This window comes from Eschrichtius robustus, chromosome 14, assembly GCF_028021215.1.
Source record: "Eschrichtius robustus isolate mEscRob2 chromosome 14, mEscRob2.pri, whole genome shotgun sequence".
NCBI lineage: Eukaryota > Metazoa > Chordata > Mammalia > Artiodactyla > Eschrichtiidae > Eschrichtius > Eschrichtius robustus.
The window spans coordinates 60,950,320-62,079,712 of NC_090837.1; positions in this window are offsets into that span (position 1 = coordinate 60,950,320).

Consider the following 1,129,393-nt stretch of genomic DNA (forward strand, 5'->3'; position numbering starts at 1 on the left):
TTGAGAGCTGCCAGACACTCTGCCGTCATAGGCCTAAGAATTGGCCCTTGTAACGGCACGGCAACACTTGGAATCCTAGGACACTGTGGAAGGGCGACTCGCAAACTGGATGGAAGAAGCTTCCAAGCCCAGTGTTCTTTCATGTACCAAAGAGAACGCAAGTGTCTGACGCTGGTAGCATTGTTGCTGGAGAGCACTGGCATCCTTGTGGGCCTGTCGGCTACTTTCCTGTTTCCGACCCTCTCAGGAAACTCTTCCAAAATACCGTTGGAACCTGCTTAGAGAGCGAAGCTGCGAAGTGGATGCACAGAACATTAACCTAGATACCAGCCCAGGGTCCCCAGCATCCATTTTTCTCTGGAGGGTACTTACCCCACACAGGGATTCAAGCAGCGCGTTTGCCTTGTACAACTTACACAGGAAAATGGGATGAGACGTTGGGTCACTCTGCTTGTGCTCACACTACGTGCCCCGGAGAAGTTATGACGCAGCAGATGTCCACCCCCTTTCTCTACACATGTGGACCCCAAAGAGGCGCTGGGTAGTGGGTGTTCTCAGGCCAAGAGCAGTCCTTGTTCTGGGCTGCACATGCTTTGTGGTTCACAGGTTGTCTGACCCTGCTCCTCTGGGAGACTTTCAGAGCTGACGCTATCCCTGGGCTGCCCAAGCAAAGAGGCATAGAGGCCTTTCACCCTGAAGGCCATGGGCTTGTTTCCCATGGAGAATGTGTACGTCGCCCCTCCCGGGCTGGAGGCGTGTAAGTTGACACCATGTATTCTGCCCACGGAAAATCCAAGTAGGTGTACTCGATTTGGGCTGCCTGGTGAAACAGTGTGCAGTCGCCAGCACCCGGAGTACTTTTCCTCTAGTTTGATTCCTAGCTAGGTAAACCCGGACTTCGGAGGCTAGGTGGCAGCAAACGTGTTAAGCTTGTGGGGAAACCCTTTGACCAATGGGCCATATGCTTGTGCGTGTGGCCGGAGTTAGGCAGGAACTCTCCCACTCAGGGTTTTTCCCTTTCGATAAGCTGTCCCTTTTGGCTGAAGCAGCGGGCGTGTCTGTATCACAGCCTGGGAAGCAGGGCCTGAGGGGAGGCTGCCAACTGACTAGCCTCCATTATAGGCAGCTGAGAAAATGGGGCAATTCTTATGGAACCCGCTTACAACGAAATGTTTCTCTTCAGAAGAGGGGATTTTGCTACCACACGTCAGCAGCTCCTCTCCCTCAGAGTGCTGTTCCTGTGTAGACTAGGGAAAACCACCATGGTCTCCAGCTTTTGAACGGCTCTTTTCCCAGTTGGTTTCATCCGTGAAAGAGCCAGAAGGGCTGATCTCAAGCAATCGGCCTGCACAACCTGAGTCCTTGGGGTCAGGCAGTCCTGAGTCATTGTGCCACCAAAAGAATGAAAGCAAAGTTGCCTGCCACAGGAAAGCACAGCGAGGCCTGGTGCTTTCTCTCGGAAATTGAAGTGGGCTTGAAAGGTGAGGCTTATACTACATTGTGGAAAAGCTCGTGGTTACGGCTATCTTTCTCCCTCTCTCTGTCCCGTCCCATGGGCTCAGCCGTGTGGGAATGCTGAGTGGGAGAGACCGCCTCTGTGTCGGGCTCAGAAGTCTTCTTCGCTTTAGGGCAATTACGTTTCTGTCTTACTTCGTGGAGGAAGAATGAGGGCGCCCAGAGATTTTCTGACATGAAATAACTAATGACAGAGCATCTGGAGGAGCTGGAAGGAGCCGAAAAGCCAGCATTCCGAAGGTGTCTGTGAGAGCTGCCAGACACTCTGCCGTCATAGGCCTAAGAATCTTTGTGACGGCATGGCAACACTTGGAATCCTAGGACACTGTGGAAGGGCGACTCGCAAACTGGGTGGAAGAAGGTTCCAAGCCCAGTGTTCTTTCATGTACCAAAGAGAACGCAAGTGTCTGAGGCTGGGAGCATTGTTGCTGGAGAGCACTGCATCCTCGTGGGCCTGTCGGCTACTTGCCTGTTTCCGACCCTCTCAGGAAACTCTTCCAAAACGCCGTTGGGGCCCGCTTAGAGAGCGAAGCTGCGAAGTGGATGCTCGGAATATTAACCTATTTACTGGCCCCGGGTCCCAAGCATCCATCCTTCTCTGGAGGGTACGTACCCCACCAAGGGATTCAAGCAGGGAGTATGCCTTGTACAACTTACACAGGAAACTGGGTTGAGATGAAGGGCCACGCTGCTTGTGCTCACACTACGTGCGCCAGAGAAGTTATGACGTAGCAGATATCAACCCCCTTTCTTTACACATGTGGACCCCAAAGAAGTGCTGGGCCGTGGGTGTTCTCAGGCCAAGAGCAGTCCTTGTTCTGGCCTTCACCTGCTCTGTGGATCAAAGGTTCTTTGACTCTGCTCCTTTGGAAGCCTTTCAGAGCTGACCCTATGCCTTGGTTGCTGAAGCACAGAGGCATAGAGGCCTTTCACCCTGAAGGCATGGGCTTGTTTCCCATGGAAAGAGTCTATGTCGCCCCTCCCCGGCTGGAAGCGTGTAAGTTGACACCATTTTTTCTGCCCATGGAAAATACAAGAAGGTGTACTCGGTTTGGGCTGCCTGGTAAAACAGTTTGCAGTCGCCAGCACCCTGAGTACTATTCCTCAAGTTTGATTATTCCTAGCTAGGTAAACCCGGACTTCGGAGGCTAGATGGGAGCAAACGTGTTAAGCTTGTGGAGAAAGCCTTTGACCAATGGCAAAATGCTTGTGCTTGTGGCGGGGATTAGGCAGGAACTCTCCCACTCAAGGTTTTTACTTACGATACGCTTTCCTTTTAGGCTGAACCAGGCGACGTGTGTGTATCACATCCTGGGAAGCAGGGCCTGAGGGGAAACTGCCACCTGACTGGCCTCCATTATAGGCAGCTGACAAAACGGTCCCAAGCTTACGGAACCCACTTACCACGAAATGTTTCTCTTCAGAAGAGGAGATTTTGCTACCACGCGTCAGCAGCTCCTCTCCCTCAGAGTGCTGTTCTTGTTTAGACTAGGGAAAACCACCACGATTTCCAGGTTTTGAACGGCTCTTTTCCCAGTTGGTTTCATCCGAGAAAGAGCCAGGAGGGCTGATCTCAGGCAATCGGCCTGCACACCGTGAGTCCTTGGGGTAGGGCAGTCCTGAGTCAATGTGTCTCCTAAAGAACGAAAGCAAAGTTTCCTGCCACAGCAAAGCACAGAGAGGCCTGGTGCTTTCTCTAGGAAATTCAAGTGGGCTTGAAAGGTGAGGCCTAGACTACATTGTGGAAAAGATCGGGATTACGGCTACCTCTCTCCCTCTCTCTGCCCCGTACCCTGTGCTCAGCCGTGTGGGAATGCTGATTGGGAGAGTCTGCCTCTCTGCCGGGCTCAGAAGGCTTCTTCCCGTTTGGGCAATTCCGTTTGTGTCTTACTTCGTGGAGGAGGAATGAGGGCGCCCAGAGGTTTTCTGACGTGAAATAACTAATGACAGAGCATCTGGAGGAGCTGGTTTCTCGGTGGAAGGAGCCAAAAAGCCAGCATTCCTAAGGTCTCTTTGAGAGCTGCCAGACACTCTGCCGTCATAGGCCTAAGAATTGGCCCTTGTAACGGCACGGCAACACTTGGAATCCTAGGACACTGTGGAAGGGCGACTCGCAAACTGGATGGAAGAAGCTTCCAAGCCCAGTGTTCTTTCATGTACCAAAGAGAACGCAAGTGTCTGACGCTGGTAGCATTGTTGCTGGAGAGCACTGGCATCCTTGTGGGCCTGTCGGCTACTTTCCTGTTTCCGACCCTCTCAGGAAACTCTTCCAAAATACCGTTGGAACCTGCTTAGAGAGCGAAGCTGCGAAGTGGATGCACAGAACATTAACCTAGATACCAGCCCAGGGTCCCCAGCATCCATTTTTCTCTGGAGGGTACTTACCCCACACAGGGATTCAAGCAGCGCGTTTGCCTTGTACAACTTACACAGGAAAATGGGATGAGACGTTGGGTCACTCTGCTTGTGCTCACACTACGTGCCCCGGAGAAGTTATGACGCAGCAGATGTCCACCCCCTTTCTCTACACATGTGGACCCCAAAGAGGCGCTGGGTAGTGGGTGTTCTCAGGCCAAGAGCAGTCCTTGTTCTGGGCTGCACATGCTTTGTGGTTCACAGGTTGTCTGACCCTGCTCCTCTGGGAGACTTTCAGAGCTGACGCTATCCCTGGGCTGCCCAAGCAAAGAGGCATAGAGGCCTTTCACCCTGAAGGCCATGGGCTTGTTTCCCATGGAGAATGTGTACGTCGCCCCTCCCGGGCTGGAGGCTTGTAAGTTGACACCATGTATTCTGCCCACGGAAAATCCAAGTAGGTGTACTCGATTTGGGCTGCCTGGTGAAACAGTGTGCAGTCGCCAGCACCCGGAGTACTTTTCCTCTAGTTTGATTCCTAGCTAGGTAAACCCGGACTTCGGAGGCTAGGTGGCAGCAAACGTGTTAAGCTTGTGGGGAAACCCTTTGACCAATGGGCCATATGCTTGTGCGTGTGGCCGGAGTTAGGCAGGAACTCTCCCACTCAGGGTTTTTCCCTTTCGATAAGCTGTCCCTTTTGGCTGAAGCAGCGGGCGTGTCTGTATCACAGCCTGGGAAGCAGGGCCTGAGGGGAGGCTGCCAACTGACTAGCCTCCATTATAGGCAGCTGAGAAAATGGGGCAATTCTTATGGAACCCGCTTACAACGAAATGTTTCTCTTCAGAAGAGGGGATTTTGCTACCACACGTCAGCAGCTCCTCTCCCTCAGAGTGCTGTTCCTGTGTAGACTAGGGAAAACCACCATGGTCTCCAGCTTTTGAACGGCTCTTTTCCCAGTTGGTTTCATCCGTGAAAGAGCCAGAAGGGCTGATCTCAAGCAATCGGCCTGCACAACCTGAGTCCTTGGGGTCAGGCAGTCCTGAGTCATTGTGCCACCAAAAGAATGAAAGCAAAGTTGCCTGCCACAGGAAAGCACAGCGAGGCCTGGTGCTTTCTCTCGGAAATTGAAGTGGGCTTGAAAGGTGAGGCTTATACTACATTGTGGAAAAGCTCGTGGTTACGGCTATCTTTCTCCCTCTCTCTGTCCCGTCCCATGGGCTCAGCCGTGTGGGAATGCTGAGTGGGAGAGACCGCCTCTGTGTCGGGCTCAGAAGTCTTCTTCGCTTTAGGGCAATTACGTTTCTGTCTTACTTCGTGGAGGAAGAATGAGGGCGCCCAGAGATTTTCTGACATGAAATAACTAATGACAGAGCATCTGGAGGAGCTGGAAGGAGCCGAAAAGCCAGCAATCCGAAGGTGTCAGTGAGAGCTGCCAGACACTCTGCCGTCATAGGCCTAAGAATCTTTGTGACGGCATGGCAACACTTGGAATCCTAGGACACTGTGGAAGGGCGACTCGCAAACTGGGTGGAAGAAGGTTCCAAGCCCAGTGTTCTTTCATGTACCAAAGAGAACGCAAGTGTCTGAGGCTGGGAGCATTGTTGCTGGAGAGCACTGCATCCTCGTGGGCCTGTCGGCTACTTGCCTGTTTCCGACCCTCTCAGGAAACTCTTCCAAAACGCCGTTGGGGCCCGCTTAGAGAGCGAAGCTGCGAAGTGGATGCTCGGAATATTAACCTATTTACTGGCCCCGGGTCCCAAGCATCCATCCTTCTCTGGAGGGTACGTACCCCACCAAGGGATTCAAGCAGGGAGTATGCCTTGTACAACTTACACAGGAAACTGGGTTGAGATGAAGGGCCACGCTGCTTGTGCTCACACTACGTGCGCCAGAGAAGTTATGACGTAGCAGATATCAACCCCCTTTCTTTACACATGTGGACCCCAAAGAAGTGCTGGGCCGTGGGTGTTCTCAGGCCAAGAGCAGTCCTTGTTCTGGCCTTCACCTGCTCTGTGGATCAAAGGTTCTTTGACTCTGCTCCTTTGGAAGCCTTTCAGAGCTGACCCTATGCCTTGGCTGCTGAAGCACAGAGGCATAGAGGCCTTTCACCCTGAAGGCATGGGCTTGTTTCCCATGGAAAGAGTCTATGTCGCCCCTCCCCGGCTGGAAGCGTGTAAGTTGACACCATTTTTTCTGCCCATGGAAAATACAAGAAGGTGTACTCGGTTTGGGCTGCCTGGTAAAAGAGTTTGCAGTCGCCAGCACCCTGAGTACTATTCCTCAAGTTTGATTATTCCTAGCTAGGTAAACCCGGACTTCGGAGGCTAGATGGGAGCAAACGTGTTAAGCTTGTGGAGAAAGCCTTTGACCAATGGCAAAATGCTTGTGCTTGTGGCGGGGATTAGGCAGGAACTCTCCCACTCAAGGTTTTTACTTACGATACGCTTTCCTTTTAGGCTGAACCAGGCGACGTGTGTGTATCACATCCTGGGAAGCAGGGCCTGAGGGGAAACTGCCACCTGACTGGCCTCCATTATAGGCAGCTGACAAAACGGTCCCAAGCTTACGGAACCCACTTACCACGAAATGTTTCTCTTCAGAAGAGGAGATTTTGCTACCACGCGTCAGCAGCTCCTCTCCCTCAGAGTGCTGTTCTTGTTTAGACTAGGGAAAACCACCACGATTTCCAGGTTTTGAACGGCTCTTTTCCCAGTTGGTTTCATCCGAGAAAGAGCCAGGAGGGCTGATCTCAGGCAATCGGCCTGCACACCGTGAGTCCTTGGGGTAGGGCAGTCCTGAGTCAATGTGTCTCCTAAAGAACGAAAGCAAAGTTTCCTGCCACAGCAAAGCACAGAGAGGCCTGGTGCTTTCTCTAGGAAATTCAAGTGGGCTTGAAAGGTGAGGCCTAGACTACATTGTGGAAAAGATCGGGATTACGGCTACCTCTCTCCCTCTCTCTGCCCCGTACCCTGTGCTCAGCCGTGTGGGAATGCTGATTGGGAGAGCCTGCCTCTCTGCCGGGCTCAGAAGGCTTCTTCCCGTTTGGGCAATTCCGTTTGTGTCTTACTTCGTGGAGGAGGAATGAGGGCGCCCAGATGTTTTCTGACGTGAAATAACTAATGACAGAGCATCTGGAGGAGCTGGTTTCTCGGTGGAAGGAGCCAAAAAGCCAGCATTCCTAAGGTCTCTTTGAGAGCTGCCAGACACTCTGCCGTCATAGGCCTAAGAATTGGCCCTTGTAACGGCACGGCAACACTTGGAATCCTAGGACACTGTGGAAGGGCGACTCGCAAACTGGATGGAAGAAGCTTCCAAGCCCAGTGTTCTTTCATGTACCAAAGAGAACGCAAGTGTCTGACGCTGGTAGCATTGTTGCTGGAGAGCACTGGCATCCTTGTGGGCCTGTCGGCTACTTTCCTGTTTCCGACCCTCTCAGGAAACTCTTCCAAAATACCGTTGGAACCTGCTTAGAGAGCGAAGCTGCGAAGTGGATGCACAGAACATTAACCTAGATACCAGCCCAGGGTCCCCAGCATCCATTTTTCTCTGGAGGGTACTTACCCCACACAGGGATTCAAGCAGCGCGTTTGCCTTGTACAACTTACACAGGAAAATGGGATGAGACGTTGGGTCACTCTGCTTGTGCTCACACTACGTGCCCCGGAGAAGTTATGACGCAGCAGATGTCCACCCCCTTTCTCTACACATGTGGACCCCAAAGAGGCGCTGGGTAGTGGGTGTTCTCAGGCCAAGAGCAGTCCTTGTTCTGGGCTGCACATGCTTTGTGGTTCACAGGTTGTCTGACCCTGCTCCTCTGGGAGACTTTCAGAGCTGACGCTATCCCTGGGCTGCCCAAGCAAAGAGGCATAGAGGCCTTTCACCCTGAAGGCCATGGGCTTGTTTCCCATGGAGAATGTGTACGTCGCCCCTCCCGGGCTGGAGGCGTGTAAGTTGACACCATGTATTCTGCCCACGGAAAATCCAAGTAGGTGTACTCGATTTGGGCTGCCTGGTGAAACAGTGTGCAGTCGCCAGCACCCGGAGTACTTTTCCTCTAGTTTGATTCCTAGCTAGGTAAACCCGGACTTCGGAGGCTAGGTGGCAGCAAACGTGTTAAGCTTGTGGGGAAACCCTTTGACCAATGGGCCATATGCTTGTGCGTGTGGCCGGAGTTAGGCAGGAACTCTCCCACTCAGGGTTTTTACCTTTCGATAAGCTGTCCCTTTTGGCTGAAGCAGCGGGCGTGTCTGTATCACAGCCTGGGAAGCAGGGCCTGAGGGGAGGCTGCCAACTGACTAGCCTCCATTATAGGCAGCTGAGAAAATGGGGCAATTCTTATGGAACCCGCTTACAACGAAATGTTTCTCTTCAGAAGAGGGGATTTTGCTACCACACGTCAGCAGCTCCTCTCCCTCAGAGTGCTGTTCCTGTGTAGACTAGGGAAAACCACCATGGTCTCCAGCTTTTGAACGGCTCTTTTCCCAGTTGGTTTCATCCGTGAAAGAGCCAGAAGGGCTGATCTCAAGCAATCGGCCTGCACAACCTGAGTCCTTGGGGTCAGGCAGTCCTGAGTCATTGTGCCACCAAAAGAATGAAAGCAAAGTTGCCTGCCACAGGAAAGCACAGCGAGGCCTGGTGCTTTCTCTCGGAAATTGAAGTGGGCTTGAAAGGTGAGGCTTATACTACATTGTGGAAAAGCTCGTGGTTACGGCTATCTTTCTCCCTCTCTCTGTCCCGTCCCATGGGCTCAGCCGTGTGGGAATGCTGAGTGGGAGAGACCGCCTCTGTGTCGGGCTCAGAAGTCTTCTTCGCTTTAGGGCAATTACGTTTCTGTCTTACTTCGTGGAGGAAGAATGAGGGCGCCCAGAGATTTTCTGACATGAAATAACTAATGACAGAGCATCTGGAGGAGCTGGAAGGAGCCGAAAAGCCAGCATTCCGAAGGTGTCTGTGAGAGCTGCCAGACACTCTGCCGTCATAGGCCTAAGAATCTTTGTGACGGCATGGCAACACTTGGAATCCTAGGACACTGTGGAAGGGCGACTCGCAAACTGGGTGGAAGAAGGTTCCAAGCCCAGTGTTCTTTCATGTACCAAAGAGAACGCAAGTGTCTGAGGCTGGGAGCATTGTTGCTGGAGAGCACTGCATCCTCGTGGGCCTGTCGGCTACTTGCCTGTTTCCGACCCTCTCAGGAAACTCTTCCAAAACGCCGTTGGGGCCCGCTTAGAGAGCGAAGCTGCGAAGTGGATGCTCGGAATATTAACCTATTTACTGGCCCCGGGTCCCAAGCATCCATCCTTCTCTGGAGGGTACGTACCCCACCAAGGGATTCAAGCAGGGAGTATGCCTTGTACAACTTACACAGGAAACTGGGTTGAGATGAAGGGCCACGCTGCTTGTGCTCACACTACGTGCGCCAGAGAAGTTATGACGTAGCAGATATCAACCCCCTTTCTTTACACATGTGGACCCCAAAGAAGTGCTGGGCCGTGGGTGTTCTCAGGCCAAGAGCAGTCCTTGTTCTGGCCTTCACCTGCTCTGTGGATCAAAGGTTCTTTGACTCTGCTCCTTTGGAAGCCTTTCAGAGCTGACCCTATGCCTTGGCTGCTGAAGCACAGAGGCATAGAGGCCTTTCACCCTGAAGGCATGGGCTTGTTTCCCATGGAAAGAGTCTATGTCGCCCCTCCCCGGCTGGAAGCGTGTAAGTTGACACCATTTTTTCTGCCCATGGAAAATACAAGAAGGTGTACTCGGTTTGGGCTGCCTGGTAAAAGAGTTTGCAGTCGCCAGCACCCTGAGTACTATTCCTCAAGTTTGATTATTCCTAGCTAGGTAAACCCGGACTTCGGAGGCTAGATGGGAGCAAACGTGTTAAGCTTGTGGAGAAAGCCTTTGACCAATGGCAAAATGCTTGTGCTTGTGGCGGGGATTAGGCAGGAACTCTCCCACTCAAGGTTTTTACTTACGATACGCTTTCCTTTTAGGCTGAACCAGGCGACGTGTGTGTATCACATCCTGGGAAGCAGGGCCTGAGGGGAAACTGCCACCTGACTGGCCTCCATTATAGGCAGCTGACAAAACGGTCCCAAGCTTACGGAACCCACTTACCACGAAATGTTTCTCTTCAGAAGAGGAGATTTTGCTACCACGCGTCAGCAGCTCCTCTCCCTCAGAGTGCTGTTCTTGTTTAGACTAGGGAAAACCACCACGATTTCCAGGTTTTGAACGGCTCTTTTCCCAGTTGGTTTCATCCGAGAAAGAGCCAGGAGGGCTGATCTCAGGCAATCGGCCTGCACACCGTGAGTCCTTGGGGTAGGGCAGTCCTGAGTCAATGTGTCTCCTAAAGAACGAAAGCAAAGTTTCCTGCCACAGCAAAGCACAGAGAGGCCTGTTGCTTTCTCTAGGAAATTCAAGTGGGCTTGAAAGGTGAGGCCTAGACTACATTGTGGAAAAGATCGGGATTACGGCTACCTCTCTCCCTCTCTCTGCCCCGTACCCTGTGCTCAGCCGTGTGGGAATGCTGATTGGGAGAGTCTGCCTCTCTGCCGGGCTCAGAAGGCTTCTTCCCGTTTGGGCAATTCCGTTTGGGTCTTACTTCGTGGAGGAGGAATGAGGGCGCCCAGAGGTTTTCTGACGTGAAATAACTAATGACAGAGCATCTGGAGGAGCTGGTTTCTCGGTGGAAGGAGCCAAAAAGCCAGCATTCCTAAGGTCTCTTTGAGAGCTGCCAGACACTCTGCCGTCATAGGCCTAAGAATTGGCCCTTGTAACGGCACGGCAACACTTGGAATCCTAGGACACTGTGGAAGGGCGACTCGCAAACTGGATGGAAGAAGCTTCCAAGCCCAGTGTTCTTTCATGTACCAAAGAGAACGCAAGTGTCTGACGCTGGTAGCATTGTTGCTGGAGAGCACTGGCCTCCTTGTGGGCCTGTCGGCTACTTTCCTGTTTCCGACCCTCTCAGGAAACTCTTCCAAAATACCGTTGGAACCTGCTTAGAGAGCGAAGCTGCGAAGTGGATGCACAGAACATTAACCTAGATACCAGCCCAGGGTCCCCAGCATCCATTTTTCTCTGGAGGGTACTTACCCCACACAGGGATTCAAGCAGCGCGTTTGCCTTGTACAACTTACACAGGAAAATGGGATGAGACGTTGGGTCACTCTGCTTGTGCTCACACTACGTGCCCCGGAGAAGTTATGACGCAGCAGATGTCCACCCCCTTTCTCTACACATGTGGACCCCAAAGAGGCGCTGGGTAGTGGGTGTTCTCAGGCCAAGAGCAGTCCTTGTTCTGGGCTGCACATGCTTTGTGGTTCACAGGTTGTCTGACCCTGCTCCTCTGGGAGACTTTCAGAGCTGACGCTATCCCTGGGCTGCCCAAGCAAAGAGGCATAGAGGCCTTTCACCCTGAAGGCCATGGGCTTGTTTCCCATGGAGAATGTGTACGTCGCCCCTCCCGGGCTGGAGGCGTGTAAGTTGACACCATGTATTCTGCCCACGGAAAATCCAAGTAGGTGTACTCGATTTGGGCTGCCTGGTGAAACAGTGTGCAGTCGCCAGCACCCGGAGTACTTTTCCTCTAGTTTGATTCCTAGCTAGGTAAACCCGGACTTCGGAGGCTAGGTGGCAGCAAACGTGTTAAGCTTGTGGGGAAACCCTTTGACCAATGGGCCATATGCTTGTGCGTGTGGCCGGAGTTAGGCAGGAACTCTCCCACTCAGGGTTTTTCCCTTTCGATAAGCTGTCCCTTTTGGCTGAAGCAGCGGGCGTGTCTGTATCACAGCCTGGGAAGCAGGGCCTGAGGGGAGGCTGCCAACTGACTAGCCTCCATTATAGGCAGCTGAGAAAATGGGGCAATTCTTATGGAACCCGCTTACAACGAAATGTTTCTCTTCAGAAGAGGGGATTTTGCTACCACAAGTCAGCAGCTCCTCTCCCTCAGAGTGCTGTTCCTGTGTAGACTAGGGAAAACCACCATGGTCTCCAGCTTTTGAACGGCTCTTTTCCCAGTTGGTTTCATCCGTGAAAGAGCCAGAAGGGCTGATCTCAAGCAATCGGCCTGCACAACCTGAGTCCTTGGGGTCAGGCAGTCCTGAGTCATTGTGCCACCAAAAGAATGAAAGCAAAGTTGCCTGCCACAGGAAAGCACAGCGAGGCCTGGTGCTTTCTCTCGGAAATTGAAGTGGGCTTGAAAGGTGAGGCTTATACTACATTGTGGAAAAGCTCGTGGTTACGGCTATCTTTCTCCCTCTCTCTGTCCCGTCCCATGGGCTCAGCCGTGTGGGAATGCTGAGTGGGAGAGACCGCCTCTGTGTCGGGCTCAGAAGTCTTCTTCGCTTTAGGGCAATTACGTTTCTGTCTTACTTCGTGGAGGAAGAATGAGGGCGCCCAGAGATTTTCTGACATGAAATAACTAATGACAGAGCATCTGGAGGAGCTGGAAGGAGCCGAAAAGCCAGCATTCCGAAGGTGTCTGTGAGAGCTGCCAGACACTCTGCCGTCATAGGCCTAAGAATCTTTGTGACGGCATGGCAACACTTGGAATCCTAGGACACTGTGGAAGGGCGACTCGCAAACTGGGTGGAAGAAGGTTCCAAGCCCAGTGTTCTTTCATGTACCAAAGAGAACGCAAGTGTCTGAGGCTGGGAGCATTGTTGCTGGAGAGCACTGCATCCTCGTGGGCCTGTCGGCTACTTGCCTGTTTCCGACCCTCTCAGGAAACTCTTCCAAAACGCCGTTGGGGCCCGCTTAGAGAGCGAAGCTGCGAAGTGGATGCTCGGAATATTAACCTATTTACTGGCCCCGGGTCCCAAGCATCCATCCTTCTCTGGAGGGTACGTACCCCACCAAGGGATTCAAGCAGGGAGTATGCCTTGTACAACTTACACAGGAAACTGGGTTGAGATGAAGGGCCACGCTGCTTGTGCTCACACTACGTGCGCCAGAGAAGTTATGACGTAGCAGATATCAACCCCCTTTCTTTACACATGTGGACCCCAAAGAAGTGCTGGGCCGTGGGTGTTCTCAGGCCAAGAGCAGTCCTTGTTCTGGCCTTCACCTGCTCTGTGGATCAAAGGTTCTTTGACTCTGCTCCTTTGGAAGCCTTTCAGAGCTGACCCTATGCCTTGGCTGCTGAAGCACAGAGGCATAGAGGCCTTTCACCCTGAAGGCATGGGCTTGTTTCCCATGGAAAGAGTCTATGTCGCCCCTCCCCGGCTGGAAGCGTGTAAGTTGACACCATTTTTTCTGCCCATGGAAAATACAAGAAGGTGTACTCGGTTTGGGCTGCCTGGTAAAAGAGTTTGCAGTCGCCAGCACCCTGAGTACTATTCCTCAAGTTTGATTATTCCTAGCTAGGTAAACCCGGACTTCGGAGGCTAGATGGGAGCAAACGTGTTAAGCTTGTGGAGAAAGCCTTTGACCAATGGCAAAATGCTTGTGCTTGTGGCGGGGATTAGGCAGGAACTCTCCCACTCAAGGTTTTTACTTACGATACGCTTTCCTTTTAGGCTGAACCAGGCGACGTGTGTGTATCACATCCTGGGAAGCAGGGCCTGAGGGGAAACTGCCACCTGACTGGCCTCCATTATAGGCAGCTGACAAAACGGTCCCAAGCTTACGGAACCCACTTACCACGAAATGTTTCTCTTCAGAAGAGGAGATTTTGCTACCACGCGTCAGCAGCTCCTCTCCCTCAGAGTGCTGTTCTTGTTTAGACTAGGGAAAACCACCACGATTTCCAGGTTTTGAACGGCTCTTTTCCCAGTTGGTTTCATCCGAGAAAGAGCCAGGAGGGCTGATCTCAGGCAATCGGCCTGCACACCGTGAGTCCTTGGGGTAGGGCAGTCCTGAGTCAATGTGTCTCCTAAAGAACGAAAGCAAAGTTTCCTGCCACAGCAAAGCACAGAGAGGCCTGTTGCTTTCTCTAGGAAATTCAAGTGGGCTTGAAAGGTGAGGCCTAGACTACATTGTGGAAAAGATCGGGATTACGGCTACCTCTCTCCCTCTCTCTGCCCCGTACCCTGTGCTCAGCCGTGTGGGAATGCTGATTGGGAGAGTCTGCCTCTCTGCCGGGCTCAGAAGGCTTCTTCCCGTTTGGGCAATTCCGTTTGGGTCTTACTTCGTGGAGGAGGAATGAGGGCGCCCAGAGGTTTTCTGACGTGAAATAACTAATGACAGAGCATCTGGAGGAGCTGGTTTCTCGGTGGAAGGAGCCAAAAAGCCAGCATTCCTAAGGTCTCTTTGAGAGCTGCCAGACACTCTGCCGTCATAGGCCTAAGAATTGGCCCTTGTAACGGCACGGCAACACTTGGAATCCTAGGACACTGTGGAAGGGCGACTCGCAAACTGGATGGAAGAAGCTTCCAAGCCCAGTGTTCTTTCATGTACCAAAGAGAACGCAAGTGTCTGACGCTGGTAGCATTGTTGCTGGAGAGCACTGGCATCCTTGTGGGCCTGTCGGCTACTTTCCTGTTTCCGACCCTCTCAGGAAACTCTTCCAAAATACCGTTGGAACCTGCTTAGAGAGCGAAGCTGCGAAGTGGATGCACAGAACATTAACCTAGATACCAGCCCAGGGTCCCCAGCATCCATTTTTCTCTGGAGGGTACTTACCCCACACAGGGATTCAAGCAGCGCGTTTGCCTTGTACAACTTACACAGGAAAATGGGATGAGACGTTGGGTCACTCTGCTTGTGCTCACACTACGTGCCCCGGAGAAGTTATGACGCAGCAGATGTCCACCCCCTTTCTCTACACATGTGGACCCCAAAGAGGCGCTGGGTAGTGGGTGTTCTCAGGCCAAGAGCAGTCCTTGTTCTGGGCTGCACATGCTTTGTGGTTCACAGGTTGTCTGACCCTGCTCCTCTGGGAGACTTTCAGAGCTGACGCTATCCCTGGGCTGCCCAAGCAAAGAGGCATAGAGGCCTTTCACCCTGAAGGCCATGGGCTTGTTTCCCATGGAGAATGTGTACGTCGCCCCTCCCGGGCTGGAGGCGTGTAAGTTGACACCATGTATTCTGCCCACGGAAAATCCAAGTAGGTGTACTCGATTTGGGCTGCCTGGTGAAACAGTGTGCAGTCGCCAGCACCCGGAGTACTTTTCCTCTAGTTTGATTCCTAGCTAGGTAAACCCGGACTTCGGAGGCTAGGTGGCAGCAAACGTGTTAAGCTTGTGGGGAAACCCTTTGACCAATGGGCCATATGCTTGTGCGTGTGGCCGGAGTTAGGCAGGAACTCTCCCACTCAGGGTTTTTCCCTTTCGATAAGCTGTCCCTTTTGGCTGAAGCAGCGGGCGTGTCTGTACCACAGCCTGGGAAGCAGGGCCTGAGGGGAGGCTGCCAACTGACTAGCCTCCATTATAGGCAGCTGAGAAAATGGGGCAATTCTTATGGAACCCGCTTACAACGAAATGTTTCTCTTCAGAAGAGGGGATTTTGCTACCACACGTCAGCAGCTCCTCTCCCTCAGAGTGCTGTTCCTGTGTAGACTAGGGAAAACCACCATGGTCTCCAGCTTTTGAACGGCTCTTTTCCCAGTTGGTTTCATCCGTGAAAGAGCCAGAAGGGCTGATCTCAAGCAATCGGCCTGCACAACCTGAGTCCTTGGGGTCAGGCAGTCCTGAGTCATTGTGCCACCAAAAGAATGAAAGCAAAGTTGCCTGCCACAGGAAAGCACAGCGAGGCCTGGTGCTTTCTCTCGGAAATTGAAGTGGGCTTGAAAGGTGAGGCTTATACTACATTGTGGAAAAGCTCGTGGTTACGGCTATCTTTCTCCCTCTCTCTGTCCCGTCCCATGGGCTCAGCCGTGTGGGAATGCTGAGTGGGAGAGACCGCCTCTGTGTCGGGCTCAGAAGTCTTCTTCGCTTTAGGGCAATTACGTTTCTGTCTTACTTCGTGGAGGAAGAATGAGGGCGCCCAGAGATTTTCTGACATGAAATAACTAATGACAGAGCATCTGGAGGAGCTGGAAGGAGCCGAAAAGCCAGCATTCCGAAGGTGTCTGTGAGAGCTGCCAGACACTCTGCCGTCATAGGCCTAAGAATCTTTGTGACGGCATGGCAACACTTGGAATCCTAGGACACTGTGGAAGGGCGACTCGCAAACTGGGTGGAAGAAGGTTCCAAGCCCAGTGTTCTTTCATGTACCAAAGAGAACGCAAGTGTCTGAGGCTGGGAGCATTGTTGCTGGAGAGCACTGCATCCTCGTGGGCCTGTCGGCTACTTGCCTGTTTCCGACCCTCTCAGGAAACTCTTCCAAAACGCCGTTGGGGCCCGCTTAGAGAGCGAAGCTGCGAAGTGGATGCTCGGAATATTAACCTATTTACTGGCCCCGGGTCCCAAGCATCCATCCTTCTCTGGAGGGTACGTACCCCACCAAGGGATTCAAGCAGGGAGTATGCCTTGTACAACTTACACAGGAAACTGGGTTGAGATGAAGGGCCACGCTGCTTGTGCTCACACTACGTGCGCCAGAGAAGTTATGACGTAGCAGATATCAACCCCCTTTCTTTACACATGTGGACCCCAAAGAAGTGCTGGGCCGTGGGTGTTCTCAGGCCAAGAGCAGTCCTTGTTCTGGCCTTCACCTGCTCTGTGGATCAAAGGTTCTTTGACTCTGCTCCTTTGGAAGCCTTTCAGAGCTGACCCTATGCCTTGGCTGCTGAAGCACAGAGGCATAGAGGCCTTTCACCCTGAAGGCATGGGCTTGTTTCCCATGGAAAGAGTCTATGTCGCCCCTCCCCGGCTGGAAGCGTGTAAGTTGACACCATTTTTTCTGCCCATGGAAAATACAAGAAGGTGTACTCGGTTTGGGCTGCCTGGTAAAAGAGTTTGCAGTCGCCAGCACCCTGAGTACTATTCCTCAAGTTTGATTATTCCTAGCTAGGTAAACCCGGACTTCGGAGGCTAGATGGGAGCAAACGTGTTAAGCTTGTGGAGAAAGCCTTTGACCAATGGCAAAATGCTTGTGCTTGTGGCGGGGATTAGGCAGGAACTCTCCCACTCAAGGTTTTTACTTACGATACGCTTTCCTTTTAGGCTGAACCAGGCGACGTGTGTGTATCACATCCTGGGAAGCAGGGCCTGAGGGGAAACTGCCACCTGACTGGCCTCCATTATAGGCAGCTGACAAAACGGTCCCAAGCTTACGGAACCCACTTACCACGAAATGTTTCTCTTCAGAAGAGGAGATTTTGCTACCACGCGTCAGCAGCTCCTCTCCCTCAGAGTGCTGTTCTTGTTTAGACTAGGGAAAACCACCACGATTTCCAGGTTTTGAACGGCTCTTTTCCCAGTTGGTTTCATCCGAGAAAGAGCCAGGAGGGCTGATCTCAGGCAATCGGCCTGCACACCGTGAGTCCTTGGGGTAGGGCAGTCCTGAGTCAATGTGTCTCCTAAAGAACGAAAGCAAAGTTTCCTGCCACAGCAAAGCACAGAGAGGCCTGTTGCTTTCTCTAGGAAATTCAAGTGGGCTTGAAAGGTGAGGCCTAGACTACATTGTGGAAAAGATCGGGATTACGGCTACCTCTCTCCCTCTCTCTGCCCCGTACCCTGTGCTCAGCCGTGTGGGAATGCTGATTGGGAGAGTCTGCCTCTCTGCCGGGCTCAGAAGGCTTCTTCCCGTTTGGGCAATTCCGTTTGGGTCTTACTTCGTGGAGGAGGAATGAGGGCGCCCAGAGGTTTTCTGACGTGAAATAACTAATGACAGAGCATCTGGAGGAGCTGGTTTCTCGGTGGAAGGAGCCAAAAAGCCAGCATTCCTAAGGTCTCTTTGAGAGCTGCCAGACACTCTGCCGTCATAGGCCTAAGAATTGGCCCTTGTAACGGCACGGCAACACTTGGAATCCTAGGACACTGTGGAAGGGCGACTCGCAAACTGGATGGAAGAAGCTTCCAAGCCCAGTGTTCTTTCATGTACCAAAGAGAACGCAAGTGTCTGACGCTGGTAGCATTGTTGCTGGAGAGCACTGGCCTCCTTGTGGGCCTGTCGGCTACTTTCCTGTTTCCGACCCTCTCAGGAAACTCTTCCAAAATACCGTTGGAACCTGCTTAGAGAGCGAAGCTGCGAAGTGGATGCACAGAACATTAACCTAGATACCAGCCCAGGGTCCCCAGCATCCATTTTTCTCTGGAGGGTACTTACCCCACACAGGGATTCAAGCAGCGCGTTTGCCTTGTACAACTTACACAGGAAAATGGGATGAGACGTTGGGTCACTCTGCTTGTGCTCACACTACGTGCCCCGGAGAAGTTATGACGCAGCAGATGTCCACCCCCTTTCTCTACACATGTGGACCCCAAAGAGGCGCTGGGTAGTGGGTGTTCTCAGGCCAAGAGCAGTCCTTGTTCTGGGCTGCACATGCTTTGTGGTTCACAGGTTGTCTGACCCTGCTCCTCTGGGAGACTTTCAGAGCTGACGCTATCCCTGGGCTGCCCAAGCAAAGAGGCATAGAGGCCTTTCACCCTGAAGGCCATGGGCTTGTTTCCCATGGAGAATGTGTACGTCGCCCCTCCCGGGCTGGAGGCGTGTAAGTTGACACCATGTATTCTGCCCACGGAAAATCCAAGTAGGTGTACTCGATTTGGGCTGCCTGGTGAAACAGTGTGCAGTCGCCAGCACCCGGAGTACTTTTCCTCTAGTTTGATTCCTAGCTAGGTAAACCCGGACTTCGGAGGCTAGGTGGCAGCAAACGTGTTAAGCTTGTGGGGAAACCCTTTGACCAATGGGCCATATGCTTGTGCGTGTGGCCGGAGTTAGGCAGGAACTCTCCCACTCAGGGTTTTTCCCTTTCGATAAGCTGTCCCTTTTGGCTGAAGCAGCGGGCGTGTCTGTATCACAGCCTGGGAAGCAGGGCCTGAGGGGAGGCTGCCAACTGACTAGCCTCCATTATAGGCAGCTGAGAAAATGGGGCAATTCTTATGGAACCCGCTTACAACGAAATGTTTCTCTTCAGAAGAGGGGATTTTGCTACCACACGTCAGCAGCTCCTCTCCCTCAGAGTGCTGTTCCTGTGTAGACTAGGGAAAACCACCATGGTCTCCAGCTTTTGAACGGCTCTTTTCCCAGTTGGTTTCATCCGTGAAAGAGCCAGAAGGGCTGATCTCAAGCAATCGGCCTGCACAACCTGAGTCCTTGGGGTCAGGCAGTCCTGAGTCATTGTGCCACCAAAAGAATGAAAGCAAAGTTGCCTGCCACAGGAAAGCACAGCGAGGCCTGGTGCTTTCTCTCGGAAATTGAAGTGGGCTTGAAAGGTGAGGCTTATACTACATTGTGGAAAAGCTCGTGGTTACGGCTATCTTTCTCCCTCTCTCTGTCCCGTCCCATGGGCTCAGCCGTGTGGGAATGCTGAGTGGGAGAGACCGCCTCTGTGTCGGGCTCAGAAGTCTTCTTCGCTTTAGGGCAATTACGTTTCTGTCTTACTTCGTGGAGGAAGAATGAGGGCGCCCAGAGATTTTCTGATATGAAATAACTAATGACAGAGCATCTGGAGGAGCTGGAAGGAGCCGAAAAGCCAGCATTCCGAAGGTGTCTGTGAGAGCTGCCAGACACTCTGCCGTCATAGGCCTAAGAATCTTTGTGACGGCATGGCAACACTTGGAATCCTAGGACACTGTGGAAGGGCGACTCGCAAACTGGGTGGAAGAAGGTTCCAAGCCCAGTGTTCTTTCATGTACCAAAGAGAACGCAAGTGTCTGAGGCTGGGAGCATTGTTGCTGGAGAGCACTGCATCCTCGTGGGCCTGTCGGCTACTTGCCTGTTTCCGACCCTCTCAGGAAACTCTTCCAAAACGCCGTTGGGGCCCGCTTAGAGAGCGAAGCTGCGAAGTGGATGCTCGGAATATTAACCTATTTACTGGCCCCGGGTCCCAAGCATCCATCCTTCTCTGGAGGGTACGTACCCCACCAAGGGATTCAAGCAGGGAGTATGCCTTGTACAACTTACACAGGAAACTGGGTTGAGATGAAGGGCCACGCTGCTTGTGCTCACACTACGTGCGCCAGAGAAGTTATGACGTAGCAGATATCAACCCCCTTTCTTTACACATGTGGACCCCAAAGAAGTGCTGGGCCGTGGGTGTTCTCAGGCCAAGAGCAGTCCTTGTTCTGGCCTTCACCTGCTCTGTGGATCAAAGGTTCTTTGACTCTGCTCCTTTGGAAGCCTTTCAGAGCTGACCCTATGCCTTGGCTGCTGAAGCACAGAGGCATAGAGGCCTTTCACCCTGAAGGCATGGGCTTGTTTCCCATGGAAAGAGTCTATGTCGCCCCTCCCCGGCTGGAAGCGTGTAAGTTGACACCATTTTTTCTGCCCATGGAAAATACAAGAAGGTGTACTCGGTTTGGGCTGCCTGGTAAAAGAGTTTGCAGTCGCCAGCACCCTGAGTACTATTCCTCAAGTTTGATTATTCCTAGCTAGGTAAACCCGGACTTCGGAGGCTAGATGGGAGCAAACGTGTTAAGCTTGTGGAGAAAGCCTTTGACCAATGGCAAAATGCTTGTGCTTGTGGCGGGGATTAGGCAGGAACTCTCCCACTCAAGGTTTTTACTTACGATACGCTTTCCTTTTAGGCTGAACCAGGCGACGTGTGTGTATCACATCCTGGGAAGCAGGGCCTGAGGGGAAACTGCCACCTGACTGGCCTCCATTATAGGCAGCTGACAAAACGGTCCCAAGCTTACGGAACCCACTTACCACGAAATGTTTCTCTTCAGAAGAGGAGATTTTGCTACCACGCGTCAGCAGCTCCTCTCCCTCAGAGTGCTGTTCTTGTTTAGACTAGGGAAAACCACCACGATTTCCAGGTTTTGAACGGCTCTTTTCCCAGTTGGTTTCATCCGAGAAAGAGCCAGGAGGGCTGATCTCAGGCAATCGGCCTGCACACCGTGAGTCCTTGGGGTAGGGCAGTCCTGAGTCAATGTGTCTCCTAAAGAACGAAAGCAAAGTTTCCTGCCACAGCAAAGCACAGAGAGGCCTGGTGCTTTCTCTAGGAAATTCAAGTGGGCTTGAAAGGTGAGGCCTAGACTACATTGTGGAAAAGATCGGGATTACGGCTACCTCTCTCCCTCTCTCTGCCCCGTACCCTGTGCTCAGCCGTGTGGGAATGCTGATTGGGAGAGTCTGCCTCTCTGCCGGGCTCAGAAGGCTTCTTCCCGTTTGGGCAATTCCGTTTGGGTCTTACTTCGTGGAGGAGGAATGAGGGCGCCCAGAGGTTTTCTGACGTGAAATAACTAATGACAGAGCATCTGGAGGAGCTGGTTTCTCGGTGGAAGGAGCCAAAAAGCCAGCATTCCTAAGGTCTCTTTGAGAGCTGCCAGACACTCTGCCGTCATAGGCCTAAGAATTGGCCCTTGTAACGGCACGGCAACACTTGGAATCCTAGGACACTGTGGAAGGGCGACTCGCAAACTGGATGGAAGAAGCTTCCAAGCCCAGTGTTCTTTCATGTACCAAAGAGAACGCAAGTGTCTGACGCTGGTAGCATTGTTGCTGGAGAGCACTGGCCTCCTTGTGGGCCTGTCGGCTACTTTCCTGTTTCCGACCCTCTCAGGAAACTCTTCCAAAATACCGTTGGAACCTGCTTAGAGAGCGAAGCTGCGAAGTGGATGCACAGAACATTAACCTAGATACCAGCCCAGGGTCCCCAGCATCCATTTTTCTCTGGAGGGTACTTACCCCACACAGGGATTCAAGCAGCGCGTTTGCCTTGTACAACTTACACAGGAAAATGGGATGAGACGTTGGGTCACTCTGCTTGTGCTCACACTACGTGCCCCGGAGAAGTTATGATGCAGCAGATGTCCACCCCCTTTCTCTACACATGTGGACCCCAAAGAGGCGCTGGGTAGTGGGTGTTCTCAGGCCAAGAGCAGTCCTTGTTCTGGGCTGCACATGCTTTGTGGTTCACAGGTTGTCTGACCCTGCTCCTCTGGGAGACTTTCAGAGCTGACGCTATCCCTGGGCTGCCCAAGCAAAGAGGCATAGAGGCCTTTCACCCTGAAGGCCATGGGCTTGTTTCCCATGGAGAATGTGTACGTCGCCCCTCCCGGGCTGGAGGCGTGTAAGTTGACACCATGTATTCTGCCCACGGAAAATCCAAGTAGGTGTACTCGATTTGGGCTGCCTGGTGAAACAGTGTGCAGTCGCCAGCACCCGGAGTACTTTTCCTCTAGTTTGATTCCTAGCTAGGTAAACCCGGACTTCGGAGGCTAGGTGGCAGCAAACGTGTTAAGCTTGTGGGGAAACCCTTTGACCAATGGGCCATATGCTTGTGCGTGTGGCCGGAGTTAGGCAGGAACTCTCCCACTCAGGGTTTTTCCCTTACGATAAGCTGTCCCTTTTGGCTGAAGCAGCGGGCGTGTCTGTATCACAGCCTGGGAAGCAGGGCCTGAGGGGAGGCTGCCAACTGACTAGCCTCCGTTATAAGCAGCTGAGAAAATGGGGCAATTCTTATGGAACCCGCTTACAACGAAATGTTTCTCTTCAGAAGAGGGGATTTTGCTACCACACGTCAGCAGCTCCTCTCCCTCAGAGTGCTGTTCCTGTGTAGACTAGGGAAAACCACCATGGTCTCCAGCTTTTGAACGGCTCTTTTCCCAGTTGGTTTCATCCGTGAAAGAGCCAGAAGGGCTGATCTCAAGCAATCGGCCTGCACAACCTGAGTCCTTGGGGTCAGGCAGTCCTGAGTCATTGTGCCACCAAAAGAATGAAAGCAAAGTTGCCTGCCACAGGAAAGCACAGCGAGGCCTGGTGCTTTCTCTCGGAAATTGAAGTGGGCTTGAAAGGTGAGGCTTATACTACATTGTGGAAAAGCTCGTGGTTACGGCTATCTTTCTCCCTCTCTCTGTCCCGTCCCATGGGCTCAGCCGTGTGGGAATGCTGAGTGGGAGAGACCGCCTCTGTGTCGGGCTCAGAAGTCTTCTTCGCTTTAGGGCAATTACGTTTCTGTCTTACTTCGTGGAGGAAGAATGAGGGCGCCCAGAGATTTTCTGATATGAAATAACTAATGACAGAGCATCTGGAGGAGCTGGAAGGAGCCGAAAAGCCAGCATTCCGAAGGTGTCTGTGAGAGCTGCCAGACACTCTGCCGTCATAGGCCTAAGAATCTTTGTGACGGCATGGCAACACTTGGAATCCTAGGACACTGTGGAAGGGCGACTCGCAAACTGGGTGGAAGAAGGTTCCAAGCCCAGTGTTCTTTCATGTACCAAAGAGAACGCAAGTGTCTGAGGCTGGGAGCATTGTTGCTGGAGAGCACTGCATCCTCGTGGGCCTGTCGGCTACTTGCCTGTTTCCGACCCTCTCAGGAAACTCTTCCAAAACGCCGTTGGGGCCCGCTTAGAGAGCGAAGCTGCGAAGTGGATGCTCGGAATATTAACCTATTTACTGGCCCCGGGTCCCAAGCATCCATCCTTCTCTGGAGGGTACGTACCCCACCAAGGGATTCAAGCAGGGAGTATGCCTTGTACAACTTACACAGGAAACTGGGTTGAGATGAAGGGCCACGCTGCTTGTGCTCACACTACGTGCGCCAGAGAAGTTATGACGTAGCAGATATCAACCCCCTTTCTTTACACATGTGGACCCCAAAGAAGTGCTGGGCCGTGGGTGTTCTCAGGCCAAGAGCAGTCCTTGTTCTGGCCTTCACCTGCTCTGTGGATCAAAGGTTCTTTGACTCTGCTCCTTTGGAAGCCTTTCAGAGCTGACCCTATGCCTTGGCTGCTGAAGCACAGAGGCATAGAGGCCTTTCACCCTGAAGGCATGGGCTTGTTTCCCATGGAAAGAGTCTATGTCGCCCCTCCCCGGCTGGAAGCGTGTAAGTTGACACCATTTTTTCTGCCCATGGAAAATACAAGAAGGTGTACTCGGTTTGGGCTGCCTGGTAAAAGAGTTTGCAGTCGCCAGCACCCTGAGTACTATTCCTCAAGTTTGATTATTCCTAGCTAGGTAAACCCGGACTTCGGAGGCTAGATGGGAGCAAACGTGTTAAGCTTGTGGAGAAAGCCTTTGACCAATGGCAAAATGCTTGTGCTTGTGGCGGGGATTAGGCAGGAACTCTCCCACTCAAGGTTTTTACTTACGATACGCTTTCCTTTTAGGCTGAACCAGGCGACGTGTGTGTATCACATCCTGGGAAGCAGGGCCTGAGGGGAAACTGCCACCTGACTGGCCTCCATTATAGGCAGCTGACAAAACGGTCCCAAGCTTACGGAACCCACTTACCACGAAATGTTTCTCTTCAGAAGAGGAGATTTTGCTACCACGCGTCAGCAGCTCCTCTCCCTCAGAGTGCTGTTCTTGTTTAGACTAGGGAAAACCACCACGATTTCCAGGTTTTGAACGGCTCTTTTCCCAGTTGGTTTCATCCGAGAAAGAGCCAGGAGGGCTGATCTCAGGCAATCGGCCTGCACACCGTGAGTCCTTGGGGTAGGGCAGTCCTGAGTCAATGTGTCTCCTAAAGAACGAAAGCAAAGTTTCCTGCCACAGCAAAGCACAGAGAGGCCTGGTGCTTTCTCTAGGAAATTCAAGTGGGCTTGAAAGGTGAGGCCTAGACTACATTGTGGAAAAGATCGGGATTACGGCTACCTCTCTCCCTCTCTCTGCCCCGTACCCTGTGCTCAGCCGTGTGGGAATGCTGATTGGGAGAGTCTGCCTCTCTGCCGGGCTCAGAAGGCTTCTTCCCGATTGGGCAATTCCGTTTGGGTCTTACTTCGTGGAGGAGGAATGAGGGCGCCCAGAGGTTTTCTGACGTGAAATAACTAATGACAGAGCATCTGGAGGAGCTGGTTTCTCGGTGGAAGGAGCCAAAAAGCCAGCATTCCTAAGGTCTCTTTGAGAGCTGCCAGACACTCTGCCGTCATAGGCCTAAGAATTGGCCCTTGTAACGGCACGGCAACACTTGGAATCCTAGGACACTGTGGAAGGGCGACTCGCAAACTGGATGGAAGAAGCTTCCAAGCCCAGTGTTCTTTCATGTACCAAAGAGAACGCAAGTGTCTGACGCTGGTAGCATTGTTGCTGGAGAGCACTGGCCTCCTTGTGGGCCTGTCGGCTACTTTCCTGTTTCCGACCCTCTCAGGAAACTCTTCCAAAATACCGTTGGAACCTGCTTAGAGAGCGAAGCTGCGAAGTGGATGCACAGAACATTAACCTAGATACCAGCCCAGGGTCCCCAGCATCCATTTTTCTCTGGAGGGTACTTACCCCACACAGGGATTCAAGCAGCGCGTTTGCCTTGTACAACTTACACAGGAAAATGGGATGAGACGTTGGGTCACTCTGCTTGTGCTCACACTACGTGCCCCGGAGAAGTTATGACGCAGCAGATGTCCACCCCCTTTCTCTACACATGTGGACCCCAAAGAGGCGCTGGGTAGTGGGTGTTCTCAGGCCAAGAGCAGTCCTTGTTCTGGGCTGCACATGCTTTGTGGTTCACAGGTTGTCTGACCCTGCTCCTCTGGGAGACTTTCAGAGCTGACGCTATCCCTGGGCTGCCCAAGCAAAGAGGCATAGAGGCCTTTCACCCTGAAGGCCATGGGCTTGTTTCCCATGGAGAATGTGTACGTCGCCCCTCCCGGGCTGGAGGCGTGTAAGTTGACACCATGTATTCTGCCCACGGAAAATCCAAGTAGGTGTACTCGATTTGGGCTGCCTGGTGAAACAGTGTGCAGTCGCCAGCACCCGGAGTACTTTTCCTCTAGTTTGATTCCTAGCTAGGTAAACCCGGACTTCGGAGGCTAGGTGGCAGCAAACGTGTTAAGCTTGTGGGGAAACCCTTTGACCAATGGGCCATATGCTTGTGCGTGTGGCCGGAGTTAGGCAGGAACTCTCCCACTCAGGGTTTTTCCCTTTCGATAAGCTGTCCCTTTTGGCTGAAGCAGCGGGCGTGTCTGTATCACAGCCTGGGAAGCAGGGCCTGAGGGGAGGCTGCCAACTGACTAGCCTCCATTATAGGCAGCTGAGAAAATGGGGCAATTCTTATGGAACCCGCTTACAACGAAATGTTTCTCTTCAGAAGAGGGGATTTTGCTACCACACGTCAGCAGCTCCTCTCCCTCAGAGTGCTGTTCCTGTGTAGACTAGGGAAAACCACCATGGTCTCCAGCTTTTGAACGGCTCTTTTCCCAGTTGGTTTCATCCGTGAAAGAGCCAGAAGGGCTGATCTCAAGCAATCGGCCTGCACAACCTGAGTCCTTGGGGTCAGGCAGTCCTGAGTCATTGTGCCACCAAAAGAATGAAAGCAAAGTTGCCTGCCACAGGAAAGCACAGCGAGGCCTGGTGCTTTCTCTCGGAAATTGAAGTGGGCTTGAAAGGTGAGGCTTATACTACATTGTGGAAAAGCTCGTGGTTACGGCTATCTTTCTCCCTCTCTCTGTCCCGTCCCATGGGCTCAGCCGTGTGGGAATGCTGAGTGGGAGAGACCGCCTCTGTGTCGGGCTCAGAAGTCTTCTTCGCTTTAGGGCAATTACGTTTCTGTCTTACTTCGTGGAGGAAGAATGAGGGCGCCCAGAGATTTTCTGACATGAAATAACTAATGACAGAGCATCTGGAGGAGCTGGAAGGAGCCGAAAAGCCAGCATTCCGAAGGTGTCTGTGAGAGCTGCCAGACACTCTGCCGTCATAGGCCTAAGAATCTTTGTGACGGCATGGCAACACTTGGAATCCTAGGACACTGTGGAAGGGCGACTCGCAAACTGGGTGGAAGAAGGTTCCAAGCCCAGTGTTCTTTCATGTACCAAAGAGAACGCAAGTGTCTGAGGCTGGGAGCATTGTTGCTGGAGAGCACTGCATCCTCGTGGGCCTGTCGGCTACTTGCCTGTTTCCGACCCTCTCAGGAAACTCTTCCAAAACGCCGTTGGGGCCCGCTTAGAGAGCGAAGCTGCGAAGTGGATGCTCGGAATATTAACCTATTTACTGGCCCCGGGTCCCAAGCATCCATCCTTCTCTGGAGGGTACGTACCCCACCAAGGGATTCAAGCAGGGAGTATGCCTTGTACAACTTACACAGGAAACTGGGTTGAGATGAAGGGCCACGCTGCTTGTGCTCACACTACGTGCGCCAGAGAAGTTATGACGTAGCAGATATCAACCCCCTTTCTTTACACATGTGGACCCCAAAGAAGTGCTGGGCCGTGGGTGTTCTCAGGCCAAGAGCAGTCCTTGTTCTGGCCTTCACCTGCTCTGTGGATCAAAGGTTCTTTGACTCTGCTCCTTTGGAAGCCTTTCAGAGCTGACCCTATGCCTTGGCTGCTGAAGCACAGAGGCATAGAGGCCTTTCACCCTGAAGGCATGGGCTTGTTTCCCATGGAAAGAGTCTATGTCGCCCCTCCCCGGCTGGAAGCGTGTAAGTTGACACCATTTTTTCTGCCCATGGAAAATACAAGAAGGTGTACTCGGTTTGGGCTGCCTGGTAAAAGAGTTTGCAGTCGCCAGCACCCTGAGTACTATTCCTCAAGTTTGATTATTCCTAGCTAGGTAAACCCGGACTTCGGAGGCTAGATGGGAGCAAACGTGTTAAGCTTGTGGAGAAAGCCTTTGACCAATGGCAAAATGCTTGTGCTTGTGGCGGGGATTAGGCAGGAACTCTCCCACTCAAGGTTTTTACTTACGATACGCTTTCCTTTTAGGCTGAACCAGGCGACGTGTGTGTATCACATCCTGGGAAGCAGGGCCTGAGGGGAAACTGCCACCTGACTGGCCTCCATTATAGGCAGCTGACAAAACGGTCCCAAGCTTACGGAACCCACTTACCACGAAATGTTTCTCTTCAGAAGAGGAGATTTTGCTACCACGCGTCAGCAGCTCCTCTCCCTCAGAGTGCTGTTCTTGTTTAGACTAGGGAAAACCACCACGATTTCCAGGTTTTGAACGGCTCTTTTCCCAGTTGGTTTCATCCGAGAAAGAGCCAGGAGGGCTGATCTCAGGCAATCGGCCTGCACACCGTGAGTCCTTGGGGTAGGGCAGTCCTGAGTCAATGTGTCTCCTAAAGAACGAAAGCAAAGTTTCCTGCCACAGCAAAGCACAGAGAGGCCTGGTGCTTTCTCTAGGAAATTCAAGTGGGCTTGAAAGGTGAGGCCTAGACTACATTGTGGAAAAGATCGGGATTACGGCTACCTCTCTCCCTCTCTCTGCCCCGTACCCTGTGCTCAGCCGTGTGGGAATGCTGATTGGGAGAGTCTGCCTCTCTGCCGGGCTCAGAAGGCTTCTTCCCGTTTGGGCAATTCCGTTTGGGTCTTACTTCGTGGAGGAGGAATGAGGGCGCCCAGAGGTTTTCTGACGTGAAATAACTAATGACAGAGCATCTGGAGGAGCTGGTTTCTCGGTGGAAGGAGCCAAAAAGCCAGCATTCCTAAGGTCTCTTTGAGAGCTGCCAGACACTCTGCCGTCATAGGCCTAAGAATTGGCCCTTGTAACGGCACGGCAACACTTGGAATCCTAGGACACTGTGGAAGGGCGACTCGCAAACTGGATGGAAGAAGCTTCCAAGCCCAGTGTTCTTTCATGTACCAAAGAGAACGCAAGTGTCTGACGCTGGTAGCATTGTTGCTGGAGAGCACTGGCCTCCTTGTGGGCCTGTCGGCTACTTTCCTGTTTCCGACCCTCTCAGGAAACTCTTCCAAAATACCGTTGGAACCTGCTTAGAGAGCGAAGCTGCGAAGTGGATGCACAGAACATTAACCTAGATACCAGCCCAGGGTCCCCAGCATCCATTTTTCTCTGGAGGGTACTTACCCCACACAGGGATTCAAGCAGCGCGTTTGCCTTGTACAACTTACACAGGAAAATGGGATGAGACGTTGGGTCACTCTGCTTGTGCTCACACTACATGCCCCGGAGAAGTTATGACGCAGCAGATGTCCACCCCCTTTCTCTACACATGTGGACCCCAAAGAGGCGCTGGGTAGTGGGTGTTCTCAGGCCAAGAGCAGTCCTTGTTCTGGGCTGCACATGCTTTGTGGTTCACAGGTTGTCTGACCCTGCTCCTCTGGGAGACTTTCAGAGCTGACGCTATCCCTGGGCTGCCCAAGCAAAGAGGCATAGAGGCCTTTCACCCTGAAGGCCATGGGCTTGTTTCCCATGGAGAATGTGTACGTCGCCCCTCCCGGGCTGGAGGCGTGTAAGTTGACACCATGTATTCTGCCCACGGAAAATCCAAGTAGGTGTACTCGATTTGGGCTGCCTGGTGAAACAGTGTGCAGTCGCCAGCACCCGGAGTACTTTTCCTCTAGTTTGATTCCTAGCTAGGTAAACCCGGACTTCGGAGGCTAGGTGGCAGCAAACGTGTTAAGCTTGTGGGGAAACCCTTTGACCAATGGGCCATATGCTTGTGCGTGTGGCCGGAGTTAGGCAGGAACTCTCCCACTCAGGGTTTTTCCCTTTCGATAAGCTGTCCCTTTTGGCTGAAGCAGCGGGCGTGTCTGTATCACAGCCTGGGAAGCAGGGCCTGAGGGGAGGCTGCCAACTGACTAGCCTCCATTATAGGCAGCTGAGAAAATGGGGCAATTCTTATGGAACCCGCTTACAACGAAATGTTTCTCTTCAGAAGAGGGGATTTTGCTACCACACGTCAGCAGCTCCTCTCCCTCAGAGTGCTGTTCCTGTGTAGACTAGGGAAAACCACCATGGTCTCCAGCTTTTGAACGGCTCTTTTCCCAGTTGGTTTCATCCGTGAAAGAGCCAGAAGGGCTGATCTCAAGCAATCGGCCTGCACAACCTGAGTCCTTGGGGTCAGGCAGTCCTGAGTCATTGTGCCACCAAAAGAATGAAAGCAAAGTTGCCTGCCACAGGAAAGCACAGCGAGGCCTGGTGCTTTCTCTCGGAAATTGAAGTGGGCTTGAAAGGTGAGGCTTATACTACATTGTGGAAAAGCTCGTGGTTACGGCTATCTTTCTCCCTCTCTCTGTCCCGTCCCATGGGCTCAGCCGTGTGGGAATGCTGAGTGGGAGAGACCGCCTCTGTGTCGGGCTCAGAAGTCTTCTTCGCTTTAGGGCAATTACGTTTCTGTCTTACTTCGTGGAGGAAGAATGAGGGCGCCCAGAGATTTTCTGACATGAAATAACTAATGACAGAGCATCTGGAGGAGCTGGAAGGAGCCGAAAAGCCAGCATTCCGAAGGTGTCTGTGAGAGCTGCCAGACACTCTGCCGTCATAGGCCTAAGAATCTTTGTGACGGCATGGCAACACTTGGAATCCTAGGACACTGTGGAAGGGCGACTCGCAAACTGGGTGGAAGAAGGTTCCAAGCCCAGTGTTCTTTCATGTACCAAAGAGAACGCAAGTGTCTGAGGCTGGGAGCATTGTTGCTGGAGAGCACTGCATCCTCGTGGGCCTGTCGGCTACTTGCCTGTTTCCGACCCTCTCAGGAAACTCTTCCAAAACGCCGTTGGGGCCCGCTTAGAGAGCGAAGCTGCGAAGTGGATGCTCGGAATATTAACCTATTTACTGGCCCCGGGTCCCAAGCATCCATCCTTCTCTGGAGGGTACGTACCCCACCAAGGGATTCAAGCAGGGAGTATGCCTTGTACAACTTACACAGGAAACTGGGTTGAGATGAAGGGCCACGCTGCTTGTGCTCACACTACGTGCGCCAGAGAAGTTATGACGTAGCAGATATCAACCCCCTTTCTTTACACATGTGGACCCCAAAGAAGTGCTGGGCCGTGGGTGTTCTCAGGCCAAGAGCAGTCCTTGTTCTGGCCTTCACCTGCTCTGTGGATCAAAGGTTCTTTGACTCTGCTCCTTTGGAAGCCTTTCAGAGCTGACCCTATGCCTTGGCTGCTGAAGCACAGAGGCATAGAGGCCTTTCACCCTGAAGGCATGGGCTTGTTTCCCATGGAAAGAGTCTATGTCGCCCCTCCCCGGCTGGAAGCGTGTAAGTTGACACCATTTTTTCTGCCCATGGAAAATACAAGAAGGTGTACTCGGTTTGGGCTGCCTGGTAAAAGAGTTTGCAGTCGCCAGCACCCTGAGTACTATTCCTCAAGTTTGATTATTCCTAGCTAGGTAAACCCGGACTTCGGAGGCTAGATGGGAGCAAACGTGTTAAGCTTGTGGAGAAAGCCTTTGACCAATGGCAAAATGCTTGTGCTTGTGGCGGGGATTAGGCAGGAACTCTCCCACTCAAGGTTTTTACTTACGATACGCTTTCCTTTTAGGCTGAACCAGGCGACGTGTGTGTATCACATCCTGGGAAGCAGGGCCTGAGGGGAAACTGCCACCTGACTGGCCTCCATTATAGGCAGCTGACAAAACGGTCCCAAGCTTACGGAACCCACTTACCACGAAATGTTTCTCTTCAGAAGAGGAGATTTTGCTACCACGCGTCAGCAGCTCCTCTCCCTCAGAGTGCTGTTCTTGTTTAGACTAGGGAAAACCACCACGATTTCCAGGTTTTGAACGGCTCTTTTCCCAGTTGGTTTCATCCGAGAAAGAGCCAGGAGGGCTGATCTCAGGCAATCGGCCTGCACACCGTGAGTCCTTGGGGTAGGGCAGTCCTGAGTCAATGTGTCTCCTAAAGAACGAAAGCAAAGTTTCCTGCCACAGCAAAGCACAGAGAGGCCTGGTGCTTTCTCTAGGAAATTCAAGTGGGCTTGAAAGGTGAGGCCTAGACTACATTGTGGAAAAGATCGGGATTACGGCTACCTCTCTCCCTCTCTCTGCCCCGTACCCTGTGCTCAGCCGTGTGGGAATGCTGATTGGGAGAGTCTGCCTCTCTGCCGGGCTCAGAAGGCTTCTTCCCGTTTGGGCAATTCCGTTTGGGTCTTACTTCGTGGAGGAGGAATGAGGGCGCCCAGAGGTTTTCTGACGTGAAATAACTAATGACAGAGCATCTGGAGGAGCTGGTTTCTCGGTGGAAGGAGCCAAAAAGCCAGCATTCCTAAGGTCTCTTTGAGAGCTGCCAGACACTCTGCCGTCATAGGCCTAAGAATTGGCCCTTGTAACGGCACGGCAACACTTGGAATCCTAGGACACTGTGGAAGGGCGACTCGCAAACTGGATGGAAGAAGCTTCCAAGCCCAGTGTTCTTTCATGTACCAAAGAGAACGCAAGTGTCTGACGCTGGTAGCATTGTTGCTGGAGAGCACTGTCCTCCTTGTGGGCCTGTCGGCTACTTTCCTGTTTCCGACCCTCTCAGGAAACTCTTCCAAAATACCGTTGGAACCTGCTTAGAGAGCGAAGCTGCGAAGTGGATGCACAGAACATTAACCTAGATACCAGCCCAGGGTCCCCAGCATCCATTTTTCTCTGGAGGGTACTTACCCCACACAGGGATTCAAGCAGCGCGTTTGCCTTGTACAACTTACACAGGAAAATGGGATGAGACGTTGGGTCACTCTGCTTGTGCTCACACTACGTGCCCCGGAGAAGTTATGACGCAGCAGATGTCCACCCCCTTTCTCTACACATGTGGACCCCAAAGAGGCGCTGGGTAGTGGGTGTTCTCAGGCCAAGAGCAGTCCTTGTTCTGGGCTGCACATGCTTTGTGGTTCACAGGTTGTCTGACCCTGCTCCTCTGGGAGACTTTCAGAGCTGACGCTATCCCTGGGCTGCCCAAGCAAAGAGGCATAGAGGCCTTTCACCCTGAAGGCCATGGGCTTGTTTCCCATGGAGAATGTGTACGTCGCCCCTCCCGGGCTGGAGGCGTGTAAGTTGACACCATGTATTCTGCCCACGGAAAATCCAAGTAGGTGTACTCGATTTGGGCTGCCTGGTGAAACAGTGTGCAGTCGCCAGCACCCGGAGTACTTTTCCTCTAGTTTGATTCCTAGCTAGGTAAACCCGGACTTCGGAGGCTAGGTGGCAGCAAACGTGTTAAGCTTGTGGGGAAACCCTTTGACCAATGGGCCATATGCTTGTGCGTGTGGCCGGAGTTAGGCAGGAACTCTCCCACTCAGGGTTTTTCCCTTACGATAAGCTGTCCCTTTTGGCTGAAGCAGCGGGCGTGTCTGTATCACAGCCTGGGAAGCAGGGCCTGAGGGGAGGCTGCCAACTGACTAGCCTCCGTTATAGGCAGCTGAGAAAATGGGGCAATTCTTATGGAACCCGCTTACAACGAAATGTTTCTCTTCAGAAGAGGGGATTTTGCTACCACACGTCAGCAGCTCCTCTCCCTCAGAGTGCTGTTCCTGTGTAGACTAGGGAAAACCACCATGGTCTCCAGCTTTTGAACGGCTCTTTTCCCAGTTGGTTTCATCCGTGAAAGAGCCAGAAGGGCTGATCTCAAGCAATCGGCCTGCACAACCTGAGTCCTTGGGGTCAGGCAGTCCTGAGTCATTGTGCCACCAAAAGAATGAAAGCAAAGTTGCCTGCCACAGGAAAGCACAGCGAGGCCTGGTGCTTTCTCTCGGAAATTGAAGTGGGCTTGAAAGGTGAGGCTTATACTACATTGTGGAAAAGCTCGTGGTTACGGCTATCTTTCTCCCTCTCTCTGTCCCGTCCCATGGGCTCAGCCGTGTGGGAATGCTGAGTGGGAGAGACCGCCTGTGTGTCGGGCTCAGAAGTCTTCTTCGCTTTAGGGCAATTACGTTTCTGTCTTACTTCGTGGAGGAAGAATGAGGGCGCCCAGAGATTTTCTGACATGAAATAACTAATGACAGAGCATCTGGAGGAGCTGGAAGGAGCCGAAAAGCCAGCATTCCGAAGGTGTCTGTGAGAGCTGCCAGACACTCTGCCGTCATAGGCCTAAGAATCTTTGTGACGGCATGGCAACACTTGGAATCCTAGGACACTGTGGAAGGGCGACTCGCAAACTGGGTGGAAGAAGGTTCCAAGCCCAGTGTTCTTTCATGTACCAAAGAGAACGCAAGTGTCTGAGGCTGGGAGCATTGTTGCTGGAGAGCACTGCATCCTCGTGGGCCTGTCGGCTACTTGCCTGTTTCCGACCCTCTCAGGAAACTCTTCCAAAACGCCGTTGGGGCCCGCTTAGAGAGCGAAGCTGCGAAGTGGATGCTCGGAATATTAACCTATTTACTGGCCCCGGGTCCCAAGCATCCATCCTTCTCTGGAGGGTACGTACCCCACCAAGGGATTCAAGCAGGGAGTATGCCTTGTACAACTTACACAGGAAACTGGGTTGAGATGAAGGGCCACGCTGCTTGTGCTCACACTACGTGCGCCAGAGAAGTTATGACGTAGCAGATATCAACCCCCTTTCTTTACACATGTGGACCCCAAAGAAGTGCTGGGCCGTGGGTGTTCTCAGGCCAAGAGCAGTCCTTGTTCTGGCCTTCACCTGCTCTGTGGATCAAAGGTTCTTTGACTCTGCTCCTTTGGAAGCCTTTCAGAGCTGACCCTATGCCTTGGCTGCTGAAGCACAGAGGCATAGAGGCCTTTCACCCTGAAGGCATGGGCTTGTTTCCCATGGAAAGAGTCTATGTCGCCCCTCCCCGGCTGGAAGCGTGTAAGTTGACACCATTTTTTCTGCCCATGGAAAATACAAGAAGGTGTACTCGGTTTGGGCTGCCTGGTAAAACAGTTTGCAGTCGCCAGCACCCTGAGTACTATTCCTCAAGTTTGATTATTCCTAGCTAGGTAAACCCGGACTTCGGAGGCTAGAAGGGAGCAAACGTGTTAAGCTTGTGGAGAAAGCCTTTGACCAATGGCAAAATGCTTGTGCTTGTGGCGGGGATTAGGCAGGAACTCTCCCACTCAAGGTTTTTACTTACGATACGCTTTCCTTTTAGGCTGAACCAGGCGACGTGTGTGTATCACATCCTGGGAAGCAGGGCCTGAGGGGAAACTGCCACCTGACTGGCCTCCATTATAGGCAGCTGACAAAACGGTCCCAAGCTTACGGAACCCACTTACCACGAAATGTTTCTCTTCAGAAGAGGAGATTTTGCTACCACGCGTCAGCAGCTCCTCTCCCTCAGAGTGCTGTTCTTGTTTAGACTAGGGAAAACCACCACGATTTCCAGGTTTTGAACGGCTCTTTTCCCAGTTGGTTTCATCCGAGAAAGAGCCAGGAGGGCTGATCTCAGGCAATCGGCCTGCACACCGTGAGTCCTTGGGGTAGGGCAGTCCTGAGTCAATGTGTCTCCTAAAGAACGAAAGCAAAGTTTCCTGCCACAGCAAAGCACAGAGAGGCCTGGTGCTTTCTCTAGGAAATTCAAGTGGGCTTGAAAGGTGAGGCCTAGACTACATTGTGGAAAAGATCGGGATTACGGCTACCTCTCTCCCTCTCTCTGCCCCGTACCCTGTGCTCAGCCGTGTGGGAATGCTGATTGGGAGAGTCTGCCTCTCTGCCGGGCTCAGAAGGCTTCTTCCCGTTTGGGCAATTCCGTTTGGGTCTTACTTCGTGGAGGAGGAATGAGGGCGCCCAGAGGTTTTCTGACGTGAAATAACTAATGACAGAGCATCTGGAGGAGCTGGTTTCTCGGTGGAAGGAGCCAAAAAGCCAGCATTCCTAAGGTCTCTTTGAGAGCTGCCAGACACTCTGCCGTCATAGGCCTAAGAATTGGCCCTTGTAACGGCACGGCAACACTTGGAATCCTAGGACACTGTGGAAGGGCGACTCGCAAACTGGATGGAAGAAGCTTCCAAGCCCAGTGTTCTTTCATGTACCAAAGAGAACGCAAGTGTCTGACGCTGGTAGCATTGTTGCTGGAGAGCACTGGCCTCCTTGTGGGCCTGTCGGCTACTTTCCTGTTTCCGACCCTCTCAGGAAACTCTTCCAAAATACCGTTGGAACCTGCTTAGAGAGCGAAGCTGCGAAGTGGATGCACAGAACATTAACCTAGATACCAGCCCAGGGTCCGCAGCATCCATTTTTCTCTGGAGGGTACTTACCCCACACAGGGATTCAAGCAGCGCGTTTGCCTTGTACAACTTACACAGGAAAATGGGATGAGACGTTGGGTCACTCTGCTTGTGCTCACACTACGTGCCCCGGAGAAGTTATGACGCAGCAGATGTCCACCCCCTTTCTCTACACATGTGGACCCCAAAGAGGCGCTGGGTAGTGGGTGTTCTCAGGCCAAGAGCAGTCCTTGTTCTGGGCTGCACATGCTTTTTGGTTCACAGGTTGTCTGACCCTGCTCCTCTGGGAGACTTTCAGAGCTGACGCTATCCCTGGGCTGCCCAAGCAAAGAGGCATAGAGGCCTTTCACCCTGAAGGCCATGGGCTTGTTTCCCATGGAGAATGTGTACGTCGCCCCTCCCGGGCTGGAGGCGTGTAAGTTGACACCATGTATTCTGCCCACGGAAAATCCAAGTAGGTGTACTCGATTTGGGCTGCCTGGTGAAACAGTGTGCAGTCGCCAGCACCCGGAGTACTTTTCCTCTAGTTTGATTCCTAGCTAGGTAAACCCGGACTTCGGAGGCTAGGTGGCAGCAAACGTGTTAAGCTTGTGGGGAAACCCTTTGACCAATGGGCCATATGCTTGTGCGTGTGGCCGGAGTTAGGCAGGAACTCTCCCACTCAGGGTTTTTCCCTTACGATAAGCTGTCCCTTTTGGCTGAAGCAGCGGGCGTGTCTGTATCACAGCCTGGGAAGCAGGGCCTGAGGGGAGGCTGCCAACTGACTAGCCTCCGTTATAGGCAGCTGAGAAAATGGGGCAATTCTTATGGAACCCGCTTACAACGAAATGTTTCTCTTCAGAAGAGGGGATTTTGCTACCACACGTCAGCAGCTCCTCTCCCTCAGAGTGCTGTTCCTGTGTAGACTAGGGAAAACCACCATGGTCTCCAGCTTTTGAACGGCTCTTTTCCCAGTTGGTTTCATCCGTGAAAGAGCCAGAAGGGCTGATCTCAAGCAATCGGCCTGCACAACCTGAGTCCTTGGGGTCAGGCAGTCCTGAGTCATTGTGCCACCAAAAGAATGAAAGCAAAGTTGCCTGCCACAGGAAAGCACAGCGAGGCCTGGTGCTTTCTCTCGGAAATTGAAGTGGGCTTGAAAGGTGAGGCTTATACTACATTGTGGAAAAGCTCGTGGTTACGGCTATCTTTCTCCCTCTCTCTCTCCCGTCCCATGGGCTCAGCCGTGTGGGAATGCTGAGTGGGAGAGACCGCCTGTGTGTCGGGCTCAGAAGTCTTCTTCGCTTTAGGGCAATTACGTTTCTGTCTTACTTCGTGGAGGAAGAATGAGGGCGCCCAGAGATTTTCTGACATGAAATAACTAATGACAGAGCATCTGGAGGAGCTGGAAGGAGCCGAAAAGCCAGCATTCCGAAGGTGTCTGTGAGAGCTGCCAGACACTCTGCCGTCATAGGCCTAAGAATCTTTGTGACGGCATGGCAACACTTGGAATCCTAGGACACTGTGGAAGGGCGACTCGCAAACTGGGTGGAAGAAGGTTCCAAGCCCAGTGTTCTTTCATGTACCAAAGAGAACGCAAGTGTCTGAGGCTGGGAGCATTGTTGCTGGAGAGCACTGCATCCTCGTGGGCCTGTCGGCTACTTGCCTGTTTCCGACCCTCTCAGGAAACTCTTCCAAAACGCCGTTGGGGCCCGCTTAGAGAGCGAAGCTGCGAAGTGGATGCTCGGAATATTAACCTATTTACTGGCCCCGGGTCCCAAGCATCCATCCTTCTCTGGAGGGTACGTACCCCACCAAGGGATTCAAGCAGGGAGTATGCCTTGTACAACTTACACAGGAAACTGGGTTGAGATGAAGGGCCACGCTGCTTGTGCTCACACTACGTGCGCCAGAGAAGTTATGACGTAGCAGATATCAACCCCCTTTCTTTACACATGTGGACCCCAAAGAAGTGCTGGGCCGTGGGTGTTCTCAGGCCAAGAGCAGTCCTTGTTCTGGCCTTCACCTGCTCTGTGGATCAAAGGTTCTTTGACTCTGCTCCTTTGGAAGCCTTTCAGAGCTGACCCTATGCCTTGGCTGCTGAAGCACAGAGGCATAGAGGCCTTTCACCCTGAAGGCATGGGCTTGTTTCCCATGGAAAGAGTCTATGTCGCCCCTCCCCGGCTGGAAGCGTGTAAGTTGACACCATTTTTTCTGCCCATGGAAAATACAAGAAGGTGTACTCGGTTTGGGCTGCCTGGTAAAAGAGTTTGCAGTCGCCAGCACCCTGAGTACTATTCCTCAAGTTTGATTATTCCTAGCTAGGTAAACCCGGACTTCGGAGGCTAGATGGGAGCAAACGTGTTAAGCTTGTGGAGAAAGCCTTTGACCAATGGCAAAATGCTTGTGCTTGTGGCGGGGATTAGGCAGGAACTCTCCCACTCAAGGTTTTTACTTACGATACGCTTTCCTTTTAGGCTGAACCAGGCGACGTGTGTGTATCACATCCTGGGAAGCAGGGCCTGAGGGGAAACTGCCACCTGACTGGCCTCCATTATAGGCAGCTGACAAAACGGTCCCAAGCTTACGGAACCCACTTACCACGAAATGTTTCTCTTCAGAAGAGGAGATTTTGCTACCACGCGTCAGCAGCTCCTCTCCCTCAGAGTGCTGTTCTTGTTTAGACTAGGGAAAACCACCACGATTTCCAGGTTTTGAACGGCTCTTTTCCCAGTTGGTTTCATCCGAGAAAGAGCCAGGAGGGCTGATCTCAGGCAATCGGCCTGCACACCGTGAGTCCTTGGGGTAGGGCAGTCCTGAGTCAATGTGTCTCCTAAAGAACGAAAGCAAAGTTTCCTGCCACAGCAAAGCACAGAGAGGCCTGGTGCTTTCTCTAGGAAATTCAAGTGGGCTTGAAAGGTGAGGCCTAGACTACATTGTGGAAAAGATCGGGATTACGGCTACCTCTCTCCCTCTCTCTGCCCCGTACCCTGTGCTCAGCCGTGTGGGAATGCTGATTGGGAGAGTCTGCCTCTCTGCCGGGCTCAGAAGGCTTCTTCCCGTTTGGGCAATTCCGTTTGGGTCTTACTTCGTGGAGGAGGAATGAGGGCGCCCAGAGGTTTTCTGACGTGAAATAACTAATGACAGAGCATCTGGAGGAGCTGGTTTCTCGGTGGAAGGAGCCAAAAAGCCAGCATTCCTAAGGTCTCTTTGAGAGCTGCCAGACACTCTGCCGTCATAGGCCTAAGAATTGGCCCTTGTAACGGCACGGCAACACTTGGAATCCTAGGACACTGTGGAAGGGCGACTCGCAAACTGGATGGAAGAAGCTTCCAAGCCCAGTGTTCTTTCATGTACCAAAGAGAACGCAAGTGTCTGACGCTGGTAGCATTGTTGCTGGAGAGCACTGGCCTCCTTGTGGGCCTGTCGGCTACTTTCCTGTTTCCGACCCTCTCAGGAAACTCTTCCAAAATACCGTTGGAACCTGCTTAGAGAGCGAAGCTGCGAAGTGGATGCACAGAACATTAACCTAGATACCAGCCCAGGGTCCCCAGCATCCATTTTTCTCTGGAGGGTACTTACCCCACACAGGGATTCAAGCAGCGCGTTTGCCTTGTACAACTTACACAGGAAAATGGGATGAGACGTTGGGTCACTCTGCTTGTGCTCACACTACGTGCCCCGGAGAAGTTATGACGCAGCAGATGTCCACCCCCTTTCTCTACACATGTGGACCCCAAAGAGGCGCTGGGTAGTGGGTGTTCTCAGGCCAAGAGCAGTCCTTGTTCTGGGCTGCACATGCTTTGTGGTTCACAGGTTGTCTGACCCTGCTCCTCTGGGAGACTTTCAGAGCTGACACTATCCCTGGGCTGCCCAAGCAAAGAGGCATAGAGGCCTTTCACCCTGAAGGCCATGGGCTTGTTTCCCATGGAGAATGTGTACGTCGCCCCTCCCGGGCTGGAGGCGTGTAAGTTGACACCATGTATTCTGCCCACGGAAAATCCAAGTAGGTGTACTCGATTTGGGCTGCCTGGTGAAACAGTGTGCAGTCGCCAGCACCCGGAGTACTTTTCCTCTAGTTTGATTCCTAGCTAGGTAAACCCGGACTTCGGAGGCTAGGTGGCAGCAAACGTGTTAAGCTTGTGGGGAAACCCTTTGACCAATGGGCCATATGCTTGTGCGTGTGGCCGGAGTTAGGCAGGAACTCTCCCACTCAGGGTTTTTACCTTTCGATAAGCTGTCCCTTTTGGCTGAAGCAGCGGGCGTGTCTGTATCACAGCCTGGGAAGCAGGGCCTGAGGGGAGGCTGCCAACTGACTAGCCTCCATTATAGGCAGCTGAGAAAATGGGGCAATTCTTATGGAACCCGCTTACAACGAAATGTTTCTCTTCAGAAGAGGGGATTTTGCTACCACACGTCAGCAGCTCCTCTCCCTCAGAGTGCCGTTCCTGTGTAGACTAGGGAAAACCACCATGGTCTCCAGCTTTTGAACGGCTCTTTTCCCAGTTGGTTTCATCCGTGAAAGAGCCAGAAGGGCTGATCTCAAGCAATCGGCCTGCACAACCTGAGTCCTTGGGGTCAGGCAGTCCTGAGTCATTGTGCCACCAAAAGAATGAAAGCAAAGTTGCCTGCCACAGGAAAGCACAGCGAGGCCTGGTGCTTTCTCTCGGAAATTGAAGTGGGCTTGAAAGGTGAGGCTTATACTACATTGTGGAAAAGCTCGTGGTTACGGCTATCTTTCTCCCTCTCTCTGTCCCGTCCCATGGGCTCAGCCGTGTGGGAATGCTGAGTGGGAGAGACCGCCTCTGTGTCGGGCTCAGAAGTCTTCTTCGCTTTAGGGCAATTACGTTTCTGTCTTACTTCGTGGAGGAAGAATGAGGGCGCCCAGAGATTTTCTGACATGAAATAACTAATGACAGAGCATCTGGAGGAGCTGGAAGGAGCCGAAAAGCCAGCATTCCGAAGGTGTCTGTGAGAGCTGCCAGACACTCTGCCGTCATAGGCCTAAGAATCTTTGTGACGGCATGGCAACACTTGGAATCCTAGGACACTGTGGAAGGGCGACTCGCAAACTGGGTGGAAGAAGGTTCCAAGCCCAGTGTTCTTTCATGTACCAAAGAGAACGCAAGTGTCTGAGGCTGGGAGCATTGTTGCTGGAGAGCACTGCATCCTCGTGGGCCTGTCGGCTACTTGCCTGTTTCCGACCCTCTCAGGAAACTCTTCCAAAACGCCGTTGGGGCCCGCTTAGAGAGCGAAGCTGCGAAGTGGATGCTCGGAATATTAACCTATTTACTGGCCCCGGGTCCCAAGCATCCATCCTTCTCTGGAGGGTACGTACCCCACCAAGGGATTCAAGCAGGGAGTATGCCTTGTACAACTTACACAGGAAACTGGGTTGAGATGAAGGGCCACGCTGCTTGTGCTCACACTACGTGCGCCAGAGAAGTTATGACGTAGCAGATATCAACCCCCTTTCTTTACACATGTGGACCCCAAAGAAGTGCTGGGCCGTGGGTGTTCTCAGGCCAAGAGCAGTCCTTGTTCTGGCCTTCACCTGCTCTGTGGATCAAAGGTTCTTTGACTCTGCTCCTTTGGAAGCCTTTCAGAGCTGACCCTATGCCTTGGCTGCTGAAGCACAGAGGCATAGAGGCCTTTCACCCTGAAGGCATGGGCTTGTTTCCCATGGAAAGAGTCTATGTCGCCCCTCCCCGGCTGGAAGCGTGTAAGTTGACACCATTTTTTCTGCCCATGGAAAATACAAGAAGGTGTACTCGGTTTGGGCTGCCTGGTAAAACAGTTTGCAGTCGCCAGCACCCTGAGTACTATTCCTCAAGTTTGATTATTCCTAGCTAGGTAAACCCGGACTTCGGAGGCTAGATGGGAGCAAACGTGTTAAGCTTGTGGAGAAAGCCTTTGACCAATGGCAAAATGCTTGTGCTTGTGGCGGGGATTAGGCAGGAACTCTCCCACTCAAGGTTTTTACTTACGATACGCTTTCCTTTTAGGCTGAACCAGGCGACGTGTGTGTATCACATCCTGGGAAGCAGGGCCTGAGGGGAAACTGCCACCTGACTGGCCTCCATTATAGGCAGCTGACAAAACGGTCCCAAGCTTACGGAACCCACTTACCACGAAATGTTTCTCTTCAGAAGAGGAGATTTTGCTACCACGCGTCAGCAGGTCCTCTCCCTCAGAGTGCTGTTCTTGTTTAGACTAGGGAAAACCACCACGATTTCCAGGTTTTGAACGGCTCTTTTCCCAGTTGGTTTCATCCGAGAAAGAGCCAGGAGGGCTGATCTCAGGCAATCGGCCTGCACACCGTGAGTCCTTGGGGTAGGGCAGTCCTGAGTCAATGTGTCTCCTAAAGAACGAAAGCAAAGTTTCCTGCCACAGCAAAGCACAGAGAGGCCTGGTGCTTTCTCTAGGAAATTCAAGTGGGCTTGAAAGGTGAGGCCTAGACTACATTGTGGAAAAGATCGGGATTACGGCTACCTCTCTCCCTCTCTCTGCCCCGTACCCTGTGCTCAGCCGTGTGGGAATGCTGATTGGGAGAGTCTGCCTCTCTGCCGGGCTCAGAAGGCTTCTTCCCGTTTGGGCAATTCCGTTTGGGTCTTACTTCGTGGAGGAGGAATGAGGGCGCCCAGAGGTTTTCTGACGTGAAATAACTAATGACAGAGCATCTGGAGGAGCTGGTTTCTCGGTGGAAGGAGCCAAAAAGCCAGCATTCCTAAGGTCTCTTTGAGAGCTGCCAGACACTCTGCCGTCATAGGCCTAAGAATTGGCCCTTGTAACGGCACGGCAACACTTGGAATCCTAGGACACTGTGGAAGGGCGACTCGCAAACTGGATGGAAGAAGCTTCCAAGCCCAGTGTTCTTTCATGTACCAAAGAGAACGCAAGTGTCTGACGCTGGTAGCATTGTTGCTGGAGAGCACTGGCCTCCTTGTGGGCCTGTCGGCTACTTTCCTGTTTCCGACCCTCTCAGGAAACTCTTCCAAAATACCGTTGGAACCTGCTTAGAGAGCGAAGCTGCGAAGTGGATGCACAGAACATTAACCTAGATACCAGCCCAGGGTCCCCAGCATCCATTTTTCTCTGGAGGGTACTTACCCCACACAGGGATTCAAGCAGCGCGGTTGCCTTGTACAACTTACACAGGAAAATGGGATGAGACGTTGGGTCACTCTGCTTGTGCTCACACTACGTGCCCCGGAGAAGTTATGACGCAGCAGATGTCCACCCCCTTTCTCTACACATGTGGACCCCAAAGAGGCGCTGGGTAGTGGGTGTTCTCAGGCCAAGAGCAGTCCTTGTTCTGGGCTGCACATGCTTTGTGGTTCACAGGTTGTCTGACCCTGCTCCTCTGGGAGACTTTCAGAGCTGACGCTATCCCTGGGCTGCCCAAGCAAAGAGGCATAGAGGCCTTTCACCCTGAAGGCCATGGGCTTGTTTCCCATGGAGAATGTGTACGTCGCCCCTCCCGGGCTGGAGGCGTGTAAGTTGACACCATGTATTCTGCCCACGGAAAATCCAAGTAGGTGTACTCGATTTGGGCTGCCTGGTGAAACAGTGTGCAGTCGCCAGCACCCGGAGTACTTTTCCTCTAGTTTGATTCCTAGCTAGGTAAACCCGGACTTCGGAGGCTAGGTGGCAGCAAACGTGTTAAGCTTGTGGGGAAACCCTTTGACCAATGGGCCATATGCTTGTGCGTGTGGCCGGAGTTAGGCAGGAACTCTCCCACTCAGGGTTTTTACCTTACGATAAGCTGTCCCTTTTGGCTGAAGCAGTGGGCGTGTCTGTATCACAGCCTGGGAAGCAGGGCCTGAGGGGAGGCTGCCAACTGACTAGCCTCCGTTATAGGCAGCTGAGAAAATGGGGCAATTCTTATGGAACCCGCTTACAACGAAATGTTTCTCTTCAGAAGAGGGGATTTTGCTACCACACGTCAGCAGCTCCTCTCCCTCAGAGTGCCGTTCCTGTGTAGACTAGGGAAAACCACCATGGTCTCCAGCTTTTGAACGGCTCTTTTCCCAGTTGGTTTCATCCGTGAAAGAGCCAGAAGGGCTAATCTCAAGCAATCGGCCTGCACAACCTGAGTCCTTGGGGTCAGGCAGTCCTGAGTCATTGTGCCACCAAAAGAATGAAAGCAAAGTTGCCTGCCACAGGAAAGCACAGCGAGGCCTGGTGCCTTCTCTCGGAAATTGAAGTGGGCTTGAAAGGTGAGGCTTATACTACATTGTGGAAAAGCTCGTGGTTACGGCTATCTTTCTCCCTCTCTCTGTCCCGTCCCATGGGCTCAGCCGTGTGGGAATGCTGAGTGGGAGAGACCGCCTCTGTGTCGGGCTCAGAAGTCTTCTTCGCTTTAGGGCAATTACGTTTCTGTCTTACTTCGTGGAGGAAGAATGAGGGCGCCCAGAGATTTTCTGACATGAAATAACTAATGACAGAGCATCTGGAGGAGCTGGAAGGAGCCGAAAAGCCAGCAATCCGAAGGTGTCAGTGAGAGCTGCCAGACACTCTGCCGTCATAGGCCTAAGAATCTTTGTGACGGCATGGCAACACTTGGAATCCTAGGACACTGTGGAAGGGCGACTCGCAAACTGGGTGGAAGAAGGTTCCAAGCCCAGTGTTCTTTCATGTACCAAAGAGAACGCAAGTGTCTGAGGCTGGTAGCATTGTTGCTGGAGAGCACTGCATCCTCGTGGGCCTGTCGGCTACTTGCCTGTTTCCGACCCTCTCAGGAAACTCTTCCAAAAGGCCGTTGGGGCCCGCTTAGAGAGCGAAGCTGCGAAGTGGATGCTCGGAATATTAACCTATTTACTGGCCCCGGGTCCCAAGCATCCATCCTTCTCTGGAGGGTACGTACCCCACCAAGGGATTCAAGCAGGGAGTATGCCTTGTACAACTTACACAGGAAACTGGGTTGAGATGAAGGGCCACGCTGCTTGTGCTCACACTACGTGCGCCAGAGAAGTTATGACGTAGCAGATATCAACCCCCTTTCTTTACACATGTGGACCCCAAAGAAGTGCTGGGCCGTGGGTGTTCTCAGGCCAAGAGCAGTCCTTGTTCTGGCCTTCACCTGCTCTGTGGATCAAAGGTTCTTTGACTCTGCTCCTTTGGAAGCCTTTCAGAGCTGACCCTATGCCTTGGCTGCTGAAGCACAGAGGCATAGAGGCCTTTCACCCTGAAGGCATGGGCTTGTTTCCCATGGAAAGAGTCTATGTCGCCCCTCCCCGGCTGGAAGCGTGTAAGTTGACACCATTTTTTCTGCCCATGGAAAATACAAGAAGGTGTACTCGGTTTGGGCTGCCTGGTAAAACAGTTTGCAGTCGCCAGCACCCTGAGTACTATTCCTCAAGTTTGATTATTCCTAGCTAGGTAAACCCGGACTTCGGAGGCTAGATGGGAGCAAACGTGTTAAGCTTGTGGAGAAAGCCTTTGACCAATGGCAAAATGCTTGTGCTTGTGGCGGGGATTAGGCAGGAACTCTCCCACTCAAGGTTTTTACTTACGATACGCTTTCCTTTTAGGCTGAACCAGGCGACGTGTGTGTATCACATCCTGGGAAGCAGGGCCTGAGGGGAAACTGCCACCTGACTGGCCTCCATTATAGGCAGCTGACAAAACGGTCCCAAGCTTACGGAACCCACTTACCACGAAATGTTTCTCTTCAGAAGAGGAGATTTTGCTACCACGCGTCAGCAGCTCCTCTCCCTCAGAGTGCTGTTCTTGTTTAGACTAGGGAAAACCACCACGATTTCCAGGTTTTGAACGGCTCTTTTCCCAGTTGGTTTCATCCGAGAAAGAGCCAGGAGGGCTGATCTCAGGCAATCGGCCTGCACACCGTGAGTCCTTGGGGTAGGGCAGTCCTGAGTCAATGTGTCTCCTAAAGAACGAAAGCAAAGTTTCCTGCCACAGCAAAGCACAGAGAGGCCTGGTGCTTTCTCTAGGAAATTCAAGTGGGCTTGAAAGGTGAGGCCTAGACTACATTGTGGAAAAGATCGGGATTACGGCTACCTCTCTCCCTCTCTCTGCCCCGTACCCTGTGCTCCGCCGTGTGGGAATGCTGATTGGGAGAGTCTGCCTCTCTGCCGGGCTCAGAAGGCTTCTTCCCGTTTGGGCAATTCCGTTTGTGTCTTACTTCGTGGAGGAGGAATGAGGGCGCCCAGAGGTTTTCTGACGTGAAATAACTAATGACAGAGCATCTGGAGGAGCTGGTTTCTCGGTGGAAGGAGCCAAAAAGCCAGCATTCCTAAGGTCTCTTTGAGAGCTGCCAGACACTCTGCCGTCATAGGCCTAAGAATTGGCCCTTGTAACGGCACGGCAACACTTGGAATCCTAGGACACTGTGGAAGGGCGACTCGCAAACTGGATGGAAGAAGCTTCCAAGCCCAGTGTTCTTTCATGTACCAAAGAGAACGCAAGTGTCTGACGCTGGTAGCATTGTTGCTGGAGAGCACTGGCATCCTTGTGGGCCTGTCGGCTACTTTCCTGTTTCCGACCCTCTCAGGAAACTCTTCCAAAATACCGTTGGAACCTGCTTAGAGAGCGAAGCTGCGAAGTGGATGCACAGAACATTAACCTAGATACCAGCCCAGGGTCCCCAGCATCCATTTTTCTCTGGAGGGTACTTACCCCACACAGGGATTCAAGCAGCGCGGTTGCCTTGTACAACTTACACAGGAAAATGGGATGAGACGTTGGGTCACTCTGCTTGTGCTCACACTACGTGCCCTGGAGAAGTTATGACGCAGCAGATGTCCACCCCCTTTCTCTACACATGTGGACCCCAAAGAGGCGCTGGGTAGTGGGTGTTCTCAGGCCAAGAGCAGTCCTTGTTCTGGGCTGCAAATGCTTTGTGGTTCACAGGTTGTCTGACCCTGCTCCTCTGGGAGACTTTCAGAGTTGACGCTATCCCTGGGCTGCCCAAGCAAAGAGGCATAGAGGCCTTTCACCCTGAAGGCCATGGGCTTGTTTCCCATGGAGAATGTGTACGTCGCCCCTCCCGGGCTGGAGGCGTGTAAGTTGACACCATGTATTCTGCCCACGGAAAATCCAAGTAGGTGTACTCGATTTGGGCTGCCTGGTGAAACAGTGTGCAGTCGCCAGCACCCGGAGTACTTTTCCTCTAGTTTGATTCCTAGCTAGGTAAACCCGGACTTCGGAGGCTAGGTGGCAGCAAACGTGTTAAGCTTGTGGGGAAACCCTTTGACCAATGGGCCATATGCTTGTGCGTGTGGCCGGAGTTAGGCAGGAACTCTCCCACTCAGGGTTTTTACCTTACGATAAGCTGTCCCTTTTGGCTGAAGCAGCGGGCGTGTCTGTATCACAGCCTGGGAAGCAGGGCCTGAGGGGAGGCTGCCAACTGACTAGCCTCCATTATAGGCAGCTGAGAAAATGGGGCAATTCTTATGGAACCCGCTTACAACGAAATGTTTCTCTTCAGAAGAGGGGATTTTGCTACCACACGTCAGCAGCTCCTCTCCCTCAGAGTGCCGTTCCTGTGTAGACTAGGGAAAACCACCATGGTCTCCAGCTTTTGAACGGCTCTTTTCCCAGTTGGTTTCATCCGTGAAAGAGCCAGAAGGGCTGATCTCAAGCAATCGGCCTGCACAACCTGAGTCCTTGGGGTCAGGCAGTCCTGAGTCATTGTGCCACCAAAAGAATGAAAGCAAAGTTGCCTGCCACAGGAAAGCACAGCGAGGCCTGGTGCTTTCTCTCGGAAATTGAAGTGGGCTTGAAAGGTGAGGCTTATACTACATTGTGGAAAAGCTCGTGGTTACGGCTATCTTTCTCCCTCTCTCTGTCCCGTCCCATGGGCTCAGCCGTGTGGGAATGCTGAGTGGGAGAGACCGCCTCTGTGTCGGGCTCAGAAGTCTTCTTCGCTTTAGGGCAATTACTTTTCTGTCTTACTTCGTGGAGGAAGAATGAGGGCGCCCAGAGATTTTCTGACATGAAATAACTAATGACAGAGCATCTGGAGGAGCTGGAAGGAGCCGAAAAGCCAGCATTCCGAAGGTGTCTGTGAGAGCTGCCAGACACTCTGCCGTCATAGGCCTAAGAATCTTTGTGACGGCATGGCAACACTTGGAATCCTAGGACACTGTGGAAGGGCGACTCGCAAACTGGGTGGAAGAAGGTTCCAAGCCCAGTGTTCTTTCATGTACCAAAGAGAACGCAAGTGTCTGAGGCTGGGAGCATTGTTGCTGGAGAGCACTGCATCCTCGTGGGCCTGTCGGCTACTTGCCTGTTTCCGACCCTCTCAGGAAACTCTTCCAAAACGCCGTTGGGGCCCGCTTAGAGAGCGAAGCTGCGAAGTGGATGCTCGGAATATTAACCTATTTACTGGCCCCGGGTCCCAAGCATCCATCCTTCTCTGGAGGGTACGTACCCCACCAAGGGATTCAAGCAGGGAGTATGCCTTGTACAACTTACACAGGAAACTGGGTTGAGATGAAGGGCCACGCTGCTTGTGCTCACACTACGTGCGCCAGAGAAGTTATGACGTAGCAGATATCAACCCCCTTTCTTTACACATGTGGACCCCAAAGAAGTGCTGGGCCGTGGGTGTTCTCAGGCCAAGAGCAGTCCTTGTTCTGGCCTTCACCTGCTCTGTGGATCAAAGGTTCTTTGACTCTGCTCCTTTGGAAGCCTTTCAGAGCTGACCCTATGCCTTGGCTGCTGAAGCACAGAGGCATAGAGGCCTTTCACCCTGAAGGCATGGGCTTGTTTCCCATGGAAAGAGTCTATGTCGCCCCTCCCCGGCTGGAAGCGTGTAAGTTGACACCATTTTTTCTGCCCATGGAAAATACAAGAAGGTGTACTCGGTTTGGGCTGCCTGGTAAAACAGTTTGCAGTCGCCAGCACCCTGAGTACTATTCCTCAAGTTTGATTATTCCTAGCTAGGTAAACCCGGACTTCGGAGGCTAGATGGGAGCAAACGTGTTAAGCTTGTGGAGAAAGCCTTTGACCAATGGCAAAATGCTTGTGCTTGTGGCGGGGATTAGGCAGGAACTCTCCCACTCAAGGTTTTTACTTACGATACGCTTTCCTTTTAGGCTGAACCAGGCGACGTGTGTGTATCACATCCTGGGAAGCAGGGCCTGAGGGGAAACTGCCACCTGACTGGCCTCCATTATAGGCAGCTGACAAAACGGTCCCAAGCTTACGGAACCCACTTACCACGAAATGTTTCTCTTCAGAAGAGGAGATTTTGCTACCACGCGTCAGCAGCTCCTCTCCCTCAGAGTGCTGTTCTTGTTTAGACTAGGGAAAACCACCACGATTTCCAGGTTTTGAACGGCTCTTTTCCCAGTTGGTTTCATCCGAGAAAGAGCCAGGAGGGCTGATCTCAGGCAATCGGCCTGCACACCGTGAGTCCTTGGGGTAGGGCAGTCCTGAGTCAATGTGTCTCCTAAAGAACGAAAGCAAAGTTTCCTGCCACAGCAAAGCACAGAGAGGCCTGGTGCTTTCTCTAGGAAATTCAAGTGGGCTTGAAAGGTGAGGCCTAGACTACATTGTGGAAAAGATCGGGATTACGGCTACCTCTCTCCCTCTCTCTGCCCCGTACCCTGTGCTCAGCCGTGTGGGAATGCTGATTGGGAGAGTCTGCCTCTCTGCCGGGCTCAGAAGGCTTCTTCCCGTTTGGGCAATTCCGTTTGTGTCTTACTTCGTGGAGGAGGAATGAGGGCGCCCAGAGGTTTTCTGACGTGAAATAACTAATGACAGAGCATCTGGAGGAGCTGGTTTCTCGGTGGAAGGAGCCAAAAAGCCAGCATTCCTAAGGTCTCTTTGAGAGCTGCCAGACACTCTGCCGTCATAGGCCTAAGAATTGGCCCTTGTAACGGCACGGCAACACTTGGAATCCTAGGACACTGTGGAAGGGCGACTCGCAAACTGGATGGAAGAAGCTTCCAAGCCCAGTGTTCTTTCATGTACCAAAGAGAACGCAAGTGTCTGACGCTGGTAGCATTGTTGCTGGAGAGCACTGGCCTCCTTGTGGGCCTGTCGGCTACTTTCCTGTTTCCGACCCTCTCAGGAAACTCTTCCAAAATACCGTTGGAACCTGCTTAGAGAGCGAAGCTGCGAAGTGGATGCACAGAACATTAACCTAGATACCAGCCCAGGGTCCCCAGCATCCATTTTTCTCTGGAGGGTACTTACCCCACACAGGGATTCAAGCAGCGCGGTTGCCTTGTACAACTTACACAGGAAAATGGGATGAGACGTTGGGTCACTCTGCTTGTGCTCACACTACGTGCCCCGGAGAAGTTATGACGCAGCAGATGTCCACCCCCTTTCTCTACACATGTGGACCCCAAAGAGGCGCTGGGTAGTGGGTGTTCTCAGGCCAAGAGCAGTCCTTGTTCTGGGCTGCACATGCTTTGTGGTTCACAGGTTGTCTGACCCTGCTCCTCTGGGAGACTTTCAGAGCTGACGCTATCCCTGGGCTGCCCAAGCAAAGAGGCACAGAGGCCTTTCACCCTGAAGGCCATGGGCTTGTTTCCCATGGAGAATGTGTACGTCGCCCCTCCCGGGCTGGAGGCGTGTAAGTTGACACCATGTATTCTGCCCACGGAAAATCCAAGTAGGTGTACTCGATTTGGGCTGCCTGGTGAAACAGTGTGCAGTCGCCAGCACCCGGAGTACTTTTCCTCTAGTTTGATTCCTAGCTAGGTAAACCCGGACTTCGGAGGCTAGGTGGCAGCAAACGTGTTAAGCTTGTGGGGAAACCCTTTGACCAATGGGCCATATGCTTGTGCGTGTGGCCGGAGTTAGGCAGGAACTCTCCCACTCAGGGTTTTTACCTTACGATAAGCTGTCCCTTTTGGCTGAAGCAGCGGGCGTGTCTGTATCACAGCCTGGGAAGCAGGGCCTGAGGGGAGGCTGCCAACTGACTAGCCTCCATTATAGGCAGCTGAGAAAATGGGGCAATTCTTATGGAACCCGCTTACAACGAAATGTTTCTCTTCAGAAGAGGGGATTTTGCTACCACACGTCAGCAGCTCCTCTCCCTCAGAGTGCCGTTCCTGTGTAGACTAGGGAAAACCACCATGGTCTCCAGCTTTTGAACGGCTCTTTTCCCAGTTGGTTTCATCCGTGAAAGAGCCAGAAGGGCTGATCTCAAGCAATCGGCCTGCACAACCTGAGTCCTTGGGGTCAGGCAGTCCTGAGTCATTGTGCCACCAAAAGAATGAAAGCAAAGTTGCCTGCCACAGGAAAGCACAGCGAGGCCTGGTGCTTTCTCTCGGAAATTGAAGTGGGCTTGAAAGGTGAGGCTTATACTACATTGTGGAAAAGCTCGTGGTTACGGCTATCTTTCTCCCTCTCTCTGTCCCGTCCCATGGGCTCAGCCGTGTGGGAATGCTGAGTGGGAGAGACCGCCTCTGTGTCGGGCTCAGAAGTCTTCTTCGCTTTAGGGCAATTACGTTTCTGTCTTACTTCGTGGAGGAAGAATGAGGGCGCCCAGAGATTTTCTGACATGAAATAACTAATGACAGAGCATCTGGAGGAGCTGGAAGGAGCCGAAAAGCCAGCATTCCGAAGGTGTCTGTGAGAGCTGCCAGACACTCTGCCGTCATAGGCCTAAGAATCTTTGTGACGGCATGGCAACACTTGGAATCCTAGGACACTGTGGAAGGGCGACTCGCAAACTGGGTGGAAGAAGGTTCCAAGCCCAGTGTTCTTTCATGTACCAAAGAGAACGCAAGTGTCTGAGGCTGGGAGCATTGTTGCTGGAGAGCACTGCATCCTCGTGGGCCTGTCGGCTACTTGCCTGTTTCCGACCCTCTCAGGAAACTCTTCCAAAACGCCGTTGGGGCCCGCTTAGAGAGCGAAGCTGCGAAGTGGATGCTCGGAATATTAACCTATTTACTGGCCCCGGGTCCCAAGCATCCATCCTTCTCTGGAGGGTACGTACCCCACCAAGGGATTCAAGCAGGGAGTATGCCTTGTACAACTTACACAGGAAACTGGGTTGAGATGAAGGGCCACGCTGCTTGTGCTCACACTACGTGCGCCAGAGAAGTTATGACGTAGCAGATATCAACCCCCTTTCTTTACACATGTGGACCCCAAAGAAGTGCTGGGCCGTGGGTGTTCTCAGGCCAAGAGCAGTCCTTGTTCTGGCCTTCACCTGCTCTGTGGATCAAAGGTTCTTTGACTCTGCTCCTTTGGAAGCCTTTCAGAGCTGACCCTATGCCTTGGCTGCTGAAGCACAGAGGCATAGAGGCCTTTCACCCTGAAGGCATGGGCTTGTTTCCCATGGAAAGAGTCTATGTCGCCCCTCCCCGGCTGGAAGCGTGTAAGTTGACACCATTTTTTCTGCCCATGGAAAATACAAGAAGGTGTACTCGGTTTGGGCTGCCTGGTAAAACAGTTTGCAGTCGCCAGCACCCTGAGTACTATTCCTCAAGTTTGATTATTCCTAGCTAGGTAAACCCGGACTTCGGAGGCTAGATGGGAGCAAACGTGTTAAGCTTGTGGAGAAAGCCTTTGACCAATGGCAAAATGCTTGTGCTTGTGGCGGGGATTAGGCAGGAACTCTCCCACTCAAGGTTTTTACTTACGATACGCTTTCCTTTTAGGCTGAACCAGGCGACGTGTGTGTATCACATCCTGGGAAGCAGGGCCTGAGGGGAAACTGCCACCTGACTGGCCTCCATTATAGGCAGCTGACAAAACGGTCCCAAGCTTACGGAACCCACTTACCACGAAATGTTTCTCTTCGGAAGAGGAGATTTTGCTACCACGCGTCAGCAGCTCCTCTCCCTCAGAGTGCTGTTCTTGTTTAGACTAGGGAAAACCACCACGATTTCCAGGTTTTGAACGGCTCTTTTCCCAGTTGGTTTCATCCGAGAAAGAGCCAGGAGGGCTGATCTCAGGCAATCGGCCTGCACACCGTGAGTCCTTGGGGTAGGGCAGTCCTGAGTCAATGTGTCTCCTAAAGAACGAAAGCAAAGTTTCCTGCCACAGCAAAGCACAGAGAGGCCTGGTGCTTTCTCTAGGAAATTCAAGTGGGCTTGAAAGGTGAGGCCTAGACTACATTGTGGAAAAGATCGGGATTACGGCTACCTCTCTCCCTCTCTCTGCCCCGTACCCTGTGCTCAGCCGTGTGGGAATGCTGATTGGGAGAGTCTGCCTCTCTGCCGGGCTCAGAAGGCTTCTTCCCGTTTGGGCAATTCCGTTTGTGTCTTACTTCGTGGAGGAGGAATGAGGGCGCCCAGAGGTTTTCTGACGTGAAATAACTAATGACAGAGCATCTGGAGGAGCTGGTTTCTCGGTGGAAGGAGCCAAAAAGCCAGCATTCCTAAGGTCTCTTTGAGAGCTGCCAGACACTCTGCCGTCATAGGCCTAAGAATTGGCCCTTGTAACGGCACGGCAACACTTGGACTCCTAGGACACTGTGGAAGGGCGACTCGCAAACTGGATGGAAGAAGCTTCCAAGCCCAGTGTTCTTTCATGTACCAAAGAGAACGCAAGTGTCTGACGCTGGTAGCATTGTTGCTGGAGAGCACTGGCCTCCTTGTGGGCCTGTCGGCTACTTTCCTGTTTCCGACCCTCTCAGGAAACTCTTCCAAAATACCGTTGGAACCTGCTTAGAGAGCGAAGCTGCGAAGTGGATGCACAGAACATTAACCTAGATACCAGCCCAGGGTCCCCAGCATCCATTTTTCTCTGGAGGGTACTTACCCCACACAGGGATTCAAGCAGCGCGGTTGCCTTGTACAACTTACACAGGAAAATGGGATGAGACGTTGGGTCACTCTGCTTGTGCTCACACTACGTGCCCCGGAGAAGTTATGACGCAGCAGATGTCCACCCCCTTTCTCTACACATGTGGACCCCAAAGAGGCGCTGGGTAGTGGGTGTTCTCAGGCCAAGAGCAGTCCTTGTTCTGGGCTGCACATGCTTTGTGGTTCACAGGTTGTCTGACCCTGCTCCTCTGGGAGACTTTCAGAGCTGACGCTATCCCTGGGCTGCCCACGCAAAGAGGCACAGAGGCCTTTCACCCTGAAGGCCATGGGCTTGTTTCCCATGGAGAATGTGTACGTCGCCCCTCCCGGGCTGGAGGCGTGTAAGTTGACACCATGTATTCTGCCCACGGAAAATCCAAGTAGGTGTACTCGATTTGGGCTGCCTGGTGAAACAGTGTGCAGTCGCCAGCACCCGGAGTACTTTTCCTCTAGTTTGATTCCTAGCTAGGTAAACCCGGACTTCGGAGGCTAGGTGGCAGCAAACGTGTTAAGCTTGTGGGGAAACCCTTTGACCAATGGGCCATATGCTTGTGCGTGTGGCCGGAGTTAGGCAGGAACTCTCCCACTCAGGGTTTTTCCCTTACGATAAGCTGTCCCTTTTGGCTGAAGCAGCGGGCGTGTCTGTATCACAGCCTGGGAAGCAGGGCCTGAGGGGAGGCTGCCAACTGACTAGCCTCCATTATAGGCAGCTGAGAAAATGGGGCAATTCTTATGGAACCCGCTTACAACGAAATGTTTCTCTTCAGAAGAGGGGATTTTGCTACCACACGTCAGCAGCTCCTCTCCCTCAGAGTGCCGTTCCTGTGTAGACTAGGGAAAACCACCATGGTCTCCAGCTTTTGAACGGCTCTTTTCCCAGTTGGTTTCATCCGTGAAAGAGCCAGAAGGGCTGATCTCAAGCAATCGGCCTGCACAACCTGAGTCCTTGGGGTCAGGCAGTCCTGAGTCATTGTGCCACCAAAAGAATGAAAGCAAAGTTGCCTGCCACAGGAAAGCACAGCGAGGCCTGGTGCTTTCTCTCGGAAATTGAAGTGGGCTTCAAAGGTGAGGCTTATACTACATTGTGGAAAAGCTCGTGGTTACGGCTATCTTTCTCCCTCTCTCTGTCCCGTCCCATGGGCTCAGCCGTGTGGGAATGCTGAGTGGGAGAGACCGCCTCTGTGTCGGGCTCAGAAGTCTTCTTCGCTTTAGGGCAATTACGTTTCTGTCTTACTTCGTGGAGGAAGAATGAGGGCGCCCAGAGATTTTCTGACATGAAATAACTAATGACAGAGCATCTGGAGGAGCTGGAAGGAGCCGAAAAGCCAGCATTCCGAAGGTGTCTGTGAGAGCTGCCAGACACTCTGCCGTCATAGGCCTAAGAATCTTTGTGACGGCATGGCAACACTTGGAATCCTAGGACACTGTGGAAGGGCGACTCGCAAACTGGGTGGAAGAAGGTTCCAAGCCCAGTGTTCTTTCATGTACCAAAGAGAACGCAAGTGTCTGAGGCTGGGAGCATTGTTGCTGGAGAGCACTGCATCCTCGTGGGCCTGTCGGCTACTTGCCTGTTTCCGACCCTCTCAGGAAACTCTTCCAAAACGCCGTTGGGGCCCGCTTAGAGAGCGAAGCTGCGAAGTGGATGCTCGGAATATTAACCTATTTACTGGCCCCGGGTCCCAAGCATCCATCCTTCTCTGGAGGGTACGTACCCCACCAAGGGATTCAAGCAGGGAGTATGCCTTGTACAACTTACACAGGAAACTGGGTTGAGATGAAGGGCCACGCTGCTTGTGCTCACACTACGTGCGCCAGAGAAGTTATGACGTAGCAGATATCAACCCCCTTTCTTTACACATGTGGACCCCAAAGAAGTGCTGGGCCGTGGGTGTTCTCAGGCCAAGAGCAGTCCTTGTTCTGGCCTTCACCTGCTCTGTGGATCAAAGGTTCTTTGACTCTGCTCCTTTGGAAGCCTTTCAGAGCTGACCCTATGCCTTGGCTGCTGAAGCACAGAGGCATAGAGGCCTTTCACCCTGAAGGCATGGGCTTGTTTCCCATGGAAAGAGTCTATGTCGCCCCTCCCCGGCTGGAAGCGTGTAAGTTGACACCATTTTTTCTGCCCATGGAAAATACAAGAAGGTGTACTCGGTTTGGGCTGCCTGGTAAAACAGTTTGCAGTCGCCAGCACCCTGAGTACTATTCCTCAAGTTTGATTATTCCTAGCTAGGTAAACCCGGACTTCGGAGGCTAGATGGGAGCAAACGTGTTAAGCTTGTGGAGAAAGCCTTTGACCAATGGCAAAATGCTTGTGCTTGTGGCGGGGATTAGGCAGGAACTCTCCCACTCAAGGTTTTTACTTACGATACGCTTTCCTTTTAGGCTGAACCAGGCGACGTGTGTGTATCACATCCTGGGAAGCAGGGCCTGAGGGGAAACTGCCACCTGACTGGCCTCCATTATAGGCAGCTGACAAAACGGTCCCAAGCTTACGGAACCCACTTACCACGAAATGTTTCTCTTCGGAAGAGGAGATTTTGCTACCACGCGTCAGCAGCTCCTCTCCCTCAGAGTGCTGTTCTTGTTTAGACTAGGGAAAACCACCACGATTTCCAGGTTTTGAACGGCTCTTTTCCCAGTTGGTTTCATCCGAGAAAGAGCCAGGAGGGCTGATCTCAGGCAATCGGCCTGCACACCGTGAGTCCTTGGGGTAGGGCAGTCCTGAGTCAATGTGTCTCCTAAAGAACGAAAGCAAAGTTTCCTGCCACAGCAAAGCACAGAGAGGCCTGGTGCTTTCTCTAGGAAATTCAAGTGGGCTTGAAAGGTGAGGCCTAGACTACATTGTGGAAAAGATCGGGATTACGGCTACCTCTCTCCCTCTCTCTGCCCCGTACCCTGTGCTCAGCCGTGTGGGAATGCTGATTGGGAGAGTCTGCCTCTCTGCCGGGCTCAGAAGGCTTCTTCCCGTTTGGGCAATTCCGTTTGTGTCTTACTTCGTGGAGGAGGAATGAGGGCGCCCAGAGGTTTTCTGACGTGAAATAACTAATGACAGAGCATCTGGAGGAGCTGGTTTCTCGGTGGAAGGAGCCAAAAAGCCAGCATTCCTAAGGTCTCTTTGAGAGCTGCCAGACACTCTGCCGTCATAGGCCTAAGAATTGGCCCTTGTAACGGCACGGCAACACTTGGAATCCTAGGACACTGTGGAAGGGCGACTCGCAAACTGGATGGAAGAAGCTTCCAAGCCCAGTGTTCTTTCATGTACCAAAGAGAACGCAAGTGTCTGACCCTGGTAGCATTGTTGCTGGAGAGCACTGGCATCCTTGTGGGCCTGTCGGCTACTTTCCTGTTTCCGACCCTCTCAGGAAACTCTTCCAAAATACCGTTGAAACCTGCTTAGAGAGCGAAGCTGCGAAGTGGATGCACAGAACATTAAACTAGATACCAGCCCAGGGTCCCCAGCATCCATTTTTCTCTGGAGGGTACTTACCCCACACAGGGATTCAAGCAGCGCGTTTGCCTTGTACAACTTACACAGGAAAATGGGATGAGACGTTGGGTCACTCTGCTTGTGCTCACACTACGTGCCCCGGAGAAGTTATGACGCAGCAGATGTCCACCCCCTTTCTCTACACATGTGGACCCCAAAGAGGCGCTGGGTAGTGGGTGTTCTCAGGCCAAGAGCAGTCCTTGTTCTGGGCTGCACATGCTTTGTGGTTCACAGGTTGTCTGACCCTGCTCCTCTGGGAGACTTTCAGAGTTGACGCTATCCCTGGGCTGCCCAAGCAAAGAGGCATAGAGGCCTTTCACCCTGAAGGCCATGGGCTTGTTTCCCATGGAGAATGTGTACGTCGCCCCTCCCGGGCTGGAGGCGTGTAAGTTGACACCATGTATTCTGCCCACGGAAAATCCAAGTAGGTGTACTCGATTTGGGATGCCTGGTGCAACAGTGTGCAGTCGCCAGCACCCGGAGTACTTTTCCTCTAGTTTGATTCCTAGCTAGGTAAACCCGGACTTCGGAGGCTAGGTGGCAGCAAACGTGTTAAGCTTGTGGGGAAACCCTTTGACCAATGGGCCATATGCTTGTGCGTGTGGCCGGAGTTAGGCAGGAACTCTCCCACTCAGGGTTTTTCCCTTACGATAAGCTGTCCCTTTTGGCTGAAGCAGCGGGCGTGTCTGTATCACAGCCTGGGAAGCAGGGCCTGAGGGGAGGCTGCCAACTGACTAGCCTCCATTATAGGCAGCTGAGAAAATGGGGCAATTCTTATGGAACCCGCTTACAACGAAATGTTTCTCTTCAGAAGAGGGGATTTTGCTACCACACGTCAGCAGCTCCTCTCCCTCAGAGTGCTGTTCCTGTGTAGACTAGGGAAAACCACCATGGTCTCCAGCTTTTGAACGGCTCTTTTCCCAGTTGGTTTCATCCGTGAAAGAGCCAGAAGGGCTGATCTCAAGCAATCGGCCTGCACAACCTGAGTCCTTGGGGTCAGGCAGTCCTGAGTCATTGTGCCACCAAAAGAATGAAAGCAAAGTTGCCTGCCACAGGAAAGCACAGCGAGGCCTGGTGCTTTCTCTCGGAAATTGAAGTGGGCTTGAAAGGTGAGGCTTATACTACATTGTGGAAAAGCTCGTGGTTACGGCTATCTTTCTCCCTCTCTCTGTCCCGTCCCATGGGCTCAGCCGTGTGGGAATGCTGAGTGGGAGAGACCGCCTCTGTGTCGGGCTCAGAAGTCTTCTTCGCTTTAGGGCAATTACGTTTCTGTCTTACTTCGTGGAGGAAGAATGAGGGCGCCCAGAGATTTTCTGACATGAAATAACTAATGACAGAGCATCTGGAGGAGCTGGAAGGAGCCGAAAAGCCAGCATTCCGAAGGTGTCTGTGAGAGCTGCCAGACACTCTGCCGTCATAGGCCTAAGAATCTTTGTGACGGCATGGCAACACTTGGAATCCTAGGACACTGTGGAAGGGCGACTCGCAAACTGGGTGGAAGAAGGTTCCAAGCCCAGTGTTCTTTCATGTACCAAAGAGAACGCAAGTGTCTGAGGCTGGGAGCATTGTTGCTGGAGAGCACTGCATCCTCGTGGGCCTGTCGGCTACTTGCCTGTTTCCGACCCTCTCAGGAAACTCTTCCAAAACGCCGTTGGGGCCCGCTTAGAGAGCGAAGCTGCGAAGTGGATGCTCGGAATATTAACCTATTTACTGGCCCCGGGTCCCAAGCATCCATCCTTCTCTGGAGGGTACGTACCCCACCAAGGGATTCAAGCAGGGAGTATGCCTTGTACAACTTACACAGGAAACTGGGTTGAGATGAAGGGCCACGCTGCTTGTGCTCACACTACGTGCGCCAGAGAAGTTATGACGTAGCAGATATCAACCCCCTTTCTTTACACATGTAGACCCCAAAGAAGTGCTGGGCCGTGGGTGTTCTCAGGCCAAGAGCAGTCCTTGTTCTGGCCTTCACCTGCTCTGTGGATCAAAGGTTCTTTGACTCTGCTCCTTTGGAAGCCTTTCAGAGCTGACCCTATGCCTTGGCTGCTGAAGCACAGAGGCATAGAGGCCTTTCACCCTGAAGGCATGGGCTTGTTTCCCATGGAAAGAGTCTATGTCGCCCCTCCCCGGCTGGAAGCGTGTAAGTTGACACCATTTTTTCTGCCCATGGAAAATACAAGAAGGTGTACTCGGTTTGGGCTGCCTGGTAAAACAGTTTGCAGTCGCCAGCACCCTGAGTACTATTCCTCAAGTTTGATTATTCCTAGCTAGGTAAACCCGGACTTCGGAGGCTAGATGGGAGCAAACGTGTTAAGCTTGTGGAGAAAGCCTTTGACCAATGGCAAAATGCTTGTGCTTGTGGCGGGGATTAGGCAGGAACTCTCCCACTCAAGGTTTTTACTTACGATACGCTTTCCTTTTAGGCTGAACCAGGCGACGTGTGTGTATCACATCCTGGGAAGCAGGGCCTGAGGGGAAACTGCCACCTGACTGGCCTCCATTATAGGCAGCTGACAAAACGGTCCCAAGCTTACGGAACCCACTTACCACGAAATGTTTCTCTTCGGAAGAGGAGATTTTGCTACCACGCGTCAGCAGCTCCTCTCCCTCAGAGTGCTGTTCTTGTTTAGACTAGGGAAAACCACCACGATTTCCAGGTTTTGAACGGCTCTTTTCCCAGTTGGTTTCATCCGAGAAAGAGCCAGGAGGGCTGATCTCAGGCAATCGGCCTGCACACCGTGAGTCCTTGGGGTAGGGCAGTCCTGAGTCAATGTGTCTCCTAAAGAACGAAAGCAAAGTTTCCTGCCACAGCAAAGCACAGAGAGGCCTGGTGCTTTCTCTAGGAAATTCAAGTGGGCTTGAAAGGTGAGGCCTAGACTACATTGTGGAAAAGATCGGGATTACGGCTACCTCTCTCCCTCTCTCTGCCCCGTACCCTGTGCTCAGCCGTGTGGGAATGCTGATTGGGAGAGTCTGCCTCTCTGCCGGGCTCAGAAGGCTTCTTCCCGTTTGGGCAATTCCGTTTGTGTCTTACTTCGTGGAGGAGGAATGAGGGCGCCCAGAGGTTTTCTGACGTGAAATAACTAATGACAGAGCATCTGGAGGAGCTGGTTTCTCGGTGGAAGGAGCCAAAAAGCCAGCATTCCTAAGGTCTCTTTGAGAGCTGCCAGACACTCTGCCGTCATAGGCCTAAGAATTGGCCCTTGTAACGGCACGGCAACACTTGGACTCCTAGGACACTGTGGAAGGGCGACTCGCAAACTGGATGGAAGAAGCTTCCAAGCCCAGTGTTCTTTCATGTACCAAAGAGAACGCAAGTGTCTGACGCTGGTAGCATTGTTGCTGGAGAGCACTGGCATCCTTGTGGGCCTGTCGGCTACTTTCCTGTTTCCGACCCTCTCAGGAAACTCTTCCAGAATACCGTTGGAACCTGCTTAGAGAGCGAAGCTGCGAAGTGGATGCACAGAACATTAACCTAGATACCAGCCCAGGGTCCCCAGCATCCATTTTTCTCTGGAGGGTACTTACCCCACACAGGGATTCAAGCAGCGCGTTTGCCTTGTACAACTTACACAGGAAAATGGGATGAGACGTTGGGTCACTCTGCTTGTGCTCACACTACGTGCCCCGGAGAAGTTATGACGCAGCAGATGTCCACCCCCTTTCTCTACACATGTGGACCCCAAAGAGGCGCTGGGTAGTGGGTGTTCTCAGGCCAAGAGCAGTCCTTGTTCTGGGCTGCACATGCTTTGTGGTTCACAGGTTGTCTGACCCTGCTCCTCTGGGAGACTTTCAGAGCTGACGCTATCCCTGGGCTGCCCAAGCAAAGAGGCATAGAGGCCTTTCACCCTGAAGGCCATGGGCTTGTTTCCCATGGAGAATGTGTACGTCGCCCCTCCCGGGCTGGAGGCGTGTAAGTTGACACCATGTATTCTGCCCACGGAAAATCCAAGTAGGTGTACTCGATTTGGGCTGCCTGGTGCAACAGTGTGCAGTCGCCAGCACCCGGAGTACTTTTCCTCTAGTTTGATTCCTAGCTAGGTAAACCCGGACTTCGGAGGCTAGGTGGCAGCAAACGTGTTAAGCTTGTGGGGAAACCCTTTGACCAATGGGCCATATGCTTGTGCGTGTGGCCGGAGTTAGGCAGGAACTCTCCCACTCAGGGTTTTTACCTTTCGATAAGCTGTCCCTTTTGGCTGAAGCAGCGGGCGTGTCTGTATCACAGCCTGGGAAGCAGGGCCTGAGGGGAGGCTGCCAACTGACTAGCCTCCATTATAGGCAGCTGAGAAAATGGGGCAATTCTTATGGAACCCGCTTACAACGAAATGTTTCTCTTCAGAAGAGGGGATTTTGCTACCACACGTCAGCAGCTCCTCTCCCTCAGAGTGCTGTTCCTGTGTAGACTAGGGAAAACCACCATGGTCTCCAGCTTTTGAACGGCTCTTTTCCCAGTTGGTTTCATCCGTGAAAGAGCCAGAAGGGCTGATCTCAAGCAATCGGCCTGCACAACCTGAGTCCTTGGGGTCAGGCAGTCCTGAGTCATTGTGCCACCAAAAGAATGAAAGCAAAGTTGCCTGCCACAGGAAAGCACAGCGAGGCCTGGTGCTTTCTCTCGGAAATTGAAGTGGGCTTGAAAGGTGAGGCTTATACTACATTGTGGAAAAGCTCGTGGTTACGGCTATCTTTCTCCCTCTCTCTGTCCCGTCCCATGGGCTCAGCCGTGTGGGAATGCTGAGTGGGAGAGACCGCCTCTGTGTCGGGCTCAGAAGTCTTCTTCGCTTTAGGGCAATTACGTTTCTGTCTTACTTCGTGGAGGAAGAATGAGGGCGCCCAGAGATTTTCTGACATGAAATAACTAATGACAGAGCATCTGGAGGAGCTGGAAGGAGCCGAAAAGCCAGCATTCCGAAGGTGTCTGTGAGAGCTGCCAGACACTCTGCCGTCATAGGCCTAAGAATCTTTGTGACGGCATGGCAACACTTGGAATCCTAGGACACTGTGGAAGGGCGACTCGCAAACTGGGTGGAAGAAGGTTCCAAGCCCAGTGTTCTTTCATGTACCAAAGAGAACGCAAGTGTCTGAGGCTGGGAGCATTGTTGCTGGAGAGCACTGCATCCTCGTGGGCCTGTCGGCTACTTGCCTGTTTCCGACCCTCTCAGGAAACTCTTCCAAAACGCCGTTGGGGCCCGCTTAGAGAGCGAAGCTGCGAAGTGGATGCTCGGAATATTAACCTATTTACTGGCCCCGGGTCCCAAGCATCCATCCTTCTCTGGAGGGTACGTACCCCACCAAGGGATTCAAGCAGGGAGTATGCCTTGTACAACTTACACAGGAAACTGGGTTGAGATGAAGGGCCACGCTGCTTGTGCTCACACTACGTGCGCCAGAGAAGTTATGACGTAGCAGATATCAACCCCCTTTCTTTACACATGTGGACCCCAAAGAAGTGCTGGGCCGTGGGTGTTCTCAGGCCAAGAGCAGTCCTTGTTCTGGCCTTCACCTGCTCTGTGGATCAAAGGTTCTTTGACTCTGCTCCTTTGGAAGCCTTTCAGAGCTGACCCTATGCCTTGGCTGCTGAAGCACAGAGGCATAGAGGCCTTTCACCCTGAAGGCATGGGCTTGTTTCCCATGGAAAGAGTCTATGTCGCCCCTCCCCGGCTGGAAGCGTGTAAGTTGACACCATTTTTTCTGCCCATGGAAAATACAAGAAGGTGTACTCGGTTTGGGCTGCCTGGTAAAACAGTTTGCAGTCGCCAGCACCCTGAGTACTATTCCTCAAGTTTGATTATTCCTAGCTAGGTAAACCCGGACTTCGGAGGCTAGATGGGAGCAAACGTGTTAAGCTTGTGGAGAAAGCCTTTGACCAATGGCAAAATGCTTGTGCTTGTGGCGGGGATTAGGCAGGAACTCTCCCACTCAAGGTTTTTACTTACGATACGCTTTCCTTTTAGGCTGAACCAGGCGACGTGTGTGTATCACATCCTGGGAAGCAGGGCCTGAGGGGAAACTGCCACCTGACTGGCCTCCATTATAGGCAGCTGACAAAACGGTCCCAAGCTTACGGAACCCACTTACCACGAAATGTTTCTCTTCGGAAGAGGAGATTTTGCTACCACGCGTCAGCAGCTCCTCTCCCTCAGAGTGCTGTTCTTGTTTAGACTAGGGAAAACCACCACGATTTCCAGGTTTTGAACGGCTCTTTTCCCAGTTGGTTTCATCCGAGAAAGAGCCAGGAGGGCTGATCTCAGGCAATCGGCCTGCACACCGTGAGTCCTTGGGGTAGGGCAGTCCTGAGTCAATGTGTCTCCTAAAGAACGAAAGCAAAGTTTCCTGCCACAGCAAAGCACAGAGAGGCCTGGTGCTTTCTCTAGGAAATTCAAGTGGGCTTGAAAGGTGAGGCCTAGACTACATTGTGGAAAAGATCGGGATTACGGCTACCTCTCTCCCTCTCTCTGCCCCGTACCCTGTGCTCAGCCGTGTGGGAATGCTGATTGGGAGAGTCTGCCTCTCTGCCGGGCTCAGAAGGCTTCTTCCCGTTTGGGCAATTCCGTTTGTGTCTTACTTCGTGGAGGAGGAATGAGGGCGCCCAGAGGTTTTCTGACGTGAAATAACTAATGACAGAGCATCTGGAGGAGCTGGTTTCTCGGTGGAAGGAGCCAAAAAGCCAGCATTCCTAAGGTCTCTTTGAGAGCTGCCAGACACTCTGCCGTCATAGGCCTAAGAATTGGCCCTTGTAACGGCACGGCAACACTTGGAATCCTAGGACACTGTGGAAGGGCGACTCGCAAACTGGATGGAAGAAGCTTCCAAGCCCAGTGTTCTTTCATGTACCAAAGAGAACGCAAGTGTCTGACCCTGGTAGCATTGTTGCTGGAGAGCACTGGCATCCTTGTGGGCCTGTCGGCTACTTTCCTGTTTCCGACCCTCTCAGGAAACTCTTCCAAAATACCGTTGGAACCTGCTTAGAGAGCGAAGCTGCGAAGTGGATGCACAGAACATTAAACTAGATACCAGCCCAGGGTCCCCAGCATCCATTTTTCTCTGGAGGGTACTTACCCCACACAGGGATTCAAGCAGCGCGTTTGCCTTGTACAACTTACACAGGAAAATGGGATGAGACGTTGGGTCACTCTGCTTGTGCTCACACTACGTGCCCCGGAGAAGTTATGACGCAGCAGATGTCCACCCCCTTTCTCTACACATGTGGACCCCAAAGAGGCGCTGGGTAGTGGGTGTTCTCAGGCCAAGAGCAGTCCTTGTTCTGGGCTGCACATGCTTTGTGGTTCACAGGTTGTCTGACCCTGCTCCTCTGGGAGACTTTCAGAGTTGACGCTATCCCTGGGCTGCCCAAGCAAAGAGGCATAGAGGCCTTTCACCCTGAAGGCCATGGGCTTGTTTCCCATGGAGAATGTGTACGTCGCCCCTCCCGGGCTGGAGGCGTGTAAGTTGACACCATGTATTCTGCCCACGGAAAATCCAAGTAGGTGTACTCGATTTGGGATGCCTGGTGCAACAGTGTGCAGTCGCCAGCACCCGGAGTACTTTTCCTCTAGTTTGATTCCTAGCTAGGTAAACCCGGACTTCGGAGGCTAGGTGGCAGCAAACGTGTTAAGCTTGTGGGGAAACCCTTTGACCAATGGGCCATATGCTTGTGCGTGTGGCCGGAGTTAGGCAGGAACTCTCCCACTCAGGGTTTTTCCCTTTCGATAAGCTGTCCCTTTTGGCTGAAGCAGCGGGCGTGTCTGTATCACAGCCTGGGAAGCAGGGCCTGAGGGGAGGCTGCCAACTGACTAGCCTCCATTATAGGCAGCTGAGAAAATGGGGCAATTCTTATGGAACCCGCTTACAACGAAATGTTTCTCTTCAGAAGAGGGGATTTTGCTACCACACGTCAGCAGCTCCTCTCCCTCAGAGTGCTGTTCCTGTGTAGACTAGGGAAAACCACCATGGTCTCCAGCTTTTGAACGGCTCTTTTCCCAGTTGGTTTCATCCGTGAAAGAGCCAGAAGGGCTGATCTCAAGCAATCGGCCTGCACAACCTGAGTCCTTGGGGTCAGGCAGTCCTGAGTCATTGTGCCACCAAAAGAATGAATGCAAAGTTGCCTGCCACAGGAAAGCACAGCGAGGCCTGGTGCTTTCTCTCGGAAATTGAAGTGGGCTTGAAAGGTGAGGCTTATACTACATTGTGGAAAAGCTCGTGGTTACGGCTATCTTTCTCCCTCTCTCTGTCCCGTCCCATGGGCTCAGCCGTGTGGGAATGCTGAGTGGGAGAGACCGCCTCTGTGTCGGGCTCAGAAGTCTTCTTCGCTTTAGGGCAATTACGTTTCTGTCTTACTTCGTGGAGGAAGAATGAGGGCGCCCAGAGATTTTCTGACATGAAATAACTAATGACAGAGCATCTGGAGGAGCTGGAAGGAGCCGAAAAGCCAGCATTCCGAAGGTGTCTGTGAGAGCTGCCAGACACTCTGCCGTCATAGGCCTAAGAATCTTTGTGACGGCATGGCAACACTTGGAATCCTAGGACACTGTGGAAGGGCGACTCGCAAACTGGGTGGAAGAAGGTTCCAAGCCCAGTGTTCTTTCATGTACCAAAGAGAACGCAAGTGTCTGAGGCTGGGAGCATTGTTGCTGGAGAGCACTGCATCCTCGTGGGCCTGTCGGCTACTTGCCTGTTTCCGACCCTCTCAGGAAACTCTTCCAAAACGCCGTTGGGGCCCGCTTAGAGAGCGAAGCTGCGAAGTGGATGCTCGGAATATTAACCTATTTACTGGCCCCGGGTCCCAAGCATCCATCCTTCTCTGGAGGGTACGTACCCCACCAAGGGATTCAAGCAGGGAGTATGCCTTGTACAACTTACACAGGAAACTGGGTTGAGATGAAGGGCCACGCTGCTTGTGCTCACACTACGTGCGCCAGAGAAGTTATGACGTAGCAGATATCAACCCCCTTTCTTTACACATGTGGACCCCAAAGAAGTGCTGGGCCGTGGGTGTTCTCAGGCCAAGAGCAGTCCTTGTTCTGGCCTTCACCTGCTCTGTGGATCAAAGGTTCTTTGACTCTGCTCCTTTGGAAGCCTTTCAGAGCTGACCCTATGCCTTGGCTGCTGAAGCACAGAGGCATAGAGGCCTTTCACCCTGAAGGCATGGGCTTGTTTCCCATGGAAAGAGTCTATGTCGCCCCTCCCCGGCTGGAAGCGTGTAAGTTGACACCATTTTTTCTGCCCATGGAAAATACAAGAAGGTGTACTCGGTTTGGGCTGCCTGGTAAAACAGTTTGCAGTCGCCAGCACCCTGAGTACTATTCCTCAAGTTTGATTATTCCTAGCTAGGTAAACCCGGACTTCGGAGGCTAGATGGGAGCAAACGTGTTAAGCTTGTGGAGAAAGCCTTTGACCAATGGCAAAATGCTTGTGCTTGTGGCGGGGATTAGGCAGGAACTCTCCCACTCAAGGTTTTTACTTACGATACGCTTTCCTTTTAGGCTGAACCAGGCGACGTGTGTGTATCACATCCTGGGAAGCAGGGCCTGAGGGGAAACTGCCACCTGACTGGCCTCCATTATAGGCAGCTGACAAAACGGTCCCAAGCTTACGGAACCCACTTACCACGAAATGTTTCTCTTCGGAAGAGGAGATTTTGCTACCACGCGTCAGCAGCTCCTCTCCCTCAGAGTGCTGTTCTTGTTTAGACTAGGGAAAACCACCACGATTTCCAGGTTTTGAACGGCTCTTTTCCCAGTTGGTTTCATCCGAGAAAGAGCCAGGAGGGCTGATCTCAGGCAATCGGCCTGCACACCGTGAGTCCTTGGGGTAGGGCAGTCCTGAGTCAATGTGTCTCCTAAAGAACGAAAGCAAAGTTTCCTGCCACAGCAAAGCACAGAGAGGCCTGGTGCTTTCTCTAGGAAATTCAAGTGGGCTTGAAAGGTGAGGCCTAGACTACATTGTGGAAAAGATCGGGATTACGGCTACCTCTCTCCCTCTCTCTGCCCCGTACCCTGTGCTCAGCCGTGTGGGAATGCTGATTGGGAGAGTCTGCCTCTCTGCCGGGCTCAGAAGGCTTCTTCCCGTTTGGGCAATTCCGTTTGTGTCTTACTTCGTGGAGGAGGAATGAGGGCGCCCAGAGGTTTTCTGACGTGAAATAACTAATGACAGAGCATCTGGAGGAGCTGGTTTCTCGGTGGAAGGAGCCAAAAAGCCAGCATTCCTAAGGTCTCTTTGAGAGCTGCCAGACACTCTGCCGTCATAGGCCTAAGAATTGGCCCTTGTAACGGCACGGCAACACTTGGACTCCTAGGACACTGTGGAAGGGCGACTCGCAAACTGGATGGAAGAAGCTTCCAAGCCCAGTGTTCTTTCATGTACCAAAGAGAACGCAAGTGTCTGACGCTGGTAGCATTGTTGCTGGAGAGCACTGGCATCCTTGTGGGCCTGTCGGCTACTTTCCTGTTTCCGACCCTCTCAGGAAACTCTTCCAGAATACCGTTGGAACCTGCTTAGAGAGCGAAGCTGCGAAGTGGATGCACAGAACATTAACCTAGATACCAGCCCAGGGTCCCCAGCATCCATTTTTCTCTGGAGGGTACTTACCCCACACAGGGATTCAAGCAGCGCGTTTGCCTTGTACAACTTACACAGGAAAATGGGATGAGACGTTGGGTCACTCTGCTTGTGCTCACACTACGTGCCCCGGAGAAGTTATGACGCAGCAGATGTCCACCCCCTTTCTCTACACATGTGGACCCCAAAGAGGCGCTGGGTAGTGGGTGTTCTCAGGCCAAGAGCAGTCCTTGTTCTGGGCTGCACATGCTTTGTGGTTCACAGGTTGTCTGACCCTGCTCCTCTGGGAGACTTTCAGAGCTGACGCTATCCCTGGGCTGCCCAAGCAAAGAGGCATAGAGGCCTTTCACCCTGAAGGCCATGGGCTTGTTTCCCATGGAGAATGTGTACGTCGCCCCTCCCGGGCTGGAGGCGTGTAAGTTGACACCATGTATTCTGCCCACGGAAAATCCAAGTAGGTGTACTCGATTTGGGCTGCCTGGTGCAACAGTGTGCAGTCGCCAGCACCCGGAGTACTTTTCCTCTAGTTTGATTCCTAGCTAGGTAAACCCGGACTTCGGAGGCTAGGTGGCAGCAAACGTGTTAAGCTTGTGGGGAAACCCTTTGACCAATGGGCCATATGCTTGTGCGTGTGGCCGGAGTTAGGCAGGAACTCTCCCACTCAGGGTTTTTACCTTTCGATAAGCTGTCCCTTTTGGCTGAAGCAGCGGGCGTGTCTGTATCACAGCCTGGGAAGCAGGGCCTGAGGGGAGGCTGCCAACTGACTAGCCTCCATTATAGGCAGCTGAGAAAATGGGGCAATTCTTATGGAACCCGCTTACAACGAAATGTTTCTCTTCAGAAGAGGGGATTTTGCTACCACACGTCAGCAGCTCCTCTCCCTCAGAGTGCTGTTCCTGTGTAGACTAGGGAAAACCACCATGGTCTCCAGCTTTTGAACGGCTCTTTTCCCAGTTGGTTTCATCCGTGAAAGAGCCAGAAGGGCTGATCTCAAGCAATCGGCCTGCACAACCTGAGTCCTTGGGGTCAGGCAGTCCTGAGTCATTGTGCCACCAAAAGAATGAAAGCAAAGTTGCCTGCCACAGGAAAGCACAGCGAGGCCTGGTGCTTTCTCTCGGAAATTGAAGTGGGCTTGAAAGGTGAGGCTTATACTACATTGTGGAAAAGCTCGTGGTTACGGCTATCTTTCTCCCTCTCTCTGTCCCGTCCCATGGGCTCAGCCGTGTGGGAATGCTGAGTGGGAGAGACCGCCTCTGTGTCGGGCTCAGAAGTCTTCTTCGCTTTAGGGCAATTACGTTTCTGTCTTACTTCGTGGAGGAAGAATGAGGGCGCCCAGAGATTTTCTGACATGAAATAACTAATGACAGAGCATCTGGAGGAGCTGGAAGGAGCCGAAAAGCCAGCATTCCGAAGGTGTCTGTGAGAGCTGCCAGACACTCTGCCGTCATAGGCCTAAGAATCTTTGTGACGGCATGGCAACACTTGGAATCCTAGGACACTGTGGAAGGGCGACTCGCAAACTGGGTGGAAGAAGGTTCCAAGCCCAGTGTTCTTTCATGTACCAAAGAGAACGCAAGTGTCTGAGGCTGGGAGCATTGTTGCTGGAGAGCACTGCATCCTCGTGGGCCTGTCGGCTACTTGCCTGTTTCCGACCCTCTCAGGAAACTCTTCCAAAACGCCGTTGGGGCCCGCTTAGAGAGCGAAGCTGCGAAGTGGATGCTCGGAATATTAACCTATTTACTGGCCCCGGGTCCCAAGCATCCATCCTTCTCTGGAGGGTACGTACCCCACCAAGGGATTCAAGCAGGGAGTATGCCTTGTACAACTTACACAGGAAACTGGGTTGAGATGAAGGGCCACGCTGCTTGTGCTCACACTACGTGCGCCAGAGAAGTTATGACGTAGCAGATATCAACCCCCTTTCTTTACACATGTGGACCCCAAAGAAGTGCTGGGCCGTGGGTGTTCTCAGGCCAAGAGCAGTCCTTGTTCTGGCCTTCACCTGCTCTGTGGATCAAAGGTTCTTTGACTCTGCTCCTTTGGAAGCCTTTCAGAGCTGACCCTATGCCTTGGCTGCTGAAGCACAGAGGCATAGAGGCCTTTCACCCTGAAGGCATGGGCTTGTTTCCCATGGAAAGAGTCTATGTCGCCCCTCCCCGGCTGGAAGCGTGTAAGTTGACACCATTTTTTCTGCCCATGGAAAATACAAGAAGGTGTACTCGGTTTGGGCTGCCTGGTAAAACAGTTTGCAGTCGCCAGCACCCTGAGTACTATTCCTCAAGTTTGATTATTCCTAGCTAGGTAAACCCGGACTTCGGAGGCTAGATGGGAGCAAACGTGTTAAGCTTGTGGAGAAAGCCTTTGACCAATGGCAAAATGCTTGTGCTTGTGGCGGGGATTAGGCAGGAACTCTCCCACTCAAGGTTTTTACTTACGATACGCTTTCCTTTTAGGCTGAACCAGGCGACGTGTGTGTATCACATCCTGGGAAGCAGGGCCTGAGGGGAAACTGCCACCTGACTGGCCTCCATTATAGGCAGCTGACAAAACGGTCCCAAGCTTACGGAACCCACTTACCACGAAATGTTTCTCTTCGGAAGAGGAGATTTTGCTACCACGCGTCAGCAGCTCCTCTCCCTCAGAGTGCTGTTCTTGTTTAGACTAGGGAAAACCACCACGATTTCCAGGTTTTGAACGGCTCTTTTCCCAGTTGGTTTCATTCGAGAAAGAGCCAGGAGGGCTGATCTCAGGCAATCGGCCTGCACACCGTGAGTCCTTGGGGTAGGGCAGTCCTGAGTCAATGTGTCTCCTAAAGAACGAAAGCAAAGTTTCCTGCCACAGCAAAGCACAGAGAGGCCTGGTGCTTTCTCTAGGAAATTCAAGTGGGCTTGAAAGGTGAGGCCTAGACTACATTGTGGAAAAGATCGGGATTACGGCTACCTCTCTCCCTCTCTCTGCCCCGAACCCTGTGCTCAGCCGTGTGGGAATGCTGATTGGGAGAGTCTGCCTCTCTGCCGGGCTCAGAAGGCTTCTTCCCGTTTGGGCAATTCCGTTTGTGTCTTACTTCGTGGAGGAGGAATGAGGGCGCCCAGAGGTTTTCTGACGTGAAATAACTAATGACAGAGCATCTGGAGGAGCTGGTTTCTCGGTGGAAGGAGCCAAAAAGCCAGCATTCCTAAGGTCTCTTTGAGAGCTGCCAGACACTCTGCCGTCATAGGCCTAAGAATTGGCCCTTGTAACGGCACGGCAACACTTGGAATCCTAGGACACTGTGGAAGGGCGACTCGCAAACTGGATGGAAGAAGCTTCCAAGCCCAGTGTTCTTTCATGTACCAAAGAGAACGCAAGTGTCTGACGCTGGTAGCATTGTTGCTGGAGAGCACTGGCATCCTTGTGGGCCTGTCGGCTACTTTCCTGTTTCCGACCCTCTCAGGAAACTCTTCCAAAATACCGTTGGAACCTGCTTAGAGAGCGAAGCTGCGAAGTGGATGCACAGAACATTAAACTAGATACCAGCCCAGGGTCCCCAGCATCCATTTTTCTCTGGAGGGTACTTACCCCACACAGGGATTCAAGCAGCGCGTTTGCCTTGTACAACTTACACAGGAAAATGGGATGAGACGTTGGGTCACTCTGCTTGTGCTCACACTACGTGCCCCGGAGAAGTTATGACGCAGCAGATGTCCACCCCCTTTCTCTACACATGTGGACCCCAAAGAGGCGCTGGGTAGTGGGTGTTCTCAGGCCAAGAGCAGTCCTTGTTCTGGGCTGCACATGCTTTGTGGTTCACAGGTTGTCTGACCCTGCTCCTCTGGGAGACTTTCAGAGCTGACGCTATCCCTGGGCTGCCCAAGCAAAGAGGCATAGAGGCCTTTCACCCTGAAGGCCATGGGCTTGTTTCCCATGGAGAATGTGTACGTCGCCCCTCCCGGGCTGGAGGCGTGTAAGTTGACACCATGTATTCTGCCCACGGAAAATCCAAGTAGGTGTACTCGATTTGGGATGCCTGGTGCAACAGTGTGCAGTCGCCAGCACCCGGAGTACTTTTCCTCTAGTTTGATTCCTAGCTAGGTAAACCCGGACTTCGGAGGCTAGGTGGCAGCAAACGTGTTAAGCTTGTGGGGAAACCCTTTGACCAATGGGCCATATGCTTGTGCGTGTGGCCGGAGTTAGGCAGGAACTCTCCCACTCAGGGTTTTTACCTTTCGATAAGCTGTCCCTTTTGGCTGAAGCAGCGGGCGTGTCTGTATCACAGCCTGGGAAGCAGGGCCTGAGGGGAGGCTGCCAACTGACTAGCCTCCATTATAGGCAGCTGAGAAAATGGGGCAATTCTTATGGAACCCGCTTACAACGAAATGTTTCTCTTCAGAAGAGGGGATTTTGCTACCACACGTCAGCAGCTCCTCTCCCTCAGAGTGCTGTTCCTGTGTAGACTAGGGAAAACCACCATGGTCTCCAGCTTTTGAACGGCTCTTTTCCCAGTTGGTTTCATCCGTGAAAGAGCCAGAAGGGCTGATCTCAAGCAATCGGCCTGCACAACCTGAGTCCTTGGGGTCAGGCAGTCCTGAGTCATTGTGCCACCAAAAGAATGAATGCAAAGTTGCCTGCCACAGGAAAGCACAGCGAGGCCTGGTGCTTTCTCTCGGAAATTGAAGTGGGCTTGAAAGGTGAGGCTTATACTACATTGTGGAAAAGCTCGTGGTTACGGCTATCTTTCTCCCTCTCTCTGTCCCGTCCCATGGGCTCAGCCGTGTGGGAATGCTGAGTGGGAGAGACCGCCTCTGTGTCGGGCTCAGAAGTCTTCTTCGCTTTAGGGCAATTACGTTTCTGTCTTACTTCGTGGAGGAAGAATGAGGGCGCCCAGAGATTTTCTGACATGAAATAACTAATGACAGAGCATCTGGAGGAGCTGGAAGGAGCCGAAAAGCCAGCATTCCGAAGGTGTCTGTGAGAGCTGCCAGACACTCTGCCGTCATAGGCCTAAGAATCTTTGTGACGGCATGGCAACACTTGGAATCCTAGGACACTGTGGAAGGGCGACTCGCAAACTGGGTGGAAGAAGGTTCCAAGCCCAGTGTTCTTTCATGTACCAAAGAGAACGCAAGTGTCTGAGGCTGGGAGCATTGTTGCTGGAGAGCACTGCATCCTCGTGGGCCTGTCGGCTACTTGCCTGTTTCCGACCCTCTCAGGAAACTCTTCCAAAACGCCGTTGGGGCCCGCTTAGAGAGCGAAGCTGCGAAGTGGATGCTCGGAATATTAACCTATTTACTGGCCCCGGGTCCCAAGCATCCATCCTTCTCTGGAGGGTACGTACCCCACCAAGGGATTCAAGCAGGGAGTATGCCTTGTACAACTTACACAGGAAACTGGGTTGAGATGAAGGGCCACGCTGCTTGTGCTCACACTACGTGCGCCAGAGAAGTTATGACGTAGCAGATATCAACCCCCTTTCTTTACACATGTGGACCCCAAAGAAGTGCTGGGCCGTGGGTGTTCTCAGGCCAAGAGCAGTCCTTGTTCTGGCCTTCACCTGCTCTGTGGATCAAAGGTTCTTTGACTCTGCTCCTTTGGAAGCCTTTCAGAGCTGACCCTATGCCTTGGCTGCTGAAGCACAGAGGCATAGAGGCCTTTCACCCTGAAGGCATGGGCTTGTTTCCCATGGAAAGAGTCTATGTCGCCCCTCCCCGGCTGGAAGCGTGTAAGTTGACACCATTTTTTCTGCCCATGGAAAATACAAGAAGGTGTACTCGGTTTGGGCTGCCTGGTAAAACAGTTTGCAGTCGCCAGCACCCTGAGTACTATTCCTCAAGTTTGATTATTCCTAGCTAGGTAAACCCGGACTTCGGAGGCTAGATGGGAGCAAACGTGTTAAGCTTGTGGAGAAAGCCTTTGACCAATGGCAAAATGCTTGTGCTTGTGGCGGGGATTAGGCAGGAACTCTCCCACTCAAGGTTTTTACTTACGATACGCTTTCCTTTTAGGCTGAACCAGGCGACGTGTGTGTATCACATCCTGGGAAGCAGGGCCTGAGGGGAAACTGCCACCTGACTGGCCTCCATTATAGGCAGCTGACAAAACGGTCCCAAGCTTACGGAACCCACTTACCACGAAATGTTTCTCTTCGGAAGAGGAGATTTTGCTACCACGCGTCAGCAGCTCCTCTCCCTCAGAGTGCTGTTCTTGTTTAGACTAGGGAAAACCACCACGATTTCCAGGTTTTGAACGGCTCTTTTCCCAGTTGGTTTCATCCGAGAAAGAGCCAGGAGGGCTGATCTCAGGCAATCGGCCTGCACACCGTGAGTCCTTGGGGTAGGGCAGTCCTGAGTCAATGTGTCTCCTAAAGAACGAAAGCAAAGTTTCCTGCCACAGCAAAGCACAGAGAGGCCTGGTGCTTTCTCTAGGAAATTCAAGTGGGCTTGAAAGGTGAGGCCTAGACTACATTGTGGAAAAGATCGGGATTACGGCTACCTCTCTCCCTCTCTCTGCCCCGTACCCTGTGCTCAGCCGTGTGGGAATGCTGATTGGGAGAGTCTGCCTCTCTGCCGGGCTCAGAAGGCTTCTTCCCGTTTGGGCAATTCCGTTTGTGTCTTACTTCGTGGAGGAGGAATGAGGGCGCCCAGAGGTTTTCTGACGTGAAATAACTAATGACAGAGCATCTGGAGGAGCTGGTTTCTCGGTGGAAGGAGCCAAAAAGCCAGCATTCCTAAGGTCTCTTTGAGAGCTGCCAGACACTCTGCCGTCATAGGCCTAAGAATTGGCCCTTGTAACGGCACGGCAACACTTGGACTCCTAGGACACTGTGGAAGGGCGACTCGCAAACTGGATGGAAGAAGCTTCCAAGCCCAGTGTTCTTTCATGTACCAAAGAGAACGCAAGTGTCTGACGCTGGTAGCATTGTTGCTGGAGAGCACTGGCATCCTTGTGGGCCTGTCGGCTACTTTCCTGTTTCCGACCCTCTCAGGAAACTCTTCCAGAATACCGTTGGAACCTGCTTAGAGAGCGAAGCTGCGAAGTGGATGCACAGAACATTAACCTAGATACCAGCCCAGGGTCCCCAGCATCCATTTTTCTCTGGAGGGTACTTACCCCACACAGGGATTCAAGCAGCGCGTTTGCCTTGTACAACTTACACAGGAAAATGGGATGAGACGTTGGGTCACTCTGCTTGTGCTCACACTACGTGCCCCGGAGAAGTTATGACGCAGCAGATGTCCACCCCCTTTCTCTACACATGTGGACCCCAAAGAGGCGCTGGGTAGTGGGTGTTCTCAGGCCAAGAGCAGTCCTTGTTCTGGGCTGCACATGCTTTGTGGTTCACAGGTTGTCTGACCCTGCTCCTCTGGGAGACTTTCAGAGCTGACGCTATCCCTGGGCTGCCCAAGCAAAGAGGCATAGAGGCCTTTCACCCTGAAGGCCATGGGCTTGTTTCCCATGGAGAATGTGTACGTCGCCCCTCCCGGGCTGGAGGCGTGTAAGTTGACACCATGTATTCTGCCCACGGAAAATCCAAGTAGGTGTACTCGATTTGGGCTGCCTGGTGCAACAGTGTGCAGTCGCCAGCACCCGGAGTACTTTTCCTCTAGTTTGATTCCTAGCTAGGTAAACCCGGACTTCGGAGGCTAGGTGGCAGCAAACGTGTTAAGCTTGTGGGGAAACCCTTTGACCAATGGGCCATATGCTTGTGCGTGTGGCCGGAGTTAGGCAGGAACTCTCCCACTCAGGGTTTTTACCTTTCGATAAGCTGTCCCTTTTGGCTGAAGCAGCGGGCGTGTCTGTATCACAGCCTGGGAAGCAGGGCCTGAGGGGAGGCTGCCAACTGACTAGCCTCCATTATAGGCAGCTGAGAAAATGGGGCAATTCTTATGGAACCCGCTTACAACGAAATGTTTCTCTTCAGAAGAGGGGATTTTGCTACCACACGTCAGCAGCTCCTCTCCCTCAGAGTGCTGTTCCTGTGTAGACTAGGGAAAACCACCATGGTCTCCAGCTTTTGAACGGCTCTTTTCCCAGTTGGTTTCATCCGTGAAAGAGCCAGAAGGGCTGATCTCAAGCAATCGGCCTGCACAACCTGAGTCCTTGGGGTCAGGCAGTCCTGAGTCATTGTGCCACCAAAAGAATGAAAGCAAAGTTGCCTGCCACAGGAAAGCACAGCGAGGCCTGGTGCTTTCTCTCGGAAATTGAAGTGGGCTTGAAAGGTGAGGCTTATACTACATTGTGGAAAAGCTCGTGGTTACGGCTATCTTTCTCCCTCTCTCTGTCCCGTCCCATGGGCTCAGCCGTGTGGGAATGCTGAGTGGGAGAGACCGCCTCTGTGTCGGGCTCAGAAGTCTTCTTCGCTTTAGGGCAATTACGTTTCTGTCTTACTTCGTGGAGGAAGAATGAGGGCGCCCAGAGATTTTCTGACATGAAATAACTAATGACAGAGCATCTGGAGGAGCTGGAAGGAGCCGAAAAGCCAGCATTCCGAAGGTGTCTGTGAGAGCTGCCAGACACTCTGCCGTCATAGGCCTAAGAATCTTTGTGACGGCATGGCAACACTTGGAATCCTAGGACACTGTGGAAGGGCGACTCGCAAACTGGGTGGAAGAAGGTTCCAAGCCCAGTGTTCTTTCATGTACCAAAGAGAACGCAAGTGTCTGAGGCTGGGAGCATTGTTGCTGGAGAGCACTGCATCCTCGTGGGCCTGTCGGCTACTTGCCTGTTTCCGACCCTCTCAGGAAACTCTTCCAAAACGCCGTTGGGGCCCGCTTAGAGAGCGAAGCTGCGAAGTGGATGCTCGGAATATTAACCTATTTACTGGCCCCGGGTCCCAAGCATCCATCCTTCTCTGGAGGGTACGTACCCCACCAAGGGATTCAAGCAGGGAGTATGCCTTGTACAACTTACACAGGAAACTGGGTTGAGATGAAGGGCCACGCTGCTTGTGCTCACACTACGTGCGCCAGAGAAGTTATGACGTAGCAGATATCAACCCCCTTTCTTTACACATGTGGACCCCAAAGAAGTGCTGGGCCGTGGGTGTTCTCAGGCCAAGAGCAGTCCTTGTTCTGGCCTTCACCTGCTCTGTGGATCAAAGGTTCTTTGACTCTGCTCCTTTGGAAGCCTTTCAGAGCTGACCCTATGCCTTGGCTGCTGAAGCACAGAGGCATAGAGGCCTTTCACCCTGAAGGCATGGGCTTGTTTCCCATGGAAAGAGTCTATGTCGCCCCTCCCCGGCTGGAAGCGTGTAAGTTGACACCATTTTTTCTGCCCATGGAAAATACAAGAAGGTGTACTCGGTTTGGGCTGCCTGGTAAAACAGTTTGCAGTCGCCAGCACCCTGAGTACTATTCCTCAAGTTTGATTATTCCTAGCTAGGTAAACCCGGACTTCGGAGGCTAGATGGGAGCAAACGTGTTAAGCTTGTGGAGAAAGCCTTTGACCAATGGCAAAATGCTTGTGCTTGTGGCGGGGATTAGGCAGGAACTCTCCCACTCAAGGTTTTTACTTACGATACGCTTTCCTTTTAGGCTGAACCAGGCGACGTGTGTGTATCACATCCTGGGAAGCAGGGCCTGAGGGGAAACTGCCACCTGACTGGCCTCCATTATAGGCAGCTGACAAAACGGTCCCAAGCTTACGGAACCCACTTACCACGAAATGTTTCTCTTCGGAAGAGGAGATTTTGCTACCACGCGTCAGCAGCTCCTCTCCCTCAGAGTGCTGTTCTTGTTTAGACTAGGGAAAACCACCACGATTTCCAGGTTTTGAACGGCTCTTTTCCCAGTTGGTTTCATCCGAGAAAGAGCCAGGAGGGCTGATCTCAGGCAATCGGCCTGCACACCGTGAGTCCTTGGGGTAGGGCAGTCCTGAGTCAATGTGTCTCCTAAAGAACGAAAGCAAAGTTTCCTGCCACAGCAAAGCACAGAGAGGCCTGGTGCTTTCTCTAGGAAATTCAAGTGGGCTTGAAAGGTGAGGCCTAGACTACATTGTGGAAAAGATCGGGATTACGGCTACCTCTCTCCCTCTCTCTGCCCCGTACCCTGTGCTCAGCCGTGTGGGAATGCTGATTGGGAGAGTCTGCCTCTCTGCCGGGCTCAGAAGGCTTCTTCCCGTTTGGGCAATTCCGTTTGTGTCTTACTTCGTGGAGGAGGAATGAGGGCGCCCAGAGGTTTTCTGACGTGAAATAACTAATGACAGAGCATCTGGAGGAGCTGGTTTCTCGGTGGAAGGAGCCAAAAAGCCAGCATTCCTAAGGTCTCTTTGAGAGCTGCCAGACACTCTGCCGTCATAGGCCTAAGAATTGGCCCTTGTAACGGCACGGCAACACTTGGACTCCTAGGACACTGTGGAAGGGCGACTCGCAAACTGGATGGAAGAAGCTTCCAAGCCCAGTGTTCTTTCATGTACCAAAGAGAACGCAAGTGTCTGACGCTGGTAGCATTGTTGCTGGAGAGCACTGGCATCCTTGTGGGCCTGTCGGCTACTTTCCTGTTTCCGACCCTCTCAGGAAACTCTTCCAGAATACCGTTGGAACCTGCTTAGAGAGCGAAGCTGCGAAGTGGATGCACAGAACATTAACCTAGATACCAGCCCAGGGTCCCCAGCATCCATTTTTCTCTGGAGGGTACTTACCCCACACAGGGATTCAAGCAGCGCGTTTGCCTTGTACAACTTACACAGGAAAATGGGATGAGACGTTGGGTCACTCTGCTTGTGCTCACACTACGTGCCCCGGAGAAGTTATGACGCAGCAGATGTCCACCCCCTTTCTCTACACATGTGGACCCCAAAGAGGCGCTGGGTAGTGGGTGTTCTCAGGCCAAGAGCAGTCCTTGTTCTGGGCTGCACATGCTTTGTGGTTCACAGGTTGTCTGACCCTCCTCCTCTGGGAGACTTTCAGAGCTGACGCTATCCCTGGGCTGCCCAAGCAAAGAGGCATAGAGGCCTTTCACCCTGAAGGCCATGGGCTTGTTTCCCATGGAGAATGTGTACGTCGCCCCTCCCGGGCTGGAGGCGTGTAAGTTGACACCATGTATTCTGCCCACGGAAAATCCAAGTAGGTGTACTCGATTTGGGCTGCCTGGTGCAACAGTGTGCAGTCGCCAGCACCCGGAGTACTTTTCCTCTAGTTTGATTCCTAGCTAGGTAAACCCGGACTTCGGAGGCTAGGTGGCAGCAAACGTGTTAAGCTTGTGGGGAAACCCTTTGACCAATGGGCCATATGCTTGTGCGTGTGGCCGGAGTTAGGCAGGAACTCTCCCACTCAGGGTTTTTACCTTTCGATAAGCTGTCCCTTTTGGCTGAAGCAGCGGGCGTGTCTGTATCACAGCCTGGGAAGCAGGGCCTGAGGGGAGGCTGCCAACTGACTAGCCTCCATTATAGGCAGCTGAGAAAATGGGGCAATTCTTATGGAACCCGCTTACAACGAAATGTTTCTCTTCAGAAGAGGGGATTTTGCTACCACACGTCAGCAGCTCCTCTCCCTCAGAGTGCTGTTCCTGTGTAGACTAGGGAAAACCACCATGGTCTCCAGCTTTTGAACGGCTCTTTTCCCAGTTGGTTTCATCCGTGAAAGAGCCAGAAGGGCTGATCTCAAGCAATCGGCCTGCACAACCTGAGTCCTTGGGGTCAGGCAGTCCTGAGTCATTGTGCCACCAAAAGAATGAAAGCAAAGTTGCCTGCCACAGGAAAGCACAGCGAGGCCTGGTGCTTTCTCTCGGAAATTGAAGTGGGCTTGAAAGGTGAGGCTTATACTACATTGTGGAAAAGCTCGTGGTTACGGCTATCTTTCTCCCTCTCTCTGTCCCGTCCCATGGGCTCAGCCGTGTGGGAATGCTGAGTGGGAGAGACCGCCTCTGTGTCGGGCTCAGAAGTCTTCTTCGCTTTAGGGCAATTACGTTTCTGTCTTACTTCGTGGAGGAAGAATGAGGGCGCCCAGAGATTTTCTGACATGAAATAACTAATGACAGAGCATCTGGAGGAGCTGGAAGGAGCCGAAAAGCCAGCATTCCGAAGGTGTCTGTGAGAGCTGCCAGACACTCTGCCGTCATAGGCCTAAGAATCTTTGTGACGGCATGGCAACACTTGGAATCCTAGGACACTGTGGAAGGGCGACTCGCAAACTGGGTGGAAGAAGGTTCCAAGCCCAGTGTTCTTTCATGTACCAAAGAGAACGCAAGTGTCTGAGGCTGGGAGCATTGTTGCTGGAGAGCACTGCATCCTCGTGGGCCTGTCGGCTACTTGCCTGTTTCCGACCCTCTCAGGAAACTCTTCCAAAACGCCGTTGGGGCCCGCTTAGAGAGCGAAGCTGCGAAGTGGATGCTCGGAATATTAACCTATTTACTGGCCCCGGGTCCCAAGCATCCATCCTTCTCTGGAGGGTACGTACCCCACCAAGGGATTCAAGCAGGGAGTATGCCTTGTACAACTTACACAGGAAACTGGGTTGAGATGAAGGGCCACGCTGCTTGTGCTCACACTACGTGCGCCAGAGAAGTTATGACGTAGCAGATATCAACCCCCTTTCTTTACACATGTGGACCCCAAAGAAGTGCTGGGCCGTGGGTGTTCTCAGGCCAAGAGCAGTCCTTGTTCTGGCCTTCACCTGCTCTGTGGATCAAAGGTTCTTTGACTCTGCTCCTTTGGAAGCCTTTCAGAGCTGACCCTATGCCTTGGCTGCTGAAGCACAGAGGCATAGAGGCCTTTCACCCTGAAGGCATGGGCTTGTTTCCCATGGAAAGAGTCTATGTCGCCCCTCCCCGGCTGGAAGCGTGTAAGTTGACACCATTTTTTCTGCCCATGGAAAATACAAGAAGGTGTACTCGGTTTGGGCTGCCTGGTAAAACAGTTTGCAGTCGCCAGCACCCTGAGTACTATTCCTCAAGTTTGATTATTCCTAGCTAGGTAAACCCGGACTTCGGAGGCTAGATGGGAGCAAACGTGTTAAGCTTGTGGAGAAAGCCTTTGACCAATGGCAAAATGCTTGTGCTTGTGGCGGGGATTAGGCAGGAACTCTCCCACTCAAGGTTTTTACTTACGATACGCTTTCCTTTTAGGCTGAACCAGGCGACGTGTGTGTATCACATCCTGGGAAGCAGGGCCTGAGGGGAAACTGCCACCTGACTGGCCTCCATTATAGGCAGCTGACAAAACGGTCCCAAGCTTACGGAACCCACTTACCACGAAATGTTTCTCTTCGGAAGAGGAGATTTTGCTACCACGCGTCAGCAGCTCCTCTCCCTCAGAGTGCTGTTCTTGTTTAGACTAGGGAAAACCACCACGATTTCCAGGTTTTGAACGGCTCTTTTCCCAGTTGGTTTCATCCGAGAAAGAGCCAGGAGGGCTGATCTCAGGCAATCGGCCTGCACACCGTGAGTCCTTGGGGTAGGGCAGTCCTGAGTCAATGTGTCTCCTAAAGAACGAAAGCAAAGTTTCCTGCCACAGCAAAGCACAGAGAGGCCTGGTGCTTTCTCTAGGAAATTCAAGTGGGCTTGAAAGGTGAGGCCTAGACTACATTGTGGAAAAGATCGGGATTACGGCTACCTCTCTCCCTCTCTCTGCCCCGTACCCTGTGCTCAGCCGTGTGGGAATGCTGATTGGGAGAGTCTGCCTCTCTGCCGGGCTCAGAAGGCTTCTTCCCGTTTGGGCAATTCCGTTTGTGTCTTACTTCGTGGAGGAGGAATGAGGGCGCCCAGAGGTTTTCTGACGTGAAATAACTAATGACAGAGCATCTGGAGGAGCTGGTTTCTCGGTGGAAGGAGCCAAAAAGCCAGCATTCCTAAGGTCTCTTTGAGAGCTGCCAGACACTCTGCCGTCATAGGCCTAAGAATTGGCCCTTGTAACGGCACGGCAACACTTGGAATCCTAGGACACTGTGGAAGGGCGACTCGCAAACTGGATGGAAGAAGCTTCCAAGCCCAGTGTTCTTTCATGTACCAAAGAGAACGCAAGTGTCTGACCCTGGTAGCATTGTTGCTGGAGAGCACTGGCATCCTTGTGGGCCTGTCGGCTACTTTCCTGTTTCCGACCCTCTCAGGAAACTCTTCCAAAATACCGTTGGAACCTGCTTAGAGAGCGAAGCTGCGAAGTGGATGCACAGAACATTAAACTAGATACCAGCCCAGGGTCCCCAGCATCCATTTTTCTCTGGAGGGTACTTACCCCACACAGGGATTCAAGCAGCGCGTTTGCCTTGTACAACTTACACAGGAAAATGGGATGAGACGTTGGGTCACTCTGCTTGTGCTCACACTACGTGCCCCGGAGAAGTTATGACGCAGCAGATGTCCACCCCCTTTCTCTACACATGTGGACCCCAAAGAGGCGCTGGGTAGTGGGTGTTCTCAGGCCAAGAGCAGTCCTTGTTCTGGGCTGCACATGCTTTGTGGTTCACAGGTTGTCTGACCCTGCTCCTCTGGGAGACTTTCAGAGTTGACGCTATCCCTGGGCTGCCCAAGCAAAGAGGCATAGAGGCCTTTCACCCTGAAGGCCATGGGCTTGTTTCCCATGGAGAATGTGTACGTCGCCCCTCCCGGGCTGGAGGCGTGTAAGTTGACACCATGTATTCTGCCCACGGAAAATCCAAGTAGGTGTACTCGATTTGGGATGCCTGGTGCAACAGTGTGCAGTCGCCAGCACCCGGAGTACTTTTCCTCTAGTTTGATTCCTAGCTAGGTAAACCCGGACTTCGGAGGCTAGGTGGCAGCAAACGTGTTAAGCTTGTGGGGAAACCCTTTGACCAATGGGCCATATGCTTGTGCGTGTGGCCGGAGTTAGGCAGGAACTCTCCCACTCAGGGTTTTTACCTTTCGATAAGCTGTCCCTTTTGGCTGAAGCAGCGGGCGTGTCTGTATCACAGCCTGGGAAGCAGGGCCTGAGGGGAGGCTGCCAACTGACTAGCCTCCATTATAGGCAGCTGAGAAAATGGGGCAATTCTTATGGAACCCGCTTACAACGAAATGTTTCTCTTCAGAAGAGGGGATTTTGCTACCACACGTCAGCAGCTCCTCTCCCTCAGAGTGCTGTTCCTGTGTAGACTAGGGAAAACCACCATGGTCTCCAGCTTTTGAACGGCTCTTTTCCCAGTTGGTTTCATCCGTGAAAGAGCCAGAAGGGCTGATCTCAAGCAATCGGCCTGCACAACCTGAGTCCTTGGGGTCAGGCAGTCCTGAGTCATTGTGCCACCAAAAGAATGAATGCAAAGTTGCCTGCCACAGGAAAGCACAGCGAGGCCTGGTGCTTTCTCTCGGAAATTGAAGTGGGCTTGAAAGGTGAGGCTTATACTACATTGTGGAAAAGCTCGTGGTTACGGCTATCTTTCTCCCTCTCTCTGTCCCGTCCCATGGGCTCAGCCGTGTGGGAATGCTGAGTGGGAGAGACCGCCTCTGTGTCGGGCTCAGAAGTCTTCTTCGCTTTAGGGCAATTACGTTTCTGTCTTACTTCGTGGAGGAAGAATGAGGGCGCCCAGAGATTTTCTGACATGAAATAACTAATGACAGAGCATCTGGAGGAGCTGGAAGGAGCCGAAAAGCCAGCATTCCGAAGGTGTCTGTGAGAGCTGCCAGACACTCTGCCGTCATAGGCCTAAGAATCTTTGTGACGGCATGGCAACACTTGGAATCCTAGGACACTGTGGAAGGGCGACTCGCAAACTGGGTGGAAGAAGGTTCCAAGCCCAGTGTTCTTTCATGTACCAAAGAGAACGCAAGTGTCTGAGGCTGGGAGCATTGTTGCTGGAGAGCACTGCATCCTCGTGGGCCTGTCGGCTACTTGCCTGTTTCCGACCCTCTCAGGAAACTCTTCCAAAACGCCGTTGGGGCCCGCTTAGAGAGCGAAGCTGCGAAGTGGATGCTCGGAATATTAACCTATTTACTGGCCCCGGGTCCCAAGCATCCATCCTTCTCTGGAGGGTACGTACCCCACCAAGGGATTCAAGCAGGGAGTATGCCTTGTACAACTTACACAGGAAACTGGGTTGAGATGAAGGGCCACGCTGCTTGTGCTCACACTACGTGCGCCAGAGAAGTTATGACGTAGCAGATATCAACCCCCTTTCTTTACACATGTGGACCCCAAAGAAGTGCTGGGCCGTGGGTGTTCTCAGGCCAAGAGCAGTCCTTGTTCTGGCCTTCACCTGCTCTGTGGATCAAAGGTTCTTTGACTCTGCTCCTTTGGAAGCCTTTCAGAGCTGACCCTATGCCTTGGCTGCTGAAGCACAGAGGCATAGAGGCCTTTCACCCTGAAGGCATGGGCTTGTTTCCCATGGAAAGAGTCTATGTCGCCCCTCCCCGGCTGGAAGCGTGTAAGTTGACACCATTTTTTCTGCCCATGGAAAATACAAGAAGGTGTACTCGGTTTGGGCTGCCTGGTAAAACAGTTTGCAGTCGCCAGCACCCTGAGTACTATTCCTCAAGTTTGATTATTCCTAGCTAGGTAAACCCGGACTTCGGAGGCTAGATGGGAGCAAACGTGTTAAGCTTGTGGAGAAAGCCTTTGACCAATGGCAAAATGCTTGTGCTTGTGGCGGGGATTAGGCAGGAACTCTCCCACTCAAGGTTTTTACTTACGATACGCTTTCCTTTTAGGCTGAACCAGGCGACGTGTGTGTATCACATCCTGGGAAGCAGGGCCTGAGGGGAAACTGCCACCTGACTGGCCTCCATTATAGGCAGCTGACAAAACGGTCCCAAGCTTACGGAACCCACTTACCACGAAATGTTTCTCTTCGGAAGAGGAGATTTTGCTACCACGCGTCAGCAGCTCCTCTCCCTCAGAGTGCTGTTCTTGTTTAGACTAGGGAAAACCACCACGATTTCCAGGTTTTGAACGGCTCTTTTCCCAGTTGGTTTCATCCGAGAAAGAGCCAGGAGGGCTGATCTCAGGCAATCGGCCTGCACACCGTGAGTCCTTGGGGTAGGGCAGTCCTGAGTCAATGTGTCTCCTAAAGAACGAAAGCAAAGTTTCCTGCCACAGCAAAGCACAGAGAGGCCTGGTGCTTTCTCTAGGAAATTCAAGTGGGCTTGAAAGGTGAGGCCTAGACTACATTGTGGAAAAGATCGGGATTACGGCTACCTCTCTCCCTCTCTCTGCCCCGTACCCTGTGCTCAGCCGTGTGGGAATGCTGATTGGGAGAGTCTGCCTCTCTGCCGGGCTCAGAAGGCTTCTTCCCGTTTGGGCAATTCCGTTTGTGTCTTACTTCGTGGAGGAGGAATGAGGGCGCCCAGAGGTTTTCTGACGTGAAATAACTAATGACAGAGCATCTGGAGGAGCTGGTTTCTCGGTGGAAGGAGCCAAAAAGCCAGCATTCCTAAGGTCTCTTTGAGAGCTGCCAGACACTCTGCCGTCATAGGCCTAAGAATTGGCCCTTGTAACGGCACGGCAACACTTGGACTCCTAGGACACTGTGGAAGGGCGACTCGCAAACTGGATGGAAGAAGCTTCCAAGCCCAGTGTTCTTTCATGTACCAAAGAGAACGCAAGTGTCTGACGCTGGTAGCATTGTTGCTGGAGAGCACTGGCATCCTTGTGGGCCTGTCGGCTACTTTCCTGTTTCCGACCCTCTCAGGAAACTCTTCCAGAATACCGTTGGAACCTGCTTAGAGAGCGAAGCTGCGAAGTGGATGCACAGAACATTAACCTAGATACCAGCCCAGGGTCCCCAGCATCCATTTTTCTCTGGAGGGTACTTACCCCACACAGGGATTCAAGCAGCGCGTTTGCCTTGTACAACTTACACAGGAAAATGGGATGAGACGTTGGGTCACTCTGCTTGTGCTCACACTACGTGCCCCGGAGAAGTTATGACGCAGCAGATGTCCACCCCCTTTCTCTACACATGTGGACCCCAAAGAGGCGCTGGGTAGTGGGTGTTCTCAGGCCAAGAGCAGTCCTTGTTCTGGGCTGCACATGCTTTGTGGTTCACAGGTTGTCTGACCCTGCTCCTCTGGGAGACTTTCAGAGCTGACGCTATCCCTGGGCTGCCCAAGCAAAGAGGCATAGAGGCCTTTCACCCTGAAGGCCATGGGCTTGTTTCCCATGGAGAATGTGTACGTCGCCCCTCCCGGGCTGGAGGCGTGTAAGTTGACACCATGTATTCTGCCCACGGAAAATCCAAGTAGGTGTACTCGATTTGGGCTGCCTGGTGCAACAGTGTGCAGTCGCCAGCACCCGGAGTACTTTTCCTCTAGTTTGATTCCTAGCTAGGTAAACCCGGACTTCGGAGGCTAGGTGGCAGCAAACGTGTTAAGCTTGTGGGGAAACCCTTTGACCAATGGGCCATATGCTTGTGCGTGTGGCCGGAGTTAGGCAGGAACTCTCCCACTCAGGGTTTTTACCTTTCGATAAGCTGTCCCTTTTGGCTGAAGCAGCGGGCGTGTCTGTACCACAGCCTGGGAAGCAGGGCCTGAGGGGAGGCTGCCAACTGACTAGCCTCCATTATAGGCAGCTGAGAAAATGGGGCAATTCTTATGGAACCCGCTTACAACGAAATGTTTCTCTTCAGAAGAGGGGATTTTGCTACCACACGTCAGCAGCTCCTCTCCCTCAGAGTGCTGTTCCTGTGTAGACTAGGGAAAACCACCATGGTCTCCAGCTTTTGAACGGCTCTTTTCCCAGTTGGTTTCATCCGTGAAAGAGCCAGAAGGGCTGATCTCAAGCAATCGGCCTGCACAACCTGAGTCCTTGGGGTCAGGCAGTCCTGAGTCATTGTGCCACCAAAAGAATGAAAGCAAAGTTGCCTGCCACAGGAAAGCACAGCGAGGCCTGGTGCTTTCTCTCGGAAATTGAAGTGGGCTTGAAAGGTGAGGCTTATACTACATTGTGGAAAAGCTCGTGGTTACGGCTATCTTTCTCCCTCTCTCTGTCCCGTCCCATGGGCTCAGCCGTGTGGGAATGCTGAGTGGGAGAGACCGCCTCTGTGTCGGGCTCAGAAGTCTTCTTCGCTTTAGGGCAATTACGTTTCTGTCTTACTTCGTGGAGGAAGAATGAGGGCGCCCAGAGATTTTCTGACATGAAATAACTAATGACAGAGCATCTGGAGGAGCTGGAAGGAGCCGAAAAGCCAGCATTCCGAAGGTGTCTGTGAGAGCTGCCAGACACTCTGCCGTCATAGGCCTAAGAATCTTTGTGACGGCATGGCAACACTTGGAATCCTAGGACACTGTGGAAGGGCGACTCGCAAACTGGGTGGAAGAAGGTTCCAAGCCCAGTGTTCTTTCATGTACCAAAGAGAACGCAAGTGTCTGAGGCTGGGAGCATTGTTGCTGGAGAGCACTGCATCCTCGTGGGCCTGTCGGCTACTTGCCTGTTTCCGACCCTCTCAGGAAACTCTTCCAAAACGCCGTTGGGGCCCGCTTAGAGAGCGAAGCTGCGAAGTGGATGCTCGGAATATTAACCTATTTACTGGCCCCGGGTCCCAAGCATCCATCCTTCTCTGGAGGGTACGTACCCCACCAAGGGATTCAAGCAGGGAGTATGCCTTGTACAACTTACACAGGAAACTGGGTTGAGATGAAGGGCCACGCTGCTTGTGCTCACACTACGTGCGCCAGAGAAGTTATGACGTAGCAGATATCAACCCCCTTTCTTTACACACGTGGACCCCAAAGAAGTGCTGGGCCGTGGGTGTTCTCAGGCCAAGAGCAGTCCTTGTTCTGGCCTTCACCTGCTCTGTGGATCAAAGGTTCTTTGACTCTGCTCCTTTGGAAGCCTTTCAGAGCTGACCCTATGCCTTGGCTGCTGAAGCACAGAGGCATAGAGGCCTTTCACCCTGAAGGCATGGGCTTGTTTCCCATGGAAAGAGTCTATGTCGCCCCTCCCCGGCTGGAAGCGTGTAAGTTGACACCATTTTTTCTGCCCATGGAAAATACAAGAAGGTGTACTCGGTTTGGGCTGCCTGGTAAAACAGTTTGCAGTCGCCAGCACCCTGAGTACTATTCCTCAAGTTTGATTATTCCTAGCTAGGTAAACCCGGACTTCGGAGGCTAGATGGGAGCAAACGTGTTAAGCTTGTGGAGAAAGCCTTTGACCAATGGCAAAATGCTTGTGCTTGTGGCGGGGATTAGGCAGGAACTCTCCCACTCAAGGTTTTTACTTACGATACGCTTTCCTTTTAGGCTGAACCAGGCGACGTGTGTGTATCACATCCTGGGAAGCAGGGCCTGAGGGGAAACTGCCACCTGACTGGCCTCCATTATAGGCAGCTGACAAAACGGTCCCAAGCTTACGGAACCCACTTACCACGAAATGTTTCTCTTCGGAAGAGGAGATTTTGCTACCACGCGTCAGCAGCTCCTCTCCCTCAGAGTGCTGTTCTTGTTTAGACTAGGGAAAACCACCACGATTTCCAGGTTTTGAACGGCTCTTTTCCCAGTTGGTTTCATCCGAGAAAGAGCCAGGAGGGCTGATCTCAGGCAATCGGCCTGCACACCGTGAGTCCTTGGGGTAGGGCAGTCCTGAGTCAATGTGTCTCCTAAAGAACGAAAGCAAAGTTTCCTGCCACAGCAAAGCACAGAGAGGCCTGGTGCTTTCTCTAGGAAATTCAAGTGGGCTTGAAAGGTGAGGCCTAGACTACATTGTGGAAAAGATCGGGATTACGGCTACCTCTCTCCCTCTCTCTGCCCCGTACCCTGTGCTCAGCCGTGTGGGAATGCTGATTGGGAGAGTCTGCCTCTCTGCCGGGCTCAGAAGGCTTCTTCCCGTTTGGGCAATTCCGTTTGTGTCTTACTTCGTGGAGGAGGAATGAGGGCGCCCAGAGGTTTTCTGACGTGAAATAACTAATGACAGAGCATCTGGAGGAGCTGGTTTCTCGGTGGAAGGAGCCAAAAAGCCAGCATTCCTAAGGTCTCTTTGAGAGCTGCCAGACACTCTGCCGTCATAGGCCTAAGAATTGGCCCTTGTAACGGCACGGCAACACTTGGAATCCTAGGACACTGTGGAAGGGCGACTCGCAAACTGGATGGAAGAAGCTTCCAAGCCCAGTGTTCTTTCATGTACCAAAGAGAACGCAAGTGTCTGACGCTGGTAGCATTGTTGCTGGAGAGCACTGGCATCCTTGTGGGCCTGTCGGCTACTTTCCTGTTTCCGACCCTCTCAGGAAACTCTTCCAAAATACCGTTGGAACCTGCTTAGAGAGCGAAGCTGCGAAGTGGATGCACAGAACATTAAACTAGATACCAGCCCAGGGTCCCCAGCATCCATTTTTCTCTGGAGGGTACTTACCCCACACAGGGATTCAAGCAGCGCGTTTGCCTTGTACAACTTACACAGGAAAATGGGATGAGACGTTGGGTCACTCTGCTTGTGCTCACACTACGTGCCCCGGAGAAGTTATGACGCAGCAGATGTCCACCCCCTTTCTCTACACATGTGGACCCCAAAGAGGCGCTGGGTAGTGGGTGTTCTCAGGCCAAGAGCAGTCCTTGTTCTGGGCTGCATATGCTTTGTGGTTCACAGGTTGTCTGACCCTGCTCCTCTGGGAGACTTTCAGAGCTGACGCTATCCCTGGGCTGCCCAAGCAAAGAGGCATAGAGGCCTTTCACCCTGAAGGCCATGGGCTTGTTTCCCATGGAGAATGTGTACGTCGCCCCTCCCGGGCTGGAGGCGTGTAAGTTGACACCATGTATTCTGCCCACGGAAAATCCAAGTAGGTGTACTCGATTTGGGATGCCTGGTGCAACAGTGTGCAGTCGCCAGCACCCGGAGTACTTTTCCTCTAGTTTGATTCCTAGCTAGGTAAACCCGGACTTCGGAGGCTAGGTGGCAGCAAACGTGTTAAGCTTGTGGGGAAACCCTTTGACCAATGGGCCATATGCTTGTGCGTGTGGCCGGAGTTAGGCAGGAACTCTCCCACTCAGGGTTTTTACCTTTCGATAAGCTGTCCCTTTTGGCTGAAGCAGCGGGCGTGTCTGTATCACAGCCTGGGAAGCAGGGCCTGAGGGGAGGCTGCCAACTGACTAGCCTCCATTATAGGCAGCTGAGAAAATGGGGCAATTCTTATGGAACCCGCTTACAACGAAATGTTTCTCTTCAGAAGAGGGGATTTTGCTACCACACGTCAGCAGCTCCTCTCCCTCAGAGTGCTGTTCCTGTGTAGACTAGGGAAAACCACCATGGTCTCCAGCTTTTGAACGGCTCTTTTCCCAGTTGGTTTCATCCGTGAAAGAGCCAGAAGGGCTGATCTCAAGCAATCGGCCTGCACAACCTGAGTCCTTGGGGTCAGGCAGTCCTGAGTCATTGTGCCACCAAAAGAATGAATGCAAAGTTGCCTGCCACAGGAAAGCACAGCGAGGCCTGGTGCTTTCTCTCGGAAATTGAAGTGGGCTTGAAAGGTGAGGCTTATACTACATTGTGGAAAAGCTCGTGGTTACGGCTATCTTTCTCCCTCTCTCTGTCCCGTCCCATGGGCTCAGCCGTGTGGGAATGCTGAGTGGGAGAGACCGCCTGTGTGTCGGGCTCAGAAGTCTTCTTCGCTTTAGGGCAATTACGTTTCTGTCTTACTTCGTGGAGGAAGAATGAGGGCGCCCAGAGATTTTCTGACATGAAATAACTAATGACAGAGCATCTGGAGGAGCTGGAAGGAGCCGAAAAGCCAGCATTCCGAAGGTGTCTGTGAGAGCTGCCAGACACTCTGCCGTCATAGGCCTAAGAATCTTTGTGACGGCATGGCAACACTTGGAATCCTAGGACACTGTGGAAGGGCGACTCGCAAACTGGGTGGAAGAAGGTTCCAAGCCCAGTGTTCTTTCATGTACCAAAGAGAACGCAAGTGTCTGAGGCTGGGAGCATTGTTGCTGGAGAGCACTGCATCCTCGTGGGCCTGTCGGCTACTTGCCTGTTTCCGACCCTCTCAGGAAACTCTTCCAAAACGCCGTTGGGGCCCGCTTAGAGAGCGAAGCTGCGAAGTGGATGCTCGGAATATTAACCTATTTACTGGCCCCGGGTCCCAAGCATCCATCCTTCTCTGGAGGGTACGTACCCCACCAAGGGATTCAAGCAGGGAGTATGCCTTGTACAACTTACACAGGAAACTGGGTTGAGATGAAGGGCCACGCTGCTTGTGCTCACACTACGTGCGCCAGAGAAGTTATGACGTAGCAGATATCAACCCCCTTTCTTTACACATGTGGACCCCAAAGAAGTGCTGGGCCGTGGGTGTTCTCAGGCCAAGAGCAGTCCTTGTTCTGGCCTTCACCTGCTCTGTGGATCAAAGGTTCTTTGACTCTGCTCCTTTGGAAGCCTTTCAGAGCTGACCCTATGCCTTGGCTGCTGAAGCACAGAGGCATAGAGGCCTTTCACCCTGAAGGCATGGGCTTGTTTCCCATGGAAAGAGTCTATGTCGCCCCTCCCCGGCTGGAAGCGTGTAAGTTGACACCATTTTTTCTGCCCATGGAAAATACAAGAAGGTGTACTCGGTTTGGGCTGCCTGGTAAAACAGTTTGCAGTCGCCAGCACCCTGAGTACTATTCCTCAAGTTTGATTATTCCTAGCTAGGTAAACCCGGACTTCGGAGGCTAGATGGGAGCAAACGTGTTAAGCTTGTGGAGAAAGCCTTTGACCAATGGCAAAATGCTTGTGCTTGTGGCGGGGATTAGGCAGGAACTCTCCCACTCAAGGTTTTTACTTACGATACGCTTTCCTTTTAGGCTGAACCAGGCGACGTGTGTGTATCACATCCTGGGAAGCAGGGCCTGAGGGGAAACTGCCACCTGACTGGCCTCCATTATAGGCAGCTGACAAAACGGTCCCAAGCTTACGGAACCCACTTACCACGAAATGTTTCTCTTCGGAAGAGGAGATTTTGCTACCACGCGTCAGCAGCTCCTCTCCCTCAGAGTGCTGTTCTTGTTTAGACTAGGGAAAACCACCACGATTTCCAGGTTTTGAACGGCTCTTTTCCCAGTTGGTTTCATCCGAGAAAGAGCCAGGAGGGCTGATCTCAGGCAATCGGCCTGCACACCGTGAGTCCTTGGGGTAGGGCAGTCCTGAGTCAATGTGTCTCCTAAAGAACGAAAGCAAAGTTTCCTGCCACAGCAAAGCACAGAGAGGCCTGGTGCTTTCTCTAGGAAATTCAAGTGGGCTTGAAAGGTGAGGCCTAGACTACATTGTGGAAAAGATCGGGATTACGGCTACCTCTCTCCCTCTCTCTGCCCCGTACCCTGTGCTCAGCCGTGTGGGAATGCTGATTGGGAGAGTCTGCCTCTCTGCCGGGCTCAGAAGGCTTCTTCCCGTTTGGGCAATTCCGTTTGTGTCTTACTTCGTGGAGGAGGAATGAGGGCGCCCAGAGGTTTTCTGACGTGAAATAACTAATGACAGAGCATCTGGAGGAGCTGGTTTCTCGGTGGAAGGAGCCAAAAAGCCAGCATTCCTAAGGTCTCTTTGAGAGCTGCCAGACACTCTGCCGTCATAGGCCTAAGAATTGGCCCTTGTAACGGCACGGCAACACTTGGACTCCTAGGACACTGTGGAAGGGCGACTCGCAAACTGGATGGAAGAAGCTTCCAAGCCCAGTGTTCTTTCATGTACCAAAGAGAACGCAAGTGTCTGACGCTGGTAGCATTGTTGCTGGAGAGCACTGGCATCCTTGTGGGCCTGTCGGCTACTTTCCTGTTTCCGACCCTCTCAGGAAACTCTTCCAAAATACCGTTGGAACCTGCTTAGAGAGCGAAGCTGCGAAGTGGATGCACAGAACATTAACCTAGATACCAGCCCAGGGTCCCCAGCATCCATTTTTCTCTGGAGGGTACTTACCCCACACAGGGATTCAAGCAGCGCGTTTGCCTTGTACAACTTACACAGGAAAATGGGATGAGACGTTGGGTCACTCTGCTTGTGCTCACACTACGTGCCCCGGAGAAGTTATGACGCAGCAGATGTCCACCCCCTTTCTCTACACATGTGGACCCCAAAGAGGCGCTGGGTAGTGGGTGTTCTCAGGCCAAGAGCAGTCCTTGTTCTGGGCTGCACATGCTTTGTGGTTCACAGGTTGTCTGACCCTGCTCCTCTGGGAGACTTTCAGAGCTGACGCTATCCCTGGGCTGCCCAAGCAAAGAGGCATAGAGGCCTTTCACCCTGAAGGCCATGGGCTTGTTTCCCATGGAGAATGTGTACGTCGCCCCTCCCGGGCTGGAGGCGTGTAAGTTGACACCATGTATTCTGCCCACGGAAAATCCAAGTAGGTGTACTCGATTTGGGATGCCTGGTGCAACAGTGTGCAGTCGCCAGCACCCGGAGTACTTTTCCTCTAGTTTGATTCCTAGCTAGGTAAACCCGGACTTCGGAGGCTAGGTGGCAGCAAACGTGTTAAGCTTGTGGGGAAACCCTTTGACCAATGGGCCATATGCTTGTGCGTGTGGCCGGAGTTAGGCAGGAACTCTCCCACTCAGGGTTTTTACCTTTCGATAAGCTGTCCCTTTTGGCTGAAGCAGCGGGCGTGTCTGTATCACAGCCTGGGAAGCAGGGCCTGAGGGGAGGCTGCCAACTGACTAGCCTCCATTATAGGCAGCTGAGAAAATGGGGCAATTCTTATGGAACCCGCTTACAACGAAATGTTTCTCTTCAGAAGAGGGGATTTTGCTACCACACGTCAGCAGCTCCTCTCCCTCAGAGTGCTGTTCCTGTGTAGACTAGGGAAAACCACCATGGTCTCCAGCTTTTGAACGGCTCTTTTCCCAGTTGGTTTCATCCGTGAAAGAGCCAGAAGGGCTGATCTCAAGCAATCGGCCTGCACAACCTGAGTCCTTGGGGTCAGGCAGTCCTGAGTCATTGTGCCACCAAAAGAATGAAAGCAAAGTTGCCTGCCACAGGAAAGCACAGCGAGGCCTGGTGCTTTCTCTCGGAAATTGAAGTGGGCTTGAAAGGTGAGGCTTATACTACATTGTGGAAAAGCTCGTGGTTACGGCTATCTTTCTCCCTCTCTCTGTCCCGTCCCATGGGCTCAGCCGTGTGGGAATGCTGAGTGGGAGAGACCGCCTCTGTGTCGGGCTCAGAAGTCTTCTTTGCTTTAGGGCAATTACGTTTCTGTCTTACTTCGTGGAGGAAGAATGAGGGCGCCCAGAGATTTTCTGACATGAAATAACTAATGACAGAGCATCTGGAGGAGCTGGAAGGAGCCGAAAAGCCAGCATTCCGAAGGTGTCTGTGAGAGCTGCCAGACACTCTGCCGTCATAGGCCTAAGAATCTTTGTGACGGCATGGCAACACTTGGAATCCTAGGACACTGTGGAAGGGCGACTCGCAAACTGGGTGGAAGAAGGTTCCAAGCCCAGTGTTCTTTCATGTACCAAAGAGAACGCAAGTGTCTGAGGCTGGGAGCATTGTTGCTGGAGAGCACTGCATCCTCGTGGGCCTGTCGGCTACTTGCCTGTTTCCGACCCTCTCAGGAAACTCTTCCAAAACGCCGTTGGGGCCCGCTTAGAGAGCGAAGCTGCGAAGTGGATGCTCGGAATATTAACCTATTTACTGGCCCCGGGTCCCAAGCATCCATCCTTCTCTGGAGGGTACGTACCCCACCAAGGGATTCAAGCAGGGAGTATGCCTTGTACAACTTACACAGGAAACTGGGTTGAGATGAAGGGCCACGCTGCTTGTGCTCACACTACGTGCGCCAGAGAAGTTATGACGTAGCAGATATCAACCCCCTTTCTTTACACACGTGGACCCCAAAGAAGTGCTGGGCCGTGGGTGTTCTCAGGCCAAGAGCAGTCCTTGTTCTGGCCTTCACCTGCTCTGTGGATCAAAGGTTCTTTGACTCTGCTCCTTTGGAAGCCTTTCAGAGCTGACCCTATGCCTTGGCTGCTGAAGCACAGAGGCATAGAGGCCTTTCACCCTGAAGGCATGGGCTTGTTTCCCATGGAAAGAGTCTATGTCGCCCCTCCCCGGCTGGAAGCGTGTAAGTTGACACCATTTTTTCTGCCCATGGAAAATACAAGAAGGTGTACTCGGTTTGGGCTGCCTGGTAAAACAGTTTGCAGTCGCCAGCACCCTGAGTACTATTCCTCAAGTTTGATTATTCCTAGCTAGGTAAACCCGGACTTCGGAGGCTAGATGGGAGCAAACGTGTTAAGCTTGTGGAGAAAGCCTTTGACCAATGGCAAAATGCTTGTGCTTGTGGCGGGGATTAGGCAGGAACTCTCCCACTCAAGGTTTTTACTTACGATACGCTTTCCTTTTAGGCTGAACCAGGCGACGTGTGTGTATCACATCCTGGGAAGCAGGGCCTGAGGGGAAACTGCCACCTGACTGGCCTCCATTATAGGCAGCTGACAAAACGGTCCCAAGCTTACGGAACCCACTTACCACGAAATGTTTCTCTTCGGAAGAGGAGATTTTGCTACCACGCGTCAGCAGCTCCTCTCCCTCAGAGTGCTGTTCTTGTTTAGACTAGGGAAAACCACCACGATTTCCAGGTTTTGAACGGCTCTTTTCCCAGTTGGTTTCATCCGAGAAAGAGCCAGGAGGGCTGATCTCAGGCAATCGGCCTGCACACCGTGAGTCCTTGGGGTAGGGCAGTCCTGAGTCAATGTGTCTCCTAAAGAACGAAAGCAAAGTTTCCTGCCACAGCAAAGCACAGAGAGGCCTGGTGCTTTCTCTAGGAAATTCAAGTGGGCTTGAAAGGTGAGGCCTAGACTACATTGTGGAAAAGATCGGGATTACGGCTACCTCTCTCCCTCTCTCTGCCCCGTACCCTGTGCTCAGCCGTGTGGGAATGCTGATTGGGAGAGTCTGCCTCTCTGCCGGGCTCAGAAGGCTTCTTCCCGTTTGGGCAATTCCGTTTGTGTCTTACTTCGTGGAGGAGGAATGAGGGCGCCCAGAGGTTTTCTGACGTGAAATAACTAATGACAGAGCATCTGGAGGAGCTGGTTTCTCGGTGGAAGGAGCCAAAAAGCCAGCATTCCTAAGGTCTCTTTGAGAGCTGCCAGACACTCTGCCGTCATAGGCCTAAGAATTGGCCCTTGTAACGGCACGGCAACACTTGGAATCCTAGGACACTGTGGAAGGGCGACTCGCAAACTGGATGGAAGAAGCTTCCAAGCCCAGTGTTCTTTCATGTACCAAAGAGAACGCAAGTGTCTGACGCTGGTAGCATTGTTGCTGGAGAGCACTGGCATCCTTGTGGGCCTGTCGGCTACTTTCCTGTTTCCGACCCTCTCAGGAAACTCTTCCAAAATACCGTTGGAACCTGCTTAGAGAGCGAAGCTGCGAAGTGGATGCACAGAACATTAAACTAGATACCAGCCCAGGGTCCCCAGCATCCATTTTTCTCTGGAGGGTACTTACCCCACACAGGGATTCAAGCAGCGCGTTTGCCTTGTACAACTTACACAGGAAAATGGGATGAGACGTTGGGTCACTCTGCTTGTGCTCACACTACGTGCCCCGGAGAAGTTATGACGCAGCAGATGTCCACCCCCTTTCTCTACACATGTGGACCCCAAAGAGGCGCTGGGTAGTGGGTGTTCTCAGGCCAAGAGCAGTCCTTGTTCTGGGCTGCACATGCTTTGTGGTTCACAGGTTGTCTGACCCTGCTCCTCTGGGAGACTTTCAGAGCTGACGCTATCCCTGGGCTGCCCAAGCAAAGAGGCATAGAGGCCTTTCACCCTGAAGGCCATGGGCTTGTTTCCCATGGAGAATGTGTACGTCGCCCCTCCCGGGCTGGAGGCGTGTAAGTTGACACCATGTATTCTGCCCACGGAAAATCCAAGTAGGTGTACTCGATTTGGGATGCCTGGTGCAACAGTGTGCAGTCGCCAGCACCCGGAGTACTTTTCCTCTAGTTTGATTCCTAGCTAGGTAAACCCGGACTTCGGAGGCTAGGTGGCAGCAAACGTGTTAAGCTTGTGGGGAAACCCTTTGACCAATGGGCCATATGCTTGTGCGTGTGGCCGGAGTTAGGCAGGAACTCTCCCACTCAGGGTTTTTACCTTTCGATAAGCTGTCCCTTTTGGCTGAAGCAGCGGGCGTGTCTGTATCACAGCCTGGGAAGCAGGGCCTGAGGGGAGGCTGCCAACTGACTAGCCTCCATTATAGGCAGCTGAGAAAATGGGGCAATTCTTATGGAACCCGCTTACAACGAAATGTTTCTCTTCAGAAGAGGGGATTTTGCTACCACACGTCAGCAGCTCCTCTCCCTCAGAGTGCTGTTCCTGTGTAGACTAGGGAAAACCACCATGGTCTCCAGCTTTTGAACGGCTCTTTTCCCAGTTGGTTTCATCCGTGAAAGAGCCAGAAGGGCTGATCTCAAGCAATCGGCCTGCACAACCTGAGTCCTTGGGGTCAGGCAGTCCTGAGTCATTGTGCCACCAAAAGAATGAATGCAAAGTTGCCTGCCACAGGAAAGCACAGCGAGGCCTGGTGCTTTCTCTCGGAAATTGAAGTGGGCTTGAAAGGTGAGGCTTATACTACATTGTGGAAAAGCTCGTGGTTACGGCTATCTTTCTCCCTCTCTCTGTCCCGTCCCATGGGCTCAGCCGTGTGGGAATGCTGAGTGGGAGAGACCGCCTGTGTGTCGGGCTCAGAAGTCTTCTTCGCTTTAGGGCAATTACGTTTCTGTCTTACTTCGTGGAGGAAGAATGAGGGCGCCCAGAGATTTTCTGACATGAAATAACTAATGACAGAGCATCTGGAGGAGCTGGAAGGAGCCGAAAAGCCAGCATTCCGAAGGTGTCTGTGAGAGCTGCCAGACACTCTGCCGTCATAGGCCTAAGAATCTTTGTGACGGCATGGCAACACTTGGAATCCTAGGACACTGTGGAAGGGCGACTCGCAAACTGGGTGGAAGAAGGTTCCAAGCCCAGTGTTCTTTCATGTACCAAAGAGAACGCAAGTGTCTGAGGCTGGGAGCATTGTTGCTGGAGAGCACTGCATCCTCGTGGGCCTGTCGGCTACTTGCCTGTTTCCGACCCTCTCAGGAAACTCTTCCAAAACGCCGTTGGGGCCCGCTTAGAGAGCGAAGCTGCGAAGTGGATGCTCGGAATATTAACCTATTTACTGGCCCCGGGTCCCAAGCATCCATCCTTCTCTGGAGGGTACGTACCCCACCAAGGGATTCAAGCAGGGAGTATGCCTTGTACAACTTACACAGGAAACTGGGTTGAGATGAAGGGCCACGCTGCTTGTGCTCACACTACGTGCGCCAGAGAAGTTATGACGTAGCAGATATCAACCCCCTTTCTTTACACATGTGGACCCCAAAGAAGTGCTGGGCCGTGGGTGTTCTCAGGCCAAGAGCAGTCCTTGTTCTGGCCTTCACCTGCTCTGTGGATCAAAGGTTCTTTGACTCTGCTCCTTTGGAAGCCTTTCAGAGCTGACCCTATGCCTTGGCTGCTGAAGCACAGAGGCATAGAGGCCTTTCACCCTGAAGGCATGGGCTTGTTTCCCATGGAAAGAGTCTATGTCGCCCCTCCCCGGCTGGAAGCGTGTAAGTTGACACCATTTTTTCTGCCCATGGAAAATACAAGAAGGTGTACTCGGTTTGGGCTGCCTGGTAAAACAGTTTGCAGTCGCCAGCACCCTGAGTACTATTCCTCAAGTTTGATTATTCCTAGCTAGGTAAACCCGGACTTCGGAGGCTAGATGGGAGCAAACGTGTTAAGCTTGTGGAGAAAGCCTTTGACCAATGGCAAAATGCTTGTGCTTGTGGCGGGGATTAGGCAGGAACTCTCCCACTCAAGGTTTTTACTTACGATACGCTTTCCTTTTAGGCTGAACCAGGCGACGTGTGTGTATCACATCCTGGGAAGCAGGGCCTGAGGGGAAACTGCCACCTGACTGGCCTCCATTATAGGCAGCTGACAAAACGGTCCCAAGCTTACGGAACCCACTTACCACGAAATGTTTCTCTTCGGAAGAGGAGATTTTGCTACCACGCGTCAGCAGCTCCTCTCCCTCAGAGTGCTGTTCTTGTTTAGACTAGGGAAAACCACCACGATTTCCAGGTTTTGAACGGCTCTTTTCCCAGTTGGTTTCATCCGAGAAAGAGCCAGGAGGGCTGATCTCAGGCAATCGGCCTGCACACCGTGAGTCCTTGGGGTAGGGCAGTCCTGAGTCAATGTGTCTCCTAAAGAACGAAAGCAAAGTTTCCTGCCACAGCAAAGCACAGAGAGGCCTGGTGCTTTCTCTAGGAAATTCAAGTGGGCTTGAAAGGTGAGGCCTAGACTACATTGTGGAAAAGATCGGGATTACGGCTACCTCTCTCCCTCTCTCTGCCCCGTACCCTGTGCTCAGCCGTGTGGGAATGCTGATTGGGAGAGTCTGCCTCTCTGCCGGGCTCAGAAGGCTTCTTCCCGTTTGGGCAATTCCGTTTGTGTCTTACTTCGTGGAGGAGGAATGAGGGCGCCCAGAGGTTTTCTGACGTGAAATAACTAATGACAGAGCATCTGGAGGAGCTGGTTTCTCGGTGGAAGGAGCCAAAAAGCCAGCATTCCTAAGGTCTCTTTGAGAGCTGCCAGACACTCTGCCGTCATAGGCCTAAGAATTGGCCCTTGTAACGGCACGGCAACACTTGGACTCCTAGGACACTGTGGAAGGGCGACTCGCAAACTGGATGGAAGAAGCTTCCAAGCCCAGTGTTCTTTCATGTACCAAAGAGAACGCAAGTGTCTGACGCTGGTAGCATTGTTGCTGGAGAGCACTGGCATCCTTGTGGGCCTGTCGGCTACTTTCCTGTTTCCGACCCTCTCAGGAAACTCTTCCAAAATACCGTTGGAACCTGCTTAGAGAGCGAAGCTGCGAAGTGGATGCACAGAACATTAACCTAGATACCAGCCCAGGGTCCCCAGCATCCATTTTTCTCTGGAGGGTACTTACCCCACACAGGGATTCAAGCAGCGCGTTTGCCTTGTACAACTTACACAGGAAAATGGGATGAGACGTTGGGTCACTCTGCTTGTGCTCACACTACGTGCCCCGGAGAAGTTATGACGCAGCAGATGTCCACCCCCTTTCTCTACACATGTGGACCCCAAAGAGGCGCTGGGTAGTGGGTGTTCTCAGGCCAAGAGCAGTCCTTGTTCTGGGCTGCACATGCTTTGTGGTTCACAGGTTGTCTGACCCTGCTCCTCTGGGAGACTTTCAGAGCTGACGCTATCCCTGGGCTGCCCAAGCAAAGAGGCATAGAGGCCTTTCACCCTGAAGGCCATGGGCTTGTTTCCCATGGAGAATGTGTACGTCGCCCCTCCCGGGCTGGAGGCGTGTAAGTTGACACCATGTATTCTGCCCACGGAAAATCCAAGTAGGTGTACTCGATTTGGGCTGCCTGGTGCAACAGTGTGCAGTCGCCAGCACCCGGAGTACTTTTCCTCTAGTTTGATTCCTAGCTAGGTAAACCCGGACTTCGGAGGCTAGGTGGCAGCAAACGTGTTAAGCTTGTGGGGAAACCCTTTGACCAATGGGCCATATGCTTGTGCGTGTGGCCGGAGTTAGGCAGGAACTCTCCCACTCAGGGTTTTTACCTTTCGATAAGCTGTCCCTTTTGGCTGAAGCAGCGGGCGTGTCTGTATCACAGCCTGGGAAGCAGGGCCTGAGGGGAGGCTGCCAACTGACTAGCCTCCATTATAGGCAGCTGAGAAAATGGGGCAATTCTTATGGAACCCGCTTACAACGAAATGTTTCTCTTCAGAAGAGGGGATTTTGCTACCACACGTCAGCAGCTCCTCTCCCTCAGAGTGCTGTTCCTGTGTAGACTAGGGAAAACCACCATGGTCTCCAGCTTTTGAACGGCTCTTTTCCCAGTTGGTTTCATCCGTGAAAGAGCCAGAAGGGCTGATCTCAAGCAATCGGCCTGCACAACCTGAGTCCTTGGGGTCAGGCAGTCCTGAGTCATTGTGCCACCAAAAGAATGAAAGCAAAGTTGCCTGCCACAGGAAAGCACAGCGAGGCCTGGTGCTTTCTCTCGGAAATTGAAGTGGGCTTGAAAGGTGAGGCTTATACTACATTGTGGAAAAGCTCGTGGTTACGGCTATCTTTCTCCCTCTCTCTGTCCCGTCCCATGGGCTCAGCCGTGTGGGAATGCTGAGTGGGAGAGACCGCCTCTGTGTCGGGCTCAGAAGTCTTCTTCGCTTTAGGGCAATTACGTTTCTGTCTTACTTCGTGGAGGAAGAATGAGGGCGCCCAGAGATTTTCTGACATGAAATAACTAATGACAGAGCATCTGGAGGAGCTGGAAGGAGCCGAAAAGCCAGCATTCCGAAGGTGTCTGTGAGAGCTGCCAGACACTCTGCCGTCATAGGCCTAAGAATCTTTGTGACGGCATGGCAACACTTGGAATCCTAGGACACTGTGGAAGGGCGACTCGCAAACTGGGTGGAAGAAGGTTCCAAGCCCAGTGTTCTTTCATGTACCAAAGAGAACGCAAGTGTCTGAGGCTGGGAGCATTGTTGCTGGAGAGCACTGCATCCTCGTGGGCCTGTCGGCTACTTGCCTGTTTCCGACCCTCTCAGGAAACTCTTCCAAAACGCCGTTGGGGCCCGCTTAGAGAGCGAAGCTGCGAAGTGGATGCTCGGAATATTAACCTATTTACTGGCCCCGGGTCCCAAGCATCCATCCTTCTCTGGAGGGTACGTACCCCACCAAGGGATTCAAGCAGGGAGTATGCCTTGTACAACTTACACAGGAAACTGGGTTGAGATGAAGGGCCACGCTGCTTGTGCTCACACTACGTGCGCCAGAGAAGTTATGACGTAGCAGATATCAACCCCCTTTCTTTACACATGTGGACCCCAAAGAAGTGCTGGGCCGTGGGTGTTCTCAGGCCAAGAGCAGTCCTTGTTCTGGCCTTCACCTGCTCTGTGGATCAAAGGTTCTTTGACTCTGCTCCTTTGGAAGCCTTTCAGAGCTGACCCTATGCCTTGGCTGCTGAAGCACAGAGGCATAGAGGCCTTTCACCCTGAAGGCATGGGCTTGTTTCCCATGGAAAGAGTCTATGTCGCCCCTCCCCGGCTGGAAGCGTGTAAGTTGACACCATTTTTTCTGCCCATGGAAAATACAAGAAGGTGTACTCGGTTTGGGCTGCCTGGTAAAACAGTTTGCAGTCGCCAGCACCCTGAGTACTATTCCTCAAGTTTGATTATTCCTAGCTAGGTAAACCCGGACTTCGGAGGCTAGATGGGAGCAAACGTGTTAAGCTTGTGGAGAAAGCCTTTGACCAATGGCAAAATGCTTGTGCTTGTGGCGGGGATTAGGCAGGAACTCTCCCACTCAAGGTTTTTACTTACGATACGCTTTCCTTTTAGGCTGAACCAGGCGACGTGTGTGTATCACATCCTGGGAAGCAGGGCCTGAGGGGAAACTGCCACCTGACTGGCCTCCATTATAGGCAGCTGACAAAACGGTCCCAAGCTTACGGAACCCACTTACCACGAAATGTTTCTCTTCGGAAGAGGAGATTTTGCTACCACGCGTCAGCAGCTCCTCTCCCTCAGAGTGCTGTTCTTGTTTAGACTAGGGAAAACCACCACGATTTCCAGGTTTTGAACGGCTCTTTTCCCAGTTGGTTTCATCCGAGAAAGAGCCAGGAGGGCTGATCTCAGGCAATCGGCCTGCACACCGTGAGTCCTTGGGGTAGGGCAGTCCTGAGTCAATGTGTCTCCTAAAGAACGAAAGCAAAGTTTCCTGCCACAGCAAAGCACAGAGAGGCCTGGTGCTTTCTCTAGGAAATTCAAGTGGGCTTGAAAGGTGAGGCCTAGACTACATTGTGGAAAAGATCGGGATTACGGCTACCTCTCTCCCTCTCTCTGCCCCGTACCCTGTGCTCAGCCGTGTGGGAATGCTGATTGGGAGAGTCTGCCTCTCTGCCGGGCTCAGAAGGCTTCTTCCCGTTTGGGCAATTCCGTTTGTGTCTTACTTCGTGGAGGAGGAATGAGGGCGCCCAGAGGTTTTCTGACGTGAAATAACTAATGACAGAGCATCTGGAGGAGCTGGTTTCTCGGTGGAAGGAGCCAAAAAGCCAGCATTCCTAAGGTCTCTTTGAGAGCTGCCAGACACTCTGCCGTCATAGGCCTAAGAATTGGCCCTTGTAACGGCACGGCAACACTTGGAATCCTAGGACACTGTGGAAGGGCGACTCGCAAACTGGATGGAAGAAGCTTCCAAGCCCAGTGTTCTTTCATGTACCAAAGAGAACGCAAGTGTCTGACCCTGGTAGCATTGTTGCTGGAGAGCACTGGCATCCTTGTGGGCCTGTCGGCTACTTTCCTGTTTCCGACCCTCTCAGGAAACTCTTCCAAAATACCGTTGGAACCTGCTTAGAGAGCGAAGCTGCGAAGTGGATGCACAGAACATTAAACTAGATACCAGCCCAGGGTCCCCAGCATCCATTTTTCTCTGGAGGGTACTTACCCCACACAGGGATTCAAGCAGCGCGTTTGCCTTGTACAACTTACACAGGAAAATGGGATGAGACGTTGGGTCACTCTGCTTGTGCTCACACTACGTGCCCCGGAGAAGTTATGACGCAGCAGATGTCCACCCCCTTTCTCTACACATGTGGACCCCAAAGAGGCGCTGGGTAGTGGGTGTTCTCAGGCCAAGAGCAGTCCTTGTTCTGGGCTGCACATGCTTTGTGGTTCACAGGTTGTCTGACCCTGCTCCTCTGGGAGACTTTCAGAGCTGACGCTATCCCTGGGCTGCCCAAGCAAAGAGGCATAGAGGCCTTTCACCCTGAAGGCCATGGGCTTGTTTCCCATGGAGAATGTGTACGTCGCCCCTCCCGGGCTGGAGGCGTGTAAGTTGACACCATGTATTCTGCCCACGGAAAATCCAAGTAGGTGTACTCGATTTGGGATGCCTGGTGCAACAGTGTGCAGTCGCCAGCACCCGGAGTAATTTTCCTCTAGTTTGATTCCTAGCTAGGTAAACCCGGACTTCGGAGGCTAGGTGGCAGCAAACGTGTTAAGCTTGTGGGGAAACCCTTTGACCAATGGGCCATATGCTTGTGCGTGTGGCCGGAGTTAGGCAGGAACTCTCCCACTCAGGGTTTTTACCTTTCGATAAGCTGTCCCTATTGGCTGAAGCAGCGGGCGTGTCTGTATCAAAGCCTGGGAAGCAGGGCCTGAGGGGAGGCTGCCAACTGACTAGCCTCCATTATAGGCAGCTGAGAAAATGGGGCAATTCTTATGGAACCCGCTTACAACGAAATGTTTCTCTTCAGAAGAGGGGATTTTGCTACCACACGTCAGCAGCTCCTCTCCCTCAGAGTGCTGTTCCTGTGTAGACTAGGGAAAACCACCATGGTCTCCAGCTTTTGAACGGCTCTTTTCCCAGTTGGTTTCATCCGTGAAAGAGCCAGAAGGGCTGATCTCAAGCAATCGGCCTGCACAACCTGAGTCCTTGGGGTCAGGCAGTCCTGAGTCATTGTGCCACCAAAACAATGAATGCAAAGTTGCCTGCCACAGGAAAGCACAGCGAGGCCTGGTGCTTTCTCTCGGAAATTGAAGTGGGCTTGAAAGGTGAGGCTTATACTACATTGTGGAAAAGCTCGTGGTTACGGCTATCTTTCTCCCTCTCTCTGTCCCGTCCCATGGGCTCAGCCGTGTGGGAATGCTGAGTGGGAGAGACCGCCTCTGTGTCGGGCTCAGAAGTCTTCTTCGCTTTAGGGCAATTACGTTTCTGTCTTACTTCGTGGAGGAAGAATGAGGGCGCCCAGAGATTTTCTGACATGAAATAACTAATGACAGAGCATCTGGAGGAGCTGGAAGGAGCCGAAAAGCCAGCATTCCGAAGGTGTCTGTGAGAGCTGCCAGACACTCTGCCGTCATAGGCCTAAGAATCTTTGTGACGGCATGGCAACACTTGGAATCCTAGGACACTGTGGAAGGGCGACTCGCAAACTGGGTGGAAGAAGGTTCCAAGCCCAGTGTTCTTTCATGTACCAAAGAGAACGCAAGTGTCTGAGGCTGGGAGCATTGTTGCTGGAGAGCACTGCATCCTCGTGGGCCTGTCGGCTACTTGCCTGTTTCCGACCCTCTCAGGAAACTCTTCCAAAACGCCGTTGGGGCCCGCTTAGAGAGCGAAGCTGCGAAGTGGATGCTCGGAATATTAACCTATTTACTGGCCCCGGGTCCCAAGCATCCATCCTTCTCTGGAGGGTACGTACCCCACCAAGGGATTCAAGCAGGGAGTATGCCTTGTACAACTTACACAGGAAACTGGGTTGAGATGAAGGGCCACGCTGCTTGTGCTCACACTACGTGCGCCAGAGAAGTTATGACGTAGCAGATATCAACCCCCTTTCTTTACACATGTGGACCCCAAAGAAGTGCTGGGCCGTGGGTGTTCTCAGGCCAAGAGCAGTCCTTGTTCTGGCCTTCACCTGCTCTGTGGATCAAAGGTTCTTTGACTCTGCTCCTTTGGAAGCCTTTCAGAGCTGACCCTATGCCTTGGCTGCTGAAGCACAGAGGCATAGAGGCCTTTCACCCTGAAGGCATGGGCTTGTTTCCCATGGAAAGAGTCTATGTCGCCCCTCCCCGGCTGGAAGCGTGTAAGTTGACACCATTTTTTCTGCCCATGGAAAATACAAGAAGGTGTACTCGGTTTGGGCTGCCTGGTAAAACAGTTTGCAGTCGCCAGCACCCTGAGTACTATTCCTCAAGTTTGATTATTCCTAGCTAGGTAAACCCGGACTTCGGAGGCTAGATGGGAGCAAACGTGTTAAGCTTGTGGAGAAAGCCTTTGACCAATGGCAAAATGCTTGTGCTTGTGGCGGGGATTAGGCAGGAACTCTCCCACTCAAGGTTTTTACTTACGATACGCTTTCCTTTTAGGCTGAACCAGGCGACGTGTGTGTATCACATCCTGGGAAGCAGGGCCTGAGGGGAAACTGCCACCTGACTGGCCTCCATTATAGGCAGCTGACAAAACGGTCCCAAGCTTACGGAACCCACTTACCACGAAATGTTTCTCTTCGGAAGAGGAGATTTTGCTACCACGCGTCAGCAGCTCCTCTCCCTCAGAGTGCTGTTCTTGTTTAGACTAGGGAAAACCACCACGATTTCCAGGTTTTGAACGGCTCTTTTCCCAGTTGGTTTCATCCGAGAAAGAGCCAGGAGGGCTGATCTCAGGCAATCGGCCTGCACACCGTGAGTCCTTGGGGTAGGGCAGTCCTGAGTCAATGTGTCTCCTAAAGAACGAAAGCAAAGTTTCCTGCCACAGCAAAGCACAGAGAGGCCTGGTGCTTTCTCTAGGAAATTCAAGTGGGCTTGAAAGGTGAGGCCTAGACTACATTGTGGAAAAGATCGGGATTACGGCTACCTCTCTCCCTCTCTCTGCCCCGTACCCTGTGCTCAGCCGTGTGGGAATGCTGATTGGGAGAGTCTGCCTCTCTGCCGGGCTCAGAAGGCTTCTTCCCGTTTGGGCAATTCCGTTTGTGTCTTACTTCGTGGAGGAGGAATGAGGGCGCCCAGAGGTTTTCTGACGTGAAATAACTAATGACAGAGCATCTGGAGGAGCTGGTTTCTCGGTGGAAGGAGCCAAAAAGCCAGCATTCCTAAGGTCTCTTTGAGAGCTGCCAGACACTCTGCCGTCATAGGCCTAAGAATTGGCCCTTGTAACGGCACGGCAACACTTGGACTCCTAGGACACTGTGGAAGGGCGACTCGCAAACTGGATGGAAGAAGCTTCCAAGCCCAGTGTTCTTTCATGTACCAAAGAGAACGCAAGTGTCTGACGCTGGTAGCATTGTTGCTGGAGAGCACTGGCATCCTTGTGTGCCTGTCGGCTACTTTCCTGTTTCCGACCCTCTCAGGAAACTCTTCCAGAATACCGTTGGAACCTGCTTAGAGAGCGAAGCTGCGAAGTGGATGCACAGAACATTAACCTAGATACCAGCCCAGGGTCCCCAGCATCCATTTTTCTCTGGAGGGTACTTACCCCACACAGGGATTCAAGCAGCGCGTTTGCCTTGTACAACTTACACAGGAAAATGGGATGAGACGTTGGGTCACTCTGCTTGTGCTCACACTACGTGCCCCGGAGAAGTTATGACGCAGCAGATGTCCACCCCCTTTCTCTACACATGTGGACCCCAAAGAGGCGCTGGGTAGTGGGTGTTCTCAGGCCAAGAGCAGTCCTTGTTCTGGGCTGCACATGCTTTGTGGTTCACAGGTTGTCTGACCCTGCTCCTCTGGGAGACTTTCAGAGCTGACGCTATCCCTGGGCTGCCCAAGCAAAGAGGCATAGAGGCCTTTCACCCTGAAGGCCATGGGCTTGTTTCCCATGGAGAATGTGTACGTCGCCCCTCCCGGGCTGGAGGCGTGTAAGTTGACACCATGTATTCTGCCCACGGAAAATCCAAGTAGGTGTACTCGATTTGGGCTGCCTGGTGCAACAGTGTGCAGTCGCCAGCACCCGGAGTACTTTTCCTCTAGTTTGATTCCTAGCTAGGTAAACCCGGACTTCGGAGGCTAGGTGGCAGCAAACGTGTTAAGCTTGTGGGGAAACCCTTTGACCAATGGGCCATATGCTTGTGCGTGTGGCCGGAGTTAGGCAGGAACTCTCCCACTCAGGGTTTTTACCTTTCGATAAGCTGTCCCTTTTGGCTGAAGCAGCGGGCGTGTCTGTATCACAGCCTGGGAAGCAGGGCCTGAGGGGAGGCTGCCAACTGACTAGCCTCCATTATAGGCAGCTGAGAAAATGGGGCAATTCTTATGGAACCCGCTTACAACGAAATGTTTCTCTTCAGAAGAGGGGATTTTGCTACCACACGTCAGCAGCTCCTCTCCCTCAGAGTGCTGTTCCTGTGTAGACTAGGGAAAACCACCATGGTCTCCAGCTTTTGAACGGCTCTTTTCCCAGTTGGTTTCATCCGTGAAAGAGCCAGAAGGGCTGATCTCAAGCAATCGGCCTGCACAACCTGAGTCCTTGGGGTCAGGCAGTCCTGAGTCATTGTGCCACCAAAAGAATGAAAGCAAAGTTGCCTGCCACAGGAAAGCACAGCGAGGCCTGGTGCTTTCTCTCGGAAATTGAAGTGGGCTTGAAAGGTGAGGCTTATACTACATTGTGGAAAAGCTCGTGGTTACGGCTATCTTTCTCCCTCTCTCTGTCCCGTCCCATGGGCTCAGCCGTGTGGGAATGCTGAGTGGGAGAGACCGCCTCTGTGTCGGGCTCAGAAGTCTTCTTCGCTTTAGGGCAATTACGTTTCTGTCTTACTTCGTGGAGGAAGAATGAGGGCGCCCAGAGATTTTCTGACATGAAATAACTAATGACAGAGCATCTGGAGGAGCTGGAAGGAGCCGAAAAGCCAGCATTCCGAAGGTGTCTGTGAGAGCTGCCAGACACTCTGCCGTCATAGGCCTAAGAATCTTTGTGACGGCATGGCAACACTTGGAATCCTAGGACACTGTGGAAGGGCGACTCGCAAACTGGGTGGAAGAAGGTTCCAAGCCCAGTGTTCTTTCATGTACCAAAGAGAACGCAAGTGTCTGAGGCTGGGAGCATTGTTGCTGGAGAGCACTGCATCCTCGTGGGCCTGTCGGCTACTTGCCTGTTTCCGACCCTCTCAGGAAACTCTTCCAAAACGCCGTTGGGGCCCGCTTAGAGAGCGAAGCTGCGAAGTGGATGCTCGGAATATTAACCTATTTACTGGCCCCAGGTCCCAAGCATCCATCCTTCTCTGGAGGGTACGTACCCCACCAAGGGATTCAAGCAGGGAGTATGCCTTGTACAACTTACACAGGAAACTGGGTTGAGATGAAGGGCCACGCTGCTTGTGCTCACACTACGTGCGCCAGAGAAGTTATGACGTAGCAGATATCAACCCCCTTTCTTTACACATGTGGACCCCAAAGAAGTGCTGGGCCGTGGGTGTTCTCAGGCCAAGAGCAGTCCTTGTTCTGGCCTTCACCTGCTCTGTGGATCAAAGGTTCTTTGACTCTGCTCCTTTGGAAGCCTTTCAGAGCTGACCCTATGCCTTGGCTGCTGAAGCACAGAGGCATAGAGGCCTTTCACCCTGAAGGCATGGGCTTGTTTCCCATGGAAAGAGTCTATGTCGCCCCTCCCCGGCTGGAAGCGTGTAAGTTGACACCATTTTTTCTGCCCATGGAAAATACAAGAAGGTGTACTCGGTTTGGGCTGCCTGGTAAAAGAGTTTGCAGTCGCCAGCACCCTGAGTACTATTCCTCAAGTTTGATTATTCCTAGCTAGGTAAACCCGGACTTCGGAGGCTAGATGGGAGCAAACGTGTTAAGCTTGTGGAGAAAGCCTTTGACCAATGGCAAAATGCTTGTGCTTGTGGCGGGGATTAGGCAGGAACTCTCCCACTCAAGGTTTTTACTTACGATACGCTTTCCTTTTAGGCTGAACCAGGCGACGTGTGTGTATCACATCCTGGGAAGCAGGGCCTGAGGGGAAACTGCCACCTGACTGGCCTCCATTATAGGCAGCTGACAAAACGGTCCCAAGCTTACGGAACCCACTTACCACGAAATGTTTCTCTTCGGAAGAGGAGATTTTGCTACCACGCGTCAGCAGCTCCTCTCCCTCAGAGTGCTGTTCTTGTTTAGACTAGGGAAAACCACCACGATTTCCAGGTTTTGAACGGCTCTTTTCCCAGTTGGTTTCATCCGAGAAAGAGCCAGGAGGGCTGATCTCAGGCAATCGGCCTGCACACCGTGAGTCCTTGGGGTAGGGCAGTCCTGAGTCAATGTGTCTCCTAAAGAACGAAAGCAAAGTTTCCTGCCACAGCAAAGCACAGAGAGGCCTGGTGCTTTCTCTAGGAAATTCAAGTGGGCTTGAAAGGTGAGGCCTAGACTACATTGTGGAAAAGATCGGGATTACGGCTACCTCTCTCCCTCTCTCTGCCCCGTACCCTGTGCTCAGCCGTGTGGGAATGCTGATTGGGAGAGTCTGCCTCTCTGCCGGGCTCAGAAGGCTTCTTCCCGTTTGGGCAATTCCGTTTGTGTCTTACTTCGTGGAGGAGGAATGAGGGCGCCCAGAGGTTTTCTGACGTGAAATAACTAATGACAGAGCATCTGGAGGAGCTGGTTTCTCGGTGGAAGGAGCCAAAAAGCCAGCATTCCTAAGGTCTCTTTGAGAGCTGCCAGACACTCTGCCGTCATAGGCCTAAGAATTGGCCCTTGTAACGGCACGGCAACACTTGGACTCCTAGGACACTGTGGAAGGGCGACTCGCAAACTGGATGGAAGAAGCTTCCAAGCCCAGTGTTCTTTCATGTACCAAAGAGAACGCAAGTGTCTGACGCTGGTAGCATTGTTGCTGGAGAGCACTGGCATCCTTGTGGGCCTGTCGGCTACTTTCCTGTTTCCGACCCTCTCAGGAAACTCTTCCAAAATACCGTTGGAACCTGCTTAGAGAGCGAAGCTGCGAAGTGGATGCACAGAACATTAACCTAGATACCAGCCCAGGGTCCCCAGCATCCATTTTTCTCTGGAGGGTACTTACCCCACACAGGGATTCAAGCAGCGCGTTTGCCTTGTACAACTTACACAGGAAAATGGGATGAGACGTTGGGTCACTCTGCTTGTGCTCACACTACGTGCCCCGGAGAAGTTATGACGCAGCAGATGTCCACCCCCTTTCTCTACACATGTGGACCCCAAAGAGGCGCTGGGTAGTGGGTGTTCTCAGGCCAAGAGCAGTCCTTGTTCTGGGCTGCACATGCTTTGTGGTTCACAGGTTGTCTGACCCTGCTCCTCTGGGAGACTTTCAGAGCTGACGCTATCCCTGGGCTGCCCAAGCAAAGAGGCATAGAGGCCTTTCACCCTGAAGGCCATGGGCTTGTTTCCCATGGAGAATGTGTACGTCGCCCCTCCCGGGCTGGAGGCGTGTAAGTTGACACCATGTATTCTGCCCACGGAAAATCCAAGTAGGTGTACTCGATTTGGGCTGCCTGGTGCAACAGTGTGCAGTCGCCAGCACCCGGAGTACTTTTCCTCTAGTTTGATTCCTAGCTAGGTAAACCCGGACTTCGGAGGCTAGGTGGCAGCAAACGTGTTAAGCTTGTGGGGAAACCCTTTGACCAATGGGCCATATGCTTGTGCGTGTGGCCGGAGTTAGGCAGGAACTCTCCCACTCAGGGTTTTTACCTTTCGATAAGCTGTCCCTTTTGGCTGAAGCAGCGGGCGTGTCTGTATCACAGCCTGGGAAGCAGGGCCTGAGGGGAGGCTGCCAACTGACTAGCCTCCATTATAGGCAGCTGAGAAAATGGGGCAATTCTTATGGAACCCGCTTACAACGAAATGTTTCTCTTCAGAAGAGGGGATTTTGCTACCACACGTCAGCAGCTCCTCTCCCTCAGAGTGCTGTTCCTGTGTAGACTAGGGAAAACCACCATGGTCTCCAGCTTTTGAACGGCTCTTTTCCCAGTTGGTTTCATCCGTGAAAGAGCCAGAAGGGCTGATCTCAAGCAATCGGCCTGCACAACCTGAGTCCTTGGGGTCAGGCAGTCCTGAGTCATTGTGCCACCAAAAGAATGAAAGCAAAGTTGCCTGCCACAGGAAAGCACAGCGAGGCCTGGTGCTTTCTCTCGGAAATTGAAGTGGGCTTGAAAGGTGAGGCTTATACTACATTGTGGAAAAGCTCGTGGTTACGGCTATCTTTCTCCCTCTCTCTGTCCCGTCCCATGGGCTCAGCCGTGTGGGAATGCTGAGTGGGAGAGACCGCCTCTGTGTCGGGCTCAGAAGTCTTCTTCGCTTTAGGGCAATTACGTTTCTGTCTTACTTCGTGGAGGAAGAATGAGGGCGCCCAGAGATTTTCTGACATGAAATAACTAATGACAGAGCATCTGGAGGAGCTGGAAGGAGCCGAAAAGCCAGCATTCCGAAGGTGTCTGTGAGAGCTGCCAGACACTCTGCCGTCATAGGCCTAAGAATCTTTGTGACGGCATGGCAACACTTGGAATCCTAGGACACTGTGGAAGGGCGACTCGCAAACTGGGTGGAAGAAGGTTCCAAGCCCAGTGTTCTTTCATGTACCAAAGAGAACGCAAGTGTCTGAGGCTGGGAGCATTGTTGCTGGAGAGCACTGCATCCTCGTGGGCCTGTCGGCTACTTGCCTGTTTCCGACCCTCTCAGGAAACTCTTCCAAAACGCCGTTGGGGCCCGCTTAGAGAGCGAAGCTGCGAAGTGGATGCTCGGAATATTAACCTATTTACTGGCCCCGGGTCCCAAGCATCCATCCTTCTCTGGAGGGTACGTACCCCACCAAGGGATTCAAGCAGGGAGTATGCCTTGTACAACTTACACAGGAAACTGGGTTGAGATGAAGGGCCACGCTGCTTGTGCTCACACTACGTGCGCCAGAGAAGTTATGACGTAGCAGATATCAACCCCCTTTCTTTACACATGTGGACCCCAAAGAAGTGCTGGGCCGTGGGTGTTCTCAGGCCAAGAGCAGTCCTTGTTCTGGCCTTCACCTGCTCTGTGGATCAAAGGTTCTTTGACTCTGCTCCTTTGGAAGCCTTTCAGAGCTGACCCTATGCCTTGGCTGCTGAAGCACAGAGGCATAGAGGCCTTTCACCCTGAAGGCATGGGCTTGTTTCCCATGGAAAGAGTCTATGTCGCCCCTCCCCGGCTGGAAGCGTGTAAGTTGACACCATTTTTTCTGCCCATGGAAAATACAAGAAGGTGTACTCGGTTTGGGCTGCCTGGTAAAACAGTTTGCAGTCGCCAGCACCCTGAGTACTATTCCTCAAGTTTGATTATTCCTAGCTAGGTAAACCCGGACTTCGGAGGCTAGATGGGAGCAAACGTGTTAAGCTTGTGGAGAAAGCCTTTGACCAATGGCAAAATGCTTGTGCTTGTGGCGGGGATTAGGCAGGAACTCTCCCACTCAAGGTTTTTACTTACGATACGCTTTCCTTTTAGGCTGAACCAGGCGACGTGTGTGTATCACATCCTGGGAAGCAGGGCCTGAGGGGAAACTGCCACCTGACTGGCCTCCATTATAGGCAGCTGACAAAACGGTCCCAAGCTTACGGAACCCACTTACCACGAAATGTTTCTCTTCGGAAGAGGAGATTTTGCTACCACGCGTCAGCAGCTCCTCTCCCTCAGAGTGCTGTTCTTGTTTAGACTAGGGAAAACCACCACGATTTCCAGGTTTTGAACGGCTCTTTTCCCAGTTGGTTTCATCCGAGAAAGAGCCAGGAGGGCTGATCTCAGGCAATCGGCCTGCACACCGTGAGTCCTTGGGGTAGGGCAGTCCTGAGTCAATGTGTCTCCTAAAGAACGAAAGCAAAGTTTCCTGCCACAGCAAAGCACAGAGAGGCCTGGTGCTTTCTCTAGGAAATTCAAGTGGGCTTGAAAGGTGAGGCCTAGACTACATTGTGGAAAAGATCGGGATTACGGCTACCTCTCTCCCTCTCTCTGCCCCGTACCCTGTGCTCAGCCGTGTGGGAATGCTGATTGGGAGAGTCTGCCTCTCTGCCGGGCTCAGAAGGCTTCTTCCCGTTTGGGCAATTCCGTTTGTGTCTTACTTCGTGGAGGAGGAATGAGGGCGCCCAGAGGTTTTCTGACGTGAAATAACTAATGACAGAGCATCTGGAGGAGCTGGTTTCTCGGTGGAAGGAGCCAAAAAGCCAGCATTCCTAAGGTCTCTTTGAGAGCTGCCAGACACTCTGCCGTCATAGGCCTAAGAATTGGCCCTTGTAACGGCACGGCAACACTTGGACTCCTAGGACACTGTGGAAGGGCGACTCGCAAACTGGATGGAAGAAGCTTCCAAGCCCAGTGTTCTTTCATGTACCAAAGAGAACGCAAGTGTCTGACGCTGGTAGCATTGTTGCTGGAGAGCACTGGCATCCTTGTGGGCCTGTCGGCTACTTTCCTGTTTCCGACCCTCTCAGGAAACTCTTCCAAAATACCGTTGGAACCTGCTTAGAGAGCGAAGCTGCGAAGTGGATGCACAGAACATTAACCTAGATACCAGCCCAGGGTCCCCAGCATCCATTTTTCTCTGGAGGGTACTTACCCCACACAGGGATTCAAGCAGCGCGTTTGCCTTGTACAACTTACACAGGAAAATGGGATGAGACGTTGGGTCACTCTGCTTGTGCTCACACTACGTGCCCCGGAGAAGTTATGACGCAGCAGATGTCCACCCCCTTTCTCTACACATGTGGACCCCAAAGAGGCGCTGGGTAGTGGGTGTTCTCAGGCCAAGAGCAGTCCTTGTTCTGGGCTGCACATGCTTTGTGGTTCACAGGTTGTCTGACCCTGCTCCTCTGGGAGACTTTCAGAGCTGACGCTATCCCTGGGCTGCCCAAGCAAAGAGGCATAGAGGCCTTTCACCCTGAAGGCCATGGGCTTGTTTCCCATGGAGAATGTGTACGTCGCCCCTCCCGGGCTGGAGGCGTGTAAGTTGACACCATGTATTCTGCCCACGGAAAATCCAAGTAGGTGTACTCGATTTGGGCTGCCTGGTGCAACAGTGTGCAGTCGCCAGCACCCGGAGTACTTTTCCTCTAGTTTGATTCCTAGCTAGGTAAACCCGGACTTCGGAGGCTAGGTGGCAGCAAACGTGTTAAGCTTGTGGGGAAACCCTTTGACCAATGGGCCATATGCTTGTGCGTGTGGCCGGAGTTAGGCAGGAACTCTCCCACTCAGGGTTTTTACCTTTCGATAAGCTGTCCCTTTTGGCTGAAGCAGCGGGCGTGTCTGTATCACAGCCTGGGAAGCAGGGCCTGAGGGGAGGCTGCCAACTGACTAGCCTCCATTATAGGCAGCTGAGAAAATGGGGCAATTCTTATGGAACCCGCTTACAACGAAATGTTTCTCTTCAGAAGAGGGGATTTTGCTACCACACGTCAGCAGCTCCTCTCCCTCAGAGTGCTGTTCCTGTGTAGACTAGGGAAAACCACCATGGTCTCCAGCTTTTGAACGGCTCTTTTCCCAGTTGGTTTCATCCGTGAAAGAGCCAGAAGGGCTGATCTCAAGCAATCGGCCTGCACAACCTGAGTCCTTGGGGTCAGGCAGTCCTGAGTCATTGTGCCACCAAAAGAATGAAAGCAAAGTTGCCTGCCACAGGAAAGCACAGCGAGGCCTGGTGCTTTCTCTCGGAAATTGAAGTGGGCTTGAAAGGTGAGGCTTATACTACATTGTGGAAAAGCTCGTGGTTACGGCTATCTTTCTCCCTCTCTCTGTCCCGTCCCATGGGCTCAGCCGTGTGGGAATGCTGAGTGGGAGAGACCGCCTCTGTGTCGGGCTCAGAAGTCTTCTTCGCTTTAGGGCAATTACGTTTCTGTCTTACTTCGTGGAGGAAGAATGAGGGCGCCCAGAGATTTTCTGACATGAAATAACTAATGACAGAGCATCTGGAGGAGCTGGAAGGAGCCGAAAAGCCAGCATTCCGAAGGTGTCTGTGAGAGCTGCCAGACACTCTGCCGTCATAGGCCTAAGAATCTTTGTGACGGCATGGCAACACTTGGAATCCTAGGACACTGTGGAAGGGCGACTCGCAAACTGGGTGGAAGAAGGTTCCAAGCCCAGTGTTCTTTCATGTACCAAAGAGAACGCAAGTGTCTGAGGCTGGGAGCATTGTTGCTGGAGAGCACTGCATCCTCGTGGGCCTGTCGGCTACTTGCCTGTTTCCGACCCTCTCAGGAAACTCTTCCAAAACGCCGTTGGGGCCCGCTTAGAGAGCGAAGCTGCGAAGTGGATGCTCGGAATATTAACCTATTTACTGGCCCCGGGTCCCAAGCATCCATCCTTCTCTGGAGGGTACGTACCCCACCAAGGGATTCAAGCAGGGAGTATGCCTTGTACAACTTACACAGGAAACTGGGTTGAGATGAAGGGCCACGCTGCTTGTGCTCACACTACGTGCGCCAGAGAAGTTATGACGTAGCAGATATCAACCCCCTTTCTTTACACATGTGGACCCCAAAGAAGTGCTGGGCCGTGGGTGTTCTCAGGCCAAGAGCAGTCCTTGTTCTGGCCTTCACCTGCTCTGTGGATCAAAGGTTCTTTGACTCTGCTCCTTTGGAAGCCTTTCAGAGCTGACCCTATGCCTTGGCTGCTGAAGCACAGAGGCATAGAGGCCTTTCACCCTGAAGGCATGGGCTTGTTTCCCATGGAAAGAGTCTATGTCGCCCCTCCCCGGCTGGAAGCGTGTAAGTTGACACCATTTTTTCTGCCCATGGAAAATACAAGAAGGTGTACTCGGTTTGGGCTGCCTGGTAAAACAGTTTGCAGTCGCCAGCACCCTGAGTACTATTCCTCAAGTTTGATTATTCCTAGCTAGGTAAACCCGGACTTCGGAGGCTAGATGGGAGCAAACGTGTTAAGCTTGTGGAGAAAGCCTTTGACCAATGGCAAAATGCTTGTGCTTGTGGCGGGGATTAGGCAGGAACTCTCCCACTCAAGGTTTTTACTTACGATACGCTTTCCTTTTAGGCTGAACCAGGCGACGTGTGTGTATCACATCCTGGGAAGCAGGGCCTGAGGGGAAACTGCCACCTGACTGGCCTCCATTATAGGCAGCTGACAAAACGGTCCCAAGCTTACGGAACCCACTTACCACGAAATGTTTCTCTTCGGAAGAGGAGATTTTGCTACCACGCGTCAGCAGCTCCTCTCCCTCAGAGTGCTGTTCTTGTTTAGACTAGGGAAAACCACCACGATTTCCAGGTTTTGAACGGCTCTTTTCCCAGTTGGTTTCATCCGAGAAAGAGCCAGGAGGGCTGATCTCAGGCAATCGGCCTGCACACCGTGAGTCCTTGGGGTAGGGCAGTCCTGAGTCAATGTGTCTCCTAAAGAGCGAAAGCAAAGTTTCCTGCCACAGCAAAGCACAGAGAGGCCTGGTGCTTTCTCTAGGAAATTCAAGTGGGCTTGAAAGGTGAGGCCTAGACTACATTGTGGAAAAGATCGGGATTACGGCTACCTCTCTCCCTCTCTCTGCCCCGTACCCTGTGCTCAGCCGTGTGGGAATGCTGATTGGGAGAGTCTGCCTCTCTGCCGGGCTCAGAAGGCTTCTTCCCGTTTGGGCAATTCCGTTTGTGTCTTACTTCGTGGAGGAGGAATGAGGGCGCCCAGAGGTTTTCTGACGTGAAATAACTAATGACAGAGCATCTGGAGGAGCTGGTTTCTCGGTGGAAGGAGCCAAAAAGCCAGCATTCCTAAGGTCTCTTTGAGAGCTGCCAGACACTCTGCCGTCATAGGCCTAAGAATTGGCCCTTGTAACGGCACGGCAACACTTGGACTCCTAGGACACTGTGGAAGGGCGACTCGCAAACTGGATGGAAGAAGCTTCCAAGCCCAGTGTTCTTTCATGTACCAAAGAGAACGCAAGTGTCTGACGCTGGTAGCATTGTTGCTGGAGAGCACTGGCATCCTTGTGGGCCTGTCGGCTACTTTCCTGTTTCCGACCCTCTCAGGAAACTCTTCCAGAATACCGTTGGAACCTGCTTAGAGAGCGAAGCTGCGAAGTGGATGCACAGAACATTAACCTAGATACCAGCCCAGGGTCCCCAGCATCCATTTTTCTCTGGAGGGTACTTACCCCACACAGGGATTCAAGCAGCGCGTTTGCCTTGTACAACTTACACAGGAAAATGGGATGAGACGTTGGGTCACTCTGCTTGTGCTCACACTACGTGCCCCGGAGAAGTTATGACGCAGCAGATGTCCACCCCCTTTCTCTACACATGTGGACCCCAAAGAGGCGCTGGGTAGTGGGTGTTCTCAGGCCAAGAGCAGTCCTTGTTCTGGGCTGCACATGCTTTGTGGTTCACAGGTTGTCTGACCCTGCTCCTCTGGGAGACTTTCAGAGCTGACGCTATCCCTGGGCTGCCCAAGCAAAGAGGCATAGAGGCCTTTCACCCTGAAGGCCATGGGCTTGTTTCCCATGGAGAATGTGTACGTCGCCCCTCCCGGGCTGGAGGCGTGTAAGTTGACACCATGTATTCTGCCCACGGAAAATCCAAGTAGGTGTACTCGATTTGGGCTGCCTGGTGCAACAGTGTGCAGTCGCCAGCACCCGGAGTACTTTTCCTCTAGTTTGATTCCTAGCTAGGTAAACCCGGACTTCGGAGGCTAGGTGGCAGCAAACGTGTTAAGCTTGTGGGGAAACCCTTTGACCAATGGGCCATATGCTTGTGCGTGTGGCCGGAGTTAGGCAGGAACTCTCCCACTCAGGGTTTTTCCCTTACGATAAGCTGTCCCTTTTGGCTGAAGCAGCGGGCGTGTCTGTATCACAGCCTGGGAAGCAGGGCCTGAGGGGAGGCTGCCAACTGACTAGCCTCCATTATAGGCAGCTGAGAAAATGGGGCAATTCTTATGGAACCCGCTTACAACGAAATGTTTCTCTTCAGAAGAGGGGATTTTGCTACCACACGTCAGCAGCTCCTCTCCCTCAGAGTGCTGTTCCTGTGTAGACTAGGGAAAACCACCATGGTCTCCAGCTTTTGAACGGCTCTTTTCCCAGTTGGTTTCATCCGTGAAAGAGCCAGAAGGGCTGATCTCAAGCAATCGGCCTGCACAACCTGAGTCCTTGGGGTCAGGCAGTCCTGAGTCATTGTGCCACCAAAAGAATGAAAGCAAAGTTGCCTGCCACAGGAAAGCACAGCGAGGCCTGGTGCTTTCTCTCGGAAATTGAAGTGGGCTTGAAAGGTGAGGCTTATACTACATTGTGGAAAAGCTCGTGGTTACGGCTATCTTTCTCCCTCTCTCTGTCCCGTCCCATGGGCTCAGCCGTGTGGGAATGCTGAGTGGGAGAGACCGCCTCTGTGTCGGGCTCAGAAGTCTTCTTCGCTTTAGGGCAATTACGTTTCTGTCTTACTTCGTGGAGGAAGAATGAGGGCGCCCAGAGATTTTCTGACATGAAATAACTAATGACAGAGCATCTGGAGGAGCTGGAAGGAGCCGAAAAGCCAGCATTCCGAAGGTGTCTGTGAGAGCTGCCAGACACTCTGCCGTCATAGGCCTAAGAATCTTTGTGACGGCATGGCAACACTTGGAATCCTAGGACACTGTGGAAGGGCGACTCGCAAACTGGGTGGAAGAAGGTTCCAAGCCCAGTGTTCTTTCATGTACCAAAGAGAACGCAAGTGTCTGAGGCTGGGAGCATTGTTGCTGGAGAGCACTGCATCCTCGTGGGCCTGTCGGCTACTTGCCTGTTTCCGACCCTCTCAGGAAACTCTTCCAAAACGCCGTTGGGGCCCGCTTAGAGAGCGAAGCTGCGAAGTGGATGCTCGGAATATTAACCTATTTACTGGCCCCGGGTCCCAAGCATCCATCCTTCTCTGAAGGGTACGTACCCCACCAAGGGATTCAAGCAGGGAGTATGCCTTGTACAACTTACACAGGAAACTGGGTTGAGATGAAGGGCCACGCTGCTTGTGCTCACACTACGTGCGCCAGAGAAGTTATGACGTAGCAGATATCAACCCCCTTTCTTTACACATGTGGACCCCAAAGAAGTGCTGGGCCGTGGGTGTTCTCAGGCCAAGAGCAGTCCTTGTTCTGGCCTTCACCTGCTCTGTGGATCAAAGGTTCTTTGACTCTGCTCCTTTGGAAGCCTTTCAGAGCTGACCCTATGCCTTGGCTGCTGAAGCACAGAGGCATAGAGGCCTTTCACCCTGAAGGCATGGGCTTGTTTCCCATGGAAAGAGTCTATGTCGCCCCTCCCCGGCTGGAAGCGTGTAAGTTGACACCATTTTTTCTGCCCATGGAAAATACAAGAAGGTGTACTCGGTTTGGGCTGCCTGGTAAAACAGTTTGCAGTCGCCAGCACCCTGAGTACTATTCCTCAAGTTTGATTATTCCTAGCTAGGTAAACCCGGACTTCGGAGGCTAGATGGGAGCAAACGTGTTAAGCTTGTGGAGAAAGCCTTTGACCAATGGCAAAATGCTTGTGCTTGTGGCGGGGATTAGGCAGGAACTCTCCCACTCAAGGTTTTTACTTACGATACGCTTTCCTTTTAGGCTGAACCAGGCGACGTGTGTGTATCACATCCTGGGAAGCAGGGCCTGAGGGGAAACTGCCACCTGACTGGCCTCCATTATAGGCAGCTGACAAAACGGTCCCAAGCTTACGGAACCCACTTACCACGAAATGTTTCTCTTCGGAAGAGGAGATTTTGCTACCACGCGTCAGCAGCTCCTCTCCCTCAGAGTGCTGTTCTTGTTTAGACTAGGGAAAACCACCACGATTTCCAGGTTTTGAACGGCTCTTTTCCCAGTTGGTTTCATCCGAGAAAGAGCCAGGAGGGCTGATCTCAGGCAATCGGCCTGCACACCGTGAGTCCTTGGGGTAGGGCAGTCCTGAGTCAATGTGTCTCCTAAAGAGCGAAAGCAAAGTTTCCTGCCACAGCAAAGCACAGAGAGGCCTGGTGCTTTCTCTAGGAAATTCAAGTGGGCTTGAAAGGTGAGGCCTAGACTACATTGTGGAAAAGATCGGGATTACGGCTACCTCTCTCCCTCTCTCTGCCCCGTACCCTGTGCTCAGCCGTGTGGGAATGCTGATTGGGAGAGTCTGCCTCTCTGCCGGGCTCAGAAGGCTTCTTCCCGTTTGGGCAATTCCGTTTGTGTCTTACTTCGTGGAGGAGGAATGAGGGCGCCCAGAGGTTTTCTGACGTGAAATAACTAATGACAGAGCATCTGGAGGAGCTGGTTTCTCGGTGGAAGGAGCCAAAAAGCCAGCATTCCTAAGGTCTCTTTGAGAGCTGCCAGACACTCTGCCGTCATAGGCCTAAGAATTGGCCCTTGTAACGGCACGGCAACACTTGGAATCCTAGGACACTGTGGAAGGGCGACTCGCAAACTGGATGGAAGAAGCTTCCAAGCCCAGTGTTCTTTCATGTACCAAAGAGAACGCAAGTGTCTGACGCTGGTAGCATTGTTGCTGGAGAGCACTGGCCTCCTTGTGGGCCTGTCGGCTACTTTCCTGTTTCCGACCCTCTCAGGAAACTCTTCCAAAATACCGTTGGAACCTGCTTAGAGAGCGAAGCTGCGAAGTGGATGCACAGAACATTAACCTAGATACCAGCCCAGGGTCCCCAGCATCCATTTTTCTCTGGAGGGTACTTACCCCACACAGGGATTCAAGCAGCGCGTTTGCCTTGTACAACTTACACAGGAAAATGGGATGAGACGTTGGGTCACTCTGCTTGTGCTCACACTACGTGCCCCGGAGAAGTTATGACGCAGCAGATGTCCACCCCCTTTCTCTACACATGTGGACCCCAAAGAGGCGCTGGGTAGTGGGTGTTCTCAGGCCAAGAGCAGTCCTTGTTCTGGGCTGCACATGCTTTGTGGTTCACAGGTTGTCTGACCCTGCTCCTCTGGGAGACTTTCAGAGCTGACGCTATCCCTGGGCTGCCCAAGCAAAGAGGCATAGAGGCCTTTCACCCTGAAGGCCATGGGCTTGTTTCCCATGGAGAATGTGTACGTCGCCCCTCCCGGGCTGGAGGCGTGTAAGTTGACACCATGTATTCTGCCCACGGAAAATCCAAGTAGGTGTACTCGATTTGGGCTGCCTGGTGAAACAGTGTGCAGTCGCCAGCACCCGGAGTACTTTTCCTCTAGTTTGATTCCTAGCTAGGTAAACCCGGACTTCGGAGGCTAGGTGGCAGCAAACGTGTTAAGCTTGTGGGGAAACCCTTTGACCAATGGGCCATATGCTTGTGCGTGTGGCCGGAGTTAGGCAGGAACTCTCCCACTCAGGGTTTTTCCCTTACGATAAGCTGTCCCTTTTGGCTGAAGCAGCGGGCGTGTCTGTATCACAGCCTGGGAAGCAGGGCCTGAGGGGAGGCTGCCAACTGACTAGCCTCCATTATAGGCAGCTGAGAAAATGGGGCAATTCTTATGGAACCCGCTTACAACGAAATGTTTCTCTTCAGAAGAGGGGATTTTGCTACCACACGTCAGCAGCTCCTCTCCCTCAGAGTGCTGTTCCTGTGTAGACTAGGGAAAACCACCATGGTCTCCAGCTTTTGAACGGCTCTTTTCCCAGTTGGTTTCATCCGTGAAAGAGCCAGAAGGGCTGATCTCAAGCAATCGGCCTGCACAACCTGAGTCCTTGGGGTCAGGCAGTCCTGAGTCATTGTGCCACCAAAAGAATGAAAGCAAAGTTGCCTGCCACAGGAAAGCACAGCGAGGCCTGGTGCTTTCTCTCGGAAATTGAAGTGGGCTTGAAAGGTGAGGCTTATACTACATTGTGGAAAAGCTCGTGGTTACGGCTATCTTTCTCCCTCTCTCTGTCCCGTCCCATGGGCTCAGCCGTGTGGGAATGCTGAGTGGGAGAGACCGCCTCTGTGTCGGGCTCAGAAGTCTTCTTCGCTTTAGGGCAATTACGTTTCTGTCTTACTTCGTGGAGGAAGAATGAGGGCGCCCAGAGATTTTCTGACATGAAATAACTAATGACAGAGCATCTGGAGGAGCTGGAAGGAGCCGAAAAGCCAGCATTCCGAAGGTGTCTGTGAGAGCTGCCAGACACTCTGCCGTCATAGGCCTAAGAATCTTTGTGACGGCATGGCAACACTTGGAATCCTAGGACACTGTGGAAGGGCGACTCGCAAACTGGGTGGAAGAAGGTTCCAAGCCCAGTGTTCTTTCATGTACCAAAGAGAACGCAAGTGTCTGAGGCTGGGAGCATTGTTGCTGGAGAGCACTGCATCCTCGTGGGCCTGTCGGCTACTTGCCTGTTTCCGACCCTCTCAGGAAACTCTTCCAAAACGCCGTTGGGGCCCGCTTAGAGAGCGAAGCTGCGAAGTGGATGCTCGGAATATTAACCTATTTACTGGCCCCGGGTCCCAAGCATCCATCCTTCTCTGGAGGGTACGTACCCCACCAAGGGATTCAAGCAGGGAGTATGCCTTGTACAACTTACACAGGAAACTGGGTTGAGATGAAGGGCCACGCTGCTTGTGCTCACACTACGTGCGCCAGAGAAGTTATGACGTAGCAGATATCAACCCCCTTTCTTTACACATGTGGACCCCAAAGAAGTGCTGGGCCGTGGGTGTTCTCAGGCCAAGAGCAGTCCTTGTTCTGGCCTTCACCTGCTCTGTGGATCAAAGGTTCTTTGACTCTGCTCCTTTGGAAGCCTTTCAGAGCTGACCCTATGCCTTGGCTGCTGAAGCACAGAGGCATAGAGGCCTTTCACCCTGAAGGCATGGGCTTGTTTCCCATGGAAAGAGTCTATGTCGCCCCTCCCCGGCTGGAAGCGTGTAAGTTGACACCATTTTTTCTGCCCATGGAAAATACAAGAAGGTGTACTCGGTTTGGGCTGCCTGGTAAAACAGTTTGCAGTCGCCAGCACCCTGAGTACTATTCCTCAAGTTTGATTATTCCTAGCTAGGTAAACCCGGACTTCGGAGGCTAGATGGGAGCAAACGTGTTAAGCTTGTGGAGAAAGCCTTTGACCAATGGCAAAATGCTTGTGCTTGTGGCGGGGATTAGGCAGGAACTCTCCCACTCAAGGTTTTTACTTACGATACGCTTTCCTTTTAGGCTGAACCAGGCGACGTGTGTGTATCACATCCTGGGAAGCAGGGCCTGAGGGGAAACTGCCACCTGACTGGCCTCCATTATAGGCAGCTGACAAAACGGTCCCAAGCTTACGGAACCCACTTACCACGAAATGTTTCTCTTCAGAAGAGGAGATTTTGCTACCACGCGTCAGCAGCTCCTCTCCCTCAGAGTGCTGTTCTTGTTTAGACTAGGGAAAACCACCACGATTTCCAGGTTTTGAACGGCTCTTTTCCCAGTTGGTTTCATCCGAGAAAGAGCCAGGAGGGCTGATCTCAGGCAATCGGCCTGCACACCGTGAGTCCTTGGGGTAGGGCAGTCCTGAGTCAATGTGTCTCCTAAAGAACGAAAGCAAAGTTTCCTGCCACAGCAAAGCACAGAGAGGCCTGGTGCTTTCTCTAGGAAATTCAAGTGGGCTTGAAAGGTGAGGCCTAGACTACATTGTGGAAAAGATCGGGATTACGGCTACCTCTCTCCCTCTCTCTGCCCCGTACCCTGTGCTCAGCCGTGTGGGAATGCTGATTGGGAGAGTCTGCCTCTCTGCCGGGCTCAGAAGGCTTCTTCCCGTTTGGGCAATTCCGTTTGTGTCTTACTTCGTGGAGGAGGAATGAGGGCGCCCAGAGGTTTTCTGACGTGAAATAACTAATGACAGAGCATCTGGAGGAGCTGGTTTCTCGGTGGAAGGAGCCAAAAAGCCAGCATTCCTAAGGTCTCTTTGAGAGCTGCCAGACACTCTGCCGTCATAGGCCTAAGAATTGGCCCTTGTAACGGCACGGCAACACTTGGAATCCTAGGACACTGTGGAAGGGCGACTAGCAAACTGGATGGAATAAGCTTCCAAGCCCAGTGTCCTTTCATGTACCAAAGAGAACGCAAGTGTCTGACGCTGGTAGCATTGTTGCTGGAGAGCACTGGCCTCCTTGTGGGCCTGTCGGCTACTTTCCTGTTTCCGACCCTCTCAGGAAACTCTTCCAAAATACCGTTGGAACCTGCTTAGAGAGCGAAGCTGCGAAGTGGATGCACAGAACATTAACCTAGATACCAGCCCAGGGTCCCCAGCATCCATTTTTCTCTGGAGGGTACTTACCCCACACAGGGATTCAAGCAGCGCGGTTGCCTTGTACAACTTACACAGGAAAATGGGATGAGACGTTGGGTCACTCTGCTTGTGCTCACACTACGTGCCCCGGAGAAGTTATGACGCAGCAGATGTCCACCCCCTTTCTCTACACATGTGGACCCCAAAGAGGCGCTGGGTAGTGGGTGTTCTCAGGCCAAGAGCAGTCCTTGTTCTGGGCTGCACATGCTTTGTGGTTCACAGGTTGTCTGACCCTGCTCCTCTGGGAGACTTTCAGAGCTGACGCTATCCCTGGGCTGCCCAAGCAAAGAGGCATAGAGGCCTTTCACCCTGAAGGCCATGGGCTTGTTTCCCATGGAGAATGTGTACGTCGCCCCTCCCGGGCTGGAGGCGTGTAAGTTGACACCATGTATTCTGCCCACGGAAAATCCAAGTAGGTGTACTCGATTTGGGCTGCCTGGTGAAACAGTGTGCAGTCGCCAGCACCCGGAGTACTTTTCCTCTAGTTTGATTCCTAGCTAGGTAAACCCGGACTTCGGAGGCTAGGTGGCAGCAAACGTGTTAAGCTTGTGGGGAAACCCTTTGACCAATGGGCCATATGCTTGTGCGTGTGGCCGGAGTTAGGCAGGAACTCTCCCACTCAGGGTTTTTACCTTTCGATAAGCTGTCCCTTTTGGCTGAAGCAGCGGGCGTGTCTGTATCACAGCCTGGGAAGCAGGGCCTGAGGGGAGGCTGCCAACTGACTAGCCTCCATTATAGGCAGCTGAGAAAATGGGGCAATTCTTATGGAACCCGCTTACAACGAAATGTTTCTCTTCAGAAGAGGGGATTTTGCTACCACACGTCAGCAGCTCCTCTCCCTCAGAGTGCTGTTCCTGTGTAGACTAGGGAAAACCACCATGGTCTCCAGCTTTTGAACGGCTCTTTTCCCAGTTGGTTTCATCCGTGAAAGAGCCAGAAGGGCTGATCTCAAGCAATCGGCCTGCACAACCTGAGTCCTTGGGGTCAGGCAGTCCTGAGTCATTGTGCCACCAAAAGAATGAAAGCAAAGTTGCCTGCCACAGGAAAGCACAGCGAGGCCTGGTGCTTTCTCTCGGAAATTGAAGTGGGCTTGAAAGGTGAGGCTTATACTACATTGTGGAAAAGCTCGTGGTTACGGCTATCTTTCTCCCTCTCTCTGTCCCGTCCCATGGGCTCAGCCGTGTGGGAATGCTGAGTGGGAGAGACCGCCTCTGTGTCGGGCTCAGAAGTCTTCTTTGCTTTAGGGCAATTACGTTTCTGTCTTACTTCGTGGAGGAAGAATGAGGGCGCCCAGAGATTTTCTGACATGAAATAACTAATGACAGAGCATCTGGAGGAGCTGGAAGGAGCCGAAAAGCCAGCATTCCGAAGGTGTCTGTGAGAGCTGCCAGACACTCTGCCGTCATAGGCCTAAGAATCTTTGTGACGGCATGGCAACACTTGGAATCCTAGGACACTGTGGAAGGGCGACTCGCAAACTGGGTGGAAGAAGGTTCCAAGCCCAGTGTTCTTTCATGTACCAAAGAGAACGCAAGTGTCTGAGGCTGGGAGCATTGTTGCTGGAGAGCACTGCATCCTCGTGGGCCTGTCGGCTACTTGCCTGTTTCCGACCCTCTCAGGAAACTCTTCCAAAACGCCGTTGGGGCCCGCTTAGAGAGCGAAGCTGCGAAGTGGATGCTCGGAATATTAACCTATTTACTGGCCCCGGGTCCCAAGCATCCATCCTTCTCTGGAGGGTACGTACCCCACCAAGGGATTCAAGCAGGGAGTATGCCTTGTACAACTTACACAGGAAACTGGGTTGAGATGAAGGGCCACGCTGCTTGTGCTCACACTACGTGCGCCAGAGAAGTTATGACGTAGCAGATATCAACCCCCTTTCTTTACACACGTGGACCCCAAAGAAGTGCTGGGCCGTGGGTGTTCTCAGGCCAAGAGCAGTCCTTGTTCTGGCCTTCACCTGCTCTGTGGATCAAAGGTTCTTTGACTCTGCTCCTTTGGAAGCCTTTCAGAGCTGACCCTATGCCTTGGCTGCTGAAGCACAGAGGCATAGAGGCCTTTCACCCTGAAGGCATGGGCTTGTTTCCCATGGAAAGAGTCTATGTCGCCCCTCCCCGGCTGGAAGCGTGTAAGTTGACACCATTTTTTCTGCCCATGGAAAATACAAGAAGGTGTACTCGGTTTGGGCTGCCTGGTAAAACAGTTTGCAGTCGCCAGCACCCTGAGTACTATTCCTCAAGTTTGATTATTCCTAGCTAGGTAAACCCGGACTTCGGAGGCTAGATGGGAGCAAACGTGTTAAGCTTGTGGAGAAAGCCTTTGACCAATGGCAAAATGCTTGTGCTTGTGGCGGGGATTAGGCAGGAACTCTCCCACTCAAGGTTTTTACTTACGATACGCTTTCCTTTTAGGCTGAACCAGGCGACGTGTGTGTATCACATCCTGGGAAGCAGGGCCTGAGGGGAAACTGCCACCTGACTGGCCTCCATTATAGGCAGCTGACAAAACGGTCCCAAGCTTACGGAACCCACTTACCACGAAATGTTTCTCTTCGGAAGAGGAGATTTTGCTACCACGCGTCAGCAGCTCCTCTCCCTCAGAGTGCTGTTCTTGTTTAGACTAGGGAAAACCACCACGATTTCCAGGTTTTGAACGGCTCTTTTCCCAGTTGGTTTCATCCGAGAAAGAGCCAGGAGGGCTGATCTCAGGCAATCGGCCTGCACACCGTGAGTCCTTGGGGTAGGGCAGTCCTGAGTCAATGTGTCTCCTAAAGAACGAAAGCAAAGTTTCCTGCCACAGCAAAGCACAGAGAGGCCTGGTGCTTTCTCTAGGAAATTCAAGTGGGCTTGAAAGGTGAGGCCTAGACTACATTGTGGAAAAGATCGGGATTACGGCTACCTCTCTCCCTCTCTCTGCCCCGTACCCTGTGCTCAGCCGTGTGGGAATGCTGATTGGGAGAGTCTGCCTCTCTGCCGGGCTCAGAAGGCTTCTTCCCGTTTGGGCAATTCCGTTTGTGTCTTACTTCGTGGAGGAGGAATGAGGGCGCCCAGAGGTTTTCTGACGTGAAATAACTAATGACAGAGCATCTGGAGGAGCTGGTTTCTCGGTGGAAGGAGCCAAAAAGCCAGCATTCCTAAGGTCTCTTTGAGAGCTGCCAGACACTCTGCCGTCATAGGCCTAAGAATTGGCCCTTGTAACGGCACGGCAACACTTGGAATCCTAGGACACTGTGGAAGGGCGACTCGCAAACTGGATGGAAGAAGCTTCCAAGCCCAGTGTTCTTTCATGTACCAAAGAGAACGCAAGTGTCTGACGCTGGTAGCATTGTTGCTGGAGAGCACTGGCATCCTTGTGGGCCTGTCGGCTACTTTCCTGTTTCCGACCCTCTCAGGAAACTCTTCCAAAATACCGTTGGAACCTGCTTAGAGAGCGAAGCTGCGAAGTGGATGCACAGAACATTAAACTAGATACCAGCCCAGGGTCCCCAGCATCCATTTTTCTCTGGAGGGTACTTACCCCACACAGGGATTCAAGCAGCGCGTTTGCCTTGTACAACTTACACAGGAAAATGGGATGAGACGTTGGGTCACTCTGCTTGTGCTCACACTACGTGCCCCGGAGAAGTTATGACGCAGCAGATGTCCACCCCCTTTCTCTACACATGTGGACCCCAAAGAGGCGCTGGGTAGTGGGTGTTCTCAGGCCAAGAGCAGTCCTTGTTCTGGGCTGCACATGCTTTGTGGTTCACAGGTTGTCTGACCCTGCTCCTCTGGGAGACTTTCAGAGCTGACGCTATCCCTGGGCTGCCCAAGCAAAGAGGCATAGAGGCCTTTCACCCTGAAGGCCATGGGCTTGTTTCCCATGGAGAATGTGTACGTCGCCCCTCCCGGGCTGGAGGCGTGTAAGTTGACACCATGTATTCTGCCCACGGAAAATCCAAGTAGGTGTACTCGATTTGGGATGCCTGGTGCAACAGTGTGCAGTCGCCAGCACCCGGAGTACTTTTCCTCTAGTTTGATTCCTAGCTAGGTAAACCCGGACTTCGGAGGCTAGGTGGCAGCAAACGTGTTAAGCTTGTGGGGAAACCCTTTGACCAATGGGCCATATGCTTGTGCGTGTGGCCGGAGTTAGGCAGGAACTCTCCCACTCAGGGTTTTTACCTTTCGATAAGCTGTCCCTTTTGGCTGAAGCAGCGGGCGTGTCTGTATCACAGCCTGGGAAGCAGGGCCTGAGGGGAGGCTGCCAACTGACTAGCCTCCATTATAGGCAGCTGAGAAAATGGGGCAATTCTTATGGAACCCGCTTACAACGAAATGTTTCTCTTCAGAAGAGGGGATTTTGCTACCACACGTCAGCAGCTCCTCTCCCTCAGAGTGCTGTTCCTGTGTAGACTAGGGAAAACCACCATGGTCTCCAGCTTTTGAACGGCTCTTTTCCCAGTTGGTTTCATCCGTGAAAGAGCCAGAAGGGCTGATCTCAAGCAATCGGCCTGCACAACCTGAGTCCTTGGGGTCAGGCAGTCCTGAGTCATTGTGCCACCAAAAGAATGAATGCAAAGTTGCCTGCCACAGGAAAGCACAGCGAGGCCTGGTGCTTTCTCTCGGAAATTGAAGTGGGCTTGAAAGGTGAGGCTTATACTACATTGTGGAAAAGCTCGTGGTTACGGCTATCTTTCTCCCTCTCTCTGTCCCGTCCCATGGGCTCAGCCGTGTGGGAATGCTGAGTGGGAGAGACCGCCTGTGTGTCGGGCTCAGAAGTCTTCTTCGCTTTAGGGCAATTACGTTTCTGTCTTACTTCGTGGAGGAAGAATGAGGGCGCCCAGAGATTTTCTGACATGAAATAACTAATGACAGAGCATCTGGAGGAGCTGGAAGGAGCCGAAAAGCCAGCATTCCGAAGGTGTCTGTGAGAGCTGCCAGACACTCTGCCGTCATAGGCCTAAGAATCTTTGTGACGGCATGGCAACACTTGGAATCCTAGGACACTGTGGAAGGGCGACTCGCAAACTGGGTGGAAGAAGGTTCCAAGCCCAGTGTTCTTTCATGTACCAAAGAGAACGCAAGTGTCTGAGGCTGGGAGCATTGTTGCTGGAGAGCACTGCATCCTCGTGGGCCTGTCGGCTACTTGCCTGTTTCCGACCCTCTCAGGAAACTCTTCCAAAACGCCGTTGGGGCCCGCTTAGAGAGCGAAGCTGCGAAGTGGATGCTCGGAATATTAACCTATTTACTGGCCCCGGGTCCCAAGCATCCATCCTTCTCTGGAGGGTACGTACCCCACCAAGGGATTCAAGCAGGGAGTATGCCTTGTACAACTTACACAGGAAACTGGGTTGAGATGAAGGGCCACGCTGCTTGTGCTCACACTACGTGCGCCAGAGAAGTTATGACGTAGCAGATATCAACCCCCTTTCTTTACACATGTGGACCCCAAAGAAGTGCTGGGCCGTGGGTGTTCTCAGGCCAAGAGCAGTCCTTGTTCTGGCCTTCACCTGCTCTGTGGATCAAAGGTTCTTTGACTCTGCTCCTTTGGAAGCCTTTCAGAGCTGACCCTATGCCTTGGCTGCTGAAGCACAGAGGCATAGAGGCCTTTCACCCTGAAGGCATGGGCTTGTTTCCCATGGAAAGAGTCTATGTCGCCCCTCCCCGGCTGGAAGCGTGTAAGTTGACACCATTTTTTCTGCCCATGGAAAATACAAGAAGGTGTACTCGGTTTGGGCTGCCTGGTAAAACAGTTTGCAGTCGCCAGCACCCTGAGTACTATTCCTCAAGTTTGATTATTCCTAGCTAGGTAAACCCGGACTTCGGAGGCTAGATGGGAGCAAACGTGTTAAGCTTGTGGAGAAAGCCTTTGACCAATGGCAAAATGCTTGTGCTTGTGGCGGGGATTAGGCAGGAACTCTCCCACTCAAGGTTTTTACTTACGATACGCTTTCCTTTTAGGCTGAACCAGGCGACGTGTGTGTATCACATCCTGGGAAGCAGGGCCTGAGGGGAAACTGCCACCTGACTGGCCTCCATTATAGGCAGCTGACAAAACGGTCCCAAGCTTACGGAACCCACTTACCACGAAATGTTTCTCTTCAGAAGAGGAGATTTTGCTACCACGCGTCAGCAGCTCCTCTCCCTCAGAGTGCTGTTCTTGTTTAGACTAGGGAAAACCACCACGATTTCCAGGTTTTGAACGGCTCTTTTCCCAGTTGGTTTCATCCGAGAAAGAGCCAGGAGGGCTGATCTCAGGCAATCGGCCTGCACACCGTGAGTCCTTGGGGTAGGGCAGTCCTGAGTCAATGTGTCTCCTAAAGAACGAAAGCAAAGTTTCCTGCCACAGCAAAGCACAGAGAGGCCTGGTGCTTTCTCTAGGAAATTCAAGTGGGCTTGAAAGGTGAGGCCTAGACTACATTGTGGAAAAGATCGGGATTACGGCTACCTCTCTCCCTCTCTCTGCCCCGTACCCTGTGCTCAGCCGTGTGGGAATGCTGATTGGGAGAGTCTGCCTCTCTGCCGGGCTCAGAAGGCTTCTTCCCGTTTGGGCAATTCCGTTTGTGTCTTACTTCGTGGAGGAGGAATGAGGGCGCCCAGAGGTTTTCTGACGTGAAATAACTAATGACAGAGCATCTGGAGGAGCTGGTTTCTCGGTGGAAGGAGCCAAAAAGCCAGCATTCCTAAGGTCTCTTTGAGAGCTGCCAGACACTCTGCCGTCATAGGCCTAAGAATTGGCCCTTGTAACGGCACGGCAACACTTGGAATCCTAGGACACTGTGGAAGGGCGACTAGCAAACTGGATGGAATAAGCTTCCAAGCCCAGTGTCCTTTCATGTACCAAAGAGAACGCAAGTGTCTGACGCTGGTAGCATTGTTGCTGGAGAGCACTGGCCTCCTTGTGGGCCTGTCGGCTACTTTCCTGTTTCCGACCCTCTCAGGAAACTCTTCCAAAATACCGTTGGAACCTGCTTAGAGAGCGAAGCTGCGAAGTGGATGCACAGAACATTAACCTAGATACCAGCCCAGGGTCCCCAGCATCCATTTTTCTCTGGAGGGTACTTACCCCACACAGGGATTCAAGCAGCGCGGTTGCCTTGTACAACTTACACAGGAAAATGGGATGAGACGTTGGGTCACTCTGCTTGTGCTCACACTACGTGCCCCGGAGAAGTTATGACGCAGCAGATGTCCACCCCCTTTCTCTACACATGTGGACCCCAAAGAGGCGCTGGGTAGTGGGTGTTCTCAGGCCAAGAGCAGTCCTTGTTCTGGGCTGCACATGCTTTGTGGTTCACAGGTTGTCTGACCCTGCTCCTCTGGGAGACTTTCAGAGCTGACGCTATCCCTGGGCTGCCCAAGCAAAGAGGCATAGAGGCCTTTCACCCTGAAGGCCATGGGCTTGTTTCCCATGGAGAATGTGTACGTCGCCCCTCCCGGGCTGGAGGCGTGTAAGTTGACACCATGTATTCTGCCCACGGAAAATCCAAGTAGGTGTACTCGATTTGGGCTGCCTGGTGAAACAGTGTGCAGTCGCCAGCACCCGGAGTACTTTTCCTCTAGTTTGATTCCTAGCTAGGTAAACCCGGACTTCGGAGGCTAGGTGGCAGCAAACGTGTTAAGCTTGTGGGGAAACCCTTTGACCAATGGGCCATATGCTTGTGCGTGTGGCCGGAGTTAGGCAGGAACTCTCCCACTCAGGGTTTTTACCTTTCGATAAGCTGTCCCTTTTGGCTGAAGCAGCGGGCGTGTCTGTATCACAGCCTGGGAAGCAGGGCCTGAGGGGAGGCTGCCAACTGACTAGCCTCCATTATAGGCAGCTGAGAAAATGGGGCAATTCTTATGGAACCCGCTTACAACGAAATGTTTCTCTTCAGAAGAGGGGATTTTGCTACCACACGTCAGCAGCTCCTCTCCCTCAGAGTGCCGTTCCTGTGTAGACTAGGGAAAACCACCATGGTCTCCAGCTTTTGAACGGCTCTTTTCCCAGTTGGTTTCATCCGTGAAAGAGCCAGAAGGGCTGATCTCAAGCAATCGGCCTGCACAACCTGAGTCCTTGGGGTCAGGCAGTCCTGAGTCATTGTGCCACCAAAAGAATGAAAGCAAAGTTGCCTGCCACAGGAAAGCACAGCGAGGCCTGGTGCTTTCTCTCGGAAATTGAAGTGGGCTTGAAAGGTGAGGCTTATACTACATTGTGGAAAAGCTCGTGGTTACGGCTATCTTTCTCCCTCTCTCTGTCCCGTCCCATGGGCTCAGCCGTGTGGGAATGCTGAGTGGGAGAGACCGCCTCTGTGTCGGGCTCAGAAGTCTTCTTCGCTTTAGGGCAATTACGTTTCTGTCTTACTTCGTGGAGGAAGAATGAGGGCGCCCAGAGATTTTCTGACATGAAATAACTAATGACAGAGCATCTGGAGGAGCTGGAAGGAGCCGAAAAGCCAGCATTCCGAAGGTGTCTGTGAGAGCTGCCAGACACTCTGCCGTCATAGGCCTAAGAATCTTTGTGACGGCATGGCAACACTTGGAATCCTAGGACACTGTGGAAGGGCGACTCGCAAACTGGGTGGAAGAAGGTTCCAAGCCCAGTGTTCTTTCATGTACCAAAGAGAACGCAAGTGTCTGAGGCTGGGAGCATTGTTGCTGGAGAGCACTGCATCCTCGTGGGCCTGTCGGCTACTTGCCTGTTTCCGACCCTCTCAGGAAACTCTTCCAAAACGCAGTTGGGGCCCGCTTAGAGAACGAAGCTGCGAAGTGGATGCTCGGAATATTAACCTATTTACTGGCCCCGGGTCCCAAGCATCCATCCTTCTCTGGAGGGTACGTACCCCACCAAGGGATTCAAGCAGGGAGTATGCCTTGTACAACTTACACAGGAAACTGGGTTGAGATGAAGGGCCACGCTGCTTGTGCTCACACTACGTGCGCCAGAGAAGTTATGACGTAGCAGATATCAACCCCCTTTCTTTACACATGTGGACCCCAAAGAAGTGCTGGGCCGTGGGTGTTCTCAGGCCAAGAGCAGTCCTTGTTCTGGCCTTCACCTGCTCTGTGGATCAAAGGTTCTTTGACTCTGCTCCTTTGGAAGCCTTTCAGAGCTGACCCTATGCCTTGGCTGCTGAAGCACAGAGGCATAGAGGCCTTTCACCCTGAAGGCATGGGCTTGTTTCCCATGGAAAGAGTCTATGTCGCCCCTCCCCGGCTGGAAGCGTGTAAGTTGACACCATTTTTTCTGCCCATGGAAAATACAAGAAGGTGTACTCGGTTTGGGCTGCCTGGTAAAACAGTTTGCAGTCGCCAGCACCCTGAGTACTATTCCTCAAGTCTGATTATTCCTAGCTAGGTAAACCCGGACTTCGGAGGCTAGATGGGAGCAAACGTGTTAAGCTTGTGGAGAAAGCCTTTGACCAATGGCAAAATGCTTGTGCTTGTGGCGGGGATTAGGCAGGAACTCTCCCACTCAAGGTTTTTACTTACGATACGCTTTCTTTTTAGGCTGAACCAGGCGACGTGTGTGTATCACATCCTGGGAAGCAGGGCCTGAGGGGAAACTGCCACCTGACTGGCCTCCATTATAGGCAGCTGACAAAACGGTCCCAAGCTTACGGAACCCACTTACCACGAAATGTTTCTCTTCAGAAGAGGAGATTTTGCTACCACGCGTCAGCAGCTCCTCTCCCTCAGAGTGCTGTTCTTGTTTAGACTAGGGAAAACCACCACGATTTCCAGGTTTTGAACGGCTCTTTTCCCAGTTGGTTTCATCCGAGAAAGAGCCAGAAGGGCTGATCTCAGGCAATCGGCCTGCACACCGTGAGTCCTTGGGGTAGGGCAGTCCTGAGTCAATGTGTCTCCTAAAGAACGAAAGCAAAGTTTCCTGCCACAGCAAAGCACAGAGAGGCCTGGTGCTTTCTCTAGGAAATTCAAGTGGGCTTGAAAGGTGAGGCCTAGACTACATTGTGGAAAAGATCGGGATTACGGCTACCTCTCTCCCTCTCTCTGCCCCGTACCCTGTGCTCAGCCGTGTGGGAATGCTGATTGGGAGAGTCTGCCTCTCTGCCGGGCTCAGAAGGCTTCTTCCCGTTTGGGCAATTCCGTTTGTGTCTTACTTCGTGGAGGAGGAATGAGGGCGCCCAGAGGTTTTCTGACGTGAAATAACTAATGACAGAGCATCTGGAGGAGCTGGTTTCTCGGTGGAAGGATCCAAAAAGCCAGCATTCCTAAGGTCTCTTTGAGAGCTGCCAGACACTCTGCCGTCATAGGCCTAAGAATTGGCCCTTGTAACGGCACGGCAACACTTGGAATCCTAGGACACTGTGGAAGGGCGACTCGCAAACTGGATGGAAGAAGCTTCCAAGCCCAGTGTTCTTTCATGTACCAAAGAGAACGCAAGTGTCTGACGCTGGTAGCATTGTTGCTGGAGAGCACTGGCATCCTTGTGGGCCTGTCAGCTACTTTCCTGTTTCCGACCCTCTCAGGAAACTCTTCCAAAATACCGTTGGAACCTGCTTAGAGAGCGAAGCTGCGAAGTGGATGCACAGAACATTAACCTAGATACCAGCCCAGGGTCCCCAGCATCCATTTTTCTCTGGAGGGTACTTACCCCACACAGGGATTCAAGCAGCGCGTTTGCCTTGTACAACTTACACAGGAAAATGGGATGAGACGTTGGGTCACTCTGCTTGTGCTCACACTACGTGCCCCGGAGAAGTTATGACGCAGCAGATGTCCACCCCCTTTCTCTACACATGTGGACCCCAAAGAGGCGCTGGGTAGTGGGTGTTCTCAGGCCAAGAGCAGTCCTTGTTCTGGGCTGCACATGCTTTGTGGTTCACAGGTTGTCTGACCCTGCTCCTCTGGGAGACTTTCAGAGCTGACGCTATCCCTGGGCTGCCCAAGCAAAGAGGCATAGAGGCCTTTCACCCTGAAGGCCATGGGCTTGTTTCCCATGGAGAATGTGTACGTCGCCCCTCCCGGGCTGGAGGCGTGTAAGTTGACACCATGTATTCTGCCCACGGAAAATCCAAGTAGGTGTACTCGATTTGGGCTGCCTGGTGAAACAGTGTGCAGTCGCCAGCACCCGGAGTACTTTTCCTCTAGTTTGATTCCTAGCTAGGTAAACCCGGACTTCGGAGGCTAGGTGGCAGCAAACGTGTTAAGCTTGTGGGGAAACCCTTTGACCAATGGGCCATATGCTTGTGCGTGTGGCCGGAGTTAGGCAGGAACTCTCCCACTCAGGGTTTTTCCCTTACGATAAGCTGTCCCTTTTGGCTGAAGCAGCGGGCGTGTCTGTATCACAGCCTGGGAAGCAGGGCCTGAGGGGAGGCTGCCAACTGACTAGCCTCCATTATAGGCAGCTGAGAAAATGGGGCAATTCTTATGGAACCCGCTTACAACGAAATGTTTCTCTTCAGAAGAGGGGATTTTGCTACCACACGTCAGCAGCTCCTCTCCCTCAGAGTGCTGTTCCTGTGTAGACTAGGGAAAACCACCATGGTCTCCAGCTTTTGAACGGCTCTTTTCCCAGTTGGTTTCATCCGTGAAAGAGCCAGAAGGGCTGATCTCAAGCAATCGGCCTGCACAACCTGAGTCCTTGGGGTCAGGCAGTCCTGAGTCATTGTGCCACCAAAAGAATGAAAGCAAAGTTGCCTGCCACAGGAAAGCACAGCGAGGCCTGGTGCTTTCTCTCGGAAATTGAAGTGGGCTTGAAAGGTGAGGCTTATACTACATTGTGGAAAAGCTCGTGGTTACGGCTATCTTTCTTCCTCTCTCTGTCCCGTCCCATGGGCTCAGCCGTGTGGGAATGCTGAGTGGGAGAGACCGCCTCTGTGTCGGGCTCAGAAGTCTTCTTCGCTTTAGGGCAATTACGTTTCTGTCTTACTTCGTGGAGGAAGAATGAGGGCGCCCAGAGATTTTCTGACATGAAATAACTAATGACAGAGCATCTGGAGGAGCTGGAAGGAGCCGAAAAGCCAGCATTCCGAAGGTGTCTGTGAGAGCTGCCAGACACTCTGCCGTCATAGGCCTAAGAATCTTTGTGACGGCATGGCAACACTTGGAATCCTAGGACACTGTGGAAGGGCGACTCGCAAACTGGGTGGAAGAAGGTTCCAAGCCCAGTGTTCTTTCATGTACCAAAGAGAACGCAAGTGTCTGAGGCTGGGAGCATTGTTGCTGGAGAGCACTGCATCCTCGTGGGCCTGTCGGCTACTTGCCTGTTTCCGACCCTCTCAGGAAACTCTTCCAAAACGCCGTTGGGGCCCGCTTAGAGAGCGAAGCTGCGAAGTGGATGCTCGGAATATTAACCTATTTACTGGCCCCGGGTCCCAAGCATCCATCCTTCTCTGGAGGGTACGTACCCCACCAAGGGATTCAAGCAGGGAGTATGCCTTGTACAACTTACACAGGAAACTGGGTTGAGATGAAGGGCCACGCTGCTTGTGCTCACACTACGTGCGCCAGAGAAGTTATGACGTAGCAGATATCAACCCCCTTTCTTTACACATGTGGACCCCAAAGAAGTGCTGGGCCGTGGGTGTTCTCAGGCCAAGAGCAGTCCTTGTTCTGGCCTTCACCTGCTCTGTGGATCAAAGGTTCTTTGACTCTGCTCCTTTGGAAGCCTTTCAGAGCTGACCCTATGCCTTGGCTGCTGAAGCACAGAGGCATAGAGGCCTTTCACCCTGAAGGCATGGGCTTGTTTCCCATGGAAAGAGTCTATGTCGCCCCTCCCCGGCTGGAAGCGTGTAAGTTGACACCATTTTTTCTGCCCATGGAAAATACAAGAAGGTGTACTCGGTTTGGGCTGCCTGGTAAAAGAGTTTGCAGTCGCCAGCACCCTGAGTACTATTCCTCAAGTTTGATTATTCCTAGCTAGGTAAACCCGGACTTCGGAGGCTAGAAGGGAGCAAACGTGTTAAGCTTGTGGAGAAAGCCTTTGACCAATGGCAAAATGCTTGTGCTTGTGGCGGGGATTAGGCAGGAACTCTCCCACTCAAGGTTTTTACTTACGATACGCTTTCCTTTTAGGCTGAACCAGGCGACGTGTGTGTATCACATCCTGGGAAGCAGGGCCTGAGGGGAATCTGCCACCTGACTGGCCTCCATTATAGGCAGCTGACAAAACGGTCCCAAGCTTACGGAACCCACTTACCACGAAATGTTTCTCTTCAGAAGAGGAGATTTTGCTACCACGCGTCAGCAGCTCCTCTCCCTCAGAGTGCTGTTCTTGTTTAGACTAGGGAAAACCACCACGATTTCCAGGTTTTGAACGGCTCTTTTCCCAGTTGGTTTCATCCGAGAAAGAGCCAGGAGGGCTGATCTCAGGCAATCGGCCTGCACACCGTGAGTCCTTGGGGTAGGGCAGTCCTGAGTCAATGTGTCTCCTAAAGAACGAAAGCAAAGTTTCCTGCCACAGCAAAGCACAGAGAGGCCTGGTGCTTTCTCTAGGAAATTCAAGTGGGCTTGAAAGGTGAGGCCTAGACTACATAGTGGAAAAGATCGGGATTACGGCTACCTCTCTCCCTCTCTCTGCCCCGTACCCTGTGCTCAGCCGTGTGGGAATGCTGATTGGGAGAGTCTGCCTCTCTGCCGGGCTCAGAAGGCTTCTTCCCGTTTGGGCAATTCCGTTTGTGTCTTACTTCGTGGAGGAGGAATGAGGGCGCCCAGAGGTTTTCTGACGTGAAATAACTAATGACAGAGCATCTGGAGGAGCTGGTTTCTCGGTGGAAGGAGCCAAAAAGCCAGCATTCCTAAGGTCTCTTTGAGAGCTGCCAGACACTCTGCCGTCATAGGCCTAAGAATTGGCCCTTGTAACGGCACGGCAACACTTGGAATCCTAGGACACTGTGGAAGGGCGACTCGCAAACTGGATGGAAGAAGCTTCCAAGCCCAGTGTTCTTTCATGTACCAAAGAGAACGCAAGTGTCTGACGCTGGTAGCATTGTTGCTGGAGAGCACTGGCCTCCTTGTGGGCCTGTCGGCTACTTTCCTGTTTCCGACCCTCTCAGGAAACTCTTCCAAAATACCGTTGGAACCTGCTTAGAGAGCGAAGCTGCGAAGTGGATGCACAGAACATTAACCTAGATACCAGCCCAGGGTCCCCAGCATCCATTTTTCTCTGGAGGGTACTTACCCCACACAGGGATTCAAGCAGCGCGTTTGCCTTGTACAACTTACACAGGAAAATGGGATGAGACGTTGGGTCACTCTGCTTGTGCTCACACTACGTGCCCCGGAGAAGTTATGACGCAGCAGATGTCCACCCCCTTTCTCTACACATGTGGACCCCAAAGAGGCGCTGGGTAGTGGGTGTTCTCAGGCCAAGAGCAGTCCTTGTTCTGGGCTGCACATGCTTTGTGGTTCACAGGTTGTCTGACCCTGCTCCTCTGGGAGACTTTCAGAGCTGACGCTATCCCTGGGCTGCCCAAGCAAAGAGGCATAGAGGCCTTTCACCCTGAAGGCCATGGGCTTGTTTCCCATGGAGAATGTGTACGTCGCCCCTCCCGGGCTGGAGGCGTGTAAGTTGACACCATGTATTCTGCCCACGGAAAATCCAAGTAGGTGTACTCGATTTGGGCTGCCTGGTGCAACAGTGTGCAGTCGCCAGCACCCGGAGTACTTTTCCTCTAGTTTGATTCCTAGCTAGGTAAACCCGGACTTCGGAGGCTAGGTGGCAGCAAACGTGTTAAGCTTGTGGGGAAACCCTTTGACCAATGGGCCATATGCTTGTGCGTGTGGCCGGAGTTAGGCAGGAACTCTCCCACTCAGGGTTTTTCCCTTACGATAAGCTGTCCCTTTTGGCTGAAGCAGCGGGCGTGTCTGTATCACAGCCTGGGAAGCAGGGCCTGAGGGGAGGCTGCCAACTGACTAGCCTCCATTATAGGCAGCTGAGAAAATGGGGCAATTCTTATGGAACCCGCTTACAACGAAATGTTTCTCTTCAGAAGAGGGGATTTTGCTACCACACGTCAGCAGCTCCTCTCCCTCAGAGTGCTGTTCCTGTGTAGACTAGGGAAAACCACCATGGTCTCCAGCTTTTGAACGGCTCTTTTCCCAGTTGGTTTCATCCGTGAAAGAGCCAGAAGGGCTGATCTCAAGCAATCGGCCTGCACAACCTGAGTCCTTGGGGTCAGGCAGTCCTGAGTCATTGTGCCACCAAAAGAATGAAAGCAAAGTTGCCTGCCACAGGAAAGCACAGCGAGGCCTGGTGCTTTCTCTCGGAAATTGAAGTGGGCTTGAAAGGTGAGGCTTATACTACATTGTGGAAAAGCTCGTGGTTACGGCTATCTTTCTCCCTCTCTCTGTCCCGTCCCATGGGCTCAGCCGTGTGGGAATGCTGAGTGGGAGAGACCGCCTCTGTGTCGGGCTCAGAAGTCTTCTTCGCTTTAGGGCAATTACGTTTCTGTCTTACTTCGTGGAGGAAGAATGAGGGCGCCCAGAGATTTTCTGACATGAAATAACTAATGACAGAGCATCTGGAGGAGCTGGAAGGAGCCGAAAAGCCAGCATTCCGAAGGTGTCTGTGAGAGCTGCCAGACACTCTGCCGTCATAGGCCTAAGAATCTTTGTGACGGCATGGCAACACTTGGAATCCTAGGACACTGTGGAAGGGCGACTCGCAAACTGGGTGGAAGAAGGTTCCAAGCCCAGTGTTCTTTCATGTACCAAAGAGAACGCAAGTGTCTGAGGCTGGGAGCATTGTTGCTGGAGAGCACTGCATCCTCGTGGGCCTGTCGGCTACTTGCCTGTTTCCGACCCTCTCAGGAAACTCTTCCAAAACGCCGTTGGGGCCCGCTTAGAGAGCGAAGCTGCGAAGTGGATGCTCGGAATATTAACCTATTTACTGGCCCCGGGTCCCAAGCATCCATCCTTCTCTGGAGGGTACGTACCCCACCAAGGGATTCAAGCAGGGAGTATGCCTTGTACAACTTACACAGGAAACTGGGTTGAGATGAAGGGCCACGCTGCTTGTGCTCACACTACGTGCGCCAGAGAAGTTATGACGTAGCAGATATCAACCCCCTTTCTTTACACATGTGGACCCCAAAGAAGTGCTGGGCCGTGGGTGTTCTCAGGCCAAGAGCAGTCCTTGTTCTGGCCTTCACCTGCTCTGTGGATCAAAGGTTCTTTGACTCTGCTCCTTTGGAAGCCTTTCAGAGCTGACCCTATGCCTTGGCTGCTGAAGCACAGAGGCATAGAGGCCTTTCACCCTGAAGGCATGGGCTTGTTTCCCATGGAAAGAGTCTATGTCGCCCCTCCCCGGCTGGAAGCGTGTAAGTTGACACCATTTTTTCTGCCCATGGAAAATACAAGAAGGTGTACTCGGTTTGGGCTGCCTGGTAAAACAGTTTGCAGTCGCCAGCACCCTGAGTACTATTCCTCAAGTTTGATTATTCCTAGCTAGGTAAACCCGGACTTCGGAGGCTAGATGGGAGCAAACGTGGTAAGCTTGTGGAGAAACCCTTTGACCAATGGCAAAATGCTTGTGCTTGTGGCGGGGATTAGGCAGGAACTCTCCCACTCAAGGTTTTTACTTACGATACGCTTTCCTTTTAGGCTGAACCAGGCGACGTGTGTGTATCACATCCTGGGAAGCAGGGCCTGAGGGGAAACTGCCACCTGACTGGCCTCCATTATAGGCAGCTGACAAAACGGTCCCAAGCTTACGGAACCCACTTACCACGAAATGTTTCTCTTCGGAAGAGGAGATTTTGCTACCACGCGTCAGCAGCTCCTCTCCCTCAGAGTGCTGTTCTTGTTTAGACTAGGGAAAACCACCACGATTTCCAGGTTTTGAACGGCTCTTTTCCCAGTTGGTTTCATCCGAGAAAGAGCCAGGAGGGCTGATCTCAGGCAATCGGCCTGCACACCGTGAGTCCTTGGGGTAGGGCAGTCCTGAGTCAATGTGTCTCCTAAAGAACGAAAGCAAAGTTTCCTGCCACAGCAAAGCACAGAGAGGCCTGGTGCTTTCTCTAGGAAATTCAAGTGGGCTTGAAAGGTGAGGCCTAGACTACATTGTGGAAAAGATCGGGATTACGGCTACCTCTCTCCCTCTCTCTGCCCCGTACCCTGTGCTCAGCCGTGTGGGAATGCTGATTGGGAGAGTCTGCCTCTCTGCCGGGCTCAGAAGGCTTCTTCCCGTTTGGGCAATTCCGTTTGTGTCTTACTTCGTGGAGGAGGAATGAGGGCGCCCAGAGGTTTTCTGACGTGAAATAACTAATGACAGAGCATCTGGAGGAGCTGGTTTCTCGGTGGAAGGATCCAAAAAGCCAGCATTCCTAAGGTCTCTTTGAGAGCTGCCAGACACTCTGCCGTCATAGGCCTAAGAATTGGCCCTTGTAACGGCACGGCAACACTTGGAATCCTAGGACACTGTGGAAGGGCGACTCGCAAACTGGATGGAAGAAGCTTCCAAGCCCAGTGTTCTTTCATGTACCAAAGAGAACGCAAGTGTCTGACGCTGGTAGCATTGTTGCTGGAGAGCACTGGCATCCTTGTGGGCCTGTCGGCTACTTTCCTGTTTCCGACCCTCTCAGGAAACTCTTCCAAAATACCGTTGGAACCTGCTTAGAGAGCGAAGCTGCGAAGTGGATGCACAGAACATTAACCTAGATACCAGCCCAGGGTCCCCAGCATCCATTTTTCTCTGGAGGGTACTTACCCCACACAGGGATTCAAGCAGCGCGTTTGCCTTGTACAACTTACACAGGAAAATGGGATGAGACGTTGGGTCACTCTGCTTGTGCTCACACTACGTGCCCCGGAGAAGTTATGACGCAGCAGATGTCCACCCCCTTTCTCTACACATGTGGACCCCAAAGAGGCGCTGGGTAGTGGGTGTTCTCAGGCCAAGAGCAGTCCTTGTTCTGGGCTGCACATGCTTTGTGGTTCACAGGTTGTCTGACCCTGCTCCTCTGGGAGACTTTCAGAGCTGACGCTATCCCTGGGCTGCCCAAGCAAAGAGGCATAGAGGCCTTTCACCCTGAAGGCCATGGGCTTGTTTCCCATGGAGAATGTGTACGTCGCCCCTCCCGGGCTGGAGGCGTGTAAGTTGACACCATGTATTCTGCCCACGGAAAATCCAAGTAGGTGTACTCGATTTGGGCTGCCTGGTGAAACAGTGTGCAGTCGCCAGCACCCGGAGTACTTTTCCTCTAGTTTGATTCCTAGCTAGGTAAACCCGGACTTCGGAGGCTAGGTGGCAGCAAACGTGTTAAGCTTGTGGGGAAACCCTTTGACCAATGGGCCATATGCTTGTGCGTGTGGCCGGAGTTAGGCAGGAACTCTCCCACTCAGGGTTTTTCCCTTACGATAAGCTGTCCCTTTTGGCTGAAGCAGCGGGCGTGTCTGTATCACAGCCTGGGAAGCAGGGCCTGAGGGGAGGCTGCCAACTGACTAGCCTCCATTATAGGCAGCTGAGAAAATGGGGCAATTCTTATGGAACCCGCTTACAACGAAATGTTTCTCTTCAGAAGAGGGGATTTTGCTACCACACGTCAGCAGCTCCTCTCCCTCAGAGTGCTGTTCCTGTGTAGACTAGGGAAAACCACCATGGTCTCCAGCTTTTGAACGGCTCTTTTCCCAGTTGGTTTCATCCGTGAAAGAGCCAGAAGGGCTGATCTCAAGCAATCGGCCTGCACAACCTGAGTCCTTGGGGTCAGGCAGTCCTGAGTCATTGTGCCACCAAAAGAATGAAAGCAAAGTTGCCTGCCACAGGAAAGCACAGCGAGGCCTGGTGCTTTCTCTCGGAAATTGAAGTGGGCTTGAAAGGTGAGGCTTATACTACATTGTGGAAAAGCTCGTGGTTACGGCTATCTTTCTCCCTCTCTCTGTCCCGTCCCATGGGCTCAGCCGTGTGGGAATGCTGAGTGGGAGAGACCGCCTCTGTGTCGGGCTCAGAAGTCTTCTTCGCTTTAGGGCAATTACGTTTCTGTCTTACTTCGTGGAGGAAGAATGAGGGCGCCCAGAGATTTTCTGACATGAAATAACTAATGACAGAGCATCTGGAGGAGCTGGAAGGAGCCGAAAAGCCAGCATTCCGAAGGTGTCTGTGAGAGCTGCCAGACACTCTGCCGTCATAGGCCTAAGAATCTTTGTGACGGCATGGCAACACTTGGAATCCTAGGACACTGTGGAAGGGCGACTCGCAAACTGGGTGGAAGAAGGTTCCAAGCCCAGTGTTCTTTCATGTACCAAAGAGAACGCAAGTGTCTGAGGCTGGGAGCATTGTTGCTGGAGAGCACTGCATCCTCGTGGGCCTGTCGGCTACTTGCCTGTTTCCGACCCTCTCAGGAAACTCTTCCAAAACGCCGTTGGGGCCCGCTTAGAGAGCGAAGCTGCGAAGTGGATGCTCGGAATATTAACCTATTTACTGGCCCCGGGTCCCAAGCATCCATCCTTCTCTGGAGGGTACGTACCCCACCAAGGGATTCAAGCAGGGAGTATGCCTTGTACAACTTACACAGGAAACTGGGTTGAGATGAAGGGCCACGCTGCTTGTGCTCACACTACGTGCGCCAGAGAAGTTATGACGTAGCAGATATCAACCCCCTTTCTTTACACATGTGGACCCCAAAGAAGTGCTGGGCCGTGGGTGTTCTCAGGCCAAGAGCAGTCCTTGTTCTGGCCTTCACCTGCTCTGTGGATCAAAGGTTCTTTGACTCTGCTCCTTTGGAAGCCTTTCAGAGCTGACCCTATGCCTTGGCTGCTGAAGCACAGAGGCATAGAGGCCTTTCACCCTGAAGGCATGGGCTTGTTTCCCATGGAAAGAGTCTATGTCGCCCCTCCCCGGCTGGAAGCGTGTAAGTTGACACCATTTTTTCTGCCCATGGAAAATACAAGAAGGTGTACTCGGTTTGGGCTGCCTGGTAAAACAGTTTGCAGTCGCCAGCACCCTGAGTACTATTCCTCAAGTTTGATTATTCCTAGCTAGGTAAACCCGGACTTCGGAGGCTAGATGGGAGCAAACGTGTTAAGCTTGTGGAGAAAGCCTTTGACCAATGGCAAAATGCTTGTGCTTGTGGCGGGGATTAGGCAGGAACTCCCCCACTCAAGGTTTTTACTTACGATACGCTTTCCTTTTAGGCTGAACCAGGCGACGTGTGTGTATCACATCCTGGGAAGCAGGGCCTGAGGGGAAACTGCCACCTGACTGGCCTCCATTATAGGCAGCTGACAAAACGGTCCCAAGCTTACGGAACCCACTTACCACGAAATGTTTCTCTTCAGAAGAGGAGATTTTGCTACCACGCGTCAGCAGCTCCTCTCCCTCAGAGTGCTGTTCTTGTTTAGACTAGGGAAAACCACCACGATTTCCAGGTTTTGAACGGCTCTTTTCCCAGTTGGTTTCATCCGAGAAAGAGCCAGGAGGGCTGATCTCAGGCAATCGGCCTGCACACCGTGAGTCCTTGGGGTAGGGCAGTCCTGAGTCAATGTGTCTCCTAAAGAACGAAAGCAAAGTTTCCTGCCACAGCAAAGCACAGAGAGGCCTGGTGCTTTCTCTAGGAAATTCAAGTGGGCTTGAAAGGTGAGGCCTAGACTACATAGTGGAAAAGATCGGGATTACGGCTACCTCTCTCCCTCTCTCTGCCCCGTACCCTGTGCTCAGCCGTGTGGGAATGCTGATTGGGAGAGTCTGCCTCTCTGCCGGGCTCAGAAGGCTTCTTCCCGTTTGGGCAATTCCGTTTGTGTCTTACTTCGTGGAGGAGGAATGAGGGCGCCCAGAGGTTTTCTGACGTGAAATAACTAATGACAGAGCATCTGGAGGAGCTGGTTTCTCGGTGGAAGGAGCCAAAAAGCCAGCATTCCTAAGGTCTCTTTGAGAGCTGCCAGACACTCTGCCGTCATAGGCCTAAGAATTGGCCCTTGTAACGGCACGGCAACACTTGGAATCCTAGGACACTGTGGAAGGGCGACTCGCAAACTGGATGGAAGAAGCTTCCAAGCCCAGTGTTCTTTCATGTACCAAAGAGAACGCAAGTGTCTGACGCTGGTAGCATTGTTGCTGGAGAGCACTGGCCTCCTTGTGGGCCTGTCGGCTACTTTCCTGTTTCCGACCCTCTCAGGAAACTCTTCCAAAATACCGTTGGAACCTGCTTAGAGAGCGAAGCTGCGAAGTGGATGCACAGAACATTAACCTAGATACCAGCCCAGGGTCCCCAGCATCCATTTTTCTCTGGAGGGTACTTACCCCACACAGGGATTCAAGCAGCGCGTTTGCCTTGTACAACTTACACAGGAAAATGGGATGAGACGTTGGGTCACTCTGCTTGTGCTCACACTACGTGCCCCGGAGAAGTTATGACGCAGCAGATGTCCACCCCCTTTCTCTACACATGTGGACCCCAAAGAGGCGCTGGGTAGTGGGTGTTCTCAGGCCAAGAGCAGTCCTTGTTCTGGGCTGCACATGCTTTGTGGTTCACAGGTTGTCTGACCCTGCTCCTCTGGGAGACTTTCAGAGCTGGCGCTATCCCTGGGCTGCCCAAGCAAAGAGGCATAGAGGCCTTTCACCCTGAAGGCCATGGGCTTGTTTCCCATGGAGAATGTGTACGTCGCCCCTCCCGGGCTGGAGGCGTGTAAGTTGACACCATGTATTCTGCCCACGGAAAATCCAAGTAGGTGTACTCGATTTGGGCTGCCTGGTGAAACAGTGTGCAGTCGCCAGCACCCGGAGTACTTTTCCTCTAGTTTGATTCCTAGCTAGGTAAACCCGGACTTCGGAGGCTAGGTGGCAGCAAACGTGTTAAGCTTGTGGGGAAACCCTTTGACCAATGGGCCATATGCTTGTGCGTGTGGCCGGAGTTAGGCAGGAACTCTCCCACTCAGGGTTTTTACCTTACGATAAGCTGTCCCTTTTGGCTGAAGAAGCGGGCGTGTCTGTATCACATCCTGGGAAGCAGGGCCTGAGGGGAGGCTGCCTACTGACTAGCCTCCATTATAGGCAGCTGAGAAAATGGGGCAATTCTTATGGAACCCGCTTACAACGAAATGTTTCTCTTCAGAAGAGGGGATTTTGCTACCACACGTCAGCAGCTCCTCTCCCTCAGAGTGCTGTTCCTGTGTAGACTAGGGAAAACCACCATGGTCTCCAGCTTTTGAACGGCTCTTTTCCCAGTTGGTTTCATCCGTGAAAGAGCCAGAAGGGCTGATCTCAAGCAATCGGCCTGCACAACCTGAGTCCTTGGGGTCAGGCAGTCCTGAGTCATTGTGCCACCAAAAGAATGAAAGCAAAGTTGCCTGCCACAGGAAAGCACAGCGAGGCCTGGTGCTTTCTCTCGGAAATTGAAGTGGGCTTGAAAGGTGAGGCTTATACTACATTGTGGAAAAGCTCGTGGTTACGGCTATCTTTCTCCCTCTCTCTCTCCCGTCCCATGGGCTCAGCCGTGTGGGAATGCTGAGTGGGAGAGACCGCCTGTGTGTCGGGCTCAGAAGTCTTCTTCGCTTTAGGGCAATTACGTTTCTGTCTTACTTCGTGGAGGAAGAATGAGGGCGCCCAGAGATTTTCTGACATGAAATAACTAATGACAGAGCATCTGGAGGAGCTGGAAGGAGCCGAAAAGCCAGCATTCCGAAGGTGTCTGTGAGAGCTGCCAGACACTCTGCCGTCATAGGCCTAAGAATCTTTGTGACGGCATGGCAACACTTGGAATCCTAGGACACTGTGGAAGGGCGACTCGCAAACTGGGTGGAAGAAGGTTCCAAGCCCAGTGTTCTTTCATGTACCAAAGAGAACGCAAGTGTCTGAGGCTGGGAGCATTGTTGCTGGAGAGCACTGCATCCTCGTGGGCCTGTCGGCTACTTGCCTGTTTCCGACCCTCTCAGGAAACTCTTCCAAAACGCCGTTGGGGCCCGCTTAGAGAGCGAAGCTGCGAAGTGGATGCTCGGAATATTAACCTATTTACTGGCCCCGGGTCCCAAGCATCCATCCTTCTCTGGAGGGTACGTACCCCACCAAGGGATTCAAGCAGGGAGTATGCCTTGTACAACTTACACAGGAAACTGGGTTGAGATGAAGGGCCACGCTGCTTGTGCTCACACTACGTGCGCCAGAGAAGTTATGACGTAGCAGATATCAACCCCCTTTCTTTACACATGTGGACCCCAAAGAAGTGCTGGGCCGTGGGTGTTCTCAGGCCAAGAGCAGTCCTTGTTCTGGCCTTCACCTGCTCTGTGGATCAAAGGTTCTTTGACTCTGCTCCTTTGGAAGCCTTTCAGAGCTGACCCTATGCCTTGGCTGCTGAAGCACAGAGGCATAGAGGCCTTTCACCCTGAAGGCATGGGCTTGTTTCCCATGGAAAGAGTCTATGTCGCCCCTCCCCGGCTGGAAGCGTGTAAGTTGACACCATTTTTTCTGCCCATGGAAAATACAAGAAGGTGTACTCGGTTTGGGCTGCCTGGTAAAACAGTTTGCAGTCGCCAGCACCCTGAGTACTATTCCTCAAGTTTGATTATTCCTAGCTAGGTAAACCCGGACTTCGGAGGCTAGATGGGAGCAAACGTGTTAAGCTTGTGGAGAAAGCCTTTGACCAATGGCAAAATGCTTGTGCTTGTGGCGGGGATTAGGCAGGAACTCTCCCACTCAAGGTTTTTACTTACGATACGCTTTCCTTTTAGGCTGAACCAGGCGACGTGTGTGTATCACATCCTGGGAAGCAGGGCCTGAGGGGAAACTGCCACCTGACTGGCCTCCATTATAGGCAGCTGACAAAACGGTCCCAAGCTTACGGAACCCACTTACCACGAAATGTTTCTCTTCAGAAGAGGAGATTATGCTACCACGCGTCAGCAGCTCCTCTCCCTCAGAGTGCTGTTCTTGTTTAGACTAGGGAAAACCACCACGATTTCCAGGTTTTGAACGGCTCTTTTCCCAGTTGGTTTCATCCGAGAAAGAGCCAGGAGGGCTGATCTCAGGCAATCGGCCTGCACACCGTGAGTCCTTGGGGTAGGGCAGTCCTGAGTCAATGTGTCTCCTAAAGAACGAAAGCAAAGTTTCCTGCCACAGCAAAGCACAGAGAGGCCTGGTGCTTTCTCTAGGAAATTCAAGTGGGCTTGAAAGGTGAGGCCTAGACTACATAGTGGAAAAGATCGGGATTACGGCTACCTCTCTCCCTCTCTCTGCCCCGTACCCTGTGCTCCGCCGTGTGGGAATGCTGATTGGGAGAGTCTGCCTCTCTGCCGGGCTCAGAAGGCTTCTTCCCGTTTGGGCAATTCCGTTTGGGTCTTACTTCGTGGAGGAGGAATGAGGGCGCCCAGAGGTTTTCTGACGTGAAATAACTAATGACAGAGCATCTGGAGGAGCTGGTTTCTCGGTGGAAGGAGCCAAAAAGCCAGCATTCCTAAGGTCTCTTTGAGAGCTGCCAGACACTCTGCCGTCATAGGCCTAAGAATTGGCCCTTGTAACGGCACGGCAACACTTGGAATCCTAGGACACTGTGGAAGGGCGACTCGCAAACTGGATGGAAGAAGCTTCCAAGCCCAGTGTTCTTTCATGTACCAAAGAGAACGCAAGTGTCTGACGCTGGTAGCATTGTTGCTGGAGAGCACTGGCCTCCTTGTGGGCCTGTCGGCTACTTTCCTGTTTCCGACCCTCTCAGGAAACTCTTCCAAAATACCGTTGGAACCTGCTTAGAGAGCGAAGCTGCGAAGTGGATGCACAGAACATTAACCTAGATACCAGCCCAGGGTCCCCAGCATCCATTTTTCTCTGGAGGGTACTTACCCCACACAGGGATTCAAGCAGCGCGTTTGCCTTGTACAACTTACACAGGAAAATGGGATGAGACGTTGGGTCACTCTGCTTGTGCTCACACTACGTGCCCCGGAGAAGTTATGACGCAGCAGATGTCCACCCCCTTTCTCTACACATGTGGACCCCAAAGAGGCGCTGGGTAGTGGGTGTTCTCAGGCCAAGAGCAGTCCTTGTTCTGGGCTGCACATGCTTTGTGGTTCACAGGTTGTCTGACCCTGCTCCTCTGGGAGACTTTCAGAGCTGACGCTATCCCTGGGCTGCCCAAGCAAAGAGGCATAGAGGCCTTTCACCCTGAAGGCCATGGGCTTGTTTCCCATGGAGAATGTGTACGTCGCCCCTCCCGGGCTGGAGGCGTGTAAGTTGACACCATGTATTCTGCCCACGGAAAATCCAAGTAGGTGTACTCGATTTGGGCTGCCTGGTGAAACAGTGTGCAGTCGCCAGCACCCGGAGTACTTTTCCTCTAGTTTGATTCCTAGCTAGGTAAACCCGGACTTCGGAGGCTAGGTGGCAGCAAACGTGTTAAGCTTGTGGGGAAACCCTTTGACCAATGGGCCATATGCTTGTGCGTGTGGCCGGAGTTAGGCAGGAACTCTCCCACTCAGGGTTTTTACCTTACGATAAGCTGTCCCTTTTGGCTGAAGCAGCGGGCGTGTCTGTATCACAGCCTGGGAAGCAGGGCCTGAGGGGAGGCTGCCAACTGACTAGCCTCCATTATAGGCAGCTGAGAAAATGGGGCAATTCTTATGGAACCCGCTTACAACGAAATGTTTCTCTTCAGAAGAGGGGATTTTGCTACCACACGTCAGCAGCTCCTCTCCCTCAGAGTGCTGTTCCTGTGTAGACTAGGGAAAACCACCATGGTCTCCAGCTTTTGAACGGCTCTTTTCCCAGTTGGTTTCATCCGTGAAAGAGCCAGAAGGGCTGATCTCAAGCAATCGGCCTGCACAACCTGAGTCCTTGGGGTCAGGCAGTCCTGAGTCATTGTGCCACCAAAAGAATGAAAGCAAAGTTGCCTGCCACAGGAAAGCACAGCGAGGCCTGGTGCTTTCTCTCGGAAATTGAAGTGGGCTTGAAAGGTGAGGCTTATACTACATTGTGGAAAAGCTCGTGGTTACGGCTATCTTTCTCCCTCTCTCTGTCCCGTCCCATGGGCTCAGCCGTGTGGGAATGCTGAGTGGGAGAGACCGCCTCTGTGTCGGGCTCAGAAGTCTTCTTCGCTTTAGGGCAATTACGTTTCTGTCTTACTTCGTGGAGGAAGAATGAGGGCGCCCAGAGATTTTCTGACATGAAATAACTAATGACAGAGCATCTGGAGGAGCTGGAAGGAGCCGAAAAGCCAGCATTCCGAAGGTGTCTGTGAGAGCTGCCAGACACTCTGCCGTCATAGGCCTAAGAATCTTTGTGACGGCATGGCAACACTTGGAATCCTAGGACACTGTGGAAGGGCGACTCGCAAACTGGGTGGAAGAAGGTTCCAAGCCCAGTGTTCTTTCATGTACCAAAGAGAACGCAAGTGTCTGAGGCTGGGAGCATTGTTGCTGGAGAGCACTGCATCCTCGTGGGCCTGTCGGCTACTTGCCTGTTTCCGACCCTCTCAGGAAACTCTTCCAAAACGCCGTTGGGGCCCGCTTAGAGAGCGAAGCTGCGAAGTGGATGCTCGGAATATTAACCTATTTACTGGCCCCGGGTCCCAAGCATCCATCCTTCTCTGGAGGGTACGTACCCCACCAAGGGATTCAAGCAGGGAGTATGCCTTGTACAACTTACACAGGAAACTGGGTTGAGATGAAGGGCCACGCTGCTTGTGCTCACACTACGTGCGCCAGAGAAGTTATGACGTAGCAGATATCAACCCCCTTTCTTTACACATGTGGACCCCAAAGAAGTGCTGGGCCGTGGGTGTTCTCAGGCCAAGAGCAGTCCTTGTTCTGGCCTTCACCTGCTCTGTGGATCAAAGGTTCTTTGACTCTGCTCCTTTGGAAGCCTTTCAGAGCTGACCCTATGCCTTGGCTGCTGAAGCACAGAGGCATAGAGGCCTTTCACCCTGAAGGCATGGGCTTGTTTCCCATGGAAAGAGTCTATGTCGCCCCTCCCCGGCTGGAAGCGTGTAAGTTGACACCATTTTTTCTGCCCATGGAAAATACAAGAAGGTGTACTCGGTTTGGGCTGCCTGGTAAAACAGTTTGCAGTCGCCAGCACCCTGAGTACTATTCCTCAAGTTTGATTATTCCTAGCTAGGTAAACCCGGACTTCGGAGGCTAGATGGGAGCAAACGTGTTAAGCTTGTGGAGAAAGCCTTTGACCAATGGCAAAATGCTTGTGCTTGTGGCGGGGATTAGGCAGGAACTCTCCCACTCAAGGTTTTTACTTACGATACGCTTTCCTTTTAGGCTGAACCAGGCGACGTGTGTGTATCACATCCTGGGAAGCAGGGCCTGAGGGGAAACTGCCACCTGACTGGCCTCCATTATAGGCAGCTGACAAAACGGTCCCAAGCTTACGGAACCCACTTACCACGAAATGTTTCTCTTCAGAAGAGGAGATTTTGCTACCACGCGTCAGCAGCTCCTCTCCCTCAGAGTGCTGTTCTTGTTTAGACTAGGGAAAACCACCACGATTTCCAGGTTTTGAACGGCTCTTTTCCCAGTTGGTTTCATCCGAGAAAGAGCCAGGAGGGCTGATCTCAGGCAATCGGCCTGCACACCGTGAGTCCTTGGGGTAGGGCAGTCCTGAGTCAATGTGTCTCCTAAAGAACGAAAGCAAAGTTTCCTGCCACAGCAAAGCACAGAGAGGCCTGGTGCTTTCTCTAGGAAATTCAAGTGGGCTTGAAAGGTGAGGCCTAGACTACATAGTGGAAAAGATCGGGATTACGGCTACCTCTCTCCCTCTCTCTGCCCCGTACCCTGTGCTCCGCCGTGTGGGAATGCTGATTGGGAGAGTCTGCCTCTCTGCCGGGCTCAGAAGGCTTCTTCCCGTTTGGGCAATTCCGTTTGGGTCTTACTTCGTGGAGGAGGAATGAGGGCGCCCAGAGGTTTTCTGACGTGAAATAACTAATGACAGAGCATCTGGAGGAGCTGGTTTCTCGGTGGAAGGAGCCAAAAAGCCAGCATTCCTAAGGTCTCTTTGAGAGCTGCCAGACACTCTGCCGTCATAGGCCTAAGAATTGGCCCTTGTAACGGCACGGCAACACTTGGAATCCTAGGACACTGTGGAAGGGCGACTCGCAAACTGGATGGAAGAAGCTTCCAAGCCCAGTGTTCTTTCATGTACCAAAGAGAACGCAAGTGTCTGACGCTGGTAGCATTGTTGCTGGAGAGCACTGGCCTCCTTGTGGGCCTGTCGGCTACTTTCCTGTTTCCGACCCTCTCAGGAAACTCTTCCAAAATACCGTTGGAACCTGCTTAGAGAGCGAAGCTGCGAAGTGGATGCACAGAACATTAACCTAGATACCAGCCCAGGGTCCCCAGCATCCATTTTTCTCTGGAGGGTACTTACCCCACACAGGGATTCAAGCAGCGCGTTTGCCTTGTACAACTTACACAGGAAAATGGGATGAGACGTTGGGTCACTCTGCTTGTGCTCACACTACGTGCCCCGGAGAAGTTATGACGCAGCAGATGTCCACCCCCTTTCTCTACACATGTGGACCCCAAAGAGGCGCTGGGTAGTGGGTGTTCTCAGGCCAAGAGCAGTCCTTGTTCTGGGCTGCACATGCTTTGTGGTTCACAGGTTGTCTGACCCTGCTCCTCTGGGAGACTTTCAGAGCTGACGCTATCCCTGGGCTGCCCAAGCAAAGAGGCAAAGAGGCCTTTCACCCTGAAGGCCATGGGCTTGTTTCCCATGGAGAATGTGTACGTCGCCCCTCCCGGGCTGGAGGCGTGTAAGTTGACACCATGTATTCTGCCCACGGAAAATCCAAGTAGGTGTACTCGATTTGGGCTGCCTGGTGCAACAGTGTGCAGTCGCCAGCACCCGGAGTACTTTTCCTCTAGTTTGATTCCTAGCTAGGTAAACCCGGACTTCGGAGGCTAGGTGGCAGCAAACGTGTTAAGCTTGTGGGGAAACCCTTTGACCAATGGGCCATATGCTTGTGCGTGTGGCCGGAGTTAGGCAGGAACTCTCCCACTCAGGGTTTTTCCCTTACGATAAGCTGTCCCTTTTGGCTGAAGCAGCGGGCGTGTCTGTATCACAGCCTGGGAAGCAGGGCCTGAGGGGAGGCTGCCAACTGACTAGCCTCCATTATAGGCAGCTGAGAAAATGGGGCAATTCTTATGGAACCCGCTTACAACGAAATGTTTCTCTTCAGAAGAGGGGATTTTGCTACCACACGTCAGCAGCTCCTCTCCCTCAGAGTGCCGTTCCTGTGTAGACTAGGGAAAACCACCATGGTCTCCAGCTTTTGAACGGCTCTTTTCCCAGTTGGTTTCATCCGTGAAAGAGCCAGAAGGGCTGATCTCAAGCAATCGGCCTGCACAACCTGAGTCCTTGGGGTCAGGCAGTCCTGAGTCATTGTGCCACCAAAAGAATGAAAGCAAAGTTGCCTGCCACAGGAAAGCACAGCGAGGCCTGGTGCTTTCTCTCGGAAATTGAAGTGGGCTTGAAAGGTGAGGCTTATACTACATTGTGGAAAAGCTCGTGGTTACGGCTATCTTTCTCCCTCTCTCTGTCCCGTCCCATGGGCTCAGCCGTGTGGGAATGCTGAGTGGGAGAGACCGCCTCTGTGTCGGGCTCAGAAATCTTCTTCGCTTTAGGGCAATTACGTTTCTGTCTTACTTCGTGGAGGAAGAATGAGGGCGCCCAGAGATTTTCTGACATGAAATAACTAATGACAGAGCATCTGGAGGAGCTGGAAGGAGCCGAAAAGCCAGCATTCCGAAGGTGTCTGTGAGAGCTGCCAGACACTCTGCCGTCATAGGCCTAAGAATCTTTGTGACGGCATGGCAACACTTGGAATCCTAGGACACTGTGGAAGGGCGACTCGCAAACTGGGTGGAAGAAGGTTCCAAGCCCAGTGTTCTTTCATGTACCAAAGAGAACGCAAGTGTCTGAGGCTGGGAGCATTGTTGCTGGAGAGCACTGCATCCTCGTGGGCCTGTCGGCTACTTGCCTGTTTCCGACCCTCTCAGGAAACTCTTCCAAAACGCCGTTGGGGCCCGCTTAGAGAGCGAAGCTGCGAAGTGGATGCTCGGAATATTAACCTATTTACTGGCCCCGGGTCCCAAGCATCCATCCTTCTCTGGAGGGTACGTACCCCACCAAGGGATTCAAGCAGGGAGTATGCCTTGTACAACTTACACAGGAAACTGGGTTGAGATGAAGGGCCACGCTGCTTGTGCTCACACTACGTGCGCCAGAGAAGTTATGACGTAGCAGATATCAACCCCCTTTCTTTACACATGTGGACCCCAAAGAAGTGCTGGGCCGTGGGTGTTCTCAGGCCAAGAGCAGTCCTTGTTCTGGCCTTCACCTGCTCTGTGGATCAAAGGTTCTTTGACTCTGCTCCTTTGGAAGCCTTTCAGAGCTGACCCTATGCCTTGGCTGCTGAAGCACAGAGGCATAGAGGCCTTTCACCCTGAAGGCATGGGCTTGTTTCCCATGGAAAGAGTCTATGTCGCCCCTCCCCGGCTGGAAGCGTGTAAGTTGACACCATTTTTTCTGCCCATGGAAAATACAAGAAGGTGTACTCGGTTTGGGCTGCCTGGTAAAAGAGTTTGCAGTCGCCAGCACCCTGAGTACTATTCCTCAAGTTTGATTATTCCTAGCTAGGTAAACCCGGACTTCGGAGGCTAGATGGGAGCAAACGTGTTAAGCTTGTGGAGAAAGCCTTTGACCAATGGCAAAATGCTTGTGCTTGTGGCGGGGATTAGGCAGGAACTCTCCCACTCAAGGTTTTTACTTACGATACGCTTTCCTTTTAGGCTGAACCAGGCGACGTGTGTGTATCACATCCTGGGAAGCAGGGCCTGAGGGGAAACTGCCACCTGACTGGCCTCCATTATAGGCAGCTGACAAAACGGTCCCAAGCTTACGGAACCCACTTACCACGAAATGTTTCTCTTCAGAAGAGGAGATTTTGCTACCACGCGTCAGCAGCTCCTCTCCCTCAGAGTGCTGTTCTTGTTTAGACTAGGGAAAACCACCACGATTTCCAGGTTTTGAACGGCTCTTTTCCCAGTTGGTTTCATCCGAGAAAGAGCCAGGAGGGCTGATCTCAGGCAATCGGCCTGCACACCGTGAGTCCTTGGGGTAGGGCAGTCCTGAGTCAATGTGTCTCCTAAAGAACGAAAGCAAAGTTTCCTGCCACAGCAAAGCACAGAGAGGCCTGGTGCTTTCTCTAGGAAATTCAAGTGGGCTTGAAAGGTGAGGCCTAGACTACATAGTGGAAAAGATCGGGATTACGGCTACCTCTCTCCCTCTCTCTGCCCCGTACCCTGTGCTCAGCCGTGTGGGAATGCTGATTGGGAGAGTCTGCCTCTCTGCCGGGCTCAGAAGGCTTCTTCCCGTTTGGGCAATTCCGTTTGTGTCTTACTTCGTGGAGGAGGAATGAGGGCGCCCAGAGGTTTTCTGACGTGAAATAACTAATGACAGAGCATCTGGAGGAGCTGGTTTCTCGGTGGAAGGAGCCAAAAAGCCAGCATTCCTAAGGTCTCTTTGAGAGCTGCCAGACACTCTGCCGTCATAGGCCTAAGAATTGGCCCTTGTAACGGCACGGCAACACTTGGAATCCTAGGACACTGTGGAAGGGCGACTCGCAAACTGGATGGAAGAAGCTTCCAAGCCCAGTGTTCTTTCATGTACCAAAGAGAACGCAAGTGTCTGACGCTGGTAGCATTGTTGCTGGAGAGCACTGGCCTCCTTGTGGGCCTGTCGGCTACTTTCCTGTTTCCGACCCTCTCAGGAAACTCTTCCAAAATACCGTTGGAACCTGCTTAGAGAGCGAAGCTGCGAAGTGGATGCACAGAACATTAACCTAGATACCAGCCCAGGGTCCCCAGCATCCATTTTTCTCTGGAGGGTACTTACCCCACACAGGGATTCAAGCAGCGCGTTTGCCTTGTACAACTTACACAGGAAAATGGGATGAGACGTTGGGTCACTCTGCTTGTGCTCACACTACGTGCCCCGGAGAAGTTATGACGCAGCAGATGTCCACCCCCTTTCTCTACACATGTGGACCCCAAAGAGGCGCTGGGTAGTGGGTGTTCTCAGGCCAAGAGCAGTCCTTGTTCTGGGCTGCACATGCTTTGTGGTTCACAGGTTGTCTGACCCTGCTCCTCTGGGAGACTTTCAGAGCTGACGCTATCCCTGGGCTGCCCAAGCAAAGAGGCATAGAGGCCTTTCACCCTGAAGGCCATGGGCTTGTTTCCCATGGAGAATGTGTACGTCGCCCCTCCCGGGCTGGAGGCGTGTAAGTTGACACCATGTATTCTGCCCACGGAAAATCCAAGTAGGTGTACTCGATTTGGGCTGCCTGGTGAAACAGTGTGCAGTCGCCAGCACCCGGAGTACTTTTCCTCTAGTTTGATTCCTAGCTAGGTAAACCCGGACTTCGGAGGCTAGGTGGCAGCAAACGTGTTAAGCTTGTGGGGAAACCCTTTGACCAATGGGCCATATGCTTGTGCGTGTGGCCGGAGTTAGGCAGGAACTCTCCCACTCAGGGTTTTTACCTTACGATAAGCTGTCCCTTTTGGCTGAAGAAGCGGGCGTGTCTGTATCACATCCTGGGAAGCAGGGCCTGAGGGGAGGCTGCCTACTGACTAGCCTCCATTATAGGCAGCTGAGAAAATGGGGCAATTCTTATGGAACCCGCTTACAACGAAATGTTTCTCTTCAGAAGAGGGGATTTTGCTACCACACGTCAGCAGCTCCTCTCCCTCAGAGTGCTGTTCCTGTGTAGACTAGGGAAAACCACCATGGTCTCCAGCTTTTGAACGGCTCTTTTCCCAGTTGGTTTCATCCGTGAAAGAGCCAGAAGGGCTGATCTCAAGCAATCGGCCTGCACAACCTGAGTCCTTGGGGTCAGGCAGTCCTGAGTCATTGTGCCACCAAAAGAATGAAAGCAAAGTTGCCTGCCACAGGAAAGCACAGCGAGGCCTGGTGCTTTCTCTCGGAAATTGAAGTGGGCTTGAAAGGTGAGGCTTATACTACATTGTGGAAAAGCTCGTGGTTACGGCTATCTTTCTCCCTCTCTCTCTCCCGTCCCATGGGCTCAGCCGTGTGGGAATGCTGAGTGGGAGAGACCGCCTGTGTGTCGGGCTCAGAAGTCTTCTTCGCTTTAGGGCAATTACGTTTCTGTCTTACTTCGTGGAGGAAGAATGAGGGCGCCCAGAGATTTTCTGACATGAAATAACTAATGACAGAGCATCTGGAGGAGCTGGAAGGAGCCGAAAAGCCAGCATTCCGAAGGTGTCTGTGAGAGCTGCCAGACACTCTGCCGTCATAGGCCTAAGAATCTTTGTGACGGCATGGCAACACTTGGAATCCTAGGACACTGTGGAAGGGCGACTCGCAAACTGGGTGGAAGAAGGTTCCAAGCCCAGTGTTCTTTCATGTACCAAAGAGAACGCAAGTGTCTGAGGCTGGGAGCATTGTTGCTGGAGAGCACTGCATCCTCGTGGGCCTGTCGGCTACTTGCCTGTTTCCGACCCTCTCAGGAAACTCTTCCAAAACGCCGTTGGGGCCCGCTTAGAGAGCGAAGCTGCGAAGTGGATGCTCGGAATATTAACCTATTTACTGGCCCCGGGTCCCAAGCATCCATCCTTCTCTGGAGGGTACGTACCCCACCAAGGGATTCAAGCAGGGAGTATGCCTTGTACAACTTACACAGGAAACTGGGTTGAGATGAAGGGCCACGCTGCTTGTGCTCACACTACGTGCGCCAGAGAAGTTATGACGTAGCAGATATCAACCCCCTTTCTTTACACATGTGGACCCCAAAGAAGTGCTGGGCCGTGGGTGTTCTCAGGCCAAGAGCAGTCCTTGTTCTGGCCTTCACCTGCTCTGTGGATCAAAGGTTCTTTGACTCTGCTCCTTTGGAAGCCTTTCAGAGCTGACCCTATGCCTTGGCTGCTGAAGCACAGAGGCATAGAGGCCTTTCACCCTGAAGGCATGGGCTTGTTTCCCATGGAAAGAGTCTATGTCGCCCCTCCCCGGCTGGAAGCGTGTAAGTTGACACCATTTTTTCTGCCCATGGAAAATACAAGAAGGTGTACTCGGTTTGGGCTGCCTGGTAAAACAGTTTGCAGTCGCCAGCACCCTGAGTACTATTCCTCAAGTTTGATTATTCCTAGCTAGGTAAACCCGGACTTCGGAGGCTAGATGGGAGCAAACGTGTTAAGCTTGTGGAGAAAGCCTTTGACCAATGGCAAAATGCTTGTGCTTGTGGCGGGGATTAGGCAGGAACTCTCCCACTCAAGGTTTTTACTTACGATACGCTTTCCTTTTAGGCTGAACCAGGCGACGTGTGTGTATCACATCCTGGGAAGCAGGGCCTGAGGGGAAACTGCCACCTGACTGGCCTCCATTATAGGCAGCTGACAAAACGGTCCCAAGCTTACGGAACCCACTTACCACGAAATGTTTCTCTTCAGAAGAGGAGATTTTGCTACCACGCGTCAGCAGCTCCTCTCCCTCAGAGTGCTGTTCTTGTTTAGACTAGGGAAAACCACCACGATTTCCAGGTTTTGAACGGCTCTTTTCCCAGTTGGTTTCATCCGAGAAAGAGCCAGGAGGGCTGATCTCAGGCAATCGGCCTGCACACCGTGAGTCCTTGGGGTAGGGCAGTCCTGAGTCAATGTGTCTCCTAAAGAACGAAAGCAAAGTTTCCTGCCACAGCAAAGCACAGAGAGGCCTGGTGCTTTCTCTAGGAAATTCAAGTGGGCTTGAAAGGTGAGGCCTAGACTACATAGTGGAAAAGATCGGGATTACGGCTACCTCTCTCCCTCTCTCTGCCCCGTACCCTGTGCTCAGCCGTGTGGGAATGCTGATTGGGAGAGTCTGCCTCTCTGCCGGGCTCAGAAGGCTTCTTCCCGTTTGGGCAATTCCGTTTGTGTCTTACTTCGTGGAGGAGGAATGAGGGCGCCCAGAGGTTTTCTGACGTGAAATAACTAATGACAGAGCATCTGGAGGAGCTGGTTTCTCGGTGGAAGGAGCCAAAAAGCCAGCATTCCTAAGGTCTCTTTGAGAGCTGCCAGACACTCTGCCGTCATAGGCCTAAGAATTGGCCCTTGTAACGGCACGGCAACACTTGGAATCCTAGGACACTGTGGAAGGGCGACTCGCAAACTGGATGGAAGAAGCTTCCAAGCCCAGTGTTCTTTCATGTACCAAAGAGAACGCAAGTGTCTGACGCTGGTAGCATTGTTGCTGGAGAGCACTGGCCTCCTTGTGGGCCTGTCGGCTACTTTCCTGTTTCCGACCCTCTCAGGAAACTCTTCCAAAATACCGTTGGAACCTGCTTAGAGAGCGAAGCTGCGAAGTGGATGCACAGAACATTAACCTAGATACCAGCCCAGGGTCCCCAGCATCCATTTTTCTCTGGAGGGTACTTACCCCACACAGGGATTCAAGCAGCGCGTTTGCCTTGTACAACTTACACAGGAAAATGGGATGAGACGTTGGGTCACTCTGCTTGTGCTCACACTACGTGCCCCGGAGAAGTTATGACGCAGCAGATGTCCACCCCCTTTCTCTACACATGTGGACCCCAAAGAGGCGCTGGGTAGTGGGTGTTCTCAGGCCAAGAGCAGTCCTTGCTCTGGGCTGCACATGCTTTGTGGTTCACAGGTTGTCTGACCCTGCTCCTCTGGGAGACTTTCAGAGCTGACGCTATCCCTGGGCTGCCCAAGCAAAGAGGCATAGAGGCCTTTCACCCTGAAGGCCATGGGCTTGTTTCCCATGGAGAATGTGTACGTCGCCCCTCCCGGGCTGGAGGCGTGTAAGTTGACACCATGTATTCTGCCCACGGAAAATCCAAGTAGGTGTACTCGATTTGGGCTGCCTGGTGAAACAGTGTGCAGTCGCCAGCACCCGGAGTACTTTTCCTCTAGTTTGATTCCTAGCTAGGTAAACCCGGACTTCGGAGGCTAGGTGGCAGCAAACGTGTTAAGCTTGTGGGGAAACCCTTTGACCAATGGGCCATATGCTTGTGCGTGTGGCCGGAGTTAGGCAGGAACTCTCCCACTCAGGGTTTTTCCCTTACGATAAGCTGTCCCTTTTGGCTGAAGCAGCGGGCGTGTCTGTATCACAGCCTGGGAAGCAGGGCCTGAGGGGAGGCTGCCAACTGACTAGCCTCCATTATAGGCAGCTGAGAAAATGGGGCAATTCTTATGGAACCCGCTTACAACGAAATGTTTCTCTTCAGAAGAGGGGATTTTGCTACCACACGTCAGCAGCTCCTCTCCCTCAGAGTGCTGTTCCTGTGTAGACTAGGGAAAACCACCATGGTCTCCAGCTTTTGAACGGCTCTTTTCCCAGTTGGTTTCATCCGTGAAAGAGCCAGAAGGGCTGATCTCAAGCAATCGACCTGCACAACCTGAGTCCTTGGGGTCAGGCAGTCCTGAGTCATTGTGCCACCAAAAGAATGAAAGCAAAGTTGCCTGCCACAGGAAAGCACAGCGAGGCCTGGTGCTTTCTCTCGGAAATTGAAGTGGGCTTGAAAGGTGAGGCTTATACTACATTGTGGAAAAGCTCGTGGTTACGGCTATCTTTCTCCCTCTCTCTGTCCCGTCCCATGGGCTCAGCCGTGTGGGAATGCTGAGTGGGAGAGACCGCCTCTGTGTCGGGCTCAGAAGTCTTCTTCGCTTTAGGGCAATTACGTTTCTGTCTTACTTCGTGGAGGAAGAATGAGGGCGCCCAGAGATTTTCTGACATGAAATAACTAATGACAGAGCATCTGGAGGAGCTGGAAGGAGCCGAAAAGCCAGCATTCCGAAGGTGTCTGTGAGAGCTGCCAGACACTCTGCCGTCATAGGCCTAAGAATCTTTGTGACGGCATGGCAACACTTGGAATCCTAGGACACTGTGGAAGGGCGACTCGCAAACTGGGTGGAAGAAGGTTCCAAGCCCAGTGTTCTTTCATGTACCAAAGAGAACGCAAGTGTCTGAGGCTGGGAGCATTGTTGCTGGAGAGCACTGCATCCTCGTGGGCCTGTCGGCTACTTGCCTGTTTCCGACCCTCTCAGGAAACTCTTCCAAAACGCCGTTGGGGCCCGCTTAGAGAGCGAAGCTGCGAAGTGGATGCTCGGAATATTAACCTATTTACTGGCCCCGGGTCCCAAGCATCCATCCTTCTCTGGAGGGTACGTACCCCACCAAGGGATTCAAGCAGGGAGTATGCCTTGTACAACTTACACAGGAAACTGGGTTGAGATGAAGGGCCACGCTGCTTGTGCTCACACTACGTGCGCCAGAGAAGTTATGACGTAGCAGATATCAACCCCCTTTCTTTACACATGTGGACCCCAAAGAAGTGCTGGGCCGTGGGTGTTCTCAGGCCAAGAGCAGTCCTTGTTCTGGCCTTCACCTGCTCTGTGGATCAAAGGTTCTTTGACTCTGCTCCTTTGGAAGCCTTTCAGAGCTGACCCTATGCCTTGGCTGCTGAAGCACAGAGGCATAGAGGCCTTTCACCCTGAAGGCATGGGCTTGTTTCCCATGGAAAGAGTCTATGTCGCCCCTCCCCGGCTGGAAGCGTGTAAGTTGACACCATTTTTTCTGCCCATGGAAAATACAAGAAGGTGTACTCGGTTTGGGCTGCCTGGTAAAACAGTTTGCAGTCGCCAGCACCCTGAGTACTATTCCTCAAGTTTGATTATTCCTAGCTAGGTAAACCCGGACTTCGGAGGCTAGATGGGAGCAAACGTGTTAAGCTTGTGGAGAAAGCCTTTGACCAATGGCAAAATGCTTGTGCTTGTGGCGGGGATTAGGCAGGAACTCTCCCACTCAAGGTTTTTACTTACGATACGCTTTCCTTTTAGGCTGAACCAGGCGACGTGTGTGTATCACATCCTGGGAAGCAGGGCCTGAGGGGAAACTGCCACCTGACTGGCCTCCATTATAGGCAGCTGACAAAACGGTCCCAAGCTTACGGAACCCACTTACCACGAAATGTTTCTCTTCAGAAGAGGAGATTTTGCTACCACGCGTCAGCAGCTCCTCTCCCTCAGAGTGCTGTTCTTGTTTAGACTAGGGAAAACCACCACGATTTCCAGGTTTTGAACGGCTCTTTTCCCAGTTGGTTTCATCCGAGAAAGAGCCAGGAGGGCTGATCTCAGGCAATCGGCCTGCACACCGTGAGTCCTTGGGGTAGGGCAGTCCTGAGTCAATGTGTCTCCTAAAGAACGAAAGCAAAGTTTCCTGCCACAGCAAAGCACAGAGAGGCCTGGTGCTTTCTCTAGGAAATTCAAGTGGGCTTGAAAGGTGAGGCCTAGACTACATAGTGGAAAAGATCGGGATTACGGCTACCTCTCTCCCTCTCTCTGCCCCGTACCCTGTGCTCCGCCGTGTGGGAATGCTGATTGGGAGAGTCTGCCTCTCTGCCGGGCTCAGAAGGCTTCTTCCCGTTTGGGCAATTCCGTTTGTGTCTTACTTCGTGGAGGAGGAATGAGGGCGCCCAGAGGTTTTCTGACGTGAAATAACTAATGACAGAGCATCTGGAGGAGCTGGTTTCTCGGTGGAAGGAGCCAAAAAGCCAGCATTCCTAAGGTCTCTTTGAGAGCTGCCAGACACTCTGCCGTCATAGGCCTAAGAATTGGCCCTTGTAACGGCACGGCAACACTTGGAATCCTAGGACACTGTGGAAGGGCGACTCGCAAACTGGATGGAAGAAGCTTCCAAGCCCAGTGTTCTTTCATGTACCAAAGAGAACGCAAGTGTCTGACGCTGGTAGCATTGTTGCTGGAGAGCACTGGCCTCCTTGTGGGCCTGTCGGCTACTTTCCTGTTTCCGACCCTCTCAGGAAACTCTTCCAAAATACCGTTGGAACCTGCTTAGAGAGCGAAGCTGCGAAGTGGATGCACAGAACATTAACCTAGATACCAGCCCAGGGTCCCCAGCATCCATTTTTCTCTGGAGGGTACTTACCCCACACAGGGATTCAAGCAGCGCGTTTGCCTTGTACAACTTACACAGGAAAATGGGATGAGACGTTGGGTCACTCTGCTTGTGCTCACACTACGTGCCCCGGAGAAGTTATGACGCAGCAGATGTCCACCCCCTTTCTCTACACATGTGGACCCCAAAGAGGCGCTGGGTAGTGGGTGTTCTCAGGCCAAGAGCAGACCTTGTTCTGGGCTGCACATGCTTTGTGGTTCACAGGTTGTCTGACCCTGCTCCTCTGGGAGACTTTCAGAGCTGACGCTATCCCTGGGCTGCCCAAGCAAAGAGGCATAGAGGCCTTTCACCCTGAAGGCCATGGGCTTGTTTCCCATGGAGAATGTGTACGTCGCCCCTCCCGGGCTTGAGGCGTGTAAGTTGACACCATGTATTCTGCCCACGGAAAATCCAAGTAGGTGTACTCGATTTGGGCTGCCTGGTGAAACAGTGTGCAGTCGCCAGCACCCGGAGTACTTTTCCTCTAGTTTGATTCCTAGCTAGGTAAACCCGGACTTCGGAGGCTAGGTGGCAGCAAACGTGTTAAGCTTGTGGGGAAACCCTTTGACCAATGGGCCATATGCTTGTGCGTGTGGCCGGAGTTAGGCAGGAACTCTCCCACTCAGGGTTTTTCCCTTACGATAAGCTGTCCCTTTTGGCTGAAGCAGCGGGCGTGTCTGTATCACAGCCTGGGAAGCAGGGCCTGAGGGGAGGCTGCCAACTGACTAGCCTCCATTATAGGCAGCTGAGAAAATGGGGCAATTCTTATGGAACCCGCTTACAACGAAATGTTTCTCTTCAGAAGAGGGGATTTTGCTACCACACGTCAGCAGCTCCTCTCCCTCAGAGTGCCGTTCCTGTGTAGACTAGGGAAAACCACCATGGTCTCCAGCTTTTGAACGGCTCTTTTCCCAGTTGGTTTCATCCGTGAAAGAGCCAGAAGGGCTGATCTCAAGCAATCGGCCTGCACAACCTGAGTCCTTGGGGTCAGGCAGTCCTGAGTCATTGTGCCACCAAAAGAATGAAAGCAAAGTTGCCTGCCACAGGAAAGCACAGCGAGGCCTGGTGCTTTCTCTCGGAAATTGAAGTGGGCTTGAAAGGTGAGGCTTATACTACATTGTGGAAAAGCTCGTGATTACGGCTATCTTTCTCCCTCTCTCTGTCCCGTCCCATGGGCTCAGCCGTGTGGGAATGCTGAGTGGGAGAGACCGCCTGTGTGTCGGGCTCAGAAGTCTTCTTCGCTTTAGGGCAATTACGTTTCTGTCTTACTTCGTGGAGGAAGAATGAGGGCGCCCAGAGATTTTCTGACATGAAATAACTAATGACAGAGCATCTGGAGGAGCTGGAAGGAGCCGAAAAGCCAGCATTCCGAAGGTGTCTGTGAGAGCTGCCAGACACTCTGCCGTCATAGGCCTAAGAATCTTTGTGACGGCATGGCAACACTTGGAATCCTAGGACACTGTGGAAGGGCGACTCGCAAACTGGGTGGAAGAAGGTTCCAAGCCCAGTGTTCTTTCATGTACCAAAGAGAACGCAAGTGTCTGAGGCTGGGAGCATTGTTGCTGGAGAGCACTGCATCCTCGTGGGCCTGTCGGCTACTTGCCTGTTTCCGACCCTCTCAGGAAACTCTTCCAAAACGCCGTTGGGGCCCGCTTAGAGAGCGAAGCTGCGAAGTGGATGCTCGGAATATTAACCTATTTACTGGCCCCGGGTCCCAAGCATCCATCCTTCTCTGGAGGGTACGTACCCCACCAAGGGATTCAAGCAGGGAGTATGCCTTGTACAACTTACACAGGAAACTGGGTTGAGATGAAGGGCCACGCTGCTTGTGCTCACACTACGTGCGCCAGAGAAGTTATGACGTAGCAGATATCAACCCCCTTTCTTTACACATGTGGACCCCAAAGAAGTGCTGGGCCGTGGGTGTTCTCAGGCCAAGAGCAGTCCTTGTTCTGGCCTTCACCTGCTCTGTGGATCAAAGGTTCTTTGACTCTGCTCCTTTGGAAGCCTTTCAGAGCTGACCCTATGCCTTGGCTGCTGAAGCACAGAGGCATAGAGGCCTTTCACCCTGAAGGCATGGGCTTGTTTCCCATGGAAAGAGTCTATGTCGCCCCTCCCCGGCTGGAAGCGTGTAAGTTGACACCATTTTTTCTGCCCATGGAAAATACAAGAAGGTGTACTCGGTTTGGGCTGCCTGGTAAAACAGTTTGCAGTCGCCAGCACCCTGAGTACTATTCCTCAAGTTTGATTATTCCTAGCTAGGTAAACCCGGACTTCGGAGGCTAGATGGGAGCAAACGTGTTAAGCTTGTGGAGAAAGCCTTTGACCAATGGCAAAATGCTTGTGCTTGTGGCGGGGATTAGGCAGGAACTCTCCCACTCAAGGTTTTTACTTACGATACGCTTTCCTTTTAGGCTGAACCAGGCGACGTGTGTGTATCACATCCTGGGAAGCAGGGCCTGAGGGGAAACTGCCACCTGACTGGCCTCCATTATAGGCAGCTGACAAAACGGTCCCAAGCTTACGGAACCCACTTACCACGAAATGTTTCTCTTCAGAAGAGGAGATTTTGCTACCACGCGTCAGCAGCTCCTCTCCCTCAGAGTGCTGTTCTTGTTTAGACTAGGGAAAACCACCACGATTTCCAGGTTTTGAACGGCTCTTTTCCCAGTTGGTTTCATCCGAGAAAGAGCCAGGAGGGCTGATCTCAGGCAATCGGCCTGCACACCGTGAGTCCTTGGGGTAGGGCAGTCCTGAGTCAATGTGTCTCCTAAAGAACGAAAGCAAAGTTTCCTGCCACAGCAAAGCACAGAGAGGCCTGGTGCTTTCTCTAGGAAATTCAAGTGGGCTTGAAAGGTGAGGCCTAGACTACATAGTGGAAAAGATCGGGATTACGGCTACCTCTCTCCCTCTCTCTGCCCCGTACCCTGTGCTCCGCCGTGTGGGAATGCTGATTGGGAGAGTCTGCCTCTCTGCCGGGCTCAGAAGGCTTCTTCCCGTTTGGGCAATTCCGTTTGGGTCTTACTTCGTGGAGGAGGAATGAGGGCGCCCAGAGGTTTTCTGACGTGAAATAACTAATGACAGAGCATCTGGAGGAGCTGGTTTCTCGGTGGAAGGAGCCAAAAAGCCAGCATTCCTAAGGTCTCTTTGAGAGCTGCCAGACACTCTGCCGTCATAGGCCTAAGAATTGGCCCTTGTAACGGCACGGCAACACTTGGAATCCTAGGACACTGTGGAAGGGCGACTCGCAAACTGGATGGAAGAAGCTTCCAAGCCCAGTGTTCTTTCATGTACCAAAGAGAACGCAAGTGTCTGACGCTGGTAGCATTGTTGCTGGAGAGCACTGGCCTCCTTGTGGGCCTGTCGGCTACTTTCCTGTTTCCGACCCTCTCAGGAAACTCTTCCAAAATACCGTTGGAACCTGCTTAGAGAGCGAAGCTGCGAAGTGGATGCACAGAACATTAACCTAGATACCAGCCCAGGGTCCCCAGCATCCATTTTTCTCTGGAGGGTACTTACCCCACACAGGGATTCAAGCAGCGCGTTTGCCTTGTACAACTTACACAGGAAAATGGGATGAGACGTTGGGTCACTCTGCTTGTGCTCACACTACGTGCCCCGGAGAAGTTATGACGCAGCAGATGTCCACCCCCTTTCTCTACACATGTGGACCCCAAAGAGGCGCTGGGTAGTGGGTGTTCTCAGGCCAAGAGCAGACCTTGTTCTGGGCTGCACATGCTTTGTGGTTCACAGGTTGTCTGACCCTGCTCCTCTGGGAGACTTTCAGAGCTGACGCTATCCCTGGGCTGCCCAAGCAAAGAGGCATAGAGGCCTTTCACCCTGAAGGCCATGGGCTTGTTTCCCATGGAGAATGTGTACGTCGCCCCTCCCGGGCTGGAGGCGTGTAAGTTGACACCATGTATTCTGCCCACGGAAAATCCAAGTAGGTGTACTCGATTTGGGCTGCCTGGTGAAACAGTGTGCAGTCGCCAGCACCCGGAGTACTTTTCCTCTAGTTTGATTCCTAGCTAGGTAAACCCGGACTTCGGAGGCTAGGTGGCAGCAAACGTGTTAAGCTTGTGGGGAAACCCTTTGACCAATGGGCCATATGCTTGTGCGTGTGGCCGGAGTTAGGCAGGAACTCTCCCACTCAGGGTTTTTCCCTTACGATAAGCTGTCCCTTTTGGCTGAAGCAGCGGGCGTGTCTGTATCACAGCCTGGGAAGCAGGGCCTGAGGGGAGGCTGCCAACTGACTAGCCTCCATTATAGGCAGCTGAGAAAATGGGGCAATTCTTATGGAACCCGCTTACAACGAAATGTTTCTCTTCAGAAGAGGGGATTTTGCTACCACACGTCAGCAGCTCCTCTCCCTCAGAGTGCCGTTCCTGTGTAGACTAGGGAAAACCACCATGGTCTCCAGCTTTTGAACGGCTCTTTTCCCAGTTGGTTTCATCCGTGAAAGAGCCAGAAGGGCTGATCTCAAGCAATCGGCCTGCACAACCTGAGTCCTTGGGGTCAGGCAGTCCTGAGTCATTGTGCCACCAAAAGAATGAAAGCAAAGTTGCCTGCCACAGGAAAGCACAGCGAGGCCTGGTGCTTTCTCTCGGAAATTGAAGTGGGCTTGAAAGGTGAGGCTTATACTACATTGTGGAAAAGCTCGTGATTACGGCTATCTTTCTCCCTCTCTCTGTCCCGTCCCATGGGCTCAGCCGTGTGGGAATGCTGAGTGGGAGAGACCGCCTCTGTGTCGGGCTCAGAAGTCTTCTTCGCTTTAGGGCAATTACGTTTCTGTCTTACTTCGTGGAGGAAGAATGAGGGCGCCCAGAGATTTTCTGACATGAAATAACTAATGACAGAGCATCTGGAGGAGCTGGAAGGAGCCGAAAAGCCAGCATTCCGAAGGTGTCTGTGAGAGCTGCCAGACACTCTGCCGTCATAGGCCTAAGAATCTTTGTGACGGCATGGCAACACTTGGAATCCTAGGACACTGTGGAAGGGCGACTCGCAAACTGGGTGGAAGAAGGTTCCAAGCCCAGTGTTCTTTCATGTACCAAAGAGAACGCAAGTGTCTGAGGCTGGGAGCATTGTTGCTGGAGAGCACTGCATCCTCGTGGGCCTGTCGGCTACTTGCCTGTTTCCGACCCTCTCAGGAAACTCTTCCAAAACGCCGTTGGGGCCCGCTTAGAGAGCGAAGCTGCGAAGTGGATGCTCGGAATATTAACCTATTTACTGGCCCCGGGTCCCAAGCATCCATCCTTCTCTGGAGGGTACGTACCCCACCAAGGGATTCAAGCAGGGAGTATGCCTTGTACAACTTACACAGGAAACTGGGTTGAGATGAAGGGCCACGCTGCTTGTGCTCACACTACGTGCGCCAGAGAAGTTATGACGTAGCAGATATCAACCCCCTTTCTTTACACATGTGGACCCCAAAGAAGTGCTGGGCCGTGGGTGTTCTCAGGCCAAGAGCAGTCCTTGTTCTGGCCTTCACCTGCTCTGTGGATCAAAGGTTCTTTGACTCTGCTCCTTTGGAAGCCTTTCAGAGCTGACCCTATGCCTTGGCTGCTGAAGCACAGAGGCATAGAGGCCTTTCACCCTGAAGGCATGGGCTTGTTTCCCATGGAAAGAGTCTATGTCGCCCCTCCCCGGCTGGAAGCGTGTAAGTTGACACCATTTTTTCTGCCCATGGAAAATACAAGAAGGTGTACTCGGTTTGGGCTGCCTGGTAAAAGAGTTTGCAGTCGCCAGCACCCTGAGTACTATTCCTCAAGTTTGATTATTCCTAGCTAGGTAAACCCGGACTTCGGAGGCTAGATGGGAGCAAACGTGTTAAGCTTGTGGAGAAAGCCTTTGACCAATGGCAAAATGCTTGTGCTTGTGGCGGGGATTAGGCAGGAACTCTCCCACTCAAGGTTTTTACTTACGATACGCTTTCCATTTAGGCTGAACCAGGCGACGTGTGTGTATCACATCCTGGGAAGCAGGGCCTGAGGGGAAACTGCCACCTGACTGGCCTCCATTATAGGCAGCTGACAAAACGGTCCCAAGCTTACGGAACCCACTTACCACGAAATGTTTCTCTTCAGAAGAGGAGATTTTGCTACCACGCGTCAGCAGCTCCTCTCCCTCAGAGTGCTGTTCTTGTTTAGACTAGGGAAAACCACCACGATTTCCAGGTTTTGAACGGCTCTTTTCCCAGTTGGTTTCATCCGAGAAAGAGCCAGGAGGGCTGATCTCAGGCAATCGGCCTGCACACCGTGAGTCTTTGGGGTAGGGCAGTCCTGAGTCAATGTGTCTCCTAAAGAACGAAAGCAAAGTTTCCTGCCACAGAAAAGCACAGAGAGGCCTGGTGCTTTCTCTAGGAAATTCAAGTGGGCTTGAAAGGTGAGGCCTAGACTACATAGTGGAAAAGATCGGGATTACGGCTACCTCTCTCCCTCTCTCTGCCCCGTACCCTGTGCTCAGCCGTGTGGGAATGCTGATTGGGAGAGTCTGCCTCTCTGCCGGGCTCAGAAGGCTTCTTCCCGTTTGGGCAATTCCGTTTGGGTCTTACTTCGTGGAGGAGGAATGAGGGCGCCCAGAGGTTTTCTGACGTGAAATAACTAATGACAGAGCATCTGGAGGAGCTGGTTTCTCGGTGGAAGGAGCCAAAAAGCCAGCATTCCTAAGGTCTCTTTGAGAGCTGCCAGACACTCTGCCGTCATAGGCCTAAGAATTGGCCCTTGTAACGGCACGGCAACACTTGGAATCCTAGGACACTGTGGAAGGGCGACTCGCAAACTGGATGGAAGAAGCTTCCAAGCCCAGTGTTCTTTCATGTACCAAAGAGAACGCAAGTGTCTGACGCTGGTAGCATTGTTGCTGGAGAGCACTGGCCTCCTTGTGGGCCTGTCGGCTACTTTCCTGTTTCCGACCCTCTCAGGAAACTCTTCCAAAATACCGTTGGAACCTGCTTAGAGAGCGAAGCTGCGAAGTGGATGCACAGAACATTAACCTAGATACCAGCCCAGGGTCCCCAGCATCCATTTTTCTCTGGAGGGTACTTACCCCACACAGGGATTCAAGCAGCGCGTTTGCCTTGTACAACTTACACAGGAAAATGGGATGAGACGTTGGGTCACTCTGCTTGTGCTCACACTACGTGCCCCGGAGAAGTTATGACGCAGCAGATGTCCACCCCCTTTCTCTACACATGTGGACCCCAAAGAGGCGCTGGGTAGTGGGTGTTCTCAGGCCAAGAGCAGTCCTTGTTCTGGGCTGCACATGCTTTGTGGTTCACAGGTTGTCTGACCCTGCTCCTCTGGGAGACTTTCAGAGCTGACGCTATCCCTGGGCTGCCCAAGCAAAGAGGCATAGAGGCCTTTCACCCTGAAGGCCATGGGCTTGTTTCCCATGGAGAATGTGTACGTCGCCCCTCCCGGGCTGGAGGCGTGTAAGTTGACACCATGTATTCTGCCCACGGAAAATCCAAGTAGGTGTACTCGATTTGGGCTGCCTGGTGCAACAGTGTGCAGTCGCCAGCACCCGGAGTACTTTTCCTCTAGTTTGATTCCTAGCTAGGTAAACCCGGACTTCGGAGGCTAGGTGGCAGCAAACGTGTTAAGCTTGTGGGGAAACCCTTTGACCAATGGGCCATATGCTTGTGCGTGTGGCCGGAGTTAGGCAGGAACTCTCCCACTCAGGGTTTTTACCTTACGATAAGCTGTCCCTTTTGGCTGAAGCAGCGGGCGTGTCTGTATCACAGCCTGGGAAGCAGGGCCTGAGGGGAGGCTGCCAACTGACTAGCCTCCATTATAGGCAGCTGAGAAAATGGGGCAATTCTTATGGAACCCGCTTACAACGAAATGTTTCTCTTCAGAAGAGGGGATTTTGCTACCACACGTCAGCAGCTCCTCTCCCTCAGAGTGCCGTTCCTGTGTAGACTAGGGAAAACCACCATGGTCTCCAGCTTTTGAACGGCTCTTTTCCCAGTTGGTTTCATCCGTGAAAGAGCCAGAAGGGCTGATCTCAAGCAATCGGCCTGCACAACCTGAGTCCTTGGGGTCAGGCAGTCCTGAGTCATTGTGCCACCAAAAGAATGAAAGCAAAGTTGCCTGCCACAGGAAAGCACAGCGAGGCCTGGTGCTTTCTCTCGGAAATTGAAGTGGGCTTGAAAGGTGAGGCTTATACTACATTGTGGAAAAGCTCGTGGTTACGGCTATCTTTCTCCCTCTCTCTGTCCCGTCCCATGGGCTCAGCCGTGTGGGAATGCTGAGTGGGAGAGACCGCCTGTGTGTCGGGCTCAGAAGTCTTCTTCGCTTTAGGGCAATTACGTTTCTGTCTTACTTCGTGGAGGAAGAATGAGGGCGCCCAGAGATTTTCTGACATGAAATAACTAATGACAGAGCATCTGGAGGAGCTGGAAGGAGCCGAAAAGCCAGCATTCCGAAGGTGTCTGTGAGAGCTGCCAGACACTCTGCCGTCATAGGCCTAAGAATCTTTGTGACGGCATGGCAACACTTGGAATCCTAGGACACTGTGGAAGGGCGACTCGCAAACTGGGTGGAAGAAGGTTCCAAGCCCAGTGTTCTTTCATGTACCAAAGAGAACGCAAGTGTCTGAGGCTGGGAGCATTGTTGCTGGAGAGCACTGCATCCTCGTGGGCCTGTCGGCTACTTGCCTGTTTCCGACCCTCTCAGGAAACTCTTCCAAAACGCCGTTGGGGCCCGCTTAGAGAGCGAAGCTGCGAAGTGGATGCTCGGAATATTAACCTATTTACTGGCCCCGGGTCCCAAGCATCCATCCTTCTCTGGAGGGTACGTACCCCACCAAGGGATTCAAGCAGGGAGTATGCCTTGTACAACTTACACAGGAAACTGGGTTGAGATGAAGGGCCACGCTGCTTGTGCTCACACTACGTGCGCCAGAGAAGTTATGACGTAGCAGATATCAACCCCCTTTCTTTACACATGTGGACCCCAAAGAAGTGCTGTGCCGTGGGTGTTCTCAGGCCAAGAGCAGTCCTTGTTCTGGCCTTCACCTGCTCTGTGGATCAAAGGTTCTTTGACTCTGCTCCTTTGGAAGCCTTTCAGAGCTGACCCTATGCCTTGGCTGCTGAAGCACAGAGGCATAGAGGCCTTTCACCCTGAAGGCATGGGCTTGTTTCCCATGGAAAGAGTCTATGTCGCCCCTCCCCGGCTGGAAGCGTGTAAGTTGACACCATTTTTTCTGCCCATGGAAAATACAAGAAGGTGTACTCGGTTTGGGCTGCCTGGTAAAAGAGTTTGCAGTCGCCAGCACCCTGAGTACTATTCCTCAAGTTTGATTATTCCTAGCTAGGTAAACCCGGACTTCGGAGGCTAGATGGGAGCAAACGTGTTAAGCTTGTGGAGAAAGCCTTTGACCAATGGCAAAATGCTTGTGCTTGTGGCGGGGATTAGGCAGGAACTCTCCCACTCAAGGTTTTTACTTACGATACGCTTTCCTTTTAGGCTGAACCAGGCGACGTGTGTGTATCACATCCTGGGAAGCAGGGCCTGAGGGGAAACTGCCACCTGACTGGCCTCCATTATAGGCAGCTGACAAAACGGTCCCAAGCTTACGGAACCCACTTACCACGAAATGTTTCTCTTCAGAAGAGGAGATTTTGCTACCACGCGTCAGCAGCTCCTCTCCCTCAGAGTGCTGTTCTTGTTTAGGCTAGGGAAAACCACCACGATTTCCAGGTTTTGAACGGCTCTTTTCCCAGTTGGTTTCATCCGAGAAAGAGCCAGGAGGGCTGATCTCAGGCAATCGGCCTGCACACCGTGAGTCCTTGGGGTAGGGCAGTCCTGAGTCAATGTGTCTCCTAAAGAACGAAAGCAAAGTTTCCTGCCACAGCAAAGCACAGAGAGGCCTGGTGCTTTCTCTAGGAAATTCAAGTGGGCTTGAAAGGTGAGGCCTAGACTACATAGTGGAAAAGATCGGGATTACGGCTACCTCTCTCCCTCTCTCTGCCCCGTACCCTGTGCTCAGCCGTGTGGGAATGCTGATTGGGAGAGTCTGCCTCTCTGCCGGGCTCAGAAGGCTTCTTCCCGTTTGGGCAATTCCGTTTGTGTCTTACTTCGTGGAGGAGGAATGAGGGCGCCCAGAGGTTTTCTGACGTGAAATAACTAATGACAGAGCATCTGGAGGAGCTGGTTTCTCGGTGGAAGGAGCCAAAAAGCCAGCATTCCTAAGGTCTCTTTGAGAGCTGCCAGACACTCTGCCGTCATAGGCCTAAGAATTGGCCCTTGTAACGGCACGGCAACACTTGGAATCCTAGGACACTGTGGAAGGGCGACTCGCAAACTGGATGGAAGAAGCTTCCAAGCCCAGTGTTCTTTCATGTACCAAAGAGAACGCAAGTGTCTGACGCCGGTAGCATTGTTGCTGGAGAGCACTGGCATCCTTGTGGGCCTGTCGGCTACTTTCCTGTTTCCGACCCTCTCAGGAAACTCTTCCAGAATACCGTTGGAACCTGCTTAGAGAGCGAAGCTGCGAAGTGGATGCACAGAACATTAACCTAGATACCAGCCCAGGGTCCCCAGCATCCATTTTTCTCTGGAGGGTACTTACCCCACACAGGGATTCAAGCAGCGCGTTTGCCTTGTACAACTTACACAGGAAAATGGGATGAGACGTTGGGTCACTCTGCTTGTGCTCACACTACGTGCCCCGGAGAAGTTATGACGCAGCAGATGTCCACCCCCTTTCTCTACACATGTGGACCCCAAAGAGGCGCTGGGTAGTGGGTGTTCTCAGGCCAAGAGCAGTCCTTGTTCTGGGCTGCACATGCTTTGTGGTTCACAGGTTGTCTGACCCTGCTCCTCTGGGAGACTTTCAGAGCTGACGCTATCCCTGGGCTGCCCAAGCAAAGAGGCATAGAGGCCTTTCACCCTGAAGGCCATGGGCTTGTTTCCCATGGAGAATGTGTACGTCGCCCCTCCCGGGCTGGAGGCGTGTAAGTTGACACCATGTATTCTGCCCACGGAAAATCCAAGTAGGTGTACTCGATTTGGGCTGCCTGGTGAAACAGTGTGCAGTCGCCAGCACCCGGAGTACTTTTCCTCTAGTTTGATTCCTAGCTAGGTAAACCCGGACTTCGGAGGCTAGGTGGCAGCAAACGTGTTAAGCTTGTGGGGAAACCCTTTGACCAATGGGCCATATGCTTGTGCGTGTGGCCGGAGTTAGGCAGGAACTCTCCCACTCAGGGTTTTTACCTTACGATAAGCTGTCCCTTTTGGCTGAAGCAGCGGGCGTGTCTGTATCACAGCCTGGGAAGCAGGGCCTGAGGGGAGGCTGCCAACTGACTAGCCTCCATTATAGGCAGCTGAGAAAATGGGGCAATTCTTATGGAACCCGCTTACAACGAAATGTTTCTCTTCAGAAGAGGGGATTTTGCTACCACACGTCAGCAGCTCCTCTCCCTCAGAGTGCCGTTCCTGTGTAGACTAGGGAAAACCACCATGGTCTCCAGCTTTTGAACGGCTCTTTTCCCAGTTGGTTTCATCCGTGAAAGAGCCAGAAGGGCTGATCTCAAGCAATCGGCCTGCACAACCTGAGTCCTTGGGGTCAGGCAGTCCTGAGTCATTGTGCCACCAAAAGAATGAAAGCAAAGTTGCCTGCCACAGGAAAGCACAGCGAGGCCTGGTGCTTTCTCTCGGAAATTGAAGTGGGCTTGAAAGGTGAGGCTTATACTACATTGTGGAAAAGCTCGTGGTTACGGCTATCTTTCTCCCTCTCTCTGTCCCGTCCCATGGGCTCAGCCGTGTGGGAATGCTGAGTGGGAGAGACCGCCTGTGTGTCGGGCTCAGAAGTCTTCTTCGCTTTAGGGCAATTACGTTTCTGTCTTACTTCGTGGAGGAAGAATGAGGGCGCCCAGAGATTTTCTGACATGAAATAACTAATGACAGAGCATCTGGAGGAGCTGGAAGGAGCCGAAAAGCCAGCATTCCGAAGGTGTCTGTGAGAGCTGCCAGACACTCTGCCGTCATAGGCCTAAGAATCTTTGTGACGGCATGGCAACACTTGGAATCCTAGGACACTGTGGAAGGGCGACTCGCAAACTGGGTGGAAGAAGGTTCCAAGCCCAGTGTTCTTTCATGTACCAAAGAGAACGCAAGTGTCTGAGGCTGGGAGCATTGTTGCTGGAGAGCACTGCATCCTCGTGGGCCTGTCGGCTACTTGCCTGTTTCCGACCCTCTCAGGAAACTCTTCCAAAACGCCGTTGGGGCCCGCTTAGAGAGCGAAGCTGCGAAGTGGATGCTCGGAATATTAACCTATTTACTGGCCCCGGGTCCCAAGCATCCATCCTTCTCTGGAGGGTACGTACCCCACCAAGGGATTCAAGCAGGGAGTATGCCTTGTACAACTTACACAGGAAACTGGGTTGAGATGAAGGGCCACGCTGCTTGTGCTCACACTACGTGCGCCAGAGAAGTTATGACGTAGCAGATATCAACCCCCTTTCTTTACACATGTGGACCCCAAAGAAGTGCTGGGCCGTGGGTGTTCTCAGGCCAAGAGCAGTCCTTGTTCTGGCCTTCACCTGCTCTGTGGATCAAAGGTTCTTTGACTCTGCTCCTTTGGAAGCCTTTCAGAGCTGACCCTATGCCTTGGCTGCTGAAGCACAGAGGCATAGAGGCCTTTCACCCTGAAGGCATGGGCTTGTTTCCCATGGAAAGAGTCTATGTCGCCCCTCCCCGGCTGGAAGCGTGTAAGTTGACACCATTTTTTCTGCCCATGGAAAATACAAGAAGGTGTACTCGGTTTGGGCTGCCTGGTAAAAGAGTTTGCAGTCGCCAGCACCCTGAGTACTATTCCTCAAGTTTGATTATTCCTAGCTAGGTAAACCCGGACTTCGGAGGCTAGATGGGAGCAAACGTGTTAAGCTTGTGGAGAAAGCCTTTGACCAATGGCAAAATGCTTGTGCTTGTGGCGGGGATTAGGCAGGAACTCTCCCACTCAAGGTTTTTACTTACGATACGCTTTCCTTTTAGGCTGAACCAGGCGGCGTGTGTGTATCACATCCTGGGAAGCAGGGCCTGAGGGGAAACTGCCACCTGACTGGCCTCCATTATAGGCAGCTGACAAAACGGTCCCAAGCTTACGGAACCCACTTACCACGAAATGTTTCTCTTCAGAAGAGGAGATTTTGCTACCACGCGTCAGCAGCTCCTCTCCCTCAGAGTGCTGTTCTTGTTTAGACTAGGGAAAACCACCACGATTTCCAGGTTTTGAACGGATCTTTTCCCAGTTGGTTTCATCCGAGAAAGAGCCAGGAGGGCTGATCTCAGGCAATCGGCCTGCACACCGTGAGTCCTTGGGGTAGGGCAGTCCTGAGTCAATGTGTCTCCTAAAGAACGAAAGCAAAGTTTCCTGCCACAGCAAAGCACAGAGAGGCCTGGTGCTTTCTCTAGGAAATTCAAGTGGGCTTGAAAGGTGAGGCCTAGACTACATTGTGGAAAAGATCGGGATTACGGCTACCTCTCTCCCTCTCTCTGCCCCGTACCCTGTGCTCAGCCGTGTGGGAATGCTGATTGGGAGAGTCTGCCTCTCTGCCGGGCTCAGAAGGCTTCTTCCCGTTTGGGCAATTCCGTTTGTGTCTTACTTCGTGGAGGAGGAATGAGGGCGCCCAGAGGTTTTCTGACGTGAAATAACTAATGACAGAGCATCTGGAGGAGCTGGTTTCTCGGTGGAAGGAGCCAAAAAGCCAGCATTCCTAAGGTCTCTTTGAGAGCTGCCAGACACTCTGCCGTCATAGGCCTAAGAATTGGCCCTTGTAACGGCACGGCAACACTTGGAATCCTAGGACACTGTGGAAGGGCGACTCGCAAACTGGATGGAAGAAGCTTCCAAGCCCAGTGTTCTTTCATGTACCAAAGAGAACGCAAGTGTCTGACGCTGGTAGCATTGTTGCTGGAGAGCACTGGCCTCCTTGTGGGCCTGTCGGCTACTTTCCTGTTTCCGACCCTCTCAGGAAACTCTTCCAAAATACCGTTGGAACCTGCTTAGAGAGCGAAGCTGCGAAGTGGATGCACAGAACATTAACCTAGATACCAGCCCAGGGTCCCCAGCATCCATTTTTCTCTGGAGGGTACTTACCCCACACAGGGATTCAAGCAGCGCGTTTGCCTTGTACAACTTACACAGGAAAATGGGATGAGACGTTGGGTCACTCTGCTTGTGCTCACACTACGTGCCCCGGAGAAGTTATGACGCAGCAGATGTCCACCCCCTTTCTCTACACATGTGGACCCCAAAGAGGCGCTGGGTAGTGGGTGTTCTCAGGCCAAGAGCAGTCCTTGTTCTGGGCTGCACATGCTTTGTGGTTCACAGGTTGTCTGACCCTGCTCCTCTGGGAGACTTTCAGAGCTGACGCTATCCCTGGGCTGCCCAAGCAAAGAGGCATAGAGGCCTTTCACCCTGAAGGCCATGGGCTTGTTTCCCATGGAGAATGTGTACGTCGCCCCTCCCGGGCTGGAGGCGTGTAAGTTGACACCATGTATTCTGCCCACGGAAAATCCAAGTAGGTGTACTCGATTTGGGCTGCCTGGTGAAACAGTGTGCAGTCGCCAGCACCCGGAGTACTTTTCCTCTAGTTTGATTCCTAGCTAGGTAAACCCGGACTTCGGAGGCTAGGTGGCAGCAAACGTGTTAAGCTTGTGGGGAAACCCTTTGACCAATGGGCCATATGCTTGTGCGTGTGGCCGGAGTTAGGCAGGAACTCTCCCACTCAGGGTTTTTACCTTACGATAAGCTGTCCCTTTTGGCTGAAGCAGCGGGCGTGTCTGTATCACAGCCTGGGAAGCAGGGCCTGAGGGGAGGCTGCCAACTGACTAGCCTCCATTATAGGCAGCTGAGAAAATGGGGCAATTCTTATGGAACCCGCTTACAACGAAATGTTTCTCTTCAGAAGAGGGGATTTTGCTACCACACGTCAGCAGCTCCTCTCCCTCAGAGTGCCGTTCCTGTGTAGACTAGGGAAAACCACCATGGTCTCCAGCTTTTGAACGGCTCTTTTCCCAGTTGGTTTCATCCGTGAAAGAGCCAGAAGGGCTGATCTCAAGCAATCGGCCTGCACAACCTGAGTCCTTGGGGTCAGGCAGTCCTGAGTCATTGTGCCACCAAAAGAATGAAAGCAAAGTTGCCTGCCACAGGAAAGCACAGCGAGGCCTGGTGCTTTCTCTCGGAAATTGAAGTGGGCTTGAAAGGTGAGGCTTATACTACATTGTGGAAAAGCTCGTGGTTACGGCTATCTTTCTCCCTCTCTCTGTCCCGTCCCATGGGCTCAGCCGTGTGGGAATGCTGAGTGGGAGAGACCGCCTGTGTGTCGGGCTCAGAAGTCTTCTTCGATTTAGGGCAATTACGTTTCTGTCTTACTTCGTGGAGGAAGAATGAGGGCGCCCAGAGATTTTCTGACATGAAATAACTAATGACAGAGCATCTGGAGGAGCTGGAAGGAGCCGAAAAGCCAGCAATCCGAAGGTGTCTGTGAGAGCTGCCAGACACTCTGCCGTCATAGGCCTAAGAATCTTTGTGACGGCATGGCAACACTTGGAATCCTAGGACACTGTGGAAGGGCGACTCGCAAACTGGGTGGAAGAAGGTTCCAAGCCCAGTGTTCTTTCATGTACCAAAGAGAACGCAAGTGTCTGAGGCTGGGAGCATTGTTGCTGGAGAGCACTGCATCCTCGTGGGCCTGTCGGCTACTTGCCTGTTTCCGACCCTCTCAGGAACTCTTCCAAAACGCCGTTGGGGCCCGCTTAGAGAGCGAAGCTGCGAAGTGGATGCTCGGAATATTAACCTATTTACTGGCCCCGGGTCCCAAGCATCCATCCTTCTCTGGAGGGTACGTACCCCACCAAGGGATTCAAGCAGGGAGTATGCCTTGTACAACTTACACAGGAAACTGGGTTGAGATGAAGGGCCACGCTGCTTGTGCTCACACTACGTGCGCCAGAGAAGTTATGACGTAGCAGATATCAACCCCCTTTCTTTACACATGTGGACCCCAAAGAAGTGCTGGGCCGTGGGTGTTCTCAGGCCAAGAGCAGTCCTTGTTCTGGCCTTCACCTGCTCTGTGGATCAAAGGTTCTTTGACTCTGCTCCTTTGGAAGCCTTTCAGAGCTGACCCTATGCCTTGGCTGCTGAAGCACAGAGGCATAGAGGCCTTTCACCCTGAAGGCATGGGCTTGTTTCCCATGGAAAGAGTCTATGTCGCCCCTCCCCGGCTGGAAGCGTGTAAGTTGACACCATTTTTTCTGCCCATGGAAAATACAAGAAGGTGTACTCGGTTTGGGCTGCCTGGTAAAAGAGTTTGCAGTCGCCAGCACCCTGAGTACTATTCCTCAAGTTTGATTATTCCTAGCTAGGTAAACCCGGACTTCGGAGGCTAGATGGGAGCAAACGTGTTAAGCTTGTGGAGAAAGCCTTTGACCAATGGCAAAATGCTTGTGCTTGTGGCGGGGATTAGGCAGGAACTCTCCCACTCAAGGTTTTTACTTACGATACGCTTTCCTTTTAGGCTGAACCAGGCGGCGTGTGTGTATCACATCCTGGGAAGCAGGGCCTGAGGGGAAACTGCCACCTGACTGGCCTCCATTATAGGCAGCTGACAAAACGGTCCCAAGCTTACGGAACCCACTTACCACGAAATGTTTCTCTTCAGAAGAGGAGATTTTGCTACCACGCGTCAGCAGCTCCTCTCCCTCAGAGTGCTGTTCTTGTTTAGACTAGGGAAAACCACCACGATTTCCAGGTTTTGAACGGCTCTTTTCCCAGTTGGTTTCATCCGAGAAAGAGCCAGGAGGGCTGATCTCAGGCAATCGGCCTGCACACCGTGAGTCCTTGGGGTAGGGCAGTCCTGAGTCAATGTGTCTCCTAAAGAACGAAAGCAAAGTTTCCTGCCACAGCAAAGCACAGAGAGGCCTGGTGCTTTCTCTAGGAAATTCAAGTGGGCTTGAAAGGTGAGGCCTAGACTACATTGTGGAAAAGATCGGGATTACGGCTACCTCTCTCCCTCTCTCTGCCCCGTACCCTGTGCTCAGCCGTGTGGGAATGCTGATTGGGGGAGTCTGCCTCTCTGCCGGGCTCAGAAGGCTTCTTCCCGTTTGGGCAATTCCGTTTGTGTCTTACTTCGTGGAGGAGGAATGAGGGCGCCCAGAGGTTTTCTGACGTGAAATAACTAATGACAGAGCATCTGGAGGAGCTGGTTTCTCGGTGGAAGGAGCCAAAAAGCCAGCATTCCTAAGGTCTCTTTGAGAGCTGCCAGACACTCTGCCGTCATAGGCCTAAGAATTGGCCCTTGTAACGGCACGGCAACACTTGGAATCCTAGGACACTGTGGAAGGGCGACTCGCAAACTGGATGGAAGAAGCTTCCAAGCCCAGTGTTCTTTCATGTACCAAAGAGAACGCAAGTGTCTGACGCTGGTAGCATTGTTGCTGGAGAGCACTGGCATCCTTGTGGGCCTGTCGGCTACTTTCCTGTTTCCGACCCTCTCAGGAAACTCTTCCAGAATACCGTTGGAACCTGCTTAGAGAGCGAAGCTGCGAAGTGGATGCACAGAGCATTAACCTAGATACCAGCCCAGGGTCCCCAGCATCCATTTTTCTCTGGAGGGTACTTACCCCACACAGGGATTCAAGCAGCGCGTTTGCCTTGTACAACTTACACAGGAAAATGGGATGAGACGTTGGGTCACTCTGCTTGTGCTCACACTACGTGCCCCCGAGAAGTTATGACGCAGCAGATGTCCACCCCCTTTCTCTACACATGTGGACCCCAAAGAGGCGCTGGGTTGTGGGTGTTCTCAGGCCAAGAGCAGTCCTTGTTCTGGGCTGCACATGCTTTGTGGTTCACAGGTTGTCTGACCCTGCTCCTCTGGGAGACTTTCAGAGCTGACGCTATCCCTGGGCTGCCCAAGCAAAGAGGCATAGAGGCCTTTCACCCTGAAGGCCATGGGCTTGTTTCCCATGGAGAATGTGTACGTCGCCCCTCCCGGGCTGGAGGCGTGTAAGTTGACACCATGTATTCTGCCCACGGAAAATCCAAGTAGGTGTACTCGATTTGGGCTGCCTGGTGAAACAGTGTGCAGTCGCCAGCACCCGGAGTACTTTTCCTCTAGTTTGATTCCTAGCTAGGTAAACCCGGACTTCGGAGGCTAGGTGGCAGCAAACGTGTTAAGCTTGTGGGGAAACCCTTTGACCAATGGGCCATATGCTTGTGCGTGTGGCCGGAGTTAGGCAGGAACTCTCCCACTCAGGGTTTTTACCTTACGATAAGCTGTCCCTTTTGGCTGAAGCAGCGGGCGTGTCTGTATCACAGCCTGGGAAGCAGGGCCTGAGGGGAGGCTGCCAACTGACTAGCCTCCATTATAGGCAGCTGAGAAAATGGGGCAATTCTTATGGAACCCGCTTACAACGAAATGTTTCTCTTCAGAAGAGGGGATTTTGCTACCACACGTCAGCAGCTCCTCTCCCTCAGAGTGCCGTTCCTGTGTAGACTAGGGAAAACCACCATGGTCTCCAGCTTTTGAACGGCTCTTTTCCCAGTTGGTTTCATCCGTGAAAGAGCCAGAAGGGCTGATCTCAAGCAATCGGCCTGCACAACCTGAGTCCTTGGGGTCAGGCAGTCCTGAGTCATTGTGCCACCAAAAGAATGAAAGCAAAGTTGCCTGCCACAGGAAAGCACAGCGAGGCCTGGTGCTTTCTCTCGGAAATTGAAGTGGGCTTGAAAGGTGAGGCTTATACTACATTGTGGAAAAGCTCGTGGTTACAGCTATCTTTCTCCCTCTCTCTGTCCCGTCCCATGGGCTCAGCCGTGTGGGAATGCTGAGTGGGAGAGACCGCCTCTGTGTCGGGCTCAGAAGTCTTCTTCGCTTTAGGGCAATTACGTTTCTGTCTTACTTCGTGGAGGAAGAATGAGGGCGCCCAGAGATTTTCTGACATGAAATAACTAATGACAGAGCATCTGGAGGAGCTGGAAGGAGCCGAAAAGCCAGCATTCCGAAGGTGTCTGTGAGAGCTGCCAGACACTCTGCCGTCATAGGCCTAAGAATCTTTGTGACGGCATGGCAACACTTGGAATCCTAGGACACTGTGGAAGGGCGACTCGCAAACTGGGTGGAAGAAGGTTCCAAGCCCAGTGTTCTTTCATGTACCAAAGAGAACGCAAGTGTCTGAGGCTGGGAGCATTGTTGCTGGAGAGCACTGCATCCTCGTGGGCCTGTCGGCTACTTGCCTGTTTCCGACCCTCTCAGGAAACTCTTCCAAAACGCCGTTGGGGCCCGCTTAGAGAGCGAAGCTGCGAAGTGGATGCTCGGAATATTAACCTATTTACTGGCCCCGGGTCCCAAGCATCCATCCTTCTCTGGAGGGTACGTACCCCACCAAGGGATTCAAGCAGGGAGTATGCCTTGTACAACTTACACAGGAAACTGGGTTGAGATGAAGGGCCACGCTGCTTGTGCTCACACTACGTGCGCCAGAGAAGTTATGACGTAGCAGATATCAACCCCCTTTCTTTACACATGTGGACCCCAAAGAAGTGCTGGGCCGTGGGTGTTCTCAGGCCAAGAGCAGTCCTTGTTCTGGCCTTCACCTGCTCTGTGGATCAAAGGTTCTTTGACTCTGCTCCTTTGGAAGCCTTTCAGAGCTGACCCTATGCCTTGGCTGCTGAAGCACAGAGGCATAGAGGCCTTTCACCCTGAAGGCATGGGCTTGTTTCCCATGGAAAGAGTCTATGTCGCCCCTCCCCGGCTGGAAGCGTGTAAGTTGACACCATTTTTTCTGCCCATGGAAAATACAAGAAGGTGTACTCGGTTTGGGCTGCCTGGTAAAAGAGTTTGCAGTCGCCAGCACCCTGAGTACTATTCCTCAAGTTTGATTATTCCTAGCTAGGTAAACCCGGACTTCGGAGGCTAGATGGGAGCAAACGTGTTAAGCTTGTGGAGAAAGCCTTTGACCAATGGCAAAATGCTTGTGCTTGTGGCGGGGATTAGGCAGGAACTCTCCCACTCAAGGTTTTTACTTACGATACGCTTTCCTTTTAGGCTGAACCAGGCGACGTGTGTGTATCACATCCTGGGAAGCAGGGCCTGAGGGGAAACTGCCACCTGACTGGCCTCCATTATAGGCAGCTGACAAAACGGTCCCAAGCTTACGGAACCCACTTACCACGAAATGTTTCTCTTCAGAAGAGGAGATTTTGCTACCACGCGTCAGCAGCTCCTCTCCCTCAGAGTGCTGTTCTTGTTTAGACTAGGGAAAACCACCACGATTTCCAGGTTTTGAACGGCTCTTTTCCCAGTTGGTTTCATCCGAGAAAGAGCCAGGAGGGCTGATCTCAGGCAATCGGCCTGCACACCGTGAGTCCTTGGGGTAGGGCAGTCCTGAGTCAATGTGTCTCCTAAAGAACGAAAGCAAAGTTTCCTGCCACAGCAAAGCACAGAGAGGCCTGGTGCTTTCTCTAGGAAATTCAAGTGGGCTTGAAAGGTGAGGCCTAGACTACATTGTGGAAAAGATCGGGATTACGGCTACCTCTCCCCCTCTCTCTGCCCCGTACCCTGTGCTCAGCCGTGTGGGAATGCTGATTGGGAGAGCCTACCTCTCTGCCGGGCTCAGAAGGCTTCTTCCCGTTTGGGCAATTCCGTTTGTGTCTTACTTCGTGGAGGAGGAATGAGGGCGCCCAGAGGTTTTCTGACGTGAAATAACTAATGACAGAGCATCTGGAGGAGCTGGTTTCTCGGTGGAAGGAGCCAAAAAGCCAGCATTCCTAAGGTCTCTTTGAGAGCTGCCAGACACTCTGCCGTCATAGGCCTAAGAATTGGCCCTTGTAACGGCACGGCAACACTTGGAATCCTAGGACACTGTGGAAGGGCGACTCGCAAACTGGATGGAAGAAGCTTCCAAGCCCAGTGTTCTTTCATGTACCAAAGAGAACGCAAGTGTCTGACGCCGGTAGCATTGTTGCTGGAGAGCACTGGCATCCTTGTGGGCCTGTCGGCTACTTTCCTGTTTCCGACCCTCTCAGGAAACTCTTCCAGAATACCGTTGGAACCTGCTTAGAGAGCGAAGCTGCGAAGTGGATGCACAGAGCATTAACCTAGATACCAGCCCAGGGTCCCCAGCATCCATTTTTCTCTGGAGGGTACTTACCCCACACAGGGATTCAAGCAGCGCGTTTGCCTTGTACAACTTACACAGGAAAATGGGATGAGACGTTGGTTCACTCTGCTTGTGCTCACACTACGTGCCCCCGAGAAGTTATGACACAGCAGATGTCCACCCCCTTTCTCTACACATGTGGACCCCAAAGAGGCGCTGGGTTGTGGGTGTTCTCAGGCCAAGAGCAGTCCTTGTTCTGGGCTGCACATGCTTTGTGGTTCACAGGTTGTCTGACCCTGCTCCTCTGGGAGACTTTCAGAGCTGACGCTATCCCTGGGCTGCCCAAGCAAAGAGGCATAGAGGCCTTTCACCCTGAAGGCCATGGGCTTGTTTCCCATGGAGAATGTGTACGTCGCCCCTCCCGGGCTGGAGGCGTGTAAGTTGACACCATGTATTCTGCCCACGGAAAATCCAAGTAGGTGTACTCGATTTGGGCTGCCTGGTGAAACAGTGTGCAGTCGCCAGCACCCGGAGTACTTTTCCTCTAGTTTGATTCCTAGCTAGGTAAACCCGGACTTCGGAGGCTAGGTGGCAGCAAACGTGTTAAGCTTGTGGGGAAACCCTTTGACCAATGGGCCATATGCTTGTGCGTGTGGCCGGAGTTAGGCAGGAACTCTCCCACTCAGGGTTTTTACCTTACGATAAGCTGTCCCTTTTGGCTGAAGCAGCGGGCGTGTCTGTATCACAGCCTGGGAAGCAGGGCCTGAGGGGAGGCTGCCAACTGACTAGCCTCCATTATAGGCAGCTGAGAAAATGGGGCAATTCTTATGGAACCCGCTTACAACGAAATGTTTCTCTTCAGAAGAGGGGATTTTGCTACCACACGTCAGCAGCTCCTCTCCCTCAGAGTGCCGTTCCTGTGTAGACTAGGGAAAACCACCATGGTCTCCAGCTTTTGAACGGCTCTTTTCCCAGTTGGTTTCATCCGTGAAAGAGCCAGAAGGGCTGATCTCAAGCAATCGGCCTGCACAACCTGAGTCCTTGGGGTCAGGCAGTCCTGAGTCATTGTGCCACCAAAAGAATGAAAGCAAAGTTGCCTGCCACAGGAAAGCACAGCGAGGCCTGGTGCTTTCTCTCGGAAATTGAAGTGGGCTTGAAAGGTGAGGCTTATACTACATTGTGGAAAAGCTCGTGGTTACGGCTATCTTTCTCCCTCTCTCTGTCCCGTCCCATGGGCTCAGCCGTGTGGGAATGCTGAGTGGGAGAGACCGCCTCTGTGTCGGGCTCAGAAGTCTTCTTCGCTTTAGGGCAATTACGTTTCTGTCTTACTTCGTGGAGGAAGAATGAGGGCGCCCAGAGATTTTCTGACATGAAATAACTAATGACAGAGCATCTGGAGGAGCTGGAAGGAGCCGAAAAGCCAGCATTCCGAAGGTGTCTGTGAGAGCTGCCAGACACTCTGCCGTCATAGGCCTAAGAATCTTTGTGACGGCATGGCAACACTTGGAATCCTAGGACACTGTGGAAGGGCGACTCGCAAACTGGGTGGAAGAAGGTTCCAAGCCCAGTGTTCTTTCATGTACCAAAGAGAACGCAAGTGTCTGAGGCTGGGAGCATTGTTGCTGGAGAGCACTGCATCCTCGTGGGCCTGTCGGCTACTTGCCTGTTTCCGACCCTCTCAGGAAACTCTTCCAAAACGCCGTTGGGGCCCGCTTAGAGAGCGAAGCTGCGAAGTGGATGCTCGGAATATTAACCTATTTACTGGCCCCGGGTCCCAAGCATCCATCCTTCTCTGGAGGGTACGTACCCCACCAAGGGATTCAAGCAGGGAGTATGCCTTGTACAACTTACACAGGAAACTGGGTTGAGATGAAGGGCCACGCTGCTTGTGCTCACACTACGTGCGCCAGAGAAGTTATGACGTAGCAGATATCAACCCCCTTTCTTTACACATGTGGACCCCAAAGAAGTGCTGGGCCGTGGGTGTTCTCAGGCCAAGAGCAGTCCTTGTTCTGGCCTTCACCTGCTCTGTGGATCAAAGGTTCTTTGACTCTGCTCCTTTGGAAGCCTTTCAGAGCTGACCCTATGCCTTGGCTGCTGAAGCACAGAGGCATAGAGGCCTTTCACCCTGAAGGCATGGGCTTGTTTCCCATGGAAAGAGTCTATGTCGCCCCTCCCCGGCTGGAAGCGTGTAAGTTGACACCATTTTTTCTGCCCATGGAAAATACAAGAAGGTGTACTCGGTTTGGGCTGCCTGGTAAAAGAGTTTGCAGTCGCCAGCACCCTGAGTACTATTCCTCAAGTTTGATTATTCCTAGCTAGGTAAACCCGGACTTCGGAGGCTAGATGGGAGCAAACGTGTTAAGCTTGTGGAGAAAGCCTTTGACCAATGGCAAAATGCTTGTGCTTGTGGCGGGGATTAGGCAGGAACTCTCCCACTCAAGGTTTTTACTTACGATACGCTTTCCTTTTAGGCTGAACCAGGCGACGTGTGTGTATCACATCCTGGGAAGCAGGGCCTGAGGGGAAACTGCCACCTGACTGGCCTCCATTATAGGCAGCTGACAAAACGGTCCCAAGCTTACGGAACCCACTTACCACGAAATGTTTCTCTTCAGAAGAGGAGATTTTGCTACCACGCGTCAGCAGCTCCTCTCCCTCAGAGTGCTGTTCTTGTTTAGACTAGGGAAAACCACCACGATTTCCAGGTTTTGAACGGCTCTTTTCCCAGTTGGTTTCATCCGAGAAAGAGCCAGGAGGGCTGATCTCAGGCAATCGGCCTGCACACCGTGAGTCCTTGGGGTAGGGCAGTCCTGAGTCAATGTGTCTCCTAAAGAACGAAAGCAAAGTTTCCTGCCACAGCAAAGCACAGAGAGGCCTGGTGCTTTCTCTAGGAAATTCAAGTGGGCTTGAAAGGTGAGGCCTAGACTACATTGTGGAAAAGATCGGGATTACGGCTACCTCTCCCCCTCTCTCTGCCCCGTACCCTGTGCTCAGCCGTGTGGGAATGCTGATTGGGAGAGCCTACCTCTCTGCCGGGCTCAGAAGGCTTCTTCCCGTTTGGGCAATTCCGTTTGTGTCTTACTTCGTGGAGGAGGAATGAGGGCGCCCAGAGGTTTTCTGACGTGAAATAACTAATGACAGAGCATCTGGAGGAGCTGGTTTCTCGGTGGAAGGAGCCAAAAAGCCAGCATTCCTAAGGTCTCTTTGAGAGCTGCCAGACACTCTGCCGTCATAGGCCTAAGAATTGGCCCTTGTAACGGCACGGCAACACTTGGAATCCTAGGACACTGTGGAAGGGCGACTCGCAAACTGGATGGAAGAAGCTTCCAAGCCCAGTGTTCTTTCATGTACCAAAGAGAACGCAAGTGTCTGACGCCGGTAGCATTGTTGCTGGAGAGCACTGGCATCCTTGTGGGCCTGTCGGCTACTTTCCTGTTTCCGACCCTCTCAGGAAACTCTTCCAGAATACCGTTGGAACCTGCTTAGAGAGCGAAGCTGCGAAGTGGATGCACAGAGCATTAACCTAGATACCAGCCCAGGGTCCCCAGCATCCATTTTTCTCTGGAGGGTACTTACCCCACACAGGGATTCAAGCAGCGCGTTTGCCTTGTACAACTTACACAGGAAAATGGGATGAGACGTTGGTTCACTCTGCTTGTGCTCACACTACGTGCCCCCGAGAAGTTATGACGCAGCAGATGTCCACCCCCTTTCTCTACACATGTGGACCCCAAAGAGGCGCTGGGTTGTGGGTGTTCTCAGGCCAAGAGCAGTCCTTGTTCTGGGCTGCACATGCTTTGTGGTTCACAGGTTGTCTGACCCTGCTCCTCTGGGAGACTTTCAGAGCTGACGCTATCCCTGGGCTGCCCAAGCAAAGAGGCATAGAGGCCTTTCACCCTGAAGGCCATGGGCTTGTTTCCCATGGAGAATGTGTACGTCGCCCCTCCCGGGCTGGAGGCGTGTAAGTTGACACCATGTATTCTGCCCACGGAAAATCCAAGTAGGTGTACTCGATTTGGGCTGCCTGGTGAAACAGTGTGCAGTCGCCAGCACCCGGAGTACTTTTCCTCTAGTTTGATTCCTAGCTAGGTAAACCCGGACTTCGGAGGCTAGGTGGCAGCAAACGTGTTAAGCTTGTGGGGAAACCCTTTGACCAATGGGCCATATGCTTGTGCGTGTGGCCGGAGTTAGGCAGGAACTCTCCCACTCAGGGTTTTTACCTTACGATAAGCTGTCCCTTTTGGCTGAAGCAGCGGGCGTGTCTGTATCACAGCCTGGGAAGCAGGGCCTGAGGGGAGGCTGCCAACTGACTAGCCTCCATTATAGGCAGCTGAGAAAATGGGGCAATTCTTATGGAACCCGCTTACAACGAAATGTTTCTCTTCAGAAGAGGGGATTTTGCTACCACACGTCAGCAGCTCCTCTCCCTCAGAGTGCCGTTCCTGTGTAGACTAGGGAAAACCACCATGGTCTCCAGCTTTTGAACGGCTCTTTTCCCAGTTGGTTTCATCCGTGAAAGAGCCAGAAGGGCTGATCTCAAGCAATCGGCCTGCACAACCTGAGTCCTTGGGGTCAGGCAGTCCTGAGTCATTGTGCCACCAAAAGAATGAAAGCAAAGTTGCCTGCCACAGGAAAGCACAGCGAGGCCTGGTGCTTTCTCTCGGAAATTGAAGTGGGCTTGAAAGGTGAGGCTTATACTACATTGTGGAAAAGCTCGTGGTTACGGCTATCTTTCTCCCTCTCTCTGTCCCGTCCCATGGGCTCAGCCGTGTGGGAATGCTGAGTGGGAGAGACCGCCTCTGTGTCGGGCTCAGAAGTCTTCTTCGCTTTAGGGCAATTACGTTTCTGTCTTACTTCGTGGAGGAAGAATGAGGGCGCCCAGAGATTTTCTGACATGAAATAACTAATGACAGAGCATCTGGAGGAGCTGGAAGGAGCCGAAAAGCCAGCATTCCGAAGGTGTCTGTGAGAGCTGCCAGACACTCTGCCGTCATAGGCCTAAGAATCTTTGTGACGGCATGGCAACACTTGGAATCCTAGGACACTGTGGAAGGGCGACTCGCAAACTGGGTGGAAGAAGGTTCCAAGCCCAGTGTTCTTTCATGTACCAAAGAGAACGCAAGTGTCTGAGGCTGGGAGCATTGTTGCTGGAGAGCACTGCATCCTCGTGGGCCTGTCGGCTACTTGCCTGTTTCCGACCCTCTCAGGAAACTCTTCCAAAACGCCGTTGGGGCCCGCTTAGAGAGCGAAGCTGCGAAGTGGATGCTCGGAATATTAACCTATTTACTGGCCCCGGGTCCCAAGCATCCATCCTTCTCTGGAGGGTACGTACCCCACCAAGGGATTCAAGCAGGGAGTATGCCTTGTACAACTTACACAGGAAACTGGGTTGAGATGAAGGGCCACGCTGCTTGTGCTCACACTACGTGCGCCAGAGAAGTTATGACGTAGCAGATATCAACCCCCTTTCTTTACACATGTGGACCCCAAAGAAGTGCTGGGCCGTGGGTGTTCTCAGGCCAAGAGCAGTCCTTGTTCTGGCCTTCACCTGCTCTGTGGATCAAAGGTTCTTTGACTCTGCTCCTTTGGAAGCCTTTCAGAGCTGACCCTATGCCTTGGCTGCTGAAGCACAGAGGCATAGAGGCCTTTCACCCTGAAGGCATGGGCTTGTTTCCCATGGAAAGATTCTATGTCGCCCCTCCCCGGCTGGAAGCGTGTAAGTTGACACCATTTTTTCTGCCCATGGAAAATACAAGAAGGTGTACTCGGTTTGGGCTGCCTGGTAAAAGAGTTTGCAGTCGCCAGCACCCTGAGTACTATTCCTCAAGTTTGATTATTCCTAGCTAGGTAAACCCGGACTTCGGAGGCTAGATGGGAGCAAACGTGTTAAGCTTGTGGAGAAAGCCTTTGACCAATGGCAAAATGCTTGTGCTTGTGGCGGGGATTAGGCAGGAACTCTCCCACTCAAGGTTTTTACTTACGATACGCTTTCCTTTTAGGCTGAACCAGGCGACGTGTGTGTATCACATCCTGGGAAGCAGGGCCTGAGGGGAAACTGCCACCTGACTGGCCTCCATTATAGGCAGCTGACAAAACGGTCCCAAGCTTACGGAACCCACTTACCACGAAATGTTTCTCTTCAGAAGAGGAGATTTTGCTACCACGCGTCAGCAGCTCCTCTCCCTCAGAGTGCTGTTCTTGTTTAGACTAGGGAAAACCACCACGATTTCCAGGTTTTGAACGGCTCTTTTCCCAGTTGGTTTCATCCGAGAAAGAGCCAGGAGGGCTGATCTCAGGCAATCGGCCTGCACACCGTGAGTCCTTGGGGTAGGGCAGTCCTGAGTCAATGTGTCTCCTAAAGAACGAAAGCAAAGTTTCCTGCCACAGCAAAGCACAGAGAGGCCTGGTGCTTTCTCTAGGAAATTCAAGTGGGCTTGAAAGGTGAGGCCTAGACTACATTGTGGAAAAGATCGGGATTACGGCTACCTCTCCCCCTCTCTCTGCCCCGTACCCTGTGCTCAGCCGTGTGGGAATGCTGATTGGGAGAGCCTACCTCTCTGCCGGGCTCAGAAGGCTTCTTCCCGTTTGGGCAATTCCGTTTGTGTCTTACTTCGTGGAGGAGGAATGAGGGCGCCCAGAGGTTTTCTGACGTGAAATAACTAATGACAGAGCATCTGGAGGAGCTGGTTTCTCGGTGGAAGGAGCCAAAAAGCCAGCATTCCTAAGGTCTCTTTGAGAGCTGCCAGACACTCTGCCGTCATAGGCCTAAGAATTGGCCCTTGTAACGGCACGGCAACACTTGGAATCCTAGGACACTGTGGAAGGGCGACTCGCAAACTGGATGGAAGAAGCTTCCAAGCCCAGTGTTCTTTCATGTACCAAAGAGAACGCAAGTGTCTGACGCCGGTAGCATTGTTGCTGGAGAGCACTGGCATCCTTGTGGGCCTGTCGGCTACTTTCCTGTTTCCGACCCTCTCAGGAAACTCTTCCAGAATACCGTTGGAACCTGCTTAGAGAGCGAAGCTGCGAAGTGGATGCACAGAGCATTAACCTAGATACCAGCCCAGGGTCCCCAGCATCCATTTTTCTCTGGAGGGTACTTACCCCACACAGGGATTCAAGCAGCGCATTTGCCTTGTACAACTTACACAGGAAAATGGGATGAGACGTTGGGTCACTCTGCTTGTGCTCACACTACGTGCCCCGGAGAAGTTATGACGCAGCAGATGTCCACCCCCTTTCTCTACACATGTGGACCCCAAAAGGCGCTGGGTTGTGGGTGTTCTCAGGCCAAGAGCAGTCCTTGTTCTGGGCTGCACATGCTTTGTGGTTCACAGGTTGTCTGACCCTGCTCCTCTGGGAGACTTTCAGAGCTGACGCTATCCCTGGGCTGCCCAAGCAAAGAGGCATAGAGGCCTTTCACCCTGAAGGCCATGGGCTTGTTTCCCATGGAGAATGTGTACGTCGCCCCTCCCGGGCTGGAGGCGTGTAAGTTGACACCATGTATTCTGCCCACGGAAAATCCAAGTAGGTGTACTCGATTTGGGCTGCCTGGTGAAACAGTGTGCAGTCGCCAGCACCCGGAGTACTTTTCCTCTAGTTTGATTCCTAGCTAGGTAAACCCGGACTTCGGAGGCTAGGTGGCAGCAAACGTGTTAAGCTTGTGGGGAAACCCTTTGACCAATGGGCCATATGCTTGTGCGTGTGGCCGGAGTTAGGCAGGAACTCTCCCACTCAGGGTTTTTCCCTTACGATAAGCTGTCCCTTTTGGCTGAAGCAGCGGGCGTGTCTGTATCACAGCCTGGGAAGCAGGGCCTGAGGGGAGGCTGCCAACTGACTAGCCTCCATTATAGGCAGCTGAGAAAATGGGGCAATTCTTATGGAACCCGCTTACAACGAAATGTTTCTCTTCAGAAGAGGGGATTTTGCTACCACACGTCAGCAGCTCCTCTCCCTCAGAGTGCCGTTCCTGTGTAGACTAGGGAAAACCACCATGGTCTCCAGCTTTTGAACGGCTCTTTTCCCAGTTGGTTTCATCCGTGAAAGAGCCAGAAGGGCTGATCTCAAGCAATCGGCCTGCACAACCTGAGTCCTTGGGGTCAGGCAGTCCTGAGTCATTGTGCCACCAAAAGAATGAAAGCAAAGTTGCCTGCCACAGGAAAGCACAGCGAGGCCTGGTGCTTTCTCTCGGAAATTGAAGTGGGCTTGAAAGGTGAGGCTTATACTACATTGTGGAAAAGCTCGTGGTTACGGCTATCTTTCTCCCTCTCTCTGTCCCGTCCCATGGGCTCAGCCGTGTGGGAATGCTGAGTGGGAGAGACCGCCTCTGTGTCGGGCTCAGAAGTCTTCTTCGCTTTAGGGCAATTACGTTTCTGTCTTACTTCGTGGAGGAAGAATGAGGGCGCCCAGAGATTTTCTGACATGAAATAACTAATGACAGAGCATCTGGAGGAGCTGGAAGGAGCCGAAAAGCCAGCATTCCGAAGGTGTCTGTGAGAGCTGCCAGACACTCTGCCGTCATAGGCCTAAGAATCTTTGTGACGGCATGGCAACACTTGGAATCCTAGGACACTGTGGAAGGGCGACTCGCAAACTGGGTGGAAGAAGGTTCCAAGCCCAGTGTTCTTTCATGTACCAAAGAGAACGCAAGTGTCTGAGGCTGGGAGCATTGTTGCTGGAGAGCACTGCATCCTCGTGGGCCTGTCGGCTACTTGCCTGTTTCCGACCCTCTCAGGAAACTCTTCCAAAACGCCGTTGGGGCCCGCTTAGAGAGCGAAGCTGCGAAGTGGATGCTCGGAATATTAACCTATTTACTGGCCCCGGGTCCCAAGCATCCATCCTTCTCTGGAGGGTACGTACCCCACCAAGGGATTCAAGCAGGGAGTATGCCTTGTACAACTTACACAGGAAACTGGGTTGAGATGAAGGGCCACGCTGCTTGTGCTCACACTACGTGCGCCAGAGAAGTTATGACGTAGCAGATATCAACCCCCTTTCTTTACACATGTGGACCCCAAAGAAGTGCTGGGCCGTGGGTGTTCTCAGGCCAAGAGCAGTCCTTGTTCTGGCCTTCACCTGCTCTGTGGATCAAAGGTTCTTTGACTCTGCTCCTTTGGAAGCCTTTCAGAGCTGACCCTATGCCTTGGCTGCTGAAGCACAGAGGCATAGAGGCCTTTCACCCTGAAGGCATGGGCTTGTTTCCCATGGAAAGAGTCTATGTCGCCCCTCCCCGGCTGGAAGCGTGTAAGTTGACACCATTTTTTCTGCCCATGGAAAATACAAGAAGGTGTACTCGGTTTGGGCTGCCTGGTAAAAGAGTTTGCAGTCGCCAGCACCCTGAGTACTATTCCTCAAGTTTGATTATTCCTAGCTAGGTAAACCCGGACTTCGGAGGCTAGATGGGAGCAAACGTGTTAAGCTTGTGGAGAAAGCCTTTGACCAATGGCAAAATGCTTGTGCTTGTGGCGGGGATTAGGCAGGAACTCTCCCACTCAAGGTTTTTACTTACGATACGCTTTCCTTTTAGGCTGAACCAGGCGACGTGTGTGTATCACATCCTGGGAAGCAGGGCCTGAGGGGAAACTGCCACCTGACTGGCCTCCATTATAGGCAGCTGACAAAACGGTCCCAAGCTTACGGAACCCACTTACCACGAAATGTTTCTCTTCAGAAGAGGAGATTTTGCTACCACGCGTCAGCAGCTCCTCTCCCTCAGAGTGCTGTTCTTGTTTAGACTAGGGAAAACCACCACGATTTCCAGGTTTTGAACGGCTCTTTTCCCAGTTGGTTTCATCCGAGAAAGAGCCAGGAGGGCTGATCTCAGGCAATCGGCCTGCACACCGTGAGTCCTTGGGGTAGGGCAGTCCTGAGTCAATGTGTCTCCTAAAGAACGAAAGCAAAGTTTCCTGCCACAGCAAAGCACAGAGAGGCCTGGTGCTTTCTCTAGGAAATTCAAGTGGGCTTGAAAGGTGAGGCCTAGACTACATTGTGGAAAAGATCGGGATTACGGCTACCTCTCCCCCTCTCTCTGCCCCGTACCCTGTGCTCAGCCGTGTGGGAATGCTGATTGGGAGAGCCTACCTCTCTGCCGGGCTCAGAAGGCTTCTTCCCGTTTGGGCAATTCCGTTTGTGTCTTACTTCGTGGAGGAGGAATGAGGGCGCCCAGAGGTTTTCTGACGTGAAATAACTAATGACAGAGCATCTGGAGGAGCTGGTTTCTCGGTGGAAGGAGCCAAAAAGCCAGCATTCCTAAGGTCTCTTTGAGAGCTGCCAGACACTCTGCCGTCATAGGCCTAAGAATTGGCCCTTGTAACGGCACGGCAACACTTGGAATCCTAGGACACTGTGGAAGGGCGACTCGCAAACTGGATGGAAGAAGCTTCCAAGCCCAGTGTTCTTTCATGTACCAAAGAGAACGCAAGTGTCTGACGCCGGTAGCATTGTTGCTGGAGAGCACTGGCATCCTTGTGGGCCTGTCGGCTACTTTCCTGTTTCCGACCCTCTCAGGAAACTCTTCCAGAATACCGTTGGAACCTGCTTAGAGAGCGAAGCTGCGAAGTGGATGCACAGAGCATTAACCTAGATACCAGCCCAGGGTCCCCAGCATCCATTTTTCTCTGGAGGGTACTTACCCCACACAGGGATTCAAGCAGCGCATTTGCCTTGTACAACTTACACAGGAAAATGGGATGAGACGTTGGGTCACTCTGCTTGTGCTCACACTACGTGCCCCGGAGAAGTTATGACGCAGCAGATGTCCACCCCCTTTCTCTACACATGTGGACCCCAAAAGGCGCTGGGTTGTGGGTGTTCTCAGGCCAAGAGCAGTCCTTGTTCTGGGCTGCACATGCTTTGTGGTTCACAGGTTGTCTGACCCTGCTCCTCTGGGAGACTTTCAGAGCTGACGCTATCCCTGGGCTGCCCAAGCAAAGAGGCATAGAGGCCTTTCACCCTGAAGGCCATGGGCTTGTTTCCCATGGAGAATGTGTACGTCGCCCCTCCCGGGCTGGAGGCGTGTAAGTTGACACCATGTATTCTGCCCACGGAAAATCCAAGTAGGTGTACTCGATTTGGGCTGCCTGGTGAAACAGTGTGCAGTCGCCAGCACCCGGAGTACTTTTCCTCTAGTTTGATTCCTAGCTAGGTAAACCCGGACTTCGGAGGCTAGGTGGCAGCAAACGTGTTAAGCTTGTGGGGAAACCCTTTGACCAATGGGCCATATGCTTGTGCGTGTGGCCGGAGTTAGGCAGGAACTCTCCCACTCAGGGTTTTTCCCTTACGATAAGCTGTCCCTTTTGGCTGAAGCAGCGGGCGTGTCTGTATCACAGCCTGGGAAGCAGGGCCTGAGGGGAGGCTGCCAACTGACTAGCCTCCATTATAGGCAGCTGAGAAAATGGGGCAATTCTTATGGAACCCGCTTACAACGAAATGTTTCTCTTCAGAAGAGGGGATTTTGCTACCACACGTCAGCAGCTCCTCTCCCTCAGAGTGCCGTTCCTGTGTAGACTAGGGAAAACCACCATGGTCTCCAGCTTTTGAACGGCTCTTTTCCCAGTTGGTTTCATCCGTGAAAGAGCCAGAAGGGCTGATCTCAAGCAATCGGCCTGCACAACCTGAGTCCTTGGGGTCAGGCAGTCCTGAGTCATTGTGCCACCAAAAGAATGAAAGCAAAGTTGCCTGCCACAGGAAAGCACAGCGAGGCCTGGTGCTTTCTCTCGGAAATTGAAGTGGGCTTGAAAGGTGAGGCTTATACTACATTGTGGAAAAGCTCGTGGTTACGGCTATCTTTCTCCCTCTCTCTGTCCCGTCCCATGGGCTCAGCCGTGTGGGAATGCTGAGTGGGAGAGACCGCCTCTGTGTCGGGCTCAGAAGTCTTCTTCGCTTTAGGGCAATTACGTTTCTGTCTTACTTCGTGGAGGAAGAATGAGGGCGCCCAGAGATTTTCTGACATGAAATAACTAATGACAGAGCATCTGGAGGAGCTGGAAGGAGCCGAAAAGCCAGCATTCCGAAGGTGTCTGTGAGAGCTGCCAGACACTCTGCCGTCATAGGCCTAAGAATCTTTGTGACGGCATGGCAACACTTGGAATCCTAGGACACTGTGGAAGGGCGACTCGCAAACTGGGTGGAAGAAGGTTCCAAGCCCAGTGTTCTTTCATGTACCAAAGAGAACGCAAGTGTCTGAGGCTGGGAGCATTGTTGCTGGAGAGCACTGCATCCTCGTGGGCCTGTCGGCTACTTGCCTGTTTCCGACCCTCTCAGGAAACTCTTCCAAAACGCCGTTGGGGCCCGCTTAGAGAGCGAAGCTGCGAAGTGGATGCTCGGAATATTAACCTATTTACTGGCCCCGGGTCCCAAGCATCCATCCTTCTCTGGAGGGTACGTACCCCACCAAGGGATTCAAGCAGGGAGTATGCCTTGTACAACTTACACAGGAAACTGGGTTGAGATGAAGGGCCACGCTGCTTGTGCTCACACTACGTGCGCCAGAGAAGTTATGACGTAGCAGATATCAACCCCCTTTCTTTACACATGTGGACCCCAAAGAAGTGCTGGGCCGTGGGTGTTCTCAGGCCAAGAGCAGTCCTTGTTCTGGCCTTCACCTGCTCTGTGGATCAAAGGTTCTTTGACTCTGCTCCTTTGGAAGCCTTTCAGAGCTGACCCTATGCCTTGGCTGCTGAAGCACAGAGGCATAGAGGCCTTTCACCCTGAAGGCATGGGCTTGTTTCCCATGGAAAGAGTCTATGTCGCCCCTCCCCGGCTGGAAGCGTGTAAGTTGACACCATTTTTTCTGCCCATGGAAAATACAAGAAGGTGTACTCGGTTTGGGCTGCCTGGTAAAAGAGTTTGCAGTCGCCAGCACCCTGAGTACTATTCCTCAAGTTTGATTATTCCTAGCTAGGTAAACCCGGACTTCGGAGGCTAGATGGGAGCAAACGTGTTAAGCTTGTGGAGAAAGCCTTTGACCAATGGCAAAATGCTTGTGCTTGTGGCGGGGATTAGGCAGGAACTCTCCCACTCAAGGTTTTTACTTACGATACGCTTTCCTTTTAGGCTGAACCAGGCGACGTGTGTGTATCACATCCTGGGAAGCAGGGCCTGAGGGGAAACTGCCACCTGACTGGCCTCCATTATAGGCAGCTGACAAAACGGTCCCAAGCTTACGGAACCCACTTACCACGAAATGTTTCTCTTCAGAAGAGGAGATTTTGCTACCACGCGTCAGCAGCTCCTCTCCCTCAGAGTGCTGTTCTTGTTTAGACTAGGGAAAACCACCACGATTTCCAGGTTTTGAACGGCTCTTTTCCCAGTTGGTTTCATCCGAGAAAGAGCCAGGAGGGCTGATCTCAGGCAATCGGCCTGCACACCGTGAGTCCTTGGGGTAGGGCAGTCCTGAGTCAATGTGTCTCCTAAAGAACGAAAGCAAAGTTTCCTGCCACAGCAAAGCACAGAGAGGCCTGGTGCTTTCTCTAGGAAATTCAAGTGGGCTTGAAAGGTGAGGCCTAGACTACATTGTGGAAAAGATCGGGATTACGGCTACCTCTCTCCCTCTCTCTGCCCCGTACCCTGTGCTCAGCCGTGTGGGAATGCTGATTGGGAGAGTCTGCCTCTCTGCCGGGCTCAGAAGGCTTCTTCCCGTTTGGGCAATTCCGTTTGTGTCTTACTTCGTGGAGGAGGAATGAGGGCGCCCAGAGGTTTTCTGACGTGAAATAACTAATGACAGAGCATCTGGAGGAGCTGGTTTCTCGGTGGAAGGAGCCAAAAAGCCAGCATTCCTAAGGTCTCTTTGAGAGCTGCCAGACACTCTGCCGTCATAGGCCTAAGAATTGGCCCTTGTAACGGCACGGCAACACTTGGAATCCTAGGACACTGTGGAAGGGCGACTCGCAAACTGGATGGAAGAAGCTTCCAAGCCCAGTGTTCTTTCATGTACCAAAGAGAACGCAAGTGTCTGACGCCGGTAGCATTGTTGCTGGAGAGCACTGGCATCCTTGTGGGCCTGTCGGCTACTTTCCTGTTTCCGACCCTCTCAGGAAACTCTTCCAGAATACCGTTGGAACCTGCTTAGAGAGCGAAGCTGCGAAGTGGATGCACAGAACATTAACCTAGATACCAGCCCAGGGTCCCCAGCATCCATTTTTCTCTGGAGGGTACTTACCCCACACAGGGATTCAAGCAGCGCGTTTGCCTTGTACAACTTACACAGGAAAATGGGATGAGACGTTGGGTCACTCTGCTTGTGCTCACACTACGTGCCCCGGAGAAGTTATGACGCAGCAGATGTCCACCCCCTTTCTCTACACATGTGGACCCCAAAGAGGCGCTGGGTAGTGGGTGTTCTCAGGCCAAGAGCAGTCCTTGTTCTGGGCTGCACATGCTTTGTGGTTCACAGGTTGTCTGACCCTGCTCCTCTGGGAGACGTTCAGAGCTGACGCTATCCCTGGGCTGCCCAAGCAAAGAGGCATAGAGGCCTTTCACCCTGAAGGCCATGGGCTTGTTTCCCATGGAGAATGTGTACGTCGCCCCTCCCGGGCTGGAGGCGTGTAAGTTGACACCATGTATTCTGCCCACGGAAAATCCAAGTAGGTGTACTCGATTTGGGCTGCCTGGTGAAACAGTGTGCAGTCGCCAGCACCCGGAGTACTTTTCCTCTAGTTTGATTCCTAGCTAGGTAAACCCGGACTTCGGAGGCTAGGTGGCAGCAAACGTGTTAAGCTTGTGGGGAAACCCTTTGACCAATGGGCCATATGCTTGTGCGTGTGGCCGGAGTTAGGCAGGAACTCTCCCACTCAGGGTTTTTACCTTACGATAAGCTGTCCCTTTTGGCTGAAGCAGCGGGCGTGTCTGTATCACAGCCTGGGAAGCAGGGCCTGAGGGGAGGCTGCCAACTGACTAGCCTCCATTATAGGCAGCTGAGAAAATGGGGCAATTCTTATGGAACCCGCTTACAACGAAATGTTTCTCTTCAGAAGAGGGGATTTTGCTACCACACGTCAGCAGCTCCTCTCCCTCAGAGTGCTGTTCCTGTGTAGACTAGGGAAAACCACCATGGTCTCCAGCTTTTGAACGGCTCTTTTCCCAGTTGGTTTCATCCGTGAAAGAGCCAGAAGGGCTGATCTCAAGCAATCGGCCTGCACAACCTGAGTCCTTGGGGTCAGGCAGTCCTGAGTCATTGTGCCACCAAAAGAATGAAAGCAAAGTTGCCTGCCACAGGAAAGCACAGCGAGGCCTGGTGCTTTCTCTCGGAAATTGAAGTGGGCTTGAAAGGTGAGGCTTATACTACATTGTGGAAAAGCTCGTGGTTACGGCTATCTTTCTCCCTCTCTCTGTCCCGTCCCATGGGCTCAGCCGTGTGGGAATGCTGAGTGGGAGAGACCGACCGCCTCTGTGTCGGGCTCAGAAGTCTTCTTCGCTTTAGGGCAATTACGTTTCTGTCTTACTTCGTGGAGGAAGAATGAGGGCGCCCAGAGATTTTCTGACATGAAATAACTAATGACAGAGCATCTGGAGGAGCTGGAAGGAGCCGAAAAGCCAGCATTCCGAAGGTGTCTGTGAGAGCTGCCAGACACTCTGCCGTCATAGGCCTAAGAATCTTTGTGACGGCATGGCAACACTTGGAATCCTAGGACACTGTGGAAGGGCGACTCGCAAACTGGGTGGAAGAAGGTTCCAAGCCCAGTGTTCTTTCATGTACCAAAGAGAACGCAAGTGTCTGAGGCTGGGAGCATTGTTGCTGGAGAGCACTGCATCCTCGTGGGCCTGTCGGCTACTTGCCTGTTTCCGACCCTCTCAGGAAACTCTTCCAAAACGCCGTTGGGGCCCGCTTAGAGAGCGAAGCTGCGAAGTGGATGCTCGGAATATTAACCTATTTACTGGCCCCGGGTCCCAAGCATCCATCCTTCTCTGGAGGGTACGTACCCCACCAAGGGATTCAAGCAGGGAGTATGCCTTGTACAACTTACACAGGAAACTGGGTTGAGATGAAGGGCCACGCTGCTTGTGCTCACACTACGTGCGCCAGAGAAGTTATGACGTAGCAGATATCAACCCCCTTTCTTTACACATGTGGACCCCAAAGAAGTGCTGGGCCGTGGGTGTTCTCAGGCCAAGAGCAGTCCTTGTTCTGGCCTTCACCTGCTCTGTGGATCAAAGGTTCTTTGACTCTGCTCCTTTGGAAGCCTTTCAGAGCTGACCCTATGCCTTGGCTGCTGAAGCACAGAGGCATAGAGGCCTTTCACCCTGAAGGCATGGGCTTGTTTCCCATGGAAAGAGTCTATGTCGCCCCTCCCCGGCTGGAAGCGTGTAAGTTGACATCATTTTTTCTGCCCATGGAAAATACAAGAAGGTGTACTCGGTTTGGGCTGCCTGGTAAAAGAGTTTGCAGTCGCCAGCACCCTGAGTACTATTCCTCAAGTTTGATTATTCCTAGCTAGGTAAACCCGGACTTCGGAGGCTAGATGGGAGCAAACGTGTTAAGCTTGTGGAGAAAGCCTTTGACCAATGGCAAAATGCTTGTGCTTGTGGCGGGGATTAGGCAGGAACTCTCCCACTCAAGGTTTTTACTTACGATACGCTTTCCTTTTAGGCTGAACCAGGCGACGTGTGTGTATCACATCCTGGGAAGCAGGGCCTGAGGGGAAACTGCCACCTGACTGGCCTCCATTATAGGCAGCTGACAAAACGGTCCCAAGCTTACGGAACCCACTTACCACGAAATGTTTCTCTTCAGAAGAGGAGATTTTGCTACCACGCGTCAGCAGCTCCTCTCCCTCAGAGTGCTGTTCTTGTTTAGACTAGGGAAAACCACCACGATTTCCAGGTTTTGAACGGCTCTTTTCCCAGTTGGTTTCATCCGAGAAAGAGCCAGAAGGGCTGATCTCAGGCAATCGGCCTGCACACCGTGAGTCTTTGGGGTAGGGCAGTCCTGAGTCAATGTGTCTCCTAAAGAACGAAAGCAAAGTTTCCTGCCACAGCAAAGCACAGAGAGGCCTGGTGCTTTCTCTAGGAAATTCAAGTGGGCTTGAAAGGTGAGGCCTAGACTACATTGTGGAAAAGATCGGGATTACGGCTACCTCTCTCCCTCTCTCTGCCCCGTACCCTGTGCTCAGCCGTGTGGGAATGCTGATTGGGAGAGTCTGCCTCTCTGCCGGGCTCAGAAGGCTTCTTCCCGTTTGGGCAATTCCGTTTGTGTCTTACTTCGTGGAGGAGGAATGAGGGCGCCCAGAGGTTTTCTGACGTGAAATAACTAATGACAGAGCATCTGGAGGAGCTGGTTTCTCGGTGGAAGGAGCCAAAAAGCCAGCATTCCTAAGGTCTCTTTGAGAGCTGCCAGACACTCTGCCGTCATAGGCCTAAGAATTGGCCCTTGTAACGGCACGGCAACACTTGGAATCCTAGGACACTGTGGAAGGGCGACTCGCAAACTGGATGGAAGAAGCTTCCAAGCCCAGTGTTCTTTCATGTACCAAAGAGAACGCAAGTGTCTGACGCCGGTAGCATTGTTGCTGGAGAGCACTGGCATCCTTGTGGGCCTGTCGGCTACTTTCCTGTTTCCGACCCTCTCAGGAAACTCTTCCAGAATACCGTTGGAACCTGCTTAGAGAGCGAAGCTGCGAAGTGGATGCACAGAACATTAACCTAGATACCAGCCCAGGGTCCCCAGCATCCATTTTTCTCTGGAGGGTACTTACCCCACACAGGGATTCAAGCAGCGCGTTTGCCTTGTACAACTTACACAGGAAAATGGGATGAGACGTTGGGTCACTCTGCTTGTGCTCACACTACGTGCCCCGGAGAAGTTATGACGCAGCAGATGTCCACCCCCTTTCTCTACACATGTGGACCCCAAAGAGGCGCTGGGTAGTGGGTGTTCTCAGGCCAAGAGCAGTCCTTGTTCTGGGCTGCACATGCTTTGTGGTTCACAGGTTGTCTGACCCTGCTCCTCTGGGAGACTTTCAGAGCTGACGCTATCCCTGGGCTGCCCAAGCAAAGAGGCATAGAGGCCTTTCACCCTGAAGGCCATGGGCTTGTTTCCCATGGAGAATGTGTACGTCGCCCCTCCCGGGCTGGAGGCGTGTAAGTTGACACCATGTATTCTGCCCACGGAAAATCCAAGTAGGTGTACTCGATTTGGGCTGCCTGGTGAAACAGTGTGCAGTCGCCAGCACCCGGAGTACTTTTCCTCTAGTTTGATTCCTAGCTAGGTAAACCCGGACTTCGGAGGCTAGGTGGCAGCAAACGTGTTAAGCTTGTGGGGAAACCCTTTGACCAATGGGCCATATGCTTGTGCGTGTGGCCGGAGTTAGGCAGGAACTCTCCCACTCAGGGTTTTTACCTTACGATAAGCTGTCCCTTTTGGCTGAAGCAGCGGGCGTGTCTGTATCACAGCCTGGGAAGCAGGGCCTGAGGGGAGGCTGCCAACTGACTAGCCTCCATTATAGGCAGCTGAGAAAATGGGGCAATTCTTATGGAACCCGCTTACAACGAAATGTTTCTCTTCAGAAGAGGGGATTTTGCTACCACACGTCAGCAGCTCCTCTCCCTCAGAGTGCTGTTCCTGTGTAGACTAGGGAAAACCACCATGGTCTCCAGCTTTTGAACGGCTCTTTTCCCAGTTGGTTTCATCCGTGAAAGAGCCAGAAGGGCTGATCTCAAGCAATCGGCCTGCACAACCTGAGTCCTTGGGGTCAGGCAGTCCTGAGTCATTGTGCCACCAAAAGAATGAAAGCAAAGTTGCCTGCCACAGGAAAGCACAGCGAGGCCTGGTGCTTTCTCTCGGAAATTGAAGTGGGCTTGAAAGGTGAGGCTTATACTACATTGTGGAAAAGCTCGTGGTTACGGCTATCTTTCTCCCTCTCTCTGTCCCGTCCCATGGGCTCAGCCGTGTGGGAATGCTGAGTGGGAGAGACCGCCTCTGTGTCGGGCTCAGAAGTCTTCTTCGCTTTAGGGCAATTACGTTTCTGTCTTACTTCGTGGAGGAAGAATGAGGGCGCCCAGAGATTTTCTGACATGAAATAACTAATGACAGAGCATCTGGAGGAGCTGGAAGGAGCCGAAAAGCCAGCATTCCGAAGGTGTCTGTGAGAGCTGCCAGACACTCTGCCGTCATAGGCCTAAGAATCTTTGTGACGGCATGGCAACACTTGGAATCCTAGGACACTGTGGAAGGGCGACTCGCAAACTGGGTGGAAGAAGGTTCCAAGCCCAGTGTTCTTTCATGTACCAAAGAGAACGCAAGTGTCTGAGGCTGGGAGCATTGTTGCTGGAGAGCACTGCATCCTCGTGGGCCTGTCGGCTACTTGCCTGTTTCCGACCCTCTCAGGAAACTCTTCCAAAACGCCGTTGGGGCCCGCTTAGAGAGCGAAGCTGCGAAGTGGATGCTCGGAATATTAACCTATTTACTGGCCCCGGGTCCCAAGCATCCATCCTTCTCTGGAGGGTACGTACCCCACCAAGGGATTCAAGCAGGGAGTATGCCTTGTACAACTTACACAGGAAACTGGGTTGAGATGAAGGGCCACGCTGCTTGTGCTCACACTACGTGCGCCAGAGAAGTTATGACGTAGCAGATATCAACCCCCTTTCTTTACACATGTGGACCCCAAAGAAGTGCTGGGCCGTGGGTGTTCTCAGGCCAAGAGCAGTCCTTGTTCTGGCCTTCACCTGCTCTGTGGATCAAAGGTTCTTTGACTCTGCTCCTTTGGAAGCCTTTCAGAGCTGACCCTATGCCTTGGCTGCTGAAGCACAGAGGCATAGAGGCCTTTCACCCTGAAGGCATGGGCTTGTTTCCCATGGAAAGAGTCTATGTCGCCCCTCCCCGGCTGGAAGCGTGTAAGTTGACACCATTTTTTCTGCCCATGGAAAATACAAGAAGGTGTACTCGGTTTGGGCTGCCTGGTAAAAGAGTTTGCAGTCGCCAGCACCCTGAGTACTATTCCTCAAGTTTGATTATTCCTAGCTAGGTAAACCCGGACTTCGGAGGCTAGATGGGAGCAAACGTGTTAAGCTTGTGGAGAAAGCCTTTGACCAATGGCAAAATGCTTGTGCTTGTGGCGGGGATTAGGCAGGAACTCTCCCACTCAAGGTTTTTACTTACGATACGCTTTCCTTTTAGGCTGAACCAGGCGACGTGTGTGTATCACATCCTGGGAAGCAGGGCCTGAGGGGAAACTGCCACCTGACTGGCCTCCATTATAGGCAGCTGACAAAACGGTCCCAAGCTTACGGAACCCACTTACCACGAAATGTTTCTCTTCAGAAGAGGAGATTTTGCTACCACGCGTCAGCAGCTCCTCTCCCTCAGAGTGCTGTTCTTGTTTAGACTAGGGAAAACCACCACGATTTCCAGGTTTTGAACGGCTCTTTTCCCAGTTGGTTTCATCCGAGAAAGAGCCAGAAGGGCTGATCTCAGGCAATCGGCCTGCACACCGTGAGTCTTTGGGGTAGGGCAGTCCTGAGTCAATGTGTCTCCTAAAGAACGAAAGCAAAGTTTCCTGCCACAGCAAAGCACAGAGAGGCCTGGTGCTTTCTCTAGGAAATTCAAGTGGGCTTGAAAGGTGAGGCCTAGACTACATTGTGGAAAAGATCGGGATTACGGCTACCTCTCTCCCTCTCTCTGCCCCGTACCCTGTGCTCAGCCGTGTGGGAATGCTGATTGGGAGAGTCTGCCTCTCTGCCGGGCTCAGAAGGCTTCTTCCCGTTTGGGCAATTCCGTTTGTGTCTTACTTCGTGGAGGAGGAATGAGGGCGCCCAGAGGTTTTCTGACGTGAAATAACTAATGACAGAGCATCTGGAGGAGCTGGTTTCTCGGTGGAAGGAGCCAAAAAGCCAGCATTCCTAAGGTCTCTTTGAGAGCTGCCAGACACTCTGCCGTCATAGGCCTAAGAATTGGCCCTTGTAACGGCACGGCAACACTTGGAATCCTAGGACACTGTGGAAGGGCGACTCGCAAACTGGATGGAAGAAGCTTCCAAGCCCAGTGTTCTTTCATGTACCAAAGAGAACGCAAGTGTCTGACGCCGGTAGCATTGTTGCTGGAGAGCACTGGCATCCTTGTGGGCCTGTCGGCTACTTTCCTGTTTCCGACCCTCTCAGGAAACTCTTCCAGAATACCGTTGGAACCTGCTTAGAGAGCGAAGCTGCGAAGTGGATGCACAGAACATTAACCTAGATACCAGCCCAGGGTCCCCAGCATCCATTTTTCTCTGGAGGGTACTTACCCCACACAGGGATTCAAGCAGCGCGTTTGCCTTGTACAACTTACACAGGAAAATGGGATGAGACGTTGGGTCACTCTGCTTGTGCTCACACTACGTGCCCCGGAGAAGTTATGACGCAGCAGATGTCCACCCCCTTTCTCTACACATGTGGACCCCAAAGAGGCGCTGGGTAGTGGGTGTTCTCAGGCCAAGAGCAGTCCTTGTTCTGGGCTGCACATGCTTTGTGGTTCACAGGTTGTCTGACCCTGCTCCTCTGGGAGACTTTCAGAGCTGACGCTATCCCTGGGCTGCCCAAGCAAAGAGGCATAGAGGCCTTTCACCCTGAAGGCCATGGGCTTGTTTCCCATGGAGAATGTGTACGTCGCCCCTCCCGGGCTGGAGGCGTGTAAGTTGACACCATGTATTCTGCCCACGGAAAATCCAAGTAGGTGTACTCGATTTGGGCTGCCTGGTGAAACAGTGTGCAGTCGCCAGCACCCGGAGTACTTTTCCTCTAGTTTGATTCCTAGCTAGGTAAACCCGGACTTCGGAGGCTAGGTGGCAGCAAACGTGTTAAGCTTGTGGGGAAACCCTTTGACCAATGGGCCATATGCTTGTGCGTGTGGCCGGAGTTAGGCAGGAACTCTCCCACTCAGGGTTTTTACCTTACGATAAGCTGTCCCTTTTGGCTGAAGCAGCGGGCGTGTCTGTATCACAGCCTGGGAAGCAGGGCCTGAGGGGAGGCTGCCAACTGACTAGCCTCCATTATAGGCAGCTGAGAAAATGGGGCAATTCTTATGGAACCCGCTTACAACGAAATGTTTCTCTTCAGAAGAGGGGATTTTGCTACCACACGTCAGCAGCTCCTCTCCCTCAGAGTGCTGTTCCTGTGTAGACTAGGGAAAACCACCATGGTCTCCAGCTTTTGAACGGCTCTTTTCCCAGTTGGTTTCATCCGTGAAAGAGCCAGAAGGGCTGATCTCAAGCAATCGGCCTGCACAACCTGAGTCCTTGGGGTCAGGCAGTCCTGAGTCATTGTGCCACCAAAAGAATGAAAGCAAAGTTGCCTGCCACAGGAAAGCACAGCGAGGCCTGGTGCTTTCTCTCGGAAATTGAAGTGGGCTTGAAAGGTGAGGCTTATACTACATTGTGGAAAAGCTCGTGGTTACGGCTATCTTTCTCCCTCTCTCTGTCCCGTCCCATGGGCTCAGCCGTGTGGGAATGCTGAGTGGGAGAGACCGCCTCTGTGTCGGGCTCAGAAGTCTTCTTCGCTTTAGGGCAATTACGTTTCTGTCTTACTTCGTGGAGGAAGAATGAGGGCGCCCAGAGATTTTCTGACATGAAATAACTAATGACAGAGCATCTGGAGGAGCTGGAAGGAGCCGAAAAGCCAGCATTCCGAAGGTGTCTGTGAGAGCTGCCAGACACTCTGCCGTCATAGGCCTAAGAATCTTTGTGACGGCATGGCAACACTTGGAATCCTAGGACACTGTGGAAGGGCGACTCGCAAACTGGGTGGAAGAAGGTTCCAAGCCCAGTGTTCTTTCATGTACCAAAGAGAACGCAAGTGTCTGAGGCTGGGAGCATTGTTGCTGGAGAGCACTGCATCCTCGTGGGCCTGTCGGCTACTTGCCTGTTTCCGACCCTCTCAGGAAACTCTTCCAAAACGCCGTTGGGGCCCGCTTAGAGAGCGAAGCTGCGAAGTGGATGCTCGGAATATTAACCTATTTACTGGCCCCGGGTCCCAAGCATCCATCCTTCTCTGGAGGGTACGTACCCCACCAAGGGATTCAAGCAGGGAGTATGCCTTGTACAACTTACACAGGAAACTGGGTTGAGATGAAGGGCCACGCTGCTTGTGCTCACACTACGTGCGCCAGAGAAGTTATGACGTAGCAGATATCAACCCCCTTTCTTTACACATGTGGACCCCAAAGAAGTGCTGGGCCGTGGGTGTTCTCAGGCCAAGAGCAGTCCTTGTTCTGGCCTTCACCTGCTCTGTGGATCAAAGGTTCTTTGACTCTGCTCCTTTGGAAGCCTTTCAGAGCTGACCCTATGCCTTGGCTGCTGAAGCACAGAGGCATAGAGGCCTTTCACCCTGAAGGCATGGGCTTGTTTCCCATGGAAAGAGTCTATGTCGCCCCTCCCCGGCTGGAAGCGTGTAAGTTGACACCATTTTTTCTGCCCATGGAAAATACAAGAAGGTGTACTCGGTTTGGGCTGCCTGGTAAAAGAGTTTGCAGTCGCCAGCACCCTGAGTACTATTCCTCAAGTTTGATTATTCCTAGCTAGGTAAACCCGGACTTCGGAGGCTAGATGGGAGCAAACGTGTTAAGCTTGTGGAGAAAGCCTTTGACCAATGGCAAAATGCTTGTGCTTGTGGCGGGGATTAGGCAGGGACTCTCCCACTCAAGGTTTTTACTTACGATACGCTTTCCTTTTAGGCTGAACCAGGCGACGTGTGTGTATCACATCCTGGGAAGCAGGGCCTGAGGGGAAACTGCCACCTGACTGGCCTCCATTATAGGCAGCTGACAAAACGGTCCCAAGCTTACGGAACCCACTTACCACGAAATGTTTCTCTTCAGAAGAGGAGATTTTGCTACCACGCGTCAGCAGCTCCTCTCCCTCAGAGTGCTGTTCTTGTTTAGACTAGGGAAAACCACCACGATTTCCAGGTTTTGAACGGCTCTTTTCCCAGTTGGTTTCATCCGAGAAAGAGCCAGAAGGGCTGATCTCAGGCAATCGGCCTGCACACCGTGAGTCCTTGGGGTAGGGCAGTCCTGAGTCAATGTGTCTCCTAAAGAACGAAAGCAAAGTTTCCTGCCACAGCAAAGCACAGAGAGGCCTGGTGCTTTCTCTAGGAAATTCAAGTGGGCTTGAAAGGTGAGGCCTAGACTACATTGTGGAAAAGATCGGGATTACGGCTACCTCTCTCCCTCTCTCTGCCCCGTACCCTGTGCTCAGCCGTGTGGGAATGCTGATTGGGAGAGTCTGCCTCTCTGCCGGGCTCAGAAGGCTTCTTCCCGTTTGGGCAATTCCGTTTGTGTCTTACTTCGTGGAGGAGGAATGAGGGCGCCCAGAGGTTTTCTGACGTGAAATAACTAATGACAGAGCATCTGGAGGAGCTGGTTTCTCGGTGGAAGGAGCCAAAAAGCCAGCATTCCTAAGGTCTCTTTGAGAGCTGCCAGACACTCTGCCGTCATAGGCCTAAGAATTGGCCCTTGTAACGGCACGGCAACACTTGGAATCCTAGGACACTGTGGAAGGGCGACTCGCAAACTGGATGGAAGAAGCTTCCAAGCCCAGTGTTCTTTCATGTACCAAAGAGAACGCAAGTGTCTGACGCCGGTAGCATTGTTGCTGGAGAGCACTGGCATCCTTGTGGGCCTGTCGGCTACTTTCCTGTTTCCGACCCTCTCAGGAAACTCTTCCAGAATACCGTTGGAACCTGCTTAGAGAGCGAAGCTGCGAAGTGGATGCACAGAACATTAACCTAGATACCAGCCCAGGGTCCCCAGCATCCATTTTTCTCTGGAGGGTACTTACCCCACACAGGGATTCAAGCAGCGCGTTTGCCTTGTACAACTTACACAGGAAAATGGGATGAGACGTTGGGTCACTCTGCTTGTGCTCACACTACGTGCCCCGGAGAAGTTATGACGCAGCAGATGTCCACCCCCTTTCTCTACACATGTGGACCCCAAAGAGGCGCTGGGTAGTGGGTGTTCTCAGGCCAAGAGCAGTCCTTGTTCTGGGCTGCACATGCTTTGTGGTTCACAGGTTGTCTGACCCTGCTCCTCTGGGAGACGTTCAGAGCTGACGCTATCCCTGGGCTGCCCAAGCAAAGAGGCATAGAGGCCTTTCACCCTGAAGGCCATGGGCTTGTTTCCCATGGAGAATGTGTACGTCGCCCCTCCCGGGCTGGAGGCGTGTAAGTTGACACCATGTATTCTGCCCACGGAAAATCCAAGTAGGTGTACTCGATTTGGGCTGCCTGGTGAAACAGTGTGCAGTCGCCAGCACCCGGAGTACTTTTCCTCTAGTTTGATTCCTAGCTAGGTAAACCCGGACTTCGGAGGCTAGGTGGCAGCAAACGTGTTAAGCTTGTGGGGAAACCCTTTGACCAATGGGCCATATGCTTGTGCGTGTGGCCGGAGTTAGGCAGGAACTCTCCCACTCAGGGTTTTTACCTTACGATAAGCTGTCCCTTTTGGCTGAAGCAGCGGGCGTGTCTGTATCACAGCCTGGGAAGCAGGGCCTGAGGGGAGGCTGCCAACTGACTAGCCTCCATTATAGGCAGCTGAGAAAATGGGGCAATTCTTATGGAACCCGCTTACAACGAAATGTTTCTCTTCAGAAGAGGGGATTTTGCTACCACACGTCAGCAGCTCCTCTCCCTCAGAGTGCTGTTCCTGTGTAGACTAGGGAAAACCACCATGGTCTCCAGCTTTTGAACGGCTCTTTTCCCAGTTGGTTTCATCCGTGAAAGAGCCAGAAGGGCTGATCTCAAGCAATCGGCCTGCACAACCTGAGTCCTTGGGGTCAGGCAGTCCTGAGTCATTGTGCCACCAAAAGAATGAAAGCAAAGTTGCCTGCCACAGGAAAGCACAGCGAGGCCTGGTGCTTTCTCTCGGAAATTGAAGTGGGCTTGAAAGGTGAGGCTTATACTACATTGTGGAAAAGCTCGTGGTTACGGCTATCTTTCTCCCTCTCTCTGTCCCGTCCCATGGGCTCAGCCGTGTGGGAATGCTGAGTGGGAGAGACCGCCTCTGTGTCGGGCTCAGAAGTCTTCTTCGCTTTAGGGCAATTACGTTTCTGTCTTACTTCGTGGAGGAAGAATGAGGGCGCCCAGAGATTTTCTGACATGAAATAACTAATGACAGAGCATCTGGAGGAGCTGGAAGGAGCCGAAAAGCCAGCATTCCGAAGGTGTCTGTGAGAGCTGCCAGACACTCTGCCGTCATAGGCCTAAGAATCTTTGTGACGGCATGGCAACACTTGGAATCCTAGGACACTGTGGAAGGGCGACTCGCAAACTGGGTGGAAGAAGGTTCCAAGCCCAGTGTTCTTTCATGTACCAAAGAGAACGCAAGTGTCTGAGGCTGGGAGCATTGTTGCTGGAGAGCACTGCATCCTCGTGGGCCTGTCGGCTACTTGCCTGTTTCCGACCCTCTCAGGAAACTCTTCCAAAACGCCGTTGGGGCCCGCTTAGAGAGCGAAGCTGCGAAGTGGATGCTCGGAATATTAACCTATTTACTGGCCCCGGGTCCCAAGCATCCATCCTTCTCTGGAGGGTACGTACCCCACCAAGGGATTCAAGCAGAGAGTATGCCTTGTACAACTTACACAGGAAACTGGGTTGAGATGAAGGGCCACGCTGCTTGTGCTCACACTACGTGCGCCAGAGAAGTTATGACGTAGCAGATATCAACCCCCTTTCTTTACACATGTGGACCCCAAAGAAGTGCTGGGCCGTGGGTGTTCTCAGGCCAAGAGCAGTCCTTGTTCTGGCCTTCACCTGCTCTGTGGATCAAAGGTTCTTTGACTCTGCTCCTTTGGAAGCCTTTCAGAGCTGACCCTATGCCTTGGCTGCTGAAGCACAGAGGCATAGAGGCCTTTCACCCTGAAGGCATGGGCTTGTTTCCCATGGAAAGAGTCTATGTCGCCCCTCCCCGGCTGGAAGCGTGTAAGTTGACACCATTTTTTCTGCCCATGGAAAATACAAGAAGGTGTACTCGGTTTGGGCTGCCTGGTAAAAGAGTTTGCAGTCGCCAGCACCCTGAGTACTATTCCTCAAGTTTGATTATTCCTAGCTAGGTAAACCCGGACTTCGGAGGCTAGATGGGAGCAAACGTGTTAAGCTTGTGGAGAAAGCCTTTGACCAATGGCAAAATGCTTGTGCTTGTGGCGGGGATTAGGCAGGGACTCTCCCACTCAAGGTTTTTACTTACGATACGCTTTCCTTTTAGGCTGAACCAGGCGACGTGTGTGTATCACATCCTGGGAAGCAGGGCCTGAGGGGAAACTGCCACCTGACTGGCCTCCATTATAGGCAGCTGACAAAACGGTCCCAAGCTTACGGAACCCACTTACCACGAAATGTTTCTCTTCAGAAGAGGAGATTTTGCTACCACGCGTCAGCAGCTCCTCTCCCTCAGAGTGCTGTTCTTGTTTAGACTAGGGAAAACCACCACGATTTCCAGGTTTTGAACGGCTCTTTTCCCAGTTGGTTTCATCCGAGAAAGAGCCAGAAGGGCTGATCTCAGGCAATCGGCCTGCACACCGTGAGTCCTTGGGGTAGGGCAGTCCTGAGTCAATGTGTCTCCTAAAGAACGAAAGCAAAGTTTCCTGCCACAGCAAAGCACAGAGAGGCCTGGTGCTTTCTCTAGGAAATTCAAGTGGGCTTGAAAGGTGAGGCCTAGACTACATTGTGGAAAAGATCGGGATTACGGCTACCTCTCTCCCTCTCTCTGCCCCGTACCCTGTGCTCAGCCGTGTGGGAATGCTGATTGGGAGAGTCTGCCTCTCTGCCGGGCTCAGAAGGCTTCTTCCCGTTTGGGCAATTCCGTTTGTGTCTTACTTCGTGGAGGAGGAATGAGGGCGCCCAGAGGTTTTCTGACGTGAAATAACTAATGACAGAGCATCTGGAGGAGCTGGTTTCTCGGTGGAAGGAGCCAAAAAGCCAGCATTCCTAAGGTCTCTTTGAGAGCTGCCAGACACTCTGCCGTCATAGGCCTAAGAATTGGCCCTTGTAACGGCACGGCAACACTTGGAATCCTAGGACACTGTGGAAGGGCGACTCGCAAACTGGATGGAAGAAGCTTCCAAGCCCAGTGTTCTTTCATGTACCAAAGAGAACGCAAGTGTCTGACGCCGGTAGCATTGTTGCTGGAGAGCACTGGCATCCTTGTGGGCCTGTCGGCTACTTTCCTGTTTCCGACCCTCTCAGGAAACTCTTCCAAAATACCGTTGGAACCTGCTTAGAGAGCGAAGCTGCGAAGTGGATGCACAGAACATTAACCTAGATACCAGCCCAGGGTCCCCAGCATCCATTTTTCTCTGGAGGGTACTTACCCCACACAGGGATTCAAGCAGCGCGGTTGCCTTGTACAACTTACACAGGAAAATGGGATGAGACGTTGGGTCACTCTGCTTGTGCTCACACTACGTGCCCCGGAGAAGTTATGACGCAGCAGATGTCCACCCCCTTTCTCTACACATGTGGACCCCAAAGAGGCGCTGGGTAGTGGGTGTTCTCAGGCCAAGAGCAGTCCTTGTTCTGGGCTGCACATGCTTTGTGGTTCACAGGTTGTCTGACCCTGCTCCTCTGGGAGACGTTCAGAGCTGACGCTATCCCTGGGCTGCCCAAGCAAAGAGGCATAGAGGCCTTTCACCCTGAAGGCCATGGGCTTGTTTCCCATGGAGAATGTGTACGTCGCCCCTCCCGGGCTGGAGGCGTGTAAGTTGACACCATGTATTCTGCCCGCGGAAAATCCAAGTAGGTGTACTCGATTTGGGCTGCCTGGTGAAACAGTGTGCAGTCGCCAGCACCCGGAGTACTTTTCCTCTAGTTTGATTCCTAGCTAGGTAAACCCGGACTTCGGAGGCTAGGTGGCAGCAAACGTGTTAAGCTTGTGGGGAAACCCTTTGACCAATGGGCCATATGCTTGTGCGTGTGGCCGGAGTTAGGCAGGAACTCTCCCACTCAGGGTTTTTACCTTACGATAAGCTGTCCCTTTTGGCTGAAGCAGCGGGCGTGTCTGTATCACAGCCTGGGAAGCAGGGCCTGAGGGGAGGCTGCCAACTGACTAGCCTCCATTATAGGCAGCTGAGAAAATGGGGCAATTCTTATGGAACCCGCTTACAACGAAATGTTTCTCTTCAGAAGAGGGGATTTTGCTACCACACGTCAGCAGCTCCTCTCCCTCAGAGTGCTGTTCCTGTGTAGACTAGGGAAAACCACCATGGTCTCCAGCTTTTGAACGGCTCTTTTCCCAGTTGGTTTCATCCGTGAAAGAGCCAGAAGGGCTGATCTCAAGCAATCGGCCTGCACAACCTGAGTCCTTGGGGTCAGGCAGTCCTGAGTCATTGTGCCACCAAAAGAATGAAAGCAAAGTTGCCTGCCACAGGAAAGCACAGCGAGGCCTGGTGCTTTCTCTCGGAAATTGAAGTGGGCTTGAAAGGTGAGGCTTATACTACATTGTGGAAAAGCTCGTGGTTACGGCTATCTTTCTCCCTCTCTCTGTCCCGTCCCATGGGCTCAGCCGTGTGGGAATGCTGAGTGGGAGAGACCGCCTCTGTGTCGGGCTCAGAAGTCTTCTTCGCTTTAGGGCAATTACGTTTCTGTCTTACTTCGTGGAGGAAGAATGAGGGCGCCCAGAGATTTTCTGACATGAAATAACTAATGACAGAGCATCTGGAGGAGCTGGAAGGAGCCGAAAAGCCAGCATTCCGAAGGTGTCTGTGAGAGCTGCCAGACACTCTGCCGTCATAGGCCTAAGAATCTTTGTGACGGCATGGCAACACTTGGAATCCTAGGACACTGTGGAAGGGCGACTCGCAAACTGGGTGGAAGAAGGTTCCAAACCCAGTGTTCTTTCATGTACCAAAGAGAACGCAAGTGTCTGAGGCTGGGAGCATTGTTGCTGGAGAGCACTGCATCCTCGTGGGCCTGTCGGCTACTTGCCTGTTTCCGACCCTCTCAGGAAACTCTTCCAAAACGCCGTTGGGGCCCGCTTAGAGAGCGAAGCTGCGAAGTGGATGCTCGGAATATTAACCTATTTACTGGCCCCGGGTCCCAAACATCCATCCTTCTCTGGAGGGTACGTACCCCACCAAGGGATTCAAGCAGGGAGTATGCCTTGTACAACTTACACAGGAAACTGGGTTGAGATGAAGGGCCACGCTGCTTGTGCTCACACTACGTGCGCCAGAGAAGTTATGACGTAGCAGATATCAACCCCCTTTCTTTACACATGTGGACCCCAAAGAAGTGCTGGGCCGTGGGTGTTCTCAGGCCAAGAGCAGTCCTTGTTCTGGCCTTCACCTGCTCTGTGGATCAAAGGTTCTTTGACTCTGCTCCTTTGGAAGCCTTTCAGAGCTGACCCTATGCCTTGGCTGCTGAAGCACAGAGGCATAGAGGCCTTTCACCCTGAAGGCATGGGCTTGTTTCCCATGGAAAGAGTCTATGTCGCCCCTCCCCGGCTGGAAGCGTGTAAGTTGACACCATTTTTTCTGCCCATGGAAAATACAAGAAGGTGTACTCGGTTTGGGCTGCCTGGTAAAAGAGTTTGCAGTCGCCAGCACCCTGAGTACTATTCCTCAAGTTTGATTATTCCTAGCTAGGTAAACCCGGACTTCGGAGGCTAGATGGGAGCAAACGTGTTAAGCTTGTGGAGAAAGCCTTTGACCAATGGCAAAATGCTTGTGCTTGTGGCGGGGATTAGGCAGGGACTCTCCCACTCAAGGTTTTTACTTACGATACGCTTTCCTTTTAGGCTGAACCAGGCGACGTGTGTGTATCACATCCTGGGAAGCAGGGCCTGAGGGGAAACTGCCACCTGACTGACCTCCATTATAGGCAGCTGACAAAACGGTCCCAAGCTTACGGAACCCACTTACCACGAAATGTTTCTCTTCAGAAGAGGAGATTTTGCTACCACGCGTCAGCAGCTCCTCTCCCTCAGAGTGCTGTTCTTGTTTAGACTAGGGAAAACCACCACGATTTCCAGGTTTTGAACGGCGCTTTTCCCAGTTGGTTTCATCCGAGAAAGAGCCAGAAGGGCTGATCTCAGGCAATCGGCCTGCACACCGTGAGTCCTTGGGGTAGGGCAGTCCTGAGTCAATGTGTCTCCTAAAGAACGAAAGCAAAGTTTCCTGCCACAGCAAAGCACAGAGAGGCCTGGTGCTTTCTCTAGGAAATTCAAGTGGGCTTGAAAGGTGAGGCCTAGACTACATTGTGGAAAAGATCGGGATTACGGCTACCTCTCTCCCTCTCTCTGCCCCGTACCCTGTGCTCAGCCGTGTGGGAATGCTGATTGGGAGAGTCTGCCTCTCTGCCGGGCTCAGAAGGCTTCTTCCCGTTTGGGCAATTCCGTTTGTGTCTTACTTCGTGGAGGAGGAATGAGGGCGCCCAGAGGTTTTCTGACGTGAAATAACTAATGACAGAGCATCTGGAGGAGCTGGTTTCTCGGTGGAAGGAGCCAAAAAGCCAGCATTCCTAAGGTCTCTTTGAGAGCTGCCAGACACTCTGCCGTCATAGGCCTAAGAATTGGCCCTTGTAACGGCACGGCAACACTTGGAATCCTAGGACACTGTGGAAGGGCGACTCGCAAACTGGATGGAAGAAGCTTCCAAGCCCAGTGTTCTTTCATGTACCAAAGAGAACGCAAGTGTCTGACGCCGGTAGCATTGTTGCTGGAGAGCACTGGCATCCTTGTGGGCCTGTCGGCTACTTTCCTGTTTCCGACCCTCTCAGGAAACTCTTCCAGAATACCGTTGGAACCTGCTTAGAGAGCGAAGCTGCGAAGTGGATGCACAGAACATTAACCTAGATACCAGCCCAGGGTCCCCAGCATCCATTTTTCTCTGGAGGGTACTTACCCCACACAGGGATTCAAGCAGCGCGGTTGCCTTGTACAACTTACACAGGAAAATGGGATGAGACGTTGGGTCACTCTGCTTGTGCTCACACTACGTGCCCCGGAGAAGTTATGACGCAGCAGATGTCCACCCCCTTTCTCTACACATGTGGACCCCAAAGAGGCGCTGGGTAGTGGGTGTTCTCAGGCCAAGAGCAGTCCTTGTTCTGGGCTGCACATGCTTTGTGGTTCACAGGTTGTCTGACCCTGCTCCTCTGGGAGACGTTCAGAGCTGACGCTATCCCTGGGCTGCCCAAGCAAAGAGGCATAGAGGCCTTTCACCCTGAAGGCCATGGGCTTGTTTCCCATGGAGAATGTGTACGTCGCCCCTCCCGGGCTGGAGGCGTGTAAGTTGACACCATGTATTCTGCCCACGGAAAATCCAAGTAGGTGTACTCGATTTGGGCTGCCTGGTGAAACAGTGTGCAGTCGCCAGCACCCGGAGTACTTTTCCTCTAGTTTGATTCCTAGCTAGGTAAACCCGGACTTCGGAGGCTAGGTGGCAGCAAACGTGTTAAGCTTGTGGGGAAACCCTTTGACCAATGGGCCATATGCTTGTGCGTGTGGCCGGAGTTAGGCAGGAACTCTCCCACTCAGGGTTTTTACCTTACGATAAGCTGTCCCTTTTGGCTGAAGCAGCGGGCGTGTCTGTATCACAGCCTGGGAAGCAGGGCCTGAGGGGAGGCTGCCAACTGACTAGCCTCCATTATAGGCAGCTGAGAAAATGGGGCAATTCTTATGGAACCCGCTTACAACGAAATGTTTCTCTTCAGAAGAGGGGATTTTGCTACCACACGTCAGCAGCTCCTCTCCCTCAGAGTGCTGTTCCTGTGTAGACTAGGGAAAACCACCATGGTCTCCAGCTTTTGAACGGCTCTTTTCCCAGTTGGTTTCATCCGTGAAAGAGCCAGAAGGGCTGATCTCAAGCAATCGGCCTGCACAACCTGAGTCCTTGGGGTCAGGCAGTCCTGAGTCATTGTGCCACCAAAAGAATGAAAGCAAAGTTGCCTGCCACAGGAAAGCACAGCGAGGCCTGGTGCTTTCTCTCGGAAATTGAAGTGGGCTTGAAAGGTGAGGCTTATACTACATTGTGGAAAAGCTCGTGGTTACGGCTATCTTTCTCCCTCTCTCTGTCCCGTCCCATGGGCTCAGCCGTGTGGGAATGCTGAGTGGGAGAGACCGCCTCTGTGTCGGGCTCAGAAGTCTTCTTCGCTTTAGGGCAATTACGTTTCTGTCTTACTTCGTGGAGGAAGAATGAGGGCGCCCAGAGATTTTCTGACATGAAATAACTAATGACAGAGCATCTGGAGGAGCTGGAAGGAGCCGAAAAGCCAGCATTCCGAAGGTGTCTGTGAGAGCTGCCAGACACTCTGCCGTCATAGGCCTAAGAATCTTTGTGACGGCATGGCAACACTTGGAATCCTAGGACACTGTGGAAGGGCGACTCGCAAACTGGGTGGAAGAAGGTTCCAAGCCCAGTGTTCTTTCATGTACCAAAGAGAACGCAAGTGTCTGAGGCTGGGAGCATTGTTGCTGGAGAGCACTGCATCCTCGTGGGCCTGTCGGCTACTTGCCTGTTTCCGACCCTCTCAGGAAACTCTTCCAAAACGCCGTTGGGGCCCGCTTAGAGAGCGAAGCTGCGAAGTGGATGCTCGGAATATTAACCTATTTACTGGCCCCGGGTCCCAAGCATCCATCCTTCTCTGGAGGGTACGTACCCCACCAAGGGATTCAAGCAGGGAGTATGCCTTGTACAACTTACACAGGAAACTGGGTTGAGATGAAGGGCCACGCTGCTTGTGCTCACACTACGTGCGCCAGAGAAGTTATGACGTAGCAGATATCAACCCCCTTTCTTTACACATGTGGACCCCAAAGAAGTGCTGGGCCGTGGGTGTTCTCAGGCCAAGAGCAGTCCTTGTTCTGGCCTTCACCTGCTCTGTGGATCAAAGGTTCTTTGACTCTGCTCCTTTGGAAGCCTTTCAGAGCTGACCCTATGCCTTGGCTGCTGAAGCACAGAGGCATAGAGGCCTTTCACCCTGAAGGCATGGGCTTGTTTCCCATGGAAAGAGTCTATGTCGCCCCTCCCCGGCTGGAAGCGTGTAAGTTGACACCATTTTTTCTGCCCATGGAAAATACAAGAAGGTGTACTCGGTTTGGGCTGCCTGGTAAAAGAGTTTGCAGTCGCCAGCACCCTGAGTACTATTCCTCAAGTTTGATTATTCCTAGCTAGGTAAACCCGGACTTCGGAGGCTAGATGGGAGCAAACGTGTTAAGCTTGTGGAGAAAGCCTTTGACCAATGGCAAAATGCTTGTGCTTGTGGCGGGGATTAGGCAGGGACTCTCCCACTCAAGGTTTTTACTTACGATACGCTTTCCTTTTAGGCTGAACCAGGCGACGTGTGTGTATCACATCCTGGGAAGCAGGGCCTGAGGGGAAACTGCCACCTGACTGGCCTCCATTATAGGCAGCTGACAAAACGGTCCCAAGCTTACGGAACCCACTTACCACGAAATGTTTCTCTTCAGAAGAGGAGATTTTGCTACCACGCGTCAGCAGCTCCTCTCCCTCAGAGTGCTGTTCTTGTTTAGACTAGGGAAAACCACCACGATTTCCAGGTTTTGAACGGCTCTTTTCCCAGTTGGTTTCATCCGAGAAAGAGCCAGAAGGGCTGATCTCAGGCAATCGGCCTGCACACCGTGAGTCCTTGGGGTAGGGCAGTCCTGAGTCAATGTGTCTCCTAAAGAACGAAAGCAAAGTTTCCTGCCACAGCAAAGCACAGAGAGGCCTGGTGCTTTCTCTAGGAAATTCAAGTGGGCTTGAAAGGTGAGGCCTAGACTACATTGTGGAAAAGATCGGGATTACGGCTACCTCTCTCCCTCTCTCTGCCCCGTACCCTGTGCTCAGCCGTGTGGGAATGCTGATTGGGAGAGTCTGCCTCTCTGCCGGGCTCAGAAGGCTTCTTCCCGTTTGGGCAATTCCGTTTGTGTCTTACTTCGTGGAGGAGGAATGAGGGCGCCCAGAGGTTTTCTGACGTGAAATAACTAATGACAGAGCATCTGGAGGAGCTGGTTTCTCGGTGGAAGGAGCCAAAAAGCCAGCATTCCTAAGGTCTCTTTGAGAGCTGCCAGACACTCTGCCGTCATAGGCCTAAGAATTGGCCCTTGTAACGGCACGGCAACACTTGGAATCCTAGGACACTGTGGAAGGGCGACTCGCAAACTGGATGGAAGAAGCTTCCAAGCCCAGTGTTCTTTCATGTACCAAAGAGAACGCAAGTGTCTGACGCTGGTAGCATTGTTGCTGGAGAGCACTGGCATCCTTGTGGGCCTGTCGGCTACTTTCCTGTTTCCGACCCTCTCAGGAAACTCTTCCAAAATACCGTTGGAACCTGCTTAGAGAGCGAAGCTGCGAAGTGGATGCACAGAACATTAACCTAGATACCAGCCCAGGGTCCCCAGCATCCATTTTTCTCTGGAGGGTACTTACCCCACACAGGGATTCAAGCAGCGCGTTTGCCTTGTACAACTTACACAGGAAAATGGGATGAGACGTTGGGTCACTCTGCTTGTGCTCACACTACGTGCCCCGGAGAAGTTATGACGCAGCAGATGTCCACCCCCTTTCTCTACACATGTGGACCCCAAAGAGGCGCTGGGTAGTGGGTGTTCTCAGGCCAAGAGCAGTCCTTGTTCTGGGCTGCACATGCTTTGTGGTTCACAGGTTGTCTGACCCTGCTCCTCTGGGAGACGTTCAGAGCTGACGCTATCCCTGGGCTGCCCAAGCAAAGAGGCATAGAGGCCTTTCACCCTGAAGGCCATGGGCTTGTTTCCCATGGAGAATGTGTACGTCGCCCCTCCCGGGCTGGAGGCGTGTAAGTTGACACCATGTATTCTGCCCGCGGAAAATCCAAGTAGGTGTACTCGATTTGGGCTGCCTGGTGAAACAGTGTGCAGTCGCCAGCACCCGGAGTACTTTTCCTCTAGTTTGATTCCTAGCTAGGTAAACCCGGACTTCGGAGGCTAGGTGGCAGCAAACGTGTTAAGCTTGTGGGGAAACCCTTTGACCAATGGGCCATATGCTTGTGCGTGTGGCCGGAGTTAGGCAGGAACTCTCCCACTCAGGGTTTTTCCCTTACGATAAGCTGTCCCTTTTGGCTGAAGCAGCGGGCGTGTCTGTATCACAGCCTGGGAAGCAGGGCCTGAGGGGAGGCTGCCAACTGACTAGCCTCCATTATAGGCAGCTGAGAAAATGGGGCAATTCTTATGGAACCCGCTTACAACGAAATGTTTCTCTTCAGAAGAGGGGATTTTGCTACCACACGTCAGCAGCTCCTCTCCCTCAGAGTGCTGTTCCTGTGTAGACTAGGGAAAACCACCATGGTCTCCAGCTTTTGAACGGCTCTTTTCCCAGTTGGTTTCATCCGTGAAAGAGCCAGAAGGGCTGATCTCAAGCAATCGGCCTGCACAACCTGAGTCCTTGGGGTCAGGCAGTCCTGAGTCATTGTGCCACCAAAAGAATGAAAGCAAAGTTGCCTGCCACAGGAAAGCACAGCGAGGCCTGGTGCTTTCTCTCGGAAATTGAAGTGGGCTTGAAAGGTGAGGCTTATACTACATTGTGGAAAAGCTCGTGGTTACGGCTATCTTTCTCCCTCTCTCTGTCCCGTCCCATGGGCTCAGCCGTGTGGGAATGCTGAGTGGGAGAGACCGCCTCTGTGTCGGGCTCAGAAGTCTTCTTCGCTTTAGGGCAATTACGTTTCTGTCTTACTTCGTGGAGGAAGAATGAGGGCGCCCAGAGATTTTCTGACATGAAATAACTAATGACAGAGCATCTGGAGGAGCTGGAAGGAGCCGAAAAGCCAGCATTCCGAAGGTGTCTGTGAGAGCTGCCAGACACTCTGCCGTCATAGGCCTAAGAATCTTTGTGACGGCATGGCAACACTTGGAATCCTAGGACACTGTGGAAGGGCGACTCGCAAACTGGGTGGAAGAAGGTTCCAAGCCCAGTGTTCTTTCATGTACCAAAGAGAACGCAAGTGTCTGAGGCTGGGAGCATTGTTGCTGGAGAGCACTGCATCCTCGTGGGCCTGTCGGCTACTTGCCTGTTTCCGACCCTCTCAGGAAACTCTTCCAAAACGCCGTTGGGGCCCGCTTAGAGAGCGAAGCTGCGAAGTGGATGCTCGGAATATTAACCTATTTACTGGCCCCGGGTCCCAAGCATCCATCCTTCTCTGGAGGGTACGTACCCCACCAAGGGATTCAAGCAGGGAGTATGCCTTGTACAACTTACACAGGAAACTGGGTTGAGATGAAGGGCCACGCTGCTTGTGCTCACACTACGTGCGCCAGAGAAGTTATGACGTAGCAGATATCAACCCCCTTTCTTTACACATGTGGACCCCAAAGAAGTGCTGGGCCGTGGGTGTTCTCAGGCCAAGAGCAGTCCTTGTTCTGGCCTTCACCTGCTCTGTGGATCAAAGGTTCTTTGACTCTGCTCCTTTGGAAGCCTTTCAGAGCTGACCCTATGCCTTGGCTGCTGAAGCACAGAGGCATAGAGGCCTTTCACCCTGAAGGCATGGGCTTGTTTCCCATGGAAAGAGTCTATGTCGCCCCTCCCCGGCTGGAAGCGTGTAAGTTGACACCATTTTTTCTGCCCATGGAAAATACAAGAAGGTGTACTCGGTTTGGGCTGCCTGGTAAAAGAGTTTGCAGTCGCCAGCACCCTGAGTACTATTCCTCAAGTTTGATTATTCCTAGCTAGGTAAACCCGGACTTCGGAGGCTAGATGGGAGCAAACGTGTTAAGCTTGTGGAGAAAGCCTTTGACCAATGGCAAAATGCTTGTGCTTGTGGCGGGGATTAGGCAGGGACTCTCCCACTCAAGGTTTTTACTTACGATACGCTTTCCTTTTAGGCTGAACCAGGCGACGTGTGTGTATCACATCCTGGGAAGCAGGGCCTGAGGGGAAACTGCCACCTGACTGGCCTCCATTATAGGCAGCTGACAAAACGGTCCCAAGCTTACGGAACCCACTTACCACGAAATGTTTCTCTTCAGAAGAGGAGATTTTGCTACCACGCGTCAGCAGCTCCTCTCCCTCAGAGTGCTGTTCTTGTTTAGACTAGGGAAAACCACCACGATTTCCAGGTTTTGAACGGCGCTTTTCCCAGTTGGTTTCATCCGAGAAAGAGCCAGAAGGGCTGATCTCAGGCAATCGGCCTGCACACCGTGAGTCCTTGGGGTAGGGCAGTCCTGAGTCAATGTGTCTCCTAAAGAACGAAAGCAAAGTTTCCTGCCACAGCAAAGCACAGAGAGGCCTGGTGCTTTCTCTAGGAAATTCAAGTGGGCTTGAAAGGTGAGGCCTAGACTACATTGTGGAAAAGATCGGGATTACGGCTACCTCTCTCCCTCTCTCTGCCCCGTACCCTGTGCTCAGCCGTGTGGGAATGCTGATTGGGAGAGTCTGCCTCTCTGCCGGGCTCAGAAGGCTTCTTCCCGTTTGGGCAATTCCGTTTGTGTCTTACTTCGTGGAGGAGGAATGAGGGCGCCCAGAGGTTTTCTGACGTGAAATAACTAATGACAGAGCATCTGGAGGAGCTGGTTTCTCGGTGGAAGGAGCCAAAAAGCCAGCATTCCTAAGGTCTCTTTGAGAGCTGCCAGACACTCTGCCGTCATAGGCCTAAGAATTGGCCCTTGTAACGGCACGGCAACACTTGGAATCCTAGGACACTGTGGAAGGGCGACTCGCAAACTGGATGGAAGAAGCTTCCAAGCCCAGTGTTCTTTCATGTACCAAAGAGAACGCAAGTGTCTGACGCTGGTAGCATTGTTGCTGGAGAGCACTGGCATCCTTGTGGGCCTGTCGGCTACTTTCCTGTTTCCGACCCTCTCAGGAAACTCTTCCAAAATACCGTTGGAACCTGCTTAGAGAGCGAAGCTGCGAAGTGGATGCACAGAACATTAACCTAGATACCAGCCCAGGGTCCCCAGCATCCATTTTTCTCTGGAGGGTACTTACCCCACACAGGGATTCAAGCAGCGCGGTTGCCTTGTACAACTTACACAGGAAAATGGGATGAGACGTTGGGTCACTCTGCTTGTGCTCACACTACGTGCCCCGGAGAAGTTATGACGCAGCAGATGTCCACCCCCTTTCTCTACACATGTGGACCCCAAAGAGGCGCTGGGTAGTGGGTGTTCTCAGGCCAAGAGCAGTCCTTGTTCTGGGCTGCACATGCTTTGTGGTTCACAGGTTGTCTGACCCTGCTCCTCTGGGAGACGTTCAGAGCTGACGCTATCCCTGGGCTGCCCAAGCAAAGAGGCATAGAGGCCTTTCACCCTGAAGGCCATGGGCTTGTTTCCCATGGAGAATGTGTACGTCGCCCCTCCCGGGCTGGAGGCGTGTAAGTTGACACCATGTATTCTGCCCGCGGAAAATCCAAGTAGGTGTACTCGATTTGGGCTGCCTGGTGAAACAGTGTGCAGTCGCCAGCACCCGGAGTACTTTTCCTCTAGTTTGATTCCTAGCTAGGTAAACCCGGACTTCGGAGGCTAGGTGGCAGCAAACGTGTTAAGCTTGTGGGGAAACCCTTTGACCAATGGGCCATATGCTTGTGCGTGTGGCCGGAGTTAGGCAGGAACTCTCCCACTCAGGGTTTTTACCTTACGATAAGCTGTCCCTTTTGGCTGAAGCAGCGGGCGTGTCTGTATCACAGCCTGGGAAGCAGGGCCTGAGGGGAGGCTGCCAACTGACTAGCCTCCATTATAGGCAGCTGAGAAAATGGGGCAATTCTTATGGAACCCGCTTACAACGAAATGTTTCTCTTCAGAAGAGGGGATTTTGCTACCACACGTCAGCAGCTCCTCTCCCTCAGAGTGCTGTTCCTGTGTAGACTAGGGAAAACCACCATGGTCTCCAGCTTTTGAACGGCTCTTTTCCCAGTTGGTTTCATCCGTGAAAGAGCCAGAAGGGCTGATCTCAAGCAATCGGCCTGCACAACCTGAGTCCTTGGGGTCAGGCAGTCCTGAGTCATTGTGCCACCAAAAGAATGAAAGCAAAGTTGCCTGCCACAGGAAAGCACAGCGAGGCCTGGTGCTTTCTCTCGGAAATTGAAGTGGGCTTGAAAGGTGAGGCTTATACTACATTGTGGAAAAGCTCGTGGTTACGGCTATCTTTCTCCCTCTCTCTGTCCCGTCCCATGGGCTCAGCCGTGTGGGAATGCTGAGTGGGAGAGACCGCCTCTGTGTCGGGCTCAGAAGTCTTCTTCGCTTTAGGGCAATTACGTTTCTGTCTTACTTCGTGGAGGAAGAATGAGGGCGCCCAGAGATTTTCTGACATGAAATAACTAATGACAGAGCATCTGGAGGAGCTGGAAGGAGCCGAAAAGCCAGCATTCCGAAGGTGTCTGTGAGAGCTGCCAGACACTCTGCCGTCATAGGCCTAAGAATCTTTGTGACGGCATGGCAACACTTGGAATCCTAGGACACTGTGGAAGGGCGACTCGCAAACTGGGTGGAAGAAGGTTCCAAGCCCAGTGTTCTTTCATGTACCAAAGAGAACGCAAGTGTCTGAGGCTGGGAGCATTGTTGCTGGAGAGCACTGCATCCTCGTGGGCCTGTCGGCTACTTGCCTGTTTCCGACCCTCTCAGGAAACTCTTCCAAAACGCCGTTGGGGCCCGCTTAGAGAGCGAAGCTGCGAAGTGGATGCTCGGAATATTAACCTATTTACTGGCCCCGGGTCCCAAGCATCCATCCTTCTCTGGAGGGTACGTACCCCACCAAGGGATTCAAGCAGGGAGTATGCCTTGTACAACTTACACAGGAAACTGGGTTGAGATGAAGGGCCACGCTGCTTGTGCTCACACTACGTGCGCCAGAGAAGTTATGACGTAGCAGATATCAACCCCCTTTCTTTACACATGTGGACCCCAAAGAAGTGCTGGGCCGTGGGTGTTCTCAGGCCAAGAGCAGTCCTTGTTCTGGCCTTCACCTGCTCTGTGGATCAAAGGTTCTTTGACTCTGCTCCTTTGGAAGCCTTTCAGAGCTGACCCTATGCCTTGGCTGCTGAAGCACAGAGGCATAGAGGCCTTTCACCCTGAAGGCATGGGCTTGTTTCCCATGGAAAGAGTCTATGTCGCCCCTCCCCGGCTGGAAGCGTGTAAGTTGAGACCATTTTTTCTGCCCATGGAAAATACAAGAAGGTGTACTCGGTTTGGGCTGCCTGGTAAAAGAGTTTGCAGTCGCCAGCACCCTGAGTACTATTCCTCAAGTTTGATTATTCCTAGCTAGGTAAACCCGGACTTCGGAGGCTAGATGGGAGCAAACGTGTTAAGCTTGTGGAGAAAGCCTTTGACCAATGGCAAAATGCTTGTGCTTGTGGCGGGGATTAGGCAGGGACTCTCCCACTCAAGGTTTTTACTTACGATACGCTTTCCTTTTAGGCTGAACCAGGCGACGTGTGTGTATCACATCCTGGGAAGCAGGGCCTGAGGGGAAACTGCCACCTGACTGGCCTCCATTATAGGCAGCTGACAAAACGGTCCCAAGCTTACGGAACCCACTTACCACGAAATGTTTCTCTTCAGAAGAGGAGATTTTGCTACCACGCGTCAGCAGCTCCTCTCCCTCAGAGTGCTGTTCTTGTTTAGACTAGGGAAAACCACCACGATTTCCAGGTTTTGAACGGCGCTTTTCCCAGTTGGTTTCATCCGAGAAAGAGCCAGAAGGGCTGATCTCAGGCAATCGGCCTGCACACCGTGAGTCCTTGGGGTAGGGCAGTCCTGAGTCAATGTGTCTCCTAAAGAACGAAAGCAAAGTTTCCTGCCACAGCAAAGCACAGAGAGGCCTGGTGCTTTCTCTAGGAAATTCAAGTGGGCTTGAAAGGTGAGGCCTAGACTACATTGTGGAAAAGATCGGGATTACGGCTACCTCTCTCCCTCTCTCTGCCCCGTACCCTGTGCTCAGCCGTGTGGGAATGCTGATTGGGAGAGTCTGCCTCTCTGCCGGGCTCAGAAGGCTTCTTCCCGTTTGGGCAATTCCGTTTGTGTCTTACTTCGTGGAGGAGGAATGAGGGCGCCCAGAGGTTTTCTGACGTGAAATAACTAATGACAGAGCATCTGGAGGAGCTGGTTTCTCGGTGGAAGGAGCCAAAAAGCCAGCATTCCTAAGGTCTCTTTGAGAGCTGCCAGACACTCTGCCGTCATAGGCCTAAGAATTGGCCCTTGTAACGGCACGGCAACACTTGGAATCCTAGGACACTGTGGAAGGGCGACTCGCAAACTGGATGGAAGAAGCTTCCAAGCCCAGTGTTCTTTCATGTACCAAAGAGAACGCAAGTGTCTGACGCTGGTAGCATTGTTGCTGGAGAGCACTGGCATCCTTGTGGGCCTGTCGGCTACTTTCCTGTTTCCGACCCTCTCAGGAAACTCTTCCAAAATACCGTTGGAACCTGCTTAGAGAGCGAAGCTGCGAAGTGGATGCACAGAACATTAATCTAGATACCAGCCCAGGGTCCCCAGCATCCATTTTTCTCTGGAGGGTACTTACCCCACACAGGGATTCAAGCAGCGCGGTTGCCTTGTACAACTTACACAGGAAAATGGGATGAGACGTTGGGTCACTCTGCTTGTGCTCACACTACGTGCCCCGGAGAAGTTATGACGCAGCAGATGTCCACCCCCTTTCTCTACACATGTGGACCCCAAAGAGGCGCTGGGTAGTGGGTGTTCTCAGGCCAAGAGCAGTCCTTGTTCTGGGCTGCACATGCTTTGTGGTTCACAGGTTGTCTGACCCTGCTCCTCTGGGAGACGTTCAGAGCTGACGCTATCCCTGGGCTGCCCAAGCAAAGAGGCATAGAGGCCTTTCACCCTGAAGGCCATGGGCTTGTTTCCCATGGAGAATGTGTACGTCGCCCCTCCCGGGCTGGAGGCGTGTAAGTTGACACCATGTATTCTGCCCGCGGAAAATCCAAGTAGGTGTACTCGATTTGGGCTGCCTGGTGAAACAGTGTGCAGTCGCCAGCACCCGGAGTACTTTTCCTCTAGTTTGATTCCTAGCTAGGTAAACCCGGACTTCGGAGGCTAGGTGGCAGCAAACGTGTTAAGCTTGTGGGGAAACCCTTTGACCAATGGGCCATATGCTTGTGCGTGTGGCCGGAGTTAGGCAGGAACTCTCCCACTCAGGGTTTTTCCCTTACGATAAGCTGTCCCTTTTGGCTGAAGCAGCGGGCGTGTCTGTATCACAGCCTGGGAAGCAGGGCCTGAGGGGAGGCTGCCAACTGACTAGCCTCCATTATAGGCAGCTGAGAAAATGGGGCAATTCTTATGGAACCCGCTTACAACGAAATGTTTCTCTTCAGAAGAGGGGATTTTGCTACCACACGTCAGCAGCTCCTCTCCCTCAGAGTGCTGTTCCTGTGTAGACTAGGGAAAACCACCATGGTCTCCAGCTTTTGAACGGCTCTTTTCCCAGTTGGTTTCATCCGTGAAAGAGCCAGAAGGGCTGATCTCAAGCAATCGGCCTGCACAACCTGAGTCCTTGGGGTCAGGCAGTCCTGAGTCATTGTGCCACCAAAAGAATGAAAGCAAAGTTGCCTGCCACAGGAAAGCACAGCGAGGCCTGGTGCTTTCTCTCGGAAATTGAAGTGGGCTTGAAAGGTGAGGCTTATACTACATTGTGGAAAAGCTCGTGGTTACGGCTATCTTTCTCCCTCTCTCTGTCCCGTCCCATGGGCTCAGCCGTGTGGGAATGCTGAGTGGGAGAGACCGCCTCTGTGTCGGGCTCAGAAGTCTTCTTCGCTTTAGGGCAATTACGTTTCTGTCTTACTTCGTGGAGGAAGAATGAGGGCGCCCAGAGATTTTCTGACATGAAATAACTAATGACAGAGCATCTGGAGGAGCTGGAAGGAGCCGAAAAGCCAGCATTCCGAAGGTGTCTGTGAGAGCTGCCAGACACTCTGCCGTCATAGGCCTAAGAATCTTTGTGACGGCATGGCAACACTTGGAATCCTAGGACACTGTGGAAGGGCGACTCGCAAACTGGGTGGAAGAAGGTTCCAAGCCCAGTGTTCTTTCATGTACCAAAGAGAACGCAAGTGTCTGAGGCTGGGAGCATTGTTGCTGGAGAGCACTGCATCCTCGTGGGCCTGTCGGCTACTTGCCTGTTTCCGACCCTCTCAGGAAACTCTTCCAAAACGCCGTTGGGGCCCGCTTAGAGAGCGAAGCTGCGAAGTGGATGCTCGGAATATTAACCTATTTACTGGCCCCGGGTCCCAAGCATCCATCCTTCTCTGGAGGGTACGTACCCCACCAAGGGATTCAAGCAGGGAGTATGCCTTGTACAACTTACACAGGAAACTGGGTTGAGATGAAGGGCCACGCTGCTTGTGCTCACACTACGTGCGCCAGAGAAGTTATGACGTAGCAGATATCAACCCCCTTTCTTTACACATGTGGACCCCAAAGAAGTGCTGGGCCGTGGGTGTTCTCAGGCCAAGAGCAGTCCTTGTTCTGGCCTTCACCTGCTCTGTGGATCAAAGGTTCTTTGACTCTGCTCCTTTGGAAGCCTTTCAGAGCTGACCCTATGCCTTGGCTGCTGAAGCACAGAGGCATAGAGGCCTTTCACCCTGAAGGCATGGGCTTGTTTCCCATGGAAAGAGTCTATGTCGCCCCTCCCCGGCTGGAAGCGTGTAAGTTGACACCATTTTTTCTGCCCATGGAAAATACAAGAAGGTGTACTCGGTTTGGGCTGCCTGGTAAAAGAGTTTGCAGTCGCCAGCACCCTGAGTACTATTCCTCAAGTTTGATTATTCCTAGCTAGGTAAACCCGGACTTCGGAGGCTAGATGGGAGCAAACGTGTTAAGCTTGTGGAGAAAGCCTTTGACCAATGGCAAAATGCTTGTGCTTGTGGCGGGGATTAGGCAGGGACTCTCCCACTCAAGGTTTTTACTTACGATACGCTTTCCTTTTAGGCTGAACCAGGCGACGTGTGTGTATCACATCCTGGGAAGCAGGGCCTGAGGGGAAACTGCCACCTGACTGGCCTCCATTATAGGCAGCTGACAAAACGGTCCCAAGCTTACGGAACCCACTTACCACGAAATGTTTCTCTTCAGAAGAGGAGATTTTGCTACCACGCGTCAGCAGCTCCTCTCCCTCAGAGTGCTGTTCTTGTTTAGACTAGGGAAAACCACCACGATTTCCAGGTTTTGAACGGCTCTTTTCCCAGTTGGTTTCATCCGAGAAAGAGCCAGAAGGGCTGATCTCAGGCAATCGGCCTGCACACCGTGAGTCCTTGGGGTAGGGCAGTCCTGAGTCAATGTGTCTCCTAAAGAACGAAAGCAAAGTTTCCTGCCACAGCAAAGCACAGAGAGGCCTGGTGCTTTCTCTAGGAAATTCAAGTGGGCTTGAAAGGTGAGGCCTAGACTACATTGTGGAAAAGATCGGGATTACGGCTACCTCTCTCCCTCTCTCTGCCCCGTACCCTGTGCTCAGCCGTGTGGGAATGCTGATTGGGAGAGTCTGCCTCTCTGCCGGGCTCAGAAGGCTTCTTCCCGTTTGGGCAATTCCGTTTGTGTCTTACTTCGTGGAGGAGGAATGAGGGCGCCCAGAGGTTTTCTGACGTGAAATAACTAATGACAGAGCATCTGGAGGAGCTGGTTTCTCGGTGGAAGGAGCCAAAAAGCCAGCATTCCTAAGGTCTCTTTGAGAGCTGCCAGACACTCTGCCGTCATAGGCCTAAGAATTGGCCCTTGTAACGGCACGGCAACACTTGGAATCCTAGGACACTGTGGAAGGGCGACTCGCAAACTGGATGGAAGAAGCTTCCAAGCCCAGTGTTCTTTCATGTACCAAAGAGAACGCAAGTGTCTGACGCTGGTAGCATTGTTGCTGGAGAGCACTGGCATCCTTGTGGGCCTGTCGGCTACTTTCCTGTTTCCGACCCTCTCAGGAAACTCTTCCAAAATACCGTTGGAACCTGCTTAGAGAGCGAAGCTGCGAAGTGGATGCACAGAACATTAACCTAGATACCAGCCCAGGGTCCCCAGCATCCATTTTTCTCTGGAGGGTACTTACCCCACACAGGGATTCAAGCAGCGCGGTTGCCTTGTACAACTTACACAGGAAAATGGGATGAGACGTTGGGTCACTCTGCTTGTGCTCACACTACGTGCCCCGGAGAAGTTATGACGCAGCAGATGTCCACCCCCTTTCTCTACACATGTGGACCCCAAAGAGGCGCTGGGTAGTGGGTGTTCTCAGGCCAAGAGCAGTCCTTGTTCTGGGCTGCACATGCTTTGTGGTTCACAGGTTGTCTGACCCTGCTCCTCTGGGAGACGTTCAGAGCTGACGCTATCCCTGGGCTGCCCAAGCAAAGAGGCATAGAGGCCTTTCACCCTGAAGGCCATGGGCTTGTTTCCCATGGAGAATGTGTACGTCGCCCCTCCCGGGCTGGAGGCGTGTAAGTTGACACCATGTATTCTGCCCACGGAAAATCCAAGTAGGTGTACTCGATTTGGGCTGCCTGGTGAAACAGTGTGCAGTCGCCAGCACCCGGAGTACTTTTCCTCTAGTTTGATTCCTAGCTAGGTAAACCCGGACTTCGGAGGCTAGGTGGCAGCAAACGTGTTAAGCTTGTGGGGAAACCCTTTGACCAATGGGCCATATGCTTGTGCGTGTGGCCGGAGTTAGGCAGGAACTCTCCCACTCAGGGTTTTTCCCTTACGATAAGCTGTCCCTTTTGGCTGAAGCAGCGGGCGTGTCTGTATCACAGCCTGGGAAGCAGGGCCTGAGGGGAGGCTGCCAACTGACTAGCCTCCATTATAGGCAGCTGAGAAAATGGGGCAATTCTTATGGAACCCGCTTACAACGAAATGTTTCTCTTCAGAAGAGGGGATTTTGCTACCACACGTCAGCAGCTCCTCTCCCTCAGAGTGCTGTTCCTGTGTAGACTAGGGAAAACCACCATGGTCTCCAGCTTTTGAACGGCTCTTTTCCCAGTTGGTTTCATCCGTGAAAGAGCCAGAAGGGCTGATCTCAAGCAATCGGCCTGCACAACCTGAGTCCTTGGGGTCAGGCAGTCCTGAGTCATTGTGCCACCAAAAGAATGAAAGCAAAGTTGCCTGCCACAGGAAAGCACAGCGAGGCCTGGTGCTTTCTCTCGGAAATTGAAGTGGGCTTGAAAGGTGAGGCTTATACTACATTGTGGAAAAGCTCGTGGTTACGGCTATCTTTCTCCCTCTCTCTGTCCCGTCCCATGGGCTCAGCCGTGTGGGAATGCTGAGTGGGAGAGACCGCCTCTGTGTCGGGCTCAGAAGTCTTCTTCGCTTTAGGGCAATTACGTTTCTGTCTTACTTCGTGGAGGAAGAATGAGGGCGCCCAGAGATTTTCTGACATGAAATAACTAATGACAGAGCATCTGGAGGAGCTGGAAGGAGCCGAAAAGCCAGCATTCCGAAGGTGTCTGTGAGAGCTGCCAGACACTCTGCCGTCATAGGCCTAAGAATCTTTGTGACGGCATGGCAACACTTGGAATCCTAGGACACTGTGGAAGGGCGACTCGCAAACTGGGTGGAAGAAGGTTCCAAGCCCAGTGTTCTTTCATGTACCAAAGAGAACGCAAGTGTCTGAGGCTGGGAGCATTGTTGCTGGAGAGCACTGCATCCTCGTGGGCCTGTCGGCTACTTGCCTGTTTCCGACCCTCTCAGGAAACTCTTCCAAAACGCCGTTGGGGCCCGCTTAGAGAGCGAAGCTGCGAAGTGGATGCTCGGAATATTAACCTATTTACTGGCCCCGGGTCCCAAGCATCCATCCTTCTCTGGAGGGTACGTACCCCACCAAGGGATTCAAGCAGAGAGTATGCCTTGTACAACTTACACAGGAAACTGGGTTGAGATGAAGGGCCACGCTGCTTGTGCTCACACTACGTGCGCCAGAGAAGTTATGACGTAGCAGATATCAACCCCCTTTCTTTACACATGTGGACCCCAAAGAAGTGCTGGGCCGTGGGTGTTCTCAGGCCAAGAGCAGTCCTTGTTCTGGCCTTCACCTGCTCTGTGGATCAAAGGTTCTTTGACTCTGCTCCTTTGGAAGCCTTTCAGAGCTGACCCTATGCCTTGGCTGCTGAAGCACAGAGGCATAGAGGCCTTTCACCCTGAAGGCATGGGCTTGTTTCCCATGGAAAGAGTCTATGTCGCCCCTCCCCGGCTGGAAGCGTGTAAGTTGAGACCATTTTTTCTGCCCATGGAAAATACAAGAAGGTGTACTCGGTTTGGGCTGCCTGGTAAAAGAGTTTGCAGTCGCCAGCACCCTGAGTACTATTCCTCAAGTTTGATTATTCCTAGCTAGGTAAACCCGGACTTCGGAGGCTAGATGGGAGCAAACGTGTTAAGCTTGTGGAGAAAGCCTTTGACCAATGGCAAAATGCTTGTGCTTGTGGCGGGGATTAGGCAGGGACTCTCCCACTCAAGGTTTTTACTTACGATACGCTTTCCTTTTAGGCTGAACCAGGCGACGTGTGTGTATCACATCCTGGGAAGCAGGGCCTGAGGGGAAACTGCCACCTGACTGGCCTCCATTATAGGCAGCTGACAAAACGGTCCCAAGCTTACGGAACCCACTTACCACGAAATGTTTCTCTTCAGAAGAGGAGATTTTGCTACCACGCGTCAGCAGCTCCTCTCCCTCAGAGTGCTGTTCTTGTTTAGACTAGGGAAAACCACCACGATTTCCAGGTTTTGAACGGCTCTTTTCCCAGTTGGTTTCATCCGAGAAAGAGCCAGAAGGGCTGATCTCAGGCAATCGGCCTGCACACCGTGAGTCCTTGGGGTAGGGCAGTCCTGAGTCAATGTGTCTCCTAAAGAACGAAAGCAAAGTTTCCTGCCACAGCAAAGCACAGAGAGGCCTGGTGCTTTCTCTAGGAAATTCAAGTGGGCTTGAAAGGTGAGGCCTAGACTACATTGTGGAAAAGATCGGGATTACGGCTACCTCTCTCCCTCTCTCTGCCCCGTACCCTGTGCTCAGCCGTGTGGGAATGCTGATTGGGAGAGTCTGCCTCTCTGCCGGGCTCAGAAGGCTTCTTCCCGTTTGGGCAATTCCGTTTGTGTCTTACTTCGTGGAGGAGGAATGAGGGCGCCCAGAGGTTTTCTGACGTGAAATAACTAATGACAGAGCATCTGGAGGAGCTGGTTTCTCGGTGGAAGGAGCCAAAAAGCCAGCATTCCTAAGGTCTCTTTGAGAGCTGCCAGACACTCTGCCGTCATAGGCCTAAGAATTGGCCCTTGTAACGGCACGGCAACACTTGGAATCCTAGGACACTGTGGAAGGGCGACTCGCAAACTGGATGGAAGAAGCTTCCAAGCCCAGTGTTCTTTCATGTACCAAAGAGAACGCAAGTGTCTGACGCTGGTAGCATTGTTGCTGGAGAGCACTGGCATCCTTGTGGGCCTGTCGGCTACTTTCCTGTTTCCGACCCTCTCAGGAAACTCTTCCAAAATACCGTTGGAACCTGCTTAGAGAGCGAAGCTGCGAAGTGGATGCACAGAACATTAACCTAGATACCAGCCCAGGGTCCCCAGCATCCATTTTTCTCTGGAGGGTACTTACCCCACACAGGGATTCAAGCAGCGCGTTTGCCTTGTACAACTTACACAGGAAAATGGGATGAGACGTTGGGTCACTCTGCTTGTGCTCACACTACGTGCCCCGGAGAAGTTATGACGCAGCAGATGTCCACCCCCTTTCTCTACACATGTGGACCCCAAAGAGGCGCTGGGTAGTGGGTGTTCTCAGGCCAAGAGCAGTCCTTGTTCTGGGCTGCACATGCTTTGTGGTTCACAGGTTGTCTGACCCTGCTCCTCTGGGAGACGTTCAGAGCTGACGCTATCCCTGGGCTGCCCAAGCAAAGAGGCATAGAGGCCTTTCACCCTGAAGGCCATGGGCTTGTTTCCCATGGAGAATGTGTACGTCGCCCCTCCCGGGCTGGAGGCGTGTAAGTTGACACCATGTATTCTGCCCACGGAAAATCCAAGTAGGTGTACTCGATTTGGGCTGCCTGGTGAAACAGTGTGCAGTCGCCAGCACCCGGAGTACTTTTCCTCTAGTTTGATTCCTAGCTAGGTAAACCCGGACTTCGGAGGCTAGGTGGCAGCAAACGTGTTAAGCTTGTGGGGAAACCCTTTGACCAATGGGCCATATGCTTGTGCGTGTGGCCGGAGTTAGGCAGGAACTCTCCCACTCAGGGTTTTTCCCTTACGATAAGCTGTCCCTTTTGGCTGAAGCAGCGGGCGTGTCTGTATCACAGCCTGGGAAGCAGGGCCTGAGGGGAGGCTGCCAACTGACTAGCCTCCATTATAGGCAGCTGAGAAAATGGGGCAATTCTTATGGAACCCGCTTACAACGAAATCTTTCTCTTCAGAAGAGGGGATTTTGCTACCACACGTCAGCAGCTCCTCTCCCTCAGAGTGCTGTTCCTGTGTAGACTAGGGAAAACCACCATGGTCTCCAGCTTTTGAACGGCTCTTTTCCCAGTTGGTTTCATCCGTGAAAGAGCCAGAAGGGCTGATCTCAAGCAATCGGCCTGCACAACCTGAGTCCTTGGGGTCAGGCAGTCCTGAGTCATTGTGCCACCAAAAGAATGAAAGCAAAGTTGCCTGCCACAGGAAAGCACAGCGAGGCCTGGTGCTTTCTCTCGGAAATTGAAGTGGGCTTGAAAGGTGAGGCTTATACTACATTGTGGAAAAGCTCGTGGTTACGGCTATCTTTCTCCCTCTCTCTGTCCCGTCCCATGGGCTCAGCCGTGTGGGAATGCTGAGTGGGAGAGACCGCCTCTGTGTCGGGCTCAGAAGTCTTCTTCGCTTTAGGGCAATTACGTTTCTGTCTTACTTCGTGGAGGAAGAATGAGGGCGCCCAGAGATTTTCTGACATGAAATAACTAATGACAGAGCATCTGGAGGAGCTGGAAGGAGCCGAAAAGCCAGCATTCCGAAGGTGTCTGTGAGAGCTGCCAGACACTCTGCCGTCATAGGCCTAAGAATCTTTGTGACGGCATGGCAACACTTGGAATCCTAGGACACTGTGGAAGGGCGACTCGCAAACTGGGTGGAAGAAGGTTCCAAGCCCAGTGTTCTTTCATGTACCAAAGAGAACGCAAGTGTCTGAGGCTGGGAGCATTGTTGCTGGAGAGCACTGCATCCTCGTGGGCCTGTCGGCTACTTGCCTGTTTCCGACCCTCTCAGGAAACTCTTCCGAAACGCCGTTGGGGCCCGCTTAGAGAGCGAAGCTGCGAAGTGGATGCTCGGAATATTAACCTATTTACTGGCCCCGGGTCCCAAGCATCCATCCTTCTCTGGAGGGTACGTACCCCACCAAGGGATTCAAGCAGGGAGTATGCCTTGTACAACTTACACAGGAAACTGGGTTGAGATGAAGGGCCACGCTGCTTGTGCTCACACTACGTGCGCCAGAGAAGTTATGACGTAGCAGATATCAACCCCCTTTCTTTACACATGTGGACCCCAAAGAAGTGCTGGGCCGTGGGTGTTCTCAGGCCAAGAGCAGTCCTTGTTCTGGCCTTCACCTGCTCTGTGGATCAAAGGTTCTTTGACTCTGCTCCTTTGGAAGCCTTTCAGAGCTGACCCTATGCCTTGGCTGCTGAAGCACAGAGGCATAGAGGCCTTTCACCCTGAAGGCATGGGCTTGTTTCCCATGGAAAGAGTCTATGTCGCCCCTCCCCGGCTGGAAGCGTGTAAGTTGACACCATTTTTTCTGCCCATGGAAAATACAAGAAGGTGTACTCGGTTTGGGCTGCCTGGTAAAAGAGTTTGCAGTCGCCAGCACCCTGAGTACTATTCCTCAAGTTTGATTATTCCTAGCTAGGTAAACCCGGACTTCGGAGGCTAGATGGGAGCAAACGTGTTAAGCTTGTGGAGAAAGCCTTTGACCAATGGCAAAATGCTTGTGCTTGTGGCGGGGATTAGGCAGGGACTCTCCCACTCAAGGTTTTTACTTACGATACGCTTTCCTTTTAGGCTGAACCAGGCGACGTGTGTGTATCACATCCTGGGAAGCAGGGCCTGAGGGGAAACTGCCACCTGACTGGCCTCCATTATAGGCAGCTGACAAAACGGTCCCAAGCTTACGGAACCCACTTACCACGAAATGTTTCTCTTCAGAAGAGGAGATTTTGCTACCACGCGTCAGCAGCTCCTCTCCCTCAGAGTGCTGTTCTTGTTTAGACTAGGGAAAACCACCACGATTTCCAGGTTTTGAACGGCTCTTTTCCCAGTTGGTTTCATCCGAGAAAGAGCCAGAAGGGCTGATCTCAGGCAATCGGCCTGCACACCGTGAGTCCTTGGGGTAGGGCAGTCCTGAGTCAATGTGTCTCCTAAAGAACGAAAGCAAAGTTTCCTGCCACAGCAAAGCACAGAGAGGCCTGGTGCTTTCTCTAGGAAATTCAAGTGGGCTTGAAAGGTGAGGCCTAGACTACATTGTGGAAAAGATCGGGATTACGGCTACCTCTCTCCCTCTCTCTGCCCCGTACCCTGTGCTCAGCCGTGTGGGAATGCTGATTGGGAGAGTCTGCCTCTCTGCCGGGCTCAGAAGGCTTCTTCCCGTTTGGGCAATTCCGTTTGTGTCTTACTTCGTGGAGGAGGAATGAGGGCGCCCAGAGGTTTTCTGACGTGAAATAACTAATGACAGAGCATCTGGAGGAGCTGGTTTCTCGGTGGAAGGAGCCAAAAAGCCAGCATTCCTAAGGTCTCTTTGAGAGCTGCCAGACACTCTGCCGTCATAGGCCTAAGAATTGGCCCTTGTAACGGCACGGCAACACTTGGAATCCTAGGACACTGTGGAAGGGCGACTCGCAAACTGGATGGAAGAAGCTTCCAAGCCCAGTGTTCTTTCATGTACCAAAGAGAACGCAAGTGTCTGACGCTGGTAGCATTGTTGCTGGAGAGCACTGGCATCCTTGTGGGCCTGTCGGCTACTTTCCTGTTTCCGACCCTCTCAGGAAACTCTTCCAAAATACCGTTGGAACCTGCTTAGAGAGCGAAGCTGCGAAGTGGATGCACAGAACATTAACCTAGATACCAGCCCAGGGTCCCCAGCATCCATTTTTCTCTGGAGGGTACTTACCCCACACAGGGATTCAAGCAGCGCGTTTGCCTTGTACAACTTACACAGGAAAATGGGATGAGACGTTGGGTCACTCTGCTTGTGCTCACACTACGTGCCCCGGAGAAGTTATGACGCAGCAGATGTCCACCCCCTTTCTCTACACATGTGGACCCCAAAGAGGCGCTGGGTAGTGGGTGTTCTCAGGCCAAGAGCAGTCCTTGTTCTGGGCTGCACATGCTTTGTGGTTCACAGGTTGTCTGACCCTGCTCCTCTGGGAGACGTTCAGAGCTGACGCTATCCCTGGGCTGCCCAAGCAAAGAGGCATAGAGGCCTTTCACCCTGAAGGCCATGGGCTTGTTTCCCATGGAGAATGTGTACGTCGCCCCTCCCGGGCTGGAGGCGTGTAAGTTGACACCATGTATTCTGCCCGCGGAAAATCCAAGTAGGTGTACTCGATTTGGGCTGCCTGGTGAAACAGTGTGCAGTCGCCAGCACCCGGAGTACTTTTCCTCTAGTTTGATTCCTAGCTAGGTAAACCCGGACTTCGGAGGCTAGGTGGCAGCAAACGTGTTAAGCTTGTGGGGAAACCCTTTGACCAATGGGCCATATGCTTGTGCGTGTGGCCGGAGTTAGGCAGGAACTCTCCCACTCAGGGTTTTTCCCTTACGATAAGCTGTCCCTTTTGGCTGAAGCAGCGGGCGTGTCTGTATCACAGCCTGGGAAGCAGGGCCTGAGGGGAGGCTGCCAACTGACTAGCCTCCATTATAGGCAGCTGAGAAAATGGGGCAATTCTTATGGAACCCGCTTACAACGAAATCTTTCTCTTCAGAAGAGGGGATTTTGCTACCACACGTCAGCAGCTCCTCTCCCTCAGAGTGCTGTTCCTGTGTAGACTAGGGAAAACCACCATGGTCTCCAGCTTTTGAACGGCTCTTTTCCCAGTTGGTTTCATCCGTGAAAGAGCCAGAAGGGCTGATCTCAAGCAATCGGCCTGCACAACCTGAGTCCTTGGGGTCAGGCAGTCCTGAGTCATTGTGCCACCAAAAGAATGAAAGCAAAGTTGCCTGCCACAGGAAAGCACAGCGAGGCCTGGTGCTTTCTCTCGGAAATTGAAGTGGGCTTGAAAGGTGAGGCTTATACTACATTGTGGAAAAGCTCGTGGTTACGGCTATCTTTCTCCCTCTCTCTGTCCCGTCCCATGGGCTCAGCCGTGTGGGAATGCTGAGTGGGAGAGACCGCCTCTGTGTCGGGCTCAGAAGTCTTCTTCGCTTTAGGGCAATTACGTTTCTGTCTTACTTCGTGGAGGAAGAATGAGGGCGCCCAGAGATTTTCTGACATGAAATAACTAATGACAGAGCATCTGGAGGAGCTGGAAGGAGCCGAAAAGCCAGCATTCCGAAGGTGTCTGTGAGAGCTGCCAGACACTCTGCCGTCATAGGCCTAAGAATCTTTGTGACGGCATGGCAACACTTGGAATCCTAGGACACTGTGGAAGGGCGACTCGCAAACTGGGTGGAAGAAGGTTCCAAGCCCAGTGTTCTTTCATGTACCAAAGAGAACGCAAGTGTCTGAGGCTGGGAGCATTGTTGCTGGAGAGCACTGCATCCTCGTGGGCCTGTCGGCTACTTGCCTGTTTCCGACCCTCTCAGGAAACTCTTCCGAAACGCCGTTGGGGCCCGCTTAGAGAGCGAAGCTGCGAAGTGGATGCTCGGAATATTAACCTATTTACTGGCCCCGGGTCCCAAGCATCCATCCTTCTCTGGAGGGTACGTACCCCACCAAGGGATTCAAGCAGGGAGTATGCCTTGTACAACTTACACAGGAAACTGGGTTGAGATGAAGGGCCACGCTGCTTGTGCTCACACTACGTGCGCCAGAGAAGTTATGACGTAGCAGATATCAACCCCCTTTCTTTACACATGTGGACCCCAAAGAAGTGCTGGGCCGTGGGTGTTCTCAGGCCAAGAGCAGTCCTTGTTCTGGCCTTCACCTGCTCTGTGGATCAAAGGTTCTTTGACTCTGCTCCTTTGGAAGCCTTTCAGAGCTGACCCTATGCCTTGGCTGCTGAAGCACAGAGGCATAGAGGCCTTTCACCCTGAAGGCATGGGCTTGTTTCCCATGGAAAGAGTCTATGTCGCCCCTCCCCGGCTGGAAGCGTGTAAGTTGACACCATTTTTTCTGCCCATGGAAAATACAAGAAGGTGTACTCGGTTTGGGCTGCCTGGTAAAAGAGTTTGCAGTCGCCAGCACCCTGAGTACTATTCCTCAAGTTTGATTATTCCTAGCTAGGTAAACCCGGACTTCGGAGGCTAGATGGGAGCAAACGTGTTAAGCTTGTGGAGAAAGCCTTTGACCAATGGCAAAATGCTTGTGCTTGTGGCGGGGATTAGGCAGGGACTCTCCCACTCAAGGTTTTTACTTACGATACGCTTTCCTTTTAGGCTGAACCAGGCGACGTGTGTGTATCACATCCTGGGAAGCAGGGCCTGAGGGGAAACTGCCACCTGACTGGCCTCCATTATAGGCAGCTGACAAAACGGTCCCAAGCTTACGGAACCCACTTACCACGAAATGTTTCTCTTCAGAAGAGGAGATTTTGCTACCACGCGTCAGCAGCTCCTCTCCCTCAGAGTGCTGTTCTTGTTTAGACTAGGGAAAACCACCACGATTTCCAGGTTTTGAACGGCTCTTTTCCCAGTTGGTTTCATCCGAGAAAGAGCCAGAAGGGCTGATCTCAGGCAATCGGCCTGCACACCGTGAGTCCTTGGGGTAGGGCAGTCCTGAGTCAATGTGTCTCCTAAAGAACGAAAGCAAAGTTTCCTGCCACAGCAAAGCACAGAGAGGCCTGGTGCTTTCTCTAGGAAATTCAAGTGGGCTTGAAAGGTGAGGCCTAGACTACATTGTGGAAAAGATCGGGATTACGGCTACCTCTCTCCCTCTCTCTGCCCCGTACCCTGTGCTCAGCCGTGTGGGAATGCTGATTGGGAGAGTCTGCCTCTCTGCCGGGCTCAGAAGGCTTCTTCCCGTTTGGGCAATTCCGTTTGTGTCTTACTTCGTGGAGGAGGAATGAGGGCGCCCAGAGGTTTTCTGATGTGAAATAACTAATGACAGAGCATCTGGAGGAGCTGGTTTCTCGGTGGAAGGAGCCAAAAAGCCAGCATTCCTAAGGTCTCTTTGAGAGCTGCCAGACACTCTGCCGTCATAGGCCTAAGAATTGGCCCTTGTAACGGCACGGCAACACTAGGAATCCTAGGACACTGTGGAAGGGCGACTCGCAAACTGGATGGAAGAAGCTTCCAAGCCCAGTGTTCTTTCATGTACCAAAGAGAACGCAAGTGTCTGACGCTGGTAGCATTGTTGCTGGAGAGCACTGGCATCCTTGTGGGCCTGTCGGCTACTTTCCTGTTTCCGACCCTCTCAGGAAACTCTTCCAAAATACCGTTGGAACCTGCTTAGAGAGCGAAGCTGCGAAGTGGATGCACAGAACATTAACCTAGATACCAGCCCAGGGTCCCCAGCATCCATTTTTCTCTGGAGGGTACTTACCCCACACAGGGATTCAAGCAGCGCGTTTGCCTTGTACAACTTACACAGGAAAATGGGATGAGACGTTGGGTCACTCTGCTTGTGCTCACACTACGTGCCCCGGAGAAGTTATGACGCAGCAGATGTCCACCCCCTTTCTCTACACATGTGGACCCCAAAGAGGCGCTGGGTAGTGGGTGTTCTCAGGCCAAGAGCAGTCCTTGTTCTGGGCTGCACATGCTTTGTGGTTCACAGGTTGTCTGACCCTGCTCCTCTGGGAGACGTTCAGAGCTGACGCTATCCCTGGGCTGCCCAAGCAAAGAGGCATAGAGGCCTTTCACCCTGAAGGCCATGGGCTTGTTTCCCATGGAGAATGTGTACGTCGCCCCTCCCGGGCTGGAGGCGTGTAAGTTGACACCATGTATTCTGCCCGCGGAAAATCCAAGTAGGTGTACTCGATTTGGGCTGCCTGGTGAAACAGTGTGCAGTCGCCAGCACCCGGAGTACTTTTCCTCTAGTTTGATTCCTAGCTAGGTAAACCCGGACTTCGGAGGCTAGGTGGCAGCAAACGTGTTAAGCTTGTGGGGAAACCCTTTGACCAATGGGCCATATGCTTGTGCGTGTGGCCGGAGTTAGGCAGGAACTCTCCCACTCAGGGTTTTTACCTTACGATAAGCTGTCCCTTTTGGCTGAAGCAGCGGGCGTGTCTGTATCACAGCCTGGGAATCAGGGCCTGAGGGGAGGCTGCCAACTGACTAGCCTCCATTATAGGCAGCTGAGAAAATGGGGCAATTCTTATGGAACCCGCTTACAACGAAATGTTTCTCTTCAGAAGAGGGGATTTTGCTACCACACGTCAGCAGCTCCTCTCCCTCAGAGTGCTGTTCCTGTGTAGACTAGGGAAAACCACCATGGTCTCCAGCTTTTGAACGGCTCTTTTCCCAGTTGGTTTCATCCGTGAAAGAGCCAGAAGGGCTGATCTCAAGCAATCGGCCTGCACAACCTGAGTCCTTGGGGTCAGGCAGTCCTGAGTCATTGTGCCACCAAAAGAATGAAAGCAAAGTTGCCTGCCACAGGAAAGCACAGCGAGGCCTGGTGCTTTCTCTCGGAAATTGAAGTGGGCTTGAAAGGTGAGGCTTATACTACATTGTGGAAAAGCTCGTGGTTACGGCTATCTTTCTCCCTCTCTCTGTCCCGTCCCATGGGCTCAGCCGTGTGGGAATGCTGAGTGGGAGAGACCGCCTCTGTGTCGGGCTCAGAAGTCTTCTTCGCTTTAGGGCAATTACGTTTCTGTCTTACTTCGTGGAGGAAGAATGAGGGCGCCCAGAGATTTTCTGACATGAAATAACTAATGACAGAGCATCTGGAGGAGCTGGAAGGAGCCGAAAAGCCAGCATTCCGAAGGTGTCTGTGAGAGCTGCCAGACACTCTGCCGTCATAGGCCTAAGAATCTTTGTGACGGCATGGCAACACTTGGAATCCTAGGACACTGTGGAAGGGCGACTCGCAAACTGGGTGGAAGAAGGTTCCAAGCCCAGTGTTCTTTCATGTACCAAAGAGAACGCAAGTGTCTGAGGCTGGTAGCATTGTTGCTGGAGAGCACTGCATCCTCGTGGGCCTGTCGGCTACTTGCCTGTTTCCGACCCTCTCAGGAAACTCTTCCGAAACGCCGTTGGGGCCCGCTTAGAGAGCGAAGCTGCGAAGTGGATGCTCGGAATATTAACCTATTTACTGGCCCCGGGTCCCAAGCATCCATCCTTCTCTGGAGGGTACGTACCCCACCAAGGGATTCAAGCAGGGAGTATGCCTTGTACAACTTACACAGGAAACTGGGTTGAGATGAAGGGCCACGCTGCTTGTGCTCACACTACGTGCGCCAGAGAAGTTATGACGTAGCAGATATCAACCCCCTTTCTTTACACATGTGGACCCCAAAGAAGTGCTGGGCCGTGGGTGTTCTCAGGCCAAGAGCAGTCCTTGTTCTGGCCTTCACCTGCTCTGTGGATCAAAGGTTCTTTGACTCTGCTCCTTTGGAAGCCTTTCAGAGCTGACCCTATGCCTTGGCTGCTGAAGCACAGAGGCATAGAGGCCTTTCACCCTGAAGGCATGGGCTTGTTTCCCATGGAAAGAGTCTATGTCGCCCCTCCCCGGCTGGAAGCGTGTAAGTTGACACCATTTTTTCTGCCCATGGAAAATACAAGAAGGTGTACTCGGTTTGGGCTGCCTGGTAAAAGAGTTTGCAGTCGCCAGCACCCTGAGTACTATTCCTCAAGTTTGATTATTCCTAGCTAGGTAAACCCGGACTTCGGAGGCTAGATGGGAGCAAACGTGTTAAGCTTGTGGAGAAAGCCTTTGACCAATGGCAAAATGCTTGTGCTTGTGGCGGGGATTAGGCAGGGACTCTCCCACTCAAGGTTTTTACTTACGATACGCTTTCCTTTTAGGCTGAACCAGGCGACGTGTGTGTATCACATCCTGGGAAGCAGGGCCTGAGGGGAAACTGCCACCTGACTGGCCTCCATTATAGGCAGCTGACAAAACGGTCCCAAGCTTACGGAACCCACTTACCACGAAATGTTTCTCTTCAGAAGAGGAGATTTTGCTACCACGCGTCAGCAGCTCCTCTCCCTCAGAGTGCTGTTCTTGTTTAGACTAGGGAAAACCACCACGATTTCCAGGTTTTGAACGGCGCTTTTCCCAGTTGGTTTCATCCGAGAAAGAGCCAGAAGGGCTGATCTCAGGCAATCGGCCTGCAAACCGTGAGTCCTTGGGGTAGGGCAGTCCTGAGTCAATGTGTCTCCTAAAGAACGAAAGCAAAGTTTCCTGCCACAGCAAAGCACAGAGAGGCCTGGTGCTTTCTCTAGGAAATTCAAGTGGGCTTGAAAGGTGAGGCCTAGACTACACTGTGGAAAAGATCGGGATTACGGCTACCTCTCTCCCTCTCTCTGCCCCGTACCCTGTGCTCAGCCGTGTGGGAATGCTGATTGGGAGAGTCTGCCTCTCTGCCGGGCTCAGAAGGCTTCTTCCCGTTTGGGCAATTCCGTTTGTGTCTTACTTCGTGGAGGAGGAATGAGGGCGCCCAGAGGTTTTCTGACGTGAAATAACTAATGACAGAGCATCTGGAGGAGCTGGTTTCTCGGTGGAAGGAGCCAAAAAGCCAGCATTCCTAAGGTCTCTTTGAGAGCTGCCAGACACTCTGCCGTCATAGGCCTAAGAATTGGCCCTTGTAACGGCACGGCAACACTTGGAATCCTAGGACACTGTGGAAGGGCGACTCGCAAACTGGATGGAAGAAGCTTCCAAGCCCAGTGTTCTTTCATGTACCAAAGAGAACGCAAGTGTCTGACGCTGGTAGCATTGTTGCTGGAGAGCACTGGCATCCTTGTGGGCCTGTCGGCTACTTTCCTGTTTCCGACCCTCTCAGGAAACTCTTCCAAAATACCGTTGGAACCTGCTTAGAGAGCGAAGCTGCGAAGTGGATGCACAGAACATTAACCTAGATACCAGCCCAGGGTCCCCAGCATCCATTTTTCTCTGGAGGGTACTTACCCCACACAGGGATTCAAGCAGCGCGTTTGCCTTGTACAACTTACACAGGAAAATGGGATGAGACGTTGGGTCACTCTGCTTGTGCTCACACTACGTGCCCCGGAGAAGTTATGACGCAGCAGATGTCCACCCCCTTTCTCTACACATGTGGACCCCAAAGAGGCGCTGGGTAGTGGGTGTTCTCAGGCCAAGAGCAGTCCTTGTTCTGGGCTGCACATGCTTTGTGGTTCACAGGTTGTCTGACCCTGCTCCTCTGGGAGACGTTCAGAGCTGACGCTATCCCTGGGCTGCCCAAGCAAAGAGGCATAGAGGCCTTTCACCCTGAAGGCCATGGGCTTGTTTCCCATGGAGAATGTGTACGTCGCCCCTCCCGGGCTGGAGGCGTGTAAGTTGACACCATGTATTCTGCCCACGGAAAATCCAAGTAGGTGTACTCGATTTGGGCTGCCTGGTGAAACAGTGTGCAGTCGCCAGCACCCGGAGTACTTTTCCTCTAGTTTGATTCCTAGCTAGGTAAACCCGGACTTCGGAGGCTAGGTGGCAGCAAACGTGTTAAGCTTGTGGGGAAACCCTTTGACCAATGGGCCATATGCTTGTGCGTGTGGCCGGAGTTAGGCAGGAACTCTCCCACTCAGGGTTTTTCCCTTACGATAAGCTGTCCCTTTTGGCTGAAGCAGCGGGCGTGTCTGTATCACAGCCTGGGAAGCAGGGCCTGAGGGGAGGCTGCCAACTGACTAGCCTCCATTATAGGCAGCTGAGAAAATGGGGCAATTCTTATGGAACCCGCTTACAACGAAATGTTTCTCTTCAGAAGAGGGGATTTTGCTACCACACGTCAGCAGCTCCTCTCCCTCAGAGTGCTGTTCCTGTGTAGACTAGGGAAAACCACCATGGTCTCCAGCTTTTGAACGGCTCTTTTCCCAGTTGGTTTCATCCGTGAAAGAGCCAGAAGGGCTGATCTCAAGCAATCGGCCTGCACAACCTGAGTCCTTGGGGTCAGGCAGTCCTGAGTCATTGTGCCACCAAAAGAATGAAAGCAAAGTTGCCTGCCACAGGAAAGCACAGCGAGGCCTGGTGCTTTCTCTCGGAAATTGAAGTGGGCTTGAAAGGTGAGGCTTATACTACATTGTGGAAAAGCTCGTGGTTACGGCTATCTTTCTCCCTCTCTCTGTCCCGTCCCATGGGCTCAGCCGTGTGGGAATGCTGAGTGGGAGAGACCGCCTCTGTGTCGGGCTCAGAAGTCTTCTTCGCTTTAGGGCAATTACGTTTCTGTCTTACTTCGTGGAGGAAGAATGAGGGCGCCCAGAGATTTTCTGACATGAAATAACTAATGACAGAGCATCTGGAGGAGCTGGAAGGAGCCGAAAAGCCAGCATTCCGAAGGTGTCTGTGAGAGCTGCCAGACACTCTGCCGTCATAGGCCTAAGAATCTTTGTGACGGCATGGCAACACTTGGAATCCTAGGACACTGTGGAAGGGCGACTCGCAAACTGGGTGGAAGAAGGTTCCAAGCCCAGTGTTCTTTCATGTACCAAAGAGAACGCAAGTGTCTGAGGCTGGTAGCACATTGTTGCTGGAGAGCACTGCATCCTCGTGGGCCTGTCGGCTACTTGCCTGTTTCCGACCCTCTCAGGAAACTCTTCCAAAACGCCGTTGGGGCCCGCTTAGAGAGCGAAGCTGCGAAGTGGATGCTCGGAATATTAACCTATTTACTGGCCCCGGGTCCCAAGCATCCATCCTTCTCTGGAGGGTACGTACCCCACCAAGGGATTCAAGCAGGGAGTATGCCTTGTACAACTTACACAGGAAACTGGGTTGAGATGAAGGGCCACGCTGCTTGTGCTCACACTACGTGCGCCAGAGAAGTTATGACGTAGCAGATATCAACCCCCTTTCTTTACACATGTGGACCCCAAAGAAGTGCTGGGCCGTGGGTGTTCTCAGGCCAAGAGCAGTCCTTGTTCTGGCCTTCACCTGCTCTGTGGATCAAAGGTTCTTTGACTCTGCTCCTTTGGAAGCCTTTCAGAGCTGACCCTATGCCTTGGCTGCTGAAGCACAGAGGCATAGAGGCCTTTCACCCTGAAGGCATGGGCTTGTTTCCCATGGAAAGAGTCTATGTCGCCCCTCCCCGGCTGGAAGCGTGTAAGTTGACACCATTTTTTCTGCCCATGGAAAATACAAGAAGGTGTACTCGGTTTGGGCTGCCTGGTAAAACAGTTTGCAGTCGCCAGCACCCTGAGTACTATTCCTCAAGTTTGATTATTCCTAGCTAGGTAAACCCGGACTTCGGAGGCTAGATGGGAGCAAACGTGTTAAGCTTGTGGAGAAAGCCTTTGACCAATGGCAAAATGCTCGTGCTTGTGGCGGGGATTAGGCAGGGACTCTCCCACTCAAGGTTTTTACTTACGATACGCTTTCCTTTTAGGCTGAACCAGGCGACGTGTGTGTATCACATCCTGGGAAGCAGGGCCTGAGGGGAAACTGCCACCTGACTGGCCTCCATTATAGGCAGCTGACAAAACGGTCCCAAGCTTACGGAACCCACTTACCACGAAATGTTTCTCTTCAGAAGAGGAGATTTTGCTACCACGCGTCAGCAGCTCCTCTCCCTCAGAGTGCTGTTCTTGTTTAGACTAGGGAAAACCACCACGATTTCCAGGTTTTGAACGGCTCTTTTCCCAGTTGGTTTCATCCGAGAAAGAGCCAGAAGGGCTGATCTCAGGCAATCGGCCTGCACACCGTGAGTCCTTGGGGTAGGGCAGTCCTGAGTCAATGTGTCTCCTAAAGAACGAAAGCAAAGTTTCCTGCCACAGCAAAGCACAGAGAGGCCTGGTGCTTTCTCTAGGAAATTCAAGTGGGCTTGAAAGGTGAGGCCTAGACTACATTGTGGAAAAGATCGGGATTACGGCTACCTCTCTCCCTCTCTCTGCCCCGTACCCTGTGCTCAGCCGTGTGGGAATGCTGATTGGGAGAGTCTGCCTCTCTGCCGGGCTCAGAAGGCTTCTTCCCGTTTGGGCAATTCCGTTTGTGTCTTACTTCGTGGAGGAGGAATGAGGGCGCCCAGAGGTTTTCTGACGTGAAATAACTAATGACAGAGCATCTGGAGGAGCTGGTTTCTCGGTGGAAGGAGCCAAAAAGCCAGCATTCCTAAGGTCTCTTTGAGAGCTGCCAGACACTCTGCCGTCATAGGCCTAAGAATTGGCCCTTGTAACGGCACGGCAACACTTGGAATCCTAGGACACTGTGGAAGGGCGACTCGCAAACTGGATGGAAGAAGCTTCCAAGCCCAGTGTTCTTTCATGTACCAAAGAGAACGCAAGTGTCTGACGCTGGTAGCATTGTTGCTGGAGAGCACTGGCCTCCTTGTGGGCCTGTCGGCTACTTTCCTGTTTCCGACCCTCTCAGGAAACTCTTCCAAAATACCGTTGGAACCTGCTTAGAGAGCGAAGCTGCGAAGTGGATGCACAGAACATTAACCTAGATACCAGCCCAGGGTCCCCAGCATCCATTTTTCTCTGGAGGGTACTTACCCCACACAGGGATTCAAGCAGCGCGTTTGCCTTGTACAACTTACACAGGAAAATGGGATGAGACGTTGGGTCACTCTGCTTGTGCTCACACTACGTGCCCCGGAGAAGTTATGACGCAGCAGATGTCCACCCCCTTTCTCTACACATGTGGACCCCAAAGAGGCGCTGGGTAGTGGGTGTTCTCAGGCCAAGAGCAGTCCTTGTTCTGGGCTGCACATGCTTTGTGGTTCACAGGTTGTCTGACCCTGCTCCTCTGGGAGACGTTCAGAGCTGACGCTATCCCTGGGCTGCCCAAGCAAAGAGGCATAGAGGCCTTTCACCCTGAAGGCCATGGGCTTGTTTCCCATGGAGAATGTGTACGTCGCCCCTCCCGGGCTGGAGGCGTGTAAGTTGACACCATGTATTCTGCCCACGGAAAATCCAAGTAGGTGTACTCGATTTGGGCTGCCTGGTGAAACAGTGTGCAGTCGCCAGCACCCGGAGTACTTTTCCTCTAGTTTGATTCCTAGCTAGGTAAACCCGGACTTCGGAGGCTAGGTGGCAGCAAACGTGTTAAGCTTGTGGGGAAACCCTTTGACCAATGGGCCATATGCTTGTGCGTGTGGCCGGAGTTAGGCAGGAACTCTCCCACTCAGGGTTTTTCCCTTACGATAAGCTGTCCCTTTTGGCTGAAGCAGCGGGCGTGTCTGTATCACAGCCTGGGAAGCAGGGCCTGAGGGGAGGCTGCCAACTGACTAGCCTCCATTATAGGCAGCTGAGAAAATGGGGCAATTCTTATGGAACCCGCTTACAACGAAATGTTTCTCTTCAGAAGAGGGGATTTTGCTACCACACGTCAGCAGCTCCTCTCCCTCAGAGTGCTGTTCCTGTGTAGACTAGGGAAAACCACCATGGTCTCCAGCTTTTGAACGGCTCTTTTCCCAGTTGGTTTCATCCGTGAAAGAGCCAGAAGGGCTGATCTCAAGCAATCGGCCTGCACAACCTGAGTCCTTGGGGTCAGGCAGTCCTGAGTCATTGTGCCACCAAAAGAATGAAAGCAAAGTTGCCTGCCACAGGAAAGCACAGCGAGGCCTGGTGCTTTCTCTCGGAAATTGAAGTGGGCTTGAAAGGTGAGGCTTATACTACATTGTGGAAAAGCTCGTGGTTACGGCTATCTTTCTCCCTCTCTCTGTCCCGTCCCATGGGCTCAGCCGTGTGGGAATGCTGAGTGGGAGAGACCGCCTCTGTGTCGGGCTCAGAAGTCTTCTTCGCTTTAGGGCAATTACGTTTCTGTCTTACTTCGTGGAGGAAGAATGAGGGCGCCCAGAGATTTTCTGACATGAAATAACTAATGACAGAGCATCTGGAGGAGCTGGAAGGAGCCGAAAAGCCAGCATTCCGAAGGTGTCTGTGAGAGCTGCCAGACACTCTGCCGTCATAGGCCTAAGAATCTTTGTGACGGCATGGCAACACTTGGAATCCTAGGACACTGTGGAAGGGCGACTCGCAAACTGGGTGGAAGAAGGTTCCAAGCCCAGTGTTCTTTCATGTACCAAAGAGAACGCAAGTGTCTGAGGCTGGTAGCACATTGTTGCTGGAGAGCACTGCATCCTCGTGGGCCTGTCGGCTACTTGCCTGTTTCCGACCCTCTCAGGAAACTCTTCCAAAACGCCGTTGGGGCCCGCTTAGAGAGCGAAGCTGCGAAGTGGATGCTCGGAATATTAACCTATTTACTGGCCCCGGGTCCCAAGCATCCATCCTTCTCTGGAGGGTACGTACCCCACCAAGGGATTCAAGCAGGGAGTATGCCTTGTACAACTTACACAGGAAACTGGGTTGAGATGAAGGGCCACGCTGCTTGTGCTCACACTACGTGCGCCAGAGAAGTTATGACGTAGCAGATATCAACCCCCTTTCTTTACACATGTGGACCCCAAAGAAGTGCTGGGCCGTGGGTGTTCTCAGGCCAAGAGCAGTCCTTGTTCTGGCCTTCACCTGCTCTGTGGATCAAAGGTTCTTTGACTCTGCTCCTTTGGAAGCCTTTCAGAGCTGACCCTATGCCTTGGCTGCTGAAGCACAGAGGCATAGAGGCCTTTCACCCTGAAGGCATGGGCTTGTTTCCCATGGAAAGAGTCTATGTCGCCCCTCCCCGGCTGGAAGCGTGTAAGTTGACACCATTTTTTCTGCCCATGGAAAATACAAGAAGGTGTACTCGGTTTGGGCTGCCTGGTAAAACAGTTTGCAGTCGCCAGCACCCTGAGTACTATTCCTCAAGTTTGATTATTCCTAGCTAGGTAAACCCGGACTTCGGAGGCTAGATGGGAGCAAACGTGTTAAGCTTGTGGAGAAAGCCTTTGACCAATGGCAAAATGCTCGTGCTTGTGGCGGGGATTAGGCAGGGACTCTCCCACTCAAGGTTTTTACTTACGATACGCTTTCCTTTTAGGCTGAACCAGGCGACGTGTGTGTATCACATCCTGGGAAGCAGGGCCTGAGGGGAAACTGCCACCTGACTGGCCTCCATTATAGGCAGCTGACAAAACGGTCCCAAGCTTACGGAACCCACTTACCACGAAATGTTTCTCTTCAGAAGAGGAGATTTTGCTACCACGCGTCAGCAGCTCCTCTCCCTCAGAGTGCTGTTCTTGTTTAGACTAGGGAAAACCACCACGATTTCCAGGTTTTGAACGGCTCTTTTCCCAGTTGGTTTCATCCGAGAAAGAGCCAGAAGGGCTGATCTCAGGCAATCGGCCTGCACACCGTGAGTCCTTGGGGTAGGGCAGTCCTGAGTCAATGTGTCTCCTAAAGAACGAAAGCAAAGTTTCCTGCCACAGCAAAGCACAGAGAGGCCTGGTGCTTTCTCTAGGAAATTCAAGTGGGCTTGAAAGGTGAGGCCTAGACTACATTGTGGAAAAGATCGGGATTACGGCTACCTCTCTCCCTCTCTCTGCCCCGTACCCTGTGCTCAGCCGTGTGGGAATGCTGATTGGGAGAGTCTGCCTCTCTGCCGGGCTCAGAAGGCTTCTTCCCGTTTGGGCAATTCCGTTTGTGTCTTACTTCGTGGAGGAGGAATGAGGGCGCCCAGAGGTTTTCTGACGTGAAATAACTAATGACAGAGCATCTGGAGGAGCTGGTTTCTCGGTGGAAGGAGCCAAAAAGCCAGCATTCCTAAGGTCTCTTTGAGAGCTGCCAGACACTCTGCCGTCATAGGCCTAAGAATTGGCCCTTGTAACGGCACGGCAACACTTGGAATCCTAGGACACTGTGGAAGGGCGACTCGCAAACTGGATGGAAGAAGCTTCCAAGCCCAGTGTTCTTTCATGTACCAAAGAGAACGCAAGTGTCTGACGCTGGTAGCATTGTTGCTGGAGAGCACTGGCCTCCTTGTGGGCCTGTCGGCTACTTTCCTGTTTCCGACCCTCTCAGGAAACTCTTCCAAAATACCGTTGGAACCTGCTTAGAGAGCGAAGCTGCGAAGTGGATGCACAGAACATTAACCTAGATACCAGCCCAGGGTCCCCAGCATCCATTTTTCTCTGGAGGGTACTTACCCCACACAGGGATTCAAGCAGCGCGTTTGCCTTGTACAACTTACACAGGAAAATGGGATGAGACGTTGGGTCACTCTGCTTGTGCTCACACTACGTGCCCCGGAGAAGTTATGACGCAGCAGATGTCCACCCCCTTTCTCTACACATGTGGACCCCAAAGAGGCGCTGGGTAGTGGGTGTTCTCAGGCCAAGAGCAGTCCTTGTTCTGGGCTGCACATGCTTTGTGGTTCACAGGTTGTCTGACCCTGCTCCTCTGGGAGACGTTCAGAGCTGACGCTATCCCTGGGCTGCCCAAGCAAAGAGGCATAGAGGCCTTTCACCCTGAAGGCCATGGGCTTGTTTCCCATGGAGAATGTGTACGTCGCCCCTCCCGGGCTGGAGGCGTGTAAGTTGACACCATGTATTCTGCCCGCGGAAAATCCAAGTAGGTGTACTCGATTTGGGCTGCCTGGTGAAACAGTGTGCAGTCGCCAGCACCCGGAGTACTTTTCCTCTAGTTTGATTCCTAGCTAGGTAAACCCGGACTTCGGAGGCTAGGTGGCAGCAAACGTGTTAAGCTTGTGGGGAAACCCTTTGACCAATGGGCCATATGCTTGTGCGTGTGGCCGGAGTTAGGCAGGAACTCTCCCACTCAGGGTTTTTCCCTTACGATAAGCTGTCCCTTTTGGCTGAAGCAGCGGGCGTGTCTGTATCACAGCCTGGGAAGCAGGGCCTGAGGGGAGGCTGCCAACTGACTAGCCTCCATTATAGGCAGCTGAGAAAATGGGGCAATTCTTATGGAACCCGCTTACAACGAAATGTTTCTCTTCAGAAGAGGGGATTTTGCTACCACACGTCAGCAGCTCCTCTCCCTCAGAGTGCTGTTCCTGTGTAGACTAGGGAAAACCACCATGGTCTCCAGCTTTTGAACGGCTCTTTTCCCAGTTGGTTTCATCCGTGAAAGAGCCAGAAGGGCTGATCTCAAGCAATCGGCCTGCACAACCTGAGTCCTTGGGGTCAGGCAGTCCTGAGTCATTGTGCCACCAAAAGAATGAAAGCAAAGTTGCCTGCCACAGGAAAGCACAGCGAGGCCTGGTGCTTTCTCTCGGAAATTGAAGTGGGCTTGAAAGGTGAGGCTTATACTACATTGTGGAAAAGCTCGTGGTTACGGCTATCTTTCTCCCTCTCTCTGTCCCGTCCCATGGGCTCAGCCGTGTGGGAATGCTGAGTGGGAGAGACCGCCTCTGTGTCGGGCTCAGAAGTCTTCTTCGCTTTAGGGCAATTACGTTTCTGTCTTACTTCGTGGAGGAAGAATGAGGGCGCCCAGAGATTTTCTGACATGAAATAACTAATGACAGAGCATCTGGAGGAGCTGGAAGGAGCCGAAAAGCCAGCATTCCGAAGGTGTCTGTGAGAGCTGCCAGACACTCTGCCGTCATAGGCCTAAGAATCTTTGTGACGGCATGGCAACACTTGGAATCCTAGGACACTGTGGAAGGGCGACTCGCAAACTGGGTGGAAGAAGGTTCCAAGCCCAGTGTTCTTTCATGTACCAAAGAGAACGCAAGTGTCTGAGGCTGGGAGCATTGTTGCTGGAGAGCACTGCATCCTCGTGGGCCTGTCGGCTACTTGCCTGTTTCCGACCCTCTCAGGAAACTCTTCCAAAACGCCGTTGGGGCCCGCTTAGAGAGCGAAGCTGCGAAGTGGATGCTCGGAATATTAACCTATTTACTGGCCCCGGGTCCCAAGCATCCATCCTTCTCTGGAGGGTACGTACCCCACCAAGGGATTCAAGCAGGGAGTATGCCTTGTACAACTTACACAGGAAACTGGGTTGAGATGAAGGGCCACGCTGCTTGTGCTCACACTACGTGCGCCAGAGAAGTTATGACGTAGCAGATATCAACCCCCTTTCTTTACACATGTGGACCCCAAAGAAGTGCTGGGCCGTGGGTGTTCTCAGGCCAAGAGCAGTCCTTGTTCTGGCCTTCACCTGCTCTGTGGATCAAAGGTTCTTTGACTCTGCTCCTTTGGAAGCCTTTCAGAGCTGACCCTATGCCTTGGCTGCTGAAGCACAGAGGCATAGAGGCCTTTCACCCTGAAGGCATGGGCTTGTTTCCCATGGAAAGAGTCTATGTCGCCCCTCCCCGGCTGGAAGCGTGTAAGTTGACACCATTTTTTCTGCCCATGGAAAATACAAGAAGGTGTACTCGGTTTGGGCTGCCTGGTAAAACAGTTTGCAGTCGCCAGCACCCTGAGTACTATTCCTCAAGTTTGATTATTCCTAGCTAGGTAAACCCGGACTTCGGAGGCTAGATGGGAGCAAACGTGTTAAGCTTGTGGAGAAAGCCTTTGACCAATGGCAAAATGCTCGTGCTTGTGGCGGGGATTAGGCAGGGACTCTCCCACTCAAGGTTTTTACTTACGATACGCTTTCCTTTTAGGCTGAACCAGGCGACGTGTGTGTATCACATCCTGGGAAGCAGGGCCTGAGGGGAAACTGCCACCTGACTGGCCTCCATTATAGGCAGCTGACAAAACGGTCCCAAGCTTACGGAACCCACTTACCACGAAATGTTTCTCTTCAGAAGAGGAGATTTTGCTACCACGCGTCAGCAGCTCCTCTCCCTCAGAGTGCTGTTCTTGTTTAGACTAGGGAAAACCACCACGATTTCCAGGTTTTGAACGGCTCTTTTCCCAGTTGGTTTCATCCGAGAAAGAGCCAGAAGGGCTGATCTCAGGCAATCGGCCTGCACACCGTGAGTCCTTGGGGTAGGGCAGTCCTGAGTCAATGTGTCTCCTAAAGAACGAAAGCAAAGTTTCCTGCCACAGCAAAGCACAGAGAGGCCTGGTGCTTTCTCTAGGAAATTCAAGTGGGCTTGAAAGGTGAGGCCTAGACTACATTGTGGAAAAGATCGGGATTACGGCTACCTCTCTCCCTCTCTCTGCCCCGTACCCTGTGCTCAGCCGTGTGGGAATGCTGATTGGGAGAGTCTGCCTCTCTGCCGGGCTCAGAAGGCTTCTTCCCGTTTGGGCAATTCCGTTTGTGTCTTACTTCGTGGAGGAGGAATGAGGGCGCCCAGAGGTTTTCTGACGTGAAATAACTAATGACAGAGCATCTGGAGGAGCTGGTTTCTCGGTGGAAGGAGCCAAAAAGCCAGCATTCCTAAGGTCTCTTTGAGAGCTGCCAGACACTCTGCCGTCATAGGCCTAAGAATTGGCCCTTGTAACGGCACGGCAACACTTGGAATCCTAGGACACTGTGGAAGGGCGACTCGCAAACTGGATGGAAGAAGCTTCCAAGCCCAGTGTTCTTTCATGTACCAAAGAGAACGCAAGTGTCTGACGCTGGTAGCATTGTTGCTGGAGAGCACTGGCATCCTTGTGGGCCTGTCGGCTACTTTCCTGTTTCCGACCCTCTCAGGAAACTCTTCCAAAATACCGTTGGAACCTGCTTAGAGAGCGAAGCTGCGAAGTGGATGCACAGAACATTAACCTAGATACCAGCCCAGGGTCCCCAGCATCCATTTTTCTCTGGAGGGTACTTACCCCACACAGGGATTCAAGCAGCGCTTTTGCCTTGTACAACTTACACAGGAAAATGGGATGAGACGTTGGGTCACTCTGCTTGTGCTCACACTACGTGCCCCGGAGAAGTTATGACGCAGCAGATGTCCACCCCCTTTCTCTACACATGTGGACCCCAAAGAGGCGCTGGGTAGTGGGTGTTCTCAGGCCAAGAGCAGTCCTTGTTCTGGGCTGCACATGCTTTGTGGTTCACAGGTTGTCTGACCCTGCTCCTCTGGGAGACGTTCAAAGCTGACGCTATCCCTGGGCTGCCCAAGCAAAGAGGCATAGAGGCCTTTCACCCTGAAGGCCATGGGCTTGTTTCCCATGGAGAATGTGTACGTCGCCCCTCCCGGGCTGGAGGCGTGTAAATTGACACCATGTATTCTGCCCACGGAAAATCCAAGTAGGTGTACTCGATTTGGGCTGCCTGGTGAAACAGTGTGCAGTCGCCAGCACCCGGAGTACTTTTCCTCTAGTTTGATTCCTAGCTAGGTAAACCCGGACTTCGGAGGCTAGGTGGCAGCAAACGTGTTAAGCTTGTGGGGAAACCCTTTGACCAATGGGCCATATGCTTGTGCGTGTGGCCGGAGTTAGGCAGGAACTCTCCCACTCAGGGTTTTTCCCTTACGATAAGCTGTCCCTTTTGGCTGAAGCAGCGGGCGTGTCTGTATCACAGCCTGGGAAGCAGGGCCTGAGGGGAGGCTGCCAACTGACTAGCCTCCATTATAGGCAGCTGAGAAAATGGGGCAATTCTTATGGAACCCGCTTACAACGAAATGTTTCTCTTCAGAAGAGGGGATTTTGCTACCACACGTCAGCAGCTCCTCTCCCTCAGAGTGCTGTTCCTGTGTAGACTAGGGAAAACCACCATGGTCTCCAGCTTTTGAACGGCTCTTTTCCCAGTTGGTTTCATCCGTGAAAGAGCCAGAAGGGCTGATCTCAAGCAATCGGCCTGCACAACCTGAGTCCTTGGGGTCAGGCAGTCCTGAGTCATTGTGCCACCAAAAGAATGAAAGCAAAGTTGCCTGCCACAGGAAAGCACAGCGAGGCCTGGTGCTTTCTCTCGGAAATTGAAGTGGGCTTGAAAGGTGAGGCTTATACTACATTGTGGAAAAGCTCGTGGTTACGGCTATCTTTCTCCCTCTCTCTGTCCCGTCCCATGGGCTCAGCCGTGTGGGAATGCTGAGTGGGAGAGACCGCCTCTGTGTCGGGCTCAGAAGTCTTCTTCGCTTTAGGGCAATTACGTTTCTGTCTTACTTCGTGGAGGAAGAATGAGGGCGCCCAGAGATTTTCTGACATGAAATAACTAATGACAGAGCATCTGGAGGAGCTGGAAGGAGCCGAAAAGCCAGCATTCCGAAGGTGTCTGTGAGAGCTGCCAGACACTCTGCCGTCATAGGCCTAAGAATCTTTGTGACGGCATGGCAACACTTGGAATCCTAGGACACTGTGGAAGGGCGACTCGCAAACTGGGTGGAAGAAGGTTCCAAGCCCAGTGTTCTTTCATGTACCAAAGAGAACGCAAGTGTCTGAGGCTGGGAGCATTGTTGCTGGAGAGCACTGCATCCTCGTGGGCCTGTCGGCTACTTGCCTGTTTCCGACCCTCTCAGGAAACTCTTCCAAAACGCCGTTGGGGCCCGCTTAGAGAGCGAAGCTGCGAAGTGGATGCTCGGAATATTAACCTATTTACTGGCCCCGGGTCCCAAGCATCCATCCTTCTCTGGAGGGTACGTACCCCACCAAGGGATTCAAGCAGGGAGTATGCCTTGTACAACTTACACAGGAAACTGGGTTGAGATGAAGGGCCACGCTGCTTGTGCTCACACTACGTGCGCCAGAGAAGTTATGACGTAGCAGATATCAACCCCCTTTCTTTACACATGTGGACCCCAAAGAAGTGCTGGGCCGTGGGTGTTCTCAGGCCAAGAGCAGTCCTTGTTCTGGCCTTCACCTGCTCTGTGGATCAAAGGTTCTTTGACTCTGCTCCTTTGGAAGCCTTTCAGAGCTGACCCTATGCCTTGGCTGCTGAAGCACAGAGGCATAGAGGCCTTTCACCCTGAAGGCATGGGCTTGTTTCCCATGGAAAGAGTCTATGTCGCCCCTCCCCGGCTGGAAGCGTGTAAGTTGACACCATTTTTTCTGCCCATGGAAAATACAAGAAGGTGTACTCGGTTTGGGCTGCCTGGTAAAAGAGTTTGCAGTCGCCAGCACCCTGAGTACTATTCCTCAAGTTTGATTATTCCTAGCTAGGTAAACCCGGACTTCGGAGGCTAGATGGGAGCAAACGTGTTAAGCTTGTGGAGAAAGCCTTTGACCAATGGCAAAATGCTTGTGCTTGTGGCGGGGATTAGGCAGGGACTCTCCCACTCAAGGTTTTTACTTACGATACGCTTTCCTTTTAGGCTGAACCAGGCGACGTGTGTGTATCACATCCTGGGAAGCAGGGCCTGAGGGGAAACTGCCACCTGACTGGCCTCCATTATAGGCAGCTGACAAAACGGTCCCAAGCTTACGGAACCCACTTACCACGAAATGTTTCTCTTCAGAAGAGGAGATTTTGCTACCACGCGTCAGCAGCTCCTCTCCCTCAGAGTGCTGTTCTTGTTTAGACTAGGGAAAACCACCACGATTTCCAGGTTTGAACGGCTCTTTTCCCAGTTGGTTTCATCCGAGAAAGAGCCAGAAGGGCTGATCTCAGGCAATCGGCCTGCACACCGTGAGTCCTTGGGGTAGGGCAGTCCTGAGTCAATGTGTCTCCTAAAGAACGAAAGCAAAGTTTCCTGCCACAGCAAAGCACAGAGAGGCCTGGTGCTTTCTCTAGGAAATTCAAGTGGGCTTGAAAGGTGAGGCCTAGACTACATTGTGGAAAAGATCGGGATTACGGCTACCTCTCTCCCTCTCTCTGCCCCGTACCCTGTGCTCAGCCGTGTGGGAATGCTGATTGGGAGAGTCTGCCTCTCTGCCGGGCTCAGAAGGCTTCTTCCCGTTTGGGCAATTCCGTTTGTGTCTTACTTCGTGGAGGAGGAATGAGGGCGCCCAGAGGTTTTCTGACGTGAAATAACTAATGACAGAGCATCTGGAGGAGCTGGTTTCTCGGTGGAAGGAGCCAAAAAGCCAGCATTCCTAAGGTCTCTTTGAGAGCTGCCAGACACTCTGCCGTCATAGGCCTAAGAATTGGCCCTTGTAACGGCACGGCAACACTTGGAATCCTAGGACACTGTGGAAGGGCGACTCGCAAACTGGATGGAAGAAGCTTCCAAGCCCAGTGTTCTTTCATGTACCAAAGACAACGCAAGTGTCTGACGCTGGTAGCATTGTTGCTGGAGAGCACTGGCCTCCTTGTGGGCCTGTCGGCTACTTTCCTGTTTCCGACCCTCTCAGGAAACTCTTCCAAAATACCGTTGGAACCTGCTTAGAGAGCGAAGCTGCGAAGTGGATGCACAGAACATTAACCTAGATACCAGCCCAGGGTCCCCAGCATCCATTTTTCTCTGGAGGGTACTTACCCCACACAGGGATTCAAGCAGCGCGTTTGCCTTGTACAACTTACACAGGAAAATGGGATGAGACGTTGGGTCACTCTGCTTGTGCTCACACTACGTGCCCCGGAGAAGTTATGACGCAGCAGATGTCCACCCCCTTTCTCTACACATGTGGACCCCAAAGAGGCGCTGGGTAGTGGGTGTTCTCAGGCCAAGAGCAGTCCTTGTTCTGGGCTGCACATGCTTTGTGGTTCACAGGTTGTCTGACCCTGCTCCTCTGGGAGACTTTCAGAGCTGACGCTATCCCTGGGCTGCCCAAGCAAAGAGGCATAGAGGCCTTTCACCCTGAAGGCCATGGGCTTGTTTCCCATGGAGAATGTGTACGTCGCCCCTCCCGGGCTGGAGGCGTGTAAGTTGACACCATGTATTCTGCCCACGGAAAATCCAAGTAGGTGTACTCGATTTGGGCTGCCTGGTGAAACAGTGTGCAGTCGCCAGCACCCGGAGTACTTTTCCTCTAGTTTGATTCCTAGCTAGGTAAACCCGGACTTCGGAGGCTAGGTGGCAGCAAACGTGTTAAGCTTGTGGGGAAACCCTTTGACCAATGGGCCATATGCTTGTGCGTGTGGCCGGAGTTAGGCAGGAACTCTCCCACTCAGGGTTTTTCCCTTACGATAAGCTGTCCCTTTTGGCTGAAGCAGCGGGCGTGTCTGTATCACAGCCTGGGAAGCAGGGCCTGAGGGGAGGCTGCCAACTGACTAGCCTCCATTATAGGCAGCTGAGAAAATGGGGCAATTCTTATGGAACCCGCTTACAACGAAATGTTTCTCTTCAGAAGAGGGGATTTTGCTACCACACGTCAGCAGCTCCTCTCCCTCAGAGTGCTGTTCCTGTGTAGACTAGGGAAAACCACCATGGTCTCCAGCTTTTGAACGGCTCTTTTCCCAGTTGGTTTCATCCGTGAAAGAGCCAGAAGGGCTGATCTCAAGCAATCGGCCTGCACAACCTGAGTCCTTGGGGTCAGGCAGTCCTGAGTCATTGTTCCACCAAAAGAATGAAAGCAAAGTTGCCTGCCACAGGAAAGCACAGCGAGGCCTGGTGCTTTCTCTCGGAAATTGAAGTGGGCTTGAAAGGTGAGGCTTATACTACATTGTGGAAAAGCTCGTGGTTACGGCTATCTTTCTCCCTCTCTCTGTCCCGTCCCATGGGCTCAGCCGTGTGGGAATGCTGAGTGGGAGAGACCGCCTCTGTGTCGGGCTCAGAAGTCTTCTTCGCTTTAGGGCAATTACGTTTCTGTCTTACTTCGTGGAGGAAGAATGAGGGCGCCCAGAGATTTTCTGACATGAAATAACTAATGACAGAGCATCTGGAGGAGCTGGAAGGAGCCGAAAAGCCAGCATTCCGAAGGTGTCTGTGAGAGCTGCCAGACACTCTGCCGTCATAGGCCTAAGAATCTTTGTGACGGCATGGCAACACTTGGAATCCTAGGACACTGTGGAAGGGCGACTCGCAAACTGGGTGGAAGAAGGTTCCAAGCCCAGTGTTCTTTCATGTACCAAAGAGAACGCAAGTGTCTGAGGCTGGGAGCATTGTTGCTGGAGAGCACTGCATCCTCGTGGGCCTGTCGGCTACTTGCCTGTTTCCGACCCTCTCAGGAAACTCTTCCAAAACGCCGTTGGGGCCCGCTTAGAGAGCGAAGCTGCGAAGTGGATGCTCGGAATATTAACCTATTTACTGGCCCCGGGTCCCAAGCATCCATCCTTCTCTGGAGGGTACGTACCCCACCAAGGGATTCAAGCAGGGAGTATGCCTTGTACAACTTACACAGGAAACTGGGTTGAGATGAAGGGCCACGCTGCTTGTGCTCACACTACGTGCGCCAGAGAAGTTATGACGTAGCAGATATCAACCCCCTTTCTTTACACATGTGGACCCCAAAGAAGTGCTGGGCCGTGGGTGTTCTCAGGCCAAGAGCAGTCCTTGTTCTGGCCTTCACCTGCTCTGTGGATCAAAGGTTCTTTGACTCTGCTCCTTTGGAAGCCTTTCAGAGCTGACCCTATGCCTTGGCTGCTGAAGCACAGAGGCATAGAGGCCTTTCACCCTGAAGGCATGGGCTTGTTTCCCATGGAAAGAGTCTATGTCGCCCCTCCCCGGCTGGAAGCGTGTAAGTTGACACCATTTTTTCTGCCCATGGAAAATACAAGAAGGTGTACTCGGTTTGGGCTGCCTGGTAAAACAGTTTGCAGTCGCCAGCACCCTGAGTACTATTCCTCAAGTTTGATTATTCCTAGCTAGGTAAACCCGGACTTCGGAGGCTAGATGGGAGCAAACGTGTTAAGCTTGTGGAGAAAGCCTTTGACCAATGGCAAAATGCTTGTGCTTGTGGCGGGGATTAGGCAGGGACTCTCCCACTCAAGGTTTTTACTTACGATACGCTTTCCTTTTAGGCTGAACCAGGCGACGTGTGTGTATCACATCCTGGGAAGCAGGGCCTGAGGGGAAACTGCCACCTGACTGGCCTCCATTATAGGCAGCTGACAAAACGGTCCCAAGCTTACGGAACCCACTTACCACGAAATGTTTCTCTTCAGAAGAGGAGATTTTGCTACCACGCGTCAGCAGCTCCTCTCCCTCAGAGTGCTGTTCTTGTTTAGACTAGGGAAAACCACCACGATTTCCAGGTTTTGAACGGCTCTTTTCCCAGTTGGTTTCATCCGAGAAAGAGCCAGAAGGGCTGATCTCAGGCAATCGGCCTGCACACCGTGAGTCCTTGGGGTAGGGCAGTCCTGAGTCAATGTGTCTCCTAAAGAACGAAAGCAAAGTTTCCTGCCACAGCAAAGCACAGAGAGGCCTGGTGCTTTCTCTAGGAAATTCAAGTGGGCTTGAAAGGTGAGGCCTAGACTACATTGTGGAAAAGATCGGGATTACGGCTACCTCTCTCCCTCTCTCTGCCCCGTACCCTGTGCTCAGCCGTGTGGGAATGCTGATTGGGAGAGTCTGCCTCTCTGCCGGGCTCAGAAGGCTTCTTCCCGTTTGGGCAATTCCGTTTGTGTCTTACTTCGTGGAGGAGGAATGAGGGCGCCCAGAGGTTTTCTGACGTGAAATAACTAATGACAGAGCATCTGGAGGAGCTGGTTTCTCGGTGGAAGGAGCCAAAAAGCCAGCATTCCTAAGGTCTCTTTGAGAGCTGCCAGACACTCTGCCGTCATAGGCCTAAGAATTGGCCCTTGTAACGGCACGGCAACACTTGGAATCCTAGGACACTGTGGAAGGGCGACTCGCAAACTGGATGGAAGAAGCTTCCAAGCCCAGTGTTCTTTCATGTACCAAAGAGAACGCAAGTGTCTGACGCTGGTAGCATTGTTGCTGGAGAGCACTGGCATCCTTGTGGGCCTGTCGGCTACTTTCCTGTTTCCGACCCTCTCAGGAAACTCTTCCAAAATACCGTTGGAACCTGCTTAGAGAGCGAAGCTGCGAAGTGGATGCACAGAACATTAACCTAGATACCAGCCCAGGGTCCCCAGCATCCATTTTTCTCTGGAGGGTACTTACCCCACACAGGGATTCAAGCAGCGCGTTTGCCTTGTACAACTTACACAGGAAAATGGGATGAGACGTTGGGTCACTCTGCTTGTGCTCACACTACGTGCCCCGGAGAAGTTATGACGCAGCAGATGTCCACCCCCTTTCTCTACACATGTGGACCCCAAAGAGGCGCTGGGTAGTGGGTGTTCTCAGGCCAAGAGCAGTCCTTGTTCTGGGCTGCACATGCTTTGTGGTTCACAGGTTGTCTGACCCTGCTCCTCTGGGAGACTTTCAGAGCTGACGCTATCCCTGGGCTGCCCAAGCAAAGAGGCATAGAGGCCTTTCACCCTGAAGGCCATGGGCTTGTTTCCCATGGAGAATGTGTACGTCGCCCCTCCCGGGCTGGAGGCGTGTAAGTTGACACCATGTATTCTGCCCACGGAAAATCCAAGTAGGTGTACTCGATTTGGGCTGCCTGGTGAAACAGTGTGCAGTCGCCAGCACCCGGAGTACTTTTCCTCTAGTTTGATTCCTAGCTAGGTAAACCCGGACTTCGGAGGCTAGGTGGCAGCAAACGTGTTAAGCTTGTGGGGAAACCCTTTGACCAATGGGCCATATGCTTGTGCGTGTGGCCGGAGTTAGGCAGGAACTCTCCCACTCAGGGTTTTTCCCTTACGATAAGCTGTCCCTTTTGGCTGAAGCAGCGGGCGTGTCTGTATCACAGCCTGGGAAGCAGGGCCTGAGGGGAGGCTGCCAACTGACTAGCCTCCATTATAGGCAGCTGAGAAAATGGGGCAATTCTTATGGAACCCGCTTACAACGAAATCTTTCTCTTCAGAAGAGGGGATTTTGCTACCACACGTCAGCAGCTCCTCTCCCTCAGAGTGCTGTTCCTGTGTAGACTAGGGAAAACCACCATGGTCTCCAGCTTTTGAACGGCTCTTTTCCCAGTTGGTTTCATCCGTGAAAGAGCCAGAAGGGCTGATCTCAAGCAATCGGCCTGCACAACCTGAGTCCTTGGGGTCAGGCAGTCCTGAGTCATTGTGCCACCAAAAGAATGAAAGCAAAGTTGCCTGCCACAGGAAAGCACAGCGAGGCCTGGTGCTTTCTCTCGGAAATTGAAGTGGGCTTGAAAGGTGAGGCTTATACTACATTGTGGAAAAGCTCGTGGTTACGGCTATCTTTCTCCCTCTCTCTGTCCCGTCCCATGGGCTCAGCCGTGTGGGAATGCTGAGTGGGAGAGACCGCCTCTGTGTCGGGCTCAGAAGTCTTCTTCGCTTTAGGGCAATTACGTTTCTGTCTTACTTCGTGGAGGAAGAATGAGGGCGCCCAGAGATTTTCTGACATGAAATAACTAATGACAGAGCATCTGGAGGAGCTGGAAGGAGCCGAAAAGCCAGCATTCCGAAGGTGTCTGTGAGAGCTGCCAGACACTCTGCCGTCATAGGCCTAAGAATCTTTGTGACGGCATGGCAACACTTGGAATCCTAGGACACTGTGGAAGGGCGACTCGCAAACTGGGTGGAAGAAGGTTCCAAGCCCAGTGTTCTTTCATGTACCAAAGAGAACGCAAGTGTCTGAGGCTGGGAGCATTGTTGCTGGAGAGCACTGCATCCTCGTGGGCCTGTCGGCTACTTGCCTGTTTCCGACCCTCTCAGGAAACTCTTCCAAAACGCCGTTGGGGCCCGCTTAGAGAGCGAAGCTGCGAAGTGGATGCTCGGAATATTAACCTATTTACTGGCCCCGGGTCCCAAGCATCCATCCTTCTCTGGAGGGTACGTACCCCACCAAGGGATTCAAGCAGGGAGTATGCCTTGTACAACTTACACAGGAAACTGGGTTGAGATGAAGGGCCACGCTGCTTGTGCTCACACTACGTGCGCCAGAGAAGTTATGACGTAGCAGATATCAACCCCCTTTCTTTACACATGTGGACCCCAAAGAAGTGCTGGGCCGTGGGTGTTCTCAGGCCAAGAGCAGTCCTTGTTCTGGCCTTCACCTGCTCTGTGGATCAAAGGTTCTTTGACTCTGCTCCTTTGGAAGCCTTTCAGAGCTGACCCTATGCCTTGGCTGCTGAAGCACAGAGGCATAGAGGCCTTTCACCCTGAAGGCATGGGCTTGTTTCCCATGGAAAGAGTCTATGTCGCCCCTCCCCGGCTGGAAGCGTGTAAGTTGACACCATTTTTTCTGCCCATGGAAAATACAAGAAGGTGTACTCGGTTTGGGCTGCCTGGTAAAACAGTTTGCAGTCGCCAGCACCCTGAGTACTATTCCTCAAGTTTGATTATTCCTAGCTAGGTAAACCCGGACTTCGGAGGCTAGATGGGAGCAAACGTGTTAAGCTTGTGGAGAAAGCCTTTGACCAATGGCAAAATGCTTGTGCTTGTGGCGGGGATTAGGCAGGGACTCTCCCACTCAAGGTTTTTACTTACGATACGCTTTCCTTTTAGGCTGAACCAGGCGACGTGTGTGTATCACATCCTGGGAAGCAGGGCCTGAGGGGAAACTGCCACCTGACTGGCCTCCATTATAGGCAGCTGACAAAACGGTCCCAAGCTTACGGAACCCACTTACCACGAAATGTTTCTCTTCAGAAGAGGAGATTTTGCTACCACGCGTCAGCAGCTCCTCTCCCTCAGAGTGCTGTTCTTGTTTAGACTAGGGAAAACCACCACGATTTCCAGGTTTTGAACGGCTCTTTTCCCAGTTGGTTTCATCCGAGAAAGAGCCAGAAGGGCTGATCTCAGGCAATCGGCCTGCACACCGTGAGTCCTTGGGGTAGGGCAGTCCTGAGTCAATGTGTCTCCTAAAGAACGAAAGCAAAGTTTCCTGCCACAGCAAAGCACAGAGAGGCCTGGTGCTTTCTCTAGGAAATTCAAGTGGGCTTGAAAGGTGAGGCCTAGACTACATTGTGGAAAAGATCGGGATTACGGCTACCTCTCTCCCTCTCTCTGCCCCGTACCCTGTGCTCAGCCGTGTGGGAATGCTGATTGGGAGAGTCTGCCTCTCTGCCGGGCTCAGAAGGCTTCTTCCCGTTTGGGCAATTCCGTTTGTGTCTTACTTCGTGGAGGAGGAATGAGGGCGCCCAGAGGTTTTCTGACGTGAAATAACTAATGACAGAGCATCTGGAGGAGCTGGTTTCTCGGTGGAAGGAGCCAAAAAGCCAGCATTCCTAAGGTCTCTTTGAGAGCTGCCAGACACTCTGCCGTCATAGGCCTAAGAATTGGCCCTTGTAACGGCACGGCAACACTTGGAATCCTAGGACACTGTGGAAGGGCGACTCGCAAACTGGATGGAAGAAGCTTCCAAGCCCAGTGTTCTTTCATGTACCAAAGAGAACGCAAGTGTCTGACGCTGGTAGCATTGTTGCTGGAGAGCACTGGCATCCTTGTGGGCCTGTCGGCTACTTTCCTGTTTCCGACCCTCTCAGGAAACTCTTCCAAAATACCGTTGGAACCTGCTTAGAGAGCGAAGCTGCGAAGTGGATGCACAGAACATTAACCTAGATACCAGCCCAGGGTCCCCAGCATCCATTTTTCTCTGGAGGGTACTTACCCCACACAGGGATTCAAGCAGCGCGTTTGCCTTGTACAACTTACACAGGAAAATGGGATGAGACGTTGGGTCACTCTGCTTGTGCTCACACTACGTGCCCCGGAGAAGTTATGACGCAGCAGATGTCCACCCCCTTTCTCTACACATGTGGACCCCAAAGAGGCGCTGGGTAGTGGGTGTTCTCAGGCCAAGAGCAGTCCTTGTTCTGGGCTGCACATGCTTTGTGGTTCACAGGTTGTCTGACCCTGCTCCTCTGGGAGACTTTCAGAGCTGACGCTATCCCTGGGCTGCCCAAGCAAAGAGGCATAGAGGCCTTTCACCCTGAAGGCCATGGGCTTGTTTCCCATGGAGAATGTGTACGTCGCCCCTCCCGGGCTGGAGGCGTGTAAGTTGACACCATGTATTCTGCCCACGGAAAATCCAAGTAGGTGTACTCGATTTGGGCTGCCTGGTGAAACAGTGTGCAGTCGCCAGCACCCGGAGTACTTTTCCTCTAGTTTGATTCCTAGCTAGGTAAACCCGGACTTCGGAGGCTAGGTGGCAGCAAACGTGTTAAGCTTGTGGGGAAACCCTTTGACCAATGGGCCATATGCTTGTGCGTGTGGCCGGAGTTAGGCAGGAACTCTCCCACTCAGGGTTTTTCCCTTACGATAAGCTGTCCCTTTTGGCTGAAGCAGCGGGCGTGTCTGTATCACAGCCTGGGAAGCAGGGCCTGAGGGGAGGCTGCCAACTGACTAGCCTCCATTATAGGCAGCTGAGAAAATGGGGCAATTCTTATGGAACCCGCTTACAACGAAATGTTTCTCTTCAGAAGAGGGGATTTTGCTACCACACGTCAGCAGCTCCTCTCCCTCAGAGTGCTGTTCCTGTGTAGACTAGGGAAAACCACCATGGTCTCCAGCTTTTGAACGGCTCTTTTCCCAGTTGGTTTCATCCGTGAAAGAGCCAGAAGGGCTGATCTCAAGCAATCGGCCTGCACAACCTGAGTCCTTGGGGTCAGGCAGTCCTGAGTCATTGTGCCACCAAAAGAATGAAAGCAAAGTTGCCTGCCACAGGAAAGCACAGCGAGGCCTGGTGCTTTCTCTCGGAAATTGAAGTGGGCTTGAAAGGTGAGGCTTATACTACATTGTGGAAAAGCTCGTGGTTACGGCTATCTTTCTCCCTCTCTCTGTCCCGTCCCATGGGCTCAGCCGTGTGGGAATGCTGAGTGGGAGAGACCGCCTCTGTGTCGGGCTCAGAAGTCTTCTTCGCTTTAGGGCAATTACGTTTCTGTCTTACTTCGTGGAGGAAGAATGAGGGCGCCCAGAGATTTTCTGACATGAAATAACTAATGACAGAGCATCTGGAGGAGCTGGAAGGAGCCGAAAAGCCAGCATTCCGAAGGTGTCTGTGAGAGCTGCCAGACACTCTGCCGTCATAGGCCTAAGAATCTTTGTGACGGCATGGCAACACTTGGAATCCTAGGACACTGTGGAAGGGCGACTCGCAAACTGGGTGGAAGAAGGTTCCAAGCCCAGTGTTCTTTCATGTACCAAAGAGAACGCAAGTGTCTGAGGCTGGGAGCATTGTTGCTGGAGAGCACTGCATCCTCGTGGGCCTGTCGGCTACTTGCCTGTTTCCGACCCTCTCAGGAAACTCTTCCAAAACGCCGTTGGGGCCCGCTTAGAGAGCGAAGCTGCGAAGTGGATGCTCGGAATATTAACCTATTTACTGGCCCCGGGTCCCAAGCATCCATCCTTCTCTGGAGGGTACGTACCCCACCAAGGGATTCAAGCAGGGAGTATGCCTTGTACAACTTACACAGGAAACTGGGTTGAGATGAAGGGCCACGCTGCTTGTGCTCACACTACGTGCGCCAGAGAAGTTATGACGTAGCAGATATCAACCCCCTTTCTTTACACATGTGGACCCCAAAGAAGTGCTGGGCCGTGGGTGTTCTCAGGCCAAGAGCAGTCCTTGTTCTGGCCTTCACCTGCTCTGTGGATCAAAGGTTCTTTGACTCTGCTCCTTTGGAAGCCTTTCAGAGCTGACCCTATGCCTTGGCTGCTGAAGCACAGAGGCATAGAGGCCTTTCACCCTGAAGGCATGGGCTTGTTTCCCATGGAAAGAGTCTATGTCGCCCCTCCCCGGCTGGAAGCGTGTAAGTTGACACCATTTTTTCTGCCCATGGAAAATACAAGAAGGTGTACTCGGTTTGGGCTGCCTGGTAAAACAGTTTGCAGTCGCCAGCACCCTGAGTACTATTCCTCAAGTTTGATTATTCCTAGCTAGGTAAACCCGGACTTCGGAGGCTAGATGGGAGCAAACGTGTTAAGCTTGTGGAGAAAGCCTTTGACCAATGGCAAAATGCTTGTGCTTGTGGCGGGGATTAGGCAGGGACTCTCCCACTCAAGGTTTTTACTTACGATACGCTTTCCTTTTAGGCTGAACCAGGCGACGTGTGTGTATCACATCCTGGGAAGCAGGGCCTGAGGGGAAACTGCCACCTGACTGGCCTCCATTATAGGCAGCTGACAAAACGGTCCCAAGCTTACGGAACCCACTTACCACGAAATGTTTCTCTTCAGAAGAGGAGATTTTGCTACCACGCGTCAGCAGCTCCTCTCCCTCAGAGTGCTGTTCTTGTTTAGACTAGGGAAAACCACCACGATTTCCAGGTTTGAACGGCTCTTTTCCCAGTTGGTTTCATCCGAGAAAGAGCCAGAAGGGCTGATCTCAGGCAATCGGCCTGCACACCGTGAGTCCTTGGGGTAGGGCAGTCCTGAGTCAATGTGTCTCCTAAAGAACGAAAGCAAAGTTTCCTGCCACAGCAAAGCACAGAGAGGCCTGGTGCTTTCTCTAGGAAATTCAAGTGGGCTTGAAAGGTGAGGCCTAGACTACATTGTGGAAAAGATCGGGATTACGGCTACCTCTCTCCCTCTCTCTGCCCCGTACCCTGTGCTCAGCCGTGTGGGAATGCTGATTGGGAGAGTCTGCCTCTCTGCCGGGCTCAGAAGGCTTCTTCCCGTTTGGGCAATTCCGTTTGTGTCTTACTTCGTGGAGGAGGAATGAGGGCGCCCAGAGGTTTTCTGACGTGAAATAACTAATGACAGAGCATCTGGAGGAGCTGGTTTCTCGGTGGAAGGAGCCAAAAAGCCAGCATTCCTAAGGTCTCTTTGAGAGCTGCCAGACACTCTGCCGTCATAGGCCTAAGAATTGGCCCTTGTAACGGCACGGCAACACTTGGAATCCTAGGACACTGTGGAAGGGCGACTCGCAAACTGGATGGAAGAAGCTTCCAAGCCCAGTGTTCTTTCATGTACCAAAGAGAACGCAAGTGTCTGACGCTGGTAGCATTGTTGCTGGAGAGCACTGGCCTCCTTGTGGGCCTGTCGGCTACTTTCCTGTTTCCGACCCTCTCAGGAAACTCTTCCAAAATACCGTTGGAACCTGCTTAGAGAGCGAAGCTGCGAAGTGGATGCACAGAACATTAACCTAGATACCAGCCCAGGGTCCCCAGCATCCATTTTTCTCTGGAGGGTACTTACCCCACACAGGGATTCAAGCAGCGCGTTTGCCTTGTACAACTTACACAGGAAAATGGGATGAGACGTTGGGTCACTCTGCTTGTGCTCACACTACGTGCCCCGGAGAAGTTATGACGCAGCAGATGTCCACCCCCTTTCTCTACACATGTGGACCCCAAAGAGGCGCTGGGTAGTGGGTGTTCTCAGGCCAAGAGCAGTCCTTGTTCTGGGCTGCACATGCTTTGTGGTTCACAGGTTGTCTGACCCTGCTCCTCTGGGAGACTTTCAGAGCTGACGCTATCCCTGGGCTGCCCAAGCAAAGAGGCATAGAGGCCTTTCACCCTGAAGGCCATGGGCTTGTTTCCCATGGAGAATGTGTACGTCGCCCCTCCCGGGCTGGAGGCGTGTAAGTTGACACCATGTATTCTGCCCACGGAAAATCCAAGTAGGTGTACTCGATTTGGGCTGCCTGGTGAAACAGTGTGCAGTCGCCAGCACCCGGAGTACTTTTCCTCTAGTTTGATTCCTAGCTAGGTAAACCCGGACTTCGGAGGCTAGGTGGCAGCAAACGTGTTAAGCTTGTGGGGAAACCCTTTGACCAATGGGCCATATGCTTGTGCGTGTGGCCGGAGTTAGGCAGGAACTCTCCCACTCAGGGTTTTTCCCTTACGATAAGCTGTCCCTTTTGGCTGAAGCAGCGGGCGTGTCTGTATCACAGCCTGGGAAGCAGGGCCTGAGGGGAGGCTGCCAACTGACTAGCCTCCATTATAGGCAGCTGAGAAAATGGGGCAATTCTTATGGAACCCGCTTACAACGAAATGTTTCTCTTCAGAAGAGGGGATTTTGCTACCACACGTCAGCAGCTCCTCTCCCTCAGAGTGCTGTTCCTGTGTAGACTAGGGAAAACCACCATGGTCTCCAGCTTTTGAACGGCTCTTTTCCCAGTTGGTTTCATCCGTGAAAGAGCCAGAAGGGCTGATCTCAAGCAATCGGCCTGCACAACCTGAGTCCTTGGGGTCAGGCAGTCCTGAGTCATTGTGCCACCAAAAGAATGAAAGCAAAGTTGCCTGCCACAGGAAAGCACAGCGAGGCCTGGTGCTTTCTCTCGGAAATTGAAGTGGGCTTGAAAGGTGAGGCTTATACTACATTGTGGAAAAGCTCGTGGTTACGGCTATCTTTCTCCCTCTCTCTGTCCCGTCCCATGGGCTCAGCCGTGTGGGAATGCTGAGTGGGAGAGACCGCCTCTGTGTCGGGCTCAGAAGTCTTCTTCGCTTTAGGGCAATTACGTTTCTGTCTTACTTCGTGGAGGAAGAATGAGGGCGCCCAGAGATTTTCTGACATGAAATAACTAATGACAGAGCATCTGGAGGAGCTGGAAGGAGCCGAAAAGCCAGCATTCCGAAGGTGTCTGTGAGAGCTGCCAGACACTCTGCCGTCATAGGCCTAAGAATCTTTGTGACGGCATGGCAACACTTGGAATCCTAGGACACTGTGGAAGGGCGACTCGCAAACTGGGTGGAAGAAGGTTCCAAGCCCAGTGTTCTTTCATGTACCAAAGAGAACGCAAGTGTCTGAGGCTGGGAGCATTGTTGCTGGAGAGCACTGCATCCTCGTGGGCCTGTCGGCTACTTGCCTGTTTCCGACCCTCTCAGGAAACTCTTCCAAAACGCCGTTGGGGCCCGCTTAGAGAGCGAAGCTGCGAAGTGGATGCTCGGAATATTAACCTATTTACTGGCCCCGGGTCCCAAGCATCCATCCTTCTCTGGAGGGTACGTACCCCACCAAGGGATTCAAGCAGGGAGTATGCCTTGTACAACTTACACAGGAAACTGGGTTGAGATGAAGGGCCACGCTGCTTGTGCTCACACTACGTGCGCCAGAGAAGTTATGACGTAGCAGATATCAACCCCCTTTCTTTACACATGTGGACCCCAAAGAAGTGCTGGGCCGTGGGTGTTCTCAGGCCAAGAGCAGTCCTTGTTCTGGCCTTCACCTGCTCTGTGGATCAAAGGTTCTTTGACTCTGCTCCTTTGGAAGCCTTTCAGAGCTGACCCTATGCCTTGGCTGCTGAAGCACAGAGGCATAGAGGCCTTTCACCCTGAAGGCATGGGCTTGTTTCCCATGGAAAGAGTCTATGTCGCCCCTCCCCGGCTGGAAGCGTGTAAGTTGACACCATTTTTTCTGCCCATGGAAAATACAAGAAGGTGTACTCGGTTTGGGCTGCCTGGTAAAAGAGTTTGCAGTCGCCAGCACCCTGAGTACTATTCCTCAAGTTTGATTATTCCTAGCTAGGTAAACCCGGACTTCGGAGGCTAGATGGGAGCAAACGTGTTAAGCTTGTGGAGAAAGCCTTTGACCAATGGCAAAATGCTTGTGCTTGTGGCGGGGATTAGGCAGGGACTCTCCCACTCAAGGTTTTTACTTACGATACGCTTTCCTTTTAGGCTGAACCAGGCGACGTGTGTGTATCACATCCTGGGAAGCAGGGCCTGAGGGGAAACTGCCACCTGACTGGCCTCCATTATAGGCAGCTGACAAAACGGTCCCAAGCTTACGGAACCCACTTACCACGAAATGTTTCTCTTCAGAAGAGGAGATTTTGCTACCACGCGTCAGCAGCTCCTCTCCCTCAGAGTGCTGTTCTTGTTTAGACTAGGGAAAACCACCACGATTTCCAGGTTTTGAACGGCTCTTTTCCCAGTTGGTTTCATCCGAGAAAGAGCCAGAAGGGCTGATCTCAGGCAATCGGCCTGCACACCGTGAGTCCTTGGGGTAGGGCAGTCCTGAGTCAATGTGTCTCCTAAAGAACGAAAGCAAAGTTTCCTGCCACAGCAAAGCACAGAGAGGCCTGGTGCTTTCTCTAGGAAATTCAAGTGGGCTTGAAAGGTGAGGCCTAGACTACATTGTGGAAAAGATCGGGATTACGGCTACCTCTCTCCCTCTCTCTGCCCCGTACCCTGTGCTCAGCCGTGTGGGAATGCTGATTGGGAGAGTCTGCCTCTCTGCCGGGCTCAGAAGGCTTCTTCCCGTTTGGGCAATTCCGTTTGTGTCTTACTTCGTGGAGGAGGAATGAGGGCGCCCAGAGGTTTTCTGACGTGAAATAACTAATGACAGAGCATCTGGAGGAGCTGGTTTCTCGGTGGAAGGAGCCAAAAAGCCAGCATTCCTAAGGTCTCTTTGAGAGCTGCCAGACACTCTGCCGTCATAGGCCTAAGAATTGGCCCTTGTAACGGCACGGCAACACTTGGAATCCTAGGACACTGTGGAAGGGCGACTCGCAAACTGGATGGAAGAAGCTTCCAAGCCCAGTGTTCTTTCATGTACCAAAGAGAACGCAAGTGTCTGACGCTGGTAGCATTGTTGCTGGAGAGCACTGGCATCCTTGTGGGCCTGTCGGCTACTTTCCTGTTTCCGACCCTCTCAGGAAACTCTTCCAAAATACCGTTGGAACCTGCTTAGAGAGCGAAGCTGCGAAGTGGATGCACAGAACATTAACCTAGATACCAGCCCAGGGTCCCCAGCATCCATTTTTCTCTGGAGGGTACTTACCCCACACAGGGATTCAAGCAGCGCGTTTGCCTTGTACAACTTACACAGGAAAATGGGATGAGACGTTGGGTCACTCTGCTTGTGCTCACACTACGTGCCCCGGAGAAGTTATGACGCAGCAGATGTCCACCCCTTTCTCTACACATTTGGACCCCAAAGAGGCGCTGGGTAGTGGGTGTTCTCAGGCCAAGAGCAGTCCTTGTTCTGGGCTGCACATGCTTTGTGGTTCACAGGTTGTCTGACCCTGCTCCTCTGGGAGACTTTCAGAGCTGACGCTATCCCTGGGCTGCCCAAGCAAAGAGGCATAGAGGCCTTTCACCCTGAAGGCCATGGGCTTGTTTCCCATGGAGAATGTGTACGTCGCCCCTCCCGGGCTGGAGGCGTGTAAGTTGACACCATGTATTCTGCCCACGGAAAATCCAAGTAGGTGTACTCGATTTGGGCTGCCTGGTGAAACAGTGTGCAGTCGCCAGCACCCGGAGTACTTTTCCTCTAGTTTGATTCCTAGCTAGGTAAACCCGGACTTCGGAGGCTAGGTGGCAGCAAACGTGTTAAGCTTGTGGGGAAACCCTTTGACCAATGGGCCATATGCTTGTGCGTGTGGCCGGAGTTAGGCAGGAACTCTCCCACTCAGGGTTTTTCCCTTACGATAAGCTGTCCCTTTTGGCTGAAGCAGCGGGCGTGTCTGTATCACAGCCTGGGAAGCAGGGCCTGAGGGGAGGCTGCCAACTGACTAGCCTCCATTATAGGCAGCTGAGAAAATGGGGCAATTCTTATGGAACCCGCTTACAACGAAATCTTTCTCTTCAGAAGAGGGGATTTTGCTACCACACGTCAGCAGCTCCTCTCCCTCAGAGTGCTGTTCCTGTGTAGACTAGGGAAAACCACCATGGTCTCCAGCTTTTGAACGGCTCTTTTCCCAGTTGGTTTCATCCGTGAAAGAGCCAGAAGGGCTGATCTCAAGCAATCGGCCTGCACAACCTGAGTCCTTGGGGTCAGGCAGTCCTGAGTCATTGTGCCACCAAAAGAATGAAAGCAAAGTTGCCTGCCACAGGAAAGCACAGCGAGGCCTGGTGCTTTCTCTCGGAAATTGAAGTGGGCTTGAAAGGTGAGGCTTATACTACATTGTGGAAAAGCTCGTGGTTACGGCTATCTTTCTCCCTCTCTCTGTCCCGTCCCATGGGCTCAGCCGTGTGGGAATGCTGAGTGGGAGAGACCGCCTCTGTGTCGGGCTCAGAAGTCTTCTTCGCTTTAGGGCAATTACGTTTCTGTCTTACTTCGTGGAGGAAGAATGAGGGCGCCCAGAGATTTTCTGACATGAAATAACTAATGACAGAGCATCTGGAGGAGCTGGAAGGAGCCGAAAAGCCAGCATTCCGAAGGTGTCTGTGAGAGCTGCCAGACACTCTGCCGTCATAGGCCTAAGAATCTTTGTGACGGCATGGCAACACTTGGAATCCTAGGACACTGTGGAAGGGCGACTCGCAAACTGGGTGGAAGAAGGTTCCAAGCCCAGTGTTCTTTCATGTACCAAAGAGAACGCAAGTGTCTGAGGCTGGGAGCATTGTTGCTGGAGAGCACTGCATCCTCGTGGGCCTGTCGGCTACTTGCCTGTTTCCGACCCTCTCAGGAAACTTTTCCGAAACGCCGTTGGGGCCCGCTTAGAGAGCGAAGCTGCGAAGTGGATGCTCGGAATATTAACCTATTTACTGGCCCCGGGTCCCAAGCATCCATCCTTCTCTGGAGGGTACGTACCCCACCAAGGGATTCAAGCAGGGAGTATGCCTTGTACAACTTACACAGGAAACTGGGTTGAGATGAAGGGCCACGCTGCTTGTGCTCACACTACGTGCGCCAGAGAAGTTATGACGTAGCAGATATCAACCCCCTTTCTTTACACATGTGGACCCCAAAGAAGTGCTGGGCCGTGGGTGTTCTCAGGCCAAGAGCAGTCCTTGTTCTGGCCTTCACCTGCTCTGTGGATCAAAGGTTCTTTGACTCTGCTCCTTTGGAAGCCTTTCAGAGCTGACCCTATGCCTTGGCTGCTGAAGCACAGAGGCATAGAGGCCTTTCACCCTGAAGGCATGGGCTTGTTTCCCATGGAAAGAGTCTATGTCGCCCCTCCCCGGCTGGAAGCGTGTAAGTTGACACCATTTTTTCTGCCCATGGAAAATACAAGAAGGTGTACTCGGTTTGGGCTGCCTGGTAAAACAGTTTGCAGTCGCCAGCACCCTGAGTACTATTCCTCAAGTTTGATTATTCCTAGCTAGGTAAACCCGGACTTCGGAGGCTAGATGGGAGCAAACGTGTTAAGCTTGTGGAGAAAGCCTTTGACCAATGGCAAAATGCTTGTGCTTGTGGCGGGGATTAGGCAGGGACTCTCCCACTCAAGGTTTTTACTTACGATACGCTTTCCTTTTAGGCTGAACCAGGCGACGTGTGTGTATCACATCCTGGGAAGCAGGGCCTGAGGGGAAACTGCCACCTGACTGGCCTCCATTATAGGCAGCTGACAAAACGGTCCCAAGCTTACGGAACCCACTTACCACGAAATGTTTCTCTTCAGAAGAGGAGATTTTGCTACCACGCGTCAGCAGCTCCTCTCCCTCAGAGTGCTGTTCTTGTTTAGACTAGGGAAAACCACCACGATTTCCAGGTTTTGAACGGCTCTTTTCCCAGTTGGTTTCATCCGAGAAAGAGCCAGAAGGGCTGATCTCAGGCAATCGGCCTGCACACCGTGAGTCCTTGGGGTAGGGCAGTCCTGAGTCAATGTGTCTCCTAAAGAACGAAAGCAAAGTTTCCTGCCACAGCAAAGCACAGAGAGGCCTGGTGCTTTCTCTAGGAAATTCAAGTGGGCTTGAAAGGTGAGGCCTAGACTACATTGTGGAAAAGATCGGGATTACGGCTACCTCTCTCCCTCTCTCTGCCCCGTACCCTGTGCTCAGCCGTGTGGGAATGCTGATTGGGAGAGTCTGCCTCTCTGCCGGGCTCAGAAGGCTTCTTCCCGTTTGGGCAATTCCGTTTGTGTCTTACTTCGTGGAGGAGGAATGAGGGCGCCCAGAGGTTTTCTGACGTGAAATAACTAATGACAGAGCATCTGGAGGAGCTGGTTTCTCGGTGGAAGGAGCCAAAAAGCCAGCATTCCTAAGGTCTCTTTGAGAGCTGCCAGACACTCTGCCGTCATAGGCCTAAGAATTGGCCCTTGTAACGGCACGGCAACACTTGGAATCCTAGGACACTGTGGAAGGGCGACTCGCAAACTGGATGGAAGAAGCTTCCAAGCCCAGTGTTCTTTCATGTACCAAAGAGAACGCAAGTGTCTGACGCTGGTAGCATTGTTGCTGGAGAGCACTGGCATCCTTGTGGGCCTGTCGGCTACTTTCCTGTTTCCGACCCTCTCAGGAAACTCTTCCAAAATACCGTTGGAACCTGCTTAGAGAGCGAAGCTGCGAAGTGGATGCACAGAACATTAACCTAGATACCAGCCCAGGGTCCCCAGCATCCATTTTTCTCTGGAGGGTACTTACCCCACACAGGGATTCAAGCAGCGCGTTTGCCTTGTACAACTTACACAGGAAAATGGGATGAGACGTTGGGTCACTCTGCTTGTGCTCACACTACGTGCCCCGGAGAAGTTATGACGCAGCAGATGTCCACCCCCTTTCTCTACACATGTGGACCCCAAAGAGGCGCTGGGTAGTGGGTGTTCTCAGGCCAAGAGCAGTCCTTGTTCTGGGCTGCACATGCTTTGTGGTTCACAGGTTGTCTGACCCTGCTCCTCTGGGAGACTTTCAGAGCTGACGCTATCCCTGGGCTGCCCAAGCAAAGAGGCATAGAGGCCTTTCACCCTGAAGGCCATGGGCTTGTTTCCCATGGAGAATGTGTACGTCGCCCCTCCCGGGCTGGAGGCGTGTAAGTTGACACCATGTATTCTGCCCACGGAAAATCCAAGTAGGTGTACTCGATTTGGGCTGCCTGGTGAAACAGTGTGCAGTCGCCAGCACCCGGAGTACTTTTCCTCTAGTTTGATTCCTAGCTAGGTAAACCCGGACTTCGGAGGCTAGGTGGCAGCAAACGTGTTAAGCTTGTGGGGAAACCCTTTGACCAATGGGCCATATGCTTGTGCGTGTGGCCGGAGTTAGGCAGGAACTCTCCCACGCAGGGTTTTTCCCTTACGATAAGCTGTCCCTTTTGGCTGAAGCAGCGGGCGTGTCTGTATCACAGCCTGGGAAGCAGGGCCTGAGGGGAGGCTGCCAACTGACTAGCCTCCATTATAGGCAGCTGAGAAAATGGGGCAATTCTTATGGAACCCGCTTACAACGAAATGTTTCTCTTCAGAAGAGGGGATTTTGCTACCACACGTCAGCAGCTCCTCTCCCTCAGAGTGCTGTTCCTGTGTAGACTAGGGAAAACCACCATGGTCTCCAGCTTTTGAACGGCTCTTTTCCCAGTTGGTTTCATCCGTGAAAGAGCCAGAAGGGCTGATCTCAAGCAATCGGCCTGCACAACCTGAGTCCTTGGGGTCAGGCAGTCCTGAGTCATTGTGCCACCAAAAGAATGAAAGCAAAGTTGCCTGCCACAGGAAAGCACAGCCAGGCCTGGTGCTTTCTCTCGGAAATTGAAGTGGGCTTGAAAGGTGAGGCTTATACTACATTGTGGAAAAGCTCGTGGTTACGGCTATCTTTCTCCCTCTCTCTGTCCCGTCCCATGGGCTCAGCCGTGTGGGAATGCTGAGTGGGAGAGACCGCCTCTGTGTCGGGCTCAGAAGTCTTCTTCGCTTTAGGGCAATTACGTTTCTGTCTTACTTCGTGGAGGAAGAATGAGGGCGCCCAGAGATTTTCTGACATGAAATAACTAATGACAGAGCATCTGGAGGAGCTGGAAGGAGCCGAAAAGCCAGCATTCCGAAGGTGTCTGTGAGAGCTGCCAGACACTCTGCCGTCATAGGCCTAAGAATCTTTGTGACGGCATGGCAACACTTGGAATCCTAGGACACTGTGGAAGGGCGACTCGCAAACTGGGTGGAAGAAGGTTCCAAGCCCAGTGTTCTTTCATGTACCAAAGAGAACGCAAGTGTCTGAGGCTGGTAGCATTGTTGCTGGAGAGCACTGCATCCTCGTGGGCCTGTCGGCTACTTGCCTGTTTCCGACCCTCTCAGGAAACTCTTCCGAAACGCCGTTGGGGCCCGCTTAGAGAGCGAAGCTGCGAAGTGGATGCTCGGAATATTAACCTATTTACTGGCCCCGGGTCCCAAGCATCCATCCTTCTCTGGAGGGTACGTACCCCACCAAGGGATTCAAGCAGGGAGTATGCCTTGTACAACTTACACAGGAAACTGGGTTGAGATGAAGGGCCACGCTGCTTGTGCTCACACTACGTGCGCCAGAGAAGTTATGACGTAGCAGATATCAACCCCCTTTCTTTACACATGTGGACCCCAAAGAAGTGCTGGGCCGTGGGTGTTCTCAGGCCAAGAGCAGTCCTTGTTCTGGCCTTCACCTGCTCTGTGGATCAAAGGTTCTTTGACTCTGCTCCTTTGGAAGCCTTTCAGAGCTGACCCTATGCCTTGGCTGCTGAAGCACAGAGGCATAGAGGCCTTTCACCCTGAAGGCATGGGCTTGTTTCCCATGGAAAGAGTCTATGTCGCCCCTCCCCGGCTGGAAGCGTGTAAGTTGACACCATTTTTTCTGCCCATGGAAAATACTAGAAGGTGTACTCGGTTTGGGCTGCCTGGTAAAACAGTTTGCAGTCGCCAGCACCCTGAGTACTATTCCTCAAGTTTGATTATTCCTAGCTAGGTAAACCCGGACTTCGGAGGCTAGATGGGAGCAAACGTGTTAAGCTTGTGGAGAAAGCCTTTGACCAATGGCAAAATGCTTGTGCTTGTGGCGGGGATTAGGCAGGAACTCTCCCACTCAAGGTTTTTACTTACGATACGCTTTCCTTTTAGGCTGAACCAGGCGACGTGTGTGTATCACATCCTGGGAAGCAGGGCCTGAGGGGAAACTGCCACCTGACTGGCCTCCATTATAGGCAGCTGACAAAACGGTCCCAAGCTTACGGAACCCACTTACCACGAAATGTTTCTCTTCAGAAGAGGAGATTTTGCTACCACGCGTCAGCAGCTCCTCTCCCTCAGAGTGCTGTTCTTGTTTAGACTAGGGAAAACCACCACGATTTCCAGGTTTTGAACGGCTCTTTTCCCAGTTGGTTTCATCCGAGAAAGAGCCAGAAGGGCTGATCTCAGGCAATCGGCCTGCACACCGTGAGTCCTTGGGGTAGGGCAGTCCTGAGTCAATGTGTCTCCTAAAGAACGAAAGCAAAGTTTCCTGCCACAGCAAAGCACAGAGAGGCCTGGTGCTTTCTCTAGGAAATTCAAGTGGGCTTGAAAGGTGAGGCCTAGACTACATTGTGGAAAAGATCGGGATTACGGCTACCTCTCTCCCTCTCTCTGCCCCGTACCCTGTGCTCAGCCGTGTGGGAATGCTGATTGGGAGAGTCTGCCTCTCTGCCGGGCTCAGAAGGCTTCTTCCCGTTTGGGCAATTCCGTTTGTGTCTTACTTCGTGGAGGAGGAATGAGGGCGCCCAGAGGTTTTCTGACGTGAAATAACTAATGACAGAGCATCTGGAGGAGCTGGTTTCTCGGTGGAAGGAGCCAAAAAGCCAGCATTCCTAAGGTCTCTTTGAGAGCTGCCAGACACTCTGCCGTCATAGGCCTAAGAATTGGCCCTTGTAACGGCACGGCAACACTTGGAATCCTAGGACACTGTGGAAGGGCGACTCGCAAACTGGATGGAAGAAGCTTCCAAGCCCAGTGTTCTTTCATGTACCAAAGAGAACGCAAGTGTCTGACGCTGGTAGCATTGTTGCTGGAGAGCACTGGCATCCTTGTGGGCCTGTCGGCTACTTTCCTGTTTCCGACCCTCTCAGGAAACTCTTCCAAAATACCGTTGGAACCTGCTTAGAGAGCGAAGCTGCGAAGTGGATGCACAGAACATTAACCTAGATACCAGCCCAGGGTCCCCAGCATCCATTTTTCTCTGGAGGGTACTTACCCCACACAGGGATTCAAGCAGCGCGTTTGCCTTGTACAACTTACACAGGAAAATGGGATGAGACGTTGGGTCACTCTGCTTGTGCTCACACTACGTGCCCCGGAGAAGTTATGACGTAGCAGATGTCCACCCCCTTTCTCTACACATGTGGACCCCAAAGAGGCGCTGGGTAGTGGGTGTTCTCAGGCCAAGAGCAGTCCTTGTTCTGGGCTGCACATGCTTTGTGGTTCACAGGTTGTCTGACCCTGCTCCTCTGGGAGACTTTCAGAGCTGACGCTATCCCTGGGCTGCCCAAGCAAAGAGGCATAGAGGCCTTTCACCCTGAAGGCCATGGGCTTGTTTCCCATGGAGAATGTGTACGTCGCCCCTCCGGGGCTGGAGGCGTGTAAGTTGACACCATGAATTCTGCCCACGGAAAATCCAAGTAGGTGTACTCGATTTGGGCTGCCTGGTGAAACAGTGTGCAGTCGCCAGCACCCGGAGTACTTTTCCTCTAGTTTGATTCCTAGCTAGGTAAACCCGGACTTCGGAGGCTAGGTGGCAGCAAACGTGTTAAGCTTGTGGGGAAACCCTTTGACCAATGGGCCATATGCTTGTGCGTGTGGCCGGAGTTAGGCAGGAACTCTCCCACTCAGGGTTTTTCCCTTACGATAAGCTGTCCCTTTTGGCTGAAGCAGCGGGCGTGTCTGTATCACAGCCTGGGAAGCAGGGCCTGAGGGGAGGCTGCCAACTGACTAGCCTCCATTATAGGCAGCTGAGAAAATAGGGCAATTCTTATGGAACCCGCTTACAACGAAATCTTTCTCTTCAGAAGAGGGGATTTTGCTACCACACGTCAGCAGCTCCTCTCCCTCAGAGTGCTGTTCCTGTGTAGACTAGGGAAAACCACCATGGTCTCCAGCTTTTGAACGGCTCTTTTCCCAGTTGGTTTCATCCGTGAAAGAGCCAGAAGGGCTGATCTCAAGCAATCGGCCTGCACAACCTGAGTCCTTGGGGTCAGGCAGTCCTGAGTCATTGTGCCACCAAAAGAATGAAAGCAAAGTTGCCTGCCACAGGAAAGCACAGCGAGGCCTGGTGCTTTCTCTCGGAAATTGAAGTGGGCTTGAAAGGTGAGGCTTATACTACATTGTGGAAAAGCTCGTGGTTACGGCTATCTTTCTCCCTCTCTCTGTCCCGTCCCATGGGCTCAGCCGTGTGGGAATGCTGAGTGGGAGAGACCGCCTCTGTGTCGGGCTCAGAAGTCTTCTTCGCTTTAGGGCAATTACGTTTCTGTCTTACTTCGTGGAGGAAGAATGAGGGCGCCCAGAGATTTTCTGACATGAAATAACTAATGACAGAGCATCTGGAGGAGCTGGAAGGAGCCGAAAAGCCAGCATTCCGAAGGTGTCTGTGAGAGCTGCCAGACACTCTGCCGTCATAGGCCTAAGAATCTTTGTGACGGCATGGCAACACTTGGAATCCTAGGACACTGTGGAAGGGCGACTCGCAAACTGGGTGGAAGAAGGTTCCAAGCCCAGTGTTCTTTCATGTACCAAAGAGAACGCAAGTGTCTGAGGCTGGGAGCATTGTTGCTGGAGAGCACTGCATCCTCGTGGGCCTGTCGGCTACTTGCCTGTTTCCGACCCTCTCAGGAAACTCTTCCAAAACGCCGTTGGGGCCCGCTTAGAGAGCGAAGCTGCGAAGTGGATGCTCGGAATATTAACCTATTTACTGGCCCCGGGTCCCAAGCATCCATCCTTCTCTGGAGGGTACGTACCCCACCAAGGGATTCAAGCAGGGAGTATGCCTTGTACAACTTACACAGGAAACTGGGTTGAGATGAAGGGCCACGCTGCTTGTGCTCACACTACGTGCGCCAGAGAAGTTATGACGTAGCAGATATCAACCCCCTTTCTTTACACATGTGGACCCCAAAGAAGTGCTGGGCCGTGGGTGTTCTCAGGCCAAGAGCAGTCCTTGTTCTGGCCTTCACCTGCTCTGTGGATCAAAGGTTCTTTGACTCTGCTCCTTTGGAAGCCTTTCAGAGCTGACCCTATGCCTTGGCTGCTGAAGCACAGAGGCATAGAGGCCTTTCACCCTGAAGGCATGGGCTTGTTTCCCATGGAAAGAGTCTATGTCGCCCCTCCCCGGCTGGAAGCGTGTAAGTTGACACCATTTTTTCTGCCCATGGAAAATACAAGAAGGTGTACTCGGTTTGGGCTGCCTGGTAAAACAGTTTGCAGTCGCCAGCACCCTGAGTACTATTCCTCAAGTTTGATTATTCCTAGCTAGGTAAACCCGGACTTCGGAGGCTAGATGGGAGCAAACGTGTTAAGCTTGTGGAGAAAGCCTTTGACCAATGGCAAAATGCTTGTGCTTGTGGCGGGGATTAGGCAGGGACTCTCCCACTCAAGGTTTTTACTTACGATACGCTTTCCTTTTAGGCTGAACCAGGCGACGTGTGTGTATCACATCCTGGGAAGCAGGGCCTGAGGGGAAACTGCCACCTGACTGGCCTCCATTATAGGCAGCTGACAAAACGGTCCCAAGCTTACGGAACCCACTTACCACGAAATGTTTCTCTTCAGAAGAGGAGATTTTGCTACCACGCGTCAGCAGCTCCTCTCCCTCAGAGTGCTGTTCTTGTTTAGACTAGGGAAAACCACCACGATTTCCAGGTTTTGAACGGCTCTTTTCCCAGTTGGTTTCATCCGAGAAAGAGCCAGAAGGGCTGATCTCAGGCAATCGGCCTGCACACCGTGAGTCCTTGGGGTAGGGCAGTCCTGAGTCAATGTGTCTCCTAAAGAACGAAAGCAAAGTTTCCTGCCACAGCAAAGCACAGAGAGGCCTGGTGCTTTCTCTAGGAAATTCAAGTGGGCTTGAAAGGTGAGGCCTAGACTACATTGTGGAAAAGATCGGGATTACGGCTACCTCTCTCCCTCTCTCTGCCCCGTACCCTGTGCTCAGCCGTGTGGGAATGCTGATTGGGAGAGTCTGCCTCTCTGCCGGGCTCAGAAGGCTTCTTCCCGTTTGGGCAATTCCGTTTGTGTCTTACTTCGTGGAGGAGGAATGAGGGCGCCCAGAGGTTTTCTGACGTGAAATAACTAATGACAGAGCATCTGGAGGAGCTGGTTTCTCGGTGGAAGGAGCCAAAAAGCCAGCATTCCTAAGGTCTCTTTGAGAGCTGCCAGACACTCTGCCGTCATAGGCCTAAGAATTGGCCCTTGTAACGGCACGGCAACACTTGGAATCCTAGGACACTGTGGAAGGGCGACTCGCAAACTGGATGGAAGAAGCTTCCAAGCCCAGTGTTCTTTCATGTACCAAAGAGAACGCAAGTGTCTGACGCTGGTAGCATTGTTGCTGGAGAGCACTGGCATCCTTGTGGGCCTGTCGGCTACTTTCCTGTTTCCGACCCTCTCAGGAAACTCTTCCAAAATACCGTTGGAACCTGCTTAGAGAGCGAAGCTGCGAAGTGGATGCACAGAACATTAACCTAGATACCAGCCCAGGGTCCCCAGCATCCATTTTTCTCTGGAGGGTACTTACCCCACACAGGGATTCAAGCAGCGCGTTTGCCTTGTACAACTTACACAGGAAAATGGGATGAGACGTTGGGTCACTCTGCTTGTGCTCACACTACGTGCCCCGGAGAAGTTATGACGCAGCAGATGTCCACCCCCTTTCTCTACACATGTGGACCCCAAAGAGGCGCTGGGTAGTGGGTGTTCTCAGGCCAAGAGCAGTCCTTGTTCTGGGCTGCACATGCTTTGTGGTTCACAGGTTGTCTGACCCTGCTCCTCTGGGAGACTTTCAGAGCTGACGCTATCCCTGGGCTGCCCAAGCAAAGAGGCATAGAGGCCTTTCACCCTGAAGGCCATGGGCTTGTTTCCCATGGAGAATGTGTACGTCGCCCCTCCCGGACTGGAGGCGTGTAAGTTGACACCATGTATTCTGCCCACGGAAAATCCAAGTAGGTGTACTCGATTTGGGCTGCCTGGTGAAACAGTGTGCAGTCGCCAGCACCCGGAGTACTTTTCCTCTAGTTTGATTCCTAGCTAGGTAAACCCGGACTTCGGAGGCTAGGTGGCAGCAAACGTGTTAAGCTTGTGGGGAAACCCTTTGACCAATGGGCCATATGCTTGTGCGTGTGGCCGGAGTTAGGCAGGAACTCTCCCACTCAGGGTTTTTCCCTTACGATAAGCTGTCCCTTTTGGCTGAAGCAGCGGGCGTGTCTGTATCACAGCCTGGGAAGCAGGGCCTGAGGGGAGGCTGCCAACTGACTAGCCTCCATTATAGGCAGCTGAGAAAATGGGGCAATTCTTATGGAACCCGCTTACAACGAAATGTTTCTCTTCAGAAGAGGGGATTTTGCTACCACACGTCAGCAGCTCCTCTCCCTCAGAGTGCTGTTCCTGTGTAGACTAGGGAAAACCACCATGGTCTCCAGCTTTTGAACGGCTCTTTTCCCAGTTGGTTTCATCCGTGAAAGAGCCAGAAGGGCTGATCTCAAGCAATCGGCCTGCACAACCTGAGTCCTTGGGGTCAGGCAGTCCTGAGTCATTGTGCCACCAAAAGAATGAAAGCAAAGTTGCCTGCCACAGGAAAGCACAGCGAGGCCTGGTGCTTTCTCTCGGAAATTGAAGTGGGCTTGAAAGGTGAGGCTTATACTACATTGTGGAAAAGCTCGTGGTTACGGCTATCTTTCTCCCTCTCTCTGTCCCGTCCCATGGGCTCAGCCGTGTGGGAATGCTGAGTGGGAGAGACCGCCTCTGTGTCGGGCTCAGAAGTCTTCTTCGCTTTAGGGCAATTACGTTTCTGTCTTACTTCGTGGAGGAAGAATGAGGGCGCCCAGAGATTTTCTGACATGAAATAACTAATGACAGAGCATCTGGAGGAGCTGGAAGGAGCCGAAAAGCCAGCATTCCGAAGGTGTCTGTGAGAGCTGCCAGACACTCTGCCGTCATAGGCCTAAGAATCTTTGTGACGGCATGGCAACACTTGGAATCCTAGGACACTGTGGAAGGGCGACTCGCAAACTGGGTGGAAGAAGGTTCCAAGCCCAGTGTTCTTTCATGTACCAAAGAGAACGCAAGTGTCTGAGGCTGGGAGCATTGTTGCTGGAGAGCACTGCATCCTCGTGGGCCTGTCGGCTACTTGCCTGTTTCCGACCCTCTCAGGAAACTCTTCCAAAACGCCATTGGGGCCCGCTTAGAGAGCGAAGCTGCGAAGTGGATGCTCGGAATATTAACCTATTTACTGGCCCCGGGTCCCAAGCATCCATCCTTCTCTGGAGGGTACGTACCCCACCAAGGGATTCAAGCAGGGAGTATGCCTTGTACAACTTACACAGGAAACTGGGTTGAGATGAAGGGCCACGCTGCTTGTGCTCACACTACGTGCGCCAGAGAAGTTATGACGTAGCAGATATCAACCCCCTTTCTTTACACATGTGGACCCCAAAGAAGTGCTGGGCCGTGGGTGTTCTCAGGCCAAGAGCAGTCCTTGTTCTGGCCTTCACCTGCTCTGTGGATCAAAGGTTCTTTGACTCTGCTCCTTTGGAAGCCTTTCAGAGCTGACCCTATGCCTTGGCTGCTGAAGCACAGAGGCATAGAGGCCTTTCACCCTGAAGGCATGGGCTTGTTTCCCATGGAAAGAGTCTATGTCGCCCCTCCCCGGCTGGAAGCGTGTAAGTTGACACCATTTTTTCTGCCCATGGAAAATACAAGAAGGTGTACTCGGTTTGGGCTGCCTGGTAAAACAGTTTGCAGTCGCCAGCACCCTGAGTACTATTCCTCAAGTTTGATTATTCCTAGCTAGGTAAACCCGGACTTCGGAGGCTAGATGGGAGCAAACGTGTTAAGCTTGTGGAGAAAGCCTTTGACCAATGGCAAAATGCTCGTGCTTGTGGCGGGGATTAGGCAGGAACTCTCCCACTCAAGGTTTTTACTTACGATACGCTTTCCTTTTAGGCTGAACCAGGCGACGTGTGTGTATCACATCCTGGGAAGCAGGGCCTGAGGGGAAACTGCCACCTGACTGGCCTCCATTATAGGCAGCTGACAAAACGGTCCCAAGCTTACGGAACCCACTTACCACGAAATGTTTCTCTTCAGAAGAGGAGATTTTGCTACCACGCGTCAGCAGCTCCTCTCCCTCAGAGTGCTGTTCTTGTTTAGACTAGGGAAAACCACCACGATTTCCAGGTTTTGAACGGCTCTTTTCCCAGTTGGTTTCATCCGAGAAAGAGCCAGAAGGGCTGATCTCAAGCAGTCGGCCTGCACACCGTGAGTCCTTGGGGTAGGGCAGTCCTGAGTCAATGTGTCTCCTAAAGAACGAAAGCAAAGTTTCCTGCCACAGCAAAGCACAGAGAGGCCTGGTGCTTTCTCTAGGAAATTCAAGTGGGCTTGAAAGGTGAGGCCTAGACTACATTGTGGAAAAGATCGGGATTACGGCTACCTCTCTCCCTCTCTCTGCCCCGTACCCTGTGCTCAGCCGTGTGGGAATGCTGATTGGGAGAGTCTGCCTCTCTGCCGGGCTCAGAAGGCTTCTTCCCGTTTGGGCAATTCCGTTTGTGTCTTACTTCGTGGAGGAGGAATGAGGGCGCCCAGAGGTTTTCTGACGTGAAATAACTAATGACAGAGCATCTGGAGGAGCTGGTTTCTCGGTGGAAGGAGCCAAAAAGCCAGCATTCCTAAGGTCTCTTTGAGAGCTGCCAGACACTCTGCCGTCATAGGCCTAAGAATTGGCCCTTGTAACGGCACGGCAACACTTGGAATCCTAGGACACTGTGGAAGGGCGACTCGCAAACTGGATGGAAGAAGCTTCCAAGCCCAGTGTTCTTTCATGTACCAAAGAGAACGCAAGTGTCTGACGCTGGTAGCATTGTTGCTGGAGAGCACTGGCATCCTTGTGGGCCTGTCGGCTACTTTCCTGTTTCCGACCCTCTCAGGAAACTCTTCCAAAATACCGTTGGAACCTGCTTAGAGAGCGAAGCTGCGAAGTGGATGCACAGAACATTAACCTAGATACCAGCCCAGGGTCCCCAGCATCCATTTTTCTCTGGAGGGTACTTACCCCACACAGGGATTCAAGCAGCGCGTTTGCCTTGTACAACTTACACAGGAAAATGGGATGAGACGTTGGGTCACTCTGCTTGTGCTCACACTACGTGCCCCGGAGAAGTTATGACGCAGCAGATGTCCACCCCCTTTCTCTACACATGTGGACCCCAAAGAGGCGCTGGGTAGTGGGTGTTCTCAGGCCAAGAGCAGTCCTTGTTCTGGGCTGCACATGCTTTGTGGTTCACAGGTTGTCTGACCCTGCTCCTCTGGGAGACTTTCAGAGCTGACGCTATCCCTGGGCTGCCCAAGCAAAGAGGCATAGAGGCCTTTCACCCTGAAGGCCATGGGCTTGTTTCCCATGGAGAATGTGTACGTCGCCCCTCCCGGGCTGGAGGCGTGTAAGTTGACACCATGTATTCTGCCCACGGAAAATCCAAGTAGGTGTACTCGATTTGGGCTGCCTGGTGAAACAGTGTGCAGTCGCCAGCACCCGGAGTACTTTTCCTCTAGTTTGATTCCTAGCTAGGTAAACCCGGACTTCGGAGGCTAGGTGGCAGCAAACGTGTTAAGCTTGTGGGGAAACCCTTTGACCAATGGGCCATATGCTTGTGCGTGTGGCCGGAGTTAGGCAGGAACTCTCCCACTCAGGGTTTTTACCTTACGATAAGCTGTCCCTTTTGGCTGAAGCAGCGGGCGTGTCTGTATCACAGCCTGGGAAGCAGGGCCTGAGGGGAGGCTGCCAACTGACTAGCCTCCATTATAGGCAGCTGAGAAAATGGGGCAATTCTTATGGAACCCGCTTACAACGAAATGTTTCTCTTCAGAAGAGGGGATTTTGCTACCACACGTCAGCAGCTCCTCTCCCTCAGAGTGCTGTTCCTGTGTAGACTAGGGAAAACCACCATGGTCTCCAGCTTTTGAACGGCTCTTTTCCCAGTTGGTTTCATCCGTGAAAGAGCCAGAAGGGCTGATCTCAAGCAATCGGCCTGCACAACCTGAGTCCTTGGGGTCAGGCAGTCCTGAGTCATTGTGCCACCAAAAGAATGAAAGCAAAGTTGCCTGCCACAGGAAAGCACAGCGAGGCCTGGTGCTTTCTCTCGGAAATTGAAGTGGGCTTGAAAGGTGAGGCTTATACTACATTGTGGAAAAGCTCGTGGTTACGGCTATCTTTCTCCCTCTCTCTGTCCCGTCCCATGGGCTCAGCCGTGTGGGAATGCTGAGTGGGAGAGACCGCCTCTGTGTCGGGCTCAGAAGTCTTCTTCGCTTTAGGGCAATTACGTTTCTGTCTTACTTCGTGGAGGAAGAATGAGGGCGCCCAGAGATTTTCTGACATGAAATAACTAATGACAGAGCATCTGGAGGAGCTGGAAGGAGCCGAAAAGCCAGCATTCCGAAGGTGTCTGTGAGAGCTGCCAGACACTCTGCCGTCATAGGCCTAAGAATCTTTGTGACGGCATGGCAACACTTGGAATCCTAGGACACTGTGGAAGGGCGACTCGCAAACTGGGTGGAAGAAGGTTCCAAGCCCAGTGTTCTTTCATGTACCAAAGAGAACGCAAGTGTCTGAGGCTGGTAGCATTGTTGCTGGAGAGCACTGCATCCTCGTGGGCCTGTCGGCTACTTGCCTGTTTCCGACCCTCTCAGGAAACTCTTCCGAAACGCCGTTGGGGCCCGCTTAGAGAGCGAAGCTGCGAAGTGGATGCTCGGAATATTAACCTATTTACTGGCCCCGGGTCCCAAGCATCCATCCTTCTCTGGAGGGTACGTACCCCACCAAGGGATTCAAGCAGGGAGTATGCCTTGTACAACTTACACAGGAAACTGGGTTGAGATGAAGGGCCACGCTGCTTGTGCTCACACTACGTGCGCCAGAGAAGTTATGACGTAGCAGATATCAACCCCCTTTCTTTACACATGTGGACCCCAAAGAAGTGCTGGGCCGTGGGTGTTCTCAGGCCAAGAGCAGTCCTTGTTCTGGCCTTCACCTGCTCTGTGGATCAAAGGTTCTTTGACTCTGCTCCTTTGGAAGCCTTTCAGAGCTGACCCTATGCCTTGGCTGCTGAAGCACAGAGGCATAGAGGCCTTTCACCCTGAAGGCATGGGCTTGTTTCCCATGGAAAGAGTCTATGTCGCCCCTCCCCGGCTGGAAGCGTGTAAGTTGACACCATTTTTTCTGCCCATGGAAAATACAAGAAGGTGTACTCGGTTTGGGCTGCCTGGTAAAACAGTTTGCAGTCGCCAGCACCCTGAGTACTATTCCTCAAGTTTGATTATTCCTAGCTAGGTAAACCCGGACTTCGGAGGCTAGATGGGAGCAAACGTGTTAAGCTTGTGGAGAAAGCCTTTGACCAATGGCAAAATGCTTGTGCTTGTGGCGGGGATTAGGCAGGGACTCTCCCACTCAAGGTTTTTACTTACGATACGCTTTCCTTTTAGGCTGAACCAGGCGACGTGTGTGTATCACATCCTGGGAAGCAGGGCCTGAGGGGAAACTGCCACCTGACTGGCCTCCATTATAGGCAGCTGACAAAACGGTCCCAAGCTTACGGAACCCACTTACCACGAAATGTTTCTCTTCAGAAGAGGAGATTTTGCTACCACGCGTCAGCAGCTCCTCTCCCTCAGAGTGCTGTTCTTGTTTAGACTAGGGAAAACCACCACGATTTCCAGGTTTTGAACGGCTCTTTTCCCAGTTGGTTTCATCCGAGAAAGAGCCAGAAGGGCTGATCTCAGGCAATCGGCCTGCACACCGTGAGTCCTTGGGGTAGGGCAGTCCTGAGTCAATGTGTCTCCTAAAGAACGAAAGCAAAGTTTCCTGCCACAGGAAAGCACAGAGAGTCCTGGTGCTTTCTCTAGGAAATTCTAGTGGGCTTGAAAGGTGAGGCCTAGACTACATTGTGGAAAAGATCGGGATTACGGCTACCTCTCTCCCTCTCTCTGCCCCGTACCCTGTGCTCAGCCGTGTGGGAATGCTGATTGGGAGAGTCTGCCTCTCTGCCGGGCTCAGAAGGCTTCTTCCCGTTTGGGCAATTCCGTTTGTGTCTTACTTCGTGGAGGAGGAATGAGGGCGCCCAGAGGTTTTCTGACGTGAAATAACTAATGACAGAGCATCTGGAGGAGCTGGTTTCTCGGTGGAAGGAGCCAAAAAGCCAGCATTCCTAAGGTCTCTTTGAGAGCTGCCAGACACTCTGCCGTCATAGGCCTAAGAATTGGCCCTTGTAACGGCACGGCAACACTTGGAATCCTAGGACACTGTGGAAGGGCGACTCGCAAACTGGATGGAAGAAGCTTCCAAGCCCAGTGTTCTTTCATGTACCAAAGAGAACGCAAGTGTCTGACGCTGGTAGCATTGTTGCTGGAGAGCACTGGCATCCTTGTGGGCCTGTCGGCTACTTTCCTGTTTCCGACCCTCTCAGGAAACTCTTCCAAAATACCGTTGGAACCTGCTTAGAGAGCGAAGCTGCGAAGTGGATGCACAGAACATTAACCTAGATACCAGCCCAGGGTCCCCAGCATCCATTTTTCTCTGGAGGGTACTTACCCCACACAGGGATTCAAGCAGCGCGTTTGCCTTGTACAACTTACACAGGAAAATGGGATGAGACGTTGGGTCACTCTGCTTGTGCTCACACTACGTGCCCCGGAGAAGTTATGACGTAGCAGATGTCCACCCCCTTTCTCTACACATGTGGACCCCAAAGAGGCGCTGGGTAGTGGGTGTTCTCAGGCCAAGAGCAGTCCTTGTTCTGGGCTGCACATGCTTTGTGGTTCACAGGTTGTCTGACCCTGCTCCTCTGGGAGACTTTCAGAGCTGACGCTATCCCTGGGCTGCCCAAGCAAAGAGGCATAGAGGCCTTTCACCCTGAAGGCCATGGGCTTGTTTCCCATGGAGAATGTGTACGTCGCCCCTCCCGGGCTGGAGGCGTGTAAGTTGACACCATGAATTCTGCCCACGGAAAATCCAAGTAGGTGTACTCGATTTGGGCTGCCTGGTGAAACAGTGTGCAGTCGCCAGCACCCGGAGTACTTTTCCTCTAGTTTGATTCCTAGCTAGGTAAACCCGGACTTCGGAGGCTAGGTGGCAGCAAACGTGTTAAGCTTGTGGGGAAACCCTTTGACCAATGGGCCATATGCTTGTGCGTGTGGCCGGAGTTAGGCAGGAACTCTCCCACTCAGGGTTTTTCCCTTACGATAAGCTGTCCCTTTTGGCTGAAGCAGCGGGCGTGTCTGTATCACAGCCTGGGAAGCAGGGCCTGAGGGGAGGCTGCCAACTGACTAGCCTCCATTATAGGCAGCTGAGAAAATGGGGCAATTCTTATGGAACCCGCTTACAACGAAATGTTTCTCTTCAGAAGAGGGGATTTTGCTACCACACGTCAGCAGCTCCTCTCCCTCAGAGTGCTGTTCCTGTGTAGACTAGGGAAAACCACCATGGTCTCCAGCTTTTGAACGGCTCTTTTCCCAGTTGGTTTCATCCGTGAAAGAGCCAGAAGGGCTGATCTCAAGCAATCGGCCTGCACAACCTGAGTCCTTGGGGTCAGGCAGTCCTGAGTCATTGTGCCACCAAAAGAATGAAAGCAAAGTTGCCTGCCACAGGAAAGCACAGCGAGGCCTGGTGCTTTCTCTCGGAAATTGAAGTGGGCTTGAAAGGTGAGGCTTATACTACATTGTGGAAAAGCTCGTGGTTACGGCTATCTTTCTCCCTCTCTCTGTCCCGTCCCATGGGCTCAGCCGTGTGGGAATGCTGAGTGGGAGAGACCGCCTCTGTGTCGGGCTCAGAAGTCTTCTTCGCTTTAGGGCAATTACGTTTCTGTCTTACTTCGTGGAGGAAGAATGAGGGCGCCCAGAGATTTTCTGACATGAAATAACTAATGACAGAGCATCTGGAGGAGCTGGAAGGAGCCGAAAAGCCAGCATTCCGAAGGTGTCTGTGAGAGCTGCCAGACACTCTGCCGTCATAGGCCTAAGAATCTTTGTGACGGCATGGCAACACTTGGAATCCTAGGACACTGTGGAAGGGCGACTCGCAAACTGGGTGGAAGAAGGTTCCAAGCCCAGTGTTCTTTCATGTACCAAAGAGAACGCAAGTGTCTGAGGCTGGTAGCATTGTTGCTGGAGAGCACTGCATCCTCGTGGGCCTGTCGGCTACTTGCCTGTTTCCGACCCTCTCAGGAAACTCTTCCGAAACGCCGTTGGGGCCCGCTTAGAGAGCGAAGCTGCGAAGTGGATGCTCGGAATATTAACCTATTTACTGGCCCCGGGTCCCAAGCATCCATCCTTCTCTGGAGGGTACGTACCCCACCAAGGGATTCAAGCAGGGAGTATGCCTTGTACAACTTACACAGGAAACTGGGTTGAGATGAAGGGCCACGCTGCTTGTGCTCACACTACGTGCGCCAGAGAAGTTATGACGTAGCAGATATCAACCCCCTTTCTTTACACATGTGGACCCCAAAGAAGTGCTGGGCCGTGGGTGTTCTCAGGCCAAGAGCAGTCCTTGTTCTGGCCTTCACCTGCTCTGTGGATCAAAGGTTCTTTGACTCTGCTCCTTTGGAAGCCTTTCAGAGCTGACCCTATGCCTTGGCTGCTGAAGCACAGAGGCATAGAGGCCTTTCACCCTGAAGGCATGGGCTTGTTTCCCATGGAAAGAGTCTATGTCGCCCCTCCCCGGCTGGAAGCGTGTAAGTTGACACCATTTTTTCTGCCCATGGAAAATACAAGAAGGTGTACTCGGTTTGGGCTGCCTGGTAAAACAGTTTGCAGTCGCCAGCACCCTGAGTACTATTCCTCAAGTTTGATTATTCCTAGCTAGGTAAACCCGGACTTCGGAGGCTAGATGGGAGCAAACGTGTTAAGCTTGTGGAGAAAGCCTTTGACCAATGGCAAAATGCTCGTGCTTGTGGCGGGGATTAGGCAGGAACTCTCCCACTCAAGGTTTTTACTTACGATACGCTTTCCTTTTAGGCTGAACCAGGCGACGTGTGTGTATCACATCCTGGGAAGCAGGGCCTGAGGGGAAACTGCCACCTGACTGGCCTCCATTATAGGCAGCTGACAAAACGGTCCCAAGCTTACGGAACCCACTTACCACGAAATGTTTCTCTTCAGAAGAGGAGATTTTGCTACCACGCGTCAGCAGCTCCTCTCCCTCAGAGTGCTGTTCCTGTTTAGACTAGGGAAAACCACCACGATTTCCAGGTTTTGAACGGCTCTTTTCCCAGTTGGTTTCATCCGAGAAAGATCCAGAAGGGCTGATCTCAGGCAATCGGCCTGCACACCGTGAGTCCTTGGGGTAGGGCAGTCCTGAGTCAATGTGTCTCCTAAAGAACGAAAGCAAAGTTTCCTGCCACAGCAAAGCACAGAGAGGCCTGGTGCTTTCTCTAGGAAATTCAAGTGGGCTTGAAAGGTGAGGCCTAGACTACATTGTGGAAAAGATCGGGATTACGGCTACCTCTCTCCCTCTCTCTGCCCCGTACCCTGTGCTCAGCCGTGTGGGAATGCTGATTGGGAGAGTCTGCCTCTCTGCCGGGCTCAGAAGGCTTCTTCCCGTTTGGGCAATTCCGTTTGTGTCTTACTTCGTGGAGGAGGAATGAGGGCGCCCAGAGGTTTTCTGACGTGAAATAACTAATGACAGAGCATCTGGAGGAGCTGGTTTCTCGGTGGAAGGAGCCAAAAAGCCAGCATTCCTAAGGTCTCTTTGAGAGCTGCCAGACACTCTGCCGTCATAGGCCTAAGAATTGGCCCTTGTAACGGCACGGCAACACTTGGAATCCTAGGACACTGTGGAAGGGCGACTCGCAAACTGGATGGAAGAAGCTTCCAAGCCCAGTGTTCTTTCATGTACCAAAGAGAACGCAAGTGTCTGACGCTGGTAGCATTGTTGCTGGAGAGCACTGGCCTCCTTGTGGGCCTGTCGGCTACTTTCCTGTTTCCGACCCTCTCAGGAAACTCTTCCAAAATACCGTTGGAACCTGCTTAGAGAGCGAAGCTGCGAAGTGGATGCACAGAACATTAACCTAGATACCAGCCCAGGGTCCCCAGCATCCATTTTTCTCTGGAGGGTACTTACCCCACACAGGGATTCAAGCAGCGCGTTTGCCTTGTACAACTTACACAGGAAAATGGGATGAGACGTTGGGTCACTCTGCTTGTGCTCACACTACGTGCCCCGGAGAAGTTATGACGCAGCAGATGTCCACCCCCTTTCTCTACACATGTGGACCCCAAAGAGGCGCTGGGTAGTGGGTGTTCTCAGGCCAAGAGCAGTCCTTGTTCTGGGCTGCACATGCTTTGTGGTTCACAGGTTGTCTGACCCTGCTCCTCTGGGAGACTTTCAGAGCTGACGCTATCCCTGGGCTGCCCAAGCAAAGAGGCATAGAGGCCTTTCACCCTGAAGGCCATGGGCTTGTTTCCCATGGAGAATGTGTACGTCGCCCCTCCCGGGCTGGAGGCGTGTAAGTTGACACCATGTATTCTGCCCACGGAAAATCCAAGTAGGTGTACTCGATTTGGGCTGCCTGGTGAAACAGTGTGCAGTCGCCAGCACCCGGAGTACTTTTCCTCTAGTTTGATTCCTAGCTAGGTAAACCCGGACTTCGGAGGCTAGGTGGCAGCAAACGTGTTAAGCTTGTGGGGAAACCCTTTGACCAATGGGCCATATGCTTGTGCGTGTGGCCGGAGTTAGGCAGGAACTCTCCCACTCAGGGTTTTTACCTTACGATAAGCTGTCCCTTTTGGCTGAAGCAGCGGGCGTGTCTGTATCACAGCCTGGGAAGCAGGGCCTGAGGGGAGGCTGCCAACTGACTAGCCTCCATTATAGGCAGCTGAGAAAATGGGGCAATTCTTATGGAACCCGCTTACAACGAAATGTTTCTCTTCAGAAGAGGGGATTTTGCTACCACACGTCAGCAGCTCCTCTCCCTCAGAGTGCTGTTCCTGTGTAGACTAGGGAAAACCACCATGGTCTCCAGCTTTTGAACGGCTCTTTTCCCAGTTGGTTTCATCCGTTAAAGAGCCAGAAGGGCTGATCTCAAGCAATCGGCCTGCACAACCTGAGTCCTTGGGGTCAGGCAGTCCTGAGTCATTGTGCCACCAAAAGAATGAAAGCAAAGTTGCCTGCCACAGGAAAGCACAGCGAGGCCTGGTGCTTTCTCTCGGAAATTGAAGTGGGCTTGAAAGGTGAGGCTTATACTACATTGTGGAAAAGCTCGTGGTTACGGCTATCTTTCTCCCTCTCTCTGTCCCGTCCCATGGGCTCAGCCGTGTGGGAATGCTGAGTGGGAGAGACCGCCTCTGTGTCGGGCTCAGAAGTCTTCTTCGCTTTAGGGCAATTACGTTTCTGTCTTACTTCGTGGAGGAAGAATGAGGGCGCCCAGAGATTTTCTGACATGAAATAACTAATGACAGAGCATCTGGAGGAGCTGGAAGGAGCCGAAAAGCCAGCATTCCGAAGGTGTCTGTGAGAGCTGCCAGACACTCTGCCGTCATAGGCCTAAGAATCTTTGTGACGGCATGGCAACACTTGGAATCCTAGGACACTGTGGAAGGGCGACTCGCAAACTGGGTGGAAGAAGGTTCCAAGCCCAGTGTTCTTTCATGTACCAAAGAGAACGCAAGTGTCTGAGGCTGGTAGCATTGTTGCTGGAGAGCACTGCATCCTCGTGGGCCTGTCGGCTACTTGCCTGTTTCCGACCCTCTCAGGAAACTCTTCCGAAACGCCGTTGGGGCCCGCTTAGAGAGCGAAGCTGCGAAGTGGATGCTCGGAATATTAACCTATTTACTGGCCCCGGGTCCCAAGCATCCATCCTTCTCTGGAGGGTACGTACCCCACCAAGGGATTCAAGCAGGGAGTATGCCTTGTACAACTTACACAGGAAACTGGGTTGAGATGAAGGGCCACGCTGCTTGTGCTCACACTACGTGCGCCAGAGAAGTTATGACGTAGCAGATATCAACCCCCTTTCTTTACACATGTGGACCCCAAAGAAGTGCTGGGCCGTGGGTGTTCTCAGGCCAAGAGCAGTCCTTGTTCTGGCCTTCACCTGCTCTGTGGATCAAAGGTTCTTTGACTCTGCTCCTTTGGAAGCCTTTCAGAGCTGACCCTATGCCTTGGCTGCTGAAGCACAGAGGCATAGAGGCCTTTCACCCTGAAGGCATGGGCTTGTTTCCCATGGAAAGAGTCTATGTCGCCCCTCCCCGGCTGGAAGCGTGTAAGTTGACACCATTTTTTCTGCCCATGGAAAATACAAGAAGGTGTACTCGGTTTGGGCTGCCTGGTAAAACAGTTTGCAGTCGCCAGCACCCTGAGTACTATTCCTCAAGTTTGATTATTCCTAGCTAGGTAAACCCGGACTTCGGAGGCTAGATGGGAGCAAACGTGTTAAGCTTGTGGAGAAAGCCTTTGACCAATGGCAAAATGCTTGTGCTTGTGGCGGGGATTAGGCAGGAACTCTCCCACTCAAGGTTTTTACTTACGATACGCTTTCCTTTTAGGCTGAACCAGGCGACGTGTGTGTATCACATCCTGGGAAGCAGGGCCTGAGGGGAAACTGCCACCTGACTGGCCTCCATTATAGGCAGCTGACAAAACGGTCCCAAGCTTACGGAACCCACTTACCACGAAATGTTTCTCTTCAGAAGAGGAGATTTTGCTACCACGCGTCAGCAGCTCCTCTCCCTCAGAGTGCTGTTCTTGTTTAGACTAGGGAAAACCACCACGATTTCCAGGTTTTGAACGGCTCTTTTCCCAATTGGTTTCATCCGAGAAAGAGCCAGAAGGGCTGATCTCAAGCAGTCGGCCTGCACACCGTGAGTCCTTGGGGTAGGGCAGTCCTGAGTCAATGTGTCTCCTAAAGAACGAAAGCAAAGTTTCCTGCCACAGCAAAGCACAGAGAGGCCTGGTGCTTTCTCTAGGAAATTCAAGTGGGCTTGAAAGGTGAGGCCTAGACTACATTGTGGAAAAGATCGGGATTACGGCTACCTCTCTCCCTCTCTCTGCCCCGTACCCTGTGCTCAGCCGTGTGGGAATGCTGATTGGGAGAGTCTGCCTCTCTGCCGGGCTCAGAAGGCTTCTTCCCGTTTGGGCAATTCCGTTTGTGTCTTACTTCGTGGAGGAGGAATGAGGGCGCCCAGAGGTTTTCTGACGTGAAATAACTAATGACAGAGCATCTGGAGGAGCTGGTTTCTCGGTGGAAGGAGCCAAAAAGCCAGCATTCCTAAGGTCTCTTTGAGAGCTGCCAGACACTCTGCCGTCATAGGCCTAAGAATTGGCCCTTGTAACGGCACGGCAACACTTGGAATCCTAGGACACTGTGGAAGGGCGACTCGCAAACTGGATGGAAGAAGCTTCCAAGCCCAGTGTTCTTTCATGTACCAAAGAGAACGCAAGTGTCTGACGCTGGTAGCATTGTTGCTGGAGAGCACTGGCATCCTTGTGGGCCTGTCGGCTACTTTCCTGTTTCCGACCCTCTCAGGAAACTCTTCCAAAATACCGTTGGAACCTGCTTAGAGAGCGAAGCTGCGAAGTGGATGCACAGAACATTAACCTAGATACCAGCCCAGGGTCCCCAGCATCCATTTTTCTCTGGAGGGTACTTACCCCACACAGGGATTCAAGCAGCGCGTTTGCCTTGTACAACTTACACAGGAAAATGGGATGAGACGTTGGGTCACTCTGCTTGTGCTCACACTACGTGCCCCGGAGAAGTTATGACGCAGCAGATGTCCACCCCCTTTCTCTACACATGTGGACCCCAAAGAGGCGCTGGGTAGTGGGTGTTCTCAGGCCAAGAGCAGTCCTTGTTCTGGGCTGCACATGCTTTGTGGTTCACAGGTTGTCTGACCCTGCTCCTTTGGGAGACTTTCAGAGCTGACGCTATCCCTGGGCTGCCCAAGCAAAGAGGCATAGAGGCCTTTCACCCTGAAGGCCATGGGCTTGTTTCCCATGGAGAATGTGTACGTCGCCCCTCCCGGGCTGGAGGCGTGTAAGTTGACACCATGTATTCTGCCCACGGAAAATCCAAGTAGGTGTACTCGATTTGGGCTGCCTGGTGAAACAGTGTGCAGTCGCCAGCACCCGGAGTACTTTTCCTCTAGTTTGATTCCTAGCTAGGTAAACCCGGACTTCGGAGGCTAGGTGGCAGCAAACGTGTTAAGCTTGTGGGGAAACCCTTTGACCAATGGGCCATATGCTTGTGCGTGTGGCCGGAGTTAGGCAGGAACTCTCCCACTCAGGGTTTTTCCCTTACGATAAGCTGTCCCTTTTGGCTGAAGCAGCGGGCGTGTCTGTATCACAGCCTGGGAAGCAGGGCCTGAGGGGAGGCTGCCAACTGACTAGCCTCCATTATAGGCAGCTGAGAAAATGGGGCAATTCTTATGGAACCCGCTTACAACGAAATGTTTCTCTTCAGAAGAGGGGATTTTGCTACCACACGTCAGCAGCTCCTCTCCCTCAGAGTGCTGTTCCTGTGTAGACTAGGGAAAACCACCATGGTCTCCAGCTTTTGAACGGCTCTTTTCCCAGTTGGTTTCATCCGTGAAAGAGCCAGAAGGGCTGATCTCAAGCAATCGGCCTGCACAACCTGAGTCCTTGGGGTCAGGCAGTCCTGAGTCATTGTGCCACCAAAAGAATGAAAGCAAAGTTGCCTGCCACAGGAAAGCACAGCGAGGCCTGGTGCTTTCTCTCGGAAATTGAAGTGGGCTTCAAAGGTGAGGCTTATACTACACTGTGGAAAAGCTCGTGGTTACGGCTTTCTCCCTCTCTCTGTCCCGTCCCATGGGCTCAGCCGTGTGGGAATGCTGAGTGGGAGAGACCGCCTCTGTGTCGGGCTCAGAAGTCTTCTTCGCTTTAGGGCAATTACGTTTCTGTCTTACTTCGTGGAGGAAGAATGAGGGCGCCCAGAGATTTTCTGACATGAAATAACTAATGACAGAGCATCTGGAGGAGCTGGAAGGAGCCGAAAAGCCAGCATTCCGAAGGTGTCTGTGAGAGCTGCCAGACACTCTGCCGTCATAGGCCTAAGAATCTTTGTGACGGCATGGCAACACTTGGAATCCTAGGACACTGTGGAAGGGCGACTCGCAAACTGGGTGGAAGAAGGTTCCAAGCCCAGTGTTCTTTCATGTACCAAAGAGAACGCAAGTGTCTGAGGCTGGGAGCATTGTTGCTGGAGAGCACTGCATCCTCGTGGGCCTGTCGGCTACTTGCCTGTTTCCGACCCTCTCAGGAAACTCTTCCGAAACGCCGTTGGGGCCCGCTTAGAGAGCGAAGCTGCGAAGTGGATGCTCGGAATATTAACCTATTTACTGGCCCCGGGTCCCAAGCATCCATCCTTCTCTGGAGGGTACGTACCCCACCAAGGGATTCAAGCAGGGAGTATGCCTTGTACAACTTACACAGGAAACTGGGTTGAGATGAAGGGCCACGCTGCTTGTGCTCACACTACGTGCGCCAGAGAAGTTATGACGTAGCAGATATCAACCCCCTTTCTTTACACATGTGGACCCCAAAGAAGTGCTGGGCCGTGGGTGTTCTCAGGCCAAGAGCAGTCCTTGTTCTGGCCTTCACCTGCTCTGTGGATCAAAGGTTCTTTGACTCTGCTCCTTTGGAAGCCTTTCAGAGCTGACCCTATGCCTTGGCTGCTGAAGCACAGAGGCATAGAGGCCTTTCACCCTGAAGGCATGGGCTTGTTTCCCATGGAAAGAGTCTATGTCGCCCCTCCCCGGCTGGAAGCGTGTAAGTTGACACCATTTTTTCTGCCCATGGAAAATACAAGAAGGTGTACTCGGTTTGGGCTGCCTGGTAAAACAGTTTGCAGTCGCCAGCACCCTGAGTACTATTCCTCAAGTTTGATTATTCCTAGCTAGGTAAACCCGGACTTCGGAGGCTAGATGGGAGCAAACGTGTTAAGCTTGTGGAGAAAGCCTTTGACCAATGGCAAAATGCTTGTGCTTGTGGCGGGGATTAGGCAGGAACTCTCCCACTCAAGGTTTTTACTTACGATACGCTTTCCTTTTAGGCTGAACCAGGCGACGTGTGTGTATCACATCCTGGGAAGCAGGGCCTGAGGGGAAACTGCCACCTGACTGGCCTCCATTATAGGCAGCTGACAAAACGGTCCCAAGCTTACGGAACCCACTTACCACGAAATGTTTCTCTTCAGAAGAGGAGATTTTGCTACCACGCGTCAGCAGCTCCTCTCCCTCAGAGTGCTGTTCTTGTTTAGACTAGGGAAAACCACCACGATTTCCAGGTTTTGAACGGCTCTTTTCCCAGTTGGTTTCATCCGAGAAAGAGCCAGAAGGGCTGATCTCAAGCAGTCGGCCTGCACACCGTGAGTCCTTGGGGTAGGGCAGTCCTGAGTCAATGTGTCTCCTAAAGAACGAAAGCAAAGTTTCCTGCCACAGCAAAGCACAGAGAGGCCTGGTGCTTTCTCTAGGAAATTCAAGTGGGCTTGAAAGGTGAGGCCTAGACTACATTGTGGAAAAGATCGGGATTACGGCTACCTCTCTCCCTCTCTCTGCCCCGTACCCTGTGCTCAGCCGTGTGGGAATGCTGATTGGGAGAGTCTGCCTCTCTGCCGGGCTCAGAAGGCTTCTTCCCGTTTGGGCAATTCCGTTTGTGTCTTACTTCGTGGAGGAGGAATGAGGGCGCCCAGAGGTTTTCTGACGTGAAATAACTAATGACAGAGCATCTGGAGGAGCTGGTTTCTCGGTGGAAGGAGCCAAAAAGCCAGCATTCCTAAGGTCTCTTTGAGAGCTGCCAGACACTCTGCCGTCATAGGCCTAAGAATTGGCCCTTGTAACGGCACGGCAACACTTGGAATCCTAGGACACTGTGGAAGGGCGACTCGCAAACTGGATGGAAGAAGCTTCCAAGCCCAGTGTTCTTTCATGTACCAAAGAGAACGCAAGTGTCTGACGCTGGTAGCATTGTTGCTGGAGAGCACTGGCATCCTTGTGGGCCTGTCGGCTACTTTCCTGTTTCCGACCCTCTCAGGAAACTCTTCCAAAATACCGTTGGAACCTGCTTAGAGAGCGAAGCTGCGAAGTGGATGCACAGAACATTAACCTAGATACCAGCCCAGGGTCCCCAGCATCCATTTTTCTCTGGAGGGTACTTACCCCACACAGGGATTCAAGCAGCGCGTTTGCCTTGTACAACTTACACAGGAAAATGGGATGAGACGTTGGGTCACTCTGCTTGTGCTCACACTACGTGCCCCGGAGAAGTTATGACGTAGCAGATGTCCACCCCCTTTCTCTACACATGTGGACCCCAAAGAGGCGCTGGGTAGTGGGTGTTCTCAGGCCAAGAGCAGTCCTTGTTCTGGGCTGCACATGCTTTGTGGTTCACAGGTTGTCTGACCCTGCTCCTCTGGGAGACTTTCAGAGCTGACGCTATCCCTGGGCTGCCCAAGCAAAGAGGCATAGAGGCCTTTCACCCTGAAGGCCATGGGCTTGTTTCCCATGGAGAATGTGTACGTCGCCCCTCCCAGGCTGGAGGCGTGTAAGTTGACACCATGAATTCTGCCCACGGAAAATCCAAGTAGGTGTACTCGATTTGGGCTGCCTGGTGAAACAGTGTGCAGTCGCCAGCACCCGGAGTACTTTTCCTCTAGTTTGATTCCTAGCTAGGTAAACCCGGACTTCGGAGGCTAGGTGGCAGCAAACGTGTTAAGCTTGTGGGGAAACCCTTTGACCAATGGGCCATATGCTTGTGCGTGTGGCCGGAGTTAGGCAGGAACTCTCCCACTCAGGGTTTTTACCTTACGATAAGCTGTCCCTTTTGGCTGAAGCAGCGGGCGTGTCTGTATCACAGCCTGGGAAGCAGGGCCTGAGGGGAGGCTGCCAACTGACTAGCCTCCATTATAGGCAGCTGAGAAAATGGGGCAATTCTTATGGAACCCGCTTACAACGAAATCTTTCTCTTCAGAAGAGGGGATTTTGCTACCACACGTCAGCAGCTCCTCTCCCTCAGAGTGCTGTTCCTGTGTAGACTAGGGAAAACCACCATGGTCTCCAGCTTTTGAACGGCTCTTTTCCCAGTTGGTTTCATCCGTGAAAGAGCCAGAAGGGCTGATCTCAAGCAATCGGCCTGCACAACCTGAGTCCTTGGGGTCAGGCAGTCCTGAGTCATTGTGCCACCAAAAGAATGAAAGCAAAGTTGCCTGCCACAGGAAAGCACAGCGAGGCCTGGTGCTTTCTCTCGGAAATTGAAGTGGGCTTCAAAGGTGAGGCTTATACTACATTGTGGAAAAGCTCGTGGTTACGGCTATCTTTCTCCCTCTCTCTGTCCCGTCCCATGGGCTCAGCCGTGTGGGAATGCTGAGTGGGAGAGACCGCCTCTGTGTCGGGCTCAGAAGTCTTCTTCGCTTTAGGGCAATTACGTTTCTGTCTTACTTCGTGGAGGAAGAATGAGGGCGCCCAGAGATTTTCTGACATGAAATAACTAATGACAGAGCATCTGGAGGAGCTGGAAGGAGCCGAAAAGCCAGCATTCCGAAGGTGTCTGTGAGAGCTGCCAGACACTCTGCCGTCATAGGCCTAAGAATCTTTGTGACGGCATGGCAACACTTGGAATCCTAGGACACTGTGGAAGGGCGACTCGCAAACTGGGTGGAAGAAGGTTCCAAGCCCAGTGTTCTTTCATGTACCAAAGAGAACGCAAGTGTCTGAGGCTGGTAGCATTGTTGCTGGAGAGCACTGCATCCTCGTGGGCCTGTCGGCTACTTGCCTGTTTCCGACCCTCTCAGGAAACTCTTCCGAAACGCCGTTGGGGCCCGCTTAGAGAGCGAAGCTGCGAAGTGGATGCTCGGAATATTAACCTATTTACTGGCCCCGGGTCCCAAGCATCCATCCTTCTCTGGAGGGTACGTACCCCACCAAGGGATTCAAGCAGGGAGTATGCCTTGTACAACTTACACAGGAAACTGGGTTGAGATGAAGGGCCACGCTGCTTGTGCTCACACTACGTGCGCCAGAGAAGTTATGACGTAGCAGATATCAACCCCCTTTCTTTACACATGTGGACCCCAAAGAAGTGCTGGGCCGTGGGTGTTCTCAGGCCAAGAGCAGTCCTTGTTCTGGCCTTCACCTGCTCTGTGGATCAAAGGTTCTTTGACTCTGCTCCTTTGGAAGCCTTTCAGAGCTGACCCTATGCCTTGGCTGCTGAAGCACAGAGGCATAGAGGCCTTTCACCCTGAAGGCATGGGCTTGTTTCCCATGGAAAGAGTCTATGTCGCCCCTCCCCGGCTGGAAGCGTGTAAGTTGACACCATTTTTTCTGCCCATGGAAAATACAAGAAGGTGTACTCGGTTTGGGCTGCCTGGTAAAACAGTTTGCAGTCGCCAGCACCCTGAGTACTATTCCTCAAGTTTGATTATTCCTAGCTAGGTAAACCCGGACTTCGGAGGCTAGATGGGAGCAAACGTGTTAAGCTTGTGGAGAAAGCCTTTGACCAATGGCAAAATGCTTGTGCTTGTGGCGGGGATTAGGCAGGGACTCTCCCACTCAAGGTTTTTACTTACGATACGCTTTCCTTTTAGGCTGAACCAGGCGACGTGTGTGTATCACATCCTGGGAAGCAGGGCCTGAGGGGAAACTGCCACCTGACTGGCCTCCATTATAGGCAGCTGACAAAACGGTCCCAAGCTTACGGAACCCACTTACCACGAAATGTTTCTCTTCAGAAGAGGAGATTTTGCTACCACGCGTCAGCAGCTCCTCTCCCTCAGAGTGCTGTTCTTGTTTAGACTAGGGAAAACCACCACGATTTCCAGGTTTTGAACGGCTCTTTTCCCAGTTGGTTTCATCCGAGAAAGAGCCAGAAGGGCTGATCTCAGGCAATCGGCCTGCACACCGTGAGTCCTTGGGGTAGGGCAGTCCTGAGTCAATGTGTCTCCTAAAGAACGAAAGCAAAGTTTCCTGCCACAGCAAAGCACAGAGAGGCCTGGTGCTTTCTCTAGGAAATTCAAGTGGGCTTGAAAGGTGAGGCCTAGACTACATTGTGGAAAAGATCGGGATTACGGCTACCTCTCTCCCTCTCTCTGCCCCGTACCCTGTGGTCAGCCGTGTGGGAATGCTGATTGGGAGAGTCTGCCTCTCTGCCGGGCTCAGAAGGCTTCTTCCCGTTTGGGCAATTCCGTTTGTGTCTTACTTCGTGGAGGAGGAATGAGGGCGCCCAGAGGTTTTCTGACGTGAAATAACTAATGACAGAGCATCTGGAGGAGCTGGTTTCTCGGTGGAAGGAGCCAAAAAGCCAGCATTCCTAAGGTCTCTTTGAGAGCTGCCAGACACTCTGCCGTCATAGGCCTAAGAATTGGCCCTTGTAACGGCACGGCAACACTTGGAATCCTAGGACACTGTGGAAGGGCGACTCGCAAACTGGATGGAAGAAGCTTCCAAGCCCAGTGTTCTTTCATGTACCAAAGAGAACGCAAGTGTCTGACGCTGGTAGCATTGTTGCTGGAGAGCACTGGCATCCTTGTGGGCCTGTCGGCTACTTTCCTGTTTCCGACCCTCTCAGGAAACTCTTCCAAAATACCGTTGGAACCTGCTTAGAGAGCGAAGCTGCGAAGTGGATGCACAGAACATTAACCTAGATACCAGCCCAGGGTCCCCAGCATCCATTTTTCTCTGGAGGGTACTTACCCCACACAGGGATTCAAGCAGCGCGTTTGCCTTGTACAACTTACACAGGAAAATGGGATGAGACGTTGGGTCACTCTGCTTGTGCTCACACTACGTGCCCCGGAGAAGTTATGACGCAGCAGATGTCCACCCCCTTTCTCTACACATGTGGACCCCAAAGAGGCGCTGGGTAGTGGGTGTTCTCAGGCCAAGAGCAGTCCTTGTTCTGGGCTGCACATGCTTTGTGGTTCACAGGTTGTCTGACCCTGCTCCTCTGGGAGACTTTCAGAGCTGACGCTATCCCTGGGCTGCCCAAGCAAAGAGGCATAGAGGCCTTTCACCCTGAAGGCCATGGGCTTGTTTCCCATGGAGAATGTGTACGTCGCCCCTCCCGGGCTGGAGGCGTGTAAGTTGACACCATGTATTCTGGCCACGGAAAATCCAAGTAGGTGTACTCGATTTGGGCTGCCTGGTGAAACAGTGTGCAGTCGCCAGCACCCGGAGTACTTTTCCTCTAGTTTGATTCCTAGCTAGGTAAACCCGGACTTCGGAGGCTAGGTGGCAGCAAACGTGTTAAGCTTGTGGGGAAACCCTTTGACCAATGGGCCATATGCTTGTGCGTGTGGCCGGAGTTAGGCAGGAACTCTCCCACTCAGGGTTTTTACCTTACGATAAGCTGTCCCTTTTGGCTGAAGCAGCGGGCGTGTCTGTATCACAGCCTGGGAATCAGGGCCTGAGGGGAGGCTGCCAACTGACTAGCCTCCATTATAGGCAGCTGAGAAAATGGGGCAATTCTTATGGAACCCGCTTACAACGAAATGTTTCTCTTCAGAAGAGGGGATTTTGCTACCACACGTCAGCAGCTCCTCTCCCTCAGAGTGCTGTTCCTGTGTAGACTAGGGAAAACCACCATGGTCTCCAGCTTTTGAACGGCTCTTTTCCCAGTTGGTTTCATCCGTGAAAGAGCCAGAAGGGCTGATCTCAAGCAATCGGCCTGCACAACCTGAGTCCTTGGGGTCAGGCAGTCCTGAGTCATTGTGCCACCAAAAGAATGAAAGCAAAGTTGCCTGCCACAGGAAAGCACAGCGAGGCCTGGTGCTTTCTCTCGGAAATTGAAGTGGGCTTGAAAGGTGAGGCTTATACTACATTGTGGAAAAGCTCGTGGTTACGGCTATCTTTCTCCCTCTCTCTGTCCCGTCCCATGGGCTCAGCCGTGTGGGAATGCTGAGTGGGAGAGACCGCCTCTGTGTCGGGCTCAGAAGTCTTCTTCGCTTTAGGGCAATTACGTTTCTGTCTTACTTCGTGGAGGAAGAATGAGGGCGCCCAGAGATTTTCTGACATGAAATAACTAATGACAGAGCATCTGGAGGAGCTGGAAGGAGCCGAAAAGCCAGCATTCCGAAGGTGTCTGTGAGAGCTGCCAGACACTCTGCCGTCATAGGCCTAAGAATCTTTGTGACGGCATGGCAACACTTGGAATCCTAGGACACTGTGGAAGGGCGACTCGCAAACTGGGTGGAAGAAGGTTCCAAGCCCAGTGTTCTTTCATGTACCAAAGAGAACGCAAGTGTCTGAGGCTGGGAGCATTGTTGCTGGAGAGCACTGCATCCTCGTGGGCCTGTCGGCTACTTGCCTGTTTCCGACCCTCTCAGGAAACTCTTCCGAAACGCCGTTGGGGCCCGCTTAGAGAGCGAAGCTGCGAAGTGGATGCTCGGAATATTAACCTATTTACTGGCCCCGGGTCCCAAGCATCCATCCTTCTCTGGAGGGTACGTACCCCACCAAGGGATTCAAGCAGGGAGTATGCCTTGTACAACTTACACAGGAAACTGGGTTGAGATGAAGGGCCACGCTGCTTGTGCTCACACTACGTGCGCCAGAGAAGTTATGACGTAGCAGATATCAACCCCCTTTCTTTACACATGTGGACCCCAAAGAAGTGCTGGGCCGTGGGTGTTCTCAGGCCAAGAGCAGTCCTTGTTCTGGCCTTCACCTGCTCTGTGGATCAAAGGTTCTTTGACTCTGCTCCTTTGGAAGCCTTTCAGAGCTGACCCTATGCCTTGGCTGCTGAAGCACAGAGGCATAGAGGCCTTTCACCCTGAAGGCATGGGCTTGTTTCCCATGGAAAGAGTCTATGTCGCCCCTCCCCGGCTGGAAGCGTGTAAGTTGACACCATTTTTTCTGCCCATGGAAAATACAAGAAGGTGTACTCGGTTTGGGCTGCCTGGTAAAACAGTTTGCAGTCGCCAGCACCCTGAGTACTATTCCTCAAGTTTGATTATTCCTAGCTAGGTAAACCCGGACTTCGGAGGCTAGATGGGAGCAAACGTGTTAAGCTTGTGGAGAAAGCCTTTGACCAATGGCAAAATGCTTGTGCTTGTGGCGGGGATTAGGCAGGGACTCTCCCACTCAAGGTTTTTACTTACGATACGCTTTCCTTTTAGGCTGAACCAGGCGACGTGTGTGTATCACATCCTGGGAAGCAGGGCCTGAGGGGAAACTGCCACCTGACTGGCCTCCATTATAGGCAGCTGACAAAACGGTCCCAAGCTTACGGAACCCACTTACCACGAAATGTTTCTCTTCAGAAGAGGAGATTTTGCTACCACGCGTCAGCAGCTCCTCTCCCTCAGAGTGCTGTTCTTGTTTAGACTAGGGAAAACCACCACGATTTCCAGGTTTTGAACGGCTCTTTTCCCAGTTGGTTTCATCCGAGAAAGAGCCAGAAGGGCTGATCTCAGGCAATCGGCCTGCACACCGTGAGTCCTTGGGGTAGGGCAGTCCTGAGTCAATGTGTCTCCTAAAGAACGAAAGCAAAGTTTCCTGCCACAGGAAAGCACAGAGAGTCCTGGTGCTTTCTCTAGGAAATTCTAGTGGGCTTGAAAGGTGAGGCCTAGACTACATTGTGGAAAAGATCGGGATTACGGCTACCTCTCTCCCTCTCTCTGCCCCGTACCCTGTGCTCAGCCGTGTGGGAATGCTGATTGGGAGAGTCTGCCTCTCTGCCGGGCTCAGAAGGCTTCTTCCCGTTTGGGCAATTCCGTTTGTGTCTTACTTCGTGGAGGAGGAATGAGGGCGCCCAGAGGTTTTCTGACGTGAAATAACTAATGACAGAGCATCTGGAGGAGCTGGTTTCTCGGTGGAAGGAGCCAAAAAGCCCGCATTCCTAAGGTCTCTTTGAGAGCTGCCAGACACTCTGCCGTCATAGGCCTAAGAATTGGCCCTTGTAACGGCACGGCAACACTTGGAATCCTAGGACATTGTGGAAGGGCGACTCGCAACCTGGATGGAAGAAGCTTCCAAGCCCAGTGTTCTTTCATGTACCAAAGAGAACGCAAGTGTCTGACGCTGGTAGCATTGTTGCTGGAGAGCACTGGCATCCTTGTGGGCCTGTCGGCTACTTTCCTGTTTCCGACCCTCTCAGGAAACTCTTCCAGAATACCATTGGAACCTGCTTAGAGAGCGAAGCTGCGAAGTGGATGCACAGAACATTAACCTAGATACCAGCCCAGGGTCCCTAGCATCCATTTTTCTCTGGAGGGTACTTACCCCACACAGGGATTCAAGCAGCGCGTTTGCCTTGTACAACTTACACAGGAAAATGGGATGAGACGTTGGGTCACTCTGCTTGTGCTCACACTACGTGCCCCGGAGAAGTTATGACGCAGCAGATGTCCACCCCCTTTCTCTACACATGTGGACCCCAAAGAGGCGCTGGGTAGTGGGTGTTCTCAGGCCAAGAGCAGTCCTTGTTCTGGGCTGCACATGCTTTGTGGTTCACAGGTTGTCTGACCCTGCTCCTTTGGGAGACTTTCAGAGCTGACGCTATCCCTGGGCTGCCCAAGCAAAGAGGCATAGAGGCCTTTCACCCTGAAGGCCATGGGCTTGTTTCCCATGGAGAATGTGTACGTCGCCCCTCCCGGGCTGGAGGCGTGTAAGTTGACACCATGTATTCTGCCCACGGAAAATCCAAGTAGGTGTACTCGATTTGGGCTGCCTGGTGAAACAGTGTGCAGTCGCCAGCACCCGGAGTACTTTTCCTCTAGTTTGATTCCTAGCTAGGTAAACCCGGACTTCGGAGGCTAGGTGGCAGCAAACGTGTTAAGCTTGTGGGGAAACCCTTTGACCAATGGGCCATATGCTTGTGCGTGTGGCCGGAGTTAGGCAGGAACTCTCCCACTCAGGGTTTTTCCCTTACGATAAGCTGTCCCTTTTGGCTGAAGCAGCGGGCGTGTCTGTATCACAGCCTGGGAAGCAGGGCCTGAGGGGAGGCTGCCAACTGACTAGCCTCCATTATAGGCAGCTGAGAAAATGGGGCAATTCTTATGGAACCCGCTTACAACGAAATGTTTCTCTTCAGAAGAGGGGATTTTGCTACCACACGTCAGCAGCTCCTCTCCCTCAGAGTGCTGTTCCTGTGTAGACTAGGGAAAACCACCATGGTCTCCAGCTTTTGAACGGCTCTTTTCCCAGTTGGTTTCATCCGTGAAAGAGCCAGAAGGGCTGATCTCAAGCAATCGGCCTGCACAACCTGAGTCCTTGGGGTCAGGCAGTCCTGAGTCATTGTGCCACCAAAAGAATGAAAGCAAAGTTGCCTGCCACAGGAAAGCACAGCGAGGCCTGGTGCTTTCTCTCGGAAATTGAAGTGGGCTTGAAAGGTGAGGCTTATACTACATTGTGGAAAAGCTCGTGGTTACGGCTATCTTTCTCCCTCTCTCTGTCCCGTCCCATGGGCTCAGCCGTGTGGGAATGCTGAGTGGGAGAGACCGCCTCTGTGTCGGGCTCAGAAGTCTTCTTCGCTTTAGGGCAATTACGTTTCTGTCTTACTTCGTGGAGGAAGAATGAGGGCGCCCAGAGATTTTCTGACATGAAATAACTAATGACAGAGCATCTGGAGGAGCTGGAAGGAGCCGAAAAGCCAGCATTCCGAAGGTGTCTGTGAGAGCTGCCAGACACTCTGCCGTCATAGGCCTAAGAATCTTTGTGACGGCATGGCAACACTTGGAATCCTAGGACACTGTGGAAGGGCGACTCGCAAACTGGGTGGAAGAAGGTTCCAAGCCCAGTGTTCTTTCATGTACCAAAGAGAACGCAAGTGTCTGAGGCTGGTAGCACATTGTTGCTGGAGAGCACTGCATCCTCGTGGGCCTGTCGGCTACTTGCCTGTTTCCGACCCTCTCAGGAAACTCTTCCGAAACGCCGTTGGGGCCCGCTTAGAGAGCGAAGCTGCGAAGTGGATGCTCGGAATATTAACCTATTTACTGGCCCCGGGTCCCAAGCATCCATCCTTCTCTGGAGGGTACGTACCCCACCAAGGGATTCAAGCAGGGAGTATGCCTTGTACAACTTACACAGGAAACTGGGTTGAGATGAAGGGCCACGCTGCTTGTGCTCACACTACGTGCGCCAGAGAAGTTATGACGTAGCAGATATCAACCCTCTTTCTTTACACATGTGGACCCCAAAGAAGTGCTGGGCCGTGGGTGTTCTCAGGCCAAGAGCAGTCCTTGTTCTGGCCTTCACCTGCTCTGTGGATCAAAGGTTCTTTGACTCTGCTCCTTTGGAAGCCTTTCAGAGCTGACCCTATGCCTTGGCTGCTGAAGCACAGAGGCATAGAGGCCTTTCACCCTGAAGGCATGGGCTTGTTTCCCATGGAAAGAGTCTATGTCGCCCCTCCCCGGCTGGAAGCGTGTAAGTTGACACCATTTTTTCTGCCCATGGAAAATACAAGAAGGTGTACTCGGTTTGGGCTGCCTGGTAAAACAGTTTGCAGTCGCCAGCACCCTGAGTACTATTCCTCAAGTTTGATTATTCCTAGCCAGGTAAACCCGGACTTCGGAGGCTAGATGGGAGCAAACGTGTTAAGCTTGTGGAGAAAGCCTTTGACCAATGGCAAAATGCTTGTGCTTGTGGCGGGGATTAGGCAGGAACTCTCCCACTCAAGGTTTTTACTTACGATACGCTTTCCTTTTAGGCTGAACCAGGCGACGTGTGTGTATCACATCCTGGGAAGCAGGGCCTGAGGGGAAACTGCCACCTGACTGGCCTCCATTGTAGGCAGCTGACAAAACGGTCCCAAGCTTACGGAACCCACTTACCACGAAATGTTTCTCTTCAGAAGAGGAGATTTTGCTACCACGCGTCAGCAGCTCCTCTCCCTCAGAGTGCTGTTCTTGTTTAGACTAGGGAAAACCACCACGATTTCCAGGTTTTGAACGGCTCTTTTCCCAGTTGGTTTCATCCGAGAAAGAGCCAGAAGGGCTGATCTCAAGCAGTCGGCCTGCACACCGTGAGTCCTTGGGGTAGGGCAGTCCTGAGTCAATGTGTCTCCTAAAGAACGAAAGCAAAGTTTCCTGCCACAGCAAAGCACAGAGAGGCCTGGTGCTTTCTCTAGGAAATTCAAGTGGGCTTGAAAGGTGAGGCCTAGACTACATTGTGGAAAAGATCGGGATTACGGCTATCTCTCCCCCTCTCTCTGCCCCGTACCCTGTGCTCAGCCGTGTGGGAATGCTGATTGGGAGAGTCTGCCTCTCTGCCGGGCTCAGAAGGCTTCTTCCCGTTTGGGCAATTCCGTTTGTGTCTTACTTCGTGGAGGAGGAATGAGGGCGCCCAGAGGTTTTCTGACGTGAAATAACTAATGACAGAGCATCTGGAGGAGCTGGTTTCTCGGTGGAAGGAGCCAAAAAGCCAGCATTCCTAAGGTCTCTTTGAGAGCTGCCAGACACTCTGCCGTCATAGGCCTAAGAATTGGCCCTTGTAACGGCACGGCAACACTTGGAATCCTAGGACACTGTGGAAGGGCGACTCGCAAACTGGATGGAAGAAGCTTCCAAGCCCAGTGTTCTTTCATGTACCAAAGAGAACGCAAGTGTCTGACGCTGGTAGCATTGTTGCTGGAGAGCACTGGCCTCCTTGTGGGCCTGTCGGCTACTTTCCTGTTTCCGACCCTCTCAGGAAACTCTTCCAGATTACCGTTGGAACCTGCTTAGAGAGCGAAGCTGCGAAGTGGATGCACAGAACATTAACCTAGATACCAGCCCAGGGTCCCTAGCATCCATTTTTCTCTGGAGGGTACTTACCCCACACAGGGATTCAAGCAGCGCGTTTGCCTTGTACAACTTACACAGGAAAATGGGATGAGACGTTGGGTCACTCTGCTTGTGCTCACACTACGTGCCCCGGAGAAGTTATGACGCAGCAGATGTCCACCCCCTTTCTCTACACATGTGGACCCCAAAGAGGCGCTGGGTAGTGGGTGTTCTCAGGCCAAGAGCAGTCCTTGTTCTGGGCTGCACATGCTTTGTGGTTCACAGGTTGTCTGACCCTGCTCCTTTGGGAGACTTTCAGAGCTGACGCTATCCCTGTGCTGCCCAAGCAAAGAGGCATAGAGGCCTTTCACCCTGAAGGCCATGGGCTTGTTTCCCATGGAGAATGTGTACGTCGCCCCTCCCGGGCTGGAGGCGTGTAAGTTGACACCATGTATTCTGCCCACGGAAAATCCAAGTAGGTGTACTCGATTTGGGCTGCCTGGTGAAACAGTGTGCAGTCGCCAGCACCCGGAGTACTTTTCCTCTAGTTTGATTCCTAGCTAGGTAAACCCGGACTTCGGAGGCTAGGTGGCAGCAAACGTGTTAAGCTTGTGGGGAAACCCTTTGACCAATGGGCCATATGCTTGTGCGTGTGGCCGGAGTTAGGCAGGAACTCTCCCACTCAGGGTTTTTCCCTTACCATAAGCTGTCCCTTTTGGCTGAAGCAGCGGGCGTGTCTGTATCACAGCCTGGGAAGCAGGGCCTGAGGGGAGGCTGCCAACTGACTAGCCTCCATTATAGGCAGCTGAGAAAATGGGGCAATTCTTATGGAACCCGCTTACAACGAAATGTTTCTCTTCAGAAGAGGGGATTTTGCTACCACACGTCAGCAGCTCCTCTCCCTCAGAGTGCTGTTCCTGTGTAGACTAGGGAAAACCACCATGGTCTCCAGCTTTTGAACGGCTCTTTTCCCAGTTGGTTTCATCCGTGAAAGAGCCAGAAGGGCTGATCTCAAGCAATCGGCCTGCACAACCTGAGTCCTTGGGGTCAGGCAGTCCTGAGTCATTGTGCCACCAAAAGAATGAAAGCAAAGTTGCCTGCCACAGGAAAGCACAGCGAGGCCTGGTGCTTTCTCTCGGAAATTGAAGTGGGCTTCAAAGGCGAAGCTTATACTACATTGTGGATAAGCTCGTGGTTACGGCTATCTTTCTCCCTCTCTCTGTCCCGTCCCATGGGCTCAGCCGTGTGGGAATGCTGAGTGGGAGAGACCGCCTCTGTGTCCGGCTCAGAAGTCTTCTTCGCTTTAGGGCAATTACGTTTCTGTCTTACTTCGTGGAGGAAGAATGAGGGCGCCCAGAGATTTTCTGACATGAAATAACTAATGACAGAGCATCTGGAGGAGCTGGAAGGAGCCGAAAAGCCAGCATTCCGAAGGTGTCTGTGAGAGCTGCCAGACACTCTGCCGTCATAGGCCTAAGAATCTTTGTGACGGCATGGCAACACTTGGAATCCTAGGACACTGTGGAAGGGCGACTCGCAAACTGGGTGGAAGAAGGTTCCAAGCCCAGTGTTCTTTCATGTACCAAAGAGAACGCAAGTGTCTGAGGCTGGTAGCATTGTTGCTGGAGAGCACTGCATCCTCGTGGGCCTGTCGGCTACTTGCCTGTTTCCGACCCTCTCAGGAAACTCTTCCGAAACGCCGTTGGGTTCCGCTTAGAGAGCGAAGCTGCGAAGTGGATGCTCGGAATATTAACCTATTTACTGGCCCCGGGTCCCAAGCATCCATCCTTCTCTGGAGGGTACGTACCCCACCAAGGGATTCAAGCAGGGAATATGCCTTGTACAACTTACACAGGAAACTGGGTTGAGATGAAGGGCCACGCTGCTTGTGCTCACACTACGTGCGCCAGAGAAGTTATGACGTAGCAGATATCAACCCTCTTTCTTTACACATGTGGACCCCAAAGAAGTGCTGGGCCGTGGGTGTTCTCAGGCCAAGAGCAGTCCTTGTTCTGGCCTTCACCTGCTCTGTGGATCAAAGGTTCTTTGACTCTGCTCCTTTGGAAGCCTTTCAGAGCTGACCCTATGCCTTGGCTGCTGAAGCACAGAGGCATAGAGGCCTTTCACCCTGAAGGCATGGGCTTGTTTCCCATGGAAAGAGTCTATGTCGCCCCTCCCCGGCTGGAAGCGTGTAAGTTGACACCATTTTTTCTGCCCATGGAAAATACAAGAAGGTGTACTCGGTTTGGGCTGCCTGGTAAAACAGTTTGCAGTCGCCAGCACCCTGAGTACTATTCCTCAAGTTTGATTATTCCTAGCTAGGTAAACCCGGACTTCGGAGGCTAGATGGGAGCAAACGTGTTAAGCTTGTGGAGAAAGCCTTTGACCAATGGCAAAATGCTTGTGCTTGTGGCGGGGATTAGGCAGGGACTCTCCCACTCAAGGTTTTTACTTACGATACGCTTTCCTTTTAGGCTGAACCAGGCGACGTGTGTGTATCACATCCTGGGAAGCAGGGCCTGAGGGGAAACTGCCACCTGACTGGCCTCCATTATAGGCAGCTGACAAAACGGTCCCAAGCTTACGGAACCCACTTACCACGAAATGTTTCTCTTCAGAAGAGGAGATTTTGCTACCACGCGTCAGCAGCTCCTCTCCCTCAGAGTGCTGTTCTTGTTTAGACTAGGGAAAACCACCACGATTTCCAGGTTTTGAACGGCTCTTTTCCCAGTTGGTTTCATCCGAGTAAGAGCCAGAAGGGCTGATCTCAGGCAATCGGCCTGCACACCGTGAGTCCTTGGGGTAGGGCAGTCCTGAGTCAATGTGTCTCCTAAAGAACGAAAGCAAAGTTTCCTGCCACAGGAAAGCACAGAGAGGCCTGGTGCTTTCTCTAGGAAATTCAAGTGGGCTTGAAAGGTGAGGCCTAGACTACATTGTGGAAAAGATCGGGATTACGGCTACCTCTCTCCCTCTCTCTGCCCCGTACCCTGTGCTCAGCCGTGTGGGAATGCTGATTGGGAGAGTCTGCCTCTCTGCCGGGCTCAGAAGACTTCTTCCCGTTTGGGCAATTCCGTTTGTGTCTTACTTCGTGGAGGAGGAATGAGGGCGCCCAAAGGTTTTCTGACGTGAAATAACTAATGACAGAGCATCTGGAGGAGCTGGTTTCTCGGTGGAAGGAGCCAAAAACCCAGCATTCCTAAGGTCTCTTTGAGAGCTGCCAGACACTCTGCCGTCATAGGCCTAAGAATTGGCCCTTGTAACGGCACGGCAACACTTGGAATCCTAGGACACTGTGGAAGGGCGACTCGCAAACTGGATGGAAGAAGCTTCCAAGCCCAGTGTTCTTTCATGTACCAAAGAGAACGCAAGTGTCTGACGCTGGTAGCATTGTTGCTGGAGAGCACTGGCCTCCTTGTGGGCCTGTCGGCTACTTTCCTGTTTCCGACCCTCTCAGGAAACTCTTCCAGAATACCGTTGGAACCTGCTTAGAGAGCGAAGCTGCGAAGTGGATGCACAGAACATTAACCTAGATACCAGCCCAGGGTCCCCAGCATCCATTTTTCTCTGGAGGGTACTTACCCCACACAGGGATTCAAGCAGCGCGTTTGCCTTGTACAACTTACACAGGAAAATGGGATGAGACGTTGGGTCACTCTGCTTGTGCTCACACTACGTGCCCCGGAGAAGTTATGACGCAGCAGATGTCCACCCCCTTTCTCTACACATGTGGACCCCAAAGAGGCGCTGGGTAGTGGGTGTTCTCAGGCCAAGAGCAGTCCTTGTTCTGGGCTGCACATGCTTTGTGGTTCACACGTTGTCTGACCCTGCTCCTTTGGGAGACTTTCAGAGCTGACGCTATCCCTGGGCTGCCCAAGCAAAGAGGCATAGAGGCCTTTCACCCTGAAGGCCATGGGCTTGTTTCCCATGGAGAATGTGTACGTCGCCCCTCCCGGGCTGGAGGCGTGTAAGTTGACACCATGTATTCTGCCCACGGAAAATCCAAGTAGGTGTACTCGATTTGGGCTGCCTGGTGAAACAGTGTGCAGTCGCCAGCACCCGGAGTACTTTTCCTCTAGTTTGATTCCTAGCTAGGTAAACCCGGACTTCGGAGGCTAGGTGGCAGCAAACGTGTTAAGCTTGTGGGGAAACCCTTTGACCAATGGGCCATATGCTTGTGCGTGTGGCCGGAGTTAGGCAGGAACTCTCCCACTCAGGGTTTTTCCCTTACGATAAGCTGTCCCTTTTGGCTGAAGCAGCGGGCGTGTCTGTATCACAGCCTGGGAAGCAGGGCCTGAGGGGAGGCTGCCAACTGACTAGCCTCCATTATAGGCAGCTGAGAAAATGGGGCAATTCTTATGGAACCCGCTTACAACGAAATGTTTCTCTTCAGAAGAGGGGATTTTGCTACCACACGTCAGCAGCTCCTCTCCCTCAGAGTGCTGTTCCTGTGTAGACTAGGGAAAACCACCATGGTCTCCAGCTTTTGAACGGCTCTTTTCCCAGTTGGTTTCATCCGTGAAAGAGCCAGAAGGGCTGATCTCAAGCAATCGGCCTGCACAACCTGAGTCCTTGGGGTCAGGCAGTCCTGAGTCATTGTGCCACCAAAAGAATGAAAGCAAAGTTGCCTGCCACAGGAAAGCACAGCGAGGCCTGGTGCTTTCTCTCGGAAATTGAAGTGGGCTTCAAAGGTGAGGCTTATACTACACTGTGGAAAAGCTCGTGGTTACGGCTTTCTCCCTCTCTCTGTCCCGTCCCATGGGCTCAGCCGTGTGGGAATGCTGAGTGGGAGAGACCGCCTCTGTGTCGGGCTCAGAAGTCTTCTTCGCTTTAGGGCAATTACGTTTCTGTCTTACTTCGTGGAGGAAGAATGAGGGCGCCCAGAGATTTTCTGACATGAAATAACTAATGACAGAGCATCTGGAGGAGCTGGAAGGAGCCGAAAAGCCAGCATTCCGAAGGTGTCTGTGAGAGCTGCCAGACACTCTGCCGTCATAGGCCTAAGAATCTTTGTGACGGCATGGCAACACTTGGAATCCTAGGACACTGTGGAAGGGCGACTCGCAAACTGGGTGGAAGAAGGTTCCAAGCCCAGTGTTCTTTCATGTACCAAAGAGAACGCAAGTGTCTGAGGCTGGTAGCACATTGTTGCTGGAGAGCACTGCATCCTCGTGGGCCTGTCGGCTACTTGCCTGTTTCCGACCCTCTCAGGAAACTCTTCCGAAACGCCGTTGGGGCCCGCTTAGAGAGCGAAGCTGCGAAGTGGATGCTCGGAATATTAACCTATTTACTGGCCCCGGGTCCCAAGCATCCATCCTTCTCTGGAGGGTACGTACCCCACCAAGGGATTCAAGCAGGGAGTATGCCTTGTACAACTTACACAGGAAACTGGGTTGAGATGAAGGGCCACGCTGCTTGTGCTCACACTACGTGCGCCAGAGAAGTTATGACGTAGCATATATCAACCCCCTTTCTTTACACATGTGGACCCCAAAGAAGTGCTGGGCCGTGGGTGTTCTCAGGCCAAGAGCAGTCCTTCTTCTGGCCTTCACCTGCTCTGTGGATCAAAGGTTCTTTGACTCTGCTCCTTTGGAAGCCTTTTAGAGCTGACCCTATGCCTTGGCTGCTGAAGCACAGAGGCATAGAGGCCTTTCACCGTGAAGGCATGGGCTTGTTTCCCATGGAAAGAGTCTATGTCGCCCCTCCCCGGCTGGAAGCGTGTAAGTTGACAGCATTTTTTCTGCCCATGGAAAATACAAGAAGGTGTACTCGGTTTGGGCTGCCTGGTAAAACAGTTTGCAGTCGCCAGCACCCTGAGTACTATTCCTCAAGTTTGATTATTCCTAGCTAGGTAAACCCGGACTTCGGAGGCTAGATGGGAGCAAACGTGTTAAGCTTGTGGAGAAAGCCTTTGACCAATGGCAAAATGCTTGTGCTTGTGGCGGGGATTAGGCAGGGACTCTCCCACTCAAGGTTTTTACTTACGATACGCTTTCCTTTTAGGCTGAACCAGGCGACGTGTGTGTATCACATCCTGGGAAGCAGGGCCTGAGGGGAAACTGCCACCTGACTGGCCTCCATTATAGGCAGCTGACAAAACGGTCCCAAGCTTACGGAACCCACTTACCACGAAATGTTTCTCTTCAGAAGAGGAGATTTTGCTACCACGCGTCAGCAGCTCCTCTCCCTCAGAGTGCTGTTCTTGTTTAGACTAGGGAAAACCACCACGATTTCCAGGTTTTGAACGGCTCTTTTCCCAGTTGGTTTCATCCGAGAAAGAGCCAGAAGGGCTGATCTCAGGCAATCGGCCTGCACACCGTGAGTCCTTGGGGTAGGGCAGTCCTGAGTCAATGTGTCTCCTAAAGAACGAAAGCAAAGTTTCCTGCCACAGCAAAGCACAGAGAGGCCTGGTGCTTTCTCTAGGAAATTCAAGTGGGCTTGAAAGGTGAGGCCTAGACTACATTGTGGAAAAGATCGGGATTACAGCTACCTCTCTCCCTCTCTCTGCCCCGTACCCTGTGCTCAGCCGTGTGGGAATGCTGATTGGGAGAGTCTGCCTCTCTGCCGAGCTCAGAAGGCTTCTTCCCGTTTGGGCAATTCCGTTTGTGTCTTACTTCGTGGAGGAGGAATGAGGGCGCCCAGAGGTTTTCTGACGTGAAATAACTAATGACAGAGCATCTGGAGGAGCTGGTTTCTCGGTGGAAGGAGCCAAAAAGCCAGCATTCCTAAGGTCTCTTTGAGAGCTGCCAGACACTCTGCCGTCATAGGCCTAAGAATTGGCCCTTGTAACGGCACGGCAACACTTGGAATCCTAGGACACTGTGGAAGGGCGACTCGCAAACTGGATGGAAGAAGCTTCCAAGCCCAGTGTTCTTTCATGTACCAAAGAGAACGCAAGTGTCTGACGCTGGTAGCATTGTTGCTGGAGAGCACTGGCCTCCTTGTGGGCCTGTCGGCTACTTGCCTGTTTCCGACCCTCTCAGGAAACTCTTCCAGAATACCGTTGGAACCTGCTTAGAGAGCGAAGCTGCGAAGTGGATGCACAGAACATTAACCTAGATACCAGCCCAGGGTCCCCAGCATCCATTTTTCTCTGGAGGGTACTTACCCCACACAGGGATTCAAGCAGCGCGTTTGCCTTGTACAACTTACACAGGAAAATGGGATGAGACGTTGGGTCACTCTGCTTGTGCTCACACTACGTGCCCCGGAGAAGTTATGACGCAGCAGATGTCCACCCCCTTTCTCTACACATGTGGACCCCAAAGAGGCGCTGGGTAGTGGGTGTTCTCAGGCCAAGAGCAGTCCTTGTTCTGGGCTGCACATGCTTTGTGGTTCACAGGTTGTCTGACCCTGCTCCTTTGGGAGACTTTCAGAGCTGACGCTATCCCTGGGCTGCCCAAGCAAAGAGGCATAGAGGCCTTTCACCCTGAAGGCCATGGGCTTGTTTCCCATGGAGAATGTGTACGTCGCCCCTCCCGGGCTGGAGGCGTGTAAGTTGACACCATGTATTCTGCCCACGGAAAATCCAAGTAGGTGTACTCGATTTGGGCTGCCTGGTGAAACAGTGTGCAGTCGCCAGCACCCGGAGTACTTTTCCTCTAGTTTGATTCCTAGCTAGGTAAACCCGGACTTCGGAGGCTAGGTGGCAGCAAACGTGTTAAGCTTGTGGGGAAACCCTTTGACCAATGGGCCATATGCTTGTGCGTGTGGCCGGAGTTAGGCAGGAACTCTCCCACTCAGGGTTTTTACCTTACGATAAGCTGTCCCTTTTGGCTGAAGCAGCGGGCGTGTCTGTATCACAGCCTGGGAAGCAGGGCCTGAGGGGAGGCTGCCAACTGACTAGCCTCCATTATAGGCAGCTGAGAAAATGGGGCAATTCTTATGGAACCCGCTTACAACGAAATGTTTCTCTTCAGAAGAGGGGATTTTGCTACCACACGTCAGCAGCTCCTCTCCCTCAGAGTGCTGTTCCTGTGTAGACTAGGGAAAACCACCATGGTCTCCAGCTTTTGAACGGCTCTTTTCCCAGTTGGTTTCATCCGTGAAAGAGCCAGAAGGGCTGATCTCAAGCAATCGGCCTGCACAACCTGAGTCCTTGGGGTCAGGCAGTCCTGAGTCATTGTGCCACCAAAAGAATGAAAGCAAAGTTGCCTGCCACAGGAAAGCACAGCGAGGCCTGGTGCTTTCTCTCGGAAATTGAAGTGGGCTTCAAAGGTGAGGCTTATACTACACTGTGGAAAAGCTCGTGGTTACGGCTTTCTCCCTCTCTCTGTCCCGTCCCATGGGCTCAGCCGTGTGGGAATGCTGAGTGGGAGAGACCGCCTCTGTGTCGGGCTCAGAAGTCTTCTTCGCTTTAGGGCAATTACGTTTCTGTCTTACTTCGTGGAGGAAGAATGAGGGCGCCCAGAGATTTTCTGACATGAAATAACTAATGACAGAGCATCTGGAGGAGCTGGAAGGAGCCGAAAAGCCAGCATTCCGAAGGTGTCTGTGAGAGCTGCCAGACACTCTGCCGTCATAGGCCTAAGAATCTTTGTGACGGCATGGCAACACTTGGAATCCTAGGACACTGTGGAAGGGCGACTCGCAAACTGGGTGGAAGAAGGTTCCAAGCCCAGTGTTCTTTCATGTACCAAAGAGAACGCAAGTGTCTGAGGCTGGTAGCACATTGTTGCTGGAGAGCACTGCATCCTCGTGGGCCTGTCGGCTACTTGCCTGTTTCCGACCCTCTCAGGAAACTCTTCCGAAACGCCGTTGGGGCACGCTTAGAGAGCGAAGCTGCGAAGTGGACGCTCGGAATATTAACTTATTTACTGGCCCCGGGTCCCAAGCATCCATCCTTCTCTGGAGGGTACGTACCCCACCAAGGGATTCAAGCAGGGAGTATGCCTTGTACAACTTACACAGGAAACTGGGTTGAGATGAAGGGCCACGCTGCTTGTGCTCACACTACGTGCGCCAGAGAAGTTATGACGTAGCATATATCAACCCCCTTTCTTTACACATGTGGACCCCAAAGAAGTGCTGGGCCGTGGGTGTTCTCAGGCCAAGAGCAGTCCTTCTTCTGGCCTTCACCTGCTCTGTGGATCAAAGGTTCTTTGACTCTGCTCCTTTGGAAGCCTTTTAGAGCTGACCCTATGCCTTGGCTGCTGAAGCACAGAGGCATAGAGGCCTTTCACCGTGAAGGCATGGGCTTGTTTCCCATGGAAAGAGTCTATGTCGCCCCTCCCCGGCTGGAAGCGTGTAAGTTGACAGCATTTTTTCTGCCCATGGAAAATACAAGAAGGTGTACTCGGTTTGGGCTGCCTGGTAAAACAGTTTGCAGTCGCCAGCACCCTGAGTACTATTCCTCAAGTTTGATTATTCCTAGCTAGGTAAACCCGGACTTCGGAGGCTAGATGGGAGCAAACGTGTTAAGCTTGTGGAGAAAGCCTTTGACCAATGGCAAAATGCTTGTGCTTGTGGCGGGGATTAGGCAGGGACTCTCCCACTCAAGGTTTTTACTTACGATACGCTTTCCTTTTAGGCTGAACCAGGCGACGTGTGTGTATCACATCCTGGGAAGCAGGGCCTGAGGGGAAACTGCCACCTGACTGGCCTCCATTATAGGCAGCTGACAAAACGGTCCCAAGCTTACGGAACCCACTTACCACGAAATGTTTCTCTTCAGAAGAGGAGATTTTGCTACCACGCGTCAGCAGCTCCTCTCCCTCAGAGTGCTGTTCTTGTTTAGACTAGGGAAAACCACCACGATTTCCAGGTTTTGAACGGCTCTTTTCCCAGTTGGTTTCATCCGAGAAAGAGCCAGAAGGGCTGATCTCAGGCAATCGGCCTGCACACCGTGAGTCCTTGGGGTAGGGCAGTCCTGAGTCAATGTGTCTCCTAAAGAACGAAAGCAAAGTTTCCTGCCACAGCAAAGCACAGAGAGGCCTGGTGCTTTCTCTAGGAAATTCAAGTGGGCTTGAAAGGTGAGGCCTAGACTACATTGTGGAAAAGATCGGGATTACGGCTACCTCTCTCCCTCTCTCTGCCCCGTACCCTGTGCTCAGCCGTGTGGGAATGCTGATTGGGAGAGTCTGCCTCTCTGCCGAGCTCAGAAGGCTTCTTCCCGTTTGGGCAATTCCGTTTGTGTCTTACTTCGTGGAGGAGGAATGAGGGCGCCCAGAGGTTTTCTGACGTGAAATAACTAATGACAGAGCATCTGGAGGAGCTGGTTTCTCGGTGGAAGGAGCCAAAAAGCCAGCATTCCTAAGGTCTCTTTGAGAGCTGCCGGACAATCTGCCGTCATAGGCCTAAGAATTGGCCCTTGTAACGGCACGGCAACACTTGGAATCCTAGGACACTGTGGAAGGGCGACTCGCAAACTGGATGGAAGAAGCTTCCAAGCCCAGTGTTCTTTCATGTACCAAAGAGAACGCAAGTGTCTGACGCTGGTAGCATTGTTGCTGGAGAGCACTGGCCTCCTTGTGGGCCTGTCGGCTACTTGCCTGTTTCCGACCCTCTCAGGAAACTCTTCCAGAATACCGTTGGAACCTGCTTAGAGAGCGAAGCTGCGAAGTGGATGCACAGAACATTAACCTAGATACCAGCCCAGGGTCCCCAGCATCCATTTTTCTCTGGAGGGTACTTACCCCACACAGGGATTCAAGCAGCGCGTTTGCCTTGTACAACTTACACAGGAAAATGGGATGAGACGTTGGGTCACTCTGCTTGTGCTCACACTACGTGCCCCGGAGAAGTTATGACGCAGCAGATGTCCACCCCCTTTCTCTACACATGTGGACCCCAAAGAGGCGCTGGGTAGTGGGTGTTCTCAGGCCAAGAGCAGTCCTTGTTCTGGGCTGCACATGCTTTGTGGTTCACAGGTTGTCTGACCCTGCTCCTTTGGGAGACTTTCAGAGCTGACGCTATCCCTGGGCTGCCCAAGCAAAGAGGCATAGAGGCCTTTCACCCTGAAGGCCATGGGCTTGTTTCCCATGGAGAATGTGTACGTCGCCCCTCCCGGGCTGGAGGCGTGTAAGTTGACACCATGTATTCTGCCCACGGAAAATCCAAGTAGGTGTACTCGATTTGGGCTGCCTGGTGAAACAGTGTGCAGTCGCCAGCACCCGGAGTACTTTTCCTCTAGTTTGATTCCTAGCTAGGTAAACCCGGACTTCGGAGGCTAGGTGGCAGCAAACGTGTTAAGCTTGTGGGGAAACCCTTTGACCAATGGGCCATATGCTTGTGCGTGTGGCCGGAGTTAGGCAGGAACTCTCCCACTCAGGGTTTTTCCCTTACGATAAGCTGTCCCTTTTGGCTGAAGCAGCGGGCGTGTCTGTATCACAGCCTGGGAAGCAGGGCCTGAGGGGAGGCTGCCAACTGACTAGCCTCCATTATAGGCAGCTGAGAAAATGGGGCAATTCTTATGGAACCCGCTTACAACGAAATGTTTCTCTTCAGAAGAGGGGATTTTGCTACCACACGTCAGCAGCTCCTCTCCCTCAGAGTGCTGTTCCTGTGTAGACTAGGGAAAACCACCATGGTCTCCAGCTTTTGAACGGCTCTTTTCCCAGTTGGTTTCATCCGTGAAAGAGCCAGAAGGGCTGATCTCAAGCAATCGGCCTGCACAACCTGAGTCCTTGGGGTCAGGCAGTCCTGAGTCATTGTGCCACCAAAAGAATGAAAGCAAAGTTGCCTGCCACAGGAAAGCACAGCGAGGCCTGGTGCTTTCTCTCGGAAATTGAAGTGGGCTTCAAAGGTGAGGCTTATACTACACTGTGGAAAAGCTCGTGGTTACGGCTTTCTCCCTCTCTCTGTCCCGTCCCATGGGCTCAGCCGTGTGGGAATGCTGAGTGGGAGAGACCGCCTCTGTGTCGGGCTCAGAAGTCTTCTTCGCTTTAGGGCAATTACGTTTCTGTCTTACTTCGTGGAGGAAGAATGAGGGCGCCCAGAGATTTTCTGACATGAAATAACTAATGACAGAGCATCTGGAGGAGCTGGAAGGAGCCGAAAAGCCAGCATTCCGAAGGTGTCTGTGAGAGCTGCCAGACACTCTGCCGTCATAGGCCTAAGAATCTTTGTGACGGCATGGCAACACTTGGAATCCTAGGACACTGTGGAAGGGCGACTCGCAAACTGGGTGGAAGAAGGTTCCAAGCCCAGTGTTCTTTCATGTACCAAAGAGAACGCAAGTGTCTGAGGCTGGTAGCACATTGTTGCTGGAGAGCACTGCATCCTCGTGGGCCTGTCGGCTACTTGCCTGTTTCCGACCCTCTCAGGAAACTCTTCCGAAACGCCGTTGGGGCCCGCTTAGAGAGCGAAGCTGCGAAGTGGATGCTCGGAATATTAACCTATTTACTGGCCCCGGGTCCCAAGCATCCATCCTTCTCTGGAGGGTACGTACCCCACCAAGGGATTCAAGCAGGGAGTATGCCTTGTACAACTTACACAGGAAACTGGGTTGAGATGAAGGGCCACGCTGCTTGTGCTCACACTACGTGCGCCAGAGAAGTTATGACGTAGCATATATCAACCCCCTTTCTTTACACATGTGGACCCCAAAGAAGTGCTGGGCCGTGGGTGTTCTCAGGCCAAGAGCAGTCCTTCTTCTGGCCTTCACCTGCTCTGTGGATCAAAGGTTCTTTGACTCTGCTCCTTTGGAAGCCTTTTAGAGCTGACCCTATGCCTTGGCTGCTGAAGCACAGAGGCATAGAGGCCTTTCACCGTGAAGGCATGGGCTTGTTTCCCATGGAAAGAGTCTATGTCGCCCCTCCCCGGCTGGAAGCGTGTAAGTTGACAGCATTTTTTCTGCCCATGGAAAATACAAGAAGGTGTACTCGGTTTGGGCTGCCTGGTAAAACAGTTTGCAGTCGCCAGCACCCTGAGTACTATTCCTCAAGTTTGATTATTCCTAGCTAGGTAAACCCGGACTTCGGAGGCTAGATGGGAGCAAACGTGTTAAGCTTGTGGAGAAAGCCTTTGACCAATGGCAAAATGCTTGTGCTTGTGGCGGGGATTAGGCAGGGACTCTCCCACTCAAGGTTTTTACTTACGATACGCTTTCCTTTTAGGCTGAACCAGGCGACGTGTGTGTATCACATCCTGGGAAGCAGGGCCTGAGGGGAAACTGCCACCTGACTGGCCTCCATTATAGGCAGCTGACAAAACGGTCCCAAGCTTACGGAACCCACTTACCACGAAATGTTTCTCTTCAGAAGAGGAGATTTTGCTACCACGCGTCAGCAGCTCCTCTCCCTCAGAGTGCTGTTCTTGTTTAGACTAGGGAAAACCACCACGATTTCCAGGTTTTGAACGGCTCTTTTCCCAGTTGGTTTCATCCGAGAAAGAGCCAGAAGGGCTGATCTCAGGCAATCGGCCTGCACACCGTGAGTCCTTGGGGTAGGGCAGTCCTGAGTCAATGTGTCTCCTAAAGAACGAAAGCAAAGTTTCCTGCCACAGCAAAGCACAGAGAGGCCTGGTGCTTTCTCTAGGAAATTCAAGTGGGCTTGAAAGGTGAGGCCTAGACTACATTGTGGAAAAGATCGGGATTACGGCTACCTCTCTCCCTCTCTCTGCCCCGTACCCTGTGCTCAGCCGTGTGGGAATGCTGATTGAGAGAGTCTGCCTCTCTGCCGAGCTCAGAAGGCTTCTTCCCGTTTGGGCAATTCCGTTTGTGTCTTACTTCGTGGAGGAGGAATGAGGGCGCCCAGAGGTTTTCTGACGTGAAATAACTAATGACAGAGCATCTGGAGGAGCTGGTTTCTCGGTGGAAGGAGCCAAAAAGCCAGCATTCCTAAGGTCTCTTTGAGAGCTGCCAGACACTCTGCCGTCATAGGCCTAAGAATTGGCCCTTGTAACGGCACGGCAACACTTGGAATCCTAGGACACTGTGGAAGGGCGACTCGCAAACTGGATGGAAGAAGCTTCCAAGCCCAGTGTTCTTTCATGTACCAAAGAGAACGCAAGTGTCTGACGCTGGTAGCATTGTTGCTGGAGAGCACTGGCCTCCTTGTGGGCCTGTCGGCTACTTTCCTGTTTCCGACCCTCTCAGGAAACTCTTCCAGAATACCGTTGGAACCTGCTTAGAGAGCGAAGCTGCGAAGTGGATGCACAGAACATTAACCTAGATACCAGCCCAGGGTCCTCAGCATCCATTTTTCTCTGGAGGGTACTTACCCCACACAGGGATTCAAGCAGCGCGTTTGCCTTGTACAACTTACACAGGAAAATGGGATGAGACGTTGGGTCACTCTGCTTGTGCTCACACTACGTGCCCCGGAGAAGTTATGACGCAGCAGATGTCCACCCCCTTTCTCTACACATGTGGACCCCAAAGAGGCGCTGGGTAGTGGGTGTTCTCAGGCCAAGAGCAGTCCTTGTTCTGGGCTGCACATGCTTTGTGGTTCACAGGTTGTCTGACCCTGCTCCTTTGGGAGACTTTCAGAGCTGACGCTATCCCTGGGCTGCCCAAGCAAAGAGGCATAGAGGCCTTTCACCCTGAAGGCCATGGGCTTGTTTCCCATGGAGAATGTGTACGTCGCCCCTCCCGGGCTGGAGGCGTGTAAGTTGACACCATGTATTCTGCCCACGGAAAATCCAAGTAGGTGTACTCGATTTGGGCTGCCTGGTGAAACAGTGTGCAGTCGCCAGCACCCGGAGTACTTTTCCTCTAGTTTGATTCCTAGCTAGGTAAACCCGGACTTCGGAGGCTAGGTGGCAGCAAACGTGTTAAGCTTGTGGGGAAACCCTTTGACCAATGGGCCATATGCTTGTGCGTGTGGCCGGAGTTAGGCAGGAACTCTCCCACTCAGGGTTTTTACCTTACGATAAGCTGTCCCTTTTGGCTGAAGCAGCGGGCGTGTCTGTATCACAGCCTGGGAAGCAGGGCCTGAGGGGAGGCTGCCAACTGACTAGCCTCCATTATAGGCAGCTGAGAAAATGGGGCAATTCTTATGGAACCCGCTTACAACGAAATGTTTCTCTTCAGAAGAGGGGATTTTGCTACCACACGTCAGCAGCTCCTCTCCCTCAGAGTGCTGTTCCTGTGTAGACTAGGGAAAACCACCATGGTCTCCAGCTTTTGAACGGCTCTTTTCCCAGTTGGTTTCATCCGTGAAAGAGCCAGAAGGGCTGATCTCAAGCAATCGGCCTGCACAACCTGAGTCCTTGGGGTCAGGCAGTCCTGAGTCATTGTGCCACCAAAAGAATGAAAGCAAAGTTGCCTGCCACAGGAAAGCACAGCGAGGCCTGGTGCTTTCTCTCGGAAATTGAAGTGGGCTTCAAAGGTGAGGCTTATACTACACTGTGGAAAAGCTCGTGGTTACGGCTTTCTCCCTCTCTCTGTCCCGTCCCATGGGCTCAGCCGTGTGGGAATGCTGAGTGGGAGAGACCGCCTCTGTGTCGGGCTCAGAAGTCTTCTTCGCTTTAGGGCAATTACGTTTCTGTCTTACTTCGTGGAGGAAGAATGAGGGCGCCCAGAGATTTTCTGACATGAAATAACTAATGACAGAGCATCTGGAGGAGCTGGAAGGAGCCGAAAAGCCAGCATTCCGAAGGTGTCTGTGAGAGCTGCCAGACACTCTGCCGTCATAGGCCTAAGAATCTTTGTGACGGCATGGCAACACTTGGAATCCTAGGACACTGTGGAAGGGCGACTCGCAAACTGGGTGGAAGAAGGTTCCAAGCCCAGTGTTCTTTCATGTACCAAAGAGAACGCAAGTGTCTGAGGCTGGTAGCACATTGTTGCTGGAGAGCACTGCATCCTCGTGGGCCTGTCGGCTACTTGCCTGTTTCCGACCCTCTCAGGAAACTCTTCCGAAACGCCGTTGGGGCCCGCTTAGAGAGCGAAGCTGCGAAGTGGACGCTCGGAATATTAACCTATTTACTGGCCCCGGGTCCCAAGCATCCATCCTTCTCTGGAGGGTACGTACCCCACCAAGGGATTCAAGCAGGGAGTATGCCTTGTACAACTTACACAGGAAACTGGGTTGAGATGAAGGGCCACGCTGCTTGTGCTCACACTACGTGCGCCAGAGAAGTTATGACGTAGCATATATCAACCCCCTTTCTTTACACATGTGGACCCCAAAGAAGTGCTGGGCCGTGGGTGTTCTCAGGCCAAGAGCAGTCCTTCTTCTGGCCTTCACCTGCTCTGTGGATCAAAGGTTCTTTGACTCTGCTCCTTTGGAAGCCTTTTAGAGCTGACCCTATGCCTTGGCTGCTGAAGCACAGAGGCATAGAGGCCTTTCACCGTGAAGGCATGGGCTTGTTTCCCATGGAAAGAGTCTATGTCGCCCCTCCCCGGCTGGAAGCGTGTAAGTTGACAGCATTTTTTCTGCCCATGGAAAATACAAGAAGGTGTACTCGGTTTGGGCTGCCTGGTAAAACAGTTTGCAGTCGCCAGCACCCTGAGTACTATTCCTCAAGTTTGATTATTCCTAGCTAGGTAAACCCGGACTTCGGAGGCTAGATGGGAGCAAACGTGTTAAGCTTGTGGAGAAAGCCTTTGACCAATGGCAAAATGCTCGTGCTTGTGGCGGGGATTAGGCAGGGACTCTCCCACTCAAGGTTTTTACTTACGATACGCTTTCCTTTTAGGCTGAACCAGGCGACGTGTGTGTATCACATCCTGGGAAGCAGGGCCTGAGGGGAAACTGCCACCTGACTGGCCTCCATTATAGGCAGCTGACAAAACGGTCCCAAGCTTACGGAACCCACTTACCACGAAATGTTTCTCTTCAGAAGAGGAGATTTTGCTACCACGCGTCAGCAGCTCCTCTCCCTCAGAGTGCTGTTCTTGTTTAGACTAGGGAAAACCACCACGATTTCCAGGTTTTGAACGGCTCTTTTCCCAGTTGGTTTCATCCGAGAAAGAGCCAGAAGGGCTGATCTCAGGCAATCGGCCTGCACACCGTGAGTCCTTGGGGTAGGGCAGTCCTGAGTCAATGTGTCTCCTAAAGAACGAAAGCAAAGTTTCCTGCCACAGCAAAGCACAGAGAGGCCTGGTGCTTTCTCTAGGAAATTCAAGTGGGCTTGAAAGGTGAGGCCTAGACTACATTGTGGAAAAGATCGGGATTACGGCTACCTCTCTCCCTCTCTCTGCCCCGTACCCTGTGCTCAGCCGTGTGGGAATGCTGATTGGGAGAGTCTGCCTCTCTGCCGAGCTCAGAAGGCTTCTTCCCGTTTGGGCAATTCCGTTTGTGTCTTACTTCGTGGAGGAGGAATGAGGGCGCCCAGAGGTTTTCTGACGTGAAATAACTAATGACAGAGCATCTGGAGGAGCTGGTTTCTCGGTGGAAGGAGCCAAAAAGCCAGCATTCCTAAGGTCTCTTTGAGAGCTGCCGGACAATCTGCCGTCATAGGCCTAAGAATTGGCCCTTGTAACGGCACGGCAACACTTGGAATCCTAGGACACTGTGGAAGGGCGACTCGCAAACTGGATGGAAGAAGCTTCCAAGCCCAGTGTTCTTTCATGTACCAAAGAGAACGCAAGTGTCTGACGCTGGTAGCATTGTTGCTGGAGAGCACTGGCCTCCTTGTGGGCCTGTCGGCTACTTGCCTGTTTCCGACCCTCTCAGGAAACTCTTCCAGAATACCGTTGGAACCTGCTTAGAGAGCGAAGCTGCGAAGTGGATGCACAGAACATTAACCTAGATACCAGCCCAGGGTCCCCAGCATCCATTTTTCTCTGGAGGGTACTTACCCCACACAGGGATTCAAGCAGCGCGTTTGCCTTGTACAACTTACACAGGAAAATGGGATGAGACGTTGGGTCACTCTGCTTGTGCTCACACTACGTGCCCCGGAGAAGTTATGACGCAGCAGATGTCCACCCCCTTTCTCTACACATGTGGACCCCAAAGAGGCGCTGGGTAGTGGGTGTTCTCAGGCCAAGAGCAGTCCTTGTTCTGGGCTGCACATGCTTTGTGGTTCACAGGTTGTCTGACCCTGCTCCTTTGGGAGACTTTCAGAGCTGACGCTATCCCTGGGCTGCCCAAGCAAAGAGGCATAGAGGCCTTTCACCCTGAAGGCCATGGGCTTGTTTCCCATGGAGAATGTGTACGTCGCCCCTCCCGGGCTGGAGGCGTGTAAGTTGACACCATGTATTCTGCCCACGGAAAATCCAAGTAGGTGTACTCGATTTGGGCTGCCTGGTGAAACAGTGTGCAGTCGCCAGCACCCGGAGTACTTTTCCTCTAGTTTGATTCCTAGCTAGGTAAACCCGGACTTCGGAGGCTAGGTGGCAGCAAACGTGTTAAGCTTGTGGGGAAACCCTTTGACCAATGGGCCATATGCTTGTGCGTGTGGCCGGAGTTAGGCAGGAACTCTCCCACTCAGGGTTTTTACCTTACGATAAGCTGTCCCTTTTGGCTGAAGCAGCGGGCGTGTCTGTATCACAGCCTGGGAAGCAGGGCCTGAGGGGAGGCTGCCAACTGACTAGCCTCCATTATAGGCAGCTGAGAAAATGGGGCAATTCTTATGGAACCCGCTTACAACGAAATGTTTCTCTTCAGAAGAGGGGATTTTGCTACCACACGTCAGCAGCTCCTCTCCCTCAGAGTGCTGTTCCTGTGTAGACTAGGGAAAACCACCATGGTCTCCAGCTTTTGAACGGCTCTTTTCCCAGTTGGTTTCATCCGTGAAAGAGCCAGAAGGGCTGATCTCAAGCAATCGGCCTGCACAACCTGAGTCCTTGGGGTCAGGCAGTCCTGAGTCATTGTGCCACCAAAAGAATGAAAGCAAAGTTGCCTGCCACAGGAAAGCACAGCGAGGCCTGGTGCTTTCTCTCGGAAATTGAAGTGGGCTTCAAAGGTGAGGCTTATACTACACTGTGGAAAAGCTCGTGGTTACGGCTTTCTCCCTCTCTCTGTCCCGTCCCATGGGCTCAGCCGTGTGGGAATGCTGAGTGGGAGAGACCGCCTCTGTGTCGGGCTCAGAAGTCTTCTTCGCTTTAGGGCAATTACGTTTCTGTCTTACTTCGTGGAGGAAGAATGAGGGCGCCCAGAGATTTTCTGACATGAAATAACTAATGACAGAGCATCTGGAGGAGCTGGAAGGAGCCGAAAAGCCAGCATTCCGAAGGTGTCTGTGAGAGCTGCCAGACACTCTGCCGTCATAGGCCTAAGAATCTTTGTGACGGCATGGCAACACTTGGAATCCTAGGACACTGTGGAAGGGCGACTCGCAAACTGGGTGGAAGAAGGTTCCAAGCCCAGTGTTCTTTCATGTACCAAAGAGAACGCAAGTGTCTGAGGCTGGTAGCACATTGTTGCTGGAGAGCACTGCATCCTCGTGGGCCTGTCGGCTACTTGCCTGTTTCCGACCCTCTCAGGAAACTCTTCCGAAACGCCGTTGGGGCACGCTTAGAGAGCGAAGCTGCGAAGTGGACGCTCGGAATATTAACTTATTTACTGGCCCCGGGTCCCAAGCATCCATCCTTCTCTGGAGGGTACGTACCCCACCAAGGGATTCAAGCAGGGAGTATGCCTTGTACAACTTACACAGGAAACTGGGTTGAGATGAAGGGCCACGCTGCTTGTGCTCACACTACGTGCGCCAGAGAAGTTATGACGTAGCATATATCAACCCCCTTTCTTTACACATGTGGACCCCAAAGAAGTGCTGGGCCGTGGGTGTTCTCAGGCCAAGAGCAGTCCTTCTTCTGGCCTTCACCTGCTCTGTGGATCAAAGGTTCTTTGACTCTGCTCCTTTGGAAGCCTTTTAGAGCTGACCCTATGCCTTGGCTGCTGAAGCACAGAGGCATAGAGGCCTTTCACCGTGAAGGCATGGGCTTGTTTCCCATGGAAAGAGTCTATGTCGCCCCTCCCCGGCTGGAAGCGTGTAAGTTGACAGCATTTTTTCTGCCCATGGAAAATACAAGAAGGTGTACTCGGTTTGGGCTGCCTGGTAAAACAGTTTGCAGTCGCCAGCACCCTGAGTACTATTCCTCAAGTTTGATTATTCCTAGCTAGGTAAACCCGGACTTCGGAGGCTAGATGGGAGCAAACGTGTTAAGCTTGTGGAGAAAGCCTTTGACCAATGGCAAAATGCTTGTGCTTGTGGCGGGGATTAGGCAGGGACTCTCCCACTCAAGGTTTTTACTTACGATACGCTTTCCTTTTAGGCTGAACCAGGCGACGTGTGTGTATCACATCCTGGGAAGCAGGGCCTGAGGGGAAACTGCCACCTGACTGGCCTCCATTATAGGCAGCTGACAAAACGGTCCCAAGCTTACGGAACCCACTTACCACGAAATGTTTCTCTTCAGAAGAGGAGATTTTGCTACCACGCGTCAGCAGCTCCTCTCCCTCAGAGTGCTGTTCTTGTTTAGACTAGGGAAAACCACCACGATTTCCAGGTTTTGAACGGCTCTTTTCCCAGTTGGTTTCATCCGAGAAAGAGCCAGAAGGGCTGATCTCAGGCAATCGGCCTGCACACCGTGAGTCCTTGGGGTAGGGCAGTCCTGAGTCAATGTGTCTCCTAAAGAACGAAAGCAAAGTTTCCTGCCACAGCAAAGCACAGAGAGGCCTGGTGCTTTCTCTAGGAAATTCAAGTGGGCTTGAAAGGTGAGGCCTAGACTACATTGTGGAAAAGATCGGGATTACGGCTACCTCTCTCCCTCTCTCTGCCCCGTACCCTGTGCTCAGCCGTGTGGGAATGCTGATTGGGAGAGTCTGCCTCTCTGCCGAGCTCAGAAGGCTTCTTCCCGTTTGGGCAATTCCGTTTGTGTCTTACTTCGTGGAGGAGGAATGAGGGCGCCCAGAGGTTTTCTGACGTGAAATAACTAATGACAGAGCATCTGGAGGAGCTGGTTTCTCGGTGGAAGGAGCCAAAAAGCCAGCATTCCTAAGGTCTCTTTGAGAGCTGCCGGACAATCTGCCGTCATAGGCCTAAGAATTGGCCCTTGTAACGGCACGGCAACACTTGGAATCCTAGGACACTGTGGAAGGGCGACTCGCAAACTGGATGGAAGAAGCTTCCAAGCCCAGTGTTCTTTCATGTACCAAAGAGAACGCAAGTGTCTGACGCTGGTAGCATTGTTGCTGGAGAGCACTGGCCTCCTTGTGGGCCTGTCGGCTACTTGCCTGTTTCCGACCCTCTCAGGAAACTCTTCCAGAATACCGTTGGAACCTGCTTAGAGAGCGAAGCTGCGAAGTGGATGCACAGAACATTAACCTAGATACCAGCCCAGGGTCCCCAGCATCCATTTTTCTCTGGAGGGTACTTACCCCACACAGGGATTCAAGCAGCGCGTTTGCCTTGTACAACTTACACAGGAAAATGGGATGAGACGTTGGGTCACTCTGCTTGTGCTCACACTACGTGCCCCGGAGAAGTTATGACGCAGCAGATGTCCACCCCCTTTCTCTACACATGTGGACCCCAAAGAGGCGCTGGGTAGTGGGTGTTCTCAGGCCAAGAGCAGTCCTTGTTCTGGGCTGCACATGCTTTGTGGTTCACAGGTTGTCTGACCCTGCTCCTTTGGGAGACTTTCAGAGCTGACGCTATCCCTGGGCTGCCCAAGCAAAGAGGCATAGAGGCCTTTCACCCTGAAGGCCATGGGCTTGTTTCCCATGGAGAATGTGTACGTCGCCCCTCCCGGGCTGGAGGCGTGTAAGTTGACACCATGTATTCTGCCCACGGAAAATCCAAGTAGGTGTACTCGATTTGGGCTGCCTGGTGAAACAGTGTGCAGTCGCCAGCACCCGGAGTACTTTTCCTCTAGTTTGATTCCTAGCTAGGTAAACCCGGACTTCGGAGGCTAGGTGGCAGCAAACGTGTTAAGCTTGTGGGGAAACCCTTTGACCAATGGGCCATATGCTTGTGCGTGTGGCCGGAGTTAGGCAGGAACTCTCCCACTCAGGGTTTTTCCCTTACGATAAGCTGTCCCTTTTGGCTGAAGCAGCGGGCGTGTCTGTATCACAGCCTGGGAAGCAGGGCCTGAGGGGAGGCTGCCAACTGACTAGCCTCCATTATAGGCAGCTGAGAAAATGGGGCAATTCTTATGGAACCCGCTTACAACGAAATGTTTCTCTTCAGAAGAGGGGATTTTGCTACCACACGTCAGCAGCTCCTCTCCCTCAGAGTGCTGTTCCTGTGTAGACTAGGGAAAACCACCATGGTCTCCAGCTTTTGAACGGCTCTTTTCCCAGTTGGTTTCATCCGTGAAAGAGCCAAAAGGGCTGATCTCAAGCAATCGGCCTGCACAACCTGAGTCCTTGGGGTCAGGCAGTCCTGAGTCATTGTGCCACCAAAAGAATGAAAGCAAAGTTGCCTGCCACAGGAAAGCACAGCGAGGCCTGGTGCTTTCTCTCGGAAATTGAAGTGGGCTTCAAAGGTGAGGCTTATACTACACTGTGGAAAAGCTCGTGGTTACGGCTTTCTCCCTCTCTCTGTCCCGTCCCATGGGCTCAGCCGTGTGGGAATGCTGAGTGGGAGAGACCGCCTCTGTGTCGGGCTCAGAAGTCTTCTTCGCTTTAGGGCAATTACGTTTCTGTCTTACTTCGTGGAGGAAGAATGAGGGCGCCCAGAGATTTTCTGACATGAAATAACTAATGACAGAGCATCTGGAGGAGCTGGAAGGAGCCGAAAAGCCAGCATTCCGAAGGTGTCTGTGAGAGCTGCCAGACACTCTGCCGTCATAGGCCTAAGAATCTTTGTGACGGCATGGCAACACTTGGAATCCTAGGACACTGTGGAAGGGCGACTCGCAAACTGGGTGGAAGAAGGTTCCAAGCCCAGTGTTCTTTCATGTACCAAAGAGAACGCAAGTGTCTGAGGCTGGTAGCACATTGTTGCTGGAGAGCACTGCATCCTCGTGGGCCTGTCGGCTACTTGCCTGTTTCCGACCCTCTCAGGAAACTCTTCCGAAACGCCGTTGGGGCCCGCTTAGAGAGCGAAGCTGCGAAGTGGATGCTCGGAATATTAACCTATTTACTGGCCCCGGGTCCCAAGCATCCATCCTTCTCTGGAGGGTACGTACCCCACCAAGGGATTCAAGCAGGGAGTATGCCTTGTACAACTTACACAGGAAACTGGGTTGAGATGAAGGGCCACGCTGCTTGTGCTCACACTACGTGCGCCAGAGAAGTTATGACGTAGCATATATCAACCCCCTTTCTTTACACATGTGGACCCCAAAGAAGTGCTGGGCCGTGGGTGTTCTCAGGCCAAGAGCAGTCCTTCTTCTGGCCTTCACCTGCTCTGTGGATCAAAGGTTCTTTGACTCTGCTCCTTTGGAAGCCTTTTAGAGCTGACCCTATGCCTTGGCTGCTGAAGCACAGAGGCATAGAGGCCTTTCACCGTGAAGGCATGGGCTTGTTTCCCATGGAAAGAGTCTATGTCGCCCCTCCCCGGCTGGAAGCGTGTAAGTTGACAGCATTTTTTCTGCCCATGGAAAATACAAGAAGGTGTACTCGGTTTGGGCTGCCTGGTAAAACAGTTTGCAGTCGCCAGCACCCTGAGTACTATTCCTCAAGTTTGATTATTCCTAGCTAGGTAAACCCGGACTTCGGAGGCTAGATGGGAGCAAACGTGTTAAGCTTGTGGAGAAAGCCTTTGACCAATGGCAAAATGCTTGTGCTTGTGGCGGGGATTAGGCAGGGACTCTCCCACTCAAGGTTTTTACTTACGATACGCTTTCCTTTTAGGCTGAACCAGGCGACGTGTGTGTATCACATCCTGGGAAGCAGGGCCTGAGGGGAAACTGCCACCTGACTGGCCTCCATTATAGGCAGCTGACAAAACGGTCCCAAGCTTACGGAACCCACTTACCACGAAATGTTTCTCTTCAGAAGAGGAGATTTTGCTACCACGCGTCAGCAGCTCCTCTCCCTCAGAGTGCTGTTCTTGTTTAGACTAGGGAAAACCACCACGATTTCCAGGTTTTGAACGGCTCTTTTCCCAGTTGGTTTCATCCGAGAAAGAGCCAGAAGGGCTGATCTCAGGCAATCGGCCTGCACACCGTGAGTCCTTGGGGTAGGGCAGTCCTGAGTCAATGTGTCTCCTAAAGAACGAAAGCAAAGTTTCCTGCCACAGCAAAGCACAGAGAGGCCTGGTGCTTTCTCTAGGAAATTCAAGTGGGCTTGAAAGGTGAGGCCTAGACTACATTGTGGAAAAGATCGGGATTACGGCTACCTCTCTCCCTCTCTCTGCCCCGTACCCTGTGCTCAGCCGTGTGGGAATGCTGATTGAGAGAGTCTGCCTCTCTGCCGAGCTCAGAAGGCTTCTTCCCGTTTGGGCAATTCCGTTTGTGTCTTACTTCGTGGAGGAGGAATGAGGGCGCCCAGAGGTTTTCTGACGTGAAATAACTAATGACAGAGCATCTGGAGGAGCTGGTTTCTCGGTGGAAGGAGCCAAAAAGCCAGCATTCCTAAGGTCTCTTTGAGAGCTGCCAGACACTCTGCCGTCATAGGCCTAAGAATTGGCCCTTGTAACGGCACGGCAACACTTGGAATCCTAGGACACTGTGGAAGGGCGACTCGCAAACTGGATGGAAGAAGCTTCCAAGCCCAGTGTTCTTTCATGTACCAAAGAGAACGCAAGTGTCTGACGCTGGTAGCATTGTTGCTGGAGAGCACTGGCCTCCTTGTGGGCCTGTCGGCTACTTTCCTGTTTCCGACCCTCTCAGGAAACTCTTCCAGAATACCGTTGGAACCTGCTTAGAGAGCGAAGCTGCGAAGTGGATGCACAGAACATTAACCTAGATACCAGCCCAGGGTCCCCAGCATCCATTTTTCTCTGGAGGGTACTTACCCCACACAGGGATTCAAGCAGCGCGTTTGCCTTGTACAACTTACACAGGAAAATGGGATGAGACGTTGGGTCACTCTGCTTGTGCTCACACTACGTGCCCCGGAGAAGTTATGACGCAGCAGATGTCCACCCCCTTTCTCTACACATGTGGACCCCAAAGAGGCGCTGGGTAGTGGGTGTTCTCAGGCCAAGAGCAGTCCTTGTTCTGGGCTGCACATGCTTTGTGGTTCACAGGTTGTCTGACCCTGCTCCTTTGGGAGACTTTCAGAGCTGACGCTATCCCTGGGCTGCCCAAGCAAAGAGGCATAGAGGCCTTTCACCCTGAAGGCCATGGGCTTGTTTCCCATGGAGAATGTGTACGTCGCCCCTCCCGGGCTGGAGGCGTGTAAGTTGACACCATGTATTCTGCCCACGGAAAATCCAAGTAGGTGTACTCGATTTGGGCTGCCTGGTGAAACAGTGTGCAGTCGCCAGCACCCGGAGTACTTTTCCTCTAGTTTGATTCCTAGCTAGGTAAACCCGGACTTCGGAGGCTAGGTGGCAGCAAACGTGTTAAGCTTGTGGGGAAACCCTTTGACCAATGGGCCATATGCTTGTGCGTGTGGCCGGAGTTAGGCAGGAACTCTCCCACTCAGGGTTTTTACCTTACGATAAGCTGTCCCTTTTGGCTGAAGCAGCGGGCGTGTCTGTATCACAGCCTGGGAAGCAGGGCCTGAGGGGAGGCTGCCAACTGACTAGCCTCCATTATAGGCAGCTGAGAAAATGGGGCAATTCTTATGGAACCCGCTTACAACGAAATGTTTCTCTTCAGAAGAGGGGATTTTGCTACCACACGTCAGCAGCTCCTCTCCCTCAGAGTGCTGTTCCTGTGTAGACTAGGGAAAACCACCATGGTCTCCAGCTTTTGAACGGCTCTTTTCCCAGTTGGTTTCATCCGTGAAAGAGCCAGAAGGGCTGATCTCAAGCAATCGGCCTGCACAACCTGAGTCCTTGGGGTCAGGCAGTCCTGAGTCATTGTGCCACCAAAAGAATGAAAGCAAAGTTGCCTGCCACAGGAAAGCACAGCGAGGCCTGGTGCTTTCTCTCGGAAATTGAAGTGGGCTTCAAAGGTGAGGCTTATACTACACTGTGGAAAAGCTCGTGGTTACGGCTTTCTCCCTCTCTCTGTCCCGTCCCATGGGCTCAGCCGTGTGGGAATGCTGAGTGGGAGAGACCGCCTCTGTGTCGGGCTCAGAAGTCTTCTTCGCTTTAGGGCAATTACGTTTCTGTCTTACTTCGTGGAGGAAGAATGAGGGCGCCCAGAGATTTTCTGACATGAAATAACTAATGACAGAGCATCTGGAGGAGCTGGAAGGAGCCGAAAAGCCAGCATTCCGAAGGAGTCTGTGAGAGCTGCCAGACACTCTGCCGTCATAGGCCTAAGAATCTTTGTGACGGCATGGCAACACTTGGAATCCTAGGACACTGTGGAAGGGCGACTCGCAAACTGGGTGGAAGAAGGTTCCAAGCCCAGTGTTCTTTCATGTACCAAAGAGAACGCAAGTGTCTGAGGCTGGTAGCACATTGTTGCTGGAGAGCACTGCATCCTCGTGGGCCTGTCGGCTACTTGCCTGTTTCCGACCCTCTCAGGAAACTCTTCCGAAACGCCGTTGGGGCCCGCTTAGAGAGCGAAGCTGCGAAGTGGACGCTCGGAATATTAACCTATTTACTGGCCCCGGGTCCCAAGCATCCATCCTTCTCTGGAGGGTACGTACCCCACCAAGGGATTCAAGCAGGGAGTATGCCTTGTACAACTTACACAGGAAACTGGGTTGAGATGAAGGGCCACGCTGCTTGTGCTCACACTACGTGCGCCAGAGAAGTTATGACGTAGCATATATCAACCCCCTTTCTTTACACATGTGGACCCCAAAGAAGTGCTGGGCCGTGGGTGTTCTCAGGCCAAGAGCAGTCCTTCTTCTGGCCTTCACCTGCTCTGTGGATCAAAGGTTCTTTGACTCTGCTCCTTTGGAAGCCTTTTAGAGCTGACCCTATGCCTTGGCTGCTGAAGCACAGAGGCATAGAGGCCTTTCACCGTGAAGGCATGGGCTTGTTTCCCATGGAAAGAGTCTATGTCGCCCCTCCCCGGCTGGAAGCGTGTAAGTTGACAGCATTTTTTCTGCCCATGGAAAATACAAGAAGGTGTACTCGGTTTGGGCTGCCTGGTAAAACAGTTTGCAGTCGCCAGCACCCTGAGTACTATTCCTCAAGTTTGATTATTCCTAGCTAGGTAAACCCGGACTTCGGAGGCTAGATGGGAGCAAACGTGTTAAGCTTGTGGAGAAAGCCTTTGACCAATGGCAAAATGCTTGTGCTTGTGGCGGGGATTAGGCAGGGACTCTCCCACTCAAGGTTTTTACTTACGATACGCTTTCCTTTTAGGCTGAACCAGGCGACGTGTGTGTATCACATCCTGGGAAGCAGGGCCTGAGGGGAAACTGCCACCTGACTGGCCTCCATTATAGGCAGCTGACAAAACGGTCCCAAGCTTACGGAACCCACTTACCACGAAATGTTTCTCTTCAGAAGAGGAGATTTTGCTACCACGCGTCAGCAGCTCCTCTCCCTCAGAGTGCTGTTCTTGTTTAGACTAGGGAAAACCACCACGATTTCCAGGTTTTGAACGGCTCTTTTCCCAGTTGGTTTCATCCGAGAAAGAGCCAGAAGGGCTGATCTCAGGCAATCGGCCTGCACACCGTGAGTCCTTGGGGTAGGGCAGTCCTGAGTCAATGTGTCTCCTAAAGAACGAAAGCAAAGTTTCCTGCCACAGCAAAGCACAGAGAGGCCTGGTGCTTTCTCTAGGAAATTCAAGTGGGCTTGAAAGGTGAGGCCTAGACTACATTGTGGAAAAGATCGGGATTACGGCTACCTCTCTCCCTCTCTCTGCCCCGTACCCTGTGCTCAGCCGTGTGGGAATGCTGATTGGGAGAGTCTGCCTCTCTGCCGAGCTCAGAAGGCTTCTTCCCGTTTGGGCAATTCCGTTTGTGTCTTACTTCGTGGAGGAGGAATGAGGGCGCCCAGAGGTTTTCTGACGTGAAATAACTAATGACAGAGCATCTGGAGGAGCTGGTTTCTCGGTGGAAGGAGCCAAAAAGCCAGCATTCCTAAGGTCTCTTTGAGAGCTGCCGGACAATCTGCCGTCATAGGCCTAAGAATTGGCCCTTGTAACGGCACGGCAACACTTGGAATCCTAGGACACTGTGGAAGGGCGACTCGCAAACTGGATGGAAGAAGCTTCCAAGCCCAGTGTTCTTTCATGTACCAAAGAGAACGCAAGTGTCTGACGCTGGTAGCATTGTTGCTGGAGAGCACTGGCCTCCTTGTGGGCCTGTCGGCTACTTGCCTGTTTCCGACCCTCTCAGGAAACTCTTCCAGAATACCGTTGGAACCTGCTTAGAGAGCGAAGCTGCGAAGTGGATGCACAGAACATTAACCTAGATACCAGCCCAGGGTCCCCAGCATCCATTTTTCTCTGGAGGGTACTTACCCCACACAGGGATTCAAGCAGCGCGTTTGCCTTGTACAACTTACACAGGAAAATGGGATGAGACGTTGGGTCACTCTGCTTGTGCTCACACTACGTGCCCCGGAGAAGTTATGACGCAGCAGATGTCCACCCCCTTTCTCTACACATGTGGACCCCAAAGAGGCGCTGGGTAGTGGGTGTTCTCAGGCCAAGAGCAGTCCTTGTTCTGGGCTGCACATGCTTTGTGGTTCACAGGTTGTCTGACCCTGCTCCTTTGGGAGACTTTCAGAGCTGACGCTATCCCTGGGCTGCCCAAGCAAAGAGGCATAGAGGCCTTTCACCCTGAAGGCCATGGGCTTGTTTCCCATGGAGAATGTGTACGTCGCCCCTCCCGGGCTGGAGGCGTGTAAGTTGACACCATGTATTCTGCCCACGGAAAATCCAAGTAGGTGTACTCGATTTGGGCTGCCTGGTGAAACAGTGTGCAGTCGCCAGCACCCGGAGTACTTTTCCTCTAGTTTGATTCCTAGCTAGGTAAACCCGGACTTCGGAGGCTAGGTGGCAGCAAACGTGTTAAGCTTGTGGGGAAACCCTTTGACCAATGGGCCATATGCTTGTGCGTGTGGCCGGAGTTAGGCAGGAACTCTCCCACTCAGGGTTTTTACCTTACGATAAGCTGTCCCTTTTGGCTGAAGCAGCGGGCGTGTCTGTATCACAGCCTGGGAAGCAGGGCCTGAGGGGAGGCTGCCAACTGACTAGCCTCCATTATAGGCAGCTGAGAAAATGGGGCAATTCTTATGGAACCCGCTTACAACGAAATGTTTCTCTTCAGAAGAGGGGATTTTGCTACCACACGTCAGCAGCTCCTCTCCCTCAGAGTGCTGTTCCTGTGTAGACTAGGGAAAACCACCATGGTCTCCAGCTTTTGAACGGCTCTTTTCCCAGTTGGTTTCATCCGTGAAAGAGCCAGAAGGGCTGATCTCAAGCAATCGGCCTGCACAACCTGAGTCCTTGGGGTCAGGCAGTCCTGAGTCATTGTGCCACCAAAAGAATGAAAGCAAAGTTGCCTGCCACAGGAAAGCACAGCGAGGCCTGGTGCTTTCTCTCGGAAATTGAAGTGGGCTTCAAAGGTGAGGCTTATACTACACTGTGGAAAAGCTCGTGGTTACGGCTTTCTCCCTCTCTCTGTCCCGTCCCATTCAGCCGTGTGGGAATGCTGAGTGGGAGAGACCGCCTGTGTGTCGGGCTCAGAAGTCTTCTTCGCTTTAGGGCAATTACGTTTCTGTCTTACTTCGTGGAGGAGGCATGAGGGCGCCCAGAGATTTTCTGACATGAAATAACTAAGGACAGAGCATCTGGAGGAGCTGGAAGGAGCCGAAAAGCCAGCATTCCGAAGGTGTCTGTGAGAGCTGCCAGACACTCTGCCGTCATAGGCCTAAGAATCTTTGTGACGGCATGGCAACACTTGGAATCCTAGGACACTGTGGAAGGGCGACTCGCAAACTGGGTGGAAGAAGGTTCCAAGCCCAGTGTTCTTTCATGTACCAAAGAGAACGCAAGTGTCTGAGGCTGGTAGCACATTGTTGCTGGAGAGCACTGCATCCTCGTGGGCCTGTCGGCTACTTGCCTGTTTCCGACCCTCTCAGGAAACTCTTCCAAAACGCCGTCGGGGCCCGCTTAGAGAGCGAAGCTGCGAAGTGGATGCACGGAATATTAACCTATTTACTGGCCCCGGGTCCCAAGCATCCATCCTTCTCTGGAGGGTACGTACCCCACCAAGGGATTCAAGCAGGGAGTATGCCTTGTACAACTTACACAGGAAACTGGGTTGAGATGAAGGGCCACGCTGCTTGTGCTCACACTACGTGCGCCAGAGAAGTTATGACGTAGCAGATATCAACCCCCTTTCTTTACACATGTGGACCCCAAAGAAGTGCTGGGCCGTGGGTGTTCTCAGGCCAAGAGCAGTCCTTGTTCTGGCCTTCACCTGCTCTGTGGATCAAAGGTTCTTTGACTCTGCTCCTTTGGAAGCCTTTCAGAGCTGACCCTATGCCTTGGCTGCTGAAGCACAGAGGCATAGAGGCCTTTCACCCTGAAGGCATGGGCTTGTTTCCCATGGCAAGAGTCTATGTCGCCCCTCCCCGGCTGGAAGCGTGTAAGTTGACACCATTTTTTCTGCCCATGGAAAATACAAGAAGGTGTACTCGGTTTGGGCTGCCTGGTAAAACAGTTTGCAGTCGCCAGCACCCTGAGTACTATTCCTCAAGTTTGATTATTCCTAGCTAGGTAAACCCGGACTTCGGAGGCTAGATGGGAGCAAACGTGTTAAGCTTGTGGAGAAAGCCTTTGACCAATGGCAAAATGCTCGTGCTTGTGGCGGGGATTAGGCAGGAACTCTCCCACTCAAGGTTTTTACTTACGATAAGCTTTCCTTTTAGGCTGAACCAGGCGACGTGTGTGTATCACATCCTGGGAAGCAGGGCCTGAGGGGAAACCGCCACCTGACTGGCCTCCATTATAGGCAGCTGACAAAACGGTCCCAAGCTTACGGAACCCACTTACCACGAAATGTTTCTCTTCAGAAGAGGAGATTTTGCTACCACGCGTCAGCAGCTCCTCTCCCTCAGAGTGCTGTTCTTGTTTAGACTAGGGAAAACCACCACGATTTCCAGGTTTTGAACGGCTCTTTTCCCAGTTGGTTTCATCCGAGAAAGAGCCAGAAGGGCTGATCTCAGGCAATCGGCCTGCACACCGTGAGTCCTTGGGGTAGGGCAGTCCTGAGTCAATGTGTCTCCTAAAGAACGAAAGCAAAGTTTCCTGCCACAGGAAAGCACAGAGAGGCCTGGTGCTTTCTCTAGGAAATTCAAGTGGGCTTGAAAGGTGAGGCCTAGACTACATTGTGGAAAAGATCGGGATTACGGCTACCTCTCCCCCTCTCTCTGCCCCGTACCCTGTGCTCAGCCGTGTGGGAATGCTGATTGGGAGAGTCTGCCTCTCTGCCGGGCTCAGAAGGCTTCTTCCCGTTTGGGCAATTCCGTTTGTGTCTTACTTCGTGGAGGAGGAATGAGGGCGCCCAGAGGTTTTCTGACGTGAAATAACTAATGACAGAGCATCTGGAGGAGCTGGTTTCTCGGTGGAAGGAGCCAAAAAGCCAGCATTCCTAAGGTCTCTTTGAGAGCTGCCAGACACTCTGCCGTCATAGGCCTAAGAATTGGCCCTTGTAACGGCACGGCAACACTTGGAATCCTAGGACACTGTGGAAGGGCGACTCGCAAACTGGATGGAAGAAGCTTCCAAGCCCAGTGTTCTTTCATGTACCAAAGAGAACGCAAGTGTCTGACGCTGGTAGCATTGTTGCTGGAGAGCACTGGCCTCCTTGTGGGCCTGTCGGCTACTTTCCTGTTTCCGACCCTCTCAGGAAACTCTTCCAGAATACCGTTGGAACCTGCTTAGAGAGCGAAGCTGCGAAGTGGATGCACAGAACATTAACCTAGATACCAGCCCAGGGTCCCTAGCATCCATTTTTCTCTGGAGGGTACTTACCCCACACAGGGATTCAAGCAGCGCGTTTGCCTTGTACAACTTACACAGGAAAATGGGATGAGACGTTGGGTCACTCTGCTTGTGCTCACACTACGTGCCCCGGAGAAGTTATGACGCAGCCGATGTCCACCCCCTTTCTCTACACATGTGGACCCCAAAGAGGCGCTGGGTAGTGGGTGTTCTCAGGCCAAGAGCAGTCCTTGTTCTGGGCTGCACATGCTTTGTGGTTCACAGGTTGTCTGACCCTGCTCCTTTGGGAGACTTTCAGAGCTGACGCTATCCCTGGGCTGCCCAAGCAAAGAGGCATAGAGGCCTTTCACCCTGAAGGCCATGGGCTTGTTTCCCATGGAGAATGTGTACGTCGCCCCTCCCGGGCTGGAGGCGTGTAAGTTGACACCATGTATTCTGCCCACGGAAAATCCAAGTAGGTGTACTCGATTTGGGCTGCCTGGTGAAACAGTGTGCAGTCGCCAGCACCCGGAGTACTTTTCCTCTAGTTTGATTCCTAGCTAGGTAAACCCGGACTTCGGAGGCTAGGTGGCAGCAAACGTGTTAAGCTTGTGGGGAAACCCTTTGACCAATGGGCCATATGCTTGTGCGTGTGGCCGGAGTTAGGCAGGAACTCTCCCACTCAGGGTTTTTACCTTACCATAAGCTGTCCCTTTTGGCTGAAGCAGCGGGCGTGTCTGTATCACAGCCTGGGAAGCAGGGCCTGAGGGGAGGCGGCCAACTGACTAGCCTCCATTATAGGCAGCTGAGAAAATGGGGCAATTCTTATGGAACCCGCTTACAACGAAATGTTTCTCTTCAGAAGAGGGGATTTTGCTACCACACGTCAGCAGCTCCTCTCCCTCAGAGTGCTGTTCCTGTGTAGACTAGGGAAAACCACCATGGTCTCCAGCTTTTGAACGGCTCTTTTCCCAGTTGGTTTCATCCGTGAAAGAGCCAGAAGGGCTGATCTCAAGCAATCGGCCTGCACAACCTGAGTCCTTGGGGTCAGGCAGTCCTGAGTCATTGTGCCACCAAAAGAATGAAAGCAAAGTTGCCTGCCACAGGAAATCACAGCGAGGCCTGGTGCTTTCTCTCGGAAATTGAAGTGGGCTTGAAAGGTGAGGCTTATACTACATTGTGGAAAAGCTCGTGGTTACGGCTATCTTTCTCCCTCTCTCTGTCCCGTCCCATGGGCTCAGCCGTGTGGGAATGCTGAGTGGGAGAGACCGCCTGTGTGTCGGGCTCAGAAGTCTTCTTCGCTTTAGGGCAATTACGTTTCTGTCTTACTTCGTGGAGGAGGCATGAGGGCGCCCAGAGATTTTCTGACATGAAATAACTAAGGACAGAGCATCTGGAGGAGCTGGAAGGAGCCGAAAAGCCAGCATTCCGAAGGTGTCTGTGAGAGCTGCCAGACACTCTGCCGTCATAGGCCTAAGAATCTTTGTGACGGCATGGCAACACTTGGAATCCTAGGACACTGTGGAAGGGCGACTCGCAAACTGGGTGGAAGAAGGTTCCAAGCCCAGTGTTCTTTCATGTACCAAAGAGAACGCAAGTGTCTGAGGCTGGTAGCACATTGTTGCTGGAGAGCACTGCATCCTCGTGGGCCTGTCGGCTACTTGCCTGTTTCCGACCCTCTCAGGAAACTCTTCCAAAACGCCGTCGGGGCCCGCTTAGAGAGCGAAGCTGCGAAGTGGATGCACGGAATATTAACCTATTTACTGGCCCCGGGTCCCAAGCATCCATCCTTCTCTGGAGGGTACGTACCCCACCAAGGGATTCAAGCAGGGAGTATGCCTTGTACAACTTACACAGGAAACTGGGTTGAGATGAAGGGCCACGCTGCTTGTGCTCACACTACGTGCGCCAGAGAAGTTATGACGTAGCAGATATCAACCCCCTTTCTTTACACATGTGGACCCCAAAGAAGTGCTGGGCCGTGGGTGTTCTCAGGCCAAGAGCAGTCCTTGTTCTGGCCTTCACCTGCTCTGTGGATCAAAGGTTCTTTGACTCTGCTCCTTTGGAAGCCTTTCAGAGCTGACCCTATGCCTTGGCTGCTGAAGCACAGAGGCATAGAGGCCTTTCACCCTGAAGGCATGGGCTTGTTTCCCATGGCAAGAGTCTATGTCGCCCCTCCCCGGCTGGAAGCGTGTAAGTTGACACCATTTTTTCTGCCCATGGAAAATACAAGAAGGTGTACTCGGTTTGGGCTGCCTGGTAAAACAGTTTGCAGTCGCCAGCACCCTGAGTACTATTCCTCAAGTTTGATTATTCCTAGCTAGGTAAACCCGGACTTCGGAGGCTAGATGGGAGCAAACGTGTTAAGCTTGTGGAGAAAGCCTTTGACCAATGGCAAAATGCTCGTGCTTGTGGCGGGGATTAGGCAGGAACTCTCCCACTCAAGGTTTTTACTTACGATAAGCTTTCCTTTTAGGCTGAACCAGGCGACGTGTGTGTATCACATCCTGGGAAGCAGGGCCTGAGGGGAAACCGCCACCTGACTGGCCTCCATTATAGGCAGCTGACAAAACGGTCCCAAGCTTACGGAACCCACTTACCACGAAATGTTTCTCTTCAGAAGAGGAGATTTTGCTACCACGCGTCAGCAGCTCCTCTCCCTCAGAGTGCTGTTCTTGTTTAGACTAGGGAAAACCACCACGATTTCCAGGTTTTGAACGGCTCTTTTCCCAGTTGGTTTCATCCGAGAAAGAGCCAGAAGGGCTGATCTCAGGCAATCGGCCTGCACACCGTGAGTCCTTGGGGTAGGGCAGTCCTGAGTCAATGTGTCTCCTAAAGAACGAAAGCAAAGTTTCCTGCCACAGGAAAGCACAGAGAGGCCTGGTGCTTTCTCTAGGAAATTCAAGTGGGCTTGAAAGGTGAGGCCTAGACTACATTGTGGAAAAGATCGGGATTACGGCTACCTCTCCCCCTCTCTCTGCCCCGTACCCTGTGCTCAGCCGTGTGGGAATGCTGATTGGGAGAGTCTGCCTCTCTGCCGGGCTCAGAAGGCTTCTTCCCGTTTGGGCAATTCCGTTTGTGTCTTACTTCGTGGAGGAGGAATGAGGGCGCCCAGAGGTTTTCTGACGTGAAATAACTAATGACAGAGCATCTGGAGGAGCTGGTTTCTCGGTGGAAGGAGCCAAAAAGCCAGCATTCCTAAGGTCTCTTTGAGAGCTGCCAGACACTCTGCCGTCATAGGCCTAAGAATTGGCCCTTGTAACGGCACGGCAACACTTGGAATCCTAGGACACTGTGGAAGGGCGACTCGCAAACTGGATGGAAGAAGCTTCCAAGCCCAGTGTTCTTTCATGTACCAAAGAGAACGCAAGTGTCTGACGCTGGTAGCATTGTTGCTGGAGAGCACTGGCCTCCTTGTGGGCCTGTCGGCTACTTTCCTGTTTCCGACCCTCTCAGGAAACTCTTCCAGAATACCGTTGGAACCTGCTTAGAGAGCGAAGCTGCGAAGTGGATGCACAGAACATTAACCTAGATACCAGCCCAGGGTCCCTAGCATCCATTTTTCTCTGGAGGGTACTTACCCCACACAGGGATTCAAGCAGCGCGTTTGCCTTGTACAACTTACACAGGAAAATGGGATGAGACGTTGGGTCACTCTGCTTGTGCTCACACTACGTGCCCCGGAGAAGTTATGACGCAGCAGATGTCCACCCCCTTTCTCTACACATGTGGACCCCAAAGAGGCGCTGGGTAGTGGGTGTTCTCAGGCCAAGAGCAGTCCTTGTTCTGGGCTGCACATGCTTTGTGGTTCACAGGTTGTCTGACCCTGCTCCTTTGGGAGACTTTCAGAGCTGACGCTATCCCTGGGCTGCCCAAGCAAAGAGGCATAGAGGCCTTTCACCCTGAAGGCCATGGGCTTGTTTCCCATGGAGAATGTGTACGTCGCCCCTCCCGGGCTGGAGGCGTGTAAGTTGACACCATGTATTCTGCCCACGGAAAATCCAAGTAGGTGTACTCGATTTGGGCTGCCTGGTGAAACAGTGTGCAGTCGCCAGCACCCGGAGTACTTTTCCTCTAGTTTGATTCCTAGCTAGGTAAACCCGGACTTCGGAGGCTAGGTGGCAGCAAACGTGTTAAGCTTGTGGGGAAACCCTTTGACCAATGGGCCATATGCTTGTGCGTGTGGCCGGAGTTAGGCAGGAACTCTCCCACTCAGGGTTTTTCCCTTACGATAAGCTGTCCCTTTTGGCTGAAGCAGCGGGCGTGTCTGTATCACAGCCTGGGAAGCAGGGCCTGAGGGGAGGCGGCCAACTGACTAGCCTCCATTATAGGCAGCTGAGAAAATGGGGCAATTCTTATGGAACCCGCTTACAACGAAATGTTTCTCTTCAGAAGAGGGGATTTTGCTACCACACGTCAGCAGCTCCTCTCCCTCAGAGTGCTGTTCCTGTGTAGACTAGGGAAAACCACCATGGTCTCCAGCTTTTGAACGGCTCTTTTCCCAGTTGGTTTCATCCGTGAAAGAGCCAGAAGGGCTGATCTCAAGCAATCGGCCTGCACAACCTGAGTCCTTGGGGTCAGGCAGTCCTGAGTCATTGTGCCACCAAAAGAATGAAAGCAAAGTTGCCTGCCACAGGAAAGCACAGCGAGGCCTGGTGCTTTCTCTCGGAAATTGAAGTGGGCTTGAAAGGTGAGGCTTATACTACATTGTGGAAAAGCTCGTGGTTACGGCTATCTTTCTCCCTCTCTCTGTCCCGTCCCATGGGCTCAGCCGTGTGGGAATGCTGAGTGGGAGAGACCGCCTGTGTGTCGGGCTCAGAAGTCTTCTTCGCTTTAGGGCAATTACGTTTCTGTCTTACTTCGTGGAGGAGGCATGAGGGCGCCCAGAGATTTTCTGACATGAAATAACTAAGGACAGAGCATCTGGAGGAGCTGGAAGGAGCCGAAAAGCCAGCATTCCGAAGGTGTCTGTGAGAGCTGCCAGACACTCTGCCGTCATAGGCCTAAGAATCTTTGTGACGGCATGGCAACACTTGGAATCCTAGGACACTGTGGAAGGGCGACTCGCAAACTGGGTGGAAGAAGGTTCCAAGCCCAGTGTTCTTTCATGTACCAAAGAGAACGCAAGTGTCTGAGGCTGGTAGCACATTGTTGCTGGAGAGCACTGCATCCTCGTGGGCCTGTCGGCTACTTGCCTGTTTCCGACCCTCTCAGGAAACTCTTCCAAAACGCCGTCGGGGCCCGCTTAGAGAGCGAAGCTGCGAAGTGGATGCTCGGAATATTAACCTATTTACTGGCCCCGGGTCCCAAGCATCCATCCTTCTCTGGAGGGTACGTACCCCACCAAGGGATTCAAGCAGGGAGTATGCCTTGTACAACTTACACAGGAAACTGGGTTGAGATGAAGGGCCACGCTGCTTGTGCTCACACTACGTGCGCCAGAGAAGTTATGACGTAGCAGATATCAACCCCCTTTCTTTACACATGTGGACCCCAAAGAAGTGCTGGGCCGTGGGTGTTCTCAGGCCAAGAGCAGTCCTTGTTCTGGCCTTCACCTGCTCTGTGGATCAAAGGTTCTTTGACTCTGCTCCTTTGGAAGCCTTTCAGAGCTGACCCTATGCCTTGGCTGCTGAAGCACAGAGGCATAGAGGCCTTTCACCCTGAAGGCATGGGCTTGTTTCCCATGGCAAGAGTCTATGTCGCCCCTCCCCGGCTGGAAGCGTGTAAGTTGACACCATTTTTTCTGCCCATGGAAAATACAAGAAGGTGTACTCGGTTTGGGCTGCCTGGTAAAACAGTTTGCAGTCGCCAGCACCCTGAGTACTATTCCTCAAGTTTGATTATTCCTAGCTAGGTAAACCCGGACTTCGGAGGCTAGATGGGAGCAAACGTGTTAAGCTTGTGGAGAAAGCCTTTGACCAATGGCAAAATGCTCGTGCTTGTGGCGGGGATTAGGCAGGAACTCTCCCACTCAAGGTTTTTACTTACGATAAGCTTTCCTTTTAGGCTGAACCAGGCGACGTGTGTGTATCACATCCTGGGAAGCAGGGCCTGAGGGGAAACCGCCACCTGACTGGCCTCCATTATAGGCAGCTGACAAAACGGTCCCAAGCTTACGGAACCCACTTACCACGAAATGTTTCTCTTCAGAAGAGGAGATTTTGCTACCACGCGTCAGCAGCTCCTCTCCCTCAGAGTGCTGTTCTTGTTTAGACTAGGGAAAACCACCACGATTTCCAGGTTTTGAACGGCTCTTTTCCCAGTTGGTTTCATCCGAGAAAGAGCCAGAAGGGCTGATCTCAGGCAATCGGCCTGCACACCGTGAGTCCTTGGGGTAGGGCAGTCCTGAGTCAATGTGTCTCCTAAAGAACGAAAGCAAAGTTTCCTGCCACAGGAAAGCACAGAGAGGCCTGGTGCTTTCTCTAGGAAATTCAAGTGGGCTTGAAAGGTGAGGCCTAGACTACATTGTGGAAAAGATCGGGATTACGGCTACCTCTCCCCCTCTCTCTGCCCCGTACCCTGTGCTCAGCCGTGTGGGAATGCTGATTGGGAGAGTCTGCCTCTCTGCCGGGCTCAGAAGGCTTCTTCCCGTTTGGGCAATTCCGTTTGTGTCTTACTTCGTGGAGGAGGAATGAGGGCGCCCAGAGGTTTTCTGACGTGAAATAACTAATGACAGAGCATCTGGAGGAGCTGGTTTCTCGGTGGAAGGAGCCAAAAAGCCAGCATTCCTAAGGTCTCTTTGAGAGCTGCCAGACACTCTGCCGTCATAGGCCTAAGAATTGGCCCTTGTAACGGCACGGCAACACTTGGAATCCTAGGACACTGTGGAAGGGCGACTCGCAAACTGGATGGAAGAAGCTTCCAAGCCCAGTGTTCTTTCATGTACCAAAGAGAACGCAAGTGTCTGACGCTGGTAGCATTGTTGCTGGAGAGCACTGGCCTCCTTGTGGGCCTGTCGGCTACTTTCCTGTTTCCGACCCTCTCAGGAAACTCTTCCAGAATACCGTTGGAACCTGCTTAGAGAGCGAAGCTGCGAAGTGGATGCACAGAACATTAACCTAGATACCAGCCCAGGGTCCCTAGCATCCATTTTTCTCTGGAGGGTACTTACCCCACACAGGGATTCAAGCAGCGCGTTTGCCTTGTACAACTTACACAGGAAAATGGGATGAGACGTTGGGTCACTCTGCTTGTGCTCACACTACGTGCCCCGGAGAAGTTATGACGCAGCCGATGTCCACCCCCTTTCTCTACACATGTGGACCCCAAAGAGGCGCTGGGTAGTGGGTGTTCTCAGGCCAAGAGCAGTCCTTGTTCTGGGCTGCACATGCTTTGTGGTTCACAGGTTGTCTGACCCTGCTCCTTTGGGAGACTTTCAGAGCTGACGCTATCCCTGGGCTGCCCAAGCAAAGAGGCATAGAGGCCTTTCACCCTGAAGGCCATGGGCTTGTTTCCCATGGAGAATGTGTACGTCGCCCCTCCCGGGCTGGAGGCGTGTAAGTTGACACCATGTATTCTGCCCACGGAAAATCCAAGTAGGTGTACTCGATTTGGGCTGCCTGGTGAAACAGTGTGCAGTCGCCAGCACCCGGAGTACTTTTCCTCTAGTTTGATTCCTAGCTAGGTAAACCCGGACTTCGGAGGCTAGGTGGCAGCAAACGTGTTAAGCTTGTGGGGAAACCCTTTGACCAATGGGCCATATGCTTGTGCGTGTGGCCGGAGTTAGGCAGGAACTCTCCCACTCAGGGTTTTTACCTTACCATAAGCTGTCCCTTTTGGCTGAAGCAGCGGGCGTGTCTGTATCACAGCCTGGGAAGCAGGGCCTGAGGGGAGGCGGCCAACTGACTAGCCTCCATTATAGGCAGCTGAGAAAATGGGGCAATTCTTATGGAACCCGCTTACAACGAAATGTTTCTCTTCAGAAGAGGGGATTTTGCTACCACACGTCAGCAGCTCCTCTCCCTCAGAGTGCTGTTCCTGTGTAGACTAGGGAAAACCACCATGGTCTCCAGCTTTTGAACGGCTCTTTTCCCAGTTGGTTTCATCCGTGAAAGAGCCAGAAGGGCTGATCTCAAGCAATCGGCCTGCACAACCTGAGTCCTTGGGGTCAGGCAGTCCTGAGTCATTGTGCCACCAAAAGAATGAAAGCAAAGTTGCCTGCCACAGGAAAGCACAGCGAGGCCTGGTGCTTTCTCTCGGAAATTGAAGTGGGCTTGAAAGGTGAGGCTTATACTACATTGTGGAAAAGCTCGTGGTTACGGCTATCTTTCTCCCTCTCTCTGTCCCGTCCCATGGGCTCAGCCGTGTGGGAATGCTGAGTGGGAGAGACCGCCTGTGTGTCGGGCTCAGAAGTCTTCTTCGCTTTAGGGCAATTACGTTTCTGTCTTACTTCGTGGAGGAGGAATGAGGGCGCCCAGAGATTTTCTGACATGAAATAACTAAGGACAGAGCATCTGGAGGAGCTGGAAGGAGCCGAAAAGCCAGCATTCCGAAGGTGTCTGTGAGAGCTGCCAGACACTCTGCCGTCAGAGGCCTAAGAATCTTTGTGACGGCATGGCAACACTTGGAATCCTAGGACACTGTGGAAGGGCGACTCGCAAACTGGGTGGAAGAAGGTTCCAAGCCCAGTGTTCTTTCATGTACCAAAGAGAACGCAAGTGTCTGAGGCTGGTAGCACATTGTTGCTGGAGAGCACTGCATCCTCGTGGGCCTGTCGGCTACTTGCCTGTTTCCGACCCTCTCAGGAAACTCTTCCAAAACGCCGTCGGGGCCCGCTTAGAGAGCGAAGCTGCGAAGTGGATGCTCGGAATATTAACCTATTTACTGGCCCCGGGTCCCAAGCATCCATCCTTCTCTGGAGGGTACGTACCCCACCAAGGGATTCAAGCAGGGAGTATGCCTTGTACAACTTACACAGGAAACTGGGTTGAGATGAAGGGCCACGCTGCTTGTGCTCACACTACGTGCGCCAGAGAAGTTATGACGTAGCAGATATCAACCCCCTTTCTTTACACATGTGGACCCCAAAGAAGTGCTGGGCCGTGGGTGTTCTCAGGCCAAGAGCAGTCCTTGTTCTGGCCTTCACCTGCTCTGTGGATCAAAGGTTCTTTGACTCTGCTCCTTTGGAAGCCTTTCAGAGCTGACCCTATGCCTTGGCTGCTGAAGCACAGAGGCATAGAGGCCTTTCACCCTGAAGGCATGGGCTTGTTTCCCATGGCAAGAGTCTATGTCGCCCCTCCCCGGCTGGAAGCGTGTAAGTTGACACCATTTTTTCTGCCCATGGAAAATACAAGAAGGTGTACTCGGTTTGGGCTGCCTGGTAAAACAGTTTGCAGTCGCCAGCACCCTGAGTACTATTCCTCAAGTTTGATTATTCCTAGCTAGGTAAACCCGGACTTCGGAGGCTAGATGGGAGCAAACGTGTTGAGCTTGTGGAGAAAGCCTTTGACCAATGGCAAAATGCTCGTGCTTGTGGCGGGGATTAGGCAGGAACTCTCCCACTCAAGGTTTTTACTTACGATAAGCTTTCCTTTTAGGCTGAACCAGGCGACGTGTGTGTATCACATCCTGGGAAGCAGGGCCTGAGGGGAAACCGCCACCTGACTGGCCTCCATTATAGGCAGCTGACAAAACGGTCCCAAGCTTACGGAACCCACTTACCACGAAATGTTTCTCTTCAGAAGAGGAGATTTTGCTACCACGCGTCAGCAGCTCCTCTCCCTCAGAGTGCTGTTCTTGTTTAGACTAGGGAAAACCACCACGATTTCCAGGTTTTGAACGGCTCTTTTCCCAGTTGGTTTCATCCGAGAAAGAGCCAGAAGGGCTGATCTCAGGCAATCGGCCTGCACACCGTGAGTCCTTGGGGTAGGGCAGTCCTGAGTCAATGTGTCTCCTAAAGAACGAAAGCAAAGTTTCCTGCCACAGGAAAGCACAGAGAGGCCTGGTGCTTTCTCTAGGAAATTCAAGTGGGCTTGAAAGGTGAGGCCTAGACTACATTGTGGAAAAGATCGGGATTACGGCTACCTCTCCCCCTCTCTCTGCCCCGTACCCTGTGCTCAGCCGTGTGGGAATGCTGATTGGGAGAGTCTGCCTCTCTGCCGGGCTCAGAAGGCTTCTTCCCGTTTGGGCAATTCCGTTTGTGTCTTACTTCGTGGAGGAGGAATGAGGGCGCCCAGAGGTTTTCTGACGTGAAATAACTAATGACAGAGCATCTGGAGGAGCTGGTTTCTCGGTGGAAGGAGCCAAAAAGCCAGCATTCCTAAGGTCTCTTTGAGAGCTGCCAGACACTCTGCCGTCATAGGCCTAAGAATTGGCCCTTGTAACGGCACGGCAACACTTGGAATCCTAGGACACTGTGGAAGGGCGACTCGCAAACTGGATGGAAGAAGCTTCCAAGCCCAGTGTTCTTTCATGTACCAAAGAGAACGCAAGTGTCTGACGCTGGTAGCATTGTTGCTGGAGAGCACTGGCCTCCTTGTGGGCCTGTCGGCTACTTTCCTGTTTCCGACCCTCTCAGGAAACTCTTCCAGAATACCGTTGGAACCTGCTTAGAGAGCGAAGCTGCGAAGTGGATGCACAGAACATTAACCTAGATACCAGCCCAGGGTCCCTAGCATCCATTTTTCTCTGGAGGGTACTTACCCCACACAGGGATTCAAGCAGCGCGTTTGCCTTGTACAACTTACACAGGAAAATGGGATGAGACGTTGGGTCACTCTGCTTGTGCTCACACTACGTGCCCCGGAGAAGTTATGACGCAGCCGATGTCCACCCCCTTTCTCTACACATGTGGACCCCAAAGAGGCGCTGGGTAGTGGGTGTTCTCAGGCCAAGAGCAGTCCTTGTTCTGGGCTGCACATGCTTTGTGGTTCACAGGTTGTCTGACCCTGCTCCTTTGGGAGACTTTCAGAGCTGACGCTATCCCTGGGCTGCCCAAGCAAAGAGGCATAGAGGCCTTTCACCCTGAAGGCCATGGGCTTGTTTCCCATGGAGAATGTGTACGTCGCCCCTCCCGGGCTGGAGGCGTGTAAGTTGACACCATGTATTCTGCCCACGGAAAATCCAAGTAGGTGTACTCGATTTGGGCTGCCTGGTGAAACAGTGTGCAGTCGCCAGCACCCGGAGTACTTTTCCTCTAGTTTGATTCCTAGCTAGGTAAACCCGGACTTCGGAGGCTAGGTGGCAGCAAACGTGTTAAGCTTGTGGGGAAACCCTTTGACCAATGGGCCATATGCTTGTGCGTGTGGCCGGAGTTAGGCAGGAACTCTCCCACTCAGGGTTTTTCCCTTACCATAAGCTGTCCCTTTTGGCTGAAGCAGCGGGCGTGTCTGTATCACAGCCTGGGAAGCAGGGCCTGAGGGGAGGCGGCCAACTGACTAGCCTCCATTATAGGCAGCTGAGAAAATGGGGCAATTCTTATGGAACCCGCTTACAACGAAATGTTTCTCTTCAGAAGAGGGGATTTTGCTACCACACGTCAGCAGCTCCTCTCCCTCAGAGTGCTGTTCCTGTGTAGACTAGGGAAAACCACCATGGTCTCCAGCTTTTGAACGGCTCTTTTCCCAGTTGGTTTCATCCGTGAAAGAGCCAGAAGGGCTGATCTCAAGCAATCGGCCTGCACAACCTGAGTCCTTGGGGTCAGGCAGTCCTGAGTCATTGTGCCACCAAAAGAATGAAAGCAAAGTTGCCTGCCACAGGAAAGCACAGCGAGGCCTGGTGCTTTCTCTCGGAAATTGAAGTGGGCTTGAAAGGTGAGGCTTATACTACATTGTGGAAAAGCTCGTGGTTACGGCTATCTTTCTCCCTCTCTCTGTCCCGTCCCATGGGCTCAGCCGTGTGGGAATGCTGAGTGGGAGAGACCGCCTGTGTGTCGGGCTCAGAAGTCTTCTTCGCTTTAGGGCAATTACGTTTCTGTCTTACTTCGTGGAGGAGGCATGAGGGCGCCCAGAGATTTTCTGACATGAAATAACTAAGGACAGAGCATCTGGAGGAGCTGGAAGGAGCCGAAAAGCCAGCATTCCGAAGGTGTCTGTGAGAGCTGCCAGACACTCTGCCGTCATAGGCCTAAGAATCTTTGTGACGGCATGGCAACACTTGGAATCCTAGGACACTGTGGAAGGGCGACTCGCAAACTGGGTGGAAGAAGGTTCCAAGCCCAGTGTTCTTTCATGTACCAAAGAGAACGCAAGTGTCTGAGGCTGGTAGCACATTGTTGCTGGAGAGCACTGCATCCTCGTGGGCCTGTCGGCTACTTGCCTGTTTCCGACCCTCTCAGGAAACTCTTCCAAAACGCCGTCGGGGCCCGCTTAGAGAGCGAAGCTGCGAAGTGGATGCACGGAATATTAACCTATTTACTGGCCCCGGGTCCCAAGCATCCATCCTTCTCTGGAGGGTACGTACCCCACCAAGGGATTCAAGCAGGGAGTATGCCTTGTACAACTTACACAGGAAACTGGGTTGAGATGAAGGGCCACGCTGCTTGTGCTCACACTACGTGCGCCAGAGAAGTTATGACGTAGCAGATATCAACCCCCTTTCTTTACACATGTGGACCCCAAAGAAGTGCTGGGCCGTGGGTGTTCTCAGGCCAAGAGCAGTCCTTGTTCTGGCCTTCACCTGCTCTGTGGATCAAAGGTTCTTTGACTCTGCTCCTTTGGAAGCCTTTCAGAGCTGACCCTATGCCTTGGCTGCTGAAGCACAGAGGCATAGAGGCCTTTCACCCTGAAGGCATGGGCTTGTTTCCCATGGCAAGAGTCTATGTCGCCCCTCCCCGGCTGGAAGCGTGTAAGTTGACACCATTTTTTCTGCCCATGGAAAATACAAGAAGGTGTACTCGGTTTGGGCTGCCTGGTAAAACAGTTTGCAGTCGCCAGCACCCTGAGTACTATTCCTCAAGTTTGATTATTCCTAGCTAGGTAAACCCGGACTTCGGAGGCTAGATGGGAGCAAACGTGTTAAGCTTGTGGAGAAAGCCTTTGACCAATGGCAAAATGCTCGTGCTTGTGGCGGGGATTAGGCAGGAACTCTCCCACTCAAGGTTTTTACTTACGATAAGCTTTCCTTTTAGGCTGAACCAGGCGACGTGTGTGTATCACATCCTGGGAAGCAGGGCCTGAGGGGAAACCGCCACCTGACTGGCCTCCATTATAGGCAGCTGACAAAACGGTCCCAAGCTTACGGAACCCACTTACCACGAAATGTTTCTCTTCAGAAGAGGAGATTTTGCTACCACGCGTCAGCAGCTCCTCTCCCTCAGAGTGCTGTTCTTGTTTAGACTAGGGAAAACCACCACGATTTCCAGGTTTTGAACGGCTCTTTTCCCAGTTGGTTTCATCCGAGAAAGAGCCAGAAGGGCTGATCTCAGGCAATCGGCCTGCACACCGTGAGTCCTTGGGGTAGGGCAGTCCTGAGTCAATGTGTCTCCTAAAGAACGAAAGCAAAGTTTCCTGCCACAGGAAAGCACAGAGAGGCCTGGTGCTTTCTCTAGGAAATTCAAGTGGGCTTGAAAGGTGAGGCCTAGACTACATTGTGGAAAAGATCGGGATTACGGCTACCTCTCCCCCTCTCTCTGCCCCGTACCCTGTGCTCAGCCGTGTGGGAATGCTGATTGGGAGAGTCTGCCTCTCTGCCGGGCTCAGAAGGCTTCTTCCCGTTTGGGCAATTCCGTTTGTGTCTTACTTCGTGGAGGAGGAATGAGGGCGCCCAGAGGTTTTCTGACGTGAAATAACTAATGACAGAGCATCTGGAGGAGCTGGTTTCTCGGTGGAAGGAGCCAAAAAGCCAGCATTCCTAAGGTCTCTTTGAGAGCTGCCAGACACTCTGCCGTCATAGGCCTAAGAATTGGCCCTTGTAACGGCACGGCAACACTTGGAATCCTAGGACACTGTGGAAGGGCGACTCGCAAACTGGATGGAAGAAGCTTCCAAGCCCAGTGTTCTTTCATGTACCAAAGAGAACGCAAGTGTCTGACGCTGGTAGCATTGTTGCTGGAGAGCACTGGCCTCCTTGTGGGCCTGTCGGCTACTTTCCTGTTTCCGACCCTCTCAGGAAACTCTTCCAGAATACCGTTGGAACCTGCTTAGAGAGCGAAGCTGCGAAGTGGATGCACAGAACATTAACCTAGATACCAGCCCAGGGTCCCTAGCATCCATTTTTCTCTGGAGGGTACTTACCCCACACAGGGATTCAAGCAGCGCGTTTGCCTTGTACAACTTACACAGGAAAATGGGATGAGACGTTGGGTCACTCTGCTTGTGCTCACACTACGTGCCCCGGAGAAGTTATGACGCAGCCGATGTCCACCCCCTTTCTCTACACATGTGGACCCCAAAGAGGCGCTGGGTAGTGGGTGTTCTCAGGCCAAGAGCAGTCCTTGTTCTGGGCTGCACATGCTTTGTGGTTCACAGGTTGTCTGACCCTGCTCCTTTGGGAGACTTTCAGAGCTGACGCTATCCCTGGGCTGCCCAAGCAAAGAGGCATAGAGGCCTTTCACCCTGAAGGCCATGGGCTTGTTTCCCATGGAGAATGTGTACGTCGCCCCTCCCGGGCTGGAGGCGTGTAAGTTGACACCATGTATTCTGCCCACGGAAAATCCAAGTAGGTGTACTCGATTTGGGCTGCCTGGTGAAACAGTGTGCAGTCGCCAGCACCCGGAGTACTTTTCCTCTAGTTTGATTCCTAGCTAGGTAAACCCGGACTTCGGAGGCTAGGTGGCAGCAAACGTGTTAAGCTTGTGGGGAAACCCTTTGACCAATGGGCCATATGCTTGTGCGTGTGGCCGGAGTTAGGCAGGAACTCTCCCACTCAGGGTTTTTACCTTACCATAAGCTGTCCCTTTTGGCTGAAGCAGCGGGCGTGTCTGTATCACAGCCTGGGAAGCAGGGCCTGAGGGGAGGCGGCCAACTGACTAGCCTCCATTATAGGCAGCTGAGAAAATGGGGCAATTCTTATGGAACCCGCTTACAACGAAATGTTTCTCTTCAGAAGAGGGGATTTTGCTACCACACGTCAGCAGCTCCTCTCCCTCAGAGTGCTGTTCCTGTGTAGACTAGGGAAAACCACCATGGTCTCCAGCTTTTGAACGGCTCTTTTCCCAGTTGGTTTCATCCGTGAAAGAGCCAGAAGGGCTGATCTCAAGCAATCGGCCTGCACAACCTGAGTCCTTGGGGTCAGGCAGTCCTGAGTCATTGTGCCACCAAAAGAATGAAAGCAAAGTTGCCTGCCACAGGAAATCACAGCGAGGCCTGGTGCTTTCTCTCGGAAATTGAAGTGGGCTTGAAAGGTGAGGCTTATACTACATTGTGGAAAAGCTCGTGGTTACGGCTATCTTTCTCCCTCTCTCTGTCCCGTCCCATGGGCTCAGCCGTGTGGGAATGCTGAGTGGGAGAGACCGCCTGTGTGTCGGGCTCAGAAGTCTTCTTCGCTTTAGGGCAATTACGTTTCTGTCTTACTTCGTGGAGGAGGCATGAGGGCGCCCAGAGATTTTCTGACATGAAATAACTAAGGACAGAGCATCTGGAGGAGCTGGAAGGAGCCGAAAAGCCAGCATTCCGAAGGTGTCTGTGAGAGCTGCCAGACACTCTGCCGTCATAGGCCTAAGAATCTTTGTGACGGCATGGCAACACTTGGAATCCTAGGACACTGTGGAAGGGCGACTCGCAAACTGGGTGGAAGAAGGTTCCAAGCCCAGTGTTCTTTCATGTACCAAAGAGAACGCAAGTGTCTGAGGCTGGTAGCACATTGTTGCTGGAGAGCACTGCATCCTCGTGGGCCTGTCGGCTACTTGCCTGTTTCCGACCCTCTCAGGAAACTCTTCCAAAACGCCGTCGGGGCCCGCTTAGAGAGCGAAGCTGCGAAGTGGATGCACGGAATATTAACCTATTTACTGGCCCCGGGTCCCAAGCATCCATCCTTCTCTGGAGGGTACGTACCCCACCAAGGGATTCAAGCAGGGAGTATGCCTTGTACAACTTACACAGGAAACTGGGTTGAGATGAAGGGCCACGCTGCTTGTGCTCACACTACGTGCGCCAGAGAAGTTATGACGTAGCAGATATCAACCCCCTTTCTTTACACATGTGGACCCCAAAGAAGTGCTGGGCCGTGGGTGTTCTCAGGCCAAGAGCAGTCCTTGTTCTGGCCTTCACCTGCTCTGTGGATCAAAGGTTCTTTGACTCTGCTCCTTTGGAAGCCTTTCAGAGCTGACCCTATGCCTTGGCTGCTGAAGCACAGAGGCATAGAGGCCTTTCACCCTGAAGGCATGGGCTTGTTTCCCATGGCAAGAGTCTATGTCGCCCCTCCCCGGCTGGAAGCGTGTAAGTTGACACCATTTTTTCTGCCCATGGAAAATACAAGAAGGTGTACTCGGTTTGGGCTGCCTGGTAAAACAGTTTGCAGTCGCCAGCACCCTGAGTACTATTCCTCAAGTTTGATTATTCCTAGCTAGGTAAACCCGGACTTCGGAGGCTAGATGGGAGCAAACGTGTTAAGCTTGTGGAGAAAGCCTTTGACCAATGGCAAAATGCTCGTGCTTGTGGCGGGGATTAGGCAGGAACTCTCCCACTCAAGGTTTTTACTTACGATAAGCTTTCCTTTTAGGCTGAACCAGGCGACGTGTGTGTATCACATCCTGGGAAGCAGGGCCTGAGGGGAAACCGCCACCTGACTGGCCTCCATTATAGGCAGCTGACAAAACGGTCCCAAGCTTACGGAACCCACTTACCACGAAATGTTTCTCTTCAGAAGAGGAGATTTTGCTACCACGCGTCAGCAGCTCCTCTCCCTCAGAGTGCTGTTCTTGTTTAGACTAGGGAAAACCACCACGATTTCCAGGTTTTGAACGGCTCTTTTCCCAGTTGGTTTCATCCGAGAAAGAGCCAGAAGGGCTGATCTCAGGCAATCGGCCTGCACACCGTGAGTCCTTGGGGTAGGGCAGTCCTGAGTCAATGTGTCTCCTAAAGAACGAAAGCAAAGTTTCCTGCCACAGGAAAGCACAGAGAGGCCTGGTGCTTTCTCTAGGAAATTCAAGTGGGCTTGAAAGGTGAGGCCTAGACTACATTGTGGAAAAGATCGGGATTACGGCTACCTCTCCCCCTCTCTCTGCCCCGTACCCTGTGCTCAGCCGTGTGGGAATGCTGATTGGGAGAGTCTGCCTCTCTGCCGGGCTCAGAAGGCTTCTTCCCGTTTGGGCAATTCCGTTTGTGTCTTACTTCGTGGAGGAGGAATGAGGGCGCCCAGAGGTTTTCTGACGTGAAATAACTAATGACAGAGCATCTGGAGGAGCTGGTTTCTCGGTGGAAGGAGCCAAAAAGCCAGCATTCCTAAGGTCTCTTTGAGAGCTGCCAGACACTCTGCCGTCATAGGCCTAAGAATTGGCCCTTGTAACGGCACGGCAACACTTGGAATCCTAGGACACTGTGGAAGGGCGACTCGCAAACTGGATGGAAGAAGCTTCCAAGCCCAGTGTTCTTTCATGTACCAAAGAGAACGCAAGTGTCTGACGCTGGTAGCATTGTTGCTGGAGAGCACTGGCCTCCTTGTGGGCCTGTCGGCTACTTTCCTGTTTCCGACCCTCTCAGGAAACTCTTCCAGAATACCGTTGGAACCTGCTTAGAGAGCGAAGCTGCGAAGTGGATGCACAGAACATTAACCTAGATACCAGCCCAGGGTCCCTAGCATCCATTTTTCTCTGGAGGGTACTTACCCCACACAGGGATTCAAGCAGCGCGTTTGCCTTGTACAACTTACACAGGAAAATGGGATGAGACGTTGGGTCACTCTGCTTGTGCTCACACTACGTGCCCCGGAGAAGTTATGACGCAGCCGATGTCCACCCCCTTTCTCTACACATGTGGACCCCAAAGAGGCGCTGGGTAGTGGGTGTTCTCAGGCCAAGAGCAGTCCTTGTTCTGGGCTGCACATGCTTTGTGGTTCACAGGTTGTCTGACCCTGCTCCTTTGGGAGACTTTCAGAGCTGACGCTATCCCTGGGCTGCCCAAGCAAAGAGGCATAGAGGCCTTTCACCCTGAAGGCCATGGGCTTGTTTCCCATGGAGAATGTGTACGTCGCCCCTCCCGGGCTGGAGGCGTGTAAGTTGACACCATGTATTCTGCCCACGGAAAATCCAAGTAGGTGTACTCGATTTGGGCTGCCTGGTGAAACAGTGTGCAGTCGCCAGCACCCGGAGTACTTTTCCTCTAGTTTGATTCCTAGCTAGGTAAACCCGGACTTCGGAGGCTAGGTGGCAGCAAACGTGTTAAGCTTGTGGGGAAACCCTTTGACCAATGGGCCATATGCTTGTGCGTGTGGCCGGAGTTAGGCAGGAACTCTCCCACTCAGGGTTTTTACCTTACCATAAGCTGTCCCTTTTGGCTGAAGCAGCGGGCGTGTCTGTATCACAGCCTGGGAAGCAGGGCCTGAGGGGAGGCGGCCAACTGACTAGCCTCCATTATAGGCAGCTGAGAAAATGGGGCAATTCTTATGGAACCCGCTTACAACGAAATGTTTCTCTTCAGAAGAGGGGATTTTGCTACCACACGTCAGCAGCTCCTCTCCCTCAGAGTGCTGTTCCTGTGTAGACTAGGGAAAACCACCATGGTCTCCAGCTTTTGAACGGCTCTTTTCCCAGTTGGTTTCATCCGTGAAAGAGCCAGAAGGGCTGATCTCAAGCAATCGGCCTGCACAACCTGAGTCCTTGGGGTCAGGCAGTCCTGAGTCATTGTGCCACCAAAAGAATGAAAGCAAAGTTGCCTGCCACAGGAAAGCACAGCGAGGCCTGGTGCTTTCTCTCGGAAATTGAAGTGGGCTTGAAAGGTGAGGCTTATACTACATTGTGGAAAAGCTCGTGGTTACGGCTATCTTTCTCCCTCTCTCTGTCCCGTCCCATGGGCTCAGCCGTGTGGGAATGCTGAGTGGGAGAGACCGCCTGTGTGTCGGGCTCAGAAGTCTTCTTCGCTTTAGGGCAATTACGTTTCTGTCTTACTTCGTGGAGGAGGCATGAGGGCGCCCAGAGATTTTCTGACATGAAATAACTAAGGACAGAGCATCTGGAGGAGCTGGAAGGAGCCGAAAAGCCAGCATTCCGAAGGTGTCTGTGAGAGCTGCCAGACACTCTGCCGTCATAGGCCTAAGAATCTTTGTGACGGCATGGCAACACTTGGAATCCTAGGACACTGTGGAAGGGCGACTCGCAAACTGGGTGGAAGAAGGTTCCAAGCCCAGTGTTCTTTCATGTACCAAAGAGAACGCAAGTGTCTGAGGCTGGTAGCACATTGTTGCTGGAGAGCACTGCATCCTCGTGGGCCTGTCGGCTACTTGCCTGTTTCCGACCCTCTCAGGAAACTCTTCCAAAACGCCGTCGGGGCCCGCTTAGAGAGCGAAGCTGCGAAGTGGATGCACGGAATATTAACCTATTTACTGGCCCCGGGTCCCAAGCATCCATCCTTCTCTGGAGGGTACGTACCCCACCAAGGGATTCAAGCAGGGAGTATGCCTTGTACAACTTACACAGGAAACTGGGTTGAGATGAAGGGCCACGCTGCTTGTGCTCACACTACGTGCGCCAGAGAAGTTATGACGTAGCAGATATCAACCCCCTTTCTTTACACATGTGGACCCCAAAGAAGTGCTGGGCCGTGGGTGTTCTCAGGCCAAGAGCAGTCCTTGTTCTGGCCTTCACCTGCTCTGTGGATCAAAGGTTCTTTGACTCTGCTCCTTTGGAAGCCTTTCAGAGCTGACCCTATGCCTTGGCTGCTGAAGCACAGAGGCATAGAGGCCTTTCACCCTGAAGGCATGGGCTTGTTTCCCATGGCAAGAGTCTATGTCGCCCCTCCCCGGCTGGAAGCGTGTAAGTTGACACCATTTTTTCTGCCCATGGAAAATACAAGAAGGTGTACTCGGTTTGGGCTGCCTGGTAAAACAGTTTGCAGTCGCCAGCACCCTGAGTACTATTCCTCAAGTTTGATTATTCCTAGCTAGGTAAACCCGGACTTCGGAGGCTAGATGGGAGCAAACGTGTTAAGCTTGTGGAGAAAGCCTTTGACCAATGGCAAAATGCTCGTGCTTGTGGCGGGGATTAGGCAGGAACTCTCCCACTCAAGGTTTTTACTTACGATAAGCTTTCCTTTTAGGCTGAACCAGGCGACGTGTGTGTATCACATCCTGGGAAGCAGGGCCTGAGGGGAAACCGCCACCTGACTGGCCTCCATTATAGGCAGCTGACAAAACGGTCCCAAGCTTACGGAACCCACTTACCACGAAATGTTTCTCTTCAGAAGAGGAGATTTTGCTACCACGCGTCAGCAGCTCCTCTCCCTCAGAGTGCTGTTCTTGTTTAGACTAGGGAAAACCACCACGATTTCCAGGTTTTGAACGGCTCTTTTCCCAGTTGGTTTCATCCGAGAAAGAGCCAGAAGGGCTGATCTCAGGCAATCGGCCTGCACACCGTGAGTCCTTGGGGTAGGGCAGTCCTGAGTCAATGTGTCTCCTAAAGAACGAAAGCAAAGTTTCCTGCCACAGGAAAGCACAGAGAGGCCTGGTGCTTTCTCTAGGAAATTCAAGTGGGCTTGAAAGGTGAGGCCTAGACTACATTGTGGAAAAGATCGGGATTACGGCTACCTCTCCCCCTCTCTCTGCCCCGTACCCTGTGCTCAGCCGTGTGGGAATGCTGATTGGGAGAGTCTGCCTCTCTGCCGGGCTCAGAAGGCTTCTTCCCGTTTGGGCAATTCCGTTTGTGTCTTACTTCGTGGAGGAGGAATGAGGGCGCCCAGAGGTTTTCTGACGTGAAATAACTAATGACAGAGCATCTGGAGGAGCTGGTTTCTCGGTGGAAGGAGCCAAAAAGCCAGCATTCCTAAGGTCTCTTTGAGAGCTGCCAGACACTCTGCCGTCATAGGCCTAAGAATTGGCCCTTGTAACGGCACGGCAACACTTGGAATCCTAGGACACTGTGGAAGGGCGACTCGCAAACTGGATGGAAGAAGCTTCCAAGCCCAGTGTTCTTTCATGTACCAAAGAGAACGCAAGTGTCTGACGCTGGTAGCATTGTTGCTGGAGAGCACTGGCCTCCTTGTGGGCCTGTCGGCTACTTTCCTGTTTCCGACCCTCTCAGGAAACTCTTCCAGAATACCGTTGGAACCTGCTTAGAGAGCGAAGCTGCGAAGTGGATGCACAGAACATTAACCTAGATACCAGCCCAGGGTCCCTAGCATCCATTTTTCTCTGGAGGGTACTTACCCCACACAGGGATTCAAGCAGCGCGTTTGCCTTGTACAACTTACACAGGAAAATGGGATGAGACGTTGGGTCACTCTGCTTGTGCTCACACTACGTGCCCCGGAGAAGTTATGACGCAGCAGATGTCCACCCCCTTTCTCTACACATGTGGACCCCAAAGAGGCGCTGGGTAGTGGGTGTTCTCAGGCCAAGAGCAGTCCTTGTTCTGGGCTGCACATGCTTTGTGGTTCACAGGTTGTCTGACCCTGCTCCTTTGGGAGACTTTCAGAGCTGACGCTATCCCTGGGCTGCCCAAGCAAAGAGGCATAGAGGCCTTTCACCCTGAAGGCCATGGGCTTGTTTCCCATGGAGAATGTGTACGTCGCCCCTCCCGGGCTGGAGGCGTGTAAGTTGACACCATGTATTCTGCCCACGGAAAATCCAAGTAGGTGTACTCGATTTGGGCTGCCTGGTGAAACAGTGTGCAGTCGCCAGCACCCGGAGTACTTTTCCTCTAGTTTGATTCCTAGCTAGGTAAACCCGGACTTCGGAGGCTAGGTGGCAGCAAACGTGTTAAGCTTGTGGGGAAACCCTTTGACCAATGGGCCATATGCTTGTGCGTGTGGCCGGAGTTAGGCAGGAACTCTCCCACTCAGGGTTTTTCCCTTACGATAAGCTGTCCCTTTTGGCTGAAGCAGCGGGCGTGTCTGTATCACAGCCTGGGAAGCAGGGCCTGAGGGGAGGCGGCCAACTGACTAGCCTCCATTATAGGCAGCTGAGAAAATGGGGCAATTCTTATGGAACCCGCTTACAACGAAATGTTTCTCTTCAGAAGAGGGGATTTTGCTACCACACGTCAGCAGCTCCTCTCCCTCAGAGTGCTGTTCCTGTGTAGACTAGGGAAAACCACCATGGTCTCCAGCTTTTGAACGGCTCTTTTCCCAGTTGGTTTCATCCGTGAAAGAGCCAGAAGGGCTGATCTCAAGCAATCGGCCTGCACAACCTGAGTCCTTGGGGTCAGGCAGTCCTGAGTCATTGTGCCACCAAAAGAATGAAAGCAAAGTTGCCTGCCACAGGAAAGCACAGCGAGGCCTGGTGCTTTCTCTCGGAAATTGAAGTGGGCTTGAAAGGTGAGGCTTATACTACATTGTGGAAAAGCTCGTGGTTACGGCTATCTTTCTCCCTCTCTCTGTCCCGTCCCATGGGCTCAGCCGTGTGGGAATGCTGAGTGGGAGAGACCGCCTGTGTGTCGGGCTCAGAAGTCTTCTTCGCTTTAGGGCAATTACGTTTCTGTCTTACTTCGTGGAGGAGGCATGAGGGCGCCCAGAGATTTTCTGACATGAAATAACTAAGGACAGAGCATCTGGAGGAGCTGGAAGGAGCCGAAAAGCCAGCATTCCGAAGGTGTCTGTGAGAGCTGCCAGACACTCTGCCGTCATAGGCCTAAGAATCTTTGTGACGGCATGGCAACACTTGGAATCCTAGGACACTGTGGAAGGGCGACTCGCAAACTGGGTGGAAGAAGGTTCCAAGCCCAGTGTTCTTTCATGTACCAAAGAGAACGCAAGTGTCTGAGGCTGGTAGCACATTGTTGCTGGAGAGCACTGCATCCTCGTGGGCCTGTCGGCTACTTGCCTGTTTCCGACCCTCTCAGGAAACTCTTCCAAAACGCCGTCGGGGCCCGCTTAGAGAGCGAAGCTGCGAAGTGGATGCTCGGAATATTAACCTATTTACTGGCCCCGGGTCCCAAGCATCCATCCTTCTCTGGAGGGTACGTACCCCACCAAGGGATTCAAGCAGGGAGTATGCCTTGTACAACTTACACAGGAAACTGGGTTGAGATGAAGGGCCACGCTGCTTGTGCTCACACTACGTGCGCCAGAGAAGTTATGACGTAGCAGATATCAACCCCCTTTCTTTACACATGTGGACCCCAAAGAAGTGCTGGGCCGTGGGTGTTCTCAGGCCAAGAGCAGTCCTTGTTCTGGCCTTCACCTGCTCTGTGGATCAAAGGTTCTTTGACTCTGCTCCTTTGGAAGCCTTTCAGAGCTGACCCTATGCCTTGGCTGCTGAAGCACAGAGGCATAGAGGCCTTTCACCCTGAAGGCATGGGCTTGTTTCCCATGGCAAGAGTCTATGTCGCCCCTCCCCGGCTGGAAGCGTGTAAGTTGACACCATTTTTTCTGCCCATGGAAAATACAAGAAGGTGTACTCGGTTTGGGCTGCCTGGTAAAACAGTTTGCAGTCGCCAGCACCCTGAGTACTATTCCTCAAGTTTGATTATTCCTAGCTAGGTAAACCCGGACTTCGGAGGCTAGATGGGAGCAAACGTGTTAAGCTTGTGGAGAAAGCCTTTGACCAATGGCAAAATGCTCGTGCTTGTGGCGGGGATTAGGCAGGAACTCTCCCACTCAAGGTTTTTACTTACGATAAGCTTTCCTTTTAGGCTGAACCAGGCGACGTGTGTGTATCACATCCTGGGAAGCAGGGCCTGAGGGGAAACCGCCACCTGACTGGCCTCCATTATAGGCAGCTGACAAAACGGTCCCAAGCTTACGGAACCCACTTACCACGAAATGTTTCTCTTCAGAAGAGGAGATTTTGCTACCACGCGTCAGCAGCTCCTCTCCCTCAGAGTGCTGTTCTTGTTTAGACTAGGGAAAACCACCACGATTTCCAGGTTTTGAACGGCTCTTTTCCCAGTTGGTTTCATCCGAGAAAGAGCCAGAAGGGCTGATCTCAGGCAATCGGCCTGCACACCGTGAGTCCTTGGGGTAGGGCAGTCCTGAGTCAATGTGTCTCCTAAAGAACGAAAGCAAAGTTTCCTGCCACAGGAAAGCACAGAGAGGCCTGGTGCTTTCTCTAGGAAATTCAAGTGGGCTTGAAAGGTGAGGCCTAGACTACATTGTGGAAAAGATCGGGATTACGGCTACCTCTCCCCCTCTCTCTGCCCCGTACCCTGTGCTCAGCCGTGTGGGAATGCTGATTGGGAGAGTCTGCCTCTCTGCCGGGCTCAGAAGGCTTCTTCCCGTTTGGGCAATTCCGTTTGTGTCTTACTTCGTGGAGGAGGAATGAGGGCGCCCAGAGGTTTTCTGACGTGAAATAACTAATGACAGAGCATCTGGAGGAGCTGGTTTCTCGGTGGAAGGAGCCAAAAAGCCAGCATTCCTAAGGTCTCTTTGAGAGCTGCCAGACACTCTGCCGTCATAGGCCTAAGAATTGGCCCTTGTAACGGCACGGCAACACTTGGAATCCTAGGACACTGTGGAAGGGCGACTCGCAAACTGGATGGAAGAAGCTTCCAAGCCCAGTGTTCTTTCATGTACCAAAGAGAACGCAAGTGTCTGACGCTGGTAGCATTGTTGCTGGAGAGCACTGGCCTCCTTGTGGGCCTGTCGGCTACTTTCCTGTTTCCGACCCTCTCAGGAAACTCTTCCAGAATACCGTTGGAACCTGCTTAGAGAGCGAAGCTGCGAAGTGGATGCACAGAACATTAACCTAGATACCAGCCCAGGGTCCCTAGCATCCATTTTTCTCTGGAGGGTACTTACCCCAAACAGGGATTCAAGCAGCGCGTTTGCCTTGTACAACTTACACAGGAAAATGGGATGAGACGTTGGGTCACTCTGCTTGTGCTCACACTACGTGCCCCGGAGAAGTTATGACGCAGCCGATGTCCACCCCCTTTCTCTACACATGTGGACCCCAAAGAGGCGCTGGGTAGTGGGTGTTCTCAGGCCAAGAGCAGTCCTTGTTCTGGGCTGCACATGCTTTGTGGTTCACAGGTTGTCTGACCCTGCTCCTTTGGGAGACTTTCAGAGCTGACGCTATCCCTGGGCTGCCCAAGCAAAGAGGCATAGAGGCCTTTCACCCTGAAGGCCATGGGCTTGTTTCCCATGGAGAATGTGTACGTCGCCCCTCCCGGGCTGGAGGCGTGTAAGTTGACACCATGTATTCTGCCCACGGAAAATCCAAGTAGGTGTACTCGATTTGGGCTGCCTGGTGAAACAGTGTGCAGTCGCCAGCACCCGGAGTACTTTTCCTCTAGTTTGATTCCTAGCTAGGTAAACCCGGACTTCGGAGGCTAGGTGGCAGCAAACGTGTTAAGCTTGTGGGGAAACCCTTTGACCAATGGGCCATATGCTTGTGCGTGTGGCCGGAGTTAGGCAGGAACTCTCCCACTCAGGGTTTTTCCCTTACGATAAGCTGTCCCTTTTGGCTGAAGCAGCGGGCGTGTCTGTATCACAGCCTGGGAAGCAGGGCCTGAGGGGAGGCGGCCAACTGACTAGCCTCCATTATAGGCAGCTGAGAAAATGGGGCAATTCTTATGGAACCCGCTTACAACGAAATGTTTCTCTTCAGAAGAGGGGATTTTGCTACCACACGTCAGCAGCTCCTCTCCCTCAGAGTGCTGTTCCTGTGTAGACTAGGGAAAACCACCATGGTCTCCAGCTTTTGAACGGCTCTTTTCCCAGTTGGTTTCATCCGTGAAAGAGCCAGAAGGGCTGATCTCAAGCAATCGGCCTGCACAACCTGAGTCCTTGGGGTCAGGCAGTCCTGAGTCATTGTGCCACCAAAAGAATGAAAGCAAAGTTGCCTGCCACAGGAAAGCACAGCGAGGCCTGGTGCTTTCTCTCGGAAATTGAAGTGGGCTTGAAAGGTGAGGCTTATACTACATTGTGGAAAAGCTCGTGGTTACGGCTATCTTTCTCCCTCTCTCTGTCCCGTCCCATGGGCTCAGCCGTGTGGGAATGCTGAGTGGGAGAGACCGCCTGTGTGTCGGGCTCAGAAGTCTTCTTCGCTTTAGGGCAATTACGTTTCTGTCTTACTTCGTGGAGGAGGCATGAGGGCGCCCAGAGATTTTCTGACATGAAATAACTAAGGACAGAGCATCTGGAGGAACTGGAAGGAGCCGAAAAGCCAGCATTCCGAAGGTGTCTGTGAGAGCTGCCAGACACTCTGCCGTCATAGGCCTAAGAATCTTTGTGACGGCATGGCAACACTTGGAATCCTAGGACACTGTGGAAGGGCGACTCGCAAACTGGGTGGAAGAAGGTTCCAAGCCCAGTGTTCTTTCATGTACCAAAGAGAACGCAAGTGTCTGAGGCTGGTAGCACATTGTTGCTGGAGAGCACTGCATCCTCGTGGGCCTGTCGGCTACTTGCCTGTTTCCGACCCTCTCAGGAAACTCTTCCAAAACGCCGTCGGGGCCCGCTTAGAGAGCGAAGCTGCGAAGTGGATGCTCGGAATATTAACCTATTTACTGGCCCCGGGTCCCAAGCATCCATCCTTCTCTGGAGGGTACGTACCCCACCAAGGGATTCAAGCAGGGAGTATGCCTTGTACAACTTACACAGGAAACTGGGTTGAGATGAAGGGCCACGCTGCTTGTGCTCACACTACGTGCGCCAGAGAAGTTATGACGTAGCAGATATCAACCCCCTTTCTTTACACATGTGGACCCCAAAGAAGTGCTGGGCCGTGGGTGTTCTCAGGCCAAGAGCAGTCCTTGTTCTGGCCTTCACCTGCTCTGTGGATCAAAGGTTCTTTGACTCTGCTCCTTTGGAAGCCTTTCAGAGCTGACCCTATGCCTTGGCTGCTGAAGCACAGAGGCATAGAGGCCTTTCACCCTGAAGGCATGGGCTTGTTTCCCATGGCAAGAGTCTATGTCGCCCCTCCCCGGCTGGAAGCGTGTAAGTTGACACCATTTTTTCTGCCCATGGAAAATACAAGAAGGTGTACTCGGTTTGGGCTGCCTGGTAAAACAGTTTGCAGTCGCCAGCACCCTGAGTACTATTCCTCAAGTTTGATTATTCCTAGCTAGGTAAACCCGGACTTCGGAGGCTAGATGGGAGCAAACGTGTTAAGCTTGTGGAGAAAGCCTTTGACCAATGGCAAAATGCTCGTGCTTGTGGCGGGGATTAGGCAGGAACTCTCCCACTCAAGGTTTTTACTTACGATAAGCTTTCCTTTTAGGCTGAACCAGGCGACGTGTGTGTATCACATCCTGGGAAGCAGGGCCTGAGGGGAAACCGCCACCTGACTGGCCTCCATTATAGGCAGCTGACAAAACGGTCCCAAGCTTACGGAACCCACTTACCACGAAATGTTTCTCTTCAGAAGAGGAGATTTTGCTACCACGCGTCAGCAGCTCCTCTCCCTCAGAGTGCTGTTCTTGTTTAGACTAGGGAAAACCACCACGATTTCCAGGTTTTGAACGGCTCTTTTCCCAGTTGGTTTCATCCGAGAAAGAGCCAGAAGGGCTGATCTCAGGCAATCGGCCTGCACACCGTGAGTCCTTGGGGTAGGGCAGTCCTGAGTCAATGTGTCTCCTAAAGAACGAAAGCAAAGTTTCCTGCCACAGGAAAGCACAGAGAGGCCTGGTGCTTTCTCTAGGAAATTCAAGTGGGCTTGAAAGGTGAGGCCTAGACTACATTGTGGAAAAGATCGGGATTACGGCTACCTCTCCCCCTCTCTCTGCCCCGTACCCTGTGCTCAGCCGTGTGGGAATGCTGATTGGGAGAGTCTGCCTCTCTGCCGGGCTCAGAAGGCTTCTTCCCGTTTGGGCAATTCCGTTTGTGTCTTACTTCGTGGAGGAGGAATGAGGGCGCCCAGAGGTTTTCTGACGTGAAATAACTAATGACAGAGCATCTGGAGGAGCTGGTTTCTCGGTGGAAGGAGCCAAAAAGCCAGCATTCCTAAGGTCTCTTTGAGAGCTGCCAGACACTCTGCCGTCATAGGCCTAAGAATTGGCCCTTGTAACGGCACGGCAACACTTGGAATCCTAGGACACTGTGGAAGGGCGACTCGCAAACTGGATGGAAGAAGCTTCCAAGCCCAGTGTTCTTTCATGTACCAAAGAGAACGCAAGTGTCTGACGCTGGTAGCATTGTTGCTGGAGAGCACTGGCCTCCTTGTGGGCCTGTCGGCTACTTTCCTGTTTCCGACCCTCTCAGGAAACTCTTCCAGAATACCGTTGGAACCTGCTTAGAGAGCGAAGCTGCGAAGTGGATGCACAGAACATTAACCTAGATACCAGCCCAGGGTCCCTAGCATCCATTTTTCTCTGGAGGGTACTTACCCCACACAGGGATTCAAGCAGCGCGTTTGCCTTGTACAACTTACACAGGAAAATGGGATGAGACGTTGGGTCACTCTGCTTGTGCTCACACTACGTGCCCCGGAGAAGTTATGACGCAGCAGATGTCCACCCCCTTTCTCTACACATGTGGACCCCAAAGAGGCGCTGGGTAGTGGGTGTTCTCAGGCCAAGAGCAGTCCTTGTTCTGGGCTGCACATGCTTTGTGGTTCACAGGTTGTCTGACCCTGCTCCTTTGGGAGACTTTCAGAGCTGACGCTATCCCTGGGCTGCCCAAGCAAAGAGGCATAGAGGCCTTTCACCCTGAAGGCCATGGGCTTGTTTCCCATGGAGAATGTGTACGTCGCCCCTCCCGGGCTGGAGGCGTGTAAGTTGACACCATGTATTCTGCCCACGGAAAATCCAAGTAGGTGTACTCGATTTGGGCTGCCTGGTGAAACAGTGTGCAGTCGCCAGCACCCGGAGTACTTTTCCTCTAGTTTGATTCCTAGCTAGGTAAACCCGGACTTCGGAGGCTAGGTGGCAGCAAACGTGTTAAGCTTGTGGGGAAACCCTTTGACCAATGGGCCATATGCTTGTGCGTGTGGCCGGAGTTAGGCAGGAACTCTCCCACTCAGGGTTTTTCCCTTACGATAAGCTGTCCCTTTTGGCTGAAGCAGCGGGCGTGTCTGTATCACAGCCTGGGAAGCAGGGCCTGAGGGGAGGCGGCCAACTGACTAGCCTCCATTATAGGCAGCTGAGAAAATGGGGCAATTCTTATGGAACCCGCTTACAACGAAATGTTTCTCTTCAGAAGAGGGGATTTTGCTACCACACGTCAGCAGCTCCTCTCCCTCAGAGTGCTGTTCCTGTGTAGACTAGGGAAAACCACCATGGTCTCCAGCTTTTGAACGGCTCTTTTCCCAGTTGGTTTCATCCGTGAAAGAGCCAGAAGGGCTGATCTCAAGCAATCGGCCTGCACAACCTGAGTCCTTGGGGTCAGGCAGTCCTGAGTCATTGTGCCACCAAAAGAATGAAAGCAAAGTTGCCTGCCACAGGAAAGCACAGCGAGGCCTGGTGCTTTCTCTCGGAAATTGAAGTGGGCTTGAAAGGTGAGGCTCATACTACATTATGGAAAAGCTCGTGGTTACGGCTATCTTTCTCCCTCTCTCTGTCCCGTCCCATGGGCTCAGCCGTGTGGGAATGCTGAGTGGGAGAGACCGCCTGTGTGTCGGGCTCAGAAGTCTTCTTCGCTTTAGGGCAATTACGTTTCTGTCTTACTTCGTGGAGGAGGCATGAGGGCGCCCAGAGATTTTCTGACAAGAAATAACTAAGGACAGAGCATCTGGAGCAGCTGGAAGGAGCCGAAAAGCCAGCATTCCGAAGGTGTCTGTGAGAGCTGCCAGACACTCTGCCGTCATAGGCCTAAGAATCTTTGTGACGGCATGGCAACACTTGGAATCCTAGGACACTGTGGAAGGGCGACTCGCAAACTGGGTGGAAGAAGGTTCCAAGCCCAGTGTTCTTTCATGTACCAAAGAGAACGCAAGTGTCTGAGGCTGGTAGCACATTGTTGCTGGAGAGCACTGCATCCTCGTGGGCCTGTCGGCTACTTGCCTGTTTCCGACCCTCTCAGGAAACTCTTCCAAAACGCCGTCGGGGCCCGCTTAGAGAGCGAAGCTGCGAAGTGGATGCTCGGAATATTAACCTATTTACTGGCCCCGGGTCCCAAGCATCCATCCTTCTCTGGAGGGTACGTACCCCACCAAGGGATTCAAGCAGGGAGTATGCCTTGTACAACTTACACAGGAAACTGGGTTGAGATGAAGGGCCACGCTGCTTGTGCTCACACTACGTGCGCCAGAGAAGTTATGACGTAGCAGATATCAACCCCCTTTCTTTACACATGTGGACCCCAAAGAAGTGCTGGGCCGTGGGTGTTCTCAGGCCAAGAGCAGTCCTTGTTCTGGCCTTCACCTGCTCTGTGGATCAAAGGTTCTTTGACTCTGCTCCTTTGGAAGCCTTTCAGAGCTGACCCTATGCCTTGGCTGCTGAAGCACAGAGGCATAGAGGCCTTTCACCCTGAAGGCATGGGCTTGTTTCCCATGGCAAGAGTCTATGTCGCCCCTCCCCGGCTGGAAGCGTGTAAGTTGACACCATTTTTTCTGCCCATGGAAAATACAAGAAGGTGTACTCGGTTTGGGCTGCCTGGTAAAACAGTTTGCAGTCGCCAGCACCCTGAGTACTATTCCTCAAGTTTGATTATTCCTAGCTAGGTAAACCCGGACTTCGGAGGCTAGATGGGAGCAAACGTGTTAAGCTTGTGGAGAAAGCCTTTGACCAATGGCAAAATGCTCGTGCTTGTGGCGGGGATTAGGCAGGAACTCTCCCACTCAAGGTTTTTACTTACGATAAGCTTTCCTTTTAGGCTGAACCAGGCGACGTGTGTGTATCACATCCTGGGAAGCAGGGCCTGAGGGGAAACTGCCACCTGACTGGCCTCCATTATAGGCAGCTGACAAAACGGTCCCAAGCTTACGGAACCCACTTACCACGAAATGTTTCTCTTCAGAAGAGGAGATTTTGCTACCACGCGTCAGCAGCTCCTCTCCCTCAGAGTGCTGTTCTTGTTTAGACTAGGGAAAACCACCACGAGTTCCAGGTTTTGAACGGCTCTTTTCCCAGTTGGTTTCATCCGAGAAAGAGCCAGAAGGGCTGATCTCAGGCAATCGGCCTGCACACCGTGAGTCCTTGGGGTAGGGCAGTCCTGAGTCAATGTGTCTCCTAAAGAACGAAAGCAAAGTTTCCTGCCACAGGAAAGCACAGAGAGGCCTGGTGCTTTCTCTAGGAAATTCAAGTGGGCTTGAAAGGTGAGGCCTAGACTACATTGTGGAAAAGATCGGGATTACGGCTACCTCTCCCCCTCTCTCTGCCCCGTACCCTGTGCTCAGCCGTGTGGGAATGCTGATTGGGAGAGTCTGCCTCTCTGCCGGGCTCAGAAGGCTTCTTCCCGTTTGGGCAATTCCGTTTGTGTCTTACTTCGTGGAGGAGGAATGAGGGCGCCCAGAGGTTTTCTGACGTGAAATAACTAATGACAGAGCATCTGGAGGAGCTGGTTTCTCGGTGGAAGGAGCCAAAAAGCCAGCATTCCTAAGGTCTCTTTGAGAGCTGCCAGACACTCTGCCGTCATAGGCCTAAGAATTGGCCCTTGTAACGGCACGGCAACACTTGGAATCCTAGGACACTGTGGAAGGGCGACTCGCAAACTGGATGGAAGAAGCTTCCAAGCCCAGTGTTCTTTCATGTACCAAAGAGAACGCAAGTGTCTGACGCTGGTAGCATTGTTGCTGGAGAGCACTGGCCTCCTTGTGGGCCTGTCGGCTACTTTCCTGTTTCCGACCCTCTCAGGAAACTCTTCCAGAATACCGTTGGAACCTGCTTAGAGAGCGAAGCTGCGAAGTGGATGCACAGAACATTAACCTAGATACCAGCCCAGGGTCCCTAGCATCCATTTTTCTCTGGAGGGTACTTACCCCACACAGGGATTCAAGCAGCGCGTTTGCCTTGTACAACTTACACAGGAAAATGGGATGAGACGTTGGGTCACTCTGCTTGTGCTCACACTACGTGCCCCGGAGAAGTTATGACGCAGCAGATGTCCACCCCCTTTCTCTACACATGTGGACCCCAAAGAGGCGCTGGGTAGTGGGTGTTCTCAGGCCAAGAGCAGTCCTTGTTCTGGGCTGCACATGCTTTGTGGTTCACAGGTTGTCTGACCCTGCTCCTTTGGGAGACTTTCAGAGCTGACGCTATCCCTGGGCTGCCCAAGCAAAGAGGCATAGAGGCCTTTCACCCTGAAGGCCATGGGCTTGTTTCCCATGGAGAATGTGTACGTCGCCCCTCCCGGGCTGGAGGCGTGTAAGTTGACACCATGTATTCTGCCCACGGAAAATCCAAGTAGGTGTACTCGATTTGGGCTGCCTGGTGAAACAGTGTGCAGTCGCCAGCACCCGGAGTACTTTTCCTCTAGTTTGATTCCTAGCTAGGTAAACCCGGACTTCGGAGGCTAGGTGGCAGCAAACGTGTTAAGCTTGTGGGGAAACCCTTTGACCAATGGGCCATATGCTTGTGCGTGTGGCCGGAGTTAGGCAGGAACTCTCCCACTCAGGGTTTTTCCCTTACGATAAGCTGTCCCTTTTGGCTGAAGCAGCGGGCGTGTCTGTATCACAGCCTGGGAAGCAGGGCCTGAGGGGAGGCGGCCAACTGACTAGCCTCCATTATAGGCAGCTGAGAAAATGGGGCAATTCTTATGGAACCCGCTTACAACGAAATGTTTCTCTTCAGAAGAGGGGATTTTGCTACCACACGTCAGCAGCTCCTCTCCCTCAGAGTGCTGTTCCTGTGTAGACTAGGGAAAACCACCATGGTCTCCAGCTTTTGAACGGCTCTTTTCCCAGTTGGTTTCATCCGTGAAAGAGCCAGAAGGGCTGATCTCAAGCAATCGGCCTGCACAACCTGAGTCCTTGGGGTCAGGCAGTCCTGAGTCATTGTGCCACCAAAAGAATGAAAGCAAAGTTGCCTGCCACAGGAAAGCACAGCGAGGCCTGGTGCTTTCTCTCGGAAATTGAAGTGGGCTTGAAAGGTGAGGCTTATACTACATTGTGGAAAAGCTCGTGGTTACGGCTATCTTTCTCCCTCTCTCTGTCCCGTCCCATGGGCTCAGCCGTGTGGGAATGCTGAGTGGGAGAGACCGCCTGTGTGTCGGGCTCAGAAGTCTTCTTCGCTTTAGGGCAATTACGTTTCTGTCTTACTTCGTGGAGGAGGCATGAGGGCGCCCAGAGATTTTCTGACATGAAATAACTAAGGACAGAGCATCTGGAGGAGCTGGAAGGAGCCGAAAAGCCAGCATTCCGAAGGTGTCTGTGAGAGCTGCCAGACACTCTGCCGTCATAGGCCTAAGAATCTTTGTGACGGCATGGCAACACTTGGAATCCTAGGACACTGTGGAAGGGCGACTCGCAAACTGGGTGGAAGAAGGTTCCAAGCCCAGTGTTCTTTCATGTACCAAAGAGAACGCAAGTGTCTGTGGCTGGTAGCACATTGTTGCTGGAGAGCACTGCATCCTCGTGGGCCTGTCGGCTACTTGCCTGTTTCCGACCCTCTCAGGAAACTCTTCCAAAACGCCGTCGGGGCCCGCTTAGAGAGCGAAGCTGCGAAGTGGATGCTCGGAATATTAACCTATTTACTGGCCCCGGGTCCCAAGCATCCATCCTTCTCTGGAGGGTACGTACCCCACCAAGGGATTCAAGCAGGGAGTATGCCTTGTACAACTTACACAGGAAACTGGGTTGAGATGAAGGGCCACGCTGCTTGTGCTCACACTACGTGCGCCAGAGAAGTTATGACGTAGCAGATATCAACCCCCTTTCTTTACACATGTGGACCCCAAAGAAGTGCTGGGCCGTGGGTGTTCTCAGGCCAAGAGCAGTCCTTGTTCTGGCCTTCACCTGCTCTGTGGATCAAAGGTTCTTTGACTCTGCTCCTTTGGAAGCCTTTCAGAGCTGACCCTATGCCTTGGCTGCTGAAGCACAGAGGCATAGAGGCCTTTCACCCTGAAGGCATGGGCTTGTTTCCCATGGCAAGAGTCTATGTCGCCCCTCCCCGGCTGGAAGCGTGTAAGTTGACACCATTTTTTCTGCCCATGGAAAATACAAGAAGGTGTACTCGGTTTGGGCTGCCTGGTAAAACAGTTTGCAGTCGCCAGCACCCTGAGTACTATTCCTCAAGTTTGATTATTCCTAGCTAGGTAAACCCGGACTTCGGAGGCTAGATGGGAGCAAACGTGTTAAGCTTGTGGAGAAAGCCTTTGACCAATGGCAAAATGCTCGTGCTTGTGGCGGGGATTAGGCAGGAACTCTCCCACTCAAGGTTTTTACTTACGATAAGCTTTCCTTTTAGGCTGAACCAGGCGACGTGTGTGTATCACATCCTGGGAAGCAGGGCCTGAGGGGAAACCGCCACCTGACTGGCCTCCATTATAGGCAGCTGACAAAACGGTCCCAAGCTTACGGAACCCACTTACCACGAAATGTTTCTCTTCAGAAGAGGAGATTTTGCTACCACGCGTCAGCAGCTCCTCTCCCTCAGAGTGCTGTTCTTGTTTAGACTAGGGAAAACCACCACGATTTCCAGGATTTGAACGGCTCTTTTCCCAGTTGGTTTCATCCGAGAAAGAGCCAGAAGGGCTGATCTCAGGCAATCGGCCTGCACACCGTGAGTCCTTGGGGTAGGGCAGTCCTGAGTCAATGTGTCTCCTAAAGAACGAAAGCAAAGTTTCCTGCCACAGGAAAGCACAGAGAGGCCTGGTGCTTTCTCTAGGAAATTCAAGTGGGCTTGAAAGGTGAGGCCTAGACTACATTGTGGAAAAGATCGGGATTACGGCTACCTCTCCCCCTCTCTCTGCCCCGTACCCTGTGCTCAGCCGTGTGGGAATGCTGATTGGGAGAGTCTGCCTCTCTGCCGGGCTCAGAAGGCTTCTTCCCGTTTGGGCAATTCCGTTTGTGTCTTACTTCGTGGAGGAGGAATGAGGGCGCCCAGAGGTTTTCTGACGTGAAATAACTAATGACAGAGCATCTGGAGGAGCTGGTTTCTCGGTGGAAGGAGCCAAAAAGCCAGCATTCCTAAGGTCTCTTTGAGAGCTGCCAGACACTCTGCCGTCATAGGCCTAAGAATTGGCCCTTGTAACGGCACGGCAACACTTGGAATCCTAGGACACTGTGGAAGGGCGACTCGCAAACTGGATGGAAGAAGCTTCCAAGCCCAGTGTTCTTTCATGTACCAAAGAGAACGCAAGTGTCTGACGCTGGTAGCATTGTTGCTGGAGAGCACTGGCCTCCTTGTGGGCCTGTCGGCTACTTTCCTGTTTCCGACCCTCTCAGGAAACTCTTCCAGAATACCGTTGGAACCTGCTTAGAGAGCGAAGCTGCGAAGTGGATGCACAGAACATTAACCTAGATACCAGCCCAGGGTCCCTAGCATCCATTTTTCTCTGGAGGGTACTTACCCCACACAGGGATTCAAGCAGCGCGTTTGCCTTGTACAACTTACACAGGAAAATGGGATGAGACGTTGGGTCACTCTGCTTGTGCTCACACTACGTGCCCCGGAGAAGTTATGACGCAGCAGATGTCCACCCCCTTTCTCTACACATGTGGACCCCAAAGAGGCGCTGGGTAGTGGGTGTTCTCAGGCCAAGAGCAGTCCTTGTTCTGGGCTGCACATGCTTTGTGGTTCACAGGTTGTCTGACCCTGCTCCTTTGGGAGACTTTCAGAGCTGACGCTATCCCTGGGCTGCCCAAGCAAAGAGGCATAGAGGCCTTTCACCCTGAAGGCCATGGGCTTGTTTCCCATGGAGAATGTGTACGTCGCCCCTCCCGGGCTGGAGGCGTGTAAGTTGACACCATGTATTCTGCCCACGGAAAATCCAAGTAGGTGTACTCGATTTGGGCTGCCTGGTGAAACAGTGTGCAGTCGCCAGCACCCGGAGTACTTTTCCTCTAGTTTGATTCCTAGCTAGGTAAACCCGGACTTCGGAGGCTAGGTGGCAGCAAACGTGTTAAGCTTGTGGGGAAACCCTTTGACCAATGGGCCATATGCTTGTGCGTGTGGCCGGAGTTAGGCAGGAACTCTCCCACTCAGGGTTTTTACCTTACGATAAGCTGTCCCTTTTGGCTGAAGCAGCGGGCGTGTCTGTATCACAGCCTGGGAAGCAGGGCCTGAGGGGAGGCGGCCAACTGACTAGCCTCCATTATAGGCAGCTGAGAAAATGGGGCAATTCTTATGGAACCCGCTTACAACGAAATGTTTCTCTTCAGAAGAGGGGATTTTGCTACCACACGTCAGCAGCTCCTCTCCCTCAGAGTGCTGTTCCTGTGTAGACTAGGGAAAACCACCATGGTCTCCAGCTTTTGAACGGCTCTTTTCCCAGTTGGTTTCATCCGTGAAAGAGCCAGAAGGGCTGATCTCAAGCAATCGGCCTGCACAACCTGAGTCCTTGGGGTCAGGCAGTCCTGAGTCATTGTGCCACCAAAAGAATGAAAGCAAAGTTGCCTGCCACAGGAAAGCACAGCGAGGCCTGGTGCTTTCTCTCGGAAATTGAAGTGGGCTTGAAAGGTGAGGCTTATACTACATTGTGGAAAAGCTCGTGGTTACGGCTATCTTTCTCCCTCTCTCTGTCCCGTCCCATGGGCTCAGCCGTGTGGGAATGCTGAGTGGGAGAGACCGCCTGTGTGTCGGGCTCAGAAGTCTTCTTCGCTTTAGGGCAATTACGTTTCTGTCTTACTTCGTGGAGGAGGCATGAGGGCGCCCAGAGATTTTCTGACATGAAATAACTAAGGACAGAGCATCTGGAGGAGCTGGAAGGAGCCGAAAAGCCAGCATTCCGAAGGTGTCTGTGAGAGCTGCCAGACACTCTGCCGTCATAGGCCTAAGAATCTTTGTGACGGCATGGCAACACTTGGAATCCTAGGACACTGTGGAAGGGCGACTCGCAAAACTGGGTGGAAGAAGGTTCCAAGCCCAGTGTTCTTTCATGTACCAAAGAGAACGCAAGTGTCTGAGGCTGGTAGCACATTGTTGCTGGAGAGCACTGCATCTTCGTGGGCCTGTCGGCTACTTGCCTGTTTCCGACCCTCTCAGGAAACTCTTCCAAAACGCCGTCGGGGCCCGCTTAGAGAGCGAAGCTGCGAAGTGGATGCTCGGAATATTAACCTATTTACTGGCCCCGGGTCCCAAGCATCCATCCTTCTCTGGAGGGTACGTACCCCACCAAGGGATTCAAGCAGGGAGTATGCCTTGTACAACTTACACAGGAAACTGGGTTGAGATGAAGGGCCACGCTGCTTGTGCTCACACTACGTGCGCCAGAGAAGTTATGACGTAGCAGATATCAACCCCCTTTCTTTACACATGTGGACCCCAAAGAAGTGCTGGGCCGTGGGTGTTCTCAGGCCAAGAGCAGTCCTTGTTCTGGCCTTCACCTGCTCTGTGGATCAAAGGTTCTTTGACTCTGCTCCTTTGGAAGCCTTTCAGAGCTGACCCTATGCCTTGGCTGCTGAAGCACAGAGGCATAGAGGCCTTTCACCCTGAAGGCATGGGCTTGTTTCCCATGGCAAGAGTCTATGTCGCCCCTCCCCGGCTGGAAGCGTGTAAGTTGACACCATTTTTTCTGCCCATGGAAAATACAAGAAGGTGTACTCGGTTTGGGCTGCCTGGTAAAACAGTTTGCAGTCGCCAGCACCCTGAGTACTATTCCTCAAGTTTGATTATTCCTAGCTAGGTAAACCCGGACTTCGGAGGCTAGATGGGAGCAAACGTGTTAAGCTTGTGGAGAAAGCCTTTGACCAATGGCAAAATGCTCGTGCTTGTGGCGGGGATTAGGCAGGAACTCTCCCACTCAAGGTTTTTACTTACGATAAGCTTTCCTTTTAGGCTGAACCAGGCGACGTGTGTGTATCACATCCTGGGAAGCAGGGCCTGAGGGGAAACCGCCACCTGACTGGCCTCCATTATAGGCAGCTGACAAAACGGTCCCAAGCTTACGGAACCCACTTACCACGAAATGTTTCTCTTCAGAAGAGGAGATTTTGCTACCACGCGTCAGCAGCTCCTCTCCCTCAGAGTGCTGTTCTTGTTTAGACTAGGGAAAACCACCACGATTTCCAGGTTTTGAACGGCTCTTTTCCCAGTTGGTTTCATCCGAGAAAGAGCCAGAAGGGCTGATCTCAGGCAATCGGCCTGCACACCGTGAGTCCTTGGGGTAGGGCAGTCCTGAGTCAATGTGTCTCCTAAAGAACGAAAGCAAAGTTTCCTGCCACAGGAAAGCACAGAGAGGCCTGGTGCTTTCTCTAGGAAATTCAAGTGGGCTTGAAAGGTGAGGCCTAGACTACATTGTGGAAAAGATCGGGATTACGGCTACCTCTCCCCCTCTCTCTGCCCCGTACCCTGTGCTCAGCCGTGTGGGAATGCTGATTGGGAGAGTCTGCCTCTCTGCCGGGCTCAGAAGGCTTCTTCCCGTTTGGGCAATTCCGTTTGTGTCTTACTTCGTGGAGGAGGAATGAGGGCGCCCAGAGGTTTTCTGACGTGAAATAACTAATGACAGAGCATCTGGAGGAGCTGGTTTCTCGGTGGAAGGAGCCAAAAAGCCAGCATTCCTAAGGTCTCTTTGAGAGCTGCCAGACACTCTGCCGTCATAGGCCTAAGAATTGGCCCTTGTAACGGCACGGCAACACTTGGAATCCTAGGACACTGTGGAAGGGCGACTCGCAAACTGGATGGAAGAAGCTTCCAAGCCCAGTGTTCTTTCATGTACCAAAGAGAACGCAAGTGTCTGACGCTGGTAGCATTGTTGCTGGAGAGCACTGGCCTCCTTGTGGGCCTGTCGGCTACTTTCCTGTTTCCGACCCTCTCAGGAAACTCTTCCAGAATACCGTTGGAACCTGCTTAGAGAGCGAAGCTGCGAAGTGGATGCACAGAACATTAACCTAGATACCAGCCCAGGGTCCCTAGCATCCATTTTTCTCTGGAGGGTACTTACCCCACACAGGGATTCAAGCAGCGCGTTTGCCTTGTACAACTTACACAGGAAAATGGGATGAGACGTTGGGTCACTCTGCTTGTGCTCACACTACGTGCCCCGGAGAAGTTATGACGCAGCAGATGTCCACCCCCTTTCTCTACACATGTGGACCCCAAAGAGGCGCTGGGTAGTGGGTGTTCTCAGGCCAAGAGCAGTCCTTGTTCTGGGCTGCACATGCTTTGTGGTTCACAGGTTGTCTGACCCTGCTCCTTTGGGAGACTTTCAGAGCTGACGCTATCCCTGGGCTGCCCAAGCAAAGAGGCATAGAGGCCTTTCACCCTGAAGGCCATGGGCTTGTTTCCCATGGAGAATGTGTACGTCGCCCCTCCCGGGCTGGAGGCGTGTAAGTTGACACCATGTATTCTGCCCACGGAAAATCCAAGTAGGTGTACTCGATTTGGGCTGCCTGGTGAAACAGTGTGCAGTCGCCAGCACCCGGAGTACTTTTCCTCTAGTTTGATTCCTAGCTAGGTAAACCCGGACTTCGGAGGCTAGGTGGCAGCAAACGTGTTAAGCTTGTGGGGAAACCCTTTGACCAATGGGCCATATGCTTGTGCGTGTGGCCGGAGTTAGGCAGGAACTCTCCCACTCAGGGTTTTTCCCTTACGATAAGCTGTCCCTTTTGGCTGAAGCAGCGGGCGTGTCTGTATCACAGCCTGGGAAGCAGGGCCTGAGGGGAGGCGGCCAACTGACTAGCCTCCATTATAGGCAGCTGAGAAAATGGGGCAATTCTTATGGAACCCGCTTACAACGAAATGTTTCTCTTCAGAAGAGGGGATTTTGCTACCACACGTCAGCAGCTCCTCTCCCTCAGAGTGCTGTTCCTGTGTAGACTAGGGAAAACCACCATGGTCTCCAGCTTTTGAACGGCTCTTTTCCCAGTTGGTTTCATCCGTGAAAGAGCCAGAAGGGCTGATCTCAAGCAATCGGCCTGCACAACCTGAGTCCTTGGGGTCAGGCAGTCCTGAGTCATTGTGCCACCAAAAGAATGAAAGCAAAGTTGCCTGCCACAGGAAAGCACAGCGAGGCCTGGTGCTTTCTCTCGGAAATTGAAGTGGGCTTGAAAGGTGAGGCTCATACTACATTATGGAAAAGCTCGTGGTTACGGCTATCTTTCTCCCTCTCTCTGTCCCGTCCCATGGGCTCAGCCGTGTGGGAATGCTGAGTGGGAGAGACCGCCTGTGTGTCGGGCTCAGAAGTCTTCTTCGCTTTAGGGCAATTACGTTTCTGTCTTACTTCGTGGAGGAGGCATGAGGGCGCCCAGAGATTTTCTGACAAGAAATAACTAAGGACAGAGCATCTGGAGCAGCTGGAAGGAGCCGAAAAGCCAGCATTCCGAAGGTGTCTGTGAGAGCTGCCAGACACTCTGCCGTCATAGGCCTAACAATCTTTGTGACGGCATGGCAACACTTGGAATCCTAGGACACTGTGGAAGGGCGACTCGCAAACTGGGTGGAAGAAGGTTCCAAGCCCAGTGTTCTTTCATGTACCAAAGAGAACGCAAGTGTCTGAGGCTGGTAGCACATTGTTGCTGGAGAGCACTGCATCCTCGTGGGCCTGTCGGCTACTTGCCTGTTTCCGACCCTCTCAGGAAACTCTTCCAAAACGCCGTCGGGGCCCGCTTAGAGAGCGAAGCTGCGAAGTGGATGCTCGGAATATTAACCTATTTACTGGCCCCGGGTCCCAAGCATCCATCCTTCTCTGGAGGGTACGTACCCCACCAAGGGATTCAAGCAGGGAGTATGCCTTGTACAACTTACACAGGAAACTGGGTTGAGATGAAGGGCCACGCTGCTTGTGCTCACACTACGTGCGCCAGAGAAGTTATGACGTAGCAGATATCAACCCCCTTTCTTTACACATGTGGACCCCAAAGAAGTGCTGGGCCGTGGGTGTTCTCAGGCCAAGAGCAGTCCTTGTTCTGGCCTTCACCTGCTCTGTGGATCAAAGGTTCTTTGACTCTGCTCCTTTGGAAGCCTTTCAGAGCTGACCCTATGCCTTGGCTGCTGAAGCACAGAGGCATAGAGGCCTTTCACCCTGAAGGCATGGGCTTGTTTCCCATGGCAAGAGTCTATGTCGCCCCTCCCCGGCTGGAAGCGTGTAAGTTGACACCATTTTTTCTGCCCATGGAAAATACAAGAAGGTGTACTCGGTTTGGGCTGCCTGGTAAAACAGTTTGCAGTCGCCAGCACCCTGAGTACTATTCCTCAAGTTTGATTATTCCTAGCTAGGTAAACCCGGACTTCGGAGGCTAGATGGGAGCAAACGTGTTAAGCTTGTGGAGAAAGCCTTTGACCAATGGCAAAATGCTCGTGCTTGTGGCGGGGATTAGGCAGGAACTCTCCCACTCAAGGTTTTTACTTACGATAAGCTTTCCTTTTAGGCTGAACCAGGCGACGTGTGTGTATCACATCCTGGGAAGCAGGGCCTGAGGGGAAACTGCCACCTGACTGGCCTCCATTATAGGCAGCTGACAAAACGGTCCCAAGCTTACGGAACCCACTTACCACGAAATGTTTCTCTTCAGAAGAGGAGATTTTGCTACCACGCGTCAGCAGCTCCTCTCCCTCAGAGTGCTGTTCTTGTTTAGACTAGGGAAAACCACCACGAGTTCCAGGTTTTGAACGGCTCTTTTCCCAGTTGGTTTCATCCGAGAAAGAGCCAGAAGGGCTGATCTCAGGCAATCGGCCTGCACACCGTGAGTCCTTGGGGTAGGGCAGTCCTGAGTCAATGTGTCTCCTAAAGAACGAAAGCAAAGTTTCCTGCCACAGGAAAGCACAGAGAGGCCTGGTGCTTTCTCTAGGAAATTCAAGTGGGCTTGAAAGGTGAGGCCTAGACTACATTGTGGAAAAGATCGGGATTACGGCTACCTCTCCCCCTCTCTCTGCCCCGTACCCTGTGCTCAGCCGTGTGGGAATGCTGATTGGGAGAGTCTGCCTCTCTGCCGGGCTCAGAAGGCTTCTTCCCGTTTGGGCAATTCCGTTTGTGTCTTACTTCGTGGAGGAGGAATGAGGGCGCCCAGAGGTTTTCTGACGTGAAATAACTAATGACAGAGCATCTGGAGGAGCTGGTTTCTCGGTGGAAGGAGCCAAAAAGCCAGCATTCCTAAGGTCTCTTTGAGAGCTGCCAGACACTCTGCCGTCATAGGCCTAAGAATTGGCCCTTGTAACGGCACGGCAACACTTGGAATCCTAGGACACTGTGGAAGGGCGACTCGCAAACTGGATGGAAGAAGCTTCCAAGCCCAGTGTTCTTTCATGTACCAAAGAGAACGCAAGTGTCTGACGCTGGTAGCATTGTTGCTGGAGAGCACTGGCCTCCTTGTGGGCCTGTCGGCTACTTTCCTGTTTCCGACCCTCTCAGGAAACTCTTCCAGAATACCGTTGGAACCTGCTTAGAGAGCGAAGCTGCGAAGTGGATGCACAGAACATTAACCTAGATACCAGCCCAGGGTCCCTAGCATCCATTTTTCTCTGGAGGGTACTTACCCCACACAGGGATTCAAGCAGCGCGTTTGCCTTGTACAACTTACACAGGAAAATGGGATGAGACGTTGGGTCACTCTGCTTGTGCTCACACTACGTGCCCCGGAGAAGTTATGACGCAGCAGATGTCCACCCCCTTTCTCTACACATGTGGACCCCAAAGAGGCGCTGGGTAGTGGGTGTTCTCAGGCCAAGAGCAGTCCTTGTTCTGGGCTGCACATGCTTTGTGGTTCACAGGTTGTCTGACCCTGCTCCTTTGGGAGACTTTCAGAGCTGACGCTATCCCTGGGCTGCCCAAGCAAAGAGGCATAGAGGCCTTTCACCCTGAAGGCCATGGGCTTGTTTCCCATGGAGAATGTGTACGTCGCCCCTCCCGGGCTGGAGGCGTGTAAGTTGACACCATGTATTCTGCCCACGGAAAATCCAAGTAGGTGTACTCGATTTGGGCTGCCTGGTGAAACAGTGTGCAGTCGCCAGCACCCGGAGTACTTTTCCTCTAGTTTGATTCCTAGCTAGGTAAACCCGGACTTCGGAGGCTAGGTGGCAGCAAACGTGTTAAGCTTGTGGGGAAACCCTTTGACCAATGGGCCATATGCTTGTGCGTGTGGCCGGAGTTAGGCAGGAACTCTCCCACTCAGGGTTTTTCCCTTACGATAAGCTGTCCCTTTTGGCTGAAGCAGCGGGCGTGTCTGTATCACAGCCTGGGAAGCAGGGCCTGAGGGGAGGCGGCCAACTGACTAGCCTCCATTATAGGCAGCTGAGAAAATGGGGCAATTCTTATGGAACCCGCTTACAACGAAATGTTTCTCTTCAGAAGAGGGGATTTTGCTACCACACGTCAGCAGCTCCTCTCCCTCAGAGTGCTGTTCCTGTGTAGACTAGGGAAAACCACCATGGTCTCCAGCTTTTGAACGGCTCTTTTCCCAGTTGGTTTCATCCGTGAAAGAGCCAGAAGGGCTGATCTCAAGCAATCGGCCTGCACAACCTGAGTCCTTGGGGTCAGGCAGTCCTGAGTCATTGTGCCACCAAAAGAATGAAAGCAAAGTTGCCTGCCACAGGAAAGCACAGCGAGGCCTGGTGCTTTCTCTCGGAAATTGAAGTGGGCTTGAAAGGTGAGGCTTATACTACATTGTGGAAAAGCTCGTGGTTACGGCTATCTTTCTCCCTCTCTCTGTCCCGTCCCATGGGCTCAGCCGTGTGGGAATGCTGAGTGGGAGAGACCGCCTGTGTGTCGGGCTCAGAAGTCTTCTTCGCTTTAGGGCAATTACGTTTCTGTCTTACTTCGTGGAGGAGGCATGAGGGCGCCCAGAGATTTTCTGACATGAAATAACTAAGGACAGAGCATCTGGAGGAGCTGGAAGGAGCCGAAAAGCCAGCATTCCGAAGGTGTCTGTGAGAGCTGCCAGACACTCTGCCGTCATAGGCCTAAGAATCTTTGTGACGGCATGGCAACACTTGGAATCCTAGGACACTGTGGAAGGGCGACTCGCAAACTGGGTGGAAGAAGGTTCCAAGCCCAGTGTTCTTTCATGTACCAAAGAGAACGCAAGTGTCTGAGGCTGGTAGCACATTGTTGCTGGAGAGCACTGCATCCTCGTGGGCCTGTCGGCTACTTGCCTGTTTCCGACCCTCTCAGGAAACTCTTCCAAAACGCCGTCGGGGCCCGCTTAGAGAGCGAAGCTGCGAAGTGGATGCTCGGAATATTAACCTATTTACTGGCCCCGGGTCCCAAGCATCCATCCTTCTCTGGAGGGTACGTACCCCACCAAGGGATTCAAGCAGGGAGTATGCCTTGTACAACTTACACAGGAAACTGGGTTGAGATGAAGGGCCACGCTGCTTGTGCTCACACTACGTGCGCCAGAGAAGTTATGACGTAGCAGATATCAACCCCCTTTCTTTACACATGTGGACCCCAAAGAAGTGCTGGGCCGTGGGTGTTCTCAGGCCAAGAGCAGTCCTTGTTCTGGCCTTCACCTGCTCTGTGGATCAAAGGTTCTTTGACTCTGCTCCTTTGGAAGCCTTTCAGAGCTGACCCTATGCCTTGGCTGCTGAAGCACAGAGGCATAGAGGCCTTTCACCCTGAAGGCATGGGCTTGTTTCCCATGGCAAGAGTCTATGTCGCCCCTCCCCGGCTGGAAGCGTGTAAGTTGACACCATTTTTTCTGCCCATGGAAAATACAAGAAGGTGTACTCGGTTTGGGCTGCCTGGTAAAACAGTTTGCAGTCGCCAGCACCCTGAGTACTATTCCTCAAGTTTGATTATTCCTAGCTAGGTAAACCCGGACTTCGGAGGCTAGATGGGAGCAAACGTGTTAAGCTTGTGGAGAAAGCCTTTGACCAATGGCAAAATGCTCGTGCTTGTGGCGGGGATTAGGCAGGAACTCTCCCACTCAAGGTTTTTACTTACGATAAGCTTTCCTTTTAGGCTGAACCAGGCGACGTGTGTGTATCACATCCTGGGAAGCAGGGCCTGAGGGGAAACCGCCACCTGACTGGCCTCCATTATAGGCAGCTGACAAAACGGTCCCAAGCTTACGGAACCCACTTACCACGAAATGTTTCTCTTCAGAAGAGGAGATTTTGCTACCACGCGTCAGCAGCTCCTCTCCCTCAGAGTGCTGTTCTTGTTTAGACTAGGGAAAACCACCACGATTTCCAGGATTTGAACGGCTCTTTTCCCAGTTGGTTTCATCCGAGAAAGAGCCAGAAGGGCTGATCTCAGGCAATCGGCCTGCACACCGTGAGTCCTTGGGGTAGGGCAGTCCTGAGTCAATGTGTCTCCTAAAGAACGAAAGCAAAGTTTCCTGCCACAGGAAAGCACAGAGAGGCCTGGTGCTTTCTCTAGGAAATTCAAGTGGGCTTGAAAGGTGAGGCCTAGACTACATTGTGGAAAAGATCGGGATTACGGCTACCTCTCCCCCTCTCTCTGCCCCGTACCCTGTGCTCAGCCGTGTGGGAATGCTGATTGGGAGAGTCTGCCTCTCTGCCGGGCTCAGAAGGCTTCTTCCCGTTTGGGCAATTCCGTTTGTGTCTTACTTCGTGGAGGAGGAATGAGGGCGCCCAGAGGTTTTCTGACGTGAAATAACTAATGACAGAGCATCTGGAGGAGCTGGTTTCTCGGTGGAAGGAGCCAAAAAGCCAGCATTCCTAAGGTCTCTTTGAGAGCTGCCAGACACTCTGCCGTCATAGGCCTAAGAATTGGCCCTTGTAACGGCACGGCAACACTTGGAATCCTAGGACACTGTGGAAGGGCGACTCGCAAACTGGATGGAAGAAGCTTCCAAGCCCAGTGTTCTTTCATGTACCAAAGAGAACGCAAGTGTCTGACGCTGGTAGCATTGTTGCTGGAGAGCACTGGCCTCCTTGTGGGCCTGTCGGCTACTTTCCTGTTTCCGACCCTCTCAGGAAACTCTTCCAGAATACCGTTGGAACCTGCTTAGAGAGCGAAGCTGCGAAGTGGATGCACAGAACATTAACCTAGATACCAGCCCAGGGTCCCTAGCATCCATTTTTCTCTGGAGGGTACTTACCCCACACAGGGATTCAAGCAGCGCGTTTGCCTTGTACAACTTACACAGGAAAATGGGATGAGACGTTGGGTCACTCTGCTTGTGCTCACACTACGTGCCCCGGAGAAGTTATGACGCAGCAGATGTCCACCCCCTTTCTCTACACATGTGGACCCCAAAGAGGCGCTGGGTAGTGGGTGTTCTCAGGCCAAGAGCAGTCCTTGTTCTGGGCTGCACATGCTTTGTGGTTCACAGGTTGTCTGACCCTGCTCCTTTGGGAGACTTTCAGAGCTGACGCTATCCCTGGGCTGCCCAAGCAAAGAGGCATAGAGGCCTTTCACCCTGAAGGCCATGGGCTTGTTTCCCATGGAGAATGTGTACGTCGCCCCTCCCGGGCTGGAGGCGTGTAAGTTGACACCATGTATTCTGCCCACGGAAAATCCAAGTAGGTGTACTCGATTTGGGCTGCCTGGTGAAACAGTGTGCAGTCGCCAGCACCCGGAGTACTTTTCCTCTAGTTTGATTCCTAGCTAGGTAAACCCGGACTTCGGAGGCTAGGTGGCAGCAAACGTGTTAAGCTTGTGGGGAAACCCTTTGACCAATGGGCCATATGCTTGTGCGTGTGGCCGGAGTTAGGCAGGAACTCTCCCACTCAGGGTTTTTACCTTACGATAAGCTGTCCCTTTTGGCTGAAGCAGCGGGCGTGTCTGTATCACAGCCTGGGAAGCAGGGCCTGAGGGGAGGCGGCCAACTGACTAGCCTCCATTATAGGCAGCTGAGAAAATGGGGCAATTCTTATGGAACCCGCTTACAACGAAATGTTTCTCTTCAGAAGAGGGGATTTTGCTACCACACGTCAGCAGCTCCTCTCCCTCAGAGTGCTGTTCCTGTGTAGACTAGGGAAAACCACCATGGTCTCCAGCTTTTGAACGGCTCTTTTCCCAGTTGGTTTCATCCGTGAAAGAGCCAGAAGGGCTGATCTCAAGCAATCGGCCTGCACAACCTGAGTCCTTGGGGTCAGGCAGTCCTGAGTCATTGTGCCACCAAAAGAATGAAAGCAAAGTTGCCTGCCACAGGAAAGCACAGCGAGGCCTGGTGCTTTCTCTCGGAAATTGAAGTGGGCTTGAAAGGTGAGGCTTATACTACATTGTGGAAAAGCTCGTGGTTACGGCTATCTTTCTCCCTCTCTCTGTCCCGTCCCATGGGCTCAGCCGTGTGGGAATGCTGAGTGGGAGAGACCGCCTGTGTGTCGGGCTCAGAAGTCTTCTTCGCTTTAGGGCAATTACGTTTCTGTCTTACTTCGTGGAGGAGGCATGAGGGCGCCCAGAGATTTTCTGACATGAAATAACTAAGGACAGAGCATCTGGAGGAGCTGGAAGGAGCCGAAAAGCCAGCATTCCGAAGGTGTCTGTGAGAGCTGCCAGACACTCTGCCGTCATAGGCCTAAGAATCTTTGTGACGGCATGGCAACACTTGGAATCCTAGGACACTGTGGAAGGGCGACTCGCAAAACTGGGTGGAAGAAGGTTCCAAGCCCAGTGTTCTTTCATGTACCAAAGAGAACGCAAGTGTCTGAGGCTGGTAGCACATTGTTGCTGGAGAGCACTGCATCTTCGTGGGCCTGTCGGCTACTTGCCTGTTTCCGACCCTCTCAGGAAACTCTTCCAAAACGCCGTCGGGGCCCGCTTAGAGAGCGAAGCTGCGAAGTGGATGCTCGGAATATTAACCTATTTACTGGCCCCGGGTCCCAAGCATCCATCCTTCTCTGGAGGGTACGTACCCCACCAAGGGATTCAAGCAGGGAGTATGCCTTGTACAACTTACACAGGAAACTGGGTTGAGATGAAGGGCCACGCTGCTTGTGCTCACACTACGTGCGCCAGAGAAGTTATGACGTAGCAGATATCAACCCCCTTTCTTTACACATGTGGACCCCAAAGAAGTGCTGGGCCGTGGGTGTTCTCAGGCCAAGAGCAGTCCTTGTTCTGGCCTTCACCTGCTCTGTGGATCAAAGGTTCTTTGACTCTGCTCCTTTGGAAGCCTTTCAGAGCTGACCCTATGCCTTGGCTGCTGAAGCACAGAGGCATAGAGGCCTTTCACCCTGAAGGCATGGGCTTGTTTCCCATGGAAAGAGTCTATGTCGCCCCTCCCCGGCTGGAAGCGTGTAAGTTGACACCATTTTTTCTGCCCATGGAAAATACAAGAAGGTGTACTCGGTTTGGGCTGCCTGGTAAAAGAGTTTGCAGTCGCCAGCACCCTGAGTACTATTCCTCAAGTTTGATTATTCCTAGCTAGGTAAACCCGGACTTCGGAGGCTAGATGGGAGCAAACGTGTTAAGCTTGTGGAGAAAGCCTTTGACCAATGGCAAAATGCTCGTGCTTGTGGCGGGGATTAGGCAGGAACTCTCCCACTCAAGGTTTTTACTTACGATAAGCTTTCCTTTTAGGCTGAACCAGGCGACGTGTGTGTATCACATCCTGGGAAGCAGGGCCTGAGGGGAAACCGCCACCTGACTGGCCTCCATTATAGGCAGCTGACAAAACGGTCCCAAGCTTACGGAACCCACTTACCACGAAATGTTTCTCTTCAGAAGAGGAGATTTTGCTACCAGGCGTCAGCAGCTCCTCTCCCTCAGAGTGCTGTTCTTGTTTAGACTAGGGAAAACCACCACGATTTCCAGGTTTTGAACGGCTCTTTTCCCAGTTGGTTTCATCCGAGAAAGAGCCAGAAGGGCTGATCTCAGGCAATCGGCCTGCACACCGTGAGTCCTTGGGGTAGGGCAGTCCTGAGTCAATGTGTCTCCTAAAGAACGAAAGCAAAGTTTCCTGCCACAGGAAAGCACAGAGAGGCCTGGTGCTTTCTCTAGGAAATTCAAGTGGGCTTGAAAGGTGAGGCCTAGACTACATTGTGGAAAAGATCGGGATTACGGCTACCTCTCCCCCTCTCTCTGCCCCGTACCCTGTGCTCAGCCGTGTGGGAATGCTGATTGGGAGAGTCTGCCTCTCTGCCGGGCTCAGAAGGCTTCTTCCCGTTTGGGCAATTCCGTTTGTGTCTTACTTCGTGGAGGAGGAATGAGGGCGCCCAGAGGTTTTCTGACGTGAAATAACTAATGACAGAGCATCTGGAGGAGCTGGTTTCTCGGTGGAAGGAGCCAAAAAGCCAGCATTCCTAAGGTCTCTTTGAGAGCTGCCAGACACTCTGCCGTCATAGGCCTAAGAATTGGCCCTTGTAACGGCACGGCAACACTTGGAATCCTAGGACACTGTGGAAGGGCGACTCGCAAACTGGATGGAAGAAGCTTCCAAGCCCAGTGTTCTTTCATGTACCAAAGAGAACGCAAGTGTCTGACGCTGGTAGCATTGTTGCTGGAGAGCACTGGCCTCCTTGTGGGCCTGTCGGCTACTTTCCTGTTTCCGACCCTCTCAGGAAACTCTTCCAGAATACCGTTGGAACCTGCTTAGAGAGCGAAGCTGCGAAGTGGATGCACAGAACATTAACCTAGATACCAGCCCAGGGTCCCTAGCATCCATTTTTCTCTGGAGGGTACTTACCCCACACAGGGATTCAAGCAGCGCGTTTGCCTTGTACAACTTACACAGGAAAATGGGATGAGACGTTGGGTCACTCTGCTTGTGCTCACACTACGTGCCCCGGAGAAGTTATGACGCAGCAGATGTCCACCCCCTTTCTCTACACATGTGGACCCCAAAGAGGCGCTGGGTAGTGGGTGTTCTCAGGCCAAGAGCAGTCCTTGTTCTGGGCTGCACATGCTTTGTGGTTCACAGGTTGTCTGACCCTGCTCCTTTGGGAGACTTTCAGAGCTGACGCTATCCCTGGGCTGCCCAAGCAAAGAGGCATAGAGGCCTTTCACCCTGAAGGCCATGGGCTTGTTTCCCATGGAGAATGTGTACGTCGCCCCTCCCGGGCTGGAGGCGTGTAAGTTGACACCATGTATTCTGCCCACGGAAAATCCAAGTAGGTGTACTCGATTTGGGCTGCCTGGTGAAACAGTGTGCAGTCGCCAGCACCCGGAGTACTTTTCCTCTAGTTTGATTCCTAGCTAGGTAAACCCGGACTTCGGAGGCTAGGTGGCAGCAAACGTGTTAAGCTTGTGGGGAAACCCTTTGACCAATGGGCCATATGCTTGTGCGTGTGGCCGGAGTTAGGCAGGAACTCTCCCACTCAGGGTTTTTACCTTACGATAAGCTGTCCCTTTTGGCTGAAGCAGCGGGCGTGTCTGTATCACAGCCTGGGAAGCAGGGCCTGAGGGGAGGCGGCCAACTGACTAGCCTCCATTATAGGCAGCTGAGAAAATGGGGCAATTCTTATGGAACCCGCTTACAACGAAATGTTTCTCTTCAGAAGAGGGGATTTTGCTACCACACGTCAGCAGCTCCTCTCCCTCAGAGTGCTGTTCCTGTGTAGACTAGGGAAAACCACCATGGTCTCCAGCTTTTGAACGGCTCTTTTCCCAGTTGGTTTCATCCGTGAAAGAGCCAGAAGGGCTGATCTCAAGCAATCGGCCTGCACAACCTGAGTCCTTGGGGTCAGGCAGTCCTGAGTCATTGTGCCACCAAAAGAATGAAAGCAAAGTTGCCTGCCACAGGAAAGCACAGCGAGGCCTGGTGCTTTCTCTCGGAAATTGAAGTGGGCTTGAAAGGTGAGGCTTATACTACATTGTGGAAAAGCTCGTGGTTACGGCTATCTTTCTCCCTCTCTCTGTCCCGTCCCATGGGCTCAGCCGTGTGGGAATGCTGAGTGGGAGAGACCGCCTGTGTGTCGGGCTCAGAAGTCTTCTTCGCTTTAGGGCAATTACGTTTCTGTCTTACTTCGTGGAGGAGGCATGAGGGCGCCCAGAGATTTTCTGACATGAAATAACTAAGGACAGAGCATCTGGAGGAGCTGGAAGGAGCCGAAAAGCCAGCATTCCGAAGGTGTCTGTGAGAGCTGCCAGACACTCTGCCGTCATAGGCCTAAGAATCTTTGTGACGGCATGGCAACACTTGGAATCCTAGGACACTGTGGAAGGGCGACTCGCAAACTGGGTGGAAGAAGGTTCCAAGCCCAGTGTTCTTTCATGTACCAAAGAGAACGCAAGTGTCTGAGGCTGGTAGCACATTGTTGCTGGAGAGCACTGCATCCTCGTGGGCCTGTCGGCTACTTGCCTGTTTCCGACCCTCTCAGGAAACTCTTCCAAAACGCCGTCGGGGCCCGCTTAGAGAGCGAAGCTGCGAAGTGGATGCTCGGAATATTAACCTATTTACTGGCCCCGGGTCCCAAGCATCCATCCTTCTCTGGAGGGTACGTACCCCACCAAGGGATTCAAGCAGGGAGTATGCCTTGTACAACTTACACAGGAAACTGGGTTGAGATGAAGGGCCACGCTGCTTGTGCTCACACTACGTGCGCCAGAGAAGTTATGACGTAGCAGATATCAACCCCCTTTCTTTACACATGTGGACCCCAAAGAAGTGCTGGGCCGTGGGTGTTCTCAGGCCAAGAGCAGTCCTTGTTCTGGCCTTCACCTGCTCTGTGGATCAAAGGTTCTTTGACTCTGCTCCTTTGGAAGCCTTTCAGAGCTGACCCTATGCCTTGGCTGCTGAAGCACAGAGGCATAGAGGCCTTTCACCCTGAAGGCATGGGCTTGTTTCCCATGGCAAGAGTCTATGTCGCCCCTCCCCGGCTGGAAGCGTGTAAGTTGACACCATTTTTTCTGCCCATGGAAAATACAAGAAGGTGTACTCGGTTTGGGCTGCCTGGTAAAAGAGTTTGCAGTCGCCAGCACCCTGAGTACTATTCCTCAAGTTTGATGATTCCTAGCTAGGTAAACCCGGACTTCGGAGGCTAGATGGGAGCAAACGTGTTGAGCTTGTGGAGAAAGCCTTTGACCAATGGCAAAATGCTCGTGCTTGTGGCGGGGATTAGGCAGGAACTCTCCCACTCAAGGTTTTTACTTACGATAAGCTTTCCTTTTAGGCTGAACCAGGCGACGTGTGTGTATCACATCCTGGGAAGCAGGGCCTGAGGGGAAACCGCCACCTGACTGGCCTCCATTATAGGCAGCTGACAAAACGGTCCCAAGCTTACGGAACCCACTTACCACGAAATGTTTCTCTTCAGAAGAGGAGATTTTGCTACCACGCGTCAGCAGCTCCTCTCCCTCAGAGTGCTGTTCTTGTTTAGACTAGGGAAAACCACCACGATTTCCAGGTTTTGAACGGCTCTTTTCCCAGTTGGTTTCATCCGAGAAAGAGCCAGAAGGGCTGATCTCAGGCAATCGGCCTGCACACCGTGAGTCCTTGGGGTAGGGCAGTCCTGAGTCAATGTGTCTCCTAAAGAACGAAAGCAAAGTTTCCTGCCACAGGAAAGCACAGAGAGGCCTGGTGCTTTCTCTAGGAAATTCAAGTGGGCTTGAAAGGTGAGGCCTAGACTACATTGTGGAAAAGATCGGGATTACGGCTACCTCTCCCCCTCTCACTGCCCCGTACCCTGTGCTCAGCCGTGTGGGAATGCTGATTGCGAGAGTCTGCCTCTCTGCCGGGCTCAGAAGGCTTCTTCCCGTTTGGGCAATTCCGTTTGTGTCTTACTTCGTGGAGGAGGAATGAGGGCGCCCAGAGGTTTTCTGACGTGAAATAACTAATGACAGAGCATCTGGAGGAGCTGGTTTCTCGGTGGAAGGAGCCAAAAAGCCAGCATTCCTAAGGTCTCTTTGAGAGCTGCCAGACACTCTGCCGTCATAGGCCTAAGAATTGGCCCTTGTAACGGCACGGCAACACTTGGAATCCTAGGACACTGTGGAAGGGCGACTCGCAAACTGGATGGAAGAAGCTTCCAAGCCCAGTGTTCTTTCATGTACCAAAGAGAACGCAAGTGTCTGACGCTGGTAGCATTGTTGCTGGAGAGCACTGGCCTCCTTGTGGGCCTGTCGGCTACTTTCCTGTTTCCGACCCTCTCAGGAAACTCTTCCAGAATACCGTTGGAACCTGCTTAGAGAGCGAAGCTGCGAAGTGGATGCACAGAACATTAACCTAGATACCAGCCCAGGGTCCCTAGCATCCATTTTTCTCTGGAGGGTACTTACCCCACACAGGGATTCAAGCAGCGCGTTTGCCTTGTACAACTTACACAGGAAAATGGGATGAGACGTTGGGTCACTCTGCTTGTGCTCACACTACGTGCCCCGGAGAAGTTATGACGCAGCAGATGTCCACCCCCTTTCTCTACACATGTGGACCCCAAAGAGGCGCTGGGTAGTGGGTGTTCTCAGGCCAAGAGCAGTCCTTGTTCTGGGCTGCACATGCTTTGTGGTTCACAGGTTGTCTGACCCTGCTCCTTTGGGAGACTTTCAGAGCTGACGCTATCCCTGGGCTGCCCAAGCAAAGAGGCATAGAGGCCTTTCACCCTGAAGGCCATGGGCTTGTTTCCCATGGAGAATGTGTACGTCGCCCCTCCCGGGCTGGAGGCGTGTAAGTTGACACCATGTATTCTGCCCACGGAAAATCCAAGTAGGTGTACTCGATTTGGGCTGCCTGGTGAAACAGTGTGCAGTCGCCAGCACCCGGAGTACTTTTCCTCTAGTTTGATTCCTAGCTAGGTAAACCCGGACTTCGGAGGCTAGGTGGCAGCAAACGTGTTAAGCTTGTGGGGAAACCCTTTGACCAATGGGCCATATGCTTGTGCGTGTGGCCGGAGTTAGGCAGGAACTCTCCCACTCAGGGTTTTTACCTTACGATAAGCTGTCCCTTTTGGCTGAAGCAGCGGGCGTGTCTGTATCACAGCCTGGGAAGCAGGGCCTGAGGGGAGGCGGCCAACTGACTAGCCTCCATTATAGGCAGCTGAGAAAATGGGGCAATTCTTATGGAACCCGCTTACAACGAAATGTTTCTCTTCAGAAGAGGGGATTTTGCTACCACACGTCAGCAGCTCCTCTCCCTCAGAGTGCTGTTCCTGTGTAGACTAGGGAAAACCACCATGGTCTCCAGCTTTTGAACGGCTCTTTTCCCAGTTGGTTTCATCCGTGAAAGAGCCAGAAGGGCTGATCTCAAGCAATCGGCCTGCACAACCTGAGTCCTTGGGGTCAGGCAGTCCTGAGTCATTGTGCCACCAAAAGAATGAAAGCAAAGTTGCCTGCCACAGGAAAGCACAGCGAGGCCTGGTGCTTTCTCTCGGAAATTGAAGTGGGCTTGAAAGGTGAGGCTTATACTACATTGTGGAAAAGCTCGTGGTTACGGCTATCTTTCTCCCTCTCTCTGTCCCGTCCCATGGGCTCAGCCGTGTGGGAATGCTGAGTGGGAGAGACCGCCTGTGTGTCGGGCTCAGAAGTCTTCTTCGCTTTAGGGCAATTACGTTTCTGTCTTACTTCGTGGAGGAGGCATGAGGGCGCCCAGAGATTTTCTGACATGAAATAACTAAGGACAGAGCATCTGGAGGAGCTGGAAGGAGCCGAAAAGCCAGCATTCCGAAGGTGTCTGTGAGAGCTGCCAGACACTCTGCCGTCATAGGCCTAAGAATCTTTGTGACGGCATGGCAACACTTGGAATCCTAGGACACTGTGGAAGGGCGACTCGCAAAACTGGGTGGAAGAAGGTTCCAAGCCCAGTGTTCTTTCATGTACCAAAGAGAACGCAAGTGTCTGAGGCTGGTAGCACATTGTTGCTGGAGAGCACTGCATCTTCGTGGGCCTGTCGGCTACTTGCCTGTTTCCGACCCTCTCAGGAAACTCTTCCAAAACGCCGTCGGGGCCCGCTTAGAGAGCGAAGCTGCGAAGTGGATGCTCGGAATATTAACCTATTTACTGGCCCCGGGTCCCAAGCATCCATCCTTCTCTGGAGGGTACGTACCCCACCAAGGGATTCAAGCAGGGAGTATGCCTTGTACAACTTACACAGGAAACTGGGTTGAGATGAAGGGCCACGCTGCTTGTGCTCACACTACGTGCGCCAGAGAAGTTATGACGTAGCAGATATCAACCCCCTTTCTTTACACATGTGGACCCCAAAGAAGTGCTGGGCCGTGGGTGTTCTCAGGCCAAGAGCAGTCCTTGTTCTGGCCTTCACCTGCTCTGTGGATCAAAGGTTCTTTGACTCTGCTCCTTTGGAAGCCTTTCAGAGCTGACCCTATGCCTTGGCTGCTGAAGCACAGAGGCATAGAGGCCTTTCACCCTGAAGGCATGGGCTTGTTTCCCATGGAAAGAGTCTATGTCGCCCCTCCCCGGCTGGAAGCGTGTAAGTTGACACCATTTTTTCTGCCCATGGAAAATACAAGAAGGTGTACTCGGTTTGGGCTGCCTGGTAAAAGAGTTTGCAGTCGCCAGCACCCTGAGTACTATTCCTCAAGTTTGATTATTCCTAGCTAGGTAAACCCGGACTTCGGAGGCTAGATGGGAGCAAACGTGTTAAGCTTGTGGAGAAAGCCTTTGACCAATGGCAAAATGCTCGTGCTTGTGGCGGGGATTAGGCAGGAACTCTCCCACTCAAGGTTTTTACTTACGATAAGCTTTCCTTTTAGGCTGAACCAGGCGACGTGTGTGTATCACATCCTGGGAAGCAGGGCCTGAGGGGAAACCGCCACCTGACTGGCCTCCATTATAGGCAGCTGACAAAACGGTCCCAAGCTTACGGAACCCACTTACCACGAAATGTTTCTCTTCAGAAGAGGAGATTTTGCTACCAGGCGTCAGCAGCTCCTCTCCCTCAGAGTGCTGTTCTTGTTTAGACTAGGGAAAACCACCACGATTTCCAGGTTTTGAACGGCTCTTTTCCCAGTTGGTTTCATCCGAGAAAGAGCCAGAAGGGCTGATCTCAGGCAATCGGCCTGCACACCGTGAGTCCTTGGGGTAGGGCAGTCCTGAGTCAATGTGTCTCCTAAAGAACGAAAGCAAAGTTTCCTGCCACAGGAAAGCACAGAGAGGCCTGGTGCTTTCTCTAGGAAATTCAAGTGGGCTTGAAAGGTGAGGCCTAGACTACATTGTGGAAAAGATCGGGATTACGGCTACCTCTCCCCCTCTCTCTGCCCCGTACCCTGTGCTCAGCCGTGTGGGAATGCTGATTGGGAGAGTCTGCCTCTCTGCCGGGCTCAGAAGGCTTCTTCCCGTTTGGGCAATTCCGTTTGTGTCTTACTTCGTGGAGGAGGAATGAGGGCGCCCAGAGGTTTTCTGACGTGAAATAACTAATGACAGAGCATCTGGAGGAGCTGGTTTCTCGGTGGAAGGAGCCAAAAAGCCAGCATTCCTAAGGTCTCTTTGAGAGCTGCCAGACACTCTGCCGTCATAGGCCTAAGAATTGGCCCTTGTAACGGCACGGCAACACTTGGAATCCTAGGACACTGTGGAAGGGCGACTCGCAAACTGGATGGAAGAAGCTTCCAAGCCCAGTGTTCTTTCATGTACCAAAGAGAACGCAAGTGTCTGACGCTGGTAGCATTGTTGCTGGAGAGCACTGGCCTCCTTGTGGGCCTGTCGGCTACTTTCCTGTTTCCGACCCTCTCAGGAAACTCTTCCAGAATACCGTTGGAACCTGCTTAGAGAGCGAAGCTGCGAAGTGGATGCACAGAACATTAACCTAGATACCAGCCCAGGGTCCCTAGCATCCATTTTTCTCTGGAGGGTACTTACCCCACACAGGGATTCAAGCAGCGCGTTTGCCTTGTACAACTTACACAGGAAAATGGGATGAGACGTTGGGTCACTCTGCTTGTGCTCACACTACGTGCCCCGGAGAAGTTATGACGCAGCAGATGTCCACCCCCTTTCTCTACACATGTGGACCCCAAAGAGGCGCTGGGTAGTGGGTGTTCTCAGGCCAAGAGCAGTCCTTGTTCTGGGCTGCACATGCTTTGTGGTTCACAGGTTGTCTGACCCTGCTCCTTTGGGAGACTTTCAGAGCTGACGCTATCCCTGGGCTGCCCAAGCAAAGAGGCATAGAGGCCTTTCACCCTGAAGGCCATGGGCTTGTTTCCCATGGAGAATGTGTACGTCGCCCCTCCCGGGCTGGAGGCGTGTAAGTTGACACCATGTATTCTGCCCACGGAAAATCCAAGTAGGTGTACTCGATTTGGGCTGCCTGGTGAAACAGTGTGCAGTCGCCAGCACCCGGAGTACTTTTCCTCTAGTTTGATTCCTAGCTAGGTAAACCCGGACTTCGGAGGCTAGGTGGCAGCAAACGTGTTAAGCTTGTGGGGAAACCCTTTGACCAATGGGCCATATGCTTGTGCGTGTGGCCGGAGTTAGGCAGGAACTCTCCCACTCAGGGTTTTTACCTTACGATAAGCTGTCCCTTTTGGCTGAAGCAGCGGGCGTGTCTGTATCACAGCCTGGGAAGCAGGGCCTGAGGGGAGGCGGCCAACTGACTAGCCTCCATTATAGGCAGCTGAGAAAATGGGGCAATTCTTATGGAACCCGCTTACAACGAAATGTTTCTCTTCAGAAGAGGGGATTTTGCTACCACACGTCAGCAGCTCCTCTCCCTCAGAGTGCTGTTCCTGTGTAGACTAGGGAAAACCACCATGGTCTCCAGCTTTTGAACGGCTCTTTTCCCAGTTGGTTTCATCCGTGAAAGAGCCAGAAGGGCTGATCTCAAGCAATCGGCCTGCACAACCTGAGTCCTTGGGGTCAGGCAGTCCTGAGTCATTGTGCCACCAAAAGAATGAAAGCAAAGTTGCCTGCCACAGGAAAGCACAGCGAGGCCTGGTGCTTTCTCTCGGAAATTGAAGTGGGCTTGAAAGGTGAGGCTTATACTACATTGTGGAAAAGCTCGTGGTTACGGCTATCTTTCTCCCTCTCTCTGTCCCGTCCCATGGGCTCAGCCGTGTGGGAATGCTGAGTGGGAGAGACCGCCTGTGTGTCGGGCTCAGAAGTCTTCTTCGCTTTAGGGCAATTACGTTTCTGTCTTACTTCGTGGAGGAGGCATGAGGGCGCCCAGAGATTTTCTGACATGAAATAACTAAGGACAGAGCATCTGGAGGAGCTGGAAGGAGCCGAAAAGCCAGCATTCCGAAGGTGTCTGTGAGAGCTGCCAGACACTCTGCCGTCATAGGCCTAAGAATCTTTGTGACGGCATGGCAACACTTGGAATCCTAGGACACTGTGGAAGGGCGACTCGCAAACTGGGTGGAAGAAGGTTCCAAGCCCAGTGTTCTTTCATGTACCAAAGAGAACGCAAGTGTCTGAGGCTGGTAGCACATTGTTGCTGGAGAGCACTGCATCCTCGTGGGCCTGTCGGCTACTTGCCTGTTTCCGACCCTCTCAGGAAACTCTTCCAAAACGCCGTCGGGGCCCGCTTAGAGAGCGAAGCTGCGAAGTGGATGCTCGGAATATTAACCTATTTACTGGCCCCGGGTCCCAAGCATCCATCCTTCTCTGGAGGGTACGTACCCCACCAAGGGATTCAAGCAGGGAGTATGCCTTGTACAACTTACACAGGAAACTGGGTTGAGATGAAGGGCCACGCTGCTTGTGCTCACACTACGTGCGCCAGAGAAGTTATGACGTAGCAGATATCAACCCCCTTTCTTTACACATGTGGACCCCAAAGAAGTGCTGGGCCGTGGGTGTTCTCAGGCCAAGAGCAGTCCTTGTTCTGGCCTTCACCTGCTCTGTGGATCAAAGGTTCTTTGACTCTGCTCCTTTGGAAGCCTTTCAGAGCTGACCCTATGCCTTGGCTGCTGAAGCACAGAGGCATAGAGGCCTTTCACCCTGAAGGCATGGGCTTGTTTCCCATGGCAAGAGTCTATGTCGCCCCTCCCCGGCTGGAAGCGTGTAAGTTGACACCATTTTTTCTGCCCATGGAAAATACAAGAAGGTGTACTCGGTTTGGGCTGCCTGGTAAAAGAGTTTGCAGTCGCCAGCACCCTGAGTACTATTCCTCAAGTTTGATGATTCCTAGCTAGGTAAACCCGGACTTCGGAGGCTAGATGGGAGCAAACGTGTTGAGCTTGTGGAGAAAGCCTTTGACCAATGGCAAAATGCTCGTGCTTGTGGCGGGGATTAGGCAGGAACTCTCCCACTCAAGGTTTTTACTTACGATAAGCTTTCCTTTTAGGCTGAACCAGGCGACGTGTGTGTATCACATCCTGGGAAGCAGGGCCTGAGGGGAAACCGCCACCTGACTGGCCTCCATTATAGGCAGCTGACAAAACGGTCCCAAGCTTACGGAACCCACTTACCACGAAATGTTTCTCTTCAGAAGAGGAGATTTTGCTACCACGCGTCAGCAGCTCCTCTCCCTCAGAGTGCTGTTCTTGTTTAGACTAGGGAAAACCACCACGATTTCCAGGTTTTGAACGGCTCTTTTCCCAGTTGGTTTCATCCGAGAAAGAGCCAGAAGGGCTGATCTCAGGCAATCGGCCTGCACACCGTGAGTCCTTGGGGTAGGGCAGTCCTGAGTCAATGTGTCTCCTAAAGAACGAAAGCAAAGTTTCCTGCCACAGCAAAGCACAGAGAGGCCTGGTGCTTTCTCTAGGAAATTCAAGTGGGCTTGAAAGGTGAGGCCTAGACTACATTGTGGAAAAGATCGGGATTACGGCTACCTCTCCCCCTCTCTCTGCCCCGTACCCAGTGCTCAGCCGTGTGGGAATGCTGATTGGGAGAGTCTGCCTCTCTGCCGGGCTCAGAAGGCTTCTTCCCGTTTGGGCAATTCCGTTTGTGTCTTACTTCGTGGAGGAGGAATGAGGGCGCCCAGAGGTTTTCTGACGTGAAATAACTAATGACAGAGCATCTGGAGGAGCTGGTTTCTCGGTGGAAGGAGCCAAAAAGCCAGCATTCCTAAGGTCTCTTTGAGAGCTGCCAGACACTCTGCCGTCATAGGCCTAAGAATTGGCCCTTGTAACGGCACGGCAACACTTGGAATCCTAGGACACTGTGGAAGGGCGACTCGCAAACTGGATGGAAGAAGCTTCCAAGCCCAGTGTTCTTTCATGTACCAAAGAGAACGCAAGTGTCTGACGCTGGTAGCATTGTTGCTGGAGAGCACTGGCCTCCTTGTGGGCCTGTCGGCTACTTTCCTGTTTCCGACCCTCTCAGGAAACTCTTCCAGAATACCGTTGGAACCTGCTTAGAGAGCGAAGCTGCGAAGTGGATGCACAGAACATTAACCTAGATACCAGCCCAGGGTCCCTAGCATCCATTTTTCTCTGGAGGGTACTTACCCCACACAGGGATTCAAGCAGCGCGTTTGCCTTGTACAACTTACACAGGAAAATGGGATGAGACGTTGGGTCACTCTGCTTGTGCTCACACTACGTGCCCCGGAGAAGTTATGACGCAGCAGATGTCCACCCCCTTTCTCTACACATGTGGACCCCAAAGAGGCGCTGGGTAGTGGGTGTTCTCAGGCCAAGAGCAGTCCTTGTTCTGGGCTGCACATGCTTTGTGGTTCACAGGTTGTCTGACCCTGCTCCTTTGGGAGACTTTCAGAGCTGACGCTATCCCTGGGCTGCCCAAGCAAAGAGGCATAGAGGCCTTTCACCCTGAAGGCCATGGGCTTGTTTCCCATGGAGAATGTGTACGTCGCCCCTCCCGGGCTGGAGGCGTGTAAGTTGACACCATGTATTCTGCCCACGGAAAATCCAAGTAGGTGTACTCGATTTGGGCTGCCTGGTGAAACAGTGTGCAGTCGCCAGCACCCGGAGTACTTTTCCTCTAGTTTGATTCCTAGCTAGGTAAACCCGGACTTCGGAGGCTAGGTGGCAGCAAACGTGTTAAGCTTGTGGGGAAACCCTTTGACCAATGGGCCATATGCTTGTGCGTGTGGCCGGAGTTAGGCAGGAACTCTCCCACTCAGGGTTTTTACCTTACGATAAGCTGTCCCTTTTGGCTGAAGCAGCGGGCGTGTCTGTATCACAGCCTGGGAAGCAGGGCCTGAGGGGAGGCGGCCAACTGACTAGCCTCCATTATAGGCAGCTGAGAAAATGGGGCAATTCTTATGGAACCCGCTTACAACGAAATGTTTCTCTTCAGAAGAGGGGATTTTGCTACCACACGTCAGCAGCTCCTCTCCCTCAGAGTGCTGTTCCTGTGTAGACTAGGGAAAACCACCATGGTCTCCAGCTTTTGAACGGCTCTTTTCCCAGTTGGTTTCATCCGTGAAAGAGCCAGAAGGGCTGATCTCAAGCAATCGGCCTGCACAACCTGAGTCCTTGGGGTCAGGCAGTCCTGAGTCATTGTGCCACCAAAAGAATGAAAGCAAAGTTGCCTGCCACAGGAAAGCACAGCGAGGCCTGGTGCTTTCTCTCGGAAATTGAAGTGGGCTTGAAAGGTGAGGCTTATACTACATTGTGGAAAAGCTCGTGGTTACGGCTATCTTTCTCCCTCTCTCTGTCCCGTCCCATGGGCTCAGCCGTGTGGGAATGCTGAGTGGGAGAGACCGCCTGTGTGTCGGGCTCAGAAGTCTTCTTCGCTTTAGGGCAATTACGTTTCTGTCTTACTTCGTGGAGGAGGCATGAGGGCGCCCAGAGATTTTCTGACATGAAATAACTAAGGACAGAGCATCTGGAGGAGCTGGAAGGAGCCGAAAAGCCAGCATTCCGAAGGTGTCTGTGAGAGCTGCCAGACACTCTGCCGTCATAGGCCTAAGAATCTTTGTGACGGCATGGCAACACTTGGAATCCTAGGACACTGTGGAAGGGCGACTCGCAAACTGGGTGGAAGAAGGTTCCAAGCCCAGTGTTCTTTCATGTACCAAAGAGAACGCAAGTGTCTGAGGCTGGTAGCACATTGTTGCTGGAGAGCACTGCATCCTCGTGGGCCTGTCGGCTACTTGCCTGTTTCCGACCCTCTCAGGAAACTCTTCCAAAACGCCGTCGGGGCCCGCTTAGAGAGCGAAGCTGCGAAGTGGATGCTCGGAATATTAACCTATTTACTGGCCCCGGGTCCCAAGCATCCATCCTTCTCTGGAGGGTACGTACCCCACCAAGGGATTCAAGCAGGGAGTATGCCTTGTACAACTTACACAGGAAACTGGGTTGAGATGAAGGGCCACGCTGCTTGTGCTCACACTACGTGCGCCAGAGAAGTTATGACGTAGCAGATATCAACCCCCTTTCTTTACACATGTGGACCCCAAAGAAGTGCTGGGCCGTGGGTGTTCTCAGGCCAAGAGCAGTCCTTGTTCTGGCCTTCACCTGCTCTGTGGATCAAAGGTTCTTTGACTCTGCTCCTTTGGAAGCCTTTCAGAGCTGACCCTATGCCTTGGCTGCTGAAGCACAGAGGCATAGAGGCCTTTCACCCTGAAGGCATGGGCTTGTTTCCCATGGCAAGAGTCTATGTCGCCCCTCCCCGGCTGGAAGCGTGTAAGTTGACACCATTTTTTCTGCCCATGGAAAATACAAGAAGGTGTACTCGGTTTGGGCTGCCTGGTAAAACAGTTTGCAGTCGCCAGCACCCTGAGTACTATTCCTCAAGTTTGATTATTCCTAGCTAGGTAAACCCGGACTTCGGAGGCTAGATGGGAGCAAACGTGTTAAGCTTGTGGAGAAAGCCTTTGACCAATGGCAAAATGCTCGTGCTTGTGGCGGGGATTAGGCAGGAACTCTCCCACTCAAGGTTTTTACTTACGATAAGCTTTCCTTTTAGGCTGAACCAGGCGACGTGTGTGTATCACATCCTGGGAAGCAGGGCCTGAGGGGAAACCGCCACCTGACTGGCCTCCATTATAGGCAGCTGACAAAACGGTCCCAAGCTTACGGAACCCACTTACCACGAAATGTTTCTCTTCAGAAGAGGAGATTTTGCTACCACGCGTCAGCAGCTCCTCTCCCTCAGAGTGCTGTTCTTGTTTAGACTAGGGAAAACCACCACGATTTCCAGGTTTTGAACGGCTCTTTTCCCAGTTGGTTTCATCCGAGAAAGAGCCAGAAGGGCTGATCTCAGGCAATCGGCCTGCACACCGTGAGTCCTTGGGGTAGGGCAGTCCTGAGTCAATGTGTCTCCTAAAGAACGAAAGCAAAGTTTCCTGCCACAGGAAAGCACAGAGAGGCCTGGTGCTTTCTCTAGGAAATTCAAGTGGGCTTGAAAGGTGAGGCCTAGACTACATTGTGGAAAAGATCGGGATTACGGCTACCTCTCCCCCTCTCTCTGCCCCGTACCCTGTGCTCAGCCGTGTGGGAATGCTGATTGGGAGAGCCTGCCTCTCTGCCGGGCTCAGAAGGCTTCTTCCCGTTTGGGCAATTCCGTTTGTGTCTTACTTCGTGGAGGAGGAATGAGGGCGCCCAGAGGTTTTCTGACGTGAAATAACTAATGACAGAGCATCTGGAGGAGCTGGTTTCTCGGTGGAAGGAGCCAAAAAGCCAGCATTCCTAAGGTCTCTTTGAGAGCTGCCAGACACTCTGCCGTCATAGGCCTAAGAATTGGCCCTTGTAACGGCACGGCAACACTTGGAATCCTAGGACACTGTGGAAGGGCGACTCGCAAACTGGATGGAAGAAGCTTCCAAGCCCAGTGTTCTTTCATGTACCAAAGAGAACGCAAGTGTCTGACGCTGGTAGCATTGTTGCTGGAGAGCACTGGCCTCCTTGTGGGCCTGTCGGCTACTTTCCTGTTTCCGACCCTCTCAGGAAACTCTTCCAGAATACCGTTGGAACCTGCTTAGAGAGCGAAGCTGCGAAGTGGATGCACAGAACATTAACCTAGATACCAGCCCAGGGTCCCTAGCATCCATTTTTCTCTGGAGGGTACTTACCCCACACAGGGATTCAAGCAGCGCGTTTGCCTTGTACAACTTACACAGGAAAATGGGATGAGACGTTGGGTCACTCTGCTTGTGCTCACACTACGTGCCCCGGAGAAGTTATGACGCAGCAGATGTCCACCCCCTTTCTCTACACATGTGGACCCCAAAGAGGCGCTGGGTAGTGGGTGTTCTCAGGCCAAGAGCAGTCCTTGTTCTGGGCTGCACATGCTTTGTGGTTCACAGGTTGTCTGACCCTGCTCCTTTGGGAGACTTTCAGAGCTGACGCTATCCCTGGGCTGCCCAAGCAAAGAGGCATAGAGGCCTTTCACCCTGAAGGCCATGGGCTTGTTTCCCATGGAGAATGTGTACGTCGCCCCTCCCGGGCTGGAGGCGTGTAAGTTGACACCATGTATTCTGCCCACGGAAAATCCAAGTAGGTGTACTCGATTTGGGCTGCCTGGTGAAACAGTGTGCAGTCGCCAGCACCCGGAGTACTTTTCCTCTAGTTTGATTCCTAGCTAGGTAAACCCGGACTTTGGAGGCTAGGTGGCAGCAAACGTGTTAAGCTTGTGGGGAAACCCTTTGACCAATGGGCCATATGCTTGTGCGTGTGGCCGGAGTTAGGCAGGAACTCTCCCACTCAGGGTTTTTACCTTACGATAAGCTGTCCCTTTTGGCTGAAGCAGCGGGCGTGTCTGTATCACAGCCTGGGAAGCAGGGCCTGAGGGGAGGCGGCCAACTGACTAGCCTCCATTATAGGCAGCTGAGAAAATGGGGCAATTCTTATGGAACCCGCTTACAACGAAATGTTTCTCTTCAGAAGAGGGGATTTTGCTACCACACGTCAGCAGCTCCTCTCCCTCAGAGTGCTGTTCCTGTGTAGACTAGGGAAAACCACCATGGTCTCCAGCTTTTGAACGGCTCTTTTCCCAGTTGGTTTCATCCGTGAAAGAGCCAGAAGGGCTGATCTCAAGCAATCGGCCTGCACAACCTGAGTCCTTGGGGTCAGGCAGTCCTGAGTCATTGTGCCACCAAAAGAATGAAAGCAAAGTTGCCTGCCACAGGAAAGCACAGCGAGGCCTGGTGCTTTCTCTCGGAAATTGAAGTGGGCTTGAAAGGTGAGGCTTATACTACATTGTGGAAAAGCTCGTGGTTACGGCTATCTTTCTCCCTCTCTCTGTCCCGTCCCATGGGCTCAGCCGTGTGGGAATGCTGAGTGGGAGAGACCGCCTGTGTGTCGGGCTCAGAAGTCTTCTTCGCTTTAGGGCAATTACGTTTCTGTCTTACTTCGTGGAGGAGGCATGAGGGCGCCCAGAGATTTTCTGACATGAAATAACTAAGGACAGAGCATCTGGAGGAGCTGGAAGGAGCCGAAAAGCCAGCATTCCGAAGGTGTCTGTGAGAGCTGCCAGACACTCTGCCGTCATAGGCCTAAGAATCTTTGTGACGGCATGGCAACACTTGGAATCCTAGGACACTGTGGAAGGGCGACTCGCAAACTGGGTGGAAGAAGGTTCCAAGCCCAGTGTTCTTTCATGTACCAAAGAGAACGCAAGTGTCTGAGGCTGGTAGCACATTGTTGCTGGAGAGCACTGCATCCTCGTGGGCCTGTCGGCTACTTGCCTGTTTCCGACCCTCTCAGGAAACTCTTCCAAAACGCCGTCGGGGCCCGCTTAGAGAGCGAAGCTGCGAAGTGGATGCTCGGAATATTAACCTATTTACTGGCCCCGGGTCCCAAGCATCCATCCTTCTCTGGAGGGTACGTACCCCACCAAGGGATTCAAGCAGGGAGTATGCCTTGTACAACTTACACAGGAAACTGGGTTGAGATGAAGGGCCACGCTGCTTGTGCTCACACTACGTGCGCCAGAGAAGTTATGACGTAGCAGATATCAACCCCCTTTCTTTACACATGTGGACCCCAAAGAAGTGCTGGGCCGTGGGTGTTCTCAGGCCAAGAGCAGTCCTTGTTCTGGCCTTCACCTGCTCTGTGGATCAAAGGTTCTTTGACTCTGCTCCTTTGGAAGCCTTTCAGAGCTGACCCTATGCCTTGGCTGCTGAAGCACAGAGGCATAGAGGCCTTTCACCCTGAAGGCATGGGCTTGTTTCCCATGGCAAGAGTCTATGTCGCCCCTCCCCGGCTGGAAGCGTGTAAGTTGACACCATTTTTTCTGCCCATGGAAAATACAAGAAGGTGTACTCGGTTTGGGCTGCCTGGTAAAACAGTTTGCAGTCGCCAGCACCCTGAGTACTATTCCTCAAGTTTGATTATTCCTAGCTAGGTAAACCCGGACTTCGGAGGCTAGATGGGAGCAAACGTGTTAAGCTTGTGGAGAAAGCCTTTGACCAATGGCAAAATGCTCGTGCTTGTGGCGGGGATTAGGCAGGAACTCTCCCACTCAAGGTTTTTACTTACGATAAGCTTTCCTTTTAGGCTGAACCAGGCGACGTGTGTGTATCACATCCTGGGAAGCAGGGCCTGAGGGGAAACCGCCACCTGACTGGCCTCCATTATAGGCAGCTGACAAAACGGTCCCAAGCTTACGGAACCCACTTACCACGAAATGTTTCTCTTCAGAAGAGGAGATTTTGCTACCACGCGTCAGCAGCTCCTCTCCCTCAGAGTGCTGTTCTTGTTTAGACTAGGGAAAACCACCACGATTTCCAGGTTTTGAACGGCTCTTTTCCCAGTTGGTTTCATCCGAGAAAGAGCCAGAAGGGCTGATCTCAGGCAATCGGCCTGCACACCGTGAGTCCTTGGGGTAGGGCAGTCCTGAGTCAATGTGTCTCCTAAAGAACGAAAGCAAAGTTTCCTGCCACAGGAAAGCACAGAGAGGCCTGGTGCTTTCTCTAGAAAATTCAAGTGGGCTTGAAAGGTGAGGCCTAGACTACATTGTGGAAAAGATCGGGATTACGGCTACCTCTCCCCCTCTCTCTGCCCCGTACCCTGTGCTCAGCCGTGTGGGAATGCTGATTGGGAGAGCCTGCCTCTCTGCCGGGCTCAGAAGGCTTCTTCCCGTTTGGGCAATTCCGTTTGTGTCTTACTTCGTGGAGGAGGAATGAGGGCGCCCAGAGGTTTTCTGACGTGAAATAACTAATGACAGAGCATCTGGAGGAGCTGGTTTCTCGGTGGAAGGAGCCAAAAAGCCAGCATTCCTAAGGTCTCTTTGAGAGCTGCCAGACACTCTGCCGTCATAGGCCTAAGAATTGGCCCTTGTAACGGCACGGCAACACTTGGAATCCTAGGACACTGTGGAAGGGCGACTCGCAAACTGGATGGAAGAAGCTTCCAAGCCCAGTGTTCTTTCATGTACCAAAGAGAACGCAAGTGTCTGACGCTGGTAGCATTGTTGCTGGAGAGCACTGGCCTCCTTGTGGGCCTGTCGGCTACTTTCCTGTTTCCGACCCTCTCAGGAAACTCTTCCAGAATACCGTTGGAACCTGCTTAGAGAGCGAAGCTGCGAAGTGGATGCACAGAACATTAACCTAGATACCAGCCCAGGGTCCCTAGCATCCATTTTTCTCTGGAGGGTACTTACCCCACACAGGGATTCAAGCAGCGCGTTTGCCTTGTACAACTTACACAGGAAAATGGGATGAGACGTTGGGTCACTCTGCTTGTGCTCACACTACGTGCCCCGGAGAAGTTATGACGCAGCAGATGTCCACCCCCTTTCTCTACACATGTGGACCCCAAAGAGGCGCTGGGTAGTGGGTGTTCTCAGGCCAAGAGCAGTCCTTGTTCTGGGCTGCACATGCTTTGTGGTTCACAGGTTGTCTGACCCTGCTCCTTTGGGAGACTTTCAGAGCTGACGCTATCCCTGGGCTGCCCAAGCAAAGAGGCATAGAGGCCTTTCACCCTGAAGGCCATGGGCTTGTTTCCCATGGAGAATGTGTACGTCGCCCCTCCCGGGCTGGAGGCGTGTAAGTTGACACCATGTATTCTGCCCACGGAAAATCCAAGTAGGTGTACTCGATTTGGGCTGCCTGGTGAAACAGTGTGCAGTCGCCAGCACCCGGAGTACTTTTCCTCTAGTTTGATTCCTAGCTAGGTAAACCCGGACTTCGGAGGCTAGGTGGCAGCAAACGTGTTAAGCTTGTGGGGAAACCCTTTGACCAATGGGCCATATGCTTGTGCGTGTGGCCGGAGTTAGGCAGGAACTCTCCCACTCAGGGTTTTTACCTTACGATAAGCTGTCCCTTTTGGCTGAAGCAGCGGGCGTGTCTGTATCACAGCCTGGGAAGCAGGGCCTGAGGGGAGGCGGCCAACTGACTAGCCTCCATTATAGGCAGCTGAGAAAATGGGGCAATTCTTATGGAACCCGCTTACAACGAAATGTTTCTCTTCAGAAGAGGGGATTTTGCTACCACACGTCAGCAGCTCCTCTCCCTCAGAGTGCTGTTCCTGTGTAGACTAGGGAAAACCACCATGGTCTCCAGCTTTTGAACGGCTCTTTTCCCAGTTGGTTTCATCCGTGAAAGAGCCAGAAGGGCTGATCTCAAGCAATCGGCCTGCACAACTTGAGTCCTTGGGGTCAGGCAGTCCTGAGTCATTGTGCCACCAAAAGAATGAAAGCAAAGTTGCCTGCCACAGGAAAGCACAGCGAGGCCTGGTGCTTTCTCTCGGAAATTGAAGTGGGCTTGAAAGGTGAGGCTTATACTACATTGTGGAAAAGCTCGTGGTTACGGCTATCTTTCTCCCTCTCTCTGTCCCGTCCCATGGGCTCAGCCGTGTGGGAATGCTGAGTGGGAGAGACCGCCTGTGTGTCGGGCTCAGAAGTCTTCTTCGCTTTAGGGCAATTACGTTTCTGTCTTACTTCGTGGAGGAGGCATGAGGGCGCCCAGAGATTTTCTGACATGAAATAACTAAGGACAGAGCATCTGGAGGAGCTGGAAGGAGCCGAAAAGCCAGCATTCCGAAGGTGTCTGTGAGAGCTGCCAGACACTCTGCCGTCATAGGCCTAAGAATCTTTGTGACGGCATGGCAACACTTGGAATCCTAGGACACTGTGGAAGGGCGACTCGCAAACTGGGTGGAAGAAGGTTCCAAGCCCAGTGTTCTTTCATGTACCAAAGAGAACGCAAGTGTCTGAGGCTGGTAGCACATTGTTGCTGGAGAGCACTGCATCCTCGTGGGCCTGTGGGCTACTTGCCTGTTTCCGACCCTCTCAGGAAACTCTTCCAAAACGCCGTCGGGGCCCGCTTAGAGAGCGAAGCTGCGAAGTGGATGCTCGGAATATTAACCTATTTACTGGCCCCGGGTCCCAAGCATCCATCCTTCTCTGGAGGGTACGTACCCCACCAAGGGATTCAAGCAGGGAGTATGCCTTGTACAACTTACACAGGAAACTGGGTTGAGATGAAGGGCCACGCTGCTTGTGCTCACACTACGTGCGCCAGAGAAGTTATGACGTAGCAGATATCAACCCCCTTTCTTTACACATGTGGACCCCAAAGAAGTGCTGGGCCGTGGGTGTTCTCAGGCCAAGAGCAGTCCTTGTTCTGGCCTTCACCTGCTCTGTGGATCAAAGGTTCTTTGACTCTGCTCCTTTGGAAGCCTTTCAGAGCTGACCCTATGCCTTGGCTGCTGAAGCACAGAGGCATAGAGGCCTTTCACCCTGAAGGCATGGGCTTGTTTCCCATGGCAAGAGTCTATGTCGCCCCTCCCCGGCTGGAAGCGTGTAAGTTGACACCATTTTTTCTGCCCATGGAAAATACAAGAAGGTGTACTCGGTTTGGGCTGCCTGGTAAAACAGTTTGCAGTCGCCAGCACCCTGAGTACTATTCCTCAAGTTTGATTATTCCTAGCTAGGTAAACCCGGACTTCGGAGGCTAGATGGGAGCAAACGTGTTAAGCTTGTGGAGAAAGCCTTTGACCAATGGCAAAATGCTCGTGCTTGTGGCGGGGATTAGGCAGGAACTCTCCCACTCAAGGTTTTTACTTACGATAAGCTTTCCTTTTAGGCTGAACCAGGCGACGTGTGTGTATCACATCCTGGGAAGCAGGGCCTGAGGGGAAACCGCCACCTGACTGGCCTCCATTATAGGCAGCTGACAAAACGGTCCCAAGCTTACGGAACCCACTTACCACGAAATGTTTCTCTTCAGAAGAGGAGATTTTGCTACCAGGCGTCAGCAGCTCCTCTCCCTCAGAGTGCTGTTCTTGTTTAGACTAGGGAAAACCACCACGATTTCCAGGTTTTGAACGGCTCTTTTCCCAGTTGGTTTCATCCGAGAAAGAGCCAGAAGGGCTGATCTCAGGCAATCGGCCTGCACACCGTGAGTCCTTGGGGTAGGGCAGTCCTGAGTCAATGTGTCTCCTAAAGAACGAAAGCAAAGTTTCCTGCCACAGGAAAGCACAGAGAGGCCTGGTGCTTTCTCTAGGAAATTCAAGTGGGCTTGAAAGGTGAGGCCTAGACTACATTGTGGAAAAGATCGGGATTACGGCTACCTCTCCCCCTCTCTCTGCCCCGTACCCTGTGCTCAGCCGTGTGGGAATGCTGATTGGGAGAGTCTGCCTCTCTGCCGGGCTCAGAAGGCTTCTTCCCGTTTGGGCAATTCCGTTTGTGTCTTACTTCGTGGAGGAGGAATGAGGGCGCCCAGAGGTTTTCTGACGTGAAATAACTAATGACAGAGCATCTGGAGGAGCTGGTTTCTCGGTGGAAGGAGCCAAAAAGCCAGCATTCCTAAGGTCTCTTTGAGAGCTGCCAGACACTCTGCCGTCATAGGCCTAAGAATTGGCCCTTGTAACGGCACGGCAACACTTGGAATCCTAGGACACTGTGGAAGGGCGACTCGCAAACTGGATGGAAGAAGCTTCCAAGCCCAGTGTTCTTTCATGTACCAAAGAGAACGCAAGTGTCTGACGCTGGTAGCATTGTTGCTGGAGAGCACTGGCCTCCTTGTGGGCCTGTCGGCTACTTTCCTGTTTCCGACCCTCTCAGGAAACTCTTCGAGAATACCGTTGGAACCTGCTTAGAGAGCGAAGCTGCGAAGTGGATGCACAGAACATTAACCTAGATACCAGCCCAGGGTCCCTAGCATCCATTTTTCTCTGGAGGGTACTTACCCCACACAGGGATTCAAGCAGCGCGTTTGCCTTGTACAACTTACACAGGAAAATGGGATGAGACGTTGGGTCACTCTGCTTGTGCTCACACTACGTGCCCCGGAGAAGTTATGACGCAGCAGATGTCCACCCCCTTTCTCTACACATGTGGACCCCAAAGAGGCGCTGGGTAGTGGGTGTTCTCAGGCCAAGAGCAGTCCTTGTTCTGGGCTGCACATGCTTTGTGGTTCACAGGTTGTCTGACCCTGCTCCTTTGGGAGACTTTCAGAGCTGACGCTATCCCTGGGCTGCCCAAGCAAAGAGGCATAGAGGCCTTTCACCCTGAAGGCCATGGGCTTGTTTCCCATGGAGAATGTGTACGTCGCCCCTCCCGGGCTGGAGGCGTGTAAGTTGACACCATGTATTCTGCCCACGGAAAATCCAAGTAGGTGTACTCGATTTGGGCTGCCTGGTGAAACAGTGTGCAGTCGCCAGCACCCGGAGTACTTTTCCTCTAGTTTGATTCCTAGCTAGGTAAACCCGGACTTCGGAGGCTAGGTGGCAGCAAACGTGTTAAGCTTGTGGGGAAACCCTTTGACCAATGGGCCATATGCTTGTGCGTGTGGCCGGAGTTAGGCAGGAACTCTCCCACTCAGGGTTTTTACCTTACGATAAGCTGTCCCTTTTGGCTGAAGCAGCGGGCGTGTCTGTATCACAGCCTGGGAAGCAGGGCCTGAGGGGAGGCGGCCAACTGACTAGCCTCCATTATAGGCAGCTGAGAAAATGGGGCAATTCTTATGGAACCCGCTTACAACGAAATGTTTCTCTTCAGAAGAGGGGATTTTGCTACCACACGTCAGCAGCTCCTCTCCCTCAGAGTGCTGTTCCTGTGTAGACTAGGGAAAACCACCATGGTCTCCAGCTTTTGAACGGCTCTTTTCCCAGTTGGTTTCATCCGTGAAAGAGCCAGAAGGGCTGATCTCAAGCAATCGGCCTGCACAACCTGAGTCCTTGGGGTCAGGCAGTCCTGAGTCATTGTGCCACCAAAAGAATGAAAGCAAAGTTGCCTGCCACAGGAAAGCACAGCGAGGCCTGGTGCTTTCTCTCGGAAATTGAAGTGGGCTTGAAAGGTGAGGCTTATACTACATTGTGGAAAAGCTCGTGGTTACGGCTATCTTTCTCCCTCTCTCTGTCCCGTCCCATGGGCTCAGCCGTGTGGGAATGCTGAGTGGGAGAGACCGCCTGTGTGTCGGGCTCAGAAGTCTTCTTCGCTTTAGGGCAATTACGTTTCTGTCTTACTTCGTGGAGGAGGCATGAGGGCGCCCAGAGATTTTCTGACATGAAATAACTAAGGACAGAGCATCTGGAGGAGCTGGAAGGAGCCGAAAAGCCAGCATTCCGAAGGTGTCTGTGAGAGCTGCCAGACACTCTGCCGTCATAGGCCTAAGAATCTTTGTGACGGCATGGCAACACTTGGAATCCTAGGACACTGTGGAAGGGCGACTCGCAAACTGGGTGGAAGAAGGTTCCAAGCCCAGTGTTCTTTCATGTACCAAAGAGAACGCAAGTGTCTGAGGCTGGTAGCACATTGTTGCTGGAGAGCACTGCATCCTCGTGGGCCTGTGGGCTACTTGCCTGTTTCCGACCCTCTCAGGAAACTCTTCCAAAACGCCGTCGGGGCCCGCTTAGAGAGCGAAGCTGCGAAGTGGATGCTCGGAATATTAACCTATTTACTGGCCCCGGGTCCCAAGCATCCATCCTTCTCTGGAGGGTACGTACCCCACCAAGGGATTCAAGCAGGGAGTATGCCTTGTACAACTTACACAGGAAACTGGGTTGAGATGAAGGGCCACGCTGCTTGTGCTCACACTACGTGCGCCAGAGAAGTTATGACGTAGCAGATATCAACCCCCTTTCTTTACACATGTGGACCCCAAAGAAGTGCTGGGCCGTGGGTGTTCTCAGGCCAAGAGCAGTCCTTGTTCTGGCCTTCACCTGCTCTGTGGATCAAAGGTTCTTTGACTCTGCTCCTTTGGAAGCCTTTCAGAGCTGACCCTATGCCTTGGCTGCTGAAGCACAGAGGCATAGAGGCCTTTCACCCTGAAGGCATGGGCTTGTTTCCCATGGCAAGAGTCTATGTCGCCCCTCCCCGGCTGGAAGCGTGTAAGTTGACACCATTTTTTCTGCCCATGGAAAATACAAGAAGGTGTACTCGGTTTGGGCTGCCTGGTAAAACAGTTTGCAGTCGCCAGCACCCTGAGTACTATTCCTCAAGTTTGATTATTCCTAGCTAGGTAAACCCGGACTTCGGAGGCTAGATGGGAGCAAACGTGTTAAGCTTGTGGAGAAAGCCTTTGACCAATGGCAAAATGCTCGTGCTTGTGGCGGGGATTAGGCAGGAACTCTCCCACTCAAGGTTTTTACTTACGATAAGCTTTCCTTTTAGGCTGAACCAGGCGACGTGTGTGTATCACATCCTGGGAAGCAGGGCCTGAGGGGAAACCGCCACCTGACTGGCCTCCATTATAGGCAGCTGACAAAACGGTCCCAAGCTTACGGAACCCACTTACCACGAAATGTTTCTCTTCAGAAGAGGAGATTTTGCTACCACGCGTCAGCAGCTCCTCTCCCTCAGAGTGCTGTTCTTGTTTAGACTAGGGAAAACCACCACGATTTCCAGGTTTTGAACGGCTCTTTTCCCAGTTGGTTTCATCCGAGAAAGAGCCAGAAGGGCTGATCTCAGGCAATCGGCCTGCACACCGTGAGTCCTTGGGGTAGGGCAGTCCTGAGTCAATGTGTCTCCTAAAGAACGAAAGCAAAGTTTCCTGCCACAGGAAAGCACAGAGAGGCCTGGTGCTTTCTCTAGGAAATTCAAGTGGGCTTGAAAGGTGAGGCCTAGACTACATTGTGGAAAAGATCGGGATTACGGCTACCTCTCCCCCTCTCTCTGCCCCGTACCCTGTGCTCAGCCGTGTGGGAATGCTGATTGGGAGAGTCTGCCTCTCTGCCGGGCTCAGAAGGCTTCTTCCCGTTTGGGCAATTCCGTTTGTGTCTTACTTCGTGGAGGAGGAATGAGGGCGCCCAGAGGTTTTCTGACGTGAAATAACTAATGACAGAGCATCTGGAGGAGCTGGTTTCTCGGTGGAAGGAGCCAAAAAGCCAGCATTCCTAAGGTCTCTTTGAGAGCTGCCAGACACTCTGCCGTCATAGGCCTAAGAATTGGCCCTTGTAACGGCACGGCAACACTTGGAATCCTAGGACACTGTGGAAGGGCGACTCGCAAACTGGATGGAAGAAGCTTCCAAGCCCAGTGTTCTTTCATGTACCAAAGAGAACGCAAGTGTCTGACGCTGGTAGCATTGTTGCTGGAGAGCACTGGCCTCCTTGTGGGCCTGTCGGCTACTTTCCTGTTTCCGACCCTCTCAGGAAACTCTTCCAGAATACCGTTGGAACCTGCTTAGAGAGCGAAGCTGCGAAGTGGATGCACAGAACATTAACCTAGATACCAGCCCAGGGTCCCTAGCATCCATTTTTCTCTGGAGGGTACTTACCCCACACAGGGATTCAAGCAGCGCATTTGCCTTGTACAACTTACACAGGAAAATGGGATGAGACGTTGGGTCACTCTGCTTGTGCTCACACTACGTGCCCCGGAGAAGTTATGACGCAGCAGATGTCCACCCCCTTTCTCTACACATGTGGACCCCAAAGAGGCGCTGGGTAGTGGGTGTTCTCAGGCCAAGAGCAGTCCTTGTTCTGGGCTGCACATGCTTTGTGGTTCACAGGTTGTCTGACCCTGCTCCTTTGGGAGACTTTCAGAGCTGACGCTATCCCTGGGCTGCCCAAGCAAAGAGGCATAGAGGCCTTTCACCCTGAAGGCCATGGGCTTGTTTCCCATGGAGAATGTGTACGTCGCCCCTCCCGGGCTGGAGGCGTGTAAGTTGACACCATGTATTCTGCCCACGGAAAATCCAAGTAGGTGTACTCGATTTGGGCTGCCTGGTGAAACAGTGTGCAGTCGCCAGCACCCGGAGTACTTTTCCTCTAGTTTGATTCCTAGCTAGGTAAACCCGGACTTCGGAGGCTAGGTGGCAGCAAACGTGTTAAGCTTGTGGGGAAACCCTTTGACCAATGGGCCATATGCTTGTGCGTGTGGCCGGAGTTAGGCAGGAACTCTCCCACTCAGGGTTTTTACCTTACGATAAGCTGTCCCTTTTGGCTGAAGCAGCGGGCGTGTCTGTATCACAGCCTGGGAAGCAGGGCCTGAGGGGAGGCGGCCAACTGACTAGCCTCCATTATAGGCAGCTGAGAAAATGGGGCAATTCTTATGGAACCCGCTTACAACGAAATGTTTCTCTTCAGAAGAGGGGATTTTGCTACCACACGTCAGCAGCTCCTCTCCCTCAGAGTGCTGTTCCTGTGTAGACTAGGGAAAACCACCATGGTCTCCAGCTTTTGAACGGCTCTTTTCCCAGTTGGTTTCATCCGTGAAAGAGCCAGAAGGGCTGATCTCAAGCAATCGGCCTGCCCAACCTGAGTCCTTGGGGTCAGGCAGTCCTGAGTCATTGTGCCACCAAAAGAATGAAAGCAAAGTTGCCTGCCACAGGAAAGCACAGCGAGGCCTGGTGCTTTCTCTCGGAAATTGAAGTGGGCTTGAAAGGTGAGGCTTATACTACATTGTGGAAAAGCTCGTGGTTACGGCTATCTTTCTCCCTCTCTCTGTCCCGTCCCATGGGCTCAGCCGTGTGGGAATGCTGAGTGGGAGAGACCGCCTGTGTGTCGGGCTCAGAAGTCTTCTTCGCTTTAGGGCAATTACGTTTCTGTCTTACTTCGTGGAGGAGGCATGAGGGCGCCCAGAGATTTTCTGACATGAAATAACTAAGGACAGAGCATCTGGAGGAGCTGGAAGGAGCCGAAAAGCCAGCATTCCGAAGGTGTCTGTGAGAGCTGCCAGACACTCTGCCGTCATAGGCCTAAGAATCTTTGTGACGGCATGGCAACACTTGGAATCCTAGGACACTGTGGAAGGGCGACTCGCAAACTGGGTGGAAGAAGGTTCCAAGCCCAGTGTTCTTTCATGTACCAAAGAGAACGCAAGTGTCTGAGGCTGGTAGCACATTGTTGCTGGAGAGCACTGCATCCTCGTGGGCCTGTCGGCTACTTGCCTGTTTCCGACCCTCTCAGGAAACTCTTCCAAAACGCCGTCGGGGCCCGCTTAGAGAGCGAAGCTGCGAAGTGGATGCTCGGAATATTAACCTATTTACTGGCCCCGGGTCCCAAGCATCCATCCTTCTCTGGAGGGTACGTACCCCACCAAGGGATTCAAGCAGGGAGTATGCCTTGTACAACTTACACAGGAAACTGGGTTGAGATGAAGGGCCACGCTGCTTGTGCTCACACTACGTGCGCCAGAGAAGTTATGACGTAGCAGATATCAACCCCCTTTCTTTACACATGTGGACCCCAAAGAAGTGCTGGGCCGTGGGTGTTCTCAGGCCAAGAGCAGTCCTTGTTCTGGCCTTCACCTGCTCTGTGGATCAAAGGTTCTTTGACTCTGCTCCTTTGGAAGCCTTTCAGAGCTGACCCTATGCCTTGGCTGCTGAAGCACAGAGGCATAGAGGCCTTTCACCCTGAAGGCATGGGCTTGTTTCCCATGGCAAGAGTCTATGTCGCCCCTCCCCGGCTGGAAGCGTGTAAGTTGACACCATTTTTTCTGCCCATGGAAAATACAAGAAGGTGTACTCGGTTTGGGCTGCCTGGTAAAACAGTTTGCAGTCGCCAGCACCCTGAGTACTATTCCTCAAGTTTGATTATTCCTAGCTAGGTAAACCCGGACTTCGGAGGCTAGATGGGAGCAAACGTGTTAAGCTTGTGGAGAAAGCCTTTGACCAATGGCAAAATGCTCGTGCTTGTGGCGGGGATTAGGCAGGAACTCTCCCACTCAAGGTTTTTACTTACGATAAGCTTTCCTTTTAGGCTGAACCAGGCGACGTGTGTGTATCACATCCTGGGAAGCAGGGCCTGAGGGGAAACCGCCACCTGACTGGCCTCCATTATAGGCAGCTGACAAAACGGTCCCAAGCTTACGGAACCCACTTACCACGAAATGTTTCTCTTCAGAAGAGGAGATTTTGCTACCAGGCGTCAGCAGCTCCTCTCCCTCAGAGTGCTGTTCTTGTTTAGACTAGGGAAAACCACCACGATTTCCAGGTTTTGAACGGCTCTTTTCCCAGTTGGTTTCATCCGAGAAAGAGCCAGAAGGGCTGATCTCAGGCAATCGGCCTGCACACCGTGAGTCCTTGGGGTAGGGCAGTCCTGAGTCAATGTGTCTCCTAAAGAACGAAAGCAAAGTTTCCTGCCACAGGAAAGCACAGAGAGGCCTGGTGCTTTCTCTAGGAAATTCAAGTGGGCTTGAAAGGTGAGGCCTAGACTACATTGTGGAAAAGATCGGGATTACGGCTACCTCTCCCCCTCTCTCTGCCCCGTACCCTGTGCTCAGCCGTGTGGGAATGCTGATTGGGAGAGTCTGCCTCTCTGCCGGGCTCAGAAGGCTTCTTCCCGTTTGGGCAATTCCGTTTGTGTCTTACTTCGTGGAGGAGGAATGAGGGCGCCCAGAGGTTTTCTGACGTGAAATAACTAATGACAGAGCATCTGGAGGAGCTGGTTTCTCGGTGGAAGGAGCCAAAAAGCCAGCATTCCTAAGGTCTCTTTGAGAGCTGCCAGACACTCTGCCGTCATAGGCCTAAGAATTGGCCCTTGTAACGGCACGGCAACACTTGGAATCCTAGGACACTGTGGAAGGGCGACTCGCAAACTGGATGGAAGAAGCTTCCAAGCCCAGTGTTCTTTCATGTACCAAAGAGAACGCAAGTGTCTGACGCTGGTAGCATTGTTGCTGGAGAGCACTGGCCTCCTTGTGGGCCTGTCGGCTACTTTCCTGTTTCCGACCCTCTCAGGAAACTCTTCCAGAATACCGTTGGAACCTGCTTAGAGAGCGAAGCTGCGAAGTGGATGCACAGAACATTAACCTAGATACCAGCCCAGGGTCCCTAGCATCCATTTTTCTCTGGAGGGTACTTACCCCACACAGGGATTCAAGCAGCGCGTTTGCCTTGTACAACTTACACAGGAAAATGGGATGAGACGTTGGGTCACTCTGCTTGTGCTCACACTACGTGCCCCGGAGAAGTTATGACGCAGCAGATGTCCACCCCCTTTCTCTACACATGTGGACCCCAAAGAGGCGCTGGGTAGTGGGTGTTCTCAGGCCAAGAGCAGTCCTTGTTCTGGGCTGCACATGCTTTGTGGTTCACAGGTTGTCTGACCCTGCTCCTTTGGGAGACTTTCAGAGCTGACGCTATCCCTGGGCTGCCCAAGCAAAGAGGCATAGAGGCCTTTCACCCTGAAGGCCATGGGCTTGTTTCCCATGGAGAATGTGTACGTCGCCCCTCCCGGGCTGGAGGCGTGTAAGTTGACACCATGTATTCTGCCCACGGAAAATCCAAGTAGGTGTACTCGATTTGGGCTGCCTGGTGAAACAGTGTGCAGTCGCCAGCACCCGGAGTACTTTTCCTCTAGTTTGATTCCTAGCTAGGTAAACCCGGACTTCGGAGGCTAGGTGGCAGCAAACGTGTTAAGCTTGTGGGGAAACCCTTTGACCAATGGGCCATATGCTTGTGCGTGTGGCCGGAGTTAGGCAGGAACTCTCCCACTCAGGGTTTTTACCTTACGATAAGCTGTCCCTTTTGGCTGAAGCAGCGGGCGTGTCTGTATCACAGCCTGGGAAGCAGGGCCTGAGGGGAGGCGGCCAACTGACTAGCCTCCATTATAGGCAGCTGAGAAAATGGGGCAATTCTTATGGAACCCGCTTACAACGAAATGTTTCTCTTCAGAAGAGGGGATTTTGCTACCACACGTCAGCAGCTCCTCTCCCTCAGAGTGCTGTTCCTGTGTAGACTAGGGAAAACCACCATGGTCTCCAGCTTTTGAACGGCTCTTTTCCCAGTTGGTTTCATCCGTGAAAGAGCCAGAAGGGCTGATCTCAAGCAATCGGCCTGCACAACCTGAGTCCTTGGGGTCAGGCAGTCCTGAGTCATTGTGCCACCAAAAGAATGAAAGCAAAGTTGCCTGCCACAGGAAAGCACAGCGAGGCCTGGTGCTTTCTCTCGGAAATTGAAGTGGGCTTGAAAGGTGAGGCTTATACTACATTGTGGAAAAGCTCGTGGTTACGGCTATCTTTCTCCCTCTCTCTGTCCCGTCCCATGGGCTCAGCCGTGTGGGAATGCTGAGTGGGAGAGACCGCCTGTGTGTCGGGCTCAGAAGTCTTCTTCGCTTTAGGGCAATTACGTTTCTGTCTTACTTCGTGGAGGAGGAATGAGGGCGCCCAGAGATTTTCTGACATGAAATAACTAAGGACAGAGCATCTGGAGGAGCTGGAAGGAGCCGAAAAGCCAGCATTCCGAAGGTGTCTGTGAGAGCTGCCAGACACTCTGCCGTCATAGGCCTAAGAATCTTTGTGACGGCATGGCAACACTTGGAATCCTAGGACACTGTGGAAGGGCGACTCGCAAACTGGGTGGAAGAAGGTTCCAAGCCCAGTGTTCTTTCATGTACCAAAGAGAACGCAAGTGTCTGAGGCTGGGAGCACATTGTTGCTGGAGAGCACTGCATCCTCGTGGGCCTGTGGGCTACTTGCCTGTTTCCGACCCTCTCAGGAAACTCTTCCAAAACGCCGTCGGGGCCCGCTTAGAGAGCGAAGCTGCGAAGTGGATGCTCGGAATATTAACCTATTTACTGGCCCCGGGTCCCAAGCATCCATCCTTCTCTGGAGGGTACGTACCCCACCAAGGGATTCAAGCAGGGAGTATGCCTTGTACAACTTACACAGGAAACTGGGTTGAGATGAAGGGCCACGCTGCTTGTGCTCACACTACGTGCGCCAGAGAAGTTATGACGTAGCAGATATCAACCCCCTTTCTTTACACATGTGGACCCCAAAGAAGTGCTGGGCCGTGGGTGTTCTCAGGCCAAGAGCAGTCCTTGTTCTGGCCTTCACCTGCTCTGTGGATCAAAGGTTCTTTGACTCTGCTCCTTTGGAAGCCTTTCAGAGCTGACCCTATGCCTTGGTTGCTGAAGCACAGAGGCATAGAGGCCTTTCACCCTGAAGGCATGGGCTTGTTTCCCATGGCAAGAGTCTATGTCGCCCCTCCCCGGCTGGAAGCGTGTAAGTTGACACCATTTTTTCTGCCCATGGAAAATACAAGAAGGTGTACTCGGTTTGGGCTGCCTGGTAAAACAGTTTGCAGTCGCCAGCACCCTGAGTACTATTCCTCAAGTTTGATTATTCCTAGCTAGGTAAACCCGGACTTCGGAGGCTAGATGGGAGCAAACGTGTTAAGCTTGTGGAGAAAGCCTTTGACCAATGGCAAAATGCTCGTGCTTGTGGCGGGGATTAGGCAGGAACTCTCCCACTCAAGGTTTTTACTTACGATAAGCTTTCCTTTTAGGCTGAACCAGGCGACGTGTGTGTATCACATCCTGGGAAGCAGGGCCTGAGGGGAAACCGCCACCTGACTGGCCTCCATTATAGGCAGCTGACAAAACGGTCCCAAGCTTACGGAACCCACTTACCACGAAATGTTTCTCTTCAGAAGAGGAGATTTTGCTACCACGCGTCAGCAGCTCCTCTCCCTCAGAGTGCTGTTCTTGTTTAGACTAGGGAAAACCACCACGATTTCCAGGATTTGAACGGCTCTTTTCCCAGTTGGTTTCATCCGAGAAAGAGCCAGAAGGGCTGATCTCAGGCAATCGGCCTGCACACCGTGAGTCCTTGGGGTAGGGCAGTCCTGAGTCAATGTGTCTCCTAAAGAACGAAAGCAAAGTTTCCTGCCACAGGAAAGCACAGAGAGGCCTGGTGCTTTCTCTAGGAAATTCAAGTGGGCTTGAAAGGTGAGGCCTAGACTACATTGTGGAAAAGATCGGGATTACGGCTACCTCTCCCCCTCTCTCTGCCCCGTACCCTGTGCTCAGCCGTGTGGGAATGCTGATTGGGAGAGTCTGCCTCTCTGCCGGGCTCAGAAGGCTTCTTCCCGTTTGGGCAATTCCGTTTGTGTCTTACTTCGTGGAGGAGGAATGAGGGCGCCCAGAGGTTTTCTGACGTGAAATAACTAATGACAGAGCATCTGGAGGAGCTGGTTTCTCGGTGGAAGGAGCCAAAAAGCCAGCATTCCTAAGGTCTCTTTGAGAGCTGCCAGACACTCTGCCGTCATAGGCCTAAGAATTGGCCCTTGTAACGGCACGGCAACACTTGGAATCCTAGGACACTGTGGAAGGGCGACTCGCAAACTGGATGGAAGAAGCTTCCAAGCCCAGTGTTCTTTCATGTACCAAAGAGAACGCAAGTGTCTGACGCTGGTAGCATTGTTGCTGGAGAGCACTGGCCTCCTTGTGGGCCTGTCGGCTACTTTCCTGTTTCCGACCCTCTCAGGAAACTCTTCCAGAATACCGTTGGAACCTGCTTAGAGAGCGAAGCTGCGAAGTGGATGCACAGAACATTAACCTAGATACCAGCCCAGGGTCCCTAGCATCCATTTTTCTCTGGAGGGTACTTACCCCACACAGGGATTCAAGCAGCGCGTTTGCCTTGTACAACTTACACAGGAAAATGGGATGAGACGTTGGGTCACTCTGCTTGTGCTCACACTACGTGCCCCGGAGAAGTTATGACGCAGCAGATGTCCACCCCCTTTCTCTACACATGTGGACCCCAAAGAGGCGCTGGGTAGTGGGTGTTCTCAGGCCAAGAGCAGTCCTTGTTCTGGGCTGCACATGCTTTGTGGTTCACAGGTTGTCTGACCCTGCTCCTTTGGGAGACTTTCAGAGCTGACGCTATCCCTGGGCTGCCCAAGCAAAGAGGCATAGAGGCCTTTCACCCTGAAGGCCATGGGCTTGTTTCCCATGGAGAATGTGTACGTCGCCCCTCCCGGGCTGGAGGCGTGTAAGTTGACACCATGTATTCTGCCCACGGAAAATCCAAGTAGGTGTACTCGATTTGGGCTGCCTGGTGAAACAGTGTGCAGTCGCCAGCACCCGGAGTACTTTTCCTCTAGTTTGATTCCTAGCTAGGTAAACCCGGACTTCGGAGGCTAGGTGGCAGCAAACGTGTTAAGCTTGTGGGGAAACCCTTTGACCAATGGGCCATATGCTTGTGCGTGTGGCCGGAGTTAGGCAGGAACTCTCCCACTCAGGGTTTTTACCTTACGATAAGCTGTCCCTTTTGGCTGAAGCAGCGGGCGTGTCTGTATCACAGCCTGGGAAGCAGGGCCTGAGGGGAGGCTGCCAACTGACTAGCCTCCATTATAGGCAGCTGAGAAAATGGGGCAATTCTTATGGAACCCGCTTACAACGAAATGTTTCTCTTCAGAAGAGGGGATTTTGCTACCACACGTCAGCAGCTCCTCTCCCTCAGAGTGCTGTTCCTGTGTAGACTAGGGAAAACCACCATGGTCTCCAGCTTTTGAACGGCTCTTTTCCCAGTTGGTTTCATCCGTGAAAGAGCCAGAAGGGCTGATCTCAAGCAATCGGCCTGCACAACCTGAGTCCTTGGGGTCAGGCAGTCCTGAGTCATTGTGCCACCAAAAGAATGAAAGCAAAGTTGCCTGCCACAGGAAAGCACAGCGAGGCCTGGTGCTTTCTCTCGGAAATTGAAGTGGGCTTGAAAGGTGAGGCTTATACTACATTGTGGAAAAGCTCGTGGTTACGGCTATCTTTCTCCCTCTCTCTGTCCCGTCCCATGGGCTCAGCCGTGTGGGAATGCTGAGTGGGAGAGACCGCCTGTGTGTCGGGCTCAGAAGTCTTCTTCGCTTTAGGGCAATTACGTTTCTGTCTTACTTCGTGGAGGAGGAATGAGGGCGCCCAGAGATTTTCTGACATGAAATAACTAAGGACAGAGCATCTGGAGGAGCTGGAAGGAGCCGAAAAGCCAGCATTCCGAAGGTGTCTGTGAGAGCTGCCAGACACTCTGCCGTCATAGGCCTAAGAATCTTTGTGACGGCATGGCAACACTTGGAATCCTAGGACACTGTGGAAGGGCGACTCGCAAACTGGGTGGAAGAAGGTTCCAAGCCCAGTGTTCTTTCATGTACCAAAGAGAACGCAAGTGTCTGAGGCTGGTAGCACATTGTTGCTGGAGAGCACTGCATCCTCGTGGGCCTGTCGGCTACTTGCCTGTTTCCGACCCTCTCAGGAAACTCTTCCAAAACGCCGTTGGGGCCCGCTTAGAGAGCGAAGCTGCGAAGTGGATGCTCGGAATATTAACCTATTTACTGGCCCCGGGTCCCAAGCATCCATCCTTCTCTGGAGGGTACGTACCCCACCAAGGGATTCAAGCAGGGAGTATGCCTTGTACAACTTACACAGGAAACTGGGTTGAGATGAAGGGCCACGCTGCTTGTGCTCACACTACGTGCGCCAGAGAAGTTATGACGTAGCAGATATCAACCCCCTTTCTTTACACATGTGGACCCCAAAGAAGTGCTGGGCCGTGGGTGTTCTCAGGCCAAGAGCAGTCCTTGTTCTGGCCTTCACCTGCTCTGTGGATCAAAGGTTCTTTGACTCTGCTCCTTTGGAAGCCTTTCAGAGCTGACCCTATGCCTTGGCTGCTGAAGCACAGAGGCATAGAGGCCTTTCACCCTGAAGGCATGGGCTTGTTTCCCATGGCAAGAGTCTATGTCGCCCCTCCCCGGCTGGAAGCGTGTAAGTTGACACCATTTTTTCTGCCCATGGAAAATACAAGAAGGTGTACTCGGTTTGGGCTGCCTGGTAAAACAGTTTGCAGTCGCCAGCACCCTGAGTACTATTCCTCAAGTTTGATTATTCCTAGCTAGGTAAACCCGGACTTCGGAGGCTAGATGGGAGCAAACGTGTTAAGCTTGTGGAGAAAGCCTTTGACCAATGGCAAAATGCTCGTGCTTGTGGCGGGGATTAGGCAGGAACTCTCCCACTCAAGGTTTTTACTTACGATAAGCTTTCCTTTTAGGCTGAACCAGGCGACGTGTGTGTATCACATCCTGGGAAGCAGGGCCTGAGGGGAAACCGCCACCTGACTGGCCTCCATTATAGGCAGCTGACAAAACGGTCCCAAGCTTACGGAACCCACTTACCACGAAATGTTTCTCTTCAGAAGAGGAGATTTTGCTACCACGCGTCAGCAGCTCCTCTCCCTCAGAGTGCTGTTCTTGTTTAGACTAGGGAAAACCACCACGATTTCCAGGATTTGAACGGCTCTTTTCCCAGTTGGTTTCATCCGAGAAAGAGCCAGAAGGGCTGATCTCAGGCAATCGGCCTGCACACCGTGAGTCCTTGGGGTAGGGCAGTCCTGAGTCAATGTGTCTCCTAAAGAACGAAAGCAAAGTTTCCTGCCACAGGAAAGCACAGAGAGGCCTGGTGCTTTCTCTAGGAAATTCAAGTGGGCTTGAAAGGTGAGGCCTAGACTACATTGTGGAAAAGATCGGGATTACGGCTACCTCTCCCCCTCTCTCTGCCCCGTACCCTGTGCTCAGCCGTGTGGGAATGCTGATTGGGAGAGTCTGCCTCTCTGCCGGGCTCAGAAGGCTTCTTCCCGTTTGGGCAATTCCGTTTGTGTCTTACTTCGTGGAGGAGGAATGAGGGCGCCCAGAGGTTTTCTGACGTGAAATAACTAATGACAGAGCATCTGGAGGAGCTGGTTTCTCGGTGGAAGGAGCCAAAAAGCCAGCATTCCTAAGGTCTCTTTGAGAGCTGCCAGACACTCTGCCGTCATAGGCCTAAGAATTGGCCCTTGTAACGGCACGGCAACACTTGGAATCCTAGGACACTGTGGAAGGGCGACTCGCAAACTGGATGGAAGAAGCTTCCAAGCCCAGTGTTCTTTCATGTACCAAAGAGAACGCAAGTGTCTGACGCTGGTAGCATTGTTGCTGGAGAGCACTGGCCTCCTTGTGGGCCTGTCGGCTACTTTCCTGTTTCCGACCCTCTCAGGAAACTCTTCCAGAATACCGTTGGAACCTGCTTAGAGAGCGAAGCTGCGAAGTGGATGCACAGAACATTAACCTAGATACCAGCCCAGGGTCCCTAGCATCCATTTTTCTCTGGAGGGTACTTACCCCACACAGGGATTCAAGCAGCGCGTTTGCCTTGTACAACTTACACAGGAAAATGGGATGAGACGTTGGGTCACTCTGCTTGTGCTCACACTACGTGCCCCGGAGAAGTTATGACGCAGCAGATGTCCACCCCCTTTCTCTACACATGTGGACCCCAAAGAGGCGCTGGGTAGTGGGTGTTCTCAGGCCAAGAGCAGTCCTTGTTCTGGGCTGCACATGCTTTGTGGTTCACAGGTTGTCTGACCCTGCTCCTTTGGGAGACTTTCAGAGCTGACGCTATCCCTGGGCTGCCCAAGCAAAGAGGCATAGAGGCCTTTCACCCTGAAGGCCATGGGCTTGTTTCCCATGGAGAATGTGTACGTCGCCCCTCCCGGGCTGGAGGCGTGTAAGTTGACACCATGTATTCTGCCCACGGAAAATCCAAGTAGGTGTACTCGATTTGGGCTGCCTGGTGAAACAGTGTGCAGTCGCCAGCACCCGGAGTACTTTTCCTCTAGTTTGATTCCTAGCTAGGTAAACCCGGACTTCGGAGGCTAGGTGGCAGCAAACGTGTTAAGCTTGTGGGGAAACCCTTTGACCAATGGGCCATATGCTTGTGCGTGTGGCCGGAGTTAGGCAGGAACTCTCCCACTCAGGGTTTTTACCTTACGATAAGCTGTCCCTTTTGGCTGAAGCAGCGGGCGTGTCTGTATCACAGCCTGGGAAGCAGGGCCTGAGGGGAGGCTGCCAACTGACTAGCCTCCATTATAGGCAGCTGAGAAAATGGGGCAATTCTTATGGAACCCGCTTACAACGAAATGTTTCTCTTCAGAAGAGGGGATTTTGCTACCACACGTCAGCAGCTCCTCTCCCTCAGAGTGCTGTTCCTGTGTAGACTAGGGAAAACCACCATGGTCTCCAGCTTTTGAACGGCTCTTTTCCCAGTTGGTTTCATCCGTGAAAGAGCCAGAAGGGCTGATCTCAAGCAATCGGCCTGCACAACCTGAGTCCTTGGGGTCAGGCAGTCCTGAGTCATTGTGCCACCAAAAGAATGAAAGCAAAGTTGCCTGCCACAGGAAAGCACAGCGAGGCCTGGTGCTTTCTCTCGGAAATTGAAGTGGGCTTGAAAGGTGAGGCTTATACTACATTGTGGAAAAGCTCGTGGTTACGGCTATCTTTCTCCCTCTCTCTGTCCCGTCCCATGGGCTCAGCCGTGTGGGAATGCTGAGTGGGAGAGACCGCCTGTGTGTCGGGCTCAGAAGTCTTCTTCGCTTTAGGGCAATTACGTTTCTGTCTTACTTCGTGGAGGAGGAATGAGGGCGCCCAGAGATTTTCTGACATGAAATAACTAAGGACAGAGCATCTGGAGGAGCTGGAAGGAGCCGAAAAGCCAGCATTCCGAAGGTGTCTGTGAGAGCTGCCAGACACTCTGCCGTCATAGGCCTAAGAATCTTTGTGACGGCATGGCAACACTTGGAATCCTAGGACACTGTGGAAGGGCGACTCGCAAACTGGGTGGAAGAAGGTTCCAAGCCCAGTGTTCTTTCATGTACCAAAGAGAACGCAAGTGTCTGAGGCTGGTAGCACATTGTTGCTGGAGAGCACTGCATCCTCGTGGGCCTGTCGGCTACTTGCCTGTTTCCGACCCTCTCAGGAAACTCTTCCAAAACGCCGTTGGGGCCCGCTTAGAGAGCGAAGCTGCGAAGTGGATGCTCGGAATATTAACCTATTTACTGGCCCCGGGTCCCAAGCATCCATCCTTCTCTGGAGGGTACGTACCCCACCAAGGGATTCAAGCAGGGAGTATGCCTTGTACAACTTACACAGGAAACTGGGTTGAGATGAAGGGCCACGCTGCTTGTGCTCACACTACGTGCGCCAGAGAAGTTATGACGTAGCAGATATCAACCCCCTTTCTTTACACATGTGGACCCCAAAGAAGTGCTGGGCCGTGGGTGTTCTCAGGCCAAGAGCAGTCCTTGTTCTGGCCTTCACCTGCTCTGTGGATCAAAGGTTCTTTGACTCTGCTCCTTTGGAAGCCTTTCAGAGCTGACCCTATGCCTTGGCTGCTGAAGCACAGAGGCATAGAGGCCTTTCACCCTGAAGGCATGGGCTTGTTTCCCATGGCAAGAGTCTATGTCGCCCCTCCCCGGCTGGAAGCGTGTAAGTTGACACCATTTTTTCTGCCCATGGAAAATACAAGAAGGTGTACTCGGTTTGGGCTGCCTGGTAAAACAGTTTGCAGTCGCCAGCACCCTGAGTACTATTCCTCAAGTTTGATTATTCCTAGCTAGGTAAACCCGGACTTCGGAGGCTAGATGGGAGCAAACGTGTTAAGCTTGTGGAGAAAGCCTTTGACCAATGGCAAAATGCTCGTGCTTGTGGCGGGGATTAGGCAGGAACTCTCCCACTCAAGGTTTTTACTTACGATAAGCTTTCCTTTTAGGCTGAACCAGGCGACGTGTGTGTATCACATCCTGGGAAGCAGGGCCTGAGGGGAAACCGCCACCTGACTGGCCTCCATTATAGGCAGCTGACAAAACGGTCCCAAGCTTACGGAACCCACTTACCACGAAATGTTTCTCTTCAGAAGAGGAGATTTTGCTACCACGCGTCAGCAGCTCCTCTCCCTCAGAGTGCTGTTCTTGTTTAGACTAGGGAAAACCACCACGATTTCCAGGATTTGAACGGCTCTTTTCCCAGTTGGTTTCATCCGAGAAAGAGCCAGAAGGGCTGATCTCAGGCAATCGGCCTGCACACCGTGAGTCCTTGGGGTAGGGCAGTCCTGAGTCAATGTGTCTCCTAAAGAACGAAAGCAAAGTTTCCTGCCACAGGAAAGCACAGAGAGGCCTGGTGCTTTCTCTAGGAAATTCAAGTGGGCTTGAAAGGTGAGGCCTAGACTACATTGTGGAAAAGATCGGGATTACGGCTACCTCTCCCCCTCTCTCTGCCCCGTACCCTGTGCTCAGCCGTGTGGGAATGCTGATTGGGAGAGTCTGCCTCTCTGCCGGGCTCAGAAGGCTTCTTCCCGTTTGGGCAATTCCGTTTGTGTCTTACTTCGTGGAGGAGGAATGAGGGCGCCCAGAGGTTTTCTGACGTGAAATAACTAATGACAGAGCATCTGGAGGAGCTGGTTTCTCGGTGGAAGGAGCCAAAAAGCCAGCATTCCTAAGGTCTCTTTGAGAGCTGCCAGACACTCTGCCGTCATAGGCCTAAGAATTGGCCCTTGTAACGGCACGGCAACACTTGGAATCCTAGGACACTGTGGAAGGGCGACTCGCAAACTGGATGGAAGAAGCTTCCAAGCCCAGTGTTCTTTCATGTACCAAAGAGAACGCAAGTGTCTGACGCTGGTAGCATTGTTGCTGGAGAGCACTGGCCTCCTTGTGGGCCTGTCGGCTACTTTCCTGTTTCCGACCCTCTCAGGAAACTCTTCCAGAATACCGTTGGAACCTGCTTAGAGAGCGAAGCTGCGAAGTGGATGCACAGAACATTAACCTAGATACCAGCCCAGGGTCCCTAGCATCCATTTTTCTCTGGAGGGTACTTACCCCACACAGGGATTCAAGCAGCGCGTTTGCCTTGTACAACTTACACAGGAAAATGGGATGAGACGTTGGGTCACTCTGCTTGTGCTCACACTACATGCCCCGGAGAAGTTATGACGCAGCAGATGTCCACCCCCTTTCTCTACACATGTGGACCCCAAAGAGGCGCTGGGTAGTGGGTGTTCTCAGGCCAAGAGCAGTCCTTGTTCTGGGCTGCACATGCTTTGTGGTTCACAGGTTGTCTGACCCTGCTCCTTTGGGAGAATTTCAGAGCTGACGCTATCCCTGGGCTGCCCAAGCAAAGAGGCATAGAGGCCTTTCACCCTGAAGGCCATGGGCTTGTTTCCCATGGAGAATGTGTACGTCGCCCCTCCCGGGCTGGAGGCGTGTAAGTTGACACCATGTATTCTGCCCACGGAAAATCCAAGTAGGTGTACTCGATTTGGGCTGCCTGGTGAAACAGTGTGCAGTCGCCAGCACCCGGAGTACTTTTCCTCTAGTTTGATTCCTAGCTAGGTAAACCCGGACTTCGGAGGCTAGGTGGCAGCAAACGTGTTAAGCTTGTGGGGAAACCCTTTGACCAATGGGCCATATGCTTGTGCGTGTGGCCGGAGTTAGGCAGGAACTCTCCCACTCAGGGTTTTTACCTTACGATAAGCTGTCACTTTTGGCTGAAGCAGCGGGCGTGTCTGTATCACAGCCTGGGAAGCAGGGCCTGAGGGGAGGCGGCCAACTGACTAGCCTCCATTATAGGCAGCTGAGAAAATGGGGCAATTCTTATGGAACCCGCTTACAACGAAATGTTTCTCTTCAGAAGAGGGGATTTTGCTACCACACGTCAGCAGCTCCTCTCCCTCAGAGTGCTGTTCCTGTGTAGACTAGGGAAAACCACCATGGTCTCCAGCTTTTGAACGGCTCTTTTCCCAGTTGGTTTCATCCGTGAAAGAGCCAGAAGGGCTGATCTCAAGCAATCGGCCTGCACAACCTGAGTCCTTGGGGTCAGGCAGTCCTGAGTCATTGTGCCACCAAAAGAATGAAAGCAAAGTTGCCTGCCACAGGAAAGCACAGCGAGGCCTGGTGCTTTCTCTCGGAAATTGAAGTGGGCTTGAAAGGTGAGGCTTATACTACATTGTGGAAAAGCTCGTGGTTACGGCTATCTTTCTCCCTCTCTCTGTCCCGTCCCATGGGCTCAGCCGTGTGGGAATGCTGAGTGGGAGAGACCGCCTGTGTGTCGGGCTCAGAAGTCTTCTTCGCTTTAGGGCAATTACGTTTCTGTCTTACTTCGTGGAGGAGGAATGAGGGCGCCCAGAGATTTTCTGACATGAAATAACTAAGGACAGAGCATCTGGAGGAGCTGGAAGGAGCCGAAAAGCCAGCATTCCGAAGGTGTCTGTGAGAGCTGCCAGACACTCTGCCGTCATAGGCCTAAGAATCTTTGTGACGGCATGGCAACACTTGGAATCCTAGGACACTGTGGAAGGGCGACTCGCAAACTGGGTGGAAGAAGGTTCCAAGCCCAGTGTTCTTTCATGTACCAAAGAGAACGCAAGTGTCTGAGGCTGGGAGCACATTGTTGCTGGAGAGCACTGCATCCTCGTGGGCCTGTGGGCTACTTGCCTGTTTCCGACCCTCTCAGGAAACTCTTCCAAAACGCCGTCGGGGCCCGCTTAGAGAGCGAAGCTGCGAAGTGGATGCTCGGAATATTAACCTATTTACTGGCCCCGGGTCCCAAGCATCCATCCTTCTCTGGAGGGTACGTACCCCACCAAGGGATTCAAGCAGGGAGTATGCCTTGTACAACTTACACAGGAAACTGGGTTGAGATGAAGGGCCACGCTGCTTGTGCTCACACTACGTGCGCCAGAGAAGTTATGACGTAGCAGATATCAACCCCCTTTCTTTACACATGTGGACCCCAAAGAAGTGCTGGGCCGTGGGTGTTCTCAGGCCAAGAGCAGTCCTTGTTCTGGCCTTCACCTGCTCTGTGGATCAAAGGTTCTTTGACTCTGCTCCTTTGGAAGCCTTTCAGAGCTGACCCTATGCCTTGGTTGCTGAAGCACAGAGGCATAGAGGCCTTTCACCCTGAAGGCATGGGCTTGTTTCCCATGGCAAGAGTCTATGTCGCCCCTCCCCGGCTGGAAGCGTGTAAGTTGACACCATTTTTTCTGCCCATGGAAAATACAAGAAGGTGTACTCGGTTTGGGCTGCCTGGTAAAACAGTTTGCAGTCGCCAGCACCCTGAGTACTATTCCTCAAGTTTGATTATTCCTAGCTAGGTAAACCCGGACTTCGGAGGCTAGATGGGAGCAAACGTGTTAAGCTTGTGGAGAAAGCCTTTGACCAATGGCAAAATGCTCGTGCTTGTGGCGGGGATTAGGCAGGAACTCTCCCACTCAAGGTTTTTACTTACGATAAGCTTTCCTTTTAGGCTGAACCAGGCGACGTGTGTGTATCACATCCTGGGAAGCAGGGCCTGAGGGGAAACCGCCACCTGACTGGCCTCCATTATAGGCAGCTGACAAAACGGTCCCAAGCTTACGGAACCCACTTACCACGAAATGTTTCTCTTCAGAAGAGGAGATTTTGCTACCACGCGTCAGCAGCTCCTCTCCCTCAGAGTGCTGTTCTTGTTTAGACTAGGGAAAACCACCACGATTTCCAGGATTTGAACGGCTCTTTTCCCAGTTGGTTTCATCCGAGAAAGAGCCAGAAGGGCTGATCTCAGGCAATCGGCCTGCACACCGTGAGTCCTTGGGGTAGGGCAGTCCTGAGTCAATGTGTCTCCTAAAGAACGAAAGCAAAGTTTCCTGCCACAGGAAAGCACAGAGAGGCCTGGTGCTTTCTCTAGGAAATTCAAGTGGGCTTGAAAGGTGAGGCCTAGACTACATTGTGGAAAAGATCGGGATTACGGCTACCTCTCCCCCTCTCTCTGCCCCGTACCCTGTGCTCAGCCGTGTGGGAATGCTGATTGGGAGAGTCTGCCTCTCTGCCGGGCTCAGAAGGCTTCTTCCCGTTTGGGCAATTCCGTTTGTGTCTTACTTCGTGGAGGAGGAATGAGGGCGCCCAGAGGTTTTCTGACGTGAAATAACTAATGACAGAGCATCTGGAGGAGCTGGTTTCTCGGTGGAAGGAGCCAAAAAGCCAGCATTCCTAAGGTCTCTTTGAGAGCTGCCAGACACTCTGCCGTCATAGGCCTAAGAATTGGCCCTTGTAACGGCACGGCAACACTTGGAATCCTAGGACACTGTGGAAGGGCGACTCGCAAACTGGATGGAAGAAGCTTCCAAGCCCAGTGTTCTTTCATGTACCAAAGAGAACGCAAGTGTCTGACGCTGGTAGCATTGTTGCTGGAGAGCACTGGCCTCCTTGTGGGCCTGTCGGCTACTTTCCTGTTTCCGACCCTCTCAGGAAACTCTTCGAGAATACCGTTGGAACCTGCTTAGAGAGCGAAGCTGCGAAGTGGATGCACAGAACATTAACCTAGATACCAGCCCAGGGTCCCTAGCATCCATTTTTCTCTGGAGGGTACTTACCCCACACAGGGATTCAAGCAGCGCGTTTGCCTTGTACAACTTACACAGGAAAATGGGATGAGACGTTGGGTCACTCTGCTTGTGCTCACACTACGTGCCCCGGAGAAGTTATGACGCAGCAGATGTCCACCCCCTTTCTCTACACATGTGGACCCCAAAGAGGCGCTGGGTAGTGGGTGTTCTCAGGCCAAGAGCAGTCCTTGTTCTGGGCTGCACATGCTTTGTGGTTCACAGGTTGTCTGACCCTGCTCCTTTGGGAGACTTTCAGAGCTGACGCTATCCCTGGGCTGCCCAAGCAAAGAGGCATAGAGGCCTTTCACCCTGAAGGCCATGGGCTTGTTTCCCATGGAGAATGTGTACGTCGCCCCTCCCGGGCTGGAGGCGTGTAAGTTGACACCATGTATTCTGCCCACGGAAAATCCAAGTAGGTGTACTCGATTTGGGCTGCCTGGTGAAACAGTGTGCAGTCGCCAGCACCCGGAGTACTTTTCCTCTAGTTTGATTCCTAGCTAGGTAAACCCGGACTTCGGAGGCTAGGTGGCAGCAAACGTGTTAAGCTTGTGGGGAAACCCTTTGACCAATGGGCCATATGCTTGTGCGTGTGGCCGGAGTTAGGCAGGAACTCTCCCACTCAGGGTTTTTACCTTACCATAAGCTGTCCCTTTTGGCTGAAGCAGCGGGCGTGTCTGTATCACAGCCTGGGAAGCAGGGCCTGAGGGGAGGCTGCCAACTGACTAGCCTCCATTATAGGCAGCTGAGAAAATGGGGCAATTCTTATGGAACCCGCTTACAACGAAATGTTTCTCTTCAGAAGAGGGGATTTTGCTACCACACGTCAGCAGCTCCTCTCCCTCAGAGTGCTGTTCCTGTGTAGACTAGGGAAAACCACCATGGTCTCCAGCTTTTGAACGGCTCTTTTCCCAGTTGGTTTCATCCGTGAAAGAGCCAGAAGGGCTGATCTCAAGCAATCGGCCTGCACAACCTGAGTCCTTGGGGTCAGGCAGTCCTGAGTCATTGTGCCACCAAAAGAATGAAAGCAAAGTTGCCTGCCACAGGAAAGCACAGCGAGGCCTGGTGCTTTCTCTCGGAAATTGAAGTGGGCTTGAAAGGTGAGGCTTATACTACATTGTGGAAAAGCTCGTGGTTACGGCTATCTTTCTCCCTCTCTCTGTCCCGTCCCATGGGCTCAGCCGTGTGGGAATGCTGAGTGGGAGAGACCGCCTGTGTGTCGGGCTCAGAAGTCTTCTTCGCTTTAGGGCAATTACGTTTCTGTCTTACTTCGTGGAGGAGGAATGAGGGCGCCCAGAGATTTTCTGACATGAAATAACTAAGGACAGAGCATCTGGAGGAGCTGGAAGGAGCCGAAAAGCCAGCATTCCGAAGGTGTCTGTGAGAGCTGCCAGACACTCTGCCGTCATAGGCCTAAGAATCTTTGTGACGGCATGGCAACACTTGGAATCCTAGGACACTGTGGAAGGGCGACTCGCAAACTGGGTGGAAGAAGGTTCCAAGCCCAGTGTTCTTTCATGTACCAAAGAGAACGCAAGTGTCTGAGGCTGGTAGCACATTGTTGCTGGAGAGCACTGCATCCTCGTGGGCCTGTCGGCTACTTGCCTGTTTCCGACCCTCTCAGGAAACTCTTCCAAAACGCCGTTGGGGCCCGCTTAGAGAGCGAAGCTGCGAAGTGGATGCTCGGAATATTAACCTATTTACTGGCCCCGGGTCCCAAGCATCCATCCTTCTCTGGAGGGTACGTACCCCACCAAGGGATTCAAGCAGGGAGTATGCCTTGTACAACTTACACAGGAAACTGGGTTGAGATGAAGGGCCACGCTGCTTGTGCTCACACTACGTGCGCCAGAGAAGTTATGACGTAGCAGATATCAACCCCCTTTCTTTACACATGTGGACCCCAAAGAAGTGCTGGGCCGTGGGTGTTCTCAGGCCAAGAGCAGTCCTTGTTCTGGCCTTCACCTGCTCTGTGGATCAAAGGTTCTTTGACTCTGCTCCTTTGGAAGCCTTTCAGAGCTGACCCTATGCCTTGGCTGCTGAAGCACAGAGGCATAGAGGCCTTTCACCCTGAAGGCATGGGCTTGTTTCCCATGGAAAGAGTCTATGTCGCCCCTCCCCGGCTGGAAGCGTGTAAGTTGACACCATTTTTTCTGCCCATGGAAAATACAAGAAGGTGTACTCGGTTTGGGCTGCCTGGTAAAACAGTTTGCAGTCGCCAGCACCCTGAGTACTATTCCTCAAGTTTGATTATTCCTAGCTAGGTAAACCCGGACTTCGGAGGCTAGATGGGAGCAAACGTGTTAAGCTTGTGGAGAAAGCCTTTGACCAATGGCAAAATGCTCGTGCTTGTGGCGGGGATTAGGCAGGAACTCTCCCACTCAAGGTTTTTACTTACGATAAGCTTTCCTTTTAGGCTGAACCAGGCGACGTGTGTGTATCACATCCTGGGAAGCAGGGCCTGAGGGGAAACTGCCACCTGACTGGCCTCCATTATAGGCAGCTGACAAAACGGTCCCAAGCTTACGGAACCCACTTACCACGAAATGTTTCTCTTCAGAAGAGGAGATTTTGCTACCACGCGTCAGCAGCTCCTCTCCCTCAGAGTGCTGTTCTTGTTTAGACTAGGGAAAACCACCACGATTTCCAGGATTTGAACGGCTCTTTTCCCAGTTGGTTTCATCCGAGAAAGAGCCAGAAGGGCTGATCTCAGGCAATCGGCCTGCACACCGTGAGTCCTTGGGGTAGGGCAGTCCTGAGTCAATGTGTCTCCTAAAGAACGAAAGCAAAGTTTCCTGCCACAGGAAAGCACAGAGAGGCCTGGTGCTTTCTCTAGGAAATTCAAGTGGGCTTGAAAGGTGAGGCCTAGACTACATTGTGGAAAAGATCGGGATTACGGCTACCTCTCCCCCTCTCTCTGCCCCGTACCCTGTGCTCAGCCGTGTGGGAATGCTGATTGGGAGAGTCTGCCTCTCTGCCGGGCTCAGAAGGCTTCTTCCCGTTTGGGCAATTCCGTTTGTGTCTTACTTCGTGGAGGAGGAATGAGGGCGCCCAGAGGTTTTCTGACGTGAAATAACTAATGACAGAGCATCTGGAGGAGCTGGTTTCTCGGTGGAAGGAGCCAAAAAGCCAGCATTCCTAAGGTCTCTTTGAGAGCTGCCAGACACTCTGCCGTCATAGGCCTAAGAATTGGCCCTTGTAACGGCACGGCAACACTTGGAATCCTAGGACACTGTGGAAGGGCGACTCGCAAACTGGATGGAAGAAGCTTCCAAGCCCAGTGTTCTTTCATGTACCAAAGAGAACGCAAGTGTCTGACGCTGGTAGCATTGTTGCTGGAGAGCACTGGCCTCCTTGTGGGCCTGTCGGCTACTTTCCTGTTTCCGACCCTCTCAGGAAACTCTTCCAGAATACCGTTGGAACCTGCTTAGAGAGCGAAGCTGCGAAGTGGATGCACAGAACATTAACCTAGATACCAGCCCAGGGTCCCTAGCATCCATTTTTCTCTGGAGGGTACTTACCCCACACAGGGATTCAAGCAGCGCGTTTGCCTTGTACAACTTACACAGGAAAATGGGATGAGACGTTGGGTCACTCTGCTTGTGCTCACACTACGTGCCCCGGAGAAGTTATGACGCAGCAGATGTCCACCCCCTTTCTCTACACATGTGGACCCCAAAGAGGCGCTGGGTAGTGGGTGTTCTCAGGCCAAGAGCAGTCCTTGTTCTGGGCTGCACATGCTTTGTGGTTCACAGGTTGTCTGACCCTGCTCCTTTGGGAGACTTTCAGAGCTGACGCTATCCCTGGGCTGCCCAAGCAAAGAGGCATAGAGGCCTTTCACCCTGAAGGCCATGGGCTTGTTTCCCATGGAGAATGTGTACGTCGCCCCTCCCGGGCTGGAGGCGTGTAAGTTGACACCATGTATTCTGCCCACGGAAAATCCAAGTAGGTGTACTCGATTTGGGCTGCCTGGTGAAACAGTGTGCAGTCGCCAGCACCCGGAGTACTTTTCCTCTAGTTTGATTCCTAGCTAGGTAAACCCGGACTTCGGAGGCTAGGTGGCAGCAAACGTGTTAAGCTTGTGGGGAAACCCTTTGACCAATGGGCCATATGCTTGTGCGTGTGGCCGGAGTTAGGCAGGAACTCTCCCACTCAGGGTTTTTACCTTACGATAAGCTGTCCCTTTTGGCTGAAGCAGCGGGCGTGTCTGTATCACAGCCTGGGAAGCAGGGCCTGAGGGGAGGCGGCCAACTGACTAGCCTCCATTATAGGCAGCTGAGAAAATGGGGCAATTCTTATGGAACCCGCTTACAACGAAATGTTTCTCTTCAGAAGAGGGGATTTTGCTACCACACGTCAGCAGCTCCTCTCCCTCAGAGTGCTGTTCCTGTGTAGACTAGGGAAAACCACCATGGTCTCCAGCTTTTGAACGGCTCTTTTCCCAGTTGGTTTCATCCGTGAAAGAGCCAGAAGGGCTGATCTCAAGCAATCGGCCTGCACAACCTGAGTCCTTGGGGTCAGGCAGTCCTGAGTCATTGTGCCACCAAAAGAATGAAAGCAAAGTTGCCTGCCACAGGAAAGCACAGCGAGGCCTGGTGCTTTCTCTCGGAAATTGAAGTGGGCTTGAAAGGTGAGGCTTATACTACATTGTGGAAAAGCTCGTGGTTACGGCTATCTTTCTCCCTCTCTCTGTCCCGTCCCATGGGCTCAGCCGTGTGGGAATGCTGAGTGGGAGAGACCGCCTGTGTGTCGGGCTCAGAAGTCTTCTTCGCTTTAGGGCAATTACGTTTCTGTCTTACTTCGTGGAGGAGGAATGAGGGCGCCCAGAGATTTTCTGACATGAAATAACTAAGGACAGAGCATCTGGAGGAGCTGGAAGGAGCCGAAAAGCCAGCATTCCGAAGGTGTCTGTGAGAGCTGCCAGACACTCTGCCGTCATAGGCCTAAGAATCTTTGTGACGGCATGGCAACACTTGGAATCCTAGGACACTGTGGAAGGGCGACTCGCAAACTGGGTGGAAGAAGGTTCCAAGCCCAGTGTTCTTTCATGTACCAAAGAGAACGCAAGTGTCTGAGGCTGGTAGCACATTGTTGCTGGAGAGCACTGCATCCTCGTGGGCCTGTGGGCTACTTGCCTGTTTCCGACCCTCTCAGGAAACTCTTCCAAAACGCCGTCGGGGCCCGCTTAGAGAGCGAAGCTGCGAAGTGGATGCTCGGAATATTAACCTATTTACTGGCCCCGGGTCCCAAGCATCCATCCTTCTCTGGAGGGTACGTACCCCACCAAGGGATTCAAGCAGGGAGTATGCCTTGTACAACTTACACAGGAAACTGGGTTGAGATGAAGGGCCACGCTGCTTGTGCTCACACTACGTGCGCCAGAGAAGTTATGATGTAGCAGATATCAACCCACTTTCTTTACACATGTGGACCCCAAAGAAGTGCTGGGCCGTGGGTGTTCTCAGGCCAAGAGCAGTCCTTGTTCTGGCCTTCACCTGCTCTGTGGATCAAAGGTTCTTTGACTCTGCTCCTTTGGAAGCCTTTCAGAGCTGACCCTATGCCTTGGTTGCTGAAGCACAGAGGCATAGAGGCCTTTCACCCTGAAGGCATGGGCTTGTTTCCCATGGCAAGAGTCTATGTCGCCCCTCCCCGGCTGGAAGCGTGTAAGTTGACACCATTTTTTCTGCCCATGGAAAATACAAGAAGGTGTACTCGGTTTGGGCTGCCTGGTAAAACAGTTTGCAGTCGCCAGCACCCTGAGTACTATTCCTCAAGTTTGATTATTCCTAGCTAGGTAAACCCGGACTTCGGAGGCTAGATGGGAGCAAACGTGTTAAGCTTGTGGAGAAAGCCTTTGACCAATGGCAAAATGCTCGTGCTTGTGGCGGGGATTAGGCAGGAACTCTCCCACTCAAGGTTTTTACTTACGATAAGCTTTCCTTTTAGGCTGAACCAGGCGACGTGTGTGTATCACATCCTGGGAAGCAGGGCCTGAGGGGAAACCGCCACCTGACTGGCCTCCATTATAGGCAGCTGACAAAACGGTCCCAAGCTTACGGAACCCACTTACCACGAAATGTTTCTCTTCAGAAGAGGAGATTTTGCTACCACGCGTCAGCAGCTCCTCTCCCTCAGAGTGCTGTTCTTGTTTAGACTAGGGAAAACCACCACGATTTCCAGGATTTGAACGGCTCTTTTCCCAGTTGGTTTCATCCGAGAAAGAGCCAGAAGGGCTGATCTCAGGCAATCGGCCTGCACACCGTGAGTCCTTGGGGTAGGGCAGTCCTGAGTCAATGTGTCTCCTAAAGAACGAAAGCAAAGTTTCCTGCCACAGGAAAGCACAGAGAGGCCTGGTGCTTTCTCTAGGAAATTCAAGTGGGCTTGAAAGGTGAGGCCTAGACTACATTGTGGAAAAGATCGGGATTACGGCTACCTCTCCCCCTCTCTCTGCCCCGTACCCTGTGCTCAGCCGTGTGGGAATGCTGATTGGGAGAGTCTGCCTCTCTGCCGGGCTCAGAAGGCTTCTTCCCGTTTGGGCAATTCCGTTTGTGTCTTACTTCGTGGAGGAGGAATGAGGGCGCCCAGAGGTTTTCTGACGTGAAATAACTAATGACAGAGCATCTGGAGGAGCTGGTTTCTCGGTGGAAGGAGCCAAAAAGCCAGCATTCCTAAGGTCTCTTTGAGAGCTGCCAGACACTCTGCCGTCATAGGCCTAAGAATTGGCCCTTGTAACGGCACGGCAACACTTGGAATCCTAGGACACTGTGGAAGGGCGACTCACAAACTGGATGGAAGAAGCTTCCAAGCCCAGTGTTCTTTCATGTACCAAAGAGAACGCAAGTGTCTGACGCTGGTAGCATTGTTGCTGGAGAGCACTGGCCTCCTTGTGGGCCTGTCGGCTACTTTCCTGTTTCCGACCCTCTCAGGAAACTCTTCCAGAATACCGTTGGAACCTGCTTAGAGAGCGAAGCTGCGAAGTGGATGCACAGAACATTAACCTAGATACCAGCCCAGGGTCCCTAGCATCCATTTTTCTCTGGAGGGTACTTACCCCACACAGGGATTCAAGCAGCGCGTTTGCCTTGTACAACTTACACAGGAAAATGGGATGAGACGTTGGGTCACTCTGCTTGTGCTCACACTACGTGCCCCGGAGAAGTTATGACGCAGCAGATGTCCACCCCCTTTCTCTACACATGTGGACCCCAAAGAGGCGCTGGGTAGTGGGTGTTCTCAGGCCAAGAGCAGTCCTTGTTCTGGGCTGCACATGCTTTGTGGTTCACAGGTTGTCTGACCCTGCTCCTTTGGGAGACTTTCAGAGCTGACGCTATCCCTGGGCTGCCCAAGCAAAGAGGCATAGAGGCCTTTCACCCTGAAGGCCATGGGCTTGTTTCCCATGGAGAATGTGTACGTCGCCCCTCCCGGGCTGGAGGCGTGTAAGTTGACACCATGTATTCTGCCCACGGAAAATCCAAGTAGGTGTACTCGATTTGGGCTGCCTGGTGAAACAGTGTGCAGTCGCCAGCACCCGGAGTACTTTTCCTCTAGTTTGATTCCTAGCTAGGTAAACCCGGACTTCGGAGGCTAGGTGGCAGCAAACGTGTTAAGCTTGTGGGGAAACCCTTTGACCAATGGGCCATATGCTTGTGCGTGTGGCCGGAGTTAGGCAGGAACTCTCCCACTCAGGGTTTTTACCTTACGATAAGCTGTCCCTTTTGGCTGAAGCAGCGGGCGTGTCTGTATCACAGCCTGGGAAGCAGGGCCTGAGGGGAGGCGGCCAACTGACTAGCCTCCATTATAGGCAGCTGAGAAAATGGGGCAATTCTTATGGAACCCGCTTACAACGAAATGTTTCTCTTCAGAAGAGGGGATTTTGCTACCACACGTCAGCAGCTCCTCTCCCTCAGAGTGCTGTTCCTGTGTAGACTAGGGAAAACCACCATGGTCTCCAGCTTTTGAACGGCTCTTTTCCCAGTTGGTTTCATCCGTGAAAGAGCCAGAAGGGCTGATCTCAAGCAATCGGCCTGCACAACCTGAGTCCTTGGGGTCAGGCAGTCCTGAGTCATTGTGCCACCAAAAGAATGAAAGCAAAGTTGCCTGCCACAGGAAAGCACAGCGAGGCCTGGTGCTTTCTCTCGGAAATTGAAGTGGGCTTGAAAGGTGAGGCTTATACTACATTGTGGAAAAGCTCGTGGTTACGGCTATCTTTCTCCCTCTCTCTGTCCCGTCCCATGGGCTCAGCCGTGTGGGAATGCTGAGTGGGAGAGACCGCCTGTGTGTCGGGCTCAGAAGTCTTCTTCGCTTTAGGGCAATTATGTTTCTGTCTTACTTCGTGGAGGAGGAATGAGGGCGCCCAGAGATTTTCTGACATGAAATAACTAAGGACAGAGCATCTGGAGGAGCTGGAAGGAGCCGAAAAGCCAGCATTCCGAAGGTGTCTGTGAGAGCTGCCAGACACTCTGCCGTCATAGGCCTAAGAATCTTTGTGACGGCATGGCAACACTTGGAATCCTAGGACACTGTGGAAGGGCGACTCGCAAACTGGGTGGAAGAAGGTTCCAAGCCCAGTGTTCTTTCATGTACCAAAGAGAACGCAAGTGTCTGAGGCTGGTAGCACATTGTTGCTGGAGAGCACTGCATCCTCGTGGGCCTGTCGGCTACTTGCCTGTTTCCGACCCTCTCAGGAAACTCTTCCAAAACGCCGTTGGGGCCCGCTTAGAGAGCGAAGCTGCGAAGTGGATGCTCGGAATATTAACCTATTTACTGGCCCCGGGTCCCAAGCATCCATCCTTCTCTGGAGGGTACGTACCCCACCAAGGGATTCAAGCAGGGAGTATGCCTTGTACAACTTACACAGGAAACTGGGTTGAGATGAAGGGCCACGCTGCTTGTGCTCACACTACGTGCGCCAGAGAAGTTATGACGTAGCAGATATCAACCCCCTTTCTTTACACATGTGGACCCCAAAGAAGTGCTGGGCCGTGGGTGTTCTCAGGCCAAGAGCAGTCCTTGTTCTGGCCTTCACCTGCTCTGTGGATCAAAGGTTCTTTGACTCTGCTCCTTTGGAAGCCTTTCAGAGCTGACCCTATGCCTTGGCTGCTGAAGCACAGAGGCATAGAGGCCTTTCACCCTGAAGGCATGGGCTTGTTTCCCATGGCAAGAGTCTATGTCGCCCCTCCCCGGCTGGAAGCGTGTAAGTTGACACCATTTTTTCTGCCCATGGAAAATACAAGAAGGTGTACTCGGTTTGGGCTGCCTGGTAAAACAGTTTGCAGTCGCCAGCACCCTGAGTACTATTCCTCAAGTTTGATTATTCCTAGCTAGGTAAACCCGGACTTCGGAGGCTAGATGGGAGCAAACGTGTTAAGCTTGTGGAGAAAGCCTTTGACCAATGGCAAAATGCTCGTGCTTGTGGCGGGGATTAGGCAGGAACTCTCCCACTCAAGGTTTTTACTTACGATAAGCTTTCCTTTTAGGCTGAACCAGGCGACGTGTGTGTATCACATCCTGGGAAGCAGGGCCTGAGGGGAAACCGCCACCTGACTGGCCTCCATTATAGGCAGCTGACAAAACGGTCCCAAGCTTACGGAACCCACTTACCACGAAATGTTTCTCTTCAGAAGAGGAGATTTTGCTACCACGCGTCAGCAGCTCCTCTCCCTCAGAGTGCTGTTCTTGTTTAGACTAGGGAAAACCACCACGATTTCCAGGTTTTGAACGGCTCTTTTCCCAGTTGGTTTCATCCGAGAAAGAGCCAGAAGGGCTGATCTCAGGCAATCGGCCTGCACACCGTGAGTCCTTGGGGTAGGGCAGTCCTGAGTCAATGTGTCTCCTAAAGAACGAAAGCAAAGTTTCCTGCCACAGGAAAGCACAGAGAGGCCTGGTGCTTTCTCTAGGAAATTCAAGTGGGCTTGAAAGGTGAGGCCTAGACTACATTGTGGAAAAGATCGGGATTACGGCTACCTCTCCCCCTCTCTCTGCCCCGTACCCTGTGCTCAGCCGTGTGGGAATGCTGATTGGGAGAGTCTGCCTCTCTGCCGGGCTCAGAAGGCTTCTTCCCGTTTGGGCAATTCCGTTTGTGTCTTACTTCGTGGAGGAGGAATGAGGGCGCCCAGAGGTTTTCTGACGTGAAATAACTAATGACAGAGCATCTGGAGGAGCTGGTTTCTCGGTGGAAGGAGCCAAAAAGCCAGCATTCCTAAGGTCTCTTTGAGAGCTGCCAGACACTCTGCCGTCATAGGCCTAAGAATTGGCCCTTGTAACGGCACGGCAACACTTGGAATCCTAGGACACTGTGGAAGGGCGACTCGCAAACTGGATGGAAGAAGCTTCCAAGCCCAGTGTTCTTTCATGTACCAAAGAGAACGCAAGTGTCTGACGCTGGTAGCATTGTTGCTGGAGAGCACTGGCATCCTTGTGGGCCTGTCGGCTACTTTCCTGTTTCCGACCCTCTCAGGAAACTCTTCCAGAATACCGTTGGAACCTGCTTAGAGAGCGAAGCTGCGAAGTGGATGCACAGAACATTAACCTAGATACCAGCCCAGGGTCCCTATCATCCATTTTTCTCTGGAGGGTACTTACCCCACACAGGGATTCAAGCAGCGCGTTTGCCTTGTACAACTTACACAGGAAAATGGGATGAGACGTTGGGTCACTCTGCTTGTGCTCACACTACGTGCCCCGGAGAAGTTATGACGCAGCAGATGTCCACCCCCTTTCTCTACACATGTGGACCCCAAAGAGGCGCTGGGTAGTGGGTGTTCTCAGGCCAAGAGCAGTCCTTGTTCTGGGCTGCACATGCTTTGTGGTTCACAGGTTGTCTGACCCTGCTCCTTTGGGAGACTTTCAGAGCTGACGCTATCCCTGGGCTGCCCAAGCAAAGAGGCATAGAGGCCTTTCACCCTGAAGGCCATGGGCTTGTTTCCCATGGAGAATGTGTACGTCGCCCCTCCCGGGCTGGAGGCGTGTAAGTTGACACCATGTATTCTGCCCACGGAAAATCCAAGTAGGTGTACTCGATTTGGGCTGCCTGGTGAAACAGTGTGCAGTCGCCAGCACCCGGAGTACTTTTCCTCTAGTTTGATTCCTAGCTAGGTAAACCCGGACTTCGGAGGCTAGGTGGCAGCAAACGTGTTAAGCTTGTGGGGAAACCCTTTGACCAATGGGCCATATGCTTGTGCGTGTGGCCGGAGTTAGGCAGGAACTCTCCCACTCAGGGTTTTTACCTTACGATAAGCTGTCCCTTTTGGCTGAAGCAGCGGGCGTGTCTGTATCACAGCCTGGGAAGCAGGGCCTGAGGGGAGGCTGCCAACTGACTAGCCTCCATTATAGGCAGCTGAGAAAATGGGGCAATTCTTATGGAACCCGCTTACAACGAAATGTTTCTCTTCAGAAGAGGGGATTTTGCTACCACACGTCAGCAGCTCCTCTCCCTCAGAGTGCTGTTCCTGTGTAGACTAGGGAAAACCACCATGGTCTCCAGCTTTTGAACGGCTCTTTTCCCAGTTGGTTTCATCCGTGAAAGAGCCAGAAGGGCTGATCTCAAGCAATCGGCCTGCACAACCTGAGTCCTTGGGGTCAGGCAGTCCTGAGTCATTGTGCCACCAAAAGAATGAAAGCAAAGTTGCCTGCCACAGGAAATCACAGCGAGGCCTGGTGCTTTCTCTCGGAAATTGAAGTGGGCTTGAAAGGTGAGGCTTATACTACATTGTGGAAAAGCTCGTGGTTACGGCTATCTTTCTCCCTCTCTCTGTCCCGTCCCATGGGCTCAGCCGTGTGGGAATGCTGAGTGGGAGAGACCGCCTGTGTGTCGGGCTCAGAAGTCTTCTTCGCTTTAGGGCAATTACGTTTCTGTCTTACTTCGTGGAGGAGGAATGAGGGCGCCCAGAGATTTTCTGACATGAAATAACTAAGGACAGAGCATCTGGAGGAGCTGGAAGGAGCCGAAAAGCCAGCATTCCGAAGGTGTCTGTGAGAGCTGCCAGACACTCTGCCGTCATAGGCCTAAGAATCTTTGTGACGGCATGGCAACACTTGGAATCCTAGGACACTGTGGAAGGGCGACTCGCAAACTGGGTGGAAGAAGGTTCCAAGCCCAGTGTTCTTTCATGTACCAAAGAGAACGCAAGTGTCTGAGGCTGGGAGCATTGTTGCTGGAGAGCACTGCATCCTCGTGGGCCTGTGGGCTACTTGCCTGTTTCCGACCCTCTCAGGAAACTCTTCCAAAACGCCGTCGGGGCCCGCTTAGAGAGCGAAGCTGCGAAGTGGATGCTCGGAATATTAACCTATTTACTGGCCCCGGGTCCCAAGCATCCATCCTTCTCTGGAGGGTACGTACCCCACCAAGGGATTCAAGCAGGGAGTATGCCTTGTACAACTTACACAGGAAACTGGGTTGAGATGAAGGGCCACGCTGCTTGTGCTCACACTACGTGCGCCAGAGAAGTTATGACGTAGCAGATATCAACCCCCTTTCTTTACACATGTGGACCCCAAAGAAGTGCTGGGCCGTGGGTGTTCTCAGGCCAAGAGCAGTCCTTGTTCTGGCCTTCACCTGCTCTGTGGATCAAAGGTTCTTTGACTCTGCTCCTTTGGAAGCCTTTCAGAGCTGACCCTATGCCTTGGCTGCTGAAGCACAGAGGCATAGAGGCCTTTCACCCTGAAGGCATGGGCTTGTTTCCCATGGAAAGAGTCTATGTCGCCCCTCCCCGGCTGGAAGCGTGTAAGTTGACACCATTTTTTCTGCCCATGGAAAATACAAGAAGGTGTACTCGGTTTGGGCTGCCTGGTAAAAGAGTTTGCAGTCGCCAGCACCCTGAGTACTATTCCTCAAGTTTGATTATTCCTAGCTAGGTAAACCCGGACTTCGGAGGCTAGATGGGAGCAAAGGTGTTAAGCTTGTGGAGAAAGCCTTTGACCAATGGCAAAATGCTCGTGCTTGTGGCGGGGATTAGGCAGGAACTCTCCCACTCAAGGTTTTTACTTACGATAAGCTTTCCTTTTAGGCTGAACCAGGCGACGTGTGTGTATCACATCCTGGGAAGCAGGGCCTGAGGGGAAACTGCCACCTGACCGGCCTCCATGATAGGCAGCTGACAAAACGGTCCCAAGCTTACGGAACCCACTTACCACGAAATGTTTCTCTTCAGAAGAGGAGATTTTGCTACCAGGCGTCAGCAGCTCCTCTCCCTCAGAGTGCTGTTCTTGTTTAGACTAGGGAAAACCACCACGAGTTCCAGGTTTTGAACGGCTCTTTTCCCAGTTGGTTTCATCCGAGAAAGAGCCAGAAGGGCTGATCTCAGGCAATCGGCCTGCACACCGTGAGTCCTTGGGGTAGGGCAGTCCTGAGTCAATGTGTCTCCTAAAGAACGAAAGCAAAGTTTCCTGCCACAGGAAAGCACAGAGAGGCCTGGTGCTTTCTCTAGGAAATTCAAGTGGGCTTGAAAGGTGAGGCCTAGACTACATTGTGGAAAAGATCGGGATTACGGCTACCTCTCCCCCTCTCACTGCCCCGTACCCTGTGCTCAGCCGTGTGGGAATGCTGATTGCGAGAGTCTGCCTCTCTGCCGGGCTCAGAAGGCTTCTTCCCGTTTGGGCAATTCCGTTTGTGTCTTACTTCGTGGAGGAGGAATGAGGGCGCCCAGAGGTTTTCTGACGTGAAATAACTAATGACAGAGCATCTGGAGGAGCTGGTTTCTCGGTGGAAGGAGCCAAAAAGCCAGCATTCCTAAGGTCTCTTTGAGAGCTGCCAGACACTCTGCCGTCATAGGCCTAAGAATTGGCCCTTGTAACGGCACGGCAACACTTGGAATCCTAGGACACTGTGGAAGGGCGACTCGCAAACTGGATGGAAGAAGCTTCCAAGCCCAGTGTTCTTTCATGTACCAAAGAGAACGCAAGTGTCTGACGCTGGTAGCATTGTTGCTGGAGAGCACTGGCATCCTTGTGGGCCTGTCGGCTACTTTCCTGTTTCCGACCCTCTCAGGAAACTCTTCCAGAATACCGTTGGAACCTGCTTAGAGAGCGAAGCTGCGAAGTGGATGCACAGAACATTAACCTAGATACCAGCCCAGGGTCCCTAGCATCCATTTTTCTCTGGAGGGTACTTACCCCACACAGGGATTCAAGCAGCGCGTTTGCCTTGTACAACTTACACAGGAAAATGGGATGAGACGTTGGGTCACTCTGCTTGTGCTCACACTACGTGCCCCGGAGAAGTTATGACGCAGCAGATGTCCACCCCCTTTCTCTACACATGTGGACCCCAAAGAGGCGCTGGGTAGTGGGTGTTCTCAGGCCAAGAGCAGTCCTTGTTCTGGGCTGCACATGCTTTGTGGTTCACAGGTTGTCTGACCCTGCTCCTTTGGGAGACTTTCAGAGCTGACGCTATCCCTGGGCTGCCCAAGCAAAGAGGCATAGAGGCCTTTCACCCTGAAGGCCATGGGCTTGTTTCCCATGGAGAATGTGTACGTCGCCCCTCCCGGGCTGGAGGCGTGTAAGTTGACACCATGTATTCTGCCCACGGAAAATCCAAGTAGGTGTACTCGATTTGGGCTGCCTGGTGAAACAGTGTGCAGTCGCCAGCACCCGGAGTACTTTTCCTCTAGTTTGATTCCTAGCTAGGTAAACCCGGACTTCGGAGGCTAGGTGGCAGCAAACGTGTTAAGCTTGTGGGGAAACCCTTTGACCAATGGGCCATATGCTTGTGCGTGTGGCCGGAGTTAGGCAGGAACTCTCCCACTCAGGGTTTTTACCTTACGATAAGCTGTCCCTTTTGGTTGAAGCAGCGGGCGTGTCTGTATCACAGCCTGGGAAGCAGGGCCTGAGGGGAGGCTGCCAACTGACTAGCCTCCATTATAGGCAGCTGAGAAAATGGGGCAATTCTTATGGAACCCGCTTACAACGAAATGTTTCTCTTCAGAAGAGGGGATTTTGCTACCACACTTCAGCAGCTCCTCTCCCTCAGAGTGCTGTTCCTGTGTAGACTAGGGAAAACCACCATGGTCTCCAGCTTTTGAACGGCTCTTTTCCCAGTTGGTTTCATCCGTGAAAGAGCCAGAAGGGCTGATCTCAAGCAATCGGCCTGCACAACCTGAGTCCTTGGGGTCAGGCAGTCCTGAGTCATTGTGCCACCAAAAGAATGAAAGCAAAGTTGCCTGCCACAGGAAATCACAGCGAGGCCTGGTGCTTTCTCTCGGAAATTGAAGTGGGCTTGAAAGGTGAGGCTTATACTACATTGTGGAAAAGCTCGTGGTTACGGCTATCTTTCTCCCTCTCTCTGTCCCGTCCCATGGGCTCAGCCGTGTGGGAATGCTGAGTGGGAGAGACCGCCTGTGTGTCGGGCTCAGAAGTCTTCTTCGCTTTAGGGCAATTACGTTTCTGTCTTACTTCGTGGAGGAGGAATGAGGGCGCCCAGAGATTTTCTGACATGAAATAACTAAGGACAGAGCATCTGGAGGAGCTGGAAGGAGCCGAAAAGCCAGCATTCCGAAGGTGTCTGTGAGAGCTGCCAGACACTCTGCCGTCATAGGCCTAAGAATCTTTGTGACGGCATGGCAACACTTGGAATCCTAGGACACTGTGGAAGGGCGACTCGCAAACTGGGTGGAAGAAGGTTCCAAGCCCAGTGTTCTTTCATGTACCAAAGAGAACGCAAGTGTCTGAGGCTGGGAGCATTGTTGCTGGAGAGCACTGCATCCTCGTGGGCCTGTGGGCTACTTGCCTGTTTCCGACCCTCTCAGGAAACTCTTCCAAAACGCCGTCGGGGCCCGCTTAGAGAGCGAAGCTGCGAAGTGGATGCTCGGAATATTAACCTATTTACTGGCCCCGGGTCCCAAGCATCCATCCTTCTCTGGAGGGTACGTACCCCACCAAGGGATTCAAGCAGGGAGTATGCCTTGTACAACTTACACAGGAAACTGGGTTGAGATGAAGGGCCACGCTGCTTGTGCTCACACTACGTGCGCCAGAGAAGTTATGACGTAGCAGATATCAACCCCCTTTCTTTACACATGTGGACCCCAAAGAAGTGCTGGGCCGTGGGTGTTCTCAGGCCAAGAGCAGTCCTTGTTCTGGCCTTCACCTGCTCTGTGGATCAAAGGTTCTTTGACTCTGCTCCTTTGGAAGCCTTTCAGAGCTGACCCTATGCCTTGGCTGCTGAAGCACAGAGGCATAGAGGCCTTTCACCCTGAAGGCATGGGCTTGTTTCCCATGGAAAGAGTCTATGTCGCCCCTCCCCGGCTGGAAGCGTGTAAGTTGACACCATTTTTTCTGCCCATGGAAAATACAAGAAGGTGTACTCGGTTTGGGCTGCCTGGTAAAACAGTTTGCAGTCGCCAGCACCCTGAGTACTATTCCTCAAGTTTGATTATTCCTAGCTAGGTAAACCCGGACTTCGGAGGCTAGATGGGAGCAAACGTGTTAAGCTTGTGGAGAAAGCCTTTGACCAATGGCAAAATGCTCGTGCTTGTGGCGGGGATTAGGCAGGAACTCTCCCACTCAAGGTTTTTACTTACGATAAGCTTTCCTTTTAGGCTGAACCAGGCGACGTGTGTGTATCACATCCTGGGAAGCAGGGCCTGAGGGGAAACTGCCACCTGACCGGCCTCCATGATAGGCAGCTGACAAAACGGTCCCAAGCTTACGGAACCCACTTACCACGAAATGTTTCTCTTCAGAAGAGGAGATTTTGCTACCAGGCGTCAGCAGCTCCTCTCCCTCAGAGTGCTGTTCTTGTTTAGACTAGGGAAAACCACCACGAGTTCCAGGTTTTGAACGGCTCTTTTCCCAGTTGGTTTCATCCGAGAAAGAGCCAGAAGGGCTGATCTCAGGCAATCGGCCTGCACACCGTGAGTCCTTGGGGTAGGGCAGTCCTGAGTCAATGTGTCTCCTAAAGAACGAAAGCAAAGTTTCCTGCCACAGGAAAGCACAGAGAGGCCTGGTGCTTTCTCTAGGAAATTCAAGTGGGCTTGAAAGGTGAGGCCTAGACTACATTGTGGAAAAGATCGGGATTACGGCTACCTCTCCCCCTCTCACTGCCCCGTACCCTGTGCTCAGCCGTGTGGGAATGCTGATTGCGAGAGTCTGCCTCTCTGCCGGGCTCAGAAGGCTTCTTCCCGTTTGGGCAATTCCGTTTGTGTCTTACTTCGTGGAGGAGGAATGAGGGCGCCCAGAGGTTTTCTGACGTGAAATAACTAATGACAGAGCATCTGGAGGAGCTGGTTTCTCGGTGGAAGGAGCCAAAAAGCCAGCATTCCTAAGGTCTCTTTGAGAGCTGCCAGACACTCTGCCGTCATAGGCCTAAGAATTGGCCCTTGTAACGGCACGGCAACACTTGGAATCCTAGGACACTGTGGAAGGGCGACTCGCAAACTGGATGGAAGAAGCTTCCAAGCCCAGTGTTCTTTCATGTACCAAAGAGAACGCAAGTGTCTGACGCTGGTAGCATTGTTGCTGGAGAGCACTGGCATCCTTGTGGGCCTGTCGGCTACTTTCCTGTTTCCGACCCTCTCAGGAAACTCTTCCAGAATACCGTTGGAACCTGCTTAGAGAGCGAAGCTGCGAAGTGGATGCACAGAACATTAACCTAGATACCAGCCCAGGGTCCCTATCATCCATTTTTCTCTGGAGGGTACTTACCCCACACAGGGATTCAAGCAGCGCGTTTGCCTTGTACAACTTACACAGGAAAATGGGATGAGACGTTGGGTCACTCTGCTTGTGCTCACACTACGTGCCCCGGAGAAGTTATGACGCAGCAGATGTCCACCCCCTTTCTCTACACATGTGGACCCCAAAGAGGCGCTGGGTAGTGGGTGTTCTCAGGCCAAGAGCAGTCCTTGTTCTGGGCTGCACATGCTTTGTGGTTCACAGGTTGTCTGACCCTGCTCCTTTGGGAGACTTTCAGAGCTGACGCTATCCCTGGGCTGCCCAAGCAAAGAGGCATAGAGGCCTTTCACCCTGAAGGCCATGGGCTTGTTTCCCATGGAGAATGTGTACGTCGCCCCTCCCGGGCTGGAGGCGTGTAAGTTGACACCATGTATTCTGCCCACGGAAAATCCAAGTAGGTGTACTCGATTTGGGCTGCCTGGTGAAACAGTGTGCAGTCGCCAGCACCCGGAGTACTTTTCCTCTAGTTTGATTCCTAGCTAGGTAAACCCGGACTTCGGAGGCTAGGTGGCAGCAAACGTGTTAAGCTTGTGGGGAAACCCTTTGACCAATGGGCCATATGCTTGTGCGTGTGGCCGGAGTTAGGCAGGAACTCTCCCACTCAGGGTTTTTACCTTACGATAAGCTGTCCCTTTTGGCTGAAGCAGCGGGCGTGTCTGTATCACAGCCTGGGAAGCAGGGCCTGAGGGGAGGCTGCCAACTGACTAGCCTCCATTATAGGCAGCTGAGAAAATGGGGCAATTCTTATGGAACCCGCTTACAACGAAATGTTTCTCTTCAGAAGAGGGGATTTTGCTACCACACGTCAGCAGCTCCTCTCCCTCAGAGTGCTGTTCCTGTGTAGACTAGGGAAAACCACCATGGTCTCCAGCTTTTGAACGGCTCTTTTCCCAGTTGGTTTCATCCGTGAAAGAGCCAGAAGGGCTGATCTCAAGCAATCGGCCTGCACAACCTGAGTCCTTGGGGTCAGGCAGTCCTGAGTCATTGTGCCACCAAAAGAATGAAAGCAAAGTTGCCTGCCACAGGAAATCACAGCGAGGCCTGGTGCTTTCTCTCGGAAATTGAAGTGGGCTTGAAAGGTGAGGCTTATACTACATTGTGGAAAAGCTCGTGGTTACGGCTATCTTTCTCCCTCTCTCTGTCCCGTCCCATGGGCTCAGCCGTGTGGGAATGCTGAGTGGGAGAGACCGCCTGTGTGTCGGGCTCAGAAGTCTTCTTCGCTTTAGGGCAATTACGTTTCTGTCTTACTTCGTGGAGGAGGAATGAGGGCGCCCAGAGATTTTCTGACATGAAATAACTAAGGACAGAGCATCTGGAGGAGCTGGAAGGAGCCGAAAAGCCAGCATTCCGAAGGTGTCTGTGAGAGCTGCCAGACACTCTGCCGTCATAGGCCTAAGAATCTTTGTGACGGCATGGCAACACTTGGAATCCTAGGACACTGTGGAAGGGCGACTCGCAAACTGGGTGGAAGAAGGTTCCAAGCCCAGTGTTCTTTCATGTACCAAAGAGAACGCAAGTGTCTGAGGCTGGGAGCATTGTTGCTGGAGAGCACTGCATCCTCGTGGGCCTGTGGGCTACTTGCCTGTTTCCGACCCTCTCAGGAAACTCTTCCAAAACGCCGTCGGGGCCCGCTTAGAGAGCGAAGCTGCGAAGTGGATGCTCGGAATATTAACCTATTTACTGGCCCCGGGTCCCAAGCATCCATCCTTCTCTGGAGGGTACGTACCCCACCAAGGGATTCAAGCAGGGAGTATGCCTTGTACAACTTACACAGGAAACTGGGTTGAGATGAAGGGCCACGCTGCTTGTGCTCACACTACGTGCGCCAGAGAAGTTATGACGTAGCAGATATCAACCCCCTTTCTTTACACATGTGGACCCCAAAGAAGTGCTGGGCCGTGGGTGTTCTCAGGCCAAGAGCAGTCCTTGTTCTGGCCTTCACCTGCTCTGTGGATCAAAGGTTCTTTGACTCTGCTCCTTTGGAAGCCTTTCAGAGCTGACCCTATGCCTTGGCTGCTGAAGCACAGAGGCATAGAGGCCTTTCACCCTGAAGGCATGGGCTTGTTTCCCATGGAAAGAGTCTATGTCGCCCCTCCCCGGCTGGAAGCGTGTAAGTTGACACCATTTTTTCTGCCCATGGAAAATACAAGAAGGTGTACTCGGTTTGGGCTGCCTGGTAAAACAGTTTGCAGTCGCCAGCACCCTGAGTACTATTCCTCAAGTTTGATTATTCCTAGCTAGGTAAACCCGGACTTCGGAGGCTAGATGGGAGCAAAGGTGTTAAGCTTGTGGAGAAAGCCTTTGACCAATGGCAAAATGCTCGTGCTTGTGGCGGGGATTAGGCAGGAACTCTCCCACTCAAGGTTTTTACTTACGATAAGCTTTCCTTTTAGGCTGAACCAGGCGACGTGTGTGTATCACATCCTGGGAAGCAGGGCCTGAGGGGAAACTGCCACCTGACTGGCCTCCATGATAGGCAGCTGACAAAACGGTCCCAAGCTTACGGAACCCACTTACCACGAAATGTTTCTCTTCAGAAGAGGAGATTTTGCTACCACGCGTCAGCAGCTCCTCTCCCTCAGAGTGCTGTTCTTGTTTAGACTAGGGAAAACCACCACGAGTTCCAGGTTTTGAACGGCTCTTTTCCCAGTTGGTTTCATCCGAGAAAGAGCCAGAAGGGCTGATCTCAGGCAATCGGCCTGCACACCGTGAGTCCTTGGGGTAGGGCAGTCCTGAGTCAATGTGTCTCCTAAAGAACGAAAGCAAAGTTTCCTGCCACAGGAAAGCACAGAGAGGCCTGGTGCTTTCTCTAGGAAATTCAAGTGGGCTTGAAAGGTGAGGCCTAGACTACATTGTGGAAAAGATCGGGATTACGGCTACCTCTCCCCCTCTCTCTGCCCCGTACCCTGTGCTCAGCCGTGTGGGAATGCTGATTGGGAGAGTCTGCCTCTCTGCCGGGCTCAGAAGGCTTCTTCCCGTTTGGGCAATTCCGTTTGTGTCTTACTTCGTGGAGGAGGAATGAGGGCGCCCAGAGGTTTTCTGACGTGAAATAACTAATGACAGAGCATCTGGAGGAGCTGGTTTCTCGGTGGAAGGAGCCAAAAAGCCAGCATTCCTAAGGTCTCTTTGAGAGCTGCCAGACACTCTGCCGTCATAGGCCTAAGAATTGGCCCTTGTAACGGCACGGCAACACTTGGAATCCTAGGACACTGTGGAAGGGCGACTCGCAAACTGGATGGAAGAAGCTTCCAAGCCCAGTGTTCTTTCATGTACCAAAGAGAACGCAAGTGTCTGACGCTGGTAGCATTGTTGCTGGAGAGCACTGGCATCCTTGTGGGCCTGTCGGCTACTTTCCTGTTTCCGACCCTCTCAGGAAACTCTTCCAGAATACCGTTGGAACCTGCTTAGAGAGCGAAGCTGCGAAGTGGATGCACAGAACATTAACCTAGATACCAGCCCAGGGTCCCTAGCATCCATTTTTCTCTGGAGGGTACTTACCCCACACAGGGATTCAAGCAGCGCGTTTGCCTTGTACAACTTACACAGGAAAATGGGATGAGACGTTGGGTCACTCTGCTTGTGCTCACACTACGTGCCCCGGAGAAGTTATGACGCAGCAGATGTCCACCCCCTTTCTCTACACATGTGGACCCCAAAGAGGCGCTGGGTAGTGGGTGTTCTCAGGCCAAGAGCAGTCCTTGTTCTGGGCTGCACATGCTTTGTGGTTCACAGGTTGTCTGACCCTGCTCCTTTGGGAGACTTTCAGAGCTGACGCTATCCCTGGGCTGCCCAAGCAAAGAGGCATAGAGGCCTTTCACCCTGAAGGCCATGGGCTTGTTTCCCATGGAGAATGTGTACGTCGCCCCTCCCGGGCTGGAGGCGTGTAAGTTGACACCATGTATTCTGCCCACGGAAAATCCAAGTAGGTGTACTCGATTTGGGCTGCCTGGTGAAACAGTGTGCAGTCGCCAGCACCCGGAGTACTTTTCCTCTAGTTTGATTCCTAGCTAGGTAAACCCGGACTTCGGAGGCTAGGTGGCAGCAAACGTGTTAAGCTTGTGGGGAAACCCTTTGACCAATGGGCCATATGCTTGTGCGTGTGGCCGGAGTTAGGCAGGAACTCTCCCACTCAGGGTTTTTACCTTACGATAAGCTGTCCCTTTTGGCTGAAGCAGCGGGCGTGTCTGTATCACAGCCTGGGAAGCAGGGCCTGAGGGGAGGCTGCCAACTGACTAGCCTCCATTATAGGCAGCTGAGAAAATGGGGCAATTCTTATGGAACCCGCTTACAACGAAATGTTTCTCTTCAGAAGAGGGGATTTTGCTACCACACGTCAGCAGCTCCTCTCCCTCAGAGTGCTGTTCCTGTGTAGACTAGGGAAAACCACCATGGTCTCCAGCTTTTGAACGGCTCTTTTCCCAGTTGGTTTCATCCGTGAAAGAGCCAGAAGGGCTGATCTCAAGCAATCGGCCTGCACAACCTGAGTCCTTGGGGTCAGGCAGTCCTGAGTCATTGTGCCACCAAAAGAATGAAAGCAAAGTTGCCTGCCACAGGAAATCACAGCGAGGCCTGGTGCTTTCTCTCGGAAATTGAAGTGGGCTTGAAAGGTGAGGCTTATACTACATTGTGGAAAAGCTCGTGGTTACGGCTATCTTTCTCCCTCTCTCTGTCCCGTCCCAGGGGCTCAGCCGTGTGGGAATGCTGAGTGGGAGAGACCGCCTGTGTGTCGGGCTCAGAAGTCTTCTTCGCTTTAGGGCAATTACGTTTCTGTCTTACTTCGTGGAGGAGGAATGAGGGCGCCCAGAGATTTTCTGACATGAAATAACTAAGGACAGAGCATCTGGAGGAGCTGGAAGGAGCCGAAAAGCCAGCATTCCGAAGGTGTCTGTGAGAGCTGCCAGACACTCTGCCGTCATAGGCCTAAGAATCTTTGTGACGGCATGGCAACACTTGGAATCCTAGGACACTGTGGAAGGGCGACTCGCAAACTGGGTGGAAGAAGGTTCCAAGCCCAGTGTTCTTTCATGTACCAAAGAGAACGCAAGTGTCTGAGGCTGGGAGCATTGTTGCTGGAGAGCACTGCATCCTCGTGGGCCTGTGGGCTACTTGCCTGTTTCCGACCCTCTCAGGAAACTCTTCCAAAACGCCGTCGGGGCCCGCTTAGAGAGCGAAGCTGCGAAGTGGATGCTCGGAATATTAACCTATTTACTGGCCCCGGGTCCCAAGCATCCATCCTTCTCTGGAGGGTACGTACCCCACCAAGGGATTCAAGCAGGGAGTATGCCTTGTACAACTTACACAGGAAACTGGGTTGAGATGAAGGGCCACGCTGCTTGTGCTCACACTACGTGCGCCAGAGAAGTTATGACGTAGCAGATATCAACCCCCTTTCTTTACACATGTGGACCCCAAAGAAGTGCTGGGCCGTGGGTGTTCTCAGGCCAAGAGCAGTCCTTGTTCTGGCCTTCACCTGCTCTGTGGATCAAAGGTTCTTTGACTCTGCTCCTTTGGAAGCCTTTCAGAGCTGACCCTATGCCTTGGCTGCTGAAGCACAGAGGCATAGAGGCCTTTCACCCTGAAGGCATGGGCTTGTTTCCCATGGAAAGAGTCTATGTCGCCCCTCCCCGGCTGGAAGCGTGTAAGTTGACACCATTTTTTCTGCCCATGGAAAATACAAGAAGGTGTACTCGGTTTGGGCTGCCTGGTAAAAGAGTTTGCAGTCGCCAGCACCCTGAGTACTATTCCTCAAGTTTGATTATTCCTAGCTAGGTAAACCCGGACTTCGGAGGCTAGATGGGAGCAAAGGTGTTAAGCTTGTGGAGAAAGCCTTTGACCAATGGCAAAATGCTCGTGCTTGTGGCGGGGATTAGGCAGGAACTCTCCCACTCAAGGTTTTTACTTACGATAAGCTTTCCTTTTAGGCTGAACCAGGCGACGTGTGTGTATCACATCCTGGGAAGCAGGGCCTGAGGGGAAACTGCCACCTGACCGGCCTCCATGATAGGCAGCTGACAAAACGGTCCCAAGCTTACGGAACCCACTTACCACGAAATGTTTCTCTTCAGAAGAGGAGATTTTGCTACCAGGCGTCAGCAGCTCCTCTCCCTCAGAGTGCTGTTCTTGTTTAGACTAGGGAAAACCACCACGAGTTCCAGGTTTTGAACGGCTCTTTTCCCAGTTGGTTTCATCCGAGAAAGAGCCAGAAGGGCTGATCTCAGGCAATCGGCCTGCACACCGTGAGTCCTTGGGGTAGGGCAGTCCTGAGTCAATGTGTCTCCTAAAGAACGAAAGCAAAGTTTCCTGCCACAGGAAAGCACAGAGAGGCCTGGTGCTTTCTCTAGGAAATTCAAGTGGCCTTGAAAGGTGAGGCCTAGACTACATTGTGGAAAAGATCGGGATTACGGCTACCTCTCCCCCTCTCACTGCCCCGTACCCTGTGCTCAGCCGTGTGGGAATGCTGATTGCGAGAGTCTGCCTCTCTGCCGGGCTCAGAAGGCTTCTTCCCGTTTGGGCAATTCCGTTTGTGTCTTACTTCGTGGAGGAGGAATGAGGGCGCCCAGAGGTTTTCTGACGTGAAATAACTAATGACAGAGCATCTGGAGGAGCTGGTTTCTCGGTGGAAGGAGCCAAAAAGCCAGCATTCCTAAGGTCTCTTTGAGAGCTGCCAGACACTCTGCCGTCATAGGCCTAAGAATTGGCCCTTGTAACGGCACGGCAACACTTGGAATCCTAGGACACTGTGGAAGGGCGACTCGCAAACTGGATGGAAGAAGCTTCCAAGCCCAGTGTTCTTTCATGTACCAAAGAGAACGCAAGTGTCTGACGCTGGTAGCATTGTTGCTGGAGAGCACTGGCCTCCTTGTGGGCCTGTCGGCTACTTTCCTGTTTCCGACCCTCTCAGGAAACTCTTCCAGAATACCGTTGGAACCTGCTTAGAGAGCGAAGCTGCGAAGTGGATGCACAGAACATTAACCTAGATACCAGCCCAGGGTCCCTAGCATCCATTTTTCTCTGGAGGGTACTTACCCCACACAGGGATTCAAGCAGCGCGTTTGCCTTGTACAACTTACACAGGAAAATGGGATGAGACGTTGGGTCACTCTGCTTGTGCTCACACTACGTGCCCCGGAGAAGTTATGACGCAGCAGATGTCCACCCCCTTTCTCTACACATGTGGACCCCAAAGAGGCGCTGGGTAGTGGGTGTTCTCAGGCCAAGAGCAGTCCTTGTTCTGGGCTGCACATGCTTTGTGGTTCACAGGTTGTCTGACCCTGCTCCTTTGGGAGACTTTCAGAGCTGACGCTATCCCTGGGCTGCCCAAGCAAAGAGGCATAGAGGCCTTTCACCCTGAAGGCCATGGGCTTGTTTCCCATGGAGAATGTGTACGTCGCCCCTCCCGGGCTGGAGGCGTGTAAGTTGACACCATGTATTCTGCCCACGGAAAATCCAAGTAGGTGTACTCGATTTGGGCTGCCTGGTGAAACAGTGTGCAGTCGCCAGCACCCGGAGTACTTTTCCTCTAGTTTGATTCCTAGCTAGGTAAACCCGGACTTCGGAGGCTAGGTGGCAGCAAACGTGTTAAGCTTGTGGGGAAACCCTTTGACCAATGGGCCATATGCTTGTGCGTGTGGCCGGAGTTAGGCAGGATCTCTCCCACTCAGGGTTTTTACCTTACGATAAGCTGTCCCTTTTGGTTGAAGCAGCGGGCGTGTCTGTATCACAGCCTGGGAAGCAGGGCCTGAGGGGAGGCTGCCAACTGACTAGCCTCCATTATAGGCAGCTGAGAAAATGGGGCAATTCTTATGGAACCCGCTTACAACGAAATGTTTCTCTTCAGAAGAGGGGATTTTGCTACCACACTTCAGCAGCTCCTCTCCCTCAGAGTGCTGTTCCTGTGTAGACTAGGGAAAACCACCATGGTCTCCAGCTTTTGAACGGCTCTTTTCCCAGTTGGTTTCATCCGTGAAAGAGCCAGAAGGGCTGATCTCAAGCAATCGGCCTGCACAACCTGAGTCCTTGGGGTCAGGCAGTCCTGAGTCATTGTGCCACCAAAAGAATGAAAGCAAAGTTGCCTGCCACAGGAAATCACAGCGAGGCCTGGTGCTTTCTCTCGGAAATTGAAGTGGGCTTGAAAGGTGAGGCTTATACTACATTGTGGAAAAGCTCGTGGTTACGGCTATCTTTCTCCCTCTCTCTGTCCCGTCCCATGGGCTCAGCCGTGTGGGAATGCTGAGTGGGAGAGACCGCCTGTGTGTCGGGCTCAGAAGTCTTCTTCGCTTTAGGGCAATTACGTTTCTGTCTTACTTCGTGGAGGAGGAATGAGGGCGCCCAGAGATTTTCTGACATGAAATAACTAAGGACAGAGCATCTGGAGGAGCTGGAAGGAGCCGAAAAGCCAGCATTCCGAAGGTGTCTGTGAGAGCTGCCAGACACTCTGCCGTCATAGGCCTAAGAATCTTTGTGACGGCATGGCAACACTTGGAATCCTAGGACACTGTGGAAGGGCGACTCGCAAACTGGGTGGAAGAAGGTTCCAAGCCCAGTGTTCTTTCATGTACCAAAGAGAACGCAAGTGTCTGAGGCTGGGAGCATTGTTGCTGGAGAGCACTGCATCCTCGTGGGCCTGTGGGCTACTTGCCTGTTTCCGACCCTCTCAGGAAACTCTTCCAAAACGCCGTCGGGGCCCGCTTAGAGAGCGAAGCTGCGAAGTGGATGCTCGGAATATTAACCTATTTACTGGCCCCGGGTCCCAAGCATCCATCCTTCTCTGGAGGGTACGTACCCCACCAAGGGATTCAAGCAGGGAGTATGCCTTGTACAACTTACACAGGAAACTGGGTTGAGATGAAGGGCCACGCTGCTTGTGCTCACACTACGTGCGCCAGAGAAGTTATGACGTAGCAGATATCAACCCCCTTTCTTTACACATGTGGACCCCAAAGAAGTGCTGGGCCGTGGGTGTTCTCAGGCCAAGAGCAGTCCTTGTTCTGGCCTTCACCTGCTCTGTGGATCAAAGGTTCTTTGACTCTGCTCCTTTGGAAGCCTTTCAGAGCTGACCCTATGCCTTGGCTGCTGAAGCACAGAGGCATAGAGGCCTTTCACCCTGAAGGCATGGGCTTGTTTCCCATGGAAAGAGTCTATGTCGCCCCTCCCCGGCTGGAAGCGTGTAAGTTGACACCATTTTTTCTGCCCATGGAAAATACAAGAAGGTGTACTCGGTTTGGGCTGCCTGGTAAAACAGTTTGCAGTCGCCAGCACCCTGAGTACTATTCCTCAAGTTTGATTATTCCTAGCTAGGTAAACCCGGACTTCGGAGGCTAGATGGGAGCAAACGTGTTAAGCTTGTGGAGAAAGCCTTTGACCAATGGCAAAATGCTCGTGCTTGTGGCGGGGATTAGGCAGGAACTCTCCCACTCAAGGTTTTTACTTACGATAAGCTTTCCTTTTAGGCTGAACCAGGCGACGTGTGTGTATCACATCCTGGGAAGCAGGGCCTGAGGGGAAACTGCCACCTGACCGGCCTCCATGATAGGCAGCTGACAAAACGGTCCCAAGCTTACGGAACCCACTTACCACGAAATGTTTCTCTTCAGAAGAGGAGATTTTGCTACCAGGCGTCAGCAGCTCCTCTCCCTCAGAGTGCTGTTCTTGTTTAGACTAGGGAAAACCACCACGAGTTCCAGGTTTTGAACGGCTCTTTTCCCAGTTGGTTTCATCCGAGAAAGAGCCAGAAGGGCTGATCTCAGGCAATCGGCCTGCACACCGTGAGTCCTTGGGGTAGGGCAGTCCTGAGTCAATGTGTCTCCTAAAGAACGAAAGCAAAGTTTCCTGCCACAGGAAAGCACAGAGAGGCCTGGTGCTTTCTCTAGGAAATTCAAGTGGGCTTGAAAGGTGAGGCCTAGACTACATTGTGGAAAAGATCGGGATTACGGCTACCTCTCCCCCTCTCACTGCCCCGTACCCTGTGCTCAGCCGTGTGGGAATGCTGATTGCGAGAGTCTGCCTCTCTGCCGGGCTCAGAAGGCTTCTTCCCGTTTGGGCAATTCCGTTTGTGTCTTACTTCGTGGAGGAGGAATGAGGGCGCCCAGAGGTTTTCTGACGTGAAATAACTAATGACAGAGCATCTGGAGGAGCTGGTTTCTCGGTGGAAGGAGCCAAAAAGCCAGCATTCCTAAGGTCTCTTTGAGAGCTGCCAGACACTCTGCCGTCATAGGCCTAAGAATTGGCCCTTGTAACGGCACGGCAACACTTGGAATCCTAGGACACTGTGGAAGGGCGACTCGCAAACTGGATGGAAGAAGCTTCCAAGCCCAGTGTTCTTTCATGTACCAAAGAGAACGCAAGTGTCTGACGCTGGTAGCATTGTTGCTGGAGAGCACTGGCATCCTTGTGGGCCTGTCGGCTACTTTCCTGTTTCCGACCCTCTCAGGAAACTCTTCCAGAATACCGTTGGAACCTGCTTAGAGAGCGAAGCTGCGAAGTGGATGCACAGAACATTAACCTAGATACCAGCCCAGGGTCCCTATCATCCATTTTTCTCTGGAGGGTACTTACCCCACACAGGGATTCAAGCAGCGCGTTTGCCTTGTACAACTTACACAGGAAAATGGGATGAGACGTTGGGTCACTCTGCTTGTGCTCACACTACGTGCCCCGGAGAAGTTATGACGCAGCAGATGTCCACCCCCTTTCTCTACACATGTGGACCCCAAAGAGGCGCTGGGTAGTGGGTGTTCTCAGGCCAAGAGCAGTCCTTGTTCTGGGCTGCACATGCTTTGTGGTTCACAGGTTGTCTGACCCTGCTCCTTTGGGAGACTTTCAGAGCTGACGCTATCCCTGGGCTGCCCAAGCAAAGAGGCATAGAGGCCTTTCACCCTGAAGGCCATGGGCTTGTTTCCCATGGAGAATGTGTACGTCGCCCCTCCCGGGCTGGAGGCGTGTAAGTTGACACCATGTATTCTGCCCACGGAAAATCCAAGTAGGTGTACTCGATTTGGGCTGCCTGGTGAAACAGTGTGCAGTCGCCAGCACCCGGAGTACTTTTCCTCTAGTTTGATTCCTAGCTAGGTAAACCCGGACTTCGGAGGCTAGGTGGCAGCAAACGTGTTAAGCTTGTGGGGAAACCCTTTGACCAATGGGCCATATGCTTGTGCGTGTGGCCGGAGTTAGGCAGGAACTCTCCCACTCAGGGTTTTTACCTTACGATAAGCTGTCCCTTTTGGCTGAAGCAGCGGGCGTGTCTGTATCACAGCCTGGGAAGCAGGGCCTGAGGGGAGGCTGCCAACTGACTAGCCTCCATTATAGGCAGCTGAGAAAATGGGGCAATTCTTATGGAACCCGCTTACAACGAAATGTTTCTCTTCAGAAGAGGGGATTTTGCTACCACACGTCAGCAGCTCCTCTCCCTCAGAGTGCTGTTCCTGTGTAGACTAGGGAAAACCACCATGGTCTCCAGCTTTTGAACGGCTCTTTTCCCAGTTGGTTTCATCCGTGAAAGAGCCAGAAGGGCTGATCTCAAGCAATCGGCCTGCACAACCTGAGTCCTTGGGGTCAGGCAGTCCTGAGTCATTGTGCCACCAAAAGAATGAAAGCAAAGTTGCCTGCCACAGGAAATCACAGCGAGGCCTGGTGCTTTCTCTCGGAAATTGAAGTGGGCTTGAAAGGTGAGGCTTATACTACATTGTGGAAAAGCTCGTGGTTACGGCTATCTTTCTCCCTCTCTCTGTCCCGTCCCATGGGCTCAGCCGTGTGGGAATGCTGAGTGGGAGAGACCGCCTGTGTGTCGGGCTCAGAAGTCTTCTTCGCTTTAGGGCAATTACGTTTCTGTCTTACTTCGTGGAGGAGGAATGAGGGCGCCCAGAGATTTTCTGACATGAAATAACTAAGGACAGAGCATCTGGAGGAGCTGGAAGGAGCCGAAAAGCCAGCATTCCGAAGGTGTCTGTGAGAGCTGCCAGACACTCTGCCGTCATAGGCCTAAGAATCTTTGTGACGGCATGGCAACACTTGGAATCCTAGGACACTGTGGAAGGGCGACTCGCAAACTGGGTGGAAGAAGGTTCCAAGCCCAGTGTTCTTTCATGTACCAAAGAGAACGCAAGTGTCTGAGGCTGGGAGCATTGTTGCTGGAGAGCACTGCATCCTCGTGGGCCTGTGGGCTACTTGCCTGTTTCCGACCCTCTCAGGAAACTCTTCCAAAACGCCGTCGGGGCCCGCTTAGAGAGCGAAGCTGCGAAGTGGATGCTCGGAATATTAACCTATTTACTGGCCCCGGGTCCCAAGCATCCATCCTTCTCTGGAGGGTACGTACCCCACCAAGGGATTCAAGCAGGGAGTATGCCTTGTACAACTTACACAGGAAACTGGGTTGAGATGAAGGGCCACGCTGCTTGTGCTCACACTACGTGCGCCAGAGAAGTTATGACGTAGCAGATATCAACCCCCTTTCTTTACACATGTGGACCCCAAAGAAGTGCTGGGCCGTGGGTGTTCTCAGGCCAAGAGCAGTCCTTGTTCTGGCCTTCACCTGCTCTGTGGATCAAAGGTTCTTTGACTCTGCTCCTTTGGAAGCCTTTCAGAGCTGACCCTATGCCTTGGCTGCTGAAGCACAGAGGCATAGAGGCCTTTCACCCTGAAGGCATGGGCTTGTTTCCCATGGAAAGAGTCTATGTCGCCCCTCCCCGGCTGGAAGCGTGTAAGTTGACACCATTTTTTCTGCCCATGGAAAATACAAGAAGGTGTACTCGGTTTGGGCTGCCTGGTAAAACAGTTTGCAGTCGCCAGCACCCTGAGTACTATTCCTCAAGTTTGATTATTCCTAGCTAGGTAAACCCGGACTTCGGAGGCTAGATGGGAGCAAAGGTGTTAAGCTTGTGGAGAAAGCCTTTGACCAATGGCAAAATGCTCGTGCTTGTGGCGGGGATTAGGCAGGAACTCTCCCACTCAAGGTTTTTACTTACGATAAGCTTTCCTTTTAGGCTGAACCAGGCGACGTGTGTGTATCACATCCTGGGAAGCAGGGCCTGAGGGGAAACTGCCACCTGACTGGCCTCCATGATAGGCAGCTGACAAAACGGTCCCAAGCTTACGGAACCCACTTACCACGAAATGTTTCTCTTCAGAAGAGGAGATTTTGCTACCACGCGTCAGCAGCTCCTCTCCCTCAGAGTGCTGTTCTTGTTTAGACTAGGGAAAACCACCACGAGTTCCAGGTTTTGAACGGCTCTTTTCCCAGTTGGTTTCATCCGAGAAAGAGCCAGAAGGGCTGATCTCAGGCAATCGGCCTGCACACCGTGAGTCCTTGGGGTAGGGCAGTCCTGAGTCAATGTGTCTCCTAAAGAACGAAAGCAAAGTTTCCTGCCACAGGAAAGCACAGAGAGGCCTGGTGCTTTCTCTAGGAAATTCAAGTGGGCTTGAAAGGTGAGGCCTAGACTACATTGTGGAAAAGATCGGGATTACGGCTACCTCTCCCCCTCTCTCTGCCCCGTACCCTGTGCTCAGCCGTGTGGGAATGCTGATTGGGAGAGTCTGCCTCTCTGCCGGGCTCAGAAGGCTTCTTCCCGTTTGGGCAATTCCGTTTGTGTCTTACTTCGTGGAGGAGGAATGAGGGCGCCCAGAGGTTTTCTGACGTGAAATAACTAATGACAGAGCATCTGGAGGAGCTGGTTTCTCGGTGGAAGGAGCCAAAAAGCCAGCATTCCTAAGGTCTCTTTGAGAGCTGCCAGACACTCTGCCGTCATAGGCCTAAGAATTGGCCCTTGTAACGGCACGGCAACACTTGGAATCCTAGGACACTGTGGAAGGGCGACTCGCAAACTGGATGGAAGAAGCTTCCAAGCCCAGTGTTCTTTCATGTACCAAAGAGAACGCAAGTGTCTGACGCTGGTAGCATTGTTGCTGGAGAGCACTGGCATCCTTGTGGGCCTGTCGGCTACTTTCCTGTTTCCGACCCTCTCAGGAAACTCTTCCAGAATACCGTTGGAACCTGCTTAGAGAGCGAAGCTGCGAAGTGGATGCACAGAACATTAACCTAGATACCAGCCCAGGGTCCCTAGCATCCATTTTTCTCTGGAGGGTACTTACCCCACACAGGGATTCAAGCAGCGCGTTTGCCTTGTACAACTTACACAGGAAAATGGGATGAGACGTTGGGTCACTCTGCTTGTGCTCACACTACGTGCCCCGGAGAAGTTATGACGCAGCAGATGTCCACCCCCTTTCTCTACACATGTGGACCCCAAAGAGGCGCTGGGTAGTGGGTGTTCTCAGGCCAAGAGCAGTCCTTGTTCTGGGCTGCACATGCTTTGTGGTTCACAGGTTGTCTGACCCTGCTCCTTTGGGAGACTTTCAGAGCTGACGCTATCCCTGGGCTGCCCAAGCAAAGAGGCATAGAGGCCTTTCACCCTGAAGGCCATGGGCTTGTTTCCCATGGAGAATGTGTACGTCGCCCCTCCCGGGCTGGAGGCGTGTAAGTTGACACCATGTATTCTGCCCACGGAAAATCCAAGTAGGTGTACTCGATTTGGGCTGCCTGGTGAAACAGTGTGCAGTCGCCAGCACCCGGAGTACTTTTCCTCTAGTTTGATTCCTAGCTAGGTAAACCCGGACTTCGGAGGCTAGGTGGCAGCAAACGTGTTAAGCTTGTGGGGAAACCCTTTGACCAATGGGCCATATGCTTGTGCGTGTGGCCGGAGTTAGGCAGGAACTCTCCCACTCAGGGTTTTTACCTTACGATAAGCTGTCCCTTTTGGCTGAAGCAGCGGGCGTGTCTGTATCACAGCCTGGGAAGCAGGGCCTGAGGGGAGGCTGCCAACTGACTAGCCTCCATTATAGGCAGCTGAGAAAATGGGGCAATTCTTATGGAACCCGCTTACAACGAAATGTTTCTCTTCAGAAGAGGGGATTTTGCTACCACACGTCAGCAGCTCCTCTCCCTCAGAGTGCTGTTCCTGTGTAGACTAGGGAAAACCACCATGGTCTCCAGCTTTTGAACGGCTCTTTTCCCAGTTGGTTTCATCCGTGAAAGAGCCAGAAGGGCTGATCTCAAGCAATCGGCCTGCACAACCTGAGTCCTTGGGGTCAGGCAGTCCTGAGTCATTGTGCCACCAAAAGAATGAAAGCAAAGTTGCCTGCCACAGGAAATCACAGCGAGGCCTGGTGCTTTCTCTCGGAAATTGAAGTGGGCTTGAAAGGTGAGGCTTATACTACATTGTGGAAAAGCTCGTGGTTACGGCTATCTTTCTCCCTCTCTCTGTCCCGTCCCAGGGGCTCAGCCGTGTGGGAATGCTGAGTGGGAGAGACCGCCTGTGTGTCGGGCTCAGAAGTCTTCTTCGCTTTAGGGCAATTACGTTTCTGTCTTACTTCGTGGAGGAGGAATGAGGGCGCCCAGAGATTTTCTGACATGAAATAACTAAGGACAGAGCATCTGGAGGAGCTGGAAGGAGCCGAAAAGCCAGCATTCCGAAGGTGTCTGTGAGAGCTGCCAGACACTCTGCCGTCATAGGCCTAAGAATCTTTGTGACGGCATGGCAACACTTGGAATCCTAGGACACTGTGGAAGGGCGACTCGCAAACTGGGTGGAAGAAGGTTCCAAGCCCAGTGTTCTTTCATGTACCAAAGAGAACGCAAGTGTCTGAGGCTGGGAGCATTGTTGCTGGAGAGCACTGCATCCTCGTGGGCCTGTGGGCTACTTGCCTGTTTCCGACCCTCTCAGGAAACTCTTCCAAAACGCCGTCGGGGCCCGCTTAGAGAGCGAAGCTGCGAAGTGGATGCTCGGAATATTAACCTATTTACTGGCCCCGGGTCCCAAGCATCCATCCTTCTCTGGAGGGTACGTACCCCACCAAGGGATTCAAGCAGGGAGTATGCCTTGTACAACTTACACAGGAAACTGGGTTGAGATGAAGGGCCACGCTGCTTGTGCTCACACTACGTGCGCCAGAGAAGTTATGACGTAGCAGATATCAACCCCCTTTCTTTACACATGTGGACCCCAAAGAAGTGCTGGGCCGTGGGTGTTCTCAGGCCAAGAGCAGTCCTTGTTCTGGCCTTCACCTGCTCTGTGGATCAAAGGTTCTTTGACTCTGCTCCTTTGGAAGCCTTTCAGAGCTGACCCTATGCCTTGGCTGCTGAAGCACAGAGGCATAGAGGCCTTTCACCCTGAAGGCATGGGCTTGTTTCCCATGGAAAGAGTCTATGTCGCCCCTCCCCGGCTGGAAGCGTGTAAGTTGACACCATTTTTTCTGCCCATGGAAAATACAAGAAGGTGTACTCGGTTTGGGCTGCCTGGTAAAACAGTTTGCAGTCGCCAGCACCCTGAGTACTATTCCTCAAGTTTGATTATTCCTAGCTAGGTAAACCCGGACTTCGGAGGCTAGATGGGAGCAAAGGTGTTAAGCTTGTGGAGAAAGCCTTTGACCAATGGCAAAATGCTCGTGCTTGTGGCGGGGATTAGGCAGGAACTCTCCCACTCAAGGTTTTTACTTACGATAAGCTTTCCTTTTAGGCTGAACCAGGCGACGTGTGTGTATCACATCCTGGGAAGCAGGGCCTGAGGGGAAACTGCCACCTGACCGGCCTCCATGATAGGCAGCTGACAAAACGGTCCCAAGCTTACGGAACCCACTTACCACGAAATGTTTCTCTTCAGAAGAGGAGATTTTGCTACCAGGCCTCAGCAGCTCCTCTCCCTCAGAGTGCTGTTCTTGTTTAGACTAGGGAAAACCACCACGAGTTCCAGGTTTTGAACGGCTCTTTTCCCAGTTGGTTTCATCCGAGAAAGAGCCAGAAGGGCTGATCTCAGGCAATCGGCCTGCACACCGTGAGTCCTTGGGGTAGGGCAGTCCTGAGTCAATGTGTCTCCTAAAGAACGAAAGCAAAGTTTCCTGCCACAGGAAAGCACAGAGAGGCCTGGTGCTTTCTCTAGGAAATTCAAGTGGCCTTGAAAGGTGAGGCCTAGACTACATTGTGGAAAAGATCGGGATTACGGCTACCTCTCCCCCTCTCACTGCCCCGTACCCTGTGCTCAGCCGTGTGGGAATGCTGATTGCGAGAGTCTGCCTCTCTGCCGGGCTCAGAAGGCTTCTTCCCGTTTGGGCAATTCCGTTTGTGTCTTACTTCGTGGAGGAGGAATGAGGGCGCCCAGAGGTTTTCTGACGTGAAATAACTAATGACAGAGCATCTGGAGGAGCTGGTTTCTCGGTGGAAGGAGCCAAAAAGCCAGCATTCCTAAGGTCTCTTTGAGAGCTGCCAGACACTCTGCCGTCATAGGCCTAAGAATTGGCCCTTGTAACGGCACGGCAACACTTGGAATCCTAGGACACTGTGGAAGGGCGACTCGCAAACTGGATGGAAGAAGCTTCCAAGCCCAGTGTTCTTTCATGTACCAAAGAGAACGCAAGTGTCTGACGCTGGTAGCATTGTTGCTGGAGAGCACTGGCCTCCTTGTGGGCCTGTCGGCTACTTTCCTGTTTCCGACCCTCTCAGGAAACTCTTCCAGAATACCGTTGGAACCTGCTTAGAGAGCGAAGCTGCGAAGTGGATGCACAGAACATTAACCTAGATACCAGCCCAGGGTCCCTAGCATCCATTTTTCTCTGGAGGGTACTTACCCCACACAGGGATTCAAGCAGCGCGTTTGCCTTGTACAACTTACACAGGAAAATGGGATGAGACGTTGGGTCACTCTGCTTGTGCTCACACTACGTGCCCCGGAGAAGTTATGATGCAGCAGATGTCCACCCCCTTTCTCTACACATGTGGACCCCAAAGAGGCGCTGGGTAGTGGGTGTTCTCAGGCCAAGAGCAGTCCTTGTTCTGGGCTGCACATGCTTTGTGGTTCACAGGTTGTCTGACCCTGCTCCTTTGGGAGACTTTCAGAGCTGACGCTATCCCTGGGCTGCCCAAGCAAAGAGGCATAGAGGCCTTTCACCCTGAAGGCCATGGGCTTGTTTCCCATGGAGAATGTGTACGTCGCCCCTCCCGGGCTGGAGGCGTGTAAGTTGACACCATGTATTCTGCCCACGGAAAATCCAAGTAGGTGTACTCGATTTGGGCTGCCTGGTGAAACAGTGTGCAGTCGCCAGCACCCGGAGTACTTTTCCTCTAGTTTGATTCCTAGCTAGGTAAACCCGGACTTCGGAGGCTAGGTGGCAGCAAACGTGTTAAGCTTGTGGGGAAACCCTTTGACCAATGGGCCATATGCTTGTGCGTGTGGCCGGAGTTAGGCAGGAACTCTCCCACTCAGGGTTTTTACCTTACGATAAGCTGTCCCTTTTGGCTGAAGCAGCGGGCGTGTCTGTATCACAGCCTGGGAAGCAGGGCCTGAGGGGAGGCTGCCAACTGACTAGCCTCCATTATAGGCAGCTGAGAAAATGGGGCAATTCTTATGGAACCCGCTTACAACGAAATGTTTCTCTTCAGAAGAGGGGATTTTGCTACCACACGTCAGCAGCTCCTCTCCCTCAGAGTGCTGTTCCTGTGTAGACTAGGGAAAACCACCATGGTCTCCAGCTTTTGAACGGCTCTTTTCCCAGTTGGTTTCATCCGTGAAAGAGCCAGAAGGGCTGATCTCAAGCAATCGGCCTGCACAACCTGAGTCCTTGGGGTCAGGCAGTCCTGAGTCATTGTGCCACCAAAAGAATGAAAGCAAAGTTGCCTGCCACAGGAAATCACAGCGAGGCCTGGTGCTTTCTCTCGGAAATTGAAGTGGGCTTGAAAGGTGAGGCTTATACTACATTGTGGAAAAGCTCGTGGTTACGGCTATCTTTCTCCCTCTCTCTGTCCCGTCCCAGGGGCTCAGCCGTGTGGGAATGCTGAGTGGGAGAGACCGCCTGTGTGTCGGGCTCAGAAGTCTTCTTCGCTTTAGGGCAATTACGTTTCTGTCTTACTTCGTGGAGGAGGAATGAGGGCGCCCAGAGATTTTCTGACATGAAATAACTAAGGACAGAGCATCTGGAGGAGCTGGAAGGAGCCGAAAAGCCAGCATTCCGAAGGTGTCTGTGAGAGCTGCCAGACACTCTGCCGTCATAGGCCTAAGAATCTTTGTGACGGCATGGCAACACTTGGAATCCTAGGACACTGTGGAAGGGCGACTCGCAAACTGGGTGGAAGAAGGTTCCAAGCCCAGTGTTCTTTCATGTACCAAAGAGAACGCAAGTGTCTGAGGCTGGGAGCATTGTTGCTGGAGAGCACTGCATCCTCGTGGGCCTGTGGGCTACTTGCCTGTTTCCGACCCTCTCAGGAAACTCTTCCAAAACGCCGTCGGGGCCCGCTTAGAGAGCGAAGCTGCGAAGTGGATGCTCGGAATATTAACCTATTTACTGGCCCCGGGTCCCAAGCATCCATCCTTCTCTGGAGGGTACGTACCCCACCAAGGGATTCAAGCAGGGAGTATGCCTTGTACAACTTACACAGGAAACTGGGTTGAGATGAAGGGCCACGCTGCTTGTGCTCACACTACGTGCGCCAGAGAAGTTATGACGTAGCAGATATCAACCCCCTTTCTTTACACATGTGGACCCCAAAGAAGTGCTGGGCCGTGGGTGTTCTCAGGCCAAGAGCAGTCCTTGTTCTGGCCTTCACCTGCTCTGTGGATCAAAGGTTCTTTGACTCTGCTCCTTTGGAAGCCTTTCAGAGCTGACCCTATGCCTTGGCTGCTGAAGCACAGAGGCATAGAGGCCTTTCACCCTGAAGGCATGGGCTTGTTTCCCATGGAAAGAGTCTATGTCGCCCCTCCCCGGCTGGAAGCGTGTAAGTTGACACCATTTTTTCTGCCCATGGAAAATACAAGAAGGTGTACTCGGTTTGGGCTGCCTGGTAAAACAGTTTGCAGTCGCCAGCACCCTGAGTACTATTCCTCAAGTTTGATTATTCCTAGCTAGGTAAACCCGGACTTCGGAGGCTAGATGGGAGCAAAGGTGTTAAGCTTGTGGAGAAAGCCTTTGACCAATGGCAAAATGCTCGTGCTTGTGGCGGGGATTAGGCAGGAACTCTCCCACTCAAGGTTTTTACTTACGATAAGCTTTCCTTTTAGGCTGAACCAGGCGACGTGTGTGTATCACATCCTGGGAAGCAGGGCCTGAGGGGAAACTGCCACCTGACCGGCCTCCATGATAGGCAGCTGACAAAACGGTCCCAAGCTTACGGAACCCACTTACCACGAAATGTTTCTCTTCAGAAGAGGAGATTTTGCTACCAGGCCTCAGCAGCTCCTCTCCCTCAGAGTGCTGTTCTTGTTTAGACTAGGGAAAACCACCACGAGTTCCAGGTTTTGAACGGCTCTTTTCCCAGTTGGTTTCATCCGAGAAAGAGCCAGAAGGGCTGATCTCAGGCAATCGGCCTGCACACCGTGAGTCCTTGGGGTAGGGCAGTCCTGAGTCAATGTGTCTCCTAAAGAACGAAAGCAAAGTTTCCTGCCACAGGAAAGCACAGAGAGGCCTGGTGCTTTCTCTAGGAAATTCAAGTGGCCTTGAAAGGTGAGGCCTAGACTACATTGTGGAAAAGATCGGGATTACGGCTACCTCTCCCCCTCTCACTGCCCCGTACCCTGTGCTCAGCCGTGTGGGAATGCTGATTGCGAGAGTCTGCCTCTCTGCCGGGCTCAGAAGGCTTCTTCCCGTTTGGGCAATTCCGTTTGTGTCTTACTTCGTGGAGGAGGAATGAGGGCGCCCAGAGGTTTTCTGACGTGAAATAACTAATGACAGAGCATCTGGAGGAGCTGGTTTCTCGGTGGAAGGAGCCAAAAAGCCAGCATTCCTAAGGTCTCTTTGAGAGCTGCCAGACACTCTGCCGTCATAGGCCTAAGAATTGGCCCTTGTAACGGCACGGCAACACTTGGAATCCTAGGACACTGTGGAAGGGCGACTCGCAAACTGGATGGAAGAAGCTTCCAAGCCCAGTGTTCTTTCATGTACCAAAGAGAACGCAAGTGTCTGACGCTGGTAGCATTGTTGCTGGAGAGCACTGGCCTCCTTGTGGGCCTGTCGGCTACTTTCCTGTTTCCGACCCTCTCAGGAAACTCTTCCAGAATACCGTTGGAACCTGCTTAGAGAGCGAAGCTGCGAAGTGGATGCACAGAACATTAACCTAGATACCAGCCCAGGGTCCCTAGCATCCATTTTTCTCTGGAGGGTACTTACCCCACACAGGGATTCAAGCAGCGCGTTTGCCTTGTACAACTTACACAGGAAAATGGGATGAGACGTTGGGTCACTCTGCTTGTGCTCACACTACGTGCCCCGGAGAAGTTATGACGCAGCAGATGTCCACCCCCTTTCTCTACACATGTGGACCCCAAAGAGGCGCTGGGTAGTGGGTGTTCTCAGGCCAAGAGCAGTCCTTGTTCTGGGCTGCACATGCTTTGTGGTTCACAGGTTGTCTGACCCTGCTCCTTTGGGAGACTTTCAGAGCTGACGCTATCCCTGGGCTGCCCAAGCAAAGAGGCATAGAGGCCTTTCACCCTGAAGGCCATGGGCTTGTTTCCCATGGAGAATGTGTACGTCGCCCCTCCCGGGCTGGAGGCGTGTAAGTTGACACCATGTATTCTGCCCACGGAAAATCCAAGTAGGTGTACTCGATTTGGGCTGCCTGGTGAAACAGTGTGCAGTCGCCAGCACCCGGAGTACTTTTCCTCTAGTTTGATTCCTAGCTAGGTAAACCCGGACTTCGGAGGCTAGGTGGCAGCAAACGTGTTAAGCTTGTGGGGAAACCCTTTGACCAATGGGCCATATGCTTGTGCGTGTGGCCGGAGTTAGGCAGGAACTCTCCCACTCAGGGTTTTTACCTTACGATAAGCTGTCCCTTTTGGCTGAAGCAGCGGGCGTGTCTGTATCACAGCCTGGGAAGCAGGGCCTGAGGGGAGGCTGCCAACTGACTAGCCTCCATTATAGGCAGCTGAGAAAATGGGGCAATTCTTATGGAACCCGCTTACAACGAAATGTTTCTCTTCAGAAGAGGGGATTTTGCTACCACACGTCAGCAGCTCCTCTCCCTCAGAGTGCTGTTCCTGTGTAGACTAGGGAAAACCACCATGGTCTCCAGCTTTTGAACGGCTCTTTTCCCAGTTGGTTTCATCCGTGAAAGAGCCAGAAGGGCTGATCTCAAGCAATCGGCCTGCACAACCTGAGTCCTTGGGGTCAGGCAGTCCTGAGTCATTGTGCCACCAAAAGAATGAAAGCAAAGTTGCCTGCCACAGGAAATCACAGCGAGGCCTGGTGCTTTCTCTCGGAAATTGAAGTGGGCTTGAAAGGTGAGGCTTATACTACATTGTGGAAAAGCTCGTGGTTACGGCTATCTTTCTCCCTCTCTCTGTCCCGTCCCATGGGCTCAGCCGTGTGGGAATGCTGAGTGGGAGAGACCGCCTGTGTGTCGGGCTCAGAAGTCTTCTTCGCTTTAGGGCAATTACGTTTCTGTCTTACTTCGTGGAGGAGGAATGAGGGCGCCCAGAGATTTTCTGACATGAAATAACTAAGGACAGAGCATCTGGAGGAGCTGGAAGGAGCCGAAAAGCCAGCATTCCGAAGGTGTCTGTGAGAGCTGCCAGACACTCTGCCGTCATAGGCCTAAGAATCTTTGTGACGGCATGGCAACACTTGGAATCCTAGGACACTGTGGAAGGGCGACTCGCAAACTGGGTGGAAGAAGGTTCCAAGCCCAGTGTTCTTTCATGTACCAAAGAGAACGCAAGTGTCTGAGGCTGGGAGCATTGTTGCTGGAGAGCACTGCATCCTCGTGGGCCTGTGGGCTACTTGCCTGTTTCCGACCCTCTCAGGAAACTCTTCCAAAACGCCGTCGGGGCCCGCTTAGAGAGCGAAGCTGCGAAGTGGATGCTCGGAATATTAACCTATTTACTGGCCCCGGGTCCCAAGCATCCATCCTTCTCTGGAGGGTACGTACCCCACCAAGGGATTCAAGCAGGGAGTATGCCTTGTACAACTTACACAGGAAACTGGGTTGAGATGAAGGGCCACGCTGCTTGTGCTCACACTACGTGCGCCAGAGAAGTTATGACGTAGCAGATATCAACCCCCTTTCTTTACACATGTGGACCCCAAAGAAGTGCTGGGCCGTGGGTGTTCTCAGGCCAAGAGCAGTCCTTGTTCTGGCCTTCACCTGCTCTGTGGATCAAAGGTTCTTTGACTCTGCTCCTTTGGAAGCCTTTCAGAGCTGACCCTATGCCTTGGCTGCTGAAGCACAGAGGCATAGAGGCCTTTCACCCTGAAGGCATGGGCTTGTTTCCCATGGAAAGAGTCTATGTCGCCCCTCCCCGGCTGGAAGCGTGTAAGTTGACACCATTTTTTCTGCCCATGGAAAATACAAGAAGGTGTACTCGGTTTGGGCTGCCTGGTAAAACAGTTTGCAGTCGCCAGCACCCTGAGTACTATTCCTCAAGTTTGATTATTCCTAGCTAGGTAAACCCGGACTTCGGAGGCTAGATGGGAGCAAACGTGTTAAGCTTGTGGAGAAAGCCTTTGACCAATGGCAAAATGCTCGTGCTTGTGGCGGGGATTAGGCAGGAACTCTCCCACTCAAGGTTTTTACTTACGATAAGCTTTCCTTTTAGGCTGAACCAGGCGACGTGTGTGTATCACATCCTGGGAAGCAGGGCCTGAGGGGAAACTGCCACCTGACTGGCCTCCATGATAGGCAGCTGACAAAACGGTCCCAAGCTTACGGAACCCACTTACCACGAAATGTTTCTCTTCAGAAGAGGAGATTTTGCTACCACGCGTCAGCAGCTCCTCTCCCTCAGAGTGCTGTTCTTGTTTAGACTAGGGAAAACCACCACGAGTTCCAGGTTTTGAACGGCTCTTTTCCCAGTTGGTTTCATCCGAGAAAGAGCCAGAAGGGCTGATCTCAGGCAATCGGCCTGCACACCGTGAGTCCTTGGGGTAGGGCAGTCCTGAGTCAATGTGTCTCCTAAAGAACGAAAGCAAAGTTTCCTGCCACAGGAAAGCACAGAGAGGCCTGGTGCTTTCTCTAGGAAATTCAAGTGGGCTTGAAAGGTGAGGCCTAGACTACATTGTGGAAAAGATCGGGATTACGGCTACCTCTCCCCCTCTCTCTGCCCCGTACCCTGTGCTCAGCCGTGTGGGAATGCTGATTGGGAGAGTCTGCCTCTCTGCCGGGCTCAGAAGGCTTCTTCCCGTTTGGGCAATTCCGTTTGTGTCTTACTTCGTGGAGGAGGAATGAGGGCGCCCAGAGGTTTTCTGACGTGAAATAACTAATGACAGAGCATCTGGAGGAGCTGGTTTCTCGGTGGAAGGAGCCAAAAAGCCAGCATTCCTAAGGTCTCTTTGAGAGCTGCCAGACACTCTGCCGTCATAGGCCTAAGAATTGGCCCTTGTAACGGCACGGCAACACTTGGAATCCTAGGACACTGTGGAAGGGCGACTCGCAAACTGGATGGAAGAAGCTTCCAAGCCCAGTGTTCTTTCATGTACCAAAGAGAACGCAAGTGTCTGACGCTGGTAGCATTGTTGCTGGAGAGCACTGGCATCCTTGTGGGCCTGTCGGCTACTTTCCTGTTTCCGACCCTCTCAGGAAACTCTTCCAGAATACCGTTGGAACCTGCTTAGAGAGCGAAGCTGCGAAGTGGATGCACAGAACATTAACCTAGATACCAGCCCAGGGTCCCTAGCATCCATTTTTCTCTGGAGGGTACTTACCCCACACAGGGATTCAAGCAGCGCGTTTGCCTTGTACAACTTACACAGGAAAATGGGATGAGACGTTGGGTCACTCTGCTTGTGCTCACACTACGTGCCCCGGAGAAGTTATGACGCAGCAGATGTCCACCCCCTTTCTCTACACATGTGGACCCCAAAGAGGCGCTGGGTAGTGGGTGTTCTCAGGCCAAGAGCAGTCCTTGTTCTGGGCTGCACATGCTTTGTGGTTCACAGGTTGTCTGACCCTGCTCCTTTGGGAGACTTTCAGAGCTGACGCTATCCCTGGGCTGCCCAAGCAAAGAGGCATAGAGGCCTTTCACCCTGAAGGCCATGGGCTTGTTTCCCATGGAGAATGTGTACGTCGCCCCTCCCGGGCTGGAGGCGTGTAAGTTGACACCATGTATTCTGCCCACGGAAAATCCAAGTAGGTGTACTCGATTTGGGCTGCCTGGTGAAACAGTGTGCAGTCGCCAGCACCCGGAGTACTTTTCCTCTAGTTTGATTCCTAGCTAGGTAAACCCGGACTTCGGAGGCTAGGTGGCAGCAAACGTGTTAAGCTTGTGGGGAAACCCTTTGACCAATGGGCCATATGCTTGTGCGTGTGGCCGGAGTTAGGCAGGAACTCTCCCACTCAGGGTTTTTACCTTACGATAAGCTGTCCCTTTTGGCTGAAGCAGCGGGCGTGTCTGTATCACAGCCTGGGAAGCAGGGCCTGAGGGGAGGCTGCCAACTGACTAGCCTCCATTATAGGCAGCTGAGAAAATGGGGCAATTCTTATGGAACCCGCTTACAACGAAATGTTTCTCTTCAGAAGAGGGGATTTTGCTACCACACGTCAGCAGCTCCTCTCCCTCAGAGTGCTGTTCCTGTGTAGACTAGGGAAAACCACCATGGTCTCCAGCTTTTGAACGGCTCTTTTCCCAGTTGGTTTCATCCGTGAAAGAGCCAGAAGGGCTGATCTCAAGCAATCGGCCTGCACAACCTGAGTCCTTGGGGTCAGGCAGTCCTGAGTCATTGTGCCACCAAAAGAATGAAAGCAAAGTTGCCTGCCACAGGAAATCACAGCGAGGCCTGGTGCTTTCTCTCGGAAATTGAAGTGGGCTTGAAAGGTGAGGCTTATACTACATTGTGGAAAAGCTCGTGGTTACGGCTATCTTTCTCCCTCTCTCTGTCCCGTCCCATGGGCTCAGCCGTGTGGGAATGCTGAGTGGGAGAGACCGCCTGTGTGTCGGGCTCAGAAGTCTTCTTCGCTTTAGGGCAATTACGTTTCTGTCTTACTTCGTGGAGGAGGAATGAGGGCGCCCAGAGATTTTCTGACATGAAATAACTAAGGACAGAGCATCTGGAGGAGCTGGAAGGAGCCGAAAAGCCAGCATTCCGAAGGTGTCTGTGAGAGCTGCCAGACACTCTGCCGTCATAGGCCTAAGAATCTTTGTGACGGCATGGCAACACTTGGAATCCTAGGACACTGTGGAAGGGCGACTCGCAAACTGGGTGGAAGAAGGTTCCAAGCCCAGTGTTCTTTCATGTACCAAAGAGAACGCAAGTGTCTGAGGCTGGGAGCATTGTTGCTGGAGAGCACTGCATCCTCGTGGGCCTGTGGGCTACTTGCCTGTTTCCGACCCTCTCAGGAAACTCTTCCAAAACGCCGTCGGGGCCCGCTTAGAGAGCGAAGCTGCGAAGTGGATGCTCGGAATATTAACCTATTTACTGGCCCCGGGTCCCAAGCATCCATCCTTCTCTGGAGGGTACGTACCCCACCAAGGGATTCAAGCAGGGAGTATGCCTTGTACAACTTACACAGGAAACTGGGTTGAGATGAAGGGCCACGCTGCTTGTGCTCACACTACGTGCGCCAGAGAAGTTATGACGTAGCAGATATCAACCCCCTTTCTTTACACATGTGGACCCCAAAGAAGTGCTGGGCCGTGGGTGTTCTCAGGCCAAGAGCAGTCCTTGTTCTGGCCTTCACCTGCTCTGTGGATCAAAGGTTCTTTGACTCTGCTCCTTTGGAAGCCTTTCAGAGCTGACCCTATGCCTTGGCTGCTGAAGCACAGAGGCATAGAGGCCTTTCACCCTGAAGGCATGGGCTTGTTTCCCATGGAAAGAGTCTATGTCGCCCCTCCCCGGCTGGAAGCGTGTAAGTTGACACCATTTTTTCTGCCCATGGAAAATACAAGAAGGTGTACTCGGTTTGGGCTGCCTGGTAAAACAGTTTGCAGTCGCCAGCACCCTGAGTACTATTCCTCAAGTTTGATTATTCCTAGCTAGGTAAACCCGGACTTCGGAGGCTAGATGGGAGCAAAGGTGTTAAGCTTGTGGAGAAAGCCTTTGACCAATGGCAAAATGCTCGTGCTTGTGGCGGGGATTAGGCAGGAACTCTCCCACTCAAGGTTTTTACTTACGATAAGCTTTCCTTTTAGGCTGAACCAGGCGACGTGTGTGTATCACATCCTGGGAAGCAGGGCCTGAGGGGAAACTGCCACCTGACTGGCCTCCATGATAGGCAGCTGACAAAACGGTCCCAAGCTTACGGAACCCACTTACCACGAAATGTTTCTCTTCAGAAGAGGAGATTTTGCTACCACGCGTCAGCAGCTCCTCTCCCTCAGAGTGCTGTTCTTGTTTAGACTAGGGAAAACCACCACGAGTTCCAGGTTTTGAACGGCTCTTTTCCCAGTTGGTTTCATCCGAGAAAGAGCCAGAAGGGCTGATCTCAGGCAATCGGCCTGCACACCGTGAGTCCTTGGGGTAGGGCAGTCCTGAGTCAATGTGTCTCCTAAAGAACGAAAGCAAAGTTTCCTGCCACAGGAAAGCACAGAGAGGCCTGGTGCTTTCTCTAGGAAATTCAAGTGGGCTTGAAAGGTGAGGCCTAGACTACATTGTGGAAAAGATCGGGATTACGGCTACCTCTCCCCCTCTCTCTGCCCCGTACCCTGTGCTCAGCCGTGTGGGAATGCTGATTGGGAGAGTCTGCCTCTCTGCCGGGCTCAGAAGGCTTCTTCCCGTTTGGGCAATTCCGTTTGTGTCTTACTTCGTGGAGGAGGAATGAGGGCGCCCAGAGGTTTTCTGACGTGAAATAACTAATGACAGAGCATCTGGAGGAGCTGGTTTCTCGGTGGAAGGAGCCAAAAAGCCAGCATTCCTAAGGTCTCTTTGAGAGCTGCCAGACACTCTGCCGTCATAGGCCTAAGAATTGGCCCTTGTAACGGCACGGCAACACTTGGAATCCTAGGACACTGTGGAAGGGCGACTCGCAAACTGGATGGAAGAAGCTTCCAAGCCCAGTGTTCTTTCATGTACCAAAGAGAACGCAAGTGTCTGACGCTGGTAGCATTGTTGCTGGAGAGCACTGGCATCCTTGTGGGCCTGTCGGCTACTTTCCTGTTTCCGACCCTCTCAGGAAACTCTTCCAGAATACCGTTGGAACCTGCTTAGAGAGCGAAGCTGCGAAGTGGATGCACAGAACATTAACCTAGATACCAGCCCAGGGTCCCTAGCATCCATTTTTCTCTGGAGGGTACTTACCCCACACAGGGATTCAAGCAGCGCGTTTGCCTTGTACAACTTACACAGGAAAATGGGATGAGACGTTGGGTCACTCTGCTTGTGCTCACACTACGTGCCCCGGAGAAGTTATGACGCAGCAGATGTCCACCCCCTTTCTCTACACATGTGGACCCCAAAGAGGCGCTGGGTAGTGGGTGTTCTCAGGCCAAGAGCAGTCCTTGTTCTGGGCTGCACATGCTTTGTGGTTCACAGGTTGTCTGACCCTGCTCCTTTGGGAGACTTTCAGAGCTGACGCTATCCCTGGGCTGCCCAAGCAAAGAGGCATAGAGGCCTTTCACCCTGAAGGCCATGGGCTTGTTTCCCATGGAGAATGTGTACGTCGCCCCTCCCGGGCTGGAGGCGTGTAAGTTGACACCATGTATTCTGCCCACGGAAAATCCAAGTAGGTGTACTCGATTTGGGCTGCCTGGTGAAACAGTGTGCAGTCGCCAGCACCCGGAGTACTTTTCCTCTAGTTTGATTCCTAGCTAGGTAAACCCGGACTTCGGAGGCTAGGTGGCAGCAAACGTGTTAAGCTTGTGGGGAAACCCTTTGACCAATGGGCCATATGCTTGTGCGTGTGGCCGGAGTTAGGCAGGAACTCTCCCACTCAGGGTTTTTCCCTTACGATAAGCTGTCCCTTTTGGCTGAAGCAGCGGGCGTGTCTGTATCACAGCCTGGGAAGCAGGGCCTGAGGGGAGGCTGCCAACTGACTAGCCTCCATTATAGGCAGCTGAGAAAATGGGGCAATTCTTATGGAACCCGCTTACAACGAAATGTTTCTCTTCAGAAGAGGGGATTTTGCTACCACACGTCAGCAGCTCCTCTCCCTCAGAGTGCTGTTCCTGTGTAGACTAGGGAAAACCACCATGGTCTCCAGCTTTTGAACGGCTCTTTTCCCAGTTGGTTTCATCCGTGAAAGAGCCAGAAGGGCTGATCTCAAGCAATCGGCCTGCACAACCTGAGTCCTTGGGGTCAGGCAGTCCTGAGTCATTGTGCCACCAAAAGAATGAAAGCAAAGTTGCCTGCCACAGGAAATCACAGCGAGGCCTGGTGCTTTCTCTCGGAAATTGAAGTGGGCTTGAAAGGTGAGGCTTATACTACATTGTGGAAAAGCTCGTGGTTACGGCTATCTTTCTCCCTCTCTCTGTCCCGTCCCAGGGGCTCAGCCGTGTGGGAATGCTGAGTGGGAGAGACCGCCTGTGTGTCGGGCTCAGAAGTCTTCTTCGCTTTAGGGCAATTACGTTTCTGTCTTACTTCGTGGAGGAGGAATGAGGGCGCCCAGAGATTTTCTGACATGAAATAACTAAGGACAGAGCATCTGGAGGAGCTGGAAGGAGCCGAAAAGCCAGCATTCCGAAGGTGTCTGTGAGAGCTGCCAGACACTCTGCCGTCATAGGCCTAAGAATCTTTGTGACGGCATGGCAACACTTGGAATCCTAGGACACTGTGGAAGGGCGACTCGCAAACTGGGTGGAAGAAGGTTCCAAGCCCAGTGTTCTTTCATGTACCAAAGAGAACGCAAGTGTCTGAGGCTGGGAGCATTGTTGCTGGAGAGCACTGCATCCTCGTGGGCCTGTGGGCTACTTGCCTGTTTCCGACCCTCTCAGGAAACTCTTCCAAAACGCCGTCGGGGCCCGCTTAGAGAGCGAAGCTGCGAAGTGGATGCTCGGAATATTAACCTATTTACTGGCCCCGGGTCCCAAGCATCCATCCTTCTCTGGAGGGTACGTACCCCACCAAGGGATTCAAGCAGGGAGTATGCCTTGTACAACTTACACAGGAAACTGGGTTGAGATGAAGGGCCACGCTGCTTGTGCTCACACTACGTGCGCCAGAGAAGTTATGACGTAGCAGATATCAACCCCCTTTCTTTACACATGTGGACCCCAAAGAAGTGCTGGGCCGTGGGTGTTCTCAGGCCAAGAGCAGTCCTTGTTCTGGCCTTCACCTGCTCTGTGGATCAAAGGTTCTTTGACTCTGCTCCTTTGGAAGCCTTTCAGAGCTGACCCTATGCCTTGGCTGCTGAAGCACAGAGGCATAGAGGCCTTTCACCCTGAAGGCATGGGCTTGTTTCCCATGGCAAGAGTCTATGTCGCCCCTCCCCGGCTGGAAGCGTGTAAGTTGACACCATTTTTTCTGCCCATGGAAAATACAAGAAGGTGTACTCGGTTTGGGCTGCCTGGTAAAAGAGTTTGCAGTCGCCAGCACCCTGAGTACTATTCCTCAAGTTTGATTATTCCTAGCTAGGTAAACCCGGACTTCGGAGGCTAGATGGGAGCAAAGGTGTTAAGCTTGTGGAGAAAGCCTTTGACCAATGGCAAAATGCTCGTGCTTGTGGCGGGGATTAGGCAGGAACTCACCCACTCAAGGTTTTTACTTACGATAAGCTTTCCTTTTAGGCTGAACCAGGCGACGTGTGTGTATCACATCCTGGGAAGCAGGGCCTGAGGGGAAACTGCCACCTGACCGGCCTCCATGATAGGCAGCTGACAAAACGGTCCCAAGCTTACGGAACCCACTTACCACGAAATGTTTCTCTTCAGAAGAGGAGATTTTGCTACCAGGCCTCAGCAGCTCCTCTCCCTCAGAGTGCTGTTCTTGTTTAGACTAGGGAAAACCACCACGAGTTCCAGGTTTTGAACGGCTCTTTTCCCAGTTGGTTTCATCCGAGAAAGAGCCAGAAGGGCTGATCTCAGGCAATCGGCCTGCACACCGTGAGTCCTTGGGGTAGGGCAGTCCTGAGTCAATGTGTCTCCTAAAGAACGAAAGCAAAGTTTCCTGCCACAGGAAAGCACAGAGAGGCCTGGTGCTTTCTCTAGGAAATTCAAGTGGGCTTGAAAGGTGAGGCCTAGACTACATTGTGGAAAAGATCGGGATTACGGCTACCTCTCCCCCTCTCACTGCCCCGTACCCTGTGCTCAGCCGTGTGGGAATGCTGATTGCGAGAGTCTGCCTCTCTGCCGGGCTCAGAAGGCTTCTTCCCGTTTGGGCAATTCCGTTTGTGTCTTACTTCGTGGAGGAGGAATGAGGGCGCCCAGAGGTTTTCTGACGTGAAATAACTAATGACAGAGCATCTGGAGGAGCTGGTTTCTCGGTGGAAGGAGCCAAAAAGCCAGCATTCCTAAGGTCTCTTTGAGAGCTGCCAGACACTCTGCCGTCATAGGCCTAAGAATTGGCCCTTGTAACGGCACGGCAACACTTGGAATCCTAGGACACTGTGGAAGGGCGACTCGCAAACTGGATGGAAGAAGCTTCCAAGCCCAGTGTTCTTTCATGTACCAAAGAGAACGCAAGTGTCTGACGCTGGTAGCATTGTTGCTGGAGAGCACTGGCCTCCTTGTGGGCCTGTCGGCTACTTTCCTGTTTCCGACCCTCTCAGGAAACTCTTCCAGAATACCGTTGGAACCTGCTTAGAGAGCGAAGCTGCGAAGTGGATGCACAGAACATTAACCTAGATACCAGCCCAGGGTCCCTAGCATCCATTTTTCTCTGGAGGGTACTTACCCCACACAGGGATTCAAGCAGCGCGTTTGCCTTGTACAACTTACACAGGAAAATGGGATGAGACGTTGGGTCACTCTGCTTGTGCTCACACTACGTGCCCCGGAGAAGTTATGACGCAGCAGATGTCCACCCCCTTTCTCTACACATGTGGACCCCAAAGAGGCGCTGGGTAGTGGGTGTTCTCAGGCCAAGAGCAGTCCTTGTTCTGGGCTGCACATGCTTTGTGGTTCACAGGTTGTCTGACCCTGCTCCTTTGGGAGACTTTCAGAGCTGACGCTATCCCTGGGCTGCCCAAGCAAAGAGGCATAGAGGCCTTTCACCCTGAAGGCCATGGGCTTGTTTCCCATGGAGAATGTGTACGTCGCCCCTCCCGGGCTGGAGGCGTGTAAGTTGACACCATGTATTCTGCCCACGGAAAATCCAAGTAGGTGTACTCGATTTGGGCTGCCTGGTGAAACAGTGTGCAGTCGCCAGCACCCGGAGTACTTTTCCTCTAGTTTGATTCCTAGCTAGGTAAACCCGGACTTCGGAGGCTAGGTGGCAGCAAACGTGTTAAGCTTGTGGGGAAACCCTTTGACCAATGGGCCATATGCTTGTGCGTGTGGCCGGAGTTAGGCAGGAACTCTCCCACTCAGGGTTTTTACCTTACGATAAGCTGTCCCTTTTGGCTGAAGCAGCGGGCGTGTCTGTATCACAGCCTGGGAAGCAGGGCCTGAGGGGAGGCTGCCAACTGACTAGCCTCCATTATAGGCAGCTGAGAAAATGGGGCAATTCTTATGGAACCCGCTTACAACGAAATGTTTCTCTTCAGAAGAGGGGATTTTGCTACCACACGTCAGCAGCTCCTCTCCCTCAGAGTGCTGTTCCTGTGTAGACTAGGGAAAACCACCATGGTCTCCAGCTTTTGAACGGCTCTTTTCCCAGTTGGTTTCATCCGTGAAAGAGCCAGAAGGGCTGATCTCAAGCAATCGGCCTGCACAACCTGAGTCCTTGGGGTCAGGCAGTCCTGAGTCATTGTGCCACCAAAAGAATGAAAGCAAAGTTGCCTGCCACAGGAAATCACAGCGAGGCCTGGTGCTTTCTCTCGGAAATTGAAGTGGGCTTGAAAGGTGAGGCTTATACTACATTGTGGAAAAGCTCGTGGTTACGGCTATCTTTCTCCCTCTCTCTGTCCCGTCCCATGGGCTCAGCCGTGTGGGAATGCTGAGTGGGAGAGACCGCCTGTGTGTCGGGCTCAGAAGTCTTCTTCGCTTTAGGGCAATTACGTTTCTGTCTTACTTCGTGGAGGAGGAATGAGGGCGCCCAGAGATTTTCTGACATGAAATAACTAAGGACAGAGCATCTGGAGGAGCTGGAAGGAGCCGAAAAGCCAGCATTCCGAAGGTGTCTGTGAGAGCTGCCAGACACTCTGCCGTCATAGGCCTAAGAATCTTTGTGACGGCATGGCAACACTTGGAATCCTAGGACACTGTGGAAGGGCGACTCGCAAACTGGGTGGAAGAAGGTTCCAAGCCCAGTGTTCTTTCATGTACCAAAGAGAACGCAAGTGTCTGAGGCTGGGAGCATTGTTGCTGGAGAGCACTGCATCCTCGTGGGCCTGTGGGCTACTTGCCTGTTTCCGACCCTCTCAGGAAACTCTTCCAAAACGCCGTCGGGGCCCGCTTAGAGAGCGAAGCTGCGAAGTGGATGCTCGGAATATTAACCTATTTACTGGCCCCGGGTCCCAAGCATCCATCCTTCTCTGGAGGGTACGTACCCCACCAAGGGATTCAAGCAGGGAGTATGCCTTGTACAACTTACACAGGAAACTGGGTTGAGATGAAGGGCCACGCTGCTTGTGCTCACACTACGTGCGCCAGAGAAGTTATGACGTAGCAGATATCAACCCCCTTTCTTTACACATGTGGACCCCAAAGAAGTGCTGGGCCGTGGGTGTTCTCAGGCCAAGAGCAGTCCTTGTTCTGGCCTTCACCTGCTCTGTGGATCAAAGGTTCTTTGACTCTGCTCCTTTGGAAGCCTTTCAGAGCTGACCCTATGCCTTGGCTGCTGAAGCACAGAGGCATAGAGGCCTTTCACCCTGAAGGCATGGGCTTGTTTCCCATGGAAAGAGTCTATGTCGCCCCTCCCCGGCTGGAAGCGTGTAAGTTGACACCATTTTTTCTGCCCATGGAAAATACAAGAAGGTGTACTCGGTTTGGGCTGCCTGGTAAAAGAGTTTGCAGTCGCCAGCACCCTGAGTACTATTCCTCAAGTTTGATTATTCCTAGCTAGGTAAACCCGGACTTCGGAGGCTAGATGGGAGCAAAGGTGTTAAGCTTGTGGAGAAAGCCTTTGACCAATGGCAAAATGCTCGTGCTTGTGGCGGGGATTAGGCAGGAACTCTCCCACTCAAGGTTTTTACTTACGATAAGCTTTCCTTTTAGGCTGAACCAGGCGACGTGTGTGTATCACATCCTGGGAAGCAGGGCCTGAGGGGAAACTGCCACCTGACCGGCCTCCATGATAGGCAGCTGACAAAACGGTCCCAAGCTTACGGAACCCACTTACCACGAAATGTTTCTCTTCAGAAGAGGAGATTTTGCTACCAGGCCTCAGCAGCTCCTCTCCCTCAGAGTGCTGTTCTTGTTTAGACTAGGGAAAACCACCACGAGTTCCAGGTTTTGAACGGCTCTTTTCCCAGTTGGTTTCATCCGAGAAAGAGCCAGAAGGGCTGATCTCAGGCAATCGGCCTGCACACCGTGAGTCCTTGGGGTAGGGCAGTCCTGAGTCAATGTGTCTCCTAAAGAACGAAAGCAAAGTTTCCTGCCACAGGAAAGCACAGAGAGGCCTGGTGCTTTCTCTAGGAAATTCAAGTGGGCTTGAAAGGTGAGGCCTAGACTACATTGTGGAAAAGATCGGGATTACGGCTACCTCTCCCCCTCTCACTGCCCCGTACCCTGTGCTCAGCCGTGTGGGAATGCTGATTGTGAGAGTCTGCCTCTCTGCCGGGCTCAGAAGGCTTCTTCCCGTTTGGGCAATTCCGTTTGTGTCTTACTTCGTGGAGGAGGAATGAGGGCGCCCAGAGGTTTTCTGACGTGAAATAACTAATGACAGAGCATCTGGAGGAGCTGGTTTCTCGGTGGAAGGAGCCAAAAAGCCAGCATTCCTAAGGTCTCTTTGAGAGCTGCCAGACACTCTGCCGTCATAGGCCTAAGAATTGGCCCTTGTAACGGCACGGCAACACTTGGAATCCTAGGACACTGTGGAAGGGCGACTCGCAAACTGGATGGAAGAAGCTTCCAAGCCCAGTGTTCTTTCATGTACCAAAGAGAACGCAAGTGTCTGACGCTGGTAGCATTGTTGCTGGAGAGCACTGGCCTCCTTGTGGGCCTGTCGGCTACTTTCCTGTTTCCGACCCTCTCAGGAAACTCTTCCAGAATACCGTTGGAACCTGCTTAGAGAGCGAAGCTGCGAAGTGGATGCACAGAACATTAACCTAGATACCAGCCCAGGGTCCCTAGCATCCATTTTTCTCTGGAGGGTACTTACCCCACACAGGGATTCAAGCAGCGCGTTTGCCTTGTACAACTTACACAGGAAAATGGGATGAGACGTTGGGTCACTCTGCTTGTGCTCACACTACGTGCCCCGGAGAAGTTATGACGCAGCAGATGTCCACCCCCTTTCTCTACACATGTGGACCCCAAAGAGGCGCTGGGTAGTGGGTGTTCTCAGGCCAAGAGCAGTCCTTGTTCTGGGCTGCACATGCTTTGTGGTTCACAGGTTGTCTGACCCTGCTCCTTTGGGAGACTTTCAGAGCTGACGCTATCCCTGGGCTGCCCAAGCAAAGAGGCATAGAGGCCTTTCACCCTGAAGGCCATGGGCTTGTTTCCCATGGAGAATGTGTACGTCGCCCCTCCCGGGCTGGAGGCGTGTAAGTTGACACCATGTATTCTGCCCACGGAAAATCCAAGTAGGTGTACTCGATTTGGGCTGCCTGGTGAAACAGTGTGCAGTCGCCAGCACCCGGAGTACTTTTCCTCTAGTTTGATTCCTAGCTAGGTAAACCCGGACTTCGGAGGCTAGGTGGCAGCAAACGTGTTAAGCTTGTGGGGAAACCCTTTGACCAATGGGCCATATGCTTGTGCGTGTGGCCGGAGTTAGGCAGGAACTCTCCCACTCAGGGTTTTTACCTTACGATAAGCTGTCCCTTTTGGCTGAAGCAGCGGGCGTGTCTGTATCACAGCCTGGGAAGCAGGGCCTGAGGGGAGGCTGCCAACTGACTAGCCTCCATTATAGGCAGCTGAGAAAATGGGGCAATTCTTATGGAACCCGCTTACAACGAAATGTTTCTCTTCAGAAGAGGGGATTTTGCTACCACACGTCAGCAGCTCCTCTCCCTCAGAGTGCTGTTCCTGTGTAGACTAGGGAAAACCACCATGGTCTCCAGCTTTTGAACGGCTCTTTTCCCAGTTGGTTTCATCCGTGAAAGAGCCAGAAGGGCTGATCTCAAGCAATCGGCCTGCACAACCTGAGTCCTTGGGGTCAGGCAGTCCTGAGTCATTGTGCCACCAAAAGAATGAAAGCAAAGTTGCCTGCCACAGGAAATCACAGCGAGGCCTGGTGCTTTCTCTCGGAAATTGAAGTGGGCTTGAAAGGTGAGGCTTATACTACATTGTGGAAAAGCTCGTGGTTACGGCTATCTTTCTCCCTCTCTCTGTCCCGTCCCATGGGCTCAGCCGTGTGGGAATGCTGAGTGGGAGAGACCGCCTGTGTGTCGGGCTCAGAAGTCTTCTTCGCTTTAGGGCAATTACGTTTCTGTCTTACTTCGTGGAGGAGGAATGAGGGCGCCCAGAGATTTTCTGACATGAAATAACTAAGGACAGAGCATCTGGAGGAGCTGGAAGGAGCCGAAAAGCCAGCATTCCGAAGGTGTCTGTGAGAGCTGCCAGACACTCTGCCGTCATAGGCCTAAGAATCTTTGTGACGGCATGGCAACACTTGGAATCCTAGGACACTGTGGAAGGGCGACTCGCAAACTGGGTGGAAGAAGGTTCCAAGCCCAGTGTTCTTTCATGTACCAAAGAGAACGCAAGTGTCTGAGGCTGGGAGCATTGTTGCTGGAGAGCACTGCATCCTCGTGGGCCTGTGGGCTACTTGCCTGTTTCCGACCCTCTCAGGAAACTCTTCCAAAACGCCGTCGGGGCCCGCTTAGAGAGCGAAGCTGCGAAGTGGATGCTCGGAATATTAACCTATTTACTGGCCCCGGGTCCCAAGCATCCATCCTTCTCTGGAGGGTACGTACCCCACCAAGGGATTCAAGCAGGGAGTATGCCTTGTACAACTTACACAGGAAACTGGGTTGAGATGAAGGGCCACGCTGCTTGTGCTCACACTACGTGCGCCAGAGAAGTTATGACGTAGCAGATATCAACCCCCTTTCTTTACACATGTGGACCCCAAAGAAGTGCTGGGCCGTGGGTGTTCTCAGGCCAAGAGCAGTCCTTGTTCTGGCCTTCACCTGCTCTGTGGATCAAAGGTTCTTTGACTCTGCTCCTTTGGAAGCCTTTCAGAGCTGACCCTATGCCTTGGCTGCTGAAGCACAGAGGCATAGAGGCCTTTCACCCTGAAGGCATGGGCTTGTTTCCCATGGCAAGAGTCTATGTCGCCCCTCCCCGGCTGGAAGCGTGTAAGTTGACACCATTTTTTCTGCCCATGGAAAATACAAGAAGGTGTACTCGGTTTGGGCTGCCTGGTAAAAGAGTTTGCAGTCGCCAGCACCCTGAGTACTATTCCTCAAGTTTGATTATTCCTAGCTAGGTAAACCCGGACTTCGGAGGCTAGATGGGAGCAAAGGTGTTAAGCTTGTGGAGAAAGCCTTTGACCAATGGCAAAATGCTCGTGCTTGTGGCGGGGATTAGGCAGGAACTCACCCACTCAAGGTTTTTACTTACGATAAGCTTTCCTTTTAGGCTGAACCAGGCGACGTGTGTGTATCACATCCTGGGAAGCAGGGCCTGAGGGGAAACTGCCACCTGACCGGCCTCCATGATAGGCAGCTGACAAAACGGTCCCAAGCTTACGGAACCCACTTACCACGAAATGTTTCTCTTCAGAAGAGGAGATTTTGCTACCAGGCCTCAGCAGCTCCTCTCCCTCAGAGTGCTGTTCTTGTTTAGACTAGGGAAAACCACCACGAGTTCCAGGTTTTGAACGGCTCTTTTCCCAGTTGGTTTCATCCGAGAAAGAGCCAGAAGGGCTGATCTCAGGCAATCGGCCTGCACACCGTGAGTCCTTGGGGTAGGGCAGTCCTGAGTCAATGTGTCTCCTAAAGAACGAAAGCAAAGTTTCCTGCCACAGGAAAGCACAGAGAGGCCTGGTGCTTTCTCTAGGAAATTCAAGTGGGCTTGAAAGGTGAGGCCTAGACTACATTGTGGAAAAGATCGGGATTACGGCTACCTCTCCCCCTCTCACTGCCCCGTACCCTGTGCTCAGCCGTGTGGGAATGCTGATTGCGAGAGTCTGCCTCTCTGCCGGGCTCAGAAGGCTTCTTCCCGTTTGGGCAATTCCGTTTGTGTCTTACTTCGTGGAGGAGGAATGAGGGCGCCCAGAGGTTTTCTGACGTGAAATAACTAATGACAGAGCATCTGGAGGAGCTGGTTTCTCGGTGGAAGGAGCCAAAAAGCCAGCATTCCTAAGGTCTCTTTGAGAGCTGCCAGACACTCTGCCGTCATAGGCCTAAGAATTGGCCCTTGTAACGGCACGGCAACACTTGGAATCCTAGGACACTGTGGAAGGGCGACTCGCAAACTGGATGGAAGAAGCTTCCAAGCCCAGTGTTCTTTCATGTACCAAAGAGAACGCAAGTGTCTGACGCTGGTAGCATTGTTGCTGGAGAGCACTGGCCTCCTTGTGGGCCTGTCGGCTACTTTCCTGTTTCCGACCCTCTCAGGAAACTCTTCCAGAATACCGTTGGAACCTGCTTAGAGAGCGAAGCTGCGAAGTGGATGCACAGAACATTAACCTAGATACCAGCCCAGGGTCCCTAGCATCCATTTTTCTCTGGAGGGTACTTACCCCACACAGGGATTCAAGCAGCGCGTTTGCCTTGTACAACTTACACAGGAAAATGGGATGAGACGTTGGGTCACTCTGCTTGTGCTCACACTACGTGCCCCGGAGAAGTTATGACGCAGCAGATGTCCACCCCCTTTCTCTACACATGTGGACCCCAAAGAGGCGCTGGGTAGTGGGTGTTCTCAGGCCAAGAGCAGTCCTTGTTCTGGGCTGCACATGCTTTGTGGTTCACAGGTTGTCTGACCCTGCTCCTTTGGGAGACTTTCAGAGCTGACGCTATCCCTGGGCTGCCCAAGCAAAGAGGCATAGAGGCCTTTCACCCTGAAGGCCATGGGCTTGTTTCCCATGGAGAATGTGTACGTCGCCCCTCCCGGGCTGGAGGCGTGTAAGTTGACACCATGTATTCTGCCCACGGAAAATCCAAGTAGGTGTACTCGATTTGGGCTGCCTGGTGAAACAGTGTGCAGTCGCCAGCACCCGGAGTACTTTTCCTCTAGTTTGATTCCTAGCTAGGTAAACCCGGACTTCGGAGGCTAGGTGGCAGCAAACGTGTTAAGCTTGTGGGGAAACCCTTTGACCAATGGGCCATATGCTTGTGCGTGTGGCCGGAGTTAGGCAGGAACTCTCCCACTCAGGGTTTTTACCTTACGATAAGCTGTCCCTTTTGGCTGAAGCAGCGGGCGTGTCTGTATCACAGCCTGGGAAGCAGGGCCTGAGGGGAGGCTGCCAACTGACTAGCCTCCATTATAGGCAGCTGAGAAAATGGGGCAATTCTTATGGAACCCGCTTACAACGAAATGTTTCTCTTCAGAAGAGGGGATTTTGCTACCACACGTCAGCAGCTCCTCTCCCTCAGAGTGCTGTTCCTGTGTAGACTAGGGAAAACCACCATGGTCTCCAGCTTTTGAACGGCTCTTTTCCCAGTTGGTTTCATCCGTGAAAGAGCCAGAAGGGCTGATCTCAAGCAATCGGCCTGCACAACCTGAGTCCTTGGGGTCAGGCAGTCCTGAGTCATTGTGCCACCAAAAGAATGAAAGCAAAGTTGCCTGCCACAGGAAAGCACAGCGAGGCCTGGTGCTTTCTCTCGGAAATTGAAGTGGGCTTGAAAGGTGAGGCTTATACTACATTGTGGAAAAGCTCGTGGTTACGGCTATCTTTCTCCCTCTCTCTGTCCCGTCCCATGGGCTCAGCCGTGTGGGAATGCTGAGTGGGAGAGACCGCCTGTGTGTCGGGCTCAGAAGTCTTCTTCGCTTTAGGGCAATTACGTTTCTGTCTTACTTCGTGGAGGAGGAATGAGGGCGCCCAGAGATTTTCTGACATGAAATAACTAAGGACAGAGCATCTGGAGGAGCTGGAAGGAGCCGAAAAGCCAGCATTCCGAAGGTGTCTGTGAGAGCTGCCAGACACTCTGCCGTCATAGGCCTAAGAATCTTTGTGACGGCATGGCAACACTTGGAATCCTAGGACACTGTGGAAGGGCGACTCGCAAACTGGGTGGAAGAAGGTTCCAAGCCCAGTGTTCTTTCATGTACCAAAGAGAACGCAAGTGTCTGAGGCTGGGAGCATTGTTGCTGGAGAGCACTGCATCCTCGTGGGCCTGTGGGCTACTTGCCTGTTTCCGACCCTCTCAGGAAACTCTTCCAAAACGCCGTCGGGGCCCGCTTAGAGAGCGAAGCTGCGAAGTGGATGCTCGGAATATTAACCTATTTACTGGCCCCGGGTCCCAAGCATCCATCCTTCTCTGGAGGGTACGTACCCCACCAAGGGATTCAAGCAGGGAGTATGCCTTGTACAACTTACACAGGAAACTGGGTTGAGATGAAGGGCCACGCTGCTTGTGCTCACACTACGTGCGCCAGAGAAGTTATGACGTAGCAGATATCAACCCCCTTTCTTTACACATGTGGACCCCAAAGAAGTGCTGGGCCGTGGGTGTTCTCAGGCCAAGAGCAGTCCTTGTTCTGGCCTTCACCTGCTCTGTGGATCAAAGGTTCTTTGACTCTGCTCCTTTGGAAGCCTTTCAGAGCTGACCCTATGCCTTGGCTGCTGAAGCACAGAGGCATAGAGGCCTTTCACCCTGAAGGCATGGGCTTGTTTCCCATGGAAAGAGTCTATGTCGCCCCTCCCCGGCTGGAAGCGTGTAAGTTGACACCATTTTTTCTGCCCATGGAAAATACAAGAAGGTGTACTCGGTTTGGGCTGCCTGGTAAAACAGTTTGCAGTCGCCAGCACCCTGAGTACTATTCCTCAAGTTTGATTATTCCTAGCTAGGTAAACCCGGACTTCGGAGGCTAGATGGGAGCAAACGTGTTAAGCTTGTGGAGAAAGCCTTTGACCAATGGCAAAATGCTCGTGCTTGTGGCGGGGATTAGGCAGGAACTCTCCCACTCAAGGTTTTTACTTACGATAAGCTTTCCTTTTAGGCTGAACCAGGCGACGTGTGTGTATCACATCCTGGGAAGCAGGGCCTGAGGGGAAACTGCCACCTGACTGGCCTCCATTATAGGCAGCTGACAAAACGGTCCCAAGCTTACGGAACCCACTTACCACGAAATGTTTCTCTTCAGAAGAGGAGATTTTGCTACCACGCGTCAGCAGCTCCTCTCCCTCAGAGTGCTGTTCTTGTTTAGACTAGGGAAAACCACCACGAGTTCCAGGTTTTGAACGGCTCTTTTCCCAGTTGGTTTCATCCGAGAAAGAGCCAGAAGGGCTGATCTCAGGCAATCGGCCTGCACACCGTGAGTCCTTGGGGTAGGGCAGTCCTGAGTCAATGTGTCTCCTAAAGAACGAAAGCAAAGTTTCCTGCCACAGGAAAGCACAGAGAGGCCTGGTGCTTTCTCTAGAAAATTCAAGTGGGCTTGAAAGGTGAGGCCTAGACTACATTGTGGAAAAGATCGGGATTACGGCTACCTCTCCCCCTCTCACTGCCCCGTACCCTGTGCTCAGCCGTGTGGGAATGCTGATTGGGAGAGTCTGCCTCTCTGCCGGGCTCAGAAGGCTTCTTCCCGTTTGGGCAATTCCGTTTGTGTCTTACTTCGTGGAGGAGGAATGAGGGCGCCCAGAGGTTTTCTGACGTGAAATAACTAATGACAGAGCATCTGGAGGAGCTGGTTTCTCGGTGGAAGGAGCCAAAAAGCCAGCATTCCTAAGGTCTCTTTGAGAGCTGCCAGACACTCTGCCGTCATAGGCCTAAGAATTGGCCCTTGTAACGGCACGGCAACACTTGGAATCCTAGGACACTGTGGAAGGGCGACTCGCAAACTGGATGGAAGAAGCTTCCAAGCCCAGTGTTCTTTCATGTACCAAAGAGAACGCAAGTGTCTGACGCTGGTAGCATTGTTGCTGGAGAGCACTGGCCTCCTTGTGGGCCTGTCGGCTACTTTCCTGTTTCCGACCCTCTCAGGAAACTCTTCCAGAATACCGTTGGAACCTGCTTAGAGAGCGAAGCTGCGAAGTGGATGCACAGAACATTAACCTAGATACCAGCCCAGGGTCCCTAGCATCCATTTTTCTCTGGAGGGTACTTACCCCACACAGGGATTCAAGCAGCGCGTTTGCCTTGTACAACTTACACAGGAAAATGGGATGAGACGTTGGGTCACTCTGCTTGTGCTCACACTACGTGCCCCGGAGAAGTTATGACGCAGCAGATGTCCACCCCCTTTCTCTACACATGTGGACCCCAAAGAGGCGCTGGGTAGTGGGTGTTCTCAGGCCAAGAGCAGTCCTTGTTCTGGGCTGCACATGCTTTGTGGTTCACAGGTTGTCTGACCCTGCTCCTTTGGGAGACTTTCAGAGCTGACGCTATCCCTGGGCTGCCCAAGCAAAGAGGCATAGAGGCCTTTCACCCTGAAGGCCATGGGCTTGTTTCCCATGGAGAATGTGTACGTCGCCCCTCCCGGGCTGGAGGCGTGTAAGTTGACACCATGTATTCTGCCCACGGAAAATCCAAGTAGGTGTACTCGATTTGGGCTGCCTGGTGAAACAGTGTGCAGTCGCCAGCACCCGGAGTACTTTTCCTCTAGTTTGATTCCTAGCTAGGTAAACCCGGACTTCGGAGGCTAGGTGGCAGCAAACGTGTTAAGCTTGTGGGGAAACCCTTTGACCAATGGGCCATATGCTTGTGCGTGTGGCCGGAGTTAGGCAGGAACTCTCCCACTCAGGGTTTTTCCCTTACGATAAGCTGTCCCTTTTGGCTGAAGCAGCGGGCGTGTCTGTATCACAGCCTGGGAAGCAGGGCCTGAGGGGAGGCTGCCAACTGACTAGCCTCCATTATAGGCAGCTGAGAAAATGGGGCAATTCTTATGGAACCCGCTTACAACGAAATGTTTCTCTTCAGAAGAGGGGATTTTGCTACCACACGTCAGCAGCTCCTCTCCCTCAGAGTGCTGTTCCTGTGTAGACTAGGGAAAACCACCATGGTCTCCAGCTTTTGAACGGCTCTTTTCCCAGTTGGTTTCATCCGTGAAAGAGCCAGAAGGGCTGATCTCAAGCAATCGGCCTGCACAACCTGAGTCCTTGGGGTCAGGCAGTCCTGAGTCATTGTGCCACCAAAAGAATGAAAGCAAAGTTGCCTGCCACAGGAAATCACAGCGAGGCCTGGTGCTTTCTCTCGGAAATTGAAGTGGGCTTGAAAGGTGAGGCTTATACTACATTGTGGAAAAGCTCGTGGTTACGGCTATCTTTCTCCCTCTCTCTGTCCCGTCCCATGGGCTCAGCCGTGTGGGAATGCTGAGTGGGAGAGACCGCCTGTGTGTCGGGCTCAGAAGTCTTCTTCGCTTTAGGGCAATTACGTTTCTGTCTTACTTCGTGGAGGAGGAATGAGGGCGCCCAGAGATTTTCTGACATGAAATAACTAAGGACAGAGCATCTGGAGGAGCTGGAAGGAGCCGAAAAGCCAGCATTCCGAAGGTGTCTGTGAGAGCTGCCAGACACTCTGCCGTCATAGGCCTAAGAATCTTTGTGACGGCATGGCAACACTTGGAATCCTAGGACACTGTGGAAGGGCGACTCGCAAACTGGGTGGAAGAAGGTTCCAAGCCCAGTGTTCTTTCATGTACCAAAGAGAACGCAAGTGTCTGAGGCTGGGAGCATTGTTGCTGGAGAGCACTGCATCCTCGTGGGCCTGTGGGCTACTTGCCTGTTTCCGACCCTCTCAGGAAACTCTTCCAAAACGCCGTCGGGGCCCGCTTAGAGAGCGAAGCTGCGAAGTGGATGCTCGGAATATTAACCTATTTACTGGCCCCGGGTCCCAAGCATCCATCCTTCTCTGGAGGGTACGTACCCCACCAAGGGATTCAAGCAGGGAGTATGCCTTGTACAACTTACACAGGAAACTGGGTTGAGATGAAGGGCCACGCTGCTTGTGCTCACACTACGTGCGCCAGAGAAGTTATGACGTAGCAGATATCAACCCCCTTTCTTTACACATGTGGACCCCAAAGAAGTGCTGGGCCGTGGGTGTTCTCAGGCCAAGAGCAGTCCTTGTTCTGGCCTTCACCTGCTCTGTGGATCAAAGGTTCTTTGACTCTGCTCCTTTGGAAGCCTTTCAGAGCTGACCCTATGCCTTGGCTGCTGAAGCACAGAGGCATAGAGGCCTTTCACCCTGAAGGCATGGGCTTGTTTCCCATGGCAAGAGTCTATGTCGCCCCTCCCCGGCTGGAAGCGTGTAAGTTGACACCATTTTTTCTGCCCATGGAAAATACAAGAAGGTGTACTCGGTTTGGGCTGCCTGGTAAAAGAGTTTGCAGTCGCCAGCACCCTGAGTACTATTCCTCAAGTTTGATTATTCCTAGCTAGGTAAACCCGGACTTCGGAGGCTAGATGGGAGCAAACGTGTTAAGCTTGTGGAGAAAGCCTTTGACCAATGGCAAAATGCTCGTGCTTGTGGCGGGGATTAGGCAGGAACTCTCCCACTCAAGGTTTTTACTTACGATAAGCTTTCCTTTTAGGCTGAACCAGGCGACGTGTGTGTATCACATCCTGGGAAGCAGGGCCTGAGGGGAAACTGCCACCTGACTGGCCTCCATTATAGGCAGCTGACAAAACGGTCCCAAGCTTACGGAACCCACTTACCACGAAATGTTTCTCTTCAGAAGAGGAGATTTTGCTACCACGCGTCAGCAGCTCCTCTCCCTCAGAGTGCTGTTCTTGTTTAGACTAGGGAAAACCACCACGAGTTCCAGGTTTTGAACGGCTCTTTTCCCAGTTGGTTTCATCCGAGAAAGAGCCAGAAGGGCTGATCTCAGGCAATCGGCCTGCACACCGTGAGTCCTTGGGGTAGGGCAGTCCTGAGTCAATGTGTCTCCTAAAGAACGAAAGCAAAGTTTCCTGCCACAGGAAAGCACAGAGAGGCCTGGTGCTTTCTCTAGGAAATTCAAGTGGGCTTGAAAGGTGAGGCCTAGACTACATTGTGGAAAAGATCGGGATTACGGCTACCTCTCCCCCTCTCTCTGCCCCGTACCCTGTGCTCAGCCGTGTGGGAATGCTGATTGGGAGAGTCTGCCTCTCTGCCGGGCTCAGAAGGCTTCTTCCCGTTTGGGCAATTCCGTTTGTGTCTTACTTCGTGGAGGAGGAATGAGGGCGCCCAGAGGTTTTCTGACGTGAAATAACTAATGACAGAGCATCTGGAGGAGCTGGTTTCTCGGTGGAAGGAGCCAAAAAGCCAGCATTCCTAAGGTCTCTTTGAGAGCTGCCAGACACTCTGCCGTCATAGGCCTAAGAATTGGCCCTTGTAACGGCACGGCAACACTTGGAATCCTAGGACACTGTGGAAGGGCGACTCGCAAACTGGATGGAAGAAGCTTCCAAGCCCAGTGTTCTTTCATGTACCAAAGAGAACGCAAGTGTCTGACGCTGGTAGCATTGTTGCTGGAGAGCACTGGCCTCCTTGTGGGCCTGTCGGCTACTTTCCTGTTTCCGACCCTCTCAGGAAACTCTTCCAGAATACCGTTGGAACCTGCTTAGAGAGCGAAGCTGCGAAGTGGATGCACAGAACATTAACCTAGATACCAGCCCAGGGTCCCTAGCATCCATTTTTCTCTGGAGGGTACTTACCCCACACAGGGATTCAAGCAGCGCGTTTGCCTTGTACAACTTACACAGGAAAATGGGATGAGACGTTGGGTCACTCTGCTTGTGCTCACACTACGTGCCCCGGAGAAGTTATGACGCAGCAGATGTCCACCCCCTTTCTCTACACATGTGGACCCCAAAGAGGCGCTGGGTAGTGGGTGTTCTCAGGCCAAGAGCAGTCCTTGTTCTGGGCTGCACATGCTTTGTGGTTCACAGGTTGTCTGACCCTGCTCCTTTGGGAGACTTTCAGAGCTGACGCTATCCCTGGGCTGCCCAAGCAAAGAGGCATAGAGGCCTTTCACCCTGAAGGCCATGGGCTTGTTTCCCATGGAGAATGTGTACGTCGCCCCTCCCGGGCTGGAGGCGTGTAAGTTGACACCATGTATTCTGCCCACGGAAAATCCAAGTAGGTGTACTCGATTTGGGCTGCCTGGTGAAACAGTGTGCAGTCGCCAGCACCCGGAGTACTTTTCCTCTAGTTTGATTCCTAGCTAGGTAAACCCGGACTTCGGAGGCTAGGTGGCAGCAAACGTGTTAAGCTTGTGGGGAAACCCTTTGACCAATGGGCCATATGCTTGTGCGTGTGGCCGGAGTTAGGCAGGAACTCTCCCACTCAGGGTTTTTACCTTACCATAAGCTGTCCCTTTTGGCTGAAGCAGCGGGCGTGTCTGTATCACAGCCTGGGAAGCAGGGCCTGAGGGGAGGCTGCCAACTGACTAGCCTCCATTATAGGCAGCTGAGAAAATGGGGCAATTCTTATGGAACCCGCTTACAACGAAATGTTTCTCTTCAGAAGAGGGGATTTTGCTACCACACGTCAGCAGCTCCTCTCCCTCAGAGTGCTGTTCCTGTGTAGACTAGGGAAAACCACCATGGTCTCCAGCTTTTGAACGGCTCTTTTCCCAGTTGGTTTCATCCGTGAAAGAGCCAGAAGGGCTGATCTCAAGCAATCGGCCTGCACAACCTGAGTCCTTGGGGTCAGGCAGTCCTGAGTCATTGTGCCACCAAAAGAATGAAAGCAAAGTTGCCTGCCACAGGAAATCACAGCGAGGCCTGGTGCTTTCTCTCGGAAATTGAAGTGGGCTTGAAAGGTGAGGCTTATACTACATTGTGGAAAAGCTCGTGGTTACGGCTATCTTTCTCCCTCTCTCTGTCCCGTCCCATGGGCTCAGCCGTGTGGGAATGCTGAGTGGGAGAGACCGCCTGTGTGTCGGGCTCAGAAGTCTTCTTCGCTTTAGGGCAATTACGTTTCTGTCTTACTTCGTGGAGGAGGAATGAGGGCGCCCAGAGATTTTCTGACATGAAATAACTAAGGACAGAGCATCTGGAGGAGCTGGAAGGAGCCGAAAAGCCAGCATTCCGAAGGTGTCTGTGAGAGCTGCCAGACACTCTGCCGTCATAGGCCTAAGAATCTTTGTGACGGCATGGCAACACTTGGAATCCTAGGACACTGTGGAAGGGCGACTCGCAAACTGGGTGGAAGAAGGTTCCAAGCCCAGTGTTCTTTCATGTACCAAAGAGAACGCAAGTGTCTGAGGCTGGGAGCATTGTTGCTGGAGAGCACTGCATCCTCGTGGGCCTGTGGGCTACTTGCCTGTTTCCGACCCTCTCAGGAAACTCTTCCAAAACGCCGTCGGGGCCCGCTTAGAGAGCGAAGCTGCGAAGTGGATGCTCGGAATATTAACCTATTTACTGGCCCCGGGTCCCAAGCATCCATCCTTCTCTGGAGGGTACGTACCCCACCAAGGGATTCAAGCAGGGAGTATGCCTTGTACAACTTACACAGGAAACTGGGTTGAGATGAAGGGCCACGCTGCTTGTGCTCACACTACGTGCGCCAGAGAAGTTATGACGTAGCAGATATCAACCCCCTTTCTTTACACATGTGGACCCCAAAGAAGTGCTGGGCCGTGGGTGTTCTCAGGCCAAGAGCAGTCCTTGTTCTGGCCTTCACCTGCTCTGTGGATCAAAGGTTCTTTGACTCTGCTCCTTTGGAAGCCTTTCAGAGCTGACCCTATGCCTTGGCTGCTGAAGCACAGAGGCATAGAGGCCTTTCACCCTGAAGGCATGGGCTTGTTTCCCATGGCAAGAGTCTATGTCGCCCCTCCCCGGCTGGAAGCGTGTAAGTTGACACCATTTTTTCTGCCCATGGAAAATACAAGAAGGTGTACTCGGTTTGGGCTGCCTGGTAAAACAGTTTGCAGTCGCCAGCACCCTGAGTACTATTCCTCAAGTTTGATTATTCCTAGCTAGGTAAACCCGGACTTCGGAGGCTAGATGGGAGCAAACGTGTTAAGCTTGTGGAGAAAGCCTTTGACCAATGGCAAAATGCTCGTGCTTGTGGCGGGGATTAGGCAGGAACTCTCCCACTCAAGGTTTTTACTTACGATAAGCTTTCCTTTTAGGCTGAACCAGGCGACGTGTGTGTATCACATCCTGGGAAGCAGGGCCTGAGGGGAAACTGCCACCTGACTGGCCTCCATTATAGGCAGCTGACAAAACGGTCCCAAGCTTACGGAACCCACTTACCACGAAATGTTTCTCTTCAGAAGAGGAGATTTTGCTACCACGCGTCAGCAGCTCCTCTCCCTCAGAGTGCTGTTCTTGTTTAGACTAGGGAAAACCACCACGAGTTCCAGGTTTTGAACGGCTCTTTTCCCAGTTGGTTTCATCCGAGAAAGAGCCAGAAGGGCTGATCTCAGGCAATCGGCCTGCACACCGTGAGTCCTTGGGGTAGGGCAGTCCTGAGTCAATGTGTCTCCTAAAGAACGAAAGCAAAGTTTCCTGCCACAGGAAAGCACAGAGAGGCCTGGTGCTTTCTCTAGGAAATTCAAGTGGGCTTGAAAGGTGAGGCCTAGACTACATTGTGGAAAAGATCGGGATTACGGCTACCTCTCCCCCTCTCTCTGCCCCGTACCCTGTGCTCAGCCGTGTGGGAATGCTGATTGGGAGAGTCTGCCTCTCTGCCGGGCTCAGAAGGCTTCTTCCCGTTTGGGCAATTCCGTTTGTGTCTTACTTCGTGGAGGAGGAATGAGGGCGCCCAGAGGTTTTCTGACGTGAAATAACTAATGACAGAGCATCTGGAGGAGCTGGTTTCTCGGTGGAAGGAGCCAAAAAGCCAGCATTCCTAAGGTCTCTTTGAGAGCTGCCAGACACTCTGCCGTCATAGGCCTAAGAATTGGCCCTTGTAACGGCACGGCAACACTTGGAATCCTAGGACACTGTGGAAGGGCGACTCGCAAACTGGATGGAAGAAGCTTCCAAGCCCAGTGTTCTTTCATGTACCAAAGAGAACGCAAGTGTCTGACGCTGGTAGCATTGTTGCTGGAGAGCACTGGCCTCCTTGTGGGCCTGTCGGCTACTTTCCTGTTTCCGACCCTCTCAGGAAACTCTTCCAGAATACCGTTGGAACCTGCTTAGAGAGCGAAGCTGCGAAGTGGATGCACAGAACATTAACCTAGATACCAGCCCAGGGTCCCTAGCATCCATTTTTCTCTGGAGGGTACTTACCCCACACAGGGATTCAAGCAGCGCGTTTGCCTTGTACAACTTACACAGGAAAATGGGATGAGACGTTGGGTCACTCTGCTTGTGCTCACACTACGTGCCCCGGAGAAGTTATGACGCAGCAGATGTCCACCCCCTTTCTCTACACATGTGGACCCCAAAGAGGCGCTGGGTAGTGGGTGTTCTCAGGCCAAGAGCAGTCCTTGTTCTGGGCTGCACATGCTTTGTGGTTCACAGGTTGTCTGACCCTGCTCCTTTGGGAGACTTTCAGAGCTGACGCTATCCCTGGGCTGCCCAAGCAAAGAGGCATAGAGGCCTTTCACCCTGAAGGCCATGGGCTTGTTTCCCATGGAGAATGTGTACGTCGCCCCTCCCGGGCTGGAGGCGTGTAAGTTGACACCATGTATTCTGCCCACGGAAAATCCAAGTAGGTGTACTCGATTTGGGCTGCCTGGTGAAACAGTGTGCAGTCGCCAGCACCCGGAGTACTTTTCCTCTAGTTTGATTCCTAGCTAGGTAAACCCGGACTTCGGAGGCTAGGTGGCAGCAAACGTGTTAAGCTTGTGGGGAAACCCTTTGACCAATGGGCCATATGCTTGTGCGTGTGGCCGGAGTTAGGCAGGAACTCTCCCACTCAGGGTTTTTACCTTACGATAAGCTGTCCCTTTTGGCTGAAGCAGCGGGCGTGTCTGTATCACAGCCTGGGAAGCAGGGCCTGAGGGGAGGCTGCCAACTGACTAGCCTCCATTATAGGCAGCTGAGAAAATGGGGCAATTCTTATGGAACCCGCTTACAACGAAATGTTTCTCTTCAGAAGAGGGGATTTTGCTACCACACGTCAGCAGCTCCTCTCCCTCAGAGTGCTGTTCCTGTGTAGACTAGGGAAAACCACCATGGTCTCCAGCTTTTGAACGGCTCTTTTCCCAGTTGGTTTCATCCGTGAAAGAGCCAGAAGGGCTGATCTCAAGCAATCGGCCTGCACAACCTGAGTCCTTGGGGTCAGGCAGTCCTGAGTCATTGTGCCACCAAAAGAATGAAAGCAAAGTTGCCTGCCACAGGAAATCACAGCGAGGCCTGGTGCTTTCTCTCGGAAATTGAAGTGGGCTTGAAAGGTGAGGCTTATACTACATTGTGGAAAAGCTCGTGGTTACGGCTATCTTTCTCCCTCTCTCTGTCCCGTCCCATGGGCTCAGCCGTCTGGGAATGCTGAGTGGGAGAGACCGCCTGTGTGTCGGGCTCAGAAGTCTTCTTCGCTTTAGGGCAATTACGTTTCTGTCTTACTTCGTGGAGGAGGAATGAGGGCGCCCAGAGATTTTCTGACATGAAATAACTAAGGACAGAGCATCTGGAGGAGCTGGAAGGAGCCGAAAAGCCAGCATTCCGAAGGTGTCTGTGAGAGCTGCCAGACACTCTGCCGTCATAGGCCTAAGAATCTTTGTGACGGCATGGCAACACTTGGAATCCTAGGACACTGTGGAAGGGCGACTCGCAAACTGGGTGGAAGAAGGTTCCAAGCCCAGTGTTCTTTCATGTACCAAAGAGAACGCAAGTGTCTGAGGCTGGGAGCATTGTTGCTGGAGAGCACTGCATCCTCGTGGGCCTGTGGGCTACTTGCCTGTTTCCGACCCTCTCAGGAAACTCTTCCAAAACGCCGTCGGGGCCCGCTTAGAGAGCGAAGCTGCGAAGTGGATGCTCGGAATATTAACCTATTTACTGGCCCCGGGTCCCAAGCATCCATCCTTCTCTGGAGGGTACGTACCCCACCAAGGGATTCAAGCAGGGAGTATGCCTTGTACAACTTACACAGGAAACTGGGTTGAGATGAAGGGCCACGCTGCTTGTGCTCACACTACGTGCGCCAGAGAAGTTATGACGTAGCAGATATCAACCCCCTTTCTTTACACATGTGGACCCCAAAGAAGTGCTGGGCCGTGGGTGTTCTCAGGCCAAGAGCAGTCCTTGTTCTGGCCTTCACCTGCTCTGTGGATCAAAGGTTCTTTGACTCTGCTCCTTTGGAAGCCTTTCAGAGCTGACCCTATGCCTTGGCTGCTGAAGCACAGAGGCATAGAGGCCTTTCACCCTGAAGGCATGGGCTTGTTTCCCATGGCAAGAGTCTATGTCGCCCCTCCCCGGCTGGAAGCGTGTAAGTTGACACCATTTTTTCTGCCCATGGAAAATACAAGAAGGTGTACTCGGTTTGGGCTGCCTGGTAAAACAGTTTGCAGTCGCCAGCACCCTGAGTACTATTCCTCAAGTTTGATTATTCCTAGCTAGGTAAACCCGGACTTCGGAGGCTAGATGGGAGCAAACGTGTTAAGCTTGTGGAGAAAGCCTTTGACCAATGGCAAAATGCTCGTGCTTGTGGCGGGGATTAGGCAGGAACTCTCCCACTCAAGGTTTTTACTTACGATAAGCTTTCCTTTTAGGCTGAACCAGGCGACGTGTGTGTATCACATCCTGGGAAGCAGGGCCTGAGGGGAAACTGCCACCTGACCGGCCTCCATTATAGGCAGCTGACAAAACGGTCCCAAGCTTACGGAACCCACTTACCACGAAATGTTTCTCTTCAGAAGAGGAGATTTTGCTACCAGGCGTCAGCAGCTCCTCTCCCTCAGAGTGCTGTTCTTGTTTAGACTAGGGAAAACCACCACGATTTCCAGGTTTTGAACGGCTCTTTTCCCAGTTGGTTTCATCCGAGAAAGAGCCAGAAGGGCTGATCTCAGGCAATCGGCCTGCACACCGTGAGTCCTTGGGGTAGGGCAGTCCTGAGTCAATGTGTCTCCTAAAGAACGAAAGCAAAGTTTCCTGCCACAGGAAAGCACAGAGAGGCCTGGTGCTTTCTCTAGGAAATTCAAGTGGGCTTGAAAGGTGAGGCCTAGACTACATTGTGGAAAAGATCGGGATTACGGCTACCTCTCCCCCTCTCACTGCCCCGTACCCTGTGCTCAGCCGTGTGGGAATGCTGATTGCGAGAGTCTGCCTCTCTGCCGGGCTCAGAAGGCTTCTTCCCGTTTGGGCAATTCCGTTTGTGTCTTACTTCGTGGAGGAGGAATGAGGGCGCCCAGAGGTTTTCTGACGTGAAATAACTAATGACAGAGCATCTGGAGGAGCTGGTTTCTCGGTGGAAGGAGCCAAAAAGCCAGCATTCCTAAGGTCTCTTTGAGAGCTGCCAGACACTCTGCCGTCATAGGCCTAAGAATTGGCCCTTGTAACGGCACGGCAACACTTGGAATCCTAGGACACTGTGGAAGGGCGACTCGCAAACTGGATGGAAGAAGCTTCCAAGCCCAGTGTTCTTTCATGTACCAAAGAGAACGCAAGTGTCTGACGCTGGTAGCATTGTTGCTGGAGAGCACTGGCCTCCTTGTGGGCCTGTCGGCTACTTTCCTGTTTCCGACCCTCTCAGGAAACTCTTCCAGAATACCGTTGGAACCTGCTTAGAGAGCGAAGCTGCGAAGTGGATGCACAGAACATTAACCTAGATACCAGCCCAGGGTCCCTAGCATCCATTTTTCTCTGGAGGGTACTTACCCCACACAGGGATTCAAGCAGCGCGTTTGCCTTGTACAACTTACACAGGAAAATGGGATGAGACGTTGGGTCACTCTGCTTGTGCTCACACTACGTGCCCCGGAGAAGTTATGACGCAGCAGATGTCCACCCCCTTTCTCTACACATGTGGACCCCAAAGAGGCGCTGGGTAGTGGGTGTTCTCAGGCCAAGAGCAGTCCTTGTTCTGGGCTGCACATGCTTTGTGGTTCACAGGTTGTCTGACCCTGCTCCTTTGGGAGACTTTCAGAGCTGACGCTATCCCTGGGCTGCCCAAGCAAAGAGGCATAGAGGCCTTTCACCCTGAAGGCCATGGGCTTGTTTCCCATGGAGAATGTGTACGTCGCCCCTCCCGGGCTGGAGGCGTGTAAGTTGACACCATGTATTCTGCCCACGGAAAATCCAAGTAGGTGTACTCGATTTGGGCTGCCTGGTGAAACAGTGTGCAGTCGCCAGCACCCGGAGTACTTTTCCTCTAGTTTGATTCCTAGCTAGGTAAACCCGGACTTCGGAGGCTAGGTGGCAGCAAACGTGTTAAGCTTGTGGGGAAACCCTTTGACCAATGGGCCATATGCTTGTGCGTGTGGCCGGAGTTAGGCAGGAACTCTCCCACTCAGGGTTTTTACCTTACGATAAGCTGTCCCTTTTGGCTGAAGCAGCGGGCGTGTCTGTATCACAGCCTGGGAAGCAGGGCCTGAGGGGAGGCTGCCAACTGACTAGCCTCCATTATAGGCAGCTGAGAAAATGGGGCAATTCTTATGGAACCCGCTTACAACGAAATGTTTCTCTTCAGAAGAGGGGATTTTGCTACCACACGTCAGCAGCTCCTCTCCCTCAGAGTGCTGTTCCTGTGTAGACTAGGGAAAACCACCATGGTCTCCAGCTTTTGAACGGCTCTTTTCCCAGTTGGTTTCATCCGTGAAAGAGCCAGAAGGGCTGATCTCAAGCAATCGGCCTGCACAACCTGAGTCCTTGGGGTCAGGCAGTCCTGAGTCATTGTGCCACCAAAAGAATGAAAGCAAAGTTGCCTGCCACAGGAAATCACAGCGAGGCCTGGTGCTTTCTCTCGGAAATTGAAGTGGGCTTGAAAGGTGAGGCTTATACTACATTGTGGAAAAGCTCGTGGTTACGGCTATCTTTCTCCCTCTCTCTGTCCCGTCCCATGGGCTCAGCCGTGTGGGAATGCTGAGTGGGAGAGACCGCCTGTGTGTCGGGCTCAGAAGTCTTCTTCGCTTTAGGGCAATTACGTTTCTGTCTTACTTCGTGGAGGAGGAATGAGGGCGCCCAGAGATTTTCTGACATGAAATAACTAAGGACAGAGCATCTGGAGGAGCTGGAAGGAGCCGAAAAGCCAGCATTCCGAAGGTGTCTGTGAGAGCTGCCAGACACTCTGCCGTCATAGGCCTAAGAATCTTTGTGACGGCATGGCAACACTTGGAATCCTAGGACACTGTGGAAGGGCGACTCGCAAACTGGGTGGAAGAAGGTTCCAAGCCCAGTGTTCTTTCATGTACCAAAGAGAACGCAAGTGTCTGAGGCTGGGAGCATTGTTGCTGGAGAGCACTGCATCCTCGTGGGCCTGTGGGCTACTTGCCTGTTTCCGACCCTCTCAGGAAACTCTTCCAAAACGCCGTCGGGGCCCGCTTAGAGAGCGAAGCTGCGAAGTGGATGCTCGGAATATTAACCTATTTACTGGCCCCGGGTCCCAAGCATCCATCCTTCTCTGGAGGGTACGTACCCCACCAAGGGATTCAAGCAGGGAGTATGCCTTGTACAACTTACACAGGAAACTGGGTTGAGATGAAGGGCCACGCTGCTTGTGCTCACACTACGTGCGCCAGAGAAGTTATGACGTAGCAGATATCAACCCCCTTTCTTTACACATGTGGACCCCAAAGAAGTGCTGGGCCGTGGGTGTTCTCAGGCCAAGAGCAGTCCTTGTTCTGGCCTTCACCTGCTCTGTGGATCAAAGGTTCTTTGACTCTGCTCCTTTGGAAGCCTTTCAGAGCTGACCCTATGCCTTGGCTGCTGAAGCACAGAGGCATAGAGGCCTTTCACCCTGAAGGCATGGGCTTGTTTCCCATGGCAAGAGTCTATGTCGCCCCTCCCCGGCTGGAAGCGTGTAAGTTGACACCATTTTTTCTGCCCATGGAAAATACAAGAAGGTGTACTCGGTTTGGGCTGCCTGGTAAAACAGTTTGCAGTCGCCAGCACCCTGAGTACTATTCCTCAAGTTTGATTATTCCTAGCTAGGTAAACCCGGACTTCGGAGGCTAGATGGGAGCAAACGTGTTAAGCTTGTGGAGAAAGCCTTTGACCAATGGCAAAATGCTCGTGCTTGTGGCGGGGATTAGGCAGGAACTCTCCCACTCAAGGTTTTTACTTACGATAAGCTTTCCTTTTAGGCTGAACCAGGCGACGTGTGTGTATCACATCCTGGGAAGCAGGGCCTGAGGGGAAACTGCCACCTGACTGGCCTCCATTATAGGCAGCTGACAAAACGGTCCCAAGCTTACGGAACCCACTTACCACGAAATGTTTCTCTTCAGAAGAGGAGATTTTGCTACCACGCGTCAGCAGCTCCTCTCCCTCAGAGTGCTGTTCTTGTTTAGACTAGGGAAAACCACCACGAGTTCCAGGTTTTGAACGGCTCTTTTCCCAGTTGGTTTCATCCGAGAAAGAGCCAGAAGGGCTGATCTCAGGCAATCGGCCTGCACACCGTGAGTCCTTGGGGTAGGGCAGTCCTGAGTCAATGTGTCTCCTAAAGAACGAAAGCAAAGTTTCCTGCCACAGGAAAGCACAGAGAGGCCTGGTGCTTTCTCTAGGAAATTCAAGTGGGCTTGAAAGGTGAGGCCTAGACTACATTGTGGAAAAGATCGGGATTACGGCTACCTCTCCCCCTCTCTCTGCCCCGTACCCTGTGCTCAGCCGTGTGGGAATGCTGATTGGGAGAGTCTGCCTCTCTGCCGGGCTCAGAAGGCTTCTTCCCGTTTGGGCAATTCCGTTTGTGTCTTACTTCGTGGAGGAGGAATGAGGGCGCCCAGAGGTTTTCTGACGTGAAATAACTAATGACAGAGCATCTGGAGGAGCTGGTTTCTCGGTGGAAGGAGCCAAAAAGCCAGCATTCCTAAGGTCTCTTTGAGAGCTGCCAGACACTCTGCCGTCATAGGCCTAAGAATTGGCCCTTGTAACGGCACGGCAACACTTGGAATCCTAGGACACTGTGGAAGGGCGACTCGCAAACTGGATGGAAGAAGCTTCCAAGCCCAGTGTTCTTTCATGTACCAAAGAGAACGCAAGTGTCTGACGCTGGTAGCATTGTTGCTGGAGAGCACTGGCCTCCTTGTGGGCCTGTCGGCTACTTTCCTGTTTCCGACCCTCTCAGGAAACTCTTCCAGAATACCGTTGGAACCTGCTTAGAGAGCGAAGCTGCGAAGTGGATGCACAGAACATTAACCTAGATACCAGCCCAGGGTCCCTAGCATCCATTTTTCTCTGGAGGGTACTTACCCCACACAGGGATTCAAGCAGCGCGTTTGCCTTGTACAACTTACACAGGAAAATGGGATGAGACGTTGGGTCACTCTGCTTGTGCTCACACTACGTGCCCCGGAGAAGTTATGACGCAGCAGATGTCCACCCCCTTTCTCTACACATGTGGACCCCAAAGAGGCGCTGGGTAGTGGGTGTTCTCAGGCCAAGAGCAGTCCTTGTTCTGGGCTGCACATGCTTTGTGGTTCACAGGTTGTCTGACCCTGCTCCTTTGGGAGACTTTCAGAGCTGACGCTATCCCTGGGCTGCCCAAGCAAAGAGGCATAGAGGCCTTTCACCCTGAAGGCCATGGGCTTGTTTCCCATGGAGAATGTGTACGTCGCCCCTCCCGGGCTGGAGGCGTGTAAGTTGACACCATGTATTCTGCCCACGGAAAATCCAAGTAGGTGTACTCGATTTGGGCTGCCTGGTGAAACAGTGTGCAGTCGCCAGCACCCGGAGTACTTTTCCTCTAGTTTGATTCCTAGCTAGGTAAACCCGGACTTCGGAGGCTAGGTGGCAGCAAACGTGTTAAGCTTGTGGGGAAACCCTTTGACCAATGGGCCATATGCTTGTGCGTGTGGCCGGAGTTAGGCAGGAACTCTCCCACTCAGGGTTTTTACCTTACGATAAGCTGTCCCTTTTGGCTGAAGCAGCGGGCGTGTCTGTATCACAGCCTGGGAAGCAGGGCCTGAGGGGAGGCTGCCAACTGACTAGCCTCCATTATAGGCAGCTGAGAAAATGGGGCAATTCTTATGGAACCCGCTTACAACGAAATGTTTCTCTTCAGAAGAGGGGATTTTGCTACCACACGTCAGCAGCTCCTCTCCCTCAGAGTGCTGTTCCTGTGTAGACTAGGGAAAACCACCATGGTCTCCAGCTTTTGAACGGCTCTTTTCCCAGTTGGTTTCATCCGTGAAAGAGCCAGAAGGGCTGATCTCAAGCAATCGGCCTGCACAACCTGAGTCCTTGGGGTCAGGCAGTCCTGAGTCATTGTGCCACCAAAAGAATGAAAGCAAAGTTGCCTGCCACAGGAAATCACAGCGAGGCCTGGTGCTTTCTCTCGGAAATTGAAGTGGGCTTGAAAGGTGAGGCTTATACTACATTGTGGAAAAGCTCGTGGTTACGGCTATCTTTCTCCCTCTCTCTGTCCCGTCCCATGGGCTCAGCCGTGTGGGAATGCTGAGTGGGAGAGACCGCCTGTGTGTCGGGCTCAGAAGTCTTCTTCGCTTTAGGGCAATTACGTTTCTGTCTTACTTCGTGGAGGAGGAATGAGGGCGCCCAGAGATTTTCTGACATGAAATAACTAAGGACAGAGCATCTGGAGGAGCTGGAAGGAGCCGAAAAGCCAGCATTCCGAAGGTGTCTGTGAGAGCTGCCAGACACTCTGCCGTCATAGGCCTAAGAATCTTTGTGACGGCATGGCAACACTTGGAATCCTAGGACACTGTGGAAGGGCGACTCGCAAACTGGGTGGAAGAAGGTTCCAAGCCCAGTGTTCTTTCATGTACCAAAGAGAACGCAAGTGTCTGAGGCTGGGAGCATTGTTGCTGGAGAGCACTGCATCCTCGTGGGCCTGTGGGCTACTTGCCTGTTTCCGACCCTCTCAGGAAACTCTTCCAAAACGCCGTCGGGGCCCGCTTAGAGAGCGAAGCTGCGAAGTGGATGCTCGGAATATTAACCTATTTACTGGCCCCGGGTCCCAAGCATCCATCCTTCTCTGGAGGGTACGTACCCCACCAAGGGATTCAAGCAGGGAGTATGCCTTGTACAACTTACACAGGAAACTGGGTTGAGATGAAGGGCCACGCTGCTTGTGCTCACACTACGTGCGCCAGAGAAGTTATGACGTAGCAGATATCAACCCCCTTTCTTTACACATGTGGACCCCAAAGAAGTGCTGGGCCGTGGGTGTTCTCAGGCCAAGAGCAGTCCTTGTTCTGGCCTTCACCTGCTCTGTGGATCAAAGGTTCTTTGACTCTGCTCCTTTGGAAGCCTTTCAGAGCTGACCCTATGCCTTGGCTGCTGAAGCACAGAGGCATAGAGGCCTTTCACCCTGAAGGCATGGGCTTGTTTCCCATGGCAAGAGTCTATGTCGCCCCTCCCCGGCTGGAAGCGTGTAAGTTGACACCATTTTTTCTGCCCATGGAAAATACAAGAAGGTGTACTCGGTTTGGGCTGCCTGGTAAAACAGTTTGCAGTCGCCAGCACCCTGAGTACTATTCCTCAAGTTTGATTATTCCTAGCTAGGTAAACCCGGACTTCGGAGGCTAGATGGGAGCAAAGGTGTTAAGCTTGTGGAGAAAGCCTTTGACCAATGGCAAAATGCTCGTGCTTGTGGCGGGGATTAGGCAGGAACTCTCCCACTCAAGGTTTTTACTTACGATAAGCTTTCCTTTTAGGCTGAACCAGGCGACGTGTGTGTATCACATCCTGGGAAGCAGGGCCTGAGGGGAAACTGCCACCTGACCGGCCTCCATTATAGGCAGCTGACAAAACGGTCCCAAGCTTACGGAACCCACTTACCACGAAATGTTTCTCTTCAGAAGAGGAGATTTTGCTACCAGGCGTCAGCAGCTCCTCTCCCTCAGAGTGCTGTTCTTGTTTAGACTAGGGAAAACCACCACGATTTCCAGGTTTTGAACGGCTCTTTTCCCAGTTGGTTTCATCCGAGAAAGAGCCAGAAGGGCTGATCTCAGGCAATCGGCCTGCACACCGTGAGTCCTTGGGGTAGGGCAGTCCTGAGTCAATGTGTCTCCTAAAGAACGAAAGCAAAGTTTCCTGCCACAGGAAAGCACAGAGAGGCCTGGTGCTTTCTCTAGGAAATTCAAGTGGGCTTGAAAGGTGAGGCCTAGACTACATTGTGGAAAAGATCGGGATTACGGCTACCTCTCCCCCTCTCACTGCCCCGTACCCTGTGCTCAGCCGTGTGGGAATGCTGATTGCGAGAGTCTGCCTCTCTGCCGGGCTCAGAAGGCTTCTTCCCGTTTGGGCAATTCCGTTTGTGTCTTACTTCGTGGAGGAGGAATGAGGGCGCCCAGAGGTTTTCTGACGTGAAATAACTAATGACAGAGCATCTGGAGGAGCTGGTTTCTCGGTGGAAGGAGCCAAAAAGCCAGCATTCCTAAGGTCTCTTTGAGAGCTGCCAGACACTCTGCCGTCATAGGCCTAAGAATTGGCCCTTGTAACGGCACGGCAACACTTGGAATCCTAGGACACTGTGGAAGGGCGACTCGCAAACTGGATGGAAGAAGCTTCCAAGCCCAGTGTTCTTTCATGTACCAAAGAGAACGCAAGTGTCTGACGCTGGTAGCATTGTTGCTGGAGAGCACTGGCCTCCTTGTGGGCCTGTCGGCTACTTTCCTGTTTCCGACCCTCTCAGGAAACTCTTCCAGAATACCGTTGGAACCTGCTTAGAGAGCGAAGCTGCGAAGTGGATGCACAGAACATTAACCTAGATACCAGCCCAGGGTCCCTAGCATCCATTTTTCTCTGGAGGGTACTTACCCCACACAGGGATTCAAGCAGCGCGTTTGCCTTGTACAACTTACACAGGAAAATGGGATGAGACGTTGGGTCACTCTGCTTGTGCTCACACTACGTGCCCCGGAGAAGTTATGACGCAGCAGATGTCCACCCCCTTTCTCTACACATGTGGACCCCAAAGAGGCGCTGGGTAGTGGGTGTTCTCAGGCCAAGAGCAGTCCTTGTTCTGGGCTGCACATGCTTTGTGGTTCACAGGTTGTCTGACCCTGCTCCTTTGGGAGACTTTCAGAGCTGACGCTATCCCTGGGCTGCCCAAGCAAAGAGGCATAGAGGCCTTTCACCCTGAAGGCCATGGGCTTGTTTCCCATGGAGAATGTGTACGTCGCCCCTCCCGGGCTGGAGGCGTGTAAGTTGACACCATGTATTCTGCCCACGGAAAATCCAAGTAGGTGTACTCGATTTGGGCTGCCTGGTGAAACAGTGTGCAGTCGCCAGCACCCGGAGTACTTTTCCTCTAGTTTGATTCCTAGCTAGGTAAACCCGGACTTCGGAGGCTAGGTGGCAGCAAACGTGTTAAGCTTGTGGGGAAACCCTTTGACCAATGGGCCATATGCTTGTGCGTGTGGCCGGAGTTAGGCAGGAACTCTCCCACTCAGGGTTTTTACCTTACGATAAGCTGTCCCTTTTGGCTGAAGCAGCGGGCGTGTCTGTATCACAGCCTGGGAAGCAGGGCCTGAGGGGAGGCTGCCAACTGACTAGCCTCCATTATAGGCAGCTGAGAAAATGGGGCAATTCTTATGGAACCCGCTTACAACGAAATGTTTCTCTTCAGAAGAGGGGATTTTGCTACCACACGTCAGCAGCTCCTCTCCCTCAGAGTGCTGTTCCTGTGTAGACTAGGGAAAACCACCATGGTCTCCAGCTTTTGAACGGCTCTTTTCCCAGTTGGTTTCATCCGTGAAAGAGCCAGAAGGGCTGATCTCAAGCAATCGGCCTGCACAACCTGAGTCCTTGGGGTCAGGCAGTCCTGAGTCATTGTGCCACCAAAAGAATGAAAGCAAAGTTGCCTGCCACAGGAAATCACAGCGAGGCCTGGTGCTTTCTCTCGGAAATTGAAGTGGGCTTGAAAGGTGAGGCTTATACTACATTGTGGAAAAGCTCGTGGTTACGGCTATCTTTCTCCCTCTCTCTGTCCCGTCCCATGGGCTCAGCCGTGTGGGAATGCTGAGTGGGAGAGACCGCCTGTGTGTCGGGCTCAGAAGTCTTCTTCGCTTTAGGGCAATTACGTTTCTGTCTTACTTCGTGGAGGAGGAATGAGGGCGCCCAGAGATTTTCTGACATGAAATAACTAAGGACAGAGCATCTGGAGGAGCTGGAAGGAGCCGAAAAGCCAGCATTCCGAAGGTGTCTGTGAGAGCTGCCAGACACTCTGCCGTCATAGGCCTAAGAATCTTTGTGACGGCATGGCAACACTTGGAATCCTAGGACACTGTGGAAGGGCGACTCGCAAACTGGGTGGAAGAAGGTTCCAAGCCCAGTGTTCTTTCATGTACCAAAGAGAACGCAAGTGTCTGAGGCTGGGAGCATTGTTGCTGGAGAGCACTGCATCCTCGTGGGCCTGTGGGCTACTTGCCTGTTTCCGACCCTCTCAGGAAACTCTTCCAAAACGCCGTCGGGGCCCGCTTAGAGAGCGAAGCTGCGAAGTGGATGCTCGGAATATTAACCTATTTACTGGCCCCGGGTCCCAAGCATCCATCCTTCTCTGGAGGGTACGTACCCCACCAAGGGATTCAAGCAGGGAGTATGCCTTGTACAACTTACACAGGAAACTGGGTTGAGATGAAGGGCCACGCTGCTTGTGCTCACACTACGTGCGCCAGAGAAGTTATGACGTAGCAGATATCAACCCCCTTTCTTTACACATGTGGACCCCAAAGAAGTGCTGGGCCGTGGGTGTTCTCAGGCCAAGAGCAGTCCTTGTTCTGGCCTTCACCTGCTCTGTGGATCAAAGGTTCTTTGACTCTGCTCCTTTGGAAGCCTTTCAGAGCTGACCCTATGCCTTGGCTGCTGAAGCACAGAGGCATAGAGGCCTTTCACCCTGAAGGCATGGGCTTGTTTCCCATGGCAAGAGTCTATGTCGCCCCTCCCCGGCTGGAAGCGTGTAAGTTGACACCATTTTTTCTGCCCATGGAAAATACAAGAAGGTGTACTCGGTTTGGGCTGCCTGGTAAAACAGTTTGCAGTCGCCAGCACCCTGAGTACTATTCCTCAAGTTTGATTATTCCTAGCTAGGTAAACCCGGACTTCGGAGGCTAGATGGGAGCAAACGTGTTAAGCTTGTGGAGAAAGCCTTTGACCAATGGCAAAATGCTCGTGCTTGTGGCGGGGATTAGGCAGGAACTCTCCCACTCAAGGTTTTTACTTACGATAAGCTTTCCTTTTAGGCTGAACCAGGCGACGTGTGTGTATCACATCCTGGGAAGCAGGGCCTGAGGGGAAACTGCCACCTGACTGGCCTCCATTATAGGCAGCTGACAAAACGGTCCCAAGCTTACGGAACCCACTTACCACGAAATGTTTCTCTTCAGAAGAGGAGATTTTGCTACCACGCGTCAGCAGCTCCTCTCCCTCAGAGTGCTGTTCTTGTTTAGACTAGGGAAAACCACCACGAGTTCCAGGTTTTGAACGGCTCTTTTCCCAGTTGGTTTCATCCGAGAAAGAGCCAGAAGGGCTGATCTCAGGCAATCGGCCTGCACACCGTGAGTCCTTGGGGTAGGGCAGTCCTGAGTCAATGTGTCTCCTAAAGAACGAAAGCAAAGTTTCCTGCCACAGGAAAGCACAGAGAGGCCTGGTGCTTTCTCTAGGAAATTCAAGTGGGCTTGAAAGGTGAGGCCTAGACTACATTGTGGAAAAGATCGGGATTACGGCTACCTCTCCCCCTCTCTCTGCCCCGTACCCTGTGCTCAGCCGTGTGGGAATGCTGATTGGGAGAGTCTGCCTCTCTGCCGGGCTCAGAAGGCTTCTTCCCGTTTGGGCAATTCCGTTTGTGTCTTACTTCGTGGAGGAGGAATGAGGGCGCCCAGAGGTTTTCTGACGTGAAATAACTAATGACAGAGCATCTGGAGGAGCTGGTTTCTCGGTGGAAGGAGCCAAAAAGCCAGCATTCCTAAGGTCTCTTTGAGAGCTGCCAGACACTCTGCCGTCATAGGCCTAAGAATTGGCCCTTGTAACGGCACGGCAACACTTGGAATCCTAGGACACTGTGGAAGGGCGACTCGCAAACTGGATGGAAGAAGCTTCCAAGCCCAGTGTTCTTTCATGTACCAAAGAGAACGCAAGTGTCTGACGCTGGTAGCATTGTTGCTGGAGAGCACTGGCCTCCTTGTGGGCCTGTCGGCTACTTTCCTGTTTCCGACCCTCTCAGGAAACTCTTCCAGAATACCGTTGGAACCTGCTTAGAGAGCGAAGCTGCGAAGTGGATGCACAGAACATTAACCTAGATACCAGCCCAGGGTCCCTAGCATCCATTTTTCTCTGGAGGGTACTTACCCCACACAGGGATTCAAGCAGCGCGTTTGCCTTGTACAACTTACACAGGAAAATGGGATGAGACGTTGGGTCACTCTGCTTGTGCTCACACTACGTGCCCCGGAGAAGTTATGACGCAGCAGATGTCCACCCCCTTTCTCTACACATGTGGACCCCAAAGAGGCGCTGGGTAGTGGGTGTTCTCAGGCCAAGAGCAGTCCTTGTTCTGGGCTGCACATGCTTTGTGGTTCACAGGTTGTCTGACCCTGCTCCTTTGGGAGACTTTCAGAGCTGACGCTATCCCTGGGCTGCCCAAGCAAAGAGGCATAGAGGCCTTTCACCCTGAAGGCCATGGGCTTGTTTCCCATGGAGAATGTGTACGTCGCCCCTCCCGGGCTGGAGGCGTGTAAGTTGACACCATGTATTCTGCCCACGGAAAATCCAAGTAGGTGTACTCGATTTGGGCTGCCTGGTGAAACAGTGTGCAGTCGCCAGCACCCGGAGTACTTTTCCTCTAGTTTGATTCCTAGCTAGGTAAACCCGGACTTCGGAGGCTAGGTGGCAGCAAACGTGTTAAGCTTGTGGGGAAACCCTTTGACCAATGGGCCATATGCTTGTGCGTGTGGCCGGAGTTAGGCAGGAACTCTCCCACTCAGGGTTTTTACCTTACGATAAGCTGTCCCTTTTGGCTGAAGCAGCGGGCGTGTCTGTATCACAGCCTGGGAAGCAGGGCCTGAGGGGAGGCTGCCAACTGACTAGCCTCCATTATAGGCAGCTGAGAAAATGGGGCAATTCTTATGGAACCCGCTTACAACGAAATGTTTCTCTTCAGAAGAGGGGATTTTGCTACCACACGTCAGCAGCTCCTCTCCCTCAGAGTGCTGTTCCTGTGTAGACTAGGGAAAACCACCATGGTCTCCAGCTTTTGAACGGCTCTTTTCCCAGTTGGTTTCATCCGTGAAAGAGCCAGAAGGGCTGATCTCAAGCAATCGGCCTGCACAACCTGAGTCCTTGGGGTCAGGCAGTCCTGAGTCATTGTGCCACCAAAAGAATGAAAGCAAAGTTGCCTGCCACAGGAAATCACAGCGAGGCCTGGTGCTTTCTCTCGGAAATTGAAGTGGGCTTGAAAGGTGAGGCTTATACTACATTGTGGAAAAGCTCGTGGTTACGGCTATCTTTCTCCCTCTCTCTGTCCCGTCCCAGGGGCTCAGCCGTGTGGGAATGCTGAGTGGGAGAGACCGCCTGTGTGTCGGGCTCAGAAGTCTTCTTCGCTTTAGGGCAATTACGTTTCTGTCTTACTTCGTGGAGGAGGAATGAGGGCGCCCAGAGATTTTCTGACATGAAATAACTAAGGACAGAGCATCTGGAGGAGCTGGAAGGAGCCGAAAAGCCAGCATTCCGAAGGTGTCTGTGAGAGCTGCCAGACACTCTGCCGTCATAGGCCTAAGAATCTTTGTGACGGCATGGCAACACTTGGAATCCTAGGACACTGTGGAAGGGCGACTCGCAAACTGGGTGGAAGAAGGTTCCAAGCCCAGTGTTCTTTCATGTACCAAAGAGAACGCAAGTGTCTGAGGCTGGGAGCATTGTTGCTGGAGAGCACTGCATCCTCGTGGGCCTGTGGGCTACTTGCCTGTTTCCGACCCTCTCAGGAAACTCTTCCAAAACGCCGTCGGGGCCCGCTTAGAGAGCGAAGCTGCGAAGTGGATGCTCGGAATATTAACCTATTTACTGGCCCCGGGTCCCAAGCATCCATCCTTCTCTGGAGGGTACGTACCCCACCAAGGGATTCAAGCAGGGAGTATGCCTTGTACAACTTACACAGGAAACTGGGTTGAGATGAAGGGCCACGCTGCTTGTGCTCACACTACGTGCGCCAGAGAAGTTATGACGTAGCAGATATCAACCCCCTTTCTTTACACATGTGGACCCCAAAGAAGTGCTGGGCCGTGGGTGTTCTCAGGCCAAGAGCAGTCCTTGTTCTGGCCTTCACCTGCTCTGTGGATCAAAGGTTCTTTGACTCTGCTCCTTTGGAAGCCTTTCAGAGCTGACCCTATGCCTTGGCTGCTGAAGCACAGAGGCATAGAGGCCTTTCACCCTGAAGGCATGGGCTTGTTTCCCATGGCAAGAGTCTATGTCGCCCCTCCCCGGCTGGAAGCGTGTAAGTTGACACCATTTTTTCTGCCCATGGAAAATACAAGAAGGTGTACTCGGTTTGGGCTGCCTGGTAAAACAGTTTGCAGTCGCCAGCACCCTGAGTACTATTCCTCAAGTTTGATTATTCCTAGCTAGGTAAACCCGGACTTCGGAGGCTAGATGGGAGCAAAGGTGTTAAGCTTGTGGAGAAAGCCTTTGACCAATGGCAAAATGCTCGTGCTTGTGGCGGGGATTAGGCAGGAACTCTCCCACTCAAGGTTTTTACTTACGATAAGCTTTCCTTTTAGGCTGAACCAGGCGACGTGTGTGTATCACATCCTGGGAAGCAGGGCCTGAGGGGAAACTGCCACCTGACCGGCCTCCATTATAGGCAGCTGACAAAACGGTCCCAAGCTTACGGAACCCACTTACCACGAAATGTTTCTCTTCAGAAGAGGAGATTTTGCTACCAGGCGTCAGCAGCTCCTCTCCCTCAGAGTGCTGTTCTTGTTTAGACTAGGGAAAACCACCACGATTTCCAGGTTTTGAACGGCTCTTTTCCCAGTTGGTTTCATCCGAGAAAGAGCCAGAAGGGCTGATCTCAGGCAATCGGCCTGCACACCGTGAGTCCTTGGGGTAGGGCAGTCCTGAGTCAATGTGTCTCCTAAAGAACGAAAGCAAAGTTTCCTGCCACAGGAAAGCACAGAGAGGCCTGGTGCTTTCTCTAGGAAATTCAAGTGGGCTTGAAAGGTGAGGCCTAGACTACATTGTGGAAAAGATCGGGATTACGGCTACCTCTCCCCCTCTCACTGCCCCGTACCCTGTGCTCAGCCGTGTGGGAATGCTGATTGCGAGAGTCTGCCTCTCTGCCGGGCTCAGAAGGCTTCTTCCCGTTTGGGCAATTCCGTTTGTGTCTTACTTCGTGGAGGAGGAATGAGGGCGCCCAGAGGTTTTCTGACGTGAAATAACTAATGACAGAGCATCTGGAGGAGCTGGTTTCTCGGTGGAAGGAGCCAAAAAGCCAGCATTCCTAAGGTCTCTTTGAGAGCTGCCAGACACTCTGCCGTCATAGGCCTAAGAATTGGCCCTTGTAACGGCACGGCAACACTTGGAATCCTAGGACACTGTGGAAGGGCGACTCGCAAACTGGATGGAAGAAGCTTCCAAGCCCAGTGTTCTTTCATGTACCAAAGAGAACGCAAGTGTCTGACGCTGGTAGCATTGTTGCTGGAGAGCACTGGCCTCCTTGTGGGCCTGTCGGCTACTTTCCTGTTTCCGACCCTCTCAGGAAACTCTTCCAGAATACCGTTGGAACCTGCTTAGAGAGCGAAGCTGCGAAGTGGATGCACAGAACATTAACCTAGATACCAGCCCAGGGTCCCTAGCATCCATTTTTCTCTGGAGGGTACTTACCCCACACAGGGATTCAAGCAGCGCGTTTGCCTTGTACAACTTACACAGGAAAATGGGATGAGACGTTGGGTCACTCTGCTTGTGCTCACACTACGTGCCCCGGAGAAGTTATGACGCAGCAGATGTCCACCCCCTTTCTCTACACATGTGGACCCCAAAGAGGCGCTGGGTAGTGGGTGTTCTCAGGCCAAGAGCAGTCCTTGTTCTGGGCTGCACATGCTTTGTGGTTCACAGGTTGTCTGACCCTGCTCCTTTGGGAGACTTTCAGAGCTGACGCTATCCCTGGGCTGCCCAAGCAAAGAGGCATAGAGGCCTTTCACCCTGAAGGCCATGGGCTTGTTTCCCATGGAGAATGTGTACGTCGCCCCTCCCGGGCTGGAGGCGTGTAAGTTGACACCATGTATTCTGCCCACGGAAAATCCAAGTAGGTGTACTCGATTTGGGCTGCCTGGTGAAACAGTGTGCAGTCGCCAGCACCCGGAGTACTTTTCCTCTAGTTTGATTCCTAGCTAGGTAAACCCGGACTTCGGAGGCTAGGTGGCAGCAAACGTGTTAAGCTTGTGGGGAAACCCTTTGACCAATGGGCCATATGCTTGTGCGTGTGGCCGGAGTTAGGCAGGAACTCTCCCACTCAGGGTTTTTACCTTACGATAAGCTGTCCCTTTTGGCTGAAGCAGCGGGCGTGTCTGTATCACAGCCTGGGAAGCAGGGCCTGAGGGGAGGCGGCCAACTGACTAGCCTCCATTATAGGCAGCTGAGAAAATGGGGCAATTCTTATGGAACCCGCTTACAACGAAATGTTTCTCTTCAGAAGAGGGGATTTTGCTACCACACGTCAGCAGCTCCTCTCCCTCAGAGTGCTGTTCCTGTGTAGACTAGGGAAAACCACCATGGTCTCCAGCTTTTGAACGGCTCTTTTCCCAGTTGGTTTCATCCGTGAAAGAGCCAGAAGGGCTGATCTCAAGCAATCGGCCTGCACAACCTGAGTCCTTGGGGTCAGGCAGTCCTGAGTCATTGTGCCACCAAAAGAATGAAAGCAAAGTTGCCTGCCACAGGAAATCACAGCGAGGCCTGGTGCTTTCTCTCGGAAATTGAAGTGGGCTTGAAAGGTGAGGCTTATACTACATTGTGGAAAAGCTCGTGGTTACGGCTATCTTTCTCCCTCTCTCTGTCCCGTCCCATGGGCTCAGCCGTGTGGGAATGCTGAGTGGGAGAGACCGCCTGTGTGTCGGGCTCAGAAGTCTTCTTCGCTTTAGGGCAATTACGTTTCTGTCTTACTTCGTGGAGGAGGAATGAGGGCGCCCAGAGATTTTCTGACATGAAATAACTAAGGACAGAGCATCTGGAGGAGCTGGAAGGAGCCGAAAAGCCAGCATTCCGAAGGTGTCTGTGAGAGCTGCCAGACACTCTGCCGTCATAGGCCTAAGAATCTTTGTGACGGCATGGCAACACTTGGAATCCTAGGACACTGTGGAAGGGCGACTCGCAAACTGGGTGGAAGAAGGTTCCAAGCCCAGTGTTCTTTCATGTACCAAAGAGAACGCAAGTGTCTGAGGCTGGGAGCATTGTTGCTGGAGAGCACTGCATCCTCGTGGGCCTGTGGGCTACTTGCCTGTTTCCGACCCTCTCAGGAAACTCTTCCAAAACGCCGTCGGGGCCCGCTTAGAGAGCGAAGCTGCGAAGTGGATGCTCGGAATATTAACCTATTTACTGGCCCCGGGTCCCAAGCATCCATCCTTCTCTGGAGGGTACGTACCCCACCAAGGGATTCAAGCAGGGAGTATGCCTTGTACAACTTACACAGGAAACTGGGTTGAGATGAAGGGCCACGCTGCTTGTGCTCACACTACGTGCGCCAGAGAAGTTATGACGTAGCAGATATCAACCCCCTTTCTTTACACATGTGGACCCCAAAGAAGTGCTGGGCCGTGGGTGTTCTCAGGCCAAGAGCAGTCCTTGTTCTGGCCTTCACCTGCTCTGTGGATCAAAGGTTCTTTGACTCTGCTCCTTTGGAAGCCTTTCAGAGCTGACCCTATGCCTTGGCTGCTGAAGCACAGAGGCATAGAGGCCTTTCACCCTGAAGGCATGGGCTTGTTTCCCATGGAAAGAGTCTATGTCGCCCCTCCCCGGCTGGAAGCGTGTAAGTTGACACCATTTTTTCTGCCCATGGAAAATACAAGAAGGTGTACTCGGTTTGGGCTGCCTGGTAAAACAGTTTGCAGTCGCCAGCACCCTGAGTACTATTCCTCAAGTTTGATTATTCCTAGCTAGGTAAACCCGGACTTCGGAGGCTAGATGGGAGCAAAGGTGTTAAGCTTGTGGAGAAAGCCTTTGACCAATGGCAAAATGCTCGTGCTTGTGGCGGGGATTAGGCAGGAACTCTCCCACTCAAGGTTTTTACTTACGATAAGCTTTCCTTTTAGGCTGAACCAGGCGACGTGTGTGTATCACATCCTGGGAAGCAGGGCCTGAGGGGAAACTGCCACCTGACCGGCCTCCATTATAGGCAGCTGACAAAACGGTCCCAAGCTTACGGAACCCACTTACCACGAAATGTTTCTCTTCAGAAGAGGAGATTTTGCTACCAGGCGTCAGCAGCTCCTCTCCCTCAGAGTGCTGTTCTTGTTTAGACTAGGGAAAACCACCACGATTTCCAGGTTTTGAACGGCTCTTTTCCCAGTTGGTTTCATCCGAGAAAGAGCCAGAAGGGCTGATCTCAGGCAATCGGCCTGCACACCGTGAGTCCTTGGGGTAGGGCAGTCCTGAGTCAATGTGTCTCCTAAAGAACGAAAGCAAAGTTTCCTGCCACAGGAAAGCACAGAGAGGCCTGGTGCTTTCTCTAGAAAATTCAAGTGGGCTTGAAAGGTGAGGCCTAGACTACATTGTGGAAAAGATCGGGATTACGGCTACCTCTCCCCCTCTCACTGCCCCGTACCCTGTGCTCAGCCGTGTGGGAATGCTGATTGCGAGAGTCTGCCTCTCTGCCGGGCTCAGAAGGCTTCTTCCCGTTTGGGCAATTCCGTTTGTGTCTTACTTCGTGGAGGAGGAATGAGGGCGCCCAGAGGTTTTCTGACGTGAAATAACTAATGACAGAGCATCTGGAGGAGCTGGTTTCTCGGTGGAAGGAGCCAAAAAGCCAGCATTCCTAAGGTCTCTTTGAGAGCTGCCAGACACTCTGCCGTCATAGGCCTAAGAATTGGCCCTTGTAACGGCACGGCAACACTTGGAATCCTAGGACACTGTGGAAGGGCGACTCGCAAACTGGATGGAAGAAGCTTCCAAGCCCAGTGTTCTTTCATGTACCAAAGAGAACGCAAGTGTCTGACGCTGGTAGCATTGTTGCTGGAGAGCACTGGCCTCCTTGTGGGCCTGTCGGCTACTTTCCTGTTTCCGACCCTCTCAGGAAACTCTTCCAGAATACCGTTGGAACCTGCTTAGAGAGCGAAGCTGCGAAGTGGATGCACAGAACATTAACCTAGATACCAGCCCAGGGTCCCTAGCATCCATTTTTCTCTGGAGGGTACTTACCCCACACAGGGATTCAAGCAGCGCGTTTGCCTTGTACAACTTACACAGGAAAATGGGATGAGACGTTGGGTCACTCTGCTTGTGCTCACACTACGTGCCCCGGAGAAGTTATGACGCAGCAGATGTCCACCCCCTTTCTCTACACATGTGGACCCCAAAGAGGCGCTGGGTAGTGGGTGTTCTCAGGCCAAGAGCAGTCCTTGTTCTGGGCTGCACATGCTTTGTGGTTCACAGGTTGTCTGACCCTGCTCCTTTGGGAGACTTTCAGAGCTGACGCTATCCCTGGGCTGCCCAAGCAAAGAGGCATAGAGGCCTTTCACCCTGAAGGCCATGGGCTTGTTTCCCATGGAGAATGTGTACGTCGCCCCTCCCGGGCTGGAGGCGTGTAAGTTGACACCATGTATTCTGCCCACGGAAAATCCAAGTAGGTGTACTCGATTTGGGCTGCCTGGTGAAACAGTGTGCAGTCGCCAGCACCCGGAGTACTTTTCCTCTAGTTTGATTCCTAGCTAGGTAAACCCGGACTTCGGAGGCTAGGTGGCAGCAAACGTGTTAAGCTTGTGGGGAAACCCTTTGACCAATGGGCCATATGCTTGTGCGTGTGGCCGGAGTTAGGCAGGAACTCTCCCACTCAGGGTTTTTACCTTACGATAAGCTGTCCCTTTTGGCTGAAGCAGCGGGCGTGTCTGTATCACAGCCTGGGAAGCAGGGCCTGAGGGGAGGCTGCCAACTGACTAGCCTCCATTATAGGCAGCTGAGAAAATGGGGCAATTCTTATGGAACCCGCTTACAACGAAATGTTTCTCTTCAGAAGAGGGGATTTTGCTACCACACGTCAGCAGCTCCTCTCCCTCAGAGTGCTGTTCCTGTGTAGACTAGGGAAAACCACCATGGTCTCCAGCTTTTGAACGGCTCTTTTCCCAGTTGGTTTCATCCGTGAAAGAGCCAGAAGGGCTGATCTCAAGCAATCGGCCTGCACAACCTGAGTCCTTGGGGTCAGGCAGTCCTGAGTCATTGTGCCACCAAAAGAATGAAAGCAAAGTTGCCTGCCACAGGAAATCACAGCGAGGCCTGGTGCTTTCTCTCGGAAATTGAAGTGGGCTTGAAAGGTGAGGCTTATACTACATTGTGGAAAAGCTCGTGGTTACGGCTATCTTTCTCCCTCTCTCTGTCCCGTCCCATGGGCTCAGCCGTGTGGGAATGCTGAGTGGGAGAGACCGCCTGTGTGTCGGGCTCAGAAGTCTTCTTCGCTTTAGGGCAATTACGTTTCTGTCTTACTTCGTGGAGGAGGAATGAGGGCGCCCAGAGATTTTCTGACATGAAATAACTAAGGACAGAGCATCTGGAGGAGCTTGAAGGAGCCGAAAAGCCAGCATTCCGAAGGTGTCTGTGAGAGCTGCCAGACACTCTGCCGTCATAGGCCTAAGAATCTTTGTGACGGCATGGCAACACTTGGAATCCTAGGACACTGTGGAAGGGCGACTCGCAAACTGGGTGGAAGAAGGTTCCAAGCCCAGTGTTCTTTCATGTACCAAAGAGAACGCAAGTGTCTGAGGCTGGGAGCATTGTTGCTGGAGAGCACTGCATCCTCGTGGGCCTGTGGGCTACTTGCCTGTTTCCGACCCTCTCAGGAAACTCTTCCAAAACGCCGTCGGGGCCCGCTTAGAGAGCGAAGCTGCGAAGTGGATGCTCGGAATATTAACCTATTTACTGGCCCCGGGTCCCAAGCATCCATCCTTCTCTGGAGGGTACGTACCCCACCAAGGGATTCAAGCAGGGAGTATGCCTTGTACAACTTACACAGGAAACTGGGTTGAGATGAAGGGCCACGCTGCTTGTGCTCACACTACGTGTGCCAGAGAAGTTATGACGTAGCAGATATCAACCCCCTTTCTTTACACATGTGGACCCCAAAGAAGTGCTGGGCCGTGGGTGTTCTCAGGCCAAGAGCAGTCCTTGTTCTGGCCTTCACCTGCTCTGTGGATCAAAGGTTCTTTGACTCTGCTCCTTTGGAAGCCTTTCAGAGCTGACCCTATGCCTTGGCTGCTGAAGCACAGAGGCATAGAGGCCTTTCACCCTGAAGGCATGGGCTTGTTTCCCATGGAAAGAGTCTATGTCGCCCCTCCCCGGCTGGAAGCGTGTAAGTTGACACCATTTTTTCTGCCCATGGAAAATACAAGAAGGTGTACTCGGTTTGGGCTGCCTGGTAAAACAGTTTGCAGTCGCCAGCACCCTGAGTACTATTCCTCAAGTTTGATTATTCCTAGCTAGGTAAACCCGGACTTCGGAGGCTAGATGGGAGCAAAGGTGTTAAGCTTGTGGAGAAAGCCTTTGACCAATGGCAAAATGCTCGTGCTTGTGGCGGGGATTAGGCAGGAACTCTCCCACTCAAGGTTTTTACTTACGATAAGCTTTCCTTTTAGGCTGAACCAGGCGACGTGTGTGTATCACATCCTGGGAAGCAGGGCCTGAGGGGAAACTGCCACCTGACCGGCCTCCATTATAGGCAGCTGACAAAACGGTCCCAAGCTTACGGAACCCACTTACCACGAAATGTTTCTCTTCAGAAGAGGAGATTTTGCTACCAGGCGTCAGCAGCTCCTCTCCCTCAGAGTGCTGTTCTTGTTTAGACTAGGGAAAACCACCACGATTTCCAGGTTTTGAACGGCTCTTTTCCCAGTTGGTTTCATCCGAGAAAGAGCCAGAAGGGCTGATCTCAGGCAATCGGCCTGCACACCGTGAGTCCTTGGGGTAGGGCAGTCCTGAGTCAATGTGTCTCCTAAAGAACGAAAGCAAAGTTTCCTGCCACAGGAAAGCACAGAGAGGCCTGGTGCTTTCTCTAGAAAATTCAAGTGGGCTTGAAAGGTGAGGCCTAGACTACATTGTGGAAAAGATCGGGATTACGGCTACCTCTCCCCCTCTCACTGCCCCGTACCCTGTGCTCAGCCGTGTGGGAATGCTGATTGCGAGAGTCTGCCTCTCTGCCGGGCTCAGAAGGCTTCTTCCCGTTTGGGCAATTCCGTTTGTGTCTTACTTCGTGGAGGAGGAATGAGGGCGCCCAGAGGTTTTCTGACGTGAAATAACTAATGACAGAGCATCTGGAGGAGCTGGTTTCTCGGTGGAAGGAGCCAAAAAGCCAGCATTCCTAAGGTCTCTTTGAGAGCTGCCAGACACTCTGCCGTCATAGGCCTAAGAATTGGCCCTTGTAACGGCACGGCAACACTTGGAATCCTAGGACACTGTGGAAGGGCGACTCGCAAACTGGATGGAAGAAGCTTCCAAGCCCAGTGTTCTTTCATGTACCAAAGAGAACGCAAGTGTCTGACGCTGGTAGCATTGTTGCTGGAGAGCACTGGCCTCCTTGTGGGCCTGTCGGCTACTTTCCTGTTTCCGACCCTCTCAGGAAACTCTTCCAGAATACCGTTGGAACCTGCTTAGAGAGCGAAGCTGCGAAGTGGATGCACAGAACATTAACCTAGATACCAGCCCAGGGTCCCTAGCATCCATTTTTCTCTGGAGGGTACTTACCCCACACAGGGATTCAAGCAGCGCGTTTGCCTTGTACAACTTACACAGGAAAATGGGATGAGACGTTGGGTCACTCTGCTTGTGCTCACACTACGTGCCCCGGAGAAGTTATGACGCAGCAGATGTCCACCCCCTTTCTCTACACATGTGGACCCCAAAGAGGCGCTGGGTAGTGGGTGTTCTCAGGCCAAGAGCAGTCCTTGTTCTGGGCTGCACATGCTTTGTGGTTCACAGGTTGTCTGACCCTGCTCCTTTGGGAGACTTTCAGAGCTGACGCTATCCCTGGGCTGCCCAAGCAAAGAGGCATAGAGGCCTTTCACCCTGAAGGCCATGGGCTTGTTTCCCATGGAGAATGTGTACGTCGCCCCTCCCGGGCTGGAGGCGTGTAAGTTGACACCATGTATTCTGCCCACGGAAAATCCAAGTAGGTGTACTCGATTTGGGCTGCCTGGTGAAACAGTGTGCAGTCGCCAGCACCCGGAGTACTTTTCCTCTAGTTTGATTCCTAGCTAGGTAAACCCGGACTTCGGAGGCTAGGTGGCAGCAAACGTGTTAAGCTTGTGGGGAAACCCTTTGACCAATGGGCCATATGCTTGTGCGTGTGGCCGGAGTTAGGCAGGAACTCTCCCACTCAGGGTTTTTACCTTACGATAAGCTGTCCCTTTTGGCTGAAGCAGCGGGCGTGTCTGTATCACAGCCTGGGAAGCAGGGCCTGAGGGGAGGCTGCCAACTGACTAGCCTCCATTATAGGCAGCTGAGAAAATGGGGCAATTCTTATGGAACCCGCTTACAACGAAATGTTTCTCTTCAGAAGAGGGGATTTTGCTACCACACGTCAGCAGCTCCTCTCCCTCAGAGTGCTGTTCCTGTGTAGACTAGGGAAAACCACCATGGTCTCCAGCTTTTGAACGGCTCTTTTCCCAGTTGGTTTCATCCGTGAAAGAGCCAGAAGGGCTGATCTCAAGCAATCGGCCTGCACAACCTGAGTCCTTGGGGTCAGGCAGTCCTGAGTCATTGTGCCACCAAAAGAATGAAAGCAAAGTTGCCTGCCACAGGAAATCACAGCGAGGCCTGGTGCTTTCTCTCGGAAATTGAAGTGGGCTTGAAAGGTGAGGCTTATACTACATTGTGGAAAAGCTCGTGGTTACGGCTATCTTTCTCCCTCTCTCTGTCCCGTCCCATGGGCTCAGCCGTGTGGGAATGCTGAGTGGGAGAGACCGCCTGTGTGTCGGGCTCAGAAGTCTTCTTCGCTTTAGGGCAATTACGTTTCTGTCTTACTTCGTGGAGGAGGAATGAGGGCGCCCAGAGATTTTCTGACATGAAATAACTAAGGACAGAGCATCTGGAGGAGCTTGAAGGAGCCGAAAAGCCAGCATTCCGAAGGTGTCTGTGAGAGCTGCCAGACACTCTGCCGTCATAGGCCTAAGAATCTTTGTGACGGCATGGCAACACTTGGAATCCTAGGACACTGTGGAAGGGCGACTCGCAAACTGGGTGGAAGAAGGTTCCAAGCCCAGTGTTCTTTCATGTACCAAAGAGAACGCAAGTGTCTGAGGCTGGGAGCATTGTTGCTGGAGAGCACTGCATCCTCGAGGGCCTGTGGGCTACTTGCCTGTTTCCGACCCTCTCAGGAAACTCTTCCAAAACGCCGTCGGGGCCCGCTTAGAGAGCGAAGCTGCGAAGTGGATGCTCGGAATATTAACCTATTTACTGGCCCCGGGTCCCAAGCATCCATCCTTCTCTGGAGGGTACGTACCCCACCAAGGGATTCAAGCAGGGAGTATGCCTTGTACAACTTACACAGGAAACTGGGTTGAGATGAAGGGCCACGCTGCTTGTGCTCACACTACGTGCGCCAGAGAAGTTATGACGTAGCAGATATCAACCCCCTTTCTTTACACATGTGGACCCCAAAGAAGTGCTGGGCCGTGGGTGTTCTCAGGCCAAGAGCAGTCCTTGTTCTGGCCTTCACCTGCTCTGTGGATCAAAGGTTCTTTGACTCTGCTCCTTTGGAAGCCTTTCAGAGCTGACCCTATGCCTTGGCTGCTGAAGCACAGAGGCATAGAGGCCTTTCACCCTGAAGGCATGGGCTTGTTTCCCATGGAAAGAGTCTATGTCGCCCCTCCCCGGCTGGAAGCGTGTAAGTTGACACCATTTTTTCTGCCCATGGAAAATACAAGAAGGTGTACTCGGTTTGGGCTGCCTGGTAAAAGAGTTTGCAGTCGCCAGCACCCTGAGTACTATTCCTCAAGTTTGATTATTCCTAGCTAGGTAAACCCGGACTTCGGAGGCTAGATGGGAGCAAAGGTGTTAAGCTTGTGGAGAAAGCCTTTGACCAATGGCAAAATGCTCGTGCTTGTGGCGGGGATTAGGCAGGAACTCTCCCACTCAAGGTTTTTACTTACGATAAGCTTTCCTTTTAGGCTGAACCAGGCGACGTGTGTGTATCACATCCTGGGAAGCAGGGCCTGAGGGGAAACTGCCACCTGACCGGCCTCCATTATAGGCAGCTGACAAAACGGTCCCAAGCTTACGGAACCCACTTACCACGAAATGTTTCTCTTCAGAAGAGGAGATTTTGCTACCAGGCGTCAGCAGCTCCTCTCCCTCAGAGTGCTGTTCTTGTTTAGACTAGGGAAAACCACCACGATTTCCAGGTTTTGAACGGCTCTTTTCCCAGTTGGTTTCATCCGAGAAAGAGCCAGAAGGGCTGATCTCAGGCAATCGGCCTGCACACCGTGAGTCCTTGGGGTAGGGCAGTCCTGAGTCAATGTGTCTCCTAAAGAACGAAAGCAAAGTTTCCTGCCACAGCAAAGCACAGAGAGGCCTGGTGCTTTCTCTAGGAAATTCAAGTGGGCTTGAAAGGTGAGGCCTAGACTACATTGTGGAAAAGATCGGGATTACGGCTACCTCTCCCCCTCTCTCTGCCCCGTACCCTGTGCTCAGCCGTGTGGGAATGCTGATTGGGAGAGTCTGCCTCTCTGCCGGGCTCAGAAGGCTTCTTCCCGTTTGGGCAATTCCGTTTGTGTCTTACTTCGTGGAGGAGGAATGAGGGCGCCCAGAGGTTTTCTGACGTGAAATAACTAATGACAGAGCATCTGGAGGAGCTGGTTTCTCGGTGGAAGGAGCCAAAAAGCCAGCATTCCTAAGGTCTCTTTGAGAGCTGCCAGACACTCTGCCGTCATAGGCCTAAGAATTGGCCCTTGTAACGGCACGGCAACACTTGGAATCCTAGGACACTGTGGAAGGGCGACTCGCAAACTGGATGGAAGAAGCTTCCAAGCCCAGTGTTCTTTCATGTACCAAAGAGAACGCAAGTGTCTGACGCTGGTAGCATTGTTGCTGGAGAGCACTGGCCTCCTTGTGGGCCTGTCGGCTACTTTCCTGTTTCCGACCCTCTCAGGAAACTCTTCCAGAATACCGTTGGAACCTGCTTAGAGAGCGAAGCTGCGAAGTGGATGCACAGAACATTAACCTAGATACCAGCCCAGGGTCCCTAGCATCCATTTTTCTCTGGAGGGTACTTACCCCACACAGGGATTCAAGCAGCGCGTTTGCCTTGTACAACTTACACAGGAAAATGGGATGAGACGTTGGGTCACTCTGCTTGTGCTCACACTACGTGCCCCGGAGAAGTTATGACGCAGCAGATGTCCACCCCCTTTCTCTACACATGTGGACCCCAAAGAGGCGCTGGGTAGTGGGTGTTCTCAGGCCAAGAGCAGTCCTTGTTCTGGGCTGCACATGCTTTGTGGTTCACAGGTTGTCTGACCCTGCTCCTTTGGGAGACTTTCAGAGCTGACGCTATCCCTGGGCTGCCCAAGCAAAGAGGCATAGAGGCCTTTCACCCTGAAGGCCATGGGCTTGTTTCCCATGGAGAATGTGTACGTCGCCCCTCCCGGGCTGGAGGCGTGTAAGTTGACACCATGTATTCTGCCCACGGAAAATCCAAGTAGGTGTACTCGATTTGGGCTGCCTGGTGAAACAGTGTGCAGTCGCCAGCACCCGGAGTACTTTTCCTCTAGTTTGATTCCTAGCTAGGTAAACCCGGACTTCGGAGGCTAGGTGGCAGCAAACGTGTTAAGCTTGTGGGGAAACCCTTTGACCAATGGGCCATATGCTTGTGCGTGTGGCCGGAGTTAGGCAGGAACTCTCCCACTCAGGGTTTTTACCTTACGATAAGCTGTCCCTTTTGGCTGAAGCAGCGGGCGTGTCTGTATCACAGCCTGGGAAGCAGGGCCTGAGGGGAGGCTGCCAACTGACTAGCCTCCATTATAGGCAGCTGAGAAAATGGGGCAATTCTTATGGAACCCGCTTACAACGAAATGTTTCTCTTCAGAAGAGGGGATTTTGCTACCACACGTCAGCAGCTCCTCTCCCTCAGAGTGCTGTTCCTGTGTAGACTAGGGAAAACCACCATGGTCTCCAGCTTTTGAACGGCTCTTTTCCCAGTTGGTTTCATCCGTGAAAGAGCCAGAAGGGCTGATCTCAAGCAATCGGCCTGCACAACCTGAGTCCTTGGGGTCAGGCAGTCCTGAGTCATTGTGCCACCAAAAGAATGAAAGCAAAGTTGCCTGCCACAGGAAAGCACAGCGAGGCCTGGTGCTTTCTCTCGGAAATTGAAGTGGGCTTGAAAGGTGAGGCTTATACTACATTGTGGAAAAGCTCGTGGTTACGGCTATCTTTCTCCCTCTCTCTGTCCCGTCCCATGGGCTCAGCCGTGTGGGAATGCTGAGTGGGAGAGACCGCCTGTGTGTCGGGCTCAGAAGTCTTCTTCGCTTTAGGGCAATTACGTTTCTGTCTTACTTCGTGGAGGAGGAATGAGGGCGCCCAGAGATTTTCTGACATGAAATAACTAAGGACAGAGCATCTGGAGGAGCTGGAAGGAGCCGAAAAGCCAGCATTCCGAAGGTGTCTGTGAGAGCTGCCAGACACTCTGCCGTCATAGGCCTAAGAATCTTTGTGACGGCATGGCAACACTTGGAATCCTAGGACACTGTGGAAGGGCGACTCGCAGACTGGGTGGAAGAAGGTTCCAAGCCCAGTGTTCTTTCATGTACCAAAGAGAACGCAAGTGTCTGAGGCTGGGAGCATTGTTGCTGGAGAGCACTGCATCCTCGTGGGCCTGTCGGCTACTTGCCTGTTTCCGACCCTCTCAGGAAACTCTTCCAAAACGCCGTCGGGGCCCGCTTAGAGAGCGAAGCTGCGAAGTGGATGCTCGGAATATTAACCTATTTACTGGCCCCGGGTCCCAAGCATCCATCCTTCTCTGGAGGGTACGTACCCCACCAAGGGATTCAAGCAGGGAGTATGCCTTGTACAACTTACACAGGAAACTGGGTTGAGATGAAGGGCCACGCTGCTTGTGCTCACACTACGTGCGCCAGAGAAGTTATGACGTAGCAGATATCAACCCCCTTTCTTTACACATGTGGACCCCAAAGAAGTGCTGGGCCGTGGGTGTTCTCAGGCCAAGAGCAGTCCTTGTTCTGGCCTTCACCTGCTCTGTGGATCAAAGGTTCTTTGACTCTGCTCCTTTGGAAGCCTTTCAGAGCTGACCCTATGCCTTGGCTGCTGAAGCACAGAGGCATAGAGGCCTTTCACCCTGAAGGCATGGGCTTGTTTCCCATGGAAAGAGTCTATGTCGCCCCTCCCCGGCTGGAAGCGTGTAAGTTGACACCATTTTTTCTGCCCATGGAAAATACAAGAAGGTGTACTCGGTTTGGGCTGCCTGGTAAAAGAGTTTGCAGTCGCCAGCACCCTGAGTACTATTCCTCAAGTTTGATTATTCCTAGCTAGGTAAACCCGGACTTCGGAGGCTAGATGGGAGCAAAGGTGTTAAGCTTGTGGAGAAAGCCTTTGACCAATGGCAAAATGCTCGTGCTTGTGGCGGGGATTAGGCAGGAACTCTCCCACTCAAGGTTTTTACTTACGATAAGCTTTCCTTTTAGGCTGAACCAGGCGACGTGTGTGTATCACATCCTGGGAAGCAGGGCCTGAGGGGAAACTGCCACCTGACCGGCCTCCATTATAGGCAGCTGACAAAACGGTCCCAAGCTTACGGAACCCACTTACCACGAAATGTTTCTCTTCAGAAGAGGAGATTTTGCTACCAGGCGTCAGCAGCTCCTCTCCCTCAGAGTGCTGTTCTTGTTTAGACTAGGGAAAACCACCACGATTTCCAGGTTTTGAACGGCTCTTTTCCCAGTTGGTTTCATCCGAGAAAGAGCCAGAAGGGCTGATCTCAGGCAATCGGCCTGCACACCGTGAGTCCTTGGGGTAGGGCAGTCCTGAGTCAATGTGTCTCCTAAAGAACGAAAGCAAAGTTTCCTGCCACAGCAAAGCACAGAGAGGCCTGGTGCTTTCTCTAGGAAATTCAAGTGGGCTTGAAAGGTGAGGCCTAGACTACATTGTGGAAAAGATCGGGATTACGGCTACCTCTCCCCCTCTCTCTGCCCCGTACCCTGTGCTCAGCCGTGTGGGAATGCTGATTGGGAGAGTCTGCCTCTCTGCCGGGCTCAGAAGGCTTCTTCCCGTTTGGGCAATTCCGTTTGTGTCTTACTTCGTGGAGGAGGAATGAGGGCGCCCAGAGGTTTTCTGACGTGAAATAACTAATGACAGAGCATCTGGAGGAGCTGGTTTCTCGGTGGAAGGAGCCAAAAAGCCAGCATTCCTAAGGTCTCTTTGAGAGCTGCCAGACACTCTGCCGTCATAGGCCTAAGAATTGGCCCTTGTAACGGCACGGCAACACTTGGAATCCTAGGACACTGTGGAAGGGCGACTCGCAAACTGGATGGAAGAAGCTTCCAAGCCCAGTGTTCTTTCATGTACCAAAGAGAACGCAAGTGTCTGACGCTGGTAGCATTGTTGCTGGAGAGCACTGGCCTCCTTGTGGGCCTGTCGGCTACTTTCCTGTTTCCGACCCTCTCAGGAAACTCTTCCAGAATACCGTTGGAACCTGCTTAGAGAGCGAAGCTGCGAAGTGGATGCACAGAACATTAACCTAGATACCAGCCCAGGGTCCCTAGCATCCATTTTTCTCTGGAGGGTACTTACCCCACACAGGGATTCAAGCAGCGCGTTTGCCTTGTACAACTTACACAGGAAAATGGGATGAGACGTTGGGTCACTCTGCTTGTGCTCACACTACGTGCCCCGGAGAAGTTATGACGCAGCAGATGTCCACCCCCTTTCTCTACACATGTGGACCCCAAAGAGGCGCTGGGTAGTGGGTGTTCTCAGGCCAAGAGCAGTCCTTGTTCTGGGCTGCACATGCTTTGTGGTTCACAGGTTGTCTGACCCTGCTCCTTTGGGAGACTTTCAGAGCTGACGCTATCCCTGGGCTGCCCAAGCAAAGAGGCATAGAGGCCTTTCACCCTGAAGGCCATGGGCTTGTTTCCCATGGAGAATGTGTACGTCGCCCCTCCCGGGCTGGAGGCGTGTAAGTTGACACCATGTATTCTGCCCACGGAAAATCCAAGTAGGTGTACTCGATTTGGGCTGCCTGGTGAAACAGTGTGCAGTCGCCAGCACCCGGAGTACTTTTCCTCTAGTTTGATTCCTAGCTAGGTAAACCCGGACTTCGGAGGCTAGGTGGCAGCAAACGTGTTAAGCTTGTGGGGAAACCCTTTGACCAATGGGCCATATGCTTGTGCGTGTGGCCGGAGTTAGGCAGGAACTCTCCCACTCAGGGTTTTTACCTTACGATAAGCTGTCCCTTTTGGCTGAAGCAGCGGGCGTGTCTGTATCACAGCCTGGGAAGCAGGGCCTGAGGGGAGGCTGCCAACTGACTAGCCTCCATTATAGGCAGCTGAGAAAATGGGGCAATTCTTATGGAACCCGCTTACAACGAAATGTTTCTCTTCAGAAGAGGGGATTTTGCTACCACACGTCAGCAGCTCCTCTCCCTCAGAGTGCTGTTCCTGTGTAGACTAGGGAAAACCACCATGGTCTCCAGCTTTTGAACGGCTCTTTTCCCAGTTGGTTTCATCCGTGAAAGAGCCAGAAGGGCTGATCTCAAGCAATCGGCCTGCACAACCTGAGTCCTTGGGGTCAGGCAGTCCTGAGTCATTGTGCCACCAAAAGAATGAAAGCAAAGTTGCCTGCCACAGGAAATCACAGCGAGGCCTGGTGCTTTCTCTCGGAAATTGAAGTGGGCTTGAAAGGTGAGGCTTATACTACATTGTGGAAAAGCTCGTGGTTACGGCTATCTTTCTCCCTCTCTCTGTCCCGTCCCATGGGCTCAGCCGTGTGGGAATGCTGAGTGGGAGAGACCGCCTGTGTGTCGGGCTCAGAAGTCTTCTTCGCTTTAGGGCAATTACGTTTCTGTCTTACTTCGTGGAGGAGGAATGAGGGCGCCCAGAGATTTTCTGACATGAAATAACTAAGGACAGAGCATCTGGAGGAGCTGGAAGGAGCCGAAAAGCCAGCATTCCGAAGGTGTCTGTGAGAGCTGCCAGACACTCTGCCGTCATAGGCCTAAGAATCTTTGTGACGGCATGGCAACACTTGGAATCCTAGGACACTGTGGAAGGGCGACTCGCAAACTGGGTGGAAGAAGGTTCCAAGCCCAGTGTTCTTTCATGTACCAAAGAGAACGCAAGTGTCTGAGGCTGGGAGCATTGTTGCTGGAGAGCACTGCATCCTCGTGGGCCTGTGGGCTACTTGCCTGTTTCCGACCCTCTCAGGAAACTCTTCCAAAACGCCGTCGGGGCCCGCTTAGAGAGCGAAGCTGCGAAGTGGATGCTCGGAATATTAACCTATTTACTGGCCCCGGGTCCCAAGCATCCATCCTTCTCTGGAGGGTACGTACCCCACCAAGGGATTCAAGCAGGGAGTATGCCTTGTACAACTTACACAGGAAACTGGGTTGAGATGAAGGGCCACGCTGCTTGTGCTCACACTACGTGCGCCAGAGAAGTTATGACGTAGCAGATATCAACCCCCTTTCTTTACACATGTGGACCCCAAAGAAGTGCTGGGCCGTGGGTGTTCTCAGGCCAAGAGCAGTCCTTGTTCTGGCCTTCACCTGCTCTGTGGATCAAAGGTTCTTTGACTCTGCTCCTTTGGAAGCCTTTCAGAGCTGACCCTATGCCTTGGCTGCTGAAGCACAGAGGCATAGAGGCCTTTCACCCTGAAGGCATGGGCTTGTTTCCCATGGAAAGAGTCTATGTCGCCCCTCCCCGGCTGGAAGCGTGTAAGTTGACACCATTTTTTCTGCCCATGGAAAATACAAGAAGGTGTACTCGGTTTGGGCTGCCTGGTAAAAGAGTTTGCAGTCGCCAGCACCCTGAGTACTATTCCTCAAGTTTGATTATTCCTAGCTAGGTAAACCCGGACTTCGGAGGCTAGATGGGAGCAAAGGTGTTAAGCTTGTGGAGAAAGCCTTTGACCAATGGCAAAATGCTCGTGCTTGTGGCGGGGATTAGGCAGGAACTCTCCCACTCAAGGTTTTTACTTACGATAAGCTTTCCTTTTAGGCTGAACCAGGCGACGTGTGTGTATCACATCCTGGGAAGCAGGGCCTGAGGGGAAACTGCCACCTGACCGGCCTCCATTATAGGCAGCTGACAAAACGGTCCCAAGCTTACGGAACCCACTTACCACGAAATGTTTCTCTTCAGAAGAGGAGATTTTGCTACCAGGCGTCAGCAGCTCCTCTCCCTCAGAGTGCTGTTCTTGTTTAGACTAGGGAAAACCACCACGATTTCCAGGTTTTGAACGGCTCTTTTCCCAGTTGGTTTCATCCGAGAAAGAGCCAGAAGGGCTGATCTCAGGCAATCGGCCTGCACACCGTGAGTCCTTGGGGTAGGGCAGTCCTGAGTCAATGTGTCTCCTAAAGAACGAAAGCAAAGTTTCCTGCCACAGCAAAGCACAGAGAGGCCTGGTGCTTTCTCTAGGAAATTCAAGTGGGCTTGAAAGGTGAGGCCTAGACTACATTGTGGAAAAGATCGGGATTACGGCTACCTCTCCCCCTCTCTCTGCCCCGTACCCTGTGCTCAGCCGTGTGGGAATGCTGATTGGGAGAGTCTGCCTCTCTGCCGGGCTCAGAAGGCTTCTTCCCGTTTGGGCAATTCCGTTTGTGTCTTACTTCGTGGAGGAGGAATGAGGGCGCCCAGAGGTTTTCTGACGTGAAATAACTAATGACAGAGCATCTGGAGGAGCTGGTTTCTCGGTGGAAGGAGCCAAAAAGCCAGCATTCCTAAGGTCTCTTTGAGAGCTGCCAGACACTCTGCCGTCATAGGCCTAAGAATTGGCCCTTGTAACGGCACGGCAACACTTGGAATCCTAGGACACTGTGGAAGGGCGACTCGCAAACTGGATGGAAGAAGCTTCCAAGCCCAGTGTTCTTTCATGTACCAAAGAGAACGCAAGTGTCTGACGCTGGTAGCATTGTTGCTGGAGAGCACTGGCCTCCTTGTGGGCCTGTCGGCTACTTTCCTGTTTCCGACCCTCTCAGGAAACTCTTCCAGAATACCGTTGGAACCTGCTTAGAGAGCGAAGCTGCGAAGTGGATGCACAGAACATTAACCTAGATACCAGCCCAGGGTCCCTAGCATCCATTTTTCTCTGGAGGGTACTTACCCCACACAGGGATTCAAGCAGCGCGTTTGCCTTGTACAACTTACACAGGAAAATGGGATGAGACGTTGGGTCACTCTGCTTGTGCTCACACTACGTGCCCCGGAGAAGTTATGACGCAGCAGATGTCCACCCCCTTTCTCTACACATGTGGACCCCAAAGAGGCGCTGGGTAGTGGGTGTTCTCAGGCCAAGAGCAGTCCTTGTTCTGGGCTGCACATGCTTTGTGGTTCACAGGTTGTCTGACCCTGCTCCTTTGGGAGACTTTCAGAGCTGACGCTATCCCTGGGCTGCCCAAGCAAAGAGGCATAGAGGCCTTTCACCCTGAAGGCCATGGGCTTGTTTCCCATGGAGAATGTGTACGTCGCCCCTCCCGGGCTGGAGGCGTGTAAGTTGACACCATGTATTCTGCCCACGGAAAATCCAAGTAGGTGTACTCGATTTGGGCTGCCTGGTGAAACAGTGTGCAGTCGCCAGCACCCGGAGTACTTTTCCTCTAGTTTGATTCCTAGCTAGGTAAACCCGGACTTCGGAGGCTAGGTGGCAGCAAACGTGTTAAGCTTGTGGGGAAACCCTTTGACCAATGGGCCATATGCTTGTGCGTGTGGCCGGAGTTAGGCAGGAACTCTCCCACTCAGGGTTTTTACCTTACGATAAGCTGTCCCTTTTGGCTGAAGCAGCGGGCGTGTCTGTATCACAGCCTGGGAAGCAGGGCCTGAGGGGAGGCTGCCAACTGACTAGCCTCCATTATAGGCAGCTGAGAAAATGGGGCAATTCTTATGGAACCCGCTTACAACGAAATGTTTCTCTTCAGAAGAGGGGATTTTGCTACCACACGTCAGCAGCTCCTCTCCCTCAGAGTGCTGTTCCTGTGTAGACTAGGGAAAACCACCATGGTCTCCAGCTTTTGAACGGCTCTTTTCCCAGTTGGTTTCATCCGTGAAAGAGCCAGAAGGGCTGATCTCAAGCAATCGGCCTGCACAACCTGAGTCCTTGGGGTCAGGCAGTCCTGAGTCATTGTGCCACCAAAAGAATGAAAGCAAAGTTGCCTGCCACAGGAAATCACAGCGAGGCCTGGTGCTTTCTCTCGGAAATTGAAGTGGGCTTGAAAGGTGAGGCTTATACTACATTGTGGAAAAGCTCGTGGTTACGGCTATCTTTCTCCCTCTCTCTGTCCCGTCCCATGGGCTCAGCCGTGTGGGAATGCTGAGTGGGAGAGACCGCCTGTGTGTCGGGCTCAGAAGTCTTCTTCGCTTTAGGGCAATTACGTTTCTGTCTTACTTCGTGGAGGAGGAATGAGGGCGCCCAGAGATTTTCTGACATGAAATAACTAAGGACAGAGCATCTGGAGGAGCTGGAAGGAGCCGAAAAGCCAGCATTCCGAAGGTGTCTGTGAGAGCTGCCAGACACTCTGCCGTCATAGGCCTAAGAATCTTTGTGACGGCATGGCAACACTTGGAATCCTAGGACACTGTGGAAGGGCGACTCGCAGACTGGGTGGAAGAAGGTTCCAAGCCCAGTGTTCTTTCATGTACCAAAGAGAACGCAAGTGTCTGAGGCTGGGAGCATTGTTGCTGGAGAGCACTGCATCCTCGTGGGCCTGTCGGCTACTTGCCTGTTTCCGACCCTCTCAGGAAACTCTTCCAAAACGCCGTCGGGGCCCGCTTAGAGAGCGAAGCTGCGAAGTGGATGCTCGGAATATTAACCTATTTACTGGCCCCGGGTCCCAAGCATCCATCCTTCTCTGGAGGGTACGTACCCCACCAAGGGATTCAAGCAGGGAGTATGCCTTGTACAACTTACACAGGAAACTGGGTTGAGATGAAGGGCCACGCTGCTTGTGCTCACACTACGTGCGCCAGAGAAGTTATGACGTAGCAGATATCAACCCCCTTTCTTTACACATGTGGACCCCAAAGAAGTGCTGGGCCGTGGGTGTTCTCAGGCCAAGAGCAGTCCTTGTTCTGGCCTTCACCTGCTCTGTGGATCAAAGGTTCTTTGACTCTGCTCCTTTGGAAGCCTTTCAGAGCTGACCCTATGCCTTGGCTGCTGAAGCACAGAGGCATAGAGGCCTTTCACCCTGAAGGCATGGGCTTGTTTCCCATGGAAAGAGTCTATGTCGCCCCTCCCCGGCTGGAAGCGTGTAAGTTGACACCATTTTTTCTGCCCATGGAAAATACAAGAAGGTGTACTCGGTTTGGGCTGCCTGGTAAAAGAGTTTGCAGTCGCCAGCACCCTGAGTACTATTCCTCAAGTTTGATTATTCCTAGCTAGGTAAACCCGGACTTCGGAGGCTAGATGGGAGCAAAGGTGTTAAGCTTGTGGAGAAAGCCTTTGACCAATGGCAAAATGCTCGTGCTTGTGGCGGGGATTAGGCAGGAACTCTCCCACTCAAGGTTTTTACTTACGATAAGCTTTCCTTTTAGGCTGAACCAGGCGACGTGTGTGTATCACATCCTGGGAAGCAGGGCCTGAGGGGAAACTGCCACCTGACCGGCCTCCATTATAGGCAGCTGACAAAACGGTCCCAAGCTTACGGAACCCACTTAACACGAAATGTTTCTCTTCAGAAGAGGAGATTTTGCTACCAGGCGTCAGCAGCTCCTCTCCCTCAGAGTGCTGTTCTTGTTTAGACTAGGGAAAACCACCACGATTTCCAGGTTTTGAACGGCTCTTTTCCCAGTTGGTTTCATCCGAGAAAGAGCCAGAAGGGCTGATCTCAGGCAATCGGCCTGCACACCGTGAGTCCTTGGGGTAGGGCAGTCCTGAGTCAATGTGTCTCCTAAAGAACGAAAGCAAAGTTTCCTGCCACAGGAAAGCACAGAGAGGCCTGGTGCTTTCTCTAGAAAATTCAAGTGGGCTTGAAAGGTGAGGCCTAGACTACATTGTGGAAAAGATCGGGATTACGGCTACCTCTCCCCCTCTCACTGCCCCGTACCCTGTGCTCAGCCGTGTGGGAATGCTGATTGCGAGAGTCTGCCTCTCTGCCGGGCTCAGAAGGCTTCTTCCCGTTTGGGCAATTCCGTTTGTGTCTTACTTCGTGGAGGAGGAATGAGGGCGCCCAGAGGTTTTCTGACGTGAAATAACTAATGACAGAGCATCTGGAGGAGCTGGTTTCTCGGTGGAAGGAGCCAAAAAGCCAGCATTCCTAAGGTCTCTTTGAGAGCTGCCAGACACTCTGCCGTCATAGGCCTAAGAATTGGCCCTTGTAACGGCACGGCAACACTTGGAATCCTAGGACACTGTGGAAGGGCGACTCGCAAACTGGATGGAAGAAGCTTCCAAGCCCAGTGTTCTTTCATGTACCAAAGAGAACGCAAGTGTCTGACGCTGGTAGCATTGTTGCTGGAGAGCACTGGCCTCCTTGTGGGCCTGTCGGCTACTTTCCTGTTTCCGACCCTCTCAGGAAACTCTTCCAGAATACCGTTGGAACCTGCTTAGAGAGCGAAGCTGCGAAGTGGATGCACAGAACATTAACCTAGATACCAGCCCAGGGTCCCTAGCATCCATTTTTCTCTGGAGGGTACTTACCCCACACAGGGATTCAAGCAGCGCGTTTGCCTTGTACAACTTACACAGGAAAATGGGATGAGACGTTGGGTCACTCTGCTTGTGCTCACACTACGTGCCCCGGAGAAGTTATGACGCAGCAGATGTCCACCCCCTTTCTCTACACATGTGGACCCCAAAGAGGCGCTGGGTAGTGGGTGTTCTCAGGCCAAGAGCAGTCCTTGTTCTGGGCTGCACATGCTTTGTGGTTCACAGGTTGTCTGACCCTGCTCCTTTGGGAGACTTTCAGAGCTGACGCTATCCCTGGGCTGCCCAAGCAAAGAGGCATAGTGGCCTTTCACCCTGAAGGCCATGGGCTTGTTTCCCATGGAGAATGTGTACGTCGCCCCTCCCGGGCTGGAGGCGTGTAAGTTGACACCATGTATTCTGCCCACGGAAAATCCAAGTAGGTGTACTCGATTTGGGCTGCCTGGTGAAACAGTGTGCAGTCGCCAGCACCCGGAGTACTTTTCCTCTAGTTTGATTCCTAGCTAGGTAAACCCGGACTTCGGAGGCTAGGTGGCAGCAAACGTGTTAAGCTTGTGGGGAAACCCTTTGACCAATGGGCCATATGCTTGTGCGTGTGGCCGGAGTTAGGCAGGAACTCTCCCACTCAGGGTTTTTACCTTACGATAAGCTGTCCCTTTTGGCTGAAGCAGCGGGCGTGTCTGTATCACAGCCTGGGAAGCAGGGCCTGAGGGGAGGCTGCCAACTGACTAGCCTCCATTATAGGCAGCTGAGAAAATGGGGCAATTCTTATGGAACCCGCTTACAACGAAATGTTTCTCTTCAGAAGAGGGGATTTTGCTACCACACGTCAGCAGCTCCTCTCCCTCAGAGTGCTGTTCCTGTGTAGACTAGGGAAAACCACCATGGTCTCCAGCTTTTGAACGGCTCTTTTCCCAGTTGGTTTCATCCGTGAAAGAGCCAGAAGGGCTGATCTCAAGCAATCGGCCTGCACAACCTGAGTCCTTGGGGTCAGGCAGTCCTGAGTCATTGTGCCACCAAAAGAATGAAAGCAAAGTTGCCTGCCACAGGAAATCACAGCGAGGCCTGGTGCTTTCTCTCGGAAATTGAAGTGGGCTTGAAAGGTGAGGCTTATACTACATTGTGGAAAAGCTCGTGGTTACGGCTATCTTTCTCCCTCTCTCTGTCCCGTCCCATGGGCTCAGCCGTCTGGGAATGCTGAGTGGGAGAGACCGCCTGTGTGTCGGGCTCAGAAGTCTTCTTCGCTTTAGGGCAATTACGTTTCTGTCTTACTTCGTGGAGGAGGAATGAGGGCGCCCAGAGATTTTCTGACATGAAATAACTAAGGACAGAGCATCTGGAGGAGCTGGAAGGAGCCGAAAAGCCAGCATTCCGAAGGTGTCTGTGAGAGCTGCCAGACACTCTGCCGTCATAGGCCTAAGAATCTTTGTGACGGCATGGCAACACTTGGAATCCTAGGACACTGTGGAAGGGCGACTCGCAAACTGGGTGGAAGAAGGTTCCAAGCCCAGTGTTCTTTCATGTACCAAAGAGAACGCAAGTGTCTGAGGCTGGGAGCATTGTTGCTGGAGAGCACTGCATCCTCGTGGGCCTGTGGGCTACTTGCCTGCTTCCGACCCTCTCAGGAAACTCTTCCAAAACGCCGTCGGGGCCCGCTTAGAGAGCGAAGCTGCGAAGTGGATGCTCGGAATATTAACCTATTTACTGGCCCCGGGTCCCAAGCATCCATCCTTCTCTGGATGGTACGTACCCCACCAAGGGATTCAAGCAGGGAGTATGCCTTGTACAACTTACACAGGAAACTGGGTTGAGATGAAGGGCCACGCTGCTTGTGCTCACACTACGTGCGCCAGAGAAGTTATGACGTAGCAGATATCAACCCCCTTTCTTTACACATGTGGACCCCAAAGAAGTGCTGGGCCGTGGGTGTTCTCAGGCCAAGAGCAGTCCTTGTTCTGGCCTTCACCTGCTCTGTGGATCAAAGGTTCTTTGACTCCGCTCCTTTGGAAGCCTTTCAGAGCTGACCCTATGCCTTGGCTGCTGAAGCACAGAGGCATAGAGGCCTTTCACCCTGAAGGCATGGGCTTGTTTCCCATGGCAAGAGTCTATGTCGCCCCTCCCCGGCTGGAAGCGTGTAAGTTGACACCATTTTTTCTGCCCATGGAAAATACAAGAAGGTGTACTCGGTTTGGGCTGCCTGGTAAAACAGTTTGCAGTCGCCAGCACCCTGAGTACTATTCCTCAAGTTTGATTATTCCTAGCTAGGTAAACCCGGACTTCGGAGGCTAGATGGGAGCAAACGTGTTAAGCTTGTGGAGAAAGCCTTTGACCAATGGCAAAATGCTCGTGCTTGTGGCGGGGATTAGGCAGGAACTCTCCCACTCAAGGTTTTTACTTACGATAAGCTTTCCTTTTAGGCTGAACCAGGCGACGTGTGTGTATCACATCCTGGGAAGCAGGGCCTGAGGGGAAACTGCCACCTGACCGGCCTCCATTATAGGCAGCTGACAAAACGGTCCCAAGCTTACGGAACCCACTTACCACGAAATGTTTCTCTTCAGAAGAGGAGATTTTGCTACCACGCGTCAGCAGCTCCTCTCCCTCAGAGTGCTGTTCTTGTTTAGACTAGGGAAAACCACCACGAGTTCCAGGTTTTGAACGGCTCTTTTCCCAGTTGGTTTCATCCGAGAAAGAGCCAGAAGGGCTGATCTCAGGCAATCGGCCTGCACACCGTGAGTCCTTGGGGTAGGGCAGTCCTGAGTCAATGTGTCTCCTAAAGAACGAAAGCAAAGTTTCCTGCCACAGCAAAGCACAGAGAGGCCTGGTGCTTTCTCTAGGAAATTCAAGTGGGCTTGAAAGGTGAGGCCTAGACTACATTGTGGAAAAGATCGGGATTACGGCTACCTCTCCCCCTCTCTCTGCCCCGTACCCTGTGCTCAGCCGTGTGGGAATGCTGATTGGGAGAGTCTGCCTCTCTGCCGGGCTCAGAAGGCTTCTTCCCGTTTGGGCAATTCCGTTTGTGTCTTACTTCGTGGAGGAGGAATGAGGGCGCCCAGAGGTTTTCTGACGTGAAATAACTAATGACAGAGCATCTGGAGGAGCTGGTTTCTCGGTGGAAGGAGCCAAAAAGCCAGCATTCCTAAGGTCTCTTTGAGAGCTGCCAGACACTCTGCCGTCATAGGCCTAAGAATTGGCCCTTGTAACGGCACGGCAACACTTGGAATCCTAGGACACTGTGGAAGGGCGACTCGCAAACTGGATGGAAGAAGCTTCCAAGCCCAGTGTTCTTTCATGTACCAAAGAGAACGCAAGTGTCTGACGCTGGTAGCATTGTTGCTGGAGAGCACTGGCCTCCTTGTGGGCCTGTCGGCTACTTTCCTGTTTCCGACCCTCTCAGGAAACTCTTCCAGAATACCGTTGGAACCTGCTTAGAGAGCGAAGCTGCGAAGTGGATGCACAGAACATTAACCTAGATACCAGCCCAGGGTCCCTAGCATCCATTTTTCTCTGGAGGGTACTTACCCCACACAGGGATTCAAGCAGCGCGTTTGCCTTGTACAACTTACACAGGAAAATGGGATGAGACGTTGGGTCACTCTGCTTGTGCTCACACTACGTGCCCCGGAGAAGTTATGACGCAGCAGATGTCCACCCCCTTTCTCTACACATGTGGACCCCAAAGAGGCGCTGGGTAGTGGGTGTTCTCAGGCCAAGAGCAGTCCTTGTTCTGGGCTGCACATGCTTTGTGGTTCACAGGTTGTCTGACCCTGCTCCTTTGGGAGACTTTCAGAGCTGACGCTATCCCTGGGCTGCCCAAGCAAAGAGGCATAGAGGCCTTTCACCCTGAAGGCCATGGGCTTGTTTCCCATGGAGAATGTGTACGTCGCCCCTCCCGGGCTGGAGGCGTGTAAGTTGACACCATGTATTCTGCCCACGGAAAATCCAAGTAGGTGTACTCGATTTGGGCTGCCTGGTGAAACAGTGTGCAGTCGCCAGCACCCGGAGTACTTTTCCTCTAGTTTGATTCCTAGCTAGGTAAACCCGGACTTCGGAGGCTAGGTGGCAGCAAACGTGTTAAGCTTGTGGGGAAACCCTTTGACCAATGGGCCATATGCTTGTGCGTGTGGCCGGAGTTAGGCAGGAACTCTCCCACTCAGGGTTTTTACCTTACGATAAGCTGTCCCTTTTGGCTGAAGCAGCGGGCGTGTCTGTATCACAGCCTGGGAAGCAGGGCCTGAGGGGAGGCTGCCAACTGACTAGCCTCCATTATAGGCAGCTGAGAAAATGGGGCAATTCTTATGGAACCCGCTTACAACGAAATGTTTCTCTTCAGAAGAGGGGATTTTGCTACCACACGTCAGCAGCTCCTCTCCCTCAGAGTGCTGTTCCTGTGTAGACTAGGGAAAACCACCATGGTCTCCAGCTTTTGAACGGCTCTTTTCCCAGTTGGTTTCATCCGTGAAAGAGCCAGAAGGGCTGATCTCAAGCAATCGGCCTGCACAACCTGAGTCCTTGGGGTCAGGCAGTCCTGAGTCATTGTGCCACCAAAAGAATGAAAGCAAAGTTGCCTGCCACAGGAAATCACAGCGAGGCCTGGTGCTTTCTCTCGGAAATTGAAGTGGGCTTGAAAGGTGAGGCTTATACTACATTGTGGAAAAGCTCGTGGTTACGGCTATCTTTCTCCCTCTCTCTGTCCCGTCCCATGGGCTCAGCCGTCTGGGAATGCTGAGTGGGAGAGACCGCCTGTGTGTCGGGCTCAGAAGTCTTCTTCGCTTTAGGGCAATTACGTTTCTGTCTTACTTCGTGGAGGAGGAATGAGGGCGCCCAGAGATTTTCTGACATGAAATAACTAAGGACAGAGCATCTGGAGGAGCTGGAAGGAGCCGAAAAGCCAGCATTCCGAAGGTGTCTGTGAGAGCTGCCAGACACTCTGCCGTCATAGGCCTAAGAATCTTTGTGACGGCATGGCAACACTTGGAATCCTAGGACACTGTGGAAGGGCGACTCGCAAACTGGGTGGAAGAAGGTTCCAAGCCCAGTGTTCTTTCATGTACCAAAGAGAACGCAAGTGTCTGAGGCTGGGAGCATTGTTGCTGGAGAGCACTGCATCCTCGTGGGCCTGTGGGCTACTTGCCTGCTTCCGACCCTCTCAGGAAACTCTTCCAAAACGCCGTCGGGGCCCGCTTAGAGAGCGAAGCTGCGAAGTGGATGCTCGGAATATTAACCTATTTACTGGCCCCGGGTCCCAAGCATCCATCCTTCTCTGGAGGGTACGTACCCCACCAAGGGATTCAAGCAGGGAGTATGCCTTGTACAACTTACACAGGAAACTGGGTTGAGATGAAGGGCCACGCTGCTTGTGCTCACACTACGTGCGCCAGAGAAGTTATGACGTAGCAGATATCAACCCCCTTTCTTTACACATGTGGACCCCAAAGAAGTGCTGGGCCGTGGGTGTTCTCAGGCCAAGAGCAGTCCTTGTTCTGGCCTTCACCTGCTCTGTGGATCAAAGGTTCTTTGACTCCGCTCCTTTGGAAGCCTTTCAGAGCTGACCCTATGCCTTGGCTGCTGAAGCACAGAGGCATAGAGGCCTTTCACCCTGAAGGCATGGGCTTGTTTCCCATGGCAAGAGTCTATGTCGCCCCTCCCCGGCTGGAAGCGTGTAAGTTGACACCATTTTTTCTGCCCATGGAAAATACAAGAAGGTGTACTCGGTTTGGGCTGCCTGGTAAAAGAGTTTGCAGTCGCCAGCACCCTGAGTACTATTCCTCAAGTTTGATTATTCCTAGCTAGGTAAACCCGGACTTCGGAGGCTAGATGGGAGCAAACGTGTTAAGCTTGTGGAGAAAGCCTTTGACCAATGGCAAAATGCTCGTGCTTGTGGCGGGGATTAGGCAGGAACTCTCCCACTCAAGGTTTTTACTTACGATAAGCTTTCCTTTTAGGCTGAACCAGGCGACGTGTGTGTATCACATCCTGGGAAGCAGGGCCTGAGGGGAAACTGCCACCTGACCGGCCTCCATTATAGGCAGCTGACAAAACGGTCCCAAGCTTACGGAACCCACTTACCACGAAATGTTTCTCTTCAGAAGAGGAGATTTTGCTACCACGCGTCAGCAGCTCCTCTCCCTCAGAGTGCTGTTCTTGTTTAGACTAGGGAAAACCACCACGAGTTCCAGGTTTTGAACGGCTCTTTTCCCAGTTGGTTTCATCCGAGAAAGAGCCAGAAGGGCTGATCTCAGGCAATCGGCCTGCACACCGTGAGTCCTTGGGGTAGGGCAGTCCTGAGTCAATGTGTCTCCTAAAGAACGAAAGCAAAGTTTCCTGCCACAGCAAAGCACAGAGAGGCCTGGTGCTTTCTCTAGGAAATTCAAGTGGGCTTGAAAGGTGAGGCCTAGACTACATTGTGGAAAAGATCGGGATTACGGCTACCTCTCCCCCTCTCTCTGCCCCGTACCCTGTGCTCAGCCGTGTGGGAATGCTGATTGCGAGAGTCTGCCTCTCTGCCGGGCTCAGAAGGCTTCTTCCCGTTTGGGCAATTCCGTTTGTGTCTTACTTCGTGGAGGAGGAATGAGGGCGCCCAGAGGTTTTCTGACGTGAAATAACTAATGACAGAGCATCTGGAGGAGCTGGTTTCTCGGTGGAAGGAGCCAAAAAGCCAGCATTCCTAAGGTCTCTTTGAGAGCTGCCAGACACTCTGCCGTCATAGGCCTAAGAATTGGCCCTTGTAACGGCACGGCAACACTTGGAATCCTAGGACACTGTGGAAGGGCGACTCGCAAACTGGATGGAAGAAGCTTCCAAGCCCAGTGTTCTTTCATGTACCAAAGAGAACGCAAGTGTCTGACGCTGGTAGCATTGTTGCTGGAGAGCACTGGCCTCCTTGTGGGCCTGTCGGCTACTTTCCTGTTTCCGACCCTCTCAGGAAACTCTTCCAGAATACCGTTGGAACCTGCTTAGAGAGCGAAGCTGCGAAGTGGATGCACAGAACATTAACCTAGATACCAGCCCAGGGTCCCTAGCATCCATTTTTCTCTGGAGGGTACTTACCCCACACAGGGATTCAAGCAGCGCGTTTGCCTTGTACAACTTACACAGGAAAATGGGATGAGACGTTGGGTCACTCTGCTTGTGCTCACACTACGTGCCCCGGAGAAGTTATGACGCAGCAGATGTCCACCCCCTTTCTCTACACATGTGGACCCCAAAGAGGCGCTGGGTAGTGGGTGTTCTCAGGCCAAGAGCAGTCCTTGTTCTGGGCTGCACATGCTTTGTGGTTCACAGGTTGTCTGACCCTGCTCCTTTGGGAGACTTTCAGAGCTGACGCTATCCCTGGGCTGCCCAAGCAAAGAGGCATAGAGGCCTTTCACCCTGAAGGCCATGGGCTTGTTTCCCATGGAGAATGTGTACGTCGCCCCTCCCGGGCTGGAGGCGTGTAAGTTGACACCATGTATTCTGCCCACGGAAAATCCAAGTAGGTGTACTCGATTTGGGCTGCCTGGTGAAACAGTGTGCAGTCGCCAGCACCCGGAGTACTTTTCCTCTAGTTTGATTCCTAGCTAGGTAAACCCGGACTTCGGAGGCTAGGTGGCAGCAAACGTGTTAAGCTTGTGGGGAAACCCTTTGACCAATGGGCCATATGCTTGTGCGTGTGGCCGGAGTTAGGCAGGAACTCTCCCACTCAGGGTTTTTCCCTTACGATAAGCTGTCCCTTTTGGCTGAAGCAGCGGGCGTGTCTGTATCACAGCCTGGGAAGCAGGGCCTGAGGGGAGGCTGCCAACTGACTAGCCTCCATTATAGGCAGCTGAGAAAATGGGGCAATTCTTATGGAACCCGCTTACAACGAAATGTTTCTCTTCAGAAGAGGGGATTTTGCTACCACACGTCAGCAGCTCCTCTCCCTCAGAGTGCTGTTCCTGTGTAGACTAGGGAAAACCACCATGGTCTCCAGCTTTTGAACGGCTCTTTTCCCAGTTGGTTTCATCCGTGAAAGAGCCAGAAGGGCTGATCTCAAGCAATCGGCCTGCACAACCTGAGTCCTTGGGGTCAGGCAGTCCTGAGTCATTGTGCCACCAAAAGAATGAAAGCAAAGTTGCCTGCCACAGGAAATCACAGCGAGGCCTGGTGCTTTCTCTCGGAAATTGAAGTGGGCTTGAAAGGTGAGGCTTATACTACATTGTGGAAAAGCTCGTGGTTACGGCTATCTTTCTCCCTCTCTCTGTCCCGTCCCATGGGCTCAGCCGTGTGGGAATGCTGAGTGGGAGAGACCGCCTGTGTGTCGGGCTCAGAAGTCTTCTTCGCTTTAGGGCAATTACGTTTCTGTCTTACTTCGTGGAGGAGGAATGAGGGCGCCCAGAGATTTTCTGACATGAAATAACTAAGGACAGAGCATCTGGAGGAGCTGGAAGGAGCCGAAAAGCCAGCATTCCGAAGGTGTCTGTGAGAGCTGCCAGACACTCTGCCGTCATAGGCCTAAGAATCTTTGTGACGGCATGGCAACACTTGGAATCCTAGGACACTGTGGAAGGGCGACTCGCAAACTGGGTGGAAGAAGGTTCCAAGCCCAGTGTTCTTTCATGTACCAAAGAGAACGCAAGTGTCTGAGGCTGGGAGCATTGTTGCTGGAGAGCACTGCATCCTCGTGGGCCTGTGGGCTACTTGCCTGCTTCCGACCCTCTCAGGAAACTCTTCCAAAACGCCGTCGGGGCCCGCTTAGAGAGCGAAGCTGCGAAGTGGATGCTCGGAATATTAACCTATTTACTGGCCCCGGGTCCCAAGCATCCATCCTTCTCTGGAGGGTACGTACCCCACCAAGGGATTCAAGCAGGGAGTATGCCTTGTACAACTTACACAGGAAACTGGGTTGAGATGAAGGGCCACGCTGCTTGTGCTCACACTACGTGCGCCAGAGAAGTTATGACGTAGCAGATATCAACCCCCTTTCTTTACACATGTGGACCCCAAAGAAGTGCTGGGCCGTGGGTGTTCTCAGGCCAAGAGCAGTCCTTGTTCTGGCCTTCACCTGCTCTGTGGATCAAAGTTTCTTTGACTCCGCTCCTTTGGAAGCCTTTCAGAGCTGACCCTATGCCTTGGCTGCTGAAGCACAGAGGCATAGAGGCCTTTCACCCTGAAGGCATGGGCTTGTTTCCCATGGCAAGAGTCTATGTCGCCCCTCCCCGGCTGGAAGCGTGTAAGTTGACACCATTTTTTCTGCCCATGGAAAATACAAGAAGGTGTACTCGGTTTGGGCTGCCTGGTAAAACAGTTTGCAGTCGCCAGCACCCTGAGTACTATTCCTCAAGTTTGATTATTCCTAGCTAGGTAAACCCGGACTTCGGAGGCTAGATGGGAGCAAACGTGTTAAGCTTGTGGAGAAAGCCTTTGACCAATGGCAAAATGCTCGTGCTTGTGGCGGGGATTAGGCAGGAACTCTCCCACTCAAGGTTTTTACTTACGATAAGCTTTCCTTTTAGGCTGAACCAGGCGACGTGTGTGTATCACATCCTGGGAAGCAGGGCCTGAGGGGAAACCGCCACCTGACTGGCCTCCATTATAGGCAGCTGACAAAACGGTCCCAAGCTTACGGAACCCACTTACCACGAAATGTTTCTCTTCAGAAGAGGAGATTTTGCTACCAGGCGTCAGCAGCTCCTCTCCCTCAGAGTGCTGTTCTTGTTTAGACTAGGGAAAACCACCACGAGTTCCAGGTTTTGAACGGCTCTTTTCCCAGTTGGTTTCATCCGAGAAAGAGCCAGAAGGGCTGATCTCAGGCAATCGGCCTGCACACCGTGAGTCCTTGGGGTAGGGCAGTCCTGAGTCAATGTGTCTCCTAAAGAACGAAAGCAAAGTTTCCTGCCACAGGAAAGCACAGAGAGGCCTGGTGCTTTCTCTAGGAAATTCAAGTGGGCTTGAAAGGTGAGGCCTAGACTACATTGTGGAAAAGATCGGGATTACGGCTACCTCTCCCCCTCTCTCTGCCCCGTACCCTGTGCTCAGCCGTGTGGGAATGCTGATTGCGAGAGTCTGCCTCTCTGCCGGGCTCAGAAGGCTTCTTCCCGTTTGGGCAATTCCGTTTGTGTCTTACTTCGTGGAGGAGGAATGAGGGCGCCCAGAGGTTTTCTGACGTGAAATAACTAATGACAGAGCATCTGGAGGAGCTGGTTTCTCGGTGGAAGGAGCCAAAAAGCCAGCATTCCTAAGGTCTCTTTGAGAGCTGCCAGACACTCTGCCGTCATAGGCCTAAGAATTGGCCCTTGTAACGGCACGGCAACACTTGGAATCCTAGGACACTGTGGAAGGGCGACTCGCAAACTGGATGGAAGAAGCTTCCAAGCCCAGTGTTCTTTCATGTACCAAAGAGAACGCAAGTGTCTGACGCTGGTAGCATTGTTGCTGGAGAGCACTGGCCTCCTTGTGGGCCTGTCGGCTACTTTCCTGTTTCCGACCCTCTCAGGAAACTCTTCCAGAATACCGTTGGAACCTGCTTAGAGAGCGAAGCTGCGAAGTGGATGCACAGAACATTAACCTAGATACCAGCCCAGGGTCCCTAGCATCCATTTTTCTCTGGAGGGTACTTACCCCACACAGGGATTCAAGCAGCGCGTTTGCCTTGTACAACTTACACAGGAAAATGGGATGAGACGTTGGGTCACTCTGCTTGTGCTCACACTACGTGCCCCGGAGAAGTTATGACGCAGCAGATGTCCACCCCCTTTCTCTACACATGTGGACCCCAAAGAGGCGCTGGGTAGTGGGTGTTCTCAGGCCAAGAGCAGTCCTTGTTCTGGGCTGCACATGCTTTGTGGTTCACAGGTTGTCTGACCCTGCTCCTTTGGGAGACTTTCAGAGCTGACGCTATCCCTGGGCTGCCCAAGCAAAGAGGCATAGTGGCCTTTCACCCTGAAGGCCATGGGCTTGTTTCCCATGGAGAATGTGTACGTCGCCCCTCCCGGGCTGGAGGCGTGTAAGTTGACACCATGTATTCTGCCCACGGAAAATCCAAGTAGGTGTACTCGATTTGGGCTGCCTGGTGAAACAGTGTGCAGTCGCCAGCACCCGGAGTACTTTTCCTCTAGTTTGATTCCTAGCTAGGTAAACCCGGACTTCGGAGGCTAGGTGGCAGCAAACGTGTTAAGCTTGTGGGGAAACCCTTTGACCAATGGGCCATATGCTTGTGCGTGTGGCCGGAGTTAGGCAGGAACTCTCCCACTCAGGGTTTTTACCTTACGATAAGCTGTCCCTTTTGGCTGAAGCAGCGGGCGTGTCTGTATCACAGCCTGGGAAGCAGGGCCTGAGGGGAGGCTGCCAACTGACTAGCCTCCATTATAGGCAGCTGAGAAAATGGGGCAATTCTTATGGAACCCGCTTACAACGAAATGTTTCTCTTCAGAAGAGGGGATTTTGCTACCACACGTCAGCAGCTCCTCTCCCTCAGAGTGCTGTTCCTGTGTAGACTAGGGAAAACCACCATGGTCTCCAGCTTTTGAACGGCTCTTTTCCCAGTTGGTTTCATCCGTGAAAGAGCCAGAAGGGCTGATCTCAAGCAATCGGCCTGCACAACCTGAGTCCTTGGGGTCAGGCAGTCCTGAGTCATTGTGCCACCAAAAGAATGAAAGCAAAGTTGCCTGCCACAGGAAAGCACAGCGAGGCCTGGTGCTTTCTCTCGGAAATTGAAGTGGGCTTGAAAGGTGAGGCTTATACTACATTGTGGAAAAGCTCGTGGTTACGGCTATCTTTCTCCCTCTCTCTGTCCCGTCCCATGGGCTCAGCCGTCTGGGAATGCTGAGTGGGAGAGACCGCCTGTGTGTCGGGCTCAGAAGTCTTCTTCGCTTTAGGGCAATTACGTTTCTGTCTTACTTCGTGGAGGAGGAATGAGGGCGCCCAGAGATTTTCTGACATGAAATAACTAAGGACAGAGCATCTGGAGGAGCTGGAAGGAGCCGAAAAGCCAGCATTCCGAAGGTGTCTGTGAGAGCTGCCAGACACTCTGCCGTCATAGGCCTAAGAATCTTTGTGACGGCATGGCAACACTTGGAATCCTAGGACACTGTGGAAGGGCGACTCGCAAACTGGGTGGAAGAAGGTTCCAAGCCCAGTGTTCTTTCATGTACCAAAGAGAACGCAAGTGTCTGAGGCTGGGAGCATTGTTGCTGGAGAGCACTGCATCCTCGTGGGCCTGTGGGCTACTTGCCTGCTTCCGACCCTCTCAGGAAACTCTTCCAAAACGCCGTCGGGGCCCGCTTAGAGAGCGAAGCTGCGAAGTGGATGCTCGGAATATTAACCTATTTACTGGCCCCGGGTCCCAAGCATCCATCCTTCTCTGGAGGGTACGTACCCCACCAAGGGATTCAAGCAGGGAGTATGCCTTGTACAACTTACACAGGAAACTGGGTTGAGATGAAGGGCCACGCTGCTTGTGCTCACACTACGTGCGCCAGAGAAGTTATGACGTAGCAGATATCAACCCCCTTTCTTTACACATGTGGACCCCAAAGAAGTGCTGGGCCGTGGGTGTTCTCAGGCCAAGAGCAGTCCTTGTTCTGGCCTTCACCTGCTCTGTGGATCAAAGGTTCTTTGACTCCGCTCCTTTGGAAGCCTTTCAGAGCTGACCCTATGCCTTGGCTGCTGAAGCACAGAGGCATAGAGGCCTTTCACCCTGAAGGCATGGGCTTGTTTCCCATGGCAAGAGTCTATGTCGCCCCTCCCCGGCTGGAAGCGTGTAAGTTGACACCATTTTTTCTGCCCATGGAAAATACAAGAAGGTGTACTCGGTTTGGGCTGCCTGGTAAAAGAGTTTGCAGTCGCCAGCACCCTGAGTACTATTCCTCAAGTTTGATTATTCCTAGCTAGGTAAACCCGGACTTCGGAGGCTAGATGGGAGCAAACGTGTTAAGCTTGTGGAGAAAGCCTTTGACCAATGGCAAAATGCTCGTGCTTGTGGCGGGGATTAGGCAGGAACTCTCCCACTCAAGGTTTTTACTTACGATAAGCTTTCCTTTTAGGCTGAACCAGGCGACGTGTGTGTATCACATCCTGGGAAGCAGGGCCTGAGGGGAAACTGCCACCTGACTGGCCTCCATTATAGGCAGCTGACAAAACGGTCCCAAGCTTACGGAACCCACTTACCACGAAATGTTTCTCTTCAGAAGAGGAGATTTTGCTACCACGCGTCAGCAGCTCCTCTCCCTCAGAGTGCTGTTCTTGTTTAGACTAGGGAAAACCACCACGAGTTCCAGGTTTTGAACGGCTCTTTTCCCAGTTGGTTTCATCCGAGAAAGAGCCAGAAGGGCTGATCTCAGGCAATCGGCCTGCACACCGTGAGTCCTTGGGGTAGGGCAGTCCTGAGTCAATGTGTCTCCTAAAGAACGAAAGCAAAGTTTCCTGCCACAGCAAAGCACAGAGAGGCCTGGTGCTTTCTCTAGGAAATTCAAGTGGGCTTGAAAGGTGAGGCCTAGACTACATTGTGGAAAAGATCGGGATTACGGCTACCTCTCCCCCTCTCTCTGCCCCGTACCCTGTGCTCAGCCGTGTGGGAATGCTGATTGGGAGAGTCTGCCTCTCTGCCGGGCTCAGAAGGCTTCTTCCCGTTTGGGCAATTCCGTTTGTGTCTTACTTCGTGGAGGAGGAATGAGGGCGCCCAGAGGTTTTCTGACGTGAAATAACTAATGACAGAGCATCTGGAGGAGCTGGTTTCTCGGTGGAAGGAGCCAAAAAGCCAGCATTCCGAAGGTCTCTTTGAGAGCTGCCAGACACTCTGCCGTCATAGGCCTAAGAATTGGCCCTTGTAACGGCACGGCAACACTTGGAATCCTAGGACACTGTGGAAGGGCGACTCGCAAACTGGATGGAAGAAGCTTCCAAGCCCAGTGTTCTTTCATGTACCAAAGAGAACGCAAGTGTCTGACGCTGGTAGCATTGTTGCTGGAGAGCACTGGCCTCCTTGTGGGCCTGTCGGCTACTTTCCTGTTTCCGACCCTCTCAGGAAACTCTTCCAGAATACCGTTGGAACCTGCTTAGAGAGCGAAGCTGCGAAGTGGATGCACAGAACATTAACCTAGATACCAGCCCAGGGTCCCTAGCATCCATTTTTCTCTGGAGGGTACTTACCCCACACAGGGATTCAAGCAGCGCGTTTGCCTTGTACAACTTACACAGGAAAATGGGATGAGACGTTGGGTCACTCTGCTTGTGCTCACACTACGTGCCCCGGAGAAGTTATGACGCAGCAGATGTCCACCCCCTTTCTCTACACATGTGGACCCCAAAGAGGCGCTGGGTAGTGGGTGTTCTCAGGCCAAGAGCAGTCCTTGTTCTGGGCTGCACATGCTTTGTGGTTCACAGGTTGTCTGACCCTGCTCCTTTGGGAGACTTTCAGAGCTGACGCTATCCCTGGGCTGCCCAAGCAAAGAGGCATAGAGGCCTTTCACCCTGAAGGCCATGGGCTTGTTTCCCATGGAGAATGTGTACGTCGCCCCTCCCGGGCTGGAGGCGTGTAAGTTGACACCATGTATTCTGCCCACGGAAAATCCAAGTAGGTGTACTCGATTTGGGCTGCCTGGTGAAACAGTGTGCAGTCGCCAGCACCCGGAGTACTTTTCCTCTAGTTTGATTCCTAGCTAGGTAAACCCGGACTTCGGAGGCTAGGTGGCAGCAAACGTGTTAAGCTTGTGGGGAAACCCTTTGACCAATGGGCCATATGCTTGTGCGTGTGGCCGGAGTTAGGCAGGAACTCTCCCACTCAGGGTTTTTACCTTACGATAAGCTGTCCCTTTTGGCTGAAGCAGCGGGCGTGTCTGTATCACAGCCTGGGAAGCAGGGCCTGAGGGGAGGCTGCCAACTGACTAGCCTCCATTATAGGCAGCTGAGAAAATGGGGCAATTCTTATGGAACCCGCTTACAACGAAATGTTTCTCTTCAGAAGAGGGGATTTTGCTACCACACGTCAGCAGCTCCTCTCCCTCAGAGTGCTGTTCCTGTGTAGACTAGGGAAAACCACCATGGTCTCCAGCTTTTGAACGGCTCTTTTCCCAGTTGGTTTCATCCGTGAAAGAGCCAGAAGGGCTGATCTCAAGCAATCGGCCTGCACAACCTGAGTCCTTGGGGTCAGGCAGTCCTGAGTCATTGTGCCACCAAAAGAATGAAAGCAAAGTTGCCTGCCACAGGAAAGCACAGCGAGGCCTGGTGCTTTCTCTCGGAAATTGAAGTGGGCTTGAAAGGTGAGGCTTATACTACATTGTGGAAAAGCTCGTGGTTACGGCTATCTTTCTCCCTCTCTCTGTCCCGTCCCATGGGCTCAGCCGTGTGGGAATGCTGAGTGGGAGAGACCGCCTGTGTGTCGGGCTCAGAAGTCTTCTTCGCTTTAGGGCAATTACGTTTCTGTCTTACTTCGTGGAGGAGGAATGAGGGCGCCCAGAGATTTTCTGACATGAAATAACTAAGGACAGAGCATCTGGAGGAGCTGGAAGGAGCCGAAAAGCCAGCATTCCGAAGGTGTCTGTGAGAGCTGCCAGACACTCTGCCGTCATAGGCCTAAGAATCTTTGTGACGGCATGGCAACACTTGGAATCCTAGGACACTGTGGAAGGGCGACTCGCAAACTGGGTGGAAGAAGGTTCCAAGCCCAGTGTTCTTTCATGTACCAAAGAGAACGCAAGTGTCTGAGGCTGGGAGCATTGTTGCTGGAGAGCACTGCATCCTCGTGGGCCTGTGGGCTACTTGCCTGTTTCCGACCCTCTCAGGAAACTCTTCCAAAACGCCGTCGGGGCCCGCTTAGAGAGCGAAGCTGCGAAGTGGATGCTCGGAATATTAACCTATTTACTGGCCCCGGGTCCCAAGCATCCATCCTTCTCTGGAGGGTACGTACCCCACCAAGGGATTCAAGCAGGGAGTATGCCTTGTACAACTTACACAGGAAACTGGGTTGAGATGAAGGGCCACGCTGCTTGTGCTCACACTACGTGCGCCAGAGAAGTTATGACGTAGCAGATATCAACCCCCTTTCTTTACACATGTGGACCCCAAAGAAGTGCTGGGCCGTGGGTGTTCTCAGGCCAAGAGCAGTCCTTGTTCTGGCCTTCACCTGCTCTGTGGATCAAAGGTTCTTTGACTCTGCTCCTTTGGAAGCCTTTCAGAACTGACCCTATGCCTTGGCTGCTGAAGCACAGAGGCATAGAGGCCTTTCACCCTGAAGGCATGGGCTTGTTTCCCATGGAAAGAGTCTATGTCGCCCCTCCCCGGCTGGAAGCGTGTAAGTTGACACCATTTTTTCTGCCCATGGAAAATACAAGAAGGTGTACTCGGTTTGGGCTGCCTGGTAAAAGAGTTTGCAGTCGCCAGCACCCTGAGTACTATTCCTCAAGTTTGATTATTCCTAGCTAGGTAAACCCGGACTTCGGAGGCTAGATGGGAGCAAAGGTGTTAAGCTTGTGGAGAAAGCCTTTGACCAATGGCAAAATGCTCGTGCTTGTGGCGGGGATTAGGCAGGAACTCTCCCACTCAAGGTTTTTACTTACGATAAGCTTTCCTTTTAGGCTGAACCAGGCGACGTGTGTGTATCACATCCTGGGAAGCAGGGCCTGAGGGGAAACTGCCACCTGACCGGCCTCCATTATAGGCAGCTGACAAAACGGTCCCAAGCTTACGGAACCCACTTACCACGAAATGTTTCTCTTCAGAAGAGGAGATTTTGCTACCAGGCGTCAGCAGCTCCTCTCCCTCAGAGTGCTGTTCTTGTTTAGACTAGGGAAAACCACCACGAGTTCCAGGTTTTGAACGGCTCTTTTCCCAGTTGGTTTCATCCGAGAAAGAGCCAGAAGGGCTGATCTCAGGCAATCGGCCAGCACACCGTGAGTCCTTGGGGTAGGGCAGTCCTGAGTCAATGTGTCTCCTAAAGAACGAAAGCAAAGTTTCCTGCCACAGCAAAGCACAGAGAGGCCTGGTGCTTTCTCTAGGAAATTCAAGTGGGCTTGAAAGGTGAGGCCTAGACTACATTGTGGAAAAGATCGGGATTACGGCTACCTCTCCCCCTCTCTCTGCCCCGTACCCTGTGCTCAGCCGTGTGGGAATGCTGATTGCGAGAGCCTGCCTCTCTGCCGGGCTCAGAAGGCTTCTTCCCGTTTGGGCAATTCCGTTTGTGTCTTACTTCGTGGAGGAGGAATGAGGGCGCCCAGAGGTTTTCTGACGTGAAATAACTAATGACAGAGCATCTGGAGGAGCTGGTTTCTCGGTGGAAGGAGCCAAAAAGCCAGCATTCCGAAGGTCTCTTTGAGAGCTGCCAGACACTCTGCCGTCATAGGCCTAAGAATTGGCCCTTGTAACGGCACGGCAACACTTGGAATCCTAGGACACTGTGGAAGGGCGACTCGCAAACTGGATGGAAGAAGCTTCCAAGCCCAGTGTTCTTTCATGTACCAAAGAGAACGCAAGTGTCTGACGCTGGTAGCATTGTTGCTGGAGAGCACTGGCCTCCTTGTGGGCCTGTCGGCTACTTTCCTGTTTCCGACCCTCTCAGGAAACTCTTCCAGAATACCGTTGGAACCTGCTTAGAGAGCGAAGCTGCGAAGTGGATGCACAGGACATTAACCTAGATACCAGCCCAGGGTCCCTAGCATCCATTTTTCTCTGGAGGGTACTTACCCCACACAGGGATTCAAGCAGCGCGTTTGCCTTGTACAACTTACACAGGAAAATGGGATGAGACGTTGGGTCACTCTGCTTGTGCTCACACTACGTGCCCCGGAGAAGTTATGACGCAGCAGATGTCCACCCCCTTTCTCTACACATGTGGACCCCAAAGAGGCGCTGGGTAGTGGGTGTTCTCAGGCCAAGAGCAGTCCTTGTTCTGGGCTGCACATGCTTTGTGGTTCACAGGTTGTCTGACCCTGCTCCTTTGGGAGACTTTCAGAGCTGACGCTATCCCTGGGCTGCCCAAGCAAAGAGGCATAGAGGCCTTTCACCCTGAAGGCCATGGGCTTGTTTCCCATGGAGAATGTGTACGTCGCCCCTCCCGGGCTGGAGGCGTGTAAGTTGACACCATGTATTCTGCCCACGGAAAATCCAAGTAGGTGTACTCGATTTGGGCTGCCTGGTGAAACAGTGTGCAGTCGCCAGCACCCGGAGTACTTTTCCTCTAGTTTGATTCCTAGCTAGGTAAACCCGGACTTCGGAGGCTAGGTGGCAGCAAACGTGTTAAGCTTGTGGGGAAACCCTTTGACCAATGGGCCATATGCTTGTGCGTGTGGCCGGAGTTAGGCAGGAACTCTCCCACTCAGGGTTTTTACCTTACGATAAGCTGTCCCTTTTGGCTGAAGCAGCGGGCGTGTCTGTATCACAGCCTGGGAAGCAGGGCCTGAGGGGAGGCTGCCAACTGACTAGCCTCCATTATAGGCAGCTGAGAAAATGGGGCAATTCTTATGGAACCCGCTTACAACGAAATGTTTCTCTTCAGAAGAGGGGATTTTGCTACCACACGTCAGCAGCTCCTCTCCCTCAGAGTGCTGTTCCTGTGTAGACTAGGGAAAACCACCATGGTCTCCAGCTTTTGAACGGCTCTTTTCCCAGTTGGTTTCATCCGTGAAAGAGCCAGAAGGGCTGATCTCAAGCAATCGGCCTGCACAACCTGAGTCCTTGGGGTCAGGCAGTCCTGAGTCATTGTGCCACCAAAAGAATGAAAGCAAAGTTGCCTGCCACAGGAAATCACAGCGAGGCCTGGTGCTTTCTCTCGGAAATTGAAGTGGGCTTGAAAGGTGAGGCTTATACTACATTGTGGAAAAGCTCGTGGTTACGGCTATCTTTCTCCCTCTCTCTGTCCCGTCCCATGGGCTCAGCCGTGTGGGAATGCTGAGTGGGAGAGACCGCCTGTGTGTCGGGCTCAGAAGTCTTCTTCGCTTTAGGGCAATTACGTTTCTGTCTTACTTCGTGGAGGAGGAATGAGGGCGCCCAGAGATTTTCTGACATGAAATAACTAAGGACAGAGCATCTGGAGGAGCTGGAAGGAGCCGAAAAGCCAGCATTCCGAAGGTGTCTGTGAGAGCTGCCAGACACTCTGCCGTCATAGGCCTAAGAATCTTTGTGACGGCATGGCAACACTTGGAATCCTAGGACACTGTGGAAGGGCGACTCGCAAACTGGGTGGAAGAAGGTTCCAAGCCCAGTGTTCTTTCATGTACCAAAGAGAACGCAAGTGTCTGAGGCTGGGAGCATTGTTGCTGGAGAGCACTGCATCCTCGTGGGCCTGTGGGCTACTTGCCTGTTTCCGACCCTCTCAGGAAACTCTTCCAAAACGCCGTCGGGGCCCGCTTAGAGAGCGAAGCTGCGAAGTGGATGCTCGGAATATTAACCTATTTACTGGCCCCGGGTCCCAAGCATCCATCCTTCTCTGGAGGGTACGTACCCCACCAAGGGATTCAAGCAGGGAGTATGCCTTGTACAACTTACACAGGAAACTGGGTTGAGATGAAGGGCCACGCTGCTTGTGCTCACACTACGTGCGCCAGAGAAGTTATGACGTAGCAGATATCAACCCCCTTTCTTTACACATGTGGACCCCAAAGAAGTGCTGGGCCGTGGGTGTTCTCAGGCCAAGAGCAGTCCTTGTTCTGGCCTTCACCTGCTCTGTGGATCAAAGGTTCTTTGACTCTGCTCCTTTGGAAGCCTTTCAGAGCTGACCCTATGCCTTGGCTGCTGAAGCACAGAGGCATAGAGGCCTTTCACCCTGAAGGCATGGGCTTGTTTCCCATGGAAAGAGTCTATGTCGCCCCTCCCCGGCTGGAAGCGTGTAAGTTGACACCATTTTTTCTGCCCATGGAAAATACAAGAAGGTGTACTCGGTTTGGGCTGCCTGGTAAAAGAGTTTGCAGTCGCCAGCACCCTGAGTACTATTCCTCAAGTTTGATTATTCCTAGCTAGGTAAACCCGGACTTCGGAGGCTAGATGGGAGCAAAGGTGTTAAGCTTGTGGAGAAAGCCTTTGACCAATGGCAAAATGCTCGTGCTTGTGGCGGGGATTAGGCAGGAACTCTCCCACTCAAGGTTTTTACTTACGATAAGCTTTCCTTTTAGGCTGAACCAGGCGACGTGTGTGTATCACATCCTGGGAAGCAGGGCCTGAGGGGAAACTGCCACCTGACCGGCCTCCATTATAGGCAGCTGACAAAACGGTCCCAAGCTTACGGAACCCACTTACCACGAAATGTTTCTCTTCAGAAGAGGAGATTTTGCTACCAGGCGTCAGCAGCTCCTCTCCCTCAGAGTGCTGTTCTTGTTTAGACTAGGGAAAACCACCACGAGTTCCAGGTTTTGAACGGCTCTTTTCCCAGTTGGTTTCATCCGAGAAAGAGCCAGAAGGGCTGATCTCAGGCAATCGGCCTGCACACCGTGAGTCCTTGGGGTAGGGCAGTCCTGAGTCAATGTGTCTCCTAAAGAACGAAAGCAAAGTTTCCTGCCACAGCAAAGCACAGAGAGGCCTGGTGCTTTCTCTAGGAAATTCAAGTGGGCTTGAAAGGTGAGGCCTAGACTACATTGTGGAAAAGATCGGGATTACGGCTACCTCTCCCCCTCTCTCTGCCCCGTACCCTGTGCTCAGCCGTGTGGGAATGCTGATTGCGAGAGCCTGCCTCTCTGCCGGGCTCAGAAGGCTTCTTCCCGTTTGGGCAATTCCGTTTGTGTCTTACTTCGTGGAGGAGGAATGAGGGCGCCCAGAGGTTTTCTGACGTGAAATAACTAATGACAGAGCATCTGGAGGAGCTGGTTTCTCGGTGGAAGGAGCCAAAAAGCCAGCATTCCTAAGGTCTCTTTGAGAGCTGCCAGACACTCTGCCGTCATAGGCCTAAGAATTGGCCCTTGTAACGGCACGGCAACACTTGGAATCCTAGGACACTGTGGAAGGGCGACTCGCAAACTGGATGGAAGAAGCTTCCAAGCCCAGTGTTCTTTCATGTACCAAAGAGAACGCAAGTGTCTGACGCTGGTAGCATTGTTGCTGGAGAGCACTGGCCTCCTTGTGGGCCTGTCGGCTACTTTCCTGTTTCCGACCCTCTCAGGAAACTCTTCCAGAATACCGTTGGAACCTGCTTAGAGAGCGAAGCTGCGAAGTGGATGCACAGGACATTAACCTAGATACCAGCCCAGGGTCCCTAGCATCCATTTTTCTCTGGAGGGTACTTACCCCACACAGGGATTCAAGCAGCGCGTTTGCCTTGTACAACTTACACAGGAAAATGGGATGAGACGTTGGGTCACTCTGCTTGTGCTCACACTACGTGCCCCGGAGAAGTTATGACGCAGCAGATGTCCACCCCCTTTCTCTACACATGTGGACCCCAAAGAGGCGCTGGGTAGTGGGTGTTCTCAGGCCAAGAGCAGTCCTTGTTCTGGGCTGCACATGCTTTGTGGTTCACAGGTTGTCTGACCCTGCTCCTTTGGGAGACTTTCAGAGCTGACGCTATCCCTGGGCTGCCCAAGCAAAGAGGCATAGAGGCCTTTCACCCTGAAGGCCATGGGCTTGTTTCCCATGGAGAATGTGTACGTCGCCCCTCCCGGGCTGGAGGCGTGTAAGTTGACACCATGTATTCTGCCCACGGAAAATCCAAGTAGGTGTACTCGATTTGGGCTGCCTGGTGAAACAGTGTGCAGTCGCCAGCACCCGGAGTACTTTTCCTCTAGTTTGATTCCTAGCTAGGTAAACCCGGACTTCGGAGGCTAGGTGGCAGCAAACGTGTTAAGCTTGTGGGGAAACCCTTTGACCAATGGGCCATATGCTTGTGCGTGTGGCCGGAGTTAGGCAGGAACTCTCCCACTCAGGGTTTTTACCTTACGATAAGCTGTCCCTTTTGGCTGAAGCAGCGGGCGTGTCTGTATCACAGCCTGGGAAGCAGGGCCTGAGGGGAGGCTGCCAACTGACTAGCCTCCATTATAGGCAGCTGAGAAAATGGGGCAATTCTTATGGAACCCGCTTACAACGAAATGTTTCTCTTCAGAAGAGGGGATTTTGCTACCACACGTCAGCAGCTCCTCTCCCTCAGAGTGCTGTTCCTGTGTAGACTAGGGAAAACCACCATGGTCTCCAGCTTTTGAACGGCTCTTTTCCCAGTTGGTTTCATCCGTGAAAGAGCCAGAAGGGCTGATCTCAAGCAATCGGCCTGCACAACCTGAGTCCTTGGGGTCAGGCAGTCCTGAGTCATTGTGCCACCAAAAGAATGAAAGCAAAGTTGCCTGCCACAGGAAATCACAGCGAGGCCTGGTGCTTTCTCTCGGAAATTGAAGTGGGCTTGAAAGGTGAGGCTTATACTACATTGTGGAAAAGCTCGTGGTTACGGCTATCTTTCTCCCTCTCTCTGTCCCGTCCCATGGGCTCAGCCGTGTGGGAATGCTGAGTGGGAGAGACCGCCTGTGTGTCGGGCTCAGAAGTCTTCTTCGCTTTAGGGCAATTACGTTTCTGTCTTACTTCGTGGAGGAGGAATGAGGGCGCCCAGAGATTTTCTGACATGAAATAACTAAGGACAGAGCATCTGGAGGAGCTGGAAGGAGCCGAAAAGCCAGCATTCCGAAGGTGTCTGTGAGAGCTGCCAGACACTCTGCCGTCATAGGCCTAAGAATCTTTGTGACGGCATGGCAACACTTGGAATCCTAGGACACTGTGGAAGGGCGACTCGCAAACTGGGTGGAAGAAGGTTCCAAGCCCAGTGTTCTTTCATGTACCAAAGAGAACGCAAGTGTCTGAGGCTGGGAGCATTGTTGCTGGAGAGCACTGCATCCTCGTGGGCCTGTGGGCTACTTGCCTGTTTCCGACCCTCTCAGGAAACTCTTCCAAAACGCCGTCGGGGCCCGCTTAGAGAGCGAAGCTGCGAAGTGGATGCTCGGAATATTAACCTATTTACTGGCCCCGGGTCCCAAGCATCCATCCTTCTCTGGAGGGTACGTACCCCACCAAGGGATTCAAGCAGGGAGTATGCCTTGTACAACTTACACAGGAAACTGGGTTGAGATGAAGGGCCACGCTGCTTGTGCTCACACTACGTGCGCCAGAGAAGTTATGACGTAGCAGATATCAACCCCCTTTCTTTACACATGTGGACCCCAAAGAAGTGCTGGGCCGTGGGTGTTCTCAGGCCAAGAGCAGTCCTTGTTCTGGCCTTCACCTGCTCTGTGGATCAAAGGTTCTTTGACTCTGCTCCTTTGGAAGCCTTTCAGAGCTGACCCTATGCCTTGGCTGCTGAAGCACAGAGGCATAGAGGCCTTTCACCCTGAAGGCATGGGCTTGTTTCCCATGGAAAGAGTCTATGTCGCCCCTCCCCGGCTGGAAGCGTGTAAGTTGACACCATTTTTTCTGCCCATGGAAAATACAAGAAGGTGTACTCGGTTTGGGCTGCCTGGTAAAAGAGTTTGCAGTCGCCAGCACCCTGAGTACTATTCCTCAAGTTTGATTATTCCTAGCTAGGTAAACCCGGACTTCGGAGGCTAGATGGGAGCAAAGGTGTTAAGCTTGTGGAGAAAGCCTTTGACCAATGGCAAAATGCTCGTGCTTGTGGCGGGGATTAGGCAGGAACTCTCCCACTCAAGGTTTTTACTTACGATAAGCTTTCCTTTTAGGCTGAACCAGGCGACGTGTGTGTATCACAGCCTGGGAAGCAGGGCCTGAGGGGAAACTGCCACCTGACCGGCCTCCATTATAGGCAGCTGACAAAACGGTCCCAAGCTTACGGAACCCACTTACCACGAAATGTTTCTCTTCAGAAGAGGAGATTTTGCTACCACGCGTCAGCAGCTCCTCTCCCTCAGAGTGCTGTTCTTGTTTAGACTAGGGAAAACCACCACGAGTTCCAGGTTTTGAACGGCTCTTTTCCCAGTTGGTTTCATCCGAGAAAGAGCCAGAAGGGCTGATCTCAGGCAATCGGCCTGCACACCGTGAGTCCTTGGGGTAGGGCAGTCCTGAGTCAATGTGTCTCCTAAAGAACGAAAGCAAAGTTTCCTGCCACAGGAAAGCACAGAGAGGCCTGGTGCTTTCTCTAGAAAATTCAAGTGGGCTTGAAAGGTGAGGCCTAGACTACATTGTGGAAAAGATCGGGATTACGGCTACCTCTCCCCCTCTCACTGCCCCGTACCCTGTGCTCAGCCGTGTGGGAATGCTGATTGGGAGAGTCTGCCTCTCTGCCGGGCTCAGAAGGCTTCTTCCCGTTTGGGCAATTCCGTTTGTGTCTTACTTCGTGGAGGAGGAATGAGGGCGCCCAGAGGTTTTCTGACGTGAAATAACTAATGACAGAGCATCTGGAGGAGCTGGTTTCTCGGTGGAAGGAGCCCAAAAGCCAGCATTCCTAAGGTCTCTTTGCGAGCTGCCAGACACTCTGCCGTCATAGGCCTAAGAATTGGCCATTGTGACGGCATGGCAACACTTGGAATCCTAGGACACTGTGGAAGGGCAACTCGCAAACTGGAACGAAGAAGCTTCCAAGCCCAGTGTTCTTTCATGTACCCAAGAGAACGCAAGTGTCTAAGGCTGGTAGCATTGTTGCTGGAGAGCACTGGCATCCTTGTGGGCCTGTCGGCTACTTGCCTGTTTCCGACCCTCTCAGGAAACTCTTCCAAAACGCCGTTGGGACCTGCTTAGAGAGAACAGCTGCGACGTGGATGCACACAACATTAACCTAGATACTATCCCAGGGTCCCAAGCATCCATTTTTCTCTGGAGGGTAAGTACCCCACGCAGGGATTCAAGCAGGGAGTTTGCCTTGTACAACTTACACAGGAAACTGGGAGGAGACGTTGGGTCACTCGGCTTGTGCTCACACTACGTGGCCCGGAGAAGTTATGATGCAGCAGATGGCAACCCCCTTTCTCCACACATGTGCACCCCAAAGAAGCGCTGGGCAGTTGGTGTTCTCAGGCCAAGAGAAGTCCTTGTTCTCGGCTGCACCTGCTCTGTGGTTCAAAGGTTCTTTATCTCTGCTCTTTTGGAAGCCTTTCAGACCTGACCCTATCCTGGGCTGCAGAAGCAAAGAGGCATAGAGGCCTTTCACCCTGAAGGCATGGGCTTGTTTCACAAGGAGAATGTGTCCCTCGCCCCTCCAGGGCTGGAGGCCTGTAAGTTGACACCATTTGTTCTGCCCATGGAAATTACAAGTAGGTGTACTCGGTTTGGGCTGCCTGCTGAAACAGTTTGCAGTCGCCTGCCCTCTGAGTACTAGAACTCAAGTTTGATTCCTTGTTGGTAAACCCGGACTTCGCAGGCTAGATGGGAGCAAACGTGTTAAGCTTGTGGAGAAAGCCTTTGACCAATGGCAATATGCTTGTGCTTGTGGCAGGGATTAGTTAGGAACGCTCCCACTCAGGGTTTTTACCTTACGATAAGCTGTGCCTTTGGGCTGAAGCAGGCGACGTGTCTGTATCACATCCTGGGAAGTAGGGCCTGAGGGGAGTCTGCCACCTGATTGGCCTCCAGTATAGGCAGCTGAGAAAATGGGGCAAGGCTTAGGGAACCCCCTTACAACGAAATGTTTCTATTCAGAAGAGGAGATTTTGCTACCACGCGTCAGCAGCTCCTCTCCCTCACAGTGCTGTTCCTGTGTAGACTAGGGAAAACCACCACGGTTTCCAGGTTTTGAACGGCTCTTTTCCCAGTTGGTATCATGCGTGAAAGAGCTAGAAGGGCTGATCTCAACCAATCGGCCTGTACACCGTGCGTCCTTGGGGTAGGGCAGTCCTGAGTCAGTGTGTCTCCTGAAGAAAGAGAGCCAAGTTTCCTGCCAGAGGAAAGCACAGCGAGGGCCTGGTGCTTTCTCTAGGAAATTCAAGTGGGCTTGAAAGGTGAGGCCTAGGCTCTATTGAGGAAAAGCTCGTGCTTACGGCTATCTTTCTCCCTCTCTCTGTCCCGTACCCTGGGCTCAGGCGTGTGGGAATGCTGAGTGGCTGAGTCTGCCTCTCTGCCAGGCTCAGAAGGCTTCTTCCCTTTAGGGCAATTCTGTTTGTGTCTTACTTCGTGGAGGAGGAATGAGGGTGGCCAGAGATTTTCTGACATGAAATAACTAATGACAGAGCATCTGGAGGAGCTGGAAGGAGCCAAAAAGCCAGCAGTCCTAAGGTGTCTGTGAGAGCTGCCAGGCACTCTGCCGTCCTATGCCTAAGCACTGGCCATTGTGACGACATGGCAACACTTGGAATCCTAGGACACAGTGGAAGTGCGACTCTCAAACGGAATGGAAGAAGCTTCCAAGCCCAGTGTTCTTTCCTGTACCATAGAGAACGCAAAGGTCTGAGGCTTGTAGCCTTTTTCCTGGAGAGCACTGTCACCTCGTGGGGCTGTCGGCTACTTTCCTGTTTCCGACCCTCTCAGGAAACTCTTCCAAAAAGCCATTGGGACCCGCTTAGAGAGAGAAGCTGCGAAGTGGATGCACAGAACATTAACGTAGATACCAGCCCAGGGTCCCAAGCTTCCATCATTCTCTTGAGGGTACGTACCCCACGCAGGGATTCAAGCAGGGAGTTTGCCTTGTACAACTTACACAGGAAATTGTGATGAGAAGTAGGCCACTCTGCTTGTGCTCACCCTACGTGTCCCAGAGAAGTTATGACGTAGCAGATATCAACCCCCTTTCTCTACACATGTGGACCCCAAAGAAGCGGTGCGCAGTGGGTGTTCTCAGGCCAAGTTCAGTCCTTGTTCTGGGCTGCACCTGCTCTGTGGTTCAAAGGTTCTTTGACTCTGCTCCTTTGGAAGCCTTTCAGACCTGACCCTATCCCTTGGCTGCAGAAGCAAAGAGGCATAGAGGCCTTTCACCCTGAAGGCATGGGCTTGTTTCACATGGAGAATGTGTCCGTCGCCCCGCCTGGGCTAGGGGCGTGTAGGTTGACACCATTTGTTCTGCCAATGGAAATTACAAGTAGGTGTACTCGGTTTGGGCTGCCTGCCGAAACAGTTTGCAGCCGCCAGCCCTCTGAGTACTAGTCCTCAAGTTTGATTCCTAGCTAGGTAAACCCGGACTTCGGAGGCTAGATGGGAGCAAACGTGTTAAGCTTGTGGAGAAAGCCTTTGACCAATGGCAATATGCTTGTGCTTGTGGCAGGGATTAGGCAGGAACTCTCCCACTCGGTTTTTACCTTACGATAAGCTGTGCCTTTGGGCTGAAGCAGGCGACGTGTCTGTATCACATCCTGGGAATTAGGGCCTGAGGGGAGTCTGCCACCTGATTGGCCTCCTTTATAGGCTGCTGAGAAAATGGGGCACGGCTTACGGAACCCGCTGACAACGAAATGTTTCTATTCAGAAGAGGAGATTTTGCTACCACGCGTCAGCAGCTCCTCTCCCTCACAGTGCTGTTCCTGTGTAGACTAGGGAAAACCACCACGGTTTCCAGGTTTTGAACGGCTCTTTTCCCAGTTGGTATCATCCGTGAAAGAGCTAGAAGGGCTGATCTCAACCAATTGGCCTGCACACCGTGAGTCCTTGGGGTAGGGCAGTCCTGAGTCAGTGTGTCTCCTGAAGAAAGAGAGCCAAGTTTCCTGCCAGAGGAAAGCACAGCGAGGCCTGGTGCTTTCTCTAGGAAATTCAAGTGGGCTTGAAAGGTGAGGCCTAGGCTCTCTTGAGGAAAAGCTCGTGCTTACGGCTATCTTTCTCCCTCTCTCTGTCCCGTTACCTGGGTTCAGCCGTGTGCGAATGCTGAGTGGCAGAGTCTGCCTCTCTGCCAGGCTCAGAAGGCTTCTTCCCTTTAGGGCAATTCTGTTTGTGTCTTACTTCGTGGAGGAGGAATGAGGGTGGCCAGAGATTTTCTGACATGAAATAACTAATGACAGAGCATCTGGAGGAGCTGGTTTCTCGGTGGAAGGAGCCAAAAAGCCGGCATTCCTAAGGTCTCTTTGCGAGCTGCCAGACACTCTGCCGTCATAGGCCTAAGAATTGGCCATTGTGACGGCATGGCAACACTTGGAATCCTAGGACACTGTGGAAGGGCAACTCGCAAACTGGAACGAAGAAGCTTCCAAGCCCAGTGTTCTTTCATGTACCCAAGAGAACGCAAGTGTCTAAGGCTGGTAGCATTGTTGCTGGAGAGCACTGGCATCCTTGTGGGCCTGTCGGCTACTTTCCTGTTTCCGACCCTCTCAGGAAACTCTTCCAAAACGCCGTTGGGACCTGCTTAGAGAGAACAGCTGCGACGTGGATGCACACAACATTAACCTAGATACTATCCCAGGGTCCCAAGCATCCATTTTTCTCTGGAGGGTAAGTACCCCACGCAGGGATTCAAGCAGGGAGTTTGCCTTGTACAACTTACACAGGAAACTGGGAGGAGACGTTGGGTCACTCTGCTTGTGCTCACACTACGTGGCCCGGAGAAGTTATGATGCAGCAGATGGCAACCCCCTTTCTCCACACATGTGCACCCCAAAGAAGCGCTGGGCAGTTGGTGTTCTCAGGCCAAGAGAAGTCCTTGTTCTCGGCTGCACCTGCTCTGTGGTTCAAAGGTTCTTTATCTCTGCTCTTTTGGAAGCCTTTCAGACCTGACCCTATCCTGGGCTGCAGAAGCAAAGAGGCATAGAGGCCTTTCACCCTGAAGGCATGGGCTTGTTTCACAAGGAGAATGTGTCCCTCGCCCCTCCAGGGCTGGAGGCCTGTAAGTTGACACCATTTGTTCTGCCCATGGAAATTACAAGTAGGTGTACTCGGTTTGGGCTGCCTGCTGAAACAGTTTGCAGTCGCCTGCCCTCTGAGTACTAGAACTCAAGTTTGATTCCTTGTTGGTAAACCCGGACTTCGCAGGCTAGATGGGAGCAAACGTGTTAAGCTTGTGGAGAAAGCCTTTGACCAATGGCAATATGCTTGTGCTTGTGGCAGGGATTAGTTAGGAACGCTCCCACTCAGGGTTTTTACCTTACAATCAGCTGTGCCTTTGGGCTGAAGCAGGCGACGTGTCTGTATCACATCCTGGGAAGTAAGGCCTGAGGGGAGTCTGCCACCTGATTGGCCTCCAGTATAGGCAGCTGAGAAAATGGGGCAAGGCTTAGGGAACCCCCTTACAACGAAATGTTTCTATTCAGAAGAGGAGATTTTGCTACCACGCGTCAGCAGCTCCTCTCCCTCACAGTGCTGTTCCTGTGTAGACTAGGGAAAACCACCACGGTTTCCAGGTTTTGAACGGCTCTTTTCCCAGTTGGTATCATGCGTGAAAGAGCTAGAAGGGCTGATCTCAACCAATCGGCCTGTACACCGTGCGTCCTTGGGGTAGGGCAGTCCTGAGTCAGTGTGTCTCCTGAAGAAAGAGAGCCAAGTTTCCTGCCAGAGGAAAGCACAGCGAGGGCCTGGTGCTTTCTCTAGGAAATTCAAGTGGGCTTGAAAGGTGAGGCCTAGGCTCTATTGAGGAAAAGCTCGTGCTTACGGCTATCTTTCTCCCTCTCTCTGTCCCGTACCCTGGGCTCAGGCGTGTGGGAATGCTGAGTGGCTGAGTCTGCCTCTCTGCCAGGCTCAGAAGGCTTCTTCCCTTTAGGGCAATTCTGTTTGTGTCTTACTTCGTGGAGGAGGAATGAGGGTGGCCAGAGATTTTCTGACATGAAATAACTAATGACAGAGCATCTGGAGGAGCTGGAAGGAGCCAAAAAGCCAGCAGTCCTAAGGTGTCTGTGAGAGCTGCCAGGCACTCTGCCGTCCTATGCCTAAGCACTTGCCATTGTGACGACATGGCAACACTAGGAATCCTAGGACACAGTGGAAGTGCGACTCTCAAACGGAATGGAAGAAGCTTCCAAGCCCAGTGTTCTTTCCTGTACCATAGAGAACGCAAAGGTCTGAGGCTTGTAGCCTTTTTCCTGGAGAGCACTGTCACCTCGTGGGGCTGTCGGCTACTTTCCTGTTTCCGACCCTCTCAGGAAACTCTTCCAAAAAGCCATTGGGACCCGCTTAGAGAGAGAAGCTGCGAAGTGGATGCACAGAACATTAACGTAGATACCAGCCCAGGGTCCCAAGCTTCCATCATTCTCTTGAGGGTACGTACCCCACGCAGGGATTCAAGCAGGGAGTTTGCCTTGTACAACTTACACAGGAAATTGTGATGAGAAGTAGGCCACTCTGCTTGTGCTCACCCTACGTGTCCCAGAGAAGTTATGACGTAGCAGATATCAACCCCCTTTCTCTACACATGTGGACCCCAAAGAAGCGGTGCGCAGTGGGTGTTCTCAGGCCAAGTTCAGTCCTTGTTCTGGGCTGCACCTGCTCTGTGGTTCAAAGGTTCTTTGACTCTGCTCCTTTGGAAGCCTTTCAGACCTGACCCTATCCCTTGGCTGCAGAAGCAAAGAGGCATAGAGGCCTTTCACCCTGAAGGCATGGGCTTGTTTCACATGGAGAATGTGTCCGTCGCCCCTCCTGGGCTAGGGGCGTGTAGGTTGACACCATTTGTTCTGCCAATGGAAATTACAAGTAGGTGTACTCGGTTTGGGCTGCCTGCCGAAACAGTTTGCAGCCGCCAGCCCTCTGAGTACTAGTCCTCAAGTTTGATTCCTAGCTAGGTAAACCCGGACTTCGGAGGCTAGATGGGAGCAAACGTGTTAAGCTTGTGGAGAAAGCCTTTGACCAATGGCAATATGCTTGTGCTTGTGGCAGGGATTAGGCAGGAACTCTCCCACTCGGTTTTTACCTTACGATAAGCTGTGCCTTTGGGCTGAAGCAGGCGACGTGTCTGTATCACATCCTGGGAAGTAGGGCCTGAGGGGAGTCTGCCACCTGATTGGCCTCCTTTATAGGCTGCTGAGAAAATGGGGCACGGCTTACGGAACCCGCTTACAACGAAATGTTTCTATTCAGAAGAGGAGATTTTGCTACCACGCGTCAGCAGCTCCTCTCCCTCACAGTGCTGTTCCTGTGTAGACTAGGGAAAACCACCACGGTTTCCAGGTTTTGAACGGCTCTTTTCCCAGTTGGTATCATCCGTGAAAGAGCTAGAAGGGCTGATCTCAACCAATCGGCCTGCACACCGTGAGTCCTTGGGGTAGGGCAGTCCTGAGTCAGTGTGTCTCCTGAAGAAAGAGAACCAAGTTTCCTGCCAGAGGAAAGCACAGCGAGGCCTGGTGCTTTCTCTAGGAAATTCAAGTGGGCTTGAAAGGTGAGGCCTAGGCTCTCTTGAGGAAAAGCTCGTGCTTACGGCTATCTTTCTCCCTCTCTCTGTCCCGTTACCTGGGCTCAGCCGTGTGCGAATGCTGAGTGGCAGAGTCTGCCTCTCTGCCAGGCTCAGAAGGCTTCTTCCCTTTAGGGCAATTCTGTTTGTGTCTTACTTCGTGGAGGAGGAATGAGGGTGGCCAGAGATTTTCTGACATGAAATAACTAATGACAGAGCATCTGGAGGAGCTGGTTTCTCGGTGGAAGGAGCCCAAAAGCCAGCATTCCTAAGGTCTCTTTGCGAGCTGCCAGACACTCTGCCGTCATAGGCCTAAGAATTGGCCATTGTGACGGCATGGCAACACTTGGAATCCTAGGACACTGTGGAAGGGCAACTCGCAAACTGGAACGAAGAAGCTTCCAAGCCCAGTGTTCTTTCATGTACCCAAGAGAACGCAAGTGTCTAAGGCTGGTAGCATTGTTGCTGGAGAGCACTGGCATCCTTGTGGGCCTGTCGGCTACTTGCCTGTTTCCGACCCTCTCAGGAAACTCTTCCAAAACGCCGTTGGGACCTGCTTAGAGAGAACAGCTGCGACGTGGATGCACACAACATTAACCTAGATACTATCCCAGGGTCCCAAGCATCCATTTTTCTCTGGAGGGTAAGTACCCCACGCAGGGATTCAAGCAGGGAGTTTGCCTTGTACAACTTACACAGGAAACTGGGAGGAGACGTTGGGTCACTCGGCTTGTGCTCACACTACGTGGCCCGGAGAAGTTATGATGCAGCAGATGGCAACCCCCTTTCTCCACACATGTGCACCCCAAAGAAGCGCTGGGCAGTTGGTGTTCTCAGGCCAAGAGAAGTCCTTGTTCTCGGCTGCACCTGCTCTGTGGTTCAAAGGTTCTTTATCTCTGCTCTTTTGGAAGCCTTTCAGACCTGACCCTATCCTGGGCTGCAGAAGCAAAGAGGCATAGAGGCCTTTCACCCTGAAGGCATGGGCTTGTTTCACAAGGAGAATGTGTCCCTCGCCCCTCCAGGGCTGGAGGCCTGTAAGTTGACACCATTTGTTCTGCCCATGGAAATTACAAGTAGGTGTACTCGGTTTGGGCTGCCTGCTGAAACAGTTTGCAGTCGCCTGCCCTCTGAGTACTAGAACTCAAGTTTGATTCCTTGTTGGTAAACCCGGACTTCGCAGGCTAGATGGGAGCAAACGTGTTAAGCTTGTGGAGAAAGCCTTTGACCAATGGCAATATGCTTGTGCTTGTGGCAGGGATTAGTTAGGAACGCTCCCACTCAGGGTTTTTACCTTACGATAAGCTGTGCCTTTGGGCTGAAGCAGGCGACGTGTCTGTATCACATCCTGGGAAGTAGGGCCTGAGGGGAGTCTGCCACCTGATTGGCCTCCAGTATAGGCAGCTGAGAAAATGGGGCAAGGCTTAGGGAACCCCCTTACAACGAAATGTTTCTATTCAGAAGAGGAGATTTTGCTACCACGCGTCAGCAGCTCCTCTCCCTCACAGTGCTGTTCCTGTGTAGACTAGGGAAAACCACCACGGTTTCCAGGTTTTGAACGGCTCTTTTCCCAGTTGGTATCATGCGTGAAAGAGCTAGAAGGGCTGATCTCAACCAATCGACCTGTACACCGTGCGTCCTTGGGGTAGGGCAGTCCTGAGTCAGTGTGTCTCCTGAAGAAAGAGAGCCAAGTTTCCTGCCAGAGGAAAGCACAGCGAGGGCCTGGTGCTTTCTCTAGGAAATTCAAGTGGGCTTGAAAGGTGAGGCCTAGGCTCTCTTGAGGAAAAGCTCGTGCTTACGGCTATCTTTCTCCCTCTCTCTGTCCCGTACCCTGGGCTCAGGCGTGTGGGAATGCTGAGTGGCTGAGTCTGCCTCTCTGCCAGGCTCAGAAGGCTTCTTCCCTTTAGGGCAATTCTGTTTGTGTCTTACTTCGTGGAGGAGGAATGAGGGTGGCCAGAGATTTTCTGACATGAAATAACTAATGACAGAGCATCTGGAGGAGCTGGAAGGAGCCAAAAAGCCAGCAGTCCTAAGGTGTCTGTGAGAGCTGCCAGGCACTCTGCCGTCCTATGCCTAAGCACTGGCCATTGTGACGACATGGCAACACTAGGAATCCTAGGACACAGTGGAAGTGCGACTCTCAAACGGAATGGAAGAAGCTTCCAAGCCCAGTGTTCTTTCCTGTACCATAGAGAACGCAAAGGTCTGAGGCTTGTAGCCTTTTTCCTGGAGAGCACTGTCACCTCGTGGGGCTGTCGGCTACTTTCCTGTTTCCGACCCTCTCAGGAAACTCTTCCAAAAAGCCATTGGGACCCGCTTAGAGAGAGAAGCTGCGAAGTGGATGCACAGAACATTAACGTAGATACCAGCCCAGGGTCCCAAGCTTCCATCATTCTCTTGAGGGTACGTACCCCACACAGGGATTCAAGCAGGGAGTTTGCCTTGTACAACTTACACAGGAAATTGTGATGAGAAGTAGGCCACTCTGCTTGTGCTCACCCTACGTGTCCCAGAGAAGTTATGACGTAGCAGATATCAACCCCCTTTCTCTACACATGTGGACCCCAAAGAAGCGGTGCGCAGTGGGTGTTCTCAGGCCAAGTTCAGTCCTTGTTCTGGGCTGCACCTGCTCTGTGGTTCAAAGGTTCTTTGACTCTGCTCCTTTGGAAGCCTTTCAGACCTGACCCTATCCCTTGGCTGCAGAAGCAAAGAGGCATAGAGGCCTTTCACCCTGAAGGCATGGGCTTGTTTCACATGGAGAATGTGTCCGTCGCCCCGCCTGGGCTAGGGGCGTGTAGGTTGACACCATTTGTTCTGCCAATGGAAATTACAAGTAGGTGTACTCGGTTTGGGCTGCCTGCCGAAACAGTTTGCAGCCGCCAGCCCTCTGAGTACTAGTCCTCAAGTTTGATTCCTAGCTAGGTAAACCCGGACTTCGGAGGCTAGATGGGAGCAAACGTGTTAAGCTTGTGGAGAAAGCCTTTGACCAATGGCAATATGCTTGTGCTTGTGGCAGGGATTAGGCAGGAACTCTCCCACTCGGTTTTTACCTTACGATAAGCTGTGCCTTTGGGCTGAAGCAGGCGACGTGTCTGTATCACATCCTGGGAAGTAGGGCCTGAGGGGAGTCTGCCACCTGATTGGCCTCCTTTATAGGCTGCTGAGAAAATGGGGCACGGCTTACGGAACCCGCTTACAACGAAATGTTTCTATTCAGAAGAGGAGATTTTGCTACCACGCGTCAGCAGCTCCTCTCCCTCACAGTGCTGTTCCTGTGTAGACTAGGGAAAACCACCACGGTTTCCAGGTTTTGAACGGCTCTTTTCCCAGTTGGTATCATCCGTGAAAGAGCTAGAAGGGCTGATCTCAACCAATCGGCCTGCACACCGTGAGTCCTTGGGGTAGGGCAGTCCTGAGTCAGTGTGTCTCCTGAAGAAAGAGAACCAAGTTTCCTGCCAGAGGAAAGCACAGCGAGGCCTGGTGCTTTCTCTAGGAAATTCAAGTGGGCTTGAAAGGTGAGGCCTAGGCTCTCTTGAGGAAAAGCTCGTGCTTACGGCTATCTTTCTCCCTCTCTCTGTCCCGTTACCTGGGTTCAGCCGTGTGCGAATGCTGAGTGGCAGAGTCTGCCTCTCTGCCAGGCTCAGAAGGCTTCTTCCCTTTAGGGCAATTCTGTTTGTGTCTTACTTCGTGGAGGAGGAATGAGGGTGGCCAGAGATTTTCTGACATGAAATAACTAATGACAGAGCATCTGGAGGAGCTGGTTTCTCGGTGGAAGGAGCCAAAAAGCCGGCATTCCTAAGGTCTCTTTGCGAGCTGCCAGACACTCTGCCGTCATAGGCCTAAGAATTGGCCATTGTGACGGCATGGCAACACTTGGAATCCTAGGACACTGTGGAAGGGCAACTCGCAAACTGGAACGAAGAAGCTTCCAAGCCCAGTGTTCTTTCATGTACCCAAGAGAACGCAAGTGTCTAAGGCTGGTAGCATTGTTGCTGGAGAGCACTGGCATCCTTGTGGGCCTGTCGGCTACTTTCCTGTTTCCGACCCTCTCAGGAAACTCTTCCAAAACGCCGTTGGGACCTGCTTAGAGAGAACAGCTGCGACGTGGATGCACACAACATTAACCTAGATACTATCCCAGGGTCCCAAGCATCCATTTTTCTCTGGAGGGTAAGTACCCCACGCAGGGATTCAAGCAGGGAGTTTGCCTTGTACAACTTACACAGGAAACTGGGAGGAGACGTTGGGTCACTCGGCTTGTGCTCACACTACGTGGCCCGGAGAAGTTATGATGCAGCAGATGGCAACCCCCTTTCTCCACACATGTGCACCCCAAAGAAGCGCTGGGCAGTTGGTGTTCTCAGGCCAAGAGAAGTCCTTGTTCTCGGCTGCACCTGCTCTGTGGTTCAAAGGTTATCTCTGCTCTTTTGGAAGCCTTTCAGACCTGACCCTATCCTGGGCTGCAGAAGCAAAGAGGCATAGAGGCCTTTCACCCTGAAGGCATGGGCTTGTTTCACAAGGAGAATGTGTCCCTCGCCCCTCCAGGGCTGGAGGCCTGTAAGTTGACACCATTTGTTCTGCCCATGGAAATTACAAGTAGGTGTACTCGGTTTGGGCTGCCTGCTGAAACAGTTTGCAGTCGCCTGCCCTCTGAGTACTAGAACTCAAGTTTGATTCCTTGTTGGTAAACCCGGACTTCGCAGGCTAGATGGGAGCAAACGTGTTAAGCTTGTGGAGAAAGCCTTTGACCAATGGCAATATGCTTGTGCTTGTGGCAGGGATTAGTTAGGAACGCTCCCACTCAGGGTTTTTACCTTACAATCAGCTGTGCCTTTGGGCTGAAGCAGGCGACGTGTCTGTATCACATCCTGGGAAGTAAGGCCTGAGGGGAGTCTGCCACCTGATTGGCCTCCAGTATAGGCAGCTGAGAAAATGGGGCAAGGCTTAGGGAACCCCCTTACAACGAAATGTTTCTATTCAGAAGAGGAGATTTTGCTACCACGCGTCAGCAGCTCCTCTCCCTCAGAGTGCTGTTCCTGTGTAGACTAGGGAAAACCACCACGGTTTCCAGGTTTTGAACGGCTCTTTTCCCAGTTGGTATCATCCGTGAAAGAGCTAGAAGGGCTGATCTCAACCAATCGGCCTGCACACCGTGAGTCCTTGGGGTAGGGCAGTCCTGAGTCAGTGTGTCTCCTAAAGAACGAAAGCCAAGTTTCCTGCCAGAGGAAAGCACAGCGAGGCCTGGTGCTTTCTCTAGGAAATTCAAGTGGGCTTGAAAGGTGAGGCCTAGGCTCTATTGAGGAAAAGCTCGTGCTTACGGCTATCTTTCTCCCTCTCTCTGTCCCGTACCCTGGGCTCAGGCGTGTGGGAATGCTGAGTGGCTGAGTCTGCCTCTCTGCCAGGCTCAGAAGGCTTCTTCCCTTTAGGGCAATTCTGTTTGTGTCTTACTTCGTGGAGGAGGAATGAGGGTGGCCAGAGATTTTCTGACATGAAATAACTAATGACAGAGCATCTGGAGGAGCTGGAAGGAGCCAAAAAGCCAGCAGTCCTAAGGTGTCTGTGAGAGCTGCCAGGCACTCTGCCGTCCTATGCCTAAGCACTGGCCATTGTGACGACATGGCAACACTTGGAATCCTAGGACACAGTGGAAGTGCGACTCTCAAACGGAATGGAAGAAGCTTCCAAGCCCAGTGTTCTTTCCTGTACCATAGAGAACGCAAAGGTCTGAGGCTTGTAGCCTTTTTCCTGGAGAGCACTGTCACCTCGTGGGGCTGTCGGCTACTTTCCTGTTTCCGACCCTCTCAGGAAACTCTTCCAAAAAGCCATTGGTACCCGCTTAGAGAGAGAAGCTGCGAAGTGGATGCACAGAACATTAACGTAGATACCAGCCCAGGGTCCCAAGCTTCCATCATTCTCTTGAGGGTACGTACCCCACGCAGGGATTCAAGCAGGGAGTTTGCCTTGTACAACTTACACAGGAAATTGTGATGAGAAGTAGGCCACTCTGCTTGTGCTCACCCTACGTGTCCCAGAGAAGTTATGACGTAGCAGATATCAACCCCCTTTCTCTACACATGTGGACCCCAAAGAAGCGGTGCGCAGTGGGTGTTCTCAGGCCAAGTTCAGTCCTTGTTCTGGGCTGCACCTGCTCTGTGGTTCAAAGGTTCTTTGACTCTGCTCCTTTGGAAGCCTTTCAGACCTGACCCTATCCCTTGGCTGCAGAAGCAAAGAGGCATAGAGGCCTTTCACCCTGAAGGCATGGGCTTGTTTCACATGGAGAATGTGTCCGTCGCCCCTCCTGGGCTAGGGGCGTGTAGGTTGACACCATTTGTTCTGCCAATGGAAATTACAAGTAGGTGTACTCGGTTTGGGCTGCCTGCCGAAACAGTTTGCAGCCGCCAGCCCTCTGAGTACTAGTCCTCAAGTTTGATTCCTAGCTAGGTAAACCCGGACTTCGGAGGCTAGATGGGAGCAAACGTGTTAAGCTTGTGGAGAAAGCCTTTGACCAATGGCAATATGCTTGTGCTTGTGGCAGGGATTAGGCAGGAACTCTCCCACTCGGTTTTTACCTTACGATAAGCTGTGCCTTTGGGCTGAAGCAGGCGACGTGTCTGTATCACATCCTGGGAAGTAGGGCCTGAGGGGAGTCTGCCACCTGATTGGCCTCCTTTATAGGCTGCTGAGAAAATGGGGCACGGCTTACGGAACCCGCTGACAACGAAATGTTTCTATTCAGAAGAGGAGATTTTGCTACCACGCGTCAGCAGCTCCTCTCCCTCACAGTGCTGTTCCTGTGTAGACTAGGGAAAACCACCACGGTTTCCAGGTTTTGAACGGCTCTTTTCCCAGTTGGTATCATCCGTGAAAGAGCTAGAAGGGCTGATCTCAACCAATCGGCCTGCACACCGTGAGTCCTTGGGGTAGGGCAGTCCTGAGTCAGTGTGTCTCCTGAAGAAAGAGAGCCAAGTTTCCTGCCAGAGGAAAGCACAGCGAGGCCTGGTGCTTTCTCTAGGAAATTCAAGTGGGCTTGAAAGGTGAGGCCTAGGCTCTCTTGAGGAAAAGCTCGTGCTTACGGCTATCTTTCTCCCTCTCTCTGTCCCGTTACCTGGGTTCAGCCGTGTGCGAATGCTGAGTGGCAGAGTCTGCCTCTCTGCCAGGCTCAGAAGGCTTCTTCCCTTTAGGGCAATTCTGTTTGTGTCTTACTTCGTGGAGGAGGAATGAGGGTGGCCAGAGATTTTCTGACATGAAATAACTAATGACAGAGCATCTGGAGGAGCTGGTTTCTCGGTGGAAGGAGCCAAAAAGCCGGCATTCCTAAGGTCTCTTTGCGAGCTGCCAGACACTCTGCCGTCATAGGCCTAAGAATTGGCCATTGTGACGGCATGGCAACACTTGGAATCCTAGGACACTGTGGAAGGGCAACTCGCAAACTGGAACGAAGAAGCTTCCAAGCCCAGTGTTCTTTCATGTACCCAAGAGAACGCAAGTGTCTAAGGCTGGTAGCATTGTTGCTGGAGAGCACTGGCATCCTTGTGGGCCTGTCGGCTACTTTCCTGTTTCCGACCCTCTCAGGAAACTCTTCCAAAACGCCGTTGGGACCTGCTTAGAGAGAACAGCTGCGACGTGGATGCACACAACATTAACCTAGATACTATCCCAGGGTCCCAAGCATCCATTTTTCTCTGGAGGGTAAGTACCCCACGCAGGGATTCAAGCAGGGAGTTTGCCTTGTACAACTTACACAGGAAACTGGGAGGAGACGTTGGGTCACTCTGCTTGTGCTCACACTACGTGGCCCGGAGAAGTTATGATGCAGCAGATGGCAACCCCCTTTCTCCACACATGTGCACCCCAAAGAAGCGCTGGGCAGTTGGTGTTCTCAGGCCAAGAGAAGTCCTTGTTCTCGGCTGCACCTGCTCTGTGGTTCAAAGGTTCTTTATCTCTGCTCTTTTGGAAGCCTTTCAGACCTGACCCTATCCTGGGCTGCAGAAGCAAAGAGGCATAGAGGCCTTTCACCCTGAAGGCATGGGCTTGTTTCACAAGGAGAATGTGTCCCTCGCCCCTCCAGGGCTGGAGGCCTGTAAGTTGACACCATTTGTTCTGCCCATGGAAATTACAAGTAGGTGTACTCGGTTTGGGCTGCCTGCTGAAACAGTTTGCAGTCGCCTGCCCTCTGAGTACTAGAACTCAAGTTTGATTCCTTGTTGGTAAACCCGGACTTCGCAGGCTAGATGGGAGCAAACGTGTTAAGCTTGTGGAGAAAGCCTTTGACCAATGGCAATATGCTTGTGCTTGTGGCAGGGATTAGTTAGGAACGCTCCCACTCAGGGTTTTTACCTTACAATCAGCTGTGCCTTTGGGCTGAAGCAGGCGACGTGTCTGTATCACATCCTGGGAAGTAAGGCCTGAGGGGAGTCTGCCACCTGAATGGCCTCCAGTATAGGCAGCTGAGAAAATGGGGCAAGGCTTAGGGAACCCCCTTACAACGAAATGTTTCTATTCAGAAGAGGAGATTTTGCTACCACGCGTCAGCAGCTCCTCTCCCTCACAGTGCTGTTCCTGTGTAGACTAGGGAAAACCACCACGGTTTCCAGGTTTTGAACGGCTCTTTTCCCAGTTGGTATCATGCGTGAAAGAGCTAGAAGGGCTGATCTCAACCAATCGGCCTGTACACCGTGCGTCCTTGGGGTAGGGCAGTCCTGAGTCAGTGTGTCTCCTGAAGAAAGAGAGCCAAGTTTCCTGCCAGAGGAAAGCACAGCGAGGGCCTGGTGCTTTCTCTAGGAAATTCAAGTGGGCTTGAAAGGTGAGGCCTAGGCTCTATTGAGGAAAAGCTCGTGCTTACGGCTATCTTTCTCCCTCTCTCTGTCCCGTACCCTGGGCTCAGGCGTGTGGGAATGCTGAGTGGCTGAGTCTGCCTCTCTGCCAGGCTCAGAAGGCTTCTTCCCTTTAGGGCAATTCTGTTTGTGTCTTACTTCGTGGAGGAGGAATGAGGGTGGCCAGAGATTTTCTGACATGAAATAACTAATGACAGAGCATCTGGAGGAGCTGGAAGGAGCCAAAAAGCCAGCAGTCCTAAGGTGTCTGTGAGAGCTGCCAGGCACTCTGCCGTCCTATGCCTAAGCACTGGCCATTGTGACGACATGGCAACACTAGGAATCCTAGGACACAGTGGAAGTGCGACTCTCAAACGGAATGGAAGAAGCTTCCAAGCCCAGTGTTCTTTCCTGTACCATAGAGAACGCAAAGGTCTGAGGCTTGTAGCCTTTTTCCTGGAGAGCACTGTCACCTCGTGGGGCTGTCGGCTACTTTCCTGTTTCCGACCCTCTCAGGAAACTCTTCCAAAAAGCCATTGGGACCCGCTTAGAGAGAGAAGCTGCGAAGTGGATGCACAGAACATTAACGTAGATACCAGCCCAGGGTCCCAAGCTTCCATCATTCTCTTGAGGGTACGTACCCCACGCAGGGATTCAAGCAGGGAGTTTGCCTTGTACAACTTACACAGGAAATTGTGATGAGAAGTAGGCCACTCTGCTTGTGCTCACCCTACGTGTCCCAGAGAAGTTATGACGTAGCAGATATCAACCCCCTTTCTCTACACATGTGGACCCCAAAGAAGCGGTGCGCAGTGGGTGTTCTCAGGCCAAGTTCAGTCCTTGTTCTGGGCTGCACCTGCTCTGTGGTTCAAAGGTTCTTTGACTCTGCTCCTTTGGAAGCCTTTCAGACCTGACCCTATCCCTTGGCTGCAGAAGCAAAGAGGCATAGAGGCCTTTCACCCTGAAGGCATGGGCTTGTTTCACATGGAGAATGTGTCCGTCGCCCCGCCTGGGCTAGGGGCGTGTAGGTTGACACCATTTGTTCTGCCAATGGAAATTACAAGTAGGTGTACTCGGTTTGGGCTGCCTGCCGAAACAGTTTGCAGCCGCCAGCCCTCTGAGTACTAGTCCTCAAGTTTGATTCCTAGCTAGGTAAACCCGGACTTCGGAGGCTAGATGGGAGCAAACGTGTTAAGCTTGTGGAGAAAGCCTTTGACCAATGGCAATATGCTTGTGCTTGTGGCAGGGATTAGGCAGGAACTCTCCCACTCGGTTTTTACCTTACGATAAGCTGTGCCTTTGGGCTGAAGCAGGCGACGTGTCTGTATCACATCCTGGGAAGTAGGGCCTGAGGGGAGTCTGCCACCTGATTGGCCTCCTTTATAGGCTGCTGAGAAAATGGGGCACGGCTTACGGAACCCGCTGACAACGAAATGTTTCTATTCAGAAGAGGAGATTTTGCTACCACGCGTCAGCAGCTCCTCTCCCTCACAGTGCTGTTCCTGTGTAGACTAGGGAAAACCACCACGGTTTCCAGGTTTTGAACGGCTCTTTTCCCAGTTGGTATCATCCGTGAAAGAGCTAGAAGGGCTGATCTCAACCAATCGGCCTGCACACCGTGAGTCCTTGGGGTAGGGCAGTCCTGAGTCAGTGTGTCTCCTGAAGAAAGAGAGCCAAGTTTCCTGCCAGAGGAAAGCACAGCGAGGCCTGGTGCTTTCTCTAGGAAATTCAAGTGGGCTTGAAAGGTGAGGCCTAGGCTCTCTTGAGGAAAAGCTCGTGCTTACGGCTATCTTTCTCCCTCTCTCTGTCCCGTTACCTGGGCTCAGCCGTGTGCGAATGCTGAGTGGCAGAGTCTGCCTCTCTGCCAGGCTCAGAAGGCTTCTTCCCTTTAGGGCAATTCTGTTTGTGTCTTACTTCGTGGAGGAGGAATGAGGGTGGCCAGAGATTTTCTGACATGAAATAACTAATGACAGAGCATCTGGAGGAGCTGGTTTCTCGGTGGAAGGAGCCCAAAAGCCAGCATTCCTAAGGTCTCTTTGCGAGCTGCCAGACACTCTGCCGTCATAGGCCTAAGAATTGGCCATTGTGACGGCATGGCAACACTTGGAATCCTAGGACACTGTGGAAGGGCAACTCGCAAACTGGAACGAAGAAGCTTCCAAGCCCAGTGTTCTTTCATGTACCCAAGAGAACGCAAGTGTCTAAGGCTGGTAGCATTGTTGCTGGAGAGCACTGGCATCCTTGTGGGCCTGTCGGCTACTTGCCTGTTTCCGACCCTCTCAGGAAACTCTTCCAAAACGCCGTTGGGACCTGCTTAGAGAGAACAGCTGCGACGTGGATGCACACAACATTAACCTAGATACTATCCCAGGGTCCCAAGCATCCATTTTTCTCTGGAGGGTAAGTACCCCACGCAGGGATTCAAGCAGGGAGTTTGCCTTGTACAACTTACACAGGAAACTGGGAGGAGACGTTGGGTCACTCGGCTTGTGCTCACACTACGTGGCCCGGAGAAGTTATGATGCAGCAGATGGCAACCCCCTTTCTCCACACATGTGCACCCCAAAGAAGCGCTGGGCAGTTGGTGTTCTCAGGCCAAGAGAAGTCCTTGTTCTCGGCTGCACCTGCTCTGTGGTTCAAAGGTTCTTTATCTCTGCTCTTTTGGAAGCCTTTCAGACCTGACCCTATCCTGGGCTGCAGAAGCAAAGAGGCATAGAGGCCTTTCACCCTGAAGGCATGGGCTTGTTTCACAAGGAGAATGTGTCCCTCACCCCTCCAGGGCTGGAGGCCTGTAAGTTGACACCATTTGTTCTTCCCATGGAAATTACAAGTAGGTGTACTCGGTTTGGGCTGCCTGCTGAAACAGTTTGCAGTCGCCTGCCCTCTGAGTACTAGAACTCAAGTTTGATTCCTTGTTGGTAAACCCGGACTTCGCAGGCTAGATGGGAGCAAACGTGTTAAGCTTGTGGAGAAAGCCTTTGACCAATGGCAATATGCTTGTGCTTGTGGCAGGGATTAGTTAGGAACGCTCCCACTCAGGGTTTTTACCTTACGATAAGCTGTGCCTTTGGGCTGAAGCAGGCGACGTGTCTGTATCACATCCTGGGAAGTAGGGCCTGAGGGGAGTCTGCCACCTGATTGGCCTCCTTTATAGGCTGCTGAGAAAATGGGGCAAGGCTTACGGAACCCGCTGACAACGAAATGTTTCTATTCAGAAGAGGAGATTTTGCTACCACGCGTCAGCAGCTCCTCTCCCTCACAGTGCTGTTCCTGTGTAGACTAGGGAAAACCACCACGGTTTCCAGGTTTTGAACGGCTCTTTTCCCAGTTGGTATCATGCGTGAAAGAGCTAGAAGGGCTGATCTCAACCAATCGGCCTGTACACCGTGCGTCCTTGGGGTAGGGCAGTCCTGAGTCAGTGTGTCTCCTGAAGAAAGAGAGCCAAGTTTCCTGCCAGAGGAAAGCACAGCGAGGGCCTGGTGCTTTCTCTAGGAAATTCAAGTGGGCTTGAAAGGTGAGGCCTAGGCTCTATTGAGGAAAAGCTCGTGCTTACGGCTATCTTTCTCCCTCTCTCTGTCCCGTACCCTGGGCTCAGGCGTGTGGGAATGCTGAGTGGCTGAGTCTGCCTCTCTGCCAGGCTCAGAAGGCTTCTTCCCTTTAGGGCAATTCTGTTTGTGTCTTACTTCGTGGAGGAGGAATGAGGGTGGCCAGAGATTTTCTGACATGAAATAACTAATGACAGAGCATCTGGAGGAGCTGGAAGGAGCCAAAAAGCCAGCAGTCCTAAGGTGTCTGTGAGAGCTGCCAGGCACTCTGCCGTCCTATGCCTAAGCACTGGCCATTGTGACGACATGGCAACACTAGGAATCCTAGGACACAGTGGAAGTGCGACTCTCAAACGGAATGGAAGAAGCTTCCAAGCCCAGTGTTCTTTCCTGTACCATAGAGAACGCAAAGGTCTGAGGCTTGTAGCCTTTTTCCTGGAGAGCACTGTCACCTCGTGGGGCTGTCGGCTACTTTCCTGTTTCCGACCCTCTCAGGAAACTCTTCCAAAAAGCCATTGGGACCCGCTTAGAGAGAGAAGCTGCGAAGTGGATGCACAGAACATTAACGTAGATACCAGCCCAGGGTCCCAAGCTTCCATCATTCTCTTGAGGGTACGTACCCCACGCAGGGATTCAAGCAGGGAGTTTGCCTTGTACAACTTACACAGGAAATTGTGATGAGAAGTAGGCCACTCTGCTTGTGCTCACCCTACGTGTCCCAGAGAAGTTATGACGTAGCAGATATCAACCCCCTTTCTCTACACATGTGGACCCCAAAGAAGCGGTGCGCAGTGGGTGTTCTCAGGCCAAGTTCAGTCCTTGTTCTGGGCTGCACCTGCTCTGTGGTTCAAAGGTTCTTTGACTCTGCTCCTTTGGAAGCCTTTCAGACCTGACCCTATCCCTTGGCTGCAGAAGCAAAGAGGCATAGAGGCCTTTCACCCTGAAGGCATGGGCTTGTTTCACATGGAGAATGTGTCCGTCGCCCCGCCTGGGCTAGGGGCGTGTAGGTTGACACCATTTGTTCTGCCAATGGAAATTACAAGTAGGTGTACTCGGTTTGGGCTGCCTGCCGAAACAGTTTGCAGCCGCCAGCCCTCTGAGTACTAGTCCTCAAGTTTGATTCCTAGCTAGGTAAACCCGGACTTCGGAGGCTAGATGGGAGCAAACGTGTTAAGCTTGTGGAGAAAGCCTTTGACCAATGGCAATATGCTTGTGCTTGTGGCAGGGATTAGGCAGGAACTCTCCCACTCGGTTTTTACCTTACGATAAGCTGTGCCTTTGGGCTGAAGCAGGCGACGTGTCTGTATCACATCCTGGGAAGTAGGGCCTGAGGGGAGTCTGCCACCTGATTGGCCTCCTTTATAGGCTGCTGAGAAAATGGGGCACGGCTTACGGAACCCGCTGACAACGAAATGTTTCTATTCAGAAGAGGAGATTTTGCTACCACGCGTCAGCAGCTCCTCTCCCTCACAGTGCTGTTCCTGTGTAGACTAGGGAAAACCACCACGGTTTCCAGGTTTTGAACGGCTCTTTTCCCAGTTGGTATCATCCGTGAAAGAGCTAGAAGGGCTGATCTCAACCAATCGGCCTGCACACCGTGAGTCCTTGGGGTAGGGCAGTCCTGAGTCAGTGTGTCTCCTGAAGAAAGAGAACCAAGTTTCCTGCCAGAGGAAAGCACAGCGAGGCCTGGTGCTTTCTCTAGGAAATTCAAGTGGGCTTGAAAGGTGAGGCCTAGGCTCTCTTGAGGAAAAGCTCGTGCTTACGGCTATCTTTCTCCCTCTCTCTGTCCCGTTACCTGGGCTCAGCCGTGTGCGAATGCTGAGTGGCAGAGTCTGCCTCTCTGCCAGGCTCAGAAGGCTTCTTCCCTTTAGGGCAATTCTGTTTGTGTCTTACTTCGTGGAGGAGGAATGAGGGTGGCCAGAGATTTTCTGACATGAAATAACTAATGACAGAGCATCTGGAGGAGCTGGTTTCTCGGTGGAAGGAGCCCAAAAGCCAGCATTCCTAAGGTCTCTTTGCGAGCTGCCAGACACTCTGCCGTCATAGGCCTAAGAATTGGCCATTGTGACGGCATGGCAACACTTGGAATCCTAGGACACTGTGGAAGGGCAACTCGCAAACTGGAACGAAGAAGCTTCCAAGCCCAGTGTTCTTTCATGTACCCAAGAGAACGCAAGTGTCTAAGGCTGGTAGCATTGTTGCTGGAGAGCACTGGCATCCTTGTGGGCCTGTCGGCTACTTGCCTGTTTCCGACCCTCTCAGGAAACTCTTCCAAAACGCCGTTGGGACCTGCTTAGAGAGAACAGCTGCGACGTGGATGCACACAACATTAACCTAGATACTATCCCAGGGTCCCAAGCATCCATTTTTCTCTGGAGGGTAAGTACCCCACGCAGGGATTCAAGCAGGGAGTTTGCCTTGTACAACTTACACAGGAAACTGGGAGGAGACGTTGGGTCACTCGGCTTGTGCTCACACTACGTGGCCCGGAGAAGTTATGATGCAGCAGATGGCAACCCCCTTTCTCCACACATGTGCACCCCAAAGAAGCGCTGGGCAGTTGGTGTTCTCAGGCCAAGAGAAGTCCTTGTTCTCGGCTGCACCTGCTCTGTGGTTCAAAGGTTCTTTATCTCTGCTCTTTTGGAAGCCTTTCAGACCTGACCCTATCCTGGGCTGCAGAAGCAAAGAGGCATAGAGGCCTTTCACCCTGAAGGCATGGGCTTGTTTCACAAGGAGAATGTGTCCCTCGCCCCTCCAGGGCTGGAGGCCTGTAAGTTGACACCATTTGTTCTTCCCATGGAAATTACAAGTAGGTGTACTCGGTTTGGGCTGCCTGCTGAAACAGTTTGCAGTCGCCTGCCCTCTGAGTACTAGAACTCAAGTTTGATTCCTTGTTGGTAAACCCGGACTTCGCAGGCTAGATGGGAGCAAACGTGTTAAGCTTGTGGAGAAAGCCTTTGACCAATGGCAATATGCTTGTGCTTGTGGCAGGGATTAGTTAGGAACGCTCCCACTCAGGGTTTTTAACTTACGATAAGCTGTGCCTTTGGGCTGAAGCAGGCGACGTGTCTGTATCACATCCTGGGAAGTAGGGCCTGAGGGGAGTCTGCCACCTGATTGGCCTCCTTTATAGGCTGCTGAGAAAATGGGGCAAGGCTTACGGAACCCGCTGACAACGAAATGTTTCTATTCAGAAGAGGAGATTTTGCTACCACGCGTCAGCAGCTCCTCTCCCTCACAGTGCTGTTCCTGTGTAGACTAGGGAAAACCACCACGGTTTCCAGGTTTTGAACGGCTCTTTTCCCAGTTGGTATCATGCGTGAAAGAGCTAGAAGGGCTGATCTCAACCAATCGGCCTGTACACCGTGCGTCCTTGGGGTAGGGCAGTCCTGAGTCAGTGTGTCTCCTGAAGAAAGAGAGCCAAGTTTCCTGCCAGAGGAAAGCACAGCGAGGGCCTGGTGCTTTCTCTAGGAAATTCAAGTGGGCTTGAAAGGTGAGGCCTAGGCTCTATTGAGGAAAAGCTCGTGCTTACGGCTATCTTTCTCCCTCTCTCTGTCCCGTACCCTGGGCTCAGGCGTGTGGGAATGCTGAGTGGCTGAGTCTGCCTCTCTGCCAGGCTCAGAAGGCTTCTTCCCTTTAGGGCAATTCTGTTTGTGTCTTACTTCGTGGAGGAGGAATGAGGGTGGCCAGAGATTTTCTGACATGAAATAACTAATGACAGAGCATCTGGAGGAGCTGGAAGGAGCCAAAAAGCCAGCAGTCCTAAGGTGTCTGTGAGAGCTGCCAGGCACTCTGCCGTCCTATGCCTAAGCACTGGCCATTGTGACGACATGGCAACACTAGGAATCCTAGGACACAGTGGAAGTGCGACTCTCAAACGGAATGGAAGAAGCTTCCAAGCCCAGTGTTCTTTCCTGTACCATAGAGAACGCAAAGGTCTGAGGCTTGTAGCCTTTTTCCTGGAGAGCACTGTCACCTCGTGGGGCTGTCGGCTACTTTCCTGTTTCCGACCCTCTCAGGAAACTCTTCCAAAAAGCCATTGGGACCCGCTTAGAGAGAGAAGCTGCGAAGTGGATGCACAGAACATTAACGTAGATACCAGCCCAGGGTCCCAAGCTTCCATCATTCTCTTGAGGGTACGTACCCCACGCAGGGATTCAAGCAGGGAGTTTGCCTTGTACAACTTACACAGGAAATTGTGATGAGAAGTAGGCCACTCTGCTTGTGCTCACCCTACGTGTCCCAGAGAAGTTATGACGTAGCAGATATCAACCCCCTTTCTCTACACATGTGGACCCCAAAGAAGCGGTGCGCAGTGGGTGTTCTCAGGCCAAGTTCAGTCCTTGTTCTGGGCTGCACCTGCTCTGTGGTTCAAAGGTTCTTTGACTCTGCTCCTTTGGAAGCCTTTCAGACCTGACCCTATCCCTTGGCTGCAGAAGCAAAGAGGCATAGAGGCCTTTCACCCTGAAGGCATGGGCTTGTTTCACATGGAGAATGTGTCCGTCGCCCCGCCTGGGCTAGGGGCGTGTAGGTTGACACCATTTGTTCTGCCAATGGAAATTACAAGTAGGTGTACTCGGTTTGGGCTGCCTGCCGAAACAGTTTGCAGCCGCCAGCCCTCTGAGTACTAGTCCTCAAGTTTGATTCCTAGCTAGGTAAACCCGGACTTCGGAGGCTAGATGGGAGCAAACGTGTTAAGCTTGTGGAGAAAGCCTTTGACCAATGGCAATATGCTTGTGCTTGTGGCAGGGATTAGGCAGGAACTCTCCCACTCGGTTTTTACCTTACGATAAGCTGTGCCTTTGGGCTGAAGCAGGCGACGTGTCTGTATCACATCCTGGGAAGTAGGGCCTGAGGGGAGTCTGCCACCTGATTGGCCTCCTTTATAGGCTGCTGAGAAAATGGGGCACGGCTTACGGAACCCGCTGACAACGAAATGTTTCTATTCAGAAGAGGAGATTTTGCTACCACGCGTCAGCAGCTCCTCTCCCTCACAGTGCTGTTCCTGTGTAGACTAGGGAAAACCACCACGGTTTCCAGGTTTTGAACGGCTCTTTTCCCAGTTGGTATCATCCGTGAAAGAGCTAGAAGGGCTGATCTCAACCAATCGGCCTGCACACCGTGAGTCCTTGGGGTAGGGCAGTCCTGAGTCAGTGTGTCTCCTGAAGAAAGAGAACCAAGTTTCCTGCCAGAGGAAAGCACAGCGAGGCCTGGTGCTTTCTCTAGGAAATTCAAGTGGGCTTGAAAGGTGAGGCCTAGGCTCTCTTGAGGAAAAGCTCGTGCTTACGGCTATCTTTCTCCCTCTCTCTGTCCCGTTACCTGGGCTCAGCCGTGTGCGAATGCTGAGTGGCAGAGTCTGCCTCTCTGCCAGGCTCAGAAGGCTTCTTCCCTTTAGGGCAATTCTGTTTGTGTCTTACTTCGTGGAGGAGGAATGAGGGTGGCCAGAGATTTTCTGACATGAAATAACTAATGACAGAGCATCTGGAGGAGCTGGTTTCTCGGTGGAAGGAGCCAAAAAGCCGGCATTCCTAAGGTCTCTTTGCGAGCTGCCAGACACTCTGCCGTCATAGGCCTAAGAATTGGCCATTGTGACGGCATGGCAACACTTGGAATCCTAGGACACTGTGGAAGGGCAACTCGCAAACTGGAACGAAGAAGCTTCCAAGCCCAGTGTTCTTTCATGTACCCAAGAGAACGCAAGTGTCTAAGGCTGGTAGCATTGTTGCTGGAGAGCACTGGCATCCTTGTGGGCCTGTCGGCTACTTGCCTGTTTCCGACCCTCTCAGGAAACTCTTCCAAAACGCCGTTGGGACCTGCTTAGAGAGAACAGCTGCGACGTGGATGCACACAACATTAACCTAGATACTATCCCAGGGTCCCAAGCATCCATTTTTCTCTGGAGGGTAAGTACCCCACGCAGGGATTCAAGCAGGGAGTTTGCCTTGTACAACTTACACAGGAAACTGGGAGGAGACGTTGGGTCACTCGGCTTGTGCTCACACTACGTGGCCCGGAGAAGTTATGATGCAGCAGATGGCAACCCCCTTTCTCCACACATGTGCACCCCAAAGAAGCGCTGGGCAGTTGGTGTTCTCAGGCCAAGAGAAGTCCTTGTTCTCGGCTGCACCTGCTCTGTGGTTCAAAGGTTCTTTATCTCTGCTCTTTTGGAAGCCTTTCAGACCTGACCCTATCCTGGGCTGCAGAAGCAAAGAGGCATAGAGGCCTTTCACCCTGAAGGCATGGGCTTGTTTCACAAGGAGAATGTGTCCCTCGCCCCTCCAGGGCTGGAGGCCTGTAAGTTGACACCATTTGTTCTTCCCATGGAAATTACAAGTAGGTGTACTCGGTTTGGGCTGCCTGCTGAAACAGTTTGCAGTCGCCTGCCCTCTGAGTACTAGAACTCAAGTTTGATTCCTTGTTGGTAAACCCGGACTTCGCAGGCTAGATGGGAGCAAACGTGTTAAGCTTGTGGAGAAAGCCTTTGACCAATGGCAATATGCTTGTGCTTGTGGCAGGGATTAGTTAGGAACGCTCCCACTCAGGGTTTTTACCTTACGATAAGCTGTGCCTTTGGGCTGAAGCAGGCGACGTGTCTGTATCACATCCTGGGAAGTAGGGCCTGAGGGGAGTCTGCCACCTGATTGGCCTCCTTTATAGGCTGCTGAGAAAATGGGGCAAGGCTTACGGAACCCGCTGACAACGAAATGTTTCTATTCAGAAGAGGAGATTTTGCTACCACGCGTCAGCAGCTCCTCTCCCTCACAGTGCTGTTCCTGTGTAGACTAGGGAAAACCACCACGGTTTCCAGGTTTTGAACGGCTCTTTTCCCAGTTGGTATCATCCGTGAAAGAGCTAGAAGGGCTGATCTCAACCAATCGGCCTGCACACCGTGAGTCCTTGGGGTAGGGCAGTCCTGAGTCAGTGTGTCTCCTAAAGAACGAAAGCCAAGTTTCCTGCCAGAGGAAAGCACAGCGAGGCCTGGTGCTTTCTCTAGGAAATTCAAGTGGGCTTGAAAGGTGAGGCCTAGGCTCTATTGAGGAAAAGCTCGTGCTTACGGCTATCTTTCTCCCTCTCTCTGTCCCGTACCCTGGGCTCAGGCGTGTGGGAATGCTGAGTGGCTGAGTCTGCCTCTCTGCCAGGCTCAGAAGGCTTCTTCCCTTTAGGGCAATTCTGTTTGTGTCTTACTTCGTGGAGGAGGAATGAGGGTGGCCAGAGATTTTCTGACATGAAATAACTAATGACAGAGCATCTGGAGGAGCTGGAAGGAGCCAAAAAGCCAGCAGTCCTAAGGTGTCTGTGAGAGCTGCCAGGCACTCTGCCGTCCTATGCCTAAGCACTGGCCATTGTGACAACATGGCAACACTTGGAATCCTAGGACACAGTGGAAGTGCGACTCTCAAACGGAATGGAAGAAGCTTCCAAGCCCAGTGTTCTTTCCTGTACCATAGAGAACGCAAAGGTCTGAGGCTTGTAGCCTTTTTCCTGGAGAGCACTGTCACCTCGTGGGGCTGTCGGCTACTTTCCTGTTTCCGACCCTCTCAGGAAACTCTTCCAAAAAGCCATTGGGACCCGCTTAGAGAGAGAAGCTGCGAAGTGGATGCACAGAACATTAACGTAGATACCAGCCCAGGGTCCCAAGCTTCCATCATTCTCTTGAGGGTACGTACCCCACGCAGGGATTGAAGCAGGGAGTTTGCCTTGTACAACTTACACAGGAAATTGTGATGAGAAGTAGGCCACTCTGCTTGTGCTCACCCTAAGTGTCCCAGAGAAGTTATGACGTAGCAGATATCAACCCCCTTTCTCTACACATGTGGACCCCAAAGAAGCGGTGCGCAGTGGGTGTTCTCAGGCCAAGTTCAGTCCTTGTTCTGGGCTGCACCTGCTCTGTGGTTCAAAGGTTCTTTGACTCTGCTCCTTTGGAAGCCTTTCAGACCTGACCCTATCCTGGGCTGCAGAAGCAAAGAGGCATAGAGGCCTTTCACCCTGAAGGCATGGGCTTGTTTCACAAGGAGAGTGTGTCCCCCCCCCCTCCAGGGCTGGAGGCCTGTAAGTTGACACCATTTGTTCTGCCCATGGAAATTACAAGTAGGTGTACTCGGTTTGGGCTGCCTGCTGAAACAGTTTGCAGTCGCCTGCCCTCTGAGTACTAGAACTCAAGTTTGATTCCTTGTTGGTAAACCCGGACTTCGCAGGCTAGATGGGAGCAAACGTGTTAAGCTTGTGGAGAAAGCCTTTGACCAATGGCAATATGCTTGTGCTTGTGGCAGGGATTAGGTAGGAACGCTCCCACTCAGGGTTTTTACCTTACGATAAGCTGTGCCTTTGGGATGAAGCAGGCGACGTGTCTGTATCACATCCTGGGAAGTAGGGCCTGAGGGGAGTCTGCCACCTGATTGGCCTCCTTTATAGGCTGCTGAGAAAATGGGGCAAGGCTTACGGAACCCGCTGACAACGAAATGTTTCTATTCAGAAGAGGAGATTTTGCTACCACGCGTCAGCAGCTCCTCTCCCTCACAGTGCTGTTCCTGTGTAGACTAGGGAAAACCACCACGGTTTCCAGGTTTTGAACGGCTCTTTTCCCAGTTGGTATCATCCGTGAAAGAGCTAGAAGGGCTGATCTCAACCAATCGGCCTGCACACCGTGAGTCCTTGGGGTAGGGCAGTCCTGAGTCAGTGTGTCTCCTAAAGAACGAAAGCCAAGTTTCCTGCCAGAGGAAAGCACAGCGAGGCCTGGTGCTTTCTCTAGGAAATTCAAGTGGGCTTGAAAGGTGAGGCCTAGGCTCTCTTGAGGAAAAGCTCGTGCTTACGGCTATCTTTCTCCCTCTCTCTGTCCCGTACCCTGGGCTCAGGCGTGTGGGAATGCTGAGTGGCTGAGTCTGCCTCTCTGCCAGGCTCAGAAGGCTTCTTCCCTTTAGGGCAATTCTGTTTGTGTCTTACTTCGTGGAGGAGGAATGAGGGTGGCCAGAGATTTTCTGACATGAAATAACTAATGACAGAGCATCTGGAGGAGCTGGAAGGAGCCAAAAAGCCAGCAGTCCTAAGGTGTCTGTGAGAGCTGCCAGGCACTCTGCCGTCCTATGCCTAAGCACTGGCCATTGTGACGACATGGCAACACTTGGAATCCTAGGACACAGTGGAAGTGCGACTCTCAAACGGAATGGAAGAAGCTTCCAAGCCCAGTGTTCTTTCCTGTACCATAGAGAACGCAAAGGTCTGAGGCTTGTAGCCTTTTTCCTGGAGAGCACTGTCACCTCGTGGGGCTGTCGGCTACTTTCCTGTTTCCGACCCTCTCAGGAAACTCTTCCAAAAAGCCATTGGGACCCGCTTAGAGAGAGAAGCTGCGAAGTGGATGCACAGAACATTAACGTAGATACCAGCCCAGGGTCCCAAGCTTCCATCATTCTCTTGAGGGTACGTACCCCACGCAGGGATTCAAGCAGGGAGTTTGCCTTGTACAACTTACACAGGAAATTGTGATGAGAAGTAGGCCACTCTGCTTGTGCTCACCCTACGTGTCCCAGAGAAGTTATGACGTAGCAGATATCAACCCCCTTTCTCTACACATGTGGACCCCAAAGAAGCGGTGCGCAGTGGGTGTTCTCAGGCCAAGTTCAGTCCTTGTTCTGGGCTGCACCTGCTCTGTGGTTCAAAGGTTCTTTGACTCTGCTCCTTTGGAAGCCTTTCAGACCTGACCCTATCCCCTGGCTGCAGAAGCAAAGAGGCATAGAGGCCTTTCACCCTGAAGGCATGGGCTTGTTTCACATGGAGAATGTGTCCGTCGCCCCGCCTGGGCTAGGGGCGTGTAGGTTGACACCATTTGTTCTGCCAATGGAAATTACAAGTAGGTGTACTCGGTTTGGGCTGCCTGCCGAAACAGTTTGCAGCCGCCAGCCCTCTGAGTACTAGTCCTCAAGTTTGATTCCTAGCTAGGTAAACCCGGACTTCGGAGGCTAGATGGGAGCAAACGTGTTAAGCTTGTGGAGAAAGCCTTTGACCAATGGCAATATGCTTGTGCTTGTGGCAGGGATTAGGCAGGAACTCTCCCACTCGGTTTTTACCTTACGATAAGCTGTGCCTTTGGGCTGAAGCAGGCGACGTGTCTGTATCACATCCTGGGAAGTAGGGCCTGAGGGGAGTCTGCCACCTGATTGGCCTCCTTTATAGGCTGCTGAGAAAATGGGGCACGGCTTACGGAACCCGCTGACAACGAAATGTTTCTATTCAGAAGAGGAGATTTTGCTACCACGCGTCAGCAGCTCCTCTCCCTCACAGTGCTGTTCCTGTGTAGACTAGGGAAAACCACCACGGTTTCCAGGTTTTGAACGGCTCTTTTCCCAGTTGGTATCATCCGTGAAAGAGCTAGAAGGGCTGATCTCAACCAATCGGCCTGCACACCGTGAGTCCTTGGGGTAGGGCAGTCCTGAGTCAGTGTGTCTCCTGAAGAAAGAGAGCCAAGTTTCCTGCCAGAGGAAAGCACAGCGAGGCCTGGTGCTTTCTCTAGGAAATTCAAGTGGGCTTGAAAGGTGAGGCCTAGGCTCTCTTGAGGAAAAGCTCGTGCTTACGGCTATCTTTCTCCCTCTCTCTGTCCCGTTACCTGGGCTCAGCCGTGTGCGAATGCTGAGTGGCAGAGTCTGCCTCTCTGCCAGGCTCAGAAGGCTTCTTCCCTTTAGGGCAATTCTGTTTGTGTCTTACTTCGTGGAGGAGGAATGAGTGTGGCCAGAGATTTTCTGACATAAATAACTAATGACAGAGCATCTGGAGGAGCTGGTTTCTCGGTGGAAGGAGCCCAAAAGCCGGCATTCCTAAGGTCTCTTTGCGAGCTGCCAGACACTCTGCCGTCATAGGCCTAAGAATTGGCCATTGTGACGGCATGGCAACACTTGGAATCCTAGGACACTGTGGAAGGGCAACTCGCAAACTGGAACGAAGAAGCTTCCAAGCCCAGTGTTCTTTCATGTACCCAAGAGAACGCAAGTGTCTAAGGCTGGTAGCATTGTTGCTGGAGAGCACTGGCATCCTTGTGGGCCTGTCGGCTACTTTCCTGTTTCCGACCCTCTCAGGAAACTCTTCCAAAACGCCGTTGGGACCTGCTTAGAGAGAACAGCTGCGACGTGGATGCACACAACATTAACCTAGATACTATCCCAGGGTCCCAAGCATCCATTTTTCTCTGGAGGGTAAGTACCCCACGCAGGGATTCAAGCAGGGAGTTTGCCTTGTACAACTTACACAGGAAACTGGGAGGAGACGTTGGGTCACTCTGCTTGTGCTCACACTACGTGGCCCGGAGAAGTTATGATGCAGCAGATGGCAACCCCCTTTCTCCACACATGTGCACCCCAAAGAAGCGCTGGGCAGTTGGTGTTCTCAGGCCAAGAGAAGTCCTTGTTCTCGGCTGCACCTGCTCTGTGGTTCAAAGGTTCTTTATCTCTGCTCTTTTGGAAGCCTTTCAGACCTGACCCTATCCTGGGCTGCAGAAGCAAAGAGGCATAGAGGCCTTTCACCCTGAAGGCATGGGCTTGTTTCACAAGGAGAATGTGTCCCTCGCCCCTCCAGGGCTGGAGGCCTGTAAGTTGACACCATTTGTTCTGCCCATGGAAATTACAAGTAGGTGTACTCGGTTTGGGCTGCCTGCTGAAACAGTTTGCAGTCGCCTGCCCTCTGAGTACTAGAACTCAAGTTTGATTCCTTGTTGGTAAACCCGGACTTCGCAGGCTAGATGGGAGCAAACGTGTTAAGCTTGTGGAGAAAGCCTTTGACCAATGGCAATATGCTTGTGCTTGTGGCAGGGATTAGTTAGGAACGCTCCCACTCAGGGTTTTTACCTTACAATCAGCTGTGCCTTTGGGCTGAAGCAGGCGACGTGTCTGTATCACATCCTGGGAAGTAAGGCCTGAGGGGAGTCTGCCACCTGATTGGCCTCCAGTATAGGCAGCTGAGAAAATGGGGCAAGGCTTACGGAACCCGCTGACAACGAAATGTTTCTATTCAGAAGAGGAGATTTTGCTACCACGCGTCAGCAGCTCCTCTCCCTCACAGTGCTGTTCCTGTGTAGACTAGGGAAAACCACCACGGTTTCCAGGTTTTGAACGGCTCTTTTCCCAGTTGGTATCATCCGTGAAAGAGCTAGAAGGGCTGATCTCAACCAATCGGCCTGCACACCGTGAGTCCTTGGGGTAGGGCAGTCCTGAGTCAGTGTGTCTCCTGAAGAAAGAGAGCCAAGTTTCCTGCCAGAGGAAAGCACAGCGAGGCCTGGTGCTTTCTCTAGGAAATTCAAGTGGGCTTGAAAGGTGAGGCCTAGGCTCTCTTGAGGAAAAGCTCGTGCTTACGGCTATCTTTCTCCCTCTCTCTGTCCCGTTACCTGGGCTCAGCCGTGTGCGAATGCTGAGTGGCAGAGTCTGCCTCTCTGCCAGGCTCAGAAGGCTTCTTCCCTTTAGGGCAATTCTGTTTGTGTCTTACTTCGTGGAGGAGGAATGAGGGTGGCCAGAGATTTTCTGACATGAAATAACTAATGACAGAGCATCTGGAGGAGCTGGTTTCTCGGTGGAAGGAGCCCAAAAGCCAGCATTCCTAAGGTCTCTTTGCGAGCTGCCAGACACTCTGCCGTCATAGGCCTAAGAATTGGCCATTGTGACGGCATGGCAACACTTGGAATCCTAGGACACTGTGGAAGGGCAACTCGCAAACTGGAACGAAGAAGCTTCCAAGCCCAGTGTTCTTTCATGTACCCAAGAGAACGCAAGTGTCTAAGGCTGGTAGCATTGTTGCTGGAGAGCACTGGCATCCTTGTGGGCCTGTCGGCTACTTTCCTGTTTCCGACCCTCTCAGGAAACTCTTCCAAAACGCCGTTGGGACCTGCTTAGAGAGAGAAGCTGCGACGTGGATGCACACAACATTAACCTAGATACTATCCCAGGGTCCCAAGCTTCCATCATTCTCTTGAGGGTACGTACCCCACGCAGGGATTCAAGCAGGGAGTTTGCCTTGTACAACTTACACAGGAAATTGTGATGAGAAGTAGGCCACTCTGCTTGTGCTCACCCTACGTGTCCCAGAGAAGTTATGACGTAGCAGATATCAACCCCCTTTCTCTACACATGTGGACCCCAAAGAAGCGGTGCGCAGTGGGTGTTCTCAGGCCAAGTTCAGTCCTTGTTCTGGGCTGCACCTGCTCTGTGGTTCAAAGGTTCTTTGACTCTGCTCCTTTGGAAGCCTTTCAGACCTGACCCTATCCCTTGGCTGCAGAAGCAAAGAGGCATAGAGGCCTTTCACCCTGAAGGCATGGGCTTGTTTCACATGGAGAATGTGTCCGTCGCCCCTCCTGGGCTAGGGGCGTGTAGGTTGACACCATTTGTTCTGCCAATGGAAATTACAAGTAGGTGTACTCGGTTTGGGCTGCCTGCCGAAACAGTTTGCAGCCGCCAGCCCTCTGAGTACTAGTCCTCAAGTTTGATTCCTAGCTAGGTAAACCCGGACTTCGGAGGCTAGATGGGAGCAAACGTGTTAAGCTTGTGGAGAAAGCCTTTGACCAATGGCAATATGCTTGTGCTTGTGGCAGGGATTAGGCAGGAACTCTCCCACTCGGTTTTTACCTTACGATAAGCTGTGCCTTTGGGCTGAAGCAGGCGACGTGTCTGTATCACATCCTGGGAAGTAGGGCCTGAGGGGAGTCTGCCACCTGATTGGCCTCCTTTATAGGCTGCTGAGAAAATGGGGCACGGCTTACGGAACCCGCTGACAACGAAATGTTTCTATTCAGAAGAGGAGATTTTGCTACCACGCGTCAGCAGCTCCTCTCCCTCACAGTGCTGTTCCTGTGTAGACTAGGGAAAACCACCACGGTTTCCAGGTTTTGAACGGCTCTTTTCCCAGTTGGTATCATCCGTGAAAGAGCTAGAAGGGCTGATCTCAACCAATCGGCCTGCACACCGTGCGTCCTTGGGGTAGGGCAGTCCTGAGTCAGTGTGTCTCCTAAAGAACGAAAGCCAAGTTTCCTGCCAGAGGAAAGCACAGCGAGGCCTGGTGCTTTCTCTAGGAAATTCAAGTGGGCTTGAAAGGTGAGGCCTAGGCTCTATTGAGGAAAAGCTCGTGCTTACGGCTATCTTTCTCCCTCTCTCTGTCCCGTACCCTGGGCTCAGGCGTGTGGGAATGCTGAGTGGCTGAGTCTGCCTCTCTGCCAGGCTCAGAAGGCTTCTTCCCTTTAGGGCAATTCTGTTTGTGTCTTATTTCGTGGAGGAGGAATGAGGGTGGCCAGAGATTTTCTGACATGAAATAACTAATGACAGAGCATCTGGAGGAGCTGGAAGGAGCCAAAAAGCCAGCAGTCCTAAGGTGTCTGTGAGAGCTGCCAGGCACTCTGCCGTCCTATGCCTAAGCACTGGCCATTGTGACAACATGGCAACACTTGGAATCCTAGGACACAGTGGAAGTGCGACTCTCAAACGGAATGGAAGAAGCTTCCAAGCCCAGTGTTCTTTCCTGTACCATAGAGAACGCAAAGGTCTGAGGCTTGTAGCCTTTTTCCTGGAGAGCACTGTCACCTCGTGGGGCTGTCGGCTACTTTCCTGTTTCCGACCCTCTCAGGAAACTCTTCCAAAAAGCCATTGGGACCCGCTTAGAGAGAGAAGCTGCGAAGTGGATGCACAGAACATTAACGTAGATACCAGCCCAGGGTCCCAAGCTTCCATCATTCTCTTGAGGGTACGTACCCCACGCAGGGATTCAAGCAGGGAGTTTGCCTTGTACAACTTACACAGGAAATTGTGATGAGAAGTAGGCCACTCTGCTTGTGCTCACCCTACGTGTCCCAGAGAAGTTATGACGTAGCAGATATCAACCCCCTTTCTCTACACATGTGGACCCCAAAGAAGCGGTGCGCAGTGGGTGTTCTCAGGCCAAGTTCAGTCCTTGTTCTGGGCTGCACCTGCTCTGTGGTTCAAAGGTTCTTTGACTCTGCTCCTTTGGAAGCCTTTCAGACCTGACCCTATCCTGGGCTGCAGAAGCAAAGAGGCATAGAGGCCTTTCACCCTGAAGGCATGGGCTTGTTTCACAAGGAGAATGTGTCCCTCCCCCCTCCAGGGCTGGAGGCCTGTAAGTTGACACCATTTGTTCTGCCCATGGAAATTACAAGTAGGTGTACTCGGTTTGGGCTGCCTGCTGAAACAGTTTGCAGTCGCCTGCCCTCTGAGTACTAGAACTCAAGTTTGATTTCTTGTTGGTAAACCCGGACTTCGCAGGCTAGATGGGAGCAAACGTGTTAAGCTTGTGGAGAAAGCCTTTGACCAATGGCAATATGCTTGTGCTTGTGGCAGGGATTAGTTAGGAACGCTCCCACTCAGGGTTTTTACCTTACGATAAGCTGTGCCTTTGGGCTGAAGCAGGCGACGTGTCTGTATCACATCCTGGGAAGTAGGGCCTGAGGGGAGTCTGCCACCTGATTGGCCTCCTTTATAAGCTGCTGAGAAAATGGGGCACGGCTTACGGAACCCGCTTACAACGAAATGTTTCTATTCAGAAGAGGAGATTTTGCTACCACGCGTCAGCAGCTCCTCTCCCTCACAGTGCTGTTCCTGTGTAGACTAGGGAAAACCACCACGGTTTCCAGGTTTTGAACGGCTCTTTTCCCAGTTGGTATCATCCGTGAAAGAGCTAGAAGGGCTGATCTCAACCAATCGGCCTGCACACCGTGAGTCCTTGGGGTAGGGCAGTCCTGAGTCAGTGTGTCTCCTGAAGAAAGAGAGCCAAGTTTCCTGCCAGAGGAAAGCACAGCGAGGCCTGGTGCTTTCTCTAGGAAATTCAAGTGGGCTTGAAAGGTGAGGCCTAGGCTCTCTTGAGGAAAAGCTCGTGCTTACGGCTATCTTTCTCCCTCTCTCTGTCCCGTTACCTGGGCTCAGCCGTGTGCGAATGCTGAGTGGCAGAGTCTGCCTCTCTGCCAGGCTCAGAAGGCTTCTTCCCTTTAGGGCAATTCTGTTTGTGTCTTACTTCGTGGAGGAGGAATGAGGGTGGCCAGAGATTTTCTGACATAAATAACTAATGACAGAGCATCTGGAGGAGCTGGTTTCTCGGTGGAAGGAGCCCAAAAGCCAGCATTCCTAAGGTCTCTTTGCGAGCTGCCAGACACTCTGCCGTCATAGGCCTAAGAATTGGCCATTGTGACGGCATGGCAACACTTGGAATCCTAGGACACTGTGGAAGGGCAACTCGCAAACTGGAACGAAGAAGCTTCCAAGCCCAGTGTTCTTTCATGTACCCAAGAGAACGCAAGTGTCTAAGGCTGGTAGCATTGTTGCTGGAGAGCACTGGCATCCTTGTGGGCCTGTCGGCTACTTTCCTGTTTCCGACCCTCTCAGGAAACTCTTCCAAAACGCCGTTGGGACCTGCTTAGAGAGAACAGCTGCGACGTGGATGCACACAACATTAACCTAGATACTATCCCAGGGTCCCAAGCATCCATTTTTCTCTGGAGGGTAAGTACCCCACGCAGGGATTCAAGCAGGGAGTTTGCCTTGTACAACTTACACAGGAAACTGGGAGGAGACGTTGGGTCACTCTGCTTGTGCTCACACTACGTGGCCCGGAGAAGTTATGATGCAGCAGATGGCAACCCCCTTTCTCCACACATGTGCACCCCAAAGAAGCGCTGGGCAGTTGGTGTTCTCAGGCCAAGAGAAGTCCTTGTTCTCGGCTGCACCTGCTCTGTGGTTCAAAGGTTCTTTATCTCTGCTCTTTTGGAAGCCTTTCAGACCTGACCCTATCCTGGGCTGCAGAAGCAAAGAGGCATAGAGGCCTTTCACCCTGAAGGCATGGGCTTGTTTCACAAGGAGAATGTGTCCCTCGCCCCTCCAGGGCTGGATGCCTGTAAGTTGACACCATTTGTTCTGCCCATGGAAATTACAAGTAGGTGTACTCGGTTTGGGCTGCCTGCTGAAACAGTTTGCAGTCGCCTGCCCTCTGAGTACTAGAACTCAAGTTTGATTCCTTGTTGGTAAACCCGGACTTCGCAGGCTAGATGGGAGCAAACGTGTTAAACTTGTGGAGAAAGCCTTTGACCAATGGCAATATGCTTGTGCTTGTGGCAGGGATTAGTTAGGAACGCTCCCACTCAGGGTTTTTACCTTACGATAAGCTGTGCCTTTGGGCTGAAGCAGGCGACGTGTCTGTATCACATCCTGGGAAGTAGGGCCTGAGGGGAGTCTGCCACCTGATTGGCCTCCTTTATAGGCTGCTGAGAAAATGGGGCAAGGCTTACGGAACCCGCTGACAACGAAATGTTTCTATTCAGAAGAGGAGATTTTGCTACCACGCGTCAGCAGCTCCTCTCCCTCACAGTGCTGTTCCTGTGTAGACTAGGGAAAACCACCACGGTTTCCAGGTTTTGAACGGCTCTTTTCCCAGTTGGTATCATCCGTGAAAGAGCTAGAAGGGCTGATCTCAACCAATCGGCCTGCACACCGTGAGTCCTTGGGGTAGGGCAGTCCTGAGTCAGTGTGTCTCCTAAAGAACGAAAGCCAAGTTTCCTGCCAGAGGAAAGCACAGCGAGGCCTGGTGCTTTCTCTAGGAAATTCAAGTGGGCTTGAAAGGTGAGGCCTAGGCTCTCTTGAGGAAAAGCTCGTGCTTACGGCTATCTTTCTCCCTCTCTCTGTCCCGTACCCTGGGCTCAGGCGTGTGGGAATGCTGAGTGGCTGAGTCTGCCTCTCTGCCAGGCTCAGAAGGCTTCTTCCCTTTAGGGCAATTCTGTTTGTGTCTTACTTCGTGGAGGAGGAATGAGGGTGGCCAGAGATTTTCTGACATGAAATAACTAATGACAGAGCATCTGGAGGAGCTGGAAGGAGCCAAAAAGCCAGCAGTCCTAAGGTGTCTGTGAGAGCTGCCAGGCACTCTGCCGTCCTATGCCTAAGCACTGGCCATTGTGACGACATGGCAACACTTGGAATCCTAGGACACAGTGGAAGTGCGACTCTCAAACGGAATGGAAGAAGCTTCCAAGCCCAGTGTTCTTTCCTGTACCATAGAGAACGCAAAGGTCTGAGGCTTGTAGCCTTTTTCCTGGAGAGCACTGTCACCTCGTGGGGCTGTCGGCTACTTTCCTGTTTCCGACCCTCTCAGGAAACTCTTCCAAAAAGCCATTGGGACCCGCTTAGAGAGAGAAGCTGCGAAGTGGATGCACAGAACATTAACGTAGATACCAGCCCAGGGTCCCAAGCTTCCATCATTCTCTTGAGGGTACGTACCCCACGCAGGGATTCAAGCAGGGAGTTTGCCTTGTACAACTTACACAGGAAATTGTGATGAGAAGTAGGCCACTCTGCTTGTGCTCACCCTACGTGTCCCAGAGAAGTTATGACGTAGCAGATATCAACCCCCTTTCTCTACACATGTGGACCCCAAAGAAGCGGTGCGCAGTGGGTGTTCTCAGGCCAAGTTCAGTCCTTGTTCTGGGCTGCACCTGCTCTGTGGTTCAAAGGTTCTTTGACTCTGCTCCTTTGGAAGCCTTTCAGACCTGACCCTATCCTGGGCTGCAGAAGCAAAGAGGCATAGAGGCCTTTCACCCTGAAGGCATGGGCTTGTTTCACAAGGAGAATGTGTCCCTCCCCCCTCCAGGGCTGGAGGCCTGTAAGTTGACACCATTTGTTCTGCCCATGGAAATTACAAGTAGGTGTACTCGGTTTGGGCTGCCTGCTGAAACAGTTTGCAGTCGCCTGCCCTCTGAGTACTAGAACTCAAGTTTGATTTCTTGTTGGTAAACCCGGACTTCGCAGGCTAGATGGGAGCAAACGTGTTAAGCTTGTGGAGAAAGCCTTTGACCAATGGCAATATGCTTGTGCTTGTGGCAGGGATTAGTTAGGAACGCTCCCACTCAGGGTTTTTACCTTACGATAAGCTGTGCCTTTGGGCTGAAGCAGGCGACGTGTCTGTATCACATCCTGGGAAGTAGGGCCTGAGGGGAGTCTGCCACCTGATTGGCCTCCTTTATAAGCTGCTGAGAAAATGGGGCACGGCTTACGGAACCCGCTTACAACGAAATGTTTCTATTCAGAAGAGGAGATTTTGCTACCACGCGTCAGCAGCTCCTCTCCCTCACAGTGCTGTTCCTGTGTAGACTAGGGAAAACCACCACGGTTTCCAGGTTTTGAACGGCTCTTTTCCCAGTTGGTATCATCCGTGAAAGAGCTAGAAGGGCTGATCTCAACCAATCGGCCTGCACACCGTGAGTCCTTGGGGTAGGGCAGTCCTGAGTCAGTGTGTCTCCTGAAGAAAGAGAGCCAAGTTTCCTGCCAGAGGAAAGCACAGCGAGGCCTGGTGCTTTCTCTAGGAAATTCAAGTGGGCTTGAAAGGTGAGGCCTAGGCTCTCTTGAGGAAAAGCTCGTGCTTACGGCTATCTTTCTCCCTCTCTCTGTCCCGTTACCTGGGCTCAGCCGTGTGCGAATGCTGAGTGGCAGAGTCTGCCTCTCTGCCAGGCTCAGAAGGCTTCTTCCCTTTAGGGCAATTCTGTTTGTGTCTTACTTCGTGGAGGAGGAATGAGGGTGGCCAGAGATTTTCTGACATAAATAACTAATGACAGAGCATCTGGAGGAGCTGGTTTCTCGGTGGAAGGAGCCCAAAAGCCAGCATTCCTAAGGTCTCTTTGCGAGCTGCCAGACACTCTGCCGTCATAGGCCTAAGAATTGGCCATTGTGACGGCATGGCAACACTTGGAATCCTAGGACACTGTGGAAGGGCAACTCGCAAACTGGAACGAAGAAGCTTCCAAGCCCAGTGTTCTTTCATGTACCCAAGAGAACGCAAGTGTCTAAGGCTGGTAGCATTGTTGCTGGAGAGCACTGGCATCCTTGTGGGCCTGTCGGCTACTTTCCTGTTTCCGACCCTCTCAGGAAACTCTTCCAAAACGCCGTTGGGACCTGCTTAGAGAGAACAGCTGCGACGTGGATGCACACAACATTAACCTAGATACTATCCCAGGGTCCCAAGCATCCATTTTTCTCTGGAGGGTAAGTACCCCACGCAGGGATTCAAGCAGGGAGTTTGCCTTGTACAACTTACACAGGAAACTGGGAGGAGACGTTGGGTCACTCTGCTTGTGCTCACACTACGTGGCCCGGAGAAGTTATGATGCAGCAGATGGCAACCCCCTTTCTCCACACATGTGCACCCCAAAGAAGCGCTGGGCAGTTGGTGTTCTCAGGCCAAGAGAAGTCCTTGTTCTCGGCTGCACCTGCTCTGTGGTTCAAAGGTTCTTTATCTCTGCTCTTTTGGAAGCCTTTCAGACCTGACCCTATCCTGGGCTGCAGAAGCAAAGAGGCATAGAGGCCTTTCACCCTGAAGGCATGGGCTTGTTTCACAAGGAGAATGTGTCCCTCGCCCCTCCAGGGCTGGATGCCTGTAAGTTGACACCATTTGTTCTGCCCATGGAAATTACAAGTAGGTGTACTCGGTTTGGGCTGCCTGCTGAAACAGTTTGCAGTCGCCTGCCCTCTGAGTACTAGAACTCAAGTTTGATTCCTTGTTGGTAAACCCGGACTTCGCAGGCTAGATGGGAGCAAACGTGTTAAACTTGTGGAGAAAGCCTTTGACCAATGGCAATATGCTTGTGCTTGTGGCAGGGATTAGTTAGGAACGCTCCCACTCAGGGTTTTTACCTTACGATAAGCTGTGCCTTTGGGCTGAAGCAGGCGACGTGTCTGTATCACATCCTGGGAAGTAGGGCCTGAGGGGAGTCTGCCACCTGATTGGCCTCCTTTATAGGCTGCTGAGAAAATGGGGCAAGGCTTACGGAACCCGCTGACAACGAAATGTTTCTATTCAGAAGAGGAGATTTTGCTACCACGCGTCAGCAGCTCCTCTCCCTCACAGTGCTGTTCCTGTGTAGACTAGGGAAAACCACCACGGTTTCCAGGTTTTGAACGGCTCTTTTCCCAGTTGGTATCATCCGTGAAAGAGCTAGAAGGGCTGATCTCAACCAATCGGCCTGCACACCGTGAGTCCTTGGGGTAGGGCAGTCCTGAGTCAGTGTGTCTCCTAAAGAACGAAAGCCAAGTTTCCTGCCAGAGGAAAGCACAGCGAGGCCTGGTGCTTTCTCTAGGAAATTCAAGTGGGCTTGAAAGGTGAGGCCTAGGCTCTCTTGAGGAAAAGCTCGTGCTTACGGCTATCTTTCTCCCTCTCTCTGTCCCGTACCCTGGGCTCAGGCGTGTGGGAATGCTGAGTGGCTGAGTCTGCCTCTCTGCCAGGCTCAGAAGGCTTCTTCCCTTTAGGGCAATTCTGTTTGTGTCTTACTTCGTGGAGGAGGAATGAGGGTGGCCAGAGATTTTCTGACATGAAATAACTAATGACAGAGCATCTGGAGGAGCTGGAAGGAGCCAAAAAGCCAGCAGTCCTAAGGTGTCTGTGAGAGCTGCCAGGCACTCTGCCGTCCTATGCCTAAGCACTGGCCATTGTGACGACATGGCAACACTTGGAATCCTAGGACACAGTGGAAGTGCGACTCTCAAACGGAATGGAAGAAGCTTCCAAGCCCAGTGTTCTTTCCTGTACCATAGAGAACGCAAAGGTCTGAGGCTTGTAGCCTTTTTCCTGGAGAGCACTGTCACCTCGTGGGGCTGTCGGCTACTTTCCTGTTTCCGACCCTCTCAGGAAACTCTTCCAAAAAGCCATTGGGACCCGCTTAGAGAGAGAAGCTGCGAAGTGGATGCACAGAATATTAACGTAGATACCAGCCCAGGGTCCCAAGCTTCCATCATTCTCTTGAGGGTACGTACCCCACGCAGGGATTCAAGCAGGGAGTTTGCCTTGTACAACTTACACAGGAAATTGTGATGAGAAGTAGGCCACTCTGCTTGTGCTCACCCTACGTGTCCCAGAGAAGTTATGACGTAGCAGATATCAACCCCCTTTCTCTACACATGTGGACCCCAAAAAGCGGTGCGCAGTCTGTGTTCTCAGGCCAAGTTCAGTCCTTGTTTTGGGCTGCACCTGCTCTGTGGTTCAAAGGTTCTTTGACTCTGCTCCTTTGGAAGCCTTTCAGACCTGACCCTATCCCTTGGCTGCAGAAGCAAAGAGGCATAGAGGCCTTTCACCCTGAAGGCATGGGCTTGTTTCACATGGAGAATGTGTCCGTTGCCCCACCTGGGCTAGGGGCGTGTAGGTTGACACCATTTGTTCTGCCAATGGAAATTACAAGTAGGTGTACTCGGTTTGGGCTGCCTGCCGAAACAGTTTGCAGCCGCCAGCCCTCTGAGTACTAGTCCTCAAGTTTGATTCCTAGCTAGGTAAACCCGGACTTCGGAGGCTAGATGGGAGCAAACGTGTTAAGCTTGTGGAGAAAGCCTTTGACCAATGGCAATATGCTTGTGCTTGTGGCAGGGATTAGGCAGGAACTCTCCCACTCGGTTTTTACCTTACGATAAGCTGTGCCTTTGGGCTGAAGCAGGCGACGTGTCTGTATCACATCCTGGGAAGTAGGGCCTGAGGGGAGTCTGCCACCTGATTGGCCTCCTTTATAGGCTGCTGAGAAAATGGGGCAAGGCTTACGGAACCCGCTGACAACGAAATGTTTCTATTCAGAAGAGGAGATTTTGCTACCACGCGTCAGCAGCTCCTCTCCCTCACAGTGCTGTTCCTGTGTAGACTAGGGAAAACCACCACGGTTTCCAGGTTTTGAACGGCTCTTTTCCCAGTTGGTATCATCCGTGAAAGAGCTAGAAGGGCTGATCTCAACCAATCGGCCTGCACACCGTGAGTCCTTGGGGTAGGGCAGTCCTGAGTCAGTGTGTCTCCTAAAGAACGAAAGCCAAGTTTCCTGCCAGAGGAAAGCACAGCGAGGCCTGGTGCTTTCTCTAGGAAATTCAAGTGGGCTTGAAAGGTGAGGCCTAGGCTCTCTTGAGGAAAAGCTCGTGCTTACGGCTATCTTTCTCCCTCTCTCTGTCCCGTACCCTGGGCTCAGGCGTGTGGGAATGCTGAGTGGCTGAGTCTGCCTCTCTGCCAGGCTCAGAAGGCTTCTTCCCTTTAGGGCAATTCTGTTTGTGTCTTACTTCGTGGAGGAGGAATGAGGGTGGCCAGAGATTTTCTGACATGAAATAACTAATGACAGAGCATCTGGAGGAGCTGGTTTCTCGGTGGAAGGAGCCAAAAAGCCGGCATTCCTAAGGTCTCTTTGCGAGCTGCCAGACACTCTGCCGTCATAGGCCTAAGAATTGGCCATTGTGACGGCATGGCAACACTTGGAATCCTAGGACACTGTGGAAGGGCAACTCGCAAACTGGAACGAAGAAGCTTCCAAGCCCAGTGTTCTTTCATGTACCCAAGAGAACGCAAGTGTCTAAGGCTGGTAGCATTGTTGCTGGAGAGCACTGGCATCCTTGTGGGCCTGTCGGCTACTTTCCTGTTTCCGACCCTCTCAGGAAACTCTTCCAAAACGCCGTTGGGACCTGCTTAGAGAGAGAAGCTGCGACGTGGATGCACACAACATTAACCTAGATACTATCCCAGGTTCCCAAGCTTCCATCATTCTCTTGAGGGTACGTACCCCACGCAGGGATTCAAGCAGGGAGTTTGCCTTGTACAACTTACACAGGAAATTGTGATGAGAAGTAGGCCACTCTGCTTGTGCTCACCCTACGTGTCCCAGAGAAGTTATGACGTAGCAGATATCAACCCCCTTTCTCTACACATGTGGACCCCAAAGAAGCGGTGCGCAGTGGGTGTTCTCAGGCCAAGTTCAGTCCTTGTTCTCGGCTGCACCTGCTCTGTGGTTCAAAGGTTCTTTGACTCTGCTCCTTTGGAAGCCTTTCAGACCTGACCCTATCCCTTGGCTGCAGAAGCAAAGAGGCATAGAGGCCTTTCACCCTGAAGGCATGGGCTTGTTTCACATGGAGAATGTGTCCGTCGCCCCTCCTGGGCTAGGGGCGTGTAGGTTGACACCATTTGTTCTGCCAATGGAAATTACAAGTAGGTGTACTCGGTTTGGGCTGCCTGCCGAAACAGTTTGCAGCCGCCAGCCCTCTGAGTACTAGTCCTCAAGTTTGATTCCTAGCTAGGTAAACCCGGACTTCGGAGGCTAGATGGGAGCAAACGTGTTAAGCTTGTGGAGAAAGCCTTTGACCAATGGCAATATGCTTGTGCTTGTGGCAGGGATTAGGCAGGAACTCTCCCACTCAGGGTTTTTACCTTACGATAAGCTGTGCCTTTGGGCTGAAGCAGGCGACGTGTCTGTATCACATCCTGGGAAGTAGGGCCTGAGGGGAGTCTGCCACCTGATTGGCCTCCTTTATAGGCTGCTGAGAAAATGGGGCACGGCTTACGGAACCCGCTGACAACGAAATGTTTCTATTCAGAAGAGGAGATTTTGCTACCACGCGTCAGCAGCTCCTCTCCCTCACAGTGCTGTTCCTGTGTAGACTAGGGAAAACGACCACGGTTTCCAGGTTTTGAACGGCTCTTTTCCCAGTTGGTATCATCCGTGAAAGAGCTAGAAGGGCTGATCTCAACCAATCGGCCTGCACACCGTGCGTCCTTGGGGTAGGGCAGTCCTGAGTCAGTGTGTCTCCTAAAGAACGAAAGCCAAGTTTCCTGCCAGAGGAAAGCACAGCGAGGCCTGGTGCTTTCTCTAGGAAATTCAAGTGGGCTTGAAAGGTGAGGCCTAGGCTCTATTGAGGAAAAGCTCGTGCTTACGGCTATCTTTCTCCCTCTCTCTGTCCCGTACCCTGGGCTCAGGCGTGTGGGAATGCTGAGTGGCTGAGTCTGCCTCTCTGCCAGGCTCAGAAGGCTTCTTCCCTTTAGGGCAATTCTGTTTGTGTCTTATTTCGTGGAGGAGGAATGAGGGTGGCCAGAGATTTTCTGACATGAAATAACTAATGACAGAGCATCTGGAGGAGCTGGAAGGAGCCAAAAAGCCAGCAGTCCTAAGGTGTCTGTGAGAGCTGCCAGGCACTCTGCCGTCCTATGCCTAAGCACTGGCCATTGTGACAACATGGCAACACTTGGAATCCTAGGACACAGTGGAAGTGCGACTCTCAAACGGAATGGAAGAAGCTTCCAAGCCCAGTGTTCTTTCCTGTACCATAGAGAACGCAAAGGTCTGAGGCTTGTAGCCTTTTTCCTGGAGAGCACTGTCACCTCGTGGGGCTGTCGGCTACTTTCCTGTTTCCGACCCTCTCAGGAAACTCTTCCAAAAAGCCATTGGGACCCGCTTAGAGAGAGAAGCTGCGAAGTGGATGCACAGAACATTAACGTAGATACCAGCCCAGGGTCCCAAGCTTCCATCATTCTCTTGAGGGTACGTACCCCACGCAGGGATTCAAGCAGGGAGTTTGCCTTGTACAACTTACACAGGAAATTGTGATGAGAAGTAGGCCACTCTGCTTGTGCTCACCCTACGTGTCCCAGAGAAGTTATGACGTAGCAGATATCAACCCCCTTTCTCTACACATGTGGACCCCAAAGAAGCGGTGCGCAGTGGGTGTTCTCAGGCCAAGTTCAGTCCTTGTTCTGGGCTGCACCTGCTCTGTGGTTCAAAGGTTCTTTGACTCTGCTCCTTTGGAAGCCTTTCAGACCTGACCCTATCCTGGGCTGCAGAAGCAAAGAGGCATAGAGGCCTTTCACCCTGAAGGCATGGGCTTGTTTCACAAGGAGAATGTGTCCCTCCCCCCTCCAGGGCTGGAGGCCTGTAAGTTGACACCATTTGTTCTGCCCATGGAAATTACAAGTAGGTGTACTCGGTTTGGGCTGCCTGCTGAAACAGTTTGCAGTCGCCTGCCCTCTGAGTACTAGAACTCAAGTTTGATTTCTTGTTGGTAAACCCGGACTTCGCAGGCTAGATGGGAGCAAACGTGTTAAGCTTGTGGAGAAAGCCTTTGACCAATGGCAATATGCTTGTGCTTGTGGCAGGGATTAGTTAGGAACGCTCCCACTCAGGGTTTTTACCTTACGATAAGCTGTGCCTTTGGGCTGAAGCAGGCGACGTGTCTGTATCACATCCTGGGAAGTAGGGCCTGAGGGGAGTCTGCCACCTGATTGGCCTCCTTTATAAGCTGCTGAGAAAATGGGGCACGGCTTACGGAACCCGCTTACAACGAAATGTTTCTATTCAGAAGAGGAGATTTTGCTACCACGCGTCAGCAGCTCCTCTCCCTCACAGTGCTGTTCCTGTGTAGACTAGGGAAAACCACCACGGTTTCCAGGTTTTGAACGGCTCTTTTCCCAGTTGGTATCATCCGTGAAAGAGCTAGAAGGGCTGATCTCAACCAATCGGCCTGCACACCGTGAGTCCTTGGGGTAGGGCAGTCCTGAGTCAGTGTGTCTCCTGAAGAAAGAGAGCCAAGTTTCCTGCCAGAGGAAAGCACAGCGAGGCCTGGTGCTTTCTCTAGGAAATTCAAGTGGGCTTGAAAGGTGAGGCCTAGGCTCTCTTGAGGAAAAGCTCGTGCTTACGGCTATCTTTCTCCCTCTCTCTGTCCCGTTACCTGGGCTCAGCCGTGTGCGAATGCTGAGTGGCAGAGTCTGCCTCTCTGCCAGGCTCAGAAGGCTTCTTCCCTTTAGGGCAATTCTGTTTGTGTCTTACTTCGTGGAGGAGGAATGAGGGTGGCCAGAGATTTTCTGACATAAATAACTAATGACACAGCATCTGGAGGAGCTGGTTTCTCGGTGGAAGGAGCCCAAAAGCCAGCATTCCTAAGGTCTCTTTGCGAGCTGCCAGACACTCTGCCGTCATAGGCCTAAGAATTGGCCATTGTGACGGCATGGCAACACTTGGAATCCTAGGACACTGTGGAAGGGCAACTCGCAAACTGGAACGAAGAAGCTTCCAAGCCCAGTGTTCTTTCATGTACCCAAGAGAACGCAAGTGTCTAAGGCTGGTAGCATTGTTGCTGGAGAGCACTGGCATCCTTGTGGGCCTGTCGGCTACTTGCCTGTTTCCGACCCTCTCAGGAAACTCTTCCAAAACGCCGTTGGGACCTGCTTAGAGAGAACAGCTGCGACGTGGATGCACACAACATTAACCTAGATACTATCCCAGGGTCCCAAGCATCCATTTTTCTCTGGAGGGTAAGTACCCCACGCAGGGATTCAAGCAGGGAGTTTGCCTTGTACAACTTACACAGGAAACTGGGAGGAGACGTTGGGTCACTCTGCTTGTGCTCACACTACGTGGCCCGGAGAAGTTATGATGCAGCAGATGGCAACCCCCTTTCTCCACACATGTGCACCCCAAAGAAGCGCTGGGCAGTTGGTGTTCTCAGGCCAAGAGAAGTCCTTGTTCTCGGCTGCACCTGCTCTGTGGTTCAAAGGTTCTTTATCTCTGCTCTTTTGGAAGCCTTTCAGACCTGACCCTATCCTGGGCTGCAGAAGCAAAGAGGCATAGAGGCCTTTCACCCTGAAGGCATGGGCTTGTTTCACAAGGAGAATGTGTCCCTCGCCCCTCCAGGGCTGGATGCCTGTAAGTTGACACCATTTGTTCTGCCCATGGAAATTGCAAGTAGGTGTACTCGGTTTGGGCTGCCTGCTGAAACAGTTTGCAGTCGCCTGCCCTCTGAGTACTAGAACTCAAGTTTGATTCCTTGTTGGTAAACCCGGACTTCGCAGGCTAGATGGGAGCAAACGTGTTAAGCTTGTGGAGAAAGCCTTTGACCAATGGCAATATGCTTGTGCTTGTGGCAGGGATTAGTTAGGAACGCTCCCACTCAGGGTTTTTACCTTACGATAAGCTGTGCCTTTGGGCTGAAGCAGGCGACGTGTCTGTATCACATCCTGGGAAGTAGGGCCTGAGGGGAGTCTGCCACCTGATTGGCCTCCTTTATAGGCTGCTGAGAAAATGGGGCAAGGCTTACGGAACCCGCTGACAACGAAATGTTTCTATTCAGAAGAGGAGATTTTGCTACCACGCGTCAGCAGCTCCTCTCCCTCACAGTGCTGTTCCTGTGTAGACTAGGGAAAACCACCACGGTTTCCAGGTTTTGAACGGCTCTTTTCCCAGTTGGTATCATCCGTGAAAGAGCTAGAAGGGCTGATCTCAACCAATCGGCCTGCACACCGTGAGTCCTTGGGGTAGGGCAGTCCTGAGTCAGTGTGTCTCCTGAAGAAAGAGAGCCAAGTTTCCTGCCAGAGGAAAGCACAGCGAGGCCTGGTGCTTTCTCTAGGAAATTCAAGTGGGCTTGAAAGGTGAGGCCTAGGCTCTCTTGAGGAAAAGCTCGTGCTTACGGCTATCTTTCTCCCTCTCTCTGTCCCGTTACCTGGGCTCAGCCGTGTGCGAATGCTGAGTGGCAGAGTCTGCCTCTCTGCCAGGCTCAGAAGGCTTCTTCCCTTTAGGGCAATTCTGTTTGTGTCTTACTTCGTGGAGGAGGAATGAGGGTGGCCAGAGATTTTCTGACATGAAATAACTAATGACAGAGCATCTGGAGGAGCTGGAAGGAGCCAAAAAGCCAGCAGTCCTAAGGTGTCTGTGAGAGCTGCCAGGCACTCTGCCGTCCTATGCCTAAGCACTGGCCATTGTGACGACATGGCAACACTAGGAATCCTAGGACACAGTGGAAGTGCGACTCTCAAACGGAATGGAAGAAGCTTCCAAGCCCAGTGTTCTTTCCTGTACCATAGAGAACGCAAAGGTCTGAGGCTTGTAGCCTTTTTCCTGGAGAGCACTGTCACCTCGTGGGGCTGTCGGCTACTTTCCTGTTTCCGACCCTCTCAGGAAACTCTTCCAAAAAGCCATTGGGACCCGCTTAGAGAGAGAAGCTGCGAAGTGGATGCACAGAACATTAACGTAGATACCAGCCCAGGGTCCCAAGCTTCCATCATTCTCTTGAGGGTACGTACCCCACGCAGGGATTCAAGCAGGGAGTTTGCCTTGTACAACTTACACAGGAAATTGTGATGAGAAGTAGGCCACTCTGCTTGTGCTCACCCTACGTGTCCCAGAGAATATGACGTAGCAGATATCAACCCCCTTTCTCTACACATGTGGACCCCAAAGAAGCGGTGCGCAGTGGGTGTTCTCAGGCCAAGTTCAGTCCTTGTTCTGGGCTGCACCTGCTCTGTGGTTCAAAGGTTCTTTGACTCTGCTCCTTTGGAAGCCTTTCAGACCTGACCCTATCCCTTGGCTGCAGAAGCAAAGAGGCATAGAGGCCTTTCACCCTGAAGGCATGGGCTTGTTTCACATGGAGAATGTGTCCGTCGCCCCTCCTGGGCTAGGGGCGTGTAGGTTGACACCATTTGTTCTGCCAATGGAAATTACAAGTAGGTGTACTCGGTTTGGGCTGCCTGCCGAAACAGTTTGCAGCCGCCAGCCCTCTGAGTACTAGTCCTCAAGTTTGATTCCTAGCTAGGTAAACCCGGACTTCGGAGGCTAGATGGGAGCAAACGTGTTAAGCTTGTGGAGAAAGCCTTTGACCAATGGCAATATGCTTGTGCTTGTGGCAGGGATTAGGCAGGAACTCTCCCACTCAGGGTTTTTACCTTACGATAAGCTGTGCCTTTGGGCTGAAGCAGGCGACGTGTCTGTATCACATCCTGGGAAGTAGGGCCTGAGGGGAGTCTGCCACCTGATTGGCCTCCTTTATAGGCTGCTGAGAAAATGGGGCACGGCTTACGGAACCCGCTGACAACGAAATGTTTCTATTCAGAAGAGGAGATTTTGCTACCACGCGTCAGCAGCTCCTCTCCCTCACAGTGCTGTTCCTGTGTAGACTAGGGAAAACCACCACGGTTTCCAGGTTTTGAACGGCTCTTTTCCCAGTTGGTATCATCCGTGAAAGAGCTAGAAGGGCTGATCTCAACCAATCGGCCTGCACACCGTGAGTCCTTGGGGTAGGGCAGTCCTGAGTCAGTGTGTCTCCTGAAGAAAGAGAGCCAAGTTTCCTGCCAGAGGAAAGCACAGCGAGGCCTGGTGCTTTCTCTAGGAAATTCAAGTGGGCTTGAAAGGTGAGGCCTAGGCTCTCTTGAGGAAAAGCTCGTGCTTACGGCTATCTTTCTCCCTCTCTCTGTCCCGTTACCTGGGTTCAGCCGTGTGCGAATGCTGAGTGGCAGAGTCTGCCTCTCTGCCAGGCTCAGAAGGCTTCTTCCCTTTAGGGCAATTCTGTTTGTGTCTTACTTCGTGGAGGAGGAATGAGGGTGGCCAGAGATTTTCTGACATGAAATAACTAATGACAGAGCATCTGGAGGAGCTGGTTTCTCGGTGGAAGGAGCCAAAAAGCCGGCATTCCTAAGGTCTCTTTGCGAGCTGCCAGACACTCTGCCGTCATAGGCCTAAGAATTGGCCATTGTGACGGCATGGCAACACTTGGAATCCTAGGACACTGTGGAAGGGCAACTCGCAAACTGGAACGAAGAAGCTTCCAAGCCCAGTGTTCTTTCATGTACCCAAGAGAACGCAAGTGTCTAAGGCTGGTAGCATTGTTGCTGGAGAGCACTGGCATCCTTGTGGGCCTGTCGGCTACTTTCCTGTTTCCGACCCTCTCAGGAAACTCTTCCAAAACGCCGTTGGGACCTGCTTAGAGAGAACAGCTGCGACGTGGATGCACACAACATTAACCTAGATACTATCCCAGGGTCCCAAGCATCCATTTTTCTCTGGAGGGTAAGTACCCCACGCAGGGATTCAAGCAGGGAGTTTGCCTTGTACAACTTACACAGGAAACTGGGAGGAGACGTTGGGTCACTCTGCTTGTGCTCACACTACGTGGCCCGGAGAAGTTATGATGCAGCAGATGGCAACCCCCTTTCTCCACACATGTGCACCCCAAAGAAGCGCTGGGCAGTTGGTGTTCTCAGGCCAAGAGAAGTCCTTGTTCTCGGCTGCACCTGCTCTGTGGTTCAAAGGTTCTTTATCTCTGCTCTTTTGGAAGCCTTTCAGACCTGACCCTATCCTGGGCTGCAGAAGCAAAGAGGCATAGAGGCCTTTCACCCTGAAGGCATGGGCTTGTTTCACAAGGAGAATGTGTCCCTCGCCCCTCCAGGGCTGGAGGCCTGTAAGTTGACACCATTTGTTCTGCCCATGGAAATTACAAGTAGGTGTACTCGGTTTGGGCTGCCTGCTGAAACAGTTTGCAGTCGCCTGCCCTCTGAGTACTAGAACTCAAGTTTGATTCCTTGTTGGTAAACCCGGACTTCGCAGGCTAGATGGGAGCAAACGTGTTAAGCTTGTGGAGAAAGCCTTTGACCAATGGCAATATGCTTGTGCTTGTGGCAGGGATTAGTTAGGAACGCTCCCACTCAGGGTTTTTACCTTACAATCAGCTGTGCCTTTGGGCTGAAGCAGGCGACGTGTCTGTATCACATCCTGGGAAGTAAGGCCTGAGGGGAGTCTGCCACCTGATTGGCCTCCAGTATAGGCAGCTGAGAAAATGGGGCAAGGCTTAGGGAACCCCCTTACAACGAAATGTTTCTATTCAGAAGAGGAGATTTTGCTACCACGCGTCAGCAGCTCCTCTCCCTCAGAGTGCTGTTCCTGTGTAGACTAGGGAAAACCACCACGGTTTCCAGGTTTTGAACGGCTCTTTTCCCAGTTGGTATCATCCGTGAAAGAGCTAGAAGGGCTGATCTCAACCAATCGGCCTGCACACCGTGAGTCCTTGGGGTAGGGCAGTCCTGAGTCAGCGTGTCTCCTAAAGAACGAAAGCCAAGTTTCCTGCCAGAGGAAAGCACAGCGAGGCCTGGTGCTTTCTCTAGGAAATTCAAGTGGGCTTGAAAGGTGAGGCCTAGGCTCTCTTGAGGAAAAGCTCGTGCTTACGGCTATCTTTCTCCCTCTCTCTGTCCCGTACCCTGGGCTCAGGCCTGTGGGAATGCTGAGTGGCTGAGTCTGCCTCTCTGCCAGGCTCAGAAGGCTTCTTCCCTTTAGGGCAATTCTGTTTGTGTCTTACTTCGTGGAGGAGGAATGAGGGTGGCCAGAGATTTTCTGACATGAAATAACTAATGACAGAGCATCTGGAGGAGCTGGAAGGAGCCAAAAAGCCAGCAGTCCTAAGGTGTCTGTGAGAGCTGCCAGGCACTCTGCCGTCCTATGCCTAAGCACTGGCCATTGTGACGACATGGCAACACTTGGAATCCTAGGACACAGTGGAAGTGCGACTCTCAAACGGAATGGAAGAAGCTTCCAAGCCCAGTGTTCTTTCCTGTACCATAGAGAACGCAAAGGTCTGAGGCTTGTAGCCTTTTTCCTGGAGAGCACTGTCACCTCGTGGGGCTGTCGGCTACTTTCCTGTTTCCGACCCTCTCAGGAAACTCTTCCAAAAAGCCATTGGGACCCGCTTAGAGAGAGAAGCTGCGAAGTGGATGCACAGAACATTAACGTAGATACCAGCCCAGGGTCCCAAGCTTCCATCATTCTCTTGAGGGTACGTACCCCACGCAGGGATTCAAGCAGGGAGTTTGCCTTGTACAACTTACACAGGAAATTGTGATGAGAAGTAGGCCACTCTGCTTGTGCTCACCCTACGTGTCCCAGAGAAGTTATGACGTAGCAGATATCAACCCCCTTTCTCTACACATGTGGACCCCAAAGAAGCGGTGCGCAGTGGGTGTTCTCAGGCCAAGTTCAGTCCTTGTTCTGGGCTGCACCTGCTCTGTGGTTCAAAGGTTCTTTGACTCTGCTCCTTTGGAAGCCTTTCAGACCTGACCCTATCCCTTGGCTGCAGAAGCAAAGAGGCATAGAGGCCTTTCACCCTGAAGGCATGGGCTTGTTTCACATGGAGAATGTGTCCGTCGCCCCTCCTGGGCTAGGGGCGTGTAGGTTGACACCATTTGTTCTGCCAATGGAAATTACAAGTAGGTGTACTCGGTTTGGGCTGCCAGCCGAAACAGTTTGCAGCCGCCAGCCCTCTGAGTACTAGTCCTCAAGTTTGATTCCTAGCTAGGTAAACCCGGACTTCGGAGGCTAGATGGGAGCAAACGTGTTAAGCTTGTGGAGAAAGCCTTTGACCAATGGCAATATGCTTGTGCTTGTGGCAGGGATTAGGCAGGAACTCTCCCACTCGGTTTTTACCTTACGATAAGCTGTGCCTTTGGGCTGAAGCAGGCGACGTGTCTGTATCACATCCTGGGAAGTAGGGCCTGAGGGGAGTCTGCCACCTGATTGGCCTCCTTTATAGGCTGCTGAGAAAATGGGGCACGGCTTACGGAACCCGCTTACAACGAAATGTTTCTATTCAGAAGAGGAGATTTTGCTACCACGCGTCAGCAGCTCCTCTCCCTCACAGTGCTGTTCCTGTGTAGACTAGGGAAAACCACCACGGTTTCCAGGTTTTGAACGGCTCTTTTCCCAGTTGGTATCATCCGTGAAAGAGCTAGAAGGGCTGATCTCAACCAGTCGGCCTGCACACCGTGCGTCCTTGGGGTAGGGCAGTCCTGAGTCAGTGTGTCTCCTAAAGAACGAAAGCCAAGTTTCCTGCCAGAGGAAAGCACAGCGAGGCCTGGTGCTTTCTCTAGGAAATTCAAGTGGGCTTGAAAGGTGAGGCCTTGGCTCTATTGAGGAAAAGCTCGTGCTTACGGCTATCTTTCTCCCTCTCTCTGTCCCGTACCCTGGGCTCAGGCGTGTGGGAATGCTGAGTGGCTGAGTCTGCCTCTCTGCCAGGCTCAGAAGGCTTCTTCCCTTTAGGGCAATTCTGTTTGTGTCTTACTTCGTGGAGGAGGAATGAGGGTGGCCAGAGATTTTCTGACATGAAATAACTAATGACAGAGCATCTGGAGGAGCTGGAAGGAGCCAAAAAGCCAGCAGTCCTAAGGTGTCTGTGAGAGCTGCCAGACACTCTGCCGTCCTATGCCTAAGAACTGGCCATTGTGACGACATGGCAACACTTGGAATCCTAGGACACAGTGGAAGTGCGACTCTCAAACGGAATGGAAGAAGCTTCCAAGCCCAGTGTTCTTTCCTGTACCATAGAGAACGCAAAGGTCTGAGGCTTGTAGCCTTTTTCCTGGAGAGCACTGTCACCTCGTGGGGCTGTCGGCTACTTTCCTGTTTCCGACCCTCTCAGGAAACTCTTCCAAAAAGCCATTGGGACCCGCTTAGAGAGAGAAGCTGCGAAGTGGATGCACAGAACATTAACGTAGATACCAGCCCAGGGTCCCAAGCTTCCATCATTCTCTTGAGGGTACGTACCCCACACAGGGATTCAAGCAGGGAGTTTGCCTTGTACAACTTACACAGGAAATTGTGATGAGAAGTAGGCCACTCTGCTTGTGCTCACCCTACGTGTCCCAGAGAAGTTATGACGTAGCAGATATCAACCCCCTTTCTCTACACATGTGGACCCCAAAGAAGCGGTGCGCAGTGGGTGTTCTCAGGCCAAGTTCAGTCCTTGTTCTGGGCTGCACCTGCTCTGTGGTTCAAAGGTTCTTTGACTCTGCTCCTTTGGAAGCCTTTCAGACCTGACCCTATCCCTTGGCTGCAGAAGCAAAGAGGCATAGAGGCCTTTCACCCTGAAGGCATGGGCTTGTTTCACATGGAGAATGTGTCCGTCGCCCCTCCTGGGCTAGGGGCGTGTAGGTTGACACCATTTGTTCTGCCAATGGAAATTACAAGTAGGTGTACTCGGTTTGGGCTGCCTGCCGAAACAGTTTGCAGCCGCCAGCCCTCTGAGTACTAGTCCTCAAGTTTGATTCCTAGCTAGGTAAACCCGGACTTCGGAGGCTAGATGGGAGCAAACGTGTTAAGCTTGTGGAGAAAGCCTTTGACCAATGGCAATATGCTTGTGCTTGTGGCAGGGATTAGGCAGGAACTCTCCCACTCAGGGTTTTTACCTTACGATAAGCTGTGCCTTTGGGCTGAAGCAGGCGACGTGTCTGTATCACATCCTGGGAAGTAGGGCCTGAGGGGAGTCTGCCACCTGATTGGCCTCCTTTATAGGCTGCTGAGAAAATGGGGCACGGCTTACGGAACCCGCTGACAACGAAATGTTTCTATTCAGAAGAGGAGATTTTGCTACCACGCGTCAGCAGCTCCTCTCCCTCACAGTGCTGTTCCTGTGTAGACTAGGGAAAACCACCACGGTTTCCAGGTTTTGAACGGCTCTTTTCCCAGTTGGTATCATCCGTGAAAGAGCTAGAAGGGCTGATCTCAACCAATCGGCCTGCACACCGTGAGTCCTTGGGGTAGGGCAGTCCTGAGTCAGTGTGTCTCCTGAAGAAAGAGAGCCAAGTTTCCTGCCAGAGGAAAGCACAGCGAGGCCTGGTGCTTTCTCTAGGAAATTCAAGTGGGCTTGAAAGGTGAGGCCTAGGCTCTCTTGAGGAAAAGCTCGTGCTTACGGCTATCTTTCTCCCTCTCTCTGTCCCGTTACCTGGGTTCAGCCGTGTGCGAATGCTGAGTGGCAGAGTCTGCCTCTCTGCCAGGCTCAGAAGGCTTCTTCCCTTTAGGGCAATTCTGTTTGTGTCTTACTTCGTGGAGGAGGAATGAGGGTGGCCAGAGATTTTCTGACATGAAATAACTAATGACAGAGCATCTGGAGGAGCTGGTTTCTCGGTGGAAGGAGCCAAAAAGCCGGCATTCCTAAGGTCTCTTTGCGAGCTGCCAGACACTCTGCCGTCATAGGCCTAAGAATTGGCCATTGTGACGGCATGGCAACACTTGGAATCCTAGGACACTGTGGAAGGGCAACTCGCAAACTGGAACGAAGAAGCTTCCAAGCCCAGTGTTCTTTCATGTACCCAAGAGAACGCAAGTGTCTAAGGCTGGTAGCATTGTTGCTGGAGAGCACTGGCATCCTTGTGGGCCTGTCGGCTACTTTCCTGTTTCCGACCCTCTCAGGAAACTCTTCCAAAACGCCGTTGGGACCTGCTTAGAGAGAACAGCTGCGACGTGGATGCACACAACATTAACCTAGATACTATCCCAGGGTCCCAAGCATCCATTTTTCTCTGGAGGGTAAGTACCCCACGCAGGGATTCAAGCAGGGAGTTTGCCTTGTACAACTTACACAGGAAACTGGGAGGAGACGTTGGGTCACTCTGCTTGTGCTCACACTACGTGGCCCGGAGAAGTTATGATGCAGCAGATGGCAACCCCCTTTCTCCACACATGTGCACCCCAAAGAAGCGCTGGGCAGTTGGTGTTCTCAGGCCAAGAGAAGTCCTTGTTCTCGGCTGCACCTGCTCTGTGGTTCAAAGGTTCTTTATCTCTGCTCTTTTGGAAGCCTTTCAGACCTGACCCTATCCTGGGCTGCAGAAGCAAAGAGGCATAGAGGCCTTTCACCCTGAAGGCATGGGCTTGTTTCACAAGGAGAATGTGTCCCTCGCCCCTCCAGGGCTGGAGGCCTGTAAGTTGACACCATTTGTTCTGCCCATGGAAATTACAAGTAGGTGTACTCGGTTTGGGCTGCCTGCTGAAACAGTTTGCAGTCGCCTGCCCTCTGAGTACTAGAACTCAAGTTTGATTCCTTGTTGGTAAACCCGGACTTCGCAGGCTAGATGGGAGCAAACGTGTTAAGCTTGTGGAGAAAGCCTTTGACCAATGGCAATATGCTTGTGCTTGTGGCAGGGATTAGTTAGGAACGCTCCCACTCAGGGTTTTTACCTTACAATCAGCTGTGCCTTTGGGCTGAAGCAGGCGACGTGTCTGTATCACATCCTGGGAAGTAAGGCCTGAGGGGAGTCTGCCACCTGATTGGCCTCCAGTATAGGCAGCTGAGAAAATGGGGCAAGGCTTAGGGAACCCCCTTACAACGAAATGTTTCTATTCAGAAGAGGAGATTTTGCTACCACGCGTCAGCAGCTCCTCTCCCTCAGAGTGCTGTTCCTGTGTAGACTAGGGAAAACCACCACGGTTTCCAGGTTTTGAACGGCTCTTTTCCCAGTTGGTATCATCCGTGAAAGAGCTAGAAGGGCTGATCTCAACCAATCGGCCTGCACACCGTGAGTCCTTGGGGTAGGGCAGTCCTGAGTCAGCGTGTCTCCTAAAGAACGAAAGCCAAGTTTCCTGCCAGAGGAAAGCACAGCGAGGCCTGGTGCTTTCTCTAGGAAATTCAAGTGGGCTTGAAAGGTGAGGCCTAGGCTCTCTTGAGGAAAAGCTCGTGCTTACGGCTATCTTTCTCCCTCTCTCTGTCCCGTACCCTGGGCTCAGGCCTGTGGGAATGCTGAGTGGCTGAGTCTGCCTCTCTGCCAGGCTCAGAAGGCTTCTTCCCTTTAGGGCAATTCTGTTTGTGTCTTACTTCGTGGAGGAGGAATGAGGGTGGCCAGAGATTTTCTGACATGAAATAACTAATGACAGAGCATCTGGAGGAGCTGGAAGGAGCCAAAAAGCCAGCAGTCCTAAGGTGTCTGTGAGAGCTGCCAGGCACTCTGCCGTCCTATGCCTAAGCACTGGCCATTGTGACGACATGGCAACACTTGGAATCCTAGGACACAGTGGAAGTGCGACTCTCAAACGGAATGGAAGAAGCTTCCAAGCCCAGTGTTCTTTCCTGTACCATAGAGAACGCAAAGGTCTGAGGCTTGTAGCCTTTTTCCTGGAGAGCACTGTCACCTCGTGGGGCTGTCGGCTACTTTCCTGTTTCCGACCCTCTCAGGAAACTCTTCCAAAAAGCCATTGGGACCCGCTTAGAGAGAGAAGCTGCGAAGTGGATGCACAGAACATTAACGTAGATACCAGCCCAGGGTCCCAAGCTTCCATCATTCTCTTGAGGGTACGTACCCCACGCAGGGATTCAAGCAGGGAGTTTGCCTTGTACAACTTACACAGGAAATTGTGATGAGAAGTAGGCCACTCTGCTTGTGCTCACCATACGTGTCCCAGAGAAGTTATGACGTAGCAGATATCAACCCCCTTTCTCTACACATGTGGACCCCCAAAGAAGCGGTGCGCAGTGGGTGTTCTCAGGCCAAGTTCAGTCCTTGTTCTGGGCTGCACCTGCTCTGTGGTTCAAAGGTTCTTTGACTCTGCTCCTTTGGAAGCCTTTCAGACCTGACCCTATCCCTTGGCTGCAGAAGCAAAGAGGCATAGAGGCCTTTCACCCTGAAGGCATGGGCTTGTTTCACATGGAGAATGTGTCCGTCGCCCCTCCTGGGCTAGGGGCGTGTAGGTTGACACCATTTGTTCTGCCAATGGAAATTACAAGTAGGTGTACTCGGTTTGGGCTGCCTGCCGAAACAGTTTGCAGCCGCCAGCCCTCTGAGTACTAGTCCTCAAGTTTGATTCCTAGCTAGGTAAACCCGGACTTCGGAGGCTAGATGGGAGCAAACGTGTTAAGCTTGTGGAGAAAGCCTTTGACCAATGGCAATATGCTTGTGCTTGTGGCAGGGATTAGGCAGGAACTCTCCCACTCAGGGTTTTTACCTTACGATAAGCTGTGCCTTTGGGCTGAAGCAGGCGACGTGTCTGTATCACATCCTGGGAAGTAGGGCCTGAGGGGAGTCTGCCACCTGATTGGCCTCCTTTATAGGCTGCTGAGAAAATGGGGCACGGCTTACGGAACCCGCTTACAACGAAATGTTTCTATTCAGAAGAGGAGATTTTGCTACCACGCGTCAGCAGCTCCTCTCCCTCAGAGTGCTGTTCCTGTGTAGACTAGGGAAAACCACCACGGTTTCCAGGTTTTGAACGGCTCTTTTCCCAGTTGGTATCATCCGTGAAAGAGCTAGAAGGGCTGATCTCAACCAATCGGCCTGCACACCGTGCGTCCTTGGGGTAGGGCAGTCCTGAGTCAGTGTGTCTCCTAAAGAACGAAAGCCAAGTTTCCTGCCAGAGGAAAGCACAGCGAGGCCTGGTGCTTTCTCTAGGAAATTCAAGTGGGCTTGAAAGGTGAGGCCTTGGCTCTATTGAGGAAAAGCTCGTGCTTACGGCTATCTTTCTCCCTCTCTCTGTCCCGTACCCTGGGCTCAGGCGTGTGGGAATGCTGAGTGGCTGAGTCTGCCTCTCTGCCAGGCTCAGAAGGCTTCTTCCCTTTAGGGCAATTCTGTTTGTGTCTTACTTCGTGGAGGAGGAATGAGGGTGGCCAGAGATATTCTGACATGAAATAACTAATGACAGAGCATCTGGAGGAGCTGGAAGGAGCCAAAAAGCCAGCAGTCCTAAGGTGTCTGTGAGAGCTGCCAGACACTCTGCCGTCCTATGCCTAAGAACTGGCCATTGTGACGACATGGCAACACTTGGAATCCTAGGACACAGTGGAAGTGCGACTCTCAAACGGAATGGAAGAAGCTTCCAAGCCCAGTGTTCTTTCCTGTACCATAGAGAACGCAAAGGTCTGAGGCTTGTAGCCTTTTTCCTGGAGAGCACTGTCACCTCGTGGGGCTGTCGGCTACTTTCCTGTTTCCGACCCTCTCAGGAAACTCTTCCAAAAAGCCATTGGGACCCGCTTAGAGAGAGAAGCTGCGAAGTGGATGCACAGAACATTAACGTAGATACCAGCCCAGGGTCCCAAGCTTCCATCATTCTCTTGAGGGTACGTACCCCACACAGGGATTCAAGCAGGGAGTTTGCCTTGTACAACTTACACAGGAAATTGTGATGAGAAGTAGGCCACTCTGCTTGTGCTCACCCTACGTGTCCCAGAGAAGTTATGACGTAGCAGATATCAACCCCCTTTCTCTACACATGTGGACCCCAAAGAAGCGGTGCGCAGTGGGTGTTCTCAGGCCAAGTTCAGTCCTTGTTCTGGGCTGCACCTGCTCTGTGGTTCAAAGGTTCTTTGACTCTGCTCCTTTGGAAGCCTTTCAGACCTGACCCTATCCCTTGGCTGCAGAAGCAAAGAGGCATAGAGGCCTTTCACCCTGAAGGCATGGGCTTGTTTCACATGGAGAATGTGTCCGTCGCCCCTCCTGGGCTAGGGGCGTGTAGGTTGACACCATTTGTTCTGCCAATGGAAATTACAAGTAGGTGTACTCGGTTTGGGCTGCCTGCCGAAACAGTTTGCAGCCGCCAGCCCTCTGAGTACTAGTCCTCAAGTTTGATTCCTAGCTAGGTAAACCCGGACTTCGGAGGCTAGATGGGAGCAAACGTGTTAAGCTTGTGGAGAAAGCCTTTGACCAATGGCAATATGCTTGTGCTTGTGGCAGGGATTAGGCAGGAACTCTCCCACTCAGGGTTTTTACCTTACGATAAGCTGTGCCTTTGGGCTGAAGCAGGCGACGTGTCTGTATCACATCCTGGGAAGTAGGGCCTGAGGGGAGTCTGCCACCTGATTGGCCTCCTTTATAGGCTGCTGAGAAAATGGGGCACGGCTTACGGAACCCGCTGACAACGAAATGTTTCTATTCAGAAGAGGAGATTTTGCTACCACGCGTCAGCAGCTCCTCTCCCTCACAGTGCTGTTCCTGTGTAGACTAGGGAAAACCACCACGGTTTCCAGGTTTTGAACGGCTCTTTTCCCAGTTGGTATCATCCGTGAAAGAGCTAGAAGGGCTGATCTCAACCAATCGGCCTGCACACCGTGAGTCCTTGGGGTAGGGCAGTCCTGAGTCAGTGTGTCTCCTGAAGAAAGAGAGCCAAGTTTCCTGCCAGAGGAAAGCACAGCGAGGCCTGGTGCTTTCTCTAGGAAATTCAAGTGGGCTTGAAAGGTGAGGCCTAGGCTCTCTTGAGGAAAAGCTCGTGCTTACGGCTATCTTTCTCCCTCTCTCTGTCCCGTTACCTGGGTTCAGCCGTGTGCGAATGCTGAGTGGCAGAGTCTGCCTCTCTGCCAGGCTCAGAAGGCTTCTTCCCTTTAGGGCAATTCTGTTTGTGTCTTACTTCGTGGAGGAGGAATGAGGGTGGCCAGAGATTTTCTGACATGAAATAACTAATGACAGAGCATCTGGAGGAGCTGGTTTCTCGGTGGAAGGAGCCAAAAAGCCGGCATTCCTAAGGTCTCTTTGCGAGCTGCCAGACACTCTGCCGTCATAGGCCTAAGAATTGGCCATTGTGACGGCATGGCAACACTTGGAATCCTAGGACACTGTGGAAGGGCAACTCGCAAACTGGAACGAAGAAGCTTCCAAGCCCAGTGTTCTTTCATGTACCCAAGAGAACGCAAGTGTCTAAGGCTGGTAGCATTGTTGCTGGAGAGCACTGGCATCCTTGTGGGCCTGTCGGCTACTTTCCTGTTTCCGACCCTCTCAGGAAACTCTTCCAAAACGCCGTTGGGACCTGCTTAGAGAGAACAGCTGCGACGTGGATGCACACAACATTAACCTAGATACTATCCCAGGGTCCCAAGCATCCATTTTTCTCTGGAGGGTAAGTACCCCACGCAGGGATTCAAGCAGGGAGTTTGCCTTGTACAACTTACACAGGAAACTGGGAGGAGACGTTGGGTCACTCTGCTTGTGCTCACACTACGTGGCCCGGAGAAGTTATGATGCAGCAGATGGCAACCCCCTTTCTCCACACATGTGCACCCCAAAGAAGCGCTGGGCAGTTGGTGTTCTCAGGCCAAGAGAAGTCCTTGTTCTCGGCTGCACCTGCTCTGTGGTTCAAAGGTTCTTTATCTCTGCTCTTTTGGAAGCCTTTCAGACCTGACCCTATCCTGGGCTGCAGAAGCAAAGAGGCATAGAGGCCTTTCACCCTGAAGGCATGGGCTTGTTTCACAAGGAGAATGTGTCCCTCGCCCCTCCAGGGCTGGAGGCCTGTAAGTTGACACCATTTGTTCTGCCCATGGAAATTACAAGTAGGTGTACTCGGTTTGGGCTGCCTGCTGAAACAGTTTGCAGTCGCCTGCCCTCTGAGTACTAGAACTCAAGTTTGATTCCTTGTTGGTAAACCCGGACTTCGCAGGCTAGATGGGAGCAAACGTGTTAAGCTTGTGGAGAAAGCCTTTGACCAATGGCAATATGCTTGTGCTTGTGGCAGGGATTAGTTAGGAACGCTCCCACTCAGGGTTTTTACCTTACAATCAGCTGTGCCTTTGGGCTGAAGCAGGCGACGTGTCTGTATCACATCCTGGGAAGTAAGGCCTGAGGGGAGTCTGCCACCTGATTGGCCTCCAGTATAGGCAGCTGAGAAAATGGGGCAAGGCTTAGGGAACCCCCTTACAACGAAATGTTTCTATTCAGAAGAGGAGATTTTGCTACCACGCGTCAGCAGCTCCTCTCCCTCAGAGTGCTGTTCCTGTGTAGACTAGGGAAAACCACCACGGTTTCCAGGTTTTGAACGGCTCTTTTCCCAGTTGGTATCATCCGTGAAAGAGCTAGAAGGGCTGATCTCAACCAATCGGCCTGCACACCGTGAGTCCTTGGGGTAGGGCAGTCCTGAGTCAGCGTGTCTCCTAAAGAACGAAAGCCAAGTTTCCTGCCAGAGGAAAGCACAGCGAGGCCTGGTGCTTTCTCTAGGAAATTCAAGTGGGCTTGAAAGGTGAGGCCTAGGCTCTCTTGAGGAAAAGCTCGTGCTTACGGCTATCTTTCTCCCTCTCTCTGTCCCGTACCCTGGGCTCAGGCCTGTGGGAATGCTGAGTGGCTGAGTCTGCCTCTCTGCCAGGCTCAGAAGGCTTCTTCCCTTTAGGGCAATTCTGTTTGTGTCTTACTTCGTGGAGGAGGAATGAGGGTGGCCAGAGATTTTCTGACATGAAATAACTAATGACAGAGCATCTGGAGGAGCTGGAAGGAGCCAAAAAGCCAGCAGTCCTAAGGTGTCTGTGAGAGCTGCCAGGCACTCTGCCGTCCTATGCCTAAGCACTGGCCATTGTGACGACATGGCAACACTTGGAATCCTAGGACACAGTGGAAGTGCGACTCTCAAACGGAATGGAAGAAGCTTCCAAGCCCAGTGTTCTTTCCTGTACCATAGAGAACGCAAAGGTCTGAGGCTTGTAGCCTTTTTCCTGGAGAGCACTGTCACCTCGTGGGGCTGTCGGCTACTTTCCTGTTTCCGACCCTCTCAGGAAACTCTTCCAAAAAGCCATTGGGACCCGCTTAGAGAGAGAAGCTGCGAAGTGGATGCACAGAACATTAACGTAGATACCAGCCCAGGGTCCCAAGCTTCCATCATTCTCTTGAGGGTACGTACCCCACGCAGGGATTCAAGCAGGGAGTTTGCCTTGTACAACTTACACAGGAAATTGTGATGAGAAGTAGGCCACTCTGCTTGTGCTCACCCTACGTGTCCCAGAGAAGTTATGACGTAGCAGATATCAACCCCCTTTCTCTACACATGTGGACCCCAAAGAAGCGGTGCGCAGTGGGTGTTCTCAGGCCAAGTTCAGTCCTTGTTCTGGGCTGCACCTGCTCTGTGGTTCAAAGGTTCTTTGACTCTGCTCCTTTGGAAGCCTTTCAGACCTGACCCTATCCCTTGGCTGCAGAAGCAAAGAGGCATAGAGGCCTTTCACCCTGAAGGCATGGGCTTGTTTCACATGGAGAATGTGTCCGTCGCCCCTCCTGGGCTAGGGGCGTGTAGGTTGACACCATTTGTTCTGCCAATGGAAATTACAAGTAGGTGTACTCGGTTTGGGCTGCCTGCCGAAACAGTTTGCAGCCGCCAGCCCTCTGAGTACTAGTCCTCAAGTTTGATTCCTAGCTAGGTAAACCCGGACTTCGGAGGCTAGATGGGAGCAAACGTGTTAAGCTTGTGGAGAAAGCCTTTGACCAATGGCAATATGCTTGTGCTTGTGGCAGGGATTAGGCAGGAACTCTCCCACTCAGGGTTTTTACCTTACGATAAGCTGTGCCTTTGGGCTGAAGCAGGCGACGTGTCTGTATCACATCCTGGGAAGTAGGGCCTGAGGGGAGTCTGCCACCTGATTGGCCTCCTTTATAGGCTGCTGAGAAAATGGGGCACGGCTTACGGAACCCGCTGACAACGAAATGTTTCTATTCAGAAGAGGAGATTTTGCTACCACGCGTCAGCAGCTCCTCTCCCTCACAGTGCTGTTCCTGTGTAGACTAGGGAAAACCACCACGGTTTCCAGGTTTTGAACGGCTCTTTTCCCAGTTGGTATCATCCGTGAAAGAGCTAGAAGGGCTGATCTCAACCAATCGGCCTGCACACCGTGAGTCCTTGGGGTAGGGCAGTCCTGAGTCAGTGTGTCTCCTGAAGAAAGAGAGCCAAGTTTCCTGCCAGAGGAAAGCACAGCGAGGCCTGGTGCTTTCTCTAGGAAATTCAAGTGGGCTTGAAAGGTGAGGCCTAGGCTCTCTTGAGGAAAAGCTCGTGCTTACGGCTATCTTTCTCCCTCTCTCTGTCCCGTTACCTGGGTTCAGCCGTGTGCGAATGCTGAGTGGCAGAGTCTGCCTCTCTGCCAGGCTCAGAAGGCTTCTTCCCTTTAGGGCAATTCTGTTTGTGTCTTACTTCGTGGAGGAGGAATGAGGGTGGCCAGAGATTTTCTGACATGAAATAACTAATGACAGAGCATCTGGAGGAGCTGGTTTCTCGGTGGAAGGAGCCAAAAAGCCGGCATTCCTAAGGTCTCTTTGCGAGCTGCCAGACACTCTGCCGTCATAGGCCTAAGAATTGGCCATTGTGACGGCATGGCAACACTTGGAATCCTAGGACACTGTGGAAGGGCAACTCGCAAACTGGAACGAAGAAGCTTCCAAGCCCAGTGTTCTTTCATGTACCCAAGAGAACGCAAGTGTCTAAGGCTGGTAGCATTGTTGCTGGAGAGCACTGGCATCCTTGTGGGCCTGTCGGCTACTTTCCTGTTTCCGACCCTCTCAGGAAACTCTTCCAAAACGCCGTTGGGACCTGCTTAGAGAGAACAGCTGCGACGTGGATGCACACAACATTAACCTAGATACTATCCCAGGGTCCCAAGCATCCATTTTTCTCTGGAGGGTAAGTACCCCACGCAGGGATTCAAGCAGGGAGTTTGCCTTGTACAACTTACACAGGAAACTGGGAGGAGACGTTGGGTCACTCTGCTTGTGCTCACACTACGTGGCCCGGAGAAGTTATGATGCAGCAGATGGCAACCCCCTTTCTCCACACATGTGCACCCCAAAGAAGCGCTGGGCAGTTGGTGTTCTCAGGCCAAGAGAAGTCCTTGTTCTCGGCTGCACCTGCTCTGTGGTTCAAAGGTTCTTTATCTCTGCTCTTTTGGAAGCCTTTCAGACCTGACCCTATCCTGGGCTGCAGAAGCAAAGAGGCATAGAGGCCTTTCACCCTGAAGGCATGGGCTTGTTTCACAAGGAGAATGTGTCCCTCGCCCCTCCAGGGCTGGAGGCCTGTAAGTTGACACCATTTGTTCTGCCCATGGAAATTACAAGTAGGTGTACTCGGTTTGGGCTGCCTGCTGAAACAGTTTGCAGTCGCCTGCCCTCTGAGTACTAGAACTCAAGTTTGATTCCTTGTTGGTAAACCCGGACTTCGCAGGCTAGATGGGAGCAAACGTGTTAAGCTTGTGGAGAAAGCCTTTGACCAATGGCAATATGCTTGTGCTTGTGGCAGGGATTAGTTAGGAACGCTCCCACTCAGGGTTTTTACCTTACAATCAGCTGTGCCTTTGGGCTGAAGCAGGCGACGTGTCTGTATCACATCCTGGGAAGTAAGGCCTGAGGGGAGTCTGCCACCTGATTGGCCTCCAGTATAGGCAGCTGAGAAAATGGGGCAAGGCTTAGGGAACCCCCTTACAACGAAATGTTTCTATTCAGAAGAGGAGATTTTGCTACCACGCGTCAGCAGCTCCTCTCCCTCAGAGTGCTGTTCCTGTGTAGACTAGGGAAAACCACCACGGTTTCCAGGTTTTGAACGGCTCTTTTCCCAGTTGGTATCATCCGTGAAAGAGCTAGAAGGGCTGATCTCAACCAATCGGCCTGCACACCGTGAGTCCTTGGGGTAGGGCAGTCCTGAGTCAGCGTGTCTCCTAAAGAACGAAAGCCAAGTTTCCTGCCAGAGGAAAGCACAGCGAGGCCTGGTGCTTTCTCTAGGAAATTCAAGTGGGCTTGAAAGGTGAGGCCTAGGCTCTCTTGAGGAAAAGCTCGTGCTTACGGCTATCTTTCTCCCTCTCTCTGTCCCGTACCCTGGGCTCAGGCCTGTGGGAATGCTGAGTGGCTGAGTCTGCCTCTCTGCCAGGCTCAGAAGGCTTCTTCCCTTTAGGGCAATTCTGTTTGTGTCTTACTTCGTGGAGGAGGAATGAGGGTGGCCAGAGATTTTCTGACATGAAATAACTAATGACAGAGCATCTGGAGGAGCTGGAAGGAGCCAAAAAGCCAGCAGTCCTAAGGTGTCTGTGAGAGCTGCCAGGCACTCTGCCGTCCTATGCCTAAGCACTGGCCATTGTGACGACATGGCAACACTTGGAATCCTAGGACACAGTGGAAGTGCGACTCTCAAACGGAATGGAAGAAGCTTCCAAGCCCAGTGTTCTTTCCTGTACCATAGAGAACGCAAAGGTCTGAGGCTTGTAGCCTTTTTCCTGGAGAGCACTGTCACCTCGTGGGGCTGTCGGCTACTTTCCTGTTTCCGACCCTCTCAGGAAACTCTTCCAAAAAGCCATTGGGACCCGCTTAGAGAGAGAAGCTGCGAAGTGGATGCACAGAACATTAACGTAGATACCAGCCCAGGGTCCCAAGCTTCCATCATTCTCTTGAGGGTACGTACCCCACGCAGGGATTCAAGCAGGGAGTTTGCCTTGTACAACTTACACAGGAAATTGTGATGAGAAGTAGGCCACTCTGCTTGTGCTCACCCTACGTGTCCCAGAGAAGTTATGACGTAGCAGATATCAACCCCCTTTCTCTACACATGTGGACCCCAAAGAAGCGGTGCGCAGTGGGTGTTCTCAGGCCAAGTTCAGTCCTTGTTCTGGGCTGCACCTGCTCTGTGGTTCAAAGGTTCTTTGACTCTGCTCCTTTGGAAGCCTTTCAGACCTGACCCTATCCCTTGGCTGCAGAAGCAAAGAGGCATAGAGGCCTTTCACCCTGAAGGCATGGGCTTGTTTCACATGGAGAATGTGTCCGTCGCCCCTCCTGGGCTAGGGGCGTGTAGGTTGACACCATTTGTTCTGCCAATGGAAATTACAAGTAGGTGTACTCGGTTTGGGCTGCCTGCCGAAACAGTTTGCAGCCGCCAGCCCTCTGAGTACTAGTCCTCAAGTTTGATTCCTAGCTAGGTAAACCCGGACTTCGGAGGCTAGATGGGAGCAAACGTGTTAAGCTTGTGGAGAAAGCCTTTGACCAATGGCAATATGCTTGTGCTTGTGGCAGGGATTAGGCAGGAACTCTCCCACTCAGGGTTTTTACCTTACGATAAGCTGTGCCTTTGGGCTGAAGCAGGCGACGTGTCTGTATCACATCCTGGGAAGTAGGGCCTGAGGGGAGTCTGCCACCTGATTGGCCTCCTTTATAGGCTGCTGAGAAAATGGGGCACGGCTTACGGAACCCGCTGACAACGAAATGTTTCTATTCAGAAGAGGAGATTTTGCTACCACGCGTCAGCAGCTCCTCTCCCTCACAGTGCTGTTCCTGTGTAGACTAGGGAAAACCACCACGGTTTCCAGGTTTTGAACGGCTCTTTTCCCAGTTGGTATCATCCGTGAAAGAGCTAGAAGGGCTGATCTCAACCAATCGGCCTGCACACCGTGAGTCCTTGGGGTAGGGCAGTCCTGAGTCAGTGTGTCTCCTGAAGAAAGAGAGCCAAGTTTCCTGCCAGAGGAAAGCACAGCGAGGCCTGGTGCTTTCTCTAGGAAATTCAAGTGGGCTTGAAAGGTGAGGCCTAGGCTCTCTTGAGGAAAAGCTCGTGCTTACGGCTATCTTTCTCCCTCTCTCTGTCCCGTTACCTGGGTTCAGCCGTGTGCGAATGCTGAGTGGCAGAGTCTGCCTCTCTGCCAGGCTCAGAAGGCTTCTTCCCTTTAGGGCAATTCTGTTTGTGTCTTACTTCGTGGAGGAGGAATGAGGGTGGCCAGAGATTTTCTGACATGAAATAACTAATGACAGAGCATCTGGAGGAGCTGGTTTCTCGGTGGAAGGAGCCAAAAAGCCGGCATTCCTAAGGTCTCTTTGCGAGCTGCCAGACACTCTGCCGTCATAGGCCTAAGAATTGGCCATTGTGACGGCATGGCAACACTTGGAATCCTAGGACACTGTGGAAGGGCAACTCGCAAACTGGAACGAAGAAGCTTCCAAGCCCAGTGTTCTTTCATGTACCCAAGAGAACGCAAGTGTCTAAGGCTGGTAGCATTGTTGCTGGAGAGCACTGGCATCCTTGTGGGCCTGTCGGCTACTTTCCTGTTTCCGACCCTCTCAGGAAACTCTTCCAAAACGCCGTTGGGACCTGCTTAGAGAGAACAGCTGCGACGTGGATGCACACAACATTAACCTAGATACTATCCCAGGGTCCCAAGCATCCATTTTTCTCTGGAGGGTAAGTACCCCACGCAGGGATTCAAGCAGGGAGTTTGCCTTGTACAACTTACACAGGAAACTGGGAGGAGACGTTGGGTCACTCTGCTTGTGCTCACACTACGTGGCCCGGAGAAGTTATGATGCAGCAGATGGCAACCCCCTTTCTCCACACATGTGCACCCCAAAGAAGCGCTGGGCAGTTGGTGTTCTCAGGCCAAGAGAAGTCCTTGTTCTCGGCTGCACCTGCTCTGTGGTTCAAAGGTTCTTTATCTCTGCTCTTTTGGAAGCCTTTCAGACCTGACCCTATCCTGGGCTGCAGAAGCAAAGAGGCATAGAGGCCTTTCACCCTGAAGGCATGGGCTTGTTTCACAAGGAGAATGTGTCCCTCGCCCCTCCAGGGCTGGAGGCCTGTAAGTTGACACCATTTGTTCTGCCCATGGAAATTACAAGTAGGTGTACTCGGTTTGGGCTGCCTGCTGAAACAGTTTGCAGTCGCCTGCCCTCTGAGTACTAGAACTCAAGTTTGATTCCTTGTTGGTAAACCCGGACTTCGCAGGCTAGATGGGAGCAAACGTGTTAAGCTTGTGGAGAAAGCCTTTGACCAATGGCAATATGCTTGTGCTTGTGGCAGGGATTAGTTAGGAACGCTCCCACTCAGGGTTTTTACCTTACAATCAGCTGTGCCTTTGGGCTGAAGCAGGCGACGTGTCTGTATCACATCCTGGGAAGTAAGGCCTGAGGGGAGTCTGCCACCTGATTGGCCTCCAGTATAGGCAGCTGAGAAAATGGGGCAAGGCTTAGGGAACCCCCTTACAACGAAATGTTTCTATTCAGAAGAGGAGATTTTGCTACCACGCGTCAGCAGCTCCTCTCCCTCAGAGTGCTGTTCCTGTGTAGACTAGGGAAAACCACCACGGTTTCCAGGTTTTGAACGGCTCTTTTCCCAGTTGGTATCATCCGTGAAAGAGCTAGAAGGGCTGATCTCAACCAATCGGCCTGCACACCGTGAGTCCTTGGGGTAGGGCAGTCCTGAGTCAGCGTGTCTCCTAAAGAACGAAAGCCAAGTTTCCTGCCAGAGGAAAGCACAGCGAGGCCTGGTGCTTTCTCTAGGAAATTCAAGTGGGCTTGAAAGGTGAGGCCTAGGCTCTCTTGAGGAAAAGCTCGTGCTTACGGCTATCTTTCTCCCTCTCTCTGTCCCGTACCCTGGGCTCAGGCCTGTGGGAATGCTGAGTGGCTGAGTCTGCCTCTCTGCCAGGCTCAGAAGGCTTCTTCCCTTTAGGGCAATTCTGTTTGTGTCTTACTTCGTGGAGGAGGAATGAGGGTGGCCAGAGATTTTCTGACATGAAATAACTAATGACAGAGCATCTGGAGGAGCTGGAAGGAGCCAAAAAGCCAGCAGTCCTAAGGTGTCTGTGAGAGCTGCCAGGCACTCTGCCGTCCTATGCCTAAGCACTGGCCATTGTGACGACATGGCAACACTTGGAATCCTAGGACACAGTGGAAGTGCGACTCTCAAACGGAATGGAAGAAGCTTCCAAGCCCAGTGTTCTTTCCTGTACCATAGAGAACGCAAAGGTCTGAGGCTTGTAGCCTTTTTCCTGGAGAGCACTGTCACCTCGTGGGGCTGTCGGCTACTTTCCTGTTTCCGACCCTCTCAGGAAACTCTTCCAAAAAGCCATTGGGACCCGCTTAGAGAGAGAAGCTGCGAAGTGGATGCACAGAACATTAACGTAGATACCAGCCCAGGGTCCCAAGCTTCCATCATTCTCTTGAGGGTACGTACCCCACGCAGGGATTCAAGCAGGGAGTTTGCCTTGTACAACTTACACAGGAAATTGTGATGAGAAGTAGGCCACTCTGCTTGTGCTCACCCTACGTGTCCCAGAGAAGTTATGACGTAGCAGATATCAACCCCCTTTCTCTACACATGTGGACCCCCAAAGAAGCGGTGCGCAGTGGGTGTTCTCAGGCCAAGTTCAGTCCTTGTTCTGGGCTGCACCTGCTCTGTGGTTCAAAGGTTCTTTGACTCTGCTCCTTTGGAAGCCTTTCAGACCTGACCCTATCCCTTGGCTGCAGAAGCAAAGAGGCATAGAGGCCTTTCACCCTGAAGGCATGGGCTTGTTTCACATGGAGAATGTGTCCGTCGCCCCTCCTGGGCTAGGGGCGTGTAGGTTGACACCATTTGTTCTGCCAATGGAAATTACAAGTAGGTGTACTCGGTTTGGGCTGCCTGCCGAAACAGTTTGCAGCCGCCAGCCCTCTGAGTACTAGTCCTCAAGTTTGATTCCTAGCTAGGTAAACCCGGACTTCGGAGGCTAGATGGGAGCAAACGTGTTAAGCTTGTGGAGAAAGCCTTTGACCAATGGCAATATGCTTGTGCTTGTGGCAGGGATTAGGCAGGAACTCTCCCACTCGGTTTTTACCTTACGATAAGCTGTGCCTTTGGGCTGAAGCAGGCGACGTGTCTGTATCACATCCTGGGAAGTAGGGCCTGAGGGGAGTCTGCCACCTGATTGGCCTCCTTTATAGGCTGCTGAGAAAATGGGGCACGGCTTACGGAACCCGCTGACAACGAAATGTTTCTATTCAGAAGAGGAGATTTTGCTACCACGCGTCAGCAGCTCCTCTCCCTCACAGTGCTGTTCCTGTGTAGACTAGGGAAAACCACCACGGTTTCCAGGTTTTGAACGGCTCTTTTCCCAGTTGGTATCATCCGTGAAAGAGCTAGAAGGGCTGATCTCAACCAATCGGCCTGCACACCGTGAGTCCTTGGGGTAGGGCAGTCCTGAGTCAGTGTGTCTCCTGAAGAAAGAGAGCCAAGTTTCCTGCCAGAGGAAAGCACAGCGAGGCCTGGTGCTTTCTCTAGGAAATTCAAGTGGGCTTGAAAGGTGAGGCCTAGGCTCTCTTGAGGAAAAGCTCGTGCTTACGGCTATCTTTCTCCCTCTCTCTGTCCCGTTACCTGGGTTCAGCCGTGTGCGAATGCTGAGTGGCAGAGTCTGCCTCTCTGCCAGGCTCAGAAGGCTTCTTCCCTTTAGGGCAATTCTGTTTGTGTCTTACTTCGTGGAGGAGGAATGAGGGTGGCCAGAGATTTTCTGACATGAAATAACTAATGACAGAGCATCTGGAGGAGCTGGTTTCTCGGTGGAAGGAGCCAAAAAGCCGGCATTCCTAAGGTCTCTTTGCGAGCTGCCAGACACTCTGCCGTCATAGGCCTAAGAATTGGCCATTGTGACGGCATGGCAACACTTGGAATCCTAGGACACTGTGGAAGGGCAACTCGCAAACTGGAACGAAGAAGCTTCCAAGCCCAGTGTTCTTTCATGTACCCAAGAGAACGCAAGTGTCTAAGGCTGGTAGCATTGTTGCTGGAGAGCACTGGCATCCTTTTGGGCCTGTCGGCTACTTTCCTGTTTCCGACCCTCTCAGGAAACTCTTCCAAAACGCCGTTGGGACCTGCTTAGAGAGAACAGCTGCGACGTGGATGCACACAACATTAACCTAGATACTATCCCAGGGTCCCAAGCATCCATTTTTCTCTGGAGGGTAAGTACCCCACGCAGGGATTCAAGCAGGGAGTTTGCCTTGTACAACTTACACAGGAAACTGGGAGGAGACGTTGGGTCACTCTGCTTGTGCTCACACTACGTGGCCCGGAGAAGTTATGATGCAGCAGATGGCAACCCCCTTTCTCCACACATGTGCACCCCAAAGAAGCGCTGGGCAGTTGGTGTTCTCAGGCCAAGAGAAGTCCTTGTTCTCGGCTGCACCTGCTCTGTGGTTCAAAGGTTCTTTATCTCTGCTCTTTTGGAAGCCTTTCAGACCTGACCCTATCCTGGGCTGCAGAAGCAAAGAGGCATAGAGGCCTTTCACCCTGAAGGCATGGGCTTGTTTCACAAGGAGAATGTGTCCCTCGCCCCTCCAGGGCTGGAGGCCTGTAAGTTGACACCATTTGTTCTGCCCATGGAAATTACAAGTAGGTGTACTCGGTTTGGGCTGCCTGCTGAAACAGTTTGCAGTCGCCTGCCCTCTGAGTACTAGAACTCAAGTTTGATTCCTTGTTGGTAAACCCGGACTTCGCAGGCTAGATGGGAGCAAACGTGTTAAGCTTGTGGAGAAAGCCTTTGACCAATGGCAATATGCTTGTGCTTGTGGCAGGGATTAGTTAGGAACGCTCCCACTCAGGGTTTTTACCTTACAATCAGCTGTGCCTTTGGGCTGAAGCAGGCGACGTGTCTGTATCACATCCTGGGAAGTAAGGCCTGAGGGGAGTCTGCCACCTGATTGGCCTCCAGTATAGGCAGCTGAGAAAATGGGGCAAGGCTTAGGGAACCCCCTTACAACGAAATGTTTCTATTCAGAAGAGGAGATTTTGCTACCACGCGTCAGCAGCTCCTCTCCCTCAGAGTGCTGTTCCTGTGTAGACTAGGGAAAACCACCACGGTTTCCAGGTTTTGAACGGCTCTTTTCCCAGTTGGTATCATCCGTGAAAGAGCTAGAAGGGCTGATCTCAACCAATCGGCCTGCACACCGTGAGTCCTTGGGGTAGGGCAGTCCTGAGTCAGTGTGTCTCCTAAAGAACGAAAGCCAAGTTTCCTGCCAGAGGAAAGCACAGCGAGGCCTGGTGCTTTCTCTAGGAAATTCAAGTGGGCTTGAAAGGTGAGGCCTAGGCTCTATTGAGGAAAAGCTCGTGCTTACGGCTATCTTTCTCCCTCTCTCTGTCCCGTACCCTGGGCTCAGGCCTGTGGGAATGCTGAGTGGCTGAGTCTGCCTCTCTGCCAGGCTCAGAAGGCTTCTTCCCTTTAGGGCAATTCTGTTTGTGTCTTACTTCGTGGAGGAGGAATGAGGGTGGCCAGAGATTTTCTGACATGAAATAACTAATGACAGAGCATCTGGAGGAGCTGGAAGGAGCCAAAAAGCCAGCAGTCCTAAGGTGTCTGTGAGAGCTGCCAGGCACTCTGCCGTCCTATGCCTAAGCACTGGCCATTGTGACGACATGGCAACACTTGGAATCCTAGGACACAGTGGAAGTGCGACTCTCAAACGGAATGGAAGAAGCTTCCAAGCCCAGTGTTCTTTCCTGTACCATAGAGAACGCAAAGGTCTGAGGCTTGTAGCCTTTTTCCTGGAGAGCACTGTCACCTCGTGGGGCTGTCGGCTACTTTCCTGTTTCCGACCCTCTCAGGAAACTCTTCCAAAAAGCCATTGGGACCCGCTTAGAGAGAGAAGCTGCGAAGTGGATGCACAGAACATTAACGTAGATACCAGCCCAGGGTCCCAAGCTTCCATCATTCTCTTGAGGGTACGTACCCCACGCAGGGATTCAAGCAGGGAGTTTGCCTTGTACAACTTACACAGGAAATTGTGATGAGAAGTAGGCCACTCTGCTTGTGCTCACCCTACGTGTCCCAGAGAAGTTATGACGTAGCAGATATCAACCCCCTTTCTCTACACATGTGGACCCCCAAAGAAGCGGTGCGCAGTGGGTGTTCTCAGGCCAAGTTCAGTCCTTGTTCTGGGCTGCACCTGCTCTGTGGTTCAAAGGTTCTTTGACTCTGCTCCTTTGGAAGCCTTTCAGACCTGACCCTATCCCTTGGCTGCAGAAGCAAAGAGGCATAGAGGCCTTTCACCCTGAAGGCATGGGCTTGTTTCACATGGAGAATGTGTCCGTCGCCCCTCCTGGGCTAGGGGCGTGTAGGTTGACACCATTTGTTCTGCCAATGGAAATTACAAGTAGGTGTACTCGGTTTGGGCTGCCTGCCGAAACAGTTTGCAGCCGCCAGCCCTCTGAGTACTAGTCCTCAAGTTTGATTCCTAGCTAGGTAAACCCGGACTTCGGAGGCTAGATGGGAGCAAACGTGTTAAGCTTGTGGAGAAAGCCTTTGACCAATGGCAATATGCTTGTGCTTGTGGCAGGGATTAGGCAGGAACTCTCCCACTCGGTTTTTACCTTACGATAAGCTGTGCCTTTGGGCTGAAGCAGGCGACGTGTCTGTATCACATCCTGGGAAGTAGGGCCTGAGGGGAGTCTGCCACCTGATTGGCCTCCTTTATAGGCTGCTGAGAAAATGGGGCACGGCTTACGGAACCCGCTTACAACGAAATGTTTCTATTCAGAAGAGGAGATTTTGCTACCACGCGTCAGCAGCTCCTCTCCCTCACAGTGCTGTTCCTGTGTAGACTAGGGAAAACCACCACGGTTTCCAGGTTTTGAACGGCTCTTTTCCCAGTTGGTATCATCCGTGAAAGAGCTAGAAGGGCTGATCTCAACCAATCGGCCTGCACACCGTGCGTCCTTGGGGTAGGGCAGTCCTGAGTCAGTGTGTCTCCTAAAGAACGAAAGCCAAGTTTCCTGCCAGAGGAAAGCACAGCGAGGCCTGGTGCTTTCTCTAGGAAATTCAAGTGGGCTTGAAAGGTGAGGCCTTGGCTCTATTGAGGAAAAGCTCGTGCTTACGGCTATCTTTCTCCCTCTCTCTGCCCCGTACCCTGGGCTCAGGCGTGTGGGAATGCTGAGTGGCTGAGTCTGCCTCTCTGCCAGGCTCAGAAGGCTTCTTCCCTTTAGGGCAATTCTGTTTGTGTCTTACTTCGTGGAGGAGGAATGAGGGTGGCCAGAGATTTTCTGACATGAAATAACTAATGACAGAGCATCTGGAGGAGCTGGAAGGAGCCAAAAAGCCAGCAGTCCTAAGGTGTCTGTGAGAGCTGCCAGACACTCTGCCGTCCTATGCCTAAGAACTGGCCATTGTGACGACATGGCAACACTTGGAATCCTAGGACACAGTGGAAGTGCGACTCTCAAACGGAATGGAAGAAGCTTCCAAGCCCAGTGTTCTTTCCTGTACCATAGAGAACGCAAAGGTCTGAGGCTTGTAGCCTTTTTCCTGGAGAGCACTGTCACCTCGTGGGGCTGTCGGCTACTTTCCTGTTTCCGACCCTCTCAGGAAACTCTTCCAAAAAGCCATTGGGACCCGCTTAGAGAGAGAAGCTGCGAAGTGGATGCACAGAACATTAACGTAGATACCAGCCCAGGGTCCCAAGCTTCCATCATTCTCTTGAGGGTACGTACCCCACACAGGGATTCAAGCAGGGAGTTTGCCTTGTACAACTTACACAGGAAATTGTGATGAGAAGTAGGCCACTCTGCTTGTGCTCACCCTACGTGTCCCAGAGAAGTTATGACGTAGCAGATATCAACCCCCTTTCTCTACACATGTGGACCCCAAAGAAGCGGTGCGCAGTGGGTGTTCTCAGGCCAAGTTCAGTCCTTGTTCTGGGCTGCACCTGCTCTGTGGTTCAAAGGTTCTTTGACTCTGCTCCTTTGGAAGCCTTTCAGACCTGACCCTATCCCTTGGCTGCAGAAGCAAAGAGGCATAGAGGCCTTTCACCCTGAAGGCATGGGCTTGTTTCACATGGAGAATGTGTCCGTCGCCCCTCCTGGGCTAGGGGCGTGTAGGTTGACACCATTTGTTCTGCCAATGGAAATTACAAGTAGGTGTACTCGGTTTGGGCTGCCTGCCGAAACAGTTTGCAGCCGCCAGCCCTCTGAGTACTAGTCCTCAAGTTTGATTCCTAGCTAGGTAAACCCGGACTTCGGAGGCTAGATGGGAGCAAACGTGTTAAGCTTGTGGAGAAAGCCTTTGACCAATGGCAATATGCTTGTGCTTGTGGCAGGGATTAGGCAGGAACTCTCCCACTCAGGGTTTTTACCTTACGATAAGCTGTGCCTTTGGGCTGAAGCAGGCGACGTGTCTGTATCACATCCTGGGAAGTAGGGCCTGAGGGGAGTCTGCCACCTGATTGGCCTCCTTTATAGGCTGCTGAGAAAATGGGGCACGGCTTACGGAACCCGCTGACAACGAAATGTTTCTATTCAGAAGAGGAGATTTTGCTACCACGCGTCAGCAGCTCCTCTCCCTCACAGTGCTGTTCCTGTGTAGACTAGGGAAAACCACCACGGTTTCCAGGTTTTGAACGGCTCTTTTCCCAGTTGGTATCATCCGTGAAAGAGCTAGAAGGGCTGATCTCAACCAATCGGCCTGCACACCGTGAGTCCTTGGGGTAGGGCAGTCCTGAGTCAGTGTGTCTCCTGAAGAAAGAGAGCCAAGTTTCCTGCCAGAGGAAAGCACAGCGAGGCCTGGTGCTTTCTCTAGGAAATTCAAGTGGGCTTGAAAGGTGAGGCCTAGGCTCTCTTGAGGAAAAGCTCGTGCTTACGGCTATCTTTCTCCCTCTCTCTGTCCCGTTACCTGGGTTCAGCCGTGTGCGAATGCTGAGTGGCAGAGTCTGCCTCTCTGCCAGGCTCAGAAGGCTTCTTCCCTTTAGGGCAATTCTGTTTGTGTCTTACTTCGTGGAGGAGGAATGAGGGTGGCCAGAGATTTTCTGACATGAAATAACTAATGACAGAGCATCTGGAGGAGCTGGTTTCTCGGTGGAAGGAGCCAAAAAGCCGGCATTCCTAAGGTCTCTTTGCGAGCTGCCAGACACTCTGCCGTCATAGGCCTAAGAATTGGCCATTGTGACGGCATGGCAACACTTGGAATCCTAGGACACTGTGGAAGGGCAACTCGCAAACTGGAACGAAGAAGCTTCCAAGCCCAGTGTTCTTTCATGTACCCAAGAGAACGCAAGTGTCTAAGGCTGGTAGCATTGTTGCTGGAGAGCACTGGCATCCTTGTGGGCCTGTCGGCTACTTTCCTGTTTCCGACCCTCTCAGGAAACTCTTCCAAAACGCCGTTGGGACCTGCTTAGAGAGAACAGCTGCGACGTGGATGCACACAACATTAACCTAGATACTATCCCAGGGTCCCAAGCATCCATTTTTCTCTGGAGGGTAAGTACCCCACGCAGGGATTCAAGCAGGGAGTTTGCCTTGTACAACTTACACAGGAAACTGGGAGGAGACGTTGGGTCACTCTGCTTGTGCTCACACTACGTGGCCCGGAGAAGTTATGATGCAGCAGATGGCAACCCCCTTTCTCCACACATGTGCACCCCAAAGAAGCGCTGGGCAGTTGGTGTTCTCAGGCCAAGAGAAGTCCTTGTTCTCGGCTGCACCTGCTCTGTGGTTCAAAGGTTCTTTATCTCTGCTCTTTTGGAAGCCTTTCAGACCTGACCCTATCCTGGGCTGCAGAAGCAAAGAGGCATAGAGGCCTTTCACCCTGAAGGCATGGGCTTGTTTCACAAGGAGAATGTGTCCCTCGCCCCTCCAGGGCTGGAGGCCTGTAAGTTGACACCATTTGTTCTGCCCATGGAAATTACAAGTAGGTGTACTCGGTTTGGGCTGCCTGCTGAAACAGTTTGCAGTCGCCTGCCCTCTGAGTACTAGAACTCAAGTTTGATTCCTTGTTGGTAAACCCGGACTTCGCAGGCTAGATGGGAGCAAACGTGTTAAGCTTGTGGAGAAAGCCTTTGACCAATGGCAATATGCTTGTGCTTGTGGCAGGGATTAGTTAGGAACGCTCCCACTCAGGGTTTTTACCTTACGATAAGCTGTGCCTTTGGGCTGAAGCAGGCGACGTGTCTGTATCACATCCTGGGAAGTAAGGCCTGAGGGGAGTCTGCCACCTGATTGGCCTCCAGTATAGGCAGCTGAGAAAATGGGGCAAGGCTTAGGGAACCCCCTTACAACGAAATGTTTCTATTCAGAAGAGGAGATTTTGCTACCACGCGTCAGCAGCTCCTCTCCCTCAGAGTGCTGTTCCTGTGTAGACTAGGGAAAACCACCACGGTTTCCAGGTTTTGAACGGCTCTTTTCCCAGTTGGTATCATCCGTGAAAGAGCTAGAAGGGCTGATCTCAACCAATCGGCCTGCACACCGTGAGTCCTTGGGGTAGGGCAGTCCTGAGTCAGCGTGTCTCCTAAAGAACGAAAGCCAAGTTTCCTGCCAGAGGAAAGCACAGCGAGGCCTGGTGCTTTCTCTAGGAAATTCAAGTGGGCTTGAAAGGTGAGGCCTAGGCTCTCTTGAGGAAAAGCTCGTGCTTACGGCTATCTTTCTCCCTCTCTCTGTCCCGTACCCTGGGCTCAGGCCTGTGGGAATGCTGAGTGGCTGAGTCTGCCTCTCTGCCAGGCTCAGAAGGCTTCTTCCCTTTAGGGCAATTCTGTTTGTGTCTTACTTCGTGGAGGAGGAATGAGGGTGGCCAGAGATTTTCTGACATGAAATAACTAATGACAGAGCATCTGGAGGAGCTGGAAGGAGCCAAAAAGCCAGCAGTCCTAAGGTGTCTGTGAGAGCTGCCAGGCACTCTGCCGTCCTATGCCTAAGCACTGGCCATTGTGACGACATGGCAACACTTGGAATCCTAGGACACAGTGGAAGTGCGACTCTCAAACGGAATGGAAGAAGCTTCCAAGCCCAGTGTTCTTTCCTGTACCATAGAGAACGCAAAGGTCTGAGGCTTGTAGCCTTTTTCCTGGAGAGCACTGTCACCTCGTGGGGCTGTCGGCTACTTTCCTGTTTCCGACCCTCTCAGGAAACTCTTCCAAAAAGCCATTGGGACCCGCTTAGAGAGAGAAGCTGCGAAGTGGATGCACAGAACATTAACGTAGATACCAGCCCAGGGTCCCAAGCTTCCATCATTCTCTTGAGGGTACGTACCCCACGCAGGGATTCAAGCAGGGAGTTTGCCTTGTACAACTTACACAGGAAATTGTGATGAGAAGTAGGCCACTCTGCTTGTGCTCACCCTACGTGTCCCAGAGAAGTTATGACGTAGCAGATATCAACCCCCTTTCTCTACACATGTGGACCCCCAAAGAAGCGGTGCGCAGTGGGTGTTCTCAGGCCAAGTTCAGTCCTTGTTCTGGGCTGCACCTGCTCTGTGGTTCAAAGGTTCTTTGACTCTGCTCCTTTGGAAGCCTTTCAGACCTGACCCTATCCCTTGGCTGCAGAAGCAAAGAGGCATAGAGGCCTTTCACCCTGAAGGCATGGGCTTGTTTCACATGGAGAATGTGTCCGTCGCCCCTCCTGGGCTAGGGGCGTGTAGGTTGACACCATTTGTTCTGCCAATGGAAATTACAAGTAGGTGTACTCGGTTTGGGCTGCCTGCCGAAACAGTTTGCAGCCGCCAGCCCTCTGAGTACTAGTCCTCAAGTTTGATTCCTAGCTAGGTAAACCCGGACTTCGGAGGCTAGATGGGAGCAAACGTGTTAAGCTTGTGGAGAAAGCCTTTGACCAATGGCAATATGCTTGTGCTTGTGGCAGGGATTAGGCAGGAACTCTCCCACTCGGTTTTTACCTTACGATAAGCTGTGCCTTTGGGCTGAAGCAGGCGACGTGTCTGTATCACATCCTGGGAAGTAAGGCCTGAGGGGAGTCTGCCACCTGATTGGCCTCCTTTATAGGCTGCTGAGAAAATGGGGCACGGCTTACGGAACCCGCTTACAACGAAATGTTTCTATTCAGAAGAGGAGATTTTGCTACCACGCGTCAGCAGCTCCTCTCCCTCACAGTGCTGTTCCTGTGTAGACTAGGGAAAACCACCACGGTTTCCAGGTTTTGAACGGCTCTTTTCCCAGTTGGTATCATCCGTGAAAGAGCTAGAAGGGCTGATCTCAACCAATCGGCCTGCACACCGTGAGTCCTTGGGGTAGGGCAGTCCTGAGTCAGTGTGTCTCCTGAAGAAAGAGAGCCAAGTTTCCTGCCAGAGGAAAGCACAGCGAGGCCTGGTGCTTTCTCTAGGAAATTCAAGTGGGCTTGAAAGGTGAGGCCTAGGCTCTCTTGAGGAAAAGCTCGTGCTTACGGCTATCTTTCTCCCTCTCTCTGTCCCGTTACCTGGGTTCAGCCGTGTGCGAATGCTGAGTGGCAGAGTCTGCCTCTCTGCCAGGCTCAGAAGGCTTCTTCCCTTTAGGGCAATTCTGTTTGTGTCTTACTTCGTGGAGGAGGAATGAGGGTGGCCAGAGATTTTCTGACATGAAATAACTAATGACAGAGCATCTGGAGGAGCTGGTTTCTCGGTGGAAGGAGCCAAAAAGCCGGCATTCCTAAGGTCTCTTTGCGAGCTGCCAGACACTCTGCCGTCATAGGCCTAAGAATTGGCCATTGTGACGGCATGGCAACACTTGGAATCCTAGGACACTGTGGAAGGGCAACTCGCAAACTGGAACGAAGAAGCTTCCAAGCCCAGTGTTCTTTCATGTACCCAAGAGAACGCAAGTGTCTAAGGCTGGTAGCATTGTTGCTGGAGAGCACTGGCATCCTTGTGGGCCTGTCGGCTACTTTCCTGTTTCCGACCCTCTCAGGAAACTCTTCCAAAACGCCGTTGGGACCTGCTTAGAGAGAACAGCTGCGACGTGGATGCACACAACATTAACCTAGATACTATCCCAGGGTCCCAAGCATCCATTTTTCTCTGGAGGGTAAGTACCCCACGCAGGGATTCAAGCAGGGAGTTTGCCTTGTACAACTTACACAGGAAACTGGGAGGAGACGTTGGGTCACTCTGCTTGTGCTCACACTACGTGGCCCGGAGAAGTTATGATGCAGCAGATGGCAACCCCCTTTCTCCACACATGTGCACCCCAAAGAAGCGCTGGGCAGTTGGTGTTCTCAGGCCAAGAGAAGTCCTTGTTCTCGGCTGCACCTGCTCTGTGGTTCAAAGGTTCTTTATCTCTGCTCTTTTGGAAGCCTTTCAGACCTGACCCTATCCTGGGCTGCAGAAGCAAAGAGGCATAGAGGCCTTTCACCCTGAAGGCATGGGCTTGTTTCACAAGGAGAATGTGTCCCTCGCCCCTCCAGGGCTGGAGGCCTGTAAGTTGACACCATTTGTTCTGCCCATGGAAATTACAAGTAGGTGTACTCGGTTTGGGCTGCCTGCTGAAACAGTTTGCAGTCGCCTGCCCTCTGAGTACTAGAACTCAAGTTTGATTCCTTGTTGGTAAACCCGGACTTCGCAGGCTAGATGGGAGCAAACGTGTTAAGCTTGTGGAGAAAGCCTTTGACCAATGGCAATATGCTTGTGCTTGTGGCAGGGATTAGTTAGGAACGCTCCCACTCAGGGTTTTTACCTTACAATCAGCTGTGCCTTTGGGCTGAAGCAGGCGACGTGTCTGTATCACATCCTGGGAAGTAAGGCCTGAGGGGAGTCTGCCACCTGATTGGCCTCCAGTATAGGCAGCTGAGAAAATGGGGCAAGGCTTAGGGAACCCCCTTACAACGAAATGTTTCTATTCAGAAGAGGAGATTTTGCTACCACGCGTCAGCAGCTCCTCTCCCTCAGAGTGCTGTTCCTGTGTAGACTAGGGAAAACCACCACGGTTTCCAGGTTTTGAACGGCTCTTTTCCCAGTTGGTATCATCCGTGAAAGAGCTAGAAGGGCTGATCTCAACCAATCGGCCTGCACACCGTGAGTCCTTGGGGTAGGGCAGTCCTGAGTCAGTGTGTCTCCTAAAGAACGAAAGCCAAGTTTCCTGCCAGAGGAAAGCACAGCGAGGCCTGGTGCTTTCTCTAGGAAATTCAAGTGGGCTTGAAAGGTGAGGCCTAGGCTCTATTGAGGAAAAGCTCGTGCTTACGGCTATCTTTCTCCCTCTCTCTGTCCCGTACCCTGGGCTCAGGCCTGTGGGAATGCTGAGTGGCTGAGTCTGCCTCTCTGCCAGGCTCAGAAGGCTTCTTCCCTTTAGGGCAATTCTGTTTGTGTCTTACTTCGTGGAGGAGGAATGAGGGTGGCCAGAGATTTTCTGACATGAAATAACTAATGACAGAGCATCTGGAGGAGCTGGAAGGAGCCAAAAAGCCAGCAGTCCTAAGGTGTCTGTGAGAGCTGCCAGGCACTCTGCCGTCCTATGCCTAAGCACTGGCCATTGTGACGACATGGCAACACTTGGAATCCTAGGACACAGTGGAAGTGCGACTCTCAAACGGAATGGAAGAAGCTTCCAAGCCCAGTGTTCTTTCCTGTACCATAGAGAACGCAAAGGTCTGAGGCTTGTAGCCTTTTTCCTGGAGAGCACTGTCACCTCGTGGGGCTGTCGGCTACTTTCCTGTTTCCGACCCTCTCAGGAAACTCTTCCAAAAAGCCATTGGGACCCGCTTAGAGAGAGAAGCTGCGAAGTGGATGCACAGAACATTAACGTAGATACCAGCCCAGGGTCCCAAGCTTCCATCATTCTCTTGAGGGTACGTACCCCACGCAGGGATTCAAGCAGGGAGTTTGCCTTGTACAACTTACACAGGAAATTGTGATGAGAAGTAGGCCACTCTGCTTGTGCTCACCCTACGTGTCCCAGAGAAGTTATGACGTAGCAGATATCAACCCCCTTTCTCTACACATGTGGACCCCCAAAGAAGCGGTGCGCAGTGGGTGTTCTCAGGCCAAGTTCAGTCCTTGTTCTGGGCTGCACCTGCTCTGTGGTTCAAAGGTTCTTTGACTCTGCTCCTTTGGAAGCCTTTCAGACCTGACCCTATCCCTTGGCTGCAGAAGCAAAGAGGCATAGAGGCCTTTCACCCTGAAGGCATGGGCTTGTTTCACATGGAGAATGTGTCCGTCGCCCCTCCTGGGCTAGGGGCGTGTAGGTTGACACCATTTGTTCTGCCAATGGAAATTACAAGTAGGTGTACTCGGTTTGGGCTGCCTGCCGAAACAGTTTGCAGCCGCCAGCCCTCTGAGTACTAGTCCTCAAGTTTGATTCCTAGCTAGGTAAACCCGGACTTCGGAGGCTAGATGGGAGCAAACGTGTTAAGCTTGTGGAGAAAGCCTTTGACCAATGGCAATATGCTTGTGCTTGTGGCAGGGATTAGGCAGGAACTCTCCCACTCGGTTTTTACCTTACGATAAGCTGTGCCTTTGGGCTGAAGCAGGCGACGTGTCTGTATCACATCCTGGGAAGTAGGGCCTGAGGGGAGTCTGCCACCTGATTGGCCTCCTTTATAGGCTGCTGAGAAAATGGGGCACGGCTTACGGAACCCGCTTACAACGAAATGTTTCTATTCAGAAGAGGAGATTTTGCTACCACGCGTCAGCAGCTCCTCTCCCTCACAGTGCTGTTCCTGTGTAGACTAGGGAAAACCACCACGGTTTCCAGGTTTTGAACGGCTCTTTTCCCAGTTGGTATCATCCGTGAAAGAGCTAGAAGGGCTGATCTCAACCAATCGGCCTGCACACCGTGCGTCCTTGGGGTAGGGCAGTCCTGAGTCAGTGTGTCTCCTAAAGAACGAAAGCCAAGTTTCCTGCCAGAGGAAAGCACAGCGAGGCCTGGTGCTTTCTCTAGGAAATTCAAGTGGGCTTGAAAGGTGAGGCCTTGGCTCTATTGAGGAAAAGCTCGTGCTTACGGCTATCTTTCTCCCTCTCTCTGTCCCGTACCCTGGGCTCAGGCGTGTGGGAATGCTGAGTGGCTGAGTCTGCCTCTCTGCCAGGCTCAGAAGGCTTCTTCCCTTTAGGGCAATTCTGTTTGTGTCTTACTTCGTGGAGGAGGAATGAGGGTGGCCAGAGATTTTCTGACATGAAATAACTAATGACAGAGCATCTGGAGGAGCTGGAAGGAGCCAAAAAGCCAGCAGTCCTAAGGTGTCTGTGAGAGCTGCCAGACACTCTGCCGTCCTATGCCTAAGAACTGGCCATTGTGACGACATGGCAACACTTGGAATCCTAGGACACAGTGGAAGTGCGACTCTCAAACGGAATGGAAGAAGCTTCCAAGCCCAGTGTTCTTTCCTGTACCATAGAGAACGCAAAGGTCTGAGGCTTGTAGCCTTTTTCCTGGAGAGCACTGTCACCTCGTGGGGCTGTCGGCTACTTTCCTGTTTCCGACCCTCTCAGGAAACTCTTCCAAAAAGCCATTGGGACCCGCTTAGAGAGAGAAGCTGCGAAGTGGATGCACAGAACATTAACGTAGATACCAGCCCAGGGTCCCAAGCTTCCATCATTCTCTTGAGGGTACGTACCCCACACAGGGATTCAAGCAGGGAGTTTGCCTTGTACAACTTACACAGGAAATTGTGATGAGAAGTAGGCCACTCTGCTTGTGCTCACCCTACGTGTCCCAGAGAAGTTATGACGTAGCAGATATCAACCCCCTTTCTCTACACATGTGGACCCCAAAGAAGCGGTGCGCAGTGGGTGTTCTCAGGCCAAGTTCAGTCCTTGTTCTGGGCTGCACCTGCTCTGTGGTTCAAAGGTTCTTTGACTCTGCTCCTTTGGAAGCCTTTCAGACCTGACCCTATCCCTTGGCTGCAGAAGCAAAGAGGCATAGAGGCCTTTCACCCTGAAGGCATGGGCTTGTTTCACATGGAGAATGTGTCCGTCGCCCCTCCTGGGCTAGGGGCGTGTAGGTTGACACCATTTGTTCTGCCAATGGAAATTACAAGTAGGTGTACTCGGTTTGGGCTGCCTGCCGAAACAGTTTGCAGCCGCCAGCCCTCTGAGTACTAGTCCTCAAGTTTGATTCCTAGCTAGGTAAACCCGGACTTCGGAGGCTAGATGGGAGCAAACGTGTTAAGCTTGTGGAGAAAGCCTTTGACCAATGGCAATATGCTTGTGCTTGTGGCAGGGATTAGGCAGGAACTCTCCCACTCAGGGTTTTTACCTTACGATAAGCTGTGCCTTTGGGCTGAAGCAGGCGACGTGTCTGTATCACATCCTGGGAAGTAGGGCCTGAGGGGAGTCTGCCACCTGATTGGCCTCCTTTATAGGCTGCTGAGAAAATGGGGCACGGCTTACGGAACCCGCTGACAACGAAATGTTTCTATTCAGAAGAGGAGATTTTGCTACCACGCGTCAGCAGCTCCTCTCCCTCACAGTGCTGTTCCTGTGTAGACTAGGGAAAACCACCACGGTTTCCAGGTTTTGAACGGCTCTTTTCCCAGTTGGTATCATCCGTGAAAGAGCTAGAAGGGCTGATCTCAACCAATCGGCCTGCACACCGTGAGTCCTTGGGGTAGGGCAGTCCTGAGTCAGTGTGTCTCCTGAAGAAAGAGAGCCAAGTTTCCTGCCAGAGGAAAGCACAGCGAGGCCTGGTGCTTTCTCTAGGAAATTCAAGTGGGCTTGAAAGGTGAGGCCTAGGCTCTCTTGAGGAAAAGCTCGTGCTTACGGCTATCTTTCTCCCTCTCTCTGTCCCGTTACCTGGGTTCAGCCGTGTGCGAATGCTGAGTGGCAGAGTCTGCCTCTCTGCCAGGCTCAGAAGGCTTCTTCCCTTTAGGGCAATTCTGTTTGTGTCTTACTTCGTGGAGGAGGAATGAGGGTGGCCAGAGATTTTCTGACATGAAATAACTAATGACAGAGCATCTGGAGGAGCTGGTTTCTCGGTGGAAGGAGCCAAAAAGCCGGCATTCCTAAGGTCTCTTTGCGAGCTGCCAGACACTCTGCCGTCATAGGCCTAAGAATTGGCCATTGTGACGGCATGGCAACACTTGGAATCCTAGGACACTGTGGAAGGGCAACTCGCAAACTGGAACGAAGAAGCTTCCAAGCCCAGTGTTCTTTCATGTACCCAAGAGAACGCAAGTGTCTAAGGCTGGTAGCATTGTTGCTGGAGAGCACTGGCATCCTTGTGGGCCTGTCGGCTACTTTCCTGTTTCCGACCCTCTCAGGAAACTCTTCCAAAACGCCGTTGGGACCTGCTTAGAGAGAACAGCTGCGACGTGGATGCACACAACATTAACCTAGATACTATCCCAGGGTCCCAAGCATCCATTTTTCTCTGGAGGGTAAGTACCCCACGCAGGGATTCAAGCAGGGAGTTTGCCTTGTACAACTTACACAGGAAACTGGGAGGAGACGTTGGGTCACTCTGCTTGTGCTCACACTACGTGGCCCGGAGAAGTTATGATGCAGCAGATGGCAACCCCCTTTCTCCACACATGTGCACCCCAAAGAAGCGCTGGGCAGTTGGTGTTCTCAGGCCAAGAGAAGTCCTTGTTCTCGGCTGCACCTGCTCTGTGGTTCAAAGGTTCTTTATCTCTGCTCTTTTGGAAGCCTTTCAGACCTGACCCTATCCTGGGCTGCAGAAGCAAAGAGGCATAGAGGCCTTTCACCCTGAAGGCATGGGCTTGTTTCACAAGGAGAATGTGTCCCTCGCCCCTCCAGGGCTGGAGGCCTGTAAGTTGACACCATTTGTTCTGCCCATGGAAATTACAAGTAGGTGTACTCGGTTTGGGCTGCCTGCTGAAACAGTTTGCAGTCGCCTGCCCTCTGAGTACTAGAACTCAAGTTTGATTCCTTGTTGGTAAACCCGGACTTCGCAGGCTAGATGGGAGCAAACGTGTTAAGCTTGTGGAGAAAGCCTTTGACCAATGGCAATATGCTTGTGCTTGTGGCAGGGATTAGTTAGGAACGCTCCCACTCAGGGTTTTTACCTTACAATCAGCTGTGCCTTTGGGCTGAAGCAGGCGACGTGTCTGTATCACATCCTGGGAAGTAAGGCCTGAGGGGAGTCTGCCACCTGATTGGCCTCCAGTATAGGCAGCTGAGAAAATGGGGCAAGGCTTAGGGAACCCCCTTACAACGAAATGTTTCTATTCAGAAGAGGAGATTTTGCTACCACGCGTCAGCAGCTCCTCTCCCTCAGAGTGCTGTTCCTGTGTAGACTAGGGAAAACCACCACGGTTTCCAGGTTTTGAACGGCTCTTTTCCCAGTTGGTATCATCCGTGAAAGAGCTAGAAGGGCTGATCTCAACCAATCGGCCTGCACACCGTGAGTCCTTGGGGTAGGGCAGTCCTGAGTCAGCGTGTCTCCTAAAGAACGAAAGCCAAGTTTCCTGCCAGAGGAAAGCACAGCGAGGCCTGGTGCTTTCTCTAGGAAATTCAAGTGGGCTTGAAAGGTGAGGCCTAGGCTCTCTTGAGGAAAAGCTCGTGCTTACGGCTATCTTTCTCCCTCTCTCTGTCCCGTACCCTGGGCTCAGGCCTGTGGGAATGCTGAGTGGCTGAGTCTGCCTCTCTGCCAGGCTCAGAAGGCTTCTTCCCTTTAGGGCAATTCTGTTTGTGTCTTACTTCGTGGAGGAGGAATGAGGGTGGCCAGAGATTTTCTGACATGAAATAACTAATGACAGAGCATCTGGAGGAGCTGGAAGGAGCCAAAAAGCCAGCAGTCCTAAGGTGTCTGTGAGAGCTGCCAGGCACTCTGCCGTCCTATGCCTAAGCACTGGCCATTGTGACGACATGGCAACACTTGGAATCCTAGGACACAGTGGAAGTGCGACTCTCAAACGGAATGGAAGAAGCTTCCAAGCCCAGTGTTCTTTCCTGTACCATAGAGAACGCAAAGGTCTGAGGCTTGTAGCCTTTTTCCTGGAGAGCACTGTCACCTCGTGGGGCTGTCGGCTACTTTCCTGTTTCCGACCCTCTCAGGAAACTCTTCCAAAAAGCCATTGGGACCCGCTTAGAGAGAGAAGCTGCGAAGTGGATGCACAGAACATTAACGTAGATACCAGCCCAGGGTCCCAAGCTTCCATCATTCTCTTGAGGGTACGTACCCCACGCAGGGATTCAAGCAGGGAGTTTGCCTTGTACAACTTACACAGGAAATTGTGATGAGAAGTAGGCCACTCTGCTTGTGCTCACCCTACGTGTCCCAGAGAAGTTATGACGTAGCAGATATCAACCCCCTTTCTCTACACATGTGGACCCCCAAAGAAGCGGTGCGCAGTGGGTGTTCTCAGGCCAAGTTCAGTCCTTGTTCTGGGCTGCACCTGCTCTGTGGTTCAAAGGTTCTTTGACTCTGCTCCTTTGGAAGCCTTTCAGACCTGACCCTATCCCTTGGCTGCAGAAGCAAAGAGGCATAGAGGCCTTTCACCCTGAAGGCATGGGCTTGTTTCACATGGAGAATGTGTCCGTCGCCCCTCCTGGGCTAGGGGCGTGTAGGTTGACACCATTTGTTCTGCCAATGGAAATTACAAGTAGGTGTACTCGGTTTGGGCTGCCTGCCGAAACAGTTTGCAGCCGCCAGCCCTCTGAGTACTAGTCCTCAAGTTTGATTCCTAGCTAGGTAAACCCGGACTTCGGAGGCTAGATGGGAGCAAACGTGTTAAGCTTGTGGAGAAAGCCTTTGACCAATGGCAATATGCTTGTGCTTGTGGCAGGGATTAGGCAGGAACTCTCCCACTCGGTTTTTACCTTACGATAAGCTGTGCCTTTGGGCTGAAGCAGGCGACGTGTCTGTATCACATCCTGGGAAGTAGGGCCTGAGGGGAGTCTGCCACCTGATTGGCCTCCTTTATAGGCTGCTGAGAAAATGGGGCACGGCTTACGGAACCCGCTGACAACGAAATGTTTCTATTCAGAAGAGGAGATTTTGCTACCACGCGTCAGCAGCTCCTCTCCCTCACAGTGCTGTTCCTGTGTAGACTAGGGAAAACCACCACGGTTTCCAGGTTTTGAACGGCTCTTTTCCCAGTTGGTATCATCCGTGAAAGAGCTAGAAGGGCTGATCTCAACCAATCGGCCTGCACACCGTGAGTCCTTGGGGTAGGGCAGTCCTGAGTCAGTGTGTCTCCTGAAGAAAGAGAGCCAAGTTTCCTGCCAGAGGAAAGCACAGCGAGGCCTGGTGCTTTCTCTAGGAAATTCAAGTGGGCTTGAAAGGTGAGGCCTAGGCTCTCTTGAGGAAAAGCTCGTGCTTACGGCTATCTTTCTCCCTCTCTCTGTCCCGTTACCTGGGTTCAGCCGTGTGCGAATGCTGAGTGGCAGAGTCTGCCTCTCTGCCAGGCTCAGAAGGCTTCTTCCCTTTAGGGCAATTCTGTTTGTGTCTTACTTCGTGGAGGAGGAATGAGGGTGGCCAGAGATTTTCTGACATGAAATAACTAATGACAGAGCATCTGGAGGAGCTGGTTTCTCGGTGGAAGGAGCCAAAAAGCCGGCATTCCTAAGGTCTCTTTGCGAGCTGCCAGACACTCTGCCGTCATAGGCCTAAGAATTGGCCATTGTGACGGCATGGCAACACTTGGAATCCTAGGACACTGTGGAAGGGCAACTCGCAAACTGGAACGAAGAAGCTTCCAAGCCCAGTGTTCTTTCATGTACCCAAGAGAACGCAAGTGTCTAAGGCTGGTAGCATTGTTGCTGGAGAGCACTGGCATCCTTGTGGGCCTGTCGGCTACTTTCCTGTTTCCGACCCTCTCAGGAAACTCTTCCAAAACGCCGTTGGGACCTGCTTAGAGAGAACAGCTGCGACGTGGATGCACACAACATTAACCTAGATACTATCCCAGGGTCCCAAGCATCCATTTTTCTCTGGAGGGTAAGTACCCCACGCAGGGATTCAAGCAGGGAGTTTGCCTTGTACAACTTACACAGGAAACTGGGAGGAGACGTTGGGTCACTCTGCTTGTGCTCACACTACGTGGCCCGGAGAAGTTATGATGCAGCAGATGGCAACCCCCTTTCTCCACACATGTGCACCCCAAAGAAGCGCTGGGCAGTTGGTGTTCTCAGGCCAAGAGAAGTCCTTGTTCTCGGCTGCACCTGCTCTGTGGTTCAAAGGTTCTTTATCTCTGCTCTTTTGGAAGCCTTTCAGACCTGACCCTATCCTGGGCTGCAGAAGCAAAGAGGCATAGAGGCCTTTCACCCTGAAGGCATGGGCTTGTTTCACAAGGAGAATGTGTCCCTCGCCCCTCCAGGGCTGGAGGCCTGTAAGTTGACACCATTTGTTCTGCCCATGGAAATTACAAGTAGGTGTACTCGGTTTGGGCTGCCTGCTGAAACAGTTTGCAGTCGCCTGCCCTCTGAGTACTAGAACTCAAGTTTGATTCCTTGTTGGTAAACCCGGACTTCGCAGGCTAGATGGGAGCAAACGTGTTAAGCTTGTGGAGAAAGCCTTTGACCAATGGCAATATGCTTGTGCTTGTGGCAGGGATTAGTTAGGAACGCTCCCACTCAGGGTTTTTACCTTACAATCAGCTGTGCCTTTGGGCTGAAGCAGGCGACGTGTCTGTATCACATCCTGGGAAGTAAGGCCTGAGGGGAGTCTGCCACCTGATTGGCCTCCAGTATAGGCAGCTGAGAAAATGGGGCAAGGCTTAGGGAACCCCCTTACAACGAAATGTTTCTATTCAGAAGAGGAGATTTTGCTACCACGCGTCAGCAGCTCCTCTCCCTCAGAGTGCTGTTCCTGTGTAGACTAGGGAAAACCACCACGGTTTCCAGGTTTTGAACGGCTCTTTTCCCAGTTGGTATCATCCGTGAAAGAGCTAGAAGGGCTGATCTCAACCAATCGGCCTGCACACCGTGAGTCCTTGGGGTAGGGCAGTCCTGAGTCAGCGTGTCTCCTAAAGAACGAAAGCCAAGTTTCCTGCCAGAGGAAAGCACAGCGAGGCCTGGTGCTTTCTCTAGGAAATTCAAGTGGGCTTGAAAGGTGAGGCCTAGGCTCTCTTGAGGAAAAGCTCGTGCTTACGGCTATCTTTCTCCCTCTCTCTGTCCCGTACCCTGGGCTCAGGCCTGTGGGAATGCTGAGTGGCTGAGTCTGCCTCTCTGCCAGGCTCAGAAGGCTTCTTCCCTTTAGGGCAATTCTGTTTGTGTCTTACTTCGTGGAGGAGGAATGAGGGTGGCCAGAGATTTTCTGACATGAAATAACTAATGACAGAGCATCTGGAGGAGCTGGAAGGAGCCAAAAAGCCAGCAGTCCTAAGGTGTCTGTGAGAGCTGCCAGGCACTCTGCCGTCCTATGCCTAAGCACTGGCCATTGTGACGACATGGCAACACTTGGAATCCTAGGACACAGTGGAAGTGCGACTCTCAAACGGAATGGAAGAAGCTTCCAAGCCCAGTGTTCTTTCCTGTACCATAGAGAACGCAAAGGTCTGAGGCTTGTAGCCTTTTTCCTGGAGAGCACTGTCACCTCGTGGGGCTGTCGGCTACTTTCCTGTTTCCGACCCTCTCAGGAAACTCTTCCAAAAAGCCATTGGGACCCGCTTAGAGAGAGAAGCTGCGAAGTGGATGCACAGAACATTAACGTAGATACCAGCCCAGGGTCCCAAGCTTCCATCATTCTCTTGAGGGTACGTACCCCACGCAGGGATTCAAGCAGGGAGTTTGCCTTGTACAACTTACACAGGAAATTGTGATGAGAAGTAGGCCACTCTGCTTGTGCTCACCCTACGTGTCCCAGAGAAGTTATGACGTAGCAGATATCAACCCCCTTTCTCTACACATGTGGACCCCCAAAGAAGCGGTGCGCAGTGGGTGTTCTCAGGCCAAGTTCAGTCCTTGTTCTGGGCTGCACCTGCTCTGTGGTTCAAAGGTTCTTTGACTCTGCTCCTTTGGAAGCCTTTCAGACCTGACCCTATCCCTTGGCTGCAGAAGCAAAGAGGCATAGAGGCCTTTCACCCTGAAGGCATGGGCTTGTTTCACATGGAGAATGTGTCCGTCGCCCCTCCTGGGCTAGGGGCGTGTAGGTTGACACCATTTGTTCTGCCAATGGAAATTACAAGTAGGTGTACTCGGTTTGGGCTGCCTGCCGAAACAGTTTGCAGCCGCCAGCCCTCTGAGTACTAGTCCTCAAGTTTGATTCCTAGCTAGGTAAACCCGGACTTCGGAGGCTAGATGGGAGCAAACGTGTTAAGCTTGTGGAGAAAGCCTTTGACCAATGGCAATATGCTTGTGCTTGTGGCAGGGATTAGGCAGGAACTCTCCCACTCGGTTTTTACCTTACGATAAGCTGTGCCTTTGGGCTGAAGCAGGCGACGTGTCTGTATCACATCCTGGGAAGTAGGGCCTGAGGGGAGTCTGCCACCTGATTGGCCTCCTTTATAGGCTGCTGAGAAAATGGGGCACGGCTTACGGAACCCGCTTACAACGAAATGTTTCTATTCAGAAGAGGAGATTTTGCTACCACGCGTCAGCAGCTCCTCTCCCTCACAGTGCTGTTCCTGTGTAGACTAGGGAAAACCACCACGGTTTCCAGGTTTTGAACGGCTCTTTTCCCAGTTGGTATCATCCGTGAAAGAGCTAGAAGGGCTGATCTCAACCAATCGGCCTGCACACCGTGAGTCCTTGGGGTAGGGCAGTCCTGAGTCAGTGTGTCTCCTGAAGAAAGAGAGCCAAGTTTCCTGCCAGAGGAAAGCACAGCGAGGCCTGGTGCTTTCTCTAGGAAATTCAAGTGGGCTTGAAAGGTGAGGCCTAGGCTCTCTTGAGGAAAAGCTCGTGCTTACGGCTATCTTTCTCCCTCTCTCTGTCCCGTTACCTGGGTTCAGCCGTGTGCGAATGCTGAGTGGCAGAGTCTGCCTCTCTGCCAGGCTCAGAAGGCTTCTTCCCTTTAGGGCAATTCTGTTTGTGTCTTACTTCGTGGAGGAGGAATGAGGGTGGCCAGAGATTTTCTGACATGAAATAACTAATGACAGAGCATCTGGAGGAGCTGGTTTCTCGGTGGAAGGAGCCAAAAAGCCGGCATTCCTAAGGTCTCTTTGCGAGCTGCCAGACACTCTGCCGTCATAGGCCTAAGAATTGGCCATTGTGACGGCATGGCAACACTTGGAATCCTAGGACACTGTGGAAGGGCAACTCGCAAACTGGAACGAAGAAGCTTCCAAGCCCAGTGTTCTTTCATGTACCCAAGAGAACGCAAGTGTCTAAGGCTGGTAGCATTGTTGCTGGAGAGCACTGGCATCCTTGTGGGCCTGTCGGCTACTTTCCTGTTTCCGACCCTCTCAGGAAACTCTTCCAAAACGCCGTTGGGACCTGCTTAGAGAGAACAGCTGCGACGTGGATGCACACAACATTAACCTAGATACTATCCCAGGGTCCCAAGCATCCATTTTTCTCTGGAGGGTAAGTACCCCACGCAGGGATTCAAGCAGGGAGTTTGCCTTGTACAACTTACACAGGAAACTGGGAGGAGACGTTGGGTCACTCTGCTTGTGCTCACACTACGTGGCCCGGAGAAGTTATGATGCAGCAGATGGCAACCCCCTTTCTCCACACATGTGCACCCCAAAGAAGCGCTGGGCAGTTGGTGTTCTCAGGCCAAGAGAAGTCCTTGTTCTCGGCTGCACCTGCTCTGTGGTTCAAAGGTTCTTTATCTCTGCTCTTTTGGAAGCCTTTCAGACCTGACCCTATCCTGGGCTGCAGAAGCAAAGAGGCATAGAGGCCTTTCACCCTGAAGGCATGGGCTTGTTTCACAAGGAGAATGTGTCCCTCGCCCCTCCAGGGCTGGAGGCCTGTAAGTTGACACCATTTGTTCTGCCCATGGAAATTACAAGTAGGTGTACTCGGTTTGGGCTGCCTGCTGAAACAGTTTGCAGTCGCCTGCCCTCTGAGTACTAGAACTCAAGTTTGATTCCTTGTTGGTAAACCCGGACTTCGCAGGCTAGATGGGAGCAAACGTGTTAAGCTTGTGGAGAAAGCCTTTGACCAATGGCAATATGCTTGTGCTTGTGGCAGGGATTAGTTAGGAACGCTCCCACTCAGGGTTTTTACCTTACAATCAGCTGTGCCTTTGGGCTGAAGCAGGCGACGTGTCTGTATCACATCCTGGGAAGTAAGGCCTGAGGGGAGTCTGCCACCTGATTGGCCTCCAGTATAGGCAGCTGAGAAAATGGGGCAAGGCTTAGGGAACCCCCTTACAACGAAATGTTTCTATTCAGAAGAGGAGATTTTGCTACCACGCGTCAGCAGCTCCTCTCCCTCAGAGTGCTGTTCCTGTGTAGACTAGGGAAAACCACCACGGTTTCCAGGTTTTGAACGGCTCTTTTCCCAGTTGGTATCATCCGTGAAAGAGCTAGAAGGGCTGATCTCAACCAATCGGCCTGCACACCGTGAGTCCTTGGGGTAGGGCAGTCCTGAGTCAGCGTGTCTCCTAAAGAACGAAAGCCAAGTTTCCTGCCAGAGGAAAGCACAGCGAGGCCTGGTGCTTTCTCTAGGAAATTCAAGTGGGCTTGAAAGGTGAGGCCTAGGCTCTCTTGAGGAAAAGCTCGTGCTTACGGCTATCTTTCTCCCTCTCTCTGTCCCGTACCCTGGGCTCAGGCCTGTGGGAATGCTGAGTGGCTGAGTCTGCCTCTCTGCCAGGCTCAGAAGGCTTCTTCCCTTTAGGGCAATTCTGTTTGTGTCTTACTTCGTGGAGGAGGAATGAGGGTGGCCAGAGATTTTCTGACATGAAATAACTAATGACAGAGCATCTGGAGGAGCTGGAAGGAGCCAAAAAGCCAGCAGTCCTAAGGTGTCTGTGAGAGCTGCCAGGCACTCTGCCGTCCTATGCCTAAGCACTGGCCATTGTGACGACATGGCAACACTTGGAATCCTAGGACACAGTGGAAGTGCGACTCTCAAACGGAATGGAAGAAGCTTCCAAGCCCAGTGTTCTTTCCTGTACCATAGAGAACGCAAAGGTCTGAGGCTTGTAGCCTTTTTCCTGGAGAGCACTGTCACCTCGTGGGGCTGTCGGCTACTTTCCTGTTTCCGACCCTCTCAGGAAACTCTTCCAAAAAGCCATTGGGACCCGCTTAGAGAGAGAAGCTGCGAAGTGGATGCACAGAACATTAACGTAGATACCAGCCCAGGGTCCCAAGCTTCCATCATTCTCTTGAGGGTACGTACCCCACGCAGGGATTCAAGCAGGGAGTTTGCCTTGTACAACTTACACAGGAAATTGTGATGAGAAGTAGGCCACTCTGCTTGTGCTCACCCTACGTGTCCCAGAGAAGTTATGACGTAGCAGATATCAACCCCCTTTCTCTACACATGTGGACCCCCAAAGAAGCGGTGCGCAGTGGGTGTTCTCAGGCCAAGTTCAGTCCTTGTTCTGGGCTGCACCTGCTCTGTGGTTCAAAGGTTCTTTGACTCTGCTCCTTTGGAAGCCTTTCAGACCTGACCCTATCCCTTGGCTGCAGAAGCAAAGAGGCATAGAGGCCTTTCACCCTGAAGGCATGGGCTTGTTTCACATGGAGAATGTGTCCGTCGCCCCTCCTGGGCTAGGGGCGTGTAGGTTGACACCATTTGTTCTGCCAATGGAAATTACAAGTAGGTGTACTCGGTTTGGGCTGCCTGCCGAAACAGTTTGCAGCCGCCAGCCCTCTGAGTACTAGTCCTCAAGTTTGATTCCTAGCTAGGTAAACCCGGACTTCGGAGGCTAGATGGGAGCAAACGTGTTAAGCTTGTGGAGAAAGCCTTTGACCAATGGCAATATGCTTGTGCTTGTGGCAGGGATTAGGCAGGAACTCTCCCACTCGGTTTTTACCTTACGATAAGCTGTGCCTTTGGGCTGAAGCAGGCGACGTGTCTGTATCACATCCTGGGAAGTAGGGCCTGAGGGGAGTCTGCCACCTGATTGGCCTCCTTTATAGGCTGCTGAGAAAATGGGGCACGGCTTACGGAACCCGCTTACAAGGAAATGTTTCTATTCAGAAGAGGAGATTTTGCTACCACGCGTCAGCAGCTCCTCTCCCTCACAGTGCTGTTCCTGTGTAGACTAGGGAAAACCACCACGGTTTCCAGGTTTTGAACGGCTCTTTTCCCAGTTGGTATCATCCGTGAAAGAGCTAGAAGGGCTGATCTCAACCAATCGGCCTGCACACCGTGCGTCCTTGGGGTAGGGCAGTCCTGAGTCAGTGTGTCTCCTAAAGAACGAAAGCCAAGTTTCCTGCCAGAGGAAAGCACAGCGAGGCCTGCTGCTTTCTCTAGGAAATTCAAGTGGGCTTGAAAGGTGAGGCCTTGGCTCTATTGAGGAAAAGCTCGTGCTTACGGCTATCTTTCTCCCTCTCTCTGTCCCGTACCCTGGGCTCAGGCGTGTGGGAATGCTGAGTGGCTGAGTCTGCCTCTCTGCCAGGCTCAGAAGGCTTCTTCCCTTTAGGGCAATTCTGTTTGTGTCTTACTTCGTGGAGGAGGAATGAGGGTGGCCAGAGATTTTCTGACATGAAATAACTAATGACAGAGCATCTGGAGGAGCTGGAAGGAGCCAAAAAGCCAGCAGTCCTAAGGTGTCTGTGAGAGCTGCCAGACACTCTGCCGTCCTATGCCTAAGAACTGGCCATTGTGACGACATGGCAACACTTGGAATCCTAGGACACAGTGGAAGTGCGACTCTCAAACGGAATGGAAGAAGCTTCCAAGCCCAGTGTTCTTTCCTGTACCATAGAGAACGCAAAGGTCTGAGGCTTGTAGCCTTTTTCCTGGAGAGCACTGTCACCTCGTGGGGCTGTCGGCTACTTTCCTGTTTCCGACCCTCTCAGGAAACTCTTCCAAAAAGCCATTGGGACCCGCTTAGAGAGAGAAGCTGCGAAGTGGATGCACAGAACATTAACGTAGATACCAGCCCAGGGTCCCAAGCTTCCATCATTCTCTTGAGGGTACGTACCCCACACAGGGATTCAAGCAGGGAGTTTGCCTTGTACAACTTACACAGGAAATTGTGATGAGAAGTAGGCCACTCTGCTTGTGCTCACCCTACGTGTCCCAGAGAAGTTATGACGTAGCAGATATCAACCCCCTTTCTCTACACATGTGGACCCCAAAGAAGCGGTGCGCAGTGGGTGTTCTCAGGCCAAGTTCAGTCCTTGTTCTGGGCTGCACCTGCTCTGTGGTTCAAAGGTTCTTTGACTCTGCTCCTTTGGAAGCCTTTCAGACCTGACCCTATCCCTTGGCTGCAGAAGCAAAGAGGCATAGAGGCCTTTCACCCTGAAGGCATGGGCTTGTTTCACATGGAGAATGTGTCCGTCGCCCCTCCTGGGCTAGGGGCGTGTAGGTTGACACCATTTGTTCTGCCAATGGAAATTACAAGTAGGTGTACTCGGTTTGGGCTGCCTGCCGAAACAGTTTGCAGCCGCCAGCCCTCTGAGTACTAGTCCTCAAGTTTGATTCCTAGCTAGGTAAACCCGGACTTCGGAGGCTAGATGGGAGCAAACGTGTTAAGCTTGTGGAGAAAGCCTTTGACCAATGGCAATATGCTTGTGCTTGTGGCAGGGATTAGGCAGGAACTCTCCCACTCAGGGTTTTTACCTTACGATAAGCTGTGCCTTTGGGCTGAAGCAGGCGACGTGTCTGTATCACATCCTGGGAAGTAGGGCCTGAGGGGAGTCTGCCACCTGACTGGCCTCCTTTATAGGCTGCTGAGAAAATGGGGCACGGCTTACGGAACCCGCTTACAACGAAATGTTTCTATTCAGAAGAGGAGATTTTGCTACCACGCGTCAGCAGCTCCTCTCCCTCACAGTGCTGTTCCTGTGTAGACTAGGGAAAACCACCACGGTTTCCAGGTTTTGAACGGCTCTTTTCCCAGTTGGTATCATCCGTGAAAGAGCTAGAAGGGCTGATCTCAACCAATCGGCCTGCACACCGTGAGTCCTTGGGGTAGGGCAGTCCTGAGTCAGTGTGTCTCCTGAAGAAAGAGAGCCAAGTTTCCTGCCAGAGGAAAGCACAGCGAGGCCTGGTGCTTTCTCTAGGAAATTCAAGTGGGCTTGAAAGGTGAGGCCTAGGCTCTCTTGAGGAAAAGCTCGTGCTTACGGCTATCTTTCTCCCTCTCTCTGTCCCGTTACCTGGGTTCAGCCGTGTGCGAATGCTGAGTGGCAGAGTCTGCCTCTCTGCCAGGCTCAGAAGGCTTCTTCCCTTTAGGGCAATTCTGTTTGTGTCTTACTTCGTGGAGGAGGAATGAGGGTGGCCAGAGATTTTCTGACATGAAATAACTAATGACAGAGCATCTGGAGGAGCTGGTTTCTCGGTGGAAGGAGCCAAAAAGCCGGCATTCCTAAGGTCTCTTTGCGAGCTGCCAGACACTCTGCCGTCATAGGCCTAAGAATTGGCCATTGTGACGGCATGGCAACACTTGGAATCCTAGGACACTGTGGAAGGGCAACTCGCAAACTGGAACGAAGAAGCTTCCAAGCCCAGTGTTCTTTCATGTACCCAAGAGAACGCAAGTGTCTAAGGCTGGTAGCATTGTTGCTGGAGAGCACTGGCATCCTTTTGGGCCTGTCGGCTACTTTCCTGTTTCCGACCCTCTCAGGAAACTCTTCCAAAACGCCGTTGGGACCTGCTTAGAGAGAACAGCTGCGACGTGGATGCACACAACATTAACCTAGATACTATCCCAGGGTCCCAAGCATCCATTTTTCTCTGGAGGGTAAGTACCCCACGCAGGGATTCAAGCAGGGAGTTTGCCTTGTACAACTTACACAGGAAACTGGGAGGAGACGTTGGGTCACTCTGCTTGTGCTCACACTACGTGGCCCGGAGAAGTTATGATGCAGCAGATGGCAACCCCCTTTCTCCACACATGTGCACCCCAAAGAAGCGCTGGGCAGTTGGTGTTCTCAGGCCAAGAGAAGTCCTTGTTCTCGGCTGCACCTGCTCTGTGGTTCAAAGGTTCTTTATCTCTGCTCTTTTGGAAGCCTTTCAGACCTGACCCTATCCTGGGCTGCAGAAGCAAAGAGGCATAGAGGCCTTTCACCCTGAAGGCATGGGCTTGTTTCACAAGGAGAATGTGTCCCTCGCCCCTCCAGGGCTGGAGGCCTGTAAGTTGACACCATTTGTTCTGCCCATGGAAATTACAAGTAGGTGTACTCGGTTTGGGCTGCCTGCTGAAACAGTTTGCAGTCGCCTGCCCTCTGAGTACTAGAACTCAAGTTTGATTCCTTGTTGGTAAACCCGGACTTCGCAGGCTAGATGGGAGCAAACGTGTTAAGCTTGTGGAGAAAGCCTTTGACCAATGGCAATATGCTTGTGCTTGTGGCAGGGATTAGTTAGGAACGCTCCCACTCAGGGTTTTTACCTTACAATCAGCTGTGCCTTTGGGCTGAAGCAGGCGACGTGTCTGTATCACATCCTGGGAAGTAAGGCCTGAGGGGAGTCTGCCACCTGATTGGCCTCCAGTATAGGCAGCTGAGAAAATGGGGCAAGGCTTAGGGAACCCCCTTACAACGAAATGTTTCTATTCAGAAGAGGAGATTTTGCTACCACGCGTCAGCAGCTCCTCTCCCTCAGAGTGCTGTTCCTGTGTAGACTAGGGAAAACCACCACGGTTTCCAGGTTTTGAACGGCTCTTTTCCCAGTTGGTATCATCCGTGAAAGAGCTAGAAGGGCTGATCTCAACCAATCGGCCTGCACACCGTGAGTCCTTGGGGTAGGGCAGTCCTGAGTCAGCGTGTCTCCTAAAGAACGAAAGCCAAGTTTCCTGCCAGAGGAAAGCACAGCGAGGCCTGGTGCTTTCTCTAGGAAATTCAAGTGGGCTTGAAAGGTGAGGCCTAGGCTCTCTTGAGGAAAAGCTCGTGCTTACGGCTATCTTTCTCCCTCTCTCTGTCCCGTACCCTGGGCTCAGGCCTGTGGGAATGCTGAGTGGCTGAGTCTGCCTCTCTGCCAGGCTCAGAAGGCTTCTTCCCTTTAGGGCAATTCTGTTTGTGTCTTACTTCGTGGAGGAGGAATGAGGGTGGCCAGAGATTTTCTGACATGAAATAACTAATGACAGAGCATCTGGAGGAGCTGGAAGGAGCCAAAAAGCCAGCAGTCCTAAGGTGTCTGTGAGAGCTGCCAGGCACTCTGCCGTCCTATGCCTAAGCACTGGCCATTGTGACGACATGGCAACACTTGGAATCCTAGGACACAGTGGAAGTGCGACTCTCAAACGGAATGGAAGAAGCTTCCAAGCCCAGTGTTCTTTCCTGTACCATAGAGAACGCAAAGGTCTGAGGCTTGTAGCCTTTTTCCTGGAGAGCACTGTCACCTCGTGGGGCTGTCGGCTACTTTCCTGTTTCCGACCCTCTCAGGAAACTCTTCCAAAAAGCCATTGGGACCCGCTTAGAGAGAGAAGCTGCGAAGTGGATGCACAGAACATTAACGTAGATACCAGCCCAGGGTCCCAAGCTTCCATCATTCTCTTGAGGGTACGTACCCCACGCAGGGATTCAAGCAGGGAGTTTGCCTTGTACAACTTACACAGGAAATTGTGATGAGAAGTAGGCCACTCTGCTTGTGCTCACCCTACGTGTCCCAGAGAAGTTATGACGTAGCAGATATCAACCCCCTTTCTCTACACATGTGGACCCCCAAAGAAGCGGTGCGCAGTGGGTGTTCTCAGGCCAAGTTCAGTCCTTGTTCTGGGCTGCACCTGCTCTGTGGTTCAAAGGTTCTTTGACTCTGCTCCTTTGGAAGCCTTTCAGACCTGACCCTATCCCTTGGCTGCAGAAGCAAAGAGGCATAGAGGCCTTTCACCCTGAAGGCATGGGCTTGTTTCACATGGAGAATGTGTCCGTCGCCCCTCCTGGGCTAGGGGCGTGTAGGTTGACACCATTTGTTCTGCCAATGGAAATTACAAGTAGGTGTACTCGGTTTGGGCTGCCTGCCGAAACAGTTTGCAGCCGCCAGCCCTCTGAGTACTAGTCCTCAAGTTTGATTCCTAGCTAGGTAAACCCGGACTTCGGAGGCTAGATGGGAGCAAACGTGTTAAGCTTGTGGAGAAAGCCTTTGACCAATGGCAATATGCTTGTGCTTGTGGCAGGGATTAGGCAGGAACTCTCCCACTCGGTTTTTACCTTACGATAAGCTGTGCCTTTGGGCTGAAGCAGGCGACGTGTCTGTATCACATCCTGGGAAGTAGGGCCTGAGGGGAGTCTGCCACCTGATTGGCCTCCTTTATAGGCTGCTGAGAAAATGGGGCACGGCTTACGGAACCCGCTTACAACGAAATGTTTCTATTCAGAAGAGGAGATTTTGCTACCACGCGTCAGCAGCTCCTCTCCCTCACAGTGCTGTTCCTGTGTAGACTAGGGAAAACCACCACGGTTTCCAGGTTTTGAACGGCTCTTTTCCCAGTTGGTATCATCCGTGAAAGAGCTAGAAGGGCTGATCTCAACCAATCGGCCTGCACACCGTGAGTCCTTGGGGTAGGGCAGTCCTGAGTCAGTGTGTCTCCTGAAGAAAGAGAGCCAAGTTTCCTGCCAGAGGAAAGCACAGCGAGGCCTGGTGCTTTCTCTAGGAAATTCAAGTGGGCTTGAAAGGTGAGGCCTAGGCTCTCTTGAGGAAAAGCTCGTGCTTACGGCTATCTTTCTCCCTCTCTCTGTCCCGTTACCTGGGTTCAGCCGTGTGCGAATGCTGAGTGGCAGAGTCTGCCTCTCTGCCAGGCTCAGAAGGCTTCTTCCCTTTAGGGCAATTCTGTTTGTGTCTTACTTCGTGGAGGAGGAATGAGGGTGGCCAGAGATTTTCTGACATGAAATAACTAATGACAGAGCATCTGGAGGAGCTGGTTTCTCGGTGGAAGGAGCCAAAAAGCCGGCATTCCTAAGGTCTCTTTGCGAGCTGCCAGACACTCTGCCGTCATAGGCCTAAGAATTGGCCATTGTGACGGCATGGCAACACTTGGAATCCTAGGACACTGTGGAAGGGCAACTCGCAAACTGGAACGAAGAAGCTTCCAAGCCCAGTGTTCTTTCATGTACCCAAGAGAACGCAAGTGTCTAAGGCTGGTAGCATTGTTGCTGGAGAGCACTGGCATCCTTGTGGGCCTGTCGGCTACTTTCCTGTTTCCGACCCTCTCAGGAAACTCTTCCAAAACGCCGTTGGGACCTGCTTAGAGAGAACAGCTGCGACGTGGATGCACACAACATTAACCTAGATACTATCCCAGGGTCCCAAGCATCCATTTTTCTCTGGAGGGTAAGTACCCCACGCAGGGATTCAAGCAGGGAGTTTGCCTTGTACAACTTACACAGGAAACTGGGAGGAGACGTTGGGTCACTCTGCTTGTGCTCACACTACGTGGCCCGGAGAAGTTATGATGCAGCAGATGGCAACCCCCTTTCTCCACACATGTGCACCCCAAAGAAGCGCTGGGCAGTTGGTGTTCTCAGGCCAAGAGAAGTCCTTGTTCTCGGCTGCACCTGCTCTGTGGTTCAAAGGTTCTTTATCTCTGCTCTTTTGGAAGCCTTTCAGACCTGACCCTATCCTGGGCTGCAGAAGCAAAGAGGCATAGAGGCCTTTCACCCTGAAGGCATGGGCTTGTTTCACAAGGAGAATGTGTCCCTCGCCCCTCCAGGGCTGGAGGCCTGTAAGTTGACACCATTTGTTCTGCCCATGGAAATTACAAGTAGGTGTACTCGGTTTGGGCTGCCTGCTGAAACAGTTTGCAGTCGCCTGCCCTCTGAGTACTAGAACTCAAGTTTGATTCCTTGTTGGTAAACCCGGACTTCGCAGGCTAGATGGGAGCAAACGTGTTAAGCTTGTGGAGAAAGCCTTTGACCAATGGCAATATGCTTGTGCTTGTGGCAGGGATTAGTTAGGAACGCTCCCACTCAGGGTTTTTACCTTACAATCAGCTGTGCCTTTGGGCTGAAGCAGGCGACGTGTCTGTATCACATCCTGGGAAGTAAGGCCTGAGGGGAGTCTGCCACCTGATTGGCCTCCAGTATAGGCAGCTGAGAAAATGGGGCAAGGCTTAGGGAACCCCCTTACAACGAAATGTTTCTATTCAGAAGAGGAGATTTTGCTACCACGCGTCAGCAGCTCCTCTCCCTCAGAGTGCTGTTCCTGTGTAGACTAGGGAAAACCACCACGGTTTCCAGGTTTTGAACGGCTCTTTTCCCAGTTGGTATCATCCGTGAAAGAGCTAGAAGGGCTGATCTCAACCAATCGGCCTGCACACCGTGAGTCCTTGGGGTAGGGCAGTCCTGAGTCAGTGTGTCTCCTAAAGAACGAAAGCCAAGTTTCCTGCCAGAGGAAAGCACAGCGAGGCCTGGTGCTTTCTCTAGGAAATTCAAGTGGGCTTGAAAGGTGAGGCCTAGGCTCTATTGAGGAAAAGCTCGTGCTTACGGCTATCTTTCTCCCTCTCTCTGTCCCGTACCCTGGGCTCAGGCCTGTGGGAATGCTGAGTGGCTGAGTCTGCCTCTCTGCCAGGCTCAGAAGGCTTCTTCCCTTTAGGGCAATTCTGTTTGTGTCTTACTTCGTGGAGGAGGAATGAGGGTGGCCAGAGATTTTCTGACATGAAATAACTAATGACAGAGCATCTGGAGGAGCTGGAAGGAGCCAAAAAGCCAGCAGTCCTAAGGTGTCTGTGAGAGCTGCCAGGCACTCTGCCGTCCTATGCCTAAGCACTGGCCATTGTGACGACATGGCAACACTTGGAATCCTAGGACACAGTGGAAGTGCGACTCTCAAACGGAATGGAAGAAGCTTCCAAGCCCAGTGTTCTTTCCTGTACCATAGAGAACGCAAAGGTCTGAGGCTTGTAGCCTTTTTCCTGGAGAGCACTGTCACCTCGTGGGGCTGTCGGCTACTTTCCTGTTTCCGACCCTCTCAGGAAACTCTTCCAAAAAGCCATTGGGACCCGCTTAGAGAGAGAAGCTGCGAAGTGGATGCACAGAACATTAACGTAGATACCAGCCCAGGGTCCCAAGCTTCCATCATTCTCTTGAGGGTACGTACCCCACGCAGGGATTCAAGCAGGGAGTTTGCCTTGTACAACTTACACAGGAAATTGTGATGAGAAGTAGGCCACTCTGCTTGTGCTCACCCTACGTGTCCCAGAGAAGTTATGACGTAGCAGATATCAACCCCCTTTCTCTACACATGTGGACCCCCAAAGAAGCGGTGCGCAGTGGGTGTTCTCAGGCCAAGTTCAGTCCTTGTTCTGGGCTGCACCTGCTCTGTGGTTCAAAGGTTCTTTGACTCTGCTCCTTTGGAAGCCTTTCAGACCTGACCCTATCCCTTGGCTGCAGAAGCAAAGAGGCATAGAGGCCTTTCACCCTGAAGGCATGGGCTTGTTTCACATGGAGAATGTGTCCGTCGCCCCTCCTGGGCTAGGGGCGTGTAGGTTGACACCATTTGTTCTGCCAATGGAAATTACAAGTAGGTGTACTCGGTTTGGGCTGCCTGCCGAAACAGTTTGCAGCCGCCAGCCCTCTGAGTACTAGTCCTCAAGTTTGATTCCTAGCTAGGTAAACCCGGACTTCGGAGGCTAGATGGGAGCAAACGTGTTAAGCTTGTGGAGAAAGCCTTTGACCAATGGCAATATGCTTGTGCTTGTGGCAGGGATTAGGCAGGAACTCTCCCACTCGGTTTTTACCTTACGATAAGCTGTGCCTTTGGGCTGAAGCAGGCGACGTGTCTGTATCACATCCTGGGAAGTAGGGCCTGAGGGGAGTCTGCCACCTGATTGGCCTCCTTTATAGGCTGCTGAGAAAATGGGGCACGGCTTACGGAACCCGCTTACAACGAAATGTTTCTATTCAGAAGAGGAGATTTTGCTACCACGCGTCAGCAGCTCCTCTCCCTCACAGTGCTGTTCCTGTGTAGACTAGGGAAAACCACCACGGTTTCCAGGTTTTGAACGGCTCTTTTCCCAGTTGGTATCATCCGTGAAAGAGCTAGAAGGGCTGATCTCAACCAATCGGCCTGCACACCGTGCGTCCTTGGGGTAGGGCAGTCCTGAGTCAGTGTGTCTCCTAAAGAACGAAAGCCAAGTTTCCTGCCAGAGGAAAGCACAGCGAGGCCTGCTGCTTTCTCTAGGAAATTCAAGTGGGCTTGAAAGGTGAGGCCTTGGCTCTACTGAGGAAAAGCTCGTGCTTACGGCTATCTTTCTCCCTCTCTCTGTCCCGTACCCTGGGCTCAGGCGTGTGGGAATGCTGAGTGGCTGAGTCTGCCTCTCTGCCAGGCTCAGAAGGCTTCTTCCCTTTAGGGCAATTCTGTTTGTGTCTTACTTCGTGGAGGAGGAATGAGGGTGGCCAGAGATTTTCTGACATGAAATAACTAATGACAGAGCATCTGGAGGAGCTGGAAGGAGCCAAAAAGCCAGCAGTCCTAAGGTGTCTGTGAGAGCTGCCAGACACTCTGCCGTCCTATGCCTAAGAACTGGCCATTGTGACGACATGGCAACACTTGGAATCCTAGGACACAGTGGAAGTGCGACTCTCAAACGGAATGGAAGAAGCTTCCAAGCCCAGTGTTCTTTCCTGTACCATAGAGAACGCAAAGGTCTGAGGCTTGTAGCCTTTTTCCTGGAGAGCACTGTCACCTCGTGGGGCTGTCGGCTACTTTCCTGTTTCCGACCCTCTCAGGAAACTCTTCCAAAAAGCCATTGGGACCCGCTTAGAGAGAGAAGCTGCGAAGTGGATGCACAGAACATTAACGTAGATACCAGCCCAGGGTCCCAAGCTTCCATCATTCTCTTGAGGGTACGTACCCCACACAGGGATTCAAGCAGGGAGTTTGCCTTGTACAACTTACACAGGAAATTGTGATGAGAAGTAGGCCACTCTGCTTGTGCTCACCCTACGTGTCCCAGAGAAGTTATGACGTAGCAGATATCAACCCCCTTTCTCTACACATGTGGACCCCAAAGAAGCGGTGCGCAGTGGGTGTTCTCAGGCCAAGTTCAGTCCTTGTTCTGGGCTGCACCTGCTCTGTGGTTCAAAGGTTCTTTGACTCTGCTCCTTTGGAAGCCTTTCAGACCTGACCCTATCCCTTGGCTGCAGAAGCAAAGAGGCATAGAGGCCTTTCACCCTGAAGGCATGGGCTTGTTTCACATGGAGAATGTGTCCGTCGCCCCTCCTGGGCTAGGGGCGTGTAGGTTGACACCATTTGTTCTGCCAATGGAAATTACAAGTAGGTGTACTCGGTTTGGGCTGCCTGCCGAAACAGTTTGCAGCCGCCAGCCCTCTGAGTACTAGTCCTCAAGTTTGATTCCTAGCTAGGTAAACCCGGACTTCGGAGGCTAGATGGGAGCAAACGTGTTAAGCTTGTGGAGAAAGCCTTTGACCAATGGCAATATGCTTGTGCTTGTGGCAGGGATTAGGCAGGAACTCTCCCACTCAGGGTTTTTACCTTACGATAAGCTGTGCCTTTGGGCTGAAGCAGGCGACGTGTCTGTATCACATCCTGGGAAGTAGGGCCTGAGGGGAGTCTGCCACCTGATTGGCCTCCTTTATAGGCTGCTGAGAAAATGGGGCACGGCTTACGGAACCCGCTGACAACGAAATGTTTCTATTCAGAAGAGGAGATTTTGCTACCACGCGTCAGCAGCTCCTCTCCCTCACAGTGCTGTTCCTGTGTAGACTAGGGAAAACCACCACGGTTTCCAGGTTTTGAACGGCTCTTTTCCCAGTTGGTATCATCCGTGAAAGAGCTAGAAGGGCTGATCTCAACCAATCGGCCTGCACACCGTGAGTCCTTGGGGTAGGGCAGTCCTGAGTCAGTGTGTCTCCTGAAGAAAGAGAGCCAAGTTTCCTGCCAGAGGAAAGCACAGCGAGGCCTGGTGCTTTCTCTAGGAAATTCAAGTGGGCTTGAAAGGTGAGGCCTAGGCTCTCTTGAGGAAAAGCTCGTGCTTACGGCTATCTTTCTCCCTCTCTCTGTCCCGTACCCTGGGCTCAGGCCTGTGGGAATGCTGAGTGGCTGAGTCTGCCTCTCTGCCAGGCTCAGAAGGCTTCTTCCCTTTAGGGCAATTCTGTTTGTGTCTTACTTCGTGGAGGAGGAATGAGGGTGGCCAGAGATTTTCTGACATGAAATAACTAATGACAGAGCATCTGGAGGAGCTGGTTTCTCGGTGGAAGGAGCCAAAAAGCCGGCATTCCTAAGGTCTCTTTGCGAGCTGCCAGACACTCTGCCGTCATAGGCCTAAGAATTGGCCATTGTGACGGCATGGCAACACTTGGAATCCTAGGACACTGTGGAAGGGCAACTCGCAAACTGGAACGAAGAAGCTTCCAAGCCCAGTGTTCTTTCATGTACCCAAGAGAACGCAAGTGTCTAAGGCTGGTAGCATTGTTGCTGGAGAGCACTGGCATCCTTGTGGGCCTGTCGGCTACTTTCCTGTTTCCGACCCTCTCAGGAAACTCTTCCAAAACGCCGTTGGGACCTGCTTAGAGAGAACAGCTGCGACGTGGATGCACACAACATTAACCTAGATACTATCCCAGGGTCCCAAGCATCCATTTTTCTCTGGAGGGTAAGTACCCCACGCAGGGATTCAAGCAGGGAGTTTGCCTTGTACAACTTACACAGGAAACTGGGAGGAGACGTTGGGTCACTCTGCTTGTGCTCACACTACGTGGCCCGGAGAAGTTATGATGCAGCAGATGGCAACCCCCTTTCTCCACACATGTGCACCCCAAAGAAGCGCTGGGCAGTTGGTGTTCTCAGGCCAAGAGAAGTCCTTGTTCTCGGCTGCACCTGCTCTGTGGTTCAAAGGTTCTTTATCTCTGCTCTTTTGGAAGCCTTTCAGACCTGACCCTATCCTGGGCTGCAGAAGCAAAGAGGCATAGAGGCCTTTCACCCTGAAGGCATGGGCTTGTTTCACAAGGAGAATGTGTCCCTCGCCCCTCCAGGGCTGGAGGCCTGTAAGTTGACACCATTTGTTCTGCCCATGGAAATTACAAGTAGGTGTACTCGGTTTGGGCTGCCTGCTGAAACAGTTTGCAGTCGCCTGCCCTCTGAGTACTAGAACTCAAGTTTGATTCCTTGTTGGTAAACCCGGACTTCGCAGGCTAGATGGGAGCAAACGTGTTAAGCTTGTGGAGAAAGCCTTTGACCAATGGCAATATGCTTGTGCTTGTGGCAGGGATTAGTTAGGAACGCTCCCACTCAGGGTTTTTACCTTACAATCAGCTGTGCCTTTGGGCTGAAGCAGGCGACGTGTCTGTATCACATCCTGGGAAGTAAGGCCTGAGGGGAGTCTGCCACCTGATTGGCCTCCAGTATAGGCAGCTGAGAAAATGGGGCAAGGCTTAGGGAACCCCCTTACAACGAAATGTTTCTATTCAGAAGAGGAGATTTTGCTACCACGCGTCAGCAGCTCCTCTCCCTCAGAGTGCTGTTCCTGTGTAGACTAGGGAAAACCACCACGGTTTCCAGGTTTTGAACGGCTCTTTTCCCAGTTGGTATCATCCGTGAAAGAGCTAGAAGGGCTGATCTCAACCAATCGGCCTGCACACCGTGAGTCCTTGGGGTAGGGCAGTCCTGAGTCAGCGTGTCTCCTAAAGAACGAAAGCCAAGTTTCCTGCCAGAGGAAAGCACAGCGAGGCCTGGTGCTTTCTCTAGGAAATTCAAGTGGGCTTGAAAGGTGAGGCCTAGGCTCTCTTGAGGAAAAGCTCGTGCTTACGGCTATCTTTCTCCCTCTCTCTGTCCCGTACCCTGGGCTCAGGCCTGTGGGAATGCTGAGTGGCTGAGTCTGCCTCTCTGCCAGGCTCAGAAGGCTTCTTCCCTTTAGGGCAATTCTGTTTGTGTCTTACTTCGTGGAGGAGGAATGAGGGTGGCCAGAGATTTTCTGACATGAAATAACTAATGACAGAGCATCTGGAGGAGCTGGAAGGAGCCAAAAAGCCAGCAGTCCTAAGGTGTCTGTGAGAGCTGCCAGGCACTCTGCCGTCCTATGCCTAAGCACTGGCCATTGTGACGACATGGCAACACTTGGAATCCTAGGACACAGTGGAAGTGCGACTCTCAAACGGAATGGAAGAAGCTTCCAAGCCCAGTGTTCTTTCCTGTACCATAGAGAACGCAAAGGTCTGAGGCTTGTAGCCTTTTTCCTGGAGAGCACTGTCACCTCGTGGGGCTGTCGGCTACTTTCCTGTTTCCGACCCTCTCAGGAAACTCTTCCAAAAAGCCATTGGGACCCGCTTAGAGAGAGAAGCTGCGAAGTGGATGCACAGAACATTAACGTAGATACCAGCCCAGGGTCCCAAGCTTCCATCATTCTCTTGAGGGTACGTACCCCACGCAGGGATTCAAGCAGGGAGTTTGCCTTGTACAACTTACACAGGAAATTGTGATGAGAAGTAGGCCACTCTGCTTGTGCTCACCCTACGTGTCCCAGAGAAGTTATGACGTAGCAGATATCAACCCCCTTTCTCTACACATGTGGACCCCCAAAGAAGCGGTGCGCAGTGGGTGTTCTCAGGCCAAGTTCAGTCCTTGTTCTGGGCTGCACCTGCTCTGTGGTTCAAAGGTTCTTTGACTCTGCTCCTTTGGAAGCCTTTCAGACCTGACCCTATCCCTTGGCTGCAGAAGCAAAGAGGCATAGAGGCCTTTCACCCTGAAGGCATGGGCTTGTTTCACATGGAGAATGTGTCCGTCGCCCCTCCTGGGCTAGGGGCGTGTAGGTTGACACCATTTGTTCTGCCAATGGAAATTACAAGTAGGTGTACTCGGTTTGGGCTGCCTGCCGAAACAGTTTGCAGCCGCCAGCCCTCTGAGTACTAGTCCTCAAGTTTGATTCCTAGCTAGGTAAACCCGGACTTCGGAGGCTAGATGGGAGCAAACGTGTTAAGCTTGTGGAGAAAGCCTTTGACCAATGGCAATATGCTTGTGCTTGTGGCAGGGATTAGGCAGGAACTCTCCCACTCGGTTTTTACCTTACGATAAGCTGTGCCTTTGGGCTGAAGCAGGCGACGTGTCTGTATCACATCCTGGGAAGTAGGGCCTGAGGGGAGTCTGCCACCTGATTGGCCTCCTTTATAGGCTGCTGAGAAAATGGGGCACGGCTTACGGAACCCGCTTACAACGAAATGTTTCTATTCAGAAGAGGAGATTTTGCTACCACGCGTCAGCAGCTCCTCTCCCTCACAGTGCTGTTCCTGTGTAGACTAGGGAAAACCACCACGGTTTCCAGGTTTTGAACGGCTCTTTTCCCAGTTGGTATCATCCGTGAAAGAGCTAGAAGGGCTGATCTCAACCAATCGGCCTGCACACCGTGAGTCCTTGGGGTAGGGCAGTCCTGAGTCAGTGTGTCTCCTGAAGAAAGAGAGCCAAGTTTCCTGCCAGAGGAAAGCACAGCGAGGCCTGGTGCTTTCTCTAGGAAATTCAAGTGGGCTTGAAAGGTGAGGCCTAGGCTCTCTTGAGGAAAAGCTCGTGCTTACGGCTATCTTTCTCCCTCTCTCTGTCCCGTTACCTGGGTTCAGCCGTGTGCGAATGCTGAGTGGCAGAGTCTGCCTCTCTGCCAGGCTCAGAAGGCTTCTTCCCTTTAGGGCAATTCTGTTTGTGTCTTACTTCGTGGAGGAGGAATGAGGGTGGCCAGAGATTTTCTGACATGAAATAACTAATGACAGAGCATCTGGAGGAGCTGGTTTCTCGGTGGAAGGAGCCAAAAAGCCGGCATTCCTAAGGTCTCTTTGCGAGCTGCCAGACACTCTGCCGTCATAGGCCTAAGAATTGGCCATTGTGACGGCATGGCAACACTTGGAATCCTAGGACACTGTGGAAGGGCAACTCGCAAACTGGAACGAAGAAGCTTCCAAGCCCAGTGTTCTTTCATGTACCCAAGAGAACGCAAGTGTCTAAGGCTGGTAGCATTGTTGCTGGAGAGCACTGGCATCCTTGTGGGCCTGTCGGCTACTTTCCTGTTTCCGACCCTCTCAGGAAACTCTTCCAAAACGCCGTTGGGACCTGCTTAGAGAGAACAGCTGCGACGTGGATGCACACAACATTAACCTAGATACTATCCCAGGGTCCCAAGCATCCATTTTTCTCTGGAGGGTAAGTACCCCACGCAGGGATTCAAGCAGGGAGTTTGCCTTGTACAACTTACACAGGAAACTGGGAGGAGACGTTGGGTCACTCTGCTTGTGCTCACACTACGTGGCCCGGAGAAGTTATGATGCAGCAGATGGCAACCCCCTTTCTCCACACATGTGCACCCCAAAGAAGCGCTGGGCAGTTGGTGTTCTCAGGCCAAGAGAAGTCCTTGTTCTCGGCTGCACCTGCTCTGTGGTTCAAAGGTTCTTTATCTCTGCTCTTTTGGAAGCCTTTCAGACCTGACCCTATCCTGGGCTGCAGAAGCAAAGAGGCATAGAGGCCTTTCACCCTGAAGGCATGGGCTTGTTTCACAAGGAGAATGTGTCCCTCGCCCCTCCAGGGCTGGAGGCCTGTAAGTTGACACCATTTGTTCTGCCCATGGAAATTACAAGTAGGTGTACTCGGTTTGGGCTGCCTGCTGAAACAGTTTGCAGTCGCCTGCCCTCTGAGTACTAGAACTCAAGTTTGATTCCTTGTTGGTAAACCCGGACTTCGCAGGCTAGATGGGAGCAAACGTGTTAAGCTTGTGGAGAAAGCCTTTGACCAATGGCAATATGCTTGTGCTTGTGGCAGGGATTAGTTAGGAACGCTCCCACTCAGGGTTTTTACCTTACAATCAGCTGTGCCTTTGGGCTGAAGCAGGCGACGTGTCTGTATCACATCCTGGGAAGTAAGGCCTGAGGGGAGTCTGCCACCTGATTGGCCTCCAGTATAGGCAGCTGAGAAAATGGGGCAAGGCTTAGGGAACCCCCTTACAACGAAATGTTTCTATTCAGAAGAGGAGATTTTGCTACCACGCGTCAGCAGCTCCTCTCCCTCAGAGTGCTGTTCCTGTGTAGACTAGGGAAAACCACCACGGTTTCCAGGTTTTGAACGGCTCTTTTCCCAGTTGGTATCATCCGTGAAAGAGCTAGAAGGGCTGATCTCAACCAATCGGCCTGCACACCGTGAGTCCTTGGGGTAGGGCAGTCCTGAGTCAGTGTGTCTCCTAAAGAACGAAAGCCAAGTTTCCTGCCAGAGGAAAGCACAGCGAGGCCTGGTGCTTTCTCTAGGAAATTCAAGTGGGCTTGAAAGGTGAGGCCTAGGCTCTCTTGAGGAAAAGCTCGTGCTTACGGCTATCTTTCTCCCTCTCTCTGTCCCGTACCCTGGGCTCAGGCCTGTGGGAATGCTGAGTGGCTGAGTCTGCCTCTCTGCCAGGCTCAGAAGGCTTCTTCCCTTTAGGGCAATTCTGTTTGTGTCTTACTTCGTGGAGGAGGAATGAGGGTGGCCAGAGATTTTCTGACATGAAATAACTAATGACAGAGCATCTGGAGGAGCTGGAAGGAGCCAAAAAGCCAGCAGTCCTAAGGTGTCTGTGAGAGCTGCCAGGCACTCTGCCGTCCTATGCCTAAGCACTGGCCATTGTGACGACATGGCAACACTTGGAATCCTAGGACACAGTGGAAGTGCGACTCTCAAACGGAATGGAAGAAGCTTCCAAGCCCAGTGTTCTTTCCTGTACCATAGAGAACGCAAAGGTCTGAGGCTTGTAGCCTTTTTCCTGGAGAGCACTGTCACCTCGTGGGGCTGTCGGCTACTTTCCTGTTTCCGACCCTCTCAGGAAACTCTTCCAAAAAGCCATTGGGACCCGCTTAGAGAGAGAAGCTGCGAAGTGGATGCACAGAACATTAACGTAGATACCAGCCCAGGGTCCCAAGCTTCCATCATTCTCTTGAGGGTACGTACCCCACGCAGGGATTCAAGCAGGGAGTTTGCCTTGTACAACTTACACAGGAAATTGTGATGAGAAGTAGGCCACTCTGCTTGTGCTCACCCTACGTGTCCCAGAGAAGTTATGACGTAGCAGATATCAACCCCCTTTCTCTACACATGTGGACCCCCAAAGAAGCGGTGCGCAGTGGGTGTTCTCAGGCCAAGTTCAGTCCTTGTTCTGGGCTGCACCTGCTCTGTGGTTCAAAGGTTCTTTGACTCTGCTCCTTTGGAAGCCTTTCAGACCTGACCCTATCCCTTGGCTGCAGAAGCAAAGAGGCATAGAGGCCTTTCACCCTGAAGGCATGGGCTTGTTTCACATGGAGAATGTGTCCGTCGCCCCTCCTGGGCTAGGGGCGTGTAGGTTGACACCATTTGTTCTGCCAATGGAAATTACAAGTAGGTGTACTCGGTTTGGGCTGCCTGCCGAAACAGTTTGCAGCCGCCAGCCCTCTGAGTACTAGTCCTCAAGTTTGATTCCTAGCTAGGTAAACCCGGACTTCGGAGGCTAGATGGGAGCAAACGTGTTAAGCTTGTGGAGAAAGCCTTTGACCAATGGCAATATGCTTGTGCTTGTGGCAGGGATTAGGCAGGAACTCTCCCACTCGGTTTTTACCTTACGATAAGCTGTGCCTTTGGGCTGAAGCAGGCGACGTGTCTGTATCACATCCTGGGAAGTAGGGCCTGAGGGGAGTCTGCCACCTGATTGGCCTCCTTTATAGGCTGCTGAGAAAATGGGGCACGGCTTACGGAACCCGCTTACAACGAAATGTTTCTATTCAGAAGAGGAGATTTTGCTACCACGCGTCAGCAGCTCCTCTCCCTCACAGTGCTGTTCCTGTGTAGACTAGGGAAAACCACCACGGTTTCCAGGTTTTGAACGGCTCTTTTCCCAGTTGGTATCATCCGTGAAAGAGCTAGAAGGGCTGATCTCAACCAATCGGCCTGCACACCGTGCGTCCTTGGGGTAGGGCAGTCCTGAGTCAGTGTGTCTCCTGAAGAACGAAAGCCAAGTTTCCTGCCAGAGGAAAGCACAGCGAGGCCTGTTGCTTTCTCTAGGAAATTCAAGTGGGCTTGAAAGGTGAGGCCTTGGCTCTATTGAGGAAAAGCTCGTGCTTACGGCTATCTTTCTCCCTCTCTCTGTCCCGTACCCTGGGCTCAGGCGTGTGGGAATGCTGAGTGGCTGAGTCTGCCTCTCTGCCAGGCTCAGAAGGCTTCTTCCCTTTAGGGCAATTCTGTTTGTGTCTTACTTCGTGGAGGAGGAATGAGGGTGGCCAGAGATTTTCTGACATGAAATAACTAATGACAGAGCATCTGGAGGAGCTGGAAGGAGCCAAAAAGCCAGCAGTCCTAAGGTGTCTGTGAGAGCTGCCAGACACTCTGCCGTCCTATGCCTAAGAACTGGCCATTGTGACGACATGGCAACACTTGGAATCCTAGGACACAGTGGAAGTGCGACTCTCAAACGGAATGGAAGAAGCTTCCAAGCCCAGTGTTCTTTCCTGTACCATAGAGAACGCAAAGGTCTGAGGCTTGTAGCCTTTTTCCTGGAGAGCACTGTCACCTCGTGGGGCTGTCGGCTACTTTCCTGTTTCCGACCCTCTCAGGAAACTCTTCCAAAAAGCCATTGGGACCCGCTTAGAGAGAGAAGCTGCGAAGTGGATGCACAGAACATTAACGTAGATACCAGCCCAGGGTCCCAAGCTTCCATCATTCTCTTGAGGGTACGTACCCCACGCAGGGATTCAAGCAGGGAGTTTGCCTTGTACAACTTACACAGGAAATTGTGATGAGAAGTAGGCCACTCTGCTTGTGCTCACCCTACGTGTCCCAGAGAAGTTATGACGTAGCAGATATCAACCCCCTTTCTCTACACATGTGGACCCCAAAGAAGCGGTGCGCAGTGGGTGTTCTCAGGCCAAGTTCAGTCCTTGTTCTGGGCTGCACCTGCTCTGTGGTTCAAAGGTTCTTTGACTCTGCTCCTTTGGAAGCCTTTCAGACCTGACCCTATCCCTTGGCTGCAGAAGCAAAGAGGCATAGAGGCCTTTCACCCTGAAGGCATGGGCTTGTTTCACATGGAGAATGTGTCCGTCGCCCCTCCTGGGCTAGGGGCGTGTAGGTTGACACCATTTGTTCTGCCAATGGAAATTACAAGTAGGTGTACTCGGTTTGGGCTGCCTGCCGAAACAGTTTGCAGCCGCCAGCCCTCTGAGTACTAGTCCTCAAGTTTGATTCCTAGCTAGGTAAACCCGGACTTCGGAGGCTAGATGGGAGCAAACGTGTTAAGCTTGTGGAGAAAGCCTTTGACCAATGGCAATATGCTTGTGCTTGTGGCAGGGATTAGGCAGGAACTCTCCCACTCAGGGTTTTTACCTTACGATAAGCTGTGCCTTTGGGCTGAAGCAGGCGACGTGTCTGTATCACATCCTGGGAAGTAGGGCCTGAGGGGAGTCTGCCACCTGATTGGCCTCCTTTATAGGCTGCTGAGAAAATGGGGCACGGCTTACGGAACCCGCTGACAACGAAATGTTTCTATTCAGAAGAGGAGATTTTGCTACCACGCGTCAGCAGCTCCTCTCCCTCACAGTGCTGTTCCTGTGTAGACTAGGGAAAACCACCACGGTTTCCAGGTTTTGAACGGCTCTTTTCCCAGTTGGTATCATCCGTGAAAGAGCTAGAAGGGCTGATCTCAACCAATCGGCCTGCACACCGTGAGTCCTTGGGGTAGGGCAGTCCTGAGTCAGTGTGTCTCCTGAAGAAAGAGAGCCAAGTTTCCTGCCAGAGGAAAGCACAGCGAGGCCTGGTGCTTTCTCTAGGAAATTCAAGTGGGCTTGAAAGGTGAGGCCTAGGCTCTCTTGAGGAAAAGCTCGTGCTTACGGCTATCTTTCTCCCTCTCTCTGTCCCGTTACCTGGGTTCAGCCGTGTGCGAATGCTGAGTGGCAGAGTCTGCCTCTCTGCCAGGCTCAGAAGGCTTCTTCCCTTTAGGGCAATTCTGTTTGTGTCTTACTTCGTGGAGGAGGAATGAGGGTGGCCAGAGATTTTCTGACATGAAATAACTAATGACAGAGCATCTGGAGGAGCTGGTTTCTCGGTGGAAGGAGCCAAAAAGCCGGCATTCCTAAGGTCTCTTTGCGAGCTGCCAGACACTCTGCCGTCATAGGCCTAAGAATTGGCCATTGTGACGGCATGGCAACACTTGGAATCCTAGGACACTGTGGAAGGGCAACTCGCAAACTGGAACGAAGAAGCTTCCAAGCCCAGTGTTCTTTCATGTACCCAAGAGAACGCAAGTGTCTAAGGCTGGTAGCATTGTTGCTGGAGAGCACTGGCATCCTTGTGGGCCTGTCGGCTACTTTCCTGTTTCCGACCCTCTCAGGAAACTCTTCCAAAACGCCGTTGGGACCTGCTTAGAGAGAACAGCTGCGACGTGGATGCACACAACATTAACCTAGATACTATCCCAGGGTCCCAAGCATCCATTTTTCTCTGGAGGGTAAGTACCCCACGCAGGGATTCAAGCAGGGAGTTTGCCTTGTACAACTTACACAGGAAACTGGGAGGAGACGTTGGGTCACTCTGCTTGTGCTCACACTACGTGGCCCGGAGAAGTTATGATGCAGCAGATGGCAACCCCCTTTCTCCACACATGTGCACCCCAAAGAAGCGCTGGGCAGTTGGTGTTCTCAGGCCAAGAGAAGTCCTTGTTCTCGGCTGCACCTGCTCTGTGGTTCAAAGGTTCTTTATCTCTGCTCTTTTGGAAGCCTTTCAGACCTGACCCTATCCTGGGCTGCAGAAGCAAAGAGGCATAGAGGCCTTTCACCCTGAAGGCATGGGCTTGTTTCACAAGGAGAATGTGTCCCTCGCCCCTCCAGGGCTGGAGGCCTGTAAGTTGACACCATTTGTTCTGCCCATGGAAATTACAAGTAGGTGTACTCGGTTTGGGCTGCCTGCTGAAACAGTTTGCAGTCGCCTGCCCTCTGAGTACTAGAACTCAAGTTTGATTCCTTGTTGGTAAACCCGGACTTCGCAGGCTAGATGGGAGCAAACGTGTTAAGCTTGTGGAGAAAGCCTTTGACCAATGGCAATATGCTTGTGCTTGTGGCAGGGATTAGTTAGGAACGCTCCCACTCAGGGTTTTTACCTTACAATCAGCTGTGCCTTTGGGCTGAAGCAGGCGACGTGTCTGTATCACATCCTGGGAAGTAAGGCCTGAGGGGAGTCTGCCACCTGATTGGCCTCCAGTATAGGCAGCTGAGAAAATGGGGCAAGGCTTAGGGAACCCCCTTACAACGAAATGTTTCTATTCAGAAGAGGAGATTTTGCTACCACGCGTCAGCAGCTCCTCTCCCTCAGAGTGCTGTTCCTGTGTAGACTAGGGAAAACCACCACGGTTTCCAGGTTTTGAACGGCTCTTTTCCCAGTTGGTATCATCCGTGAAAGAGCTAGAAGGGCTGATCTCAACCAATCGGCCTGCACACCGTGAGTCCTTGGGGTAGGGCAGTCCTGAGTCAGCGTGTCTCCTAAAGAACGAAAGCCAAGTTTCCTGCCAGAGGAAAGCACAGCGAGGCCTGGTGCTTTCTCTAGGAAATTCAAGTGGGCTTGAAAGGTGAGGCCTAGGCTCTCTTGAGGAAAAGCTCGTGCTTACGGCTATCTTTCTCCCTCTCTCTGTCCCGTACCCTGGGCTCAGGCCTGTGGGAATGCTGAGTGGCTGAGTCTGCCTCTCTGCCAGGCTCAGAAGGCTTCTTCCCTTTAGGGCAATTCTGTTTGTGTCTTACTTCGTGGAGGAGGAATGAGGGTGGCCAGAGATTTTCTGACATGAAATAACTAATGACAGAGCATCTGGAGGAGCTGGAAGGAGCCAAAAAGCCAGCAGTCCTAAGGTGTCTGTGAGAGCTGCCAGGCACTCTGCCGTCCTATGCCTAAGCACTGGCCATTGTGACGACATGGCAACACTTGGAATCCTAGGACACAGTGGAAGTGCGACTCTCAAACGGAATGGAAGAAGCTTCCAAGCCCAGTGTTCTTTCCTGTACCATAGAGAACGCAAAGGTCTGAGGCTTGTAGCCTTTTTCCTGGAGAGCACTGTCACCTCGTGGGGCTGTCGGCTACTTTCCTGTTTCCGACCCTCTCAGGAAACTCTTCCAAAAAGCCATTGGGACCCGCTTAGAGAGAGAAGCTGCGAAGTGGATGCACAGAACATTAACGTAGATACCAGCCCAGGGTCCCAAGCTTCCATCATTCTCTTGAGGGTACGTACCCCACGCAGGGATTCAAGCAGGGAGTTTGCCTTGTACAACTTACACAGGAAATTGTGATGAGAAGTAGGCCACTCTGCTTGTGCTCACCCTACGTGTCCCAGAGAAGTTATGACGTAGCAGATATCAACCCCCTTTCTCTACACATGTGGACCCCCAAAGAAGCGGTGCGCAGTGGGTGTTCTCAGGCCAAGTTCAGTCCTTGTTCTGGGCTGCACCTGCTCTGTGGTTCAAAGGTTCTTTGACTCTGCTCCTTTGGAAGCCTTTCAGACCTGACCCTATCCCTTGGCTGCAGAAGCAAAGAGGCATAGAGGCCTTTCACCCTGAAGGCATGGGCTTGTTTCACATGGAGAATGTGTCCGTCGCCCCTCCTGGGCTAGGGGCGTGTAGGTTGACACCATTTGTTCTGCCAATGGAAATTACAAGTAGGTGTACTCGGTTTGGGCTGCCTGCCGAAACAGTTTGCAGCCGCCAGCCCTCTGAGTACTAGTCCTCAAGTTTGATTCCTAGCTAGGTAAACCCGGACTTCGGAGGCTAGATGGGAGCAAACGTGTTAAGCTTGTGGAGAAAGCCTTTGACCAATGGCAATATGCTTGTGCTTGTGGCAGGGATTAGGCAGGAACTCTCCCACTCGGTTTTTACCTTACGATAAGCTGTGCCTTTGGGCTGAAGCAGGCGACGTGTCTGTATCACATCCTGGGAAGTAGGGCCTGAGGGGAGTCTGCCACCTGATTGGCCTCCTTTATAGGCTGCTGAGAAAATGGGGCACGGCTTACGGAACCCGCTGACAACGAAATGTTTCTATTCAGAAGAGGAGATTTTGCTACCACGCGTCAGCAGCTCCTCTCCCTCACAGTGCTGTTCCTGTGTAGACTAGGGAAAACCACCACGGTTTCCAGGTTTTGAACGGCTCTTTTCCCAGTTGGTATCATCCGTGAAAGAGCTAGAAGGGCTGATCTCAACCAATCGGCCTGCACACCGTGAGTCCTTGGGGTAGGGCAGTCCTGAGTCAGTGTGTCTCCTGAAGAAAGAGAGCCAAGTTTCCTGCCAGAGGAAAGCACAGCGAGGCCTGGTGCTTTCTCTAGGAAATTCAAGTGGGCTTGAAAGGTGAGGCCTAGGCTCTCTTGAGGAAAAGCTCGTGCTTACGGCTATCTTTCTCCCTCTCTCTGTCCCGTTACCTGGGTTCAGCCGTGTGCGAATGCTGAGTGGCAGAGTCTGCCTCTCTGCCAGGCTCAGAAGGCTTCTTCCCTTTAGGGCAATTCTGTTTGTGTCTTACTTCGTGGAGGAGGAATGAGGGTGGCCAGAGATTTTCTGACATGAAATAACTAATGACAGAGCATCTGGAGGAGCTGGTTTCTCGGTGGAAGGAGCCAAAAAGCCGGCATTCCTAAGGTCTCTTTGCGAGCTGCCAGACACTCTGCCGTCATAGGCCTAAGAATTGGCCATTGTGACGGCATGGCAACACTTGGAATCCTAGGACACTGTGGAAGGGCAACTCGCAAACTGGAACGAAGAAGCTTCCAAGCCCAGTGTTCTTTCATGTACCCAAGAGAACGCAAGTGTCTAAGGCTGGTAGCATTGTTGCTGGAGAGCACTGGCATCCTTGTGGGCCTGTCGGCTACTTTCCTGTTTCCGACCCTCTCAGGAAACTCTTCCAAAACGCCGTTGGGACCTGCTTAGAGAGAACAGCTGCGACGTGGATGCACACAACATTAACCTAGATACTATCCCAGGGTCCCAAGCATCCATTTTTCTCTGGAGGGTAAGTACCCCACGCAGGGATTCAAGCAGGGAGTTTGCCTTGTACAACTTACACAGGAAACTGGGAGGAGACGTTGGGTCACTCTGCTTGTGCTCACACTACGTGGCCCGGAGAAGTTATGATGCAGCAGATGGCAACCCCCTTTCTCCACACATGTGCACCCCAAAGAAGCGCTGGGCAGTTGGTGTTCTCAGGCCAAGAGAAGTCCTTGTTCTCGGCTGCACCTGCTCTGTGGTTCAAAGGTTCTTTATCTCTGCTCTTTTGGAAGCCTTTCAGACCTGACCCTATCCTGGGCTGCAGAAGCAAAGAGGCATAGAGGCCTTTCACCCTGAAGGCATGGGCTTGTTTCACAAGGAGAATGTGTCCCTCGCCCCTCCAGGGCTGGAGGCCTGTAAGTTGACACCATTTGTTCTGCCCATGGAAATTACAAGTAGGTGTACTCGGTTTGGGCTGCCTGCTGAAACAGTTTGCAGTCGCCTGCCCTCTGAGTACTAGAACTCAAGTTTGATTCCTTGTTGGTAAACCCGGACTTCGCAGGCTAGATGGGAGCAAACGTGTTAAGCTTGTGGAGAAAGCCTTTGACCAATGGCAATATGCTTGTGCTTGTGGCAGGGATTAGTTAGGAACGCTCCCACTCAGGGTTTTTACCTTACAATCAGCTGTGCCTTTGGGCTGAAGCAGGCGACGTGTCTGTATCACATCCTGGGAAGTAAGGCCTGAGGGGAGTCTGCCACCTGATTGGCCTCCAGTATAGGCAGCTGAGAAAATGGGGCAAGGCTTAGGGAACCCCCTTACAACGAAATGTTTCTATTCAGAAGAGGAGATTTTGCTACCACGCGTCAGCAGCTCCTCTCCCTCAGAGTGCTGTTCCTGTGTAGACTAGGGAAAACCACCACGGTTTCCAGGTTTTGAACGGCTCTTTTCCCAGTTGGTATCATCCGTGAAAGAGCTAGAAGGGCTGATCTCAACCAATCGGCCTGCACACCGTGAGTCCTTGGGGTAGGGCAGTCCTGAGTCAGTGTGTCTCCTAAAGAACGAAAGCCAAGTTTCCTGCCAGAGGAAAGCACAGCGAGGCCTGGTGCTTTCTCTAGGAAATTCAAGTGGGCTTGAAAGGTGAGGCCTAGGCTCTATTGAGGAAAAGCTCGTGCTTACGGCTATCTTTCTCCCTCTCTCTGTCCCGTACCCTGGGCTCAGGCCTGTGGGAATGCTGAGTGGCTGAGTCTGCCTCTCTGCCAGGCTCAGAAGGCTTCTTCCCTTTAGGGCAATTCTGTTTGTGTCTTACTTCGTGGAGGAGGAATGAGGGTGGCCAGAGATTTTCTGACATGAAATAACTAATGACAGAGCATCTGGAGGAGCTGGAAGGAGCCAAAAAGCCAGCAGTCCTAAGGTGTCTGTGAGAGCTGCCAGGCACTCTGCCGTCCTATGCCTAAGCACTGGCCATTGTGACGACATGGCAACACTTGGAATCCTAGGACACAGTGGAAGTGCGACTCTCAAACGGAATGGAAGAAGCTTCCAAGCCCAGTGTTCTTTCCTGTACCATAGAGAACGCAAAGGTCTGAGGCTTGTAGCCTTTTTCCTGGAGAGCACTGTCACCTCGTGGGGCTGTCGGCTACTTTCCTGTTTCCGACCCTCTCAGGAAACTCTTCCAAAAAGCCATTGGGACCCGCTTAGAGAGAGAAGCTGCGAAGTGGATGCACAGAACATTAACGTAGATACCAGCCCAGGGTCCCAAGCTTCCATCATTCTCTTGAGGGTACGTACCCCACGCAGGGATTCAAGCAGGGAGTTTGCCTTGTACAACTTACACAGGAAATTGTGATGAGAAGTAGGCCACTCTGCTTGTGCTCACCCTACGTGTCCCAGAGAAGTTATGACGTAGCAGATATCAACCCCCTTTCTCTACACATGTGGACCCCCAAAGAAGCGGTGCGCAGTGGGTGTTCTCAGGCCAAGTTCAGTCCTTGTTCTGGGCTGCACCTGCTCTGTGGTTCAAAGGTTCTTTGACTCTGCTCCTTTGGAAGCCTTTCAGACCTGACCCTATCCCTTGGCTGCAGAAGCAAAGAGGCATAGAGGCCTTTCACCCTGAAGGCATGGGCTTGTTTCACATGGAGAATGTGTCCGTCGCCCCTCCTGGGCTAGGGGCGTGTAGGTTGACACCATTTGTTCTGCCAATGGAAATTACAAGTAGGTGTACTCGGTTTGGGCTGCCTGCCGAAACAGTTTGCAGCCGCCAGCCCTCTGAGTACTAGTCCTCAAGTTTGATTCCTAGCTAGGTAAACCCGGACTTCGGAGGCTAGATGGGAGCAAACGTGTTAAGCTTGTGGAGAAAGCCTTTGACCAATGGCAATATGCTTGTGCTTGTGGCAGGGATTAGGCAGGAACTCTCCCACTCAGGGTTTTTACCTTACGATAAGCTGTGCCTTTGGGCTGAAGCAGGCGACGTGTCTGTATCACATCCTGGGAAGTAGGGCCTGAGGGGAGTCTGCCACCTGATTGGCCTCCTTTATAGGCTGCTGAGAAAATGGGGCACGGCTTACGGAACCCGCTGACAACGAAATGTTTCTATTCAGAAGAGGAGATTTTGCTACCACGCGTCAGCAGCTCCTCTCCCTCACAGTGCTGTTCCTGTGTAGACTAGGGAAAACCACCACGGTTTCCAGGTTTTGAACGGCTCTTTTCCCAGTTGGTATCATCCGTGAAAGAGCTAGAAGGGCTGATCTCAACCAATCGGCCTGCACACCGTGAGTCCTTGGGGTAGGGCAGTCCTGAGTCAGTGTGTCTCCTGAAGAAAGAGAGCCAAGTTTCCTGCCAGAGGAAAGCACAGCGAGGCCTGGTGCTTTCTCTAGGAAATTCAAGTGGGCTTGAAAGGTGAGGCCTAGGCTCTCTTGAGGAAAAGCTCGTGCTTACGGCTATCTTTCTCCCTCTCTCTGTCCCGTTACCTGGGTTCAGCCGTGTGCGAATGCTGAGTGGCAGAGTCTGCCTCTCTGCCAGGCTCAGAAGGCTTCTTCCCTTTAGGGCAATTCTGTTTGTGTCTTACTTCGTGGAGGAGGAATGAGGGTGGCCAGAGATTTTCTGACATGAAATAACTAATGACAGAGCATCTGGAGGAGCTGGTTTCTCGGTGGAAGGAGCCAAAAAGCCGGCATTCCTAAGGTCTCTTTGCGAGCTGCCAGACACTCTGCCGTCATAGGCCTAAGAATTGGCCATTGTGACGGCATGGCAACACTTGGAATCCTAGGACACTGTGGAAGGGCAACTCGCAAACTGGAACGAAGAAGCTTCCAAGCCCAGTGTTCTTTCATGTACCCAAGAGAACGCAAGTGTCTAAGGCTGGTAGCATTGTTGCTGGAGAGCACTGGCATCCTTGTGGGCCTGTCGGCTACTTTCCTGTTTCCGACCCTCTCAGGAAACTCTTCCAAAACGCCGTTGGGACCTGCTTAGAGAGAACAGCTGCGACGTGGATGCACACAACATTAACCTAGATACTATCCCAGGGTCCCAAGCATCCATTTTTCTCTGGAGGGTAAGTACCCCACGCAGGGATTCAAGCAGGGAGTTTGCCTTGTACAACTTACACAGGAAACTGGGAGGAGACGTTGGGTCACTCTGCTTGTGCTCACACTACGTGGCCCGGAGAAGTTATGATGCAGCAGATGGCAACCCCCTTTCTCCACACATGTGCACCCCAAAGAAGCGCTGGGCAGTTGGTGTTCTCAGGCCAAGAGAAGTCCTTGTTCTCGGCTGCACCTGCTCTGTGGTTCAAAGGTTCTTTATCTCTGCTCTTTTGGAAGCCTTTCAGACCTGACCCTATCCTGGGCTGCAGAAGCAAAGAGGCATAGAGGCCTTTCACCCTGAAGGCATGGGCTTGTTTCACAAGGAGAATGTGTCCCTCGCCCCTCCAGGGCTGGAGGCCTGTAAGTTGACACCATTTGTTCTGCCCATGGAAATTACAAGTAGGTGTACTGGGTTTGGGCTGCCTGCTGAAACAGTTTGCAGTCGCCTGCCCTCTGAGTACTAGAACTCAAGTTTGATTCCTTGTTGGTAAACCCGGACTTCGCAGGCTAGATGGAAGCAAACGTGTTAAGCTTGTGGAGAAAGCCTTTGACCAATGGCAATATGCTTGTGCTTGTGGCAGGGATTAGTTAGGAACGCTCCCACTCAGGGTTTTTACCTTACAATCAGCTGTGCCTTTGGGCTGAAGCAGGCGACGTGTCTGTATCACATCCTGGGAAGTAAGGCCTGAGGGGAGTCTGCCACCTGATTGGCCTCCAGTATAGGCAGCTGAGAAAATGGGGCAAGGCTTAGGGAACCCCCTTACAACGAAATGTTTCTATTCAGAAGAGGAGATTTTGCTACCACGCGTCAGCAGCTCCTCTCCCTCAGAGTGCTGTTCCTGTGTAGACTAGGGAAAACCACCACGGTTTCCAGGTTTTGAACGGCTCTTTTCCCAGTTGGTATCATCCGTGAAAGAGCTAGAAGGGCTGATCTCAACCAATCGGCCTGCACACCGTGAGTCCTTGGGGTAGGGCAGTCCTGAGTCAGTGTGTCTCCTAAAGAACGAAAGCCAAGTTTCCTGCCAGAGGAAAGCACAGCGAGGCCTGGTGCTTTCTCTAGGAAATTCAAGTGGGCTTGAAAGGTGAGGCCTTGGCTCTATTGAGGAAAAGCTCGTGCTTACGGCTATCTTTCTCCCTCTCTCTGTCCCGTACCCTGGGCTCAGGCGTGTGGGAATGCTGAGTGGCTGAGTCTGCCTCTCTGCCAGGCTCAGAAGGCTTCTTCCCTTTAGGGCAATTCTGTTTGTGTCTTACTTCGTGGAGGAGGAATGAGGGTGGCCAGAGATTTTCTGACATGAAATAACTAATGACAGAGCATCTGGAGGAGCTGGAAGGAGCCAAAAAGCCAGCAGTCCTAAGGTGTCTGTGAGAGCTGCCAGACACTCTGCCGTCCTATGCCTAAGAACTGGCCATTGTGACGACATGGCAACACTTGGAATCCTAGGACACAGTGGAAGTGCGACTCTCAAACGGAATGGAAGAAGCTTCCAAGCCCAGTGTTCTTTCCTGTACCATAGAGAACGCAAAGGTCTGAGGCTTGTAGCCTTTTTCCTGGAGAGCACTGTCACCTCGTGGGGCTGTCGGCTACTTTCCTGTTTCCGACCCTCTCAGGAAACTCTTCCAAAAAGCCATTGGGACCCGCTTAGAGAGAGAAGCTGCGAAGTGGATGCACAGAACATTAACGTAGATACCAGCCCAGGGTCCCAAGCTTCCATCATTCTCTTGAGGGTACGTACCCCACACAGGGATTCAAGCAGGGAGTTTGCCTTGTACAACTTACACAGGAAATTGTGATGAGAAGTAGGCCACTCTGCTTGTGCTCACCCTACGTGTCCCAGAGAAGTTATGACGTAGCAGATATCAACCCCCTTTCTCTACACATGTGGACCCCAAAGAAGCGGTGCGCAGTGGGTGTTCTCAGGCCAAGTTCAGTCCTTGTTCTGGGCTGCACCTGCTCTGTGGTTCAAAGGTTCTTTGACTCTGCTCCTTTGGAAGCCTTTCAGACCTGACCCTATCCCTTGGCTGCAGAAGCAAAGAGGCATAGAGGCCTTTCACCCTGAAGGCATGGGCTTGTTTCACATGGAGAATGTGTCCGTCGCCCCTCCTGGGCTAGGGGCGTGTAGGTTGACACCATTTGTTCTGCCAATGGAAATTACAAGTAGGTGTACTCGGTTTGGGCTGCCTGCCGAAACAGTTTGCAGCCGCCAGCCCTCTGAGTACTAGTCCTCAAGTTTGATTCCTAGCTAGGTAAACCCGGACTTCGGAGGCTAGATGGGAGCAAACGTGTTAAGCTTGTGGAGAAAGCCTTTGACCAATGGCAATATGCTTGTGCTTGTGGCAGGGATTAGGCAGGAACTCTCCCACTCAGGGTTTTTACCTTACGATAAGCTGTGCCTTTGGGCTGAAGCAGGCGACGTGTCTGTATCACATCCTGGGAAGTAGGGCCTGAGGGGAGTCTGCCACCTGATTGGCCTCCTTTATAGGCTGCTGAGAAAATGGGGCACGGCTTACGGAACCCGCTGACAACGAAATGTTTCTATTCAGAAGAGGAGATTTTGCTACCACGCGTCAGCAGCTCCTCTCCCTCACAGTGCTGTTCCTGTGTAGACTAGGGAAAACCACCACGGTTTCCAGGTTTTGAACGGCTCTTTTCCCAGTTGGTATCATCCGTGAAAGAGCTAGAAGGGCTGATCTCAACCAATCGGCCTGCACACCGTGAGTCCTTGGGGTAGGGCAGTCCTGAGTCAGTGTGTCTCCTGAAGAAAGAGAGCCAAGTTTCCTGCCAGAGGAAAGCACAGCGAGGCCTGGTGCTTTCTCTAGGAAATTCAAGTGGGCTTGAAAGGTGAGGCCTAGGCTCTCTTGAGGAAAAGCTCGTGCTTACGGCTATCTTTCTCCCTCTCTCTGTCCCGTTACCTGGGTTCAGCCGTGTGCGAATGCTGAGTGGCAGAGTCTGCCTCTCTGCCAGGCTCAGAAGGCTTCTTCCCTTTAGGGCAATTCTGTTTGTGTCTTACTTCGTGGAGGAGGAATGAGGGTGGCCAGAGATTTTCTGACATGAAATAACTAATGACAGAGCATCTGGAGGAGCTGGTTTCTCGGTGGAAGGAGCCAAAAAGCCGGCATTCCTAAGGTCTCTTTGCGAGCTGCCAGACACTCTGCCGTCATAGGCCTAAGAATTGGCCATTGTGACGGCATGGCAACACTTGGAATCCTAGGACACTGTGGAAGGGCAACTCGCAAACTGGAACGAAGAAGCTTCCAAGCCCAGTGTTCTTTCATGTACCCAAGAGAACGCAAGTGTCTAAGGCTGGTAGCATTGTTGCTGGAGAGCACTGGCATCCTTGTGGGCCTGTCGGCTACTTTCCTGTTTCCGACCCTCTCAGGAAACTCTTCCAAAACGCCGTTGGGACCTGCTTAGAGAGAACAGCTGCGACGTGGATGCACACAACATTAACCTAGATACTATCCCAGGGTCCCAAGCATCCATTTTTCTCTGGAGGGTAAGTACCCCACGCAGGGATTCAAGCAGGGAGTTTGCCTTGTACAACTTACACAGGAAACTGGGAGGAGACGTTGGGTCACTCTGCTTGTGCTCACACTACGTGGCCCGGAGAAGTTATGATGCAGCAGATGGCAACCCCCTTTCTCCACACATGTGCACCCCAAAGAAGCGCTGGGCAGTTGGTGTTCTCAGGCCAAGAGAAGTCCTTGTTCTCGGCTGCACCTGCTCTGTGGTTCAAAGGTTCTTTATCTCTGCTCTTTTGGAAGCCTTTCAGACCTGACCCTATCCTGGGCTGCAGAAGCAAAGAGGCATAGAGGCCTTTCACCCTGAAGGCATGGGCTTGTTTCACAAGGAGAATGTGTCCCTCGCCCCTCCAGGGCTGGAGGCCTGTAAGTTGACACCATTTGTTCTGCCCATGGAAATTACAAGTAGGTGTACTCGGTTTGGGCTGCCTGCTGAAACAGTTTGCAGTCGCCTGCCCTCTGAGTACTAGAACTCAAGTTTGATTCCTTGTTGGTAAACCCGGACTTCGCAGGCTAGATGGGAGCAAACGTGTTAAGCTTGTGGAGAAAGCCTTTGACCAATGGCAATATGCTTGTGCTTGTGGCAGGGATTAGTTAGGAACGCTCCCACTCAGGGTTTTTACCTTACAATCAGCTGTGCCTTTGGGCTGAAGCAGGCGACGTGTCTGTATCACATCCTGGGAAGTAAGGCCTGAGGGGAGTCTGCCACCTGATTGGCCTCCAGTATAGGCAGCTGAGAAAATGGGGCAAGGCTTAGGGAACCCCCTTACAACGAAATGTTTCTATTCAGAAGAGGAGATTTTGCTACCACGCGTCAGCAGCTCCTCTCCCTCAGAGTGCTGTTCCTGTGTAGACTAGGGAAAACCACCACGGTTTCCAGGTTTTGAACGGCTCTTTTCCCAGTTGGTATCATCCGTGAAAGAGCTAGAAGGGCTGATCTCAACCAATCGGCCTGCACACCGTGAGTCCTTGGGGTAGGGCAGTCCTGAGTCAGCGTGTCTCCTAAAGAACGAAAGCCAAGTTTCCTGCCAGAGGAAAGCACAGCGAGGCCTGGTGCTTTCTCTAGGAAATTCAAGTGGGCTTGAAAGGTGAGGCCTAGGCTCTCTTGAGGAAAAGCTCGTGCTTACGGCTATCTTTCTCCCTCTCTCTGTCCCGTACCCTGGGCTCAGGCCTGTGGGAATGCTGAGTGGCTGAGTCTGCCTCTCTGCCAGGCTCAGAAGGCTTCTTCCCTTTAGGGCAATTCTGTTTGTGTCTTACTTCGTGGAGGAGGAATGAGGGTGGCCAGAGATTTTCTGACATGAAATAACTAATGACAGAGCATCTGGAGGAGCTGGAAGGAGCCAAAAAGCCAGCAGTCCTAAGGTGTCTGTGAGAGCTGCCAGGCACTCTGCCGTCCTATGCCTAAGCACTGGCCATTGTGACGACATGGCAACACTTGGAATCCTAGGACACAGTGGAAGTGCGACTCTCAAACGGAATGGAAGAAGCTTCCAAGCCCAGTGTTCTTTCCTGTACCATAGAGAACGCAAAGGTCTGAGGCTTGTAGCCTTTTTCCTGGAGAGCACTGTCACCTCGTGGGGCTGTCGGCTACTTTCCTGTTTCCGACCCTCTCAGGAAACTCTTCCAAAAAGCCATTGGGACCCGCTTAGAGAGAGAAGCTGCGAAGTGGATGCACAGAACATTAACGTAGATACCAGCCCAGGGTCCCAAGCTTCCATCATTCTCTTGAGGGTACGTACCCCACGCAGGGATTCAAGCAGGGAGTTTGCCTTGTACAACTTACACAGGAAATTGTGATGAGAAGTAGGCCACTCTGCTTGTGCTCACCCTACGTGTCCCAGAGAAGTTATGACGTAGCAGATATCAACCCCCTTTCTCTACACATGTGGACCCCCAAAGAAGCGGTGCGCAGTGGGTGTTCTCAGGCCAAGTTCAGTCCTTGTTCTGGGCTGCACCTGCTCTGTGGTTCAAAGGTTCTTTGACTCTGCTCCTTTGGAAGCCTTTCAGACCTGACCCTATCCCTTGGCTGCAGAAGCAAAGAGGCATAGAGGCCTTTCACCCTGAAGGCATGGGCTTGTTTCACATGGAGAATGTGTCCGTCGCCCCTCCTGGGCTAGGGGCGTGTAGGTTGACACCATTTGTTCTGCCAATGGAAATTACAAGTAGGTGTACTCGGTTTGGGCTGCCTGCCGAAACAGTTTGCAGCCGCCAGCCCTCTGAGTACTAGTCCTCAAGTTTGATTCCTAGCTAGGTAAACCCGGACTTCGGAGGCTAGATGGGAGCAAACGTGTTAAGCTTGTGGAGAAAGCCTTTGACCAATGGCAATATGCTTGTGCTTGTGGCAGGGATTAGGCAGGAACTCTCCCACTCGGTTTTTACCTTACGATAAGCTGTGCCTTTGGGCTGAAGCAGGCGACGTGTCTGTATCACATCCTGGGAAGTAGGGCCTGAGGGGAGTCTGCCACCTGATTGGCCTCCTTTATAGGCTGCTGAGAAAATGGGGCACGGCTTACGGAACCCGCTTACAACGAAATGTTTCTATTCAGAAGAGGAGATTTTGCTACCACGCGTCAGCAGCTCCTCTCCCTCACAGTGCTGTTCCTGTGTAGACTAGGGAAAACCACCACGGTTTCCAGGTTTTGAACGGCTCTTTTCCCAGTTGGTATCATCCGTGAAAGAGCTAGAAGGGCTGATCTCAACCAATCGGCCTGCACACCGTGAGTCCTTGGGGTAGGGCAGTCCTGAGTCAGTGTGTCTCCTGAAGAAAGAGAGCCAAGTTTCCTGCCAGAGGAAAGCACAGCGAGGCCTGGTGCTTTCTCTAGGAAATTCAAGTGGGCTTGAAAGGTGAGGCCTAGGCTCTCTTGAGGAAAAGCTCGTGCTTACGGCTATCTTTCTCCCTCTCTCTGTCCCGTTACCTGGGTTCAGCCGTGTGCGAATGCTGAGTGGCAGAGTCTGCCTCTCTGCCAGGCTCAGAAGGCTTCTTCCCTTTAGGGCAATTCTGTTTGTGTCTTACTTCGTGGAGGAGGAATGAGGGTGGCCAGAGATTTTCTGACATGAAATAACTAATGACAGAGCATCTGGAGGAGCTGGTTTCTCGGTGGAAGGAGCCAAAAAGCCGGCATTCCTAAGGTCTCTTTGCGAGCTGCCAGACACTCTGCCGTCATAGGCCTAAGAATTGGCCATTGTGACGGCATGGCAACACTTGGAATCCTAGGACACTGTGGAAGGGCAACTCGCAAACTGGAACGAAGAAGCTTCCAAGCCCAGTGTTCTTTCATGTACCCAAGAGAACGCAAGTGTCTAAGGCTGGTAGCATTGTTGCTGGAGAGCACTGGCATCCTTGTGGGCCTGTCGGCTACTTTCCTGTTTCCGACCCTCTCAGGAAACTCTTCCAAAACGCCGTTGGGACCTGCTTAGAGAGAACAGCTGCGACGTGGATGCACACAACATTAACCTAGATACTATCCCAGGGTCCCAAGCATCCATTTTTCTCTGGAGGGTAAGTACCCCACGCAGGGATTCAAGCAGGGAGTTTGCCTTGTACAACTTACACAGGAAACTGGGAGGAGACGTTGGGTCACTCTGCTTGTGCTCACACTACGTGGCCCGGAGAAGTTATGATGCAGCAGATGGCAACCCCCTTTCTCCACACATGTGCACCCCAAAGAAGCGCTGGGCAGTTGGTGTTCTCAGGCCAAGAGAAGTCCTTGTTCTCGGCTGCACCTGCTCTGTGGTTCAAAGGTTCTTTATCTCTGCTCTTTTGGAAGCCTTTCAGACCTGACCCTATCCTGGGCTGCAGAAGCAAAGAGGCATAGAGGCCTTTCACCCTGAAGGCATGGGCTTGTTTCACAAGGAGAATGTGTCCCTCGCCCCTCCAGGGCTGGAGGCCTGTAAGTTGACACCATTTGTTCTGCCCATGGAAATTACAAGTAGGTGTACTGGGTTTGGGCTGCCTGCTGAAACAGTTTGCAGTCGCCTGCCCTCTGAGTACTAGAACTCAAGTTTGATTCCTTGTTGGTAAACCCGGACTTCGCAGGCTAGATGGAAGCAAACGTGTTAAGCTTGTGGAGAAAGCCTTTGACCAATGGCAATATGCTTGTGCTTGTGGCAGGGATTAGTTAGGAACGCTCCCACTCAGGGTTTTTACCTTACAATCAGCTGTGCCTTTGGGCTGAAGCAGGCGACGTGTCTGTATCACATCCTGGGAAGTAAGGCCTGAGGGGAGTCTGCCACCTGATTGGCCTCCAGTATAGGCAGCTGAGAAAATGGGGCAAGGCTTAGGGAACCCCCTTACAACGAAATGTTTCTATTCAGAAGAGGAGATTTTGCTACCACGCGTCAGCAGCTCCTCTCCCTCAGAGTGCTGTTCCTGTGTAGACTAGGGAAAACCACCACGGTTTCCAGGTTTTGAACGGCTCTTTTCCCAGTTGGTATCATCCGTGAAAGAGCTAGAAGGGCTGATCTCAACCAATCGGCCTGCACACCGTGAGTCCTTGGGGTAGGGCAGTCCTGAGTCAGTGTGTCTCCTAAAGAACGAAAGCCAAGTTTCCTGCCAGAGGAAAGCACAGCGAGGCCTGGTGCTTTCTCTAGGAAATTCAAGTGGGCTTGAAAGGTGAGGCCTAGGCTCTATTGAGGAAAAGCTCGTGCTTACGGCTATCTTTCTCCCTCTCTCTGTCCCGTACCCTGGGCTCAGGCCTGTGGGAATGCTGAGTGGCTGAGTCTGCCTCTCTGCCAGGCTCAGAAGGCTTCTTCCCTTTAGGGCAATTCTGTTTGTGTCTTACTTCGTGGAGGAGGAATGAGGGTGGCCAGAGATTTTCTGACATGAAATAACTAATGACAGAGCATCTGGAGGAGCTGGAAGGAGCCAAAAAGCCAGCAGTCCTAAGGTGTCTGTGAGAGCTGCCAGGCACTCTGCCGTCCTATGCCTAAGCACTGGCCATTGTGACGACATGGCAACACTTGGAATCCTAGGACACAGTGGAAGTGCGACTCTCAAACGGAATGGAAGAAGCTTCCAAGCCCAGTGTTCTTTCCTGTACCATAGAGAACGCAAAGGTCTGAGGCTTGTAGCCTTTTTCCTGGAGAGCACTGTCACCTCGTGGGGCTGTCGGCTACTTTCCTGTTTCCGACCCTCTCAGGAAACTCTTCCAAAAAGCCATTGGGACCCGCTTAGAGAGAGAAGCTGCGAAGTGGATGCACAGAACATTAACGTAGATACCAGCCCAGGGTCCCAAGCTTCCATCATTCTCTTGAGGGTACGTACCCCACGCAGGGATTCAAGCAGGGAGTTTGCCTTGTACAACTTACACAGGAAATTGTGATGAGAAGTAGGCCACTCTGCTTGTGCTCACCCTACGTGTCCCAGAGAAGTTATGACGTAGCAGATATCAACCCCCTTTCTCTACACATGTGGACCCCCAAAGAAGCGGTGCGCAGTGGGTGTTCTCAGGCCAAGTTCAGTCCTTGTTCTGGGCTGCACCTGCTCTGTGGTTCAAAGGTTCTTTGACTCTGCTCCTTTGGAAGCCTTTCAGACCTGACCCTATCCCTTGGCTGCAGAAGCAAAGAGGCATAGAGGCCTTTCACCCTGAAGGCATGGGCTTGTTTCACATGGAGAATGTGTCCGTCGCCCCTCCTGGGCTAGGGGCGTGTAGGTTGACACCATTTATTCTGCCAATGGAAATTACAAGTAGGTGTACTCGGTTTGGGCTGCCTGCCGAAACAGTTTGCAGCCGCCAGCCCTCTGAGTACTAGTCCTCAAGTTTGATTCCTAGCTAGGTAAACCCGGACTTCGGAGGCTAGATGGGAGCAAACGTGTTAAGCTTGTGGAGAAAGCCTTTGACCAATGGCAATATGCTTGTGCTTGTGGCAGGGATTAGGCAGGAACTCTCCCACTCAGGGTTTTTACCTTACGATAAGCTGTGCCTTTGGGCTGAAGCAGGCGACGTGTCTGTATCACATCCTGGGAAGTAGGGCCTGAGGGGAGTCTGCCACCTGATTGGCCTCCTTTATAGGCTGCTGAGAAAATGGGGCACGGCTTACGGAACCCGCTGACAACGAAATGTTTCTATTCAGAAGAGGAGATTTTGCTACCACGCGTCAGCAGCTCCTCTCCCTCACAGTGCTGTTCCTGTGTAGACTAGGGAAAACCACCACGGTTTCCAGGTTTTGAACGGCTCTTTTCCCAGTTGGTATCATCCGTGAAAGAGCTAGAAGGGCTGATCTCAACCAATCGGCCTGCACACCGTGAGTCCTTGGGGTAGGGCAGTCCTGAGTCAGTGTGTCTCCTGAAGAAAGAGAGCCAAGTTTCCTGCCAGAGGAAAGCACAGCGAGGCCTGGTGCTTTCTCTAGGAAATTCAAGTGGGCTTGAAAGGTGAGGCCTAGGCTCTCTTGAGGAAAAGCTCGTGCTTACGGCTATCTTTCTCCCTCTCTCTGTCCCGTTACCTGGGTTCAGCCGTGTGCGAATGCTGAGTGGCAGAGTCTGCCTCTCTGCCAGGCTCAGAAGGCTTCTTCCCTTTAGGGCAATTCTGTTTGTGTCTTACTTCGTGGAGGAGGAATGAGGGTGGCCAGAGATTTTCTGACATGAAATAACTAATGACAGAGCATCTGGAGGAGCTGGTTTCTCGGTGGAAGGAGCCAAAAAGCCGGCATTCCTAAGGTCTCTTTGCGAGCTGCCAGACACTCTGCCGTCATAGGCCTAAGAATTGGCCATTGTGACGGCATGGCAACACTTGGAATCCTAGGACACTGTGGAAGGGCAACTCGCAAACTGGAACGAAGAAGCTTCCAAGCCCAGTGTTCTTTCATGTACCCAAGAGAACGCAAGTGTCTAAGGCTGGTAGCATTGTTGCTGGAGAGCACTGGCATCCTTGTGGGCCTGTCGGCTACTTTCCTGTTTCCGACCCTCTCAGGAAACTCTTCCAAAACGCCGTTGGGACCTGCTTAGAGAGAACAGCTGCGACGTGGATGCACACAACATTAACCTAGATACTATCCCAGGGTCCCAAGCATCCATTTTTCTCTGGAGGGTAAGTACCCCACGCAGGGATTCAAGCAGGGAGTTTGCCTTGTACAACTTACACAGGAAACTGGGAGGAGACGTTGGGTCACTCTGCTTGTGCTCACACTACGTGGCCCGGAGAAGTTATGATGCAGCAGATGGCAACCCCCTTTCTCCACACATGTGCACCCCAAAGAAGCGCTGGGCAGTTGGTGTTCTCAGGCCAAGAGAAGTCCTTGTTCTCGGCTGCACCTGCTCTGTGGTTCAAAGGTTCTTTATCTCTGCTCTTTTGGAAGCCTTTCAGACCTGACCCTATCCTGGGCTGCAGAAGCAAAGAGGCATAGAGGCCTTTCACCCTGAAGGCATGGGCTTGTTTCACAAGGAGAATGTGTCCCTCGCCCCTCCAGGGCTGGAGGCCTGTAAGTTGACACCATTTGTTCTGCCCATGGAAATTACAAGTAGGTGTACTCGGTTTGGGCTGCCTGCTGAAACAGTTTGCAGTCGCCTGCCCTCTGAGTACTAGAACTCAAGTTTGATTCCTTGTTGGTAAACCCGGACTTCGCAGGCTAGATGGGAGCAAACGTGTTAAGCTTGTGGAGAAAGCCTTTGACCAATGGCAATATGCTTGTGCTTGTGGCAGGGATTAGTTAGGAACGCTCCCACTCAGGGTTTTTACCTTACAATCAGCTGTGCCTTTGGGCTGAAGCAGGCGACGTGTCTGTATCACATCCTGGGAAGTAAGGCCTGAGGGGAGTCTGCCACCTGATTGGCCTCCAGTATAGGCAGCTGAGAAAATGGGGCAAGGCTTAGGGAACCCCCTTACAACGAAATGTTTCTATTCAGAAGAGGAGATTTTGCTACCACGCGTCAGCAGCTCCTCTCCCTCAGAGTGCTGTTCCTGTGTAGACTAGGGAAAACCACCACGGTTTCCAGGTTTTGAACGGCTCTTTTCCCAGTTGGTATCATCCGTGAAAGAGCTAGAAGGGCTGATCTCAACCAATCGGCCTGCACACCGTGAGTCCTTGGGGTAGGGCAGTCCTGAGTCAGTGTGTCTCCTAAAGAACGAAAGCCAAGTTTCCTGCCAGAGGAAAGCACAGCGAGGCCTGGTGCTTTCTCTAGGAAATTCAAGTGGGCTTGAAAGGTGAGGCCTAGGCTCTATTGAGGAAAAGCTCGTGCTTACGGCTATCTTTCTCCCTCTCTCTGTCCCGTACCCTGGGCTCAGGCGTGTGGGAATGCTGAGTGGCTGAGTCTGCCTCTCTGCCAGGCTCAGAAGGCTTCTTCCCTTTAGGGCAATTCTGTTTGTGTCTTACTTCGTGGAGGAGGAATGAGGGTGGCCAGAGATTTTCTGACATGAAATAACTAATGACAGAGCATCTGGAGGAGCTGGAAGGAGCCAAAAAGCCAGCAGTCCTAAGGTGTCTGTGAGAGCTGCCAGACACTCTGCCGTCCTATGCCTAAGAACTGGCCATTGTGACGACATGGCAACACTTGGAATCCTAGGACACAGTGGAAGTGCGACTCTCAAACGGAATGGAAGAAGCTTCCAAGCCCAGTGTTCTTTCCTGTACCATAGAGAACGCAAAGGTCTGAGGCTTGTAGCCTTTTTCCTGGAGAGCACTGTCACCTCGTGGGGCTGTCGGCTACTTTCCTGTTTCCGACCCTCTCAGGAAACTCTTCCAAAAAGCCATTGGGACCCGCTTAGAGAGAGAAGCTGCGAAGTGGATGCACAGAACATTAACGTAGATACCAGCCCAGGGTCCCAAGCTTCCATCATTCTCTTGAGGGTACGTACCCCACACAGGGATTCAAGCAGGGAGTTTGCCTTGTACAACTTACACAGGAAATTGTGATGAGAAGTAGGCCACTCTGCTTGTGCTCACCCTACGTGTCCCAGAGAAGTTATGACGTAGCAGATATCAACCCCCTTTCTCTACACATGTGGACCCCAAAGAAGCGGTGCGCAGTGGGTGTTCTCAGGCCAAGTTCAGTCCTTGTTCTGGGCTGCACCTGCTCTGTGGTTCAAAGGTTCTTTGACTCTGCTCCTTTGGAAGCCTTTCAGACCTGACCCTATCCCTTGGCTGCAGAAGCAAAGAGGCATAGAGGCCTTTCACCCTGAAGGCATGGGCTTGTTTCACATGGAGAATGTGTCCGTCGCCCCTCCTGGGCTAGGGGCGTGTAGGTTGACACCATTTGTTCTGCCAATGGAAATTACAAGTAGGTGTACTCGGTTTGGGCTGCCTGCCGAAACAGTTTGCAGCCGCCAGCCCTCTGAGTACTAGTCCTCAAGTTTGATTCCTAGCTAGGTAAACCCGGACTTCGGAGGCTAGATGGGAGCAAACGTGTTAAGCTTGTGGAGAAAGCCTTTGACCAATGGCAATATGCTTGTGCTTGTGGCAGGGATTAGGCAGGAACTCTCCCACTCAGGGTTTTTACCTTACGATAAGCTGTGCCTTTGGGCTGAAGCAGGCGACGTGTCTGTATCACATCCTGGGAAGTAGGGCCTGAGGGGAGTCTGCCACCTGATTGGCCTCCTTTATAGGCTGCTGAGAAAATGGGGCACGGCTTACGGAACCCGCTGACAACGAAATGTTTCTATTCAGAAGAGGAGATTTTGCTACCACGCGTCAGCAGCTCCTCTCCCTCACAGTGCTGTTCCTGTGTAGACTAGGGAAAACCACCACGGTTTCCAGGTTTTGAACGGCTCTTTTCCCAGTTGGTATCATCCGTGAAAGAGCTAGAAGGGCTGATCTCAACCAATCGGCCTGCACACCGTGAGTCCTTGGGGTAGGGCAGTCCTGAGTCAGTGTGTCTCCTGAAGAAAGAGAGCCAAGTTTCCTGCCAGAGGAAAGCACAGCGAGGCCTGGTGCTTTCTCTAGGAAATTCAAGTGGGCTTGAAAGGTGAGGCCTAGGCTCTCTTGAGGAAAAGCTCGTGCTTACGGCTATCTTTCTCCCTCTCTCTGTCCCGTTACCTGGGTTCAGCCGTGTGCGAATGCTGAGTGGCAGAGTCTGCCTCTCTGCCAGGCTCAGAAGGCTTCTTCCCTTTAGGGCAATTCTGTTTGTGTCTTACTTCGTGGAGGAGGAATGAGGGTGGCCAGAGATTTTCTGACATGAAATAACTAATGACAGAGCATCTGGAGGAGCTGGTTTCTCGGTGGAAGGAGCCAAAAAGCCGGCATTCCTAAGGTCTCTTTGCGAGCTGCCAGACACTCTGCCGTCATAGGCCTAAGAATTGGCCATTGTGACGGCATGGCAACACTTGGAATCCTAGGACACTGTGGAAGGGCAACTCGCAAACTGGAACGAAGAAGCTTCCAAGCCCAGTGTTCTTTCATGTACCCAAGAGAACGCAAGTGTCTAAGGCTGGTAGCATTGTTGCTGGAGAGCACTGGCATCCTTGTGGGCCTGTCGGCTACTTTCCTGTTTCCGACCCTCTCAGGAAACTCTTCCAAAACGCCGTTGGGACCTGCTTAGAGAGAACAGCTGCGACGTGGATGCACACAACATTAACCTAGATACTATCCCAGGGTCCCAAGCATCCATTTTTCTCTGGAGGGTAAGTACCCCACGCAGGGATTCAAGCAGGGAGTTTGCCTTGTACAACTTACACAGGAAACTGGGAGGAGACGTTGGGTCACTCTGCTTGTGCTCACACTACGTGGCCCGGAGAAGTTATGATGCAGCAGATGGCAACCCCCTTTCTCCACACATGTGCACCCCAAAGAAGCGCTGGGCAGTTGGTGTTCTCAGGCCAAGAGAAGTCCTTGTTCTCGGCTGCACCTGCTCTGTGGTTCAAAGGTTCTTTATCTCTGCTCTTTTGGAAGCCTTTCAGACCTGACCCTATCCTGGGCTGCAGAAGCAAAGAGGCATAGAGGCCTTTCACCCTGAAGGCATGGGCTTGTTTCACAAGGAGAATGTGTCCCTCGCCCCTCCAGGGCTGGAGGCCTGTAAGTTGACACCATTTGTTCTGCCCATGGAAATTACAAGTAGGTGTACTCGGTTTGGGCTGCCTGCTGAAACAGTTTGCAGTCGCCTGCCCTCTGAGTACTAGAACTCAAGTTTGATTCCTTGTTGGTAAACCCGGACTTCGCAGGCTAGATGGGAGCAAACGTGTTAAGCTTGTGGAGAAAGCCTTTGACCAATGGCAATATGCTTGTGCTTGTGGCAGGGATTAGTTAGGAACGCTCCCACTCAGGGTTTTTACCTTACAATCAGCTGTGCCTTTGGGCTGAAGCAGGCGACGTGTCTGTATCACATCCTGGGAAGTAAGGCCTGAGGGGAGTCTGCCACCTGATTGGCCTCCAGTATAGGCAGCTGAGAAAATGGGGCAAGGCTTAGGGAACCCCCTTACAACGAAATGTTTCTATTCAGAAGAGGAGATTTTGCTACCACGCGTCAGCAGCTCCTCTCCCTCAGAGTGCTGTTCCTGTGTAGACTAGGGAAAACCACCACGGTTTCCAGGTTTTGAACGGCTCTTTTCCCAGTTGGTATCATCCGTGAAAGAGCTAGAAGGGCTGATCTCAACCAATCGGCCTGCACACCGTGAGTCCTTGGGGTAGGGCAGTCCTGAGTCAGCGTGTCTCCTAAAGAACGAAAGCCAAGTTTCCTGCCAGAGGAAAGCACAGCGAGGCCTGGTGCTTTCTCTAGGAAATTCAAGTGGGCTTGAAAGGTGAGGCCTAGGCTCTCTTGAGGAAAAGCTCGTGCTTACGGCTATCTTTCTCCCTCTCTCTGTCCCGTACCCTGGGCTCAGGCCTGTGGGAATGCTGAGTGGCTGAGTCTGCCTCTCTGCCAGGCTCAGAAGGCTTCTTCCCTTTAGGGCAATTCTGTTTGTGTCTTACTTCGTGGAGGAGGAATGAGGGTGGCCAGAGATTTTCTGACATGAAATAACTAATGACAGAGCATCTGGAGGAGCTGGAAGGAGCCAAAAAGCCAGCAGTCCTAAGGTGTCTGTGAGAGCTGCCAGGCACTCTGCCGTCCTATGCCTAAGCACTGGCCATTGTGACGACATGGCAACACTTGGAATCCTAGGACACAGTGGAAGTGCGACTCTCAAACGGAATGGAAGAAGCTTCCAAGCCCAGTGTTCTTTCCTGTACCATAGAGAACGCAAAGGTCTGAGGCTTGTAGCCTTTTTCCTGGAGAGCACTGTCACCTCGTGGGGCTGTCGGCTACTTTCCTGTTTCCGACCCTCTCAGGAAACTCTTCCAAAAAGCCATTGGGACCCGCTTAGAGAGAGAAGCTGCGAAGTGGATGCACAGAACATTAACGTAGATACCAGCCCAGGGTCCCAAGCTTCCATCATTCTCTTGAGGGTACGTACCCCACGCAGGGATTCAAGCAGGGAGTTTGCCTTGTACAACTTACACAGGAAATTGTGATGAGAAGTAGGCCACTCTGCTTGTGCTCACCCTACGTGTCCCAGAGAAGTTATGACGTAGCAGATATCAACCCCCTTTCTCTACACATGTGGACCCCCAAAGAAGCGGTGCGCAGTGGGTGTTCTCAGGCCAAGTTCAGTCCTTGTTCTGGGCTGCACCTGCTCTGTGGTTCAAAGGTTCTTTGACTCTGCTCCTTTGGAAGCCTTTCAGACCTGACCCTATCCCTTGGCTGCAGAAGCAAAGAGGCATAGAGGCCTTTCACCCTGAAGGCATGGGCTTGTTTCACATGGAGAATGTGTCCGTCGCCCCTCCTGGGCTAGGGGCGTGTAGGTTGACACCATTTATTCTGCCAATGGAAATTACAAGTAGGTGTACTCGGTTTGGGCTGCCTGCCGAAACAGTTTGCAGCCGCCAGCCCTCTGAGTACTAGTCCTCAAGTTTGATTCCTAGCTAGGTAAACCCGGACTTCGGAGGCTAGATGGGAGCAAACGTGTTAAGCTTGTGGAGAAAGCCTTTGACCAATGGCAATATGCTTGTGCTTGTGGCAGGGATTAGGCAGGAACTCTCCCACTCAGGGTTTTTACCTTACGATAAGCTGTGCCTTTGGGCTGAAGCAGGCGACGTGTCTGTATCACATCCTGGGAAGTAGGGCCTGAGGGGAGTCTGCCACCTGATTGGCCTCCTTTATAGGCTGCTGAGAAAATGGGGCACGGCTTACGGAACCCGCTGACAACGAAATGTTTCTATTCAGAAGAGGAGATTTTGCTACCACGCGTCAGCAGCTCCTCTCCCTCACAGTGCTGTTCCTGTGTAGACTAGGGAAAACCACCACGGTTTCCAGGTTTTGAACGGCTCTTTTCCCAGTTGGTATCATCCGTGAAAGAGCTAGAAGGGCTGATCTCAACCAATCGGCCTGCACACCGTGAGTCCTTGGGGTAGGGCAGTCCTGAGTCAGTGTGTCTCCTGAAGAAAGAGAGCCAAGTTTCCTGCCAGAGGAAAGCACAGCGAGGCCTGGTGCTTTCTCTAGGAAATTCAAGTGGGCTTGAAAGGTGAGGCCTAGGCTCTCTTGAGGAAAAGCTCGTGCTTACGGCTATCTTTCTCCCTCTCTCTGTCCCGTTACCTGGGTTCAGCCGTGTGCGAATGCTGAGTGGCAGAGTCTGCCTCTCTGCCAGGCTCAGAAGGCTTCTTCCCTTTAGGGCAATTCTGTTTGTGTCTTACTTCGTGGAGGAGGAATGAGGGTGGCCAGAGATTTTCTGACATGAAATAACTAATGACAGAGCATCTGGAGGAGCTGGTTTCTCGGTGGAAGGAGCCAAAAAGCCGGCATTCCTAAGGTCTCTTTGCGAGCTGCCAGACACTCTGCCGTCATAGGCCTAAGAATTGGCCATTGTGACGGCATGGCAACACTTGGAATCCTAGGACACTGTGGAAGGGCAACTCGCAAACTGGAACGAAGAAGCTTCCAAGCCCAGTGTTCTTTCATGTACCCAAGAGAACGCAAGTGTCTAAGGCTGGTAGCATTGTTGCTGGAGAGCACTGGCATCCTTGTGGGCCTGTCGGCTACTTTCCTGTTTCCGACCCTCTCAGGAAACTCTTCCAAAACGCCGTTGGGACCTGCTTAGAGAGAACAGCTGCGACGTGGATGCACACAACATTAACCTAGATACTATCCCAGGGTCCCAAGCATCCATTTTTCTCTGGAGGGTAAGTACCCCACGCAGGGATTCAAGCAGGGAGTTTGCCTTGTACAACTTACACAGGAAACTGGGAGGAGACGTTGGGTCACTCTGCTTGTGCTCACACTACGTGGCCCGGAGAAGTTATGATGCAGCAGATGGCAACCCCCTTTCTCCACACATGTGCACCCCAAAGAAGCGCTGGGCAGTTGGTGTTCTCAGGCCAAGAGAAGTCCTTGTTCTCGGCTGCACCTGCTCTGTGGTTCAAAGGTTCTTTATCTCTGCTCTTTTGGAAGCCTTTCAGACCTGACCCTATCCTGGGCTGCAGAAGCAAAGAGGCATAGAGGCCTTTCACCCTGAAGGCATGGGCTTGTTTCACAAGGAGAATGTGTCCCTCGCCCCTCCAGGGCTGGAGGCCTGTAAGTTGACACCATTTGTTCTGCCCATGGAAATTACAAGTAGGTGTACTCGGTTTGGGCTGCCTGCTGAAACAGTTTGCAGTCGCCTGCCCTCTGAGTACTAGAACTCAAGTTTGATTCCTTGTTGGTAAACCCGGACTTCGCAGGCTAGATGGGAGCAAACGTGTTAAGCTTGTGGAGAAAGCCTTTGACCAATGGCAATATGCTTGTGCTTGTGGCAGGGATTAGTTAGGAACGCTCCCACTCAGGGTTTTTACCTTACAATCAGCTGTGCCTTTGGGCTGAAGCAGGCGACGTGTCTGTATCACATCCTGGGAAGTAAGGCCTGAGGGGAGTCTGCCACCTGATTGGCCTCCAGTATAGGCAGCTGAGAAAATGGGGCAAGGCTTAGGGAACCCCCTTACAACGAAATGTTTCTATTCAGAAGAGGAGATTTTGCTACCACGCGTCAGCAGCTCCTCTCCCTCAGAGTGCTGTTCCTGTGTAGACTAGGGAAAACCACCACGGTTTCCAGGTTTTGAACGGCTCTTTTCCCAGTTGGTATCATCCGTGAAAGAGCTAGAAGGGCTGATCTCAACCAATCGGCCTGCACACCGTGAGTCCTTGGGGTAGGGCAGTCCTGAGTCAGTGTGTCTCCTAAAGAACGAAAGCCAAGTTTCCTGCCAGAGGAAAGCACAGCGAGGCCTGGTGCTTTCTCTAGGAAATTCAAGTGGGCTTGAAAGGTGAGGCCTAGGCTCTATTGAGGAAAAGCTCGTGCTTACGGCTATCTTTCTCCCTCTCTCTGTCCCGTACCCTGGGCTCAGGCCTGTGGGAATGCTGAGTGGCTGAGTCTGCCTCTCTGCCAGGCTCAGAAGGCTTCTTCCCTTTAGGGCAATTCTGTTTGTGTCTTACTTCGTGGAGGAGGAATGAGGGTGGCCAGAGATTTTCTGACATGAAATAACTAATGACAGAGCATCTGGAGGAGCTGGAAGGAGCCAAAAAGCCAGCCGTCCTAAGGTGTCTGTGAGAGCTGCCAGGCACTCTGCCGTCCTATGCCTAAGCACTGGCCATTGTGACGACATGGCAACACTTGGAATCCTAGGACACAGTGGAAGTGCGACTCTCAAACGGAATGGAAGAAGCTTCCAAGCCCAGTGTTCTTTCCTGTACCATAGAGAACGCAAAGGTCTGAGGCTTGTAGCCTTTTTCCTGGAGAGCACTGTCACCTCGTGGGGCTGTCGGCTACTTTCCTGTTTCCGACCCTCTCAGGAAACTCTTCCAAAAAGCCATTGGGACCCGCTTAGAGAGAGAAGCTGCGAAGTGGATGCACAGAACATTAACGTAGATACCAGCCCAGGGTCCCAAGCTTCCATCATTCTCTTGAGGGTACGTACCCCACGCAGGGATTCAAGCAGGGAGTTTGCCTTGTACAACTTACACAGGAAATTGTGATGAGAAGTAGGCCACTCTGCTTGTGCTCACCCTACGTGTCCCAGAGAAGTTATGACGTAGCAGATATCAACCCCCTTTCTCTACACATGTGGACCCCCAAAGAAGCGGTGCGCAGTGGGTGTTCTCAGGCCAAGTTCAGTCCTTGTTCTGGGCTGCACCTGCTCTGTGGTTCAAAGGTTCTTTGACTCTGCTCCTTTGGAAGCCTTTCAGACCTGACCCTATCCCTTGGCTGCAGAAGCAAAGAGGCATAGAGGCCTTTCACCCTGAAGGCATGGGCTTGATTCACATGGAGAATGTGTCCGTCGCCCCTCCTGGGCTAGGGGCGTGTAGGTTGACACCATTTGTTCTGCCAATGGAAATTACAAGTAGGTGTACTCGGTTTGGGCTGCCTGCCGAAACAGTTTGCAGCCGCCAGCCCTCTGAGTACTAGTCCTCAAGTTTGATTCCTAGCTAGGTAAACCCGGACTTCGGAGGCTAGATGGGAGCAAACGTGTTAAGCTTGTGGAGAAAGCCTTTGACCAATGGCAATATGCTTGTGCTTGTGGCAGGGATTAGGCAGGAACTCTCCCACTCGGTTTTTACCTTACGATAAGCTGTGCCTTTGGGCTGAAGCAGGCGACGTGTCTGTATCACATCCTGGGAAGTAGGGCCTGAGGGGAGTCTGCCACCTGATTGGCCTCCTTTATAGGCTGCTGAGAAAATGGGGCACGGCTTACGGAACCCGCTTACAACGAAATGTTTCTATTCAGAAGAGGAGATTTTGCTACCACGCGTCAGCAGCTCCTCTCCCTCACAGTGCTGTTCCTGTGTAGACTAGGGAAAACCACCACGGTTTCCAGGTTTTGAACGGCTCTTTTCCCAGTTGGTATCATCCGTGAAAGAGCTAGAAGGGCTGATCTCAACCAATCGGCCTGCACACCGTGCGTCCTTGGGGTAGGGCAGTCCTGAGTCAGTGTGTCTCCTAAAGAACGAAAGCCAAGTTTCCTGCCAGAGGAAAGCACAGCGAGGCCTGGTGCTTTCTCTAGGAAATTCAAGTGGGCTTGAAAGGTGAGGCCTTGGCTCTATTGAGGAAAAGCTCGTGCTTACGGCTATCTTTCTCCCTCTCTCTGTCCCGTACCCTGGGCTCAGGCGTGTGGGAATGCTGAGTGGCTGAGTCTGCCTCTCTGCCAGGCTCAGAAGGCTTCTTCCCTTTAGGGCAATTCTGTTTGTGTCTTACTTCGTGGAGGAGGAATGAGGGTGGCCAGAGATTTTCTGACATGAAATAACTAATGACAGAGCATCTGGAGGAGCTGGAAGGAGCCAAAAAGCCAGCAGTCCTAAGGTGTCTGTGAGAGCTGCCAGACACTCTGCCGTCCTATGCCTAAGAACTGGCCATTGTGACGACATGGCAACACTTGGAATCCTAGGACACAGTGGAAGTGCGACTCTCAAACGGAATGGAAGAAGCTTCCAAGCCCAGTGTTCTTTCCTGTACCATAGAGAACGCAAAGGTCTGAGGCTTGTAGCCTTTTTCCTGGAGAGCACTGTCACCTCGTGGGGCTGTCGGCTACTTTCCTGTTTCCGACCCTCTCAGGAAACTCTTCCAAAAAGCCATTGGGACCCGCTTAGAGAGAGAAGCTGCGAAGTGGATGCACAGAACATTAACGTAGATACCAGCCCAGGGTCCCAAGCTTCCATCATTCTCTTGAGGGTACGTACCCCACGCAGGGATTCAAGCAGGGAGTTTGCCTTGTACAACTTACACAGGAAATTGTGATGAGAAGTAGGCCACTCTGCTTGTGCTCACCCTACGTGTCCCAGAGAAGTTATGACGTAGCAGATATCAACCCCCTTTCTCTACACATGTGGACCCCAAAGAAGCGGTGCGCAGTGGGTGTTCTCAGGCCAAGTTCAGTCCTTGTTCTGGGCTGCACCTGCTCTGTGGTTCAAAGGTTCTTTGACTCTGCTCCTTTGGAAGCCTTTCAGACCTGACCCTATCCCTTGGCTGCAGAAGCAAAGAGGCATAGAGGCCTTTCACCCTGAAGGCATGGGCTTGTTTCACATGGAGAATGTGTCCGTCGCCCCTCCTGGGCTAGGGGCGTGTAGGTTGACACCATTTGTTCTGCCAATGGAAATTACAAGTAGGTGTACTCGGTTTGGGCTGCCTGCCGAAACAGTTTGCAGCCGCCAGCCCTCTGAGTACTAGTCCTCAAGTTTGATTCCTAGCTAGGTAAACCCGGACTTCGGAGGCTAGATGGGAGCAAACGTGTTAAGCTTGTGGAGAAAGCCTTTGACCAATGGCAATATGCTTGTGCTTGTGGCAGGGATTAGGCAGGAACTCTCCCACTCAGGGTTTTTACCTTACGATAAGCTGTGCCTTTGGGCTGAAGCAGGCGACGTGTCTGTATCACATCCTGGGAAGTAGGGCCTGAGGGGAGTCTGCCACCTGATTGGCCTCCTTTATAGGCTGCTGAGAAAATGGGGCACGGCTTACGGAACCCGCTGACAACGAAATGTTTCTATTCAGAAGAGGAGATTTTGCTACCACGCGTCAGCAGCTCCTCTCCCTCACAGTGCTGTTCCTGTGTAGACTAGGGAAAACCACCACGGTTTCCAGGTTTTGAACGGCTCTTTTCCCAGTTGGTATCATCCGTGAAAGAGCTAGAAGGGCTGATCTCAACCAATCGGCCTGCACACCGTGAGTCCTTGGGGTAGGGCAGTCCTGAGTCAGTGTGTCTCCTGAAGAAAGAGAGCCAAGTTTCCTGCCAGAGGAAAGCACAGCGAGGCCTGGTGCTTTCTCTAGGAAATTCAAGTGGGCTTGAAAGGTGAGGCCTAGGCTCTCTTGAGGAAAAGCTCGTGCTTACGGCTATCTTTCTCCCTCTCTCTGTCCCGTTACCTGGGTTCAGCCGTGTGCGAATGCTGAGTGGCAGAGTCTGCCTCTCTGCCAGGCTCAGAAGGCTTCTTCCCTTTAGGGCAATTCTGTTTGTGTCTTACTTCGTGGAGGAGGAATGAGGGTGGCCAGAGATTTTCTGACATGAAATAACTAATGACAGAGCATCTGGAGGAGCTGGTTTCTCGGTGGAAGGAGCCAAAAAGCCGGCATTCCTAAGGTCTCTTTGCGAGCTGCCAGACACTCTGCCGTCATAGGCCTAAGAATTGGCCATTGTGACGGCATGGCAACACTTGGAATCCTAGGACACTGTGGAAGGGCAACTCGCAAACTGGAACGAAGAAGCTTCCAAGCCCAGTGTTCTTTCATGTACCCAAGAGAACGCAAGTGTCTAAGGCTGGTAGCATTGTTGCTGGAGAGCACTGGCATCCTTGTGGGCCTGTCGGCTACTTTCCTGTTTCCGACCCTCTCAGGAAACTCTTCCAAAACGCCGTTGGGACCTGCTTAGAGAGAACAGCTGCGACGTGGATGCACACAACATTAACCTAGATACTATCCCAGGGTCCCAAGCATCCATTTTTCTCTGGAGGGTAAGTACCCCACGCAGGGATTCAAGCAGGGAGTTTGCCTTGTACAACTTACACAGGAAACTGGGAGGAGACGTTGGGTCACTCTGCTTGTGCTCACACTACGTGGCCCGGAGAAGTTATGATGCAGCAGATGGCAACCCCCTTTCTCCACACATGTGCACCCCAAAGAAGCGCTGGGCAGTTGGTGTTCTCAGGCCAAGAGAAGTCCTTGTTCTCGGCTGCACCTGCTCTGTGGTTCAAAGGTTCTTTATCTCTGCTCTTTTGGAAGCCTTTCAGACCTGACCCTATCCTGGGCTGCAGAAGCAAAGAGGCATAGAGGCCTTTCACCCTGAAGGCATGGGCTTGTTTCACAAGGAGAATGTGTCCCTCGCCCCTCCAGGGCTGGAGGCCTGTAAGTTGACACCATTTGTTCTGCCCATGGAAATTACAAGTAGGTGTACTCGGTTTGGGCTGCCTGCTGAAACAGTTTGCAGTCGCCTGCCCTCTGAGTACTAGAACTCAAGTTTGATTCCTTGTTGGTAAACCCGGACTTCGCAGGCTAGATGGGAGCAAACGTGTTAAGCTTGTGGAGAAAGCCTTTGACCAATGGCAATATGCTTGTGCTTGTGGCAGGGATTAGTTAGGAACGCTCCCACTCAGGGTTTTTACCTTACAATCAGCTGTGCCTTTGGGCTGAAGCAGGCGACGTGTCTGTATCACATCCTGGGAAGTAAGGCCTGAGGGGAGTCTGCCACCTGATTGGCCTCCAGTATAGGCAGCTGAGAAAATGGGGCAAGGCTTAGGGAACCCCCTTACAACGAAATGTTTCTATTCAGAAGAGGAGATTTTGCTACCACGCGTCAGCAGCTCCTCTCCCTCAGAGTGCTGTTCCTGTGTAGACTAGGGAAAACCACCACGGTTTCCAGGTTTTGAACGGCTCTTTTCCCAGTTGGTATCATCCGTGAAAGAGCTAGAAGGGCTGATCTCAACCAATCGGCCTGCACACCGTGAGTCCTTGGGGTAGGGCAGTCCTGAGTCAGCGTGTCTCCTAAAGAACGAAAGCCAAGTTTCCTGCCAGAGGAAAGCACAGCGAGGCCTGGTGCTTTCTCTAGGAAATTCAAGTGGGCTTGAAAGGTGAGGCCTAGGCTCTCTTGAGGAAAAGCTCGTGCTTACGGCTATCTTTCTCCCTCTCTCTGTCCCGTACCCTGGGCTCAGGCCTGTGGGAATGCTGAGTGGCTGAGTCTGCCTCTCTGCCAGGCTCAGAAGGCTTCTTCCCTTTAGGGCAATTCTGTTTGTGTCTTACTTCGTGGAGGAGGAATGAGGGTGGCCAGAGATTTTCTGACATGAAATAACTAATGACAGAGCATCTGGAGGAGCTGGAAGGAGCCAAAAAGCCAGCAGTCCTAAGGTGTCTGTGAGAGCTGCCAGGCACTCTGCCGTCCTATGCCTAAGCACTGGCCATTGTGACGACATGGCAACACTTGGAATCCTAGGACACAGTGGAAGTGCGACTCTCAAACGGAATGGAAGAAGCTTCCAAGCCCAGTGTTCTTTCCTGTACCATAGAGAACGCAAAGGTCTGAGGCTTGTAGCCTTTTTCCTGGAGAGCACTGTCACCTCGTGGGGCTGTCGGCTACTTTCCTGTTTCCGACCCTCTCAGGAAACTCTTCCAAAAAGCCATTGGGACCCGCTTAGAGAGAGAAGCTGCGAAGTGGATGCACAGAACATTAACGTAGATACCAGCCCAGGGTCCCAAGCTTCCATCATTCTCTTGAGGGTACGTACCCCACGCAGGGATTCAAGCAGGGAGTTTGCCTTGTACAACTTACACAGGAAATTGTGATGAGAAGTAGGCCACTCTGCTTGTGCTCACCCTACGTGTCCCAGAGAAGTTATGACGTAGCAGATATCAACCCCCTTTCTCTACACATGTGGACCCCCAAAGAAGCGGTGCGCAGTGGGTGTTCTCAGGCCAAGTTCAGTCCTTGTTCTGGGCTGCACCTGCTCTGTGGTTCAAAGGTTCTTTGACTCTGCTCCTTTGGAAGCCTTTCAGACCTGACCCTATCCCTTGGCTGCAGAAGCAAAGAGGCATAGAGGCCTTTCACCCTGAAGGCATGGGCTTGTTTCACATGGAGAATGTGTCCGTCGCCCCTCCTGGGCTAGGGGCGTGTAGGTTGACACCATTTGTTCTGCCAATGGAAATTACAAGTAGGTGTACTCGGTTTGGGCTGCCTGCCGAAACAGTTTGCAGCCGCCAGCCCTCTGAGTACTAGTCCTCAAGTTTGATTCCTAGCTAGGTAAACCCGGACTTCGGAGGCTAGATGGGAGCAAACGTGTTAAGCTTGTGGAGAAAGCCTTTGACCAATGGCAATATGCTTGTGCTTGTGGCAGGGATTAGGCAGGAACTCTCCCACTCGGTTTTTACCTTACGATAAGCTGTGCCTTTGGGCTGAAGCAGGCGACGTGTCTGTATCACATCCTGGGAAGTAGGGCCTGAGGGGAGTCTGCCACCTGATTGGCCTCCTTTATAGGCTGCTGAGAAAATGGGGCACGGCTTACGGAACCCGCTGACAACGAAATGTTTCTATTCAGAAGAGGAGATTTTGCTACCACGCGTCAGCAGCTCCTCTCCCTCACAGTGCTGTTCCTGTGTAGACTAGGGAAAACCACCACGGTTTCCAGGTTTTGAACGGCTCTTTTCCCAGTTGGTATCATCCGTGAAAGAGCTAGAAGGGCTGATCTCAACCAATCGGCCTGCACACCGTGAGTCCTTGGGGTAGGGCAGTCCTGAGTCAGTGTGTCTCCTGAAGAAAGAGAGCCAAGTTTCCTGCCAGAGGAAAGCACAGCGAGGCCTGGTGCTTTCTCTAGGAAATTCAAGTGGGCTTGAAAGGTGAGGCCTAGGCTCTCTTGAGGAAAAGCTCGTGCTTACGGCTATCTTTCTCCCTCTCTCTGTCCCGTTACCTGGGTTCAGCCGTGTGCGAATGCTGAGTGGCAGAGTCTGCCTCTCTGCCAGGCTCAGAAGGCTTCTTCCCTTTAGGGCAATTCTGTTTGTGTCTTACTTCGTGGAGGAGGAATGAGGGTGGCCAGAGATTTTCTGACATGAAATAACTAATGACAGAGCATCTGGAGGAGCTGGTTTCTCGGTGGAAGGAGCCAAAAAGCCGGCATTCCTAAGGTCTCTTTGCGAGCTGCCAGACACTCTGCCGTCATAGGCCTAAGAATTGGCCATTGTGACGGCATGGCAACACTTGGAATCCTAGGACACTGTGGAAGGGCAACTCGCAAACTGGAACGAAGAAGCTTCCAAGCCCAGTGTTCTTTCATGTACCCAAGAGAACGCAAGTGTCTAAGGCTGGTAGCATTGTTGCTGGAGAGCACTGGCATCCTTGTGGGCCTGTCGGCTACTTTCCTGTTTCCGACCCTCTCAGGAAACTCTTCCAAAACGCCGTTGGGACCTGCTTAGAGAGAACAGCTGCGACGTGGATGCACACAACATTAACCTAGATACTATCCCAGGGTCCCAAGCATCCATTTTTCTCTGGAGGGTAAGTACCCCACGCAGGGATTCAAGCAGGGAGTTTGCCTTGTACAACTTACACAGGAAACTGGGAGGAGACGTTGGGTCACTCTGCTTGTGCTCACACTACGTGGCCCGGAGAAGTTATGATGCAGCAGATGGCAACCCCCTTTCTCCACACATGTGCACCCCAAAGAAGCGCTGGGCAGTTGGTGTTCTCAGGCCAAGAGAAGTCCTTGTTCTCGGCTGCACCTGCTCTGTGGTTCAAAGGTTCTTTATCTCTGCTCTTTTGGAAGCCTTTCAGACCTGACCCTATCCTGGGCTGCAGAAGCAAAGAGGCATAGAGGCCTTTCACCCTGAAGGCATGGGCTTGTTTCACAAGGAGAATGTGTCCCTCGCCCCTCCAGGGCTGGAGGCCTGTAAGTTGACACCATTTGTTCTGCCCATGGAAATTACAAGTAGGTGTACTCGGTTTGGGCTGCCTGCTGAAACAGTTTGCAGTCGCCTGCCCTCTGAGTACTAGAACTCAAGTTTGATTCCTTGTTGGTAAACCCGGACTTCGCAGGCTAGATGGGAGCAAACGTGTTAAGCTTGTGGAGAAAGCCTTTGACCAATGGCAATATGCTTGTGCTTGTGGCAGGGATTAGTTAGGAACGCTCCCACTCAGGGTTTTTACCTTACAATCAGCTGTGCCTTTGGGCTGAAGCAGGCGACGTGTCTGTATCACATCCTGGGAAGTAAGGCCTGAGGGGAGTCTGCCACCTGATTGGCCTCCAGTATAGGCAGCTGAGAAAATGGGGCAAGGCTTAGGGAACCCCCTTACAACGAAATGTTTCTATTCAGAAGAGGAGATTTTGCTACCACGCGTCAGCAGCTCCTCTCCCTCAGAGTGCTGTTCCTGTGTAGACTAGGGAAAACCACCACGGTTTCCAGGTTTTGAACGGCTCTTTTCCCAGTTGGTATCATCCGTGAAAGAGCTAGAAGGGCTGATCTCAACCAATCGGCCTGCACACCGTGAGTCCTTGGGGTAGGGCAGTCCTGAGTCAGTGTGTCTCCTAAAGAACGAAAGCCAAGTTTCCTGCCAGAGGAAAGCACAGCGAGGCCTGGTGCTTTCTCTAGGAAATTCAAGTGGGCTTGAAAGGTGAGGCCTAGGCTCTATTGAGGAAAAGCTCGTGCTTACGGCTATCTTTCTCCCTCTCTCTGTCCCGTACCCTGGGCTCAGGCCTGTGGGAATGCTGAGTGGCTGAGTCTGCCTCTCTGCCAGGCTCAGAAGGCTTCTTCCCTTTAGGGCAATTCTGTTTGTGTCTTACTTCGTGGAGGAGGAATGAGGGTGGCCAGAGATTTTCTGACATGAAATAACTAATGACAGAGCATCTGGAGGAGCTGGAAGGAGCCAAAAAGCCAGCAGTCCTAAGGTGTCTGTGAGAGCTGCCAGGCACTCTGCCGTCCTATGCCTAAGCACTGGCCATTGTGACGACATGGCAACACTTGGAATCCTAGGACACAGTGGAAGTGCGACTCTCAAACGGAATGGAAGAAGCTTCCAAGCCCAGTGTTCTTTCCTGTACCATAGAGAACGCAAAGGTCTGAGGCTTGTAGCCTTTTTCCTGGAGAGCACTGTCACCTCGTGGGGCTGTCGGCTACTTTCCTGTTTCCGACCCTCTCAGGAAACTCTTCCAAAAAGCCATTGGGACCCGCTTAGAGAGAGAAGCTGCGAAGTGGATGCACAGAACATTAACGTAGATACCAGCCCAGGGTCCCAAGCTTCCATCATTCTCTTGAGGGTACGTACCCCACGCAGGGATTCAAGCAGGGAGTTTGCCTTGTACAACTTACACAGGAAATTGTGATGAGAAGTAGGCCACTCTGCTTGTGCTCACCCTACGTGTCCCAGAGAAGTTATGACGTAGCAGATATCAACCCCCTTTCTCTACACATGTGGACCCCCAAAGAAGCGGTGCGCAGTGGGTGTTCTCAGGCCAAGTTCAGTCCTTGTTCTGGGCTGCACCTGCTCTGTGGTTCAAAGGTTCTTTGACTCTGCTCCTTTGGAAGCCTTTCAGACCTGACCCTATCCCTTGGCTGCAGAAGCAAAGAGGCATAGAGGCCTTTCACCCTGAAGGCATGGGCTTGTTTCACATGGAGAATGTGTCCGTCGCCCCTCCTGGGCTAGGGGCGTGTAGGTTGACACCATTTGTTCTGCCAATGGAAATTACAAGTAGGTGTACTCGGTTTGGGCTGCCTGCCGAAACAGTTTGCAGCCGCCAGCCCTCTGAGTACTAGTCCTCAAGTTTGATTCCTAGCTAGGTAAACCCGGACTTCGGAGGCTAGATGGGAGCAAACGTGTTAAGCTTGTGGAGAAAGCCTTTGACCAATGGCAATATGCTTGTGCTTGTGGCAGGGATTAGGCAGGAACTCTCCCACTCGGTTTTTACCTTACGATAAGCTGTGCCTTTGGGCTGAAGCAGGCGACGTGTCTGTATCACATCCTGGGAAGTAGGGCCTGAGGGGAGTCTGCCACCTGATTGGCCTCCTTTATAGGCTGCTGAGAAAATGGGGCACGGCTTACGGAACCCGCTTACAACGAAATGTTTCTATTCAGAAGAGGAGATTTTGCTACCACGCGTCAGCAGCTCCTCTCCCTCACAGTGCTGTTCCTGTGTAGACTAGGGAAAACCACCACGGTTTCCAGGTTTTGAACGGCTCTTTTCCCAGTTGGTATCATCCGTGAAAGAGCTAGAAGGGCTGATCTCAACCAATCGGCCTGCACACCGTGCGTCCTTGGGGTAGGGCAGTCCTGAGTCAGTGTGTCTCCTAAAGAACGAAAGCCAAGTTTCCTGCCAGAGGAAAGCACAGCGAGGCCTGGTGCTTTCTCTAGGAAATTCAAGTGGGCTTGAAAGGTGAGGCCTTGGCTCTATTGAGGAAAAGCTCGTGCTTACGGCTATCTTTCTCCCTCTCTCTGTCCCGTACCCTGGGCTCAGGCGTGTGGGAATGCTGAGTGGCTGAGTCTGCCTCTCTGCCAGGCTCAGAAGGCTTCTTCCCTTTAGGGCAATTCTGTTTGTGTCTTACTTCGTGGAGGAGGAATGAGGGTGGCCAGAGATTTTCTGACGTGAAATAACTAATGACAGAGCATCTGGAGGAGCTGGAAGGAGCCAAAAAGCCAGCAGTCCTAAGGTGTCTGTGAGAGCTGCCAGACACTCTGCCGTCCTATGCCTAAGAACTGGCCATTGTGACGACATGGCAACACTTGGAATCCTAGGACACAGTGGAAGTGCGACTCTCAAACGGAATGGAAGAAGCTTCCAAGCCCAGTGTTCTTTCCTGTACCATAGAGAACGCAAAGGTCTGAGGCTTGTAGCCTTTTTCCTGGAGAGCACTGTCACCTCGTGGGGCTGTCGGCTACTTTCCTGTTTCCGACCCTCTCAGGAAACTCTTCCAAAAAGCCATTGGGACCCGCTTAGAGAGAGAAGCTGCGAAGTGGATGCACAGAACATTAACGTAGATACCAGCCCAGGGTCCCAAGCTTCCATCATTCTCTTGAGGGTACGTACCCCACGCAGGGATTCAAGCAGGGAGTTTGCCTTGTACAACTTACACAGGAAATTGTGATGAGAAGTAGGCCACTCTGCTTGTGCTCACCCTACGTGTCCCAGAGAAGTTATGACGTAGCAGATATCAACCCCCTTTCTCTACACATGTGGACCCCCAAAGAAGCGGTGCGCAGTGGGTGTTCTCAGGCCAAGTTCAGTCCTTGTTCTGGGCTGCACCTGCTCTGTGGTTCAAAGGTTCTTTGACTCTGCTCCTTTGGAAGCCTTTCAGACCTGACCCTATCCCTTGGCTGCAGAAGCAAAGAGGCATAGAGGCCTTTCACCCTGAAGGCATGGGCTTGTTTCACATGGAGAATGTGTCCGTCGCCCCTCCTGGGCTAGGGGCGTGTAGGTTGACACCATTTGTTCTGCCAATGGAAATTACAAGTAGGTGTACTCGGTTTGGGCTGCCTGCCGAAACAGTTTGCAGCCGCCAGCCCTCTGAGTACTAGTCCTCAAGTTTGATTCCTAGCTAGGTAAACCCGGACTTCGGAGGCTAGATGGGAGCAAACGTGTTAAGCTTGTGGAGAAAGCCTTTGACCAATGGCAATATGCTTGTGCTTGTGGCAGGGATTAGGCAGGAACTCTCCCACTCAGGGTTTTTACCTTACGATAAGCTGTGCCTTTGGGCTGAAGCAGGCGACGTGTCTGTATCACATCCTGGGAAGTAGGGCCTGAGGGGAGTCTGCCACCTGATTGGCCTCCTTTATAGGCTGCTGAGAAAATGGGGCACGGCTTACGGAACCCGCTGACAACGAAATGTTTCTATTCAGAAGAGGAGATTTTGCTACCACGCGTCAGCAGCTCCTCTCCCTCACAGTGCTGTTCCTGTGTAGACTAGGGAAAACCACCACGGTTTCCAGGTTTTGAACGGCTCTTTTCCCAGTTGGTATCATCCGTGAAAGAGCTAGAAGGGCTGATCTCAACCAATCGGCCTGCACACCGTGAGTCCTTGGGGTAGGGCAGTCCTGAGTCAGTGTGTCTCCTGAAGAAAGAGAGCCAAGTTTCCTGCCAGAGGAAAGCACAGCGAGGCCTGGTGCTTTCTCTAGGAAATTCAAGTGGGCTTGAAAGGTGAGGCCTAGGCTCTCTTGAGGAAAAGCTCGTGCTTACGGCTATCTTTCTCCCTCTCTCTGTCCCGTTACCTGGGTTCAGCCGTGTGCGAATGCTGAGTGGCAGAGTCTGCCTCTCTGCCAGGCTCAGAAGGCTTCTTCCCTTTAGGGCAATTCTGTTTGTGTCTTACTTCGTGGAGGAGGAATGAGGGTGGCCAGAGATTTTCTGACATGAAATAACTAATGACAGAGCATCTGGAGGAGCTGGTTTCTCGGTGGAAGGAGCCAAAAAGCCGGCATTCCTAAGGTCTCTTTGCGAGCTGCCAGACACTCTGCCGTCATAGGCCTAAGAATTGGCCATTGTGACGGCATGGCAACACTTGGAATCCTAGGACACTGTGGAAGGGCAACTCGCAAACTGGAACGAAGAAGCTTCCAAGCCCAGTGTTCTTTCATGTACCCAAGAGAACGCAAGTGTCTAAGGCTGGTAGCATTGTTGCTGGAGAGCACTGGCATCCTTGTGGGCCTGTCGGCTACTTTCCTGTTTCCGACCCTCTCAGGAAACTCTTCCAAAACGCCGTTGGGACCTGCTTAGAGAGAACAGCTGCGACGTGGATGCACACAACATTAACCTAGATACTATCCCAGGGTCCCAAGCATCCATTTTTCTCTGGAGGGTAAGTACCCCACGCAGGGATTCAAGCAGGGAGTTTGCCTTGTACAACTTACACAGGAAACTGGGAGGAGACGTTGGGTCACTCTGCTTGTGCTCACACTACGTGGCCCGGAGAAGTTATGATGCAGCAGATGGCAACCCCCTTTCTCCACACATGTGCACCCCAAAGAAGCGCTGGGCAGTTGGTGTTCTCAGGCCAAGAGAAGTCCTTGTTCTCGGCTGCACCTGCTCTGTGGTTCAAAGGTTCTTTATCTCTGCTCTTTTGGAAGCCTTTCAGACCTGACCCTATCCTGGGCTGCAGAAGCAAAGAGGCATAGAGGCCTTTCACCCTGAAGGCATGGGCTTGTTTCACAAGGAGAATGTGTCCCTCGCCCCTCCAGGGCTGGAGGCCTGTAAGTTGACACCATTTGTTCTGCCCATGGAAATTACAAGTAGGTGTACTCGGTTTGGGCTGCCTGCTGAAACAGTTTGCAGTCGCCTGCCCTCTGAGTACTAGAACTCAAGTTTGATTCCTTGTTGGTAAACCCGGACTTCGCAGGCTAGATGGGAGCAAACGTGTTAAGCTTGTGGAGAAAGCCTTTGACCAATGGCAATATGCTTGTGCTTGTGGCAGGGATTAGTTAGGAACGCTCCCACTCAGGGTTTTTACCTTACAATCAGCTGTGCCTTTGGGCTGAAGCAGGCGACGTGTCTGTATCACATCCTGGGAAGTAAGGCCTGAGGGGAGTCTGCCACCTGATTGGCCTCCAGTATAGGCAGCTGAGAAAATGGGGCAAGGCTTAGGGAACCCCCTTACAACGAAATGTTTCTATTCAGAAGAGGAGATTTTGCTACCACGCGTCAGCAGCTCCTCTCCCTCAGAGTGCTGTTCCTGTGTAGACTAGGGAAAACCACCACGGTTTCCAGGTTTTGAACGGCTCTTTTCCCAGTTGGTATCATCCGTGAAAGAGCTAGAAGGGCTGATCTCAACCAATCGGCCTGCACACCGTGAGTCCTTGGGGTAGGGCAGTCCTGAGTCAGCGTGTCTCCTAAAGAACGAAAGCCAAGTTTCCTGCCAGAGGAAAGCACAGCGAGGCCTGGTGCTTTCTCTAGGAAATTCAAGTGGGCTTGAAAGGTGAGGCCTAGGCTCTCTTGAGGAAAAGCTCGTGCTTACGGCTATCTTTCTCCCTCTCTCTGTCCCGTACCCTGGGCTCAGGCCTGTGGGAATGCTGAGTGGCTGAGTCTGCCTCTCTGCCAGGCTCAGAAGGCTTCTTCCCTTTAGGGCAATTCTGTTTGTGTCTTACTTCGTGGAGGAGGAATGAGGGTGGCCAGAGATTTTCTGACATGAAATAACTAATGACAGAGCATCTGGAGGAGCTGGAAGGAGCCAAAAAGCCAGCAGTCCTAAGGTGTCTGTGAGAGCTGCCAGGCACTCTGCCGTCCTATGCCTAAGCACTGGCCATTGTGACGACATGGCAACACTTGGAATCCTAGGACACAGTGGAAGTGCGACTCTCAAACGGAATGGAAGAAGCTTCCAAGCCCAGTGTTCTTTCCTGTACCATAGAGAACGCAAAGGTCTGAGGCTTGTAGCCTTTTTCCTGGAGAGCACTGTCACCTCGTGGGGCTGTCGGCTACTTTCCTGTTTCCGACCCTCTCAGGAAACTCTTCCAAAAAGCCATTGGGACCCGCTTAGAGAGAGAAGCTGCGAAGTGGATGCACAGAACATTAACGTAGATACCAGCCCAGGGTCCCAAGCTTCCATCATTCTCTTGAGGGTACGTACCCCACGCAGGGATTCAAGCAGGGAGTTTGCCTTGTACAACTTACACAGGAAATTGTGATGAGAAGTAGGCCACTCTGCTTGTGCTCACCCTACGTGTCCCAGAGAAGTTATGACGTAGCAGATATCAACCCCCTTTCTCTACACATGTGGACCCCCAAAGAAGCGGTGCGCAGTGGGTGTTCTCAGGCCAAGTTCAGTCCTTGTTCTGGGCTGCACCTGCTCTGTGGTTCAAAGGTTCTTTGACTCTGCTCCTTTGGAAGCCTTTCAGACCTGACCCTATCCCTTGGCTGCAGAAGCAAAGAGGCATAGAGGCCTTTCACCCTGAAGGCATGGGCTTGTTTCACATGGAGAATGTGTCCGTCGCCCCTCCTGGGCTAGGGGCGTGTAGGTTGACACCATTTGTTCTGCCAATGGAAATTACAAGTAGGTGTACTCGGTTTGGGCTGCCTGCCGAAACAGTTTGCAGCCGCCAGCCCTCTGAGTACTAGTCCTCAAGTTTGATTCCTAGCTAGGTAAACCCGGACTTCGGAGGCTAGATGGGAGCAAACGTGTTAAGCTTGTGGAGAAAGCCTTTGACCAATGGCAATATGCTTGTGCTTGTGGCAGGGATTAGGCAGGAACTCTCCCACTCGGTTTTTACCTTACGATAAGCTGTGCCTTTGGGCTGAAGCAGGCGACGTGTCTGTATCACATCCTGGGAAGTAGGGCCTGAGGGGAGTCTGCCACCTGATTGGCCTCCTTTATAGGCTGCTGAGAAAATGGGGCACGGCTTACGGAACCCGCTGACAACGAAATGTTTCTATTCAGAAGAGGAGATTTTGCTACCACGCGTCAGCAGCTCCTCTCCCTCACAGTGCTGTTCCTGTGTAGACTAGGGAAAACCACCACGGTTTCCAGGTTTTGAACGGCTCTTTTCCCAGTTGGTATCATCCGTGAAAGAGCTAGAAGGGCTGATCTCAACCAATCGGCCTGCACACCGTGAGTCCTTGGGGTAGGGCAGTCCTGAGTCAGTGTGTCTCCTGAAGAAAGAGAGCCAAGTTTCCTGCCAGAGGAAAGCACAGCGAGGCCTGGTGCTTTCTCTAGGAAATTCAAGTGGGCTTGAAAGGTGAGGCCTAGGCTCTCTTGAGGAAAAGCTCGTGCTTACGGCTATCTTTCTCCCTCTCTCTGTCCCGTTACCTGGGTTCAGCCGTGTGCGAATGCTGAGTGGCAGAGTCTGCCTCTCTGCCAGGCTCAGAAGGCTTCTTCCCTTTAGGGCAATTCTGTTTGTGTCTTACTTCGTGGAGGAGGAATGAGGGTGGCCAGAGATTTTCTGACATGAAATAACTAATGACAGAGCATCTGGAGGAGCTGGTTTCTCGGTGGAAGGAGCCAAAAAGCCGGCATTCCTAAGGTCTCTTTGCGAGCTGCCAGACACTCTGCCGTCATAGGCCTAAGAATTGGCCATTGTGACGGCATGGCAACACTTGGAATCCTAGGACACTGTGGAAGGGCAACTCGCAAACTGGAACGAAGAAGCTTCCAAGCCCAGTGTTCTTTCATGTACCCAAGAGAACGCAAGTGTCTAAGGCTGGTAGCATTGTTGCTGGAGAGCACTGGCATCCTTGTGGGCCTGTCGGCTACTTTCCTGTTTCCGACCCTCTCAGGAAACTCTTCCAAAACGCCGTTGGGACCTGCTTAGAGAGAACAGCTGCGACGTGGATGCACACAACATTAACCTAGATACTATCCCAGGGTCCCAAGCATCCATTTTTCTCTGGAGGGTAAGTACCCCACGCAGGGATTCAAGCAGGGAGTTTGCCTTGTACAACTTACACAGGAAACTGGGAGGAGACGTTGGGTCACTCTGCTTGTGCTCACACTACGTGGCCCGGAGAAGTTATGATGCAGCAGATGGCAACCCCCTTTCTCCACACATGTGCACCCCAAAGAAGCGCTGGGCAGTTGGTGTTCTCAGGCCAAGAGAAGTCCTTGTTCTCGGCTGCACCTGCTCTGTGGTTCAAAGGTTCTTTATCTCTGCTCTTTTGGAAGCCTTTCAGACCTGACCCTATCCTGGGCTGCAGAAGCAAAGAGGCATAGAGGCCTTTCACCCTGAAGGCATGGGCTTGTTTCACAAGGAGAATGTGTCCCTCGCCCCTCCAGGGCTGGAGGCCTGTAAGTTGACACCATTTGTTCTGCCCATGGAAATTACAAGTAGGTGTACTCGGTTTGGGCTGCCTGCTGAAACAGTTTGCAGTCGCCTGCCCTCTGAGTACTAGAACTCAAGTTTGATTCCTTGTTGGTAAACCCGGACTTCGCAGGCTAGATGGGAGCAAACGTGTTAAGCTTGTGGAGAAAGCCTTTGACCAATGGCAATATGCTTGTGCTTGTGGCAGGGATTAGTTAGGAACGCTCCCACTCAGGGTTTTTACCTTACAATCAGCTGTGCCTTTGGGCTGAAGCAGGCGACGTGTCTGTATCACATCCTGGGAAGTAAGGCCTGAGGGGAGTCTGCCACCTGATTGGCCTCCAGTATAGGCAGCTGAGAAAATGGGGCAAGGCTTAGGGAACCCCCTTACAACGAAATGTTTCTATTCAGAAGAGGAGATTTTGCTACCACGCGTCAGCAGCTCCTCTCCCTCAGAGTGCTGTTCCTGTGTAGACTAGGGAAAACCACCACGGTTTCCAGGTTTTGAACGGCTCTTTTCCCAGTTGGTATCATCCGTGAAAGAGCTAGAAGGGCTGATCTCAACCAATCGGCCTGCACACCGTGAGTCCTTGGGGTAGGGCAGTCCTGAGTCAGTGTGTCTCCTAAAGAACGAAAGCCAAGTTTCCTGCCAGAGGAAAGCACAGCGAGGCCTGGTGCTTTCTCTAGGAAATTCAAGTGGGCTTGAAAGGTGAGGCCTAGGCTCTCTTGAGGAAAAGCTCGTGCTTACGGCTATCTTTCTCCCTCTCTCTGTCCCGTACCCTGGGCTCAGGCCTGTGGGAATGCTGAGTGGCTGAGTCTGCCTCTCTGCCAGGCTCAGAAGGCTTCTTCCCTTTAGGGCAATTCTGTTTGTGTCTTACTTCGTGGAGGAGGAATGAGGGTGGCCAGAGATTTTCTGACATGAAATAACTAATGACAGAGCATCTGGAGGAGCTGGAAGGAGCCAAAAAGCCAGCAGTCCTAAGGTGTCTGTGAGAGCTGCCAGGCACTCTGCCGTCCTATGCCTAAGCACTGGCCATTGTGACGACATGGCAACACTTGGAATCCTAGGACACAGTGGAAGTGCGACTCTCAAACGGAATGGAAGAAGCTTCCAAGCCCAGTGTTCTTTCCTGTACCATAGAGAACGCAAAGGTCTGAGGCTTGTAGCCTTTTTCCTGGAGAGCACTGTCACCTCGTGGGGCTGTCGGCTACTTTCCTGTTTCCGACCCTCTCAGGAAACTCTTCCAAAAAGCCATTGGGACCCGCTTAGAGAGAGAAGCTGCGAAGTGGATGCACAGAACATTAACGTAGATACCAGCCCAGGGTCCCAAGCTTCCATCATTCTCTTGAGGGTACGTACCCCACGCAGGGATTCAAGCAGGGAGTTTGCCTTGTACAACTTACACAGGAAATTGTGATGAGAAGTAGGCCACTCTGCTTGTGCTCACCCTACGTGTCCCAGAGAAGTTATGACGTAGCAGATATCAACCCCCTTTCTCTACACATGTGGACCCCCAAAGAAGCGGTGCGCAGTGGGTGTTCTCAGGCCAAGTTCAGTCCTTGTTCTGGGCTGCACCTGCTCTGTGGTTCAAAGGTTCTTTGACTCTGCTCCTTTGGAAGCCTTTCAGACCTGACCCTATCCCTTGGCTGCAGAAGCAAAGAGGCATAGAGGCCTTTCACCCTGAAGGCATGGGCTTGTTTCACATGGAGAATGTGTCCGTCGCCCCTCCTGGGCTAGGGGCGTGTAGGTTGACACCATTTGTTCTGCCAATGGAAATTACAAGTAGGTGTACTCGGTTTGGGCTGCCTGCCGAAACAGTTTGCAGCCGCCAGCCCTCTGAGTACTAGTCCTCAAGTTTGATTCCTAGCTAGGTAAACCCGGACTTCGGAGGCTAGATGGGAGCAAACGTGTTAAGCTTGTGGAGAAAGCCTTTGACCAATGGCAATATGCTTGTGCTTGTGGCAGGGATTAGGCAGGAACTCTCCCACTCGGTTTTTACCTTACGATAAGCTGTGCCTTTGGGCTGAAGCAGGCGACGTGTCTGTATCACATCCTGGGAAGTAGGGCCTGAGGGGAGTCTGCCACCTGATTGGCCTCCTTTATAGGCTGCTGAGAAAATGGGGCACGGCTTACGGAACCCGCTTACAACGAAATGTTTCTATTCAGAAGAGGAGATTTTGCTACCACGCGTCAGCAGCTCCTCTCCCTCACAGTGCTGTTCCTGTGTAGACTAGGGAAAACCACCACGGTTTCCAGGTTTTGAACGGCTCTTTTCCCAGTTGGTATCATCCGTGAAAGAGCTAGAAGGGCTGATCTCAACCAATCGGCCTGCACACCGTGCGTCCTTGGGGTAGGGCAGTCCTGAGTCAGTGTGTCTCCTAAAGAACGAAAGCCAAGTTTCCTGCCAGAGGAAAGCACAGCGAGGCCTGGTGCTTTCTCTAGGAAATTCAAGTGGGCTTGAAAGGTGAGGCCTTGGCTCTATTGAGGAAAAGCTCGTGCTTACGGCTATCTTTCTCCCTCTCTCTGTCCCGTACCCTGGGCTCAGGCGTGTGGGAATGCTGAGTGGCTGAGTCTGCCTCTCTGCCAGGCTCAGAAGGCTTCTTCCCTTTAGGGCAATTCTGTTTGTGTCTTACTTCGTGGAGGAGGAATGAGGGTGGCCAGAGATTTTCTGACATGAAATAACTAATGACAGAGCATCTGGAGGAGCTGGAAGGAGCCAAAAAGCCAGCAGTCCTAAGGTGTCTGTGAGAGCTGCCAGACACTCTGCCGTCCTATGCCTAAGAACTGGCCATTGTGACGACATGGCAACACTTGGAATCCTAGGACACAGTGGAAGTGCGACTCTCAAACGGAATGGAAGAAGCTTCCAAGCCCAGTGTTCTTTCCTGTACCATAGAGAACGCAAAGGTCTGAGGCTTGTAGCCTTTTTCCTGGAGAGCACTGTCACCTCGTGGGGCTGTCGGCTACTTTCCTGTTTCCGACCCTCTCAGGAAACTCTTCCAAAAAGCCATTGGGACCCGCTTAGAGAGAGAAGCTGCGAAGTGGATGCACAGAACATTAACGTAGATACCAGCCCAGGGTCCCAAGCTTCCATCATTCTCTTGAGGGTACGTACCCCACACAGGGATTCAAGCAGGGAGTTTGCCTTGTACAACTTACACAGGAAATTGTGATGAGAAGTAGGCCACTCTGCTTGTGCTCACCCTACGTGTCCCAGAGAAGTTATGACGTAGCAGATATCAACCCCCTTTCTCTACACATGTGGACCCCAAAGAAGCGGTGCGCAGTGGGTGTTCTCAGGCCAAGTTCAGTCCTTGTTCTGGGCTGCACCTGCTCTGTGGTTCAAAGGTTCTTTGACTCTGCTCCTTTGGAAGCCTTTCAGACCTGACCCTATCCCTTGGCTGCAGAAGCAAAGAGGCATAGAGGCCTTTCACCCTGAAGGCATGGGCTTGTTTCACATGGAGAATGTGTCCGTCGCCCCTCCTGGGCTAGGGGCGTGTAGGTTGACACCATTTGTTCTGCCAATGGAAATTACAAGTAGGTGTACTCGGTTTGGGCTGCCTGCCGAAACAGTTTGCAGCCGCCAGCCCTCTGAGTACTAGTCCTCAAGTTTGATTCCTAGCTAGGTAAACCCGGACTTCGGAGGCTAGATGGGAGCAAACGTGTTAAGCTTGTGGAGAAAGCCTTTGACCAATGGCAATATGCTTGTGCTTGTGGCAGGGATTAGGCAGGAACTCTCCCACTCAGGGTTTTTACCTTACGATAAGCTGTGCCTTTGGGCTGAAGCAGGCGACGTGTCTGTATCACATCCTGGGAAGTAGGGCCTGAGGGGAGTCTGCCACCTGATTGGCCTCCTTTATAGGCTGCTGAGAAAATGGGGCACGGCTTACGGAACCCGCTGACAACGAAATGTTTCTATTCAGAAGAGGAGATTTTGCTACCACGCGTCAGCAGCTCCTCTCCCTCACAGTGCTGTTCCTGTGTAGACTAGGGAAAACCACCACGGTTTCCAGGTTTTGAACGGCTCTTTTCCCAGTTGGTATCATCCGTGAAAGAGCTAGAAGGGCTGATCTCAACCAATCGGCCTGCACACCGTGAGTCCTTGGGGTAGGGCAGTCCTGAGTCAGTGTGTCTCCTGAAGAAAGAGAGCCAAGTTTCCTGCCAGAGGAAAGCACAGCGAGGCCTGGTGCTTTCTCTAGGAAATTCAAGTGGGCTTGAAAGGTGAGGCCTAGGCTCTCTTGAGGAAAAGCTCGTGCTTACGGCTATCTTTCTCCCTCTCTCTGTCCCGTTACCTGGGTTCAGCCGTGTGCGAATGCTGAGTGGCAGAGTCTGCCTCTCTGCCAGGCTCAGAAGGCTTCTTCCCTTTAGGGCAATTCTGTTTGTGTCTTACTTCGTGGAGGAGGAATGAGGGTGGCCAGAGATTTTCTGACATGAAATAACTAATGACAGAGCATCTGGAGGAGCTGGTTTCTCGGTGGAAGGAGCCAAAAAGCCGGCATTCCTAAGGTCTCTTTGCGAGCTGCCAGACACTCTGCCGTCATAGGCCTAAGAATTGGCCATTGTGACGGCATGGCAACACTTGGAATCCTAGGACACTGTGGAAGGGCAACTCGCAAACTGGAACGAAGAAGCTTCCAAGCCCAGTGTTCTTTCATGTACCCAAGAGAACGCAAGTGTCTAAGGCTGGTAGCATTGTTGCTGGAGAGCACTGGCATCCTTGTGGGCCTGTCGGCTACTTTCCTGTTTCCGACCCTCTCAGGAAACTCTTCCAAAACGCCGTTGGGACCTGCTTAGAGAGAACAGCTGCGACGTGGATGCACACAACATTAACCTAGATACTATCCCAGGGTCCCAAGCATCCATTTTTCTCTGGAGGGTAAGTACCCCACGCAGGGATTCAAGCAGGGAGTTTGCCTTGTACAACTTACACAGGAAACTGGGAGGAGACGTTGGGTCACTCTGCTTGTGCTCACACTACGTGGCCCGGAGAAGTTATGATGCAGCAGATGGCAACCCCCTTTCTCCACACATGTGCACCCCAAAGAAGCGCTGGGCAGTTGGTGTTCTCAGGCCAAGAGAAGTCCTTGTTCTCGGCTGCACCTGCTCTGTGGTTCAAAGGTTCTTTATCTCTGCTCTTTTGGAAGCCTTTCAGACCTGACCCTATCCTGGGCTGCAGAAGCAAAGAGGCATAGAGGCCTTTCACCCTGAAGGCATGGGCTTGTTTCACAAGGAGAATGTGTCCCTCGCCCCTCCAGGGCTGGAGGCCTGTAAGTTGACACCATTTGTTCTGCCCATGGAAATTACAAGTAGGTGTACTCGGTTTGGGCTGCCTGCTGAAACAGTTTGCAGTCGCCTGCCCTCTGAGTACTAGAACTCAAGTTTGATTCCTTGTTGGTAAACCCGGACTTCGCAGGCTAGATGGGAGCAAACGTGTTAAGCTTGTGGAGAAAGCCTTTGACCAATGGCAATATGCTTGTGCTTGTGGCAGGGATTAGTTAGGAACGCTCCCACTCAGGGTTTTTACCTTACAATCAGCTGTGCCTTTGGGCTGAAGCAGGCGACGTGTCTGTATCACATCCTGGGAAGTAAGGCCTGAGGGGAGTCTGCCACCTGATTGGCCTCCAGTATAGGCAGCTGAGAAAATGGGGCAAGGCTTAGGGAACCCCCTTACAACGAAATGTTTCTATTCAGAAGAGGAGATTTTGCTACCACGCGTCAGCAGCTCCTCTCCCTCAGAGTGCTGTTCCTGTGTAGACTAGGGAAAACCACCACGGTTTCCAGGTTTTGAACGGCTCTTTTCCCAGTTGGTATCATCCGTGAAAGAGCTAGAAGGGCTGATCTCAACCAATCGGCCTGCACACCGTGAGTCCTTGGGGTAGGGCAGTCCTGAGTCAGCGTGTCTCCTAAAGAACGAAAGCCAAGTTTCCTGCCAGAGGAAAGCACAGCGAGGCCTGGTGCTTTCTCTAGGAAATTCAAGTGGGCTTGAAAGGTGAGGCCTAGGCTCTCTTGAGGAAAAGCTCGTGCTTACGGCTATCTTTCTCCCTCTCTCTGTCCCGTACCCTGGGCTCAGGCCTGTGGGAATGCTGAGTGGCTGAGTCTGCCTCTCTGCCAGGCTCAGAAGGCTTCTTCCCTTTAGGGCAATTCTGTTTGTGTCTTACTTCGTGGAGGAGGAATGAGGGTGGCCAGAGATTTTCTGACATGAAATAACTAATGACAGAGCATCTGGAGGAGCTGGAAGGAGCCAAAAAGCCAGCAGTCCTAAGGTGTCTGTGAGAGCTGCCAGGCACTCTGCCGTCCTATGCCTAAGCACTGGCCATTGTGACGACATGGCAACACTTGGAATCCTAGGACACAGTGGAAGTGCGACTCTCAAACGGAATGGAAGAAGCTTCCAAGCCCAGTGTTCTTTCCTGTACCATAGAGAACGCAAAGGTCTGAGGCTTGTAGCCTTTTTCCTGGAGAGCACTGTCACCTCGTGGGGCTGTCGGCTACTTTCCTGTTTCCGACCCTCTCAGGAAACTCTTCCAAAAAGCCATTGGGACCCGCTTAGAGAGAGAAGCTGCGAAGTGGATGCACAGAACATTAACGTAGATACCAGCCCAGGGTCCCAAGCTTCCATCATTCTCTTGAGGGTACGTACCCCACGCAGGGATTCAAGCAGGGAGTTTGCCTTGTACAACTTACACAGGAAATTGTGATGAGAAGTAGGCCACTCTGCTTGTGCTCACCCTACGTGTCCCAGAGAAGTTATGACGTAGCAGATATCAACCCCCTTTCTCTACACATGTGGACCCCCAAAGAAGCGGTGCGCAGTGGGTGTTCTCAGGCCAAGTTCAGTCCTTGTTCTGGGCTGCACCTGCTCTGTGGTTCAAAGGTTCTTTGACTCTGCTCCTTTGGAAGCCTTTCAGACCTGACCCTATCCCTTGGCTGCAGAAGCAAAGAGGCATAGAGGCCTTTCACCCTGAAGGCATGGGCTTGTTTCACATGGAGAATGTGTCCGTCGCCCCTCCTGGGCTAGGGGCGTGTAGGTTGACACCATTTGTTCTGCCAATGGAAATTACAAGTAGGTGTACTCGGTTTGGGCTGCCTGCCGAAACAGTTTGCAGCCGCCAGCCCTCTGAGTACTAGTCCTCAAGTTTGATTCCTAGCTAGGTAAACCCGGACTTCGGAGGCTAGATGGGAGCAAACGTGTTAAGCTTGTGGAGAAAGCCTTTGACCAATGGCAATATGCTTGTGCTTGTGGCAGGGATTAGGCAGGAACTCTCCCACTCGGTTTTTACCTTACGATAAGCTGTGCCTTTGGGCTGAAGCAGGCGACGTGTCTGTATCACATCCTGGGAAGTAGGGCCTGAGGGGAGTCTGCCACCTGATTGGCCTCCTTTATAGGCTGCTGAGAAAATGGGGCACGGCTTACGGAACCCGCTTACAACGAAATGTTTCTATTCAGAAGAGGAGATTTTGCTACCACGCGTCAGCAGCTCCTCTCCCTCACAGTGCTGTTCCTGTGTAGACTAGGGAAAACCACCACGGTTTCCAGGTTTTGAACGGCTCTTTTCCCAGTTGGTATCATCCGTGAAAGAGCTAGAAGGGCTGATCTCAACCAATCGGCCTGCACACCGTGAGTCCTTGGGGTAGGGCAGTCCTGAGTCAGTGTGTCTCCTGAAGAAAGAGAGCCAAGTTTCCTGCCAGAGGAAAGCACAGCGAGGCCTGGTGCTTTCTCTAGGAAATTCAAGTGGGCTTGAAAGGTGAGGCCTAGGCTCTCTTGAGGAAAAGCTCGTGCTTACGGCTATCTTTCTCCCTCTCTCTGTCCCGTTACCTGGGTTCAGCCGTGTGCGAATGCTGAGTGGCAGAGTCTGCCTCTCTGCCAGGCTCAGAAGGCTTCTTCCCTTTAGGGCAATTCTGTTTGTGTCTTACTTCGTGGAGGAGGAATGAGGGTGGCCAGAGATTTTCTGACATGAAATAACTAATGACAGAGCATCTGGAGGAGCTGGTTTCTCGGTGGAAGGAGCCAAAAAGCCGGCATTCCTAAGGTCTCTTTGCGAGCTGCCAGACACTCTGCCGTCATAGGCCTAAGAATTGGCCATTGTGACGGCATGGCAACACTTGGAATCCTAGGACACTGTGGAAGGGCAACTCGCAAACTGGAACGAAGAAGCTTCCAAGCCCAGTGTTCTTTCATGTACCCAAGAGAACGCAAGTGTCTAAGGCTGGTAGCATTGTTGCTGGAGAGCACTGGCATCCTTGTGGGCCTGTCGGCTACTTTCCTGTTTCCGACCCTCTCAGGAAACTCTTCCAAAACGCCGTTGGGACCTGCTTAGAGAGAACAGCTGCGACGTGGATGCACACAACATTAACCTAGATACTATCCCAGGGTCCCAAGCATCCATTTTTCTCTGGAGGGTAAGTACCCCACGCAGGGATTCAAGCAGGGAGTTTGCCTTGTACAACTTACACAGGAAACTGGGAGGAGACGTTGGGTCACTCTGCTTGTGCTCACACTACGTGGCCCGGAGAAGTTATGATGCAGCAGATGGCAACCCCCTTTCTCCACACATGTGCACCCCAAAGAAGCGCTGGGCAGTTGGTGTTCTCAGGCCAAGAGAAGTCCTTGTTCTCGGCTGCACCTGCTCTGTGGTTCAAAGGTTCTTTATCTCTGCTCTTTTGGAAGCCTTTCAGACCTGACCCTATCCTGGGCTGCAGAAGCAAAGAGGCATAGAGGCCTTTCACCCTGAAGGCATGGGCTTGTTTCACAAGGAGAATGTGTCCCTCGCCCCTCCAGGGCTGGAGGCCTGTAAGTTGACACCATTTGTTCTGCCCATGGAAATTACAAGTAGGTGTACTCGGTTTGGGCTGCCTGCTGAAACAGTTTGCAGTCGCCTGCCCTCTGAGTACTAGAACTCAAGTTTGATTCCTTGTTGGTAAACCCGGACTTCGCAGGCTAGATGGGAGCAAACGTGTTAAGCTTGTGGAGAAAGCCTTTGACCAATGGCAATATGCTTGTGCTTGTGGCAGGGATTAGTTAGGAACGCTCCCACTCAGGGTTTTTACCTTACAATCAGCTGTGCCTTTGGGCTGAAGCAGGCGACGTGTCTGTATCACATCCTGGGAAGTAAGGCCTGAGGGGAGTCTGCCACCTGATTGGCCTCCAGTATAGGCAGCTGAGAAAATGGGGCAAGGCTTAGGGAACCCCCTTACAACGAAATGTTTCTATTCAGAAGAGGAGATTTTGCTACCACGCGTCAGCAGCTCCTCTCCCTCAGAGTGCTGTTCCTGTGTAGACTAGGGAAAACCACCACGGTTTCCAGGTTTTGAACGGCTCTTTTCCCAGTTGGTATCATCCGTGAAAGAGCTAGAAGGGCTGATCTCAACCAATCGGCCTGCACACCGTGAGCCCTTGGGGTAGGGCAGTCCTGAGTCAGCGTGTCTCCTAAAGAACGAAAGCCAAGTTTCCTGCCAGAGGAAAGCACAGCGAGGCCTGGTGCTTTCTCTAGGAAATTCAAGTGGGCTTGAAAGGTGAGGCCTAGGCTCTCTTGAGGAAAAGCTCGTGCTTACGGCTATCTTTCTCCCTCTCTCTGTCCCGTACCCTGGGCTCAGGCCTGTGGGAATGCTGAGTGGCTGAGTCTGCCTCTCTGCCAGGCTCAGAAGGCTTCTTCCCTTTAGGGCAATTCTGTTTGTGTCTTACTTCGTGGAGGAGGAATGAGGGTGGCCAGAGATTTTCTGACATGAAATAACTAATGACAGAGCATCTGGAGGAGCTGGAAGGAGCCAAAAAGCCAGCAGTCCTAAGGTGTCTGTGAGAGCTGCCAGGCACTCTGCCGTCCTATGCCTAAGCACTGGCCATTGTGACGACATGGCAACACTTGGAATCCTAGGACACAGTGGAAGTGCGACTCTCAAACGGAATGGAAGAAGCTTCCAAGCCCAGTGTTCTTTCCTGTACCATAGAGAACGCAAAGGTCTGAGGCTTGTAGCCTTTTTCCTGGAGAGCACTGTCACCTCGTGGGGCTGTCGGCTACTTTCCTGTTTCCGACCCTCTCAGGAAACTCTTCCAAAAAGCCATTGGGACCCGCTTAGAGAGAGAAGCTGCGAAGTGGATGCACAGAACATTAACGTAGATACCAGCCCAGGGTCCCAAGCTTCCATCATTCTCTTGAGGGTACGTACCCCACGCAGGGATTCAAGCAGGGAGTTTGCCTTGTACAACTTACACAGGAAATTGTGATGAGAAGTAGGCCACTCTGCTTGTGCTCACCCTACGTGTCCCAGAGAAGTTATGACGTAGCAGATATCAACCCCCTTTCTCTACACATGTGGACCCCCAAAGAAGCGGTGCGCAGTGGGTGTTCTCAGGCCAAGTTCAGTCCTTGTTCTGGGCTGCACCTGCTCTGTGGTTCAAAGGTTCTTTGACTCTGCTCCTTTGGAAGCCTTTCAGACCTGACCCTATCCCTTGGCTGCAGAAGCAAAGAGGCATAGAGGCCTTTCACCCTGAAGGCATGGGCTTGTTTCACATGGAGAATGTGTCCGTCGCCCCTCCTGGGCTAGGGGCGTGTAGGTTGACACCATTTGTTCTGCCAATGGAAATTACAAGTAGGTGTACTCGGTTTGGGCTGCCTGCCGAAACAGTTTGCAGCCGCCAGCCCTCTGAGTACTAGTCCTCAAGTTTGATTCCTAGCTAGGTAAACCCGGACTTCGGAGGCTAGATGGGAGCAAACGTGTTAAGCTTGTGGAGAAAGCCTTTGACCAATGGCAATATGCTTGTGCTTGTGGCAGGGATTAGGCAGGAACTCTCCCACTCAGGGTTTTTACCTTTCGATAAGCTGTGCCTTTGGGCTGAAGCAGGCGACGTGTCTGTATCACATCCTGGGAAGTAGGGCCTGAGGGGAGTCTGCCACCTGATTGGCCTCCTTTATAGGCTGCTGAGAAAATGGGGCACGGCTTACGGAACCCGCTGACAACGAAATGTTTCTATTCAGAAGAGGAGATTTTGCTACCACGCGTCAGCAGCTCCTCTCCCTCACAGTGCTGTTCCTGTGTAGACTAGGGAAAACCACCACGGTTTCCAGGTTTTGAACGGCTCTTTTCCCAGTTGGTATCATCCGTGAAAGAGCTAGAAGGGCTGATCTCAACCAATCGGCCTGCACACCGTGAGTCCTTGGGGTAGGGCAGTCCTGAGTCAGTGTGTCTCCTGAAGAAAGAGAGCCAAGTTTCCTGCCAGAGGAAAGCACAGCGAGGCCTGGTGCTTTCTCTAGGAAATTCAAGTGGGCTTGAAAGGTGAGGCCTAGGCTCTCTTGAGGAAAAGCTCGTGCTTACGGCTATCTTTCTCCCTCTCTCTGTCCCGTTACCTGGGTTCAGCCGTGTGCGAATGCTGAGTGGCAGAGTCTGCCTCTCTGCCAGGCTCAGAAGGCTTCTTCCCTTTAGGGCAATTCTGTTTGTGTCTTACTTCGTGGAGGAGGAATGAGGGTGGCCAGAGATTTTCTGACATGAAATAACTAATGACAGAGCATCTGGAGGAGCTGGTTTCTCGGTGGAAGGAGCCAAAAAGCCGGCATTCCTAAGGTCTCTTTGCGAGCTGCCAGACACTCTGCCGTCATAGGCCTAAGAATTGGCCATTGTGACGGCATGGCAACACTTGGAATCCTAGGACACTGTGGAAGGGCAACTCGCAAACTGGAACGAAGAAGCTTCCAAGCCCAGTGTTCTTTCATGTACCCAAGAGAACGCAAGTGTCTAAGGCTGGTAGCATTGTTGCTGGAGAGCACTGGCATCCTTGTGGGCCTGTCGGCTACTTTCCTGTTTCCGACCCTCTCAGGAAACTCTTCCAAAACGCCGTTGGGACCTGCTTAGAGAGAACAGCTGCGACGTGGATGCACACAACATTAACCTAGATACTATCCCAGGGTCCCAAGCATCCATTTTTCTCTGGAGGGTAAGTACCCCACGCAGGGATTCAAGCAGGGAGTTTGCCTTGTACAACTTACACAGGAAACTGGGAGGAGACGTTGGGTCACTCTGCTTGTGCTCACACTACGTGGCCCGGAGAAGTTATGATGCAGCAGATGGCAACCCCCTTTCTCCACACATGTGCACCCCAAAGAAGCGCTGGGCAGTTGGTGTTCTCAGGCCAAGAGAAGTCCTTGTTCTCGGCTGCACCTGCTCTGTGGTTCAAAGGTTCTTTATCTCTGCTCTTTTGGAAGCCTTTCAGACCTGACCCTATCCTGGGCTGCAGAAGCAAAGAGGCATAGAGGCCTTTCACCCTGAAGGCATGGGCTTGTTTCACAAGGAGAATGTGTCCCTCGCCCCTCCAGGGCTGGAGGCCTGTAAGTTGACACCATTTGTTCTGCCCATGGAAATTACAAGTAGGTGTACTCGGTTTGGGCTGCCTGCTGAAACAGTTTGCAGTCGCCTGCCCTCTGAGTACTAGAACTCAAGTTTGATTCCTTGTTGGTAAACCCGGACTTCGCAGGCTAGATGGGAGCAAACGTGTTAAGCTTGTGGAGAAAGCCTTTGACCAATGGCAATATGCTTGTGCTTGTGGCAGGGATTAGTTAGGAACGCTCCCACTCAGGGTTTTTACCTTACAATCAGCTGTGCCTTTGGGCTGAAGCAGGCGACGTGTCTGTATCACATCCTGGGAAGTAAGGCCTGAGGGGAGTCTGCCACCTGATTGGCCTCCAGTATAGGCAGCTGAGAAAATGGGGCAAGGCTTAGGGAACCCCCTTACAACGAAATGTTTCTATTCAGAAGAGGAGATTTTGCTACCACGCGTCAGCAGCTCCTCTCCCTCAGAGTGCTGTTCCTGTGTAGACTAGGGAAAACCACCACGGTTTCCAGGTTTTGAACGGCTCTTTTCCCAGTTGGTATCATCCGTGAAAGAGCTAGAAGGGCTGATCTCAACCAATCGGCCTGCACACCGTGAGCCCTTGGGGTAGGGCAGTCCTGAGTCAGCGTGTCTCCTAAAGAACGAAAGCCAAGTTTCCTGCCAGAGGAAAGCACAGCGAGGCCTGGTGCTTTCTCTAGGAAATTCAAGTGGGCTTGAAAGGTGAGGCCTAGGCTCTCTTGAGGAAAAGCTCGTGCTTACGGCTATCTTTCTCCCTCTCTCTGTCCCGTACCCTGGGCTCAGGCCTGTGGGAATGCTGAGTGGCTGAGTCTGCCTCTCTGCCAGGCTCAGAAGGCTTCTTCCCTTTAGGGCAATTCTGTTTGTGTCTTACTTCGTGGAGGAGGAATGAGGGTGGCCAGAGATTTTCTGACATGAAATAACTAATGACAGAGCATCTGGAGGAGCTGGAAGGAGCCAAAAAGCCAGCAGTCCTAAGGTGTCTGTGAGAGCTGCCAGGCACTCTGCCGTCCTATGCCTAAGCACTGGCCATTGTGACGACATGGCAACACTTGGAATCCTAGGACACAGTGGAAGTGCGACTCTCAAACGGAATGGAAGAAGCTTCCAAGCCCAGTGTTCTTTCCTGTACCATAGAGAACGCAAAGGTCTGAGGCTTGTAGCCTTTTTCCTGGAGAGCACTGTCACCTCGTGGGGCTGTCGGCTACTTTCCTGTTTCCGACCCTCTCAGGAAACTCTTCCAAAAAGCCATTGGGACCCGCTTAGAGAGAGAAGCTGCGAAGTGGATGCACAGAACATTAACGTAGATACCAGCCCAGGGTCCCAAGCTTCCATCATTCTCTTGAGGGTACGTACCCCACGCAGGGATTCAAGCAGGGAGTTTGCCTTGTACAACTTACACAGGAAATTGTGATGAGAAGTAGGCCACTCTGCTTGTGCTCACCCTACGTGTCCCAGAGAAGTTATGACGTAGCAGATATCAACCCCCTTTCTCTACACATGTGGACCCCCAAAGAAGCGGTGCGCAGTGGGTGTTCTCAGGCCAAGTTCAGTCCTTGTTCTGGGCTGCACCTGCTCTGTGGTTCAAAGGTTCTTTGACTCTGCTCCTTTGGAAGCCTTTCAGACCTGACCCTATCCCTTGGCTGCAGAAGCAAAGAGGCATAGAGGCCTTTCACCCTGAAGGCATGGGCTTGTTTCACATGGAGAATGTGTCCGTCGCCCCTCCTGGGCTAGGGGCGTGTAGGTTGACACCATTTGTTCTGCCAATGGAAATTACAAGTAGGTGTACTCGGTTTGGGCTGCCTGCCGAAACAGTTTGCAGCCGCCAGCCCTCTGAGTACTAGTCCTCAAGTTTGATTCCTAGCTAGGTAAACCCGGACTTCGGAGGCTAGATGGGAGCAAACGTGTTAAGCTTGTGGAGAAAGCCTTTGACCAATGGCAATATGCTTGTGCTTGTGGCAGGGATTAGGCAGGAACTCTCCCACTCAGGGTTTTTACCTTACGATAAGCTGTGCCTTTGGGCTGAAGCAGGCGACGTGTCTGTATCACATCCTGGGAAGTAGGGCCTGAGGGGAGTCTGCCACCTGATTGGCCTCCTTTATAGGCTGCTGAGAAAATGGGGCACGGCTTACGGAACCCGCTGACAACGAAATGTTTCTATTCAGAAGAGGAGATTTTGCTACCACGCGTCAGCAGCTCCTCTCCCTCACAGTGCTGTTCCTGTGTAGACTAGGGAAAACCACCACGGTTTCCAGGTTTTGAACGGCTCTTTTCCCAGTTGGTATCATCCGTGAAAGAGCTAGAAGGGCTGATCTCAACCAATCGGCCTGCACACCGTGAGTCCTTGGGGTAGGGCAGTCCTGAGTCAGTGTGTCTCCTGAAGAAAGAGAGCCAAGTTTCCTGCCAGAGGAAAGCACAGCGAGGCCTGGTGCTTTCTCTAGGAAATTCAAGTGGGCTTGAAAGGTGAGGCCTAGGCTCTCTTGAGGAAAAGCTCGTGCTTACGGCTATCTTTCTCCCTCTCTCTGTCCCGTTACCTGGGTTCAGCCGTGTGCGAATGCTGAGTGGCAGAGTCTGCCTCTCTGCCAGGCTCAGAAGGCTTCTTCCCTTTAGGGCAATTCTGTTTGTGTCTTACTTCGTGGAGGAGGAATGAGGGTGGCCAGAGATTTTCTGACATGAAATAACTAATGACAGAGCATCTGGAGGAGCTGGTTTCTCGGTGGAAGGAGCCAAAAAGCCGGCATTCCTAAGGTCTCTTTGCGAGCTGCCAGACACTCTGCCGTCATAGGCCTAAGAATTGGCCATTGTGACGGCATGGCAACACTTGGAATCCTAGGACACTGTGGAAGGGCAACTCGCAAACTGGAACGAAGAAGCTTCCAAGCCCAGTGTTCTTTCATGTACCCAAGAGAACGCAAGTGTCTAAGGCTGGTAGCATTGTTGCTGGAGAGCACTGGCATCCTTGTGGGCCTGTCGGCTACTTTCCTGTTTCCGACCCTCTCAGGAAACTCTTCCAAAACGCCGTTGGGACCTGCTTAGAGAGAACAGCTGCGACGTGGATGCACACAACATTAACCTAGATACTATCCCAGGGTCCCAAGCATCCATTTTTCTCTGGAGGGTAAGTACCCCACGCAGGGATTCAAGCAGGGAGTTTGCCTTGTACAACTTACACAGGAAACTGGGAGGAGACGTTGGGTCACTCTGCTTGTGCTCACACTACGTGGCCCGGAGAAGTTATGATGCAGCAGATGGCAACCCCCTTTCTCCACACATGTGCACCCCAAAGAAGCGCTGGGCAGTTGGTGTTCTCAGGCCAAGAGAAGTCCTTGTTCTCGGCTGCACCTGCTCTGTGGTTCAAAGGTTCTTTATCTCTGCTCTTTTGGAAGCCTTTCAGACCTGACCCTATCCTGGGCTGCAGAAGCAAAGAGGCATAGAGGCCTTTCACCCTGAAGGCATGGGCTTGTTTCACAAGGAGAATGTGTCCCTCGCCCCTCCAGGGCTGGAGGCCTGTAAGTTGACACCATTTGTTCTGCCCATGGAAATTACAAGTAGGTGTACTCGGTTTGGGCTGCCTGCTGAAACAGTTTGCAGTCGCCTGCCCTCTGAGTACTAGAACTCAAGTTTGATTCCTTGTTGGTAAACCCGGACTTCGCAGGCTAGATGGGAGCAAACGTGTTAAGCTTGTGGAGAAAGCCTTTGACCAATGGCAATATGCTTGTGCTTGTGGCAGGGATTAGTTAGGAACGCTCCCACTCAGGGTTTTCACCTTACAATCAGCTGTGCCTTTGGGCTGAAGCAGGCGACGTGTCTGTATCACATCCTGGGAAGTAAGGCCTGAGGGGAGTCTGCCACCTGATTGGCCTCCAGTATAGGCAGCTGAGAAAATGGGGCAAGGCTTAGGGAACCCCCTTACAACGAAATGTTTCTATTCAGAAGAGGAGATTTTGCTACCACGCGTCAGCAGCTCCTCTCCCTCAGAGTGCTGTTCCTGTGTAGACTAGGGAAAACCACCACGGTTTCCAGGTTTTGAACGGCTCTTTTCCCAGTTGGTATCATCCGTGAAAGAGCTAGAAGGGCTGATCTCAACCAATCGGCCTGCACACCGTGAGTCCTTGGGGTAGGGCAGTCCTGAGCCAGTGTGTCTCCTAAAGAACGAAAGCCAAGTTTCCTGCCAGAGGAAAGCACAGCGAGGCCTGGTGCTTTCTCTAGGAAATTCAAGTGGGCTTGAAAGGTGAGGCCTAGGCTCTATTGAGGAAAAGCTCGTGCTTACGGCTATCTTTCTCCCTCTCTCTGTCCCGTACCCTGGGCTCAGGCCTGTGGGAATGCTGAGTGGCTGAGTCTGCCTCTCTGCCAGGCTCAGAAGGCTTCTTCCCTTTAGGGCAATTCTGTTTGTGTCTTACTTCGTGGAGGAGGAATGAGGGTGGCCAGAGATTTTCTGACATGAAATAACTAATGACAGAGCATCTGGAGGAGCTGGAAGGAGCCAAAAAGCCAGCAGTCCTAAGGTGTCTGTGAGAGCTGCCAGGCACTCTGCCGTCCTATGCCTAAGCACTGGCCATTGTGACGACATGGCAACACTTGGAATCCTAGGACACAGTGGAAGTGCGACTCTCAAACGGAATGGAAGAAGCTTCCAAGCCCAGTGTTCTTTCCTGTACCATAGAGAACGCAAAGGTCTGAGGCTTGTAGCCTTTTTCCTGGAGAGCACTGTCACCTCGTGGGGCTGTCGGCTACTTTCCTGTTTCCGACCCTCTCAGGAAACTCTTCCAAAAAGCCATTGGGACCCGCTTAGAGAGAGAAGCTGCGAAGTGGATGCACAGAACATTAACGTAGATACCAGCCCAGGGTCCCAAGCTTCCATCATTCTCTTGAGGGTACGTACCCCACGCAGGGATTCAAGCAGGGAGTTTGCCTTGTACAACTTACACAGGAAATTGTGATGAGAAGTAGGCCACTCTGCTTGTGCTCACCCTACGTGTCCCAGAGAAGTTATGACGTAGCAGATATCAACCCCCTTTCTCTACACATGTGGACCCCCAAAGAAGCGGTGCGCAGTGGGTGTTCTCAGGCCAAGTTCAGTCCTTGTTCTGGGCTGCACCTGCTCTGTGGTTCAAAGGTTCTTTGACTCTGCTCCTTTAGAAGCCTTTCAGACCTGACCCTATCCCTTGGCTGCAGAAGCAAAGAGGCATAGAGGCCTTTCACCCTGAAGGCATGGGCTTGTTTCACATGGAGAATGTGTCCGTCGCCCCTCCTGGGCTAGGGGCGTGTAGGTTGACACCATTTGTTCTGCCAATGGAAATTACAAGTAGGTGTACTCGGTTTGGGCTGCCTGCCGAAACAGTTTGCAGCCGCCAGCCCTCTGAGTACTAGTCCTCAAGTTTGATTCCTAGCTAGGTAAACCCGGACTTCGGAGGCTAGATGGGAGCAAACGTGTTAAGCTTGTGGAGAAAGCCTTTGACCAATGGCAATATGCTTGTGCTTGTGGCAGGGATTAGGCAGGAACTCTCCCACTCGGTTTTTACCTTACGATAAGCTGTGCCTTTGGGCTGAAGCAGGCGACGTGTCTGTATCACATCCTGGGAAGTAGGGCCTGAGGGGAGTCTGCCACCTGATTGGCCTCCTTTATAGGCTGCTGAGAAAATGGGGCACGGCTTACGGAACCCGCTTACAACGAAATGTTTCTATTCAGAAGAGGAGATTTTGCTACCACGCGTCAGCAGCTCCTCTCCCTCACAGTGCTGTTCCTGTGTAGACTAGGGAAAACCACCACGGTTTCCAGGTTTTGAACGGCTCTTTTCCCAGTTGGTATCATCCGTGAAAGAGCTAGAAGGGCTGATCTCAACCAATCGGCCTGCACACCGTGCGTCCTTGGGGTAGGGCAGTCCTGAGTCAGTGTGTCTCCTAAAGAACGAAAGCCAAGTTTCCTGCCAGAGGAAAGCACAGCGAGGCCTGGTGCTTTCTCTAGGAAATTCAAGTGGGCTTGAAAGGTGAGGCCTTGGCTCTATTGAGGAAAAGCTCGTGCTTACGGCTATCTTTCTCCCTCTCTCTGTCCCGTACCCTGGGCTCAGGCGTGTGGGAATGCTGAGTGGCTGAGTCTGCCTCTCTGCCAGGCTCAGAAGGCTTCTTCCCTTTAGGGCAATTCTGTTTGTGTCTTACTTCGTGGAGGAGGAATGAGGGTGGCCAGAGATTTTCTGACATGAAATAACTAATGACAGAGCATCTGGAGGAGCTGGAAGGAGCCAAAAAGCCAGCAGTCCTAAAGTGTCTGTGAGAGCTGCCAGACACTCTGCCGTCCTATGCCTAAGAACTGGCCATTGTGACGACATGGCAACACTTGGAATCCTAGGACACAGTGGAAGTGCGACTCTCAAACGGAATGGAAGAAGCTTCCAAGCCCAGTGTTCTTTCCTGTACCATAGAGAACGCAAAGGTCTGAGGCTTGTAGCCTTTTTCCTGGAGAGCACTGTCACCTCGTGGGGCTGTCGGCTACTTTCCTGTTTCCGACCCTCTCAGGAAACTCTTCCAAAAAGCCATTGGGACCCGCTTAGAGAGAGAAGCTGCGAAGTGGATGCACAGAACATTAACGTAGATACCAGCCCAGGGTCCCAAGCTTCCATCATTCTCTTGAGGGTACGTACCCCACACAGGGATTCAAGCAGGGAGTTTGCCTTGTACAACTTACACAGGAAATTGTGATGAGAAGTAGGCCACTCTGCTTGTGCTCACCCTACGTGTCCCAGAGAAGTTATGACGTAGCAGATATCAACCCCCTTTCTCTACACATGTGGACCCCAAAGAAGCGGTGCGCAGTGGGTGTTCTCAGGCCAAGTTCAGTCCTTGTTCTGGGCTGCACCTGCTCTGTGGTTCAAAGGTTCTTTGACTCTGCTCCTTTGGAAGCCTTTCAGACCTGACCCTATCCCTTGGCTGCAGAAGCAAAGAGGCATAGAGGCCTTTCACCCTGAAGGCATGGGCTTGTTTCACATGGAGAATGTGTCCGTCGCCCCTCCTGGGCTAGGGGCGTGTAGGTTGACACCATTTGTTCTGCCAATGGAAATTACAAGTAGGTGTACTCGGTTTGGGCTGCCTGCCGAAACAGTTTGCAGCCGCCAGCCCTCTGAGTACTAGTCCTCAAGTTTGATTCCTAGCTAGGTAAACCCGGACTTCGGAGGCTAGATGGGAGCAAACGTGTTAAGCTTGTGGAGAAAGCCTTTGACCAATGGCAATATGCTTGTGCTTGTGGCAGGGATTAGGCAGGAACTCTCCCACTCAGGGTTTTTACCTTACGATAAGCTGTGCCTTTGGGCTGAAGCAGGCGACGTGTCTGTATCACATCCTGGGAAGTAGGGCCTGAGGGGAGTCTGCCACCTGATTGGCCTCCTTTATAGGCTGCTGAGAAAATGGGGCACGGCTTACGGAACCCGCTGACAACGAAATGTTTCTATTCAGAAGAGGAGATTTTGCTACCACGCGTCAGCAGCTCCTCTCCCTCACAGTGCTGTTCCTGTGTAGACTAGGGAAAACCACCACGGTTTCCAGGTTTTGAACGGCTCTTTTCCCAGTTGGTATCATCCGTGAAAGAGCTAGAAGGGCTGATCTCAACCAATCGGCCTGCACACCGTGAGTCCTTGGGGTAGGGCAGTCCTGAGTCAGTGTGTCTCCTGAAGAAAGAGAGCCAAGTTTCCTGCCAGAGGAAAGCACAGCGAGGCCTGGTGCTTTCTCTAGGAAATTCAAGTGGGCTTGAAAGGTGAGGCCTAGGCTCTCTTGAGGAAAAGCTCGTGCTTACGGCTATCTTTCTCCCTCTCTCTGTCCCGTTACCTGGGTTCAGCCGTGTGCGAATGCTGAGTGGCAGAGTCTGCCTCTCTGCCAGGCTCAGAAGGCTTCTTCCCTTTAGGGCAATTCTGTTTGTGTCTTACTTCGTGGAGGAGGAATGAGGGTGGCCAGAGATTTTCTGACATGAAATAACTAATGACAGAGCATCTGGAGGAGCTGGTTTCTCGGTGGAAGGAGCCAAAAAGCCGGCATTCCTAAGGTCTCTTTGCGAGCTGCCAGACACTCTGCCGTCATAGGCCTAAGAATTGGCCATTGTGACGGCATGGCAACACTTGGAATCCTAGGACACTGTGGAAGGGCAACTCGCAAACTGGAACGAAGAAGCTTCCAAGCCCAGTGTTCTTTCATGTACCCAAGAGAACGCAAGTGTCTAAGGCTGGTAGCATTGTTGCTGGAGAGCACTGGCATCCTTGTGGGCCTGTCGGCTACTTTCCTGTTTCCGACCCTCTCAGGAAACTCTTCCAAAACGCCGTTGGGACCTGCTTAGAGAGAACAGCTGCGACGTGGATGCACACAACATTAACCTAGATACTATCCCAGGGTCCCAAGCATCCATTTTTCTCTGGAGGGTAAGTACCCCACGCAGGGATTCAAGCAGGGAGTTTGCCTTGTACAACTTACACAGGAAACTGGGAGGAGACGTTGGGTCACTCTGCTTGTGCTCACACTACGTGGCCCGGAGAAGTTATGATGCAGCAGATGGCAACCCCCTTTCTCCACACATGTGCACCCCAAAGAAGCGCTGGGCAGTTGGTGTTCTCAGGCCAAGAGAAGTCCTTGTTCTCGGCTGCACCTGCTCTGTGGTTCAAAGGTTCTTTATCTCTGCTCTTTTGGAAGCCTTTCAGACCTGACCCTATCCTGGGCTGCAGAAGCAAGGAGGCATAGAGGCCTTTCACCCTGAAGGCATGGGCTTGTTTCACAAGGAGAATGTGTCCCTCGCCCCTCCAGGGCTGGAGGCCTGTAAGTTGACACCATTTGTTCTGCCCATGGAAATTACAAGTAGGTGTACTCGGTTTGGGCTGCCTGCTGAAACAGTTTGCAGTCGCCTGCCCTCTGAGTACTAGAACTCAAGTTTGATTCCTTGTTGGTAAACCCGGACTTCGCAGGCTAGATGGGAGCAAACGTGTTAAGCTTGTGGAGAAAGCCTTTGACCAATGGCAATATGCTTGTGCTTGTGGCAGGGATTAGTTAGGAACGCTCCCACTCAGGGTTTTTACCTTACAATCAGCTGTGCCTTTGGGCTGAAGCAGGCGACGTGTCTGTATCACATCCTGGGAAGTAAGGCCTGAGGGGAGTCTGCCACCTGATTGGCCTCCAGTATAGGCAGCTGAGAAAATGGGGCAAGGCTTAGGGAACCCCCTTACAACGAAATGTTTCTATTCAGAAGAGGAGATTTTGCTACCACGCGTCAGCAGCTCCTCTCCCTCAGAGTGCTGTTCCTGTGTAGACTAGGGAAAACCACCACGGTTTCCAGGTTTTGAACGGCTCTTTTCCCAGTTGGTATCATCCGTGAAAGAGCTAGAAGGGCTGATCTCAACCAATCGGCCTGCACACCGTGAGTCCTTGGGGTAGGGCAGTCCTGAGTCAGCGTGTCTCCTAAAGAACGAAAGCCAAGTTTCCTGCCAGAGGAAAGCACAGCGAGGCCTGGTGCTTTCTCTAGGAAATTCAAGTGGGCTTGAAAGGTGAGGCCTAGGCTCTCTTGAGGAAAAGCTCGTGCTTACGGCTATCTTTCTCCCTCTCTCTGTCCCGTACCCTGGGCTCAGGCCTGTGGGAATGCTGAGTGGCTGAGTCTGCCTCTCTGCCAGGCTCAGAAGGCTTCTTCCCTTTAGGGCAATTCTGTTTGTGTCTTACTTCGTGGAGGAGGAATGAGGGTGGCCAGAGATTTTCTGACATGAAATAACTAATGACAGAGCATCTGGAGGAGCTGGAAGGAGCCAAAAAGCCAGCAGTCCTAAGGTGTCTGTGAGAGCTGCCAGGCACTCTGCCGTCCTATGCCTAAGCACTGGCCATTGTGACGACATGGCAACACTTGGAATCCTAGGACACAGTGGAAGTGCGACTCTCAAACGGAATGGAAGAAGCTTCCAAGCCCAGTGTTCTTTCCTGTACCATAGAGAACGCAAAGGTCTGAGGCTTGTAGCCTTTTTCCTGGAGAGCACTGTCACCTCGTGGGGCTGTCGGCTACTTTCCTGTTTCCGACCCTCTCAGGAAACTCTTCCAAAAAGCCATTGGGACCCGCTTAGAGAGAGAAGCTGCGAAGTGGATGCACAGAACATTAACGTAGATACCAGCCCAGGGTCCCAAGCTTCCATCATTCTCTTGAGGGTACGTACCCCACGCAGGGATTCAAGCAGGGAGTTTGCCTTGTACAACTTACACAGGAAATTGTGATGAGAAGTAGGCCACTCTGCTTGTGCTCACCCTACGTGTCCCAGAGAAGTTATGACGTAGCAGATATCAACCCCCTTTCTCTACACATGTGGACCCCCAAAGAAGCGGTGCGCAGTGGGTGTTCTCAGGCCAAGTTCAGTCCTTGTTCTGGGCTGCACCTGCTCTGTGGTTCAAAGGTTCTTTGACTCTGCTCCTTTGGAAGCCTTTCAGACCTGACCCTATCCCTTGGCTGCAGAAGCAAAGAGGCATAGAGGCCTTTCACCCTGAAGGCATGGGCTTGTTTCACATGGAGAATGTGTCCGTCGCCCCTCCTGGGCTAGGGGCGTGTAGGTTGACACCATTTGTTCTGCCAATGGAAATTACAAGTAGGTGTACTCGGTTTGGGCTGCCTGCCGAAACAGTTTGCAGCCGCCAGCCCTCTGAGTACTAGTCCTCAAGTTTGATTCCTAGCTAGGTAAACCCGGACTTCGGAGGCTAGATGGGAGCAAACGTGTTAAGCTTGTGGAGAAAGCCTTTGACCAATGGCAATATGCTTGTGCTTGTGGCAGGGATTAGGCAGGAACTCTCCCACTCGGTTTTTACCTTACGATAAGCTGTGCCTTTGGGCTGAAGCAGGCGACGTGTCTGTATCACATCCTGGGAAGTAGGGCCTGAGGGGAGTCTGCCACCTGATTGGCCTCCTTTATAGGCTGCTGAGAAAATGGGGCACGGCTTACGGAACCCGCTTACAACGAAATGTTTCTATTCAGAAGAGGAGATTTTGCTAGCACGCGTCAGCAGCTCCTCTCCCTCACAGTGCTGTTCCTGTGTAGACTAGGGAAAACCACCACGGTTTCCAGGTTTTGAACGGCTCTTTTCCCAGTTGGTATCATCCGTGAAAGAGCTAGAAGGGCTGATCTCAACCAATCGGCCTGCACACCGTGCGTCCTTGGGGTAGGGCAGTCCTGAGTCAGTGTGTCTCCTAAAGAACGAAAGCCAAGTTTCCTGCCAGAGGAAAGCACAGCGAGGCCTGGTGCTTTCTCTAGGAAATTCAAGTGGGCTTGAAAGGTGAGGCCTTGGCTCTATTGAGGAAAAGCTCGTGCTTACGGCTATCTTTCTCCCTCTCTCTGTCCCGTACCCTGGGCTCAGGCGTGTGGGAATGCTGAGTGGCTGAGTCTGCCTCTCTGCCAGGCTCAGAAGGCTTCTTCCCTTTAGGGCAATTCTGTTTGTGTCTTACTTCGTGGAGGAGGAATGAGGGTGGCCAGAGATTTTCTGACATGAAATAACTAATGACAGAGCATCTGGAGGAGCTGGAAGGAGCCAAAAAGCCAGCAGTCCTAAGGTGTCTGTGAGAGCTGCCAGACACTCTGCCGTCCTATGCCTAAGAACTGGCCATTGTGACGACATGGCAACACTTGGAATCCTAGGACACAGTGGAAGTGCGACTCTCAAACGGAATGGAAGAAGCTTCCAAGCCCAGTGTTCTTTCCTGTACCATAGAGAACGCAAAGGTCTGAGGCTTGTAGCCTTTTTCCTGGAGAGCACTGTCACCTCGTGGGGCTGTCGGCTACTTTCCTGTTTCCGACCCTCTCAGGAAACTCTTCCAAAAAGCCATTGGGACCCGCTTAGAGAGAGAAGCTGCGAAGTGGATGCACAGAACATTAACGTAGATACCAGCCCAGGGTCCCAAGCTTCCATCATTCTCTTGAGGGTACGTACCCCACACAGGGATTCAAGCAGGGAGTTTGCCTTGTACAACTTACACAGGAAATTGTGATGAGAAGTAGGCCACTCTGCTTGTGCTCACCCTACGTGTCCCAGAGAAGTTATGACGTAGCAGATATCAACCCCCTTTCTCTACACATGTGGACCCCAAAGAAGCGGTGCGCAGTGGGTGTTCTCAGGCCAAGTTCAGTCCTTGTTCTGGGCTGCACCTGCTCTGTGGTTCAAAGGTTCTTTGACTCTGCTCCTTTGGAAGCCTTTCAGACCTGACCCTATCCCTTGGCTGCAGAAGCAAAGAGGCATAGAGGCCTTTCACCCTGAAGGCATGGGCTTGTTTCACATGGAGAATGTGTCCGTCGCCCCTCCTGGGCTAGGGGCGTGTAGGTTGACACCATTTGTTCTGCCAATGGAAATTACAAGTAGGTGTACTCGGTTTGGGCTGCCTGCCGAAACAGTTTGCAGCCGCCAGCCCTCTGAGTACTAGTCCTCAAGTTTGATTCCTAGCTAGGTAAACCCGGACTTCGGAGGCTAGATGGGAGCAAACGTGTTAAGCTTGTGGAGAAAGCCTTTGACCAATGGCAATATGCTTGTGCTTGTGGCAGGGATTAGGCAGGAACTCTCCCACTCAGGGTTTTTACCTTACGATAAGCTGTGCCTTTGGGCTGAAGCAGGCGACGTGTCTGTATCACATCCTGGGAAGTAGGGCCTGAGGGGAGTCTGCCACCTGATTGGCCTCCTTTATAGGCTGCTGAGAAAATGGGGCACGGCTTACGGAACCCGCTGACAACGAAATGTTTCTATTCAGAAGAGGAGATTTTGCTACCACGCGTCAGCAGCTCCTCTCCCTCACAGTGCTGTTCCTGTGTAGACTAGGGAAAACCACCACGGTTTCCAGGTTTTGAACGGCTCTTTTCCCAGTTGGTATCATCCGTGAAAGAGCTAGAAGGGCTGATCTCAACCAATCGGCCTGCACACCGTGAGTCCTTGGGGTAGGGCAGTCCTGAGTCAGTGTGTCTCCTGAAGAAAGAGAGCCAAGTTTCCTGCCAGAGGAAAGCACAGCGAGGCCTGGTGCTTTCTCTAGGAAATTCAAGTGGGCTTGAAAGGTGAGGCCTAGGCTCTCTTGAGGAAAAGCTCGTGCTTACGGCTATCTTTCTCCCTCTCTCTGTCCCGTTACCTGGGTTCAGCCGTGTGCGAATGCTGAGTGGCAGAGTCTGCCTCTCTGCCAGGCTCAGAAGGCTTCTTCCCTTTAGGGCAATTCTGTTTGTGTCTTACTTCGTGGAGGAGGAATGAGGGTGGCCAGAGATTTTCTGACATGAAATAACTAATGACAGAGCATCTGGAGGAGCTGGTTTCTCGGTGGAAGGAGCCAAAAAGCCGGCATTCCTAAGGTCTCTTTGCGAGCTGCCAGACACTCTGCCGTCATAGGCCTAAGAATTGGCCATTGTGACGGCATGGCAACACTTGGAATCCTAGGACACTGTGGAAGGGCAACTCGCAAACTGGAACGAAGAAGCTTCCAAGCCCAGTGTTCTTTCATGTACCCAAGAGAACGCAAGTGTCTAAGGCTGGTAGCATTGTTGCTGGAGAGCACTGGCATCCTTGTGGGCCTGTCGGCTACTTTCCTGTTTCCGACCCTCTCAGGAAACTCTTCCAAAACGCCGTTGGGACCTGCTTAGAGAGAACAGCTGCGACGTGGATGCACACAACATTAACCTAGATACTATCCCAGGGTCCCAAGCATCCATTTTTCTCTGGAGGGTAAGTACCCCACGCAGGGATTCAAGCAGGGAGTTTGCCTTGTACAACTTACACAGGAAACTGGGAGGAGACGTTGGGTCACTCTGCTTGTGCTCACACTACGTGGCCCGGAGAAGTTATGATGCAGCAGATGGCAACCCCCTTTCTCCACACATGTGCACCCCAAAGAAGCGCTGGGCAGTTGGTGTTCTCAGGCCAAGAGAAGTCCTTGTTCTCGGCTGCACCTGCTCTGTGGTTCAAAGGTTCTTTATCTCTGCTCTTTTGGAAGCCTTTCAGACCTGACCCTATCCTGGGCTGCAGAAGCAAAGAGGCATAGAGGCCTTTCACCCTGAAGGCATGGGCTTGTTTCACAAGGAGAATGTGTCCCTCGCCCCTCCAGGGCTGGAGGCCTGTAAGTTGACACCATTTGTTCTGCCCATGGAAATTACAAGTAGGTGTACTCGGTTTGGGCTGCCTGCTGAAACAGTTTGCAGTCGCCTGCCCTCTGAGTACTAGAACTCAAGTTTGATTCCTTGTTGGTAAACCCGGACTTCGCAGGCTAGATGGGAGCAAACGTGTTAAGCTTGTGGAGAAAGCCTTTGACCAATGGCAATATGCTTGTGCTTGTGGCAGGGATTAGTTAGGAACGCTCCCACTCAGGGTTTTTACCTTACAATCAGCTGTGCCTTTGGGCTGAAGCAGGCGACGTGTCTGTATCACATCCTGGGAAGTAAGGCCTGAGGGGAGTCTGCCACCTGATTGGCCTCCAGTATAGGCAGCTGAGAAAATGGGGCAAGGCTTAGGGAACCCCCTTACAACGAAATGTTTCTATTCAGAAGAGGAGATTTTGCTACCACGCGTCAGCAGCTCCTCTCCCTCAGAGTGCTGTTCCTGTGTAGACTAGGGAAAACCACCACGGTTTCCAGGTTTTGAACGGCTCTTTTCCCAGTTGGTATCATCCGTGAAAGAGCTAGAAGGGCTGATCTCAACCAATCGGCCTGCACACCGTGAGTCCTTGGGGTAGGGCAGTCCTGAGTCAGTGTGTCTCCTAAAGAACGAAAGCCAAGTTTCCTGCCAGAGGAAAGCACAGCGAGGCCTGGTGCTTTCTCTAGGAAATTCAAGTGGGCTTGAAAGGTGAGGCCTAGGCTCTCTTGAGGAAAAGCTCGTGCTTACGGCTATCTTTCTCCCTCTCTCTGTCCCGTACCCTGGGCTCAGGCGTGTGGGAATGCTGAGTGGCTGAGTCTGCCTCTCTGCCAGGCTCAGAAGGCTTCTTCCCTTTAGGGCAATTCTGTTTGTGTCTTACTTCGTGGAGGAGGAATGAGGGTGGCCAGAGATTTTCTGACATGAAATAACTAATGACAGAGCATCTGGAGGAGCTGGAAGGAGCCAAAAAGCCAGCAGTCCTAAGGTGTCTGTGAGAGCTGCCAGGCACTCTGCCGTCCTATGCCTAAGCACTGGCCATTGTGACGACATGGCAACACTTGGAATCCTAGGACACAGTGGAAGTGCGACTCTCAAACGGAATGGAAGAAGCTTCCAAGCCCAGTGTTCTTTCCTGTACCATAGAGAACGCAAAGGTCTGAGGCTTGTAGCCTTTTTCCTGGAGAGCACTGTCACCTCGTGGGGCTGTCGGCTACTTTCCTGTTTCCGACCCTCTCAGGAAACTCTTCCAAAAAGCCATTGGGACCCGCTTAGAGAGAGAAGCTGCGAAGTGGATGCACAGAACATTAACGTAGATACCAGCCCAGGGTCCCAAGCTTCCATCATTCTCTTGAGGGTACGTACCCCACGCAGGGATTCAAGCAGGGAGTTTGCCTTGTACAACTTACACAGGAAATTGTGATGAGAAGTAGGCCACTCTGCTTGTGCTCACCCTACGTGTCCCAGAGAAGTTATGACGTAGCAGATATCAACCCCCTTTCTCTACACATGTGGACCCCCAAAGAAGCGGTGCGCAGTGGGTGTTCTCAGGCCAAGTTCAGTCCTTGTTCTGGGCTGCACCTGCTCTGTGGTTCAAAGGTTCTTTGACTCTGCTCCTTTGGAAGCCTTTCAGACCTGACCCTATCCCTTGGCTGCAGAAGCAAAGAGGCATAGAGGCCTTTCACCCTGAAGGCATGGGCTTGTTTCACATGGAGAATGTGTCCGTCGCCCCTCCTGGGCTAGGGGCGTGTAGGTTGACACCATTTGTTCTGCCAATGGAAATTACAAGTAGGTGTACTCGGTTTGGGCTGCCTGCCGAAACAGTTTGCAGCCGCCAGCCCTCTGAGTACTAGTCCTCAAGTTTGATTCCTAGCTAGGTAAACCCGGACTTCGGAGGCTAGATGGGAGCAAACGTGTTAAGCTTGTGGAGAAAGCCTTTGACCAATGGCAATATGCTTGTGCTTGTGGCAGGGATTAGGCAGGAACTCTCCCACTCGGTTTTTACCTTACGATAAGCTGTGCCTTTGGGCTGAAGCAGGCGACGTGTCTGTATCACATCCTGGGAAGTAGGGCCTGAGGGGAGTCTGCCACCTGATTGGCCTCCTTTATAGGCTGCTGAGAAAATGGGGCACGGCTTACGGAACCCGCTTACAACGAAATGTTTCTATTCAGAAGAGGAGATTTTGCTACCACGCGTCAGCAGCTCCTCTCCCTCACAGTGCTGTTCCTGTGTAGACTAGGGAAAACCACCACGGTTTCCAGGTTTTGAACGGCTCTTTTCCCAGTTGGTATCATCCGTGAAAGAGCTAGAAGGGCTGATCTCAACCAATCGGCCTGCACACCGTGAGTCCTTGGGGTAGGGCAGTCCTGAGTCAGTGTGTCTCCTGAAGAAAGAGAGCCAAGTTTCCTGCCAGAGGAAAGCACAGCGAGGCCTGGTGCTTTCTCTAGGAAATTCAAGTGGGCTTGAAAGGTGAGGCCTAGGCTCTCTTGAGGAAAAGCTCGTGCTTACGGCTATCTTTCTCCCTCTCTCTGTCCCGTTACCTGGGTTCAGCCGTGTGCGAATGCTGAGTGGCAGAGTCTGCCTCTCTGCCAGGCTCAGAAGGCTTCTTCCCTTTAGGGCAATTCTGTTTGTGTCTTACTTCGTGGAGGAGGAATGAGGGTGGCCAGAGATTTTCTGACATGAAATAACTAATGACAGAGCATCTGGAGGAGCTGGTTTCTCGGTGGAAGGAGCCAAAAAGCCGGCATTCCTAAGGTCTCTTTGCGAGCTGCCAGACACTCTGCCGTCATAGGCCTAAGAATTGGCCATTGTGACGGCATGGCAACACTTGGAATCCTAGGACACTGTGGAAGGGCAACTCGCAAACTGGAACGAAGAAGCTTCCAAGCCCAGTGTTCTTTCATGTACCCAAGAGAACGCAAGTGTCTAAGGCTGGTAGCATTGTTGCTGGAGAGCACTGGCATCCTTGTGGGCCTGTCGGCTACTTTCCTGTTTCCGACCCTCTCAGGAAACTCTTCCAAAACGCCGTTGGGACCTGCTTAGAGAGAACAGCTGCGACGTGGATGCACACAACATTAACCTAGATACTATCCCAGGGTCCCAAGCATCCATTTTTCTCTGGAGGGTAAGTACCCCACGCAGGGATTCAAGCAGGGAGTTTGCCTTGTACAACTTACACAGGAAACTGGGAGGAGACGTTGGGTCACTCTGCTTGTGCTCACACTACGTGGCCCGGAGAAGTTATGATGCAGCAGATGGCAACCCCCTTTCTCCACACATGTGCACCCCAAAGAAGCGCTGGGCAGTTGGTGTTCTCAGGCCAAGAGAAGTCCTTGTTCTCGGCTGCACCTGCTCTGTGGTTCAAAGGTTCTTTATCTCTGCTCTTTTGGAAGCCTTTCAGACCTGACCCTATCCTGGGCTGCAGAAGCAAAGAGGCATAGAGGCCTTTCACCCTGAAGGCATGGGCTTGTTTCACAAGGAGAATGTGTCCCTCGCCCCTCCAGGGCTGGAGGCCTGTAAGTTGACACCATTTGTTCTGCCCATGGAAATTACAAGTAGGTGTACTCGGTTTGGGCTGCCTGCTGAAACAGTTTGCAGTCGCCTGCCCTCTGAGTACTAGAACTCAAGTTTGATTCCTTGTTGGTAAACCCGGACTTCGCAGGCTAGATGGGAGCAAACGTGTTAAGCTTGTGGAGAAAGCCTTTGACCAATGGCAATATGCTTGTGCTTGTGGCAGGGATTAGTTAGGAACGCTCCCACTCAGGGTTTTTACCTTACAATCAGCTGTGCCTTTGGGCTGAAGCAGGCGACGTGTCTGTATCACATCCTGGGAAGTAAGGCCTGAGGGGAGTCTGCCACCTGATTGGCCTCCAGTATAGGCAGCTGAGAAAATGGGGCAAGGCTTAGGGAACCCCCTTACAACGAAATGTTTCTATTCAGAAGAGGAGATTTTGCTACCACGCGTCAGCAGCTCCTCTCCCTCAGAGTGCTGTTCCTGTGTAGACTAGGGAAAACCACCACGGTTTCCAGGTTTTGAACGGCTCTTTTCCCAGTTGGTATCATCCGTGAAAGAGCTAGAAGGGCTGATCTCAACCAATCGGCCTGCACACCGTGAGTCCTTGGGGTAGGGCAGTCCTGAGTCAGTGTGTCTCCTAAAGAACGAAAGCCAAGTTTCCTGCCAGAGGAAAGCACAGCGAGGCCTGGTGCTTTCTCTAGGAAATTCAAGTGGGCTTGAAAGGTGAGGCCTAGGCTCTATTGAGGAAAAGCTCGTGCTTACGGCTATCTTTCTCCCTCTCTCTGTCCCGTACCCTGGGCTCAGGCCTGTGGGAATGCTGAGTGGCTGAGTCTGCCTCTCTGCCAGGCTCAGAAGGCTTCTTCCCTTTAGGGCAATTCTGTTTGTGTCTTACTTCGTGGAGGAGGAATGAGGGTGGCCAGAGATTTTCTGACATGAAATAACTAATGACAGAGCATCTGGAGGAGCTGGAAGGAGCCAAAAAGCCAGCAGTCCTAAGGTGTCTGTGAGAGCTGCCAGGCACTCTGCCGTCCTATGCCTAAGCACTGGCCATTGTGACGACATGGCAACACTTGGAATCCTAGGACACAGTGGAAGTGCGACTCTCAAACGGAATGGAAGAAGCTTCCAAGCCCAGTGTTCTTTCCTGTACCATAGAGAACGCAAAGGTCTGAGGCTTGTAGCCTTTTTCCTGGAGAGCACTGTCACCTCGTGGGGCTGTCGGCTACTTTCCTGTTTCCGACCCTCTCAGGAAACTCTTCCAAAAAGCCATTGGGACCCGCTTAGAGAGAGAAGCTGCGAAGTGGATGCACAGAACATTAACGTAGATACCAGCCCAGGGTCCCAAGCTTCCATCATTCTCTTGAGGGTACGTACCCCACGCAGGGATTCAAGCAGGGAGTTTGCCTTGTACAACTTACACAGGAAATTGTGATGAGAAGTAGGCCACTCTGCTTGTGCTCACCCTACGTGTCCCAGAGAAGTTATGACGTAGCAGATATCAACCCCCTTTCTCTACACATGTGGACCCCCAAAGAAGCGGTGCGCAGTGGGTGTTCTCAGGCCAAGTTCAGTCCTTGTTCTGGGCTGCACCTGCTCTGTGGTTCAAAGGTTCTTTGACTCTGCTCCTTTGGAAGCCTTTCAGACCTGACCCTATCCCTTGGCTGCAGAAGCAAAGAGGCATAGAGGCCTTTCACCCTGAAGGCATGGGCTTGTTTCACATGGAGAATGTGTCCGTCGCCCCTCCTGGGCTAGGGGCGTGTAGGTTGACACCATTTGTTCTGCCAATGGAAATTACAAGTAGGTGTACTCGGTTTGGGCTGCCTGCCGAAACAGTTTGCAGCCGCCAGCCCTCTGAGTACTAGTCCTCAAGTTTGATTCCTAGCTAGGTAAACCCGGACTTCGGAGGCTAGATGGGAGCAAACGTGTTAAGCTTGTGGAGAAAGCCTTTGACCAATGGCAATATGCTTGTGCTTGTGGCAGGGATTAGGCAGGAACTCTCCCACTCGGTTTTTACCTTACGATAAGCTGTGCCTTTGGGCTGAAGCAGGCGACGTGTCTGTATCACATCCTGGGAAGTAGGGCCTGAGGGGAGTCTGCCACCTGATTGGCCTCCTTTATAGGCTGCTGAGAAAATGGGGCACGGCTTACGGAACCCGCTTACAACGAAATGTTTCTATTCAGAAGAGGAGATTTTGCTACCACGCGTCAGCAGCTCCTCTCCCTCACAGTGCTGTTCCTGTGTAGACTAGGGAAAACCACCACGGTTTCCAGGTTTTGAACGGCTCTTTTCCCAGTTGGTATCATCCGTGAAAGAGCTAGAAGGGCTGATCTCAACCAATCGGCCTGCACACCGTGCGTCCTTGGGGTAGGGCAGTCCTGAGTCAGTGTGTCTCCTAAAGAACGAAAGCCAAGTTTCCTGCCAGAGGAAAGCACAGCGAGGCCTGGTGCTTTCTCTAGGAAATTCAAGTGGGCTTGAAAGGTGAGGCCTTGGCTCTATTGAGGAAAAGCTCGTGCTTACGGCTATCTTTCTCCCTCTCTCTGTCCCGTACCCTGGGCTCAGGCGTGTGGGAATGCTGAGTGGCTGAGTCTGCCTCTCTGCCAGGCTCAGAAGGCTTCTTCCCTTTAGGGCAATTCTGTTTGTGTCTTACTTCGTGGAGGAGGAATGAGGGTGGCCAGAGATTTTCTGACGTGAAATAACTAATGACAGAGCATCTGGAGGAGCTGGAAGGAGCCAAAAAGCCAGCAGTCCTAAGGTGTCTGTGAGAGCTGCCAGACACTCTGCCGTCCTATGCCTAAGAACTGGCCATTGTGACGACATGGCAACACTTGGAATCCTAGGACACAGTGGAAGTGCGACTCTCAAACGGAATGGAAGAAGCTTCCAAGCCCAGTGTTCTTTCCTGTACCATAGAGAACGCAAAGGTCTGAGGCTTGTAGCCTTTTTCCTGGAGAGCACTGTCACCTCGTGGGGCTGTCGGCTACTTTCCTGTTTCCGACCCTCTCAGGAAACTCTTCCAAAAAGCCATTGGGACCCGCTTAGAGAGAGAAGCTGCGAAGTGGATGCACAGAACATTAACGTAGATACCAGCCCAGGGTCCCAAGCTTCCATCATTCTCTTGAGGGTACGTACCCCACACAGGGATTCAAGCAGGGAGTTTGCCTTGTACAACTTACACAGGAAATTGTGATGAGAAGTAGGCCACTCTGTTTGTGCTCACCCTACGTGTCCCAGAGAAGTTATGACGTAGCAGATATCAACCCCCTTTCTCTACACATGTGGACCCCAAAGAAGCGGTGCGCAGTGGGTGTTCTCAGGCCAAGTTCAGTCCTTGTTCTGGGCTGCACCTGCTCTGTGGTTCAAAGGTTCTTTGACTCTGCTCCTTTGGAAGCCTTTCAGACCTGACCCTATCCCTTGGCTGCAGAAGCAAAGAGGCATAGAGGCCTTTCACCCTGAAGGCATGGGCTTGTTTCACATGGAGAATGTGTCCGTCGCCCCTCCTGGGCTAGGGGCGTGTAGGTTGACACCATTTGTTCTGCCAATGGAAATTACAAGTAGGTGTACTCGGTTTGGGCTGCCTGCCGAAACAGTTTGCAGCCGCCAGCCCTCTGAGTACTAGTCCTCAAGTTTGATTCCTAGCTAGGTAAACCCGGACTTCGGAGGCTAGATGGGAGCAAACGTGTTAAGCTTGTGGAGAAAGCCTTTGACCAATGGCAATATGCTTGTGCTTGTGGCAGGGATTAGGCAGGAACTCTCCCACTCAGGGTTTTTACCTTACGATAAGCTGTGCCTTTGGGCTGAAGCAGGCGACGTGTCTGTATCACATCCTGGGAAGTAGGGCCTGAGGGGAGTCTGCCACCTGATTGGCCTCCTTTATAGGCTGCTGAGAAAATGGGGCACGGCTTACGGAACCCGCTGACAACGAAATGTTTCTATTCAGAAGAGGAGATTTTGCTACCACGCGTCAGCAGCTCCTCTCCCTCACAGTGCTGTTCCTGTGTAGACTAGGGAAAACCACCACGGTTTCCAGGTTTTGAACGGCTCTTTTCCCAGTTGGTATCATCCGTGAAAGAGCTAGAAGGGCTGATCTCAACCAATCGGCCTGCACACCGTGAGTCCTTGGGGTAGGGCAGTCCTGAGTCAGTGTGTCTCCTGAAGAAAGAGAGCCAAGTTTCCTGCCAGAGGAAAGCACAGCGAGGCCTGGTGCTTTCTCTAGGAAATTCAAGTGGGCTTGAAAGGTGAGGCCTAGGCTCTCTTGAGGAAAAGCTCGTGCTTACGGCTATCTTTCTCCCTCTCTCTGTCCCGTTACCTGGGTTCAGCCGTGTGCGAATGCTGAGTGGCAGAGTCTGCCTCTCTGCCAGGCTCAGAAGGCTTCTTCCCTTTAGGGCAATTCTGTTTGTGTCTTACTTCGTGGAGGAGGAATGAGGGTGGCCAGAGATTTTCTGACATGAAATAACTAATGACAGAGCATCTGGAGGAGCTGGTTTCTCGGTGGAAGGAGCCAAAAAGCCGGCATTCCTAAGGTCTCTTTGCGAGCTGCCAGACACTCTGCCGTCATAGGCCTAAGAATTGGCCATTGTGACGGCATGGCAACACTTGGAATCCTAGGACACTGTGGAAGGGCAACTCGCAAACTGGAACGAAGAAGCTTCCAAGCCCAGTGTTCTTTCATGTACCCAAGAGAACGCAAGTGTCTAAGGCTGGTAGCATTGTTGCTGGAGAGCACTGGCATCCTTGTGGGCCTGTCGGCTACTTTCCTGTTTCCGACCCTCTCAGGAAACTCTTCCAAAACGCCGTTGGGACCTGCTTAGAGAGAACAGCTGCGACGTGGATGCACACAACATTAACCTAGATACTATCCCAGGGTCCCAAGCATCCATTTTTCTCTGGAGGGTAAGTACCCCACGCAGGGATTCAAGCAGGGAGTTTGCCTTGTACAACTTACACAGGAAACTGGGAGGAGACGTTGGGTCACTCTGCTTGTGCTCACACTACGTGGCCCGGAGAAGTTATGATGCAGCAGATGGCAACCCCCTTTCTCCACACATGTGCACCCCAAAGAAGCGCTGGGCAGTTGGTGTTCTCAGGCCAAGAGAAGTCCTTGTTCTCGGCTGCACCTGCTCTGTGGTTCAAAGGTTCTTTATCTCTGCTCTTTTGGAAGCCTTTCAGACCTGACCCTATCCTGGGCTGCAGAAGCAAAGAGGCATAGAGGCCTTTCACCCTGAAGGCATGGGCTTGTTTCACAAGGAGAATGTGTCCCTCGCCCCTCCAGGGCTGGAGGCCTGTAAGTTGACACCATTTGTTCTGCCCATGGAAATTACAAGTAGGTGTACTCGGTTTGGGCTGCCTGCTGAAACAGTTTGCAGTCGCCTGCCCTCTGAGTACTAGAACTCAAGTTTGATTCCTTGTTGGTAAACCCGGACTTCGCAGGCTAGATGGGAGCAAACGTGTTAAGCTTGTGGAGAAAGCCTTTGACCAATGGCAATATGCTTGTGCTTGTGGCAGGGATTAGTTAGGAACGCTCCCACTCAGGGTTTTTACCTTACAATCAGCTGTGCCTTTGGGCTGAAGCAGGCGACGTGTCTGTATCACATCCTGGGAAGTAAGGCCTGAGGGGAGTCTGCCACCTGATTGGCCTCCAGTATAGGCAGCTGAGAAAATGGGGCAAGGCTTAGGGAACCCCCTTACAACGAAATGTTTCTATTCAGAAGAGGAGATTTTGCTACCACGCGTCAGCAGCTCCTCTCCCTCAGAGTGCTGTTCCTGTGTAGACTAGGGAAAACCACCACGGTTTCCAGGTTTTGAACGGCTCTTTTCCCAGTTGGTATCATCCGTGAAAGAGCTAGAAGGGCTGATCTCAACCAATCGGCCTGCACACCGTGAGTCCTTGGGGTAGGGCAGTCCTGAGTCAGCGTGTCTCCTAAAGAACGAAAGCCAAGTTTCCTGCCAGAGGAAAGCACAGCGAGGCCTGGTGCTTTCTCTAGGAAATTCAAGTGGGCTTGAAAGGTGAGGCCTAGGCTCTCTTGAGGAAAAGCTCGTGCTTACGGCTATCTTTCTCCCTCTCTCTGTCCCGTACCCTGGGCTCAGGCCTGTGGGAATGCTGAGTGGCTGAGTCTGCCTCTCTGCCAGGCTCAGAAGGCTTCTTCCCTTTAGGGCAATTCTGTTTGTGTCTTACTTCGTGGAGGAGGAATGAGGGTGGCCAGAGATTTTCTGACATGAAATAACTAATGACAGAGCATCTGGAGGAGCTGGAAGGAGCCAAAAAGCCAGCAGTCCTAAGGTGTCTGTGAGAGCTGCCAGGCACTCTGCCGTCCTATGCCTAAGCACTGGCCATTGTGACGACATGGCAACACTTGGAATCCTAGGACACAGTGGAAGTGCGACTCTCAAACGGAATGGAAGAAGCTTCCAAGCCCAGTGTTCTTTCCTGTACCATAGAGAACGCAAAGGTCTGAGGCTTGTAGCCTTTTTCCTGGAGAGCACTGTCACCTCGTGGGGCTGTCGGCTACTTTCCTGTTTCCGACCCTCTCAGGAAACTCTTCCAAAAAGCCATTGGGACCCGCTTAGAGAGAGAAGCTGCGAAGTGGATGCACAGAACATTAACGTAGATACCAGCCCAGGGTCCCAAGCTTCCATCATTCTCTTGAGGGTACGTACCCCACGCAGGGATTCAAGCAGGGAGTTTGCCTTGTACAACTTACACAGGAAATTGTGATGAGAAGTAGGCCACTCTGCTTGTGCTCACCCTACGTGTCCCAGAGAAGTTATGACGTAGCAGATATCAACCCCCTTTCTCTACACATGTGGACCCCCAAAGAAGCGGTGCGCAGTGGGTGTTCTCAGGCCAAGTTCAGTCCTTGTTCTGGGCTGCACCTGCTCTGTGGTTCAAAGGTTCTTTGACTCTGCTCCTTTGGAAGCCTTTCAGACCTGACCCTATCCCTTGGCTGCAGAAGCAAAGAGGCATAGAGGCCTTTCACCCTGAAGGCATGGGCTTGTTTCACATGGAGAATGTGTCCGTCGCCCCTCCTGGGCTAGGGGCGTGTAGGTTGACACCATTTGTTCTGCCAATGGAAATTACAAGTAGGTGTACTCGGTTTGGGCTGCCTGCCGAAACAGTTTGCAGCCGCCAGCCCTCTGAGTACTAGTCCTCAAGTTTGATTCCTAGCTAGGTAAACCCGGACTTCGGAGGCTAGATGGGAGCAAACGTGTTAAGCTTGTGGAGAAAGCCTTTGACCAATGGCAATATGCTTGTGCTTGTGGCAGGGATTAGGCAGGAACTCTCCCACTCGGTTTTTACCTTACGATAAGCTGTGCCTTTGGGCTGAAGCAGGCGACGTGTCTGTATCACATCCTGGGAAGTAGGGCCTGAGGGGAGTCTGCCACCTGATTGGCCTCCTTTATAGGCTGCTGAGAAAATGGGGCACGGCTTACGGAACCCGCTGACAACGAAATGTTTCTATTCAGAAGAGGAGATTTTGCTACCACGCGTCAGCAGCTCCTCTCCCTCACAGTGCTGTTCCTGTGTAGACTAGGGAAAACCACCACGGTTTCCAGGTTTTGAACGGCTCTTTTCCCAGTTGGTATCATCCGTGAAAGAGCTAGAAGGGCTGATCTCAACCAATCGGCCTGCACACCGTGAGTCCTTGGGGTAGGGCAGTCCTGAGTCAGTGTGTCTCCTGAAGAAAGAGAGCCAAGTTTCCTGCCAGAGGAAAGCACAGCGAGGCCTGGTGCTTTCTCTAGGAAATTCAAGTGGGCTTGAAAGGTGAGGCCTAGGCTCTCTTGAGGAAAAGCTCGTGCTTACGGCTATCTTTCTCCCTCTCTCTGTCCCGTTACCTGGGTTCAGCCGTGTGCGAATGCTGAGTGGCAGAGTCTGCCTCTCTGCCAGGCTCAGAAGGCTTCTTCCCTTTAGGGCAATTCTGTTTGTGTCTTACTTCGTGGAGGAGGAATGAGGGTGGCCAGAGATTTTCTGACATGAAATAACTAATGACAGAGCATCTGGAGGAGCTGGTTTCTCGGTGGAAGGAGCCAAAAAGCCGGCATTCCTAAGGTCTCTTTGCGAGCTGCCAGACACTCTGCCGTCATAGGCCTAAGAATTGGCCATTGTGACGGCATGGCAACACTTGGAATCCTAGGACACTGTGGAAGGGCAACTCGCAAACTGGAACGAAGAAGCTTCCAAGCCCAGTGTTCTTTCATGTACCCAAGAGAACGCAAGTGTCTAAGGCTGGTAGCATTGTTGCTGGAGAGCACTGGCATCCTTGTGGGCCTGTCGGCTACTTTCCTGTTTCCGACCCTCTCAGGAAACTCTTCCAAAACGCCGTTGGGACCTGCTTAGAGAGAACAGCTGCGACGTGGATGCACACAACATTAACCTAGATACTATCCCAGGGTCCCAAGCATCCATTTTTCTCTGGAGGGTAAGTACCCCACGCAGGGATTCAAGCAGGGAGTTTGCCTTGTACAACTTACACAGGAAACTGGGAGGAGACGTTGGGTCACTCTGCTTGTGCTCACACTACGTGGCCCGGAGAAGTTATGATGCAGCAGATGGCAACCCCCTTTCTCCACACATGTGCACCCCAAAGAAGCGCTGGGCAGTTGGTGTTCTCAGGCCAAGAGAAGTCCTTGTTCTCGGCTGCACCTGCTCTGTGGTTCAAAGGTTCTTTATCTCTGCTCTTTTGGAAGCCTTTCAGACCTGACCCTATCCTGGGCTGCAGAAGCAAAGAGGCATAGAGGCCTTTCACCCTGAAGGCATGGGCTTGTTTCACAAGGAGAATGTGTCCCTCGCCCCTCCAGGGCTGGAGGCCTGTAAGTTGACACCATTTGTTCTGCCCATGGAAATTACAAGTAGGTGTACTCGGTTTGGGCTGCCTGCTGAAACAGTTTGCAGTCGCCTGCCCTCTGAGTACTAGAACTCAAGTTTGATTCCTTGTTGGTAAACCCGGACTTCGCAGGCTAGATGGGAGCAAACGTGTTAAGCTTGTGGAGAAAGCCTTTGACCAATGGCAATATGCTTGTGCTTGTGGCAGGGATTAGTTAGGAACGCTCCCACTCAGGGTTTTTACCTTACAATCAGCTGTGCCTTTGGGCTGAAGCAGGCGACGTGTCTGTATCACATCCTGGGAAGTAAGGCCTGAGGGGAGTCTGCCACCTGATTGGCCTCCAGTATAGGCAGCTGAGAAAATGGGGCAAGGCTTAGGGAACCCCCTTACAACGAAATGTTTCTATTCAGAAGAGGAGATTTTGCTACCACGCGTCAGCAGCTCCTCTCCCTCAGAGTGCTGTTCCTGTGTAGACTAGGGAAAACCACCACGGTTTCCAGGTTTTGAACGGCTCTTTTCCCAGTTGGTATCATCCGTGAAAGAGCTAGAAGGGCTGATCTCAACCAATCGGCCTGCACACCGTGAGTCCTTGGGGTAGGGCAGTCCTGAGTCAGCGTGTCTCCTAAAGAACGAAAGCCAAGTTTCCTGCCAGAGGAAAGCACAGCGAGGCCTGGTGCTTTCTCTAGGAAATTCAAGTGGGCTTGAAAGGTGAGGCCTAGGCTCTCTTGAGGAAAAGCTCGTGCTTACGGCTATCTTTCTCCCTCTCTCTGTCCCGTACCCTGGGCTCAGGCCTGTGGGAATGCTGAGTGGCTGAGTCTGCCTCTCTGCCAGGCTCAGAAGGCTTCTTCCCTTTAGGGCAATTCTGTTTGTGTCTTACTTCGTGGAGGAGGAATGAGGGTGGCCAGAGATTTTCTGACATGAAATAACTAATGACAGAGCATCTGGAGGAGCTGGAAGGAGCCAAAAAGCCAGCAGTCCTAAGGTGTCTGTGAGAGCTGCCAGGCACTCTGCCGTCCTATGCCTAAGCACTGGCCATTGTGACGACATGGCAACACTTGGAATCCTAGGACACAGTGGAAGTGCGACTCTCAAACGGAATGGAAGAAGCTTCCAAGCCCAGTGTTCTTTCCTGTACCATAGAGAACGCAAAGGTCTGAGGCTTGTAGCCTTTTTCCTGGAGAGCACTGTCACCTCGTGGGGCTGTCGGCTACTTTCCTGTTTCCGACCCTCTCAGGAAACTCTTCCAAAAAGCCATTGGGACCCGCTTAGAGAGAGAAGCTGCGAAGTGGATGCACAGAACATTAACGTAGATACCAGCCCAGGGTCCCAAGCTTCCATCATTCTCTTGAGGGTACGTACCCCACGCAGGGATTCAAGCAGGGAGTTTGCCTTGTACAACTTACACAGGAAATTGTGATGAGAAGTAGGCCACTCTGCTTGTGCTCACCCTACGTGTCCCAGAGAAGTTATGACGTAGCAGATATCAACCCCCTTTCTCTACACATGTGGACCCCCAAAGAAGCGGTGCGCAGTGGGTGTTCTCAGGCCAAGTTCAGTCCTTGTTCTGGGCTGCACCTGCTCTGTGGTTCAAAGGTTCTTTGACTCTGCTCCTTTGGAAGCCTTTCAGACCTGACCCTATCCCTTGGCTGCAGAAGCAAAGAGGCATAGAGGCCTTTCACCCTGAAGGCATGGGCTTGTTTCACATGGAGAATGTGTCCGTCGCCCCTCCTGGGCTAGGGGCGTGTAGGTTGACACCATTTGTTCTGCCAATGGAAATTACAAGTAGGTGTACTCGGTTTGGGCTGCCTGCCGAAACAGTTTGCAGCCGCCAGCCCTCTGAGTACTAGTCCTCAAGTTTGATTCCTAGCTAGGTAAACCCGGACTTCGGAGGCTAGATGGGAGCAAACGTGTTAAGCTTGTGGAGAAAGCCTTTGACCAATGGCAATATGCTTGTGCTTGTGGCAGGGATTAGGCAGGAACTCTCCCACTCGGTTTTTACCTTACGATAAGCTGTGCCTTTGGGCTGAAGCAGGCGACGTGTCTGTATCACATCCTGGGAAGTAGGGCCTGAGGGGAGTCTGCCACCTGATTGGCCTCCTTTATAGGCTGCTGAGAAAATGGGGCACGGCTTACGGAACCCGCTTACAACGAAATGTTTCTATTCAGAAGAGGAGATTTTGCTACCACGCGTCAGCAGCTCCTCTCCCTCACAGTGCTGTTCCTGTGTAGACTAGGGAAAACCACCACGGTTTCCAGGTTTTGAACGGCTCTTTTCCCAGTTGGTATCATCCGTGAAAGAGCTAGAAGGGCTGATCTCAACCAATCGGCCTGCACACCGTGCGTCCTTGGGGTAGGGCAGTCCTGAGTCAGTGTGTCTCCTAAAGAACGAAAGCCAAGTTTCCTGCCAGAGGAAAGCACAGCGAGGCCTGGTGCTTTCTCTAGGAAATTCAAGTGGGCTTGAAAGGTGAGGCCTTGGCTCTATTGAGGAAAAGCTCGTGCTTACGGCTATCTTTCTCCCTCTCTCTGTCCCGTACCCTGGGCTCAGGCGTGTGGGAATGCTGAGTGGCTGAGTCTGCCTCTCTGCCAGGCTCAGAAGGCTTCTTCCCTTTAGGGCAATTCTGTTTGTGTCTTACTTCGTGGAGGAGGAATGAGGGTGGCCAGAGATTTTCTGACATGAAATAACTAATGACAGAGCATCTGGAGGAGCTGGAAGGAGCCAAAAAGCCAGCAGTCCTAAGGTGTCTGTGAGAGCTGCCAGACACTCTGCCGTCCTATGCCTAAGAACTGGCCATTGTGACGACATGGCAACACTTGGAATCCTAGGACACAGTGGAAGTGCGACTCTCAAACGGAATGGAAGAAGCTTCCAAGCCCAGTGTTCTTTCCTGTACCATAGAGAACGCAAAGGTCTGAGGCTTGTAGCCTTTTTCCTGGAGAGCACTGTCACCTCGTGGGGCTGTCGGCTACTTTCCTGTTTCCGACCCTCTCAGGAAACTCTTCCAAAAAGCCATTGGGACCCGCTTAGAGAGAGAAGCTGCGAAGTGGATGCACAGAACATTAACGTAGATACCAGCCCAGGGTCCCAAGCTTCCATCATTCTCTTGAGGGTACGTACCCCACACAGGGATTCAAGCAGGGAGTTTGCCTTGTACAACTTACACAGGAAATTGTGATGAGAAGTAGGCCACTCTGCTTGTGCTCACCCTACGTGTCCCAGAGAAGTTATGACGTAGCAGATATCAACCCCCTTTCTCTACACATGTGGACCCCAAAGAAGCGGTGCGCAGTGGGTGTTCTCAGGCCAAGTTCAGTCCTTGTTCTGGGCTGCACCTGCTCTGTGGTTCAAAGGTTCTTTGACTCTGCTCCTTTGGAAGCCTTTCAGACCTGACCCTATCCCTTGGCTGCAGAAGCAAAGAGGCATAGAGGCCTTTCACCCTGAAGGCATGGGCTTGTTTCACATGGAGAATGTGTCCGTCGCCCCTCCTGGGCTAGGGGCGTGTAGGTTGACACCATTTGTTCTGCCAATGGAAATTACAAGTAGGTGTACTCGGTTTGGGCTGCCTGCCGAAACAGTTTGCAGCCGCCAGCCCTCTGAGTACTAGTCCTCAAGTTTGATTCCTAGCTAGGTAAACCCGGACTTCGGAGGCTAGATGGGAGCAAACGTGTTAAGCTTGTGGAGAAAGCCTTTGACCAATGGCAATATGCTTGTGCTTGTGGCAGGGATTAGGCAGGAACTCTCCCACTCAGGGTTTTTACCTTACGATAAGCTGTGCCTTTGGGCTGAAGCAGGCGACGTGTCTGTATCACATCCTGGGAAGTAGGGCCTGAGGGGAGTCTGCCACCTGATTGGCCTCCTTTATAGGCTGCTGAGAAAATGGGGCACGGCTTACGGAACCCGCTGACAACGAAATGTTTCTATTCAGAAGAGGAGATTTTGCTACCACGCGTCAGCAGCTCCTCTCCCTCACAGTGCTGTTCCTGTGTAGACTAGGGAAAACCACCACGGTTTCCAGGTTTTGAACGGCTCTTTTCCCAGTTGGTATCATCCGTGAAAGAGCTAGAAGGGCTGATCTCAACCAATCGGCCTGCACACCGTGAGTCCTTGGGGTAGGGCAGTCCTGAGTCAGTGTGTCTCCTGAAGAAAGAGAGCCAAGTTTCCTGCCAGAGGAAAGCACAGCGAGGCCTGGTGCTTTCTCTAGGAAATTCAAGTGGGCTTGAAAGGTGAGGCCTAGGCTCTCTTGAGGAAAAGCTCGTGCTTACGGCTATCTTTCTCCCTCTCTCTGTCCCGTTACCTGGGTTCAGCCGTGTGCGAATGCTGAGTGGCAGAGTCTGCCTCTCTGCCAGGCTCAGAAGGCTTCTTCCCTTTAGGGCAATTCTGTTTGTGTCTTACTTCGTGGAGGAGGAATGAGGGTGGCCAGAGATTTTCTGACATGAAATAACTAATGACAGAGCATCTGGAGGAGCTGGTTTCTCGGTGGAAGGAGCCAAAAAGCCGGCATTCCTAAGGTCTCTTTGCGAGCTGCCAGACACTCTGCCGTCATAGGCCTAAGAATTGGCCATTGTGACGGCATGGCAACACTTGGAATCCTAGGACACTGTGGAAGGGCAACTCGCAAACTGGAACGAAGAAGCTTCCAAGCCCAGTGTTCTTTCATGTACCCAAGAGAACGCAAGTGTCTAAGGCTGGTAGCATTGTTGCTGGAGAGCACTGGCATCCTTGTGGGCCTGTCGGCTACTTTCCTGTTTCCGACCCTCTCAGGAAACTCTTCCAAAACGCCGTTGGGACCTGCTTAGAGAGAACAGCTGCGACGTGGATGCACACAACATTAACCTAGATACTATCCCAGGGTCCCAAGCATCCATTTTTCTCTGGAGGGTAAGTACCCCACGCAGGGATTCAAGCAGGGAGTTTGCCTTGTACAACTTACACAGGAAACTGGGAGGAGACGTTGGGTCACTCTGCTTGTGCTCACACTACGTGGCCCGGAGAAGTTATGATGCAGCAGATGGCAACCCCCTTTCTCCACACATGTGCACCCCAAAGAAGCGCTGGGCAGTTGGTGTTCTCAGGCCAAGAGAAGTCCTTGTTCTCGGCTGCACCTGCTCTGTGGTTCAAAGGTTCTTTATCTCTGCTCTTTTGGAAGCCTTTCAGACCTGACCCTATCCTGGGCTGCAGAAGCAAAGAGGCATAGAGGCCTTTCACCCTGAAGGCATGGGCTTGTTTCACAAGGAGAATGTGTCCCTCGCCCCTCCAGGGCTGGAGGCCTGTAAGTTGACACCATTTGTTCTGCCCATGGAAATTACAAGTAGGTGTACTCGGTTTGGGCTGCCTGCTGAAACAGTTTGCAGTCGCCTGCCCTCTGAGTACTAGAACTCAAGTTTGATTCCTTGTTGGTAAACCCGGACTTCGCAGGCTAGATGGGAGCAAACGTGTTAAGCTTGTGGAGAAAGCCTTTGACCAATGGCAATATGCTTGTGCTTGTGGCAGGGATTAGTTAGGAACGCTCCCACTCAGGGTTTTTACCTTACAATCAGCTGTGCCTTTGGGCTGAAGCAGGCGACGTGTCTGTATCACATCCTGGGAAGTAAGGCCTGAGGGGAGTCTGCCACCTGATTGGCCTCCAGTATAGGCAGCTGAGAAAATGGGGCAAGGCTTAGGGAACCCCCTTACAACGAAATGTTTCTATTCAGAAGAGGAGATTTTGCTACCACGCGTCAGCAGCTCCTCTCCCTCAGAGTGCTGTTCCTGTGTAGACTAGGGAAAACCACCACGGTTTCCAGGTTTTGAACGGCTCTTTTCCCAGTTGGTATCATCCGTGAAAGAGCTAGAAGGGCTGATCTCAACCAATCGGCCTGCACACCGTGAGTCCTTGGGGTAGGGCAGTCCTGAGTCAGCGTGTCTCCTAAAGAACGAAAGCCAAGTTTCCTGCCAGAGGAAAGCACAGCGAGGCCTGGTGCTTTCTCTAGGAAATTCAAGTGGGCTTGAAAGGTGAGGCCTAGGCTCTCTTGAGGAAAAGCTCGTGCTTACGGCTATCTTTCTCCCTCTCTCTGTCCCGTACCCTGGGCTCAGGCCTGTGGGAATGCTGAGTGGCTGAGTCTGCCTCTCTGCCAGGCTCAGAAGGCTTCTTCCCTTTAGGGCAATTCTGTTTGTGTCTTACTTCGTGGAGGAGGAATGAGGGTGGCCAGAGATTTTCTGACATGAAATAACTAATGACAGAGCATCTGGAGGAGCTGGAAGGAGCCAAAAAGCCAGCAGTCCTAAGGTGTCTGTGAGAGCTGCCAGGCACTCTGCCGTCCTATGCCTAAGCACTGGCCATTGTGACGACATGGCAACACTTGGAATCCTAGGACACTGTGGAAGGGCAACTCGCAAACTGGAACGAAGAAGCTTCCAAGCCCAGTGTTCTTTCATGTACCCAAGAGAACGCAAGTGTCTAAGGCTGGTAGCATTGTTGCTGGAGAGCACTGGCATCCTTGTGGGCCTGTCGGCTACTTTCCTGTTTCCGACCCTCTCAGGAAACTCTTCCAAAACGCCGTTGGGACCTGCTTAGAGAGAACAGCTGCGACGTGGATGCACACAACATTAACCTAGATACTATCCCAGGGTCCCAAGCATCCATTTTTCTCTGGAGGGTAAGTACCCCACGCAGGGATTCAAGCAGGGAGTTTGCCTTGTACAACTTACACAGGAAACTGGGAGGAGACGTTGGGTCACTCTGCTTGTGCTCACACTACGTGGCCCGGAGAAGTTATGATGCAGCAGATGGCAACCCCCTTTCTCCACACATGTGCACCCCAAAGAAGCGCTGGGCAGTTGGTGTTCTCAGGCCAAGAGAAGTCCTTGTTCTCGGCTGCACCTGCTCTGTGGTTCAAAGGTTCTTTATCTCTGCTCTTTTGGAAGCCTTTCAGACCTGACCCTATCCTGGGCTGCAGAAGCAAAGAGGCATAGAGGCCTTTCACCCTGAAGGCATGGGCTTGTTTCACAAGGAGAATGTGTCCCTCGCCCCTCCAGGGCTGGAGGCCTGTAAGTTGACACCATTTGTTCTGCCCATGGAAATTACAAGTAGGTGTACTCGGTTTGGGCTGCCTGCTGAAACAGTTTGCAGTCGCCTGCCCTCTGAGTACTAGAACTCAAGTTTGATTCCTTGTTGGTAAACCCGGACTTCGCAGGCTAGATGGGAGCAAACGTGTTAAGCTTGTGGAGAAAGCCTTTGACCAATGGCAATATGCTTGTGCTTGTGGCAGGGATTAGTTAGGAACGCTCCCACTCAGGGTTTTTACCTTACAATCAGCTGTGCCTTTGGGCTGAAGCAGGCGACGTGTCTGTATCACATCCTGGGAAGTAAGGCCTGAGGGGAGTCTGCCACCTGATTGGCCTCCAGTATAGGCAGCTGAGAAAATGGGGCAAGGCTTAGGGAACCCCCTTACAACGAAATGTTTCTATTCAGAAGAGGAGATTTTGCTACCACGCGTCAGCAGCTCCTCTCCCTCAGAGTGCTGTTCCTGTGTAGACTAGGGAAAACCACCACGGTTTCCAGGTTTTGAACGGCTCTTTTCCCAGTTGGTATCATCCGTGAAAGAGCTAGAAGGGCTGATCTCAACCAATCGGCCTGCACACCGTGAGTCCTTGGGGTAGGGCAGTCCTGAGTCAGCGTGTCTCCTAAAGAACGAAAGCCAAGTTTCCTGCCAGAGGAAAGCACAGCGAGGCCTGGTGCTTTCTCTAGGAAATTCAAGTGGGCTTGAAAGGTGAGGCCTAGGCTCTCTTGAGGAAAAGCTCGTGCTTACGGCTATCTTTCTCCCTCTCTCTGTCCCGTACCCTGGGCTCAGGCCTGTGGGAATGCTGAGTGGCTGAGTCTGCCTCTCTGCCAGGCTCAGAAGGCTTCTTCCCTTTAGGGCAATTCTGTTTGTGTCTTACTTCGTGGAGGAGGAATGAGGGTGGCCAGAGATTTTCTGACATGAAATAACTAATGACAGAGCATCTGGAGGAGCTGGAAGGAGCCAAAAAGCCAGCAGTCCTAAGGTGTCTGTGAGAGCTGCCAGGCACTCTGCCGTCCTATGCCTAAGCACTGGCCATTGTGACGACATGGCAACACTTGGAATCCTAGGACACAGTGGAAGTGCGACTCTCAAACGGAATGGAAGAAGCTTCCAAGCCCAGTGTTCTTTCCTGTACCATAGAGAACGCAAAGGTCTGAGGCTTGTAGCCTTTTTCCTGGAGAGCACTGTCACCTCGTGGGGCTGTCGGCTACTTTCCTGTTTCCGACCCTCTCAGGAAACTCTTCCAAAAAGCCATTGGGACCCGCTTAGAGAGAGAAGCTGCGAAGTGGATGCACAGAACATTAACGTAGATACCAGCCCAGGGTCCCAAGCTTCCATCATTCTCTTGAGGGTACGTACCCCACGCAGGGATTCAAGCAGGGAGTTTGCCTTGTACAACTTACACAGGAAATTGTGATGAGAAGTAGGCCACTCTGCTTGTGCTCACCCTACGTGTCCCAGAGAAGTTATGACGTAGCAGATATCAACCCCCTTTCTCTACACATGTGGACCCCCAAAGAAGCGGTGCGCAGTGGGTGTTCTCAGGCCAAGTTCAGTCCTTGTTCTGGGCTGCACCTGCTCTGTGGTTCAAAGGTTCTTTGACTCTGCTCCTTTGGAAGCCTTTCAGACCTGACCCTATCCCTTGGCTGCAGAAGCAAAGAGGCATAGAGGCCTTTCACCCTGAAGGCATGGGCTTGTTTCACATGGAGAATGTGTCCGTCGCCCCTCCTGGGCTAGGGGCGTGTAGGTTGACACCATTTGTTCTGCCAATGGAAATTACAAGTAGGTGTACTCGGTTTGGGCTGCCTGCCGAAACAGTTTGCAGCCGCCAGCCCTCTGAGTACTAGTCCTCAAGTTTGATTCCTAGCTAGGTAAACCCGGACTTCGGAGGCTAGATGGGAGCAAACGTGTTAAGCTTGTGGAGAAAGCCTTTGACCAATGGCAATATGCTTGTGCTTGTGGCAGGGATTAGGCAGGAACTCTCCCACTCGGTTTTTACCTTACGATAAGCTGTGCCTTTGGGCTGAAGCAGGCGACGTGTCTGTATCACATCCTGGGAAGTAGGGCCTGAGGGGAGTCTGCCACCTGATTGGCCTCCTTTATAGGCTGCTGAGAAAATGGGGCACGGCTTACGGAACCCGCTGACAACGAAATGTTTCTATTCAGAAGAGGAGATTTTGCTACCACGCGTCAGCAGCTCCTCTCCCTCACAGTGCTGTTCCTGTGTAGACTAGGGAAAACCACCACGGTTTCCAGGTTTTGAACGGCTCTTTTCCCAGTTGGTATCATCCGTGAAAGAGCTAGAAGGGCTGATCTCAACCAATCGGCCTGCACACCGTGAGTCCTTGGGGTAGGGCAGTCCTGAGTCAGTGTGTCTCCTGAAGAAAGAGAGCCAAGTTTCCTGCCAGAGGAAAGCACAGCGAGGCCTGGTGCTTTCTCTAGGAAATTCAAGTGGGCTTGAAAGGTGAGGCCTAGGCTCTCTTGAGGAAAAGCTCGTGCTTACGGCTATCTTTCTCCCTCTCTCTGTCCCGTTACCTGGGTTCAGCCGTGTGCGAATGCTGAGTGGCAGAGTCTGCCTCTCTGCCAGGCTCAGAAGGCTTCTTCCCTTTAGGGCAATTCTGTTTGTGTCTTACTTCGTGGAGGAGGAATGAGGGTGGCCAGAGATTTTCTGACATGAAATAACTAATGACAGAGCATCTGGAGGAGCTGGTTTCTCGGTGGAAGGAGCCAAAAAGCCGGCATTCCTAAGGTCTCTTTGCGAGCTGCCAGACACTCTGCCGTCATAGGCCTAAGAATTGGCCATTGTGACGGCATGGCAACACTTGGAATCCTAGGACACTGTGGAAGGGCAACTCGCAAACTGGAACGAAGAAGCTTCCAAGCCCAGTGTTCTTTCATGTACCCAAGAGAACGCAAGTGTCTAAGGCTGGTAGCATTGTTGCTGGAGAGCACTGGCATCCTTGTGGGCCTGTCGGCTACTTTCCTGTTTCCGACCCTCTCAGGAAACTCTTCCAAAACGCCGTTGGGACCTGCTTAGAGAGAACAGCTGCGACGTGGATGCACACAACATTAACCTAGATACTATCCCAGGGTCCCAAGCATCCATTTTTCTCTGGAGGGTAAGTACCCCACGCAGGGATTCAAGCAGGGAGTTTGCCTTGTACAACTTACACAGGAAACTGGGAGGAGACGTTGGGTCACTCTGCTTGTGCTCACACTACGTGGCCCGGAGAAGTTATGATGCAGCAGATGGCAACCCCCTTTCTCCACACATGTGCACCCCAAAGAAGCGCTGGGCAGTTGGTGTTCTCAGGCCAAGAGAAGTCCTTGTTCTCGGCTGCACCTGCTCTGTGGTTCAAAGGTTCTTTATCTCTGCTCTTTTGGAAGCCTTTCAGACCTGACCCTATCCTGGGCTGCAGAAGCAAAGAGGCATAGAGGCCTTTCACCCTGAAGGCATGGGCTTGTTTCACAAGGAGAATGTGTCCCTCGCCCCTCCAGGGCTGGAGGCCTGTAAGTTGACACCATTTGTTCTGCCCATGGAAATTACAAGTAGGTGTACTCGGTTTGGGCTGCCTGCTGAAACAGTTTGCAGTCGCCTGCCCTCTGAGTACTAGAACTCAAGTTTGATTCCTTGTTGGTAAACCCGGACTTCGCAGGCTAGATGGGAGCAAACGTGTTAAGCTTGTGGAGAAAGCCTTTGACCAATGGCAATATGCTTGTGCTTGTGGCAGGGATTAGTTAGGAACGCTCCCACTCAGGGTTTTTACCTTACAATCAGCTGTGCCTTTGGGCTGAAGCAGGCGACGTGTCTGTATCACATCCTGGGAAGTAAGGCCTGAGGGGAGTCTGCCACCTGATTGGCCTCCAGTATAGGCAGCTGAGAAAATGGGGCAAGGCTTAGGGAACCCCCTTACAACGAAATGTTTCTATTCAGAAGAGGAGATTTTGCTACCACGCGTCAGCAGCTCCTCTCCCTCAGAGTGCTGTTCCTGTGTAGACTAGGGAAAACCACCACGGTTTCCAGGTTTTGAACGGCTCTTTTCCCAGTTGGTATCATCCGTGAAAGAGCTAGAAGGGCTGATCTCAACCAATCGGCCTGCACACCGTGAGTCCTTGGGGTAGGGCAGTCCTGAGTCAGCGTGTCTCCTAAAGAACGAAAGCCAAGTTTCCTGCCAGAGGAAAGCACAGCGAGGCCTGGTGCTTTCTCTAGGAAATTCAAGTGGGCTTGAAAGGTGAGGCCTAGGCTCTCTTGAGGAAAAGCTCGTGCTTACGGCTATCTTTCTCCCTCTCTCTGTCCCGTACCCTGGGCTCAGGCCTGTGGGAATGCTGAGTGGCTGAGTCTGCCTCTCTGCCAGGCTCAGAAGGCTTCTTCCCTTTAGGGCAATTCTGTTTGTGTCTTACTTCGTGGAGGAGGAATGAGGGTGGCCAGAGATTTTCTGACATGAAATAACTAATGACAGAGCATCTGGAGGAGCTGGAAGGAGCCAAAAAGCCAGCAGTCCTAAGGTGTCTGTGAGAGCTGCCAGGCACTCTGCCGTCCTATGCCTAAGCACTGGCCATTGTGACGACATGGCAACACTTGGAATCCTAGGACACAGTGGAAGTGCGACTCTCAAACGGAATGGAAGAAGCTTCCAAGCCCAGTGTTCTTTCCTGTACCATAGAGAACGCAAAGGTCTGAGGCTTGTAGCCTTTTTCCTGGAGAGCACTGTCACCTCGTGGGGCTGTCGGCTACTTTCCTGTTTCCGACCCTCTCAGGAAACTCTTCCAAAAAGCCATTGGGACCCGCTTAGAGAGAGAAGCTGCGAAGTGGATGCACAGAACATTAACGTAGATACCAGCCCAGGGTCCCAAGCTTCCATCATTCTCTTGAGGGTACGTACCCCACGCAGGGATTCAAGCAGGGAGTTTGCCTTGTACAACTTACACAGGAAATTGTGATGAGAAGTAGGCCACTCTGCTTGTGCTCACCCTACGTGTCCCAGAGAAGTTATGACGTAGCAGATATCAACCCCCTTTCTCTACACATGTGGACCCCCAAAGAAGCGGTGCGCAGTGGGTGTTCTCAGGCCAAGTTCAGTCCTTGTTCTGGGCTGCACCTGCTCTGTGGTTCAAAGGTTCTTTGACTCTGCTCCTTTGGAAGCCTTTCAGACCTGACCCTATCCCTTGGCTGCAGAAGCAAAGAGGCATAGAGGCCTTTCACCCTGAAGGCATGGGCTTGTTTCACATGGAGAATGTGTCCGTCGCCCCTCCTGGGCTAGGGGCGTGTAGGTTGACACCATTTGTTCTGCCAATGGAAATTACAAGTAGGTGTACTCGGTTTGGGCTGCCTGCCGAAACAGTTTGCAGCCGCCAGCCCTCTGAGTACTAGTCCTCAAGTTTGATTCCTAGCTAGGTAAACCCGGACTTCGGAGGCTAGATGGGAGCAAACGTGTTAAGCTTGTGGAGAAAGCCTTTGACCAATGGCAATATGCTTGTGCTTGTGGCAGGGATTAGGCAGGAACTCTCCCACTCGGTTTTTACCTTACGATAAGCTGTGCCTTTGGGCTGAAGCAGGCGACGTGTCTGTATCACATCCTGGGAAGTAGGGCCTGAGGGGAGTCTGCCACCTGATTGGCCTCCTTTATAGGCTGCTGAGAAAATGGGGCACGGCTTACGGAACCCGCTTACAACGAAATGTTTCTATTCAGAAGAGGAGATTTTGCTACCACGCGTCAGCAGCTCCTCTCCCTCACAGTGCTGTTCCTGTGTAGACTAGGGAAAACCACCACGGTTTCCAGGTTTTGAACGGCTCTTTTCCCAGTTGGTATCATCCGTGAAAGAGCTAGAAGGGCTGATCTCAACCAATCGGCCTGCACACCGTGAGTCCTTGGGGTAGGGCAGTCCTGAGTCAGTGTGTCTCCTGAAGAAAGAGAGCCAAGTTTCCTGCCAGAGGAAAGCACAGCGAGGCCTGGTGCTTTCTCTAGGAAATTCAAGTGGGCTTGAAAGGTGAGGCCTAGGCTCTCTTGAGGAAAAGCTCGTGCTTACGGCTATCTTTCTCCCTCTCTCTGTCCCGTTACCTGGGTTCAGCCGTGTGCGAATGCTGAGTGGCAGAGTCTGCCTCTCTGCCAGGCTCAGAAGGCTTCTTCCCTTTAGGGCAATTCTGTTTGTGTCTTACTTCGTGGAGGAGGAATGAGGGTGGCCAGAGATTTTCTGACATGAAATAACTAATGACAGAGCATCTGGAGGAGCTGGTTTCTCGGTGGAAGGAGCCAAAAAGCCGGCATTCCTAAGGTCTCTTTGCGAGCTGCCAGACACTCTGCCGTCATAGGCCTAAGAATTGGCCATTGTGACGGCATGGCAACACTTGGAATCCTAGGACACTGTGGAAGGGCAACTCGCAAACTGGAACGAAGAAGCTTCCAAGCCCAGTGTTCTTTCATGTACCCAAGAGAACGCAAGTGTCTAAGGCTGGTAGCATTGTTGCTGGAGAGCACTGGCATCCTTGTGGGCCTGTCGGCTACTTTCCTGTTTCCGACCCTCTCAGGAAACTCTTCCAAAACGCCGTTGGGACCTGCTTAGAGAGAACAGCTGCGACGTGGATGCACACAACATTAACCTAGATACTATCCCAGGGTCCCAAGCATCCATTTTTCTCTGGAGGGTAAGTACCCCACGCAGGGATTCAAGCAGGGAGTTTGCCTTGTACAACTTACACAGGAAACTGGGAGGAGACGTTGGGTCACTCTGCTTGTGCTCACACTACGTGGCCCGGAGAAGTTATGATGCAGCAGATGGCAACCCCCTTTCTCCACACATGTGCACCCCAAAGAAGCGCTGGGCAGTTGGTGTTCTCAGGCCAAGAGAAGTCCTTGTTCTCGGCTGCACCTGCTCTGTGGTTCAAAGGTTCTTTATCTCTGCTCTTTTGGAAGCCTTTCAGACCTGACCCTATCCTGGGCTGCAGAAGCAAAGAGGCATAGAGGCCTTTCACCCTGAAGGCATGGGCTTGTTTCACAAGGAGAATGTGTCCCTCGCCCCTCCAGGGCTGGAGGCCTGTAAGTTGACACCATTTGTTCTGCCCATGGAAATTACAAGTAGGTGTACTCGGTTTGGGCTGCCTGCTGAAACAGTTTGCAGTCGCCTGCCCTCTGAGTACTAGAACTCAAGTTTGATTCCTTGTTGGTAAACCCGGACTTCGCAGGCTAGATGGGAGCAAACGTGTTAAGCTTGTGGAGAAAGCCTTTGACCAATGGCAATATGCTTGTGCTTGTGGCAGGGATTAGTTAGGAACGCTCCCACTCAGGGTTTTTACCTTACAATCAGCTGTGCCTTTGGGCTGAAGCAGGCGACGTGTCTGTATCACATCCTGGGAAGTAAGGCCTGAGGGGAGTCTGCCACCTGATTGGCCTCCAGTATAGGCAGCTGAGAAAATGGGGCAAGGCTTAGGGAACCCCCTTACAACGAAATGTTTCTATTCAGAAGAGGAGATTTTGCTACCACGCGTCAGCAGCTCCTCTCCCTCAGAGTGCTGTTCCTGTGTAGACTAGGGAAAACCACCACGGTTTCCAGGTTTTGAACGGCTCTTTTCCCAGTTGGTATCATCCGTGAAAGAGCTAGAAGGGCTGATCTCAACCAATCGGCCTGCACACCGTGAGTCCTTGGGGTAGGGCAGTCCTGAGTCAGTGTGTCTCCTAAAGAACGAAAGCCAAGTTTCCTGCCAGAGGAAAGCACAGCGAGGCCTGGTGCTTTCTCTAGGAAATTCAAGTGGGCTTGAAAGGTGAGGCCTAGGCTCTCTTGAGGAAAAGCTCGTGCTTACGGCTATCTTTCTCCCTCTCTCTGTCCCGTACCCTGGGCTCAGGCCTGTGGGAATGCTGAGTGGCTGAGTCTGCCTCTCTGCCAGGCTCAGAAGGCTTCTTCCCTTTAGGGCAATTCTGTTTGTGTCTTACTTCGTGGAGGAGGAATGAGGGTGGCCAGAGATTTTCTGACATGAAATAACTAATGACAGAGCATCTGGAGGAGCTGGAAGGAGCCAAAAAGCCAGCAGTCCTAAGGTGTCTGTGAGAGCTGCCAGGCACTCTGCCGTCCTATGCCTAAGCACTGGCCATTGTGACGACATGGCAACACTTGGAATCCTAGGACACAGTGGAAGTGCGACTCTCAAACGGAATGGAAGAAGCTTCCAAGCCCAGTGTTCTTTCCTGTACCATAGAGAACGCAAAGGTCTGAGGCTTGTAGCCTTTTTCCTGGAGAGCACTGTCACCTCGTGGGGCTGTCGGCTACTTTCCTGTTTCCGACCCTCTCAGGAAACTCTTCCAAAAAGCCATTGGGACCCGCTTAGAGAGAGAAGCTGCGAAGTGGATGCACAGAACATTAACGTAGATACCAGCCCAGGGTCCCAAGCTTCCATCATTCTCTTGAGGGTACGTACCCCATGCAGGGATTCAAGCAGGGAGTTTGCCTTGTACAACTTACACAGGAAATTGTGATGAGAAGTAGGCCACTCTGCTTGTGCTCACCCTACGTGTCCCAGAGAAGTTATGACGTAGCAGATATCAACCCCCTTTCTCTACACATGTGGACCCCCAAAGAAGCGGTGCGCAGTGGGTGTTCTCAGGCCAAGTTCAGTCCTTGTTCTGGGCTGCACCTGCTCTGTGGTTCAAAGGTTCTTTGACTCTGCTCCTTTGGAAGCCTTTCAGACCTGACCCTATCCCTTGGCTGCAGAAGCAAAGAGGCATAGAGGCCTTTCACCCTGAAGGCATGGGCTTGTTTCACATGGAGAATGTGTCCGTCGCCCCTCCTGGGCTAGGGGCGTGTAGGTTGACACCATTTGTTCTGCCAATGGAAATTACAAGTAGGTGTACTCGGTTTGGGCTGCCTGCCGAAACAGTTTGCAGCCGCCAGCCCTCTGAGTACTAGTCCTCAAGTTTGATTCCTAGCTAGGTAAACCCGGACTTCGGAGGCTAGATGGGAGCAAACGTGTTAAGCTTGTGGAGAAAGCCTTTGACCAATGGCAATATGCTTGTGCTTGTGGCAGGGATTAGGCAGGAACTCTCCCACTCGGTTTTTACCTTACGATAAGCTGTGCCTTTGGGCTGAAGCAGGCGACGTGTCTGTATCACATCCTGGGAAGTAGGGCCTGAGGGGAGTCTGCCACCTGATTGGCCTCCTTTATAGGCTGCTGAGAAAATGGGGCACGGCTTACGGAACCCGCTTACAACGAAATGTTTCTATTCAGAAGAGGAGATTTTGCTACCACGCGTCAGCAGCTCCTCTCCCTCACAGTGCTGTTCCTGTGTAGACTAGGGAAAACCACCACGGTTTCCAGGTTTTGAACGGCTCTTTTCCCAGTTGGTATCATCCGTGAAAGAGCTAGAAGGGCTGATCTCAACCAATCGGCCTGCACACCGTGCGTCCTTGGGGTAGGGCAGTCCTGAGTCAGTGTGTCTCCTAAAGAACGAAAGCCAAGTTTCCTGCCAGAGGAAAGCACAGCGAGGCCTGGTGCTTTCTCTAGGAAATTCAAGTGGGCTTGAAAGGTGAGGCCTTGGCTCTATTGAGGAAAAGCTCGTGCTTACGGCTATCTTTCTCCCTCTCTCTGTCCCGTACCCTGGGCTCAGGCGTGTGGGAATGCTGAGTGGCTGAGTCTGCCTCTCTGCCAGGCTCAGAAGGCTTCTTCCCTTTAGGGCAATTCTGTTTGTGTCTTACTTCGTGGAGGAGGAATGAGGGTGGCCAGAGATTTTCTGACATGAAATAACTAATGACAGAGCATCTGGAGGAGCTGGAAGGAGCCAAAAAGCCAGCAGTCCTAAGGTGTCTGTGAGAGCTGCCAGACACTCTGCCGTCCTATGCCTAAGAACTGGCCATTGTGACGACATGGCAACACTTGGAATCCTAGGACACAGTGGAAGTGCGACTCTCAAACGGAATGGAAGAAGCTTCCAAGCCCAGTGTTCTTTCCTGTACCATAGAGAACGCAAAGGTCTGAGGCTTGTAGCCTTTTTCCTGGAGAGCACTGTCACCTCGTGGGGCTGTCGGCTACTTTCCTGTTTCCGACCCTCTCAGGAAACTCTTCCAAAAAGCCATTGGGACCCGCTTAGAGAGAGAAGCTGCGAAGTGGATGCACAGAACATTAACGTAGATACCAGCCCAGGGTCCCAAGCTTCCATCATTCTCTTGAGGGTACGTACCCCACACAGGGATTCAAGCAGGGAGTTTGCCTTGTACAACTTACACAGGAAATTGTGATGAGAAGTAGGCCACTCTGCTTGTGCTCACCCTACGTGTCCCAGAGAAGTTATGACGTAGCAGATATCAACCCCCTTTCTCTACACATGTGGACCCCAAAGAAGCGGTGCGCAGTGGGTGTTCTCAGGCCAAGTTCAGTCCTTGTTCTGGGCTGCACCTGCTCTGTGGTTCAAAGGTTCTTTGACTCTGCTCCTTTGGAAGCCTTTCAGACCTGACCCTATCCCTTGGCTGCAGAAGCAAAGAGGCATAGAGGCCTTTCACCCTGAAGGCATGGGCTTGTTTCACATGGAGAATGTGTCCGTCGCCCCTCCTGGGCTAGGGGCGTGTAGGTTGACACCATTTGTTCTGCCAATGGAAATTACAAGTAGGTGTACTCGGTTTGGGCTGCCTGCCGAAACAGTTTGCAGCCGCCAGCCCTCTGAGTACTAGTCCTCAAGTTTGATTCCTAGCTAGGTAAACCCGGACTTCGGAGGCTAGATGGGAGCAAACGTGTTAAGCTTGTGGAGAAAGCCTTTGACCAATGGCAATATGCTTGTGCTTGTGGCAGGGATTAGGCAGGAACTCTCCCACTCAGGGTTTTTACCTTACGATAAGCTGTGCCTTTGGGCTGAAGCAGGCGACGTGTCTGTATCACATCCTGGGAAGTAGGGCCTGAGGGGAGTCTGCCACCTGATTGGCCTCCTTTATAGGCTGCTGAGAAAGTGGGGCACGGCTTACGGAACCCGCTGACAACGAAATGTTTCTATTCAGAAGAGGAGATTTTGCTACCACGCGTCAGCAGCTCCTCTCCCTCACAGTGCTGTTCCTGTGTAGACTAGGGAAAACCACCACAGTTTCCAGGTTTTGAACGGCTCTTTTCCCAGTTGGTATCATCCGTGAAAGAGCTAGAAGGGCTGATCTCAACCAATCGGCCTGCACACCGTGAGTCCTTGGGGTAGGGCAGTCCTGAGTCAGTGTGTCTCCTGAAGAAAGAGAGCCAAGTTTCCTGCCAGAGGAAAGCACAGCGAGGCCTGGTGCTTTCTCTAGGAAATTCAAGTGGGCTTGAAAGGTGAGGCCTAGGCTCTCTTGAGGAAAAGCTCGTGCTTACGGCTATCTTTCTCCCTCTCTCTGTCCCGTTACCTGGGTTCAGCCGTGTGCGAATGCTGAGTGGCAGAGTCTGCCTCTCTGCCAGGCTCAGAAGGCTTCTTCCCTTTAGGGCAATTCTGTTTGTGTCTTACTTCGTGGAGGAGGAATGAGGGTGGCCAGAGATTTTCTGACATGAAATAACTAATGACAGAGCATCTGGAGGAGCTGGTTTCTCGGTGGAAGGAGCCAAAAAGCCGGCATTCCTAAGGTCTCTTTGCGAGCTGCCAGACACTCTGCCGTCATAGGCCTAAGAATTGGCCATTGTGACGGCATGGCAACACTTGGAATCCTAGGACACTGTGGAAGGGCAACTCGCAAACTGGAACGAAGAAGCTTCCAAGCCCAGTGTTCTTTCATGTACCCAAGAGAACGCAAGTGTCTAAGGCTGGTAGCATTGTTGCTGGAGAGCACTGGCATCCTTGTGGGCCTGTCGGCTACTTTCCTGTTTCCGACCCTCTCAGGAAACTCTTCCAAAACGCCGTTGGGACCTGCTTAGAGAGAACAGCTGCGACGTGGATGCACACAACATTAACCTAGATACTATCCCAGGGTCCCAAGCATCCATTTTTCTCTGGAGGGTAAGTACCCCACGCAGGGATTCAAGCAGGGAGTTTGCCTTGTACAACTTACACAGGAAACTGGGAGGAGACGTTGGGTCACTCTGCTTGTGCTCACACTACGTGGCCCGGAGAAGTTATGATGCAGCAGATGGCAACCCCCTTTCTCCACACATGTGCACCCCAAAGAAGCGCTGGGCAGTTGGTGTTCTCAGGCCAAGAGAAGTCCTTGTTCTCGGCTGCACCTGCTCTGTGGTTCAAAGGTTCTTTATCTCTGCTCTTTTGGAAGCCTTTCAGACCTGACCCTATCCTGGGCTGCAGAAGCAAAGAGGCATAGAGGCCTTTCACCCTGAAGGCATGGGCTTGTTTCACAAGGAGAATGTGTCCCTCGCCCCTCCAGGGCTGGAGGCCTGTAAGTTGACACCATTTGTTCTGCCCATGGAAATTACAAGTAGGTGTACTCGGTTTGGGCTGCCTGCTGAAACAGTTTGCAGTCGCCTGCCCTCTGAGTACTAGAACTCAAGTTTGATTCCTTGTTGGTAAACCCGGACTTCGCAGGCTAGATGGGAGCAAACGTGTTAAGCTTGTGGAGAAAGCCTTTGACCAATGGCAATATGCTTGTGCTTGTGGCAGGGATTAGTTAGGAACGCTCCCACTCAGGGTTTTTACCTTACAATCAGCTGTGCCTTTGGGCTGAAGCAGGCGACGTGTCTGTATCACATCCTGGGAAGTAAGGCCTGAGGGGAGTCTGCCACCTGATTGGCCTCCAGTATAGGCAGCTGAGAAAATGGGGCAAGGCTTAGGGAACCCCCTTACAACGAAATGTTTCTATTCAGAAGAGGAGATTTTGCTACCACGCGTCAGCAGCTCCTCTCCCTCAGAGTGCTGTTCCTGTGTAGACTAGGGAAAACCACCACGGTTTCCAGGTTTTGAACGGCTCTTTTCCCAGTTGGTATCATCCGTGAAAGAGCTAGAAGGGCTGATCTCAACCAATCGGCCTGCACACCGTGAGTCCTTGGGGTAGGGCAGTCCTGAGTCAGTGTGTCTCCTAAAGAACGAAAGCCAAGTTTCCTGCCAGAGGAAAGCACAGCGAGGCCTGGTGCTTTCTCTAGGAAATTCAAGTGGGCTTGAAAGGTGAGGCCTAGGCTCTATTGAGGAAAAGCTCGTGCTTACGGCTATCTTTCTCCCTCTCTCTGTCCCGTACCCTGGGCTCAGGCGTGTGGGAATGCTGAGTGGCTGAGTCTGCCTCTCTGCCAGGCTCAGAAGGCTTCTTCCCTTTAGGGCAATTCTGTTTGTGTCTTACTTCGTGGAGGAGGAATGAGGGTGGCCAGAGATTTTCTGACATGAAATAACTAATGACAGAGCATCTGGAGGAGCTGGAAGGAGCCAAAAAGCCAGCAGTCCTAAGGTGTCTGTGAGAGCTGCCAGGCACTCTGCCGTCCTATGCCTAAGCACTGGCCATTGTGACGACATGGCAACACTTGGAATCCTAGGACACAGTGGAAGTGCGACTCTCAAACGGAATGGAAGAAGCTTCCAAGCCCAGTGTTCTTTCCTGTACCATAGAGAACGCAAAGGTCTGAGGCTTGTAGCCTTTTTCCTGGAGAGCACTGTCACCTCGTGGGGCTGTCGGCTACTTTCCTGTTTCCGACCCTCTCAGGAAACTCTTCCAAAAAGCCATTGGGACCCGCTTAGAGAGAGAAGCTGCGAAGTGGATGCACAGAACATTAACGTAGATACCAGCCCAGGGTCCCAAGCTTCCATCATTCTCTTGAGGGTACGTACCCCACGCAGGGATTCAAGCAGGGAGTTTGCCTTGTACAACTTACACAGGAAATTGTGATGAGAAGTAGGCCACTCTGCTTGTGCTCACCCTACGTGTCCCAGAGAAGTTATGACGTAGCAGATATCAACCCCCTTTCTCTACACATGTGGACCCCCAAAGAAGCGGTGCGCAGTGGGTGTTCTCAGGCCAAGTTCAGTCCTTGTTCTGGGCTGCACCTGCTCTGTGGTTCAAAGGTTCTTTGACTCTGCTCCTTTGGAAGCCTTTCAGACCTGACCCTATCCCTTGGCTGCAGAAGCAAAGAGGCATAGAGGCCTTTCACCCTGAAGGCATGGGCTTGTTTCACATGGAGAATGTGTCCGTCGCCCCTCCTGGGCTAGGGGCGTGTAGGTTGACACCATTTGTTCTGCCAATGGAAATTACAAGTAGGTGTACTCGGTTTGGGCTGCCTGCCGAAACAGTTTGCAGCCGCCAGCCCTCTGAGTACTAGTCCTCAAGTTTGATTCCTAGCTAGGTAAACCCGGACTTCGGAGGCTAGATGGGAGCAAACGTGTTAAGCTTGTGGAGAAAGCCTTTGACCAATGGCAATATGCTTGTGCTTGTGGCAGGGATTAGGCAGGAACTCTCCCACTCGGTTTTTACCTTACGATAAGCTGTGCCTTTGGGCTGAAGCAGGCGACGTGTCTGTATCACATCCTGGGAAGTAGGGCCTGAGGGGAGTCTGCCACCTGATTGGCCTCCTTTATAGGCTGCTGAGAAAATGGGGCACGGCTTACGGAACCCGCTGACAACGAAATGTTTCTATTCAGAAGAGGAGATTTTGCTACCACGCGTCAGCAGCTCCTCTCCCTCACAGTGCTGTTCCTGTGTAGACTAGGGAAAACCACCACGGTTTCCAGGTTTTGAACGGCTCTTTTCCCAGTTGGTATCATCCGTGAAAGAGCTAGAAGGGCTGATCTCAACCAATCGGCCTGCACACCGTGAGTCCTTGGGGTAGGGCAGTCCTGAGTCAGTGTGTCTCCTGAAGAAAGAGAGCCAAGTTTCCTGCCAGAGGAAAGCACAGCGAGGCCTGGTGCTTTCTCTAGGAAATTCAAGTGGGCTTGAAAGGTGAGGCCTAGGCTCTCTTGAGGAAAAGCTCGTGCTTACGGCTATCTTTCTCCCTCTCTCTGTCCCGTTACCTGGGTTCAGCCGTGTGCGAATGCTGAGTGGCAGAGTCTGCCTCTCTGCCAGGCTCAGAAGGCTTCTTCCCTTTAGGGCAATTCTGTTTGTGTCTTACTTCGTGGAGGAGGAATGAGGGTGGCCAGAGATTTTCTGACATGAAATAACTAATGACAGAGCATCTGGAGGAGCTGGTTTCTCGGTGGAAGGAGCCAAAAAGCCGGCATTCCTAAGGTCTCTTTGCGAGCTGCCAGACACTCTGCCGTCATAGGCCTAAGAATTGGCCATTGTGACGGCATGGCAACACTTGGAATCCTAGGACACTGTGGAAGGGCAACTCGCAAACTGGAACGAAGAAGCTTCCAAGCCCAGTGTTCTTTCATGTACCCAAGAGAACGCAAGTGTCTAAGGCTGGTAGCATTGTTGCTGGAGAGCACTGGCATCCTTGTGGGCCTGTCGGCTACTTTCCTGTTTCCGACCCTCTCAGGAAACTCTTCCAAAACGCCGTTGGGACCTGCTTAGAGAGAACAGCTGCGACGTGGATGCACACAACATTAACCTAGATACTATCCCAGGGTCCCAAGCATCCATTTTTCTCTGGAGGGTAAGTACCCCACGCAGGGATTCAAGCAGGGAGTTTGCCTTGTACAACTTACACAGGAAACTGGGAGGAGACGTTGGGTCACTCTGCTTGTGCTCACACTACGTGGCCCGGAGAAGTTATGATGCAGCAGATGGCAACCCCCTTTCTCCACACATGTGCACCCCAAAGAAGCGCTGGGCAGTTGGTGTTCTCAGGCCAAGAGAAGTCCTTGTTCTCGGCTGCACCTGCTCTGTGGTTCAAAGGTTCTTTATCTCTGCTCTTTTGGAAGCCTTTCAGACCTGACCCTATCCTGGGCTGCAGAAGCAAAGAGGCATAGAGGCCTTTCACCCTGAAGGCATGGGCTTGTTTCACAAGGAGAATGTGTCCCTCGCCCCTCCAGGGCTGGAGGCCTGTAAGTTGACACCATTTGTTCTGCCCATGGAAATTACAAGTAGGTGTACTCGGTTTGGGCTGCCTGCTGAAACAGTTTGCAGTCGCCTGCCCTCTGAGTACTAGAACTCAAGTTTGATTCCTTGTTGGTAAACCCGGACTTCGCAGGCTAGATGGGAGCAAACGTGTTAAGCTTGTGGAGAAAGCCTTTGACCAATGGCAATATGCTTGTGCTTGTGGCAGGGATTAGTTAGGAACGCTCCCACTCAGGGTTTTTACCTTACAATCAGCTGTGCCTTTGGGCTGAAGCAGGCGACGTGTCTGTATCACATCCTGGGAAGTAAGGCCTGAGGGGAGTCTGCCACCTGATTGGCCTCCAGTATAGGCAGCTGAGAAAATGGGGCAAGGCTTAGGGAACCCCCTTACAACGAAATGTTTCTATTCAGAAGAGGAGATTTTGCTACCACGCGTCAGCAGCTCCTCTCCCTCAGAGTGCTGTTCCTGTGTAGACTAGGGAAAACCACCACGGTTTCCAGGTTTTGAACGGCTCTTTTCCCAGTTGGTATCATCCGTGAAAGAGCTAGAAGGGCTGATCTCAACCAATCGGCCTGCACACCGTGAGTCCTTGGGGTAGGGCAGTCCTGAGTCAGTGTGTCTCCTAAAGAACGAAAGCCAAGTTTCCTGCCAGAGGAAAGCACAGCGAGGCCTGGTGCTTTCTCTAGGAAATTCAAGTGGGCTTGAAAGGTGAGGCCTAGGCTCTATTGAGGAAAAGCTCGTGCTTACGGCTATCTTTCTCCCTCTCTCTGTCCCGTACCCTGGGCTCAGGCCTGTGGGAATGCTGAGTGGCTGAGTCTGCCTCTCTGCCAGGCTCAGAAGGCTTCTTCCCTTTAGGGCAATTCTGTTTGTGTCTTACTTCGTGGAGGAGGAATGAGGGTGGCCAGAGATTTTCTGACATGAAATAACTAATGACAGAGCATCTGGAGGAGCTGGAAGGAGCCAAAAAGCCAGCAGTCCTAAGGTGTCTGTGAGAGCTGCCAGGCACTCTGCCGTCCTATGCCTAAGCACTGGCCATTGTGACGACATGGCAACACTTGGAATCCTAGGACACAGTGGAAGTGCGACTCTCAAACGGAATGGAAGAAGCTTCCAAGCCCAGTGTTCTTTCCTGTACCATAGAGAACGCAAAGGTCTGAGGCTTGTAGCCTTTTTCCTGGAGAGCACTGTCACCTCGTGGGGCTGTCGGCTACTTTCCTGTTTCCGACCCTCTCAGGAAACTCTTCCAAAAAGCCATTGGGACCCGCTTAGAGAGAGAAGCTGCGAAGTGGATGCACAGAACATTAACGTAGATACCAGCCCAGGGTCCCAAGCTTCCATCATTCTCTTGAGGGTACGTACCCCACGCAGGGATTCAAGCAGGGAGTTTGCCTTGTACAACTTACACAGGAAATTGTGATGAGAAGTAGGCCACTCTGCTTGTGCTCACCCTACGTGTCCCAGAGAAGTTATGACGTAGCAGATATCAACCCCCTTTCTCTACACATGTGGACCCCCAAAGAAGCGGTGCGCAGTGGGTGTTCTCAGGCCAAGTTCAGTCCTTGTTCTGGGCTGCACCTGCTCTGTGGTTCAAAGGTTCTTTGACTCTGCTCCTTTGGAAGCCTTTCAGACCTGACCCTATCCCTTGGCTGCAGAAGCAAAGAGGCATAGAGGCCTTTCACCCTGAAGGCATGGGCTTGTTTCACATGGAGAATGTGTCCGTCGCCCCTCCTGGGCTAGGGGCGTGTAGGTTGACACCATTTGTTCTGCCAATGGAAATTACAAGTAGGTGTACTCGGTTTGGGCTGCCTGCCGAAACAGTTTGCAGCCGCCAGCCCTCTGAGTACTAGTCCTCAAGTTTGATTCCTAGCTAGGTAAACCCGGACTTCGGAGGCTAGATGGGAGCAAACGTGTTAAGCTTGTGGAGAAAGCCTTTGACCAATGGCAATATGCTTGTGCTTGTGGCAGGGATTAGGCAGGAACTCTCCCACTCGGTTTTTACCTTACGATAAGCTGTGCCTTTGGGCTGAAGCAGGCGACGTGTCTGTATCACATCCTGGGAAGTAGGGCCTGAGGGGAGTCTGCCACCTGATTGGCCTCCTTTATAGGCTGCTGAGAAAATGGGGCACGGCTTACGGAACCCGCTTACAACGAAATGTTTCTATTCAGAAGAGGAGATTTTGCTACCACGCGTCAGCAGCTCCTCTCCCTCACAGTGCTGTTCCTGTGTAGACTAGGGAAAACCACCACGGTTTCCAGGTTTTGAACGGCTCTTTTCCCAGTTGGTATCATCCGTGAAAGAGCTAGAAGGGCTGATCTCAACCAATCGGCCTGCACACCGTGCGTCCTTGGGGTAGGGCAGTCCTGAGTCAGTGTGTCTCCTAAAGAACGAAAGCCAAGTTTCCTGCCAGAGGAAAGCACAGCGAGGCCTGGTGCTTTCTCTAGGAAATTCAAGTGGGCTTGAAAGGTGAGGCCTTGGCTCTATTGAGGAAAAGCTCGTGCTTACGGCTATCTTTCTCCCTCTCTCTGTCCCGTACCCTGGGCTCAGGCGTGTGGGAATGCTGAGTGGCTGAGTCTGCCTCTCTGCCAGGCTCAGAAGGCTTCTTCCCTTTAGGGCAATTCTGTTTGTGTCTTACTTCGTGGAGGAGGAATGAGGGTGGCCAGAGATTTTCTGACGTGAAATAACTAATGACAGAGCATCTGGAGGAGCTGGAAGGAGCCAAAAAGCCAGCAGTCCTAAGGTGTCTGTGAGAGCTGCCAGACACTCTGCCGTCCTATGCCTAAGAACTGGCCATTGTGACGACATGGCAACACTTGGAATCCTAGGACACAGTGGAAGTGCGACTCTCAAACGGAATGGAAGAAGCTTCCAAGCCCAGTGTTCTTTCCTGTACCATAGAGAACGCAAAGGTCTGAGGCTTGTAGCCTTTTTCCTGGAGAGCACTGTCACCTCGTGGGGCTGTCGGCTACTTTCCTGTTTCCGACCCTCTCAGGAAACTCTTCCAAAAAGCCATTGGGACCCGCTTAGAGAGAGAAGCTGCGAAGTGGATGCACAGAACATTAACGTAGATACCAGCCCAGGGTCCCAAGCTTCCATCATTCTCTTGAGGGTACGTACCCCACACAGGGATTCAAGCAGGGAGTTTGCCTTGTACAACTTACACAGGAAATTGTGATGAGAAGTAGGCCACTCTGTTTGTGCTCACCCTACGTGTCCCAGAGAAGTTATGACGTAGCAGATATCAACCCCCTTTCTCTACACATGTGGACCCCAAAGAAGCGGTGCGCAGTGGGTGTTCTCAGGCCAAGTTCAGTCCTTGTTCTGGGCTGCACCTGCTCTGTGGTTCAAAGGTTCTTTGACTCTGCTCCTTTGGAAGCCTTTCAGACCTGACCCTATCCCTTGGCTGCAGAAGCAAAGAGGCATAGAGGCCTTTCACCCTGAAGGCATGGGCTTGTTTCACATGGAGAATGTGTCCGTCGCCCCTCCTGGGCTAGGGGCGTGTAGGTTGACACCATTTGTTCTGCCAATGGAAATTACAAGTAGGTGTACTCGGTTTGGGCTGCCTGCCGAAACAGTTTGCAGCCGCCAGCCCTCTGAGTACTAGTCCTCAAGTTTGATTCCTAGCTAGGTAAACCCGGACTTCGGAGGCTAGATGGGAGCAAACGTGTTAAGCTTGTGGAGAAAGCCTTTGACCAATGGCAATATGCTTGTGCTTGTGGCAGGGATTAGGCAGGAACTCTCCCACTCAGGGTTTTTACCTTACGATAAGCTGTGCCTTTGGGCTGAAGCAGGCGACGTGTCTGTATCACATCCTGGGAAGTAGGGCCTGAGGGGAGTCTGCCACCTGATTGGCCTCCTTTATAGGCTGCTGAGAAAATGGGGCACGGCTTACGGAACCCGCTGACAACGAAATGTTTCTATTCAGAAGAGGAGATTTTGCTACCACGCGTCAGCAGCTCCTCTCCCTCACAGTGCTGTTCCTGTGTAGACTAGGGAAAACCACCACGGTTTCCAGGTTTTGAACGGCTCTTTTCCCAGTTGGTATCATCCGTGAAAGAGCTAGAAGGGCTGATCTCAACCAATCGGCCTGCACACCGTGAGTCCTTGGGGTAGGGCAGTCCTGAGTCAGTGTGTCTCCTGAAGAAAGAGAGCCAAGTTTCCTGCCAGAGGAAAGCACAGCGAGGCCTGGTGCTTTCTCTAGGAAATTCAAGTGGGCTTGAAAGGTGAGGCCTAGGCTCTCTTGAGGAAAAGCTCGTGCTTACGGCTATCTTTCTCCCTCTCTCTGTCCCGTTACCTGGGTTCAGCCGTGTGCGAATGCTGAGTGGCAGAGTCTGCCTCTCTGCCAGGCTCAGAAGGCTTCTTCCCTTTAGGGCAATTCTGTTTGTGTCTTACTTCGTGGAGGAGGAATGAGGGTGGCCAGAGATTTTCTGACATGAAATAACTAATGACAGAGCATCTGGAGGAGCTGGTTTCTCGGTGGAAGGAGCCAAAAAGCCGGCATTCCTAAGGTCTCTTTGCGAGCTGCCAGACACTCTGCCGTCATAGGCCTAAGAATTGGCCATTGTGACGGCATGGCAACACTTGGAATCCTAGGACACTGTGGAAGGGCAACTCGCAAACTGGAACGAAGAAGCTTCCAAGCCCAGTGTTCTTTCATGTACCCAAGAGAACGCAAGTGTCTAAGGCTGGTAGCATTGTTGCTGGAGAGCACTGGCATCCTTGTGGGCCTGTCGGCTACTTTCCTGTTTCCGACCCTCTCAGGAAACTCTTCCAAAACGCCGTTGGGACCTGCTTAGAGAGAACAGCTGCGACGTGGATGCACACAACATTAACCTAGATACTATCCCAGGGTCCCAAGCATCCATTTTTCTCTGGAGGGTAAGTACCCCACGCAGGGATTCAAGCAGGGAGTTTGCCTTGTACAACTTACACAGGAAACTGGGAGGAGACGTTGGGTCACTCTGCTTGTGCTCACACTACGTGGCCCGGAGAAGTTATGATGCAGCAGATGGCAACCCCCTTTCTCCACACATGTGCACCCCAAAGAAGCGCTGGGCAGTTGGTGTTCTCAGGCCAAGAGAAGTCCTTGTTCTCGGCTGCACCTGCTCTGTGGTTCAAAGGTTCTTTATCTCTGCTCTTTTGGAAGCCTTTCAGACCTGACCCTATCCTGGGCTGCAGAAGCAAAGAGGCATAGAGGCCTTTCACCCTGAAGGCATGGGCTTGTTTCACAAGGAGAATGTGTCCCTCGCCCCTCCAGGGCTGGAGGCCTGTAAGTTGACACCATTTGTTCTGCCCATGGAAATTACAAGTAGGTGTACTCGGTTTGGGCTGCCTGCTGAAACAGTTTGCAGTCGCCTGCCCTCTGAGTACTAGAACTCAAGTTTGATTCCTTGTTGGTAAACCCGGACTTCGCAGGCTAGATGGGAGCAAACGTGTTAAGCTTGTGGAGAAAGCCTTTGACCAATGGCAATATGCTTGTGCTTGTGGCAGGGATTAGTTAGGAACGCTCCCACTCAGGGTTTTTACCTTACAATCAGCTGTGCCTTTGGGCTGAAGCAGGCGACGTGTCTGTATCACATCCTGGGAAGTAAGGCCTGAGGGGAGTCTGCCACCTGATTGGCCTCCAGTATAGGCAGCTGAGAAAATGGGGCAAGGCTTAGGGAACCCCCTTACAACGAAATGTTTCTATTCAGAAGAGGAGATTTTGCTACCACGCGTCAGCAGCTCCTCTCCCTCAGAGTGCTGTTCCTGTGTAGACTAGGGAAAACCACCACGGTTTCCAGGTTTTGAACGGCTCTTTTCCCAGTTGGTATCATCCGTGAAAGAGCTAGAAGGGCTGATCTCAACCAATCGGCCTGCACACCGTGAGTCCTTGGGGTAGGGCAGTCCTGAGTCAGTGTGTCTCCTAAAGAACGAAAGCCAAGTTTCCTGCCAGAGGAAAGCACAGCGAGGCCTGGTGCTTTCTCTAGGAAATTCAAGTGGGCTTGAAAGGTGAGGCCTAGGCTCTATTGAGGAAAAGCTCGTGCTTACGGCTATCTTTCTCCCTCTCTCTGTCCCGTACCCTGGGCTCAGGCCTGTGGGAATGCTGAGTGGCTGAGTCTGCCTCTCTGCCAGGCTCAGAAGGCTTCTTCCCTTTAGGGCAATTCTGTTTGTGTCTTACTTCGTGGAGGAGGAATGAGGGTGGCCAGAGATTTTCTGACATGAAATAACTAATGACAGAGCATCTGGAGGAGCTGGAAGGAGCCAAAAAGCCAGCAGTCCTAAGGTGTCTGTGAGAGCTGCCAGGCACTCTGCCGTCCTATGCCTAAGCACTGGCCATTGTGACGACATGGCAACACTTGGAATCCTAGGACACAGTGGAAGTGCGACTCTCAAACGGAATGGAAGAAGCTTCCAAGCCCAGTGTTCTTTCCTGTACCATAGAGAACGCAAAGGTCTGAGGCTTGTAGCCTTTTTCCTGGAGAGCACTGTCACCTCGTGGGGCTGTCGGCTACTTTCCTGTTTCCGACCCTCTCAGGAAACTCTTCCAAAAAGCCATTGGGACCCGCTTAGAGAGAGAAGCTGCGAAGTGGATGCACAGAACATTAACGTAGATACCAGCCCAGGGTCCCAAGCTTCCATCATTCTCTTGAGGGTACGTACCCCACGCAGGGATTCAAGCAGGGAGTTTGCCTTGTACAACTTACACAGGAAATTGTGATGAGAAGTAGGCCACTCTGCTTGTGCTCACCCTACGTGTCCCAGAGAAGTTATGACGTAGCAGATATCAACCCCCTTTCTCTACACATGTGGACCCCCAAAGAAGCGGTGCGCAGTGGGTGTTCTCAGGCCAAGTTCAGTCCTTGTTCTGGGCTGCACCTGCTCTGTGGTTCAAAGGTTCTTTGACTCTGCTCCTTTGGAAGCCTTTCAGACCTGACCCTATCCCTTGGCTGCAGAAGCAAAGAGGCATAGAGGCCTTTCACCCTGAAGGCATGGGCTTGTTTCACATGGAGAATGTGTCCGTCGCCCCTCCTGGGCTAGGGGCGTGTAGGTTGACACCATTTGTTCTGCCAATGGAAATTACAAGTAGGTGTACTCGGTTTGGGCTGCCTGCCGAAACAGTTTGCAGCCGCCAGCCCTCTGAGTACTAGTCCTCAAGTTTGATTCCTAGCTAGGTAAACCCGGACTTCGGAGGCTAGATGGGAGCAAACGTGTTAAGCTTGTGGAGAAAGCCTTTGACCAATGGCAATATGCTTGTGCTTGTGGCAGGGATTAGGCAGGAACTCTCCCACTCGGTTTTTACCTTACGATAAGCTGTGCCTTTGGGCTGAAGCAGGCGACGTGTCTGTATCACATCCTGGGAAGTAGGGCCTGAGGGGAGTCTGCCACCTGATTGGCCTCCTTTATAGGCTGCTGAGAAAATGGGGCACGGCTTACGGAACCCGCTTACAACGAAATGTTTCTATTCAGAAGAGGAGATTTTGCTACCACGCGTCAGCAGCTCCTCTCCCTCACAGTGCTGTTCCTGTGTAGACTAGGGAAAACCACCACGGTTTCCAGGTTTTGAACGGCTCTTTTCCCAGTTGGTATCATCCGTGAAAGAGCTAGAAGGGCTGATCTCAACCAATCGGCCTGCACACCGTGCGTCCTTGGGGTAGGGCAGTCCTGAGTCAGTGTGTCTCCTAAAGAACGAAAGCCAAGTTTCCTGCCAGAGGAAAGCACAGCGAGGCCTGGTGCTTTCTCTAGGAAATTCAAGTGGGCTTGAAAGGTGAGGCCTTGGCTCTATTGAGGAAAAGCTCGTGCTTACGGCTATCTTTCTCCCTCTCTCTGTCCCGTACCCTGGGCTCAGGCGTGTGGGAATGCTGAGTGGCTGAGTCTGCCTCTCTGCCAGGCTCAGAAGGCTTCTTCCCTTTAGGGCAATTCTGTTTGTGTCTTACTTCGTGGAGGAGGAATGAGGGTGGCCAGAGATTTTCTGACGTGAAATAACTAATGACAGAGCATCTGGAGGAGCTGGAAGGAGCCAAAAAGCCAGCAGTCCTAAGGTGTCTGTGAGAGCTGCCAGACACTCTGCCGTCCTATGCCTAAGAACTGGCCATTGTGACGACATGGCAACACTTGGAATCCTAGGACACAGTGGAAGTGCGACTCTCAAACGGAATGGAAGAAGCTTCCAAGCCCAGTGTTCTTTCCTGTACCATAGAGAACGCAAAGGTCTGAGGCTTGTAGCCTTTTTCCTGGAGAGCACTGTCACCTCGTGGGGCTGTCGGCTACTTTCCTGTTTCCGACCCTCTCAGGAAACTCTTCCAAAAAGCCATTGGGACCCGCTTAGAGAGAGAAGCTGCGAAGTGGATGCACAGAACATTAACGTAGATACCAGCCCAGGGTCCCAAGCTTCCATCATTCTCTTGAGGGTACGTACCCCACACAGGGATTCAAGCAGGGAGTTTGCCTTGTACAACTTACACAGGAAATTGTGATGAGAAGTAGGCCACTCTGTTTGTGCTCACCCTACGTGTCCCAGAGAAGTTATGACGTAGCAGATATCAACCCCCTTTCTCTACACATGTGGACCCCAAAGAAGCGGTGCGCAGTGGGTGTTCTCAGGCCAAGTTCAGTCCTTGTTCTGGGCTGCACCTGCTCTGTGGTTCAAAGGTTCTTTGACTCTGCTCCTTTGGAAGCCTTTCAGACCTGACCCTATCCCTTGGCTGCAGAAGCAAAGAGGCATAGAGGCCTTTCACCCTGAAGGCATGGGCTTGTTTCACATGGAGAATGTGTCCGTCGCCCCTCCTGGGCTAGGGGCGTGTAGGTTGACACCATTTGTTCTGCCAATGGAAATTACAAGTAGGTGTACTCGGTTTGGGCTGCCTGCCGAAACAGTTTGCAGCCGCCAGCCCTCTGAGTACTAGTCCTCAAGTTTGATTCCTAGCTAGGTAAACCCGGACTTCGGAGGCTAGATGGGAGCAAACGTGTTAAGCTTGTGGAGAAAGCCTTTGACCAATGGCAATATGCTTGTGCTTGTGGCAGGGATTAGGCAGGAACTCTCCCACTCAGGGTTTTTACCTTACGATAAGCTGTGCCTTTGGGCTGAAGCAGGCGACGTGTCTGTATCACATCCTGGGAAGTAGGGCCTGAGGGGAGTCTGCCACCTGATTGGCCTCCTTTATAGGCTGCTGAGAAAATGGGGCACGGCTTACGGAACCCGCTTACAACGAAATGTTTCTATTCAGAAGAGGAGATTTTGCTACCACGCGTCAGCAGCTCCTCTCCCTCACAGTGCTGTTCCTGTGTAGACTAGGGAAAACCACCACGGTTTCCAGGTTTTGAACGGCTCTTTTCCCAGTTGGTATCATCCGTGAAAGAGCTAGAAGGGCTGATCTCAACCAATCGGCCTGCACACCGTGAGTCCTTGGGGTAGGGCAGTCCTGAGTCAGTGTGTCTCCTGAAGAAAGAGAGCCAAGTTTCCTGCCAGAGGAAAGCACAGCGAGGCCTGGTGCTTTCTCTAGGAAATTCAAGTGGGCTTGAAAGGTGAGGCCTAGGCTCTCTTGAGGAAAAGCTCGTGCTTACGGCTATCTTTCTCCCTCTCTCTGTCCCGTTACCTGGGTTCAGCCGTGTGCGAATGCTGAGTGGCAGAGTCTGCCTCTCTGCCAGGCTCAGAAGGCTTCTTCCCTTTAGGGCAATTCTGTTTGTGTCTTACTTCGTGGAGGAGGAATGAGGGTGGCCAGAGATTTTCTGACATGAAATAACTAATGACAGAGCATCTGGAGGAGCTGGTTTCTCGGTGGAAGGAGCCAAAAAGCCGGCATTCCTAAGGTCTCTTTGCGAGCTGCCAGACACTCTGCCGTCATAGGCCTAAGAATTGGCCATTGTGACGGCATGGCAACACTTGGAATCCTAGGACACTGTGGAAGGGCAACTCGCAAACTGGAACGAAGAAGCTTCCAAGCCCAGTGTTCTTTCATGTACCCAAGAGAACGCAAGTGTCTAAGGCTGGTAGCATTGTTGCTGGAGAGCACTGGCATCCTTGTGGGCCTGTCGGCTACTTTCCTGTTTCCGACCCTCTCAGGAAACTCTTCCAAAACGCCGTTGGGACCTGCTTAGAGAGAACAGCTGCGACGTGGATGCACACAACATTAACCTAGATACTATCCCAGGGTCCCAAGCATCCATTTTTCTCTGGAGGGTAAGTACCCCACGCAGGGATTCAAGCAGGGAGTTTGCCTTGTACAACTTACACAGGAAACTGGGAGGAGACGTTGGGTCACTCTGCTTGTGCTCACACTACGTGGCCCGGAGAAGTTATGATGCAGCAGATGGCAACCCCCTTTCTCCACACATGTGCACCCCAAAGAAGCGCTGGGCAGTTGGTGTTCTCAGGCCAAGAGAAGTCCTTGTTCTCGGCTGCACCTGCTCTGTGGTTCAAAGGTTCTTTATCTCTGCTCTTTTGGAAGCCTTTCAGACCTGACCCTATCCTGGGCTGCAGAAGCAAAGAGGCATAGAGGCCTTTCACCCTGAAGGCATGGGCTTGTTTCACAAGGAGAATGTGTCCCTCGCCCCTCCAGGGCTGGAGGCCTGTAAGTTGACACCATTTGTTCTGCCCATGGAAATTACAAGTAGGTGTACTCGGTTTGGGCTGCCTGCTGAAACAGTTTGCAGTCGCCTGCCCTCTGAGTACTAGAACTCAAGTTTGATTCCTTGTTGGTAAACCCGGACTTCGCAGGCTAGATGGGAGCAAACGTGTTAAGCTTGTGGAGAAAGCCTTTGACCAATGGCAATATGCTTGTGCTTGTGGCAGGGATTAGTTAGGAACGCTCCCACTCAGGGTTTTTACCTTACAATCAGCTGTGCCTTTGGGCTGAAGCAGGCGACGTGTCTGTATCACATCCTGGGAAGTAAGGCCTGAGGGGAGTCTGCCACCTGATTGGCCTCCAGTATAGGCAGCTGAGAAAATGGGGCAAGGCTTAGGGAACCCCCTTACAACGAAATGTTTCTATTCAGAAGAGGAGATTTTGCTACCACGCGTCAGCAGCTCCTCTCCCTCAGAGTGCTGTTCCTGTGTAGACTAGGGAAAACCACCACGGTTTCCAGGTTTTGAACGGCTCTTTTCCCAGTTGGTATCATCCGTGAAAGAGCTAGAAGGGCTGATCTCAACCAATCGGCCTGCACACCGTGAGTCCTTGGGGTAGGGCAGTCCTGAGTCAGCGTGTCTCCTAAAGAACGAAAGCCAAGTTTCCTGCCAGAGGAAAGCACAGCGAGGCCTGGTGCTTTCTCTAGGAAATTCAAGTGGGCTTGAAAGGTGAGGCCTAGGCTCTCTTGAGGAAAAGCTCGTGCTTACGGCTATCTTTCTCCCTCTCTCTGTCCCGTACCCTGGGCTCAGGCCTGTGGGAATGCTGAGTGGCTGAGTCTGCCTCTCTGCCAGGCTCAGAAGGCTTCTTCCCTTTAGGGCAATTCTGTTTGTGTCTTACTTCGTGGAGGAGGAATGAGGGTGGCCAGAGATTTTCTGACATGAAATAACTAATGACAGAGCATCTGGAGGAGCTGGAAGGAGCCAAAAAGCCAGCAGTCCTAAGGTGTCTGTGAGAGCTGCCAGGCACTCTGCCGTCCTATGCCTAAGCACTGGCCATTGTGACGACATGGCAACACTTGGAATCCTAGGACACAGTGGAAGTGCGACTCTCAAACGGAATGGAAGAAGCTTCCAAGCCCAGTGTTCTTTCCTGTACCATAGAGAACGCAAAGGTCTGAGGCTTGTAGCCTTTTTCCTGGAGAGCACTGTCACCTCGTGGGGCTGTCGGCTACTTTCCTGTTTCCGACCCTCTCAGGAAACTCTTCCAAAAAGCCATTGGGACCCGCTTAGAGAGAGAAGCTGCGAAGTGGATGCACAGAACATTAACGTAGATACCAGCCCAGGGTCCCAAGCTTCCATCATTCTCTTGAGGGTACGTACCCCACGCAGGGATTCAAGCAGGGAGTTTGCCTTGTACAACTTACACAGGAAATTGTGATGAGAAGTAGGCCACTCTGCTTGTGCTCACCCTACGTGTCCCAGAGAAGTTATGACGTAGCAGATATCAACCCCCTTTCTCTACACATGTGGACCCCAAAGAAGCGGTGCGCAGTGGGTGTTCTCAGGCCAAGTTCAGTCCTTGTTCTGGGCTGCACCTGCTCTGTGGTTCAAAGGTTCTTTGACTCTGCTCCTTTGGAAGCCTTTCAGACCTGACCCTATCCCTTGGCTGCAGAAGCAAAGAGGCATAGAGGCCTTTCACCCTGAAGGCATGGGCTTGTTTCACATGGAGAATGTGTCCGTCGCCCCTCCTGGGCTAGGGGCGTGTAGGTTGACACCATTTGTTCTGCCAATGGAAATTACAAGTAGGTGTACTCGGTTTGGGCTGCCTGCCGAAACAGTTTGCAGCCGCCAGCCCTCTGAGTACTAGTCCTCAAGTTTGATTCCTAGCTAGGTAAACCCGGACTTCGGAGGCTAGATGGGAGCAAACGTGTTAAGCTTGTGGAGAAAGCCTTTGACCAATGGCAATATGCTTGTGCTTGTGGCAGGGATTAGGCAGGAACTCTCCCACTCGGTTTTTACCTTACGATAAGCTGTGCCTTTGGGCTGAAGCAGGCGACGTGTCTGTATCACATCCTGGGAAGTAGGGCCTGAGGGGAGTCTGCCACCTGATTGGCCTCCTTTATAGGCTGCTGAGAAAATGGGGCACGGCTTACGGAACCCGCTTACAACGAAATGTTTCTATTCAGAAGAGGAGATTTTGCTACCACGCGTCAGCAGCTCCTCTCCCTCACAGTGCTGTTCCTGTGTAGACTAGGGAAAACCACCACGGTTTCCAGGTTTTGAACGGCTCTTTTCCCAGTTGGTATCATCCGTGAAAGAGCTAGAAGGGCTGATCTCAACCAATCGGCCTGCACACCGTGCGTCCTTGGGGTAGGGCAGTCCTGAGTCAGTGTGTCTCCTAAAGAACGAAAGCCAAGTTTCCTGCCAGAGGAAAGCACAGCGAGGCCTGGTGCTTTCTCTAGGAAATTCAAGTGGGCTTGAAAGGTGAGGCCTTGGCTCTATTGAGGAAAAGCTCGTGCTTACGGCTATCTTTCTCCCTCTCTCTGTCCCGTACCCTGGGCTCAGGCGTGTGGGAATGCTGAGTGGCTGAGTCTGCCTCTCTGCCAGGCTCAGAAGGCTTCTTCCCTTTAGGGCAATTCTGTTTGTGTCTTACTTCGTGGAGGAGGAATGAGGGTGGCCAGAGATTTTCTGACATGAAATAACTAATGACAGAGCATCTGGAGGAGCTGGAAGGAGCCAAAAAGCCAGCAGTCCTAAGGTGTCTGTGAGAGCTGCCAGGCACTCTGCCGTCCTATGCCTAAGCACTGGCCATTGTGACAACATGGCAACACTTGGAATCCTAGGACACAGTGGAAGTGCGACTCTCAAACGGAATGGAAGAAGCTTCCAAGCCCAGTGTTCTTTCCTGTACCATAGAGAACGCAAAGGTCTGAGGCTTGTAGCCTTTTTCCTGGAGAGCACTGTCACCTCGTGGGGCTGTCGGCTACTTTCCTGTTTCCGACCCTCTCAGGAAACTCTTCCAAAAAGCCATTGGGACCCGCTTAGAGAGAGAAGCTGCGAAGTGGATGCACAGAACATTAACGTAGATACCAGCCCAGGGTCCCAAGCTTCCATCATTCTCTTGAGGGTACGTACCCCACGCAGGGATTCAAGCAGGGAGTTTGCCTTGTACAACTTACACAGGAAATTGTGATGAGAAGTAGGCCACTCTGCTTGTGCTCACCCTACGTGTCCCAGAGAAGTTATGACGTAGCAGATATCAACCCCCTTTCTCTACACATGTGGACCCCAAAGAAGCGGTGCGCAGTGGGTGTTCTCAGGCCAAGTTCAGTCCTTGTTCTGGGCTGCACCTGCTCTGTGGTTCAAAGGTTCTTTGACTCTGCTCCTTTGGAAGCCTTTCAGACCTGACCCTATCCCTTGGCTGCAGAAGCAAAGAGGCATAGAGGCCTTTCACCCTGAAGGCATGGGCTTGTTTCACATGGAGAATGTGTCCGTCGCCCCTCCTGGGCTAGGGGCGTGTAGGTTGACACCATTTGTTCTGCCAATGGAAATTACAAGTAGGTGTACTCGGTTTGGGCTGCCTGCCGAAACAGTTTGCAGCCGCCAGCCCTCTGAGTACTAGTCCTCAAGTTTGATTCCTAGCTAGGTAAACCCGGACTTCGGAGGCTAGATGGGAGCAAACGTGTTAAGCTTGTGGAGAAAGCCTTTGACCAATGGCAATATGCTTGTGCTTGTGGCAGGGATTAGGCAGGAACTCTCCCACTCAGGGTTTTTACCTTACGATAAGCTGTGCCTTTGGGCTGAAGCAGGCGACGTGTCTGTATCACATCCTGGGAAGTAGGGCCTGAGGGGAGTCTGCCACCTGATTGGCCTCCTTTATAGGCTGCTGAGAAAATGGGGCAAGGCTTACGGAACCCGCTGACAACGAAATGTTTCTATTCAGAAGAGGAGATTTTGCTACCACGCGTCAGCAGCTCCTCTCCCTCACAGTGCTGTTCCTGTGTAGACTAGGGAAAACCACCACGGTTTCCAGGTTTTGAACGGCTCTTTTCCCAGTTGGTATCATCCGTGAAAGAGCTAGAAGGGCTGATCTCAACCAATCGGCCTGCACACCGTGAGTCCTTGGGGTAGGGCAGTCCTGAGTCAGTGTGTCTCCTAAAGAACGAAAGCCAAGTTTCCTGCCAGAGGAAAGCACAGCGAGGCCTGGTGCTTTCTCTAGGAAATTCAAGTGGGCTTGAAAGGTGAGGCCTAGGCTCTATTGAGGAAAAGCTCGTGCTTACGGCTATCTTTCTCCCTCTCTCTGTCCCGTACCCTGGGCTCAGGCCTGTGGGAATGCTGAGTGGCTGAGTCTGCCTCTCTGCCAGGCTCAGAAGGCTTCTTCCCTTTAGGGCAATTCTGTTTGTGTCTTACTTCGTGGAGGAGGAATGAGGGTGGCCAGAGATTTTCTGACATGAAATAACTAATGACAGAGCATCTGGAGGAGCTGGAAGGAGCCAAAAAGCCAGCAGTCCTAAGGTGTCTGTGAGAGCTGCCAGGCACTCTGCCGTCCTATGCCTAAGCACTGGCCATTGTGACAACATGGCAACACTTGGAATCCTAGGACACAGTGGAAGTGCGACTCTCAAACGGAATGGAAGAAGCTTCCAAGCCCAGTGTTCTTTCCTGTACCATAGAGAACGCAAAGGTCTGAGGCTTGTAGCCTTTTTCCTGGAGAGCACTGTCACCTCGTGGGGCTGTCGGCTACTTTCCTGTTTCCGACCCTCTCAGGAAACTCTTCCAAAAAGCCATTGGGACCCGCTTAGAGAGAGAAGCTGCGAAGTGGATGCACAGAACATTAACGTAGATACCAGCCCAGGGTCCCAAGCTTCCATCATTCTCTTGAGGGTACGTACCCCACGCAGGGATTCAAGCAGGGAGTTTGCCTTGTACAACTTACACAGGAAATTGTGATGAGAAGTAGGCCACTCTGCTTGTGCTCACCCTACGTGTCCCAGAGAAGTTATGACGTAGCAGATATCAACCCCCTTTCTCTACACATGTGGACCCCAAAGAAGCGGTGCGCAGTGGGTGTTCTCAGGCCAAGTTCAGTCCTTGTTCTGGGCTGCACCTGCTCTGTGGTTCAAAGGTTCTTTGACTCTGCTCCTTTGGAAGCCTTTCAGACCTGACCCTATCCTGGGCTGCAGAAGCAAAGAGGCATAGAGGCCTTTCACCCTGAAGGCATGGGCTTGTTTCACAAGGAGAATGTGTCCCTCCCCCCTCCAGGGCTGGAGGCCTGTAAGTTGACACCATTTGTTCTGCCCATGGAAATTACAAGTAGGTGTACTCGGTTTGGGCTCCCTGCTGAAACAGTTTGCAGTCGCCTGCCCTCTGAGTACTAGAACTCAAGTTTGATTCCTTGTTGGTAAACCCGGACTTCGCAGGCTAGATGGGAGCAAACGTGTTAAGCTTGTGGAGAAAGCCTTTGACCAATGGCAATATGCTTGTGCTTGTGGCAGGGATTAGTTAGGAACGCTCCCACTCAGGGTTTTTACCTTACGATAAGCTGTGCCTTTGGGCTGAAGCAGGCGACGTGTCTGTATCACATCCTGGGAAGTAGGGCCTGAGGGGAGTCTGCCACCTGATTGGCCTCCTTTATAGGCTGCTGAGAAAATGGGGCACGGCTTACGGAACCCGCTTACAACGAAATGTTTCTATTCAGAAGAGGAGATTTTGCTACCACGCGTCAGCAGCTCCTCTCCCTCACAGTGCTGTTCCTGTGTAGACTAGGGAAAACCACCACGGTTTCCAGGTTTTGAACGGCTCTTTTCCCAGTTGGTATCATGCGTGAAAGAGCTAGAAGGGCTGATCTCAACCAATCGGCCTGCACACCGTGCGTCCTTGGGGTAGGGCAGTCCTGAGTCAGTGTGTCTCCTGAAGAAAGAGAGCCAAGTTTCCTGCCAGAGGAAAGCACAGCGAGGGCCTGGTGCTTTCTCTAGGAAATTCAAGTGGGCTTCAAAGGTGAGGCCTAGACTATATTGAGGAAAAACTCGTGGTTACGGCTATCTTTCTCCCTCTCTCTGTCCCGTACCCTGGGCTCAGGCGTGTGGGAATGCTGAGTGGCTGAGTCTGCCTCTCTGCCAGGCTCAGAAGGCTTCTTCCCTTTAGGGCAATTCTGTTTGTGTCTTACTTCGTGGAGGAGGAATGAGGGTGGCCAGAGATTTTCTGACATGAAATAACTAATGACAGAGCATCTGGAGGAGCTGGAAGGAGCCAAAAAGCCAGCAGTCCTAAGGTGTCTGTGAGAGCTGCCAGACACTCTGCCGTCCTATGCCTAAGAACTGGCCATTGTGACGACATGGCAACACTTGGAATCCTAGGACACAGTGGAAGTGCGACTCTCAAACGGAATGGAAGAAGCTTCCAAGCCCAGTGTTCTTTCCTGTACCATAGAGAACGCAAAGGTCTGAGGCTTGTAGCCTTTTTCCTGGAGAGCACTGTCACCTCGTGGGGCTGTCGGCTACTTTCCTGTTTCCGACCCTCTCAGGAAACTCTTCCAAAAAGCCATTGGGACCCGCTTAGAGAGAGAAGCTGCGAAGTGGATGCACAGAACATTAACGTAGATACCAGCCCAGGGTCCCAAGCTTCCATCATTCTCTTGAGGGTACGTACCCCACGCAGGGATTCAAGCAGGGAGTTTGCCTTGTACAACTTACACAGGAAATTGTGATGAGAAGTAGGCCACTCTGCTTGTGCTCACCCTACGTGTCCCAGAGAAGTTATGACGTAGCAGATATCAACCCCCTTTCTCTACACATGTGGACCCCAAAGAAGCGGTGCGCAGTGGGTGTTCTCAGGCCAAGTTCAGTCCTTGTTCTGGGCTGCACCTGCTCTGTGGTTCAAAGGTTCTTTGACTCTGCTCCTTTGGAAGCCTTTCAGACCTGACCCTATCCCTTGGCTGCAGAAGCAAAGAGGCATAGAGGCCTTTCACCCTGAAGGCATGGGCTTGTTTCACATGGAGAATGTGTCCGTCGCCCCTCCTGGGCTAGGGGCGTGTAGGTTGACACCATTTGTTCTGCCAATGGAAATTACAAGTAGGTGTACTCGGTTTGGGCTGCCTGCCGAAACAGTTTGCAGCCGCCAGCCCTCTGAGTACTAGTCCTCAAGTTTGATTCCTAGCTAGGTAAACCCGGACTTCGGAGGCTAGATGGGAGCAAACGTGTTAAGCTTGTGGAGAAAGCCTTTGACCAATGGCAATATGCTTGTGCTTGTGGCAGGGATTAGGCAGGAACTCTCCCACTCGGTTTTTACCTTACGATAAGCTGTGCCTTTGGGCTGAAGCAGGCGACGTGTCTGTATCACATCCTGGGAAGTAGGGCCTGAGGGGAGTCTGCCACCTGATTGGCCTCCTTTATAGGCTGCTGAGAAAATGGGGCACGGCTTACGGAACCCGCTTACAACGAAATGTTTCTATTCAGAAGAGGAGATTTTGCTACCACGCGTCAGCAGCTCCTCTCCCTCACAGTGCTGTTCCTGTGTAGACTAGGGAAAACCACCACGGTTTCCAGGTTTTGAACGGCTCTTTTCCCAGTTGGTATCATCCGTGAAAGAGCTAGAAGGGCTGATCTCAACCAATTGGCCTGCACACCGTGAGTCCTTGGGGTAGGGCAGTCCTGAGTCAGTGTGTCTCCTGAAGAAAGAGAGCCAAGTTTCCTGCCAGAGGAAAGCACAGCGAGGCCTGGTGCTTTCTCTAGGAAATTCAAGTGGGCTTGAAAGGTGAGGCCTAGGCTCTCTTGAGGAAAAGCTCGTGCTTACGGCTATCTTTCTCCCTCTCTCTGTCCCGTTACCTGGGTTCAGCCGTGTGCGAATGCTGAGTGGCAGAGTCTGCCTCTCTGCCAGGCTCAGAAGGCTTCTTCCCTTTAGGGCAATTCTGTTTGTGTCTTACTTCGTGGAGGAGGAATGAGGGTGGCCAGAGATTTTCTGACATGAAATAACTAATGACAGAGCATCTGGAGGAGCTGGTTTCTCGGTGGAAGGAGCCAAAAAGCCGGCATTCCTAAGGTCTCTTTGCGAGCTGCCAGACACTCTGCCGTCATAGGCCTAAGAATTGGCCATTGTGACGGCATGGCAACACTTGGAATCCTAGGACACTGTGGAAGGGCAACTCGCAAACTGGAACGAAGAAGCTTCCAAGCCCAGTGTTCTTTCATGTACCCAAGAGAACGCAAGTGTCTAAGGCTGGTAGCATTGTTGCTGGAGAGCACTGGCATCCTTGTGGGCCTGTCGGCTACTTGCCTGTTTCCGACCCTCTCAGGAAACTCTTCCAAAACGCCGTTGGGACCTGCTTAGAGAGAACAGCTGCGACGTGGATGCACACAACATTAACCTAGATACTATCCCAGGGTCCCAAGCATCCATTTTTCTCTGGAGGGTAAGTACCCCACGCAGGGATTCAAGCAGGGAGTTTGCCTTGTACAACTTACACAGGAAACTGGGAGGAGACGTTGGGTCACTCTGCTTGTGCTCACACTACGTGGCCCGGAGAAGTTATGATGCAGCAGATGGCAACCCCCTTTCTCCACACATGTGCACCCCAAAGAAGCGCTGGGCAGTTGGTGTTCTCAGGCCAAGAGAAGTCCTTGTTCTCGGCTGCACCTGCTCTGTGGTTCAAAGGTTCTTTATCTCTGCTCTTTTGGAAGCCTTTCAGACCTGACCCTATCCTGGGCTGCAGAAGCAAAGAGGCATAGAGGCCTTTCACCCTGAAGGCATGGGCTTGTTTCACAAGGAGAATGTGTCCCTCGCCCCTCCAGGGCTGGAGGCCTGTAAGTTGACACCATTTGTTCTGCCCATGGAAATTACAAGTAGGTGTACTCGGTTTGGGCTGCCTGCTGAAACAGTTTGCAGTCGCCTGCCCTCTGAGTACTAGAACTCAAGTTTGATTCCTTGTTGGTAAACCCGGACTTCGCAGGCTAGATGGGAGCAAACGTGTTAAGCTTGTGGAGAAAGCCTTTGACCAATGGCAATATGCTTGTGCTTGTGGCAGGGATTAGTTAGGAACGCTCCCACTCAGGGTTTTTACCTTACAATCAGCTGTGCCTTTGGGCTGAAGCAGGCGACGTGTCTGTATCACATCCTGGGAAGTAAGGCCTGAGGGGAGTCTGCCACCTGATTGGCCTCCAGTATAGGCAGCTGAGAAAATGGGGCAAGGCTTAGGGAACCCCCTTACAACGAAATGTTTCTATTCAGAAGAGGAGATTTTGCTACCACGCGTCAGCAGCTCCTCTCCCTCAGAGTGCTGTTCCTGTGTAGACTAGGGAAAACCACCACGGTTTCCAGGTTTTGAACGGCTCTTTTCCCAGTTGGTATCATCCGTGAAAGAGCTAGAAGGGCTGATCTCAACCAATCGGCCTGCACACCGTGAGTCCTTGGGGTAGGGCAGTCCTGAGTCAGTGTGTCTCCTAAAGAACGAAAGCCAAGTTTCCTGCCAGAGGAAAGCACAGCGAGGCCTGGTGCTTTCTCTAGGAAATTCAAGTGGGCTTGAAAGGTGAGGCCTAGGCTCTATTGAGGAAAAGCTCGTGCTTACGGCTATCTTTCTCCCTCTCTCTGTCCCGTACCCTGGGCTCAGGCCTGTGGGAATGCTGAGTGGCTGAGTCTGCCTCTCTGCCAGGCTCAGAAGGCTTCTTCCCTTTAGGGCAATTCTGTTTGTGTCTTACTTCGTGGAGGAGGAATGAGGGTGGCCAGAGATTTTCTGACATGAAATAACTAATGACAGAGCATCTGGAGGAGCTGGAAGGAGCCAAAAAGCCAGCAGTCCTAAGGTGTCTGTGAGAGCTGCCAGGCACTCTGCCGTCCTATGCCTAAGCACTGGCCATTGTGACGACATGGCAACACTTGGAATCCTAGGACACAGTGGAAGTGCGACTCTCAAACGGAATGGAAGAAGCTTCCAAGCCCAGTGTTCTTTCCTGTACCATAGAGAACGCAAAGGTCTGAGGCTTGTAGCCTTTTTCCTGGAGAGCACTGTCACCTCGTGGGGCTGTCGGCTACTTTCCTGTTTCCGACCCTCTCAGGAAACTCTTCCAAAAAGCCATTGGGACCCGCTTAGAGAGAGAAGCTGCGAAGTGGATGCACAGAACATTAACGTAGATACCAGCCCAGGGTCCCAAGCTTCCATCATTCTCTTGAGGGTACGTACCCCACGCAGGGATTCAAGCAGGGAGTTTGCCTTGTACAACTTACACAGGAAATTGTGATGAGAAGTAGGCCACTCTGCTTGTGCTCACCCTACGTGTCCCAGAGAAGTTATGACGTAGCAGATATCAACCCCCTTTCTCTACACATGTGGACCCCAAAGAAGCGGTGCGCAGTGGGTGTTCTCAGGCCAAGTTCAGTCCTTGTTCTGGGCTGCACCTGCTCTGTGGTTCAAAGGTTCTTTGACTCTGCTCCTTTGGAAGCCTTTCAGACCTGACCCTATCCCTTGGCTGCAGAAGCAAAGAGGCATAGAGGCCTTTCACCCTGAAGGCATGGGCTTGTTTCACATGGAGAATGTGTCCGTCGCCCCTCCTGGGCTAGGGGCGTGTAGGTTGACACCATTTGTTCTGCCAATGGAAATTACAAGTAGGTGTACTCGGTTTGGGCTGCCTGCCGAAACAGTTTGCAGCCGCCAGCCCTCTGAGTACTAGTCCTCAAGTTTGATTCCTAGCTAGGTAAACCCGGACTTCGGAGGCTAGATGGGAGCAAACGTGTTAAGCTTGTGGAGAAAGCCTTTGACCAATGGCAATATGCTTGTGCTTGTGGCAGGGATTAGGCAGGAACTCTCCCACTCGGTTTTTACCTTACGATAAGCTGTGCCTTTGGGCTGAAGCAGGCGACGTGTCTGTATCACATCCTGGGAAGTAGGGCCTGAGGGGAGTCTGCCACCTGATTGGCCTCCTTTATAGGCTGCTGAGAAAATGGGGCACGGCTTACGGAACCCGCTTACAACGAAATGTTTCTATTCAGAAGAGGAGATTTTGCTACCACGCGTCAGCAGCTCCTCTCCCTCACAGTGCTGTTCCTGTGTAGACTAGGGAAAACCACCACGGTTTCCAGGTTTTGAACGGCTCTTTTCCCAGTTGGTATCATCCGTGAAAGAGCTAGAAGGGCTGATCTCAACCAATCGGCCTGCACACCGTGAGTCCTTGGGGTAGGGCAGTCCTGAGTCAGTGTGTCTCCTGAAGAAAGAGAGCCAAGTTTCCTGCCAGAGGAAAGCACAGCGAGGCCTGGTGCTTTCTCTAGGAAATTCAAGTGGGCTTGAAAGGTGAGGCCTAGGCTCTCTTGAGGAAAAGCTCGTGCTTACGGCTATCTTTCTCCCTCTCTCTGTCCCGTTACCTGGGTTCAGCCGTGTGCGAATGCTGAGTGGCAGAGTCTGCCTCTCTGCCAGGCTCAGAAGGCTTCTTCCCTTTAGGGCAATTCTGTTTGTGTCTTACTTCGTGGAGGAGGAATGAGGGTGGCCAGAGATTTTCTGACATGAAATAACTAATGACAGAGCATCTGGAGGAGCTGGTTTCTCGGTGGAAGGAGCCAAAAAGCCGGCATTCCTAAGGTCTCTTTGCGAGCTGCCAGACACTCTGCCGTCATAGGCCTAAGAATTGGCCATTGTGACGGCATGGCAACACTTGGAATCCTAGGACACTGTGGAAGGGCAACTCGCAAACTGGAACGAAGAAGCTTCCAAGCCCAGTGTTCTTTCATGTACCCAAGAGAACGCAAGTGTCTAAGGCTGGTAGCATTGTTGCTGGAGAGCACTGGCATCCTTGTGGGCCTGTCGGCTACTTTCCTGTTTCCGACCCTCTCAGGAAACTCTTCCAAAACGCCGTTGGGACCTGCTTAGAGAGAACAGCTGCGACGTGGATGCACACAACATTAACCTAGATACTATCCCAGGGTCCCAAGCATCCATTTTTCTCTGGAGGGTAAGTACCCCACGCAGGGATTCAAGCAGGGAGTTTGCCTTGTACAACTTACACAGGAAACTGGGAGGAGACGTTGGGTCACTCTGCTTGTGCTCACACTACGTGGCCCGGAGAAGTTATGATGCAGCAGATGGCAACCCCCTTTCTCCACACATGTGCACCCCAAAGAAGCGCTGGGCAGTTGGTGTTCTCAGGCCAAGAGAAGTCCTTGTTCTCGGCTGCACCTGCTCTGTGGTTCAAAGGTTCTTTATCTCTGCTCTTTTGGAAGCCTTTCAGACCTGACCCTATCCTGGGCTGCAGAAGCAAAGAGGCATAGAGGCCTTTCACCCTGAAGGCATGGGCTTGTTTCACAAGGAGAATGTGTCCCTCGCCCCTCCAGGGCTGGAGGCCTGTAAGTTGACACCATTTGTTCTGCCCATGGAAATTACAAGTAGGTGTACTCGGTTTGGGCTGCCTGCTGAAACAGTTTGCAGTCGCCTGCCCTCTGAGTACTAGAACTCAAGTTTGATTCCTTGTTGGTAAACCCGGACTTCGCAGGCTAGATGGGAGCAAACGTGTTAAGCTTGTGGAGAAAGCCTTTGACCAATGGCAATATGCTTGTGCTTGTGGCAGGGATTAGTTAGGAACGCTCCCACTCAGGGTTTTTACCTTACAATCAGCTGTGCCTTTGGGCTGAAGCAGGCGACGTGTCTGTATCACATCCTGGGAAGTAAGGCCTGAGGGGAGTCTGCCACCTGATTGGCCTCCAGTATAGGCAGCTGAGAAAATGGGGCAAGGCTTAGGGAACCCCCTTACAACGAAATGTTTCTATTCAGAAGAGGAGATTTTGCTACCACGCGTCAGCAGCTCCTCTCCCTCAGAGTGCTGTTCCTGTGTAGACTAGGGAAAACCACCACGGTTTCCAGGTTTTGAACGGCTCTTTTCCCAGTTGGTATCATCCGTGAAAGAGCTAGAAGGGCTGATCTCAACCAATCGGCCTGCACACCGTGAGTCCTTGGGGTAGGGCAGTCCTGAGTCAGTGTGTCTCCTAAAGAACGAAAGCCAAGTTTCCTGCCAGAGGAAAGCACAGCGAGGCCTGGTGCTTTCTCTAGGAAATTCAAGTGGGCTTGAAAGGTGAGGCCTAGGCTCTATTGAGGAAAAGCTCGTGCTTACGGCTATCTTTCTCCCTCTCTCTGTCCCGTACCCTGGGCTCAGGCCTGTGGGAATGCTGAGTGGCTGAGTCTGCCTCTCTGCCAGGCTCAGAAGGCTTCTTCCCTTTAGGGCAATTCTGTTTGTGTCTTACTTCGTGGAGGAGGAATGAGGGTGGCCAGAGATTTTCTGACATGAAATAACTAATGACAGAGCATCTGGAGGAGCTGGAAGGAGCCAAAAAGCCAGCAGTCCTAAGGTGTCTGTGAGAGCTGCCAGGCACTCTGCCGTCCTATGCCTAAGCACTGGCCATTGTGACGACATGGCAACACTTGGAATCCTAGGACACAGTGGAAGTGCGACTCTCAAACGGAATGGAAGAAGCTTCCAAGCCCAGTGTTCTTTCCTGTACCATAGAGAACGCAAAGGTCTGAGGCTTGTAGCCTTTTTCCTGGAGAGCACTGTCACCTCGTGGGGCTGTCGGCTACTTTCCTGTTTCCGACCCTCTCAGGAAACTCTTCCAAAAAGCCATTGGGACCCGCTTAGAGAGAGAAGCTGCGAAGTGGATGCACAGAACATTAACGTAGATACCAGCCCAGGGTCCCAAGCTTCCATCATTCTCTTGAGGGTACGTACCCCACGCAGGGATTCAAGCAGGGAGTTTGCCTTGTACAACTTACACAGGAAATTGTGATGAGAAGTAGGCCACTCTGCTTGTGCTCACCCTACGTGTCCCAGAGAAGTTATGACGTAGCAGATATCAACCCCCTTTCTCTACACATGTGGACCCCAAAGAAGCGGTGCGCAGTGGGTGTTCTCAGGCCAAGTTCAGTCCTTGTTCTGGGCTGCACCTGCTCTGTGGTTCAAAGGTTCTTTGACTCTGCTCCTTTGGAAGCCTTTCAGACCTGACCCTATCCCTTGGCTGCAGAAGCAAAGAGGCATAGAGGCCTTTCACCCTGAAGGCATGGGCTTGTTTCACATGGAGAATGTGTCCGTCGCCCCTCCTGGGCTAGGGGCGTGTAGGTTGACACCATTTGTTCTGCCAATGGAAATTACAAGTAGGTGTACTCGGTTTGGGCTGCCTGCCGAAACAGTTTGCAGCCGCCAGCCCTCTGAGTACTAGTCCTCAAGTTTGATTCCTAGCTAGGTAAACCCGGACTTCGGAGGCTAGATGGGAGCAAACGTGTTAAGCTTGTGGAGAAAGCCTTTGACCAATGGCAATATGCTTGTGCTTGTGGCAGGGATTAGGCAGGAACTCTCCCACTCGGTTTTTACCTTACGATAAGCTGTGCCTTTGGGCTGAAGCAGGCGACGTGTCTGTATCACATCCTGGGAAGTAGGGCCTGAGGGGAGTCTGCCACCTGATTGGCCTCCTTTATAGGCTGCTGAGAAAATGGGGCACGGCTTACGGAACCCGCTTACAACGAAATGTTTCTATTCAGAAGAGGAGATTTTGCTACCACGCGTCAGCAGCTCCTCTCCCTCACAGTGCTGTTCCTGTGTAGACTAGGGAAAACCACCACGGTTTCCAGGTTTTGAACGGCTCTTTTCCCAGTTGGTATCATCCGTGAAAGAGCTAGAAGGGCTGATCTCAACCAATCGGCCTGCACACCGTGCGTCCTTGGGGTAGGGCAGTCCTGAGTCAGTGTGTCTCCTAAAGAACGAAAGCCAAGTTTCCTGCCAGAGGAAAGCACAGCGAGGCCTGGTGCTTTCTCTAGGAAATTCAAGTGGGCTTGAAAGGTGAGGCCTAGGCTCTATTGAGGAAAAGCTCGTGCTTACGGCTATCTTTCTCCCTCTCTCTGTCCCGTACCCTGGGCTCAGGCGTGTGGGAATGCTGAGTGGCTGAGTCTGCCTCTCTGCCAGGCTCAGAAGGCTTCTTCCCTTTAGGGCAATTCTGTTTGTGTCTTACTTCGTGGAGGAGGAATGAGGGTGGCCAGAGATTTTCTGACATGAAATAACTAATGACAGAGCATCTGGAGGAGCTGGAAGGAGCCAAAAAGCCAGCAGTCCTAAGGTGTCTGTGAGAGCTGCCAGGCACTCTGCCGTCCTATGCCTAAGCACTGGCCATTGTGACGACATGGCAACACTTGGAATCCTAGGACACAGTGGAAGTGCGACTCTCAAACGGAATGGAAGAAGCTTCCAAGCCCAGTGTTCTTTCCTGTACCATAGAGAACGCAAAGGTCTGAGGCTTGTAGCCTTTTTCCTGGAGAGCACTGTCACCTCGTGGGGCTGTCGGCTACTTTCCTGTTTCCGACCCTCTCAGGAAACTCTTCCAAAAAGCCATTGGGACCCGCTTAGAGAGAGAAGCTGCGAAGTGGATGCACAGAACATTAACGTAGATACCAGCCCAGGGTCCCAAGCTTCCATCATTCTCTTGAGGGTACGTACCCCACGCAGGGATTCAAGCAGGGAGTTTGCCTTGTACAACTTACACAGGAAATTGTGATGAGAAGTAGGCCACTCTGCTTGTGCTCACCCTACGTGTCCCAGAGAAGTTATGACGTAGCAGATATCAACCCCCTTTCTCTACACATGTGGACCCCAAAGAAGCGGTGCGCAGTGGGTGTTCTCAGGCCAAGTTCAGTCCTTGTTCTGGGCTGCACCTGCTCTGTGGTTCAAAGGTTCTTTGACTCTGCTCCTTTGGAAGCCTTTCAGACCTGACCCTATCCTGGGCTGCAGAAGCAAAGAGGCATAGAGGCCTTTCACCCTGAAGGCATGGGCTTGTTTCACAAGGAGAATGTGTCCCTCCCCCCTCCAGGGCTGGAGGCCTGTAAGTTGACACCATTTGTTCTGCCCATGGAAATTACAAGTAGGTGTACTGGGTTTGGGCTGCCTGCTGAAACAGTTTGCAGTCGCCTGGCCTCTGAGTACTAGAACTCAAGTTTGATTCCTTGTTGGTAAACCCGGACTTCGCAGGCTAGATGGGAGCAAACGTGTTAAGCTTGTGGAGAAAGCCTTTGACCAATGGCAATATGCTTGTGCTTGTGGCAGGGATTAGTTAGGAACGCTCCCACTCAGGGTTTTTACCTTACGATAAGCTGTGCCTTTGGGCTGAAGCAGGCGACGTGTCTGTATCACATCCTGGGAAGTAGGGCCTGAGGGGAGTCTGCCACCTGATTGGCCTCCTTTATAGCCTGCTGAGAAAATGGGGCACGGCTTACGGAACCCGCTTACAACGAAATGTTTCTATTCAGAAGAGGAGATTTTGCTACCACGCGTCAGCAGCTCCTCTCCCTCACAGTGCTGTTCCTGTGTAGACTAGGGAAAACCACCACGGTTTCCAGGTTTTGAACGGCTCTTTTCCCAGTTGGTATCATGCGTGAAAGAGCTAGAAGGGCTGATCTCAACCAATCGGCCTGCACACCGTGCGTCCTTGGGGTAGGGCAGTCCTGAGTCAATGTGTCTCCTGAAGAAAGAGAGCCAAGTTTCCTGCCAGAGGAAAGCACAGCGAGGGCCTGGTGCTTTCTCTAGGAAATTCAAGTGGGCTTCAAAGGTGAGGCCTAGACTATATTGAGGAAAAACTCGTGGTTACGGCTATCTTTCTCCCTCTCTCTGTCCCGTACCCTGGGCTCAGGCGTGTGGGAATGCTGAGTGGCTGAGTCTGCCTCTCTGCCAGGCTCAGAAGGCTTCTTCCCTTTAGGGCAATTCTGTTTGTGTCTTACTTCGTGGAGGAGGAATGAGGGTGGCCAGAGATTTTCTGACATGAAATAACTAATGACAGAGCATCTGGAGGAGCTGGAAGGAGCCAAAAAGCCAGCAGTCCTAAGGTGTCTGTGAGAGCTGCCAGACACTCTGCCGTCCTATGCCTAAGAACTGGCCATTGTGACGACATGGCAACACTTGGAATCCTAGGACACAGTGGAAGTGCGACTCTCAAACGGAATGGAAGAAGCTTCCAAGCCCAGTGTTCTTTCCTGTACCATAGAGAACGCAAAGGTCTGAGGCTTGTAGCCTTTTTCCTGGAGAGCACTGTCACCTCGTGGGGCTGTCGGCTACTTTCCTGTTTCCGACCCTCTCAGGAAACTCTTCCAAAAAGCCATTGGGACCCGCTTAGAGAGAGAAGCTGCGAAGTGGATGCACAGAACATTAACGTAGATACCAGCCCAGGGTCCCAAGCTTCCATCATTCTCTTGAGGGTACGTACCCCACACAGGGATTCAAGCAGGGAGTTTGCCTTGTACAACTTACACAGGAAATTGTGATGAGAAGTAGGCCACTCTGCTTGTGCTCACCCTACGTGTCCCAGAGAAGTTATGACGTAGCAGATATCAACCCCCTTTCTCTACACATGTGGACCCCAAAGAAGCGGTGCGCAGTGGGTGTTCTCAGGCCAAGTTCAGTCCTTGTTCTGGGCTGCACCTGCTCTGTGGTTCAAAGGTTCTTTGACTCTGCTCCTTTGGAAGCCTTTCAGACCTGACCCTATCCCTTGGCTGCAGAAGCAAAGAGGCATAGAGGCCTTTCACCCTGAAGGCATGGGCTTGTTTCACATGGAGAATGTGTCCGTCGCCCCTCCTGGGCTAGGGGCGTGTAGGTTGACACCATTTGTTCTGCCAATGGAAATTACAAGTAGGTGTACTCGGTTTGGGCTGCCTGCCGAAACAGTTTGCAGCCGCCAGCCCTCTGAGTACTAGTCCTCAAGTTTGATTCCTAGCTAGGTAAACCCGGACTTCGGAGGCTAGATGGGAGCAAACGTGTTAAGCTTGTGGAGAAAGCCTTTGACCAATGGCAATATGCTTGTGCTTGTGGCAGGGATTAGGCAGGAACTCTCCCACTCAGGGTTTTTACCTTACGATAAGCTGTGCCTTTGGGCTGAAGCAGGCGACGTGTCTGTATCACATCCTGGGAAGTAGGGCCTGAGGGGAGTCTGCCACCTGATTGGCCTCCTTTATAGGCTGCTGAGAAAATGGGGCAAGGCTTACGGAACCCGCTGACAACGAAATGTTTCTATTCAGAAGAGGAGATTTTGCTACCACGCGTCAGCAGCTCCTCTCCCTCACAGTGCTGTTCCTGTGTAGACTAGGGAAAACCACCACGGTTTCCAGGTTTTGAACGGCTCTTTTCCCAGTTGGTATCATCCGTGAAAGAGCTAGAAGGGCTGATCTCAACCAATCGGCCTGCACACCGTGAGTCCTTGGGGTAGGGCAGTCCTGAGTCAGTGTGTCTCCTAAAGAACGAAAGCCAAGTTTCCTGCCAGAGGAAAGCACAGCGAGGCCTGGTGCTTTCTCTAGGAAATTCAAGTGGGCTTGAAAGGTGAGGCCTAGGCTCTATTGAGGAAAAGCTCGTGCTTACGGCTATCTTTCTCCCTCTCTCTGTCCCGTACCCTGGGCTCAGGCGTGTGGGAATGCTGAGTGGCTGAGTCTGCCTCTCTGCCAGGCTCAGAAGGCTTCTTCCCTTTAGGGCAATTCTGTTTGTGTCTTACTTCGTGGAGGAGGAATGAGGGTGGCCAGAGATTTTCTGACATGAAATAACTAATGACAGAGCATCTGGAGGAGCTGGAAGGAGCCAAAAAGCCAGCAGTCCTAAGGTGTCTGTGAGAGCTGCCAGGCACTCTGCCGTCCTATGCCTAAGCACTGGCCATTGTGACAACATGGCAACACTTGGAATCCTAGGACACAGTGGAAGTGCGACTCTCAAACGGAATGGAAGAAGCTTCCAAGCCCAGTGTTCTTTCCTGTACCATAGAGAACGCAAAGGTCTGAGGCTTGTAGCCTTTTTCCTGGAGAGCACTGTCACCTCGTGGGGCTGTCGGCTACTTTCCTGTTTCCGACCCTCTCAGGAAACTCTTCCAAAAAGCCATTGGGACCCGCTTAGAGAGAGAAGCTGCGAAGTGGATGCACAGAACATTAACGTAGATACCAGCCCAGGGTCCCAAGCTTCCATCATTCTCTTGAGGGTACGTACCCCACGCAGGGATTCAAGCAGGGAGTTTGCCTTGTACAACTTACACAGGAAATTGTGATGAGAAGTAGGCCACTCTGCTTGTGCTCACCCTACGTGTCCCAGAGAAGTTATGACGTAGCAGATATCAACCCCCTTTCTCTACACATGTGGACCCCAAAGAAGCGGTGCGCAGTGGGTGTTCTCAGGCCAAGTTCAGTCCTTGTTCTGGGCTGCACCTGCTCTGTGGTTCAAAGGTTCTTTGACTCTGCTCCTTTGGAAGCCTTTCAGACCTGACCCTATCCTGGGCTGCAGAAGCAAAGAGGCATAGAGGCCTTTCACCCTGAAGGCATGGGCTTGTTTCACAAGGAGAATGTGTCCCTCCCCCCTCCAGGGCTGGAGGCCTGTAAGTTGACACCATTTGTTCTGCCCATGGAAATTACAAGTAGGTGTACTCGGTTTGGGCTCCCTGCTGAAACAGTTTGCAGTCGCCTGCCCTCTGAGTACTAGAACTCAAGTTTGATTCCTTGTTGGTAAACCCGGACTTCGCAGGCTAGATGGGAGCAAACGTGTTAAGCTTGTGGAGAAAGCCTTTGACCAATGGCAATATGCTTGTGCTTGTGGCAGGGATTAGTTAGGAACGCTCCCACTCAGGGTTTTTACCTTACGATAAGCTGTGCCTTTGGGCTGAAGCAGGCGACGTGTCTGTATCACATCCTGGGAAGTAGGGCCTGAGGGGAGTCTGCCACCTGATTGGCCTCCTTTATAGGCTGCTGAGAAAATGGGGCACGGCTTACGGAACCCGCTTACAACGAAATGTTTCTATTCAGAAGAGGAGATTTTGCTACCACGCGTCAGCAGCTCCTCTCCCTCACAGTGCTGTTCCTGTGTAGACTAGGGAAAACCACCACGGTTTCCAGGTTTTGAACGGCTCTTTTCCCAGTTGGTATCATGCGTGAAAGAGCTAGAAGGGCTGATCTCAACCAATCGGCCTGCACACCGTGCGTCCTTGGGGTAGGGCAGTCCTGAGTCAGTGTGTCCCCTGAAGAAAGAGAGCCAAGTTTCCTGCCAGAGGAAAGCACAGCGAGGGCCTGGTGCTTTCTCTAGGAAATTCAAGTGGGCTTCAAAGGTGAGGCCTAGACTATATTGAGGAAAAACTCGTGGTTACGGCTATCTTTCTCCCTCTCTCTGTCCCGTACCCTGGGCTCAGGCGTGTGGGAATGCTGAGTGGCTGAGTCTGCCTCTCTGCCAGGCTCAGAAGGCTTCTTCCCTTTAGGGCAATTCTGTTTGTGTCTTACTTCGTGGAGGAGGAATGAGGGTGGCCAGAGATTTTCTGACATGAAATAACTAATGACAGAGCATCTGGAGGAGCTGGAAGGAGCCAAAAAGCCAGCAGTCCTAAGGTGTCTGTGAGAGCTGCCAGACACTCTGCCGTCCTATGCCTAAGAACTGGCCATTGTGACGACATGGCAACACTTGGAATCCTAGGACACAGTGGAAGTGCGACTCTCAAACGGAATGGAAGAAGCTTCCAAGCCCAGTGTTCTTTCCTGTACCATAGAGAACGCAAAGGTCTGAGGCTTGTAGCCTTTTTCCTGGAGAGCACTGTCACCTCGTGGGGCTGTCGGCTACTTTCCTGTTTCCGACCCTCTCAGGAAACTCTTCCAAAAAGCCATTGGGACCCGCTTAGAGAGAGAAGCTGCGAAGTGGATGCACAGAACATTAACGTAGATACCAGCCAAGGGTCCCAAGCTTCCATCATTCTCTTGAGGGTACGTACCCCACACAGGGATTCAAGCAGGGAGTTTGCCTTGTACAACTTACACAGGAAATTGTGATGAGAAGTAGGCCACTCTGCTTGTGCTCACCCTACGTGTCCCAGAGAAGTTATGACGTAGCAGATATCAACCCCCTTTCTCTACACATGTGGACCCCAAAGAAGCGGTGCGCAGTGGGTGTTCTCAGGCCAAGTTCAGTCCTTGTTCTGGGCTGCACCTGCTCTGTGGTTCAAAGGTTCTTTGACTCTGCTCCTTTGGAAGCCTTTCAGACCTGACCCTATCCCTTGGCTGCAGAAGCAAAGAGGCATAGAGGCCTTTCACCCTGAAGGCATGGGCTTGTTTCACATGGAGAATGTGTCCGTCGCCCCTCCTGGGCTAGGGGCGTGTAGGTTGACACCATTTGTTCTGCCAATGGAAATTACAAGTAGGTGTACTCGGTTTGGGCTGCCTGCCGAAACAGTTTGCAGCCGCCAGCCCTCTGAGTACTAGTCCTCAAGTTTGATTCCTAGCTAGGTAAACCCGGACTTCGGAGGCTAGATGGGAGCAAACGTGTTAAGCTTGTGGAGAAAGCCTTTGACCAATGGCAATATGCTTGTGCTTGTGGCAGGGATTAGGCAGGAACTCTCCCACTCGGTTTTTACCTTACGATAAGCTGTGCCTTTGGGCTGAAGCAGGCGACGTGTCTGTATCACATCCTGGGAAGTAGGGCCTGAGGGGAGTCTGCCACCTGATTGGCCTCCTTTATAGGCTGCTGAGAAAATGGGGCACGGCTTACGGAACCCGCTTACAACGAAATGTTTCTATTCAGAAGAGGAGATTTTGCTACCACGCGTCAGCAGCTCCTCTCCCTCACAGTGCTGTTCCTGTGTAGACTAGGGAAAACCACCACGGTTTCCAGGTTTTGAACGGCTCTTTTCCCAGTTGGTATCATCCGTGAAAGAGCTAGAAGGGCTGATCTCAACCAATCGGCCTGCACACCGTGAGTCCTTGGGGTAGGGCAGTCCTGAGTCAGTGTGTCTCCTGAAGAAAGAGAGCCAAGTTTCCTGCCAGAGGAAAGCACAGCGAGGCCTGGTGCTTTCTCTAGGAAATTCAAGTGGGCTTGAAAGGTGAGGCCTAGGCTCTCTTGAGGAAAAGCTCGTGCTTACGGCTATCTTTCTCCCTCTCTCTGTCCCGTTACCTGGGTTCAGCCGTGTGCGAATGCTGAGTGGCAGAGTCTGCCTCTCTGCCAGGCTCAGAAGGCTTCTTCCCTTTAGGGCAATTCTGTTTGTGTCTTACTTCGTGGAGGAGGAATGAGGGTGGCCAGAGATTTTCTGACATGAAATAACTAATGACAGAGCATCTGGAGGAGCTGGTTTCTCGGTGGAAGGAGCCAAAAAGCCGGCATTCCTAAGGTCTCTTTGCGAGCTGCCAGACACTCTGCCGTCATAGGCCTAAGAATTGGCCATTGTGACGGCATGGCAACACTTGGAATCCTAGGACACTGTGGAAGGGCAACTCGCAAACTGGAACGAAGAAGCTTCCAAGCCCAGTGTTCTTTCATGTACCCAAGAGAACGCAAGTGTCTAAGGCTGGTAGCATTGTTGCTGGAGAGCACTGGCATCCTTGTGGGCCTGTCGGCTACTTTCCTGTTTCCGACCCTCTCAGGAAACTCTTCCAAAACGCCGTTGGGACCTGCTTAGAGAGAACAGCTGCGACGTGGATGCACACAACATTAACCTAGATACTATCCCAGGGTCCCAAGCATCCATTTTTCTCTGGAGGGTAAGTACCCCACGCAGGGATTCAAGCAGGGAGTTTGCCTTGTACAACTTACACAGGAAACTGGGAGGAGACGTTGGGTCACTCTGCTTGTGCTCACACTACGTGGCCCGGAGAAGTTATGATGCAGCAGATGGCAACCCCCTTTCTCCACACATGTGCACCCCAAAGAAGCGCTGGGCAGTTGGTGTTCTCAGGCCAAGAGAAGTCCTTGTTCTCGGCTGCACCTGCTCTGTGGTTCAAAGGTTCTTTATCTCTGCTCTTTTGGAAGCCTTTCAGACCTGACCCTATCCTGGGCTGCAGAAGCACAGAGGCATAGAGGCCTTTCACCCTGAAGGCATGGGCTTGTTTCACAAGGAGAATGTGTCCCTCGCCCCTCCAGGGCTGGAGGCCTGTAAGTTGACACCATTTGTTCTGCCCATGGAAATTACAAGTAGGTGTACTCGGTTTGGGCTGCCTGCTGAAACAGTTTGCAGTCGCCTGCCCTCTGAGTACTAGAACTCAAGTTTGATTCCTTGTTGGTAAACCCGGACTTCGCAGGCTAGATGGGAGCAAACGTGTTAAGCTTGTGGAGAAAGCCTTTGACCAATGGCAATATGCTTGTGCTTGTGGCAGGGATTAGTTAGGAACGCTCCCACTCAGGGTTTTTACCTTACAATCAGCTGTGCCTTTGGGCTGAAGCAGGCGACGTGTCTGTATCACATCCTGGGAAGTAAGGCCTGAGGGGAGTCTGCCACCTGATTGGCCTCCAGTATAGGCAGCTGAGAAAATGGGGCAAGGCTTAGGGAACCCCCTTACAACGAAATGTTTCTATTCAGAAGAGGAGATTTTCCTACCACGCGTCAGCAGCTCCTCTCCCTCAGAGTGCTGTTCCTGTGTAGACTAGGGAAAACCACCACGGTTTCCAGGTTTTGAACGGCTCTTTTCCCAGTTGGTATCATCCGTGAAAGAGCTAGAAGGGCTGATCTCAACCAATCGGCCTGCACACCGTGAGTCCTTGGGGTAGGGCAGTCCTGAGTCAGTGTGTCTCCTAAAGAACGAAAGCCAAGTTTCCTGCCAGAGGAAAGCACAGCGAGGCCTGGTGCTTTCTCTAGGAAATTCAAGTGGGCTTGAAAGGTGAGGCCTAGGCTCTATTGAGGAAAAGCTCGTGCTTACGGCTATCTTTCTCCCTCTCTCTGTCCCGTACCCTGGGCTCAGGCCTGTGGGAATGCTGAGTGGCTGAGTCTGCCTCTCTGCCAGGCTCAGAAGGCTTCTTCCCTTTAGGGCAATTCTGTTTGTGTCTTACTTCGTGGAGGAGGAATGAGGGTGGCCAGAGATTTTCTGACATGAAATAACTAATGACAGAGCATCTGGAGGAGCTGGAAGGAGCCAAAAAGCCAGCAGTCCTAAGGTGTCTGTGAGAGCTGCCAGGCACTCTGCCGTCCTATGCCTAAGCACTGGCCATTGTGACGACATGGCAACACTTGGAATCCTAGGACACAGTGGAAGTGCGACTCTCAAACGGAATGGAAGAAGCTTCCAAGCCCAGTGTTCTTTCCTGTACCATAGAGAACGCAAAGGTCTGAGGCTTGTAGCCTTTTTCCTGGAGAGCACTGTCACCTCGTGGGGCTGTCGGCTACTTTCCTGTTTCCGACCCTCTCAGGAAACTCTTCCAAAAAGCCATTGGGACCCGCTTAGAGAGAGAAGCTGCGAAGTGGATGCACAGAACATTAACGTAGATACCAGCCCAGGGTCCCAAGCTTCCATCATTCTCTTGAGGGTACGTACCCCACGCAGGGATTCAAGCAGGGAGTTTGCCTTGTACAACTTACACAGGAAATTGTGATGAGAAGTAGGCCACTCTGCTTGTGCTCACCCTACGTGTCCCAGAGAAGTTATGACGTAGCAGATATCAACCCCCTTTCTCTACACATGTGGACCCCCAAAGAAGCGGTGCGCAGTGGGTGTTCTCAGGCCAAGTTCAGTCCTTGTTCTGGGCTGCACCTGCTCTGTGGTTCAAAGGTTCTTTGACTCTGCTCCTTTGGAAGCCTTTCAGACCTGACCCTATCCCTTGGCTGCAGAAGCAAAGAGGCATAGAGGCCTTTCACCCTGAAGGCATGGGCTTGTTTCACATGGAGAATGTGTCCGTCGCCCCTCCTGGGCTAGGGGCGTGTAGGTTGACACCATTTGTTCTGCCAATGGAAATTACAAGTAGGTGTACTCGGTTTGGGCTGCCTGCCGAAACAGTTTGCAGCCGCCAGCCCTCTGAGTACTAGTCCTCAAGTTTGATTCCTAGCTAGGTAAACCCGGACTTCGGAGGCTAGATGGGAGCAAACGTGTTAAGCTTGTGGAGAAAGCCTTTGACCAATGGCAATATGCTTGTGCTTGTGGCAGGGATTAGGCAGGAACTCTCCCACTCGGTTTTTACCTTACGATAAGCTGTGCCTTTGGGCTGAAGCAGGCGACGTGTCTGTATCACATCCTGGGAAGTAGGGCCTGAGGGGAGTCTGCCACCTGATTGGCCTCCTTTATAGGCTGCTGAGAAAATGGGGCACGGCTTACGGAACCCGCTGACAACGAAATGTTTCTATTCAGAAGAGGAGATTTTGCTACCACGCGTCAGCAGCTCCTCTCCCTCACAGTGCTGTTCCTGTGTAGACTAGGGAAAACCACCACGGTTTCCAGGTTTTGAACGGCTCTTTTCCCAGTTGGTATCATCCGTGAAAGAGCTAGAAGGGCTGATCTCAACCAATCGGCCTGCACACCGTGAGTCCTTGGGGTAGGGCAGTCCTGAGTCAGTGTGTCTCCTGAAGAAAGAGAGCCAAGTTTCCTGCCAGAGGAAAGCACAGCGAGGCCTGGTGCTTTCTCTAGGAAATTCAAGTGGGCTTGAAAGGTGAGGCCTAGGCTCTCTTGAGGAAAAGCTCGTGCTTACGGCTATCTTTCTCCCTCTCTCTGTCCCGTTACCTGGGTTCAGCCGTGTGCGAATGCTGAGTGGCAGAGTCTGCCTCTCTGCCAGGCTCAGAAGGCTTCTTCCCTTTAGGGCAATTCTGTTTGTGTCTTACTTCGTGGAGGAGGAATGAGGGTGGCCAGAGATTTTCTGACATGAAATAACTAATGACAGAGCATCTGGAGGAGCTGGTTTCTCGGTGGAAGGAGCCAAAAAGCCGGCATTCCTAAGGTCTCTTTGCGAGCTACCAGACACTCTGCCGTCATAGGCCTAAGAATTGGCCATTGTGACGGCATGGCAACACTTGGAATCCTAGGACACTGTGGAAGGGCAACTCGCAAACTGGAACGAAGAAGCTTCCAAGCCCAGTGTTCTTTCATGTACCCAAGAGAACGCAAGTGTCTAAGGCTGGTAGCATTGTTGCTGGAGAGCACTGGCATCCTTGTGGGCCTGTCGGCTACTTTCCTGTTTCCGACCCTCTCAGGAAACTCTTCCAAAACGCCGTTGGGACCTGCTTAGAGAGAACAGCTGCGACGTGGATGCACACAACATTAACCTAGATACTATCCCAGGGTCCCAAGCATCCATTTTTCTCTGGAGGGTAAGTACCCCACGCAGGGATTCAAGCAGGGAGTTTGCCTTGTACAACTTACACAGGAAACTGGGAGGAGACGTTGGGTCACTCTGCTTGTGCTCACACTACGTGGCCCGGAGAAGTTATGATGCAGCAGATGGCAACCCCCTTTCTCCACACATGTGCACCCCAAAGAAGCGCTGGGCAGTTGGTGTTCTCAGGCCAAGAGAAGTCCTTGTTCTCGGCTGCACCTGCTCTGTGGTTCAAAGGTTCTTTATCTCTGCTCTTTTGGAAGCCTTTCAGACCTGACCCTATCCTGGGCTGCAGAAGCAAAGAGGCATAGAGGCCTTTCACCCTGAAGGCATGGGCTTGTTTCACAAGGAGAATGTGTCCCTCGCCCCTCCAGGGCTGGAGGCCTGTAAGTTGACACCATTTGTTCTGCCCATGGAAATTACAAGTAGGTGTACTCGGTTTGGGCTGCCTGCTGAAACAGTTTGCAGTCGCCTGCCCTCTGAGTACTAGAACTCAAGTTTGATTCCTTGTTGGTAAACCCGGACTTCGCAGGCTAGATGGGAGCAAACGTGTTAAGCTTGTGGAGAAAGCCTTTGACCAATGGCAATATGCTTGTGCTTGTGGCAGGGATTAGTTAGGAACGCTCCCACTCAGGGTTTTTACCTTACAATCAGCTGTGCCTTTGGGCTGAAGCAGGCGACGTGTCTGTATCACATCCTGGGAAGTAAGGCCTGAGGGGAGTCTGCCACCTGATTGGCCTCCAGTATAGGCAGCTGAGAAAATGGGGCAAGGCTTAGGGAACCCCCTTACAACGAAATGTTTCTATTCAGAAGAGGAGATTTTGCTACCACGCGTCAGCAGCTCCTCTCCCTCAGAGTGCTGTTCCTGTGTAGACTAGGGAAAACCACCACGGTTTCCAGGTTTTGAACGGCTCTTTTCCCAGTTGGTATCATCCGTGAAAGAGCTAGAAGGGCTGATCTCAACCAATCGGCCTGCACACCGTGAGTCCTTGGGGTAGGGCAGTCCTGAGTCAGTGTGTCTCCTAAAGAACGAAAGCCAAGTTTCCTGCCAGAGGAAAGCACAGCGAGGCCTGGTGCTTTCTCTAGGAAATTCAAGTGGGCTTGAAAGGTGAGGCCTAGCCTCTATTGAGGAAAAGCTCGTGCTTACGGCTATCTTTCTCCCTCTCTCTGTCCCGTACCCTGGGCTCAGGCCTGTGGGAATGCTGAGTGGCTGAGTCTGCCTCTCTGCCAGGCTCAGAAGGCTTCTTCCCTTTAGGGCAATTCTGTTTGTGTCTTACTTCGTGGAGGAGGAATGAGGGTGGCCAGAGATTTTCTGACATGAAATAACTAATGACAGAGCATCTGGAGGAGCTGGAAGGAGCCAAAAAGCCAGCAGTCCTAAGGTGTCTGTGAGAGCTGCCAGGCACTCTGCCGTCCTATGCCTAAGCACTGGCCATTGTGACGACATGGCAACACTTGGAATCCTAGGACACAGTGGAAGTGCGACTCTCAAACGGAATGGAAGAAGCTTCCAAGCCCAGTGTTCTTTCCTGTACCATAGAGAACGCAAAGGTCTGAGGCTTGTAGCCTTTTTCCTGGAGAGCACTGTCACCTCGTGGGGCTGTCGGCTACTTTCCTGTTTCCGACCCTCTCAGGAAACTCTTCCAAAAAGCCATTGGGACCCGCTTAGAGAGAGAAGCTGCGAAGTGGATGCACAGAACATTAACGTAGATACCAGCCCAGGGTCCCAAGCTTCCATCATTCTCTTGAGGGTACGTACCCCACGCAGGGATTCAAGCAGGGAGTTTGCCTTGTACAACTTACACAGGAAATTGTGATGAGAAGTAGGCCACTCTGCTTGTGCTCACCCTACGTGTCCCAGAGAAGTTATGACGTAGCAGATATCAACCCCCTTTCTCTACACATGTGGACCCCCAAAGAAGCGGTGCGCAGTGGGTGTTCTCGGGCCAAGTTCAGTCCTTGTTCTGGGCTGCACCTGCTCTGTGGTTCAAAGGTTCTTTGACTCTGCTCCTTTGGAAGCCTTTCAGACCTGACCCTATCCCTTGGCTGCAGAAGCAAAGAGGCATAGAGGCCTTTCACCCTGAAGGCATGGGCTTGTTTCACATGGAGAATGTGTCCGTCGCCCCTCCTGGGCTAGGGGCGTGTAGGTTGACACCATTTGTTCTGCCAATGGAAATTACAAGTAGGTGTACTCGGTTTGGGCTGCCTGCCGAAACAGTTTGCAGCCGCCAGCCCTCTGAGTACTAGTCCTCAAGTTTGATTCCTAGCTAGGTAAACCCGGACTTCGGAGGCTAGATGGGAGCAAACGTGTTAAGCTTGTGGAGAAAGCCTTTGACCAATGGCAATATGCTTGTGCTTGTGGCAGGGATTAGGCAGGAACTCTCCCACTCGGTTTTTACCTTACGATAAGCTGTGCCTTTGGGCTGAAGCAGGCGACGTGTCTGTATCACATCCTGGGAAGTAGGGCCTGAGGGGAGTCTGCCACCTGATTGGCCTCCTTTATAGGCTGCTGAGAAAATGGGGCACGGCTTACGGAACCCGCTGACAACGAAATGTTTCTATTCAGAAGAGGAGATTTTGCTACCACGCGTCAGCAGCTCCTCTCCCTCACAGTGCTGTTCCTGTGTAGACTAGGGAAAACCACCACGGTTTCCAGGTTTTGAACGGCTCTTTTCCCAGTTGGTATCATCCGTGAAAGAGCTAGAAGGGCTGATCTCAACCAATCGGCCTGCACACCGTGAGTCCTTGGGGTAGGGCAGTCCTGAGTCAGTGTGTCTCCTGAAGAAAGAGAGCCAAGTTTCCTGCCAGAGGAAAGCACAGCGAGGCCTGGTGCTTTCTCTAGGAAATTCAAGTGGGCTTGAAAGGTGAGGCCTAGGCTCTCTTGAGGAAAAGCTCGTGCTTACGGCTATCTTTCTCCCTCTCTCTGTCCCGTTACCTGGGTTCAGCCGTGTGCGAATGCTGAGTGGCAGAGTCTGCCTCTCTGCCAGGCTCAGAAGGCTTCTTCCCTTTAGGGCAATTCTGTTTGTGTCTTACTTCGTGGAGGAGGAATGAGGGTGGCCAGAGATTTTCTGACATGAAATAACTAATGACAGAGCATCTGGAGGAGCTGGTTTCTCGGTGGAAGGAGCCAAAAAGCCGGCATTCCTAAGGTCTCTTTGCGAGCTACCAGACACTCTGCCGTCATAGGCCTAAGAATTGGCCATTGTGACGGCATGGCAACACTTGGAATCCTAGGACACTGTGGAAGGGCAACTCGCAAACTGGAACGAAGAAGCTTCCAAGCCCAGTGTTCTTTCATGTACCCAAGAGAACGCAAGTGTCTAAGGCTGGTAGCATTGTTGCTGGAGAGCACTGGCATCCTTGTGGGCCTGTCGGCTACTTTCCTGTTTCCGACCCTCTCAGGAAACTCTTCCAAAACGCCGTTGGGACCTGCTTAGAGAGAACAGCTGCGACGTGGATGCACACAACATTAACCTAGATACTATCCCAGGGTCCCAAGCATCCATTTTTCTCTGGAGGGTAAGTACCCCACGCAGGGATTCAAGCAGGGAGTTTGCCTTGTACAACTTACACAGGAAACTGGGAGGAGACGTTGGGTCACTCTGCTTGTGCTCACACTACGTGGCCCGGAGAAGTTATGATGCAGCAGATGGCAACCCCCTTTCTCCACACATGTGCACCCCAAAGAAGCGCTGGGCAGTTGGTGTTCTCAGGCCAAGAGAAGTCCTTGTTCTCGGCTGCACCTGCTCTGTGGTTCAAAGGTTCTTTATCTCTGCTCTTTTGGAAGCCTTTCAGACCTGACCCTATCCTGGGCTGCAGAAGCAAAGAGGCATAGAGGCCTTTCACCCTGAAGGCATGGGCTTGTTTCACAAGGAGAATGTGTCCCTCGCCCCTCCAGGGCTGGAGGCCTGTAAGTTGACACCATTTGTTCTGCCCATGGAAATTACAAGTAGGTGTACTCGGTTTGGGCTGCCTGCTGAAACAGTTTGCAGTCGCCTGCCCTCTGAGTACTAGAACTCAAGTTTGATTCCTTGTTGGTAAACCCGGACTTCGCAGGCTAGATGGGAGCAAACGTGTTAAGCTTGTGGAGAAAGCCTTTGACCAATGGCAATATGCTTGTGCTTGTGGCAGGGATTAGTTAGGAACGCTCCCACTCAGGGTTTTTACCTTACAATCAGCTGTGCCTTTGGGCTGAAGCAGGCGACGTGTCTGTATCACATCCTGGGAAGTAAGGCCTGAGGGGAGTCTGCCACCTGATTGGCCTCCAGTATAGGCAGCTGAGAAAATGGGGCAAGGCTTAGGGAACCCCCTTACAACGAAATGTTTCTATTCAGAAGAGGAGATTTTGCTACCACGCGTCAGCAGCTCCTCTCCCTCAGAGTGCTGTTCCTGTGTAGACTAGGGAAAACCACCACGGTTTCCAGGTTTTGAACGGCTCTTTTCCCAGTTGGTATCATCCGTGAAAGAGCTAGAAGGGCTGATCTCAACCAATCGGCCTGCACACCGTGAGTCCTTGGGGTAGGGCAGTCCTGAGTCAGTGTGTCTCCTAAAGAACGAAAGCCAAGTTTCCTGCCAGAGGAAAGCACAGCGAGGCCTGGTGCTTTCTCTAGGAAATTCAAGTGGGCTTGAAAGGTGAGGCCTAGCCTCTATTGAGGAAAAGCTCGTGCTTACGGCTATCTTTCTCCCTCTCTCTGTCCCGTACCCTGGGCTCAGGCCTGTGGGAATGCTGAGTGGCTGAGTCTGCCTCTCTGCCAGGCTCAGAAGGCTTCTTCCCTTTAGGGCAATTCTGTTTGTGTCTTACTTCGTGGAGGAGGAATGAGGGTGGCCAGAGATTTTCTGACATGAAATAACTAATGACAGAGCATCTGGAGGAGCTGGAAGGAGCCAAAAAGCCAGCAGTCCTAAGGTGTCTGTGAGAGCTGCCAGGCACTCTGCCGTCCTATGCCTAAGCACTGGCCATTGTGACGACATGGCAACACTTGGAATCCTAGGACACAGTGGAAGTGCGACTCTCAAACGGAATGGAAGAAGCTTCCAAGCCCAGTGTTCTTTCCTGTACCATAGAGAACGCAAAGGTCTGAGGCTTGTAGCCTTTTTCCTGGAGAGCACTGTCACCTCGTGGGGCTGTCGGCTACTTTCCTGTTTCCGACCCTCTCAGGAAACTCTTCCAAAAAGCCATTGGGACCCGCTTAGAGAGAGAAGCTGCGAAGTGGATGCACAGAACATTAACGTAGATACCAGCCCAGGGTCCCAAGCTTCCATCATTCTCTTGAGGGTACGTACCCCACGCAGGGATTCAAGCAGGGAGTTTGCCTTGTACAACTTACACAGGAAATTGTGATGAGAAGTAGGCCACTCTGCTTGTGCTCACCCTACGTGTCCCAGAGAAGTTATGACGTAGCAGATATCAACCCCCTTTCTCTACACATGTGGACCCCAAAGAAGCGGTGCGCAGTGGGTGTTCTCAGGCCAAGTTCAGTCCTTGTTCTGGGCTGCACCTGCTCTGTGGTTCAAAGGTTCTTTGACTCTGCTCCTTTGGAAGCCTTTCAGACCTGACCCTATCCTGGGCTGCAGAAGCAAAGAGGCATAGAGGCCTTTCACCCTGAAGGCATGGGCTTGTTTCACAAGGAGAATGTGTCCCTCCCCCCTCCAGGGCTGGAGGCCTGTAAGTTGACACCATTTGTTCTGCCCATGGAAATTACAAGTAGGTGTACTCGGTTTGGGCTCCCTGCTGAAACAGTTTGCAGTCGCCTGCCCTCTGAGTACTAGAACTCAAGTTTGATTCCTTGTTGGTAAACCCGGACTTCGCAGGCTAGATGGGAGCAAACGTGTTAAGCTTGTGGAGAAAGCCTTTGACCAATGGCAATATGCTTGTGCTTGTGGCAGGGATTAGTTAGGAACGCTCCCACTCAGGGTTTTTACCTTACGATAAGCTGTGCCTTTGGGCTGAAGCAGGCGACGTGTCTGTATCACATCCTGGGAAGTAGGGCCTGAGGGGAGTCTGCCACCTGATTGGCCTCCTTTATAGGCTGCTGAGAAAATGGGGCACGGCTTACGGAACCCGCTTACAACGAAATGTTTCTATTCAGAAGAGGAGATTTTGCTACCACGCGTCAGCAGCTCCTCTCCCTCACAGTGCTGTTCCTGTGTAGACTAGGGAAAACCACCACGGTTTCCAGGTTTTGAACGGCTCTTTTCCCAGTTGGTATCATGCGTGAAAGAGCTAGAAGGGCTGATCTCAACCAATCGGCCTGCACACCGTGCGTCCTTGGGGTAGGGCAGTCCTGAGTCAGTGTGTCTCCTGAAGAAAGAGAGCCAAGTTTCCTGCCAGAGGAAAGCACAGCGAGGGCCTGGTGCTTTCTCTAGGAAATTCAAGTGGGCTTCAAAGGTGAGGCCTAGACTATATTGAGGAAAAACTCGTGGTTACGGCTATCTTTCTCCCTCTCTCTGTCCCGTACCCTGGGCTCAGGCGTGTGGGAATGCTGAGTGGCTGAGTCTGCCTCTCTGCCAGGCTCAGAAGGCTTCTTCCCTTTAGGGCAATTCTGTTTGTGTCTTACTTCGTGGAGGAGGAATGAGGGTGGCCAGAGATTTTCTGACATGAAATAACTAATGACAGAGCATCTGGAGGAGCTGGAAGGAGCCAAAAAGCCAGCAGTCCTAAGGTGTCTGTGAGAGCTGCCAGACACTCTGCCGTCCTATGCCTAAGAACTGGCCATTGTGACGACATGGCAACACTTGGAATCCTAGGACACAGTGGAAGTGCGACTCTCAAACGGAATGGAAGAAGCTTCCAAGCCCAGTGTTCTTTCCTGTACCATAGAGAACGCAAAGGTCTGAGGCTTGTAGCCTTTTTCCTGGAGAGCACTGTCACCTCGTGGGGCTGTCGGCTACTTTCCTGTTTCCGACCCTCTCAGGAAACTCTTCCAAAAAGCCATTGGGACCCGCTTAGAGAGAGAAGCTGCGAAGTGGATGCACAGAACATTAACGTAGATACCAGCCCAGGGTCCCAAGCTTCCATCATTCTCTTGAGGGTACGTACCCCACACAGGGATTCAAGCAGGGAGTTTGCCTTGTACAACTTACACAGGAAATTGTGATGAGAAGTAGGCCACTCTGCTTGTGCTCACCCTACGTGTCCCAGAGAAGTTATGACGTAGCAGATATCAACCCCCTTTCTCTACACATGTGGACCCCAAAGAAGCGGTGCGCAGTGGGTGTTCTCAGGCCAAGTTCAGTCCTTGTTCTGGGCTGCACCTGCTCTGTGGTTCAAAGGTTCTTTGACTCTGCTCCTTTGGAAGCCTTTCAGACCTGACCCTATCCCTTGGCTGCAGAAGCAAAGAGGCATAGAGGCCTTTCACCCTGAAGGCATGGGCTTGTTTCACATGGAGAATGTGTCCGTCGCCCCTCCTGGGCTAGGGGCGTGTAGGTTGACACCATTTGTTCTGCCAATGGAAATTACAAGTAGGTGTACTCGGTTTGGGCTGCCTGCCGAAACAGTTTGCAGCCGCCAGCCCTCTGAGTACTAGTCCTCAAGTTTGATTCCTAGCTAGGTAAACCCGGACTTCGGAGGCTAGATGGGAGCAAACGTGTTAAGCTTGTGGAGAAAGCCTTTGACCAATGGCAATATGCTTGTGCTTGTGGCAGGGATTAGGCAGGAACTCTCCCACTCAGGGTTTTTACCTTACGATAAGCTGTGCCTTTGGGCTGAAGCAGGCGACGTGTCTGTATCACATCCTGGGAAGTAGGGCCTGAGGGGAGTCTGCCACCTGATTGGCCTCCTTTATAGGCTGCTGAGAAAATGGGGCAAGGCTTACGGAACCCGCTGACAACGAAATGTTTCTATTCAGAAGAGGAGATTTTGCTACCACGCGTCAGCAGCTCCTCTCCCTCACAGTGCTGTTCCTGTGTAGACTAGGGAAAACCACCACGGTTTCCAGGTTTTGAACGGCTCTTTTCCCAGTTGGTATCATCCGTGAAAGAGCTAGAAGGGCTGATCTCAACCAATCGGCCTGCACACCGTGAGTCCTTGGGGTAGGGCAGTCCTGAGTCAGTGTGTCTCCTAAAGAACGAAAGCCAAGTTTCCTGCCAGAGGAAAGCACAGCGAGGCCTGGTGCTTTCTCTAGGAAATTCAAGTGGGCTTGAAAGGTGAGGCCTAGGCTCTATTGAGGAAAAGCTCGTGCTTACGGCTATCTTTCTCCCTCTCTCTGTCCCGTACCCTGGGCTCAGGCCTGTGGGAATGCTGAGTGGCTGAGTCTGCCTCTCTGCCAGGCTCAGAAGGCTTCTTCCCTTTAGGGCAATTCTGTTTGTGTCTTACTTCGTGGAGGAGGAATGAGGGTGGCCAGAGATTTTCTGACATGAAATAACTAATGACAGAGCATCTGGAGGAGCTGGAAGGAGCCAAAAAGCCAGCAGTCCTAAGGTGTCTGTGAGAGCTGCCAGGCACTCTGCCGTCCTATGCCTAAGCACTGGCCATTGTGACAACATGGCAACACTTGGAATCCTAGGACACAGTGGAAGTGCGACTCTCAAACGGAATGGAAGAAGCTTCCAAGCCCAGTGTTCTTTCCTGTACCATAGAGAACGCAAAGGTCTGAGGCTTGTAGCCTTTTTCCTGGAGAGCACTGTCACCTCGTGGGGCTGTCGGCTACTTTCCTGTTTCCGACCCTCTCAGGAAACTCTTCCAAAAAGCCATTGGGACCCGCTTAGAGAGAGAAGCTGCGAAGTGGATGCACAGAACATTAACGTAGATACCAGCCCAGGGTCCCAAGCTTCCATCATTCTCTTGAGGGTACGTACCCCACGCAGGGATTCAAGCAGGGAGTTTGCCTTGTACAACTTACACAGGAAATTGTGATGAGAAGTAGGCCACTCTGCTTGTGCTCACCCTACGTGTCCCAGAGAAGTTATGACGTAGCAGATATCAACCCCCTTTCTCTACACATGTGGACCCCAAAGAAGCGGTGCGCAGTGGGTGTTCTCAGGCCAAGTTCAGTCCTTGTTCTGGGCTGCACCTGCTCTGTGGTTCAAAGGTTCTTTGACTCTGCTCCTTTGGAAGCCTTTCAGACCTGACCCTATCCTGGGCTGCAGAAGCAAAGAGGCATAGAGGCCTTTCACCCTGAAGGCATGGGCTTGTTTCACAAGGAGAATGTGTCCCTCCCCCCTCCAGGGCTGGAGGCCTGTAAGTTGACACCATTTGTTCTGCCCATGGAAATTACAAGTAGGTGTACTCGGTTTGGGCTCCCTGCTGAAACAGTTTGCAGTCGCCTGCCCTCTGAGTACTAGAACTCAAGTTTGATTCCTTGTTGGTAAACCCGGACTTCGCAGGCTAGATGGGAGCAAACGTGTTAAGCTTGTGGAGAAAGCCTTTGACCAATGGCAATATGCTTGTGCTTGTGGCAGGGATTAGTTAGGAACGCTCCCACTCAGGGTTTTTACCTTACGATAAGCTGTGCCTTTGGGCTGAAGCAGGCGACGTGTCTGTATCACATCCTGGGAAGTAGGGCCTGAGGGGAGTCTGCCACCTGATTGGCCTCCTTTATAGGCTGCTGAGAAAATGGGGCACGGCTTACGGAACCCGCTTACAACGAAATGTTTCTATTCAGAAGAGGAGATTTTGCTACCACGCGTCAGCAGCTCCTCTCCCTCACAGTGCTGTTCCTGTGTAGACTAGGGAAAACCACCACGGTTTCCAGGTTTTGAACGGCTCTTTTCCCAGTTGGTATCATGCGTGAAAGAGCTAGAAGGGCTGATCTCAACCAATCGGCCTGCACACCGTGCGTCCTTGGGGTAGGGCAGTCCTGAGTCAGTGTGTCTCCTGAAGAAAGAGAGCCAAGTTTCCTGCCAGAGGAAAGCACAGCGAGGGCCTGGTGCTTTCTCTAGGAAATTCAAGTGGGCTTCAAAGGTGAGGCCTAGACTATATTGAGGAAAAACTCGTGGTTACGGCTATCTTTCTCCCTCTCTCTGTCCCGTACCCTGGGCTCAGGCGTGTGGGAATGCTGAGTGGCTGAGTCTGCCTCTCTGCCAGGCTCAGAAGGCTTCTTCCCTTTAGGGCAATTCTGTTTGTGTCTTACTTCGTGGAGGAGGAATGAGGGTGGCCAGAGATTTTCTGACATGAAATAACTAATGACAGAGCATCTGGAGGAGCTGGAAGGAGCCAAAAAGCCAGCAGTCCTAAGGTGTCTGTGAGAGCTGCCAGACACTCTGCCGTCCTATGCCTAAGAACTGGCCATTGTGACGACATGGCAACACTTGGAATCCTAGGACACAGTGGAAGTGCGACTCTCAAACGGAATGGAAGAAGCTTCCAAGCCCAGTGTTCTTTCCTGTACCATAGAGAACGCAAAGGTCTGAGGCTTGTAGCCTTTTTCCTGGAGAGCACTGTCACCTCGTGGGGCTGTCGGCTACTTTCCTGTTTCCGACCCTCTCAGGAAACTCTTCCAAAAAGCCATTGGGACCCGCTTAGAGAGAGAAGCTGCGAAGTGGATGCACAGAACATTAACGTAGATACCAGCCCAGGGTCCCAAGCTTCCATCATTCTCTTGAGGGTACGTACCCCACGCAGGGATTCAAGCAGGGAGTTTGCCTTGTACAACTTACACAGGAAATTGTGATGAGAAGTAGGCCACTCTGCTTGTGCTCACCCTACGTGTCCCAGAGAAGTTATGACGTAGCAGATATCAACCCCCTTTCTCTACACATGTGGACCCCCAAAGAAGCGGTGCGCAGTGGGTGTTCTCAGGCCAAGTTCAGTCCTTGTTCTGGGCTGCACCTGCTCTGTGGTTCAAAGGTTCTTTGACTCTGCTCCTTTGGAAGCCTTTCAGACCTGACCCTATCCCTTGGCTGCAGAAGCAAAGAGGCATAGAGGCCTTTCACCCTGAAGGCATGGGCTTGTTTCACATGGAGAATGTGTCCGTCGCCCCTCCTGGGCTAGGGGCGTGTAGGTTGACACCATTTGTTCTGCCAATGGAAATTACAAGTAGGTGTACTCGGTTTGGGCTGCCTGCCGAAACAGTTTGCAGCCGCCAGCCCTCTGAGTACTAGTCCTCAAGTTTGATTCCTAGCTAGGTAAACCCGGACTTCGGAGGCTAGATGGGAGCAAACGTGTTAAGCTTGTGGAGAAAGCCTTTGACCAATGGCAATATGCTTGTGCTTGTGGCAGGGATTAGGCAGGAACTCTCCCACTCGGTTTTTACCTTACGATAAGCTGTGCCTTTGGGCTGAAGCAGGCGACGTGTCTGTATCACATCCTGGGAAGTAGGGCCTGAGGGGAGTCTGCCACCTGATTGGCCTCCTTTATAGGCTGCTGAGAAAATGGGGCACGGCTTACGGAACCCGCTTACAACGAAATGTTTCTATTCAGAAGAGGAGATTTTGCTACCACGCGTCAGCAGCTCCTCTCCCTCACAGTGCTGTTCCTGTGTAGACTAGGGAAAACCACCACGGTTTCCAGGTTTTGAACGGCTCTTTTCCCAGTTGGTATCATCCGTGAAAGAGCTAGAAGGGCTGATCTCAACCAATCGGCCTGCACACCGTGAGTCCTTGGGGTAGGGCAGTCCTGAGTCAGTGTGTCTCCTGAAGAAAGAGAGCCAAGTTTCCTGCCAGAGGAAAGCACAGCGAGGCCTGGTGCTTTCTCTAGGAAATTCAAGTGGGCTTGAAAGGTGAGGCCTAGGCTCTCTTGAGGAAAAGCTCGTGCTTACGGCTATCTTTCTCCCTCTCTCTGTCCCGTTACCTGGGTTCAGCCGTGTGTGAATGCTGAGTGGCAGAGTCTGCCTCTCTGCCAGGCTCAGAAGGCTTCTTCCCTTTAGGGCAATTCTGTTTGTGTCTTACTTCGTGGAGGAGGAATGAGGGTGGCCAGAGATTTTCTGACATGAAATAACTAATGACAGAGCATCTGGAGGAGCTGGTTTCTCGGTGGAAGGAGCCAAAAAGCCGGCATTCCTAAGGTCTCTTTGCGAGCTGCCAGACACTCTGCCGTCATAGGCCTAAGAATTGGCCATTGTGACGGCATGGCAACACTTGGAATCCTAGGACACTGTGGAAGGGCAACTCGCAAACTGGAACGAAGAAGCTTCCAAGCCCAGTGTTCTTTCATGTACCCAAGAGAACGCAAGTGTCTAAGGCTGGTAGCATTGTTGCTGGAGAGCACTGGCATCCTTGTGGGCCTGTCGGCTACTTTCCTGTTTCCGACCCTCTCAGGAAACTCTTCCAAAACGCCGTTGGGACCTGCTTAGAGAGAACAGCTGCGACGTGGATGCACACAACATTAACCTAGATACTATCCCAGGGTCCCAAGCATCCATTTTTCTCTGGAGGGTAAGTACCCCACGCAGGGATTCAAGCAGGGAGTTTGCCTTGTACAACTTACACAGGAAACTGGGAGGAGACGTTGGGTCACTCTGCTTGTGCTCACACTACGTGGCCCGGAGAAGTTATGATGCAGCAGATGGCAACCCCCTTTCTCCACACATGTGCACCCCAAAGAAGCGCTGGGCAGTTGGTGTTCTCAGGCCAAGAGAAGTCCTTGTTCTCGGCTGCACCTGCTCTGTGGTTCAAAGGTTCTTTATCTCTGCTCTTTTGGAAGCCTTTCAGACCTGACCCTATCCTGGGCTGCAGAAGCAAAGAGGCATAGAGGCCTTTCACCCTGAAGGCATGGGCTTGTTTCACAAGGAGAATGTGTCCCTCGCCCCTCCAGGGCTGGAGGCCTGTAAGTTGACACCATTTGTTCTGCCCATGGAAATTACAAGTAGGTGTACTCGGTTTGGGCTGCCTGCTGAAACAGTTTGCAGTCGCCTGCCCTCTGAGTACTAGAACTCAAGTTTGATTCCTTGTTGGTAAACCCGGACTTCGCAGGCTAGATGGGAGCAAACGTGTTAAGCTTGTGGAGAAAGCCTTTGACCAATGGCAATATGCTTGTGCTTGTGGCAGGGATTAGTTAGGAACGCTCCCACTCAGGGTTTTTACCTTACAATCAGCTGTGCCTTTGGGCTGAAGCAGGCGACGTGTCTGTATCACATCCTGGGAAGTAAGGCCTGAGGGGAGTCTGCCACCTGATTGGCCTCCAGTATAGGCAGCTGAGAAAATGGGGCAAGACTTAGGGAACCCCCTTACAACGAAATGTTTCTATTCAGAAGAGGAGATTTTGCTACCACGCGTCAGCAGCTCCTCTCCCTCAGAGTGCTGTTCCTGTGTAGACTAGGGAAAACCACCACGGTTTCCAGGTTTTGAACGGCTCTTTTCCCAGTTGGTATCATCCGTGAAAGAGCTAGAAGGGCTGATCTCAACCAATCGGCCTGCACACCGTGAGTCCTTGGGGTAGGGCAGTCCTGAGTCAGTGTGTCTCCTAAAGAACGAAAGCCAAGTTTCCTGCCAGAGGAAAGCACAGCGAGGCCTGGTGCTTTCTCTAGGAAATTCAAGTGGGCTTGAAAGGTGAGGCCTAGGCTCTATTGAGGAAAAGCTCGTGCTTACGGCTATCTTTCTCCCTCTCTCTGTCCCGTACCCTGGGCTCAGGCCTGTGGGAATGCTGAGTGGCTGAGTCTGCCTCTCTGCCAGGCTCAGAAGGCTTCTTCCCTTTAGGGCAATTCTGTTTGTGTCTTACTTCGTGGAGGAGGAATGAGGGTGGCCAGAGATTTTCTGACATGAAATAACTAATGACAGAGCATCTGGAGGAGCTGGAAGGAGCCAAAAAGCCAGCAGTCCTAAGGTGTCTGTGAGAGCTGCCAGGCACTCTGCCGTCCTATGCCTAAGCACTGGCCATTGTGACGACATGGCAACACTTGGAATCCTAGGACACAGTGGAAGTGCGACTCTCAAACGGAATGGAAGAAGCTTCCAAGCCCAGTGTTCTTTCCTGTACCATAGAGAACGCAAAGGTCTGAGGCTTGTAGCCTTTTTCCTGGAGAGCACTGTCACCTCGTGGGGCTGTCGGCTACTTTCCTGTTTCCGACCCTCTCAGGAAACTCTTCCAAAAAGCCATTGGGACCCGCTTAGAGAGAGAAGCTGCGAAGTGGATGCACAGAACATTAACGTAGATACCAGCCCAGGGTCCCAAGCTTCCATCATTCTCTTGAGGGTACGTACCCCACGCAGGGATTCAAGCAGGGAGTTTGCCTTGTACAACTTACACAGGAAATTGTGATGAGAAGTAGGCCACTCTGCTTGTGCTCACCCTACGTGTCCCAGAGAAGTTATGACGTAGCAGATATCAACCCCCTTTCTCTACACATGTGGACCCCCAAAGAAGCGGTGCGCAGTGGGTGTTCTCAGGCCAAGTTCAGTCCTTGTTCTGGGCTGCACCTGCTCTGTGGTTCAAAGGTTCTTTGACTCTGCTCCTTTGGAAGCCTTTCAGACCTGACCCTATCCCTTGGCTGCAGAAGCAAAGAGGCATAGAGGCCTTTCACCCTGAAGGCATGGGCTTGTTTCACATGGAGAATGTGTCCGTCGCCCCTCCTGGGCTAGGGGCGTGTAGGTTGACACCATTTGTTCTGCCAATGGAAATTACAAGTAGGTGTACTCGGTTTGGGCTGCCTGCCGAAACAGTTTGCAGCCGCCAGCCCTCTGAGTACTAGTCCTCAAGTTTGATTCCTAGCTAGGTAAACCCGGACTTCGGAGGCTAGATGGGAGCAAACGTGTTAAGCTTGTGGAGAAAGCCTTTGACCAATGGCAATATGCTTGTGCTTGTGGCAGGGATTAGGCAGGAACTCTCCCACTCGGTTTTTACCTTACGATAAGCTGTGCCTTTGGGCTGAAGCAGGCGACGTGTCTGTATCACATCCTGGGAAGTAGGGCCTGAGGGGAGTCTGCCACCTGATTGGCCTCCTTTATAGGCTGCTGAGAAAATGGGGCACGGCTTACGGAACCCGCTTACAACGAAATGTTTCTATTCAGAAGAGGAGATTTTGCTACCACGCGTCAGCAGCTCCTCTCCCTCACAGTGCTGTTCCTGTGTAGACTAGGGAAAACCACCACGGTTTCCAGGTTTTGAACGGCTCTTTTCCCAGTTGGTATCATCCGTGAAAGAGCTAGAAGGGCTGATCTCAACCAATCGGCCTGCACACCGTGAGTCCTTGGGGTAGGGCAGTCCTGAGTCAGTGTGTCTCCTGAAGAAAGAGAGCCAAGTTTCCTGCCAGAGGAAAGCACAGCGAGGCCTGGTGCTTTCTCTAGGAAATTCAAGTGGGCTTGAAAGGTGAGGCCTAGGCTCTCTTGAGGAAAAGCTCGTGCTTACGGCTATCTTTCTCCCTCTCTCTGTCCCGTTACCTGGGTTCAGCCGTGTGCGAATGCTGAGTGGCAGAGTCTGCCTCTCTGCCAGGCTCAGAAGGCTTCTTCCCTTTAGGGCAATTCTGTTTGTGTCTTACTTCGTGGAGGAGGAATGAGGGTGGCCAGAGATTTTCTGACATGAAATAACTAATGACAGAGCATCTGGAGGAGCTGGTTTCTCGGTGGAAGGAGCCAAAAAGCCGGCATTCCTAAGGTCTCTTTGCGAGCTGCCAGACACTCTGCCGTCATAGGCCTAAGAATTGGCCATTGTGACGGCATGGCAACACTTGGAATCCTAGGACACTGTGGAAGGGCAACTCGCAAACTGGAACGAAGAAGCTTCCAAGCCCAGTGTTCTTTCATGTACCCAAGAGAACGCAAGTGTCTAAGGCTGGTAGCATTGTTGCTGGAGAGCACTGGCATCCTTGTGGGCCTGTCGGCTACTTTCCTGTTTCCGACCCTCTCAGGAAACTCTTCCAAAACGCCGTTGGGACCTGCTTAGAGAGAACAGCTGCGACGTGGATGCACACAACATTAACCTAGATACTATCCCAGGGTCCCAAGCATCCATTTTTCTCTGGAGGGTAAGTACCCCACGCAGGGATTCAAGCAGGGAGTTTGCCTTGTACAACTTACACAGGAAACTGGGAGGAGACGTTGGGTCACTCTGCTTGTGCTCACACTACGTGGCCCGGAGAAGTTATGATGCAGCAGATGGCAACCCCCTTTCTCCACACATGTGCACCCCAAAGAAGCGCTGGGCAGTTGGTGTTCTCAGGCCAAGAGAAGTCCTTGTTCTCGGCTGCACCTGCTCTGTGGTTCAAAGGTTCTTTATCTCTGCTCTTTTGGAAGCCTTTCTGACCTGACCCTATCCTGGGCTGCAGAAGCAAAGAGGCATAGAGGCCTTTCACCCTGAAGGCATGGGCTTGTTTCACAAGGAGAATGTGTCCCTCGCCCCTCCAGGGCTGGAGGCCTGTAAGTTGACACCATTTGTTCTGCCCATGGAAATTACAAGTAGGTGTACTCGGTTTGGGCTGCCTGCTGAAACAGTTTGCAGTCGCCTGCCCTCTGAGTACTAGAACTCAAGTTTGATTCCTTGTTGGTAAACCCGGACTTCGCAGGCTAGATGGGAGCAAACGTGTTAAGCTTGTGGAGAAAGCCTTTGACCAATGGCAATATGCTTGTGCTTGTGGCAGGGATTAGTTAGGAACGCTCCCACTCAGGGTTTTTACCTTACAATCAGCTGTGCCTTTGGGCTGAAGCAGGCGACGTGTCTGTATCACATCCTGGGAAGTAAGGCCTGAGGGGAGTCTGCCACCTGATTGGCCTCCAGTATAGGCAGCTGAGAAAATGGGGCAAGGCTTAGGGAACCCCCTTACAACGAAATGTTTCTATTCAGAAGAGGAGATTTTGCTACCACGCGTCAGCAGCTCCTCTCCCTCAGAGTGCTGTTCCTGTGTAGACTAGGGAAAACCACCACGGTTTCCAGGTTTTGAACGGCTCTTTTCCCAGTTGGTATCATCCGTGAAAGAGCTAGAAGGGCTGATCTCAACCAATCGGCCTGCACACCGTGAGTCCTTGGGGTAGGGCAGTCCTGAGTCAGTGTGTCTCCTAAAGAACGAAAGCCAAGTTTCCTGCCAGAGGAAAGCACAGCGAGGCCTGGTGCTTTCTCTAGGAAATTCAAGTGGGCTTGAAAGGTGAGGCCTAGGCTCTATTGAGGAAAAGCTCGTGCTTACGGCTATCTTTCTCCCTCTCTCTGTCCCGTACCCTGGGCTCAGGCCTGTGGGAATGCTGAGTGGCTGAGTCTGCCTCTCTGCCAGGCTCAGAAGGCTTCTTCCCTTTAGGGCAATTCTGTTTGTGTCTTACTTCGTGGAGGAGGAATGAGGGTGGCCAGAGATTTTCTGACATGAAATAACTAATGACAGAGCATCTGGAGGAGCTGGAAGGAGCCAAAAAGCCAGCAGTCCTAAGGTGTCTGTGAGAGCTGCCAGGCACTCTGCCGTCCTATGCCTAAGCACTGGCCATTGTGACGACATGGCAACACTTGGAATCCTAGGACACAGTGGAAGTGCGACTCTCAAACGGAATGGAAGAAGCTTCCAAGCCCAGTGTTCTTTCCTGTACCATAGAGAACGCAAAGGTCTGAGGCTTGTAGCCTTTTTCCTGGAGAGCACTGTCACCTCGTGGGGCTGTCGGCTACTTTCCTGTTTCCGACCCTCTCAGGAAACTCTTCCAAAAAGCCATTGGGACCCGCTTAGAGAGAGAAGCTGCGAAGTGGATGCACAGAACATTAACGTAGATACCAGCCCAGGGTCCCAAGCTTCCATCATTCTCTTGAGGGTACGTACCCCACGCAGGGATTCAAGCAGGGAGTTTGCCTTGTACAACTTACACAGGAAATTGTGATGAGAAGTAGGCCACTCTGCTTGTGCTCACCCTACGTGTCCCAGAGAAGTTATGACGTAGCAGATATCAACCCCCTTTCTCTACACATGTGGACCCCCAAAGAAGCGGTGCGCAGTGGGTGTTCTCAGGCCAAGTTCAGTCCTTGTTCTGGGCTGCACCTGCTCTGTGGTTCAAAGGTTCTTTGACTCTGCTCCTTTGGAAGCCTTTCAGACCTGACCCTATCCCTTGGCTGCAGAAGCAAAGAGGCATAGAGGCCTTTCACCCTGAAGGCATGGGCTTGTTTCACATGGAGAATGTGTCCGTCGCCCCTCCTGGGCTAGGGGCGTGTAGGTTGACACCATTTGTTCTGCCAATGGAAATTACAAGTAGGTGTACTCGGTTTGGGCTGCCTGCCGAAACAGTTTGCAGCCGCCAGCCCTCTGAGTACTAGTCCTCAAGTTTGATTCCTAGCTAGGTAAACCCGGACTTCGGAGGCTAGATGGGAGCAAACGTGTTAAGCTTGTGGAGAAAGCCTTTGACCAATGGCAATATGCTTGTGCTTGTGGCAGGGATTAGGCAGGAACTCTCCCACTCGGTTTTTACCTTACGATAAGCTGTGCCTTTGGGCTGAAGCAGGCGACGTGTCTGTATCACATCCTGGGAAGTAGGGCCTGAGGGGAGTCTGCCACCTGATTGGCCTCCTTTATAGGCTGCTGAGAAAATGGGGCACGGCTTACGGAACCCGCTTACAACGAAATGTTTCTATTCAGAAGAGGAGATTTTGCTACCACGCGTCAGCAGCTCCTCTCCCTCACAGTGCTGTTCCTGTGTAGACTAGGGAAAACCACCACGGTTTCCAGGTTTTGAACGGCTCTTTTCCCAGTTGGTATCATCCGTGAAAGAGCTAGAAGGGCTGATCTCAACCAATCGGCCTGCACACCGTGAGTCCTTGGGGTAGGGCAGTCCTGAGTCAGTGTGTCTCCTGAAGAAAGAGAGCCAAGTTTCCTGCCAGAGGAAAGCACAGCGAGGCCTGGTGCTTTCTCTAGGAAATTCAAGTGGGCTTGAAAGGTGAGGCCTAGGCTCTCTTGAGGAAAAGCTCGTGCTTACGGCTATCTTTCTCCCTCTCTCTGTCCCGTTACCTGGGTTCAGCCGTGTGCGAATGCTGAGTGGCAGAGTCTGCCTCTCTGCCAGGCTCAGAAGGCTTCTTCCCTTTAGGGCAATTCTGTTTGTGTCTTACTTCGTGGAGGAGGAATGAGGGTGGCCAGAGATTTTCTGACATGAAATAACTAATGACAGAGCATCTGGAGGAGCTGGTTTCTCGGTGGAAGGAGCCAAAAAGCCGGCATTCCTAAGGTCTCTTTGCGAGCTGCCAGACACTCTGCCGTCATAGGCCTAAGAATTGGCCATTGTGACGGCATGGCAACACTTGGAATCCTAGGACACTGTGGAAGGGCAACTCGCAAACTGGAACGAAGAAGCTTCCAAGCCCAGTGTTCTTTCATGTACCCAAGAGAACGCAAGTGTCTAAGGCTGGTAGCATTGTTGCTGGAGAGCACTGGCATCCTTGTGGGCCTGTCGGCTACTTTCCTGTTTCCGACCCTCTCAGGAAACTCTTCCAAAACGCCGTTGGGACCTGCTTAGAGAGAACAGCTGCGACGTGGATGCACACAACATTAACCTAGATACTATCCCAGGGTCCCAAGCATCCATTTTTCTCTGGAGGGTAAGTACCCCACGCAGGGATTCAAGCAGGGAGTTTGCCTTGTACAACTTACACAGGAAACTGGGAGGAGACGTTGGGTCACTCTGCTTGTGCTCACACTACGTGGCCCGGAGAAGTTATGATGCAGCAGATGGCAACCCCCTTTCTCCACACATGTGCACCCCAAAGAAGCGCTGGGCAGTTGGTGTTCTCAGGCCAAGAGAAGTCCTTGTTCTCGGCTGCACCTGCTCTGTGGTTCAAAGGTTCTTTATCTCTGCTCTTTTGGAAGCCTTTCAGACCTGACCCTATCCTGGGCTGCAGAAGCAAAGAGGCATAGAGGCCTTTCACCCTGAAGGCATGGGCTTGTTTCACAAGGAGAATGTGTCCCTCGCCCCTCCAGGGCTGGAGGCCTGTAAGTTGACACCATTTGTTCTGCCCATGGAAATTACAAGTAGGTGTACTCGGTTTGGGCTGCCTGCTGAAACAGTTTGCAGTCGCCTGCCCTCTGAGTACTAGAACTCAAGTTTGATTCCTTGTTGGTAAACCCGGACTTCGCAGGCTAGATGGGAGCAAACGTGTTAAGCTTGTGGAGAAAGCCTTTGACCAATGGCAATATGCTTGTGCTTGTGGCAGGGATTAGTTAGGAACGCTCCCACTCAGGGTTTTTACCTTACAATCAGCTGTGCCTTTGGGCTGAAGCAGGCGACGTGTCTGTATCACATCCTGGGAAGTAAGGCCTGAGGGGAGTCTGCCACCTGATTGGCCTCCAGTATAGGCAGCTGAGAAAATGGGGCAAGGCTTAGGGAACCCCCTTACAACGAAATGTTTCTATTCAGAAGAGGAGATTTTGCTACCACGCGTCAGCAGCTCCTCTCCCTCAGAGTGCTGTTCCTGTGTAGACTAGGGAAAACCACCACGGTTTCCAGGTTTTGAACGGCTCTTTTCCCAGTTGGTATCATCCGTGAAAGAGCTAGAAGGGCTGATCTCAACCAATCGGCCTGCACACCGTGAGTCCTTGGGGTAGGGCAGTCCTGAGTCAGTGTGTCTCCTAAAGAACGAAAGCCAAGTTTCCTGCCAGAGGAAAGCACAGCGAGGCCTGGTGCTTTCTCTAGGAAATTCAAGTGGGCTTGAAAGGTGAGGCCTAGGCTCTATTGAGGAAAAGCTCGTGCTTACGGCTTTCTCCCTCTCTCTGTCCCGTACCCTGGGCTCAGGCCTGTGGGAATGCTGAGTGGCTGAGTCTGCCTCTCTGCCAGGCTCAGAAGGCTTCTTCCCTTTAGGGCAATTCTGTTTGTGTCTTACTTCGTGGAGGAGGAATGAGGGTGGCCAGAGATTTTCTGACATGAAATAACTAATGACAGAGCATCTGGAGGAGCTGGAAGGAGCCAAAAAGCCAGCAGTCCTAAGGTGTCTGTGAGAGCTGCCAGGCACTCTGCCGTCCTATGCCTAAGCACTGGCCATTGTGACGACATGGCAACACTTGGAATCCTAGGACACAGTGGAAGTGCGACTCTCAAACGGAATGGAAGAAGCTTCCAAGCCCAGTGTTCTTTCCTGTACCATAGAGAACGCAAAGGTCTGAGGCTTGTAGCCTTTTTCCTGGAGAGCACTGTCACCTCGTGGGGCTGTCGGCTACTTTCCTGTTTCCGACCCTCTCAGGAAACTCTTCCAAAAAGCCATTGGGACCCGCTTAGAGAGAGAAGCTGCGAAGTGGATGCACAGAACATTAACGTAGATACCAGCCCAGGGTCCCAAGCTTCCATCATTCTCTTGAGGGTACGTACCCCACGCAGGGATTCAAGCAGGGAGTTTGCCTTGTACAACTTACACAGGAAATTGTGATGAGAAGTAGGCCACTCTGCTTGTGCTCACCCTACGTGTCCCAGAGAAGTTATGACGTAGCAGATATCAACCCCCTTTCTCTACACATGTGGACCCCAAAGAAGCGGTGCGCAGTGGGTGTTCTCAGGCCAAGTTCAGTCCTTGTTCTGGGCTGCACCTGCTCTGTGGTTCAAAGGTTCTTTGACTCTGCTCCTTTGGAAGCCTTTCAGACCTGACCCTATCCCTTGGCTGCAGAAGCAAAGAGGCATAGAGGCCTTTCACCCTGAAGGCATGGGCTTGTTTCACATGGAGAATGTGTCCGTCGCCCCTCCTGGGCTAGGGGCGTGTAGGTTGACACCATTTGTTCTGCCAATGGAAATTACAAGTAGGTGTACTCGGTTTGGGCTGCCTGCCGAAACAGTTTGCAGCCGCCAGCCCTCTGAGTACTAGTCCTCAAGTTTGATTCCTAGCTAGGTAAACCCGGACTTCGGAGGCTAGATGGGAGCAAACGTGTTAAGCTTGTGGAGAAAGCCTTTGACCAATGGCAATATGCTTGTGCTTGTGGCAGGGATTAGGCAGGAACTCTCCCACTCGGTTTTTACCTTACGATAAGCTGTGCCTTTGGGCTGAAGCAGGCGACGTGTCTGTATCACATCCTGGGAAGTAGGGCCTGAGGGGAGTCTGCCACCTGATTGGCCTCCTTTATAGGCTGCTGAGAAAATGGGGCACGGCTTACGGAACCCGCTTACAACGAAATGTTTCTATTCAGAAGAGGAGATTTTGCTACCACGCGTCAGCAGCTCCTCTCCCTCACAGTGCTGTTCCTGTGTAGACTAGGGAAAACCACCACGGTTTCCAGGTTTTGAACGGCTCTTTTCCCAGTTGGTATCATCCGTGAAAGAGCTAGAAGGGCTGATCTCAACCAATCGGCCTGCACACCGTGCGTCCTTGGGGTAGGGCAGTCCTGAGTCAGTGTGTCTCCTAAAGAACGAAAGCCAAGTTTCCTGCCAGAGGAAAGCACAGCGAGGCCTGGTGCTTTCTCTAGGAAATTCAAGTGGGCTTGAAAGGTGAGGCCTAGGCTCTATTGAGGAAAAGCTCGTGCTTACGGCTATCTTTCTCCCTCTCTCTGTCCCGTACCCTGGGCTCAGGCGTGTGGGAATGCTGAGTGGCTGAGTCTGCCTCTCTGCCAGGCTCAGAAGGCTTCTTCCCTTTAGGGCAATTCTGTTTGTGTCTTACTTCGTGGAGGAGGAATGAGGGTGGCCAGAGATTTTCTGACATGAAATAACTAATGACAGAGCATCTGGAGGAGCTGGAAGGAGCCAAAAAGCCAGCAGTCCTAAGGTGTCTGTGAGAGCTGCCAGGCACTCTGCCGTCCTATGCCTAAGCACTGGCCATTGTGACGACATGGCAACACTTGGAATCCTAGGACACAGTGGAAGTGCGACTCTCAAACGGAATGGAAGAAGCTTCCAAGCCCAGTGTTCTTTCCTGTACCATAGAGAACGCAAAGGTCTGAGGCTTGTAGCCTTTTTCCTGGAGAGCACTGTCACCTCGTGGGGCTGTCGGCTACTTTCCTGTTTCCGACCCTCTCAGGAAACTCTTCCAAAAAGCCATTGGGACCCGCTTAGAGAGAGAAGCTGCGAAGTGGATGCACAGAACATTAACGTAGATACCAGCCCAGGGTCCCAAGCTTCCATCATTCTCTTGAGGGTACGTACCCCACGCAGGGATTCAAGCAGGGAGTTTGCCTTGTACAACTTACACAGGAAATTGTGATGAGAAGTAGGCCACTCTGCTTGTGCTCACCCTACGTGTCCCAGAGAAGTTATGACGTAGCAGATATCAACCCCCTTTCTCTACACATGTGGACCCCAAAGAAGCGGTGCGCAGTGGGTGTTCTCAGGCCAAGTTCAGTCCTTGTTCTGGGCTGCACCTGCTCTGTGGTTCAAAGGTTCTTTGACTCTGCTCCTTTGGAAGCCTTTCAGACCTGACCCTATCCTGGGCTGCAGAAGCAAAGAGGCATAGAGGCCTTTCACCCTGAAGGCATGGGCTTGTTTCACAAGGAGAATGTGTCCCTCCCCCCTCCAGGGCTGGAGGCCTGTAAGTTGACACCATTTGTTCTGCCCATGGAAATTACAAGTAGGTGTACTCGGTTTGGGCTCCCTGCTGAAACAGTTTGCAGTCGCCTGCCCTCTGAGTACTAGAACTCAAGTTTGATTCCTTGTTGGTAAACCCGGACTTCGCAGGCTAGATGGGAGCAAACGTGTTAAGCTTGTGGAGAAAGCCTTTGACCAATGGCAATATGCTTGTGCTTGTGGCAGGGATTAGTTAGGAACGCTCCCACTCAGGGTTTTTACCTTACGATAAGCTGTGCCTTTGGGCTGAAGCAGGCGACGTGTCTGTATCACATCCTGGGAAGTAGGGCCTGAGGGGAGTCTGCCACCTGATTGGCCTCCTTTATAGGCTGCTGAGAAAATGGGGCACGGCTTACGGAACCCGCTTACAACGAAATGTTTCTATTCAGAAGAGGAGATTTTGCTACCACGCGTCAGCAGCTCCTCTCCCTCACAGTGCTGTTCCTGTGTAGACTAGGGAAAACCACCACGGTTTCCAGGTTTTGAACGGCTCTTTTCCCTGTTGGTATCATGCGTGAAAGAGCTAGAAGGGCTGATCTCAACCAATCGGCCTGCACACCGTGCGTCCTTGGGGTAGGGCAGTCCTGAGTCAGTGTGTCTCCTGAAGAAAGAGAGCCAAGTTTCCTGCCAGAGGAAAGCACAGCGAGGGCCTGGTGCTTTCTCTAGGAAATTCAAGTGGGCTTCAAAGGTGAGGCCTAGACTATATTGAGGAAAAACTCGTGGTTACGGCTATCTTTCTCCCTCTCTCTGTCCCGTACCCTGGGCTCAGGCGTGTGGGAATGCTGAGTGGCTGAGTCTGCCTCTCTGCCAGGCTCAGAAGGCTTCTTCCCTTTAGGGCAATTCTGTTTGTGTCTTACTTCGTGGAGGAGGAATGAGGGTGGCCAGAGATTTTCTGACATGAAATAACTAATGACAGAGCATCTGGAGGAGCTGGAAGGAGCCAAAAAGCCAGCAGTCCTAAGGTGTCTGTGAGAGCTGCCAGACACTCTGCCGTCCTATGCCTAAGAACTGGCCATTGTGACGACATGGCAACACTTGGAATCCTAGGACACAGTGGAAGTGCGACTCTCAAACGGAATGGAAGAAGCTTCCAAGCCCAGTGTTCTTTCCTGTACCATAGAGAACGCAAAGGTCTGAGGCTTGTAGCCTTTTTCCTGGAGAGCACTGTCACCTCGTGGGGCTGTCGGCTACTTTCCTGTTTCCGACCCTCTCAGGAAACTCTTCCAAAAAGCCATTGGGACCCGCTTAGAGAGAGAAGCTGCGAAGTGGATGCACAGAACATTAACGTAGATACCAGCCCAGGGTCCCAAGCTTCCATCATTCTCTTGAGGGTACGTACCCCACACAGGGATTCAAGCAGGGAGTTTGCCTTGTACAACTTACACAGGAAATTGTGATGAGAAGTAGGCCACTCTGCTTGTGCTCACCCTACGTGTCCCAGAGAAGTTATGACGTAGCAGATATCAACCCCCTTTCTCTACACATGTGGACCCCCAAAGAAGCGGTGCGCAGTGGGTGTTCTCAGGCCAAGTTCAGTCCTTGTTCTGGGCTGCACCTGCTCTGTGGTTCAAAGGTTCTTTGACTCTGCTCCTTTGGAAGCCTTTCAGACCTGACCCTATCCCTTGGCTGCAGAAGCAAAGAGGCATAGAGGCCTTTCACCCTGAAGGCATGGGCTTGTTTCACATGGAGAATGTGTCCGTCGCCCCTCCTGGGCTAGGGGCGTGTAGGTTGACACCATTTGTTCTGCCAATGGAAATTACAAGTAGGTGTACTCGGTTTGGGCTGCCTGCCGAAACAGTTTGCAGCCGCCAGCCCTCTGAGTACTAGTCCTCAAGTTTGATTCCTAGCTAGGTAAACCCGGACTTCGGAGGCTAGATGGGAGCAAACGTGTTAAGCTTGTGGAGAAAGCCTTTGACCAATGGCAATATGCTTGTGCTTGTGGCAGGGATTAGGCAGGAACTCTCCCACTCGGTTTTTACCTTACGATAAGCTGTGCCTTTGGGCTGAAGCAGGCGACGTGTCTGTATCACATCCTGGGAAGTAGGGCCTGAGGGGAGTCTGCCACCTGATTGGCCTCCTTTATAGGCTGCTGAGAAAATGGGTCACGGCTTACGGAACCCGCTTACAACGAAATGTTTCTATTCAGAAGAGGAGATTTTGCTACCACGCGTCAGCAGCTCCTCTCCCTCACAGTGCTGTTCCTGTGTAGACTAGGGAAAACCACCACGGTTTCCAGGTTTTGAACGGCTCTTTTCCCAGTTGGTATCATCCGTGAAAGAGCTAGAAGGGCTGATCTCAACCAATCGGCCTGCACACCGTGAGTCCTTGGGGTAGGGCAGTCCTGAGTCAGTGTGTCTCCTGAAGAAAGAGAGCCAAGTTTCCTGCCAGAGGAAAGCACAGCGAGGCCTGGTGCTTTCTCTAGGAAATTCAAGTGGGCTTGAAAGGTGAGGCCTAGGCTCTCTTGAGGAAAAGCTCGTGCTTACGGCTATCTTTCTCCCTCTCTCTGTCCCGTTACCTGGGTTCAGCCGTGTGCGAATGCTGAGTGGCAGAGTCTGCCTCTCTGCCAGGCTCAGAAGGCTTCTTCCCTTTAGGGCAATTCTGTTTGTGTCTTACTTCGTGGAGGAGGAATGAGGGTGGCCAGAGATTTTCTGACATGAAATAACTAATGACAGAGCATCTGGAGGAGCTGGTTTCTCGGTGGAAGGAGCCAAAAAGCCGGCATTCCTAAGGTCTCTTTGCGAGCTGCCAGACACTCTGCCGTCATAGGCCTAAGAATTGGCCATTGTGACGGCATGGCAACACTTGGAATCCTAGGACACTGTGGAAGGGCAACTCGCAAACTGGAACGAAGAAGCTTCCAAGCCCAGTGTTCTTTCATGTACCCAAGAGAACGCAAGTGTCTAAGGCTGGTAGCATTGTTGCTGGAGAGCACTGGCATCCTTGTGGGCCTGTCGGCTACTTTCCTGTTTCCGACCCTCTCAGGAAACTCTTCCAAAACGCCGTTGGGACCTGCTTAGAGAGAACAGCTGCGACGTGGATGCACACAACATTAACCTAGATACTATCCCAGGGTCCCAAGCATCCATTTTTCTCTGGAGGGTAAGTACCCCACGCAGGGATTCAAGCAGGGAGTTTGCCTTGTACAACTTACACAGGAAACTGGGAGGAGACGTTGGGTCACTCTGCTTGTGCTCACACTACGTGGCCCGGAGAAGTTATGATGCAGCAGATGGCAACCCCCTTTCTCCACACATGTGCACCCCAAAGAAGCGCTGGGCAGTTGGTGTTCTCAGGCCAAGAGAAGTCCTTGTTCTCGGCTGCACCTGCTCTGTGGTTCAAAGGTTCTTTATCTCTGCTCTTTTGGAAGCCTTTCAGACCTGACCCTATCCTGGGCTGCAGAAGCAAAGAGGCATAGAGGCCTTTCACCCTGAAGGCATGGGCTTGTTTCACAAGGAGAATGTGTCCCTCGCCCCTCCAGGGCTGGAGGCCTGTAAGTTGACACCATTTGTTCTGCCCATGGAAATTACAAGTAGGTGTACTCGGTTTGGGCTGCCTGCTGAAACAGTTTGCAGTCGCCTGCCCTCTGAGTACTAGAACTCAAGTTTGATTCCTTGTTGGTAAACCCGGACTTCGCAGGCTAGATGGGAGCAAACGTGTTAAGCTTGTGGAGAAAGCCTTTGACCAATGGCAATATGCTTGTGCTTGTGGCAGGGATTAGTTAGGAACGCTCCCACTCAGGGTTTTTACCTTACAATCAGCTGTGCCTTTGGGCTGAAGCAGGCGACGTGTCTGTATCACATCCTGGGAAGTAAGGCCTGAGGGGAGTCTGCCACCTGATTGGCCTCCAGTATAGGCAGCTGAGAAAATGGGGCAAGGCTTAGGGAACCCCCTTACAACGAAATGTTTCTATTCAGAAGAGGAGATTTTGCTACCACGCGTCAGCAGCTCCTCTCCCTCAGAGTGCTGTTCCTGTGTAGACTAGGGAAAACCACCACGGTTTCCAGGTTTTGAACGGCTCTTTTCCCAGTTGGTATCATCCGTGAAAGAGCTAGAAGGGCTGATCTCAACCAATCGGCCTGCACACCGTGAGTCCTTGGGGTAGGGCAGTCCTGAGTCAGTGTGTCTCCTAAAGAACGAAAGCCAAGTTTCCTGCCAGAGGAAAGCACAGCGAGGCCTGGTGCTTTCTCTAGGAAATTCAAGTGGGCTTGAAAGGTGAGGCCTAGGCTCTATTGAGGAAAAGCTCGTGCTTACGGCTATCTTTCTCCCTCTCTCTGTCCCGTACCCTGGGCTCAGGCCTGTGGGAATGCTGAGTGGCTGAGTCTGCCTCTCTGCCAGGCTCAGAAGGCTTCTTCCCTTTAGGGCAATTCTGTTTGTGTCTTACTTCGTGGAGGAGGAATGAGGGTGGCCAGAGATTTTCTGACATGAAATAACTAATGACAGAGCATCTGGAGGAGCTGGAAGGAGCCAAAAAGCCAGCAGTCCTAAGGTGTCTGTGAGAGCTGCCAGGCACTCTGCCGTCCTATGCCTAAGCACTGGCCATTGTGACGACATGGCAACACTTGGAATCCTAGGACACAGTGGAAGTGCGACTCTCAAACGGAATGGAAGAAGCTTCCAAGCCCAGTGTTCTTTCCTGTACCATAGAGAACGCAAAGGTCTGAGGCTTGTAGCCTTTTTCCTGGAGAGCACTGTCACCTCGTGGGGCTGTCGGCTACTTTCCTGTTTCCGACCCTCTCAGGAAACTCTTCCAAAAAGCCATTGGGACCCGCTTAGAGAGAGAAGCTGCGAAGTGGATGCACAGAACATTAACGTAGATACCAGCCCAGGGTCCCAAGCTTCCATCATTCTCTTGAGGGTACGTACCCCACGCAGGGATTCAAGCAGGGAGTTTGCCTTGTACAACTTACACAGGAAATTGTGATGAGAAGTAGGCCACTCTGCTTGTGCTCACCCTACGTGTCCCAGAGAAGTTATGACGTAGCAGATATCAACCCCCTTTCTCTACACATGTGGACCCCCAAAGAAGCGGTGCGCAGTGGGTGTTCTCAGGCCAAGTTCAGTCCTTGTTCTGGGCTGCACCTGCTCTGTGGTTCAAAGGTTCTTTGACTCTGCTCCTTTGGAAGCCTTTCAGACCTGACCCTATCCCTTGGCTGCAGAAGCAAAGAGGCATAGAGGCCTTTCACCCTGAAGGCATGGGCTTGTTTCACATGGAGAATGTGTCCGTCGCCCCTCCTGGGCTAGGGGCGTGTAGGTTGACACCATTTGTTCTGCCAATGGAAATTACAAGTAGGTGTACTCGGTTTGGGCTGCCTGCCGAAACAGTTTGCAGCCGCCAGCCCTCTGAGTACTAGTCCTCAAGTTTGATTCCTAGCTAGGTAAACCCGGACTTCGGAGGCTAGATGGGAGCAAACGTGTTAAGCTTGTGGAGAAAGCCTTTGACCAATGGCAATATGCTTGTGCTTGTGGCAGGGATTAGGCAGGAACTCTCCCACTCGGTTTTTACCTTACGATAAGCTGTGCCTTTGGGCTGAAGCAGGCGACGTGTCTGTATCACATCCTGGGAAGTAGGGCCTGAGGGGAGTCTGCCACCTGATTGGCCTCCTTTATAGGCTGCTGAGAAAATGGGGCACGGCTTACGGAACCCGCTTACAACGAAATGTTTCTATTCAGAAGAGGAGATTTTGCTACCACGCGTCAGCAGCTCCTCTCCCTCACAGTGCTGTTCCTGTGTAGACTAGGGAAAACCACCACGGTTTCCAGGTTTTGAACGGCTCTTTTCCCAGTTGGTATCATCCGTGAAAGAGCTAGAAGGGCTGATCTCAACCAATCGGCCTGCACACCGTGAGTCCTTGGGGTAGGGCAGTCCTGAGTCAGTGTGTCTCCTGAAGAAAGAGAGCCAAGTTTCCTGCCAGAGGAAAGCACAGCGAGGCCTGGTGCTTTCTCTAGGAAATTCAAGTGGGCTTGAAAGGTGAGGCCTAGGCTCTCTTGAGGAAAAGCTCGTGCTTACGGCTATCTTTCTCCCTCTCTCTGTCCCGTTACCTGGGTTCAGCCGTGTGCGAATGCTGAGTGGCAGAGTCTGCCTCTCTGCCAGGCTCAGAAGGCTTCTTCCCTTTAGGGCAATTCTGTTTGTGTCTTACTTCGTGGAGGAGGAATGAGGGTGGCCAGAGATTTTCTGACATGAAATAACTAATGACAGAGCATCTGGAGGAGCTGGAAGGAGCCAAAAAGCCAGCAGTCCTAAGGTGTCTGTGAGAGCTGCCAGGCACTCTGCCGTCCTATGCCTAAGCACTGGCCATTGTGACGACATGGCAACACTTGGAATCCTAGGACACAGTGGAAGTGCGACTCTCAAACGGAATGGAAGAAGCTTCCAAGCCCAGTGTTCTTTCCTGTACCATAGAGAACGCAAAGGTCTGAGGCTTGTAGCCTTTTTCCTGGAGAGCACTGTCACCTCGTGGGGCTGTCGGCTACTTTCCTGTTTCCGACCCTCTCAGGAAACTCTTCCAAAAAGCCATTGGGACCCGCTTAGAGAGAGAAGCTGCGAAGTGGATGCACAGAACATTAACGTAGATACCAGCCCAGGGTCCCAAGCTTCCATCATTCTCTTGAGGGTACGTACCCCACGCAGGGATTCAAGCAGGGAGTTTGCCTTGTACAACTTACACAGGAAATTGTGATGAGAAGTAGGCCACTCTGCTTGTGCTCACCCTACGTGTCCCAGAGAAGTTATGACGTAGCAGATATCAACCCCCTTTCTCTACACATGTGGACCCCAAAGAAGCGGTGCGCAGTGGGTGTTCTCAGGCCAAGTTCAGTCCTTGTTCTGGGCTGCACCTGCTCTGTGGTTCAAAGGTTCTTTGACTCTGCTCCTTTGGAAGCCTTTCAGACCTGACCCTATCCTGGGCTGCAGAAGCAAAGAGGCATAGAGGCCTTTCACCCTGAAGGCATGGGCTTGTTTCACAAGGAGAATGTGTCCCTCCCCCCTCCAGGGCTGGAGGCCTGTAAGTTGACACCATTTGTTCTGCCCATGGAAATTACAAGTAGGTGTACTCGGTTTGGGCTCCCTGCTGAAACAGTTTGCAGTCGCCTGCCCTCTGAGTACTAGAACTCAAGTTTGATTCCTTGTTGGTAAACCCGGACTTCGCAGGCTAGATGGGAGCAAACGTGTTAAGCTTGTGGAGAAAGCCTTTGACCAATGGCAATATGCTTGTGCTTGTGGCAGGGATTAGTTAGGAACGCTCCCACTCAGGGTTTTTACCTTACGATAAGCTGTGCCTTTGGGCTGAAGCAGGCGACGTGTCTGTATCACATCCTGGGAAGTAGGGCCTGAGGGGAGTCTGCCACCTGATTGGCCTCCTTTATAGGCTGCTGAGAAAATGGGGCACGGCTTACGGAACCCGCTTACAACGAAATGTTTCTATTCAGAAGAGGAGATTTTGCTACCACGCGTCAGCAGCTCCTCTCCCTCACAGTGCTGTTCCTGTGTAGACTAGGGAAAACCACCACGGTTTCCAGGTTTTGAACGGCTCTTTTCCCAGTTGGTATCATGCGTGAAAGAGCTAGAAGGGCTGATCTCAACCAATCGGCCTGCACACCGTGCGTCCTTGGGGTAGGGCAGTCCTGAGTCAGTGTGTCTCCTGAAGAAAGAGAGCCAAGTTTCCTGCCAGAGGAAAGCACAGCGAGGGCCTGGTGCTTTCTCTAGGAAATTCAAGTGGGCTTCAAAGGTGAGGCCTAGACTATATTGAGGAAAAACTCGTGGTTACGGCTATCTTTCTCCCTCTCTCTGTCCCGTACCCTGGGCTCAGGCGTGTGGGAATGCTGAGTGGCTGAGTCTGCCTCTCTGCCAGGCTCAGAAGGCTTCTTCCCTTTAGGGCAATTCTGTTTGTGTCTTACTTCGTGGAGGAGGAATGAGGGTGGCCAGAGATTTTCTGACATGAAATAACTAATGACAGAGCATCTGGAGGAGCTGGAAGGAGCCAAAAAGCCAGCAGTCCTAAGGTGTCTGTGAGAGCTGCCAGACACTCTGCCGTCCTATGCCTAAGAACTGGCCATTGTGACGACATGGCAACACTTGGAATCCTAGGACACAGTGGAAGTGCGACTCTCAAACGGAATGGAAGAAGCTTCCAAGCCCAGTGTTCTTTCCTGTACCATAGAGAACGCAAAGGTCTGAGGCTTGTAGCCTTTTTCCTGGAGAGCACTGTCACCTCGTGGGGCTGTCGGCTACTTTCCTGTTTCCGACCCTCTCAGGAAACTCTTCCAAAAAGCCATTGGGACCCGCTTAGAGAGAGAAGCTGCGAAGTGGATGCACAGAACATTAACGTAGATACCAGCCCAGGGTCCCAAGCTTCCATCATTCTCTTGAGGGTACGTACCCCACGCAGGGATTCAAGCAGGGAGTTTGCCTTGTACAACTTACACAGGAAATTGTGATGAGAAGTAGGCCACTCTGCTTGTGCTCACCCTACGTGTCCCAGAGAAGTTATGACGTAGCAGATATCAACCCCCTTTCTCTACACATGTGGACCCCAAAGAAGCGGTGCGCAGTGGGTGTTCTCAGGCCAAGTTCAGTCCTTGTTCTGGGCTGCACCTGCTCTGTGGTTCAAAGGTTCTTTGACTCTGCTCCTTTGGAAGCCTTTCAGACCTGACCCTATCCCTTGGCTGCAGAAGCAAAGAGGCATAGAGGCCTTTCACCCTGAAGGCATGGGCTTGTTTCACATGGAGAATGTGTCCGTCGCCCCTCCTGGGCTAGGGGCGTGTAGGTTGACACCATTTGTTCTGCCAATGGAAATTACAAGTAGGTGTACTCGGTTTGGGCTGCCTGCCGAAACAGTTTGCAGCCGCCAGCCCTCTTGAGTACTAGTCCTCAAGTTTGATTCCTAGCTAGGTAAACCCGGACTTCGGAGGCTAGATGGGAGCAAACGTGTTAAGCTTGTGGAGAAAGCCTTTGACCAATGGCAATATGCTTGTGCTTGTGGCAGGGATTAGGCAGGAACTCTCCCACTCAGGGTTTTTACCTTACGATAAGCTGTGCCTTTGGGCTGAAGCAGGCGACGTGTCTGTATCACATCCTGGGAAGTAGGGCCTGAGGGGAGTCTGCCACCTGATTGGCCTCCTTTATAGGCTGCTGAGAAAATGGGGCAAGGCTTACGGAACCCGCTGACAACGAAATGTTTCTATTCAGAAGAGGAGATTTTGCTACCACGCGTCAGCAGCTCCTCTCCCTCACAGTGCTGTTCCTGTGTAGACTAGGGAAAACCACCACGGTTTCCAGGTTTTGAACGGCTCTTTTCCCAGTTGGTATCATCCGTGAAAGAGCTAGAAGGGCTGATCTCAACCAATCGGCCTGCACACCGTGAGTCCTTGGGGTAGGGCAGTCCTGAGTCAGTGTGTCTCCTAAAGAACGAAAGCCAAGTTTCCTGCCAGAGGAAAGCACAGCGAGGCCTGGTGCTTTCTCTAGGAAATTCAAGTGGGCTTGAAAGGTGAGGCCTAGGCTCTATTGAGGAAAAGCTCGTGCTTACGGCTATCTTTCTCCCTCTCTCTGTCCCGTACCCTGGGCTCAGGCGTGTGGGAATGCTGAGTGGCTGAGTCTGCCTCTCTGCCAGGCTCAGAAGGCTTCTTCCCTTTAGGGCAATTCTGTTTGTGTCTTACTTCGTGGAGGAGGAATGAGGGTGGCCAGAGATTTTCTGACATGAAATAACTAATGACAGAGCATCTGGAGGAGCTGGAAGGAGCCAAAAAGCCAGCAGTCCTAAGGTGTCTGTGAGAGCTGCCAGGCACTCTGCCGTCCTATGCCTAAGCACTGGCCATTGTGACAACATGGCAACACTTGGAATCCTAGGACACAGTGGAAGTGCGACTCTCAAACGGAATGGAAGAAGCTTCCAAGCCCAGTGTTCTTTCCTGTACCATAGAGAACGCAAAGGTCTGAGGCTTGTAGCCTTTTTCCTGGAGAGCACTGTCACCTCGTGGGGCTGTCGGCTACTTTCCTGTTTCCGACCCTCTCAGGAAACTCTTCCAAAAAGCCATTGGGACCCGCTTAGAGAGAGAAGCTGCGAAGTGGATGCACAGAACATTAACGTAGATACCAGCCCAGGGTCCCAAGCTTCCATCATTCTCTTGAGGGTACGTACCCCACGCAGGGATTCAAGCAGGGAGTTTGCCTTGTACAACTTACACAGGAAATTGTGATGAGAAGTAGGCCACTCTGCTTGTGCTCACCCTACGTGTCCCAGAGAAGTTATGACGTAGCAGATATCAACCCCCTTTCTCTACACATGTGGACCCCAAAGAAGCGGTGCGCAGTGGGTGTTCTCAGGCCAAGTTCAGTCCTTGTTCTGGGCTGCACCTGCTCTGTGGTTCAAAGGTTCTTTGACTCTGCTCCTTTGGAAGCCTTTCAGACCTGACCCTATCCTGGGCTGCAGAAGCAAAGAGGCATAGAGGCCTTTCACCCTGAAGGCATGGGCTTGTTTCACAAGGAGAATGTGTCCCTCCCCCCTCCAGGGCTGGAGGCCTGTAAGTTGACACCATTTGTTCTGCCCATGGAAATTACAAGTAGGTGTACTCGGTTTGGGCTCCCTGCTGAAACAGTTTGCAGTCGCCTGCCCTCTGAGTACTAGAACTCAAGTTTGATTCCTTGTTGGTAAACCCGGACTTCGCAGGCTAGATGGGAGCAAACGTGTTAAGCTTGTGGAGAAAGCCTTTGACCAATGGCAATATGCTTGTGCTTGTGGCAGGGATTAGTTAGGAACGCTCCCACTCAGGGTTTTTACCTTACGATAAGCTGTGCCTTTGGGCTGAAGCAGGCGACGTGTCTGTATCACATCCTGGGAAGTAGGGCCTGAGGGGAGTCTGCCACCTGATTGGCCTCCTTTATAGGCTGCTGAGAAAATGGGGCACGGCTTACGGAACCCGCTTACAACGAAATGTTTCTATTCAGAAGAGGAGATTTTGCTACCACGCGTCAGCAGCTCCTCTCCCTCACAGTGCTGTTCCTGTGTAGACTAGGGAAAACCACCACGGTTTCCAGGTTTTGAACGGCTCTTTTCCCAGTTGGTATCATGCGTGAAAGAGCTAGAAGGGCTGATCTCAACCAATCGGCCTGCACACCGTGCGTCCTTGGGGTAGGGCAGTCCTGAGTCAGTGTGTCTCCTGAAGAAAGAGAGCCAAGTTTCCTGCCAGAGGAAAGCACAGCGAGGGCCTGGTGCTTTCTCTAGGAAATTCAAGTGGGCTTCAAAGGTGAGGCCTAGACTATATTGAGGAAAAACTCGTGGTTACGGCTATCTTTCTCCCTCTCTCTGTCCCGTACCCTGGGCTCAGGCGTGTGGGAATGCTGAGTGGCTGAGTCTGCCTCTCTGCCAGGCTCAGAAGGCTTCTTCCCTTTAGGGCAATTCTGTTTGTGTCTTACTTCGTGGAGGAGGAATGAGGGTGGCCAGAGATTTTCTGACATGAAATAACTAATGACAGAGCATCTGGAGGAGCTGGAAGGAGCCAAAAAGCCAGCAGTCCTAAGGTGTCTGTGAGAGCTGCCAGACACTCTGCCGTCCTATGCCTAAGAACTGGCCATTGTGACGACATGGCAACACTTGGAATCCTAGGACACAGTGGAAGTGCGACTCTCAAACGGAATGGAAGAAGCTTCCAAGCCCAGTGTTCTTTCCTGTACCATAGAGAACGCAAAGGTCTGAGGCTTGTAGCCTTTTTCCTGGAGAGCACTGTCACCTCGTGGGGCTGTCGGCTACTTTCCTGTTTCCGACCCTCTCAGGAAACTCTTCCAAAAAGCCATTGGGACCCGCTTAGAGAGAGAAGCTGCGAAGTGGATGCACAGAACATTAACGTAGATACCAGCCCAGGGTCCCAAGCTTCCATCATTCTCTTGAGGGTACGTACCCCACGCAGGGATTCAAGCAGGGAGTTTGCCTTGTACAACTTACACAGGAAATTGTGATGAGAAGTAGGCCACTCTGCTTGTGCTCACCCTACGTGTCCCAGAGAAGTTATGACGTAGCAGATATCAACCCCCTTTCTCTACACATGTGGACCCCAAAGAAGCGGTGCGCAGTGGGTGTTCTCAGGCCAAGTTCAGTCCTTGTTCTGGGCTGCACCTGCTCTGTGGTTCAAAGGTTCTTTGACTCTGCTCCTTTGGAAGCCTTTCAGACCTGACCCTATCCCTTGGCTGCAGAAGCAAAGAGGCATAGAGGCCTTTCACCCTGAAGGCATGGGCTTGTTTCACATGGAGAATGTGTCCGTCGCCCCTCCTGGGCTAGGGGCGTGTAGGTTGACACCATTTGTTCTGCCAATGGAAATTACAAGTAGGTGTACTCGGTTTGGGCTGCCTGCCGAAACAGTTTGCAGCCGCCAGCCCTCTTGAGTACTAGTCCTCAAGTTTGATTCCTAGCTAGGTAAACCCGGACTTCGGAGGCTAGATGGGAGCAAACGTGTTAAGCTTGTGGAGAAAGCCTTTGACCAATGGCAATATGCTTGTGCTTGTGGCAGGGATTAGGCAGGAACTCTCCCACTCAGGGTTTTTACCTTACGATAAGCTGTGCCTTTGGGCTGAAGCAGGCGACGTGTCTGTATCACATCCTGGGAAGTAGGGCCTGAGGGGAGTCTGCCACCTGATTGGCCTCCTTTATAGGCTGCTGAGAAAATGGGGCAAGGCTTACGGAACCCGCTGACAACGAAATGTTTCTATTCAGAAGAGGAGATTTTGCTACCACGCGTCAGCAGCTCCTCTCCCTCACAGTGCTGTTCCTGTGTAGACTAGGGAAAACCACCACGGTTTCCAGGTTTTGAACGGCTCTTTTCCCAGTTGGTATCATCCGTGAAAGAGCTAGAAGGGCTGATCTCAACCAATCGGCCTGCACACCGTGAGTCCTTGGGGTAGGGCAGTCCTGAGTCAGTGTGTCTCCTAAAGAACGAAAGCCAAGTTTCCTGCCAGAGGAAAGCACAGCGAGGCCTGGTGCTTTCTCTAGGAAATTCAAGTGGGCTTGAAAGGTGAGGCCTAGGCTCTATTGAGGAAAAGCTCGTGCTTACGGCTATCTTTCTCCCTCTCTCTGTCCCGTACCCTGGGCTCAGGCGTGTGGGAATGCTGAGTGGCTGAGTCTGCCTCTCTGCCAGGCTCAGAAGGCTTCTTCCCTTTAGGGCAATTCTGTTTGTGTCTTACTTCGTGGAGGAGGAATGAGGGTGGCCAGAGATTTTCTGACATGAAATAACTAATGACAGAGCATCTGGAGGAGCTGGAAGGAGCCAAAAAGCCAGCAGTCCTAAGGTGTCTGTGAGAGCTGCCAGGCACTCTGCCGTCCTATGCCTAAGCACTGGCCATTGTGACAACATGGCAACACTTGGAATCCTAGGACACAGTGGAAGTGCGACTCTCAAACGGAATGGAAGAAGCTTCCAAGCCCAGTGTTCTTTCCTGTACCATAGAGAACGCAAAGGTCTGAGGCTTGTAGCCTTTTTCCTGGAGAGCACTGTCACCTCGTGGGGCTGTCGGCTACTTTCCTGTTTCCGACCCTCTCAGGAAACTCTTCCAAAAAGCCATTGGGACCCGCTTAGAGAGAGAAGCTGCGAAGTGGATGCACAGAACATTAACGTAGATACCAGCCCAGGGTCCCAAGCTTCCATCATTCTCTTGAGGGTACGTACCCCACGCAGGGATTCAAGCAGGGAGTTTGCCTTGTACAACTTACACAGGAAATTGTGATGAGAAGTAGGCCACTCTGCTTGTGCTCACCCTACGTGTCCCAGAGAAGTTATGACGTAGCAGATATCAACCCCCTTTCTCTACACATGTGGACCCCAAAGAAGCGGTGCGCAGTGGGTGTTCTCAGGCCAAGTTCAGTCCTTGTTCTGGGCTGCACCTGCTCTGTGGTTCAAAGGTTCTTTGACTCTGCTCCTTTGGAAGCCTTTCAGACCTGACCCTATCCTGGGCTGCAGAAGCAAAGAGGCATAGAGGCCTTTCACCCTGAAGGCATGGGCTTGTTTCACAAGGAGAATGTGTCCCTCCCCCCTCCAGGGCTGGAGGCCTGTAAGTTGACACCATTTGTTCTGCCCATGGAAATTACAAGTAGGTGTACTCGGTTTGGGCTCCCTGCTGAAACAGTTTGCAGTCGCCTGCCCTCTGAGTACTAGAACTCAAGTTTGATTCCTTGTTGGTAAACCCGGACTTCGCAGGCTAGATGGGAGCAAACGTGTTAAGCTTGTGGAGAAAGCCTTTGACCAATGGCAATATGCTTGTGCTTGTGGCAGGGATTAGTTAGGAACGCTCCCACTCAGGGTTTTTACCTTACGATAAGCTGTGCCTTTGGGCTGAAGCAGGCGACGTGTCTGTATCACATCCTGGGAAGTAGGGCCTGAGGGGAGTCTGCCACCTGATTGGCCTCCTTTATAGGCTGCTGAGAAAATGGGGCACGGCTTACGGAACCCGCTTACAACGAAATGTTTCTATTCAGAAGAGGAGATTTTGCTACCACGCGTCAGCAGCTCCTCTCCCTCACAGTGCTGTTCCTGTGTAGACTAGGGAAAACCACCACGGTTTCCAGGTTTTGAACGGCTCTTTTCCCAGTTGGTATCATGCGTGAAAGAGCTAGAAGGGCTGATCTCAACCAATCGGCCTGCACACCGTGCGTCCTTGGGGTAGGGCAGTCCTGAGTCAGTGTGTCTCCTGAAGAAAGAGAGCCAAGTTTCCTGCCAGAGGAAAGCACAGCGAGGGCCTGGTGCTTTCTCTAGGAAATTCAAGTGGGCTTCAAAGGTGAGGCCTAGACTATATTGAGGAAAAACTCGTGGTTACGGCTATCTTTCTCCCTCTCTCTGTCCCGTACCCTGGGCTCAGGCGTGTGGGAATGCTGAGTGGCTGAGTCTGCCTCTCTGCCAGGCTCAGAAGGCTTCTTCCCTTTAGGGCAATTCTGTTTGTGTCTTACTTCGTGGAGGAGGAATGAGGGTGGCCAGAGATTTTCTGACATGAAATAACTAATGACAGAGCATCTGGAGGAGCTGGAAGGAGCCAAAAAGCCAGCAGTCCTAAGGTGTCTGTGAGAGCTGCCAGACACTCTGCCGTCCTATGCCTAAGAACTGGCCATTGTGACGACATGGCAACACTTGGAATCCTAGGACACAGTGGAAGTGCGACTCTCAAACGGAATGGAAGAAGCTTCCAAGCCCAGTGTTCTTTCCTGTACCATAGAGAACGCAAAGGTCTGAGGCTTGTAGCCTTTTTCCTGGAGAGCACTGTCACCTCGTGGGGCTGTCGGCTACTTTCCTGTTTCCGACCCTCTCAGGAAACTCTTCCAAAAAGCCATTGGGACCCGCTTAGAGAGAGAAGCTGCGAAGTGGATGCACAGAACATTAACGTAGATACCAGCCCAGGGTCCCAAGCTTCCATCATTCTCTTGAGGGTACGTACCCCACACAGGGATTCAAGCAGGGAGTTTGCCTTGTACAACTTACACAGGAAATTGTGATGAGAAGTAGGCCACTCTGCTTGTGCTCACCCTACGTGTCCCAGAGAAGTTATGACGTAGCAGATATCAACCCCCTTTCTCTACACATGTGGACCCCAAAGAAGCGGTGCGCAGTGGGTGTTCTCAGGCCAAGTTCAGTCCTTGTTCTGGGCTGCACCTGCTCTGTGGTTCAAAGGTTCTTTGACTCTGCTCCTTTGGAAGCCTTTCAGACCTGACCCTATCCCTTGGCTGCAGAAGCAAAGAGGCATAGAGGCCTTTCACCCTGAAGGCATGGGCTTGTTTCACATGGAGAATGTGTCCGTCGCCCCTCCTGGGCTAGGGGCGTGTAGGTTGACACCATTTGTTCTGCCAATGGAAATTACAAGTAGGTGTACTCGGTTTGGGCTGCCTGCCGAAACAGTTTGCAGCCGCCAGCCCTCTGAGTACTAGTCCTCAAGTTTGATTCCTAGCTAGGTAAACCCGGACTTCGGAGGCTAGATGGGAGCAAACGTGTTAAGCTTGTGGAGAAAGCCTTTGACCAATGGCAATATGCTTGTGCTTGTGGCAGGGATTAGGCAGGAACTCTCCCACTCAGGGTTTTTACCTTACGATAAGCTGTGCCTTTGGGCTGAAGCAGGCGACGTGTCTGTATCACATCCTGGGAAGTAGGGCCTGAGGGGAGTCTGCCACCTGATTGGCCTCCTTTATAGGCTGCTGAGAAAATGGGGCAAGGCTTACGGAACCCGCTGACAACGAAATGTTTCTATTCAGAAGAGGAGATTTTGCTACCACGCGTCAGCAGCTCCTCTCCCTCACAGTGCTGTTCCTGTGTAGACTAGGGAAAACCACCACGGTTTCCAGGTTTTGAACGGCTCTTTTCCCAGTTGGTATCATCCGTGAAAGAGCTAGAAGGGCTGATCTCAACCAATCGGCCTGCACACCGTGCCTCCTTGGGGTAGGGCAGTCCTGAGTCAGTGTGTCTCCTAAAGAACGAAAGCCAAGTTTCCTGCCAGAGGAAAGCACAGCGAGGCCTGGTGCTTTCTCTAGGAAATTCAAGTGGGCTTGAAAGGTGAGGCCTAGGCTCTATTGAGGAAAAGCTCGTGCTTACGGCTATCTTTCTCCCTCTCTCTGTCCCGTACCCTGGGCTCAGGCGTGTGGGAATGCTGAGTGGCTGAGTCTGCCTCTCTGCCAGGCTCAGAAGGCTTCTTCCCTTTAGGGCAATTCTGTTTGTGTCTTACTTCGTGGAGGAGGAATGAGGGTGGCCAGAGATTTTCTGACATGAAATAACTAATGACAGAGCATCTGGAGGAGCTGGAAGGAGCCAAAAAGCCAGCAGTCCTAAGGTGTCTGTGAGAGCTGCCAGGCACTCTGCCGTCCTATGCCTAAGCACTGGCCATTGTGACAACATGGCAACACTTGGAATCCTAGGACACAGTGGAAGTGCGACTCTCAAACGGAATGGAAGAAGCTTCCAAGCCCAGTGTTCTTTCCTGTACCATAGAGAACGCAAAGGTCTGAGGCTTGTAGCCTTTTTCCTGGAGAGCACTGTCACCTCGTGGGGCTGTCGGCTACTTTCCTGTTTCCGACCCTCTCAGGAAACTCTTCCAAAAAGCCATTGGGACCCGCTTAGAGAGAGAAGCTGCGAAGTGGATGCACAGAACATTAACGTAGATACCAGCCCAGGGTCCCAAGCTTCCATCATTCTCTTGAGGGTACGTACCCCACGCAGGGATTCAAGCAGGGAGTTTGCCTTGTACAACTTACACAGGAAATTGTGATGAGAAGTAGGCCACTCTGCTTGTGCTCACCCTACGTGTCCCAGAGAAGTTATGACGTAGCAGATATCAACCCCCTTTCTCTACACATGTGGACCCCAAAGAAGCGGTGCGCAGTGGGTGTTCTCAGGCCAAGTTCAGTCCTTGTTCTGGGCTGCACCTGCTCTGTGGTTCAAAGGTTCTTTGACTCTGCTCCTTTGGAAGCCTTTCAGACCTGACCCTATCCTGGGCTGCAGAAGCAAAGAGGCATAGAGGCCTTTCACCCTGAAGGCATGGGCTTGTTTCACAAGGAGAATGTGTCCCTCCCCCCTCCAGGGCTGGAGGCCTGTAAGTTGACACCATTTGTTCTGCCCATGGAAATTACAAGTAGGTGTACTCGGTTTGGGCTCCCTGCTGAAACAGTTTGCAGTCGCCTGCCCTCTGAGTACTAGAACTCAAGTTTGATTCCTTGTTGGTAAACCCGGACTTCGCAGGCTAGATGGGAGCAAACGTGTTAAGCTTGTGGAGAAAGCCTTTGACCAATGGCAATATGCTTGTGCTTGTGGCAGGGATTAGTTAGGAACGCTCCCACTCAGGGTTTTTACCTTACGATAAGCTGTGCCTTTGGGCTGAAGCAGGCGACGTGTCTGTATCACATCCTGGGAAGTAGGGCCTGAGGGGAGTCTGCCACCTGATTGGCCTCCTTTATAGGCTGCTGAGAAAATGGGGCACGGCTTACGGAACCCGCTTACAACGAAATGTTTCTATTCAGAAGAGGAGATTTTGCTACCACGCGTCAGCAGCTCCTCTCCCTCACAGTGCTGTTCCTGTGTAGACTAGGGAAAACCACCACGGTTTCCAGGTTTTGAACGGCTCTTTTCCCAGTTGGTATCATGCGTGAAAGAGCTAGAAGGGCTGATCTCAACCAATCGGCCTGCACACCGTGCGTCCTTGGGGTAGGGCAGTCCTGAGTCAGTGTGTCTCCTGAAGAAAGAGAGCCAAGTTTCCTGCCAGAGGAAAGCACAGCGAGGGCCTGGTGCTTTCTCTAGGAAATTCAAGTGGGCTTCAAAGGTGAGGCCTAGACTATATTGAGGAAAAACTCGTGGTTACGGCTATCTTTCTCCCTCTCTCTGTCCCGTACCCTGGGCTCAGGCGTGTGGGAATGCTGAGTGGCTGAGTCTGCCTCTCTGCCAGGCTCAGAAGGCTTCTTCCCTTTAGGGCAATTCTGTTTGTGTCTTACTTCGTGGAGGAGGAATGAGGGTGGCCAGAGATTTTCTGACATGAAATAACTAATGACAGAGCATCTGGAGGAGCTGGAAGGAGCCAAAAAGCCAGCAGTCCTAAGGTGTCTGTGAGAGCTGCCAGACACTCTGCCGTCCTATGCCTAAGAACTGGCCATTGTGACGACATGGCAACACTTGGAATCCTAGGACACAGTGGAAGTGCGACTCTCAAACGGAATGGAAGAAGCTTCCAAGCCCAGTGTTCTTTCCTGTACCATAGAGAACGCAAAGGTCTGAGGCTTGTAGCCTTTTTCCTGGAGAGCACTGTCACCTCGTGGGGCTGTCGGCTACTTTCCTGTTTCCGACCCTCTCAGGAAACTCTTCCAAAAAGCCATTGGGACCCGCTTAGAGAGAGAAGCTGCGAAGTGGATGCACAGAACATTAACGTAGATACCAGCCCAGGGTCCCAAGCTTCCATCATTCTCTTGAGGGTACGTACCCCACACAGGGATTCAAGCAGGGAGTTTGCCTTGTACAACTTACACAGGAAATTGTGATGAGAAGTAGGCCACTCTGCTTGTGCTCACCCTACGTGTCCCAGAGAAGTTATGACGTAGCAGATATCAACCCCCTTTCTCTACACATGTGGACCCCAAAGAAGCGGTGCGCAGTGGGTGTTCTCAGGCCAAGTTCAGTCCTTGTTCTGGGCTGCACCTGCTCTGTGGTTCAAAGGTTCTTTGACTCTGCTCCTTTGGAAGCCTTTCAGACCTGACCCTATCCCTTGGCTGCAGAAGCAAAGAGGCATAGAGGCCTTTCACCCTGAAGGCATGGGCTTGTTTCACATGGAGAATGTGTCCGTCGCCCCTCCTGGGCTAGGGGCGTGTAGGTTGACACCATTTGTTCTGCCAATGGAAATTACAAGTAGGTGTACTCGGTTTGGGCTGCCTGCCGAAACAGTTTGCAGCCGCCAGCCCTCTGAGTACTAGTCCTCAAGTTTGATTCCTAGCTAGGTAAACCCGGACTTCGGAGGCTAGATGGGAGCAAACGTGTTAAGCTTGTGGAGAAAGCCTTTGACCAATGGCAATATGCTTGTGCTTGTGGCAGGGATTAGGCAGGAACTCTCCCACTCAGGGTTTTTACCTTACGATAAGCTGTGCCTTTGGGCTGAAGCAGGCGACGTGTCTGTATCACATCCTGGGAAGTAGGGCCTGAGGGGAGTCTGCCACCTGATTGGCCTCCTTTATAGGCTGCTGAGAAAATGGGGCAAGGCTTACGGAACCCGCTGACAACGAAATGTTTCTATTCAGAAGAGGAGATTTTGCTACCACGCGTCAGCAGCTCCTCTCCCTCACAGTGCTGTTCCTGTGTAGACTAGGGAAAACCACCACGGTTTCCAGGTTTTGAACGGCTCTTTTCCCAGTTGGTATCATCCGTGAAAGAGCTAGAAGGGCTGATCTCAACCAATCGGCCTGCACACCGTGCGTCCTTGGGGTAGGGCAGTCCTGAGTCAGTGTGTCTCCTAAAGAACGAAAGCCAAGTTTCCTGCCAGAGGAAAGCACAGCGAGGCCTGGTGCTTTCTCTAGGAAATTCAAGTGGGCTTGAAAGGTGAGGCCTAGGCTCTATTGAGGAAAAGCTCGTGCTTACGGCTATCTTTCTCCCTCTCTCTGTCCCGTACCCTGGGCTCAGGCGTGTGGGAATGCTGAGTGGCTGAGTCTGCCTCTCTGCCAGGCTCAGAAGGCTTCTTCCCTTTAGGGCAATTCTGTTTGTGTCTTACTTCGTGGAGGAGGAATGAGGGTGGCCAGAGATTTTCTGACATGAAATAACTAATGACAGAGCATCTGGAGGAGCTGGAAGGAGCCAAAAAGCCAGCAGTCCTAAGGTGTCTGTGAGAGCTGCCAGGCACTCTGCCGTCCTATGCCTAAGCACTGGCCATTGTGACAACATGGCAACACTTGGAATCCTAGGACACAGTGGAAGTGCGACTCTCAAACGGAATGGAAGAAGCTTCCAAGCCCAGTGTTCTTTCCTGTACCATAGAGAACGCAAAGGTCTGAGGCTTGTAGCCTTTTTCCTGGAGAGCACTGTCACCTCGTGGGGCTGTCGGCTACTTTCCTGTTTCCGACCCTCTCAGGAAACTCTTCCAAAAAGCCATTGGGACCCGCTTAGAGAGAGAAGCTGCGAAGTGGATGCACAGAACATTAACGTAGATACCAGCCCAGGGTCCCAAGCTTCCATCATTCTCTTGAGGGTACGTACCCCACGCAGGGATTCAAGCAGGGAGTTTGCCTTGTACAACTTACACAGGAAATTGTGATGAGAAGTAGGCCACTCTGCTTGTGCTCACCCTACGTGTCCCAGAGAAGTTATGACGTAGCAGATATCAACCCCCTTTCTCTACACATGTGGACCCCAAAGAAGCGGTGCGCAGTGGGTGTTCTCAGGCCAAGTTCAGTCCTTGTTCTGGGCTGCACCTGCTCTGTGGTTCAAAGGTTCTTTGACTCTGCTCCTTTGGAAGCCTTTCAGACCTGACCCTATCCTGGGCTGCAGAAGCAAAGAGGCATAGAGGCCTTTCACCCTGAAGGCATGGGCTTGTTTCACAAGGAGAATGTGTCCCTCCCCCCTCCAGGGCTGGAGGCCTGTAAGTTTACACCATTTGTTCTGCCCATGGAAATTACAAGTAGGTGTACTCGGTTTGGGCTCCCTGCTGAAACAGTTTGCAGTCGCCTGCCCTCTGAGTACTAGAACTCAAGTTTGATTCCTTGTTGGTAAACCCGGACTTCGCAGGCTAGATGGGAGCAAACGTGTTAAGCTTGTGGAGAAAGCCTTTGACCAATGGCAATATGCTTGTGCTTGTGGCAGGGATTAGTTAGGAACGCTCCCACTCAGGGTTTTTACCTTACGATAAGCTGTGCCTTTGGGCTGAAGCAGGCGACGTGTCTGTATCACATCCTGGGAAGTAGGGCCTGAGGGGAGTCTGCCACCTGATTGGCCTCCTTTATAGGCTGCTGAGAAAATGGGGCACGGCTTACGGAACCCGCTGACAACGAAATGTTTCTATTCAGAAGAGGAGATTTTGCTACCACGCGTCAGCAGCTCCTCTCCCTCACAGTGCTGTTCCTGTGTAGACTAGGGAAAACCACCACGGTTTCCAGGTTTTGAACGGCTCTTTTCCCAGTTGGTATCATGCGTGAAAGAGCTAGAAGGGCTGATCTCAACCAATCGGCCTGCACACCGTGCGTCCTTGGGGTAGGGCAGTCCTGAGTCAGTGTGTCTCCTGAAGAAAGAGAGCCAAGTTTCCTGCCAGAGGAAAGCACAGCGAGGGCCTGGTGCTTTCTCTAGGAAATTCAAGTGGGCTTCAAAGGTGAGGCCTAGACTATATTGAGGAAAAACTCGTGGTTACGGCTATCTTTCTCCCTCTCTCTGTCCCGTACCCTGGGCTCAGGCGTGTGGGAATGCTGAGTGGCTGAGTCTGCCTCTCTGCCAGGCTCAGAAGGCTTCTTCCCTTTAGGGCAATTCTGTTTGTGTCTTACTTCGTGGAGGAGGAATGAGGGTGGCCAGAGATTTTCTGACATGAAATAACTAATGACAGAGCATCTGGAGGAGCTGGAAGGAGCCAAAAAGCCAGCAGTCCTAAGGTGTCTGTGAGAGCTGCCAGACACTCTGCCGTCCTATGCCTAAGCACTGGCCATTGTGACGACATGGCAACACTTGGAATCCTAGGACACAGTGGAAGTGCGACTCTCAAACGGAATGGAAGAAGCTTCCAAGCCCAGTGTTCTTTCCTGTACCATAGAGAACGCAAAGGTCTGAGGCTTGTAGCCTTTTTCCTGGAGAGCACTGTCACCTCGTGGGGCTGTCGGCTACTTTCCTGTTTCCGACCCTCTCAGGAAACTCTTCCAAAAAGCCATTGGGACCCGCTTAGAGAGAGAAGCTGCGAAGTGGATGCACAGAACATTAACGTAGATACCAGCCCAGGGTCCCAAGCTTCCATCATTCTCTTGAGGGTACGTACCCCACGCAGGGATTCAAGCAGGGAGTTTGCCTTGTACAACTTACACAGGAAATTGTGATGAGAAGTAGGCCACTCTGCTTGTGCTCACCCTACGTGTCCCAGAGAAGTTATGACGTAGCAGATATCAACCCCCTTTCTCTACACATGTGGACCCCAAAGAAGCGGTGCGCAGTGGGTGTTCTCAGGCCAAGTTCAGTCCTTGTTCTGGGCTGCACCTGCTCTGTGGTTCAAAGGTTCTTTGACTCTGCTCCTTTGGAAGCCTTTCAGACCTGACCCTATCCCTTGGCTGCAGAAGCAAAGAGGCATAGAGGCCTTTCACCCTGAAGGCATGGGCTTGTTTCACATGGAGAATGTGTCCGTCGCCCCTCCTGGGCTAGGGGCGTGTAGGTTGACACCATTTGTTCTGCCAATGGAAATTACAAGTAGGTGTACTCGGTTTGGGCTGCCTGCCGAAACAGTTTGCAGCCGCCAGCCCTCTGAGTACTAGTCCTCAAGTTTGATTCCTAGCTAGGTAAACCCGGACTTCGGAGGCTAGATGGGAGCAAACGTGTTAAGCTTGTGGAGAAAGCCTTTGACCAATGGCAATATGCTTGTGCTTGTGGCAGGGATTAGGCAGGAACTCTCCCACTCGGTTTTTACCTTACGATAAGCTGTGCCTTTGGGCTGAAGCAGGCGACGTGTCTGTATCACATCCTGGGAAGTAGGGCCTGAGGGGAGTCTGCCACCTGATTGGCCTCCTTTATAGGCTGCTGAGAAAATGGGGCACGGCTTACGGAACCCGCTTACAACGAAATGTTTCTATTCAGAAGAGGAGATTTTGCTACCACGCGTCAGCAGCTCCTCTCCCTCACAGTGCTGTTCCTGTGTAGACTAGGGAAAACCACCACGGTTTCCAGGTTTTGAACGGCTCTTTTCCCAGTTGGTATCATCCGTGAAAGAGCTAGAAGGGCTGATCTCAACCAATCGGCCTGCACACCGTGAGTCCTTGGGGTAGGGCAGTCCTGAGTCAGTGTGTCTCCTGAAGAAAGAGAGCCAAGTTTCCTGCCAGAGGAAAGCACAGCGAGGCCTGGTGCTTTCTCTAGGAAATTCAAGTGGGCTTGAAAGGTGAGGCCTAGGCTCTCTTGAGGAAAAGCTCGTGCTTACGGCTATCTTTCTCCCTCTCTCTGTCCCGTTACCTGGGTTCAGCCGTGTGCGAATGCTGAGTGGCAGAGTCTGCCTCTCTGCCAGGCTCAGAAGGCTTCTTCCCTTTAGGGCAATTCTGTTTGTGTCTTACTTCGTGGAGGAGGAATGAGGGTGGCCAGAGATTTTCTGACATGAAATAACTAATGACAGAGCATCTGGAGGAGCTGGTTTCTCGGTGGAAGGAGCCAAAAAGCCGGCATTCCTAAGGTCTCTTTGCGAGCTGCCAGACACTCTGCCGTCATAGGCCTAAGAATTGGCCATTGTGACGGCATGGCAACACTTGGAATCCTAGGACACTGTGGAAGGGCAACTCGCAAACTGGAACGAAGAAGCTTCCAAGCCCAGTGTTCTTTCATGTACCCAAGAGAACGCAAGTGTCTAAGGCTGGTAGCATTGTTGCTGGAGAGCACTGGCATCCTTGTGGGCCTGTCGGCTACTTTCCTGTTTCCGACCCTCTCAGGAAACTCTTCCAAAACGCCGTTGGGACCTGCTTAGAGAGAACAGCTGCGACGTGGATGCACACAACATTAACCTAGATACTATCCCAGGGTCCCAAGCATCCATTTTTCTCTGGAGGGTAAGTACCCCACGCAGGGATTCAAGCAGGGAGTTTGCCTTGTACAACTTACACAGGAAACTGGGAGGAGACGTTGGGTCACTCTGCTTGTGCTCACACTACGTGGCCCGGAGAAGTTATGATGCAGCAGATGGCAACCCCCTTTCTCCACACATGTGCACCCCAAAGAAGCGCTGGGCAGTTGGTGTTCTCAGGCCAAGAGAAGTCCTTGTTCTCGGCTGCACCTGCTCTGTGGTTCAAAGGTTCTTTATCTCTGCTCTTTTGGAAGCCTTTCAGACCTGACCCTATCCTGGGCTGCAGAAGCAAAGAGGCATAGAGGCCTTTCACCCTGAAGGCATGGGCTTGTTTCACAAGGAGAATGTGTCCCTCGCCCCTCCAGGGCTGGAGGCCTGTAAGTTGACACCATTTGTTCTGCCCATGGAAATTACAAGTAGGTGTACTCGGTTTGGGCTGCCTGCTGAAACAGTTTGCAGTCGCCTGCCCTCTGAGTACTAGAACTCAAGTTTGATTCCTTGTTGGTAAACCCGGACTTCGCAGGCTAGATGGGAGCAAACGTGTTAAGCTTGTGGAGAAAGCCTTTGACCAATGGCAATATGCTTGTGCTTGTGGCAGGGATTAGGCAGGAACTCTCCCACTCGGTTTTTACCTTACGATAAGCTGTGCCTTTGGGCTGAAGCAGGCGACGTGTCTGTATCACATCCTGGGAAGTAGGGCCTGAGGGGAGTCTGCCACCTGATTGGCCTCCTTTATAGGCTGCTGAGAAAATGGGGCACGGCTTACGGAACCCGCTTACAACGAAATGTTTCTATTCAGAAGAGGAGATTTTGCTACCACGCGTCAGCAGCTCCTCTCCCTCACAGTGCTGTTCCTGTGTAGACTAGGGAAAACCACCACGGTTTCCAGGTTTTGAACGGCTCTTTTCCCAGTTGGTATCATCCGTGAAAGAGCTAGAAGGGCTGATCTCAACCAATCGGCCTGCACACCGTGAGTCCTTGGGGTAGGGCAGTCCTGAGTCAGTGTGTCTCCTGAAGAAAGAGAGCCAAGTTTCCTGCCAGAGGAAAGCACAGCGAGGCCTGGTGCTTTCTCTAGGAAATTCAAGTGGGCTTGAAAGGTGAGGCCTAGGCTCTCTTGAGGAAAAGCTCGTGCTTACGGCTATCTTTCTCCCTCTCTCTGTCCCGTTACCTGGGTTCAGCCGTGTGCGAATGCTGAGTGGCAGAGTCTGCCTCTCTGCCAGGCTCAGAAGGCTTCTTCCCTTTAGGGCAATTCTGTTTGTGTCTTACTTCGTGGAGGAGGAATGAGGGTGGCCAGAGATTTTCTGACATGAAATAACTAATGACAGAGCATCTGGAGGAGCTGGTTTCTCGGTGGAAGGAGCCAAAAAGCCGGCATTCCTAAGGTCTCTTTGCGAGCTGCCAGACACTCTGCCGTCATAGGCCTAAGAATTGGCCATTGTGACGGCATGGCAACACTTGGAATCCTAGGACACTGTGGAAGGGCAACTCGCAAACTGGAACGAAGAAGCTTCCAAGCCCAGTGTTCTTTCATGTACCCAAGAGAACGCAAGTGTCTAAGGCTGGTAGCATTGTTGCTGGAGAGCACTGGCATCCTTGTGGGCCTGTCGGCTACTTTCCTGTTTCCGACCCTCTCAGGAAACTCTTCCAAAACGCCGTTGGGACCTGCTTAGAGAGAACAGCTGCGACGTGGATGCACACAACATTAACCTAGATACTATCCCAGGGTCCCAAGCATCCATTTTTCTCTGGAGGGTAAGTACCCCACGCAGGGATTCAAGCAGGGAGTTTGCCTTGTACAACTTACACAGGAAACTGGGAGGAGACGTTGGGTCACTCTGCTTGTGCTCACACTACGTGGCCCGGAGAAGTTATGATGCAGCAGATGGCAACCCCCTTTCTCCACACATGTGCACCCCAAAGAAGCGCTGGGCAGTTGGTGTTCTCAGGCCAAGAGAAGTCCTTGTTCTCGGCTGCACCTGCTCTGTGGTTCAAAGGTTCTTTATCTCTGCTCTTTTGGAAGCCTTTCAGACCTGACCCTATCCTGGGCTGCAGAAGCAAAGAGGCATAGAGGCCTTTCACCCTGAAGGCATGGGCTTGTTTCACAAGGAGAATGTGTCCCTCGCCCCTCCAGGGCTGGAGGCCTGTAAGTTGACACCATTTGTTCTGCCCATGGAAATTACAAGTAGGTGTACTCGGTTTGGGCTGCCTGCTGAAACAGTTTGCAGTCGCCTGCCCTCTGAGTACTAGAACTCAAGTTTGATTCCTTGTTGGTAAACCCGGACTTCGCAGGCTAGATGGGAGCAAACGTGTTAAGCTTGTGGAGAAAGCCTTTGACCAATGGCAATATGCTTGTGCTTGTGGCAGGGATTAGTTAGGAACGCTCCCACTCAGGGTTTTTACCTTACAATCAGCTGTGCCTTTGGGCTGAAGCAGGCGACGTGTCTGTATCACATCCTGGGAAGTAAGGCCTGAGGGGAGTCTGCCACCTGATTGGCCTCCAGTATAGGCAGCTGAGAAAATGGGGCAAGGCTTAGGGAACCCCCTTACAACGAAATGTTTCTATTCAGAAGAGGAGATTTTGCTACCACGCGTCAGCAGCTCCTCTCCCTCAGAGTGCTGTTCCTGTGTAGACTAGGGAAAACCACCACGGTTTCCAGGTTTTGAACGGCTCTTTTCCCAGTTGGTATCATCCGTGAAAGAGCTAGAAGGGCTGATCTCAACCAATCGGCCTGCACACCGTGAGTCCTTGGGGTAGGGCAGTCCTGAGTCAGTGTGTCTCCTAAAGAACGAAAGCCAAGTTTCCTGCCAGAGGAAAGCACAGCGAGGCCTGGTGCTTTCTCTAGGAAATTCAAGTGGGCTTGAAAGGTGAGGCCTAGGCTCTATTGAGGAAAAGCTCGTGCTTACGGCTATCTTTCTCCCTCTCTCTGTCCCGTACCCTGGGCTCAGGCCTGTGGGAATGCTGAGTGGCTGAGTCTGCCTCTCTGCCAGGCTCAGAAGGCTTCTTCCCTTTAGGGCAATTCTGTTTGTGTCTTACTTCGTGGAGGAGGAATGAGGGTGGCCAGAGATTTTCTGACATGAAATAACTAATGACAGAGCATCTGGAGGAGCTGGAAGGAGCCAAAAAGCCAGCAGTCCTAAGGTGTCTGTGAGAGCTGCCAGGCACTCTGCCGTCCTATGCCTAAGCACTGGCCATTGTGACGACATGGCAACACTTGGAATCCTAGGACACAGTGGAAGTGCGACTCTCAAACGGAATGGAAGAAGCTTCCAAGCCCAGTGTTCTTTCCTGTACCATAGAGAACGCAAAGGTCTGAGGCTTGTAGCCTTTTTCCTGGAGAGCACTGTCACCTCGTGGGGCTGTCGGCTACTTTCCTGTTTCCGACCCTCTCAGGAAACTCTTCCAAAAAGCCATTGGGACCCGCTTAGAGAGAGAAGCTGCGAAGTGGATGCACAGAACATTAACGTAGATACCAGCCCAGGGTCCCAAGCTTCCATCATTCTCTTGAGGGTACGTACCCCACGCAGGGATTCAAGCAGGGAGTTTGCCTTGTACAACTTACACAGGAAATTGTGATGAGAAGTAGGCCACTCTGCTTGTGCTCACCCTACGTGTCCCAGAGAAGTTATGACGTAGCAGATATCAACCCCCTTTCTCTACACATGTGGACCCCCAAAGAAGCGGTGCGCAGTGGGTGTTCTCAGGCCAAGTTCAGTCCTTGTTCTGGGCTGCACCTGCTCTGTGGTTCAAAGGTTCTTTGACTCTGCTCCTTTGGAAGCCTTTCAGACCTGACCCTATCCCTTGGCTGCAGAAGCAAAGAGGCATAGAGGCCTTTCACCCTGAAGGCATGGGCTTGTTTCACATGGAGAATGTGTCCGTCGCCCCTCCTGGGCTAGGGGCGTGTAGGTTGACACCATTTGTTCTGCCAATGGAAATTACAAGTAGGTGTACTCGGTTTGGGCTGCCTGCCGAAACAGTTTGCAGCCGCCAGCCCTCTGAGTACTAGTCCTCAAGTTTGATTCCTAGCTAGGTAAACCCGGACTTCGGAGGCTAGATGGGAGCAAACGTGTTAAGCTTGTGGAGAAAGCCTTTGACCAATGGCAATATGCTTGTGCTTGTGGCAGGGATTAGGCAGGAACTCTCCCACTCGGTTTTTACCTTACGATAAGCTGTGCCTTTGGGCTGAAGCAGGCGACGTGTCTGTATCACATCCTGGGAAGTAGGGCCTGAGGGGAGTCTGCCACCTGATTGGCCTCCTTTATAGGCTGCTGAGAAAATGGGGCACGGCTTACGGAACCCGCTTACAACGAAATGTTTCTATTCAGAAGAGGAGATTTTGCTACCACGCGTCAGCAGCTCCTCTCCCTCACAGTGCTGTTCCTGTGTAGACTAGGGAAAACCACCACGGTTTCCAGGTTTTGAACGGCTCTTTTCCCAGTTGGTATCATCCGTGAAAGAGCTAGAAGGGCTGATCTCAACCAATCGGCCTGCACACCGTGAGTCCTTGGGGTAGGGCAGTCCTGAGTCAGTGTGTCTCCTGAAGAAAGAGAGCCAAGTTTCCTGCCAGAGGAAAGCACAGCGAGGCCTGGTGCTTTCTCTAGGAAATTCAAGTGGGCTTGAAAGGTGAGGCCTAGGCTCTCTTGAGGAAAAGCTCGTGCTTACGGCTATCTTTCTCCCTCTCTCTGTCCCGTTACCTGGGTTCAGCCGTGTGCGAATGCTGAGTGGCAGAGTCTGCCTCTCTGCCAGGCTCAGAAGGCTTCTTCCCTTTAGGGCAATTCTGTTTGTGTCTTACTTCGTGGAGGAGGAATGAGGGTGGCCAGAGATTTTCTGACATGAAATAACTAATGACAGAGCATCTGGAGGAGCTGGTTTCTCGGTGGAAGGAGCCAAAAAGCCGGCATTCCTAAGGTCTCTTTGCGAGCTGCCAGACACTCTGCCGTCATAGGCCTAAGAATTGGCCATTGTGACGGCATGGCAACACTTGGAATCCTAGGACACTGTGGAAGGGCAACTCGCAAACTGGAACGAAGAAGCTTCCAAGCCCAGTGTTCTTTCATGTACCCAAGAGAACGCAAGTGTCTAAGGCTGGTAGCATTGTTGCTGGAGAGCACTGGCATCCTTGTGGGCCTGTCGGCTACTTTCCTGTTTCCGACCCTCTCAGGAAACTCTTCCAAAACGCCGTTGGGACCTGCTTAGAGAGAACAGCTGCGACGTGGATGCACACAACATTAACCTAGATACTATCCCAGGGTCCCAAGCATCCATTTTTCTCTGGAGGGTAAGTACCCCACGCAGGGATTCAAGCAGGGAGTTTGCCTTGTACAACTTACACAGGAAACTGGGAGGAGACGTTGGGTCACTCTGCTTGTGCTCACACTACGTGGCCCGGAGAAGTTATGATGCAGCAGATGGCAACCCCCTTTCTCCACACATGTGCACCCCAAAGAAGCGCTGGGCAGTTGGTGTTCTCAGGCCAAGAGAAGTCCTTGTTCTCGGCTGCACCTGCTCTGTGGTTCAAAGGTTCTTTATCTCTGCTCTTTTGGAAGCCTTTCAGACCTGACCCTATCCTGGGCTGCAGAAGCAAAGAGGCATAGAGGCCTTTCACCCTGAAGGCATGGGCTTGTTTCACAAGGAGAATGTGTCCCTCGCCCCTCCAGGGCTGGAGGCCTGTAAGTTGACACCATTTGTTCTGCCCATGGAAATTACAAGTAGGTGTACTCGGTTTGGGCTGCCTGCTGAAACAGTTTGCAGTCGCCTGCCCTCTGAGTACTAGAACTCAAGTTTGATTCCTTGTTGGTAAACCCGGACTTCGCAGGCTAGATGGGAGCAAACGTGTTAAGCTTGTGGAGAAAGCCTTTGACCAATGGCAATATGCTTGTGCTTGTGGCAGGGATTAGTTAGGAACGCTCCCACTCAGGGTTTTTACCTTACAATCAGCTGTGCCTTTGGGCTGAAGCAGGCGACGTGTCTGTATCACATCCTGGGAAGTAAGGCCTGAGGGGAGTCTGCCACCTGATTGGCCTCCAGTATAGGCAGCTGAGAAAATGGGGCAAGGCTTAGGGAACCCCCTTACAACGAAATGTTTCTATTCAGAAGAGGAGATTTTGCTACCACGCGTCAGCAGCTCCTCTCCCTCAGAGTGCTGTTCCTGTGTAGACTAGGGAAAACCACCACGGTTTCCAGGTTTTGAACGGCTCTTTTCCCAGTTGGTATCATCCGTGAAAGAGCTAGAAGGGCTGATCTCAACCAATCGGCCTGCACACCGTGAGTCCTTGGGGTAGGGCAGTCCTGAGTCAGTGTGTCTCCTAAAGAACGAAAGCCAAGTTTCCTGCCAGAGGAAAGCACAGCGAGGCCTGGTGCTTTCTCTAGGAAATTCAAGTGGGCTTGAAAGGTGAGGCCTAGGCTCTATTGAGGAAAAGCTCGTGCTTACGGCTATCTTTCTCCCTCTCTCTGTCCCGTACCCTGGGCTCAGGCCTGTGGGAATGCTGAGTGGCTGAGTCTGCCTCTCTGCCAGGCTCAGAAGGCTTCTTCCCTTTAGGGCAATTCTGTTTGTGTCTTACTTCGTGGAGGAGGAATGAGGGTGGCCAGAGATTTTCTGACATGAAATAACTAATGACAGAGCATCTGGAGGAGCTGGAAGGAGCCAAAAAGCCAGCAGTCCTAAGGTGTCTGTGAGAGCTGCCAGGCACTCTGCCGTCCTATGCCTAAGCACTGGCCATTGTGACGACATGGCAACACTTGGAATCCTAGGACACAGTGGAAGTGCGACTCTCAAACGGAATGGAAGAAGCTTCCAAGCCCAGTGTTCTTTCCTGTACCATAGAGAACGCAAAGGTCTGAGGCTTGTAGCCTTTTTCCTGGAGAGCACTGTCACCTCGTGGGGCTGTCGGCTACTTTCCTGTTTCCGACCCTCTCAGGAAACTCTTCCAAAAAGCCATTGGGACCCGCTTAGAGAGAGAAGCTGCGAAGTGGATGCACAGAACATTAACGTAGATACCAGCCCAGGGTCCCAAGCTTCCATCATTCTCTTGAGGGTACGTACCCCACGCAGGGATTCAAGCAGGGAGTTTGCCTTGTACAACTTACACAGGAAATTGTGATGAGAAGTAGGCCACTCTGCTTGTGCTCACCCTACGTGTCCCAGAGAAGTTATGACGTAGCAGATATCAACCCCCTTTCTCTACACATGTGGACCCCCAAAGAAGCGGTGCGCAGTGGGTGTTCTCAGGCCAAGTTCAGTCCTTGTTCTGGGCTGCACCTGCTCTGTGGTTCAAAGGTTCTTTGACTCTGCTCCTTTGGAAGCCTTTCAGACCTGACCCTATCCCTTGGCTGCAGAAGCAAAGAGGCATAGAGGCCTTTCACCCTGAAGGCATGGGCTTGTTTCACATGGAGAATGTGTCCGTCGCCCCTCCTGGGCTAGGGGCGTGTAGGTTGACACCATTTGTTCTGCCAATGGAAATTACAAGTAGGTGTACTCGGTTTGGGCTGCCTGCCGAAACAGTTTGCAGCCGCCAGCCCTCTGAGTACTAGTCCTCAAGTTTGATTCCTAGCTAGGTAAACCCGGACTTCGGAGGCTAGATGGGAGCAAACGTGTTAAGCTTGTGGAGAAAGCCTTTGACCAATGGCAATATGCTTGTGCTTGTGGCAGGGATTAGGCAGGAACTCTCCCACTCGGTTTTTACCTTACGATAAGCTGTGCCTTTGGGCTGAAGCAGGCGACGTGTCTGTATCACATCCTGGGAAGTAGGGCCTGAGGGGAGTCTGCCACCTGATTGGCCTCCTTTATAGGCTGCTGAGAAAATGGGGCACGGCTTACGGAACCCGCTTACAACGAAATGTTTCTATTCAGAAGAGGAGATTTTGCTACCACGCGTCAGCAGCTCCTCTCCCTCACAGTGCTGTTCCTGTGTAGACTAGGGAAAACCACCACGGTTTCCAGGTTTTGAACGGCTCTTTTCCCAGTTGGTATCATCCGTGAAAGAGCTAGAAGGGCTGATCTCAACCAATCGGCCTGCACACCGTGCGTCCTTGGGGTAGGGCAGTCCTGAGTCAGTGTGTCTCCTAAAGAACGAAAGCCAAGTTTCCTGCCAGAGGAAAGCACAGCGAGGCCTGGTGCTTTCTCTAGGAAATTCAAGTGGGCTTGAAAGGTGAGGCCTAGGCTCTATTGAGGAAAAGCTCGTGCTTACGGCTATCTTTCTCCCTCTCTCTGTCCCGTACCCTGGGCTCAGGCGTGTGGGAATGCTGAGTGGCTGAGTCTGCCTCTCTGCCAGGCTCAGAAGGCTTCTTCCCTTTAGGGCAATTCTGTTTGTGTCTTACTTCGTGGAGGAGGAATGAGGGTGGCCAGAGATTTTCTGACATGAAATAACTAATGACAGAGCATCTGGAGGAGCTGGAAGGAGCCAAAAAGCCAGCAGTCCTAAGGTGTCTGTGAGAGCTGCCAGGCACTCTGCCGTCCTATGCCTAAGCACTGGCCATTGTGACGACATGGCAACACTTGGAATCCTAGGACACAGTGGAAGTGCGACTCTCAAACGGAATGGAAGAAGCTTCCAAGCCCAGTGTTCTTTCCTGTACCATAGAGAACGCAAAGGTCTGAGGCTTGTAGCCTTTTTCCTGGAGAGCACTGTCACCTCGTGGGGCTGTCGGCTACTTTCCTGTTTCCGACCCTCTCAGGAAACTCTTCCAAAAAGCCATTGGGACCCGCTTAGAGAGAGAAGCTGCGAAGTGGATGCACAGAACATTAACGTAGATACCAGCCCAGGGTCCCAAGCTTCCATCATTCTCTTGAGGGTACGTACCCCACGCAGGGATTCAAGCAGGGAGTTTGCCTTGTACAACTTACACAGGAAATTGTGATGAGAAGTAGGCCACTCTGCTTGTGCTCACCCTACGTGTCCCAGAGAAGTTATGACGTAGCAGATATCAACCCCCTTTCTCTACACATGTGGACCCCAAAGAAGCGGTGCGCAGTGGGTGTTCTCAGGCCAAGTTCAGTCCTTGTTCTGGGCTGCACCTGCTCTGTGGTTCAAAGGTTCTTTGACTCTGCTCCTTTGGAAGCCTTTCAGACCTGACCCTATCCTGGGCTGCAGAAGCAAAGAGGCATAGAGGCCTTTCACCCTGAAGGCATGGGCTTGTTTCACAAGGAGAATGTGTCCCTCCCCCCTCCAGGGCTGGAGGCCTGTAAGTTGACACCATTTGTTCTGCCCATGGAAATTACAAGTAGGTGTACTCGGTTTGGGCTCCCTGCTGAAACAGTTTGCAGTCGCCTGCCCTCTGAGTACTAGAACTCAAGTTTGATTCCTTGTTGGTAAACCCGGACTTCGCAGGCTAGATGGGAGCAAACGTGTTAAGCTTGTGGAGAAAGCCTTTGACCAATGGCAATATGCTTGTGCTTGTGGCAGGGATTAGTTAGGAACGCTCCCACTCAGGGTTTTTACCTTACGATAAGCTGTGCCTTTGGGCTGAAGCAGGCGACGTGTCTGTATCACATCCTGGGAAGTAGGGCCTGAGGGGAGTCTGCCACCTGATTGGCCTCCTTTATAGGCTGCTGAGAAAATGGGGCACGGCTTACGGAACCCGCTGACAACGAAATGTTTCTATTCAGAAGAGGAGATTTTGCTACCACGCGTCAGCAGCTCCTCTCCCTCACAGTGCTGTTCCTGTGTAGACTAGGGAAAACCACCACGGTTTCCAGGTTTTGAACGGCTCTTTTCCCAGTTGGTATCATGCGTGAAAGAGCTAGAAGGGCTGATCTCAACCAATCGGCCTGCACACCGTGCGTCCTTGGGGTAGGGCAGTCCTGAGTCAGTGTGTCTCCTGAAGAAAGAGAGCCAAGTTTCCTGCCAGAGGAAAGCACAGCGAGGGCCTGGTGCTTTCTCTAGGAAATTCAAGTGGGCTTCAAAGGTGAGGCCTAGACTATATTGAGGAAAAACTCGTGGTTACGGCTATCTTTCTCCCTCTCTCTGTCCCGTACCCTGGGCTCAGGCGTGTGGGAATGCTGAGTGGCTGAGTCTGCCTCTCTGCCAGGCTCAGAAGGCTTCTTCCCTTTAGGGCAATTCTGTTTGTGTCTTACTTCGTGGAGGAGGAATGAGGGTGGCCAGAGATTTTCTGACATGAAATAACTAATGACAGAGCATCTGGAGGAGCTGGAAGGAGCCAAAAAGCCAGCAGTCCTAAGGTGTCTGTGAGAGCTGCCAGACACTCTGCCGTCCTATGCCTAAGCACTGGCCATTGTGACGACATGGCAACACTTGGAATCCTAGGACACAGTGGAAGTGCGACTCTCAAACGGAATGGAAGAAGCTTCCAAGCCCAGTGTTCTTTCCTGTACCATAGAGAACGCAAAGGTCTGAGGCTTGTAGCCTTTTTCCTGGAGAGCACTGTCACCTCGTGGGGCTGTCGGCTACTTTCCTGTTTCCGACCCTCTCAGGAAACTCTTCCAAAAAGCCATTGGGACCCGCTTAGAGAGAGAAGCTGCGAAGTGGATGCACAGAACATTAACGTAGATACCAGCCCAGGGTCCCAAGCTTCCATCATTCTCTTGAGGGTACGTACCCCACACAGGGATTCAAGCAGGGAGTTTGCCTTGTACAACTTACACAGGAAATTGTGATGAGAAGTAGGCCACTCTGCTTGTGCTCACCCTACGTGTCCCAGAGAAGTTATGACGTAGCAGATATCAACCCCCTTTCTCTACACATGTGGACCCCAAAGAAGCGGTGCGCAGTGGGTGTTCTCAGGCCAAGTTCAGTCCTTGTTCTGGGCTGCACCTGCTCTGTGGTTCAAAGGTTCTTTGACTCTGCTCCTTTGGAAGCCTTTCAGACCTGACCCTATCCCTTGGCTGCAGAAGCAAAGAGGCATAGAGGCCTTTCACCCTGAAGGCATGGGCTTGTTTCACATGGAGAATGTGTCCGTCGCCCCTCCTGGGCTAGGGGCGTGTAGGTTGACACCATTTGTTCTGCCAATGGAAATTACAAGTAGGTGTACTCGGTTTGGGCTGCCTGCCGAAACAGTTTGCAGCCGCCAGCCCTCTGAGTACTAGTCCTCAAGTTTGATTCCTAGCTAGGTAAACCCGGACTTCGGAGGCTAGATGGGAGCAAACGTGTTAAGCTTGTGGAGAAAGCCTTTGACCAATGGCAATATGCTTGTGCTTGTGGCAGGGATTAGGCAGGAACTCTCCCACTCGGTTTTTACCTTACGATAAGCTGTGCCTTTGGGCTGAAGCAGGCGACGTGTCTGTATCACATCCTGGGAAGTAGGGCCTGAGGGGAGTCTGCCACCTGATTGGCCTCCTTTATAGGCTGCTGAGAAAATGGGGCACGGCTTACGGAACCCGCTTACAACGAAATGTTTCTATTCAGAAGAGGAGATTTTGCTACCACGCGTCAGCAGCTCCTCTCCCTCACAGTGCTGTTCCTGTGTAGACTAGGGAAAACCACCACGGTTTCCAGGTTTTGAACGGCTCTTTTCCCAGTTGGTATCATCCGTGAAAGAGCTAGAAGGGCTGATCTCAACCAATCGGCCTGCACACCGTGAGTCCTTGGGGTAGGGCAGTCCTGAGTCAGTGTGTCTCCTGAAGAAAGAGAGCCAAGTTTCCTGCCAGAGGAAAGCACAGCGAGGCCTGGTGCTTTCTCTAGGAAATTCAAGTGGGCTTGAAAGGTGAGGCCTAGGCTCTCTTGAGGAAAAGCTCGTGCTTACGGCTATCTTTCTCCCTCTCTCTGTCCCGTTACCTGGGTTCAGCCGTGTGCGAATGCTGAGTGGCAGAGTCTGCCTCTCTGCCAGGCTCAGAAGGCTTCTTCCCTTTAGGGCAATTCTGTTTGTGTCTTACTTCGTGGAGGAGGAATGAGGGTGGCCAGAGATTTTCTGACATGAAATAACTAATGACAGAGCATCTGGAGGAGCTGGTTTCTCGGTGGAAGGAGCCAAAAAGCCGGCATTCCTAAGGTCTCTTTGCGAGCTGCCAGACACTCTGCCGTCATAGGCCTAAGAATTGGCCATTGTGACGGCATGGCAACACTTGGAATCCTAGGACACTGTGGAAGGGCAACTCGCAAACTGGAACGAAGAAGCTTCCAAGCCCAGTGTTCTTTCATGTACCCAAGAGAACGCAAGTGTCTAAGGCTGGTAGCATTGTTGCTGGAGAGCACTGGCATCCTTGTGGGCCTGTCGGCTACTTTCCTGTTTCCGACCCTCTCAGGAAACTCTTCCAAAACGCCGTTGGGACCTGCTTAGAGAGAACAGCTGCGACGTGGATGCACACAACATTAACCTAGATACTATCCCAGGGTCCCAAGCATCCATTTTTCTCTGGAGGGTAAGTACCCCACGCAGGGATTCAAGCAGGGAGTTTGCCTTGTACAACTTACACAGGAAACTGGGAGGAGACGTTGGGTCACTCTGCTTGTGCTCACACTACGTGGCCCGGAGAAGTTATGATGCAGCAGATGGCAACCCCCTTTCTCCACACATGTGCACCCCAAAGAAGCGCTGGGCAGTTGGTGTTCTCAGGCCAAGAGAAGTCCTTGTTCTCGGCTGCACCTGCTCTGTGGTTCAAAGGTTCTTTATCTCTGCTCTTTTGGAAGCCTTTCAGACCTGACCCTATCCTGGGCTGCAGAAGCAAAGAGGCATAGAGGCCTTTCACCCTGAAGGCATGGGCTTGTTTCACAAGGAGAATGTGTCCCTCGCCCCTCCAGGGCTGGAGGCCTGTAAGTTGACACCATTTGTTCTGCCCATGGAAATTACAAGTAGGTGTACTCGGTTTGGGCTGCCTGCTGAAACAGTTTGCAGTCGCCTGCCCTCTGAGTACTAGAACTCAAGTTTGATTCCTTGTTGGTAAACCCGGACTTCGCAGGCTAGATGGGAGCAAACGTGTTAAGCTTGTGGAGAAAGCCTTTGACCAATGGCAATATGCTTGTGCTTGTGGCAGGGATTAGTTAGGAACGCTCCCACTCAGGGTTTTTACCTTACAATCAGCTGTGCCTTTGGGCTGAAGCAGGCGACGTGTCTGTATCACATCCTGGGAAGTAAGGCCTGAGGGGAGTCTGCCACCTGATTGGCCTCCAGTATAGGCAGCTGAGAAAATGGGGCAAGGCTTAGGGAACCCCCTTACAACGAAATGTTTCTATTCAGAAGAGGAGATTTTGCTACCACGCGTCAGCAGCTCCTCTCCCTCAGAGTGCTGTTCCTGTGTAGACTAGGGAAAACCACCACGGTTTCCAGGTTTTGAACGGCTCTTTTCCCAGTTGGTATCATCCGTGAAAGAGCTAGAAGGGCTGATCTCAACCAATCGGCCTGCACACCGTGAGTCCTTGGGGTAGGGCAGTCCTGAGTCAGTGTGTCTCCTAAAGAACGAAAGCCAAGTTTCCTGCCAGAGGAAAGCACAGCGAGGCCTGGTGCTTTCTCTAGGAAATTCAAGTGGGCTTGAAAGGTGAGGCCTAGGCTCTATTGAGGAAAAGCTCGTGCTTACGGCTATCTTTCTCCCTCTCTCTGTCCCGTACCCTGGGCTCAGGCCTGTGGGAATGCTGAGTGGCTGAGTCTGCCTCTCTGCCAGGCTCAGAAGGCTTCTTCCCTTTAGGGCAATTCTGTTTGTGTCTTACTTCGTGGAGGAGGAATGAGGGTGGCCAGAGATTTTCTGACATGAAATAACTAATGACAGAGCATCTGGAGGAGCTGGAAGGAGCCAAAAAGCCAGCAGTCCTAAGGTGTCTGTGAGAGCTGCCAGGCACTCTGCCGTCCTATGCCTAAGCACTGGCCATTGTGACGACATGGCAACACTTGGAATCCTAGGACACAGTGGAAGTGCGACTCTCAAACGGAATGGAAGAAGCTTCCAAGCCCAGTGTTCTTTCCTGTACCATAGAGAACGCAAAGGTCTGAGGCTTGTAGCCTTTTTCCTGGAGAGCACTGTCACCTCGTGGGGCTGTCGGCTACTTTCCTGTTTCCGACCCTCTCAGGAAACTCTTCCAAAAAGCCATTGGGACCCGCTTAGAGAGAGAAGCTGCGAAGTGGATGCACAGAACATTAACGTAGATACCAGCCCAGGGTCCCAAGCTTCCATCATTCTCTTGAGGGTACGTACCCCACGCAGGGATTCAAGCAGGGAGTTTGCCTTGTACAACTTACACAGGAAATTGTGATGAGAAGTAGGCCACTCTGCTTGTGCTCACCCTACGTGTCCCAGAGAAGTTATGACGTAGCAGATATCAACCCCCTTTCTCTACACATGTGGACCCCCAAAGAAGCGGTGCGCAGTGGGTGTTCTCAGGCCAAGTTCAGTCCTTGTTCTGGGCTGCACCTGCTCTGTGGTTCAAAGGTTCTTTGACTCTGCTCCTTTGGAAGCCTTTCAGACCTGACCCTATCCCTTGGCTGCAGAAGCAAAGAGGCATAGAGGCCTTTCACCCTGAAGGCATGGGCTTGTTTCACATGGAGAATGTGTCCGTCGCCCCTCCTGGGCTAGGGGCGTGTAGGTTGACACCATTTGTTCTGCCAATGGAAATTACAAGTAGGTGTACTCGGTTTGGGCTGCCTGCCGAAACAGTTTGCAGCCGCCAGCCCTCTGAGTACTAGTCCTCAAGTTTGATTCCTAGCTAGGTAAACCCGGACTTCGGAGGCTAGATGGGAGCAAACGTGTTAAGCTTGTGGAGAAAGCCTTTGACCAATGGCAATATGCTTGTGCTTGTGGCAGGGATTAGGCAGGAACTCTCCCACTCGGTTTTTACCTTACGATAAGCTGTGCCTTTGGGCTGAAGCAGGCGACGTGTCTGTATCACATCCTGGGAAGTAGGGCCTGAGGGGAGTCTGCCACCTGATTGGCCTCCTTTATAGGCTGCTGAGAAAATGGGGCACGGCTTACGGAACCCGCTTACAACGAAATGTTTCTATTCAGAAGAGGAGATTTTGCTACCACGCGTCAGCAGCTCCTCTCCCTCACAGTGCTGTTCCTGTGTAGACTAGGGAAAACCACCACGGTTTCCAGGTTTTGAACGGCTCTTTTCCCAGTTGGTATCATCCGTGAAAGAGCTAGAAGGGCTGATCTCAACCAATCGGCCTGCACACCGTGAGTCCTTGGGGTAGGGCAGTCCTGAGTCAGTGTGTCTCCTGAAGAAAGAGAGCCAAGTTTCCTGCCAGAGGAAAGCACAGCGAGGCCTGGTGCTTTCTCTAGGAAATTCAAGTGGGCTTGAAAGGTGAGGCCTAGGCTCTCTTGAGGAAAAGCTCGTGCTTACGGCTATCTTTCTCCCTCTCTCTGTCCCGTTACCTGGGTTCAGCCGTGTGCGAATGCTGAGTGGCAGAGTCTGCCTCTCTGCCAGGCTCAGAAGGCTTCTTCCCTTTAGGGCAATTCTGTTTGTGTCTTACTTCGTGGAGGAGGAATGAGGGTGGCCAGAGATTTTCTGACATGAAATAACTAATGACAGAGCATCTGGAGGAGCTGGTTTCTCGGTGGAAGGAGCCAAAAAGCCGGCATTCCTAAGGTCTCTTTGCGAGCTGCCAGACACTCTGCCGTCATAGGCCTAAGAATTGGCCATTGTGACGGCATGGCAACACTTGGAATCCTAGGACACTGTGGAAGGGCAACTCGCAAACTGGAACGAAGAAGCTTCCAAGCCCAGTGTTCTTTCATGTACCCAAGAGAACGCAAGTGTCTAAGGCTGGTAGCATTGTTGCTGGAGAGCACTGGCATCCTTGTGGGCCTGTCGGCTACTTTCCTGTTTCCGACCCTCTCAGGAAACTCTTCCAAAACGCCGTTGGGACCTGCTTAGAGAGAACAGCTGCGACGTGGATGCACACAACATTAACCTAGATACTATCCCAGGGTCCCAAGCATCCATTTTTCTCTGGAGGGTAAGTACCCCACGCAGGGATTCAAGCAGGGAGTTTGCCTTGTACAACTTACACAGGAAACTGGGAGGAGACGTTGGGTCACTCTGCTTGTGCTCACACTACGTGGCCCGGAGAAGTTATGATGCAGCAGATGGCAACCCCCTTTCTCCACACATGTGCACCCCAAAGAAGCGCTGGGCAGTTGGTGTTCTCAGGCCAAGAGAAGTCCTTGTTCTCGGCTGCACCTGCTCTGTGGTTCAAAGGTTCTTTATCTCTGCTCTTTTGGAAGCCTTTCAGACCTGACCCTATCCTGGGCTGCAGAAGCAAAGAGGCATAGAGGCCTTTCACCCTGAAGGCATGGGCTTGTTTCACAAGGAGAATGTGTCCCTCGCCCCTCCAGGGCTGGAGGCCTGTAAGTTGACACCATTTGTTCTGCCCATGGAAATTACAAGTAGGTGTACTCGGTTTGGGCTGCCTGCTGAAACAGTTTGCAGTCGCCTGCCCTCTGAGTACTAGAACTCAAGTTTGATTCCTTGTTGGTAAACCCGGACTTCGCAGGCTAGATGGGAGCAAACGTGTTAAGCTTGTGGAGAAAGCCTTTGACCAATGGCAATATGCTTGTGCTTGTGGCAGGGATTAGTTAGGAACGCTCCCACTCAGGGTTTTTACCTTACAATCAGCTGTGCCTTTGGGCTGAAGCAGGCGACGTGTCTGTATCACATCCTGGGAAGTAAGGCCTGAGGGGAGTCTGCCACCTGATTGGCCTCCAGTATAGGCAGCTGAGAAAATGGGGCAAGGCTTAGGGAACCCCCTTACAACGAAATGTTTCTATTCAGAAGAGGAGATTTTGCTACCACGCGTCAGCAGCTCCTCTCCCTCAGAGTGCTGTTCCTGTGTAGACTAGGGAAAACCACCACGGTTTCCAGGTTTTGAACGGCTCTTTTCCCAGTTGGTATCATCCGTGAAAGAGCTAGAAGGGCTGATCTCAACCAATCGGCCTGCACACCGTGAGTCCTTGGGGTAGGGCAGTCCTGAGTCAGTGTGTCTCCTAAAGAACGAAAGCCAAGTTTCCTGCCAGAGGAAAGCACAGCGAGGCCTGGTGCTTTCTCTAGGAAATTCAAGTGGGCTTGAAAGGTGAGGCCTAGGCTCTATTGAGGAAAAGCTCGTGCTTACGGCTATCTTTCTCCCTCTCTCTGTCCCGTACCCTGGGCTCAGGCGTGTGGGAATGCTGAGTGGCTGAGTCTGCCTCTCTGCCAGGCTCAGAAGGCTTCTTCCCTTTAGGGCAATTCTGTTTGTGTCTTACTTCGTGGAGGAGGAATGAGGGTGGCCAGAGATTTTCTGACATGAAATAACTAATGACAGAGCATCTGGAGGAGCTGGAAGGAGCCAAAAAGCCAGCAGTCCTAAGGTGTCTGTGAGAGCTGCCAGGCACTCTGCCGTCCTATGCCTAAGCACTGGCCATTGTGACAACATGGCAACACTTGGAATCCTAGGACACAGTGGAAGTGCGACTCTCAAACGGAATGGAAGAAGCTTCCAAGCCCAGTGTTCTTTCCTGTACCATAGAGAACGCAAAGGTCTGAGGCTTGTAGCCTTTTTCCTGGAGAGCACTGTCACCTCGTGGGGCTGTCGGCTACTTTCCTGTTTCCGACCCTCTCAGGAAACTCTTCCAAAAAGCCATTGGGACCCGCTTAGAGAGAGAAGCTGCGAAGTGGATGCACAGAACATTAACGTAGATACCAGCCCAGGGTCCCAAGCTTCCATCATTCTCTTGAGGGTACGTACCCCACGCAGGGATTCAAGCAGGGAGTTTGCCTTGTACAACTTACACAGGAAATTGTGATGAGAAGTAGGCCACTCTGCTTGTGCTCACCCTACGTGTCCCAGAGAAGTTATGACGTAGCAGATATCAACCCCCTTTCTCTACACATGTGGACCCCAAAGAAGCGGTGCGCAGTGGGTGTTCTCAGGCCAAGTTCAGTCCTTGTTCTGGGCTGCACCTGCTCTGTGGTTCAAAGGTTCTTTGACTCTGCTCCTTTGGAAGCCTTTCAGACCTGACCCTATCCTGGGCTGCAGAAGCAAAGAGGCATAGAGGCCTTTCACCCTGAAGGCATGGGCTTGTTTCACAAGGAGAATGTGTCCCTCCCCCCTCCAGGGCTGGAGGCCTGTAAGTTGACACCATTTGTTCTGCCCATGGAAATTACAAGTAGGTGTACTCGGTTTGGGCTCCCTGCTGAAACAGTTTGCAGTCGCCTGCCCTCTGAGTACTAGAACTCAAGTTTGATTCCTTGTTGGTAAACCCGGACTTCGCAGGCTAGATGGGAGCAAACGTGTTAAGCTTGTGGAGAAAGCCTTTGACCAATGGCAATATGCTTGTGCTTGTGGCAGGGATTAGTTAGGAACGCTCCCACTCAGGGTTTTTACCTTACGATAAGCTGTGCCTTTGGGCTGAAGCAGGCGACGTGTCTGTATCACATCCTGGGAAGTAGGGCCTGAGGGGAGTCTGCCACCTGATTGGCCTCCTTTATAGGCTGCTGAGAAAATGGGGCACGGCTTACGGAACCCGCTTACAACGAAATGTTTCTATTCAGAAGAGGAGATTTTGCTACCACGCGTCAGCAGCTCCTCTCCCTCACAGTGCTGTTCCTGTGTAGACTCGGGAAAACCACCACGGTTTCCAGGTTTTGAACGGCTCTTTTCCCAGTTGGTATCATGCGTGAAAGAGCTAGAAGGGCTGATCTCAACCAATCGGCCTGCACACCGTGCGTCCTTGGGGTAGGGCAGTCCTGAGTCAGTGTGTCTCCTGAAGAAAGAGAGCCAAGTTTCCTGCCAGAGGAAAGCACAGCGAGGGCCTGGTGCTTTCTCTAGGAAATTCAAGTGGGCTTCAAAGGTGAGGCCTAGACTATATTGAGGAAAAACTCGTGGTTACGGCTATCTTTCTCCCTCTCTCTGTCCCGTACCCTGGGCTCAGGCGTGTGGGAATGCTGAGTGGCTGAGTCTGCCTCTCTGCCAGGCTCAGAAGGCTTCTTCCCTTTAGGGCAATTCTGTTTGTGTCTTACTTCGTGGAGGAGGAATGAGGGTGGCCAGAGATTTTCTGACATGAAATAACTAATGACAGAGCATCTGGAGGAGCTGGAAGGAGCCAAAAAGCCAGCAGTCCTAAGGTGTCTGTGAGAGCTGCCAGACACTCTGCCGTCCTATGCCTAAGAACTGGCCATTGTGACGACATGGCAACACTTGGAATCCTAGGACACAGTGGAAGTGCGACTCTCAAACGGAATGGAAGAAGCTTCCAAGCCCAGTGTTCTTTCCTGTACCATAGAGAACGCAAAGGTCTGAGGCTTGTAGCCTTTTTCCTGGAGAGCACTGTCACCTCGTGGGGCTGTCGGCTACTTTCCTGTTTCCGACCCTCTCAGGAAACTCTTCCAAAAAGCCATTGGGACCCGCTTAGAGAGAGAAGCTGCGAAGTGGATGCACAGAACATTAACGTAGATACCAGCCCAGGGTCCCAAGCTTCCATCATTCTCTTGAGGGTACGTACCCCACACAGGGATTCAAGCAGGGAGTTTGCCTTGTACAACTTACACAGGAAATTGTGATGAGAAGTAGGCCACTCTGCTTGTGCTCACCCTACGTGTCCCAGAGAAGTTATGACGTAGCAGATATCAACCCCCTTTCTCTACACATGTGGACCCCAAAGAAGCGGTGCGCAGTGGGTGTTCTCAGGCCAAGTTCAGTCCTTGTTCTGGGCTGCACCTGCTCTGTGGTTCAAAGGTTCTTTGACTCTGCTCCTTTGGAAGCCTTTCAGACCTGACCCTATCCCTTGGCTGCAGAAGCAAAGAGGCATAGAGGCCTTTCACCCTGAAGGCATGGGCTTGTTTCACATGGAGAATGTGTCCGTCGCCCCTCCTGGGCTAGGGGCGTGTAGGTTGACACCATTTGTTCTGCCAATGGAAATTACAAGTAGGTGTACTCGGTTTGGGCTGCCTGCCGAAACAGTTTGCAGCCGCCAGCCCTCTGAGTACTAGTCCTCAAGTTTGATTCCTAGCTAGGTAAACCCGGACTTCGGAGGCTAGATGGGAGCAAACGTGTTAAGCTTGTGGAGAAAGCCTTTGACCAATGGCAATATGCTTGTGCTTGTGGCAGGGATTAGGCAGGAACTCTCCCACTCGGTTTTTACCTTACGATAAGCTGTGCCTTTGGGCTGAAGCAGGCGACGTGTCTGTATCACATCCTGGGAAGTAGGGCCTGAGGGGAGTCTGCCACCTGATTGGCCTCCTTTATAGGCTGCTGAGAAAATGGGGCATGGCTTACGGAACCCGCTTACAACGAAATGTTTCTATTCAGAAGAGGAGATTTTGCTACCACGCGTCAGCAGCTCCTCTCCCTCACAGTGCTGTTCCTGTGTAGACTAGGGAAAACCACCACGGTTTCCAGGTTTTGAACGGCTCTTTTCCCAGTTGGTATCATCCGTGAAAGAGCTAGAAGGGCTGATCTCAACCAATCGGCCTGCACACCGTGAGTCCTTGGGTAGGGCAGTCCTGAGTCAGTGTGTCTCCTGAAGAAAGAGAGCCAAGTTTCCTGCCAGAGGAAAGCACAGCGAGGCCTGGTGCTTTCTCTAGGAAATTCAAGTGGGCTTGAAAGGTGAGGCCTAGGCTCTCTTGAGGAAAAGCTCGTGCTTACGGCTATCTTTCTCCCTCTCTCTGTCCCGTTACCTGGGTTCAGCCGTGTGCGAATGCTGAGTGGCAGAGTCTGCCTCTCTGCCAGGCTCAGAAGGCTTCTTCCCTTTAGGGCAATTCTGTTTGTGTCTTACTTCGTGGAGGAGGAATGAGGGTGGCCAGAGATTTTCTGACATGAAATAACTAATGACAGAGCATCTGGAGGAGCTGGTTTCTCGGTGGAAGGAGCCAAAAAGCCGGCATTCCTAAGGTCTCTTTGCGAGCTGCCAGACACTCTGCCGTCATAGGCCTAAGAATTGGCCATTGTGACGGCATGGCAACACTTGGAATCCTAGGACACTGTGGAAGGGCAACTCGCAAACTGGAACGAAGAAGCTTCCAAGCCCAGTGTTCTTTCATGTACCCAAGAGAACGCAAGTGTCTAAGGCTGGTAGCATTGTTGCTGGAGAGCACTGGCATCCTTGTGGGCCTGTCGGCTACTTTCCTGTTTCCGACCCTCTCAGGAAACTCTTCCAAAACGCCGTTGGGACCTGCTTAGAGAGAACAGCTGCGACGTGGATGCACACAACATTAACCTAGATACTATCCCAGGGTCCCAAGCATCCATTTTTCTCTGGAGGGTAAGTACCCCACGCAGGGATTCAAGCAGGGAGTTTGCCTTGTACAACTTACACAGGAAACTGGGAGGAGACGTTGGGTCACTCTGCTTGTGCTCACACTACGTGGCCCGGAGAAGTTATGATGCAGCAGATGGCAACCCCCTTTCTCCACACATGTGCACCCCAAAGAAGCGCTGGGCAGTTGGTGTTCTCAGGCCAAGAGAAGTCCTTGTTCTCGGCTGCACCTGCTCTGTGGTTCAAAGGTTCTTTATCTCTGCTCTTTTGGAAGCCTTTCAGACCTGACCCTATCCTGGGCTGCAGAAGCAAAGAGGCATAGAGGCCTTTCACCCTGAAGGCATGGGCTTGTTTCACAAGGAGAATGTGTCCCTCGCCCCTCCAGGGCTGGAGGCCTGTAAGTTGACACCATTTGTTCTGCCCATGGAAATTACAAGTAGGTGTACTCGGTTTGGGCTGCCTGCTGAAACAGTTTGCAGTCGCCTGCCCTCTGAGTACTAGAACTCAAGTTTGATTCCTTGTTGGTAAACCCGGACTTCGCAGGCTAGATGGGAGCAAACGTGTTAAGCTTGTGGAGAAAGCCTTTGACCAATGGCAATATGCTTGTGCTTGTGGCAGGGATTAGTTAGGAACGCTCCCACTCAGGGTTTTTACCTTACAATCAGCTGTGCCTTTGGGCTGAAGCAGGCGACGTGTCTGTATCACATCCTGGGAAGTAAGGCCTGAGGGGAGTCTGCCACCTGATTGGCCTCCAGTATAGGCAGCTGAGAAAATGGGGCAAGGCTTAGGGAACCCCCTTACAACGAAATGTTTCTATTCAGAAGAGGAGATTTTGCTACCACGCGTCAGCAGCTCCTCTCCCTCAGAGTGCTGTTCCTGTGTAGACTAGGGAAAACCACCACGGTTTCCAGGTTTTGAACGGCTCTTTTCCCAGTTGGTATCATCCGTGAAAGAGCTAGAAGGGCTGATCTCAACCAATCGGCCTGCACACCGTGAGTCCTTGGGGTAGGGCAGTCCTGAGTCAGTGTGTCTCCTAAAGAACGAAAGCCAAGTTTCCTGCCAGAGGAAAGCACAGCGAGGCCTGGTGCTTTCTCTAGGAAATTCAAGTGGGCTTGAAAGGTGAGGCCTAGGCTCTATTGAGGAAAAGCTCGTGCTTACGGCTATCTTTCTCCCTCTCTCTGTCCCGTACCCTGGGCTCAGGCCTGTGGGAATGCTGAGTGGCTGAGTCTGCCTCTCTGCCAGGCTCAGAAGGCTTCTTCCCTTTAGGGCAATTCTGTTTGTGTCTTACTTCGTGGAGGAGGAATGAGGGTGGCCAGAGATTTTCTGACATGAAATAACTAATGACAGAGCATCTGGAGGAGCTGGAAGGAGCCAAAAAGCCAGCAGTCCTAAGGTGTCTGTGAGAGCTGCCAGGCACTCTGCCGTCCTATGCCTAAGCACTGGCCATTGTGACGACATGGCAACACTTGGAATCCTAGGACACAGTGGAAGTGCGACTCTCAAACGGAATGGAAGAAGCTTCCAAGCCCAGTGTTCTTTCCTGTACCATAGAGAACGCAAAGGTCTGAGGCTTGTAGCCTTTTTCCTGGAGAGCACTGTCACCTCGTGGGGCTGTCGGCTACTTTCCTGTTTCCGACCCTCTCAGGAAACTCTTCCAAAAAGCCATTGGGACCCGCTTAGAGAGAGAAGCTGCGAAGTGGATGCACAGAACATTAACGTAGATACCAGCCCAGGGTCCCAAGCTTCCATCATTCTCTTGAGGGTACGTACCCCACGCAGGGATTCAAGCAGGGAGTTTGCCTTGTACAACTTACACAGGAAATTGTGATGAGAAGTAGGCCACTCTGCTTGTGCTCACCCTACGTGTCCCAGAGAAGTTATGACGTAGCAGATATCAACCCCCTTTCTCTACACATGTGGACCCCCAAAGAAGCGGTGCGCAGTGGGTGTTCTCAGGCCAAGTTCAGTCCTTGTTCTGGGCTGCACCTGCTCTGTGGTTCAAAGGTTCTTTGACTCTGCTCCTTTGGAAGCCTTTCAGACCTGACCCTATCCCTTGGCTGCAGAAGCAAAGAGGCATAGAGGCCTTTCACCCTGAAGGCATGGGCTTGTTTCACATGGAGAATGTGTCCGTCGCCCCTCCTGGGCTAGGGGCGTGTAGGTTGACACCATTTGTTCTGCCAATGGAAATTACAAGTAGGTGTACTCGGTTTGGGCTGCCTGCCGAAACAGTTTGCAGCCGCCAGCCCTCTGAGTACTAGTCCTCAAGTTTGATTCCTAGCTAGGTAAACCCGGACTTCGGAGGCTAGATGGGAGCAAACGTGTTAAGCTTGTGGAGAAAGCCTTTGACCAATGGCAATATGCTTGTGCTTGTGGCAGGGATTAGGCAGGAACTCTCCCACTCGGTTTTTACCTTACGATAAGCTGTGCCTTTGGGCTGAAGCAGGCGACGTGTCTGTATCACATCCTGGGAAGTAGGGCCTGAGGGGAGTCTGCCACCTGATTGGCCTCCTTTATAGGCTGCTGAGAAAATGGGGCACGGCTTACGGAACCCGCTTACAACGAAATGTTTCTATTCAGAAGAGGAGATTTTGCTACCACGCGTCAGCAGCTCCTCTCCCTCACAGTGCTGTTCCTGTGTAGACTAGGGAAAACCACCACGGTTTCCAGGTTTTGAACGGCTCTTTTCCCAGTTGGTATCATCCGTGAAAGAGCTAGAAGGGCTGATCTCAACCAATCGGCCTGCACACCGTGAGTCCTTGGGGTAGGGCAGTCCTGAGTCAGTGTGTCTCCTGAAGAAAGAGAGCCAAGTTTCCTGCCAGAGGAAAGCACAGCGAGGCCTGGTGCTTTCTCTAGGAAATTCAAGTGGGCTTGAAAGGTGAGGCCTAGGCTCTCTTGAGGAAAAGCTCGTGCTTACGGCTATCTTTCTCCCTCTCTCTGTCCCGTTACCTGGGTTCAGCCGTGTGCGAATGCTGAGTGGCAGAGTCTGCCTCTCTGCCAGGCTCAGAAGGCTTCTTCCCTTTAGGGCAATTCTGTTTGTGTCTTACTTCGTGGAGGAGGAATGAGGGTGGCCAGAGATTTTCTGACATGAAATAACTAATGACAGAGCATCTGGAGGAGCTGGAAGGAGCCAAAAAGCCAGCAGTCCTAAGGTGTCTGTGAGAGCTGCCAGGCACTCTGCCGTCCTATGCCTAAGCACTGGCCATTGTGACAACATGGCAACACTTGGAATCCTAGGACACAGTGGAAGTGCGACTCTCAAACGGAATGGAAGAAGCTTCCAAGCCCAGTGTTCTTTCCTGTACCATAGAGAACGCAAAGGTCTGAGGCTTGTAGCCTTTTTCCTGGAGAGCACTGTCACCTCGTGGGGCTGTCGGCTACTTTCCTGTTTCCGACCCTCTCAGGAAACTCTTCCAAAAAGCCATTGGGACCCGCTTAGAGAGAGAAGCTGCGAAGTGGATGCACAGAACATTAACGTAGATACCAGCCCAGGGTCCCAAGCTTCCATCATTCTCTTGAGGGTACGTACCCCACGCAGGGATTCAAGCAGGGAGTTTGCCTTGTACAACTTACACAGGAAATTGTGATGAGAAGTAGGCCACTCTGCTTGTGCTCACCCTACGTGTCCCAGAGAAGTTATGACGTAGCAGATATCAACCCCCTTTCTCTACACATGTGGACCCCAAAGAAGCGGTGCGCAGTGGGTGTTCTCAGGCCAAGTTCAGTCCTTGTTCTGGGCTGCACCTGCTCTGTGGTTCAAAGGTTCTTTGACTCTGCTCCTTTGGAAGCCTTTCAGACCTGACCCTATCCCTTGGCTGCAGAAGCAAAGAGGCATAGAGGCCTTTCACCCTGAAGGCATGGGCTTGTTTCACATGGAGAATGTGTCCGTCGCCCCTCCTGGGCTAGGGGCGTGTAGGTTGACACCATTTGTTCTGCCAATGGAAATTACAAGTAGGTGTACTCGGTTTGGGCTGCCTGCCGAAACAGTTTGCAGCCGCCAGCCCTCTGAGTACTAGTCCTCAAGTTTGATTCCTAGCTAGGTAAACCCGGACTTCGGAGGCTAGATGGGAGCAAACGTGTTAAGCTTGTGGAGAAAGCCTTTGACCAATGGCAATATGCTTGTGCTTGTGGCAGGGATTAGGCAGGAACTCTCCCACTCGGTTTTTACCTTACGATAAGCTGTGCCTTTGGGCTGAAGCAGGCGACGTGTCTGTATCACATCCTGGGAAGTAGGGCCTGAGGGGAGTCTGCCACCTGATTGGCCTCCTTTATAGGCTGCTGAGAAAATGGGGCACGGCTTACGGAACCCGCTTACAACGAAATGTTTCTATTCAGAAGAGGAGATTTTGCTACCACGCGTCAGCAGCTCCTCTCCCTCACAGTGCTGTTCCTGTGTAGACTAGGGAAAACCACCACGGTTTCCAGGTTTTGAACGGCTCTTTTCCCAGTTGGTATCATCCGTGAAAGAGCTAGAAGGGCTGATCTCAACCAATCGGCCTGCACACCGTGCGTCCTTGGGGTAGGGCAGTCCTGAGTCAGTGTGTCTCCTAAAGAACGAAAGCCAAGTTTCCTGCCAGAGGAAAGCACAGCGAGGCCTGGTGCTTTCTCTAGGAAATTCAAGTGGGCTTGAAAGGTGAGGCCTAGGCTCTCTTGAGGAAAAGCTCGTGCTTACGGCTATCTTTCTCCCTCTCTCTGTCCCGTACCCTGGGCTCAGGCGTGTGGGAATGCTGAGTGGCTGAGTCTGCCTCTCTGCCAGGCTCAGAAGGCTTCTTCCCTTTAGGGCAATTCTGTTTGTGTCTTACTTCGTGGAGGAGGAATGAGGGTGGCCAGAGATTTTCTGACATGAAATAACTAATGACAGAGCATCTGGAGGAGCTGGAAGGAGCCAAAAAGCCAGCAGTCCTAAGGTGTCTGTGAGAGCTGCCAGGCACTCTGCCGTCCTATGCCTAAGCACTGGCCATTGTGACAACATGGCAACACTTGGAATCCTAGGACACAGTGGAAGTGCGACTCTCAAACGGAATGGAAGAAGCTTCCAAGCCCAGTGTTCTTTCCTGTACCATAGAGAACGCAAAGGTCTGAGGCTTGTAGCCTTTTTCCTGGAGAGCACTGTCACCTCGTGGGGCTGTCGGCTACTTTCCTGTTTCCGACCCTCTCAGGAAACTCTTCCAAAAAGCCATTGGGACCCGCTTAGAGAGAGAAGCTGCGAAGTGGATGCACAGAACATTAACGTAGATACCAGCCCAGGGTCCCAAGCTTCCATCATTCTCTTGAGGGTACGTACCCCACGCAGGGATTCAAGCAGGGAGTTTGCCTTGTACAACTTACACAGGAAATTGTGATGAGAAGTAGGCCACTCTGCTTGTGCTCACCCTACGTGTCCCAGAGAAGTTATGACGTAGCAGATATCAACCCCCTTTCTCTACACATGTGGACCCCAAAGAAGCGGTGCGCAGTGGGTGTTCTCAGGCCAAGTTCAGTCCTTGTTCTGGGCTGCACCTGCTCTGTGGTTCAAAGGTTCTTTGACTCTGCTCCTTTGGAAGCCTTTCAGACCTGACCCTATCCCTTGGCTGCAGAAGCAAAGAGGCATAGAGGCCTTTCACCCTGAAGGCATGGGCTTGTTTCACATGGAGAATGTGTCCGTCGCCCCTCCTGGGCTAGGGGCGTGTAGGTTGACACCATTTGTTCTGCCAATGGAAATTACAAGTAGGTGTACTCGGTTTGGGCTGCCTGCCGAAACAGTTTGCAGCCGCCAGCCCTCTGAGTACTAGTCCTCAAGTTTGATTCCTAGCTAGGTAAACCCGGACTTCGGAGGCTAGATGGGAGCAAACGTGTTAAGCTTGTGGAGAAAGCCTTTGACCAATGGCAATATGCTTGTGCTTGTGGCAGGGATTAGGCAGGAACTCTCCCACTCAGGGTTTTTACCTTACGATAAGCTGTGCCTTTGGGCTGAAGCAGGCGACGTGTCTGTATCACATCCTGGGAAGTAGGGCCTGAGGGGAGTCTGCCACCTGATTGGCCTCCTTTATAGGCTGCTGAGAAAATGGGGCAAGGCTTACGGAACCCGCTGACAACGAAATGTTTCTATTCAGAAGAGGAGATTTTGCTACCACGCGTCAGCAGCTCCTCTCCCTCACAGTGCTGTTCCTGTGTAGACTAGGGAAAACCACCACGGTTTCCAGGTTTTGAACGGCTCTTTTCCCAGTTGGTATCATCCGTGAAAGAGCTAGAAGGGCTGATCTCAACCAATCGGCCTGCACACCGTGAGTCCTTGGGGTAGGGCAGTCCTGAGTCAGTGTGTCTCCTAAAGAACGAAAGCCAAGTTTCCTGCCAGAGGAAAGCACAGCGAGGCCTGGTGCTTTCTCTAGGAAATTCAAGTGGGCTTGAAAGGTGAGGCCTAGGCTCTATTGAGGAAAAGCTCGTGCTTACGGCTATCTTTCTCCCTCTCTCTGTCCCGTACCCTGGGCTCAGGCGTGTGGGAATGCTGAGTGGCTGAGTCTGCCTCTCTGCCAGGCTCAGAAGGCTTCTTCCCTTTAGGGCAATTCTGTTTGTGTCTTACTTCGTGGAGGAGGAATGAGGGCGGCCAGAGATTTTCTGACATGAAATAACTAATGACAGAGCATCTGGAGGAGCTGGAAGGAGCCAAAAAGCCAGCAGTCCTAAGGTGTCTGTGAGAGCTGCCAGGCACTCTGCCGTCCTATGCCTAAGCACTGGCCATTGTGACAACATGGCAACACTTGGAATCCTAGGACACAGTGGAAGTGCGACTCTCAAACGGAATGGAAGAAGCTTCCAAGCCCAGTGTTCTTTCCTGTACCATAGAGAACGCAAAGGTCTGAGGCTTGTAGCCTTTTTCCTGGAGAGCACTGTCACCTCGTGGGGCTGTCGGCTACTTTCCTGTTTCCGACCCTCTCAGGAAACTCTTCCAAAAAGCCATTGGGACCCGCTTAGAGAGAGAAGCTGCGAAGTGGATGCACAGAACATTAACGTAGATACCAGCCCAGGGTCCCAAGCTTCCATCATTCTCTTGAGGGTACGTACCCCACGCAGGGATTCAAGCAGGGAGTTTGCCTTGTACAACTTACACAGGAAATTGTGATGAGAAGTAGGCCACTCTGCTTGTGCTCACCCTACGTGTCCCAGAGAAGTTATGACGTAGCAGATATCAACCCCCTTTCTCTACACATGTGGACCCCAAAGAAGCGGTGCGCAGTGGGTGTTCTCAGGCCAAGTTCAGTCCTTGTTCTGGGCTGCACCTGCTCTGTGGTTCAAAGGTTCTTTGACTCTGCTCCTTTGGAAGCCTTTCAGACCTGACCCTATCCTGGGCTGCAGAAGCAAAGAGGCATAGAGGCCTTTCACCCTGAAGGCATGGGCTTGTTTCACAAGGAGAATGTGTCCCTCCCCCCTCCAGGGCTGGAGGCCTGTAAGTTGACACCATTTGTTCTGCCCATGGAAATTACAAGTAGGTGTACTCGGTTTGGGCTCCCTGCTGAAACAGTTTGCAGTCGCCTGCCCTCTGAGTACTAGAACTCAAGTTTGATTCCTTGTTGGTAAACCCGGACTTCGCAGGCTAGATGGGAGCAAACGTGTTAAGCTTGTGGAGAAAGCCTTTGACCAATGGCAATATGCTTGTGCTTGTGGCAGGGATTAGTTAGGAACGCTCCCACTCAGGGTTTTTACCTTACGATAAGCTGTGCCTTTGGGCTGAAGCAGGCGACGTGTCTGTATCACATCCTGGGAAGTAGGGCCTGAGGGGAGTCTGCCACCTGATTGGCCTCCTTTATAGGCTGCTGAGAAAATGGGGCACGGCTTACGGAACCCGCTGACAACGAAATGTTTCTATTCAGAAGAGGAGATTTTGCTACCACGCGTCAGCAGCTCCTCTCCCTCACAGTGCTGTTCCTGTGTAGACTAGGGAAAACCACCACGGTTTCCAGGTTTTGAACGGCTCTTTTCCCAGTTGGTATCATGCGTGAAAGAGCTAGAAGGGCTGATCTCAACCAATCGGCCTGCACACCGTGCGTCCTTGGGGTAGGGCAGTCCTGAGTCAGTGTGTCTCCTGAAGAAAGAGAGCCAAGTTTCCTGCCAGAGGAAAGCACAGCGAGGGCCTGGTGCTTTCTCTAGGAAATTCAAGTGGGCTTCAAAGGTGAGGCCTAGACTATATTGAGGAAAAACTCGTGGTTACGGCTATCTTTCTCCCTCTCTCTGTCCCGTACCCTGGGCTCAGGCGTGTGGGAATGCTGAGTGGCTGAGTCTGCCTCTCTGCCAGGCTCAGAAGGCTTCTTCCCTTTAGGGCAATTCTGTTTGTGTCTTACTTCGTGGAGGAGGAATGAGGGTGGCCAGAGATTTTCTGACATGAAATAACTAATGACAGAGCATCTGGAGGAGCTGGAAGGAGCCAAAAAGCCAGCAGTCCTAAGGTGTCTGTGAGAGCTGCCAGGCACTCTGCCGTCCTATGCCTAAGCACTGGCCATTGTGACAACATGGCAACACTTGGAATCCTAGGACACAGTGGAAGTGCGACTCTCAAACGGAATGGAAGAAGCTTCCAAGCCCAGTGTTCTTTCCTGTACCATAGAGAACGCAAAGGTCTGAGGCTTGTAGCCTTTTTCCTGGAGAGCACTGTCACCTCGTGGGGCTGTCGGCTACTTTCCTGTTTCCGACCCTCTCAGGAAACTCTTCCAAAAAGCCATTGGGACCCGCTTAGAGAGAGAAGCTGCGAAGTGGATGCACAGAACATTAACGTAGATACCAGCCCAGGGTCCCAAGCTTCCATCATTCTCTTGAGGGTACGTACCCCACGCAGGGATTCAAGCAGGGAGTTTGCCTTGTACAACTTACACAGGAAATTGTGATGAGAAGTAGGCCACTCTGCTTGTGCTCACCCTACGTGTCCCAGAGAAGTTATGACGTAGCAGATATCAACCCCCTTTCTCTACACATGTGGACCCCAAAGAAGCGGTGCGCAGTGGGTGTTCTCAGGCCAAGTTCAGTCCTTGTTCTGGGCTGCACCTGCTCTGTGGTTCAAAGGTTCTTTGACTCTGCTCCTTTGGAAGCCTTTCAGACCTGACCCTATCCCTTGGCTGCAGAAGCAAAGAGGCATAGAGGCCTTTCACCCTGAAGGCATGGGCTTGTTTCACATGGAGAATGTGTCCGTCGCCCCTCCTGGGCTAGGGGCGTGTAGGTTGACACCATTTGTTCTGCCAATGGAAATTACAAGTAGGTGTACTCGGTTTGGGCTGCCTGCCGAAACAGTTTGCAGCCGCCAGCCCTCTGAGTACTAGTCCTCAAGTTTGATTCCTAGCTAGGTAAACCCGGACTTCGGAGGCTAGATGGGAGCAAACGTGTTAAGCTTGTGGAGAAAGCCTTTGACCAATGGCAATATGCTTGTGCTTGTGGCAGGGATTAGGCAGGAACTCTCCCACTCAGGGTTTTTACCTTACGATAAGCTGTGCCTTTGGGCTGAAGCAGGCGACGTGTCTGTATCACATCCTGGGAAGTAGGGCCTGAGGGGAGTCTGCCACCTGATTGGCCTCCTTTATAGGCTGCTGAGAAAATGGGGCAAGGCTTACGGAACCCGCTGACAACGAAATGTTTCTATTCAGAAGAGGAGATTTTGCTACCACGCGTCAGCAGCTCCTCTCCCTCACAGTGCTGTTCCTGTGTAGACTAGGGAAAACCACCACGGTTTCCAGGTTTTGAACGGCTCTTTTCCCAGTTGGTATCATCCGTGAAAGAGCTAGAAGGGCTGATCTCAACCAATCGGCCTGCACACCGTGAGTCCTTGGGGTAGGGCAGTCCTGAGTCAGTGTGTCTCCTAAAGAACGAAAGCCAAGTTTCCTGCCAGAGGAAAGCACAGCGAGGCCTGGTGCTTTCTCTAGGAAATTCAAGTGGGCTTGAAAGGTGAGGCCTAGGCTCTATTGAGGAAAAGCTCGTGCTTACGGCTATCTTTCTCCCTCTCTCTGTCCCGTACCCTGGGCTCAGGCGTGTGGGAATGCTGAGTGGCTGAGTCTGCCTCTCTGCCAGGCTCAGAAGGCTTCTTCCCTTTAGGGCAATTCTGTTTGTGTCTTACTTCGTGGAGGAGGAATGAGGGCGGCCAGAGATTTTCTGACATGAAATAACTAATGACAGAGCATCTGGAGGAGCTGGAAGGAGCCAAAAAGCCAGCAGTCCTAAGGTGTCTGTGAGAGCTGCCAGGCACTCTGCCGTCCTATGCCTAAGCACTGGCCATTGTGACAACATGGCAACACTTGGAATCCTAGGACACAGTGGAAGTGCGACTCTCAAACGGAATGGAAGAAGCTTCCAAGCCCAGTGTTCTTTCCTGTACCATAGAGAACGCAAAGGTCTGAGGCTTGTAGCCTTTTTCCTGGAGAGCACTGTCACCTCGTGGGGCTGTCGGCTACTTTCCTGTTTCCGACCCTCTCAGGAAACTCTTCCAAAAAGCCATTGGGACCCGCTTAGAGAGAGAAGCTGCGAAGTGGATGCACAGAACATTAACGTAGATACCAGCCCAGGGTCCCAAGCTTCCATCATTCTCTTGAGGGTACGTACCCCACGCAGGGATTCAAGCAGGGAGTTTGCCTTGTACAACTTACACAGGAAATTGTGATGAGAAGTAGGCCACTCTGCTTGTGCTCACCCTACGTGTCCCAGAGAAGTTATGACGTAGCAGATATCAACCCCCTTTCTCTACACATGTGGACCCCAAAGAAGCGGTGCGCAGTGGGTGTTCTCAGGCCAAGTTCAGTCCTTGTTCTGGGATGCACCTGCTCTGTGGTTCAAAGGTTCTTTGACTCTGCTCCTTTGGAAGCCTTTCAGACCTGACCCTATCCTGGGCTGCAGAAGCAAAGAGGCATAGAGGCCTTTCACCCTGAAGGCATGGGCTTGTTTCACAAGGAGAATGTGTCCCTCCCCCCTCCAGGGCTGGAGGCCTGTAAGTTGACACCATTTGTTCTGCCCATGGAAATTACAAGTAGGTGTACTCGGTTTGGGCTCCCTGCTGAAACAGTTTGCAGTCGCCTGCCCTCTGAGTACTAGAACTCAAGTTTGATTCCTTGTTGGTAAACCCGGACTTCGCAGGCTAGATGGGAGCAAACGTGTTAAGCTTGTGGAGAAAGCCTTTGACCAATGGCAATATGCTTGTGCTTGTGGCAGGGATTAGTTAGGAACGCTCCCACTCAGGGTTTTTACCTTACGATAAGCTGTGCCTTTGGGCTGAAGCAGGCGACGTGTCTGTATCACATCCTGGGAAGTAGGGCCTGAGGGGAGTCTGCCACCTGATTGGCCTCCTTTATAGGCTGCTGAGAAAATGGGGCACGGCTTACGGAACCCGCTGACAACGAAATGTTTCTATTCAGAAGAGGAGATTTTGCTACCACGCGTCAGCAGCTCCTCTCCCTCACAGTGCTGTTCCTGTGTAGACTAGGGAAAACCACCACGGTTTCCAGGTTTTGAACGGCTCTTTTCCCAGTTGGTATCATGCGTGAAAGAGCTAGAAGGGCTGATCTCAACCAATCGGCCTGCACACCGTGCGTCCTTGGGGTAGGGCAGTCCTGAGTCAGTGTGTCTCCTGAAGAAAGAGAGCCAAGTTTCCTGCCAGAGGAAAGCACAGCGAGGGCCTGGTGCTTTCTCTAGGAAATTCAAGTGGGCTTCAAAGGTGAGGCCTAGACTATATTGAGGAAAAACTCGTGGTTACGGCTATCTTTCTCCCTCTCTCTGTCCCGTACCCTGGGCTCAGGCGTGTGGGAATGCTGAGTGGCTGAGTCTGCCTCTCTGCCAGGCTCAGAAGGCTTCTTCCCTTTAGGGCAATTCTGTTTGTGTCTTACTTCGTGGAGGAGGAATGAGGGTGGCCAGAGATTTTCTGACATGAAATAACTAATGACAGAGCATCTGGAGGAGCTGGAAGGAGCCAAAAAGCCAGCAGTCCTAAGGTGTCTGTGAGAGCTGCCAGACACTCTGCCGTCCTATGCCTAAGAACTGGCCATTGTGACGACATGGCAACACTTGGAATCCTAGGACACAGTGGAAGTGCGACTCTCAAACGGAATGGAAGAAGCTTCCAAGCCCAGTGTTCTTTCCTGTACCATAGAGAACGCAAAGGTCTGAGGCTTGTAGCCTTTTTCCTGGAGAGCACTGTCACCTCGTGGGGCTGTCGGCTACTTTCCTGTTTCCGACCCTCTCAGGAAACTCTTCCAAAAAGCCATTGGGACCCGCTTAGAGAGAGAAGCTGCGAAGTGGATGCACAGAACATTAACGTAGATACCAGCCCAGGGTCCCAAGCTTCCATCATTCTCTTGAGGGTACGTACCCCACACAGGGATTCAAGCAGGGAGTTTGCCTTGTACAACTTACACAGGAAATTGTGATGAGAAGTAGGCCACTCTGCTTGTGCTCACCCTACGTGTCCCAGAGAAGTTATGACGTAGCAGATATCAACCCCCTTTCTCTACACATGTGGACCCCAAAGAAGCGGTGCGCAGTGGGTGTTCTCAGGCCAAGTTCAGTCCTTGTTCTGGGCTGCACCTGCTCTGTGGTTCAAAGGTTCTTTGACTCTGCTCCTTTGGAAGCCTTTCAGACCTGACCCTATCCCTTGGCTGCAGAAGCAAAGAGGCATAGAGGCCTTTCACCCTGAAGGCATGGGCTTGTTTCACATGGAGAATGTGTCCGTCGCCCCTCCTGGGCTAGGGGCGTGTAGGTTGACACCATTTGTTCTGCCAATGGAAATTACAAGTAGGTGTACTCGGTTTGGGCTGCCTGCCGAAACAGTTTGCAGCCGCCAGCCCTCTGAGTACTAGTCCTCAAGTTTGATTCCTAGCTAGGTAAACCCAAACTTCGGAGGCTAGATGGGAGCAAACGTGTTAAGCTTGTGGAGAAAGCCTTTGACCAATGGCAATATGCTTGTGCTTGTGGCAGGGATTAGGCAGGAACTCTCCCACTCAGGGTTTTTACCTTACGATAAGCTGTGCCTTTGGGCTGAAGCAGGCGACGTGTCTGTATCACATCCTGGGAAGTAGGGCCTGAGGGGAGTCTGCCACCTGATTGGCCTCCTTTATAGGCTGCTGAGAAAATGGGGCAAGGCTTACGGAACCCGCTGACAACGAAATGTTTCTATTCAGAAGAGGAGATTTTGCTACCACGCGTCAGCAGCTCCTCTCCCTCACAGTGCTGTTCCTGTGTAGACTAGGGAAAACCACCACGGTTTCCAGGTTTTGAACGGCTCTTTTCCCAGTTGGTATCATCCGTGAAAGAGCTAGAAGGGCTGATCTCAACCAATCGGCCTGCACACCGTGCCTCCTTGGGGTAGGGCAGTCCTGAGTCAGTGTGTCTCCTAAAGAACGAAAGCCAAGTTTCCTGCCAGAGGAAAGCACAGCGAGGCCTGGTGCTTTCTCTAGGAAATTCAAGTGGGCTTGAAAGGTGAGGCCTAGGCTCTATTGAGGAAAAGCTCGTGCTTACGGCTATCTTTCTCCCTCTCTCTGTCCCGTACCCTGGGCTCAGGCGTGTGGGAATGCTGAGTGGCTGAGTCTGCCTCTCTGCCAGGCTCAGAAGGCTTCTTCCCTTTAGGGCAATTCTGTTTGTGTCTTACTTCGTGGAGGAGGAATGAGGGTGGCCAGAGATTTTCTGACATGAAATAACTAATGACAGAGCATCTGGAGGAGCTGGAAGGAGCCAAAAAGCCAGCAGTCCTAAGGTGTCTGTGAGAGCTGCCAGGCACTCTGCCGTCCTATGCCTAAGCACTGGCCATTGTGACAACATGGCAACACTTGGAATCCTAGGACACAGTGGAAGTGCGACTCTCAAACGGAATGGAAGAAGCTTCCAAGCCCAGTGTTCTTTCCTGTACCATAGAGAACGCAAAGGTCTGAGGCTTGTAGCCTTTTTCCTGGAGAGCACTGTCACCTCGTGGGGCTGTCGGCTACTTTCCTGTTTCCGACCCTCTCAGGAAACTCTTCCAAAAAGCCATTGGGACCCGCTTAGAGAGAGAAGCTGCGAAGTGGATGCACAGAACATTAACGTAGATACCAGCCCAGGGTCCCAAGCTTCCATCATTCTCTTGAGGGTACGTACCCCACGCAGGGATTCAAGCAGGGAGTTTGCCTTGTACAACTTACACAGGAAATTGTGATGAGAAGTAGGCCACTCTGCTTGTGCTCACCCTACGTGTCCCAGAGAAGTTATGACGTAGCAGATATCAACCCCCTTTCTCTACACATGTGGACCCCAAAGAAGCGGTGCGCAGTGGGTGTTCTCAGGCCAAGTTCAGTCCTTGTTCTGGGCTGCACCTGCTCTGTGGTTCAAAGGTTCTTTGACTCTGCTCCTTTGGAAGCCTTTCAGACCTGACCCTATCCTGGGCTGCAGAAGCAAAGAGGCATAGAGGCCTTTCACCCTGAAGGCATGGGCTTGTTTCACAAGGAGAATGTGTCCCTCCCCCCTCCAGGGCTGGAGGCCTGTAAGTTGACACCATTTGTTCTGCCCATGGAAATTACAAGTAGGTGTACTCGGTTTGGGCTCCCTGCTGAAACAGTTTGCAGTCGCCTGCCCTCTGAGTACTAGAACTCAAGTTTGATTCCTTGTTGGTAAACCCGGACTTCGCAGGCTAGATGGGAGCAAACGTGTTAAGCTTGTGGAGAAAGCCTTTGACCAATGGCAATATGCTTGTGCTTGTGGCAGGGATTAGTTAGGAACGCTCCCACTCAGGGTTTTTACCTTACGATAAGCTGTGCCTTTGGGCTGAAGCAGGCGACGTGTCTGTATCACATCCTGGGAAGTAGGGCCTGAGGGGAGTCTGCCACCTGATTGGCCTCCTTTATAGGCTGCTGAGAAAATGGGGCACGGCTTACGGAACCCGCTTACAACGAAATGTTTCTATTCAGAAGAGGAGATTTTGCTACCACGCGTCAGCAGCTCCTCTCCCTCACAGTGCTGTTCCTGTGTAGACTAGGGAAAACCACCACGGTTTCCAGGTTTTGAACGGCTCTTTTCCCAGTTGGTATCATGCGTGAAAGAGCTAGAAGGGCTGATCTCAACCAATCGGCCTGCACACCGTGCGTCCTTGGGGTAGGGCAGTCCTGAGTCAGTGTGTCTCCTGAAGAAAGAGAGCCAAGTTTCCTGCCAGAGGAAAGCACAGCGAGGGCCTGGTGCTTTCTCTAGGAAATTCAAGTGGGCTTCAAAGGTGAGGCCTAGACTATATTGAGGAAAAACTCGTGGTTACGGCTATCTTTCTCCCTCTCTCTGTCCCGTACCCTGGGCTCAGGCGTGTGGGAATGCTGAGTGGCTGAGTCTGCCTCTCTGCCAGGCTCAGAAGGCTTCTTCCCTTTAGGGCAATTCTGTTTGTGTCTTACTTCGTGGAGGAGGAATGAGGGTGGCCAGAGATTTTCTGACATGAAATAACTAATGACAGAGCATCTGGAGGAGCTGGAAGGAGCCAAAAAGCCAGCAGTCCTAAGGTGTCTGTGAGAGCTGCCAGACACTCTGCCGTCCTATGCCTAAGAACTGGCCATTGTGACGACATGGCAACACTTGGAATCCTAGGACACAGTGGAAGTGCGACTCTCAAACGGAATGGAAGAAGCTTCCAAGCCCAGTGTTCTTTCCTGTACCATAGAGAACGCAAAGGTCTGAGGCTTGTAGCCTTTTTCCTGGAGAGCACTGTCACCTCGTGGGGCTGTCGGCTACTTTCCTGTTTCCGACCCTCTCAGGAAACTCTTCCAAAAAGCCATTGGGACCCGCTTAGAGAGAGAAGCTGCGAAGTGGATGCACAGAACATTAACGTAGATACCAGCCCAGGGTCCCAAGCTTCCATCATTCTCTTGAGGGTACGTACCCCACGCAGGGATTCAAGCAGGGAGTTTGCCTTGTACAACTTACACAGGAAATTGTGATGAGAAGTAGGCCACTCTGCTTGTGCTCACCCTACGTGTCCCAGAGAAGTTATGACGTAGCAGATATCAACCCCCTTTCTCTACACATGTGGACCCCAAAGAAGCGGTGCGCAGTGGGTGTTCTCAGGCCAAGTTCAGTCCTTGTTCTGGGCTGCACCTGCTCTGTGGTTCAAAGGTTCTTTGACTCTGCTCCTTTGGAAGCCTTTCAGACCTGACCCTATCCCTTGGCTGCAGAAGCAAAGAGGCATAGAGGCCTTTCACCCTGAAGGCATGGGCTTGTTTCACATGGAGAATGTGTCCGTCGCCCCTCCTGGGCTAGGGGCGTGTAGGTTGACACCATTTGTTCTGCCAATGGAAATTACAAGTAGGTGTACTCGGTTTGGGCTGCCTGCCGAAACAGTTTGCAGCCGCCAGCCCTCTGAGTACTAGTCCTCAAGTTTGATTCCTAGCTAGGTAAACCCGGACTTCGGAGGCTAGATGGGAGCAAACGTGTTAAGCTTGTGGAGAAAGCCTTTGACCAATGGCAATATGCTTGTGCTTGTGGCAGGGATTAGGCAGGAACTCTCCCACTCAGGGTTTTTACCTTACGATAAGCTGTGCCTTTGGGCTGAAGCAGGCGACGTGTCTGTATCACATCCTGGGAAGTAGGGCCTGAGGGGAGTCTGCCACCTGATTGGCCTCCTTTATAGGCTGCTGAGAAAATGGGGCAAGGCTTACGGAACCCGCTGACAACGAAATGTTTCTATTCAGAAGAGGAGATTTTGCTACCACGCGTCAGCAGCTCCTCTCCCTCACAGTGCTGTTCCTGTGTAGACTAGGGAAAACCACCACGGTTTCCAGGTTTTGAACGGCTCTTTTCCCAGTTGGTATCATCCGTGAAAGAGCTAGAAGGGCTGATCTCAACCAATCGGCCTGCACACCGTGCGTCCTTGGGGTAGGGCAGTCCTGAGTCAGTGTGTCTCCTAAAGAACGAAAGCCAAGTTTCCTGCCAGAGGAAAGCACAGCGAGGCCTGGTGCTTTCTCTAGGAAATTCAAGTGGGCTTGAAAGGTGAGGCCTAGGCTCTATTGAGGAAAAGCTCGTGCTTACGGCTATCTTTCTCCCTCTCTCTGTCCCGTACCCTGGGCTCAGGCGTGTGGGAATGCTGAGTGGCTGAGTCTGCCTCTCTGCCAGGCTCAGAAGGCTTCTTCCCTTTAGGGCAATTCTGTTTGTGTCTTACTTCGTGGAGGAGGAATGAGGGTGGCCAGAGATTTTCTGACATGAAATAACTAATGACAGAGCATCTGGAGGAGCTGGAAGGAGCCAAAAAGCCAGCAGTCCTAAGGTGTCTGTGAGAGCTGCCAGGCACTCTGCCGTCCTATGCCTAAGCACTGGCCATTGTGACAACATGGCAACACTTGGAATCCTAGGACACAGTGGAAGTGCGACTCTCAAACGGAATGGAAGAAGCTTCCAAGCCCAGTGTTCTTTCCTGTACCATAGAGAACGCAAAGGTCTGAGGCTTGTAGCCTTTTTCCTGGAGAGCACTGTCACCTCGTGGGGCTGTCGGCTACTTTCCTGTTTCCGACCCTCTCAGGAAACTCTTCCAAAAAGCCATTGGGACCCGCTTAGAGAGAGAAGCTGCGAAGTGGATGCACAGAACATTAACGTAGATACCAGCCCAGGGTCCCAAGCTTCCATCATTCTCTTGAGGGTACGTACCCCACGCAGGGATTCAAGCAGGGAGTTTGCCTTGTACAACTTACACAGGAAATTGTGATGAGAAGTAGGCCACTCTGCTTGTGCTCACCCTACGTGTCCCAGAGAAGTTATGACGTAGCAGATATCAACCCCCTTTCTCTACACATGTGGACCCCAAAGAAGCGGTGCGCAGTGGGTGTTCTCAGGCCAAGTTCAGTCCTTGTACTGGGCTGCACCTGCTCTGTGGTTCAAAGGTTCTTTGACTCTGCTCCTTTGGAAGCCTTTCAGACCTGACCCTATCCTGGGCTGCAGAAGCAAAGAGGCATAGAGGCCTTTCACCCTGAAGGCATGGGCTTGTTTCACAAGGAGAATGTGTCCCTCCCCCCTCCAGGGCTGGAGGCCTGTAAGTTGACACCATTTGTTCTGCCCATGGAAATTACAAGTAGGTGTACTCGGTTTGGGCTCCCTGCTGAAACAGTTTGCAGTCGCCTGCCCTCTGAGTACTAGAACTCAAGTTTGATTCCTTGTTGGTAAACCCGGACTTCGCAGGCTAGATGGGAGCAAACGTGTTAAGCTTGTGGAGAAAGCCTTTGACCAATGGCAATATGCTTGTGCTTGTGGCAGGGATTAGTTAGGAACGCTCCCACTCAGGGTTTTTACCTTACGATAAGCTGTGCCTTTGGGCTGAAGCAGGCGACGTGTCTGTATCACATCCTGGGAAGTAGGGCCTGAGGGGAGTCTGCCACCTGATTGGCCTCCTTTATAGGCTGCTGAGAAAATGGGGCAAGGCTTACGGAACCCGCTGACAACGAAATGTTTCTATTCAGAAGAGGAGATTTTGCTACCACGCGTCAGCAGCTCCTCTCCCTCACAGTGCTGTTCCTGTGTAGACTAGGGAAAACCACCACGGTTTCCAGGTTTTGAACGGCTCTTTTCCCAGTTGGTATCATCCGTGAAAGAGCTAGAAGGGCTGATCTCAACCAATCGGCCTGCACACCGTGCGTCCTTGGGGTAGGGCAGTCCTGAGTCAGTGTGTCTCCTAAAGAACGAAAGCCAAGTTTCCTGCCAGAGGAAAGCACAGCGAGGCCTGGTGCTTTCTCTAGGAAATTCAAGTGGGCTTGAAAGGTGAGGCCTAGGCTCTATTGAGGAAAAGCTCGTGCTTACGGCTATCTTTCTCCCTCTCTCTGTCCCGTACCCTGGGCTCAGGCGTGTGGGAATGCTGAGTGGCTGAGTCTGCCTCTCTGCCAGGCTCAGAAGGCTTCTTCCCTTTAGGGCAATTCTGTTTGTGTCTTACTTCGTGGAGGAGGAATGAGGGTGGCCAGAGATTTTCTGACATGAAATAACTAATGACAGAGCATCTGGAGGAGCTGGAAGGAGCCAAAAAGCCAGCAGTCCTAAGGTGTCTGTGAGAGCTGCCAGGCACTCTGCCGTCCTATGCCTAAGCACTGGCCATTGTGACAACATGGCAACACTTGGAATCCTAGGACACAGTGGAAGTGCGACTCTCAAACGGAATGGAAGAAGCTTCCAAGCCCAGTGTTCTTTCCTGTACCATAGAGAACGCAAAGGTCTGAGGCTTGTAGCCTTTTTCCTGGAGAGCACTGTCACCTCGTGGGGCTGTCGGCTACTTTCCTGTTTCCGACCCTCTCAGGAAACTCTTCCAAAAAGCCATTGGGACCCGCTTAGAGAGAGAAGCTGCGAAGTGGATGCACAGAACATTAACGTAGATACCAGCCCAGGGTCCCAAGCTTCCATCATTCTCTTGAGGGTACGTACCCCACGCAGGGATTCAAGCAGGGAGTTTGCCTTGTACAACTTACACAGGAAATTGTGATGAGAAGTAGGCCACTCTGCTTGTGCTCACCCTACGTGTCCCAGAGAAGTTATGACGTAGCAGATATCAACCCCCTTTCTCTACACATGTGGACCCCAAAGAAGCGGTGCGCAGTGGGTGTTCTCAGGCCAAGTTCAGTCCTTGTTCTGGGCTGCACCTGCTCTGTGGTTCAAAGGTTCTTTGACTCTGCTCCTTTGGAAGCCTTTCAGACCTGACCCTATCCCTTGGCTGCAGAAGCAAAGAGGCATAGAGGCCTTTCACCCTGAAGGCATGGGCTTGTTTCACATGGAGAATGTGTCCGTCGCCCCTCCTGGGCTAGGGGCGTGTAGGTTGACACCATTTGTTCTGCCAATGGAAATTACAAGTAGGTGTACTCGGTTTGGGCTGCCTGCCGAAACAGTTTGCAGCCGCCAGCCCTCTGAGTACTAGTCCTCAAGTTTGATTCCTAGCTAGGTAAACCCGGACTTCGGAGGCTAGATGGGAGCAAACGTGTTAAGCTTGTGGAGAAAGCCTTTGACCAATGGCAATATGCTTGTGCTTGTGGCAGGGATTAGGCAGGAACTCTCCCACTCAGGGTTTTTACCTTACGATAAGCTGTGCCTTTGGGCTGAAGCAGGCGACGTGTCTGTATCACATCCTGGGAAGTAGGGCCTGAGGGGAGTCTGCCACCTGATTGGCCTCCTTTATAGGCTGCTGAGAAAATGGGGCAAGGCTTACGGAACCCGCTGACAACGAAATGTTTCTATTCAGAAGAGGAGATTTTGCTACCACGCGTCAGCAGCTCCTCTCCCTCACAGTGCTGTTCCTGTGTAGACTAGGGAAAACCACCACGGTTTCCAGGTTTTGAACGGCTCTTTTCCCAGTTGGTATCATCCGTGAAAGAGCTAGAAGGGCTGATCTCAACCAATCGGCCTGCACACCGTGAGTCCTTGGGGTAGGGCAGTCCTGAGTCAGTGTGTCTCCTAAAGAACGAAAGCCAAGTTTCCTGCCAGAGGAAAGCACAGCGAGGCCTGGTGCTTTCTCTAGGAAATTCAAGTGGGCTTGAAAGGTGAGGCCTAGGCTCTATTGAGGAAAAGCTCGTGCTTACGGCTATCTTTCTCCCTCTCTCTGTCCCGTACCCTGGGCTCAGGCGTGTGGGAATGCTGAGTGGCTGAGTCTGCCTCTCTGCCAGGCTCAGAAGGCTTCTTCCCTTTAGGGCAATTCTGTTTGTGTCTTACTTCGTGGAGGAGGAATGAGGGCGGCCAGAGATTTTCTGACATGAAATAACTAATGACAGAGCATCTGGAGGAGCTGGAAGGAGCCAAAAAGCCAGCAGTCCTAAGGTGTCTGTGAGAGCTGCCAGGCACTCTGCCGTCCTATGCCTAAGCACTGGCCATTGTGACAACATGGCAACACTTGGAATCCTAGGACACAGTGGAAGTGCGACTCTCAAACGGAATGGAAGAAGCTTCCAAGCCCAGTGTTCTTTCCTGTACCATAGAGAACGCAAAGGTCTGAGGCTTGTAGCCTTTTTCCTGGAGAGCACTGTCACCTCGTGGGGCTGTCGGCTACTTTCCTGTTTCCGACCCTCTCAGGAAACTCTTCCAAAAAGCCATTGGGACCCGCTTAGAGAGAGAAGCTGCGAAGTGGATGCACAGAACATTAACGTAGATACCAGCCCAGGGTCCCAAGCTTCCATCATTCTCTTGAGGGTACGTACCCCACGCAGGGATTCAAGCAGGGAGTTTGCCTTGTACAACTTACACAGGAAATTGTGATGAGAAGTAGGCCACTCTGCTTGTGCTCACCCTACGTGTCCCAGAGAAGTTATGACGTAGCAGATATCAACCCCCTTTCTCTACACATGTGGACCCCAAAGAAGCGGTGCGCAGTGGGTGTTCTCAGGCCAAGTTCAGTCCTTGTTCTGGGATGCACCTGCTCTGTGGTTCAAAGGTTCTTTGACTCTGCTCCTTTGGAAGCCTTTCAGACCTGACCCTATCCTGGGCTGCAGAAGCAAAGAGGCATAGAGGCCTTTCACCCTGAAGGCATGGGCTTGTTTCACAAGGAGAATGTGTCCCTCCCCCCTCCAGGGCTGGAGGCCTGTAAGTTGACACCATTTGTTCTGCCCATGGAAATTACAAGTAGGTGTACTCGGTTTGGGCTCCCTGCTGAAACAGTTTGCAGTCGCCTGCCCTCTGAGTACTAGAACTCAAGTTTGATTCCTTGTTGGTAAACCCGGACTTCGCAGGCTAGATGGGAGCAAACGTGTTAAGCTTGTGGAGAAAGCCTTTGACCAATGGCAATATGCTTGTGCTTGTGGCAGGGATTAGTTAGGAACGCTCCCACTCAGGGTTTTTACCTTACGATAAGCTGTGCCTTTGGGCTGAAGCAGGCGACGTGTCTGTATCACATCCTGGGAAGTAGGGCCTGAGGGGAGTCTGCCACCTGATTGGCCTCCTTTATAGGCTGCTGAGAAAATGGGGCACGGCTTACGGAACCCGCTGACAACGAAATGTTTCTATTCAGAAGAGGAGATTTTGCTACCACGCGTCAGCAGCTCCTCTCCCTCACAGTGCTGTTCCTGTGTAGACTAGGGAAAACCACCACGGTTTCCAGGTTTTGAACGGCTCTTTTCCCAGTTGGTATCATGCGTGAAAGAGCTAGAAGGGCTGATCTCAACCAATCGGCCTGCACACCGTGCGTCCTTGGGGTAGGGCAGTCCTGAGTCAGTGTGTCTCCTGAAGAAAGAGAGCCAAGTTTCCTGCCAGAGGAAAGCACAGCGAGGGCCTGGTGCTTTCTCTAGGAAATTCAAGTGGGCTTCAAAGGTGAGGCCTAGACTATATTGAGGAAAAACTCGTGGTTACGGCTATCTTTCTCCCTCTCTCTGTCCCGTACCCTGGGCTCAGGCGTGTGGGAATGCTGAGTGGCTGAGTCTGCCTCTCTGCCAGGCTCAGAAGGCTTCTTCCCTTTAGGGCAATTCTGTTTGTGTCTTACTTCGTGGAGGAGGAATGAGGGTGGCCAGAGATTTTCTGACATGAAATAACTAATGACAGAGCATCTGGAGGAGCTGGAAGGAGCCAAAAAGCCAGCAGTCCTAAGGTGTCTGTGAGAGCTGCCAGACACTCTGCCGTCCTATGCCTAAGAACTGGCCATTGTGACGACATGGCAACACTTGGAATCCTAGGACACAGTGGAAGTGCGACTCTCAAACGGAATGGAAGAAGCTTCCAAGCCCAGTGTTCTTTCCTGTACCATAGAGAACGCAAAGGTCTGAGGCTTGTAGCCTTTTTCCTGGAGAGCACTGTCACCTCGTGGGGCTGTCGGCTACTTTCCTGTTTCCGACCCTCTCAGGAAACTCTTCCAAAAAGCCATTGGGACCCGCTTAGAGAGAGAAGCTGCGAAGTGGATGCACAGAACATTAACGTAGATACCAGCCCAGGGTCCCAAGCTTCCATCATTCTCTTGAGGGTACGTACCCCACACAGGGATTCAAGCAGGGAGTTTGCCTTGTACAACTTACACAGGAAATTGTGATGAGAAGTAGGCCACTCTGCTTGTGCTCACCCTACGTGTCCCAGAGAAGTTATGACGTAGCAGATATCAACCCCCTTTCTCTACACATGTGGACCCCAAAGAAGCGGTGCGCAGTGGGTGTTCTCAGGCCAAGTTCAGTCCTTGTTCTGGGCTGCACCTGCTCTGTGGTTCAAAGGTTCTTTGACTCTGCTCCTTTGGAAGCCTTTCAGACCTGACCCTATCCCTTGGCTGCAGAAGCAAAGAGGCATAGAGGCCTTTCACCCTGAAGGCATGGGCTTGTTTCACATGGAGAATGTGTCCGTCGCCCCTCCTGGGCTAGGGGCGTGTAGGTTGACACCATTTGTTCTGCCAATGGAAATTACAAGTAGGTGTACTCGGTTTGGGCTGCCTGCCGAAACAGTTTGCAGCCGCCAGCCCTCTGAGTACTAGTCCTCAAGTTTGATTCCTAGCTAGGTAAACCCAAACTTCGGAGGCTAGATGGGAGCAAACGTGTTAAGCTTGTGGAGAAAGCCTTTGACCAATGGCAATATGCTTGTGCTTGTGGCAGGGATTAGGCAGGAACTCTCCCACTCAGGGTTTTTACCTTACGATAAGCTGTGCCTTTGGGCTGAAGCAGGCGACGTGTCTGTATCACATCCTGGGAAGTAGGGCCTGAGGGGAGTCTGCCACCTGATTGGCCTCCTTTATAGGCTGCTGAGAAAATGGGGCAAGGCTTACGGAACCCGCTGACAACGAAATGTTTCTATTCAGAAGAGGAGATTTTGCTACCACGCGTCAGCAGCTCCTCTCCCTCACAGTGCTGTTCCTGTGTAGACTAGGGAAAACCACCACGGTTTCCAGGTTTTGAACGGCTCTTTTCCCAGTTGGTATCATCCGTGAAAGAGCTAGAAGGGCTGATCTCAACCAATCGGCCTGCACACCGTGCCTCCTTGGGGTAGGGCAGTCCTGAGTCAGTGTGTCTCCTAAAGAACGAAAGCCAAGTTTCCTGCCAGAGGAAAGCACAGCGAGGCCTGGTGCTTTCTCTAGGAAATTCAAGTGGGCTTGAAAGGTGAGGCCTAGGCTCTATTGAGGAAAAGCTCGTGCTTACGGCTATCTTTCTCCCTCTCTCTGTCCCGTACCCTGGGCTCAGGCGTGTGGGAATGCTGAGTGGCTGAGTCTGCCTCTCTGCCAGGCTCAGAAGGCTTCTTCCCTTTAGGGCAATTCTGTTTGTGTCTTACTTCGTGGAGGAGGAATGAGGGTGGCCAGAGATTTTCTGACATGAAATAACTAATGACAGAGCATCTGGAGGAGCTGGAAGGAGCCAAAAAGCCAGCAGTCCTAAGGTGTCTGTGAGAGCTGCCAGGCACTCTGCCGTCCTATGCCTAAGCACTGGCCATTGTGACAACATGGCAACACTTGGAATCCTAGGACACAGTGGAAGTGCGACTCTCAAACGGAATGGAAGAAGCTTCCAAGCCCAGTGTTCTTTCCTGTACCATAGAGAACGCAAAGGTCTGAGGCTTGTAGCCTTTTTCCTGGAGAGCACTGTCACCTCGTGGGGCTGTCGGCTACTTTCCTGTTTCCGACCCTCTCAGGAAACTCTTCCAAAAAGCCATTGGGACCCGCTTAGAGAGAGAAGCTGCGAAGTGGATGCACAGAACATTAACGTAGATACCAGCCCAGGGTCCCAAGCTTCCATCATTCTCTTGAGGGTACGTACCCCACGCAGGGATTCAAGCAGGGAGTTTGCCTTGTACAACTTACACAGGAAATTGTGATGAGAAGTAGGCCACTCTGCTTGTGCTCACCCTACGTGTCCCAGAGAAGTTATGACGTAGCAGATATCAACCCCCTTTCTCTACACATGTGGACCCCAAAGAAGCGGTGCGCAGTGGGTGTTCTCAGGCCAAGTTCAGTCCTTGTTCTGGGCTGCACCTGCTCTGTGGTTCAAAGGTTCTTTGACTCTGCTCCTTTGGAAGCCTTTCAGACCTGACCCTATCCTGGGCTGCAGAAGCAAAGAGGCATAGAGGCCTTTCACCCTGAAGGCATGGGCTTGTTTCACAAGGAGAATGTGTCCCTCCCCCCTCCAGGGCTGGAGGCCTGTAAGTTGACACCATTTGTTCTGCCCATGGAAATTACAAGTAGGTGTACTCGGTTTGGGCTCCCTGCTGAAACAGTTTGCAGTCGCCTGCCCTCTGAGTACTAGAACTCAAGTTTGATTCCTTGTTGGTAAACCCGGACTTCGCAGGCTAGATGGGAGCAAACGTGTTAAGCTTGTGGAGAAAGCCTTTGACCAATGGCAATATGCTTGTGCTTGTGGCAGGGATTAGTTAGGAACGCTCCCACTCAGGGTTTTTACCTTACGATAAGCTGTGCCTTTGGGCTGAAGCAGGCGACGTGTCTGTATCACATCCTGGGAAGTAGGGCCTGAGGGGAGTCTGCCACCTGATTGGCCTCCTTTATAGGCTGCTGAGAAAATGGGGCACGGCTTACGGAACCCGCTTACAACGAAATGTTTCTATTCAGAAGAGGAGATTTTGCTACCACGCGTCAGCAGCTCCTCTCCCTCACAGTGCTGTTCCTGTGTAGACTAGGGAAAACCACCACGGTTTCCAGGTTTTGAACGGCTCTTTTCCCAGTTGGTATCATGCGTGAAAGAGCTAGAAGGGCTGATCTCAACCAATCGGCCTGCACACCGTGCGTCCTTGGGGTAGGGCAGTCCTGAGTCAGTGTGTCTCCTGAAGAAAGAGAGCCAAGTTTCCTGCCAGAGGAAAGCACAGCGAGGGCCTGGTGCTTTCTCTAGGAAATTCAAGTGGGCTTCAAAGGTGAGGCCTAGACTATATTGAGGAAAAACTCGTGGTTACGGCTATCTTTCTCCCTCTCTCTGTCCCGTACCCTGGGCTCAGGCGTGTGGGAATGCTGAGTGGCTGAGTCTGCCTCTCTGCCAGGCTCAGAAGGCTTCTTCCCTTTAGGGCAATTCTGTTTGTGTCTTACTTCGTGGAGGAGGAATGAGGGTGGCCAGAGATTTTCTGACATGAAATAACTAATGACAGAGCATCTGGAGGAGCTGGAAGGAGCCAAAAAGCCAGCAGTCCTAAGGTGTCTGTGAGAGCTGCCAGACACTCTGCCGTCCTATGCCTAAGAACTGGCCATTGTGACGACATGGCAACACTTGGAATCCTAGGACACAGTGGAAGTGCGACTCTCAAACGGAATGGAAGAAGCTTCCAAGCCCAGTGTTCTTTCCTGTACCATAGAGAACGCAAAGGTCTGAGGCTTGTAGCCTTTTTCCTGGAGAGCACTGTCACCTCGTGGGGCTGTCGGCTACTTTCCTGTTTCCGACCCTCTCAGGAAACTCTTCCAAAAAGCCATTGGGACCCGCTTAGAGAGAGAAGCTGCGAAGTGGATGCACAGAACATTAACGTAGATACCAGCCCAGGGTCCCAAGCTTCCATCATTCTCTTGAGGGTACGTACCCCACACAGGGATTCAAGCAGGGAGTTTGCCTTGTACAACTTACACAGGAAATTGTGATGAGAAGTAGGCCACTCTGCTTGTGCTCACCCTACGTGTCCCAGAGAAGTTATGACGTAGCAGATATCAACCCCCTTTCTCTACACATGTGGACCCCAAAGAAGCGGTGCGCAGTGGGTGTTCTCAGGCCAAGTTCAGTCCTTGTTCTGGGCTGCACCTGCTCTGTGGTTCAAAGGTTCTTTGACTCTGCTCCTTTGGAAGCCTTTCAGACCTGACCCTATCCCTTGGCTGCAGAAGCAAAGAGGCATAGAGGCCTTTCACCCTGAAGGCATGGGCTTGTTTCACATGGAGAATGTGTCCGTCGCCCCTCCTGGGCTAGGGGCGTGTAGGTTGACACCATTTGTTCTGCCAATGGAAATTACAAGTAGGTGTACTCGGTTTGGGCTGCCTGCCGAAACAGTTTGCAGCCGCCAGCCCTCTGAGTACTAGTCCTCAAGTTTGATTCCTAGCTAGGTAAACCCGGACTTCGGAGGCTAGATGGGAGCAAACGTGTTAAGCTTGTGGAGAAAGCCTTTGACCAATGGCAATATGCTTGTGCTTGTGGCAGGGATTAGGCAGGAACTCTCCCACTCAGGGTTTTTACCTTACGATAAGCTGTGCCTTTGGGCTGAAGCAGGCGACGTGTCTGTATCACATCCTGGGAAGTAGGGCCTGAGGGGAGTCTGCCACCTGATTGGCCTCCTTTATAGGCTGCTGAGAAAATGGGGCAAGGCTTACGGAACCCGCTGACAACGAAATGTTTCTATTCAGAAGAGGAGATTTTGCTACCACGCGTCAGCAGCTCCTCTCCCTCACAGTGCTGTTCCTGTGTAGACTAGGGAAAACCACCACGGTTTCCAGGTTTTGAACGGCTCTTTTCCCAGTTGGTATCATCCGTGAAAGAGCTAGAAGGGCTGATCTCAACCAATCGGCCTGCACACCGTGCGTCCTTGGGGTAGGGCAGTCCTGAGTCAGTGTGTCTCCTAAAGAACGAAAGCCAAGTTTCCTGCCAGAGGAAAGCACAGCGAGGCCTGGTGCTTTCTCTAGGAAATTCAAGTGGGCTTGAAAGGTGAGGCCTAGGCTCTATTGAGGAAAAGCTCGTGCTTACGGCTATCTTTCTCCCTCTCTCTGTCCCGTACCCTGGGCTCAGGCGTGTGGGAATGCTGAGTGGCTGAGTCTGCCTCTCTGCCAGGCTCAGAAGGCTTCTTCCCTTTAGGGCAATTCTGTTTGTGTCTTACTTCGTGGAGGAGGAATGAGGGTGGCCAGAGATTTTCTGACATGAAATAACTAATGACAGAGCATCTGGAGGAGCTGGAAGGAGCCAAAAAGCCAGCAGTCCTAAGGTGTCTGTGAGAGCTGCCAGGCACTCTGCCGTCCTATGCCTAAGCACTGGCCATTGTGACAACATGGCAACACTTGGAATCCTAGGACACAGTGGAAGTGCGACTCTCAAACGGAATGGAAGAAGCTTCCAAGCCCAGTGTTCTTTCCTGTACCATAGAGAACGCAAAGGTCTGAGGCTTGTAGCCTTTTTCCTGGAGAGCACTGTCACCTCGTGGGGCTGTCGGCTACTTTCCTGTTTCCGACCCTCTCAGGAAACTCTTCCAAAAAGCCATTGGGACCCGCTTAGAGAGAGAAGCTGCGAAGTGGATGCACAGAACATTAACGTAGATACCAGCCCAGGGTCCCAAGCTTCCATCATTCTCTTGAGGGTACGTACCCCACGCAGGGATTCAAGCAGGGAGTTTGCCTTGTACAACTTACACAGGAAATTGTGATGAGAAGTAGGCCACTCTGCTTGTGCTCACCCTACGTGTCCCAGAGAAGTTATGACGTAGCAGATATCAACCCCCTTTCTCTACACATGTGGACCCCAAAGAAGCGGTGCGCAGTGGGTGTTCTCAGGCCAAGTTCAGTCCTTGTTCTGGGCTGCACCTGCTCTGTGGTTCAAAGGTTCTTTGACTCTGCTCCTTTGGAAGCCTTTCAGACCTGACCCTATCCTGGGCTGCAGAAGCAAAGAGGCATAGAGGCCTTTCACCCTGAAGGCATGGGCTTGTTTCACAAGGAGAATGTGTCCCTCCCCCCTCCAGGGCTGGAGGCCTGTAAGTTGACACCATTTGTTCTGCCCATGGAAATTACAAGTAGGTGTACTCGGTTTGGGCTCCCTGCTGAAACAGTTTGCAGTCGCCTGCCCTCTGAGTACTAGAACTCAAGTTTGATTCCTTGTTGGTAAACCCGGACTTCGCAGGCTAGATGGGAGCAAACGTGTTAAGCTTGTGGAGAAAGCCTTTGACCAATGGCAATATGCTTGTGCTTGTGGCAGGGATTAGTTAGGAACGCTCCCACTCAGGGTTTTTACCTTACGATAAGCTGTGCCTTTGGGCTGAAGCAGGCGACGTGTCTGTATCACATCCTGGGAAGTAGGGCCTGAGGGGAGTCTGCCACCTGATTGGCCTCCTTTATAGGCTGCTGAGAAAATGGGGCACGGCTTACGGAACCCGCTGACAACGAAATGTTTCTATTCAGAAGAGGAGATTTTGCTACCACGCGTCAGCAGCTCCTCTCCCTCACAGTGCTGTTCCTGTGTAGACTAGGGAAAACCACCACGGTTTCCAGGTTTTGAACGGCTCTTTTCCCAGTTGGTATCATGCGTGAAAGAGCTAGAAGGGCTGATCTCAACCAATCGGCCTGCACACCGTGCGTCCTTGGGGTAGGGCAGTCCTGAGTCAGTGTGTCTCCTGAAGAAAGAGAGCCAAGTTTCCTGCCAGAGGAAAGCACAGCGAGGGCCTGGTGCTTTCTCTAGGAAATTCAAGTGGGCTTCAAAGGTGAGGCCTAGACTATATTGAGGAAAAACTCGTGGTTACGGCTATCTTTCTCCCTCTCTCTGTCCCGTACCCTGGGCTCAGGCGTGTGGGAATGCTGAGTGGCTGAGTCTGCCTCTCTGCCAGGCTCAGAAGGCTTCTTCCCTTTAGGGCAATTCTGTTTGTGTCTTACTTCGTGGAGGAGGAATGAGGGTGGCCAGAGATTTTCTGACATGAAATAACTAATGACAGAGCATCTGGAGGAGCTGGAAGGAGCCAAAAAGCCAGCAGTCCTAAGGTGTCTGTGAGAGCTGCCAGACACTCTGCCGTCCTATGCCTAAGAACTGGCCATTGTGACGACATGGCAACACTTGGAATCCTAGGACACAGTGGAAGTGCGACTCTCAAACGGAATGGAAGAAGCTTCCAAGCCCAGTGTTCTTTCCTGTACCATAGAGAACGCAAAGGTCTGAGGCTTGTAGCCTTTTTCCTGGAGAGCACTGTCACCTCGTGGGGCTGTCGGCTACTTTCCTGTTTCCGACCCTCTCAGGAAACTCTTCCAAAAAGCCATTGGGACCCGCTTAGAGAGAGAAGCTGCGAAGTGGATGCACAGAACATTAACGTAGATACCAGCCCAGGGTCCCAAGCTTCCATCATTCTCTTGAGGGTACGTACCCCACACAGGGATTCAAGCAGGGAGTTTGCCTTGTACAACTTACACAGGAAATTGTGATGAGAAGTAGGCCACTCTGCTTGTGCTCACCCTACGTGTCCCAGAGAAGTTATGACGTAGCAGATATCAACCCCCTTTCTCTACACATGTGGACCCCAAAGAAGCGGTGCGCAGTGGGTGTTCTCAGGCCAAGTTCAGTCCTTGTTCTGGGCTGCACCTGCTCTGTGGTTCAAAGGTTCTTTGACTCTGCTCCTTTGGAAGCCTTTCAGACCTGACCCTATCCCTTGGCTGCAGAAGCAAAGAGGCATAGAGGCCTTTCACCCTGAAGGCATGGGCTTGTTTCACATGGAGAATGTGTCCGTCGCCCCTCCTGGGCTAGGGGCGTGTAGGTTGACACCATTTGTTCTGCCAATGGAAATTACAAGTAGGTGTACTCGGTTTGGGCTGCCTGCCGAAACAGTTTGCAGCCGCCAGCCCTCTGAGTACTAGTCCTCAAGTTTGATTCCTAGCTAGGTAAACCCGGACTTCGGAGGCTAGATGGGAGCAAACGTGTTAAGCTTGTGGAGAAAGCCTTTGACCAATGGCAATATGCTTGTGCTTGTGGCAGGGATTAGGCAGGAACTCTCCCACTCGGTTTTTACCTTACGATAAGCTGTGCCTTTGGGCTGAAGCAGGCGACGTGTCTGTATCACATCCTGGGAAGTAGGGCCTGAGGGGAGTCTGCCACCTGATTGGCCTCCTTTATAGGCTGCTGAGAAAATGGGGCACGGCTTACGGAACCCGCTTACAACGAAATGTTTCTATTCAGAAGAGGAGATTTTGCTACCACGCGTCAGCAGCTCCTCTCCCTCACAGTGCTGTTCCTGTGTAGACTAGGGAAAACCACCACGGTTTCCAGGTTTTGAACGGCTCTTTTCCCAGTTGGTATCATCCGTGAAAGAGCTAGAAGGGCTGATCTCAACCAATCGGCCTGCACACCGTGAGTCCTTGGGGTAGGGCAGTCCTGAGTCAGTGTGTCTCCTGAAGAAAGAGAGCCAAGTTTCCTGCCAGAGGAAAGCACAGCGAGGCCTGGTGCTTTCTCTAGGAAATTCAAGTGGGCTTGAAAGGTGAGGCCTAGGCTCTCTTGAGGAAAAGCTCGTGCTTACGGCTATCTTTCTCCCTCTCTCTGTCCCGTTACCTGGGTTCAGCCGTGTGCGAATGCTGAGTGGCAGAGTCTGCCTCTCTGCCAGGCTCAGAAGGCTTCTTCCCTTTAGGGCAATTCTGTTTGTGTCTTACTTCGTGGAGGAGGAATGAGGGTGGCCAGAGATTTTCTGACATGAAATAACTAATGACAGAGCATCTGGAGGAGCTGGTTTCTCGGTGGAAGGAGCCAAAAAGCCGGCATTCCTAAGGTCTCTTTGCGAGCTGCCAGACACTCTGCCGTCATAGGCCTAAGAATTGGCCATTGTGACGGCATGGCAACACTTGGAATCCTAGGACACTGTGGAAGGGCAACTCGCAAACTGGAACGAAGAAGCTTCCAAGCCCAGTGTTCTTTCATGTACCCAAGAGAACGCAAGTGTCTAAGGCTGGTAGCATTGTTGCTGGAGAGCACTGGCATCCTTGTGGGCCTGTCGGCTACTTTCCTGTTTCCGACCCTCTCAGGAAACTCTTCCAAAACGCCGTTGGGACCTGCTTAGAGAGAACAGCTGCGACGTGGATGCACACAACATTAACCTAGATACTATCCCAGGGTCCCAAGCATCCATTTTTCTCTGGAGGGTAAGTACCCCACGCAGGGATTCAAGCAGGGAGTTTGCCTTGTACAACTTACACAGGAAACTGGGAGGAGACGTTGGGTCACTCTGCTTGTGCTCACACTACGTGGCCCGGAGAAGTTATGATGCAGCAGATGGCAACCCCCTTTCTCCACACATGTGCACCCCAAAGAAGCGCTGGGCAGTTGGTGTTCTCAGGCCAAGAGAAGTCCTTGTTCTCGGCTGCACCTGCTCTGTGGTTCAAAGGTTCTTTATCTCTGCTCTTTTGGAAGCCTTTCAGACCTGACCCTATCCTGGGCTGCAGAAGCAAAGAGGCATAGAGGCCTTTCACCCTGAAGGCATGGGCTTGTTTCACAAGGAGAATGTGTCCCTCGCCCCTCCAGGGCTGGAGGCCTGTAAGTTGACACCATTTGTTCTGCCCATGGAAATTACAAGTAGGTGTACTCGGTTTGGGCTGCCTGCTGAAACAGTTTGCAGTCGCCTGCCCTCTGAGTACTAGAACTCAAGTTTGATTCCTTGTTGGTAAACCCGGACTTCGCAGGCTAGATGGGAGCAAACGTGTTAAGCTTGTGGAGAAAGACTTTGACCAATGGCAATATGCTTGTGCTTGTGGCAGGGATTAGTTAGGAACGCTCCCACTCAGGGTTTTTACCTTACAATCAGCTGTGCCTTTGGGCTGAAGCAGGCGACGTGTCTGTATCACATCCTGGGAAGTAAGGCCTGAGGGGAGTCTGCCACCTGATTGGCCTCCAGTATAGGCAGCTGAGAAAATGGGGCAAGGCTTAGGGAACCCCCTTACAACGAAATGTTTCTATTCAGAAGAGGAGATTTTGCTACCACGCGTCAGCAGCTCCTCTCCCTCAGAGTGCTGTTCCTGTGTAGACTAGGGAAAACCACCACGGTTTCCAGGTTTTGAACGGCTCTTTTCCCAGTTGGTATCATCCGTGAAAGAGCTAGAAGGGCTGATCTCAACCAATCGGCCTGCACACCGTGAGTCCTTGGGGTAGGGCAGTCCTGAGTCAGTGTGTCTCCTAAAGAACGAAAGCCAAGTTTCCTGCCAGAGGAAAGCACAGCGAGGCCTGGTGCTTTCTCTAGGAAATTCAAGTGGGCTTGAAAGGTGAGGCCTAGGCTCTATTGAGGAAAAGCTCGTGCTTACGGCTATCTTTCTCCCTCTCTCTGTCCCGTACCCTGGGCTCAGGCCTGTGGGAATGCTGAGTGGCTGAGTCTGCCTCTCTGCCAGGCTCAGAAGGCTTCTTCCCTTTAGGGCAATTCTGTTTGTGTCTTACTTCGTGGAGGAGGAATGAGGGTGGCCAGAGATTTTCTGACATGAAATAACTAATGACAGAGCATCTGGAGGAGCTGGAAGGAGCCAAAAAGCCAGCAGTCCTAAGGTGTCTGTGAGAGCTGCCAGGCACTCTGCCGTCCTATGCCTAAGCACTGGCCATTGTGACGACATGGCAACACTTGGAATCCTAGGACACAGTGGAAGTGCGACTCTCAAACGGAATGGAAGAAGCTTCCAAGCCCAGTGTTCTTTCCTGTACCATAGAGAACGCAAAGGTCTGAGGCTTGTAGCCTTTTTCCTGGAGAGCACTGTCACCTCGTGGGGCTGTCGGCTACTTTCCTGTTTCCGACCCTCTCAGGAAACTCTTCCAAAAAGCCATTGGGACCCGCTTAGAGAGAGAAGCTGCGAAGTGGATGCACAGAACATTAACGTAGATACCAGCCCAGGGTCCCAAGCTTCCATCATTCTCTTGAGGGTACGTACCCCACGCAGGGATTCAAGCAGGGAGTTTGCCTTGTACAACTTACACAGGAAATTGTGATGAGAAGTAGGCCACTCTGCTTGTGCTCACCCTACGTGTCCCAGAGAAGTTATGACGTAGCAGATATCAACCCCTTTCTCTACACATGTGGACCCCCAAAGAAGCGGTGCGCAGTGGGTGTTCTCAGGCCAAGTTCAGTCCTTGTTCTGGGCTGCACCTGCTCTGTGGTTCAAAGGTTCTTTGACTCTGCTCCTTTGGAAGCCTTTCAGACCTGACCCTATCCCTTGGCTGCAGAAGCAAAGAGGCATAGAGGCCTTTCACCCTGAAGGCATGGGCTTGTTTCACATGGAGAATGTGTCCGTCGCCCCTCCTGGGCTAGGGGCGTGTAGGTTGACACCATTTGTTCTGCCAATGGAAATTACAAGTAGGTGTACTCGGTTTGGGCTGCCTGCCGAAACAGTTTGCAGCCGCCAGCCCTCTGAGTACTAGTCCTCAAGTTTGATTCCTAGCTAGGTAAACCCGGACTACGGAGGCTAGATGGGAGCAAACGTGTTAAGCTTGTGGAGAAAGCCTTTGACCAATGGCAATATGCTTGTGCTTGTGGCAGGGATTAGGCAGGAACTCTCCCACTCGGTTTTTACCTTACGATAAGCTGTGCCTTTGGGCTGAAGCAGGCGACGTGTCTGTATCACATCCTGGGAAGTAGGGCCTGAGGGGAGTCTGCCACCTGATTGGCCTCCTTTATAGGCTGCTGAGAAAATGGGGCACGGCTTACGGAACCCGCTTACAACGAAATGTTTCTATTCAGAAGAGGAGATTTTGCTACCACGCGTCAGCAGCTCCTCTCCCTCACAGTGCTGTTCCTGTGTAGACTAGGGAAAACCACCACGGTTTCCAGGTTTTGAACGGCTCTTTTCCCAGTTGGTATCATCCGTGAAAGAGCTAGAAGGGCTGATCTCAACCAATCGGCCTGCACACCGTGAGTCCTTGGGGTAGGGCAGTCCTGAGTCAGTGTGTCTCCTGAAGAAAGAGAGCCAAGTTTCCTGCCAGAGGAAAGCACAGCGAGGCCTGGTGCTTTCTCTAGGAAATTCAAGTGGGCTTGAAAGGTGAGGCCTAGGCTCTCTTGAGGAAAAGCTCGTGCTTACGGCTATCTTTCTCCCTCTCTCTGTCCCGTTACCTGGGTTCAGCCGTGTGCGAATGCTGAGTGGCAGAGTCTGCCTCTCTGCCAGGCTCAGAAGGCTTCTTCCCTTTAGGGCAATTCTGTTTGTGTCTTACTTCGTGGAGGAGGAATGAGGGTGGCCAGAGATTTTCTGACATGAAATAACTAATGACAGAGCATCTGGAGGAGCTGGAAGGAGCCAAAAAGCCAGCAGTCCTAAGGTGTCTGTGAGAGCTGCCAGGCACTCTGCCGTCCTATGCCTAAGCACTGGCCATTGTGACGACATGGCAACACTTGGAATCCTAGGACACAGTGGAAGTGCGACTCTCAAACGGAATGGAAGAAGCTTCCAAGCCCAGTGTTCTTTCCTGTACCATAGAGAACGCAAAGGTCTGAGGCTTGTAGCCTTTTTCCTGGAGAGCACTGTCACCTCGTGGGGCTGTCGGCTACTTTCCTGTTTCCGACCCTCTCAGGAAACTCTTCCAAAAAGCCATTGGGACCCGCTTAGAGAGAGAAGCTGCGAAGTGGATGCACAGAACATTAACGTAGATACCAGCCCAGGGTCCCAAGCTTCCATCATTCTCTTGAGGGTACGTACCCCACGCAGGGATTCAAGCAGGGAGTTTGCCTTGTACAACTTACACAGGAAATTGTGATGAGAAGTAGGCCACTCTGCTTGTGCTCACCCTACGTGTCCCAGAGAAGTTATGACGTAGCAGATATCAACCCCCTTTCTCTACACATGTGGACCCCAAAGAAGCGGTGCGCAGTGGGTGTTCTCAGGCCAAGTTCAGTCCTTGTTCTGGGCTGCACCTGCTCTGTGGTTCAAAGGTTCTTTGACTCTGCTCCTTTGGAAGCCTTTCAGACCTGACCCTATCCCTTGGCTGCAGAAGCAAAGAGGCATAGAGGCCTTTCACCCTGAAGGCATGGGCTTGTTTCACATGGAGAATGTGTCCGTCGCCCCTCCTGGGCTAGGGGCGTGTAGGTTGACACCATTTGTTCTGTCAATGGAAATTACAAGTAGGTGTACTCGGTTTGGGCTGCCTGCCGAAACAGTTTGCAGCCGCCAGCCCTCTGAGTACTAGTCCTCAAGTTTGATTCCTAGCTAGGTAAACCCGGACTTCGGAGGCTAGATGGGAGCAAACGTGTTAAGCTTGTGGAGAAAGCCTTTGACCAATGGCAATATGCTTGTGCTTGTGGCAGGGATTAGGCAGGAACTCTCCCACTCGGTTTTTACCTTACGATAAGCTGTGCCTTTGGGCTGAAGCAGGCGACGTGTCTGTATCACATCCTGGGAAGTAGGGCCTGAGGGGAGTCTGCCACCTGATTGGCCTCCTTTATAGGCTGCTGAGAAAATGGGGCACGGCTTACGGAACCCGCTTACAACGAAATGTTTCTATTCAGAAGAGGAGATTTTGCTACCACGCGTCAGCAGCTCCTCTCCCTCACAGTGCTGTTCCTGTGTAGACTAGGGAAAACCACCACGGTTTCCAGGTTTTGAACGGCTCTTTTCCCAGTTGGTATCATCCGTGAAAGAGCTAGAAGGGCTGATCTCAACCAATCGGCCTGCACACCGTGCGTCCTTGGGGTAGGGCAGTCCTGAGTCAGTGTGTCTCCTAAAGAACGAAAGCCAAGTTTCCTGCCAGAGGAAAGCACAGCGAGGCCTGGTGCTTTCTCTAGGAAATTCAAGTGGGCTTGAAAGGTGAGGCCTAGGCTCTATTGAGGAAAAGCTCGTGCTTACGGCTATCTTTCTCCCTCTCTCTGTCCCGTACCCTGGGCTCAGGCGTGTGGGAATGCTGAGTGGCTGAGTCTGCCTCTCTGCCAGGCTCAGAAGGCTTCTTCCCTTTAGGGCAATTCTGTTTGTGTCTTACTTCGTGGAGGAGGAATGAGGGTGGCCAGAGATTTTCTGACATGAAATAACTAATGACAGAGCATCTGGAGGAGCTGGAAGGAGCCAAAAAGCCAGCAGTCCTAAGGTGTCTGTGAGAGCTGCCAGGCACTCTGCCGTCCTATGCCTAAGCACTGGCCATTGTGACAACATGGCAACACTTGGAATCCTAGGACACAGTGGAAGTGCGACTCTCAAACGGAATGGAAGAAGCTTCCAAGCCCAGTGTTCTTTCCTGTACCATAGAGAACGCAAAGGTCTGAGGCTTGTAGCCTTTTTCCTGGAGAGCACTGTCACCTCGTGGGGCTGTCGGCTACTTTCCTGTTTCCGACCCTCTCAGGAAACTCTTCCAAAAAGCCATTGGGACCCGCTTAGAGAGAGAAGCTGCGAAGTGGATGCACAGAACATTAACGTAGATACCAGCCCAGGGTCCCAAGCTTCCATCATTCTCTTGAGGGTACGTACCCCACGCAGGGATTCAAGCAGGGAGTTTGCCTTGTACAACTTACACAGGAAATTGTGATGAGAAGTAGGCCACTCTGCTTGTGCTCACCCTACGTGTCCCAGAGAAGTTATGACGTAGCAGATATCAACCCCCTTTCTCTACACATGTGGACCCCAAAGAAGCGGTGCGCAGTGGGTGTTCTCAGGCCAAGTTCAGTCCTTGTTCTGGGCTGCACCTGCTCTGTGGTTCAAAGGTTCTTTGACTCTGCTCCTTTGGAAGCCTTTCAGACCTGACCCTATCCTGGGCTGCAGAAGCAAAGAGGCATAGAGGCCTTTCACCCTGAAGGCATGGGCTTGTTTCACAAGGAGAATGTGTCCCTCCCCCCTCCAGGGCTGGAGGCCTGTAAGTTGACACCATTTGTTCTGCCCATGGAAATTACAAGTAGGTGTACTCGGTTTGGGCTCCCTGCTGAAACAGTTTGCAGTCGCCTGCCCTCTGAGTACTAGAACTCAAGTTTGATTCCTTGTTGGTAAACCCGGACTTCGCAGGCTAGATGGGAGCAAACGTGTTAAGCTTGTGGAGAAAGCCTTTGACCAATGGCAATATGCTTGTGCTTGTGGCAGGGATTAGTTAGGAACGCTCCCACTCAGGGTTTTTACCTTACGATAAGCTGTGCCTTTGGGCTGAAGCAGGCGACGTGTCTGTATCACATCCTGGGAAGTAGGGCCTGAGGGGAGTCTGCCACCTGATTGGCCTCCTTTATAGGCTGCTGAGAAAATGGGGCACGGCTTACGGAACCCGCTTACAACGAAATGTTTCTATTCAGAAGAGGAGATTTTGCTACCACGCGTCAGCAGCTCCTCTCCCTCACAGTGCTGTTCCTGTGTAGACTAGGGAAAACCACCACGGTTTCCAGGTTTTGAACGGCTCTTTTCCCAGTTGGTATCATGCGTGAAAGAGCTAGAAGGGCTGATCTCAACCAATCGGCCTGCACACCGTGCGTCCTTGGGGTAGGGCAGTCCTGAGTCAGTGTGTCTCCTGAAGAAAGAGAGCCAAGTTTCCTGCCAGAGGAAAGCACAGCGAGGGCCTGGTGCTTTCTCTAGGAAATTCAAGTGGGCTTCAAAGGTGAGGCCTAGACTATATTGAGGAAAAACTCGTGGTTACGGCTATCTTTCTCCCTCTCTCTGTCCCGTACCCTGGGCTCAGGCGTGTGGGAATGCTGAGTGGCTGAGTCTGCCTCTCTGCCAGGCTCAGAAGGCTTCTTCCCTTTAGGGCAATTCTGTTTGTGTCTTACTTCGTGGAGGAGGAATGAGGGTGGCCAGAGATTTTCTGACATGAAATAACTAATGACAGAGCATCTGGAGGAGCTGGAAGGAGCCAAAAAGCCAGCAGTCCTAAGGTGTCTGTGAGAGCTGCCAGACACTCTGCCGTCCTATGCCTAAGAACTGGCCATTGTGACGACATGGCAACACTTGGAATCCTAGGACACAGTGGAAGTGCGACTCTCAAACGGAATGGAAGAAGCTTCCAAGCCCAGTGTTCTTTCCTGTACCATAGAGAACGCAAAGGTCTGAGGCTTGTAGCCTTTTTCCTGGAGAGCACTGTCACCTCGTGGGGCTGTCGGCTACTTTCCTGTTTCCGACCCTCTCAGGAAACTCTTCCAAAAAGCCATTGGGACCCGCTTAGAGAGAGAAGCTGCGAAGTGGATGCACAGAACATTAACGTAGATACCAGCCCAGGGTCCCAAGCTTCCATCATTCTCTTGAGGGTACGTACCCCACACAGGGATTCAAGCAGGGAGTTTGCCTTGTACAACTTACACAGGAAATTGTGATGAGAAGTAGGCCACTCTGCTTGTGCTCACCCTACGTGTCCCAGAGAAGTTATGACGTAGCAGATATCAACCCCCTTTCTCTACACATGTGGACCCCAAAGAAGCGGTGCGCAGTGGGTGTTCTCAGGCCAAGTTCAGTCCTTGTTCTGGGCTGCACCTGCTCTGTGGTTCAAAGGTTCTTTGACTCTGCTCCTTTGGAAGCCTTTCAGACCTGACCCTATCCCTTGGCTGCAGAAGCAAAGAGGCATAGAGGCCTTTCACCCTGAAGGCATGGGCTTGTTTCACATGGAGAATGTGTCCGTCGCCCCTCCTGGGCTAGGGGCGTGTAGGTTGACACCATTTGTTCTGCCAATGGAAATTACAAGTAGGTGTACTCGGTTTGGGCTGCCTGCCGAAACAGTTTGCAGCCGCCAGCCCTCTGAGTACTAGTCCTCAAGTTTGATTCCTAGCTAGGTAAACCCGGACTTCGGAGGCTAGATGGGAGCAAACGTGTTAAGCTTGTGGAGAAAGCCTTTGACCAATGGCAATATGCTTGTGCTTGTGGCAGGGATTAGGCAGGAACTCTCCCACTCAGGGTTTTTACCTTACGATAAGCTGTGCCTTTGGGCTGAAGCAGGCGACGTGTCTGTATCACATCCTGGGAAGTAGGGCCTGAGGGGAGTCTGCCACCTGATTGGCCTCCTTTATAGGCTGCTGAGAAAATGGGGCAAGGCTTACGGAACCCGCTGACAACGAAATGTTTCTATTCAGAAGAGGAGATTTTGCTACCACGCGTCAGCAGCTCCTCTCCCTCACAGTGCTGTTCCTGTGTAGACTAGGGAAAACCACCACGGTTTCCAGGTTTTGAACGGCTCTTTTCCCAGTTGGTATCATCCGTGAAAGAGCTAGAAGGGCTGATCTCAACCAATCGGCCTGCACACCGTGAGTCCTTGGGGTAGGGCAGTCCTGAGTCAGTGTGTCTCCTAAAGAACGAAAGCCAAGTTTCCTGCCAGAGGAAAGCACAGCGAGGCCTGGTGCTTTCTCTAGGAAATTCAAGTGGGCTTGAAAGGTGAGGCCTAGGCTCTATTGAGGAAAAGCTCGTGCTTACGGCTATCTTTCTCCCTCTCTCTGTCCCGTACCCTGGGCTCAGGCGTGTGGGAATGCTGAGTGGCTGAGTCTGCCTCTCTGCCAGGCTCAGAAGGCTTCTTCCCTTTAGGGCAATTCTGTTTGTGTCTTACTTCGTGGAGGAGGAATGAGGGTGGCCAGAGATTTTCTGACATGAAATAACTAATGACAGAGCATCTGGAGGAGCTGGAAGGAGCCAAAAAGCCAGCAGTCCTAAGGTGTCTGTGAGAGCTGCCAGGCACTCTGCCGTCCTATGCCTAAGCACTGGCCATTGTGACAACATGGCAACACTTGGAATCCTAGGACACAGTGGAAGTGCGACTCTCAAACGGAATGGAAGAAGCTTCCAAGCCCAGTGTTCTTTCCTGTACCATAGAGAACGCAAAGGTCTGAGGCTTGTAGCCTTTTTCCTGGAGAGCACTGTCACCTCGTGGGGCTGTCGGCTACTTTCCTGTTTCCGACCCTCTCAGGAAACTCTTCCAAAAAGCCATTGGGACCCGCTTAGAGAGAGAAGCTGCGAAGTGGATGCACAGAACATTAACGTAGATACCAGCCCAGGGTCCCAAGCTTCCATCATTCTCTTGAGGGTACGTACCCCACGCAGGGATTCAAGCAGGGAGTTTGCCTTGTACAACTTACACAGGAAATTGTGATGAGAAGTAGGCCACTCTGCTTGTGCTCACCCTACGTGTCCCAGAGAAGTTATGACGTAGCAGATATCAACCCCCTTTCTCTACACATGTGGACCCCAAAGAAGCGGTGCGCAGTGGGTGTTCTCAGGCCAAGTTCAGTCCTTGTTCTGGGCTGCACCTGCTCTGTGGTTCAAAGGTTCTTTGACTCTGCTCCTTTGGAAGCCTTTCAGACCTGACCCTATCCTGGGCTGCAGAAGCAAAGAGGCATAGAGGCCTTTCACCCTGAAGGCATGGGCTTGTTTCACAAGGAGAATGTGTCCCTCCCCCCTCCAGGGCTGGAGGCCTGTAAGTTGACACCATTTGTTCTGCCCATGGAAATTACAAGTAGGTGTACTCGGTTTGGGCTCCCTGCTGAAACAGTTTGCAGTCGCCTGCCCTCTGAGTACTAGAACTCAAGTTTGATTCCTTGTTGGTAAACCCGGACTTCGCAGGCTAGATGGGAGCAAACGTGTTAAGCTTGTGGAGAAAGACTTTGACCAATGGCAATATGCTTGTGCTTGTGGCAGGGATTAGTTAGGAACGCTCCCACTCAGGGTTTTTACCTTACGATAAGCTGTGCCTTTGGGCTGAAGCAGGCGACGTGTCTGTATCACATCCTGGGAAGTAGGGCCTGAGGGGAGTCTGCCACCTGATTGGCCTCCTTTATAGGCTGCTGAGAAAATGGGGCAAGGCTTACGGAACCCGCTGACAACGAAATGTTTCTATTCAGAAGAGGAGATTTTGCTACCACGCGTCAGCAGCTCCTCTCCCTCACAGTGCTGTTCCTGTGTAGACTAGGGAAAACCACCACGGTTTCCAGGTTTTGAACGGCTCTTTTCCCAGTTGGTATCATGCGTGAAAGAGCTAGAAGGGCTGATCTCAACCAATCGGCCTGCACACCGTGCGTCCTTGGGGTAGGGCAGTCCTGAGTCAGTGTGTCTCCTGAAGAAAGAGAGCCAAGTTTCCTGCCAGAGGAAAGCACAGCGAGGGCCTGGTGCTTTCTCTAGGAAATTCAAGTGGGCTTCAAAGGTGAGGCCTAGACTATATTGAGGAAAAACTCGTGGTTACGGCTATCTTTCTCCCTCTCTCTGTCCCGTACCCTGGGCTCAGGCGTGTGGGAATGCTGAGTGGCTGAGTCTGCCTCTCTGCCAGGCTCAGAAGGCTTCTTCCCTTTAGGGCAATTCTGTTTGTGTCTTACTTCGTGGAGGAGGAATGAGGGTGGCCAGAGATTTTCTGACATGAAATAACTAATGACAGAGCATCTGGAGGAGCTGGAAGGAGCCAAAAAGCCAGCAGTCCTAAGGTGTCTGTGAGAGCTGCCAGACACTCTGCCGTCCTATGCCTAAGAACTGGCCATTGTGACGACATGGCAACACTTGGAATCCTAGGACACAGTGGAAGTGCGACTCTCAAACGGAATGGAAGAAGCTTCCAAGCCCAGTGTTCTTTCCTGTACCATAGAGAACGCAAAGGTCTGAGGCTTGTAGCCTTTTTCCTGGAGAGCACTGTCACCTCGTGGGGCTGTCGGCTACTTTCCTGTTTCCGACCCTCTCAGGAAACTCTTCCAAAAAGCCATTGGGACCCGCTTAGAGAGAGAAGCTGCGAAGTGGATGCACAGAACATTAACGTAGATACCAGCCCAGGGTCCCAAGCTTCCATCATTCTCTTGAGGGTACGTACCCCACACAGGGATTCAAGCAGGGAGTTTGCCTTGTACAACTTACACAGGAAATTGTGATGAGAAGTAGGCCACTCTGCTTGTGCTCACCCTACGTGTCCCAGAGAAGTTATGACGTAGCAGATATCAACCCCCTTTCTCTACACATGTGGACCCCAAAGAAGCGGTGCGCAGTGGGTGTTCTCAGGCCAAGTTCAGTCCTTGTTCTGGGCTGCACCTGCTCTGTGGTTCAAAGGTTCTTTGACTCTGCTCCTTTGGAAGCCTTTCAGACCTGACCCTATCCCTTGGCTGCAGAAGCAAAGAGGCATAGAGGCCTTTCACCCTGAAGGCATGGGCTTGTTTCACATGGAGAATGTGTCCGTCGCCCCTCCTGGGCTAGGGGCGTGTAGGTTGACACCATTTGTTCTGCCAATGGAAATTACAAGTAGGTGTACTCGGTTTGGGCTGCCTGCCGAAACAGTTTGCAGCCGCCAGCCCTCTGAGTACTAGTCCTCAAGTTTGATTCCTAGCTAGGTAAACCCGGACTTCGGAGGCTAGATGGGAGCAAACGTGTTAAGCTTGTGGAGAAAGCCTTTGACCAATGGCAATATGCTTGTGCTTGTGGCAGGGATTAGGCAGGAACTCTCCCACTCAGGGTTTTTACCTTACGATAAGCTGTGCCTTTGGGCTGAAGCAGGCGACGTGTCTGTATCACATCCTGGGAAGTAGGGCCTGAGGGGAGTCTGCCACCTGATTGGCCTCCTTTATAGGCTGCTGAGAAAATGGGGCAAGGCTTACGGAACCCGCTGACAACGAAATGTTTCTATTCAGAAGAGGAGATTTTGCTACCACGTGTCAGCAGCTCCTCTCCCTCACAGTGCTGTTCCTGTGTAGACTAGGGAAAACCACCACGGTTTCCAGGTTTTGAACGGCTCTTTTCCCAGTTGGTATCATCCGTGAAAGAGCTAGAAGGGCTGATCTCAACCAATCGGCCTGCACACCGTGCGTCCTTGGGGTAGGGCAGTCCTGAGTCAGTGTGTCTCCTAAAGAACGAAAGCCAAGTTTCCTGCCAGAGGAAAGCACAGCGAGGCCTGGTGCTTTCTCTAGGAAATTCAAGTGGGCTTGAAAGGTGAGGCCTAGGCTCTATTGAGGAAAAGCTCGTGCTTACGGCTATCTTTCTCCCTCTCTCTGTCCCGTACCCTGGGCTCAGGCGTGTGGGAATGCTGAGTGGCTGAGTCTGCCTCTCTGCCAGGCTCAGAAGGCTTCTTCCCTTTAGGGCAATTCTGTTTGTGTCTTACTTCGTGGAGGAGGAATGAGGGTGGCCAGAGATTTTCTGACATGAAATAACTAATGACAGAGCATCTGGAGGAGCTGGAAGGAGCCAAAAAGCCAGCAGTCCTAAGGTGTCTGTGAGAGCTGCCAGGCACTCTGCCGTCCTATGCCTAAGCACTGGCCATTGTGACGACATGGCAACACTTGGAATCCTAGGACACAGTGGAAGTGCGACTCTCAAACGGAATGGAAGAAGCTTCCAAGCCCAGTGTTCTTTCCTGTACCATAGAGAACGCAAAGGTCTGAGGCTTGTAGCCTTTTTCCTGGAGAGCACTGTCACCTCGTGGGGCTGTCGGCTACTTTCCTGTTTCCGACCCTCTCAGGAAACTCTTCCAAAAAGCCATTGGGACCCGCTTAGAGAGAGAAGCTGCGAAGTGGATGCACAGAACATTAACGTAGATACCAGCCCAGGGTCCCAAGCTTCCATCATTCTCTTGAGGGTACGTACCCCACGCAGGGATTCAAGCAGGGAGTTTGCCTTGTACAACTTACACAGGAAATTGTGATGAGAAGTAGGCCACTCTGCTTGTGCTCACCCTACGTGTCCCAGAGAAGTTATGACGTAGCAGATATCAACCCCCTTTCTCTACACATGTGGACCCCAAAGAAGCGGTGCGCAGTGGGTGTTCTCAGGCCAAGTTCAGTCCTTGTTCTGGGCTGCACCTGCTCTGTGGTTCAAAGGTTCTTTGACTCTGCTCCTTTGGAAGCCTTTCAGACCTGACCCTATCCTGGGCTGCAGAAGCAAAGAGGCATAGAGGCCTTTCACCCTGAAGGCATGGGCTTGTTTCACAAGGAGAATGTGTCCCTCCCCCCTCCAGGGCTGGAGGCCTGTAAGTTGACACCATTTGTTCTGCCCATGGAAATTACAAGTAGGTGTACTCGGTTTGGGCTCCCTGCTGAAACAGTTTGCAGTCGCCTGCCCTCTGAGTACTAGAACTCAAGTTTGATTCCTTGTTGGTAAACCCGGACTTCGCAGGCTAGATGGGAGCAAACGTGTTAAGCTTGTGGAGAAAGCCTTTGACCAATGGCAATATGCTTGTGCTTGTGGCAGGGATTAGTTAGGAACGCTCCCACTCAGGGTTTTTACCTTACGATAAGCTGTGCCTTTGGGCTGAAGCAGGCGACGTGTCTGTATCACATCCTGGGAAGTAGGGCCTGAGGGGAGTCTGCCACCTGATTGGCCTCCTTTATAGGCTGCTGAGAAAATGGGGCACGGCTTACGGAACCCGCTTACAACGAAATGTTTCTATTCAGAAGAGGAGATTTTGCTACCACGCGTCAGCAGCTCCTCTCCCTCACAGTGCTGTTCCTGTGTAGACTAGGGAAAACCACCACGGTTTCCAGGTTTTGAACGGCTCTTTTCCCAGTTGGTATCATGCGTGAAAGAGCTAGAAGGGCTGATCTCAACCAATCGGCCTGCACACCGTGCGTCCTTGGGGTAGGGCAGTCCTGAGTCAGTGTGTCTCCTGAAGAAAGAGAGCCAAGTTTCCTGCCAGAGGAAAGCACAGCGAGGGCCTGGTGCTTTCTCTAGGAAATTCAAGTGGGCTTCAAAGGTGAGGCCTAGACTATATTGAGGAAAAACTCGTGGTTACGGCTATCTTTCTCCCTCTCTCTGTCCCGTACCCTGGGCTCAGGCGTGTGGGAATGCTGAGTGGCTGAGTCTGCCTCTCTGCCAGGCTCAGAAGGCTTCTTCCCTTTAGGGCAATTCTGTTTGTGTCTTACTTCGTGGAGGAGGAATGAGGGTGGCCAGAGATTTTCTGACATGAAATAACTAATGACAGAGCATCTGGAGGAGCTGGAAGGAGCCAAAAAGCCAGCAGTCCTAAGGTGTCTGTGAGAGCTGCCAGACACTCTGCCGTCCTATGCCTAAGAACTGGCCATTGTGACGACATGGCAACACTTGGAATCCTAGGACACAGTGGAAGTGCGACTCTCAAACGGAATGGAAGAAGCTTCCAAGCCCAGTGTTCTTTCCTGTACCATAGAGAACGCAAAGGTCTGAGGCTTGTAGCCTTTTTCCTGGAGAGCACTGTCACCTCGTGGGGCTGTCGGCTACTTTCCTGTTTCCGACCCTCTCAGGAAACTCTTCCAAAAAGCCATTGGGACCCGCTTAGAGAGAGAAGCTGCGAAGTGGATGCACAGAACATTAACGTAGATACCAGCCCAGGGTCCCAAGCTTCCATCATTCTCTTGAGGGTACGTACCCCACACAGGGATTCAAGCAGGGAGTTTGCCTTGTACAACTTACACAGGAAATTGTGATGAGAAGTAGGCCACTCTGCTTGTGCTCACCCTACGTGTCCCAGAGAAGTTATGACGTAGCAGATATCAACCCCCTTTCTCTACACATGTGGACCCCAAAGAAGCGGTGCGCAGTGGGTGTTCTCAGGCCAAGTTCAGTCCTTGTTCTGGGCTGCACCTGCTCTGTGGTTCAAAGGTTCTTTGACTCTGCTCCTTTGGAAGCCTTTCAGACCTGACCCTATCCCTTGGCTGCAGAAGCAAAGAGGCATAGAGGCCTTTCACCCTGAAGGCATGGGCTTGTTTCACATGGAGAATGTGTCCGTCGCCCCTCCTGGGCTAGGGGCGTGTAGGTTGACACCATTTGTTCTGCCAATGGAAATTACAAGTAGGTGTACTCGGTTTGGGCTGCCTGCCGAAACAGTTTGCAGCCGCCAGCCCTCTGAGTACTAGTCCTCAAGTTTGATTCCTAGCTAGGTAAACCCGGACTTCGGAGGCTAGATGGGAGCAAACGTGTTAAGCTTGTGGAGAAAGCCTTTGACCAATGGCAATATGCTTGTGCTTGTGGCAGGGATTAGGCAGGAACTCTCCCACTCAGGGTTTTTACCTTACGATAAGCTGTGCCTTTGGGCTGAAGCAGGCGACGTGTCTGTATCACATCCTGGGAAGTAGGGCCTGAGGGGAGTCTGCCACCTGATTGGCCTCCTTTATAGGCTGCTGAGAAAATGGGGCACGGCTTACGGAACCCGCTTACAACGAAATGTTTCTATTCAGAAGAGGAGATTTTGCTACCACGCGTCAGCAGCTCCTCTCCCTCACAGTGCTGTTCCTGTGTAGACTAGGGAAAACCACCACGGTTTCCAGGTTTTGAACGGCTCTTTTCCCAGTTGGTATCATCCGTGAAAGAGCTAGAAGGGCTGATCTCAACCAATCGGCCTGCACACCCAGAGTCCTTGGGGTAGGGCAGTCCTGAGTCAGTGTGTCTCCTGAAGAAAGAGAGCCAAGTTTCCTGCCAGAGGAAAGCACAGCGAGGCCTGGTGCTTTCTCTAGGAAATTCAAGTGGGCTTGAAAGGTGAGGCCTAGGCTCTCTTGAGGAAAAGCTCGTGCTTACGGCTATCTTTCTCCCTCTCTCTGTCCCGTTACCTGGGTTCAGCCGTGTGCGAATGCTGAGTGGCAGAGTCTGCCTCTCTGCCAGGCTCAGAAGGCTTCTTCCCTTTAGGGCAATTCTGTTTGTGTCTTACTTCGTGGAGGAGGAATGAGGGTGGCCAGAGATTTTCTGACATGAAATAACTAATGACAGAGCATCTGGAGGAGCTGGTTTCTCGGTGGAAGGAGCCAAAAAGCCGGCATTCCTAAGGTCTCTTTGCGAGCTGCCAGACACTCTGCCGTCATAGGCCTAAGAATTGGCCATTGTGACGGCATGGCAACACTTGGAATCCTAGGACACTGTGGAAGGGCAACTCGCAAACTGGAACGAAGAAGCTTCCAAGCCCAGTGTTCTTTCATGTACCCAAGAGAACGCAAGTGTCTAAGGCTGGTAGCATTGTTGCTGGAGAGCACTGGCATCCTTGTGGGCCTGTCGGCTACTTTCCTGTTTCCGACCCTCTCAGGAAACTCTTCCAAAACGCCGTTGGGACCTGCTTAGAGAGAACAGCTGCGACGTGGATGCACACAACATTAACCTAGATACTATCCCAGGGTCCCAAGCATCCATTTTTCTCTGGAGGGTAAGTACCCCACGCAGGGATTCAAGCAGGGAGTTTGCCTTGTACAACTTACACAGGAAACTGGGAGGAGACGTTGGGTCACTCTGCTTGTGCTCACACTACGTGGCCCGGAGAAGTTATGATGCAGCAGATGGCAACCCCCTTTCTCCACACATGTGCACCCCAAAGAAGCGCTGGGCAGTTGGTGTTCTCAGGCCAAGAGAAGTCCTTGTTCTCGGCTGCACCTGCTCTGTGGTTCAAAGGTTCTTTATCTCTGCTCTTTTGGAAGCCTTTCAGACCTGACCCTATCCTGGGCTGCAGAAGCAAAGAGGCATAGAGGCCTTTCACCCTGAAGGCATGGGCTTGTTTCACAAGGAGAATGTGTCCCTCGCCCCTCCAGGGCTGGAGGCCTGTAAGTTGACACCATTTGTTCTGCCCATGGAAATTACAAGTAGGTGTACTCGGTTTGGGCTGCCTGCTGAAACAGTTTGCAGTCGCCTGCCCTCTGAGTACTAGAACTCAAGTTTGATTCCTTGTTGGTAAACCCGGACTTCGCAGGCTAGATGGGAGCAAACGTGTTAAGCTTGTGGAGAAAGCCTTTGACCAATGGCAATATGCTTGTGCTTGTGGCAGGGATTAGTTAGGAACGCTCCCACTCAGGGTTTTTACCTTACAATCAGCTGTGCCTTTGGGCTGAAGCAGGCGACGTGTCTGTATCACATCCTGGGAAGTAAGGCCTGAGGGGAGTCTGCCACCTGATTGGCCTCCAGTATAGGCAGCTGAGAAAATGGGGCAAGGCTTAGGGAATCCCCTTACAACGAAATGTTTCTATTCAGAAGAGGAGATTTTGCTACCACGCGTCAGCAGCTCCTCTCCCTCAGAGTGCTGTTCCTGTGTAGACTAGGGAAAACCACCACGGTTTCCAGGTTTTGAACGGCTCTTTTCCCAGTTGGTATCATCCGTGAAAGAGCTAGAAGGGCTGATCTCAACCAATCGGCCTGCACACCGTGAGTCCTTGGGGTAGGGCAGTCCTGAGTCAGTGTGTCTCCTAAAGAACGAAAGCCAAGTTTCCTGCCAGAGGAAAGCACAGCGAGGCCTGGTGCTTTCTCTAGGAAATTCAAGTGGGCTTGAAAGGTGAGGCCTAGGCTCTATTGAGGAAAAGCTCGTGGTTACGGCTATCTTTCTCCCTCTCTCTGTCCCGTACCCTGGGCTCAGGCCTGTGGGAATGCTGAGTGGCTGAGTCTGCCTCTCTGCCAGGCTCAGAAGGCTTCTTCCCTTTAGGGCAATTCTGTTTGTGTCTTACTTCGTGGAGGAGGAATGAGGGTGGCCAGAGATTTTCTGACATGAAATAACTAATGACAGAGCATCTGGAGGAGCTGGAAGGAGCCAAAAAGCCAGCAGTCCTAAGGTGTCTGTGAGAGCTGCCAGGCACTCTGCCGTCCTATGCCTAAGCACTGGCCATTGTGACGACATGGCAACACTTGGAATCCTAGGACACAGTGGAAGTGCGACTCTCAAACGGAATGGAAGAAGCTTCCAAGCCCAGTGTTCTTTCCTGTACCATAGAGAACGCAAAGGTCTGAGGCTTGTAGCCTTTTTCCTGGAGAGCACTGTCACCTCGTGGGGCTGTCGGCTACTTTCCTGTTTCCGACCCTCTCAGGAAACTCTTCCAAAAAGCCATTGGGACCCGCTTAGAGAGAGAAGCTGCGAAGTGGATGCACAGAACATTAACGTAGATACCAGCCCAGGGTCCCAAGCTTCCATCATTCTCTTGAGGGTACGTACCCCACGCAGGGATTCAAGCAGGGAGTTTGCCTTGTACAACTTACACAGGAAATTGTGATGAGAAGTAGGCCACTCTGCTTGTGCTCACCCTACGTGTCCCAGAGAAGTTATGACGTAGCAGATAACCCCCTTTCTCTACACATGTGGACCCCCAAAGAAGCGTGCGCAGTGGGTGTTTTCAGGCCAAGTTCAGTCCTTGTTCTGGGCTGCACCTGCTCTGTGGTTCAAAGGTTCTTTGACTCTGCTCCTTTGGAAGCCTTTCAGACCTGACCCTATCCCTTGGCTGCAGAAGCAAAGAGGCATAGAGGCCTTTCACCCTGAAGGCATGGGCTTGTTTCACATGGAGAATGTGTCCGTCGCCCCTCCTGGGCTAGGGGCGTGTAGGTTGACACCATTTGTTCTGCCAATGGAAATTACAAGTAGGTGTACTCGGTTTGGGCTGCCTGCCGAAACAGTTTGCAGCCGCCAGCCCTCTGAGTACTAGTCCTCAAGTTTGATTCCTAGCTAGGTAAACCCGGACTTCGGAGGCTAGATGGGAGCAAACGTGTTAAGCTTGTGGAGAAAGCCTTTGACCAATGGCAATATGCTTGTGCTTGTGGCAGGGATTAGGCAGGAACTCTCCCACTCGGTTTTTACCTTACGATAAGCTGTGCCTTTGGGCTGAAGCAGGCGACGTGTCTGTATCACATCCTGGGAAGTAGGGCCTGAGGGGAGTCTGCCACCTGATTGGCCTCCTTTATAGGCTGCTGAGAAAATGGGGCACGGCTTACGGAACCCGCTTACAACGAAATGTTTCTATTCAGAAGAGGAGATTTTGCTACCACGCGTCAGCAGCTCCTCTCCCTCACAGTGCTGTTCCTGTGTAGACTAGGGAAAACCACCACGGTTTCCAGGTTTTGAACGGCTCTTTTCCCAGTTGGTATCATCCGTGAAAGAGCTAGAAGGGCTGATCTCAACCAATCGGCCTGCACACCGTGAGTCCTTGGGGTAGGGCAGTCCTGAGTCAGTGTGTCTCCTGAAGAAAGAGAGCCAAGTTTCCTGCCAGAGGAAAGCACAGCGAGGCCTGGTGCTTTCTCTAGGAAATTCAAGTGGGCTTGAAAGGTGAGGCCTAGGCTCTCTTGAGGAAAAGCTCGTGCTTACGGCTATCTTTCTCCCTCTCTCTGTCCCGTTACCTGGGTTCAGCCGTGTGCGAATGCTGAGTGGCAGAGTCTGCCTCTCTGCCAGGCTCAGAAGGCTTCTTCCCTTTAGGGCAATTCTGTTTGTGTCTTACTTCGTGGAGGAGGAATGAGGGTGGCCAGAGATTTTCTGACATGAAATAACTAATGACAGAGCATCTGGAGGAGCTGGTTTCTCGGTGGAAGGAGCCAAAAAGCCGGCATTCCTAAGGTCTCTTTGCGAGCTGCCAGACACTCTGCCGTCATAGGCCTAAGAATTGGCCATTGTGACGGCATGGCAACACTTGGAATCCTAGGACACTGTGGAAGGGCAACTCGCAAACTGGAACGAAGAAGCTTCCAAGCCCAGTGTTCTTTCATGTACCCAAGAGAACGCAAGTGTCTAAGGCTGGTAGCATTGTTGCTGGAGAGCACTGGCATCCTTGTGGGCCTGTCGGCTACTTTCCTGTTTCCGACCCTCTCAGGAAACTCTTCCAAAACGCCGTTGGGACCTGCTTAGAGAGAACAGCTGCGACGTGGATGCACACAACATTAACCTAGATACTATCCCAGGGTCCCAAGCATCCATTTTTCTCTGGAGGGTAAGTACCCCACGCAGGGATTCAAGCAGGGAGTTTGCCTTGTACAACTTACACAGGAAACTGGGAGGAGACGTTGGGTCACTCTGCTTGTGCTCACACTACGTGGCCCGGAGAAGTTATGATGCAGCAGATGGCAACCCCCTTTCTCCACACATGTGCACCCCAAAGAAGCGCTGGGCAGTTGGTGTTCTCAGGCCAAGAGAAGTCCTTGTTCTCGGCTGCACCTGCTCTGTGGTTCAAAGGTTCTTTATCTCTGCTCTTTTGGAAGCCTTTCAGACCTGACCCTATCCTGGGCTGCAGAAGCAAAGAGGCATAGAGGCCTTTCACCCTGAAGGCATGGGCTTGTTTCACAAGGAGAATGTGTCCCTCGCCCCTCCAGGGCTGGAGGCCTGTAAGTTGACACCATTTGTTCTGCCCATGGAAATTACAAGTAGGTGTACTCGGTTTGGGCTGCCTGCTGAAACAGTTTGCAGTCGCCTGCCCTCTGAGTACTAGAACTCAAGTTTGATTCCTTGTTGGTAAACCCGGACTTCGCAGGCTAGATGGGAGCAAACGTGTTAAGCTTGTGGAGAAAGCCTTTGACCAATGGCAATATGCTTGTGCTTGTGGCAGGGATTAGTTAGGAACGCTCCCACTCAGGGTTTTTACCTTACAATCAGCTGTGCCTTTGGGCTGAAGCAGGCGACGTGTCTGTATCACATCCTGGGAAGTAAGGCCTGAGGGGAGTCTGCCACCTGATTGGCCTCCAGTATAGGCAGCTGAGAAAATGGGGCAAGGCTTAGGGAACCCCCTTACAACGAAATGTTTCTATTCAGAAGAGGAGATTTTGCTACCACGCGTCAGCAGCTCCTCTCCCTCAGAGTGCTGTTCCTGTGTAGACTAGGGAAAACCACCACGGTTTCCAGGTTTTGAACGGCTCTTTTCCCAGTTGGTATCATCCGTGAAAGAGCTAGAAGGGCTGATCTCAACCAATCGGCCTGCACACCGTGAGTCCTTGGGGTAGGGCAGTCCTGAGTCAGTGTGTCTCCTAAAGAACGAAAGCCAAGTTTCCTGCCAGAGGAAAGCACAGCGAGGCCTGGTGCTTTCTCTAGGAAATTCAAGTGGGCTTGAAAGGTGAGGCCTAGGCTCTATTGAGGAAAAGCTCGTGGTTACGGCTATCTTTCTCCCTCTCTCTGTCCCGTACCCTGGGCTCAGGCCTGTGGGAATGCTGAGTGGCTGAGTCTGCCTCTCTGCCAGGCTCAGAAGGCTTCTTCCCTTTAGGGCAATTCTGTTTGTGTCTTACTTCGTGGAGGAGGAATGAGGGTGGCCAGAGATTTTCTGACATGAAATAACTAATGACAGAGCATCTGGAGGAGCTGGAAGGAGCCAAAAAGCCAGCAGTCCTAAGGTGTCTGTGAGAGCTGCCAGGCACTCTGCCGTCCTATGCCTAAGCACTGGCCATTGTGACGACATGGCAACACTTGGAATCCTAGGACACAGTGGAAGTGCGACTCTCAAACGGAATGGAAGAAGCTTCCAAGCCCAGTGTTCTTTCCTGTACCATAGAGAACGCAAAGGTCTGAGGCTTGTAGCCTTTTTCCTGGAGAGCACTGTCACCTCGTGGGGCTGTCGGCTACTTTCCTGTTTCCGACCCTCTCAGGAAACTCTTCCAAAAAGCCATTGGGACCCGCTTAGAGAGAGAAGCTGCGAAGTGGATGCACAGAACATTAACGTAGATACCAGCCCAGGGTCCCAAGCTTCCATCATTCTCTTGAGGGTACGTACCCCACGCAGGGATTCAAGCAGGGAGTTTGCCTTGTACAACTTACACAGGAAATTGTGATGAGAAGTAGGCCACTCTGCTTGTGCTCACCCTACGTGTCCCAGAGAAGTTATGACGTAGCAGATATCAACCCCCTTTCTCTACACATGTGGACCCCCAAAGAAGCGTGCGCAGTGGGTGTTTTCAGGCCAAGTTCAGTCCTTGTTCTGGGCTGCACCTGCTCTGTGGTTCAAAGGTTCTTTGACTCTGCTCCTTTGGAAGCCTTTCAGACCTGACCCTATCCCTTGGCTGCAGAAGCAAAGAGGCATAGAGGCCTTTCACCCTGAAGGCATGGGCTTGTTTCACATGGAGAATGTGTCCGTCGCCCCTCCTGGGCTAGGGGCGTGTAGGTTGACACCATTTGTTCTGCCAATGGAAATTACAAGTAGGTGTACTCGGTTTGGGCTGCCTGCCGAAACAGTTTGCAGCCGCCAGCCCTCTGAGTACTAGTCCTCAAGTTTGATTCCTAGCTAGGTAAACCCGGACTTCGGAGGCTAGATGGGAGCAAACGTGTTAAGCTTGTGGAGAAAGCCTTTGACCAATGGCAATATGCTTGTGCTTGTGGCAGGGATTAGGCAGGAACTCTCCCACTCGGTTTTTACCTTACGATAAGCTGTGCCTTTGGGCTGAAGCAGGCGACGTGTCTGTATCACATCCTGGGAAGTAGGGCCTGAGGGGAGTCTGCCACCTGATTGGCCTCCTTTATAGGCTGCTGAGAAAATGGGGCACGGCTTACGGAACCCGCTTACAACGAAATGTTTCTATTCAGAAGAGGAGATTTTGCTACCACGCGTCAGCAGCTCCTCTCCCTCACAGTGCTGTTCCTGTGTAGACTAGGGAAAACCACCACGGTTTCCAGGTTTTGAACGGCTCTTTTCCCAGTTGGTATCATCCGTGAAAGAGCTAGAAGGGCTGATCTCAACCAATCGGCCTGCACACCGTGAGTCCTTGGGGTAGGGCAGTCCTGAGTCAGTGTGTCTCCTGAAGAAAGAGAGCCAAGTTTCCTGCCAGAGGAAAGCACAGCGAGGCCTGGTGCTTTCTCTAGGAAATTCAAGTGGGCTTGAAAGGTGAGGCCTAGGCTCTCTTGAGGAAAAGCTCGTGCTTACGGCTATCTTTCTCCCTCTCTCTGTCCCGTTACCTGGGTTCAGCCGTGTGCGAATGCTGAGTGGCAGAGTCTGCCTCTCTGCCAGGCTCAGAAGGCTTCTTCCCTTTAGGGCAATTCTGTTTGTGTCTTACTTCGTGGAGGAGGAATGAGGGTGGCCAGAGATTTTCTGACATGAAATAACTAATGACAGAGCATCTGGAGGAGCTGGTTTCTCGGTGGAAGGAGCCAAAAAGCCGGCATTCCTAAGGTCTCTTTGCGAGCTGCCAGACACTCTGCCGTCATAGGCCTAAGAATTGGCCATTGTGACGGCATGGCAACACTTGGAATCCTAGGACACTGTGGAAGGGCAACTCGCAAACTGGAACGAAGAAGCTTCCAAGCCCAGTGTTCTTTCATGTACCCAAGAGAACGCAAGTGTCTAAGGCTGGTAGCATTGTTGCTGGAGAGCACTGGCATCCTTGTGGGCCTGTCGGCTACTTTCCTGTTTCCGACCCTCTCAGGAAACTCTTCCAAAACGCCGTTGGGACCTGCTTAGAGAGAACAGCTGCGACGTGGATGCACACAACATTAACCTAGATACTATCCCAGGGTCCCAAGCATCCATTTTTCTCTGGAGGGTAAGTACCCCACGCAGGGATTCAAGCAGGGAGTTTGCCTTGTACAACTTACACAGGAAACTGGGAGGAGACGTTGGGTCACTCTGCTTGTGCTCACACTACGTGGCCCGGAGAAGTTATGATGCAGCAGATGGCAACCCCCTTTCTCCACACATGTGCACCCCAAAGAAGCGCTGGGCAGTTGGTGTTCTCAGGCCAAGAGAAGTCCTTGTTCTCGGCTGCACCTGCTCTGTGGTTCAAAGGTTCTTTATCTCTGCTCTTTTGGAAGCCTTTCAGACCTGACCCTATCCTGGGCTGCAGAAGCAAAGAGGCATAGAGGCCTTTCACCCTGAAGGCATGGGCTTGTTTCACAAGGAGAATGTGTCCCTCGCCCCTCCAGGGCTGGAGGCCTGTAAGTTGACACCATTTGTTCTGCCCATGGAAATTACAAGTAGGTGTACTCGGTTTGGGCTGCCTGCTGAAACAGTTTGCAGTCGCCTGCCCTCTGAGTACTAGAACTCAAGTTTGATTCCTTGTTGGTAAACCCGGACTTCGCAGGCTAGATGGGAGCAAACGTGTTAAGCTTGTGGAGAAAGCCTTTGACCAATGGCAATATGCTTGTGCTTGTGGCAGGGATTAGTTAGGAACGCTCCCACTCAGGGTTTTTACCTTACAATCAGCTGTGCCTTTGGGCTGAAGCAGGCGACGTGTCTGTATCACATCCTGGGAAGTAAGGCCTGAGGGGAGTCTGCCACCTGATTGGCCTCCAGTATAGGCAGCTGAGAAAATGGGGCAAGGCTTAGGGAACCCCCTTACAACGAAATGTTTCTATTCAGAAGAGGAGATTTTGCTACCACGCGTCAGCAGCTCCTCTCCCTCAGAGTGCTGTTCCTGTGTAGACTAGGGAAAACCACCACGGTTTCCAGGTTTTGAACGGCTCTTTTCCCAGTTGGTATCATCCGTGAAAGAGCTAGAAGGGCTGATCTCAACCAATCGGCCTGCACACCGTGAGTCCTTGGGGTAGGGCAGTCCTGAGTCAGTGTGTCTCCTAAAGAACGAAAGCCAAGTTTCCTGCCAGAGGAAAGCACAGCGAGGCCTGGTGCTTTCTCTAGGAAATTCAAGTGGGCTTGAAAGGTGAGGCCTAGGCTCTATTGAGGAAAAGCTCGTGCTTACGGCTATCTTTCTCCCTCTCTCTGTCCCGTACCCTGGGCTCAGGCCTGTGGGAATGCTGAGTGGCTGAGTCTGCCTCTCTGCCAGGCTCAGAAGGCTTCTTCCCTTTAGGGCAATTCTGTTTGTGTCTTACTTCGTGGAGGAGGAATGAGGGTGGCCAGAGATTTTCTGACATGAAATAACTAATGACAGAGCATCTGGAGGAGCTGGAAGGAGCCAAAAAGCCAGCAGTCCTAAGGTGTCTGTGAGAGCTGCCAGGCACTCTGCCGTCCTATGCCTAAGCACTGGCCATTGTGACGACATGGCAACACTTGGAATCCTAGGACACAGTGGAAGTGCGACTCTCAAACGGAATGGAAGAAGCTTCCAAGCCCAGTGTTCTTTCCTGTACCATAGAGAACGCAAAGGTCTGAGGCTTGTAGCCTTTTTCCTGGAGAGCACTGTCACCTCGTGGGGCTGTCGGCTACTTTCCTGTTTCCGACCCTCTCAGGAAACTCTTCCAAAAAGCCATTGGGACCCGCTTAGAGAGAGAAGCTGCGAAGTGGATGCACAGAACATTAACGTAGATACCAGCCCAGGGTCCCAAGCTTCCATCATTCTCTTGAGGGTACGTACCCCACGCAGGGATTCAAGCAGGGAGTTTGCCTTGTACAACTTACACAGGAAATTGTGATGAGAAGTAGGCCACTCTGCTTGTGCTCACCCTACGTGTCCCAGAGAAGTTATGACGTAGCAGATAACCCCCTTTCTCTACACATGTGGACCCCCAAAGAAGCGTGCGCAGTGGGTGTTTTCAGGCCAAGTTCAGTCCTTGTTCTGGGCTGCACCTGCTCTGTGGTTCAAAGGTTCTTTGACTCTGCTCCTTTGGAAGCCTTTCAGACCTGACCCTATCCCTTGGCTGCAGAAGCAAAGAGGCATAGAGGCCTTTCACCCTGAAGGCATGGGCTTGTTTCACATGGAGAATGTGTCCGTCGCCCCTCCTGGGCTAGGGGCGTGTAGGTTGACACCATTTGTTCTGCCAATGGAAATTACAAGTAGGTGTACTCGGTTTGGGCTGCCTGCCGAAACAGTTTGCAGCCGCCAGCCCTCTGAGTACTAGTCCTCAAGTTTGATTCCTAGCTAGGTAAACCCGGACTTCGGAGGCTAGATGGGAGCAAACGTGTTAAGCTTGTGGAGAAAGCCTTTGACCAATGGCAATATGCTTGTGCTTGTGGCAGGGATTAGGCAGGAACTCTCCCACTCGGTTTTTACCTTACGATAAGCTGTGCCTTTGGGCTGAAGCAGGCGACGTGTCTGTATCACATCCTGGGAAGTAGGGCCTGAGGGGAGTCTGCCACCTGATTGGCCTCCTTTATAGGCTGCTGAGAAAATGGGGCACGGCTTACGGAACCCGCTTACAACGAAATGTTTCTATTCAGAAGAGGAGATTTTGCTACCACGCGTCAGCAGCTCCTCTCCCTCACAGTGCTGTTCCTGTGTAGACTAGGGAAAACCACCACGGTTTCCAGGTTTTGAACGGCTCTTTTCCCAGTTGGTATCATCCGTGAAAGAGCTAGAAGGGCTGATCTCAACCAATCGGCCTGCACACCGTGAGTCCTTGGGGTAGGGCAGTCCTGAGTCAGTGTGTCTCCTGAAGAAAGAGAGCCAAGTTTCCTGCCAGAGGAAAGCACAGCGAGGCCTGGTGCTTTCTCTAGGAAATTCAAGTGGGCTTGAAAGGTGAGGCCTAGGCTCTCTTGAGGAAAAGCTCGTGCTTACGGCTATCTTTCTCCCTCTCTCTGTCCCGTTACCTGGGTTCAGCCGTGTGCGAATGCTGAGTGGCAGAGTCTGCCTCTCTGCCAGGCTCAGAAGGCTTCTTCCCTTTAGGGCAATTCTGTTTGTGTCTTACTTCGTGGAGGAGGAATGAGGGTGGCCAGAGATTTTCTGACATGAAATAACTAATGACAGAGCATCTGGAGGAGCTGGTTTCTCGGTGGAAGGAGCCAAAAAGCCGGCATTCCTAAGGTCTCTTTGCGAGCTGCCAGACACTCTGCCGTCATAGGCCTAAGAATTGGCCATTGTGACGGCATGGCAACACTTGGAATCCTAGGACACTGTGGAAGGGCAACTCGCAAACTGGAACGAAGAAGCTTCCAAGCCCAGTGTTCTTTCATGTACCCAAGAGAACGCAAGTGTCTAAGGCTGGTAGCATTGTTGCTGGAGAGCACTGGCATCCTTGTGGGCCTGTCGGCTACTTTCCTGTTTCCGACCCTCTCAGGAAACTCTTCCAAAACGCCGTTGGGACCTGCTTAGAGAGAACAGCTGCGACGTGGATGCACACAACATTAACCTAGTATCCCAGGGTCCCAAGCATCCATTTTTCTCTGGAGGGTAAGTACCCCACGCAGGGATTCAAGCAGGGAGTTTGCCTTGTACAACTTACACAGGAAACTGGGAGGAGACGTTGGGTCACTCTGCTTGTGCTCACACTACGTGGCCCGGAGAAGTTATGATGCAGCAGATGGCAACCCCCTTTCTCCACACATGTGCACCCCAAAGAAGCGCTGGGCAGTTGGTGTTCTCAGGCCAAGAGAAGTCCTTGTTCTCGGCTGCACCTGCTCTGTGGTTCAAAGGTTCTTTATCTCTGCTCTTTTGGAAGCCTTTCAGACCTGACCCTATCCTGGGCTGCAGAAGCAAAGAGGCATAGAGGCCTTTCACCCTGAAGGCATGGGCTTGTTTCACAAGGAGAATGTGTCCCTCGCCCCTCCAGGGCTGGAGGCCTGTAAGTTGACACCATTTGTTCTGCCCATGGAAATTACAAGTAGGTGTACTCGGTTTGGGCTGCCTGCTGAAACAGTTTGCAGTCGCCTGCCCTCTGAGTACTAGAACTCAAGTTTGATTCCTTGTTGGTAAACCCGGACTTCGCAGGCTAGATGGGAGCAAACGTGTTAAGCTTGTGGAGAAAGCCTTTGACCAATGGCAATATGCTTGTGCTTGTGGCAGGGATTAGTTAGGAACGCTCCCACTCAGGGTTTTTACCTTACAATCAGCTGTGCCTTTGGGCTGAAGCAGGCGACGTGTCTGTATCACATCCTGGGAAGTAAGGCCTGAGGGGAGTCTGCCACCTGATTGGCCTCCAGTATAGGCAGCTGAGAAAATGGGGCAAGGCTTAGGGAACCCCCTTACAACGAAATGTTTCTATTCAGAAGAGGAGATTTTGCTACCACGCGTCAGCAGCTCCTCTCCCTCAGAGTGCTGTTCCTGTGTAGACTAGGGAAAACCACCACGGTTTCCAGGTTTTGAACGGCTCTTTTCCCAGTTGGTATCATCCGTGAAAGAGCTAGAAGGGCTGATCTCAACCAATCGGCCTGCACACCGTGAGTCCTTGGGGTAGGGCAGTCCTGAGTCAGTGTGTCTCCTAAAGAACGAAAGCCAAGTTTCCTGCCAGAGGAAAGCACAGCGAGGCCTGGTGCTTTCTCTAGGAAATTCAAGTGGGCTTGAAAGGTGAGGCCTAGGCTCTATTGAGGAAAAGCTCGTGCTTACGGCTATCTTTCTCCCTCTCTCTGTCCCGTACCCTGGGCTCAGGCCTGTGGGAATGCTGAGTGGCTGAGTCTGCCTCTCTGCCAGGCTCAGAAGGCTTCTTCCCTTTAGGGCAATTCTGTTTGTGTCTTACTTCGTGGAGGAGGAATGAGGGTGGCCAGAGATTTTCTGACATGAAATAACTAATGACAGAGCATCTGGAGGAGCTGGAAGGAGCCAAAAAGCCAGCAGTCCTAAGGTGTCTGTGAGAGCTGCCAGGCACTCTGCCGTCCTATGCCTAAGCACTGGCCATTGTGACGACATGGCAACACTTGGAATCCTAGGACACAGTGGAAGTGCGACTCTCAAACGGAATGGAAGAAGCTTCCAAGCCCAGTGTTCTTTCCTGTACCATAGAGAACGCAAAGGTCTGAGGCTTGTAGCCTTTTTCCTGGAGAGCACTGTCACCTCGTGGGGCTGTCGGCTACTTTCCTGTTTCCGACCCTCTCAGGAAACTCTTCCAAAAAGCCATTGGGACCCGCTTAGAGAGAGAAGCTGCGAAGTGGATGCACAGAACATTAACGTAGATACCAGCCCAGGGTCCCAAGCTTCCATCATTCTCTTGAGGGTACGTACCCCACGCAGGGATTCAAGCAGGGAGTTTGCCTTGTACAACTTACACAGGAAATTGTGATGAGAAGTAGGCCACTCTGCTTGTGCTCACCCTACGTGTCCCAGAGAAGTTATGACGTAGCAGATATCAACCCCCTTTCTCTACACATGTGGACCCCAAAGAAGCGGTGCGCAGTGGGTGTTCTCAGGCCAAGTTCAGTCCTTGTTCTGGGCTGCACCTGCTCTGTGGTTCAAAGGTTCTTTGACTCTGCTCCTTTGGAAGCCTTTCAGACCTGACCCTATCCTGGGCTGCAGAAGCAAAGAGGCATAGAGGCCTTTCACCCTGAAGGCATGGGCTTGTTTCACAAGGAGAATGTGTCCCTCCCCCCTCCAGGGCTGGAGGCCTGTAAGTTGACACCATTTGTTCTGCCCATGGAAATTACAAGTAGGTGTACTCGGTTTGGGCTCCCTGCTGAAACAGTTTGCAGTCGCCTGCCCTCTGAGTACTAGAACTCAAGTTTGATTCCTTGTTGGTAAACCCGGACTTCGCAGGCTAGATGGGAGCAAACGTGTTAAGCTTGTGGAGAAAGCCTTTGACCAATGGCAATATGCTTGTGCTTGTGGCAGGGATTAGTTAGGAACGCTCCCACTCAGGGTTTTTACCTTACGATAAGCTGTGCCTTTGGGCTGAAGCAGGCGACGTGTCTGTATCACATCCTGGGAAGTAGGGCCTGAGGGGAGTCTGCCACCTGATTGGCCTCCTTTATAGGCTGCTGAGAAAATGGGGCAAGGCTTACGGAACCCGCTGACAACGAAATGTTTCTATTCAGAAGAGGAGATTTTGCTACCACGCGTCAGCAGCTCCTCTCCCTCACAGTGCTGTTCCTGTGTAGACTAGGGAAAACCACCACGGTTTCCAGGTTTTGAACGGCTCTTTTCCCAGTTGGTATCATGCGTGAAAGAGCTAGAAGGGCTGATCTCAACCAATCGGCCTGCACACCGTGCGTCCTTGGGGTAGGGCAGTCCTGAGTCAGTGTGTCTCCTGAAGAAAGAGAGCCAAGTTTCCTGCCAGAGGAAAGCACAGCGAGGGCCTGGTGCTTTCTCTAGGAAATTCAAGTGGGCTTCAAAGGTGAGGCCTAGACTATATTGAGGAAAAACTCGTGGTTACGGCTATCTTTCTCCCTCTCTCTGTCCCGTACCCTGGGCTCAGGCGTGTGGGAATGCTGAGTGGCTGAGTCTGCCTCTCTGCCAGGCTCAGAAGGCTTCTTCCCTTTAGGGCAATTCTGTTTGTGTCTTACTTCGTGGAGGAGGAATGAGGGTGGCCAGAGATTTTCTGACATGAAATAACTAATGACAGAGCATCTGGAGGAGCTGGAAGGAGCCAAAAAGCCAGCAGTCCTAAGGTGTCTGTGAGAGCTGCCAGACACTCTGCCGTCCTATGCCTAAGAACTGGCCATTGTGACGACATGGCAACACTTGGAATCCTAGGACACAGTGGAAGTGCGACTCTCAAACGGAATGGAAGAAGCTTCCAAGCCCAGTGTTCTTTCCTGTACCATAGAGAACGCAAAGGTCTGAGGCTTGTAGCCTTTTTCCTGGAGAGCACTGTCACCTCGTGGGGCTGTCGGCTACTTTCCTGTTTCCGACCCTCTCAGGAAACTCTTCCAAAAAGCCATTGGGACCCGCTTAGAGAGAGAAGCTGCGAAGTGGATGCACAGAACATTAACGTAGATACCAGCCCAGGGTCCCAAGCTTCCATCATTCTCTTGAGGGTACGTACCCCACACAGGGATTCAAGCAGGGAGTTTGCCTTGTACAACTTACACAGGAAATTGTGATGAGAAGTAGGCCACTCTGCTTGTGCTCACCCTACGTGTCCCAGAGAAGTTATGACGTAGCAGATATCAACCCCCTTTCTCTACACATGTGGACCCCAAAGAAGCGGTGCGCAGTGGGTGTTCTCAGGCCAAGTTCAGTCCTTGTTCTGGGCTGCACCTGCTCTGTGGTTCAAAGGTTCTTTGACTCTGCTCCTTTGGAAGCCTTTCAGACCTGACCCTATCCCTTGGCTGCAGAAGCAAAGAGGCATAGAGGCCTTTCACCCTGAAGGCATGGGCTTGTTTCACATGGAGAATGTGTCCGTCGCCCCTCCTGGGCTAGGGGCGTGTAGGTTGACACCATTTGTTCTGCCAATGGAAATTACAAGTAGGTGTACTCGGTTTGGGCTGCCTGCCGAAACAGTTTGCAGCCGCCAGCCCTCTGAGTACTAGTCCTCAAGTTTGATTCCTAGCTAGGTAAACCCGGACTTCGGAGGCTAGATGGGAGCAAACGTGTTAAGCTTGTGGAGAAAGCCTTTGACCAATGGCAATATGCTTGTGCTTGTGGCAGGGATTAGGCAGGAACTCTCCCACTCAGGGTTTTTACCTTACGATAAGCTGTGCCTTTGGGCTGAAGCAGGCGACGTGTCTGTATCACATCCTGGGAAGTAGGGCCTGAGGGGAGTCTGCCACCTGATTGGCCTCCTTTATAGGCTGCTGAGAAAATGGGGCAAGGCTTACGGAACCCGCTGACAACGAAATGTTTCTATTCAGAAGAGGAGATTTTGCTACCACGCGTCAGCAGCTCCTCTCCCTCACAGTGCTGTTCCTGTGTAGACTAGGGAAAACCACCACGGTTTCCAGGTTTTGAACGGCTCTTTTCCCAGTTGGTATCATGCGTGAAAGAGCTAGAAGTGCTGATCTCAACCAATCGGCCTGCACACCGTGCGTCCTTGGGGTAGGGCAGTCCTGAGTCAGTGTGTCTCCTAAAGAACGAAAGCCAAGTTTCCTGCCAGAGGAAAGCACAGCGAGGCCTGGTGCTTTCTCTAGGAAATTCAAGTGGGCTTGAAAGGTGAGGCCTAGGCTCTATTGAGGAAAAGCTCGTGCTTACGGCTATCTTTCTCCCTCTCTCTGTCCCGTACCCTGGGCTCAGGCGTGTGGGAATGCTGAGTGGCTGAGTCTGCCTCTCTGCCAGGCTCAGAAGGCTTCTTCCCTTTAGGGCAATTCTGTTTGTGTCTTACTTCGTGGAGGAGGAATGAGGGTGGCCAGAGATTTTCTGACATGAAATAACTAATGACAGAGCATCTGGAGGAGCTGGAAGGAGCCAAAAAGCCAGCAGTCCTAAGGTGTCTGTGAGAGCTGCCAGGCACTCTGCCGTCCTATGCCTAAGCACTGGCCATTGTGACAACATGGCAACACTTGGAATCCTAGGACACAGTGGAAGTGCGACTCTCAAACGGAATGGAAGAAGCTTCCAAGCCCAGTGTTCTTTCCTGTACCATAGAGAACGCAAAGGTCTGAGGCTTGTAGCCTTTTTCCTGGAGAGCACTGTCACCTCGTGGGGCTGTCGGCTACTTTCCTGTTTCCGACCCTCTCAGGAAACTCTTCCAAAAAGCCATTGGGACCCGCTTAGAGAGAGAAGCTGCGAAGTGGATGCACAGAACATTAACGTAGATACCAGCCCAGGGTCCCAAGCTTCCATCATTCTCTTGAGGGTACGTACCCCACGCAGGGATTCAAGCAGGGAGTTTGCCTTGTACAACTTACACAGGAAATTGTGATGAGAAGTAGGCCACTCTGCTTGTGCTCACCCTACGTGTCCCAGAGAAGTTATGACGTAGCAGATATCAACCCCCTTTCTCTACACATGTGGACCCCAAAGAAGCGGTGCGCAGTGGGTGTTCTCAGGCCAAGTTCAGTCCTTGTTCTGGGCTGCACCTGCTCTGTGGTTCAAAGGTTCTTTGACTCTGCTCCTTTGGAAGCCTTTCAGACCTGACCCTATCCTGGGCTGCAGAAGCAAAGAGGCATAGAGGCCTTTCACCCTGAAGGCATGGGCTTGTTTCACAAGGAGAATGTGTCCCTCCCCCCTCCAGGGCTGGAGGCCTGTAAGTTGACACCATTTGTTCTGCCCATGGAAATTACAAGTAGGTGTACTCGGTTTGGGCTCCCTGCTGAAACAGTTTGCAGTCGCCTGCCCTCTGAGTACTAGAACTCAAGTTTGATTCCTTGTTGGTAAACCCGGACTTCGCAGGCTAGATGGGAGCAAACGTGTTAAGCTTGTGGAGAAAGCCTTTGACCAATGGCAATATGCTTGTGCTTGTGGCAGGGATTAGTTAGGAACGCTCCCACTCAGGGTTTTTACCTTACGATAAGCTGTGCCTTTGGGCTGAAGCAGGCGACGTGTCTGTATCACATCCTGGGAAGTAGGGCCTGAGGGGAGTCTGCCACCTGATTGGCCTCCTTTATAGGCTGCTGAGAAAATGGGGCACGGCTTACGGAACCCGCTTACAACGAAATGTTTCTATTCAGAAGAGGAGATTTTGCTACCACGCGTCAGCAGCTCCTCTCCCTCACAGTGCTGTTCCTGTGTAGACTAGGGAAAACCACCACGGTTTCCAGGTTTTGAACGGCTCTTTTCCCAGTTGGTATCATGCGTGAAAGAGCTAGAAGGGCTGATCTCAACCAATCGGCCTGCACACCGTGCGTCCTTGGGGTAGGGCAGTCCTGAGTCAGTGTGTCTCCTGAAGAAAGAGAGCCAAGTTTCCTGCCAGAGGAAAGCACAGCGAGGGCCTGGTGCTTTCTCTAGGAAATTCAAGTGGGCTTCAAAGGTGAGGCCTAGACTATATTGAGGAAAAACTCGTGGTTACGGCTATCTTTCTCCCTCTCTCTGTCCCGTACCCTGGGCTCAGGCGTGTGGGAATGCTGAGTGGCTGAGTCTGCCTCTCTGCCAGGCTCAGAAGGCTTCTTCCCTTTAGGGCAATTCTGTTTGTGTCTTACTTCGTGGAGGAGGAATGAGGGTGGCCAGAGATTTTCTGACATGAAATAACTAATGACAGAGCATCTGGAGGAGCTGGAAGGAGCCAAAAAGCCAGCAGTCCTAAGGTGTCTGTGAGAGCTGCCAGACACTCTGCCGTCCTATGCCTAAGAACTGGCCATTGTGACGACATGGCAACACTTGGAATCCTAGGACACAGTGGAAGTGCGACTCTCAAACGGAATGGAAGAAGCTTCCAAGCCCAGTGTTCTTTCCTGTACCATAGAGAACGCAAAGGTCTGAGGCTTGTAGCCTTTTTCCTGGAGAGCACTGTCACCTCGTGGGGCTGTCGGCTACTTTCCTGTTTCCGACCCTCTCAGGAAACTCTTCCAAAAAGCCATTGGGACCCGCTTAGAGAGAGAAGCTGCGAAGTGGATGCACAGAACATTAACGTAGATACCAGCCCAGGGTCCCAAGCTTCCATCATTCTCTTGAGGGTACGTACCCCACACAGGGATTCAAGCAGGGAGTTTGCCTTGTACAACTTACACAGGAAATTGTGATGAGAAGTAGGCCACTCTGCTTGTGCTCACCCTACGTGTCCCAGAGAAGTTATGACGTAGCAGATATCAACCCCCTTTCTCTACACATGTGGACCCCAAAGAAGCGGTGCGCAGTGGGTGTTCTCAGGCCAAGTTCAGTCCTTGTTCTGGGCTGCACCTGCTCTGTGGTTCAAAGGTTCTTTGACTCTGCTCCTTTGGAAGCCTTTCAGACCTGACCCTATCCCTTGGCTGCAGAAGCAAAGAGGCATAGAGGCCTTTCACCCTGAAGGCATGGGCTTGTTTCACATGGAGAATGTGTCCGTCGCCCCTCCTGGGCTAGGGGCGTGTAGGTTGACACCATTTGTTCTGCCAATGGAAATTACAAGTAGGTGTACTCGGTTTGGGCTGCCTGCCGAAACAGTTTGCAGCCGCCAGCCCTCTGAGTACTAGTCCTCAAGTTTGATTCCTAGCTAGGTAAACCCGGACTTCGGAGGCTAGATGGGAGCAAACGTGTTAAGCTTGTGGAGAAAGCCTTTGACCAATGGCAATATGCTTGTGCTTGTGGCAGGGATTAGGCAGGAACTCTCCCACTCAGGGTTTTTACCTTACGATAAGCTGTGCCTTTGGGCTGAAGCAGGCGACGTGTCTGTATCACATCCTGGGAAGTAGGGCCTGAGGGGAGTCTGCCACCTGATTGGCCTCCTTTATAGGCTGCTGAGAAAATGGGGCAAGGCTTACGGAACCCGCTGACAACGAAATGTTTCTATTCAGAAGAGGAGATTTTGCTACCACGTGTCAGCAGCTCCTCTCCCTCACAGTGCTGTTCCTGTGTAGACTAGGGAAAACCACCACGGTTTCCAGGTTTTGAACGGCTCTTTTCCCAGTTGGTATCATCCGTGAAAGAGCTAGAAGGGCTGATCTCAACCAATCGGCCTGCACACCGTGCGTCCTTGGGGTAGGGCAGTCCTGAGTCAGTGTGTCTCCTAAAGAACGAAAGCCAAGTTTCCTGCCAGAGGAAAGCACAGCGAGGCCTGGTGCTTTCTCTAGGAAATTCAAGTGGGCTTGAAAGGTGAGGCCTAGGCTCTATTGAGGAAAAGCTCGTGCTTACGGCTATCTTTCTCCCTCTCTCTGTCCCGTACCCTGGGCTCAGGCGTGTGGGAATGCTGAGTGGCTGAGTCTGCCTCTCTGCCAGGCTCAGAAGGCTTCTTCCCTTTAGGGCAATTCTGTTTGTGTCTTACTTCGTGGAGGAGGAATGAGGGTGGCCAGAGATTTTCTGACATGAAATAACTAATGACAGAGCATCTGGAGGAGCTGGAAGGAGCCAAAAAGCCAGCAGTCCTAAGGTGTCTGTGAGAGCTGCCAGGCACTCTGCCGTCCTATGCCTAAGCACTGGCCATTGTGACAACATGGCAACACTTGGAATCCTAGGACACAGTGGAAGTGCGACTCTCAAACGGAATGGAAGAAGCTTCCAAGCCCAGTGTTCTTTCCTGTACCATAGAGAACGCAAAGGTCTGAGGCTTGTAGCCTTTTTCCTGGAGAGCACTGTCACCTCGTGGGGCTGTCGGCTACTTTCCTGTTTCCGACCCTCTCAGGAAACTCTTCCAAAAAGCCATTGGGACCCGCTTAGAGAGAGAAGCTGCGAAGTGGATGCACAGAACATTAACGTAGATACCAGCCCAGGGTCCCAAGCTTCCATCATTCTCTTGAGGGTACGTACCCCACGCAGGGATTCAAGCAGGGAGTTTGCCTTGTACAACTTACACAGGAAATTGTGATGAGAAGTAGGCCACTCTGCTTGTGCTCACCCTACGTGTCCCAGAGAAGTTATGACGTAGCAGATATCAACCCCCTTTCTCTACACATGTGGACCCCAAAGAAGCGGTGCGCAGTGGGTGTTCTCAGGCCAAGTTCAGTCCTTGTTCTGGGCTGCACCTGCTCTGTGGTTCAAAGGTTCTTTGACTCTGCTCCTTTGGAAGCCTTTCAGACCTGACCCTATCCTGGGCTGCAGAAGCAAAGAGGCATAGAGGCCTTTCACCCTGAAGGCATGGGCTTGTTTCACAAGGAGAATGTGTCCCTCCCCCCTCCAGGGCTGGAGGCCTGTAAGTTGACACCATTTGTTCTGCCCATGGAAATTACAAGTAGGTGTACTCGGTTTGGGCTCCCTGCTGAAACAGTTTGCAGTCGCCTGCCCTCTGAGTACTAGAACTCAAGTTTGATTCCTTGTTGGTAAACCCGGACTTCGCAGGCTAGATGGGAGCAAACGTGTTAAGCTTGTGGAGAAAGCCTTTGACCAATGGCAATATGCTTGTGCTTGTGGCAGGGATTAGTTAGGAACGCTCCCACTCAGGGTTTTTACCTTACGATAAGCTGTGCCTTTGGGCTGAAGCAGGCGACGTGTCTGTATCACATCCTGGGAAGTAGGGCCTGAGGGGAGTCTGCCACCTGATTGGCCTCCTTTATAGGCTGCTGAGAAAATGGGGCACGGCTTACGGAACCCGCTTACAACGAAATGTTTCTATTCAGAAGAGGAGATTTTGCTACCACGCGTCAGCAGCTCCTCTCCCTCACAGTGCTGTTCCTGTGTAGACTAGGGAAAACCACCACGGTTTCCAGGTTTTGAACGGCTCTTTTCCCAGTTGGTATCATGCGTGAAAGAGCTAGAAGGGCTGATCTCAACCAATCGGCCTGCACACCGTGCGTCCTTGGGGTAGGGCAGTCCTGAGTCAGTGTGTCTCCTGAAGAAAGAGAGCCAAGTTTCCTGCCAGAGGAAAGCACAGCGAGGGCCTGGTGCTTTCTCTAGGAAATTCAAGTGGGCTTCAAAGGTGAGGCCTAGACTATATTGAGGAAAAACTCGTGGTTACGGCTATCTTTCTCCCTCTCTCTGTCCCGTACCCTGGGCTCAGGCGTGTGGGAATGCTGAGTGGCTGAGTCTGCCTCTCTGCCAGGCTCAGAAGGCTTCTTCCCTTTAGGGCAATTCTGTTTGTGTCTTACTTCGTGGAGGAGGAATGAGGGTGGCCAGAGATTTTCTGACATGAAATAACTAATGACAGAGCATCTGGAGGAGCTGGAAGGAGCCAAAAAGCCAGCAGTCCTAAGGTGTCTGTGAGAGCTGCCAGACACTCTGCCGTCCTATGCCTAAGAACTGGCCATTGTGACGACATGGCAACACTTGGAATCCTAGGACACAGTGGAAGTGCGACTCTCAAACGGAATGGAAGAAGCTTCCAAGCCCAGTGTTCTTTCCTGTACCATAGAGAACGCAAAGGTCTGAGGCTTGTAGCCTTTTTCCTGGAGAGCACTGTCACCTCGTGGGGCTGTCGGCTACTTTCCTGTTTCCGACCCTCTCAGGAAACTCTTCCAAAAAGCCATTGGGACCCGCTTAGAGAGAGAAGCTGCGAAGTGGATGCACAGAACATTAACGTAGATACCAGCCCAGGGTCCCAAGCTTCCATCATTCTCTTGAGGGTACGTACCCCACGCAGGGATTCAAGCAGGGAGTTTGCCTTGTACAACTTACACAGGAAATTGTGATGAGAAGTAGGCCACTCTGCTTGTGCTCACCCTACGTGTCCCAGAGAAGTTATGACGTAGCAGATAACCCCCTTTCTCTACACATGTGGACCCCCAAAGAAGCGTGCGCAGTGGGTGTTTTCAGGCCAAGTTCAGTCCTTGTTCTGGGCTGCACCTGCTCTGTGGTTCAAAGGTTCTTTGACTCTGCTCCTTTGGAAGCCTTTCAGACCTGACCCTATCCCTTGGCTGCAGAAGCAAAGAGGCATAGAGGCCTTTCACCCTGAAGGCATGGGCTTGTTTCACATGGAGAATGTGTCCGTCGCCCCTCCTGGGCTAGGGGCGTGTAGGTTGACACCATTTGTTCTGCCAATGGAAATTACAAGTAGGTGTACTCGGTTTGGGCTGCCTGCCGAAACAGTTTGCAGCCGCCAGCCCTCTGAGTACTAGTCCTCAAGTTTGATTCCTAGCTAGGTAAACCCGGACTTCGGAGGCTAGATGGGAGCAAACGTGTTAAGCTTGTGGAGAAAGCCTTTGACCAATGGCAATATGCTTGTGCTTGTGGCAGGGATTAGGCAGGAACTCTCCCACTCGGTTTTTACCTTACGATAAGCTGTGCCTTTGGGCTGAAGCAGGCGACGTGTCTGTATCACATCCTGGGAAGTAGGGCCTGAGGGGAGTCTGCCACCTGATTGGCCTCCTTTATAGGCTGCTGAGAAAATGGGGCACGGCTTACGGAACCCGCTTACAACGAAATGTTTCTATTCAGAAGAGGAGATTTTGCTACCACGCGTCAGCAGCTCCTCTCCCTCACAGTGCTGTTCCTGTGTAGACTAGGGAAAACCACCACGGTTTCCAGGTTTTGAACGGCTCTTTTCCCAGTTGGTATCATCCGTGAAAGAGCTAGAAGGGCTGATCTCAACCAATCGGCCTGCACACCGTGAGTCCTTGGGGTAGGGCAGTCCTGAGTCAGTGTGTCTCCTGAAGAAAGAGAGCCAAGTTTCCTGCCAGAGGAAAGCACAGCGAGGCCTGGTGCTTTCTCTAGGAAATTCAAGTGGGCTTGAAAGGTGAGGCCTAGGCTCTCTTGAGGAAAAGCTCGTGCTTACGGCTATCTTTCTCCCTCTCTCTGTCCCGTTACCTGGGTTCAGCCGTGTGCGAATGCTGAGTGGCAGAGTCTGCCTCTCTGCCAGGCTCAGAAGGCTTCTTCCCTTTAGGGCAATTCTGTTTGTGTCTTACTTCGTGGAGGAGGAATGAGGGTGGCCAGAGATTTTCTGACATGAAATAACTAATGACAGAGCATCTGGAGGAGCTGGTTTCTCGGTGGAAGGAGCCAAAAAGCCGGCATTCCTAAGGTCTCTTTGCGAGCTGCCAGACACTCTGCCGTCATAGGCCTAAGAATTGGCCATTGTGACGGCATGGCAACACTTGGAATCCTAGGACACTGTGGAAGGGCAACTCGCAAACTGGAACGAAGAAGCTTCCAAGCCCAGTGTTCTTTCATGTACCCAAGAGAACGCAAGTGTCTAAGGCTGGTAGCATTGTTGCTGGAGAGCACTGGCATCCTTGTGGGCCTGTCGGCTACTTTCCTGTTTCCGACCCTCTCAGGAAACTCTTCCAAAACGCCGTTGGGACCTGCTTAGAGAGAACAGCTGCGACGTGGATGCACACAACATTAACCTAGATACTATCCCAGGGTCCCAAGCATCCATTTTTCTCTGGAGGGTAAGTACCCCACGCAGGGATTCAAGCAGGGAGTTTGCCTTGTACAACTTACACAGGAAACTGGGAGGAGACGTTGGGTCACTCTGCTTGTGCTCACACTACGTGGCCCGGAGAAGTTATGATGCAGCAGATGGCAACCCCCTTTCTCCACACATGTGCACCCCAAAGAAGCGCTGGGCAGTTGGTGTTCTCAGGCCAAGAGAAGTCCTTGTTCTCGGCTGCACCTGCTCTGTGGTTCAAAGGTTCTTTATCTCTGCTCTTTTGGAAGCCTTTCAGACCTGACCCTATCCTGGGCTGCAGAAGCAAAGAGGCATAGAGGCCTTTCACCCTGAAGGCATGGGCTTGTTTCACAAGGAGAATGTGTCCCTCGCCCCTCCAGGGCTGGAGGCCTGTAAGTTGACACCATTTGTTCTGCCCATGGAAATTACAAGTAGGTGTACTCGGTTTGGGCTGCCTGCTGAAACAGTTTGCAGTCGCCTGCCCTCTGAGTACTAGAACTCAAGTTTGATTCCTTGTTGGTAAACCCGGACTTCGCAGGCTAGATGGGAGCAAACGTGTTAAGCTTGTGGAGAAAGCCTTTGACCAATGGCAATATGCTTGTGCTTGTGGCAGGGATTAGTTAGGAACGCTCCCACTCAGGGTTTTTACCTTACAATCAGCTGTGCCTTTGGGCTGAAGCAGGCGACGTGTCTGTATCACATCCTGGGAAGTAAGGCCTGAGGGGAGTCTGCCACCTGATTGGCCTCCAGTATAGGCAGCTGAGAAAATGGGGCAAGGCTTAGGGAACCCCCTTACAACGAAATGTTTCTATTCAGAAGAGGAGATTTTGCTACCACGCGTCAGCAGCTCCTCTCCCTCAGAGTGCTGTTCCTGTGTAGACTAGGGAAAACCACCACGGTTTCCAGGTTTTGAACGGCTCTTTTCCCAGTTGGTATCATCCGTGAAAGAGCTAGAAGGGCTGATCTCAACCAATCGGCCTGCACACCGTGAGTCCTTGGGGTAGGGCAGTCCTGAGTCAGTGTGTCTCCTAAAGAACGAAAGCCAAGTTTCCTGCCAGAGGAAAGCACAGCGAGGCCTGGTGCTTTCTCTAGGAAATTCAAGTGGGCTTGAAAGGTGAGGCCTAGGCTCTATTGAGGAAAAGCTCGTGCTTACGGCTATCTTTCTCCCTCTCTCTGTCCCGTACCCTGGGCTCAGGCCTGTGGGAATGCTGAGTGGCTGAGTCTGCCTCTCTGCCAGGCTCAGAAGGCTTCTTCCCTTTAGGGCAATTCTGTTTGTGTCTTACTTCGTGGAGGAGGAATGAGGGTGGCCAGAGATTTTCTGACATGAAATAACTAATGACAGAGCATCTGGAGGAGCTGGAAGGAGCCAAAAAGCCAGCAGTCCTAAGGTGTCTGTGAGAGCTGCCAGGCACTCTGCCGTCCTATGCCTAAGCACTGGCCATTGTGACGACATGGCAACACTTGGAATCCTAGGACACAGTGGAAGTGCGACTCTCAAACGGAATGGAAGAAGCTTCCAAGCCCAGTGTTCTTTCCTGTACCATAGAGAACGCAAAGGTCTGAGGCTTGTAGCCTTTTTCCTGGAGAGCACTGTCACCTCGTGGGGCTGTCGGCTACTTTCCTGTTTCCGACCCTCTCAGGAAACTCTTCCAAAAAGCCATTGGGACCCGCTTAGAGAGAGAAGCTGCGAAGTGGATGCACAGAACATTAACGTAGATACCAGCCCAGGGTCCCAAGCTTCCATCATTCTCTTGAGGGTACGTACCCCACGCAGGGATTCAAGCAGGGAGTTTGCCTTGTACAACTTACACAGGAAATTGTGATGAGAAGTAGGCCACTCTGCTTGTGCTCACCCTACGTGTCCCAGAGAAGTTATGACGTAGCAGATAACCCCCTTTCTCTACACATGTGGACCCCCAAAGAAGCGTGCGCAGTGGGTGTTTTCAGGCCAAGTTCAGTCCTTGTTCTGGGCTGCACCTGCTCTGTGGTTCAAAGGTTCTTTGACTCTGCTCCTTTGGAAGCCTTTCAGACCTGACCCTATCCCTTGGCTGCAGAAGCAAAGAGGCATAGAGGCCTTTCACCCTGAAGGCATGGGCTTGTTTCACATGGAGAATGTGTCCGTCGCCCCTCCTGGGCTAGGGGCGTGTAGGTTGACACCATTTGTTCTGCCAATGGAAATTACAAGTAGGTGTACTCGGTTTGGGCTGCCTGCCGAAACAGTTTGCAGCCGCCAGCCCTCTGAGTACTAGTCCTCAAGTTTGATTCCTAGCTAGGTAAACCCGGACTTCGGAGGCTAGATGGGAGCAAACGTGTTAAGCTTGTGGAGAAAGCCTTTGACCAATGGCAATATGCTTGTGCTTGTGGCAGGGATTAGGCAGGAACTCTCCCACTCGGTTTTTACCTTACGATAAGCTGTGCCTTTGGGCTGAAGCAGGCGACGTGTCTGTATCACATCCTGGGAAGTAGGGCCTGAGGGGAGTCTGCCACCTGATTGGCCTCCTTTATAGGCTGCTGAGAAAATGGGGCACGGCTTACGGAACCCGCTTACAACGAAATGTTTCTATTCAGAAGAGGAGATTTTGCTACCACGCGTCAGCAGCTCCTCTCCCTCACAGTGCTGTTCCTGTGTAGACTAGGGAAAACCACCACGGTTTCCAGGTTTTGAACGGCTCTTTTCCCAGTTGGTATCATCCGTGAAAGAGCTAGAAGGGCTGATCTCAACCAATCGGCCTGCACACCGTGAGTCCTTGGGGTAGGGCAGTCCTGAGTCAGTGTGTCTCCTGAAGAAAGAGAGCCAAGTTTCCTGCCAGAGGAAAGCACAGCGAGGCCTGGTGCTTTCTCTAGGAAATTCAAGTGGGCTTGAAAGGTGAGGCCTAGGCTCTCTTGAGGAAAAGCTCGTGCTTACGGCTATCTTTCTCCCTCTCTCTGTCCCGTTACCTGGGTTCAGCCGTGTGCGAATGCTGAGTGGCAGAGTCTGCCTCTCTGCCAGGCTCAGAAGGCTTCTTCCCTTTAGGGCAATTCTGTTTGTGTCTTACTTCGTGGAGGAGGAATGAGGGTGGCCAGAGATTTTCTGACATGAAATAACTAATGACAGAGCATCTGGAGGAGCTGGTTTCTCGGTGGAAGGAGCCAAAAAGCCGGCATTCCTAAGGTCTCTTTGCGAGCTGCCAGACACTCTGCCGTCATAGGCCTAAGAATTGGCCATTGTGACGGCATGGCAACACTTGGAATCCTAGGACACTGTGGAAGGGCAACTCGCAAACTGGAACGAAGAAGCTTCCAAGCCCAGTGTTCTTTCATGTACCCAAGAGAACGCAAGTGTCTAAGGCTGGTAGCATTGTTGCTGGAGAGCACTGGCATCCTTGTGGGCCTGTCGGCTACTTTCCTGTTTCCGACCCTCTCAGGAAACTCTTCCAAAACGCCGTTGGGACCTGCTTAGAGAGAACAGCTGCGACGTGGATGCACACAACATTAACCTAGTATCCCAGGGTCCCAAGCATCCATTTTTCTCTGGAGGGTAAGTACCCCACGCAGGGATTCAAGCAGGGAGTTTGCCTTGTACAACTTACACAGGAAACTGGGAGGAGACGTTGGGTCACTCTGCTTGTGCTCACACTACGTGGCCCGGAGAAGTTATGATGCAGCAGATGGCAACCCCCTTTCTCCACACATGTGCACCCCAAAGAAGCGCTGGGCAGTTGGTGTTCTCAGGCCAAGAGAAGTCCTTGTTCTCGGCTGCACCTGCTCTGTGGTTCAAAGGTTCTTTATCTCTGCTCTTTTGGAAGCCTTTCAGACCTGACCCTATCCTGGGCTGCAGAAGCAAAGAGGCATAGAGGCCTTTCACCCTGAAGGCATGGGCTTGTTTCACAAGGAGAATGTGTCCCTCGCCCCTCCAGGGCTGGAGGCCTGTAAGTTGACACCATTTGTTCTGCCCATGGAAATTACAAGTAGGTGTACTCGGTTTGGGCTGCCTGCTGAAACAGTTTGCAGTCGCCTGCCCTCTGAGTACTAGAACTCAAGTTTGATTCCTTGTTGGTAAACCCGGACTTCGCAGGCTAGATGGGAGCAAACGTGTTAAGCTTGTGGAGAAAGCCTTTGACCAATGGCAATATGCTTGTGCTTGTGGCAGGGATTAGTTAGGAACGCTCCCACTCAGGGTTTTTACCTTACAATCAGCTGTGCCTTTGGGCTGAAGCAGGCGACGTGTCTGTATCACATCCTGGGAAGTAAGGCCTGAGGGGAGTCTGCCACCTGATTGGCCTCCAGTATAGGCAGCTGAGAAAATGGGGCAAGGCTTAGGGAACCCCCTTACAACGAAATGTTTCTATTCAGAAGAGGAGATTTTGCTACCACGCGTCAGCAGCTCCTCTCCCTCAGAGTGCTGTTCCTGTGTAGACTAGGGAAAACCACCACGGTTTCCAGGTTTTGAACGGCTCTTTTCCCAGTTGGTATCATCCGTGAAAGAGCTAGAAGGGCTGATCTCAACCAATCGGCCTGCACACCGTGAGTCCTTGGGGTAGGGCAGTCCTGAGTCAGTGTGTCTCCTAAAGAACGAAAGCCAAGTTTCCTGCCAGAGGAAAGCACAGCGAGGCCTGGTGCTTTCTCTAGGAAATTCAAGTGGGCTTGAAAGGTGAGGCCTAGGCTCTATTGAGGAAAAGCTCGTGCTTACGGCTATCTTTCTCCCTCTCTCTGTCCCGTACCCTGGGCTCAGGCCTGTGGGAATGCTGAGTGGCTGAGTCTGCCTCTCTGCCAGGCTCAGAAGGCTTCTTCCCTTTAGGGCAATTCTGTTTGTGTCTTACTTCGTGGAGGAGGAATGAGGGTGGCCAGAGATTTTCTGACATGAAATAACTAATGACAGAGCATCTGGAGGAGCTGGAAGGAGCCAAAAAGCCAGCAGTCCTAAGGTGTCTGTGAGAGCTGCCAGGCACTCTGCCGTCCTATGCCTAAGCACTGGCCATTGTGACGACATGGCAACACTTGGAATCCTAGGACACAGTGGAAGTGCGACTCTCAAACGGAATGGAAGAAGCTTCCAAGCCCAGTGTTCTTTCCTGTACCATAGAGAACGCAAAGGTCTGAGGCTTGTAGCCTTTTTCCTGGAGAGCACTGTCACCTCGTGGGGCTGTCGGCTACTTTCCTGTTTCCGACCCTCTCAGGAAACTCTTCCAAAAAGCCATTGGGACCCGCTTAGAGAGAGAAGCTGCGAAGTGGATGCACAGAACATTAACGTAGATACCAGCCCAGGGTCCCAAGCTTCCATCATTCTCTTGAGGGTACGTACCCCACGCAGGGATTCAAGCAGGGAGTTTGCCTTGTACAACTTACACAGGAAATTGTGATGAGAAGTAGGCCACTCTGCTTGTGCTCACCCTACGTGTCCCAGAGAAGTTATGACGTAGCAGATAACCCCCTTTCTCTACACATGTGGACCCCCAAAGAAGCGTGCGCAGTGGGTGTTTTCAGGCCAAGTTCAGTCCTTGTTCTGGGCTGCACCTGCTCTGTGGTTCAAAGGTTCTTTGACTCTGCTCCTTTGGAAGCCTTTCAGACCTGACCCTATCCCTTGGCTGCAGAAGCAAAGAGGCATAGAGGCCTTTCACCCTGAAGGCATGGGCTTGTTTCACATGGAGAATGTGTCCGTCGCCCCTCCTGGGCTAGGGGCGTGTAGGTTGACACCATTTGTTCTGCCAATGGAAATTACAAGTAGGTGTACTCGGTTTGGGCTGCCTGCCGAAACAGTTTGCAGCCGCCAGCCCTCTGAGTACTAGTCCTCAAGTTTGATTCCTAGCTAGGTAAACCCGGACTTCGGAGGCTAGATGGGAGCAAACGTGTTAAGCTTGTGGAGAAAGCCTTTGACCAATGGCAATATGCTTGTGCTTGTGGCAGGGATTAGGCAGGAACTCTCCCACTCGGTTTTTACCTTACGATAAGCTGTGCCTTTGGGCTGAAGCAGGCGACGTGTCTGTATCACATCCTGGGAAGTAGGGCCTGAGGGGAGTCTGCCACCTGATTGGCCTCCTTTATAGGCTGCTGAGAAAATGGGGCACGGCTTACGGAACCCGCTTACAACGAAATGTTTCTATTCAGAAGAGGAGATTTTGCTACCACGCGTCAGCAGCTCCTCTCCCTCACAGTGCTGTTCCTGTGTAGACTAGGGAAAACCACCACGGTTTCCAGGTTTTGAACGGCTCTTTTCCCAGTTGGTATCATCCGTGAAAGAGCTAGAAGGGCTGATCTCAACCAATCGGCCTGCACACCGTGAGTCCTTGGGGTAGGGCAGTCCTGAGTCAGTGTGTCTCCTGAAGAAAGAGAGCCAAGTTTCCTGCCAGAGGAAAGCACAGCGAGGCCTGGTGCTTTCTCTAGGAAATTCAAGTGGGCTTGAAAGGTGAGGCCTAGGCTCTCTTGAGGAAAAGCTCGTGCTTACGGCTATCTTTCTCCCTCTCTCTGTCCCGTTACCTGGGTTCAGCCGTGTGCGAATGCTGAGTGGCAGAGTCTGCCTCTCTGCCAGGCTCAGAAGGCTTCTTCCCTTTAGGGCAATTCTGTTTGTGTCTTACTTCGTGGAGGAGGAATGAGGGTGGCCAGAGATTTTCTGACATGAAATAACTAATGACAGAGCATCTGGAGGAGCTGGTTTCTCGGTGGAAGGAGCCAAAAAGCCGGCATTCCTAAGGTCTCTTTGCGAGCTGCCAGACACTCTGCCGTCATAGGCCTAAGAATTGGCCATTGTGACGGCATGGCAACACTTGGAATCCTAGGACACTGTGGAAGGGCAACTCGCAAACTGGAACGAAGAAGCTTCCAAGCCCAGTGTTCTTTCATGTACCCAAGAGAACGCAAGTGTCTAAGGCTGGTAGCATTGTTGCTGGAGAGCACTGGCATCCTTGTGGGCCTGTCGGCTACTTTCCTGTTTCCGACCCTCTCAGGAAACTCTTCCAAAACGCCGTTGGGACCTGCTTAGAGAGAACAGCTGCGACGTGGATGCACACAACATTAACCTAGTATCCCAGGGTCCCAAGCATCCATTTTTCTCTGGAGGGTAAGTACCCCACGCAGGGATTCAAGCAGGGAGTTTGCCTTGTACAACTTACACAGGAAACTGGGAGGAGACGTTGGGTCACTCTGCTTGTGCTCACACTACGTGGCCCGGAGAAGTTATGATGCAGCAGATGGCAACCCCCTTTCTCCACACATGTGCACCCCAAAGAAGCGCTGGGCAGTTGGTGTTCTCAGGCCAAGAGAAGTCCTTGTTCTCGGCTGCACCTGCTCTGTGGTTCAAAGGTTCTTTATCTCTGCTCTTTTGGAAGCCTTTCAGACCTGACCCTATCCTGGGCTGCAGAAGCAAAGAGGCATAGAGGCCTTTCACCCTGAAGGCATGGGCTTGTTTCACAAGGAGAATGTGTCCCTCGCCCCTCCAGGGCTGGAGGCCTGTAAGTTGACACCATTTGTTCTGCCCATGGAAATTACAAGTAGGTGTACTCGGTTTGGGCTGCCTGCTGAAACAGTTTGCAGTCGCCTGCCCTCTGAGTACTAGAACTCAAGTTTGATTCCTTGTTGGTAAACCCGGACTTCGCAGGCTAGATGGGAGCAAACGTGTTAAGCTTGTGGAGAAAGCCTTTGACCAATGGCAATATGCTTGTGCTTGTGGCAGGGATTAGTTAGGAACGCTCCCACTCAGGGTTTTTACCTTACAATCAGCTGTGCCTTTGGGCTGAAGCAGGCGACGTGTCTGTATCACATCCTGGGAAGTAAGGCCTGAGGGGAGTCTGCCACCTGATTGGCCTCCAGTATAGGCAGCTGAGAAAATGGGGCAAGGCTTAGGGAACCCCCTTACAACGAAATGTTTCTATTCAGAAGAGGAGATTTTGCTACCACGCGTCAGCAGCTCCTCTCCCTCAGAGTGCTGTTCCTGTGTAGACTAGGGAAAACCACCACGGTTTCCAGGTTTTGAACGGCTCTTTTCCCAGTTGGTATCATCCGTGAAAGAGCTAGAAGGGCTGATCTCAACCAATCGGCCTGCACACCGTGAGTCCTTGGGGTAGGGCAGTCCTGAGTCAGTGTGTCTCCTAAAGAACGAAAGCCAAGTTTCCTGCCAGAGGAAAGCACAGCGAGGCCTGGTGCTTTCTCTAGGAAATTCAAGTGGGCTTGAAAGGTGAGGCCTAGGCTCTATTGAGGAAAAGCTCGTGCTTACGGCTATCTTTCTCCCTCTCTCTGTCCCGTACCCTGGGCTCAGGCCTGTGGGAATGCTGAGTGGCTGAGTCTGCCTCTCTGCCAGGCTCAGAAGGCTTCTTCCCTTTAGGGCAATTCTGTTTGTGTCTTACTTCGTGGAGGAGGAATGAGGGTGGCCAGAGATTTTCTGACATGAAATAACTAATGACAGAGCATCTGGAGGAGCTGGAAGGAGCCAAAAAGCCAGCAGTCCTAAGGTGTCTGTGAGAGCTGCCAGGCACTCTGCCGTCCTATGCCTAAGCACTGGCCATTGTGACGACATGGCAACACTTGGAATCCTAGGACACAGTGGAAGTGCGACTCTCAAACGGAATGGAAGAAGCTTCCAAGCCCAGTGTTCTTTCCTGTACCATAGAGAACGCAAAGGTCTGAGGCTTGTAGCCTTTTTCCTGGAGAGCACTGTCACCTCGTGGGGCTGTCGGCTACTTTCCTGTTTCCGACCCTCTCAGGAAACTCTTCCAAAAAGCCATTGGGACCCGCTTAGAGAGAGAAGCTGCGAAGTGGATGCACAGAACATTAACGTAGATACCAGCCCAGGGTCCCAAGCTTCCATCATTCTCTTGAGGGTACGTACCCCACGCAGGGATTCAAGCAGGGAGTTTGCCTTGTACAACTTACACAGGAAATTGTGATGAGAAGTAGGCCACTCTGCTTGTGCTCACCCTACGTGTCCCAGAGAAGTTATGACGTAGCAGATAACCCCCTTTCTCTACACATGTGGACCCCCAAAGAAGCGTGCGCAGTGGGTGTTTTCAGGCCAAGTTCAGTCCTTGTTCTGGGCTGCACCTGCTCTGTGGTTCAAAGGTTCTTTGACTCTGCTCCTTTGGAAGCCTTTCAGACCTGACCCTATCCCTTGGCTGCAGAAGCAAAGAGGCATAGAGGCCTTTCACCCTGAAGGCATGGGCTTGTTTCACATGGAGAATGTGTCCGTCGCCCCTCCTGGGCTAGGGGCGTGTAGGTTGACACCATTTGTTCTGCCAATGGAAATTACAAGTAGGTGTACTCGGTTTGGGCTGCCTGCCGAAACAGTTTGCAGCCGCCAGCCCTCTGAGTACTAGTCCTCAAGTTTGATTCCTAGCTAGGTAAACCCGGACTTCGGAGGCTAGATGGGAGCAAACGTGTTAAGCTTGTGGAGAAAGCCTTTGACCAATGGCAATATGCTTGTGCTTGTGGCAGGGATTAGGCAGGAACTCTCCCACTCGGTTTTTACCTTACGATAAGCTGTGCCTTTGGGCTGAAGCAGGCGACGTGTCTGTATCACATCCTGGGAAGTAGGGCCTGAGGGGAGTCTGCCACCTGATTGGCCTCCTTTATAGGCTGCTGAGAAAATGGGGCACGGCTTACGGAACCCGCTTACAACGAAATGTTTCTATTCAGAAGAGGAGATTTTGCTACCACGCGTCAGCAGCTCCTCTCCCTCACAGTGCTGTTCCTGTGTAGACTAGGGAAAACCACCACGGTTTCCAGGTTTTGAACGGCTCTTTTCCCAGTTGGTATCATCCGTGAAAGAGCTAGAAGGGCTGATCTCAACCAATCGGCCTGCACACCGTGAGTCCTTGGGGTAGGGCAGTCCTGAGTCAGTGTGTCTCCTGAAGAAAGAGAGCCAAGTTTCCTGCCAGAGGAAAGCACAGCGAGGCCTGGTGCTTTCTCTAGGAAATTCAAGTGGGCTTGAAAGGTGAGGCCTAGGCTCTCTTGAGGAAAAGCTCGTGCTTACGGCTATCTTTCTCCCTCTCTCTGTCCCGTTACCTGGGTTCAGCCGTGTGCGAATGCTGAGTGGCAGAGTCTGCCTCTCTGCCAGGCTCAGAAGGCTTCTTCCCTTTAGGGCAATTCTGTTTGTGTCTTACTTCGTGGAGGAGGAATGAGGGTGGCCAGAGATTTTCTGACATGAAATAACTAATGACAGAGCATCTGGAGGAGCTGGTTTCTCGGTGGAAGGAGCCAAAAAGCCGGCATTCCTAAGGTCTCTTTGCGAGCTGCCAGACACTCTGCCGTCATAGGCCTAAGAATTGGCCATTGTGACGGCATGGCAACACTTGGAATCCTAGGACACTGTGGAAGGGCAACTCGCAAACTGGAACGAAGAAGCTTCCAAGCCCAGTGTTCTTTCATGTACCCAAGAGAACGCAAGTGTCTAAGGCTGGTAGCATTGTTGCTGGAGAGCACTGGCATCCTTGTGGGCCTGTCGGCTACTTTCCTGTTTCCGACCCTCTCAGGAAACTCTTCCAAAACGCCGTTGGGACCTGCTTAGAGAGAACAGCTGCGACGTGGATGCACACAACATTAACCTAGTATCCCAGGGTCCCAAGCATCCATTTTTCTCTGGAGGGTAAGTACCCCACGCAGGGATTCAAGCAGGGAGTTTGCCTTGTACAACTTACACAGGAAACTGGGAGGAGACGTTGGGTCACTCTGCTTGTGCTCACACTACGTGGCCCGGAGAAGTTATGATGCAGCAGATGGCAACCCCCTTTCTCCACACATGTGCACCCCAAAGAAGCGCTGGGCAGTTGGTGTTCTCAGGCCAAGAGAAGTCCTTGTTCTCGGCTGCACCTGCTCTGTGGTTCAAAGGTTCTTTATCTCTGCTCTTTTGGAAGCCTTTCAGACCTGACCCTATCCTGGGCTGCAGAAGCAAAGAGGCATAGAGGCCTTTCACCCTGAAGGCATGGGCTTGTTTCACAAGGAGAATGTGTCCCTCGCCCCTCCAGGGCTGGAGGCCTGTAAGTTGACACCATTTGTTCTGCCCATGGAAATTACAAGTAGGTGTACTCGGTTTGGGCTGCCTGCTGAAACAGTTTGCAGTCGCCTGCCCTCTGAGTACTAGAACTCAAGTTTGATTCCTTGTTGGTAAACCCGGACTTCGCAGGCTAGATGGGAGCAAACGTGTTAAGCTTGTGGAGAAAGCCTTTGACCAATGGCAATATGCTTGTGCTTGTGGCAGGGATTAGTTAGGAACGCTCCCACTCAGGGTTTTTACCTTACAATCAGCTGTGCCTTTGGGCTGAAGCAGGCGACGTGTCTGTATCACATCCTGGGAAGTAAGGCCTGAGGGGAGTCTGCCACCTGATTGGCCTCCAGTATAGGCAGCTGAGAAAATGGGGCAAGGCTTAGGGAACCCCCTTACAACGAAATGTTTCTATTCAGAAGAGGAGATTTTGCTACCACGCGTCAGCAGCTCCTCTCCCTCAGAGTGCTGTTCCTGTGTAGACTAGGGAAAACCACCACGGTTTCCAGGTTTTGAACGGCTCTTTTCCCAGTTGGTATCATCCGTGAAAGAGCTAGAAGGGCTGATCTCAACCAATCGGCCTGCACACCGTGAGTCCTTGGGGTAGGGCAGTCCTGAGTCAGTGTGTCTCCTAAAGAACGAAAGCCAAGTTTCCTGCCAGAGGAAAGCACAGCGAGGCCTGGTGCTTTCTCTAGGAAATTCAAGTGGGCTTGAAAGGTGAGGCCTAGGCTCTATTGAGGAAAAGCTCGTGCTTACGGCTATCTTTCTCCCTCTCTCTGTCCCGTACCCTGGGCTCAGGCCTGTGGGAATGCTGAGTGGCTGAGTCTGCCTCTCTGCCAGGCTCAGAAGGCTTCTTCCCTTTAGGGCAATTCTGTTTGTGTCTTACTTCGTGGAGGAGGAATGAGGGTGGCCAGAGATTTTCTGACATGAAATAACTAATGACAGAGCATCTGGAGGAGCTGGAAGGAGCCAAAAAGCCAGCAGTCCTAAGGTGTCTGTGAGAGCTGCCAGGCACTCTGCCGTCCTATGCCTAAGCACTGGCCATTGTGACGACATGGCAACACTTGGAATCCTAGGACACAGTGGAAGTGCGACTCTCAAACGGAATGGAAGAAGCTTCCAAGCCCAGTGTTCTTTCCTGTACCATAGAGAACGCAAAGGTCTGAGGCTTGTAGCCTTTTTCCTGGAGAGCACTGTCACCTCGTGGGGCTGTCGGCTACTTTCCTGTTTCCGACCCTCTCAGGAAACTCTTCCAAAAAGCCATTGGGACCCGCTTAGAGAGAGAAGCTGCGAAGTGGATGCACAGAACATTAACGTAGATACCAGCCCAGGGTCCCAAGCTTCCATCATTCTCTTGAGGGTACGTACCCCACGCAGGGATTCAAGCAGGGAGTTTGCCTTGTACAACTTACACAGGAAATTGTGATGAGAAGTAGGCCACTCTGCTTGTGCTCACCCTACGTGTCCCAGAGAAGTTATGACGTAGCAGATATCAACCCCCTTTCTCTACACATGTGGACCCCAAAGAAGCGGTGCGCAGTGGGTGTTCTCAGGCCAAGTTCAGTCCTTGTTCTGGGCTGCACCTGCTCTGTGGTTCAAAGGTTCTTTGACTCTGCTCCTTTGGAAGCCTTTCAGACCTGACCCTATCCTGGGCTGCAGAAGCAAAGAGGCATAGAGGCCTTTCACCCTGAAGGCATGGGCTTGTTTCACAAGGAGAATGTGTCCCTCCCCCCTCCAGGGCTGGAGGCCTGTAAGTTGACACCATTTGTTCTGCCCATGGAAATTACAAGTAGGTGTACTCGGTTTGGGCTCCCTGCTGAAACAGTTTGCAGTCGCCTGCCCTCTGAGTACTAGAACTCAAGTTTGATTCCTTGTTGGTAAACCCGGACTTCGCAGGCTAGATGGGAGCAAACGTGTTAAGCTTGTGGAGAAAGCCTTTGACCAATGGCAATATGCTTGTGCTTGTGGCAGGGATTAGTTAGGAACGCTCCCACTCAGGGTTTTTACCTTACGATAAGCTGTGCCTTTGGGCTGAAGCAGGCGACGTGTCTGTATCACATCCTGGGAAGTAGGGCCTGAGGGGAGTCTGCCACCTGATTGGCCTCCTTTATAGGCTGCTGAGAAAATGGGGCAAGGCTTACGGAACCCGCTGACAACGAAATGTTTCTATTCAGAAGAGGAGATTTTGCTACCACGCGTCAGCAGCTCCTCTCCCTCACAGTGCTGTTCCTGTGTAGACTAGGGAAAACCACCACGGTTTCCAGGTTTTGAACGGCTCTTTTCCCAGTTGGTATCATGCGTGAAAGAGCTAGAAGGGCTGATCTCAACCAATCGGCCTGCACACCGTGCGTCCTTGGGGTAGGGCAGTCCTGAGTCAGTGTGTCTCCTGAAGAAAGAGAGCCAAGTTTCCTGCCAGAGGAAAGCACAGCGAGGGCCTGGTGCTTTCTCTAGGAAATTCAAGTGGGCTTCAAAGGTGAGGCCTAGACTATATTGAGGAAAAACTCGTGGTTACGGCTATCTTTCTCCCTCTCTCTGTCCCGTACCCTGGGCTCAGGCGTGTGGGAATGCTGAGTGGCTGAGTCTGCCTCTCTGCCAGGCTCAGAAGGCTTCTTCCCTTTAGGGCAATTCTGTTTGTGTCTTACTTCGTGGAGGAGGAATGAGGGTGGCCAGAGATTTTCTGACATGAAATAACTAATGACAGAGCATCTGGAGGAGCTGGAAGGAGCCAAAAAGCCAGCAGTCCTAAGGTGTCTGTGAGAGCTGCCAGACACTCTGCCGTCCTATGCCTAAGAACTGGCCATTGTGACGACATGGCAACACTTGGAATCCTAGGACACAGTGGAAGTGCGACTCTCAAACGGAATGGAAGAAGCTTCCAAGCCCAGTGTTCTTTCCTGTACCATAGAGAACGCAAAGGTCTGAGGCTTGTAGCCTTTTTCCTGGAGAGCACTGTCACCTCGTGGGGCTGTCGGCTACTTTCCTGTTTCCGACCCTCTCAGGAAACTCTTCCAAAAAGCCATTGGGACCCGCTTAGAGAGAGAAGCTGCGAAGTGGATGCACAGAACATTAACGTAGATACCAGCCCAGGGTCCCAAGCTTCCATCATTCTCTTGAGGGTACGTACCCCACACAGGGATTCAAGCAGGGAGTTTGCCTTGTACAACTTACACAGGAAATTGTGATGAGAAGTAGGCCACTCTGCTTGTGCTCACCCTACGTGTCCCAGAGAAGTTATGACGTAGCAGATATCAACCCCCTTTCTCTACACATGTGGACCCCAAAGAAGCGGTGCGCAGTGGGTGTTCTCAGGCCAAGTTCAGTCCTTGTTCTGGGCTGCACCTGCTCTGTGGTTCAAAGGTTCTTTGACTCTGCTCCTTTGGAAGCCTTTCAGACCTGACCCTATCCCTTGGCTGCAGAAGCAAAGAGGCATAGAGGCCTTTCACCCTGAAGGCATGGGCTTGTTTCACATGGAGAATGTGTCCGTCGCCCCTCCTGGGCTAGGGGCGTGTAGGTTGACACCATTTGTTCTGCCAATGGAAATTACAAGTAGGTGTACTCGGTTTGGGCTGCCTGCCGAAACAGTTTGCAGCCGCCAGCCCTCTGAGTACTAGTCCTCAAGTTTGATTCCTAGCTAGGTAAACCCGGACTTCGGAGGCTAGATGGGAGCAAACGTGTTAAGCTTGTGGAGAAAGCCTTTGACCAATGGCAATATGCTTGTGCTTGTGGCAGGGATTAGGCAGGAACTCTCCCACTCAGGGTTTTTACCTTACGATAAGCTGTGCCTTTGGGCTGAAGCAGGCGACGTGTCTGTATCACATCCTGGGAAGTAGGGCCTGAGGGGAGTCTGCCACCTGATTGGCCTCCTTTATAGGCTGCTGAGAAAATGGGGCAAGGCTTACGGAACCCGCTGACAACGAAATGTTTCTATTCAGAAGAGGAGATTTTGCTACCACGCGTCAGCAGCTCCTCTCCCTCACAGTGCTGTTCCTGTGTAGACTAGGGAAAACCACCACGGTTTCCAGGTTTTGAACGGCTCTTTTCCCAGTTGGTATCATCCGTGAAAGAGCTAGAAGGGCTGATCTCAACCAATCGGCCTGCACACCGTGCCTCCTTGGGGTAGGGCAGTCCTGAGTCAGTGTGTCTCCTAAAGAACGAAAGCCAAGTTTCCTGCCAGAGGAAAGCACAGCGAGGCCTGGTGCTTTCTCTAGGAAATTCAAGTGGGCTTGAAAGGTGAGGCCTAGGCTCTATTGAGGAAAAGCTCGTGCTTACGGCTATCTTTCTCCCTCTCTCTGTCCCGTACCCTGGGCTCAGGCGTGTGGGAATGCTGAGTGGCTGAGTCTGCCTCTCTGCCAGGCTCAGAAGGCTTCTTCCCTTTAGGGCAATTCTGTTTGTGTCTTACTTCGTGGAGGAGGAATGAGGGTGGCCAGAGATTTTCTGACATGAAATAACTAATGACAGAGCATCTGGAGGAGCTGGAAGGAGCCAAAAAGCCAGCAGTCCTAAGGTGTCTGTGAGAGCTGCCAGGCACTCTGCCGTCCTATGCCTAAGCACTGGCCATTGTGACAACATGGCAACACTTGGAATCCTAGGACACAGTGGAAGTGCGACTCTCAAACGGAATGGAAGAAGCTTCCAAGCCCAGTGTTCTTTCCTGTACCATAGAGAACGCAAAGGTCTGAGGCTTGTAGCCTTTTTCCTGGAGAGCACTGTCACCTCGTGGGGCTGTCGGCTACTTTCCTGTTTCCGACCCTCTCAGGAAACTCTTCCAAAAAGCCATTGGGACCCGCTTAGAGAGAGAAGCTGCGAAGTGGATGCACAGAACATTAACGTAGATACCAGCCCAGGGTCCCAAGCTTCCATCATTCTCTTGAGGGTACGTACCCCACGCAGGGATTCAAGCAGGGAGTTTGCCTTGTACAACTTACACAGGAAATTGTGATGAGAAGTAGGCCACTCTGCTTGTGCTCACCCTACGTGTCCCAGAGAAGTTATGACGTAGCAGATATCAACCCCCTTTCTCTACACATGTGGACCCCAAAGAAGCGGTGCGCAGTGGGTGTTCTCAGGCCAAGTTCAGTCCTTGTTCTGGGCTGCACCTGCTCTGTGGTTCAAAGGTTCTTTGACTCTGCTCCTTTGGAAGCCTTTCAGACCTGACCCTATCCTGGGCTGCAGAAGCAAAGAGGCATAGAGGCCTTTCACCCTGAAGGCATGGGCTTGTTTCACAAGGAGAATGTGTCCCTCCCCCCTCCAGGGCTGGAGGCCTGTAAGTTGACACCATTTGTTCTGCCCATGGAAATTACAAGTAGGTGTACTCGGTTTGGGCTCCCTGCTGAAACAGTTTGCAGTCGCCTGCCCTCTGAGTACTAGAACTCAAGTTTGATTCCTTGTTGGTAAACCCGGACTTCGCAGGCTAGATGGGAGCAAACGTGTTAAGCTTGTGGAGAAAGCCTTTGACCAATGGCAATATGCTTGTGCTTGTGGCAGGGATTAGTTAGGAACGCTCCCACTCAGGGTTTTTACCTTACGATAAGCTGTGCCTTTGGGCTGAAGCAGGCGACGTGTCTGTATCACATCCTGGGAAGTAGGGCCTGAGGGGAGTCTGCCACCTGATTGGCCTCCTTTATAGGCTGCTGAGAAAATGGGGCAAGGCTTACGGAACCCGCTGACAACGAAATGTTTCTATTCAGAAGAGGAGATTTTGCTACCACGCGTCAGCAGCTCCTCTCCCTCACAGTGCTGTTCCTGTGTAGACTAGGGAAAACCACCACGGTTTCCAGGTTTTGAACGGCTCTTTTCCCAGTTGGTATCATGCGTGAAAGAGCTAGAAGGGCTGATCTCAACCAATCGGCCTGCACACCGTGCCTCCTTGGGGTAGGGCAGTCCTGAGTCAGTGTGTCTCCTGAAGAAAGAGAGCCAAGTTTCCTGCCAGAGGAAAGCACAGCGAGGGCCTGGTGCTTTCTCTAGGAAATTCAAGTGGGCTTCAAAGGTGAGGCCTAGACTATATTGAGGAAAAACTCGTGGTTACGGCTATCTTTCTCCCTCTCTCTGTCCCGTACCCTGGGCTCAGGCGTGTGGGAATGCTGAGTGGCTGAGTCTGCCTCTCTGCCAGGCTCAGAAGGCTTCTTCCCTTTAGGGCAATTCTGTTTGTGTCTTACTTCGTGGAGGAGGAATGAGGGTGGCCAGAGATTTTCTGACATGAAATAACTAATGACAGAGCATCTGGAGGAGCTGGAAGGAGCCAAAAAGCCAGCAGTCCTAAGGTGTCTGTGAGAGCTGCCAGGCACTCTGCCGTCCTATGCCTAAGCACTGGCCATTGTGACAACATGGCAACACTTGGAATCCTAGGACACAGTGGAAGTGCGACTCTCAAACGGAATGGAAGAAGCTTCCAAGCCCAGTGTTCTTTCCTGTACCATAGAGAACGCAAAGGTCTGAGGCTTGTAGCCTTTTTCCTGGAGAGCACTGTCACCTCGTGGGGCTGTCGGCTACTTTCCTGTTTCCGACCCTCTCAGGAAACTCTTCCAAAAAGCCATTGGGACCCGCTTAGAGAGAGAAGCTGCGAAGTGGATGCACAGAACATTAACGTAGATACCAGCCCAGGGTCCCAAGCTTCCATCATTCTCTTGAGGGTACGTACCCCACGCAGGGATTCAAGCAGGGAGTTTGCCTTGTACAACTTACACAGGAAATTGTGATGAGAAGTAGGCCACTCTGCTTGTGCTCACCCTACGTGTCCCAGAGAAGTTATGACGTAGCAGATATCAACCCCCTTTCTCTACACATGTGGACCCCAAAGAAGCGGTGCGCAGTGGGTGTTCTCAGGCCAAGTTCAGTCCTTGTTCTGGGCTGCACCTGCTCTGTGGTTCAAAGGTTCTTTGACTCTGCTCCTTTGGAAGCCTTTCAGACCTGACCCTATCCTGGGCTGCAGAAGCAAAGAGGCATAGAGGCCTTTCACCCTGAAGGCATGGGCTTGTTTCACAAGGAGAATGTGTCCCTCCCCCCTCCAGGGCTGGAGGCCTGTAAGTTGACACCATTTGTTCTGCCCATGGAAATTACAAGTAGGTGTACTCGGTTTGGGCTCCCTGCTGAAACAGTTTGCAGTCGCCTGCCCTCTGAGTACTAGAACTCAAGTTTGATTCCTTGTTGGTAAACCCGGACTTCGCAGGCTAGATGGGAGCAAACGTGTTAAGCTTGTGGAGAAAGCCTTTGACCAATGGCAATATGCTTGTGCTTGTGGCAGGGATTAGTTAGGAACGCTCCCACTCAGGGTTTTTACCTTACGATAAGCTGTGCCTTTGGGCTGAAGCAGGCGACGTGTCTGTATCACATCCTGGGAAGTAGGGCCTGAGGGGAGTCTGCCACCTGATTGGCCTCCTTTATAGGCTGCTGAGAAAATGGGGCACGGCTTACGGAACCCGCTTACAACGAAATGTTTCTATTCAGAAGAGGAGATTTTGCTACCACGCGTCAGCAGCTCCTCTCCCTCACAGTGCTGTTCCTGTGTAGACTAGGGAAAACCACCACGGTTTCCAGGTTTTGAACGGCTCTTTTCCCAGTTGGTATCATGCGTGAAAGAGCTAGAAGGGCTGATCTCAACCAATCGGCCTGCACACCGTGCGTCCTTGGGGTAGGGCAGTCCTGAGTCAGTGTGTCTCCTGAAGAAAGAGAGCCAAGTTTCCTGCCAGAGGAAAGCACAGCGAGGGCCTGGTGCTTTCTCTAGGAAATTCAAGTGGGCTTCAAAGGTGAGGCCTAGACTATATTGAGGAAAAACTCGTGGTTACGGCTATCTTTCTCCCTCTCTCTGTCCCGTACCCTGGGCTCAGGCGTGTGGGAATGCTGAGTGGCTGAGTCTGCCTCTCTGCCAGGCTCAGAAGGCTTCTTCCCTTTAGGGCAATTCTGTTTGTGTCTTACTTCGTGGAGGAGGAATGAGGGTGGCCAGAGATTTTCTGACATGAAATAACTAATGACAGAGCATCTGGAGGAGCTGGAAGGAGCCAAAAAGCCAGCAGTCCTAAGGTGTCTGTGAGAGCTGCCAGACACTCTGCCGTCCTATGCCTAAGAACTGGCCATTGTGACGACATGGCAACACTTGGAATCCTAGGACACAGTGGAAGTGCGACTCTCAAACGGAATGGAAGAAGCTTCCAAGCCCAGTGTTCTTTCCTGTACCATAGAGAACGCAAAGGTCTGAGGCTTGTAGCCTTTTTCCTGGAGAGCACTGTCACCTCGTGGGGCTGTCGGCTACTTTCCTGTTTCCGACCCTCTCAGGAAACTCTTCCAAAAAGCCATTGGGACCCGCTTAGAGAGAGAAGCTGCGAAGTGGATGCACAGAACATTAACGTAGATACCAGCCCAGGGTCCCAAGCTTCCATCATTCTCTTGAGGGTACGTACCCCACACAGGGATTCAAGCAGGGAGTTTGCCTTGTACAACTTACACAGGAAATTGTGATGAGAAGTAGGCCACTCTGCTTGTGCTCACCCTACGTGTCCCAGAGAAGTTATGACGTAGCAGATATCAACCCCCTTTCTCTACACATGTGGACCCCAAAGAAGCGGTGCGCAGTGGGTGTTCTCAGGCCAAGTTCAGTCCTTGTTCTGGGCTGCACCTGCTCTGTGGTTCAAAGGTTCTTTGACTCTGCTCCTTTGGAAGCCTTTCAGACCTGACCCTATCCCTTGGCTGCAGAAGCAAAGAGGCATAGAGGCCTTTCACCCTGAAGGCATGGGCTTGTTTCACATGGAGAATGTGTCCGTCGCCCCTCCTGGGCTAGGGGCGTGTAGGTTGACACCATTTGTTCTGCCAATGGAAATTACAAGTAGGTGTACTCGGTTTGGGCTGCCTGCCGAAACAGTTTGCAGCCGCCAGCCCTCTGAGTACTAGTCCTCAAGTTTGATTCCTAGCTAGGTAAACCCGGACTTCGGAGGCTAGATGGGAGCAAACGTGTTAAGCTTGTGGAGAAAGCCTTTGACCAATGGCAATATGCTTGTGCTTGTGGCAGGGATTAGGCAGGAACTCTCCCACTCAGGGTTTTTACCTTACGATAAGCTGTGCCTTTGGGCTGAAGCAGGCGACGTGTCTGTATCACATCCTGGGAAGTAGGGCCTGAGGGGAGTCTGCCACCTGATTGGCCTCCTTTATAGGCTGCTGAGAAAATGGGGCAAGGCTTACGGAACCCGCTGACAACGAAATGTTTCTATTCAGAAGAGGAGATTTTGCTACCACGTGTCAGCAGCTCCTCTCCCTCACAGTGCTGTTCCTGTGTAGACTAGGGAAAACCACCACGGTTTCCAGGTTTTGAACGGCTCTTTTCCCAGTTGGTATCATCCGTGAAAGAGCTAGAAGGGCTGATCTCAACCAATCGGCCTGCACACCGTGCGTCCTTGGGGTAGGGCAGTCCTGAGTCAGTGTGTCTCCTAAAGAACGAAAGCCAAGTTTCCTGCCAGAGGAAAGCACAGCGAGGCCTGGTGCTTTCTCTAGGAAATTCAAGTGGGCTTGAAAGGTGAGGCCTAGGCTCTATTGAGGAAAAGCTCGTGCTTACGGCTATCTTTCTCCCTCTCTCTGTCCCGTACCCTGGGCTCAGGCGTGTGGGAATGCTGAGTGGCTGAGTCTGCCTCTCTGCCAGGCTCAGAAGGCTTCTTCCCTTTAGGGCAATTCTGTTTGTGTCTTACTTCGTGGAGGAGGAATGAGGGTGGCCAGAGATTTTCTGACATGAAATAACTAATGACAGAGCATCTGGAGGAGCTGGAAGGAGCCAAAAAGCCAGCAGTCCTAAGGTGTCTGTGAGAGCTGCCAGGCACTCTGCCGTCCTATGCCTAAGCACTGGCCATTGTGACAACATGGCAACACTTGGAATCCTAGGACACAGTGGAAGTGCGACTCTCAAACGGAATGGAAGAAGCTTCCAAGCCCAGTGTTCTTTCCTGTACCATAGAGAACGCAAAGGTCTGAGGCTTGTAGCCTTTTTCCTGGAGAGCACTGTCACCTCGTGGGGCTGTCGGCTACTTTCCTGTTTCCGACCCTCTCAGGAAACTCTTCCAAAAAGCCATTGGGACCCGCTTAGAGAGAGAAGCTGCGAAGTGGATGCACAGAACATTAACGTAGATACCAGCCCAGGGTCCCAAGCTTCCATCATTCTCTTGAGGGTACGTACCCCACGCAGGGATTCAAGCAGGGAGTTTGCCTTGTACAACTTACACAGGAAATTGTGATGAGAAGTAGGCCACTCTGCTTGTGCTCACCCTACGTGTCCCAGAGAAGTTATGACGTAGCAGATATCAACCCCCTTTCTCTACACATGTGGACCCCAAAGAAGCGGTGCGCAGTGGGTGTTCTCAGGCCAAGTTCAGTCCTTGTTCTGGGCTGCACCTGCTCTGTGGTTCAAAGGTTCTTTGACTCTGCTCCTTTGGAAGCCTTTCAGACCTGACCCTATCCTGGGCTGCAGAAGCAAAGAGGCATAGAGGCCTTTCACCCTGAAGGCATGGGCTTGTTTCACAAGGAGAATGTGTCCCTCCCCCCTCCAGGGCTGGAGGCCTGTAAGTTGACACCATTTGTTCTGCCCATGGAAATTACAAGTAGGTGTACTCGGTTTGGGCTCCCTGCTGAAACAGTTTGCAGTCGCCTGCCCTCTGAGTACTAGAACTCAAGTTTGATTCCTTGTTGGTAAACCCGGACTTCGCAGGCTAGATGGGAGCAAACGTGTTAAGCTTGTGGAGAAAGCCTTTGACCAATGGCAATATGCTTGTGCTTGTGGCAGGGATTAGTTAGGAACGCTCCCACTCAGGGTTTTTACCTTACGATAAGCTGTGCCTTTGGGCTGAAGCAGGCGACGTGTCTGTATCACATCCTGGGAAGTAGGGCCTGAGGGGAGTCTGCCACCTGATTGGCCTCCTTTATAGGCTGCTGAGAAAATGGGGCACGGCTTACGGAACCCGCTTACAACGAAATGTTTCTATTCAGAAGAGGAGATTTTGCTACCACGCGTCAGCAGCTCCTCTCCCTCACAGTGCTGTTCCTGTGTAGACTAGGGAAAACCACCACGGTTTCCAGGTTTTGAACGGCTCTTTTCCCAGTTGGTATCATGCGTGAAAGAGCTAGAAGGGCTGATCTCAACCAATCGGCCTGCACACCGTGCGTCCTTGGGGTAGGGCAGTCCTGAGTCAGTGTGTCTCCTGAAGAAAGAGAGCCAAGTTTCCTGCCAGAGGAAAGCACAGCGAGGGCCTGGTGCTTTCTCTAGGAAATTCAAGTGGGCTTCAAAGGTGAGGCCTAGACTATATTGAGGAAAAACTCGTGGTTACGGCTATCTTTCTCCCTCTCTCTGTCCCGTACCCTGGGCTCAGGCGTGTGGGAATGCTGAGTGGCTGAGTCTGCCTCTCTGCCAGGCTCAGAAGGCTTCTTCCCTTTAGGGCAATTCTGTTTGTGTCTTACTTCGTGGAGGAGGAATGAGGGTGGCCAGAGATTTTCTGACATGAAATAACTAATGACAGAGCATCTGGAGGAGCTGGAAGGAGCCAAAAAGCCAGCAGTCCTAAGGTGTCTGTGAGAGCTGCCAGACACTCTGCCGTCCTATGCCTAAGAACTGGCCATTGTGACGACATGGCAACACTTGGAATCCTAGGACACAGTGGAAGTGCGACTCTCAAACGGAATGGAAGAAGCTTCCAAGCCCAGTGTTCTTTCCTGTACCATAGAGAACGCAAAGGTCTGAGGCTTGTAGCCTTTTTCCTGGAGAGCACTGTCACCTCGTGGGGCTGTCGGCTACTTTCCTGTTTCCGACCCTCTCAGGAAACTCTTCCAAAAAGCCATTGGGACCCGCTTAGAGAGAGAAGCTGCGAAGTGGATGCACAGAACATTAACGTAGATACCAGCCCAGGGTCCCAAGCTTCCATCATTCTCTTGAGGGTACGTACCCCACGCAGGGATTCAAGCAGGGAGTTTGCCTTGTACAACTTACACAGGAAATTGTGATGAGAAGTAGGCCACTCTGCTTGTGCTCACCCTACGTGTCCCAGAGAAGTTATGACGTAGCAGATAACCCCCTTTCTCTACACATGTGGACCCCCAAAGAAGCGTGCGCAGTGGGTGTTTTCAGGCCAAGTTCAGTCCTTGTTCTGGGCTGCACCTGCTCTGTGGTTCAAAGGTTCTTTGACTCTGCTCCTTTGGAAGCCTTTCAGACCTGACCCTATCCCTTGGCTGCAGAAGCAAAGAGGCATAGAGGCCTTTCACCCTGAAGGCATGGGCTTGTTTCACATGGAGAATGTGTCCGTCGCCCCTCCTGGGCTAGGGGCGTGTAGGTTGACACCATTTGTTCTGCCAATGGAAATTACAAGTAGGTGTACTCGGTTTGGGCTGCCTGCCGAAACAGTTTGCAGCCGCCAGCCCTCTGAGTACTAGTCCTCAAGTTTGATTCCTAGCTAGGTAAACCCGGACTTCGGAGGCTAGATGGGAGCAAACGTGTTAAGCTTGTGGAGAAAGCCTTTGACCAATGGCAATATGCTTGTGCTTGTGGCAGGGATTAGGCAGGAACTCTCCCACTCGGTTTTTACCTTACGATAAGCTGTGCCTTTGGGCTGAAGCAGGCGACGTGTCTGTATCACATCCTGGGAAGTAGGGCCTGAGGGGAGTCTGCCACCTGATTGGCCTCCTTTATAGGCTGCTGAGAAAATGGGGCACGGCTTACGGAACCCGCTTACAACGAAATGTTTCTATTCAGAAGAGGAGATTTTGCTACCACGCGTCAGCAGCTCCTCTCCCTCACAGTGCTGTTCCTGTGTAGACTAGGGAAAACCACCACGGTTTCCAGGTTTTGAACGGCTCTTTTCCCAGTTGGTATCATCCGTGAAAGAGCTAGAAGGGCTGATCTCAACCAATCGGCCTGCACACCGTGAGTCCTTGGGGTAGGGCAGTCCTGAGTCAGTGTGTCTCCTGAAGAAAGAGAGCCAAGTTTCCTGCCAGAGGAAAGCACAGCGAGGCCTGGTGCTTTCTCTAGGAAATTCAAGTGGGCTTGAAAGGTGAGGCCTAGGCTCTCTTGAGGAAAAGCTCGTGCTTACGGCTATCTTTCTCCCTCTCTCTGTCCCGTTACCTGGGTTCAGCCGTGTGCGAATGCTGAGTGGCAGAGTCTGCCTCTCTGCCAGGCTCAGAAGGCTTCTTCCCTTTAGGGCAATTCTGTTTGTGTCTTACTTCGTGGAGGAGGAATGAGGGTGGCCAGAGATTTTCTGACATGAAATAACTAATGACAGAGCATCTGGAGGAGCTGGTTTCTCGGTGGAAGGAGCCAAAAAGCCGGCATTCCTAAGGTCTCTTTGCGAGCTGCCAGACACTCTGCCGTCATAGGCCTAAGAATTGGCCATTGTGACGGCATGGCAACACTTGGAATCCTAGGACACTGTGGAAGGGCAACTCGCAAACTGGAACGAAGAAGCTTCCAAGCCCAGTGTTCTTTCATGTACCCAAGAGAACGCAAGTGTCTAAGGCTGGTAGCATTGTTGCTGGAGAGCACTGGCATCCTTGTGGGCCTGTCGGCTACTTTCCTGTTTCCGACCCTCTCAGGAAACTCTTCCAAAACGCCGTTGGGACCTGCTTAGAGAGAACAGCTGCGACGTGGATGCACACAACATTAACCTAGATACTATCCCAGGGTCCCAAGCATCCATTTTTCTCTGGAGGGTAAGTACCCCACGCAGGGATTCAAGCAGGGAGTTTGCCTTGTACAACTTACACAGGAAACTGGGAGGAGACGTTGGGTCACTCTGCTTGTGCTCACACTACGTGGCCCGGAGAAGTTATGATGCAGCAGATGGCAACCCCCTTTCTCCACACATGTGCACCCCAAAGAAGCGCTGGGCAGTTGGTGTTCTCAGGCCAAGAGAAGTCCTTGTTCTCGGCTGCACCTGCTCTGTGGTTCAAAGGTTCTTTATCTCTGCTCTTTTGGAAGCCTTTCAGACCTGACCCTATCCTGGGCTGCAGAAGCAAAGAGGCATAGAGGCCTTTCACCCTGAAGGCATGGGCTTGTTTCACAAGGAGAATGTGTCCCTCGCCCCTCCAGGGCTGGAGGCCTGTAAGTTGACACCATTTGTTCTGCCCATGGAAATTACAAGTAGGTGTACTCGGTTTGGGCTGCCTGCTGAAACAGTTTGCAGTCGCCTGCCCTCTGAGTACTAGAACTCAAGTTTGATTCCTTGTTGGTAAACCCGGACTTCGCAGGCTAGATGGGAGCAAACGTGTTAAGCTTGTGGAGAAAGCCTTTGACCAATGGCAATATGCTTGTGCTTGTGGCAGGGATTAGTTAGGAACGCTCCCACTCAGGGTTTTTACCTTACAATCAGCTGTGCCTTTGGGCTGAAGCAGGCGACGTGTCTGTATCACATCCTGGGAAGTAAGGCCTGAGGGGAGTCTGCCACCTGATTGGCCTCCAGTATAGGCAGCTGAGAAAATGGGGCAAGGCTTAGGGAACCCCCTTACAACGAAATGTTTCTATTCAGAAGAGGAGATTTTGCTACCACGCGTCAGCAGCTCCTCTCCCTCAGAGTGCTGTTCCTGTGTAGACTAGGGAAAACCACCACGGTTTCCAGGTTTTGAACGGCTCTTTTCCCAGTTGGTATCATCCGTGAAAGAGCTAGAAGGGCTGATCTCAACCAATCGGCCTGCACACCGTGAGTCCTTGGGGTAGGGCAGTCCTGAGTCAGTGTGTCTCCTAAAGAACGAAAGCCAAGTTTCCTGCCAGAGGAAAGCACAGCGAGGCCTGGTGCTTTCTCTAGGAAATTCAAGTGGGCTTGAAAGGTGAGGCCTAGGCTCTATTGAGGAAAAGCTCGTGCTTACGGCTATCTTTCTCCCTCTCTCTGTCCCGTACCCTGGGCTCAGGCCTGTGGGAATGCTGAGTGGCTGAGTCTGCCTCTCTGCCAGGCTCAGAAGGCTTCTTCCCTTTAGGGCAATTCTGTTTGTGTCTTACTTCGTGGAGGAGGAATGAGGGTGGCCAGAGATTTTCTGACATGAAATAACTAATGACAGAGCATCTGGAGGAGCTGGAAGGAGCCAAAAAGCCAGCAGTCCTAAGGTGTCTGTGAGAGCTGCCAGGCACTCTGCCGTCCTATGCCTAAGCACTGGCCATTGTGACGACATGGCAACACTTGGAATCCTAGGACACAGTGGAAGTGCGACTCTCAAACGGAATGGAAGAAGCTTCCAAGCCCAGTGTTCTTTCCTGTACCATAGAGAACGCAAAGGTCTGAGGCTTGTAGCCTTTTTCCTGGAGAGCACTGTCACCTCGTGGGGCTGTCGGCTACTTTCCTGTTTCCGACCCTCTCAGGAAACTCTTCCAAAAAGCCATTGGGACCCGCTTAGAGAGAGAAGCTGCGAAGTGGATGCACAGAACATTAACGTAGATACCAGCCCAGGGTCCCAAGCTTCCATCATTCTCTTGAGGGTACGTACCCCACGCAGGGATTCAAGCAGGGAGTTTGCCTTGTACAACTTACACAGGAAATTGTGATGAGAAGTAGGCCACTCTGCTTGTGCTCACCCTACGTGTCCCAGAGAAGTTATGACGTAGCAGATAACCCCCTTTCTCTACACATGTGGACCCCCAAAGAAGCGTGCGCAGTGGGTGTTTTCAGGCCAAGTTCAGTCCTTGTTCTGGGCTGCACCTGCTCTGTGGTTCAAAGGTTCTTTGACTCTGCTCCTTTGGAAGCCTTTCAGACCTGACCCTATCCCTTGGCTGCAGAAGCAAAGAGGCATAGAGGCCTTTCACCCTGAAGGCATGGGCTTGTTTCACATGGAGAATGTGTCCGTCGCCCCTCCTGGGCTAGGGGCGTGTAGGTTGACACCATTTGTTCTGCCAATGGAAATTACAAGTAGGTGTACTCGGTTTGGGCTGCCTGCCGAAACAGTTTGCAGCCGCCAGCCCTCTGAGTACTAGTCCTCAAGTTTGATTCCTAGCTAGGTAAACCCGGACTTCGGAGGCTAGATGGGAGCAAACGTGTTAAGCTTGTGGAGAAAGCCTTTGACCAATGGCAATATGCTTGTGCTTGTGGCAGGGATTAGGCAGGAACTCTCCCACTCGGTTTTTACCTTACGATAAGCTGTGCCTTTGGGCTGAAGCAGGCGACGTGTCTGTATCACATCCTGGGAAGTAGGGCCTGAGGGGAGTCTGCCACCTGATTGGCCTCCTTTATAGGCTGCTGAGAAAATGGGGCACGGCTTACGGAACCCGCTTACAACGAAATGTTTCTATTCAGAAGAGGAGATTTTGCTACCACGCGTCAGCAGCTCCTCTCCCTCACAGTGCTGTTCCTGTGTAGACTAGGGAAAACCACCACGGTTTCCAGGTTTTGAACGGCTCTTTTCCCAGTTGGTATCATCCGTGAAAGAGCTAGAAGGGCTGATCTCAACCAATCGGCCTGCACACCGTGAGTCCTTGGGGTAGGGCAGTCCTGAGTCAGTGTGTCTCCTGAAGAAAGAGAGCCAAGTTTCCTGCCAGAGGAAAGCACAGCGAGGCCTGGTGCTTTCTCTAGGAAATTCAAGTGGGCTTGAAAGGTGAGGCCTAGGCTCTCTTGAGGAAAAGCTCGTGCTTACGGCTATCTTTCTCCCTCTCTCTGTCCCGTTACCTGGGTTCAGCCGTGTGCGAATGCTGAGTGGCAGAGTCTGCCTCTCTGCCAGGCTCAGAAGGCTTCTTCCCTTTAGGGCAATTCTGTTTGTGTCTTACTTCGTGGAGGAGGAATGAGGGTGGCCAGAGATTTTCTGACATGAAATAACTAATGACAGAGCATCTGGAGGAGCTGGTTTCTCGGTGGAAGGAGCCAAAAAGCCGGCATTCCTAAGGTCTCTTTGCGAGCTGCCAGACACTCTGCCGTCATAGGCCTAAGAATTGGCCATTGTGACGGCATGGCAACACTTGGAATCCTAGGACACTGTGGAAGGGCAACTCGCAAACTGGAACGAAGAAGCTTCCAAGCCCAGTGTTCTTTCATGTACCCAAGAGAACGCAAGTGTCTAAGGCTGGTAGCATTGTTGCTGGAGAGCACTGGCATCCTTGTGGGCCTGTCGGCTACTTTCCTGTTTCCGACCCTCTCAGGAAACTCTTCCAAAACGCCGTTGGGACCTGCTTAGAGAGAACAGCTGCGACGTGGATGCACACAACATTAACCTAGTATCCCAGGGTCCCAAGCATCCATTTTTCTCTGGAGGGTAAGTACCCCACGCAGGGATTCAAGCAGGGAGTTTGCCTTGTACAACTTACACAGGAAACTGGGAGGAGACGTTGGGTCACTCTGCTTGTGCTCACACTACGTGGCCCGGAGAAGTTATGATGCAGCAGATGGCAACCCCCTTTCTCCACACATGTGCACCCCAAAGAAGCGCTGGGCAGTTGGTGTTCTCAGGCCAAGAGAAGTCCTTGTTCTCGGCTGCACCTGCTCTGTGGTTCAAAGGTTCTTTATCTCTGCTCTTTTGGAAGCCTTTCAGACCTGACCCTATCCTGGGCTGCAGAAGCAAAGAGGCATAGAGGCCTTTCACCCTGAAGGCATGGGCTTGTTTCACAAGGAGAATGTGTCCCTCGCCCCTCCAGGGCTGGAGGCCTGTAAGTTGACACCATTTGTTCTGCCCATGGAAATTACAAGTAGGTGTACTCGGTTTGGGCTGCCTGCTGAAACAGTTTGCAGTCGCCTGCCCTCTGAGTACTAGAACTCAAGTTTGATTCCTTGTTGGTAAACCCGGACTTCGCAGGCTAGATGGGAGCAAACGTGTTAAGCTTGTGGAGAAAGCCTTTGACCAATGGCAATATGCTTGTGCTTGTGGCAGGGATTAGTTAGGAACGCTCCCACTCAGGGTTTTTACCTTACAATCAGCTGTGCCTTTGGGCTGAAGCAGGCGACGTGTCTGTATCACATCCTGGGAAGTAAGGCCTGAGGGGAGTCTGCCACCTGATTGGCCTCCAGTATAGGCAGCTGAGAAAATGGGGCAAGGCTTAGGGAACCCCCTTACAACGAAATGTTTCTATTCAGAAGAGGAGATTTTGCTACCACGCGTCAGCAGCTCCTCTCCCTCAGAGTGCTGTTCCTGTGTAGACTAGGGAAAACCACCACGGTTTCCAGGTTTTGAACGGCTCTTTTCCCAGTTGGTATCATCCGTGAAAGAGCTAGAAGGGCTGATCTCAACCAATCGGCCTGCACACCGTGAGTCCTTGGGGTAGGGCAGTCCTGAGTCAGTGTGTCTCCTAAAGAACGAAAGCCAAGTTTCCTGCCAGAGGAAAGCACAGCGAGGCCTGGTGCTTTCTCTAGGAAATTCAAGTGGGCTTGAAAGGTGAGGCCTAGGCTCTATTGAGGAAAAGCTCGTGCTTACGGCTATCTTTCTCCCTCTCTCTGTCCCGTACCCTGGGCTCAGGCCTGTGGGAATGCTGAGTGGCTGAGTCTGCCTCTCTGCCAGGCTCAGAAGGCTTCTTCCCTTTAGGGCAATTCTGTTTGTGTCTTACTTCGTGGAGGAGGAATGAGGGTGGCCAGAGATTTTCTGACATGAAATAACTAATGACAGAGCATCTGGAGGAGCTGGAAGGAGCCAAAAAGCCAGCAGTCCTAAGGTGTCTGTGAGAGCTGCCAGGCACTCTGCCGTCCTATGCCTAAGCACTGGCCATTGTGACGACATGGCAACACTTGGAATCCTAGGACACAGTGGAAGTGCGACTCTCAAACGGAATGGAAGAAGCTTCCAAGCCCAGTGTTCTTTCCTGTACCATAGAGAACGCAAAGGTCTGAGGCTTGTAGCCTTTTTCCTGGAGAGCACTGTCACCTCGTGGGGCTGTCGGCTACTTTCCTGTTTCCGACCCTCTCAGGAAACTCTTCCAAAAAGCCATTGGGACCCGCTTAGAGAGAGAAGCTGCGAAGTGGATGCACAGAACATTAACGTAGATACCAGCCCAGGGTCCCAAGCTTCCATCATTCTCTTGAGGGTACGTACCCCACGCAGGGATTCAAGCAGGGAGTTTGCCTTGTACAACTTACACAGGAAATTGTGATGAGAAGTAGGCCACTCTGCTTGTGCTCACCCTACGTGTCCCAGAGAAGTTATGACGTAGCAGATAACCCCCTTTCTCTACACATGTGGACCCCCAAAGAAGCGTGCGCAGTGGGTGTTTTCAGGCCAAGTTCAGTCCTTGTTCTGGGCTGCACCTGCTCTGTGGTTCAAAGGTTCTTTGACTCTGCTCCTTTGGAAGCCTTTCAGACCTGACCCTATCCCTTGGCTGCAGAAGCAAAGAGGCATAGAGGCCTTTCACCCTGAAGGCATGGGCTTGTTTCACATGGAGAATGTGTCCGTCGCCCCTCCTGGGCTAGGGGCGTGTAGGTTGACACCATTTGTTCTGCCAATGGAAATTACAAGTAGGTGTACTCGGTTTGGGCTGCCTGCCGAAACAGTTTGCAGCCGCCAGCCCTCTGAGTACTAGTCCTCAAGTTTGATTCCTAGCTAGGTAAACCCGGACTTCGGAGGCTAGATGGGAGCAAACGTGTTAAGCTTGTGGAGAAAGCCTTTGACCAATGGCAATATGCTTGTGCTTGTGGCAGGGATTAGGCAGGAACTCTCCCACTCGGTTTTTACCTTACGATAAGCTGTGCCTTTGGGCTGAAGCAGGCGACGTGTCTGTATCACATCCTGGGAAGTAGGGCCTGAGGGGAGTCTGCCACCTGATTGGCCTCCTTTATAGGCTGCTGAGAAAATGGGGCACGGCTTACGGAACCCGCTTACAACGAAATGTTTCTATTCAGAAGAGGAGATTTTGCTACCACGCGTCAGCAGCTCCTCTCCCTCACAGTGCTGTTCCTGTGTAGACTAGGGAAAACCACCACGGTTTCCAGGTTTTGAACGGCTCTTTTCCCAGTTGGTATCATCCGTGAAAGAGCTAGAAGGGCTGATCTCAACCAATCGGCCTGCACACCGTGAGTCCTTGGGGTAGGGCAGTCCTGAGTCAGTGTGTCTCCTGAAGAAAGAGAGCCAAGTTTCCTGCCAGAGGAAAGCACAGCGAGGCCTGGTGCTTTCTCTAGGAAATTCAAGTGGGCTTGAAAGGTGAGGCCTAGGCTCTCTTGAGGAAAAGCTCGTGCTTACGGCTATCTTTCTCCCTCTCTCTGTCCCGTTACCTGGGTTCAGCCGTGTGCGAATGCTGAGTGGCAGAGTCTGCCTCTCTGCCAGGCTCAGAAGGCTTCTTCCCTTTAGGGCAATTCTGTTTGTGTCTTACTTCGTGGAGGAGGAATGAGGGTGGCCAGAGATTTTCTGACATGAAATAACTAATGACAGAGCATCTGGAGGAGCTGGTTTCTCGGTGGAAGGAGCCAAAAAGCCGGCATTCCTAAGGTCTCTTTGCGAGCTGCCAGACACTCTGCCGTCATAGGCCTAAGAATTGGCCATTGTGACGGCATGGCAACACTTGGAATCCTAGGACACTGTGGAAGGGCAACTCGCAAACTGGAACGAAGAAGCTTCCAAGCCCAGTGTTCTTTCATGTACCCAAGAGAACGCAAGGGTCTGAGGCTTGTAGCCTTTTTCCTGGAGAGCACTGTCACCTCGTGGGGCTGTCGGCTACTTTCCTGTTTCCGACCCTCTCAGGAAACTCTTCCAAAAAGCCATTGGGACCCGCTTAGAGAGAGAAGCTGCGAAGTGGATGCACAGAACATTAACGTAGATACCAGCCCAGGGTCCCAAGCTTCCATCATTCTCTTGAGGGTACGTACCCCACGCAGGGATTCAAGCAGGGAGTTTGCCTTGTACAACTTACACAGGAAATTGTGATGAGAAGTAGGCCACTCTGCTTGTGCTCACCCTACGTGTCCCAGAGAAGTTATGACGTAGCAGATATCAACCCCCTTTCTCTACACATGTGGACCCCAAAGAAGCGGTGCGCAGTGGGTGTTCTCAGGCCAAGTTCAGTCCTTGTTCTGGGCTGCACCTGCTCTGTGGTTCAAAGGTTCTTTGACTCTGCTCCTTTGGAAGCCTTTCAGACCTGACCCTATCCTGGGCTGCAGAAGCAAAGAGGCATAGAGGCCTTTCACCCTGAAGGCATGGGCTTGTTTCACAAGGAGAATGTGTCCCTCCCCCCTCCAGGGCTGGAGGCCTGTAAGTTGACACCATTTGTCTGCCCATGGAAATTACAAGTAGGTGTACTCGGTTTGGGCTGCCTGCTGAAACAGTTTGCAGTCGCCTGCCCTCTGAGTACTAGAACTCAAGTTTGATTCCTTGTTGGTAAACCCGGACTTCGCAGGCTAGATGGGAGCAAACGTGTTAAGCTTGTGGAGAAAGCCTTTGACCAATGGCAATATGCTTGTGCTTGTGGCAGGGATTAGGCAGGAACGCTCCCACTCAGGGTTTTTACCTTACGATAAGCTGTGCCTTTGGGCTGAAGCAGGCGACGTGTCTGTATCACATCCTGGGAAGTAGGGCCTGAGGGGAGTCTGCCACCTGATTGGCCTCCTTTATAGGCTGCTGAGAAAATGGGGCAAGGCTTACGGAACCCGCTGACAACGAAATGTTTCTATTCAGAAGAGGAGATTTTGCTACCACGCGTCAGCAGCTCCTCTCCCTCACAGTGCTGTTCCTGTGTAGACTAGGGAAAACCACCACGGTTTCCAGGTTTTGAACGGCTCTTTTCCCAGTTGGTATCATCCGTGAAAGAGCTAGAAGGGCTGATCTCAACCAATCGGCCTGCACACCGTGCGTCCTTGGGGTAGGGCAGTCCTGAGTCAGTGTGTCTCCTAAAGAACGAAAGCCAAGTTTCCTGCCAGAGGAAAGCACAGCGAGGCCTGGTGCTTTCTCTAGGAAATTCAAGTGGGCTTGAAGGTGAGGCCTTGGCTCTATTGAGGAAAAGCTCGTGCTTACGGCTATCTTTCTCCCTCTCTCTGTCCCGTACCCTGGGCTCAGGCGTGTGGGAATGCTGAGTGGCTGAGTCTGCCTCTCTGCCAGGCTCAGAAGGCTTCTTCCCTTTAGGGCAATTCTGTTTGTGTCTTACTTCGTGGAGGAGGAATGAGGGTGGCCAGAGATTTTCTGACATGAAATAACTAATGACAGAGCATCTGGAGGAGCTGGAAGGAGCCAAAAAGCCAGCAGTCCTAAGGTGTCTGTGAGAGCTGCCAGGCACTCTGCCGTCCTATGCCTAAGCACTGGCCATTGTGACGACATGGCAACACTTGGAATCCTAGGACACAGTGGAAGTGCGACTCTCAAACGGAATGGAAGAAGCTTCCAAGCCCAGTGTTCTTTCCTGTACCATAGAGAACGCAAAGGTCTGAGGCTTGTAGCCTTTTTCCTGGAGAGCACTGTCACCTCGTGGGGCTGTCGGCTACTTTCCTGTTTCCGACCCTCTCAGGAAACTCTTCCAAAAAGCCATTGGGACCCGCTTAGAGAGAGAAGCTGCGAAGTGGATGCACAGAACATTAACGTAGATACCAGCCCAGGGTCCCAAGCTTCCATCATTCTCTTGAGGGTACGTACCCCACGCAGGGATTCAAGCAGGGAGTTTGCCTTGTACAACTTACACAGGAAATTGTGATGAGAAGTAGGCCACTCTGCTTGTGCTCACCCTACGTGTCCCAGAGAAGTTATGACGTAGCAGATATCAACCCCCTTTCTCTACACATGTGGACCCCAAAGAAGCGGTGCGCAGTGGGTGTTCTCAGGCCAAGTTCAGTCCTTGTTCTGGGCTGCACCTGCTCTGTGGTTCAAAGGTTCTTTGACTCTGCTCCTTTGGAAGCCTTTCAGACCTGACCCTATCCTGGGCTGCAGAAGCAAAGAGGCATAGAGGCCTTTCACCCTGAAGGCATGGGCTTGTTTCACAAGGAGAATGTGTCCCTCCCCCCTCCAGGGCTGGAGGCCTGTAAGTTGACACCATTTGTTCTGCCCATGGAAATTACAAGTAGGTGTACTCGGTTTGGGCTCCCTGCTGAAACAGTTTGCAGTCGCCTGCCCTCTGAGTACTAGAACTCAAGTTTGATTCCTTGTTGGTAAACCCGGACTTCGCAGGCTAGATGGGAGCAAACGTGTTAAGCTTGTGGAGAAAGCCTTTGACCAATGGCAATATGCTTGTGCTTGTGGCAGGGATTAGTTAGGAACGCTCCCACTCAGGGTTTTTACCTTACGATAAGCTGTGCCTTTGGGCTGAAGCAGGCGACGTGTCTGTATCACATCCTGGGAAGTAGGGCCTGAGGGGAGTCTGCCACCTGATTGGCCTCCTTTATAGGCTGCTGAGAAAATGGGGCACGGCTTACGGAACCCGCTTACAACGAAATGTTTCTATTCAGAAGAGGAGATTTTGCTACCACGCGTCAGCAGCTCCTCTCCCTCACAGTGCTGTTCCTGTGTAGACTAGGGAAAACCACCACGGTTTCCAGGTTTTGAACGGCTCTTTTCCCAGTTGGTATCATGCGTGAAAGAGCTAGAAGGGCTGATCTCAACCAATCGGCCTGCACACCGTGCGTCCTTGGGGTAGGGCAGTCCTGAGTCAGTGTGTCTCCTGAAGAAAGAGAGCCAAGTTTCCTGCCAGAGGAAAGCACAGCGAGGGCCTGGTGCTTTCTCTAGGAAATTCAAGTGGGCTTCAAAGGTGAGGCCTAGACTATATTGAGGAAAAACTCGTGGTTACGGCTATCTTTCTCCCTCTCTCTGTCCCGTACCCTGGGCTCAGGCGTGTGGGAATGCTGAGTGGCTGAGTCTGCCTCTCTGCCAGGCTCAGAAGGCTTCTTCCCTTTAGGGCAATTCTGTTTGTGTCTTACTTCGTGGAGGAGGAATGAGGGTGGCCAGAGATTTTCTGACATGAAATTACTAATGACAGAGCATCTGGAGGAGCTGGAAGGAGCCAAAAAGCCAGCAGTCCTAAGGTGTCTGTGAGAGCTGCCAGACACTCTGCCGTCCTATGCCTAAGAACTGGCCATTGTGACGACATGGCAACACTTGGAATCCTAGGACACAGTGGAAGTGCGACTCTCAAACGGAATGGAAGAAGCTTCCAAGCCCAGTGTTCTTTCCTGTACCATAGAGAACGCAAAGGTCTGAGGCTTGTAGCCTTTTTCCTGGAGAGCACTGTCACCTCGTGGGGCTGTCGGCTACTTTCCTGTTTCCGACCCTCTCAGGAAACTCTTCCAAAAAGCCATTGGGACCCGCTTAGAGAGAGAAGCTGCGAAGTGGATGCACAGAACATTAACGTAGATACCAGCCCAGGGTCCCAAGCTTCCATCATTCTCTTGAGGGTACGTACCCCACACAGGGATTCAAGCAGGGAGTTTGCCTTGTACAACTTACACAGGAAATTGTGATGAGAAGTAGGCCACTCTGCTTGTGCTCACCCTACGTGTCCCAGAGAAGTTATGACGTAGCAGATATCAACCCCCTTTCTCTACACATGTGGACCCCAAAGAAGCGGTGCGCAGTGGGTGTTCTCAGGCCAAGTTCAGTCCTTGTTCTGGGCTGCACCTGCTCTGTGGTTCAAAGGTTCTTTGACTCTGCTCCTTTGGAAGCCTTTCAGACCTGACCCTATCCCTTGGCTGCAGAAGCAAAGAGGCATAGAGGCCTTTCACCCTGAAGGCATGGGCTTGTTTCACATGGAGAATGTGTCCGTCGCCCCTCCTGGGCTAGGGGCGTGTAGGTTGACACCATTTGTTCTGCCAATGGAAATTACAAGTAGGTGTACTCGGTTTGGGCTGCCTGCCGAAACAGTTTGCAGCCGCCAGCCCTCTGAGTACTAGTCCTCAAGTTTGATTCCTAGCTAGGTAAACCCGGACTTCGGAGGCTAGATGGGAGCAAACGTGTTAAGCTTGTGGAGAAAGCCTTTGACCAATGGCAATATGCTTGTGCTTGTGGCAGGGATTAGGCAGGAACTCTCCCACTCGGTTTTTACCTTACGATAAGCTGTGCCTTTGGGCTGAAGCAGGCGACGTGTCTGTATCACATCCTGGGAAGTAGGGCCTGAGGGGAGTCTGCCACCTGATTGGCCTACTTTATAGGCTGCTGAGAAAATGGGGCACGGCTTACGGAACCCGCTTACAACGAAATCTTTCTATTCAGAAGAGGAGATTTTGCTACCACGCGTCAGCAGCTCCTCTCCCTCACAGTGCTGTTCCTGTGTAGACTAGGGAAAACCACCACGGTTTCCAGGTTTTGAACGGCTCTTTTCCCAGTTGGTATCATCCGTGAAAGAGCTAGAAGGGCTGATCTCAACCAATCGGCCTGCACACCGTGCGTCCTTGGGGTAGGGCAGTCCTGAGTCAGTGTGTCTCCTAAAGAACGAAAGCCAAGTTTCCTGCCAGAGGAAAGCACAGCGAGGCCTGGTGCTTTCTCTAGGAAATTCAAGTGGGCTTGAAAGGTGAGGCCTAGGCTCTATTGAGGAAAAGCTCGTGCTTACGGCTATCTTTCTCCCTCTCTCTGTCCCGTACCCTGGGCTCAGGCGTGTGGGAATGCTGAGTGGCTGAGTCTGCCTCTCTGCCAGGCTCAGAAGGCTTCTTCCCTTTAGGGCAATTCTGTTTGTGTCTTACTTCGTGGAGGAGGAATGAGGGTGGCCAGAGATTTTCTGACATGAAATAACTAATGACAGAGCATCTGGAGGAGCTGGAAGGAGCCAAAAAGCCAGCAGTCCTAAGGTGTCTGTGAGAGCTGCCAGGCACTCTGCCGTCCTATGCCTAAGCACTGGCCATTGTGACGACATGGCAACACTTGGAATCCTAGGACACAGTGGAAGTGCGACTCTCAAACGGAATGGAAGAAGCTTCCAAGCCCAGTGTTCTTTCCTGTACCATAGAGAACGCAAAGGTCTGAGGCTTGTAGCCTTTTTCCTGGAGAGCACTGTCACCTCGTGGGGCTGTCGGCTACTTTCCTGTTTCCGACCCTCTCAGGAAACTCTTCCAAAAAGCCATTGGGACCCGCTTAGAGAGAGAAGCTGCGAAGTGGATGCACAGAACATTAACGTAGATACCAGCCCAGGGTCCCAAGCTTCCATCATTCTCTTGAGGGTACGTACCCCACGCAGGGATTCAAGCAGGGAGTTTGCCTTGTACAACTTACACAGGAAATTGTGATGAGAAGTAGGCCACTCTGCTTGTGCTCACCCTACGTGTCCCAGAGAAGTTATGACGTAGCAGATATCAACCCCCTTTCTCTACACATGTGGACCCCAAAGAAGCGGTGCGCAGTGGGTGTTCTCAGGCCAAGTTCAGTCCTTGTTCTGGGCTGCACCTGCTCTGTGGTTCAAAGGTTCTTTGACTCTGCTCCTTTGGAAGCCTTTCAGACCTGACCCTATCCTGGGCTGCAGAAGCAAAGAGGCATAGAGGCCTTTCACCCTGAAGGCATGGGCTTGTTTCACAAGGAGAATGTGTCCCTCCCCCCTCCAGGGCTGGAGGCCTGTAAGTTGACACCATTTGTCTGCCCATGGAAATTACAAGTAGGTGTACTCGGTTTGGGCTGCCTGCTGAAACAGTTTGCAGTCGCCTGCCCTCTGAGTACTAGAACTCAAGTTTGATTCCTTGTTGGTAAACCCGGACTTCGCAGGCTAGATGGGAGCAAACGTGTTAAGCTTGTGGAGAAAGCCTTTGACCAATGGCAATATGCTTGTGCTTGTGGCAGGGATTAGTTAGGAACGCTCCCACTCAGGGTTTTTACCTTACGATAAGCTGTGCCTTTGGGCTGAAGCAGGCGACGTGTCTGTATCACATCCTGGGAAGTAGGGCCTGAGGGGAGTCTGCCACCTGATTGGCCTCCTTTATAGGCTGCTGAGAAAATGGGGCAAGGCTTACGGAACCCGCTGACAACGAAATGTTTCTATTCAGAAGAGGAGATTTTGCTACCACGCGTCAGCAGCTCCTCTCCCTCACAGTGCTGTTCCTGTGTAGACTAGGGAAAACCACCACGGTTTCCAGGTTTTGAACGGCTCTTTTCCCAGTTGGTATCATCCGTGAAAGAGCTAGAAGGGCTGATCTCAACCAATCGGCCTGCACACCGTGAGTCCTTGGGGTAGGGCAGTCCTGAGTCAGTTGTCTCCTAAAGAACGAAAGCCAAGTTTCCTGCCAGAGGAAAGCACAGCGAGGCCTGGTGCTTTCTCTAGGAAATTCAAGTGGGCTTGAAAGGTGAGGCCTAGGCTCTATTGAGGAAAAGCTCGTGCTTACGGCTATCTTTCTCCCTCTCTCTGTCCCGTACCCTGGGCTCAGGCGTGTGGGAATGCTGAGTGGCTGAGTCTGCCTCTCTGCCAGGCTCAGAAGGCTTCTTCCCTTTAGGGCAATTCTGTTTGTGTCTTACTTCGTGGAGGAGGAATGAGGGTGGCCAGAGATTTTCTGACATGAAATAACTAATGACAGAGCATCTGGAGGAGCTGGAAGGAGCCAAAAAGCCAGCAGTCCTAAGGTGTCTGTGAGAGCTGCCAGGCACTCTGCCGTCCTATGCCTAAGCACTGGCCATTGTGACGACATGGCAACACTTGGAATCCTAGGACACAGTGGAAGTGCGACTCTCAAACGGAATGGAAGAAGCTTCCAAGCCCAGTGTTCTTTCCTGTACCATAGAGAACGCAAAGGTCTGAGGCTTGTAGCCTTTTTCCTGGAGAGCACTGTCACCTCGTGGGGCTGTCGGCTACTTTCCTGTTTCCGACCCTCTCAGGAAACTCTTCCAAAAAGCCATTGGGACCCGCTTAGAGAGAGAAGCTGCGAAGTGGATGCACAGAACATTAACGTAGATACCAGCCCAGGGTCCCAAGCTTCCATCATTCTCTTGAGGGTACGTACCCCACGCAGGGATTCAAGCAGGGAGTTTGCCTTGTACAACTTACACAGGAAATTGTGATGAGAAGTAGGCCACTCTGCTTGTGCTCACCCTACGTGTCCCAGAGAAGTTATGACGTAGCAGATATCAACCCCCTTTCTCTACACATGTGGACCCCAAAGAAGCGGTGCGCAGTGGGTGTACTCAGGCCAAGTTCAGTCCTTGTTCTGGGCTGCACCTGCTCTGTGGTTCAAAGGTTCTTTGACTCTGCTCCTTTGGAAGCCTTTCAGACCTGACCCTATCCCTTGGCTGCAGAAGCAAAGAGGCATAGAGGCCTTTCACCCTGAAGGCATGGGCTTGTTTCACATGGAGAATGTGTCCGTCGCCCCTCCTGGGCTAGGGGCGTGTAGGTTGACACCATTTGTTCTGCCAATGGAAATTACAAGTAGGTGTACTCGGTTTGGGCTGCCTGCCGAAACAGTTTGCAGCCGCCAGCCCTCTGAGTACTAGTCCTCAAGTTTGATTCCTAGCTAGGTAAACCCGGACTTCGGAGGCTAGATGGGAGCAAACGTGTTAAGCTTGTGGAGAAAGCCTTTGACCAATGGCAATATGCTTGTGCTTGTGGCAGGGATTAGGCAGGAACTCTCCCACTCGGTTTTTACCTTACGATAAGCTGTGCCTTTGGGCTGAAGCAGGCGACGTGTCTGTATCACATCCTGGGAAGTAGGGCCTGAGGGGAGTCTGCCACCTGATTGGCCTCCTTTATAGGCTGCTGAGAAAATGGGGCACGGCTTACGGAACCCGCTGACAACGAAATGTTTCTATTCAGAAGAGGAGATTTTGCTACCACGCGTCAGCAGCTCCTCTCCCTCACAGTGCTGTTCCTGTGTAGACTAGGGAAAACCACCACGGTTTCCAGGTTTTGAACGGCTCTTTTCCCAGTTGGTATCATCCGTGAAAGAGCTAGAAGGGCTGATCTCAACCAATCGGCCTGCACACCGTGAGTCCTTGGGGTAGGGCAGTCCTGAGTCAGTGTGTCTCCTGAAGAAAGAGAGCCAAGTTTCCTGCCAGAGGAAAGCACAGCGAGGCCTGGTGCTTTCTCTAGGAAATTCAAGTGGGCTTGAAAGGTGAGGCCTAGGCTCTCTTGAGGAAAAGCTCGTGCTTACGGCTATCTTTCTCCCTCTCTCTGTCCCGTTACCTGGGTTCAGCCGTGTGCGAATGCTGAGTGGCAGAGTCTGCCTCTCTGCCAGGCTCAGAAGGCTTCTTCCCTTTAGGGCAATTCTGTTTGTGTCTTACTTCGTGGAGGAGGAATGAGGGTGGCCAGAGATTTTCTGACATGAAATAACTAATGACAGAGCATCTGGAGGAGCTGGTTTCTCAGTGGAAGGAGCCAAAAAGCCGGCATTCCTAAGGTCTCTTTGCAAGCTGCCAGACACTCTGCCGTCATAGGCCTAAGAATTGGCCATTGTGACGGCATGGCAACACTTGGAATCCTAGGACACTGTGGAAGGGCAACTCGCAAACTGGAACGAAGAAGCTTCCAAGCCCAGTGTTCTTTCATGTACCCAAGAGAACGCAAGTGTCTAAGGCTGGTAGCATTGTTGCTGGAGAACACTGGCATCCTTGAGGGCCTGTCGGCTACTTTCCTGTTTCCGACCCTCTCAGGAAACTCTTCCAAAACGCCGTTGGGACCTGCTTAGAGAGAACAGCTGCGACGTGGATGCACACAACATTAACCTAGATACTATCCCAGGGTCCCAAGCATCCATTTTTCTCTGGAGGGTAAGTACCCCACGCAGGGATTCAAGCAGGGAGTTTGCCTTGTACAACTTACACAGGAAACTGGGAGGAGACGTTGGGTCACTCGGCTTGTGCTCACACTACGTGGCCCGGAGAAGTTATGATGCAGCAGATGGCAACCCCCTTTCTCCACACATGTGCACCCCAAAGAAGCGCTGGGCAGTTGGTGTTCTCAGGCCAAGAGAAGTCCTTGTTCTCGGCTGCACCTGCTCTGTGGTTCAAAGGTTCTTTATCTCTGCTCTTTTGGAAGCCTTTCAGACCTGACCCTATCCTGGGCTGCAGAAGCAAAGAGGCATAGAGGCCTTTCACCCTGAAGGCATGGGCTTGTTTCACATGGAGAATGTGTCCGTCGCCCCTCCTGGGCTAGGGGCGTGTAGGTTGACACCATTTGTTCTGCCAATGGAAATTACAAGTAGGTGTACTCGGTTTGGGCTGCCTGCCGAAACAGTTTGCAGCCGCCAGCCCTCTGAGTACTAGTCCTCAAGTTTGATTCCTAGCTAGGTAAACCCGGACTTCGGAGGCTAGATGGGAGCAAACGTGTTAAGCTTGTGGAGAAAGCCTTTGACCAATGGCAATATGCTTGTGCTTGTGGCAGGGATTAGGCAGGAACTCTCCCACTCAGGGTTTTTACCTTACGATAAGCTGTGCCTTTGGGCTGAAGCAGGCGACGTGTCTGTATCACATCCTGGGAAGTAGGGCCTGAGGGGAGTCTGCCACCTGATTGGCCTCCTTTATAGGCTGCTGAGAAAATGGGGCAAGGCTTACGGAACCCGCTGACAACGAAATGTTTCTATTCAGAAGAGGAGATTTTGCTACCACGCGTCAGCAGCTCCTCTCCCTCACAGTGCTGTTCCTGTGGAGACTAGGGAAAACCACCACGGTTTCCAGGTTTTGAACGGCTCTTTTCCCAGTTGGTATCATCCGTGAAAGAGCTAGAAGGGCTGATCTCAACCAATCGGCCTGCACACCGTGAGTCCTTGGGGTAGGGCAGTCCTGAGTCAGTGTGTCTCCTGAAGAAAGAGAGCCAAGTTTCCTGCCAGAGGAAAGCACAGCGAGGCCTGGTGCTTTCTCTAGAAAATTCAAGTGGGCTTGAAAGGTGAGGCCTAGGCTCTCTTGAGGAAAAGCTCGTGCTTACGGCTATCTTTCTCCCTCTCTCTGTCCCGTTACCTGGGCTCAGCCGTGTGCGAATGCTGAGTGGCAGAGTCTGCCTCTCTGCCAGGCTCAGAAGGCTTCTTCCCTTTAGGGCAATTCTGTTTGTGTCTTACTTCGTGGAGGAGGAATGAGGGTGGCCAGAGATTTTCTGACATGAAATAACTAATGACAGAGCATCTGGAGGAGCTGGTTTCTCGGTGGAAGGAGCCCAAAAGCCAGCATTCCTAAGGTCTCCTTGCGAGCTGCCAGACACTCTGCGTCATAGGCCTAAGAATTGGCCATTGTGACGGCATGGCAACACTTGGAATCCTAGGACACTGTGGAAGGGCAACTCGCAAACTGGAACGAAGAAGCTTCCAAGCCCAGTGTTCTTTCATGTACCCAAGAGAACGCAAGTGTCTAAGGCTGGTAGAATTGTTGCTGGAGAGCACTGGCATCCTTGTGGGCCTGTCGGCTACTTTCCTGTTTCCGACCCTCTCAGGAAACTCTTCCAAAACGCCGTTGGGACCTGCTTAGAGAGAGAAGCTGCGACGTGGATGCACACAACATTAACCTAGATACTATCCCAGGGTCCCAAGCTTCCATCATTCTCTTGAGGGTACGTACCCCACGCAGGGATTCAAGCAGGGAGTTTGCCTTGTACAAGTTACACAGGAAATTGTGATGAGAAGTAGGCCACTCTGCTTGTGCTCACCCTACGTGTCCCAGAGAAGTTATGACGTAGCAGATATCAACCCCCTTTCTCTACACATGTGGACCCCAAAGAAGCGGTGCGCAGTGGGTGTTCTCAGGCCAAGTTCAGTCCTTGTTCTGGGCTGCACCTGCTCTGTGGTTCAAAGGTTCTTTGACTCTGCTCCTTTGGAAGCCTTTCAGACCTGACCCTATCCCTTGGCTGCAGAAGCAAAGAGGCATAGAGGCCTTTCACCCTGAAGGCATGGGCTTGTTTCACATGGAGAATGTGTCCGTCGCCCCTCCTGGGCTAGGGGCGTGTAGGTTGACACCATTTGTTCTGCCAATGGAAATTACAAGTAGGTGTACTCGGTTTGGGCTGCCTGCCGAAACAGTTTGCAGCCGCCAGCCCTCTGAGTACTAGTCCTCAAGTTTGATTCCTAGCTAGGTAAACCCGGACTTCGGAGGCTAGATGGGAGCAAACGTGTTAAGCTTGTGGAGAAAGCCTTTGACCAATGGCAATATGCTTGTGCTTGTGGCAGGGATTAGGCAGGAACTCTCCCACTCGGTTTTTACCTTACGATAAGCTGTGCCTTTGGGCTGAAGCAGGCGACGTGTCTGTATCACATCCTGGGAAGTAGGGCCTGAGGGGAGTCTGCCACCTGATTGGCCTACTTTATAGGCTGCTGAGAAAATGGGGCACGGCTTACGGAACCCGCTTACAACGAAATCTTTCTATTCAGAAGAGGAGATTTTGCTACCACGCGTCAGCAGCTCCTCTCCCTCACAGTGCTGTTCCTGTGTAGACTAGGGAAAACCACCACGGTTTCCAGGTTTTGAACGGCTCTTTTCCCAGTTGGTATCATCCGTGAAAGAGCTAGAAGGGCTGATCTCAACCAATCGGCCTGCACACCGTGCGTCCTTGGGGTAGGGCAGTCCTGAGTCAGTGTGTCTCCTAAAGAACGAAAGCCAAGTTTCCTGCCAGAGGAAAGCACAGCGAGGCCTGGTGCTTTCTCTAGGAAATTCAAGTGGGCTTGAAAGGTGAGGCCTAGGCTCTATTGAGGAAAAGCTCGTGCTTACGGCTATCTTTCTCCCTCTCTCTGTCCCGTACCCTGGGCTCAGGCGTGTGGGAATGCTGAGTGGCTGAGTCTGCCTCTCTGCCAGGCTCAGAAGGCTTCTTCCCTTTAGGGCAATTCTGTTTGTGTCTTACTTCGTGGAGGAGGAATGAGGGTGGCCAGAGATTTTCTGACATGAAATAACTAATGACAGAGCATCTGGAGGAGCTGGAAGGAGCCAAAAAGCCAGCAGTCCTAAGGTGTCTGTGAGAGCTGCCAGGCACTCTGCCGTCCTATGCCTAAGCACTGGCCATTGTGACGACATGGCAACACTTGGAATCCTAGGACACAGTGGAAGTGCGACTCTCAAACGGAATGGAAGAAGCTTCCAAGCCCAGTGTTCTTTCCTGTACCATAGAGAACGCAAAGGTCTGAGGCTTGTAGCCTTTTTCCTGGAGAGCACTGTCACCTCGTGGGGCTGTCGGCTACTTTCCTGTTTCCGACCCTCTCAGGAAACTCTTCCAAAAAGCCATTGGGACCCGCTTAGAGAGAGAAGCTGCGAAGTGGATGCACAGAACATTAACGTAGATACCAGCCCAGGGTCCCAAGCTTCCATCATTCTCTTGAGGGTACGTACCCCACGCAGGGATTCAAGCAGGGAGTTTGCCTTGTACAACTTACACAGGAAATTGTGATGAGAAGTAGGCCACTCTGCTTGTGCTCACCCTACGTGTCCCAGAGAAGTTATGACGTAGCAGATATCAACCCCCTTTCTCTACACATGTGGACCCCAAAGAAGCGGTGCGCAGTGGGTGTTCTCAGGCCAAGTTCAGTCCTTGTTCTGGGCTGCACCTGCTCTGTGGTTCAAAGGTTCTTTGACTCTGCTCCTTTGGAAGCCTTTCAGACCTGACCCTATCCTGGGCTGCAGAAGCAAAGAGGCATAGAGGCCTTTCACCCTGAAGGCATGGGCTTGTTTCACAAGGAGAATGTGTCCCTCCCCCCTCCAGGGCTGGAGGCCTGTAAGTTGACACCATTTGTCTGCCCATGGAAATTACAAGTAGGTGTACTCGGTTTGGGCTGCCTGCTGAAACAGTTTGCAGTCGCCTGCCCTCTGAGTACTAGAACTCAAGTTTGATTCCTTGTTGGTAAACCCGGACTTCGCAGGCTAGATGGGAGCAAACGTGTTAAGCTTGTGGAGAAAGCCTTTGACCAATGGCAATATGCTTGTGCTTGTGGCAGGGATTAGGCAGGAACGCTCCCACTCAGGGTTTTTACCTTACGATAAGCTGTGCCTTTGGGCTGAAGCAGGCGACGTGTCTGTATCACATCCTGGGAAGTAGGGCCTGAGGGGAGTCTGCCACCTGATTGGCCTCCTTTATAGGCTGCTGAGAAAATGGGGCAAGGCTTACGGAACCCGCTGACAACGAAATGTTTCTATTCAGAAGAGGAGATTTTGCTACCACGCGTCAGCAGCTCCTCTCCCTCACAGTGCTGTTCCTGTGTAGACTAGGGAAAACCACCACGGTTTCCAGGTTTTGAACGGCTCTTTTCCCAGTTGGTATCATCCGTGAAAGAGCTAGAAGGGCTGATCTCAACCAATCGGCCTGCACACCGTGCGTCCTTGGGGTAGGGCAGTCCTGAGTCAGTGTGTCTCCTAAAGAACGAAAGCCAAGTTTCCTGCCAGAGGAAAGCACAGCGAGGCCTGGTGCTTTCTCTAGGAAATTCAAGTGGGCTTGAAGGTGAGGCCTTGGCTCTATTGAGGAAAAGCTCGTGCTTACGGCTATCTTTCTCCCTCTCTCTGTCCCGTACCCTGGGCTCAGGCGTGTGGGAATGCTGAGTGGCTGAGTCTGCCTCTCTGCCAGGCTCAGAAGGCTTCTTCCCTTTAGGGCAATTCTGTTTGTGTCTTACTTCGTGGAGGAGGAATGAGGGTGGCCAGAGATTTTCTGACATGAAATAACTAATGACAGAGCATCTGGAGGAGCTGGAAGGAGCCAAAAAGCCAGCAGTCCTAAGGTGTCTGTGAGAGCTGCCAGGCACTCTGCCGTCCTATGCCTAAGCACTGGCCATTGTGACGACATGGCAACACTTGGAATCCTAGGACACAGTGGAAGTGCGACTCTCAAACGGAATGGAAGAAGCTTCCAAGCCCAGTGTTCTTTCCTGTACCATAGAGAACGCAAAGGTCTGAGGCTTGTAGCCTTTTTCCTGGAGAGCACTGTCACCTCGTGGGGCTGTCGGCTACTTTCCTGTTTCCGACCCTCTCAGGAAACTCTTCCAAAAAGCCATTGGGACCCGCTTAGAGAGAGAAGCTGCGAAGTGGATGCACAGAACATTAACGTAGATACCAGCCCAGGGTCCCAAGCTTCCATCATTCTCTTGAGGGTACGTACCCCACACAGGGATTCAAGCAGGGAGTTTGCCTTGTACAACTTACACAGGAAATTGTGATGAGAAGTAGGCCACTCTGCTTGTGCTCACCCTACGTGTCCCAGAGAAGTTATGACGTAGCAGATATCAACCCCCTTTCTCTACACATGTGGACCCCAAAGAAGCGGTGCGCAGTGGGTGTTCTCAGGCCAAGTTCAGTCCTTGTTCTGGGCTGCACCTGCTCTGTGGTTCAAAGGTTCTTTGACTCTGCTCCTTTGGAAGCCTTTCAGACCTGACCCTATCCTGGGCTGCAGAAGCAAAGAGGCATAGAGGCCTTTCACCCTGAAGGCATGGGCTTGTTTCACAAGGAGAATGTGTCCCTCCCCCCTCCAGGGCTGGAGGCCTGTAAGTTGACACCATTTGTTCTGCCCATGGAAATTACAAGTAGGTGTACTCGGTTTGGGCTCCCTGCTGAAACAGTTTGCAGTCGCCTGCCCTCTGAGTACTAGAACTCAAGTTTGATTCCTTGTTGGTAAACCCGGACTTCGCAGGCTAGATGGGAGCAAACGTGTTAAGCTTGTGGAGAAAGCCTTTGACCAATGGCAATATGCTTGTGCTTGTGGCAGGGATTAGTTAGGAACGCTCCCACTCAGGGTTTTTACCTTACGATAAGCTGTGCCTTTGGGCTGAAGCAGGCGACGTGTCTGTATCACATCCTGGGAAGTAGGGCCTGAGGGGAGTCTGCCACCTGATTGGCCTCCTTTATAGGCTGCTGAGAAAATGGGGCACGGCTTACGGAACCCGCTTACAACGAAATGTTTCTATTCAGAAGAGGAGATTTTGCTACCACGCGTCAGCAGCTCCTCTCCCTCACAGTGCTGTTCCTGTGTAGACTAGGGAAAACCACCACGGTTTCCAGGTTTTGAACGGCTCTTTTCCCAGTTGGTATCATGCGTGAAAGAGCTAGAAGGGCTGATCTCAACCAATCGGCCTGCACACCGTGCGTCCTTGGGGTAGGGCAGTCCTGAGTCAGTGTGTCTCCTGAAGAAAGAGAGCCAAGTTTCCTGCCAGAGGAAAGCACAGCGAGGGCCTGGTGCTTTCTCTAGGAAATTCAAGTGGGCTTCAAAGGTGAGGCCTAGACTATATTGAGGAAAAACTCGTGGTTACGGCTATCTTTCTCCCTCTCTCTGTCCCGTACCCTGGGCTCAGGCGTGTGGGAATGCTGAGTGGCTGAGTCTGCCTCTCTGCCAGGCTCAGAAGGCTTCTTCCCTTTAGGGCAATTCTGTTTGTGTCTTACTTCGTGGAGGAGGAATGAGGGTGGCCAGAGATTTTCTGACATGAAATTACTAATGACAGAGCATCTGGAGGAGCTGGAAGGAGCCAAAAAGCCAGCAGTCCTAAGGTGTCTGTGAGAGCTGCCAGACACTCTGCCGTCCTATGCCTAAGAACTGGCCATTGTGACGACATGGCAACACTTGGAATCCTAGGACACAGTGGAAGTGCGACTCTCAAACGGAATGGAAGAAGCTTCCAAGCCCAGTGTTCTTTCCTGTACCATAGAGAACGCAAAGGTCTGAGGCTTGTAGCCTTTTTCCTGGAGAGCACTGTCACCTCGTGGGGCTGTCGGCTACTTTCCTGTTTCCGACCCTCTCAGGAAACTCTTCCAAAAAGCCATTGGGACCCGCTTAGAGAGAGAAGCTGCGAAGTGGATGCACAGAACATTAACGTAGATACCAGCCCAGGGTCCCAAGCTTCCATCATTCTCTTGAGGGTACGTACCCCACACAGGGATTCAAGCAGGGAGTTTGCCTTGTACAACTTACACAGGAAATTGTGATGAGAAGTAGGCCACTCTGCTTGTGCTCACCCTACGTGTCCCAGAGAAGTTATGACGTAGCAGATATCAACCCCCTTTCTCTACACATGTGGACCCCAAAGAAGCGGTGCGCAGTGGGTGTTCTCAGGCCAAGTTCAGTCCTTGTTCTGGGCTGCACCTGCTCTGTGGTTCAAAGGTTCTTTGACTCTGCTCCTTTGGAAGCCTTTCAGACCTGACCCTATCCCTTGGCTGCAGAAGCAAAGAGGCATAGAGGCCTTTCACCCTGAAGGCATGGGCTTGTTTCACATGGAGAATGTGTCCGTCGCCCCTCCTGGGCTAGGGGCGTGTAGGTTGACACCATTTGTTCTGCCAATGGAAATTACAAGTAGGTGTACTCGGTTTGGGCTGCCTGCCGAAACAGTTTGCAGCCGCCAGCCCTCTGAGTACTAGTCCTCAAGTTTGATTCCTAGCTAGGTAAACCCGGACTTCGGAGGCTAGATGGGAGCAAACGTGTTAAGCTTGTGGAGAAAGCCTTTGACCAATGGCAATATGCTTGTGCTTGTGGCAGGGATTAGGCAGGAACTCTCCCACTCGGTTTTTACCTTACGATAAGCTGTGCCTTTGGGCTGAAGCAGGCGACGTGTCTGTATCACATCCTGGGAAGTAGGGCCTGAGGGGAGTCTGCCACCTGATTGGCCTACTTTATAGGCTGCTGAGAAAATGGGGCACGGCTTACGGAACCCGCTTACAACGAAATCTTTCTATTCAGAAGAGGAGATTTTGCTACCACGCGTCAGCAGCTCCTCTCCCTCACAGTGCTGTTCCTGTGTAGACTAGGGAAAACCACCACGGTTTCCAGGTTTTGAACGGCTCTTTTCCCAGTTGGTATCATCCGTGAAAGAGCTAGAAGGGCTGATCTCAACCAATCGGCCTGCACACCGTGCGTCCTTGGGGTAGGGCAGTCCTGAGTCAGTGTGTCTCCTAAAGAACGAAAGCCAAGTTTCCTGCCAGAGGAAAGCACAGCGAGGCCTGGTGCTTTCTCTAGGAAATTCAAGTGGGCTTGAAAGGTGAGGCCTAGGCTCTATTGAGGAAAAGCTCGTGCTTACGGCTATCTTTCTCCCTCTCTCTGTCCCGTACCCTGGGCTCAGGCGTGTGGGAATGCTGAGTGGCTGAGTCTGCCTCTCTGCCAGGCTCAGAAGGCTTCTTCCCTTTAGGGCAATTCTGTTTGTGTCTTACTTCGTGGAGGAGGAATGAGGGTGGCCAGAGATTTTCTGACATGAAATAACTAATGACAGAGCATCTGGAGGAGCTGGAAGGAGCCAAAAAGCCAGCAGTCCTAAGGTGTCTGTGAGAGCTGCCAGGCACTCTGCCGTCCTATGCCTAAGCACTGGCCATTGTGACGACATGGCAACACTTGGAATCCTAGGACACAGTGGAAGTGCGACTCTCAAACGGAATGGAAGAAGCTTCCAAGCCCAGTGTTCTTTCCTGTACCATAGAGAACGCAAAGGTCTGAGGCTTGTAGCCTTTTTCCTGGAGAGCACTGTCACCTCGTGGGGCTGTCGGCTACTTTCCTGTTTCCGACCCTCTCAGGAAACTCTTCCAAAAAGCCATTGGGACCCGCTTAGAGAGAGAAGCTGCGAAGTGGATGCACAGAACATTAACGTAGATACCAGCCCAGGGTCCCAAGCTTCCATCATTCTCTTGAGGGTACGTACCCCACGCAGGGATTCAAGCAGGGAGTTTGCCTTGTACAACTTACACAGGAAATTGTGATGAGAAGTAGGCCACTCTGCTTGTGCTCACCCTACGTGTCCCAGAGAAGTTATGACGTAGCAGATATCAACCCCCTTTCTCTACACATGTGGACCCCAAAGAAGCGGTGCGCAGTGGGTGTTCTCAGGCCAAGTTCAGTCCTTGTTCTGGGCTGCACCTGCTCTGTGGTTCAAAGGTTCTTTGACTCTGCTCCTTTGGAAGCCTTTCAGACCTGACCCTATCCTGGGCTGCAGAAGCAAAGAGGCATAGAGGCCTTTCACCCTGAAGGCATGGGCTTGTTTCACAAGGAGAATGTGTCCCTCCCCCCTCCAGGGCTGGAGGCCTGTAAGTTGACACCATTTGTCTGCCCATGGAAATTACAAGTAGGTGTACTCGGTTTGGGCTGCCTGCTGAAACAGTTTGCAGTCGCCTGCCCTCTGAGTACTAGAACTCAAGTTTGATTCCTTGTTGGTAAACCCGGACTTCGCAGGCTAGATGGGAGCAAACGTGTTAAGCTTGTGGAGAAAGCCTTTGACCAATGGCAATATGCTTGTGCTTGTGGCAGGGATTAGTTAGGAACGCTCCCACTCAGGGTTTTTACCTTACGATAAGCTGTGCCTTTGGGCTGAAGCAGGCGACGTGTCTGTATCACATCCTGGGAAGTAGGGCCTGAGGGGAGTCTGCCACCTGATTGGCCTCCTTTATAGGCTGCTGAGAAAATGGGGCAAGGCTTACGGAACCCGCTGACAACGAAATGTTTCTATTCAGAAGAGGAGATTTTGCTACCACGCGTCAGCAGCTCCTCTCCCTCACAGTGCTGTTCCTGTGTAGACTAGGGAAAACCACCACGGTTTCCAGGTTTTGAACGGCTCTTTTCCCAGTTGGTATCATCCGTGAAAGAGCTAGAAGGGCTGATCTCAACCAATCGGCCTGCACACCGTGAGTCCTTGGGGTAGGGCAGTCCTGAGTCAGTTGTCTCCTAAAGAACGAAAGCCAAGTTTCCTGCCAGAGGAAAGCACAGCGAGGCCTGGTGCTTTCTCTAGGAAATTCAAGTGGGCTTGAAAGGTGAGGCCTAGGCTCTATTGAGGAAAAGCTCGTGCTTACGGCTATCTTTCTCCCTCTCTCTGTCCCGTACCCTGGGCTCAGGCGTGTGGGAATGCTGAGTGGCTGAGTCTGCCTCTCTGCCAGGCTCAGAAGGCTTCTTCCCTTTAGGGCAATTCTGTTTGTGTCTTACTTCGTGGAGGAGGAATGAGGGTGGCCAGAGATTTTCTGACATGAAATAACTAATGACAGAGCATCTGGAGGAGCTGGAAGGAGCCAAAAAGCCAGCAGTCCTAAGGTGTCTGTGAGAGCTGCCAGGCACTCTGCCGTCCTATGCCTAAGCACTGGCCATTGTGACGACATGGCAACACTTGGAATCCTAGGACACAGTGGAAGTGCGACTCTCAAACGGAATGGAAGAAGCTTCCAAGCCCAGTGTTCTTTCCTGTACCATAGAGAACGCAAAGGTCTGAGGCTTGTAGCCTTTTTCCTGGAGAGCACTGTCACCTCGTGGGGCTGTCGGCTACTTTCCTGTTTCCGACCCTCTCAGGAAACTCTTCCAAAAAGCCATTGGGACCCGCTTAGAGAGAGAAGCTGCGAAGTGGATGCACAGAACATTAACGTAGATACCAGCCCAGGGTCCCAAGCTTCCATCATTCTCTTGAGGGTACGTACCCCACGCAGGGATTCAAGCAGGGAGTTTGCCTTGTACAACTTACACAGGAAATTGTGATGAGAAGTAGGCCACTCTGCTTGTGCTCACCCTACGTGTCCCAGAGAAGTTATGACGTAGCAGATATCAACCCCCTTTCTCTACACATGTGGACCCCAAAGAAGCGGTGCGCAGTGGGTGTACTCAGGCCAAGTTCAGTCCTTGTTCTGGGCTGCACCTGCTCTGTGGTTCAAAGGTTCTTTGACTCTGCTCCTTTGGAAGCCTTTCAGACCTGACCCTATCCCTTGGCTGCAGAAGCAAAGAGGCATAGAGGCCTTTCACCCTGAAGGCATGGGCTTGTTTCACATGGAGAATGTGTCCGTCGCCCCTCCTGGGCTAGGGGCGTGTAGGTTGACACCATTTGTTCTGCCAATGGAAATTACAAGTAGGTGTACTCGGTTTGGGCTGCCTGCCGAAACAGTTTGCAGCCGCCAGCCCTCTGAGTACTAGTCCTCAAGTTTGATTCCTAGCTAGGTAAACCCGGACTTCGGAGGCTAGATGGGAGCAAACGTGTTAAGCTTGTGGAGAAAGCCTTTGACCAATGGCAATATGCTTGTGCTTGTGGCAGGGATTAGGCAGGAACTCTCCCACTCGGTTTTTACCTTACGATAAGCTGTGCCTTTGGGCTGAAGCAGGCGACGTGTCTGTATCACATCCTGGGAAGTAGGGCCTGAGGGGAGTCTGCCACCTGATTGGCCTCCTTTATAGGCTGCTGAGAAAATGGGGCACGGCTTACGGAACCCGCTGACAACGAAATGTTTCTATTCAGAAGAGGAGATTTTGCTACCACGCGTCAGCAGCTCCTCTCCCTCACAGTGCTGTTCCTGTGTAGACTAGGGAAAACCACCACGGTTTCCAGGTTTTGAACGGCTCTTTTCCCAGTTGGTATCATCCGTGAAAGAGCTAGAAGGGCTGATCTCAACCAATCGGCCTGCACACCGTGAGTCCTTGGGGTAGGGCAGTCCTGAGTCAGTGTGTCTCCTGAAGAAAGAGAGCCAAGTTTCCTGCCAGAGGAAAGCACAGCGAGGCCTGGTGCTTTCTCTAGGAAATTCAAGTGGGCTTGAAAGGTGAGGCCTAGGCTCTCTTGAGGAAAAGCTCGTGCTTACGGCTATCTTTCTCCCTCTCTCTGTCCCGTTACCTGGGTTCAGCCGTGTGCGAATGCTGAGTGGCAGAGTCTGCCTCTCTGCCAGGCTCAGAAGGCTTCTTCCCTTTAGGGCAATTCTGTTTGTGTCTTACTTCGTGGAGGAGGAATGAGGGTGGCCAGAGATTTTCTGACATGAAATAACTAATGACAGAGCATCTGGAGGAGCTGGTTTCTCAGTGGAAGGAGCCAAAAAGCCGGCATTCCTAAGGTCTCTTTGCGAGCTGCCAGACACTCTGCCGTCATAGGCCTAAGAATTGGCCATTGTGACGGCATGGCAACACTTGGAATCCTAGGACACTGTGGAAGGGCAACTCGCAAACTGGAACGAAGAAGCTTCCAAGCCCAGTGTTCTTTCATGTACCCAAGAGAACGCAAGTGTCTAAGGCTGGTAGCATTGTTGCTGGAGAGCACTGGCATCCTTGTGGGCCTGTCGGCTACTTTCCTGTTTCCGACCCTCTCAGGAAACTCTTCCAAAACGCCGTTGGGACCTGCTTAGAGAGAACAGCTGCGACGTGGATGCACACAACATTAACCTAGATACTATCCCAGGGTCCCAAGCATCCATTTTTCTCTGGAGGGTAAGTACCCCACGCAGGGATTCAAGCAGGGAGTTTGCCTTGTACAACTTACACAGGAAACTGGGAGGAGACGTTGGGTCACTCGGCTTGTGCTCACACTACGTGGCCCGGAGAAGTTATGATGCAGCAGATGGCAACCCCCTTTCTCCACACATGTGCACCCCAAAGAAGCGCTGGGCAGTTGGTGTTCTCAGGCCAAGAGAAGTCCTTGTTCTCGGCTGCACCTGCTCTGTGGTTCAAAGGTTCTTTATCTCTGCTCTTTTGGAAGCCTTTCAGACCTGACCCTATCCTGGGCTGCAGAAGCAAAGAGGCATAGAGGCCTTTCACCCTGAAGGCATGGGCTTGTTTCACAAGGAGAATGTGTCCCTCGCCCCTCCAGGGCTGGAGGCCTGTAAGTTGACACCATTTGTTCTGCCCATGGAAATTACAAGTAGGTGTACTCGGTTTGGGCTGCCTGCTGAAACAGTTTGCAGTCGCCTGCCCTCTGAGTACTAGAACTCAAGTTTGATTCCTTGTTGGTAAACCCGGACTTCGCAGGCTAGATGGGAGCAAACGTGTTAAGCTTGTGGAGAAAGCCTTTGACCAATGGCAATATGCTTGTGCTTGTGGCAGGGATTAGGCAGGAACTCTCCCACTCGGTTTTTACCTTACGATAAGCTGTGCCTTTGGGCTGAAGCAGGCGACGTGTCTGTATCACATCCTGGGAAGTAGGGCCTGAGGGGAGTCTGCCACCTGATTGGCCTACTTTATAGGCTGCTGAGAAAATGGGGCACGGCTTACGGAACCCGCTTACAACGAAATCTTTCTATTCAGAAGAGGAGATTTTGCTACCACGCGTCAGCAGCTCCTCTCCCTCACAGTGCTGTTCCTGTGTAGACTAGGGAAAACCACCACGGTTTCCAGGTTTTGAACGGCTCTTTTCCCAGTTGGTATCATCCGTGAAAGAGCTAGAAGGGCTGATCTCAACCAATCGGCCTGCACACCGTGCGTCCTTGGGGTAGGGCAGTCCTGAGTCAGTGTGTCTCCTAAAGAACGAAAGCCAAGTTTCCTGCCAGAGGAAAGCACAGCGAGGCCTGGTGCTTTCTCTAGGAAATTCAAGTGGGCTTGAAAGGTGAGGCCTAGGCTCTATTGAGGAAAAGCTCGTGCTTACGGCTATCTTTCTCCCTCTCTCTGTCCCGTACCCTGGGCTCAGGCGTGTGGGAATGCTGAGTGGCTGAGTCTGCCTCTCTGCCAGGCTCAGAAGGCTTCTTCCCTTTAGGGCAATTCTGTTTGTGTCTTACTTCGTGGAGGAGGAATGAGGGTGGCCAGAGATTTTCTGACATGAAATAACTAATGACAGAGCATCTGGAGGAGCTGGAAGGAGCCAAAAAGCCAGCAGTCCTAAGGTGTCTGTGAGAGCTGCCAGGCACTCTGCCGTCCTATGCCTAAGCACTGGCCATTGTGACGACATGGCAACACTTGGAATCCTAGGACACAGTGGAAGTGCGACTCTCAAACGGAATGGAAGAAGCTTCCAAGCCCAGTGTTCTTTCCTGTACCATAGAGAACGCAAAGGTCTGAGGCTTGTAGCCTTTTTCCTGGAGAGCACTGTCACCTCGTGGGGCTGTCGGCTACTTTCCTGTTTCCGACCCTCTCAGGAAACTCTTCCAAAAAGCCATTGGGACCCGCTTAGAGAGAGAAGCTGCGAAGTGGATGCACAGAACATTAACGTAGATACCAGCCCAGGGTCCCAAGCTTCCATCATTCTCTTGAGGGTACGTACCCCACGCAGGGATTCAAGCAGGGAGTTTGCCTTGTACAACTTACACAGGAAATTGTGATGAGAAGTAGGCCACTCTGCTTGTGCTCACCCTACGTGTCCCAGAGAAGTTATGACGTAGCAGATATCAACCCCCTTTCTCTACACATGTGGACCCCAAAGAAGCGGTGCGCAGTGGGTGTTCTCAGGCCAAGTTCAGTCCTTGTTCTGGGCTGCACCTGCTCTGTGGTTCAAAGGTTCTTTGACTCTGCTCCTTTGGAAGCCTTTCAGACCTGACCCTATCCTGGGCTGCAGAAGCAAAGAGGCATAGAGGCCTTTCACCCTGAAGGCATGGGCTTGTTTCACAAGGAGAATGTGTCCCTCCCCCCTCCAGGGCTGGAGGCCTGTAAGTTGACACCATTTGTCTGCCCATGGAAATTACAAGTAGGTGTACTCGGTTTGGGCTGCCTGCTGAAACAGTTTGCAGTCGCCTGCCCTCTGAGTACTAGAACTCAAGTTTGATTCCTTGTTGGTAAACCCGGACTTCGCAGGCTAGATGGGAGCAAACGTGTTAAGCTTGTGGAGAAAGCCTTTGACCAATGGCAATATGCTTGTGCTTGTAGCAGGGATTAGTTAGGAACGCTCCCACTCAGGGTTTTTACCTTACGATAAGCTGTGCCTTTGGGCTGAAGCAGGCGACGTGTCTGTATCACATCCTGGGAAGTAGGGCCTGAGGGGAGTCTGCCACCTGATTGGCCTCCTTTATAGGCTGCTGAGAAAATGGGGCAAGGCTTACGGAACCCGCTGACAACGAAATGTTTCTATTCAGAAGAGGAGATTTTGCTACCACGCGTCAGCAGCTCCTCTCCCTCACAGTGCTGTTCCTGTGTAGACTAGGGAAAACCACCACGGTTTCCAGGTTTTGAACGGCTCTTTTCCCAGTTGGTATCATCCGTGAAAGAGCTAGAAGGGCTGATCTCAACCAATCGGCCTGCACACCGTGAGTCCTTGGGGTAGGGCAGTCCTGAGTCAGTTGTCTCCTAAAGAACGAAAGCCAAGTTTCCTGCCAGAGGAAAGCACAGCGAGGCCTGGTGCTTTCTCTAGGAAATTCAAGTGGGCTTGAAAGGTGAGGCCTAGCCTCTATTGAGGAAAAGCTCGTGCTTACGGCTATCTTTCTCCCTCTCTCTGTCCCGTACCCTGGGCTCAGGCCTGTGGGAATGCTGAGTGGCTGAGTCTGCCTCTCTGCCAGGCTCAGAAGGCTTCTTCCCTTTAGGGCAATTCTGTTTGTGTCTTACTTCGTGGAGGAGGAATGAGGGTGGCCAGAGATTTTCTGACATGAAATAACTAATGACAGAGCATCTGGAGGAGCTGGAAGGAGCCAAAAAGCCAGCAGTCCTAAGGTGTCTGTGAGAGCTGCCAGGCACTCTGCCGTCCTATGCCTAAGCACTGGCCATTGTGACGACATGGCAACACTTGGAATCCTAGGACACAGTGGAAGTGCGACTCTCAAACGGAATGGAAGAAGCTTCCAAGCCCAGTGTTCTTTCCTGTACCATAGAGAACGCAAAGGTCTGAGGCTTGTAGCCTTTTTCCTGGAGAGCACTGTCACCTCGTGGGGCTGTCGGCTACTTTCCTGTTTCCGACCCTCTCAGGAAACTCTTCCAAAAAGCCATTGGGACCCGCTTAGAGAGAGAAGCTGCGAAGTGGATGCACAGAACATTAACGTAGATACCAGCCCAGGGTCCCAAGCTTCCATCATTCTCTTGAGGGTACGTACCCCACGCAGGGATTCAAGCAGGGAGTTTGCCTTGTACAACTTACACAGGAAATTGTGATGAGAAGTAGGCCACTCTGCTTGTGCTCACCCTACGTGTCCCAGAGAAGTTATGACGTAGCAGATATCAACCCCCTTTCTCTACACATGTGGACCCCAAAGAAGCGGTGCGCAGTGGGTGTACTCAGGCCAAGTTCAGTCCTTGTTCTGGGCTGCACCTGCTCTGTGGTTCAAAGGTTCTTTGACTCTGCTCCTTTGGAAGCCTTTCAGACCTGACCCTATCCCTTGGCTGCAGAAGCAAAGAGGCATAGAGGCCTTTCACCCTGAAGGCATGGGCTTGTTTCACATGGAGAATGTGTCCGTCGCCCCTCCTGGGCTAGGGGCGTGTAGGTTGACACCATTTGTTCTGCCAATGGAAATTACAAGTAGGTGTACTCGGTTTGGGCTGCCTGCCGAAACAGTTTGCAGCCGCCAGCCCTCTGAGTACTAGTCCTCAAGTTTGATTCCTAGCTAGGTAAACCCGGACTTCGGAGGCTAGATGGGAGCAAACGTGTTAAGCTTGTGGAGAAAGCCTTTGACCAATGGCAATATGCTTGTGCTTGTGGCAGGGATTAGGCAGGAACTCTCCCACTCGGTTTTTACCTTACGATAAGCTGTGCCTTTGGGCTGAAGCAGGCGACGTGTCTGTATCACATCCTGGGAAGTAGGGCCTGAGGGGAGTCTGCCACCTGATTGGCCTCCTTTATAGGCTGCTGAGAAAATGGGGCACGGCTTACGGAACCCGCTGACAACGAAATGTTTCTATTCAGAAGAGGAGATTTTGCTACCACGCGTCAGCAGCTCCTCTCCCTCACAGTGCTGTTCCTGTGTAGACTAGGGAAAACCACCACGGTTTCCAGGTTTTGAACGGCTCTTTTCCCAGTTGGTATCATCCGTGAAAGAGCTAGAAGGGCTGATCTCAACCAATCGGCCTGCACACCGTGAGTCCTTGGGGTAGGGCAGTCCTGAGTCAGTGTGTCTCCTGAAGAAAGAGAGCCAAGTTTCCTGCCAGAGGAAAGCACAGCGAGGCCTGGTGCTTTCTCTAGGAAATTCAAGTGGGCTTGAAAGGTGAGGCCTAGGCTCTCTTGAGGAAAAGCTCGTGCTTACGGCTATCTTTCTCCCTCTCTCTGTCCCGTTACCTGGGTTCAGCCGTGTGCGAATGCTGAGTGGCAGAGTCTGCCTCTCTGCCAGGCTCAGAAGGCTTCTTCCCTTTAGGGCAATTCTGTTTGTGTCTTACTTCGTGGAGGAGGAATGAGGGTGGCCAGAGATTTTCTGACATGAAATAACTAATGACAGAGCATCTGGAGGAGCTGGTTTCTCAGTGGAAGGAGCCAAAAAGCCGGCATTCCTAAGGTCTCTTTGCAAGCTGCCAGACACTCTGCCGTCATAGGCCTAAGAATTGGCCATTGTGACGGCATGGCAACACTTGGAATCCTAGGACACTGTGGAAGGGCAACTCGCAAACTGGAACGAAGAAGCTTCCAAGCCCAGTGTTCTTTCATGTACCCAAGAGAACGCAAGTGTCTAAGGCTGGTAGCATTGTTGCTGGAGAACACTGGCATCCTTGAGGGCCTGTCGGCTACTTTCCTGTTTCCGACCCTCTCAGGAAACTCTTCCAAAACGCCGTTGGGACCTGCTTAGAGAGAACAGCTGCGACGTGGATGCACACAACATTAACCTAGATACTATCCCAGGGTCCCAAGCATCCATTTTTCTCTGGAGGGTAAGTACCCCACGCAGGGATTCAAGCAGGGAGTTTGCCTTGTACAACTTACACAGGAAACTGGGAGGAGACGTTGGGTCACTCGGCTTGTGCTCACACTACGTGGCCCGGAGAAGTTATGATGCAGCAGATGGCAACCCCCTTTCTCCACACATGTGCACCCCAAAGAAGCGCTGGGCAGTTGGTGTTCTCAGGCCAAGAGAAGTCCTTGTTCTCGGCTGCACCTGCTCTGTGGTTCAAAGGTTCTTTATCTCTGCTCTTTTGGAAGCCTTTCAGACCTGACCCTATCCCTTGGCTGCAGAAGCAAAGAGGCATAGAGGCCTTTCACCCTGAAGGCATGGGCTTGTTTCACATGGAGAATGTGTCCGTCGCCCCTCCTGGGCTAGGGGCGTGTAGGTTGACACCATTTGTTCTGCCAATGGAAATTACAAGTAGGTGTACTCGGTTTGGGCTGCCTGCCGAAACAGTTTGCAGCCGCCAGCCCTCTGAGTACTAGTCCTCAAGTTTGATTCCTAGCTAGGTAAACCCGGACTTCGGAGGCTAGATGGGAGCAAACGTGTTAAGCTTGTGGAGAAAGCCTTTGACCAATGGCAATATGCTTGTGCTTGTGGCAGGGATTAGGCAGGAACTCTCCCACTCAGGGTTTTTACCTTACGATAAGCTGTGCCTTTGGGCTGAAGCAGGCGACGTGTCTGTATCACATCCTGGGAAGTAGGGCCTGAGGGGAGTCTGCCACCTGATTGGCCTCCTTTATAGGCTGCTGAGAAAATGGGGCAAGGCTTACGGAACCCGCTGACAACGAAATGTTTCTATTCAGAAGAGGAGATTTTGCTACCACGCGTCAGCAGCTCCTCTCCCTCACAGTGCTGTTCCTGTGTAGACTAGGGAAAACCACCACGGTTTCCAGGTTTTGAACGGCTCTTTTCCCAGTTGGTATCATCCGTGAAAGAGCTAGAAGGGCTGATCTCAACCAATCGGCCTGCACACCGTGAGTCCTTGGGGTAGGGCAGTCCTGAGTCAGTGTGTCTCCTGAAGAAAGAGAGCCAAGTTTCCTGCCAGAGGAAAGCACAGCGAGGCCTGGTGCTTTCTCTAGAAAATTCAAGTGGGCTTGAAAGGTGAGGCCTAGGCTCTCTTGAGGAAAAGCTCGTGCTTACGGCTATCTTTCTCCCTCTCTCTGTCCCGTTACCTGGGCTCAGCCGTGTGCGAATGCTGAGTGGCAGAGTCTGCCTCTCTGCCAGGCTCAGAAGGCTTCTTCCCTTTAGGGCAATTCTGTTTGTGTCTTACTTCGTGGAGGAGGAATGAGGGTGGCCAGAGATTTTCTGACATGAAATAACTAATGACAGAGCATCTGGAGGAGCTGGTTTCTCGGTGGAAGGAGCCAAAAAGCCAGCATTCCTAAGGTCTCCTTGCGAGCTGCCAGACACTCTGCGTCATAGGCCTAAGAATTGGCCATTGTGACGGCATGGCAACACTTGGAATCCTAGGACACTGTGGAAGGGCAACTCGCAAACTGGAACGAAGAAGCTTCCAAGCCCAGTGTTCTTTCATGTACCCAAGAGAACGCAAGTGTCTAAGGCTGGTAGCATTGTTGCTGGAGAGCACTGGCATCCTTGTGGGCCTGTCGGCTACTTTCCTGTTTCCGACCCTCTCAGGAAACTCTTCCAAAACGCCGTTGGGACCTGCTTAGAGAGAGAAGCTGCGACGTGGATGCACACAACATTAACCTAGATACTATCCCAGGGTCCCAAGCTTCCATCATTCTCTTGAGGGTACGTACCCCACGCAGGGATTCAAGCAGGGAGTTTGCCTTGTACAAGTTACACAGGAAATTGTGATGAGAAGTAGGCCACTCTGCTTGTGCTCACCCTACGTGTCCCAGAGAAGTTATGACGTAGCAGATATCAACCCCCTTTCTCTACACATGTGGACCCCAAAGAAGCGGTGCGCAGTGGGTGTTCTCAGGCCAAGTTCAGTCCTTGTTCTGGGCTGCACCTGCTCTGTGGTTCAAAGGTTCTTTGACTCTGCTCCTTTGGAAGCCTTTCAGACCTGACCCTATCCCTTGGCTGCAGAAGCAAAGAGGCATAGAGGCCTTTCACCCTGAAGGCATGGGCTTGTTTCACATGGAGAATGTGTCCGTCGCCCCTCCTGGGCTAGGGGCGTGTAGGTTGACACCATTTGTTCTGCCAATGGAAATTACAAGTAGGTGTACTCGGTTTGGGCTGCCTGCCGAAACAGTTTGCAGCCGCCAGCCCTCTGAGTACTAGTCCTCAAGTTTGATTCCTAGCTAGGTAAACCCGGACTTCGGAGGCTAGATGGGAGCAAACGTGTTAAGCTTGTGGAGAAAGCCTTTGACCAATGGCAATATGCTTGTGCTTGTGGCAGGGATTAGGCAGGAACTCTCCCACTCGGTTTTTACCTTACGATAAGCTGTGCCTTTGGGCTGAAGCAGGCGACGTGTCTGTATCACATCCTGGGAAGTAGGGCCTGAGGGGAGTCTGCCACCTGATTGGCCTCCTTTATAGGCTGCTGAGAAAATGGGGCACGGCTTACGGAACCCGCTTACAACGAAATCTTTCTATTCAGAAGAGGAGATTTTGCTACCACGCGTCAGCAGCTCCTCTCCCTCACAGTGCTGTTCCTGTGTAGACTAGGGAAAACCACCACGGTTTCCAGGTTTTGAACGGCTCTTTTCCCAGTTGGTATCATCCGTGAAAGAGCTAGAAGGGCTGATCTCAACCAATCGGCCTGCACACCGTGCGTCCTTGGGGTAGGGCAGTCCTGAGTCAGTGTGTCTCCTAAAGAACGAAAGCCAAGTTTCCTGCCAGAGGAAAGCACAGCGAGGCCTGGTGCTTTCTCTAGGAAATTCAAGTGGGCTTGAAAGGTGAGGCCTAGGCTCTATTGAGGAAAAGCTCGTGCTTACGGCTATCTTTCTCCCTCTCTCTGTCCCGTACCCTGGGCTCAGGCGTGTGGGAATGCTGAGTGGCTGAGTCTGCCTCTCTGCCAGGCTCAGAAGGCTTCTTCCCTTTAGGGCAATTCTGTTTGTGTCTTACTTCGTGGAGGAGGAATGAGGGTGGCCAGAGATTTTCTGACATGAAATAACTAATGACAGAGCATCTGGAGGAGCTGGAAGGAGCCAAAAAGCCAGCAGTCCTAAGGTGTCTGTGAGAGCTGCCAGGCACTCTGCCGTCCTATGCCTAAGCACTGGCCATTGTGACGACATGGCAACACTTGGAATCCTAGGACACAGTGGAAGTGCGACTCTCAAACGGAATGGAAGAAGCTTCCAAGCCCAGTGTTCTTTCCTGTACCATAGAGAACGCAAAGGTCTGAGGCTTGTAGCCTTTTTCCTGGAGAGCACTGTCACCTCGTGGGGCTGTCGGCTACTTTCCTGTTTCCGACCCTCTCAGGAAACTCTTCCAAAAAGCCATTGGGACCCGCTTAGAGAGAGAAGCTGCGAAGTGGATGCACAGAACATTAACGTAGATACCAGCCCAGGGTCCCAAGCTTCCATCATTCTCTTGAGGGTACGTACCCCACGCAGGGATTCAAGCAGGGAGTTTGCCTTGTACAACTTACACAGGAAATTGTGATGAGAAGTAGGCCACTCTGCTTGTGCTCACCCTACGTGTCCCAGAGAAGTTATGACGTAGCAGATATCAACCCCCTTTCTCTACACATGTGGACCCCAAAGAAGCGGTGCGCAGTGGGTGTTCTCAGGCCAAGTTCAGTCCTTGTTCTGGGCTGCACCTGCTCTGTGGTTCAAAGGTTCTTTGACTCTGCTCCTTTGGAAGCCTTTCAGACCTGACCCTATCCTGGGCTGCAGAAGCAAAGAGGCATAGAGGCCTTTCACCCTGAAGGCATGGGCTTGTTTCACAAGGAGAATGTGTCCCTCCCCCCTCCAGGGCTGGAGGCCTGTAAGTTGACACCATTTGTTCTGCCCATGGAAATTACAAGTAGGTGTACTCGGTTTGGGCTGCCTGCTGAAACAGTTTGCAGTCGCCTGCCCTCTGAGTACTAGAACTCAAGTTTGATTCCTTGTTGGTAAACCCGGACTTCGCAGGCTAGATGGGAGCAAACGTGTGAAGCTTGTGGAGAAAGCCTTTGACCAATGGCAATATGCTTGTGCTTGTGGCAGGGATTAGGCAGGAACGCTCCCACTCAGGGTTTTTACCTTACGATAAGCTGTGCCTTTGGGCTGAAGCAGGCGACGTGTCTGTATCACATCCTGGGAAGTAGGGCCTGAGGGGAGTCTGCCACCTGATTGGCCTCCTTTATAGGCTGCTGAGAAAATGGGGCAAGGCTTACGGAACCCGCTGACAACGAAATGTTTCTATTCAGAAGAGGAGATTTTGCTACCACGCGTCAGCAGCTCCTCTCCCTCACAGTGCTGTTCCTGTGTAGACTAGGGAAAACCACCACGGTTTCCAGGTTTTGAACGGCTCTTTTCCCAGTTGGTATCATCCGTGAAAGAGCTAGAAGGGCTGATCTCAACCAATCGGCCTGCACACCGTGCGTCCTTGGGGTAGGGCAGTCCTGAGTCAGTGTGTCTCCTAAAGAACGAAAGCCAAGTTTCCTGCCAGAGGAAAGCACAGCGAGGCCTGGTGCTTTCTCTAGGAAATTCAAGTGGGCTTGAAAGGTGAGGCCTAGGCTCTATTGAGGAAAAGCTCGTGCTTACGGCTATCTTTCTCCCTCTCTCTGTCCCGTACCCTGGGCTCAGGCGTGTGGGAATGCTGAGTGGCTGAGTCTGCCTCTCTGCCAGGCTCAGAAGGCTTCTTCCCTTTAGGGCAATTCTGTTTGTGTCTTACTTCGTGGAGGAGGAATGAGGGTGGCCAGAGATTTTCTGACATGAAATAACTAATGACAGAGCATCTGGAGGAGCTGGAAGGAGCCAAAAAGCCAGCAGTCCTAAGGTGTCTGTGAGAGCTGCCAGGCACTCTGCCGTCCTATGCCTAAGCACTGGCCATTGTGACGACATGGCAACACTTGGAATCCTAGGACACAGTGGAAGTGCGACTCTCAAACGGAATGGAAGAAGCTTCCAAGCCCAGTGTTCTTTCCTGTACCATAGAGAACGCAAAGGTCTGAGGCTTGTAGCCTTTTTCCTGGAGAGCACTGTCACCTCGTGGGGCTGTCGGCTACTTTCCTGTTTCCGACCCTCTCAGGAAACTCTTCCAAAAAGCCATTGGGACCCGCTTAGAGAGAGAAGCTGCGAAGTGGATGCACAGAACATTAACGTAGATACCAGCCCAGGGTCCCAAGCTTCCATCATTCTCTTGAGGGTACGTACCCCACGCAGGGATTCAAGCAGGGAGTTTGCCTTGTACAACTTACACAGGAAATTGTGATGAGAAGTAGGCCACTCTGCTTGTGCTCACCCTACGTGTCCCAGAGAAGTTATGACGTAGCAGATATCAACCCCCTTTCTCTACACATGTGGACCCCAAAGAAGCGGTGCGCAGTGGGTGTTCTCAGGCCAAGTTCAGTCCTTGTTCTGGGCTGCACCTGCTCTGTGGTTCAAAGGTTCTTTGACTCTGCTCCTTTGGAAGCCTTTCAGACCTGACCCTATCCTGGGCTGCAGAAGCAAAGAGGCATAGAGGCCTTTCACCCTGAAGGCATGGGCTTGTTTCACAAGGAGAATGTGTCCCTCCCCCCTCCAGGGCTGGAGGCCTGTAAGTTGACACCATTTGTTCTGCCCATGGAAATTACAAGTAGGTGTACTCGGTTTGGGCTCCCTGCTGAAACAGTTTGCAGTCGCCTGCCCTCTGAGTACTAGAACTCAAGTTTGATTACTTGTTGGTAAACCCGGACTTCGCAGGCTAGATGGGAGCAAACGTGTTAAGCTTGTGGAGAAAGCCTTTGACCAATGGCAATATGCTTGTGCTTGTGGCAGGGATTAGTTAGGAACGCTCCCACTCAGGGTTTTTACCTTACGATAAGCTGTGCCTTTGGGCTGAAGCAGGCGACGTGTCTGTATCACATCCTGGGAAGTAGGGCCTGAGGGGAGTCTGCCACCTGATTGGCCTCCTTTATAGGCTGCTGAGAAAATGGGGCACGGCTTACGGAACCCGCTTACAACGAAATGTTTCTATTCAGAAGAGGAGATTTTGCTACCACGCGTCAGCAGCTCCTCTCCCTCACAGTGCTGTTCCTGTGTAGACTAGGGAAAACCACCACGGTTTCCAGGTTTTGAACGGCTCTTTTCCCAGTTGGTATCATGCGTGAAAGAGCTAGAAGGGCTGATCTCAACCAATCGGCCTGCACACCGTGCGTCCTTGGGGTAGGGCAGTCCTGAGTCAGTGTGTCTCCTGAAGAAAGAGAGCCAAGTTTCCTGCCAGAGGAAAGCACAGCGAGGGCCTGGTGCTTTCTCTAGGAAATTCAAGTGGGCTTCAAAGGTGAGGCCTAGACTGTATTGAGGAAAAACTCGTGGTTACGGCTATCTTTCTCCCTCTCTCTGTCCCGTACCCTGGGCTCAGGCGTGTGGGAATGCTGAGTGGCTGAGTCTGCCTCTCTGCCAGGCTCAGAAGGCTTCTTCCCTTTAGGGCAATTCTGTTTGTGTCTTACTTCGTGGAGGAGGAATGAGGGTGGCCAGAGATTTTCTGACATGAAATAACTAATGACAGAGCATCTGGAGGAGCTGGAAGGAGCCAAAAAGCCAGCAGTCCTAAGGTGTCTGTGAGAGCTGCCAGACACTCTGCCGTCCTATGCCTAAGAACTGGCCATTGTGACGACATGGCAACACTTGGAATCCTAGGACACAGTGGAAGTGCGACTCTCAAACGGAATGGAAGAAGCTTCCAAGCCCAGTGTTCTTTCCTGTACCATAGAGAACGCAAAGGTCTGAGGCTTGTAGCCTTTTTCCTGGAGAGCACTGTCACCTCGTGGGGCTGTCGGCTACTTTCCTGTTTCCGACCCTCTCAGGAAACTCTTCCAAAAAGCCATTGGGACCCGCTTAGAGAGAGAAGCTGCGAAGTGGATGCACAGAACATTAACGTAGATACCAGCCCAGGGTCCCAAGCTTCCATCATTCTCTTGAGGGTACGTACCCCACACAGGGATTCAAGCAGGGAGTTTGCCTTGTACAACTTACACAGGAAATTGTGATGAGAAGTAGGCCACTCTGCTTGTGCTCACCCTACGTGTCCCAGAGAAGTTATGGCGTAGCAGATATCAACCCCCTTTCTCTACACATGTGGACCCCAAAGAAGCGGTGCGCAGTGGGTGTTCTCAGGCCAAGTTCAGTCCTTGTTCTGGGCTGCACCTGCTCTGTGGTTCAAAGGTTCTTTGACTCTGCTCCTTTGGAAGCCTTTCAGACCTGACCCTATCCCTTGGCTGCAGAAGCAAAGAGGCATAGAGGCCTTTCACCCTGAAGGCATGGGCTTGTTTCACATGGAGAATGTGTCCGTCGCCCCTCCTGGGCTAGGGGCGTGTAGGTTGACACCATTTGTTCTGCCAATGGAAATTACAAGTAGGTGTACTCGGTTTGGGCTGCCTGCCGAAACAGTTTGCAGCCGCCAGCCCTCTGAGTACTAGTCCTCAAGTTTGATTCCTAGCTAGGTAAACCCGGACTTCGGAGGCTAGATGGGAGCAAACGTGTTAAGCTTGTGGAGAAAGCCTTTGACCAATGGCAATATGCTTGTGCTTGTGGCAGGGATTAGGCAGGAACTCTCCCACTCGGTTTTTACCTTACGATAAGCTGTGCCTTTGGGCTGAAGCAGGCGACGTGTCTGTATCACATCCTGGGAAGTAGGGCCTGAGGGGAGTCTGCCACCTGATTGGCCTACTTTATAGGCTGCTGAGAAAATGGGGCACGGCTTACGGAACCCGCTTACAACGAAATCTTTCTATTCAGAAGAGGAGATTTTGCTACCACGCGTCAGCAGCTCCTCTCCCTCACAGTGCTGTTCCTGTGTAGACTAGGGAAAACCACCACGGTTTCCAGGTTTTGAACGGCTCTTTTCCCAGTTGGTATCATCCGTGAAAGAGCTAGAAGGGCTGATCTCAACCAATCGGCCTGCACACCGTGCGTCCTTGGGGTAGGGCAGTCCTGAGTCAGTGTGTCTCCTAAAGAACGAAAGCCAAGTTTCCTGCCAGAGGAAAGCACAGCGAGGCCTGGTGCTTTCTCTAGGAAATTCAAGTGGGCTTGAAAGGTGAGGCCTAGGCTCTATTGAGGAAAAGCTCGTGCTTACGGCTATCTTTCTCCCTCTCTCTGTCCCGTACCCTGGGCTCAGGCGTGTGGGAATGCTGAGTGGCTGAGTCTGCCTCTCTGCCAGGCTCAGAAGGCTTCTTCCCTTTAGGGCAATTCTGTTTGTGTCTTACTTCGTGGAGGAGGAATGAGGGTGGCCAGAGATTTTCTGACATGAAATAACTAATGACAGAGCATCTGGAGGAGCTGGAAGGAGCCAAAAAGCCAGCAGTCCTAAGGTGTCTGTGAGAGCTGCCAGGCACTCTGCCGTCCTATGCCTAAGCACTGGCCATTGTGACGACATGGCAACACTTGGAATCCTAGGACACAGTGGAAGTGCGACTCTCAAACGGAATGGAAGAAGCTTCCAAGCCCAGTGTTCTTTCCTGTACCATAGAGAACGCAAAGGTCTGAGGCTTGTAGCCTTTTTCCTGGAGAGCACTGTCACCTCGTGGGGCTGTCGGCTACTTTCCTGTTTCCGACCCTCTCAGGAAACTCTTCCAAAAAGCCATTGGGACCCGCTTAGAGAGAGAAGCTGCGAAGTGGATGCACAGAACATTAACGTAGATACCAGCCCAGGGTCCCAAGCTTCCATCATTCTCTTGAGGGTACGTACCCCACGCAGGGATTCAAGCAGGGAGTTTGCCTTGTACAACTTACACAGGAAATTGTGATGAGAAGTAGGCCACTCTGCTTGTGCTCACCCTACGTGTCCCAGAGAAGTTATGACGTAGCAGATATCAACCCCCTTTCTCTACACATGTGGACCCCAAAGAAGCGGTGCGCAGTGGGTGTTCTCAGGCCAAGTTCAGTCCTTGTTCTGGGCTGCACCTGCTCTGTGGTTCAAAGGTTCTTTGACTCTGCTCCTTTGGAAGCCTTTCAGACCTGACCCTATCCTGGGCTGCAGAAGCAAAGAGGCATAGAGGCCTTTCACCCTGAAGGCATGGGCTTGTTTCACAAGGAGAATGTGTCCCTCCCCCCTCCAGGGCTGGAGGCCTGTAAGTTGACACCATTTGTCTGCCCATGGAAATTACAAGTAGGTGTACTCGGTTTGGGCTCCCTGCTGAAACAGTTTGCAGTCGCCTGCCCTCTGAGTACTAGAACTCAAGTTTGATTCCTTGTTGGTAAACCCGGACTTCGCAGGCTAGATGGGAGCAAACGTGTTAAGCTTGTGGAGAAAGCCTTTGACCAATGGCAATATGCTTGTGCTTGTGGCAGGGATTAGTTAGGAACGCTCCCACTCAGGGTTTTTACCTTACGATAAGCTGTGCCTTTGGGCTGAAGCAGGCGACGTGTCTGTATCACATCCTGGGAAGTAGGGCCTGAGGGGAGTCTGCCACCTGATTGGCCTCCTTTATAGGCTGCTGAGAAAATGGGGCAAGGCTTACGGAACCCGCTGACAACGAAATGTTTCTATTCAGAAGAGGAGATTTTGCTACCACGCGTCAGCAGCTCCTCTCCCTCACAGTGCTGTTCCTGTGTAGACTAGGGAAAACCACCACGGTTTCCAGGTTTTGAACGGCTCTTTTCCCAGTTGGTATCATCCGTGAAAGAGCTAGAAGGGCTGATCTCAACCAATCGGCCTGCACACCGTGAGTCCTTGGGGTAGGGCAGTCCTGAGTCAGTTGTCTCCTAAAGAACGAAAGCCAAGTTTCCTGCCAGAGGAAAGCACAGCGAGGCCTGGTGCTTTCTCTAGGAAATTCAAGTGGGCTTGAAAGGTGAGGCCTAGGCTCTATTGAGGAAAAGCTCGTGCTTACGGCTATCTTTCTCCCTCTCTCTGTCCCGTACCCTGGGCTCAGGCGTGTGGGAATGCTGAGTGGCTGAGTCTGCCTCTCTGCCAGGCTCAGAAGGCTTCTTCCCTTTAGGGCAATTCTGTTTGTGTCTTACTTCGTGGAGGAGGAATGAGGGTGGCCAGAGATTTTCTGACATGAAATAACTAATGACAGAGCATCTGGAGGAGCTGGAAGGAGCCAAAAAGCCAGCAGTCCTAAGGTGTCTGTGAGAGCTGCCAGGCACTCTGCCGTCCTATGCCTAAGCACTGGCCATTGTGACGACATGGCAACACTTGGAATCCTAGGACACAGTGGAAGTGCGACTCTCAAACGGAATGGAAGAAGCTTCCAAGCCCAGTGTTCTTTCCTGTACCATAGAGAACGCAAAGGTCTGAGGCTTGTAGCCTTTTTCCTGGAGAGCACTGTCACCTCGTGGGGCTGTCGGCTACTTTCCTGTTTCCGACCCTCTCAGGAAACTCTTCCAAAAAGCCATTGGGACCCGCTTAGAGAGAGAAGCTGCGAAGTGGATGCACAGAACATTAACGTAGATACCAGCCCAGGGTCCCAAGCTTCCATCATTCTCTTGAGGGTACGTACCCCACGCAGGGATTCAAGCAGGGAGTTTGCCTTGTACAACTTACACAGGAAATTGTGATGAGAAGTAGGCCACTCTGCTTGTGCTCACCCTACGTGTCCCAGAGAAGTTATGACGTAGCAGATATCAACCCCCTTTCTCTACACATGTGGACCCCAAAGAAGCGGTGCGCAGTGGGTGTTCTCAGGCCAAGTTCAGTCCTTGTTCTGGGCTGCACCTGCTCTGTGGTTCAAAGGTTCTTTGACTCTGCTCCTTTGGAAGCCTTTCAGACCTGACCCTATCCTGGGCTGCAGAAGCAAAGAGGCATAGAGGCCTTTCACCCTGAAGGCATGGGCTTGTTTCACAAGGAGAATGTGTCCCTCCCCCCTCCAGGGCTGGAGGCCTGTAAGTTGACACCATTTGTCTGCCCATGGAAATTACAAGTAGGTGTACTCGGTTTGGGCTGCCTGCTGAAACAGTTTGCAGTCGCCTGCCCTCTGAGTACTAGAACTCAAGTTTGATTCCTTGTTGGTAAACCCGGACTTCGCAGGCTAGATGGGAGCAAACGTGTTAAGCTTGTGGAGAAAGCCTTTGACCAATGGCAATATGCTTGTGCTTGTGGCAGGGATTAGTTAGGAACGCTCCCACTCAGGGTTTTTACCTTACGATAAGCTGTGCCTTTGGGCTGAAGCAGGCGACGTGTCTGTATCACATCCTGGGAAGTAGGGCCTGAGGGGAGTCTGCCACCTGATTGGCCTCCTTTATAGGCTGCTGAGAAAATGGGGCAAGGCTTACGGAACCCGCTGACAACGAAATGTTTCTATTCAGAAGAGGAGATTTTGCTACCACGCGTCAGCAGCTCCTCTCCCTCACAGTGCTGTTCCTGTGTAGACTAGGGAAAACCACCACGGTTTCCAGGTTTTGAACGGCTCTTTTCCCAGTTGGTATCATCCGTGAAAGAGCTAGAAGGGCTGATCTCAACCAATCGGCCTGCACACCGTGAGTCCTTGGGGTAGGGCAGTCCTGAGTCAGTTGTCTCCTAAAGAACGAAAGCCAAGTTTCCTGCCAGAGGAAAGCACAGCGAGGCCTGGTGCTTTCTCTAGGAAATTCAAGTGGGCTTGAAAGGTGAGGCCTAGGCTCTATTGAGGAAAAGCTCGTGCTTACGGCTATCTTTCTCCCTCTCTCTGTCCCGTACCCTGGGCTCAGGCGTGTGGGAATGCTGAGTGGCTGAGTCTGCCTCTCTGCCAGGCTCAGAAGGCTTCTTCCCTTTAGGGCAATTCTGTTTGTGTCTTACTTCGTGGAGGAGGAATGAGGGTGGCCAGAGATTTTCTGACATGAAATAACTAATGACAGAGCATCTGGAGGAGCTGGAAGGAGCCAAAAAGCCAGCAGTCCTAAGGTGTCTGTGAGAGCTGCCAGGCACTCTGCCGTCCTATGCCTAAGCACTGGCCATTGTGACGACATGGCAACACTTGGAATCCTAGGACACAGTGGAAGTGCGACTCTCAAACGGAATGGAAGAAGCTTCCAAGCCCAGTGTTCTTTCCTGTACCATAGAGAACGCAAAGGTCTGAGGCTTGTAGCCTTTTTCCTGGAGAGCACTGTCACCTCGTGGGGCTGTCGGCTACTTTCCTGTTTCCGACCCTCTCAGGAAACTCTTCCAAAAAGCCATTGGGACCCGCTTAGAGAGAGAAGCTGCGAAGTGGATGCACAGAACATTAACGTAGATACCAGCCCAGGGTCCCAAGCTTCCATCATTCTCTTGAGGGTACGTACCCCACGCAGGGATTCAAGCAGGGAGTTTGCCTTGTACAACTTACACAGGAAATTGTGATGAGAAGTAGGCCACTCTGCTTGTGCTCACCCTACGTGTCCCAGAGAAGTTATGACGTAGCAGATATCAACCCCCTTTCTCTACACATGTGGACCCCAAAGAAGCGGTGCGCAGTGGGTGTACTCAGGCCAAGTTCAGTCCTTGTTCTGGGCTGCACCTGCTCTGTGGTTCAAAGGTTCTTTGACTCTGCTCCTTTGGAAGCCTTTCAGACCTGACCCTATCCCTTGGCTGCAGAAGCAAAGAGGCATAGAGGCCTTTCACCCTGAAGGCATGGGCTTGTTTCACATGGAGAATGTGTCCGTCGCCCCTCCTGGGCTAGGGGCGTGTAGGTTGACACCATTTGTTCTGCCAATGGAAATTACAAGTAGGTGTACTCGGTTTGGGCTGCCTGCCGAAACAGTTTGCAGCCGCCAGCCCTCTGAGTACTAGTCCTCAAGTTTGATTCCTAGCTAGGTAAACCCGGACTTCGGAGGCTAGATGGGAGCAAACGTGTTAAGCTTGTGGAGAAAGCCTTTGACCAATGGCAATATGCTTGTGCTTGTGGCAGGGATTAGGCAGGAACTCTCCCACTCGGTTTTTACCTTACGATAAGCTGTGCCTTTGGGCTGAAGCAGGCGACGTGTCTGTATCACATCCTGGGAAGTAGGGCCTGAGGGGAGTCTGCCACCTGATTGGCCTCCTTTATAGGCTGCTGAGAAAATGGGGCACGGCTTACGGAACCCGCTGACAACGAAATGTTTCTATTCAGAAGAGGAGATTTTGCTACCACGCGTCAGCAGCTCCTCTCCCTCACAGTGCTGTTCCTGTGTAGACTAGGGAAAACCACCACGGTTTCCAGGTTTTGAACGGCTCTTTTCCCAGTTGGTATCATCCGTGAAAGAGCTAGAAGGGCTGATCTCAACCAATCGGCCTGCACACCGTGAGTCCTTGGGGTAGGGCAGTCCTGAGTCAGTGTGTCTCCTGAAGAAAGAGAGCCAAGTTTCCTGCCAGAGGAAAGCACAGCGAGGCCTGGTGCTTTCTCTAGGAAATTCAAGTGGGCTTGAAAGGTGAGGCCTAGGCTCTCTTGAGGAAAAGCTCGTGCTTACGGCTATCTTTCTCCCTCTCTCTGTCCCGTTACCTGGGTTCAGCCGTGTGCGAATGCTGAGTGGCAGAGTCTGCCTCTCTGCCAGGCTCAGAAGGCTTCTTCCCTTTAGGGCAATTCTGTTTGTGTCTTACTTCGTGGAGGAGGAATGAGGGTGGCCAGAGATTTTCTGACATGAAATAACTAATGACAGAGCATCTGGAGGAGCTGGTTTCTCAGTGGAAGGAGCCAAAAAGCCGGCATTCCTAAGGTCTCTTTGCGAGCTGCCAGACACTCTGCCGTCATAGGCCTAAGAATTGGCCATTGTGACGGCATGGCAACACTTGGAATCCTAGGACACTGTGGAAGGGCAACTCGCAAACTGGAACGAAGAAGCTTCCAAGCCCAGTGTTCTTTCATGTACCCAAGAGAACGCAAGTGTCTAAGGCTGGTAGCATTGTTGCTGGAGAGCACTGGCATCCTTGTGGGCCTGTCGGCTACTTTCCTGTTTCCGACCCTCTCAGGAAACTCTTCCAAAACGCCGTTGGGACCTGCTTAGAGAGAACAGCTGCGACGTGGATGCACACAACATTAACCTAGATACTATCCCAGGGTCCCAAGCATCCATTTTTCTCTGGAGGGTAAGTACCCCACGCAGGGATTCAAGCAGGGAGTTTGCCTTGTACAACTTACACAGGAAACTGGGAGGAGACGTTGGGTCACTCGGCTTGTGCTCACACTACGTGGCCCGGAGAAGTTATGATGCAGCAGATGGCAACCCCCTTTCTCCACACATGTGCACCCCAAAGAAGCGCTGGGCAGTTGGTGTTCTCAGGCCAAGAGAAGTCCTTGTTCTCGGCTGCACCTGCTCTGTGGTTCAAAGGTTCTTTATCTCTGCTCTTTTGGAAGCCTTTCAGACCTGACCCTATCCTGGGCTGCAGAAGCAAAGAGGCATAGAGGCCTTTCACCCTGAAGGCATGGGCTTGTTTCACAAGGAGAATGTGTCCCTCGCCCCTCCAGGGCTGGAGGCCTGTAAGTTGACACCATTTGTTCTGCCCATGGAAATTACAAGTAGGTGTACTCGGTTTGGGCTGCCTGCTGAAACAGTTTGCAGTCGCCTGCCCTCTGAGTACTAGAACTCAAGTTTGATTCCTTGTTGGTAAACCCGGACTTCGCAGGCTAGATGGGAGCAAACGTGTTAAGCTTGTGGAGAAAGCCTTTGACCAATGGCAATATGCTTGTGCTTGTGGCAGGGATTAGGCAGGAACTCTCCCACTCGGTTTTTACCTTACGATAAGCTGTGCCTTTGGGCTGAAGCAGGCGACGTGTCTGTATCACATCCTGGGAAGTAGGGCCTGAGGGGAGTCTGCCACCTGATTGGCCTACTTTATAGGCTGCTGAGAAAATGGGGCACGGCTTACGGAACCCGCTTACAACGAAATCTTTCTATTCAGAAGAGGAGATTTTGCTACCACGCGTCAGCAGCTCCTCTCCCTCACAGTGCTGTTCCTGTGTAGACTAGGGAAAACCACCACGGTTTCCAGGTTTTGAACGGCTCTTTTCCCAGTTGGTATCATCCGTGAAAGAGCTAGAAGGGCTGATCTCAACCAATCGGCCTGCACACCGTGCGTCCTTGGGGTAGGGCAGTCCTGAGTCAGTGTGTCTCCTAAAGAACGAAAGCCAAGTTTCCTGCCAGAGGAAAGCACAGCGAGGCCTGGTGCTTTCTCTAGGAAATTCAAGTGGGCTTGAAAGGTGAGGCCTAGGCTCTATTGAGGAAAAGCTCGTGCTTACGGCTATCTTTCTCCCTCTCTCTGTCCCGTACCCTGGGCTCAGGCGTGTGGGAATGCTGAGTGGCTGAGTCTGCCTCTCTGCCAGGCTCAGAAGGCTTCTTCCCTTTAGGGCAATTCTGTTTGTGTCTTACTTCGTGGAGGAGGAATGAGGGTGGCCAGAGATTTTCTGACATGAAATAACTAATGACAGAGCATCTGGAGGAGCTGGAAGGAGCCAAAAAGCCAGCAGTCCTAAGGTGTCTGTGAGAGCTGCCAGGCACTCTGCCGTCCTATGCCTAAGCACTGGCCATTGTGACGACATGGCAACACTTGGAATCCTAGGACACAGTGGAAGTGCGACTCTCAAACGGAATGGAAGAAGCTTCCAAGCCCAGTGTTCTTTCCTGTACCATAGAGAACGCAAAGGTCTGAGGCTTGTAGCCTTTTTCCTGGAGAGCACTGTCACCTCGTGGGGCTGTCGGCTACTTTCCTGTTTCCGACCCTCTCAGGAAACTCTTCCAAAAAGCCATTGGGACCCGCTTAGAGAGAGAAGCTGCGAAGTGGATGCACAGAACATTAACGTAGATACCAGCCCAGGGTCCCAAGCTTCCATCATTCTCTTGAGGGTACGTACCCCACGCAGGGATTCAAGCAGGGAGTTTGCCTTGTACAACTTACACAGGAAATTGTGATGAGAAGTAGGCCACTCTGCTTGTGCTCACCCTACGTGTCCCAGAGAAGTTATGACGTAGCAGATATCAACCCCCTTTCTCTACACATGTGGACCCCAAAGAAGCGGTGCGCAGTGGGTGTTCTCAGGCCAAGTTCAGTCCTTGTTCTGGGCTGCACCTGCTCTGTGGTTCAAAGGTTCTTTGACTCTGCTCCTTTGGAAGCCTTTCAGACCTGACCCTATCCTGGGCTGCAGAAGCAAAGAGGCATAGAGGCCTTTCACCCTGAAGGCATGGGCTTGTTTCACAAGGAGAATGTGTCCCTCCCCCCTCCAGGGCTGGAGGCCTGTAAGTTGACACCATTTGTCTGCCCATGGAAATTACAAGTAGGTGTACTCGGTTTGGGCTGCCTGCTGAAACAGTTTGCAGTCGCCTGCCCTCTGAGTACTAGAACTCAAGTTTGATTCCTTGTTGGTAAACCCGGACTTCGCAGGCTAGATGGGAGCAAACGTGTTAAGCTTGAGGAGAAAGCCTTTGACCAATGGCAATATGCTTGTGCTTGTAGCAGGGATTAGTTAGGAACGCTCCCACTCAGGGTTTTTACCTTACGATAAGCTGTGCCTTTGGGCTGAAGCAGGCGACGTGTCTGTATCACATCCTGGGAAGTAGGGCCTGAGGGGAGTCTGCCACCTGATTGGCCTCCTTTATAGGCTGCTGAGAAAATGGGGCAAGGCTTACGGAACCCGCTGACAACGAAATGTTTCTATTCAGAAGAGGAGATTTTGCTACCACGCGTCAGCAGCTCCTCTCCCTCACAGTGCTGTTCCTGTGTAGACTAGGGAAAACCACCACGGTTTCCAGGTTTTGAACGGCTCTTTTCCCAGTTGGTATCATCCGTGAAAGAGCTAGAAGGGCTGATCTCAACCAATCGGCCTGCACACCGTGAGTCCTTGGGGTAGGGCAGTCCTGAGTCAGTTGTCTCCTAAAGAACGAAAGCCAAGTTTCCTGCCAGAGGAAAGCACAGCGAGGCCTGGTGCTTTCTCTAGGAAATTCAAGTGGGCTTGAAAGGTGAGGCCTAGCCTCTATTGAGGAAAAGCTCGTGCTTACGGCTATCTTTCTCCCTCTCTCTGTCCCGTACCCTGGGCTCAGGCGTGTGGGAATGCTGAGTGGCTGAGTCTGCCTCTCTGCCAGGCTCAGAAGGCTTCTTCCCTTTAGGGCAATTCTGTTTGTGTCTTACTTCGTGGAGGAGGAATGAGGGTGGCCAGAGATTTTCTGACATGAAATAACTAATGACAGAGCATCTGGAGGAGCTGGAAGGAGCCAAAAAGCCAGCAGTCCTAAGGTGTCTGTGAGAGCTGCCAGGCACTCTGCCGTCCTATGCCTAAGCACTGGCCATTGTGACGACATGGCAACACTTGGAATCCTAGGACACAGTGGAAGTGCGACTCTCAAACGGAATGGAAGAAGCTTCCAAGCCCAGTGTTCTTTCCTGTACCATAGAGAACGCAAAGGTCTGAGGCTTGTAGCCTTTTTCCTGGAGAGCACTGTCACCTCGTGGGGCTGTCGGCTACTTTCCTGTTTCCGACCCTCTCAGGAAACTCTTCCAAAAAGCCATTGGGACCCGCTTAGAGAGAGAAGCTGCGAAGTGGATGCACAGAACATTAACGTAGATACCAGCCCAGGGTCCCAAGCTTCCATCATTCTCTTGAGGGTACGTACCCCACGCAGGGATTCAAGCAGGGAGTTTGCCTTGTACAACTTACACAGGAAATTGTGATGAGAAGTAGGCCACTCTGCTTGTGCTCACCCTACGTGTCCCAGAGAAGTTATGACGTAGCAGATATCAACCCCCTTTCTCTACACATGTGGACCCCAAAGAAGCGGTGCGCAGTGGGTGTACTCAGGCCAAGTTCAGTCCTTGTTCTGGGCTGCACCTGCTCTGTGGTTCAAAGGTTCTTTGACTCTGCTCCTTTGGAAGCCTTTCAGACCTGACCCTATCCCTTGGCTGCAGAAGCAAAGAGGCATAGAGGCCTTTCACCCTGAAGGCATGGGCTTGTTTCACATGGAGAATGTGTCCGTCGCCCCTCCTGGGCTAGGGGCGTGTAGGTTGACACCATTTGTTCTGCCAATGGAAATTACAAGTAGGTGTACTCGGTTTGGGCTGCCTGCCGAAACAGTTTGCAGCCGCCAGCCCTCTGAGTACTAGTCCTCAAGTTTGATTCCTAGCTAGGTAAACCCGGACTTCGGAGGCTAGATGGGAGCAAACGTGTTAAGCTTGTGGAGAAAGCCTTTGACCAATGGCAATATGCTTGTGCTTGTGGCAGGGATTAGGCAGGAACTCTCCCACTCGGTTTTTACCTTACGATAAGCTGTGCCTTTGGGCTGAAGCAGGCGACGTGTCTGTATCACATCCTGGGAAGTAGGGCCTGAGGGGAGTCTGCCACCTGATTGGCCTCCTTTATAGGCTGCTGAGAAAATGGGGCACGGCTTACGGAACCCGCTGACAACGAAATGTTTCTATTCAGAAGAGGAGATTTTGCTACCACGCGTCAGCAGCTCCTCTCCCTCACAGTGCTGTTCCTGTGTAGACTAGGGAAAACCACCACGGTTTCCAGGTTTTGAACGGCTCTTTTCCCAGTTGGTATCATCCGTGAAAGAGCTAGAAGGGCTGATCTCAACCAATCGGCCTGCACACCGTGAGTCCTTGGGGTAGGGCAGTCCTGAGTCAGTGTGTCTCCTGAAGAAAGAGAGCCAAGTTTCCTGCCAGAGGAAAGCACAGCGAGGCCTGGTGCTTTCTCTAGGAAATTCAAGTGGGCTTGAAAGGTGAGGCCTAGGCTCTCTTGAGGAAAAGCTCGTGCTTACGGCTATCTTTCTCCCTCTCTCTGTCCCGTTACCTGGGTTCAGCCGTGTGCGAATGCTGAGTGGCAGAGTCTGCCTCTCTGCCAGGCTCAGAAGGCTTCTTCCCTTTAGGGCAATTCTGTTTGTGTCTTACTTCGTGGAGGAGGAATGAGGGTGGCCAGAGATTTTCTGACATGAAATAACTAATGACAGAGCATCTGGAGGAGCTGGTTTCTCAGTGGAAGGAGCCAAAAAGCCGGCATTCCTAAGGTCTCTTTGCAAGCTGCCAGACACTCTGCCGTCATAGGCCTAAGAATTGGCCATTGTGACGGCATGGCAACACTTGGAATCCTAGGACACTGTGGAAGGGCAACTCGCAAACTGGAACGAAGAAGCTTCCAAGCCCAGTGTTCTTTCATGTACCCAAGAGAACGCAAGTGTCTAAGGCTGGTAGCATTGTTGCTGGAGAACACTGGCATCCTTGAGGGCCTGTCGGCTACTTTCCTGTTTCCGACCCTCTCAGGAAACTCTTCCAAAACGCCGTTGGGACCTGCTTAGAGAGAACAGCTGCGACGTGGATGCACACAACATTAACCTAGATACTATCCCAGGGTCCCAAGCATCCATTTTTCTCTGGAGGGTAAGTACCCCACGCAGGGATTCAAGCAGGGAGTTTGCCTTGTACAACTTACACAGGAAACTGGGAGGAGACGTTGGGTCACTCGGCTTGTGCTCACACTACGTGGCCCGGAGAAGTTATGATGCAGCAGATGGCAACCCCCTTTCTCCACACATGTGCACCCCAAAGAAGCGCTGGGCAGTTGGTGTTCTCAGGCCAAGAGAAGTCCTTGTTCTCGGCTGCACCTGCTCTGTGGTTCAAAGGTTCTTTATCTCTGCTCTTTTGGAAGCCTTTCAGACCTGACCCTATCCCTTGGCTGCAGAAGCAAAGAGGCATAGAGGCCTTTCACCCTGAAGGCATGGGCTTGTTTCACATGGAGAATGTGTCCGTCGCCCCTCCTGGGCTAGGGGCGTGTAGGTTGACACCATTTGTTCTGCCAATGGAAATTACAAGTAGGTGTACTCGGTTTGGGCTGCCTGCCGAAACAGTTTGCAGCCGCCAGCCCTCTGAGTACTAGTCCTCAAGTTTGATTCCTAGCTAGGTAAACCCGGACTTCGGAGGCTAGATGGGAGCAAACGTGTTAAGCTTGTGGAGAAAGCCTTTGACCAATGGCAATATGCTTGTGCTTGTGGCAGGGATTAGGCAGGAACTCTCCCACTCAGGGTTTTTACCTTACGATAAGCTGTGCCTTTGGGCTGAAGCAGGCGACGTGTCTGTATCACATCCTGGGAAGTAGGGCCTGAGGGGAGTCTGCCACCTGATTGGCCTCCTTTATAGGCTGCTGAGAAAATGGGGCAAGGCTTACGGAACCCGCTGACAACGAAATGTTTCTATTCAGAAGAGGAGATTTTGCTACCACGCGTCAGCAGCTCCTCTCCCTCACAGTGCTGTTCCTGTGTAGACTAGGGAAAACCACCACGGTTTCCAGGTTTTGAACGGCTCTTTTCCCAGTTGGTATCATCCGTGAAAGAGCTAGAAGGGCTGATCTCAACCAATCGGCCTGCACACCGTGAGTCCTTGGGGTAGGGCAGTCCTGAGTCAGTGTGTCTCCTGAAGAAAGAGAGCCAAGTTTCCTGCCAGAGGAAAGCACAGCGAGGCCTGGTGCTTTCTCTAGAAAATTCAAGTGGGCTTGAAAGGTGAGGCCTAGGCTCTCTTGAGGAAAAGCTCGTGCTTACGGCTTTCTCCCTCTCTCTGTCCCGTTACCTGGGCTCAGCCGTGTGCGAATGCTGAGTGGCAGAGTCTGCCTCTCTGCCAGGCTCAGAAGGCTTCTTCCCTTTAGGGCAATTCTGTTTGTGTCTTACTTCGTGGAGGAGGAATGAGGGTGGCCAGAGATTTTCTGACATGAAATAACTAATGACAGAGCATCTGGAGGAGCTGGTTTCTCGGTGGAAGGAGCCCAAAAGCCAGCATTCCTAAGGTCTCCTTGCGAGCTGCCAGACACTCTGCGTCATAGGCCTAAGAATTGGCCATTGTGACGGCATGGCAACACTTGGAATCCTAGGACACTGTGGAAGGGCAACTCGCAAACTGGAACGAAGAAGCTTCCAAGCCCAGTGTTCTTTCATGTACCCAAGAGAACGCAAGTGTCTAAGGCTGGTAGCATTGTTGCTGGAGAGCACTGGCATCCTTGTGGGCCTGTCGGCTACTTTCCTGTTTCCGACCCTCTCAGGAAACTCTTCCAAAACGCCGTTGGGACCTGCTTAGAGAGAGAAGCTGCGACGTGGATGCACACAACATTAACCTAGATACTATCCCAGGGTCCCAAGCTTCCATCATTCTCTTGAGGGTACGTACCCCACGCAGGGATTCAAGCAGGGAGTTTGCCTTGTACAAGTTACACAGGAAATTGTGATGAGAAGTAGGCCACTCTGCTTGTGCTCACCCTACGTGTCCCAGAGAAGTTATGACGTAGCAGATATCAACCCCCTTTCTCTACACATGTGGACCCCAAAGAAGCGGTGCGCAGTGGGTGTTCTCAGGCCAAGTTCAGTCCTTGTTCTGGGCTGCACCTGCTCTGTGGTTCAAAGGTTCTTTGACTCTGCTCCTTTGGAAGCCTTTCAGACCTGACCCTATCCCTTGGCTGCAGAAGCAAAGAGGCATAGAGGCCTTTCACCCTGAAGGCATGGGCTTGTTTCACATGGAGAATGTGTCCGTCGCCCCTCCTGGGCTAGGGGCGTGTAGGTTGACACCATTTGTTCTGCCAATGGAAATTACAAGTAGGTGTACTCGGTTTGGGCTGCCTGCCGAAACAGTTTGCAGCCGCCAGCCCTCTGAGTACTAGTCCTCAAGTTTGATTCCTAGCTAGGTAAACCCGGACTTCGGAGGCTAGATGGGAGCAAACGTGTTAAGCTTGTGGAGAAAGCCTTTGACCAATGGCAATATGCTTGTGCTTGTGGCAGGGATTAGGCAGGAACTCTCCCACTCGGTTTTTACCTTACGATAAGCTGTGCCTTTGGGCTGAAGCAGGCGACGTGTCTGTATCACATCCTGGGAAGTAGGGCCTGAGGGGAGTCTGCCACCTGATTGGCCTCCTTTATAGGCTGCTGAGAAAATGGGGCACGGCTTACGGAACCCGCTTACAACGAAATCTTTCTATTCAGAAGAGGAGATTTTGCTACCACGCGTCAGCAGCTCCTCTCCCTCACAGTGCTGTTCCTGTGTAGACTAGGGAAAACCACCACGGTTTCCAGGTTTTGAACGGCTCTTTTCCCAGTTGGTATCATCCGTGAAAGAGCTAGAAGGGCTGATCTCAACCAATCGGCCTGCACACCGTGCGTCCTTGGGGTAGGGCAGTCCTGAGTCAGTGTGTCTCCTAAAGAACGAAAGCCAAGTTTCCTGCCAGAGGAAAGCACAGCGAGGCCTGGTGCTTTCTCTAGGAAATTCAAGTGGGCTTGAAAGGTGAGGCCTAGGCTCTATTGAGGAAAAGCTCGTGCTTACGGCTATCTTTCTCCCTCTCTCTGTCCCGTACCCTGGGCTCAGGCGTGTGGGAATGCTGAGTGGCTGAGTCTGCCTCTCTGCCAGGCTCAGAAGGCTTCTTCCCTTTAGGGCAATTCTGTTTGTGTCTTACTTCGTGGAGGAGGAATGAGGGTGGCCAGAGATTTTCTGACATGAAATAACTAATGACAGAGCATCTGGAGGAGCTGGAAGGAGCCAAAAAGCCAGCAGTCCTAAGGTGTCTGTGAGAGCTGCCAGGCACTCTGCCGTCCTATGCCTAAGCACTGGCCATTGTGACGACATGGCAACACTTGGAATCCTAGGACACAGTGGAAGTGCGACTCTCAAACGGAATGGAAGAAGCTTCCAAGCCCAGTGTTCTTTCCTGTACCATAGAGAACGCAAAGGTCTGAGGCTTGTAGCCTTTTTCCTGGAGAGCACTGTCACCTCGTGGGGCTGTCGGCTACTTTCCTGTTTCCGACCCTCTCAGGAAACTCTTCCAAAAAGCCATTGGGACCCGCTTAGAGAGAGAAGCTGCGAAGTGGATGCACAGAACATTAACGTAGATACCAGCCCAGGGTCCCAAGCTTCCATCATTCTCTTGAGGGTACGTACCCCACGCAGGGATTCAAGCAGGGAGTTTGCCTTGTACAACTTACACAGGAAATTGTGATGAGAAGTAGGCCACTCTGCTTGTGCTCACCCTACGTGTCCCAGAGAAGTTATGACGTAGCAGATATCAACCCCCTTTCTCTACACATGTGGACCCCAAAGAAGCGGTGCGCAGTGGGTGTTCTCAGGCCAAGTTCAGTCCTTGTTCTGGGCTGCACCTGCTCTGTGGTTCAAAGGTTCTTTGACTCTGCTCCTTTGGAAGCCTTTCAGACCTGACCCTATCCTGGGCTGCAGAAGCAAAGAGGCATAGAGGCCTTTCACCCTGAAGGCATGGGCTTGTTTCACAAGGAGAATGTGTCCCTCCCCCCTCCAGGGCTGGAGGCCTGTAAGTTGACACCATTTGTTCTGCCCATGGAAATTACAAGTAGGTGTACTCGGTTTGGGCTGCCTGCTGAAACAGTTTGCAGTCGCCTGCCCTCTGAGTACTAGAACTCAAGTTTGATTCCTTGTTGGTAAACCCGGACTTCGCAGGCTAGATGGGAGCAAACGTGTGAAGCTTGTGGAGAAAGCCTTTGACCAATGGCAATATGCTTGTGCTTGTGGCAGGGATTAGGCAGGAACGCTCCCACTCAGGGTTTTTACCTTACGATAAGCTGTGCCTTTGGGCTGAAGCAGGCGACGTGTCTGTATCACATCCTGGGAAGTAGGGCCTGAGGGGAGTCTGCCACCTGATTGGCCTCCTTTATAGGCTGCTGAGAAAATGGGGCAAGGCTTACGGAACCCGCTGACAACGAAATGTTTCTATTCAGAAGAGGAGATTTTGCTACCACGCGTCAGCAGCTCCTCTCCCTCACAGTGCTGTTCCTGTGTAGACTAGGGAAAACCACCACGGTTTCCAGGTTTTGAACGGCTCTTTTCCCAGTTGGTATCATCCGTGAAAGAGCTAGAAGGGCTGATCTCAACCAATCGGCCTGCACACCGTGCGTCCTTGGGGTAGGGCAGTCCTGAGTCAGTGTGTCTCCTAAAGAACGAAAGCCAAGTTTCCTGCCAGAGGAAAGCACAGCGAGGCCTGGTGCTTTCTCTAGGAAATTCAAGTGGGCTTGAAAGGTGAGGCCTAGGCTCTATTGAGGAAAAGCTCGTGCTTACGGCTATCTTTCTCCCTCTCTCTGTCCCGTACCCTGGGCTCAGGCGTGTGGGAATGCTGAGTGGCTGAGTCTGCCTCTCTGCCAGGCTCAGAAGGCTTCTTCCCTTTAGGGCAATTCTGTTTGTGTCTTACTTCGTGGAGGAGGAATGAGGGTGGCCAGAGATTTTCTGACATGAAATAACTAATGACAGAGCATCTGGAGGAGCTGGAAGGAGCCAAAAAGCCAGCAGTCCTAAGGTGTCTGTGAGAGCTGCCAGGCACTCTGCCGTCCTATGCCTAAGCACTGGCCATTGTGACGACATGGCAACACTTGGAATCCTAGGACACAGTGGAAGTGCGACTCTCAAACGGAATGGAAGAAGCTTCCAAGCCCAGTGTTCTTTCCTGTACCATAGAGAACGCAAAGGTCTGAGGCTTGTAGCCTTTTTCCTGGAGAGCACTGTCACCTCGTGGGGCTGTCGGCTACTTTCCTGTTTCCGACCCTCTCAGGAAACTCTTCCAAAAAGCCATTGGGACCCGCTTAGAGAGAGAAGCTGCGAAGTGGATGCACAGAACATTAACGTAGATACCAGCCCAGGGTCCCAAGCTTCCATCATTCTCTTGAGGGTACGTACCCCACGCAGGGATTCAAGCAGGGAGTTTGCCTTGTACAACTTACACAGGAAATTGTGATGAGAAGTAGGCCACTCTGCTTGTGCTCACCCTACGTGTCCCAGAGAAGTTATGACGTAGCAGATATCAACCCCCTTTCTCTACACATGTGGACCCCAAAGAAGCGGTGCGCAGTGGGTGTTCTCAGGCCAAGTTCAGTCCTTGTTCTGGGCTGCACCTGCTCTGTGGTTCAAAGGTTCTTTGACTCTGCTCCTTTGGAAGCCTTTCAGACCTGACCCTATCCTGGGCTGCAGAAGCAAAGAGGCATAGAGGCCTTTCACCCTGAAGGCATGGGCTTGTTTCACAAGGAGAATGTGTCCCTCCCCCCTCCAGGGCTGGAGGCCTGTAAGTTGACACCATTTGTTCTGCCCATGGAAATTACAAGTAGGTGTACTCGGTTTGGGCTCCCTGCTGAAACAGTTTGCAGTCGCCTGCCCTCTGAGTACTAGAACTCAAGTTTGATTCCTTGTTGGTAAACCCGGACTTCGCAGGCTAGATGGGAGCAAACGTGTTAAGCTTGTGGAGAAAGCCTTTGACCAATGGCAATATGCTTGTGCTTGTGGCAGGGATTAGTTAGGAACGCTCCCACTCAGGGTTTTTACCTTACGATAAGCTGTGCCTTTGGGCTGAAGCAGGCGACGTGTCTGTATCACATCCTGGGAAGTAGGGCCTGAGGGGAGTCTGCCACCTGATTGGCCTCCTTTATAGGCTGCTGAGAAAATGGGGCACGGCTTACGGAACCCGCTTACAACGAAATGTTTCTATTCAGAAGAGGAGATTTTGCTACCACGCGTCAGCAGCTCCTCTCCCTCACAGTGCTGTTCCTGTGTAGACTAGGGAAAACCACCACGGTTTCCAGGTTTTGAACGGCTCTTTTCCCAGTTGGTATCATGCGTGAAAGAGCTAGAAGGGCTGATCTCAACCAATCGGCCTGCACACCGTGCGTCCTTGGGGTAGGGCAGTCCTGAGTCAGTGTGTCTCCTGAAGAAAGAGAGCCAAGTTTCCTGCCAGAGGAAAGCACAGCGAGGGCCTGGTGCTTTCTCTAGGAAATTCAAGTGGGCTTCAAAGGTGAGGCCTAGACTATATTGAGGAAAAACTCGTGGTTACGGCTATCTTTCTCCCTCTCTCTGTCCCGTACCCTGGGCTCAGGCGTGTGGGAATGCTGAGTGGCTGAGTCTGCCTCTCTGCCAGGCTCAGAAGGCTTCTTCCCTTTAGGGCAATTCTGTTTGTGTCTTACTTCGTGGAGGAGGAATGAGGGTGGCCAGAGATTTTCTGACATGAAATAACTAATGACAGAGCATCTGGAGGAGCTGGAAGGAGCCAAAAAGCCAGCAGTCCTAAGGTGTCTGTGAGAGCTGCCAGACACTCTGCCGTCCTATGCCTAAGAACTGGCCATTGTGACGACATGGCAACACTTGGAATCCTAGGACACAGTGGAAGTGCGACTCTCAAACGGAATGGAAGAAGCTTCCAAGCCCAGTGTTCTTTCCTGTACCATAGAGAACGCAAAGGTCTGAGGCTTGTAGCCTTTTTCCTGGAGAGCACTGTCACCTCGTGGGGCTGTCGGCTACTTTCCTGTTTCCGACCCTCTCAGGAAACTCTTCCAAAAAGCCATTGGGACCCGCTTAGAGAGAGAAGCTGCGAAGTGGATGCACAGAACATTAACGTAGATACCAGCCCAGGGTCCCAAGCTTCCATCATTCTCTTGAGGGTACGTACCCCACACAGGGATTCAAGCAGGGAGTTTGCCTTGTACAACTTACACAGGAAATTGTGATGAGAAGTAGGCCACTCTGCTTGTGCTCACCCTACGTGTCCCAGAGAAGTTATGGCGTAGCAGATATCAACCCCCTTTCTCTACACATGTGGACCCCAAAGAAGCGGTGCGCAGTGGGTGTTCTCAGGCCAAGTTCAGTCCTTGTTCTGGGCTGCACCTGCTCTGTGGTTCAAAGGTTCTTTGACTCTGCTCCTTTGGAAGCCTTTCAGACCTGACCCTATCCCTTGGCTGCAGAAGCAAAGAGGCATAGAGGCCTTTCACCCTGAAGGCATGGGCTTGTTTCACATGGAGAATGTGTCCGTCGCCCCTCCTGGGCTAGGGGCGTGTAGGTTGACACCATTTGTTCTGCCAATGGAAATTACAAGTAGGTGTACTCGGTTTGGGCTGCCTGCCGAAACAGTTTGCAGCCGCCAGCCCTCTGAGTACTAGTCCTCAAGTTTGATTCCTAGCTAGGTAAACCCGGACTTCGGAGGCTAGATGGGAGCAAACGTGTTAAGCTTGTGGAGAAAGCCTTTGACCAATGGCAATATGCTTGTGCTTGTGGCAGGGATTAGGCAGGAACTCTCCCACTCGGTTTTTACCTTACGATAAGCTGTGCCTTTGGGCTGAAGCAGGCGACGTGTCTGTATCACATCCTGGGAAGTAGGGCCTGAGGGGAGTCTGCCACCTGATTGGCCTACTTTATAGGCTGCTGAGAAAATGGGGCACGGCTTACGGAACCCGCTTACAACGAAATCTTTCTATTCAGAAGAGGAGATTTTGCTACCACGCGTCAGCAGCTCCTCTCCCTCACAGTGCTGTTCCTGTGTAGACTAGGGAAAACCACCACGGTTTCCAGGTTTTGAACGGCTCTTTTCCCAGTTGGTATCATCCGTGAAAGAGCTAGAAGGGCTGATCTCAACCAATCGGCCTGCACACCGTGCGTCCTTGGGGTAGGGCAGTCCTGAGTCAGTGTGTCTCCTAAAGAACGAAAGCCAAGTTTCCTGCCAGAGGAAAGCACAGCGAGGCCTGGTGCTTTCTCTAGGAAATTCAAGTGGGCTTGAAAGGTGAGGCCTAGGCTCTATTGAGGAAAAGCTCGTGCTTACGGCTATCTTTCTCCCTCTCTCTGTCCCGTACCCTGGGCTCAGGCGTGTGGGAATGCTGAGTGGCTGAGTCTGCCTCTCTGCCAGGCTCAGAAGGCTTCTTCCCTTTAGGGCAATTCTGTTTGTGTCTTACTTCGTGGAGGAGGAATGAGGGTGGCCAGAGATTTTCTGACATGAAATAACTAATGACAGAGCATCTGGAGGAGCTGGAAGGAGCCAAAAAGCCAGCAGTCCTAAGGTGTCTGTGAGAGCTGCCAGGCACTCTGCCGTCCTATGCCTAAGCACTGGCCATTGTGACGACATGGCAACACTTGGAATCCTAGGACACAGTGGAAGTGCGACTCTCAAACGGAATGGAAGAAGCTTCCAAGCCCAGTGTTCTTTCCTGTACCATAGAGAACGCAAAGGTCTGAGGCTTGTAGCCTTTTTCCTGGAGAGCACTGTCACCTCGTGGGGCTGTCGGCTACTTTCCTGTTTCCGACCCTCTCAGGAAACTCTTCCAAAAAGCCATTGGGACCCGCTTAGAGAGAGAAGCTGCGAAGTGGATGCACAGAACATTAACGTAGATACCAGCCCAGGGTCCCAAGCTTCCATCATTCTCTTGAGGGTACGTACCCCACGCAGGGATTCAAGCAGGGAGTTTGCCTTGTACAACTTACACAGGAAATTGTGATGAGAAGTAGGCCACTCTGCTTGTGCTCACCCTACGTGTCCCAGAGAAGTTATGACGTAGCAGATATCAACCCCCTTTCTCTACACATGTGGACCCCAAAGAAGCGGTGCGCAGTGGGTGTTCTCAGGCCAAGTTCAGTCCTTGTTCTGGGCTGCACCTGCTCTGTGGTTCAAAGGTTCTTTGACTCTGCTCCTTTGGAAGCCTTTCAGACCTGACCCTATCCTGGGCTGCAGAAGCAAAGAGGCATAGAGGCCTTTCACCCTGAAGGCATGGGCTTGTTTCACAAGGAGAATGTGTCCCTCCCCCCTCCAGGGCTGGAGGCCTGTAAGTTGACACCATTTGTCTGCCCATGGAAATTACAAGTAGGTGTACTCGGTTTGGGCTCCCTGCTGAAACAGTTTGCAGTCGCCTGCCCTCTGAGTACTAGAACTCAAGTTTGATTCCTTGTTGGTAAACCCGGACTTCGCAGGCTAGATGGGAGCAAACGTGTTAAGCTTGTGGAGAAAGCCTTTGACCAATGGCAATATGCTTGTGCTTGTGGCAGGGATTAGTTAGGAACGCTCCCACTCAGGGTTTTTACCTTACGATAAGCTGTGCCTTTGGGCTGAAGCAGGCGACGTGTCTGTATCACATCCTGGGAAGTAGGGCCTGAGGGGAGTCTGCCACCTGATTGGCCTCCTTTATAGGCTGCTGAGAAAATGGGGCAAGGCTTACGGAACCCGCTGACAACGAAATGTTTCTATTCAGAAGAGGAGATTTTGCTACCACGCGTCAGCAGCTCCTCTCCCTCACAGTGCTGTTCCTGTGTAGACTAGGGAAAACCACCACGGTTTCCAGGTTTTGAACGGCTCTTTTCCCAGTTGGTATCATCCGTGAAAGAGCTAGAAGGGCTGATCTCAACCAATCGGCCTGCACACCGTGAGTCCTTGGGGTAGGGCAGTCCTGAGTCAGTTGTCTCCTAAAGAACGAAAGCCAAGTTTCCTGCCAGAGGAAAGCACAGCGAGGCCTGGTGCTTTCTCTAGGAAATTCAAGTGGGCTTGAAAGGTGAGGCCTAGGCTCTATTGAGGAAAAGCTCGTGCTTACGGCTATCTTTCTCCCTCTCTCTGTCCCGTACCCTGGGCTCAGGCGTGTGGGAATGCTGAGTGGCTGAGTCTGCCTCTCTGCCAGGCTCAGAAGGCTTCTTCCCTTTAGGGCAATTCTGTTTGTGTCTTACTTCGTGGAGGAGGAATGAGGGTGGCCAGAGATTTTCTGACATGAAATAACTAATGACAGAGCATCTGGAGGAGCTGGAAGGAGCCAAAAAGCCAGCAGTCCTAAGGTGTCTGTGAGAGCTGCCAGGCACTCTGCCGTCCTATGCCTAAGCACTGGCCATTGTGACGACATGGCAACACTTGGAATCCTAGGACACAGTGGAAGTGCGACTCTCAAACGGAATGGAAGAAGCTTCCAAGCCCAGTGTTCTTTCCTGTACCATAGAGAACGCAAAGGTCTGAGGCTTGTAGCCTTTTTCCTGGAGAGCACTGTCACCTCGTGGGGCTGTCGGCTACTTTCCTGTTTCCGACCCTCTCAGGAAACTCTTCCAAAAAGCCATTGGGACCCGCTTAGAGAGAGAAGCTGCGAAGTGGATGCACAGAACATTAACGTAGATACCAGCCCAGGGTCCCAAGCTTCCATCATTCTCTTGAGGGTACGTACCCCACGCAGGGATTCAAGCAGGGAGTTTGCCTTGTACAACTTACACAGGAAATTGTGATGAGAAGTAGGCCACTCTGCTTGTGCTCACCCTACGTGTCCCAGAGAAGTTATGACGTAGCAGATATCAACCCCCTTTCTCTACACATGTGGACCCCAAAGAAGCGGTGCGCAGTGGGTGTTCTCAGGCCAAGTTCAGTCCTTGTTCTGGGCTGCACCTGCTCTGTGGTTCAAAGGTTCTTTGACTCTGCTCCTTTGGAAGCCTTTCAGACCTGACCCTATCCTGGGCTGCAGAAGCAAAGAGGCATAGAGGCCTTTCACCCTGAAGGCATGGGCTTGTTTCACAAGGAGAATGTGTCCCTCCCCCCTCCAGGGCTGGAGGCCTGTAAGTTGACACCATTTGTCTGCCCATGGAAATTACAAGTAGGTGTACTCGGTTTGGGCTGCCTGCTGAAACAGTTTGCAGTCGCCTGCCCTCTGAGTACTAGAACTCAAGTTTGATTCCTTGTTGGTAAACCCGGACTTCGCAGGCTAGATGGGAGCAAACGTGTTAAGCTTGTGGAGAAAGCCTTTGACCAATGGCAATATGCTTGTGCTTGTGGCAGGGATTAGTTAGGAACGCTCCCACTCAGGGTTTTTACCTTACGATAAGCTGTGCCTTTGGGCTGAAGCAGGCGACGTGTCTGTATCACATCCTGGGAAGTAGGGCCTGAGGGGAGTCTGCCACCTGATTGGCCTCCTTTATAGGCTGCTGAGAAAATGGGGCAAGGCTTACGGAACCCGCTGACAACGAAATGTTTCTATTCAGAAGAGGAGATTTTGCTACCACGCGTCAGCAGCTCCTCTCCCTCACAGTGCTGTTCCTGTGTAGACTAGGGAAAACCACCACGGTTTCCAGGTTTTGAACGGCTCTTTTCCCAGTTGGTATCATCCGTGAAAGAGCTAGAAGGGCTGATCTCAACCAATCGGCCTGCACACCGTGAGTCCTTGGGGTAGGGCAGTCCTGAGTCAGTTGTCTCCTAAAGAACGAAAGCCAAGTTTCCTGCCAGAGGAAAGCACAGCGAGGCCTGGTGCTTTCTCTAGGAAATTCAAGTGGGCTTGAAAGGTGAGGCCTAGGCTCTATTGAGGAAAAGCTCGTGCTTACGGCTATCTTTCTCCCTCTCTCTGTCCCGTACCCTGGGCTCAGGCGTGTGGGAATGCTGAGTGGCTGAGTCTGCCTCTCTGCCAGGCTCAGAAGGCTTCTTCCCTTTAGGGCAATTCTGTTTGTGTCTTACTTCGTGGAGGAGGAATGAGGGTGGCCAGAGATTTTCTGACATGAAATAACTAATGACAGAGCATCTGGAGGAGCTGGAAGGAGCCAAAAAGCCAGCAGTCCTAAGGTGTCTGTGAGAGCTGCCAGGCACTCTGCCGTCCTATGCCTAAGCACTGGCCATTGTGACGACATGGCAACACTTGGAATCCTAGGACACAGTGGAAGTGCGACTCTCAAACGGAATGGAAGAAGCTTCCAAGCCCAGTGTTCTTTCCTGTACCATAGAGAACGCAAAGGTCTGAGGCTTGTAGCCTTTTTCCTGGAGAGCACTGTCACCTCGTGGGGCTGTCGGCTACTTTCCTGTTTCCGACCCTCTCAGGAAACTCTTCCAAAAAGCCATTGGGACCCGCTTAGAGAGAGAAGCTGCGAAGTGGATGCACAGAACATTAACGTAGATACCAGCCCAGGGTCCCAAGCTTCCATCATTCTCTTGAGGGTACGTACCCCACGCAGGGATTCAAGCAGGGAGTTTGCCTTGTACAACTTACACAGGAAATTGTGATGAGAAGTAGGCCACTCTGCTTGTGCTCACCCTACGTGTCCCAGAGAAGTTATGACGTAGCAGATATCAACCCCCTTTCTCTACACATGTGGACCCCAAAGAAGCGGTGCGCAGTGGGTGTACTCAGGCCAAGTTCAGTCCTTGTTCTGGGCTGCACCTGCTCTGTGGTTCAAAGGTTCTTTGACTCTGCTCCTTTGGAAGCCTTTCAGACCTGACCCTATCCCTTGGCTGCAGAAGCAAAGAGGCATAGAGGCCTTTCACCCTGAAGGCATGGGCTTGTTTCACATGGAGAATGTGTCCGTCGCCCCTCCTGGGCTAGGGGCGTGTAGGTTGACACCATTTGTTCTGCCAATGGAAATTACAAGTAGGTGTACTCGGTTTGGGCTGCCTGCCGAAACAGTTTGCAGCCGCCAGCCCTCTGAGTACTAGTCCTCAAGTTTGATTCCTAGCTAGGTAAACCCGGACTTCGGAGGCTAGATGGGAGCAAACGTGTTAAGCTTGTGGAGAAAGCCTTTGACCAATGGCAATATGCTTGTGCTTGTGGCAGGGATTAGGCAGGAACTCTCCCACTCGGTTTTTACCTTACGATAAGCTGTGCCTTTGGGCTGAAGCAGGCGACGTGTCTGTATCACATCCTGGGAAGTAGGGCCTGAGGGGAGTCTGCCACCTGATTGGCCTCCTTTATAGGCTGCTGAGAAAATGGGGCACGGCTTACGGAACCCGCTGACAACGAAATGTTTCTATTCAGAAGAGGAGATTTTGCTACCACGCGTCAGCAGCTCCTCTCCCTCACAGTGCTGTTCCTGTGTAGACTAGGGAAAACCACCACGGTTTCCAGGTTTTGAACGGCTCTTTTCCCAGTTGGTATCATCCGTGAAAGAGCTAGAAGGGCTGATCTCAACCAATCGGCCTGCACACCGTGAGTCCTTGGGGTAGGGCAGTCCTGAGTCAGTGTGTCTCCTGAAGAAAGAGAGCCAAGTTTCCTGCCAGAGGAAAGCACAGCGAGGCCTGGTGCTTTCTCTAGGAAATTCAAGTGGGCTTGAAAGGTGAGGCCTAGGCTCTCTTGAGGAAAAGCTCGTGCTTACGGCTATCTTTCTCCCTCTCTCTGTCCCGTTACCTGGGTTCAGCCGTGTGCGAATGCTGAGTGGCAGAGTCTGCCTCTCTGCCAGGCTCAGAAGGCTTCTTCCCTTTAGGGCAATTCTGTTTGTGTCTTACTTCGTGGAGGAGGAATGAGGGTGGCCAGAGATTTTCTGACATGAAATAACTAATGACAGAGCATCTGGAGGAGCTGGTTTCTCAGTGGAAGGAGCCAAAAAGCCGGCATTCCTAAGGTCTCTTTGCGAGCTGCCAGACACTCTGCCGTCATAGGCCTAAGAATTGGCCATTGTGACGGCATGGCAACACTTGGAATCCTAGGACACTGTGGAAGGGCAACTCGCAAACTGGAACGAAGAAGCTTCCAAGCCCAGTGTTCTTTCATGTACCCAAGAGAACGCAAGTGTCTAAGGCTGGTAGCATTGTTGCTGGAGAGCACTGGCATCCTTGTGGGCCTGTCGGCTACTTTCCTGTTTCCGACCCTCTCAGGAAACTCTTCCAAAACGCCGTTGGGACCTGCTTAGAGAGAACAGCTGCGACGTGGATGCACACAACATTAACCTAGATACTATCCCAGGGTCCCAAGCATCCATTTTTCTCTGGAGGGTAAGTACCCCACGCAGGGATTCAAGCAGGGAGTTTGCCTTGTACAACTTACACAGGAAACTGGGAGGAGACGTTGGGTCACTCGGCTTGTGCTCACACTACGTGGCCCGGAGAAGTTATGATGCAGCAGATGGCAACCCCCTTTCTCCACACATGTGCACCCCAAAGAAGCGCTGGGCAGTTGGTGTTCTCAGGCCAAGAGAAGTCCTTGTTCTCGGCTGCACCTGCTCTGTGGTTCAAAGGTTCTTTATCTCTGCTCTTTTGGAAGCCTTTCAGACCTGACCCTATCCTGGGCTGCAGAAGCAAAGAGGCATAGAGGCCTTTCACCCTGAAGGCATGGGCTTGTTTCACAAGGAGAATGTGTCCCTCGCCCCTCCAGGGCTGGAGGCCTGTAAGTTGACACCATTTGTTCTGCCCATGGAAATTACAAGTAGGTGTACTCGGTTTGGGCTGCCTGCTGAAACAGTTTGCAGTCGCCTGCCCTCTGAGTACTAGAACTCAAGTTTGATTCCTTGTTGGTAAACCCGGACTTCGCAGGCTAGATGGGAGCAAACGTGTTAAGCTTGTGGAGAAAGCCTTTGACCAATGGCAATATGCTTGTGCTTGTGGCAGGGATTAGGCAGGAACTCTCCCACTCGGTTTTTACCTTACGATAAGCTGTGCCTTTGGGCTGAAGCAGGCGACGTGTCTGTATCACATCCTGGGAAGTAGGGCCTGAGGGGAGTCTGCCACCTGATTGGCCTACTTTATAGGCTGCTGAGAAAATGGGGCACGGCTTACGGAACCCGCTTACAACGAAATCTTTCTATTCAGAAGAGGAGATTTTGCTACCACGCGTCAGCAGCTCCTCTCCCTCACAGTGCTGTTCCTGTGTAGACTAGGGAAAACCACCACGGTTTCCAGGTTTTGAACGGCTCTTTTCCCAGTTGGTATCATCCGTGAAAGAGCTAGAAGGGCTGATCTCAACCAATCGGCCTGCACACCGTGCGTCCTTGGGGTAGGGCAGTCCTGAGTCAGTGTGTCTCCTAAAGAACGAAAGCCAAGTTTCCTGCCAGAGGAAAGCACAGCGAGGCCTGGTGCTTTCTCTAGGAAATTCAAGTGGGCTTGAAAGGTGAGGCCTAGGCTCTATTGAGGAAAAGCTCGTGCTTACGGCTATCTTTCTCCCTCTCTCTGTCCCGTACCCTGGGCTCAGGCGTGTGGGAATGCTGAGTGGCTGAGTCTGCCTCTCTGCCAGGCTCAGAAGGCTTCTTCCCTTTAGGGCAATTCTGTTTGTGTCTTACTTCGTGGAGGAGGAATGAGGGTGGCCAGAGATTTTCTGACATGAAATAACTAATGACAGAGCATCTGGAGGAGCTGGAAGGAGCCAAAAAGCCAGCAGTCCTAAGGTGTCTGTGAGAGCTGCCAGGCACTCTGCCGTCCTATGCCTAAGCACTGGCCATTGTGACGACATGGCAACACTTGGAATCCTAGGACACAGTGGAAGTGCGACTCTCAAACGGAATGGAAGAAGCTTCCAAGCCCAGTGTTCTTTCCTGTACCATAGAGAACGCAAAGGTCTGAGGCTTGTAGCCTTTTTCCTGGAGAGCACTGTCACCTCGTGGGGCTGTCGGCTACTTTCCTGTTTCCGACCCTCTCAGGAAACTCTTCCAAAAAGCCATTGGGACCCGCTTAGAGAGAGAAGCTGCGAAGTGGATGCACAGAACATTAACGTAGATACCAGCCCAGGGTCCCAAGCTTCCATCATTCTCTTGAGGGTACGTACCCCACGCAGGGATTCAAGCAGGGAGTTTGCCTTGTACAACTTACACAGGAAATTGTGATGAGAAGTAGGCCACTCTGCTTGTGCTCACCCTACGTGTCCCAGAGAAGTTATGACGTAGCAGATATCAACCCCCTTTCTCTACACATGTGGACCCCAAAGAAGCGGTGCGCAGTGGGTGTTCTCAGGCCAAGTTCAGTCCTTGTTCTGGGCTGCACCTGCTCTGTGGTTCAAAGGTTCTTTGACTCTGCTCCTTTGGAAGCCTTTCAGACCTGACCCTATCCTGGGCTGCAGAAGCAAAGAGGCATAGAGGCCTTTCACCCTGAAGGCATGGGCTTGTTTCACAAGGAGAATGTGTCCCTCCCCCCTCCAGGGCTGGAGGCCTGTAAGTTGACACCATTTGTCTGCCCATGGAAATTACAAGTAGGTGTACTCGGTTTGGGCTGCCTGCTGAAACAGTTTGCAGTCGCCTGCCCTCTGAGTACTAGAACTCAAGTTTGATTCCTTGTTGGTAAACCCGGACTTCGCAGGCTAGATGGGAGCAAACGTGTTAAGCTTGAGGAGAAAGCCTTTGACCAATGGCAATATGCTTGTGCTTGTAGCAGGGATTAGTTAGGAACGCTCCCACTCAGGGTTTTTACCTTACGATAAGCTGTGCCTTTGGGCTGAAGCAGGCGACGTGTCTGTATCACATCCTGGGAAGTAGGGCCTGAGGGGAGTCTGCCACCTGATTGGCCTCCTTTATAGGCTGCTGAGAAAATGGGGCAAGGCTTACGGAACCCGCTGACAACGAAATGTTTCTATTCAGAAGAGGAGATTTTGCTACCACGCGTCAGCAGCTCCTCTCCCTCACAGTGCTGTTCCTGTGTAGACTAGGGAAAACCACCACGGTTTCCAGGTTTTGAACGGCTCTTTTCCCAGTTGGTATCATCCGTGAAAGAGCTAGAAGGGCTGATCTCAACCAATCGGCCTGCACACCGTGAGTCCTTGGGGTAGGGCAGTCCTGAGTCAGTTGTCTCCTAAAGAACGAAAGCCAAGTTTCCTGCCAGAGGAAAGCACAGCGAGGCCTGGTGCTTTCTCTAGGAAATTCAAGTGGGCTTGAAAGGTGAGGCCTAGCCTCTATTGAGGAAAAGCTCGTGCTTACGGCTATCTTTCTCCCTCTCTCTGTCCCGTACCCTGGGCTCAGGCGTGTGGGAATGCTGAGTGGCTGAGTCTGCCTCTCTGCCAGGCTCAGAAGGCTTCTTCCCTTTAGGGCAATTCTGTTTGTGTCTTACTTCGTGGAGGAGGAATGAGGGTGGCCAGAGATTTTCTGACATGAAATAACTAATGACAGAGCATCTGGAGGAGCTGGAAGGAGCCAAAAAGCCAGCAGTCCTAAGGTGTCTGTGAGAGCTGCCAGGCACTCTGCCGTCCTATGCCTAAGCACTGGCCATTGTGACGACATGGCAACACTTGGAATCCTAGGACACAGTGGAAGTGCGACTCTCAAACGGAATGGAAGAAGCTTCCAAGCCCAGTGTTCTTTCCTGTACCATAGAGAACGCAAAGGTCTGAGGCTTGTAGCCTTTTTCCTGGAGAGCACTGTCACCTCGTGGGGCTGTCGGCTACTTTCCTGTTTCCGACCCTCTCAGGAAACTCTTCCAAAAAGCCATTGGGACCCGCTTAGAGAGAGAAGCTGCGAAGTGGATGCACAGAACATTAACGTAGATACCAGCCCAGGGTCCCAAGCTTCCATCATTCTCTTGAGGGTACGTACCCCACGCAGGGATTCAAGCAGGGAGTTTGCCTTGTACAACTTACACAGGAAATTGTGATGAGAAGTAGGCCACTCTGCTTGTGCTCACCCTACGTGTCCCAGAGAAGTTATGACGTAGCAGATATCAACCCCCTTTCTCTACACATGTGGACCCCAAAGAAGCGGTGCGCAGTGGGTGTACTCAGGCCAAGTTCAGTCCTTGTTCTGGGCTGCACCTGCTCTGTGGTTCAAAGGTTCTTTGACTCTGCTCCTTTGGAAGCCTTTCAGACCTGACCCTATCCCTTGGCTGCAGAAGCAAAGAGGCATAGAGGCCTTTCACCCTGAAGGCATGGGCTTGTTTCACATGGAGAATGTGTCCGTCGCCCCTCCTGGGCTAGGGGCGTGTAGGTTGACACCATTTGTTCTGCCAATGGAAATTACAAGTAGGTGTACTCGGTTTGGGCTGCCTGCCGAAACAGTTTGCAGCCGCCAGCCCTCTGAGTACTAGTCCTCAAGTTTGATTCCTAGCTAGGTAAACCCGGACTTCGGAGGCTAGATGGGAGCAAACGTGTTAAGCTTGTGGAGAAAGCCTTTGACCAATGGCAATATGCTTGTGCTTGTGGCAGGGATTAGGCAGGAACTCTCCCACTCGGTTTTTACCTTACGATAAGCTGTGCCTTTGGGCTGAAGCAGGCGACGTGTCTGTATCACATCCTGGGAAGTAGGGCCTGAGGGGAGTCTGCCACCTGATTGGCCTCCTTTATAGGCTGCTGAGAAAATGGGGCACGGCTTACGGAACCCGCTGACAACGAAATGTTTCTATTCAGAAGAGGAGATTTTGCTACCACGCGTCAGCAGCTCCTCTCCCTCACAGTGCTGTTCCTGTGTAGACTAGGGAAAACCACCACGGTTTCCAGGTTTTGAACGGCTCTTTTCCCAGTTGGTATCATCCGTGAAAGAGCTAGAAGGGCTGATCTCAACCAATCGGCCTGCACACCGTGAGTCCTTGGGGTAGGGCAGTCCTGAGTCAGTGTGTCTCCTGAAGAAAGAGAGCCAAGTTTCCTGCCAGAGGAAAGCACAGCGAGGCCTGGTGCTTTCTCTAGGAAATTCAAGTGGGCTTGAAAGGTGAGGCCTAGGCTCTCTTGAGGAAAAGCTCGTGCTTACGGCTATCTTTCTCCCTCTCTCTGTCCCGTTACCTGGGTTCAGCCGTGTGCGAATGCTGAGTGGCAGAGTCTGCCTCTCTGCCAGGCTCAGAAGGCTTCTTCCCTTTAGGGCAATTCTGTTTGTGTCTTACTTCGTGGAGGAGGAATGAGGGTGGCCAGAGATTTTCTGACATGAAATAACTAATGACAGAGCATCTGGAGGAGCTGGTTTCTCAGTGGAAGGAGCCAAAAAGCCGGCATTCCTAAGGTCTCTTTGCAAGCTGCCAGACACTCTGCCGTCATAGGCCTAAGAATTGGCCATTGTGACGGCATGGCAACACTTGGAATCCTAGGACACTGTGGAAGGGCAACTCGCAAACTGGAACGAAGAAGCTTCCAAGCCCAGTGTTCTTTCATGTACCCAAGAGAACGCAAGTGTCTAAGGCTGGTAGCATTGTTGCTGGAGAACACTGGCATCCTTGAGGGCCTGTCGGCTACTTTCCTGTTTCCGACCCTCTCAGGAAACTCTTCCAAAACGCCGTTGGGACCTGCTTAGAGAGAACAGCTGCGACGTGGATGCACACAACATTAACCTAGATACTATCCCAGGGTCCCAAGCATCCATTTTTCTCTGGAGGGTAAGTACCCCACGCAGGGATTCAAGCAGGGAGTTTGCCTTGTACAACTTACACAGGAAACTGGGAGGAGACGTTGGGTCACTCGGCTTGTGCTCACACTACGTGGCCCGGAGAAGTTATGATGCAGCAGATGGCAACCCCCTTTCTCCACACATGTGCACCCCAAAGAAGCGCTGGGCAGTTGGTGTTCTCAGGCCAAGAGAAGTCCTTGTTCTCGGCTGCACCTGCTCTGTGGTTCAAAGGTTCTTTATCTCTGCTCTTTTGGAAGCCTTTCAGACCTGACCCTATCCCTTGGCTGCAGAAGCAAAGAGGCATAGAGGCCTTTCACCCTGAAGGCATGGGCTTGTTTCACATGGAGAATGTGTCCGTCGCCCCTCCTGGGCTAGGGGCGTGTAGGTTGACACCATTTGTTCTGCCAATGGAAATTACAAGTAGGTGTACTCGGTTTGGGCTGCCTGCCGAAACAGTTTGCAGCCGCCAGCCCTCTGAGTACTAGTCCTCAAGTTTGATTCCTAGCTAGGTAAACCCGGACTTCGGAGGCTAGATGGGAGCAAACGTGTTAAGCTTGTGGAGAAAGCCTTTGACCAATGGCAATATGCTTGTGCTTGTGGCAGGGATTAGGCAGGAACTCTCCCACTCAGGGTTTTTACCTTACGATAAGCTGTGCCTTTGGGCTGAAGCAGGCGACGTGTCTGTATCACATCCTGGGAAGTAGGGCCTGAGGGGAGTCTGCCACCTGATTGGCCTCCTTTATAGGCTGCTGAGAAAATGGGGCAAGGCTTACGGAACCCGCTGACAACGAAATGTTTCTATTCAGAAGAGGAGATTTTGCTACCACGCGTCAGCAGCTCCTCTCCCTCACAGTGCTGTTCCTGTGTAGACTAGGGAAAACCACCACGGTTTCCAGGTTTTGAACGGCTCTTTTCCCAGTTGGTATCATCCGTGAAAGAGCTAGAAGGGCTGATCTCAACCAATCGGCCTGCACACCGTGAGTCCTTGGGGTAGGGCAGTCCTGAGTCAGTGTGTCTCCTGAAGAAAGAGAGCCAAGTTTCCTGCCAGAGGAAAGCACAGCGAGGCCTGGTGCTTTCTCTAGAAAATTCAAGTGGGCTTGAAAGGTGAGGCCTAGGCTCTCTTGAGGAAAAGCTCGTGCTTACGGCTATCTTTCTCCCTCTCTCTGTCCCGTTACCTGGGCTCAGCCGTGTGCGAATGCTGAGTGGCAGAGTCTGCCTCTCTGCCAGGCTCAGAAGGCTTCTTCCCTTTAGGGCAATTCTGTTTGTGTCTTACTTCGTGGAGGAGGAATGAGGGTGGCCAGAGATTTTCTGACATGAAATAACTAATGACAGAGCATCTGGAGGAGCTGGTTTCTCGGTGGAAGGAGCCCAAAAGCCAGCATTCCTAAGGTCTCCTTGCGAGCTGCCAGACACTCTGCGTCATAGGCCTAAGAATTGGCCATTGTGACGGCATGGCAACACTTGGAATCCTAGGACACTGTGGAAGGGCAACTCGCAAACTGGAACGAAGAAGCTTCCAAGCCCAGTGTTCTTTCATGTACCCAAGAGAACGCAAGTGTCTAAGGCTGGTAGCATTGTTGCTGGAGAGCACTGGCATCCTTGTGGGCCTGTCGGCTACTTTCCTGTTTCCGACCCTCTCAGGAAACTCTTCCAAAACGCCGTTGGGACCTGCTTAGAGAGAGAAGCTGCGACGTGGATGCACACAACATTAACCTAGATACTATCCCAGGGTCCCAAGCTTCCATCATTCTCTTGAGGGTACGTACCCCACGCAGGGATTCAAGCAGGGAGTTTGCCTTGTACAAGTTACACAGGAAATTGTGATGAGAAGTAGGCCACTCTGCTTGTGCTCACCCTACGTGTCCCAGAGAAGTTATGACGTAGCAGATATCAACCCCCTTTCTCTACACATGTGGACCCCAAAGAAGCGGTGCGCAGTGGGTGTTCTCAGGCCAAGTTCAGTCCTTGTTCTGGGCTGCACCTGCTCTGTGGTTCAAAGGTTCTTTGACTCTGCTCCTTTGGAAGCCTTTCAGACCTGACCCTATCCCTTGGCTGCAGAAGCAAAGAGGCATAGAGGCCTTTCACCCTGAAGGCATGGGCTTGTTTCACATGGAGAATGTGTCCGTCGCCCCTCCTGGGCTAGGGGCGTGTAGGTTGACACCATTTGTTCTGCCAATGGAAATTACAAGTAGGTGTACTCGGTTTGGGCTGCCTGCCGAAACAGTTTGCAGCCGCCAGCCCTCTGAGTACTAGTCCTCAAGTTTGATTCCTAGCTAGGTAAACCCGGACTTCGGAGGCTAGATGGGAGCAAACGTGTTAAGCTTGTGGAGAAAGCCTTTGACCAATGGCAATATGCTTGTGCTTGTGGCAGGGATTAGGCAGGAACTCTCCCACTCGGTTTTTACCTTACGATAAGCTGTGCCTTTGGGCTGAAGCAGGCGACGTGTCTGTATCACATCCTGGGAAGTAGGGCCTGAGGGGAGTCTGCCACCTGATTGGCCTACTTTATAGGCTGCTGAGAAAATGGGGCACGGCTTACGGAACCCGCTTACAACGAAATCTTTCTATTCAGAAGAGGAGATTTTGCTACCACGCGTCAGCAGCTCCTCTCCCTCACAGTGCTGTTCCTGTGTAGACTAGGGAAAACCACCACGGTTTCCAGGTTTTGAACGGCTCTTTTCCCAGTTGGTATCATCCGTGAAAGAGCTAGAAGGGCTGATCTCAACCAATCGGCCTGCACACCGTGCGTCCTTGGGGTAGGGCAGTCCTGAGTCAGTGTGTCTCCTAAAGAACGAAAGCCAAGTTTCCTGCCAGAGGAAAGCACAGCGAGGCCTGGTGCTTTCTCTAGGAAATTCAAGTGGGCTTGAAAGGTGAGGCCTAGGCTCTATTGAGGAAAAGCTCGTGCTTACGGCTATCTTTCTCCCTCTCTCTGTCCCGTACCCTGGGCTCAGGCGTGTGGGAATGCTGAGTGGCTGAGTCTGCCTCTCTGCCAGGCTCAGAAGGCTTCTTCCCTTTAGGGCAATTCTGTTTGTGTCTTACTTCGTGGAGGAGGAATGAGGGTGGCCAGAGATTTTCTGACATGAAATAACTAATGACAGAGCATCTGGAGGAGCTGGAAGGAGCCAAAAAGCCAGCAGTCCTAAGGTGTCTGTGAGAGCTGCCAGGCACTCTGCCGTCCTATGCCTAAGCACTGGCCATTGTGACGACATGGCAACACTTGGAATCCTAGGACACAGTGGAAGTGCGACTCTCAAACGGAATGGAAGAAGCTTCCAAGCCCAGTGTTCTTTCCTGTACCATAGAGAACGCAAAGGTCTGAGGCTTGTAGCCTTTTTCCTGGAGAGCACTGTCACCTCGTGGGGCTGTCGGCTACTTTCCTGTTTCCGACCCTCTCAGGAAACTCTTCCAAAAAGCCATTGGGACCCGCTTAGAGAGAGAAGCTGCGAAGTGGATGCACAGAACATTAACGTAGATACCAGCCCAGGGTCCCAAGCTTCCATCATTCTCTTGAGGGTACGTACCCCACGCAGGGATTCAAGCAGGGAGTTTGCCTTGTACAACTTACACAGGAAATTGTGATGAGAAGTAGGCCACTCTGCTTGTGCTCACCCTACGTGTCCCAGAGAAGTTATGACGTAGCAGATATCAACCCCCTTTCTCTACACATGTGGACCCCAAAGAAGCGGTGCGCAGTGGGTGTTCTCAGGCCAAGTTCAGTCCTTGTTCTGGGCTGCACCTGCTCTGTGGTTCAAAGGTTCTTTGACTCTGCTCCTTTGGAAGCCTTTCAGACCTGACCCTATCCTGGGCTGCAGAAGCAAAGAGGCATAGAGGCCTTTCACCCTGAAGGCATGGGCTTGTTTCACAAGGAGAATGTGTCCCTCCCCCCTCCAGGGCTGGAGGCCTGTAAGTTGACACCATTTGTTCTGCCCATGGAAATTACAAGTAGGTGTACTCGGTTTGGGCTCCCTGCTGAAACAGTTTGCAGTCGCCTGCCCTCTGAGTACTAGAACTCAAGTTTGATTCCTTGTTGGTAAACCCGGACTTCGCAGGCTAGATGGGAGCAAACGTGTTAAGCTTGTGGAGAAAGCCTTTGACCAATGGCAATATGCTTGTGCTTGTGGCAGGGATTAGGCAGGAACGCTCCCACTCAGGGTTTTTACCTTACGATAAGCTGTGCCTTTGGGCTGAAGCAGGCGACGTGTCTGTATCACATCCTGGGAAGTAGGGCCTGAGGGGAGTCTGCCACCTGATTGGCCTCCTTTATAGGCTGCTGAGAAAATGGGGCAAGGCTTACGGAACCCGCTGACAACGAAATGTTTCTATTCAGAAGAGGAGATTTTGCTACCACGCGTCAGCAGCTCCTCTCCCTCACAGTGCTGTTCCTGTGTAGACTAGGGAAAACCACCACGGTTTCCAGGTTTTGAACGGCTCTTTTCCCAGTTGGTATCATCCGTGAAAGAGCTAGAAGGGCTGATCTCAACCAATCGGCCTGCACACCGTGCGTCCTTGGGGTAGGGCAGTCCTGAGTCAGTGTGTCTCCTAAAGAACGAAAGCCAAGTTTCCTGCCAGAGGAAAGCACAGCGAGGCCTGGTGCTTTCTCTAGGAAATTCAAGTGGGCTTGAAAGGTGAGGCCTTGGCTCTATTGAGGAAAAGCTCGTGCTTACGGCTATCTTTCTCCCTCTCTCTGTCCCGTACCCTGGGCTCAGGCGTGTGGGAATGCTGAGTGGCTGAGTCTGCCTCTCTGCCAGGCTCAGAAGGCTTCTTCCCTTTAGGGCAATTCTGTTTGTGTCTTACTTCGTGGAGGAGGAATGAGGGTGGCCAGAGATTTTCTGACATGAAATAACTAATGACAGAGCATCTGGAGGAGCTGGAAGGAGCCAAAAAGCCAGCAGTCCTAAGGTGTCTGTGAGAGCTGCCAGGCACTCTGCCGTCCTATGCCTAAGCACTGGCCATTGTGACGACATGGCAACACTTGGAATCCTAGGACACAGTGGAAGTGCGACTCTCAAACGGAATGGAAGAAGCTTCCAAGCCCAGTGTTCTTTCCTGTACCATAGAGAACGCAAAGGTCTGAGGCTTGTAGCCTTTTTCCTGGAGAGCACTGTCACCTCGTGGGGCTGTCGGCTACTTTCCTGTTTCCGACCCTCTCAGGAAACTCTTCCAAAAAGCCATTGGGACCCGCTTAGAGAGAGAAGCTGCGAAGTGGATGCACAGAACATTAACGTAGATACCAGCCCAGGGTCCCAAGCTTCCATCATTCTCTTGAGGGTACGTACCCCACGCAGGGATTCAAGCAGGGAGTTTGCCTTGTACAACTTACACAGGAAATTGTGATGAGAAGTAGGCCACTCTGCTTGTGCTCACCCTACGTGTCCCAGAGAAGTTATGACGTAGCAGATATCAACCCCCTTTCTCTACACATGTGGACCCCAAAGAAGCGGTGCGCAGTGGGTGTTCTCAGGCCAAGTTCAGTCCTTGTTCTGGGCTGCACCTGCTCTGTGGTTCAAAGGTTCTTTGACTCTGCTCCTTTGGAAGCCTTTCAGACCTGACCCTATCCTGGGCTGCAGAAGCAAAGAGGCATAGAGGCCTTTCACCCTGAAGGCATGGGCTTGTTTCACAAGGAGAATGTGTCCCTCCCCCCTCCAGGGCTGGAGGCCTGTAAGTTGACACCATTTGTTCTGCCCATGGAAATTACAAGTAGGTGTACTCGGTTTGGGCTCCCTGCTGAAACAGTTTGCAGTCGCCTGCCCTCTGAGTACTAGAACTCAAGTTTGATTCCTTGTTGGTAAACCCGGACTTCGCAGGCTAGATGGGAGCAAACGTGTTAAGCTTGTGGAGAAAGCCTTTGACCAATGGCAATATGCTTGTGCTTGTGGCAGGGATTAGTTAGGAACGCTCCCACTCAGGGTTTTTACCTTACGATAAGCTGTGCCTTTGGGCTGAAGCAGGCGACGTGTCTGTATCACATCCTGGGAAGTAGGGCCTGAGGGGAGTCTGCCACCTGATTGGCCTCCTTTATAGGCTGCTGAGAAAATGGGGCACGGCTTACGGAACCCGCTTACAACGAAATGTTTCTATTCAGAAGAGGAGATTTTGCTACCACGCGTCAGCAGCTCCTCTCCCTCACAGTGCTGTTCCTGTGTAGACTAGGGAAAACCACCACGGTTTCCAGGTTTTGAACGGCTCTTTTCCCAGTTGGTATCATGCGTGAAAGAGCTAGAAGGGCTGATCTCAACCAATCGGCCTGCACACCGTGCGTCCTTGGGGTAGGGCAGTCCTGAGTCAGTGTGTCTCCTGAAGAAAGAGAGCCAAGTTTCCTGCCAGAGGAAAGCACAGCGAGGGCCTGGTGCTTTCTCTAGGAAATTCAAGTGGGCTTCAAAGGTGAGGCCTAGACTATATTGAGGAAAAACTCGTGGTTACGGCTATCTTTCTCCCTCTCTCTGTCCCGTACCCTGGGCTCAGGCGTGTGGGAATGCTGAGTGGCTGAGTCTGCCTCTCTGCCAGGCTCAGAAGGCTTCTTCCCTTTAGGGCAATTCTGTTTGTGTCTTACTTCGTGGAGGAGGAATGAGGGTGGCCAGAGATTTTCTGACATGAAATAACTAATGACAGAGCATCTGGAGGAGCTGGAAGGAGCCAAAAAGCCAGCAGTCCTAAGGTGTCTGTGAGAGCTGCCAGACACTCTGCCGTCCTATGCCTAAGAACTGGCCATTGTGACGACATGGCAACACTTGGAATCCTAGGACACAGTGGAAGTGCGACTCTCAAACGGAATGGAAGAAGCTTCCAAGCCCAGTGTTCTTTCCTGTACCATAGAGAACGCAAAGGTCTGAGGCTTGTAGCCTTTTTCCTGGAGAGCACTGTCACCTCGTGGGGCTGTCGGCTACTTTCCTGTTTCCGACCCTCTCAGGAAACTCTTCCAAAAAGCCATTGGGACCCGCTTAGAGAGAGAAGCTGCGAAGTGGATGCACAGAACATTAACGTAGATACCAGCCCAGGGTCCCAAGCTTCCATCATTCTCTTGAGGGTACGTACCCCACACAGGGATTCAAGCAGGGAGTTTGCCTTGTACAACTTACACAGGAAATTGTGATGAGAAGTAGGCCACTCTGCTTGTGCTCACCCTACGTGTCCCAGAGAAGTTATGACGTAGCAGATATCAACCCCCTTTCTCTACACATGTGGACCCCAAAGAAGCGGTGCGCAGTGGGTGTTCTCAGGCCAAGTTCAGTCCTTGTTCTGGGCTGCACCTGCTCTGTGGTTCAAAGGTTCTTTGACTCTGCTCCTTTGGAAGCCTTTCAGACCTGACCCTATCCCTTGGCTGCAGAAGCAAAGAGGCATAGAGGCCTTTCACCCTGAAGGCATGGGCTTGTTTCACATGGAGAATGTGTCCGTCGCCCCTCCTGGGCTAGGGGCGTGTAGGTTGACACCATTTGTTCTGCCAATGGAAATTACAAGTAGGTGTACTCGGTTTGGGCTGCCTGCCGAAACAGTTTGCAGCCGCCAGCCCTCTGAGTACTAGTCCTCAAGTTTGATTCCTAGCTAGGTAAACCCGGACTTCGGAGGCTAGATGGGAGCAAACGTGTTAAGCTTGTGGAGAAAGCCTTTGACCAATGGCAATATGCTTGTGCTTGTGGCAGGGATTAGGCAGGAACTCTCCCACTCGGTTTTTACCTTACGATAAGCTGTGCCTTTGGGCTGAAGCAGGCGACGTGTCTGTATCACATCCTGGGAAGTAGGGCCTGAGGGGAGTCTGCCACCTGATTGGCCTACTTTATAGGCTGCTGAGAAAATGGGGCACGGCTTACGGAACCCGCTTACAACGAAATCTTTCTATTCAGAAGAGGAGATTTTGCTACCACGCGTCAGCAGCTCCTCTCCCTCACAGTGCTGTTCCTGTGTAGACTAGGGAAAACCACCACGGTTTCCAGGTTTTGAACGGCTCTTTTCCCAGTTGGTATCATCCGTGAAAGAGCTAGAAGGGCTGATCTCAACCAATCGGCCTGCACACCGTGCGTCCTTGGGGTAGGGCAGTCCTGAGTCAGTGTGTCTCCTGAAGAAAGAGAGCCAAGTTTCCTGCCAGAGGAAAGCACAGCGAGGGCCTGGTGCTTTCTCTAGGAAATTCAAGTGGGCTTCAAAGGTGAGGCCTAGACTATATTGAGGAAAAACTCGTGGTTACGGCTATCTTTCTCCCTCTCTCTGTCCCGTACCCTGGGCTCAGGCGTGTGGGAATGCTGAGTGGCTGAGTCTGCCTCTCTGCCAGGCTCAGAAGGCTTCTTCCCTTTAGGGCAATTCTGTTTGTGTCTTACTTCGTGGAGGAGGAATGAGGGTGGCCAGAGATTTTCTGACATGAAATAACTAATGACAGAGCATCTGGAGGAGCTGGAAGGAGCCAAAAAGCCAGCAGTCCTAAGGTGTCTGTGAGAGCTGCCAGACACTCTGCCGTCCTATGCCTAAGAACTGGCCATTGTGACGACATGGCAACACTTGGAATCCTAGGACACAGTGGAAGTGCGACTCTCAAACGGAATGGAAGAAGCTTCCAAGCCCAGTGTTCTTTCCTGTACCATAGAGAACGCAAAGGTCTGAGGCTTGTAGCCTTTTTCCTGGAGAGCACTGTCACCTCGTGGGGCTGTCGGCTACTTTCCTGTTTCCGACCCTCTCAGGAAACTCTTCCAAAAAGCCATTGGGACCCGCTTAGAGAGAGAAGCTGCGAAGTGGATGCACAGAACATTAACGTAGATACCAGCCCAGGGTCCCAAGCTTCCATCATTCTCTTGAGGGTACGTACCCCACACAGGGATTCAAGCAGGGAGTTTGCCTTGTACAACTTACACAGGAAATTGTGATGAGAAGTAGGCCACTCTGCTTGTGCTCACCCTACGTGTCCCAGAGAAGTTATGACGTAGCAGATATCAACCCCCTTTCTCTACACATGTGGACCCCAAAGAAGCGGTGCGCAGTGGGTGTTCTCAGGCCAAGTTCAGTCCTTGTTCTGGGCTGCACCTGCTCTGTGGTTCAAAGGTTCTTTGACTCTGCTCCTTTGGAAGCCTTTCAGACCTGACCCTATCCCTTGGCTGCAGAAGCAAAGAGGCATAGAGGCCTTTCACCCTGAAGGCATGGGCTTGTTTCACATGGAGAATGTGTCCGTCGCCCCTCCTGGGCTAGGGGCGTGTAGGTTGACACCATTTGTTCTGCCAATGGAAATTACAAGTAGGTGTACTCGGTTTGGGCTGCCTGCCGAAACAGTTTGCAGCCGCCAGCCCTCTGAGTACTAGTCCTCAAGTTTGATTCCTAGCTAGGTAAACCCGGACTTCGGAGGCTAGATGGGAGCAAACGTGTTAAGCTTGTGGAGAAAGCCTTTGACCAATGGCAATATGCTTGTGCTTGTGGCAGGGATTAGGCAGGAACTCTCCCACTCGGTTTTTACCTTACGATAAGCTGTGCCTTTGGGCTGAAGCAGGCGACGTGTCTGTATCACATCCTGGGAAGTAGGGCCTGAGGGGAGTCTGCCACCTGATTGGCCTACTTTATAGGCTGCTGAGAAAATGGGGCACGGCTTACGGAACCCGCTTACAACGAAATCTTTCTATTCAGAAGAGGAGATTTTGCTACCACGCGTCAGCAGCTCCTCTCCCTCACAGTGCTGTTCCTGTGTAGACTAGGGAAAACCACCACGGTTTCCAGGTTTTGAACGGCTCTTTTCCCAGTTGGTATCATCCGTGAAAGAGCTAGAAGGGCTGATCTCAACCAATCGGCCTGCACACCGTGCGTCCTTGGGGTAGGGCAGTCCTGAGTCAGTGTGTCTCCTAAAGAACGAAAGCCAAGTTTCCTGCCAGAGGAAAGCACAGCGAGGCCTGGTGCTTTCTCTAGGAAATTCAAGTGGGCTTGAAAGGTGAGGCCTAGGCTCTATTGAGGAAAAGCTCGTGCTTACGGCTATCTTTCTCCCTCTCTGTGTCCCGTACCCTGGGCTCAGGCGTGTGGGAATGCTGAGTGGCTGAGTCTGCCTCTCTGCCAGGCTCAGAAGGCTTCTTCCCTTTAGGGCAATTCTGTTTGTGTCTTACTTCGTGGAGGAGGAATGAGGGTGGCCAGAGATTTTCTGACATGAAATAACTAATGACAGAGCATCTGGAGGAGCTGGAAGGAGCCAAAAAGCCAGCAGTCCTAAGGTGTCTGTGAGAGCTGCCAGGCACTCTGCCGTCCTATGCCTAAGCACTGGCCATTGTGACGACATGGCAACACTTGGAATCCTAGGACACAGTGGAAGTGCGACTCTCAAACGGAATGGAAGAAGCTTCCAAGCCCAGTGTTCTTTCCTGTACCATAGAGAACGCAAAGGTCTGAGGCTTGTAGCCTTTTTCCTGGAGAGCACTGTCACCTCGTGGGGCTGTCGGCTACTTTCCTGTTTCCGACCCTCTCAGGAAACTCTTCCAAAAAGCCATTGGGACCCGCTTAGAGAGAGAAGCTGCGAAGTGGATGCACAGAACATTAACGTAGATACCAGCCCAGGGTCCCAAGCTTCCATCATTCTCTTGAGGGTACGTACCCCACGCAGGGATTCAAGCAGGGAGTTTGCCTTGTACAACTTACACAGGAAATTGTGATGAGAAGTAGGCCACTCTGCTTGTGCTCACCCTACGTGTCCCAGAGAAGTTATGACGTAGCAGATATCAACCCCCTTTCTCTACACATGTGGACCCCAAAGAAGCGGTGCGCAGTGGGTGTTCTCAGGCCAAGTTCAGTCCTTGTTCTGGGCTGCACCTGCTCTGTGGTTCAAAGGTTCTTTGACTCTGCTCCTTTGGAAGCCTTTCAGACCTGACCCTATCCTGGGCTGCAGAAGCAAAGAGGCATAGAGGCCTTTCACCCTGAAGGCATGGGCTTGTTTCACAAGGAGAATGTGTCCCTCCCCCCTCCAGGGCTGGAGGCCTGTAAGTTGACACCATTTGTCTGCCCATGGAAATTACAAGTAGGTGTACTCGGTTTGGGCTGCCTGCTGAAACAGTTTGCAGTCGCCTGCCCTCTGAGTACTAGAACTCAAGTTTGATTCCTTGTTGGTAAACCCGGACTTCGCAGGCTAGATGGGAGCAAACGTGTTAAGCTTGTGGAGAAAGCCTTTGACCAATGGCAATATGCTTGTGCTTGTGGCAGGGATTAGTTAGGAACGCTCCCACTCAGGGTTTTTACCTTACGATAAGCTGTGCCTTTGGGCTGAAGCAGGCGACGTGTCTGTATCACATCCTGGGAAGTAGGGCCTGAGGGGAGTCTGCCACCTGATTGGCCTCCTTTATAGGCTGCTGAGAAAATGGGGCAAGGCTTACGGAACCCGCTGACAACGAAATGTTTCTATTCAGAAGAGGAGATTTTGCTACCACGCGTCAGCAGCTCCTCTCCCTCACAGTGCTGTTCCTGTGTAGACTAGGGAAAACCACCACGGTTTCCAGGTTTTGAACGGCTCTTTTCCCAGTTGGTATCATCCGTGAAAGAGCTAGAAGGGCTGATCTCAACCAATCGGCCTGCACACCGTGAGTCCTTGGGGTAGGGCAGTCCTGAGTCAGTTGTCTCCTAAAGAACGAAAGCCAAGTTTCCTGCCAGAGGAAAGCACAGCGAGGCCTGGTGCTTTCTCTAGGAAATTCAAGTGGGCTTGAAAGGTGAGGCCTAGCCTCTATTGAGGAAAAGCTCGTGCTTACGGCTATCTTTCTCCCTCTCTCTGTCCCGTACCCTGGGCTCAGGCGTGTGGGAATGCTGAGTGGCTGAGTCTGCCTCTCTGCCAGGCTCAGAAGGCTTCTTCCCTTTAGGGCAATTCTGTTTGTGTCTTACTTCGTGGAGGAGGAATGAGGGTGGCCAGAGATTTTCTGACATGAAATAACTAATGACAGAGCATCTGGAGGAGCTGGAAGGAGCCAAAAAGCCAGCAGTCCTAAGGTGTCTGTGAGAGCTGCCAGGCACTCTGCCGTCCTATGCCTAAGCACTGGCCATTGTGACGACATGGCAACACTTGGAATCCTAGGACACAGTGGAAGTGCGACTCTCAAACGGAATGGAAGAAGCTTCCAAGCCCAGTGTTCTTTCCTGTACCATAGAGAACGCAAAGGTCTGAGGCTTGTAGCCTTTTTCCTGGAGAGCACTGTCACCTCGTGGGGCTGTCGGCTACTTTCCTGTTTCCGACCCTCTCAGGAAACTCTTCCAAAAAGCCATTGGGACCCGCTTAGAGAGAGAAGCTGCGAAGTGGATGCACAGAACATTAACGTAGATACCAGCCCAGGGTCCCAAGCTTCCATCATTCTCTTGAGGGTACGTACCCCACGCAGGGATTCAAGCAGGGAGTTTGCCTTGTACAACTTACACAGGAAATTGTGATGAGAAGTAGGCCACTCTGCTTGTGCTCACCCTACGTGTCCCAGAGAAGTTATGACGTAGCAGATATCAACCCCCTTTCTCTACACATGTGGACCCCAAAGAAGCGGTGCGCAGTGGGTGTACTCAGGCCAAGTTCAGTCCTTGTTCTGGGCTGCACCTGCTCTGTGGTTCAAAGGTTCTTTGACTCTGCTCCTTTGGAAGCCTTTCAGACCTGACCCTATCCCTTGGCTGCAGAAGCAAAGAGGCATAGAGGCCTTTCACCCTGAAGGCATGGGCTTGTTTCACATGGAGAATGTGTCCGTCGCCCCTCCTGGGCTAGGGGCGTGTAGGTTGACACCATTTGTTCTGCCAATGGAAATTACAAGTAGGTGTACTCGGTTTGGGCTGCCTGCCGAAACAGTTTGCAGCCGCCAGCCCTCTGAGTACTAGTCCTCAAGTTTGATTCCTAGCTAGGTAAACCCGGACTTCGGAGGCTAGATGGGAGCAAACGTGTTAAGCTTGTGGAGAAAGCCTTTGACCAATGGCAATATGCTTGTGCTTGTGGCAGGGATTAGGCAGGAACTCTCCCACTCGGTTTTTACCTTACGATAAGCTGTGCCTTTGGGCTGAAGCAGGCGACGTGTCTGTATCACATCCTGGGAAGTAGGGCCTGAGGGGAGTCTGCCACCTGATTGGCCTCCTTTATAGGCTGCTGAGAAAATGGGGCACGGCTTACGGAACCCGCTGACAACGAAATGTTTCTATTCAGAAGAGGAGATTTTGCTACCACGCGTCAGCAGCTCCTCTCCCTCACAGTGCTGTTCCTGTGTAGACTAGGGAAAACCACCACGGTTTCCAGGTTTTGAACGGCTCTTTTCCCAGTTGGTATCATCCGTGAAAGAGCTAGAAGGGCTGATCTCAACCAATCGGCCTGCACACCGTGAGTCCTTGGGGTAGGGCAGTCCTGAGTCAGTGTGTCTCCTGAAGAAAGAGAGCCAAGTTTCCTGCCAGAGGAAAGCACAGCGAGGCCTGGTGCTTTCTCTAGGAAATTCAAGTGGGCTTGAAAGGTGAGGCCTAGGCTCTCTTGAGGAAAAGCTCGTGCTTACGGCTATCTTTCTCCCTCTCTCTGTCCCGTTACCTGGGTTCAGCCGTGTGCGAATGCTGAGTGGCAGAGTCTGCCTCTCTGCCAGGCTCAGAAGGCTTCTTCCCTTTAGGGCAATTCTGTTTGTGTCTTACTTCGTGGAGGAGGAATGAGGGTGGCCAGAGATTTTCTGACATGAAATAACTAATGACAGAGCATCTGGAGGAGCTGGTTTCTCAGTGGAAGGAGCCAAAAAGCCGGCATTCCTAAGGTCTCTTTGCGAGCTGCCAGACACTCTGCCGTCATAGGCCTAAGAATTGGCCATTGTGACGGCATGGCAACACTTGGAATCCTAGGACACTGTGGAAGGGCAACTCGCAAACTGGAACGAAGAAGCTTCCAAGCCCAGTGTTCTTTCATGTACCCAAGAGAACGCAAGTGTCTAAGGCTGGTAGCATTGTTGCTGGAGAACACTGGCATCCTTGAGGGCCTGTCGGCTACTTTCCTATTTCCGACTCTCTCAGGAAACTCTTCCTGAGTTTCCATCAGCCTTGCCATATTTTCTCAGCTGGCTATGATGGAGGGCAGTCAGGTGGCAGACTCCCCCGAGGCCCTGCTTCCCAGACTGTGATACAGACCCCCCGCCTGCTTCAGCCCAACGGGACGGCTTACGGTAAGGTAAAAACCCTGTGTTGGGAAGTTCCTGCCTAACCCTCGCACAGCACGATCATACTGGTCATGGGTCAAAGACTTTGCCCACAAGTTTAACGTATTTGCTCCCACCTAGCCTCCGAAGGCCGGGTTTCCCTAGCTAGGCATCACACTTCATGAACGGTACTCAGGGTGCTGGTGACTGCAGGTTGTTTCACCAGGCAGCCCAAATCGAGTACACCCACTTGCATTTTCCAGGGGCAGAGCAAATGGTGTCAACTTACATGCCTCCAGCCTGGGAGGGGCAACATACACCTTGTCAATGGGAAAGGAGCCCATGCCCTCAGTGTGAAAGGCCGCTATGCCTCCGTGCTTTGGCAGCCCAGGGATAGCGTCAGCTCTGAAATGCTTCCCAAGGAGCAGAGTCAGAGAACCTTTGAACCACAGAGCAGGTCCAGCCCAGAACAAGGGCTGCTCTTGGCCTGAGAACACCCACGGCCCAGCGCTTCTTTTGGGTACACACGTGTAGAGGAAGGGTGTTGAATTCTGCTGCCTGATAAGTTCTCCGGGCCGCGTAGTGTGAGCGCAAGTAGAGTGGCCCTCCATCTCATCCCAGGTTCATGTGTAAGTTGTACAAGGCCAACTCCCTGCTTGAATCCCTCTGTGGGCCACGTAACCTCCAGAGAGAGATGGATGATTGGGACCCAGGGCTGCTATCTCGGTTAAGGTTCTGTGCGTCAGCTTCGCAGCTGTTCTCTCGAAGCGGGTCCCAAGGCTTTTGGGAAGAGTTTCCTTAGAGCGTCAGAAACAGGAGATTACCCGACAGGCCCACGGGGATGCCAGTTCTCTCCAGCAACAGCGCTACCAGCCTCAGACACTTGGGTTCTCTTGGGCAGATGGCAGAACACTATGCTTGGAAGCTTCTTCCATCCGGTTTGAGAGTCGCACGTCCACGGCATCCTAGGATTCCAAGTGTTGCCGTGCCGCCACAATCTCCAATTCTTAGGCCTATGAGGGCAGAGTGTCTGGCAGTTCTGAAAGAGACCTTAGGAATGCAGGCGTTTTGGCTCCTTCCACCGAGAAACCAGCTCCTCCAGACCCTCTGTCGTTAGGCAATTCATCTTAGACTATCTCAAGGCGCCCTCTTTCCTCCTCCACGAAGTAAGACACAAACGGAATCGCCCTAAAGGGAAGAAGCCTTCTGAGTCCGGCAGAGAGGCAGCCTCTCCCACTCAGCATTGCCCCACGGCTGAGCCCAGGGTATGGGACCGAGAGAGGGAGAAAGACAGCCGTAACCCCGAGCTTTTCCACAGTGTCGTATAGGCCTCACCCTCACGCTCACGTCCGTTTCAGAGAGGAAACACCAGGCCTCGGTGTGCTCTCCTGCGGCAAGGAAACTTTGCTGTCATTCCTGAGGTGGCACATTGGCTCAGGACTGCACTACCCGAAGGACTCACGGCGTGCAGCCCTATTGGTTGAGATCAGCCCCTCTGGCTCTTGCTCGGATGAAAGCAACTGGGCAAAGAGCCGTGCATAAGCTGGGGACCGTGGCAGCTTCCCCTAGTCTACACCAGCACAGCACTCTGAGGGAGAGGAGCTGCTGACGTTTGGTAGCAACATCTCCTATTCTGAAGAGAAACGTTTCCTTGTAAGTGGGTTCCATCAGCCTTGCCATATTTTCTCAGCTGGCTATGATGGAGGGCAGTCAGGTGGCAGACTCCCCCGAGGCCCTGCTTCCCAGACTGTGATACAGACCCCCCGCCTGCTTCAGCCCAACGGGACGGCTTACGGTAAGGTAAAAACCCTGTGTTGGGAAGTTCCTGCCTAACCCTCGCACAAGCACGAGCATACTGGTCATGGGTCAAAGACTTTGCCCACAAGTTTAACGTATTTGCTCCCATCTAGCCTCCGAAGGCCGGGTTTCCCTAGCTAGGCATCACACTTCAGGAACGGTACTCAGGGTGCTGGTGACTGCAGGTTGTTTCACCAGGCAGCCCAAATCGAGTACACCCACTTGCATTTTCCAGGGGCAGAGCAAATGGTGTCAACTTACATGCCTCCAGCCTGGGAGGGGCAACATACACCTTGTCAATGGGAAACAAGCCCATGCCCTCAGTGTGAAAGGCCGCTATGCCTCCGTGCTTTGGCAGCCCAGGGATAGCGTCAGCTCTGAAATGCTTCCCAAGGAGCAGAGTCAGAGAACCTTTGAACCACAGAGCAGGTCCAGCCCAGAACAAGGGCTGCTCTTGGCCTGAGAACACCCACGGCCCAGCGCTTCTTTTGGGTACACACGTGTAGAGGAAGGGTGTTGAATTCTGCTGCCTGATAAGTTCTCCGGGCCGCGTAGTGTGAGCGCAAGTAGAGTGGCCCTCCATCTCATCCCAGGTTCATGTGTAAGTTGTACAAGGCCAACTCCCTGCTTGAATCCCTCTGTGGGCCACGTAACCTCCAGAGAGAGATGGATGATTGGGACCCAGGGCTGCTATCTCGGTTAAGGTTCTGTGCGTCAGCTTCGCAGCTGTTCTCTCGAAGCGGGTCCCAAGGCTTTTGGGAAGAGTTTCCTTAGAGCGTCAGAAACAGGAGATTACCCGACAGGCCCACGGGGATGCCAGTTCTCTCCAGCAACAGCGCTACCAGCCTCAGACACTTGGGTTCTCTTGGGCAGATGGCAGAACACTATGCTTGGAAGCTTCTTCCATCCGGTTTGAGAGTCGCACGTCCACGGCATCCTAGGATTCCAAGTGTTGCCGTGCCGCCACAATCTCCAATTCTTAGGCCTATGAGGGCAGAGTGTCTGGCAGTTCTGAAAGAGACCTTAGGAATGCAGGCGTTTTGGCTCCTTCCACCGAGAAACCAGCTCCTCCAGACCCTCTGTCGTTAGGCAATTCATCTTAGACTATCTCTAGGCGCCCTCTTTCCTCCTCCACGAAGTAAGACACAAATGGAATCGCCCTAAAGGGAAGAAGCCTTCGGAGTCCGGCAGAGAGGCAGCCTCTCCCACTCAGCGTTGCCCCACGGCTGAGCCCAGGGTATGGGACCGAGAGAGGGAGAAAGACAGCCGTAACCCCGAGCTTTTCCACAGTGTCGTATAGGCCTCACCCTCACGCTCACGTCCGTTTCAGAGAGGAAACACCAGGCCTCGGTGTGCTGTCCTGCGGCAAGGAAACTTTGCTGTCATTCCTGAGGTGGCACATTGGCTCAGGACTGCCCTACCCGAAGGACTCACGGCGTGCAGCCCTATTGGTTGAGATCAGCCCCTCTGGCTCTTGCTCGGATGAAAGCAACTGGGCAAAGAGGCGTGCATAAGCTGGGGACCGTGGCAGCTTCCCCTAGTCTACACCAGCACAGCACTCTGAGGGAGAGGAGCTGCTGACGTTTGGTAGCAACATCTCCTATTCTGAAGAGAAACGTTTCCTTGTAAGTGGGTTCCATCAGCCTTGCCATATTTTCTCAGCTGGCTATGATGGAGGGCAGTCAGGTGGCAGACTCCCCCGAGGCCCTGCTTCCCAGACTGTGATACAGACCCCCCGCCTGCTTCAGCCCAACGGGACGGCTTACGGTAAGGTAAAAACCCTGTGTTGGGAAGTTCCTGCCTAACCCTCGCACAAGCACGAGCATACTGGTCATGGGTCAAAGACTTTGCCCACAAGTTTAACGTATTTGCTCCCATCTAGCCTCCGAAGGCCGGGTTTCCCTAGCTAGGCATCACACTTCAGGAACGGTACTCAGGGTGCTGGTGACTGCAGGTTGTTTCACCAGGCAGCCCAAATCGAGTACACCCACTTGCATTTTCCAGGGGCAGAGCAAATGGTGTCAACTTACATGCCTCCAGCCTGGGAGGGGCAACATACACCTTGTCAATGGGAAACAAGCCCATGCCCTCAGTGTGAAAGGCCGCTATGCCTCCGTGCTTTGGCAGCCCAGGGATAGCGTCAGCTCTGAAATGCTTCCCAAGGAGCAGAGTCAGAGAACCTTTGAAGCACAGAGCAGGTCCAGCCCAGAACAAGGGCTGCTCTTGGCCTGAGAACACCCACGGCCCAGCGCTTCTTTTGGGTACACACGTGTAGAGGAAGGGTGTTGAATTCTGCTGCCTGATAAGTTCTCCGGGCCGCGTAGTGTGAGCGCAAGTAGAGTGGCCCTCCATCTCATCCCAGGTTCATGTGTAAGTTGTACAAGGCCAACTCCCTGCTTGAATCCCTCTGTGGGCCACGTAACCTCCAGAGAGAGATGGATGATTGGGACCCAGGGCTGCTATCTCGGTTAAGGTTCTGTGCGTCAGCTTCGCAGCTGTTCTCTCGAAGCGGGTCCCAAGGCTTTTGGGAAGAGTTTCCTTAGAGCGTCAGAAACAGGAGATTACCCGACAGGCCCACGGGGATGCCAGTTCTCTCCAGCAACAGCGCTACCAGCCTCAGACACTTGGGTTCTCTTGGGCAGATGGCAGAACACTATGCTTGGAAGCTTCTTCCATCCGGTTTGAGAGTCGCACGTCCACGGCATCCTAGGATTCCAAGTGTTGCCGTGCCGCCACAATCTCCAATTCTTAGGCCTATGAGGGCAGAGTGTCTGGCAGTTCTGAAAGAGACCTTAGGAATGCAGGCGTTTTGGCTCCTTCCACCGAGAAACCAGCTCCTCCAGACCCTCTGTCGTTAGGCAATTCATCTTAGACTATCTCTAGGCGCCCTCTTTCCTCCTCCACGAAGTAAGACACAAATGGAATCGCCCTAAAGGGAAGAAGCCTTCGGAGTCCGGCAGAGAGGCAGCCTCTCCCACTCAGCGTTGCCCCACGGCTGAGCCCAGGGTATGGGACCGAGAGAGGGAGAAAGACAGCCGTAACCCCGAGCTTTTCCACAGTGTCGTATAGGCCTCACCCTCACGCTCACGTCCGTTTCAGAGAGGAAACACCAGGCCTCGGTGTGCTGTCCTGCGGCAAGGAAACTTTGCTGTCATTCCTGAGGTGGCACATTGGCTCAGGACTGCCCTACCCGAAGGACTCACGGCGTGCAGCCCTATTGGTTGAGATCAGCCCCTCTGGCTCTTGCTCGGATGAAAGCAACTGGGCAAAGAGGCGTGCATAAGCTGGGGACCGTGGCAGCTTCCCCTAGTCTACACCAGCACAGCACTCTGAGGGAGAGGAGCTGCTGACGTTTGGTAGCAACATCTCCTATTCTGAAGAGAAACGTTTCCTTGTAAGTGGGTTCCATCAGCCTTGCCATATTTTCTCAGCTGGCTATGATGGAGGGCAGTCAGGTGGCAGACTCCCCCGAGGCCCTGCTTCCCAGACTGTGATACAGACCCCCCGCCTGCTTCAGCCCAACGGGACGGCTTACGGTAAGGTAAAAACCCTGTGTTGGGAAGTTCCTGCCTAACCCTCGCACAAGCACGAGCATACTGGTCATGGGTCAAAGACTTTGCCCACAAGTTTAACGTATTTGCTCCCATCTAGCCTCCGAAGGCCGGGTTTCCCTAGCTAGGCATCACACTTCAGGAACGGTACTCAGGGTGCTGGTGACTGCAGGTTGTTTCACCAGGCAGCCCAAATCGAGTACACCCACTTGCATTTTCCAGGGGCAGAGCAAATGGTGTCAACTTACATGCCTCCAGCCTGGGAGGGGCAACATACACCTTGTCAATGGGAAACAAGCCCATGCCCTCAGTGTGAAAGGCCGCTATGCCTCCGTGCTTTGGCAGCCCAGGGATAGCGTCAGCTCTGAAATGCTTCCCAAGGAGCAGAGTCAGAGAACCTTTGAAGCACAGAGCAGGTCCAGCCCAGAACAAGGGCTGCTCTTGGCCTGAGAACACCCACGGCCCAGCGCTTCTTTTGGGTACACACGTGTAGAGGAAGGGTGTTGAATTCTGCTGCCTGATAAGTTCTCCGGGCCGCGTAGTGTGAGCGCAAGTAGAGTGGCCCTCCATCTCATCCCAGGTTCATGTGTAAGTTGTACAAGGCCAACTCCCTGCTTGAATCCCTCTGTGGGCCACGTAACCTCCAGAGAGAGATGGATGATTGGGACCCAGGGCTGCTATCTCGGTTAAGGTTCTGTGCGTCAGCTTCGCAGCTGTTCTCTCGAAGCGGGTCCCAAGGCTTTTGGGAAGAGTTTCCTTAGAGCGTCAGAAACAGGAGATTACCCGACAGGCCCACGGGGATGCCAGTTCTCTCCAGCAACAGCGCTACCAGCCTCAGACACTTGGGTTCTCTTGGGCAGATGGCAGAACACTATGCTTGGAAGCTTCTTCCATCCGGTTTGAGAGTCGCACGTCCACGGCATCCTAGGATTCCAAGTGTTGCCGTGCCGCCACAATCTCCAATTCTTAGGCCTATGAGGGCAGAGTGTCTGGCAGTTCTGAAAGAGACCTTAGGAATGCAGGCGTTTTGGCTCCTTCCACCGAGAAACCAGCTCCTCCAGACCCTCTGTCGTTAGGCAATTCATCTTAGACTATCTCTAGGCGCCCTCTTTCCTCCTCCACGAAGTAAGACACAAATGGAATCGCCCTAAAGGGAAGAAGCCTTCGGAGTCCGGCAGAGAGGCAGCCTCTCCCACTCAGCGTTGCCCCACGGCTGAGCCCAGGGTATGGGACCGAGAGAGGGAGAAAGACAGCCGTAACCCCGAGCTTTTCCACAGTGTCGTATAGGCCTCACCCTCACGCTCACGTCCGTTTCAGAGAGGAAACACCAGGCCTCGGTGTGCTGTCCTGCGGCAAGGAAACTTTGCTGTCATTCCTGAGGTGGCACATTGGCTCAGGACTGCCCTACCCGAAGGACTCACGGCGTGCAGCCCTATTGGTTGAGATCAGCCCCTCTGGCTCTTGCTCGGATGAAAGCAACTGGGCAAAGAGGCGTGCATAAGCTGGGGACCGTGGCAGCTTCCCCTAGTCTACACCAGCACAGCACTCTGAGGGAGAGGAGCTGCTGACGTTTGGTAGCAACATCTCCTATTCTGAAGAGAAACGTTTCCTTGTAAGTGGGTTCCATCAGCCTTGCCATATTTTCTCAGCTGGCTATGATGGAGGGCAGTCAGGTGGCAGACTCCCCCGAGGCCCTGCTTCCCAGACTGTGATACAGACCCCCCGCCTGCTTCAGCCCAACGGGACGGCTTACGGTAAGGTAAAAACCCTGTGTTGGGAAGTTCCTGCCTAACCCTCGCACAAGCACGAGCATACTGGTCATGGGTCAAAGACTTTGCCCACAAGTTTAACGTATTTGCTCCCATCTAGCCTCCGAAGGCCGGGTTTCCCTAGCTAGGCATCACACTTCAGGAACGGTACTCAGGGTGCTGGTGACTGCAGGTTGTTTCACCAGGCAGCCCAAATCGAGTACACCCACTTGCATTTTCCAGGGGCAGAGCAAATGGTGTCAACTTACATGCCTCCAGCCTGGGAGGGGCAACATACACCTTGTCAATGGGAAACAAGCCCATGCCCTCAGTGTGAAAGGCCGCTATGCCTCCGTGCTTTGGCAGCCCAGGGATAGCGTCAGCTCTGAAATGCTTCCCAAGGAGCAGAGTCAGAGAACCTTTGAACCACAGAGCAGGTCCAGCCCAGAACAAGGGCTGCTCTTGGCCTGAGAACACCCACGGCCCAGCGCTTCTTTTGGGTACACACGTGTAGAGGAAGGGTGTTGAATTCTGCTGCCTGATAAGTTCTCCGGGCCGCGTAGTGTGAGCGCAAGTAGAGTGGCCCTCCATCTCATCCCAGGTTCATGTGTAAGTTGTACAAGGCCAACTCCCTGCTTGAATCCCTCTGTGGGCCACGTAACCTCCAGAGAGAGATGGATGATTGGGACCCAGGGCTGCTATCTCGGTTAAGGTTCTGTGCGTCAGCTTCGCAGCTGTTCTCTCGAAGCGGGTCCCAAGGCTTTTGGGAAGAGTTTCCTTAGAGCGTCAGAAACAGGAGATTACCCGACAGGCCCACGGGGATGCCAGTTCTCTCCAGCAACAGCGCTACCAGCCTCAGACACTTGGGTTCTCTTGGGCAGATGGCAGAACACTATGCTTGGAAGCTTCTTCCATCCGGTTTGAGAGTCGCACGTCCACGGCATCCTAGGATTCCAAGTGTTGCCGTGCCGCCACAATCTCCAATTCTTAGGCCTATGAGGGCAGAGTGTCTGGCAGTTCTGAAAGAGACCTTAGGAATGCAGGCGTTTTGGCTTCTTCCACCGAGAAACCAGCTCCTCCAGACCCTCTGTCGTTAGGCAATTCATCTTAGACTATCTCTAGGCGCCCTCTTTCCTCCTCCACGAAGTAAGACACAAACGGAATCGCCCTAAAGGGAAGAAGCCTTCTGAGTCCGGCAGAGAGGCAGCCTCTCCCACTCAGCGTTGCCCCACGGCTGAGCCCAGGGTATGGGACCGAGAGAGGGAGAAAGACAGCCGTAACCCCGAGCTTTTCCACAGTGTCGTATAGGCCTCACCCTCACGCTCACGTCCGTTTCAGAGAGGAAACACCAGGCCTCGGTGTGCTGTCCTGCGGCAAGGAAACTTTGCTGTCATTCCTGAGGTGGCACATTGGCTCAGGACTGCCCTACCCGAAGGACTCACGGCGTGCAGCCCTATTGGTTGAGATCAGCCCCTCTGGCTCTTGCTCGGATGAAAGCAACTGGGCAAAGAGGCGTGCATAAGCTGGGGACCGTGGCAGCTTCCCCTAGTCTACACCAGCACAGCACTCTGAGGGAGAGGAGCTGCTGACGTTTGGTAGCAACATCTCCTATTCTGAAGAGAAACGTTTCCTTGTAAGTGGGTTCCATCAGCCTTGCCATATTTTCTCAGCTGGCTATGATGGAGGGCAGTCAGGTGGCAGACTCCCCCGAGGCCCTGCTTCCCAGACTGTGATACAGACCCCCCGCCTGCTTCAGCCCAACGGGACGGCTTACGGTAAGGTAAAAACCCTGTGTTGGGAAGTTCCTGCCTAACCCTCGCACAAGCACGAGCATACTGGTCATGGGTCAAAGACTTTGCCCACAAGTTTAACGTATTTGCTCCCATCTAGCCTCCGAAGGCCGGGTTTCCCTAGCTAGGCATCACACTTCAGGAACGGTACTCAGGGTGCTGGTGACTGCAGGTTGTTTCACCAGGCAGCCCAAATCGAGTACACCCACTTGCATTTTCCAGGGGCAGAGCAAATGGTGTCAACTTACATGCCTCCAGCCTGGGAGGGGCAACATACACCTTGTCAATGGGAAACAAGCCCATGCCCTCAGTGTGAAAGGCCGCTATGCCTCCGTGCTTTGGCAGCCCAGGGATAGCGTCAGCTCTGAAATGCTTCCCAAGGAGCAGAGTCAGAGAACCTTTGAACCACAGAGCAGGTCCAGCCCAGAACAAGGGCTGCTCTTGGCCTGAGAACACCCACGGCCCAGCGCTTCTTTTGGGTACACACGTGTAGAGGAAGGGTGTTGAATTCTGCTGCCTGATAAGTTCTCCGGGCCGCGTAGTGTGAGCGCAAGTAGAGTGGCCCTCCATCTCATCCCAGGTTCATGTGTAAGTTGTACAAGGCCAACTCCCTGCTTGAATCCCTCTGTGGGCCACGTAACCTCCAGAGAGAGATGGATGATTGGGACCCAGGGCTGCTATCTCGGTTAAGGTTCTGTGCGTCAGCTTCGCAGCTGTTCTCTCGAAGCGGGTCCCAAGGCTTTTGGGAAGAGTTTCCTTAGAGCGTCAGAAAGAGGAGATTACCCGACAGGCCCACGGGGATGCCAGTTCTCTCCAGCAACAGCGCTACCAGCCTCAGACACTTGGGTTCTCTTGGGCAGATGGCAGAACACTATGCTTGGAAGCTTCTTCCATCCGGTTTGAGAGTCGCACGTCCACGGCATCCTAGGATTCCAAGTGTTGCCGTGCCGCCACAATCTCCAATTCTTAGGCCTATGAGGGCAGAGTGTCTGGCAGTTCTGAAAGAGACCTTAGGAATGCAGGCGTTTTGGCTCCTTCCACCGAGAAACCAGCTCCTCCAGACCCTCTGTCGTTAGGCAATTCATCTTAGACTATCTCTAGGCGCCCTCTTTCCTCCTCCACGAAGTAAGACACAAACGGAATCGCCCTAAAGGGAAGAAGCCTTCGGAGTCCGGCAGAGAGGCAGCCTCTCCCACTCAGCATTGCCCCACGGCTGAGCCCAGGGTATGGGACCGAGAGAGGGAGAAAGACAGCCGTAACCCCGAGCTTTTCCACAGTGTCGTATAGGCCTCACCCTCACGCTCACGTCCGTTTCAGAGAGGAAACACCAGGCCTCGGTGTGCTCTCCTGCGGCAAGGAAACTTTGCTGTCATTCCTGAGGTGGCACATTGGCTCAGGACTGCCCTACCCGAAGGACTCACGGCGTGCAGCCCTATTGGTTGAGATCAGCCCCTCTGGCTCTTGCTCGGATGAAAGCAACTGGGCAAAGAGGCGTGCATAAGCTGGGGACCGTGGCAGCTTCCCCTAGTCTACACCAGCACAGCACTCTGAGGGAGAGGAGCTGCTGACGTTTGGTAGCAACATCTCCTATTCTGAAGAGAAACGTTTCCTTGTAAGTGGGTTCCATCAGCCTTGCCATATTTTCTCAGCTGGCTATGATGGAGGGCAGTCAGGTGGCAGACTCCCCCGAGGCCCTGCTTCCCAGACTGTGATACAGAACCCCCGCCTGCTTCAGCCCAACGGGACGGCTTACGGTAAGGTAAAAACCCTGTGTTGGGAAGTTCCTGCCTAACCCTCGCACAAGCACGAGCATACTGGTCATGGGTCAAAGACTTTGCCCACAAGTTTAACGTATTTGCTCCCATCTAGCCTCCGAAGGCCGGGTTTCCCTAGCTAGGCATCACACTTCAGGAACGGTACTCAGGGTGCTGGTGACTGCAGGTTGTTTCACCAGGCAGCCCAAATCGAGTACACCCACTTGCATTTTCCAGGGGCAGAGCAAATGGTGTCAACTTACATGCCTCCAGCCTGGGAGGGGCAACATACACCTTGTCAATGGGAAACAAGCCCATGCCCTCAGTGTGAAAGGCCGCTATGCCTCCGTGCTTTGGCAGCCCAGGGATAGCGTCAGCTCTGAAATGCTTCCCAAGGAGCAGAGTCAGAGAACCTTTGAACCACAGAGCAGGTCCAGCCCAGAACAAGGGCTGCTCTTGGCCTGAGAACACCCACGGCCCAGCGCTTCTTTTGGGTACACACGTGTAGAGGAAGGGTGTTGAATTCTGCTGCCTGATAAGTTCTCCGGGCCGCGTAGTGTGAGCGCAAGTAGAGTGGCCCTCCATCTCATCCCAGGTTCATGTGTAAGTTGTACAAGGCCAACTCCCTGCTTGAATCCCTCTGTGGGCCACGTAACCTCCAGAGAGAGATGGATGATTGGGACCCAGGGCTGCTATCTCGGTTAAGGTTCTGTGCGTCAGCTTCGCAGCTGTTCTCTCGAAGCGGGTCCCAAGGCTTTTGGGAAGAGTTTCCTTAGAGCGTCAGAAAGAGGAGATTACCCGACAGGCCCACGGGGATGCCAGTTCTCTCCAGCAACAGCGCTACCAGCCTCAGACACTTGGGTTCTCTTGGGCAGATGGCAGAACACTATGCTTGGAAGCTTCTTCCATCCGGTTTGAGAGTCGCACGTCCACGGCATCCTAGGATTCCAAGTGTTGCCGTGCCGCCACAATCTCCAATTCTTAGGCCTATGAGGGCAGAGTGTCTGGCAGTTCTGAAAGAGACCTTAGGAATGCAGGCGTTTTGGCTCCTTCCACCGAGAAACCAGCTCCTCCAGACCCTCTGTCGTTAGGCAATTCATCTTAGACTATCTCTAGGCGCCCTCTTTCCTCCTCCACGAAGTAAGACACAAACGGAATCGCCCTAAAGGGAAGAAGCCTTCGGAGTCCGGCAGAGAGGCAGCCTCTCCCACTCAGCATTGCCCCACGGCTGAGCCCAGGGTATGGGACCGAGAGAGGGAGAAAGACAGCCGTAACCCCGAGCTTTTCCACAGTGTCGTATAGGCCTCACCCTCACGCTCACGTCCGTTTCAGAGAGGAAACACCAGGCCTCGGTGTGCTCTCCTGCGGCAAGGAAACTTTGCTGTCATTCCTGAGGTGGCACATTGGCTCAGGACTGCCCTACCCGAAGGACTCACGGCGTGCAGCCCTATTGGTTGAGATCAGCCCCTCTGGCTCTTGCTCGGATGAAAGCAACTGGGCAAAGAGGCGTGCATAAGCTGGGGACCGTGGCAGCTTCCCCTAGTCTACACCAGCACAGCACTCTGAGGGAGAGGAGCTGCTGACGTTTGGTAGCAACATCTCCTATTCTGAAGAGAAACGTTTCCTTGTAAGTGGGTTCCATCAGCCTTGCCATATTTTCTCAGCTGGCTATGATGGAGGGCAGTCAGGTGGCAGACTCCCCCGAGGCCCTGCTTCCCAGACTGTGATACAGACCCCCCGCCTGCTTCAGCCCAACGGGACGGCTTACGGTAAGGTAAAAACCCTGTGTTGGGAAGTTCCTGCCTAACCCTCGCACAAGCACGAGCATACTGGTCATGGGTCAAAGACTTTGCCCACAAGTTTAACGTATTTGCTCCCATCTAGCCTCCGAAGGCCGGGTTTCCCTAGCTAGGCATCACACTTCAGGAACGGTACTCAGGGTGCTGGTGACTGCAGGTTGTTTCACCAGGCAGCCCAAATCGAGTACACCCACTTGCATTTTCCAGGGGCAGAGCAAATGGTGTCAACTTACATGCCTCCAGCCTGGGAGGGGCAACATACACCTTGTCAATGGGAAACAAGCCCATGCCCTCAGTGTGAAAGGCCGCTATGCCTCCGTGCTTTGGCAGCCCAGGGATAGCGTCAGCTCTGAAATGCTTCCCAAGGAGCAGAGTCAGAGAACCTTTGAACCACAGAGCAGGTCCAGCCCAGAACAAGGGCTGCTCTTGGCCTGAGAACACCCACGGCCCAGCGCTTCTTTTGGGTACACACGTGTAGAGGAAGGGTGTTGAATTCTGCTGCCTGATAAGTTCTCCGGGCCGCGTAGTGTGAGCGCAAGTAGAGTGGCCCTCCATCTCATCCCAGGTTCATGTGTAAGTTGTACAAGGCCAACTCCCTGCTTGAATCCCTCTGTGGGCCACGTAACCTCCAGAGAGAGATGGATGATTGGGACCCAGGGCTGCTATCTCGGTTAAGGTTCTGTGCGTCAGCTTCGCAGCTGTTCTCTCGAAGCGGGTCCCAAGGCTTTTGGGAAGAGTTTCCTTAGAGCGTCAGAAACAGGAGATTACCCGACAGGCCCACGGGGATGCCAGTTCTCTCCAGCAACAGCGCTACCAGCCTCAGACACTTGGGTTCTCTTGGGCAGATGGCAGAACACTATGCTTGGAAGCTTCTTCCATCCGGTTTGAGAGTCGCACGTCCACGGCATCCTAGGATTCCAAGTGTTGCCGTGCCGCCACAATCTCCAATTCTTAGGCCTATGAGGGCAGAGTGTCTGGCAGTTCTGAAAGAGACCTTAGGAATGCAGGCGTTTTGGCTCCTTCCACCGAGAAACCAGCTCCTCCAGACCCTCTGTCGTTAGGCAATTCATCTTAGACTATCTCTAGGCGCCCTCTTTCCTCCTCCACGAAGTAAGACACAAACGGAATCGCCCTAAAGGGAAGAAGCCTTCGGAGTCCGGCAGAGAGGCAGCCTCTCCCACTCAGCATTGCCCCACGGCTGAGCCCAGGGTATGGGACCGAGAGAGGGAGAAAGACAGCCGTAACCCCGAGCTTTTCCACAGTGTCGTATAGGCCTCACCCTCACGCTCACGTCCGTTTCAGAGAGGAAACACCAGGCCTCGGTGTGCTCTCCTGCGGCAAGGAAACTTTGCTGTCATTCCTGAGGTGGCACATTGGCTCAGGACTGCCCTACCCGAAGGACTCACGGCGTGCAGCCCTATTGGTTGAGATCAGCCCCTCTGGCTCTTGCTCGGATGAAAGCAACTGGGCAAAGAGGCGTGCATAAGCTGGGGACCGTGGCAGCTTCCCCTAGTCTACACCAGCACAGCACTCTGAGGGAGAGGAGCTGCTGACGTTTGGTAGCAACATCTCCTATTCTGAAGAGAAACGTTTCCTTGTAAGTGGGTTCCATCAGCCTTGCCATATTTTCTCAGCTGGCTATGATGGAGGGCAGTCAGGTGGCAGACTCCCCCGAGGCCCTGCTTCCCAGACTGTGATACAGACCCCCCGCCTGCTTCAGCCCAACGGGACGGCTTACGGTAAGGTAAAAACCCTGTGTTGGGAAGTTCCTGCCTAACCCTCGCACAAGCACGAGCATACTGGTCATGGGTCAAAGACTTTGCCCACAAGTTTAACGTATTTGCTCCCATCTAGCCTCCGAAGGCCGGGTTTCCCTAGCTAGGCATCACACTTCAGGAACGGTACTCAGGGTGCTGGTGACTGCAGGTTGTTTCACCAGGCAGCCCAAATCGAGTACACCCACTTGCATTTTCCAGGGGCAGAGCAAATGGTGTCAACTTACATGCCTCCAGCCTGGGAGGGGCAACATACACCTTGTCAATGGGAAACAAGCCCATGCCCTCAGTGTGAAAGGCCGCTATGCCTCCGTGCTTTGGCAGCCCAGGGATAGCGTCAGCTCTGAAATGCTTCCCAAGGAGCAGAGTCAGAGAACCTTTGAACCACAGAGCAGGTCCAGCCCAGAACAAGGGCTGCTCTTGGCCTGAGAACACCCACGGCCCAGCGCTTCTTTTGGGTACACACGTGTAGAGGAAGGGTGTTGAATTCTGCTGCCTGATAAGTTCTCCGGGCCGCGTAGTGTGAGCGCAAGTAGAGTGGCCCTCCATCTCATCCCAGGTTCATGTGTAAGTTGTACAAGGCCAACTCCCTGCTTGAATCCCTCTGTGGGCCACGTAACCTCCAGAGAGAGATGGATGATTGGGACCCAGGGCTGCTATCTCGGTTAAGGTTCTGTGCGTCAGCTTCGCAGCTGTTCTCTCGAAGCGGGTCCCAAGGCTTTTGGGAAGAGTTTCCTTAGAGCGTCAGAAACAGGAGATTACCCGACAGGCCCACGGGGATGCCAGTTCTCTCCAGCAACAGCGCTACCAGCCTCAGACACTTGGGTTCTCTTGGGCAGATGGCAGAACACTATGCTTGGAAGCTTCTTCCATCCGGTTTGAGAGTCGCACGTCCACGGCATCCTAGGATTCCAAGTGTTGCCGTGCCGCCACAATCTCCAATTCTTAGGCCTATGAGGGCAGAGTGTCTGGCAGTTCTGAAAGAGACCTTAGGAATGCAGGCGTTTTGGCTCCTTCCACCGAGAAACCAGCTCCTCCAGACCCTCTGTCGTTAGGCAATTCATCTTAGACTATCTCTAGGCGCCCTCTTTCCTTCTCCACGAAGTAAGACACAAATGGAATCGCCCTAAAGGGAAGAAGCCTTCTGAGTCCGGCAGAGAGGCAGCCTCTCCCACTCAGCATTGCCCCACGGCTGAGCCCAGGGTATGGGACCGAGAGAGGGAGAAAGACAGCCGTAACCCCGAGCTTTTCCACAGTGTCGTATAGGCCTCACCCTCACGCTCACGTCCGTTTCAGAGAGGAAACACCAGGCCTCGGTGTGCTCTCCTGCGGCAAGGAAACTTTGCTGTCATTCCTGAGGTGGCACATTGGCTCAGGACTGCCCTACCCGAAGGACTCACGGCGTGCAGCCCTATTGGTTGAGATCAGCCCCTCTGGCTCTTGCTCGGATGAAAGCAACTGGGCAAAGAGGCGTGCATAAGCTGGGGACCGTGGCAGCTTCCCCTAGTCTACACCAGCACAGCACTCTGAGGGAGAGGAGCTGCTGACGTTTGGTAGCAACATCTCCTATTCTGAAGAGAAACGTTTCCTTGTAAGTGGGTTCCATCAGCCTTGCCATATTTTCTCAGCTGGCTATGATGGAGGGCAGTCAGGTGGCAGACTCCCCCGAGGCCCTGCTTCCCAGACTGTGATACAGACCCCCCGCCTGCTTCAGCCCAACGGGACGGCTTACGGTAAGGTAAAAACCCTGTGTTGGGAAGTTCCTGCCTAACCCTCGCACAAGCACGAGCATACTGGTCATGGGTCAAAGACTTTGCCCACAAGTTTAACGTATTTGCTCCCATCTAGCCTCCGAAGGCCGGGTTTCCCTAGCTAGGCATCACACTTCAGGAACGGTACTCAGGGTGCTGGTGACTGCAGGTTGTTTCACCAGGCAGCCCAAATCGAGTACACCCACTTGCATTTTCCAGGGGCAGAGCAAATGGTGTCAACTTACATGCCTCCAGCCTGGGAGGGGCAACATACACCTTGTCAATGGGAAACAAGCCCATGCCCTCAGTGTGAAAGGCCGCTATGCCTCCGTGCTTTGGCAGCCCAGGGATAGCGTCAGCTCTGAAATGCTTCCCAAGGAGCAGAGTCAGAGAACCTTTGAAGCACAGAGCAGGTCCAGCCCAGAACAAGGGCTGCTCTTGGCCTGAGAACACCCACGGCCCAGCGCTTCTTTTGGGTACACACGTGTAGAGGAAGGGTGTTGAATTCTGCTGCCTGATAAGTTCTCCGGGCCGCGTAGTGTGAGCGCAAGTAGAGTGGCCCTCCATCTCATCCCAGGTTCATGTGTAAGTTGTACAAGGCCAACTCCCTGCTTGAATCCCTCTGTGGGCCACGTAACCTCCAGAGAGAGATGGATGATTGGGACCCAGGGCTGCTATCTCGGTTAAGGTTCTGTGCGTCAGCTTCGCAGCTGTTCTCTCGAAGCGGGTCCCAAGGCTTTTGGGAAGAGTTTCCTTAGAGCGTCAGAAAGAGGAGATTACCCGACAGGCCCACGGGGATGCCAGTTCTCTCCAGCAACAGCGCTACCAGCCTCAGACACTTGGGTTCTCTTGGGCAGATGGCAGAACACTATGCTTGGAAGCTTCTTCCATCCGGTTTGAGAGTCGCACGTCCACGGCATCCTAGGATTCCAAGTGTTGCCGTGCCGCCACAATCTCCAATTCTTAGGCCTATGAGGGCAGAGTGTCTGGCAGTTCTGAAAGAGACCTTAGGAATGCAGGCGTTTTGGCTCCTTCCACCGAGAAACCAGCTCCTCCAGACCCTCTGTCGTTAGGCAATTCATCTTAGACTATCTCTAGGCGCCCTCTTTCCTCCTCCACGAAGTAAGACACAAACGGAATCGCCCTAAAGGGAAGAAGCCTTCGGAGTCCGGCAGAGAGGCAGCCTCTCCCACTCAGCATTGCCCCACGGCTGAGCCCAGGGTATGGGACCGAGAGAGGGAGAAAGACAGCCGTAACCCCGAGCTTTTCCACAGTGTCGTATAGGCCTCACCCTCACGCTCACGTCCGTTTCAGAGAGGAAACACCAGGCCTCGGTGTGCTCTCCTGCGGCAAGGAAACTTTGCTGTCATTCCTGAGGTGGCACATTGGCTCAGGACTGCCCTACCCGAAGGACTCACGGCGTGCAGCCCTATTGGTTGAGATCAGCCCCTCTGGCTCTTGCTCGGATGAAAGCAACTGGGCAAAGAGGCGTGCATAAGCTGGGGACCGTGGCAGCTTCCCCTAGTCTACCACCAGCACAGCACTCTGAGGGAGAGGAGCTGCTGACGTTTGGTAGCAACATCTCCTATTCTGAAGAGAAACGTTTCCTTGTAAGTGGGTTCCATCAGCCTTGCCATATTTTCTCAGCTGGCTATGATGGAGGGCAGTCAGGTGGCAGACTCCCCCGAGGCCCTGCTTCCCAGACTGTGATACAGACCCCCCGCCTGCTTCAGCCCAACGGGACGGCTTACGGTAAGGTAAAAACCCTGTGTTGGGAAGTTCCTGCCTAACCCTCGCACAAGCACGAGCATACTGGTCATGGGTCAAAGACTTTGCCCACAAGTTTAACGTATTTGCTCCCATCTAGCCTCCGAAGGCCGGGTTTCCCTAGCTAGGCATCACACTTCAGGAACGGTACTCAGGGTGCTGGTGACTGCAGGTTGTTTCACCAGGCAGCCCAAATCGAGTACACCCACTTGCATTTTCCAGGGGCAGAGCAAATGGTGTCAACTTACATGCCTCCAGCCTGGGAGGGGCAACATACACCTTGTCAATGGGAAAGGAGCCCATGCCCTCAGTGTGAAAGGCCGCTATGCCTCCGTGCTTTGGCAGCCCAGGGATAGCGTCAGCTCTGAAATGCTTCCCAAGGAGCAGAGTCAGAGAACCTTTGAACCACAGAGCAGGTCCAGCCCAGAACAAGGGCTGCTCTTGGCCTGAGAACACCCACGGCCCAGCGCTTCTTTTGGGTACACACGTGTAGAGGAAGGGTGTTGAATTCTGCTGCCTGATAAGTTCTCCGGGCCGCGTAGTGTGAGCGCAAGTAGAGTGGCCCTCCATCTCATCCCAGGTTCATGTGTAAGTTGTACAAGGCCAACTCCCTGCTTGAATCCCTCTGTGGGCCACGTAACCTCCAGAGAGAGATGGATGATTGGGACCCAGGGCTGCTATCTCGGTTAAGGTTCTGTGCGTCAGCTTCGCAGCTGTTCTCTCGAAGCGGGTCCCAAGGCTTTTGGGAAGAGTTTCCTTAGAGCGTCAGAAACAGGAGATTACCCGACAGGCCCACGGGGATGCCAGTTCTCTCCAGCAACAGCGCTACCAGCCTCAGACACTTGGGTTCTCTTGGGCAGATGGCAGAACACTATGCTTGGAAGCTTCTTCCATCCGGTTTGAGAGTCGCACGTCCACGGCATCCTAGGATTCCAAGTGTTGCCGTGCCGCCACAATCTCCAATTCTTAGGCCTATGAGGGCAGAGTGTCTGGCAGTTCTGAAAGAGACCTTAGGAATGCAGGCGTTTTGGCTCCTTCCACCGAGAAACCAGCTCCTCCAGACCCTCTGTCGTTAGGCAATTCATCTTAGACTATCTCTAGGCGCCCTCTTTCCTCCTCCACGAAGTAAGACACAAACGGAATCGCCCTAAAGGGAAGAAGCCTTCGGAGTCCGGCAGAGAGGCAGCCTCTCCCACTCAGCATTGCCCCACGGCTGAGCCCAGGGTATGGGACCGAGAGAGGGAGAAAGACAGCCGTAACCCCGAGCTTTTCCACAGTGTCGTATAGGCCTCACCCTCACGCTCACGTCCGTTTCAGAGAGGAAACACCAGGCCTCGGTGTGCTCTCCTGCGGCAAGGAAACTTTGCTGTCATTCCTGAGGTGGCACATTGGCTCAGGACTGCCCTACCCGAAGGACTCACGGCGTGCAGCCCTATTGGTTGAGATCAGCCCCTCTGGCTCTTGCTCGGATGAAAGCAACTGGGCAAAGAGGCGTGCATAAGCTGGGGACCGTGGCAGCTTCCCCTAGTCTACCACCAGCACAGCACTCTGAGGGAGAGGAGCTGCTGACGTTTGGTAGCAACATCTCCTATTCTGAAGAGAAACGTTTCCTTGTAAGTGGGTTCCATCAGCCTTGCCATATTTTCTCAGCTGGCTATGATGGAGGGCAGTCAGGTGGCAGACTCCCCCGAGGCCCTGCTTCCCAGACTGTGATACAGACCCCCCGCCTGCTTCAGCCCAACGGGACGGCTTACGGTAAGGTAAAAACCCTGTGTTGGGAAGTTCCTGCCTAACCCTCGCACAAGCACGAGCATACTGGTCATGGGTCAAAGACTTTGCCCACAAGTTTAACGTATTTGCTCCCATCTAGCCTCCGAAGGCCGGGTTTCCCTAGCTAGGCATCACACTTCAGGAACGGTACTCAGGGTGCTGGTGACTGCAGGTTGTTTCACCAGGCAGCCCAAATCGAGTACACCCACTTGCATTTTCCAGGGGCAGAGCAAATGGTGTCAACTTACATGCCTCCAGCCTGGGAGGGGCAACATACACCTTGTCAATGGGAAAGGAGCCCATGCCCTCAGTGTGAAAGGCCGCTATGCCTCCGTGCTTTGGCAGCCCAGGGATAGCGTCAGCTCTGAAATGCTTCCCAAGGAGCAGAGTCAGAGAACCTTTGAACCACAGAGCAGGTCCAGCCCAGAACAAGGGCTGCTCTTGGCCTGAGAACACCCACGGCCCAGCGCTTCTTTTGGGTACACACGTGTAGAGGAAGGGTGTTGAATTCTGCTGCCTGATAAGTTCTCCGGGCCGCGTAGTGTGAGCGCAAGTAGAGTGGCCCTCCATCTCATCCCAGGTTCATGTGTAAGTTGTACAAGGCCAACTCCCTGCTTGAATCCCTCTGTGGGCCACGTAACCTCCAGAGAGAGATGGATGATTGGGACCCAGGGCTGCTATCTCGGTTAAGGTTCTGTGCGTCAGCTTCGCAGCTGTTCTCTCGAAGCGGGTCCCAAGGCTTTTGGGAAGAGTTTCCTTAGAGCGTCAGAAACAGGAGATTACCCGACAGGCCCACGGGGATGCCAGTTCTCTCCAGCAACAGCGCTACCAGCCTCAGACACTTGGGTTCTCTTGGGCAGATGGCAGAACACTATGCTTGGAAGCTTCTTCCATCCGGTTTGAGAGTCGCACGTCCACGGCATCCTAGGATTCCAAGTGTTGCCGTGCCGCCACAATCTCCAATTCTTAGGCCTATGAGGGCAGAGTGTCTGGCAGTTCTGAAAGAGACCTTAGGAATGCAGGCGTTTTGGCTCCTTCCACCGAGAAACCAGCTCCTCCAGACCCTCTGTCGTTAGGCAATTCATCTTAGACTATCTCTAGGCGCCCTCTTTCCTCCTCCACGAAGTAAGACACAAACGGAATCGCCCTAAAGGGAAGAAGCCTTCGGAGTCCGGCAGAGAGGCAGCCTCTCCCACTCAGCATTGCCCCACGGCTGAGCCCAGGGTATGGGACCGAGAGAGGGAGAAAGACAGCCGTAACCCCGAGCTTTTCCACAGTGTCGTATAGGCCTCACCCTCACGCTCACGTCCGTTTCAGAGAGGAAACACCAGGCCTCGGTGTGCTCTCCTGCGGCAAGGAAACTTTGCTGTCATTCCTGAGGTGGCACATTGGCTCAGGACTGCCCTACCCGAAGGACTCACGGCGTGCAGCCCTATTGGTTGAGATCAGCCCCTCTGGCTCTTGCTCGGATGAAAGCAACTGGGCAAAGAGGCGTGCATAAGCTGGGGACCGTGGCAGCTTCCCCTAGTCTACCACCAGCACAGCACTCTGAGGGAGAGGAGCTGCTGACGTTTGGTAGCAACATCTCCTATTCTGAAGAGAAACGTTTCCTTGTAAGTGGGTTCCATCAGCCTTGCCATATTTTCTCAGCTGGCTATGATGGAGGGCAGTCAGGTGGCAGACTCCCCCGAGGCCCTGCTTCCCAGACTGTGATACAGACCCCCCGCCTGCTTCAGCCCAACGGGACGGCTTACGGTAAGGTAAAAACCCTGTGTTGGGAAGTTCCTGCCTAACCCTCGCACAAGCACGAGCATACTGGTCATGGGTCAAAGACTTTGCCCACAAGTTTAACGTATTTGCTCCCATCTAGCCTCCGAAGGCCGGGTTTCCCTAGCTAGGCATCACACTTCAGGAACGGTACTCAGGGTGCTGGTGACTGCAGGTTGTTTCACCAGGCAGCCCAAATCGAGTACACCCACTTGCATTTTCCAGGGGCAGAGCAAATGGTGTCAACTTACATGCCTCCAGCCTGGGAGGGGCAACATACACCTTGTCAATGGGAAAGGAGCCCATGCCCTCAGTGTGAAAGGCCGCTATGCCTCCGTGCTTTGGCAGCCCAGGGATAGCGTCAGCTCTGAAATGCTTCCCAAGGAGCAGAGTCAGAGAACCTTTGAACCACAGAGCAGGTCCAGCCCAGAACAAGGGCTGCTCTTGGCCTGAGAACACCCACGGCCCAGCGCTTCTTTTGGGTACACACGTGTAGAGGAAGGGTGTTGAATTCTGCTGCCTGATAAGTTCTCCGGGCCGCGTAGTGTGAGCGCAAGTAGAGTGGCCCTCCATCTCATCCCAGGTTCATGTGTAAGTTGTACAAGGCCAACTCCCTGCTTGAATCCCTCTGTGGGCCACGTAACCTCCAGAGAGAGATGGATGATTGGGACCCAGGGCTGCTATCTCGGTTAAGGTTCTGTGCGTCAGCTTCGCAGCTGTTCTCTCGAAGCGGGTCCCAAGGCTTTTGGGAAGAGTTTCCTTAGAGCGTCAGAAAGAGGAGATTACCCGACAGGCCCACGGGGATGCCAGTTCTCTCCAGCAACAGCGCTACCAGCCTCAGACACTTGGGTTCTCTTGGGCAGATGGCAGAACACTATGCTTGGAAGCTTCTTCCATCCGGTTTGAGAGTCGCACGTCCACGGCATCCTAGGATTCCAAGTGTTGCCGTGCCGCCACAATCTCCAATTCTTAGGCCTATGAGGGCAGAGTGTCTGGCAGTTCTGAAAGAGACCTTAGGAATGCAGGCGTTTTGGCTCCTTCCACCGAGAAACCAGCTCCTCCAGACCCTCTGTCGTTAGGCAATTCATCTTAGACTATCTCTAGGCGCCCTCTTTCCTCCTCCACGAAGTAAGACACAAACGGAATCGCCCTAAAGGGAAGAAGCCTTCGGAGTCCGGCAGAGAGGCAGCCTCTCCCACTCAGCATTGCCCCACGGCTGAGCCCAGGGTATGGGACCGAGAGAGGGAGAAAGACAGCCGTAACCCCGAGCTTTTCCACAGTGTCGTATAGGCCTCACCCTCACGCTCACGTCCGTTTCAGAGAGGAAACACCAGGCCTCGGTGTGCTCTCCTGCGGCAAGGAAACTTTGCTGTCATTCCTGAGGTGGCACATTGGCTCAGGACTGCCCTACCCGAAGGACTCACGGCGTGCAGCCCTATTGGTTGAGATCAGCCCCTCTGGCTCTTGCTCGGATGAAAGCAACTGGGCAAAGAGGCGTGCATAAGCTGGGGACCGTGGCAGCTTCCCCTAGTCTACACCAGCACAGCACTCTGAGGGAGAGGAGCTGCTGACGTTTGGTAGCAACATCTCCTATTCTGAAGAGAAACGTTTCCTTGTAAGTGGGTTCCATCAGCCTTGCCATATTTTCTCAGCTGGCTATGATGGAGGGCAGTCAGGTGGCAGACTCCCCCGAGGCCCTGCTTCCCAGACTGTGATACAGACCCCCCGCCTGCTTCAGCCCAACGGGACGGCTTACGGTAAGGTAAAAACCCTGTGTTGGGAAGTTCCTGCCTAACCCTCGCACAAGCACGAGCATACTGGTCATGGGTCAAAGACTTTGCCCACAAGTTTAACGTATTTGCTCCCATCTAGCCTCCGAAGGCCGGGTTTCCCTAGCTAGGCATCACACTTCAGGAACGGTACTCAGGGTGCTGGTGACTGCAGGTTGTTTCACCAGGCAGCCCAAATCGAGTACACCCACTTGCATTTTCCAGGGGCAGAGCAAATGGTGTCAACTTACATGCCTCCAGCCTGGGAGGGGCAACATACACCTTGTCAATGGGAAAGGAGCCCATGCCCTCAGTGTGAAAGGCCGCTATGCCTCCGTGCTTTGGCAGCCCAGGGATAGCGTCAGCTCTGAAATGCTTCCCAAGGAGCAGAGTCAGAGAACCTTTGAAGCACAGAGCAGGTCCAGCCCAGAACAAGGGCTGCTCTTGGCCTGAGAACACCCACGGCCCAGCGCTTCTTTTGGGTACACACGTGTAGAGGAAGGGTGTTGAATTCTGCTGCCTGATAAGTTCTCCGGGCCGCGTAGTGTGAGCGCAAGTAGAGTGGCCCTCCATCTCATCCCAGGTTCATGTGTAAGTTGTACAAGGCCAACTCCCTGCTTGAATCCCTCTGTGGGCCACGTAACCTCCAGAGAGAGATGGATGATTGGGACCCAGGGCTGCTATCTCGGTTAAGGTTCTGTGCGTCAGCTTCGCAGCTGTTCTCTCGAAGCGGGTCCCAAGGCTTTTGGGAAGAGTTTCCTTAGAGCGTCAGAAAGAGGAGATTACCCGACAGGCCCACGGGGATGCCAGTTCTCTCCAGCAACAGCGCTACCAGCCTCAGACACTTGGGTTCTCTTGGGCAGATGGCAGAACACTATGCTTGGAAGCTTCTTCCATCCGGTTTGAGAGTCGCACGTCCACGGCATCCTAGGATTCCAAGTGTTGCCGTGCCGCCACAATCTCCAATTCTTAGGCCTATGAGGGCAGAGTGTCTGGCAGTTCTGAAAGAGACCTTAGGAATGCAGGCGTTTTGGCTCCTTCCACCGAGAAACCAGCTCCTCCAGACCCTCTGTCGTTAGGCAATTCATCTTAGACTATCTCTAGGCGCCCTCTTTCCTCCTCCACGAAGTAAGACACAAATGGAATCGCCCTAAAGGGAAGAAGCCTTCGGAGTCCGGCAGAGAGGCAGCCTCTCCCACTCAGCATTGCCCCACGGCTGAGCCCAGGGTATGGGACCGAGAGAGGGAGAAAGACAGCCGTAACCCCGAGCTTTTCCACAGTGTCGTATAGGCCTCACCCTCACGCTCACGTCCGTTTCAGAGAGGAAACACCAGGCCTCGGTGTGCTCTCCTGCGGCAAGGAAACTTTGCTGTCATTCCTGAGGTGGCACATTGGCTCAGGACTGCCCTACCCGAAGGACTCACGGCGTGCAGCCCTATTGGTTGAGATCAGCCCCTCTGGCTCTTGCTCGGATGAAAGCAACTGGGCAAAGAGGCGTGCATAAGCTGGGGACCGTGGCAGCTTCCCCTAGTCTACACCAGCACAGCACTCTGAGGGAGAGGAGCTGCTGACGTTTGGTAGCAACATCTCCTATTCTGAAGAGAAACGTTTCCTTGTAAGTGGGTTCCATCAGCCTTGCCATATTTTCTCAGCTGGCTATGATGGAGGGCAGTCAGGTGGCAGACTCCCCCGAGGCCCTGCTTCCCAGACTGTGATACAGACCCCCCGCCTGCTTCAGCCCAACGGGACGGCTTACGGTAAGGTAAAAACCCTGTGTTGGGAAGTTCCTGCCTAACCCTCGCACAAGCACGAGCATACTGGTCATGGGTCAAAGACTTTGCCCACAAGTTTAACGTATTTGCTCCCATCTAGCCTCCGAAGGCCGGGTTTCCCTAGCTAGGCATCACACTTCAGGAACGGTACTCAGGGTGCTGGTGACTGCAGGTTGTTTCACCAGGCAGCCCAAATCGAGTACACCCACTTGCATTTTCCAGGGGCAGAGCAAATGGTGTCAACTTACATGCCTCCAGCCTGGGAGGGGCAACATACACCTTGTCAATGGGAAACAAGCCCATGCCCTCAGTGTGAAAGGCCGCTATGCCTCCGTGCTTTGGCAGCCCAGGGATAGCGTCAGCTCTGAAATGCTTCCCAAGGAGCAGAGTCAGAGAACCTTTGAAGCACAGAGCAGGTCCAGCCCAGAACAAGGGCTGCTCTTGGCCTGAGAACACCCACGGCCCAGCGCTTCTTTTGGGTACACACGTGTAGAGGAAGGGTGTTGAATTCTGCTGCCTGATAAGTTCTCCGGGCCGCGTAGTGTGAGCGCAAGTAGAGTGGCCCTCCATCTCATCCCAGGTTCATGTGTAAGTTGTACAAGGCCAACTCCCTGCTTGAATCCCTCTGTGGGCCACGTAACCTCCAGAGAGAGATGGATGATTGGGACCCAGGGCTGCTATCTCGGTTAAGGTTCTGTGCGTCAGCTTCGCAGCTGTTCTCTCGAAGCGGGTCCCAAGGCTTTTGGGAAGAGTTTCCTTAGAGCGTCAGAAAGAGGAGATTACCCGACAGGCCCACGGGGATGCCAGTTCTCTCCAGCAACAGCGCTACCAGCCTCAGACACTTGGGTTCTCTTGGGCAGATGGCAGAACACTATGCTTGGAAGCTTCTTCCATCCGGTTTGAGAGTCGCACGTCCACGGCATCCTAGGATTCCAAGTGTTGCCGTGCCGCCACAATCTCCAATTCTTAGGCCTATGAGGGCAGAGTGTCTGGCAGTTCTGAAAGAGACCTTAGGAATGCAGGCGTTTTGGCTCCTTCCACCGAGAAACCAGCTCCTCCAGACCCTCTGTCGTTAGGCAATTCATCTTAGACTATCTCTAGGCGCCCTCTTTCCTCCTCCACGAAGTAAGACACAAACGGAATCGCCCTAAAGGGAAGAAGCCTTCGGAGTCCGGCAGAGAGGCAGCCTCTCCCACTCAGCATTGCCCCACGGCTGAGCCCAGGGTATGGGACCGAGAGAGGGAGAAAGACAGCCGTAACCCCGAGCTTTTCCACAGTGTCGTATAGGCCTCACCCTCACGCTCACGTCCGTTTCAGAGAGGAAACACCAGGCCTCGGTGTGCTGTCCTGCGGCAAGGAAACTTTGCTGTCATTCCTGAGGTGGCACATTGGCTCAGGACTGCCCTACCCGAAGGACTCACGGCGTGCAGCCCTATTGGTTGAGATCAGCCCCTCTGGCTCTTGCTCGGATGAAAGCAACTGGGCAAAGAGGCGTGCATAAGCTGGGGACCGTGGCAGCTTCCCCTAGTCTACCACCAGCACAGCACTCTGAGGGAGAGGAGCTGCTGACGTTTGGTAGCAACATCTCCTATTCTGAAGAGAAACGTTTCCTTGTAAGTGGGTTCCATCAGCCTTGCCATATTTTCTCAGCTGGCTATGATGGAGGGCAGTCAGGTGGCAGACTCCCCCGAGGCCCTGCTTCCCAGACTGTGATACAGACCCCCCGCCTGCTTCAGCCCAACGGGACGGCTTACGGTAAGGTAAAAACCCTGTGTTGGGAAGTTCCTGCCTAACCCTCGCACAAGCACGAGCATACTGGTCATGGGTCAAAGACTTTGCCCACAAGTTTAACGTATTTGCTCCCATCTAGCCTCCGAAGGCCGGGTTTCCCTAGCTAGGCATCACACTTCAGGAACGGTACTCAGGGTGCTGGTGACTGCAGGTTGTTTCACCAGGCAGCCCAAATCGAGTACACCCACTTGCATTTTCCAGGGGCAGAGCAAATGGTGTCAACTTACATGCCTCCAGCCTGGGAGGGGCAACATACACCTTGTCAATGGGAAACAAGCCCATGCCCTCAGTGTGAAAGGCCGCTATGCCTCCGTGCTTTGGCAGCCCAGGGATAGCGTCAGCTCTGAAATGCTTCCCAAGGAGCAGAGTCAGAGAACCTTTGAACCACAGAGCAGGTCCAGCCCAGAACAAGGGCTGCTCTTGGCCTGAGAACACCCACGGCCCAGCGCTTCTTTTGGGTACACACGTGTAGAGGAAGGGTGTTGAATTCTGCTGCCTGATAAGTTCTCCGGGCCGCGTAGTGTGAGCGCAAGTAGAGTGGCCCTCCATCTCATCCCAGGTTCATGTGTAAGTTGTACAAGGCCAACTCCCTGCTTGAATCCCTCTGTGGGCCACGTAACCTCCAGAGAGAGATGGATGATTGGGACCCAGGGCTGCTATCTCGGTTAAGGTTCTGTGCGTCAGCTTCGCAGCTGTTCTCTCGAAGCGGGTCCCAAGGCTTTTGGGAAGAGTTTCCTTAGAGCGTCAGAAACAGGAGATTACCCGACAGGCCCACGGGGATGCCAGTTCTCTCCAGCAACAGCGCTACCAGCCTCAGACACTTGGGTTCTCTTGGGCAGATGGCAGAACACTATGCTTGGAAGCTTCTTCCATCCGGTTTGAGAGTCGCACGTCCACGGCATCCTAGGATTCCAAGTGTTGCCGTGCCGCCACAATCTCCAATTCTTAGGCCTATGAGGGCAGAGTGTCTGGCAGTTCTGAAAGAGACCTTAGGAATGCAGGCGTTTTGGCTCCTTCCACCGAGAAACCAGCTCCTCCAGACCCTCTGTCGTTAGGCAATTCATCTTAGACTATCTCTAGGCGCCCTCTTTCCTCCTCCACGAAGTAAGACACAAACGGAATCGCCCTAAAGGGAAGAAGCCTTCGGAGTCCGGCAGAGAGGCAGCCTCTCCCACTCAGCATTGCCCCACGGCTGAGCCCAGGGTATGGGACCGAGAGAGGGAGAAAGACAGCCGTAACCCCGAGCTTTTCCACAGTGTCGTATAGGCCTCACCCTCACGCTCACGTCCGTTTCAGAGAGGAAACACCAGGCCTCGGTGTGCTCTCCTGCGGCAAGGAAACTTTGCTGTCATTCCTGAGGTGGCACATTGGCTCAGGACTGCCCTACCCGAAGGACTCACGGCGTGCAGCCCTATTGGTTGAGATCAGCCCCTCTGGCTCTTGCTCGGATGAAAGCAACTGGGCAAAGAGGCGTGCATAAGCTGGGGACCGTGGCAGCTTCCCCTAGTCTACCACCAGCACAGCACTCTGAGGGAGAGGAGCTGCTGACGTTTGGTAGCAACATCTCCTATTCTGAAGAGAAACGTTTCCTTGTAAGTGGGTTCCATCAGCCTTGCCATATTTTCTCAGCTGGCTATGATGGAGGGCAGTCAGGTGGCAGACTCCCCCGAGGCCCTGCTTCCCAGACTGTGATACAGACCCCCCGCCTGCTTCAGCCCAACGGGACGGCTTACGGTAAGGTAAAAACCCTGTGTTGGGAAGTTCCTGCCTAACCCTCGCACAAGCACGAGCATACTGGTCATGGGTCAAAGACTTTGCCCACAAGTTTAACGTATTTGCTCCCATCTAGCCTCCGAAGGCCGGGTTTCCCTAGCTAGGCATCACACTTCAGGAACGGTACTCAGGGTGCTGGTGACTGCAGGTTGTTTCACCAGGCAGCCCAAATCGAGTACACCCACTTGCATTTTCCAGGGGCAGAGCAAATGGTGTCAACTTACATGCCTCCAGCCTGGGAGGGGCAACATACACCTTGTCAATGGGAAACAAGCCCATGCCCTCAGTGTGAAAGGCCGCTATGCCTCCGTGCTTTGGCAGCCCAGGGATAGCGTCAGCTCTGAAATGCTTCCCAAGGAGCAGAGTCAGAGAACCTTTGAAGCACAGAGCAGGTCCAGCCCAGAACAAGGGCTGCTCTTGGCCTGAGAACACCCACGGCCCAGCGCTTCTTTTGGGTACACACGTGTAGAGGAAGGGTGTTGAATTCTGCTGCCTGATAAGTTCTCCGGGCCGCGTAGTGTGAGCGCAAGTAGAGTGGCCCTCCATCTCATCCCAGGTTCATGTGTAAGTTGTACAAGGCCAACTCCCTGCTTGAATCCCTCTGTGGGCCACGTAACCTCCAGAGAGAGATGGATGATTGGGACCCAGGGCTGCTATCTCGGTTAAGGTTCTGTGCGTCAGCTTCGCAGCTGTTCTCTCGAAGCGGGTCCCAAGGCTTTTGGGAAGAGTTTCCTTAGAGCGTCAGAAAGAGGAGATTACCCGACAGGCCCACGGGGATGCCAGTTCTCTCCAGCAACAGCGCTACCAGCCTCAGACACTTGGGTTCTCTTGGGCAGATGGCAGAACACTATGCTTGGAAGCTTCTTCCATCCGGTTTGAGAGTCGCACGTCCACGGCATCCTAGGATTCCAAGTGTTGCCGTGCCGCCACAATCTCCAATTCTTAGGCCTATGAGGGCAGAGTGTCTGGCAGTTCTGAAAGAGACCTTAGGAATGCAGGCGTTTTGGCTCCTTCCACCGAGAAACCAGCTCCTCCAGACCCTCTGTCGTTAGGCAATTCATCTTAGACTATCTCTAGGCGCCCTCTTTCCTCCTCCACGAAGTAAGACACAAACGGAATCGCCCTAAAGGGAAGAAGCCTTCGGAGTCCGGCAGAGAGGCAGCCTCTCCCACTCAGCATTGCCCCACGGCTGAGCCCAGGGTATGGGACCGAGAGAGGGAGAAAGACAGCCGTAACCCCGAGCTTTTCCACAGTGTCGTATAGGCCTCACCCTCACGCTCACGTCCGTTTCAGAGAGGAAACACCAGGCCTCGGTGTGCTCTCCTGCGGCAAGGAAACTTTGCTGTCATTCCTGAGGTGGCACATTGGCTCAGGACTGCCCTACCCGAAGGACTCACGGCGTGCAGCCCTATTGGTTGAGATCAGCCCCTCTGGCTCTTGCTCGGATGAAAGCAACTGGGCAAAGAGGCGTGCATAAGCTGGGGACCGTGGCAGCTTCCCCTAGTCTACCACCAGCACAGCACTCTGAGGGAGAGGAGCTGCTGACGTTTGGTAGCAACATCTCCTATTCTGAAGAGAAACGTTTCCTTGTAAGTGGGTTCCATCAGCCTTGCCATATTTTCTCAGCTGGCTATGATGGAGGGCAGTCAGGTGGCAGACTCCCCCGAGGCCCTGCTTCCCAGACTGTGATACAGACCCCCCGCCTGCTTCAGCCCAACGGGACGGCTTACGGTAAGGTAAAAACCCTGTGTTGGGAAGTTCCTGCCTAACCCTCGCACAAGCACGAGCATACTGGTCATGGGTCAAAGACTTTGCCCACAAGTTTAACGTATTTGCTCCCATCTAGCCTCCGAAGGCCGGGTTTCCCTAGCTAGGCATCACACTTCAGGAACGGTACTCAGGGTGCTGGTGACTGCAGGTTGTTTCACCAGGCAGCCCAAATCGAGTACACCCACTTGCATTTTCCAGGGGCAGAGCAAATGGTGTCAACTTACATGCCTCCAGCCTGGGAGGGGCAACATACACCTTGTCAATGGGAAAGGAGCCCATGCCCTCAGTGTGAAAGGCCGCTATGCCTCCGTGCTTTGGCAGCCCAGGGATAGCGTCAGCTCTGAAATGCTTCCCAAGGAGCAGAGTCAGAGAACCTTTGAACCACAGAGCAGGTCCAGCCCAGAACAAGGGCTGCTCTTGGCCTGAGAACACCCACGGCCCAGCGCTTCTTTTGGGTACACACGTGTAGAGGAAGGGTGTTGAATTCTGCTGCCTGATAAGTTCTCCGGGCCGCGTAGTGTGAGCGCAAGTAGAGTGGCCCTCCATCTCATCCCAGGTTCATGTGTAAGTTGTACAAGGCCAACTCCCTGCTTGAATCCCTCTGTGGGCCACGTAACCTCCAGAGAGAGATGGATGATTGGGACCCAGGGCTGCTATCTCGGTTAAGGTTCTGTGCGTCAGCTTCGCAGCTGTTCTCTCGAAGCGGGTCCCAAGGCTTTTGGGAAGAGTTTCCTTAGAGCGTCAGAAAGAGGAGATTACCCGACAGGCCCACGGGGATGCCAGTTCTCTCCAGCAACAGCGCTACCAGCCTCAGACACTTGGGTTCTCTTGGGCAGATGGCAGAACACTATGCTTGGAAGCTTCTTCCATCCGGTTTGAGAGTCGCACGTCCACGGCATCCTAGGATTCCAAGTGTTGCCGTGCCGCCACAATCTCCAATTCTTAGGCCTATGAGGGCAGAGTGTCTGGCAGTTCTGAAAGAGACCTTAGGAATGCAGGCGTTTTGGCTCCTTCCACCGAGAAACCAGCTCCTCCAGACCCTCTGTCGTTAGGCAATTCATCTTAGACTATCTCTAGGCGCCCTCTTTCCTCCTCCACGAAGTAAGACACAAACGGAATCGCCCTAAAGGGAAGAAGCCTTCGGAGTCCGGCAGAGAGGCAGCCTCTCCCACTCAGCATTGCCCCACGGCTGAGCCCAGGGTATGGGACCGAGAGAGGGAGAAAGACAGCCGTAACCCCGAGCTTTTCCACAGTGTCGTATAGGCCTCACCCTCACGCTCACGTCCGTTTCAGAGAGGAAACACCAGGCCTCGGTGTGCTCTCCTGCGGCAAGGAAACTTTGCTGTCATTCCTGAGGTGGCACATTGGCTCAGGACTGCCCTACCCGAAGGACTCACGGCGTGCAGCCCTATTGGTTGAGATCAGCCCCTCTGGCTCTTGCTCGGATGAAAGCAACTGGGCAAAGAGGCGTGCATAAGCTGGGGACCGTGGCAGCTTCCCCTAGTCTACACCAGCACAGCACTCTGAGGGAGAGGAGCTGCTGACGTTTGGTAGCAACATCTCCTATTCTGAAGAGAAACGTTTCCTTGTAAGTGGGTTCCATCAGCCTTGCCATATTTTCTCAGCTGGCTATGATGGAGGGCAGTCAGGTGGCAGACTCCCCCGAGGCCCTGCTTCCCAGACTGTGATACAGACCCCCCGCCTGCTTCAGCCCAACGGGACGGCTTACGGTAAGGTAAAAACCCTGTGTTGGGAAGTTCCTGCTTAACCCTCGCACAAGCACGAGCATACTGGTCATGGGTCAAAGACTTTGCCCACAAGTTTAACGTATTTGCTCCCATCTAGCCTCCGAAGGCCGGGTTTCCCTAGCTAGGCATCACACTTCAGGAACGGTACTCAGGGTGCTGGTGACTGCAGGTTGTTTCACCAGGCAGCCCAAATCGAGTACACCCACTTGCATTTTCCAGGGGCAGAGCAAATGGTGTCAACTTACATGCCTCCAGCCTGGGAGGGGCAACATACACCTTGTCAATGGGAAAGGAGCCCATGCCCTCAGTGTGAAAGGCCGCTATGCCTCCGTGCTTTGGCAGCCCAGGGATAGCGTCAGCTCTGAAATGCTTCCCAAGGAGCAGAGTCAGAGAACCTTTGAAGCACAGAGCAGGTCCAGCCCAGAACAAGGGCTGCTCTTGGCCTGAGAACACCCACGGCCCAGCGCTTCTTTTGGGTACACACGTGTAGAGGAAGGGTGTTGAATTCTGCTGCCTGATAAGTTCTCCGGGCCGCGTAGTGTGAGCGCAAGTAGAGTGGCCCTCCATCTCATCCCAGGTTCATGTGTAAGTTGTACAAGGCCAACTCCCTGCTTGAATCCCTCTGTGGGCCACGTAACCTCCAGAGAGAGATGGATGATTGGGACCCAGGGCTGCTATCTCGGTTAAGGTTCTGTGCGTCAGCTTCGCAGCTGTTCTCTCGAAGCGGGTCCCAAGGCTTTTGGGAAGAGTTTCCTTAGAGCGTCAGAAAGAGGAGATTACCCGACAGGCCCACGGGGATGCCAGTTCTCTCCAGCAACAGCGCTACCAGCCTCAGACACTTGGGTTCTCTTGGGCAGATGGCAGAACACTATGCTTGGAAGCTTCTTCCATCCGGTTTGAGAGTCGCACGTCCACGGCATCCTAGGATTCCAAGTGTTGCCGTGCCGCCACAATCTCCAATTCTTAGGCCTATGAGGGCAGAGTGTCTGGCAGTTCTGAAAGAGACCTTAGGAATGCAGGCGTTTTGGCTCCTTCCACCGAGAAACCAGCTCCTCCAGACCCTCTGTCGTTAGGCAATTCATCTTAGACTATCTCTAGGCGCCCTCTTTCCTCCTCCACGAAGTAAGACACAAACGGAATCGCCCTAAAGGGAAGAAGCCTTCGGAGTCCGGCAGAGAGGCAGCCTCTCCCACTCAGCATTGCCCCACGGCTGAGCCCAGGGTATGGGACCGAGAGAGGGAGAAAGACAGCCGTAACCCCGAGCTTTTCCACAGTGTCGTATAGGCCTCACCCTCACGCTCACGTCCGTTTCAGAGAGGAAACACCAGGCCTCGGTGTGCTCTCCTGCGGCAAGGAAACTTTGCTGTCATTCCTGAGGTGGCACATTGGCTCAGGACTGCCCTACCCGAAGGACTCACGGCGTGCAGCCCTATTGGTTGAGATCAGCCCCTCTGGCTCTTGCTCGGATGAAAGCAACTGGGCAAAGAGGCGTGCATAAGCTGGGGACCGTGGCAGCTTCCCCTAGTCTACACCAGCACAGCACTCTGAGGGAGAGGAGCTGCTGACGTTTGGTAGCAACATCTCCTATTCTGAAGAGAAACGTTTCCTTGTAAGTGGGTTCCATCAGCCTTGCCATATTTTCTCAGCTGGCTATGATGGAGGGCAGTCAGGTGGCAGACTCCCCCGAGGCCCTGCTTCCCAGACTGTGATACAGACCCCCCGCCTGCTTCAGCCCAACGGGACGGCTTACGGTAAGGTAAAAACCCTGTGTTGGGAAGTTCCTGCCTAACCCTCGCACAAGCACGAGCATACTGGTCATGGGTCAAAGACTTTGCCCACAAGTTTAACGTATTTGCTCCCATCTAGCCTCCGAAGGCCGGGTTTCCCTAGCTAGGCATCACACTTCAGGAACGGTACTCAGGGTGCTGGTGACTGCAGGTTGTTTCACCAGGCAGCCCAAATCGAGTACACCCACTTGCATTTTCCAGGGGCAGAGCAAATGGTGTCAACTTACATGCCTCCAGCCTGGGAGGGGCAACATACACCTTGTCAATGGGAAAGGAGCCCATGCCCTCAGTGTGAAAGGCCGCTATGCCTCCGTGCTTTGGCAGCCCAGGGATAGCGTCAGCTCTGAAATGCTTCCCAAGGAGCAGAGTCAGAGAACCTTTGAAGCACAGAGCAGGTCCAGCCCAGAACAAGGGCTGCTCTTGGCCTGAGAACACCCACGGCCCAGCGCTTCTTTTGGGTACACACGTGTAGAGGAAGGGTGTTGAATTCTGCTGCCTGATAAGTTCTCCGGGCCGCGTAGTGTGAGCGCAAGTAGAGTGGCCCTCCATCTCATCCCAGGTTCATGTGTAAGTTGTACAAGGCCAACTCCCTGCTTGAATCCCTCTGTGGGCCACGTAACCTCCAGAGAGAGATGGATGATTGGGACCCAGGGCTGCTATCTCGGTTAAGGTTCTGTGCGTCAGCTTCGCAGCTGTTCTCTCGAAGCGGGTCCCAAGGCTTTTGGGAAGAGTTTCCTTAGAGCGTCAGAAAGAGGAGATTACCCGACAGGCCCACGGGGATGCCAGTTCTCTCCAGCAACAGCGCTACCAGCCTCAGACACTTGGGTTCTCTTGGGCAGATGGCAGAACACTATGCTTGGAAGCTTCTTCCATCCGGTTTGAGAGTCGCACGTCCACGGCATCCTAGGATTCCAAGTGTTGCCGTGCCGCCACAATCTCCAATTCTTAGGCCTATGAGGGCAGAGTGTCTGGCAGTTCTGAAAGAGACCTTAGGAATGCAGGCGTTTTGGCTCCTTCCACCGAGAAACCAGCTCCTCCAGACCCTCTGTCGTTAGGCAATTCATCTTAGACTATCTCTAGGCGCCCTCTTTCCTCCTCCATGAAGTAAGACACAAACGGAATCGCCCTAAAGGGAAGAAGCCTTCGGAGTCCGGCAGAGAGGCAGCCTCTCCCACTCAGCATTGCCCCACGGCTGAGCCCAGGGTATGGGACCGAGAGAGGGAGAAAGACAGCCGTAACCCCGAGCTTTTCCACAGTGTCGTATAGGCCTCACCCTCACGCTCACGTCCGTTTCAGAGAGGAAACACCAGGCCTCGGTGTGCTGTCCTGCGGCAAGGAAACTTTGCTGTCATTCCTGAGGTGGCACATTGGCTCAGGACTGCCCTACCCGAAGGACTCACGGCGTGCAGCCCTATTGGTTGAGATCAGCCCCTCTGGCTCTTGCTCGGATGAAAGCAACTGGGCAAAGAGGCGTGCATAAGCTGGGGACCGTGGCAGCTTCCCCTAGTCTACACCAGCACAGCACTCTGAGGGAGAGGAGCTGCTGACGTTTGGTAGCAACATCTCCTATTCTGAAGAGAAACGTTTCCTTGTAAGTGGGTTCCATCAGCCTTGCCATATTTTCTCAGCTGGCTATGATGGAGGGCAGTCAGGTGGCAGACTCCCCCGAGGCCCTGCTTCCCAGACTGTGATACAGACCCCCCGCCTGCTTCAGCCCAACGGGACGGCTTACGGTAAGGTAAAAACCCTGTGTTGGGAAGTTCCTGCCTAACCCTCGCACAAGCACGAGCATACTGGTCATGGGTCAAAGACTTTGCCCACAAGTTTAACGTATTTGCTCCCATCTAGCCTCCGAAGGCCGGGTTTCCCTAGCTAGGCATCACACTTCAGGAACGGTACTCAGGGTGCTGGTGACTGCAGGTTGTTTCACCAGGCAGCCCAAATCGAGTACACCCACTTGCATTTTCCAGGGGCAGAGCAAATGGTGTCAACTTACATGCCTCCAGCCTGGGAGGGGCAACATACACCTTGTCAATGGGAAACAAGCCCATGCCCTCAGTGTGAAAGGCCGCTATGCCTCCGTGCTTTGGCAGCCCAGGGATAGCGTCAGCTCTGAAATGCTTCCCAAGGAGCAGAGTCAGAGAACCTTTGAAGCACAGAGCAGGTCCAGCCCAGAACAAGGGCTGCTCTTGGCCTGAGAACACCCACGGCCCAGCGCTTCTTTTGGGTACACACGTGTAGAGGAAGGGTGTTGAATTCTGCTGCCTGATAAGTTCTCCGGGCCGCGTAGTGTGAGCGCAAGTAGAGTGGCCCTCCATCTCATCCCAGGTTCATGTGTAAGTTGTACAAGGCCAACTCCCTGCTTGAATCCCTCTGTGGGCCACGTAACCTCCAGAGAGAGATGGATGATTGGGACCCAGGGCTGCTATCTCGGTTAAGGTTCTGTGCGTCAGCTTCGCAGCTGTTCTCTCGAAGCGGGTCCCAAGGCTTTTGGGAAGAGTTTCCTTAGAGCGTCAGAAAGAGGAGATTACCCGACAGGCCCACGGGGATGCCAGTTCTCTCCAGCAACAGCGCTACCAGCCTCAGACACTTGGGTTCTCTTGGGCAGATGGCAGAACACTATGCTTGGAAGCTTCTTCCATCCGGTTTGAGAGTCGCACGTCCACGGCATCCTAGGATTCCAAGTGTTGCCGTGCCGCCACAATCTCCAATTCTTAGGCCTATGAGGGCAGAGTGTCTGGCAGTTCTGAAAGAGACCTTAGGAATGCAGGCGTTTTGGCTTCTTCCACCGAGAAACCAGCTCCTCCAGACCCTCTGTCGTTAGGCAATTCATCTTAGACTATCTCTAGGCGCCCTCTTTCCTCCTCCACGAAGTAAGACACAAACGGAATCGCCCTAAAGGGAAGAAGCCTTCGGAGTCCGGCAGAGAGGCAGCCTCTCCCACTCAGCGTTGCCCCACGGCTGAGCCCAGGGTATGGGACCGAGAGAGGGAGAAAGACAGCCGTAACCCCGAGCTTTTCCACAGTGTCGTATAGGCCTCACCCTCACGCTCACGTCCGTTTCAGAGAGGAAACACCAGGCCTCGGTGTGCTGTCCTGCGGCAAGGAAACTTTGCTGTCATTCCTGAGGTGGCACATTGGCTCAGGACTGCCCTACCCGAAGGACTCACGGCGTGCAGCCCTATTGGTTGAGATCAGCCCCTCTGGCTCTTGCTCGGATGAAAGCAACTGGGCAAAGAGGCGTGCATAAGCTGGGGACCGTGGCAGCTTCCCCTAGTCTACACCAGCACAGCACTCTGAGGGAGAGGAGCTGCTGACGTTTGGTAGCAACATCTCCTATTCTGAAGAGAAACGTTTCCTTGTAAGTGGGTTCCATCAGCCTTGCCATATTTTCTCAGCTGGCTATGATGGAGGGCAGTCAGGTGGCAGACTCCCCCGAGGCCCTGCTTCCCAGACTGTGATACAGACCCCCCGCCTGCTTCAGCCCAACGGGACGGCTTACGGTAAGGTAAAAACCCTGTGTTGGGAAGTTCCTGCCTAACCCTCGCACAAGCACGAGCATACTGGTCATGGGTCAAAGACTTTGCCCACAAGTTTAACGTATTTGCTCCCATCTAGCCTCCGAAGGCCGGGTTTCCCTAGCTAGGCATCACACTTCAGGAACGGTACTCAGGGTGCTGGTGACTGCAGGTTGTTTCACCAGGCAGCCCAAATCGAGTACACCCACTTGCATTTTCCAGGGGCAGAGCAAATGGTGTCAACTTACATGCCTCCAGCCTGGGAGGGGCAACATACACCTTGTCAATGGGAAAGGAGCCCATGCCCTCAGTGTGAAAGGCCGCTATGCCTCCGTGCTTTGGCAGCCCAGGGATAGCGTCAGCTCTGAAATGCTTCCCAAGGAGCAGAGTCAGAGAACCTTTGAACCACAGAGCAGGTCCAGCCCAGAACAAGGGCTGCTCTTGGCCTGAGAACACCCACGGCCCAGCGCTTCTTTTGGGTACACACGTGTAGAGGAAGGGTGTTGAATTCTGCTGCCTGATAAGTTCTCCGGGCCGCGTAGTGTGAGCGCAAGTAGAGTGGCCCTCCATCTCATCCCAGGTTCATGTGTAAGTTGTACAAGGCCAACTCCCTGCTTGAATCCCTCTGTGGGCCACGTAACCTCCAGAGAGAGATGGATGATTGGGACCCAGGGCTGCTATCTCGGTTAAGGTTCTGTGCGTCAGCTTCGCAGCTGTTCTCTCGAAGCGGGTCCCAAGGCTTTTGGGAAGAGTTTCCTTAGAGCGTCAGAAAGAGGAGATTACCCGACAGGCCCACGGGGATGCCAGTTCTCTCCAGCAACAGCGCTACCAGCCTCAGACACTTGGGTTCTCTTGGGCAGATGGCAGAACACTATGCTTGGAAGCTTCTTCCATCCGGTTTGAGAGTCGCACGTCCACGGCATCCTAGGATTCCAAGTGTTGCCGTGCCGCCACAATCTCCAATTCTTAGGCCTATGAGGGCAGAGTGTCTGGCAGTTCTGAAAGAGACCTTAGGAATGCAGGCGTTTTGGCTCCTTCCACCGAGAAACCAGCTCCTCCAGACCCTCTGTCGTTAGGCAATTCATCTTAGACTATCTCTAGGCGCCCTCTTTCCTCCTCCACGAAGTAAGACACAAACGGAATCGCCCTAAAGGGAAGAAGCCTTCGGAGTCCGGCAGAGAGGCAGCCTCTCCCACTCAGCATTGCCCCACGGCTGAGCCCAGGGTATGGGACCGAGAGAGGGAGAAAGACAGCCGTAACCCCGAGCTTTTCCACAGTGTCGTATAGGCCTCACCCTCACGCTCACGTCCGTTTCAGAGAGGAAACACCAGGCCTCGGTGTGCTGTCCTGCGGCAAGGAAACTTTGCTGTCATTCCTGAGGTGGCACATTGGCTCAGGACTGCCCTACCCGAAGGACTCACGGCGTGCAGCCCTATTGGTTGAGATCAGCCCCTCTGGCTCTTGCTCGGATGAAAGCAACTGGGCAAAGAGGCGTGCATAAGCTGGGGACCGTGGCAGCTTCCCCTAGTCTACACCAGCACAGCACTCTGAGGGAGAGGAGCTGCTGACGTTTGGTAGCAACATCTCCTATTCTGAAGAGAAACGTTTCCTTGTAAGTGGGTTCCATCAGCCTTGCCATATTTTCTCAGCTGGCTATGATGGAGGGCAGTCAGGTGGCAGACTCCCCCGAGGCCCTGCTTCCCAGACTGTGATACAGACCCCCCGCCTGCTTCAGCCCAACGGGACGGCTTACGGTAAGGTAAAAACCCTGTGTTGGGAAGTTCCTGCCTAACCCTCGCACAAGCACGAGCATACTGGTCATGGGTCAAAGACTTTGCCCACAAGTTTAACGTATTTGCTCCCATCTAGCCTCCGAAGGCCGGGTTTCCCTAGCTAGGCATCACACTTCAGGAACGGTACTCAGGGTGCTGGTGACTGCAGGTTGTTTCACCAGGCAGCCCAAATCGAGTACACCCACTTGCATTTTCCAGGGGCAGAGCAAATGGTGTCAACTTACATGCCTCCAGCCTGGGAGGGGCAACATACACCTTGTCAATGGGAAACAAGCCCATGCCCTCAGTGTGAAAGGCCGCTATGCCTCCGTGCTTTGGCAGCCCAGGGATAGCGTCAGCTCTGAAATGCTTCCCAAGGAGCAGAGTCAGAGAACCTTTGAACCACAGAGCAGGTCCAGCCCAGAACAAGGGCTGCTCTTGGCCTGAGAACACCCACGGCCCAGCGCTTCTTTTGGGTACACACGTGTAGAGGAAGGGTGTTGAATTCTGCTGCCTGATAAGTTCTCCGGGCCGCGTAGTGTGAGCGCAAGTAGAGTGGCCCTCCATCTCATCCCAGGTTCATGTGTAAGTTGTACAAGGCCAACTCCCTGCTTGAATCCCTCTGTGGGCCACGTAACCTCCAGAGAGAGATGGATGATTGGGACCCAGGGCTGCTATCTCGGTTAAGGTTCTGTGCGTCAGCTTCGCAGCTGTTCTCTCGAAGCGGGTCCCAAGGCTTTTGGGAAGAGTTTCCTTAGAGCGTCAGAAAGAGGAGATTACCCGACAGGCCCACGGGGATGCCAGTTCTCTCCAGCAACAGCGCTACCAGCCTCAGACACTTGGGTTCTCTTGGGCAGATGGCAGAACACTATGCTTGGAAGCTTCTTCCATCCGGTTTGAGAGTCGCACGTCCACGGCATCCTAGGATTCCAAGTGTTGCCGTGCCGCCACAATCTCCAATTCTTAGGCCTATGAGGGCAGAGTGTCTGGCAGTTCTGAAAGAGACCTTAGGAATGCAGGCGTTTTGGCTCCTTCCACCGAGAAACCAGCTCCTCCAGACCCTCTGTCGTTAGGCAATTCATCTTAGACTATCTCTAGGCGCCCTCTTTCCTCCTCCACGAAGTAAGACACAAACGGAATCGCCCTAAAGGGAAGAAGCCTTCGGAGTCCGGCAGAGAGGCAGCCTCTCCCACTCAGCATTGCCCCACGGCTGAGCCCAGGGTATGGGACCGAGAGAGGGAGAAAGACAGCCGTAACCCCGAGCTTTTCCACAGTGTCGTATAGGCCTCACCCTCACGCTCACGTCCGTTTCAGAGAGGAAACACCAGGCCTCGGTGTGCTCTCCTGCGGCAAGGAAACTTTGCTGTCATTCCTGAGGTGGCACATTGGCTCAGGACTGCCCTACCCGAAGGACTCACGGCGTGCAGCCCTATTGGTTGAGATCAGCCCCTCTGGCTCTTGCTCGGATGAAAGCAACTGGGCAAAGAGGCGTGCATAAGCTGGGGACCGTGGCAGCTTCCCCTAGTCTACACCAGCACAGCACTCTGAGGGAGAGGAGCTGCTGACGTTTGGTAGCAACATCTCCTATTCTGAAGAGAAACGTTTCCTTGTAAGTGGGTTCCATCAGCCTTGCCATATTTTCTCAGCTGGCTATGATGGAGGGCAGTCAGGTGGCAGACTCCCCCGAGGCCCTGCTTCCCAGACTGTGATACAGACCCCCCGCCTGCTTCAGCCCAACGGGACGGCTTACGGTAAGGTAAAAACCCTGTGTTGGGAAGTTCCTGCCTAACCCTCGCACAAGCACGAGCATACTGGTCATGGGTCAAAGACTTTGCCCACAAGTTTAACGTATTTGCTCCCATCTAGCCTCCGAAGGCCGGGTTTCCCTAGCTAGGCATCACACTTCAGGAACGGTACTCAGGGTGCTGGTGACTGCAGGTTGTTTCACCAGGCAGCCCAAATCGAGTACACCCACTTGCATTTTCCAGGGGCAGAGCAAATGGTGTCAACTTACATGCCTCCAGCCTGGGAGGGGCAACATACACCTTGTCAATGGGAAACAAGCCCATGCCCTCAGTGTGAAAGGCCGCTATGCCTCCGTGCTTTGGCAGCCCAGGGATAGCGTCAGCTCTGAAATGCTTCCCAAGGAGCAGAGTCAGAGAACCTTTGAACCACAGAGCAGGTCCAGCCCAGAACAAGGGCTGCTCTTGGCCTGAGAACACCCACGGCCCAGCGCTTCTTTTGGGTACACACGTGTAGAGGAAGGGTGTTGAATTCTGCTGCCTGATAAGTTCTCCGGGCCGCGTAGTGTGAGCGCAAGTAGAGTGGCCCTCCATCTCATCCCAGGTTCATGTGTAAGTTGTACAAGGCCAACTCCCTGCTTGAATCCCTCTGTGGGCCACGTAACCTCCAGAGAGAGATGGATGATTGGGACCCAGGGCTGCTATCTCGGTTAAGGTTCTGTGCGTCAGCTTCGCAGCTGTTCTCTCGAAGCGGGTCCCAAGGCTTTTGGGAAGAGTTTCCTTAGAGCGTCAGAAACAGGAGATTACCCGACAGGCCCACGGGGATGCCAGTTCTCTCCAGCAACAGCGCTACCAGCCTCAGACACTTGGGTTCTCTTGGGCAGATGGCAGAACACTATGCTTGGAAGCTTCTTCCATCCGGTTTGAGAGTCGCACGTCCACGGCATCCTAGGATTCCAAGTGTTGCCGTGCCGCCACAATCTCCAATTCTTAGGCCTATGAGGGCAGAGTGTCTGGCAGTTCTGAAAGAGACCTTAGGAATGCAGGCGTTTTGGCTCCTTCCACCGAGAAACCAGCTCCTCCAGACCCTCTGTCGTTAGGCAATTCATCTTAGACTATCTCTAGGCGCCCTCTTTCCTCCTCCACGAAGTAAGACACAAACGGAATCGCCCTAAAGGGAAGAAGCCTTCGGAGTCCGGCAGAGAGGCAGCCTCTCCCACTCAGCATTGCCCCACGGCTGAGCCCAGGGTATGGGACCGAGAGAGGGAGAAAGACAGCCGTAACCCCGAGCTTTTCCACAGTGTCGTATAGGCCTCACCCTCACGCTCACGTCCGTTTCAGAGAGGAAACACCAGGCCTCGGTGTGCTCTCCTGCGGCAAGGAAACTTTGCTGTCATTCCTGAGGTGGCACATTGGCTCAGGACTGCCCTACCCGAAGGACTCACGGCGTGCAGCCCTATTGGTTGAGATCAGCCCCTCTGGCTCTTGCTCGGATGAAAGCAACTGGGCAAAGAGGCGTGCATAAGCTGGGGACCGTGGCAGCTTCCCCTAGTCTACACCAGCACAGCACTCTGAGGGAGAGGAGCTGCTGACGTTTGGTAGCAACATCTCCTATTCTGAAGAGAAACGTTTCCTTGTAAGTGGGTTCCATCAGCCTTGCCATATTTTCTCAGCTGGCTATGATGGAGGGCAGTCAGGTGGCAGACTCCCCCGAGGCCCTGCTTCCCAGACTGTGATACAGACCCCCCGCCTGCTTCAGCCCAACGGGACGGCTTACGGTAAGGTAAAAACCCTGTGTTGGGAAGTTCCTGCCTAACCCTCGCACAAGCACGAGCATACTGGTCATGGGTCAAAGACTTTGCCCACAAGTTTAACGTATTTGCTCCCATCTAGCCTCCGAAGGCCGGGTTTCCCTAGCTAGGCATCACACTTCAGGAACGGTACTCAGGGTGCTGGTGACTGCAGGTTGTTTCACCAGGCAGCCCAAATCGAGTACACCCACTTGCATTTTCCAGGGGCAGAGCAAATGGTGTCAACTTACATGCCTCCAGCCTGGGAGGGGCAACATACACCTTGTCAATGGGAAAGGAGCCCATGCCCTCAGTGTGAAAGGCCGCTATGCCTCCGTGCTTTGGCAGCCCAGGGATAGCGTCAGCTCTGAAATGCTTCCCAAGGAGCAGAGTCAGAGAACCTTTGAAGCACAGAGCAGGTCCAGCCCAGAACAAGGGCTGCTCTTGGCCTGAGAACACCCACGGCCCAGCGCTTCTTTTGGGTACACACGTGTAGAGGAAGGGTGTTGAATTCTGCTGCCTGATAAGTTCTCCGGGCCGCGTAGTGTGAGCGCAAGTAGAGTGGCCCTCCATCTCATCCCAGGTTCATGTGTAAGTTGTACAAGGCCAACTCCCTGCTTGAATCCCTCTGTGGGCCACGTAACCTCCAGAGAGAGATGGATGATTGGGACCCAGGGCTGCTATCTCGGTTAAGGTTCTGTGCGTCAGCTTCGCAGCTGTTCTCTCGAAGCGGGTCCCAAGGCTTTTGGGAAGAGTTTCCTTAGAGCGTCAGAAACAGGAGATTACCCGACAGGCCCACGGGGATGCCAGTTCTCTCCAGCAACAGCGCTACCAGCCTCAGACACTTGGGTTCTCTTGGGCAGATGGCAGAACACTATGCTTGGAAGCTTCTTCCATCCGGTTTGAGAGTCGCACGTCCACGGCATCCTAGGATTCCAAGTGTTGCCGTGCCGCCACAATCTCCAATTCTTAGGCCTATGAGGGCAGAGTGTCTGGCAGTTCTGAAAGAGACCTTAGGAATGCAGGCGTTTTGGCTCCTTCCACCGAGAAACCAGCTCCTCCAGACCCTCTGTCGTTAGGCAATTCATCTTAGACTATCTCTAGGCGCCCTCTTTCCTCCTCCACGAAGTAAGACACAAACGGAATCGCCCTAAAGGGAAGAAGCCTTCGGAGTCCGGCAGAGAGGCAGCCTCTCCCACTCAGCATTGCCCCACGGCTGAGCCCAGGGTATGGGACCGAGAGAGGGAGAAAGACAGCCGTAACCCCGAGCTTTTCCACAGTGTCGTATAGGCCTCACCCTCACGCTCACGTCCGTTTCAGAGAGGAAACACCAGGCCTCGGTGTGCTCTCCTGCGGCAAGGAAACTTTGCTGTCATTCCTGAGGTGGCACATTGGCTCAGGACTGCCCTACCCGAAGGACTCACGGCGTGCAGCCCTATTGGTTGAGATCAGCCCCTCTGGCTCTTGCTCGGATGAAAGCAACTGGGCAAAGAGGCGTGCATAAGCTGGGGACCGTGGCAGCTTCCCCTAGTCTACACCAGCACAGCACTCTGAGGGAGAGGAGCTGCTGACGTTTGGTAGCAACATCTCCTATTCTGAAGAGAAACGTTTCCTTGTAAGTGGGTTCCATCAGCCTTGCCATATTTTCTCAGCTGGCTATGATGGAGGGCAGTCAGGTGGCAGACTCCCCCGAGGCCCTGCTTCCCAGACTGTGATACAGAACCCCCGCCTGCTTCAGCCCAACGGGACGGCTTACGGTAAGGTAAAAACCCTGTGTTGGGAAGTTCCTGCCTAACCCTCGCACAAGCACGAGCATACTGGTCATGGGTCAAAGACTTTGCCCACAAGTTTAACGTATTTGCTCCCATCTAGCCTCCGAAGGCCGGGTTTCCCTAGCTAGGCATCACACTTCAGGAACGGTACTCAGGGTGCTGGTGACTGCAGGTTGTTTCACCAGGCAGCCCAAATCGAGTACACCCACTTGCATTTTCCAGGGGCAGAGCAAATGGTGTCAACTTACATGCCTCCAGCCTGGGAGGGGCAACATACACCTTGTCAATGGGAAACAAGCCCATGCCCTCAGTGTGAAAGGCCGCTATGCCTCCGTGCTTTGGCAGCCCAGGGATAGCGTCAGCTCTGAAATGCTTCCCAAGGAGCAGAGTCAGAGAACCTTTGAAGCACAGAGCAGGTCCAGCCCAGAACAAGGGCTGCTCTTGGCCTGAGAACACCCACGGCCCAGCGCTTCTTTTGGGTACACACGTGTAGAGGAAGGGTGTTGAATTCTGCTGCCTGATAAGTTCTCCGGGCCGCGTAGTGTGAGCGCAAGTAGAGTGGCCCTCCATCTCATCCCAGGTTCATGTGTAAGTTGTACAAGGCCAACTCCCTGCTTGAATCCCTCTGTGGGCCACGTAACCTCCAGAGAGAGATGGATGATTGGGACCCAGGGCTGCTATCTCGGTTAAGGTTCTGTGCGTCAGCTTCGCAGCTGTTCTCTCGAAGCGGGTCCCAAGGCTTTTGGGAAGAGTTTCCTTAGAGCGTCAGAAACAGGAGATTACCCGACAGGCCCACGGGGATGCCAGTTCTCTCCAGCAACAGCGCTACCAGCCTCAGACACTTGGGTTCTCTTGGGCAGATGGCAGAACACTATGCTTGGAAGCTTCTTCCATCCGGTTTGAGAGTCGCACGTCCACGGCATCCTAGGATTCCAAGTGTTGCCGTGCCGCCACAATCTCCAATTCTTAGGCCTATGAGGGCAGAGTGTCTGGCAGTTCTGAAAGAGACCTTAGGAATGCAGGCGTTTTGGCTCCTTCCACCGAGAAACCAGCTCCTCCAGACCCTCTGTCGTTAGGCAATTCATCTTAGACTATCTCTAGGCGCCCTCTTTCCTCCTCCACGAAGTAAGACACAAACGGAATCGCCCTAAAGGGAAGAAGCCTTCGGAGTCCGGCAGAGAGGCAGCCTCTCCCACTCAGCATTGCCCCACGGCTGAGCCCAGGGTATGGGACCGAGAGAGGGAGAAAGACAGCCGTAACCCCGAGCTTTTCCACAGTGTCGTATAGGCCTCACCCTCACGCTCACGTCCGTTTCAGAGAGGAAACACCAGGCCTCGGTGTGCTCTCCTGCGGCAAGGAAACTTTGCTGTCATTCCTGAGGTGGCACATTGGCTCAGGACTGCCCTACCCGAAGGACTCACGGCGTGCAGCCCTATTGGTTGAGATCAGCCCCTCTGGCTCTTGCTCGGATGAAAGCAACTGGGCAAAGAGGCGTGCATAAGCTGGGGACCGTGGCAGCTTCCCCTAGTCTACACCAGCACAGCACTCTGAGGGAGAGGAGCTGCTGACGTTTGGTAGCAACATCTCCTATTCTGAAGAGAAACGTTTCCTTGTAAGTGGGTTCCATCAGCCTTGCCATATTTTCTCAGCTGGCTATGATGGAGGGCAGTCAGGTGGCAGACTCCCCCGAGGCCCTGCTTCCCAGACTGTGATACAGACCCCCCGCCTGCTTCAGCCCAACGGGACGGCTTACGGTAAGGTAAAAACCCTGTGTTGGGAAGTTCCTGCCTAACCCTCGCACAAGCACGAGCATACTGGTCATGGGTCAAAGACTTTGCCCACAAGTTTAACGTATTTGCTCCCATCTAGCCTCCGAAGGCCGGGTTTCCCTAGCTAGGCATCACACTTCAGGAACGGTACTCAGGGTGCTGGTGACTGCAGGTTGTTTCACCAGGCAGCCCAAATCGAGTACACCCACTTGCATTTTCCAGGGGCAGAGCAAATGGTGTCAACTTACATGCCTCCAGCCTGGGAGGGGCAACATACACCTTGTCAATGGGAAACAAGCCCATGCCCTCAGTGTGAAAGGCCGCTATGCCTCCGTGCTTTGGCAGCCCAGGGATAGCGTCAGCTCTGAAATGCTTCCCAAGGAGCAGAGTCAGAGAACCTTTGAAGCACAGAGCAGGTCCAGCCCAGAACAAGGGCTGCTCTTGGCCTGAGAACACCCACGGCCCAGCGCTTCTTTTGGGTACACACGTGTAGAGGAAGGGTGTTGAATTCTGCTGCCTGATAAGTTCTCCGGGCCGCGTAGTGTGAGCGCAAGTAGAGTGGCCCTCCATCTCATCCCAGGTTCATGTGTAAGTTGTACAAGGCCAACTCCCTGCTTGAATCCCTCTGTGGGCCACGTAACCTCCAGAGAGAGATGGATGATTGGGACCCAGGGCTGCTATCTCGGTTAAGGTTCTGTGCGTCAGCTTCGCAGCTGTTCTCTCGAAGCGGGTCCCAAGGCTTTTGGGAAGAGTTTCCTTAGAGCGTCAGAAACAGGAGATTACCCGACAGGCCCACGGGGATGCCAGTTCTCTCCAGCAACAGCGCTACCAGCCTCAGACACTTGGGTTCTCTTGGGCAGATGGCAGAACACTATGCTTGGAAGCTTCTTCCATCCGGTTTGAGAGTCGCACGTCCACGGCATCCTAGGATTCCAAGTGTTGCCGTGCCGCCACAATCTCCAATTCTTAGGCCTATGAGGGCAGAGTGTCTGGCAGTTCTGAAAGAGACCTTAGGAATGCAGGCGTTTTGGCTCCTTCCACCGAGAAACCAGCTCCTCCAGACCCTCTGTCGTTAGGCAATTCATCTTAGACTATCTCTAGGCGCCCTCTTTCCTTCTCCACGAAGTAAGACACAAATGGAATCGCCCTAAAGGGAAGAAGCCTTCTGAGTCCGGCAGAGAGGCAGCCTCTCCCACTCAGCATTGCCCCACGGCTGAGCCCAGGGTATGGGACCGAGAGAGGGAGAAAGACAGCCGTAACCCCGAGCTTTTCCACAGTGTCGTATAGGCCTCACCCTCACGCTCACGTCCGTTTCAGAGAGGAAACACCAGGCCTCGGTGTGCTCTCCTGCGGCAAGGAAACTTTGCTGTCATTCCTGAGGTGGCACATTGGCTCAGGACTGCCCTACCCGAAGGACTCACGGCGTGCAGCCCTATTGGTTGAGATCAGCCCCTCTGGCTCTTGCTCGGATGAAAGCAACTGGGCAAAGAGGCGTGCATAAGCTGGGGACCGTGGCAGCTTCCCCTAGTCTACACCAGCACAGCACTCTGAGGGAGAGGAGCTGCTGACGTTTGGTAGCAACATCTCCTATTCTGAAGAGAAACGTTTCCTTGTAAGTGGGTTCCATCAGCCTTGCCATATTTTCTCAGCTGGCTATGATGGAGGGCAGTCAGGTGGCAGACTCCCCCGAGGCCCTGCTTCCCAGACTGTGATACAGACCCCCCGCCTGCTTCAGCCCAACGGGACGGCTTACGGTAAGGTAAAAACCCTGTGTTGGGAAGTTCCTGCCTAACCCTCGCACAAGCACGAGCATACTGGTCATGGGTCAAAGACTTTGCCCACAAGTTTAACGTATTTGCTCCCATCTAGCCTCCGAAGGCCGGGTTTCCCTAGCTAGGCATCACACTTCAGGAACGGTACTCAGGGTGCTGGTGACTGCAGGTTGTTTCACCAGGCAGCCCAAATCGAGTACACCCACTTGCATTTTCCAGGGGCAGAGCAAATGGTGTCAACTTACATGCCTCCAGCCTGGGAGGGGCAACATACACCTTGTCAATGGGAAACAAGCCCATGCCCTCAGTGTGAAAGGCCGCTATGCCTCCGTGCTTTGGCAGCCCAGGGATAGCGTCAGCTCTGAAATGCTTCCCAAGGAGCAGAGTCAGAGAACCTTTGAACCACAGAGCAGGTCCAGCCCAGAACAAGGGCTGCTCTTGGCCTGAGAACACCCACGGCCCAGCGCTTCTTTTGGGTACACACGTGTAGAGGAAGGGTGTTGAATTCTGCTGCCTGATAAGTTCTCCGGGCCGCGTAGTGTGAGCGCAAGTAGAGTGGCCCTCCATCTCATCCCAGGTTCATGTGTAAGTTGTACAAGGCCAACTCCCTGCTTGAATCCCTCTGTGGGCCACGTAACCTCCAGAGAGAGATGGATGATTGGGACCCAGGGCTGCTATCTCGGTTAAGGTTCTGTGCGTCAGCTTCGCAGCTGTTCTCTCGAAGCGGGTCCCAAGGCTTTTGGGAAGAGTTTCCTTAGAGCGTCAGAAACAGGAGATTACCCGACAGGCCCACGGGGATGCCAGTTCTCTCCAGCAACAGCGCTACCAGCCTCAGACACTTGGGTTCTCTTGGGCAGATGGCAGAACACTATGCTTGGAAGCTTCTTCCATCCGGTTTGAGAGTCGCACGTCCACGGCATCCTAGGATTCCAAGTGTTGCCGTGCCGCCACAATCTCCAATTCTTAGGCCTATGAGGGCAGAGTGTCTGGCAGTTCTGAAAGAGACCTTAGGAATGCAGGCGTTTTGGCTCCTTCCACCGAGAAACCAGCTCCTCCAGACCCTCTGTCGTTAGGCAATTCATCTTAGACTATCTCTAGGCGCCCTCTTTCCTCCTCCACGAAGTAAGACACAAACGGAATCGCCCTAAAGGGAAGAAGCCTTCGGAGTCCGGCAGAGAGGCAGCCTCTCCCACTCAGCATTGCCCCACGGCTGAGCCCAGGGTATGGGACCGAGAGAGGGAGAAAGACAGCCGTAACCCCGAGCTTTTCCACAGTGTCGTATAGGCCTCACCCTCACGCTCACGTCCGTTTCAGAGAGGAAACACCAGGCCTCGGTGTGCTCTCCTGCGGCAAGGAAACTTTGCTGTCATTCCTGAGGTGGCACATTGGCTCAGGACTGCCCTACCCGAAGGACTCACGGCGTGCAGCCCTATTGGTTGAGATCAGCCCCTCTGGCTCTTGCTCGGATGAAAGCAACTGGGCAAAGAGGCGTGCATAAGCTGGGGACCGTGGCAGCTTCCCCTAGTCTACCACCAGCACAGCACTCTGAGGGAGAGGAGCTGCTGACGTTTGGTAGCAACATCTCCTATTCTGAAGAGAAACGTTTCCTTGTAAGTGGGTTCCATCAGCCTTGCCATATTTTCTCAGCTGGCTATGATGGAGGGCAGTCAGGTGGCAGACTCCCCCGAGGCCCTGCTTCCCAGACTGTGATACAGACCCCCCGCCTGCTTCAGCCCAACGGGACGGCTTACGGTAAGGTAAAAACCCTGTGTTGGGAAGTTCCTGCCTAACCCTCGCACAAGCACGAGCATACTGGTCATGGGTCAAAGACTTTGCCCACAAGTTTAACGTATTTGCTCCCATCTAGCCTCCGAAGGCCGGGTTTCCCTAGCTAGGCATCACACTTCAGGAACGGTACTCAGGGTGCTGGTGACTGCAGGTTGTTTCACCAGGCAGCCCAAATCGAGTACACCCACTTGCATTTTCCAGGGGCAGAGCAAATGGTGTCAACTTACATGCCTCCAGCCTGGGAGGGGCAACATACACCTTGTCAATGGGAAAGGAGCCCATGCCCTCAGTGTGAAAGGCCGCTATGCCTCCGTGCTTTGGCAGCCCAGGGATAGCGTCAGCTCTGAAATGCTTCCCAAGGAGCAGAGTCAGAGAACCTTTGAACCACAGAGCAGGTCCAGCCCAGAACAAGGGCTGCTCTTGGCCTGAGAACACCCACGGCCCAGCGCTTCTTTTGGGTACACACGTGTAGAGGAAGGGTGTTGAATTCTGCTGCCTGATAAGTTCTCCGGGCCGCGTAGTGTGAGCGCAAGTAGAGTGGCCCTCCATCTCATCCCAGGTTCATGTGTAAGTTGTACAAGGCCAACTCCCTGCTTGAATCCCTCTGTGGGCCACGTAACCTCCAGAGAGAGATGGATGATTGGGACCCAGGGCTGCTATCTCGGTTAAGGTTCTGTGCGTCAGCTTCGCAGCTGTTCTCTCGAAGCGGGTCCCAAGGCTTTTGGGAAGAGTTTCCTTAGAGCGTCAGAAACAGGAGATTACCCGACAGGCCCACGGGGATGCCAGTTCTCTCCAGCAACAGCGCTACCAGCCTCAGACACTTGGGTTCTCTTGGGCAGATGGCAGAACACTATGCTTGGAAGCTTCTTCCATCCGGTTTGAGAGTCGCACGTCCACGGCATCCTAGGATTCCAAGTGTTGCCGTGCCGCCACAATCTCCAATTCTTAGGCCTATGAGGGCAGAGTGTCTGGCAGTTCTGAAAGAGACCTTAGGAATGCAGGCGTTTTGGCTCCTTCCACCGAGAAACCAGCTCCTCCAGACCCTCTGTCGTTAGGCAATTCATCTTAGACTATCTCTAGGCGCCCTCTTTCCTCCTCCACGAAGTAAGACACAAACGGAATCGCCCTAAAGGGAAGAAGCCTTCGGAGTCCGGCAGAGAGGCAGCCTCTCCCACTCAGCATTGCCCCACGGCTGAGCCCAGGGTATGGGACCGAGAGAGGGAGAAAGACAGCCGTAACCCCGAGCTTTTCCACAGTGTCGTATAGGCCTCACCCTCACGCTCACGTCCGTTTCAGAGAGGAAACACCAGGCCTCGGTGTGCTGTCCTGCGGCAAGGAAACTTTGCTGTCATTCCTGAGGTGGCACATTGGCTCAGGACTGCCCTACCCGAAGGACTCACGGCGTGCAGCCCTATTGGTTGAGATCAGCCCCTCTGGCTCTTGCTCGGATGAAAGCAACTGGGCAAAGAGGCGTGCATAAGCTGGGGACCGTGGCAGCTTCCCCTAGTCTACACCAGCACAGCACTCTGAGGGAGAGGAGCTGCTGACGTTTGGTAGCAACATCTCCTATTCTGAAGAGAAACGTTTCCTTGTAAGTGGGTTCCATCAGCCTTGCCATATTTTCTCAGCTGGCTATGATGGAGGGCAGTCAGGTGGCAGACTCCCCCGAGGCCCTGCTTCCCAGACTGTGATACAGACCCCCCGCCTGCTTCAGCCCAACGGGACGGCTTACGGTAAGGTAAAAACCCTGTGTTGGGAAGTTCCTGCCTAACCCTCGCACAAGCACGAGCATACTGGTCATGGGTCAAAGACTTTGCCCACAAGTTTAACGTATTTGCTCCCATCTAGCCTCCGAAGGCCGGGTTTCCCTAGCTAGGCATCACACTTCAGGAACGGTACTCAGGGTGCTGGTGACTGCAGGTTGTTTCACCAGGCAGCCCAAATCGAGTACACCCACTTGCATTTTCCAGGGGCAGAGCAAATGGTGTCAACTTACATGCCTCCAGCCTGGGAGGGGCAACATACACCTTGTCAATGGGAAAGGAGCCCATGCCCTCAGTGTGAAAGGCCGCTATGCCTCCGTGCTTTGGCAGCCCAGGGATAGCGTCAGCTCTGAAATGCTTCCCAAGGAGCAGAGTCAGAGAACCTTTGAAGCACAGAGCAGGTCCAGCCCAGAACAAGGGCTGCTCTTGGCCTGAGAACACCCACGGCCCAGCGCTTCTTTTGGGTACACACGTGTAGAGGAAGGGTGTTGAATTCTGCTGCCTGATAAGTTCTCCGGGCCGCGTAGTGTGAGCGCAAGTAGAGTGGCCCTCCATCTCATCCCAGGTTCATGTGTAAGTTGTACAAGGCCAACTCCCTGCTTGAATCCCTCTGTGGGCCACGTAACCTCCAGAGAGAGATGGATGATTGGGACCCAGGGCTGCTATCTCGGTTAAGGTTCTGTGCGTCAGCTTCGCAGCTGTTCTCTCGAAGCGGGTCCCAAGGCTTTTGGGAAGAGTTTCCTTAGAGCGTCAGAAAGAGGAGATTACCCGACAGGCCCACGGGGATGCCAGTTCTCTCCAGCAACAGCGCTACCAGCCTCAGACACTTGGGTTCTCTTGGGCAGATGGCAGAACACTATGCTTGGAAGCTTCTTCCATCCGGTTTGAGAGTCGCACGTCCACGGCATCCTAGGATTCCAAGTGTTGCCGTGCCGCCACAATCTCCAATTCTTAGGCCTATGAGGGCAGAGTGTCTGGCAGTTCTGAAAGAGACCTTAGGAATGCAGGCGTTTTGGCTCCTTCCACCGAGAAACCAGCTCCTCCAGACCCTCTGTCGTTAGGCAATTCATCTTAGACTATCTCTAGGCGCCCTCTTTCCTCCTCCACGAAGTAAGACACAAATGGAATCGCCCTAAAGGGAAGAAGCCTTCGGAGTCCGGCAGAGAGGCAGCCTCTCCCACTCAGCATTGCCCCACGGCTGAGCCCAGGGTATGGGACCGAGAGAGGGAGAAAGACAGCCGTAACCCCGAGCTTTTCCACAGTGTCGTATAGGCCTCACCCTCACGCTCACGTCCGTTTCAGAGAGGAAACACCAGGCCTCGGTGTGCTGTCCTGCGGCAAGGAAACTTTGCTGTCATTCCTGAGGTGGCACATTGGCTCAGGACTGCCCTACCCGAAGGACTCACGGCGTGCAGCCCTATTGGTTGAGATCAGCCCCTCTGGCTCTTGCTCGGATGAAAGCAACTGGGCAAAGAGGCGTGCATAAGCTGGGGACCGTGGCAGCTTCCCCTAGTCTACACCAGCACAGCACTCTGAGGGAGAGGAGCTGCTGACGTTTGGTAGCAACATCTCCTATTCTGAAGAGAAACGTTTCCTTGTAAGTGGGTTCCATCAGCCTTGCCATATTTTCTCAGCTGGCTATGATGGAGGGCAGTCAGGTGGCAGACTCCCCCGAGGCCCTGCTTCCCAGACTGTGATACAGACCCCCCGCCTGCTTCAGCCCAACGGGACGGCTTACGGTAAGGTAAAAACCCTGTGTTGGGAAGTTCCTGCCTAACCCTCGCACAAGCACGAGCATACTGGTCATGGGTCAAAGACTTTGCCCACAAGTTTAACGTATTTGCTCCCATCTAGCCTCCGAAGGCCGGGTTTCCCTAGCTAGGCATCACACTTCAGGAACGGTACTCAGGGTGCTGGTGACTGCAGGTTGTTTCACCAGGCAGCCCAAATCGAGTACACCCACTTGCATTTTCCAGGGGCAGAGCAAATGGTGTCAACTTACATGCCTCCAGCCTGGGAGGGGCAACATACACCTTGTCAATGGGAAACAAGCCCATGCCCTCAGTGTGAAAGGCCGCTATGCCTCCGTGCTTTGGCAGCCCAGGGATAGCGTCAGCTCTGAAATGCTTCCCAAGGAGCAGAGTCAGAGAACCTTTGAACCACAGAGCAGGTCCAGCCCAGAACAAGGGCTGCTCTTGGCCTGAGAACACCCACGGCCCAGCGCTTCTTTTGGGTACACACGTGTAGAGGAAGGGTGTTGAATTCTGCTGCCTGATAAGTTCTCCGGGCCGCGTAGTGTGAGCGCAAGTAGAGTGGCCCTCCATCTCATCCCAGGTTCATGTGTAAGTTGTACAAGGCCAACTCCCTGCTTGAATCCCTCTGTGGGCCACGTAACCTCCAGAGAGAGATGGATGATTGGGACCCAGGGCTGCTATCTCGGTTAAGGTTCTGTGCGTCAGCTTCGCAGCTGTTCTCTCGAAGCGGGTCCCAAGGCTTTTGGGAAGAGTTTCCTTAGAGCGTCAGAAAGAGGAGATTACCCGACAGGCCCACGGGGATGCCAGTTCTCTCCAGCAACAGCGCTACCAGCCTCAGACACTTGGGTTCTCTTGGGCAGATGGCAGAACACTATGCTTGGAAGCTTCTTCCATCCGGTTTGAGAGTCGCACGTCCACGGCATCCTAGGATTCCAAGTGTTGCCGTGCCGCCACAATCTCCAATTCTTAGGCCTATGAGGGCAGAGTGTCTGGCAGTTCTGAAAGAGACCTTAGGAATGCAGGCGTTTTGGCTCCTTCCACCGAGAAACCAGCTCCTCCAGACCCTCTGTCGTTAGGCAATTCATCTTAGACTATCTCTAGGCGCCCTCTTTCCTCCTCCACGAAGTAAGACACAAATGGAATCGCCCTAAAGGGAAGAAGCCTTCGGAGTCCGGCAGAGAGGCAGCCTCTCCCACTCAGCATTGCCCCACGGCTGAGCCCAGGGTATGGGACCGAGAGAGGGAGAAAGACAGCCGTAACCCCGAGCTTTTCCACAGTGTCGTATAGGCCTCACCCTCACGCTCACGTCCGTTTCAGAGAGGAAACACCAGGCCTCGGTGTGCTGTCCTGCGGCAAGGAAACTTTGCTGTCATTCCTGAGGTGGCACATTGGCTCAGGACTGCCCTACCCGAAGGACTCACGGCGTGCAGCCCTATTGGTTGAGATCAGCCCCTCTGGCTCTTGCTCGGATGAAAGCAACTGGGCAAAGAGGCGTGCATAAGCTGGGGACCGTGGCAGCTTCCCCTAGTCTACACCAGCACAGCACTCTGAGGGAGAGGAGCTGCTGACGTTTGGTAGCAACATCTCCTATTCTGAAGAGAAACGTTTCCTTGTAAGTGGGTTCCATCAGCCTTGCCATATTTTCTCAGCTGGCTATGATGGAGGGCAGTCAGGTGGCAGACTCCCCCGAGGCCCTGCTTCCCAGACTGTGATACAGAACCCCCGCCTGCTTCAGCCCAACGGGACGGCTTACGGTAAGGTAAAAACCCTGTGTTGGGAAGTTCCTGCCTAACCCTCGCACAAGCACGAGCATACTGGTCATGGGTCAAAGACTTTGCCCACAAGTTTAACGTATTTGCTCCCATCTAGCCTCCGAAGGCCGGGTTTCCCTAGCTAGGCATCACACTTCAGGAACGGTACTCAGGGTGCTGGTGACTGCAGGTTGTTTCACCAGGCAGCCCAAATCGAGTACACCCACTTGCATTTTCCAGGGGCAGAGCAAATGGTGTCAACTTACATGCCTCCAGCCTGGGAGGGGCAACATACACCTTGTCAATGGGAAACAAGCCCATGCCCTCAGTGTGAAAGGCCGCTATGCCTCCGTGCTTTGGCAGCCCAGGGATAGCGTCAGCTCTGAAATGCTTCCCAAGGAGCAGAGTCAGAGAACCTTTGAACCACAGAGCAGGTCCAGCCCAGAACAAGGGCTGCTCTTGGCCTGAGAACACCCACGGCCCAGCGCTTCTTTTGGGTACACACGTGTAGAGGAAGGGTGTTGAATTCTGCTGCCTGATAAGTTCTCCGGGCCGCGTAGTGTGAGCGCAAGTAGAGTGGCCCTCCATCTCATCCCAGGTTCATGTGTAAGTTGTACAAGGCCAACTCCCTGCTTGAATCCCTCTGTGGGCCACGTAACCTCCAGAGAGAGATGGATGATTGGGACCCAGGGCTGCTATCTCGGTTAAGGTTCTGTGCGTCAGCTTCGCAGCTGTTCTCTCGAAGCGGGTCCCAAGGCTTTTGGGAAGAGTTTCCTTAGAGCGTCAGAAACAGGAGATTACCCGACAGGCCCACGGGGATGCCAGTTCTCTCCAGCAACAGCGCTACCAGCCTCAGACACTTGGGTTCTCTTGGGCAGATGGCAGAACACTATGCTTGGAAGCTTCTTCCATCCGGTTTGAGAGTCGCACGTCCACGGCATCCTAGGATTCCAAGTGTTGCCGTGCCGCCACAATCTCCAATTCTTAGGCCTATGAGGGCAGAGTGTCTGGCAGTTCTGAAAGAGACCTTAGGAATGCAGGCGTTTTGGCTCCTTCCACCGAGAAACCAGCTCCTCCAGACCCTCTGTCGTTAGGCAATTCATCTTAGACTATCTCTAGGCGCCCTCTTTCCTCCTCCACGAAGTAAGACACAAACGGAATCGCCCTAAAGGGAAGAAGCCTTCGGAGTCCGGCAGAGAGGCAGCCTCTCCCACTCAGCATTGCCCCACGGCTGAGCCCAGGGTATGGGACCGAGAGAGGGAGAAAGACAGCCGTAACCCCGAGCTTTTCCACAGTGTCGTATAGGCCTCACCCTCACGCTCACGTCCGTTTCAGAGAGGAAACACCAGGCCTCGGTGTGCTCTCCTGCGGCAAGGAAACTTTGCTGTCATTCCTGAGGTGGCACATTGGCTCAGGACTGCCCTACCCGAAGGACTCACGGCGTGCAGCCCTATTGGTTGAGATCAGCCCCTCTGGCTCTTGCTCGGATGAAAGCAACTGGGCAAAGAGGCGTGCATAAGCTGGGGACCGTGGCAGCTTCCCCTAGTCTACCACCAGCACAGCACTCTGAGGGAGAGGAGCTGCTGACGTTTGGTAGCAACATCTCCTATTCTGAAGAGAAACGTTTCCTTGTAAGTGGGTTCCATCAGCCTTGCCATATTTTCTCAGCTGGCTATGATGGAGGGCAGTCAGGTGGCAGACTCCCCCGAGGCCCTGCTTCCCAGACTGTGATACAGACCCCCCGCCTGCTTCAGCCCAACGGGACGGCTTACGGTAAGGTAAAAACCCTGTGTTGGGAAGTTCCTGCCTAACCCTCGCACAAGCACGAGCATACTGGTCATGGGTCAAAGACTTTGCCCACAAGTTTAACGTATTTGCTCCCATCTAGCCTCCGAAGGCCGGGTTTCCCTAGCTAGGCATCACACTTCAGGAACGGTACTCAGGGTGCTGGTGACTGCAGGTTGTTTCACCAGGCAGCCCAAATCGAGTACACCCACTTGCATTTTCCAGGGGCAGAGCAAATGGTGTCAACTTACATGCCTCCAGCCTGGGAGGGGCAACATACACCTTGTCAATGGGAAAGGAGCCCATGCCCTCAGTGTGAAAGGCCGCTATGCCTCCGTGCTTTGGCAGCCCAGGGATAGCGTCAGCTCTGAAATGCTTCCCAAGGAGCAGAGTCAGAGAACCTTTGAACCACAGAGCAGGTCCAGCCCAGAACAAGGGCTGCTCTTGGCCTGAGAACACCCACGGCCCAGCGCTTCTTTTGGGTACACACGTGTAGAGGAAGGGTGTTGAATTCTGCTGCCTGATAAGTTCTCCGGGCCGCGTAGTGTGAGCGCAAGTAGAGTGGCCCTCCATCTCATCCCAGGTTCATGTGTAAGTTGTACAAGGCCAACTCCCTGCTTGAATCCCTCTGTGGGCCACGTAACCTCCAGAGAGAGATGGATGATTGGGACCCAGGGCTGCTATCTCGGTTAAGGTTCTGTGCGTCAGCTTCGCAGCTGTTCTCTCGAAGCGGGTCCCAAGGCTTTTGGGAAGAGTTTCCTTAGAGCGTCAGAAACAGGAGATTACCCGACAGGCCCACGGGGATGCCAGTTCTCTCCAGCAACAGCGCTACCAGCCTCAGACACTTGGGTTCTCTTGGGCAGATGGCAGAACACTATGCTTGGAAGCTTCTTCCATCCGGTTTGAGAGTCGCACGTCCACGGCATCCTAGGATTCCAAGTGTTGCCGTGCCGCCACAATCTCCAATTCTTAGGCCTATGAGGGCAGAGTGTCTGGCAGTTCTGAAAGAGACCTTAGGAATGCAGGCGTTTTGGCTCCTTCCACCGAGAAACCAGCTCCTCCAGACCCTCTGTCGTTAGGCAATTCATCTTAGACTATCTCTAGGCGCCCTCTTTCCTCCTCCACGAAGTAAGACACAAACGGAATCGCCCTAAAGGGAAGAAGCCTTCGGAGTCCGGCAGAGAGGCAGCCTCTCCCACTCAGCATTGCCCCACGGCTGAGCCCAGGGTATGGGACCGAGAGAGGGAGAAAGACAGCCGTAACCCCGAGCTTTTCCACAGTGTCGTATAGGCCTCACCCTCACGCTCACGTCCGTTTCAGAGAGGAAACACCAGGCCTCGGTGTGCTCTCCTGCGGCAAGGAAACTTTGCTGTCATTCCTGAGGTGGCACATTGGCTCAGGACTGCCCTACCCGAAGGACTCACGGCGTGCAGCCCTATTGGTTGAGATCAGCCCCTCTGGCTCTTGCTCGGATGAAAGCAACTGGGCAAAGAGGCGTGCATAAGCTGGGGACCGTGGCAGCTTCCCCTAGTCTACCACCAGCACAGCACTCTGAGGGAGAGGAGCTGCTGACGTTTGGTAGCAACATCTCCTATTCTGAAGAGAAACGTTTCCTTGTAAGTGGGTTCCATCAGCCTTGCCATATTTTCTCAGCTGGCTATGATGGAGGGCAGTCAGGTGGCAGACTCCCCCGAGGCCCTGCTTCCCAGACTGTGATACAGACCCCCCGCCTGCTTCAGCCCAACGGGACGGCTTACGGTAAGGTAAAAACCCTGTGTTGGGAAGTTCCTGCCTAACCCTCGCACAAGCACGAGCATACTGGTCATGGGTCAAAGACTTTGCCCACAAGTTTAACGTATTTGCTCCCATCTAGCCTCCGAAGGCCGGGTTTCCCTAGCTAGGCATCACACTTCAGGAACGGTACTCAGGGTGCTGGTGACTGCAGGTTGTTTCACCAGGCAGCCCAAATCGAGTACACCCACTTGCATTTTCCAGGGGCAGAGCAAATGGTGTCAACTTACATGCCTCCAGCCTGGGAGGGGCAACATACACCTTGTCAATGGGAAAGGAGCCCATGCCCTCAGTGTGAAAGGCCGCTATGCCTCCGTGCTTTGGCAGCCCAGGGATAGCGTCAGCTCTGAAATGCTTCCCAAGGAGCAGAGTCAGAGAACCTTTGAACCACAGAGCAGGTCCAGCCCAGAACAAGGGCTGCTCTTGGCCTGAGAACACCCACGGCCCAGCGCTTCTTTTGGGTACACACGTGTAGAGGAAGGGTGTTGAATTCTGCTGCCTGATAAGTTCTCCGGGCCGCGTAGTGTGAGCGCAAGTAGAGTGGCCCTCCATCTCATCCCAGGTTCATGTGTAAGTTGTACAAGGCCAACTCCCTGCTTGAATCCCTCTGTGGGCCACGTAACCTCCAGAGAGAGATGGATGATTGGGACCCAGGGCTGCTATCTCGGTTAAGGTTCTGTGCGTCAGCTTCGCAGCTGTTCTCTCGAAGCGGGTCCCAAGGCTTTTGGGAAGAGTTTCCTTAGAGCGTCAGAAACAGGAGATTACCCGACAGGCCCACGGGGATGCCAGTTCTCTCCAGCAACAGCGCTACCAGCCTCAGACACTTGGGTTCTCTTGGGCAGATGGCAGAACACTATGCTTGGAAGCTTCTTCCATCCGGTTTGAGAGTCGCACGTCCACGGCATCCTAGGATTCCAAGTGTTGCCGTGCCGCCACAATCTCCAATTCTTAGGCCTATGAGGGCAGAGTGTCTGGCAGTTCTGAAAGAGACCTTAGGAATGCAGGCGTTTTGGCTCCTTCCACCGAGAAACCAGCTCCTCCAGACCCT